This window comes from Mesoplodon densirostris, chromosome 2, assembly GCF_025265405.1.
Source record: "Mesoplodon densirostris isolate mMesDen1 chromosome 2, mMesDen1 primary haplotype, whole genome shotgun sequence".
NCBI classification, from domain to species: Eukaryota; Metazoa; Chordata; class Mammalia; order Artiodactyla; family Ziphiidae; genus Mesoplodon; species Mesoplodon densirostris.
This window is the reverse complement of record NC_082662.1, coordinates 115182902-116303054: the sequence shown is the minus strand read 5'-3', so window position 1 is coordinate 116303054 and position 1120153 is coordinate 115182902. Positions and strand designations below refer to the sequence as shown.

Sequence of the window (1120153 nt, the reverse complement as noted above, 5' to 3'; positions counted from 1 at the left end):
GGAGAGTGAAGGGCCTCTGGGTGCAGGACGTGATGAAGCCCTGTCTGGGAAGCGTGGCTGGGCTCCGTGGACTGGCTGGAGCTCTCTGGTCTCAAGCAGGTGAGCATCTTGCTGAGACAGGTTTGGGAGGCACTTGTTTTTAACAACTATGTGGTGAAATGGACTCCATGACCACAGCTTCTTTCATCCTTCTCAGGAAGAACTTCCCACTGGCCCTGTGTGCATACTGTCCAGCCATTCTGGGAAGAGAGGAGGGGTGGAGTGAAGCTCTACTTCCCTTCGCTGCCCTAACCCACCCTGCTGCCTCATCTCAATGCCCTCCAGAGGGAACCTTAGCCGGACACTGTGACCCTCCACTGAATGGGTACAAAATGGTACCTCCGAGCTTTGCCACTTAGGACCCTCCCAAGCCCCTGATTTTAAGGTTCCTCAGCACTGTCAGGAGTGAGCTAAATTCAGACCAGTTTAGATCTCTCAGCTGGTGGGCCAGGGAGACTTTGAGCAGGAGGGTCTTTTGTCTCTAAGCAGTCATCCCTTGCTGTACAAGCAAGAGTCTCTCGAGGAGGAATCCCCACAGATAGCAATGGAGCCTTTAGGCCTGGAGGGAAGGGACAGGCTGAGGCTGGCATATGGAGGGAGAGCCCTGGGCACAGGGTCATGAGCTTCACCCAGCTGGGGCTACCTTCTGCTGGGTTTGTCCATCTGGCACCAGCTGGCTTCCCGGCACTGCCCCCGCAACCAACCAGACTCCTTCTTCTGCTGTTACCATGGCAATTGGCTGCCATCTTGTACTTGGGGCACTATCTCATATCTGGATTTTCCCATGGAGTTCCTGGAGGATGAGAGATAGGTCTCCAGGGGGTTTATCCTTCTCTTGATATCCATCCAATAAAAAATCATATTAATATGTGATTTTTAAAAATAGCCAAAACGAAGGCTTACTATGTATCAGGCTCTGCTAAATACTCTCTATGTGTTATTTAACATGGATAAGAAAGCACTAATGAGACAAAATTTAAGGGGTTGCCACTCAGTTTCCTGTTTCTTTGACAGACTTTTCCTCTCTCCAACCAGGAAATTCCATGATCTTGCTTACTGCTGTCTTGGGAAGTCCTTTCCAGTGTCTAACCAAGATCTGTACTGCTGAAGTACCAGTTCTTTGACCCTTGGCTTGACATGGCTAATTTGAGAGGTAAGGAAGGAACTGCCACCCAGCTTTAGTCACTTTATTGAGCTTCCTGGACTCCAGCTGTTGGGATAGGGAAACTGAGACTTGGCCAGATTGGTGAGAGGCCCAAGTGCCCCTTAAAGACTTGGAGGTCCCAAGTCTAAAAGCTTTTGTTTAGAGAAGTGGAGTCAGTGTCACAAATGCTTTGAAATTTCCCTTCCTTGCCCCCATCCTCACCCAAAGAGAGAGGCAGGAGCCAGAGACCATTGGCAAGTGATAGTCTTCTAGCTCGGGTGCAGTGGGGGTGGAAGGCAGTCTCCCCCTCCAGCCACTGGGGACATTCCAACAGGGTCCCTGAGAGATCCTGGGATGGTAAGAATTCCCTCCCTCTGTAGCTCAAGCAGAAGGCTGAGAATGGTCACCTTGAGCTAGAGGGGCACCTATAAGGGGCACTGAGCAGGGGCCAGCTTTGCAAGGGAATCCTGAATGAGGAGCAGGTGGAGAGAGAAAGGAGGCCATTCTCAACTGAGGAAGGGTGGGCTGGCAGGGAGGGGCTAGGGATAATTTATGATATCACTGTTCTCCGCCCCGCTTTCCCAGCCCCCACCTTCTTCCCAGCCCCCTGCTACTGTACGGTTGCTAGGAGATGCTCCCTCTGTCTGGAGCTGGGAGGGTGTAACAGGCGGAGACTATTCCATCTGGACTCCTCCTCCCCCACCCAGGGGAGGGCCCTGCGCTGGGCTTCATCTACCACCCCTTCCCAGGCCCTGACAGATACCAGTTTCCTCTGCTGTTCCCCCAGATCCAGCCAGCCTGGGGCTAGCAGGGTTCCCAGACAGGCTGAGGATCTGGAGCAAGGAAGGGAAAGAGAGCTGTGGAGGGAGAGGCTAACAGACTTAGCGGGCACTGAGGGGCAGCTGGCTCACCTCGGGGCCTCTGGGAGCCAGCCCAGGCTGGGAATAGGGCCAGAGGGGGTCAGGGACACAGGTCTCAAGGAGCCCAGGTTTGAGGGAGACTGAGTCCTTGCCTTTGGGGAGCTTCCAGTTTGATGAGTGAGGCAGACCTCCCATCCCCACCCCTCCATAGTATGGTCAAGGTCAAGGTTAGGGACTGGCAAAGGTGGGGTTGGGGGCAGGGCAGGGAAGGAGGAGGTGGGACAGGGAGGAAGGAGGCAAGTCTGGAAAGTCTGAGAGTCTAGGTAGGAGGAAGGTGACACTGATCTGAGCAGAGATGGGCAGCGCAGCAGTGTGGCCTAGAATTTCAGAAAGAATTTCTTTCTGAAATTCTCTTCTCAGATTTTTTTTTTTTTTTTTTTGCGGTACACGGGCCTCCCCCGCCCCGGAGCACAGGCTCCGGATGCGCAGGCTCAGCGGCCATGGCTCACGGGCCCAGCCGCTCCGCGGCATGTGGGATCCTCCCAGACCAGGGCACGAACCCGTGTCTCCTGCATCAGCAGGCGGACTTCCAACCACTGTGCCACCAGGGAAGCCCTCTTCTCAGATTTTAAAGCCGTTGGAGAAGTCGGGTGAGGAGAACTTTGGGGGCTCCCAACTCCGGGTGGGGCAGGAAAGGAATGCTGTGCCCACAGCTGTGCTTCTGACCCCTGATTTCTGTGTAGCCCCTATTGATTTTATTCTTTCCTAGGCACAGCTTCCCTCCACCCCAGGAAGGAAAGGGACTGACCTTGATCTGGCACCCGCTTGCTTGTGTAAGCCCTTTCCTAGCCATTGTCTCAGTTAATCTTCCAAGGGTCCCGAAAACTGGGTGATACTGTCCCCACGTTACAAAGGCATAATCAGAGCCTCAAGTCACAGGACTGGTAAGTTGGGCTGGGCTTCAGATGGGACTTCGTGGCTCCCAAAGCTTATGCTGTCTCCCTCCCCCATGCTGACTTCCTGCAGAACATGTTCCAAACACAATAGAAGGGACTGAGAGGAGAGACAGCCGGGCGGGGGTGGGGGTGGGCTTCTCTGCATGTTCTCAGGGGAGGAAGGGGCGCTCCTTCTCAGGTGCAGGAGTGAAGTCTGAGGAATGCTGAAACAGTCCTTGCAGGTTAAAGACAGGACTGGGGAAGAGGCCACGGGAGCTGTAGAAGTCAACAAAATCTTCCCAGGTTTGTCCCTAGCCAAGGAACTCTGCTTTCTGTCTTCCTGAAGCAAGTCCCCTGGGCCACCGCCTAGCCTCTCACCTGTTTGCGATCTGAGTTCCTGCCCTGGGCATGCCCTCTCTGCCTCCCCCTCCACACACACAACCCCTGCCATGGCCCTGCCTAGAGCACCTAGAAGACGCTCCTAGACTCATCCACTGTCATGGTGGACCCCTTTTACATGGAGCCCTCCCCGGTCTCTCGCATTTCCTGGCCACTGGACGCTTGCCCTCTGCCTCCTGCTAAGGTCTCCATCCAAAGAGAACGTTTTTCAGTCTTGACATTTTTTTTCTTTTCAGACCAAAAAGAAGAACCTACTTCACCCAGCTGGCTTGGGTTCCCTCTGAGAAGCCGTCCTGATTGACTGAAAGATGAGGCTAAACTCTAGCAAGTTGAAGAGCTCTTTCAAGAAGCCTTTGAGCCAGAGAGAAGTGGGGAGGCCCTAGCCTCCAGCCTGGGCAGCTCACTGTACCTGGAGCCACCTGGGATAACACTTTGTTTCACCATTGCTCCCGGGTCTACAAGCTGTCCATCCCACCTGTCCTGGTCTCTCCTGTGTTGTCTGAGCTGAGATTCCCCTGAGATGGAAGTCCCATCTCCTGTCTAATAAAGACTCTTGAATACTGAACAACAGTACTAGTGGTAGTGGATGTACCTGGGCAGGGGAGGGGCTGAATGAGAGGAGGGCAGTACCGGGCTCCCTCTAAGAGACCAATGCTATAAAAGCCACCGTTGCAACAAAAGGGGGAAGCCTCACTAAGACAGAACTCCCACCTGTGGGGGATGGGTTGGGGAGGAAAGATCTCCTTGGCTCCTTCCACCTCTCTGAGCCACCCCAAGGCCCCTGGGAACACCATCCATGATCTGGTCAGTCCCAACTCAGAGCAGTGGGCTGATGCTCCCAGCCAAAGAGGCCCCTAGGTACCACCCCAAGGACCAAAAGGATGGGAGAGGGTGGGGTTGCTCCCCCAGAGTGCCTGTGTGGGAGGTCACTGGATGGCCCTCTGTCTCAGCCACCAAGGGACACATCCTTAGAAATGTCCTCCAGGGTTTGAACAGACCAGAGAGAAAGAGCATCCCTGCTTCACAGGGCCACCCACTCCTGCTTCCTCTCTGTCCACCCTCAGTAGAGGCAGAAGGGGATGAATATGCTTAACAAGAGGGATTCAGGTTAGACAGCAGGTAGGACTTCCCAACAATACCTGGGAGGGAACCTGAGGGAGCAGGGGAACCACAGCAGGAAGGAGCTGTGCTCTTGGCCTCATTTCCCCCATAACACACCTGCATAAAACATGCTCCCCCAAAAGATAGCGCCCCACCCCCTCCGATCTCTAGAGAGTTCCTGCTGGAAAGTGTTAGCAGAGTCCAGAGTACCAGCTCCTTTTAAGCCTCTACCACTCCCTAAAAAGTCCTTCCTCCCCTCTAACAACAATCTCTCCATGGAACTATAGCTGGAATCCTGGGATTTTTCTAAATAAAAAGGCTTAAGATAATACACATGGTTCAATTCCAACAGCACAAGAGGGAAATTATGCCTCTTACCCTCCCCTGTTCCCAGCCACCCACCTCCTCTCCCAAGAGGCAACCACTGGTGCCTATGTCCTCCCTGAGATACTCTGCGCACCCAAGCACGTATGTCTACACACCCCTCCCCTTCCATTTAAACGCTGACCACAGCATTTTTAGCTCCTCTAGACCAGGGCTCCTAGCCTCAGGTCAAGATGAACCACAGGGGGATCCTTGCATCTGCTGAAATTGCATACAGAATGCTGGCTAGGCACCTGGGCATGATTTCCAGGAAGAAGGAATGCATTAAGAGCCACCTGTTCTAGCCCAGCTCCTCATTTTACAGAGGAAACTGAGGCCAGAGAGGGGAAGGGCTGTGTCCAGGGTCCTCAGCATGGTGGAGGCCCATGAGGAGAATTCCAAGCTCCCCTAACCTACATTCCAAGGAGCCCCAGGATCCCCCACAAGGACAGGGTCTAGGAGGGCTGACTGAGGCCAAGGATGCACCCAGGAAAAGGCAGTTCCATTTGTATCACAATCTGGCATGTTTAAGGGGCGGAGCCTGGGCTCACCAGGTCAGGCAAGTGCTTCTGAAGTTCCCAGACCTCCTTTCAGGATCCTTCCCACTGCGCAGCCTTGCAAGGACCCATTGCAGCCCTAGGGTCAGCCCCCCGAGGAGGAGGGGTGAATGGAGACAGGGTCTGGCCTGGGATCAGCAAGAAGGACGTTGCCCAGGTCTGCCCTCCCCCTCCCCCTGCTTTTGTTTGGACCCTGGAGCCTAAGCATCAACCTTCTATGGCTTCCTTACCCTCTGGGTTTTGGGGGGCCTGGGCACGGAAAAGCAGCCCTCTGCCTCCATTAGTGGCCTGGCCTCCTGGCTTGGAAGGGAGGCTCCTGGTGAAGGAGCTGGGGCGGCACGAGGAGGTGGGAGGAAGGACTTATCTGAGCACAGGAAAAGAAAGCCGGACACTAGTGACCGCAGGTGGGAGAGGAGCCACAGAGGGTGGGCTGCCTTTTGGAAACAGAAAGGCCCAGACCCAGACAGGGGCAGAAGGGGTGGGCTGGGACCCCTCCCTCAACAGGGATGCCAGGACTGGGCTGGGAGGGTCCAGGCAGACACTTAAGAATCTGCTCTCAGAGTCCCACTGAGCATATGCAGATGAGGTCTGTCTGTATGCAAATGAGACCGTCTGTATGCAGATGAGGAAAGAGGGCATTCTCTTCTCAGGGTTACCATAGAGCCCATCCCTACCCCTTTCCCTCAGGGCCCCAGGTGCAGGGCAGCCTGCGAAGAGGCCAGGCCTGGGGAGGAGCAACCTGCAATAGAAGGTTAGACTTCGGGAAGAACTTACCAAAGGAAAATGGCCAGTCCTGTGAAATGAACTGTAGAGGAAATGAGAAATATAGAGGGGCTGCTGAGAGAGCCAGGCAAAAAAGATGGGGGTGGACTGTGAAAGAACATCTCAGTCACCCAGAAACGCGGGCAGACTGCAGAAAGCTTTGAAAGGGAGGCAGGAAAAAAAAGAATTTCGATTGAGTATCCACTTTGTGCCAGGTCCCACATGGAGTGTCTTCCACTCACTGTCTCACTATTCCCGGTGATAACCCTGTGAGGCCTTTCACAGATGAGGCCCAGACAGACTGACAGGTCCAGGTCACACAGTTCGCAAATGGCAGGGCCCTGAGCTGTCTGACTCCAGGGCAGGCAGCCGCGGCTTAGGATCCGGCTTAGGACCCCCTTACTCCTCCCTTCTGGCAAGCCGTTCCTCCTAACCTGAGGGGAACTGAAGGGCCTTAGGGGTTGGGAGGCTCTGCCTGAGTGAGGAGTGCTGCTACCCGCTGAGGGGAGGTCTGGCTGGGTCTCAGGCCCAGAGAGGGCCTGCCGAGGGCTGGGAACTGGCGGTGGAAGGTAGGGTGTGGCTGTGAGGGTAGCTGAGTGGGCAGAAGCCGGGAGGGGGACATCAGGGCTGGGAAGGACGCCAGGGATAATACAGTGGGGGAAACTGAGGCCCACAGGAATTGGGAGGGTTGCCCTCCTCACTCAGTAGATCCAGGTCCAAGCTGGGCCTGAACCCAAGGCACTGGGACCCCAGCCCAGGGCCCCTTTCTGGGAATGCAGAGGCTGGGAGTCGGGGCGTCTTGGAGAATAGCCTCTCCTCTTCCTTCGGTGGCCCCTGGTCCCCCACATCCCATGGTGTAGCCAAGGCCTTTGTGGGGAAGCCGTGGGGAAGAGAGGCCCCTTGTTGGCCCATTCATCGTGCTGCAGGCTCGGCCAATGCCAGCCCAGGCACCGGCTGGGCTCTCCTTCCTGGGGGTGCCAGCCGGCCCCCACCCACTGCCACTGCCCGCTCCGCTCCCCAGCTCTGGTGTTTCCTGGAGCCTCAGGGCTTTGGCCCTGGTCCCGGCTGAAGGATGGCGGGGAGCCCCAGCCCCCGCGTCCCCCGCACCTCGCCTTTCACACGTTGGCACCAGAGCCGTGGGAACGCTGGACGGCAGCTGGGCACCGGTGCCCGGCTCTGCCCACCCCCAGCCCGGCCGACCTCAGAGAGGGGAGAGGAACAGGCTGCCCCAAAAAAAGCCCCTCTGGGATGGGGCCCTAGAAATCCTTAGCACTAATTATGAATCTGGGGACAAACAAGGCATTTGCAAGTCAATTAGTGACAGAACTTTCCCAGGAAAGAGCTTCATCCAGGCTCAGCTTCAGACAGGGCCACATGCTGGGTCATCTTGTCCCTCCCCCTGCCTCTGCCCTGCTCAGAGCTCAGGGACAGAGAACGCCCAATGTTCTGCCAGCCCCTACGGGGCAGAGGGTCTCAGCGCCCTGATGGGCAATGAGGGGCAGGAGGGCAAGGCTGTACTCTGCTGAGGTCAGCTGGAGGTCACTGTAGCGCTGCCACCAGGAGACATCCTGTCAGGGCCCTGGCCTCAGTTCCACCTGTGACAGAACCTGGCTGCTCCTGGATGGAACTGCCAAGGAGACAGCTGGCTCGGACAGGGTGGCATGGATGGGTTGACAGGAAAATAGAAGTCATTGTGAAAGGGCCAGGGGGAGATGCTACCCGGAGGACACAAAGAAACCAGGACAAGAGGAGACCAAGGGAGAGACAAGTGGTCCCAGGCATCTCAGCTCGTGCCCAGGCAGGAGGCACATAATCCGAGGGGGCTCAGCCACACACATGGGAACTTCAGGCGGACCAGCCGGCCATCTGGGGCCACTTCCCATAGAGAGGGCGACAGAACCCGTGAGGAGGCTGCTCCCAGGCGGGGAGGCCTTTAGCTGGGAGAGGGGCTCTCTGCTGAGAGGACCCCTTAATTGGGGGAAGAAAGTGAGGGAAGGGGCTATTTGGGGCAAAAGCCCTAGAGCCAGCCTCGCCATCTGAGGGAGATTAAGGGATTATAATTAAAATGCGTTTGAGGGACTCCAAGCAGGTGGGTTGGGGCTGGTGCTAACGATCTAATTGCTGCCTTTAGCCAGGGCTTTAGCCAGGGCCTGGTTGCTGGGGCTCAGTAATGAGTGGGGGTGGGTTCCTTTTAAAGGAGGGTGGGTGAGAAGAGGCGGAGTTGAGGGGCCAGGAGGGGCAGTCTTTCTCTCCACTGTGAACACCTCAGCTCACAGGGTCCTGTGCCCCGGCGAGGCTCCCCCTACTGCTCTCCCTGAGAAAGCAAGGGGAAGGCTGTGGCTCAGTGGACTTCTGGGAGGCCTGGAGAAGAATTTGGGGGGCCAGGAGTGATCAAAGAGGGTACTTACATTCCCACAGAGAGGGGACATTGAGACGGGGATGGTTAGGGTGTCCTGGGAACAGTTACAACGCCCACACGAACTGCAAACGTACTCTGTGTCGAGCATTGCACAAAACACTCTATAAACTGATGTCACCCTCACAACCATGGTAAAGTAGGTCTCCCCCTCGGGACTAGAGCTGGGCCCAGCCCCCTGGCTAAGCAGACGCCAGGGGTCCCACTGGCCAGGGGTGGCTCCTTTCTAGGAAGGGACAGATGAACAAACCCTCTCTAGACTCTGAGAGACCTCAGGCTGAGGGGCAAGAGCATGCAGATTGTAGTCCAAAGACCCCGGACTCTGGGAGTCCAGCCTGACCGAGGTGGTGCAGACCCCCTCCTGCCTCTCATGCAGAAGGCACACTAGGGACCTGGACACACATCATGTGTCACACCGCTAAGCCTTTGCATATGCTGTTCCCTCTCCTTGGAGAGCCATCCCTTCTGCTCCGTTTCTGCCCTTCTGAGAGATCTTCCTCTCCCCTGCAACCCCTAGATCCCCTAAGAGGTAAGGGTTCTCTCTGGCCGCCTAGAGCCTGGCTGAGAAGGTGCTTACCACGCATTTAGGAAACAGATGAATGGCCTGGTGAGGGGCCGGTGTTTACTTTTATAACTAAATGTCTGAGCAGCTCTGGGAGGATACAGGGGAGACCAGAAATATTAGTTGCCTCTGGGATGGGAACTGGGTGGTGGAGACCCGGATGCAGAAGGGAAACTTTACTGTGTGGTACACCCTTTCGGGCCTCTAAAGTTTTATGCCCTTAAAGTGAAGAAATTACTGGGGACCTCCTTGGTGGTCCGTGGTTAAGACTCCTCGCTTCCAGTGCATGGGGCATGGGTTCAATCCCTGGTCAGGGAACTTAAATCCCATATGCCACGTGGCCAAATAAATTATTATTATTATTATTTTCGCTGCTACTCTTTGTTGTGGTGCACGGGCTTCTCATGGCAGTGGCTTCTCCTGTTGCGGAGCACAGGCTCTAGAGCACAGGCTCAGTAGCTGTGGCGCACAGGCTTAGTTGCCCTACGGCATGTGGGATCTTCCTGGAGCAGGGCTCAAACCCATGTCCCCTGCGTTCAGGCATATTCTTAACCACTGTGCCACCAGGGAAGCCACAAACTAATTAATTAACATTTTAAAAAGTGAAGAAATTATTATTCAGAAATAAATCTAATTTAAAATAATAATTACTGCATCTTTTTTGAAAGCTTGGGAAGGACAGTGTTTAACCTCAGAGGCCAGAGCATAAGAGAACCCCTGAGACTCCTCACTGGGGAGGAAACAGTGCAATTTCAGTGCCTTCTCTCCACCTTCCCCTTCTCTCACCCTGCTCCTGCCTCCTCCCAGGGCCTGGTGCCTGTGCCCCACACTCCACCGGGTCCTCTAAGAGCATTTCAGTGTTGGCCCAGGGAGTGGAAGCGCCCCCTCCCTATCGAGTGGGCATTGCAGGCAGAGCCCCTGGATTCTCACTAGCCCTGCACAGGGCAAGTCACTGAAGTTCCCCGAGCCAGCAGCTGCCCCTGTGAACACATAGTGACGGTCTGGCTGCTCTCACCTGGAGAGGTCTGGGGGCGGCTGCCCGCCCTCCTCTGCGCGTGCCCGAGGGACGCTTGCTGCCCAGCCCCAGCCGTGGGCCCTGCTATCTGCTGTGTGCTCTCTCCCAGGCCACCTCCCGTCTCTGTGCCTCCTTGTCCCATCTGGGGCATGGGTGTATCCCTGCCCTTCCTCCCCCTGTATGGCTGAGCTGAGGATAAAGGAGCTCTGGGCATCCAGTCTTAGCATTCTTATCTGAAAAATGGGGATACAAACAGTAGCTATTTGCCAGAGCTGTTGGGGGGATTAAATGAGATAATGTATGTAAAGTGCTTGGCGCGACGGGGCACGAAGTGGGGGCTCATAAATGGTGGCTGTTATTATAGTTATTAAATGGGAGGGACCCTACAAAATGTGCTATAGCCTGGGGAAGGGACTCGTCATTATTGCTCTGGCTGGGAATAATGAGGCCTTGTGGTAATAGCTCCTCGCACTCCCAGGCCCCTCTGACAAAAGGACGCAGCGGCTGTGGACGGGCCCGACAAAGTGAGAAGTGAATGGTACATAATGGGACACTTAGGGGCTTAGCCCAGGCTGGGGGGCGCTGGGAAGGACCCTCCGGCTGTGGCTCCAGGTGCTGAAGGACCCCACAGGCCAGAAACCCAAGCCGATGAGCCGCCCTTTCTCTGCTTCAAGGCGGCTTGGCCAAGAGCCTTCAGCCGCAAACCCAGGTCATCCGGGCCTTCGCTAATATGGACAAAGCGCCCCTAAGTGCCAGGTGCTGCTCTGTGTGCCAGGGCACCAGCCCGCACCAACAGACCCCAGGACCTCAGGCCTCGTGAGGCTAGTGTGGGAGACCAACATGAATCCAAACAAATACTCAAGATAGGTAGAGATGCTGATGAATGATCTGAAGAAAAATAGGAAGGGAAGGGGAACATAAGGGCTGGAGTTGGGATGGTGAATTCAACTTAAAATAAGGTGCTTCCGGAAGGACAGATTTTGTCCAAACTTTTCTCGTGGAAAATGTTAAATAGTTGCAAAAATAAATAGACTGGGCTTCCCTGGTGGCACAGTGGTTGAGTCCGCCTGCTGATGCAGAGGATGCGGGTTTGTGCCCCGGTCCGGGAAGATCCCACAGGCCGCGGAGCGGCTGGGCCCCTGGGCCATGGCCACTGAGCCTGCGCATCTGGAGCCTGTGCTCCGCAACGGGAGAGGCCACAACAGTGAGAGGCCCGTGTACCGCAAAAAAAAAATAAATAAATAAATAAATAGACTAATCTAATGAACCCCCATCTACCCCTCATCCAGCTTCAACAACTGCCTGTCTTGTTCCATCTGCACCTCCACCTACTCTCCCCCACCTCCCGTGTCACTTTTGAGGAAACCCCAGACTTCCCCTTTCATGGAGGATGTGATTTGAGCAAAGACCAAAGGAGATGAGGAAGCCAGCCACGTGGTCATTAGGGAGGTGAGCGTTCCAGGCAGAGGGAGCAAGTGCAAAAGCCCTGTGCCTAGGATCCGAAGATCAGGCTCTCATCTCAGCTTTGCCTCTACTGGCTGTGTAAACTCACACGAGTCCCTTAACTGCTCCGAATCTCAGTTTTGTCATCTGTGAAATGAGGCTGATGCCCTCACCACACAGGGAGTTTGTAGAGGTGGAATGAGAATCTCTGCAAGTGTTTTATAAAGTAGAGCAACACGCCAGGATCAAGGTCTACTCTCAGAAACTCAGTGTCTTGGTGGAGGTGAGGCAAGGCCCCAGGGTACCCAAGACTAGGTGGGAGTTGGGAAGGGGGTCTGGGGGTGGTTTTCTGCAGAAGCTTACCCCCAAACTTAGTCTAGCAGGCTATGGTGATGGGGAGGGGGCTTGAGCTCAGAGCTAGGCCATGTCTGCTGGCCTCCCCCTCACCCCCACCCCCATGGATGGGCCACAGGATCCCAGCCTGCTGGAAACAAGAGACGGGCCAAAGGCCTGAATGGCCAACTGTTCTCTGAGGAGGCTTGGCCCCCTCTAAAGACCCTTATCACCACCTCCACCTCCCTCCCAGGGTGATTATCACCCAGAGGGGCCTTTCCTGGGGGACACAAAGAGACCCTCCACTCCCATCCTCTAGGCAGGATAATGGGCCATTCACACTGAGGGGACCCCAGCCCCACACCTGGCCCTCTCAGGCAGCCCCCGACAGCCCCATTGTCCCAGGCCCGCCTTGCACACGGGTGTCAGTGTCCGGGAAGACCTAGCCCCCAGCTGGAGTGCTCCTGGACTTCCCCCACCTCCCCAGCCGCCTGGACTCTGGGCTCGATCTGGGGGGAGGTGGGCCCACCATTCATCCTACACCCGCTCACTCGGAATTTCACTCCACTCGAAAGTCCTTACAGAGCAATGGGAAAATGGGAGGGAATAATTAGGAAAATCATTAACGTCTCAAGGCCCATCTGAGAGGGATTAAGGGATTAAAAACCTTCCAACCAATCTCTCCTACTTTAAGGTTGTTGGAGGGGTTTTGTTTCCAGGACTTCTTTTTCCTCTTCTCTTTTCCTGGATTGGGGGACACTAAAGTCTTGGTGGATCCTTCCTTCAAAAGCTGCAGGAAAGGGCCAAGACAGTAAAATTCATATGCAGAAGAATGGGGAAGAGCAGGTGTATGGGGGAGGGTCCCTTCCCAAGCTCTCCTGAGCCGCCTTGGGCCGCCTCTCCGGACATGGGTGGAGAGGGAGGGGTGCAGCGGCCAGGCTGGGCCGGAGCGGAAGCCCAGACAGGCCTGCTGAGAGTGGACCGGCTCCCTTGGAAGGCCCCTGAGAGGCCCAGCCCTGCACGCCAGGCCACATACACCTCCTCCGAGTCCTGGCTGACTGGGTCCAACCGAGGCAAAATGGGCCAGAGGCTCCATGCCACACATCCTGCTCTGGAAGCCCAAGGCTGGAGGTCAGAGAGGAGGGAGCGGGGCAGGAAGGCTGAATCAACAAAGCCTTTTACCGTTTGCAGTAAGCAACATACAGCCGCTGTCCTTGAGCAACGCGTGGTCCAGTGGGGGTGAGAAGGTAAAAATGAATAGCTCCTTACAACACACTGTGAGGCTGGCTGAAGTGTGAAAGGGGGTGAGGGGGTCTACAGAGGAGGCAGACCTCAGCCAGTCTGGAGGGATTTGGGACAGTCCCCTGGAAGGGGTGAGTTATTTATGAGAGGATCCCTAAGGCATGGCACCTGGTAGGTACTCAGCAACTGGGAGGTAAATGCTCCACTCGGATGCATCACCCCCTTTTATATGGAGTGTCTCACTGAAATGGTCCCCCTCACCTGGCTCAAGGCAAAGCTGCTATTTGGGTTCTGGAGAGCAGATGGACACGTTAGGGGATGGCCCAAGCTCTCCCTAGAGTCTTCATGAGCGCCATCCTGACGCAGCCCTGAACATCCTGGGGAAGAAAGATACTGGCAGCACGTGGCTCACACAGTGCCCCGCCCCCCACCAACACACACACTCACGGTTCCAGTTTGGGGGCACCCTGGAGTGAAGGCGGCCCCTCCATTTCTCTGTAAGGCTCAGCTAAACCCCCTGCGAACTTCTGTACCCACCAACCCTCGCCTCGAAGACGTGAAGCCTGGTGGGGCAAAATGGAGGCAGGCGGGAGCCATCCTGAGCCAGCACCTTGCCAGTGGTGCGGGTGATGGATGCTGGCGGCTGCAGCCCTCTGCAGCATTAATAACCACGTTTACAAATGGTCTTAATTAGCAACTGCCAACAAGAAGCCCGGTACTAATTCCACCAATAATCGAGGCTTGCGGGGCACGGACAGGAACGTGAGTGAGGGGATGGATGGCTTGCAGACCCTGTGCATAGCTTGCAGATACCGTGCAGCTGTAGGGTCCAGCTACAGCAGAGGCCAGCTGAGTGGCTGGAGGGCTGGGAAGAAGGGGGACACTGCCCCCACCGGCTCCCACACCAGGGTTCCTTGACCCCCCACGGTGTAGCCTCCTCAGATGGTGTTGGGACAAAATGAAGCGTGAGGAATTGCAGGGAGGAGGGGAGATTTCTGTCTGCGCCGTCAGAGCCAGGACCCAGACAGCAGCCTGTGGGATGAAGGCGAGCCTGTAAAAGCCCAAGTGAAATGAGCTAGAAGGGGATTGGGAACAAGCCCCACAGTGTCCTGGAGCCACATTCCTTGCTCTGGGGAGACGGAGATGGATGGTGCTGATCTGGGAAGGAGGGGACACTAGGGTTGGGGGGGGCAGCTTCTCCAGCTGAGGGCTCCCCTGCCAAGACGAGCAGGGTGGGAAAAACGAACTTAAGAATCCAGCCGATGCCCCAGCACAACAAAACCCACTTCCTCTCTCAGCCTCAGAGCCAAGATGGGTCTGCTTGGGTCCTGCCGAGGGACCTTCCAAAGACCATCCAGAGCAGGCCCAGAGAGCTCCAGAAATCCAGGCCAAAGAGAGAGAGGGCCCCCTTCAGAGCAGGTATCTCTGGTCCAACCTCTTCTGGGGACCACCTGCAAATGTCCTGGAAGAGAAGAGGAAGGGTCGTGGGAGGAAGGATGTGTTCTGGGGCTCAGGCGGGTGGAGCCTCTAGCCATGTGTGGAGACGTGCGGGGACCTGGGTTTGGCTTCTTTCAGATGTGGCTTTTGGGGTCCCCGGAGGAGTTTCCATGAGGCTGGGCAGCCCCAGGTCAGAATGTTTTGGAGTGTTCCAGGTTGGAGCAGAGACCCAGTGAGGAGTTGGAGGAGGGCCCACTTCCAAAGGTGGGGAGTGGGGGTGGACAGAACTCTGGCTGCTTCCCTGGCACCATAAAATGCCCCAGCTCCCAGCCCACATCCCCTGACCCCAACTTTCCTCTTTTTTTTTTTTTGCGGTACGCGGGCCTTTCACTGCTGTGGCCTCTCCCGTTGCGGAGCACAGGCTCCGGACGCGCAGGCTCAGCGGCCATGGCTCACGGGCCCAGCCGCTCCGCGGCATGTGGGATCCTCCCGGACCGGGGCACGAACCCGTGTCCCCTGCATCGGCAGGCGGACTCTCAACCACTGCGCCACCAGGGAAGCCCCCCAACTTTCCTCTTATCTGTCTCCCAAATGCTATCCCAGGAGGCCAGGCTCCACTGCCCGCACTGCACCGCCACCTCCCCAGAATGGAGTTGCCATGCATGTTGTACCTGGATCTCATCACAGAGGCCAGGAGGACAGGAGGAAGTGCCCTGTCTTGGTGAAAGCCTGGGCCAACCCAGACATGAACAGGCCTCCGAGGCAGCACTAGGACCCCTGCTTCCCAGAAGACTGCCCGCCCTGCCAGCGTCTCCTCCCTCCTCTCCCCATTCCACTCTCTCCTGCCTTAGTGGAACGGAAAACCTGGACTTCCTGGGACAGTTCTCATTTTGATGTTGCCCCGATTGATTTTGCCCCCAAAAACCTTGAGTCTCAAAAGCATCATGGTTTCAAGGGCCCAGGCACCATCTCTGAAATAGCTCCCACCTGAGTGGCATCAGCCCTTGATCATGAGCCTGCGTGGGAGTGGAGGAAAGGTGGAATCAGGTCCTGCACCTTGCAGAGTCGAAAGCCCAGTTACTGGAGCTCAGCCTGTAAGCACCCAAGAGTAGAGGCCAAGTTCCCAGCTAGAATGGACTCTGCGTCCAGCACAGAGTCCCTTGCCTACTATCCAGTGTTGGGCCAATACCATCTGGTATTGGTAGATGGGCACAAGCTCCTGGGCTGGGGGTAGAGGGATGCACGTTTCACTTGTAGGAGGGGACTTTCTGTGGCAAACCACTCCCCCGCACCTCTACATCGCTGGAGAAGTTTCTTTCAGTCTTGCACGGCTAGGGTTGCTCCCAGTAAACGGTGGGCCTTCTTAACTGGTGGTGGCAGCAGAAGGAAGCAGGAAGGAGGCCTGGACTGGGCCTGGGGCTCATGAGTCACAGAGGATCCCTCGGGGGCATCTCTGTCCAGTAACCTGCTTTGGGGAAACCATGAGTATTTCCCTCAAGGTTCTGGAAGGGAACTGGCTCTAGAGACACCTCTGGTCAATGTAATGTGACAAAATGGATGGAGATGGAGAGGGCAGTTAACAGGTGGGGAGGATGGGAAGAGCATCAGCTATAGGCTAGGCTTAACCTCCAAGAGACGAGGCTCAGAAATGAACTGATTTGTGTGAGTGGGGTGCCAAGTTGGGGGCCCACCAAGGTCTGACCCCAAAGTCAAGGCTCTCTGGGGAGAGGAGTAGGTATGGAGGGAACAGGTGACCACCCGTCCTTGGCCCCAAGGCCTGGTTTGGGTCGCCTTCTTCCTTCCTCCCCGGGCTGGCGAACTCCGATCGGCGATCAGACGGCGGCACAGAGACAATAGCGCTCTGTCCCGGGCGGGCGCTCCGGGAAGACAGCTCATCCCTATGCAGGGACGGCCTCCCCCGCCCGGGCCTGGCCGCCAGCCCCTTTCAGGCGGTGGAAGCCGGGGCGGCGGCAGAGGGGGATTCTCACAGGCCGTTGGACATTTGCATAGCCCGCTCGCCCGCCCGGAGACATTGGCCCGCATTGTTCCCGGGCGGCGGCGGCAGCGGCGGCGGGCGCACGGGCCGGGGCGCGCGGGGCGGCGCGGAGGACCCGGCTGGGAGCGGGCGGGAGGACCAGACAAAGGAGACGGGGCGCGCAGAGCCGGGCGGGGGAGATCTTGACGGTGGGAGAGAAATATCGGGGTGAGGTGGGGCGGGGGACGCGGCTGCCGAGTTAGTCTGTCCCGGGACCGCCACCGACCCCCACTTCGGACACCCACGCCGTGTCTAATTCCTCCCTGAGCTGGGGCCACCATGCGCCGTGATTTGAATCCCAATAACGGGGCATCTCAGGCCTTCCCCAGGCTATGCAGGTTCAGGGCGCCAGGTCCTCCAGAGGTCAGAGGAGCAGCTCCTAGCTCCTGGCCTGGCCCAGGGGGCTCTGGCCACACAGAAGCACCCTGAGGCGCGTGGGGAACCTTGGACCTCCCAGCCAGATGTCTGGGCAGGAAGCTCTGTTGTCGCCCACACATACTTGTGCCAAGCCCGTACAGCTCCACCTCCAGAAACCCTTCCTTAATGCCTCTGGCTCTGCTGGCTTGACACTGACCCCAGCGCAGCCAATCTTCCCCATCAGTGGGGCCCTGGGAGGCGAGCAGGGGCCCAGTGTCCTCGTCCATCATTGTCCCCAGAGCTCAGGCACTGGGGCTGGACAGACGGAGTTCATGAGTGGGCAAGTGTCTGATTGTCCTGCATTGAGAGTGATAATGGTGGTGATCAGAGGGGCTGTCCCTGAGGGGCAGAGGCCTCATTGTCCTGAAGGGGTGAGGAAGGAGCTCCCTTGGCCCCTGTCCCCGCCATCTCCTTGACCTGCTCATTGTCACCCTGTCGACCCAGCCTGAATGGATGGGCCACCGTGTGGGGAACCAATGGTGCTGAGCCAGGAGCTGCAGGAAAGATGGGGGAGGGGCTCAGTCTTGGTGAAACAGAGAGGCTCCAAGGATACCTGTCTTTCCTGCCCTCTGAGCTCCCTGCCTGAAAGCAGTAATGGGATGATTACCCCATACCCAAACCAGTAATGATGGCTCAGTCCATCATTTGGACCGAACAATCTATGGACTGCCCACCAGGGTGCTAGGCACTACAGGAAAAGCTGGGGGAGGGAGAGGAGGAAATGCAGAGGGAAAAACCAAGGGCCTGGTTTAGGAGAGTTCAGTCCAGGACAGAGTTCCCTGAGCCATGAAGCCAGGGTGCTGGATCTTGTAGTAGAGCTCAGCAGCATCTCCCAGGCCATGAGAGGCTTTATGGGGGTGATGGAGCCATGAAGCCAGGGTGCTGGATCTTGTAGTAGAGCTCAGCAGCATCTCCCAGGCCATGAGAGGCTTTATGGGGGTGATGGAGCCTGAACTATCTGGTTCGGGGATATTCAGGGCCATCTCTTGTTGGGCAGCCATCACCCTTTCTCAGGGATCTCTTGGTGGGCCACCCTAGGAACTGTAGCCTTTCCTCCCTTAGAAGCTGGCTGGGTAATTGCCCTCTCCCAGGGAGGATTCAGTTGTCACTTCTCCAGGAAGCCTCCCTGGATTGAGATGAGAGCGATGACCAGCGTAGGCTAGAGCAGCCCCTTTCTGTCAAGCCTGGAGGAGATTTGGTTGTGGTCAAGAAAGAACCAGAGTAGAAGGAAAGGATCAAGTGGGAAAATGTTGGTGGTATGTGTAGTAAATGAATACTTGTAGCCTTTCCCACCCAGGATAAGCAAGGGCAGGGAGGGTCTTATCCTTAAGTCTCTCCTTCCTATAAGTCTTTCAGATCTCTGTTTGAGGACTGCTCAGGGAGCTCAGGGGCAGAACAGGTCAGCTGGCTGTACCTGGATCCATGCAGAGGCAGAGTGATGGCTCTGCAGGGTGAAATGGGGGATGGGCCTCTGCTTGCCCAGACTCCCTCCCAGCAGGGGCTCACAGGACAGGGTACCTTTTTGCAATCTCAGCAGTCATCCTGCCTCAGCACAAGGATCTCCCTCCAACATACCTACCCCAGCCAGCAATGGTCAGGGGAGGCTGTGGAGGAAGGAGGGGAGCTCAAGGGGAGGGATATACCAAATATATGTGGGCCACATGGGCAGGGGTGGTTCCCATGGGGCACTTCTCTCTCAACCGCCCTCCTTGTCCCTCAGCTTTTCCTCAACTCTGTGCTTGACCTCTTTCCCCAGCCAGACTCAGAAGCCTGGGGAAGAGCAGGAGAGGGCAGGGGCGGGTCCCAGTACTTCAGGGTTGGGAAAGGAGCTCTGGTCTACTGGGAGGATGGATTCTCTGTTGAATGAGAGATCTGGAATGACATGTGGTAGGGACTGGGAGCTCAAAAAAGTCTTGTGGCATGAATAGTGAGGACCAGAGCTGAAGCAGACAGGGATGCCGTTAGGCTGTAGGAAGGACTTCCCATTTTTGATAGAGGATGGAAGGGCAAGAAAGGCCGCATCTTCCTCTGCTGGGTCTGGAGCGCCCTCTGGTGGTCAGATGGCTTCAGGCTGCCGGAAGCCCCATTCTCTGCAGCAACTCATTTGCCCTTCCTAGTCCCCGCTCCTCAGACTCGGGACATCGACATAAGTTGGTGCCTGGGGGCTGGCTGCTTCCAGCTTCTGAGGAGTTAGTGGCAAAGAACTCCTTATGCCCCTCTTAGTCCCAGCAGGGGCCCTCTTCCTACTCTGTTCAGAGGCCACCCAATTTGAGGGTCAGAGTGGCAGCCATTCTGGAATAGGAGGAGCTCTCCAGCCGCCTGCACTGTCTGTCCTATAACAAACACACACTTGCTGGAGGAGAATGAGCTCCCTGTCTCTGGAGGCAGGTAAGCCCAGTCTGGGCATCCACCTAGCAGAACACGGCATCCTAGGGGGAGTTCCATGGACCCAGGGAGGCAGGATATTGTCACCACTAAGGTCCTTTCTCAGCCAAGGTTCCAACATCGTGAGTTAGATGGTAGGAGGAGCCCCCCAAATTCCCAGTGCGCAAAAAAAGGAGTGAGAGTCCTCAGTGACCGTGGTATTTATCACCTCAGAGAGCCAGGCCCTGGTTCAGGCTTCACTGTAACGGAGTGATGCTGGTCCAGTGGATCAGCAGTCTCTGGGTGCCTCACTTGCAGGGCGTGGGGCAGTGGGGTGGGGCTGTGTGAGGCTCTCCCCTCACCACACTAGTTACAGCCCCTCCCCCAATGCTGCCTATGGTAAGGAGGCTCCTTCCAGCTCCTGTCCTCTTTCTTGCAGCAGAAGTGACGGGAACTAGAAAAGAAAAGCTTCCCAACGGTAGCCAGCCATCATCTTCTAAAAGGAGAGCGTCCTTTCAAGGCCTGGAAGCAAGTTAGGCCCGAGTCTCCAGTTCCTCTGCCCTCAGAGGTCCCTGGGCTAAATCCTCATACTCCCCAGGAACCTGAAGGGCAAGGATGGAGGAGCAGGTGAAGGGGCAGCTCCAGGGGGCTGGAGACCACAGCTCGGGGCGGGGGGACCCCAGAGGAGAAGGAGCAAGCGAGGAAGGAAAGAGGCAGGTTGGATCAGAGGAGGTGCGGCAGGGAAGGGAAGGTTGGAGGGTGAGGGAGCCCTATGGGCCTGAGGGGCTGCAGCCACATCTCACCTCCCAGTAAATCTGGTCCTCGTAGCACTGAGAGTCTGGCGGGGAGTCCAAGAAGGGCAGCCTCAGCAGCAGCCCTGGTGGCAGTAGGGGATCATGTGTGAGGCTTTTTGCCACCCCCATGGGGGAGATTGCCACTCAATACCACCGGGCACAGAGGAGCCAGGAGGCATGAGGTCAACGTGATACCTGGCACAGGCAAATCACAGCAGTATTTATGGAGCACCAACTTTTGCTAGGCCCTATGCAAAGTGCTTGACAAGCATCGCGCTCCTTAAGCAACCACAGCAACCCTGCAAGGTGAATATGATCCCTCTGTTACAGAGAAGGGGGCCAAGGCTTAAAGAAGTTAAATAACTTATTCAAGTTGGCACAGTTGGGAACGGGCTAAATAGTGAGTCTGTCATGAAACACAGCTCATAAGCCTTCTGTGGCCGCCTATCCAGGAGGGGTGCAGGAAGTATTTATTGAGTAAGTAAGTAATTAAATGAATGAATGAGCTGAACCTTGTTTGAGAATGAAAATTTCAGGGTGGGAGCAGGAGGGTGGGGATACTCAATCAGACGTTTTATTCTGAAGGCCAAAAGGACTAAGGCCAGATATCAGGAAGGACTGCCTGACCTGGCGTCAGTGGGCAGGCTGCCTCTGTGGAAGGTTTTTGTGCTCCAGTCTAGTGATGAGACAGGCAGGGCTCTTCCCTCCCTGCCCCTGCCCTACACGCTTCAGGGCCTCAGCCTGAGGTTGGGCTGCCCTCTAGTGGGCAGAGGGAGCAGCACAGGGAAGCCACAGAGGAGAGGGATCTGTCAGCCCCTAGCAGGCTTCCCACCTTCCCTTGGCATCGGAAGGGAGCAAGTACCCACTTGGTCCTACTTATCTGGAGGAAGTTACCCCTTAAATGTACAACCCCACCCTGCACCTGGCACAAAGTAGGCGCTCAACAGATACCTGTGAGTAAATGAATGGCAGGGGGATGGGATGCAATGGCCCTTCCTCCAGAGAAACCCCCTCCTCTGTCTTCTGCCCTCCCTGGAGCTCCTGCCAACACCCATCCCCACCCCACCCCCAAGCCAAGGTCACTCACCTCCAAGGCTCCCACCCACAGAGGCAAATATCAGTGTGACAAACAGTCCAAAGAGCTGGTGCATGGCCTGAGACGTCGCGCTGCGCTGGCCCTTGGCTAGGAGTGGAAACACGCTCTCTAGGCTGCAGGAAGGGGAGAGTGGGGGGAGACAGGGATGGAGCACTTAGCCAGGGCTGGTCAGTGCATCAGTGCACTGCACCACTTCCTGCAGCGGCCAAAAGGGCCTCAAGGGAGCTGCCAGGCTGAGTCACCTCCGGGCCTTTGCTCCAGTCAGGCCCATAGCCTGGAACACACTCCCACCTTCCGTGTGCCAGCAACACCTTCACACCTTTCAAGGCTCACTTTGAGGGTCACTTTTGCCTGCCCTCTTTTCTGAGCCCTGATGTGCAAAAATCTATCCTAAGGGTCAGTATCTCTTACCTGACCCTTTAGTAATAACACTATTGAAATCACTTGTTCAATGACCTTCTGCTGCACTTGAATGAGGACCAAGAAGGCAGTCCCCAGTCTTGTTCACTCCAGTTTCTTCAGCTCCCAGGAGGTAGAGGAATGAATGAATGAATGAAAGAAAATAGACAGCTTTTTTTTGTTGGTCCACAAAAGGAGGAAGAGAGTAAGGGACTTAGTTCCAGGGGGATAACGATTCCACTGGGGATGGGGGGTGAGGGTGGGGAGAACTCACCCATCTCCGTAAGCTTCATGGGTGGCCAGCCCAGCCACAAGGACCCCCAAGAGAGCTCCCAGGACCCCAGGCATCCCATGAAGGTTGTGGACACCGCATGTGTCTTGGATTTTGAATTTTGACTCAAGGATGGGCTGGAGAACAGGACACCAATAATGAGTCTCCTGTGCCCCCCGAAGACCCCCTGTTCTGCCCAGGGCCCAAGAGGCATCTGTACCGTGAAGAACTTGTAGCCCAGTGTGGAGACGGTCCCAGCCAGGAAGCCAGCTGCCAGAGCCCCAAAGGGTGTCAGCATCATTTCAGCGGATGTCCCCACCACAACCCCTCCGGCCAGTGCGGCATTCTGGATGTGGACCTAAGGGAGCACAAAAGAACAAGGCATTGGAGGCCCTTTCAGATCGTCACACCCACACCCAACCCAACCCCGCCCACCACAGTGGCACCTACTGCTTTTGAAGTCCCCCCACCATCTAACCCTCTAACTCTCCTGCTATCCTGTCATCACCTCATGCTCTAACCCAATGCCTCCAGTGCAGATGGAGCCCCCTGTGCCTGTGCCCTTACCTGTTCCCCTGGAGAATCAGCCTTGCAGGGTCTCCGATCTCTCCCCCGCCTCCCGGTCCATCCCTCTGCTTCTCCCAAGCCTCTCCCCCATACCATGTCCAGCCGCCCATCCCTCCCGACAAGGGCTGACAAGGCGAAGGTGCTGAGGGTGCTGGCAGTCAAGGAGTAGTATGTGTTGAGAGCCGACCGATGTTGCCCATCCCCCAGCGTAGTGGGTGCAGAGTTGAAACTAGGCCAGAAGATCCACAGGAAGATGGTCCCTAAATGGTGGGCAGGCAGGCAGAATGAGAGGAAGGAGGTGACTCCCCGACAAGGTACAAGCTGTGTAACTGCACTCAAGTCACCTACTCTCAGCAGCCTCAGTTTTCTCATCTGTAAAGTGGGGATAGTGATACCTACTTTATAAAGTGAGGACTAAATGAGGTGATACATACCAAGTGCATAGCGCATGGCCTAGCCAATACTAAATGTTCGACAAATGGTAGCTATCGCAGGGTACTGGCAGAAAAGGGAGCTACTTGATTGAAAACCACAGAGGGTTGAGATTTTTTAAGTATCAGAAAAGGAAAGAAAAAAAGGCAAAGGGCATCACATGTTAGGCACTAATCTGGTACTTGATATACATAAGAGGAAAATCATTTGTTTTATAACCTCAACTGCCCCCTGGAGAGGGTGGGCCCTGCCATGAGCACCGATGGGCTGGGCCTGCGCATCTGGGGTAAGGACTGGGAGCTCCATATGCCCTGCCTGCGGTTCCCAGGTCAGTCCTGGAGGGAGAGGGGGAGGGGCCAAGGGCAGGTGAAGGGGAGCTGGGGACCCCGTAGGGTAGGGTCAGCAAAGCAAAGAGGCTTGAGAGACTGCCCCTTAGTCCTGAGTGGTCCTTGGGTTGCAGTGTAACTTCTGCACCTCCACAGTCTGATTAAAATCTACCACACATACACATGCGTCTTCTGAGAAGAGTTTTGGGAAGAATCAAGGAAGAGGCTGGGAGGCAGAGGAGAAGAAGCTGGGAGGCAGAGGAGATCTGAGAATGTCAGCCTCGCAGGAAAGCACGGACATCTTGGGGAAGCCTTTGGACTTCAAGCTAAACTTATCTGGGTCTCAAAGGGCAAGGAAGCCTCAGCTGACCTAGGGTTCCACATGCTCTAGTTCACAACAAACCCAGAGGTGAGCAAGAAATACAAAACCAGTCTCTTTTTAATGTAAGAATGGGCACTTCGGTCACTACTCAATACTACCTTCAAAAACATAAAATACGGATTTCCTTTCCTGACTCATTAGTGAACAAAGAGAGAGGCGCAGAGGCCAAGGCGGAGGTATGCGCTTAGAAGAAACAGGTGGTGATGATGGGGCTTGCAGGTCAGACCCTACTGCTCGCAGGCGTGACCTACGACCTCTCGACTCCCCCTTGAGAGTGCAGGGGCTTCCAGGAAATCTCCTGAGAGGACATGACCTCAGGACCCCCCCCCAACCTTTTGCCCCAGGGACAAAAGCCTGGAGGTTAGAGATGGGGAGAAGCTGAGTCTGGGTGGAGAGAGAGCGCGGGGAGGGGGGAAGGCGGGGAGGAGCAGCGAAAATCCTGCAGGGGTGGGTGTGCCCGGTTGAGGAGTCTGGTATCTAACTGTGGGTAGTGGGGGCCCTGGAGGCCTTTAACAGAGATTGGTGCCATCAGACTTCAATTGAGAAAGACCCCTAGGATGGATCTCAGGTCATGTGCATACCCCAGTGCTGAGTTCTAAGAACCTGTCATAAAACTACTGAGAATGGTGAGCACGGATTCCCGGGGCTCTGGTGGAAGAATCTGAGTTGGAAGGGAGTTCCCAGCCAGAACCCCAAGGATTCTAGGTGGCACCCCAAGACCAGTCCTGGAGATGAACTGGCCCCGTACCCACCACACCTCAGCAGGCCTCACCAATCATGGCAAAGAGGTCCGAATGGTAGACGGAGCCCTGGCGATGCTTGCTCTTCTCCAGCTGGGGCCTATAGAGGACCCTGGAGAGGACCAGCCCGAAGTAGGCACCAAAAGTGTGAATAGTCATGGAGCCTCCTGCATCCTTCACCTGGGGAGGTGGAGCTGAGGTGGAGGGGCAGCCCCTCGCCCCTACCCCTACCCCACGCCCTCCCTGCTCAGGCCCTGGCCCTGGCCACCCCCACTCCTCACCCCATCCCCATCCAGACTCACCCCAAGGAGACTAAGGAGCACAAACTCGTTGAGGCCAAATAGCACCACCTCCAGCAGGGCCATGAGCAGCAGCTGAGCCGGCCCAGTCTTGCCCAGTATGGCACCAAAGGAGATAAGCACAGCCCCAGCGCAGAAGTCAGCATTGATCATGCTGGGGGGTTGGGATGGGGAGGGTGTGAGGGGGCTGGAAGCGAGGGCAGCCCTGGGGGCTGGGGGGAGGGGAGGAGGCAATGAGCCTACCCATCTAAGCTCTTCCCTGGTAGGCAGGAAGGTATCACCTCGTCTTTTTTTTTTTTCTGGTACACAGGCCTCTCACTGTTGTGGCCTCTCCCGTTGCAGAGCACAGGCTCCAGACACGCAGGCTCAGCAGCCATGGCTCACAGGCCCAGCTGCTCCGAGGCATGTGGGATCCTCCCCGACCGGGGCACGAACCCATGTCCCCTGCATTGGCAGGTGGACTCTCAACCACTGCACCACCAGGGAAACCCCTCACCTCGACTTTTTTGTACATGTGGAAACAGAGTCTCAGGGAGGTTCTGGGCCTTAGCAAACAAAGCCCACAACAGGTGGAAGAACCAGATCTTGAATCAAGAGCTCCTCTGAACCCTGCCCTTTTCCATGACACTATCTGTCCTCCCAACATTTCTTGGGTAATAAGGGGCCTAAAAAAATGGGGAGGTGGGGCTCGAGGATGGGAGAAGAAATCAGGCAACAGAATAGGCAGGGCACCTAAAAGAAATCAACTGATGGGTCAAAAACCTGGGTCAGGGAGCAGACTTGAAGGACTGGGTTTGAGCTGGGTCCCTTGGACAGGGGCCTCCCAGGTAGACCTGAGGGGAGCCAGGGTGGCTGCCACTGCCCACCTCTCTATGCCTACATGGATGTGGCCACCGTGGAAGGAGTGGAAGAACCCCTGGACGAGTGTGGACCACTGCAGGGCAAAGGCGGCCAAGAGGAAGGTGAAGCCCACGCTGCTGAAGCCGTAGCGCTGCAGGAAGACCATGAGGAAGCCGAAGCCCACGAAGATCATGGCGTGCACATCCTGGAAGCCTGTAGGGGTGGGGGGAGGGCATTCAGGGCTGCTCAGGCTGCCACCCATCCACCAATCAGCCATCCTGCCAGCGCCCCCAGCTCTCACTAGCCAGGGCTGCCCTGAGGCTGGAGCCGAGCCTATAAAACTCCCTGGGCATGACTGGCCTCCCAGCCCGGGTCCCCCATGCAGAGCTGGCTAGCTTGGAGTAGTGGGACCCAGACCATTCCTGCTGTCCCCAGGTCAGAGCAAGAGAGTAGGGCCTTCAGCTCTCTTCTCTGCCCCACTCATTTGCCCTATCCCTGGGCTGCTTACAACCGGTGAAAAGTCCAACCTTTCCTGTGTTCTTTCCTGGCGCAGTCCCTGTCCTCTGTGCTGGAAATTCTCTTCCCTTTCCGGCTTTTCTTCAATTTTCCCTTTCTGTCAGAAGTCCTTCTTGATGTCTACCCTCCATTCCTCATAATTCAGAATCTATACCTCTCCATTTTCAGGATTTTAATTTTTTTTTTTTTTTTTTTTTTTTTTTTGTGGTACGCGGGCCTCTCACTGCTGTGGCCTCTTCCGTTGCGGAGCACAGGCTCCAGACGCGCAGGCTCAGCGGCCATGGCTCACCGGCCCAGCCGCTATGCAGCATGTGGGATCTTCCTGGACCGGGGCACGAACCCGTGTCCCCTGCATCGGTAGGCAGACTCTCAACCACTGCGCCACTAGGGAAGCCCCAGGATTTTAAATTTTATAAATTAATTTACAAAAATAACTTTAAATTGTTAACAGAGATTATCTCAGAGAAAAGAAATTGAAGGGAAGGGGCAGGACTGCTGAGCTGTACGACTCTGGCGCAAATAATGCCCCCTGGAGGTATGCAATATGGCCACTCCGGCCAAGGAGGATTTTACCCTATAGTTTGTTTCTTTCTATACTTTGAATGTTTTAATTTTATAGATGAATCACTTGAATTTTTTTAAGTGTCAGTGGGGTTTCTGGGCAGGGAGATTTGGGGTCTTTTCTGTTTGCTTTCTATTCTGTGTAAAAAAATCTAAAATAATTGACAGTAATAGTGAAAATGAGATAAATACAACAATTTGCTTTTGTATTAGTTCGTTCTGTACCCCTCCCCCATCTACTTGTAAATAGGGTTTGAAACACAACCTAGTATGATGTTCAGCCAGTGCATTTAGTCCTGTTTCCTTTGTCTTGGGTCTATGTATCCATAATGCTGTGTTATCTTTGGCTTTAATTGAGAAATACTAGAGAAACACTTGAGCGCATTATTGCATTTGTTGTAAATAACTTACTGAGAAACAGGGTCAACCATGACCATAAACTCTCCTTTCATAGCTCCATGTGAGAAATTTCTCCTGGAACTTAGTACTAGGAAATGTCATTTCCCCTGAGGAACCAGGAACCGCTTTGCTTTCCCTCATTCATGTGATAGGTGTTTACTAAGCAGTCATGCATCAGGCTCTGGGAATGTAGAGCCGTTGGTGGAGGACAGCCATCAAAGGATCAAAGAATCACATATGTGAGGCTTCCTTGATTCTGATGAGAACACATAACTGACCATATTACCCCTTTTTCCTAGCTGCCTGGAAGCTCAGAGCTACAGGAATTTCAACAATAACAACTGTAGGCCTTCAGTGTTCATTATTTGTGTACTGCTTCTATACTTCTCTTTTCTCATTTACGTTTTTGTTGTAAATGACCGCGTCTCTTGTAGAAAGAGGCAGATCACAAAGAAAGAAAATCACAATCACCTTTTTTGTTTAAAGGTGAAGCACCAACAAGCCAAAAATTTATTAATGAACTTTAGAATGTAATCAATAACTTTGAGAGAAGCAGATTTTTCCGTTTTTGTGTGTGTGTGTGTGCTGTGTATGGGCTGATAGGAAATGAGTTTGCAAGCCCTTGGCAGAGGGTTGGGTGCATGTTGGAACTGGAGGTCTACAGCTCAGCTGCCAGACCCGGTGGCCAAGGGGTTGAGGGTCTGGAGGTCTGCTGGCCTCACTAAATGTCCCCACCACTGTGCCACTTTTCCAGCCCTGCTCACTCCCCAAATCACCCAGATCTCTCTTCCCTCTCAGATACTAAAACCCAACAGAAAAGGAGAGGTGTCTTTTAGAACTCAGCCCGAAGCCTTAGTTCTTTTAGTCTCACGGCCTGACTTGTTTTCTCCTTGTGCAAACAGTAAAGGGGGTGCCATGTCTGTTCTTTTGCCCAAGGATAACAAAACAACAAAGGGGGCTGGGTCATGCCCATTTCATGCCGAAACCGCTCCAGAACTTGTCTTAAATGGCAATAATATTTACATCTCCCACCCCGGGTTTGTTTGGAATCAAAACTCAATCCCTTGGCCTTTCACCTGGAGTCTAAACATCAAGAAATCTCCTTTACTCATTCCACTCTGTGGAACATTCCACACAGACATTCTCCATGGACTGTGGTGGGTAAGGGGCTATTCCAGCTGGAGGCAGGGGGATAGATGAGATGACCCCTCAACATTCCCTTCAGGGGATCCCTGGGTTGGGCAGGATGGAGCCTGTTTTCCATCACATCCCCACCCCCACCAAACCCATGCACCTTTGGTTGGAGAGAAGATAAAAGCCCTCTAGGGCCACCTATCACCCTCCCTCCTTCCCTTACTGCCCCTCCCCAACCCCACCAGATGACTCCTGAACAAGGTCAGACTGTGGGACAAGGGGACAGTTAAAGCTGGGGCTTTAGCATCTAACAGAGCTGGATTTAAGTTTCAGCACCTCCCCCCTCCACTTCTCAACGTGTGATCTTGGACAAGCCACTTAACCTCTCTAAGCCTCAGTTTCCTCATCTGTAAAGTGGGGGTATAAAATGTGAGAAGCAGGGAAAAGGGAGTGGTAAGCTGGGGAGGCCATCTCCCCCCACCACTCTACCCCCATGTGCCTTTAAGAGGGCAGATAGGGCTGTATTCTCCTAGAAAAGTCACAAACCACTCTGGTCCCAGTCACTTCCCCCTGTCCCCACCTCAAGAAAATCTTGATTCCCTTTGTCCTAAATCCCCCTCCCTGCAAGTCAGGTCTCAGAGATATATAAAAAAGAACCTGTCCATATTTTTTCTTAGAACCCTTTCTCATCTTTGCTTCTGTGTCCCCTGTATGCCTAGTCTTTTCCCCTAGTCTTTCCCCTTTCTTTTTTTTTTTTTTATTGGAGTATAGTTGCTTTACATGTTGTGTTAGTTTTCCCCCTCTTTCTTATTTTCCATTACTTGCCTCATAGGATAAGAAGTTTGTAATGTGGGGGAAAGTCTGCAGATGGGGAGTCAAGAGACCCGGTTCTAGGCTGGCTAACTTGCTGTGTGATCTTGGGCAGTCACATGACCCCTCTGGCTCTTTCTCCACATTTGAGAGGAGTGGATCAGATGAGCTCTAAAGGCCCTTCCTATAGAAATAACAGACAGATACTCAGAGCAGCCATGCATTTGGCATTGGCTAGTCCCACAGCTAAACAACAGCGGCAAAACTCTCTTTCATCTCCCAAATCAAAGGGCAGTGGCTACACCACCCTCTGGCCCTGACCACTTCTCCCGGACACAGGGATCAGTGAAGACTTGGCTCATCAAAGCCCCAGGCTCCAGGGACCTCACACCTCCCTCCTCCCCAACCCATCCCGGCACCAGGGTCCCAAGTCCACAGGGATAGAAACCTAGTGCAGAAAAGGAGGTAGGATTCCCACTGCTATTCCTCTTATTGCAATCCAGGGACAGAAAACTGTGCATCCAGGAGGGCCTACCATTGCAGCAGAGGGACGAGAGGTTGGGGGTTTCAGGGAGGACTGTGAAGCAAGCAGGGCTTGGAGGCCTTGAGTGAGGCCCATTGGAGAAGCAAATGGGGGTTCATGGCAGGCAGCCAGGTCAGACCCTAGAACAAGAGCTTACTTCTCTCAGTCTGTGGACTGTCCCTGCCCAACTCCCCATCTCTGTGGACAAATGTATGACCCCAAGAGTCTGCCATCCCAGCTCTGTGGCTCTGGCTTTGATTCCAGCATCCATGGCTCACCTCATGCAGCCAGAATGGGGGTGAAATGTGGGGAGGGAGGAGCTGTAGCCCTCCCTCTGCCTAGGATGGCCGGTATTCTGGCACATTATGTCCAGGTCCAAGCCTCCACCTCACCCTCTCTATCCTCAGCATTGTGAGCTTCATTTTGTTGGGGTTGGGGCTGGGAGAGGGTCAGGTGGGGACAAACTGCCATCAGCTCTGCATACAGAAAGTAGGGTAATAACAGCCTAGGATTTTTATAGGAGACTCTCACATTCTGGGCCTCATTTGAATGTATATCCTTCAAACAGAGGCATCTTTCTCCCCATTGCTCAGATGGGGAAAACTGAGGCTTAGAGACCTGGTCAACCATTTATGATGAAGTCTGGGAGATCTGGTCCCAGCTGCCCAGGGCCTGAGTCACAAGGTTGGGTCCCCAATCTTGAGGGAGAGGCTCTGTCCACAACAGGGGACAGGGGCTTAACCTTCTCCTTCCTGGGCCTTGTCAGCAGGCAGGTGAGCTGTGGTGCTAGGACCTGAGGATGGCTGAGTCCTAGTTCCAGCTCTGTCACTCACACGGTAGGTGATCATGAACAAATCACAACCCCTTTGAGCCTCAGCTTCCTCCTGGGTAAAATGGGCTAATGACCCTGCCTTGCCTCCTTCGCAGGGCTGGGGGGCTGCTACTGTGTGATTGGCTGGTGGATAGTTACATCATTTTCTCTGTGGCTCTGGAAGAACCAGCTTTGGGGGACTGGGGAAGAAACGTCTCAGTCCACTAGTCTCGGCTGCCTTCACAGCTAATACCATCACTGCCTCCTGCGCCCCACTCCCTATCTCCCCTGCCCAGAGGATTTTTTCCCTGTGGTCAGGGTGGAGGCCCCAGGAAAGGCAAAGTCTCTGAACAGCCCAGCAAAGCCCAACTAGGCCAAAAAGAGAGTAGGTAAAGCTGGGGCTTCAGATCTGGGTTCAAATCCCAGCTCCCTCAGTTCTGACAGCAAGACCCTGAACCAGCCACCTAACCTCTCTGAGCCTCAGTTTCCCCATCTTTGCCTACTTCATAGACTAAAGGAGAAAAAATGCATGTGCCGCCCTCAGCATAATACCTGGAACGCGGCAGACGCTAGTGAAAGGGTGTTATTATAAACCTGGGGCAGCTTAGATCTGGGCATCCAAGTGCTCCCTCCCAAGACATCGGGGGAGCTTAGGGCCTTAGCTCCCCCCGCGCCCTCACCCGCACTCACTTGGGTAGCGAAAGTAAAATTCATTGTCTGCGTTACTGTGGTTGCGCCAGTGCCAGAGGGCAGCGTCGGTTTCATGGTTGTAGCGGACAAAGACCGCAAAGAGGATGGCGGTGGCGCCCTGGAGGAGGAGGCACAGCAGGGGCAGCTGCAGTCGCCGGCCCGCGGTGCGGCGGGGAGACCCCGCCATGGGATAGAGGCTGCGAGTCTCCGGCTCCGGCTAGGGCTCCGGCTAGGGCTCCTGGCGCGCGGTCCCGGGAGACACTCACCGGGCGGGCCCGGCAGGTTTCACTCGAGCCAGGCCCCGCCCACGGGGAGGCTTACCTGCCCGCAGTTCCTGGCTCCAGCCCGGGAGGCGGGGAAGGGTGGGCGGTGTCCCAGGTCTGAGGTGGGGCAAGGGGTGGGAGGCGATGGGGCGTTCGTACCCCCAAGTCCTCTTTCCTTTGGGCCAGCTGACCCTGGCGCCGTTCCGGTTGGGACATGTCCTTGGAAATGACCCTAGAAAGGCGCCCTATATTCTGCCTGCTGGGGCGCAGCTGCGGGACCGCAGGGGGCGGTTGGGGGGAGGAAGAAGGGAGGGCACCCGCCCCCTCAAACATGCTGTTAGAGAGTGTTTCCCAAAGAATAGGCGGCCTTATTAATAGGCTCAGACTTCCCTGGCCGAGTCCCTCCAGGGTTAATACAAGAGAGAGGAGAGGGATTACTCAATCTTTTGCCCAACTGAAAAGGCGATAGAGAACGGAGATAAAGAAGAGCCGGCTCTCTAGGCATTGATGATTAACCTGGCCGGGGAGGTCTGAGCCTCAACAGTTGAGTTCCTTACCCCACTCCCAAGCCTCAGCCTCCTCACCCGCATCTGCATCCCACCACACTTCTAGGTCAGAAGGCTGGACCTGCGAGCAGGCTGGGCAGGGGCCAACTGACACTTGGGTTCCCTGCACGTCCAGTGTGGATATGAGAGGGTCTGGGCTGCCCCAGCAGCTGGAAAGAAGGGAAGCTATATGGCAGGAGGGTCTTCTCAGTTAAGAGTCAAGAGACCCTTGTTACACAAGCAAGATTTGCATCCGCTGGGGTCCTGGTAGATAGACAGCGAGGAGGCAGCTGTTAATTGAGCACTTACTGTGAACCAGGCTTCAGAGATGAACCAGATGACCCCTCCCTCCAGGAGCCACTGTCCAGTTGGGAGAGAGACACTTAGGAGAGAACTGAATTACCACTGGGGTAAATGTGTGACCCTGAGAATCACAGAGGCCCTGGGGGCCTAGAGGAGAGGCTGAAGAACCCACAGGAGTGGGGATGAGGGAGGGGACAAAGATGGAGAATTGCTTCCTGGGAGGTGGTGTCTGCAGGCAGCCTGGAAGGACAACCTAGAAACTGAGTAAGTGAAGAAAGAAGAGATGTTTCAAGACGGGGACCCACATAAGCAGAAACCGTGTGCACGTTCAGGGTGCTCAGGAACTGAGGCCAGGGGTGGGTATCAGCAGGCGGAGGTACGTGGCCTCTACCCAGTGGGTGCCGGGTCCCTGGAGACCTCTAAACAGATGGAGGACACTCACATTATTGGTTCTGACTCCCAGAGTCCACAAGGGGCTTCAAAGAAGAAAATGTGAAGGTCAGTGGGGCTGGTGGTGGGGAAGGCCCTCTGTCTACACTGCCCGTAGCATAGCCCCAGCTGTCTGAGGGGGTTGTTGTGTGGGAGGGACTTGTGGGTATTAGCAAAGATGTCTCAGACCCCGGCCTGAAGGAAGAGCTGCCATTCTCAGGGGATGTGGCCTAGGCCCATAGGGACCAACCACTGCCCAGAACTGATGCAGGGTAGGGCTCCTCCTAGGAATGGGGGTTGCCCCTTCTCAGGAATTGGAAGGGACAGGAGTGACAGGAGTCCCTGACCCTCCTCCTTGCTTCCCCTTCTGCCCTCTCCCCAGTTCACCTCCTCCCTACCTCCCCTCAGGGGCCTGAGCCTCTGGCCCAGCATGGGCTCTGGGGGACAGTTGGATTCTAGGTGCCCAGCCAGGCAGGCATGGGAGGGTGGTAGCTGCCTCTGATAGCACTGCTCTACCAGGCTGAGCAGGCTCTCTGGCCTTCAGTGGCCCCTGGCCCCGAGACTCTCTCTCACTTCTTGGTCAGCAGGATGGCTGTTTTCTAGCTCCTCTGCAGGTGGTGGGGCAGGGGGAGGAGGTGGGGTAGGAGAAGATGTCTGGTCAGCAGCCTTTGGATAATGATTCTCAGATAATTCAGCATCTGGGGTATCCTCCCAGGTCCAGCCTTCTGCCCCAAATGTTCAGCCTGCTTCCTGAGCCCTGTTTGGGAGCGGGGGTTGCCCTGGGTTGTACAGGCAGGGACTGGACAGGCCCTTAAGGGGAAGAGTCTTCAAAAGCAGCAGAACGCGAGAGAGAAAGAGGAGTGAGCTGGGCCTTCCCAGCATCTTCTGGGAGCCTCCACCCTGATGCCAGCCTCCTCCATCTCTACTCACCTGTTGTCTCTCTTAGTCTCTCTGAATTCCTCTGAATCTTTGATTTTCCCTCTCCTCTGTTGCTCATTCATTTATTCAACGAATATTCACTTAGTGTCAACCCTAAGCCAGGTCCTGGGGCTGTGACCTGAGGTTCTAGTCACACGTGTAACATGGTTGGGTCCTGGATGCCTCCAGACCTGGCAGGTGTCAACCCTTTATTTGTTGGATTGTGGGAGGTCTAGAGGGAGCCCCCTGGAAGGGCCAGGATAGCTGGGTCAACCTCTTGAGGGCATACTTGGAGACCTTTAGGGAACTGCTAAATACCATCTTTATAGGAGGATCTTGGTATTTTAACAACTAATGGGTACCATCTGGTATCACCCCTGGTCCATCAGAGAGCAAGACCCTGACAGTCCTCCCCTTTTGAGGGTCTCCCTGGCCCACCCGCCCCTTCTGAGGGCTCTCCTGGCAGGCCTACACCTGTGAGGGCTCCCCTGGCCCACTACCCACTATGGAGGATCTCAGTCTATGGTTTTCTTTTGGATTGCCAAGTGCTGTCAGGGCCTCTGGCCCTTCCTCCTCCCTTCTCTGGCCCTGAAAACTCTGATGGAATGGGGGGCTTCACCTCTCTCCCCTTCCTCCACCCATGACCTCCTCTCAGGGCCCAAACTCTGTCACCAGCTCCCATCCTGCCTGGCCTGGGGTCTGCCCAATCTTTGACCTTCCATCTCCAGTTTCCAGCTGTGACCAGCTGGGCACTTGAGGGTGGCCAAGGGGAACTGGAGTCTGCTGCTTGCCCTGGCCCAGCCTGGCCAGGCTGTCCACGGGGACCAGGGTTTGGGTTACTGAGTAACTCGGGGTTGCTTGGGGCTGTTCTGTACTGGGGTCACCTCCTCCCTATTCCCTGCTTTCTTGGCTCAGGAATCCCCAAAGCCAATTGGGTCCTTTTGCTCCATCAAGCTATCCCCAGTGTTTATGGGGAACAAAAGAGAAAAATAGCAAAGCACCAGAATCAGTAAGACACTTGTTTGTTCATTCCTTCATTCATTCAATACATCTTTGCTGTACGACCTCAGCAAATTGTTGAGCTCTCTTTGATTCTCAGTTTCCTTATCTATAGGCGTAATAATATTCCTTTTGTGGAAGTGTTATGAAGATTACAAATAATTGATGTAGAGCGTTGGCATTTTCATAAGCAGTCAACAGATATGGTTATTATTGTTCTGATTGGCTGAGCAGAGAGGGCAAATGGGTTGCTGACTGCAACATATTAATAGGCACATGTGCCTCTGGAGACAGGAAAGGATGGAGTGGGCAGACACAGTCTTGATGTGTTTTCCTGTCGTCGGCTGGAGGCAGTGACCAGCAGAGTCTGGGGCCTAGGACAAGCATATTCAGAAAGGGCCATCAGACCAGCAGCCCCTGTGACACAACAACTCTTGAAAAGAGGAGATTTGGGAGAAGGCAGAGCCTTCATTCATTCAACAAACATACATTGAGCACCTACTGTGTGCCAGACATGGTGCTAGGGGCTGGAGATTCAGTGGAATGAGATATATCCCTGGGTGGGGGTGGGTGGTCTATCTGGGGGGGGATGCAGGTGAATCAGCAGGCAATCACATTGCCAAGGTGATAGTGGGGGAGACAGGTCCTATGGGGACCCAATCCATGCTGGGGGTGATCAGCGAAGGCTTCCCAGAGGAAGTGATGCTTACCATGAGATCTGGCCTAATTTCACAGGTAAGGTGGAACAGGGGGATTCCTTTTTGTCTAACAGTCTGGTATGAAAATAGAAAAAGAAGCTATACTAGAGAACTCCTCAGCACCCATTTTCTGGGGGTGGAAAGCCCCAGACCTCATTTTTTCCCAAAAACCACAGCCACAGTCACACCATACAAAATATTGTTGTGTTTAAATTCAGCCAATGGTAAAAATCAAATATGGCTTTCTGTCCCCAGAGGCTCACCAAAATAACTTCCATATAAAAGACTGCCAGAATCAGATTACTTGTGTTTGTTAAGGTTTCTTCATCTGTAAAATGAAAATGACAATACCTTGGGAAAAAAGTTTGTCAGAAGGTAGTGATATCAAATTAAAATGTTTTCCACTCATGTAATACATTTTGTTTGCATTCCTGCTATGTGCCAGGTGCTACGCTACGTGCTAGATTCTGGAGGAATGTCCTCCACGCTCTATCACCATCAAACAGAGCAGAATCTTGCTCTGTTCTCAGGATGCCAAGATGGATGAGATGTAGTCTCAGTTCCCAAGGCCTGACAGCAGCTCTGCTTCAGTGGTGCAATTCTTGCAATCCTGTTGGGGGTCCGTGATCGATTCCTGACCAGTACAAGTTTTGAAAGACAGCAAAGAGCAGAAGGTGAGAGCGTGGCCTCAGAATGAGAGGGACAGAGGTCAGAGTCCCAACTCTGTCCAAAAGAGATTTTGGAGAAGTTGCTTACCATGCCTTGAACCTCAGTTTCCTCGTCTGTTACATGGAGATAAGAATAGTAATAACCCCACAGGGGTTGTTGTGAGGATTAATGTCCACAAATCACGTGACATGTAGTACGTCTTCAATAGTACAGCCATGGTTGTGATGGTTGATCAGCACTCACAGCCAGGGAAGTCCCTCAGTCCTTAGTTTTTTTGTTTGTTTTTTTTTTTTTTTTTTTTTGCGGTACGCGGGCCTCTCACTGTTGTGGCCTCTCCCGTTGCGGAGCACAGGCTCCGGACGCGCAGGCTCAGCGGCCATGGCTCACAGGCCCAGCCGCTCCGCGGCATGTGAGATCTTCCCGGACCGGGGCACGAACCCGTGTCCCCTGCATCGGCAGGCGGACTCTCAACCACTGTGCCACCAGGGAAGCCCCAGTCCTTAGTTTTAAAAACATAGTTGTGTTCAGTTAACTCTCAAGTGCCTGACTGGAGCCACTTAAGAGAAAAGCCAGGGGGGACTTCCCTGGCTGTCCAGTGATTAGGACTCAGCCCTCACTGCGAGGGCCAGGGTTCCATCCCTGGTCGGGGAACTAAGATCCCACAATCCGTGTGGCACAGGCGGAAAAAAAAAAAAAAAAGAGATAGAGGGCTTCCCTGGTGGTGCAGTGGTTGAGAGTCCACCTGCCGATGCAGGGGACACGGGTTCGTGCCCTGGTCCGGGAAGATCCCACATGCTGCGAAGCGGCTGGGCCGGTAAGCCGTGGCCGCTGAGCCTGCGCATCCAGAGCCTGTGCTCCGCAACGGGAGAGGCCACAACAGTGAGAGGCCCGTGTACCGCAAAAAAAAAAAAAAAAGAGATATAGAGAGAAAAACTGGGAGGGAATCTAGGGTGCAGTGGAATTGCATCTAGAAATGGGTCAGGCGGAGGTGACAGCAGTTAAAGGGAGCGGGGAGATGAGAAGCCACATCCCCACCCCAGCTTCCCTTCCTCAGTTCTCCTAAGGATTCTGGGCCGCCACCAAACCCACCAAAACGACCCTCCGCCCTGGACAAGCCAGGAAAGCCGGCTCAAGCCCTACTACCTCCCTCTGCCAGGAGCTGTTGTTCAGGCATCCTGGTGTTGGACCCTTGCTCTCCTAGGCCAGTCCCATCCTCCCCTCCCCAAAAGTGAGTGACACTTTGTGATGAACACCTCTCTTCTCTGGAAAGGGAGCAGTTGGATAGAAATATTCTTTACATACAACCCAGGACAGGACAATTGTAAAGGTTGGAAGCACATCTTCTCTGCCCTGGGCCTGAAGCAGCCGGGATGGAAGTGGTAAGATGGTTCCATAAGGTTTGACAGGAGCTGCAGAAGAGCGATCAGACTGGGCTGTGATCAGACTCAGCCTCCCTGGGGCACATCTAGGGACGTGGGCTGTCTGCTCTGATCTCCCTCCTGCAGCCCCGCCAGTGTACCAAGCTCCTGAGACACATAGGAGAATGTGGGATCTGAGTCTCTTAATGCTGTTAAGCAAGGTCATGACCATTCAGCTATTCATTTCGTAGCTATTTATTGAGCCATGCATTGCAAGGTCAAGCAGGCCCTGCTTCAACCCTGAGGACCTGGCAGTGAACAAATAGACATCGTCCTTGCCCTCATGGAGCTGCTGTTCTAGTGGGGGGACACACAATAAACACAAACAAATAGATATATAAGATGTCATGAGAGGTTTGTTGAAGAAAACAAAGCTAGGCTAGAGGATAGAGTGACAGGGGTGCTGCTCGACTGGATTGCCAGGGAAGGCCTCAGGAGGGATGGAAGGAAGTGAGGGGGGATCGTACAGACTGATAGGCAGAGGGAACAGCAAATGCACTGCCCCTGAGGTGGAACAGCAAGGAGTGTGGCAAGAGCTCAGTGAGCAATGGGGCAGTGCAGGAGGGGTAGCGGGGGCCAGCACACGGAGGGCTCAAGGCCCTGGTGAGGAGTTTGGACCTTACCGTAAGCATAATGGGGAGCAATTTGAAGGATCAAGAGCAGAGAAATAATATGACCTGATGTATTATTTTAAAGGATCCCTCTGGCTGCCTGGGGAGCAGATAACCAGTCCAGACGCCACTGCTGCAATCCAGGCAAGAGCCGACGGTAGCAGTAACGGTGCAGAAAGCAGTCAGATTCTGGACGTACCGGGTTGGCCCAAAAGTTCGTTCGGGTTCTTCCTTAACGTCTTACGAAAAACCCAAATAAACTTTTTGGTCAGCCCAATATTTGGAAGGTAGAACTGACAAGGTTTACCGAAGGATTGGATACGAGGTGAGAGAGAAAGGAGTTGCTATGGACCAAACTGTGTGCCCTTAAAGTCATACGTCAAAGTGCCAACCCCCAGGGTGATTGTATTTGGAGACGGGGTCTTTGGAAGATAATTAGGTTTAGATGAGGTCATGAGAGTGGCTCCCTCATGATGGGACCAGTGCCCTTATAAGAAGAGACACCAGAGAGCTCCCCCCACCTCTTTTGCTCTCGCTTTCACTCTCGCCCTCTCTGCCAAGTGAGGACAACAGCAAGAAGGTGGCTGATTGCAAGTCAGGAAGAGAGCTCTCACCAGAAACAGATCATGCTGGCACCCTGATCTCAGACTTCCAGCTTCCAGAACTGTAAGAAAATAAAGCTCTGTTGTTGAAACACTCAGTCTATGGTGTTTTGTTATGGCAACCTGAGCTGACTAATGTACGAGTCAAGGATGGTACCCAGGTTTTTGACCTGAGCCACTGGTGGCGGGCCCATCTCCAGCAGGGAACCAAGAAGACCCCTCCCAAATGCAGCCTATTTCTCCCTCCAGGCTGACAGATTCGCTTTCCAGACTCTCCACTTTAGTTCTGGTGGGTAATTAGTTCGGGCTCTTACCCGCGTGCCTGTTCTTCAACTAAAACAGGACTTCACCTTCAAGGCCCACCTCAAGTATGATTCCCTGCCTTTGGGCTCCTTGTCGTGTGCTCCCCAAATTAGAGTGCTGGATGCCCCGTTGGGATTTATACCTCCACCCCTTCTCTGGACTGGGCCACCTTGAGGGCAACCCCTCTCTCTACTGGGCATGGCATGGTCCCCACACCCAATTCCTGACTGAAATGTTGGGCTGAAAGGAGACAGGACTTTGACTCCACCAGGGTGAGTCCTTTCCCGCTGCAGGGAGTCCTTTCCAGATCCCCATCCTCGAGGGCCTGCCCTTCCCTACTGCTTCCTCTGCCAGGCCCTCCACCCTGAGACAGCTGGTCAGCTGGCAATGGAGCTAAGTCATCACACCGGTCCCCACCTTCCTCTGCCAACACCTTCACCCTAGGCTTGCAGCTCCAGCACTCACAGCTCAAGCCAGTAGCAGGTTAGCTCCCATGGAGGGGGCAGGCCGCACCCCTCCATCTCCGTGGGCGTGGGCAGCGACGGTGGACAGGAAAGAGGGAGACCCCGCCCCATTGGCTGGGCTAGGCTCCCTGGCTGGCTCTCAGTGTGCTCTTCACTGTCCTATCTTCTTAGCCAGATCAGTTTGTAAACGATATTATCCTTCCCACTGACTCATTCAATAAATATTTATCTATTTAAGTATTTCATTTTATCAGCCATTTAAATATGCAGCAAATGGCTACTGAGAGCCAGCTATGTGCCAGGCACTATTCTATGCGTTGGTCATACAGCAACAGGAAAAGCTGTCAAGAACAGGAACAAAAAACCCCTGATTCTTCACTAATGTGAAACTTACTAAAGGTCTTTTTAACTGTATTGTTTTATTTTATTTTATTTATTTTTTATTTTTTTATTTTTTGCGGTACACGGGCCTCTCAGTGTTGTGGCCTCTCCCGTTACGGAGCACAGGCTCCAGACGCGCAGGCTCAGCGGCCATGGCTCACGGGCCCAGCCGCTCCGCGGCATGTGGGATCTTCCCGGACCGGGACACGAACCCGTATCCCCTGCATCGGCAGGCGGACTCTCAACCACTGCGCCACCAGGGAAGCCCTAACTGTATTGTTTTAAAATGTGTCACTACTGGGAATTCCCTGGCGGTCTAGCGGTTAGGAGTCAGCCCTTTCACTGCCGTGGCCCGGTTCAATCCCAGGTTGGGGAACTAAGATCCCGAAAGCCACACCACGTGGCCAAATAATAATAATAATAAAAAATTGTGTCACTACTTGAAACTGGTGGTCTGATGGCATCAAACTCCTGCCAAGTGGTTTGCAAATATCAGATGACAAAACCCAGAAGATCCTGAGTTCAGGAAGGGAGAAGCTGGGCCAGTGGGATAGAGGAGTGGCTTGGGGAAATGCTCCCAGAGAACTCCTCCAGGGTTCTGAATCTCCCCTTCTGATCTTCATTTTTCCAAGCTCTGGACACACCTGAAGTTCTGGATTCAGGTAGAACTGTCACATCTGAGATGAGCAATAAACAGAGAGGCAGGTTCAGATGAAAACCACAGGAGGATGTTACAGGAACGGGGGCTGCTTTATCTGGGCAATGGAGGTCTGAGACTGCAGGGGCTGGGCATGGCACTATTGGTTCCTGTCTTCACCATGGAATTGGCTCACTAAGTGCTTGGAGAAAGCTGTAGGAGTCAGACCCAGGTTTAGGTACAAGAGTCTTCTAGCACCCAGACCTGCTGCCCTGGAAGGAGACTGGGCTTCCTGCAGCTGGGCAGGTAGCTGGGTAATTCCTGGCAGGAGAATCATAGACATAGAGGGGTAGGGGGGCCTAAAGCACACTCACCAGAGCCACTGCGGGAAAGTTGAAAAGGCTCAGCAGATGATTGTGAGAGACCCCGTATGGCAGCACCCACTCCCTCAAGTGAACCATGCTGGCCTGGCGGAGATGCTGGATCAGTGTCCCTCTGAATCATTTGGGTTGGGGAAGAAACTCTGAAAAAATACCAGTGCTTGCCCCCACCCCCAGAGACTTTGATTTAACAGGTTTGGGTGGAGTCTCAGCACCAGTATTTTTCTTTTAAAGCTCTCCAGACAATTTCAATGAGTAGCCAGAGTTGAGGATCACTGATCTAGACCAGCACGTCAGCCCCCTGCCACCAGGGAGCTTGTTAGAAGGGAGAGGTTGGGAATTCCCTGGTGGCGCAGGGGTTAAGAATCCGCCTGCCAATGCAGGGGACACGGGTTTGATCCCTGGTCCAGGAAGATCCCACATACTGCGGAGCAGCTAAGCCCATGCGCCACAACTACTGAGCCCACGTGCCACAATTACTGAAGCCTGGGCGCCTAGAGCCCATGCTCCACAGCAAGAGAAGCCACCACAATGAGAAGCCTGTGCACCACAACGAGGAGTAGCCCCTGCTCGCTGCAACTAGAGGAAGCCCGCGCACAGCAACGAAGACCCAATGCAGCCATAAATAAATAAATAAATAAATAAATGAAGGAAAGAAAGGAGAGCTCTTGGGATCTGCCCCAGACCTACCCAATCAGAAACTCCAGGAGCGGGGCCAGCAGTCTGCATGGAACAAGCCCCCTGGGTGATTCTGATGCACGCTGATGAACTTTCAGGCCTTTTCTAGCTCTAAGAGTCTCAGAACCTCAGGGAAACAAAGGTCGATAATGGCTTACCCTCTTCACCAAGGATGTGCGTTCACGGTTTAACCTGCTTAGAGAACAAACCAGTCAAACCAGTCAAACTTGAGAACACAGAATGGTTTCACTTCTTTGTTAGTGTCTCACTTCGTGAAAAATCCAAAACAAAAACTACCCATCTTCAGACTTTTTCAGCAAGTGTTCAGTTTGGCAGCAAACAGTAGTCCTTGAATCAGATGCACCCATCACCTCCTGTCTCAGAAAATCTACTACTTGAGTCCTTAGGATCCTACTGCCTGCTTTATGAGGTCTTCACTTATGGGACCCTGCCATTCCCTTGGTTTTCATCCCATCCCCAGGAGTCAGTGTCAGTACACAGAGGGAAGGACCTGCCGGGCAAGAGTTGGCCCAGCTCACCCAGAGAAGAAAGTGGTGGCAAAGCAGGATTGAGCAGAAGATGTCAGTCTGGGCACCACTGTTCATTCAGTGGGAAAATGCCAATGTGTCAGTGGTAAAGGGAAGGGAAAACCAAAACCCTGTGTCAGAGGAAGCCCACAGCAGAGGGCTTATTTGCAGGGAGGTAGTTTAGCACTCTGCGCTGGAGGTTCTGGATGAGACTAGAAGGCTGTGAGGATCCCAGGGTTTCCATCAGTCAATTCCACCCCACCCCCTCTGCCCCAGTGTAGAAGAGGAGGAGGGACCCAGGCTCCTCTTAAAGACTTTTCTCCGGGCCTTTCTCTTGGCCTCAGACCAATTAGAAAGGCCCCAGAACCCAAAAAGGAATCAAGTCCTGGAGAGGAAGTAATGGCAAAATCTAGTATCTCTAGGATACACAGTCAGGTAAGAAGGAAGAGGGACAGTAGTTAGTGAAATCTCAGCCCCATTGAGGGGAAAGCCAGGAGGAGAAGGACACTGGGGGAATGCCACTCAGGCACACCAGCCATTTTCCTTCTCCCATACCCCTCCCTGCAATTCCCTCTGAGACACTGTCATGAGGATGTTCCAAAGGCACTATCACGTGTTATAACAGGCAACTATTCTGTAAATTCTCTGGACCCTACCTCTTGCTCCAGCTAATGCTGTGGTGACAGTTTCATACAAGCTTCAACCAGCTAAGTGCAGGTACAACCTGTCAGTGTCTCTCCTTGGAATCTGTGCCACCCCTCCCATTTATTGCCCTGGGGCTTCTTTGCAAGAACCTACAAACACTTATGCATGTGTAAACTGGAAGCATGGGGGTGCTAGGGACTGAATGTAGCCTCCCAAAATTCTAAACTGAAACTGAAACTCTAAGTTGAAACTGAAACTCTAAACTCTACCCCATCAGTGTGATGGTATCAGGAGGTGGGACACTGGGAGCTGATTAGGTCATGAGGGTGGAGTCCCCGTGAACGGGATTAGTGCTCTTAAAAAGGGACCCCAGGGCTTCCCCGGTGGTGCAGTGGTTGAGACTCCGCCTGCCGATGCAGGGGACAAGGGTTCGTGCCCCGGTCCGGGAAGATCCCACGTGCCGCGGAGTGGCTGGGCCCGTGAGCCATGGCCGCTGAGCCTGCACGTCCAGAGCCTGTGCTCCGCAACGGGAGGGGCCACAACAGTGAGAGGCCTGCATACCGCAAAAAAAAAAGGGGGGACCCCAGAGAACTCTCTCACCCTCTTTTCACCATGTGAGGATACAAGAAGTTGGAAGAGGACCCTCACCAGAACTCGACCAGGCTGGCACCCTGATCTTAGACTTCCAGCCTCCAGAACTATGAGATTAAATTTGTTTTTTGTAAGCCACTCAGTACACGGTACTTTGTTTTTCTGTTTTTTGTTTGTTTATTGAAGTATAACTGACTTACAATATTATATTAGTTTCAGGTGTACAACATAGTGATTCGATTTGTATTTTATTTTATTTTGTTTTAATTTTTTGACCATGCTGTGTGACTTGCGGGATCTTAGTACCCTGACCACGGATGGAACCCAGGCCCTCGGCACTGAGAACATGGAGTCCTAACCACTGGACGGCCAGGGAATTCCCTCGGTATCTTTATACATTACAAAATGATCACCACTATGGTACTTTGTTATAGCATCCTAGACTGATTAAGACAGGGAGTTAACAATAGTGGGGCACTCTTGTCCAGCAGGGGTCAGGAGCCAATAGATACATTTCCCCTCTTCATTACCTCTTTTCATTTCATTTCATTTCTCAGAAATGGTTTTGAGATCCATTTCATGAGGCTCCTCAGAAGGTCCTGTGGGATTGAGCATGAGTCACCTGTAGTGGTGGCCAACTGAATGATGCATCTTTATATCATCTTTCCCTTCTTCCCTGTCCACTCCGCTTGTTCTGCATAACTTCTCTCTGGATCGCATTCCCAAATAAACTACCTGCGTGAAAACACTTGATTCAGGCTTTGCTTTTGGGGGAAACAGGCTAAAACAACTGGTTCCAGACTAGAATGAAGACTATCAGGATGGGATTTTGGAGCCGGATCACTTTTTAGTCAGATGGCAAAAAGGATTCCATTGTTGGTAATTCCTGGTGTATTTTAGCATCAAATAACTAAGATTCTCACCCGTGGTGGACTGGGATGTGGTAAAAGGTGAAGTGTTGGCATTTGTGATAGCTTTGACCCTTTAATGGCATGGGGGCAATGGTAATTATAAGGATTGGCTGGCTTTTAATTGCTTTGGAAGCCTTCAAAAAAAAGAAAATTATAGGCTCGGGTCAACCAACTAACAACTCAAGGCATACCACGAAAGTCAGAGAGCCTCTTTGGCAATGCCTAAGAAGACTCTCAATTAAGTTGCAGGGCAGACAGTGAGAAAATCAGATACGGGATCTAACTGAGGGTAGCAGAACAGCAAAGGAGGCTGAATGCACAGCACCAACAGGTCTCCTATATCAAAGTCAGGACCCTGATAGGAAAAGAGTAAGACTCAAAGACCTGGAATGAGACATCTGTGCGCATGAACCTGAGAATTCTGAACCTCCAGCTTCATCTGAACACTCCAGGTCAGCAGAAGCAACCCTCTCCCCTTGCAGAGATTAGCACCACCATCAAATACTTAAAGGACACAGGGATGGTAGTTTTGTTGGGATAAAGTGATGGATACATAAGGGTTCATATACTATTCATTTGTCTGGCTCCTGCAAAAGCCAAACAGAGTGGATGATAATGGGTTACCATAAATTTAACCACATGGTAGCCCCAATCATAGCTGCCATACTGAATGTGGTATATTTACTGGCCAGCTTCTAGCATTGATATGTGACTATTGGTCTGGCAAGTGTGTTCTCTATCCTCCTTGGTAAGGTTGGTTTAAAGCAATTTGCCTTTATATAAGAAGGACAGCAGTACAAAATCACTGTCTCGCCATAAGATCATGCTAACTCTCCTGTTCTCTAACCAGTAGAGTCTGAAGGGAACTCAGTTGTCTTGACATGCTGCCCAACATATGCCAGTCCACTATATTGATGATTTACTAATTGGACTTGATGATCATGAAGTGGTAAGTAGTTCAGTAAGACTAGAAGATTCAGGCTCCTGACTGTATGGCTGTTAGTGTGACTGACGTCATCTTGGGCCCTTACAGTTTCTCCTGACCTTTCGCTGACCCTACCCAGGACTGTAGTGTGCAGTGAATCACTTCTCTGTCATCAAGGGCTTTGTAGTTAATAGATATTTCCTAATAATCATTCGGACTAGGTAGCCTCTATGCTCTGTTAGTCCCCAAACAATGATGAAAAACCTTCCCTGACGTATTCCCAGTGCCCACAGGACTAGTTACCCATTCACAAATCTTAACTTAGGAATGTACGTCCTATTTCCAAGCACCTACCCCCATACCCTAGGTTAACTATAAAATTATCCCAATGGCCCCTCTGTGGTACAGAAAGCAGCTCGATCCCAATCCCACCCACTGATCCACTGATTATATGGAGCTGCCTCGTTTTACAGTCTCAAGATGCCTTCTCAGTTTGGTAGGTGCTTTTCATTCCCTCTGTCCTCCAACACTGCAACACTGAAGAAATTTTTAGGGATCCAATAATCTGAGGTATGCCAGAACATCTCCCCTAAAGTGAAGGACAAATAGTTGCATTTTGTGTCCCTTACCACTAAGAAGAATGGTAACCGGCAGAACTCTTTAGATTTTGGAGGCAACATATCCCACACATGGGAATATTGTTCCAAACCATTTATTAGGTGACCTGAAGGGCTATCAGTTTTGAGTGGGGTTCAACACAAGAGAGAGCTCTATGGCATGTCCAGGCTATGACTGAAGCTGTCCTGCCACTAAAGCCACATGACACAAAAAAACACAATGAATCCAAAGGTCTCTACAGTGGATTAGAACATTGTAGAGAGTCTCTAAAAAGCCCCAGTAGGAGGGCTGTAACACAGACTCAGGGTTCTGGAGCCAAACTCTGCCTACTGTGAAAGAGAATGTTATCATTTGAAAAATGGGCTATAGGGCTTGAGCACAGACCCAGCACTGACTATGGGACATCGGGTGACTATTCATCCAGAGCTACTCATCTTGACTGGGTATTATCAGATCCATTGAGTCATAAGATTGGGAGGGCACAGCAGCAATCCATTGTACAATGGGAAAATGGCATATTTGGGATTAGGCCTGAGCAGATCCAAAAGACCCATGCTAATTACATCAACTGGTGGTCCAGACTGTCTATGTCTTTTGCTCCAGTGCTTTTCCCTCAACTCATATCTATGGCCTCATGGGAAACTTTCCAAGACCAACTGACAGAGGAACAAAAACTCAGGTCTGATTTTGAACACTTCCTATATATTTGATATTAAGGTATTATTGCTATTTTCAAGTGTAATAATAATGTTGTCATTTCTCAAAAGCATTTATCTTTTAGTGATACATACTAAAATACTTACAGTGAAATTATGTAATGTATGCAACTTGTTTAAAATATCATGAGAGGGGAAGTGAATGGGACAGAAATGGCCATGGTTAAGCCTGAGTTAGGGATAGATGGGAGTTCATATACTATTCTATTTACTTATGTGTATGTTCTAAATTCTCTGTAAATCAAAGTTAAAAACAACAACTCAGTCTGGTCCAGAGATGGGTCAACATGATATACTGGGGTTAGCTGTAAATGGGCTGCCTCTGTATCACAGCCTTACTCAGGGGTGGCCCTAAAGGACACCATGGAGGGAGCTCCTTCCCGGACCAGAGCCTTGAGCATCACACCTAGTCAATCGTTTACTTTGTATGGCAGAAGTGGCCTGAGGTCGAGTATACATGGAGTTCTGGACGGTAGTGGTGAATGGCTTGGTTGATCAGGGGCCCGGAAGGAGAAAGATTGGAAAATCAGAGACAAGGAGGTACGGGAAAGAAAATATTGGTGGAAAATTGGGGAAAATAATTAAAGTAACTTTTGTTTCTAGTAATCAAATTATGTTCCTAACAGTGAAAGAAAGGTAATTTGGCTCTTTTCATTCTTGAAGATGTTTTCATCTAACACTACCTTAGCCTTTCCAATCAAAGCTAAGGACAGCAGAGCCTGAGAGTAGCTCTTCCTCTCATGCAACTCTTAGCCTTGTGGTGCCCAGAGCTCTGTTATCTGCCTCTTCATTCTCTAGGTGATCTCCTCCAGTTTTGTAGCTTTCAATATCATTAATACACTGATGTCTATGGAATCTTTATCTCCTCCCAAACCTCCCCCCTGAATTTAAGTCATGTATCTAACTGCCTGGTGGACATTTCCACTTAAATACATAACAAGCATCACAAACCTAACACAGTCAGAACCTTACTTCTGCATCCACCCCTTCCTATTCCTCCCCCAGGCTTCTCCATCTCATAAATGACAACTCTATCATTCCAGCCATTCAGGTCAAAAATCTAGCATCATCCTTGACTTCTCTTTCTCTCATACATCGTATCCTTCTATCACCAAATCCTGAGACTTATACCTTCAAAATATATTCGGACTCTAAACGTTTTTTACCACCTCCGTAGCTATGACCCTGGTCCAAGCTGCCTTCACCTCTTGCTCGGATTATTAAAATAACCTCCTCTTCCTCCCTTGCCTCTAATACAATCTATTCTCAACACAGGAGCTAGAGTCATCCTGTCAAAATAAATGTATTTCTGATCACATGACTCTTCACAATCCTCCAATGGTTTCCCATTTCACTCAGAGTAAAAGCCAAGTTCCTGGGCTTCCCGGGTGGCACAGTGGATAAGAATCTGCCTGCCAATGCAGGGGACACAGGTTCGATCCCTGGTCCGGGAAGATCCCACACGCCGCGGAGCAACTAAGCCCGTGTGCCACAACTACTGAGACTGCGCTCTAGAGCCCACGTGCCACAACTACTGAAGCCCTTGAGCCACAACTACTGAAGCCCGAGTGCCTAGAGCCTGTGCTCCACAACAAGAGAAGCCACCACAATGAGAAGCCCGCGCACCGCAACAAAGAGTAGTCCCCGCTCGCTGCAACTAGAGAAAGCCTTCGCGCATCAACGAAGACCCAACACAGCCAAAAATAAAAAAAATAAAAATAAAAATAAGCCAAAGTCCTTAAAATATCCTGCAATGCCCTACACATCATCTGGGATTCTCATCACCTCTCCGATCTCACTTCCTTCCAACTCTTCCTTGCAGTCATGCCATTGCAGATATCTTGACCTGTTTGTTCTTCCAGAATTCCAGGCACGCCTTATGGCCTTTGCACTTTCTGTTCCCTTAGCCTGGAATATTCTACTCCTATATGGTTCATTCCCTCTCGACCTTCAGGTCTCTGCTCAAATGCTACTTTATCAGTAAGGCTTCCCTTACCTCCCACAATCTCCCCCTTCCCCCCATTATACTATACTAAGGGTTTTCACAATTTTGGTTTCAGGACCCCTTTACACTCTGAAAAATTGAGGACCCCAAACAGCTTTTGTTTAAATGGGTTATATCTCTCTATATCTACTTTGTTAGAAATTAGAAAATTTAAAAATATTCATGTAGGGCTTCCCTGGTGGCGCAGTGGTTGAGAGTCCGCCTGCCGATGCAGGGGACATGGGTTCGTGCCCCGGTCCGGGAGGATCCCACATGCCGCGGAGTGGCTGGACCTGTGAGCCATGGCTGCTGAGCCTGCGCGTCCGGAGCCTGTGCTCCGCAACGGGAGAGCTCACAACAGTGAGAGGCCCGCGTACTGCAAAAAAAAAAAAAAAAAAAAAAAATTCATGTATTCATTTAAAAACAAGAGCAACCTCATGTTAACAAATATTTTTAATAAAAATAACTATATTATCCAAAACAAAATTAGCGAGAGCACTATTTATATTTTTACAAATCTCTTTAATGTCTGGCTTAATAGAAAAATAACTGGATTCTCATACCTGTATCCAATCTGTTGTGATATCACATCCATGTAGCCTCTGGAAAACCCCACTGTATATGCATGAGAGAATGAGAATGAAGGCAAATAATGTCTTAGTATTACTACAAAAATTGTCTTGACCTCAAGGATCCCCTAAAAGGGTTTTAGGAACACTCAGGAGTCCCTGGCCCCATTTGCAGAACTGTATACTACACTATATTTTAATAGTTCTTACTGTCATCCAACATAATTATGTATTTACTTGTTTTCTTACTGTCAGTCTCCCTGCACTAAAATGAAAACTCCACGAGATGGAGACTTTGTTCTGTCCACTGCTCTATCTCCAGCTCCAAGATCAGTGCCTGCCACATGAGAGGCACCCAGTAAATGAATGAATGAAGAAATGAAGAAAAAAGGAACAACAAATGTTATCATTTTTAGGATTATCTCATTACAAAGAATGCAGTGATGCTGTAAAACACCTCATTTTTAAAACAATTCCATTGATGAATTTATCCTGGAGTCCCAAGTACTTATCACCCAGATAAGACAATTAACCACCTATGATCAATTTTATTTCATCCACACCCCAACCCAGCCCCCTCTACCAAGGTTCTTTTGAGGCAAACCACAGACATCATCTGTATATGTTTCTGTATGTATCTCTAAACATAAGGACCCTTATTTTCAACATTTTATTATGAAAATATTCAAACATACATAATAGTTGAATTTTTTCCAGTGAAAACTCATGGATTACCAATACCTAAACTCAACCATAACATTTTATTCTATTTGTTGCATAACTATCTATCCATCCTTCCATCTTTTTTTTTTTTTTCTTGTGGTACGCGGGCCTCTCACTGTTGTGACCCCTCCCGCTACGGAGCACAGGCTCCGGACGCGCAGGCTCAGCGGCCATGGCTCACGGGCTCAGCCGCTCCGTGGCATGTGGGATCTTCCCGGACTGGGGCACGAACCCGCATCCCCTGCATCGGCAGGTGGACTCTCAACCACTGCGCCACCAGGGAAGCCCAGGAGCTACTCTTCATTGCGGTGCCCGGGCTTCTCATTGCAGTGGCAGGAAGAACCGACATCTTAACAAGATCGAGTCTTCCTTGGGACTTCCCTGGCAGTCCAGTGGTTAAAGAATCCTTGCTTCCACTGCAGGGGGCGTGGGTTCCATCCCTGGTCAGGGAATTAAGATCCTGCATGCTGGGCAGTGCAGCCAAAAAAAAAAAAAAGGTTGAGTCTTCCTATCCATGAACATGGAATATGTTTTCATTAAGCATGACTATAAATTTTTTTATTGAATATATTTGACAAATAACATTGTGTATATTTAAGGTGTACAATGTGTTATTTTGACATATTTATATTTTGTAATATGATTGCTGTTGTAGTGATACTTAGCACATTATATAACTATAGTACAATATTGTTGTCTAAATTCATTATATGGTGCATTAAGATCACTATGGCTTATTTACTATTTGTTGCAAGTTTGTAGCCTTAAACAACATCACTTTTTTATCCCCCCACCCCCACTCCCTGAAAACTACCATTTTACTTTTTCTTTTTTGTTTGACTTTTTAAGATTCCACATATAAGTGATATCATACAGTACTAGTCTTTCTCTATCTGACTTATCTCACTTAGCATAATGTGCTCAAGGTCTATCCATGTTGTCACAAATGGCAGGATATCCTCTTTTCTCATGGCTGAATAATATTCCATTGTGTATACATACCACATCGTTTTTATCCATTCATCCTCTGATGGGCATTTAGGTTGTTTCCATACCTTGGCTATTGCAAATACTGCAATAAACATGGAAGTGCATTTATCTCTTAGAAATACTGTTTTCATTTCCTTTGGGTATATACCCAGTAGTAGAATGCTGGATCATATGGCAGATATATTTTTAATTTTTTGAGGAATCTCCATATTGTTTTCCATCGTGGCTGGACCAATTTACATTCCCACCAACAGGGTATAAGGGTTCCCTTGTCACCACATCCTCACCAGCAACTGTTGTCTTTTGTCTTCTTGATGACAGCCATTCTAGTGGGAGCATGACTCTTAAATTTTAAGTGTGAATGGAGAGATCACTGGCTAAGGGAAGAGGGGATCCCATTCAGACTTTATTCAAAAATTGCATTTTGGGGACTCCCCAGGTGGCGCAGTGGTTAAGAATCTGCCTGCCAATGCAGGGGACACAGGTTCGAGCCCTGGTCCAGGAAGATCCCACATGCCACAGAACAACTAAGCCCATGCACCACGACTACTGAGCCTGTGTTCTAGGGCCTGTGAGCCACAACTACTGAAGCCTGCGTGCCCTAGAGCCCGCGTGCTGCAACTACTGAGCCCACGTGCTGCAACTACTGAAGCCCATGCGCCTAGAGCCTGTGCTCCGCAACAAGAGAAGCCACTGCAATGAGAAGCCCGCGCACCACAACGAAGAGTAGCCCCTGCTTGCCACAACTAGAGAAAGCCCACACGCAGCAATGAAGGCCCAACACGGCCAAAAAATAAAAAAATAAAAATAAAAATGAAAAAAAAAAGTTAAAAAAAATAAAAAATGTTAAAAAATGTTAAAAAAATGAAAAAAAATTGCATTTTGATGAGGATGAGATAATGAAATAAACATACTTCCAGACATAACTTATCCTTCCTTCTTCCAAACAATTTGGTCCAAACTTATCTGCAAATACCTTTGTAAAATTATTTATTTCTCTTTCTCCATGGATAATAGCTTAATCAGAATTTTTTCAATGCCCAACCCCAATTCCTCAAGCTTCATTTCAGCCTTATTCCTGCTCAGTCCTCTTTAATTATACAGAATAAAGAAGTCTCTCTGAAAAACCCTTCAAAGAGTTGAAGCCAATGTGAAGTCCTCTTCTCAATCACTGCTTTCTCACTTCCTCCTCATCTCTGTATTCAAGCCTAACTCTCCTTTCATCTTCTCTACATTCCACGGGAAAATAAGCCTCTGGAAAAAGGACCCAGTCTCAATCTCAAGAATAATTTGCCAACACATCTGTAAAAGAAAGTGGTAACCTAATGTGGCTCAAATGGCTAAGCCAAACTCAGGTGTCCCCTTCTCAAACACTGAAAATTTATGGCTGGACTTGAACCCTCATTAAAGCTAAACTGACTTCCCAACTTAGAAATTTCAGGATGCAGTCTCTTGATGTTTCAAGCTCAAGACTAATCCTTCTCTGTAATTTAGCTCAGATTTACCCATTGCCTGTCTTTATTTCTAAACCCTTTATCCAGACCCTGGTAGCATTGTATCAGATTACTATTATTAATTAGTGCAGGCCTCTCCACTTCCATTCTCCCTTCACCCCAAAATGTTTTGCCCATTATATGTGTCTTGCTGCTATTTGAAAGCCTCCAATTGCTCTCTAGTGCTTCAAATAAAATCAGAGCTGGGACTTCCCTGGTGGCGCAGTGGTTAAGAATCCGCCTGCCAATGCAGGGGAGACGGGTTAGAGACCGGGTCCGGGAAGATCCCACATGCCGCGGAGCACCTAAGCCCATGTGCAACAGCTACTGAGCCTGCGCTCTAGAGCCCGCGAGCCACAACTACTGAGCCCACGTGCCACAACTACTAAAGTCCACACGCGGGGCTTCCCTGGTGGCGCAGTGGTTGAGAGTCCGCCTGCCGCTGCAGGGGGCACGGGTTCGTGCCCCGGTCCGGGAGGATCCCACATGCCGCGGAGCGGCTGGGCCCGTGAGCCATGGCCGCTGAGCCTGCGTGTCCGGAGCCTGGGCTCCGCAACGGGAGAGGCCACAACAGTGAGAGGCCCGAGTACCGCAAAAAAAAAAAAAAAAAAAGTCCACACGCCTAGAGTCCGTGCTCCGCAACAAGAGAAGCCACTGCAATGAGAAGACCGCGTACTGCAATGAAGAGTAGCCCCTGTTCACCGCAACTAGAGAAAGCCTGCATGCAGCAACAAAGACCCAACAGAGCCAAAAATAAATAAATAAGTAAAATAAATTTTAAAAAAAAGAATGAAAATCAGACCTTCTAACAGTTGTTACCAGAATAATTCCCCAGGGAAAGCTGCTCTGTCTGTTCTCAGCTGCTCTACATTCTGCCTCATATCCTATATTCTAGGCATAAAAAACCCTCTTATCCTAATTTTTGATGACTTAATTCTCCTACCTCTAGGTCTTTGTCCAAGCTTCCCAACTGACATGGAACTACCTTACTTCATCCGTCCATGCCATCCAATGCAGCTCCTTCATCAAGTGGCACCACTTCCTCCAGCAAGATTCCACAATTGGTCCAGTATCCTACTAACCTCTATCTCTGAACTTCCATTCCCCCTCAGAGTACCACTAAATTTTACAATGAATTCTTTTTCTTATCTGCCTTGTTAGATAGTAAATCCCCCCAAACTCTCTCTTCTGTGATATGCATCCCCAAGTGCCTTGTATAGTGCTTTGCACTCAATGAGCACTTACTATGAACTTGTGAACTAACCAACCACCTGTAGAATATATATGCCCAGATTCCACCAAGGGTTTACTGGGAAGAGAGTAGGGAAAACATACACAATAACTTTGTTCCACAATTCATTTACTGAATTGGGGCAGGTGAGTTAACAACAGATTGCAAGATAAGGTTGGGAGAGAAGAGTTCTGGCTTTCTCTCCCAGGAGCCAGTTATGTCACGGATGCTTGTAAATTTTCAAAAATAGCCATCTGTTGTTGGGCAAGCTGGGTCTCAAGCTGGAGACTGGCATACATACATTCTAGGAGTCCTAGGCATTCCTTAGGCTTGTGGTCAATTCCTGAAGGAAGAGCAATGGAGGTGCAAAGGAGACAAAAGAGAGATTTTATAATTGTACTGAGGTGGGAAGGGCTCTAATAAGATGACCGCTCTAATCTTTCTGGGCACAACTCAACCCAGATGCAGCTGTGCTCAGCTGTCACCTTCTCCATGAAGCCTGCTTGGCCACCCTATTTGAAACCAATCCACTGGAACTTATTACCCACTCTCTTGCTTTATTTTTCCCTTAGTACTTATGATTATTTGGCATATTTTGTAATTAGTTACATAATTGTTGGCTAATTCCCCCTTCTAGAATGTAAGCTCCAGGAAGGCACAGATTTTTGTCTGATTTGTTCACTATTGTGTCCCCAGCACCTAGAAGAGTTAAGTACCTGGAGCATAAGTGTTCAACAAATATTTGATGAGTGAATGAAATGGTCTGAGAGTGAGGCCTAACTTCCCTTTCAAGAGCTCAGGGGATGCCTCAGCATTCTTCTTACATGACATAGTAAGGTCAGCAGCAGTGACCCGAAGTTCTTCCTGTTGTCTAACTTTGACCAGTCTTGCTGAAATCAATTCTTTTTCTAATGTTTTCAACTACATTATACGCATCCAGCTCTTAGTTAACCTTGGTAGTTATTTATCCATTGTTTGTGTATTTATTGGTCTTGACTTCTTTGTTAAAGTCTGAGGTCCTCAAAAACAGGAGTCATGACTGTCTAGTGTGCTGTGTGGCTTCTCACAGGTATGCTAAATACCCACTGATTTCACCATGGGAGGATGAATAACTGAAATGGAAAGAAACTGAGCTAACTGTTACTATTTCCTTCCCTGGCCACTTTTCAACTAGCATTACTAGCAAGCAATAAAATTTTCAGCCAGCTCCAGCCACCGCCTCCATACAACCTTTCCCCCTGCTGAGTCCATTTGGGAAATCCACCCTGCATCCTTCCTTACCTGAGGACAGCTTTGTTGCCGGGATTTTCAGGCAAGTGGCTGGTGGGGAACTTGCTTGAAGACTGATAAAGCTGGGGGTGGGTTTGGCTCGACAAAGAGGCACAGCATTACCTTGCTCTTTGGCTGGAACAAAATCAGAGGCAACTAAGAGTTCATTCCGACAAAGGACAGCCTAATTAGATCCCTGCGTCTGGTCTATGAATGCAGGTGCTGAGACCCTGGCCTGAATATATTCAAAGAAAGTTATATAAAAAAGAGAAACCATAGTGGGACTAAGGAAAACCAAGCAGGGTTGGGATAAGCTAAAATCTAATTTGCTTATATTCTGCAAGTTCTTATTGATCTGTGCTACATGCTGACTACTGTGCTGAATGTTAGGGCATACATAAGACATCTAAGACATGGTTTCTTAGGTGTTTAATACCTACTTAGGGAGACGAATCAGACACTGGTGAAATGGTGATATAACAACACAGGACATAAACAGTGAGTCTGACAGTCTCGGGTGAAAGTAAGTCCTTTTATCTTTTAGTTACACTAAGATGTGATTAAATGTAAAAATGAATGTTTTTGAAATGGGGTAAGATATCAATATGAGTACAACAGTCAAAGAAGACTCCAGGCAGGTGGAGGATATTTATTGGACCTTGAAAACAGGAAGCTTTGGGTACGTGGAAAAGATATTTCAAGTGGGAGAAAAAAAAGATGGCGTGAGCAAAGGCAAGGAAGCAAGAATATGGCTAGAAGGATGAGGAGCCCTAAGAAAGTGGCCAGAATTAGAGGGTGGAGAGTGGGAAAGCAGGATGGGTCATGGAAGACCCTTTCCAATAGCAAATCTGAGACTTTCTCAGAAAGTCACTGAGCCTTTTAGGATTAGAAAATATGATAAAATTTCTATTTTAATTAATCCACTGGGATTAAAATGGGTTGAACATGGAAGTTCTCAAAGGGGAAAACAGATTATCTTTGGTAAAAATAGTTACGTTAGAAGGAAAATTTGATTTGTAAGGAGAAAATCATGAGTCCTATAGGAGACATATGTCATTTCTGTCTACTGAGCAACCCTTGCTCTGGAAAACTACTCTTTCCCCAGATTCCAGGTCATACATACATCAGACCCCTCTCCATATTCCAACGGGAAAAGGCATGTGACCCAATACAGGGCAATCATGGTATCCTATCCCCCTTGGCAACTGTGACTGATTGAAGGGGTAAGCACATGAGACGAACTAGGCCAGTCATTCCTTGGGATTGATATATAGATTCTGTGTCAAAGCTTGCTTTCCTCTGATTTGCTATGCTGGGAAGATGTAAATTTGGGGTCAATGAAAGCTACTGAATTTGGCTAGCATGCTATGAGAAGCAGATACAAGCAAGAGATTAGAGAGAAGAGAGAGTGCAGGAGAAAGATGGAGAGATGGGCAGATAGCTACAGGCACTGAATCCCCAGTTCCAGTCCCTGTGGTACTGGTCGCTCTTCTTCCTATTCTCTGACTACCTAAGCAACCTCCCAACTGCACAAGCCTCTGAATTTCCTTTCTCACTCAAGGGAATCTGAGTTGGGGTAATGTCATATTAACATAAATCACATTTTGGACATATTGGATCTGAGGTGAGACAAGACAGTCCAAATAGAAATGCCTAGAAAAACAGCCAGAGAGAAGGCACTGAGCTCAGGTGAAAGGTCAAACTGCCAGGTCAGTCACAAAGAGGTGATGAAGGAACTGCAAAAATACATTAGCTCTCCAAGGTCAAAAACTGTGAGAGGAAAAAAAAAAAAAAAAAAACTGAGAGAAAACCGGACCTTTGGGGAACTCCTCCTCAGGAGTTCGGAAGATGAAAAGGAAGTGGCAAAGTATACAGAGGAGCAATGGATGGAAAGGCAGAACAGCTGGTTCTATGAAAGAATTAAAGGGGTTGAGACAGTGGGGAATCCATTATTCACTATCATAATGAGATCAAAAAAGGATAAAAAAATTGAATTCATTCATTCATACACATAAGAAACAGTTAAGTGCTTGCAATGTATCAGCCACTGAAGATATCACAGTGAGCTAAACAGACATGGTTGCTATTCTCATGGAACTGACAGTATTGCAGTTTAGACAGTCATTAAGTGATCAAGCACCATCAGTTACTCTTGGTGAGGGAAATCCATGTTTTTGCCCTGGGTTCGTGGAGTTTTCTGAGCCCTACCGTAGGTCTTTCATCTTCTCCTCGCTCCTGCTCCAGAGTCATCACCTCATTTGATGGCTCATTCAGCATGGTAAGGAGCTAGAAGGTGAAACTCAGGCCTCAAGATTCTTCTCACCATTTGAAAAATTTGTGAACTTCCATGCAAATGCACTTCTAATTTGGGCCCTTCCTAGGTGTATGAGGATGCATTTTCTACTGAATTGTAAGGTTTGAAGAGTATGTTACACACAATCCATACTAAAGGAACCATATTTCTGACTGGACAATATATAATAGAGGATGAGGTTGGGGAGCAGCAAAAGGAAGCAGAACAGAGAAAATAATAAAAAGTGATTTACATACATTATCTTATACAGTTCTCATAATGACCCTATGAAGTAGGTAGCTTTATCCGCATTTTTTTGAGAAAACTTAAGTTAGGAAATTTGTTCAAGATTCCACAATGAGTATGTGCCAATGGCGGAATCAAATCCAGGCCTATAGACTCCAAAGTCATGCTCCTTACCACTGCACAATATAATCTGTGAGAAGACCTAGTTCATTTATGTTCAAGTTATGACAGAGCAGGCCTCTCAGATAAAGTAATCTACCCCACCTAACAGTTAAGTGAATAGGCTCTGGAGTCAGATGGTCTCAGGCACTTCCCTGGCCACCAGTGGGACTGTCCCACTCAGTCTGAGTATCTGTTCACTCTAGCCAACAATATGTCTTCTGTTCTAAGTATTAAGAGGAGATGCAAAGGAATAATTAATATATTCATTCAACATACAATTATTGAGCATCTGGGACTTTCCTGTTGGCGCAGTGGTTAAGAATCTGCCTGCCAATGCAGGGGACACAGGTTCAAACCCTGGTCTGGGAAGATCCCACATGCCGCAGAGCAGCTAAGGCTGTGCGCCACAACTACCGAGCCTGTGCTCTAGAGCCCGTGAACCACAACTACTGAAGCCCGAGCACCTAGAGGCCATGCTCCGCAACAAGAGAAGCCACCGCAACGAGAAGACCACGCACAGCAAAGAAGTGCAGCCGCCACTCACCACCAACTAGAGAAAGCCTGTCCAAAGTAGCCAAAAATAAAATTTTAAATTTATTAAAATATTCTAAAAAAAATTATTGAGCATCTATTATTTAACAGATCCAGTTCTAGCCACTGGGAATACAGGAATGTTTCCATTTAGTGGGAAATGCAGAACAAACACAAATACTTTCCAATTAAATAAGTAACAGGAAAAAACATACATACAACTAGCTTCATTTTCCCACAAGCTGAGCAATTAAGAAGGTCTGGGTTTTTTTTTGTTTGTTTGTTGTTTTGTTTTTTTTCTGGTATGCAGGCCTCTCACTGTTGTGGCCTCTCCCGTTGCGGAGCACAGGCTCCGGACACGCAGGCTCAGCAGTCATGGCTCACGGGCCTAGCCGCTCCGCGGCATGTGGGATCCTCCCGGACCGGGGCACGAACCCGTGTCCCCTGCATCAGCAGGCGGACTCTCAACCACTGTGCCACCAGGGAAGCCCAAGGAGGTCTGGTTTTTAAGGGAGAGGAAGCAGGGCCTCTGACACACACCTCTTCTGTTAGGATGACTAGAATGCTGCTCCATCTGAACACCAACAGGTGTGGTGCCTGGGAAGGAATCACATGACCACCGACAACCCATGCTATTATTTTACTATTAACAACTTCATAAGTTCTCCCCAGCAGAGCTCAGGCTGTTCCAATTTGGGGAGGAAAAAATGTGAAAGGGTGTACTGTTCTATCTCATGGCCAAATATAAGTAATTGTTCTTGAATTGATCTTGGTCTCATACCCCCTTCATTAGTTTGGAAAACAGCTGTTTCTAGTAGTACTGCAGCCTTTTTTCCTGGACAAAATAGTACTGTAACCATGCCCAAACCTTAAGAGTCTCCTATGAACGGGCAAATATTCTGTGTTCTCTCCTAGTTTTAATCTCTGTAATATCCGTCCTTTTCCTGTCTTGTAAGGTAATTTTAAAACTCTGGCTTCCCAACATCTCTAATGCACCGGTAGCTGAGGAGATGGTGGGCAGAGGAGGGAATGGGCGTGGAGAAAAAAAATCTTAGAGCACTACAGGGAACACTTGAAAAAGTGTTTTAGATAGGATAACTCGGGGGAAAAGTAAGCCATCACCCTCCGGTACCGCTCACAGCCTCAGCAGAACACATTTGCCTAAGAAGGTAAAGGTCCACGCACAGCAACGAGTCAGAGACAATAAACCACAATTCCCAGCGTGCCCGGAAGAATAGTTAACCGCCCAGCCCAGTCCGATCGGACTACAACTCCCATTTCACCCCGCATCAAACCGGCCAGGTCTTCCCTCAACCGCCGGTTTAAGCCCCGCCCCTCCATCCCTCCCGGTTGCTAAGGCTGGAACGAAAGCGTGGAAACTGTCACGCCTTCCTTGACCTTCGGAACCCGAGAGGAGCTGAGACGCAACAGTTTAAGGACCTCACCTTCGGTGTTAATCGAAAGCCTCAACCCCAGCACCCACCCTTGTAGTTGATACACATGCGCAGTGGCATGCCGGCCAACTGCCCGAGCCTTGGCGCTTGCGCGGAGGTTCGCGCTGCACGCGGCCGGGAGCGGCCACCCTATTGCGCAAGCGCCTGTGCCCTCTCATTTCCATCATCGTGCTCTCTCTATCTAGCTTTCCCTGCGTTCTTACGTAGGGGGCGGGGCTAAGAATGTCAATTGGTCTGTGTGCGTGCCGGTCAGTGAGGTGGGTGAGGTGATTGGTGGTGACCCGGAGAGTAGCGGGTTTGCGTGTGAGCCCTGTGGAAGCGGCGTTTTCTGGGTTTCGCTGGTTCTCTCTCTCCAGAAGGTTCTGCTGGTTCCCCCAGCTCTGGGTACCCGGCTCTGCATCGCGCCGCCATGATGGGCCATCGTCCGGTACTCGTGCTTAGTGAGTTGTGGGAAAGCCGGGGAAGGGACCCCCCTCTTCACCACCCCTCTTTTTCCGCACTTTACAGCCTTGCCTCAGCCCAGTCCCGCTCAGGTCCGGCCACTGAGCCTTCCAGTCGGTAATTTTGGAAGCCCCTTCTCCCGTTTTCCTCTCTTCTCTTAACCCATTCCCCTGTCTTGGCAAATGCAAACTGACCTTCCTGTCGCCGAGCCTGTTGAACGGAACGGCGTTCCGTTCTTCACCCCCAACCCCCGCCCTTGCACTCTTCCTGGAGCGATTTTCAGTGTGTAGCTGAATGAATAAAGATTTTTTAGTTTGGCCTAGCTTTATAATCTTGGCCCATCCCTTAGTAACGGTGTGGCCTCGGCCAAACTGTTTGATTAAAAATGGCTCCATCTTTGTTATTAGGGTTAACAGTATTTCCTCATAGGATTGTGAGGCTTGATGAGATAAGGAGATACAGCTGTTTAAAAGAGGGTCTGGCAAACAGCGAGTGGTATCCTTGGCCACTTCCTTTTCGGTAGCCGTCCTCTTGAATTTCTGTTAGTCAACCCCTTTTCACGAAGTAACCCTGCTTCCCTCACTGGTCTGGCTTAGATGTAATTATTCCCTCAAGTGTCCCCTCCGTTGTAATCTTTCCCACTTACCAGCTGAGTTTTCCCAGATTCCTCGATTGGTTCTCTTTACCCTTCGGGAACATCCCAGATTTCTTTCCTTACTTACGAGTCCCATTTCCCTTGTCTTCCCTTGGTATGATTCCAACCTGTGTAACTTATGTATCCTATTTGCAAGAGCACTTGAGATGCCTGACTAGCCATTTTCCCTCCCTCACCATCTTCTTTGTAGAGAATGCTATTCCAAGATTTTATCTATTTTGTCTATACCTGGAAAATAACTGTTTTCAAACAAGAATTCACTTAACCCAGAAAAAAAACCCTGTTTTTCCTGATGAATCCATCAGAAAGGTTCATGCAGGATTTTAGTTATCACTGCCTGAAATAGGAATCGAAATCCTGAGAATTGTGTTTAGATTTGATGGGACTGGATCGAAAATTTGACAGCAAATTGTAGGGAAAATATAATTTGGAGAGAGGAGTGAGACATTACGTAGGTTCAGTTATAGTCATTGGCTTGTCTTCCATTGAGAGGGCCCTGGGGTGACTGAGAGGTGCATTGTGCAGCCCTTTGGAGGTCCACGTTAATCTCTGGCATCAGTGGCTGTATCCAGTTAGGCTCCTTATTAAAATACGTAGTCATCTCTTCCTAATGGTAAATGGGTGACTGAAGCATTCTTGTTGTGTCCAAGCATGAAGTGACTATCTTGGCAAACCCAGACACTTGAGTATGTGTTCTCATCGCACAGCACAGTGTGGGGCACTATCAGTAATTATGCTGGGACTGTCAGTATGATTCCCCATATCCAAGTATGAGAATATGAACCCCCAAACTCCCTTTTTACGTAAAAGAGAGATTGATGCTTGTTAGAGACACCAGCCCTTTGAGAATCTCATGGATCTCAGATCTCAGGTTATGAATTCTTGCTGTAAATACATGAATGTTTGGCTAGAGGGAAAGTGATGACCAAGATTCCAAAGTTGAAGCTTTATGGATTGTTTCTTCGTATACCAGGGGTTGAAGTAAATAAAGAAGTAAGTAGCCATAAGTATGTATGTTTACTTTTTAACAGTTTATCGAGGTATAATTGACATACAATAAGCTGCACATATTTAAAGAGTACAAGTTGATAAGCTTTAATCCGTATATACATCATGAAACCTGGGTGTGTTTTTATTTTCAAAGATTGGGGAATAAATAGCTTATATACAGTGGGGCAGTCCTGGGGTGTTGCCTTTTGTTTTTATCTATTTTAGGCCAGAACACAAAGCGTGAGTCTGGAAGAAAAGTTCAATCTGGAAACATCAATGCTGCCAAGGTAGCACATCTTTTAAGTTGTTTATAGTAGTTTGCCTGTATCTTCCTTCCCTAGTATTTCTGTATTTGTTTGCAATTTCGCAGAGGAAAAGTTGACTTCCCTTCCTTCAGGACATTTCCCTCTCAGTGGTAAGGAGAAGGAAGCCTTCCCTCTCTGAGCTAGGCCTAATGGTCTTCTCATATTAACTTGTGCATATTCTACTACTGTACATTGTCTCATAATATTCTATTTGTGTTTGTCTCTCGTACTAGACTGAGTTAGTTGAAGGGAAGAACTGTATTAATTTCCTTTTGTATTCCTAGTACTCATTGTAGATCCTGGATAGGTAGGTATTCAGTAAATATCTTTTGAATGAAAGAATGAAATAGCCCTAGATCTAATTAGCATGGGGTGGAGGCTACTATCATGGAAAGAAATATAAGTACGTGGACCTTCAGTTATCTGGACTGCTGGGAAACTGAAGCTCTGGGAGGCATGTCCCTTTTTTTCCTTGTGAAAAGTTATTTCTTTCTGCATCCAGAAAACATTCCCAAAGCAGAAAAAGCAAAGAACAGAATCTAGCCATGTGGCGTGCTGTATTTAAAGTGGTCGCCACCCCTGCTTTAGAAGTGTCCTTGTTAAAACACTGGCTCTGTGGGTTACTCATGCCTCTTCCCCTAACACACTCACCATCTTCTGATTTGTGCCTACATGTTTTGTATTTTCTTTCCATAGACTATTGCAGATATCATCCGAACATGTTTGGGACCCAAGTCTATGATGAAGGTAGGCTTATCTCATACTGAAACTTCGACTACAGATTTTCCCTTTCTGTTTCCTGGGACACTTAAATATAACTTCTGCTTTTCTCCTAGATGCTTTTGGACCCAATGGGAGGCATTGTGATGACCAATGATGGCAATGCTATTCTTCGAGAGGTTTGACTTTTCGTTTTGCTTTAGAAAGCAAAAGTATTTTATAAAGGATACATAAAGAGATAATGTAAATAATGATTAGCTTTTTTGGGCTGCTGTAGCAAATTACCACAGACTGTGTGACTTGAAACAACAGAAATTTATTCACACGGACTGCAGGCTGGTGGTCCAAACTCAGGGTGTCAGTAGTGCTTTTCTCCTTCTGAAGGCCCTAGGGAAGAATCCTTCCTCTTATAGCTTCTGATGCTTGACCACATTCCTTGGCTTATAAACTCCCCTTCTGTCACATTGGCATTTTCTTGTGTGTCTCAAGGACACCAGTGGTTGGGTTTAATACCCTGATTACCCCTATGACCTCATCTTAACTTGGTTACATCTGCAAAGACCCTATTTCCAAATATAGTTTTCAGGGGATGAGACATCAACATGTTCTTTCAGAGGACACAATTCAACCACAACAATGGTGTTCCCAATAAATAAGCTAAAAGATACTGTTCTGTTCTCAAGAAACTTCAGTAGTTAAGTTGTCCTAATGCATTTTTCCCCCAAAAGAAAAAGACTTGGAAAGGTGTTTTACTTAGATATCTTAGGGGCCACTTTTAATCTTTAAAGCTGTGGTAAAACAATAAAAGGGAGTAAGTGTGGAAGCAAGAAGCTCAAGAGTTAGGACCAAGCAGAATGGGTTAAGAGGTCTTTCTTTCAGATTCAAGTACAGCATCCAGCAGCCAAGTCCATGATTGAAATTAGCCGAACACAGGATGAAGAGGTTGGAGATGGGACCACATCTGTAATTATTCTTGGTAAGAAAAGAATGGAAGGTTTGAGATGGGACCACATCTGTAATTATTCTTGGTAAGAAAAGAATGGAAGGTTGATAAGGAAAATTAGATTGAAACATTAAGATTTTTGCCAGAAATAACGTCAGAGCTTTTTGTTTTGTTTTGTTCTGGCCGCAACGTGCGGCATGTGGGATCTTAGTGCCCTGACTAGAGATGGAACCCGCCGCACCCCCTGCAGTGGAAGCATGGAGTCTTAACCACTAGACCGCCAAAGAAGGCCCCTGAGTCATATTTTAAGAAGAACATTTTTACCAATCCACTAATTATAAATGTTTAAAGAACTTTTTGCTAACTTTCTGTGTATTCTCTCCAACTGAGCATAAAATGTTCACCGTGGTATAGGATGAGCTTTGCAAATCTGGTTGAATAAAATACAGTTCATTGTCGTTACTCACAATAAGTTATATTCTATAAAGTCACCACAAACACTGAATTAGTGAATACCAAACCATCACTCCGGGGGGAGTATGGGGTTAGGTTCCTCAAGCCTCCAGTCACATATTTATCAATGCATAAATATATATGTTTTATGTTTTATTTGTTTGTTTTAAAGACACCTTATTTAATATATATTGTTGATTCATTAACACTGGACTCGTGCCCAGTAGCACTATAACTTATGCCTGAATGAAGCTTATTTAGTAAGTTATTGTCTCTACAGGGCACATTACAGCTTTCTTGCACGTAGGAAAACTAGATAGTACTTTAGGACTAAGGCCATTTTAAACAGTGAAATCAACAAGAAAATGCACAAAAAATGTGGAAAACATGCCACTAAATATACCACGTAAAGGACACTTGTTTACATGTGTTACATGGGAATTCCCCGGTGGTCCAGTGGTTAGAACTCCACGCTTTCACTGCCGAGGGGGTGGGTTTGATCCCTGGTCCGGGAACTAAGATCCCACAAGCCGTGTGGCACAGCCAAAAATAAAAATAAAAAAATTAATTTAAAAAAATGAAAATCTGTAGCAATATGTTTTTAGGAATTGAGAAAAAAACTATTTTCAATTAGGAGATGCCAATTTATAGTGTTGGCCCACAGGCCTAAAAATAGAATCCTTAACAAAATTATTATAATATGAACTTTTTAAGAATTTTTAAATGCCTTTGTACTGCATTTTGAGAATGGTGAGTTGGGTGGAAATTTGCTTGAGTCACCACCAACTAATCACATCTTTAGATCCAGTTCTTTTGTGGATTGAGAATTAATTACATATGGCTAGTTCTGTACTTTGAAGAGAAACTTGGAGGATGAAAGAAGTAGGTAAGACTCCGTATGCTTTTTCACTTATTTGGGTAGAAGATGAGCTTTAGGTATCAGGCAGAATTTTCTAGCTGGTAATCTTAGTTAAATCTCGTGGAGATACTAAGTAGGTTAAGTATCCATGAGTCTAGGTTTCTTAGACTTAGGTAGCTTTTAAAAAACCAAAACTGCCATTTCTGAAGATACCTTTCTCCTGTGATACTGTTCTGATTCTTCTTTAACAGGGTATAGTCTTCTCTAAGTTAACTTATTAGAGCATGTTTCAAAATATTTGATTATCTTTCTTTTAATATACATGATGGTCACTTAGGAATTCTAAGGTATTGAAATCAAACATTTGAGCACATGCCAAAGAGTATACATGTGAACTTTTACACATTTGTGTACATTTAAAAAATTAGTGTCAGTGGACCTGGTAGTACAGGCCCTTTGTGCAGAAGGTCCTTTTTTGACCAAAATAACTGGTTTTTCCTCTTTAAAACTTTTTTTAGAAACAAGCTTTTGTGTGTGTGTGTATGTCAATTAGAATTAGAAAGTAAGGACAGTTTTTAAAAGGAAGGGACATTTTACCAATAATCCCTCTTCCAGAGGGTAAATTTTGTAAATTTTTATGGGTATTCTTGCAGGTATAAAGGTTTGTGGGTTTTTTTGTTTTCAGTACCAGCAGTTTGACTACATGCTAGGTATTGAAATAATAATAAGCAAGTCAGTTTTCCTTTATTTTTCTTTCAATTTTAGTCTCTTCGGGAAGATGTTTACCATTTGTTTAGGAAACTGGGAACAAATATTTAGTTAGATCACAAGAATAAGTCAACCCTGGGATCAATCTTTGATCATTTAAAATATATCTGTGAGACTATTTTTTTTTCCAAATTTGCTTGTACAAAGTATAAAATTTGGAATAGTATTTGCATACTTTGGGGGAAACCTACTTTAGAAAAAAGAGCAGGTATTTTTAGAAGCATAATGAAGTTGCCTTGATATCGAGGTACTTTTCAAAATGTTTTGGTGTATGTATCTTTTTTCAGCAGGGGAGATGTTGTCTGTGGCTGAGCACTTCCTAGAGCAGCAGATGCACCCAACAGTGGTGATCAGTGCTTATCGCAGGGCTTTGGACGATATGATCAGCACCCTTAAGAAAATAAGGTATTGGAGGTGGGGACCAGAAATGGGTAGTGTCAACTATGGGAGGCCTGGAAGACTAATCTGTTCTTAGATGGTAAAGGAAGGCCGAGCACATCACCAGTAGTTTATACCCTGGTATTATTTTGTGAGAAGAAGAAACAAAGAGGGGAGCAAAATGAAGGGAAGGATAAGAGAAATAAAAGTTTTTAGAAAATGGCAAAGGAGGCAAAGCAGACAAATAAAAGAAGCTAGGTTTAATTCTTCAAAATATATTTTGGTTATATGCAGTCTGCTGGTTTCCATGTTAGGCACTGCTATGGGAAGTGTGTAGTAAGTAAAATACAGTTACCCTCCAAAGTTTTAGATTCTAGTGGGAGAAATAAGTTAAGGAGTTAGATAACTATTCAGGGCTTAAAATACCCTACCATCGTGTATGATTATAACTAATTCATATAATAACCAATTTCTCTAAAGTACTGTGGAGGATGGTAGCCAGTGGTTTTCATTAAAATCAAAAGGACTGGTACTGAAAATGCTATTTGAATCCTCTCTAGTTATCACAGAGCTTGCTGTTAGTCTATGTTTGCTGAGTGCTATAAGGTAATAAAAGGAATATAGGAATGTGTGACTTCTACTTGAGGAAATGTCAGTTAAGTAAGAACATGATAAAGAATGCAAAATTTTTTTGATTAAAAGGGTTGTTTAAAATATAAAGCCTGGGACTTACCTGGTGGCGCAGTGGTTAAGAATCCGCCTGCCAGTGCAGGGGATACAGGTTCGAGCCCTGGTCCGGGAAGATCCCACATGCCGTGGAGCAGCTGAGCCCATGAGCCACAACTACTGAGCCTGCGCTCTAGAGCCTGCGAGCCACAGCTACTGAAGCCTGCGCGCCTAGAGCCTGTGCTCCGCAACAAGAGAAGCTACCACAATGAGAAGCCTGCGCACCACGAGTAGAGAAAGCCCACGCGCAGCAACGAAGACCCAGCGCAGCCAAAAATAAATCAATTAATTAAATAAGTTTATTTTTAATTAGTTAATTAAAACCTATAATTTTCTACTCATATCCTTAGGTTGTCGGGTACACAAGTACCTAGCAATTTGGTGAGCTTTGTATTGTACTTCCTGCTGTTAAGAAACAAAGTATATGATGATATCTGTCTAGCACTCTTACAGAAGGAGGTGTTTGATTTAAAAAAATTTTATGGGGCTTCCCTGGTGGCGCAGTGGTTGAGAGTCCGCCTGCCGATGCAGGGGACACACGTTCATGCCCCGGTCCGGGAAGATCCCACATGCCGTGGAGCGGCTAGGCCCGTGAGCCATGGCCACTGAGCCTGCGCGTCCGGAGCCTGTGCTCCACGACGGGAGAGGCCACAGCAGTGAGAGGCCCACGTACCGCAAAAAAACAAAACAAAACATTTTTATGAAGTAAGCTTTGTAAGAATGTAGAGTACACAAAGGATTTATTGAATATTTGGAGCTGAATCATTAATTTTTTTTTTTAATCAAGCAATAACTGCCTGTATACCTTAGATAATATTTTTGGAGCTATTGCTTTTTCCCTAAAATACATTAAGTCAGCAACTATTTAATGATTGCTTATTGTGTGTCTTACGGTGTTAATAAAAGGGATTTCAGCAGTATGTGAAAATTTGGACAAGATAGTATCCAAGGTCTCTTACAACTTATGATTCTAGATAGTCTTGCCATGTACAAATTTATAATCTCATTAGAGGAGGCTAAACACCTAAAAACACTGTGGCGCACCGTGTATTATGATGCTAGGTCAAATAGAATCAGTTGTCCAAATGGATAGCACAGACCAATGGTGATTCTCAAGAGGAGCTCTCAGAATTTGCTAGTTATAGGATGAGGCTACAAAGATAAAATGTATCTTGACCCAAGTTGTGAAAGTAATAGAGTTTATTTGGTTGGAGCAGAAGGTAAAGAAATTTTACTGTAAACTCTGTAAGTGTGGAGAGTTGTCAGACATGAGAGCAGATTACTCAGGGATTTGAGACACCTTTCAGGGATGGGTTAATTGTAATCTTGCTAAAAGGCAGAGGGTGGATAAAGTTACTTCTTGATAACACTTAGTTTCCTACAAAGGAACAGATTCCCCTTGTTCTGCCTGTTGGCCCACTATTATAGTCATCAAGATATAGATGAGGACTTCCTTAAACATTCAAGATCCCATTGAGCATATTATTCGTTTTTCTTTTCTCCAGTACCCCTGTTGACACCAGTAACCGAGATGCGATGCTGAACATCATCAACAGCTCCATTACTACCAAAGTAATCAGTCGGTGGTCTTCTTTGGCTTGCAACATTGCCCTGGATGCTGTCAAAACTGTACAGTTTGAGGAGAACGGTCGGAAGGAGATTGACATCAAGAAATACGCAAGGGTAGAAAAGGTAAACTCTTTGAGTGTGTACTTTGGAGACAAATTATTTCCTAGCATGAGTCATCACACTTGTGGAGGAAATAAGTTTAAATCAGAGCAAGATATTTTTATTAGAACCAGGAAGAAGAGTATTTGCTACCTGGAAAACAAAAACTTGAAAAAGAGGGTGCCAAAGAGTTATCTGAAATAATTCTGTTAGCTTCACTGCTGTCCCTACACAAGGTCTACAGGGGCAAGAGAAAGGCTTATTTTTGTGTCTGTATTTGTGCATTTGTGTACATATCAGCCACTGGGTCAGGGAATAAACAAGGGCTCTACAGCATAGCGCTAATAAGCCCCAGAATGCTTTTTCCATCTTTATTAATTTAAGATTTAAAAGTAGCATTAATATCTTGTGGCCAGTAGATGGAGCCCTATGTCTAAAATTCATGGAAATATCTTTCAGGAAGTAGGGATCTGCGCCCTTTTTTTTTTAAGAAGTATTGTGTGATTCACTCATTCATTCATTCATTCATTCGGCTGCGCCAGGTGTTAGTTGTGGCATGCAGGATCCTCATTGCAGCATGAAGGATCTTTTAGTTGCCGCATGCGGGATCTAGTTCCCTGACCAGGGATCAAACCCAGGCCCCCTGCATTGGGAGTGCAGAGTCTTACCCACTGGACCACCAGGGAAGTCCCTGTGCCCCTTTAAATCTCTGTCAATCACTGAATTTCTGTCTCAGCCAACCTTCAAATTGTGCATCATCGGGCCTCCCTGGTGGCGCAAGTGGTTGAGAGTCCGCCTGCCGATGCAGGGGATATGGGTTCGTGCCCCGGTCTGGGAGGATCCCATATGCCACGGAGCGGCTGGGCCCGTGAGCCATGGCCGCTGAGCCTGCGCGTCCGGAGCCTGCGCGTCCGGAGCCTGTGCTCCGCAACGGGGGAGGCCGCAACAGTGAGAGGCCCACATACCGCAAAAAAAAAAAAAAAAAAAAAAAAAAATTGTGCATCATGGTCTAAGATTGATGTGCTTCCTAGAGAGAGAAATGTGATGGCAACTGTAGTTGTTTTAGAGGTTCATGGAAAAAAGATACTTTAAAAATCTGAAATGGTGGTCATTTGGGAAAGATGAATGTCTGGGCAGGGAGTTGAGAAATTGTCTCCTGGTTGTGGATTGAAGTGGTTCTTTTGCTCAGATACCTGGCGGCATCATTGAAGACTCGTGTGTGTTACGTGGAGTCATGATTAACAAGGACGTGACCCATCCGCGGATGCGGCGCTATATCAAGAACCCTCGCATCGTGCTGCTGGATTCTTCTCTGGAATACAAGAAAGGAGAAAGCCAGGTAATCCCTGGCCCTATTCCTTAAATTTGATGTAAGGATCTGTTAATATGGGCAGGGGAATTAAAAAGTGTTTGTTACATGCTTACTCTGTGACCTTTACAAGTAATCTCTGATTCTTACAACTACCCTTTACAGCAGATGATACTGACTTCCATTTTACAGATGAGGGATCTACACCTCAGAGAAGTTAGGTTAATTGCTTGAGGAACACAGCTGGTATTGGCCAAATCAGAATTTGAACCCAGCTCTGTTCAGCTTCAATTCCACACTATCATGCCACCTTTCATAATGCATCAGTAGAACATAGAGTAGGAGTTAATTGAGCTTTGAAGTGCCACAGAATTTCCAGAGGGCAGGAAGCTCACAAGGCTCCATCACCCTTGGATAAAACAAAGTAACTGAAGCTTATCAAACAGCGGTTGGGGGCTTCCCTGGTGGCGCAGTGGTTGAGAGTCTGCCTGCAGATGCAGGGGACACGGGTTCGTGCCCCGGTCCGGGAGGATCCCACATGCTGCGGAGCAGCTGGGCCCGTGAGCCATGGCCGCTGAGCCTGCGCCTCTGGAACCTGTGCTCCGCAACGGGAGAGGCCACAGCAGTGAGAGGCCCGCGTACCACAAATAAATAAATATTTTAAAAGGGACTGAAAAGTCTAAAAAAAAAAACGGAAGGGAGAGTTTAAAAAAAAAAAAGAAACAGCGGTTGGGAACAAGAATCGATTTATTAGTGGGAAGAATTAAGATGCTGAGTTACCATGCACACTGACAGGTCAGAGGAAACATTGAACTAAGTGGCTAGAGACCTTAGCCACTCCACTAATTGCATTGTGACTTTGCATTCCAGTTGCTTTATAATTAAATGGGGTTAAACTAGATGACTGCTGGAGATAAAGTGGCTTATAGAGGTGTTGGGTCGTGACTTATTCTAACTCATGCTTTCTGGGGTACATGAGAGTGCTGGATGGAGGGAGTATAGTAGTTGGGATGACCCTAAAGAGCTTTACCAATCCAAAATTTTTAATCCAGAGTGACTTTTCTTCACCACATAGACTGACATTGAGATCACACGAGAGGAAGACTTCACCCGAATCCTCCAAATGGAAGAAGAGTACATTCAGCAGCTCTGTGAGGACATTATCCATCTGAAGCCAGACGTGGTCATCACAGAAAAGGGCATCTCGGGTAGGACTACATTCATTTTTCCAGACTATTGTTGTGGTAGAAGAGGGTCGGTGATTTTTTTCCCCACGTGTTGTCATACACTGAACATAATTAACATGTGATGGTTAGGGTACGTGGAGGATAAAAACCTGTTCAGAACCCAGGGTTTCTGGTTTCCAGCTTGACACCTCTATTCTTGCAGATTTAGCTCAGCACTACCTCATGCGGGCCAATATCACAGCCATCCGCAGAGTCCGGAAGACAGACAATAATCGCATTGCTAGGTGAGTAGGCCAGGTTAAAATAAGATTCTCCTTCCCATGTGCTTTTATTTTGTAGCTTCATAATGTAGTCATCCTTATCTGAAAAAGTTTAGCATAGGATAAAGCCAGCCAAATTATTTACAGATGGAAATAACCTGGGTTTAGCCATCTGCCCTCTTCAGAAGTCCTCTGTCTAGGGACTTTCTGGTGGTCTAATGGCTAGGACTCCATACTCCTAGTGCAGGGGGTCTGGGTTCGATCCCTGGTCAGGGACCTAGATCCCACATGCCACAGCTAAAGTTCCTGCATGCTGCAACTAAGACCCAGCACAGCCAAGTAAGTAAATAAGTATTTGAAGAAGAAGAAGTTCTCTATCTAGAGTAACAATTATCTGCTGCATGAGACTCTACTGCTCCTAACCAGTAGTGAACAGCTTATGCTTAGACATCTGTGATCACTACCTTGGTGTAGGGGTCCATTTCAGATTAGTCTGTTTTAACTAGCTCAGAATATAGCAGATCCAACAATTACCTTGATTGGATCCTCAGCTGCTGTTAATGCAACCTTAGATTGCACTCACTACTTCACAAATATCTAGGCTCAGATACCATCTTTTTTTTTTTTTTTTTTTATCTTTATTTTTGGCTGTGTTGGGTCTTCGTTTCTGTGCGAGGGCTCTCTCTAGTTGCGGCAAGCGGGGGCCACTCCTCATCGCGATGCACGGGCCTCTCACTATTGCGGCCTCTCGTTGCGGAGCACAGGCTCCAGACGCGCAGGCTCAGTAGTTGTGGCTCACGGGTTGCTCCGCGGCATGTGGGATCTTCCCAGACCAGGGCTCGAACCCGTGTCCCCTGCATTGGCAGGCAGACTCTCAACCACTGCGCCACCAGGGAAGCCCTCCATCTATTTTTAAGAGTAATTTTTTTAAAGGTAAGTCTATCCTAACATCACATAATATGCCATAGATCCAAATCCAATTTTATACTTAAAACGCTTTTTCTGAAATGGTTCGGCATACATACATATACATAGCTGACTCTACATGCCCATGAGTGGGGAAAAAGTGACAAATAAAAAATTAGCCCTACATGGGCTTCCCTGGTGACGCAGTGCTTGAGAGTCCGCCTGCCGATGCAGGAGACATGTGTTCGTGCCCCGGTCTGGGAGGATCCCACATGCCACGGAGCGGCTGGGCCCGTGAGCCATGGCCCCTGAGCCTGTGTGTCCGGAGCCTGTGCTCCGCAGCAGGAGAGGCCACAACAGTGAGAGGCCCGCGTACCGCAAAAAAAAATAAAATAAAAAATTAGCCCTACATTCATTAAAACTGGGTGAGACATACACTATGTACTTAATCACCTTATTTCTTGCTTGACCTTTACATTGTTTTTAGTACAGTCCTGTTATTGGCCTTGAGATCTAACTGGGCATTATAGGATGAGTTCTATCTAGAAATGACCATTATGTGTTACACACTTGGTCAGATATGCATAAGAATTCATTTGTCCAAATTTTAGGGTCCACTAAGTATACTTTGAATTAACCTGTATCTCATTACAGTAGTTGCCTTAGGTATGCACAGTTTCACTTATAAAGCCATATTAGTTTAAGGAAACTTCACCTATATATTTGGAAATCTATTTCACCAGGCAACCAAGATGTCTCGAGTTAGGTAGAAATGTTGATAGCAGTCCACTTTGGCCCTTAACCCTTACACCCCACCACAGACCCTAAGGACCAGGAAGATGAGTAAAAGTATTTGACATCATCTGGTCTTCTCCCTGTCCCCCTTCTCTCCATCTAATCAATAGAGCCTGTGGGGGCCGAATAGTCAGCCGACCAGAGGAACTGAGAGAAGAAGATGTTGGGACAGGGGCAGGCCTGTTGGAAATCAAGAAAATTGGAGATGAGTACTTCACATTCATCACTGAGTGCAGAGACCCCAAGGCCTGCACCATTCTCCTCCGGGGGGCCAGCAAAGAGATTCTCTCGGTGAGTCAGCCTTGGAAGTGTGACTGAATGATCTAGGTCATTCCATTTCTTGAGAGTTTCCCAGAGGGCCTAAAATCATCCTGTTGCCCATTTATAGCTATTTAATTGCCATCTGAAGCCACAAATCTCTCTCTTCTTTTTTTTAATATTTTTATTTTTAATCATGGTTTAAAATTTTTTTAATGTAAAATTTATCATCTGAATAATTTTTAAGTGTACAATTACAGCAGTTTTAAGTGTTTTCATATTCACATGCAACAGATCTTCAGAACTTTTTTTATCTCAAAAAATTGAGACACTATACCCATTGAACAGTGACTCATCGTTTCCCCATCCACTAGCAACCACTGTTTCCTAGTTTTTTAAGTTGAAATTATAAATATTACTTTTTTTTCCTTAGTGAGGTTAAGTATTTTACCAAGGCATATAGCTAGTAAGTAGAGAGTTTCCAGTACACTGTGCAGCCTCCTAGAGTACACAGCTAGACAGGACAGAGTAGAGTTATAGGTCTGTCAAGCACAATGGACAAAAGCCTAACATCCCAGAGTGACACCGCATTCTCCCTGGCCTTGTTGCAGTTGTAGTTAATGTGTTTTTCCAGAGTTAGTAGCATCTGCCCTGCCCAAAAGGTTTGAAGGACCTTTCTTAGTTTGCCCTCCTTGGTGGTTTACCGAACTTGGCAGTCAGGAAGTCCTTTGGTGCTTCTGATTTGTCCTTGAGTCATCAAGCTTTGGCTTTATACTCTTTGTTTGCTTTCCCAAGGAAGTAGAACGCAACCTCCAGGATGCCATGCAGGTGTGCCGCAATGTTCTCCTGGACCCTCAGCTGGTGCCTGGGGGTGGGGCTTCTGAGATGGCTGTGGCTCATGCCTTGACAGAAAAATCCAAGGCCATGACTGGTGTGGAACAATGGCCATATCGGGCTGTTGCCCAAGCCCTAGAGGTCATCCCTCGTACCCTTATTCAAAACTGTGGGGCCAGCACCATCCGTCTACTTACCTCCCTTCGGGTGAGTTCCTTTCCATGCTCTTCTCTTGATGGGGTAGGAAGAGCTGTGTTTGGCCTAAGAGGGTAGCTCATGTCTGTCTTTCCAGGTTCTCCTGGTAGCTTGTTTTCCTTAAAATCTCTTCTCTTTCTTATTTTTGATTTGTTTGTTGTCATTGCCGTTTCCTCTTATCCCTACCTTATCAGTGCAGTGTATTTGATTTTTATGTAGTGGTCTCTGTCAGCTTACTTGTTCCTAGTATTTTCCCCTTTAATTATTTATGCTTGTTCCAACTATAGGCCAAGCACACCCAGGAGAATTGTGAGACCTGGGGCGTAAATGGTGAGACAGGTACTTTGGTGGACATGAAAGAACTGGGCATATGGGAACCATTGGCTGTAAAGCTGCAAACGTATAAGACAGCAGTGGAGGTGAGGCACTCTTAAGACATATGCTGTGCTGTTTATTTCCAGATAACCAGAAAACAGTGTGTTTGGTCCAATCTTGAGGAGGGGAGGATAGAAGGCAGAGTATTCCCCAAAATATCTCCCAAGGAATTCCATCCCCCTACTTATATTTAGCTCATTTAAAAAGCAAGGTAGGGGGACTTCCCTGGTCCAGTGGGTAAGACTCCATGCTGTCAATGCAGGGGGCTCGGGTTCGATCCCTGGTCGGGAAACTAGATCCCGCATGCATGCCGCAACAAAGAGTTCGCATGCTACAACTAAGAAGTTCGCATGCTGCAACTAAGAAGCCCACATGCCACAACTAAGGAGGTCCCGCATGCTGCAACTAAGACCCGGTGCAGCCAAAAATAAATAAATGTTTTTAATTTAAAAAAAAAGGTAGAGGGAATTCCCTGGCAGTCCATTGGTTAGGACTCCGTTCTCTCACTGCTGAGGGCCTGGGTTCAATCTCTGGTTGGGGAACTAAAATCCCACAAGCTGTGTAGCATGGCCAAAAGAAAAAAAAAAAAAAGCAAGGTAACATAGCATAAGCTGCATCCCTTACTGACGGAGAACTGCATTTTACATTCAAGACTCTGAAAGGGTAGATTTCAGATAAAATGGTAATTATATAGGAGGAGCTAGGTGATACGTCTAAAAGAAAACAAGTGTCCTTCCCTTCCTTGCTAACCTCTTTGGGACTGTGGTTTTTCTCCTAGACGGCAGTTCTACTGCTGCGGATTGATGACATCGTATCAGGCCACAAAAAAAAGGGTGATGACCAGAGCCAGCAAGGCGGGGCTCCTGATGCTGGCCAGGAGTGAGCGGTGGCAAGGCGACCTCAACGCACAGAGCCAACAGTCTCCCCCTTCCCTGAGCCAGACTGCCAGGGACACTGTGGGTGTCTTTGTTTGGAAGGGATCGGGTTGAGGGGCAGCCCCAGTCCCTTTCTGTCCCAGCTCAGTTTGCAAAAGGCACTGACATGTAATTCTTCTCTATTGTAAGCTCTCCATTTAGTTTGCTTCCGATGATTAAATCTAAGTCATTTGAGATGGTGGTTATTTGTTTTTCAACCTTGGGTCATATCTCTGCCTCCTGGCAAGGAGGGAAGAGGCAGAAAACCTTACTGGGAAGAGAGATGGGAATGAGGTCATTCAGTATATTTGCCTCCTTGAGAGGGTATTCTTCAGACTTCTCAGTAGATGCTGGTTGCGAAGGCTCTTGGAGTTCAAAGCATGATATTGTAAAGCTTAAAACGTACCACCTTGTATTCACCACTCAAAGAACAGGAAGAACCTGTCCAAACCATGGGTGTTCCTTGTATGTGGTTGTATGTAGAGCAACACCCAGTATGTGCTGCTAGGGCTCAGGCATTTATCCTAAAGGACATAGAGCATCTGTTTCTGTACTGTATCCTGTAACTTTTCAGAATCTTTACTATCATAACTAGAATTCTTTTTCTCTGCCCTCTCCCAGTGTTGTTCTTTTTTTTTTTTTTTTTTTTGCGGTATGCGGGCCTCTCACTGTTACGGCCTCTCCCGTTGCGGAGCGCAGGCTCTGCGGCCATGGCTCACGGGCCCAGCTGCTCCACGGCGTGTAGCATCTTCCTGGACCAGGGCATGAACCCGCATCCCCTGCATCGGCAGGCGGACTCTCAACCACTGCGCCACCAGGGAAGCCCCCCAGTGTTACTCTTTTTTTTTTTTTTTTTTCCCAGTGTTATTCTTGATTCCAGTCTGTTTTGGCTTGCTGGCTTATTTTCCTGGCATGCTTGTGTCACAGTAGGGCCTCTGCTTTCCCTGTAAGCAGAAACAAAAGATGTAAGTCCCATTTTGTGCTTTGTTTTTATCAAGGCAAAAAAAAAATGTTGTAGTGGCCCTGAGATGCTGGAACCTAGGTGGGGCTAGCCTTTGATTTCTTAAAGAGTCCTTCCTCTGGGCCTTCCACTGTCCCCTTTGTCCTCATGACTCATGCAATCAGACTGTGTCTCCTCCCTGACCACGGGACTTAGTGTTACTAAGTTGAATACTAGGTAGAATAATAATAGCTAGCACACATTGCCTATTGTATAATAGATATGTTCTGTTCACTTTGCATATCCTCAAAAGGACCCTGTAAGAGGGCTTCCCTGGTGGCGCAGTGGTTGAGAGTCCGCCTGCCGATGCAGGGTACACGGGTTCGAGCCCTGGTCCAGGAAGATCCCACATGCCGCGGAGCGGCTGGGCCCGTGAGCCATGGCCGCTGAGCTGGCGCGTCTGGAGCCTGTGCTCCGCAACGGGAGAGGCCACAACAGTGAGAGGCCCGCGTACCGCAAAAAAAAAAAAAAAAAAAGGACCCTGTAAGATAGGTAATAACCCCATTTTATGATGGGGAATCCAAAACATAAAGTAGCTTGTCCAAGGGCCCCAAAGCTGATAAATGGCAGACCTAGAATTCCTGTGTAGGCAGTCTGGCTCTATAAGTGCATTTACAGCTGGCTATGCTGCCTGAACAGAGGTGTGCTGTGGAAAAGGGCTTCTGGAGACTCTGCTCTGTTCATGCCTAGTATTTAGCTTCCTGCTTAACCCAGTCTAAAGTCTTCAGCTTGGGACTTACCTGGTGTCACAGTGGTTAGAGTCCACCTGCCAGTGCAGGGGACACTGGTCGTGCGCCACAACTACTGAGCCTGCGCTCTAGAGGCACAAGCCACAACTGCTGAGCCCATGTGCCACACTACTGAAGCCCTTGTGCCTAGAACCCATGCTCCACAATAAGAGAAGCCACCGCAATGGGAAGCCCGTGCTCACTGCAACTAGAGGAACCCCTCACACAGTAATGAAGACCCAACACGGCCAAAAATAAAAATTTTTTTAAAAAATGAAGTCTTCAGCTTTTTCTCTTCAATGAGAGGCTCTGAAATAAGCCTACCTATCTTTTGCTGAAATCCCTGCGTCTTTACTTGTGTTAATTCCCTCAGAGCTTTAAGACCTTAAAGATGAGTTAATTCTCAAGTAAATAAAAAGATCTTGAAGAAGTAGTGCTTGGAAGTTGTGGAGGGAGGAACTGCCTCCCATTTGTTCCTTGACACCTTTGTGGGTCCATTCTGGTCTCAGCTGTAATGGTTAAGCACTTGGATAATTGTACATAGTAGTCTTCCCTCCTGTCATCAGTGCCTCTTTAAGAGTTACAGTGTCTCGTGAACCTATGAAAATTCCTCCTGGCATGTTAGATCAATCTGTACTCTTCAGTCTAGCTTTCAAAGCCCCTTTGTGCTGTTCAAAGGCTAAATTTGAGTCATTAAAGGCTACCCAAGCCACTTTGTTGCTTGCATGAACTCTAAGTGATTCCATGAACACAACTTTGCTGCCACCTTGACTTTGTCATGGTTCTTCCCTGTCAAATTCCTGGATTCAACTAAGTCCTATTCCACACCCCGCCCCCCAAAAGTGGTGTATTGGGGGTGGTGGGGAGACTTGAATTACTATTTACTGAAACCCTTTGAACTCAGCCAAGACTCTTGCTTATATCCTTGCTTGTCAAGTCCAGAGTTGATAACCTCAGAGGGTACAAGTACTTTTTTTCTCAAGAAAAGTGAAAAGTTTTTTTTAAGTTTTATTGAAGTATAGTTGATTTACGATTTTTTTAAAGTTCCAAAAGAATATTTATTAAATACAGAAAAATAGAAATGATTTTCTAAAGAATCCAAAGCCCCTTTATCTGAATCCAACCACTGTTAGTATTTTGTTATCTTTACTTCTAGTCTTATTTCTGTGCAAAACTTTATTGAAAAAGAAAAACAAAAACAAAAAATAGGAACAAAATGCTCAACACATATAGAACATTTTTCTCATCTATAGTTTCACTTAGCATTGGGGTCAGAGGCATTTTCTCATGGCATTATAACTTCTCTGTAAATTTTTTAAACATCTTTATTGAAATATAATTGCTTTACAATGGTGTGCTAGTTTCTGCTTTTAACAAAGTGAATCAGCTATACATATACATATATCCCCATATCTCCTCCCTTTTGCGTCTCCTTCCCACCCTCCCTGTCCCACCCCTCTAGGCAGTCACAAAGCACCAAGCTGATCTGCCTGTGCTATGTGGCTGCTTCTGTTGTACAGCAAAGTGACATATCTTTTTCGTATTCTTTTCCATTCTGGTTTATCACAGGATAATGAATGTAGTTCCTTGTGCTATATACAGTAGGACCTTGTTTATCCATTCTGTATGTAATAGTATGCATATGCTAATCCCAAACTCCCAATCCTTCCCTCCCCGACCCCCACCCCTTACTAACAACCACAAGTCTGTTCTTTATGTCTGTGAGTCTGTTTCTGTTCCGTAGATCTGTTCATTTGTGGGCTTTTTTCTTTTTTGGCCACACCGCACAGCATGCGGGATCTTATTTCCCTGACCAGGGATCGAACCCGTGCCCCCTGCAGTGGAAGCACAGATTCTTAACCACTGGACCGCCAGGGAAGTCCTGTGTTGTATTTTAGATTCCACATGTAAGTGATATCATGTGGTACTTGTCTTTTTCTGACTTACTTCGCTTAGTATGGTAATCTCTAGGTCCATCCATGTTGCTGCAAGTGGCACTATTTCATTCTTTTTTATGGGTAATATTCCATTGTGTGTGTGTGTGTGTGTGTGTGTGTATACCACATCTTTATCCATTCATCTGCTGATGGACATTTAGGTTGTTTCCATGTCTTGGCAATTGTAAATAGTGCTGCTATAGGGGGTGCATGTATCTTTTTAAATTATAGTTTTGTTTGAGTGTATGCCCAGTAGTGGGATTGCTGGATCACATGACAACTCTATTTTTAGTTTTTTGAGGAACCTCCATACTGTTTCCCATAGTGGCTGCACCAATTTCTATTCCCACCAACAGTGTAAGAGGGTTCTCTTTTCTCCACCCTCTCTCCAACATTTATTATTTGTAGACTTTTTATCTTTTTTCCTTTTTCTTTCTTCTAGCCGCACTGTGCGATATGTGGGATCTTAGTTCCCCAACCAGGGATCGAACCTATGCTGGCTGCAGTGGAAGCACGGAGTCTTAACCACTGGACCACCAGGAAAGTGCCCTTGTAAACTTTTTAATGATGGCCATTCTGACTGGTGTGAGGTAGTACCTCATAGTAGGTTTTTCTTTATGTATAATTAATTTTTATTGCAGTATGGTTGATTTACTGTAGTTTTGATTTACAGTTCTGTAATAATTAGCGATGATGAACATCTTTTCATCTGCCTATTGGCCATCTGTATGTCTTCTTTGGAGAAATGTCTATTTAGGTCTTCTGCCCATTTTTCAATTGGGTTGTTTTTTTGTTATGGTGTTGTATGAGCTGTTTGTATATTTTGGAAATTAATTCCGTGTTGGTGCATCATTTGCAGATATTTTGCCCCAGTACATAGGTTGTCTTTTCATTTTGTTTATGGTTTCCTTTGTACAGAAGCTGGTAAGTTTGATTAGGTCCCATTTGTTTATTTTGGCTTTTATTTCTATTGCCTTGGGAGACTGACCTAAGAAAACATTGGTACAATTTATGTCAGAGAATGTTTTGCCTATGTTCTCTTCTAGGAGTTTTATGGTGTCATGTCTTATATTTAAGTCTTAAACCATTTTGAGGTTTTTTTTTTAGTATGGTGTGAGGGTATGTTCTAACTTCATTGATTTACACGTGGCTATATAACTTTTCCAACACCACTTGCTGAAGATACTGTGTTTTCCCCATTGTATGTTCTTGCCTCCTTTGTCAAAGATTAATTATCTTTAGGTGTGTGGGTTTATTTCTGGGCTGTCTATTCTGTTCCATTGATCCATATGTCCGTTTTTGTGCTAATACCACGCTGGTATCTTTTTTTTTTAAATTTTTTGGCCATACTGCACAACTTGTGGGATCTTAGTTCCCCAACCAGGGACTGAACCCCCGCCCCCTGCAGTGGAAGCATGGAGTCTTAACCACTGGACCGCCAGGGATGTCCAACACCACACTATTTTGATTACCATAGCTTTGTAGTATTGTCTGAAGTCTAGGAGGGCAATGCCTCCTGCTTTGTTCTTTTTCCTAAGGATTGCTTTGGCAATTCTGGGTCTTTTATGGTTCCATATACATTTTAGGATTATTCTAGTTCTGTGAAAAATGTCATGGGTAATTTGATAGGGATCACATTAAATCTGTAGATTGCTTTGGGTAGTAAGGCCAGAAAAATGAAAGTTTTTAAGGAAACTTTAGTTTATCCTAGAGTAGCCATTTGGGGAAAAAACTGAAATTGGATCCTTTCTTCACTTATTACAGCAAAATTAATTCCAGGCGACTGAAAGATTTAAATATAAGAGTACTAGAAGAAGACATGAGATTTAAAAACATACTTACCAGGGGAATTCCCTGGCAATCCAGTGGTTAGGACTCTGCGCTTTCACTACCAAGGGCGCGGGTTCCATCCCTGGTCAGGGAACTAAGATCCTGCAAGTTGCACAGCGTGGCTGTAAGTAAGTAAGTAAGTAAATAAATACTTATCATAGTGGGGGAAAATAATAAATGTAACTACATAGAATATTTGCATGGCAAAAAAAGAACAAATGGGAGAGGGAGGATGATGTTTGCAACAGTACAAGAGTTGATTTCCTTGAACTTTTAGAACTTGGCCATTAAGAAGATAGGGCCTCAGAAAAATAGGCAAAGGGTATAAATAGCTCCAGAGAAGCAAAAAGTAAATGACTAATAAAACATGAAGAGATGTTTAACCTTATTCATAGGGAAATGCAAATTAAGTTTGGTAAGCACTTGCCAGGGTGTGGGGGAAATGGGCTCTCAAACATGGTGTGAGTGTCAATTGATGAACCTCATAGAGGGCAACTTGACTGGGCAATTCTACTCCTGGGTATTTATCCTATAGATTTGGTTACAAATATGTATGAAGTGCTTTTCATACAGGGATATTCCTTTCAGTGTTGTTTGCCATAGCAAAATGTTGGATACTATCAAGGCTCTGGCTAAATATACCCATGGAACGTCCGCCCTGCAATGAAAGACTGGAGAATGAGACAACTCCAAGTGCATTGATACAGAACATTCCTCAATATATAAGTGAAAAAACAAACTGCAGGGCTTCCCTGGTGGTGCAGTGGTTGAGAGTCCGCCTGCCAATGCAGGGGACACGAGTTCGTGCCCCAGTCCGGGAAGATCCCACATGCCGCGGAGCGGCTGGGCCCGTGAGCCATGGCCACTGAGCCTGCGCGTCTGGAGCCTGTGCTCCGCAATGGGAGAGGCCACAACAGTGAGAGGCCCGCGTACCGCAAAAACAAACAAAAAAAACAAACTGCAGAACAGTGGATTCCATTGTATCTTATTATACATATGTATATGGGTATATATGTATATGTATATATGTACTATCAAGTGTGCACACACATACACACACACACACACACTTGAGGGACTTCCCTGGCAGTCCAGTGGTTAAGACTGCACTTCCACTGCAGGGGGCACGGGTTCGATCCCTGGTCCGGGAACTAAGATCCCACATGCCACATGGTGCGGCCAAAAAAAAAACCCAACAAAACATACACTTGAGCATGCATAGAATATTTTATGAAGGACACATGAGAAACTGATAATAGTGGTTGTCTCAAGGAAGGACCCAGGTTGCTGGGGAATAGGGGTGGTACCCTTTGGTGCCTTATGAATATTGTACTGTATGCATTTTTTATTAGCCAAAATAATTTTAGGATTAGCAAAACAAACAAACAAACAAACAAACAAGAAAGGACTTCCCAGGTGGCGCAGTGATTAAGAATCCGCCTGCCAATACAGGGGACACAGGTTCGATCCCTGGTCCGGGAAGATCCCACATGCCGCAGAACAACTAAGCCTGTGCGCCACAACTACTGAGCCCACGTGCTGCAACTACTGAAGCCTATGCGCTCTAGGGCCCACGCGTCGCAGTAAAGCCCATGCGCCTAGAGCCTGTGCTCCGCAACAAGAGAAGCCACCACAATGAGAAGCCTGTGCACCGCAACGAAGATTAGCCCCCACTTGCCGCAACTAGAGAAAGCCCGCACGCAGCAACAAAGACCCAACGTAGCCAAAAAAATAAACAAAATTTAAAAATTAAAGAAAAAAAACAAGAAAAATAAAAAGTGCATTCATTCAGCCAGACATGAACTCCCTCCTATGACAATTATGTATCACTTTCATGTCCTGTTTTCTGAGGTTTCTTTTCTCCACAATAAAATTGTGAGCTCTTCCAGGACAAGAACCTGCATAGCTGGGGGCTCAATAAATATTAAAAATTGACAAAAAGAACCCTCTGAGGTGTGCTATCTCTCCCATCGAATTCTTCAAATTCTTCTCTGTGCCTTCCCTGCCACAGAATCATTCTATAGATTACATTTGGATGTTGAATCCAGACATCATGCCTGCCTATAGGTAACTTTAGCAGGACCAGTTGGGTAGGAGAGGTTGGGAGTATGTCTGCAGATGTAGCCTGGGATGACTTGTTTGCCAGGTCAGTTGGGGATGACGAACTCCTAACCCTTCTGATTCTATTCTCACTCACAAATCTGGGTTAAGGGAGGCGGTCTCTTTAAGAACTGTTGTGATGGTCCCGCCCTTTAAAGAGATCAGCTGAATCTGTGAGTCACATGATTTTAGCGTCTCTTCCGCCCTCTGAAGTCGGGACTGCCTGAGAAGCTATGAGGAGCGCCGTGCTCCTCCTGAGTCTACTTCTGACAGCAGCTCCGTTTGGCCTTCTGGGGGAGGAGACCCGCCAGGTGAGGGGCTAGAGCAATAGGTGTTTCAGGATACGCTACCTTGAAGGGTGGTTGGAATCTAGGGCAAACAATTGGTGGGGGTGGAGCGTGCTTGCATTGACAAAAGAGTTTTTCAAACTGGGGGTCGGAGCAGCCATGGGTCACGGGACAGGATTGTGGAGTAGGGTGGATGTGAGAGCTTCCTGTCTTCCGGTGAAACCTGGACCTTGACTTAGCCCTGAGTGAGCCAGGTCCAAGCAAGTGTTGGATTTCTTTCTTCCTCTCAGCCCTGTGCCCTGATCTCTCCACCAGGGTCAAGGCAGTTCTGGCTCTACCCACCTCTCCTCCACCCCACCTCTGCCCCTTACAACAAGGTTCTGTTAGCTCCCACAAGCATTCCTCTTGCCTAGGCCCCCAAGGTCCCACCCTTTCCCCATCATTTTCCAAGGCCCCTCTCCTTATCCCCAAACTTCTTTGCCCTGTGTCTCTCCCTGATCCTGTTCGCTTGACCCTCCACTGCTCCATGTTCCAGGTGTCTCTGAAGGTCATCTCTGACTGGCTGGACCCTTCCCAGAACCTGCTTCATATCCAGGCAGTGGGTGCCACTTCCACCCTGCACTATGTGTGGAGCAGCCTGGGACCCCCAGCTGTGCTGCTGGTGGCCACCAACACCCCCAACAGCACCCTGAGTGTCAACTGGAGCCTCCTGGTTTCCTCTGAGCCTGACGGGGGCCTCATGGTGCTCCCCAAGGAGAGCATCCAATTTTCTTCTGCCCTCGTCTTTACCAGGGTGAGGAGGTTGGGGGAGAACCAAGGGGAAGAGTGCAGAGGGGAGGGTTCATTCGAGTTAGAGGGAGAAACTGAAGACTGGGGGTAGGTGAAGTCGAGTCAGGTATGAGAGCGTGGGGTGGGACCAGTGAACGGGGGGTGGTGGTGATTCAGGAGAAAGCTGGACTCAGGCAAGCCTAGTCCCTCCCCACCCCCACCCGCCAGCTGTTTGAGTTTGACAGCACCAACACATCTGATGCGGCCGCCAAGCCTCCAGGAAAATCATACCCCCCATACTTCTTGGCCGATTTCTCCTGGGACAACATCACTGACTCTTTGGATCCTGCCACCCTGAGCGCCACATTTCGAGGCCACCCCATTCACGACCCCACTGGGGCTTTTGCCAATGGCAGCCTGTCCTTCAGGGTAAGGGTATGGGGCATCAGAACTCAAAAGGCTGGTTTACGAGGGTGGGAGTTAATGATGGGGGTCGCCTTCAAACACAGGCATCCACCTGCTTCCCACACCTCCCGTGCCTCTTCCATCCTAGGTTCAGGCCTTCTCCAGATCTGGCCGACCAGCCCAACCCCCTCGCCTCCTGCACACAGCAGACACCTGCCAGCTAGAGGTGGACCTGGTTGGGGCCTCTCCCCGGGGAAACCACTCCTTGTTTGGCCTGGAGGTAGCCACGTTGGGCCATGGCCCTGACTGCCCCTCAGTGCAGGAGCAGCACTCCATCGATGATGAATATGCACCTGCCGTCTTCCAGGTCAGGCTTCCAGCAGAGAAGCAGATGGGTGTGGGGTGAAGGGGGACCCCATTAGGACCTCAGAGAATCATTCAACTATTTACCATTTAGCAACACTTCATTCAGCTCCTTTAAGTGCTGGGCACTGTGCTAATGAATTAGCCCAGTCTCTGCTCTCAGTGGAGAAGCCAGAGGGAAGGCGGTACAGTGTGACTAGTGCTCTGACAGATGGGATTTGCAAGGGCCCGGGGGCCCAAAGGAGGGAGCTGAGTGCAGGCTTGCTGAGTGTTGAGGCTGGAAAAGGACCCAGTGCCATCCAGTCCAGCTCCCCTTTCTACAGAGGAGAGATTGATGCGAACAGCCTGTGAGTTCTAGAACCAGGCCTAGGATTCAGGACAACTCGTGTCAGATGGACGCTGGGAAAGGGTGGGGGAACAGAAAGGTCGGGCACCACTGGTCCTCCTCATCCTGCCTGTTTGCCTTTCTCCCCAGTTGGACCAGCTGCTATGGGGCTCCCTCCCATCAGGCTTCATGCAGTGGCGACCAGTGGCTTTCTCCCAGAAGCAGGGGGGCCGGGAATCAGCCATGCCCTGCCAAGCTTCCCCTCTTTACCCCACCTTGGCATACCTTCTCCCCCAGTCACCCATTGTCCGAGCCTTCTTTGGGTCCCAGAACAACTTCTGTGCCTTCAATCTGACATTTGGGGCTTCCACAGGCCCTGGCTACTGGGACAAACGCTACCTCAGCTGGTGAGAGTCAGGGCCTGGGCCAAGGGTTTGGGAGGTTGAAGTGGAGGAGGGTTGGGCCTCTCGGCCTTCCCCGCTAAGCCTGCTCACCTCTCTTTCTCACTCTGCTTGCTCTAGGTCCATGCTCCTGGGTGTGGGCACCCCTCCAGTAGATGCCTTGTCCTCGCTAGTCCTAGGCATCATGGCAGTGGCCCTGGGTGCTCCAGTGCTCATGCTGCTGGCAGGAGGCGTGTTTCTGCTGCTGGACCACAAGCGGTACTCAGAATATCAGCCTATAAATTGAGGCCTGCTCTCTAGAGGGAAGGACATTACTGGACCTGCCTTGCTGGTCTGCAGGTTTGAGGGTCAGTATTCCCAGCCAGCTGCTCTCTTTTCCCATCTTGCTTTTCTGCAGAACCTCAGAGACCAGCCTCAACTTCCTCCGGACCCAGGTGGGGCTTCCTTCAAACTTTGAGGAGGGACCAGGGACAGAGTGATTGCTAGAGGGAGGGTCCCCTCAGTGTTGCCTCCCCGCCCCTCCACCCCCCAGTTCCCTTGAATGGGACTCACAGGCTTAAATGAGAGGCCTTCTGACTTGTCTGCTACCCTGGAGGGCATGAAATAGACTAAGTTTTCCCCCAGGGCTTGTCTCTCAGTGTGTGAGTGTTGCTGGGTCTGGTTCCAGGGAATGAGAGGGCTGGAGGTGGGCATGGAAGGCAATTTCTTGTTTGCAGCACCATTTCTTCCCCAGGCCTAGTTCTCTCCCTTGCCATGGGACCAGACTCCTGCCAGCCACTCTTCAACATGCGGAGCTGGGAGGTCTCTGGTGCAGTCTGAATCAAACAAGGAAGGGACACTTGAGACGAGGGTGCAAACACGAAGGAAGAGCCAAGGAAGACAGTGGTAGTTGTTTATATTTACACACACATTCATATGGGGTTAACATCAACCACTATGTCTTCCAACCACTCCCAGCCACCACAGGTGTGGGTGCACACGCACGCACACACACACACACATACACGCACACACACACACACACGCCTCTTGGGAGGCAGGTTTCCCTGTCTGCTCCTCTTCCCATGAGAGAGGTATGACTTCTGGGCAGTTTGGAGGTGCAAGGTTACAGGGACCTAAAGGGTTGGAAGGGAGGAGGCAGCCACACTGGATTGGGACAGCTGTAATTGACCTGACTGAGGCTCAAAAGCCTATATGGCCAGTTACGGAGGGTCCTGAACACAGGTCCCCAGGAAGGTTTTCACCAAACGTGAACGTCCTATTTGATCTGATGCCCAGCCATTACCTTTAGGCATGGGCAAGGTTTCTAGTCTCTTTGAGGCCCTCTGCTTAGACACCCAGCACAGAAATGGTCAGAGTTTTGGCTGTAGCTCTGCTGGCTGCCTCACAGGAGGCTGGAGAGTGCAGCAGAGTCCAGCCATTGTGGGCCCTAGTGGCAGTGGTGGGAGGCTGCTCGGGAAGGAGCCATGCCTCTGCTCCTGGTCCTGTGCCCTCAGCATCCTTAAGGAACATGGCTGTCCACCTCTTTCCCTGAAAGAATGTCTGAGTCCCTCCCGCCTAATTGTCCCAGGCTCCAAAGGTGAAGGGGAGTGCCCCAACTCGGAGAGCAGGGGACAGTCCAGGCTCTGATTGGATGGGACCCCTGTCAGGGCAGTAGGTGGGTTCATCCCACCCAGGTACCAGGGCTGGGAGCAAGGGGGTGGGGCGGCTTAGCCCCAGGAGCGAGGCCTGTGGTCTGAGGCTGAGCGGGCGTGGTCAGGGTAGTCCAGGCGGCTCTCGGAGGCAGTGAGCATGCGTTCAGGCTCCACCACGAACATATAGTAGAGGTTCCACACCAGCATGGACAGCAGGGGCAGGAATGTCAGGCCGTAGCCAAAGCCTCGGAAGGAGGGGCCCACGGCAAAGGTCAGCCAGTATATCAGCCTGGGAGGCAAGAAAAGATCGGGTTTTCCTCGAGGGGAGTACATGAGCTAACTGGCAACAGGCTGATGATGGGGAGAATACAACGTGAAGGCAGTAGATGGGTGTTGGTCAGCACAACTGATACCTCTAAAGAGAGCCAGTGTTTCTGTACTTACCATGTGCCAGGCATGGTACCAATTACTTTAGGGGCAATGTTTAATTTAATTTAGACCCCCACATCTCTATGAAGTGTGTATATTATTCACCTCCCTCTTTGTTTACTTTTCAAATTTTAATTAAAAAATTTTGAGTAGGCAGTATACATTTACATGGTTCAAAATTCAAAGGTACCAGTGAGTATAGTAAAATGTCTTCCTTTACTGATTCCCAGATACCCTATTCTCGTCCTTGACCTTCTCACCTCTGTTCCACTCCCACCCCAGACATCCGATGTTTCTTGTACATCGTGATGTTTTCTGTACATATGAGCGAAAAGATTTATGTTTTCCTTTTGCCTTTTTTTTTTGGAAGTTTGGTAGCATACTAAATATAGAGATTGTTCTGCACATTGATTTTTTCCCCTCATTTAATGTATCTTGGTGATTGTGTTATATTAGTATATAAACAGCTTCATTATTTCACAGCTGCAGTACATTCCATTGTATTTACTTCCCCTTTTGCAGATGAAGAAACTAAGATTCCAAAAGGGTTAAGTAAGACTGGTCCAAAGTCACACATTGGGGAAATAGTAAAACCATAGTTTGAACCCATGCCTGTTCATCACCCCATCTCCTGCCATTTTAGAGGGGCTGAGGGAAAGGAGAGAGTAAGGAAACCAGCTTCAAGAGAGCTTGAAGCCCAGAGGGATGGACTAGGCACAACCAAATTTCCCCTCTTGGAAGATCCATTCAAAATACACACTCCTCAGTGGTGGGAGGGCAGCAGCTTCCTCTTAATGTATGAAGGATCACTTATTACAAGATTGTGATGTCTCTATTTTTTTACCTGGGAAATGGAGGAAAGAGTAACTGCTGCTTCTCTACTGCACCAGGAGGCAGCATAGCATCATAATAATATAAAAGTTCACATTTAGTGAACACTTACCAAGTACTAGACTGTTGCAAGCACTCTACATGAATTAACTAACTTAATCTTCACAATAACTCCATTTTACAGATGATGAAACTGAGGCACAAAATACTTAAGTAACTTGCCCATGGTAGAGAAGAAGGACACTGGATGAGAGAAGGAAGGGACCTGGGTTCTAGTCCTGCCTCTGCTGCTGACTGACCTGTGTGACTCTTCTCCCCCAATCTGTAGTCACTTTCTCTCTGTAAAATGGGTAAGATGGACCAGACAATTGCTGGTCCTTTAGCTCCCTGATGATTCTTGGTGCTTAAACCAACTTCTGTCTGAGACCAGCATTCCCCGAGAGGGAGATGAGAAGTTGAGTTACATGAGCAGGAACATATTTATCTTGGGAAACATCTACTGGGAGAACTTGCAGGGCTGCATGATGGTCAGGAGGCTGGTGGGACAAATGACCACTAGACTACAGTCAGAAGTGACAGGAAGACAGATTTAAGCTAAATAGGAAGAATGCTTTAGCACTTAAAGCTACCTGGAATGCTATATGGAAAATAACAAAAGGAAATGTATTAGGGGAAAAAATGGAAAGGCCTGCATTTGGCTTCAGAAATTCAAAGGTGCCTTCTGGGTTAACAGTAGTTCACATGAAAACACCCCTAAGGATTTCAGGTGCCTACAAATTCTAAATGAAAGCAGAGTAATGAGGCTGCCATGAGACCTATGTGGCCTTGGCTTGTATGAACAGGACAATACCCTTGACCAGCCCCCATCCCTCCCATTTGACAAGCAGGAGAATTTCCTGCCTAGAGGGAAGGACACAGGATAGTGAAGGGACCAGGGCCACTTAGCAAAGTAAACACTGGGGAAGCAGAGGTTTGGAGTGGGGAGTTGAGAGCTGTTGTCAAAGATCTGAATTTGTCTAGGCAATTACAGAGGTCAGAGTCAGGGCAACAGTTTTTAGCACAATATAAAAAAGGACTTTCTAATAATTAGGACTTTTGAAAAATGAAACAAGACTGTCTTATAAAGAACTAAGCACTTGGTCACAGGGGCTGTTCAACCAATGTTCAGCCAATGGCCACCTGACCAGAGTGCCACAGAGGAGTGGCTGCAATGTGTGGGAGGTTGGTCTAGGTGACACCTGAAAGCCCTTCCAGTTCTAGGTTGATACATGTATCTTATGAAAGACATATGAGCTGATCACCTGCTACCAGGTGAGGTAAAGTGCAAGGAAGAAAGTGACTCAGCTTTCCGGGGTGCACATTTGGGCTGATGCAGAATCCAGAAAGCTCCCTGGCTCTCCAGACATTCAGATGCCTGGGCCTCTTGAGCACCAGCACCTCCCTCTGCCCCACCCCCAGCCCCAGCTCACCGGGAGATGGCGAAGAGACCAGTGAGCAGAGGGAGCAGTTTGAGGGTGTCTTGGGGCAGGTAGGTGGAAAGCACGGCCAGGTTGAAGAAGTAGAGGATGAAGAGCTGGACCGACTGGGCCACATATTGCCGGTGGATCTCCACCTCTCGCCGTGGCTCCCCAAAGGGCCGCAGGGCAGAAAAGCACAACAGGCTCAGCCCGTACACCAGGATCCCTGGGTGGGGTTGGAGGACACATAGGGTCAGGAGAGGAGCGGCAGGCAGGAAGCTGGAGGCAGGGTTCGTAGCAGAGAGCTCATGGGCATGGGCTCTGCACTGTGGGTGGGGCTGAGGTGGTCCTGGGAGGAGGTGGGCACACAGGGGTGACAGGGTGTGGGAGGCCCTGAGGGTCCAGGTCTAGTGAAGGGAAACTCTCCTGCTCCCCAAGCCAGGCAGGCCCTGCCCTCCAGCCCAGCTCCCACATGCCCCCTCCCTTCTTGCAGGGCCCAGGCTCACCCAGTACAATGGGGAAGGTGGCAAAGACCCCGCAGCGCAACGTGTAGATGAGGCGGGAACTCATGGTCGGCAGGCGCGGGGCATCGAAGGGCAGGAAGGCGTATGCCCCATAGAGCAGGCAGGGGAAGAGGATGAGGGCGGCTCCCACCGAGGCCATGGCCTTCAGCCCCTCATGGCTTCCGCATCCCCTGCAGCACCCACAGGAGTTCCCAGGCGGCCTCACCACTGCCTCGGCCCACTTGCGCTCCGGGGGCTCAGGGTGGGTGGCCCGGGTGGGCAGGAAGGTCTGGCGGCGCTCACCCTCACTGGCCTCACAGCACACAATGAGGTCTTCCTGGGGCCGCCGCTCAATGCACTGTAGGTCGATGGGCACGAAGGCCCGGGCCACCTTCTCGGGCAGCAGGCTGGCGTCATCTTCGTGCAACTCCTCTAGCTTGGTGGGTGGCTGCGGCTCAAGGGACTCAGGCTCAATGTTCCTCCACCCAGGGGGATCTGAGGACGGGGCACTGGGCTGGGGGCCAGTCCCCCAGGGCAAGGTGGCAGCCTCACTTACTGTGCTGTCTAGACCATCCTCCGTCCCCTCTCCGGCTGTGGGAGGCCCAGCTGAAGATCCCGCTCTGGAGGACTCAGCTCCAGGGGACTCAACCCCATCTTCCGCTTCCAGCTTCCGGCCATTGGGGACCAAAGCCTGGGGTGGGCTTTTCTCCAGGGCCTCGGGCCCCTTCACTTCCAGCAGGGCCAGGGTCTCGGGTTCTGTCATCCTGGGGCTTCACTTCTGGGGTCTACCGCAAGGTCATGTCACCCTGGAGGGAGTACAGTTCTGTCAGAAGCTGCCATCCTCTGGCCCTCAGGAGGGGCTGACAGAACAGGAAGTCTCCAGGGCAGCCGGCCTCGTGGACTTTAGTCCTTTCTGGGACCTTAGGGAGAACATGGTCCGGAGGAAGGTGTTGAAACAGAGAGAGGCAGGAGGGAAGTGAGAGCCGAAATGGAGGCACCCTTTCGACATCAAATGCTATTCAGCAGGAGAGGGTGAGTCAGGGGGCACAGGCGCTGGCAGCTGTGGCCTCAGCCAGCCCCCACCCATGCCTTCTACCTCCTCCACCAAAACCCCTGGGGTCATGGCCACCCTAATGCAGGAATGGGAGGAAAAGGAGAGGTCTAGAATTTTGCCAAGGATTTTATTCCCGCTAAGGATCTTCTTGTGGGACAGAGAAGCTGCCCCTTCACCTCCACACCCCCCATTCCCCTGCAGATCCCCAACTGGAACTCTCCTGGCAACTGATACCAATGATTTGCCAAGAGATCTGTCCCAAGGAGCTGGCAACAGCAGTGCATCCTGTTCTTTTGTCTCCAATCTGGGTACCTGGTCAGTTTCCAAACTTCTCAGTAACCCACCCACAACGTCTCCGGAGGGCCTGGGTCTGTTCATTCTGATCTCTAAGTCTAATCAAGGCTGTTTCCCATGCCTCCTCTCTGGTCTTTCTTCCCTCCCTGCCGCCCTCCATCTCACTGCTTCTGGATGGGGCTGATTCCCCTCTCTCCACCTCCTCAAGGACCTCCTAACCCTTAGTGTTTGGACCCATGACACCCACTTACTTTCCATCTGGAGAGAGGTAGAGGGTCCCCAGTGTCCGGGAAGGAGCTGCCCAGCTCCCTGCTGGCTCTGCGAGTATTCCTCTCAGTCTCCCTCCCTTTACCTGTGTCTCCAAACCAGTCTGACCAGAGCAGGTGGGGCCCACTTTAAAGGGGCAGGCCCCGCCCTGCTGAATCTGCCGACAGAAAAAGCATTAAAGGAGGACGTCATCCTTTCTGAAAGTGGGGGTGCAGCTGATCATAGAGGTAAGTGTGTGTCTTAGCAACATGGGATGCGTAGGAACCCCCAGCACAGGAAAGCAAAGGAGGAAGAAGTGGGTTTGGACATCAGAGGGTGCTTGGAGTAGATTGGGATACCCAAAAAGAGGTTGAATTTCTACACTTATTCATTCAATATTTATTGGGCACCTATTATTAGCTAGGCGCAGACACAGGAAAGAACAAGGTGACAGGCAAAGTGTCTGTGCTTGGGACTTCCCTGGTGGCGCAGTGGTTAAGAATTCGCCTGTCAATGCAGCGTGCACGGGTTCTACCTCTGGTCGGGGAAGAGCCCAGATGCCACGGAGCAACTAAGTCCGTGTGCCATAACTACTGAGCCTGTGCTCTAGAGCCTGCGCACCTAGAGCCTGTGCTCCGCAACAAGAGAAGCCACCGCAATAAGAAGCCCGCGCACCACAACGAAGAGTAGCCCCTGGAAGAGCGGCCCCGCTCGCCGCAACTAGAGAAAGCCAGAAAGCCCACGTGCAGCAACAAAGACCCCACGCGGCAGAAAAAAAAAAAAAAAAAGTCTCTGCGCTTAAAGAGCTTGTTCTTTTGGGACAACAGGTAATAAAGAAGCCTAGCAACTAAACCAATATGACAATTTCAGTAGGGAAAACCTCTTTGCCAAAATGATATTTGAGCTGAGACCTGATGGGAAATCAGGAGAATGAGTGTTCCAGGCAGAGAAACAGCAGGTGAAAGGCCAATAAGTGGGAAAGACAGGTTGTTTCAGGAACAGAAAGAAGGTCGGTGGCTGGAAAAGGAATTTATGTTCCCATTACAGCGGGTACACGGGTCCCCTGAACACCTTGCCTTTTAGGTTAGGTTTAAGGTTTAAGAAAGCAACTGGAATCCAAGGTGATCTTTCCGGGGGCAGAAACGCTTAAGGGTGTACCTTCTCAGTCCTGTGGCTCTTTTCCCCTGAAGTTATTTGAGCTTTGTGAGGGCAGGGACAGTGTCTGGATTGCTCATTCTGTGTCTCCAGCACCCAGCATTGTGACTGGAAGACAGCAGGTGTTCAATAAATGTTTGCTGGACTGGTGAGAGATGAACATGCAAGTGGAAATCTTTGGGTTGGGGTGCGGGAGCTGAAGGGCCGAGGTGCCTGTACAAGAGTCCTGTATTGGAGGGCCTTACTCTTACGCTATGCTTGACTCTTTCCAAGAAAATTTTCACATACACGTTTTTTGTTTGTTTAAATAATGGGGGGAAAGGGAGAAATGGAATCACCCTAACTAGTAATCTTAAAGGGGCTCGGCTCAAATGGGGCGGGGGTGGGGGGTGCGGGCAGAAGGATGGACAAAATGACCACCGTCGGACAAAGCAAAGTCATGCTCCTAGCTGTGAGTCCATCTGCCCAGATCCAGCTTAGCCTCAGCTCCCCCGCAGAGTTCACTGTTCGTTCTCTGGCAGCTTTGTCAATAAAGTTTTTCTTAAGGGCTTGCAGAAGCCAGAAAGAGGCCATGCTGCCCAGAGTTAGTTCTGGCAACTTCCCGGGAGGGAAAACGAGTTTCGCGAGATTTGGTAGCGGCAGGCCACTGGCCCGCAACTTCCAGCTGGTATCGCGAGATTTGGCAGGCGGAGGAGGAGCTGTCTCGGGCAGCCGCCTCGCAGCTATGGCGGCCGAGCAGGGCCGGCGGCGGTGGCGGCTGCGGCTACGGCCGGAGACGGCAGTGGTGGCGGTAGCGGTAGGTGGCGGGGGTCTGTGACCGGGATCCGCCCCCGGGCCCAGGCACCATGAGCCAAGGCCCCCCCACAGGGGAGAGCAGCGAGCCCGAAGCAAAGGTCCTCCACACTAAGCGGCTTTACCGGTGAGAGGGGCCGGGGCGTGAGTGCAGCCGCCAAGGGAAGTGGGGGGACAGCGAGGGGCGGGGCCTCCCGGGCGGGCGGGCTCGGGTGCCGGGCTGGGGTGCGGGCGAGGGAGGGGGGTGCAATTTTGGAGGGAGCAGAGGGGGCGGGGTCCCGTAACGCGGGATTGAGCCGAAAGAAGAAGGAATTGGGTGGGTGGGAGGTTGGGAGGGAAGCACGTGGAGGGATACCGCCCGCAGTGAGCTTGGGGCGGGCACCGAGCTTTGCGGATTTGGGGTAAGAAGGTGGGAATTGGGGACTGCAGGGGTTGGGAAGGTGAGGGTGGGGTCACAGACAGGAGAAAAACCCGGAAGGGAATGGTGCTTAGAACCCTGTAAGGACTTACAGGGAAGAGCCCTGGACTGAAATCAAGAGAGCCAGTTTCAGCTCCTTGCTTTGCCATTCTCTCACAGTTTAACCTTGGGCCTCAGTTTTCTCATCGTTAAAAGGAGAGATTTGGATTTGATCGGCTTTGAGGTCCCTTATGGCTCTAAGTTTTGGGAATCGGAATGAAAAGAAAGAGGCTGGAAGACGATTTGTGTTGGACTAGAAGGGCGGTGAAGGACTTTGAGTCCAGAATGTTCTTAGGTCATAGGAGCCCATTTCAGGGCACCTGGGGACTCCTGAGTTCTGCCTTCCTTCCAGCCTCATGACTACAGTCTCTTGCCAGGCAACTTCCATTCCTGGTTTCTGATTTCCACAGTGCCACTCACACTCCTCAACATCTTCAGCCTTTCAGCCCTCTGTTGGGAACAGGCCAGTATGAGCTCTTCCCATCCTGAGTGAGCTCCTCCTGCCCCGAGTCGAGGATTGTTTGTGTGGGGCAACTGAAACATGGGCTTTTGAACTGGATCAAAATAGGTTGAAGCATAGAGACCAAATGGAGTTTTCTGCTTTCTAATAGGGAGTAGGGTTTGGGGTTTTCATTCGGCTCAGGCTCTATAGAACCAGAGGTGTTTGCATGAGAAGACCAGCTTCAGAGCCATGGGCCTCCTCTTGACAGTGAAAGAGTCAAGAACATGTTGTCTTTTCCTCCCTTGAGTAAGCATCATGCCTGTTCTGGCTTCCTAAGCCAGAAGGCAGAGGGGAGTATAGGCTGATCCAAAAATAGAAAAGTGATCCAATCTATCAGCCCCTGGGCTCTCACTGTGGGCTGCCCCAAGCAGTCTCCAGGTGGGTGAGCAGTTGGCTGGGATGGCACGTGTGCCTTGTCATGCTGCCCATCGGGTGTCAGTGCTGGCTGTCAGACAGAGCGTGGGCAGTGCTTGCAAGATTCCTTACTTGTCTCCAGCTTTTGGAAATGGCTCTGGTCATCCTTCTAATCATTCACAAATCTTGTTTTTTTTCTCAAGCCACTACCCTCGCAGAACTGACTGACTTAAGCTGATACGTTTGCATGTGTGGCTTACATGTGTGCATGTGGGTATCTCTGCTGGTAATTGTGTGTTGTTGGCTTTGGGCAGGATGGAAATTTGAGGCAGCGGATCTCTTTTTATTATTTATTATAGCAATGTTGATTGGTGGGAAGAACTGGGGGAGGAAGGTCTGATTTCTTGGCCCAAGGTAAATATGTTTTTAGACTATGTAACTGTCATCCGACCTTCAGTAAATTTGGGAAATTCCCACAGTCTGTTTACAGAAATGAAATTCTGAAATGTTTTAAGCCCCTCAGAAAAGGCAGCTGGAAAAAGGATGCTGGAAGGGACACAAGCACCAGTTAATTAGGCCAATTTTAACTGTTTTTTAAAAAACATTTTCCTTTTTTAACACTGTGCTAGGCCTAGGATTACAATAGTGAATGAGACACAAGACTGGTTTTTGTAGTTTTTGTTCTAAAGGAGATTACAATTTAGTGGAGGAGCTTAGGGTCTGGTGGGAAATGTAGAAGAAAGTGCAGAGACCTCTCAGGTTTAAGAGTTTGCAATGAGAACTTCCTTGCGTAGTGGTTACTAACCTTTTTGAATTGAGAATCTAAGGAAAGCTCTGGGGCCTGTCCATAAAAATACATACACACACAGCCTCCTTGCATCTGTGCATGGCACTGAAGGTAAAAGCCCTTTCCTGGGGACTAAGCTGGCATATCACTGATGGCTGCCTGGTGCTGCCCTTGGCATTGAGGGCCAGGATGGCTGAAAGGGCTTGGCTTCCATCTCTAGGCAGCCCAGGAGGTGTTTGGAGAAATGCTGGGCTCTTAAGATTGCTTGTGAGAAGGCCTTGATTACCATCCCACCCACTCAGCTGGGTGTTGGCGGTCACTTCGCCCTGTACAGGACAGCTTTTCGTGGTGTACCACCTGAGCCACCACAAGATGCTAGCCTGCTGTGGCCCACTTTCCCCAGCCCAAGAGCATGTTTCAGTATTCTGAAACAATTTTGGACTGTTTTAGGAATCATCACTCCCTATTTTTTGGTGCTTTTGTGTCCAGAGCTGTGCCTGATTCACCTGTTCTCACAGCTGCTGTCTGTCCTCTGGGTTTTACCCTTCCAGAGATGATACTTACCCAGGCACCTCTTGGCCATCCATTGTAGAGTTTCCTTGAACTTTTCTCTTAGGGTCTGGAATATCTTCCTCAGGATGAAGACTAATATTTTTTGAGTACTTACTGTGTACAAGGCACTGTTACAAGTGCTTTATATATTAGCTAATTTAACCCTCACAAAGTAGATGATGATATTAATCCCATTTTATAGATGAGAGAACTGACACATAAGGAAGTTAGATTTTTTTTAAGGTTTTTTTTTTTTTTTTTTTTTTTTTTTTGGCTGCGTTGGGTCTTAGCTGCGGCACATGGGATCTTCGTTGAGGCAGGCGGCATCTTTCATTGTGGCGTGCGGGCTTCTCTCTAGTTGTGGCTTGTGGGTTTTCTCTCTCTAGTTGTGGTGTGCGAGCTCCAGGGCACATGGGCTCTGTAGTTTGCAGCACGTGGGCTCTCTAGTTGAGGCACGCAGGCTTAGTTGCCCCGCAGCATGTGGGATCTTAGTTCCCCGACCAGGGATCGAACCCATGTCCCCTGCATTGGACGGCAGATTCTTTACCACTGGACCACCAGGGAAGTCCCAGAAGTTAGATTTTGTACCCAGGACCACATAGCTGATAAGAAGTAGAGCTAGGATTTGAACCCAGGCTGTCTGGTTCCAGAGCCTACACTTTATATTAAAGAAACAATTCCTTCAGCAGGATCCAGGAGCCCTTATAACTAAGCAGTTTAGGGACACCCTCCCCGTTTCTCTTACCCCATTATTCCAAAGCAGAATTTTATATTAGGAATGCCTTTCCTTTATGTCAGAGATAATAAGCCTTTGCATAATAATAATTTATTCATTCCACCAATATTTGTTGAATGCCTGCTGTATATATATTATTTCATTTAATCCTCACAACAGCCCTTTGAGGTAACTGCTATTATTTCCACTTTTACGGATGTGGTAACTAAGGCTTAAAGAGGTAGGTAATTTTGCACAAAGTTATAGAGTCAGTAAGACACAGCCAGGTTCAAACCCTAGATGTTTTGCCTGGCATCACAGCCTATGCTCTTTCCATTGAGAGAGTCCCCCTTCCCATATCACCGGGTTTCTCTACCTTGGCACCGTTGACAGCTGGGGCAGGATAGTTAAGGTGGTAGAGACTGTGCCATGTATTGTGGGGTGTCTAGCAGCACACAGTAAATGCCAATAGCAATGCCTCTTCTTCCGCTCCCCCAGGTAGTGACAATCAAAAATGTCTTCAGCATTGCCAGATGTCTCCTGAGGGGACTGCTGTATCAGGATGGAGACTGTGTTCATCTTGTTTTGTACGGAGCTCAATCTGCAGCCATTTAGTTTCCCCACCCCAAATTCTTTAGCTTTTCCTCTAGGATCAGTGTTCCAGCATCATAGGTGGACCATACACATGGCTCAGAGGCTGTTTGCTTATATTTCCCTGCAGGGCTGTGGTGGAGGCCGTGCATCGACTTGACCTCATCCTTTGCAACAAAACCGCTTATCAAGAAGTGTTCAAACCAGAGAACATTAGCCTGAGGAACAAGTAAGCTGAGACTCTAAACTACACATTCTTACAGTTTCTTTATTCCTTTCCACCTGAAGCCCTGTCACATATAGACACGTGTTCCCTTTTATCTCCTGACCTCATGGTACAATAATGGGGTATGACGTCTCTGGCCTTCCTAAGAGGGAGAGGGGATCCCTCACACTCTGCAGCTTCTACATCTAGCACCATTAGAATGGTGTTTGAGCTGGAGGAGTTGGCCATACTGCATAATGAAGGAAGGAAAGAGGAGATACAGAGGCAGAGTAAAAAGGAGAGAAAGGTGCAGGGAAAGAAATGAAGATTATTAAAATTCTTATTGCTCCTGCCTCTGTCTTTTGGGGCTCCCACTGCCTTCCAGGACTGCTGTTGTCTTGGGTCCTACTGACTGACCCTGGATGTCCATTGGGAGGTACAGAGATTTGTCAGTCGGGGTGTTGGCAAATGCCTTCTTGTCCTCAGTTATTGTGTCCCTCACCAAGGGATGGGCAGTCCCTCTCATGCTCTCCTCTACACCATCCCAGGCTGCGTGAGCTCTGCGTCAAGCTTATGTTCCTGCACCCGGTGGACTATGGGAGGAAGGCTGAGGAGCTGCTGTGGAGGAAGGTGTACTACGAAGTTATCCAGCTTATCAAGACTAACAAAAAGGTAAGGGGAGGTCAAGATCTTGGGAAGATGTTTGTCTAAAGAGGGGAAGCTAAGGAAGAAAAGGATAGCTAGGCAAGTAGGCCAGAGTATGGTTGTAGATAGGGAAACCAAGGAAGAGATCGCAGAAAGGGAGGGAGTCATATGGAATTAGGATCAGGGAAGGAGGGGAGCCTGATCCCAGATGGGGAGACCAGAGAAGTAGGTCTAAGAGTATAGGGGTAACTTGTGAGTGAGAGGAGATGTGGATAAAGTTCCAGAGCCAAGAAGATAAGTTTATTTCTTCAGGGAGATGACTATGATTAGGGATGGGGGAGCAGAACTCTGATCTTGTTGCTTAACTAGCCCCTTCCCTTTCCCAATCTCCAGCATATCCACAGCCGGAGCACCTTGGAATGTGCTTACAGGACACACCTGGTCGCTGGTATTGGCTTCTACCAGCATCTCCTTCTTTATATCCAGTCCCACTACCAGCTAGAACTGCAGTGCTGCATCGACTGGACCCATGTCACCGACCCCCTCATAGGTCAGTGAAACCTGAAAGGTGGGCTCAAGGAGCAAGCTCATATACTTCTACTTCTGGCCTTCTTATCCCTCAGGATCCATGTACCTTGTGACCCAGCCAGGCAGAGAGGATTCTAGAAGACCTACAAATGCTTCCTGAAATTGGGATTTATCCAAACAAGCGTATGACTTGGGGTAAAGATCTTAAAGAAAGAGAGAGAGAGACCTCTTCAGTCTGGGGTTGTAGACCAGTGGGGAGTCGGGGAGGGAATGGAATGACCTAGAGCAGGTCTGACACTACAAGATGTTATTAATAGCATTTTTTTTCCTTCCAGTTGAATTTGGCTGGCATTTCTTTTAACTTCAGAGATTCTTTCCTAGTATTTGATGAGAGTATTAAAGTTTTTAGAAATGTTGGGGAAATCATGGACATTCTTTCAAGATAGTGCAAGTCTCTTTTTGGCCTTCTGAGGTACGGGCAGCTACGGTGGTTTTCTCTTCAGCTCAGCTGCCCTTAGAGCGCCTTCCCTCTCCCTCCAACTCCCCTTGCTCTTTATACCCCCTCCCCTCCCCCCCGCCCCGCCCCATGCCCCTTCCCTCACCAGGACAAAGACATTCTGGGTCAGAGGTGGAGGTTGTGTCTGCACCCCTATGTGGCAGCATTCTCTGGTCAGAAGCGAGCACTGTACTTTGTACATTTAAAACCATTTAAGAACAAAACGATGGGGAGTTCCCTGGCAGTCCAGTGGTTAGGACTTGGCACTCTCACTGCTGGGACCCCGGGTTCAGTCCCTGGTTGGGGAACTAAAATCCTGCAAGATGCGGGGCGCAGCCAAGAACAAAACAAAACAAAACAATGTCAATCCAAGGCAACATTTATAGGTGTTATACCAGATTGCCAGAGGGGTCCATAGCTTAAACAAAGATTAAGAACCCTTATTTCAAAGGGTCAGTTCCCCAAACCATTTTAGTTTTTCTCCTTATTGCAACTTCTCATTCAGCCAACTCAGCGATGTCTCTATAAAAAATATTAGGAAGGGCTGCTCAGAATGGGAGCTACACACCCAGGAGGGTGACTGCAAAGTGGAATGGATAGGAGGATGGTTTCTGTAGCCATACCGCCAGTTGAATCCTGGCTCTGTCACTTACCTGCTGTGCAACTTTGATGTCTTTAACTGTAAAATGGAAGTAACAAGAGTAACTACCTCATGTGGTTGCTTTGAGGATTACTTAAGCTGATATTTTAATACACTTAGAACAGTACCTGGCACATGGGAAAACTGCCTGCCAAGTAGCTGAAGCTCTCTGAAGTTACAAGGCTGCCTGGGTGAAGGGAGAAGAGAGAGCCCATGCAATATGCATGGGTGATGGCTCTGGCCATCACCAGTCCTCAGGTCAGGCAAGATGACCTCATTTCCCTCATGGATAGACTCTCCATAGGCTGCCTTCTCTGTGGACCTCCCACCAGGCAGAAGCCAGGAGCATTTACCTTGGCCTCATTCAAATGCCATTCTTCCTGGGCAAGTTTCCCATCTTTATCCAAACCTTTTACCTTTAGGTGGGGAGCTGCTACCCAAGGCACCCACAACTGTACTGACACTTGAGCCTCACCTCTACTTTCTAGAAGCCTTCCTATGATGACCTTTCACATGACCTTCCCCCAGGGAGCTGTCCTAGGTTGAGGACTATAGCCCATCTGTCCTAGTTCCTTTCTGTCCTGTGAATGACTCCTGCCTATGAGTTTCTGTGTGCCTACCTCTGTCTGCCTGTGAGCCTGTGTCTCTGTCTGTGTCCTGGATGGGTGACTTCTCTGCCCCATAAGGCCGTGTTCTAAAACTAGCCCTGGATTCTTTATCTCCTTTCTCCACCTAGGAAAGGTGTTTCCCCTAGGTAGGGACAGAGGAGTGGGCTTATAAGCATCTCTCTCTCTGTCTCCTTCTCAGGATGCAAGAAGCCAGTGTCTGCCTCAGGGAAGGAGATGGATTGGGCACAGATGGCATGCCACCGATGTCTAGTGTACCTGGGGGATTTGTGTAAGAATCCGAACCTTTCATTTTTCTCTGTTTTGGGCTACAGGACAGGATCCAACTGCTCTTGTTGGTACCACCCTTTACGTGACTGGAGAGCAGGAGGCGCAATGTGGCCTCTGATAACTTTTCCCCTCCAGTCTGTTTACAGTGTTTCCTTCTTTTCAACTGTTCGTGCGTGAGTCAAAAAGGATGGTGAATACACAAAGAAGGAAAATGTCTTTGCTTTTTAAGAGAGTTAGGGTGATAACCTGGTTTCAGTGGTGGGTTAGGAAGATTTTAATTTGATGTCTTTCTCCTTTGGGGTTTTCTCTTCATGGATTCCTAGAGGAATTGCAGTTAGACCTCAGGGAGGACTTACCTGCTTGAAATATGTTTCTCAGAATGGAAAAGTACTCTCTTGCTTTATGGCCCCCGTCTCTAGTCCTGATAGACAAAGGTTCTGTCATGAGGCTGCCGGTGTGTGGCTCTCAGATGCATTTTCCTTTATTGATCTGAGGCTCGTCTTCCTGCCCCCATCCCACTCCTGGACCCTTTATAGGCAGGGGGCACAGAGAGAATCAGCTGTTTCACAGTAGATTGACCAAGTGTCATTAGTAATGTCTTCTCTCTAGAACTGAGCAGTTGAATTCCAGAACCAAATATCAGAAGTCTTTTCAAGCATTTATATATGCTGCAGCCCCTTCATTGGGAAGAGATAATCAAGAAGAGCCTCTTTACTTTACAAACACTAAATATTCTTTACATTTTGGACCTACCAGCAAGGAAGAGAGAGTTGAACAATTTGCCCATAGTCATGCAGACTTAAGACTGTGCCAGAGACCCAAGCAGCCTGCCTTCTAGCTCAGGTATCTTCCTCCCGGGCTCTTATTACAGTTCTCCAGAGTAGACTCCCAGATGAGGGGAGGTTTTTCTGAAACACGGAATCATTGTGTTTCTTTTCCTTCTCTCCCTCCTGCAGCACGATATCAGAATGAATTAGCTGGCGTAGACACTGAGCTGCTAGCTGAGAGATTTTACTACCAAGCCCTGTCAGTGGCTCCCCAGATTGGTAAGTGGACTGCCCGCCACTGGGGCCTCCCAACCCAGCAGCATTTTCCAAGAGGAAGACAATGTTGAGATGGCAGGCAGGCCATACTCACTTCCCCCTCGGTCCTTCCCACCCACTCTCAATTCTTTCATACTTCACCTTGGTTCTGCATTCTGCCCCTTGTAACACACACTCAGAAGATGGTGGAAGGAGAAGAGAAATGGGAAAGTCTTGAACTAAGAAGGAAGGAGGCAGAAGAAGAGGGAGAGACAAGATGGCTTCCGTGTCCCTGAGGTTTCTGTAGAAAGAGAAGACCGTACTTCAGCTGCCCCCACGGAGGCACAGTGAGGGAAGGGATAAGGGATAAGGCTCCATTACAGGGAAAGATGGGGATTAGCACGTAGGAAGGAGAACTCAGAGGTGAGAGACTGAGCTGGGATAGAGGAGAGGGCTCCATGGAGTTCAGTCAGCATTGGAAGAGGCACAGCTGCTGCTGAAGGGATGGCAGCCGTCAGTGCTGCAATCCCTGGTGGTCCAGGTGGGCTTAGACTGACAGGAAGTGAGTCTAGAATAGATAACGCCCTGGAGGAGCGCGATTAAGCTGCTGATCACCCGAGACACCAGTGTCGCCTGCAGACCCACTGTTCTCCCCGTGAGTTCTCTGATGCTTAACGTGGGTTGGGCCTTGCAGCTTTCGGTGAGTATTATGGCTACAGACTGTGTGACTTCTCTTTCTCTCCAGGAATGCCCTTCAACCAGCTGGGCACCCTTGCCGGCAGCAAGTACTATAATGTGGAAGCCATGTATTGCTACCTGCGCTGGTACGTATTTGCCAGCTCTTTCCCCAGCCCTACTTTCATGTCTGCACAATTTCCTGCTTTGTCTTCTCTCTTCCCTTTCTCCCTTCTCTAGCTCCTGGGTGAGACAGATAGGAGAATGCTAAGAGTGAGGGGGTCCCTTCTCTCAGGGGCATCCTGGCACAGCCCTGCTGCTTTTCACACAGCCACCTGGACTCGTAGATACTTGGGCAGCTGAAGTAGCTGTCTGCTGTCATGAAAAGTAACAGGATTGCTGCCTTCCTGAAGAAAGAAAGAAATTTGATATAGTTGAGAAAATGTTACCCAAGTAGCCTCTGACAAGAACTTCAGAACTGCAGAGCTTCAGCGTCTTGAGGTGACAGCGTGCGGGGACAAGTTTAGCGGGTGGATCACTGCTTCCCTCACACTTAGCTCTTAGAGTGGAAAACCAGTTTTTCCAGGGCACCCGGAGTTGATTAGGCTTAGGTTACTAAGTCACCATAACCAAATGCACGTGAGACTGACAGGCAAATGAGAATGCCATTGGTTAAGTTTTAGTGAGACGTAAACTGCCAGGAAACTCACTGTTGCCATATAATCAGGGCCAAAGTCTACTCGAGAAGCCAAATCTATCTCAGAAGAAGTTATATAGTGAATTGGGCTTCAAAGCCTAAAGGGAAAAAGGGTGGTCTTCATAGCTTAAATGCTCAGCTACTAAGGTGGAAAGTAAAATAACCTAATTCTGCCTTCCTGGTCAAGGAAACCTGTTTCCTGTATCAACAAATATTTACCCTGTTCCTTTACTAGGTCACTACAGACTGTCCTCCCATCCACTGTATTCATTGTTTTTTTAATTGAAATATCGTTGATTTACAGTGTTGTGTTAATTTCTGCTGTCCAGCCAAGTGATTCAGTTATACATATATATACATTCTCCTTTATATTCTTTTCCATTATGGTTTATCACAGGATACTGAATATAGTTCCCTGTGCTATACAGTAGGACCTTGTTGTTTATCCATTCTATATATATATAATAGTTTGCACCTGCTAACCCCAAACTCCCACTCCATCTCTCCTTCACCCCCACTTCTCCGTTGGCAACCACAAGTCTGTTTTCTATGTCTGTGAGACTGTTTCTGTTTCGTAGATAAGCTCATTTGTGTCATATTTTGGATTCCACATATAGATGATATCATGGTATTTGTCTTTCTCTGTCTGACTTACTTCACTTAGTATGATAATCTCTAGTTCCATCCATGTTGCTACAGACAGCATTATTTCATTCTTTTTTATGGCTGAGTGATATTCCATTGTATATATATATATGTATCACATCTTTATCCATTCATCTGTAAATGGACATTTAGGTTGTTTCCATGTCTTGGCTATTGTAAATAGTGCTACTGTGAACATAGGGGTGCATGTATCTTTTTGAATTATAGTTTTGTCTGGATATATGCCTAGGAGTGGGATTGCTGGATCATATGGCAACTCTATTTTGAGTTTTTTGAGGAACCTCCATATTGTTTTCCATAGCAGCTGCACCAATTTACATTTCCACCGATAGTGTAGGAGGGTTCCCTTTTCTCCACACCCTGTCCAGCCTTTGTTATTTGTGTATTCATTCTTGAATATGATTACCAGGTTTATAACCTCCCGTTGCATCTTTCCCATTCCTTGCGTGCCTTCCAGGGAATGCCCCTCTTACTTGTCCTGGATCCCTCATCACATTCATAATCATGATTTAGGGTGAATCACTTTCAAAGAGAGCCAAGCACATCCAGGTTTGGGAGGTGCCAAATAAGGTCCTCCTCTACTATGCTTAAACAATAATATCTCATGGTTTGTGGGTTAGGCATTTGGCTAGGGCTCAGTTTGGCAGTTCTCCTCCTGTTGGCATTGTCTAGGGTCAGTCAGTGGTATTTGGCTGATTTGGGGGTCTGATATGTCTGGAGGGTTGGTTCATCTGGACCCCTCTCCCTCTCCATGTAGTCTCAGGGCCTCTCCATGTGGTATCTTCCTCAGGGCAGATTGGACTTCTTACATAGTGGCTCAGGGCTCCAATAGCAAATAATGACCCAAGAAACTTGGAAGGAGAGTCTGCCAATCTCTTAAGGCCTGGGCCTGGAAACTGGTGGAGTCACTTCTGCAGTATTCTCTTGGTCAAAGCAGTTGCATAGTCATTGTCTCCCACCCTCACCCCCTGCCAAGATTTAAGGGGAGGTGACACAGAACCCACTTCTCAGTGGAAGGAGTATCCAAAAATTTGTAGCTATATTTAATGCACCACTGATGTGTATTTCTTCTTTTCTATCACTGCTTTTTGTTATTAAAAGGCGTTTCAAAAAACGACATTTTTAAAAAAAGTATAGCATGCTGTTAAGGTCATAGGCTTTGTGGTAAGACAGACTTGGGTTGGAGACTCAGCTCTACTATGTTTTAGCTATGTGACCTTTGTTTTATTGATTGATTGATTGATTGATTGCCGCGTTGGGTCTTCGTTGCCCCGCATGGGCTTTTTTCTAGTTGTGGAGAGCAGGGGCTACTTGTTGTTGCGGTGCACGGGCTTCTTATTGTGGTGGCTTTTCTTGTTGGGGAACACGGGCTCTAGGCACCCGGGCTTCAGTAGTTGCGGCTTGTGGGCTCTAGAGCGCAGGCCCAGTAGTTGTAGCGCACGGGCTTAGTTGCTCCGCGGCATGTGGGATCTTCCCAGACCAGGGCTTGAACCCATGTCCCCTGCATTGGCAGGCGGATTCTTAACCACTGCGCCACCAGGGAAGTCCGTTAGGTGACCTTTGCATTATACTTGATCTCTCAGGCTTTACTTCCTCATCTGTAAATGTGGATAATAATAAGGTACAGTGCCTGCCTGACACGGAGTTGGGTGCTCAGTACATATTTGCATTTGAATGAATATCATGAGGATCAACTGAAGTAGTGTATGTAAATATCCTTGCACATAGTAAATACTTGTTAAATGCTACCTATTAAGTGCTCTGTGCTTTAAGAAAGATGAAGGATAGTGTATTTCAGGGATGGTAACTAAGTTAAGTTTGTAACATTCAGTGAGATTAATTGTCCCATTTCTAGATACAGAGGAGATGGGGACATCATCATTACTCTGATTAATCTGGAAGTTGTATGTGTGTATTTTATTAGGAAAGATAGCTTTCACCCTGAGTACATACATGGAAGGGGAGGCTGGGGGCAGCCTGTATTGACTAGAAACAGTGCTCCCTAAATCCCTGGAAGACTGACATTTCCCCCCTCCACCTCTGCCTCTGCCAAGACTCAGTAGCTCACCTCTGTCTCCTTCAGCATCCAGTCGGAAGTGTCCTTTGAGGGGGCCTATGGGAACCTCAAGCGGCTGTATGACAAGGCAGCCAAGATGTACCACCAGCTGAAGAAGTGCGAGACTCGGAAGCTCTCTCCCAGCAAGAAGCGGTGAGTGGGGCCTGTGGGAAGAGGGGGTCTTTCTGCAGTTGGTGCAGTAGGACCATAGGGACTCTGGAGCTGGTCACCATTTACCTTGGGCTCCTCTCATTTCAGATGCAAAGACATCAAGAGGTTGCTGGTGAACTTTATGTATCTGCAAAGCCTCCTGCAGCCCAAAAGCAGGTGAGTGGAAGAGAGTGAGCAAGAACTGTGTCCTGTGAGCCCCATCCACGATGGCTTCTTTCTGGCAGGGGACTTGAAGAGGAGGGAGTGGGCTGGTGAATTCTGCCTTTCGATTGGAAATTCTTTAGCTGGTTAGTCCTTTCTTGGCATCCCTCACTGTCTCACCCTAGGTTCTGTGCCCGTTCTCTGGGTGGCTTACCCTCTGGCACAGTGGGTGCTTACTAGATGTTGAAGGAGTGGCCTAATGGGAAGCCTACCCACATCCCTTCCACTGCGTGTCTGCCCTTCCCATGTTACTCTGTCTGCTTTGGAGACTAGCAAGCACTGATTCCCCCTGCTCCTCTTTCTGAAGTCTCCCCTGAGGATCCTGCGGTCTTTTCTCTGAATCCTGTATTCCCAACTCTTTTTGCCTGCCCCAGCCCCCATCACTGACCTCCCCTGTTATCCTGCCCTTCCATAGCTCTGTGGACTCAGAGCTGACATCACTTTGCCAGTCAGTCCTGGAGGACTTCAACCTCTGTCTCTTCTACCTGCCCTCCTCACCCAACCTCAGCCTGGCCAGTGAGGATGAGGAGGAGTATGAGAGTGGATATGCTTTCCTCCCGGACCTTCTCATCTTTCAAATGGTCATCATCTGCCTTATGGGTGTGCACAGCTTGAAGAGAGCAGGTAACTCTCCCTCTGTCCCTCATTTCTCCCCGACTGGCTTCTGGGATCCTCACTACCCTTTTCTGCAGCTCCTTATCCACAAACTTGCTTCCACAAGCAGTCCCTTCACTACCTGTGTCGCTGCCTGGCTGTGGGAGATAGGGGCAAGGAACCCTGCCCTAAAGAAGCTCCTAGTGAATGAACAAAGGCAACAGCGTATTCCCACCCCCTCCGCCCTCCTGCACCCACAAACACGCGTACCGTTGGCCAGGACCCAGGCAGACACAGTGGTTGAGATGCTTAGCTGATGATCCAGACGGAATTCAGACTTGCTGGGGGTGGGGGCAGTTAGGCAGTTCTGGAAACCTTTCTGCCGGAGGTGTATGTAGAGCAAAGTTGGATGGAAGGGAGGGAGAGGCAGGGCTGGGTGCAAAGATGCTTGGGGCATATGGGGAGACGCCTGCGTGAAGGCATCAAAGCCAGGGAGGATGAGATGGGACAAGAGCATCCATGAGCTTACATGAGGAGGCAGGATGAGCTGGCACATTCCACATTACAGGATGAGAGTGAAGAGACCTGAGAAGTCTTTTTTTACCTTAGAGGAAGTTTTCAGAGGTAGTTGGATCCTTGGAAGGGTTGAGAACAGGTGAGATGAGGTTGAAATTAGTGGAGCCTAGTCCTCTTCAGGGCCCTGGGCCCCTAATGCTGGCTTTCCTGGTTTTAGGATCCAAGCAGTACAGTGCAGCCATTGCCTTCACCCTGGCCCTCTTCTCCCACCTTGTCAATCATGTCAACATACGGCTGCAAGCTGAGCTGGAAGAGGGCGAGAATCCCGTCCCGGCATTCCAGAGTGATGGCACAGGTGCAGGCATGGGGGAGGTTGTGACTGTAGAAAGGTTAGCATGGGGTGTGGGGATCGTGGCAGGGGAGGTGCTGTCAAAGAGCACCTGCCAGTGTCCTCGTTCCGGTTTGTCCCTAGGCTCCAACTGACCATCCTCTTTCCACAGATGAACCAGAGTCCAAGGAACCCTTGGAGAAGGCGGAGGAGCCGGGTCCTGAGCCTCCTCCTGCAGTATCTCAAGATGGCGAGGTCAGAAAGAGCCGGAAGTTCTCCCGCCTCTCTTGCCTCCGCCGCCGGCGCCACCCACCCAAAGCTGGTGATGACAGTGACCTGAGTGAAGGCTTTGACTCAGACTCGAGCCATGACTCAGCCCGGGCCAGTGAGGGCTCAGACAGTGGCTCCGACAAGAGCCTTGAAGGTGGGGGAACGGCCTTTGATGCCGAGACAGATTCAGAAATGAACAGCCAAGAGTCCCGATCAGACCTGGAAGATATGGAGGACGAGGAAGGGACACGGTCCCCAGCCCTGGAGCCACCTCGGGCCAGGTCAGAGGCTCCTGAATCCCTCAACGGCCCACTGGGCCCCAGTGAGGCCAGCATTGCCAGCAATCTACAAGCCATGTCCACCCAGATGTTCCAGACTAAACGCTGCTTCCGACTGGCTCCCACCTTCAGCAACCTGCTCCTCCAGCCCACCACCGAAGCTCCCACCTTGGCCAGCTGCAGGCCCTGTGTCAATGGGGATGTGGACAAGCCCTCAGAGCCAGGTACTTGGGCCTCTCTTCATCATCTTGCTCTGGTCCTCACCTCCATACCATCGGCACTCATCTGAGAGAGACCACTTTTTTCTCTGTTTGTGTACCTCTCATCCCCACCCTCACTGCCTGGCTTTTGGCTGCTGCCTATAGTGTGGCCTGGAGTTTTTTCCTCGGAATCCCCTCTGCTGCTCACTTTCTTATTCTCAGCTCCCAGCTGATTTCATGGTCTTGTTCTCCTCCCACTCCCACCTTTGCCCCGTGGGTTTGAGGCTTTTCTCCCTACACAGCACTGCAGCTGTAACTCCCTCCCGTGCCATCCCAGGTCCTACCAGGGCTCCTGGAAGCTAGAAAAACCAGCACCCACCAGGGCAGGTGGATTAGAATGAGACTGTTTTCCTGAGGGTCTTCCCCTGAGGTGCAAAGGGAGCACCTGCTCAGCAGCAGCAGTGAGCATTTGCGGCATCTACTCTATGCCAAGCACTAGGTTGGATTTTTTGGGGGTCTTATCTAATTTTCACTGCAGTCTCGTGGTGGAAGGGTTATCATCCCTATTCTAAATTCTGTTCTTTACCTCCAAGCTTCTGTGCACAGTGCTTCTTTGGTCTGGAACATACTTTTCCTCTCTTGCCCCGAGCCTATTGCTTGGCTAATTCTCACTCTAGATTTTAGCTTGAAAGTCACTTGGTCTGGGATTCCTCCAAGGGTAGGCTTCTTGTGGGCTCCTGTAGACTCTGCACCTTGGCAACTTCCAGCCTTTTCCCACTCAGGTGACATTGTCCGTTGATTTGTCTGTCCGTCCCCTGCAATACCATGAGCCTCTTGAGGGCAGGGCAGTCCATGTTCTGTCTATCGCTGTATCCTCATTACCTAACACAGTGCTTGGCACATGGTTGGAACTTAGAATGAATAAAAGAAATGAGGAAGCTGATGCTCAGAGTTGGAGTGTGAACTACTTAGTGTTCTAACCTGCAGACTTGAAGAGCTAGGAGTTGGAAGTAGTTCTTTTAATTCTGTACCCCTTTTCTCCCCACCTGTAGCTCACTTCTGACTGTCAGCCCTGCCTTTTGCACAGTATAGGCACATCATAAATATCAGTTGAGTGAGTAGCTGTAGACCTCACAAATTAGCTCGTATTTTTATTTATTTATTTATTTATTTATTTACTTACTTACTTACTTACTTACTTACTTACTTACTTACTTATTTATTTATTTATTTATGGCTGCATTGGGTCTTCGTTGCTGTGCACGGGCTTTCTCTAGCTGCAGCGAGCAGGGGCTACTCTTTCGTTGTATTGCGTGAGCTTCTTATTGCAGTGGCTTCCCTTGCTGCAGAGCACGGGCTCTAGGGCACGCGGGCTTCAGTAGTTGGGGCACGTGGGCTCTAGAGTGCAGGCTCAGTAGTTGTGGCGCATGGGCTTTGTTGCTCCGCGGCATGTGGATCTTCCTGGACCAGGGATCGAACCCATGTCCCCTGCATTGGCAGGCAGATTCTTAACCACTGCACCACCAGGGAAGCCCCTTAGCTCGAATTTTAAAAGGCACTAGGCTCTTGGCTTAAAAGCAACCAGTTAGTGGGCCTAGAAAAGTTAGGCAGGAGCCTGATTCCTCTCTTCTCACATCAGAATTCTTCAGAAGAGTCCAAGCAGGTTGGGGCATGCTCCCCCCACAGAGCTGAAGCCTGTTGCCATGTGCCTACTAGTCGCTCATCCTGGTTCTCTGTCACCCACCCCCAGCCTCTGAAGAGGGCTCTGAGTCGGAGGGAAGTGAGTCTAGTGGGCGCTCCTGTCGGAATGAGCGCAGCATCCAGGAGAAGCTGCAAGTCCTGCTGGCCGAAGGCCTGCTTCCTGCTGTGAAAGTCTTCCTGGACTGGCTACGGACTAACCCCGACCTCATCATTGTGTGTGCGCAGGTGTGTCACTCCACTCCCACTGCTCTCTGTCAGGTCCCAAGGTGTTAGGGGAGGGCGCCAGGCAGGATGGGGTGTGGGAATCCCCTCAGGTGGGCTGGTCAAGACAAAAGTGATTGTCAAGCACCTGCTCTGTGCTGGCTCCTTATGCTTTTTACGGGTCAAGGATTAGGCATGACCTTTGTCCTCAAAGAGTCTGTGGCCTGGGCTGGGGTACAAATTTTGTGGACTGGGAAAATGAGAGCACTGCTTATTCTGCTTTGTGTCCCCAGTGCCAGGCATAATGCCTGCCATTATGAGTAATGTCTATGACAGTATGTGTTCAAGGGCTAACCTTGATAGGTGAACACCAGAGTCCAGAGAAAGGAGAGAGCACTGAGTAGTGACAAGAGAGATGAGACTGGGAAGTGACAGGATATTCAGACAACGTGCAGGTGTTGTGAGCAGGGAAACGGCTTAAAGAGAGTCCTGTAGCTGGAGCGAGTGGTGTCAGAGGCGGGCTGCCATGGAGACTGGCTGGCGTGATTGTGACCTTTTCCTTCCTTTCTCAGGTTCAGAGTCTTAATCTTGAGCCTCCGGTGCCCTGAGGCTTTTCTTCAGTGTTGCTTTATTCCAGTAGCACACCTGCCTGCTGTGGAAGACCCTTTTCCCTGCAGGTCGCCCTCTTCCCTAGATGAGGGAGTTTAGGTCAGGGCCAGGCACAACCTTGGGCATGTGCTTGTGCCTGATGACAGCTAGTTAGTCATTGTTAGTCATCGAGGGCGGTGTGGTGAAGATGGGGGTGCAGGTCATATCCCCAGAGAGGTGGCCCAGTGTGGGCACGTGGAGGGCTGAAAGGAAAAGTTTGTGCTAGACAGGGAGAAGCTTCCTCCAGTGCTCTAGCTTTTTCCACTACCAAGATCCAGAGAGTTTCTCCTGTGGTTTCAAGCCTTCAGCGGTTGATGAAGTTCAGTGAGGCTTCATGGTCCCCTTCTTCATTCCTCCCTGTTTTGCAAGTCCTCCGTGAGCCTCCCTTGGCCTCTTTTGTTAATTTTTCTCTCAAACGCTTCTAGGCCTGTGACCATAGTCCCAGGCCCCCCAGATATAGTGCTTTTCTTGTTCACTGCCAGCCTCCAGCACTGCCCCAGCTGAAGGCTTCCTCTTCTCTCTCCCTCAAGAGCTCTCAAAGTCTGTGGAACCGCCTGTCTGTGTTGCTTAATCTGTTGCCAGCTGCTGGCGAACTCCAAGAGTCTGGTGAGTGAGTCCCTGGCACTGTCCTCCCTCTCTCTCCCTCACTGGCCCCACAAAGCCCGCCTCCCCCTTCCTGGTAACCTGGCCCTTAGGGTAAGGAGGTTAATGGGATTCACTGCCTAGCCTCCCTAACACACAGCAGTCATTGTGGTCTGGGCCTCTCTGGTTTCCTGCCCCAACACTGCCCCACTGTGGGCAGGTGGCCTGGTCCACCAGGGAGTGTGCTCCCTGGGGGAGGCAGTGGAGTGGCGAGAGCAGAGTGAGGGGAGCCTGTGAGCCAGCCCCAGTCACTGGTGTGGCACCGATGCCTTCCTCATTGAGCATTGACCTTGACCATCAGAGCCCATCTGTCTGGTTCATCCCCTCCTGCCACCTTCCAGCTGGAAATCACCTTCTCCTACCTCTGGACTCACCCAAGGGCAATCCATTCCTTCTTCCAGAGCTCCTCCTCTCACATCCATCCTAGTGTAATTGTCCCTCTGTCAGGGGGCCGTCCCAGTCTGAGCGGTCCTCTAACCCTCCCAGCTCTGGTCTCCTAAAGCTCTGCCTGACGGCCCTGTGTACCCATCTCTCCTTTCCTCCCCCCCATCTCTCCCCACTTCGTGTCCGAGGAGTGTGTCCTGTCTCACAGCCTCTGAGGAAGGACTGTGTCCCTCTGACTGGGGGCTCCCATAGGGCAGGTGGTCTCATGTGTCCTCTTTCTCCCCAGGCCTGGTCCTGTGTCCTGAGGTCCAGGATCTTCTTGAAGGTTGTGAGCTGCCTGACCTCCCGTCTAGCTTGCTGCTCCCAGAGGACATGGCACTTCGCAACCTGCCTCCCCTCCGGGCTGCCCACAGGCGCTTTAACTTTGACACGGATCGGCTCTTGCTCAGCACCTCAGAGGAGGTGAGGATATCATTTCTCACGCCACAAGCTCTGTTGTTCATCAGACTCAGTAGCAAAGCAGGGGCTCAGGGCTGGAGGGGGCGGGCAGGCACCCCTTCCATCCAGACAGGGAGCATGTCCCTGGAGCTGCAGCTGTGAGTCCTTTTTCCCTCGGTGAACCACTTGGACTTCCTTTCCTCCTTGGCAGGATGTCCTTCCACAGGTTTGCTGTTGGCAGTGTCTCCCTTTGTAGAACAAGCCTCCTTCCCCTTTCTCCACCTTTTGGAGAGGACAAAACAAGTAAATTATTAGGGCTTTGAAATCTCTGTTGGTCTCTTTTCTCTTCTGAGCCCAGTCTCCTCTAAGCTGACCAGCAAACAGTCAGAAAGTTGGAGCTGGAAGGGAATGTGCTACCCATTTAGTCCAGTGACTTTCACCTTTGAATCTGTGTCACCACATGGGCCGTCTTGGGGCACAAAGGGAAGCCAAGTGGACAGGCGTCCCAGCCCCCGTCCCCAACACACACACACACACACACACACACACCACCCCCACCCCCGCGTTGGTTCCTCCTTCTCCAGCTTGGCTTGATAGGCTGTTTTATATTTTAGCACTCTAAATAAGATTTTTGTTTGATGGGGAAAGAAGGGTTTTACTGACCAAAAACATAAGTTGGAAATGGTGATCTAGTTTGTCCTTTCATTTTACATGTTAGAATCTGAGACCCAGAGAAAGATGGCATAAGCACCCAGGTCTCGTCACTCCCAGCCCGTGCCCCTGTCTCTTTCTTCTCAGCCCTGAGTCCTGCTTCACCAGTCCTTCTGGGAGTCTCCTCGCCCTACTTGCCCACTCCTTTTCCATTAGCTAGAGGCCCTGGGCCTCGGCACTCCTCTTTTCCACCCCATAGACCACAGGCCTTACGAGGGAACCCGTATTGCTGAGTTGGCTGGGCTGGCAGGGACAGCGGAGGGGAGGAGCGGGGGCCAGCGGGCCTGGAGGGCCCTACTCAGCCGGGCCGCCTCCCTTGTTTCCTCACAGACGGTCGTGCGCATCTGCTGCATCCGCAGCTTTGGGCACTTCGTTGCCCGCCTTCAAGGCAGCATCCTGCAGTTCAACCCAGAGGTCGGCATCTTCGTCAGCATCTCCCAGTCTGAGCAGGAGAGCCTGCTGCAGCAGGCCCAGGCCCAGTTCCGCATGGTGAGTCAGGCCTCCCCTCCCTGTCTGCTCCGTTCCCATGGGCTCACCGAGAAACCCAGGGTCAGAGGCTCAGACACACTGGTGGCCCTCGACTGAAGAACCTGGTCATTGGGGCCGGGGAGACTGAGCCTGGGGAGGGAACTGAGGGCTGATAGGGAGTGAGAGTTGCTTTGAGCAGGGGCAGCCTGGCACCGGGACCGGGCCTGTATGTAGACTGACTGGGGACTGAGGGCCATCTCTGTCACCTAGTCTGAATTGAGCAAGTCAGTTAACCTTGCTAATTCTGTTTCCTCATCGTTTACACACGAATAGTTGAATCAGCTTTATGGGGTTGCTGTGACTGTGGAATGATAGTGAATGGCAGGCACTTTGCACTTTGCATCATGGAGTGTGTGCTGTGGAGTATGTGTGCTCAGCAAAAGGCTCTTTCCCTTCCCTTTTCGAGGGTTGAAGACTGAGGAATGGAGGGATCCTGGCATCAGACACCATGCAGGAACCCTCCCATCCCACAGAAGCCTCAAAGAGTAGGAGGTGGCCTGTGTTACCTCTTTTCCAGTCAGTCGTTCATTCCACAAATATTTACTGAGAATCTGCTCTGTGCCAGACCCGTCAGTATCCGAGGCATGAGGGTTACAGCAGCAAACAAGACAGGCCTTTCTCTTGTGAGGCTAATACTTTGTGAGCAACACTGTGGGTTCTTTAGTGGGGCCTGCACAACCCTGGGCGTGTTGTCCTCCCCAAGCTAAGTGGCACCAGTACATTTGGGGGGGTGGTGTCTGGCGCGGGAAGCACGGCCCATGTGTCTTGGCAAGCCCAGGGGTTCTTCTTCATCTCAAGCCAGTCTCCTCCCCCATGTTCTTCCTTTCCCCAGCCCCAGGCTCCCCGACCTCTGAGCACCCCCTTTCTGCGGATGGGAAGGGGCACAGTCTCCCCAGAAACCCCCCTCGCTGCCTTAAAAGCAAGCACGTTTTGTTAAAAACTAACCTTTTGTGTTAAGGCTTCCATTGCTGTTGCATAGGGGAAAACACAGGGGGTTACAAAAATAATTATGGGGAAGTCACACAGCTTCAAAAAATGTTAGAGTGTTTGCAGGCATTTCCTCTGGCCTAAAGCTCCCGAAGACTCCTCCTGGGGGCACGGGATACTTGAAAACCCCTCTGGTGTGGTGCTAGACACCACAGGCCACGGTGGACCCAGGCCACACTGCCTGCTGGGACTGCCTCCTGCTCTGCCTGAGTCATGTTTCCACCCCAAGGGGTTTATCCCCCGGCAGCAGCAGCGTGGTCCTTGTCATACTGCCATCTCCCATCATTCATCGAGAGTTTTCCACGTGCAGAGCTGCTTGGCATGTGACATCTCAGTTAACCCTGTAACAGCCCTGTGAGGTGTGCACTTGCAGCCTCATTTTATAGACGAGGAAGCACAGAATGACAAAGGAGGAGGTATCAGTGGCAGAGCCAGGGCTCTGGAATTGGAAAGACCAGGCTCTTGTCCTTGTTCTAAGCTGCTGTGGGAGCTTAGCTTCTCTGCAGGCCAGGCAGGGCGCTGCTCCTACTCTCTGGGCTCTAGTGTCTGCCTGGTTTAGGGACCCCTCTTTCCCGATGGGTCTGGTCTTCTGCCTCCCTTTTTTGCTTTCTCTACCAGAGTTTCTTGAAGGGGACACTCCGCAGGCAGGTAAGTGGTGGACACTTCATAACTATAGTATAATTATCAAAACTAAGAAGTTAGGGGCTTCCCTGGTGGCGCAGTGGTTGAGAGTCCACCTGCTGATGCAGGGGACACGGGTTCATGCCCTGGTCCGGGAAGATCCCACATGCTGTGGAGTGTCTGGGCCCGTGAGCCATGGCCGCTGAGCCTGCCCATCCGGAGCCTGTGCTCTGCAATGGGAGAGGCCACAACGGTGCGAGGCCCGCGTACTGCAAAAAACCAAAAAACAAAAACTAAGAAGTTAGGATTGGTACAATCCTGTTAACTATAGACTTTATTCAGATTTCACTAGTTTTCCTGTAAATGTCTATTTTCTTTTCCAGAATCTCACATTACATTTGATTGTTTTAATGTCTCCTCAGCCTTTCCATGTCTTTTTAAAAAAAATATTTATTTATTTATTTGGTTGTGCCGGGTCTTAGTTGAGTCAGGTGAGCTCCTTAGTTGTGGCATGCGTGTGGGATCTAGTTCCCTGACCAGGGATCGAACCCATGCCCTGTGCATTGGGAGCCCAGAGTCTTAACCACCGCGTCACCAGGGAAGTCCCTTTCCTTGTTTTTTATAATCTTGACAGTTCTAAGGAGTATTGTTCAGTTGTTTTGTAGAATGTCCCTCACTTGGCTTTGTCTGGTGTCTTCTTATGATTAGGATGAGATTATACATTCCAGATTAATATTTTAGAGCATCACTCTGATGGTGCCAGTTTGCTCATCAAAGAGCCTTCAGTGGCTCCCCATGTCTTTTAGAATAAGTCCCCATCTTTAGACCGTACTAAGGAATTTGGACTTCATCTAGAAGACAAAGGAAAACCATCAAAGGACTTTTAGTCAGGGCCATGGTGGATAGCAGATGGTTTTTGAAAGATTGCCTTGGTTGCAGGCAGAGAAAATGAATTGGGCTGGATGCAGAGACCAAAAAGAAGATGGTTATATAATAGTCAAGGTGGGAGGTACTGGCTTAGACCAGGGTTGCACGTTGAAGATGGAGGTATGCAGAGGAATGTGAATGATTTTTTAGGAGGTACAGTTGACAGAACTGGGAGGCTGGTAACTTCTGGGGCTGAAAGAGAGGGAAAAGTCAAAGTCAGCTAGCTTTCTGACTTGGCAGATGGTGGTTTACTTAGCAAGCTGGGGAACACTAGAGGATGAGAAGCAGGTTCTGAGAAGCAGGTTGGGCTGTCAAGTAGGCATTTGGGTATGTACGTCTGGAACTCAGGTGTGGTCAGGTCTGGGCTGAAGCTGCAGCTTTTGGAAGAAGTTGGCAAGTGGATGATGATAGAAAGTGAAGGGGTGCATGGATGATATCCCCTGGGAGGGAGGACAGATTGAGAGGAGCAACCCTGAGACACAGACAGGTGCCATCCCCCTCCCTCTCTCCCCAGGAGGCGTGAGCTTCTGCGGGCTGCTAATGGAATGTGTTCAGATTACACAGGAGGGATATTTTTTCTCCCACACCTCCCTTCCCCTCACTTAGCAGGAGTGATAGAGAGCTGACTTTATATGAGGCCGTACCTATTTCAGACTCCAGGAATCCCTTTTGGTCTTCTTGATCACTGGAGAAAGGCATATTCATTCCCCCAGCTTCTTGTCCCAAGCTTAGCACCTGGTATTTTCCCCTTGTAGGCACAGGAGGAAGCTCGGCGGAACAGGCTAATGAGAGACATGGCCCAGCTACGACTTCAGGTAAGAAGTTGGGGCCCCGCGCTCCTTCTGCTCTTGATCTGGTTATTGCCTAAAGCCCCCTGGCACGTCCTCAGCCCTCCAGCTTCAGCCCCTGTTCTGCCCGCTGTGGCTCTCCACCTTGCCCTGGCTACCCTCCCAGCCTCCTAGACTGCCTTCCAACTGCTGACTTGTCACTGAGCTTCCTTGCTCCCTTCTGCTTTCACTTCTGTCTCTTTTCCTTCTCTTTCTCTTCCTCTTTCCTTTAACCCTTGTTTCTGTCTACTTTTCCTATGAGGCCATTCGTCGAAGGGGTCCCTTGTTCCCATTGGCAGCAGGAGGAGCCCCATAGGAGCCACCTTGAGTACCATTCTTCCCCTGCCCAGGCGGCACGCAGCTCCACCCACTCTGCCTTCTCTCAACAGCTCGAGGTCTCTCAGCTGGAAGGGAGCCTGCAGCAGCCCAAGGCCCAGTCAGCAATGTCCCCCTACCTCGTCCCCGACACCCAAGCCCTTTGCCACCACCTCCCTGTCATCCGCCAGCTGGCCACCAGTGGCCGCTTCATTGTCATCATCCCAAGGACAGGCAAGTGTATTGGGGAGGTGGGAGCAGAGAGTGTGGCTAAAAGAGAATCTGGCTTGGGATTGAGAGACCCTTACTTGGGGCCCAGTTTACACACAGTGGCCTTGGTCAAGTCCTGCCACCTCTCTGAACTTCAGTCATTTCATCTGCGAAATGGGCATGACAATCCCTGTTAAAACCTGACTCACAAGATGGTTGGGAGAAACAGATGAGAAAATCTAAGTGAAAGCAGTTGGTAAGTTGCCAAATACATTGTTGGCAGAAAGTGAGTCTTTGAAAGAACTTCAGGATTCCTGTAGGAGCTACGGTCCCTTTTCCTGCAGTGTGTCCTGGAGTGAGTGCAGATGCTTCTGCAGAGCCCCATGTCACGACAGCCTGAGCTCATCTGTTCTGTCGTTCCCCCACCCCTATCTTGCCCGCCAGTGATTGATGGCCTGGATTTGCTGAAGAAGGAACACCCCGGGGCCCGGGATGGGATCCGATACCTGGAGGCAGAGTTTAAAAAAGGGAACAGGTGAGTGCAGGCCTGGCTGGACCTGTGCTGAGCCCAGACAACAAATGCGTGTGTTCCTCGTGTAAGACACGCCCCTGCTCACAGTTGGCTCACTGCCTGGGGAGGGAGGCCGAAGACATAATTAGAAGTCAGGGTCTTAGGTGCTGAAATAGACAGCGATTGGAGGAGCCAGGAGCCCTGTTGGGGAACAGTGACCTGCTGTCCATCTACCTCTGGGGCAAACATGAGATCACTGTGACCGGGGAGAGGGGAACAAGCCCCCACCTCCAAGCTGTGGACTCCTTTGCAGGAGGTTCTCCTGCTTTAGGTGATCAGGTTGACCAAGGTGGGAGTGCCTTCATCGGGGCTGCCCAGGGGCTTCCCATGGGGTTGGGGGGACGGATGGCAGTGTTATAGGTGCTCAGCCCAGCACAGGCCCTTCCTTCTGGCCTTTGGGGCCAGAAAAGGACTAGACACTGGGTGTAGGGAAAAGGGAGAAAGCTCCCTGCTCTCTGCTGGCTGGCCCACCCCTCCTCTGCATCTGCCCTTGCCTGGTCAGAAAGCTGCACAAAGCCTGCTTGTTCAGACCTTGTCTCCAGAAGCACCGACTTGAAAAGCATCTGCTGCTTCTCCCCTCCCAGCTCCTCCCCAGGGAGGAACCAAAGAATTGATGTTATCAGGAGGAAAAGCAAGCTGGGCTCAGCAGCTAGGAAGCCACTTCAAAATGACTCCAAACAGACCTGTGATGGCAGAGACGTGACCCCTCCCCATAAAACTGGGTCCCCTGCGCCACAATGGCCTGCTTTGTATGAGGTGCCCTCCCTCTCCCCTGCCCCCAGCCTCCACTCTCTCGTCTCCTTTGCAGGTACATTCGCTGCCAGAAAGAGGTGGGGAAGAGCTTTGAGCGGCATAAGCTGAAGAGGCAGGATGCAGATGCCTGGTAAAATTTGAGCCCCACCCCTAGAACCTCAGATAGGCCGCCTGCCTTGCTCCTCTGTGGGCACTCCCCAGGACAGAGGGACGGGGCCGGAGAATCCTGTAACAGGCAGCAGGACCAGCGTGGGGCCAGGCTCATTCTGCCAGAGGCCTCCTGCAGGTCTCACCTTAGATGGAGTGAGAAGTTGCTCCAGCATCTGAGCCCCCATGGCCCTGAGATCCTTGGGCTCAGCTTCCTTACTCATTGAACCTTTGCCCAGTCCCTGTAGCGTGTCCTCCAGGGCCAGCTTCCAGGACCCACTCCTCTGGGCTGCCTGGTTTCTCTTGCTCTCTCCTGGTGCCCCCCTCACCCCCAGCTTCCCCTGTGCCCTGGAGATCTGGTGTTCAGGCTGTGCTAATGCTGGGGCTTGGCCCGCCTTCCCCCTGCTTCCACCAGGACGCTCTATAAAATCCTGGACAGCTGCAAACAGCTGACTCTGGCCCAGGGGGCAGGTGAGGAGGACCCGAGCGGCATGGTGACCATCATCACAGGCCTTCCACTGGACAACCCCAGCACGCTCTCAGGCCCTATGCAGGTGGGTCACGGGGTGATGTTTGGCAGAGTGTGGAATGGGGACGAGGTACCGGAGTCAACTCCCTCAGACAGACAGCTGCCCTTTTCCTCTTCCATCACCCCTTCCCCAGCCCCTCAACGACTTGTCCCAGAGTTTGGGAGGTCAGGCCCTCCTCCATTTGTCCTCCCCCAAATTCTACAGGCAGCCTTGCAGGCCGCTGCTCATGCCAGTGTGGACATCAAGAATGTTCTGGACTTCTACAAGCAGTGGAAGGAGATTGGTTGAGACCGACCCCCAGGCCCTGCAGCGGGGCTGACTCCAGATCTCTCCTGCCCTCCCTGGCAGCCAGGACCACCACCTGTAGTCACCCCACCACACGCAGACTCACGCACGCACACAGGAAGGAAGCCCAGCTGCACACAGGCTGCAGGGAGGGCCCAGGAGCCAGCTGAGAGGGCGGGGTCCCCCTGTTGCCAAGACGACGTCAGGAAAGCAAGGAAAGTGCTTGGAGCAGGAGAGGCCTGTGGGCCCCTAGCCAGCCTTCCTGCCTCAGCCCCCCTGCTTTCCCCAGGGGCAGGTGGCAGGCACGGGTGTCTGCGTTTCGTTGGAGTGGTTCCTGGACCTCTGAGGGGAAGGGACAGCAGAAGGGGCCCTTCTTCCTCACCCAAGACGCAGGGTGGTTGGTGCCAGGAGTTTGGGCCCTCTGGGCCTGGGGGTAGAGTTGGGTAACACCAGGTGTCTGGGTGGTTCTCTGCAGACCCTTTCTCTCCTCGAGGATCACCCATCCCCCTCTCATCTCCCTTTGCAGGGGCTGGGCAGCTCTGAAGCCTTGGGGACTCTTAAGGAAGAGGGGCCTGGAGCTGCCTACACCAATAGCAGGGCAGGGGTTAGATCCCCTCCTCCTGCTGCAGGGGCTGCACACCCATTGCCCCACTTCTGTTTTCTGTCTCCCTTCGTCTAGCTTCCAGGGCAGGGAGCAGGCCCACGATGGCTGCAGGCAGTCTGGCCTATATGCCAATGAGGGCTTCTGTGCCCACCAGCCCCATGGTCACTGTGCTTTGTGCTCTGGGCTGCTGTGCTGGGACAGAGTGGGATGCCAGTAAGAGGAGAGGGGGGTGAAGTTTGAGGCTACAACCCCCCCTACTATCTAGGGAGGGGCCTGTGTTCGGCTGGACAGCAGAAAGGAGAGGCCCCTTGAAGCTGCTCGGCCAGGGACCCTCTGCCCTGATGGGCTTCCCTACTTTTGTCCTTCCCCGGGACTAAAGGCCTGGAGGAGCTGAGCATGGGGCTAGCTTCTGGAGTGTTGAGGTGAATGTGAGAGCAGAGATGAATAGCTCAGGGCAGTGAGTGGAGCAGCAAGAGTGGGGCTGAGTGTGGGAGGCTTTGGCCAGGGTTGCCTCGGCCCCTCCTCCTCAGGCTGCACATACAGCTCGGGCTGGGGGTTGAGGGTCGGGGATCTCAGCTCTGCTGTTCCCCACCCCAGCGCTAGCCTAGCTTCCCAGACTGTTCTCGGAGGAGAACAGGCTTCCTGCCTCCTTCCTCTAAGACAGCAAGTCTGGGACAACCTGGGGGGAGTGGGATCACCCCCACTTCCAGTCCCTGGCAGAGACTAAGACTAAAGCATCACTTAATAAAGACCCCCAGAAGCCCACTCCTTGTCTCCTGGTGCCTTTCTGTACAATTTTATTGGGACATTGGAGATTACATGCTGAAATGGCAGTTTGGAAAGGTTTCTTTGAGGTGGCCCAGTTGAAGCAAGAAACCAGCAGTTGGAGCACAAACTCCAGAGATGGTTTTGATGTGAAGTTCATTGAACTGAGCTGCTGCCTTCACAAGGGTGATAGGTGAAAACAATATACAGGTGATCCTGAACAATATGCGGTTTTAGGGCGCTGACCCCTATGCAAGCAAAAATCTGCACTTGATTTTATAGTCCGCCCTCTGTATCTGCAGTTCCAATTTAGTGAAAGAAAGCTGCATATAAACGCAGTTCAAACCTATGTTCAAGGGTCAACTATTTTGAAGGCTACATTGCTCCCTGGGGGTGGTTTGTGGTTTTCAGCTGGGCCCTCTGAATCAGGGAGAAACTGTCTCAAAGGAGAGGTGAGGGTGAACCTTGAAACCAGCCTCTGAGTCTTCAACCCCATCCCTCCGCAAGGACTGATACCTCAAGTGTGTCTGGGGAGTGGAGAAGCTTGGTGAACCCCTCGAGGTTGAACGAACATATTTACCAAATGCATTTGCTCTGGATTCTGCCCAGCACCAGGCACTGAGAGGCAGCGAAGCACAGTGAGGAGAGGTTTTGGAGAGTTCAAGTTCAGGGTTTGGATTCCTCTGCCCAGCTTGAGGCAGAGCCACTCTCAGCTCCTGGGAGAGCCTGGAACCCTGGAGCTGTGGGGCAGCCTGGTCTGAGGGGGGCGCTCTGCACCACCCTGGCTGCATCCTGGCTAGGGCCTTGGCCTCTTCCGGCCAGTCTGCTCTCGGTGGGGTGGGGTCAAGCTGGAGGGGCTGGCTGTGCGCTGGATCCCAGAGTGAGCTGCCTGCTAATGGGGCTGGGCCACCCCGCACTGCTCCTTGGAGGCTGGACAAGGCTGGGATTGTTCTCTGGCTCCCCTTTGTCTCCCACTCCCCGCCCAGGCCTGGCCCGCCTGCCCGCCACTCTCTTCTCCCTCCCATTGGCCCGGCTGGCAAGAGCCAGGGACTCCACCCGTGGAGCCCGGGGCCTGCCGACCCACCAGCTTAGGAGCGCCCATCAAACTCTGGGTAAGGAAGCTCACCTGGGACCACGAGGCCCATTCTGGGGAACTAGAGGCCACTCGCTGGCTCCGGCCGGCCCCTCCCCCATTTCCATGGCTACAGCACAAACTCTACTTCAGAGACCTCTGAACCCCAGTGCTGAGGGAAGGGACCCTGAGGGGAGCTAGACGCCAACATCGTCCTGGTCCACCCCTCCCCCAGGCAGCTGGGCCGCACTCAGGATAGGTCAGTATACTCCCATCCCACTTCCGGGAGAGGTCATCTATCTTAGTTTTTTGTTTTTTTTTTTTTTTTTTGGCTGCGCCCCAAGGCTTGTGGTAGTGGGATCTCAGCTCCCCGACCCGGGATCAAACCCAGGCCTTCGGCAATGAAAGCACAGAGTTCTAACCACTGGACCGCCAGGGAATTCCCGGGGTCATCTGTCAAATCTCAGCTAGGGTGCAGGGACTAGGGACCAGGTTGGCCTTGTGCCCAGCAGGGTCCCCAGCACCCAGCTCAAGGGCAGAGGGCCCCCAAAATGTTGAAAGACAGGAACAGAGGCTTGGGGTTCAGGCTGGCGGTGTGAGGGCCCGGAGTGTGTGCGAAGCAAACATGCACACAGAGAGTAGGCAAAGCGATGACAGGAAGAGGTGCGGGGCGGGGCTGGAAAGTTTTGGCCTGGAGAGGCGGGAGGAGTGTCCTGTTCTCCCTCCTCCCGCCCCCGTGGCCCAGCCCATCCACTTGTGCCAAGGAATGTGCCTGGGAGAGGCGGCCTGAGAGGCGGGGGGGGGGGGGCGGGGGGGGGGCGGGGGGAGGGGGCAGCAAAGCTGCGGCCACCCGGAGGCACCACACAGGTCTGAGGCTGAGGGGCCGGGGCTCAGGTGGGGCAGGGACCCCAAATGCCCCCCCCCCGGGGCACAAGTGTAGTCTTCAGAGAAGAACCAGGCATCCCCCGAATTCCTTGTCCCACCGGTAGGCATCTGGCCTCTCCAAGAATTCTCCCTGAGCCCCCTAAGTCTTCTGTGCTCAGCCCAGGCACTGTGAGCCAAGGGGCTTTCTGGTGCTGGCAATGGCGGTGGCGGTGTGAGCTTAGGCTCTCTCTGTGCTGTCCTCCATAAGTCAGGGTTCTTCTGAGACAAAAACGGGGGGTTGGGGACCTGGCTCCAGGGTCCAGGGTTACTGAGGGAGCCTTCTGGCTGAGGAGGACCCTCCACTCCTTGCTGAGTTGAGGCTGACCAGCCCCTCTCGATGCGGGAACTAAATAGCCCCCAGGCTAGGCTGGGGAGGGGTTGGGGTTATGACCACTGGGGAAGCTGGGCCAGCCTCCCCTGGCCTAAAGGAAGCAGCATGGTGGCCAGCTACCACCCGCATGCATGCCTGTGTACACAGCCTACCCTGGGTCCAGCCTGGACCTGGGCGAAAAGGGACCTGTGGATGGGGTCAGATACCTAATTCCCCCCCTGCCCTTTGTCTCTAGGTCAACGTGGAGGTGCCGGGCCACCATGCTCAGTCTCAAGCTGCCCCAACTCCTTCGCGTCCACCAGGTCCCCAGGGTGAGGGATTCACCAACTCCTACTTCTCAGGGGACTGGCCGGGGCAAAGTTTCTTCTCTTTTTGCAAGTGCAGAAGTCCCTGCTCTAGGCTAGCTCTTATTCCTGCCATTTCAGTGTGGGACTCTTCTGCTCTCTAAGGAACAGGCTTGTGACCTGCTCCCTAGAGCCCAGAACACTCCTTTATCCAGAGTCGGCTTCCTCAGAGCACGCTGTGTCCATCCTATCTTGTCCCCTTACTCTGCCTCTTCTGTTTCTCACCTGAGTGAGAAACTGGGTTTCTCTGGGTACTGGAACCTGTGGTGAGATGGGGCTGGATTTAGTTTGACTTTGGGGCCATTGTGATCTCCAGCCCATTCCCTTCCACCCTGCTTCCAGAGAAAGGGTGGGACACAGTGGAGTCCCTTGGGGAGAAAGGGTGGGACACAGTGACTCCTCTCCTCTCCCTGCCCCCCACAACCCCAGGTGTTCTGGGAAGATGGTATCATGTCTGGCTACCGCCGCCCCACCAGCTCGGCCTTGGACTGTGTCCTCAGCTCCTTCCAGATGACCAACGAGACCGTCAACATCTGGACTCACTTCCTGCCCACCTGGTGAGGGAGGCTCTGTCCCAGGCTTGGGCCTCGAGCTCAAGGGGGTACTCAGGCGGACCGGGACCGTCCGGGCCCGCGGGCTGCACTGGGAGTCGCTGGGGGTCCGGTGGCCTGAGCACGTGCCTGATGCAGGTACTTCCTGTGGCGCCTCCTGGCGCTGGCGGGAGGCCAGGGCTTCCGGTCGGAGCCCTACCACTGGCCGCTTCTCGTCTTCCTGCTGCCCGCCTGCCTCTACCCGTTTGCGTCGTGCTGCGCGCACACCTTCAGCTCCATGTCACCCCGCGCGCGTCACATCTGCTACTTCCTGGACTACGGCGCGCTCAGCCTCTACAGCCTGGGTGAGCCCCACGGCGGAGGCGGGGGCGGGGGGCAGGGGGGCGGGGGCGTTCCGGGGCGGGGCGGGGGTGGGGCGCGGGGGTCTCCGGGGCGGGGCCTCAGCTCCGCTCCCCCGCCCCCCGCCAGGCTGCGCCTTCCCCTATGCCGCCTACTCCATGCCGGCCTCCTGGCTGCACAGCCGCCTGCACCAGCTATTTGTGCCCGCCGCCGCACTCAATTCTTTCCTGTGCACCGGCCTCTCCTGCTACTCCCGGTGGGTTCTCGGCCAGTGGTGAAGGGGAAGGCGGAGGGACAGGACAGGGCACCCACAAACACTTGGACACCCAGGACCGCTGGGTTGTGCCTGCGTTTCACTGCTCTTGAACAACACTGGTAACAATGGGACCGTTTATTGAGGACTTACTGTGCCCAGACCCTGTGCAACACCACCATCCCTGCGCTGTCTCTCTAACTCTCACAGCCACCTAAGAGGCAGGTGTCTATCCCCGGCTAACAGCTGTTGTCACTTACGGAGGAGTCATGTGGCCTAAGGGCTTTCACAGCCACTAAGCTACACTGACATTCCATCTTGGCCAAAGGTCCCCTGCCCTCCTCTGACCCCCACCCCAGCGTAAGGATGGTGACCAGCCTTTCACTCCCGCCTCCCAGGTTCCCCGAGCTAGAAAGCCCTGCGCTCAGTAAGATCCTCCGCACGGCCGCCTTCACATATCCCTTTCTGTTCGACAACCTCCCGCTTTTCTATCGGGTAAGGCTCCTGCTTTCCTGTCCTGACCCTCACAATGCCCACTCCCAGCCCTGCCCCCTCGATCCCTGACTCAGCCCTGCCGCCCACCCTCCTAGCCCAGCACCCAGTCCAGCTGTGCCCTCCCCCTCCTCATCCTCACCAGATCCCAGACACATCATGTCCACCCCCAAAGCCCCTCCCCATCAACCCTGCTTTTCCTTTGCCAGCTCGGACTGTGCTGGGGCCACAGCTGTGGGCAGGAGGCACTGAGCACCAGCCACGGCTACCACCTCTTCTGCGCGTTGCTCACTGGCTTCCTCTTTGCCTCCCACCTGCCTGAGCGGCTGGCACCAGGACGCTTTGATTACATCGGTGAGAGCAGACCTGGCCTGGCCCAGGAGGGGATGGGGAGACAGCTCCCCAGAGCACAGAGTGAACTGAGTAAAGGAGAGTGTTCCTGGCAGGGCCCTCAGGGTCCAGGCCCAGCCCCAGTCCTCAGATAACAACAAAACCAGCAGCCTGTAGGCCAGGGGCTCTGTGCACAGCAGCTCACTCACTCTTGCCAGTAACTCTGGGAGTTGGGTTTCTTATTCCCAGTTTTAGGGGAGTAGCAGGCCCAGAGGATGTGGTGCTCACCATGGGTCACAGGATGAGTTGGGGCAGCCCTGGGGATGGGGTATGTGCCCTCACCCGCCCATCCTCCCCACAGGCCACAGCCACCAGCTATTCCACATCTGTGCAGTGCTGGGCACGCACTTCCAGCTGGAGGCGGTGCTGGCTGATATGGGATCTCGCCGAGCCTGGCTGGCCATGCAGGAACCGCCGCTGGGCCTGGCGGGCACAGTGGCCACACTGGGCTTGGCGGTGGCCGGGAACCTGCTCATCATTGCTGCTTTCACAGCTTCCCTATTTCGGGCTCCCAGTACGTGCCCCCTGCTGCAGGGTGGCCCGCTGGAGGGGAATACAAAGGCCAAACTACAGTGAGGCCCCAGCTCTGAGCCTGCCCTGGAGGGAAGCAGAGGCCAGACCCCGCCCCCCATGCTGGGGAGGAGCCCAGACCCAGGCCTGATAAGATGGGGGCACTTCTGAGCCTGGAACCAAGAGGAGTGGCTGAGGAGGGAGTGCGGAGATCAGAAGGCAGAGGAGAGGAGAGGGGCTGGGGGGCTGGTAGAGAGTAGGAGGGTCAGGGAGGGTGCTCTTGATGGGGCTGGGGGAAGTGCTGAGGGTCTGAGAGGGGAGGTGCAAGTGTCCAGGCTGGAGTTGCCCCACCCACCTTCGAAGGCTGGGATGGGGAGGTGTTGGGCCCTTTCAACTGGTCCCACCTCTGGTGCTCCTGGAGCTTCTGCTCAGCCCAGGCGAGAACTAACCTGACTAACCCAGGCCCATCCTGAATGCTTATTAACCAGGCCGGGAGGCCCGCTACTGCCCCCACCCCCAAACCAGGCAGTACCATCTACTGGAAGCTCTTTGCCTATGGTGATGAGGCCGTCTGTCCTGGTCACAGCCGTGTACTCCAGGCGTCCAGGCCTTTGGGATCTGGTCTATTTGGGTGTGTCACGGATGGGGCAGTGGGTTGAGGTGGGGGAGGGTGCTGGGCTAGAGAGGAGAACCCTATTTAGACTTTAGGAAGCCACCTTCAATGCTTCTGGACTGAGGCAGGGATAAATAAATAACTCAACAACAGATTTTGGGAAGCACTTCCTGGGACTGAAAAAGGTAAAACCTCCTCTCCACTCCCCATCCTCCCAACGCCTCCTCCTCACACTCCATAGATGGACAAAGAATCACAGCCCCACCAGTTCCTCTTCCGGAGTTTATTCTGGAGCAGCTGGGATGATGCTCCCAGCTGCTGGGATCTCACACTTGCCAGGCAGGGAGGTCAGGGTGAGGGGAGGGGGAAGGGGTCCCGGAGAGGAGCCAGAGCTGGGGGCTGCCACCCAGGCCAGCAGGGCTGAGAGCTCTAGACTGTGCCGTAGAAGCGCTGATAGGTCTCCCGGAAGCCAATGTGGTCAGCCAGCTCGTCACAGGCAGGGTTGAGCTCACACACCTCCCTCCTGGGCTCCAGAGGATCTGGGTAGGGGGCTGGGGTTCTGAGAGCCCAACACACTGGCATCAGCCTCCATGCAAAATGCCCACCCCTCCTCCCACTGCACTTGGGGCTCCAGAGTCCTCCCACAGCGGCCGCTCCTCCCAGCCCATCCTGGAGATGCAGGGCCCTGGCCCAGCACCTCCTTTTCTCTCACCCTAGCCCATGATCCAGGTAGCGCCTGAGTCTCTTCACCACCTCGCTGCCCTCCTGCTTGGACACAAAGGCTGTGGAGCAGAGGGTCAGGGGTCAGGTGACTCCGAGTTTGGGTGGACAAGGTGGGGAGTAGGCTGGCCTTCCTGAGAGCCAGATGGGAGGGGGCAGGAGGGGAGAATGGGACTGAGGGGACCAGGGTGAGACAGGGGTGCTGGGAGTGGGCAGCACCATTGAGTGATACAGGGAACAGCTTCCCATCAGGCCCTGCCTCATACCTGCACCTTTGCCAGACTCCTCATCTCTGGGCTCTGCATCTGCAAGAAAAAGGAGCCCAGTTCACCCCTGCTCATCTCTAGGGCTCTCCCTCTCCTCCCCTCTCCCCTCCTCTCTGGCAGCTTGCTCTCCCCTCCTCTCCCTCCACAAGGACAGCAGTGGAGGCAAATGGACTGAGCCCACAGAAAGGTGGTTAGACTGCCAATAGGGACTGCCAGTGGAAGGGGTGAGGAGAGGTGAGGCCAAGGTGCTTTCCCCTCACAGCTCCCGCGGGCTGGGGCAGGGGTAGGGGCACTCACCTGCCCAGCCAGCGAGGCAGAGTGTGGCCAGGGCCAGTAGGGCGAGGAACATGAGGGGCCTCATGGTGTGTCTGTCAGCAGCTGCGCTAGGGCTGCTGCTCAGGACTCAGCTGGTCTGCCCCTCCCAGCCTCCAGCGCTGTTTTATACTCTCTGGGCTGTGCCCCAGAGGCAAGGGTGCGGGCGGGTCTTGGGGGAATCTACCAGGGCTATTTGGTGGTCATCCGCCTAGGCCAAACCCCAAAGGATGTTGTGGTTAGAGCTGCGGCTGCCTGGGCAGGCCCCTGGGAGTGATGGAGGAAGATGGGCCTCAGTCCAAGACTGCCAGCCTCCAGACAAGGTCCCCAGCCCCTCCTCAAGGGGGTCGCCCCAGGTCCCCCAGCGCCTACTCATTCTCCCTCGGAGCCCCAGTCTCAGTTTGAGCACCAGCGGGGCAGACCGCGAGGGGTAGGGGTGGGGAGCCTAGAGAGGAAGGGGGGCCCAGAGGTCCAAAATAGATTCGCACAGAGCTGGGCTACAGCCTCCCACAGGCTGATTTCCACTGTCAGCCCTGTGGGCAGGAGCCAAACTCAGGGAGGGAGGGCCAATGCCCTCATTCACCCCGAGGGCCCCTGCCCCGGAGAGACCTCAACAGCAGGCCTGGCATGGGGGCGGCTCGACTCTGCTCAGGCCCTGAGCCTCGGGACGGGGGAAGGGGTTGGGGCAGCATAGGGCCAAGAGCCAAAAGCCAACACAGGTGTGGCCAGGTGTGAGGTAAGGACAGCCCTTCTGTCTGCGACTGGCCAGGTGGGCACTGAGGTGGGAACCCGCTTCCCCATGCCCCTCGCACCTCTGAGCTCCTGACCGCCCCACCCCAATCCTTTTCCTGCCCTCACAGCCTCCCCACTGCCAACAACCCTGGGGACCTGTCCTCTGAGGGGCAGAACATCCAGCCTGAAAGCCACTTCTGCTTCAGCTCAGCCTGGAGAAGAGGGAGGGTGTCCTCACCCACCACCCACTCACCAGGTGGAGACCTGCCAGACGAAGCACCACTGCCTCCACCCCGCGGCCGGTGGCTAGATGTTCGGGTGTGTCCAGGAGGAGGGAGGAGCCGCTAGGCTCAATATGGGGGGTGGGATTGATGATCAAGGACCACCCTGCCATCTTCCCGAGTGTCCCCGCTGTTCCTAGACAGACCCAACCAGGCCTCTCTCTACAGAGTTAGGGTGAAGCCCTTGCCAGGGGAGAAAGTTCTGCCCCCACCCATACCCACCTCCTTCACCCTCCAGTCTGGAGGAAACACCCACCCTGCCTTTGGCTAAGTCACTCCTGATGCCCTGTGGCCCTGGCTGGGGAAGAGGGGGTTGTGAGAAGCCAGAAGACAAAGTCCCAGCCATTTGGAGGGCCCACTTGCTCCATGTTCGAGCACTCACCAGGCGCAAACAAACACCTAGGGAGGCCCACCATAGAGCCTCTCAGAATCAACCCAAGGCAAAGAGAAGGGCAGGCGCAGCTGGACAGAGCGACACCCCCCCGGCAGCTTGTCCTGGCCTCAGGGAACCCAAGGCTCCTGGTTTCTGTGACAAGGGGCTTCACTGCCCTTCCATACATGATGGTCAGATACACCCCCCACCAACCCACCCCAGCCTGGAGGCTCTCAGAGCCCTGCAACTGGGGCCTCGATTGGAGCCAGGACTCTGGAGTCCAGGGTGGGATCTTGGCCCAGGAGAGTCCTGGGAGAGGCCAGGCAGAGGGAGCATCCTCACAGATTACAGTGTAGTGGAGGAAGTTTATTTGTGGATGTGGGGAGAACATGGCAAGGGCCCTTGGGCTGGCCAGCAAGGGGGCAATCAGTGGAAACTGAATACAGATTCCCCAAGCCAGGTCCTAGGGAGGGCTCAGGAATAGGCGATATGTGTGATGGGGGTAGGGTGGGGGGTTGGCCTGAACCTAAAGGAGAGGAAGCATGGTGCCTAATTCCCAGGGCGGGAGCTGGCCAAGATGCCTAAAGTTAGAAGAAAACAGGGAGGAATCTGAAGGTAGTGTGTGTTTTTGATCCCAAGGGAGCCCCAGAGGCACAATGGCAGTGGACACAGCTGAGGCCTCCTTCTCCGGCAAATTCCATCACTGCTTAGGGACTGTTCTCGGAAGCAGCTCACTCAGGCTCAGCATCCTGGACCACAGGCCCTTGACCTTGACTGCCCTCTGCTCCTGGGCCGGGCCCTCTCCTCCTCACTCAGGCTCCCTCAGCACGGCCACCAGCTCCTTCTGTTCTCTGTGTAGAGCCTGACATCAATGAGAGAGAACAGACAGACTGGAAGATGAGAAAATCCAAACCCTTTCCCTCCACTGTCCTTGACTCCAGGCCTGGGTTTCCCCCAGGATGATAAGGAAGGGGTCTGTAACTCATATCACAGGCCCAGCAGGGCATATTAGGAAATCCGCCCCACTCAGCAGTTGTTTATGGCAGGCTGGGTGCCATGGCCACCTAGGCTGGGCCTCCCCAGAGCAGAGCCGATTTTCAAAAAGGGCCCCTTAAGTGTCCCCTGATCCTCTGACCTCACCAGAGATTTGCAGCAGAAAAACTTTCTTAAATTAAGTGGACTTTCAGCTGGGCTACAGACATGGGAATTGTAGTGAAAAAGGGCTCTTTGAGCCCACACAGGGCTCAGCACTGAACACTCAATCCAGCTGACCCACTTCAAACAATGGTTAGCATCTGTAGCTGTAATGGGAGAGGTGTGGCTATAAGAGCAGGGGGCTTCCTTCTTCCTCTTAAAATAGAAGCACTGAATGTCAGAGCTGGCAGGGCGTTGGGGATCACTGTTTGGCCAATTTGGAAGCCAAAGCCTAGACAGGGGAGTGACCCTTGGCCTCATGGTGATGAAGCGCCAATGGCAGAGCAGCCAGAGGACTCAGCAAGGCAGCCCCGAGACACAACTCTCAACTATGGAACCTGTCCCAGGAGACGGTGCTAGGTGGAGGCCTCGGTTATACCAGCTGGGTGTCTGCTGTGTAGAGCCTGGGCCACTGCACTACACTACACACCCCCAGGGCCAGTGTGTTACAGCAGGAGGCTGAGGGGTGAAGATAAGAGGAAGCAGAGCAAGGCCCCAGCCTCTCTCCTGCTGTCACCTCCTTGAGGCTTGGGGCCTTGCTGAGGCTGGGACAGGGCCTTCAGATTGCCCCTGACTGGTCTTGGGAAGAAGACCAGGGGACCTGAGAGCCATGGATCTGGGGACTTATTCCCCTCGGGAATAGGAGGGTCTGCCCCAGGAAGGGAGCTGTCGAGTGGCCACAGGTAAACATAAGTTGGACATCTAAATGATGAGGAGAACCCAGTAATGGGCCACTGTTCAAGCCCCACTAGAAACCCTCGTTTGGAACGACAGTTTGAGCCGCGAGAAAATCCACCTCATCACTCTGTAGCCACATGTGCTAACTGTGTCACCCAGCCTGACTCCTCTCTTCCCCCTTATTCACCAACTTGGCCCCAAGTGACTGTGGGCCACTTTCAGAAATTGAGTTCACCCTCAAAGGACCCATATTTGTTGCACGGAGGATATGTCTTAGGTATGTTGACGGCTCTAGAAGTCATTCTACTGTACACATTTTAAAGGTACTGGGCAGTGGTCACGTGCAGTAGAACCACCATAGCTACAGAGGATTAACCCTGACCCTGACATGGAGGAGCCATCCCATGGCAAGTCACTTGCCCTCCCTGGGCCCATTTTCTCCTCGGCTGCAGCAGGGGAGCCCTTGCCTGAGGGCAGGGCCGGGACACTCACCTGCCAGGCCTGCTGCCGGGCCTGGCCCTGCAGCTGCAGCTCCTCCACCTGCCTGCGCCCGGCCAGGACGGCATCTGCCAGCTGCCTGTTCTCAGCCTCCTGTTTCTGCACACGGCGCTGCAGGGCGTCCCGCTGCTGCAGAAAGTAGGGCACCACAGTGCTGCGCAGGTCCTTCTCTGGGATCCCACTAGGGCGCCTGCAGGGCCGCAGGGGGCGCAGGGGTGGGGACAGGGAGTCGTTGTGTGGAGTAAGGCTTCTCCTTCCAAACCCAGCCAGTGGCATTCCCACCTTCAGCCTCCAGCTGGCTGGCTCTCGAGGCCTCTCCTGCGGTGACTCTCACTCCCAAGACCCAACCGCACGGCTCCTGCTCCTGAGGGGACGCTAACCCCTTGTCCCTTAGCTTCAGCTCCCAGAAACCCATCTCTCCTCTTCTCACCAACCCGCACCTTAGCCCTCCTCCTCATCCACAGACACTCCCTCCAGCTGTAAACCTCCAGGGTTGGAGATGATTTCCTCGGTCCTTGTGACCATGTGCCTTGCTGGTGCATCCACACCACGGGACTGTGAGCTGGAGAGATGGGGGAAGGTGGCGGCCTGAGAGCAGGCCCAGACCCCAAGAGGCCCTGGCTGGCTAATGTGAGAAGATAAAGGAAAGACAGGTCTGAGGAGGCAAGAGTTTAGGGGGTTCTGAGTGCCCAGAGGGAGGAGATAGGCCAGTTCTGATGGGCAGTGGGGTAGAAGCCACTGTAGGTTCTTTAAAAATTCTTTTCTCAGTTATAAAAGTTAATTCTCTTAAGTTATGAATGTCACGAAGCATTAGCAAATTGAAAAGCACAAAAACGGTTTTTACTCCTCCTGACCTAGGATTCTACTCAGGCAGGGAATGGAGGCAGGAGGCAGGAGCTCAGGCCGCTCGCCATCTCGGTGGCCTCAACTCTCCACTCCTGTCCCCAGGGCCTCCTTCTCCATCCTGCCCAGAACAACCTGGCAGCAGGGCTGCCCACTGGAATGACAGCCCTGGTAGAGAAGGTCTTTCGTGTCTTAGTCACTGCTGAATCTCTGGCATCTACAACAGTATTAGGTGTATAGTAAGTGCTTCTAAGTGTTTGTTGAATGAACAAACGAATAAAAACCAGATGCCTGGGCCAGAGTAATCGACATAAGACTCCAAACCTCACTATTGTGCCTCATCCCACTCCCTCTACCCTCTCTCTTGCAGGCCAGATGGGTCCTGAAATGAGCTCCCCGGGAAGATTTCTCTCATCCCAGTCACCTCAACCCCCTGGACTACCTGCGCTTGCCCCCAGCTCTCCTCCCCCAGAGGGGCTATGCATTTGTCTCTCTGTTCTGGGTCACTGTTTGGTGTTGGTCCTCTCCACCTGTCCGTGCTGGGGGGCAGGCATCACCCTTCTCACCAAGCCGGCTGCTCGCAGTCCTTGCTTCCTTCCACAATCACATCCAGCGCATTCAGGACAGCTTCCAGGTTTCCCTCCGCTTTGATTTCAGAGATTTCCTCCTGAAGAGAAAAGAGGAAAGAGCTACAGTAATACCAGACAACTCCATATGCTGAACTACTAACGGCACTTAGTAAAATTTTAGCTAATTTAAGTTCTGTCTTTATACAAACATTCCAACTTTTCTACATGTGACTTTTATAATTAATAAAATAAAGTATAAAATAGAATACGTTTAAAAAGAGCCTGCAGCAAGCCTCTCCTCCTGCACATCATCTCTGAAGGCTGCATCCCTGCTGTTGTCCCCACAGCTGAGCACCCTTTGTGGACAGCACACATACATTCTGATGCTTAACGAAGCCCATCCTGGAGTGTGACAGCACGGAAGTTAAGCTCCCAAGAGGGATCACTTAAAGACAGCAATGGAATCCTGTCCTTTTCTGTATCTCCTCCGGTATGCAGTTCCAATGAATTCAACAATTTGCTAAATGCCTCCTCTGTGCCAGGCTTTGCACCAGGTGCTGGAGAAACACAGAGGAGTAGACCCAGGCGTGCCCTCGCTGAGCTCACAAGGTCAGGTGGGACAACTATAAACTCAATTACAACACAGTGCAATGAGAGGAGGGGCATTCAAGACACCCCTGTCATTTGGAGGGAACGGATGATGGCCACTGCAGCCTGGGAGCACAGAGGACAGTTTTGGGAACTGAGGGTAGAGAGAGGGGCTAAGGGCAGGGTCCCTGCCTTCAGGGGGCTGACGATCTGGAGGCAGGACCCGAGCCAATAGTACCTGCTGGGCTTCTTGCCACTCACCTGGATAGATGTCTGCAACTGAGTTACAAACTTGTCATAGATGCGTTGTGTCATCTCAGGCTGCAACTGGTAGAAGCACTTGTAACAGTCAGTGAATCTCTGGTAGCTGGGGGGAAGGAGAGAAGGCAAAGGTTGGGGGGTTCAGAGTCATAGGCTCTTGCCTGGGCAGCCCTGCCCCTCATCACAGGACTCTGAGCCTTGTCTCCTTCATGGCGTTGGTAAAAGGCAGTGGATGCAAAGTGTCTCATCTGCAGCTCCAGTCTCTGAGGATGGCTCAGCCCCACCAGTCTCCCCACTTCCTCTCAGCAGAGCCCCAGTTGAGTTCACCCTCTGAAGGGTGGGTCACAATTAGGCCAGCCGTGGTTCTTAAACTTGACCTTACCAAGCACCAAATCACCAGGAGAGCTTGTTAAAACTCAGATCGCTGGGCCCCACCCCCTCAGTTTTGAACAAGCTCCAAGGTGATGCTGGTGCTACTGGTCTGGGCACTCCACTTTGAGAATCTCTGGTCATCCTAGTCCCCTTGCAGGGCTGCGTTAGGACAGGACATGTGGTCTCTGGGAGAGGTTTCCTTACTCCTAAAAAGAGCCACACAGGAAGGAACTGATGTTTGTAGGGCATGACTATATCCAGGTGGTGCCTCTAGCTCCCGGCAAGCATGGAGGGCCTGGTCTGAGAGCAGAGTTTCTACCCTAAGGAGGCAGAGCAGAAAGAGGGAAAGAACCCGGGTCCCTGAGAACATCGTCAAGCTGCTGAAAACACCCACCTGGAGCAACCCTACCTTGGGGCTTCTTGTTAGTGAGCTAATGGATTTCTCTTATTATTCACGCCATTTAAAATCAGGTCTCTGTCACTTGGCAGCAGATACACCCCTTGTAGCTGAAAAGGTCAAAGGGTACCCAGTATACTCCCAACGGCTTGTTCTTCTTGGAAAAAGAAACTCAAATAAGGTAAATGGCTGTCTCCTCTCCCTCCTCGTTTTTGTGTGTGTCTCTCAGCCTGCTCTCTCAGGCCCTTCCCCTCCACAAGTGTTCACTGAGCACCTGCTATGTGCTGGGTGCTCCGGGTCAGTGAGACTGGCACAGCCCTCCTAGAGCTTCCAGTAGAGGAAGAGATGGCAGCAAACACAGAAATTCACATGTGAATGTGGAGATTACTTGTGGAGAGTGCCTGGAAGGAAAAGGACCGGGGTCATGGGGCTGAGAGGGTGTACCATGGGGATCACCTCTAAGTGTGGAGGTGGTTGGTGAAGCCCTCTCTGATGAAGCAATGTTCAAGGGACCTGCAAAAAGTGTCTGAGGAGGAGTCCTGGAACACAAAAAACCCACCCTGATGCTTCGCTATGGGCCCAGATACCCCTCAGCCATGTAGGCCAGGCTGCTGGGCTCTGGACAAACAGGGGGTTAGGTACCTGGAACCCCATGCATAGCCCCCACCACACCCAGGGAGTCACTACTGGGTCCTCCCTTTCTCATGGCTCTTTGGGCCTCCTGGACTAATTCCTACCCCCAAAACAATGTCTTCTGAAACAGGTGTAGTGTGAGAGCAGTGGTGTGCTGAGGCCAGCTTACAGTGGCTTGCAAGAGATAACTGTTAAACTTCCAGGAAATCTGTGAGCCAGCTGTTAAACACAGCCATTACTGAAAATTAAATTATACAAAGTTACAATAAATTATATTAAAAACAAAGGTACCGGGACTTCCCTGGTGGAGCAGCGGTTAAGAATCCGCCTGCCAATGCAGGGGACATGGGTTTGAGCCCTGGTCCGGGAAGATCCTACATGCCGCGGAGCAACTAAGCCCATGTGCCACAACTACTGAACCTGCGCTCTAGAGCCCACGAGCCACAACTACTGAGCCCACATGCCACAACTACTGAAGCCCGCGCACCTAGAGCCTGTGCTCCGCAACAAGAGAAGCCACCGCAATGAGAAGCCCGTGCACCGCAACGAAGACTAGCCCCCGCTCGCCGCAACTAGAGAAATCCCGCACGCAGCAACGAAGACCCAACGCAGCCAAAAATAAATAAATAAAATAAATAAATGTATTTTAAAAAAAGATACTAACTGCTCAAAACATATGACTTCCTAATCATTCTACACATTTTACTCTGCTCTGGAAGCTGTTTCCATCTATGGTCTCGATCTGTAGCAACAGGTGTGCTGCTGCCCATCTCTTCTCTACTGTGTGTAGTGATGCTATGCTGGTGAGCTTAGGAGTATTTACACCTCAGAAACTGGCAAACACTGCAAGCCAGGGCTTTATTTCAGGAGAGCTGGCTGTACGCACCTACCGGCACACCTCTGGGTAAGGGTGACAGTCTCTCATCCTTCTGAGGGTACACATTCGATATCAGTACCCCTTGGAGGCTAAACCTAGGTACCAAAAGGACAATACAAAGATGACAGGCATCATTTCAACCCGCAGCAGAGCCCCAGACATCTTGTTGTTTTGCTGCTGACCCCACGAGCCACGCAGCCATGTGGCTACATGGAGGAATGTGGAGGGATACATGACACCTGACAAAGCACAGCTGGAATTGAAACCGGGTAATTGTGGCTTGAAATGGGTTTGGCTCAAACATGGGAGATCCTGTTCCTCCTCCCAGCCCACTCGCCAGGCACATCTGAGCTGGGTGCGTCTCCACCCAGTTCAGGCGGCTGGCAGCAGACAGGGCCCAGGGAAGGGGTGAGGATAATTCTGCCCACTGGTGCTGCTCGTCAACTCTTCTGGTGTCCCCTTTGGGGTCTGAGACTTCAGTGAAAGTGAAGGACCCAGAAACATGCACACTGTTACAAACACACAAGATGGGAAACATATGCTCCAAGGACATGGAGGGAGAACAGCCAGGTTGGAGACCAGGAGAGAAGTGATTTCTTTTCTTTGCTTTTTTTTATTGGAGTATAATTGCTTTACAATGTTGTGTTAGTTTCTGCTGTACAGTGAAGTCAATCAGCTATATGTATACATATATCCCCTCCCTCTTGGACCTCCCTCCCCTCATCCCACCCATCTAGGTCATCACAGAGCACTGAGTTGAGCTCCCTGTGCTCTACAGCGGGGTTCCCACTAGCTGTCTATTTTACACATGGTAGTGTACTTATGTCAAACCTAATCTCCCAATTCATCCTACCCTCCCCTTCCCCCACTGTGTCCACACGTCCGTTCTGTATGCCTGCGTTTCTATTCCTGCCCTGCAAATATATTCATCTGTACCCTTTTTCTAGATTCCACACATATGCATTAATATATATTAGTTTTTCTCTTTCTGACTTACTTCACTCTATATGACAGACTCTACGTCCATCCATATCTCTACAAATTACTCAATTTCATTTCTTTTTATGGCTGAGTAATATTCCATTGTATATATTTACCACATCTTCTTTATCCATTCATCTATCAATGGTCATTTAGGTTTCTTTTCTTCTAGTTTCATTGAGACATAATTGACATACAGCACCCTGTAAGTTTAAGGTATACAGCATAATGATTTGGCTTACATATATTGGTAAATGATTACCACAGTAAGTTTAGTTAATATCCATCATCTCAAATAGAAACAAAAAGAAAGAAAAGATAAAAAAGGATTTTCCTTGTTATGAGAACTCATAGGATCTACTTTCTTAACAGCTTTCACATATACCATACAGCAGTGTTAACTGTAGTCATCAAGTTGTACGTTACATCCCTAGTACTTATTTATAACTGGAAGTTTGTATCTTTTGATCACCTTCATGCAATTCCCTCTCCCCTCCCAGCCCCCAGGGATTCCCTTCTTGAGAGACAATGCAGACTTGGGAATGCTGTGAATGCCCTTGTGAATTTCCCGAAAACATACATTCACCGAGAAACGGTAAAGTGATGCATTTTAGAAAACATTCATTGCCACCCCCTCCAAATGTCAACTTTTATCTTCTCATGTAAACTCTAGTATCTTTGTGGCTAGGGACGCCATCTGCAATGGCACTGGGATTTCCAGGGTACCCAGAACAGTGTTAGATACCTAGCACACTCAAGACATGCTGTAGGCCAGGCAACTGGGGCTGAGACCTGAGCTGCCTGGCCTCAGGCTTGGTCCACTCCCAGCCACCTCCCCTACCCTGGACCCCAGGGTACCAGGGCCTGGGCTACTTGGACAGAGCAGTCCTCTTCACAGAGCATCACCAATGGCCTCTCTGCCAAGCCCCACTTTGCCCTCTGCTGGAACGGTCTCCTGGCCTCGGCCTTCCAAGGGTATGCAAGGGGCCATCCAGCTTTGTGCTCGGTAAGTGTATGGCTCTAAAGACTGCCTGTCCTTTTGCCTAGGTTCAAATCCTACCTCTACCCCTCATCAGCCGAGTGATCCTGGACAACTTCTTTACCTTTATAAGCATCAGTTTCCTCCTTTGTCAAATGGAGATAATAACTATCCATAAGTCACAAAATTACTGTGAGGATGAAATGAGGTTACATATATAAATACTTAATACAGTGCAGAGCACACCCGGAAATGCTCCATGTTAGCTACAATTATTATTACTATTCTCAAAGGAACAGTCCTCACCACCCCCTGAGAAGTGTAGAACACAGTCAGTAACTTGGCTTCCCAGGGTTAAGAAGTCTGCAGAAGGCAGGGGCTGAGTAAATGCATCTTGGTTGCAACTGCATATGCAGGAAGAACCCATTGGCCCCCACTACAAAGAAAAGGCTACACTGTGGTCCCACAAAAAGGACCACATTTGTCATCAATGACAGTAACTTTTTTTTTTTACGTCTTTATTGGAGTATAATTGCTTTACAATGGTGTGTTAGTTTCTGCTTTATAACAAAGTGAATCAGTTATACAAATACACATGTTCCCATATCTCTTCCCTCTTGCGTCTCCCTCCCGAAAGTAACTTTCAAAAGCTGCATTTACTGCTTCAAAACAGAGATGACTACATTAACTGATTTTAACCTATTTTTTCTCTTAAATACTTCTTGTGCAATATCTGAGATACCATCACTGTTTTTGAATTCACTGATAAAACACGTCTTTTACTGCACTAAAAACTCATTGTAAACTGAGTTATCACACAAGTTTAACTTAAAGTACTTAAGGCCAGAATCAAACTCTGGTGGCTAGTCAATCTGTCAGTTTATATACGCAGATAAATTGTGTAGGAATGGAAAGACAGAGGCACAGACAAGTAAACACGTGTACTAGTGCTAAGGAAGCCCTGGCTTGCCTTCCTTCTCCATGGTAACCGGCTTGCTGCCCAACTGAATGCATGTTCCACAGACTGTCCGCCAGAGGGCGGGTGAGAACTGGCGTTTCCGACCAGTAAAGGAGTGGAGGCCAAAGACAGACCAAGACGGATAGAAGCTGGGGAGCGCAGTGACAGAAATTCACGCTCTCCGCCCTCCAACCACCACCTGTACAGCTGCCCTGTTTCATTAAGAAATGTTTCTCGGACTTCCCTGGTGGAGCAGGGGTTAAGAATCCGCCTGCCGATGCAGGGGACACGGGTTCGAGCCCTGGTCAGGGAAGATCCCATATGCTGCGGAGCAACTAAGCCCGTGCGCCCTACTGAGCCCTCTAGAGCCTGCGAGCCACAACTACTGAAGCCTGCGCACCCTAGAGCCCGTGTTCTGCAACAAGAAAAGCCACTGCAATGAGAAGCCCATGCACTGCAAAGAAGAGTAGCCCTCACTTGCAGCAACTAAAGAAAGCCCGTGCACAGCAACAAAGACCCAACACAGCCAAAAATAAATAAATAAATTTATTTATTTATTTTAAAAAAAGAAAGCAGAGAAAAGGGAAGGGAGGAGAGGGGAGGGAAGGGGTTTCTCTGTTTGGTCTTTCCCCCTCCCTCCCTTCTCAGTCCCAGGACTGAGAAAGCAAGAGGGGGAAAAGAAAACAGAAGTGTTCCTTGATGAAAATAAGAGGTCAGTCAGCCACATGTAAATCAATTAAGTTAGAACATTCCCTCACACCATACACAAAAATAAACTCAAAATGGCTTAAAGACTTAAAATATAAGACCTGACACTGTAAAACTCCTAGAAGAAAACACAGGCAAAACATTCTCTGACATAAATTGTACCCATGTTTTCTTAGGCCAGCCTCCCAAGGCAATAGAAATCAAAGCAAAAATAAACAAATGGGACCTAATGAAACTTACAAGCTTTTGCACAGCAAAGGAAACCATAAAAATGAAAAGATAACCTACGAACTGGGAGAAAATATTTGCAAGTGATGCAACCAACAAGGGCTCCCTGGAGGAAGCAACGTCTGAGACCTATGAGAGCAGCAGGAGTCGGTCAGAGGACAGAAGGCCCTGGCAGCGCAGCTGAAGAGTGCACAGGCATGCCTGTGTATGAAGATGTAATAGCAAGAAATGTGTACTGAGCACTGACTAGAACCAGGCACTGTTCTAAGCACTCTATATGGAGTAACTCACTTAGTCCTCACGATAACTCTATGAAGTAGGGTCTATAATCACCATGCCCATTTTTCAGATGCGAATGCTGAGGCAGAGAGAAGCTTGTCCAAGGTCACAGAGTTGGGACATGGTGGAACCATCTGCTCTGGATCAGGTGCCTTGGCCTCCAAGACACACAGTCTGCAGGCCGGTAGGCCAGACACATATAGAGTCCAGACCGTATCATGATGGGAAGAGCTAGAAAAGGGTTTTAAGCAGGGGTGGGACAAGATCATATTTGTATGTTAGAAGCTCCCTCTGGCTGCTGTGTGAGGGTAGACTCAGGAGGCACAGCTGAGGTGATTGCCGACTTGAGCAAGGCAGACACAGTGGGGATAGAGCAAGGTACATGGTCTGGAAACACACAAAGAAGAGAGACTCAGCATGATGGGGCTGAAGTCGCACACCACAGTCTGGTGAGTCATACCCACACTTCAGAAACTAATCACTGCCAGCAGCACGCATCATCTGCACATTCAAAGAGGGTGAGATATTTCTGAAACACTTATTTAATCGGAACATTTTATATATCAAACCACTCTTTTTCCTGTGAAAAACGGTTTCCTATGAACACCAACAGTCTCTGCCACTAGTTTAAAACTCTACCAGTCCACGTACAAATGCAATCAGCTCTCCTTCCTTGGTCATTGTCAGACGTAGGCTTTAAGTCAGTTTACACAAATCACACTCTGCAGCACATCTCAGGCTGCAAGACTGGACCAGGACAGGCACTGGACCAGTCTGGCATCTAAGAACTTAGGAACTGTGAATCACCTCTCACTCCCTTCAGCTCCCCCGGCACGGACAACACATGTGGTACAGCTGCCAGGTGCCACAGGTACCCCAAACAGTGCTAACTTCAACTGGGGCCCAACCAACACCAACTCTAACCAACTGCCTCTCTTGGCGGGTCCTGATTTATAACAAAACATAGCAAGCCTCATCTGCTTGCTTTAAGAGAACAGCTGTTTCTCAGAAGGTCCGGGAGGCTGTAAGGACAGAAAAGAATCCTTCATTTTCAGAGGACAAGGGAGAGGTCGCAAATGGTAAGTTCCAACAAGGCCACGTTTCTATGTTCTGAAGCCTGAGAAAGGACAGATTCAGGCGTCTTTGCGTCAGCCGATTGAACGAAAGGAAGACAGCCTAACTGAAGACAGGGTGTGGGTCTGTGAGATCTGATAGCCCAGCGAGGCCAATAATCTTCCAGTCACTCTGGAGTGCATCATATAATTTGCCCCCCTAGTTAAGCTAACATGAATGTGAAAAATATGCTGAGCTGTAGGGAAAACCAACCTGCAGTTTAAAATATCCGTTTGGATAAATGACATGTGAATAAACTAGCTTTTACTATGTAAAGATTCCTGTCCTCGCTATAAATACTTGGTCTTTGGGATTGAGGACTTCTAATGACTTGGGAGAGGGTCAAGTATTTGAATACATTTTAAAAGTCTGTATTCATACAAGACATTTTACTGAGCCCTTTCTATGTGGAAACCAGCCATAAGTTCCTACTTAACCAAATGAGGGGAAGGCTGTTCTAGCGAGGAGAAGCAGTAAGTGGAAAGAGCAGGTGGCAAGGGTGGGGGGACAGTGCAGCACTCAATGCAGAAGAGCTTATGTGCGTGTGTGTTTGCACCTGCACACAAGTGTGCATATGCTGCATACCCATGGCCCTGATCATGGCTAGAGAGACAGGAGGGGCCAAGGAGTTAATGGCCTTTTACACTAAGCTAAGGAGCTGACATTTGATTCTGGAAGCAACCCTGAGCCAATTAAGCAGGAGAAAGACATGCTCAAATCTGAGCTGTAGACTGGAGGGGGCAGGACTGAAGCTGGAGGGCCATTTTGGAAGCTGGTGCAACAATCGTATAAGAGACAGTGAGGGCCTGAACTAAAGCATTTGCACAAGGATGGAGAGGACACTGAGGATACAGGCTGGAACCAACAGGGCTTGGTGGCTGACTGGAAGTAAGGGGTCAATGAGGACTCCCAAATCTCTGGCCTAGAGAATGAGTAGATGGTGGTATCTTCAACCAAGTTTGGGACCACAGAGGGAGGAGAAATCCTGTTTTGCTGAACTTAATGGTTCTGAGGGACACCAAGTGGAGATTTCTAGTAGTAGACTGTTAGAGATCAAGGTCTGAAGCTCAGGAGGAAGATGTGGCTTGGGAACCCTCATTTATTCCAAAACTATTAACTGAATACCTACTATGTGCCAGGCACCATAATAAGCAATGAGTAGAGAGTGGTGAACAAGACAGATAAGATCCTGTCCTCAAGGACCTTACGTTTTATGTGGGGAAGATAGACCACAAACAGGCAGACAGTAGAACTATACACTGTGATAAGTGCTATGAAGGAATAAAATAAAGTGCCATGATAAAGAATAACCAGGGGAGAAAGGTGGCTTTAGAGAAGGTCAGGGAAGAGATGGAGGAAAACCATTTCTGGCAGAGCAAACAACAAGTGCAAATGCCCTGAGGTGAGAAAGCTCTTGACATTCTAGGAAATGAGGAGGTTAGTATGACCAAGTATAGTTAGAGAGGGGAACAAGAAGTAGGCAGGGGCTAGAATATGTGGGGCCTTGGAAGCCATGGTAAGGAGCAATGAACAGTCACAAAGGACTTTCAGCAGCAGCAGCAAGATATCAAATGGGATGTGATCATGAACATGTGTAGGTGAAGTAAGGAAAGGGCAATACTCACACATTTAAGGGACAAGTGGAGAAAGAAGAGCCCAAGAAGGAGCAACTAGTGAGGCAAAGGGACAGAGAATGGGGTTGCAAGCCAAGAGAGAAATATCAAGGACAGGGAAGTGGTTAACAGTCAAATGCTGCAAGGAAAGCAAGTAGGTTAAAGATGAAAAAATATCCAAAATATTTAGCAACAAAGAGTTATTAGTGACCTTGAAAGGAAGGTTTTAGGGGAATGGTGGCAAATTGCCCTAAGCTGAGGAAATAACTGGAGATGGAGAACTAGAACCTGAGAATGCAAAGACCCAAAGCCACAACCTGGGATGTAAAGGGAAGGAAATTGATGGGGAGGTCGCTAAGAGGATGCAAGATTGGGCATCTCTCAAGCAAATTTGTAAATGTATAAACTCCTGCCTGGTGGTCTCAATTCTCTCTATGAACCAGGTGTTGGGGTCATTTTCACTGAGACGGTCCCGGGAGCAGAGCAGGGGAAGGGCCTGAGGGACATGATGAAGATTTTGAATAGCTACTGTGGAGAAGGGCAAGAGAACTGGCTGGAGACACGAGGATCATGGGCTCACTGAGGGCCCACATGAATTCCAAGAACATGACTTTGTGGAGGCACCATTTTCCACCATGGGTGAGACTCTACAGTGCTGCTCGGAGGCTGAGCATAGGGGCAGAGGAGTGCAGACAGGATACTGAAGTTCGGTTTGACAGTCGGTGGGCTGGAAGGATGAGGGAGCAAAAGAGCTGTGAAACAGAAGTGTGGCTGCCTTGCATCTCCAACTGAACCTATCCAAACAGATGTCTTGATTTCCAACCCCAGACCCATTTCTCTCCCCCAGCCCTCAGCGGGGAGTGTTTCTTCCCCATCTCAGTAGATGGTAAAACCCTCCACTAAACCACCATCATGAAGAGTCAGCATCCTCTTGGAGTTCCCCTTTCCCTCATCTTCCCCTCCAATCCATTCTTTTTTAACCTTTTTAAAAAATATATTTATTTATATTTATTTTTGGCTGTGTTGGGTCTTCGCTGCGCGTGGGCTTTCTCTAGTTGTGGCGAGTGTGGGCTACTCTTCCTTGCGGTGCGCAGACTTCTCATTGCAGTGGCTTCTCTTGTTGCAGAGCATGGGCTCCAGGGCGCGTGGGCTCAGTAGTTGTGGCTCGTGATCTCTAGAGCACAGGCTCAGCAGTTGTGGCACACAGGCTTAGTTGCTCCGCAGCATGTGGGATCTTCCCAGACCAGGGATCAAACCCGTGTCCCCTCAATTGGCAGGCGGATTCTTAACCAATGCGCCACCAGGGAAGTCCCCATAGTATTTTATTAGATAGTTATTATATTTACGTAACCACATTCTTCAAATATTGGACATTTTTCGTGGTTTTCAACTATTTTCCACTGAACATGGAGCTACGATGAATATTTTTTGTATGTAAACTTTTTTGAAATAATTATAGATTTGTACGAAGCTGCAAAGAACTATATCCTCCCCGATGTTATTAACATCTTACACAACTACAGAACAATATCAAAACCAAGAAGCTGACATTGGTATAATCCACAGAACTCATTCAGATTTCAACAGTTACACATACATTTGTTTGTGTGTGTACATCTTTTTTTTTTTTTTTAATTTATTTTTGGCTGTGTTAGGCCTTCGTTGCTGCGCCCGGGCTTTCTCTAGTTGCAGCGAGCAAGGGCTACTCTCCATTGTGGTGCGTGGGCTTCTCATTGTGGTGGCTTCTCTTGTTGCGGAGCACGGGCTCTAGGCACATGGGCTTCAGTAGTTGTGGCTCACGGGCTCTAGAGCGCAGGTTCAGTAGTTGAGGCAACGGGCTTAGCTGCTCCGTAGCATGTGGGATCTTCCCGGACCAGGGACCGAACCTGTGTCCCCTGCATTGGCAGGTGGATTCTTATCCACTGCGCCACCAGGGAAGCCCCTGTGTACCTTTATCACATGTGTAACCACCACCTCAGTCAAGATACTAGATGCTTTTTAAATATATTTGTCAGACTTCCCTGGTGGTCCAGCGGTTAAGAATCCACCTGCCAGTGCGGGGGACACAGGTTTGATCCCTGGTCCAGGAAGATCCCACACGCTGTGGAGCAACTAGGCCCACGCACAACTACAGAGCCTCTGCTCTAGAGCCTGCGAGCCACAAATACTGAGCCTGCATGCCACAACTACTGAAGCCCGCATGCCCTAGAGCCTGTGCTCCGCAACGAGAAGCCACCCCAATGAGAAGCCTGTGCACCACAACGAAGAGTAGCCCCTGCTCGCCACAATTAGAGAAAGCCCGCACGCAACAATGAAGACCCAACACAGCCAAAAATAAGTAATAAATAAATTTAAATAAATAAATAAATAAATAAATTTGTCATGATGTGGGCTGGGGTCTCCAAAAAATCAGAGTCTAGAGGCCTAGAAAGACCTTAAAAAAATCCTACCAACAATCGATCATCTGCACAGCAGTCAGAGTACCTTTTAAAGACCAGTCACTGTATTCAGAGCATTTCAAATAAACAGATTTTTAAGCCAGTGGAGAGCCATCTCTCACACACGGAAAAAAAAAAAAAGATCAGTCACGACTTAAAAAACATCAATGGCTTTCCATTTCTCTTAGAATAATAAACTCCCTTGCATCTAGTAAAAATAATAACCTCTCTATATAATGCAACAAAGATAGACTATGGGCAAAATAGATATAAACAACTGTGATGGGAGATTTTAAAAAAGAAATGAATGGCTCAATCAAGATTTTTTAAATGAGCATATAAATATATATATATATATATATATATATATATATACTTTGGCCACGCCTCGTGGCATGCGGGATCTTAGTTCCCGGACCAGGGATCAAACCCGTGCCCCCTGCAGTGGAAGCATGGAGTCCTAACCACTGGACTGCCAGGGAATTCCTAAAATATTTTAATAATAAAATTTAAAAGCTCAAACTAATAAACAAGTATAGAATTTTATACCCAAGAAACAGAAACTGCACTCTTTTCAAGTGTACATGGAACACTGACAAAAATTGCCCATAGACTTAGCCATATAGAGCCAGTGACAAAAATTCCCAAAAAAATCAGCATCACACAAACTGTGTTATTTCACCATAATGCTATAAAATTAGAAATTGCAATAAAAGGAAAACTTTTTAAAAATTACATGTCTGGAAACCAAATGACATACTACTAAATAACCATTGGGTTAAAGAGGAAATGGTAAGGAAAATTACAAAGTACATAAAATTAAATGACGATGCCCATATGTAAAAAAATGAAATTGGACCTCTTTCTCATATCATACAAAAACTAACTCAAAATGGATCAAAAACCTAAATGTAAGAGCTAAAACTATATAGAAGAAAATATAGCTATAAATCTTCGTGACCTTGCATTACACAATGTTTTCTTAAATATGACACTAAAAGCTCAAGAAACCAAAGAAAAAACTCTTCTCAATTTTTAACCTAAATAAATAAAATTAATAAGTAATCTAAATTGGACTTCTCAAAATTAGAATTCTTACAAGTTAACAATAAAACGACAAATAACCCAATTAGAAAATGTGCAATGAGGGACTTCCCTGGTGGCTCAGTGGTTAAGACTCCACACTTCCAATGCAGGGGGCCTGGGTTCAATCCCTGGTCAGGGAACTAGATCCCACATGCACGCCACAACTCAGGAGCCCGTGTGTTGCAACTAAGGAGCTGGCAAACTGCAACTAAGGAGCCTGCCTGCCACAACTAAGCAGCCCAAATGCCGCAACTAAGGAGCCAGTGAGCCACAACTAAGGAGCCCTCAAGCCACAACTAAGGAGCCTGCCTGCTGCAAGAGCCCGCACAACTAAATAAAAATAAATAAATAAATAAATTTTTAAAAAAGTGAGCAATGAATTTGAATAGACATTTCTCCAAAGACAATACACAAATGGTCAATAAGCACATGAAATATGCTCAGCATCATTAATCATTAGGAAAAGGCAAATCCAAGATGCTATGACATACCAATTTACACCCACTAGGATGACTACTGGCCGTAATTAAAAAGACAGACCTAACAAGTATTGGTGAGGATGTGGAGAAATCAGAACCCTCATAAACTGCTGGTGTAAATGTAAATTGGTACACTTGCTTTGGACAACAGTTTGGCAATTCCTGAAAAAGTTATACATAGAATTGTTATACACTCCAGCATTTTCACTTCTATGTATATCCTCAAGAGAACTGAAAACACCTGTTCACAGATGGTCATAACAGCATTACTCATAATAGACAAAAAAAAGTAAAAACAACTCCAAATGTCTATCAACTGATGAATGGATAAATGAAATATGATATATCCATACAATGGAATTATTACTCAGTCATAAAAAGGAGTGAAGTACTCATATATACTACAACACGGATGAACCCTGAAATCATTAAGCTAAGTGTAAGAAGCCAGACACATAAGACCACATGTTATATGGTTCCATTTATATAAAATGTCCAGAAAAAGCAAATCCATACAGACAGAAAGTAGATAATGGTTACCAGGAGCTAGGAGACTGGGATGAGAAATGGGAAGTGACTGCTAATGAATACTGTACAACGTTTCTGGAGTGACAAGAATGTTCTGGAATTAGATAATGGTGACAGTTCCACAACTTTTTGAATATACTAATTTCACTCATTAAAGGGTGAATTTTATGGTATATGAATTAAATCTCAATTTAAAAACAAATGACTATGAAAATATTAGATATAAGGGTTCGTAGAAACCAGCAAAAGCAGTAATTATATGAAAATTTATGGTTTTAAACACATTTTTCAGAAAACAAAAATAATTGAAAAAGAAGAGTTAAATGTTCAACTCAAGAATTTTGGAGCTGTTCCCTGGTGTCCTACTGGTTAGGATTCCAGGCTTTCACTGCTGTGGCCTGGGTTCAATCCCTGGTCTGAGAACTGAGATCCTGCAACCTGCATGGCGTCGCCAAGAAAAAAAAAAGAAGAAAGAAAGAAAGAAAGAAAGAGAATTTGTGAAGAAACTAATAAAATAAATCTAAATAAATTTTTAAAAATAAGGATAGATACAAAGACAAAGAGACCAACAGTAACCTCAAAACACAGAAATTAAAAAAAAAAAAAGGCTGGGCTTCCCTGGTGGCGCAGTGGTTGAGAGTCCGCCTGCCGATGCAGGGGACACGGGTTCGTGCCCTGGTCTGGGAAGATCCCACATGCCGCGGAGCGGCTGGGCCCGTGAGCCATGGCCGTTGAGCCTGCGCGTCCAGAGCCTGTGCTCCGCAACGGGAGAGGCCACGACAGTGAGAGGCCCACATACCGCAAAAAAAAAAAAAAAAAAAAAAAAAAAAAAAAAAAAGGCTGATTCTTTAAAAAGATTAATAAGATAGAACTCTGGCTACATAAGCTCCAAAATAAACAGCATATAATGGAAAAAAGGGAAATAATGAAAATTAAATTAATAATTTCAAACAGTTACAAGTTAATAAAATATAACAGGTGAAAGAGACAAATTTCTGGGGGGGAACCCAGTAAAATGGCAAATCTGTCACAAGAAGAGATAACATCTAAACAGACTTGTAGCCATTAAAGAAACAGAAACACCAAAAATCTGCAACAAACACTATGGGGACACTTTGAGGACAAAACAAAGGTGCCTACTGCATCATTGCTCTTTAACATAATACTGACAGTCCTCGACAACCCCAGAAAGTTCTAGGCGCAAATGAGCTCTTCCAAACTTTTGAGGACTAGATAATCCTGATTTTATATAAATCGTTCCTGAAGAGGGATATATGTGGCTAATATATCTTTGGTTCTATAAGCTGATAAGGACAGTGAAAGAAAAGAAACCATAGGCCCATTTCACTTATAGCATACAAACACTGATCTAACTAACTCCAACTGTATTTTTTAAATGCATCATAATTAAGTAGATTTATTCCAAGAATGCAAAGATAGTTTAACTTCCATAAAATCTACCAATGTAGATCATCAACGTTAATGAACTAAAGAAAAATTATACGATCTTCTTAACTGAGGAAGAAAACATTTGATAAGTTCAACACCAAATCATGATCTTTTTAATAATTCTCAGAAAACTAGAATGAGACAGGGACTTCCTTTATTTGCCAAAAATACATACCAAAAATTGCAGCTGAATGTTTTGAGGATCCAGAAAAATTCATTCTAAAGTTTACAAGGAAAAAAATCAAGGTTCTCAAATAGCTGGGTCAATTTTAAAGCGAAGAGAGAAGAGGAACTTGCTGTACCGGACTTACGGTTTCCTACAAAGGTTTGGTATTAAGAACCCATATGCACTGGCACAAAGACAGGTGAATAGATCTGAGGCAGAAGAAAGACCCAAGGACACAATAGGTGGAGGGACTTGCCATACCATAAAAGGGGCTCCCTAAAGCAATGGGGACGAACAAACTGTTTAGTTGACAATGACTGGGAAAAAAAAAAAAATAAGACTGACTGAGACTACCACTTTACACCTGAATCCAGACAGATCACAGATTTACAGTAGAGAGTAAAATGATAAAATAGCCAATAGAAGAAAACACTGGAGATTATCTTTGTGACCTGGGCATGGGTATAGCCTCTGTAAACAAGACCTCAAAAGCTCAAGCCATAAAATGAAAAACATGAATTACATGAAAATTAAGGGTTTCAAAATACAAATTGAGGGCTTCCCTGGTGGCACAGTGGTTGAGAGTCCACCTGCCGATGCAGGGGACATGGGTTCGTGCCCCGGTCCGGGAGGATCCCACATGCCGCGGAGCAGCTGGGCCCATGAGCCATGGCCGCCGAGCCTGCGCGTCCGGAGCCTGTGCCCCGCAACGGGAGAGGCCGCGGCGGTGAGAGGACCGCGTACAGCAAAAAAAAAAAAAAAAAAAAAAAAGGTCCAAAAAAAAAACTTCTACAGAAAACAAGTGGGCAGTTCACAGAAAAGGAAACCAAATGACTAATGAGGTGTATGAGGAATTGCCCACACCTATGAGGAATTAGAAATGTGCAAATTAAAATAATAATGAAATATCCCTTTCACACCTTCAGAATAGCAAATATTAGAATGGTAGATACCCAGTGTTGGTGAGGACACAGGAGAAAGGAACAGCTTTTCTGGAAAGCAATCTGACAAAACATAGGTAGATATAAACCCTTGGATCCTGTGATTCCAATCCATTATATACCTCAGAGAAATTCTAGCACTAGTCTGTGAGGGTATGTACCCTGGCATAATTTGTGGAGGAGGGAGCTGGAAGCAACCAGGTGTCATGATAGGGAATGGGTAAGTGCTGGATGCATATCATGAAATGACAAGCAGCACTGAGAGCTCTGAACCATATGCATTTATAGTATATGGTTAGATCTTTTAAAAAAACATCTATTAAGTGAAAAAAGACATATGCAGCACAACTATCATTCATATAAATTTAAAACATACACAGACAGGGTACTTCCCTGGTGGCACAGTGGTTAAGAATCCGCCTGCCAATGCAGGGGACATGGGTTGGAGCCCTGGTCCGGGAAGATCCCACATGCCACAGAGCAACTTAGCCCGTGCACCAGAACTACTGAGTCTGCACTCTAGAGCCCATGGGCCACAAGTACTGAAGCCTGCACATCTGGAGCCCGTGCTCTGCGACAATGAGAAGCCCACGCACCACAAGGAAGAGTAGTCCCCCGCTCACCTCAACTACAGAAAGCCCTCATGCAGCAATGAAGACCCAACGCAGCCAAAAATAAATAAATTAATTAAAAAAAATACACAGACAAAACAACACACTTTACAAGGATGCAAACTTATTCAAATGTCACCTCCCTGCACTCACACTAACCCAGACCCCTTCCCCATTGCTCTCTGTTCCTTCACGCTGATTTATTTTTCTTTATGGCACAAGAAAGTCTATTCCACAAGAGCAGGGACCTTCCTATCTTGATCACTGCTGTATCTCCAGCTCCTAAAACAGAGCCTGAGACACTGGAGATGTCCAAAAAACATTTGTACATGAATACATGAATAAATGGCAGACATATAGCCAACAGAAAGCAGGGCCTGTGGGGAGGAGAGGAGGGTAAGAATGAGTAAGGGAAAGCCAATCAATCAATGGAGAGATCTTGCCTGGACATAAAATGACGGTGTGTCATGAATGGTCCATAAAAATGATTAAAAATTATTTTATCAAATTTATTACTATGGGAACTAGGCCCTGCTTGATAAGGCTGTCACCTGCCTGTGCGGCCTCCTCTGATTTTACTCTCACTCTGCCAGTTCCTAGAATGCCCTGACCATTTCAGGACCTTTGCACAAGCTGTCCTTCCTTCCTATAAGCTTTTTCTCTAGTTCTTTGAAAAGCTGGTTCCCTCTTATTCTTTGTTTCATATCAATGTCACTTCCTCAGAGTGGAATCCCCTAACTATCCTATCTAGTGTTTTCCTTTCCCTCAAGTTGCTCGTTCATTACCTTACCAAACTCCATGATTATTTTGTTTACTTCATGTCTCTACCCACTGAATGTAAGACAGAGGCCTTGTCTGCTTTATCATATCCCCAGCACCTGACACAGTGCCTGGCACAGAATAGTCATTCAAATATTTGCTGAGTGAATCAGTGAGTGAAGAGATGTATCATAAGGTTTTTGTAGGAAAGGTAAAGTCCTAAAACCAGGAGGGAAGGAAACAGGGAGCAGATGAGAGTCTTGATGTTAAAGAACAGGGGTAGTGGGGACATAGCGGGTGGATGGAAAACAGGCTGTGGTCAAACCCCTTAAAGTTCTGATAACAGTGTTTCAGCATTAATGTTCTGGGGTATGGGACCATGGATAAAACTCTTCCTTTAAAGTGTCCAATACTGTTGTGACAGGATGGGACCTGGGACGCTTTGCTGCAGTGCTTGCACCTAGGCAAGTGTCTCCTCAAACAACAGAATACAAAGTAACTGTAAGGGATTAAAAACAACTACATACATGCACAGTTGGTGCAAATTCTGATCAAGATACAAAAAGACCAAAAAGCCAGCTGTCACTTTCGAGGTGTCAGGAGCAAAAGCAGGGTACTGCCCATGATCCCTGCACACCGCACCACTGAGGGGGTGGGCAGACCACCTAAGCCACCTCTCCAGCGGACCAATGGATCCACCCCTACCCTCACCCCATTTAAGGGACCAGCTCACTCCCCCTCAGAAAAACGAGCAAGGACACCTGTAACTTGTTTTCACTCCCTCATGCAGCAGCATGAGTCTCAATGAAGCCTTGCCTGAATTTCTCCTCTGGCCTCTTATCAATTTCTATTTTTTAAAAAAAATATTTTTCCTTTTATTCATTTTTGGGGGGGGGGCAGGTTAATTTATTTTATTTATTTTTGGCCTCGTTGGGTCTTTGTTGCTGCACATGGGCTTTCTCTAGTTGCAGCGCGCGGGCCTCTCACTGCAGTGGCCTCTCCCGCCGCAGAGCACGGGCTCCAGGCGCCCGGGCCTCAGCAGTTGTGGCTCGAGGGCTCTCGAGCGCAGGCTCAGCTGCTGTGGTGCACGGGCCCAGTTGCTCCGCAGCATGTGGGATCCTCCCGGACCAGGGCTCAAACCCGCGTCCCCTGCATTGGCAGGCGGATTCTCAACCACTGCGCCACCAGGGAAGCCCATATCAATTTCTATTGATTAAAGTGTCCAACAATTCAGGTCAACGGCATTGTTAGAATATTGTTCATATAAAGTAGAAATCAAGAGAGGAAGTGTTTCTTTCTATGGTAATACGTTTAGTCCTCACAACCACCCAAGTGAAGGTTACTACTTCCATAACAACAGCTAAAAGTCTAATGCTTTCTACGTAGCCAGCACTGTTCTAAGAGCCTTCCGAGTTTTTACTCATTTAAACCTCAGAAAGACCAACCCTATGAGAAAAGTACTATTGTTCCCATTTTATTTATGAGGAACGGAGGCAGAGAGCAGTTAAGTCTCGCTCACTTTAAGTTGGGCCTTGAACCCTAAATCTAACTCCAAAGCCTGTGTCTTTCCTCTCAACCACCTATAATCAAAACTAGGTTTACTGGGGACTTCACTGATGGTGCAGTGGTTAAGAATCTGCCTGCCAATGCAGGGGACATGGGTTCAAGCCCTGGTCCAGGAAGATCCCACATGTCACGGAGCAACTAAGCCCCTGCGCCACAACTACTGGGCCTGCGCTCTAGAGCCCGCGAGCCACAACTACTGAGCCTACATGCTGCAACTACTGAAGCCCGTGCGCCTAGAGCCCCTGCTCCGCAACAAGAGAAGCCACCACAATGAGAAGCCTGCGCACCACAATGAAGAGCAGCCCGGACTCGTGGCAACTAGAGAAAGCCCGCAGGCAGCAGCTAAGACCCAACGCAGCCAAAAATAAATAAAATAAATAAATTTATAAGTGCATCCATTATTTAAAAAAAAAAAAACTAGGTTTACGGGAAGGAGTAGCTACTTGTCCTAAATGTGCTCCACATTATCTGTATTAGTAAACATCACGTGACTTCCGGAGGCTTAGGAATTGAGGGTAGAATATGGCTGCCAATCAATAACCCAGAACCCCAGACCCACGTGACTGGGCTGGTTCCCCTGGGGCCGTCCTGGTCTCGCGGGGTTTAGACTCTGGCGGGACAAACCCTCTTTTTGCCTCTCGCCCACTTCAACCTACTGCGAGATTGGCAGCCTCACTTCCTCCACCTTACCTCCCAGCAGCGACCAACTTCTGGGTGAAAGTGTCCACCATGGTGTCAAAAAGCTTCACCCTCGAGATGGTAGTGCCGGGGCGCGCAGATTCCTGAGACAATTCCTCAGGCCCTTTTTCCTCACAGCCGCTGCCTACGTTGACGCCACTCGCTTCGGCCATGTTGAAATAAAACCGCCAAAGCTAACTGGCCCGGCCGCTCCGCCCACCGAAGCCCCCGATTGGCCGCTACCGGCACTGCGCGCCTCCGACTGAAAGCAGCGAATGTCTATCACCGAGCCGCGGGGAGGGGAAACTGCCGGAGGCGGAGGGTTACACACACATTAATACAAGAACGATACACTTACGTAACACACTTTCTCGGCAAGCGGGCAAAATAAGCGAAAAGCTCAAGGACTCAATAAAAACGTTTAATTACACTTCGGAGACTTCATACAGTGCAACAGTGAATGTTCGCTGTTAATAGTCACGAGTACATTTTATCAAATGTTAACTGCATCTGCACTTTATTCCCCTGTCCTTAAATACTCCCATCAGGTTTCCTGTCTTGCCCAGTCTCCCTAAAGTTTCTTCCAATTTTGGCTACAGACCAATATATCAAAAATTCCAATTGGTCCAGATCCATGGTCCTGGGAAAATGGAAGCCCACTATCCCACCCCCACCAAGACATTTTAACCAAACCCAATCCCAGTCCCTAAAATATTAGATGGGAAAGTAGGGGCCAGGGGTCCCTTTTAGTAAATGCCCATCATCCTTTAAAACTGTGTGTGTGACAGAGAAAGAGAGACAGAGGAAACAGGTGAAAGACTGAAATACTGTACAAGAAAATAAAACAGAAGAAAGTCTGGAGGAGTCTGGGATGGAAACAACCTAAGACATGAGAAGCAGGAGACTACCTCCTGTCCATGATATTTTACCCACTTTGCAATGATGGGGAAGGACTGAAGACATGCCTGTAAGGAGGGGAAGGTGTGGAGCTGAGAAAACCAACCTCCAAAGGTCTCACTAGGATGAGTTTAAAGAGAAAGGAGGGACCCCTGGCTTCTATTATGTTGGTGGTTCTTAGGGTAAAGGAGTGACTGAGAGGCAGGAAGATTCAGAATGATCTGTGGGCCCAGCCCTTTGGATGACCATTTGTGAATAGAAATTGGAGGACTCTTGACAAAGTACAAGAAGGGACAGACAAAAATAAAAATAAGTGAAAGAGAAAATAACCCTCAAAGATAGAGCCCAAGATGGGCAGTGGTGGTGGTGAAGGTAGAGAATTCAGATTCTGATCTTGCCTGGGGGATAGAATGTGGGGCAGCCATAAGAAATATCAAGGCTTCAGGTAGCTAGCACCTTTCAAATTGGCACCATGGCCTCTCCCAGGGGGTGGGACCAATAAGAAAGTTTGAAGGGTCATCCAAGCCAGATGTCTCAAGTAGAAGTGCAGGGTTTGATATGCCTTCTTCTCATTCCATTTACTGCACCTCTCCTCACCTGCAACACAAGCTTGGTAGAGGAGGTGTGTGTTGTGCGGGAAGGATGAGGCAGGGAAGGAGCACTCATCATCTAGCTCCTGAGAGCTTCAACAGATCATCTCGGCAGTATCAGGCTGGTAAATGCAGTGGTCCTGGTATTGGGTGAGTTCCTGACCCACCCTTTACCCGCCTCCAAGCATCCCTCCAGAGGGTACCATGACCGGGATGACTCCTCAGATCGGAGAGAAGAAAAACACAAACAGTTCCACATCTCAGAGACTCCCATTGTGAGACCACATCTGTTTCTGTGAGTCCACGTGATTGGGGTATATATGTGTGTCATGACTGCCTGGGGCTGAGAACCTCCACTGCCCTCTCCTAGGTTTGGCTCAGCTGGTCGAGGGAGATGCACTAGGGCACACATATCCTCCTGTCACTTTCCAAACCAACTACTCTCTAAACCAGACTTTTCAGGGTAGTGTTCCAAGTCCAGTGTGTCCCAGACAGTCTGATCTATTTAGAGCTGCGCCCACCACTGTAGTCATCTGGGCCAGGAGGAAAAAAACAGCTTATATATCCTGGGGCTGCTGGGACTGAAGGGACTGGGAGGGATAGATAACTGGGATTGAGGGAAAAGCTACATGATATTTTTCCACCTGTCTGAGGAAGGGGTGGGCTCTGACTGAAGGATTGGTGCTTTAGCAGGACTAAGACAGTAGCCTGGTTCACAGAAAAATACACACACAAAATACAGTATCAACATTTCTCCCCAACCTAATAACTCTCCAAAGAGAGGATGAGTGCTCTGGAGAACCAGAGGTTTTTGCTGCTCCCACTCCCTATGCAGAAGTGCCTGGCACCTTGCCCCCAGTGGCAGGGAAAAGCAGAGTAGTCTTGTGGGCAGCTCAGTCCCAAAATAAAAATAAGCAAGCCTAAGAGATGAAGCAGGAAAGGGCTGATGGCAACTGCTTGGAATCTGGGCTGAAAGCCCAAGAGGAAGAACCAGTGGTAGTAAGTAAGTTCTATGTGCAGCTCTTCTCAGGATCCCAGGGACACAGATGGAGGGGGAAGGCAGAGAAGGGTTGGCAGGGGATGGATGGAGTGGGATTGGCTGGGAGAGTGGATTTCCTTAGGGCAGGACAGTACCTGTACTGAATGAGTGAGCCCAGTTTGGCAAGAAAATTAAAAAATAATGAGAGCAGGGGATCCAGGCGTGGAGCCTCTTCAGCAAGAGCAGTTCAAAGTCTCTGTCCCTGACCCAGGGCCGGACTCGGTATATGGTGGGGCACCTGAAGAGGGTGCTACCCTCTCCTCTCTGCCCCCGACCCAGAGTAGTGTGGGAAATAGCAGGCTTCTCTCCCCATCACTGGTTACCAGTGTCGTGAGTCCACCAGCTCAGGTCGGAGGCTGAGTTTCTTGAGGCTCTCGTAGCCCACCACAATGACAATGGTTGAGGGCGTGGCTGAGATGATTCTGGCGGAGAGGCCTTTCATGAGGCCCCAAGGCCCCTCTTCTGCCATCAGCTGTCGGAAGGTCAGGATGATGGAGTTCTTGCCCTCAACCTGGAAAAGTCAACGCATTGGAGGACGACGGTCTGCAGTCAAAGCCCCTCTACCCAATCTCCCTCTGCCTTAGGCTAAAGTGGAAAGAACTAGACTTGGGAGTCAGAGGGCATAGGTAGCAGAGTTACTACATAAAAAATTGAATTTAAAATTGAACTGCCTGCTTATATTACCCACAATGTGTTTAAATATCTTTCACTATAATCTATACCAAAATGATTTAAGTAAAAATTCATTTTTATTTATACTTAAAAAAACCCAAACACTACAGTACTATGCGATCTGTGGATGACAAACCACAGATTCAGAGGGCCAAGTTATACTCAAGTTTTCAACTATGCGGAGTGTCAGTGCTCCTAAACTCCATGTTGTTCAAGAGTCAACTGTACCTAGATTTACCAGCCACCTCAATCCCAACATCCTGGTTTCAGGGAAGCTGACTTCACATCCATCTGCTAAGGTTATTTTCCTTCCCTCTCCTTCTCACTGTAACTCAATGACCCCACTCTCCTGGGCAGCTGTCCTGTTAAGTTACCCAAATCAGATATTAAAATTCCCCCATTCTCTCTACCTAAAGCTTTTTAAAAAACATTTATTTATTTATTTTATGATTATTTATTTTTTAATTTTATTATTTATTTTTTTATTTTGGCTGCACTAGGTCTTAGTTGCAGCATGCGGGCTTCTTAGTTGTGGCATGTGGGCTTCTTAGTTGCAGCATGCATGCAGGATCTAATTCCCTGACCAAGGATCGAACCCAGGCCCCTTGCATTAGAAACACTGAGTCTTACCCACTGGACCACCAGGGAAGTCCCTCCACATAAAGCTTTATATAGCAAAACCTACCATGTGTATATTGTACATCATCATTCAGATTCTATTTCCTTGGACTCGGGGCTGTGAAACTGTCATTAAGCTGACTAAAGACAGGGACTATAATTTCTGAACAACACCACCCAGGGCTTTGTCTGTGTTTGTGCTGAGTCCACACAGAACAATCTGTGAAACCTGTTCAAGGACAGTCATTTTCACTGTAGAGAGCACATAGCCAAGTGGAGAAGCCAGATAGACTTACAAAATTAACTAAAATCATATTTCTAATAATCACAAAGCTACAAGGTAAGGAAAAGGTGGTTGATAGGCTATGCTATTATGATGAAAGCCTAGAAGAAAGCAGTAAGAATTCCTAGAGGCATGGGCAAGGAAAGGAGTAGAGGCATGCAAGGTAGCAGACAGGATGACAGAAACAGTCTAGGTGATTCAAAGTGCTCAGCTGGTTTCTATAGCTGGTAAGCATAACCACAAGGAAGAGGCTTGGATGACCAGGAGAAGGCTGGCTAGACTAGAGGGCCATGACACAAAGAGGTCAGGAAATACTGGAGGGCCTGAAGATCACACTTCTAATGGTTTATCTGGGAGGAGGGTAGGGGAGAAGACTGGTCTTACCTGTACTCGGGTTCGGATGACATCCATGGGATTGGTGAGGATGGAAGCAGTGGCTGCAGCCAGAGGCCCCGAGATGGCTTGAAAGACGATGTGAGGGCACTCCTTAGGGCAGAGGGATGAGAGCTGCTCTGGAATCAAGGGAAAGATAATGCCTCAAGACATGAGGTTCCACTCCATGCACCCCCAAACCTTTTCTACCAGTTGGCCCAACGATGACAAACCCTCCATCCTTAGCCACCTTAGACCCATCTTTGCTTCCATCTAAACCAACAAAAAAAAATTTTTTTTAATATATTTATTTATTTATTTTTGGCTGCATTGGGTCTTCGTTGCTGCACGCGGGCTTTCTCTAGTTGTGGTGAGCAGGGGCTACTCTTCGTTGCAGTGCGTGGGCTTCTCATTGCGGTGGCTTCTCGTTGCGGAGCACGGGCTCTAGGCACGCAGGCTTCAGTAATTGTGGCACGTGGGCTCAGTAGTTGTGGCTCGCGGGCTCTAGAACGCAGGCTCAGTAGTTGTGGTGCACAGGCTTAGTTGCTCCGCAGCATGTGGGATCTTCCCGGACAAGGGCTCGAACCGGTGTCCCCTGCATTGGCAGGCGGATTCTTAACCACTGCACCACCAGGGAAGCCCTGAACCAACAAAAATGTTTAAATCTCAGGCCCCTTCCAAAAGTCATTTTGCACAGGACAAAATTCCTCTGGAGAAGGGAATTTCAAAACCTCTTTGCTTGCTGACTCCTTTCAGAAATCACTCCTAATGTAAAACTCTTATGCTTATGCTCTACTTTTCACAACTCACTGGCTAGAAAAGCACACACCACATATTTTCTTATACATGCACTGGATAACTGGTAAGATACATTAAAAATTGGTAACACTGATTGTCTTTAAGGAAGGAAGCTGGGTGACTGTGGTAGGTGAGGAGTGTTTTCACTGCATACCCTTTCTTACCTTTTGAATTTTGAACCATATGAATGTTTTAAAAAATAAAAATAATTACAATTAAAAGAGAAAATCATATCCTACAGTGAAAACTTTTCTTCAGCCTATATCAAGAAAGGAAAATTGGACTTCCCTGGTGGCACAGTAGTTAAGAATCTGCCTGCCAATACAAGGGACATGGGTTCGAGCCCTGGACCGGGAAGATCCCACATACAGTGGAGCAAATAAGCCCGTGCACCACAACTACTGAGCCTGAGCTCTAGAGTCCACAAACCATAACTACTGAGCCTGCATGCCACAACTGCTAAAGCTCACGTGCCTAAAGCCTGTGCTCCGCAACAAGGGAAGCCACTGCAATGAGAAGCCGGTGCACCACAAGGAAGAGTGGCCCCCGCTCGCTGCAACTAGAGAAAGCCCACGTGCAGCAACAAAGACCCAACACAGCCAAAAATAAATAAATAAATAATTTTTTTTTAAAAAAGGAAAATTCATTTTTCAAAATGCTGATGAAGATGGAATAATACCCAGATTCACCTAGTCCCAGTGTCACTAGGAAGTTCACCTGCAATTGAATTATTTTGCTTTTCCCTCTCTGGAGGTGAGAGACAAGAGTTCGTTCATTTATTCAACAAAGATTTATTGAGTGATTACCATGAGCCAGTCACTTTGGGTTCTAAAGATACAACAGTGAATAAAAGAGCCTCAAATCCCTGCCATTATGAAACTTACATTCTAGTGGGGGAAAACAGACAATAAATAAATAAAAAGCAAAATATACAGCTATGTCAGACATGTTGTGTGCTAATTATAGAAAAAAATAAAGCAGGAAAAGGAGATAAGGAATGCCAAGGGCAGAAAGGGTAGAAGGTGAAGTCTAAGCAAAGCCCTAAAGGATAGTATAAGCCTTATAGATCTGTGGCGAGAACTTTTCAAGCAGAGGTAACATCCTATTGCAAAGGCCCTGAGGCATGAGCATGCCTGAGGTCTTTGGCACCAAGGCCAGTATGCCTGCAGCCGAATGAATGAGGGAAAGAACAGTAGATGAGGTCTAAGAGGTAGGGCCCTGAAGCCATTGCATGGACTTTGGCTTTTACTCTGAGTGAGACTGGATGTAAAATAGATTTATCATCTCCAAGGTTCCCTCTCAGTTTTCTCTGTACAATTCAGTCACCATAATACCTTTAAGAATTTTTTCTTTGGGGGAGGAGCAATATAGGGGTAGGGGATTAAGAGGTACAAACAAGGGCTTCCCTGGTGGCGCAGTGGTTGAGAGTCCGCCTGCCGATGCAGGGGACATGAGTTCGTGCCCCGGTCCAGGAAGATCCCACATGCCACCGAGCGGCTGGGCCCGTGAGCCATGGCCGCTGAGCCTGCGCATCCAGAGCCTGTGCTCCGTAGCGGGAGAGGCCACAACAGTGGGAGGCCTGCATACCGCAAAAAAAAAAAAAAAAAAAAGAGGTACAAACAAGCTACAAGGATATATTATACAACACAGGGAATATAGCAAATATTTTGTAATAACTATAAATGGAGTATAACGTTTAAAAAATGTGAATCACTATATTGTACACCTGTAATTTATGAACTATTATACATCAACTATACTTCGATTTAAAAAAATAATATATTTTTTTTCTTATGCTCCTAGTTTTGGTAATTTATGGCCAGGCAACTAAAGATTAGGAAACAAGTAGGAGGGTGGAGGTTGGCAGGACAAAAGCGAGGGCTTCCAAGTCCGAAGGCATGACAGAATTCCTTAAGCCCTACCAGAACCACCTCTCCCCTGGATTTCTAATCACTTTTTCCCCAGGGTTGGCATACAGAAAGAAACAAAGTGAACTGGTGGCTCTGCCTCAAGGGTGTCTTGTTGCTCCTGAGAAGAAAACATTTCACAACCACTGGAAGGCAGCATCTGGACTGGCACTGCCAGCCTCCTTGAATCTGTCTGCACTGGTGTCCAGGCCTGCAAGCTGCAGTGGGATTCAGATTCCAATTCTAATCATGCACACATGCCATTTTTCTGGGGTTTAGGAAGGGGATGAAAAAACAAAGGCAAGAGGGTGGGGGAAAGAGCCCCATATCTTTCCTTCTCCATTATTCATTCAACAAGCATTTATTGGGCATCTATTATCTGCAAGGCAGAAGATAAACCCAGGTTGACTTGGTTTAAGTCCTTCCTGGCTAAATGACTTTGGACAAGTAATGTAAGTGTTTATTTAATGCTTACTATATGCCAGGCACCGTGAAAGCACTAGACGTAAAACAGAGAAATGAACAGGAAAATGCCTTCATGGAACTTACAGTCTAATCAAGGAGCTGGTGGAAACTGGGGATAAAATAATTGCAAATTATGACAAGTGCTATTAAGGAAAATAAGGTGCTACAGAAGAAAACGGGGCTTCCCTGGTGGCACAGTGGTTAAAAATCCACCTACCAGTACAGGGGACATGGGTTCAAGCCCTGGTCTGGGAAGATTCCACACGCCACGGAGCAACTAAGCCTGTGCGCCACACCTACTAAGCCTGCGCTCTAGAGGCCATGAGCCACAACTACCGAGCCCACGTGCCACAGCTACTGAAGCCCACGCGCCTAGAGCCTGTGCTCCACAACCAGAGAAGCCAATGCAATGAGAAGCCCGCACACCACAATGAAGAGTAGCCCCCACTCGCCGCAACCAGAGAAAAGCCTGCGCGCAGCAATGAAGACCCAACACAGCCAAAATAAATAAATAAATAAAAAATTTTAAAAATCAATTTAAAAAAAGAAAACAGGAAGAGCCCTCTTTCCAACTGGGTAAAGAAGTCTTCTTGGGACTTCCCTGGTGGCACAGTGGTTAAGAATCTGCCTGCCAATGCAGGGGACAGGGGTTCAATCCCTGGTCTGGGAAGATCCCACATGTCACAGAGCAATGAAGCCCACGCGCCACAGCTACTGAGCCTGTGCTCTACTGCCTGCGAGCCACAACTACTGAAGCCTGTGTGCCACAGCTACTGAAGCCTTGTGCCACAACTACTGAAGCCTGCGCACCTAGAGTCCATGCTCCACAACATGATAAGCCACCGCAATGACAAGCCTGCGCACCGCAACGAAGAGTAGCCCCCACTCGCCACAACTAGAGAAAGCCCGCACGTAGCAACAAAGACCCAATGCAGCCAAGAATTTACAAATTAATTAATTAGTTAATTTTTAAAAAAAGAAGTCTTCTTTGCAAAGATGGCATGTACGCTGAGGCTTGAAGCATGAGAAGGACCCAGACACACAAACAACAGGGGAAAGGGTATTCCAGGCAGAAAGAACAGTATCTGCGAAGGCCTTGAGGTGAGAACAGAGCTTGGTGTGTCTCAGGAACTGAGAGAAGGGCAGTGAGAATGGACCAGAGTGAGTAAGGGGAGAGGAGCACAAGATGGGGCTGGAGAAGCAGACAGGGGCCAGATCACATAGACCTGTATTGACCGCGAGAAGCATTAGATTTTATTGTAAATACCTGTAAGGCAGCGTTGGTAGATTTTAAGCAAAATGGAGTGACAAAAACCAGTCTACTCTCTCAACAAATATTTACTGAGCACTTACAATTCACCAGGCCCTGAGACAGACAGTGTCACAGAGTGTGGCACACACTGGGTATTCAGTAAATGTTAGTTTCCACCCCCTTCCAAGAAACTTTCCAGTCAATTATATCAAAATAAAGCTGGGGGGGAAAAAGCATTAAGAAAAAAGAAGAACCTGTGCAAATAATAGAAGAGATAGGCACATACAAATAACATCAAGGCAAATGTTCTAACTGCCTTAAGAAAGACTGAAGCAATGTCATGGGGGTTGCAAGGAGGGAAAGATCATTTCTGAGTTGAGAGCTACATGGAGAGGATGGGAGAGGAGGCAATGAGTCATGATTTCACCAGGGTAAGCGGACCTGGAAGGCATCTAGCAGAGGGATATGAACACAGCAGAGGTGGGAGAGATAATGCACAGTGGAGGAATGGCGTGTGAACTGGCCTGGCTGCAGCATAGACTATACATAGGGAAACAGCAGGATGTTTCACCGAAAAGGGAAGATGAAGTCAGGCTGAAGAGTCTGGATTTTACTGAGTAAGCAGTGGGAGCCACTTAACATCGCAACCAGAGTTTAAAGTTAATCCATTAGGAGGACTTCTCTGGTGGCGCAGTGGTTAAGAATACACCTGCCAATGCAGGGGCCATGGGTTCAAGCCCTGGTCCGGTAAGATCCCACACGCCTTGGAGCAACTTAAGCCCGTGTGCCACAACTACTAAGCCTGTGTTCTAGAGCCCACGAGCCACAACTACCGAAGCCCTCGCGCCTAGAGCCCATGCCCTGAAACAAGAGAAGCCACCGCAATGAGAAGCCCGCGCACCGCAATGAAGAATAGCCCTCGCTCACCACTACAAGAGAAAGCCCATGCGGAGCAACGAAGACCCAAAGCAGCCAAAAATAAAAAAAATAATAAATTTTTTAAAATAAATAAATAAAGTTAATCCATTAGGGACTTGTGTGTAGATAAGAAGGAAGAGATTTGGAACAGCTAGAAGGCTGATGCAATAGTCCAAGAAGGTAGGAACAGAACATGGTTTCCAGGAAAGGCAGTGGGAATGGAGAGGAAGTTGGACAAGACATTCCAGGGTCACCAGGACTAGATGTGGGGACAAGGACAAGGGGCCAAGCACTATGCCCAAGGCCTCAGTTTCAGTGATTTGGAGAATAACATGGCCACTGACACATGAAAGTAAGTCAGAAGAGAAAGCCAGCTTGGGATGAAAAAATGGTTAATTGAAAAAAATTTCAGATGTAAGTGCATGCCTCCAGGTCAAAAGGTCCAACAGTCAGGATGTCTGTCCAGAGCTCTGGACAGGTAAGTTTGGGAACAGAAATAGAAATTTTGGACATATTAGAAAAGGACAACTCTAACTGTAAATGAAATCAAATGAGGAGAGAGGGGTGAGGCCAGACTCCAGAGAAAATGCTCACGTTTCCTAGGAAGGTTCTCTAACATTAAGATTGCCAGCATCCATTCCCAAAGAATCTGATACAAAGGGTCAAGATGGAGTCCGTGTATCTGAATTCTACCAAATACTCCAGATGAAAGACTGCTAAACAGAAGAAGAGACAGAGCTACCAAAAAAAAAAAAAAAGTACAATTAGAAAAATAGGAGAGGGACTTCCCTGGTGGTCCAGTGGTAAAGAATCCGCCTTACAATGCAGGGGACACAGGTTCCATCCCTGGTCAGGGAACTAAGATCCCACATGCCACGGGGCAACTAAGCCCGCGCCACAACTACTGAGCTCACGTGCCTCAACTAGAGCCCGCGTGCCGCAAACTACAGAGCCCACGCGCCCTGGAGCCTGTGCCCCACAGCTAGAGAAGAGAAAACCCGCATGCCACACCTAGAGAAGCCTGCATGCCACGATGAAGAGCCCGCGCACCGCAAGGAAAAGATCCTGCATGCCTCAACGAAGATCCCGCGTGCTGCAACTAAGACCCAACGCAGCCAAAAATAATAAATAAAATAAATAAATAATAGATAAATCTTAAAAAAAAAAAGAACCAGAAAAGTACAGTACCATAGAAACAAGGTGATTATAAGTTAGGAAGTCATTACAAAATTTGGTCAGAAAAGTTCTAGGTGGGATGGGACAGAATGCCTACTGCCAAGGCTTAGGAGCCAGCAGCAGGGATTTGGGAGGCTACAAGCACATACTGCCCTAACTGGAGTTTGGTAGTTACCCAAAGCTACGGATATCGCAGGGTAGCAGGCACACACAGGTCCTGCTCTTGACAATGTGCTTTGCCCTTTCAGAAGGAAATCTGGCAGTATGTTTATTGAGGCCCTCAAAAATGTTATCTTTGGACCCAGAAATCCCATTTCTGGGAAATACTTAACAAGTAATGCCTTGTGAACAAAAATACATTACAGGAGTAGAGAGGCTCAAGATTGTATCACACCTTGAACTTAATTTAAATATTTATTTTGGCTGCACCGGGTCTTAGTTGTGGCATGAGGGATCTTTGTTGCGGTGTGCAGGATCTTTAGTTGCGGCATGCGGACTCTTAGTTGCGGCATGCATGCGGGATCTAGTTCCCCAACCAGGGATCGAATCCAGGCCCTCTAGCATTGGGAGTGCAGAGTCTTACCCACTGGACCACCAGGGAAGTCCCCTGAACTTAATTTAAAAATAGTAAGTAGGGGCTTCCCTGCTGGCGCAGTGGTTAAGAATCTGCCTGCCAATGCAGGGGACATGGGTTTGAGCCCTGGTCCGGGAAGATCCCACATGCCGCGGAGCAACTAAGCCTGTGTACCACAACTACTGAAGCCTGCACGCCTAGAGCCTGCGCTCCGCAACAAGAGAAGCCACTGCAATGAGAAGCCCTCACACCTCAATGAAGAGTAGCCCCGGCTCACGGCAACTAGAGAAAGCCCGCGCACAGCAAGGAAAGACCCAACGCAGCCAATAAACAAATAAAATAAATCTATTAAAAAAAGAAGAAGGGGGCTTCCCTGGTGGCGCAGTGGTTGAGAGTCCGCCTGCCGATTCAGGGGATGTGGGTTCGTGCCCCGGTCCGGGAGGATCCCTCCCCACATGCCGTGGAGCGGCTGGGCCCGTGAGCCATGGCCGCTGGGCCTGCGCGTCCGGAGCCTGTGCTCCGCAACGGAAGAGGCCACAATGGTGAGAGGCCCGCGTACCGCAAAAAAAAAAAAAAATTAAAAAGAAAGGGCTTCCCTGGTGGCGCAGTGGTTAAGAATCCGCCTGCCAACGCAGGGGACAGGGCTTCAAGCCTTGGTCCGGGAAGATCCCACATGCCGCGGAGCAACTAAGCCCGTGCGCCGCAACTACTGAGCCTGCGCTCTAGAGCCCGCGAGCCACAACTACTGAAGTCCGCGCACCTAGAGCCTGTGCTCCGCAACAAGAGAAGCCACCGCAATGAAAAGCCCACACACCGTAGTGAAGAGGAGCCCCCGCTCGCCCCAATTAGAGAAAGCCCGTGCACGGCAACGAAGACCCAACACAGCCAAAAATAAATAAATAAATAAATAAATATTTTTTTTTAAAAGAAAAAAATGTAAAAAAAAAAAAAAATAGTAAGGAAAGGCATCCAACTCAAAAGCTCACTATTACCCATTGCTTTCATCTTTAAATCCTATGGATTTTGTCCCTCCCCACCTTATGATTCTCTGCCAATACTCCACTAAACTTAGTTGATCCTGATGCATCGAGAACATACTCTATGTCCTACAGTCATATACTTTACTTGTCTGATTCCCTCCACTATAATATTAGCTCCTTGAAGGGAAGAACCATGTCTTACTCATCTCTGAATCCTCCTGGATTCAAATGTTTGCTGTATGAATGGTCCAGTCTCCCATTAAATCACTCATTCCAACATGCACAGAGCAACAGCATCTCTGTCCATTAGTAACCATCCTCCACCCTCACCCTCCTGGTCCCTGCTTACCTGCGTAGAAGTGGTAGAAGGGCCACCAGACGGCACTGTTTGGGATGTAAGTAAGCAGCGAAGCCACGTAGCCCCGGTAGAAGCCACGAAGTCCATCAGCCCGCAGGATCTGTCGGATGATGTCCTTGGTTTGGCCAAAGGCAACTACCCCTTGTCCCTCTGGATTCCCTCGCACTTGGAAGCGGCCCATTTTCTCACCCTTGCGCTGCATCATCAGGTGCTGGGAGACCACATCAATGGGCACCGTGATGCTCTGAGCCACGAGAGAGGCCGAGCCACCGGCCACCAGTGATTTGACTGTGTTGCTCTGGCTGTAGTCAGCTACAAACTTCCGGGTGAGCTCATAAGTGGTAACATAGCACTGGCCAGATATGAGGGTGAAGGTGTTGACCAGGAACCCCCGGTAGAGGCCAGTCACACCATCTGCCCGTAGGATCTTGATGAAGGCATCAAAGGTCCCATGGTAGAGGCTCTTGCCTTTCTGAACCTGCAGGCGAGTGCGGATGAGGGTGAATGGGTAGACGCTGACACGGATCATCATTGTCATTGCCACACCAAACACGTAGAACTTCTTCTTGTCCAGGTGTTCCCACTCGATGATCTGGATGTTACGTTTGTCCTCCATTGTGCCTGGAGACCTGGGGATTTGAGCAGGGTGGAGGGAATTCTGAAGGAGATCAGAATTTTCACTTTCCCCTCCTGGATGGGCTCCGAAACCCTATTCTCAGGCTTCAGCTCCTGGGGTACTCACTTCTCCAAAGTTTAGACTTCACCCAGTCTGGCTCTGCCAACCGCTGCCTGATTCTTCCTTCATGGATCGGGATAGTGCCCTCTTCTCTCTCCTTTACCAGTCTGTCCCAATTCAGGACCCCTCTTCTGAAAATTGTTTCTCACCTCAGCTCCCTACCCCCAGCTTATCAGATCATCTATTCTGGTCTCTCTGCCTCTGCCCAGGCCCTGGTGTCATGGCCCATTCTCCTTTTCCTTCTCTAGCTCACCAAGACAACTCAGGATGCTGTGGTTAAACCAACCACCTGGCCTTTAAGTGGGTTAATGGGATGTCACTAAGTGACATTCTGGAGGCTCCTAAAGGCTAAAGGGAAGTGATCCATTTCTGACACTCCTGGGCCTACTGAGGAGACATGGCCTTTGGCCTTGGGCCTTTGAGCCTCAGCAGGGTGCCTCTTTTACCACCATTTACCAGCTGACTCACCTTACTTTATTTCTGGTTTCCCATGCTGGCGCCTCTGAGCTCCTCCTGACCCACATTCACTATACTTACACTTTCTCCAGTCTGCATTAGAAGAAAGTGCGAGGAAGAAGGCAAGTGCGGCTTTCACTCCACAGGCACACCCCCCCCCACCTCCCTTCCTTCTAATGAAAGGAGTTAGAAATTTAGGAACAAGCCAAAGGTCAGAGTCCTCTTTGGTTATTAGATAACTCACTCCAGAGAAAGAAGAGAACCACCTGAGAGCTAAGCAGTTTCCCTGAAGAGTCTTAACTACAGGGTAGAGAACATGCTTGGCCTCTTTCATCCCCAAGCATATAAATAATAACCTCAGCCCCTAGGTAATGAAGGGAGATTCAAGTGACAGAAAAGATATAGAGACTCTGCCTTTGAGAAACTCAGTCTCTTCAAGGGGACACAGTATCCCTCTGGGGAATGGATATAAGACACAGAGATAAAGAAACCAGGGCAAATTAATGTACATGTGGCCCTCATGTTAAGTGTATCCACTGACTAAAGTTTCAAACAAAACTAACAAGCTTACAACTGTAATAACTGTATAAAATCAGGAGCTTTCAACCTAAGAAATGTCAAATGAGGGGCTTCCCTGGTGTCGCAGTGGTTAAGAATCTGCCTGCCAATGCAGGGGACGTGGGTTCGAGCCCTGGTCCAGGAAGATCCCACATGCCACAGAGCAGCTAAGCCTGTGTGCCACAACTACCGAGCCTGTGCACCACAACTACTGAGCCCGCATGCCGCAACTACTGAAGCCCGCGCGCCTAGAGCCTGTGCTCCACAACAAGAGAAGCCACCACAATGAGAAGCCTGCGCACCACAATGAAGTGTAGCCCCCGCTCGCCGCAACTAGAGAAAGCCCGCATGCAGCAACGAAGACCCAACATAGCCAAAAATAAATAAAATAAAATAAATTAATTTAAAAAAAAAAAGAAAAGAAAGAATCCGCCTGCCAATGCAGGGGACATGGGTTCGAGCCCTGGTCCGGGAAGATCCCACATGCCGCAGAGCAACTAAGCCCGTGCACCACAGCTACTGAGCCTGTGCTCTACAGCCCTCGAGCCACAACTACTAAAGCCCGTGTGCCACAACTACTGAAGCCCATGTGCCTAGAGCCTGTGCTCCGCGACAAGAGAAGCCACCACAATGAGAAGCCCACGCACCGCAACAAAGAGTAGCCCCCACTCTCAGCAACTAGAGAAAACCGGCGTGCAGCAGTGAAGACCCAATGCAGCCAAAAATTAAATAAATGAATAAATAAGTTTTTAAAAAAAGAAATGTCAAATGAGAGGACGTCATATATTGGACATACACATAGTGACAATGTGTAGGATACTGGACATTTTCAGCCAGAAGGGGAAAGTGGGAAGTTAAAGTCCAGGAAGCAGGAAATCAGGGGCTCCCTAAGCTCTGAGAGAAATCCTTAAGGGATGGGAAAGGAGGTGGCCACATCAAAAGGACAACTCTAGAGAGGTGAAATGTTCTACACAGGCAGTCCCAGCACCAATGCCTTGACAAATCTCATGTCAAGTGTATAACCAGAGTTCATCCTCAACCACCTTCCCCAACCAAAGGTCCCAACCAGCCTAAGTAGCTTCTTGGTTTACCATATAAGTCAGTGGGGAAGCAAGGTTAGCTTTTTGGAATTTCCTAAGCTGGATTGCATCACTTTCATTAAAGTGTAAGATACCTGCAGTGCAAACTGAGTACGTGTGAGCCGAGGGAAAACCTCAGCTTCAAGGTGAGGCATGGGTGAGGCACATGTAACCAAGACAGGCTTCTTGGAGGAGGACAAAGCAGCTTGAATGGAGGAATACATGTGGACAGTGAAAGGGAGAAAACAATGGCTTGAAACAACTGGGTTGACCAGAACAGAGAATCTAGGCCATGGGAAATGAGCTAGAGATGGGGTTCTAGGAGGAGAACCCCTGGAACACTGATGTGCCACTTGCCGTGGGCGAAAGTGGCCCTTCCTCCAGCCTCAGCCCAGGACACCCATCAAGTCCAGTGCGGCAATCTTCTCCTTTAAGGCCCTTCAAGAGAAGGGGATCACTGTATCACTGACAAACAGGGTGTTTGGCATCCAGGGTCCCAAGGTTATGTGTCCATTTCCACTGAGAGAGGAGGAGAAGAGAGAGAGACACTAGGATTTACTGAACACCTATTACCTCAAGTAATCCTTACAACTTAACCTCTACACAGTTAAGACACTTCTGCTAAATGAGGAGATTGAGGTACAACAAATAGGTTAAAAGGAACGAGCCCAAGGCCACACAGCTGGTCAGCGGAGGCGGGATATGAGCCAAGTCTGCTCCTCTACTCCAGCGTGCCCTCCACACCACGGGAGCTGAGGCGTTCCAGCACAAATCACTCTGTTCAGTATAAAGCCAGGTCATTCCCACCCTTGGGAGGCAGAATTAATGCCCTCATGACTGCCAGTCACCCAAGGGTTAAGCATAAGCTCCTGGCAGCAGATGCCCAGGGATTTCTCTCAGCTTTGTTCCATTGAAACCAGGAGCTGCCTCTGCTTCCCAGCGTGCTTGTGGAGTGATTGAGCTGAGTGGCTGGGCAGGCCTGTTGTCATCACAGGACAAATACGGCAGGGCTCAAGCAAGGACTCCTGCCCAGCTCATGGATACTGTGTGCTGAGCAGGGCAGAGAGCCAGAGCCACGAAGGACTCTGTTCTAGGACCTGGTTTTGTGGGCACTGTCTCAACTTATCAAACTGAATGACAGAGTGCCAACAACTCTTGATGAGAAATCCTACAGCAGCACCCAGCGCCCCATTTCCCCACTTTCCTCCATCTCTCACATGTGCCAGTCTATTTTAAATTCCCAGAAAGAAGGGAGGACTCTCCACAGCCAAGCAGGTAATTTCTACCATTACCATGGTGACAGAAGAAGCCACTAAGGGTCATGCCACAGAGGGCTGAGCCTCTACAGTTGAAGGGGAAGGCACTGCACCCACCCCCTCTATCCCTTTGAAAGGTGGGTTGCTCCTAAAAGTTGGGATCTCAACCTGCTCCTTGTTATTTAACCTCCAGACTTCCCACTGAAATATCAAAACCAGTTCCTTGTGTTTCACCCTCTGGAAAAATCCTCCATGCAGATACCTGTATGCTCACTTCCTTCAGCCTTCCTTTCTTCCAATTCAATCAGCCCAGCTTCTTTATGGCTCTTTCCCAGATCCTTATTTGTGTGCATGGCTCCAATTCTGAATTTTCCCCCATCTTTTAACACAGCTTAGACACAAAGGTTAAAGTGCTTCATATGGAGACCCAACAGATGACCCAGGATGTCCTGAAATCGTCAAATGAGATGTCAGAGGCAGAACCCCCACTGCTGAGCCCATCAGAGGAAAGGGACAAACTGGCCCAAGTAGGTATACCTCCTTCTCCACTTCCCCTCTCCCTGTACCAGAAAAAACACACCAGACTGTTCACTAGGTTCTGAGATAAGATCCTGGTTCAGGACAAGGCAGTGTCACCTGGAATGTAAGGTCATTCGATGAAAAGAACACTAGTAGTCAGGAGATCCAAGTCTGAGTTCCACTTCCATTACTTACTAGTAGGATTGGAACCAAGTCACTCCTTTGAAATTCAGTTTCCTCATCTGTGAAATGGGGCTAATGAAGCCTGCCATAGCTATGTCACTGTGGTGCAACTCACATGAGCTAACGTGTGAAAGCACTTTGTTAACAGCAAAGCACTTCTATCACTGCAGAAAGCTCTACTGGACAGTGCTGCTCTAAATCTTTGCTACTCAGAGTGGTGCACAGACCAGCAGCATGGGCATAATCTGGGAGCTTGTTAGAAATACAGGATTTCAGGATGCTCCATAGGCCTGCTGAATAAGAACCAACATGTTCACAAGATCTCTGGGTGGTTAATACATATATCAGAGTTTGGAAAGTATTGTCTTAAATATTAAGGATTGTCAGTATTATAACAACGATAACTACTCTAGGAGTCCAGGACCATTATGACTAGGTTAGGAGCCCTCTGACTCCATCCTGACTTGTCACCAGGACTGGGTTCAGTGATGACTTCTAGACTTATTCAAATCTTTTCAGTCAACAACCCCCCCACACATCAAATAGCCACCTACAACTCCTGACAAGACATCCGTGGGGTTTGGTCCCCACTTCTGTGCTGGAAACATCTTTGCTTCCTCCTTCTGTTCCTCTGTACTTCTTACTGCAAGTGCATCAAGGCTTTGCATCCTGGGAGCTATCTACCACATGAATGTGAATATATTTACATGCTTGCCCACCTGTCCTAATGAACATGCATTTCCTTAGGGAAGTTCCCTGGCATGCCTCCAACTTCTCCCTTCAAGACAACCTCCCCTCTGGGGCATGAAGCGATTTCCACCCAGCCTTCCTTCGGTCTTCCATAGGTGCCCACGTGATCCCTCATGACAGACACCACATGACAATCCTCTTCACCTACTCCACATGACACCCCCTTTAAGCTGCTTCTGTCCTGGCCCCCGAGGTGCCCCCTCGCCATGCCTCTCGGCATGCTTCTTTCTCTGTCAGCGAAACTCATGCTCCTCCGACAGGAAGAGATGACTCGTTGGAGTCGCCCCTCATTCCCCAAACTGCGTGGCGGGCTCCCACTGAATTGCAGCCGGGCACTGCAGACACCCGCTGCCTCCCTGACAGGTCCAGGTCCTCGGAGACCTTAGTCCTCAGGCACCCCAAGCCGGTGGTTTCTTACCTTCTCACATCAGGGCGGTTCCGCCCCGTCTGAGGTGAACTCCAAGCGCAGACCTCTACGCCGCAGCTCCCACTCTATCCTCTGTTTCTGGCGACTGATGGCCTCCGGTCGCATCTTCCTCCATCTCGACCGGGCTGCCGGTACTGACGGAACCGGAAATTGGGACTTTGTCACTCCCGCCCCCTACGGGGGGCGGGGATGAACGGTGTGCAACCCCACCAATGGCATTCTGAGTCTTTAGCCTCTCGCCCCGCCCCCGCAGCAAGGGTGGAAGGTCCTGGGAACCATCTTGAATTCGGGCAGAGGCCACGCCTTCATTGGCTTCGTCATGCCCTTAGCTCTATAGCGCATGCGTTTTCTGTCTAATTCTTGGAAATTAAAAGTCACTCGGCGCTTCTTAAAGATCTTGCTCTAAATGGGTCACCTTGTGTTTCCGATCTATTGGAATCCTTAAATTCAAATCTAATCTGTAAATTTTTGTGTAATTTTTCTCATCTACAGAGCCAAAACAGAGGCCAGTGTGCAGCAGGAAGGACTAAGTTTAGACAACCAATTTTAAGGTTTGGGAACTCAAAAAACTGCAGGAATAGGGCACATCCTGGAGGTGGAGTGGTCTCTTCCAGCTCTAAAACTATTTGCTTATACATGGATTTAAAAGAAGAGGCAGAGCCTTTTAAATAAGGGACTGGGAGGCTGGGGGTGGAGATTAATTTCAAAATAGATATTTCTACAACTCAACAACAAAAAGAAAAACAACCCAATTTTTTTAAATGGGCAAAGGACTTGAATAGATGTTTCTTCAAAAAAGATGACCAGGGTTTCCCTGGTGGCGCAGTGGTTGGGAGTCCGCCTGCCGATGCAGGGGACACGGGTTCGTGCCCCGGTCTGGGAAGATCCCACATTCCGCGGAGCGGCTGGGACCGTGAGCCATGGCGTCTGGAGCCTGTGCTCCGCAACGGGAGAGGCCACAACAGTGAGAGGCCCGCGTACCGCAAAAAAAAAAAGACCAAAAAGCACATGAAAAGATGTTCAATATCATTAGGGAAAAACAAATCAAAACCATGAGATTCCACTTCACACCCACGAGGATGGCTAAAATTAAAACAAGCAAGCAAACAAGAACCTAGAAAGTAAGAAGTGTTAGCAAGGATGTGGAAAAATTGGAACCCTCAGACATTGCTGGTGGGAATGTACAATGGTGCAGCTGCTATGGGAACAGTTTGGTTGTTCCTCAATATGTTAAGCAAAATTACTATATGACCAAGCAATTTCGCTCTGAATATATACCCAAAAGAGTTGAAAACAGGTGTTCAAACAAAAACTTGTACACAAATGTTCACAGCAGCAGTCTTCTTCACTACAGCCAAAAAGTAGAAACAAACGGTGGTATAACCATACAATGCGATATTACACGGTGAATAAAAAAACAAACAAAACAAGGAATGAAATATGGATACATACTATGATGTGGATAAATTTTTAAACCATTATGCGAAGTGAAATAAGCCAAACACAACAGTCACATATTGTGTGATTCCATTTAGATGAAATATGCAGAACAGACAAATCTATACAGACAAAAAGCAGGTAAGTGGATTAGTGGTTACCAAGGACTGGGGGGAGGAAGAGTGCAGAGTGACTGCTTAATTAGTACAGAGTGTCCGTTTGGAGTGATGAAAGTGTTCTGGACCTAGATAGTGATGATGATTGTACAGCATTGTGAATGGCTAAATATCACTAATAGTAAATTTTATGTTATGTGTATTTTACTACAATTAAAGAATTTGATACCTCTAGGAAAGATCCCTTCTGAACAACAGATTTGTACTGACAATTGCCTCAAAATATCTAATGGACATTTCAAACTTAGCGTGAAAGTTAGTTTTATGTCAATCTGGCTAGGGCTATAGTAACTAGTTATTCACTAATAGGTGTTGCTGTGAAGGTATTTTGTAGGTGTGGTTAACATCCACAATCAGCTGACTTTAGGTAAAGATTACCTTGATAATGTGGGTGGGCCTCATCCAGTTAGTTGAAAGGCCTTTAGAGCGACACTAAGGTTTCTCTGGGAAGAAATTCTGCATCAAGACTTCAGCATGGGGCTTCCCTGGTGGCTCAGTGGTTAAGAATCCGCCTGCCAACGCAGGAGACACGTGTTCGAGCCCTGGTCTGGGAACACCCCACATGCTGCAGAGCAACTAAGCCCGTGCACCACAACTACTGAGCCTGCACTCTAGAGCCCACAAGCCACAACTACTGAAGCCTGTGTGCCTAGAGCCCGTGCTCCACAACAAGAGAAGCCACGACAATGAGAAGCCTGGGCACCACAACGAAGAGTAGCCCCCTCTCACCACAACTAGAGAAAGCCCACTCGCAGCAACGAAGACACAACACAGCCAATAAATAAATTAATTAATTAATTAAAAAAAAAAAGACTTCAGTATGGCTGGGGTGGGGGGAGAGATAAATTAGGAGTTTGGGATTAACACTGCTATGTATAAAATAGATAAACAACAAGGACCTACTGAATAGCACAGGGAACTATATTCAATTATCTTATAATAACCTACAATGGAAAAGAATCTGAAAAAGAATATATATATATGAATCACTTGCTGTATGCCTGAAACTAACACAACATTGTAAATTAACAATACTTCAATTTTTAAATGGTAAAAAATAATAAATAGGGCTTCCCTGGTGGCGCAGTGGTTAAGAATCCGCCTGCCAATGCAGGGGACATGGGTTGGAGCCCTGGTCTGGGAACATCCCACATGATGCGGAGCAACTAAGCCCGTGCGCCATAACTACTGAGCCTGCGCTCTAGAGCCCGCGAGCCACAACTACTGAGCCCATGTGCCACAACTACTGAAGCTCGCGCGCCTAGAGCCAGTGCTCCACAATGAGAGAAGCCTGTGCACTGTAACCAAAAGTAGCCCCCACTTGTCACAACTAGAGAAAGCCCGCACGCAGCAAAGAAGACCCAACAAAGACAAAAATAAATAAATTTAAAAAATAATAATAATAATAAATAAATAAAGACGGCAGCATCAACGCCAATGTTCATAACAGCACTATTTACAATAGCCAAGACATGGAAGCAACCTAAGTATCCATCAACAGATGAATGGATAAAAAAGATGTGGTACATACATACAATGGAATACTACTCAGCCATGAAAAAATATACATTATATATATAAATAATATATACTATATATATATATTCTAATGGATCTGTTTCTTTTCTCTGAAGAACCCTGACCGATACTTAGCACGTCAGAAATGGAACTCTTGTTCTTCCCCGAAATCTGACCTACCTGCTCTCTTATTCATCTCAATTCATTGGCAACTCCATTCTTTTGGTTGCCCAGACTGAAAATCCCGGAGCTATCCTTTTCTTTTTTATTTATTTTATTTATTTTTAAAAAATTTTTAACCAATTTTTTAAGTTGAAGTATCGTTAACTTACAATGTTGTGTTAGTTTCAGGTGTACAGCAAAGTGATTCAGATAACTATATAAACATATATCCTTTTTCAGATTCTTTTCCATTATAGGTTGTTACAAGATATTGAGCATAGATCCTGGAGCCATCCTTAAAGGTTCTCTTTTTCTCATATATTACATGCAATCTATCATCAAATACCATTGGCTTTATCTCAAAAGTATGTCCAGGCCTTCCCTGGTGTCGCAGTGGTTGGGAGTCCGCCTGCCGATGCAGGGGACACGGGTTAGTTCCCCGGTCCAGGAGGATCCCGCATGCCGTGGAGCGGCTGGGCCCATGAGCCGTGGCCGCTGAGCATGCGCGTCTGGAACCTGTGCTCCGCGGCGGGAGAGGCCACGGCAGTGAGAGGCCCGCGTACCGCAAAAAAAAAAAAAAAAAAAATGTCCAAACTTACAGACTGGGAGAAAATATTTGCAAATGATGCAACCGACAAGGACTTAATTTCCAAAATATACAAACAGCTCACACAACTCAATAACAAAAAAACAAACAACCTGGACTTCCCTGGTGGCGCAGTGGTTAAGAATCCACCTGCCTGGCTTCCATGGTGGCACAGTGGTTGAGAGTCCGCCTGCCGATGCAGGGGACACGGGTTCGTGCCCCGGTCTGGGAAGATCCCACATGCCGCGGAACGGCTGGGCCCGTGAGCCATGGTCACTGAGCCTGCGCTTCCGGAGCCTGTGCTCCATGACGGGAGAGGCCATGACAGTGAGAGGCCCGCGTACCGCAAAAAAAAAAAAAAAAAAATCCGCCTGCCAATGCAGGGGAAGTGGGTTCTATCCAGTCTGGGAACATCCCACATGCCATGGAGTAACTAAGCCCATGCACCACAGCTACTGAGCCTGTGCTCTACAGCCCGCGTGCCACAACTACTGAAGCCTGTGCACCTAGAGCCCGTGCTCTGCAACAAGAGAAGCCACCACAATGAGAAGCCCGCGCACTGCAACGAAGAGTAGCCCCCACTCGCCGCAACTAGAGAAAGCCTACGTGCAGCAACGAAGACCCAACGCAGCCAAAATTAATTAATTAATTAATTTTAAAAAATCCCGTCAGAAAATGGGCAGAAGACCTAAATAGACATTTCTACAAAGAAGACATACAGATGGCCAATAGGCATATGAAAAGGTGCTCAACATCGCTAATTACTAGAGAAATGCAAATCAAAACTACAGTGAGGTACCACCTCACACCACTCAGAGTGGCTATCATTAAAAAGTCCACAAATAACAAATGCTGGCGAGGGTGTGGAGAAAAGGGAGCCCTGCTACACTGCTGGTGGGAATGTAAATTGGCGTATCCACTATAGGAAACAGTATGGAAGTTCCTCAAAAAACTAAAAATAAAGTTGCTATATGATCCTGTAATCCTATTTCTGGGCATATATCTGGAGGAAACTATAATTCGAAAAGACACACTCACCCCAATGTTCATTGCACTATTTATAATTAGCCAACCTAAATGTCCATAGACAGATGAATGGATAAAGAAGATGCGGTACATATATACAATGGAATATTACTCAGCCATAAAAAAGAACAAAATAATGCCATTTGCAGCAACATGGATGCAACTAGAGATTATCATACTAAGTGAAGTAAGTCAGACAGAGAAAGACAAATACCACATGATATCCCTTATATGTGGAATCTAAAATATGTCACAAAAGAATGTATCTACGAAAAAGAAACAGACTCACAGACATAGAGAACAGACTTGCGGTGGCTGGGGGCATGGGGAGAGGATGGAGTGGGAGTTTGGGATTAGTAGATGCAAACTATTGTATATAGAATGGATAAACAACAAGGTCCTAGTGTACAGCACAGGGAACTATATTCAACATCTTGTGATAAACCATAATGGAAAAGAATATGAAAAAGAATGTATGTATATGTATAACTGAATCACTTTGCTGTACAGTAGAAATTAACCAACATTGCAAATCAACTATACTTCAATTAAAAAAATTTTTTTTTTTTGCGGTACGCGGGCCTCTCACTGCTGTGGCCTCTCCCGTTGCGGAGCACAGGCTCTGGACACGCAGGCTCAGCGGCCATGGCTCACGGGCCCAGCCGCTCCGCGGCATGTGGGATCTGCCCAGACCGGGGCACAAACCCGTGTCCCCTGCATCGGCAGGCGGACTCTCAACCACTGCGCCACCAGGGAAGCCCTAAAAAAATTTTTTTAAATGTTCAGAGCTTGACCACTTCCCATCACCAACATACTAACACCCTAATCTGAGCCACCATCATCTATCACCTGGATTATTCCAGTAGCTTCCTCACTGGTTTCTTTGCTCCCACCCTTGCTTCTGCTATGTACCAATCACAACAAAGCAGCCAGAGGGATACTTTTAAACTTTAAGTCAGATCATGTCCTTCCTCTGTTCAAAATCCCCCAATGGCTCCCCCGTTTATTCACAGTAAAAGCCAAAGTCTCTACAGTGGTCTACAGGGTCCTACAATCTTCCCCCATGCACACACAGCATCTTTCTCCTTTCATGTACTGTTCTCATTCCTGCCTCAAGGCCTTTGCATTGGCTGTTGCTTCTGCCTAGAAGCTCTTTCTGCAGGCATCCACATAGCTCCTACTCTCACTTACTTCATTGTTTCATTGTTCAAACATCATCTTATCAATGAGACCTACTCTGAATCCCCTATTTAAACTTGTAGACACTCCTTCCACTCTCAACCTTCTTTCTCCAACTCAAATTTTTTTCTCCATAGCACATCTCCATTTAAAGTACTCTATCAGGGGACTTCCTTGGTGGTCCAATGGTTAAGAATCCATCTTCCAATGCAGGGGACGTGGGTTCGATCCCTGGTTGGGGAACTAAGATCTCACATGCCATGGGGCAACTAAGCCCACGTGCTGCAACTACTGAGCCAGCGTGCCACAACTAGAGAGCCCGTATGCCGCAATGAAGAGCCCACATGCCACCACAAAGATCCCACATGCTGCAACTAAGACCCAATGCAGCCAAATAAATAAATTTTTTTTTTTTTTCTTTTTGCGGTATGCGGGCCTCTCACTGTTGTGGCCTCTCCCGTTGCGGAGCACAGGCTCCGGATGCGCAGGCCCAGCAGCCATGGCTCACGGGCCCAGCCGCTCCGCGGCATATGGGATCCTCCCAGACCGGGGCACGAACCCGTATCCCCTGCATCGGCAGGCGAACTCTCAAACCACTGCGCCACCAGGGAGGCCCTAAATAAATATTTTTTAAAAAATAAAATAAAGTACCCTATCAGAAGTTCCCTGGCGGCCTAGTGGTTAGGATTCTGGACTTTCACAGCTGTGGCCCAGCTGGGGAAGATCCTGCAAGCCGCACAGCCAAAAAAACAAAAAAAGTTGTTTATAAAGTACCCTATTTATTTTACTTATTTATCTCTCTCCTACACTAGAATGTAGGCTCTGTGATGGCAAGAATAGTGTCTGTTTTGTTCACTGATCTGCCCTCAGCACCCAACAGTGCCTGTCACATAGTAGGTGTTCAGTAAATATTTGTTGAATAAATGAATGGATTTCAGCACTGAGAGAGTGTTTACCATATGCCAGGCTCACAGAAACACAATGAAAAAGCAGCACTGTATGAAAACGGTTATACTGAAGTGTGCATAGGTCACTAACTCTGCATGGCAGGGTAGAGAAGAACACACAGAGAAGATGCTGTTCTAGAAGGGAGACACAGCATGCCCAAAGAACCTCACTGTTGGTTCCTCTACGCAGAATGTCTATTCATCTCTCTGTCACCAAGGCCTGGAATAGTGCTAGGCACTCAGTAAAGCTTTCCAGAAGGCTGTATAGAGGGGCTCAGGATTTACAAGTAGTGCATAGATGTGGATGGAGGAGCTGGAGGCAAGCCATGCCATACCAAGGGGTTTTCATTTTTTTAATTCTGGATTTAATGAAAAGCCTTTTGGAGTTTTAAGCAGGTTTTTTTTTTTTAAGTAAACTACCCTTTATCAGAGAGTGGAATGCAGGACGGGAGCAGGAGAAGGTGGCAGAGGCTGGTCAGGGGTCAGCTCTGGCCGTCATGGTCAGTGATCCGGGCCTTTGGGAATGGAGAGGTGCTGAGGAATTCCAGGAAGAGAGAGGAGGAAGAGGAGATGAGACTGGTGGTCCACTAAATGTGGAGGGGCTGAAAGAGAAGAGGTCTCAAGCTTCTCCATCGCAGTGTGCTTAACTAGCATAGGGAACAAGGGAGGGCAAGTAGGTTTGAAAGGGTTGATAAATTCAGCTGGGGACACGTTGCATTAGAGATGTTTGTGGTGTATCCAGGTGGCTGTAACCAGTAGCTAGAGGGGGAGACAGGAAGCCTGAGCTTGCAGTACTCTGTCCCCCACGATACCTCTTCCCCACCCCACCCTGGGCTCTGACTGTTGCTAGTCCGTCCCTACTGCCAGATTGTGAGGGTAGGAAGCAGGTCTGATTCAGGTTTCTCCCCAGCTGTCTAGGCCAGATTCTTTTTTATTTTTGGTCGGGACGGGGGTGGGCATGCTGCGCTGGCATGCAGGATCTTAGTTCCCTGACCAGGAATCAAACCTGAGCCCCATGCAGTGGAAGCACAGAGTCCCAACCACTGGACCACCGGGGAAGTCCCTAGGCCAGATTCTGAACCATAGCAAGTACTTTGTGCATGTTTGCTGAATGAATAAATGGGCGTCCTTGGTTGAGAGGTGAGAGTGGAAGCAATAGGCATGGAAGATATTGTCCAAGGGGAATTTTCAAGGGAAATAAGAAAAGAGAAGTGCTTAAAAGACCTGAGGAGCAGTGGACAGAGAGTTAGGAAGGTAAGCAAGAGCACAGCAGCCAGAGACCAAAGCACAAGTGTTACAAGAAGAAATTGTCGCCAGTGTCAAAGGCTGCAGAGAAGTCAGGTAGGATGAGACTGACCAAGGTTTTGCTCTCATAAACAGTAAGCATGGGCTTCCCTGGTGGCGCAGTGGTTGAGAGTCCGCCTGCTGATGCAGGGGACACGGGTTCGTGCCCCGGTCCGGGAAGATCCCACATGCCGCGGAGCGGCCAGGCCCGTGAGCCATGGCCGCTGGGCCTGCGCGTCTGGAGCCTGTGCTCCACAACGGGAGAGGCCACAACAGTGAGAGGCCCGCGTACCGCAAAAAAAAAAGAAAAAAAACCAGTAAGCATTTGCCAGGTGCCTCCTCTCACTAGAGCATAGTGCCTCACGCTTTAGGCTGTGGAGATGGGGTTGAGATACCTCCTGCCCCCAGGGTGCTGAGAGTCCAGAAGGGGTAACTGCATGTGCCATCCCCTTCTGTGTTTTACATTCTTTCTTTTATATATACTGAAAACTTTTATATTTAGAATTAGCCAGCTGGACTCAGTTTAGATGATCCCAATTTTGTTGGCAACATCCAAAGCATCATAGTCAGGAACCAGTCGAACATATGCCTTTTTCTCTCCATCAGACCTGATCAGGGTGTTGACCTTGGCCACATCAATGTCATAGAGCTTCTTCACAGCCTGTTTAATCTGGTATTTGTTGGCTTTGACATCCATATTGAACACCAATGTGTTGTTGTCTTCAGTCTTCTTCATGGCTGACTAGGTGCTTGATGATGGCATAATGGTCAAGCTTGTTTCTCTGAAAGGCGCTCTTCTGAGGATATTTGGGATGCCTCCTGAGCCTCAGTGTTTTGGGCTGTTGGAAGGTAGATTACATCAGACATTCTTTTTTTGTGGCTGTGGACGCCTTTCAACACTGCTTTCTTGGCCTTTAAAGACTTTGCTTTGGCTTCGGCTTTGGGAGGGGCAGGGGCTTCCTTCTTGGCCTTCAACACCATCTTCCTGAAAAGCTGTGTTTTACATTCTTATGGTTGGGTCTAAGTACCTCATGAATGATGTAGACAGTGAGTGCGGGGGAAATCTTAGAGAAGACTAATCATCCAGGACTGGGGCAGGCTGGGAAGATGGCACGGAGGAGATAGCCTCTAAATTATACCTTAGAGGGAGATGAGGAAAGAGTACATTCCAGAGTGATGTTGGTGGGAGGCTGAGAAGGAAAACAGAGAAAAGGTGTTCTGGGAGCCTTTGGGTCACCTGGATAAAGATGTCCAGCAGCCTTGTCCTTGAACTGGCTGGAGGACAGGAGAAAGCTCAGCTCTGGAGCTATTTATCTGTTTGTTTGTTTGTTTTGCATTATGCGGGCCTCTCACTGCTGTGGCCTCTCCCGTTGCGGAGTGCAGGCTCAGCGGCCATGGCTCACGGGCCCAGCCTCTCCGCGGCATGTGGGATCATCCTGGACCGGGGCACGAACCCGTGTCCCCTGCATCAGCAGGCGGACTCTCAACCACTGCGCCACCAGGGAAGCCCTGGAGCTATGTATTTGACAATGAGGGATCCATAATGCTTAAAGCAGGAAGTTTCCTGTGCATCCTTTCCCTCTGAGAGGTGAATAAATTGAGGTGCAGACAGGAAGAGCTGTCCAAGTCTATTAACAGCAGACGAAGGCCCCAGGAGCTCAACCCTGGCCTCATTCCCTTTCCACTACCCGACAGCCGTTGGCCTAGAGGTCATGGGGAGCCACAAGAGAGAAGGTCTGGAAAGGGTGCTTGGAACAGTGAAAGCCAGGGCTCAGGGTAAAAGTGCATTGAGTAATGGGAGGAAGAAAAGGAACCGGAAGGGGAGAAATACCAAGAGAAGCCAAATAACGCCAATAAAGGAGCCCTAGCAGACAGGATCTTGAGATATTTGCACACCCATGTTCATTGTAGCATTATTCACACTGGTGAAGAAGTGAACCACCCAAATGTCCATCAGCAGAAAAATGGATAAAGAAACTGTAGTCTATAGATACGATGGAATATTAATCAGCCTCAAAAAAGGAAGAAAATCCTGTCATATACAGCAACATGGATGAACCTTGAGGACAGTATGGTAAGTGAAATAAGCCAGTCACAAAAGGCCAAATACTATGATTATATGAGGCACCTAAAGTAGTCAGACTAATAGACAGAAAGTTGCCAGGGGTTGGGAGGAGGAGGAATGGTGTTTGATGGACATCAACTTTCAGGTTCGCAAGATGAAAAAGTTCTAGAGATCTGTTATACAACGATGTGAATATAGTTAACATACTGAACTGTATGCATAAACTGTATGGTTAAGGGGATAAATTTTATATCACCATATGCTTTTTACCACAATTGAAAATTTAAAAAAAAAACTTTTTTTTTTGAAGAAAAAGCCATAGTAGAAGAGAGTTGTAAGAAGAATAGTGTGGCCAAGGTGTAAAGACTGCGCAGAGGTCAAGGCCAGTGGGGAGCTTCTGAGAAATCGTGGAGAGTCATCTGAGCAGAGAGGTGGGGGAAAAGCCAGACAGACCACAGGGCATTAAAGAGGGTGAGGGCGACAGTGGGGGTGGGGTGAGGTGGGGGGCAGCAAGAACGGACCCTGCCTGGTGATTGGTGGTAACAGGAAAGAAAGAGTTAGTGAGGGTGGAGGGGGTAGACTGAAAGGGTGGAGCTGTGGGAAGGATTATTGCTTTGTTTTCTTTTTCGGTACAGAGAACACCTAGCACACTTGTGGGTGGAAGAAGGGAGGTTAACGATGAGGGAGTAATAAAGTGGGGAGGGCGGTGCAGGGGGTCTTGGCACAGCGGAAGGGGCAAACGCACCTGTTAGCCTTCGTTGGAGGAGGGACATGTGCCTTCGTGACAGAGGGAGAGGGGGAAGGTGGTAAGGGGGTGTGGACAGAGTGTTTGTCAGATATTGGGAAGGATGTGGCCAGGATGGGGGTGACTGCACAGTCTTGCTCTAAATTCAATCCACCAAGAGTTGAAACCAACAGCTTGCAGTGGGAAAGGGGGGCTGAGGAGGAGTCAAGAGAAGTGTGGGACAGCTGGGGACAGCAACTGTGGGGCTGCGGCACGGAGTCCGTGATGGATGAGGTGCTGCCTGGCCAGCAGACACACAGACGTGTGTTGGCCCCAAAGGCAGAGTTGCAGGCACTCTCTAGCAGCGCCTGGAGTGGAAGAAAGGGCTGTGGGGCTGGCTGGGGGCTGGGAGGCAGCTGGCAGGGCAAAAAAGGTGGTTTGGAGTTGGAGAGAACAATCACTCTACAAACCTACTAATGTCCTCGGACTGCCTGCTCCCCTTACCTCCCACGGTCCTCGGCTGGAGCGCTCTGCTCAGACAAAAACAGCACCAGTCATAAGCTTTGTCTTTTTAATAAAAAATAAACTGTCTGTGACAAGTGGTTTTTGAATCCCAAAACAAAGGAGAGGGGAGAGGAAAGGGGTCCAGGGAAAAGGAGTGAACAAGGCTCAGATCACCCCTGTGTTCTAGCCAGGCCAGAAGGGGTTAAATCTGCCCCAACTGAAACAAGATGGAAGGAGGTGAGACTTCAGGAAAGACCTCCCCGGTTGAGTTGATAAGGGGAGCAGGAAGGGAGCAGCTCCCTGCAGAGTCCTGGAGAGCCTTGGGAGAGGGGAGTGTTGGTGTCCAAGGTGGCAGCTGCTTTTAGAGTGGAGTCTCCAGGTGTGGTGTGCTATCTTACAGTTGCTTAGGTGTTTGGTGTTTTAGGGTCTCCTGTAGCAGTATGTTTCTGGAAGGTCCTGGAATGGCCAGAACTGAAGGATCCTCTCTAGGTCCTCCTATCATAGCCTAGGTCCAGGTCTGGGGCAGCCCCCCATTAGAGAGGCCACGTGCTTGGCAGAAGGGAGTCCCATAGGGGAGTCAGGCCGCTGTGCCCAGCCCCACTGAGTGCTATGGGTGGCACAGAGTGGCAGAGAAGGTGCTCTTGTGGGAGGAAGGTGGTCTTTTGTGCTACTCCCACCCTAGTCAGGGCTGCACTGCTCCCGGTCCCCCCAGCCAGCACGGCCAGGCACTCTGCCCTACCCGACAGCTCCAGCTTGTACCCAGAGTTTAAGCCACCTCAGTGCCCTGGAGGTTGTTGTCAGTGTCCACATCACTAGCAGAGGTCCTGCATTCCTTGGGGGATTGGAGGCACTGCTCCCTGCTCAATGGGGCCTTCTCCCCGAGGGGCAGGGTCCCACAGCCTTGGACCTTGCCCCGGGCTCGGAGTGACCCCAAAGGGGAGGCGAGGAGGAAGATGAGGGCTCCTGAAAGCACTAAGGCAAGGAGTACAGTGACGGTGAGGAAGTGGGGCCAGTAGGACCGCGGGGCAGCCAGGGCAGCCCCACCACCGACTCTGGTCAGCGGGGCCTCCATGCGTTCCCGGGGAATGCCCGCCAGTTCAGGATCCAGGGCCAGGGGTTGGTCCTGACTGTCCACCCAGTAGGAGACCACAGGGTATGAGAAGTCATTCTCAGTGGCCCAGCACTGATAGAGACCCCCCACCCCATCTCGCAATAGCAGCAAGAGGGAGCCACGGTAGACTGTGGAAGAGGTGTCTGGGATCGCTGCTGCGCCGTGACTCCAGCGGTAAGAGGCCAGAGCTGAGAGGTGGGGGCAGGGGAGCTCCAGGATAGAGTTGGGGACAGCCAGGACTTCTTTAACTGTAGGTAAGGGAAAGGGGCCAAAGGTTAAGGAGAGAGCAGGCAGGAGGGAGTCTCTACCCGACGTGTGGGCCCCAACTCCCACCTCCAACTTCTATTTCAACTCCTAAACTCAACTCTGACCCCTTTCCTATCTCCAGTCTGGGCCCCATACTAACCTCCCCAGTCCATCTGACTCCAACTCTGACACCAGAAGTAACCCCAATCCTGAATCCCAGCTTAGAATTCCTATCCCTCTTCCCTACAGCCTACATCCCAATCCATTCCAACTCTGGGTATTCAGGTCTCAAGCCAGGCAGGTGCTGGGGGAGAAACTGAGGCAGAAATGCCCACCCCCTCCCAGAAGTCCTCCCGAGCCTTTGTACCTCCCCTGGTCCCACACTCACTGATTTGGGGGTGGCTCCGAGGTCTTCCACTCCTGCCCACGGGGCCATTGGCACATGCCCACTCTGGGTTCCCACGCTCCATGTCCTGTTTCCAGGACTTCCTGAGAAGGCAGGGAAAGCAAAAATTATCCCTTGAAACAGCCAAGAGTGGGAGGAGGAGGGAGCAAGAGAGCGAAGTGCAGGGGGGAAGAAGGCGGGTCTGGGAGACTAGGTAGAACAGAGAGGAGGGGAAGAGAAGCCCAGAGTGGGCTGGAGCAGCTCAGAACTGCCTGATGCAACTCCATCCCTGAAGGAGCCCCCCACAGGCCGGGGGAATCTTGAAGGGAATGTGTTAGTAGCACCTGGAAAGAGGAAGACCATAAGCTGGGTAACTGGCACTCACGGGATGGGGCTGGGCAGGAGGCGGCAGATTTGGGACTCTGGGTCCCAGGCACAGTGAGGGTCCCGGGCAAGGACACAGTCCACACAGCTCTCGTAGACACTACAGTTGGCTCGGGGAACCCTCCAGATGCCTCCTGAGAAGCCTGCAAACACTGCGCCCTGGAAGAGAGATGGAGAGTGTCAGGGCATCCTCGCCACACCTAGGAAGGACCCAGCACCCAAGGCCTGCCCCACTAGAAGGCCATCTGAGGGTCAGGCCCCTTCCCACCTGGGTGGGGGCCAGCTGCAGGTTGCGAACAGGCTCAGGGTCAGGGAACAGCTGGATCTCCTCCACCAGATAAGTGTTGTTGTCCCCACTCACCACAGCCTTGTGGAGGGACCCTGTGCCTGTGAAGAGACAAGAGAGAGCTGAAATTGTCTGACCCCGTCTACACACCCCTCTCGTGCTCCCTCTCTGACTCCAGATGGCTTCCCCAGCTGTCAGAAAGTTCCTTCTGAAGTGTGCACTGGACAAAGATCTGTCAGACCGTTTCCCTCTATGCCACGGAGATGGAGCTTGCTTGTAAATGGCTGGAAATCCCTTGCCTCTCGGTCCTTCCTTTGCAACTGCCTGATAAAACTCCATGCCTGGAGGAACCCAACCGTCCCCTTTCTCCATGGACATGGGGCAGTGGACTGATGAGCGCTTCTGTAGAAAATCACATCACAGACTCCCTCACCTCCATCAAGTGTCTCTGCTCAAAGGCACTTCAGTGAGCTCTACCCTGACCACCCTTTTAAACATTACTACCACCCCAACCGGGATTCCTGACCACACACTGCTCTATTTATTTTCTAATCTCATAATGTACCAAGTAATTGACTCTTCGGTATGTTTATTGTCTGTCCCCACGTACTCCAAAAAGGAGCTAGATTTTTGTCTGTTTTGTTCTCTATTGTATACCCAATATATGCACAGCTGATGTCCTAAAAGAATGAATGAACCTGATGGGTTTCTTCCACTAAAGCTCAAGGTCATCCACCTCAGCCAGGCCCTCAATATAATATATGCTTGGCAATCTTCCCCATCTCCCCCGCAGACTGTCTCTCCTTTTTTCTCTCTTTTTTTTTTTTTTTTTTTTTTTTTTGCGGTACACGGGCCTCTCACTGTTGTGCCCTCTCCCGTTGCAGAGCACAGGCTCCGGACGCGCAGGCTCAGCGGCCATGGCTCACGGGCCCAGCCACTCCGCGGCATGTGGGATCTTCCCGGACCGGGGCACGAACCCGTGTCCCCTGCATCGGCAGGTAGACTCTCAACCACTGCGCCACCAGGGAAGCCCTCTCTTTATTTTAAAATAAATTTATTTATTTTTGGCTGCGTTGGGTCTTCGTTGCTGCGCGCAGGCTTTCTCTAGTTGCAGCAAGCGGGGGCTACTCTTCATTGTGGTGTGCGGGCTTCTCATTGTGGTGGCTTCTCTTGTTGTGGAGCACGGGCTCTAGGAGCACGGGCTCAGTAGTTGCGGCTCGCGGGCTCTAGAGTGCAGGCTCAGTAGCTGTGGTGCACGGGCTTAGTTGCTCCGTGGCACATGGGATCTTCGTGGACCAGGGATCGAACCCGTGTCCCCTACATCGGCAGGTGGATTGTTAACCACTGCGCCACTAGCGAAGCCGCTCCTTCTTTCTACGATGAATATTTGAATCTATTCCTCTCTCCTCAAACCTCCCACCTTTTCTATCCCTCAGTCTCCCCCCGCCCCTCCCCCGCTCATGACCTTGTGTCCTCCTACTTCGTAGAAAACACAAAAGCCTTCACAAAAGAGCTCCCTCTACTTCTTGCCCATTTCCCCCACAAGTCTATACATTCCCCCTTTCAGTTTTATCCCCGCTTCTACTCCTTCACTCCCATCCCAGCAGAGGTCTGTACCTCCCCCACTCACGACCAGTCCCTCCACCTGGTTCTAGAACCAGGCTTCCTGCTGCCTCTGCAACTTAACCTGCCATTTAGCCCCTCACCTGCCCATCCCTTCGCCATCTCCCTCTCTACTGGATCCTGACGATCTTTCCCATCTTTAAAAAGATTGCTGGCTGGATCCCACGCCCTCCTCCAGTTACCTCCCCTTCCCCTCTTCCCCTTCACAGCCAAGCTTCCGGATGCGTGATCTGTGATCTCTACTCTCGCTGTTTCCAGCTCCCCCTTTATCCTCCCTCACTCTTCACCTCTCTATAGCATGTCTTCCCCATAAGATAAACAGTTCTTGCTAAGGTCACCAAAGCCCTCCATGTTTCTCTCCCCCACCAGACTGAAAGCTCAGAGAAGGTAGGGACAGGACTGTTTTGTTCTCCCACTGTATTTTCAGAGCCTAGCAGGGTGCCAGGCACAAAGTAGGTGGTCAGAAAACATTTGTTGAATGAATGCCTGAGTGAATGAACTCAAAGGTTTCCCTCCTCAGCCTGAGTTGCAGACCCTGCTCTGGTCCCCTGAGGGGTGGCCTTCAGCCCTTTACTCACTGGTACCCAGGTACATGACCAGATGGCTATTCCTGTCGATGCCCTGGGCTGTCTCCACCGCAAGCCGTGTGTACTCCACACCAGACTTCACCAGCAGGGGTGTCCCCACCACCGGCTCATCCATCAGGAAATGGTCCTTCATGAAGGTCAAGGCTTTATCAGAGGAGGGGCCCTCCGAGCACTGAAGGGGAAGGAGGCAGATCAGGTCAGCTTTCTCCTTCCTTCAACTCACCCATTGCCTCTTCCCTCCCTCCCTCCCTCTTGGCTAATTTCCTTTGCCTCCTTTCCTCTTGGCAGTCCTCATTTCAGGATGGGGATTAAAGCTGGACTCAGGAACTGCCTGGCTTTGAATTCCAGCCTCTGAATTCAGCGTGCCTGAGGTTCCTTAACAGTGTAATGGGCCTATTACCAATACATCACAGGCTTGCTGTGAGGATGCAATGCACCAATACATGAAAAGTAATTAGAACAGTGCTTGGCATAAAGTAAGTATTTCATAAACATTAGCTGTCATTATTTTCCTCCATCATCACCTTCACCAAGGATGCCTGGCCACCAGCAGGAAGTAGAGTGAGGGTCCCTTGCAGACAAGGACAACCTTGAACTCATGTCTGTAAGCCCAGGCTTAACACAGGACCTGGCACACAGTTGGTGTCCAATAAATGTTCGCTGAGTCAGTAATTGAATGAATGATGTCACAGAAAGGGGTGGTGAATAGGGAGTGTTTCTCATCATGGTGTGGCATGAATTTGATGCGTGACTCTGGGAGAGTCCCTTCTCCATTCTGGGCCTTCTTTTTCTTACTCATAAAATGAGGGGGTTGGACCAGCTGTTCTCGAAAGGCCCTGCCAACACCAGCATACTGTGGCTTTGGGACACCTGCGTCCTGATCTTTGGTCACGATTCTTGTCCTCCGTTTCCAAGAGCACTGTCTTAGCACCAGCCCCAGCTCTGTCACCTACAAGATATGTCCTCAGACAAGTTACCCCGCCTCTATGAGTTGCAACTTCCTCATCTGTAAAGTGATGTAATAACATCTGTATTTCATTTTGATGCCAGAATGAGCATATGCACTTACTCTCACTTCCTCCCAAAGGGATTTTTTTTTTTAAAGACACAGACCTACAGGGATGGGGAGAACAGGAGAGAAGGCAAAAGCAGCCACATTTTGGAAGCTGGAAAGCAAATGAACAAATAGGAAAAGACTTAGCAGGATAAAAGAATCTTCTTAAGCCAGCCCAGGGATAACCTCAAACTATCTGATTTATAAGGCAGAATTCCTGAAGTTCATGGAATAGTGGCCCCAGTCACCTCTGGAAATGGGGTAAAGGAGGGGCTGAATAAAGAAGATTATTTGAAAGTCTCTTTAAGAAGTAGGCAGGTTTCCTCCCAGCTCCATGCCACTGAGTGACTGTCCCTTCCATACCCTTGCCCCAAACTGGAGGTTTATTCTCTGGAGAGGGTAAGACAGAGGGACTCTGAATGGAGTACAGTAGAGATGGGTGACACCACCATGAAAGCAGGGGATTAAATCCAAGTAGACACAGTACCTTCACCCAGCCCTCTTTCCCCATGGCTCCCAGACACCAGGAGCCAGATCATCTCCCTCCAGGCAGAAGACTGGAAGAATCTACTCCAGGAAAACTGACTAGAGGTCCAAGAGGAAAGACTTAAAGATATTGACATTGAAGGTCCCCAACAAAGCAGTCCAGCCAGACCATCCTCAGTGGAGTTATCACGGAGCTCAAGTTGCCAAGTCATGCCCAGGGTGCAGAGTTTCCAAACAGCTTCATGGTCCCCTCCCTCTTAAATATGAGTAGATAGCCAAGGATTACCAGATATGTGAGTGAAACCATGAACATGAAAGAGATCAAAACAAGGAAATGGAAAAAATGAATAAACAAAAACCTAAGAGGAAACAGAAATGATTCAGAGAAAAGAAAACCTCAGCAAAGTATCATTACTATCTTAAGAGAGATAAGTATGAAGATAGTATACGCATGAAACAAGAACATAATGCTACAAAAGAGGAGTTCTTATTTCAAAGAGTGTGGCCAGGGCCTCCCTGGTGGCGCAAGTGGTTGAGAGTCCGCCTGCCGATGCAGGGGATACGGGTTCGTGCCCCGGTCTGGGAGGATCCCATATGCCGCGGAGCGGCTGGGCCCGTGAGCCATGGCCGCTGAGCCTGCGCGTCCAGAGCCTGCGCGTCCGGAGCCTGTGCTCCGCAGCGGGGGAGGCCACAACAGTGAGAGGCCCGCATACCGCAAAAAAAAAAAAAAAAAAAAAAAAAAAAAAAGAGTGTGGCCAGAGATTACATACTTCCTGAAAGAAGACCACACTACCACTATGATGTAGTTTTGTTCCTGAAAATCAAACTTTAATCTGATTACATCTCTAGATCCAAACACCAACCAATTTACAGAAAATACTTAAACTCCATCACAGAGATGCAAAATCAAGATCCAGACTGTGGAAAATTCTACATAACAAATAAATTGCAAGAGAAAAAAAGAAGTTAGAAAGCGAACATACAGACTAAAAGAGACTGAAAAGAACAACCAATCCAAATGTACAGATCTTATTTGGATTTTGATTCCAATAAACAAATAATATTTTTTAAAAACCCTTATGATATCTGTGAGACTATTAGAAATTTGAACACTAAATGCATATTAGATTAAGGGACTATTATTAATTTTTTGGTGTGATAATGGTACTATGGCTATGTTGTTGTTGTTTTCAAAGCCCTTATCCTTTGGAGATACATACCAAAATATTTATGGATGAGGTAATGGGATGAATGGTAGCCCCCCAAAAGACATGTCCATCTAAAACCTGTGAATGTGACTTTATTTGCAGAAAGGGTTTTTGTATACATAATTAAAAATCTCAAGATGACTCATTCTGAGGACTTTCCTAGTGGTCCAGTGGTAAAGAATCCACCTTCTAATGCAAGGGATGTGGGTTCGATCCCTAGTCGGGGAACTAGGTTCCCACATGCCGTGGGGCAGCTAAGCCCACGTGCCACAACTACAGAGCCCACACGCCCTGGGGCCTGTGCGCCACACTAGAGAAGAGAAAACCCGCACGCCACAACTAGAGAGAAGCCCATGCAACACAATGAAAGATCCCGCATTCAGCAACTAAGACCCAACACAGCCAAATAAATAAATAAATAAATAAATAAAATATATTAAAAAAAAAAAGATGACTCATTCTGGATTACAATGGGCTCTAAATCCAATGACAAGTGTCTGTATAAGAGAAGTGGAGGAGACATACAGAGATAAGGCAAAGTGATGACAGAGGCAGAGATTGGAGTGATGTGCCTACAAGACAAGGAACACCAAGGGTTTCCAGCAGCCAACTAGAAGCTTAGAGCGAGGCATAGAATAGATTTTCCCTCAGAGCCTCCAGAAGGAACCAACACTGCTGACACTTTGATCTCAAACACCTGGCCTCCAGAACTGTGAAAGAATAAACTTCTGTTGTTTCACACCACCACGTTTGTGGTAATTTGTTACGGCAGCCATAGAAAACTAATATGGATGAAATGATACAATAACCAGAATGTGTTTCAAAATAATAAGAGGGGGGCTTCCCTGGTGGCGCAGTTGTTAAGAATCTGCCTGCCAGTGCAGGGGACACGGGTTCGAGCCCTGGTCCAGGAAATTCCCACATGCCGCGGAGCAACTAAGCCCGTGCACCACAACTACTGATCCCGCGTGCCCGGAGCCCGTGCTCCACAACAAGAGAAGCCACTGCAGTGAGAAGCCCGTGCACCGCAACGAAGAATAGCCTCCGCTCGCCGCGACTAGAGAAAGCCCGTGCGCAGCAGTGAAGACCCATCCCAGACAAAATTAAATAAATAAAAATTTCCTCCTTTAAAAAAAAAAAATAATAATAATAATAATAAGAGGAGAAGTGGGTGGGGTATAGATGAAACAGTTTGATTGGCTATGAGTTGAAGCTGGCTGATGGGTGTACGGAGGTCCATTACACTATTCTGTCCACTTTTTATATATTTAAAATTCTCTATAATGGAACATGTTTATAAAAGACATTCAAAGCTCAAAAAATTTAGTAAATTAAATATCTGATAGCAGAAATTTAAAATCTGATAGAAGGATCAGAAGATAAAATTGAGATACTCTCTCAGAAAGTAGAACAAAACCAAAGACATGAAAAAAATCTTTTAAAGGATTTTAAAAGGTAGAGGACTAGTCCAGGAGGTCCAGAAAGAAGTGAAAAAACATTCTGACATTAGAATGTCAGCTCCATGAGGAAAGAGACTTTTGTCTGTTTTGTTCACTGCTATATCCCCAGTGCCTACAACGGTGACAGGTGGCCTCAAAAAATATTTGTTGAATGAAAAGGGAACAGGAGGAAATAGTTCAAGAAAACTTCTTAGAACTGAAAGAACTAAAATTCCAGGCTTAAGGGGAAAATTGAATGTCCAGACAATGAACAAACAGATATCATCAAGGCACAATCATGAAATTTCAAAACAACCAGCGACACAAAAAAGGTACTACAAGATTCCAGTGAGAAAAAAAACAGGTGACATTCAAAGAGTTGGGGATCAGGATAGCTTTAGACTTCTCAACAGCAGCACTGGTAGCTAGAAGATAATAGAGGAAGCCTTCAAAGTTTGGAAGGAAAAATATTTCTAGTCTCGAATTAGATACACCTAGGCAAACTATCAAATGTGAATGTAGAATAAAGACATATTCAGACATTCAAGGTCTCAAAAAAACTTACCTGCCATGTATCCCTTTCCGGGAATCTCCACTAAAATGAGATAGTGAAAAAAAAGAAAAGAGAGGAAGTTGTGGGATGCAAGAAACACCAGATTGTCGCAAGGAAGAGGCAAAGGGAATCCCCAGAATGATGAGGAAGCGAGATTCCAGGATGGCAGCTGTGTCCCGGATGTAGTTAAGATGTAGATGTAGTACAGACTGCAGCAGATAGGAAGGATCTCTGGGAAGACGAAACTCTTAGAATACCTAATGGATCTGTTTTTAAAAGAGATTCAGATAACTGAGGAAGGGTTTGGGGTTGAATTAAAGATAAGAGCTTAGAAAACAAAGCAAATAATAATAATAATAATCAAGATAATTACTAACCCCAGGGAAAATTTTTAAATTATGCAAAAAGGAAAAATAATCATGGCTTACTACCTGGCTCAGTTGTGAATAGTGAATCATAATATAAATATTGATCTAACCAAAATTACTATAAAACAATAGTAATGAGATGAGGGGTGGGTGCAGTGGTGTGTTGATAAGGCAGCTCTGGGGAACGACAAGCGGGGAGACCTCTGATTTGAAGTGTTTGCTGATTTCCATGATGTATTATTCCCACCATGGCTGATTTCAAGCTATCAATGTATTGTCACTGAACTCGGATTTGTAAAGAGATGCACAAAGGGTTCTTGCTAGTTGCTGCAAGCCAGTTCCAGCACATCGCTGAGTGCGGGTGGGGGACATGGTTAAATCCTCACCATCCAGAATGAGAATTCAATAGACACTGCCTGACACTGAAACATCAAGAAGTAGCAAGAAAAGTATTTCAAGATTTAGAGATAAATATCAAAAGAATCAGCTAAAAGAGTTGAAGGTGGTTGTCTCTAGAGAGGAAAAAGTGCTGAGGATAGGAAACAGGGCTGTTTTTTTGTAACCAACCATGTAAATCTGAATGATTGTTTAAATGCTGTACATATACACTCTGATCAAAAAACAAAAGTTAAATAAGAAATGCAGGTGAAGATGCCCAAGACAGTCCTTGGCACAGCCCGTGCTCCCTTGTTTCCTTAGTGATGTACCCAGGTATTTGGGGTGCACTCAGCTGAGGTGAAGAGGTGCTGCTCTGTGTTTAGGATGGGGGCAGCCAGAATGGGTGAATATCTGAGCAGACAGGACCTGGGGGTGCGGGGAACACTAGCATTTATTGGGCATTTATTATGCCGTGATAGGTACTTTGACATGCATATTATGTGTCTGGGGAGGCAGGTTTGCTCAGTGGGATGGGTAGTACTCACGCTGCCTGGCCGAGGACTGATATCAGGGAACCCGTAAGTAGTCCAGCGTGAAGTCTCTTTGTTCAATTCCTTATACTTCCCCTCAAAGACATGCTTGATGTCCTTGAGTGAGAAAGCACAGACAGCAGAGCTCCTGGTCCCACCAACCTGCCTGGAGAAAGCCAGAGGGGACGTTGTCTGTAACCTCCTCTGCTATACCAGGAAGCTCCCTTTCCAGCCCTGGCCCACCCTTGGTGAGAAACCCCAGAAGGGCAGGAGGATGAAGGGCTGGGTCAGCCCCCAGCTGTGGTGATAAGGGCTAGGAGAGCCCCAGACTCTAGCCCATCTTAGGATCTGAGGTGTGATTATCTTTAATGAGAATTAAATGGGGCTCATGCCCTGGGGTGTCTCCTGCCTGGCCTGCCCAGACTGGGCCCCTATGGGAGGGGCAGCATAACCAGCTGCCCAACAGGCTCCAGATGAAGTGTTCCTCCTTGGGGATCCCATGTATTCCTGGTCCTCAGATAAACAACCAGAGCCTAACTACAACTATTTTTATTCCTTCAGCCTTGGTCTGTGGAGACAAAAGGTCTCTCTTGTTCTCTTTAACCTGTGACATACACAATATTCTCAGTTCTGGATGCCACAGATACCAGACCCTGCTTACAACAGATATCTTTGATACCTGACATATTGTCAGCAGATACCAGACCACAGCAAGTAAGTTAAACTTTCTCAGCCTCCAAGCAATGACTGCATTTTTATCTTATGTCACTGGTGGTGTTTCACTCTTTGCTCTGACCATTAGGAAGCTCAGAGCTAAATTTGTGCCGACATCCCAGGACTGCACATTCGTAACGCACGTTTGTAAAGCACATGTGTAATGTGCTGACCGGATCCCTGGGTTCTCTTATTCTCTTTTTATTTCCATTTCCTCATGGATTTTATTTTATTTTAATGTTTGCCTTTTGTAAGCTGCCTCCTATCCTTTTTGGAACCAGGCAGGATATAAACTAGTAAGAACCTTTCTGAGCTTTATTTTTCCCATCTACATTAAGGGCATGAGTCAAATTCCTGGGAGACGGTGACGATCAAATGCCTTCGTATGTGAAGTGTGGAGTATGTGCTCGGCTCACATCAGTTCCTATCCTCCCTGGCGGGCCAGGGCAACAGGGGTGCTGACCCGTAATCCCGCTTCCAGCCGCCACGTTCCCGCCTGGCTGCTCACCACTGAGAGGTGAAGACAGCGTAGACATAGGGATCGGTGGAGGAATTGTCTGCCAGCAGGACAGCGTGACGGATGACGTTGAAGGGCAGCTGCCCCGGCTGGGCGCAGAGTAGCTGGGCCTTCAAGAAGGTGGTCCACTTCTTCTGCAGCAGCTTTTCGCCGCCCACGTCGTTCTAGGGGCACCGGAGGAGTCAGGGGACGCCCCCTGCCCCACGTGACCTCGCCCTCTTCTCCACCCCTCACTCCCATTGGTCCCTAAGCGCTCAGCCCCGCCTCTGCCATCTCCCCATTGGCTCCTCCACAGCCAGGCCCGCCTCCCGCCCAGGTTGCAGACCTTGCAGACTCTGGCCACCCGGGATGTGTGAAGCTTCTCGAAGAACTCAAACTCGCTGGCTGTCTCCTCGAAGAAGAAGTAGACGACGTGGGTCGAAGGGATGGCTGCCACGAAGGAGGCGTCCTCTACAGGGGCGGGGCAGATGGGCTAAGAGATGGAGCACCTGGATGCCCTGGCCTCCCCTTTGTGAAAACCCTTGGCTCTGGGGGACAGGAGACATGACCTCTCGGGTCTCACAGCTGGTCGAGACGTAGCCATGGGTGGGGGGTGGGGGGGGAGCGACTGTTACTTCTTTCATTATTTATGTAAGATGAAAATTTCAAGAGGACGGGAGCTTTGTCTTCTTCCCTGCAGTACCGCCAATGCCTTGCACACTGTATGCCTCAACAAACGAGAGTTGAGTAAATTAACAGCAGTTCACAGTGCCAGGTCTCCGGGACTTGGGGAAGGGGGCCAGACCTGTGCTGGATGGGGCTCAGGTCCTTACGTTGCAGCCAGCGGAGGAAATTGTCCGTCTTGAGGACGGGCTGGGATCCCAGTGTGCGCATCAGGATGGGCTCACTGCCCAGGAAGTTGTTCATGGTGCCGGAATAGAGCATCCCATCTAGTGTGGGGAGAGGAGGGGAGACCTCATCAGTTGGAGGGTTGCCCCTGCCCTCCTCAGACCTGTCAGCATTCACATCAGTCTCTGGCCTCCTTCAGGTGTTCTATACCTTCCTATGGAATCCCAAAGCCCAGCTCACAGCCCCCCACTGAGCACCGTTCTTAGGTCCTTGTGCCCACAGGGAATGGCCAACCTTATGGCCTCCAGTGTTTTGGCACTTTTCTCTGGCTCCTCCCTCCCATGCCCAGTTAAACCACTTGCCAGTTAGAATCACTCATTGTTGCCCGAAGACGGCTTCATTTTGTTTCCGAACCTTAAGTCCTACCCTTTTCTTCATGGAACACCTTCCCTGCCCATCTACCTATCTTTCAAGGTCCCTCTCAGTCAAAGTCCACCGCCTTCGGGAAGCCAGGGTGGGAAGCCTGTAATGGTTTGTGTCCGGGAGGGCACAGCACCATGATTTCTTCTTTGTAATCCCTACAGTTCCTAGCACAATGCCTGGCACACCAGAGGGGGCATTCATACAGAGCATACTTGTTGAACAAATGACTGAATCTCAGGCCTCTTCCCTGCCTGAGACCCTTCCTGGACCCTCCCGTCTCTGTGCCTCTCTCCATATCCATTTTGCTCCACCTCCTTTGTGGCAGTTTCAGCAGTAGCTGGTGTTTGGGGTACCTGATTCTCCCTCTGATTTTGTGTTCCATGGCTCCTGGCTTCTCCTCCCTCTGTCCCCTGTTTTTCAGGAAATTGTCAGATTCCATATGTCACAAAGTGACCAGGAAAAGCAGTTGCTGGGATGGACCAGGGAACCTCATACTCACCTGCCAGGACAGCCGTGTGCTTATGGGCGGGGTCGAAGGGGCTTTGGCCTTTCCCCTCTACAACCTTGTCCTCCGAGATGGGCAACAGGTTGGAATCTTGGAGTTCCTAGAGAGGGGGAGTGGCTGGGGGGCCAGAACGCCAGAGTCTCATGTCTGGGAAAGGAGGGGCGTGAGGGAGGAAGGGGAGGGGATGTAGAGGAAAATTGCTCTGGGGCCAGGAAGCTCACAAGGGTCCTGCGTCTGGAAAACCAGAGTTTTCCAGAGCTGCAGAGGATGAGCTGGGAGTAGACGTGAGGAGGGATGCTTGGGGCCTGAGAGCTGGTGCCAGATAACTCACAATGAAGGTACAAGCAGGGCTGAAGGCGAAGGTGCCACAGGCGTAGAGATGGGTGGCATTGAAGGAGACCAGGACACGAATAAAGTTGAAACACTGTGTCTGAGGGAGATAGAGAATTCAGGCCTCCAGGGCACTTGCCCCAAACTCCTGGGCCCCCAGAGGCTGCTCCTTCACTCCCTAGTAGGGAGAAGGGCTGGGCAATGCTGAGGCAGTCCCTGTCTGTCTTTATAGAACATGATGCAGGCAATTATTATGCAAACAAGCATCCTCTGCTGCCTTCCCAACCTGAGATCATCCAGTGATGGTCTAGGGACACCAGGGTTCTCTACCAGAGCCCCAGTATCTCCACCTCTACTTACCTCATTGCTCTTCTTCTTAAAGGCACATTCACTCTTTTTTCGGTCACTGGCTGGCCAGGGTATCTGAAGTGGGGCATTGGGAAAGGGGAGATAAAGGGAATGAGGTCTTCAGCTCTAGCTCTGACCTACCATCCCCCCCTTGGCTCTGATGTGAAATTACCAGCAGGCATAGTGGTTAGTTACATGCTAGTGGGCTATAATAACCTCACTTTGTGACCCTGGCTATTACTCTGATGATACTGTTATTCATTAAGACACAGCTCCATGGTAGAACATGGCCTATGGAATCAGACCTGAGTTTGAATCTAGACTCAGCCACTTACTGGTTGAGTGATCTTGGTCAACTGCACAGGCTTCTGGAGGGCACAACTAGGTAGCATATGTAAAGCACCTAATGCCATGCATGGTATAAAAGCAGAAGTTGGCAAAAAAAAAAACCCACCACATTTCCTGGGGAAATTGTTAAAAATGTCAGTTCCTCACACCTCAGAGAATCTGTATTTTTTAAAAATTATATTTATTTATTTATTTATTATTTTTGGCTGTGTTGGGTCTTCGTTGCTGCATGCGGGCTCTCTCTAGTTGCGGCGAGCGGGGGCTACTCTTCCTTGCGGTGCACAGGCTTCTCATTGCGGTGGCTTCTCTTGTTGCAGAGCACGGGCTCTAGGCATACGGGCTTCAGTAGTCGTGGCTCGCAAGCTCTAGAGCACAGGCTCAGTAGTTGTGGCACACAGGCTTAGTTGCTCCGCGGCATGTGGGATCTTCCCGGACCAGGGCTCAAACCTGTGTCTCCTGCATTGGCAGGCAGATTCTTAACCACTGTGCCACCAGGGAAGCCCAGAATCTGTATTTTTAATTGGCATCCCATGTGTGCAGGTGGCCCACAGACCACACATTGAGAAAAACAAACCGTGGAGATGCTCAGTAATTGCTAGCTCCCTCCCTCCCTTTTTTCCTTCCCTCTCCCATTCTCCCTCACGTTGTTCCCATGAGTAGGGTGGCTGTAATTTAACACAGAAGCTTCAGTGATTTCTACCAGTGGGTGGATATCATATTATTGATATAATTTGAGTCAATGTTTCTCTCATATGTCAATGATTTCCATATCAGCCACTTTAGTAATTAATAGTATTCAACCAGTATTCACGGTACCAATGAATAGTGAAGCCACTACAGTGTTTCTTGTCTGTTATACCAATCATATATATATGTCTATACGAAGAATTGCTGATTGTTGGGGACTTCCCTGGTGGTCCAGTGGTTAAGATTCCGCCTTCCAATGCAGGGACGCAGGTTCAATCCCTGGTCAGGGAACTAAGATCCCACTTGCCACAGGGCAACTAAGCCTGCACACAACTACTAAGCACGCGAGCCACAACCAGAGAGCCCGCATGCCACAACTACAGAGCCCACGCACTCTGGAGCCCGCGGGCCACAACTAGAGAGAAGCCCGCACGCTGTAACGAAGACCCAATGCAGCCAAAAAATAAAATAAATAAATATTTTTTAAAAAAAGAATTGCTGGGCTTCCCTGGTGGCGCAGGGGTTGAGAGTCCGCCTGCCGATGCAAGGGACACGGGTTCGTGCCCCGGTCCGGGAAGATCCCACGTGCCGCGGAGCGGCTGGGCCCGTGAGCCATGGCCGCTGGGCCTGCGCGTCCGGAGCCTGTGCTCCACAACGGGAGAGGCCACAACAGTGAGAGGCCCGCGTACCGCAAAAAAAAAAAAAAAAAAAAAAAAAAAAGAATTGCTGATTGTTGCTGATTATAGGTAACAGCAAATTGGGTGGTTATTCATGCGTAAGCAGCCCAAGCGCAGGGCAGCCATTGGTCCCCTCCTCACTCCCAGCCCACGCCCTTCCCCTGGCCTCTCACCATGTTCTTCAGCCTTGGTACCCCTGGATCCTGGATATTCAAAGCCAGAATGGCCTCTCGAGCCCCCACATAGAGAGTGTCTCCATCACCACTCAGGAGCAGAGTGTCAAAATCCTGGAGGCCCTTCTGGTGGAAGAAGCTAAGAGCTCTGCGTCCATCCCCTGTTGAGAGGTGGTGAGAAGGAGACAGTGATGAGAAGTCAGTGGGCAGGGCTTCCCTGGTGGCGCAGTGGTTGAGAATCTGCCTGCCAATGCAGGGGACACGGCTTCAAGCCCTGGTCTGGGAAGATCCCACATGCCACGGAGCAACTAGGCCCGTGAGCCACAACTACTGAGCCTGCGCATCTGGAGCCTGTGCTCCGCAACAAGAGAGGCCGCGACAGTGAGAGGCCTGCGCACGGCGATGAAGAGTGGCCCCCGCTTGCCGCAACTAGAGAAAGCCCTCGCACAGAAACGAAGACCCAACACAGCCAAAAAATTAATTAATTAATTAATTAAAAAAAAATGTTTAGGGCTTCCCTGGTGGCACAGTGGTTGAGAGTCCGCCTGTCGATGCAGGGGACATGGGTTTGTGCCCCGGTCCAAGAAGATCCCACATGCCGCAGAGCAGCTGGGCCCGTGAGCCATGGCCGCTGAGCCTGCGCGTCCGGAGCCTGTGCTCCACAACGGGAGAGGGCAGAGGGCACAACAGTGAGAGGCCCACGTACCGCAAAAAAAAAAAAAAAAAAAAAAAGTTTAAAAAAAAAAAGTCAGTGGGCAAGCAGCTGACTTCTGAGATAAAATCAGGGGAAGAAAAGGGCTGGCAGAGTGTGCTCCCCAGACCTTGGCAACTGGACCCACTCTTCATCAGCAGTTCCCAGCTTCGTCCCACCCTGCTGGCAGCCATAGGAGCTTTGTGTGTTGAGCTTATAGTAGAGAGGAAAGGCAGCCAGAGACAGGGTAATGACAGACTGGGGCTGGGGGAGGGTGGCCCGTACCCAAGAGACAGACAAAGGGACAGGAAATAAAGTGAGGCACAATGGATGCTCTTCCAGGCCTGGGGGCTGTGGTGGGGGAGGACACGTTGGTCCTCACCCGTGGGGAGAGCAGAAGGCAGACAGACAACAGGAAGGTGTTGGCGGCCACAGACAGGAAAGCTAGATGTAGATAGGACTATGTGTCAAGAGTAGCTGTGGGTTGTAGGGGTCCCACTCACCAGCCCCACTTTTCTCCCCGCCTCTATTGCAGGAAATTTCCACCACAAGAATCACTGCCATAGGCTGAACAGAAAGGAAATGTTTTTCTTCAAAGTTTCCTGCAAGCGCCTAGATGTCACCTGGGCATGGGATTCCAGTTGGTTGTGGGAGGTTCCCTGAGGTCTAGCCATCACCGTGGTGTGGCAGAGGTGGGGTGTGTGTGCCTGTTCCCCTGGCATATCAGCATGTGGGGAGGAGCTTCTGAAATCCTCTCTCATGAGCACATTTGTACTTTTGCATTAGTTAGAGGACTGACTAGCTAATTGTTACCTTTGGAGGCTCAGAGACTCTTAGGACCAACCAAGAGGAGGAGCTGGGGAAACGTGTGGCAAGGTGCTGGAGAGGCCAGCCTCCCCAGAACTGTATGCACCCCTCTGTCACTGAACTGACCGCCCCAAAGTGTGCTTGTCTGTTCATCTGCCTCCCCCTTGGGACCATCAGCACTTTGAGGGCAGGGGCTGAGTCCTGTTTATGTTGTAATCCCAGCACCCAACACAGAGGAGGCCCCTCCATCAACGGGCAACATGCATTTCCTTTACCACGTTGCCCCGGAAAGATGCTAAAGACACAGCTGTGCCCAGGAGACTGCCCCTACAACTCCTACAGGGCCCATGTTCCTTCCTGAATCTTCTCCCTGGAGGTGGAAGACCAGCAGTCACCACAGCCTCAGTAAGAAACCAGCCAGGCTGTGCCTAATGGGTCCCAGGGTCCGTATCCCAGCCAGGCCACACTGAGTTCTTGTATTCTTGGTGTCCACAGTACTGGGCATGACGTGGTCCAGCATCATCTGTGCAGTTGTGTGTCCTGGTGTGTCCTGGGTCACCAGGCCCACAGATGCTCTTCTGGCAGGGGCCTTGGCTTTGGGGCACTTGAGGGCATGAAAGCAGTTACGGGTTTGAGGTGACCAGTTTGATAACAGTGACATTTAAGGAGGGAAAGAAAAATCACCAACTCTGGAGAACCAGAAGGCACAACGCCCCTGGCCCCCTGGTCCCCTCACTTCCCTTTCCTCAATCTCTGCCCCAGGTGAGTTTCATCATTCACTCCTTTCTCAGTCAGCCCGGTGTTGCCATCCCCACACTTCCTGATCATCAGACACTTACCTGCGTAGTATTTGACCCTGGGTGTGGGCCCCTGCCCATCACCCCGTGCAGTCGTCGGTGGTGGCAGGAGCAGCAGAAGCAGCTGGAAGAGGAAAAGGCCCAGGAGGCTCCAGGAGTCCAGGCCCAGGGCTGGAAGGGCCATGCTCAGCCAGAGGCTGTCACCAGACGGCTCTGGGGAAACAGGCACCCACCACTCTCTGGGTGAGCAGTCTTTACCACATCCTCCCTGGGAACCAATCAGACAGCCCCAGGCAGCAGAAGTGTGTATTGTGGGGGGGATGCTAGAGAGAAGGGCCAGTTTCCTCTCCGGAGTGCCCTTAGAGAGTCTCACTTCCATCATCCCACAGGCCTCATCCGCCTCACTCTCCCCTCTGGGTAGGAGTCCAGCTGTTCCCCATCCTGCCCTTCTGATCTCTTTGCACCAATAGCCCCACTTTGCCTTTTCTCACCTTACTCTCAGGGAAGTCTTTCTTGATATTTCCTCTTTGCCTTCCCTCCTCCCATAGCCCAGAGCCCAGACCAATGCCTGGTCCTGGCAGGGACCTTTCTGGGGAGCAGATTCCTGCACTCACAATATAGATTCTTCAGACCTGACTCTCCTGGCACTTTCAGATCTGTTGATACCCAGAACCTCGTACACAGCGCTACCCTCTGATGACCCAAACAAGCAGACCAGGTCTGAATCAGCCTGCTCTGATCTCTCCCCAACTGGGCTTAGGTCGCTGACTCTCATGTCTACAAGCCTCTTTTTGCAGGGAGGAGATGGGAGTCCAGCCTGGAGGGCTGGCCATCAGCATCGTGCAGAAAGTGGCCCAGGGCAGGGAGTGGCTGGCTGTCTCCCGGCCTCTGCAGCTGCCCCCTCTCTCCCTGGTCCTTGTGCTGCTGCTGTCTATCTCCCTGGGCCTCTGCATAATCCTCCCCTGGGACTGCACCCCCCAGCCACCCATCTCATCTCACCCTTGAGCCAGACACAGTGCAGAATCTAGGTGTCCAGACTCTTGGGCATGGGTGCCATCCAAGAGAATAAAGAAGGGGGTTTCCCAGGCCCCAGAGGCAGGGGATGGGAGGCTCAGCCTGGCTGGGCCAGGCGTGTGGCTCTCCAGGTACCCATAGCAGCAAAGCCAGCACTGGGAGCTCTGGGCATGGGAAACCAGAATTTCCACCTCTCGAGTTGTGACAGATCCCTGGCTTGGGCGGAAGTTGGTGGATTGGGAGGGGACTAAAAGGAGGCACACCTTTGTCTTTCAATCTATCCAGAAAGTTTAAAATGCCAGAAAGTTTCTAGGTCATTTCAGCCATTCCCTTGTCCCTCTATCTCATCACATCCAGTCTAACCAGACTAGCATTGGTTTCTCCTCTTGCTCAAGACTTCCCAGCTAGAGACATGACACCGTCTTTCATATTCCTCTTTCCACTTACCCACAAGGTGGGGTCTCTCTACTCCTACCTACTGGGAAGTCCCTGCAGTGGTCTAAACTTTCAAACCTCCCACTTCCAACTGGGCCATAGTCTTTAAAAAATAAAACAATTGCAAACAACAAGGACCTACTGTATAGCACAGGGAACTATATTCATTATCTTGTAATAACCTATAATGGAAAAGAATCTGAAAAAGAATATATATATATATATGTATAACTATCACTTTGCTGTACACTTGAAACTAATACAACACTGTAAATTAACTATACTTCAATTTTTTTTTTTTTTTTTTTTTTTTTTTTTTTTTGCGGTACGCGGCCCTCTCACTGCCGTAGCCTCTCCCGCTGCGGAGCACAGGCTCCAGACACGCAGGCTCAGCGGCCATGGCTCACGGGCCCAGCCGCTCCGCAGCATGTGGGATCTTCCCGGACCGGGGCACAGAACCCATGTCTCTTGCATTGGCAGGCGGACTCTCAACCACTGCGCCACCAGGGAAGCCCTATACTTCAATTTTTTAAAATGGCTTAAAAAAAATCTAATAGATAAATAAAACAATTGCATTAGGCTCTTATCCATGGCTTTGCTGTGGAAATTCCTTCTGTAGTCTTATCTCCAACACTCTTACGGCAGCATCAGGCCAGTGGGAAACCCAGAAAATTTCCCATCTGAGCTTGAACATATTTCTGGGGCACCCAAATGCCTGATGATGGCTGCTCACCCCCTCCCTGAAGGCTCCAGGGGGAACCTCATAATGCAGGGTTAATAAGGCATCTAGCACCAAGGGCTTCATGACCTATAAAGTGGGTAGTTTCCTGCCCACTCAGCCTGAGCCCAGCTGACTGCTGGTTAATAGAGCACAGACACCCCAGGGCTAATCCGACTCCGATAAATAATCCACCTCCTTTTTTTTTTTTTTTTTTTCGGTACGCGGGCCTCTCACCGCTGTGGCCTCTCCCGTTGCGGAGCACAGGCTCCGGACGCGCAGGCTCAGCGGCCATGGCTCACGGGCCCAGCCGCTCCGCGGCATGAGGGATCCTCCCGGACCGGGGCACGAACCCGCGTCCCCCGCATCGGCAGGCGGACTCTGAAACACTGCGCCACCAGGGAAGCCCCCCACCTCCTTCTTAAATGCACATTCCTCATGGTCAGGAAGTCCTTCCTGTAGTGTAACTTCCGCCCCTCTTGCCACAGCAAAGCCTACAGGGTGATGGGACAGCCTAGGCTCCTCCTTAGAAGAATTCCTTATCAGTCTGCTCAGCCTTCTTTCCTTTCCCTCTGCTCCCATTTTCCCTCAATTTCCCTGAGGGCTGGCCTCAGCCAAACCCCTCCTGACAACTGTTTCTATCAAGACTTACCTAAGACTTCCCCAGACTCTCATGGAGCCTTGTTGCCAGATCCTTGGGAGAAGCCATGGTCTAAGCCACCCAGAGAACATTTTGTAGACACTCAGAATCAAGGGAAACTCCCACCCAGACCCCAACTCAAGCTCAGAGTGGGAGCCTACCCTGCTCTGGGGCCTCTCTGCTTGAACAGATCGGCTTTTCTGGGTCTCTGGGAGGAGCTCTGATAGGGTGGGTGGGGCTTGGGGGAGGAGGTTCCAGCCCCACCCTCCCAGTCCTTGCCCTATTCCCACCTCTCTGGAAGTGTTAGATTCAATGCCCTGAGCCGAGTTCCTCCTTCTCCAGAGACCCAGGAATTCTAATGGCAACAAGTCTCCTTTTCCCCAGCCTCTCCAGTGAATATGAAGTCTGCATTATCAGGCTTTGGTCTACCCAACAATTTTAGCTGCTAGGTACCACCATCATCCCCCCCTTTTTTTTTTTGCGGTACGCGGGCCTCTCACTGTTGTGGCCTCTCCTGCTGCGGAGCACAGGCTCCGGATGCTCAGGCTCAGCGGCCATGGCTCACGGGCCCAGCCGCTCCGCGGCATGCGGGATCCTCCCGGACCGGAGCACGAACCCGCGCCCCCCGCATCGGCAGGCAGACTCTCAACCACTGTGCCACCAGGGAAGCCCCCAATCCCATTTTAAAGATGACAAAAGTGAGGCAAAGGAGGTTACACAGCCAGAAGCCAAGTTAAACTCATATCTGCCTCATACCAGAGTGACTGCCTTAGCTACGCTCTCAGGAGTCCTACTCCTGCCCTAGTCCGGGAAACCCAGCTCTGAGCCACTTGGATGGAGAAGACAAGTGTGTAGGGTGGGGGGTGACAAGTTCTAGCTCCGATGGGCTAAGAAACAGTACCTCTGGGGTGATTCCTGACTCAAGAGGAAACAGAAACCTCTCTGAAGAAAGGCCATCAGGTACAGGTCCCACCCCCTGTCTCCACAAGGGCCTTCTGGTCTAGTTCCCTGGAGGAGCCTGGTGGGGAAGAAGGGCACCCTGCCCCTACCACTGCTTGTCTTGCACCAGAGCCTCAGGAGTCAGATCCCAAGTTACACTGCCATCTCCCTTGCTGCAGCCTGCAGAGCCCACAGCCAGGGCTGGCTTCCTGGGCATGTGACCTGCGCAGTCACGCAGGTCCCCACGCTCAGTCTAATGCCCAGCTGCTGCCGTCTTGAAAGTCTTGATCTTGTTCCAGGAGCTCCACACTTTCATTTCGCACTGGGCCCTGCAAATGATGTAGCAGGTCCTGCCCAAAATATCAAGAATGCTCAGAGCTGACAGGGTCCCACCCCCTCACTGTACAAACCAGGAAACCAAGGCCAGGGAGGCGAAGTGTCTTGGCTGAGGTTGGAGTCAGGCAGCAGTTCAGGTGGGGTGGTGGTAGGAAGGGGTCAGAGGTTCAGGACCAGGCTGTAGGGGCCATGCCATTTCATAGCTCCAATGTGGGAGCTCCCCAACTCCTTTCTCTCCCAGCCCTGGGGCCCAGCCTGGGGACCCCCATGACAACAATGCTGAGTTCAACCCTGACCCCCCAGTGGGGACTCCTCCCCCACGGCCCCTAGACCACATCAAATAGTAGCCCCTTTCTGGCCATCTTTCAGCCCAGGATAGAGATGTAGATGTGGGGATGGAGGTGGGAAGGGAGATGGGGATGTCACTCCCACACTTAGCCCATGCTCACCCCAGGGACTCCGTCTCTTCTGCACCCTGAGCGAGCATGGATACCTCACTGAGGGAGGGGCTCCTGAAGCCAGGAGAGAAGCCACTCCTGGCTTTGCCAGTGACCCAGCTGGTCCAGTTTCCCCCACCACCTCTCTATTCTGGCTTCAGGGACAGCCCCAGAAGGGCACAGTCCTAGGGGAACATCAGCTTCCTGGCTCTCCTTCTTAGCCCCACCTGCCCTGCCCTTCGTTACCCTCTTTTTAGAATCACAAGCAAGTCAAATCAACTTATAATTATTAAGTACTTACTGTATCTAAGGCACTAGCGATATCGCCAAACCACTACTCCCCCAGCATCCCCCCCACCTCTTCCCATCCCCACTGTCTCCCAGCCTTCTTTCCGCCCACCCAGCCCAGTCCCCCCTAACCCCTTACCCAGTGCCTCCTAGGTTTCCTCCTTCTGTCTGACTAGTGCTGGAAGACTGAGCTGAGTACTGAACACAATGGCCCGACCCCCTCTCTCTGTCCCCTGCTCAGGGCAGAGCCAGCGCCAGACAATGGCCTGCCCCCTCCTTTCTGAACTGTCAGCTCTCCCGCTCCCTTACCTGGAGCTTGGAGCGGCCTCCGTGTTTCCCTCCCCCTGGAATGCCAGGCTTCCTGTCTCCCAGTGCCTTCTTCCCTGCCACACCCCCACCCCCCATCCCCAACCCCATCCCGCCTCACTCGTCCTCAGTCACCATGGCAACTGCATCTCTAAGTGGGAGGGACTAGAATCTCCCCATATTCTTCCTCCTCCTACCCAGTGTCCCCCTGCGCCCCACCTTCTGCGGCTCCTAGATCCACATGTGTGGAGGAGGCAGGGCTCCGGATGTGGGGGGAGGCAGGAGGGGGCACACTAGCCCCTGGGGGTCCTTGCTCAGCTCCCTTGCCCACCATCAGGCAGGCACCACAGTGCAGATGTTCCCCAGCTGGGTTCAGGGGGTCAGTTGGGGCCAATTCTCCTTTATGGTCAGTTTCTCTGTGTTTTCCCCATTCTCTCGGGAACTGTGTATAAGTAAGGGGGTCACACCTGGATGCTGGTCCGCCTGACCCCAGGCAAATTTTTGAGTTTGCCAGTGAGGATGCAAATGAACTCACAAATATCTCTGCAAAGAAGCCAAGAGACAGGGTCCCTGTCAAGAAGCCTAAGAAGCCCTCTTCTATTAATATTATCCTGGCTTGCATGGCAAGGGCTCCATTGCCAGGTTCAGGTTCTGCCATTTCTTCCTAAGCCACTTTACCAAGCAGATGCCAGAAGCCTTCTTTGGCTAACCCCCTGAGACCTATTAGGAGAAGGTTTGTGCTATAAGAGTAGGGATGGAGGGAAGACTTCAGAAAGGACTTTCCAGAGGTCCAGATGAGATAGGGATAAAAAGAGACAAGACTGAGCTGGATTCTTTCCCATCTGTGAGGCAAGCAGGGGTCTGGGTGGAAGCTTTGGGAGCTGGGCCTGGTGTCCTCTTCCAGCCCTGATCCTGAGCCACTGTTTACCAGAGTTCCCTCCTGTCCCCGCTGGGCCTCAACTTCTTCACTGGTAAAATGAGGAGTTGAAAAAGCCCCTTCCAGGGGACTTCCCTGGCGGTCCAGTGGTTAAGACTCCATGCTTCCACTGCAGGGGTGTGGATTCGATCCCTGGCAGGGGAATTAAGATCCCACATGCCGTGTGGCCAAAAAAAAAACAAAAAGGAAAAAAGAAATGGAAAACAAAAAGCCCCTTTCAGGTCGGCCTCTCTCCACCTGTGAGAAGATTGTGAGAAAAGGTACCATGGGACTGGGGAGCAAGAGCCCTGGATCCGGGGCTTCCCTGGTGGTGCAGTGGTTGAGAGTCCGCCTGCCGATGCAGGGGACGCAGGTTCGTGCCCCGGTCTGGGAAGATCCCACATGCCGCGGAGTGGCTAGGCCCGTGAGCCATGGCCGCTGAGCCTGCGCGTCCAGAGCCTGTGCTCCGCAACAGGAGAGGGCACAACAGTGAGAGGCCCGCGTACCGCAAAATAATAATAATAAATAAATAACTATTTTAAAAAAGCCCTGGATCCCAGGCCTGGATACCTATAACTTGCTGTGTGATCATAGGCAGGGCACTTGCCCTCTCTGATTCACATAGGTAAAACGATGGCTTTCCAGCTTACCTGGGAGCAGCTTGGCTTATCTCTAGACTTATTATTTTTAGGAAGAAGGAAGTGAGTGTGCTGGTGCCGGCCCAGGGCAGAGGGTTTCACAGGCCAAACCTGGTTCCCCTTTAGGTTAGGTCTGGGTTGGGGTGATGGGTGAGCATTTCTGTCCAGGGCAGGGCAAGAAGGGTCTGTGGTGAAAGCAGAAGTGGACTGAGCAGAGCTGCTACCACTTCCCCCCACTTCCCCCATGTCACTTCCTGACATGCCATCCTCTGTGCCTTCAGCCCGAGGCCCTTGGGAACTCAGAGGGTGCCTACAGGCTCTTCTTCCCCAGGACTGGGACACACGTCAGGAGGGGAAGAAATGATTTGGAATCAAGGTGGCAGGGATTAGAAGAAACTGGGCTAGGGCTGTAACAGGCAGGTTGGACTGCAGAACGACTTTACACCCGGGGGTGTCCTTGGCCCCCATCTCTTTCCCTTTTAGGGGAATTGGTCACAGTCTCTTTGGCAGAACTGGAAGGGACTACATTTCCATTTTTAAAAAGGGAGTAAAGTAGGGGGAGTCTACAGCCCCCGCCCCCAGCTCCACTTCATTCCAGGTTACCCAGCTGGGCTTCAGGGAACCTCTCCTGGCTTTGACATATGGAAATCAAAACTTGCAGGCAGGAGCTAAGTTGTCTTGATGAGGGAGCAGAGGCTTAGTCTCCGGTGGGGACTGTGGCTGTAGTTAGAAGTTTGCTGGGGTAAGCTGGACTCCCAAGTCCCCTGTGTCTAGTTCACTGGGGTAGAGAAAGAAGGAGAACCTTTCTACAGCCTAATCTCCATTTCTCCTGCTGGGGCACACACACAATTCCATTTACTCTGGTTTGCTTAGCCTCAGTTTCCCCATCTGTGGGAAGACGGCGTCAGGGCCCTATGTCTTTAATTGCAGGAAGAGCAGGAAGTGGCTGGATGGAGGTTAGCAAATGAGGGTCCCAGGAAAATAAGATGGGGAAGTGAAGGGTGAGGATACCCAGGCATCCTGCCCCCAGGCTCTGTCCCTCAAGATCCCTGGGGCTACCCTTCCCCCAGTCTGAGGCCGGAGGACCACTCAGAGGGCCCCCTACGTTATCCACTGAAGCTGGCACACAGATATTCCGTGTCCATATGGCTAGGAAGCTGACATCCCACGCCACCCCATCCCACCCCAGGGACCACGGTCCCCCTTCCCCACCACTTTCAAGCCTTACCCCCAGCCCAGCAGTGGAGACCCTAACCCAGGCGTCCAAGACTTCCAGCAGAGTCTGTACTGGGCAGGGGGAGGAGCAGAGGCAGGCAGGGCAGGGGGAGGGGTGGGGGCCCTGCCAGCCCCCTCCAGTGCCCCAGTTCCCAGGCAGCTCTTAAAGGGACCAAGGAGAATTAGCTAGGGGCAGCTTAAGGGGGTAGGTGTAGAGGAAAGTAGGTGGTGGGGAGAGGATTAGGTTTGCCAGGGACAGGAGGGCCAGAGTAGGGGGCCTGACACATCCTCTATTCCCCTGGAAACCCCCAGACTCCTCAGTCTAGCCCTTTCTTCCTCCCATACGACCCCCATTTTGGCCACCCAGCTATGACTACCACCTCTTCAAATCCTGGCCCCTATTCCCCTTGGGCCCTTGCCACTTCCTCCCCCCTTCCCCATATTCGTGCCACCTCAGCCTCCGGCGAGAGCTGCCAGCTGGCACTGACTGGTACTAAGCACAGAGAATCAGCCCAAGGATTGTAAGGGACTGAGGCCTGGCCCCAGGGCGGGAGGGGAGGCCAGCACCTCAGAGTCAATTTAGGGTGGGGGAGGGCAGGAGGCATCTTCCCCTCTCAACACCTTCTATGTCTTGTTTCCTTCACCCGTCCCTGGGTAGGGGTCACTGAGGTGCTGGGGAGGCTAAGAGACAAAGGGTCCTGGCTCAGCCCCTCCCTCTCCTACTCCCTGATCAGCTGTCAGGGTGGTGACATAGAAAAGGAAAATGACTTAACCAGTTACTTCTGGCCCTGGAGGGGCAGGGGGCAGGTGAGAGATACATATAAGTAGAGGGAAAGAGAAGTGGAAACTGAAAGACAGCAGTGAGCCAGCAGAAAACCTCAGTTCTCATATCACTGCTCTGCTCACAAATCCCCCTGGCTCCCCACTGCCCGTGGAATTAATTTCAAACTCCCTGACTGGTGTTCTAGACCTCCTCTCATCCCTTCAGCCTGGGAAGGCCCCGCCCAGTCCACTTGGACCCTGCCTTTCCTCAAGTTTCAGTTTAGACTCTATGCCCTACCTGGGATGATATTTCTCCTCATTTCTACCTGATAGAAATCTTCCATGCCCTCCCCACAAAAGGACCCCTTCCTCTGTAAAGCCCTCCTGGGTCCTCCCACAGTATTCTGAGTTGCCACAGTGTTTTCTGGGAATCAGGAGTCCTGGGTTCCACCAGCAGTGAGCTAGGTGACTTCAGGTAAACCACTCTTCTCTCTGGGTCTCAGCTGCCTCACTTAAAACGGGAATACTAATGGTCTGCCCCCTATCGTTTTGGAAGTAATTTGGCTAAAGGTCTCAGGTTCTGCAAAAGCGTTCACACTGCGTCTATTTCTGAGTCTATGCATTTACAAATACTTAAAAATCACCTACTATATTGTCAGACACTGCACTAGGTATTGGGGATTCAAATAAACAAAAACACCTATTCTCAGGTGTATGTATTCCAGTATGGAAGACAGAAAATGAACAAATATACAAACAAAATATGTCCAGTGATGATAAGTGCCCTGGAGAAAAACAAACCAGGGAAGGTGGCTCAGAATGAGGAGGAGGAAGCTATTTTATTAAATTTGGTCAGGGAAGGCTTTATTAGGTGGTGACATTTGAATAGAGACCTGAAGAAAGTGAGGGAAAAAGCAAGCAGATATTTGATGGGAAAAGTGGTCCAGGCAGAGGGAACCACTAGTGCAAATGTCTTGAGGCAGTCGTGTGCTTGGTGTGTTCTAGGAATTACATGGGCAGTCACTGCAGCTTAAGTGGAGTAAGCACGAGGGAGAGCCGTGAGAGGCGAGCTGGAGGGGTCGTCATGCCTGGCTTTGCATGCCATTTAGAGGACTTTGGCTTTTACACTGAGTGCTTTGGGAAGGCTCTGGAGGGTTCTGAGCAGAGGAGTGACCCAACTATTAAAGGACCACTCCGCTGCTGTGTGGAGAATAAAGTGTATGGAGCAAGGGCAGGAAACTAATGCCATAACCCAGACAAGAGATGGTGGTGGTGATGAGAATGAACTGGATTCCAGATATATCTTAAAGATGGAGTTGGCAAGATTTACTAATGGATTGAACGTAGGGTATGAGAGGACAAGAGGAGTTAAAGACAAACTCCAGGGTTTTTGGCCTGAGCAACCGGAAAGAAGAGTGGTCGTTGGCTGAGGTGGAGAAGATTATAGGCAGAGCAGATTAGAGTGGAGTGGAGGTGTAGAAATCAGCATATCAGTTCTGGACATGTTAACTTTGAGAGCCATTAGACTGTCAAGTGGGTATTCAGGTCTGGAGTTCAGGGCAAAGGAATGAGCTAAAGGTATAAACTTGAGAGTCACCAATGTATGGATGGTATTTAAAGCCATGCACCTGGAGGAAGTCTCTCAGGGCCTAAGTGTAGACAGAGGAGAGAAGAATTGAGCCCTGGGTCACTCCATTCATCAGAGGTCAGGGAGAAGAGGAAGATTCAGCAATGTCAGCTGAGCAGCGACAAACAAAGTCAAGGGAGATGAAGACTGAGAAGTGGCAGCTGGGTTAGCAACGTGCAGGTCATGGGGACCTTGCAAAAGCAGCCTTTTGGGAATGAAGGAGGAAGCAGATCAGCAGCTGAGAGTGAAGAGGGGAAGTCTGAAGAGAGAGGACAGGTATGAAATAGTCATCTGGAGAAAAGGGATGACTGGTCTAGGGACAGGAGTAGCAGGGGAGGGAGTCCTAGGGGTGCGTGGTCATGAATTTAAAGACCAGTCAGCAGGGGAATCATCAGAATTCCATCCGAAGAAACTACCTGAAATATTTAAAGACAAGACATTCACTGCAGCATTATTTACAATCATAAAATTGAGAATTAATCTAAATGTCCAGAGGGGGTGGTTAAATGAAGTGTTGTATATTCATTCAGCCATTAAAAATGGCTGCAAAACACAATATATTTGCAAAACATATGACTTAATAGCTATAGATAGATAAAATTGAGAGGAAAAGCTTTCTCCCTTATCTTTTTTTTTTTTTTTTTGCGGTACGCGGGCCTCTCACTGTTGTGGCCTCTCCCGTTGCGGAGCACAGGCTCCGGACGCGCAGGCTCAGGGTCATGGCTCACGGGCCCAGCTGCTCCTCGGCATGTGGGATCTTCCCAGACCAGGGCACGAACCCGTGTCCCCTGCATCAGCAGGCGGACTCTCAACCACTGCGCCACCAGAGAAGCCCCATTTCTCCCTTACCTTAAGAATCAATATGAAAAAGATAATCTTGCCAATAGAAAGATGAGCAAAAGGGATAGAAACGTGTTATTCACAGCAGAAGAAATGCAAAAAACCAATATATGTGGATGGAGAAAAGGTTTCAATGTCTCTTCAAAGAAATGCAATTTGAAACACTAATGAACTATAATTGTTTTCCTAACAAGATGGCAAAGATTAAAACTGACAAAAATCCTGGTGTTGGGAAGAGTTTGGGAAAAAGTGGGCTCTGCTGCAGGTGAGAATGGTAATGACCCAGTTTCTCTGGATGACACTTGACAATATTATCAACGGCCTTTATAATATGTATACCTTTGTCTCAGCTAGTCCCCTTCTTGGAATTTACTTCTTGGAAATGCCCAGAGATGTGTGCAAAGATGTCTGTTCCAGGACACATTATTTACAAGAGCCAGGAGAAAATTGTAAATATATGTATATATTTGAAAATTGAAAAAAAAAATGCTTGAAGGCCTTCCCCCATAGTGTTCATAGTGTTTACCCCTGAGTAGTGGCAGCACAGATGATTATAATTTTTTTCTTTCTCTTGTTCTACCCTTTCTGTAATGGCCAAGTATTACTTACATGATAGGAAAAGAGTCAATGTTATTATTATTGTTTTTAATAAATTTACTTATTTTATTTATTTATTTTTGGCTGTGTTGGGTCTTCGTTGCTGCATGCAGGCTTTCTCTAGCTATGGCGAGCAGGGGCTACTCTTCGTTGCAGTGTGCAGGCTTCTCCTTGCAGTGGCTTCTCGCAGTGGCTTCTCTTGCTGCACAGCATGGGCTCTAGGTGCGCGGGCTTCAGTAGTTGTGGCACGAGGGCTCAGTAGTTGTCGCTCTTGGGCTCTAGAGTTTAGGCTCAGTAGTTGTGGGGCATGGGTTTAGTTGCTCCGTGGCATGCGGGATCTTCCCCCACCAGGGCTTGAACGCATGTGCCCTGCATTGGCAGGTGGATTGTTAACCATTGCGCCACCAGGGAAGTGAGAAGTGGCAGCTGGGTTAGCAACGTGCAGGTCATGGGGATAAGTCAATATTATTTTGAAATAACATTGGAAAGTGCTTATGCATGTTAACTGAGAAAAGCAGAATCAAAGTTTAAACCACGGCGAGACCTTAACTATATAAACTATCAATAAATACATGTTCAGGAAAAAAAAATCTGGAAGGAAATCCACCCGGGGTTGCCTCTGGGTGATTGAAAGGGATGACTTCTTTTTTCTTCTTTGTAATTACCTGTGTTTTCCATTTTACTACAGAGTATGTGTTACATGTTATTAACAGCAACAAAATTCTTAATAGTCACTTGTGGTTCGCTGAGTGTCATGTGAAGTAACCACGTGTGCGACGCACCCGCTGGGCTGAGTCGTAGCTACCAATTCGACTGCATGGTCGGCTTGCCGCAGCTTTTGCGGACTTGCCTTATCGCTCTGCCCTCCTCAAGAGCCGGGACCTTGCCGGCTGGTCCTGGTGCTTCCCAGCCCACAGTGCCCACCTAGCCTTCTATGTTCAGAGTCCGCGCCATCCATCGGGGTCTGGCTGGGCTGGAGAGGAACCAACGGCGTGGGTGGGGCTCTGGCGCCCCCACGTGTCCAGCCCAGGAAGTCCTCATTTAGAAGAGACACCACATAACAAAAAACAAAAAAACAAAAAAACAAAAAATAGAAGAGACACCAGACTCCAATGATGCCCAAGACCCCATACCCACTTGGGACCCCTGAGGTCTTCGCCTGGGACTGAGAAAGGGTTTCCTTCTTCGAAGCTGCCCACCTCAGAAAGGGACCGCTTCCTCAAGCCCACGCCCCATCCTCTCAGCATCACTTTCCCAGAGACACCTGGTTTCAGCCCATGGGGAACCAGAACTTTCCAGCAGGACTTAAGAGGCTTTTCTCCTCTCATTCATTTTGCTTTCTCCAATTCGTTTTCCCACAAACCCAGACATGCTCTTTTTCTCACAGACTTTTTTTTTTTTTTTTGTCTGCGTTGGGTCTTCGTTGCTGCGTGCGGGCTTTCTTTAGTTGCATCGAGCGGGCAGGGGCTACTCTTCCTTGCGGTGCGTGAGCTTCTCATTGCGGTGGCTTCTCTTGCTGTGGAGCACGGGCTCTAGGTGCGTGGGCTTCAGTAGTTGTGGCACGCGGGCTCTAGAGTGCAAGCTCAGTAGTTGTGGCGCATGGGCTTCATTGCTCCGCGGCATGTGGGATCTTCCCAGACCAGGGCTTGAACCCGTGTCTCCTACATTGGCAGGCTGCGCCACCAGGGAAGCCCCTTCTCACTGACTTTTGACTGCAGGCTCAACTCCTCTGTCCCAGGGAATATAAACTTATATTTTATCATCACTATTTTCTTTTCAGAGGGGGAGCATAGTGTCACAGAAGTAGGGATCTACAGCCAGGACCCTGGGCTCTCTGCCATCTACTAGCTGTGTGGTCTTGTCGAGTTAACTCTGAGTCCCCATTTCCAGGGGCAAAGGGGACAATAACCACCTGTCAAGACAGTATGAGGGTCAAATGAAATAGCGCAGAGATGCTTTGGAATTTATAAAGGGCCGGAGAAAGTTTGGTTCCTATAGCTCATTTTCCCTGTTTGGGGCCCTTTCCCTCAGTCTGGGTTCCTCATTCCCCCAGATGATAGGCTCCCTCTGAGGCTCCTACTCCGCCTGACACGTCCCTTTGTCCACAGTAGTCCACGTTTTCTGGCTCCCAGTGGAATGTAAGGTCCCTGAGGACACTGAACACACTGTCTTGTCCATTTCCCCGTCCCTGAGCTGAGCATGGAGTGTGGCGCAGAGGGACATTAACTGCTTGTTTGCAAAGTCAGTCCTTCCCCTTTCCTGCTGCTCTCACTGGCTTCTATTCCCTCCTCCCCATCTGTCTTTGCCCCAGGTCCTGAGATGTCACCACCCTCAGACTGGGTCCATATCATCATATGTCTCAGTATTCACACTGAGTTCAGGGTGCAGCACAAAGAAGGTGCTCGCTAAGTGCTGGCTGGTTGAAGAGAGCTTGGAAGGAAATGCTCTCCTTCAGGCCTCTGCTTCTCTGAGGGACTTATGGAGGGAGAGCCCTGCACTGGGTGGGCAATGCTCAGGTCAGAGCCTCTCCCCATCAGCCACCGCTGGGTGCCCAGATGTGCATCTGAAGCTCTGAGGGCCTTGTCGTATCTTCCCTAGAGCAGGGGCAAGGCTGGGCGGTGTGAGGATGCAGTGACTGAGCGACATTTGTGTGTGTGTGTGTGTGTCTGCCCCTCAGAACACACAGTGACGCCCACCAACAAAGACAGACACCACAGCAGCCAGGGGTAGAAACAACTAGTGTATTGATTTGGGGAGGAGAGAAAGGGTGCAGATGGGAAATGGGAGGCAAGGGGCTCCTTAGTGTTTGCCAAAATCCACTGCCACACACCGTTGACCCTTCCTCACCTTCCTCCTCTGCGGTGGGGCCCCAGCAGGCTCTCCCCCATTCTAGTCAGCCTCCCTCTCCCTCCTCCCCTACACCCACTTGACCTCGACCTCCAGTGACTGGGCAGAGTCCACCCCTGGCTCTGAAGCTGGGTGACGGGCAGGCTCATTCTAACCTTTCTTCACCCTCCTTCTACCTCCCACCTCATTCCCATCTCTTGTCTAAATAACATACAGAAAAATCAAGCGCAGCTGGTACCTGGGAGAATCAAGTCATCCCGGGGCTGGGGGCAGGGGGGAACTGGGGGCGGGGCAGGCGGAGGAGCCTCAGCCAGGTGTAATGGAACGATGGGGGATGGCCCAGGGGCCTGGCTCAGCCCTACTCCCTCGGAGGCTGGCGGAGAAGACTCCACACCTGCCTCTCAGGCACCATGTCACAGGGTCCCCGGGATGGGGGCAGCAGGCAGGGCAGAAAAGCAGGAACTAGGCTCTGTAAAAAGCATCCCTTTCCCTTGGCTCCCTCTTTGGTTTTAAGGCAGATATGGAGTTTCCAAGAAGCAGGGAAAAAAAGGGGGGGATTGACATAGATGCGCTTTTTGGGGGGGCTTATGTTTTTCCTTCAGTATAAAACCACTGTAGAAAATAACTTCTCTTAGAAAAAACAAAAACATAGAAGAAAAAACAAAGGGGTATTTTTCTTTGGCTTCAAGCCCCTTCCCAGGAGGGGCAGGGCAGGGGTGGGGCATGAGGTGAGGAGGAAGCAGGAGGCCTCCGCCCCCATCCCTGCCTGGCAGGTCCCAGATTACATGATGCTGCAGTTCTGGGGGCTCTAAGAGAGAAGAGAGAAGGGGAGAGGTGTGAGCTGCAGCACCTGGCCCATACCCTCCCTCCTCTTACCCCCCGCCCCGCCCCTGCCCTCCAATCTGGGGCTCAGACAGGAGGGACAGGAGGCGGGAGCGACCATCTAGGATCTTGGGCTTGGGGAGGAGGCTCCCACTCCCCCGGGCTGCGGAAGAGAAGGCTCTCCCCCCACAGGGCCACCCTAATCCTCAGGGACCAGGGCCCCCCTGCCTGCGGGGGTGTGGAGGCAGAGGGACAACTCACCTGGGGCCGGGGTCTGGAGTTGCCCAGGAGGTAGGAGCGGGTGACCAGGCTGTCCCCGAAGCTGCCACCCCCACTGCCCCCCACACTGCGGTAGCTGCGAGTGACTGTGACACTGGAGGCGGAGGAGCCAGAGGAGATGGATCCGCCCACCTGGGCTCCTGAGCTGCTGGCAGACGCCTTGTCTGCAGGCTGCCCGCACGTCCCGCACAGCACGGTGCGCGAGCGCAGGTTGTACTCGGCGGGGTCCCCCGAGCTGCTGCCGTGGGAGCCCTGAGGAGGGAGACAAGGCTCAGGCCTGACGGCGAGTGTGAGACTGACTGCTCAGGCCCAACACCCAGGCTCCGCGCTCCTGCAGGCTCCCAGTTGCCAGGCGGGAAGGTGGGGTTCTGCGCTCGAGTAACCTAACCTAACCTAACCTAACCTAACCTAACCTAACGGCAGGTGGGCGATAGGGCTTAGGGGGCCGGGGCTGGGAAGGGAGGACACAAAAGGGGGCAGGGTCAGGAAGACTTGGGGACAGAAGACAGGGAATGGGAGTTGTGGCTTTGACTCTGTCCTAGCTACTCTGAGCTTAAGAGGGAAAGGAGAGAGAGTGAGCAAGCTTGTAGAGCAGCAGGCATGCAAAATTAATTGGGAAGTGGGGTGGGTGAGAGAGACCGTTCTCCCAGGAAAAATGGGGGAGATGAGAGGCCATGCAGGTGACAGGAATGGGGAGGAGACAAGAAAGGAGATGCATGCAACAGAAATTGGGGGAGAGAGGCAGGGCTGGGTGCCCCACATCTGTCCTCCCATCCCTGTCCCAGGAGGCAAATCCAGACCCTTGTCCACTGCTCCCATGGGAAGACTCCATGGCATCAGAAAGTTCCACTCCCTTCCTTACCAGAGTAGGGAACCCAGACACCTGGGTTCCCTGTTCAAGGTATAGGGAGGAGAGAGAAGAAAAGCCAGGGCAGCAAGTGAAGTTCCAAAACATTCTTTAATGAAAAGATTTTTGGGGCACGGGGAGGCCAGGGAGAGGCTGTCCCCAGGCCTGGCTGGGTGCCCCAGCGTGGGCTTGGCCTCAGCGGCGGCTGCCACTCACGTGGTGGTGATGGAGCAGGTCATCTCCATCCTCATCCTCGTCATCCTCAACCATAGTCACTGAGCGCACCAGCTTGCGCATGGCCACCTCCTGCCGGGGATATGAGAGCCCCAGGGGTTAGGGGCTCAGGGCCAGGGGAGGAGTGTGCAGCATACCCAACCCAGTGACCACCTAAGAACCTTCGAGTGGCCCGCCCTTTGTCCAGCCTGCTGCTTACTCTGTCCTCTGTGGTACTGGAGCTAAGGGACCTGTTTCTACCCCAGGGTGACACTGTCAGACTCCCTGGGCAGGAGCATGGTCTGCCTTAACAATCCTCACTGTCTAACCTCCACCCTTCCTGCTGCTGGGGGAGGCAGCTTTGGGTCTGCACACTGGGTGGAGAGTTTGGGGCCTGGGACTGCACAGGAGAGCTGGGAGAAAGTGGCCCTGAATTGGCCCCTTTGGGTTGGGGGCAGCTAGCTCCTACTTTAGCCGTCAGGGGAGCTTTGTCCAGTAAGAGGCCAGCCTGCAGCATACTCACTTCCCCAGTGGAGTTGATGAGAGCCGTGCGCAGGCTGTTTCCACAGCCCCAGGTGTTCTGTGCCTTCCACACCAAGTCGGTAGGGGGGCTGTGGGTGGCCCCAGCTCCTGCAGCCCAGATCTGGGGGAGGGAGAATTAGAGGAGGGTGCTCACTCCAGCACTCCCATCCTCAGGCCAACCCATCCCCACCCGAGGCCACCCCAGAGTCCCAAACACCCTGCCACTCACCGTCACCACCTGACCAGCCTTCAGAGTGAACTTTGGCGGGAAGCGGTAGGTCAGCAGGGGATCATCTCCATTCTGGCGCTTGATCTGCCAGTTGCCCATGGACTGGTCCTGCCAGGGAGAGAAGGGGAAGGTTGGGGGAGGCTCGTTCAGGCTCTTGGGTTTATCTCACTCTATTCCGCCCCTCACTGCCTTCCCCCTCAAGGATAAATAATAGCTACATCTATGGGCTCTTGTGCTGTGCCAAACACACTCGGTACTTTCATTTCCCAAGAATTCAAAGGGTTAGGGACTATTATTATGCCCATTTTACAGATGAGGAAACCGATGCTCTGAGAGGTTAAATAAATTGCCGAAGGTCTCACTGCCACTGATGAGTCCCGGAGCCAGGACTGGAACCAGAGTGTGGAGGAGATACCCACACTGCCCTGGTCTGCCTCTGATGGGAGGAACAGCCCTCCCCGCAAACTCCATCCCTTCACTTTCCAGGTTTTCTCCCTAACCTGGATGCATTCTCTTAGACCCAACCTGGGGGACTACCTCATTGGACTTGTTGCGCAGGCGTACGAACTTGCCCTCCTCATCCACCTCCTCCACGGCCACGCGCCCGCTGGTGCGAGCGTGCTGGGAGAAGCTGCTGCGGCTCTCCGTGGACTCCAGCTTGCGCTTTTTGGTGATGCTGCTCCCGCTCTGCGTCTGGGACGAGTGGGAGGAGGCCCGGCCGCGGCTGCGCTGCGAGGTGGGGCTGGGGGATAGGCGTAGCCTGCGGAGGGGGAGACAGGATGGGGGGCCTAGTCAAGGCTGGTGGCAGGCCGGAGGCGGCCGCTAGCACCTCCCCGACTCCTGCCCAGCCCACCTCTCCTCCTCGCCCTCCAGGAGCTTGCGGTAGGCGTGGATCTCCATGTCCAGGGCCAGCTTGATGTCCAGCAGCTCCTGGTACTCGTCCAGCTGCTGTTGCATCCTTGCCCGCATTTCCCCCATCTCCCGCTCCTTGTCCGCCAGCAGCCGCCGGCTCGTGTCCCGCTCACGGGACAGCGAGTCCTCCAGGTCCCGCAGCTTTGCTTCCTTGGCCGCCAGCTGGGTGACGGGGGGCAGGGGTCTGATGAGCTCCCAAGGGCCCCAAGTATGGAGAGGTAAGGGGCAGGGGACACCCAGCTATCCTCCCCAGGATATCCAGGCTCCCATGAGAGCTTTTTATGGCTCTAATGTGGCCTTGGCTGGCTGGCGACGACTGGGGGAGGCCTTCTCAATATCCAACTGAAATCTCGTAATCTGAGGCTAGGATCTATTTCCTCTGCCACAAGTGGCACCGCCAGCTAGAAGAATACTGATGCTTTGAACACCTCACGCTGGGTCTCGGGGCAGATCTAGGAGTTAGGGAGGATAAGAATGATCTCCATGTTCAAATGGGAAAACCAAGGCTCTGGGAAGCGAAGGTCTTACAGGTGAGATAAGAGGGAGTCCTGGAACAGCAAACAGGTCATCTGACTCCAAATCCTAGGCTTCTTACTCAGCCTGTGGTCCTGGGGGCATGTTCTGTCCACTACACTCCCCTCCTCAGGACTTCCACCTGACATCCTGACATCCTGCCCAGACTATTGGCTGATGGGGAGGGGCAGGGTGGGGGCATCACCTGCTTCTGGAGCTGGCTGAGCTGGGCGGAGAGGCTGTCGATGCGGACGCGGGACTGCTGCAGCTCCTCGTGGGCGGCCCCCATCAGGTTGCTGTTCCTCTCGGCTGACTGCCTGGCATTATCGAGCTGGAGGGGAGGACACAGGGTTAGGGCTACAGCGACCAAAGGCAGGAGGGACCTGAGAAGGGCATCACTGCTGCAGCCTCAGGTCCCGGGTACCCTGAGCTCCTGTCACCGTCCTCCTGATCTCCCACAGGACATCTCAGGGTGGGCAGGTGGAGGGCTGCTGGGGGCAGAGGCAGCAAAGGAGCCACGGGAGAATGAGCACCTTGGCAGAATAGGTCTTCTCCAGTTCCTTCTTGTACTGTTCCACCTGGTCCTCGTGCTGGGCCCGCAGCTCCTGCAGGGCATCCGCCAGCCGGCTCTCAAACTCACGCTGCTTCCCATTATCGATCTCCACCAGGCGCGTCTCATGGCGGCGCTTGGTCTCACGAAGCTCCTGGAAGGGTTGGACCCAGAAACCAAAATCAGAACAAGTCCTTCAAGGATGAAACCCAAGTTCCCAGCCCAGTCCTAACCCTGAATGGAGTCACTGTAAAGCCCCACTTTAACCTGGGGGCTGGCCACCCCCCAAATCCCCATCCACTAGTACAAGGGAGTCAGGCAGGGAGCTCTGCACACAGCTGATCCCCCAGCCCCAGCTCTGACGTCTGTCACCACCCAGCCCTGGTCCTCCGGTCTGCAGGGCGCAGTTCCCACCTCACTGTAGATGTTCTTCTGGAAGTCCAGCTCCTCCTTCAGGGTCTGCAGCCTGTTCTCAGCATCTACCCGCCGCAGCATCTCATCCTGAAGTTGCTTCTTGGCCTCACCCAGGGCTGCTTCGAGCTGAGAGGAAGGGGGCAGAGGTCAGGGAGAGGGATCATAGGACATCAGAGCTGGAAGGAAGCTGAGAAGTGGGCTGCGCCCAGCACATCCCTTTATATGTGCAGAAACAGGTCTAGGGGAGTGAGAGCCTTGGATACCCACAGAGGTAATAATATATTTATTCCCTCACAGTAATGATTCTGGGTAGGTACTGTGCTAAGAAAAAAAAGACAGTACCTCCTTTCTCTGGCACAACATAGCAAGTGCTATAAAGGAAGTATATCCAAAGTACAGAAGGAATATGAGGGAAGGAACCAAAGTGTGCCTGGGTTGGTAGAGGGGGCTTCCGGGAAGGCCTCTAAGAGGCTGAGATCTGAAGGACAGGTGAGTGAGGCAGACAGGAGCCAAGTGCAAAGGCACAGAGGGATGAAGGCACACATGTGCACTTCAGCACATCTCCAGAAGGCTCAGTACTGCTGAAGCCTGAAGGACAGGGCTCAGGGGGTAGAGTGATAGCAGAGGTGGCCAGACTGGAAGGCAGGGGCTTGATCATAGAGAGACGCGCCCTTATCTGCCACGAAACAATCCTCTGAAGCTCGAGCAGGGGCGCACCTGTCTGAGATCTTCATCTTAGAAAGCACAAGCTGGGCAGTGCAGCTGGGAAGGGCTGGGGGCAGGACCTGGGAGGAGAATGGCCCAGCCTTGGTTTTCTTGTCAACCTGCTGGCTTCTCTTGGTCTCTCCACGGTGTACCGTGGCAGCAGGGCCTGGGAGGGAAGAGAGCCCAGGACAGAAGCTTGGTGACTGTCTCTAGTCCTGGCCCTGCTCTGAGCAGATGTGGCTGTGAGACTGGGAACAAGCCAGCTTCTTTGATGCTGTTCCTTAGCTTGTAACATGAGAGATTAGAGGCTAGAGTAGATAGCAAAGTGTTTTAAAAGTAAAGATCATCGTATACATGCTGAGCACTGAGAACATGCATCCATATGTGATCAACCATCACTCCTGATCAGGGCTCTGTGGACAGTCTACATCCTCTCCTGCCTCCCAGAGAGATCATGGCTCTCTATAGCAGGGCCAAACCAGGAGGGATCCAGGGCCAGGCACAATTCATTGCAAAGTTAAATGGAAATGCCTTGTGGATTCTTTTAAATTCACCGTGCTAGACAAGATGGGCAGCAGAGGAGGATGCAATATGGTCTGGATGGGTGCAACGATGGTAGGACATGGGAATGGCTCTGATGCCACGTGACAGGTCAGACCGGGCACTTCCTGAGGGGGCCTGGGGTGGAAGAGTGAGTGTGCATTTGTCAGGGGAGGGGGGACAGATGTCAGGTGGCATCACGGGCGGGCCTCACCTTGGCCACTTGCCCCCGCAGGTCATGCAGCTCGCCCTCCAGCGTGCGTTTCTCACTGAGAGCAGTGCTCAGTGCGGCCTCCTTGGAGTTGAGCAGAGCCTCCAGGTCCTTGAGCCGGGCCTGGGCAGCCATCAGGTCTCCCTCCTTCTTGGTATTGCTAAAGAAGCCAGGGAAGAGTGGGTTTAAAAGGAGAAGTCTGTGTTCCTAGAGAGAGCCAGGTCCCCCAGGGAGAGAGAGAAGTCAGGTTCTGGGAGGTCAGCTGTGGGGCCTGGCTCTGCTATCCCTCGAACTGCCAGGGGAGGGCATCCTTGACTTTGGTTTGTTTGCATCTCCCTGCCGCTGGGGCTGGACTCCCACTTCCCCCAAGGTCCCCAAAACCCCCTTCCTGCTTCTCCACCCTTCCCATGACTCAGTACTCAGGAACGTGCCTGGGGCCAAGGGCAAAGCTCGATCCCGTGAGATGAATGCTTTTCCCTCTCTCCCCTCCCATTCCTTCCCAAAGAGACAGAGCCACCTTTGTCTCCTGCCCCTTCCCACAGAGGGCCTTAACCTTCTCCCCCCACTCCACCCACCTTCCATTCAGCCAAGCCTCCTTCCCTGCGGGTACCCAGACAGCCAGGCTCCTAGGCCTTGGGTCTGTGTGTCCCTAACACTTATCAGTTTGAGACCTAAAGGTGTCTGTCACCTCCCCTAGTCCCTTTTACACACCGGGGACTGCTGGGAGGGAAAGTCTGGTTAAAGCTCAGGGAGACCTGGGATGAGGACAACCAGGCATGGTACTGACCCTTCCCTTTCTCAGACCCAGTCTGGGTCCCCTGATCTGGGCAGAGCACAGGGGTTCCAGCCTCCCTCCCTCTGGGCCTCATCAGAGCCTGCGAATGCTGAGCCTGACACATGGACCACAGGCCTCAGCATCTGGCTCCAGATATGACCCCCCAGGCCTCCAGGTCCATCTGGGTTCCAGCCTTGAACCTCCCCACTCCTCAAACTGGGTAAAGCTTTAGCTAGAACCAACCAAACAGGGGTTGCCTCTGCCACCTCCCTTCCCCTTCTGGGTCGCTGATGATTTTTGCTGGAGAGTGACCTAGAGAAATAGAGGGATCCTATTTTCTTAAAGACCTCTGGGGAACCCAAGAACTTTTCAGTTGTAATGATCCCTTCAGCAATGTGTGGTGAGAGAAACCACTAGACCCAGGGAGTGGAAGGAAAGAGCCAAGGGGCCTGGTCCCAGTTGCCATCTGTAACTCATCAGACTTCAAGCATGAACCCACCATGGCAGATGGAAAAAAGGAAAACCAAACGTGGGCAGGGGGAAAAGATTCTATCCTGGAAAGGAGAAAAGTGGCCCTGCCAACATTTTTCTCCTGCCACCAAAGCCCTCAGCTCCAGGAGACCCAACAATTCACTGTGAAGCAGGATGGAGAAGGCTAGACTGGAGGCAGCCCTGGACGGAGGGCCCGAGACTGAGACGGTGTTCTCCTGCCACCAGCTTAGATTTCAAACAGGAGCCACCTCCCCTCTAACTGGGCTCCACTGGGAGGGGGACAGAGCAACGCCCAGACAGGCAAGGGAAGGACCCGAAGACCTGGGGGGAGCACCCCCAGCCTGCACGCTTGCTCTGTCCAGGCCTCTGGCCACATCTCAGAACAAGCTGTTTAATGCAACAGCGTCTGTCTCCTGTGAAAAGAGGCCCTTCCAGATCTGGAGGATGTCTCCCCTCCTCCGTCTCAGCCAGAAAAGCTAAAAATAAAGTCAAAACCCAGCTCAGGTTTTGGCTGCCATCCGGCCCAGCCCCTGGCTGGGAGCATAGCCCCAACTTTCCATGACTTCAGAACTTTTCCGAAGCTGAGGCAGCTGCGGGGCGAGGAGGGAAAAAGAAGAAAAACCGCTGGTAAAGCGAAGCGACGCAGCAGACATAGATTCCGAGCCCCTTGGGCTGACTCCAAGGTTGGCAGGGACTTCCCAGCCAAGAGGCCTCTCTACCCTGCAGGCAAACGGCTGCAGCTGGCCATCCTGGGAGGCTCTCAGAATTTAGAGAACTAGAAGGAGCTGAGCATACGTTCAGCTTAACTCCCTCCTTGTACAGATGAGGAAACTGAGGCACAGAGGAGGAAGGTGAGTGACCCAGTGTCAAGCACAGCAAGCAGCTATGGGGACTGGGGGTGGGGGGCGGTCACAGTTAATTCTGGCTGCTGATCAGGACTCCTCCTCCCCCTCCCCTCCCCCCCCCACAAGCCACAGGTCTAGAGAGAGCAGAGAAGCCAGCAGGAGAAAGAGGGCTCCCAGATCCAGCCAGCCTGAGCTGGGAGAAGCAGGAAGGAGCGCCGTGATGCTTTCGGAAGGCATCTCAAGGGTGTCTCTTCCCTAGTCCCGCCTCCCTGGCCTCCTCAGACACCAGAAGAGGAACATCAGAAGTTCTCCTTGGAAATACCTTTCCTGTGGCAGTGCAACGCAGCACTGACAGAGGAAAACAAGGGAGCTGCGCGTCCCTGTCCTCGGGGGCTCACACAGCCTGACAACTGCAGGACTTTGTCCTTCAGTATAACCTCTTCAGTTCCTACTGCTCCCAAAGGTGGGGTGGTAGTAATACTCATATTAATACTGATACTCAGACTAATACTCATAATCATATAATGACAGCAAACACACCTCATTGCGTACAAGGTACTGCTCTAAATATTATAATATTAACTCACTTAATCTCCACAGCTTCCCTACTGAGGTAGGTGCTAATACTACGTGAGTGAGGAAACAGGCACAGAGAGCTTCGTCCAGGGTCCCTCCAGGGTCCTACAGCAAGTCGGGAGCAGAGGTGGAAATCACTGATGTGCTGCTCTACCTCCCGTGCCCTAATGGCCTCCAGAGAAATTAAGGGGGCGATTTTCCTTCCCCTCCTGGAGGCTTTGATCAGCGCTTAAAAGACATGTGATGAAAGGACTGCAGATGAGGGAAACCCCAAGCAAAGAGAGGGGAGCAAGGAAGAGCCTTTGTGGTTTTCTCAGTCGTGTTTGGGGAGCTCCACTCTGTGGGGAAGCAGCTGCTGTCGCCCATGGGCTCATGACTCAGACCTCAGGAGCTCTGTGGCCCGAGCCACAAGCGCTCGCCAAGAGACCGCTGGGGGTGGCAGTGCGGAACCCAGTGCCTCTCCAACCTCCTCCCCAGTCTTGCCTGACCACCAGCTCCAAATGCCCAGTTGGGGTCTTCAGCCCTAGCAGGGACCCCCAGCAGACACTGGCCAGGCGTTCAGCCCCAGAGTGGTGCTGCTGCCCGTGCCTGAGCCCACTGGGGGCTGGCTGCTGCCCCACAGCTAGGGCAGGGAGGACTGGGCTGGCAGGGAGGACAGGGTGGGGCAGGCAAGGGGAGCTGGAAGGGTGGGAACCAGGGGCTCCACAGGTGACTCATCCTCAAGCACACAATACTCTGGCAGGGGTCGGGAAATCCTTTGGCGCTCACAGGGGAGACCCTGGCTTTACCTACGTTCTGCCCCAGGCCCCATGCCATGCCAGTGGGTTGCCGGCTTCTCCCTCCCATCCGCCAGGCTCCTCCCACACAGGAGTGGCTCCATCCCAGCGGGCTCATGAGGCAAGAAGGGCTGGGCATCCTGTTTCTAACTCTTCCCACGTCTGGCATATCTGATCGCAGAAGGAGGGACGAGTCGGGTGGGGGAGGGCAGGGGAGCAGAGAGGAAAAGAGTAAGGTAGAAATGAGACCTGGGAGCTGGCGCTGTGGCCCCAGGCTGGGGCTCTGTTACGCTGAGGCTGGCTGGTGGGATAGGGAAGCCAGGCTCCAGGGCCACTGCAGGCCAGGACTCTGGGGGCTGCCTGGGGGGGCGGGGGGGGAGGGAGAAAGTCACGCAGCACAGCAAAGGGGCTGAGGTGGGCACTGGGCCAGGCGCTGACCCGCCCGCTTAGTCACCCTCCTCAGCCCAGCTCGGATGCCAGATATGGAAGCCAGGGCCGGCCGGCCGCAGGCCTGTTTGGGCCCGCTTGCCGGGAGCAACTTGCTAGGCCCCGAGGGAGAGGCCCCCATTTCCTCCGCTGAGCTGAGGAAGAGACATGGGGAGCAGCGACAACGGGCTAGGGCTAAAAATAAGAAGTGGGAGGGGCAGACGGCCGGGGGCGGTGGAGGAGTCGGACCAGCCCAGCCGGGGCTCCCTCAGACCCGCCCCTGTCCCCTCACTGGCCACGCCCCAGCCTCACCGGCCCTCCGAGTTCCCCATCGCCACCGCCGGTCTGAGACGGGAGGAGGGGGAGGGGAGGCAGGAGCACAAAGGGCCCTGAGCCCCCGAGCGTCTCCTGCCTCACAAGAAAGGGAGCCCCCTGTGGCTGGGCAGGGCAGAGCAGGGCTGGGGGCAGAGCAGTGAGTCCCAGCCCTCCTGGCTTGGCGAGAGTTCTCCCCTCTCCTCCCAGGGGTCTAGACCTCGGCCCAGGCTGACTCCCTGCGAGGTGATGGGGCGTCTCCAACAGCCACCCCAAGCCGGCTGCACGTTCCTCCTTTTGTTCCAGCAGCTCCCCAAACTGAAATGTATCCTTCCCTCCCTCCACCTATCCAAATCCACGCCCCCACCTCCGTTTGAGCCCCGCCTCAGCCCTGCGCCTCCAGATCCAGTCCCAGCCCTCTCTCCTCTTCCAAGTGCGTTCAGCTGTTGTTTTATCTGCTGGTTTATTCTCTTTCCAGTAACAAGTGTGTCTCGGGGCTTTTTCTGTATGTCCCCAAATGCCCTGAGACTAGGAGGAGCTCAAGGCTTCTAGGGGGACCTCCTCCTGGACCAACTCCTGCCCTTTTACAGATGGGGAAACCGAGGCCTGGAGAAGAGCAGCCTCAGACCCTCAAACCCTGCCCATCCGGTCACCTGAGGACACTCGCAACAGATGGAGACAGACACAGAAAATGGCACGACACACACAGGGGGCGAAGAAAGTAGACGGAGACACCCAGGGAGAGAGCCTGGAAGACACTTCGACTTCTGCTCAATTGCTGGGAGCCTCCCCAGTCTGAGAGTGATGATACAGAGACTTAGTGAAACAGCCCTCAAACATCAGCTACTCCCACAGCTGTGTGTGGAGCCATGAAGTTTGACGGTCCCCCACCCCCAAAAGTAACCACTGCTTGGGTTCCTGGCTGGTCTGTGGGTCTGCCATCACTTTCAGGTATGGGCAGGACGTGGATAGGCTGGGACCTCTGGTTCCCCACTCTGGCATTCAAGGCACCAGCCCTCTCTGGAAAGGAGACCTTGAAGAGAGGAACTGAGGGGGGCAGGTGTTCCAGGGACTTAGAAGCCCCTTGAGCCTCCCCCAAACGCCACCCTGTGAAGTTCTGAATGTCCTGCACCTGGAAAGCACATGGTAGAGGTCGACCCCCAGTATGTGGGTGCATGGGCCTCCCCATACAGGCACATGCACCCACAGCAGGCAGGGCTCTGCTTCCGCACGCCTCCCTTGGGCGTGACACCTGCCACATATGCTCGGGGTCTGAGGGTCCTCAGATCCCCTTCCAGAGCCACCAGGCTCCCAGCTGTCTTCGCCCCAGACAAAGCCAGGTCTAGTTCCAAGCAGAGGGAGGGTTGGGATGGGGGAACTGGTGCTGAGAAGGGGGACAGGAGGCCTGTTGACACGTTCAGACGCAACTCCAGCAGAGGCGCTGGGACTGGCAGGGGGCCAGGCCTGAGTCACAGCTGCTGGGTGTATCAACGTGGCATTGTGCAGAGGCAGGAGAGGCCTGCGGCCAGAGGCCAGGGCGCTGGGGTCCTGGACAACAGGCAGCGGGCTTCCTGACCTACCGCTCCCTCCAGGTCCCGAGCCAAACTCCACTTTCCTTCTTCCTGGCCTGTTTCTCCAGAAATTATTCCTGTGTTGTCGTAAAAATGCAGGGCTGAGGCCTGGGAACATACCAAAAGAAGTGGGGGCATGGAGGGGAGACGGAAGGCCTGGGAAGAGGTAGGATGTCCTGGGGGTGGGAGGGAGGGAGGCCACTGGCCATAAGGTGGGACATTTAGGGGATCCCTACAAGAAGGTGACTCAGCAGTCCCTTCTTAGGACGTATTAACCCTCCGCCTGGTGGCTCGTGGTTATTAACCCTGACAACAGCGGGAAGGGGGTGGGAGCCGCACCCCAAGATGGAGAGAGGAAGTGGGGGAGGGCCGAGGAGTTCTGGTACCACTGCATTCCAACTCCAGCCTGGGAAGATGCAATGCTCTCTCCCAGCCAGCAGAGGGTGGCAGCGTTGGAGCTTCGGGAGGAGGAAGGGGGTGCCTTGGCAATCCCAAACAGCCCCCTCTCAACTGCCCAGGTCTGGGACCCTTGAAATTAAGGGTCTCTAACTCCCCTGAGCCAGTCCCTAAAGGGACTCCTGTGTTCTGCTCCCCTCCATCTGTCCCTCATCTGATTCAGGCCCTCATCCCTCTTGCTGCCACTCAACAAGAACACCCATCATAGTTTTCAATAAAAGGCCATCCCTCTGCCTTTTCTTCTCTGACTGGACAAGTTCAGGGTCTCCCGTCCACTCTCTACTCTGCCCTCTACCGTGACTCAGCTCCTCTGCTGGGCCTGGGATTCCAGCCAGAATTATTCCTGGTTTCGACAGGCAGGATTCAAGCTTCCTCTCCCACAAACGGGCAGGGGGAGCTCCTGTCCCCCCACCCTGCCCCGCCTCCTTCCCAAACTGTCCCCTTCCTTGAGAGATTGTTAAGGGCCAAGACTTCCTCACAGCCCCAGCCTCAGGTTGCGGGTGCACGAAGGATAGAAGGGGGCAGTTCAAGGTCACCCCTGCACCTCCGTCTGATTCCGGGCTCATGCTGTCTAATCCTGGCCAGCACTAAGGTAACAGTCCTGCCCGCCCCAGAGCCTCCCTTCTTCCCCAACACAGGTCCATGGGACTCTCCCTCTCCTGCATGATACAGCCTACATGACATGTCCTGAAGGGAGACGCACTAAAAACGTAGTGTCCTTTCCTACTAGCAGTAAAAACAAAGCATAAGCCAAGGATATAATGCCATAATAGTTACCCGTTTCTCACAAACTTTCTCTGAGAAAGAGAGGAGGGTGTTAGTACTTTTAATTCCAAGCTTGTGGGGAATATTTCTGTTTTGAATAGCATTGGTTATTAATTATATTCGATTTTCAAACTTATAGCGTGGTATTTTAGAGGACTGTTTTCTCACTTTGTGGGTCATTGTACTACTCTGGAACCGGAGGGATCTCTGGAGACCTTCTGCCCTAACCCCTTTCTTTTATAGCTAGGGAAATCCAGAGATGGGGGGTGATTTGCTCAAGGTCACACAGCAATTTAGCGGCAGGGCCAAGCCTAGAACTAAGGACACCAAGGGCCGGGGCTGTTTCCGCTACCTCCTGCTACCTGTCATTTTGTTGGTGGACCACTTTGCCTCTTGTTAAGCAGTAGGAGGTGCTGCAACCTTCCCCAAAGAGCCTCTTTCCTGCTATCTCCAAGAATATTAGAGCTGGGCCTGTGTCATCTTCAGTACACAGGGTGGGGCTCAGGGAGGTGAGAATGGAATGAACTGCCCTGGGCCTCTGAGCCAGACCTGGTCTTGCCTGCTGCAGCTGCTAGAGGTGGTCAGGGGCTGGGGAGGAGGGAGGCAAGGGAGGGGGAGCAGAGGCACAGCTGGTAGGTCAAGGCATCTCCTACCAGTTGTCCCCACAGCTGTCCCTGCCTTCAGCCCTGACACTGAGCTACTGAATCACTGGGGGTGGGACTGGGAGTGGGGATAATTGGGCACGTCCCATGCAAGAGTAAGTCTCAGATTCCTGGAGGTCAGGGGATGTGCCGGGCCGGGAGGCATCAATCGGTGGGAAGGCAATCAGGGGCCCTGGCAGGAATTACTGTCTTTCTTGTTTCTCTTGGGCTCCTTAAGTACTTACTGCTCAGCCCCCAGGGTTAGCTGTACCTTCTTCTTTCCGTTTGAATAAGAATGTGGACTTCAGGGTGGGGGTGGGGGAAGAGATGACACCAGGAGCTCCCTCAGGTGAGGACTGGGGCCCAGGTACCTTCGAAGGCCTCCATCCCTGTTATCCTCATGTATCTGCCAAAGGGCACAGCCTCCTGCAGATCCAGGTAGACAATTCCCATGACAAGTCCCAAGACAGTCTCAAGACAGGAATCACCAGCCTCCCTGAGCTCTGACTCATGATCCATGGCCTGGCAGGGTCCTGGGTCTTTCCAGGTATGGGATGTGGCAAAGGCTATTGATCAAGTGTTAACAGGCCCTGCAGGACAGCAGAACATGAAGACAACACTGGCCCCAGAGCAGAATCTCCAGACTGCAGGAGTGCGCCTCAGTCACCCCAACCCGCCTTCCAGATCCTCCAGCCTGTCCCCTAAGCTAGAGAAGTAAGGTTTAATGGTACGAGCACATAACTAAGAACCAGAAGGCCTGTGCTCAAGTCCTGACCTGTCACTCCCTTGCTGTGTGACATGGCACAGGCCTCTACACCTCTCTGGCTTTTGCTTTTCTTATCCTGATGAGAGCTTGGATGAACCTGGGCCTGGCAGGTCCCTGCCTGTCCCAACCAGGACCGCAAAAGGTGGGCAATTCAGGAAGTCGTTGAGCACCCAGGCCTTGTCTGCGGGGGAAGAGACGCTTCTGCTTTGTGGGGCTGGGATCTCCCCACTTCTGACTCAGCCTTCCTCCACCAGTTCCGCATGGGAAGACACAGACCCGGGCACCATCCCGCAGCCCAAGCCCATAACTCTAGACTCAACTCTAGAACTACTTGTGCATACTGCCTGTCACGAGTCCCGGTTCCAGACCACCACCAGAACAACCCTAGGAAGGAGGCAGAAAAGGATCCCAGGATGCAGTGGGGAGTGGGGAGCAGAAGATGCAGACATTCAGGCCCCCATCCCTCCCTTTCAGACATCTGCTGTCTCCACCCTGTCTCTTGCTGTCTCTTGTAAAGCCACCAGGGTGGGAGAGAGGGGGGCAGCATCTGAGTCATCCACCCAGCTGTCCTGCTTGGGGTGGGGCCTAGTTCCAAGCCTGGACCCCAGGCAGACCTTCCCTGATGCTTTTAACCGCCTCATTCTTCCCACACTTAGGTGTCCAAATCCCTGGGGCTCCAGAATTGAGAGGATGTGTGTATGTGTTTGTGGGTGGGGGTAGTGGTTCTGCTTGCAGCCTGTAACCCAGCCTGATGAGAGGGTGCCCCAAACCCCTGGGTGTGGTCAAGGTACACAGGCTGGGCCAGGAATCCCCACAAGATCTTACGGACAGCTCTGCATCCCAACCCAAAGCCTGGCCCTGAACTCTGAGCTCTAACTAAACATTAAACCAGGCAACACTTTCTCTCTAGGCTTTAGTGGGAGGAGTTAGGTCAATGCCTTTCTCCCTCTCCCAAATTCTTCATTCTACTCCGCACCTCACCCTGAGCACAGCAGATGCAAAAGGGAGCAACAAATCCTTGCTCCTCCCACTGGGGACATAGAACAGGACAGAAACCCCAACCTGAGCCCTCTTTCTCTCCACCCTGCCTCCCATCAGCCTAGGATCCAGGTGTGCAAACCCGCCCCCCTTTTTCCGGAAGTCCAGCCTCCCCAGCCAGGATGAGTGGGGGAGAAGAGAGGCAGGTGGCTAAATATAACAAGTACACACACCACCCCCGGCCCTGCTCCACATGCGTGCACACCCGCCTGGTGTCCCAGGCCCGGACAGCTGCACCAGGAGGCAGAGGAGGCAGACTGGCGTGGCTGGGTTAGCGAGAGACCGTAGACTCCACTTGTTCTGTTCCCTGATCAATGCCTTCCCCAGAAAAAGATCTGCTAACAATGCCCTTCACTGGGATCTGCAAGGTAGTAGTTTGGTAGTTGAGTGGACTAGTTTAGAACACTAATTCTCTGGGACTCCCCTTAGCTTGCCTCCTGTCTGTCCTGCTAACTAAGTTACTCCTATCACTAGTGAACAATGACAGGAGTGATCCCTTTCAACAGAAATAAAGTCACCCTGAGTTCCCTGGTGGCCTAGTGGTTAGGATTCTGGGCTTTCACTGCCATGGCCCGGGTTCGATCCCTGGTCTGGCCGGGGAACTGAGATCCCCACAAGCCACAGCCAGAGTTGGGGGTGGCAGGCAAGTCACCCTGCCTCTCCACACAATTTCAATTTCCATCTAATCTTCACAAGGGGATGATGGATCTGCCACACCCACCATGCCTGGGGCTAGGGGCTCATGAAGGGGTATAAAGCACTGAGTACACAGAGGTTCTGAGAAGAGCATGAGTCTGGAGATGATGCCAAGGGAAAGAAGGAAAGTCAAACCATACCCCACCCCAACCAGGGATCTCCAAGCACCTTTAGTGCTCTTTGGCTGAGGTCTTCATAGAAAACAAATTCTTGGGGAGCTGAAGAGGGCCTAAACTTCCCAGCTCCAAAGGCCTTTTTAGAAAAGAGGGAGGAGCCAAGTAGGGTGCGGTAGAGTGGGGCAGGGATGGGTAAGGTAGGAGTGGCCTGAAGCTTCCAACGGCTGGATTTCAAAAATGTCACTATATTCTGGTAGTTGAACAAGGCAAAGAACAACAACAACAAAAAGTCAGCGGCTGAGAGGACTGGGCCGGAGCAAAGGCTGCTCAGCTTGGCTGGGAAAATGAAAGCGGCTCACCCCAAGGAGGGAGGCAGGGAGCGACAAGCTCCCAACACTCGAAGACTCCAGGCAGAGGGTGAGGGTGGGATGGGGGAAGGTGGGGAAGGAGGGAGGCAGACCTGGGCATAGCACAACTTCCTGAGCTGGGAGCCTCTGCCCTCTGTCTCCCTCCCTCCCTTGCATTCCTGGGCCAAGCAGGCCAAGGGCTGTGAGAGCTGTGGGGAAGCCGCTCTCCTGGAGCTCTTTGGTGGGCCTGTCAGAGTCCAGGGAAGGTCCCAGACAGGTAGGGAGTGAAGGAGAGCTTCCCAACTCTCAGAGAGAACCCGGATAAGGGTCGTGCCGAGGGGGCCATCACCATGCCCCTGCAGGGGAAAAAGGGGGTCACCCTGCTTTGGTGACCTCTCTCCAGCACCACTGGACATCTGCCAGCTTGGGAGCTCTGTCTTAGTGGGTGTCATGTGTTCAGAGCCAGGCTGGGCAAAGTTGGCACAGTGCCAAGCCTGCCAAGAAAGTTCTAACAGGAGCCTTTCACCCACTCCAAAGTGTCCTGGGTGCCCAGATTTCTTAGACCTGGCAGGGCCAGTTCCGCTTTGCCCAAGACTCTCCCCCAGGCCCCAAATGACTGGCAAATCCCACCCTGACAGAATGTGGACCTGCCACCAGCCCCTACTTGGCCCTGCTGCCCGCGCCGTTACCTTATATATCCCACCCTCTCCCAGAGACCCCTCCCTTCTCTGTCCTGTCTTGACAATTTCCCTTGGCACTGCCAGTCACCCGCTGGGGGCGGTTCCGGTGAGGGAGGAGACTATAACGCAAAGTTATCAGCCGCCTGGAGCTCGGCAAGGGCGACAGTCCGCCCGCCCTCTCTGCGCCTCTCCCGGCCCCACGCCGCCACCTGGGCGCACTCACCGTGCCTTGAGCTCCTTGAACTCTTCGCGCACTTTGCTCAGCTCCAGCTGCAGGCGGGCGCGCTCCTTGGCCACCGAGTCGAGGGTCTTGCGGGCATCCCCGAGCTCTGCCTCGTAGGCGGCCTTGATGCCGGACACCTCGCGGCTGACCACCTCCTCGGACTCGGTGATGCGAAGGCGCAGACCTGCGTTCTCCGTCTCCAGCGAGCGCACACGGTCGATGTAGACCGCCAAGCGGTCATTGAGCTCCTGCAGGTCCTCCTTCTCCTGCAGCCGGGTGATGCGGGTGGGCGACAGCGGGGTGGAGCTGCCCTGCGCCCCACTGCGGGTGGCGCGCCGCTGGGACGGGGTCTCCATGGCCGGCAGGGTGGCAACGCTGCCCGCGGGGCAGAGGTCCCGGGAAGGGCAAGGGGCTCGGGCCGAAGGACAGGGACTGCTCGGGGTGGGAGCTCGCCGGCCGGCTGGCTGGCTCTCGTCTGGCTCCTGGCAGACGCGGGGATCTGGGCCGGGCGCTGTCGGACCTCGGGATCTGGGTTGGCCCGTATGGATGCGGCGCTCCCGCGAACACTCTGAGTCACCGGCGCCCGAGCAAAGGCTCTAATAGGTCTAGGGAATGGGAGGAGGGGCCACTGCTCTTAAAGGGGCCGTCGCATACCCACGGGGGGTTGGGGGGGCGGGAGGGGTGAGGAGGGGAGAGGACCACCCGGCGGTGGTGGCGGCGGAGTAGGTCTCTACCCTCTCTCGCGCACCCCCGCGTGCCCGAGGCTTAGCAGAAGCTCGCGTCTAGGTCCCTGCCTGCTCAGTGCTCCAAGCTACAAGTTTGCCCCAACTCCCTCAGGCCTTGGGGGTAGAGGGCAGAGCCAAGGGGTGAGGGTGGGTGGGCAAAGGGCGGGGGAGAGAGGGAAAGTGGGTGTAAAGCAAGGGAGGGTGCCAGGCAGGCAGATCCAGGAAAGTAGGGGGAGGGCTAAGGCTGGTGCCCATCAGGGTGACTCACTCTTCTTCCACCACTGGCTCCCCCTTTCCACCCCATAGTGATAGTGAGTCACCCCTACCCCGCCTCCCCCAAGTGTGGGCAGTCCATTCAAAGCTGCATCTCAGGATGCCAGGGTGGGGTGGGGAAGAATGCCTGGGTTCCCTGGGGTGGTTGGAGGGAGGGCTGCAGCAAAGTTCTCGATCCTGAGTTCCTTTTACACCCTCAAACTTCGGGTGGGGACCAGGAGTTTGGAGTTGCTCTTTTCCTATCTTCTGCCCCAATTTAATCTGCCTTCAAAACCAACCATTGGGTCTTAGACCCAAGGAACAAGCCACAGGCCCCAGAGAAGGCCAAGAATTGGACCCAGGCACTGCCCATCTCCTGCCCCTTTCCTTTGGATTCAAGCAATTGGAAAAAGAGCCTGCCTTAGGTTCCTCCCACTTCAGTCCCTTTCTACTCCTCACCCCACCCCACCAACTCTAGGACTGTACTTATTTTTTTTTCCAGGACTGTACTTATTTTAATGGATAATTTAAAACAGATACCAGAGCTGTGCATGCATTCATCACATTGCCAGGACACCAGGTCCCAGATTTTTGTGGTTCCCAGAGGGGCCTGAAAGGGGGAGCAGGGCTGGGGGCTGGACAGCCAATGTTGGGTCTCTATCCTGGTTTCAGCCAGAGAAGGGATGGTGGGAGGTAGGGACAGCAAAGACTCCCACAACCTTGCTGGCTGCAGGGCCAGCACTGCACTTATCTCTACATTCCTCTCTGGCCAGGTCTGCTTTGCCACTGGCTCTGGGGAGGGGCCAGGCCTTCTCACAAAACAGGATCACCCAAGTCCCCAGGCTTCCCCACCCCAGGCTCTGGAGCTTCCATCCTCAGGACTCATCAAAGACTTCTACTAATCAGCCTTCTACTCCCCTCCCTTATCCTGGCCCTGGCCCCACCAACCATCTCATCCTAAGAGGTGGCAGTGGCTGAGGCTCCAGAACCCATGTGCTTTCCTGCCCTTCCCCTGTGGCCTCCACAGCTTATTCTCTGATGAGCAACGGGGGAAATTAAATTATGTTGCTGACTTCTACAGCTCCAGGATATCAGGATGTGCAAGAGAAGCAGAGCTGGACAGGTCCTCTGTTCTGGGTTCTGGAGCTGGCTTCAGAGGGACAAGGGGCTGGAGCGGGATTAAGGCAGGGACTCTTGAGTATTCAGGGAGAGGAACCGGGAAGGGGATGCTTAGGTTCCCATCTCTAGGGGGGTGACTGGCAGTGTGGTGAGTATACAGGATGCACCCAGTTGAGGGACTCAGGATTTGGCTTCCCCTCCTTGCAGCCCTCTCCCCCAGGGCATGGCACTCACCTTCAGCTTCCCAGACAAAACAAAAAGCCTTGTTCTGTTTCTCCCTCTTGTACTCTCCAAACCAAAAGCAGAGGCAGGGTGGGTGTGCCAATGAAACGTGCGGGACACTGGCTGTTCCCACTGCCTTAGCCCCCACTCCACTGAGCGTCCCCCCGCCCCCCCATCCCCCCCCAGTCCCTGCCTGGCCTGGCTTCCCCTCCTGGCTGGGGAAGCAAATCCACACTTAACCCTTCCTAGCTCAGACCTCCCCATCTTTGGAGAAAAGAGGCAGGAGAAAGAAGGGGGGGAACTCACCCTAAGTTTCACTCTAGGTCCTTTCCAAAGGGTCCCCCCACCTTACCACCACCACAATGGCCTCAATCCTAAACATGAACTTCGAAGGGACTTTATCTTGAATATTCAATCCTAACTCTGAATCCCAAATGTCATCATCAGCTCTCTTGCTGCCAGGTGTAGATCACCAGTCCCAGAAGAAGCAGGAGAAAGCAGGGAAGGCCAGGTCCAGATGAGCGGAGCCTGCTGGGGGTGAGGGCTGGGGGGAGTTGTGACTGGGTGGAGACCAGGTTCCAATCTTTCTTATCTCCCACTTGCTATGTGATGACAGGTCTGCTACTGAATTCTCTGGGCCTCGGTTCCCTCATCTGTAACGTGGGTAGTGTGGCTACCAAAGACATGGGGGTTGAGCTACTATGTTTGCTCTCAAGGGAGTTGCCCACTTGTAGGGAAAACAGAGGGAAAGGCAAAACCAAGCACAAGTGGTTAAAGAGCAGCATAGAACCCTTAACTGGATAATGATTTCCAAATGGATCCCGGAAGCTGGGAGCTGGAACATTAATAAGTGATATCAGAATATAGTTGTTGAGTCCAAGGGGTGGTTTGGGCAGTGGAGGGGCACTTGTCTTGAAGACCAATGACCTTGGAGGGGGACCCACCTCTGTTCCCATAGCATCCTGGGCCTTCCTCTGACCCTGCCTCGCAAAAGTGCTGTGAGGGACAGGAGGGACCAAATCCTGGCCATCTGTGTCCCCAACATTTGGCCCAGAGCCTGGCATACAGGAGGTGTTCAGTGTTTCTTAAATGAACAAATGCATCTGGTCCTGCCACTTTTTCAGGTGACTGACTTTGGGCAAGTTATTTCTTTTCTTTCAGCCTCAGTTTCCCCATTGCAGCATGGGGATGCTGCAATGATTAAGTAACATGTATTTAAAGGGAGGCTCCTTGGAGGAGGTAGATTTCGGGCTTTACAGAAGTGCCTTATACATAGATAGTGAATTCACTCATCCAACAAACATTTATTGAACACCTACTGTGTGCCAAGCACTGAGTTAGACACTGGGAGACAGCAGTGAATAAAACAGACAAAAATCCCTACCCTCATGGAGCTGACATCCTAGTGGAGGGAGATGGTCCATAAATAAAAGACAAAATTATAGTTTGTTAGAAGGTGGTTAAGTGCTATGAAAATAAAATATAAAGTGGGATAATGCTCAACAAACCGGGTAACTTACACTTTGACGCTCTTCATAGTTGCATGTTTTCACATACATTCTCAATTTCGTTCCACAAAACCACCTTATGGGCTGGAGATTATTTCCCTGTTTCAGAGCTGAGGCTGACTTTCCCAAAACTAAACAGTAATAGGCCGAGCTCAGAACTTGGACAAGGCAGCCAGGTCCAAGACTTCACTATCTTATGCCACTTTGGCAGGACGTGTGGGAGGAGTAGGGGTGGACTGGTGCAGGGAGGAAGTCTGTGTAGAGGTGCAGAAGCGGGAAAGAGCTGAGAAGGGTGCACAGCTGAGCTGAGCAGGGAGACACTAGAGGTGAGGCAGGAAAGTGTGGGAGGAAAGTCAGGACCAGGACCAGAGAAGGGGGAAATGGAGGCAGCCGCCTGGTTCAGGGATGGGGCCTGTGAGAGAGGATTCTTGCTGCTTGATAAGCCTGGGGTCAAGAAGGAGAGAGGGGGACTTCCCTGGAGGTACAGTGGTTAAGACTCCACACTTCCAATGCAGGTGGCCCAGGTTCGATCCCTGATCAAGGAACTAGGTCCTGCATGCCGCAACTAAGAGCCCACATGCCGCAACTAAAGATCCTCCACGCAGCAATGAAGATCCCGTGTGCCGCAACTAAGACCCGGCACAGCCAAATAAATAATTTTTTTTTTAAAAAAGTCTTCAGATAGTGCCGATGTCCCCTGTGGGGCAAAATCACCTCCAGTTGAGAACCACTTATCTAAGATCATATGGTAAGTAGCAGAACTGGGATTGTAATACAGGTGGACCTGACTCTGAAAGCCAAGCACTTACCCACCAGGTTATAATCCTGGACAGGTAGGAGTGAGAGAGAGGAGGACTCGAATGGGTCCTAGGCCACTGGGGAGACAGTTATACTCCCCCATAGGGGTGGGAAGAAGTAACTCTTTGGCAGAGGGTCTAGGGAGTGGGGGCTGATTTGGAGAGTCAAGGCCATAGTTTGAGGGTCCCTTTATAGTGAGTTCTTGAGGGAGGGTCCCTGTCTTATTCATCCTTTGATCACAGGGTCTAGTACTAAACACCTGTTGAACTGCTGAGTCACTTGTACACAGGTGATTATTATAACCTTGAGGGTGGAAGGACTTGCCTGTTCTTTAAGTGGCTGCCATGTACCAGGCACTGGGCTAGGGGCTGTGTGTAGGTGATCCCACTTAATCTTCACCTTAGCCTTATGAGGGAGGTATTATTATCTGCATTTTATCAATATATACCAAAACCCCAAAACTCCGAGAGGTTGACTAATTGACCTAAGGTAGCCCAGCTGACTAGACTGCCTTCTTCCTACCCAGACTCAGCTAGATGGAATGATGCAGGTTCAGGGCAATTAGCTTAGCTTAGTTCAGCCAGGAAGGCCCTTAGAAGGAGCGTGTGTTTGACAGCCGTTTGGAAAGACAGAGAACCCCTCATTCGAATGAAATCTCACCCCAAAAGCCCAAGATACTAAATGACAGAGGCAGAGCCTCTCTAGTAGGGAGATTTGGGGACTCCTGCCTGGTGATCCCTTGCGCCTCTCCCAAGAGGCCCCCAGGGCTCTGGGGAATAAGCCCCTCTCTTTACAAGTGGCTTCTAAGGCCAGAAGAGGAAAGATTTGCCCAAGGTCACTCAGAACCCCCGAAATAGCACTCTGACCCCATCGCATGCTATCACAGGAGACAGGACAGCACTCTGGACCTATTTGAGGGGCTAATCCACCTCAAGAGACCGGCATTAACGTCACTGTGACATAGGGGTGCTGGCTGCTGAGCCAGAGCACAGTTCTTTTCCTTCAGGGCTCCAGCCTGGCCAGAAGGGGCTGCTGGATAATGGATAGAGAACTAACCCTTTACACCTCATACCTGGCTGGGCAGGTCTCCCAGGTGTGATCCTTTCACAATTAAGATTACTACTGTAACCCTCGCCAACCTCTTAGAGATGCAAAAAGCAAACACCATTACCCCCAAGATTGAGGCTTGGGCAGGTTAACTGATTTGCTCAAGGCCACACAGCAGACAGGTGTCAGAAGCAGGCCCCAAACCCCAGGTGTCTGCCTCCAGGTTGACTATATCCCACATCTCTTCAGCCCAGGCCCCAGGAGACCAATCCAACAGCAAAATCGGGAGAGTCCGCCGGGAAGGTCCTGCCCAACATTCCAAACCCCATCCCCCTCCCAACTGGGCCAAGAGACCCGCCCCACCTGTGAGCCTCAGGTTTCCAGAACTGTCACAGTACACACCACAAAACACAATACTGCCACGGTACACACCAGACTAGGGCGCAAAGAGGAATTCGGCAGTGACATTTTCCTCTCTCCTCTCCAACCCCCAGCTATGGCCCCTCCCCACCTGGTGAGGGTGGGGGAGGGGAGGTAGGAGTGAGAAGGGGCGGGGCACCGGAGACATGGGTGGAGCCATGTGGAGCGGCAGATCAGTTGGGGCGGTAGTGTGACTCGGGCTCCGACTGGGTTGTTCCTCCCTCCACGCCCCGCCCCGGCCCGGAGGCGGGCAGTGCCGACGGCTGGTGCTGACGCAGGCGCCTGCGTGTGGGCGGCTGCCTGTGAGTCTGTGTGTATCTGTGTGTGTGTGTGTGGTTGCTGGGGCCTCCCGGGTCTGCTAAATGGGGGTTTCCTCTCCCTGTTGCCAAGGAAACAAACAGAAGCTCCACAACTCCAGGACTGGGGCTGGAGAAAAGGGTCCCCAAGCCCTACACACCCGTACACTTGCAGAAAGTGAGGTAGAAAAGGATTCCCTGTCCCCCTCCCCTCATCCACGTAAGGACCAAACGTTAACAAATGTGGGGCCTGAAACTGGGGCCACCTGTCCTGTTTGCAGAGCACTGAGGAGTTTCCTAAGACAAAGGACAAGGGACTTGTGGTGCTCAAACCGGGACAATTCCTGGCAAACCGGACAATCGGTCTCCCTAAGTGTTCATCCAATTTTTGTGGGGAGGCTTTATTTTTAAAATATGAGAAGATCTTTTACAGATTTTACACAGAAATATGACCACGTGCAAACATGGGCAGACTCCTCTGAGGGTTCCGGAAAGGCCAGGAAGGCTCCCCGGCCTGCAACTGAGGGTCCCTGAGCTTCACCTTTCTTACCTTCACCATAAATTCCCCTGAGGCTCCAGCCCCTGCCTCTCCTAAGCTCCTCAGGGCCCGCTTTGAAGACTACCCCCCCACCCCCACCCTACCCCCCCCACCTCGGGCACTCACACCAGGGGGGGTCAACTGGGAAAGTGAACCCTCGAAAGGAGAATGGTGGTTAATCTGCAAGAGATTTCCTGATGGGTGGATGGAGCAAAGGGCACTTTCTGGAGAAGTGGCTGGGACTGCCAGGTGGGGCAGGTGGATGGGCAGCATCTCTGCCAAGATCAGGAGCTCCTGGAGGGAGGCCCATGGGATGGGGAGGGACTGCCTTGGGCTAGTGCTTCATCATTCATTGCCTAGAAGCCAGAACTTCAGAGCTGGGAGGAGTTAGGACATCATGCAGACCAACCCCACTCATTTCTAGACCTGCCTTGGTCCAACTTCCCAGATTTCCCCTTCCCACTATCCCTAAGTCACCCACAGGTCTGCCCCAGAGTAGCACCCCATTTGCCTTCTTTGTCCAGTAAATCCAAAGCTCACAGGGCACCCTGAGAGCGCACCTCACTTTGGCCATTGACCCCTGAGGGGCTCTTCATCACAGTGACAGGTGATGGGGAAACCACTGGAGCAGGGGTGGGCAGCGGGGGCCTGGGAGGGACAGGATGCATGGGCTGAGGCTGGTGTGCTCTCAGGCTGCCCAGGGAGGGGCCAAGGGGGCATCTGTTTCCTCTTGGCCAGGATTCCCTCCATGACACCCCCAGAGGAGGTGAAAATGGCGCTGGCTTCCTGAAGCGGAGCTGCCTGGCCTGGGAATGGAGGACGGACAGGGTGTCCATCAAAACATCCTGCATCCCCTCTCCTCCCTCTGCCTGGAGCTTCGGGGAGCTCAGATAAGGTTTAGGGGTGGGGGCATATTTTTTGTTAGAGCAGAGGAAGTTAGGTCCTGGGGCTCAGTGAACGCCAGAGATGTACCAGATGCGATAGCCAGGCTGGGCTCCAAGTGGGGTGTGGTGGGGTAGAGGCAAGGGACTTGTCTGGCTCAGAGGTGGGGCCTCACTTTAGTGGACAAGCGGTGGAGGATGGACCAGAGAGATCTGAGCACAGAGGGTAAGTGGGGATGGGGGAGAGATAAGAGCGGGCAGAGGAAGAAGTTTGGGGAAGAAGTCTACCGTGAGGGAGGAAGAACTGAGCTTTGAGGTAAGTGTGGGGAGATCACATCTGTAGTCCAGGTCAGGTGGCCCAGGAGGAGTGGAGAGCTGGGCAGAGGGGAGGCCCAGGAACTGAGGAGAGGGGCAGCTGCCCGGGCTGACGCCAGCTCTCCAGCCGCTGATCCTGGTGGGGCAAATATTTACCCAGCAACAGTTGCTAAGCAGGGAGGAAGGAGGAGGGAAGCCAGTAGCTAGAGGGCCTTCCAGCCTCCTCCCATCCCTCACAAAAGACAACTTAGAGAGGGTGAGCCATTCAGTTCCCCTCAGCCCTCCACCCGCTCCACGCAGGCTCGGCTATATCCCTCCATGCACACATACCTTGGAGTCACCTCTACCAATGTCCCCCCCACCCCAGCCCCATGCTGGTAACTGGACAGAGGGCTGGGCTAGAGGCAACTTAATCCCTGGGCTGACCGGCCTTCCCCTTCCCCTAGGACAGCTCTGGGGTCTCGAACCTTGCAAAATTCCCCTTCCCAATCTGTTGTTCAGTGGGGGCTGGAGAAGGAGGTGGTCTAAGCAGTCAGGGTACAGTGAGGGAAGGGATGCTGAAGGATGGAGTCAAGGTGTCCAGGGGGTGGAAGCTGGAAGAGAGGATGAGGAGGCTGAAAGGAGGGGAAGGAGTGACTCCCTTAGAGGTTGTGAAAGGGCAGGCAAGGAGGGCTGATAGATCCAGAGAAGAGAGGTTCTCAGGGGTCCTTCCTGATCTGGTGCCTGGGCAGAGGAGGGGGAGGGACAAAGGAGGGGAGGGTGTGCTCAAATGGAGCCAGATGTGGCCCATGTGATGTGGGCTGTCGCTGGCATGGGCACAGTGGGGGCAGGACATATAACTGCCGCCAGGAAGTATTAGTCAGAAGCTGGGAGGGGCAGGGGAGACGGACAGCTAGGCTAGGACCCCTGAAGCAGCAGATGGGAGCTTTGGGGGAGGGTAAAAGGGCTCCGGGCCTGCAAGAAGGGATTGAGATGACCTCCCCACCACCCTTAAGGTCCCCATCCATTTCCCTGGCTGAGCCTCGGTTTCCATATGCAAAATGGACATCCTGACACCCCTTCCCAGGGCAGAAGATGTGCCCAGGGCCCAGCTCAGGGCCCAGCACACAAGAGGGGTTCTCTTCTTTACCCACCTCCTCAGGGTGAGGTCTTTGCTCTGCAGGGCTTCTCCCTGGGGGTCAGTGGGTTCTCACCCTCGGCCAGAGGCCCTCTGGAAATCGGGGTGCAGAAATGGGAGGGAAGGACACAAAGAGGAAGCTGCCACAGCAGAGAGGAGGTTCTTGGAGCCCAGGCTCCCTGGTGCTGATGGAGGTTCTTGAGGGCTGAAGGGTTGGCCAGAGTGGCTGCAGGCCTCATGGGTCCACCCTGAAATGGAGGTAGATGGAGGGTCACCACTGTGAAATGACAACAGAGGCGAGACTGAAGAGCCACACCAGGAGGGACTTCCCCGAGCCCGTCCACAGCATGAGCCAGCCCAGAGGGAGAAGGGGTTGGGATCCCAGGAAACAAAGCAGACCTGAAGGGTGGGCCAGGGCACGGCCCTATAGAAACAGACCGAGGGACCCTTGGAGAGCCAGGTCCAAGCTGGCAACCGAAAGAGTGTTGCTTTCCAAACTCCCACTGGAAAGTTTGAAAAATACACACGGAAACATGACTCACTGCCCCCTCCCCACGGCCCCCCTTTCCTGGTTTCTGTGATTTTTCTCCCAAGAGTTAATTCAAATCACATTCTACAGAAACCACGTTTAATGAGGGAGGGCAAAGAGCACGCTGAAGAAGGCAGAGAGGCGCCGCAGGAGGGGCCTAGAAATGGAGATGAGCGCTGGGCCTGGGGCAGACAAGCCTGCGGTGATCCATCCACTGGGAACACCTCAGGCCAGGGAGAATTCAGCTTCCAAACACTTAGATGCTCAAGTGAAGGGAGGAAGGAGAATTCATTCACACAACCACTGCAGAAACTACAGTGTGGCCGCTGCACCCTGCTGCCCTGTGTAGCCCAAGCCCAGAGAGCTCACCTTCTGGCCTTCTCCTCAGAATCTGTTCCCAGGGCCACAACGGAGGCCAGAGGCCCGGGGAGGTGGGATAGGAAGTGGAGCTCCCTGAACGCACTGCCTCCCCTGCTCTTTCTCCAAAACATGTGTCCTGGAGCTGGCACATGGGCACCTCTCTCCCTTTGGGCTGGAGAGGATCCAGGCAGGCCTGCCCCAGCATGGTGTCTCTGGGCCAGGAAGTCCCAGCCTGTCCAGGAGAGGCCAGCGAAAGGGGAGCCTGGCACTGGGCCATAGGTGAGGGGCCCTTCCACTCCAGAGAGTTCTTGGAAGAGGCCTCCAAGGATTCCCAGGTCAGGGGTGATTCCCGAGCTTCCACACTTGGCACCCCTCCTTGGATGTCCCAGATGGAGTTCTTCATGTCTCCCCAACACCATCCCAGCCCCACTCTATTCCTCCTTCCTCAGCCTCACCCCCTCTGTCTCCCATGGCCAGTGACCCCCCACATTCTGTGGACCCAGAATCTCTCTCCATTCTGCCTCCAGCTCCGTGGTTCTTTTCGTTTTGTTTTTTGGCCACACCACATGGCCTGTGGGATTTAGCTCCCCAACCGGTGATCGAACCCAGGCCTTCGGCAGTGAGAGCACGGAGTCCTAACCACTGGACCGCAAGGGAACTCCCCAGCTCCGTGGCTCTGATTACCAACAGCCCTCGCCTGAGTAACTGCAGGAGCCTCCCGGCCAGTCTTCCTGCTTCCACCTTTGCCTCTGCTCTGATCCTTTCTCCTCCCTAAACCGCAGCCATCTTTCCAAAATGTAAACCTCAGCATGTTTCCACAAGACTTCAAACTAACAGCACTTCCCAAACTATATTTGGGATAAAGTCCAAATTCCTTGAGCTGGCCTGTAAAGCCCTCCGTGGCCCAGGCTCCGCTTGTTATCTCCAGCCTCACTGCTTGCCCTCTAGATTCCAGCAATCCGGATCTCTCTCGTTTCTTCTAAGCTAACCTTCCTGGACTTGGCACATGCTTTGCCCTCTGACCAACTCCTACTCACCCTCCAGGTTCAGCTAAAAAGTGCCACTAAGTCTGGGTTAGGTGTCCCGCTAAGCCCTCAACATCTCCTGTCACACGAAATTGACACTGTCTGTGTTCGCCTCTGTCTTCCCACATTAGGGGAACTCCTTGAGGGTAGAGGCTGGGTGGGTCTGGCCCTCCCCTGTATCCCCAGCACCCAGCACAGTGCCTGGGACAGAGAAGTTTCTCTGTTCACATGTGAGCTGAGCATCTCAACAGACCTCCCTCCTGAACCAGCACTCCCGAAGCTCAACTCCTCCCTGTACTTTGTCCACACACCCCGCTCTTCAGCACCTCATTCTAGCCCTGCCTTCCTCCCACGTGCCCCTCACTGCCTCCCCGTATCGGAGCTCTACGTGTGCTCACTCTGCAACCAGGCCTCTCTCCACGCCCAGCCCAGGGCATAGTCCCAATACCAGTAGTAACAACCGCTACTGTTTACAGAGCGCTTGCTATGTGACAGGGCCTGTTCTAGGTTCTTTCCATTCATTGGCTCATTTGATACCCAGCAGGAGCTAAAAAAAGAGACTGGCCCAAAAACCTGACTTGTCTGATGGTTCAGGACCAATCTCTCCAGGAGCTTATAACTCTGTCATCACTGTGTGTAAGGGAGATGGGTTATATACTAGGCCGTCAATAACTGTCTACTGAGGGAAGGAACAATATAATTGCCTACCTTTACAGCAGGTCCTATCACTCTTGAAACATGACCTCTGGACAGCGCTGGGAGTTGAGCTAGGCGAGGTCATTATTCTCATTTTATGGAAGGGGACTTTGTCCAAGTGAGTGGGGAGAGACCGGCTTCTGGCCACACAGATGGCTCTCAACCAAATGGCAGAAGCTCCAGGGCCATGCAGGGGGTCCTGTGTGGCACAGGACAGGGAGCCGCTGTCCAGAACGGGGGTGAGAGTGGGGTGGGATTTATTCGAGGGTTATCAGGGGTCATGGCTGGGGGGAACCCTGTGGTCTCAACCCTCACTGGGCATCAAAATCGCTTGGGGGAGGGGGCTTTCAAAACTGCCAGCACCCAAAGTTTGGGTATTTTGATTCAATAATTCATCTAGGGTGGGACACTGGCATTTTTCAGTAAACACTACTTCAGTCTGTCATTTAACAGATGGAGAAGCTGAGGTTTGGAGTAGGGATTATAATAACAGCTACCGCTGAGTGCTGACGATGCCAGGCACTGTTCTAAATAGAGCAGGTGCATGATTCACCTGATCCTCACTATGACCCTGCATGGGAAGGACTGTTATTATCAGCTCCATTTTACGGGTGAGAAAACAAAGCACAGTGGGTCCAGGGTCACACAACCAATCAGTGGTGGAGGTGGGATTCAAACACCAGAGACCTGGCTTGGAAGCTCACACTCTCAACCCCAAAGTTGCAAAGGAGCCAGTGGTGGAGCCAGGCCCAGCCACATGCCATCTCCTCTAGACAGAAGTCAGAAAGCCGGTGAGAGTGGGTAAACCGAGATCAGAGAAACCACAGTCCAGGTGGGAGGCCTGAAAGCTCCCGGCCCTTCCCTCACAGGGGCAGAAGGGGCTGGGTGGTAAGGGCCTGGGCAGTGAGGCAACTTCCCCATGGGACCACTGTTCCACCTGCCTGCCTCCCTCCCCTTCTGAAGGGGAGCCCTGACCAGCCCCAGCTGAACCATCACCCTCCCTGTGCTAATTGATGGAGCCTCCTAATTGCTGATCACAAGCAGGCAATTAAGTCCAATTAGGGAGCAAGAGCTAATTAGTCCTCAGCTTCCCACAGCCTCTGGGCACCCCCAGGGTCTGCAGGAACCTGCTGCCCACCTCCCCCTGCCCCCAGGGAAGAGAATTGCTGCCTGTAGTGAGCATGTCAAAAGTTCATGTGGCTTCCTTGCTCTCCTAAGGATCAAGGGTCAAGCACCTCAGCTTATCCCCTACCTCTGCACTCCGGGGCAACTCTGTCTCCAGTCCCACTGTACATGACTTGCCTTCCCTGACAACCAAGAACATTCATGTCACCCCATAATTCATAAGAACTTGCCCACCATCCCATCCATCATCCCTAAAACCCTGGAGGTAGGGTACTCCACATTATCACTAGGGCTCAGAGAGGGTAAGTGATTTGCCAAAGATCACGCAGTCCACTTTGACCAAAGACCCTCTACCCCCTAACATACGTATGTGATAAGTCTTTCTGATGATCCCCCCACTATCATTGCTGTTGTAACATGGTAGACAGGCGGGGCATGAGCTGTGTACCTTCTTTCCACGGGCTATATACTATGTTAGGTTTTCCCATTTAATCTGCTGTCCTCCCTCTGTTCCTCTGCCTGACTCCGATCCAAGAACCCAGTGCCAAATTCAAGAAGGTTCTTTCTGGGATCACAGAACTTAGAAGACAGAGGATCTAGTTCTCTCTTCCATTAATTCGCTCTGTGACCTTGGAAAAATTGCTTCCTTTCTATGGGTCTCGGTTTCCTCATCTGCAAAACAAGTGGACTGGACTGGAAGATTTCCAAGGCACTTCCAACCTCCATCCCTGCTGCTGCAGGAGAAGAGAGGGTGAAGAGCTACAGTTCCTTCCTGCATGTCATTAGGGGATGAGACAGGGATACCCCCTTTCATACTGAAATTGTGGGGGCCTCATGGCTAAACAAGAATGAAACTGTCCTGACAATGACTGGAAGATGCTGGGAATTCCCAGGCTCTAGCAGGGGCTGGGAGTGGAGAGTAGGGGGTCAAACATGATGATCTCTCTCTCTCTCTTTCTCTCTCTCTCTCTCTCTCTCTCTCTCTCACACACACACACACACACTACTACCCCATTGGTAGGGGAAATTGCATGGCCAGAATTATGGCCTGCTTTCTTGGGCTTGGAGGACAGTGAGAGGCAGGCTGGATGCAGTTTCTGGCCCACCTCAGGCTGTACATTTTGCCATGCTCCCTCCCTGTCAGGGTTGGATTCACACAGGGCAGAGCAGGCAGGGAGGCTGGGGGAGATGGAGGGGCCCCTTCCTGTCTCCTCCTGGGTCTTAGCCACACTCTAACTTCCATGCCCCTGTTTTTCTGCTTTCTGGGTCTTCACAAGATGGTTAGAGTCAGACTAGCCTGGGTTCCAATCCTGGCTCTACCACTCATGCCCTACTTTTGTCACCCTTGGCCAGCCTGACAATTTCCTCTTCTGTAAAATGGGGTAACACTAATGCCAGAGGGCCGTTATGAGCAATAAGTGAAATGTGCATGTACGGTGAGGAGCACAGGGCCTGCCTCTTGTCAGGGCTCAGCGCCCCTCGCAGCATCTGAAAGAGCACAGGTTCAGGAGCTGTGGTTGGGAGAACATGTGCTGAGCACCAAGAAGGAACCACAGGGCATCCGGTCCCCAGCATACAATCCCTCTGCAGCTTTCCCGTTCCTGTGGAGAATCACTGTTCACAGGCCCTGGGCTCCCAGGAGTCCCCAGCTTGCCACAAACACTACCATTGTCATAGAAACCGGACCTCCTCTTCCTCTCTCACTGATTGATTTCAACACATTGTCCCCCACACTGTGTCTGGTTCCTAGATCTCAGCTTTTGACTCACTGATTGAATCGCTTCTCATTTCATGTCCCCAGGATACCATCAACCTTGTCCCCACTTCAGGATCTGTGCCCACAGCCCCTCAGCAGGGCCCTCTTCCCCAGCGGCCTCCACTCCCTTCCCTGCCAAGTTAGTCTGGGCACCTCCTGGAAAAACGTCTGCCCATGAAGGATGAGTGAACTTCAGCCCCGGCTGCCCCCGCGGGCCTCAGGGCCCCACCTTTCCTGCCCATTTCAAATTCCGTCAGAGCGGGGTTGTAAAACCAGCGAGGGCAAGGGAGGTGGCCACGGACAGAGACTGACGGGCGCTGGCGCCACCTGCTGGCCCGGGGGTACCAGCCCCACCTCCTCCTTAAGGGTGGGCGTGTCCAGGCTCGTCCTGAGTGGCAGAAGGCCCTGGCTCTGTGTCCTAACAGGGGAGACAGTCATCCACATCATTAGTTCATTCATTCATTCACAGATATTCACCATCTGTGTGCCCCAAATAGCTCTTGTCCTCGCGGAACAAGCAATTAAACCGTCATGAGTGCCTCAAAAGGCGCAGCTCGGGATGCGAGGGTTGGCGGGGGGCAGAGAACCAGGCACCTAACCCAGGCTTAGGTTCCCCGAGGAAGGGGTGACTAAGTTAAGTCCTGAATAATAATCACCAACATTTATTAAGCACTTTCTGTGTACTAGACGCTATGTCAGTACTTTACATGCCACTTGCCACTAATCACATAACAATCCCATGAGGTAATTGCTACCCTTATCTTCATTTTATAGATGGGGAAAACAAATTCAGAGACATTAAGTAATTTGCATAGAGCTCACCGGTAATGGCCACCTGCCCACCTGTAGCCCAGGTGCGGAGGACTCTGCGGGCTCCCGCTTGAATAGCTGGGCAGAAAGGGAGAAGAAAGTGTGTTCCAGGTGGAGGAAACTACAGGCCTGGAAATCACTGGCCCTGTGGAAACAGGAGGAGAGACGGGCAAAGGAGACCGAAAAGGAGCACCTAGGGAGGTAGGAGAAAAGCCGGGGAGGAAATAAAGGGTATAGAGAAGGAAGGAGGGGTCAGCAGGGTCAGAGGTCAGAGGTCCAGCAAGATAAAAACTGAGACTGGACTCAGCCTCTGCTCTAAGGGAGCCCATCAGTGTGGGAAGGTGGGACCCAGAAACACCGGGAGAGCAGGGTAGGTAATCCCTCTGCACAGGTCTGATGTCAGGGCTTGGGCCAACCAACAGGCCTGGAGTAGTCTGGGAAGGCTGCCTGGGAAAGACATGTATAGTTACCCGCCTGGAATGGGCATGGATGTGCCTCTAGAAAACTGGCAATAAGGGTATAACTGGCAGCCTGGGTATAAGTACAACTGGGAAACAGCCTGACCTCCCTCAGTCTCTGGAGAAGGGGCCTTGTGCAAGGATGTTGGAATGAGAAAGTGCCTTGAAGTCCCTCTGGCCCAAGCCACCCCATCTGTAGTCCTGAGCTGGAGGTAGCTTATGCCTGCTGGTAAGAACCCATTGTTCACATTGAAATCAGCCATGGTGAGAGAATTTACACCTTGGAAATTGACAACTGCCACAAACCAGGACTTCCCCCCACCCCACCCCTGTTATTAAACATGGGCAAGCACACCTCTGTTCTACCCTCTCCTGTCCCTACTTCACAGAAGAGGAAACTGAGGCCCAAAGATGGGGAGTGACTTATTCAGTATCACACAGTAATTTTCTTCCTCTTACTCATTCAATTAATCATTCACTTCATAAATTTGTATTGAGTGCCCCCTCCGCTAGGCTTTGGCAAGACATGTCCCTTGTCCTGGGGGAGCTTGAGGTCTGGAGTAGCATACAGAACATGTACACTGGCTGTGACGGCACTGTGGGCTAAGTGCCACCAAAGGGGTAGGTACCAGTGCCACGACAGACTCAGGAGAAGCACTGAAGTCCATCAGCACGGTCAGGAAGGCCTCTCAGAGGACATGACTCCTGAGCTCAGCTCTGAAGGATGAGTGGGAGATAGACAAGATGATGGGGGAGAGAGGGTTGGAGGCAGAGAGAATAGCACCTGTAAAGGCGTAGGGGGATGAGAGGACCTGGCAGGAGCACGTGATCTATGTGTACTTCTTTGCACTCTCAAGGGCCTACTGGGTCCAAGACTCCTTTTACCAGCAGTGACTGAGGGGAGGGGTTTACATGCTTAGAGATCCCTTCTGAGCCATCAGTCAGAAGTCACACCAGTGAATTAGCACCATTATGGAGTTCCTGCTGTGAATGAGTCCCGGACTAGGCGTTGGCGAGAGGAGGACTCCTGGTTCCAACCCAGTGAAGGTATATGCCAAGCATCATGCAAACGGCACCCGCTGGAGATCAGATGAGGGATGGCTGTGGGGGCCCAGGTGTGGGGCTTGGGAGGGGAGGGGAGAAATGCAGCTGGGTGTGGAGTGTGGGAGGTATGGTGGAAAAGCAGAGGGAGAAGTTGAATATTTGGTGGGGTGTGGGGGTCAAGGGAAGAGGCTGTTAAGAGGGAAGTATGGATGAGCACACACATGCAGCTTCCAAGCAGCAAACATTGAGCATCTACTGTGTGCCGGCACACTGAACTAGAGCCAGTCCCTGTCCTCAAGGGGCTCCCAGGTACTTGGGGAGACAGAAATGTAAATGGACAGTTACAATATAGTGTGATGAATGGTAAGAGATCTCCAAAAATGACCGGGAGAGATTTCCCAGGGAAAGTGACATGGAATTTGAGTCCCACAAGGTGAACCAGCATGAGCCAGGTGAAGGGTGAGGGAACAGCAGATGGTTCAGCACAAGCCAAAGCTGGATGATGGGCAGAACATGGTGTGCTCAAAGCCCTGAAAGAGGGCTCATGTAGCTGGAGTGGAGGGTGAGAGGGAGGGCAGGATCAGCTGACCGCTGGGCAAGGGCCAGAATGTGAAGGATATTCTAAATCACACTAAGGACTTTGGTCTTGGATCTAATGACAATGGGGAGCCAATACAGTGTTTTAAGAAGGAGAGTTTCATGATCATATTTGGTTTTTAAAAATTATCTCTCTGGCCACCATGTGGAGAATGGATTGGAGGGGGCAGGGGAGACAAGAATTCAGGAGAGAGACCAGCTAGAGACTATTGCAGGCAGGAGAGGATGATGGCTTGGATCAGGAGAGTGGCAGTGGAGGTGGGAAGTTGATGGATTTGGGAAACGTTTTGAGGTGTAGTTGACAGAATTGGTTGATGGACTAGATGGGAGGAAGTTAGGGAAAAGGCAGGGATGATAGATGGCTCCAGATTTCTGGCTTGAGCAACCAGGTGGAGGGTGATGTCATTTACCAGAAGCGGGGGAGGGGAGAGCCAGTTTGGACAGTTGTGGCAGAGCCAGGACTAAAAACTCAGGACTCCTTGTTCTAAGCCAGCACCTGTTTTCCCTGGGGGGACTACTGGGAAAAGGCAGGGAGAATGTGAGACAGAGGAAGGGGAACATGGGGATGGAGAAGGGCGGGAGCAAAGGGAACAAAATAATGGTAACAATTGCTAACTCAATGCCAGGCACTGTGGTTTATGTATGTCCAGTTAAATTCTCACAACATGACCATTCTTTCTAAATTAACCATCTCACACCTTTCTACCCCCAAATCCTGCTTTGTTTTTCCTCACAGCGATTACCACTACCAGAAACTACATGATCTACTTGTTTACTCTGTCTCCCCTCCCCCACAGAATATCAGGTCCATAAGAGTAAGGACTTTGTCATGTTCAGTGATGTATCTCCAATGCCCGGAACAGTGCCTGACACAGCAAGTGTTCAATATGTGTTTATTGGATGAAAACTTTTTAACTCCTTATTAGGTAGGTTTTATTATTCTGCTTCAGACCCAGGTCGGTTGTACTCAAATGTCTGTTTGGTTAGCCTGGCCCCGATCAGTGTCTGCCAGGGACTCAGGAGGGCAACTGGACATGAACCAGTCTTAAGCAGCTGGAGGGGGCTCAGGATGACCTGGGGAGCTGGTCAGACCATGGGGATGCCCAGGTCACGGCCACCTGGGTTTTTGTCCTTAGTCAGGAATAGACTGGTAGCCTCCTTGTCTCCCACTTGGTGGATGCCCCTCCAGAAAAGGGAAAGGTGGAAGCTTGAGATGACACTTGAGGAGGCAGGACTGGGCGTGGATCCCTAACTGGCAGGGAAGAAACCTCTGGGTCCTAGAGTGCAAGGTCACGCTGGAGCAGCTCCCAGTAGCTGGCCTGCAGCGCCACCTCGTGGCCAAAGTTCAAAGGTGCTTTTCCTCCACCTGTCCCTGGCGCTCCTCAGGATCCAGGCAAGCAGGCCACTTTCCCAACCAGCAAGCCTCCTGGGCACCTCTGACATCAATCTCCAGTCCTTTCCCTTTGAACGAACCTCACTCATCCTTCAGGGACTCCAGATCCAGGAAGCCTCTCCTGGTCCAACTTCAGTGATCACTCTCTCCTCGGCCTCCAGACTACTCACTGGGTATCACTGTTCACTTCTGGGGTCCTAGGCTCTGGAGTCAGACAGATCTGGCTTTGAACACTGGAGTGTCCATTTACCAGCTGTGTGACCTGAGCAAGTTACTTAACCTCTCTGAGCCTTAGGTCCCTGATGTTAAGCAGAGATGGCAATTCCAGCCTCACAGAGTTGTAAGAGGATTAAATGAGATCAAGTCTGTAAACACCAAGAAGAGAGCCTGGAAATAAGGAAACCCAGGAATTGGAAAGTCCCTCTTCCCACCCCTCTCTCTCTAACTTCCTCTTCCCTTTCCTGAAAAAGGAAGCATGATGGAACAGAAGGCACAAGAGGGTCATAGGACCTGAGTTCTCTGGGCCTCAATCTTCCTCTCAGTAAAGCAAGGCCATTAGATAACTGGTGAATCTATTCATTCATTCATTCAGTTTCTAGTCCACCTATGACATTCTATACAGTCTTTTATATCCATTAATTCATCTGTGCCAGATTGTGTCTTATGCTTCAGTATCCCGTTAGTATTCAATACAGTGCCTGGCACAGAGAGGGCACTGGAAAAATCCCTCCCCAACAACCTAGCAAGGGCATGTTTACTGCCTCCTTCTCCCTGCCCCAAGAGAACACCCAGCCCTGCCTGGCACCAGGTGCCCCTCCCCCTCCTTTGCCTCAGCCCGAAACCAGAGCTGGCGCCACTGGGTGAGGAATCTGGGGACCAACTGTCACAGCTCTGGTATCACCTGCCTCCTGGACACCTGGGTCCAGCCCTGAATCCCAGAGGGGCCCTGCCAGCCAGCTGTCCTGGGGGACCCTAGTTCTGCCCCAGCCCCTCGGAGCTGCTCTCCCTAGGGAAATCAGAGAGTGCAGGGGACCTGCTAGGGGGAGTGCTGGAGTGGTCCCAGGGGAGGAGCAGAGAGGTGTTTGTCTGTCCAGGTGCAAAGCCCTTGGAGATTGGGCCCACAACAGTGGAAGGACCCAGAGAGACCTCCTCTCTTCTCCAATCTCTGTAGCCCTCCAAGTACCAAAGACTGTTTTGCCCTCACATTTAATCCTGTTTGTCCGTGTTCTCTGGGTTATGTAGTCCAGTTTCTGTGTCTTGCTGAGGGCAGAGATCAAGTCTGTTACTTCTTTTGTGTGTCCTGGAGAATTTTACCCAATACATTCTCACTGATTGAAATTAATGAGTTGAGGGGAATTCCCTGGTGATCCAGTGGTTAACTCTGGGTTCTCACTGCCTCACTGCCAATGGCCTGGGTTCAATCCCTGGTCGGGGAACTAAGATCCTACAAGCTGTGTGGTGTGGCCGGAAAGAAAGAAAGAAAGAAACGAAAGAAAGAAAGGGAGAGAGGGAGAGAAAGAAAGAAAGAAGAGAGAGAAAGAAAGAAAGAAAGAAAAAGAGAGGAAGAAAGAAAGAAAAGAGGGAAGGAGGGAAGGAAGCAAGGAAGAAAGAAGGAAAGAAATTAATGAGATGAGTGTATTCGAGTAACAGAGAGAAAACTGGCTGCACTCTCAGCAGGACGAATGGTGTTTAGATCACAAGGTAGAGTTCCCATAGGGAGGGGTATTAAGAAAAGAAAACATAAACGCCATAAAGCACAGGAGAGGAGGCTCAGCTGATTAAGACAGATGGAGAAGGCATCCCGAGAGGAGTAGGGAGATGGATGAGATAACCTCTATAAGGGCCAGCCAGCTTGCTAGGGCAACTTTGATGGTAGCCTCCTGTGTCTGCCTCCCTCCCTGGGGGCTCTGAGAATAGGGCAGGGGAGGGGCAGGTGTTAGGTTTGTGCCCCATCCCTTGGTACTTGACAGCAATAATAGGTGCCCAGGTTTGCTGGAAGAAGGAAAGGGACACAGCTCCACACACAGATAAGCACAGTCTGCATCACCCATCCCACTCCTGTCTTTCAGCCTCCACTCGAGTTCTGGGCCATCCCACTCTCAACTGGGTCACCTTTCCTGCCTTGCAGCCAGACCTGTGTACACACACACACACACAGATACACTGGCACATAGACCCACACGCTCATACAGCCAACTCAACGACTCCACAGGGTCCTTTGTTCCTCAGGCCTGAGGCTGTGTGTGTGCTAGAGACATATAGAGTTCACCTTCACTCCAGTGCTCAACAGGAATTATTTTTGGATTTATCTGCTGTTTGTTTGGGATGATCTTATTTCTGCAAGTCTAGATCTAGAACTATCTTCAAATGACTCACAGTGGGTCAGGATCTCCTCCAGTGCCTGGCACATCCTAAGAGCTCAGTAAGAAGTAGTTAGCTGAATGAATGAATTAAAAGTAATTAATGAAGACCACAGTCTAGGTAAAGTCAATTGCCAGGAGAGAGCAACCAGGGCCCCCAAACTAACATTGATTGAACACCTCAAATGAGCCAGGCACTGTGCTAGGAACTTGGCTTATTATTTCCATTTGAGAGATGAGGAAATCGAGGCTCAGCAGTAATTGACTGCTCAAGGGGCAGAACTAACACCCAGCATGTTTGGCTCCAGAGGTCTGCTCCTTCCTCTTACATCATGAAGCTTGGAATGCGCAGTTACACTCACTACACCCTTACTGAGCTTCTGCTCTGGGCAGGGCCGTGTGCTAGGTACTGGGGGACCAGGGTAGGAGACAATGACAAAGGTGAGACACACAGTCCTGTCCTCCAAGGTCCTGAAGGGGAGAGATATGCCACCTACACACCTTTCTGGTCATGGGCAGAGTGGGGGCTGGGGTGGGGTGGGCATAGCTACCTATTTCCAAGCAAAATTGTTTAAGTAAGGCCTTCAGCCCTCATGGGCCTAATTCTAGAATGGGCAGGCAGGGGGAGAGAGGAAAAGGAGGGCCCCTGGACAGAAACTCAGCTTGGCCAACACAAATGTAGGTGGAGGACGGGAGTCCCCTGAACAAAGGAGGGCACCAGCCTCTGGGAGTGAGGGAAAGACTCATCAAAACCCCTCCCGAGGGAATTCCCTGGCAGTCCAGTGGTTAGGACTCGAGCTTTCACTGCCAAGGGCATGGTTTCAACCCCTGGCCAGGGAACTAAGATCCTGCAGCCAAAAAAGAAAAAAACCTCCTGAGAACCTGGCTCCTCAAGGTGCCCATCGCCAGGCTCCGCTGCCCCTGGGCACTCTGGCAGGCACCCCTGTGAGTGGACGTACCCTGCACCATCTGCAGGCACATGCCTCTATGTGCACAGCCAAGCCCCAGACCTAAGTGCGCTCATACACACATCCTGCCCTCCAGGTGCCAGGTTCACGTTTGCCTCTCTCACCTTGCATATCTGGAGTCAGTGAGAGCCTGAGGGTGGACCCATGGTACATGAACACACCCAGGGGGGCTGATTAGTCCTTGTTGGATCAGTGAGCGGGGGTCCAGCAGGGACTGCCCCTTCCCCTACCCTGCCCCTTAGTCTGTCCCTTCCCATTCAGCAGCTGTCCCCTCCCCACTCGCACACACTTGTTTCTGTCCTTTGTTTTCCTCCCTGGCCAAACCCCCAAGGCTTCTTTGGTCATTAACCTCCTGCTTTAATTAGCTTAGTGGGGAGGAAAGTGGAAGCAGGGCAAATTCAGGAGTGAGTGTCTAGGGGGAATCTCATTTCAGAGGGGACAGGAAGGCTCAGACGGCTGGTGACAAAAAGGCCTGGCACACAATCAGTCCTATGCAACTGTTTGCGATTTCTGTTCATGCGAAAAACAGTCACCTGGTCCACAGAGTAGGAGGCTTTCCTCATAGCTCCTGGTTCCCCCAATCCAGGTTCCTGGGGCAGAAGGAGAGGGGACAAGAGTGGGAAACAGCCACTCCCACGGGGCCATGTCTCTCCAATTCTTCCTCGCCCACTCTTGCTTAGAGGCGGGAGCGCCCAATCCAAGAAGGTTTGTTGTTAACTTTATGTTAAATCCTCAATCCAGAGGGCACCCCTCTCCAATTCCGGGGGCTTCCGGGGTTTCTCAGTCATGGCTCCCCTTCCCTGGATCTTCTGCCGGGCAAAGAAGCAAGAGCCCCACAGTGTGCCAACTCCCAACCCCTTCTGAGATCCTCCACGCTGGCTCCCACCCTCCCATTGGTGTGCAAATTTACTCTCTCCAAGAATCAATTTAGGGAACTGGCTTGCAGCTCAGCCCTCACGGCCCACAGTGCCTGGTCTATGAGGTCATCTCCTCTGTTCCCCTGCCTCCAAGCAGGACTTTACCTCAAACTAGTTCAGACTTTTGGTTTCCAAGGCACTCCAGAAAAGGACACCTTACCACTGTAGCTCACCCACCCATTCCTATAAAACTCTTTTGGGAAGTTCTTAAAAGTCTGACCACAAGCCCTCAAGCTGCAGTGCCATCCCTTCTCCTACTGGGAAAGACCCAGGCATAAAAACGGTAACAAAAGAAATGTTGAAGCTATGGGGTAAGGGGAGAAAAGACTGCATTACACTCCAACTTCCACAAACTCCCCTAAAAGTGCCCAACTGTCCAATTCATGCCTTAAAAACTGATTTTTATTTTCACCAAATTTCCAGAGTCAAAGGAGCTGAACTAATGGGTTTTCAATGGGGGAGAGGTGGGATATGGTGAAGGCTAAAGAACAGATCACCCCCAGGCTACATATATGGCCCAGGCCTGAAGAAGTCTGGGTTTCCATTCCATCCAGTCTCTCTTTCCTCCTTCTGTCTCACCCAAATCTCCTGGCTCTCACCCGCAACTGTTAAGTCACATCATGCCTTTAAGACTTCCCTTGCCTCCTCACTCTCTGTCCCCCCATTTCTCTCCTCTCCCTCCACCCCTTCATCCTCCTCACTTCATCTCTCCACAGCCCTCCCAGCTCCCCTCTACTGATCAGAAGGATGTTAACTAACTCACCTCCCAGTCGGTGCCTCTCAGATCTCCGAGACTGGGGGACCGGGAGGGGACGAGGGGGGATGGCTTGCCGCTTGGAGATGAGGGGACCCCGTCTTTTGCCAAGGGGTCCCACCCTCCAACCTGGCACCCCATCCCGGCACCCCCAGCGCGCAGAGCCGTGTTCTCCCCGCATCGCGGCTGCGGGCTTTGTCTGCTCTGCGGAGAACCTCTCCCCGCGGCCCAGAGCCGGGATCGACTCTGGGAGAGCGGGAGGGGGGAGCGGAGAGCGGAGAGGGAGCGCGGCAGGGAGGGGGAAGAGGGGAGGAGAGCGAGAGCGAGAGAGAGAGCGAGAGCGAGCGACAGAAAGCCGCAGTGACCCAGCCGGGACCGCTCCCCGCCCTCTCGCCCCCCCTCATTACCATAAGAAAGAGGGACCAAAGACCTGCCCGGATCGGGAAGGAGCCCGTCTTGGGAGGGGGGCACATTCCATTAGCTTTTTTTCAACATGTTCCGTTTCTGTACACTGACTCCTCTCCCGGTGCCCGCCTCTTGGAAAAATGAGGGACCTTGACTTCCATCCCACCCCCAGCTTCGCCTCCCAGCCGCGAGTAAAGACCGAAGGCACATCCATATCTTCCTCGGGTCAAGGAATTCGTCCCCGCGCCCCCCGAGGGCGGGAAACTACAACTCCCGGCATGCCCCGGGCGCCCCCGGCGCGCCCCCCTCCCGTCAGTTCCATGCTGCTCCATCCAGTTCATTTAAAACAAAAGAGTTTGAGCGCTGGAAGGGGCTGGGCTCTATTGGGGGCCACAGAGCGCCGCTCCTGGACTGGGGCTCGGTGCGGGAGCCTAAGGGGGGCGTCTGGACGGCGGGGTCTAGAGACTCCTGGGACCGAGGCGGGAGGGGTGGGGGCAGAGATCCCGCAGCCCCCCGCCCCCCGTCACCCCCGGAGAGGAGAGGAGATCTGCTTTCTTGGTTTTGCTTCTTTTTCCCCCCACCCCCACCCTGGGGGCTGGGGCGAGGGGAGTCGGGTTACAGGGTGTTTGGGGAGGGGGGCTTAGGGGGAGGGTCTATCTTTCTATCTCGCTTTCTTCCCCCCTCCCCAGTTCTTTGTTCCCCCCTCCCCACACACCCCCCTCCTCTCCTCTCCCCTCCCCTCCTCTCTCCTCTTTTCCCTTCCACCACCTCTCTCTCTCTCTCTCTCTCTCCCTCTCTCTCTCTCCCCCAGCTTTTGTTTCGCCATGCCTAGTCTAGTGGTATCTGGAATAATGGAAAGAAATGGGGGCTTTGGAGAACTAGGATGTTTCGGGGGAAGCGCTAAGGACCGAGGGCTGCTGGAAGACGAGCGCGCCCTTCAGCTGGCTCTCGATCAACTCTGCCTCCTGGGTTTGGGGGAGCCCCCCGCCCCCACGGCGGGCGAGGACGGGGGAGGTGGGGGGGGCGGCGCCCCCGCGCAGCCGGCCGCCCCCCCGCAGCCGGCCCCGCCGCCGCCGCCCGCGGCGCCCCCGGCCGCCCCGACGGCGGCCCCCGCGGCGCAGACGCCCCAACCCCCCACCGCCCCCAAAGGGGCCAGCGACGCCAAGCTCTGCGCTCTCTACAAAGAGGCCGAGCTGCGCCTGAAGGGCAGCAGCAACACCACCGAGTGTGTACCCGTGCCCACCTCCGAGCACGTGGCCGAGATCGTGGGCAGGCAAGGTAAGCGGGCGCCGGGACCGTGGAGAGGGATTGGAGTGGGGGGCACCCCATCCCTACCACGGAAAGTTCATTTCCTCCCTTCTTGCCCGCCTCTGGCTCTGTCCCTTCCCCACAAAGGGGGACCCGCCCCCTACCCTGATTTCCAAGTGCCACAAAGTTCCCTGCTACCCCCACCCCCCCAGTTGGGACTGTTCTCCAGATCCTTCCTCCCCCAGGGCTCTGCCCTTAGACAAAGAAATATCCTCTCGTGGAGAGAGGGAAAAGGGAGGGGGATCGGTCTTCCAATCCGGGGAGGCTGTCCGGAGGGGGTGTCCACTCGTAGACAGAAAAGCTGGTGGAATGTGCAAAGAGTTACTCAGAAGCCCCAACTCCGGCATTTGCTAGTGGTTTCAGGGAGGGGGCACCCCTGGGACCCCCAGCCGCCTGGAGTTACAGACTTTGGGGGAGACCTAGCCTGGGAAGCCAGACTGAGTATCTATCTCTTTGTTGGGCTGAGTGTAGGAATGGAAGGGGGTGTGGCTCATGGGAGGGTCCCAGCCTGGGGGTGAGGTGGGAAAGGGGGGCTGCTCGGAGGAGGGAGTCCTGTGGTCACCCACACACCAAAGTTGAATGGTCTATGGGGTTTTGGAAGGGGCGCCTCCAGTGAAGTGCCACGTCCTGGTGTGGACCTCTCCTCCTCCCTCTCAGGCTTTTGTTCTGGGCTGGCCACGGCAAGGGGCCAGAGGCCTGGAGAGGGGTCTCTGGTAGTGAGAGAGTAGGACGGAGTGGGTGAGGGCATGCTGGGGGGTAAGAAACCTTCACCTGGAGATTTGTTGGAGGGCATGTGTCTGGGTGTGTTGTTGGGGGGAGGGGGGTGTGGGTGTAGAATTAATCCAGTGTAGTATGTCTGATACCACACCCTCCTCCGCTCCAGCATCCCTGGGCGGGTGGGGGTGGGAGTGTTGGTGAGGGTCCAGATTAAGCAGACGGGATCCTGGGGACCCTTCCCTCTCCCAGTTTCCCAAAGGGGAGTTGGGGGGTGGGATTTGGAAATTGCTAGGGGGCTGGGCTGGGGAGGTGTGGGGTGGGGGAGGAGCAGGGGAGGAGCTGTCCCACAGTGGGGAACAATAGAGGAGCTGCATTCCGGCTGGGAGTGAGGGAGGAGGCCGGCTGCTGGCCGGGGAAGAGGGGAGGCAAGCCAGGAGGGCCCCTACTCCACATCTCACCTCATCTACCAGAAGTGCGGGGGGGTTGGGGGGATTTTGCAGGGAGATCCAGAATGGAGGAGGGGAAGATGCCACTCCCAGGCATAGCCCTCATCCTCCTGGGCACTCCATCTCTTGAGATTTCTGGTTTTAAAAGTTGGATTTCCTCTTGTTGCCAGAAACTAGGGACCCAGAGCCCTGGAATTGGGTGGGGACACTGATATCTTTTCTTGGGTGCGGGGGTGGTCTTGGGAGGCCCCGGAATTTCATAGAGTCATTCTTTCCTCTTCTGCCTCCGCATCAGATGGGCCTGTCTCTCATAAAAGTAGGGGGATTTCTCCTATTCAGAGAAGATAAGCCTCTCCCTCATTCCTTAAGTAAATGGAAGTCCTTTCTCTTGTCTAACCTCCCTCCTCCTGCTGCAGTGTCAGTGCTCCTCTATTTGACCTCTAGGAAGGTGAAGCCAACTGGGTCTTCCCTTCAAGAGATGCTTCTGCAGGGTTGCGAAACCCAGGACGAGGTCCACCAACAGTTCCGCACCTCCAGGCCTCTAGCTTTTCTCCTTAGTTTTATACCCGGCCTGTCCTCCTCACCCTAACTCCAATCCCTAAAGACACCTAGCTCTCGCGTAAGTTTATGGGCTCAAAACTTAGAGCCAGAACCCCTATGCCTATCAGATGCCATGCGATTAGAAGTTGTAGGAGAAGGGGCTTCACTGTTCCTTAACCCTCCATGCCTCACAAATAGAACAATCATTTACTGACTGACATTAAAGCAGCAAGGATGTGGGCTGGACAACAGGTAGGACTTCTCAGCTGCCAAGAGGTCTGAAGACAAAAAGGGAGGAGCAAATTCTCCTTCCTGAGGTCTCTTGAAGGTGAGGAGAGCTGCCCCCAACCCACTCTCTCCTCCCACATGCCAATCTGGAGAAGAAGCCATCTGGAGTGGAGGAAGGAGAGGGAAAAAAAGATGAGCTCACCCCAGGCCTGTGGTTGGAGGGTTGGGGTAGAATCAGAAAACTAGGACCACTGGCGTTGGTTGGGGAGTGAGGAAGGGAATGGTGAATGTGTATCTGGAGAGGGGTGTGAACGTGTCTAAATGTGAATGGGGACCAAAGTTGTGGGCAGGTGTGTATAGGAATGTGCTGCTTGTGTGCTGGGGATGATGGGGATGGAAGAGTGGGATGGATGAAAGGTTGAAATGCAGGGTATCTGTGTGTATGGGAGAGAGGGGTATGTGAAAGTGTACATTAGGTTTGCACCAGAAGTATTACTTAGATAAAGGCACACTGCATCACGGCTCCTAGGTCCGTGTGTGTGTGTGTGCGCGCACGCACAAACTCACGTAGCATGTGTGCTTCGAGAAAGCATGTGAGTCTCTGAGGTTCTGTGTGAAGCTAGGGGCAGGGAGAGGGAAGTGGGAGAGGAGGAGAGAGGCTTGTTCACTCAGCCATCAAGGTCTGCCACCTTTAAACTGCAGTGTGGCCATCCCAGCCTCCCTCACTTTTCTCTTTCCCCTTCTCCCTCTTTGCCTCTGTCTGGGCCTTTCTCCTTTCTCTTTCTGCCTCTCTCCCCAACCTCCCACCTTGAACCCACTCCTTCTTCAAAGCAAGAGTACAGGTCCAGAACACCTTCTTCCCCACCCTACTCAGCCCCCAGCCCATCTTGGCTCTCCTGCCCCCAGGGGACAGGGTGGCAGGAGTGTCCATGGGGTCAGGTGCTACACATCATTATCCTCCTTTCCCTCTTGAAACTCTGATTCTCAGACCCTTCCCAGTCTCCCACACTCCACTAGTTGCTGAAAACTTGCTATGAATTTGGGACCCACTGAGAGACACTCATGGTGGAAGGTATGGGAGCAGCTGGGGGTCAGTGGTCCCAGAGTAGACTGGAGGACACTTTTAAGGCATGGAGATCAAGTGAGGAGTAGATTGTGGGTTGCTGGGTCCATTGCAGTTCTGAGGAAAGATCAAGGTCAGTGACAGATTGGAGATTGCAGTTGCAGGGCAGGGTGGGGTGATTAAGTGATTTGGAAGTTTGAGTAGCCAGAAATCAGTAGAGAAATTGTGGGAACGGCTCATGGCTGGAGAGGAGTTAGTGAGTAGGTCTGAGGTTAGCACCTTGTCTAGAGGGTCAGTGATTATTTCAGGATTTCAAAGAGTGCGTGAATTTGGAGGTCCTGAATGGAATTCAAGGGAAAGTTGGGACATTTGGCGATCTATGGTTGATAGAGACGTTGGGTAGATTTAAGATACGATGAGTGAATTGTTCCGGTTAGGGTGGATTGGGGGGGCGGGGTTCAAAGGGTAGACAGAGGTTCCTGGGGGGCTGAGTATCTGAGTAGGAGCAGGAGCTTGTTGGACTCAGCACAAACCTTCTTGCCCGGTGAGTTTCTTTCTCTCTTCCCTTCCCTACCTATCCCAGGCTGCAAGATTAAGGCTCTGAGGGCCAAGACCAACACCTACATCAAGACACCGGTGCGAGGCGAGGAGCCAGTGTTCATGGTGACCGGGCGGCGGGAGGACGTGGCCACAGCGCGACGTGAAATCATCTCAGCAGCTGAGCACTTCTCCATGATCCGGGCCTCCCGCAACAAGTCGGGCGCCGCCTTTGGCGTGGCGCCTGCTCTGCCCGGCCAAGTGACTATTCGTGTGCGGGTGCCCTACCGCGTGGTGGGGCTGGTGGTGGGCCCCAAGGGGGCAACCATCAAACGCATCCAGCAGCAGACCAACACGTACATTATCACGCCAAGCAGGGACAGAGACCCGGTGTTCGAGATCACCGGTGCCCCGGGCAACGTGGAGCGTGCGCGCGAGGAGATCGAGACGCACATCGCGGTCCGCACAGGCAAGATCCTCGAGTACAACAATGAAAACGACTTCCTGGCTGGGAGCCCCGACGCCGCGCTTGATAGCCGCTACTCCGAGGCCTGGCGGGTGCACCCGCCTGGCTGCAAGCCCCTCTCCACCTTCAGGCAGAACAGTCTGGGCTGCATCGGCGAGTGTGGAGTGGACTCTGGTTTTGAGGCCCCGCGCCTGGGAGAGCAGGGAGGGGACTTTGGCTACGGCGGGTACCTGTTTCCCGGCTACGGCGTGGGCAAGCAGGACGTGTACTACGGGGTGGCGGAGACTAGCCCCCCTCTCTGGGCGGGCCAGGAGAACGCCACGCCCACCTCGGTGCTCTTCTCTTCCGCCTCTTCCTCCTCCTCCTCTTCCGCCAAGGCCCGCGCTGGGCCCCCGGGCGCGCACCGCTCTCCTTCCGCCTCTGCGGGGCCTGAGCTGGCAGGACTCCCTAGACGCCCGCCGGGAGAGCCGCTCCAGGGCTTCTCTAAACTTGGGGGGGGCGGCCTGCGGAGCCCCGGCGGCGGGCGGGATTGCATGGTGTGCTTCGAGAGTGAGGTGACTGCCGCACTCGTGCCCTGCGGACACAACCTGTTCTGCATGGAGTGTGCAGTACGCATCTGCGAGAGGACGGACCCGGAGTGTCCCGTCTGCCACATCACAGCCACGCAAGCCATCCGAATATTTTCCTAAGCCCCCTGCCCCTTGCCTCCTGGGGCCACCTCCCAGGGGCCCTTCTTGGAGCTGTGTTCCACTAGGGCCTTTTGGAAATCAGTGATTTGAGGGGCAAGGTGCTTAGAGATACTCGCTCTCTGGGGAGGGGGTAGGGGAGGCGATGGTGGCTGGAGGGTGGACCACTTTCAGAGCCTCTGGTCACCCTGTCCTGGAAAGGTTGGGAGGGGGCCAGGCCGGAAATTTTACTAGAGTTACAACTCTGATACCTCAACACACCCTTCAGTCTGGAAGCAGCTAAGAGAAACTTTTGTTTTGCCAGAGGTGGCCGCTAAGGTATCCTGACCCTCTCTCCACCTACCCTTACGTGTGTCACACTACCCTTTCCTCTGTGGAGGGGATGGGGAAAGGGAGAGGGAGAATTACCATCTGTATCTAGAGGTGCTCTAACAATCCCCAAGCCCTCTGGTCCTGACCTCTGACCTCCAACCACGACCCTTTAGACCCTCCACCGCCATATCCTGTTTGGGAATCTGTTCCTGGGTTTCCAGCAGTATAAGGGGGTTGGGGCCCTTTTGGAAGTCGGGATAGATTTTCTAAGGGGGAAGGGGAGGAAGTATGTCAACCAATAAAGGGCTCAGAACTCATCTATCCCCACAAAGCTGGGCTAGAGGAATCTGGAGAGGGGGTGCTCCTCGGCCCCTTGCAGCTTTTCCCTCCACTCTCTCCTCCCCATCTTTCTTCCCTTTGGGTTTTCCTCATTCCTTTGTTCTCTCCCCCAACTCTCCTCTTTGCTTCCCCTTGCTGGCTGTCACAACCAGCCCTGTCTTGCTCTTGCTCTTTCTTCCCTTCTCCCCCCTCCCTCCTGCTCCTTCCAGCCCAGCTTTGGGGACACTATCCCCCTGGGGAGAAGTAGGGGGAAGAACAATTTGATGGTCCCCCCTAATTCCTCTTCGGACATCCGGAGGCCCTCTCTCCTACTCCTCCAAAGAAACACCTCAAATTCTTGATGGAATGTATCCCCGTTCTCAGTGAAAATTTGAGGAGGGGACCAATACTGGGTTACATAAAGGGTCAAACCTCCACCTTTATCATCTTGGGGCATTACATTTAGGGAACAGTTCTTGGGCTGGATTTTCTGGTGGTGGGAGGGGGAGAGCCAGGGTAGTGTGTCTGCAGTTTTGAGCAGGAAAGGGCCTGAGGCCATAGGAGAGGCTGCTGGGGCGAGGGGCTGCTCCTCCTCCCCAGCAGTGCCCCACTCCATGCGCCCCTCTCTGGACCTGACCTGAACCCTTATTAGCACGCTAATCATGAAGTCTCTGTCTCACTCATTGTGGTTGAGGAGAGAGACCAGGTCTTCAGACAGGGGTCAATCCAGAGCCAAGCAGGATTGGGGTACAGCAGGGCCTGTTCTGAGAATCATGTATGATTTTAGGCCTTGCACCCCCTTTGCTGCTTCCCTACTGCTCATCTGGGGCAGCCACCAGCCTCCTGCCCTCCTGGGTTCCGCTGGCCGGGCCAGGAGAGGATGGGGGATGGGAGTCCCACGGGGGTCCTAGGAGATTCTTGTATATAGTAGGGTGGGACTCTTCTAAGTGATCTCTGAGCACTTAAGCTCCGAAGTCCCATTCTTCCTGGATGGAGAGGGGGTGCAGGGATGGGGGTACAGAGGGGATTTCCTCCTCTCCTTCCTCCTGTTGTGAATTAACTCACCTCTCCTCAGCCTTCCCCTCCAGACCACCAGCCAGGGAGGGGAGCGGAAGGAGGTCACAGCCAGGAAAACTGGCCTGTGACAACTTCCCTCCTTCCCGCCAATATATGTGAGCCATCCTGAGATGTCTGTACAATAGAAACCAAACCAAATGGGCACCCCTCGGTCGCCGAGGCGGGGTGGGGAGGGGGGTGGGAAGATGGGATGTCTGTCTGTCGATCCCCCTCCCCCTCTCCATTCTACCCACAAAGGCAGAAGACTGTTACACTAGGGGGCTCGGAAAATTCAATCCCACTCTTACTAATTGAGCCAAACCTAGAAACAAACGCAAAACACATAGTGAGAGACAAGATAGAGGAGAGAAAGAGAGCGTGAGAGGGAGTGAGATAGGTGACCAACACAGAGGAGAGAAAACAAAAATAGCAAAAAAAAAAAAAAAAAAAAAAAAAAAAAGCAGTTCTTTATAATTTAATATTCTATTTTAATAAAGGCGTTTATTACCGTATAAATGTAGCAAAGAACCTGGGCTAATATGAAAAAAAGACTTTTTATTAGGTAATTTATTATATGAAAAGGATATTTTATTTTATGATAAAGTGATCCTTAAAAAAAATAAAAAAACTTTAGAAGGTTTAGAATATATGTAGGGAGAGAAGAAAAAAATACATTTGTATTCAGAGTTAAATCTTAAAAAAGTGTTTTTAATATATGTTCGGGTTTACGTTCCTTTTTCCCCCCACTTTTTTTTTGGGGAGGAATGTCATTTGCTTTTCCGGGGGAGCATCCTGGGATGGATCGTGGAGACAGGGGCTAGGGGAACTTGGTCCCTCTGGGGCCCTGCAAGTAGATTGGATTTCACTCCCGGGGCTCCCTCTCCCCTCTACCCCTCCCCCTCGGGGGAGCCGGCAGAGTCAAACAAAGAAAGGGATTAAGGAGAAAGGAAGAAGCTGGAGGACTGTGGACTGAGGATCCTGGGGTGTCCCCCCCCTTCCCCTGCCCTGTCCCAGGGGCGAGTGAGAAGGGGAAGTCCAGAACTGAGGCCTAGCAGGCCTACGGGAACCCTCAGAGAGGTGTGAGATTTAAGAGAAATAGTTTTTTTTTGTTTGTTTTTTTAACCAAAAATGAGAGAGAGAGGAGAAAAAGAAAGAAACCGAGGGGTTTAAAAGAAAAGAATACTACAAAATAATAATTATAATAATAATAATAATTCAAATTTATTTCATATAATCCTAGAGAAAAAGAGAAAGAATTACTAGTTACTTAGTAGATGATATTCAGATAGCTTAAAGTTTAGTAGCATTGAGGGCCCCTGGGTCCAGTAGAATGTATAAAAGTCATAACGAAAAGGAAAATAGAGGAGGGAAGTGGCTGAGTCCACCCTGAGCCGCTCCATCTTCAGATATCAGGGTGGGAGCAGGTTGCTAGGTAAGGTTAGGAGCTTCCTTCCAGTCTGCTGGGGTTGATTCTGAGAATCCTTGGATTTTTAAATTATAGGACAAATAGATGAGGGGCTCAGTTCCCAGGGTCTTTGAAACGATGAACAGTGGTCATTTCAACCAGAGGAGGGCTGGGCTAGGGACAGCAGAGGAGGGAGAGCACATTCACCTGCACCCCTGCTCTGCACCCCAGTACCTGAGGGCCTGGCCATCCTGGCCTTCCCTGTCTGTTGGGCAGCTCTGACTCCGAATATGTCCTCTTGGGGTTCTCTGGGAGGATGGAGACTGCCCAGCTCCAACCCTCCTGAGGCAACTTCTCCCAGGCCTAACCGAGGAAGTCCTTCTTGAAGTATAACCTCAATCCACTCCACCTCAGATTGATTCAAGAGCCTGGTAGGTCATTTCACCAACAGACACACATGCACACGCTTCTTTCTCAGAGCTTCAAGGGTACTGAGGGGGTGGTCTGTCCCCTTGCCTTGTACCCACTCAATATTCTACTTAGCTTCTGGCCTCCATGGCAGCAGGTGGAGGAACCAACTCAATAATCGTCCTCCTTTAAAGCTGCACTGTGCTTTACAGGTTTGCAAAAGTGCTTTATTATCTCATAGAAGTTAGATTCCAAGAAGGACTTCCCACCCCCTGGGGCAGAGCAGAGATGCTGTCCTTAAAGGCCTGAGAGAACTGGTCCCCAAGGGTACAAAGGCAGGGGGAGGGCAGCAGCGACTTTGGGTGATCCTGACCCCAATGCTCTGTTCTAGTCCACCTCCATCTGTAAGTGTTCAGGTAGGGGTCGTCCACTGTGCCCTGGCCCCAGGGCACATCGCCCTCCCCACAGAAAACTGGGGAGCTTGGCTTTTGCTTGTGAGAAATCAACTCGTTTTTTAAGCACTTGCCTTCTACCAACCCCAGCTTGCAATCAGGTCGGGCCCCTCCCTCCTATCCAAGGGGGTGTGGAGGCCCCTTGGCTCTTGGCAAGAAGAGCCTGCTCCATGACACCGATAACTGTCATGCCCCTCCCTGGCCCTAGACCCCAAACACACATCTCCCTCTCCCCAGTTTACTCTTCTCACCCCACCTAGGGACAGATATCCCCCCTGCTCTTTTTGTCCTAGAAACCCCGCTAGTTTGGGAAGGTAGCGTCTGGGGTGGGGAGGGCTTCCCCTTCCCCGCGCGAGGGTACGGGTGGGGTAGGGTGGGTGGGGGGAGACAGCCCTGGGGCAGGGGGAGTGGTCTCTCCACTGTAGAAAGTAGAGTAGGATTGTGGTCAGACTTAATTTGAGGCATCTAGTGAAGACACGTTACAAATCCACCAAAAGGAAAAACGTTTCAAAAGCAAAATAAAGGCGGGAAAAAAACGGACCCATGAATAATCAAGTCAAAGTGATGTTGCACAAAACACAGAGAAACCAAGAAGGGGGAGGGTTAATGTATTAAATGTGCTATTAAGAACTTAATTTTATTAAAAGTATTATTACTTAAGGCTCTGGCCTCTTTCTCTGCATGTGAGTCTGAACCACCTTGGGGTGAGTGGGGTTTTCTCTGGTGTGATTCTGGGTGACCCTGCTCACCTTGCAGGAAGTGGATGGCTCCTGTCTGCTCTCCACAGCTCCCTACTTGCATCTCCAAGTGCTCAACCTCTCTTTTTTCTCCCCATTTACCACCTTCGATTCCTTGGGGGTGCCAGCAGACCTCCTTCCACTCTGCCCTGCAGAACAGGGGAAGGCGAAGCTGGGTGACCTCGACGCTCCCTGGACAGCCAGCTTGTGGACTCGATGGAGAAGGGGCGGAGAGCTGAGAGCCCGACACTCCCCGCTCATCCCCACCAGGTTCAATCCATCCCTACACACCACACCCCCTCTTCTTCAGGTTCAGGCAGAAACCTGGAAGGAGCACTTAGACCCTCCACCTCCCAGGCTTAAAACCCCTTCCCCAGCACACACAGACAGGGCTAGCCCTGACTCCCCTTCTCTCAAACATCTCTCCCGCCTCCTCCCCTCACCCCTGGCATCGGAGTGCCCTCAGTTCTTGGCACCAGGGCCCTGGGCACCAGATGGTACCCGCCGATGGTTTCCTTTTGTCTCGCCTTCCAGATACCCCCTCTCTGCCATGCTGTCCTCCCTCCCCTACCTGCCCGGGGGTTGGCAGAGGGAAGGGCGGGCCCCTCCCACCCCCTTGGCACTGTCCCCGGACCACAGGACTCCAGAGGCAGCTGGCCCTGGGGGGCAGTGTATGGTGGGGAGGATGGAGGGAGGGGGAGGGGAAGGGGAACTGGGCCAGAGATGAAGGGGAGGCACCAGGAAGCAGCAGGACGTCCAGGTCTTGATACAAAACACAGCTTTATTGGGGGGCCCTAGTCTGTGAGGGTGTGACTGATAATAGAGATATGTGGGGAGGAGGGGCAGCGCATGAAGACCTTAGAGCTCTGAAGGGCTGCGAACAAGGACCGGCCACTCTGACATCTGGAGCCACAGGGCAGGGAAAGCTCCTGGATCTGGGATGGGAATGGGGGACACCAGAGCGCCAGCAGGGGCAGGTCAGAGGCTGATGCAACAGGCCCTCTTCTCACCAGGGCCCGGCTCACTGCCCAGGGTGAGGGCATTGGTCCGGGTGCTGTTCTGCCTCTGCTTGGACACCTTGGCGAAGATCTCTGTGAGGGCAGAGGGCAGTGGTCAGGTCAGGTGAAGATTTAGAGCCCGCCCTCCGCATACACACTCTATGTGCCCCTTTCTGAACACCGGGGGTTTTGCTAGAAGGAAGAGGAGTTTGGGCACCTGGGTCCCTTCTACTTACGTGGGTGGAGAAGGGCTAAGACTCAGCTCCCTGGTAAGTGTGGCCTTCTGCTTCTTTCCCTAAGCTCCAGCTGAGGGGGTGGGGGGCATACTAGGGAGGCTCTGAGAAGGCTGGGGACCCCCAGAGGGGCTGAGGAATCAGCTAGGGCGGGCGAGGGCTGGGTGTCTGCGTTCCTCACACTGTCCACAGAAGGCTCACGGATGGGATGGGGTGCCTGCCGAATGGCAGGGGCTCTACCTTTGAGGACAGTCTCAAAGGCCAGCTCAACGTTGGTGGAATCCAGGGCCGAGGTCTCCAAGAATAGCAGCCCATTGTTTTCTGACAGGAAAGGAAGCACACCATTAGCTGTGGAGGGCCAACGCGATAATAATAATATTTACTTCATGTTTACCATGTACATTTGCTCTGCACTAAACCCTTGGCATGTGTAGCTCATATAAAACTTAAAACAGGGCTTCCCTGGTGGCGCAGTGGTTGAGAGTCCGCCTGCCGATGCAGGGGACATGGGTTCGTGCCCCAGTCCGGGAAGATGCCACATGCCGCAGAGCGGCTGGGCCCATGAGCCATGGCCGCTGAGCCTGCGCATCCGGAGCCAGTGCTCCGCGACCGGAGAGGCCACAACAGTGAGAGGCCCGCGTACCGCAAAAAAAAAAAAAAAAAAAAACTTAAAACAACCTGTGAGGTAGGTTTGAATACTAACCCTTTCTTACAGAAGAGGAAACTGAAGCCCAGAAACAGAGAGAATGAATAAAGAACTTGCTTGGTGTCCCACAGCTAGTCACTGGCCAAGAGATGTGAAGCTGGGCCATGGGACTCCACAGCCTACACCCTTAACCACTGTATCTTGCTGCCTCTAAACCCCAGAAAGCCTGGGGAAAGTGTGACTGCAGGTGGTCAAGGGGAGCCCACCTGCTACACTTAAGATCTCTGAGCATTGCAGGGTGGGCTGTCCTAAAACCAACTATGAATAATTGCCCATAAAGACAATCTCAAGGCAAGTGGTGGGACATAAAGAGGGACACAGGGTCACAGAGGGGAGGGCCTAGGAGATTCTGAGGAAGATGGGATAGAGGTAGGGGATCCTGCGGAGGACGTCCAGGCCGGAGGCCTACGGTGGGAGCAGGGGCTGGGGAGGTGGAATCTGGGATTGCATTGGCAGGGCTGGAGGGGTCAGGCTGGGTCATGGTGGGCTCTCACCAGCGAACATGCGGGCCTCGTCAGTAGGCACCTCTCGGGCCTGGCTGAGGTCACTCTTGTTACCAACGAGCATGACGACGATCGTGGCCTCGGCGTGGTCGTAGAGCTCCTTCAGCCAGCGCTCCACCACGGCATAGGTCTGGTGCTTGGTTAGGTCAAACACCAGTAGGGCCCCCACCGCACCACGATAGTACCTGGGTGGGGGGTAGTGGGGAGGACAGAGGCAAGGTCAGGGCCATCAGGCCCAGCCTCAGAGCAGAGCCCTCAAGCCAAAAGCCAGAGATGAGTACCAGAAGTGGGGAAATATGAAAACTAGAGTCCAGAGACCTAAACTGCACAGGGCAGCCCAAAGCTCCCATGTCTGAAGCTGAGCGCCCTCCAAGGATACTGGTCTTGGAGCCTCCGAAGACTCACCTCCCTTCTCCAAAACCACTGGCTCCCTCCTCCTTCCTAGCCCTTCTGCTTCTCCAGGTCTTTTTTCTGATTTTAGCCCCTGCTATTCACCAATGTATACCAGGGCTCTGGTCAAGACAGCCTCCTAGATGTCCCACCTTTAAGATCTTGACCCACAGTGTCTTCCCTCTCATGGCCATCTTTCTAGGACTAGCTAAATCTCCCCTATCATCTGAGGCATCCTTGCAAGCATCCAGTCTCACTCTTGGAGTTAGATGGAGCTTCTTCAGACTGGTGGTATCTAATTACTCCCATTTTATTGAAGAGTCAACTGAGGCTCGTAAGAGTCAGGTGACCAGGACATCCCTGGTGGCACAGTGGTTAAGAATCCGCCTGCCAATACAGGGGACACGGGTTTGAGCCCTCGTCTGGGAAGATCCCACATGCTGCGGATCAACTAAGCCCATGCACCACAGCTACTGAGCCTGTGCTCTAGAGCCCGTGAGCCACAACTACTGAAGCCCTCGCGCCTAGAGCCCGTGCTCTGCGACAAGAGAAGCCACCATAACGAGAAGCCTGCACACCGCAATCAAGAGTAGCCCCGGGGCTTCCCTGGTGGTGCAGTGGTTGAGAGTCTGCCTGCCGATGCAGGGGACATGGGTTCATGCCCCGGTCCGGGAAGATCCCACATGCTGCGGAGTGGCTGGGCCCATGAGCCATGGCCGCTGAGCCTGCGCGTCCAGAGCCTGTGCTCCGCAATGGGAGAGGCCACAACGGTGAGAGGCCCGTGTACCACAAAAAAAAAAAAAAAAAAAAGAGTAGCCCCGGCTCACTGCAACTAGAGAAAGCCCGTGTGCAGCAACGAAGACCCAACACAGCCAAAACTAAATAAATAAAATAAACGTTTTTAAAAAAGAGTCAGGTGACCAGTCCAAGAGTAATGGGTATGTATAAACAAAGCCCCTGACTCCTGTGCTGTCCCCCACTACACACACACACACACACACACACACACACACACACACCACCTTTGGCCTAACACTGACTGGGAGACACTCTATGTTTGGTGTCAGGAGACCTACGTTCCTCTGTGTCCTCTGAGTCTTTGTAAAATGCAGCTGAAGGGTCCAGCCCTTCACCTTGTGGTTAGACAGTGAAGGCTGCCAAGTGCAAAGCACTGTGCAGAAGTGAGGGGGTGCTTTTGATCGCAGAACCTGCCCCCATCCCAGCTGCATCCTGATTTCACCTGCTTGAGACTCACACTTCTCATATTTAAAGAGGAATTAATGATAGCACCCTACTCCTGTGGTACTTTGAGGATTACATAAAATGCCCAATGTAAAGTGCCTTGTACCTTCCTGGGCACATAGCAAAGACTTAAGTAAGTGGCGGCGATGACCCTTGTGTTTAGTTCCAGCAGTCAGTATCACTGCAGCCTGTCTCAGACTGTTCGTAGGTCACAGTACTCACGTCTCCTGACTCAGGCCGAAGTGGCCCGTGGTCCCATTCAGGGAACTTGCTGCTGAGTGTCCTTGCCTCCTTCTCCTCCTCCACCTCTCCTCCAGAGGTATGCCCTGACTTCCCCAGCACCCCCGCGCCCCAGGAGACCCCCAGCCCCAGCTCACGCCGAGGTGATGGCTCGGTACCGCTCCAGGCCAGCCGTGTCCCAGATCTGAGCCTTGACGGCAGCGGTGCCCAGCATGACAGTGCGGGTGGAGAACTCAACCCCGATGGTGGTACGGCTGTCGTGGCTGAACTCATTGCGAGTGAATCGGGATAGCAGATTGGTCTTCCCCACGCCTGACTCGCCGATCAGCACCACTGAGGGAGTGGAGAGATAAGGGCTGAGCTTGGAGGGTCTGCCCGTCCGAAAAGGGGAGCTGAGCTCAGAAAACTGAGGAGGGAGCCAGGTCTCCTGGCAGAGGCTAGGCTCTGCAACTCTACGTGAACGCATCCATCCAGGGGCAGAAGGGCTGAGCGTTTGAAACAGGCCGTTTAAGAGTTCTAGGCCTGGTCTGTTGTGACGTGGCTGCAGAGTCGACCTGCGATTATGGTGATGGAATGACGTCTATGGGCTGTTTGTGGGTATCGGCATTCAGGGTTGTGAGGTAAGAGGGAGGGTAGGGGCCTGGGGGGAGGTTGCACATTTCTGGGTGGGGGAGTATGAGAACATTGTGCATGTTTCTATGTATATGAGCTGGAAGGACAAGTGGGAGGTTTGTGTGTCTGCGTGGGGAGCAGAGGTGTGAACAGAAGTGGGTGAGGAGAAAGTTTGGCAGGTGACCCGTCTGTGGGTGGGGGAAAGGTATGGACGTATGTGTACAAGAAGTTAGGATCCAGTTGTCCCCAAGAAGGGGCAGTCTTGTATGGTTAAGACCATGGGACTGGGTGTGGGACCAGCTATGTGTGTCCTTCAGCAAGCTATTATCCTCTCTGACCTTTTTCTTATGAAAAAGTGGTAATAACAATAGCATCTATCTTATGGATTGTTGCAAGAAGTAAATGAGATATTGCCCAGGATATAGTGAGTGTGCAAAGCTGTTACTGTCGTTATTGTTGTTGGTAGGCCAGTGCTTTTACCTTTAGGTTTTCAGGGACGAGGATCCACCATCAGTGGGGCCGTGAAGAGCCTTTAGGCTGGAGGGAAGTATCCAGGGCCCAGCCTTACCCACCATGGGTGAGTTGGGACTGGGGTTAAAATGTGGAGCTGATGTAGGTACAGCTCATAATCGCACTGGCCCTGAGCTACCCAGGGTGGTTCTGGAAAGGGAGGCAGGCACCGCAGGACTGGACACCACATATTCTGGGTGCTGGTCCCCACTCAGCCTCTGACTAGCTGTGTGACCCTGAACAAGTGGCTCACCTTTTCTGGGTCTCAGTTTCCCTGTTTATAAAACCTATAAAGGCCCCCTCCAACTTAAAAAATTCCCTATTTGTTTAGTGCAGGAAAGAGCTGGGAGCTATACGGGTGTGTGTGGATTGTATGGACGTGTGTGTGTGTGTGTGTGTGTGTGTGTGTGTGTGTGTTCCTGCCTCTCCCCTACTGGGAACCTCATCCCCATCTCATCCCTCCCAGGGGGTGTGCTCTGAGCCCTATCTTCAGGCCCCAAAGGGGCTCAGGGCAAGGGCTTTGGAGTCAGACAGACTTGGGTTTGAGTACTGACTTAGTGACCTTTTGTAAGCCATTTGCTCTGTGTCTCATCCTCATCTGTAAAACTGAGGTACTAATGGTTAACATTTATTGAGCACCTACTGTGTGCCAGGCACCATCCTGAAGGCTTTACACATATTAACTCATTTAATCCTCACAACAATGCCATAAGGCAAGTACCATTATTAGTATCACCCCATTTTTACAGGGGGGTTAAATGATTTGCACAAGATGGCACAGCTAGTGTGGTAAACATGAGCTGTGCTGCTCAGATGAGCCTTCTAGGAAGGACTTGCCCCCAGCCGCAGGGAGCGCAGTCAGCACACAGCCTTCAGCTGTTGGCTCCTTCAGCATCTGCTTCTGAGGCAGAGGGCAGCCTCACCTGAGGTCATACCTTTCCTGGGCAGTCTGCACGGAGCGCCCGAGCAAGGAGAGGGGCACCCAGAGCTGCCTGCCCTTGGCCAAGGCTTTGTGATCTTGCCTTGCAGTGTGACTTCTCCCTCTGCCCAATCCTGCATCCTGCCTCTTCCTTTCACTGCTGTTGTGCCACAATAAACATCTTACGCCCCAAACTTCTCAGTGTCTGCTTCTAGTGACCCCAACTTGTAATAACTCGTAAACGGCAGGGCTGAGATCTGAACTCATGCTTTCAAAATGAAAGATAATTTTGGGGTTGTTATGGTGATTAATGAGCCAGTGGCTGGCACATAGTAAGGGTTCAATAAACGACAGGAGTAGTATTGCCCCAGTCTACTGCTAACCCTTACTCTGTCTCCCTTCCTGGGAAAGATGCTGGGAGTACAGGTTTCCCAACCCCTGGTCGACTGAGAGTCCCAGCTCAAGTGAGGGTGGGGCCGAGGCTGGGAGAGGCAGTGGGGTGGGGTGGCTGGAGAGGAACCATAGGGCAGCCAGTCCACCCTGCCCTGAAGGAGGTGTGCAGGTGGGGGTGGGGAACACTAGACTGACCAAACACAGGGGCGAGATAAAGGAGCAGGAAAGATACATGCGGGCTTCCAGGGACAGCCAAGTTGAACCCAGTTCCTGGTATTTGAGCCCAAGGGGTCTGCCAAGGGGCAGACAGACAAAGCCATGGCGCTGAGGGGTCCTCCAGGTTCTATTAGACCCTTCTCTCAATCATTACATCTTCCCTATGGCTTTCTCCAGCGCTATGACGGGATAGATCTATCCTATCTCTCCTTTCCTGTACAGCTGCCTAGAAAGGTGACTTTCTTCCTCTTAAGTCTGCTTGTTTCTTTCCCCTTCTTCTCAGGAGGGAATCCTCCATCTCTGGTGCTGCAGTGGCTGACTATTCCTAGGGGTTTGGGCTTCCATTAGGAACAGGGCAGAGGAGCCTAACTTGGCACCATTAAGGGGTGATCGGCATTATTTACTAGAGCATTCTGGCAGCGCCAGTAAACAGACCCTCCCCCACTCCTTAGGCTTTCTTTCTTATCCAAAGGAATGATGAGCCCTAGGAGGTAGGTCCTGCTAAGTGATTAAAAAGCAGGAAGGGGCCTCTGGCTCTGTTGTGCTCTTCCTGGGTCTCTCTCAGGCATTCCTCTTTCTCTACAGACCCCGACTCACCCTTGAAGACAAAGTTATAATCTTCCTCGTTTCTGTTCCCCATCTTGGCTCCACATGGAGGGCACAAGTGTCTTCGAGGGCAGAGGTGACGGGTCTATGCGTCGGCTCAATGCCCTCAACCCTCAGCTCTCAAGAGACCTGGAGTCGCCCTTCCTCTCATCGGGAGTAAAGAGACTTCTGCAGCCAGAGGGATCGAGGGCCGACTTCAGGCTAGCCAGGGCCTAGGGGGGCTCAGCTGTGGCAGGTGGCGGTGCGGTAAGGAAGCTGAGAGGACGGAAGCTGAGAACAGGAACAGTGAGCGGCTGGAGACCTGGGGCCCAGGTGGGTGGAGAGACAATGACGTCAGACAGGTTAGACAGGTTGGGTGTCTGCTCTCAGCCTGGGCTCCCGCAAGCAGGCGAGCAGGCTCAAGGGAGTGACAATGGGGGCAGCTGGGACAGGGACAGGACCTTCACAGAACCAGCTGAGAGGATGGAATTCGCGTTGCTAGGTTCCTGGGACCTGTGGACATGGGGGGCCCAGCCACCAGTGAGTGAGAAATAGCCCCTTGGGGAGCAGGAAGCTACTCGGCCTCCCGCTTTTCCGCAGAGCCTGTGGTGAGGGGTAACTGGGGGCACAAGAGGAAGGGCTGTCGTGAGGAGGGGCTGGGGTCACCCTGCTGCAGTGCAGAGCTCTGGGAGGTGCATCTTAGATATAGCAACTTCTGCCGCTCCCTGACAGCCCAGGGCCTGGGATGGGCAGTTTCTCATCCTGGGTGGAGCTGGAACTTGCAACCTACCTGCTTGCCTGGGATGGGTCCCTTCCTACAGCACTAGGAAAGGGGCTGGTAGCTCCCCGTCCAGCCTTGTTCTAAGGACACTGGATGGGGGAGACCTATCCAGAAACAGCAGATGAGGTGAGGGGTCTGAGTGCAGGGACAGGACTTCTGGATTTTTTCTACTCCTTCCCCAGGACCTGAGGCTTCAGAGCAAAGCCCTCCTGTCTGCAAAGGGCTTCCTGATCTGGAGAGGGTCTGTGAGAGCTTGTGAATGCCTGGAGAAGAGGGAAGGGGTGGCCCTTGTAGGCCGCTAGGGGGCACCCTCCCAACCCCAAGAGTAGAAAAGGTGTCCCCCAAGGGACTTCAGGACTGAAGGACACTGAACTCCTATGCCCTGTTTTCTCTCTGTCCAACATGACCCCCACCAGCCCCTTGTTCCTCTCAGCTCACTCCCAAGGTTTTGCCAACAGGTGGGTAAGATTCTTCTCTGAGTGGCAGCGGCCAGGTGAGGTCACACCACTGGAGAGGCCAAGGGACCTGAGGCATCACTGCCAATAACCTTTTGGTGTTGGAGGTCGTGGAGAAGGACTGAGTGGGAAGCCCCTCACTTGCAAAACATGAAGAACCTTATAAGCAATCCCTGCTCCTTCCTATCTCCTCTGATTCCCCCCATCCAAGAAAGCAGCCAAGACACAAGACAGGAGTTGAAGTTTATTCTTGGGAAGAACAAAGGCCCCCCAACCCTCCACATCCAGGAAGGCTTCCCCAGGGGGCCCTGCCCCTCCAAATGGTCATCTCTCTTTTCTGAACCCCTGCTTCCACCAACACCCATTACGATGCTGCTACTTGGGTGAGAGGCTCCTCCAGGTACTGCACCAAGGCCTGGGCCTGCGAGAAAGGGAGGAGAAACCAGTCCCACACAAGGCCTGCCATTGGAGTGATCTTAAATTCAGGTCTACTCCTAATGCCGAGCCCCCAGCCCCCAGCCTCCAGTGTTAGCCCGCACCAGACATGGATTGGGTGACATGAGAACAACTCCCAGAAGGTGGTGGGGATGGGAGTGGACACAATGATGGAGCATGAAGGCTGGGCCCAGGGTTTTACAGGGATGGGCACATACACACCTTGGCCTTGAGCATTCCGAAGCCAACAGTCTCCTTGGCATACATGCACAGTAGAAGGTTGGCCACTCGAGTGATGGCTACACGGCCCTCCTGGTGGGGGTGATATCAGGGGATGTGATGTTCTGCTTGCACCCTTTGCCCCTCTTTCCCCATGGGCTCTTCTTGAGAGAGACTGTATCTTCCTTCCATGTCCTGGGCATAGCAGGAGCTTCTGCTGGGGGACTTTGGCCACAGACCTGGACGTGAAGTTCTGAGGCCATTCCAGCCTCAGCACAGCCACCTACTAACCAAGTTGCCCTGGGAAACTCAGTCTCCCAGAAGCTCAGTTACTCTTTCTGGAACCCGTACCTCACTCCAGTTGGTGAAGATGCTAATACACAGGAAGGAGTTTTGTATCTGCAAAGGGCTGTCCAGATGGGTGATGTTATTATTATAGTTTATTGTATCATTATCATTATGGTAAGGGGAGAGCAGTAACCCAACTTATACTTCTCCTCACTTCCCAACGTAATGTTTTTCAAACTGTAGGTTTGGCCCCAGGGTTAACTGACCCCAGATCAATTAAGAAGTTGATCAGCATTAAAAGAAAAAGAAGGGGAATTCCCTGGTCCAGTGGTTAGGACTCGGCGCCATCACTGCTGGAGCCCAGGTTCAATCCCTGGTCGGGGAACTAAGATCCCGCAAGCTGTGCAGCGCGGCCAAAAAAAAGAAGAGAAATGAAGTATATTGCATATAGTAAGGGAAGTACTGTTTCATGAAACTTTCGTTTTACTGGACTCTGACTTAAGATATATTTCTTATGGCTGGGTTGTGGTCAGAACATTTGAAAGCTATCACCCTTACAGCACCAGCTCTAGGGTAGGCACCCTAGGAATCATCAGTGGAACTAGTCTCCTTGGTTAAGGAGGGAGTGAGGAAGAGGTAGGTGGCTGAGTTACAGTGGAAATCCTTCCTGGAGAGTTCACTCTTGGGGCATTTTCAATTTGGTTCAGCAAACTTTCACTAAGCATCCACTGTGTGCTTGGAACCAGGTGCTGCACCCCCTGCCTCTCTGGGTACCTCATCTACTAACCTGTCCCATTCTCACGCTACTCCAGCCACTTCAACTTTGTTGATCTCTGACCAGGCATCATTCTGCCTCAGGGCGTTTGCACTTACTGTTCTCTCTAGCAGAAATGCTCTTGGACTTCCATGGTGGCGCAGTTGTTAAGAATCCACCTGCCAATGCAGGGGACACAGGTTTGAGCCCTGGTCCAAGAAGATCCCACAGGCTGCGGAGCAACTAAGTCCGCGAGCCACAACTACTGAGCCTGCGTGCCACAACTACTGAAGCCTGAGTACCTAGAGCCTGTGCTCTGCAACAAGAGAAGCCACCGCAATGAGAAGCCCGTGCACCTCAACAAAGAGTAGCCCCTCTCACTGCAACTAGAGAAAGCCCGTGCGCAGCAACGAAGATCCAATGCAGCCAAAAATAAATAAATTAATTAAAAAAAAAAAAAAAGAAATGTTCTTAACCCAGAGAGCCACATGGCTTGCCAACTTCCTTTAGATCTTTTAGATCTTTGATGAGATGTCACCTTTTCAGTGAGACAGTCCTTGACACAAACATCCTATCTCACTTCCTTTTTGCTTTTTCGCTACAGCATTTTCAATACCTAACATACTACTTTTTACACTTACATACATATGTTACAAAACATATTTACGAACTTATTTTACGAACATACATATTTTACTTAATTTAAGGCATATGTAAGACTGTAAGCTGCATTAGGGCTGTAGTTTTTGTCTGTCTTGTTTGCTACTTGTTCCCCAGTCCTGAGAACACTGCAGGGATCTAAAAATTTGTTGACTAAACAGATAGAAAGGTGAATGAGAGCTTCTGTTTCCAAGAAGTTCACAGTCTAATGGCCACTTCCCCTTTCTGGACTGCATCGCGTTTCTCTGTAAACTGAAGGGATTGGACTAGGGTCTGGAGACTCTGCCATGCTTCTGAGTCTGTGAATCTCAGATGACAACACTTTGTGTCTGCATATCACTCTACAGTTTATATCCACCCTTTCATTTGACCACAACAGCCCTGTGTGCATGGTGTGGTGATGGGGATTATTGTTTTCACCTTGGAGGTGTGGTAAGAAAGCTCAGAGAGGTTAAGTGACTTACCCAAGGTTCCACAAATGATAAGTGGCTGGCTGAGACCAGAACCCCAGCCAGACCTCAGGTCCAGGACTCCTTTCTCATCACCACTTGATGCATAGGGTCCTGCCTATTATAAATGCTGCTGCAGACCGACTCTTAGTAATCTTCCAGAGATCCTGTCCCTGCCCCTCCAACCATCCAGGATGGGGTCCAGGTCCCCCTTGGGGATGCCCTTAGAGAAAGAGGAAGTGGCTCCCTTCTCCATACCATGCAGTCCATGAGGATGAATTTGAGATTGTCTTCATTAAACGCTTGGTTCCCGTTCCGGTCGTAGGCCGCCCAGATGTTACTGGCGATGGCAGCAGTGACCCGGGCGTCCGTATCCCCGTAACCGGAGTAGGCCAACAGAGATCCCTCGTTATTCAGCAGCCTGGCGAAGGATCAGGAGGGATATCAACGTGCTCAGGACGGGGAGTCGAACGCCTGGGCTCCCATCCTAACTCCCGCCACTGGCCCTTCTAGAAAGCCAGCGTCTGGGCTGAGTGTGTGCTACAACATGCCCCGAGCACCCAGTACGTCGGTTTCTCTTTTCGAGAGGGGCCCTCCGGCCGGTTCACCTAGCTGCTGCCCGCTCTGCCACCTCCTCCCTTCCCCACCCCTCCCTCGGAGAGTCGCGCGCTGCCCCACGCCAGTGCTCGCCACTCGGGTTCTCGGTCCGCACTCACAGGGTGCTCTGGACGCCTCCAGTGTTGGCCTGGCTTAGCACCTGAGTCAAAGCCTTGGGACGCAGCATGCCTGCGGCTCCTATCCCTGGGCTTTTGCACCCAGATCCCCGAGTTTCCTACTGCTGCCCTCCGCCTGCCGCTTCCCGTAGTCCAGCTGCCCTGCTCCGGAACGCCCTGGGAGTTGTAGTTTTCTGGCCTGGCTTTGTGGTTCTGACTCAACCCCGCCCCACCGCGGGGTGCCCTGGGAATTGTAGTTCTTTGCGATTTCGCGAGGCACCCTGGGAACTACAGTTCGCCTTTCCAGTGCGACCACGCGGTTATGGGGGAAAAGAGCGGGAGAAAAAGGACAGAGGCAGTACTGGAAGGACATTTAACCCCCTCGGGCAGAAAAGTCATATCCGCTTGACAACTCACAATTCAGTAGCTAAAAGAAAATAAAATCCCTGTATTTGTCGGGCACACCTTTGGTTACTTTTCAAAGCAAATTTCTACATTATGCACAGTTCTGTGAGATGAGGCGATAGATACTATTGAGGAAACTAAGGCTCAGAAGGGCCACGCAGGCAAAATTCAGGTCTCTAGAACTGTACTTAATAGACTTCGTGCAGGCCACTACTCTCAGGGGAATAAAGTCAATCCTAGAGACAAGGTTTTAGGTGGACATCCAGAAGTGGGAAAATTCAACCTCAAAGTCGGGAGAGGTCTCAGGCCTGGAAAGAATTTGGGCTTCCCGAGAAAGACCAGTTATCCCAGGGAACGTTGATAAAGCGGCGACACAGAAAGTCCTTTGTCCCGGAGCGGGATTTAACCCGCGGAGGGGCGGGGGCAGCTTTGGGCCCGGGTGGACCTCAACTCGGCTCGGGCGGGCTAGTTCGGCCCCCGTCCCGCAGTGACGGACACGCCCCGCCTCCGCCCCGAACCCCTCGGGGGCCGCAGCCCAGCAAGGCCCTGTCCAAGCTGCTGGACCCCGGGCTCAATCCTGGGCGGACCCCGCTGCAGTGGCCCCCCCAGTCCGCCCGGGGCGCTGTGGCTGCGGCTGGTCCGGAGGGGGCGGTGAAGCCTTGGGAAGGGGAGGGGAGAGGGGAGTGTTGGAGGCGCCGGAGCCGAGCCCGGACGGCCGGCCGGGCGGGGAGAAGGAGGAGCCGGGGCGGGCTGGCGGGCGGCCGGGTGGCGGCGGCGGCATGGCGGAGCCGAGCGGGGCCGAGACGAGGCCCCCCATTCGGGTCACCGTCAAGACCCCCAAGGACAAGGAGGAAATTGTGATCTGCGATCGAGCCTCGGTCAAAGAGGTAGTACGGTTGGCGGGGGTGGGGGTGAGCGCGGAGGAGGGGTCTGCGAAGAGAGGGGTGGCTCTGAGACGGTGGGGCGTACGGGAGGGCCGGGGAGAGGAGGGCGGGGGCCCAGCACGCACTCGGAGGAGCGGAAGGGAAGGGCAGGAGGGTAGGGGGCGTCCTGCGGGGGTGGTCTGGGGGAGCGTGGCGCGTGTTGGGGAAGGGAGGCCGGAGATTTGCCTTGTGGCCTGGGCTGGGGGCGTGGTGGAGAGTGCGAAGAGGACACCTTGCACAGGGAAGGGGGAAGTACCCTGGGTTTGAGGGGAGTATTCGCCCCAGTTACTGGTCGGGGTTCGAGGCGCCGAGTCAGAGTGGGGGCCGGGCAAGGAGCTGAGCGGGCGGGAGGCGCAGGTTGGGGGAGAGCTCCGGGCTCCTACTGTGCGCCTCAGAGAACGCCCAGCATTCTCACGCCCGGCCAGGAGGTAGGATTTCCCTCTGCCCGGATGTTTCCTACTCTTTCCAATCAAGGTGGTTACATTTGATTCTCAGCCCCTCTGGGATTTACACAGTGTGCAGTAGGTGCTCAATAAAAATGTGCTGAATGAGTGAATGAGGGAATATTGCCTGTGTTCACCACCCCCCTGTGGCTGCTTCAGAATTTCACAGAGGCGGGGCTTAAGATAGGCGTCTGGTTGGAAGGGAGGGATCTGGAAGCTGCCTTTGCTTAACAAGTGCACTCTTTTTACTTAGAGTGTGGGTTTGATTTGGTTGGGTTGATAGGGGTGTTGCTGATAGATTTGGGGAGTCTAACTCTCCCCAAGCCAGCCTTTAGTGCCGTCATTGCCCCTCCCCCCACCTTATAAAATGACTACATTCCAGAATTTAAATAATTTTTGCCTGCAAAACTGAATTTGAAATCAGCCCTAATTGAGTGGCCCCATGTGTTTGGTTAAGAGCCTGGGCTTTGATGTCAAGACCTGAGTTCCAGTCTGCCCAGAGCAAGTTACCTAACTGCTCTGATCCTCAGTTTTCTCATCTTTAAAATGGAGATAATAATTAACATGTATCTCATGGGACTTAGACTCTTAACTAGTGAATAGTTAGTGTTGTTATAAATGGGATCTATCTGTTGTAGTTGTTACAAGAACACTGGGAATAAAGAGAGGAAAGAGAAGGCTGAAGGGAGATAGGGCCTGGGCCCAAGGCTGTTGAAGGAGTTGGGATGGAGAGAACTGCCCAGGTAGTATGCTCACAGGGAACTGGGTGGATGGACTGAAGAAGGAGTGGCAGATAGAAGCAAGGGCTTTCTAGGGTGGGAGACCCTGGGGTAGCGCTGAGAGGAGCTTCTCACTGGACCACCTCCTTGGTTAAGAAAGGAGCTGCTTATTGCAGCTGGAGGGATGCAGTCAGGACTGCTGAAAGGACTTCCCACGACTAGAGGTGGGAGCAAGGGAATGCAGAGGCTTTGAAGAAGAGGCAGGGTCCCTGGTTGGAGGAGCCCAGGCAGCCTCCACAGTGACCTTTGCCTCTTGATCACAGTTCAAAGAGGAAATCTCCCGGAGATTTAAGGCTCAGCAGGATCAGCTGGTCCTGATCTTCGCAGGCAAGATCCTCAAGGATGGGGACACACTGAACCAGCATGGGATCAAGGATGGGCTCACTGTCCATCTGGTCATCAAGACCCCTCAGAAGTAAGTTCAGGAGAGGAGCAGGTCCAGCTTCGGATTGGGCATTTTTTTCCCCATCTGATACTTTCTCACGCATTGTTCAACTAACTGTACATCTAAGGCCTATGCCAAGGCCCAGGAAGGTGGCTCTTGGATGGATTGCCAGGAAGCCCTGTGATCTCATCTGCAGGGGAAGGGAACCTGATTTACCTCTCCCTGAATACCCTGAAGATAGAGGATACTCACTCCTCTCTTCCTCTGGTTTACTGACTTCCCCAGCATCATCCTGCCCCAGCCTCAGGGTTGCTTAGGAGGTGGCTTGGGTTAGGGCTGTACCTGCACAGCAAACATAGAAATCATTGTCTTCCCTTTTGTGTTCACTTCAACTGGGATTTTTCTTTCTGTCCTCAGGGTTCAAGATCCGGCTACTGCCACTGCTTCTTCCCCTTCCACTCCAGACCCAGCCTCAGCACCCTCCACCACGCCTGCTTCACCCGCCACTTCTGCCCAGCCCTCCACTTCTGGCAGTGCCACTTCGGATACTGGCAGTGGAAGCCGAAGGAGCAGTGGGGGAGGGACCTCCCCAGGCACTGGGGAGGGACCTCCCAGTGCCACTGCATCCATACTCTGTAAGCCTTTAGGGTGGAAGGCACTGTTCTGTTTTGGGCTGTGGAGTATGGGAGAGCCAAGAAGAGGGGAAAATATGGTCCCTGCTCCTGATTTGATGGGGATTGGGGACCCCTGGACATAGGGGTCCAGACATTGGTACTTGAGCCAAGAGGGGGAAGAAACCAGTTTGTGAGGGCTTCCCAGAAGAGGAGAGCATGGCAAAATGTTAAGAGTGAGGGGAGAAATGGGGCTGGGGATGTGGGGAACCCTGGGTAAAGATATTGGAGTTTGGGAAAAAGGTGGGTCCAGCAGTAGCCAGTTGGGGAATATTTATTTGCTCATTCAGTAGGCCATCACTGGTTACCTTCTCTGTGCTCAGTATTGTGCCTGCCTGTCAGCCTCGGCCATCAAAGAGGTCTCAGTCTAGTAGGTTCACATCTCTTTGCCAGCGGTGGATCAGGGCTGGGGCTGTGGAAATGATTGGAAAAGGGAGATGTGAGAAGCAGAAGGGGCCCATCCTGGAGACCTGACTTCAGTGGCTCTGGCCAGGTAGGGGAAGAGTCTTGTGACAGACTGTGACCCTGCCCCCTCCCCCCAGCTGGCTTTGGGGGCATCCTGGGCCTGGGCAGCCTGGGCCTGGGCTCTGCCAACTTCATGGAGCTGCAGCAGCAGATGCAGAGGCAGCTGATGTCCAATCCTGAGATGCTGTCGCAGATCATGGAGAACCCCCTGGTCCAGGACATGATGTCTAACCCCGACCTGATGCGCCACATGATCATGGCCAACCCCCAGATGCAGCAGCTGATGGAGCGGAACCCCGAGATCAGCCACATGCTCAACAACCCTGAGCTCATGAGGCAGGTGGGTCTGAAAGAAGGTTGGGATTGTGGAGGACACCTGGTGTCCAGCTGTGCCCTGCCTGGCCTTTTCCCACCTTGTCCTACCTTGACTTGTTCATTCATTCATTCAGCAGCCATGTTTTGAGCCCTGGGGGTAGAGTGATGAAAAGATACAGGCTTAGCTTTCCAGGAACTTCTGGTCTCAAAGGGAAGTGGGACAAGTAAGCAGGCTGTTATAATAAAGTGTGGTCGGTGCTATTATAGAGATAGTCACAGTATCCCCTAGAAGCACACAGAAGGGCTCCTGATCCTACCTGGGGCTCAGAGGAGGCCCTAAAGGAAGTGTCACCCAAGCAGAGACCCAAAAGAGGAAGAATGAACCAGAGGAAGAAAAAGAGAAGAGTATTCAGGGCTGAGGGGCAGCAAGTACAAAGGCCTGGGAATGAAAGATAATAGGAGGATTGGGAAGCATTGTGTCTGGACAGGGCCTGGTGGGTAAGGGAGACCCGGGGGAGGTGGTTTGGTGTTGGTCTTTGGGAGCTCCATCTCGTGGCCATCCACCAGGGGATGGGACGAGGGTAGACGATCTCAGCAGAGCTGTGGACACTAGTGCTAGACTCACCAGAAGATAAGTTACAGAAGGGCAAGGATTTGCAAGTGTTTTGTTCACTGCCTAGAACGGTGCCTGGTATATAGTAGTCACTCAATAAGTACTTATTAAATGAACGAATTGTGGGATAAGAGATCAGAATCTTATCATAGACATGAAAGTGTCTTAGAAGAGGCAGGTGTGGAGCAAATTTGGGAAGAAGGACAGGGAAGGCATTCCAAGTTGGATAGGAACAAGAAGCAGCCATGCTCATTTTATCTGTTATGTACTGCTGGCCCCTAGAGCTGACATAGGTCACGCCCTCCTTATTGAAAGTGAGCCATTGGTTCCCAAGAGAAAGCCCCCATCCTGTTTCTCAAGATTCAGTGAGGCCAAAGACCTGGGGTGAGATCTAGAAGGTGTTGGTAGCATTGTCCCAGCTTGAATCCTTTCCCTCCCCAACTTGTCATTTACCAGAAGCCATAGTCTGGTCTCGGTCAGACAGACCAATCTGGCCTTGAACCCTGTCTCCACTACTAACTGGCTATGAGTCTCTGAGCCTCTTTTCTCATCTGCTAAGTAGGGACAGAAATACCTACAAGGGATGGTTATTGTGGGTATTAAATGATTTGAGTTCTGTAAAGTACTTAGCCCAGCGCCTGTATGTCGTAACTGCTCAGTAGATGTTAATTTTCTCTTTTGCTGCTTCTTCTTTCTCATGTCCTTTCTTATTCAACTTCCTTGTGCTCCCTGACACTTCTGGGGATCCTCTGAACCTGAGGGAGGGAAGCTGCTGCCCTCACCCCACCCGGGATCTTGTACCCCCAAAAGTCAACCAGAATACCCATAGGGAGACAGGGTTAGAGCCAAGGTGACAGTAGAGGAAGGAAGTCCAGTTCACCCTACTCCCTGCCACTGTGGGTCAGTTCCTAGGCCCTGGACCCTGGTCCTGATGCAGACCTCCTCATCAGGGCCCACTCTTTTCCAAGCTTGGTGATCCCTTGGTTCCAGGGCCATTCTCTCTCTTTCCCTTTTCCACCAGACGATGGAGCTTGCTCGGAATCCAGCCATGATGCAGGAGATGATGCGGAACCAGGACCGGGCCCTAAGCAACCTGGAGAGCATCCCTGGAGGGTATAATGCCCTCCGCCGCATGTACACGGACATCCAGGAGCCCATGTTTAGTGCTGCCCGGGAACAGGTGGGGCCAGGGGCTGGGCTGTGGGAGGGCAGTCTGGACTCAGGATTACCTACCCCAGACCCAGGCAAGACTGAGGTGCTGTCTGCTCCTCTTTCCTTCCCTAGCCCCCTGAGGGTGGGCCTTGGCTTAAAAGTGGTTCTCACGCTGCATAGCCAGGGATGGTCCAACTTGGCATGGGACTGAGGCACTAGGGCAGAAGATAGCAGGGTTCACTAGGGAAGTGGGCAAAGGGTAGTATCCAAGGGATTTGACATTGTTCTGACAAACCTCTTGCACCAAGGGCTCAAAGGTTGTGGGGCAGGCCTGGGGTCAAACAGCCAGCCCTAGCACAGTGTGTCTCAAGTGTGGTCCACAGATCACCTGCATCAGAATCACCTGGGGAGCTTATTAACCATGAGATTCCTGGTCCCCACCTTTGAGCTACTTACTGAATCAATCTCTGGAATCAACCTGGGAATACACACTTTAAAAAAGGCTTTAAGAATTCTTCCCAAATATACAAAAAGTATAGCATTCTCTTGTATCCTTGTGGCCCTAAAACGTTGCCATACATAGTTTCAGTGCCTTTTGGGGTTCTTTTTTTAAAGTTTAGCTTACACTAAATACAGTATATATTTACCTGTTTCAAAACTCAAAAGTTACACGAAGTAAACAAAAGGGTATTTAAAAAGTATAGAAAGGTGTACAAGCTCAACGAAAGTATACACAAGGGATCCTGCTATTTCCATCTCCCAGCCACCTCTTTTCCACCCCAGAGTTAACAAATGTTGTTAGTATTTTGTATGTTTTCCTAGACGTATTAAACATTAGCAAATAAGATATTACACATAGAATTGCAGCCTTCACATACCCTTCCCCCATCTTATGCCTCTCTTTCCCTCTCCGGAGCTAACTACCACCCTGAAGTTGGTGTTTGTCATTTCGATTCTTTTAATTACCTATGTATGAATCCATAAACAATCTCTGGCCTCGTTTTGCATATTTTCAACCTTATAGAAGTGGTATCATGCTGTTCATATAATTTTAAACTTGTTTTTTAAAAAAAATCTAAAAATGTTTTATTGAAGAATAATATAGTTGCAGAAAGGTGCACATATCATAAGTGTACAGCTTGATGGACTTTCACAGACTGAACGCCCCGCCATCCCCAACCAGCACCCAAGTGGGAGGGTGGGGCCCCACATTCCTTCTTCCTTGTGGAAAGGAAAAAGCACCATATCCTGAGTGGCCCGTGCTATCCCAGCAGATTCCTTGTTCATGCCGTCTCTGCCCTACACCAAGTCTCCACAGATGAGTGTGCCTTGTTGACCCTGTCCCTACGATGATGCCACATTGTCTTAATTAAGTCTGGGCATCAGGTAGGGTGAATCTCCCCTCCCCACTTCCAGCTTATTCTTCACCATCATCTTGGTTATTCTTGGCATTGCTCTTTCAAATTTTAGAAAGTGCTATAGGGATCAACTGTGAGTTTTTAAAGAAATTAATTTATTTTAAGTTTAATTTTATTTAAGTATTTAATTTAAAATGTATATCAAAGTAATGTATGTACCTGGTTAAAAAAAAAATTTAAGTAGTTGAGCAAGTCTTTATAACAAGCACCCAGCTAATTCTGATGTACTCTAAGGTGTGTGAACCACTGGTTCAGCTAAAAGAACATAATGTTTGGCATCAACAAACCTGGATTCAAATACCTGCTCCATCAGACTTCAGTGGTGTGATCTTAAGTGAGTTGCTTAACCTCCCTGAGTCTTCACGTCCTCATTTGCAAAATGGAGACAATGTGTTATAGCAGTATTCTCAATCATTTTGGTCTCTGGACCCCTTTATTTATTTTTTGTTTAAAAAAATTTTTTTTTTTTTTTTTTGGCCACACCGTGTGGAATGCGAGAGTCTTAGTTCCCCAACCAGGGATTGAACCCGAGCCCCCTGCAGTGGAAGCTCGGAGTCCTAACCACTAGACCGCTAGGGAATTCCCCTCTGAACCCCTTTATACACTTAAAAATTATTGAGGACCCCAGAAGCTTTTGTTTTTGTGGGTTAAGCCTATTGATATTCACTGTATCTGAAATTAAAACTGAGAAGTAAAAAAAAAATTATTTATTAACTCATTTAAAAATAACAATAAATCCATTATACATTAACATAAATAGAATATTCTTTTGAAAAATAACTTTATTTTCCAAAACAAAACTTTAGAGGAAAGAATGGCCTTGTTTGACTTTTTTGCAGATCTCTTGAATGTCTGGCTTACTACAAGACAGCTGGATTCTCAGATCTGCTTCTGCATTCAGTCCAATGCAATGTCACATGTTACGTAGCCTTTGGAAAACTCCACTGAATACTTATGAGAGAATGAGAGTGAAAAAGGCAAATAACATCTTAGGATTATAAAAATGTTTTTTAAACCTTGCAGGGGTCCTAGGACCACACTTTGAGAACTGGTGTATTAGAGGGATATTGTAAACATTAGAATGGGTCAGGCACATAGTAGGTGCTCAATAAATGGCAGCTATTAACACTTTTGGGAGCTCAGGGAAAGAAATTCAGGCCTTGGGGTGTATGGGGAAGAGCAAAGCAGGACCCAGAACTAGGTGGGTTTGGGTGCTAGGCAAGTTACCTGCACAGGAAATCTGAAACGTTGACAAAGACTGAAACTGTGGTGCATGAACCCTGGCCTGCAAGCCCTGTTATCTGAACAGGCATCTGGTAGGGTGAAGGAACCACAGCTCAGAGCAGGAGGGTCCTTGGTCAGCCCTGGTCCCCATGACCCACTTTGAATAAACAGGAAAAGTGACTGGATACGAAACTCCATGGTGGGGAGGGGCTGAGGCTGCTCAGGTACCTCCTGCGTGGGTGTTGGCGGGTCCAGAGGGAGGACATGTGGGTGCTGCCGTGGGCAGCCCACCATATGGTGGGGTGCAGACCCTGAGACGATCCTGGATAACATAGTTGGGGGCCTGGTGCTGGGGGGGACTGTTTAGCTGAAGCAGCCAGTCTGAGGAGATAGGCTGTGGGGAGGGAGGGGAAGGAGGAGACTACATGGAGGAAGCAATGGAAGGAGAAGACCTAGGGAGGTATGCTTAGCCAGAGGTGTGCCCACTAAGGGGCTCCACTGTGGTGTGCCTGGATGGACACAATGCCACGTGGGGGACCTGGGGGTGAGGGAGAGGGTTCGGTGGAGTTAGTCTTAGACCAAGGTGGCTGGAAAAGGGAGAGCTAGAGGCAGATCAGGGTCGAAGTAGAGAGCCAGCTCCCATCAAGCTAATAATTACCTATTGAGCACCTACTAGTGTCGGGGGCCAGGGGTGCAAAGTTGAATCTGACATTGTCTCTGCCCCTTAAGAGCTAAGGAAAACAAATACCTCACTACACAATGGGAAAGGTGTGTGTAAAGTATTGATACTCTAGAGCACAGAGGAGATTAGATACCAAATATTTAGAGCCACCCGGGAGATGTGACGTTTCCAGTTATCTGAGGGGTTCAAGTTATCCAGTCATCAGCATCAGGCAGCTCCCACCCTGCAGGATGAGGGTGAAGTTGCCCATTGTGGGGCTAGAAATTGACCTGAGGACCTCCAAGGTTTTAGATCTCTCTCCCTTTCCTGGGGAAGGGGAGGCTATTAGGTGAGAAGAAAGAAAGGGCCTAGCCCTTAAGGATTTGTTTCAGTCCTTAACCCAAAACCTTTCCCTCCTCCCAGTTTGGCAACAATCCCTTCTCTTCCCTGGCCGGGAACTCCGACAGCTCATCCTCCCAGCCTCTGCGGACTGAGAATCGAGAGCCCCTCCCTAACCCCTGGAGCCCCTCGCCCCCCACCTCCCAGGCCCCCGGGTCCGGTGGGGAGGGCACCGGAGGATCGGGGACCAGCCAGGTGCACCCGACAGTCTCGAACCCCTTTGGGATCAATGCGGCTAGCCTGGGGTCAGGTATGTCCTAGGGTGGAAGGAGCTTAGTGGGGTCACCAGGGCAGTCCCTCTGCCCCAGGACTGAATGGGGTTCACACTGCTCCAGAATATTGAAGACAGAGGTGAGACTGTATTGAAGCCACAGAGGGGACTCTGTAGCCTGGAGTAGTGGCTCGACCCCTCAGGGTAAGGGTTGGTTCTGGCCCTGTCCTGATGTCCCTAGGAGTGACCTAAGTAAAGGCTTATGAGTAAACCAGGCCCCACTTCCTAAGCTCTTTCAACACTGCTGGTACTACCCAGAGTAAATGGGTCAGACTGGGAATGGGGTGTGGGAGAGGAATCAGGGGGCAGGTAGATGTGGGCTGGGGGAGAGGGATGTGCAGAGCTGCCTTGTACGGAAGTGCAGGTTATGCACTGCACAACCCTGGGAGATGCCCCATTTGTCTGGACTATGACTATACATATGGCTCTAGGGATGTGTGGTAGATGCTCTGATTTCTGTGTACCCTGGGGAGCATCTTGATTGGGAAAGTCCCTTCCCCTCTATGTGCTTATTTCATAAATAAGGTACTTGAACCTGATCCATGGTTTTAAAATTGTACTTCTGAGTCTTGAGGGCTCTGGCCCATCTCCAGGATGAGGGAAGACCAAAAGTGAAAGGCTCCAGGCCTCCTGCCCCAGCTTCAACAAGACCACTGACATACTTGGTTTCCAAGTGAGATTTGGTTTGAGGAAAGGGTCTCTGCTGCTAAGACAAGTTTGAAAACCATTGAACTGAATGATCTTTAGTTAAATCCTTTCCAACTCTGACATCTGACCTGTGGCAGGAACAGTCCAGAGGGGCATGAATCGGATCCAGTTTGCAACTGGCTTGTCCTTAGCAGAGTAGTTGGGGAAGGGGCCAGGACAAAGCCGGGCGAGATGACCTCGGAGTCAAGAGAGAATTGGACCCACGCCCCAGTACTTGGGTGCCCATTTTACCATTGCCTTTCTGAGTTTTGTAACCACTCAGTGCCTGAAGTAATGTAGATTGAAGTGAGGCATCTGGTTTCCATCTGGACCCCTTTCCTCTTGTTTTTTCCTTCTTGTCCTAGGGATGTTCAACAGCCCGGAAATGCAGGCCCTCCTCCAGCAGATCTCTGAGAACCCCCAGCTGATGCAGAATGTGATCTCAGCCCCCTACATGCGCAGCATGATGCAAACGCTTGCCCAGAACCCCGACTTTGCTGCTCAGGTAAGGAACTGGCACGAGGGGAGTGTGTTGGGGGCTGTTGCTTGTGATGATCAAAACACTCTAGAGCCAGACTGCCTGGGTTTCTGTATTGAGCTCTGCCACTTCCTAGCTGTGTGAGCCAAGCAAGTTATTTAACCCCAGTTTCCTCCTCTGTAAAATGGTAATAACAATAGTTCCTGCCTCAGAGAGCTGTGAGGGTTGAGTTAATACCATAAAGTGTTTAGAACATGGCATGGCATGTAGTAAGCCCTACGTACTGGGAAATGTTAGCTGTCATCATCCTCGTCAGACCGGCTCCTGACTCTCGTCCTCGTCCAGAGTATAGTTCCATTTCCTCTCACTGTCCCACTTAGGCCTTCAGGATACTTTGAGAGCCTTGGAAAAGCTGGCCAGATTTCCTGCAGTGGAGGGGGTGCCAAGGGAGATGAGGCCGTGGGGGCATTCTGGGGGTGGGTAGGCCCAGGCCTCCCCTACTGCCTTCACCCTGGCAGATGATGGTGAACGTGCCGCTCTTCGCGGGGAACCCCCAGCTGCAGGAGCAGCTCCGCCTGCAGCTCCCAGTCTTCCTGCAGCAGGTGAGTGAGGAGCCTAGACGGGTGGAGGTTGAGGGCCGGGGTAGACCCTGAGGCCCAATGGGTGGAACTTAAAGGAGGGGCCGCGCTTGGCTCTGGACTCAGGGTCTAGGCTGCCTCCTGTCTCCTGGCACCTCCTGTTGCCTTTCTCTGCTGTTTCCCACCAGATGCAGAACCCGGAGTCACTCTCCATTCTTACCAATCCCCGAGCCATGCAGGCGCTGCTGCAGATCCAGCAGGGACTGCAGACCTTGCAGACCGAGGCCCCCGGACTGGTACCCAGGTGAGGGTCGGTGGCAGGTGGGCAGCAAAGTTCTGGCTACTCCTCCCCCTCAACCCGTTTCTCTGCCACTCTGAGCAGCCCTTGTGTGTCTGAGGGTCTGTTTTCCTGTTCCTTCCAACTGCTTTTCCTTCTGGATCTCACACTGCCATCCCTTTCTCAGAGGCCATCTCCCACCTCTTGGTCTCTCCTGCCTGCAGCCTTGGCTCTTTTGGGATGTCCCGGACCCCAGCCTCCTCTGCAGGCAGCAACGCTGGGTCTGCGCCTGAGGCCCCCACCTCCTTGCCAGCCCCGCCAGCCACATCCTCTCCAACAGGGGCCTCCAATGCTCAGCAGCAGCTCATGCAGCAGATGATCCAGCTTTTGGCTGGAAGTGGAAACTCACAGGTATATGGGGCAGCAGGGCTGGTGCTGGGACCCTGCAGCGTCGAGGGTGGCAGTAGAATGGAGTCAGCAGAGCAGGCTCTGGAGTCAGCCAGACCTGGCTCTAGTTCCTGGTCTGCTACTTTCTAGCCTTGGGCAAGTTACCGATCTTCCGTAAGTTTAGTTTCCACAGCTGTGAAATGGAGATGAGACTAGTAATGGCGCTTCCTGGGTCAGCTGGGTACTGGTCTATGTGCCTTATGTATAAGAGCTCATTTACTTTATTCTCCACAACAGCCTTGCCAGGAAGCTATTCTGATTATTTCTGTGTTACAAAAGGGGAAAACTAAAGCCCAGAGAGGTTAAGTGTCTTGCTCAGAGTCACATATCTAGTAAGTAATGGAGCTAAAATTCAAACTGAGGCATGCTGGCTCCAGAATTTACACTTTAACTACTGTTACACCATTTCTGCCTGTATCAGAGGACCCTTTTGATAATTAAAGTAGCCTCCCTCTCTGAGACGAGAGGAGGATTCTGGGAGGTGAGGTGACCAGAGCCTTGGGCCACATAGTCAAGGCCTGGGGTTTGGGGGAGGAGCAGGGATGAGCCCCTTAACCCTTCTATGGCCTCTGTGACTCATCTGGGAAAAGCCTTTCAACAGGAATATAAGTGTGCCCAGCTCTGTGCAAGGCACTGAGGGGGCTGGATGAAGGGATCCCCAAGGCCCAGTCCAGCTTAAATTGTGTGGACCGTGATGAAAAACAGCACGGAGCATTGGAAACGGCTCTTGTACTGCGTGTTGGGGGCCTCTGTGATTGCTGGGCTCCTTCCAGTTCTGAGTTTTCTGTTCATGATCTAGGCTAGTGCCTCCTAAGCATGCCTTGGGGAAAACATTTCCAGGAGATGTTTATAGGAGTGTCAAAAACGAAAGGCCTTCTCTTTCGTAAATAACCGTGTTTGTTGATTGGTTAAACACAATTAACAGGTTCTTGCTTTCCTGGGGCCCTTCTCTGACCTTTACTATGGCCGTGTGTGTGATGACTGCCAGGAAGGAGGGGGTTTGGAGGTGGTATTTATCCACCACAGAACGTTTGGCTTTTGGATTGCCTGTTAACATCTCCATAGTGTTGATGGAAAGCAGTTGGGAATATCGGCTGATCTAGGCCTATCCATTACTTCGAAATCTTAAGAAAGATGCCCCCTGCCTTATGATGACACAGTTGTTTAGTGACTTGGGACGCCAGCTCCTTGGCCTCTGTTTGCAGCTCACCGGCCCCTGCCCCACTGGTTGAGTCTGAGGATGTCTTCTTCTCACCATTATAAACGCTCAGAATCAGATAGGCCCCCTGGGGTTGGTCCTGTGCCCGCTTCAAAAGGCCTGTCCCCTCCAGGTGCAGACGCCAGAAGTGAGATTTCAGCAGCAGCTGGAGCAGCTCAACTCCATGGGCTTCATCAATCGTGAGGCCAACCTGCAGGCCCTGATCGCCACAGGAGGGGACATCAACGCAGCTATCGAGAGACTCCTGGGCTCTCAGCTGTCCTAATCCCTCGGCTCGTGCCTCCTGCCTCTCCCATCCCTCGATGCCAGCGTTTGGTTCCGACCCTCTGCAGCTTGTCATCCCTTCTGTCTTCTCCCTTGTCCTCTCCAGACGGCAGGGTGACTTTAGAGGCGTGGGCCCCAGCCCCGTAGCTCTGAGAATTCCAGTTTTACTTCTGCACCTCTTGTAGAACCTTCTCTCCTGGTCCTCCTCTAGCAGAGCTATTTAAACAGTTCTCACAGTTTTGTTGATTGGCCCCTCCTCCTTGGCCCTCTCCCCCTTCACCTTTGCAACCTTCAGACTTCTCAGTGGCAGTGCAGAGCTGAAGGAGGAACCGACTCTCTGCTTTACTGGAACAGGGTCTTCCGTCTGTACCACTAGGGTTTTGCTTGTCTTATGTTTACTTTTGGTAACTCTAACTTCTTTCTCTCCCCCATCCCCTCCCACCTCTAGCCTAACCAATGCTAGACTTCCATGCTCTGAAGGAGGGGCAGGTGAAACAGGCTGTGATTTTCCTCCTCACCCCCTGTTCTGTTCACTTCACCCAGCACTTTTTCACGGGGTCTGTTGGGACTTGCAGAGGAAGGAAAATGCTTGTTCTCCCTGTCTGAAGGGAGAGGTGAGACACAGCCCTTTGGAGCACGAATTAACAGGCCCTGGACCAGCCCAATGAGGGGAGGAGGGAATGAGATTTTCTGGAGGAAGGGAATCAGGGAAAGAGCCTGAGTAGAGGACTTGGAAGTTGGAATTGACAGTTAGGGAATGGAAGCACTAATAGTTATTTTAGGCCGGAGAGTCCAGGCTCAGGCCTGGCAAAGGAGACTTATTAAGAGATGTTAACGGAATTTGAGTGGAAGAAAAGGGCTCAATGAAGCTAAACAATACGGCTCACAAGGGGTTATGTTGGTTCCATTTCCGCAAACACACATGCTTATATATATACACACACGTTTCCATGAACCCAGGACCTGTCTGTGTCTCCAGGTACCAGTGATTTAAGCTCCCCTCAAAAGACATGAAGAGGATTGGGGTCTGTCTTAGCAGTGGGTGTGTGTGTGCGGGGGTGGGTGCATGTGAGTTGAGTGGGAGGGTGGATCCCTTGTTGATTTCTGGTTTAGAGTTTTCTCCCACCAGAGAGAAGTAGGCAAAAGGGCCAGTCTAGGTCAGGAATAAATACAGCCTGGAGAGCTAGATCCCCTGGGCTTCTGGATGCTGGGTAACCCAAGGGTAGTGTGGGTACCTCTTCTGAAGCTGTCAGGGCTGTGACCAGCACCCTTATTACCCCTCCCCTCATTGCTTCGGGGAATAGTAGGGGAGGAGTCTTTCCCTCTAGAACCCCTGGCCTTTGGCGTCTTAGCTCCTGCCCTTTGAGTTTTCACTATTTCCCTCCAGGCCAGAAAGTTCTATTTGAGGAAGGAAAGGAGAGGGCAGCAATGATGCCTTTGATCTGGAATTGGACATTGCTCTATTGGAGCACAGAGGAGGCTCGTATCACCTCCTCTCTCTGCTACTTAGCCCAGCTGCTTGGAGGACCCATTGCTGGGAATATGGAGGCAAGAGGAACAGAATTTTCTCCAAGTGGGAAAGGGTCCCAAGCAGTCCAGAGAGGATGTCTGTGTGGCTTTCCCTCCCTACCTCCCCCAACTCCCACACTGGCCTTTGTAAATAAATGGTGTGGTCTTTATTGTGAGGGTGTCTTGGTGTTTGTTTTCTGGGGGAGAGGAGGCTGGCTGAAGACAACTTCTTGGTTTTAGAGGGCTTTTGTAAAGTGGGATCTAGAGGAATTTGAAGTTGGGTTCGGTTACCACAGATGTTCAGAAACATCAAATATAAAGGGATAACTGATCGTGGGGATATCTATAATCTGTAGTTTAGAAATGGGAAGGATTGCTTTCTTCTACTCCCCGTCGCCAGACCATAAGTTATCAGATCCCACCCCTGCTCCCCCATAGGTCAGGGCTGGGAGAAGAATGTATGAAAGGTGCCGGGAATATGGCTAAGTCCTTACTTCCATCCTCTGATCTTTTGGCAAGACTGCTCTCTCCTTACCCCAGGGAAAAAGGTCAAAACAAGAGAAACCCTTGTATCCAGACCTAATGCAAGTGGAGTTTAACAGTTATTAGTCTTGAGCTCTGAGGCTAAACCTAGCTCTACCACTAAATATGTGAATTTAAGGAAGTCTTTTCATATGTATGCGGTTTTATCTTTTGTGTAGTGAGGTTATGGATTAGAGCTCTGTGATATCGGAATAATGCGAGTGGGAGGTTCCACTTCTGATAGTGGTAGGCTGGATGTTTCAGACCAGCACTTTCAGAAATTTTAAATATGAAAACTATCAAAAAATCAAAGGGTTAACAAGATTGGCTGGGAATCCAGAGAGAAAAGAAGGCCCTAAAGGCTGCCTTTGCCCAGGGGGCTTTTCCAGTTGGGAAAAGGCTGCTGAGAGGCTAAGCTGCGGTTTTGAGGGCCCTGAAGGATTAAGAGCTAGAGGAACAAAAAATTGGAATCTGGGGACAGCTAAAGATAGGGATGCTGGTAAAGATCCACTTGGACTAGGAACCCCTAAGGATGAATCAGAAGTAAAACCAGTCCTCATATTCTGCAGCCTAGTGTCCCAACATTCTGGGTGGTCCAGAAATTCTCAAGTCTCAAACTTGGAATAAGATGATCCCAGATTGCTAGCATCTCCAGATGCTTGGTAGAAGCAAGCAGAAAGCTCAAGGAACTTAACAACAACCTGGATCTCAAAAGTATTGTAATTAATAATTTTTCAAATATAACATCAGTTATAATAAGAATTAGCCAATTAGTCGAGCTCTTGAAGAAATAAGGCAACTAAAATGAAAGCAAACAAATGACAGACCAAAAAAAAGGAAATGAGAGACAACAAACAGACAATTCCATATATTGGAGTTATACAGAACTGAAAACAACTGCTTAGTATTTCAAGAAGATAAAAGCGAGGCTTGGAAATTTCAGCAGAGACCTGAAACAACACAAACAGACATAGCACAATTGGAAAAGGACCAAATAGAAATTTTAGCTAGAAAAATAAGTGAAATTAAGCTCTCAATAGATGGGTTTAACAGCAGATTAGACATAGCTAAGGAGAGAATTGGTCAATTATAGAAACAGAATGAACCTTGGAAAAATAAGAGGATGGAAAATACAGAAGAGACAGTAAGTTGGGCTAAATTATGCTTAATTGAAGTCCAAGGAGAAGAGAGAAAGGGGAAAAAGCAATCTGAAGAAATAGTGTCAGAATTATCTATAACTGATGAAAACCATCAAGTCACAGGTTCAGGAAGCCCAATGAATTAAACTTTCACTCTGCAAAAAGGCAAAAGCAAAAAGAAAATATTTTAAAGCACCTAAGGAATAAAGATGGTTTATCCTCAAAGGAGCAACAGACTACTACTTACATCTCAACAGCAAAACTGGAAGACAGAGGAGGGAATGCTATCTTCCCTATGCTTAAAGAAGGTAGCTGCCCAGTGAAAATATCTTTCAAAAATGAAAGTAAAATAAAGATATTTTCAGACAAAAACAGTCCACCACCAGCAGTCTCACATTAAGGGAAATTCCAAAGGTTAATTAAACTTCAGTCATAATAAAAAGGAAAAAATAAAAGGAAGAACAATGAACGTGGTAAATATGTATGTAAATCTAAATAAACATTGACTGTAAAACAAACATGATAATGTCTCATGGTGTTAAAATGTATAGACAAGGAATTAAAGTGCGCGACACACCAGCACAGGAGTCAGAAAGGCAGTGGTAAATGGGGTTGGAGTATACTAAGGTCTTTGCATTGTGCTGGTAGAAAGTAAAGTGTCAGTTAATGTTAGGCGTTGGTAAGGCAAGGATGAATGTTTTGCTAAACCACTAATCAGAAAAACAATGTATAACTACCAAACTAATAAGGGGGAAAATAAGATAAAAATTACCTTTCAAAAACAAGACAAGGGGGGCTTCCCTGGTGGCGCAGTGGTTGAGAGTCCGCCTGCCGATGCAGGGGACACGGGTTCATGCCCCGGTCTGGGAAGATCCCACATGCAGTGGAGCGCCTGGGCCCGTGAGCCATGGCCGCTGAGCCTGCGCGTCTGGAGCCTGTGCTCCGCAACGGGAGAGGCCACAACAGTGAGAGGCCCGCGTACCGCAAAAAAAAAAAAAAAAAAAAAAAAGACAAGGGGAAAAAAACCCCAAACATGTCAAGAAGTACAAGAGATTTTCTAGGATGGTGAGACTATTCTGTATGATCCTGTAATGTTGGATACCCAACAATATGCATTTGCCAAAACCCACAGAACTTTACTACACAAAGAGTAAACATTAATATATGCAAACTAAAAAAAAACATATAGGACTTCCCCGGTGGTCCAGGGGTTAAGACTCCGAGCTTCCACTGCAGGGGGCTTGGGTTCAATCTCTGGTCGGGGATGTTCCACATGCCACATGGTGAGGCCAAAAAAAAAAGGGGAAGTCAGGAGATCCCAGGATGAAATGAAGAATGTAACCAGAGAATCTAACTATACTACAAATGCATGGAATAACTTCACTGAAGGATGGGTGGTAAGTTATTACCTAAGTAACTTGGAAATTAGTGGAATCTATAAGACTAAAGGCAAAAGAAACTATACATAAGCAGGGTACTCTGGTTGATGCAGCTGATCAGATATCTAGTTGATACATGTCCCGTGGTTAACAATTCTGATACCACTGTACATGTATACTAGAATTGAACAATTAAGTAAATGGTGGATGGTGGGAGCCAGGTTTCTCACTATGAGTTTATAGATAAGCAAGGTGATAAGGCTAGAATTATTTATGCAGTAATAGATTAGAGGTGGAGACATCAGTATGAACTCATGTTTAGCTTAATACAGATACAGATATTTACAAATGGAAATATTTACAGATATTAGTGAGTTAGTATACACACATATTTTCTTGTTCTGTTAGCTGAGAGGGCCTAGGAGTAATGACACTTGGTGGCAACAAGCACACCTAGTACCCAGATCTTGGTTTCTAATACCATTTTCAGTAAAAGGAGCCAGGGGTCCTCGGAGAAATGGCTGATGCCAGGACTGGGACAGGAAATAGACAAAATGTGTCTGGTGGATCTTGCAGTGCCAGAAAGTAAGTGATTTAAAAATAAAAAAACAGCAACCTACAATGATGAGGGCATGTCAGAGGGACATAAGAGCCAACTGAAAGAGCTCCCAATGGCCAAAGCTAGAACAATTTGAGCAAAAAAAATAAATAAGTATAAAATAAATGCCCTTGAATCTGTACTGATACAAATAAATAATTGAATACATAAATGAGTGAGAAGAGACAAATCTGTGCAGAAAAATTACAAACAACTTATGTAAATGTTCTGCCCTCAAGGAGGGGACTGTAACACCCACTCCTCAAGTGTGGGCTGCACATGCCTTCCTTCCAGAGGACCGTGTAGAAAGGGGTGGGGTGGGGAGTGACTTTAGGGGGACACTACCTCAGCTAGGTGATCATGGTCAATGATAAATCATGCTGATATGTACTCTTGATGTGTTGAAAACTACATTTTACCTCTGTTCTCTTCCTCCCCAAAACTCATAACCTCACTCTAACCATGAGAAAAACACCAAACAAATTCCAACTGGGGGACATTCTACAAAACACCTCCCCAGTTCTCAAAACTGTCAAGGTCATCAAAAACAAGGAAAGGCTGAAAAAGTGTTACAGCCAAGAGGAGCCTTAGGAGAAATGACAACTGAATGTAATGTAGCATCCTGGATGGTATCATGGAACAGTAAAAGGATATTAAGTAAAAGTGAAATAAATATGAATAAAGTATAACCGAGTTATCAGTAGTGGTTCATTAATTGTAATAAATGTACTATACTAATGTAAGATGTTAATGATTGGGGAAACTGGATATGGGTATATAGGAACTCTTTTACTATCTTCACAATTTTTCTATAAATCTAAAATTGTTCAAAATAAAAAAGTTTAAGACAAAACGAGAGAAAATAAAATATACAGAGCAAATAGAAAGTACACATAATATGGCAGATTTAAACCTTAATATATAAGTAATTTTACTGAATGTAAATGGATTAAATGCTTCAATTAAAAGTCCAAGATTGGGCTTCCCTGGTGGCTCAGTGGTTAAGAATCCGCCTGCCAATGCAGGGCACACGGGTTCGGAGCCCTGGTCCGGGAAGATCCCACATGCCGCGGAGCAACTAAGCCCATGCGCCACAACTACTGAGCCTGCACTCTAGAGCCCGTGAGCCGCAACTACTGAGCCCATGTGCCACAACTACTGAAGCCCGCATACCTAGAGCCCGTGCTCTGCAACAAGAGAAGCCACCGCAATGAGAAGCCCGTGCACCGCAACAAAGAGTAGCTCCCGCTCACCTCAATTAGAGAAAGCCCATGCGCAGCAATGAAGACCCAACATAGCCAATAAATAAATAAATAAATAAATTTTATTTTAAAAAAAGTCAAAGATTGTCAGCCTGGATCAATAAAATAAAAATCTAACTACAAGGCTCTGAAGATCTTGAAAATGGAGGCTCTGATGTGAGCCTGCAGGACAGCCCAATCCACACCCCACCCTACATCTACTGGGGACCCAGAAGCCAAATCCAGGAGGCCCTGGGCCCACTGGTGGCCCACCTCTGGAAGGAGGTGAGACACTGAGCCTGCCCTGAGCCTGAGCAGGGGTCAAGACACACCAGGGGCACTCACAGGGCCCAGGGTGGGTGGGTCACAGGCCAGCTGCTTTGTGCTTTTTGGTCCCAGAGACCTTGCCACCTCCTGGGTCATAGCCCTGTCTGCAGAGTGATGGGGGAGGAGGGTTATGGCCCAGCCTCAAAGAGAAGCTGGTGTCCCAGAGAAGCATGGCAAGGGGCTAGTTTTAATCACTCCCTTTTAAGTGAAACATTCTGAATTCCCCAGTGGGTGGAGCTGAGGGTGAGGGCAACAGCCTAACAGTATGCTGACAATAAGACATTTATAGAACGTAAGAAAACAGAAAGATTGAAAGTAAAAGTTTGGAAAAAGATAAACTGTACAAACACAAACCAGAAGAAAACTAGGATAGCTATATTAATCATAGACCAGCTAGAATTTCAGGCAGAAATTAACAATAAGAGATAAAGAGTTGTGCTTCCCTGGTGGCGCAGTGGTTAAGAATCTGCCTGCCAATGCAGGGGACACGGGTTCGAGCCCTGGTCCAGGAAGATCCCACATACCACAGAGCAAGGAAGCCCATGCGCCACAACTACTGAGCCTGCACTCTAGAGTTCGCGTGCCACAAGTACTGAGCCTGCGTGCCACAAGTACTGAAGCCTGCGCGCCTAGAGCCTGTGCTCTGCAACAAGAGAAGCCACCGCAGTGAGAAGCCCACACACCACAACGAAGAGTATCCCCCACTCACCGCAACTAGAGAAAGCCCACGCGCAGCAACCAGACCCAACACAGCCAAAAATAAAAATTAAAAAATAAATTTAAAAAAAAGAGATAAAGGGTTAATTCATAACGATAAAAGGTAAAACTCACCAGAAAAATATAATAATCCTAAATATTTATGCATCTAATAACATGGCCTCAATATATAAAAAGAAAAAAATTGAGAGCACTTTGAAGAGAGTTAGAAAAACCCTCAATTGTAGATTTGAATATACCTCTCTCTGTAATTGATAGAATAGGCAGGGAAAAAATATCGATGTTAATTCATTCTAAGATACAGATTTTTTCACATTTTAACAACTCTGAAAGGAAGTTTTGTTTTGTTTTTTAATCTGTTGGTTTCCTGGTATTGAGTCATAGTTTAATTGGCAGCATGTTAAAACTTTCTGATAGTAAGTAAAGTAACAGTGTGTTATAGGTTGGACTGTGTCCCTCAAAAATTCATATGTTAAAATCCTAACCCTCAGTACCTTAGAATGTAACCTTATTTGGAAAGAGGGTCATTGCAGATGAAATTAATTAAGATGAGGTTATACTGGAGTAGGGTGGGCCCCTAACCCAATTAGACTTGTCCCTTTTAAAAAAAGGGGACTTTTGGACAGAGACAGGCAAACAGGAAGAACATCGTTTGAAGATGAAGGCAGGGTGATGTTTGTAGAAGCAAAGGAACACCAAAAATTACCAGCAAACCACCAGATGCTACGGAAAAAGCATGGAACATATTCTTCCTCCAGCACTCGGAAGGCACCAACCCTAGCAACACCTTGGTCTCATACTTCTAACCTCCAGGACTGTGAGACAATAAATTCCTATTGTTTAAGCCACCTGGTTTGTGGTACTTTTTAAAGGCAACCCTAGCAAAAGAATATTGGGTGCATCTTAGTTTCAGTGAAAAACAATACATATAATGCTGCATCCAATAAAGTATAGAATATATATATATATTTTTGAAGCATACATGGAACATCTACAAACATTAAATATATGCTGGAAAAAAGAGAGCAATTTTCAATGAATTTTAAAGAACAGAAATAATACAAAATATGACCTCTAATCATAATGCAGTTTTCTAGAACCCAAGATTTTTGGAAATAAGCATATATACTAATAAGTAAACCATGGGTCAAAAAAGAAATAACAATGTAAATTAAAAAATAAAAACTAAATAATAAAAAATTACCTGTAAAAACTGATGGGAGGCAGTTAAACCAGTATGTGGAGAAAATTTTGTAGCCTTAAATGCATATATTGGAAAAGAAGAAAGTTTGAAAAGTAATGGGTTAAGCAACCAGCTCAGAAAGTTATAAAAAGAATAGCAAAATAAACCCAAAGAATGTAGAAGGATGGAAAAATAAAGAGAAGAGCAAAAATTAATGAAATAGGTGGTCCAGTGGGTAAGACTCCATGCTCCCAATGCATTGGGCTCAGGATCGATCCCTGGTCGGAGAACTAGATACCTTGTGCATGCCCTAACTAAGAGTCCAAATGCTGCAACTAAAGATCCCATGTGCCACAACTAAAACCCGGTACAGACAAAATAAATAAATAATAAATATTAAAAACAAATCTCACCATTAACTCATGAGGTTGTATACTATTATTAAAAAATTGTGCTTCCCTGGTGGCTCAGTGGTTGAGAGTCCGCCTGCCACTGCAGGGGACACAGGTTCGTGTCCCAGTCTAGGAAGATCCCACATGCTGCGGAGCGGCTGGGCCCGTGAGCCATGGCCACTAAGCCTGCGTGTCCGGAGCCTGTGCTCTGCAACGGGAGAGGCCACAACAGTGAGAGGCCCGCATACAGCCAAAAAAAAAAAATTAATGAAATAAAAACCACAACAAATCATATATCTGATGAGGGATATAGAATATATAGAAATATATATAGAATATATAGAAAACTCCTAAAACTCAACAACAATGAAACATACAACCCAATTCAAAAATGGGCAAAGGACTTGAATTGACATTTCTCAAAAGAGGATAATACAGATGGCTAATAAGCACATGATAAGATGACTAATTATTAGGGAAATGCAGAGTAAAACTACAGTGAGATACCACCTCACACCCATTAGGATGGCTACTATAAAACAAAAACAAAAACAAAAAAAACAGAAAACAACAAGTGTTGGCAAAGATGTGGAAAAATTGGAACTCTGTGCACTGTTGGTGGGAATTTGAACTGGTACAGCTGCTATGGAAAAGAGTATGGTGGTGGTTTCTCAAAAAATTAAAAATAGAATTATCACTATGATCCGGAAATTCTACTTCTGGGTATATACCCAAAAGAATTGAAAGCAGGGTTGTAAAGAGATACTTGTACACCTATGTTCATAGCAGCATTATTCACAATAGCTAAAACGTGGAAGCAACCCAAGTGTCCACTGATGGATGAATGGATATGCAAAATGTTGTATATACATACAATGGAATATTATTCAGCCTTAAAAAGGAAGGAAATTCTGTAATATGCTACAGCATGGATGAAACTTGAGGATATTATGCTGTGAAGTAAACCAGTCACAAGAAAAGACAAATATTGTATGATTGTATGAGGTACTTAGAGTAGTCAAACTCATAAAGACCTAAAGTATAATGGTGGTTGCCAGGGGCTGGAGGGAGAGGAAAATGGAGAGCTATTATTTAATGAGTATAGAGTTTCAGTTTTACAAGATGAAAAGAGTTCTGGAAATGGGGGTAGTGATGTTTGTACAACAATGTGAATGTATTCAATACTGCTAACTGTGTACTTAAAAATGGTTAAGGTGGGCTTCCCTGGTGGCACAGTGGTTGAGAGTCTGCCTGCTGATGCAGAGGACACGGGTTCGTACCCCGGTCTGGGAAGATCCCACATGCCGCGGAGCGGCTGGGCCCGTGAGCCATGGCCGCTGAGCCTGCGCGTCCGGAGACTGTGCTCCGCAACGGGAGAGGCCACAGCAGTGAGAGGCCCGCGTACCGCAAAAAAAAAAAAAAGTCTTAAAGGGCATTTTGGCAAAAATTGCATATGGATTCTATCTGAAAATAGTATTTTATCAGTGTCAAACTTCCTGGGTGTAACAATGTTATTGGGGTTACGGAAGAGAATGTTCCTGTTCTTGGGAGATACATGCTGACACACACAGGGATGGAGTATCATGATGTGCAACTGACTCTTGAATGGTTCCAAAAAATGTATAAGTGAATGTGTAGTGTGTGTGTGTGTCTGTGTACACACATATATTAGTTTATATAGAGAGAGATAAAGTAAATGAACAAAAGGTTAGCAGCTGGTAAATCTAAGTGAAAGGCATACAGGTGTTAATTGATCCAACCTTTCAAGTTTCTATAGGTTTCAAGTTTTTCAGAATAAAAACTTGCGCGTGGGGGCATGCTAGACAATGTTCTTGGCTCTGTAACCTGGCCTTCTTTTCCCACCTCTCCTCCATTTCCAGCCAAACCTAACTACTGCGTGGTCAGCTGCACTGCTTTTCTTTTCCCACCATCACTCAGTTCTGTCCAATAACTATCTATAGGGTAGCCACTCAACAAACTCAAGGTGTGTCCCTGCCCTCTAGATGCTCACCATCCAGTGAGGGAACAGACTTGGTGACAACTCACCTTACGAAAGCATGGTGGGTGCAGTAGTTGAGTGGGAGCAGAGAACAGAAGCTCGCCAACACTGCCAGTCATGCCCTGGTGTCTGGAAGAATGAATGGGTGGGCACAGTTTATTATCTGAAAGAAAACAGACCCATTAGTAGTTGGTCATTAACACACATAGACTCCTGGCCTGAGAGGTGGGACATGTATGGATTCACTTTTCCCCCAATGTTGCCTTCTGGAGTCAGCCTGGAGCAGATACTTGGAAGTCCATTTTTTCCTTTCTTTATTTACTTTCAGTCCTTCCACTGAGGCCCTACGTCTTTTTTTTTTAAGTGACATTTTATTTTTAAGGGTTTTTTTAAATTAATTAATTAATTTATTTTGGCTGCATTGGGTCTTCGTTGCTGTGCACAGGCTTTCTCTAGTTGCAGCGAGTGGGGGCTATTCTTCCTTGAGGTGCGCGGGCTTCTCATTGCGGTGGCTTCTCTTGCTGCGGAGCACAGGCTCTAGGTGTGCAGCTTCAGTAGTTGTGGCACATGGGCTCAGTAGTTGTGGCGCATAGGCTTAGTTGCTCCGCGGCATGTGGGATCTTCCCAGACCAGGGATTGAACCTGTGTCCGCTGCATTGGCAGGTGAATTCTTCTTCTTTTTTTTTTTTTTTGCGGTACACGGGCCTCTCACTGTTCTGGCCTCTTCCGTTGCAGAGCACAGGCTCCGGACACGCAGGCTCTGCGGCCATGGCTCACGGGCCCAGCCGCTCCACGGCATGTGGGATCCTCCCAGACTAGGGCACGAACCCGTGTCCCCTGCATCGGCAGGCGGACTCTCAACCACTGCGCCACCAGGGAAGCCCGGCAGGTGAATTCTTAACCACTGCTCCACCAGGGAAGTCCCAGGCCCTACTTCTTTCCATTGCTTCTTTCTGTGGTAACGTGTGGGGATTGCTATTTCTGACTGCTTCCTGGGGGCCTCACAGTGAATCAAGCCATGTCTTCTTCAGAGTGTGGCATCTGCAAACCAACCAACCATCCAACAAGCCACTCTCTTGCTCATAGAGACCGTCTCTCAGAGCACAGGGATGATGTGCTCTTATGCTAAAAGAGCTCCTCATTCCTAGAGATGAGGGTGCGGTTGGGGGGAAAAAAAGGCGAAGGGGCTAAGGGAGACACAGGAGTCCTTCATACCACACTCTCCTATTGGCTCTCTTTAGCCCTCCAAAGGAAGTGCAGCTTCTTTCCCCCTTAATGAGTTGGAAGACTGGGAGTAAGGGGGAGGGCAGGAAGGGGAGCACTCTGTGCTTTGTACACCCAGAAGCACCTACCACAGGGAAGGTGTCTCCCCTGGGTTCAGGCACTCAGTGGAATCAGTCAAGATCTGGGCATTTCCTGGGGACTCGCTGGGAGCTGTCCAATATGCTGTACCTCAGACAGTGAGTTCTCCCAGTGATGGGGAGAAGTGTTGTTTCAGAAGAAAAGCAGAGAAAAGGTTTACTGGGTATCAAAACCCTGGCCTTTTGGAATTCAAAGCCAAAGGCCAGAGAGGTGTCAGGATATAAAAGAGCTGTGCTGTCCAATCCACTAACCATGTGCGGCTATTCAAACTTAAAATGAAATTAGTTAAAATGACATAAAGCTAAAAATTTTAGTTCTTCAGTCTGACCAGTCACATTTCAAGTGCTCAATAGCCACATGTGGCTGGTGGCTAACATATTGGACAATGGAGCTATTATAGAACATTTCCATTTTCACTGAAAGTTCTATGGGACAGTGCCTCATTAGAAAGAAAGGCATGAGACAGGCAGAGATTTTGTCTGTTTTGTCCACTGCTCTTGCCCTACGGCCCAGAACATTGCTTGGCACTTTGGAGAATGATCAGTAAATTTTTGTTGAAGGAATACTAGAGACATTAGAGCCGGTTTTCCATCACTTCTATCCCCTCACCCAACTGATTTCATCTAGATAGAGTTCAACCAAACTGGGGAGAAAGAAAAGAAAGAGGAGAGAACAGGAGAGAGGGGATCTTAGTTATCTGTGGATAAATCCCTCAGAAGAGCTCTGAGGCTCCGCTAGCTCCGACTTGACATAGTTTGGGATTTGGAGGGGATGGCAAAGGAAAAACCCAAATGGGTTGGTGAATCCAAGAGCAAGAGGAGTCTTGTGCCTGCTCCCAAAAATGCACATTGTGCCCAGGTAGGGGGTCTGGGACACTTTTCAGGATTTCTGCTCATCCCAGGTCCCAGGCTGGTTTGTGGAATTGAGGAGTGACTGAATAGCAAGGAAGAGGTGAAGGGCCTGTGAGAGCTCAGCCGAGTTCCCTATGGCTCCAGAGAGGCACGGAAAGTAGAGGGAAAGGAAGAGGGAGAGAGAGGAGCACTGTGCCTGGGAAGGCCTGGGATAAGGCTGAGGGGGATGCACCTGCACTCTGTGTGAACTCACAGCCCAAGAGCAGACAGGATCCAGATGTCTCAGTGGCCACCAGAGAGGAAAAGTATTGATGACCAAGCACCGGAAGTCCCTGATCCCCTCCCCACCCCATGCCTGTGGCACATCGGGAGCCCTCTAGAAACCTAGAGGCACCATTGGAGGAAAATGGCTGGGTAGTCCCTACATTAACAGGGATTTAAGTCCTTACTACCTGATGGAAAAGGGGCTGGAAGCAGAAATTGGGTTTGATTGTAGAAAAATAAGGAAGTTAACATTTCTTGGACATCTAAGTTTGCATCCTGACATTTATACTCACTATTTCAGTATTGTTTGATTTTTTTTTTTTAAGTATTTATTTATTTATTTATTTATTTATTTATTTTGGTACGCAGGCCTCTCACTGTTGTGGCCTCTCCCATTGCGGAGCACGGGCTCCGGACGCGCAGGTTCAGCGGCCATGGCTCACGGGCCCAGCTGCTCCGTGGCATGTGGGGTCTTCCCAGACCGGGGCACGAACCCATGTCCCCTGCATCGGCAGGCGGACTCTCAACCACCGCGCCACCAGGGAAGCCCAAGCATGTATTATTTATATAAATTAAAAATGATTTTTTGTATGATTCCACTTACATGGGGTATATAGAGTAGTCAAATTCACAGAGACAGAAAGTAGAATGGTAATTGCCAGGGGCTAGGGACAGGAGGAAGGGGAGTTAGTGTTTAATGGGTATGCAGTTTCAGTTTGGGAAGATGAAAAAGTTCTGGTGATGGACGGTAGTGATGGCTGCCCAACAATGTGAATGTACATTTTACATCAATTTTTTTTTTTTTTTTGCGGTACGCGGGCCTCTCACTGTTGTGGCCTCTCCCGTTGGGGAGCACAGGCTCCAGACACGCAGGCTCAGCGGCCGTGGCTCACGGGCCCAGCCACTCCGTGGCATGTGGGATCCTCCTAGATCGGGGCACAAACCCGTGTCCCCTGCACCAGCAGGCGGACTCTCAACCACTGCGCCACCAGGGAAGCCCTGAATGTACATTTTAAATGGTTAAAATAGTAAATTTCATGTTATGTATATTTACCACAATAAAAAAATGAATGTAAAAGAGAAAAAATTATTGTTGCAAAGTTACTGTAACAGCTTTGATTCTGGATGTTACCTGAAAACTGGCATGGCTCATATTCACTCCTTTACCACTTCTAGCTAACGGAGGCCCATCTGAGGCCCCTAGATTTGTCAGCAAGGCCCTATTTCTGGGTGCTTACCTTTCTGGCAAGAAAGCAGCTTGCCACTTCCTTCTCAGCTTGGTCACACACTCTGTTGGTGGCCCTCTTGTTGCAGATCCCAAAAGAGAGGTCAGTGGGCAGCTTGGGCTCTGTCCTAAACACCAGGAAATAGGACCTAAAACCAGTGACACAATCCTGGGGGCACAGTAAGCAGCCTAGCTCTGCATGCCTCTGTTCCTGGCACACAGTTCTCTGCACATCTAACAAAGTTCTACTCAATCTCTTGGTTTGGGGTCCTCTTGAGGAGGGCAGAAAGAAGTTGTATTCTTTTGGAAGTCTTTCAACAGAAACATTTCCCTTAGCAATTGACTCTCTCTCTCTCTCTCCTTGGCAGTGGAAGCATGGAGTCCTAACCACTGGACCACCAGGGAATTCCCAGCAGTTGACTCTCAAAATCTCTCCTCTAGTCAGAATAGATTCCACTAGGGAGACTGTAAACGGAGATGATGAAAATTCCTCCAATCAGCAGGTGTTTCTTGAGCACCTCTGTGTGTTCAGCATTGCTGCAGGACCTTTGGATAAGTATATACTAGAGAAATAGCATCTAATCATGAAAGTAGAGTTTCCAGATCAGAAAAAATCAGAAAAAAAAATTACTAATCTGTGGTGCTGTAAAAGAGCAATGCAGTCTGGCAAAGCCAAGAAAGGCTTCCCAGCGGGGATGAGACTAGAGCGGGGCCCTGAAGGAGGGCTTGGATTTGGATAGGAAAGAGGCAACAGGGCATTTGAAGGAAGCCACACACAAAGGAAGTAGGAGCAGACTGAAGGTTGTGTGTAGAGAATTTGTTATTATTCATTCCTGGAGTATGTCCTGTGTGCTCAGGCATGACACTAAGCAATGGAAAACAGACCACCTGTCCTCAAAGAGCTCTAGCCAGGGAGGTGGTGAATGGGGGGAGATACTAAAACAAATACAGGTGATGTTTATTAGTCCACAAGAATGTTAAGCCCCCAGAAAGTAGAAACCTTATCTGTCCTGTTCATCACTGTGTCCTCAGTACCTAGAACAGTACTAGGCACAAATTAGGTGCCCAATAAGTGCATACTGAATGAAGGAATGCCACAATGCAGAGATAGGATAATAGCAATATTGATAGTTACCATTTATTGAGCACACAAATGTGCCAGACAATATGCTAAGAGTTTTATATACATTATCCTATTTGATCATCCAGCATTTTGAGAATACTATAATTATCTCATTTCACAGATTTGGGAACCAAAGCTTATAGAAGTAACACTTGGACTTCCCTCGTGGTCCAGTGGTTAAGACTCCGCACTTCCAATGCAGGGGGCCCGGGTTCCATCCTTGTCAGGGAACTAGATCCCTCAGGCCGAAATGAAGATCCCGCCTGCTGCATCTAAGACCCAGCGCAGTCAAATAAATAAATAAATATATGTGTGTGTGTGTGTGTGTGTGTGTATATATATATATATATATTTTTTTTTTTAAAGAAGTAACACTTGCCTTAAGGTTACCTAAACAGCTTGAATTCATGACTGCCTAACTTCACAGTCCATCCTCTGAACATAGAGTCTACTGTTCAAAATGCTGTTTAGGGAAGTTTTTCTGGTAGCTGATTGAAATGCGCCGGGAAAGGCCCAAGAAAGCGAGACCACAGCAATGAAAAACAGCAACCGCAATGTGTATGAACTAAAGCGGGTACAGTGGGAATGGAGAAGAAAGGATCTACTTTTGCGGGGCCTTAAAGGGCTTCTAAAGAAAGTTCAGGGCTTGGTGACTTATTGGATATAGGGGATGACTAAATTTCTCGCCTGGGAATACGAAGAATAGCCTCGAGAGAAATAGCTTTTCTCTAATTCCTAGTTCGACAGTACACTTTACATAGATGACCCTAATCTCTAGGTCTGCCAGTTCCGCAAAGCACTTAATCAGGGGCTAGTCATCTACAGTAACGGCAAGCCAGCTTGAAAAGTCACTCTAGACTGCAGAATAATAAAAGCGTGAAAGAAAGAACAGGAAAGAAAGAAAGAAGAGCGTGGAGAACACACACACAAGCCTGTTCCTGGAGCTGTCGCATCCCGGAGGCGGGCGGGTACTACAAAGGGAAAGGTGGGGCTTGTCTATGAACTACAACTCCCAGAAGGCATCGGGAAGAGCACCAAAGTTTCCGGCCAGAGCTTACTTCCGGTCTTTCGGGTGCTGACGCTCCCTTCCGGTTCTGGCGCCCCCCCACCCCCCACGAAAGGCTTTGAGGGTGCGCACGGTGAGTCCGGAGGCACTGGGGGTGCCAGCGGGAGCCGGGGAGTTTCACGTCCGCACAACACTCAGCGGCTGAGTGTTAGCTCGGGGAGGGCGGCGAGGAGAGAGGGCATGCCGGCGGGAGGACGTGTAGTCTTGGCAAGAGGAGGGGAGGGGGCAGAGCGGACTGAGCTCTCGGAGGGCCCCAGAAAGGGATGTGGAGGGCGAGGACGAATGGGATCCCGGGGGAAGGATGGAGGGTGGGATACAGGGGCGTGGGGGAGGACCCTGCGAGCGCGGCGTGGGATCACAGGGAAGCTGGTGGAGAAGGGGGAGCAGCGGGAAGGCAGCAGCCGTGGGGGACTCCTGCGTGAAGGAAAGCTAGAGACTGTTGCAGGTCCGAGATCGGCCGAAATCCTGCGGCCCAAGGAGTCCGGTCACATGCAGTCCTCTCAGAAGATCGCACCAGTTGGGGAGCACCCAGGGCGCTGATGGCTTAGAGACTGCTCTGCAGAAGGGGCTGCTGCTTTGATAAGCTCAAAAGAGTTTTGATAGACTTTGTAAGAAAGGGCTGTCAGGAAGCTCTTGCTGGTTTTACAGGCTTGGGTTGACTGCTCACTTTGCTTTTTTCTCCAAAGATGAGGCTGCTGGCATTCCTGGTGTTGGCTCTATTTGCTGTCACTCAAGCAGAGGAAGGAGCCAGGCTTTTGGCCTCCAAATCACTGCTGAATAGATATGCCGTGGAGGGGCGAGACCTGACCTTACAGTACAACATCTACAATGTTGGCTCAAGGTAAGGAGGCCCTGGAGCTATAGGTTGGGCCCTTTTCAGGCTTCTTAGATTTCCCAGCTGGGAACAGGGACCAGCAGTGATTTATCTTTGGGAGATTTCCAGCAACAGATATCATGAGTGAATGAATATACTGCTGGATCTACTTCTGGAAGAGGAGGAAATTCTTACCTAAGCTACAGGGAACCATCTTCCACCTTTTGAGCTGGAAGAGTTTCAGAGTGGGGAAGAAGCAAGAATTGTGATGAAACAGGGAGAGGAAGATGAGAAGGCAGAAAATGTATGATCCTTCGTTACCTCAGGGGTTTAGTTTCAGCTTCCTTTCTTTCATTAGCATTTTTTTGGTCTTTTTTTTTAACTTTATTCCCTTTAATGTTCTTTTCCACATGCATCTTGCTCCTCTTCCCCTCCTTACACACACACACACACACACACACACACACGTGAGAAGAAATTGGGGCAAAAATGGATTTAGGCCCATTCTTTCCTAGATATTTGAGTATTTTGGTGCCCAGAATCCAGGCCTTGGCTGGGATTCTTCAGTGCAACAAACCCAAATAACTGTGACTCATATCTGTCTTTTGTAGTTCTGATTTTTTAGGACAGGCAGGCAGATTTGATTGCTGATTCCTTTACTTTTATATCCATTACTAACCTTTCTTTGTTTTCTCCCTTTTCTAGTGCTGCATTAGATGTGGAATTATCTGATGATTCCTTCCCTCCAGAAGACTTTGGTATTGTCTCTGGAATGCTCAACGTCAAATGGGACCGAATTGCTCCGTATCCTCTTGACACTGGGTGGTGAAGGCTGGTGGTGGTGGGTGGGAATGTTGAAGCAAATCAGCAGGGTCATTCTTGTCACCACTCTGGATAAGATGGGGCAAGAGAGACTGGTGAGAATTGTGTGAGCATGATTTAGGGTGGGCCTGAGGAAGGAGGTTCCTGAAGTTCAGATCATAAAGTTCTAAAACATTCTGTATTGGGAGACTGTAGACAGATGTTTGTGGCTGGGTGAGGATGTATAAGGTGCTTTTAAAAGAAATTCAGGGGCTTCCCTGGTGGCGCAGTGGTTAAGAGTCCGCCTGCCAATGCAGGTGACACGGGTTCGTGCCCCGGTCTGAGAAGATCCCACATGCCACGGAGCGGCTGGGCCCATGAGCCATGGCCACCGAGCCTGCGTGTCTGGAGCCTGTGCTCCGCAACGGGAGAGGCCACAACAGTAAGAGGCCCACGTACCGCAAAAAAAAAAAAAAATGAAGAAAGAAATAGAAAAAGAAATTCAGCTGGGGGGCTTCCCTGGTGGTGGCACAGTGGTTAAGAATCCGCCTGCCAATGCAGGAGACACAGGTTCGAGCCCTGGTCTGGGAAGATCCCACATGCCATGGAGCAACTAAGCCCGTGCACCACATCTACTGAGCTTGCACTCTAGAGCCCGCAAGCCACAGCTACTGAAGCCCGCATGCCTAGAGCCTGTGCTCCGCAACAAGAGAAGCCACCACAGTGAGAAGCCCGTGCAACGCAAGGAAGAGTAGCCCCGCTCACCACAACTAGAGAAAGCTGCGCACAGCACCAAATACCCAACACAGCCAAAAATAAATAAATAAATTTATTTATTTAAAAAAAAAAATTCAGTGGGATGCTAGTGTGGAGGACCTGGGTGACTTTTTTTTTTGGCTGCATTGGGTCTTTGTTGCGGCACAAGGGATCTTTGTTGTGGTACGTGGGCTTCTCTCTAGTTGTGGCGTGTGGGTTTTCTCTTCTCTAGCTGTAACGCACAGGCTCCAGGGAGCTTGGGCTCTGTAGTTAGTGGCACATGGGCTCTAGTTGAGGCACACGAGTTCAGTAGTTGTGGCACGTGGGATTTTAGTTCCCTGACCAGGGATCGAACTCGTGTCCCCTGCATCATAAGGTGGATTCTTTACCACTGGACCACCAGGGAAATCCCCTGGGTGACCTTTTAAAGACTCCTCTTCAATAAATCCCTTATTCGGATCTACTGGTTATTTCCTGAGTGTTTTGAATTAGATTATTTTTTCCCCTGTGATTTAAAATATATTTAGATTTTCTGGCAAGGGTAAGTGTTCTCTTTGGGTTTTGGGGGGGTTTTGTTTTATATTTTCAAGAACTTCCTGCAGTTTTAGGCAGCGAAAGATTTTCTGTGACCTTAAGTGACTGATTTTTGATCCATAACCTATATTGCTTTAAAAGTTTAATTTAAACACCTCAATACTGAGTATGTCATAGACCCCTTAAGACTTGGCTAGAAAGACATCATATTATACCACACACTTCAGGCTTAGAAAAAAGCCCGTGTTTATTATTTTCGTAGTATATTGCAGATGTGAAATCATTACATGTGTTGGCAACTCTTTTTGTGAATGGTGCGTTTCGTCCCTAAGTTGAAAGTTTGTTACAACTGGAGCTTCATCTTTTTCCCTCCTTAACTTTTGGGTCAGTGCTAGCAACGTCTCCCACACCGTGGTCCTGCGCCCTCTCAAGGCTGGTTATTTCAACTTCACCTCAGCAACTATTACTTATCTGGCCCAGGAGGATGGGCCTGTTGTGGTGAGTTACCCAAACCCTTAGTTGGATGGGGCTCGGCTCTGCCTTCCTTTGAAAACTCTTGCAGAAAATCTCCAGAGCAGGTGCTAAATTCTGTGGAAGATAAGAAGGACCAAAAACTTGAGATATCATCATAGGAAGGAAGTATGTTTCAAATAGGAAGGAAGTATGTTTCAAATTACAAAGTCTCAGAATCAAGCAGTTGAAATGAATGGGAGAGGAGTACTGTAGCATTCCCTTCTGCTTCACCTTTAATCTGTACAGTGTCATGTGCTGCCCAGTTTATTGCCATCATTGTCCTTCCCATCTGTCTTCTGTGCTGCCATCAGATGATTCCTGGTCTCCGCTGTGTCTGTGTCTTTCCCTTGCTTAGAATGCCCCTGCTTCTTGCAGCAAGGCTGAGTTCCCTGCCTCTTCTCGCCATACCCTCCACCATTCTCACTGTGTTCTGCCTCTCCCTTCCTCTCTCTACCCTCTAAGACCCTCCGTCCTAATTAGACCAAGCTCCTTCCTGTGGCACCTCCCCCACTCTCAGTGCTCGTTCTTTCCACTTTGCCTTTGGTCTCTGCTTGAAGTACTCTCTGTACTCTCTCTCCTCCACTTCATTATCCAAAGCCTCCTCAAGACCTAGCTCTGAGCTGCGTCTCCTTGATTCTTCTGCTTTTACAATTCATATCGCTCTTTCCTACTCATTCTTTCACTAAACAGTCACTGACTGCATCTAAACTTCTGTAGCTCTTATAGTCTATGCCACTTGAACATTTAATTATTGACCATCTTTATTCGTTCTCTTTCCTGTATCTAGGTCTTTCCCTCATTCCCATCTCCCAGTTTAATTATAAACTCCTTGAAGCAAGGGACTTTGTCTTAGATTTCTTTCTGTTTCCCATATAGAATGGAAACCCAGCGATAACCAGTCTCTTAACTGATTGATGTAAAGGTCAGCAGACATTTATTGAGCCCCTGCAAGGTGCTAGACGCTAGGAAATACCAAGCAGATTAAGACACTGTCCTAGCCCTCAAAAAGCTTGGGTCATGAATTTATAAATACAGGTGGGCTTTAGGCTACTTAGTGAGTGCACAGTAAGGAAGGGACTTAACAGAGTCAACCATAGAGCTAAAAGAAATCCAAGAGTCTTAAACATTCAGTGCACTCTCTGAGTTATCTTCTTTTTTTTTTTTTTTTTTTTGAGTTATCTTTTTTTTATAAACCATGTGGAACCATATTCTTGTAATCCTGGTTATGTTTTCATACCTTCTATCATGTGTGCTTTTAGAACCACCTCTAAGACTCTTTGGTTCCACCTGGTCCTTGATGGGTTAAAAGACACAAAAGTAAAGGCTCAGCGGCCACTTTAGAGCAAAGTTGTTTGCAATGCGCTTCAAACTCTTGGCCTGCTCTCCAAGACAAAGGAATGTGGGACAGACTCAGCCCCTCCACTAGTAATGTACATTTGGGTAGGGCTTTATACTCTCCAGAATCCTTCTCATTAGTTCACTTGAGCCTCATGTCAACTTGTGAGGTACAGAAGAGTGTTTCCACTTGAGGAATGGGGAAATGATTGCCAAGGGCAGAGGGGCCAGTGGTGGTGAGCAACTCTTTCCAGAGTCTGAGGCTAAGATAGAAGGATTTGGCTTTAATTTCAGCTGCATACCTGTCCTACCTTTTTTTAGTAAATGCTCATCATGTGTCTCCTGGCTCCTAGTTTACTCATCTTTACAACACACTAAGAATCATCCAACTCTCTCTAGTTCAAAAACTTTTCCTCATCTTGTTGCTTTCTTGGGCCTTTGGGAACTAATCTATTGCTTAGAACTGGGTTGGTTGGAACTGCCCTTTCCCAGATGAGAAAGAGCTGGAGACTTGCCTTAATGCCCTTCTTTTCTGCTTTTCAGATTGGCTTTACCAGTGCACCTGGACAGGGAGGAATCCTGGCTCAGAGGGAGTTTGATAGGAGATTCTCCCCCCATTTTGTAAGCTTTACAGTCTTCTTGTCATTCCCCTGGGAGTAGAACATGCTTTTGGTTCTGGGACCTTTTGGCTTCCTTAGAAGATATGTTTAGTTGGTTGGTTCTTGTCATATCTGTGTTTTGATGTCTGATACACACAGCCATCAAATATCCTGATTTAACCATGGTTAGAGACTTTTGGCAATGAGATCACAATTGCCAGAACCAAAAAAAGCTGCCCTTTTTCTCTGCTCAGCCTTGAGTAGAGCTCCATCTTGGAGTCCTGGGTCTAATTTGAGGATTAAAAAAGTATATCTGCTTAGATTAAAAGAGTCGCAGAGCATTGGGAAGGTTAAATGGGAACTTCGTTGTAGTCTAGTCTAGGGGAGAATTCTTTGAAGATTTGCCTAAAGTACTGAATGAGGAGATTCATTTATTCATTCATTCAGGGAATAATTATGAGGTTCCTAATTACATGCTCAGTTCTGTGCTTTGCTTTGAGAAAACAATGCAAGACACAGTCCCTTCTGTTAAAGATCTTATGGGCTCATAGAGGCTTCAGCACAAGTCAGTGGGGGAAGAGTCCTGTGATAGAGGTCATACACAAGGCTCTGGAGGAGATGCAACAGGAACACCTCACCTGGTCTTGAGAGTCGGGGAGGATTTTCTGGAGGAGGGAGGTTTAACTTATTAAAGAGGAGGTAAGGAAGGGGAGGCACCCTAGGAAGAGGGAGTAGCTCAGAAGTGGGGAAAAAGCATGGTGCAATCCAGGAATGGCAGGTAGTTTAGTGAGGCCAGAGAGCAGAATGTGAGACAGAGGAATGGAAGAGAGAGCTGGAGGTGGGGGCAGGGGTTAGGTCGCAGGAGGCTTGACTGTTAGGGCATCTCCTGGGCATCTCCCTCCTCAAAGATTGTTTGGAAGAGAGAAGCTTCTCTTCCAGATTGGGTTGGGTCAGGTGAGACCTTTGGTTTCATAGCTCAAAAGATATAGATTGGTCTTTAGCGAGCCATTCTGTGTCCGGAGTAGCCAGAGAGGAACCTTCCTGCGAAGGTTCTGCTTAAAATTTGGGCTGGACTGCTCCCTTTCTCATTGGACCCCTTCCTTCCTGGTCCCCTCCTGTGCCCTAATCCAGACTTCTAAGCAAGGCCTTTGTCTTCCACAGCTGGACTGGGCAGCCTTCGGGGTCATGACTCTCCCTTCCATCGGCATCCCCCTGCTGTTGTGGTACTCCAGCAAGAGGAAATATGACACCCCCAAAACGAAGAAGAACTGAGTGGGGCTTCCACAGTCCTCCCTTCCCAAGAAATCCAGGTGCTTTCCAGACTCCAAAGGGTATCTCAAATGGCAATCTCTTCTCCCTCAGCCCTTGGCCACCTTCTCCTTGATCCTGCCCTGCTCTCAACCAGAGCGAAGGACCAGACCTTGGAGTCTGTGAGAGCCTCCTTGGTTCCATCGTGAAGCCATACAAACAGGAAAGCCTTTTACAACCGCCTTGAGCCTAGGGGCCCTGTGCACCACCGAGGTGCCGCGGGGTACGTTGCTGGCGATGTGAACTCTCTCAGGGGTCCAGGAGGGGGCACTTCAGAGACTGCCTGACACCACCCCGTCCCCCCCCCCACTCCCCTCTCAGAAGAGGGTGGAAGATAAGATGAAAGCTATGGGACTCTTGGAGGCTACCCAGTCTCTGTGCTGGCTTAGGGAAGCTCTTACCAAATGGGGTTTTCTAATAAAAACAAATGCCACCCTGACTTGTCTGTTTTCCCATCACCTGGATGAGCTCAGGTTGCTGTTGGTACTCAGGCCCTGACTGCCCAGGCTCCTGGGCAAATGAGCTGAATTCCTGCCTCCTTGCTCTAGGGATTGTGGGTCCTGTTCCCACAGAGATATCCCACCCCCCGCACCTTCCCTTTTGAACACCTTTGCTTCCATCCCTTATTTCCCTCTGTTCTCACCAGTCACCATATGTTCCCCTAAACCTTCCTTGCCTGTGAGCCCCTCTTCCACAGTAGAGGAGAGAATGGGGAAAAGTGTTCTGCAGTTGTTCTCATGCCCCGGGAGACCACCTAGGGGTGATTTATTCACTGACTGTTCTTGAGAAACTATCTCTTATGCCTGATTCTAGGCCTTCCTCCATTTAAGAGCTAGCTTTTCTTGAGCTTGAACTTATTATTATTTTGGCCACATTGCGGGGTATGCAGGATCCCAGTTCCCCGACCAGGGATTGAACCTGTGTCCCCTTCAGTGGAAGCATGGAGTCTTAACTACTGGACTGCCAGGGAAGTCCCATCTTGAACTTACTTTTAATGCCTCTGCTTTGAGCTCAGGCCAGGCAGAAGCGCCTGTATCCCCTGAGTTGTTACCTAAGCACGGCCTCTGGAAAGGCAGTGGGTATTGTGGCAACAACAGTGGGGAGAAGCCACGCGGAGCTGACTCTGTCCGACCCAGGAATGCCGTGGTCCGAGAACAGCCTCCCAGGCAGGAGAGAGACCCAACAAACACCCGCTTTGTTCCTGTCACCAAGCTTCCCAGCTTAGATTCTGGTGGGGGCGCTGGGGGAGAGTGCTGCCCAACCAGTTTAAGCTTTCCTTCGCCCAGCCTTCGGAGCCTCTGGGCCCCAAGAAGGATGAAAAGGACCTGGAGACAACGGGAGGCTCCAAATGGAGTAGCCCTCCACCAGCTCACATCCCTCTTTCAGGGCCTACGGCTCGGACACCCCAGGACTGGCCAGGTCAGAGGGCAAGAAGGATATATTTGCTTTGGTTTATTGTGTTCCTGGTGGAGACCTGGGACTTGCTCAAGAGAATGGGGAGAAAGACGGTCAGAAGCTTGGGGTTGAGAGCAAGCATAGGGAAGGAAGAGGGAGCTAGGTTGATAATGTATTGTCTTCCTCTAGGACTATGAACTGTTGGTCTTTGGAGCAACACACTATTTGCCATCTGTGTAGTGTCCACTGAAAACACAGTGAAGAGTTAACCTATAGGAGGGCGGGTTCTGGTTTAAAGGGTAGGATAACCTTCATAACTTGGGAAGGTAACATAAGAGATTTCTCCCTCAGTCTGAGCTCTGGGAGATACTCCTTTGCCGAAAGCTGGGGCAGTCTTTACCTTTCCTTGCAGAACTCAGCACTTTGTGTCCTGGCCCCTCGTTACAGAGGAGACTAGGGGGGAACCCAGGTCTGACCCAGATGACAAGAGAAGCATTGTGAAGGCAATGTCACAGGCACCTTGAAAAAAGGCCAAAACTAGATACTTCCATCTCTCAAGAGATCAAATTCCTTGGAGTCAGGATGGAATTTGAGCCTCCCTTAAGTAGTAGCATTGAAGACTATAAGCCTCTCAAATCTATAGATGGCGAGACTCAGCCAGAGTAGTTGCTTTAGGACTGAGCCCTCTTCTTGAGGTAACTTAATGGAGGATGAGTAGCAGACAGTACTTCACTCTAATGGAAACTACCCTAGGGACACGTGACCCCTGATCTGTAGATTTCATGCAGGTCTGCAAGGGAGAGGGAAAGCAAGCACTGGCCCTACATCCTTCCTGGAGATTGAGTACCCAAACTGAGGGCTTCCTCCTTAAAAGGCAAAACAGATAGCAACCCAGCTCTCAACGTGTTCCAGATCCCCTCCTCCTGCTGGAAACTAGCCCTCTATCCCTCCCACGTCGTCCAAACTTCTAGCTGGCACCCGCTCACCCACACCCAGCGCTAGTACCAGGAGGAGCCAGGGCCCAGATTACCACCCCTTTCACATACTAGGCTTTGGGACTTGACCTGACAAAAGTTAATTGGAAACAGGTATAAGGATTCCCAAGAAGCTGTGGATAATGCAGCAGCCTGGTGACAGGATGGGAAGTTATCCGGGTTGGAACCCTCGAGAGAGCGGCTCGGGGGTGGAAGCAGCACTGACCACAGAGGCAGCCGTGCTGGATCCCAGCCCCGGTTCTGCCTCTCGCTGGCTGGCAGACCTCAGGTAAATCACACCCGCCCACCCCCGCTCGGAGCCTGTGTCCTCATGTGGACAATCACGGGATTGTTAAATCAGAGAATTTCTGAGGACCCTACACCAGTAAAACAGGCAGCTGTTTCCCCCGTATTCTTGTGAAGTGAGAAACAACCACTGTCACTCGTGTGGTTTGGAGCCCAGCCAGGTAGGAAAGGGCACACAGTTTCCACATCTGGCAGCAACTGCCCTCTTCCTCTCACCCAGAGGGAGAGTTTTAGAGCAAGGACAGACCATAGATCACCTAATTTAATCTCATGTAATAGATCAGGAGAGGCAGAGTGGAGTGGTTTATCCAGGGACACAGCAAGTGGCAGCTAGCATATCTATTGAATAACAATTATGGGCCCAGCATTTATGTTCCACTATTTGTACATATCTCATTTACTATCCCCATTTTACAGAGGAGGAAATGAGGCTACTAGGGAACTTCTCCAAGGCCTCTTGTGAGTAGGCAGAGGCAGCCAAGCTCTTCCGATTCCAACATGTCCTTTCCCCTGGACCACGAGGTCCATCAGGGAGGAGGCTCCCCGGTACCTCAGGAAGTCCAACATCTGCCCACTCCATCCTCTGCCCCAGGGAAGCGGTGAGGGTGAGTCAGTGCCCCCAGAGGCTGTTATCAGGGAAGGGGGTGGAGAGCCAGTCAGATATCCTGTGCCTGGTATCCACAACACGCCGGGAGTTGGGAGCCGGGTGTGTGCCAAGCTGCCTGCTCACCCTGTTCCTGTTGGCTGAAGGAGGGCCCTCCTCTGATGTAGCTGCCCTTGTCATCGCTCCTCCCTGTACTTTCATCACAGAAAATACAGTCTGTCCTCCTCCCCCTACTGTAACCTGCCTCTTAAAGGGAACGACAAGCATTTTGCAACCAAATTTGAGAGAGAGCAAAGGACCTCCCTGACCCCAGCAGGACCTTGCTGTTAAGTAGGGTTCCAGCTGTGGGCCTTTCCCTGAGTTGTCTTCTTTTCCCCCTCAGTTCCACCCTGTCTCTGCTGGAGGGTGGGTGAAGGTTCCCTGGGATGTCATGTTCCCACATACACTCCCCTCAGGGTGACCCCAGCTTGGTTTCCTGTATCTGTTCCTATGTGTGCCTGAATCCGGGGGCTGCCCTTTGCGGGGGATGTTGAGGATGAGGAACCCAGGAATCCTCGGGACAAGCAATGGCACCCAAGGGGTTAAAGGTCTGGGCACAGCACTGTCTAGGGTGTTTGAAGTAGGGCGGGGAAGGGAAGGGCTAGAGTAGTTGGAGAGGCAGCTAATCTGGACTGGAATGAGTCCCCCCTGTCTCCTATGCAAACCTCTGGACCATGAGCAATTCCCTTAAAAGGACCAAGAAAGAGGCACCCCCATTAAGGTCCTGGACTGGATTCTTAGAGGGGCTGTCTGAAGTGGGACTTCTTCCTATACTGCAGTCACCAACCGAAAGCAAGAACAGGTCTCCCATCTTTGGGATATCTCCCAAGTCCGGTGAGTTTCCCTCTTCCCTTTCCCTGAGTCCTTACCTCATGAATGGGCACTTCCCAAAAAGAGATCTTCAGGAACCCCTCAGCACCCCCAGGAAGTGGCAGAACAATTCTCTACCAGTCTCCTGCATTCAGCTGCCTTTTTTAAAAAAATTAATTAATTAATTAATTTTTGGCTGCATTGGGTCTTCGTTGATGCGCGTGGGCTTTCTCTAGTTGCAGCGAGTGGGGGCTACTCTTCATTACAGTGAGCAGGCTTCTCATTGCAGTGGCTTCTCTTGTTGTGAAGCACAGGTTCTAGGCGCTTGGGCTTCAGTAGTTGTGGCACACGGGCTCAGTAGTTTTGGTTTGCAGGCTCTAGAGCTCAGGCTCAGTAGTTGTGGTGCACGGGCTTAGTGGCTATGTGACATGTGGGATCTTCCCAGACCAAGGCTTGAACCCGTGTCCCCTGCATTGGCAGGAAGATTCTTAACCACTGCGCCACCAGGGAAGTCCCATCAGCTCCCTTTTTAAAAAAATTTTATTAATTTTATTTATTTTTATTTTGGGCTGAATTGGGTCTTTGTTGCTGTGCACGGGCTTTCTCTGGTTGCTGTGAGCGGGGGCTACTCTTCACTGCGGTGTGCGGGCTTCTCATTGCAGTGGCTTCTTGTTGCGGAGCGCGGGCTCTAGGCACGCGGGCTTCAGTAGTTGTGGCACGCGGGCTCAGTAGTTGTGGCACGCGGGCTCTAGAGCACAGGCTCAGTAGTTGTGGCGCACGGGCTTAGTTGCTCCGTGGCATGTAGGATCTTCCCAGACCAGGGCTTGAACCTGTGTCCCCTGCATTGGCAGGCGGATTCTTAACCACTGAGCCACCAGGGAAGGCCTCAGCTCCCATTTTTTTGTTTTGTTTTGTTTTGTTTTGCAGTACGCGGGCCTCTCACTGCTGTGGCCTCTCCCGTTGCAGAGCACAGGCTCCGGACGCGCAGGCTCAGCAGCCATGGCTTACGGGCCTAGCCTCTCCGCGGCATGTGGGATCTTCCCGGGCCGGGGCATGAACCCGTGTCCCCTGCATGGGCAGGCGGACTCTCAACCGCTGCGCCATCAGGGAAGCCCTCAGCTCCCATTCTTAACTAGGATGCATTGAGAGTGTGTGTGCGCACAAGTGTGCAAATAGGAAATCACCATAATGGCCAACAGTTAATTAACACTACTTGTGGGACAAGTGATGCCAAAGATTTTATATACACTTTTTTTTCTTTTCTTGGCCATGCCACTAGTTCCCTGACCAGGGATTGAGCCTGGGCCCTCTGCAGTGAAAGCACGGAGTCCTAACTACTGAACCGCTAGGGAATTCCCTTATATACATTCCTTATTATTATTATTTTTTTGGCTGCGTTGGGTCTTTGTTGCTGCAAGCGGGCTTTCTTTAGTGGCGTCGAGCAGGGGCTACTCTTCGTTGTGGTGTGCAGGCTTCTCATTATGGCGGCTTCTCTTGTTGCTGAGCACGGGCTCTAGGTGCGCGGGCTCAGTAGTTGTGGCACGCGGGCTCTAGAGCGCAGGCTCATTAGTTGTGCTGCACGGGCTTAGTTGCTCCGTGGCATGTGGAATCTTCCCGGAGCAGGGCTGGAGCCTGTGTCCCCTGCACTGGCAGGCAGATTCTTAACTACTGAGCCACCAAGGAGACCCCCTTTATATACATTCTTAATCCTCACAGTCCTATGGGGTTAGCATATCATAACCCCTATATTAAAGTTGAGATTTAGAGGAGTTAAATAACTAACGCTCATCAATTAAGAGGTAGATTATAGGACTGGGATTCAGACTCAAGTTTATCTGGCACCATTGAGACAGGAGGTATGGACAAACAGGATGGCTAGAATTTTAAAACTTTAAATCCTAATTCACCCTGGGTCCCCTTCCTCTAGGCCCTGACATTATTCCCTTTATCCCTGGTAGTTAATTGTGAGATTTAAAGGGCCACAGACTCATACCTGAGAGCCAAGGGCTTCCAGATTCCAGATTACCCCATCCATTCAGATTAGGGGCTCCTTACTTCACCCGCTACCTTTAGCTGTTCCCTGGGATCTGATGGGTTAACTCCTTGGAACTCAGTGGCCAAAGTCTTCTCAGGTGTGTCCCTCTGAACCTCAGCCCCTCTCTTGCCCCACCCTGCTGGCGTGGCACCCAGAACACATGCCAAGAAACTGACAGGAGGTAGAAGTGGACTGATTGGTCTTCCCCCTTTTACTCTCTAACCCCGACACATCATGGGCTAGTCTGGGTCCCAACAAGCCTCTGGTAGAATAAGCACACAGGCCCAGCGGAAGGAAAGAGGATAGGATCCCTAGGTTCAGTTTGCAAACAAATTTTAAAAAAAAGAGAAAAGATGATCACACTTGGAAGCCCAAAGCAGCAAAAATCCTGACTGATTTGTGAGCCTAATATATCAAAGAGGTGGGGGTGATTTAGAGTGGGTGTTCGAGATGCTTGATGGCTGACTTTTTTTTTTTTTTGCAGTTCGCGGGCCTCTCACTGCTGTGGTCTCTCCCGTTGTGGAGCACAGGCTCCGGACGCGCAGGCTCAGCGGCCATGGCTCATGGGCCCAGCCGCTCCGCAGCATGTGGGATCTTCTTGGACCGGGGCACGAACCCGTGTCCCCTGCATCGGCAGGCGGACTCTTAACCACTGCGCCACCAGGGAAGCCCTTGATGGCTGACTTTTAAGGAGGTATGATGGGACTTTCCTGGTGGTCTAGTGGTTTAGAGTCTGCACTTCCACTGCAGGGGCCATGGGTTCAATCCCTGGTCGGGGAACTAAGATCCCACATGCTGTGTGGAGTGGCCAAAAAAAATAAATAAGTAAAAATTTAAAAAATAAAAATGAGACGTGGTTAGATTAGGGAACTGAGGATGCCTGGCTCTCTAGCTTTGAACTTCCAGAATTAAGTACTAACAATAAAATCGACAACTCTGCCCTGTGGGCCCTGGAAGCAGGTAGAAGCAGGAGTCAACCCAAAAGCTGATGTGGGCAGATGGCTTTTGCCTGAACTAGCCCCTGTCCCACAGAGGAGTGGTACACTTGCCTCACCACTGTGTTTGTGCATAGACCCTTCTGGGTCCTCGTCTTGGTGCCTGACACCTGGTAGGTGCTAAAGAAATATTTGCTGAATGAAGGAATCCTTTCTATATACCCTTTACCTTTTCTTTGATTTTTGGAATTGTGATACCACTCTCTGGCAGTTGACAGGAAAGCCAGGGAAGGAGGGTGAGTTCCAGGATACAGTGTTGAATGCACAGCAAAATCTCACATGTCTCACACTGAGAAATAGAGCGATGATGTAGCCAGGTCAGGGTGAGGTGAGGAGGAATTAGAGACTTGGGTGCTATATGACTTGCTGTGGAATGGTGTGTTCATGAGCAGGGAGGGGTGGGAAGGAACTGTGGTTACCAGGGCCTTCTTCATCTGAAGCCCTGCTTTAGTCTTCTTTGCAGGACACTGTTGGATTAATGGTTTACTTTCTATGGGAGAGGAAGCAGGTAGGTTAAATTTTGAACCATCAAAGGGTTTTCTATGACCCTGTTCCCCCAGGGCTAGGAGACCTGGAGAGAAGCCAGCAGACCATGCCATCTGGCCTCTCCCTTCCTCCCCATTCTTTATTATCTGGTTCTTTCGGATCTTCCCCATTACTGCCCCCTTTGGGAAATTTAGGACCCCAGAGCCAGACCCAGGGAGCCCCCCAGGCTGCGAAGGGGCCCACTAGCCTTGCCCACCGTCCCCCGTGCCTAGTTGTGTGATTGCTATCAGCACTTCCTACCCCCAGTGTTTGCTGGCAGCAAACAGAAGCAGGGCCCTGCCTGCCCCCCATCACCTCATTCAGATTTCTAAGATGCAGAGGGAGTAGAAAGAACAAATTTAATTTTTTGGAATCCCCATCTAATTTATTCTGGAAACTGCTTCCTTTCTTTGGCTGGGGTGGAGGGGGCAGGAATGAGGAAGTGAATAACAATATTGCCAGATTTCTTTCAAAGCTAGCCACTTGCTCTCATTGGGAGCTTGCCTTCTGGTTTCAGAGAACTCAGGCTCTACAGTGGGATGCATCTGCTTTGAAAACTCAGCTCCACCTCCTACAGCCCTGTGACCTTGAGCAAGTTACTTTCCCTCTCTGTGCTGCCTGTTTCTTCCTATGTAAAATAGGGATAATATCTATTTCAAGAAATGGTTGTGAGGATCCCACAGGATGCTGTAGGCACTCATGGATTAAGCCTCTTCCCCCTGTAGGCTCAGGTGCTATTTAGGAAATGGGTGTGCTGGGGTCTTCAATGTCCCTCCTCCCCCAAGCTGGTTGCAGACACCTGGTTGGTGGGCAGTGAGCCTTAATGTCTCTCTTTGATCTCTTTTTCCTCCTTCCTGAGATTCTGAGACCCAGCTTCTCTAAATCAAGAGTCTGCAAACTTTTTCTGTTGAGACCCAGATAATAAATATTTTAGGCTTTATGGGCCATATGGTCTCTGTCGCAACTACCAACTTTGCTGTCATAATGCAAAAACAGCCATAGACCATATGTAAATGAATGAGCATGGCTATGTTCCCCAGAAAAAACCCTTTATTTATGAGCACTGAAAATTGAATTTCATATAATTTTTATGTGTCACAAAGTAGTATTCTTCTTTTGATTTTCTTCCAACCATTTTAAAAAGAAAATAGGACAGATTTGGCCCACAGGCTATAGTTGCCAACCTCTGTTCTCAACTACCAGAGGCCATTGTCCATCCCTTCTCTTTAAAGAGTGCAGGTTCATCAGGGTTCATCAGGCTCCTCCTTGCTCTGGTTGTTATGTGCTCGTTTCTATCAGAAGTTGTTTATATTAATGAGTCCCCATCACAGTTGTTTTAGTGTCAGCCTGTGGGTTATTTATTCTCTCTCTCTTTCTTTTTTTTTTTTTTTTTGCGGTACGTGGGCCTCTCACTGTTGTGGCCTCTCCCGTTGTGGAGCACAGGCTCCAGATGCGCAGGCTCAGCGGCCATGGCTCACGGGCCCAGCCGCTCCGCAGCATGTGGGATCTTCCCGGACCGGGGCACGAAACTGTGTCCCCTGCATTAGCAGGCGGACTCTCAACCACTGCGCCACCAGGGAAGCCCTCTCTCTCTCTTTTTTAACCATCATATAATGCCTATTTCTGCTTCTGTCTTGGGCCTTCCTCTCTCCAGCTCTCCATTTCTCTATGCTCTGCCTTCTCTCTGCTTCTAAATAATAATAATAACAACAAAAATAATAGTAGCATTTACTAATTACCCAATATGTGCCAAGCACAGTGTTAGTTGTATTACATACATTATCAAGTCTTTCAATATCCTTACAAGGTAGTATTACCATTCCCATTTTACAGATGATCCTAAAGCTCAAAAACATTAAATAAGCAAGTTCCCAAGGTCATGTGGCTTATGAAGGTGGCAGAGCTAGCAAATCTGATGAACTTCAAAGCACCCTGAAGAAATTATGGTCTCAGAGTTTTGAATAAGAGAGATTTCTCTCAGTACTTCCCTGGCGGTCCAGCAGTTAAGACTCCGAGCTTCCACTGCAGTGGGCACAGGTTCAATCCCTGGTTGGGGAACTAAGATCCCACATGCCATGCGGTGCAACCCAAAAACGAGAGAGAGGCAGAGAGAGAGAGAGAGAGAGAGATCTCTATTAATATATTATATGCTCCCATCTCAGCACACGGTAGAGTGTCTAATGAATCACTGATGACTAGGGCAATTGGTGGAGGTCACACACTCAGAGGAGGAATCATGAGAGGCTGATGGTCTGTGTCAATGGGAAAACCATCTGATCCAGTGGCAGGAAGAAAAGTAAAGTGACTTAGAGCCCCTTCTTGCTTTCCTCCCCTGCCCCCATCTCAAGCATCTGATCTCAGACCTATTTCCGAATCTCCTATCTGTGCTCAGCGGAAGCAGTGATGTGACACGATGTGATCTCATTCTGGGGCTAAATAAAGCCATTGTGTGAGACCCAGCCCTGGTTGCTCCCTTGCACCATTTCCTGAGCTCAGGAGCCTAGTGAAAGATGGGAGGGGGCTGGGAGAGAACTGATGGAAGGAGGGGCAAGGAAAGGAACACAACCACAGGGGCTCCAGCTTGAATTTCAGAAAGCGGAGGAGGGACTATCTCTGGGAGGTGGTTGAGGAAACCTTGCTAAACCTCATCTCTTTGAAGGAGAGAATGAAAATTATTGACATGACAGCATGAAGGGGTGGAATTTAGAAAACAGGAAAACTTTCTGAGGAATGGAATGAAGATTTAAGGGAGAAGGAGCCCAGTGGATTCCACTTTCACAGAGGGCAGAGACCATGAATGACAGCACAGAGAGGCTAGACAGAGGGTAGTTCTTTGAGAAGAGGTCAGACTCCAGGTGGTCTCAGCTGGAGGATGAAGGGTGAAATTTCAAGACATAAAGATCTCAGGATTCGAAATGTCTGTCCACCTGGCCAAGGCAGCAGGGTACCACCTCCAACAGGCAGCATCTCCAGGGATGGAGGGAAAGGAAAGGGCTTCCATTCACTGCTTTTCATTCATCTAGTCAAATCCAGCCCTGCGGGCAGAATCAGGGCAGGAAGAGTAGATAGAAGCTGGGTACAGGGTGTGTAGGTCAAACAGTTTTTTCTCTTTTGTGAGGTCGCTGAATGCCAGATCCAAGTTCCTTGTAGTGCCCCCTCAGTGCCCCTCCATTTCTGTCCTGTTCCCAGCCCCTGCTCCTCTTTTTCTAGGGAACATATCTAGTTCCTACTCTTTCCTCCATCCCAGCTTCTCACGATACTTTTTGTCACTACCCCTCTCCCCCTGCCCCCAAATCTCAGCTTTGGAGACCACTGGTTTGCAGGGACCGTGTTGTGGCCCTCAGGCTCTGTCCTGCTCCCTGCAGATCTGCCCATCCTGTTTATTTATTTATTTTTTAAATTTTTTAAAAGAAAATATTTATTTATTTGACTGCACCAGGTCTTAGTTGTGGCACACGGGATCTTCACTGTGGCATGTGTACTCTTTTTTTTTTTTTTTTTTTTTCTTTTGTGGTACGCGGGCCTCTCACTGTTGTGGCCTCCCCCGTTGCGGAGCACAGGCTCCGGAAGCGCAGGCTCAGCGGCCATGGCTCACGGGCCCAGCCGCTCCGCGGCATGTGGGATCTTCCCAGATCGGGGCACGAACCCGTTTCCCCTGCATCGGCAGGCGGACTCTCAACCACTGCGCCACCAGGGAAGCCCCAGCATGTGTACTCTTAGTTGCAGCATGTGGGATCTAGTTTCCTGACCAGGGATAGAACCCGGGGCCCCCTGCATTGGGAGCGTGGAGTCTTTTTTTTTTTTAAGATTTATTATTTACTTATTAATTTAATTTATTTTTGGCTGCGTCAGGTCTTAGCTGCAGCACGCAGGATCTTCGTTGAGGCATGCAGGATCTTTTGTTGTGGTGCGCAGGCTCTTCCTTGTGGTGCGCAGGCTTCTCTCTAGTTGTGGCGTGCGGGTTTTCTCTTCTCTACTTGTGGCGTGCAGGCTCCAGTGCACGTAGGCTCTGTAGTTTGCAGCATGCAGGCTCTCTCGTTGAGGTGCGCGAGCTCAGTAGTTGTGGTGTGTGGGCTTAGTTGCCCCGTGGCATGTGGGATCTTATTTCCCTGACCAGGGATCGAACCTGCGTCCCCTGCATTGGAAGGCGGATTCTTTACCACTGGACCGCCAGGGAAGTCTCGTCCCATCCTGTTTATAGATAGCGCATCAGATGGCACGAGGCCCAAGTTTGTGGACACAGAGAGAGGATGTCTCCCAGCGGCAGGCTGAGAGGTCCCCTCTATGTGGCTTCCAGCTGTGCTGAGCATGGAGAGGCACAGGGCATGGGCTGGTTTCCTAGACCTCTCTTTTTCTATCTTCAGACCCACCCCGGCAGGGCAGCAGAATGCCATCTGCAGAGGCCTGAGTACTTGTCTCCTCCTTCCCCGTGGTAGGCAGGTGTGCAGCTGACACAGGCACAGGTGTTATCTCAGTGGTCCTGGGTGGAGTGGGGGCAGGTTGCAGTGAAAGAGGGAAAAGTAGCTGAAAGGAACGACTGTCCAACAACCTGGACTTTTGGGGGGGGGTGTTGGGGGCGGGGAGTAAAATAACTTGGGGAAGGCTTGACACCCTCACAGGAAGCCTGGGAGGAGGGGGAGTTCTGGCTCACTGCTTCCTGGCCTCCAGGGTCCTCCGAACATCTCAGTTGCTTCACCCCTGGGAGAAGAGGAGCCTGGGAAACTCATTCTAGCAGAAGTTCTACAGAGATAGGGCCCAGAGGGGGTGTACAGAGGTAGATGCAGTAGATGTGAGTTGCCTTCCCGCCCCTCCATCACCTTAGTACTCGGTATTTGGTACTTGTTACTGGAGTGGAGCTTATCGTTTTCAACTTTAAGAGCTCCTGAGGGTTCTTTAATCTGAGACACACTGAGGCAAGCCCTGATGGCAGCCGGGAGTACTGGGCAGTGAGAACAATGCCCACTTGGGAGAGAGAGAAGGAATTTCAATGTGGCTGGTTTTGGAGCCCTTCTCTTTGCTTCTTGGGAAAAGGTCAGAATGGCTCTCTTACTCCCCAAATGACCAGAGTCTTAGAAAGAAGAAATCATAATACTTTCTCACTCATGCACCTTTTCTCCCTGTCGTTTTATTTGCCTAGACTCCTCCCTTTCCAACGTAGCCAAATCCTAACCACTCCACCCTTCCAGGCCCACCTCAAAGGCTGTTTACTTCCTTCTGTTTCCCTTTTTTGAGTCCTCCAACTGGCTATATGCACTCATTCCTTTGACAGCACAAATAATTTTTTTGAAACTTCTCTTGTGGCATTTGGCAAACTCTGGCCAGTTGTTTGTGATTTGTGCTTTTGTCTACGTACACACATGCACACACACACTCACTAGAACGAATTCCTTGAGGGTAAGAACAATATCTGTTTCTCTTTGCTTGGCTTGGTCCTCTGCAATATAGGTGCTCATTAAATGGAATAATAATGAGTGAGTGAGGATGTCATTATGTACTGGAAAGAACACTAGACTGGGAGTCAGAAAACCCAAGTTCTCTGCTTGACTCTGCAACTAATTCCTTGTGTGATCTTGAGCCAGCCATCCTCCAATTCTGTGCCTTGGTAAAGGGAGGAGTGACTGGATGCTCTAGGCCTGGCTGACTGTGACACCTTTCTAGTTCCAAATTCCAGAATTCTAGAACTCACCATTCTCTGTCTTCTTGATTCAGACTGGCCTGTGTGTACCTCCCATGAACAAAGACGTCCCAGAGGTGTTCCTCACAGGTGGAGACCTGGTGCCCCAAGGCCACACTCGCCGCTGCCTGTCTGTGGTCGAGTCCAGAGAGCAGCTGGAGGAGAATGAAGAAGAAGAGGAGGAGGGAGAAAAGAAGGAGGGAGATGGCTTCCACGCTGTACCCCTCCGAAGGTCGAGGGCTTTCCGTGCCCACAGTCACAACTACGACCCCTTCAAAAGACATAGTTGGGGGCCGGGCAAGGAGCTCCAGGATCCACTGAGCAGGTAAAACACGAGGGGACCTGCTGTCTCTCCTTCTGTCAAGTTCTATACCTAGGAGAAGTGGTTGGAAAGGAATGACAGGAGTTGAAGAGACCTGGGCCCCTAGTCTCTTCCCTGGAGAATCCTAACCCAGGCCTGTTGCGGGCCTTTGGGGAGGGTGGACCCTGCCTTTCAAAATGTGGCTCTACTTAGTAGTCCTAGCTCCTTTCTACCTGGTCTCAAGGGCAGGTTGGTGAGAATGGTGAGGGAGAGGTATGGAGGTGAGGTGAGCAGCAGGACACTCAGGTCTTATTGCCTCCACCTCCCACTTGGGTTTCTTAGGACCATACAACAGTGTCAGAGCTGGAAGGGACTCAGGGATCATATGGCCCAATCACCTCATTTTACAGATGAGGAAACTGAGGCCCAGAGAACTTTGGGAGGTTTCTTGAGAGAAGTGCTCCCAGGGTTGGGGCATGGAACCTGCCCCCTTTCCCAAATTGCTCCCTGCCTGCTGGATCCAGGCTGAGGCAGGCCCAAGATATTTAGACATCGTAGTCCAGACCTACAATGGAGGAAGAGCTCCTCTTGCTCAGGGATCTACATATGCTTGGCAGACTAGAAGAGAGAGACCCAGCTCTTCCCCTCTCCTGGAAAATCACTGACCATATCCCCAAAGACAGAGGAAGCCAGAAAGAGAAGGTCCGGGGGTCAGCATGAAGAGTTCAGTGTGAGTGGTCACTGTGAGGGCCTGCTAGCCACGGAAGGGCCCTGTCTCTCTGCTTTGACAATGGTCCCCTTGGACAAGTTCTCTTAGCTCTGGTGAGTAGACCAAGCTTCTCTAGCTCCTAGGCAAGGCTGGCTGGGCTGTGTGAGGGGAGAGGACCTTGTCCCTGAACTGGCTTGGGAGGGAACTTGGGTGAGAAACCTTGTCCGCAGGACTCATGGCACCTTCCTAAGAGCAGCTAATCTAAGGCAGAGATGCTCTGAGTTCGCTTTATGTGGTGCCGACTGTTTCTCAGGGTCTTCCAGGTGTCACCTTTAACTATCAGGCGCTAATTTTCACCCTTGGGTAGAGAAGAAAGGGAGCCCCAGGCACACCATTTATCTTAGTAGGAGCTAATGTTGGCATCAGAAACCAGGCAAAGAGCGAGAATGCAGCTTACCCTTCCTTTCCCTCCCTGCTGAACGCTGGCTGTTTTCTGGAGGGCAGTACTGTTCTTTGACCAGCAGGGGTCACCCTTGCCTGAAGCCAGCTCCACAGTTTTGCCAAAGCACAGCCCCAAAGGGAAGCCAGTTTGGGTCTGGCCTGCGCCTAGGCTAACAGGAAGGGCTGGGCTGGGGGTAAGCAACAGGACTGGGCTGAGGCGGTGTTCCTCCCTGGTGCCTGTCACAGGCCACTGGGACCGGAGGGCAGTGGTGGCAATGTGTGTTTCAGGAACAAACTGCAGGCATCGGGATGTGTGGGCTCCCAGGAGCCCCCCTTACTGCAGAGCCAAGAGGAACTGGACCCCTTTCTGGAACTGCAGCATCAAGGTGGCCAACCCTCCTGCGTGGTATGGATAGATAAGTCCCCATGGAAGCTACCACCTTCCTCCCCCTCTCCTGCCCCTTTGCCTGTCCAGCCACCACTCTGTGCCTCTTCTGTTCTGCAAGCTGCTCGGTCTCTCTGTGCCCAGGCATCACTTTGACTCCATCTGATGGAATCTGAATCTGGTGTCTCTACCCCTCTGTCTGCTTTCCTGGGTCTGTATGCTCTGTCCCCCACTCTTGGTATCCTGCCTCTGTCTCTTTCTCTGAGACGCTCTGTGCCTTCCTTTCTGTGTCTGTGTCTCTGTGTTGATGTGCGATCTCTGTTCCTCTCTCATTAAAAGGCCCCTGCTCCCCTTGGTGTTATAACTACTTCTTTGTGTGGACCCCATATTTCTCAGATTTGGAGATGAACTTATTATTTGTAGGATGAAACTAGGCATCTGGTACCCTGAAACACAATAGTTCTCTAACAAGATAATCATAGGATTATCAAGTGAGAAAAGATATAGAGATTGCTCAGCCTTCTGGCTTAAGGGAACATCACAGGGAAGATCTCAAACCAGGACCCAGAAACCACTGAGGATACATGAAGCTTTTAGAGATATCACTGGGTTTGCCAGCTAAGAGTCCCTGAGTACAGTCAGCCCTCTGTATGCATAGGTTCTGCGTCCATGGATTCAACCAACCATGGACCAAAAACATTTGAAAAAAAATTCCAGAAATTTTCAAAAAGCAAAACTTGAATTTGCCTCATGCTGGCAACTATTTATATAGCATTTACACTGTGTTTACAATTATTTACATGGCATTTATATTACATTAGGTATTACAATTAATCTAGAGATGATTTAAAATATATGGGAGGATGCACACAGGTTATATGCGAATTTCAGTATTATGCCATTTTATGTAAGGGACTTGAGCATCCTCAGCTTTTGGTATCCACAGGATCCTGGAATCAATCCCCCATGGATAATGAGGGGCAGCTGTACATGGAACTGTCTCAAGCCCAGTGACTTAAGGTTACCTCCCCTCCAGCACATCCTCTAACTGGCCAGGGGTACCCACCCGGCCTCATTGTTCAAGTGCCTGTGGTTTGGGAGAGAGGTTGAGAAGAGGGGGCTGTTACAGCCTGTCAGGGAAGCAGCAAAGCCCATCTTCTCCCAGCTCCCACTTTTCTCCATCAGCATCTCTGTAGGTCTTCCCTCACATCTGATTCAATGTGGTACGGTAGAAAGAACAGGATTTTGGAGTCACACTGCTCCTAGTTGAACAATTTATTTCAGCTTTCTGAAAATCAGGATACTAAAAACTGGCTTTTAAAGTTGTGATTATTAGATGAAAAAAAAAAAGTGTTAAAGTGCCCAGTACAGAGGCTAGCACACAGGAGATAACGGTTTCTTTTTTCTCTTCTCCCCTCCATTCCTTTGTACTTCTTTCTCTCTCTTCCACCTCTCTCTTCTCCCTGCTTCCCCCTTCTTGGTATTATATGTCTTCTTCTTTCCCCCCTTCTCTAGTGGGTTTTTTTTTTCTTCTCTTTTTATGCCTTCCTGTTCTGATTCCTCTTCTCTCTTCACCTAATCTTTAAGCACTTCCCTTAAATTTCTCCTTGTCTGTATGTTTGGGGTTTTGTGTATCTTCCTGCAGCAGCAAATAGGTGTAAGTCTTCAGCAAAGTCCACAGACCAAAAGTCTGAGATTCATTAAACTAGACTGGGGCTTTCAGACTAGTTTGAAAGCCAAGCCAAGTCTAGCTCAAAATTTATTTTGTTTGGCCAGCATGGTGTTTACACTTTCCAAAATTCAGATGTCCTTAGATGGGAGCTGTACCCTCCAGACTGCCAGAGTTGCTAGTACTCTCTATTGTATTTTTCCATTTGTCATAAATATAATATTTTAAAATGAATGCCTAATCAATCACCCATCCATCTCCAGACCTAGAATATCACCATTACATTTATCTTTACTTATGTCTTCCTCTCTTCTCTTATTCCCTTGCCTTTCCACCAGAGGTAATCACTATCTTGAATTTTCTTAATCACTCATTTACTTTTTTTTTAAAATAGTTTTAACACAAAGCATTACCTAATGATATATTATTTCTTTTTTGTTTGTTTCTGACTTTAAAAACAATGATGTTATATTGTACAAAGTTTTCTATAACTTGCATTTTCACTCAGCATTGTTTCTAATTTTTATCCATGTGTTGCAAATAGTTATAGGTAATTATTTTCATTCCAATCTTCTGTTGATGGACATTTGGATAATTTCCATTCTTTACTACTATGAAGAGTGTCATTATGAACATCCTTTTATCCATCTTCTGGTGCTCATTTGCAAGAATTTCTCTGGGGCATATACCTTGGAGTAGAACTGTTGGGTCATAGTGTACACAGATGTTCATTTTTATAAGATAATGGCAAACTGTTTCCACCCACATCAGCAGTATATAAGAGTTCCCATTGATCCACATGCTTTCCAACACTTGGAGTCATCAGATTTCTTAATTTTGCCAATCTAGTGGTTATAAATCTCATTGTGGTTTTAATTTGAATTATCCTTATTACAAATGGAATTGAGAAATTTTTATATGTGTCCTGGTCATTTGTGTTTCCTCTTCTGTGAAATTCCTCTTCATGTCTTTTGCCCACTTTTCTATTGGATTCTTTGAGGGTTTTTTCTTTATTGTTTTGAATGTGTTCTTTACATATTCTGAATACTAATCCTTTGTTGTTATATGTGTTACAATGATCTTTTCTCAAAGATTGAGAAAAGTGGTTTGTCTTTTCCTTCTCCTATGGTGTCTTTAAAGAAACAGAGTTTCTTAATTTAAAAAGAGCATATTTATTGAAGTATAACATACATACAAAACATGTATTAAAAAACACTTTTGAGATTTTAGTTGGAGTTGCATTGACTCTAAAGATTAATTTAGGGAAAGTGGACATCTTTACAGTATTGCTTCTTCCTACCCATCCATGAAAATAGTATACTTCTTCATTTAATGTCTTTTAATAAAGTTTTATCAATTTTTTTCCATACAGAGTTTGTGGATATATATTAGATGTATTCTTAGGTAAATTATACTTTTTTTGTCAACATTTTAAATTAAAATTTTTAAAATTTTTATTGAAGTATAGTTGATTTACAATGTTTCAGGTGTACAGCAAAGAGATTCAGTTATATGTATATATAGAGAGATAGATAGATATAGATATAGATTCTTTTTCAGATTCTTTTCTATTATAAGTTATTACTGTCAAGATTTTAATTTTAGCCATTCTGGTAGGTGTTTTAGAATTGTCTCATTTTGGTTTTAATTTGCATGTCCCTGTTGAAAAATTTTATTGAGCACCTTTTCATATTCTCATTGACCATCTGAATATCTTCTTTTGTGAAATGTCTGTTCAAGTCTTTTGCTCAATTTTTAAAACAGCTTGTCTTTTTCTTATTGATTTGTAAGAGTTCTCTATATATTCTGGATCTGAGTCCTTTGTCAGATATATGTATTGTGAGTATCTTCTCTCAATCTTTGACTTGCATTTTTACTTTAATAGTGTATTTTAATAAGTGTGAGTTTTTAATTTAGATGAAGTCCAGTTTATCGATTATTTTAATGGTTAGTGCTTTTGGTCATGTTTAAGAAATCTTGCCTACCCCAAGAATGTGAAGATTTTTCTTCGATATTTTCTTCTAGAAGCTTTATAGTTTTAGCTTTCATGTTTAGGTCTGTGATTTATCTAGGTTCTTGTGTATGGAAGAAATCAAGGTTTTGGTTTTTTCCCCATGTAAATATACAGTTGCTTCATTAAAAAACTTACTTTCCCCATTGAATTGCTGTGGTGACTGTTGAAAATCAAGTGACTATATTTGTGTGAGTCTATTTCTGAGGACTATTCTCTGTTCCATTGATCTATTTGTCTATTCTTATGCCAGTATCACATTATCTTAATTAGTGTGGCTTTATTGTAAGTCTTAAAAATGTAGTAGTGTAAGTCCTCCAACTTTATTATTTTTCTTTAAGATTATCTCGGCTATTCTAGGTCCTTTGCACTTCTATGGGAATTTTATTTTATTTTTTTAATATTTATTTATTTGGCCACATCAGGTCTTAGTTGCAGCACATGGGATCTTCATCACAGAGTGCAGGGTCCTCCAATTGTGGCACATGGGCTCCAGAGTGCACAAGCTCAGTAGTTGCGGTGCGCAGGCTTAGTTGCCCTGCAGCATGTGGGATCTTAGTTCCCCAACCAGGGATCAAACCCGCGTCCCCTTCATTGGAAGACAGATTCTTAACCACTGGGCCACCAGGGAGGCCTCTGCACTTCTATGTGAATTTTAGAATTAGCTTATCAATTTCTAAAAATGAAAAATTCTGCTGAATTTTGACTGAGGTTGTACTGAATTCAAAGATTAATTTAGGAGGGAAAAGAAATGGGAACATATGTATATGTATAACTGATTCACTTTGTTATAAAGCAGAAACTAACACACCATTGTAAAGCAATTATACTCCAATAAAGATGTTAAAAAAATAAATAAAACATGAAAATATTTGGCGGGTGAATTAAAAAAAAGATTAATTTAGGAAAAACTGACTTCTTTCTGATATTGAGTCTTCTTATCCATGAAAAATAATATCTCTATTTTGTTAGGCTTTCTAAAAAAATATGTCTTTTAACAAAGTATTAATTTCCTTCATACAGTTCTTGTCAATCTTTATTAGATTTATTTCTATGTGCCTTATATATTTTGTTGCTATTATAAATGCTTTCTTATATTTAAATTACATTAATTACATTTTATAATTATTTTTGGTTTATAGAAATGCAATTTAATTAATTATAGTTATTTAAACTTGTTAAACTCTTTTTTTTCAGTTATAACAATTTATCTGTGGATTTTTTGGCTTTTCTAAGTAGATAATTATATCATCTTTATTTTTATTTTTTTTTAAATTTTATTTATTTATTTTTATTTTTGGCTGCGTTGGGTCTTCGTAGCTGCACGCGGGCTTTCTCTAGTTGCGGCGAGTGGGGACTACTATTCCTTGTGGTGCGCAGGCTTCTCATTGTGGTGGCTTCTCTTGTTGCAAAGCACAGGTTCTAGGCACACAGGCTTCAGTAGTTGTGGCACACAGGCTCAGTAGTTGTGGCTCACGGGCTCTAGAGCGCAGGTTCAGTCGCTGTGGCGCACGGGCTTAGTCGCTCCATGGCATGTGGGATCTTCCCATGTCACCCTGCCTTGGCAGGGCTTGAACCCATGTCACCCTGCATTGGCAGGAGGATTCTTAACCACCACACCACCAGGGAAGCCCATATGTCATCTTTAAATGAACTTTACTTTCTTCTTTTTCAATATTTATTTCTTTCATTTCTTTTTCTTGCCCTACTGTGTGTGCTTAGCCAGGGCTCTATTGCAGTGCTGAACAGAAATGTTGATAATGGCTATCCTTGTCTTGTTTCTGATTTTAGAGGGAGTGCATCTTATGCTTCACCATTGAAATCGATTTTTGGCTGTAAGGTTTTAGAAGATACTCTATCCAGGGCTTCCCTGGTGGCGCAGTGGTTGGGAGTCCGCCTGCCAATGCAGGGGACACGGGTTTGTTCCCTGGTCCGGGAAGATCCCACATGCCACGGAGCGGCTCGGCCCTTGAGCCATGGCCACTGAGCCTGCGCGTCCAGAGCCTGTGCTCCGCAGAGGGAGAGGCCACAACAGTAAGAGGCCACAACAGTGAGAGGCCCGCGTACTGCGAGAAAAAAAAAAAAAAGATACTCTATCCAGTTAAGGAAGATTCCTTCCATTTGTAACTGCCAGGTCTTTGGTTTTACAATGAGTGAGTGTTGGATTTTATCCTATGATTTTTTTGCTTTTACTGAGTTGGTTATGTTTTTTCTCCTTTAATATGTCATTGAGGTAAATTACATTTAAAGATTTTCCTCATCTTAAACCACCCTTATATTTTTAGGATAAGTCTGACTTTTTCATGATGGATTGATTATCTTTTTTACACACTGCTGGATTTTATTTGTGGCATCAATTATCTATTGCTGCATAAAAGATCAACCCCAAACTTAGTGGCTTAAAACAACAACCATTTTTTCCCCCTCACAGTTCTATGGGTGGTTAATTTGGACTGAGCTCAGCTGGGTATTCTTCTGCTGGCTCCACCTGGACTCACTTATGTGGCTGTAGTTGTCTGGTGGCTGAATAGGGCTGATGGTCAAGGACAGACATATTCATGCTTGTGGGTTGGCAGGTTGCCCGTTGTGATACTTTGGTTCTTATCCACATGGCTTCTCCAGAAGGCTTAGGCTTGGGCTTGTTCATGTGGCAATAGCATTCCAAGTGGGCATGAGTGGAAGCTTTAAGTTTTCTTGAGGTGTAGCCTCAAAAATCACATCATGCTACTTCTGCCACATTCTGTTCATCGTAGCAAGTCACAGGCTAGCCTGTGACTGAGTGAAGAAATAGACTCCTTCTTGATGGTAGGAGCTGCAAATAATTTGTAGCTATTTAAAATCTATTACAGTTTGCTAATATTTTGTTTGGAATTTTTGTACTTTTCATAAGAGAGATTGGGCCATAATTTTCCTTTGTCATATGGTCTGTGTGTAGTTTAAGAATCAAGGTTATGCTTGCCTTATAGAAAGAGTTGGAAAGCTTTTGGTTTTGTTTTCTATTCTTTGGAAGAGTTTGTATAAGATTTCAGTAATCTATTCCTTGAAAGCTCTGTTCCTTGACTATAAAACTGTTTTGGCCTGGTGTGTTTTGTTTTGTTTATAGAAAGATTAACTACTGATTCCATTTCTTTAATAGGACCATTCAGACTTTCTATTTCTTCTAGATTCAGTTTTGGTAAGTTATATATATTTTGTTTGTTTTTTTAAAGATTTTGTCTATTTTGTTTGCATTTTCAAAATTACTGGCATTAAGTTGTAGATAGCATTATCTTTCTAGTCACTACTGTTTCTGTAGTTAGGTCCACCCTTTCATTCTACTTTTATTTGTGCATCACCCTTATCAAAGGTTTGTCTATTTTATTTGCCTGTTCCTAAAATCAACTCTTGGCTTCATTTTTTTTTTTAATTTTTTTTTTTGTGGTACGCAGGCCTCTCACTGCTGTGGCCTCTCCCATTGTGGAGCACAGGCTCCAGACGCGCAGGCTCAGCGGCCATGGCTCACGGGCCCAGCCGCTCCGCGGCATGTGGGATCTTCCCGGACCGGGGCACAAACTCATGTCCCCTACATCGGCAGGCAGACTCTCAACCACTGCGCCACCAGGGAAGCCCAAGTCTTGGCTTTATTGATCCTATTTCATTTGTTACTACTTCATTGATTTCTGCTCTTATCATATCCTTTCTTCTATTTACTTTGGGTTTGTTTTGTTGTTCTTTTTCTAACCTTTTAAGCTGGCATAGCTCATTAATTTTCAGTTAAGCTTTTTTTTTTTTTTCTGTACGCGGGCCTCTCACTGTTGTGGCCTCTTCTGCTGCGGAGCACAGGCTGCGGACGCGCAGGCTCAGCGGCCATGGCTCACAGGCCCAGCCGCTCTGCGGCACGTGGGATCTTCCCAGACCGGGGCACGAACCCGTGTTCCCTAGCGTCGGCAGGCGGACTCTCAACCACTGCGCCACCAGGGAAGCCCGGGAAGCCCCTCAGTTAAGCATTTTAAATCGACAAATTATCCTTGAGATACATTTTGGCTATCTCCCACAAGTTTTGTTGAGTAGTATTTTCATTATTGTTGTTATAAAATATCTTTAAATTCCCATAATGATTTCTTCTTTGACCAGTAAGTTTATTTAGAAGGGTGCTTTAAAATTTCTAAATCTATGGAGATTTGTTTAAAACTTAAAAAAAATTTGAGGGCTTCCCTGGTGGTGCAGTGGTTGAGAGTCCGCCTGCCGATGCAGGGGACACAGATTCGTGCCCCGGTCCGGGAAGATCCCACATGCCACGGAGCGGCTGGGCCCGTGAACCATGGCCGCTGAGCCTGCGCGTCTGGAGCCTGTGCTCTGCACCGGGAGAGGCCACACAGTGAGAGGCCCGCGTACGGCAAAAAAAAAAAAAAAATTGAAATACAACATAGATACAGAGAAATATATAAAACTTATATGTACAATGTAATGCATAATTAGGAAGCAAACAACCATGTAACTACTCCAGGTTAAAAAAAAATAAGAGTACCACCAAAACCCAGAAGCCCCCCGTGTCCCTCCCCATTCATAGCCCTCTCCCTCCTGGCAGAGAGGACCACTTTCTTGACTTTTGAGATCGATTTTCCCTATAGATTTACCACCTTTATTTGTATGTCTAAACAATATCAATTTGTTTTGCCTGTTTTAAACTTTATATGAATGTAACCACAAAGTATATAAATCTTTTGTGTCTTTGTTCTTTCATGAGATTCATCCATATTGTTGGGTGAACTGTAGTTTGTTCATTTTTAATGTTGAATAATGCTTCTATATATAAATACACCACAAATTCTTTATCCAAGCTACTGAAAAGGGATTTCTGGGTTGTTTCCTATGATCTCTCTGATGGAGGTTATCTGAAATGTGTTAAATTTTGCCTTATGGACTGATATGTAGCCAGTTTTTGTAATGCTCCATGTAGGCTTGAGAAAAAAAAAAAGCGATTTTCGAAAGATTGGGTGTGGGGTTTATGAATATTTCTACTCCCTATTGTTTTAAACCCAGACTGCCCCAGTTTTTTGTGTGTGTGTGTTTGTTTTTTCATGACCTGCCTGACCTCTGTATATTGAGTTTTTCATCTCTGGAAACAATTCAGGGTAAATCTTTTCTAAGATATTTTCTATATTAAGGCAGCCTGGGTTTGAGTTGCAACAGAGTGATGACTGCTAAATAGCAGGAATAACTTCTTAACTATTTCAAGTGGAATGTTCCAGATATGGGTAGTGGGAGGGGTAGAAGGCCTGAAGGCCTTGAAGAAGGGCTTTGCTGTGGGAAAGTGAAGAGCCTTGCGGGGGGAAGATGGATGAAGCCTGACCTTTGCATGAGGATTCGTAACATGATTCTAGGGTCAGCGTTCCTGTCACCCATCTGCTGGCCTTTTGGACCACTCGGCCACTGGCATGCTTTCCAAGTCTGTATCCATGAGTGGCATCAATTACTTCTTGGGCTGCTCAGATCCAGCTGGTGAGTAAAAGTGGGGAGCAAAGCAGTGGTGGCCCCTTCCTCTGCCTGTCTCAGCCCACTCCTCAGAGCCAGTTGTTTAGGGTCCAGATGTCCTACATTATGTTTAACCACACACCCTTGGAAACCCCAAAATGCGTTTATTCAAATGAGAGATCTGAATTCAGGACTTTGGTATTCTGAGGCTCTCCTTCCAATGAAGGAGGACATAGGACAGAGAGAGGCTCTCTAGCTTCCCCTGTCACCAGAGATGGAGGACAGTAATCCGCAACGTACATTGTCATCAGGAAGAGGCATTGGGAGCTCAGGGTGAATCCTCTGCCCTTACCATTCACTGAAAAGGAACTGAGACATTGGCCTCTCAGCCCCCTCTCCACACCACGCCGGTACTCTGTTACCCTGGCTCCTAAGTTCTTCAGCTCTGCTCTGCTCAGACGCCGCCCTCCTTCCCTACTCCCCAGTGCCCGCCCTCAGGAATGGCGTCACAAGCACCTGCAGCTTGGGAACCTGATCCAGGTGGAGGGTGTGGGGGAGGCAGCCCTGGGCGCCTTTGTCTGGCTTTAGCTGGACACCTCACGTCTCCTTTTGTGTTGGCAGGGAATTTGTCCCAGTCCTCTGCCGCTGACCTCAGCCAAAGGTGAGTTTGGGGGACACAGAGCCCTTCAAAGCCCCAGATGGGGGAGGGACAATGGGACTGGGCCTTGGGTTTTGTAGCCCCAAGGGTCTCTGTTTCCTGAAACATTGTTCCCCTTAACGTTTCTTATGAAAGACCTCCAAATATCCTTCTACCTGCGCTGCATAGAATTCCCCTTCTTCTCATTGGCTGGGGAAGGCTAAGAAGGTTCCTGGTAGCTCCATGGGATGAAGAAGAAATCAGGGAAAGAAAAGGAGTATATAGACCCCAGGGTGTCTGTTAAATAAGAGAGTGGAGGTTGACTGCTGTTGTCAGTGTCAGAAAAGAGAGCAGGCAGATTCGCTGCTGCACAATCTTAGGGAGAGACAGTGACCAAGGACCATGGACCAGCTTTGGATAGCTGAGATAATCGACCAATGGGGAGTGGCCCTAAGGAGAGCTGGGCACGGGCTGTAGCGCCCCAAGGGGAGAGGGCAGGGGCTGAAGGCATATTGTTCAGGAATCGAGGTGGAGGCTGGGAGATTTACATAGTATTTATGTAAATAAGCATGCAAAATCAGCACCTGTTTATTTGACTCCTACAGCTGAAGCCTGATTAGAGTGGGTCAGCCCTCTAAGACAGTGTGGGTGTGTGAGCTAGTGATGGGCCCTTTAAGATATCAAGCTCTGATTTGTGGTCCTGAAAATCTCTAGCTGACACATCCTCCTGGCTCTGGTTTGGGATTAGCTCATGGGATGGGGCTGATGAAATCCCAGGAAATTCAGTCCTTATTGGCGTTAGGCCCAGAGGCCCTTTCCAAACAGCAGGGAGGGTCGTACACAGGACTCTTGTTTTGTGAGGGGAAAACGTCCCCTTGGAGAGCCCCCCTCCCCGTATCATTTCCGTTGGGAAGCAGCATGAAAGAGGAGATTGGGCCTGGATTAGGTAGGAAGGGGGCGTCTGTATTTATCTGGGAGGAGCCTGGAGTTTTCCTCATAAATAGAAGGGCCTGGGAAACTGTAGTGACCATATCTAGGAAATCCCAGGAGGTAGGGGAGTGGGAGCCTCTTTCTCCTGAGTCCTTCCTCTCTCTCCCTCACCCTTCTCTCAGTCTTTCCCCCGTATCTCCCCATTCTCTCTCCCCTGGTCATGGCACTTCATCCACCATATCTCTGGGAGTATCTTGTTGTTCTTTTCCAGCTCCGTCTCCATCTCTTCATCTCTCCTTTTTCTCTCTGCAGCTGTAGCCAACTGGAAAGGGGCTCAGGCACCTGGGCAGGCTCCTCCCTGAGACGGACCCTCAGCTTCATCTTGGGCATGACCGGAAAGGCCAAGGTAGGAGTTGGGGAAGCAGGAGGCCTGGGGCCCACTGCCCTCCCCCGTTCCCTTCCCCTCCCCCTCACCATCTGCTCCCCTCCCCAGCTTCCCCTGGTAGGCAGAGACTCAGGGCAATGGTTCAAGTTTTAAGGGAACATGGTATATTTCCCAGTCTCCCTCCTTCTGTCCCAGTAAATCACCTTTCCTCTGCTTTCCCTATGTCTCCAGCTCAGCAGCCAGCTGTAGACAGCTGGAAGGGGAGATGGGCCAGGAGCCTCAGAAGCTGAGGAGTGACCTAGCCCTCCCTCTCTGGAGGCCCCACATAGCTGAGAGGTGGGCAGCCGAAATCTTAACCATCGGGCATAATAATCATAATAATTACAGCAATACTTTTTACTTCTTCAGAGAGTATTCGGGTTTGCAAAGTGCTTTCACACTCATAATTTTATGGGTGGATATGGCAGCTGAAGGAGTTGAAATGAGACCATAGTCAGAGTGGAAGCCAGGAAAGTGTGTGATTGTGGAAGCGCATGCACACCGTACCAGTGGGGCCACGTGCAGTTCCGACCCCAGGAAGGTGAAGGCACATTGCTCTCTTCCTTATTACCAACCCCCCGGCTCTGGTGAAACTAGGAGCTCTGCCTGCTCCTTGAATTCATTTCCACTCTCTTCATTTACTGGCAGAATGAGCCACTCCCCCCTTTTCCTCTCCTGGCTTCCCCAAGTATGCATGTACTTTCCCACCAGGGCAGCTCCTGAACATTGAGAGAAACCCCAGACAAGACATCATCAGATTCACCTGGAAGCACCACAGGATCCTCACCCAGGAGGGTTGCCTGGGCTCCTCCTGGCCCCACCGGCAATGCCAGTGCTCTCTTCTCTGCCAGGCTTTCAGCCAGGCCTCTCCTTCCTCTGGGTGGGCACGGAGGGCAGAAACAAAACCAGGTTCTCAGCTCCTTCTCGTTGCAGGCTGCAGGCGGGGAGCTGAAGTGTGAGATCAGGCAGTCTGAGAGCAGGGCGAGGTGGGCACAGTGAGGCTTCTTCTCTCCCGTAGGGGGGAGCAGAGCTCTCTAGAGAACAAAGCCAACACCCAGACCTTGGGTCTGAGTCCCTTTCCCCACAGCCTCTCTGTTCAGGGTAGGAGAGTCTGACAGTAGAATCACCCTCTTTTCCTGCAGTGGGAATGGTAGAGGAAGTCGGTGCTGTCTAGGGGCCATCCAGATCCCAGTTGGTCTGCATTTGCCCACCCTTGGCCTAGCAGTTTGGCGAGGGGATGAAGGAGAAAGTGGGCAGGGACTGAAGCCCAGACAGCCAGCAGGAAAGAGCTAAGCATCGTCAGGACATTGTCCCAGTCGACTGCCTTTCCTTGCTAGGACTCTCGTTCTGTCTTCCTGTTTCCTTCTCTGTCATCTCCTGGTCCATCTTGCTTCCACCCTCATGAATGTGTGTGCTTGCATCACTAGATCTCTTCTTCCCCCTCCTCCCAGCTCAGGATAGGGGCCATAAGAAGGTTAACACCAGGGGTGGGGGTGGAGAGAAGCTCAGTCAAGCAGTGAGAGAAGGAAGTAGCTTATTCCTTCCTATTTGACTAGCATTGTAGAGTTGACAAAACACTTTTCCAGAGGTCATCTCATTTAATTCTTATAACACTCGGCAAAGATAAATATTTTAATCTCTGTGTTTTGTTTTGTTTTTAAAGCTCTTATTTACATTTGTTATTATTTTAAAAATTAATTAATTAACTTATTTATTTATTTTTGGCTGCATTGGGTCTTCTTGGCTGTGCGCGGCTTTCTCTAGTCGTGGCCAGCAGGGGCTACTCTTCTTTGAGGTGTGCAGGCTTCTCATTGGGGTGGCTACTCTTGTTGCAGAGCACAGGCTCTAGGCGTGCGGGCTTCAGTAGCTGTGGCTCGCAGGCTCTAGAGCACAGGCTCACTAGTTGTAGCGCACAGGCTTAGTTGTTCCACGGTATGTGGGATCTTCCCGGACCAGGGCTCGAACCCGTGTCCCCTGCATTGGCAGGCAGATCTTAACCACTGCACCACCAGGGAAGCCCCTTAATCTCTGTTTCATAGACAAGATAACTTAGAGCCTAGGTTACTCTCCCAAGATCCCACAGTTAGCAAAAGGTGGAGCTGTATTACAAACCTAGAGCTTTGACTATATATTGTCTCTGCTTCTGTCAGTAAACCTACGTAATAGTTTATCCCCTCTCTTCGCTTCTTCCACCATTTCTGATGGATGGCCATTGGAGTCAATAATGCCTTAATCATCCCCTCCCAGAATACACAAGGTCCAAAGTAATAAGAAGAAAAGCAAACCTCCTCCTGGGCACTGTAAGACTTGGGCCCAGGCATCCCTGTGGCTTTCTCTGCTCACCTACTGGCCAAGACCCTGACAACCATGTTCTTCCCTGGGATGGCCTCCCTACCCCTGAAATGTGGGGGACATATCTGTCAAGTTAAATGAGCTAAAGAAAGTGGTGGCTACTTTTAGATTCTGGCAGAAATCAGGGTTGGCTTTTGTTTTTGTGTATCTAAAAAAATAATTTCTGAAAATCTGGGCGGCATCACTGGATAGGAGGAGCAGGGATTGGGATGAAAATGGTTTGGAAGAAGGGGCAGGGGATGCCAAGGAGAAAGGAGAAGGGTTCACTGTTCCAGAGGATACAGAAAATGGAAATTAAGTCAAGCTGCAGGCCTAGCTCACTAAAAGCACAGGTGTTCTTAAAGGTAGACCGGTTTCCTTCACCCACCCCGCAAGTCCCCTTCCTTACTACTACTCATCTCTTAAGAGGAAGAAGAGGTCATAGGGTGAGAGGCAGGGTAACAAAGAGCAGATGGGTGGACAGTATATTGAAGATTGGGGTAGGAGACAGAAGAGGGTTGGAAGATTAAGTCCTCTCCTTTCACAGAGACCATCTACATTGAGTTTGGGGACTGAGATCCTTCACATAACTCTGGGATTCAGGTCCTGGGTTTATTGGGTATCCAGACTGGAGTTTGGCCCTTTAAGATTCCATCCTTAGCTTGAAACACCCTCCCACCCCAGGCCTGGGAGAAAAGCCGAGGTCTCAGCCTACCCCTTGTCTCAGGGCCCCTAGTGGGTGGAGCTGTGAGGCCAGGATTCCGGCTTCTGGCGGTCTGTTTTTAAATTTAGTACATTCCTCAGCCCTGGCTGCCCACTGTGGGGAGGTAAGTCTGGGGTTCTGGGCCCAGGAGCCTCAAGACTGCTGGTTTGGGGGAGTTCCTAGGGCCTTCCTGTAGGTCTCCCCTGCAGGTACAAGCCTGGGGGAGTCAGCCTCCCTCATGGCTCTGGGAAAGTCCTTTCTGCTTTCTAATTTCCATCCAGCCTAGAACTGGGCATGGTTATTTTCTCTCCTTTTTTTCTGGTCTTTGCTATATAAGGATCCTAAACAGGGGAATGGGTGAAGAAGGAGGTGAAGGAGTTGCTAGGCAGGAGGGGAAGCCAGAGGAGCAGTGTGGTGGTGAGGAGCCCAACTAGCTCAGCCAGTGGTCAGGCAGTGGAGCCCAAAATAGTGGCAGAAGCTAAAATTGGCACCTACAAGAGTGCTGAGCTGGGCTTGAAACCTGCAGCCAGGCCCTGCTGCTGAACCCGGGCAGGGAACCGCTGGGTCTGGGTTGGGCCTCCTCTCCCTCCCTCCTTCCTCCACACCTTTGGGGACCAGAAATCAGGCAGGACCCTGCAAACGTAAGATGCGCTGTCCCAGGACTCTCTGTACTTCTGTCTCTCCCAGAGACATGGGAGACCCTGAGAGGTAGAAATGAACTTCAATGTGAGTGATTATAATTAGGGTGGAGGAGGAATTTTCCCCAAAAGGTGGAAGTTGCCTCAGACTGGGGCAGAGTGTCCAGAAAGAATGTCCTCCTCCACCCCTCCTTCTTGTGGAGAGAATGGCCATACTCCAACTGTCCCTGACTGGGGAAGGCTGTTTGCTGGTCTTTTGGTTCTGGCCTAACTTGAAACAGAGGGAACTGGGGTTAGACACAAGGAAGGACTTCCTCAGCTTCTTAGTCTTCTGTAACAGTGGTGAATTCCTCCCCTCCACCACCCCAGTAGTCAGTGGAGGCAGAGGTAGGAGGGAAGAGGATGGGCCGAGGGCGGTCTTGTAAGGCCCCAGAGAGTTGGGGGCTTGTGGAAGAATGCTCTCCTCTCAGATTCTTCAACCTCCAGGAGTGAATCTTCCCTTTCAGGCCCTCTAAAGAGCCACCCTTTAGTTCCCCTTTGATTTCTCCGCCCTCTCCCCACGCCTGCCCCCAATCGTAAAAGGGGTCGGCGGCTCTGGCCTGCTTTGATGGGCCCAGAAGGCCAGGAAGGAACTGGTCCCGGGCTCCCTGGAGAGCTGGGGGCGGCTGGAATCCTCCGGCCCGCGAGTCTTTCTAGACTGATGGACTGCGGAGGGGGAGGAGGAGGGGAAAGGGAAGACCAGGGGTGGGGTGAGGGCTGCGAGGCGGGCCAGGGTGGGTTTTAGGAAAACCGAAGCCAGGAGGCGGGCGTCTGGGGTTAGAGGCGCCCGGCGCTGGAGGGCAAACAGGCAGAGGAGCCCTGCAAGCTAGTCCACGGCCCCTTGTACTTGTGCGAGCCGCCCCTCCACGGACCGAGGCGTCCCGTCCGGCGCTCGGCACCCGCCCTCCCTCCGCCCCGCCTCCCCCCTTCCTGAGCTCCGGCGGGGGTGGAGACTCGGGTTTGAGGAACTGGCGCTGGGTGCTGGGCGAGGGGAGTCATAGACTTCCTGTCCCCAAGACCGACGCGTGCGGGTCGGACCCCTCCCCCGCCCTCCCCCCCAAACAGCCGGACGCCAGGGTCCGCGCCGCGTCCTCCTGGGCTCCCCCCGCCCCCATCGGATTATGTCTCGGATCGAATCCCTCACACGGGCGCGGATCGACCGGAGCAAAGAGCTGGCCAGCAAGGTGGGCTCTGAAACCCCTGTCCCTCTCGCCCGCGGTCCTCAGGGCGCCCTTCTATCTCCGGCACCCGCAGCGCCCCCGGGTCTCCCCGCCTGCTTTCTGGGCGCCAAAATCGGGCGGAGCGTCGGCCGGGAACGCGGCAGGACAGGGTGGGTGGGGACTGTGAGTGAGTGGGGAGGGGGCTGGGGGAGCAGTAGACGCGACCCGCGCCTCCAGCTTCCGAGCAGATTCTCTGCCGGGATCCCGGGAGCCAGCGGACCTGGGGTTTAGGGGCTTCCGATCTGGCGGGACCGGGTGTTTTGGGCCGCGTGAAAGAAAGTTGCTCCGGTAAGGGACAGAGCGGGAAGAGGGAGGTGTGTGTGTCGGGGGGTGGGGGCGGCGAAATCTCTCCGGAACCCCCTCCGCCAGGGTCCCACCGGCTTGCTCTCGGTATCCCCCCACTCTGCAGTCGCTGGCTTGGTCGTTCCCTCTTTGTCCCCGCCATCCGGCGGAGGGGTGGGAGGGGGTGGTTTCCCGGCTTCCTCCCACCATCACCACCACCATCACCACCCCTCCGAGACAGCAGTCAGCTCCTCCTCTCCTCGCAGATGGACTTTCCAGCTGTGATTCAGTTCTTCTCTCTGGTGGGCGGGTGACGGGTCAGGACAGCTTAGGGACGGCTTACTTTCCCCCAAGCCATCACCCTCAGGTGAAGGGAGCAGAGGTCTTTGTGTAGCTAGGATCCTTTCTTCCATCCTTGGGGCCCAGAGCACCCCTGTTCCTGAAACACAGAGGGTCCCCCCCATCCCTTTTTGCCCCACCAGCTTCCAAGCTCCTGGCCCTTGCAACCTGAAACAACCTGAAACCTTTAGGCTGACCCACTTGGCACTGTGCCCTCATCCCTCCTCCCCACCCCAGCTCTCTTAACTCTTTATCTTGGGACTTTCACCTACCATTTCAAGAGTCTGGATGTATAATTACCCTAGCCCCCACCCCCATCTTGAGCTCTTGGCCACTCCTTTCCAAGTATCCTTTATTTCTGCCTGTGTACCCAGGGCCACTCCCAAAGGCCATGACCTCTCCACACCTCAGCCCCCAGGACATGATGAAGCTGACTTGTAGGTGAATAAATGAGAGCTGGGAGGAAGGTTGTGCATGCAGACAGCACCTCCCAGCTGCTCAAGGCACCCACACTGTACCCATTATGGGAAAGGCCAAGACCCAGACCATAGCTGGTTTAATCTCTGGCCTCTTTCCAATCCCAGTGTCCTGCCCTGGCGCGCAGCCTATGCTGATCACCATCACCGTCTATCGGCATGGGAGCAGTACCCTTTTGGAGTCCTCAGAGATGGTGGAAACCCCTTCCCACACTTCCCTCCTAGCTCCTAGCCTGGCTACCTATCTAGAGGCTAAGTTGGGAGAGGTTCCATCCTGGAACTTTTCCTTCGGGGGTTGGGATGAGATTCTGCTAACAGGAAAGCAACTGGGGATCTGGGTAGGGCTTAAGACAAACAGAGGGCCAGAGGAGAGATGGCTGAAGTGCAGTGGAACAGTGGGGTGGCAGACAGGCTCTTCTCAACCCTGCGCCAGGCCAGGCCCCAGCTATGAAAGTCTGTTTATTTTTCAACCGTTTGAGCTGAGACCCTGGAGCAGAGCCAAGGCGGGTGGAGAGGATTTTTGAAACCACGGAAATTTGGTTCCACCCTAAAAGGGAAAGCCATGGGGGCACCGGCGAGGGGCAGACCTGGAGAGGGGCTATAGACAGGGGTTCTGGGAAGTTAGATACTCGGGTCCCTTTTCCGTTATTGGGAGGAGTTGGGGAGCCAGATACCTGCGTCCTCATGCCTTTTTTTTTTTTTTTTTTTTTTTTGGTGGGGGGACTGGGAATCTAGAAGCTTGGCTTTTTCTATCCTGGGGCTGGCCTTGGTTTTGGGGGGGTTGGGAGTCTGACTGGGGGTGGGGATGTGAGGGGCTGAGTGGGTAGATCTGAGAGGGCAGAGAGGCCACTGGAGGAGGTTGGTTGTCAGTTTGGGCTGGTCGGAAGGGGAGGGCCACCTCCGGAAAGCTGTGGTTACAGAAGGGGGGAGTTGATTCTTAGCCAACAAACCCTGGATCCCCTCTTCCCCCTCCCCCAAGCACACCAGCTGTCTCCTTTCTTTTTATACTGCGGTGGGAAGTAGAGGGGGGCCGCTGGAAACGAGATAATTTGAGGAAGATGGTCTCCCCTGCTACCTATCTGGGGGGATGGTTCAGAGCTATGTCCTGACCCCCCCCATTCCTCGCCTTCCTCCCTGGGACCTCCTTGAAGTAGGAGGAATTTAAGTCGAACCTGTCCCTTTCTCCTTCCCACCCTCCTAGAATCTTTCTGTGCAGCTCCCCCTCCTCATGCCTCCTCTCTCTTTTCACTCCATTTCTATTCTTTCAGGCTATCTTCAGTCCTCCACCCCCTCATTCTCTCTGCTCTTCTTCCTACCTCCATAGGCCCCAAACCCCAGAGGTCCCTTTCTCTCTTTCATCCCCTGTTCCTCCCTCCCTCCTCCCCCCAAACCCTAACTGTCTCCTCTCTCAGAACAAAGGGTCCTTTCCTGCCTAGGAGGGGGCAGGGGCCAGAGGATCAGGGATGGCCCTGGAGGCTAGGGGGGTGTCCCTGGAATCTCAAGGACCCCAGATTTGGAGTGTGGTGGGGAGAAAGGAGAGAGACTGTTTCTTTGTTCTGAGTGTTGGAGAGATGGCTGGCTTTGTGTGCAGGACTAGAACTGGAGCCGGAGAAGAGGGCTGGGGGAGCCCTGGAGGGAGCTGAGAGTGCTGGTAGGTTGCAGGGGAAGTTGAGGGATTGGGGGGTCTCCCAGGAGGCTGAGACTTTTGGGGGAATAGGAAAAGATTCTAGGGGCCTTTCTTGGAGGTTAGGGAAAGAGCTGAGGGGAGGGGGAGAAGCAAGGATGGGGGAAGGGAGCCAAAAGCTTAAGGAAGTCACTGAGTGACTGCAGGGGGTTGGATGCTGCCTAGAGAAGGACCTGCCAGGGCTGCCTGAGGGATTTAAAGAGGGGTCCAATCTCAGTCCCTCTGGCTTCCCTGGAACCCTGAGCTTGGAGCCGGGGAGAGGACAGATCTGAAGCAATGAATCCCATGCGTGCACATGACCTGTGTGTTGGTGTGCGTGTGTGTCTGTGTCCGTCTGCCTGTCCCCAGATGCTCTGTGTCACTGTTTTGAATTATGGCCACCAAAGTAGGGGGCTCACTGCACTCTGGATGCGAGGAAGTAGTTCCATTCTTAGCGTCAGTCTGTGTTTTGAAGTATCATCTAGGAGCTTGAGAGAGCAGATTGGTCATGGTTCCTGGAGCTGGTCAGAGAAATGGCTGAGAGGAACTGGCTGGACCCTTCTGGGTTTGTTTATGTCTCCTTGGGGGAGGGTGGGGGAGGGGCTGCAGGCAGCAGCTGCCCCCCTCCCAACTCAGCCGGCCTGCCCTGTGCCAGGAGGGCAGGGAGTCCTGGCACAGCTATTGTTCGCCTGCACAAATGCCCGTCTGTTTGCATCACTCCCCCCTCCGTCTCTGCTTGTCTTTCTCTCCTGACCCGACAGGTGTGGCTGGGTTGGGGGTGGGGGGTAGGGTGGGGTCCAGGATCCCTGGGTCTCAGGGTAGCCCGACTTTATTCCCTATGGTCCTTAGCACCCCTCTTCTGCTTCACCAGTGTGCCCACCCCCATTGTCCGGTGTCTCATCTTCATTCATCAGGCAAGCGTTGATTAAGTGCCTTTGTGTGTTCAGCGATGTCTTTTTGTGTTATGTTTCTGGCTTTGGCGTTAGCGTTTCCGTTTGGCCGCCTTCTCCTTAGCCTCCTGCCTTGATCTCGTCTATGGAAGCTCATAGAGGAAGCAGAGCCTGGCTGAGACCATCCCAAGCCCTCTTCTCAGTCCCATGGCCAGGAACCCTCTCCCTCCTCTTTTCCCAGCCTTAGAGCCCATCCCTCATGACTCAGTGCCCCTTGCAGCCTATGACTCCGAATCTCTGCTGTCCAGGGCCTAAGTTACAGATGACTGGAAACCCAGTGGAACCCTCTGGGGGCCTTCTGGTCCCTAAACAAAGGGCCTGGACAGAGGCTGCTCCACCTTGGGGAAGGGGCTGCTGCCACTTGCAGCTGGAGCAGAGGTCATTCTGAGCACCACGTGACTTCTCCAGAGGTCTTGGTTTGGACATACCCAGTGGAGGAGCAAGGACAGCTGAGAGCTTAGACTTTGCTTGGAGAGGCTCTTACTCTTCTGGGTCGGCTCCGCCATCCTCTGCTGCCCGCTGGGGAACAGGAAGCCGAAGTCAAGGCTTTGGCATTCCTTGGGCTTCACGTATGTCACTGTTTTCCTCATCTCTCGGCCTGGGAGACAAAATACGGAGAAAGGGGAGACTGCTTCTGTTCTATGAGCCTTTGAGCCACCAGCCTCAATATCCTCTGCCATTCGCCTAGTCTTTCTTTCCCCAAAATGACCAAGATCTGGGATGACAGTGGAAGGAAAGTTTGGGTTGGTCTTCTTCTGACCTTCAGAGGATACCATCCGGTCCTAAGTTCAAAGGAATCAGGAGAAAAGGTCTGGGAGGAGGGAGAAAAGAATAAACGAGAGGAGGAGACCAGAATTCCCTGGTGGTCTAGTGGTTAAGACTCCGTACTTCCACTGCAGGGGGCACGGGTTGGATCCTTGGTCAGGAAACTAAGATCCTGCAAATGTGAGGTGCAGCCAGGGGAAAAAAAAAAAAAAGAGAGAGTGAGAGGAGGAGACTGAAAGCTCTGAAGCTCTGATAAGGAATGAGGGCATCCCTAGAGTAGAGGCAAGGGTGCTGCTGGGACCCCTTGTCTTGCTGTCTATCCATCCACCCATCCTTCTTTTCTTCCTTTTTTTCTAATCATGTATTAAGTGGCTGTTGTATACCAGCCATTGTGCTAGGTGCTTTCCCGTGCTTTATTCATTTATTGTGTAGCAATAGCAAGAAAGACTTTCTGTGAGGGTTTGTGAGAAAGCAAGACTATGGACACTGGACAGTAGAGGACTGAACCAAGCAGGAAGGGCCTCTGAGTGTTGGGGTGGGTGTTGTGGATTGCAGAGTAATGGCCCCTTTTCTTGGTGGACAGATGGGGCCATGAAGGTGAAGCGCTGTCCGGCTGGCGGGTGGGCAGGTAACTGGGATGATCTTAAGAAGATCTGGAAAGAGTAGGACGGAGAACCAAACAAGCCCATTCACTCCATCTCTGGAGCAGGCACCCCTGGTGAGCAGGCCCTGTGTCCTTCTAGCCTCACCAGCCTGAGCCCTGGGGCGGGTGCGGACTGCCTCCAGGACAATAGCGCTAGGCAGTGCCAGGGCCGCTTGCTGCTGGGCAGTGTCCGTGTTGGGATGTGCTGCTGCTGTGGCTGCTGCCCACTGCTGGCCCACCTAGAGAGAGGGTCACTTGGAGAGAGGGTGAGTGTTGGGAGGTGGGGGAGCCTGGGCCCAGAGTAGCTGGGTCGTCTGTGGGATGTTGATGCCAGAGAGGTGAAGGGCCACAAGAGACCCTGTTCTCTGGCTGCCCCTAGTTCTCTCCCTCCCTTTCCCCGCCTCTTTCCCAGGTGAGAGCTCCTGGAGGCCTGAGGGCAGAGGGAAGAGCTCAGGGGAGGGGAGCGAGAGTTGTAGCAGCCCTAGGGCAAATCTGCAGGACTGCCCATTTGGGAATTGACCCTGATTCAGACATGTTGCTCTTTTTATTTATTTTTTGAAGTATAGTTGATTTACGATATTATATTAGTTTCAGTATTTTTACAGATTATATATACTCCATTAAAGGTATTACAAGGTAACGGTTATAAATCCCCGTGCTATGTAGTACATCCTTGCTGCTTATCTGTTATTGTTTTGTTTTGTTTTTATCTTTGGCCACGCTGCCTGGCTTGCAGGATCTTAGTTCCCTGACCAGAGATTGAACCCGCACCCTCAGCAATGAAAGTGCGGAGTCCTAACCACTGGACCACCAGGGAATTCCCTGATTACGTATTTTATACATGGTAGTTTGTGTCTCTTAATCCCATACCCCTAATTTGCCCCTCCCCATGTTGCTCTTTTAATATGATTTTCACGTTTTTTTGCTTGCATACTTTTAATTCAAACATAATAAGTCCTCAAACTTTTTTATTTGTGTCATAGAGAAGGTTGGGAGAACAGGAGAGGAGAAGAGAAGGCAGAGTATAGGACAGTAAGAAGAGCTATCTGGACTTGGACTTTGAGGTCCTATAAAGGCTGTTATTCAGAGGAGGATTTGATCTCCTAAAGAACTATAATTTGGAGCAGGGCAGATGGAGGTTAGACTAAAGGGAGAATTTTCTACTGGTCCAGATAGGTAGGTACCAGAATAGAAAAAGGGAGGTTAGAGTTAAAAGTTGGTGAGCTTTCTTGACAAGGTCTAGGAGGAGGAGGGCAGGGAGAAGCCAAGGGCAGTAGAAGAGATGCAAAGGTGAAAAAGGGGCAGCCAAGGTGGGAGGCCATGGGAGAGAGGAGGGAGGCCAGGGGATGGGAAGGAGACTATGATATAAGAAGAGGAGGAGGATGGGAGGGGAGGAGAAAAGAAAAATGGGTGATTGGGTGGGAAATGACCTGAAGACCTAGGCTCTGCTCATCATCAGACGAACCTGGAGCTTCTGAGGGTAGGCAGGAGAGAGAAGGATCTTGGGCTACCAGGAAGCCCTGAGACCCTAGGGCGTCGTAGTCCAGTGCCCTCTGGCCCCGGTGCTGTTGACTCAGCCCGTTCACACTTCCCTTTTCTACCCTCGCACCAGGCCAATGCGTCTCTTCCCCTCCCCCACCTCTTAACTGCTAGTGTGGCTTCAGCTGAGAGTCAGGACTAGGCCCCCAAGGTCCAGGCTGAGGATTCTCCTCTGAGTTTTGTTTCACTTCCCTGGGGCCCCAGACAGTGTCCTCTTACTTGGGGCTCATTGCCCTCAGCCTCAGCCATCAGGATCTCGCTCTTTGCTTTCTGAGAGGCAGGGAATCCTTGGAGGGAGTGGTCTTGCCAGGTCCTCTTCCTGCTGTCAGTCCTCTAAGAGTGGAGGGAAAATCAGGGATCTGAGGTGACCACTGAGGAGGGTCCTGGAATAGGTGGAAAGCATGGTGTCCCATCTTCTCATCTCCTCACTTTCAGGGAAAGCTCAGGAGCTTGAGAAAGGACAGAAAGAGGTCAGGGAGAATCACTTGACCTGCAGAGGTCAGGGGGAAGCAGAAGAGAAAGCTGATGGGAAATGCCAGCCTCTGAGTTTCTGTGGAAGGGCCCAGAGAGTGTGCCCCATCTCGACGGAGACCAGAGCAGGAGGAGCTGACATTGCTGCTGGAGGATGGAGGGTAGATGCTAGAAAGGACTTCCTAGACTAATTGGGTGAGGAGGAATAAGGGAGATACCCTAGGTTTTGGAGGGTAGCATGAAAGGGATAAAAGTTAGACTGCAGAAGAGACTTCCTGCCGGGAATGAGGCCTTGGTGGCCCAGTTTCCTTTCTTAAAGATCCCAGAGAGGACAAGTGACCCGAGACTGAAACCAGGTTCCTCCTGCCTCGAGGTTAGCAGGGGACATGCTGCCTCCCACAGAGAGGCCCCGTGTACCTTGGCTGAGCAGATGCGGAAGAGTCAGAAGTTTGGGATCCTGACCTCTGGTTGGGGGTGGCAGTGGAGGCATTCTGCCCCCTTCAGCTAATCTAATAAGGGGATCTCCTGCCCCCCACTGTGACTGCCACTGCCACGGAGATAGCGGCTCCAACACTGGTTGTCATGGTTATAAGAGGAGCTAACTCCCATAGATTTGAAAGCGCTGGTGAGCTGGCACCTTCTGCTTCGCCTGCTCTCCCCTCCTCTCTGCGCATCTTCCCCCGGCACAGAGGAGAGTACAGCAGCTCGGGGGCGAGCAGAGCTAGGGCTGGGAGGTGGAGTGAGGACGCGGAGGTCTAGAGCCGGGGAAATGAGCGGCAACAGGAGGCAGCCCAGCCGCAGGGGCCAGGTAGGTCAGGGGCGGGCTCGGCCCTCGGGGCTGGCCTGGTCACTCCTGGACAGCTGCCTCTGACACGGCGCGGCAGGCTCTGCTTCAGGAAGTGGTGTGTTTCAGGCAGGCGTTGCTCCCTTGCCTCTGCCCTCGGCGTGTGTCTCTGGACTCCTCAGGCACCCTGGCATCCTCCAGCCTCACTTCCTGTCTCTCTCGCCCCTTCTACAGACCCGGGAAAAAGAGAAAATGAAGGAAGCCAAGGACGCCCGCTATACCAACGGGCATCTCTTCACCACCATCTCCGTTTCGGGCATGACCATGTGCTATGCCTGTAACAAGAGCATCACAGCCAAGGAGGCCCTCATCTGCCCAAGTAAGTTGTTTGGACCCTGAATGTCACTCTTGAGTCAGCGCCCACTGACCCTAATCTTTCTCTCCATTCTTTTTACCTTGGATCCATAAGGATCACTCTCCTCTGTGAGCCCCCGCAGGGCCCAAATGCCAGGGCCAGATGCTTGATCCCTTTCTCCCTGTCCTCATGTCTAGGGGTAGTGGCAGTCAGGATATGGCCTAAGCAGGACTAGCTGGGGGTATGGGGGAGGGGAGGCTGGAGTGGCTCCCCTTGCAGCTGTCGTCCGCTGGGCATCCCCCAGCTCCCTGAACAGCTGCTGAGGGTCAGGAGAACTGATTGGAAGAGGAGCAGGAATGTTGTGTGTATGCAGGGTAGGGGGGGCGGAAATAGGGGAGCTGGGTGGGAAGCTGCTGGCCTTGCAGCTGTTCTGCCCATCTTCCTGGGCAGAACTGGGTGTTCAGGACTTCAGGGTCCCCTTGCCCCTTCCCTTGCTATTGACTGAGGGGAGGCTGAAATCTCTTAATCTCTACAGTTTGAAGCAGAGGATTAGGGATTAGGACCCCCCTGTCTCAGATTTCTAGTCTGACTGATACACAGTGAGAGAAAGAGAATATGGCAGCAATGTGTATGTTGGAGGAATAAGGATTAGATAGAGCTCCTGACCTTCACCCACACCTAAGGGTAGCCCTGTATTTAGTAAGTACAAGCAATGAATTCTTCCTTCCCCAAGATGCCTACACGGAGGGCTCCTGCCCTGTCTACCCCCGCCTCCCCACACACCCAGATTTATGGCAAAGAGCTGCTTCTGATTAACGCAGGACCGGAGGTGTTGTGGCCTGTGGCGGAACAGAGGGACAAAAGCTTTAGCTTCTAAATCTCCATGGAAGCTGCGAAGGAACCCCAGAAAGAACCAGCGAGGCTTCTCTACTTCCTCACTGTTCAACTTAGAGTTATGAGGATGAGGAGGGAACCCCAATCTAGATCCCTCTAGAGACCTGACAGAATTCCCAATCTGGAAGCTTGTTGCCAGGGGAACTGGGGAGGCGGGCAGCAAGTGCTATTTTGAGAGCAGGTGGATAGCGGAGGTTCGATCCAGAGACACTGGGTGCTGCGGGTAGGAGAAGGGGGCTCCAGGGGGGGTGGACGCAGCTCCAGCACCCACTTCTGTCTGCCCCTCTGCCCCACCCTGCTCGCCTTGTATTTGTGGAAGTAAGCACGGTGCTGGGTATTGTCTGAAGGAGTTAGCAGAGTTTCCGGTGTTGTTGGAGGGGGGGAGGGGAAGCTGGAGATGGCCAAGCGCTGTGAGGGCATGTTGGGGAAAGGGACGGCCAGTAGTCCCAGTACCTAGGCTTAGCTACTCTTCCTTTACTCTCCTCTTCTCTCCTACCCCATGGCAGGGTGGGGTGGCTGATGAGGGAGAAGCAGATGGAGTGTGGGAGCTGTGGGTTTACCTTACTTGGGGAACAAGACTCCCCGGGTCCGGAAGGGAGGCTGGAGTCACAGCAAGCATAGCTGAGCAGTGCAGAAGGCAGGCAGGCGTGGCGGGCAGGGGCAGGGCATGGCCTGTCCCCCGCTCTGCCACTGGATCCATCAGCCTTAGCACTGCTTAGGCCTAGCCAGACTTTGTGGGCATACGTATGGCTCAACAGGAAGTGCACAGACACTCCTGAGTTAAACCCCAGCTCTACCACTAGCTGTATGACCTCTGGCAGATGGTTTAACCTCTCCAGGAGACAGGGTCCTCATCTATAAAATGAGGATCATTGAATCTACCTCAAGGGGTGGTTAGGATCAAGCTCAGGGGATGTTCATTTCCCCCTCTCTGCCCCTAGCCCCCATCCCAGCTGCTCCTGTGCCACCTTCTGTTCCGTGGGCGTCCTCTCTGCCATCTGTCATTCTCAACCACCTTTGTGCTTCTTGAGTTCATCTCTGGCAGCCAGTAACCCCTTCTTCCCTCTAGTCCACCTCACAGGTCATCTCTGAGTCAGGATTGCCTACCTCTCCTGATGGCTTAATTGCGGTCCACACCTATACCCCCTCACTTCATCTGCTGCTTGAAGGAAGGGGGGAGGCGGGAGGAGAGGGACTGGGGTGCGGCGATGGCCGAGGAGTCTGGGAAGGGGGAGAGTCTCAGGCTGTGTGGCCATGGGGAGATGGGTGTCTGCATGTGGGTGTGTCCCCCCCGTACCACCCGGCCCTCCCGTCACCCTCTCTACCCCACCCTCCCAGCCTGCAATGTGACTATCCACAACCGCTGTAAAGACACCCTCGCCAACTGTACCAAGGTCAAGCAGAAGGTGAGATGGCAGGGAGGGCAGAGGGCTGGGGGAGAGGGTAGTGAGTGTGCGGTACCCTCATGCCTTTTCCGTTCATTCCTCACCCTGTGTTACTCAACCCCTCTCCTCACCAGGGGGCAGCCCAGACCCTCCACCCAAGGCCGCAGGCCCTGCAAGAGGGGGTCAGCCTGTTGCTGTAGACACATCCCCCCAGCACTGGGCTCAGCCACCCTGATGCCCTTAGCCATCATGCCAGCTTTCTCCCTAGGGGGCCAGCCACCCAGCTCCTGCCCTGGGCCTATGGGGGTGACCCTAGGGTGACAGCTGTTCTTGGTGTCTCTCTCTTGCTCTCTGTCTCACAGCAACAGAAAGCTGCCCTGCTGAAGAACAACACTGCCTTGCAGTCTGTTTCACTTCGCAGTAAGAGTGAGTAGTGAGGATGCTGGAGCCCCCATAGGACCCTGGACCCCAGGCCTCTCAGCCCATGAGCTGTGCTGCCCCCCTGAGGTCGTTCCCTGGCACAGCGCCTTCCTGTCTTCAATTGGATGCTGATGGTGGAGTCATAAGGGAGATCCGGACTCTTGGGCTTAGGGGCGGGACAGGAGAATTCAAATGGGGACAAAGGCTTAGGATGGCTGGTCATCTGAGCCTGGTCACACCTTATATTATTATTATTAGTTATTTACACCGCACTTGGGAATGTTGGCAGAAGTTGTCAAGGGCCAACTCAGACAGATCTGGTGTAACAGAAAGAGTGTGGTGCTTAGTCAAAAAGACCAGAGTCTGTATATGTATACATATAGCTGATTCACTCTGTTATACGGCAGAAACTAAGACAACATTCTAAAGCAATTATACTCCAATAAAAATGTTAAAAAAAAAAAAAGACCAGAGTCCGAATCTCTGCTCAGCCATTAGCTGAGTCACCCCAGACAAGTCTCTTAACCGTCCTGAGCTGCAGATTGCTCATAGTCTTGTGGTGGGAAACAGATAAGGCAAGAAAAGCTCTTTATAAACATTAAAAATATGGCACAGGGCTTCCCTGGTCGCGCAGTGGTCGAGAGTCCGCCTGCCGATGCAGGGGACGTGGGTTTGTGCCCCGGTCCGGGAAGATCCCACATGCCATGGAGCGGCTGGGCCCGTGAGCCATGGCCGCTGAGCCTGCATGTCCGGAGCCTGTGCTCCGCAACGGGAGAGGCCACAACAGTGAGAGGCCCGCGTACCGCAAAAAAAAAAAAAAAAGTATTGCACAAACATACAGGTAGAATTACTGTTACCATCTTTCTTTGACTAGAACAGGGCCAAAAAAAACAAAAACAAGGCTAAAGGTGGGGCTGGAGAGGAGGCCTCACTTCTAGTGGAGGAGCCTGGGAGGCTTGAATCCTGGGAAGGCACCAGGTTTGACGCTTGCCTACTTGGTGTCCCCCTGACAGCCACCACTCGGGAGCGGCCCAGCTCTGCCATCTACCCCTCCGACAGCTTCCGACAGTCCCTGCTTGGCTCCCGCCGTGGCCGCTCCTCCTTGTCTTTAGCCAAAAGTGTTTCCACCACCAACATTGCTGGGTGAGCCTCTGCTTGGGGAAGGGAGAGCCAGGCAGGCAGAGTATGGCAGTGGAGATGGGGGGCTGAGAGGTCTTTCCCATCCCTGAGTTCAGAATTATAGACAGACAGGTAAGGAGAACTTGGGGTGACTGCCTCTGGGATCCCACCTTGGGTCCCCACCCGGGAAGGGAACTCTTGCCGGAGTCGGGTGATGCAGCCAGGCTCCACTCCCCTCAGACACTTCAACGATGAGTCTCCCCTGGGGCTGCGCAGGATCCTCTCCCAGTCCACAGACTCCCTCAACATGCGGAACCGGACCCTGTCAGTGGAGTCCCTCATCGACGAAGGTGACTGTGCCCGGACCTCAGGGAGACCAGGGCATGAGGGGCAGGTGGGAGCAGTCCTGGGAACGGCAAGGCGGGAAGGGATCTAGAGAAGGGCCCAGGACCCAGGGAAGAGAATTGGGGTCCAAGTTGTTTCCCCCACTCACTTCCAGGTGCAGAGGTGATCTACAATGAGCTGATGAGTGACTTTGAGATGGATGAGAAGGACTTTGCAGCTGATTCCTGGAGCCTTGCTGTGGATAGCAACTTCTTGCAGCAACATAAAAAGGAGGTGATGAAGCAGCAGGATGTCATTTATGGTGAGCCAAGAAGACCACCCCAGACTTCTCTTCTGTCACCAGTCCTGTTTCTTTGTGTCCTTCCTCTGCCAGCCCCTACCTCTCAAGATCCTTCCTTCTTATCCCATTGGCCTTCAAGACCCTGCCTGGCATCCCCACAAGTAGCCACCAAGCCCCCACCTTTTGGGCTCTTGACCTCCAAGGCCCTTCTTTATCCCTTCCTTCCAGTCACTTCTTAGTCTTTCCTCTGCCTGTTCCAACACTGTACTGGGAACTGTGGGAAACCTAGACCTGTAGGGGGCACATGGCTCTTGACCCTAAAACAGCTCATAGCTTAAGATGGCACGGCATAAAGATTAAAAAATGATTAGAAAATGATCTAAGATCGTAATAATGCAGAATGTTAACCTGGAAGGGATCTTAAAAACCTCAAATGAGCCCTGAGGTCCCCAGCCTAGGCCCCACCAATTGTGGCCAAGCCAGGGTAGAGGCCAGGTGTCCCATTGTCCCTGCAGAGCTGATCCAGACAGAGCTACACCATGTGCGGACCCTGAAGATCATGACCCGCCTCTTCCGCACGGGGATGCTGGAAGAGCTACAGCTGGAGCCAGGAGTGGTCCAGGGCCTGTTCCCCTGCGTGGACGAACTCAGTGACATCCATACACGCTTCCTCAGCCAGCTGTTAGAACGCCGACGCCAGGCCCTGTGCCCTGGAAGCACCCGGAACTTCGTCATCCATCGCTTGGGTGACCTGCTCATCAGCCAGGTGAGAAAAGGCAGGACCCATGGGCAGCATTCATGGGAGGAGGTGTGACTAGAGTGGGCATTCCTCATCTCGAAACTCTAGAGGATGGAGCCAGAGAGAGCTGGAGAGGCAGGAAGCCCGCCTGTTTGGTGGGAGGCCAGAGGGTGTTGGGGATGAGATGTGGCTTTGGGGGAAATGCTGACCCAGCCCTGCTCCCCCAACTTCTAGTTCTCAGGTCCCAGTGCAGAGCAGATGCGGAAGACCTACTCGGAGTTCTGTAGCCGCCACACCAAGGCCTTAAAGCTCTATAAGGAGCTATATGCCCGAGACAAACGCTTCCAGCAGTTCATCCGGGTGAGCAAACCTCTCCAGGACCCACACTCAGCCTCCTCTAGTGGCCCAACCCTTGTGGACACATCCGCTTGTGGGTCCCATCAGCAGCCCCTCATAGCAGTAGAGCAAGTGCTTTTGCTACTTTGGTCCTCACAATAAACCTGTGACCTTCTCGTCCCCATTTTCCAGACTGGGTCACCTATGCCGACCGGTGTGAGGTAAATGGCCAAGTTAGGGCCAGCACCAGGGCTTAGGCTCCAAGAACGCTCCAGCATTCTTTCTGTTGCCCTCCCCTCGGGCCCCACTCTGGCCCTGAGCCCTCCTCTGCTCTTGTAGAAAGTGACCCGCTCGGCCGTGCTGAAGCGGCATGGTGTACAGGAGTGCATCCTACTGGTGACTCAGCGCATCACCAAGTACCCGGTGCTCATCAACCGGATCCTGCAGCATTCCCACGGTGAGAGGAAGAGCCTGGGAGGGAGGAAGGTGGGAGAGGGCTATCTGGGGTGAGAAATGGCTCGGGATAACCAAGGGGAGGGATAGGGTCAGATGTGGAATGCTGGGCAGCCTCTGAAGGTGGAAATCGAGATTGGTGGGAATTGGGGCTGGCTTGAAGCTTGGCTGAGCCATCCCTCCCTCATGCTGACCCCCCGGTCAGGGATCGAAGAGGAGCGCCAGGACCTGACGACGGCACTGGGGCTGGTGAAGGAGCTGCTGTCCAACGTAGACCAGGATGTGCACGAGCTGGAGAAGGGGGCCCGCCTGCAGGAGATCTACAACCGTATGGACCCTCGGGCCCAGACCCCGGTGCCTGGCAAGGGCCCTTTTGGCCGAGAGGAGCTTCTGCGGCGCAAGCTCATCCACGATGGTTGCCTGCTCTGGAAGACAGCTACTGGGCGCTTCAAAGGTCAGTGGTCAGCTTGGCAGGCCAGGCAAGAGTCAGCAGTCAGATATAAAGAAGGAGAAGCATCCAAGCCCTTAGGACCTCTTTTAATGCAGCCCTATAGCCAGGGTGAGACCCAGTGGGAGGAAAATATGTGGTCTCTGTTGCAACAAAAGTCTGAATTCTGGATTTCACGGGCGATACAAGGACTTCCTTGTCAGTATTTATTCATTTCTTTGGTTCTTGCATGCCCAGAAAGCTACCGGTTTTGATGAGGAAAAGAGAGAAATTCCAGGATCATCGGACAAGATCAGGGTAGTTGGTTCTACCAGCTGGAATCCCAGCCACCAGGGCTGGGGAATGGGCAGGAGCTTTGGGAACACAGCTAGGGAAGGCCCACGGGAGGGGGTGGAGCCCAGCGAAGGGCAGGCTGAGTGGAGAAGAGAAAAGGGGGTGGGGCATGTTGGGCTGGGGCACTCTTTCCCAGGCTCTCTTCCCAGACTGCACTGGCCAACGCTTTCCTACCTAAATCAAGACGAGAGAGTTGCAGGCCTTGGCTATGGGGGTGAGGAATGAGGGGCAGAAGTATACCGTGCTACCTGAGGCCAGAGCCTGCCTGCACTTCTGTCCTGTGTCATGAAATCCCCACTTCATAGGCTTGAGTATTGCAGGCTTCACCAGCCACTTTCCTTCATCCCTTTCTCTCCTTCCCATCCCTCCCACGCTGAAGCTAAGAATATAAAGCATGGGGGGGTTAAAAATAGCAAGGGTGGAGAGCTTTATTTCTGAAAGCCCTCCCCTTCTGTGTGCCCACAACTTAGAAAGATCTCCAAGGGCAAAGGGTAAGTTTGTGTCTTCTCAACTGTGACGTCCAACTTTCTTGGGCTTGACCTTTATTTCCCCTTAAGTCTTGAAGCACAGGACCTCTTAGGATCTGAGAGCCTGGAAGGTGGGGCAGAGAAGGAAAATGAAAGCAGGGCCTGCTGGGGTTGAAGGAGATTGGGATTGTTCAGTGGTGGGAGAGATGGATAAGGAACCCAACTGTTCCCCTCCCTGTGGAGCACAAAATGAGAAGTGGAAATATGCTGGGGTTGGGGGGGGAGCTTAGACCAAATATCCAAAAAGGTCTTATGTTAGTCAGTTGTTCAACATGGAACTGAAAGGCACTGGGAATCCTTTTACCCTCACAAAAATTCTGGACCCTTTCACACAGAAAAATACACATGTGATATATTAATATGTAAAGTTGCTTGTGCAACTTCAGAGGATTTACAGAGCCTCTGAAGCCCAACAGTAGACATCCTAGGGGGTCTGTAGACCCCAGGTTAAGAAACCCGCATTCGTTGGATAAAGAGGGTTTTCTCCGAAGGCATTGGGTGATCGCTTATGGGCACCTCTAGCCCAAGAAGCTGATTTATCTGATGGCATATACATTTATCCCCCATTTCTGAGCTATAAGAATGGGAGAGGTGGGAGGTCTGCAAAAGTGGAGGAAGCAACCAGCGGGAGAGAGGTCAGGAAGAGGGGAAACAGGAGCTCTAACCTAATGGGGTAGACCTGGTCCTTGAGAAAGAAAAACAGCTGCTCAGATACTCTATAATGCTGACTGTCCTGCCTTTATCCTCCTGCCAGATGTGCTCATGCTGCTGATGACAGATGTGCTGGTATTTCTCCAGGAGAAGGACCAGAAGTACATCTTTCCTGCCCTGGTGAGACCTTCTACCTTCTTCTTCCTCAGCACAGACAAGTGTTGAGGCCCTTCTTGCTTTCTTACCCCAGCCTGGAAGAACCCTGGAATCCTCCAGAGTCAAACAGCTGTTATTGTAACCATTACTATAATATAATAAGGAGAAATAAGAATAGCCAAGACCAAATAAGAAAAAGCAGACACAGGACAAGCTCTCTGCCCTCCCCCATCTGCCTGAAGGCAGAACATAAGTATCCCTTGTGAAGGTGTTTCTCCTACTTTTCCAAACCAGGAAGTTGATAACAACTTCATCCCAGGAGACAAGATGGCACAGAGAAAGAGTCTACAGAAACAAACCTTGCAATCTAGCCCTTATCATCCATTTGTTTCCCCATATATTTACCTTCTCAAGGTTGGCCAACCCTAAAAGACTAAATCCCTTTTCCTTTGGTTTGTCTCTTCTCTATACATTTATTGCCCATTGTTAAAATGCTATATAAGCTTCAGGCTCTAACTACCCCTTTGACTTACTCATCACTGAGTTTCTCCCATGTGTATTTGTGCTACATATGTTAATAAACTTGTTTGTTTTTTCTCTTGTTAAAAAAAAAAAAAAAAAAAGAATAGCCAAGACAAATTGTTACTGTATGCAGGCACTTTTACACCTGTGAGGAAGGCCCGTTATTATCCTCTTTTTGTAGATGAGGAAAGTAAAGCTTAAAGTTAATTAAATCATCAAGAGTCACAAACGTTTCTAAGTCCTGTCTGGCTGGCACCAGAGCCTTGGTTCTTAACTTGTATTCTCGGCTGACTCTTCAATCCTTTGGGTATTCCAGAAGGACTGAAGACTCAAATATCCAGGGGTCAGGATTCCCAGCTTTAATCCTTCCTTTCCCCTGACTGGCAGGACAAGCCCTCGGTGGTGTCACTGCAGAATCTAATCGTGCGGGACATCGCCAACCAGGAGAAAGGGATGTTTCTGATCAGCGCGGCACCCCCTGAGATGTATGAGGTCCACACGGCATCCCGGGATGACCGGAGCACCTGGATCCGCGTCATTCAGCAGAGCGTGCGAGTGTGAGTGTGTGTATGGCCTCACAGTACCTGCAGTTTCAGGCCCCAGGCCACAGCACTCCCAGGGAATGGAACCCAGGGTTCAGAGGTGGAGGCAGAAGCCAGGGGAGAGAGACAAGGTGGCCCAAGGCAGGAAATGTCATCTATGTTCTACTGTCCTGTAAAGTCGCACTTTATATGATACGACCACAACCACCTTCCAAATGCAGCATGAGCTGACAAGCCAAAGGAATACTTTAAGCTGTCACATTCTGGCATACCTGCCAGCCAGGAGTACAATTTCACCTCCGTTAACATCTTAGTCTGTAGGCAGTGGGCCATTATTTGGATTGTATTGTCTTTTTGGGTTTTTTTTTGCGGTACGTGGACCTCTCACTGTTGTGGCCTCTCCCGTTGCGGAGCACAGGCTCCGGACGCGCAGGCTCAGCGGCCATGGCTTAAGGGCCTAGCCTCTCCGCGGCATGTGGGATCTTCCCGGACCGGGGCACGAACCCGTGTCCCCTGCATCGGCAGGCGGACTCTCAACCACTGCGCCACCAGGGAAGCCCTATTGTACTGTCTTTTACATTTATTTTCTAAAAATGAATGAAAAAGAGGATAATGAAAGCATTGATATTAGTGGTAAGAGGAGCAAAACTCAAACTCCATACAACAGAGGCAAGAAGGAAATCATTTCATGTGCTATAGCAGCAGATCTTTGGCTTCTGTTGGACACACATTAGATTTGAGGCAGTCAACTGTGTGTCTGCTGTGATGAAAAAAAGTGAAGTGCATGTAAAATGTTGAAAATGGATTCTCAAAGATTATGCCTGAAGAATAAATTCAGTTAGGATGTTTATGATTTTTTTTTTAAGTAATTTAATATTTTATTCATTTATTTATTTTTGGCCGGTTTGGGTCTTTGTTGCTGCGTGCAGGCTTTCTCTAGTTGCAGCGAGCAGGGGCTACTCTTCATTGCGGTGCACAGGCTTCTCATCACAGTGGCTTCTCTTGTTACGGAGCTCAGGCTCTAGGCACGCGGGCTTCAGTAGTTGCAGCGCGCGGGCTCAGTAGCTGTGGCTTGTGGGCTCTAGAGTGCAGGCTCAGTAGTTGTGACACACGAATTTAGTTGCTCTGCAGCATGTGGGATCTTCCGGGACCAGGGCTTGAACCCATGTCCCCTGCATTGGCAGGCGAATTCTTAACCGCTGTGCCACCAGGGAAGTCCTATGAATTTTTTGTTTTAGCTTTCAGAGAATGGATTCTTCTCTACTTTATATTATGTAAACCTTTTTTTGTTTGTTTACTTCTGCAAAGACTTTGAACAATTTTTTCAGAAGTGCGTGCAAAGTATGAAATTACCAATTCTAGGAAAGTAAGGCAAAGTACCTGTCCCATTGACAATAGATCTATAGTGCCCTTTTTATTAATATTAATAAATAATAAATAATAAAATTAATATTTGTAGTTGCGAAAATAATATTATTCATTATAATTGATTTATTGAGCTTCTGCTGTGTTCAAAGCAGTGGTACATTATTTCATTTAATCCTTACAGAAAACCTGTGAGGAAGATATTATCCCCATTTCTCACATGAGGAAATAGAGAGGTTACCACCTGGTAAATTGTGGAGCCAGGATTTGAGCGCAGGGTGCTTGATGCCAAAAACTAGTTGTCCCCTCTGCACTACGCTACCTCTCCAGGTGACCTTTGGAGAGGTACAGACCGGTAGATGCAGATGATCAGTGCTAGGAAAAGGAGAGGATCAAGAGTGGATGAAGCCAGGGCGTGGAGCTGATGAGGCTTACCAGGGAGAAATAGAGCACGTTTGGGAAGGAGGGTTGGCAGATTCCTGGTGTGTAACCTGACTTCCTTCCCCAAACCTCACCCAACCTGTTATCCCTCCAGATGCCCATCCAGGGAGGACTTCCCCCTGATTGAGACAGAGGATGAGGCTTACCTGCGGCGTATCAAGAGTAAGTCCACCCATAGAGTTTGTTTAAATAATTTATGATATATCCATACAGTGGAATACTGTCTAAAAAGTGAGATGGCTCTATGAGGGCTGATGTAGATCCATAACCAAAATATATTGTTAAGCGAAAAGAGCAAGGTTTAAAACACTGTAAAGTATATGCTACCACTGATGTGAAAATATTGGGGATAGATATATGTCATATGTATTTTGTATATGTGTATGCAATATCTCTAGGAAGATAAAATATTATTACTGTGGCTTCCTCTGGGCAGGGAAACTAGGAATAACAGTTAAGATTGTAACTTACTTTTTTACTATAGGGCCTTATATTAATTGGGGTATGATCTAACTGCTATACAAAAAGATTAACAAAAATCAGTCGGTTACACGAGGTAGATTATTTCTCTCCACATAACAGTCCAGAAGTGGGAAGTGCAGGGTAGTTGTGCAGCTCTGCCCTCTTCAATGTGAAGATTCCCCATTTCTATGTCCTCTATGTCTGTGTCTCCATCACTACTCCAGCTCCTGCTATCACATCTGCATCCCAGCTAGCAAGGAGGGGGTAAAGAACAAGGGGAGTTTATACCAATTTTTTTTTAAGGGCAAATCTGGAAGACTCTCACATCTGTTGGCCAGAATTTAGTCCCGTGGCAATGCCTAGCTGCAAGCCAGGCTGGGAAATCGAGTGTAACTGGGCAGCCGTGTGCCCAGATGAAACTTGCACACCTTCTCTAATTAAAGGAAGGTGGGGAGAATGGAAACTGGTGGACAGCCTGCAGTCCCTGCCACACATTGTTTTGTTTTTAAAACAAAAGTCCATGTGTTACTTTTCCCAAAAAAAAGTTATTTTCTTTTTCATAAATGCTAAAAAACCAAAATTAAGTCCTGCCACTCTGCCCAGGCCTGGCCCCTGACCCCTGGGGCTGCCCCTCCCACTGCTGGCTCCTCCGGGTGCTCACCTGTTTCTCATCCACAGTGGAGCTGCAGCAGAAAGACCGGGCACTGGTGGAGCTGCTGCAGGAGAAGGTTGGGCTGTTTGCCGAGATGACCCACTTCCAGGTGGAAGAGGATGGCGGCAGTGGGATGCCCCTGCCCACCCTGCCCAGGGGGCTTTTCCGCTCTGAGTCCCTCGAGTCCCCTCGTGGCGAGCGGCTGCTGCAGGATGCCATCCGTGAGGGTGAGGGGGCTCCTAGGGAAGAGTCCAGACTCATCCACTCAACATCACAAGATATGGACCCGTGGCTAGACCTGGACACACACAGACAAGGGGGACGTCAGCCCCATAGGCCATAACTCCCCTGATCGCCTTTTGTTTGCGGGGGAAGATGGTCCTTGCTGCTGTTTGACACCTCTCATCCTGCACGTACTTGTGCTGCCCCTTGGGACCTTTAAGGACCTTTGCCTTGTATGTGGTGGTGGCAGTGAGACCCCACTACATGTGCAGGGGGCATTCCCCTAGATGCCCGCATGTTCCATGTACTGAGTGAATGGCATCCCCTCCCATCCCCCGCAGGATTCTCTGTTGCTCCGGTCCTCACCTCTTCTTTCCCCGCAGTGGAGGGCCTGAAAGACCTGCTGGTGGGGCCTGGAGTGGAGCTACTCTTGACACCCCGGGAACCAGCCCTGTCCATGGAACCGGATAGCGGTGGTAACACGAGCCCTGGAGTCACTGCCAGTGAGTGCCAGGGCAGGGGACCAAGGTAGCACGTGGGAGGGGTTAAAGAGAATGGGGTGGTACCAGGGACCGAGTGGTATCAGGGTGCTGGGGAAGTGGTTCAGCCCATCCTTTTCCCCTTCTCAACAGATGGTGAGGCCAGAACCTTCAATGGCTCCATTGAGCTCTGCAGAGCTGACTCAGACTCCAGCCAGAAGGTGGGTTTCAGGAGGTGTCAGGACTTGGCTAGAGGGAGGGAAAGGGACAGCTGCCCTATAGATCCTTGACTCAGAGCTATCAGGGACAGGCACCAGGGACTTGTGTGTCTGCTGATTCCCCATCTTTACCCGTTTCTGCAGGATCGAAATGGAAATCAGCTGAGATCTCCCCAGGAGGTGAGATGGGAATGTGATGATATAGGAGACTAAAGGAGGGGTACTCTCATCTGAGAAATTAGAGCTCAGTTTGGAGTTGGGAGGGGGAGTGTACACCTCAAAGTACCTGCAGTCTTATTGTTCCACGCCCACACTTACTCAACTTCTGGGCAGTTCTCCCATCCTGAAGCTTGGACTCTGTTCCCACCCTCTCCTCTGTCCTCAGGAAGCATTGCAGCGATTGGTCAATCTCTATGGACTTCTACATGGCCTACAGGTCAGTGGGGCAAGGGCTAGAGTGGGAAGGGAAGGAGCCAGACCCGAGCTGCCCATTTAGGTGGGACAGAATCATCCTAACAGGCCTTTCTAAGCCTTCCCGATTCGAGCTCTCCAGGAATCGTGACCTGGGCCCTGGGGAGTGAGGGTGAGGGGTAGAAGAAACGGGGTCCTGATACACCCCTCCATCTCCATTCCACCTGCAGGCGGCTGTGGCCCAGCAGGACACTTTGATGGAAGCCCGGTTCCCTGAGGGCCCCGAGCGGCGGGAGAAGCTGACCCGAGCCAACTCCCGGGATGGGGAGGCTGGCAGAGCCGGGGCTGCCCCTGTGGCTCCTGAAAAGCAGGCTACGGAACTGGCATTGCTGCAGCGGCAACACGCGCTGCTGCAGGAGGAGCTACGGCGCTGCCGACGCCTCGGCGAAGAGCGGGCGACGGAGGCTGTTAGCCTGGAAGCCCGGCTCCGAGAGAGCGAGCATGCCCGCACCCTGCTGGAGCGGGAGGCCGAAGAGGCTCGCAGGCAGCTGGCCGCCTTGGGCCACACGGAACCACTCCCGGCTGAGGCCCCCTGGGCCCGGCGGCCTCTGGATCCGAGGCGGCGTAGCCTCCCTGCAGGCGATGCCCTGTACTTGAGTTTCACCCCCCCACAGGTAAGGAAGCTTGAAGTAGTGAACTGACATCAGGGTGGATATCAGGGTCCATGAGAAAACCAGAAAGCAATTGGAGATTTGAGGCCAAATGACATCAGGCATCAGACTTGAAGGATATAGGATGCTGATGGGAGGACTGAACAGCTGCGATGGGTGTGGAAAGAAATCAGTCAGTGGTAGAGGTGCTGAGAGTTGAGTCTTCACACTGCTCATTCCCTTGGCCTCCTGCTTTTCTGGCCTGCCGTCCACAGCCCAGCCGAGGCCACGACCGCCTGGATTTGCCTGTGACTATTCGCTCCGTCCATCGACCCTTCGAGGATCGAGAGAGGCAGGAGCTGGGCAGCCCCGACGAGCGGCTGCAAGATAGCAGTGACCCCGACACCGGCAGCGAGGAGGAAGGTAGCAGCCGTCTGTCTCCGCCCCATAGTCCACGAGGTGAGATCCTGGTGGAGACATGGAATGGAAATGGGATGTAACCTGGGTACAGACCCTTGGGCTGTGGTTTCCAAATGCAGCCTGCATCCTAAAGCACGGGAACATTTAGGATGGTCCCTAACCAACCACTGAGGTCTACAGTAAGTCTTGGGAGGGGCACAGAGCACTTCCTGTTTTGCCTCCTGGTAGACGGGAAGTGGAACTCTAGGAAGCAAAGAATGTAGGGGCCTCTGCTCTAGTAAGTCCATGATTCCCAAACTTTTCAAGCAGAAATAGATTTCCAAAGTAAAAAAATTTCAAAGACCTCCAAGTTCTTATAGTTGGTTCAGGAAATACAAAATAACCCAAAGCTACTGTGACTTCATACTAATCTTAACATATTTTGTATTTTATTCATCAAATTGTGTCTCCATATACTTACCAAGTACTTAGGTGTGGATACCTTACTTTGTTGACAGAGGTTTTCCCCTCAACCAAGGATTACAGACCTCTGCCCTCCCTCACAGCTCTCTGAGCTCCTCAGCCCACAGACGGGGAGGCGTCAGTGTAGCGGTTCAGTTGATCACGGGAGCATCTGTTCACTCACTAACTTTGCCCCGTCCTCCTTCAGACTTCACCCGAATGCAGGACATCCCGGAAGAGACTGAGAGCCGCGACGGGGAGCCTGTAGCTTCAGAGAGCTAAGGGGGCCCCTCCCCCCACCCCGTGTCCCCCTGAAGAACATTACTGAGGGAGGCAAACCTGGGGGCTCCAATCTGCCAATGAAGAGGGAACATTTGAAAGAACTGCTGATTGTCCTTGCCAGCTCTTGGGATCCTTGGACACAGGGGGGCCGTTTAGGAAGCTGGGGGTATTAAGCCACAGTGCCCCCTGGTGGCATCCAGAAGCTACACTGCAGATGCCAATTTTTCATGCCTTCTTCCCTCTACTTTAGGAAAATTTATTTATTTATTGTTTATTAGTTATGGAGGGAGAGGGGAGATTTAGAGGACCAGGGACATGGGAACCAAGCCATAGGGATCAGGGGGCCTTGTCCTTTAACACTACTGGGGTTTATTCAGGCTTAACCATGCAGCTGCTGGGTTCTAGCCCTGACACCCCTCCTGAGCAACACCCATCTTTGAGGAGAGGCTGCAGCCGTAAGACCCTACTGCCCCTTCAGGAAGGGCTGTGGTCAGGGCCATGTCCCTCTCCCCTTCCCCTCAACCTCCTACTGCTGTTCTCCCTTCTCTCTGTCTTCTATGGAAACCCCAGGGAGATAACCTGGCTTCCTAGAGTTGATGGAATACAGGTTGAGGTGGCCGTAAAGGTTTGTTGGGGGGTGAGGGGAAAAACTCACAGGGACCAGAATGTTTCTTTGTTGTTGTTGTTTTCTTTTTTGTACCAAAGCCAACTGCACGTGTTTTATATTTTTAAGAGAAGATTGTAGGCAATTAGAAATCGCAGCCTTCTATCTCTACACCTCGGAAGAACTTGAGGGATGGGGGGAACAATGACTTCTCCACTCATCTATAGTACTGGGGGACCCATTTTGACCTCTTCCCCAGCCATTTGGCAAAACAGTTCTTGGGTGAGTTGGGAAATCTCTACAAACCCTGACCTCATCCCCCACCTCAGCAACCATGACCTGAAACCTCTGCGTGAATTTGGGGGATTTTTCAATGGACCTCCCCCCGCCCCCAGTGCCTGCCAGCCCCAGCCAGTTTTCTGCAAATTTGATTGTTAAAAAAAAAAAAAGAAAAAGAAAAGAAAAAGGGGAAAAAAAAGATAAAACAGGGAAAATTAAAGTCCTGGAACCCCAGGAAGTACTGTCTGTTAATGTCTGCCAGTTCTGAGGTTGCTGGTGAGGGGGAGAGCCAGGCAATGACGTGTGTTCCTCCAAAAGGAGCCTCTTCCTCTCCCAGGAAGGGTGACTGCCTCCCTGAAGACAGGGGGCGCTAACAAAAGAAACTGCTGCCAACCTTTTTTTTGTTGTCATCTTTGACTCTCACAAATACAAGGATAATAATGAAGGGGCACTTAGGTTCCAGTGGCTGTTGGAGGTTCCAACATTAAAAAACTTGTTTTCGGGCCTCCCTGGTGGCGCAGTGGTTGAGAGTCCGCCTGCCGATGCAGGGGATACGGGTTCGTGCCCCGGTCTGGGAGGATCCCATATGCCGCGGAGCGGCTGGGCCCGTGAGCCATGGCCGCTGGGCCTGCGCATCCGGAGCCTGTGCTCCGCAACGGGAGAGGCCACAACAGTGAGAGGCCCGCATACCGCAAAAAGAAAAAAAAACAAAAAAAAAACTTGTTTTCATCTCATTTGCATGCCATGCTCAGGAATTGCATCAGCCTCTTTCCCCCTTCCCTCCCTTTCATCACAGTTCCTGTTAGCGTCTCCCCAGAGTCATTCATTTTCAGGTTCAGCCCGCACTCTGCCCTTGTTCTTCAGTGCCAGAGCCCGGGTTTAACCTTTTTAAGACGTTCCCCTCATAGGAGCTGCTCATTTGCTCTTTGCCATTTTGAGAGGCAGTGAGAGATTAAGTAGGTTTCAGTTCTTGTTTTTGGTTAATTTTTTGCTTCCTGTTTCTGGTTAATACCCTGCTCTGGGGCTGTAGGGGGAGGGGTGAGAGTCTAGAGTTGTATAAATTCTGGCACAGTGCACAGACCTCTGTTGGAGCCCATGGGGTAAGATGGGAAGGATGGGGCTCATGACCTCAGCTAGAAAGAGGAATTGAAATCACCTGGGGTGGGGGGCCGGCTTGGGGGAGCAACCAGCACCCTCCACTCCTGTAATTCTCATCCATCAGCATCTGGCCTTGACAAGGTGCTTTCTCATCCATAATGGAATCTGTGAGGTAGGAATTGTTTTCATGTCATAGACAGGGAAACCTGGGTGCAGAGGGTTGCCAGCCCAGCAGAGGAGCCAGGAAAGGGCCAGCCCTCCTAGCTGCAGTCCTCCACTTCCCCTCTTCGGCTACTCTGCTGAAAAACACCAGAGCTCCAAAGTTTCTAACATGATGGCCCATGGCTCAGCAGCTGTCTGCCACGTCAGCGGGAAGCAGCTGGGACCCAAAGGTGTAAAGGCAGAGCAGGGGGATGTTAGCATCCAAAGACCACCAGGAAAGGGAATGCAGGCTCCTCCAGCGTTCTTACAGATCCAGTGAAGGATGCTGGTCAGGAGGGTAACGGAAACCTGGGGACGCAGAGCCCAGAGCGAGGGTTCCAAGAAGCCCACAGCTCACAGGAGAGCTGCTCTGTCCCTCCTGCCGCCCCTGGACTGAAACCCCCTCCTCATCCTTGATCCCAAAACAAGACACACATTTCTCTGACATGGTAGTTCCTCTGAGATTAGACCCTCTCTCGTGTCTTTCCCATTCTGTCCGTTGTCCCCTCTCTATTCCCATTTTTGGAAACTCAGTCTTACTCTCTGTCTACCCTGTTGGCAGTTTCACAGCTCTCTGGCTTGAGCTCCAGGGAGCCAGGGCCCAGCTTCTTGCCACAGCAATGACTCCTTTCCATTGCACCCTCCCCTCCCTCTCCCTCTCCCATCCCAAAGGGTGGGTCTGCATGCATTCATTCACCTCTGACTTGGACCTGTTTAAACTTTGTCAATATTTACCTCCGGGTCCCATAAAGCCCATAAAGCAGCGATGCCCCCAGAGGAGCCAATATCCAGAGCCCCAGCAGGGCCATCAGAGGAGCTGCAGGGGGTGGGAAGAGGGGCACTTGAGTGGTGGAGGATTTTCCATCCTGAATTGGCTGGGAATAGATGTGGATTTTGGAACCGTTTAAACATTATCAAAGAAGGGAAATTAAACATCAAGAGGCTACTTAAATCTCTTTAGCATTGCTTAATATGGTGTGAATTAGGCGGCTCTTTAGAGCCTCTTCTGTTCAGCAACTGGATGGAGCTGGTGCAGGCGGTGCCCCCGGGGCAATGGCAGTGGGAGCTCCACCCCGTTTTCCCTCTGCCACCTCCCTCCTTCCCAGGGGCTGCAAGTCCCTTCTGATGGCTAGCATTAATCGTTGCTGGGTATCTATGGATACAGAAACCAAAGGGGAACCCCCCTGCCCTGGAATGCACACCTTCAAGAGGGGCCTGAGGGGCCAACCCCTCACTCAGTTCCTTATGTAAAACTTTCATTTCACTCCAGAGCATGTAAAAATTCCAGACAAGACCTTTATGGCTCCTTGTCCCTGTCTCCCAGTTGCCTCCTTATTTCTTCCTTTTTTCTTCTGTCTCCATTCTACGTGGGGTGTAAGAATAATAGCTAAAACTCTATTTCAGGCACTGTTAAATCCTTAACAGACCATTTTAAATTGAGAAAACAGGTACAGAGAAGTAAAGTAACTTACCAAGGTCCCTCAGCTGGTTTGTGTCAGACCTAGGATGTGAATCCAGGTGTTCTGACACCTGAGTTGATGCTCTGAGCTAAGCCCTTGGGGGAGGAGGAAGAGTAGCACCATATTCTGTGGTTCCCACTCCTGTAGCTGCACATTCATCCTCTTCTCCCAACCCCCTTCCGCATCTCTTGCCTCCCTATGCCCCACCCACATCCTTGGCTTGTCCTTATCTTCACTTCTCCCTCCAAATCCTGATTTAAGGAGAGACACAAGGGTACTCCCAGCCAGAAACAGGGGTTTGCACTCTGGGCTTTGCTGGAGCTAGGGATCCAGCAAGACCCCACACACAGCAGGGAGAACTACAGCTTTTGCAGCTGAGGTGTCTGTGGGCACCAAGTTTCTGTAGACACTAATGAGATGGTAAGAAGGTAGAGGTGGCCAGAGGAGAAGGGCATATTTGGCCCCAGCACCAGAGAGGGACAAGGGTACACCCCATTTGAGGTGAGGGAGGGAGGATGGAGGGGATAGAGGGAGATAGGCACTGACCTATGACCCAATTAGTCTAGAACCCTTAGGGAAATTTTCCTGGGAATTCTCCCAGAAGGCAGAAATGGGGCAAAGAATCCTTTAGGCCACCCTGACCTGGAGGTGGAACTTAGATGAAAGGTACAGACACTTTGTGTATGCTCCTGAGGTTTGTTCTCAGATACTCATCATTCCCATCTCCATGTGTAGACTTCCACTTGGTCATACCCAGCCCTGACCTGGGTCCCAGCCTCCCTGTTCCCCCATAGCCAGAGTTGGGGATCAAAGATCAAACTTTCCCTGAGGGCGTTGCATCGTGGCAGAGAGGCCAACCTTCTCTCTCCCTAGGATGCGTGGATCCCCACAAAGAGGGGGGGGGGTTTACCTTGCCCCCTTCACCTAGGTGTCCCTTTGTCCAGGTTGGTAAGCCTGGTAGAAGGGTCACCCTCCCAAGGGGTGCTCTCCATCCACCGCCTGCCCACCTGTTCTACCCAGCCCCGGCCCTGGGGCCACAGCCTTGCTCACAGATCCCTGAAGGTGTCTGCCAGGGCCTACCGGGGCTCCCGCCTTAGGAAGCAGTGCAGCATGGGGTTGAGGCAGCTGTGTGCCAGGCAGTTGGTGATGGGGAAGACATAGGTATGGATGGTGTAGAAAGTGCGTCCCAGGGCACCAGGTCAGACTTCACCAGGACACCCCAAAGAGGGACCACGTGGTTGGGGAACCAGCAGAGGAAGAAGGAAGCCAGAAGGATGTGGATGGAGCGGGCCACGACTCTGCTGTCCTGCCGTTGCCGTTGCCACCGCCGCAGGAAGGCCAGCAACAGCAGGTAGCTGGTGGTGATGATGCCCAGAGGCACCATAAAGGCCAGGACCACCCTCTGCAGCTGGTAGGCCCCTAGCCGATACCTGCTGGGGAAGCACAGCAGGCACAGACGCACGCCAGTCACCTCGCTCTTGGCCCCAAAGACAGCTGCGGGCACCGTTACCAGGGCAGCTGCCACCCACACGGCCAGGGTGGCCACATGGGCCCAGAAGAGCGAGAGGTGGGTGCCGAGTCCTGCAGCCATGGCCACCACCCAGTATTGGGCAACACTCAGCGCCGTGATGTAGAAGATGCTGGCGTAGATGTTGAGGACGGTGGCTGTCAGGACCATCTTTCAGAGGGCACCTCCGAAGGGCCAGTGGAAGTCCAGTGCCGACTCGGCTGCCTAGAAGGGGAGAGTTGAGTGCCAGCCCCAGGTCTGCCAAAGCTAGTTTAAAGACAAAAGCATCAGAAAGTGGGCAGGGGGCTCGCCAAGCGCAGTTACCCAGAACCCAGAGTACGGCCAAATTTCCCAGCAAGCCGATGTCCCCCACGAGCCCATAGGCCAGGGCAACCCTCAGGGCTAGGAATCCAACAGGCGTCATAGCTTCATCAGCACTCAGCACACTGCCTCCAGAGGTGTTGACCCAGAAAGCAGGTGGAGGCACAGAGGTGTTGGGCGTGGGCATCACAGGGCATCAGACGTCGGTGGTGCTGGGCAGAGGGGCCAGGGGTGCCTGCCAGACTGGCAGGGGCCACCTAAGGCTCTCAGCAGGACGGTGTAGATCTGAGCGCTTCTTTGCTTCTCTCAGGGTCTCTGGCTGCCTGGAGGCCCAGCCCACGCCCACACCTCAGGGGGCGGGCGGTGGAGGGACAAACTGCCTCTTCTCTGTTGGTCTTGGTGGTGGGTGGGGCAGAGTGAGAGAGAACCTGAACGTTGGGATAAATGTGTTTGTGTTTGTGTAGAGCTCTGTGCAGAAGAGGGTTGGGGGAGGAAGGATGATCCCACTATGCAGGGCAGCCCCAAGCCTCCACTCCAGGGAGAGGGCCACAGATACCCCATCTCAGGGACGACAGGAACCAAACTGGAGCCCCCTCTAATCGTAACAGTGTTCAGGGGCCCCCTTCTCTGCAGAAAATGTTCCCTTGGAGCCAAGAGGAAGGGGCCTGGGAGGGAGCATGGAGGCCCGGAATCAGAATAGGTATTTGAGAGAGAAAGAGCAGACGTTCTGGAGTCTCAGATCTGCTCCTCACTCGCTGTGTGACTGTGGGTGAATTACTTTACTCCCCTGAGCCTCAGTTTCCTAGCTTAAATTTTTCGGGTAAAAGTCTCTGCTTTACGGGATTGGTGTGGTAAAATGAGATAACACATGAAAAAGCACTTTATACATTGCTATTTGCATGAGTGATTATTATTTCAAAGGAAAAGTTGGGGGTGTTTGTGGCACAAGGGAGCAAGGTACCGAGCAGCTATTATCCCCATGCCCAGGGAACAGTGCCAACTAAAACACAGGTTGGAATTCATTGCAGCATCAAGTGACTTTGAGGCTAAGGGCAGGGAGGAAAAGGGGAGAGGAAGTCACAGCTTCCTGTTCCCTCCCTACTGGGGAACACAGCCTACAAGGACCTGAGCAGGCCTGGGGCATGCCCTCAGTTCTCTTCTTGCTAAGAAGTCCTGTAACCTCTACCACTCCCACTGCCATTTCACCCTTTCCTTCTCTAATCTGTGGAGACAGAGACGTCAGTGGTACTCCTACTCTCTCCTGCAACCCCCAAACCCCCTTTCAGAGCTGTGGATTCTGAGATATACCCTCACCACACCTCATCCTGCCTTTGCATGATCTCAGCCCTAAATGGAAAAAGTGCATCATTGGGCCCTCCCCTTTTGTGCCCGTATCCCTATCCTTTGCAGAATTTGCAGTGATGGGGGAAAATAGAAGACGTGGGGCGAGGGGCAGGGTGTAGATAAAAGAGTGAGGCTTTTTCAAAATATTCAGCACCTTCCTGTCCTCTGCTAGCCAACTAAGATGTTTGACGTTCAGTTCCCTTGAGTGCTAGGGGAGGAGAGGGGCCCTTTCAGGATAATCAACAATGGATTTGATGAACCCTATAGGAGAGACCCAGGGGTGAAAGAGATTCAGACTGGGTGCCGGATGTTTGGGTCCTTCAGCCAGGGATGGGTGTGAAGGGGGTGGCCGAAGGGGAGTGCCCAGCCCAAGTTCAGGTGAGCCCCAGGGGCTGCCTCCTGGCCTCAGGGACTGCTCCCATGTGACTTGTGCTAATCACTCCCTCTCTCAGGGCCATGTTTACTCTTCCACCCATGCTGCAGCATCACCTTGTCCATCTGGCAGCCACGATGTCTTTGAATGCACTGGACCTATTGTCTCTTGGCTTGGAAAACAGAAGCCGGGTCAGAATTTCAGGGTTCTGCTTTCCATTTGAAATACCCGGTCCTCTGATCATTTTTTTTTTACCTTTATTCTTTCCTAATCTAAATCCTTTCCCTTGGTCTGAGACTATCAACACTCCTTTGTGGTTATGTAGAGAGGTGGTGCCGCCAACTGACCAAGTTTAAGAACTTCACTTTGGGCCCCTTCATTTTAGTAGTTTGTTAGTTTGTTCCTTGATTCATCCATTCATTCACTAATCGCAGCATTTCTTTTTTTTTTTTTTAATTTATTTATTTATTTATTTATTTATTTATTTATTTGCGGTACGCAGGCCTCTCACTGCTGTGGCCTCTCCCGTTGCAGAGCACAGGCTCCGGACGCGCAGGCTCAGCGGCCGTGGCTCACGGGCCCAGCCGCTCCGCGGCATGTGGGATCTTCGCGGACCAGGGCACGAACCTGTGTCCCCTGCATCGGCAGGCGGACTCTCAACCACTGTGCCACCAGGGAAGCCCATCACAGCATTTCTTGAACACTTACTATGTGCCAGGCACATAGATGCTGGGGAGACAAAAACATAATATGGTCCCTATCCTCATAAAATATAATAAGTTTTTTGAGATGGGTGGGCTTTTCAGATCATCTAGTTCAGTTTCTCATTTTATAGGGCGTGAAAGTGACTTGTCCAAGGCCACAGGGGAAGTAGTGGCAGAGTGAGGATTTGAGATAAAAGTCTCCTGACTCCTAGAATCTAACTCTTTCCAGTACATCACAAAACCCTCTGGGCTGGGCTTCCCTGGTGGCGCAGTGGTTGAGAGTCCGCCTGCTGATGCAGGGGACGCGGGTTCGTGCCCCGGTCCGGGAAGATCCCACATGCCGCGGAGCGGCTGGGCCCGAGCCATGGCCGCTGAGCCTGCGTGTCCGGAGCCTGTGCTCCGCAACCGGAGAGGCCACAACAGTGAGAGGCCCGCGTACCGCAAAAAAAAAAAAAAAAAAAAAAAAAACCCTCTGGGCATTTTTTCCACCTCTAACCTCTTCCCCTTCCGGAGTGCCAGAAGTGCCAGGCCCTGCCCTTGGGGAGCGCCAAAGGAAAGAGTAGTAGGATATGGACAGAAGGATAGCGACAACTCTGCCTTCGATGGTCTTCCTCCACGACTGCTGGAGGAAGAGGAGGAACTGGACCCAACAGAAATGCTTTTGCCATCTCTCACGTTCATATTACCCTCTCGAGCCATACTTTTCCAGCCCCATTTTCTATCTCAGAATCCAAGGACCTGTAGTGGTAGATTAAAGTGTCTCCCTTTCATAAAAGGGACTTCCAAAATCTGGGCCTTCCCCTCAGTCACCTGAATATCCTCCCCTCCCTCGTCCACATGTCTTTTCAGCCCCACATCCCTGTCCTGCACTCCAAAGCCTAGGCAAAGAGGAATTGGGGGAGGTGGCAGAAGAGACTGAGTTATCCCTCCACAGAGCATAAAGAGAAGGGATCTTGGCGTTTGTATTTATGACAGTGGAGACTGAGACTAGCTGCTTGGAGGACTACAAGTGGCAGGAGGAAGGGACCTGCACCTAATCCAGACCTCTAACCTCACATCAACCCAATCAGCCACCACGTCTACTACTTCATGTGTCTGTCAAGAGCTACTGGAGAAAATCCTCCAGTCTTGGTAAGGGGTACGGGCAGCTTCAGTGCTAAAGGGCAACTTCTGAATCAATCTCTGTCTCTCTCAACTTTATATTTTGGAAGAGCTTTATATTTACAGAAAAATTGCAAAGGCAGAGTGATCCATCTCTCTTATTTTCCACATTAAGATGAAGCTGCCAGAGCATCAAAAATAAAAAATCTTCAAGATAAATCTGACAAGAGATGTACCAATATTTGTACACTGGAAACTACAAATCACTGCTGAGAGAAATTTAGAAGATCTTAATAAATGCAGAGGTATACTGTGTTCATGAGTTTGAAGACTCAATAATAAGATGTCACTTGCCCTCATAATGGGTCTGTAGATTCAATGCAATCCTAGTCAAAATTCTAGCAGCCTTTTTAAAAGAAATTGACAAGCTGATTCTAAAATTCATGTGGAAGTGCAAATAGCCAAAAGATTTTGTAAAATAGCCAGAACAATTTAGTAAAAAGATTATAAAGTTGGAGTACTCATGTATCCAATTCCAAGCCTTTAAAGCTACGGTAGTCAAGACAGTGTGATATTAGCAAAAGGATAGACATATAAATCAGTGGAATTGAGAGTCTTGAAATAGGCCCACATATTTACAGTCAACTGATTTTCCACAAAGGTGCAAAGGCAATTTACTAAAGAACACATAGTCTTTTCAACAAATGATTCTGTAACAACTGAACACCCACATTAAAAAAAAACAAAACAAAACAGCGTGCATGAGAGAACTTCAGTCCCTACCTCGCACCATGCACAAAAATTCACTCAAAATGGATCACAGATCTAAATGTAAAACCTAAAACTCCAAAACTTCTAAAGGAAAACAAAGGAGAAACTTTTTATGACCTTGGGTTAGGCAAAAATTACTTAGATACAACATCAAAAGCACAATCTGTAACAGCAAAAAATTGATAATTGAGCTTCATTGAAATTAAGAAATTTTTTTAGCTTATTTTTTATTGAAGTATAGTTGGTTTACAATGTTGTGTTAGTTTCTGGTGTACAGCAAAGTGATTCAGTATATATAACATCTTACTGGAAAACCCTGAACTTTTTGGCCAACCATATATATATATATATATATATATATATATATATATATATATATATATATCTACATACCCACACACACATAGGGTATATATGCATATATACACATACGTATGTATGCTTTTTCATACTCTTTTCCATTATGGTTTATTACAGGATATTGAATATAGTGCCCTGTGCCATACAGTAGGACCTTGTTTTTTATCCATTCTACATATAATAGTTTGCATCTGCTAATCCCAAACTCCCAATCCATCCCTCCCCGTCCCCACTCCCCCTCAGCAACCACAAGCCTAGAATTTCTGCTCTTTGAAAAACACTGTTAAGAGAATGAAAAGATATGCTACAGACTAAGAGAAAATATTTGCAGATCACAGATCTTATAAAGAACTTGTATCTGGACTTCCCTGGCGGTCTGGTGGTTAACACTCCGTGCCTCCAATGCAGGAGGCATGGGTTCGATCCTTGTCGGGGAAGATCCCACATGCTGCTTGGTGTAGCCAAAAACAAACAAACAAAGAACAGCAACAAAAAAACTTGCATCTAGAATATCTAAGGAATTCTCACAATTCAATAATAAGAAAACAACTTTATTTTTTAAAAGGGGTAAAGGATTTGAACAGATAGTTCATCAAAGAAGACATATGGATAGCAAATAAACACATGAGAAGATGCTCAACATCATTAGCCTCTAGGGAAATGCAAAGTACAACCACAGTGAGATAATACTACATTCCTATTAGAATGTCTAAAAAAAAAAAAACTGACCATACCAAGAGTTGGTGAGGAAGTAGGGTACCAAAACTTTCATACATTGCTGATGGGAATATAAAATTATATGATCACTTTGGGGCTTCCCTGGTGGCGCAGTGGTTGAGAGTCCACCTGCCGATGCAGGGGACACGGGTTCGTGCCCCGGTCCGGGAAGATCCCACATGCCGCGGAGCGGCTGGGCCCGTGAGCCATGGCCACTGAGCCTGTGCGTCCGGAGCCTGTGCTCCGCAACGGGAGAGGCCACAACAGTGAGAGGCCCGTGTACAGCAAAAAAATAAAAAAAAATAAAATAAAATAAAATAAAATAAAATTATATGATCACTTTGTAAAACAATTTGACATTTTCTTAAAAAGTTAAACATAACTCCATATGTCCTAGTCTTTCTACTCCTAGGCATTTACATAAGAGAAATGAAAGTACACATTCACATAAAGACTTGTACACCAGTGTTCACAGCAGCTTTATTTGAAGTAGCTTAAAATGGGAAACAACTCAAATGGATAACCTAATTTTCTATCAACAAGTGAATGGAGGAATAAATTGTGGTATATTCATACAATGGAATGGTACTCAACAATTAAAAGGTATGGATTACTGCTATATGCAACAGCAAGCATGGAGGAAAGAGCCCTGATGGCTGCCAGGCCATGGTTGTCCCTTCCCGTTTGCCTCACTGAAGCATCTGTTCCTCCTCCATCTGTTCAACATTCCAGGTCCATCTACAGTGCAGCCAAGTCCTGCCTGCCCCAGCCTCCAATCCTAGCAGTGTGCTCCTCTGAAACAGGACAGCCTCATTGTTGACTCCATTTGCTCTGGGCCAGGTTCACTCTAGAGTGCCCCACACTGGGCATCCCAGGCTGTGGCTCTGAGCATCCTAGCCTTTCTGTCTTCTAAGGCCCCCTACATGAAAGGTAGGTTTCCATTTCAGATGTCAGGTATTCACCTTCCTGAGAAAGGAATGGGACAGATGCCTGCCCATGCACATAGATGAGCAGAGGCTCTTTCCGGGGCCATTGTTCTAAAACCAAACAGAGTTTATGTCTTCAGTAATGGACACTGCTAGTCAATTTCTTGGTGGGATACCCTGCTATACTCTATACTAACATTGGTATCTGACTACAACTTACAGTGTCCAGCCTCAGAATGAGGCTTCGGCAATGCAGGAAAATTTTTTACATGTGCCAGATCAGCTTGATCTTTCATACATTCATCCAAAATGCATTTCCTGGGCATCTGGTAAGTGACAGGCACCATGCAGCCCTGGGATACACAAAGATGATTAAGACATAGCTCCTGCCCTCAAAGAGTTCACTCTTAGTAAAGGCAACATAAACAATACTTGTAAATACAGCATGAAAGGTACTATACTAAAGATTTAATAGAGAGTTCCAAGGTACTACAAAGGAAGAGGTGTTTAGCTTTACCTGGGATAGTCACAGAGATGAGTTTTGTACTAAGCCTTGAAATATCAGTAGATGCTTGTCCAGGGAAAGGGCATTTCAGGTGATGGGAACAGTATGATCAAAGACATGGGGGCATGCAACTGCATACAGAATCTGGGGAAATGCAAGTGTTTCAGCATGGTTGGCACAATAGTGTGTGTACCAAGGAAAAGACCAGGAAAGATGGGTGGGGGAGGCAGTAATGAGGTTATGGAGGACCTTAGACCAGGCAGAGAAGCTTGGATTTTATCCTGTAGAATAAGAAGCCACTAAAAGCTTTTAATCTAAACAGTGGCAGAATCAGATTTATTTTTTAAAATTATCTATCTATTGACAATGTGAAAGACCATTCAAGGAGGTTGAGAATGGTAGGAGAAGAAATATCAATTAGGAGGCTTTTGTAAACAGGGGCTGGGATAGTTAGGAAGTAGAGGAGGGAAGAAATATGGATTATGTTTAGGAAATAGAATCAAGTGACTGGGGATGTAAAGAGCAGGGAGGAAATAAGAATGACCACCAGTGTATAAGCTTGGGGAATTAAGTACATGGAGGGTACATGAAGGGGTAGCTGGATCGACGTATAGCAGATGTATAGCACTGGCATTAGAAAATACAGGAGGAAAAGGAGGTTGAAAAATTTGTGAACCTTTGGGTATAGTGATCCAATATGCAGTTGACTACATGGTCTGGAAAGAGACCTGGTCTTGAAGATCTAGACTTCGAAGGTTTCAGTGGAAAGTTGTTATGGGTAAGCTCATAGAAGGAAAGGTCCAGTAGCTTTGTGACCATGTTGGTTGCTTTCATAGCATCCATGTCCCCCTCTTCCTTTCTAAAGAACCTAATTCTGTTCCAGTATCCATTCCTCAAGAGCCCAGATGACTCGGAGAAAGCTAACTCCATCTCCAGCTCTAGGAGTGGATCCTGATTAGTTTAAGCCCATCACAATGTAACCATCCTCTTGACAGTAATTGGTTCAAGAGTCAAGGATTAAGCCAATCAACTAATATCCTGGCCCAATCAGACTGAACTGGGGGAAGGATTTTTATTCTAGGAGTGGCAGAGAGGATTTCTTTCTCTTGCTGGACCTAAACATAGAAACATGTGCCCCAGTTGGTGTTGGACATCATCTTGTCAGCATGAAGGAAGCCAGTCTAAGGACAAAGCCTTCCCATGGAGGCAGGCAGAGCAGAGAAGCTGAGTGTACACCATCTATGGACTTGTAGCTATAAGACAGAATACATTTATTATTGTTCAAGACATTTTGAGTTAGGTTTTCTGTTATTTGTTATGAGAAGCACCCTGGTTCAAGCAGAAGGGAATGCAAGATAGATCAGTAAATAGTATTTTTTATGGCAGAAGGAACCAGAAATGTTCACTAAATTTATTGCTTACTACAGTAAGAGAGAGACATGTTAGTCAGACATTATCTCTATGGGCAGAGCAGACTGTAAATCTTCTAGCTACAGGATTTGGGGAAGCTGGAGTTCAGGAACTGGTGGATATTCAGAGGTATAACTAGATAGATATCATCCATAGAAGATGATTACTCTTATGAGACTGCTGTTGATTGAAGATTGTCTGACTTTGAGAAATGAGGGCCTGACACTGGACGGTGTTCACTAAGGTGAGTTGTTCATTGATTCAACAGATTTAACATAGGTTCTGGGGCTTCCCTGGTGGCACAGTGCTTGAGAGTCCACCTGCCGATGCAGGGGACATGGGTTCGTGCCCCGGTCCGGAAAGATCCCACATGCCGCGAAGCGGCTAGGCCCGCGAGCCATGGCCGCTGAGCCTGCGCATCCGGAGCCTGTGCTCCGCAACGGGAGAGGCCACAGCAGTGAGGCCCGCGTACCACAAAAAAAAAAAAAAAAAAAAAGGTTCTGATGGCTACAGAATAATCAAATCAGTTTTTCTTTGAGCTTGTGGCAATATTTTTAATTCCCAGGAAGAAGTATTCCTCTTCCTGTCCAAGAGCAATCTCTATATCTGTGTTCTTAAATCCTTCTCTTTCCAGATCCTGCTCCATCAGTCATTCTCTTCCTCTTGGGTTTTCTACAGTTCCTCTTTTATTGCAAGGAACAGAAACTCCCTTGAGTTACTTCTAGTGCTGAAACCTGTATCTAAGGACAGGTTGATGTTTATTATACCAGAGTCCTTCAAAAATCCTCACCGTTTTGCCTACCTATCCCTGCCTTCTCTTTCCTATCTTCACTGCAGCGGGTGGGCATACTGGCATGAACGAGTAGAGCCAAGAATGCATTTTTAGAGTTTCAGTAGATCTGAGTGGATTCAGGTGAGATAATGGGAAGACAATACAGTACAGCCCTTAGGAAGCAAGTTTTATTCCTTTTGCTTTTCATTTGGTTCCTGTTTCTGCTTCTCTCAGCACACCTGCTCCAGTCTCCTGCTTCTCTTTGCAGACTAGCTCCATCTTACACCTTTTAGAAAATAAGCACCGAGACATCTGATGTACATTACTAAAAGAGAACACAATTACAAAAAATTTCTTAATTAAAAGGGAGAAAATACAATGTATCCTCCAGCATATCAGCACCATATATTGGTCAAATCCTCAGAGTTATTTTACATCCCTCAGCTCAGCACACTAGTGTTGTAGGGCAAGCATTCCATTGATACTGTAGGGGTACCCACGGGCGGGTGAGAGTGTGTTTGAGGACATGAGTGAATTCCCAGCACCAGTTTGCTGACTCACATCCTTAGATGTGGAGGGAGTTCCTTAGTCAAAACATTTGATTACATCATTTTTTCTTATTGGGAAGTTTTCCTTTCACCGCTGATCTTTAGATCATCCCTGAGACAGTCACTGATAAAAATTTCCCCCCATGGAACAAGCTCCTAAAATATTTCTTTTCTGCCATTATCCTTTGTAGTTGGGATTAAGAATCTCTGGAGAGGTTGAGATGCCTTGCCATGTTGATCTGAGTCAAACACAGGACCCAAGAGTTCAGGCTTGGTGTTTTTCTGGCAATTCAGTTCTTACAGAACTTTAGGGGGTTGCCTCTCCTTTTTGCTTCTAAGGGTGCCATGTTGTTGTTCCTATTGTTTTACCGTTGTGATAGCCTTCTTTTTCCTCCTTTTTTTTACCCTTGGTATTTTTTTCTTTTGACATAATTAGATTTAGAGAAAGCTACAAGAATAGTACAAAGGATTTCTGTATCCCCTTTACTCAGATTCCCCAAATGTTAACATTTTTTTCACATTTGCTTTTTTTAATAAGTTTTTCTTTGTTTTAAAAATTTATTTATTTATTTATTTATTTTTGGCTGTGTTGGGTCTTCGTTGCTACACGCGGGCTTTCTCTAGTTGCAGCGAGTGGGGGCTACTGTTCATTTCGGTGCGTGGGCTTCTCATTGCGGTGGCTTCTCTCGTTGCGGAGCACAGGCTCTAGGTGCGCGGGCTCCAGAGCGCAGGCTCAGTAGTTGTGGCACACGGGATTAGTTGCTCCGTGGCATGTGGGATGTTCCCGGACCAGGGCTCAAACCCATGTCCCCTGCATTGACAGGCAGATTCTTAACCACTGTGCCACCAGGGAAGTCTGTATGGGTTTTATTTGAACTCCAAGCTGTCACTGCCTTGGAGTTGATAGATGGCCTAATACTACCTAAATGAGCACCAGGAAATGCACAGTCATTGGGATTCATATGTCAATTTTTTTTGGCCATGCACCAAACGGGAAGAAAAAATGACCTCAGCCTAACCTCTCTTACTTTAGAGAGACGTTTTTCAATTAGCAATATAAGGAAGTGCTATTGAATGGAGTTTAGAAAATCAGACTTCGTTGTACCCTTAGAGAAATTTTGTTGGGGAAGTTCTGAGAGAACTTTAAAATAAATGAACTTGGACTTCCCTAGTGGCGCAGTGGTTAAGAATCTGCCTGCCAATGCAGGAGACACGGGTTCGAGCCCTGGTCCGGGAAGATCCCACATGCCGCCGAGCAACTAAGCCCGTGTTCCACAACTACTGAGCCTGTGCTCTAGAGCCCACGAGCCACAACTACTGAGCCCATGTGCCATAACTACTGAAGCCCGTGTGCCTAGATCCCGTGCTCTGCAACAAGAGAAGCCACCGCAATGAGAAGTCTGCACACTGCAACTAAGAATAGCCCCCGCTCACCGCAACTGGAGAAAGCCGGCATGCAGCATCGAAGACCCAACACAGCCAAATAAGTAAATAAATAAAATAAATGAACTAAGCATTTGACTTAAGCAGCTAGGAAAAACATTAAACAAAATAATACCAAAAGGAGAAGATAATTAATAAAAACAAAACTTTAATATACTATTGATGAATTGATGAACATGATGATTAAAACTAAATCATGGGTTCTTCAAAAAGGTGAACAAGGCTTTCCTGGTGATGCAGTGGTTGAGAATCTGCCTGCCAATGCAGGGAACATGGGTTCGAGCCCTGGTCTGGGAGGATCCCGCATGCCATGGAGCAACTGGGCCCGTGAGCCACAACTACTGAGCCTGCGCGTCTGGAGCTTGTGCTCCACAACAAGAGAGGCTGCGACAGTGAGAGGCCCGAGCACCGTGATGAAGAGTGGCCCCTGCTCGCTGCAACTGGAGAAAGCCTGCGCACAGAAACAAAGACCCAACACAGCCAAAAATAAATAAATAAGTAAAAATTAAAAAGAAAAAGGTGAACAAATAGACAAGACCCTGGCAAGGCTAAGGAAAATAAAGAGAAAAGAAAAAAGAGAGAAGAGAAAGAAACAGCCATACAAATGAGATTAAAAGAATAAGAGACCTTTAGTCAAATTTCATGCAAAACATTTTAAACTCTAAGTAAAATGGATGACTTTTAAATGACTAAAATTAACTCAAGGGCTTCTCTAGTGGCACAGTGGTTAAGAATCTGCCTGCCAGTGCCCGGGACACGGGTTCGAGCCCTGGTCCGGGAAGATCCCACATGCTGTGGAGCAACAAAGCCCCTGCGCCACAACTACTGAGCCCACGCTCTAGAGCCCAAGAGCCACAACTACTGAAGCCCGCACGCTTAGAGCCCGTGCTCCTCAACAAGAGAAGCCACGGCAATGAGAAGCCCGTGCACCGCAACAGGAGTAGCCCCCACTCGCCACAGCTAGAGAAAGCCCACTCACAGCAATGAAGACCCAACGCAGCCAAAAATAACTAAATTAAAATAAAACAAAACAAAACTCTCAGGTTTAACCATTTCTTTGGATCTTCATCTCCTTATGAAGCCTCCAGTGTTACATAAAACTTATACTGTGTTAAATAAATTTGTATTCTCTTCTCTTGTTAATCTGTGTTTTGTTACAGAGACTCAGCCAAGAACCAAAAAGGGTAGGAGGAAAAAGTTACTCTTCCTCCCCTACATCAGCAAATCAAATTCAGCAGGTCAAGAAGGGTTTATTCCAAAATGGAGGGAGAGTTCAATCTTAGGAAATCTAGCATCAGAGCTGTTTACAATATGCATTAAAGAAAAAACTAACCTACCAAAAACAGATTTGCTAAATCTTAACACTCATTCTTCTTTTTTTGGTTAGGTCTTCATTGCTGCGCGCAGGCTTTCTCTAGTTGTGGCGAGCGGGGCCTACTGTTCGTTGTGGTGTGCAGGCTCGTTGCGGTGGCTTCTCTTGTTGTGGAGCACGGGCTGTAGGCATGCGGGCTTCAGTAGTTGTGGCATGTGGGATCTTCCTGGACCAGTGATTGAACCCGTGTCCCCTGCATTAGCAGGCAGATTCTTTATCCACTGTGCCACCAGGTAAGTCCTCAACACTCATTCTTGATGAAAGTGCTTAATAAAATTAAAATAGAAGAAAATTTCCCAAACATTTACAAATAATATTTATCAGAAGGAAACACTATATTCAAAAGTGAAAGTGCATTTCTTCAAAGAAGATATACAAAAGGCCAGCAAGTATAAGATCATTTGTCCTTAAGGAAATGCAAATGAAAACCGCAATGAGATACCACTTTGCGCTCATTGAGATGGTGATATATATAAAAACAAACCAACAAAAACAGAAAATAATAAGCGTTGGAGAGGATGTGGAGGAATAGGAATGCTTATACATTTCTGGTGGGAATGTAAAATGTTGTAGCCCTTCGTTTTGGTGACTCCACAAAAGTTAAATCTAGAATTACTATATGACCCAGCAACTCTACTCCTAGATATAAAATCTAAAGAGTTAAAAACAGATACTTAAATATTTGTTAATGAATGTTCACAGCAGCACCATTCACAACAGCCAAGAGGTGGAAACCCCAAATGCTCATCAACAGATGAATAAGTAAATTGTGGTATATACATCTGATAGAATATTATTCAGCCACAAAGAGGAATGAAGTACTGATACACGCTACAATTAGGATGAACCTTAAAAATATGCTAAGTGATAGGAGACAGACACAAAACACCTATATTGTATGATTACATGAAATATCCAAAATAGGTAAATACATATAGATAGAAAGCCAACTGATGGTTACCAGAGGAGGGGAGACAGGGAAGAATGAGAAGTGATTGCTTACTGAGTATGGAGTATTCTTCTGGGGTGAGGAAAAAAGTTTTGAAACTAGACAGAGGTGGTGGTTGTGCAACATTGTGAATGCACTAAATGCCACTCAGTTGTACACTTTAAAATAGTTAATTGTCTGTTATGTGAATTTCACCTCAATTAAAAAACATACACAAACAACACTATACTGCATATTGTTTAGGTATCTGTACAATGTTGTAACAATATAGAAACATGGGGCTTCCCTGGTGGCGCAGTGGTTGAGAATCCGCCTGCCGATGCAGGGGAAGTGGGTTCGTGCCCCGGTCCGGGAAGATCCCACATGCCACGGAGCGGCTGGGCCCGTGAGCCATGGCCGCTGAGCCTGCGCGTCCGGAGCCTGTGCTACGCTAAGGGAGAGGCCATAACAGTGAGAGGCCCATGTACCGCAAAAAAAAAAAAAAGAGAATCCCCCAAAATAAGTAGTACAAACATTAGAAATTAAGTAAAGATTAATTTTATTGATACATTCTTTATAAATTGTATCTTATAACTAGAAAATAATTAGAAACACATACCTTTAGTATTCTAAGAACTTTTATTATTAACTCACATAGCCCTCACAACAACTCTGTGAGAGAAGCACTATTATTATTAGATCTCCCTTTCATTTTATTTATTTATTTTCTTTTTTGGCTGCACCACGCGGCTTGCAGGACATTAGTTCCCCAACCAGGGATTGACCAGGGTCCTCAGCAGAGAAAGTGAGGAGTCCTAACCACTGGACCGCCAAGGAATTCCCTCATTATCTCCCTTTTAAAGGTAAGGAAGGGACTTCCCTGGTGGCACAGTGGTTAAGAATCCACCTGCCAATGCAGGGGACATGGACTTGATCCCTGGTCCGGGAAGATACCACATGCAGTGGAGCAGCTAAGCCCGTGTGCCACAACTACTGAAGCCTGCATGCCTAGAGCCCATGCTCCGCAACAAGAGAACCACCGCAATGAGAAGCCCGCGCAGCACAATGAAGAGTAGCCCCCGCTCACCACAACTAGACAAAGCCCGCAGGCAGCAACAAAGACCCAACACAACCAAAAATAAATAAAATTTAAAAAGTAAATAAGATAAAGGTAAGGAAGCTGAGGCTCAGAAGTGAAGTAGTAGGTCACAGCTAATTCAGTGGCGATTTTGGGAAATAAACATAGGCGGCATGTGCTTTTGTCCATTATACTATCTTATCAATCCAAGAGATTTGGCTATACTATTATTAGAACTATTCAGAGTTTAGCAACGTAGCTGGATAATATAAAAATCAATAATTTATTTTATATCAACAATAAAGTGTTTAAAAAGAAAGAATTCAGGGCTTCCCTGGTGGCGCAGTGGTTGAGAGTCCGCCTGCCGATGCAGGGGACACGGGTTCGTGCCCCGATCCCGGAAGATCCCACATGCCGCGGAGCGGCTGGGCCCGCGAGCCATGGCCGCGGAGCCTGTGTGTCCGGAGCCTGTGCTCCGCAACGGGAGAGGCCACAGCAGTGAGAGGCCCGCGTACAGCAAAAAAAAAAATAAATAAATAAAAATAAAAATAAAAATAAAAAGAAAGAATTCAAACGTCTTTCAAAATAGCAGTCAAAAATTTTAAATACCTATGAATATATTCAAAAAGAAAGGAACCAAAATCCAGAAGAAAAACACTGTAAGACTTACTGAAGGGCATAACAGAAGACTCCAAAAAATGGAAAATCATACCACATTCCTGGGTGGGAAGAATCTTGTGAACTTGTCAATACTTCCCAAGTTTAAAAAAATAAAGAAAATGCATAAACAACAAGGATTTACTGTATAGCACAGGGAACTATATTCAATATCTTGTATTAACCTATAATGCTTCATCAAAATTAAAAAATGTTTATGCTTCAAAGGACACCATCAAGAAAGTGAAAAGGGGGGCTTCCCTGGAGGTCCAGTGGTTAAGACTCCATGCTGCCAATACAGGGGGTGAGGGTTCGATCTCTGGTCAGGGAACTAAGATCCCACCTGCTGTGCGGCCAAAAAACAAAATTAAAAAAAAAAAAAGTGAAAAGACAACCCACAGAATGGGAGAAAATGTTTGCAAGTCATATATCTTAAGGGACTTGGATTCATAATAAATAATGAACTCTTACAATTTAACAATAAAAAGATAAATAACCCAATTTTAAAATGGGCAAAGGATTTGAGTAGGCATTTCTCCAAAGGAGATAAAGAAATGGCGAGTATCTATAAACAGGTGAGTGGATAAACAAATTGTAGTATATCCATACAATAGAATATTATTTGACCATAAAAAGGAATGAAGTACTGATACTTGCTACAACATGGATGAACCTTGAGAACATTATGTTAAGTGAAAGAAGCCAGACACAAAAGGTCACATATTGTGATTCCATTTACATGAACTGTCCAGAATAGGCAAATCCACAGAAACAGAAAGTAGATTAGTGGTGCCTGGTGGCCGGCGGGAGGGGAAAATGGGAAGTGACTGCTAACGGGAGCAGAGTTGCTTTTGGGGTGATGAAAATGACCTGGAATTAGACCATGGTGATACTTGTACAACTTTGTAAATACACTAAAAACCAATGAACTGTACCTGTAAGATACCCTTTTAAAAAGAGTAAATTTTTACGGTATGTGAATTATAGCTCAATTTTTTTAAAAAAGGAAAAAAATAAACACAATGTAATTTTTGTCATAATCCCAACAACACTGTACTTTAGGGAGACAACACGAAGGGAAAACGTTTTTTAATCTGAAATTTATTTGTAAAAATACACCTGTCAGAATAAGCAAAGAAATGTAGGTGTATCCACTTGCCCTAACAGATATTAAAGTAGGTGTAAAATTATTGTTATAAAAGCATTACAGCAAAGGAAAAAGTAGATTCATGCAATAGAAAAGAATGCAGAAATATTATATATATAATTTCATATACGATAAAGGTGGCGTTTGTATGGAAGGGACATTTATTTATAAAATGCTGACGGGAAAACACTATAAACTTGGCTTTTAAATGAATTTGTATTCTGTTAATCCTATCAGAATGTACTTATTTGAAAAATAGCATTGTATTCTATTATTCAGTCTAGAGACTCCTTGCTGCTCCAAGATACCCTGCATGTTGGAAATCTCTGGCTTTCAGAATCAACTCAGATTGCATCCAAGGGCTTTCCGGTTCCCGCCCCACTCTCGGACAGTTCAACCATAAGTAGGCAGAAACCCGGAAAACCGTGTTTCATAACCTATGCTGGATCATTTCTCCAGCCCTCATCCGCACGTTTAACTTCCGTTTCTTTCAAATACCTGCGTATAAGCTCCAAGTTGAGCACTATATCTTCTCCACCTCTGCTTATTTTACAACCCTGTTCCATGTATTTACCCGCAGGCCTACCCCGCCACATTGTAACTGCCAGAAAGGCAGGACCCGCGGCTTGTTCGTCATTATATGCCCTGCTCTTAAAACAGCGCTAGGCGCATAGAAATGAAAAAAAAAAAAGAGAAATTCTTCGAATGACCTTTGGGACGAATCGTTTCCTTTTTCCTAAACAGGTAACTGAAACGTGAAGTTCGAAAAACTCGTGGGAAAGCGTTCTCCCAGGCAAGAGGCTGGGACTCCACACGAATGTGACTGAAAATTAAACAGGAAAACCTGTTTAATTCTCTGACTCATGCGTATTGTCTTCTAGGCTACCAATTTGCCCACAACAAAGATGGATTCTCCTTGCCCCAATTCCTCCTTAGTACGAGATTTAGCAGCCATCTTTTTCAAGGGCAAGGCGCAAGCAGGAAGGTCACACCCTTTCTCACAGAACGCCAGACGCCTTGAAATCAACAAGAGTCCAATCGGAATAGACATTTACAACGGAACCGCTTTTCCTCACGATCGGAAGAGGTTTTGCGTAAGGGCGTTGGAGCGGAAGTGACGGAAAGGTGGTAGCGGAGTAGTTGGCGGGTGGTTGATCAGAGCCGGTCGCCATGTCCGCGGGGAGCGCGACACATCCTGGAGCTGGCGGGTAAGGCTCCGCGGGAGAGGGCATCGCAGCGAGCATGGGGCGTAGGAGAGGCGGAGGGATCATGGGAAGCCGTGTATGGGTAGAGGGGCGCTTAGTTGGGAAGTGTACATATTGGAGGGCCGGACTCTTGAGAAGGGTGATGAGCAGGCCCGGGGCCCCTGGAAAAGGCCAGCGGGGATCAGAGAGAGGAGGAAAGCAGGGACTTCGGGAAGGACTAGACAAGGGGAAGGCGAAAACGAGGGCGTATAGGACAGAGTGGAATCTTTTGATAGGGACGACGGAATAGAAAGGAAGGAGACCCTGGGAAAAGGTTGAAAGAAGTATTTGGGAAAATGTTGCAATAGTTGTCTATTTAAGGAGAGATGGTAATTTCAGCTCTGATAGAAGATTCGAAGTTGCAAAGGGAGCATGATAGAGGGGAAATGGGATGCTAAGGCGTAGTAAGGGGAGAAAAATATAAATGAAAGCTTTGGTGGAGCCCAATATTTTCCTTTTACTTCCGTAGGCGCCGCAGCAAATGGGACCAACCAGCTCCAGCCCCCCTTCTCTTTCTGCCACCAGCGACCCCAGGTGGGGAGGTTACCAGCGGTGGGGGAAGCCCTGGGGGCTCCACCGCTGCTCCCTCTGGAGCCTTGGATGCTGCTGCTGCTGTGGCTGCCAAGATCAATGCCATGCTTATGGCCAAAGGAAAGCTGAAACCAACTCAGAATGCTGCTGAGAAGGTATTTGAAGTTCAGGGGATTCTGCTAATTGCAATTTTAATGGGGGTTATTTTGTAATCTTGTAATCTCCCAATAATTTGCGTTTATGGAAGGAGAAAACAGCGATACAGTAATTTAAAGATTACTTAGTTTTGGAACATATTTGATGATATCTTGTCATTTGTTTTTAGGAGACAATTTTGATTGGGCTGATTACATTTATGGACCAAAAAGCTTGTTTTGTCTATGTTCACGTAGTTCAGCTTAAGTTCTATATAGTCATCTAAAGCAATGATGTAATATGTTTTTTGATAACATACACATTTTTCCTGAAGTCAAGAGAGAAATTCAGGTAAATCATGTGAGCTTTAAAATGTCGTGTCTAATTAGAAGCTGTAGATACAGATTTCTCATGACTGCCTAACTGAAGTGCAGTTAAACATGAACTAAAATGAGTAATTTATATATGGGTTGTTTTGCTGTTTTCGTACAAATTGAGGAAATTATTTGGTCATTTTATAAAATTCCTGTTATAATTAGAATCTTACAACTAGAATGGATCTGAACTTTGAAGCCTTTAATTTACCTTGCCATAGAATGCAAGAATCTTTCTACAGGAAGGATAATACAGTTCCGTTTATATTGCTAGAATGCATGCTTTGCACTTAAAAAATCCTTACAACAGTTTTATGGAATGGATTATCGTCACCACTTTATAGATAAGGAAAATTAGGTTCATGAATAGAAAGCAACTGTCCTAGATCTGTAAATGGTAGGCACAGATGTCTGACTTCAGAGTCACCTTGGACAATTGGGTGTTTAGCTTTTGTTTGAAAGCCTCTGGAGTTGGAGAATTAAGTGTGTTCCAAGACAGCCCATTCCACTGTAGTTATACTTTGAAAAAAATTCTTTTGGCTTAAATTAAAATTGCTTTCCATGGTACCTGGGAAGAGATGAGTTCTGTGTTTGAAAATGCAATTCATGTGAAGTGATGGATATGTTAATTAGTATGTTTGTGGTGATTATTTCACATTGTATACATATATCAAGACAAAGTTGTACACTTTAAACGTATACTGTTTTTGTCAGTTGTGCCTCAATAAAGCTGGGGGGAAAAAAAGAAAGAAAATGCAATTCATCAGCCTTCCAGTTTATTAGTAGATAACATCAACATCGTTTATCAGTAGGCACCTGTATGGATGCTTTAATGTTCAAGTTCTGTGGATTTGGTGAAAACTTTGAGTGAATTGGAAGTTTGTTATTCATTGTATTTTTATGGTTTGAAAAGATCGTGTGAGTCAGTTGTCTCTTTCTAAGGTCTAGAAGGAAATACTAAAAGCACACTGACAGGATGGATACTTGAATGTTAAAATTCTTAATACAGATGTTAATCATTTAGACTCATTTTTTTTCTCTAAAATGGTAATTGAACTCAGCAGGAGGCAGCATGGTGCATAAATATTGGATTTGGAATCAGAATTCCTAGGTTTGATACCCAGAATCCCCAGTTACTGGTTGTAAATTTTAAGATTTAGTTCCTTGGTCACGTTAGCCACATTTCAAGTGCTCGATAGACATGTGGGTAGTGACACCCATATCAGACTGGCAAGTAGAAACAGAAAGTTCTGTTGGACAACACTGATATGTACCTTTAAAGGTGGCCATAAAGATTCAGTGAGATAAGATGTGTAAATGCATTCTGAAAGGGGTTAAACAAATGAAAAGAGATATTGTTGAGTTTGTTTAGTTTGCCTCCACATTGAAAAAATGTACCTAATGAGCAAATAAATAATCTGTATTTTACCTTCCTTGTGCTGTCCAGGGTAACTAAAGGTTGGGGAAGGCCATCTTGAGGTTAAAATTTTTTCAGATAACACTCAGATCCAGCTACCTGGAGTTGCCTATAGTTTATTTTATTATTATTTTTTTTGGCTGTGCTGCACAGCTTGTGGGATCTTAGTTCCCCAACCAGGGATTGAACCCGGGCCCTCATCAGTGAGAGCACGGAGTCCTAATCACTGGACCACCAGGGGATTCCCTGTAGTTTCTTTTTCTTTTTCTTTTTTTTTAAATTGAAGTATAGTTGATTTACAGTGTTGGGCTAATTTCTGCTGTACAGCATTTTTTTTTCCATTTTTTTTTATTGAAATATAGTTGATTTACAATCTTGTGGATTTGTCTGTAGTTTAAATTGAGAGAAAACAGATCAGGTTTTAGGATCTTACTCGGCTTTTCATTCATTCTCTTTTGTTCTTCCTTAATAGAGAGTAAAGGGATGTGAATTAGATACAATTTGAGGTCACTGTAAGGATGGAATTAGTTGAATTTGTTGTGTTGTGACTCTACCGTTGGCACAAAGGCAACTTCCCATTACACAAATGAGATGTATGAGTTGTTGGACTCATGTTGTGCATGGACTCTACCCTGCCCTATATTTTACTACACGTGTAGCTATCTAACTGAGCAGTAAAGCATCATAACTTGGCCCTTTAATTTTCCTTTTGGAGACTGCAGCTTCTATTCCATAACATTTCTGTAATTATATGGACATAAAAATGTACACACGGCCAAGGTTACAGAGAAATCTGATGATGGCCTTCAAGTAAATTGACTGTACTTGATGTCATTTTATGAGGTTTTTTTGCTTTTTATTTCATTTATGAAGAATGACCAAGGAGTATTTCCAGTGTGTTTGCAGGCAGGCAAAGGGAACGGTAAGGAGGTGATGGCACTTGGGAAAGGGTAGTTTCCAATTGGACAACAAAGAGGTATTTATTTCATTATATAAACTTTTTAATCTAATTTCTCTTTTTGTAGCTTCAAGCCCCTGGCAAAGGCCTAACTAGTAATAAAAGCAAGGATGACCTGGTGGTGGCTGAAGTGGAGATCAATGATGTGCCTCTCACGTGTAGGAACTTGCTGACCCGAGGACAGACTCAAGATGAGGTGTGGAGATGTCGGGCCTCTTTGGGGAAGGTGGTGGGTGGATGTAGTTTCAGAATAAACAAGGCCTTTAAACACAAACAGGAGTCAGATTTTTATTAGTGGATTTGGGTCATCGTCTACGAAGTCAGGATTGGGTTTAACTGTGGAAGAACTTCTTAGTGAAGGTAAGGAAACATACGGGTGAATTCCTTGAGTTAGTTTGAGTACGAAACAATGGAATCAAAGTTTCAGGTAATAGGAGAGAACTCATTCCTGCCTATTGGTGGAGTGAATTAATGGGGAAAATCTATCCTGCTACCTGTCATTGAACTCGGTTGCCACATCATCTTTTTAATAGAATGTTTCCTTTTTAGATCAGCCGACTTAGTGGGGCTGCAGTGTCAACTCGAGGGAGGTTCATGACAACTGAGGAGAAGGCCAAAGTAGGACCAGGGTGTGTATGCATATCCTGTACTTTGGGGAAAGGCTGGACGTAGGACTCAAATTAGCTTCATATTTTTCATTCGTAGGCAATATGTGTATATGTTTGGTTAGTAGCTGTACACACACACGTGCTTTATAGCAAAATTTGGGACGTCTCAAATAGATGTAAGTGTTAGCAGCTCTTTTCTTTCCTCTTGCTCTTTGGTTTTTTACTTCATAATTAATACTTTTATTGGAGGAAATAAGTTACACTAAAGTGTAAAAGAAGATAATAATTGTTAACGTTTAATGTATATGTTTCTAAACTTTCCTATGGAAATATTTCCCCCAACAAATGGGTTCCTACTTTGTCATAATCTCCCTTTTAGAAAAATCCTTTTATCAAATTCCTTATTGCCTCTATGATGATTATAGGTTGTAGGTTATCCATGTAAAGGGTTCATCTCAGTTTAGTTTCGTTACTTCCACTATTCAGTTTTTGAGGGCAGGTATTCAGGCAGTGCAACCTTTTTCACATTGGTTTAAACTAAATATAATTAGGAGGCAAAATTTGCTCCCCACCCCAAACCAAGACTATATTTTAACTTTGTTTATGGAGGGTTGCTGTTTTGAACTTTTTAATCTTTAAACACGGTTATATTTTACCTACTGCTTTTTATTAATTGTATGGTTAGTGATCACTTTCTTCATTATTATAATCACAATCTGAATCTAAGCCACTTTATATTTAGAATCTAAAGAGTCTTCTCAGTTGGGTGTGGGCCTTTATTTTAATTTTATTTATTTATTTTATAAATTGATTATTGATTGGCTGTTGCTGTGCATCGGCTTTCTTTGTTGCTGTGCATCGGCTTTCTCTTGTTGCGGTGAACGGGGGCTACTCCTCATTGCGGTGCACGGGCTTCTCATTGCGGTGGCTTCTCTTGTTGCGGAGCACGGGCTCTAGGCGCATGGGCTTCAGTAGTTGTGGCGAGTGGGCTCAGTAGTTGTGGCTCACAGGCTCAATAGTTGTGGCGCACGGGCTTAGTTGCTCCGTGGCATGTGGGATCTTCCTGGACCAGGGCTCGAACCTGTGTCCCCTGCATTGGCAGGCAGATTCTTAACCACTGTGCCACCAGGGAAGTCCCAGGTGCGAGCTCTTAAAGTAATGTATCCATATGCCACCATCACTCTTGTCTCATTAGTTTGGATAGCCAAGAGCACGTTTGTCTGTAACTTTAATTAGACAGCCAACAAAAAAGAATTCTCTTTTCAAACACTGGGTTATCCAGTTGACTGGAGACTAATGTTCATGAGCCCATAAGAGCATATTTGATCCCTGTGTGGGCCCATTAACTTTAAGCAACCAACAAAGTTTATTCATTCCCCAGCTGTAAAACCATGTTCTTAGAAATTAACTAGCAACAGCCATTTTCTTGTATATAGTCTCTTTTACTTATTTGGAAACTTTGTGAAACATTACAAATTAGATTTGGTGACCCATTTGGCTCCTTTGTTTGTGACCAGTTTGGGATCATCATTTTATATTTCTCTTTATAGGGATCGTCCATTATATCTTCATGTTCAGGGCCAGACACGGGAATTAGTGGACAGTAAGTAATGTTTTTGGCTCACCTACTGTTTTTTGTGAAGGGCAAAGTATTATACGTAATAAGTTGGCAAACTATTTGTTCTTGATGGCTGTTCTAACTCTTCTTTATGAACTAGTCATGAATGTGCTTGGGGAATCTATAAAGCGGATTAAAACATGAGTAATTGAGCATTGGCCTGTGTTTACCATTGGATACTAGTCAGTTCGTTCATTTCTTTAGTATAGTATCTTACTATCTGTGTTTTTCCCTAGGAGCTGTAAACCGAATCAAAGAAATTATTACCAATGGGGTGGTCAAAGCTGCAACAGGGACAAGTCCAACCTTTAATGGTGCGACAGTCACTGTCTATCACCAGCCAGCGCCCATTGCACAGCTGTCTCCAGCTGTTAGCCAGAAGCCTCCTTTCCAGTCAGGGGTATGTTTTGTGGAGAGATCATTATCAGCATTGTCATTTCTGTAAAATTGATATATGCCAAATACTACAGAAAGTATGAAGAAAAACCTGAAATTCCAATCTGAAAGTTACCGCCATTGATATCCTATTAATGGAACATTTAGGTTTCTGAGAGGTAGTGAACATCTGAATACATATCTCTTTATACTGACACATTCTAGAAAAGGGATTGATAGATCAAAGAGTACACACGTTGTACATTTTGAAGTTAGTGGTTTGATTTAAATTTGTAAACTTGATGGCAACTGGAGGACTAAGAAGGCGGAGTCTGATGAAGCAAGACTCTGCTGATACAATCCTCCTAGAAAAAAGGGTTGGAGAGAGCAGCCCTTATTGGAGAACATCATAGGGCTGACTGTACTACCCAACATTTTACTCCAGTTTTACGGTAGACTGTCTTTGCTGTTCCTTGTTAACTTACATCAGTTGGGGTAAGTAGGTGTGCTTACTCAGTATTGAATCTTGGGTTTTCACCGCTTAAACAGATTTCACTGAACAGAGTAAGGTGTTAATGTTGTAGGTATATACATGGAATATGTAGTTTGCATTTAAATTAAGCTACTTGATAGGGTTTATTTTTTAGCTTCATGGTAGAAATTATAAGGGGGTGTTTATTCTGGAAGTGATTGAAAGTATCTGGAGGATTAAAGTATTTTGCATAATAATTTTCAATATTAGGTTTTAATTATGTATTCTCTGTTTAATTTGAGGTATTCTATTCTTCTGCAGATGCATTATGTTCAAGATAAATTATTCGTGGGTCTAGAACATGCTGTGCCCACTTTTAACGTCAAGGAGAAAGTGGAAGGTCCAGGCTGCTCCTATTTGCAGCACATTCAGATTGAAACGGGTGCCAAAGTCTTCCTGCGAGGGAAAGGTTCAGGCTGCATTGAGCCAGCATCTGGCCGAGAAGCTTTTGAACCTATGTACATTTACATCAGGTATGGATGGACAGGGCTGAAGATATTTGGATACTTGTCAGCTGATCAGTACAGGCAGGAATGATTCAAAAGGAGCAAGAGAAAATGGGCTTAATAAGTAGTAACATAAGGAACTTAAGTAAATATAGCAGTAATCACTTTGTAATTAGTTATTAAAAACTGACTTAAGAGGTGGTGTTGGGTTTTTTTAGTATTCAAATCCTTGGGTTTTATAAGGGTCTGTGATCATAAAATGAGCTATGGTAAGCCTAAAATAACTTTCATTTAAACCTATGAGAGTATTAATACATCTTATAGTAATTTTAATGACCTTCAAATATCTTTTCTTTATATCAAGAAGGAGACCAATAACATTTGGGTAACGATATTAGTTATATCTTAAAGGGCTTAAATGACTTAATTTTTGTGTTCCTATTTCGTGATTTTTGGAAACTTAGATTTGTACTATATTGAATATATTACATTTATAAAACAGCATACAAAGTGGAAGCAGAATTCTGTATCTTTTCTTTTTCTCCCCTTCAAATTTCTTGGTTCTTATGTCTTTGCAGTCATCCCAAACCAGAAGGCCTGGCTGCTGCCAAGAAGCTCTGTGAGAATCTCTTGCAAACAGTGAGTTATATTTATCTGTCTGAAACTCATCTAGGAGATCTACTGCCATTTTGGACTGTGTGTCTTAGCTATTTTTCTACCTGTATTAGTTTCCTAGGCCTGCCATATCAAATTACCACAAACTGGGTGACTGAAAACAGCAGACATTTATTCTCTTATAGTTCAGGAAGCCAGAAGTCCAAAATCAAGGTGTGGGCAGGGTTGGTTCCTTCTGAAGGCTCTGAGGGAGAATCCATCCCATTCCTCTCTGCTAGCTTCTTATGATTACCTGCAGTCCTTAGCATTCTTTGCCTTGTGTCAGCATAGCTCTGCCTCCATCTTCACCTGGCCTTCTTCCCCGTATCTCTGTGTCTATCTCTTCTTGTAAGAATAACAGTCATTGGTTTTAGAGCCCACCCTAATCCAGTGTGACTGCATCTTAATGATCTCCATCTGCAAAACCTTGTTTCCAATTGAGGTCATATTCCAAGGTTCTGGGCAGACAAGAATTTGGTGGTGGGTGGGAACAACACTATTCACACCTCTACATTATTCTGGCAACTAATATTCTCTATAAGGAAGTCAAACTCCCCTAGCCAGGGTCACAGTTGGCTTGCATTTCTTCTTCAGGAGCTATTTCAGTATGAAATTTCTAGTATATAGTGTCATAAAATCTCATTGTTGTCAGTTACTTAAATACTACTATTAGTCCCGGTCAAGTTGTTTATGATGCACATTCCAAATTTAATAGTAGCTTTAGCTAAAGTAAGGGTGGAGCTATAATAATTTAAAACCAATTAGCAATGCCTTTGGGATAATTGATTTAATTATCAATTCTTTTTATTCTATAATCAAATAACCAGAAGTTAAACCATAGGGCTGTTTTTATAGCACCTATAGGAAATCAGGTTTGGTGGTTGAATATGTTCAACCTTGTGTTATTTGGTATTAAGTTTTTTGGGAAGAAGCTATTGTTTTCTTTGCTTTTGTGAGGTAACCTGATTTACCAACCCTTGTACCATATAACTTCCTTGACCATTCCCCTTCTTTTTCTTTGTTGCCACTTGAAGTTGGACTTAGATGCTTATAATAAAGAACTGGACAGGGGAAGTACTAAACCTTCATTAAACCATGAGCTCCTTGAGGGCAAATTACCCAGTAAATAAAAGAATGAATTACTTCTCTACAGGTATACAGACAACTTAAAAATTTCCTAACTGCTTAATTTCTGTGGCTCTCTGAATTTATTTTGTACCCCAGAATTGTGTCAGTTTGTGGGGGGGGGGGTTAGGATGCTCCTGATGTCCATGCCCCTGCTTCCCAAAACCTGGCTTAATAATTTATAGGTGTGCCTTATTAAAATTTAGATTAAACAAGTCTAAATTTGATTGAAACATCAGTGGAAATGTTTTAATTCCTAATTGCTTTGATCTTAGAATTATATACCCTTATACATACTCAGTGAATTGGGTCTGTTCCATATTGATTTGTTTTCCCTTCACTTTCAGGTTCATGCTGAATACTCTAGATTTGTGAATCAGATTAATACTGCTGTACCTTTACCAGGTGTGTATGTCTTGAAGTGTTTAACTAAAAAATATTTTGCTAGTGATATTGATGTATAAAATACAATACTTGAGGCTAGATTAACTGTGCCAGGGCACTAATAATGTTCCCTTTAACTTAGGGTAATTTGGAAAGCCATTTGTACCTCAGTAGTTTTCTTCCCTAGAGATTAAGTTTAATATTCAGCGAAAATGTCTCATTCTGCTGCAGCTGATTAAACACTTTTTTTCTTCCCCCTCAGGCTATACACAACCCTCTGCTATAAGTAGTGTCCCTCCTCAGCCACCATATTATCCATCCAATGGCTATCAGTCTGGTTACCCTGTTGTTCCCCCTCCTCAGCAGCCAGTTCAACCTCCCTACGGAGTACCAAGCATAGTGCCACCAGCTGTTTCTTTGGCACCTGGAGTCTTGCCAGCATTACCTACTGGAGTTCCACCTGTGCCAACACAATACCCGATAACACAAGTGCAGCCTCCAGCTAGCACTGGACAGGTAGGATGCCAGGATATGATACATGAGACCGTTGAATTAGGAAAAATTGGGGCAGGGAACGGGTGGAAAGCTGGTGGTATTATTTAGAAGTAATATGGAATGTGACGTATTTTTTTTACCTATTGTCTTTTTCCTGTGTTCCTGCCACCAAATTACCTGAATACTTTGGAGTAGTGTGTACATGTGTGTATTCATCCTAAAGTTTGCAGTCAGTTTCATAACTCTTGCCACCAAATACAACTTTAGAGCAAGAGATGCCAAGCTTTCTATGAAGGGCTAGATGGTAAATATTTTAGGCTTTGTGGATCATACAGTCTCTGTCATAACTATTGCACTCTTGTTGCTGTAGCGCAAAAGCCGCCGCAGACAATACCAAATGAATGAGCATGGCTGGGTTCCAATAAAACTTGATTTACAGAAATAGGTAGGCCAGAACCATAGTTTGCCTGTCCCTGGCCTTGCAGTGTTAGGAAAGTTCTCATGGAGAAAGGCTGGCGTACTGCACTCATCTAAATGATTGGAACTGATTTACTAATCTTAGAAGAAATATTATACCATATACAGGTGTTCCTAGGCCAAGAGATAATGTACTTTCCAAACTCAAGGATTATAAATGCTGGTATATATTTCTTAAGCTAGGTAAGAAACTAGAATTTTAGGAAAAGAGTCAGTAGCCAGCTCATCTAGATTATGTACAGTCCTTCTTAGAGGCAGGGGAGAGACTAATGGAAGCATGGTAATGGATTTATGGCGGGTCCTCTGTGGGCCTCTCATAGTGTACCCATGCCAGAGTAAATTGCAGCCTCAAACCATTGCCCAGCCTCCTTACCAGTGGGCTGTGAGCACTGAAGGGGGTTGTACAGTGTGGAACCAAAAATGGGCTTACGAACTCACTTCTGTTTGTGGTCCCCTAGTCATAATTATTTTATGACTTTTATATTTAGGCATAGCTATAGTTCTGCAGCTTTGAGCCACATCCTTTTGTAATTAGGAAGCGGTATGGCAAAGTGGGTAAGAGTTGGGGTTTAGAGATAGACTTGCAGGGTCCATGATGCTTCCCCATTTTTGAGCTATGTGATCTCGGGATAGAACTTAGTCTATCCAGGCTTTGGTTTTCCTTATATGCAAAATGGACATAATGATCATATCTCAAAGAGTCGCAAGGATTAAGTAAGCAGTCAATAAATATTAGCTGTTATTAATGAGAGTTTTCCTTTTAGAAGTGCCTGTTTTCTCTAATATATCTATCTTTTCCTTTTGGGAACAACCTCTTAAAACATTAGACTTGCTCTTGACATAACAACTTACCCATGGAAATGATAGATGAAGTTGCCTTTGCCACAAGCATTAGCAGCATTTATGATCCAGAAAGAGCTAATCACATTGATTAAAGGGCTTTAAATAAGAGAATGTTCTTGTTTGAGAACTTCTGAACTAAGTAAGTGGCTGGAGTATCTATTGTTTGTTAATGATCATGTTTGCTCCTAATGGCCAAAATGTGCATCAGGTTTTTCCTGAGAGTTCAAAGTGCTATCGAGTTTGTCAATGTCATGTTTTCCTACCATGAAGGTAGGAAGACGAGGTGATACTGTTACCACATTATACATGAAGGAAACTTAGGACCAGAAGATGAAGGATTCATATGAAACATACTGAACATTAAAGTATATTTTAATCATCCTTTAGTTATTTGTTAGTTGGACATTCTCACACTTTTTTCATCCTTGGTTTGTTTTGGTCCTAGAGTCCGATGAGTGGGCCTTTTATTCCTGCTGCTCCTGTCAAAACTGCCTTGCCTGCTGGCCCCCCGCCCCCGCCCCAGCCCCCACTCCCAAGTCAACCTCAGGCACAGAAGAGGCGATTCACAGAGGAGCTACCAGATGAACGAGAATCTGGACTTCTTGGATACCAGGTTAAATAAAATATCCTGTTTTACTTTCCTCATCTTATCTTACTGTATTCTCCCTTTAAAGAAAGATAAATTCACATCTGTATCCACTGTCCTCCCAGTACTGGGATTTCTGCTTTCTGGAATCCATTTAGATTAGGTATTTATCCTTGGGGATTTAAAGCAAGAGTGATTCCCTTTGGGTGGGTTTTGTCTTTGGGTTCAGTGTGATAAGAGAGTACAAAGCTCTCCGCCTAGAGAGAAGTCTCCTATGACTAGCATCTGGAAGTTCTGTAGAATTCTGCACTTCCTCTTTATACAGCAGACTCTTAAACGCCTCTGATAGCTTGTAGTGAAATGTGTAGGGAAGAACTGTTATTCTACCAATATATGGTTTATATTTAAAACCTTGGCTTTCAACTTAGTGTTCTCTTTTTCCCTCCTAAAAAAGAGGATGATGTCTTTCTCCAATTCCTACACCCCTAAAAAAAGATAGCCAGGAATGCAGTGATTCTGTGCATGTACGTAATTATAAACTCAGTCATTCACTAATGAGTTTTTTTAAGATTATTAAAATATATAATTTCGGTGCAATTTTGTTTTATCAGGAGAAGCACCTTTTTGCCAGAATCCTTGAAGCATTCTTTGAAACAAACTTTGGAGCATTTTTGTAGTTTATAACTAGATTTATACAAACCAGTTAAGTCATAGGTAGTTGAAAACACAGACATAGCATAGTGAATCACAACATCCCTAACCAAGTCCTACAGAGAAAAATAACAGTCTCTACCCAAACTATAGTAACACTCCAAATCCCAAAGAGCTATGTAGTGCAGCTTACTGCAATTTATCAGAAAGATGAGGCACTTGACAGTTACATTAAGGAGCTAAAGTCAATACAGCAGTTGTAGATTTGCTAATGCCACTGTATTTTTCTGCTCATAGCATGGACCCATTCATATGACTAATTTAGGTACAGGCTTCTCCGGTCAGAATGAGATTGAAGGTGCAGGATCGAAGCCGGCAAGTTCCTCAGGCAAAGAGCGAGAGAGGGACAGGTAAGTTGGTTGTAACATAATTATATATGAATACATTCAGATGTCATTTTTTTGTACTATTAATGTGAATAATGATTGTTGCTATGAGCTTCTGTGTTCTGAAACTGGAATGAAATCATTTGGATCAAACAAGTTCCTGTTTGTTGTAATTGATGCAGTAATGGAAAATATGATATCTCTTACACAGTCTTAGAAGCAGTTATACTCAGCCTTGAATAATTCAGTATTTGATTATTCACCTATCTTCCTTTTACTTTTATTGTCTGAGTCTTAGACACTTTCCTAAGGATAGACAGTAAAAGAAGTATTACACCATTTTTGCTACTTAGAATCATAGAATATCACTGATGCAGGTGCTTGAATGGGAGTCCAGCCTGCCATCCAGTGCTTGAATTCTCCTTTCCTATATTACGTTAGCCTTCCTAAGATGGAGCTGACTTATCACAGCAGTTTATTCTGTCTTATTCATTCATTCTGTTATATCTATTTTTTTTTTCATTTCTTAAGTGAGAATATCATACTTTAATTCTTGGTGCATCATTTTATAAACTGCCTAGAAATATGTAATGTGACTGGCAAATTCCATTAATGGATAAACCATGTTTTACATGTAATTGAAAGTATACAAAGGCATATCCATACAAACCAAACAGTTAAGACAACTACTTTCAGGTCATGACAAAGATAATTTGCATTGGAAAGATCTCATTTTTTTTTCTTCTTTATTTTGACTTTTTTGGTTTTTTTGAAGTGTAGTTGATTTACAATGTTGTGTTAATTTCAGGTGTACAGCAAAGTGATTCAGTTGTGTATACCTACATACCTATTTTTTTTCAGATTCTTTTCCCTTATAGGTTATTATATAATATTAAATATAGTTCCCTGTTGTATCTATTTCATTCATATATTTCATTCATTCTATTATATCCTTATAATCTTACTTTTTTTTTTTTTTTTTTTTTTTTTTTTGGCCGCACTGCTCGGCTTGCGAGATCTTAGTTCCCTGACTAGGGATGGAACCCAGGCCCCTGGCAGTGGAAGTGTGGAGTCCTAACCACTGGATTGCCAGGGAATTTCCTAATCTTACAACTTGATAACAGCTTGAAGAGTAGGGGAGTCAGGTGGAAAGGGTTGAAGTTAATAGTTAAACTGAACTTGAAAGATTATCTGCAGACTATATTGTTATTCTACTTCTTATCTACTGGAGATGTTGAAATTGTTTGAATTTGTCTGAAAAATTATTTAACTTTTTCTTTCAACAGGCAGTTGATGCCTCCACCAGCCTTTCCAGTGACTGGAATAAAAACAGAGTCTGATGAAAGGAATGGGTCTGGGACTTTAACAGGGAGTCATGGTGAGTAAGGTGTAGCTGGGGGAACAAGGGAATGGCTAAGACTGGTCTTAAACTATTGGTTTTCTAACCTGATGTTCATTCAGGTGTGACTCATTCAGATGTTTAATCCAACCTCTGTAATCTACTGGCTAATGAGAATACTTTTTTTTTTATTTATAAGGACAGCGTATAGTTACACAACCTTTTATTTTCAACCGACGTGTGTCTAGAAAAGAGTCAGTCGACTTATATTTTATACATAGCATCAGTGACATTAAAACCCTAGGAAAAAGTAATGATTGGTAGGTCATTTCAAAATTTTGTTGCCTTTGTTGTTTTGAATACCTGGAGATAATCTGATACAGACTTAAAGATTTTTCTTTGTGTTGGGAGCTGAGCCACATCTCCCCTTATAGCTCTATTTATTGGTTGGGAATGGTCAGCCAGTGGCTGTTTTTAAAAATGTTGCTTCTTAGTATCCCAGAACTCTAAATCCTGGAGAGGTCCATAAATGGGATTATTTTTGTTCTTTGCCTGTAGTCATAATAAAAATGAACAGAAGAAAATACATTTTTTTTCTTTTCTTCTTTTCTTTTAACTCTTTAAAAGGTGAAATATCAGCCTCCAGAGACTCACTTGCTAACTTTCCTTTTTTTTCTTTTTTCTTTTTTTTTTTTTTTTTTTGTGTGTGTGTGTGTGTTTCTTTTTTCTTTCTCTGCTTTCTTACATGGTTCTGGTGGATTCACATTTGCTGATGCTGGTGCTGTTTTTCGTGTGATCTTCAACGTTTTTGGGTGACCATTTACCCTGTGACCTCAAAATGGTGTCCAATTAACCACTTACAATTAACATCTTTTTTTTAATTAACGAATTTATGGTATTATCTTTTTTTTTTTTTTTTTCCTTGGCGGGGAATGGGGTTGGGGTTTTTCTCTCTTCTAGATTATCCAGTCAAGAAGATGAAAACTACAGAGAAGGGATTTGGCTTGGTGGCTTATGCTGCAGATTCATCTGACGAAGAGGAGGAACACGGAGGTCATAAAAATGCAAGTAGTTTTCCACAGGGCTGGAGTTTGGGATATCAGTACCCTTCATCACAACCACGAGCTAAACAACAGATGCCATTCTGGATGGCTCCATAGGCAACAGTGGAGCAGAGTTTTGAGCCTCAGTGACTCTTTAGCAATAACGCATGCATTTGATTTAACAAGACTCTGGGGCCTGTACTGGGAACCATCTTGGACCTTTGCAGAAGTCAGAGATGAGTGTCCCCTTTCTTAAAGGGGTTCCATTCTTTTTAAAAGATCCTTATTTCTGCCGTGGCATAGCATCTGTTAAAATTTACTTAGAATCATAAATTTGTCTCAGAAGCTTTTTAACAGTTGGTGAAATGTGCTTGTTCAACAGGGTCATTCCAGTATACCCTTTACCTGGTCCAGCCTTTTCCAAATGAATAGCCCCTATTCTGACGTAAAGCAAGTTTTATTTGTATTTTACTACTGTTTGATGAATTTTGATAATAACTGGTTACATACAAAGCCTTACTATTTATTAGTGGGGAAATTATTTTAAGACCATCCATCCTTTCAGTACTTAAATCTAAGAACCTCCTCATCCCTGTTTCATTTTTGGATTCTTCGTTTTGGAAAATGTGGTTTTACTAATTTAAAACTGTTGGATATAGCTGGATCCTGGGATAGTGAAGGTTTTTTTTTTCCATTGGGATGATCCAAAGCTGGCACCTTCGGGCACTCTTGTCTCAGATAGCTGTTGCTGTTTTTATTGCCCATCTAAGCTCGTTGTCTTCAGCTGGGTCAGAGACAACTACTTGATCAAAAGTTGGTCAGAACTCATCACAGAAATGAAACCCAGGGGTCTGTCTCTCTCAGAACTGGTTGCAGCTAAAATAGAGAGATTTGACTGCTTGCAATAGAATGGTGGACTTAGTGACTGAAATTGCAACTTTTCCTTTTTCTTGGCATTACAGGTTTTGCCAAAAGAACTTTTTTGTATCAAATATTGATGTGTGAAAGTGAAGGAGCTAGTCTGCTGAACCAGGAGTAGTTTGAGATACCGAACTGTCATTTTTGCACATTTGAATACTTTGCAGGCTGGCTTTGTATAAACGTATCCTCTGGTTTCCTATATGTTGTAAATATTTAGACCATAATTTCATTATAAATAAATGTATAAATATTCTGCTTGTGGTTTCTCTGTTCTTTCTTCTACAACCCATCCATACGCTAAAATCCATAAACTTTTTTACTCATGGCATAATGATATCATAACCCCATCAGAAAAATACATACGTGGACCCAAAAGTTTGCATGCAGTTCCAAGAGTTTTATGACTTTCCAGAGTAAACCCTTGAAAGTCGAAATGAAAATGTAAAGGATTTTTGTGGTGGATGTTTTACACTTTGATATTCTAGCCCCCCTTTATTGAACATGATTTGTAAAGGGACTGAGTGAAGGAAATATTTTTAAAGGAAATGCAAGTTATTCTTGGAAAAACATGCTTAAAAAGGAAGAAGGGTGGGCAGAAGTTGCAACAGAAAAATTTCCCTGTGTGAAGTTCCTTCTAGTATTTATGTTTGCTACCTAGAGGTGAATATAGTTGATAGTGCCTTCATTTATTGCTGTATTTAATTTAAGGACCCCTGAAAACTCTTGAATTATCATTTCCTGCCGGAGGGTAGTATCAATACATTTGTTAAAAACAAAACCAAAAAAACCTTAATTTTTAAATATCTTTCGTTTACATTTGTTTAAAATATATAAAGAAATCTGATTAGTCTAACTAGAACATTATCTTTGAGACCTGATTCTGTTTTTAAGAGCCCAAGTCATTGTCCTTGTCTCTTTGGGGAAATTTGCTTTTTCTGCTGTTAAGCCTTAAACTTGATCTTGGTCTTGTTTCTTGGGAGGATTTGGTGGGTTCCCGTTTCCTGTTTCCACATTCATTTGGCCAAATTTTTTTTTTTTTAATCTTCAACAATACTGGGTAAGTTGTTATTCTAGAGGCCCCTTGTGTGTCGCTTATCACATACTTATCTGACTTGTGTTAATAATTGTTTTAACGCCTTTGTGGGCATGTCCTGAATATGCTACTCTCCCAAGGCCCTTAGCGGTGGTGAGTCGCGGAACGGGTTTTGAGGACCTGCCGGGGAGATGGCCCTCCCCGGGGGGCGGGGCCCGTTGCGGGCGTCACGGGGCAGCTCCGCCCCTCCCGCCGAGACGCGGGCGCTGGTGGCGCCATCTTTCCCGGCTGCGGGAGGGGTCACAGGTCAGTGCCGAACCTCGCCGCGAGTGAGGAGGGCGAGGTGAGTGATCAAACCCGGCCGACGCCTTCAAGTCCCGACGGGTAAGAGCAGCAGGAGTGGGTTGGCTCGTGAAACGGAAGGGTGGGGGGGCCTGATGGCGGGCCAGAGATGCAGCTGGGGGAGGGGAGCTGTCGAGGGGAATGGGGAGGGGGCGGAACCTCCGGGTACCGCTGGTGTGAGAGGACCCCTGCGGCCTAAGGGGCGGTGTTCCTTTGGTCCCCAAACCTCATCTTTCTCACTGGACTCCTTCATGCTGTGCCGGTGCTCCAGTTTGAAAAGAAATTCAAAATTTATTTGTCTCTTTATTCTTTCTGGAAAGTGTAGTAATTCGGGAAACCTGTGATGTTTAATAGGAGTGAGCTGTCCCGGAGGGAAGGTGAGGATGTAGGGTTTCTTAGGGCCGCCAGAAAGGGAGCAGGAGTAATAGGTCAGGGTATGGGAAGGTAGGGCACTGGCTCTAGGACTGTCGTCACGGTGTCTAAATCCTGGTTTAAATATTTTCTTCTTTATTTCCAGGTGCCTTTTCCTCGGGGCAGCCCAGGATTCTCCAAGAGGACAATGGATTCTGGAACTCGACCAGTTGGTAGCTGTAGCAGCCCTGCAGGGCTGTCACGGGAATACAAACTAGTGATGCTGGGTGCTGGCGGTGTAGGGAAAAGCGGTAGGTGATGTTTTTCTTCCATTTTAAAAGAAGTTAGAATGAAAAATTCTTACAACAAATGCCCTCCACCCAAACCAACTGGGAGACTGGCTATCATGCAATATTGATACTTACAGTTCTTTCTGTGGGTGACCTTTGTGTGGATTTTAACTTTCCTTTATTGTTTTAAAGCCATGACCATGCAGTTCATCAGCCACCGGTTTCCAGAAGATCATGATCCCACCATTGGTAAGTCAGATTATCGCTTCGGTTTTCCAAATAAACCCCATAAAAGTGTCTTGGTGTCAGTTTTTTCAAACAATTTTAAACCATTTATATTTTGAGCCTTTTTTGGTGTCTAATTCAGATTTATTTAATAAGAATATCATAGCAGTTGGTAAGCAAATGGATTTTTTTTTCCTAGCTTAACTGTATATGTGTATCAGCCATCTTAGTCTGTCTTTTATTGAACATTAGTGGGACACTTTCTTTGTTATATTTTTATGGTTGGTATATTGTATTGCCAGGTTAAAGGAAAAATTTAAAGGCCACTTAACGAAGCCTTTTGCTATTATTTTTTCTAAGGGTCTGACTTGAGACTGACTCTGTAACTATGAGTCAGCTGGTTTGAACTTCCACAGAAGGAAGCAGAAAAACAAGTAGAGCCAGCCTGCTGAACTTTTACAACCCAGACATGCAGAGCCTGGGCTTGTTCCACTAGAAGCCTTTCATTTACTTCCTTATACCTCAAGTTCATTATATAGCAAGGTCTTCGTGTCTTTTATAATCCTTAATGCTGTATTGTTAGTAAAACAGTGTTAGAGAGTAAGAAGTAATTTTGTTTTGCCTTTTTTAAAAAACTGCTGTTGTATGTAAACACTAAGAACAAGAACGTTACTATCATTCCTGAACCATAAGGAGGCAGGTTTGATTTTTAGGAGTTATATCCCAGGATAAAAGAAAAATGGTGATGGGGATAGAGGAGGGCACAGAATACCTGCCATATTACTTGTATTTTCAGGATGTGACACTTTGTCATGATCCTGGGTCTCTAGGAAGGATTTCCATTGGGTCAGTCCTCTGCTGCTCTTTTTTCCACAGAGGCAATGAGTGTTCTGTGCTAACTCATCTTTGGCTGTGGTCATTTTATATAGTAGATGCTTCTGTGGCTTGGGGAAAATAGAAACAGTTCTTATTTTTTCATGTACTATATTAAATTTAGAAGGTTGTTCAGGAATTCACACTATGGTGGGAATTCTAGGAATAAAATTAATTTAGGGCCTAGGATAATTTACTTAGAACTCCAGAAGTATCTTTTCCTGGGACTTCCCTGGTGGTCCAGTGGTTAAGACTCTGTGCTTCCACTGCAGGGGGCACGGGTTCAGTCTCTGGTCAGAGAACTAAGATCCCACATACCATGCAGCGTGGCCAAAAAAAAAAAAAAAAAGAAGTATCTTTTCCTTTCTTCAAAGTAAAACCTGGGAATTCCCTGGTGATCCAGTGGTTAGGACTCAGTGCTCTCACTGCCAGGGGCCTGGGTTCAATCCCTGGTCAGGAAACTAAGATCCCACAAGCCGCATGGTGTGGCCAAAATAAAAAAAAAATTTTTTTAATAAAATTAAAAAAATAAATAAAACCCATATCCTTGTCCCCTGAAAAGTTACTTTTTTTAATCAGTTGATTTTTTTTCCCCAGTCAGCTGCTCTTCAATATTATCTGATTTCAACAACAAATACTTTAATCTCTTGAGTTCCTGTTATGTGCCAAGCACTCTGTTAGGCCCTGGGGGCACAGTAGTGAGCAAAAAGATATGGGGTCTGCTGCCATTGAGATTACAGTTTAGTGCAATTTTGTTTCAGACTTTGGCTGCTAACTCTAAGAAGAAAAACTTTATATTGTAACCAGTACACATATAAGTATATGTTTGCACATATGTAATTAAAATATCATGAAACTATATTTACCTCACTAAGTTTGGTGCACTCTTGTATTTCCTCTTTCATTTTAGATTTCTGCTTGTTTACTTTAATGCTGGTCCCAACCCATTAAATTCATCCACAGTTCGCAAATACTAACGGATCATGCATGACCTGTAGTTTGAGAATCATTGATTTAGTAGGCTCTTCATTTTTGAGGAAGAGTCAGAAGCAGGGGTTTAAGAAAAAATGTTTGAAGGAAATACATAAGGATGTAAGCAGCAATTGTTTGAATGATGGAAATACTGAGTGAGGTTTTTCTCTTCTTTTTTACTTTGCTGTATTTTCCAAGGTTACCATAAGAATACATAAAGAAATGTGCTCTTATAAAGGAGAAATTATGACAATATGGATTCTTTAGAAAATAGTAAACTCTGGTTTTTGCTTTTCCTGTAATGTTAAAAATGAGAACTATAGCATATGGTTAAGTACATAAAGCTTTTGAGTCAAGCAGCCCTTGGATTCAATTCTGGCTATATCATTAATGAACTTTGTAACATGGGGAATACATTTAATGTTTTAGAATTTAATTTTCTTTACCTGTAAATGGAGGTAATAATACCTACCTCACTGAATTATTGTCACTGTTGAATGAGCTAACATATATAAATCACTTAGTATAATGCCTGGCGTCTAATAACTATTTAGTAAATGGTAAAGTTACTTTTCTGGCCTAACATTTTTCAAAAAGACAATCTCTCAACTCTTTTAGAATTGTAGGTGAAGTCTAATAAGCTTTAGCTATGAATAAACTTATGTCATGGTTTACGTGGGAAAAAAGAAATTAGTTGAAGACCCAATTTACATATCTCAATGGAATTAGGAGCTTCCTGAGAACATTTGGGCACTTAAATGTGTAATCTACTTCTCCATCATAAGATGAATTTCAAAATAAGGTTACATATTCCTGCATTTATGGGTTAATAGTACCACCTTTCTTCCCTTCTGTAGAAGATGCTTATAAAATCCGGATCCGTATTGATGATGAGCCTGCCAATCTGGACATTTTGGATACGGCTGGACAGGTATTAAATCCCAAAATGCTATGAGTAAAGACCTTTTTGTGCTAGTAAAGGGGAGAGGAAGACTTATGCAGAGAAGATCATTAGTTCATCTCTTTTAATTTTTCATGCACTCTGACTCAGGATAGCAGGTAACCAACATCTCTCTTTAATCTGAAATAAATAGCTAAAGTGTATATAGTTCCAGGTTGCATCAATACACTAATAATCCTTGTTTCCCTCTAGGCAGAGTTTACAGCCATGCGGGATCAATATATGAGGGCAGGAGAAGGGTTTATCATCTGTTATTCTATCACCGATCGTCGAAGTTTCCATGAAGTTCGGGAGTTTAAACAGCTTATTTATCGAGTTCGACGTACTGATGATACCCCTGTGGTTCTTGTGGGAAACAAGTCTGACCTAAAGCAGCTAAGACAGGTGAGGATAGACTAGAAAATGCTATGTGTAGTCTTATGGGATTAGTCATTTGTGTTTCTCTGTTTATAAATTTCTTTGCCTTAAAAAGAAAATTTTAAGTTAGCTTCTCCCTAGCCTGGAAAACTTCCCAATATCTACTAATGTGCTCTTATTTTGGGTAAAATCTGGATTTTAGGAATCAGTTTACAGGACAAAATCCACAGGATAATAATCAGATGACAAATAGAATACACATTAAGTGAAGGATCATGGGATTTTCATTTTCTAAAACCTCAGAAGTAAATCTCTTTATGTTGCAAAAAGAGAAACTTAGGCTTCAAGGTATACTTCTTGATGGTGAGGATTATGAGCCATGGAAAGGGAGAATAAGAGAAATTGTAGAGGATTTTAGAATAAGTGATACCCTTCAAGTTAGCAACAATGTTTAAAATTTTGCTGTTTGGTATAGAGTTGAAGGAGTGGTGAAAGGGGCACATTTATCACTAACAGTGAAAGCAACGAATGGTACAATGATAGTAGTTAAATTCATAATGCTTCTCAGTTAATTCCTGTTTGAATTAATCTATTCAGGGATTTATATATGAAATGTTCATTGCCAGGCTATTTATGGTAGCAAAAAATTAGAATAGGTCTAAATGTCCAAAAGTAGGAGAAATTATGGAATATCCATAATTGGATATATTGATTTCAGGTTCCTTATGGTTTTCAGTATTGTAGTTTAAATATACCTCTCTTTGCCTTGTGATTTACATTCTTAAAATGAAAAGTATGAAGAAAATTAAGATTGTATATTTGATATCTATAACTAACTATTCCCTGTTCCAAAAAGTTATCTTTAAAATAGACTAGAAATAGAATCACATAATTTGAAAGCAGAAGGAATTAGAAGTCATGTAATCCAGCCTCCCAACATTACAAATATCACTCTGCTCTGCTTGGACCTTTCCAGAGTTGAGGCACTCTCTTCCTGTTAAGGTAACCCCTTCCCTTTTCGGGGCAGTTGTGATTATTTTCTGCTGTTACCACTATAAATTTTCTCATGTTTACATTTTTAAAGGTCACCAAGGAAGAAGGATTGGCTTTGGCCCGAGAATTCAGCTGCCCCTTTTTTGAGACATCTGCTGCATACCGCTACTACATTGATGATGTATTCCATGCCCTTGTACGGGAGATACGTAGGAAAGAAAAGGAGGCAGTGCTGGCCATGGAGAAAAAATCTAAACCCAAAAACAGTGTGTGGAAGAGGCTAAAATCACCGTTCCGGAAGAAGAAAGATTCAGTAACTTGAAGGGAAGATGTGAAACGTTTATCTGTGAACTGCAGTGCTTAATCAGAGCAGTCCAGTAGCCTGCATTAGTGAGCATGGTGCTTGTTCTTTCTCCTGTTATGACCGTTATTTTAAAAATAACTGATGAAGGGGACATGCCCACTAGGAGTTTTCAATGATATGGTATTTAAAATATTGTTTCTTAGCTAATTCTGATTTTATTAACCCAGTGGAGCACTGTCTACTTTTAAATTGTCACATTAGAATTCGATTTACCAATGTTTTGGGCTCTGTTGCTGATATTAATTAATGTAGATTTTTTATACCCGGGGGAATACGCATACCAGACGTGTTTGACTAAGCTCACAAGAGGAATTTTTTGCCATGCAGTATTCTGCATTCTCTTTCAACTGCAATTCCCTGGGACTGTCCCAGGGAAGGACTTCAGTCTTTTCTGTTCATGCTGTGCTTCCTGGAGACAGAACAAAAATCATCGGGAAATCAGTTCTAAAGAGATTGGTGCTAAAGTTCAGCAAATAGCTGTGGAACTGACTCCTGTTGCAGATTATGGAGTGATCAGATCGGGGAAATCAGGCTGTATGTTTTTGTAGGAGCTTGGCTAGAAAAAGTTAGGATCAGAACAGTGCTCCTCAGAGGAGCCTGTCTTTTCTAACAAGTACACATTTGACCCAAATGCACTGGGATGGATGAGAGCAAACAGAAAAATATAAAATGTAATGAAGCTTTCTCCTACAAGGTTATTTTACTCTTCCTTTCAGGGTTTTGCCCTTCTTTACCTTCAAAGGTAAACATTTTGGGAACTATTACTGGGTTACTAAACTGTTGTTTAATCTAAATCCTTGGTTGGGACAGCCATTGCCTTGTACAGGTTTATTTTTTCCCCAGAGATGCACACACCAATACATTTACATTAATTGCTTCCTAGTACTTTCCCTTAGCTTCCCTGTGCTCTCTAGAAGAGCTAGGCCTGGCAGAATGTTTTTTAGGCCCTTCATCAGACTGACTGCATTTTCCATACAGAAGAGACATCAGGAGTTAGTAAAATTGTATATGTGCCTCCTTGACACAGACAATCACTAGACTCAGTGTTCTAAGAAAGCCTGTGGCATTTCTGTGTAATGAGCCAGTCTGAAGCTTTAAAATTCCCATATGTTGAGTTTCTCATTGAAGATTTCTTTACAAGGACCTTGCTAATAAGTTCATCTCAGGGTTTTGCCTGAGCCTTGACAAAGCTTAGCCTAAGACAGTACCACTTTGATAACTGCATAGTTGAGAAACTATCCTATCTTCTTGGGAAGAATCAGCTTTAAATATTGGTGGTGAGTTTTTTCTTTTAGAATCAGGATTATTTTGATACCTGAACTTGTTATGTGTGGAGATTAAGCACAAAAGTGCTAAGAGTAATGTAGCATATGTTGAACATTAAATGTCACTGAAGCAGTGTTTGTGACCACTTTAAACTCTAAGAACATGACTTTGTGTAGCATCTCTTAAAAAGTGCACAGCTTAATTCACTGTTTTCCATTTTTATTACAGTCAGGACAGGGTTGTTGTATTTTTTCTTCCAATCAATGGTATGTGTTCTAGGTTTAAAGGAAAGTGATGGTTGTAACTTTTTTAGCTGAGTAGTGATCCCTTTTGAAACTCCTGAAACGTTTTTGCTACCAAATAAATCATGGTTTATGGTACTCAAGCCATCCAAAACTGAAAGATGCAGAATTTGAATCTATGCAGGAGAAAAATCTTACAGGAACCATAGCACTTTGGAGAAGTGTGAAGTTAGAAAAGAAGTACAGTGCAATTCTATTTTAACAGTATTTCACCACATTTAAACTAGCTTAGAGCCTGTTAGGTTTAATGCCTTAGCTTCTCATTACTAATAACCTAGGGAATTGTTATTAGCATCAAGCAAGAAGTTGACAGCTATGTAATTATATCTATAAGACAGGAGGGAGTTTGTAATGTATATAAGAAAAATAACAAATGGGTGTTTTTAAGACTATCACTGTCATATATTTGATCATTGGATTACTTAGCCCATCAGTTAGTATTGAGAATTCTATTCATGGTGCTAAATAGTTTGAGGGGTATAATATGTGTGAGTCATAGCTCTATTCTTAGTGATTGTATAGTGTAAATAATTTATAAGCTCTAAATAGTCAGCTTTATCTAATTTGAGGGCATTAAAATCAATTACTGCCTGGAACTTTGAGGAGAGAAAAATTCAGGGACAAGTTGAAAAGCACTGGAACTGTTCATGTCCATACCAGATTGGTAAGTTACAAAATTTGGAAGCTGGTGTCTAGAATTAACTGTTTAGAATTCCAAAAGAGATATATGTTTTAACTTTGTGATATATTAGCAAGAATTGGTCTACTGTAATGTATGGGGAGGAGTGGGGAGAGAAAAGTTTTTCACTTATGCACTTGTATATGATGACAGTTTGTATGACACAATACAAAACTTTTAAACAACTTATTGGGCCTTTCCTTTACTTACCTGTGTATGGGTAGAAATGTCTGGAATCGTTACACAAGGGTCATTTTAAGAAAAAACTTAATACCTTGAGATTTTATATTCTGGAAAATATTGATTCAAAAAAATTTGAGTGCCCACCGTATATAGAACACCTGTGTCAAGTGCTCGGGAGCATGCCCCAGAATGCTTCTTTGTCCAGAGATTACCTCAGTGCTTGCCTAGGTCGAGGGGTGGATGGGAGGTGGAGGTGCTGCCATCCAACTGTGGAAGAGTCTCCCCCATGTGACAGCTGGGGTCCCAGCTCTAGGCACCACCTGGCTCTGATTCCTGACCCTAAAGCACTGCCTACTGTCCTGGAGCCAGTAGATGGATGACACTTGGTATTTGGCCATACCATTGGAGGACTTAGGTCGCAGAGTGAACTGCTGCTTCCAGGGTAGGTGCCGGAGAGACCCCACTGATACCCCAGCATCTCTGGGGAGAGGCGAAGGGACAAGGCAAAATTTTTTAAAAAGAGCCTACCTCTTTGGTGGGCTGACGGGAAAAACATGTTGAAAGTGGTAGTGCATTTGCCCACCGGATCAAGGGTTAACTAAAATTGTTTCAAGTGTGTAAACTAAATGTGAGAGAATGAGGAATAATTTTTTATGTGAAGGTCGTTGCTTTTATCTCCACTACTCTAAATGGGCATCAGTGGTAGAGAGGACTTAGTTTGGACATTAAGGGAATATATTTTTGTGTCCTCATGATTTAACATTTATTGAGTAGGTCAGTAACTGTCAGTGTGTCCACTATTAAAATGGGTAATGGAAGAGGAGCATTCTATGTTCTAATGTAACCTCTGTTAGGATAGACAGTGGAATTACAGTCAAAGTATTTATGGACACTTATGTGCGCTAAGCACTGTTTGCTTTAAGAGCTGTGAGGGATTCAGAGGGCTGTAAAATATCCCTGCTCTGGAGCTTTGATTAAATTTGCATATACAAAACAACTAGAGATCAATCTGAAAGCAACAGATTACGTACTTCAAAGTCAGAGTGTTACAAGGATTCAAAGAAGGAAGGAATTAACATAGCTCGGGGCAGATCAGTGGAGCCGACTCTTTAAGAGTGAATGGGAGAGGAGGCAAAATTGAGAGACTGAATTTGACCTGAATAGAATAATGAAGAGAGAAGATCAGAGATGTAATTTCTGAAATTCCTCATTCCTCGTATGTATTGCTTATTTTCTTTTAAAAAAATTGCTTATACGAGTTTAGTACACCATTGACAAATAATTGGCAGTGTTTCACTTTTTCCAAAGTCAGTCGAGAGGGGTGAGACAAATCTGAAGTCTTATTTTTAAAAGTCCTTGTTAACTTGGCAAACACTTGGCTTTAAAAGATGGCTGAGGGACTTCCCTGGTTGGTGCAGTGGTTAAGAATCCTCCTGCCAAAAAAAACAAAAACAAAAAATGAATCCACCTGCCAGTGCAGGGGACACGGGTTCGAGCCCTGGTCCGGGAAGATCCTATATGCCGCGGAGCAACTAAGCCCGTGCGCCGCAACTACTGAGCCTGCGATCTAGAGCCCTCTAGCCAGTGCCTAGAGCCCGTGCTCTGCGACAAGAGAAGCCACCACAATGAGAAGCCCGCACATCACAACTAGAGAGCTGTTTTGTTTTTTCTCATTTTCTCACTTTAACCTCTGGAGATTTTGATTTCATAGATTTCTGATAGGACCCGGGAATCTATATTAAAACATAAACCTCCCAGGTGATTCTGATTGCAGCCATGCCGCCATTCTTGGATTAGGAATCACTGAGCTTGATGATGTCAAAGTGTCTTGGTAGATCATTGGAGGACTGTTTAAAGCAGTGATGAGTTGTAGTTAACAGATGTGGAAAATCGTGGCTCTATGTAGAATGGTGTGGGGATGGGGAGCAACTGGAAGTAAGCAACAAGAAGTCTGCTCTAGTAGTTCATGAGTAAGGAAACAAGGGCTTTGGCTGTAGGGACAGGCAAGAAATACAAATTCATACCTTGTTATGAAGGAAGCCATTGGATAGCACAAAGTGCTGTTAGGTCTTAATGTTTGGGATATTTTGAAATATATATATCAATATATATATAAATATATATCAACTTTTAAAAAATTAATTATTTTTGGCTGCATTGGGTCTTCGTTGCTGCACATGGGCTTTCTCTAGTTGCGGCAAGCGGTGGCTACACTTCGTTGCAGTGTGCGGGCTTCTCATTGCGGTGGCTTCTCTTGTTGCCGAGCACAGGCTCTAGAGCGCAGGCTCAGTAGTTGTGGTGCATGGGCTTAGTTGCTCCGCGGCATGTGGGATCTTCCCGGACCAGGGCTTGAACCCGCATCCCCTGCATTGGCAGGTGGGTTCTTAACCACTGCACCACCAGGGAACTCCCTCCAATCAACTTTTAAATATGAGTTGGCCTTGAGACAAAATTACTGAAATATTTTAGCTTTGTCTGATAGCCCTTGCTTTAAAAAAGAAGAAAAAAACATGATGAGCAGCTTTTGGTTCAGTGTGTACATTCCCCAGCACACATGATTACATCATGAAGTCACCCAGTTTTTTGAACAAAAGCTGCTGGGGTGGGGACATGTGTCATTTCCTGCCCTTCCCAGAGCTGGTTATTACTAGAGTTTATTACAGTTTGCTCTGAGCCAGGAGAAAGTCTTTAGCTCCAGAAATATCCCCCACCAGGTACTTTTCTTATTTTCCTTGCAGAGGAGTGTGTAGGTGAGAGAGTGGAGGCAGAGAAACTTATGGTTTATACGAAGGTGACTCTAACTATGTACTCAAATACAGTGCAATCGACATAAAATCTCTGCTGGCCTGGAAGGCATGCATGCACATACAATTTAGTCAGAAATAACTTGCACAGTCCCACCCAAAACACTGAGGCTGTTCTTACTTTCATATCCTTAGACTCCTCAAGAGAGTATGTGGGTCTGGTTGCAGCTAATATACATTCACCGCCACCACCAAAAAAACAACTCTAGACCAGACTTCTTTTGAAACTCTGACTCAGAGTAAATAGGAAGAAGAGGCAAAGGCTTTTTCTGTTTGCTTTAGGTCTGCTTCCTAGACAGTATTTTGTTCACTGCCTGTCTGCCTTTATTTTACAAACGTTTACTGAGTGCCTACTGAATGCCAAGGCTTCGTGTTGGGTGTTGGGAGTTCAACAGTGAATGAAAACAAGCATACAGCTCTTGGAGTCTCAGTTCTGTCCTTTGGGTGCCTCTAATTCTAAAGTGCAAAAACTCCTGTGAGATTTGATCAAATCAGATGGTGGGAGAGTGAAAGGGGGTGGAGGACAAGCAGGAGTTTCAACTCCTTGGTAAACAATAATGTTTAAATGTTAACTTGGAAAAATGCCTGAGAAGAGGCTGATTTGGTGTGAGTGAATGTAAATCATGAAAATGTCCAGTTTCGTACAATAGCAGATGACCCTCTAAAACATTCTTGAGGACATTGGCATCAAGATCATGAATACATTCTAATTTGCATTAGTTCCCATAGCCTCTGTTTGCATCTTTCTTTGAAGTCTCCACCAGTAGTGATGGTAGAAAAAAGAGGTTCTGGAGTCAGAGTGCACAGGGTGAATCCGAGCTGCATTGCTTATAAGTGGTGGAACTTGGAACAAGTTGTTTAAACTCCTTGGACTTTTTTTTTTCTTTAATAAATTTATTTATTTATTTATTTTTGGCCGCGTTGGGTCTTTGTTGCTCCACGTGGGCTTTCTCTAGTCGCGGCAAGCAGGGGCTATTCTTCGTTGCAGTGCACAGGCTTCTCGTTGCAGTGGCTTCTCTTGTTGCCGAGCACAGGCTGTAGGTGCACGGGCTTCAGTAGCTGTGGCACACGGTGCTCAGTAGTTGTGGCTCGTGGGCTCTAGAGCACAGGCCCAGTAGTTGTGGTGCACGGGCTTAGCTGCTCCATAGCATGTGGGATCTTCCCGGACCAGGGCTCAAACCCGTGTCCCCTGTGTTGGCAGGTGGATTCTTAACCACTGCACCACCAGGTAAGTCCCACTCCTTGGACTTCAGTTTTTTCATCTGTTAAATGGGGATAATAATAGCACATATCCAGCAGGGTTGTTGGAAGGATTGAATTTTAAATTTATAAAGTCCTTAAAATAGTGCCCAGCATTGATAAGCATTCAATCGTGTTAGCTATTTTTGCTATTACTATTATTAAAAAGAGAATGAGTCCCTCCTTACAGCTTGTCAGAGCTTTTCAGTTAGATTGAGGTTTACCATGATGTTTGAGGTGAATTACCAGCTCCCCAGACTTGAACATGAGAGCAGCTAATGAATTCCCAGGCTCTTATCGATTTTTCTGTTAGCACATCTATTCCTGGGCCTGCTGAGCTTTAAGACCTCCTCTACGAGTTTGTTCTTGAACACCAAGCAGAGTTTTGAGCATTTATTAGAGGTGCTCAGAAGGTGTATTTGACCTAATATGGTATTAGGCAATTGAGATACTCTACAGCTTACTATCTTGTAAAAGTTATACTGAATGAGAATACATTGTTCTCAGTTTTCTGAAAAATTATGCCCTATGGCTAAAACTTATGTTGTTCTTGAATTATTTACAGAAGACTTCAAGCACTAGGCTGTTTGTCTTTTCAAACCACAAGGTATGGGGGATGGATGAGATTGGTAAGTGAGGCACTTGGTAGGTTGGCAACTCTTCTCAGAGAGTTTGATACAAGATCACAGGAGAAAATACCTTGGAGTGAAAGGTACTATAGAAAACTATGTGGGAATTCCCTGGCGGTCCAGTGGTTAGGACTCCGCACTTTCACTGCTGAGGGCCCAGGTTCAATCCCTGGTTGGGGATCTAAGATCCCACAAGCTGCACAGGGTGGCCAAAAAAAAAAAAAAACAACTATGTGATGTTCTTCATTCATTGCCCACCCTGCATCAATTCTCTCTTCCAAAGGAAATATTTTACTCAAGAATCCACCCATCTCCCATACTCAGTTCCAGGACAGTCCTAAATGGCCTAAAGATAATCCCATCCTCCTTGCCTGTGATTGGTTCAGAAATGACCATGTGACACATTTTGGACCAGCAAGGTAAGAGGAAAGAATAGCTAGAGGCTTCTAGGAATGATTGAACTTATTTTTCTAGGAGAGGTCCTTTCCCCCTCTGGGGGGTGCTTCTATAAATATTATAAAAGCCTTATGATTAAGCTAGCATTGAATGTCAGAATGGCCCACAGAAAGAACCTGGGCCCCTCATAGTATTAGTGACCTTTTGCTGAGTCAACTCTGAAGCCTAACCTGCCTCTGGACTTCCATTTAGGTGAACTGATCCATATTCTTAATGTTTAAGCCAATTTGAATTGGGGTTCCTGTTAATTATAGCCAAAAACATCTTGAGTGCCAAGATACTCTTACCATCATTGTTACTATATTATCATGTTAGAAAAAAGCAATATGCAAAATTATATACATACTATGATTGGAATCATAAGGTAGTTCAAAGAGATTGGAAGGAGATATGCCCAAATTAATACTGTTTGCCTGTAGGTGGATTTTTTCCAGTTCCTATGAATTGTACTTTATTTTATGTGTTTTCTACAATGATCCTGAGTAATGTATCGGGGAATAAATGTACAGGAACTAAGACTAGAAGACAAAATGGTTGTTAAGGTTTTGGAATCTTGATTTTTTTTTTCCTCTTCTCTATTCTCCAGTGTTCTTATAATATGCTTAGGATGTTTTGCAATTTAAAAATGTTTTGTAGCTCCTTAACTGAAACTTTAAAAAGTTTTAAAGCTTTTCTCTTGCTTCCTTTCTCTCTACTACTTGCGTGTACACACAGTGTTCCTTTTCTTTCAGGGCATTTCTCAGTTTGTGATTAAATATTTATTAGTGTGATTAATTGATTAATGCTTGTCTTCTTCTAAGCTCCTCAAATGCAGGACTCTTGCTCATCAATGTCTTGTATCCCCAGTACCTGGCATATGATAGAGACTCGATTAAAAAATATTTCCTGACTAATGAATAAATAAGAGAACAGAATCAGCCAGTCTCAGCATTGCTTTTGGAAATACTTCCAATTAAAGGGGCAGACTAATTCTCAACACCAAAAGCCATCCTCTCTCTCTCTGGTGGTTATGATCTTAAATATTACATTTTAAGAGGAAAACAGAAGGACTAGAAAAAGGACTCTCGGTCTGGAGCCTGGAATCTGCATTTTTAAACAAGTGTCCCAGATGATTCTGAATTGGGTGGTCTAAGACCATGCTTTGGAGAACATGCCCTAGTACATCCTATTGGAGTCTGAATGTTCACATCATTCATAGTCATCCAGCTTCCAAGAAAATCATGCTGATGTCACCGGGCCTATTTAATGTGAATCAGTCTTTATTCTGCACTTGTGTGGTGCATTAACAAATTCAACATACAAGATAGCATTACATATTGTAGGTTAGCGTTACAGCATTATGCAGTTTCACACAATTCATGTTAGCTTTTTCGTTTTTTTTTTTTTTAATTTGACACGTTTATTTTATTTTTGAGTTTCATTTTTACAAGAGAAGACACAAGGTAAAGAAAGACGACCACATCGGAGAAGGAGCACGGTGAGGGCAATGTCACTATCGTGGCCATAATAAAAGCCTTCCAAGAAAAAGGACTTGCATTATTCCCTCTCCTGAGCAAGCCGCCCCTGTCCCATGAGCCAGTTCTATTTGTTTTCACATCCAGAGCACCGCTCATAAACATGTACATCTTGGCTGTGCTCCACTGAGAAGAACTGAAGGAAGGACTAACTCATAAAAGGGACTTTTGTTATTAACAAAAACTCTTGTCTTCCTAAAGGAATCAAGATATCAGCAGAGAAGGACTGACTCTTGGAAAATCAGAAGTGACCATTCCCTAACCTATTCCTGACCATGAGTGCCTTGTGCAAAAGCTAGAATGTGACTCTCTTGTCTTTTAACTGACTCTTAGGAGTAGGCATTCCTCCTCCACCCTTATCAGTTAGCTCTGGGAGGAACAAATGTGAAAACCAAAGCCAGCTAAGACACTTTAGGAGAGCAAAGTCAAGGGCACGATGGATCAGGCCTGAGGTAGGAGGGAGGAACCTTGTACTGTCCGCCTCTTTGCCATTTTTCTGAGAAAGACACCGAGGCAGCTCCTAGGCTACAGAACTACTGGTTCCTTCCCTGCCACCTCACCACCCACTGCTCAGTAGACCCAAAGAATGCAAGGAATAAAGCTACAAGGATGTGGGGAAGAGAGGAGTTGGGTGAGGCTGCTTTCCCAGACTTATGTCAGGAGGAGCTACAGAGGCACACACAGCAGGGCAAAGGCCAGACTATCTCCACCTGTTGCTTTGCATTGTTTCTGGGAAGGAAACAAAAGCGGTTGCTCAGCGATTTCTGATCTTTAGACATTAAGGCGATGAAGAGGAACCATTAAAAATTTTTCCTAATGGGGCTTCAGAATGCTCCTGTCAGATTTACATGAAACTATCTCAAAATGCATTTTTAGAAAACAAAAATTATTTTCTTCTACGTATGATACAGTATTTACATTCCATGGAGTGTTGGATAGAGACTGGTGGTGTGAACCCAACTGATGATGAGATTGTGAGTCAGATTATGGGGGATGTGGGATGACAGGGACAAGAACAGAGAGTGGGCTTTGTGCCTGCTCAGAACTGCTGCTCTGCATTGTCAAGAATCCAGGTTAAAAAAAAAAAAAAAAAGAATGGGGGGTGGGCGGGGAACAGATTGGTTTTAAATCCACAGAGTTAAGGGAATGTCAAAGGCAACATCACCACTCTCTCCACGGAGACTCAGCTTTTCAACTCCCTTCTCAGAAGCAAGTCAGATAGTGATGTTCTTGTATGAATGTGGAATTTCAATCTTGGCTAATCTTTCAGGCCTTGGTTCAAGCTGCTGCTTATTTGAGTTCCTTTTCAGGCTGGCAAAAATATCTACTGCCTATCCAGGCTTACTTATTGTCAGTGAAGTCTCTGCCATCTGAAAAGTCTCAACTCTAAGAGACATGGCTGGTCTAGGAATAAGGAGATGTGAATTCTAATCCCAGCAAGATGCTGAATCTCTCTCAGCCTCTATTGTCCACTGGCAGAGGAGGATTGAACTCTGTGGTTACCCATACCTTCATCTTATCTTGAGATTCAGAAGTTCTAAGAACTAAGCACTTTGTTTTCAGGGAAAGGATGTTCTGAAAAGTCCAAGTTATCTTTATTATTAATTTAGTCACAGGTACTCATTTTACTCATTTAGTTATTTTTTTTTTTTTTTGCGGTATGCGGGCCTCTCACTGTTGTGGCCTCCCCCGTTGCGGAGCACAGGCTCCGGACGCGCAGGCTCCGGACGCGCAGGCTCAGCGGCCATGGCTCACGGGCCCAGCCGCTCCGCGGCATATGGGATCCTCCCAGACCGGGGCACGAACCCGTATCCCCTGCATCGGCAGGCGGACTCTCAACCACTTGCGCCACCAGGGAGGCCCTCATTTAGTTATTTTTAAGAGCCATGATTGAAAAATTTAAAGAGAAAGAATAATTTCTGAAGTCCCTTTTCCTTATAAAGCAAAACTAACCTCATCTAAGCTACTTGAGAAGACTCTAAAGCTCAGTTTTCAGCATTTCTGGAAAAACAAAGGCCAGTTTAATCCTTCAAAACTCTGATGATTTCTAAACCATCAACCAACGAATGGCTGTCCTTCCAGACACAGTTACAAAGGGAGATGGCAGTCATCTCATTTTCCTTTCCTTGTCTTCATACCTACATTTGGGATCAGCTGGATGTATTCACTGGTACTATCCTGTAGCTGAATTTGAAGCCGCCAAAGCTCTTTTTAGACAAGTCATCTAGTTTTGTAAACCCAAATTCTACCAAAAAGTCTGATGTCTTCGTGTACTTGATCACAAATTAATCAAGGACTGCCTTTTACCCATTCATAGCAGGAGAGCTAATAATAAACATACCTCATTTCTCAAGTACTCTTTCTCCTGCAAACCCTGCCTTATCCATTCCACCTTTGTTTCTTGGCTTACTACAGACCTCTGGACCTTGCGCTCAGTCAAAGAGCAGAAATGTAAGAGGTAACAGGGAGAAAAGATGGGGATGATAAAAACATGAGGTTTTACAAGAGCAAAAGATTCTTCCACAGAGGTGGGGAGTGAAAATAACTCTCTAGAGAAGCCCAATGAAAAGAGGCCAATTTCAGGTAATTAGCAAATACAATTCGGCACAAAACACAATTTTCATGGATTAAAATCTGTACCTTGATGTTGGCAGTTAGGCTAATTTCTTCAGTTTGTATTAGACATGCAAGTATAAGGTTACATTTTTATATATAGACTTGTAGAGGTCTTTCCCTCTCGTTTTTTCCCCCATAAAAAAAAAAAAAGGGATTTCCTAGTGCCTTGCAAAGGAGAAAAATCATCATCGCTAAGAACTGATCTGCAGCTGTGGTCATGTGGGGTGTTCTTTGTGGGGTTTGTTTTGTACGAAATTTTCTTCTACAGCTAAAATGAGGTTTTGAGTCCGCTTCTCTCTGTTTATCTCTCTCCCCGCCATGTCCCTGCCCAGCCCGGCCCTGGGGTTAGAGGCAAGGAGAAGAGGATTAGTACTCGCTCAGACTGTGCCACTTGGCCACAGGCTTGCGGGGGCTCTCACAGACCTCTCTCCAGTGTTCAGCACCGCTGACTGTGACACTGTGCGCCCCCAGGATCAGCCTCCCCACCACCTCATTCTTGGTGGTGCGATCGAAGTCGATGACAAGGAACTCGATGCTGATGTCGGGCAGGAGGTCAGTGGGGATGTCGTAGATGAAAGACTCATTGAAGACTGGGTTCAAAGTGCACTTCTTCACATGGGTTTTCTTCTTGGCAATGCGCTTTCTGCCGTAGTAGACGTTCACCTTGACATAAGGATCTGGGGCCCCCAAAGAGATCAGAAAAAGGGAGACAGGCCTATGACACAGTCCTCTCCTATACAATGGTGGCTTCTGGTTGGGGAGGAGGGGCTTCTGCTGATCATCTCCTTGGTGTCCCATCCCCCACCCCGTGTGGTCTTTAGTGATTGCACACTAAGTGTACACTGACTGTGTACACGTCTGCCCACCTGCACAAGGGGCCAAGGAAACCAGGCAGGCATGGAACAGAACAGCCACCTCGAGTCAGGGCCAAAGAAACCCCATGACACCAAGAAGCATTTTCAAGGGCACAGGGACTAACAAAGCCTGCAGGCTTTTTGCCGAGTCTCACCTGGAGCAAGGGCGCAGCACCCAGCATGCATGCATAGCACTGAGGATACCTCGCCAAATGTAGAGACCCCATTTGCTTACCCAACGCACCTTCCCAGCTACATTCATCAGGAAGAGAATGTAGACAGAGAGAGGAATGGGTGGACAATGAGAGGTGCCAGGGGTCCTGAAAGGTGGAGAGGGGGTGTCTGGGTCACAGGCAAGGGGCAGTGGTGGGCGGGGCACAGACAGGTAGAAATAGGTTGAAGTACAAACACATGAAAAAATGCTCAACATCACAAATTATCAGAGAAATGCAAATCAAAACTACAATGAGATATCACCTCACACCGGTCAGAATGGCCATCATCACAAAATCTACAAACAATAAATGCTGGAAAGGTGTGGAGAAAAGCGAACCCTCTTGCACTGTTGGTAGGAATGTGAATTGATGCAGCCACTATGGAGAACAATATGGAGGTTCCTTGGAAAACTAAAAATAGAACTACCATGTGACCCAGCGGTCCCACTACTGGGCATATACCCTGAGAGAACCATAATTCAAAGGGACACATGCACCCCACTGTTCATTGCAGCACTATTTACAATAGCCAGGACATGGAAACAGCCTATATGTCCATCAATAGGAATGGATGAAGAGGATGTGGTACGTATATACAATGGAATGTTAGCCATAAAAAGGAATGAAATTGGGTCATCTGTAGAGACATGGATGGACCTAGAGACTGTCATGCAGAGTGGGGTGGGTCAGAAAGAGAAAAACAAATATAGTATATTAACGCATATATGTGGAATCTGAAAAAATTGGTATAGACACATCTAGGTCTTATTTGCAAAGCAGAAATAGAGACACAGACATAGAGAACAGATGTATGGATACCAAGGGGGGAAGGGAGGGGGATGAATTGGGAGACTGGGATTGACATATATACACTATTGATACTATGTATAAAGTAGATAGTTAATGGGGGCCTGCTGTATAGCACAGGGAACTCTACTCGGTGCTCTGTGGTGACCTAAACGGGAAGGAAATCCAAAAAAAGAGGGGATGTATGTATACGTATAGCTGATTCACTTTGCTGTGTAGTAGAAACTAACACAACATTGTAAAGCAAATATACTCCAATAAAAAAAATGTAAAAAAAAAAGAGAAAAAATAAATAGGTTGAAGTAAATAGCTGCTACCTGAGAGACCGGTGATATCCATCTTCGGCAAGTGTCTGGCTTTGAGGACCACCACTGTCATTCTTTGTGCCACAGGCTGATATGAGAGAGACACCTGGAGCTCCCCTCTGCTAATGCACTTCTGGGGAGAAGAAGAGCAGGTGAGAGTCCCAGCAGAGGGAGCAGGCCACAGCACAGAAAGCATGCGGAGGAAAAAGGAAATGTTCTCATCATAATCCTGATACTAAATAAAATCATTTGCAGGGAGAGACAGCATAGCCTAGTATTTAGGAGCGCAGACTCTGAAGCCAGACAGGCCTGGATTCAAATCCTGCCTCTACTTCTCATCTGTCTGACCTGGGACAAGCTACTTCCACTTCCTCATCTGTAAAATGGAGATAAAAGTAGTCCCAACTGGGACTTCCCTGGTGGCGCAGTGGTTGGGAATCCGCCTGCCAATGCAGGGGACACGGGTTCGAGCCCTGGTCCGGGAAGATCCCACATGCCACGGAGCAACTAAGCTTGTGCACCACAGCTACGGGGCCTGCACTCTAGAGCCCACGTGCCACAACTATTGAACCTGTGTGCCACAACTACTGAAGCCCATGAGCCTAGAGCCCGTGCTCCGCCACAAGAGAAGCCACCGCAATGAGAAGCCCACGCACCGCAATGAAAAGTAGCTCCCGCTCGCCACAACTAGAGAAAAGCCCGTGCACAGCAACGAAGACCCAACGCAGCCATAAATAAATAAATAAATAAAATTAAAAAAAAAAAATAGTCCCAACTTCCCAGGATTAGTAAGAGGATTCGATAATTTAGAATTTGTAAAACACCACAGTGCCTGGCACACAGTGTGTACCAGAGATGTGCATTCTCTCCTATTCTCTCATTCAGTTCTTTTTTTTAAATTTTTTAAAAAAAATAAATTTATTTATTTATTTTAATTTTTGGCTGTGTTGGGTCTTTGCTGCTGTGCACAGGCTTTCTCTAGTTGCGGCGAGCGGGGGCTACTCTTCATTACGGTGTGCGGGCTTCTCATTGCGGTGGCTTCTCTTGTGGCAGAGCACGGGCTCTAGGTGCTCAGGCTTCAGTAATTGTGGCACACGGGCTCAGTAGTTGTGGCACGTGGGCTCTAGAGCACAGGCTCAGTAGTTGTGGTGCACGGGCTCTAGAACACAGGCTCAGTAGTTGTGGCACACGGGCTTAGTTGCTCCATGGCATGTGGGATCTTCCTGGACCAGGGATAGAACCCATGTCCCCTGCACTGGCAGGTGGATTCTTAACCACTGCACCTCCATGGAAGTTCCTCATACGGTTCTTGCCGTAAAAAATGTTTTGAAGACTGTATAGTGGGAGACAGGAAACTTGAGTTTGAGTAACTTGGCCAATTACTCACCAGCTGGCCCTGGGCAAGTCCCTGAACTTTCTGAAGCCTGTGCCTCCATTTCACAAGGTGAATATCCACACCTGCTCTCCACCTGCCCCAGTGTATGACCTTCAGAGTGTCTTCTCCAGCCACCTCGGATGCCGACAACTTTGTTTCCTCACTTTGAAATTTTATGCTAGGTTCTATTTTGAGCTTGAAAAAAAAAAACCTCTAGTCCTCCAAGAACATTTTAAATAATATTTGGAGGACTTCCCTGGTGGCACAGTGGTTAAGAATCTGCCCGCCAATGTAGGGGACACAGGTTCGATCCCTGGTCTGGGAAGATCCCACATGCCACGGAGCAATTAAGCCCGTGTGCCACAACTACTAAGCCTGCGCTCTAGAGCCCGTGAGCCACAACTACTGAGCCCACGTGTCACAATTATTGAAGCTCACGCGCCTAGAGCCTGTGCTCTGCCACAAGAGAAGCCACCGCAATGAGAAGCCTGCGCGCTGCAACGAAGAGTAGCCCCCCTCGCTGCAACTAGAGAAAGCCCGCGCGCAGCAATGAAGACCCAACGCAGCCAAAAACAAATAAATAAATTTATATATAATTAAAAAAAAACATTTGGATACTAATTACATGCCAGGTGCCAGGGATTCAGAACTGATAGGACTCAGTTCTTGCTCCCAAGGAGCTTATCACACACTAGAAGAGACAGAGATGTAAACAAACATGTCTACTTGTCAGAAAAGTGAGAAGCCTGGAAATTCCCTGGTGGTCCAATGGGTAGGTCTGCACTCTCACTGCTGAGGGCCTGGGTTCAGTCCCTGGTCAGGGAACTAACATCCTACAAGCCATATGGCGCAGCCAAAAATAAAAATCCTCAGTTCTGCTGAGAGATTCAGGTGGAGGCTTTGCCAGCTGACGTCTGGGCTGAGTTGATGGTGGGTGAGTAAGAGACACAGGCAATGGGCAGAGAGAAGATCCCATGGGTCAGGGTGGCAGAATGGCCGGTACAAAGTCTTTGGGTGCTGAAAGGGTAGGCTGTGTTCAGAGAATGCTGAGAGGCGAGAGTGTGCCTGATGTTGGGGTGCTGGCAGGAGGGACGGGCCAGGAACCCAGAGAGGTGGGTCAGGCGAAGGTGAAGGGCAGTGGGGGTGAGCTAATCAAACAGCAGAGCCAGCCGCAGCACCCAGGCAAGAGGAGGTCTGTAGGCATAGGTGCGACAGTTATTGTTGTTGTTAGTATATTAATAATAATACTATTCGAGTGAAAGCTGGAGAAGGAACTAAAGTAGAGAAAGACCAAAGTCAGAAAGCTCAGTTAAGAGGCTGCTGCAACAGGCTAGGGAAGAAATGATGAGGCCTGGAACCAGGGCTGTGGCAGAAGAGATGGACCTGGGGTAGGATATGTCTCAGGAAGAATTGTCAGTATTTTCTGGGTTGGGGCAGCTAATTGGATGAAAAAATAGGGGCGAGGGAAGAGATGGAGGACTATTTCTTGTGTTTCTAGCTTAGGAAGTAGGGATGAGGCTGGGATAAAGAAAACAAAAGGAGGTGGGATAGGAGGACTTTAGGACATAATAAGTTAAATTTGAGACAAAAAAAAAATTTCGAGACCAAATCATTCCTCCACTGTCAAATCCTATTCCTTGTATTCTTCATAGCCCCAAAGGAATGCCACCTACTTGAGGAATTCTTAGATTGAGCAAAAATAGACCAAACTGACCACCAGCCTTACATACGCCACATACACACCAAAATGACTTGCTGTGCACTCACTAAGTGCCAGACACTTTGCTAGCAGCTAGGGCTGAAATGATGCACAAAGAAGACCCCCACCCTCCAAAAGCTCATGGGCTAGTGCACTACCTGCTCAGGTGTGGCTAGTGCAGTAAAGAATAACATCAGTAAATAAGTTAATTAGCTCATCAGTGAAAAACAAGCGAAAACCCCTAATAGTTGATGCTTTGATTATGTCTTAAGTCACCTCGAGGAATGAACTGTGAGAATATTTCCATTTGGCTTAAAAAAGTTCTTGAGGCTATATTTCATACCAGGAGCATAAGGAAATGTCTCTCGTAGGGTACTGAATGTGACTGAACTTTAAACTTAGCCATTAGCTTTTGAAATTGAAGTACAAAAGAAAATAGACTTTAAAAAAGATGTTCATGGTATTCTCTGCTAGATTGAAGCCCCACATCTTTTCCTTACCCTTAACATATAGCCAGCTCTTGATTCATCCACGGGAAGTACCCTCAGCCAGTGTAAAATCACAGGCTGGTATCCCTTGCCAGCCAGTATACTTCTGGGCTGCTTCCTTTTGACGAGTCAGAATGCAATCAGAGGGCCTCCCTGGTGGCGCAGTGGTTGAGAGTCCGCCTGCCGATGCAGGGGACACGGGTTCGTGCCCCGATCCCGGAGGATCCCACATGCCGCGGAGCGGCTGGGCCCGCGAGCCATGGCCGCGGGGCCTGTGTGTCCGGAGCCTGTGCTCCGCAACGGGAGAGGCCACAGCAGTGAGAGGCCCGCGTACAGCAAAAAAAAAAAAAAAAAAAAAAAAAAAAAAAAAAGAATGCAATCAGAGAAGGTAAACTCATTTTTACTATCAGCCACAGCCAAATGTCATCAGGAGAGTAAACCCTCATGAAAAAGAAAATTAAATGCCTTCTAAAACATTCAGAACTGGCCTGCCCAATAGAGTAGCCGCTAGCTACATGTGTCTATTTAAATTTTAATTCATTAAAATGAAATAAAATTAAAATTTTAGTTTCTCAATCACGCTGGCCATATTTCAAGTGCTCAGTATCCACATGTGGCCAGTGGCTACCATACTGGACAGTGCAGATATGGAACATTTCCACCATCATAGCATCCAGCGGATAGTGCTGATCTAGAAAGAACTTCTGGATTATTTGGGCCACTGCTCCCCTCCATTTCCATGAATAATGAAATGTTAATGAGTTTTGATATCTATCTCTGGGGCCATCCTTGAATATTGGTATCTAAATATTAAATATGCAATCTTGGGGACTTCCCTGGTGGTCCAGTGGGTAGGACTCCGTGCTCCCAGTGCAGGGGGCCAGGGCTCAATCCCTGGTCGGGGACTACACCCCACATACATGCCACAACTAAAAGCCTGCATGGGCCTCCCTGGTGGCGCAGTGGTTGAGAGTCCGCCTGCCGATGCAGGGGATACGGGTTCGTGCCCCGGTCTGGGAGGATCCCATATGCCGCGGAGCGGCTGGGCCCGTGAGCCATGGCCGCTGGGCCTGCGCATCCGGAGCCTGTGCTCCGCAACGGGAGAGGCCACAACAGTGAGAGGCCCACATACCGCAAAAAGAAAAAAAAAAAAAAAAAAAAGCCTGCATGCTGCACCTAAAAGATACTGCATGCCCCAAGTAAGACCCTGTGCAGCCAAAATACATAAATAAAATATTAAAAAAAAAAAAAAAAAGAGTTTTGGGCTTCCCTGGTGGCACAGTGGTTGTGAGTCCGCCTGTCAATGCAGGAGACACGGGTTCGTGCCCTGGTCCGGGGAGATCCCACATGCCGCGGAGCGGCTGGGCCCGTGAGCCATGGCCGCTGAGCCTGCGCGTCCGGAGCCTGTGCTCCGCAACGGGAGAGGCCACAGCAGTGAGAGGCCCGCGTACCGGAAAAAAAAAAAAAAAAAAAAAAGTTTTATTTGCAAAAATAACATTGATTACAAGATTATACTTAGGTTTTCTGGTTATTTATTTAAAACTCTGTTAAAAAAAAAAAAACAAACTGTTTCCTAAATCATCCATTGTAACAAAATCATCCTAATTTAAATCCTGTGCCCCTTCCTTCGTTCGTTGGGAAGGTGGACAATTTCTGGTTACCTTCACGATAATTTCCTCCCCTAACATCACTCCTCAGACAACTGTTCTCCATCTGATTCCCACCCCCCCTTCATCTTTGGCCAGTTTACATGGGCAGAACGCCCATCCCCATTCAGCTGCCCCTTTGTGATGCCCAAGTCTGCAGCCACAACACCACCTGAATGCCATTCCATTCTGCATTGAAGGCCGGAGTTTCAAGTCTCCCCCTCCCCCCTCCCCTTCTCTTTCCACCCAATTCCCATTCCAAGCGGCATTGTCAATGACTCTTTGTCAAGGGCTCTTTGTCAAGGGCTGGGAGCGGACTCTGTTTCCCAGCCCCTTGGCCTAGTGAGGTAAAGACCCTGTTGGGGGGCAGGCAAGCAGAAGGACAAGGGGGAGAAAGGGTTTTATCCATGCCTGACAGAGCTGGGAGGCTTTGCTCTCAGAGAGCGGGATCCTTTCTCACTCCCTGGAAAAGAGGAACAAGAGCAGGGGTCCTAAAGAAGACGTTCAGCTGAAGGAAATACTTAGGCGAGGGATAAGTCTATTTCTTATAATTAGCAGGGCCCCGCCCACAGTGATTTTTCTAGCCACAGCATCTTTGCAAAGAGGAGGACTCATGCGGGCTCAATAAACCTTTACTGGGGCTAGAAGTTCTCAGGGCTACCTCCACATAAATCACAGTCATGAGTAAACAAAAGAAACAAAAACCTCAACATTCAATCACATCCCTCCTTGTCTTCTCCCCAATACACAAATATAGCATCTTTCTTTTTTGTGTATGTGGTTTTATTTATTTACTTATTTTACATAGCAATTTTCTTTATTGTTCCTGGATAACTGACATTCCTTTTTCTTTCTCTCTTTTCAGTCCCTTTTGACTAGACTGGATGAACTCCATGGTCTCTTGTAAATCTGAGATTCTAAGAATCCTATCATTCCCATGACCATTGTCCCAGGTCACGAACACCAATCTGGTAGTAGAAAGACAGGAAATGGTTTGGGAAACAATGACCTGAAGAAATTAGGAGTCTAAAAACTCTCTATTATCCACCTTGTAAATCCCCTCTTTCCCACTGTCTCTTCTTTAACCCCAGCCCTCGCTGAACCACCTCCCTTCTCCTTGTGGGGGATGTATTATGGGAATGTAAATTCACTTTTATTTCTATCTGAATAAAATACTAGGAAAAAAAAAAAAAGCTGCCACTAAAAAAAAAAAATCCAGTTCCAAAGTCCAACTCAGAGAGTTTTGGGCATTATAGAGTTTATACTGTGAACTTCTTTCATTAATAATTGAGTGTTAATTTTTAATGCTTCTTATATCTTTCTGTATATTCCTAAGAGCTGAGTACTCTCACAGAGTCACTCCATTAGCCTTCGTGATCCAGCCTAGAGGGAGACTGAGGCCCAGAGTAGGTAACTGCTTGCCCAGAATTAGTCAGTGAAATGGACAGAATCAGAAATCATGACCAGTCCAGGGCTTCTTCAACTGGACTGCACTGTAATAATGGAAAGGACAAGAGATGAATTTTCTGCTAAAGGTCAGGAAATGCAGTTAGGGGTGGGTGGTTGTCTAGAGAAATGCAGTTCTCACCAGTCTCCGCCCAGGAGCATTTGGCTCCATTATTATAAGGGGGTACCTTACCCAGACCAGAAAGACCTCTTTACAGACAGTGTGGATAGTCCAAAGCAGCTCTAACTGATGAGCCATGGGGAGATCCAGAAAGGGCAGATTCTTGGCTACAGTAGGGAGGGTTTAGGGTAGACATTTGGAGGCTGTACTGCTAGGGAATCAGGGGGACTGATTGACTAGACTGAGTGACTAGAGAGATGACAGCCACGACCCAGGATGGAACACAGCTCTGCCCACTGGCACTGGTTGGGGAAAACAGGCTTAGGACACCTGGGAGGCTGCAAGGCTCTGGGGTGGTGCCGCAGGGGCTCTGGGTGTCCTGTCTGGAGCCTCTTCCAGGGGATGTGTTGCTCAGGATCCCAGCCCTGGCTTATCCCTCCTGAAGGGTGTTAATAAAGTGGAGAGAAGCTTGGCTCTCCCCAAGAGCCCCTGGCAGTTTAGCAAATGCCATTGTCTGTGCTCCCTGCCCAGTGTCCTGGATTTGAGGCTGTTTTGTTCCCAGCTGAAATCAGTCCCTTTCCTTGCCAGTGTCTTCCCAGCTGCAGCTTGGTACAGAGCCATCCTCCACAGTCAGCCGTGGGCTGCGACTGCATGAGCTGTCTGAAGGAGTCCAGCTAGTTGGTGGATTTACCAGGCTGGTGCTCCAGGGAAGGCTGTGCTGGGAAAGAACCACCCTGCGAGGAGAGCTAGACGAAGGCAGGGAGTGGAGCACTGGAGCTGCTCTAAAGGGGAGTCAGGAATCAGGGGAGCGGCTTGGCGGAATCTGGAGGAAAAGAAATGGAAGGAGAGGGGAAGGGACGCAGGGAGATGAGACAGGTCACTACTGCAGCTTCTGTCCAGGCCTTCTGACTCCAACCTCAGAGGATACAAGAACTCTTGCTGTCTTGGACTCGGGGATGTCTCATTGTATCCTGGCAGCAGACCAGTGTTTATGCCCTGACCAAATGCCTCTAATGGTCTTTGAAATGTTCGGACTCCCCCGGCCCCTGTGAGGTAGAGCTGAGTGGACCATGTGGCAACAGTGGTTCTCTGGGCAATAGCATGGCTGGGCTGGCTGCAGTGGGACAGGCGCCTACACAGCAGAGGGCGTAAGAACACACGTCCAGGGGGAGCCACTTCCTGCCTCCCCTCCCCTCCCCAGCCTGGCACTGCACAGTGCCCTTCAGCAGTGGCCAAACCTTGTTCTTGGGAGCACACTCAGCCCTACTGGCCCGGAAGCCTCCTTCCAGTCCTGAGCCTCCTGCCTCCCCACTGAGTCTGGCGTGGGATGGCAGCTGAAGAAGGCAGTAAGAGACCAGTAAGGCATTTACAGGCAGAGTTCTTTCTGGGAAAAGTGCAGTTGGTTTTAGTGGCCCTGATATCCTTTCTGAAACTTCTATCCTCTTCTCCACTGATCCAGGTCTCCCTTGTCTTCCTTCACTTTGTCAAAACAAAATATAAATACCTACAAGTCATATATCTCTCCCAGGGATCAAACTTTATTAATAATAGAAATAATAATAGTAATAATAATCGTGGTTCCCATTTATTGAAGGTTTACTATGGGCTAGGGATTATGTAAATTCATCATCTTAATTCCTGTAAGAAACTGAGACTTAGAGAATTTAAGCAGCTTGCCCAAGGTCACTTAACGGGTGGGATTTAGATTCAAACTCAGGTCTGACTTCAAAGTCCTTGCTATTAACTCCTTATGGTAAATCCTGAAAAAGGAATGAAACTCTAAGTGTAAAATTTCAACAACTTCTTTCATAGCACCTACCCTACTCACTATGTGATAATTGCCAAGATTTTTTTGTATTTCTCCTCCACTAAAGTAAAAGCTCCATAAGGGCAATGGTATGCCAGGTATATTATCTCATTGGATCCTCATAACCCATAAGGAAGACAATATTATCAGCTCCATTTTACAGATGGGGAAATAGAAGCTTAGAAGAGTTAAGTAACTTACCCACATCACACAGCTGGAAAGTGGTGAGCTGGAAGGTGAAGCCAGGCAGTCTGAATCAAGAGACTCGTGCTGAACCGCAGAGCTACACTGCCTCCCAGACCGAGGAGGAAATGAACTAGTGGGGCTGGGGTTACAGTTCTTGCATGCCTGAAATAACTCAAGAGCCAATGCTGGCCCAGTGGAGAGGAGGCAGGATGGAGGGCTCTCATCCCCCTTCTAATGCAAACAAGGAGGAGAGGAGAAACGGGGAGAGGAGTTTCTGTGGCAAAGGTCTGGGCCTGGGTAAGGGGCCCAAAGGGTGAAGCAGTTAAGTTTCATTTATAAAATGGTTAAAAGTCATACAGATGATACTACTTACATCTCTAGATTTGGGTTGGGAAAGGGAAGCTGAAGGGAAAATTACTGATTTCACAGCTTCTCAGCTGTGAGAAATAAGTTCACTTGAGGAAGATCACACATTTTGGATTAGAAGTTAGCCCCCTTATCCCTGAAGTGATGGGTCTGTGACTGGTGAGCCAGCCTGCTCCAAGCAAGCTGGATGCAGCATCAGGATGCCAACCGCTAAGTGAAATTTTAGAAGCTACCTGCCCTTCTCTCCTCGTGAAGTTGCTTCTTGGAGGAGACCTAACCTGCCAGGTTCTCTGTCTTACTTTGACCACTGCTTATCCTTGACAGCCAAGAGCTTCCTTTCTACAGCCCCTCTTTGCCATCCATCTCATCCCTCCCCTCCCACTTGTCCCCTTCTCTCCCCCAACCTACCATCCCTCCCCAACACACTCTTCCTCCTCACCTGGATGTTCCTTTTGATGATGTCCCTGGTCAGCTGTACCTTGCCTGTGCTGGGGTCTACTCCAGCCAACGGCACCATGACCTCCCCAATGACGTCATCCCGGGAGAAGCGGTCAAAGCTGAGGACGAGGAAGTGCAGTACCAGGTCCTGAAGCTGGCTGTATGGGATGCCATAGAAGGTGAAGGTCTCGTCAAACACAGGGTCCAGGGTCTTCCGCAGCACTCTGGTCTTCACCCGATGCCGCTTGTCAGGAAGGATGGTCATTTTGATGTAGGGGTCAGAGCCCTGGGTTTGGTCATCCATCACTGGCAGCCCATGAGCCTCCTGGATTGTCACCACCAGGGCTTTTTTTGGGAAGTTATAGTCCACTGAGAAGGTGAGGGATCCTAGCATGACATCCTCCTCTGGAGATGATGGAGAAGTGGTTTTGCTCTCCCCGGGGGTCAGGCTCGCAATGGGGCTCCTCAGTTCTTCCCCATAGTCCACTTTGATGGGTAATTGGTCTATACAAGATCCAGAGCTAGGACCCTTGTCTTGGCCCAGCAGGCCAGCCTCTGCTGCGTCCACCAACAGGTTCCCGCGTCCACCTTCCCTCGCATGGCCATCTTTGTCTCTCCGCACTTTGATGATTTTCTTCTTGTTGCTGAGGGTCTCTGGGTATATGCTGATGCCTTTGAGCATATGAATAAACTTGTATGGTGGGTTCTTGTGCTTCTTCTCTGCCTGCTGGTGGCAGCATGTCCAGACAAAGACGGTCACCGAGACACATACCACCAGCACAGAGGCCCCGATGAGGCCAGCGACCACTGGTGACACATCTGAAGGTGGAGACCAGAGACGTGTCAAGGCAGGTGGACCTCAACCCCTGCCCAGAGAACCCCTGCTTAGTGCTTCTGGCTGGAGCCAAGCTAATCTGTAACCTAGCCTCCAAAGCAAAACTTGCTCATCTGGGCTTATGAACTTCTCCCCTCTCTTGGAGATTCCCTCACCCATCCTCTCCAACCAGTCCATGGCTCTTCCTTTCCACCAAACATGGATGAAATACTTATCTTCTCTAGAAAGCCTCCCCTGAAGTGCCCCACCTGACGGCCTGTTCTTTTCTTGGCCTTCCCTCAGCACTTATGGTTTGCTCATATTGATTTGTGTTTCATATAAAGCCACCCTATAGGTCGGCTATCGGTCGACTAAGGTGTTATAGGTCACCTTTTTACATGAGAACCCATTCACCTCAACTGTTACACAAGGGTATGAACTGTGTCTGGTTTCAGGAGGATATTCCACAGCATCCAGCACAGGGTTTGCAACAGTGGGCTTGTGTGGACTGACTGACTGACAGGTAGGGTAGAAGGATGTGGGGTTGATTTTGGATGGTTTTGGTAGTGTGCCCAAGGGTGATAAAAGTAGGTGGGTGGTAAGAAGTAGAAGAACTCTGCATCTAAGTACTTGAAATATGTTTCAAATTTCAGCTCCCAGGTATTTAACATACTTGTATTTTAAGATAAAATAATGAAATAAAATAAAATAAATAAAATAAATAAAATAATTAAATTAAAATACTTGTGTTTTAAGATAAAATAATAAAATCTTTTAGTATGAAATACAAGTATTTTAAATAGGGAGAAATAGGGGCTGTGGAAAATGTCAGACCTTGTCACCTTCTTAGTAAGGTTTTCCCTGACCACCCTATTTAAAAGTGTAAACTTTTCCACCCCTGAGATCCACACTTCCTGGCCCTGCTTAATTTTCTCTACATGTCTTGTCATGCTTCTCTCTCTCACACACACATACACACACACACACAAACATACACAGGCACACACATACACATAAGAATATATATAGACACACATATAATTTTACTATTTATTGTCTGTCTTCGCTAGAATGTAAGTTTCATAAGGACAAGGATTTTGTCTGTTTAGCTCATCTCTGTATCCCCAGCACTAAAAACACCTAACAGGTACTTAATATATATTTGTTAAGTAAACAAATAACTAAACAGAAACAGATTTTTTTCCTTCCCCTCCTCTAGTCTTGTCTTTTCCTGCACAAATTGGGCCCCTGACTTAGATAATTAGGTTTGGGGATTTCCTCCCCCTTAAGTTCATTGAAGCCAAATTGGGTTTAGGCCTTAAAGATCTAGATAAGGCCTATAGTTATCCATACTACTCATTAGGGTAAGTCTTGGATAGGGCAGGGGAAATAAGGAAATAAATGTGATTCTAGCATATTCCAGATATGTAAGATGATATCCCGTTTACCCTATTTATTTTTCTTCATAGCACGTATTACCCCTGACATATATTTGTCTGTCTTCCCTCACTAGGTAAGTGTAACAAGAATAGTGACTGTTTTGTTCACTGCTATATTCCCAGGTCCTAGAACCATGTGGCACATAGTAAGTGTTCAGTGAACAAATGAATTAGTCAATTCAAAACAGCTTCCACTTTAGGAGTTTGGGATTAGCAGATACAAACTACTATATGTAAAAGAGATAAACAACAAGATTCTACTATATAGCACAGGAAACTATATTCAATATCCTGTAATAAACCATAATGGAAAAGAATATGAAAAAGAATATTATTTTATATAGAAAATATATAATCAAATCACTATTCTGTACATCAGAACCTAACACAATATTGTAAATCAACTATACCTCAATAAAAAATAAAAAACAGCTTCCACAGATTGGAAAAACAGGATGAGGTCAATATTATTACACATAACAGGGATAAATGTAAAATTCTATTTGCCCTTCAAAACATATCAGTAGGCAATGGGAGACCTTACTTGATGAGTGTGAGTAAAAATAACTTAGTAGTTTAGGTGACAAAAAGCTTGGAGTATAATTAGGCTGATGCTAACTTACATTATCAGTGCAATGTCCAGATCACAGGAGGGGTAGTATAATTTCACCTGCACTGGTCACGACACATATGGAGTATTCTATCTAGTACTGACAAGAATAAAAAATTGCTCTTTTTTGTGTACCTTTATGATATCCCTGCCAGGCATCATGTTAGAGATTTTTCTCTCCAAAACAAATAACTCATTGAATAGGTACCATTAATATCCCCACTTTACAACTGAGGAAGCTGGGGACTCAGATCTACACTAGGCCACAGAGTAGCAAATGGCAGTGATGGGATTTAAACCCTGGTCTATCTGACACCAGAATGTCTCTACATTATGGATAAGCAGGATAGTAGAGGGCCTGGAAACCATATCAAGTGAGGAGAAATTGAAGGAACTGGAGCTGAGGGGTCTGGGAATAATAACTTTCTTCAATTATTTAAGGCATTTTGCTGGAAGAAGGTCTGATGTGATTTTACTTTGGAGGGCAGGTCTAACATCAGCGCGTACAGGCTACAGGAAGACAGATTTTGACTCAATGAAAAGAATCAAATTATTGGTAGAACTGTCTCTCAGTGGCCCAGATGGCTTCAGGAGGCAGTGAATCTCCATTTGAAAACTTTCAGAGATTGGATCACCTTGGTCAGGCATATTCTAAAAAAGATTTCTTTAATGAGGATTGGAATAAATGTCTCTGAAATTCTTTCTACCTCAAACATTCCATGGTTCTATGAAAGTTGGGACCAGGTAAGAAAAGCGGTTACATTTTGAAATATTAATATAGATTAGGAGTAAAGCCATTTAACAAAGTAAACCAAGGTGACTGTGTCCATGGCCATACTGAATAATAACAGCATTTATTTTCAGAGTATCAAGTGAAATAAAAGCTGTTAGGGAGAGGTTTCACAAAATGGGAGTAGCCTTAGCTGTAAGCACCTTGAGTGGGCAGAAACAACACCCTGTTCATCTTTGAATCCCTGAGTCTCTTGCATCTAACAGGAGCTCAGTAAATATTTGCTTGAACAATTGATTGGGTTCAATTGTCAATCAGAATAGGCACAATTTGAAAAAGTGGCTCTCCATTCACCCATGAGGGACTTCCTGAAAATTGCTTGCTACCGATTAGTAAAACTGAATATTGATTGTCTTTATGAGAAGAGAAAAGCAGGGAACTACCAAGACAAGTATATTTTTGAGAATGATTTGAAAGGGAGTCTAAAGGCCTGGGATGGGAGACATCTGAGTGATCCCTTTGGCTCTACCATAGATTTACTCTGTGATCTTGAGAGATCCCCACTGCTGCTTACAGTGCCTCAACTTTTATTGCTAGAAAATAGAGGTGGAGCAGGTAAAAGAGAAGAAGGATTCTCATCTTTCAGGAGGATAGAGAAGGAAAAAAAGAGAAATGGATGAATCCACTTGTGAATTACCTGGGCTATCTCCTCCACCTTGTTTCCCACTTTTGTCCTACTTTCTTCTTCATTTTAGTATTTGTTAACCCCTGCCTCTCTCCCCCCACCCCCAAGGCAGTGAACTAGAAAAATCAGAGATATTGTCTAGCTTTAGTCAAAAGCTTGGTGGGAAAAGGAAGTTGGAACTAAAAGCTGAAGTGAGTGTTTTCAAGTAGTAGTAAACTGCAGTGACCCATGCTGCTTGCTCCTTTTGTCCTCCAAGGTCATGGATAATTGAGTGTTGGCTTGGTGAATCTCTCAAGGGCTAGGGAGTTTGAAATGAAGTGCTCTATGAGATGTGAAAAAGTCAGAAGTGGCAGTTCTCTGTAGAGGAGATCCTCTGTGTGGATTTAAAGATCTGCGAGACACATCTAGGCTTTGTCCAATTGTCTCAGTCTCTGACCAGCCCTGCTTATTGACACTTCCTTTGCTAAAATAGGTTTTCCCTGTCAAGTAGGCCAGCATGACACAGTAAAATGAGAATGAACTTTGGCATCAACTGGAAATTGGTTTAAATCCTAGCACTACCCTAACTAGTTTGTTTTACTTTAGCCAAGTTATTTTATCTCCCTTAGCCTCAGTTTCCTCATCTAGCAGATATATATAATAATGAATACACTTGAGGATATTTGTAAGGATTAAATAAAATGTAGTATGTAAGGGCCTGATAATTTCTTTTTCCACTAACATTCTCTCTAAATGAGATCAGTGTATTATGCTCTACAGCATCTAACTTTCCAAGGACTCTGGAACTGCAATTAAAAGAAAAGAATATGTTGGAAAGAAGGCATAAGAAGAAAAATCATGAGGTGCGCATGTGATGACAAAAGGGACATCTATTTTGGAAATTTAGGGCTCAAAGAATAAAAATGCAGAAGGTGAAGTGGAAGAAAGAAATATAATCAAGATTTAGCCTTAGGGAATCAGTGCAAACAAGTAGTAAATGGGTGTGATCTGTTGTCCGTATACTTTCTCTGATCTGATGTCTTCTTCCTGGCACTGAGGGGATAGAGCACACTGGGTTCTGTTCATTTCCATAAACCTTTTATTTGGGAGCGAGAAAAGCCATTTCCTAGTTGGATTGTGGCCCCACCCTAAACACTGGAGTCTGGATGCTCAAACCTTCTGGATTGTCTGAGGGATAGAATCTCTTAAGGGAAAAGGAGGAACCCTAGGCTGACAGCAACTCTCACTGGCTTCTCCCATACAAACTGGGATAGAACTGAGGGAGAAACAGGGCAATTCTTTTTTATTTTGGGGCCAGGAAAGCATAGCACAGGAAGTTTGCTACCCTAGCACATTTTGGAGGAATCCCCCAGAGGAAAAACTTGCTTCTCGAGCTTTTCTTTCCCATCTGCTTCCCTATTTTCTACCCCACTCTGCTCCAGGGAGTGTAACTGATCTTGGAGCCCGTAGGGTTGGGTCGGGGACCAGCAGCTCCGAGATGACGTAATGCTTTCTCTGGTACACAAAGCGGCCTCCCCGGGCTCGGCCTTTTTCGCCCCTCCCCCTCCGGCCTGGATCGGGCCCCCGCCAGCACCAGCGCGGGTGAGTCCCCCTTTTTGAAAAGCCAGCCTAGGGAAACAGGGAACAAAGGCCTGGGAAGAAGAGCCTAGGCGCTGCTAGGAGGCCCAGAAATAGACATCACGTCATCCCCCAGCCCAGCAGCGCCAAGCGCCATTTGGTAGCTACGGACGGATCCCATCATTACGATGCAGAATAGAAATTGCAGGGCTCACGTTTCCTCCTAGCCCCAGCATCCAGCTGACCGGCTTAAGGAGTGGCTTCCTTTTTGCTCCCCACCCCCGCACCCCTCTTTCCCCAGAGGCCGCCGCCTCCCCTGGCTGCCAGCCACACAGCCCACAGTCCCCAAGCTGCCATCTTGATGCCCCATCTCCCTTGCCACCTCCCTCCCCCGCAGGCCTGAAGAGTGGGAGGGGGAGGAAGGGGCACCGCCCTGCGTGCCCCAAGGGGGAGGGCTCGGCCTACCTCACCTCTCCTCCCCCAGAAGGAGGGGTTCACATCCTCCTCAAGCTCTCTGCTTCTCACCTCCAGCAGTGCTGACAGCGCACCATACAAGGTTTTAGCATCCTGGGCCTCCCCACCCTCGGTGTGGCTCTGGCCTTCACAGCCCGTGCAGTCCATAGCTTAAGTTCGGGTGTACACTGCCTGCTACCCACCACCCTAGGCCCGATTCTACCCACCACCACAGGCCTGATTCTAGAGGGGCTGGCACTTGAAGGCCCTGGTCTGGGCTTCACGCTCTGCCCAGCTACTGGGCTCCCTTGGCTTTGCAATGGTTTCGCCTACCCCAGGCTTAGTTTGCCAGATTCTACTTACCAAAGCTAGGTCGGATATTGGTGATCTCAGCCATGTCGTAATCAGAGGCTATTGCTATAAATGCTTTTGCAATGGTCAGACAACTCTGGGACCTCCGGTCAGTACGGAGGCCGCCGCTGCAGAGCGCTAGGTCAGGAGAAGGGGAAGGTATCTGGCGGACGCCTCCTGCAACTGGTCTCTGGTTGCCAGCTGCGGTCGCCTCTTAAGATGCTCCAGGGATGCTCTGAGCTAAGGAAGCAGGTGCAGCCAGACTGGTCCTGATGCGAGGTAGGCCCCGCCTTCCTCCGAACGGCCGTCGGCAGAAGACTCCGCCTCTGTCCGAAAAGTTCCGGAAGGCAAGCCCCGCCCTTTTCCGGAAGATCTCTGGGAGGGCACCCCTCCCATCGCCAAGATTTCCAGAGAATGAGACCCCGCCTACTGATGGGCCGTGGGTCTGTAAGGCGAAAACCCCGAGGCCTAAGGACAAGTGTAGGTACTTTATCGTATGAGATCCCCTAGATCTTGTGATTCCGGTTCCCTGGGCTTAATATAGCAGCAGAATGTTCTGGCAGGATTTTGGAAAAATAAAATTCTATATTGCCTGCATTTCAGTATTAGTTGCCTTTATTGTTATGCGTTTCTGAGACCACTAAAGATTATTATGGAAACTTTCTTAAACTTCAGAAGCTCTGATTAAAGACCAAACCTGGTGTTGGTTTCACAACTCTGAAAATTTACTGAAAATAATTTAATTGTATAAGTAAAACGGATGGATTCTGTGATGTGTAAATTGAAGCTGTTTTTAAAAAAGACTAAAAAAGAGTGCTAAAGTTAATCAGTGTTGGATATTTCTCTTCCAAAAGCTTCAAGTGCTTAGAACTGCTTAGGGAAGTGAGTGAGTGAGAGAGAGAGAGAGAGAGAGAGAGAGAGAGAGAGAGAGAGAGCCAGCGAGCAAACCAACAGATCTGTGTATTCTGTAGTTTCAAAAGCAGGACACAAGTGAAACTCCAAGCTTCTAGAGATTTCCTTGACATTTGGAAGAGTTAGAATGATTCACGTAAGAGTCAGACTACTGGCGGTTATCTCCATGATTACATCAAGCTCATCATTTTTGGCTGTGGATACTTTCATCCTGTCGGATTCTGTTTACAGGCAGAATCAGGTCAAATAAATTATTTAAATGCATAAATATTTGTTGATGGTTCACCTGTAAAGTGAGAAAGTTGAATTTTTTTCAGCTTTGACGTTCTGTCCTTGTAGAAAAGAGGAAAAAACAGTTCTAGGAGTTACTCATTCATTCAAAACACATGTATTGAATTTATTGGACATCGACTATGCCCCAGGCACCTTCCTGGACACTGGATTAATGCATTAGAAGCTGGAGTCAGGATACCTGATTCCTTCTGATAGCTGTGTATCTTTGTGAAATCACTTACCCAGCTGAGCCAAAAATTTGTCCTGTGTAAATTGGAAGATATAATAATACCATTGTCCCATAGGATTTATTGTGAAGATTTAAAAAAAAAAAATCACCTTTGATAACATAGGTGAAAGCATTTTGTAAGCAGAGTATTATACAGATATGAATAATTACTGTGGATTGAGTCCAAGACTGCCTTAGCTTTATTCAGGAAACTGCACTATTTGTAACCCAGTGATTCCTCTTTCTGGAATTTTATGAATTCTCCATTTCCTTGGTCCTGTATTCCAGGTGTCTAGAGGCGAGAAGGGTTAATTGTGAACTTAAACCACTGAACCTTAACCCCCAGTTTTGTTTTGAGTAGGATAGCTCCATGGACAGAGAAAGCGAGGTATTGCCTTTAAATTTTTTTGCCAACAACGGACATACTAGCCCTTTGGCTTCTTTCTGCCCTAAAATAAGATGGCACCTGTGGTTGGCGCATGCTCCTTGATGCCCCGACGCCGCGCACCGCGACTCGGGGGCGCGCACGTCAGTCACTGACGTTGGCTGACTTCCGGTGGTACCGAAGCTGAGTTTCCGCGGGATCGGGCAGGCTGGTGAGGGTACTGGGTCGTGTACCGTGGGGCGGGAAGAGGCAGGTGGGAGCTGGATGTCCGGGCGAAGGATGTCCAGGCTGAGGTGGTCGGGTCTGAGGGCTGGTGTGGGGTGCGTGACAGAGGTAGGGGAGTGAAAGCGTGTAGCTGAGAGTGGGGACTTGGGCCAGCGCTCGGCGGCGAGGTCAGAAGCGCAGTTAGGACCCCTTTGTGAAATCTTTTCCCAGGAGGGGTCCACGCTGGGCCTGCCTCCGGATTTGCATTCATTCACTGTCGGTCTGACTGCAGTTCCCAAAGTTGGGGGGGGGGTGCTCTTTAGAGCCTCTGCTGTCTTTGAAGTGCCGGAGCTGATCCCTGCACGCTGCTGACTTTGAATAGTAGCTGCCTTTTTAAAAATCTTTTTTCCTCCTTTTTTGGACCTCAGTAATTTATCTGAAATATACGACTCGCCTGAACTAATCCCACTCCCCTTCATTCTTTTCCATTCCCTTATTAGCGGAATCTTCAGGTGTTTATTGAACTTTAATTATCAAGATAAGGACATTAGTTGATTTGGCATGGGTGGGGGAATCTCTCTTAGTGTCCTGGAGAAACTGAATTAAGGAGGTTTAAAACTAACCTTATAGTTGAGACTCTTAGAAAGAACTTTATTTTGCAGTCCTGTAGTCCACGCTTTCATCTAGTCCCCTGGTAGATGGGCGTTCAGGCCTTGCTTCAACATTGTCAGTGATGAAGAACTCACTGTAACAGGAGGCAGATTATTCTATTCTTCGACCTGTTATATTGAGAGTAAAGTTTTTTTGGGGTAGAAAGATGCAGTCAGTTTCCGTATAATGCTCTTGACCCAGGCTGCATAGAATAAGCACAGAATAGGAAGTTCACACACTCTTTTATTCATTCATTCGAGGAACATTTATTGAGTATCTACAATAGGGCAGATACTGCTGAGTACTAGGCGTACTAGCTGAAAAGAGTCCTTTCCCTCAAAAAGCACATTGTTTTGGGGCAGAGTGGTGGGAAGGAGACAAGAAGCAATCATAAAAGTGGTAGGTATGAAAAAAGAGGTTTGCAAATAGCTGCTATGCGAACATAAGAGAAGACACCGTCCACTTTAGGTTAGTGTTGCCATTAAAATGTGATAATTGGAATTGAAGCCAAGAGTCCAGAAGTAACATAGTATAGAGAACAGTTAGGAATCTCTTTCTTGTTTTCAACACAAAGTTTCTGTTAATATAGTCTAACCTTTTTAAACAACCACACTTTGCTTTTGGATTGTTTCTGTTAATGGAAATACCTGTTTATGAAAGCAACAATAGCAAACATTTATTGATCTAAGAAATTACTATCTAATGATGTAGGTGCTATTTTTACTTCATTTTATAGCTGAAGAAACTAAGATTCAGTTTAAGTAACTTATGCAAGGTCACAAAGCTGGAGAGAAGCCTACTTGGGAAACAAATCCAGACAGTTTGACTCCACAGCTTGCTTTCAGCATCACGTTATTTTGCCTCCCTGATGGTAATAATAATAACTAACACTAATCGCTTACTATTTAATTCTTATAACAACTCCATGAGGTGAGAACAATTATTATTTTTTACAGTTGAGGAAACCGAAGTTTGGAGAGGTTAAGTCACTCAGCCAAGATAACACACTAATCAGTAATAGAGTTAGGATTTGAACTCAGGCAGTCTAACACTGTCTCTCACCTCCCACCTAATGGGACATTGTGCATTTGGTGTAAAGTACTGTGTTCATGATTGAACATGAATAAGTGAAAAGATTTGAGGAAATGTTATTATCATTAGTTAATAGGAAGGTGATAAGAACTTGCCTTTATCCTTTCAGGATGGAACACAAGTGGGACTTGCAAAATGTTGCCCTGTAAGAAGAGAAGAACTACATTGACAGAGTCCCCACAGCATCAGGGCAACCAGGAGGAAGATGACTTAGACCTAGAGTCAGCTGTTAAACCAGAATCTGACCAAGTTAAAGACCTGGGGTCAGTGTCCGTGTCCTGGGGTCCAGGTTATGGCAGAGCAGCTGGCCTTGAAGTGCAGCCTGTGCAGGATGCAGGAAGCCAGCTTGGTATGGAGGACCCATCTTTGAACTGTGGGATGCTCACCCAGGACACAAATACACCAGTTGTAGAAGCTGTCGATGTGGCCATCTCTCAGGGAGTCAGCCTACCTTCCTTGGAGTCTTCCCAGCCCCTAAATATACACATTGGTAAAGGAAAACTCCAGGCCACTAGTTCAAGGAGAGGGAAGAAAATTACACTCAGGCCTGGGTCACTTGCTCAAGAAGACAGAGGTGATCATCTTATCGCAAAGGAGCCTTTTTCAGGAGATCCTAGTGAAGAATTCAAGGAAGAAGGAGGTAAGATATGGAAGGTCTTAGGTTACATTTTCCTTGTCAGTACCAGCTTGCCATTGCCTTTGCTGTTGTCATCGCACTCTCTGCAGTGACTTTACAAAATAGCGTTTCTGAAAGAGGATGCTGATTTGCTACGGAATTAGAGCTGTGGTGCTTGTAAGGGTCAGCGTTGAACGTTATGAATGGGTGGAAACTTTCTTCTCCCCTGCCATTTCCTGGATCATCTTCTGTATCCTTTTCTTTCCTTTCTCTTATCTTTTCATCATTTCTGGAGGGATGAACTATGTATGGCCTTTTGTGATTTGGTGAGTATTTATGAAGTGGGCCTTGAGGAGGGGCAGTGGCTTAAAGGGAGAGACTGCTGCCTGCAGCATTTGGTAAGGCTCTACAGAGGTGACATAACCCTAAGGACTTGAAGGATGAGTTGTGGTTTGATGGACTGGTGGCATGGAGTATCTTAGGCCAAGAACAGTCTGAGCAGAGGCCGAGGCAGAGGCAGAAGAGGTAGTGAGAGAGATCTTCAGAGCAGTAGATTGTGTTTAGATTGTGAAGGGCTTTGTTTTTCACACTTAAGTGTTTCAACTTTTCCTGAAGGTTATAGCCAATTAACAAAAGAAGCAGAAGGCATAGTTCTGACCGCAGAAAGCTTATAGTCTAGTTGGGAAGACAAGACACTGCTCCAAATGAATTATGGATAATTCATTTGGAGCAGTTTAAGATACTATGTGATTAAGTGCTAGTGTGGTACAAGTAATTAGGATTTTTGAAATCAGAACTTGGATTGATAGGATTGGACGGATTGGGGTGAAGGAGTGGAGGCAGAATAGCATTTTCTACAAACGTAGAAGTGCTGTGTTTGTGTGGGAGGGTAGCAGGGCTTCAGATAGAAAGGATAGATCCAGATTACTATACAGAGCCATGCTATTACGCCCTTGAGACTGTATAAAGTATTGGTGTAGGATGTCGGCAGTAAGGATAGAGAAGAAAGGGTATATCTCAGAGACATTACAAAGAAAGAATTAATGTTACTCAGAGACTGATACCATTTAAGATAACTGGACTGGGGGATGGTGAAGCATGCCTTCACGGGGAAGGTATTTGAGGGGGTTGAAATGAGTTCAGCTTTAGATATATGGAGTGTGAGGTGCCATCAAGGAAAAATAGAAAATTGAGATTGGAGTTTTCTTAATCTCAGTTGGTAAGAGGTAGGACTAGAAAAGTGTTGATTGTGGTTCTTCTTCATGGAAAGGAGCATGGAAGAAGATGACAGAAGGGAAAACTGGAGAAGTAATAGTGGAAGTCGGGGAGGGAGGAGAGTTTTAAGAACAGAAACATCATTTAAAATTTAGTGACAAAGGAGATATAATGATGCCTGAGAAAATATTACATTTAAAGGTTGATGATCTTTGAGAGTAGATTTAGGAGAGTCTTTTGGAAAAAGGAAATCAAATGATGGCATTGAAGAGGGAGGGATGAAAGCCCCAGTAATAATTTGTGCCATGGGAGAATGGAAATCGCTAGAGGGGGCGGCAAGACTATAGAACTTTTTCCTTGGCTAGGTTGTATTTGCGATATGAAGACAGGAGGAAATGGAGGAAAATGCAGGATTAAAGTGCTAGAGAAGGAATGTAAAATTAAGTAGGGGTTCAAAGTCACTCACCTATTGAGTGGAATCTAGAGATATTTTCAGTGGTCAGTTTACAAATATCCAAGTGTAGATAAATAAACATTTATTTTTTAGGATTATCTGTAATACTACTACCCCGTTGATTCTCCCACCTTGTACTTCAATTAGCTGTATATACAAGTAATACCAGTAAAAGAAGTACATTATGACTCCTTTTTCCCCCCAAGTAACTTTTTTCAGCCAAATAGAAATGTCACATAAAAAGCAGAAAGGAGGAAAGAAGGAAGATTGAAAATTCATACATGTGCGTTTTGGAAAATATTGAAAAGTTGAAAGAAGAAAATAAAAATCACCCATAATCTTACTGCTCAGAGTAATTACTGTTATAATTTAGTGCATATTCTTTTCATTGTTTTGCTTTCTTTTAAGTGACATTTTGGTTTTTTTATTATGATTATGTGGGGGAAAAAACAGAAAAAACATCTAGGTTATTTTGAAGTATCAGCATTGTGTTATAATTGATATACACTGTTAAATCATGTTTCTAGATTGCAGGTGCTAGTGATTAAACCTTTCTCTATATTGGTGTTTATTCTCATAGAATTTTAATTGTTCTTTTAAAACTGATTTATGGACCCTGATTTAAACTTAAGCCTTTTTTTCCTTCCTTTGCCTTCTAAAAATGATTAACTTAGGCAGATTTCAGCTTAAAATTAGTTGGTTTTTACAGTTTTCAGCTAATTATTTTCATGTTATCAATTTGAAGTTGTTAGACTGGCAGTAAACAAGTTACAGCTGTGCTCTGAATAAGGCTTTTACTTCTCTCTCTTACCCTTTTTTATTTCTTTATTTCTTTATTTCTTTGGCTGCATTGGGTCTTAGTTGCGGCACGCGGGATCTTCATTGCGGCAGGCATGTGGGATCTTTCGTTGCGGTGTGTGGGCTCCAGAGCGTACGGGCTTAGTTGCCCTGCGGCATGTAGGATCTTAGTTCCCCTACCAGGGATCAAACCCACGTCCCCCTGCATTGAAAGGCAGATTCTTTTTTTTTTTTTTTTTTTTTTTTGCGGTACGCGGGCCTCTCACTGCTGTGGCCTCTCCCTTAGTGTAGCACAGGCTCCGGACACGCAGGCTCAGCGGCCATGGCTCACGGGCCCAGCCGCTCCTTGTCATGTGGATCTTCCCGGACCCGGGCACGAACCCGCGTCCCCTGCATCGGCAGGCGGACTCTCAACCACTGCGCCACCAGGGAAGCCCGGAAGGCAGATTCTTAACCACTGAGAGGTTAAGAGAGGGAAGTTCCTCTCTTACCCTTCTTAACTTCTCTTTCTAAGGTCTTTGGCATCTAGCAGGTTGATAAGAAGAAAAGAAGAGTGGGATCCTAGGGGGTTCTGTAGGAGGGGAATTAAATTGAGAAGCAATGAGATGGGATCAGGAAGAAAAAGGTTGCAGAGAAAAGGAATATTTTCTCTATGTAGAGTATGGTGCAGCTGATAAACTGTAGGGATAGTTTTGGAGTAGTTCCAACTGTTCGAGGTGGAAAAAGTATCAATGGAAGCTCTACCTACCAAAGTGAACTTCTGTATTTTGCTTAGATGTAAAGATTCTGGTATGTTTGTTTAAAAAAATCATTTGCATCAGTTCAGTTTTTAAATGTTAGACATTAATTCTCAAAATTAATAACGATTGTTGATTAATGAGAAAGCTCTGCTGTGCTATTGATTTAAGTTCCTCCCTCTTATAAGAAATATGCCTGAGAGGAACTTTTTTTTTTAATATAAATTTATTTATTTATTTTTGACTGTGTTGGGTATTCGTTTCTGTGCGAGGGCTTTGTCCAGTTGTGGCGAGCGGGGGCCACTCTTCATCGCGGTGCGTGGGCCTCTCACTGTTGCGGCCTCTCATTGCGGAGCACAGGCTCCAGACACGCGGGCTCAGTAGTTGTGGCTCACGGGCCCACTTGCTCCGTGGCATGTGGGATCCTCCCAGACCAGGGCTCGAACCTGTGTCCCCTGCATTGGCAGGCAGACTCTCAACCACTGTGCCACCAGGGAAGCCCCCTGAGAGGAACTTTTGATTTGTTGGATTTAGAATTCAACTCGTTGTACAGTCCCTATTAAAACCACAGCTTTTAGCCTTTTTGACATTGTGAGTTAATCATGGTCTCCTGAAGTAAAGGAAGTAAGATTGAGAGTAAATAGAATTAAGGATTCATTCATACTTTAGTTGAAAATAAAGGCTTTTTTTCTTTGTTGACAGGGTGTCCTCCAATTAAAAATCTTGTGTATACCAGTTGAAACTGCTAATGTTGATGGGATAAGTCTAAAAAAGTATTATCTGTTTTGAATGGGGCTCAGTAACAAATAACTTGATCTCTTTTTGAAAAACAATTTTTTTCAACTATGTAATACACAAACATGGAAAAAAAGTTCCTAAATGCAGAAAGTACACAGGGAAAAGTTAGGCACCCTTTCACTTTGTTATCTAAGTTCTCAGAAACAGTCACTATTTAACAATGCCTTGTGTATATTCTGTAGATCTTCTGTGTATACACAAGCCTGTATGTATTCTTGTTCCTATGACAGCTTGATTCTAATGTTTGCTTTTGATACTGCATGAATGTTTCTTTGTCTTTTTTTTTTTTTTTTTTTTTTTTTTTGCGGTACACGGGCCTCTCACTGTTCTGGCCTCTCCCGCTGCGGAGCACAGGCTCCAGATGCGCAGGCTCAGCAGCCATGGCTCACGGGCCCATCCGCTCCGCGGAATGTGGGATCTTCCCAGACTGGGGCACGAACCCGTGTCCCCTGCATCTGCAGGTGGATTCTCAACCACTGCGCCACCAGGGAAGCCCCTCTTTGTCTTTTTAATGCCCCTCATGAAAAATGGAAAGAAAACACTCTTAAGAGTTGAGGTGAGGAGGGAATTCCCTGGTGGTCCAGTGGTTAGGACTCAGCACTCTCACTGCTGGGGCCCTGAGTTCCATCCTTGGTTGGGGAACTAAGATCCCACAACCCATGCGGCTCAGCCTAAAAAACAAACAAACAAACAAAAAAGAGTTGAGGTGAGGAAAGGAGAAAGTTGTCTAATGAACTGTATAACCATGTATTTATAATGTCATGGTGATTTTTACTCTAATGCTTTGTAAGATTGATCTTACAGAGTCAGAAAGTTCAGGACATTTTATAATGTATATCTTTAAAAAGTTTTTATTTATTTTATTTATTTTTGGCTGCATTGGGTCTTCGTTGCTGCACGCGGGCTTTTTTCTAGTTGCGGAGAGCGGGGCCTACTCTTTGCTGCGGTGCATGGGCTTCTCATTGCGGTGGCTTCTCTTTGTTGCAGAGCGCGGGCTCTAGGTGCACAGGCTTCAGTAATTGTGGCATGCCGGCTCAGTAGTTGTAGCTCGTAGGCTGTAGAGTGGAGGCTCACTAGTTGTGGTGCATGGGCCTAGTTGCTCTGCGGCATATGGGATCTTCCCGGACCAGGGCTCGAACCCACGTCCCTTGCATTGGCAGATGGATTCTTAAGCACTGAGCCACCAGGGAAGTCTTATATCATTTATAGTTGATTAAATGTGGTGTTAATGGTCATCTATATAAAATGTCCCTTGGTTACCAGGAATATATGTCCCCCCACCCTACAATTACGGATATGATTTTTTCATAGGGAAAAAAAATGCATGTTAGAACTAGAAAGACCTTAGCGATTACCTAGTTCAATTCCCTGACATTACAGATGAGTAAATTGGACCTGAGCTTCGATTTCAATATTTTTCTTAGGATACTGTCTTTAAGAGAGAGGAATGCCTGTATAGTAAATGCATCATTAATGAAGTTATCTAACTAAAAAGGACTTTATAACAAGATGCTGATTTTTACAACAGAGTATAATTGAGAATGGACAAAGTGTGGAGCAATATTTGTGATTCTTCCAGGAAAATCTCAAATGCATTCTGGAGGGGAGATGGCTTCATTACCATCAGACAGTCACTCTGCAAAACCAGCAGCCCAGCCTAGGAAATCATCTCAGCCAGATGTCTGTGCCTCTCCTCAAGAAAAGCCACTCAGGACTGTAGCTCACCAAGCTGAGGAAGAGATAGAGGATGGTGGACTCTTTATTCCAATGGGTAGGCTTTCTTTTTCTTTTCTTTAAAAAAAAATCCTCTTTATTGAAGTATAATATGCAGAAAACTGCACATATCCCAAGGTATCCAAGTTCACTGAATTTTCAAAGATTGAATACACCCATGTAACCAGCAACCAGATCAAGAAATAGTATTACCAGTGCCCAGAAGTCCTTCCTTTCATTTATTACTGACACCCACCCATGGGTAACCATTATCTTGACTTCTAGCAGCACAGATTAGTTCACCTGTTTTGTACTTTATGTGAAATATGCATATGTTTTTTGATTGCCTTTTCCCACTCAACATTATGTTTATGAAGTTGGTCCACATTGTTGCATGTACTTGTAGATTGTTCATTTTCATTACGATATAGCATTCTGTTGTTAGAATATTCTATATTTTCTTTATTAGTTCAACTCTTAATGAGTGAATACTTTCCAGTTGTAGGCTATTCTGAATGGTGCTGCTGTGAACGTTCTACTGTAGATCTTTTGGTGAACATATGTGCCTAATTTTTGTTGTGTGGAATTGCTAGGTCATAGGATTAGGCCTCCTTAAAGTTTTTTTGAAACATTATATATATATATATTTTTTTCTTTTTTTAAAATTATTATTTATTTTGGGCTGCGTTGGGTCTTCGTTGCTGTGCGCGAGCTTTCTCTAGTTGCACTGAGCGGGGCTGCTCTTTGTTGTGGTGTGTGGGCTTCTCATTGCGGTGGCTTCTCTTGTTGCGGAGCATGGGCTCTAGGCACGTGGGCTTCAGTAGTTGTGGGACGAGGGCTCAGTAGTTGTGGCTCTCGGGCTGTAGAGCGCAGGCTCAGTAGTTGCGGCGCACGGGCTTAGTTGCTCCGTGGCATGTGGGATCTTCCTGGACCAGGGGAGACCCCGTGTCCCCTTAATTGGCAGGTGGATTCTTAACCACTGTGCCACCAAGGAAGCCTGAAACGTTATATTTTTACTGTGAAATATAACACATACAGGCAAGTGAATGAAGTCTTCTTTATTTAGCTTAACAAATGGTTTTAAAGTGAACACTTGTGATTTCTTTTTCTCATCACAAATAACAGACCTCCATTGCTATGTAGGTTAGAAGTTGTGATAGTGGGCATCCACGTCTTACTTCTGAACTTGTGGGAAGGTGTTCAGTATTCCTTATTATGTGTGATGATAGTTGTAGGCTTTTTATAGATATATTGTATCAGATTATGGAAAATTTTTTCCTAGTTTTCTGAGAGTTTTATCACATATTTAATTTGGTCAAATGCTTTTTTTTTTTTTTTTCCTTTTTGCGGTATGCGGGCCTCTCACTGTTGTGGCCTCTCCCGTTGCGGAGCACAGGCTCCGGACGCGCAGGCCCAGCGGCCACGGCTCACGGGCCCAGCCGCTCCGCGGCATATGGGATCCTCCCAGATCGGGGCACGAACCCGTATCCCCTGCATCGGCAGGCGGACTCTCAACCACTGCGCCACCAGGGAGGCCCTGGTCAAATGCTTTTTTAAAATCTCTATTAAGATTATTTTGTCTTTTTTTCCTTTATTCTGTTTTTTTTTTTTTCGTTTTTTGGCCATGTTGTGTGGCATGCAGGATCTTATTTCCCTGACCAGGGATCGACCTCATGCCCCCTGCAGTGGAAGTGCAGAATCCTAATCACTGGACTGCCAGGGAATTCCCTCCTTTATTCTGTTAATATGGAGAGTTACATTGATTCTTTTTTAATGTCAGATTTATTGAGATACTTTTCATACAATAAAATTTTTTCATTGAGTTTTGAAAAATGGATATAGTTGTGTAACTGCCACTACAATCAATATATGGAACATCTCTCTCTAAAAGTTCCCTCATTCCCCTTTGCAGTCCTTCATTTTCAACCTTTGGGAACCAGTGATCTCAATTGTATTCTTACAGTTTTGTGTTTTCTACTATATTATATATAGGTGTTATACAGTATGTATGTAATCTTTTGCATCTGGTATCTTTTAAAATTTTTATTGAAGTATAGTTGATTTACAGTATTGTGTGCATCCTGTATCTTTCACTTTGTGTAATGCTTTTGAGATTAATTCATGTTTGTTCTTCATTGCTGAGTAGTATTCCATTGTATAGATATACCACAATTTGTTTATCTGTTCACCAGCTGATGGACATTTGGGTTCTTTCTGGTTTTTGCCTGTTATGACTAAAGCTGCTGTACACCTTCACGTGTAGTTTTTTTTTTTCTTTTTTTGGGCTACCCCATGTGGCATATGGGATTTTAGTTCCCTGACCATGGATCGAACCAGTGCCCCCTGCGTTGGGAGTGTGGAGTGTTAACCACTGGACCACCAGGGAAGTCCCCACATATAATTCTTTTTTTAAAAAATAAATTTATTTGTATTTTATTCATTTGTTTTTGTCTGCATTGGGTCTTCGTTGCTGCGTGCAGGCTTCTCTTTGCAGTGGCTTCTCTTGTTGCAGAGTATGGACTGTAGGCATGTGGGCTTCAGTAGTTGTGGCACGTGGGCTCAGTAGTTGTGGTGCACAGGTTTAGTTGACCCGCAGCATGTGGGATCTTCCTGGACCAGGGTAGAACCCGTGTCCCCTGCATTGGCAGGCAGATTCTTAACCACTGCACCACCAGGGAAGTCCCTGGTTCTTTGATAGACGTACGTTTTTATTTTTCTCGGGGTAATAACTAGGAGTGGCATTGCTGGGTCTTACAGTATACGTATGTTTAACTTATACGAAACTGCTTAACTGTTTTCCAGAGTAGCTGTACCATTTTACAATTCCCAGCAGGAATGTATATGAGATTTACAGTTGATCCACATCCTTGCCAGCAGTTAACAGACTTTTTAATTCTGTCTGTTCTACTAGGTATATTTCCTTGTGTTAACTTGCATTTCCCTAATGAATACTGATATAAAGCATGTTTTCATGTATTTATTGGCCATTTGTAGATATGTTTTGGTGAAATGTTTGTTCATTATTCTGTTGTTTGTCTATATTCCATTCGTAATTACTGCATATCTTGCATGAGCTACTTTGAAACTTTGTATATATCCTTTTTCTCTTCAGATGTTTCCCCCCTAATTTTAGCCTCCATTGGTAGATCACCTGCAACAATTATAATGCTGATTTTTTATTTCTGTTGTTCCTTTTACATTTATTAGTTGGAATTTTTCTGTAAAGAAGAGCAGTCTCTTCTCCCTCATTTATTTATTCAGTTTTTATATGAGTGTGGACTCATGGATGTTTGTTTTATTATTTGAGTTATAGTGCCATGTTATCATTATTTATTTTGCCTGAATTGTTTCAGCATTAGCCATGAGGAGCTACTTCAAGGTTTTTTTTTGAAATTTTATTTATTTATTTATTTATTTGGCTGCATTGGGTCTTAGTTGCGACATGCAGGATCTTTGTTGTGGCATGTGGGCTTCTCTCGTTGTGGTGCACAGGCTCTAGAGCGTGCAGGCTTAGTTGCCCCTCAGCATGTGGGATCTTAGTTCTCCGACCAGGGATTGAACCCGCGTCCCTTGCATTCGGAGGCGGACTCTTAACCACTGGACCACCAGGGAGGTCCCAGGTTTTACTTTAACGGATTATGCTTTCCTGTCGTATCAAGGAACCTTTGCCTAATCCAAGGCCACAAATTTTTTTTTCCTGTTTTCTTCTAGAAGTTGTAGTTTTACACATTACATATAGGTGTATGTGATCCATTTTGAGTTAATTTAAAAAATATATTTATTTATTTATTTCGCTGTGCCAGGTCTTAGTTGTTTCAGGCGGGATTTTCGTTGCGGCATGCAGGATCTTTTGAGTTCTGGCATCTGAGTTAATTACTGTATAATGTGGGAGGTGTATTTGAGATTCTTTTTTCACCTATGGATGTCCAGTTATTTCAGCACTATTTGTTGAAAAGATTTCTTTCTCCATTAAATTACCTTTGCATCTATGTCACTATTTGTGTGGGTCATTCATGGACTCTCTTCTTTTCCATTGGTCTATGTATTTAACCTTTCACCAATATCGCAGTCTTGAAATCAGGTAGTCTGTGTCTTCCAACTTTTTTTTTTAAACAAGATCATTGGGCTATTCTAGGTACTTTGCATTTTCATGTAAATTTTAGGATTGGCTTGTCATTTTCTTCAAAAATACTTGCTGGCATATTGATCGATAATGAAACTGTCGATCAGTTTGGGAAAGTTGCTGTCTTTTTTTTGTTTTGGCTGCGCCATGCGGCATGTGGGATCTTAGTTCCCTGACCAGGGATCGAACCCCTGCCCCCTGCATTGGGAGCGTGGAGTCTTAACCATTGGAGTGCTAGGGAAGTCCCGGGAAGGTTGCCATCTTAACAATACTGAGTCTACTAATCCATGAATAAGATATATTTCTATTTATTTAGGTTTTCAGAAATTTCAGAAATATTTTGTAGTTTTTAGTATATAATTTTTTCATGTATTAAGTATTTATTTATTTTAAATTTATTTATTTATTATTTATTTTTGGCTGTGTTGGGTCTTTGTTGCGTGTGGGCTTTCTCTCGTTGCAGCTAGCGGGGGCTACTCTTCATTGCAGTGTGCGGGCCTCTCATAGCAGTGGCTTCTCTTGTTGTGGAGTACGGGCTCTAGACGTGAGGGCTTCAGTAGTTGTGGTGCGCGGGCTCAGTAGTGTGGCTCCTGGGCTCTAGAGTGCAGGCTCAGTAGTTGTGGCACATGGGCTTAGTTGCTCTGTGGCATGTGGGATCTTTCTGCACCAGGGCTCGAACCCGTGTGCCCTGCATTGGCAGGTGGATTCTTAACCACTGCGCCACCAGGGAAGTTCTAAGCATTTATTTATTTATTTCCCCCCCCCCAAATTTATTTATTTATATTTATTTATTTTTGGCTGCGTTGGTTCTTCGTTTCTGTGTGTGGGCTTTCTCTAGTTGCTGTGAGCGGGGACTACTCTTCATCGCGGTGCGTGGGCCTCTCACTGTTGCGGCCTCTTGTTGCGGAGCACAGGCTCCAGACGCGCAGGCTCAGTAGTTGTGGCACATGGGCCTAGTTGCTCCGCAGCATGTGGGATCTTCCCAGTCCAGGGCTTGAATCCGTGTCCCCTGCATTGGCAGGCAAATTCTCAACCACTGCGCCACCAGGGAAGCCCTAAGCATTTATTTTTTATGCTAATGTCAGTTTTTCTTTTCAATTTTCAGTTCATTGCTAATGTATAGAAATACAGATTTTGGTATATTGGTATATCCTGTGACTTTGCTATAAATTCACTTATTAGCTTTATGTACTTTTTTGTAGATTCTTCAGGGATTTCTTTTTTTTCCCACATTTTTTTAGGCCGTGCTGTGTGGCATGTGGGAGCTTAGTTCCCTGACCAGGGATCGAACCTGTGCCCCCTGCATTGGGAGTGCAGAGTCTTAACCGCTGGACTGCCAGGGAAGTACCGAGGGATTTCTCACATAGATAATTAAGTCATCTGCAAATAAGGAGTTTTTTCCCCTTCATTTCCAATTTGTGTGTCTTTTCTTTCTTCCTTTCCATTCCTTCCTCTCCCTCTCTCTTCCTTCCTCTCCCTCTCTCCTCCCCTCTCCATCCATCAGCCCCCATCTTATTATGCACTGGCTAGGACATTCAGTACAGTGTTGAAGAGAAGTAGTGACAGTGAGCATCTTTTCCTTTGTTCCTGATCTCTTAGGGGAAGTACACTCAGTTTTTCACCACTAAGCAGAATTTGTTGGTTTATAGCTATTGTTTTTCAGATTGAGGAAGTTCTCTACTATTCCTAGTTGTGGAGAGTTTTTATCATGAACTGATGTTGGATTTTGTGAAAAGCTTTTTCTACATCTATTGAGACTATCTTTTGTTTTCGTTTTTGCTTTTAGTCTGTAAATATGGTGAATTATATTGATTGATTTTCAAATTTCAAAGCATTTTTGCATTTCAGTGATAAATCGACCCTTTTGATCATAATATCGGTTTTTTTTTGTATTGCTGGATTTGATTTGCTAATATTTTGTCAAGGAGTTTTGTGTCTGTGATTGTAGTTTTTTTAAAATATATTTATTGGGCCTCCCTGGTGGCGCAGTGGTTGAGAGTCCGCCTGCCGATGCAGGGGATACGGGTTCGTGCCCCGGTCCGGGAGGATCCCATATGCCGCGGAGTGGCTGGGCCCGTGAGCCATGGCCGCTGAGCCTGCGCATCCGGAGCCTGTGCTCCGCAACGGGAGAGGCCACAACAGTGAGAGGCCCGCATACCGCAAAAAAAAAAAAAAATATATATATATATATATATATATATTTATTTATTTATTGACTGTGTTGGGTCTTTGTTGCTGCACGCAGGGTTTCTCTAGTTGAGGCGAGCAGGGGCTACTCTTCGTTGTGATGAGTGGGCTTCTCATTGCAGGGGCTTCTCTTGTTGTGGAGCACGGGCTCTAGGTGCGCGGACTTCAGTAGTTGTGGCACGCAGGCTTCAGTAGTTGCTGCTCGTGGGCTTGAGTAGTTGTGGCTCATGGGCTCTAGAGCGCAGGCTCAGTAGTTGTGGTGCATGGGCTTAGTGGCATGTGGGATCTTCTCAGACCAGGGATCGAACTCGTGTCCCCTGCATTGGCAGGCAGATCCTTAACCACTGAGCCACCAGGGAAGCCCCTGTCATTTTCTTTTCTTGTAATGTCTTTGGTTTTGGTATTAGGGTAATACTGACCTCATACAATGAGTTGGGAAGTGTTCCTTCCTCTTCTTTGTGTTTTTTTGTTTTTGTTTGTTTTTTTGAAGAGTTTGTGAATTGGTTTTATTTCTTCCTTAAATGTTTTGTTGAATGCACCAGTGAAGCCATCTGGGCCTGGAGTTTTCTTTGTAGGATGTTTTTAACTATGAATTCAATTTCTTTAACAGATAAAGGGCTATTCAGTTATCTCTTTGTTCTTGAGTGAGCTTTGACAGTTGGTATCTTTTCAGGTAGTTGTCTGTTCTATCCAAGGTGTTGAATTTACTGACATAAAGTTTTTCGTAATATTCCTTTGTCATCTTTTTAATGTCTGTGGGCTCTGTAATGATGTCTGTTCTTTTATTCCTCACACTTGTAATTTAGTCTCTCTCTTAATCATTCTGGCTAGAGGTTTTTCAAAGAACAAGCTTTTGGTTTCATTCATTTCATTTTGGTTTCATTCATTTCTCTATTTTTCTGTTTTCTATTTTACTGGTTTTTGCTGTTGTCTGTTATTTTCTTCTGTCTCTTTGCTCTGGGTTTAATTTGGTCTTTTTCTAGTTTCTTAAATTGGGAGCTTAGGTCATGGATTTGAGACTTTATTTTCTAATAATACTATAGAATATATCAATTTCCCTTTAAACACTGTGCTAGCTATGCCCCACAAATTTTGATATATTGCATTTCATCAACTTCAGTTGACAATATTTTCTTATTTCTCTTGGGATATCTTCTTTGACCTATGGGTTATTTAGAAGTGTGTGTGGGGCTTCCCAGGTGGTCCAGTGGTTAAGACTCCACGCTTCCACTGTAAGGGGTTCAGGTTCAGTCCCTGGTCAGGGAAGTTCTGCTTGTCAAGCAGTATGGCCAGAAAAAGAAAAGAAAAGAGGTGTGTGTGTGTGTGTGTGTGTGTGTGTGTGTGTGTGTGCGCACGCGCGCGCGTGTGTGTGTGTGTGTGTATGTATGTTTTTAAACAACAGAAATTTATTTTCTTACAGTTCTGGAGTCTGGGAATTCCAATATTAGGTGCTGGTAAATTTAGTTTCTGTGAGAGCTTTCCTCCTGACTTGCAGACACCCACCTTCTCACTGTGACCTCACATGGCCTTTTCTTGGTGCATGTGTGTGGAGAGAGAGGGAGTGAGCTTTCTGATATCTCTTCTTATAAGGACACTAATCCTATAGGATCAGGGATTCACCCTTATGGACTCATTTAACCTTAATTACTTGCTTAGAGGACCCATCTCCAAATACAGCCATACCAGGGGTAAGGCTTCCGACGTATGAATTTTGGGGGGACACATGGTCAAGTTAATTTTAGGGAGACACACATTCAGGTTTTCTGTACAGGATTGGAGTCCTATTCTATGTTCAGTTTCAGAATGTGGTTTTTTTAAATGTAATTTTTATAGTTATAGAGTACCGTATGGCTTATAACAGCAAAAACAAAAATCCGCTATAACTTTTTAGAAGTGTGTTTTTTTTTTTTTTTTTTTTTTTTTTTTTGTGGTACGCGGGCCTCTCACTGTTGTTGCCTCTCCCGTTGCGGAGCACAGGTTCAGGACGCGCAGGCTCAGCGGCCATGGCCCACGGGCCCAGCCGCTCCACGGCATGTGGGATTCTCCTGGACCAGGGCACAAACCCGTGTCCTCTGCATCAGCAGGCGGACTCTCAACCACTGCGCCACCAGGGAAGCCCAGAAGTGTGTTTTTTCACTTCCAAATATTTGGAGACTTTCCAGCTATCATTTTGTTACTGATTTCTAATTTAATTCCCTTGAGTTCACATCATACTTTGTATGATTTCAGTACTTTTATATTTATTGAGGTTTATTTTATGGCCCCAGTATAATCTTTATTGGTAGCTCTTCCATGTATATTTGAGAAGCATATGTATTCTGTTGTTTTAAGGTACACTGTTCTGTAAATGTCAGGTCAAGTTGGTTGACAGCATTGTTCAGGTTTTATTTATATTTACGGATTCTTTTTTTTTTTTGGTCTATTCTGTCAGTTACTGAGAAAGGCATATTGAAGTCTCCAACTTTAATTGTGGATTTGTCTATATTTCTTTTCAGTTTTGTCAGTTTTAGCTCTACATATTTTATTTATTTATTTTTATTGTTTTTATGTTTTATTTATTTAAATTTTTTTAGCTGTGCCACCTGGCGTGCTGGATCTTAGTTCCCCAAACAGGGATCAAACCTGCGCCCCCTGCAGTGGAAGTGTGGAGCCTTAACCACTGGACTGCCAGGGAAGTCCCTAGTTCTACATATTTTAAAACTCTCTTTTCATGTACATTTGCCTAATAACATATATTGAGTGGGTTTTGAATGTTAAGGCAAACTAGCATTTCTGGGGTAAACCTATTTGGTCATGATATATTAGATTTTCTAATATATTGTTTAAGGTTTTTGTTTCTTTGTTTATGGGAGATAACTGGCTTTAATTGTCCTTTCTTATAAGGTCTTTTTCATGTGTTGGTGTTAGCGTTATACTGACCTTATAAAATGAATAGGGAAATTTTTCATCATTATCTGTTCTCTGGAAAGTTCATTTAAGACTGGTGTTATTTCTTTCTTAAATGTTTTGTAAGCATTCACCAAGGGTCCTGTCTAGGCCTGGAGTTTTCTTTATCAAAAGCCTTTTAAGTTTTGGATTAAATTCTTTAATAATTATAGGATTATTTAGATTTCCTGTTTCTTTTTGTGTCAGTTTTGGTAAGTTGTGTTTTTCAAGGAATTTGTACATTTTCTCTAAATTGTCAAATTTGTTGATATAAAGTTGCTTGTAATGTTTATTTTGCCCTGTCTAGGATTTTTAATGAGGTTGTCTTTTTAGTTCTGATTTTAATGAGGTCCTCTTTTTATTTGTGTCTTATTTTTTTTGTTGATAAGTTTGGCTAGAGGTTTATCAGTTAATCTTTTTAAAGAACCAACTTTTGGCTTTCTTGACTTTTTTTTTTCTATTTAATTGATTTCTGTTCTTTATTATTTCCTTCCTACAATCTACCTTGGATTTGATTTGTTCTTTTTTAGCTTCTAGTAAGATTCTCAATCTTTTTTTTCTAATATATACATTTAAAGTTAAAACTTGCCCTCTAAGCATTGCTGTAGCTGCATTCTGAAAATTTTGATATGTCATACTTCTGTTTTCATTCATCTTAAAATATTTTTAATATCCATTATAACTTCTTCTTTTTTTTTTTTTTGCGGTACGCGGGCCTCTCACTGTTGTGGCCTCTCCCGTTGTGGAGCACAGGCTCCGGACGCGCAGGCTCAGCGGCCATGGCTCACGGGCCCAGCCACTCCACAGCATGTGGGATCTTCCTGGACTGGGGCACGAACCCGTGTCCCCTGCATCGGCAGGCGGATTCTCAACCACTGCGCCACCAGGGAAGCCCTCCCCTTTCAACTTTTGTTTTATATATTTAAGCTGTATTATCAGGTGCACAGAAATTTAGAATTGTTATGTCTTTCTGTTGAATTGACTCAGCATGAAATGTTCCTTTTTATCTCTTTCTTTATCTTCTTGCCTTAAAGTATGCTTTGTATTTGATATTAATGTGTACATGGTATAAGTGTTTACATTGTTTTGCTTTCAACCTTTTTTGTGTCTTTTTTTATATAAATTTATTTATTTTATTTATTTATTTTTGGCTGTGTTGGGACTTCGTTGCTGCATGTAGGCTTTCTCTAGTTGCGGAGAGTGGGGGCTACTCTTCGTTGCAGTGTGCGGGCTTCTCACTGCAGTGGCTTCTCTTGTTGTGAAGCACAGACTCTAGGTGCACGGGCTTTAGTAGTTGTGGCACATGGGCTTAGTTGCTCTGTGGCATGTGGGATCTTCCTGGACCAGGGATCAAACCTGTGTCCCCTGCATTGGCAGGCAGATTCTTAACCACTGTGCCACCAGGGAAGTCCCCTTTTTTGTGTCTTTATATTTAAAGTGTATCTCTTATAAATAGCATAGAGTTAAAAAAAACAACAACAAAAAACCTTGTGTGAACATCTTTGTTAATTAGATTGTACACTTCATTTATATTTAATGTAATTTCTGATATAATTTTCTATTTCCCTATTTCTGTTTTGTTCCTTTATTTCTCCTTTCCTTCTTTTGGATTAATCAAATGCTTTTACTTTTCTTCTCTATTAGCTTTTTTTTTTTTTTTTTTTTTTTTTGTGGTACGCGGGCCTCTCACTGTTGTGGCCTCTCCCATTGCGGAGCACAGGCTCCGGACGCGCAGGCTCAGCGGCCATGGCTCACGGGCCCAGCTGCTCCGCGGCATGTGGGATCTTCCCAGACCGGGGCACGAACCCATGTCCCCTGCATCGGCAGGCGGATTCTCAACCACTGCGCCACCAGGGAAGCCCTCTATTAGCTTTTTAGTTTTGATTTCTTTTATTTTTCTTTTACATGTTACCCTATAGATTAATATGCAGTCTTTGAAATTGCTATAATCTAACTTAAATTAGTACTTTTACCACTTCCCAAACCATGTAAGAACTTTACAAGTTTTACTTTATATATCTACTCCTGCCTTTTGTGTTATTGTTATTGTATTTTACTTCATTTGTTTTAAACCCTACAAGACATTATTGTTATTGTTACTGTCTTAACGAGTCAGTATTGATTTATATTTATCACATAGTTAACCTTTCTTATGTCTTGATTCATCCTGAAGTTCTTTATTTTGCCTTCATCTTGGGTCATTTTTTTTTCATCTTGAAGAATTTCCTTTAGTATTTCTTGCAGACCTGGTCTCCTGTCAATGAATTATCTCAGATTTTGTTTGTCTGGAAAAAAATCTTAGTTTTGCCTTCATTTTTAAAAATTATTTTCACTGTGTATAGAATTTTAGGTTTTTCTTTTCCCTGCAGAACTTTAAGATGCATTCTGTTATATTCTGGTTTCCACTGTTTCTGTTGCAAATTCAGCTGTCAGTTTTGTTGTTACTTTGATAATTTGTCTTTTTTTCTTCTGCTTCTAAGATTTTCTCTGTTCTGGTTTTCAGCATTTTGACTATTATGTGTGTACTTGGGTTTTCTGTTTTTATCGGCTTAGGGCTTGTAGAGCCGCTTGAATATGAGATTTGATATTTTATCAGTTAAAAAAATCCTTGTCAATATAAAAATATTAGATATCATTTCTGTCCTGGTCTCCTTCTTTTCTTCTGGTATTTCTTCTGGTATTCCAGTTACATGTATGTTAGGTCTTTTCACCATGTCCCATGTGTATCGCTTTTCTTTATATTCTTTTCTTTTTTCTCCATGCATCAGTTTCTGCTGTTTTGTAGTCTAGTTCACTAATTCTCTGTTTTGCCGTGTCTTATCTATTAAATTATTCATGCCAGTTTAGCACTATGGATTCTATGTAAAATTCTCCATCTTTTCCTTTATTTTCTTGAATGTGTTAATCATAATTATTTAAAAATCCTTTTTCTAATATCTGATTCACCCATAGGTCTTTTTTTTTTTTACTGTCGTCCTTCCCCATCCCCTAGTGTTTTGGCATCTTGGTTCTTGCTATAATTTTTTTTTTTTTTTCACGATACACAGGCCTCTCACTGTTGTGGCCCCTCTCGTTGCGGAGCACAGGCTCTGGACGCGCAGGCTCAGCAGCCATGGCTCACGGGCCCAGCCACTCTGCGGCATGTGGGATCTTCCCAGACCGGGGCACGAACCCGTGTCCCCTGCATCGGCAGGCGGACTCTCAACCACTGTGCCACCAGGGAAGCCCTATAATTTTTGATTGGATGCTGGACATTGTGGATGAAAAATTCTAGAGGCGTTGGTATTATTACCGTCCTGTAAAGAGGGTTATGTTTTCTTCAGGCAGGCAGATAATTTTGGAGGGTCACTTAAATTCTGCCAAGGGTTGGTTTTATGCTATATTAAGTCTACTTTGTTTCAACTTTCTAGATTGTGGCCTATATTCCTAGTGGGTGGCTCTTCTGGGGTTTCAACACTTCTAAAAAAGCTGTAGTGTTTATGAAGCCTTTTCCTCTTTTGCAAGACTTCAACCACAACCTCTGTCTTCCCAACACTTGTGGAGTGTGATCTTAGTTCCCCGACCAGGGATTGAACCCATGCCCCCTGCAGTGGAAACGCAGAGTCCTAACCACTGGACCGCCTGGGAATTCCCCATGATTCAATCATAGTTTTAAGAGGAGTTTGAACAGAGACATTTTGGGCTCATTTTTCCTTGGTTTCCTCTGCAGAATTTTATCCCTCAATCTCAACTGCTTCAGCAGCTCTAAATCTCTAGCTTCTTAGTAAAGCAAGAATACTGCTTTCAGCTTGTATTCTCCTTATGTGCTTCCCTTCTCTGAAGGATCACAACTCCTTAATCATTTCTGTAGGGGTTGTTCTCCAGTGCCTTCAGACTGTTGTATTTATTTTATTCTGCTTTTATGTAATTTTATAGTTTTATATAGTTTCACAGTTGTTTTTGGCAGGAAGGTTTCACCTGATAAAAAAATACAATACCCAGAACCAGAAGTCGTGGGTGTGTTTTTGACAGGGCTGTTAAGCAGCTATTTTCTTTCTTTCTTTTTTTTTTTTTTTTTTTGCAGTACATGGGCTTCTCACTGTTGTGGCCTCTCCGTTGCGGAGCACAGGCTCCGGACGCGCAGGCTCAGCGGCCATGGCTCACGGGCCGAGCCACTCTGCGGCATGTGGGATCTTCCTGGACCGGGGCACGAACCCGTGTCCCCTGCATCGGCAGGCGGACTCTCAACCACTGCGCCGCCAGGGAGGCCCTAAGCAGCTATTTTCATACAACAAAGCGACTTGGGTGATTTAGATATTACAGAACCCACCCATGTTTTTATTGACATCATCCATTTTGCAGTACATTTACAGTGCAAATTTACTTTTAACTTACTGCTTACATCATTAAATGTGCTTCTCAGCAAATACCTTGTTTTTAGCCACATCCCACCTTTCTCATAGAAGGAAAATTTAGATATTCTTCTTTATTCTAGTCTGATTTTTATAGAGTGGCTTCCTTTTTAAAATTTTAAAATTTTATTTATTTATTTATTTTTGGTTGGCCACTGCGGCATGTGGGATCTTAGTTCCCTGACCAGGGATCAAACCTGTGCCCTCTGCAGTGGAAGCACAGAATCTTAACCGCTGGACCAGCAGGGAAGTGCTTTTTTTGTTGTTGTTTTCCTTTTTTTAATTTTTAAATTTCAGTTCTTTAGAATTCTTAGGGTCAGTGGTATCCCAATATTTTAAAAGTAAGATAACAGATCAGTTCTAAAACAGAGTAAGATGTAACTGAATTGTCTGTTCTTTCTTGGATTGTCTGTGCAATGTATTAGAATGTGTTCAATTTTCCTTATAGACCCACATTCCCTATTAAACTCAGACTTAAAATCAGAAATCAGAGGAGAAACAAGTGTGATGTGATTTAGGGGGATGTAATTAGATGAGATCGTGTAACCCCACAGTGATTACTTTGATTCTGTGTTTGTAAGATAGCCATTCTGAATGGGAATTATGGTAACTCCAATGCTTTTTCCATTGAAAAGTATTTTCTGCAGCGAATTTTGTTATTTCCATTTTAATTTTGTGATAAATTTTCTTCACAATTCTTTAAAATTATTTTTTATGTTTGTCTTTGTATTTTTATTGGGGTTGAATGTTTTTCAGTGTATATTTTAAAGCAGTGTTACTCAAAGTGTGGTCTGAAAACCAGTGCTAGTTTGAGAACTGTTTGTTACTGGTTTGAAACAAAATAATTCATGGAAACTGAGAATAAGACTTGAGAAATGTTGTAACATTTGACATTATGGCTATATTCTTACTTTATAAAAGTATGAGTCTACAGGGGATTGGTCAAAAACAAGACTAGTTTTTCGCCACAGAGAGTTTGAGAAGCACTGTTTTAAAGGCCAATTTGATTCCTCATCAACTATCTGTATAAAATTTTATTAATTTTAGCTGCTTCCATTGTAAATTTCCTTTTTTTGGTCTTCACTTCTAAGAATTTTTGTTACATTTTGTAGATCTAAATTTCGTAAGGAAGATTTTATTTATTTAGGTTAATTTTTAGTTAATAACACACTTTATTATTTCTGGTATAACATTAATAGTTTTAACTTGTGTCTTTCATACTTTTTTCCCTGGGTCAGTTTTTCAATTGACAGTGTTACTAACAACATGATAGGATATGAATATGTAGCCGAATCAAAACTTCTTCGGGTGTCAGAAATCCTTTTCTTGCTCTGCAACTACCAGGTCATTGTTTAAATACTGGTAAGATGGGGAGGGAAAGGTGGATGGCAGAAACCAAGAACTGGCTAGATTGGTCTACATGAGAAAGGATGCAAGAGGGAAGGGATGAGCAGAAAGAGGAGATTCAAGAGTGGTGAAGACAGAGAAGAGTTTTGGAGTTTATGGAGAAAAGGGGTAAATGAGGTGAGAAGAGAGACTTTGGGAAAAGATATGTGTACAAAGGTTTTTAGGCAGTTTTGTTGTGTATTATGCTATGTAATTCCCCTTTTGCTGCTTTCTCAAATGACCATCAGTAAAGAGTTTTGTCACTTTTCTGATGCATTCTAGAGTTTTATATTTCTTTTGCATCTATCACCTTATTGGGATGTACCTCAAGGTAGCCCATTTTTTGTTTAGGTTATACAAATGTAAGATGTGTATGTTTGAATTCTACTTTTTTTTTTTTTTTTTTACTTAAAAATCATTATTGGGCTTCCCTGGTGGTGCAGTGGTTGAGAATCTGCCTGCTAATGCAGGGGACACGGGTTCGAGCCCTGGTCTGGGAGGATCCCACATGCTGCGGAGCAACTAGGCCCGTGAGCCACAACTACTGAGCCTGCGCGTCTGGAGCCTGTGTTCCGCAACAGGAGAGGCCGCGATAGTGAGAAGGCCCGCGCACCGCAATGAAGAGCGGCCCCCACTTGCCACAACTAGAGAAAGCCCTCACACAGACACGAAGACCCAACACAGCAAAAATAAATAAATTAATAAACTCCTACCCGCAACATCTTCTTTTAAAAAAAAAAATCATTATCAAAATTTTTTCCATATCATTAAAAACTCTTTGTAGACCTTTTTAACTTGTCCCCCCCCATCAATTGCTTAAAAAGACTATTTTTAATGGGTCAGTTACAGTCCAGTGTATGGTGTACCAGTGTTCACTTAATCATTTTTTTCATATTGGCTGTGCACACAAAAAGTGTTGCCTACCTTTTCAGTTAACAATGAATGTTGCCTGCAGTCAAGGCATCAGCCACTGCAGCCATACCCCCACCCCACCCCAACCCCAAAGGGTGCACCCTGAGGGGAATTCAGGTTGGAGAAAAACAGGATACTGGCCCTAGATAGTTAAGATGCATAGCTAAGGAATAACTTCAATGAGCCAAGACTCTTGCATCTTCCTTTACATAGAAGAGCACTAAAATCATTAATTTGAGATGTCTTTTTTTGCGATTAGCAGTAATCTTTTGATGTTCAATTACATGTGTTTTTTTTTTCCCCAGCGAAAACTTCTGTATATCCTGGCTTCTCCCTCACCTCTTTGGAGCAGTCCCTCAGAGCTATCTGAGAGGCTGTCTCCCAGGCTGTAGTCCTCAGTAAGGTCCCTGAATAAAACATAACTTGCAACTTTTAGGTTGTGTGTTCTTCTTCAGTCGACATTTAGGTGTTTTCTATGTTTCTGCTAAAATAACTAATGTTGAAATGAATAACTTGATCAGTCTTTACATGTGTAATTATTTCCTTAAGAAGATTGGATTGAAAGTTACAAACATTTATCAAATTCTTGATATATATTCACAAGTGCAAAAGCAGTTGTTTGAAATTACTAATAATTTTTCATTGAGTAACCATAACCAGGGTGCAGCTTGAAGGTCATAAAATCTTTTTAAACCAAAAAGGTCGTCCTGATGTTAATCTTCTCTAATCCCTTGTTTTCAGAGGGTAGCAGACCAAAAAGTATCAGAGAGATAAGAACCTCATTTTGGTGTTGCGTGATCATCTACTTCAAGACTTACCAGATTCTAAAAATCAAGAAGCTTTTCCTTTTATCTGGTTCTATATGTGCTCCTTTCTTGTAGAATAGAGGTACTTCATCCCCTTTCCCCTTTTTTAATCAGAGTGGATTTTTTTAATTGATTTGCTCCTTGTTTTTTCCTTTCTAGACTCAGTATAATAATAATAATGATAAATTACATTTGTATAGTATTTCATTGGTTATAAAGCACTTTGATATATATTATTTCACTTAATATGCGTGGTGTCCCTGATGGGAAGATATCTGTATTTTACAAAAGAAAAAAATAAGACTATTGCCAAGGCAACCCAGTTAAGTTATAGATCTGGGACATAAACCTGGGTTTCTGGTGTATTATCTGGGTAGTATAGAGTAATAATGAAGACGGAGTTCTAGAGCTAGAGTGCTCGGCTTTAAAACGTGGCTTTGTCATTATTAGCTCTTGGGAAAGTTTCTTTATCTTTCTGCCTCAGTTTCTTCCTCTGTACAGTGGGAAAAATAATAGTCCCTACCTCATAGGGTTGTTATGAGGAGTAAGTGAATTAATATGTATAAAGTGTGTAGAAGAACGCCTGACATAAAACGAATATTCAGTGAATGTTAGGTGTTATTACTACAACAGTACTACCACATCTGCCTTTACCACCACTGTTATATCTTAGTCTTCTTTGATTTCCAGGGCCAGACAGCTGTGTTTTTCTTTTACTGTTGGCTTTTTGGGTTAAGTTCCGGGAGCAGTTGCTTTGGTGATTCTTGTGATGTTCTTGGTTTATTTGCAGAAGAGCAAGACAGTGAAGAAAATGACAAAAGGCGAAAAAAGAAAAAGGGTACCAAGAGGAAAAGAGATGGAAAGGGTCAAGAAGAAGGGACTTTGGCTTGTGACCTGAAGCTGGATGACATGCTGGACCGCACCTTAGAGGACGGCGCCAAGCAGCACAACCTAACAGCAGTCAACGTGCGAAACATCCTTCATGTGAGTAAGATGGGGGCCGCCGTGTAATGGGAATAGAACTCTTTCACCAGGAGCAAATAAAAATTCTCAGGAAACTCTTGAGTCTTGGTGTGTGAATTACTAATTTTGTGAGTTCCCTGTGGCAAAATATTTTACATTTCAAGGTAGCCTTTTCTTTGCACTCAGCACAAGCTTGAAATGTGAACACGTGAAAGAACTTAATTGGGAAGATAGACTGTTACTCTGCTTCCTTCCACTGATTTGATTGTTTACTGTTTAGCATATTCAAAGATAATGGAAGATGATAATGTTCGCAGTGGATTTACTCTTGTGGGTCAGTGTGTCTTAAAAGATGCCCAGTTAACAGTTTACAGTCCTTTGCACATATGCAAATACTCTTCTTTGCTATGTAGCAGTACAGCTATTTATAAAGCCTTTGCTGTTTATTACTGTTTCTCTTAAGCAGATAGTTAACCTGAGAAATTTTTTTTTTTTGAGCCATTCCTGTTAGTATCAGCTAATGAGATTGGTCCATTTGCTTGCTACATTGTTGGAAGCTGTGTGCTTCTCTCCAAAACTTCCTTCTTTGCTTTCAGTTGCCTTGCTTTACCCAAATCTGAAACCATTTGGGTATCTAGCTCTCGTTTATCTTCTACGTATATCTAGCAGAGTTACAGAGACATGAGTATTATCTAGATGATACATCTTTGTTGCATAAAGTGAAATTTCATCTCTCTCCAGGAAGTAATCACAAATGAACATGTAGTCGCTATGATGAAAGCAGCCATCAGTGAGACGGAAGATATGCCAATGTTTGTGAGTAGTTATCGTTCTTTCAATGTCATGGAACAGAACTGTCTGTAAACTGGCTAAGTGTAGTGAGTTGTTTACAAACTCACCTGAGAGTTTGTAAATAATTTGGCAGTTGGGGGCAAACTCAAGCATCGCTCGATGATTTTTATTGACTGTTTTCTTCTCATTTTCCCTTCTTAGGAACCCAAAATGACACGCTCTAAACTGAAGGAAGTGGTGGAAAAAGGAGTGGTGGGTGTTCTGTTTTTTCTTTATTGTTTATTTAGCTTTGTTAATAGTATATAATTTCAGGTTATTTGTAGGGAAAAAATATAGGAAATATTTATTATGATCTGGGTTTGACTCCTTAAAGAAATATTTGTAAAAGGCAAATAGACATGTAGAGATGCAATATATGAAATCATTATCATAGTTTATTTTTATTTTAGTTGCTTTTTTGGAAGTGCTAGGTAGATAACCATTTGGAGCGGTTGAAAGCAATGAGTGATGACAGTTTTTCTATTCATGTTGTGAGATATGTGGTGAAGTGTTTAAAGTAGTGCATTTCAAATTGTGTTCCAGGGACCAGTTGCATCAAGATCACCCTGGTATGGGGTTCCTCAAGAGTGCTTATTAAAATGCACATTCTTGGGCTCACCTCAGACCTAGGAATCAGGACCCATGGGTAGGGCCTGGGAATATGCATTGTTGAAAGCACAACAGTACATTCTTTTGCACACTAAAGTATGAGAACCTCTTGAAGACTTTTGAAGCATTCTGATACAACAAGCTCTTTGATGCTGGGCACTGTGTTCTATCTGCTTAACAAGCACTTGTCCAGTTTGTGCTTACCTTCTGCGACAAGGCAGGTGATAGTCCTGAGGGAGTCCATTCTATCTCTGATAGTAAGAAAGATTTGCCATATGGACCCAGGATGCATACTGTAGTTTTTGTCTGTTTGTCTGGTTCTGTTCCTTGCAGCCCTGTAGAAGAAATGTCTGTTCCTCTTCCACATGACCTTTCCTCTAGTTGAAGAAAACCAATATATCTTTTTATAACATTCTTTTCTTGCTAAACGTCCCCTAATTTTTTATTGGTCTTCATGTGACAAGGCTTTGAGTACCTTCACCAATCTGATCCTTTTCTTCTGCATGTGCCAAGTTTGTCCATATCCTTTTAAGAGTATGCCTTAAGTGGATCTAGTGCTCCAGATTGGGTTTAACTAGTAGAGATTAAAGTTAGGTTGGGACTTCCCTGGCAGTCCAGTGGTTAAGACTCTGAACTTCCACTGCAGGGGTACAGGTTCAATCCCTGGTCAGGGAACTAAGATCCTGCATGCTGCACGGTGCAGCCAAAAAAAAAATAAAATAAAAAAATAAAGTTAGGTTATTCCCTCAGTGTTCAGATTCCATATTTCCCTTAATTCAGCCTAAGGTTGCATTGGCTTTTTTTTTTTTTAATATGCCAAAGACATACATTTTAGGGTGGCAAATTCTGCCCCCCTATGCACTGGCTTTTTTTGACAGCCACATCATATATATATATTTGTATATATTTGTCTATTTGACTAACCCTGGTTGCATAAAGTGAAATTTCATCTTTCTCCAGGAAGTAATCACAAATGAACATGTGGTAGCTATGATGAAAGCAGCCATCAGTGAGACAGAAGTTCTATGAAGTCTACCTGACATAGAATATAATTAATATTAATTCCATATTTGATTAAAAAAAACCCACGGAGGTCCAAATCAGGCTCTGGATTATGTCTACCAACCACGTATATAGTTGCAGAGAAGGTAGACAACCCAAGGCTATAGTTTATGAGGGAGAGCGAAGATTAGAGTCCATTTCTCTTGCTGCTTAATCTTTTTTTTTTTTTTTTTTTTTTTGCGGTACGCGGGCCCCTCACTGTCGTGGCCTCTCCCGTTGCGGAGCACAGGCTCCAGACGCGTAGGCTCAGCGGCCATGGCTCACGGCCCCAGCCGCTCCGCAGCATGTGGGATCCTCCCGGACCGGGGCATGAACCTGTGTCCCCTGCATCGGCAGACGGACTCTCAACCACTGCGCCAGCAGGGAAGCCCTTGCTTTTTAATCTTAATAGACTGACTCCTTCCTGATGGATTTGGCAGTAGGAAAATTGATTGGTTTAGAAACAAACATGAGAAGAGGTATGGAACCTGAATCACATCATTCCCTTTACCCTGTATCGGGCCTGGCTCCACAGAGCTAGATAAGTAGCCACAACATGGCAGGGCTGAGGAGATGTGGAGGGCCTAAGGCTCCTTATAGAGACAGAACCTTATGGTCTGTTGGATTTTGTTCATGATGATTTTGTTTGGGTCACAATTAGATGGTCAAGAAATTATGCACTCCAGTGGTATTGTGTCAGGAGTATGTAAGAGGTTTTAAAGAATTCTTTAAAAACTTCCCCCCACCAACTCTATTGTTTTATTTATTTATTTATTTATTTTTAAAATTTATTTATTTATTTTATTTATTTATTTTTGGCTGCATTGGGTCTTCATTGCTGTGCACGGGCACAGGCTTTCTCTAGTTGCAGTGGTTGGAGGTGTTACTCTTCCTTGCGGTGTGCGGGCTTCTCATTATGGTGGCGTCTCTCATCGCAGGGCATGGGCTCTAGGCACACAGGCTCAGTAGTTGAGGCTTGTGGGTTCTAGAGTGCATGCTCAGTAGTTGTGGTGCACAGGCTTTGTTGCTCCGCGGCATGTGGGATCTTCCCAGAGCAGGGCTCGAACCGGTGTCCCCTGCATTGGCAGGCGGATTCTTAACCACTGCGCCACCAGGGAAGCCCCTCTACTGTTTTAAAATCCTGAAAAAGTTGAAAAGAATTTTACAGTGAATCTAGATTCCATCTAGATTTAACAATGTAAAATTCTGCCATATCTGCTTTATCTCTCTCTGTGTCTGTCTGTTGTTTTTTCCTGGATTATTTGAAAAGAAGTTGTGTACGACTTGACACTTCACCCCGAAATCTTTCCCTAAGAACTTTTCGTAGCTAGCATTTTGGAGGCATACTTACGGTGGATTTATGTAATTGATTAAGACATACTGATGGCAAAAGGCTGCTGTCACCTGTAGTATCCTAGGTTTGTGTCCTATTGTAGTTTACAAATAGTTTTCGTATTTATTATTCTATGTGAACCCAAGCTGTAATATAAAGTAGACAATATAGACACTTTGTCCATCTATGGGTAATACAGATTCTTACTAGGTTTAAGGCAGAGATGCTAATGATGGAAATAGATTCATCTCTCCTTTTCTTCTGCCAAGCTCTGACAAATATTTGACAGTGTAGATCAGTACCCCTACATCACTGCAGCTACGTGTTAGTCTGATGGCTCCTTGTGATGGTAAAGAAGAAGTAAAAATGAAAAATAGTCTATTTTAGTTAAGGGAACTTAACTGTTTATATTCTTTGTTGGTAGGTAATTCCAACATGGAATATTTCACCAATTAAGAAGGCCAATGAAATTAAGGTAAACTTGGAAGAGGTAATTCTTATTCTTTTCCAGAAAGACTTCATTAGTTTCGAAATGCTTCTGTTTCTTAACTTTTTTGGACCTATGTATTTATTTAAATTCCAGCTTTGGTTTTTTCCATTTCATTAGTCTTAGGTTTGACTCTCATGCTAGAAATCTTTTTAACTCCTGCCTCTTATTACTTGCTTTAGCTGCTTGTTGTGCTCTTAGGATTATTTTTTTTCCTGCTCTGCTTTCTTCCCCTTATTTCCCAAATACATATGATTCATGTTTTCTATTATTTTTTTTCTATAATTGTACTTATGTAGCCTCCTCAGTTTGTGGATATCCACCTTGAAGACGATGATTCCTCAGATGAAGAGTACCAACCTGATGATGAAGAAGAAGATGAGACTGCTGAAGAGGTCAGTGGTTACCTGTGTGAGTGTTAGTTGGTAATATAGAAAAAATTTGGCTCCACAAGGCAGAGTGTACTTTGCTTCCTTAATAATATCACTTGTTCTATACAGAGGGTTGAAACACAGTTCTTTTTTCTACTCATTTCTTTGCATAAATCTAAGACTGTGACTCCTCTTCATGCTCCCTTGATTTTTTCATGTCTTGTATTATGAAATATAACACATATAACATGCAGAACTGTGCATAGGATAAAAATTAAAATATACAGCTTAAATAACTATAAAGCTAATCCTTATGAAACTTCCTTAAAGTCATTAAGTATAGCATTGCCAGACACCTCTTATCACAGTCACTTTTCTTCCCGTATAGACAGCCACTATCTTGACTTTTTGGTAATTACTTCCTTGCTTATATTTCTACTTATATCACCTAAATATGCAGCTCTACACACTGTGTTCAATTTTTTACTGTTTCTGAACGTTAGGTAAATGGAACCATAGTCTGTTCTTTTGTGTGGCTTTTTTTTTTTTTTTTTTGGTTCAACGCAAGTCATTTGAGATTCATTTATACTGTTGCTTGTAGCTATAGTTTGTTCATTTTCATAGTTAATGTAATATTCTATTTCTTAATGTGTTCTTTGACTTGTTTGTTAAAGGATTTTAAATCAATGCCTTACAGCTTTACAGAGTTCACAATGCTGACGAGGATAGAGATATGATCCCTGCTCCTACCTTCAGCAAATTAAGCTTTTATTTAAAATTTATTCTCTTACTCTAATTCAGTGATTGATATTTTGTGATTCATTCTATTGAGGTACTTCAAACTCAGTGGAATGAGGTAGGGGCATACATATGAAAGTGAACTGGATTTGTTTTGTAGAGTTTATTGGAAAGTGATGTTGAAAGCACTGCTTCGTCTCCACGTGGGGCAAAGAAATCCAGATTGAGGCAGTCTTCTGAGATGACTGAAACAGATGAGGAGAGTGGCATATTATCAGAGGTAAATCCACATCATACTAGCAAGATAAATTAGAGATGCTCTATAAGTAGATTATTTAACTGTATAAATAGATCATTTATCCATGGTGATTCTAAGCTGTCACCCTTTGCCAAACATGATTCAAGATCAGTAATCATGCCATTATCTTCCTGGTATTTGTGACTAGTTATAACTGAATTTCAAATTCCCTTAAGTCAGTGAACAGTTAAGAGAAAACTGGAACTCAGTGACAGGGAGAGTTCTTATTAAGGGGCCAAATGTGAGTGACTAGCAGAGTTTCTTTCCTTCTACCCTTCTCTTTTTTGTATGTGTTTTCTAATATTGTTCTAAAGCCATTTTTATTGTATTTTCCCGCTTTTGATAACCTAAATAGCATCCTGTTGGCTTCATTGGAAATAGGATGAAACCTAATTAGATTAATGTACTTGACAGTGCCTTTGTTTTTATATACCTCTATCTAGATAGGAAGAGAAAGATTGCTAGCATATGAAAGACATGCTTCTCTCCTCCCGCTTTTTTTTTTTTTTCTCTTCTCTTCCTCCCTTTAATTTTTAACATACTTGCCCCTTTTAATCAGGCTGAGAAAGTCACCACACCTGCCATTAGGCATATCAGTGCTGAGGTAGTGCCCATGGGGCCTCCACCCCCACCAAAGCCCAAACAGACCAAGGATAGTACTTTCATGGAGAAGTTGCATGCGGTAGATGAGGAGCTGGCTTCCAGTCCAGTCTGCATGGATTCTTTCCAGGTAAACATAACTCTAAATTGCTGAAAAAGTCAAATGGAATAATTTAGTCATTGCTCAGATTGGGAAGGGAGAAGGGAAGATATTAAATTTTGATACAATAAGTAACAGTCATGAAATTATAGGTCTTTGATACTCTATTTAGTTTGTGCTATTTTATTGTAAGTGAGAATTAAGTGAGAGTGGCAGTTCCTAAGGAAGAAATAAGGTATGTGACAGAGAGCATTTTAAAATGTGGAACATAGGAACAACATTCAGCCAGATTCTTCAAATATTAACCTTTACCACAATTGCTTTATCATTTTCTCCTTCTTTCTCTCTCTCTGTACACATTTATTTTTTCCTGAATTGCTTTAGAGTGTGTTGCAGTCATGATGCGCTTTTACCCCTAAATATCTTAGTGTATATTTCCTATAGATGAGGACATTTGATTATGAAAATAAGGATATATAATATTAATAGTCTATTAAAGTCCTTATTTGGATTTTTCCAATTGTCCCAATAATATCTTTTATATAAAGCAAAAGAAAAATGATTTTTTTCTGTGATTCGGGATCTAGTCTAGGATTACATGTTGTATTTAGTCGTCTTTTCTCTTAGACTCTTTTTATTGGCAACAGTTTCTCAAAGTTTCATAACCTTGACATTTTTTAACCTTATAGAGCAATTATTTTACAGAATGTTCCTCAATTTTGACTTTTCTGATACTTCCTCCTAATTAGATTCAGGTTATGCACTTGGGCACAAATATTCACAAAAGTGACATGTCCTTTTTAGTGCATGATATCAGGAGGCACATAAATTCCGTCATGTTAAATTTGATGACATGGTTAAGGTGGTGTCTGCTTGTTTTCCTCACTGTAAAATTATTATTTTTCCATTTTTAAATTAATATGTATCTTTGAGGCAAAATATCTTTTCACCCACTAATTTTAGCATCCATTGCTTGTTCTTGATTGAAACAGTCATTATTATGGTTACTGTCAAATGATGACTTTCTAAATTCCATCATTAGACAGTTCTTTTTTTTTTTTAATTTTTATTTATTTATTTTTCTTCTGGCTGTGCTGCGCAGCATGTAGGATCCTAGTTCCCTGACCAGGTATCAAACCCACAACCCCTGATTGGAAGCGTGGAGTCTTAACCACTGGACTGCCACGGAAGTCCCAGCCAGTTGTTGTTATTTTTTTTTAACGTCTTTATTGGAGTATAATTGCTTTACAATGTTGTGTTAGTTTCTCATGTATAACAAAGTGAATCAGCTATATGTATACATATATCCCCATATCCTCTCCCTCTTGCGTCTCCCTCCCACCTTCCCTATCCCACCCCTCTAGGTGGGCGCAAAGCACCGGGCTGATCTCCCTATGCTATGTAGCTACTTCCCACTAGCTGTCTGTTTTACATTTTGTAGTGTATATATGTTAATGCTACTCTCTCACTTCGTCCCAGCTTATCCTTCCCCCTGGCCGTGCGCAACTGGCCGCACGCTCTGGAGCTTGCATGCCACAACTAGAGAGAAGCCCTCACGCCACACAAAAGATCCTGTGTGCCACAACTAAGACCCAAAGCAGCCAAATAAATAAATAAATAAATAAATAAATAAATATTTTAAAAATAAAAAATAGATTCTTCTCTTAAAGTATCTTTTTAGAAAAAAAAGGGAATAGACTTACAGATCAGTGGAACAGAAATGAGAGTCTAGAAATAAACTCTTAAATTTATGGTCAATTAATCTTTGACAAGTGTTCCAAGACCAATTAATGGGAAAAGAATAGTCTTTCAACAAATGGTGCTGTGACAACTGGAAATCCACATGCAAGAGTATAAAGTTAGACCCTTACCTCACACCACACTCAAAAGTTAACTCAAAATAGATCATTGACTTAAATGTAAGGGGTAAAATTATAGAACTCTTAGAACAAAACATAGAGTAAATCTTTGTGACCTTTGATTAGGCAGTGGTTTCTTAATACAATACCAAAAGCACAAATGACAAAAAGAATAGGTACATTGGACCTCATCACAATTGAAAACTTTTGTGCCTCAGAGGATACATCAAAAAAGTGGAGACAACCTAGAAAGTGGGAGAAAATAATTGCAAATCACATATCTGATAAGGATCTTGTATCTGTAATATATAATGAACTCTTATAAGTCAACAATAAAAAGACAACCGAATTAAAAAATGGGCAAAGAGTATGAATAGACATTATTCATTTCCTTTTTTCTCAATAAAAAGGAATGAGAGGCTTCCCTGGTGATGCAGTGGTTAAGAATCCATCTGCCAATGCAGGGGACACGGGTTTGAGCCCTGGTCTGGGAGGATCCAACATGCCACGGAGCAACTAAGCCTGTGCGCTACAACTACTGAGCCTGCTCTCTAGAGCCCACGAGCCACAACTGAAGCACGCACGCCTAGAGCCTGGGTCTGCAATGAGAGAAGCCACCGTGGTGAGAAGCCCGCTCGCAGCAACGAAGACCCAACGCAGCCCAAAATAAATAGAGTAAATAAATTTTATTACAAAAAAAAAAGGAATGAGTACTGATACATGCTACAAAATGGATGAACTTTGAAAACATGCTAAGTGAAAGAAACCAGAGACAAAAGGCCACATATTGTATGATTCCTTTTATTTATTTTTAAAAAATATTTATCTATTTATTTATTTATTTATTTTGGCTGTGCCGGGTCTTTGTTGCGGCGTGTAGGATCTTTTTAATTGTGGCATGCAGACTTCTTAGTTGCGGCATGTGGCCTCTTAGTTGCGGTATGCGAACTCTTAGTTGCAGCACACGTGTGGGATCTAGTTCCCTGACCAGTGATCGAACCCAGGCCCCCTGCATTGGGAGCATGGAGTCTTACCCACTGGACCACCAGGGAAGTCCCTATGATTCCTTTTATATAAAATGTCCAGCATAAGCAAATCCATAGAGACAGAAAGATTAGTGGGTATCAGAGACTGGGATCAGGGAAGAATGGGGAACTACCACTAAGGGAAATGGCCTTTCTTTTTGGGGTGATGAAAGTGTTTTGGAATTAGATAGTGGTGATGGTCACACAACTCTGTGAACATAGTAAGATCCACTCAGTTATACACTTTAAAAGAGTGAGTTTTATGGTGTGTAAATTATATCTTAATAAAGCTCTTATAAATGTTCCTGAAATGTTGGTTTTAAAACTGATGTCATTATAAGATACAAGGATATATTGTACAACACACGGAATATAGCCAATATTTTATAAGAACTATAAATGGAGTATAACCTTTAAAAAAAAAAGACATTGGCACCTACAAAAAAATATTTGATGTCATTATCCTTAAAGTTTCTCAGACAAAGAATAATAAATCCATATGGTTTAGAGAAGAGACCTTGTGTTTTAAGCTAAGAAGAGAAGCACACAGGATATGATGAAGTTTGGAGAAATTGAAAGCATTAGGCATTCAGTGATATGTTTTTATTTCCTTCTCCATTGGCTAGCCCATGGATGACAGTCTCATTGCATTCCGAACTCGCTCTAAGATGCCTCTGAAAGATGTTCCCCTGGGGCAACTAGAGGCAGAGCTCCGAGCTCCAGACATCACCCCGGACATGTATGACCCCAATACGGCGGATGATGAGGATTGGAAGATGTGGCTGGGGGGACTTATGAATGATGATGTGGGGAATGAAGGTAAGTGGTTTTGTTTGCATTTAATATCTACTCTGTCCATGGTCTCTGGTAAAATTTTCATTAGTTAAAAGCTTAAAGAAAGGGGTGTTTTTGGTTAATTGATTTAATTGTGTATTTAACAGTGTGGTCTAAATCAGTAGTTAAATTCCACTGCCCCCCCCCTTTTGTTTTTGTTAAAGAGTCTTTTGGGGAATCTTTTGCTAAGATTCCTCCCCTGAAACATAAATGTACATATAATTTTATATATGATTTCACGAGAGTGCATTGACTCACTTGAAGACTGTCATGTTAGTTAAGGTTCTTCCTGATGCAGGTGAAAGAATCCTAACTCTCAACTTGCTGAAGTTGAGAATCCTAACTCTCAACTTGCTGAATGAAACCAGACTTTGGGAAGGGCAGAAAAACCTACAGTGGAATTGAGACCCACTTTCCCTCTCAACAGCTGTTATCTCTACTTTTTGTCAGTCAACTCCATTCTCAAACCTATTTTTTTCTACAAGGCTGGAACTATGATCATAAGCACATCATTCACTTCTTGGTTTGTCCCCACATCAGAACAACTCTCTCCTACAGGCTCCAGTTTGAAAAATCCAGAGGAGCAACTCTGATTGGTTGGGTTTGATCACATGCCCACTGTCTTGGTATTGCATGGCTTTGATAGGGAGACTGTTTCAGCATGAAGTCCTGTGATTGGCAGCACCTTGTAAACAGCGGGGTTGGAGTGAGCAGTTACCCAAAAGAAGTGACAGTGTTTCCAGAAGTAGGGAAGGAGAATTGATCAGACAGAAACAATGTTGACTACAGTCATACATGGTGTAAGAATCCCTGCTGCAGCCCTTATTTGTTTTAGAATATAAGTAAAATTCTTACTTTAAAATAATACATTGTTAAATTGTCTTTGGTGGGTTTTTTTTTTAAGCGTACTATAATGAAAGTCAGTTGCCATTCATCATTTTGTGCAGTGTTTCTGTAAATTTAGAGGAAATGAGAGATTGATTTAGTTTGTAGTGATTCCAGATGATGTCACATTCTTTTGATGGAATCAGGGCAATTTTGTTACTATTGTTGTTTCCTTTTGACTCTCTTCAATGGGGAATGACCAGGATATTCATACTGGTTGTGTTGTGGTAGATTCACACTTTTTTAAAAATGTGTATAACTGAACCAAAGTCTTACTTGCATTTTTATGTGAACAGAGTCATTCACTATCTCACTTTAATCCATAGCCAAATTCATTGCTCCTATTTCTGGATCACATGATGTCCTATCAAACTTAATTACAGACAACTTACAGAGCATATCTTTATTCTTTTCCCTGTCTTCTAAGAACAACTACTGTAAGATTTTTGTGTTGAAAGGATAATGCTTTAAGATAGTAAGAGAACATATAGCTTGTATGGAAATAGACTGAGTAAATATTTGGGTAGGTACGGCCAGGAATAAATTAAGATAAATGAATGAAAGAAAGTAAGTTCTCATATTTACCTTATAAAACTATTAATAACTATATTGCACATAATTTGGCATTTGGTATTGAGTACTTTCGTTTACAAGGCAGTGTGTTAGGTTCTATGAGAGATAGAGGAAAATGATCATTTTGTTAGGGGGTAAACATGTATGAATGGTGCCTGGCCCATTGTTAAATGCACGATACATTTCAGATTAATGAAGTTGAATGAACTCAGATGCACCATAAAAGTGGCATAAACTCTGTTCTAAGGTTTGAGAAGAGAGAGAATTATTGTTTAGCATGACCAGAGATAGCAACATGAAAAAGGTGGTAATTGAGATGGACCTTTGAAAGATATTTGACAACAGTGATAAGAGAGGAATCAGATGGGTGGAAGTGACATTGAGATAATACGTATTTAGGTTCTGTAGAATATATGCTCCCCAGGGTTTTCTCTTATATTCTGTATTATAACCATAAGGGTAATACGTGCTTGGAGTAAAGCAATCAAATATTGTATAAAGAAAACTGTTAAAGCCTTTCCTCATGATGACAGTTTCATGCCGCAGAGGGATCACTGATAATAGTTTGATGTGCCTTTTGTGAGAGTTTTCAAATATGACGTTACCTTTTAGTTTTCTGCATTAATGTGGCAATAGGAGGAACTTTAGTCCTAAATTTAAATTCCCTAAACATTTAGAAAAGACAGGTAACAAGAAGCAAATTGGTTTGAATTTTAGCATTTTTGTTCTTCTCCACCCACCTTCTATAGCAGAAGTGGTAATAAGCAATGAAATGCACAAACTTGCATGAAGGAGAAAAGGATGAAATTTGCAGCTGAGTCATTGACATATTAACTGGAGAGTCAGTTCCTTAATAATCAACAGCTGATGTATTATCACATTAGTCTTCTGATAGGAGTCTAAGCTGCTAGCTTTTCCATCCCTTACCCCTCTGAGAATCTGATGGAAGCTGTGCAGCCACTCCCCAGAAAAATGTACACATCTACATACATGAAGTTTTTTTAATGTCACTGTTTTTGGGGATTTATTATTCTCTTGAAGTTCATTTATTGAACTTTTTCTATCAACACATTCAAGGTCCAAGATACCAAGGCTCAAAAATATCTGCAGAAAGGAGTGAACAGGGACAAAGATAATTCTATCTATTTTGTAAAAGTGTCAGAGAAATTCATTGTGTTGCTCTGTGTTATAGAATCAGTTTGTTGTACTGCTAGGATTATAACCCCATTTAATATTCTAGGAACGTATCTCAATCAAAGAAGTCTCAGGGACATTAAAGCATTTTTTAAATGCATGTGATGCTTCATAAGCAAGCTCTGCATTTTGTCCTTAGACCTAAGCTAAGACAAAATATTGATAGTAATTAAGTCAGGTTTTCATGGCTTTATTAGGGCAGCAGCTTTGGTGCCCTGATTGTTATCACCTTGGTTGAAAGAGCTGAGATGCTGGCTGTTGAGGAGGAAAGGCCAGACAGAGTTGGCTGTCAGGATTTTGGGAGTCTGGGTGGTGTTTCTCATAATTTGTCCCTAGAATTTGAATCAGAATCAGGGAGTGTAGGGATGTATTTGTTGGATGGTGTTAAGATACAGATTCCAGGGCTTCCCTGGTGGCGCAGTGGTTGAGAGTCCGCCTGCCCATGCAGGGGACACGGGTTCGTGACCCGGTCTGGGAAGATCCCACATGCCGCGGAGTGGCTGGGCCCATGAGCCATGGCCGCTGAGCCTGCGCGTCCGGAGCCTGTGCTCCGCAATGGGAGAGGCCACAACAGTGAGAGGCCCGCGTACCACACACACACACACAAAAAAAATAGATACAGATTCCAGGGACTTCCCTGGTGGTACAGGGGTTAAGAATCCACCTGCCAAGGCAGGGGACGTGGGTTTCAGCCCTGGTCCGGGAAGATCCCACATGCCGCGGAGCAACTAAGCCCATGCGCCACAACTACTGAGCCTGCGTGCCACAACTACTGAAGCCCACGTGCCTAGAGCCCATGCATGCTCTGCAACAAGAGAAGCCACCACAATGAGAAGCCCACGTACCGCAACAAGGACCCAACGCAGCCAAAATAAATTTAAAAAAAAAAAGAAAAAGAAAGATACAGATTCCAGGGCCTCACTCCATACCTACTGAATCAGAATCACTAATGGTTATCATCTAGGTATCTAATTCTTATATATCCTAATGGTTGGAAACTACTGGTCTGGGAGAAATAAGTATGATAAGGGTTGATCGAGGAATTGGAATAATGGTTAGTGGGGAGGGTGAAAATCCTCTTTCTTTAAAACAGTATTTTTTTGTTTCCTTATTAGGATAGATTTAAAAAAGAGAACATAGAGCCAATGACTAGGGTAGGTTTGGATCTGCAGATCTACCAGCTGAATTTTGTGAGTGCTGGTAAATAGGAAATGATGCTAGATATAGATCACAGTACCAAACTTTAGCCATATGCCGGTTTATTTTGGTAGTATTACGTGGCTAACTATTTTCACATGTTCCTAGTACCATCTGCTCTGCATATTATTAAAAGTGAGAGTCTCATTTGCAAAAATTAAGAGGCTGTACTAGAGGGGATGGGTACACAAAATTGAGATCAGCTGGGTAGATGCTGACATTGTCAATCAGTCAAAAAAGTAATTAGACTCAGAGGGCAGGTTCCACAATCAGGGTACTAAAAGCTAAGCAGAACTCAGAAGAAACCTTCCTAAATGATATTTCAACATGTTTGCCAAATGGGTTCTCTGAGAATATTGGCTGACCCGTTTGTATGGTATGGGCAGAAGCTGTCTATTGTAGTTCTTGCACCTAAACAGATGGGGGTCCAAACGTGTGTGCAGTATCCATATGTTATAGGCTTTCCCCAGAACTTATATTATTCAGCAACGTTTGTAAAGAACCTGCTGTAAAGAGACTTACATAGAAAGTACTATAGAGATTACGAAGACAGGATTCCATTCGTAAGGATTTAAAACATTTTTATTGGGGGATAAACCTATAGATGGGTGAAAAAGCCTTTACATTTAAATAGCTATATATATACAATGCAGATTTATATATAATAAACAATAAATGTTGAGTAAAGAATGTCAGGTTAGATTGGGGTTTATCAGTACAAATTTTCCAGTGATTATGAATCAAAAATGTGTGTGTGGGACTTCCCTGGTGGTGCAGAGGTTACCAGTCAGCCTGCCAATGCAGGGGACACGGGTTCAATTCCTGGTCCGGGAAGATCCCACATGCCGTGGAGCAGCTAAGCCCGTGTGCCACAACTACTGAGCCTGCGCTCTAGAGCCCACAAGCCACAACTACTGAGCCCGCACACCACAACTACTGAAGCCTGCACGCCTAGAGCCCGTGCTCCATAACAAGACAAGCCACTGCAGTGAGAAACCCGCACATCGCAATGAAGAGTAGCCCCCGCTCGCCACAACTAGAGAAAGCCCGCACACAGCAATGAAGACTCAATGCAGCCAAAAATTAAAAAAAAAAAAGTGTGTAAGTGTGTGTGTGTGTGTGTGTGTGTGTGTGTATATATATATATATATATATTTTTTTTTTTTTTTTTTTTTTTTTTGCGGTACGCAGGCCTCTCACTGTTGTGGCCTCTCCCATTGCGGAGCACAGGCTCCGGACGCGCAGGCTCAGCGGCCATGGCTCACGGGCCCAGCCGCTCCGCTGCATGTGGGATCTTCCCGGACTGGGGCACGAACCTGCGTCTCCTGCATTGGCAGGCGGACTCTCAACAGCTGCACCACCAGGGAAGCCCTATTTTTATTTTTAATAAAAAATATTTATTATGAAAAATTAAGAAAAGAAAGAGTTCTATTTTTCAGTCTTTGTTAATTCTTTCTAGATATTTTTTCTGTGTTTAATCAAGCACATATTTATCTTTTTTCCCAAGAAAGGAATCATACTATACATATTGTCCTGCATCTGCAACTTTCTTCGTTCACTTAATATAATTTAGACATCTTTCTATTGTAATACATAGAGATCTCCCTCTCCTGTGTAATGGCTACATAGTGGTAAGGAATTAGTTATTCTCATTTTCTAGACTTTGTTTTTGCTTTTTGTTTTAATTCACTTCCTCAGTTGCACTAGCCACATTTCAAGTTCTCAGTTGCCTCATGTGGCTAGTGGCTACCGTTGTCATACAATGCATATGTAGAACATTTCCGACCTTGCAGAAAATTCTGTTAGACGATACTGATCTAAAGTTGTCCCAGGAAAAATTTTATCTTAGTATAACAATCCAGGGGCTTCCCTGGTTGCACAGTGGTTAAGAATCTGCCTGCCAGTGCAGGGTACACGGGTTCGAGCCCTGGTCTGGGAAGATCCCACATGCCACAGAGCAGCTAAGCCCGTGCACCACAACTACTGACCCTGTGCTCTAGAGCCCACGAGCCACATGTACTGAAGCCCACACACCTAGATCCCATGCTCCACAACAAAGAGAAGCCACCGCAATGAGAAGACCACGTACCACAGCTAAGAGTAGCCCCTGCTCACTGCAACTAGAGAAAGCCCACGCAGCAACAAAGACCCATTGCAGCCAAAAATAAATAAATAAAATAAATTTATTAAAGAAAAAAATATATATAACAATCCATAATTGATTGACTCCTTCAAGATTTTTAGTTAGGAATCTAAAAGACATCATAGCATCAACATTAGAGAAAATTGCAAGGGAGAAAAATACCCATATGTCTATGCTCTGCCATTACAAATGTTTGTTATTTTTGTATATTTTTAGTTATTTCTGAGTTATTGTAGGGATATAATTTTCTTATGCTTATGGGTATTATGTGTGTATTGTGTTGTACTTTTGTCACGAATGTGTTGAACATGTATAGAATGTTTATATTCTATATGTATATACTATTTTATACTAAGGCATCATAATTATAGTCATTCCCTAATTATTGGGAATTAGGGTCATTTCTTTTTTCACTATCAATGCCTTTGTATAAAGAGTTTTACAAAAATATTATTTTAATGAGATGCACTACTCTAAGTGGGTTTACTGAGATAAATTATATGTTCAGTTTTCAGGCTTTTGCTGCATTTTGAGAAATTTAAGTTTTGTTGGAAGGAAGGAAGGAAGGAACTTGGCTAATTGGGGAGAATAGGTGAGATGAGTCCGCTGTGGGAAATGATCTGTGCACAGGCACTGAGGAAAAAAAGAATAAGTTGTTCAAAAACTTCAGAATAGGGAATTCCCTTGTGGTTAGGACTCTGTGCTTTCACTGCTGAGGGTTTGGGTTTAATTCCTGGTTAGGGAACTAAGATCCTGCAAGCCGTGTGGCCCAGCCAAAAAATAAGCAAAAAATAAAATAAAAACTTCAGAATAAATGTGCTTTATTGGAGTAGATTCTTATGGTGCTGAACATCTTAAATTTTCATTAGAGATATGAGTTCAGAGTTGGGAATAAGTGTCTAAAACATTTTTTTTTCCTAGATGAGGCAGATGATGATGACGATCCAGAATATAATTTCCTGGAAGACCTGGATGAACCAGACACAGAGGATTTCCGCACTGACCGGGCAGTAAGAATCACCAGTGAGTCTGTGTTTATTATGAGTCCTGGTCTTGACTTCTCCACATCTACCTTTGTTTACTTTGCAGATTTTTGAGGTTGAAGTTTGTAGCCCACTCAAGACATTTAAGCTTCCTCTACCCATTTATTTCTATAATTCTTTAAATTTACGTATATATCCAGGAAGCCTATCAGTTACTCATTTATACATCCCACAGTCATGTATTGAGTATTTGGCAGCGATTGTACCAAAATGAATAAGACATGGCCTCTGCCTGTAGGATGTCAGCTTAGTAGGGGGATACAAACAGAAACAGTTATAGTACCAAGTGATAGGTGCTATAATAATAGTTTGTGTATACACTAGTGGCCTAAACGAGGGTTATACTGTCCTAATGTATGGTATGGGTTAGGGAAGGATTCACAAAATGGGATGTTTTATTTTAGTTTTGAAGGAGCAGTAAGAAATTTTTGGTGAATGGGGGCAGAGAGGGATATTGCAAATAGAAGAATTCTGCAAACCATGGAATTATGAAACAATACATGTGTTTGGAAAATAGTAAGTAGTTTGGTTAAGTTGTATGAGTGAGTGGTGATAGAAGAGTTAAGCAGTGTTCAGTTCATGGAGAACCTTAGATCTGAGTTTTGATCTGTCAAAAAGGAGAGCTCAAAGAGCTCAAAGCAGGAAATAAATAGGAACTGATTTGGATTTTAGAAATATCACTTTGATTTAATGCCAGTTTAATGTATTGATTTGGTGGGTAAAGAGAGCAAGATTGGAGGCATGGAAAACAAATAACTTGGCTTGAGTCATTTGTTTAAAATTATTTCATTGCTAGTTTGCCAATGATGAAAAACATATTTCAGGAACTGTTGATTTTTATTGAGTGTGTGCATGACCCTGTACTGGAATAGTATACACAACATGGTGAAGGTAAGACGTTGGCTCTTGACGAGGTTATGAAGAAAGTTTTATAAGTATCCAAAAGTGTTTATTATGTACCTAAATAATGCAAGTCTTTGTGCAAAGAGAATTATGTAAACACAATCCTTTAGGACTTATGTTCTGTTTTGTTGCTTTAGTTCATCTTTCATGTTTTTAAGATTAGAATGCTGTTTCCTTTATGAAGATGTTACATTTATTTTGGTATGTTATGACAGTTAAGGTTGCATTGAAAGGAAAGCAGTAGGAATCAAAGAGAAAGTGTAGAAAGAAAAGGCTTGAGGATTTAGGTTTTGAGAAAATTGTGAAGGAGGGTCTAGGAAGGTATGAGAAAAAACAAGAAAGCCTTGTGTCTCAGAAACCAAGGGAAGAGTCTTGAAGGAGCGAATGGTCCACAGTGTCATGTGCTGGTCAGGAAACATTTTGTGCTTGAAGCAGAAAAGTAGGAGATTGCATTTCAATTCAGCTCTCATCCTGGTGTACACTTGCCTTCCCTTCTTGTTTGTTACTTTCTTCAGTTTATAGATACAGTTAACCTTGAGCAACTCAGAGGGTAGGGATGCCCAACCCCAGTGTAGTTGAAAATCCGACTAGAAGTTTTGACTCCCTGAAAACTTAACTACTAGTAGCCTACTGTTGAAGGCTTACCAATAAAATAAAGTTATTAACATGTATTTTATATATAATGTGTTTTGTATACTGTATTCTTAAAGTAAGCTAGAGAAAAGAAAATATTATTAAGAAAATCATAATAAGGAAGAGAAAATACATTTACAGTACCGTATTTATGGATACTGTAAGTTTATGTTATCTGTTTACAAGCTGAATCATCTGTCAGTATCTATATTAATATTGTCTTATATGATACAAAACACTGTAGATATACATGTTACAAACACTAGACAATGAAAAATGAAAAGTGAAAAAGGAACATTTATTTATTGGTATAAGGATTCATGCATTGATAATGAAGAAGCAACAGTATGATGGCTTGATAGTAGCCTAGTGTAATTGATATGATTGCTTCACAGATCGCTTCTTAGTACTCTGGCCTGAATGGTTACAAAATTTTGTAACCATTCAGCAGTACACTGCTAAATGGTTACAAAATTTTTATGGCATACAGTATTACAGTCATATTCATGTACAGGATTGGAAACATTGTTACATTTTAAAAAAATGTGATAATAGACTGATACACAGTTGGTAATGTAATTCTTTGAAAGCACAGTTATAAATCATTAATAAAACTAACATTAATTTTATTAATTATTAATTTTATATTAAATATCACTCACTTTATGCCTATGTAAGGATAGGCTATCCATTTCAATACAAGTCTTGTACATGATGTTCTACATGATGAATACTTAGGCGATGATGATGATGATGACACAAAGACATCTCATACAATTCTTGCCATACAGTTAGTAGATTTTCACACAAAGATACACACACATACACAACAGATAAGTTTATTAACTGTAGACATGATGATTATTTACTATTCATTAAGTCGCAGTGGGTCATCATAAAGGCCTTCATCCTCCTTGTCTTCATATTGAGTAGGCTGATGAGGAGGGGGGGGTTGGTCTTGCTGTCTCGGGGTGGCAGAGGCAGGAGAGGTGGTGGAGGAGGAAGGGGAGGCAGAGAGTGTAACTTTATGGAAATACATTGTAATTTCTGTGTGACTTTTTTGCTTTTTCATTTCTCTAAAAATGTTTCTGTATGGTACCAGTCCCTCTCCCACCATGTGCTTTGTTTTCAGAGTCTGTATCATAGAAGCATCCTTGTAAAAGAAGTCAAAAGCAGTCTTAAATAATCGGAACCCGGCTGCCTGATTGTCTAATGTCAGTTTGTTTTCTGACACAGCTTCTTCTACATCTTCTCCCTCATCATCTGGCACTGTTTTGGAAGCACTCATCTTCATCAAGTCATCTTTTGTTAATTCCTCTGGTGTGGTGTCTGTTAGCTCTTGAATTTCTCCAAGATTCAGAACTTGAAACCCTTCACCCCCATCTTTTTTTGGCCATATTCACAGTCTGTTTCATGATTTCCTTGATTGGCTCTGTCGTAAATCTTGTGAAGTCATGCAGGACATCTGAACACAGTTTTCTCCAGCAGGAATTTATTGTTTCAGGTTTGATGGCTTTCATGGCTTTTTCTTTAACAGTGATGGCTTCTTCAGTGGTGTGATCCTTCCTCCAGACTTACGTGATGTTCTCTCCATTGGGGTCTTTTCTTTAGTGTGGATAATCCTTTCCATAGAATATTGTGTGTAATGAGCCTTAAAGGTCCTTATGACCCCCGATCTAGAGGCTGAATTAGAGACATGTTTGGAGGTGAATAGACCACTTAGACGCCTACAGTGTTGAATTCATGGGGTTCTGGGTACTCAGGGGCATTGTCCAATTTCAAAAGAACTTTAAAAGGCAAGGTATTTCCTGACTTCAGGGACAAAGCATCGATGGAAACAATCCATAGAAAGGCCCTTCTTTTTGTATATCTAAAGACTGGCAGCTCGTGTTTATCTTTTCCTTTCAAGGTGAGCAGCTTTATAGATAAGGGCAGTCCTGGTGGTAAATGTGACTGCATTTTCACAAAACAGTAGACTTAGCCTCTCCCTTCCTGCCTTAAATCCTGGTGCTTGCTTCTCTTCCTTACTAATGTCTTTTGAGGCTTTATTTTTTTAAATTTTTTTCCCCTCCAGAATAGGGCACTTTCATCTACACTAAAAACCTGTTCAGGCAGATATCCTTTCTCCTCAGTCTGGGAACTTGTCTGCTACCTCTGCGTCAGCAGAGGCTGCTTCTCCTGTTATCTTGACAGTTTTTAAGCCAAACCTCTTTCTAAAATTATCAAACCATCCTTTGCTGGCATTAAATTCTCCAGACTTAGACCCTTCATCTTCCTTTTGCTTTAAGTTGTCGTATAATGACTTTGCTTTTTCTCAAATCATATTAGAGTCTATAGGTATGCCTTTCTTATAGCAATCTTGCACCCACATAAAAGCTGCATTTTCAATATGAGATAAAAAGGTATTTCACAAAAAGCGCAAGGTTTTTGCACCTGCTGGCATAGCGGCAGTTATGGCTTCATGAATTTCCTTTTCATTTTTTACAATGGTCCTTACACTGGATTCATTTATCTTGAAATGGTGGGAAATCACAGCTGCAGACCACAATCTCTGGTACATATCAAGCAATTCAGCGTCTTCTTGTAATGTCATGACTTTTCTTTGCTTCTTGGGAGCATTTCCAGCATCACTAGTGGCTCTTCGCATGGGTACCATGGTGTTATTCAAGGCCTATGGTATTGTACTAAACTTGATGAAAAATACTCAGGAACCACAAGAGATTACTTTTTCCTACAGTACGCAATTTGCTGGAGAGACGAACTGCTCAGGAGATGTTTTAAGCAGATACTTGCAACACCTATGCTAGCAACAGGAGGTGGCTCTGAAATTATTACAGAAGTACAGTATATGCCACAGTTAATTTTATGCAGTTATGATTTCATACTGCATCTTTATGTTTGGGTTTCTCTCAACTGTGAATGGTGCCATGTGTGGTCTGTAAGTGTGTGTGTAAGTTTTGATAAATTTTAACTTTTTAGAGTACATTTGTGTACATTTTATGGTAGTAAATGATAAAATAGACTAGTATCTACATATAGTTTATGCATTCATGACATACCTAACTTTTTCTTAAATTTTTTTGGTATTTCTAGGCTCTGTGGTTTGTCTGAGGGTTTTTTCAAATTGTTGCACGTCCCCCCCAAATTGTTCCAATATATTTACTGAAAAAATCTGCATATAAGTGGACCCATACAGTTCAATTCCATGTTGTTCAAGGGTCAACTGTAATTTCTCAGGGAGATCCTCCTCAGTTAGGATTGATTTTCTTGCTCTGTAATCCATACTATTTTTTTTCACAACTCACACACACACACTGTATTTTATTTTTACAAGAGATACATAAACTGACACCAAGCATTGTAAATGGATGACCGCAAGAAAAGCAACAATGACTGCAATTACCAAACACGAAACACACTCATGCTGTGTCATAATATTGACATTCAGTCCAGTAAACCTCCACTGTAACAGCTCCTTTACTTTGCAGTGAAAATTGATTTGTATATTTTTTGCCTCTGAGTCCTTGTGGGATTTTTCTTTTTTTTTTTAATTCAAACAGAAAGTCACAAAAATTATAATCATCCTCATCAGTTCACTCAGTCCCATGCAATCAATTTTTTTTATCTTGATCTTTTGTTAGCACTTTTATGAATTCATCAGTTTTCCATTAGAGTTCTGAAAATGCTTATTCATTCAGTTCAGCAGTATCATCAGTTACCAGAAACCTGTACTTGTCTTTTCCATGAATTCCGTGAAGATGAAACCATTTTATAGGAACACTTTTGCGAAAGCATCAGAGTACACCCAGAACTGTCTGTAAATGACAAAAGACTTAAAAATGACCACGGTTAAAGATTTGATGAAAGTTCATAATAATACAATTGACAGGGAAATTTAGTTATTTCTGAGATATACATTTTAAAGTAATAACTAGAATTATGACTTATAACATTATACCAGAACATATAAGATTTTTAGAAATTTCATGTAATGTCTGAAACATTTATATTAACATATTTCCATACAAATAGCGCAAAGAAAGTGTAGTATTAGTTGTTTTTTTTGTTTTTTTTTTAATACAGCAGGTCCTTATTAGTCATCAATTTTATACACATCAGTGTATACATGTCAATCCCAATCGCCCAATTCAGCACACCACCATCCCCACCCAACTGCGGTTTTCCCCCCTTGGTGTCCATACGTTTGTTCTCTACATCTGTCTCTCAACTTCTGCCCTGCAAACCGGTTAATCTGTACCATTTTTCTAGGTTCCACATACATGCGTTAATATACGATACTTGTTTTTTTCTTTCTGACTTACTTCACTCTGTATGACAGTCTCTAGATCCATCCACGTCTCAACAAATGACTCAATTTTGTTCCTTTTTATGGCTGAGTAATATTCCATTGTATATATGTACCACAACTTCTTTATCCATTCGTCTTTCGATGGGCATTTAGGTTGCTTTCATGACCTGGCTATTGTAAATAGCACTGCAGTGAACATTGGGGTGCATGTGTCTTTTTGAATTACGGTTTTCTCTGGGTATATGCCCAGTAGTGGGATTGCTGGATCATATGGTAATTCTATTTTTAGTTTTTTAAGGAACCTCCATACTGTTCTCCATAGTGGCTGTATAAATTTACATTTCCACCAACAGTGCAAGAGGGTTCCCTTTTCTCCACACCCTCTCCAGCATTTGTTGTTTGTAGATTTTCTGATGATGCCCATTCTAACTCATTGTAGAATACCTCATTGTAGTTTTGATTTGCATTTCTCTAATAATTAGTGATGTTGAGCAGCTTTTCATGTGCTTCTTGGCCATCTGTATGTCTTCTTTGGAGAAATGTCTGTTTAGGTCTTCTGCCCATTTTTGGATTGGGTTGTTTCTTTAATACTGAGCTGCATGAATTGTTTATATATTTTGGAGGTTAATCCTTTGTCCGTTGATTCGTTTGCGAATATTTTCTCCCATTCTGAGGGTTGTCTTTTTGTCTTGTTTATGGTTTCCTTTGCTGTGCAAAAGCTTTTAAGTTTCATTAGGTCCCATTTGTTTATTTTTGTTTTTATTTCCATTACTCTAGGAGGTGGATCAGAAAAGATCTTGCTGTGATTTATGTCAAAGAATGTTCTTCCTATGTTTTCCTCTAAGAGTTTTATAGTGTCCAGTCTTACATTTAGGTCTCGAATCCATTTTGAGTTTATTTTTGCATATGGTGTTAGGGAGTGTTCTAATTTCATTCTTTTCCATGTAGCTGTCCAGTTTTCCCAGCACCACTTGTTGAAGAGAATGTCTTTTCTCCATTGTCTATCTTTGCATCCTTTGTCATAGATTAGTTGACCATAGGTGTGTGGGTTTATCTCTGGGCTTTCTATCTTGTTCCATTGATCTATGTTTCTGTTTTTGTGCCAGTACCATATTGTCTTGATTACTGTAGCTTTGTAGTATAGTCTGAAGTCAGGGAGTCTGATTCCTCCAGCTCCGTTTTTCTCCCTCAAGACTGCTTTGGCTATTCAGGGCTTTTTATGTCTCCATACAAATTTTAAGATGATTTGTTCTAGTTCCATAAAAAATGCCATTGGTAATTAGATAGGGATTGCATTGAATCTGTAGATTGCTTTGGGTAGTATAGTCACTTTCACAATATTGATCCTTCCAATCCAAGAACATGGTATATCTCTCCATCTGTTGGTATCATCTTTAATTTCTTTCATCAGTGTCTTATAGTTTTCTGCATACAGGCCTTTTCCCTAGGTAGTTTTATTCCTAGGTATTTTATTCTTTTTGTGGCAATGGTAAATGGGAGTGCTTCCATAATTTCTCTTTCAGATTTTTCATCGTTAGTGTATAGGAATGCAAGAGAGTTCTGTGCATTAATTTTGTATCCTGCAGCTTTACCAGATTGATTGATTAGCTCTAGTAGTTTTCTGGTGGCATGTTTAGGATTCTCTATGTGTAGTATCTTGTGATCTGCAAACAGTGACAGTTTTACTTCTTCTTTTCCAATTTGTATTCCTTTTATTTCTTTTTCTTCTCTGATTGCCGTGGCTAGGACTTCCAAAACTATGTTGAATAATAGTGGTGATAGTGGACATCCTTGTCTCGTTCTTGATCTTAGAGGAAATGCTTTCAGTTTTTCACCATTGAGAATGATGTTTGCTATGGGTTTGTCATATATGGCCTTTATTATGTTGAGGTTGGTTCCCTCTATGCCCACTTTCTGGAGAATTTTTATCATAAATCGGTGTTGAATTTTGTTGAAAGCTTTTTCTGCAACTATTGAGATGATCATATGGTTTTTATTCTTCAGTTTGTTAGTATGGTGTATCACATTGATTGATTTGCGTATATTGAAGAATCCTTGCATGCCTGGGATAAATCCCACTTGATCATGGTGTATGATCCTTTTAATGTGCTGTTGGATTCTGTTTGCTAGTATTTTGTTGAGGATTTTTGCATCTATATTCATCAGTGATATTGGTCTGTAATTTTCTTTTTTTGTAGTACCTTTGTCTGGTTTTGGTATCAGGGTGATGGTGGCCTCGTAGAATGAGTTTGGGAGTGTTCCTTCCTCCACAATTGTTTGGAAGAGTTTGAGAAGGATGGGTGTTAGCTCTTCTCTAAATGTTTGATAGAATTCACCTGTGAAGCCATCTGGTCCTGGACTTTTGTTTGTTGAAAGATGTTTTTTTTTTTTTTTTTTTTGCGGTACGCGGGCCTCTCACTGCTGTGGCCTCTCCCGCTGTGGAGAACAGGCCCCGGACGCGCAGGCTCAGCGGCCATGGCTCACGGGCCCAGCCGCTCCGCAGCATGTGGGATCCTCCCAGACCGGGGCACGAACCCGCGTCCCCTGCATCGGCAGGCGGACTCTCAACCACTGCGCCACCAGGGAAGCCATGTTGGAAGATTTTTAATCACAGTTTCTATTTCATTACTTGTGATTGGTCTATTCATATTTTCTGTTTCTTCATGGTTCTGTCTTGGAACGTTATACCTTTCTAAGAATTTGTCCATGTCTTCCAGGTTGTCCATTTCATTGGCATAGAGTTGCTTGTAGTAGTCTCTTAGGATGCTTTGTATTTCTGTGGTGTCTGTTATAACTTCTCCTTTTTAATTTCTAATTTTATTGATTTGAGTCCTCTCCCTCTTTTTCTTGATGAGTCTGGCTAATGGTTTATCAATTTTGTTTATCTTCTCAAAGAACCAGCTTTTAGTTTTATTGATCTTTGCTATTGTTTTCTTTGTTTCTATTTCATTTATTTCTGCTCTGATCTTTATGATTTCTTTCCTTCTGCTAACTTTGGGTTTTGTTTGTTCTTCTTTCTCTAGTTCCTTTAGGTGTAAGGTTAGATTGTTTACTTGAGATTTGCCTTGTTTCTTGAGGTAGGCTTGTATAGCTATAAACTTCCCTCTTAGAACTGCTTTTGCTGCATCCCATAGGTTTTGGATCATCATGTTTTCATTGTCATTTGTCTCTAGGTATTTTTTGATTTCCTCTTTGATTTCTTCAGTGATCTCTTGGTTATTTAGTAACGTATTATTTAGCCTCCATGTGTTTGTGTTTTTTACATTTTTTTCCCTGTAATTCTTTTCTAATCTCATAGCGTTGTGGTCAGAAAAGATGCTTGATATGATTTCAGTTTTCTTAAATTTACTGAGGCTTGATTTGTGACCCAAGCTGTGATCTATCCTGGAGAATGTTCCGTGCGCACTTGAGAAGAAAGTGTAATCTGCTGTTTTTGGATGGAATGTCCTATAAATATCAATTAAATCTATGTGGTCTATTGTGTCATTTAAAGCTTCTGTTTCCTTATTTTCATTTTGGATGATCTGTCCATTGGTGTAAGTGAGGTGTTAAAGTCCTCCACTATTATTGTGTTACTGTCGATTTCCTCTTTTATAGCTGTTAGCACTTGCCGTATGTATTGAGGTGCTTCTATGTTGGGTGCATATATATTTGTAATTGTTTTGTCTTCTTCTTGGATTGATCCCTTGATCATTATTTAGTGGCCTTCCTTGTCTCTTATAACATTCTTTATTTTAAAGTCTATTTTATCTGATATGAGTATAGCTACTCCAGCTTTCTTCTGATTTCCATTTGCATGGAATATCTTTTTCCATCCCCTCACTTTCAGTCTGTATGTGTCCCTAGGTCTGAAGTGGGTCTCTTGTAGACAGCATATATATGGGTCTTGTTTTTGTATCCATTCAGCAAGCCTGTGTCTTTTGGTTGGAGCATTTAATCCATTCACGTTTAAGGTAATTATCAATATGTATGTTCCTATGATCATTTTCTTAATTGTTTTGGGTTTGTTTTTGTAGATCCTTTTCTTCTCTTGTGTTTCCCACTTAGAGAAGTTCCTTTAGCATTTGCTGTAGAACTGATTTGGTGGTGCTGAATTCTCTTAGCTTTTGCTTGTCTGTAAAGCTTTTGATTTCTCCATCAAATCTGAATGAGATCCTTGCCGGGTAAAGTAATCTTGGTTGTAGGTTCTTCCCTTTCATCACTTTAAGTATATCATGCCACTCCCTTCTGGGTTGTAGAGTTTCTGCTGAGAAATCAGCTGTTAACCTTATGGGAGTTCCCTTGCATGTTATTTGTCATTTTTCCCTTGCTGCTTTCAATAATTTTTCTTGTCTTTAATTTTTGCCAGTTTGATTACAATGTGTCTCAGTGTGTTTCTCCTTGGTTTATCCTGTATGGGACTCACTGTGCTTCCTGGACTTGGGTGGCTATTTCCTTTCCCATCTTAGGGAAGTTGTCCACTATAATCTCTTCAAATATTTTCTCTGGTTCTTTCTCTCTCCTTCTTCTGGGACCCCTATAATGCGAATGTTGTTGCGTTTAATGTTGTCACAGTGGTCTATTAGGCTGTCTTCATTTCTTTTCATTCTTTTTTCTTATTCTGTTCCACAGCAGTGAATTCCACTATTCTGTCTTCCAGGTCACTTATCTGTTCGTCAGCCTCTGTTATTCTGCTATTGATTCCTTCTAACGTATTTTTCATTTCAGTTACTGTATCGTTCATCTCTTTGTTTGTTCTTTAATTCTTCTAGGTCTTCGTTAAACATTTCTTGCATCTTCTTGATCTTTGCCTCCATTCTTTTTCCGAGGTCCTGGATCATCTTCACTATCATTATTCTGAATTCTTTTTTGGAAGGTTGCCTATCTCCAGTTCATTTAGTTATTTTTCTGGGGTTTTATCTTGTTCCTTCATCTGGTACATAGCCCTGTGCCTTTTCATCTTGTCTGTGTTTCTGTGAATGTTGTTTTTGTTCCACAGGCTGCAGGATTGTAGTTCTTCTTGCTTCTGCTGTCTGCCCTCTGGTGGATGAGGCTATCTAAGAGGCTTGATGGGAGGGACTGGTGGTGGGTAGAGCTGACTGTTGCTCTGGTGGACAGAGCTCAGTAAAACTTTAATCCACTTGACTGTTGATGGATGGGGCTGTGTTCCCTCCTTGTTGGGTGTTTGGCCTGACTTCCAGGTCACTTATCCACCCAAGACTGGAGCCTACCTGGGCTATTTGGTGGGGCTAATGACAGACTCTGAGAGGGCTCATGCCGAGGAGTACTTCCCAGAACTTCTGCTGTCAGTGCCCTTGTCCCCATGGTGTGCTACAGCCTCCCCCAACCCCCTGCCTCTGCTGGAGACCCTCCAACACTAGCAGGTAGGTCTGGTTCAGTCTCCTATTGGGTCACTGCTCCTTCCCTTGGGTCCCAGTGCACACACTACTTTGTGTGTGCCCTCCAAGAGTGGAGTCTCTGTTTCCCCCAGTCCTGTTGAAGTCCTGCAGTCAATTCCCACTAGGCTTCAAAGTCTGATTCTCTAGGAATTCCTCCTCCCGTTGCCGGGCCCCCAGGTTGGGAAGCCTGATGTGGGGCTCAGAACCTTCACTCCAGTGAGTGGACTTCTGTGGTATAAGTGTTCTCCAGTCTGTGAGTCACCCACCCAGCAGTTATCGGATTTGATTTTACTGTGATTGCGCCCCTCTTACCGTCTCATTGTGGCTTCTCCTTTGTCTTTGGATGTGGGGTATCTTTTTTGGTGAGTTCCAGTGTCTTCCTGTCGATGATTGTCCAGCAGCTAGTTGTGATTCTGGTGTTCTCGCAAGAGGGAGTGAGAGCACGTCCTTCTACTCCGCCATCTTGGTTCCTCCTCCTGATTATATCCATACTATTTTATATGTCCTTTTTAATACTCATCTCTCTCATAGTTGCTTATTTATATCTGTCTCCTTCCCTAAACTGTGAGCTTCTCCTGGGTTTTGTGTTGTTTATTGCCTTAGAGCCGGTGTTTTTCACGGGGCTGACAGTATTTGCCAATCAAATAGTGAACTTTTCTGGGTTGCCTGAATGATGGGTCTTCCTTTCTAGTCATAGAGTTCTATGGTCATAAGTAAAAACTGGGATAGAATTTTAATTTTGTTTCTACCCCTTGTTGTCTTATGTTATCATGCTTAATTATAATCCCTTTAATAGGACTTTTCTTACATGGATGATAAAAATTTAAAAATAAAAAAGCTTAGGGGCTTCCCTGGTGGCGCAGTGGTTGAGAGTCCGCCTGCCGATGCAGGGGACACGGGTTCGTGCCCCGGTCTGGGAAGATCCCACATGCCTTGGAGCGGCTGGGCCTGTGAGCCATGGCCACTGAGCCTGCGCGTCCGGAGCCTGTGCTCCGCAACGGGAGAGGCCACAACAGTGAGAGGCCCGCGTACTGCAAAAAAAAAAAAAAAAAAAAAAAGCTTAGAATCACAGAGTTTGGAAAGCCTCCTGTGGTCACATATATTTTCCTCCCACTTAAGCGTTTGTTAACAGCTTCTCTCATGTGACCTTTCAGTCCATTTGGATACCTCCAGTGACAGGGAGTTCATCAGCTCTGCAGATAGTGTGTCCTACTCTTGAACACCTCTTCAATTAACATTTTCCTTATTAATTTTTTTAAAATTTATTTTTATTTTTTGGCTGCCTTGGGTCTTCATTGCTGCGCGAGGGCTTTTCTCTGGTTGCGGCGAGTGGGGGCTACTCTTCGTTGTGGTGCATGGGCTTCTCATTGCAGTGGCTTCTCTTGATGTGGAGCATGGGCTCTAGGCACACGGGCTTCAATGGTTATGGCACTGGGCTCAGTAGCTGTGGCACACGAGCTCTAGAGCGCAGGCTCAGTAGTTGTGGTGCATGGGCTTTGTTGCTCCCCGGCATGTGGTATCTTCCCGGGTGAGGGCTCAAACTCGTGTCCCCTGCATTGGTAGGCAGATTCTTTTTTTTTTTTTTTTTTTTTGCGGTACGCAGGCCTCTCACTGTTATGGCCTCTCCCGTTGCGGAGCACAGGCTCCGGACGCGCAGGCTCAGCGGCCATGGCTCACGGGCCCAGCCGCTCCGCGGCATGTGGGATCCTCCCAGACCAGGGCACGAACCCGTGTCCCCTGCATCGGCAGGTGGACTCTCAACCACTGCGCCACCAGGGAAGCCTGGTAGGCAGATTCTTAACGACTGCGCCACCAGGGAAGCCCCAGCATTTTCCTTATTGAACCTGAATCTATCTTTTATATTTCTCTGTTTGTCCTTTGTTGCCATAAAATGTAATTTACTCTTAAGTGTGCATAGTATGTTTCTTTTTCTACATTTTTTCTTTATTATGCTAAACATACCAAGTTTTTTCACTTCTCTAAATGCCAGGCTTTCCACATTTCAACCCCCAAGTTACCCTCGTCTGGATTCTAGCCTTTATTTTAAAGAAAATTCTCCCCCATGACATTTTATTATGAAACTTTTTGAACATATAGAAGAGTTGAAAGAATTGTAGAGTGGACACCCGTATACCCACTACCTATCTTCTATAGTTAACTTTTCATATATTTGCTTAGTCATGCAGCTATCCATCTATGAATCCATTTTTTTTAAAAGCATTTCATAGTGAGTTGTAGGTATCTAAACATTTCAGCATACATATCATGAATTAGAACTCAGTATTTGTTTACGGTTATTCTTTTTAGGTAAATTTATACACACTGTAGTACAGAAATCTTAAGTATACCATTCAGTGAGGTTCAATGTGCCTCCTCTTGTATAACTCAAACCCCTAACAAGATAGAGATTTGTCACCCCAGAAAGTACCCACTTGCCTCTTCCCAGTCAGTCCCCACACCATCCTCCCAGGTGCGACCATTGTTCCCTTTTCTTCTATCACAGATTAGATTTGCCTCTTTATTTTTTGTTTTTTTGGCGATACGCGCGCCTCTCACTGTTGTGGCCTCTCCAGTTGCGGAGCACAGGCTCTGGACACGCAGGCTCAGCAGCCATGGCTCACGGGCACAGCCGCTCCTTGGCATGTGGGATCTTCCCAGACTGGGACACGAACCCGTGTCCCCTGCATCGGCAGGCGGACTCTCAACCACTGCGCCACCAGGGAAGCCCTAGATTTGCCTCTTTGAAAACTTCATGTGAATGGAATCATATAGTATATGTTCTGTTGTATACAGCTTCTTTCACTTAGCATAATGTTTTTGAGATTCATGCACATTGCTTGTATCATTAATTTCTTCCCTTTTATTGCTGAGTAGGATTCCAGTGTATAAATATACCAATTTGTTTATTTTTCATCAATCCCCAGGTGTTGATGGAACCTGGGTTCTTTCTAATTTCTGGCTGTCTTGAATAAAGATAGCTCTGAACTTTCTTGTGCAAGGTTTTGTGGACAAATGTTTTATTTCCCTTGGGTCAGCTATTTAGTGGAAGAATCAGTGGTCATAAGGTAGCTGTATACTTAGTTTGCTGAGAAATTGCCAAACCTTTTTCCAAAGTGGCTTTCCACTTTAAATTCTTTTTACAGTTCTAGTTGCTCCACATCCTCACTAACATTTGGATTTTAGCTTTTTAATGCCATCTTAAGAACGGCTTTTACAGAAATGACCACAGTCTTCTAGATAGAGTCTGAGACTGCTTTGATTCAGTGATATGCTTGCCTTCTTGGTTGTGAGCACTGTTTTGGAGCTACTGTGTCATATTGAACTTAAGGTCAACCAAAACATAGAGATCTTTTTCAGATTAATTGTTTTTGAGCCATGTTACCTTTTTGTGCACTTAAGAAGCTGAGTTTTGAAAATCCTAAATGTAAGACTTTAAATTTATCCCCATTATGTTTCATCCAATTAATTTGAGAAAACCTAGAATTTTGAATCTGTCATCAGTTGGTCTGGCGATCCCTTTCAGCTTTATATCGTTTACAGATTTGGTAAGTGTGTTTTCTGGGTGTTTTAGGTTGTTGATGGGATTGCTGAATAGTTCAGGTCCAAAGATAGGGTCCTATGACACACTGCTGGAGACTTCTTTCTTGACTCCATTCAGTAGGATAGGCCAACAAATATGAATTTATCTCATTATAAAATCTAGCTTACATTTTTGTGTGTTTTCCCATTAGAATTTAAGCTTCATGAGAGTAAAGTCCTGTCACGTATCTAAGCATCTAGAACCAGGGATTAAGGCATATAGTTGGTGTTCAATAAATGTTTTTAAATGAATGAGTGAATGGTGGGTAGATATGGGATTTTGTTAAAAGCCTTGCTGAAAACAACTTTCATTGAATTTTCTTGGAATTCCCCCTATGGCAAAATGAAACAAACAAGTGCCAACAGCATACCGTTTGGCTTTTTTGCAGAAAAGGAAGTGAATGAACTGATGGAAGAGCTGTTTGAAACTGTGAGTAATGATCTTTGAATGAGAACTCAGAATAGTAAAAGTGGATTCTCCAGCAAGCTCTGTCCTTTGGTCTCAGGGCCTCTCTCTCCAGAAGCGTGGTGTGAACCAAGCCCATTCCCCTTTCAGTCCACCCAGGAGAGAATATAGTGACAGGAGAATTTTGCTAAGTAATAAACTTTGATTATCCATATGTAGGTTATTCTTAATAAAGTTTTCCTTGCAAGCTTTTGGATGGACTCTTCACTATCACATGTTGCATCCTTAAAGATTGCAAACTAATTTTAGATTATTCTGAGCCCAAATAGTTACCTTTCTCATAAATTTATCTCTTTAAAGATATTCTGATCATTTCAAGTTATCCATGCTCTGTCTTTACCATTACAAGTTGGCTGATTGAGAAACTTTTTTCCTGGCATAATAGCTACCCCATGTGCGGGATTGTGCGAGCCCAGAAGTGAGAAAGGTTGTGATGCAAGCCCTTTCTGTGCGCCCGCGTTATTAAAGTCCTGTAAACTAGTCTTTACTTTCCTTTCTCACTGCTAGAGTGACTTTTGCATGCCCATTCCCCAGGAAAATCCTTCTTTTCCTTTGCCCTCAGTTTCAAGATGAGATGGGGTTCTCCAACATGGAAGATGATGGCCCAGAGGAGGAGGAATGTGTGGCTGAGCCTCGGCCTAACTTTAACACCCCTCAAGCCCTACGGTAGGCTAACCAAAGACCTTGAGACTTAGAATGGAGGAAAAGTGTATGTCTGAAAAGGTTTTGAGAAATTTTGGTTAACAATTTCCCATCCCTGACTACCTGCTGTTACTGATACTAGGATGCAGAGTCCCTTGTGGGTGTTAGGTGTCAAGTGAATAAGTCTCCTTATGGGGCAGTGCAGCTATAGACCAAGCTGTACCTGTTTGGGAAGGGAGAAAAAGCAGTAGCTGGCATCCATAGCAGCTTCTCCAGGTGAGTGGTGCTGGAGAGGTGTGTAGGACTCTGTGGCCAGCCACAGAAACTACCCCAAATTGTAATATCCAGTATGTCCCTTTTGTTCTTCTGTTTGTCGTTAACATCTAGTAAATGTTAATGAACCTTTGTTAGTCACCAAGGCATTAATTGAGCAAACCATAAAGCACCTGAAGTAATGCCCTGGAGTCTGAAATGTGTGTACTGCCCTCTTCACTTAAATTAGCACTTCCATTGTCCCACTGGAGAGTAGAGGCTTTAAATTTTTCCCCAGTTTTTGTGGTGAGTTTGCATAGTTTATCCATACTTTATTGCTATCCATTCTGAGTAGCAGCATACTATCCTTAGGTGACTGGCTGGATGTCAGGGTATGGTTTGTGCCATGCATGGAACAAAGCAAAACTGAAAGACACATAGTCTCTAATTAGTCCTGTGTTTTAACTTAACAGCATTACCTAACTAGAGAGCTTTGGATCCACCTGAAAGCTAGACCTTCAGGGAACTTGCAAATTTAGTGAAAAAGACAAGGTATACTAATCATTGTGTAAAAGTCAGAAATATCAGTCATACTCCATTACAATAACTACCATAATATATCCACAACAGAAATCTCAGGAGTTCCTTTTTTTTTCAGCTTCGTTGAGGTATTATTGATAAATAAGGTTGTAAGATACTGAAAGTGTACAACTTGATGATTTGATAAACGTATGCTTTGTAAAAGGATTCCCCCCATCAAGTTAATTAACACTTCTATCACCTCATATATTTACCTTTTTTTTTTGAGAACAAATTTCAAAATTTCTTAGAGTCTGTATTTGACCCACTTATTTCATGCCATATTTCATAGAAAAAAATTCTAGTGTAGCAGAATAGAACCTGGGAACTTGTTATCATGGGATTTGATCTGTAAACATATTTCAGTTCCACTAGTCAACTCTGTGTATGAATTTTTAAAATTTGGTCATTATGTAACTACTTAAAAATCCTTATTCCAATTCAGTTACCTTTCAGTATTCAGTTGATCTGCTTGGGCTGCTGCTGCTTTTCTTTCAGCTAGAAATGCAAACCTAGCTTAATCTTTGATTAAGTAAGATATCACAGGGAAAGTGAGTTACCTGTGTTCCCCTTATCAACTACCCATCCAGGTAATACTTATTAAAGTCAGGTGCAGGCTTTTTTTTTTTTTGCATTATCTACATTTTTCATGCTTCTGTTCTTCTGTTCCTCTGCTAGTAATGCAGATAATCAAGAGATTTCAATTCTCAGTAAAATTGTACAGAGGACAGGCCTGTGTCTTTAGGTTTTCACCCTGTGCCAGCCTATACTCACAGTAAATACTGTAAAAGGAAACATAACTTTTTTCAACAGCCTCTGGGGATAAAGATTATTATCATTTAACTGTTGCTAAATTCTAGAGGATTTCTTTTTTTTTTTTTTTTTTTTTTTGCGGTACGCGGGCCTCTCACTGCTGTGGCCTCTCCCGTTGCGGAGCACAGGCTCCGGATGCGCAGGCTCAGCGGCCATGGCTCACGGGCCCAGCCGCTCCGCGGCATGTGGGATCCTCCCAGACCGGGGCACGAACCCGCGTCCCCTGCATCGGCAGGAGGACTCGCAACCACTGCGCCACCAGGGAAGCCCTAGAGGATTTCTTGAATTATGATAACCTGCTAGTCATAGCTACTTGAGCAGGTCTTATCCTGATTGCACAGAGTATCAGCTCTTGCTTAATCACTTGAGTGTCTTGTTCTGCCTCTGCCTCAGAACTAGCATGCTAGGTATTTGGATTCTTACTTCAGCCCCAGACACAGTCTCTCTCTCTCAGGAGGTAGGGGTAGGAGGGTAGTGTTAGAAAACTTGGAGAAGATTCTGTATCACCATTAAGAACAAGTCCGAGATTAATTTGGCTGTCAGTGTGATGAAAAGTGATGGGTTCCCATTAGCTCCTTGGCTGCTTTGTTATCCAGATACTTCCCTACTCTTAGATTTTTGTTTAATTTCCCCTTCATTACGATATTACTTAGAAGACTGATGTAGAAGAATGGTTGGGGGGCGATTCAGAACCGTCTTATTTGAATCTATGCTAACAACTTTGGGAGAAGATTTGGGTAGGATAGGAGTTTGCCTATCGGCTAAAGTGAGATTTGGGGATTAGCAGTAGATGGAAGTTGTTCAGACTTGCTTAGCCCACCATTAGAAGGAACTGGATGTGTTGTGGACCCAGGGAAATGTTCAAATCCAATCATCTCCCTGTTGAGGATAGGTTTGAGGAACCACTGGCCAACTTGCTAAATGAGCAGCATCGCACAGTGAAGGAGCTACTTGAACAGCTGAAGATGAGGAAATCTTCAGCCAAACAGCAGCAGGAGGTAGAGAGGGTTAAGCCCCAGAGTGAGAAAGTTCATCAGACTCTGATTCTAGACCCAGCACAGAGGAGGAGACTCCAGCAGCAGATGCAGCAGGTAAGACTCTTCTTGGTAATGTTAATATTGGATCATCCCATGGCCTGGCTCAAAGCCAAACATTAAATTAGCAGCTTTGGAAAAGTCGGAAATAGGTGTCTTGATAACCACTGAAACCACAGGACCACAAGATCTTCACATCAGTTAGGACCTTGAAAGGTCATCATGTTCATGTCCTTATGGCTCAGGTAAGAATGCATGTAAGGACCCTGATAGTATTCAGAATGATAGATTTCAAAGAATCTTTAGTAATCCCTTCTGAATTTAACAGCCTTATTGCCAGAGTAGTTTTTTCTTCTTTCTAATCTTAGTCCCTCTGGCTTGAGGTTAAACTTCCTCTGGTTCTGTCATTTTGCTCAAGTGGAACCATATTTGAGAAAAAAATTCATACCAAGATACTGTGTTGTTCTCATAGTCTCTCTAGAAAGCCAAACATATATGCTAAAGTCACCAACATCTTGGTAAAGTCTTCTGGGTTCCTGAAATGACAACTTCATAACATGTCACTATATTATTTTCTTTCCCTCCCCAGCATGTGCAGCTCTTGACGCAAATTCACCTTCTCGCCACCTCCAACCCCAGTCTCAGTTCGGAGGCCAGTACCACCAGGATATTTCTTGTAAGGTTTCAAATATCCCTAACTCTAAAGAATTGTGTATGCAGTTAGTTTGGAAGTCATTTCTCACAAATATTGACTCATCATAAGCTACATTTATTCTTCTCTCCTGCATCTTTTGGTAGCTGTTTGTATGGCTTCATGTGCTTGCTGATAAAACATAAGTTACTGGTTCCCATGAAAGGACGGAGAGAGTATTCAGTTTCTTAAGACTATTCCTCTTACCTTTTTATTGGGTTCTCTTACCTTTAGATCCACTCATCTTGGGCTTTTGGTACTTCTCTTCTTTTTATTGAATTCATTATTTATTAGGCTCAGTATCAGTGTTTTATGTATAAAATTAATGTTGCTCATGGCGTTATGAAATATTTTGGAGGAAGGGCTTTTAATTTCAAATTTTGGGGATTTCCCTGGAGGTCCAGTGGTTAGGACTCGGCACTTTCACTTCAGGGGCCCAGATTCAATTTCTGGTCGGGGAAGTAAGATCTTGAAAGCCGTAGGGCGTGGCCAAAAAGAAGAAAATTCAAATTTTAACACATTTTTGACCGGAGACGTATTACAGCCACAGGAGTTAGTTTCTGCAAAAATCCCCCTGTCAGTAATGTGTTAAAATCCTATAAAAATTGCTCCTGAACTTTGGGGTAGGTAATGAGGATATTCTTTGCCTCTTGGGTAAGTCTCTTTGGAGTTTGAGTTGGCTAGTAGTCTGAGCTTCCTTCGATAGTCAGCAGAGTGTTATTTCCCTCTTATTGTGTTCAGAGGATCATGAGAAATACTTTGTTCTTCAGAGAAACCAATGAAGACATTTAAAATTTTTATTTTATTTTATTAAGTAATGGCTCTCACTCTTGAGAATTTTAATTCTAGCTGGGGAGCTAGACCATACATCCAAGAGGCTGAGGAACACTCAGACTGAGAATAAAACAAGAGCAAATTAGTGTATCACAAATCCCCAAATATCTGAGGACTCAGCAAAAGAACAGTCTTAATGGCAAAATGTTAATTATGGAAGACTTTATGATGATTTTTACCTGTTTTTATACTATTGTAGGAAGGACAGTTTTTCACTCAGAGGCTAAGGGCTACTGGTATTAATTGTCTGGAACTTAGATCTCCTTTGTGTCCTGTTTTCCCAGAAAGAGCTGGGAACCTTTGCTCAAAGCTCCATCGCCCTTCATCATCAGTTCAACCCCAAGTTTCAGACCTTGTTCCAACCCTGTAACCTGATGGGAGCTGTGCAACTCATTGAAGACTTCAACACACATGTCAGCGTTGACTGGAGTCCTCGTAAAACTGTCAAGAAGACTGGTAGGGGACAGATGTGTCCGCTTTAAGTTTTTACTTGCAATGAGAGGTGGGAGTCTTATCCCATAGATAATTTCCTAGGGATAATTTCCTAGGGGTGGAGGGGACAGGGTGTTTGTAATTTTTTCCTTCTCTCTTTTATCCTCCCTTTGTGCTCATTATCTAAGTTCTAGAATTAGGTGATAATACTTGAGCTTAAGTAAGGGATGGAGGCAGTGGACAGGGCAGGGTTGTGGCGGGTAGAGATGTGGGACTCCTGCTAATAATTGGACTTAAGTAGATATGAGGGTAAGTATTAGGAGTCAGGTCAAGACAAACTGGTATCTGATAAAGATGGAAGTCAAGTGGTAAAGTCAGGTTGTGCTTAGGTTTCTGCTCACTTCTTCATTAAGATCATTTTATTTCCCATAATGATTATAGTGATATCTCCATTTTGAGTGAAACATTGATATGGGAGTTAGGAACAAATTAGAGATGTTGTACATTTACCATGTTCAATATTTTAAAGAAATTTGAAGGTTTGGTTTCTACCTTGCATTGGTTTAGTATATTTTGAGAAGATATTTGCTGTTCCCTTAAATTAAATATTTGCTTCTGATTTGTTCCTAGTTTAGCAAATTAGTTGTGTTTTGCTCTGGATTTGGGTTTGTCTTTGGACTTGATTTTAAATCCCTGACTCTTACAGTTAAATTGAATATAGTTGAATTTAAGTGCATTATGTCATAGACACTGATCTCAAACTACTTTATTAGTTATATGTTGGTAATGAAAACTTAATTTAACACCAGACTACAGTTACGACTTATACATATAGTGTCCTGTGTTTTTCTTCTGGGGATATAAAAATAACATTTATGGAAGGAGAAATATGACTGTATAGTGGCGCTTATCTCTGGAAAGGCAGAAGTGCCTGGAATTGAGAGGCTTAGACAGCAAGACAGAAATGAATGAGACTGAATTGTCTCATTCTCTTTATGGTTTTTTTGTTCCCAACCTCAGGAGGAATCTGGGAGAACTTAATGAAAGTTAAGTAAGAATCAAATAAAATAAAATTTGGAATACCAGATTTGTGAGGGAGATTAAAGAAGTTGGAATCTTATCCTGGAAGAAAGAAAGCATTGTTGAAGGTCACTTATCTTTCAAGGATTTAAAGGGGGAAGGAGGTAAAAATTTTTTGAGCATACACTATCTGCCAGGTATTACTAGGTACTTTATAAGTGCTTATGTTACTTAGTGTGTTAAGTATTCCACACAGGAAAGAAAAAGAGAATCAACTTTTAATAACATTGAATGGGACTCCTTTTAGGTGTATGTTAGGCTGAGAAAGATTGTGGAAACTTTTGGGAGGGGGGCACGTGGGTGGAAGGGCATCACGTTAGGTAGGGGTGGCTCTATCTAAATGCAAAAATGCATTCAGAAGCTTTTGTGAAGCCCTCTTTTGTTCTCGAATTTCATTTATCACGAATTCTTTTCTTACAGCCTATGAATTTCCCTGTTTGCCAAAGCAAGTGGCTTGGATCCTAGCCACAAGCAAGGTTTTCATGTATCCAGAGCTACTTCCAGTGTGTTCTCTGAAGGCAAAGAATCCTCAGGATAAGATTTTCTTCACCAAGGCGGAGGACAAGTAAGGGTTTACTGTGAGGTGAACAAGAGCACAAAATATCCCAAGGAGAAGACCTGTATAAGAAAGAATTGACACAAAAGACAAAAAGAAAAGCAGTGTAGATGGGTGCAGTCCTGTAGTATGTGCTTGTCCCAGCAGTGCCAAAGACTGCTTTTTGTAGGGAATGACGTACACATTTTTGAAACATTTTAAGTTGTTTTTTGTCTTTTATTTATTGTAAAAACTTATCTTGTAATACTGTTAGAGGAAAATTTTCAAAGGAAAACAATTTTTTTCCCATGATCCTAACCACCCCAAGACAATGATTTTTCTTTTTGCATTTCTTATATAATTATTGGCAGTATAAGTGTAATTTTGTTTTGCTTTTTTTAACTTAACGTCTTCTTGAAATTGTTTTTTCTATCAGATTCCATGCTGTAACATTGTCTTATTTTTGTTTCTGTATATTGTCTTTTAAGGCAATATTAATGGCCCTGTGATAGTCCTTTTATTTGCCAGTCCGCCCACCCCCTGCTCTTGTTTAGCTGTTCTGAGTGAGGCTTCACCAAGGGTCTTTGTACATAGAGCTTTTGAAAATCTTTCCAGTTTATCTCTTTGGGTAAATTCTCAAGAGTGAGATTATTTGATAAAGGTTATGAACACTTTTATGGCTCTTGATTTGTATTTCCCCACTGCCATCAGCAAATATGTACATAGGTAACTGTAATTGAATATGTTATGTTGGGAGGTAGTGTTGGTGCTACTTAATATGTCTAACATGGTGCCCAATATTCATTTTATATTAGTTTTGTTAGAGCCATTCTTCTTGCTTCAAATTTCATTTGTATTATTAGTATAAAGTGTGTCATGATCTGACATTTATTAGTGATTTATGCCTGGTTTTTCCTCTTCTCACTTGATTGGGAACTCCTCATTGAGTCTTATTCACATAGTACTTCTTAGCACTCAGTAAATATCTGAAATTTTCTATTGAATTGCCATTAACTTGTACGAGAATTAGGTGTAGACAAAGTGGGTTATAGAATGTGGAGTTCATCTGGGAGGCTTTTCAGCAGGATGGACTGTCAGGTGAGATTGAGTGCCACTGCCCCTTTCTCAGTTTGTTAGCTTTAGGACTGAAGCACTTTGAAGGGACCGAGTTTCCTAAGCCTCTAATCAGCAAGTACCTTCTCACTTGCAAGACTGCCCACCAGCTGACAGTGAGAATCAAGAACCTCAACATGAACAGAGCTCCTGACAACATCATTAAAGTAAGTGCTCCCTGCACGCTCCACCGGAGACCTCGCCTGAGTGCAGCCATTCCTTTTCTTTTGCTTAGTCTCAATGAATAGCCTTTTATTTAAGGTCAGTTCCTCCCACCTGCACACTAGGTTAATCGCCCTCTTTCCTTTCCAGGAACAGTGATCCATTATTTTCCTCTAGGGTGTCATCTTCTTCCTCTGTTATACATATTTCTCCTAAATATAAAATTGTTCAAATTTTAAAATACTTCTTGAATCTGTTTTCCTCTAGCTATTCATTTTCTCATTTTTTTTCCACTCTAACCTTCTTCAAAGGGTAGGCCACAGTCCACTTATATCCTTCTCCTTAACTCTTTATATTTAGATATTTATATCAAAGTTATAAAGTATACTTTAAAGAATCAAATAGTTCTATGAGACTTGTCATGAAAGACAATAATTTTTCTCCCTATTTCCTGCTAAGCAAGGTTTTTGTGGATGATGGTACATTTACCTCCATATCTAGGTGGCATGCTTATATTTGCTACCACTTGATTTTTTTAAAATATTTATTTATTTGCCTGCATTGGGTCTTAGTTGTGGCATGTGGGATCTTCATTTGTGGCATGTGGGATCTTTCATTGCAGCACGTGGGCTTCTCTCTGGTTGTGGCTTGCGGGCTTCAGAGTGCACGGGCTCAGTAGTTGTGGCACATGGGCTCAGTAGTTGCAGCGTGCAGGCTCTCTAGTAGTGGCTCACAGGCTCTAGAGCGTGCGGCCTTAGTTGCCCTGTGACATGTGCGATCTTAGTTCCCCGGCCAGGGATCACACCCACATCCCCTGTGTTGGAAGGCAGATTCTTAACCGCTGGACCACCAGGGAAGTCCCCACTTGATTTTTTGGATTTAGGCCTCCTCTGTTAAACTGAAACCATGGAAGACGAAGACTTAGTTCTCTCCACACTCCTATAGTCTCACCACTCACTATAATTATATCACAGTTTTGCTTAGATTGTTTTTATTTTTTTTATACATGTATTTCTTTTTGGCTGTGTTGGATCTTCGTTGTGGTGCGCGGGCTTTCTCTAGTTGCAGTGAGCGGGGGCTACTCTTCATTGTGGTGCGTGGCTTCTCATCGCGGAGACTTCTCTTGTTGCAGGGCATAGGCTCTAGAGCACAGGCTCAGTAGTTGTGGCGCACGGGCTTAGTTGCTCTGTGGCATCTGGGATCTTCCCAGACCAGGGCTTGAACCCATGTCCCCTGCATTGGCACGCAGATTCTTAACCACTGCGCCACCAGGGAAGCCCACTTAGATTGTTTTTAGAGTTTACGTTATAAGCACGATTAAAAGCTCCTCACAGCTGAGCTATGTAGTGTATCATAATTACTTTGCTTTTTCTGCTGGACATTTTGTTTCTCCTGGTGTTAATAATTGAATTTTTGGAGGATGAGTGGGACTTGGTTTTATGATGTAGGTATTACCAGTTCAACACTAAAGTCTACTGCAGTTTTATAAATCTCTTTTCAGTGTGTTCAGATATTTTAGGTGTCCTGCTATCATTTTCAATCTGCCTGAAGAAATCCTTACCAGAGTGCTCTGATGCTGTTCCACTCTACCCATGTTGCTCTCTTGGCTTGCTGCACTAACGTCTTCTCTGGCTTTTTTTTCACCATCATCCTGGGGATTCATTTCACCTCTTACTTACGTTGGATCCTTTTATTTCTGAACCCCACATCATTTTTGCCTTGTTTTAGTGTAGCACATCCTAGTAGCATTCTGAGGAAGAGTGCTCAAGAAACAAATTTTTAGGTTTAAACTATTTGTATTCATTGTCTGTCATGACATGACATGACCAATGTAATTTCCTAGTTTTGCTATTGTACTATATACCTGGTATGTATATGTAACTATTGTTACTATGTAACAGGTGTACATGAGACCTGTCTATGAATCTATAATTATTCAAAATCAAAAGTTTGAAATATGTCTCTATTCTCCCACTTCAGTGGGTCTAACATTCTAGGCTGAAAAATCACTTTTATCAGAACATTTTAAGGGCTCCATTTTCTTCTAGTTTCTAGTGCTGGCTCTTTAGAAATTTGATGCCCTTTTGACTCTTGAACCTTTATGTTACACCTGTTTTTCCTCTCCCTCTGGCAGTATGTAGGATTTTTCCTTTTTCTCTAGTGTTTTGAAATTTCATGATAATATGCCTGAGTATGTGTCTAGTTTCATTAATTATGCAAGGTACTTGATAAACTTTACTTTGGAAACTCATAGGTTTCAGTATTGGGAAATGTACTTGAGTTACATATTGATGGTTTCCTTCCCTTCTTTTGGTCTGTTCTCTCCTATGGTGCTCAGTGGTCAGATGTTAGACCTCTCAGGCTCATCTTCTCATCTTGTTTTTCTTCTTTTTTCCCATCGCTCTGTCTTTTTGTTGTACTTTTGGAGATACTACTTCAGCTTTTTCTTCTAACTGTTCTGCTGACTTGAGTTCTTTATTTTTTCTATCATATTTAAGATGTCTAATAGCTATTTTTATTGTTGTTCATTGAATATTCTTTAATAGCAAATGACAGAGGGAATGTGGGAAAGCAGGAGAGGAAAGAGGCTGGAGTTTTCTCTTCTATACTTGATCAGCATAGTACGCCTGCCCTCATATGCCTGACAGCCTCAGTTCAGAGAGCATCTTTTCCACAACCCTGGCTTCTTTCTGCCAGGGTAGGGGGAGAAGCTGTCATTGGGCTACATCAAACAAGAGAGGGGATTCGGGGTCTAACTGCCTCTTCAGCAGATTTAAAACCTGTCCTCCTCATCTCGACCTGTTTTTAATTCCTTCGCTTCTGGAGGTATCTGGTGTCTTATCCTTTTGCCAGTCTTTGACATAAATTTAGTTGACCCATAACTTTTCTCCACATGGGATTTGGTTTTCTTCATTCTTCTATGTGACTTGCCACTCCTCCATCTGCTTTTTAGCTTTGAAAAAAAAATTTTTTTTAATAAATTTATTTATTTTTGGCTGCACTGAGTCTTCATTGCTGCACGCGGGCTTTCTCTAGTTGCAGTGAGCAGGACCTACTCTTTGTTGTGGTGCACAGCCTTCTCATTGCAGTGGCTTCTTTTGTTGCAGAGCATGGGCTCTAGGTGCGTGGGCTTCAGTAGTTGTGGCACGCAGGCTCAGTAGTTGTGGCTGGCAGACTCTAGAGTGCAGGCTCAGTAGTTGTGGCGCACGGGCTTAGTTGCTCTGCAACATGTGGGATCTTCCTGGACCAGGGCTCGAACCCGTGTCCCCTGCATTTCTGGTTGGATTTCTTTCTTTCTTTTCTTTTTTAAATTTATTTATTTTATTTACTTATTTTTGGCTGAGTTGGGTCTTTGTTGCGGTGCGCAGGCTTTTCATTGCGGTGGCTTCTCTTGTTGCGGAGCACGGGCTCTAGGCGTGTGGGCTCAGTAGTTGTGGCTCGCAGGCTTTAGAGCACAGGCTCAATAGTTGTGCACAGGCTTAGTTACTCTGTGGCATGTGGGATCTTCCTGGACCAGGGCTCGAACCCCTGTCCTCTGCACTGGCAGGTGGATTCTTAATCACTGTGCCACCAGGGAAGCCCGGTAGTCGGATTTCTAACCACTGTGCCACCAGGGAAGTCCCGAGAATTTTGTTGCTTTTATTTTTTCTCTCATTCTGTCTCTCCTTTTAGGCTTTTACCTTTAAAAATTTCCTTTCTGTTGTTTTCATGGGGATTCAAGAGGGAACAAACCCAAATAGATGTGTTTAATCTGCCTGTCTTAACAGTAAGTTACCCCTTAACTCTTTTTGTTTTTTAATAAATTTATTTATTTATTTATTTTTGGCTGCATTGGGTGTTCGTTGTGGCGAGTGGGGGCTACTCTTCCTTGCGGTGAGCATGCTTCTCATTGTGGTGGCTTGTCTTTGTTGTGGAGCACGGGCTCTAGGCACGTGGGCTCAGTAGTTGTGGCTCATGGGCTCTGGAGTGCAGGCTTAGTAGTTGTGGCACACGGGCTTAGTTGCTCCGCGGTATGTGAGATCTTCCTGGGCCAGGGATCAAACCCATGTCCCCTGCATTGGCAGGCGGATTCTTAACCACTGCACCACCAGGGAAGTACCCCCTTAACTTTTTTTTAAAAATAAATTTATTTATTTTATTTATTTATTTTTGGCTGTGCTGGGTCTTTGTTGCTGTGCACGGGCTTTCTCTAGTTGTGGTGAGCAGGGTCTACTCTTCGTTGCAGCGTGCGGGCTTCTCACTGCGGTGGCTTCTCTCGCTGTGGAGCATGGGCTGTAGGCACGAGGGCTTCAGTAGGTACAGCACGTGGGCTCAGTAGTTGTGGCTTGAGGGCTCCAGAGCACAGGCTCAGTAGTTGTGGCACACGGGCTTAGTTGATCCGTGGCATGTGGGATCTTCCTGGACCAGGGCTTAAACCCGTGTCCCCTGCATTGGCAGGCGGATTCTCAACCACTGCGCCACCAAGGAAGCCCCCCCCGCTTTAACTCTTTAACCTATGAGAGTGTGGATATTATCTCCACAAACATCTCGAATTATTTCCTGATTCGCTATCCAGTGGATACTTTTCTGCTCTTATCCTATTTAACTTTGCAGTTACGTTGATACTTTGATAATGGAGTTCACACATTCCTTCTTCAGACTCCTATACTCTTATCTCCTGTGATACCAGGACTTCTACGTCAGGCTGCTCTTTCGTGAACTCTTCTTCCCCTGCTCTACCCTTAAATGTCAGTGTTCCACAGTAAATTTGCAGTGTGTGGTCTCATCCAGATTGCTGATTTTTGGTGGTGTCTGTCTCTTCATGATTTTCAAATCTGTGTCTTTGGTCCGGGTTTCTCTCCTGAGCTCCGGCTCAGTGAAGTCACCTGTTTAAAGGAATTCTTAGCTAAGTTGCCTCACTGATGCCTCAGACTGAACTGTGTCTCCCTCTGCGCCCTCCAGTTGTTGGCACTGGCACCACCACCACCAGCTGACTCCCCTCCACCCAACTTACCTCTGCTTGGATATGTTCTCTGTGTATAACATTACTGTGTAGCCCTTTTCTCAGTCCATAAACCTAGGAGTTACACTCAACTCCTTCTGCTTGATCACTCCCGTCTGTCTGTCTGTCACCAAGTCTTCAGTTTTCTTACTCCATTTCCTACTCTGTTGCCCACTGCCTTGGCTCAGGCACCTGAATTAAGTTACACCTGCGTTAATGCAGTAGTTTTATAACTGGCGTCTCTAATTCTGGCTCCATTTATTCCATTCTTCAGATTGCTGCCATAGCCACCTCTGTCTAATCCTTCAGCGTAGAGTTGAGACTGCTTGACATGGCACAGAAGGCCTCTCCTGCCTACCTCTGACTTGTCTTCTGAAGTCTCTTTGCATTCCTTTAGTTGTAGCCAGACCGATCTCTTTGTGGTTCCTTAAACACATTCATGATTTTGAAAATGAATTATATTCTGCCCTCCCCTGCTTCATTTAGCAAACTCTGTTTCTTTAAGATTTTTCTGTAGTTGCACCTGCTCCAGAAAGATCTTTCATTTTCAAGTTTGAGTTGTGTGTCATTTTTTGTGCACATCTTTGTACTTTCTTACACAGAATGTCATTATTGGTTTCTACTTGACTGTCTCTCCCACTGGTCTGTAAGCTCCTTGAGAGCAGGGGTTGCTTCCTTATTTGTATGCTCAGCTTGTAGCACAGTGTCTGGCGCTTATTGTCAGTGTAAGTTCAATTCCCCTCTTCATTCACTCTTAAAACTGAACTGTCTCAGTCTTGCTGTTCTTCTTTCCTTCCCTTCTAATGTCCTTTGCACCATTATTTGCTTAAAAGGAAGCTTCCATGGGCCAGGATAAGGATTAATAAGGCACTCTCACTGCGGCTGCTGAGCAGGAGCAAATTTTAGATAAGATGACTGACCATGTGCTTCCTTTTCTGTGACCTGAACTTTTCCCTTCCTGGTGACCAGAATGGAGCACGTTAGAAGATATTGAGTAATGATAAAATATTTATTAATTAGAGATTAGCTTAATTTGAAATGCAGAAGCAGTCAGCATATGCTGTTCATGGATACGTGTATATGGATATGTGTGTGTCTGTCTCAAACTGCTGCCCACCGCACTCCCTACCCTGACAAAGGGCAGTGTTTCTGGAAGGAATGTGACTCATGCTTAATTTCTTCATGCTCAGTTTTATAGGAAGACCAGACAGCTGCCCATCTTAATGAAGTGCTGTGAAGAGATCCAGCCACATCAGTGGAAGCCACCTGTAGAGAGGGAAGAACACCGGCTTCCATTCTGGTTAAAGGTACAGCCCTCCTCCTCAAAGTGTGTCTGAAGTAGAAGGTCAGTAGAAACCCGGCAGAAATGTCAAAGGCTACTTTACACCTCTGATGCTTTAGTTGTAGAACTAGGACGTAAGAAATCTTCTTCAGTTACCCTTCCTCTCCCACTTCTCCACCTGATTCTATAACCTTTTAAAAATAGTGGTTAAAATGCTAGTTTCTTAAAGGAAATTCAGAGGAGAGTTTCTGGAGTATATAATTGGAATGTGGTCTTTTTAGAAATATCTGATATCATGCAGAAAAATCCTTCTTAAAAAGATGTCTAGAGACTGTCCTGGAAAGGTACCTAACATCTAGAAAGCCCAATTATTATTATTTTTAATATGTTTATTGGAGTGTAATTGCTTTACAATGGTGTGTTAGTTTCTGCTGTACAACAAAGTGAATCAGCTGTATGTATACATATATCCCCATATCCCCTTCCACTTGAGCCTCCCTCCCACCCTCCCTCTCCCACCCCTCTAGGTGGTCACACAGCACCGAGCTGATCTCCCTGTGCTATGCAGCAGCTTCCCACTAGCCGTCCATTTTACATTTGGTCGTGTGTATACGTCGATGCTACTCTCTCACTTAGTCCCAGCTTCCCCTTCCTGCCCTGTGTCCTCAAGTCTTTTCTCTATGTCTGCATCTTTATTTCTGCCCTGCTACTAGGTTCATCATTACTGTTTTTTAGATTCCATATATGTGCATTAGCATACGGTATTTGTTTTTCTCTTTCTGACTTACCTCACTCTGTATGACAGACTCTAGGTCCGTCCACCTCATTACAAATAACTCAGTTTCGTTCCTTTTTATGGCTGAGTAATAATCCAGTGTATATATGTGCCACATGTTCTTTATCCATACATCTGTTGATGGACATTTAGGTTGCTTCCATGTCCTGGCTATTGTAAATAGTGCTGCAGTGAACATTGTGGTACATGTATCTTTTTGAATTATGGTTTTCTCAGGGTATATGCCCAGTAGTGGGATTGCTGGGTCATATCATAGTTCTCTTTTTAGTTTTTTAAGGAACCTCCATACCGTTCTCCATAGTGGCTGTATCAGTTTACATTCCCACCAGCAGGGCAGGAGGGTTCCCTTTTCTCTACACCCTTTCCAGCATTTATTGTTTGTAGATTTTTTTTTTTTTTTTTTGCGGTATGCGGGCCTCTCACTGGTGTGGCCTCTCCCGTTGCAGAGCACAGGCTCCAGACATGCAGGCTCAGTGGCCATGGCTCACTGGCCCAGCCGTTCCGCAGCATGTGGGATCTTCCTGGACTGGGGCGCGAACCCGTGTCCCCTGCATCGGCAGGTGGACTCTCAACCACTGCACCACCAGGGAAGCCCTGTTTGTAGATTTTTTGATGCTGGCCGTTCTGACCGGTGTGAGGTGATACCTCATTGTAGTTTTGATCTGCATTTCTCTAATGATTAGTGATGTTGAGCATCCTTTCATGTGTTTCTTGGCCATCTGTATGTCTTCTTTGGAGAAATGTCTGTTTAGGTCTTCTGCCCATTTTTGGATTGGGTTTTTTGTTTTTTTGATATTGAGCTGCATTAGCTGCTTGTATATTTTGGAGATTAATCCTTTGTCAGTTGCTTCATTTGCCAATATTTTCTCCCTTTCTGAGGGTAGTCTTTTCGTCTTGTTTATGGTTTCCTTTGCTGTGCAAAAGCTTTTAAGTTTCATTAGGTCCCATTTGTTTATTTTTGTTTTTATTTCCATTTCTCTAGGAGGTGGGTCAAAAAGGATCTTGTGGTTTATGTCATAGAGTGTTCTGCCTATGTTTTCCTCTAAGAGTTTTACAGTGTCTGGCCTTACATTTAGGTCTTTGATCCATCTTGAGTTTATTTTTGTGTATGGTGTTAGGGAGTGTTCTAATTTCATTCTTTTACATATAGCTGTCCAGTTTACCCAGCACCACATATTGAAGAGGCTGTCTTTTCTCCATTGTATATTCTTGCCTCCTTTGTGAAAGATAAGGTGACCATATGTACATGGGTTTATCTCTGGGCTAGAAAGCCCAATTATTTTTACCAAATTCTGGCATGTGCTAGATCCAAGTGTTCTTGTTCCCAATAGGCCAGTCTGCCATCCATTCAGGAGGAACTGCAGCGCATAACTGATGATGCCAGAGAGGTAGGAAATGTGACCGGAACCACTGAGATCAACTCAGACCCAGGCCTAGGAAAAGGCAGCTCGGAACTGGGGAGCGAAACTCGGTACCCATTGCTACTGCCTAAGGGTGTAGTCCTGAAGCTGAAGCCAGTTGCCAACCGTTTTTCTAGGAAGGCCTGGAGACAGAAGCGGTCATCGGTCCTGAAGCCCCTCCTCATCAGACCCAGCCCCTCTCTCCAGCCTAGCTCCAGCTCTGGGAAAACAGCAGCTAGGTCAACTCAGTCAGAAGCCCCTCCGAGCAAAATGGTGGTCCCGATTCCTCACGTGATCCAGCCAGCTACTGTCTTACAGACAGTGCCAGGTGGCCCTCCACTGGGGGTCCCTGGGGGTGATAGTTTTGAGTCTCCAACAGTGCTGCCTACTACACCCCCTGAGGCCAGGACCAGCTTCCCTCAGCCTGAGCCCCAGACCCTGCTCTCCTCTGCCCCTGTGCCCAAGGTAATGCTGCCCTCACTTGCTCCTTCTAAGTTTCGAAAGCCATGTGTGAAACGGAGAACCTCAAAGAGAAAGGGGGCCAAGCCCTCTCTCTGTCTGAAGCCTGCCCCCCTCATCCACCCTGCGCCTGTTATCTTCACTGTTCCTGCCACCACCGTGAAGGTTGTGAGCCTTGGCAGTGGCTGCAACATGATCCAGCCTGTCAGTGCAACTGTGGCGCAGAGTCCTCAGACCATTCCCATCACTACCCTCTTGGTTAACCCTACTTCCTTCCCCTGTCCGTTGAACCAGCCCCTTGTGGCCTCCTCCATCCCACCCTTAATTGTTTCTGGCAATTCTGTGAATCTTTCTGTACCATCTACCCCTGAAGATAAAGCCCAAGTGAGTGTGGACATAGGTTGTCCTTTGGCTGAGGGGAAAAACGCCTTTCAAGGCCTAGAACCCAAATTAGAACCTCAGGAACTATCTCCTCTCTGTGCTGCTGTCTTCCCCAAAGAGGAGCACAGCCCAGGGCCTCCACCAGCAGACAGAGTGTGCCAGGAACAGTTGTCAGAGAGCAGTGCCTATGGCTGGACTCTTGTGAAAACAGAGGAGGGGAGGCAGGCTGCAGAACCACTGCCTCAGGGCTTCCAAGAATCTCTAAACACTTCTCCTGAGGATTTAGAGGAAATCATTAAGATGGAACCTAAGGACCCCGGGGAGGACATCTCTGGTGGATCCCCAGAGCAGGACAGCTGTGATGAAATCAAAGAAGAACACTCTGTGGAATTGGATGCTGGTTTCACAAGTGAGGAGTCAAGCGGGCCTAGAGAGGTGAAGAAACAGACGGTCCTACAACAGGAGGAGGAGAGGAGTCAACCAGCTAAGACCCCTTCGGCTTCTCAAGAGCCTGCTGATGAAGGAAACTCAGGAGATGTGAGCAAGGGGTCCCCAAGGAATGCTTCAACCTCCACTGACCCTGAAATGGCGCTTAGCAGCCCCTCAGGGAAGCCCGAAGACTTATGCAGTGTTGATGGTCAGTCAGTGGGGACCCCAGCTGGGCCAGAAACTGGAGGAGAGAAGGATGGGCCAGAGGAAGAGGAAGAAGAGGACTTTGACGACCTTACCCAAGATGAGGAAGATGAGATGTCATCAGCTTCTGAGGAATCAGTGCTCTCTGTCCCGGAACTCCAGGTGAGAGTTGGGGACTGTTCTCCAATATTTTGTGGACTCAGTAATAGGTTTAATTTATTGATAGGCCACCTGCTTGCTTTTTGCACTACAGATAGTCCTAAAATCATTTTTGACTTTTTAAGGTATCACGGGACATAATTTGGGGCTTGAGGTGAGAGGAGAGGGAAAGAGTGAAATGTTACTTATTACATTTGACTTAAACTCATTTAAACGTTAAATTGAATCATTTGAGCACGATTTAAATGACCTAAAAATAAAATCATAGGGCCTCCCTGGTGGCGCAGTGGTTGAGAGTCCGCCTGCCGATGCAGGGGATACGGGTTCGTGCCCCGGTCTGGGAGGATCCCATATGCCGCGGAGCGGCTGGGCCCGTGGGCCATGGCCGCTGGGCCTGCGCATCCGGAGCCTGTGCTCCGCAACGGGAGAGGCCACAACAGTGAGAGGCCCGCATACCGCAAAAAAAAAAATAAAAAAAAAAAAAAAAAAAAAAAAAAAAATAAAATAAAATCATAAGTATGGACCCTGGCAAAAGAAAATTATCTTCAGGCTCGACCTTTCAAAACACAACTGCTTGGGAATTCCCTGGTGGTCCAGGGGTTAGGACTTGGTACTTTCACTGCTGGGGCCTGGGTTCGATCCCTGGTCGGGGAACTAAGATCTCGCAAGCTGTGCAGCGTGGTTAGAAAAAAAAAGCAAAAAAAAACCCCCCAACCCCCCCAAAAAATCTGCTTCCCACCCCCCAGTCAGTTAATTAACCTCAGTTTTCTCCTGAAAAAGTCTGTACAGTCAGCACTTCGTGAGCCACTATAGCTCTCTTGGACACTCTTTGGGGTGTTTTGCAGGAAACAATGGAGAAACTGACTTGGCTTGCATCTGAAAGGCGCATGAGTCAGGAGGGTGAGTCTGAGGAAGAGAACTCCCAGGAAGAGAACTCTGAACCTGAGGAAGAAGAGGAAGAAGAAGCAGAAGGAATGGAAAACCTGCAGAAAGAGGATGAAATGACAGACGAAGCCATTGGAGACCCTGCTGAGAAGCCTCCTGCCACCTTTGCCTCCCCCAAGACTGCTCCAGAAGTGGAGACCAGCAAGTCCCCACCAGGTGAGTTGGACAGGCCTGAATGGGGGTGGGTCTCAGGTGGCCTCATTGTCTCAGGGACATGTGCAGAATGGCTAGCTTATAAAACAGGTGCTAGTTTTCAGAGGAAATCCTCTGGATCCCCCCTGTCAGTCACCCTTCCCCCAGACAGATGTTTAACCTGGTGCCATTGCAGAGAAGGGACGCTCAGAAAATTTAAATTTGACTTTCATCAGCTGCTAGATTTGTACTCAGTTCATGCAAGTTTTTATACTGGTTCTTAATTCATCTGTCATGCATGAGGCCAAGAGTTATGTTCATTTCGAAAGCACTGCTTATTCCTCACCAAGACATAGTCTCTTGAGAGCCCAACATCAGACCATAGTCACTCTTTTTAGACTTCCATTTTCAATATGCAGTAGCCGGGTATCTCATTATCATGCTAGTTAATGCAGTTATGCTGCCGACTCTGCATAGGCCTGACTTGACGGGGACAGACGTGCCTCTCATAACATTTTTCCAACAGCTTTTCTCCCAAGTTACTACATAATATCGAATAGGATTTAGGTGGGGCGGTGGGATGGGGAGAGTAGAGGTTGCAGGGACAGACAGACAGTTGTTTTCACATGTACTCTTAAGGAGAGAACATCAAAGCTGCTGGAAAGGGCCGGAGCAATCATCGAGTTCGCAACAAGCGGGGCAGTCGGGCCCGGGCCAGCAAGGACACCTCCAAGCTGCTGTTGCTGTATGATGAGGACATCCTCGAGCGAGATCCACTCAGGGAGCAGAAGGATTTGGCCTTTGCTCAGGCTTATCTGACCAGGGTAGGCAAATGCTGCTTCCTGTTCCTGCCAGTTGCTTTCAGTGAGACTGCTTCTATTTCAGGGGAGGTGTTTTTAAAATGAAGTGTGCTTTTCAGGCTGCACAACAGCCTTCTATGCCTCTGGCTTTGTTTTCCTGGAATTACCAAAAGAACTGTGTGAGAGAACTACAAGGACACCGACTTCAGTCCTAAGCAGATTTATTATTACTGCCTTAGCATATTACCCCTCTCTTGCCCAGAAATGGGGAAAGGTGATTTCTACCATCATCAGTGAGAGGACAGGCTAATAAGGACCTTTACTGAGCCCTTGTCTTGGAAAGAAAGACATTTGGTACACTGGCCAGAAAGTGGGCCTCAGTGATCTTTAGAGTCATGAACCAACCTATTGGTGGCAGTGGTCCCTATCTCATTCTTTTGGTAACCACCTGGTTCCTTTATACCCCCAGCAAAGTGGAGTACTAGCAGTGATAGTCATGGTTTTTCTTGTCTCCTAATATTTTACTAACATTCCTAATTTATGTGTTATTTACCCTCAGATGGTATCGTGCTGAAATATATACATACCAAGTACTCCTTATATATCTCAGTATCGAGCTGAAACCAGGAAGGAGAGGTTAGGGGTGTGAGCTAGAGAAAAGCTTACCTGGTATTGTGGGTAGGGCTCTGGTCCCTGGAAAATGAAGGTTTTTCCATCCCCCACTGCCAGAAAAAGAGCTGTGCCTAGCTCATGGGCCTGTGTCTTCCATTAACAGTCAGATCTTAGGACCTGTCAGAGGAGTAGCCTCTGAAGGATAATTCTAGAGCTCTCTAACAGTAACTCCTCCTCCTCCCTCTGTCCCATTGTTTCTTGTTGGGGCCCAAAGGAAGGGTATTGATGATTGAAAGTCCTCCTGTATAGGTCCGAGAAGCCCTGCAGCATATCCCTGGCAAATATGAGGACTTCCTTCAGGTCATCTATGAATTTGAGTCAAATACTCAGAGGCAGACAGCTGTGGATCTCTACAAGAGCCTGCAAATCCTGCTCCAGGACTGGCCTCAGCTCTTGAAGGACTTTGCTGCTTTCCTATTGCCTGAGCAAGCCCTGGCCTGTGGATTAGTAAGTAGAGGGGCAAAGACAGCACACGAGGATTCTTGGGTCAGAGCAAGACTGGGATTGAATAGTGTTGATCAGCAGCGTTCCAGTCTCCTGACTGCTTCCAGTCAGATAGCCTTCCTCTAGCCCAAGGTCATAAGAGCCTTCTTCTTTTCAAGGGATGATCTTCCCAACCTGTGTTCTCTCATTTTCTTTACATGCAAAATGAGGGGGGTTTTCCTTTGTTTCCAGTGGAGACCTTAGGTAAATCGTATGCACTTTGCTTCTCACTGTTGTGAAACAGGCATTCATTCAACAAATATTTACTGAGTACCTACTATTTGTCAGGCAAAGTTCTAGGTACTAGGGATATAGTAATTATAAAAGACTAAAATCCTTGCCCTCATGGAGCTTATGTTCTCATGGAGCTTATGTTCTCATGGGGCAAGTTAGGTGATAAACAGTAAGACATATATATTGTAAATATGTATATATATATATATATATATATATATATAAAATAAAAATGATAGTGTATATATAAACAGTAAAATATATATAATGCTTTATAGTGAGAATGTTGCAGTTTTATACACGGTGGTCTGGGAAGGCCTGTAAGGTAAGGTGACATTTGAAATGTTGGAGAATAAGTGTCTGAACATGAGGAATATCCCACTAGTTCTGGGTGTCTGTCAAGATGGATAAACACAGGAATAAAGGATATAATGAGATTATTTTGAGAGTCTTAAAGCAGTTAAATGGTAATGGTATGATTATACATAATCTTCCTTTCTTGTATTATTATGCGGATCAAATGAGTATATATGTGAAAATTCTTTGTTAACCGTGAAATGTGTCTGATCTCACGATCCATGAAACAGTAAGCAACTTGAGATGTATAACTCTTGAATCTTTCATTTACATCTTAGTTTTCTTGGGTTGGTAGACCCCAGTGACCCAAGGTGGATAGATGCTAGAGTCTTGAAAAAAAAAAAGATCTCACAGGGAATTCCCTGGTGGTTCAGTGGTTAGGATTCGGCACTTTCACTGCCAGGGCCCGGGTTCAGTCCCTCACTGGGGAACTAAGATCCCACAAGTTGCGCAGCGCGGCCAAAAAGAAAAAAAAATGATCTCACAGTTGTAAACCAAAGCCTTGTTATTCCCCATGCCCCTAGCATATTTTTCTTGCTTCTTATGCTTAGAACCCTCAAGTCCTGCTCACACTGTATAGATGACTCCTCTTTTGCCCTCTTTCCACTCTTGTAGTTTGAGGAGCAGCAGGCTTTCGAGAAGAGTCGCAAGTTTCTTCGGCAGCTGGAAATTTGCTTTGCAGAGAACCCCTCACACCACCAAAAGATTATCAAGGTCCTCCAGAGCTGTGCAGACTGCTTGCCCCAGGAAATCACTGAGGTATTCTTTCCTGTCCTGCTTCCTTTCCATTGTCACCTGGGCTTTAGGCCCTTCATTCTCCCTTCCCTAACCTATTCCATATTCTCTTGCTTCTGAGCAGTGGACTTCGTGGAGGGGATGAAGAAGGCAAGGAATTTTTAGGCTTACCTAAAGCATAAAGCACTGGGGTGGGGTGGTTGCCACCTGAAACCAAAGCCTGACTGCTCCTCACAGGCTTACAGGTGCCGTAAGTGCCCTGGAAGGGAAGTTCGAGGAAGGAAGTGATGGTCTGGGTGGCGGGTGTGGGGAGGATTGGGTTGCTTCCTTGCTCTGCCTTGAGTTAGTGCCTGAGCTGGAGATCAGTAAGGCAGGGATAGAGAGTAGTGTCACTGGGAATCAAACCTGTTAATAATACAGGCATACCTAGCCAAGACATGGAAGCAACCTAAATGTCCATGGACAGAGGAATGGATAAAGAAGGTGTGGTATATATATACCATGGAATATTACTCAGCTATAAGAAAGAATGAAATAATGCCATTTGCAGCAACGTGGATGCAACTAGAGATTATCATACTAAGTGAAGTAAGCCAGACAGATGAAGACAAGTATCATGTGATGCCGCTTATATGTGGAATCTTAAAAAAAAAAAAAAAAGGTACAGATGAACTTATTTACAAAACAGAAATAGATCCACAGACATAGAAAACAAACTTACGGTTACTAAAGGGGAAAAGGGGGTGGGGGAGGGATAAATTAGGAGTTTGGGATTAACATATACACACTGTATAAAATAGATAACCAACAAGGACCTACTGTATAGCCTAGGGAACTATACTCAATATTTTGTAATAACCTCTAAGAGAAAAGAATCTGATAAAGAATGTGTGTGTGTGTGTGTGTAAACTGAATCACTGTACTGTACACCTGAAACTAACACAACATTGTAAATCATCTATACTTCGATAAAAAAATATACAGGCATACCTTGGAGATATTGCAGGTTCAGTCCCAGACCACCGCAATAGAGTGAATATTGCAATAAAGTGAGTCACATGAAGTTTTTGGTTACACAGTGTATGTGAGAGTTATGTTAACACTATACCTTAGTCTATTAAGTATGCAATAGCATTATGCTCTAAAAAATTTACACACGTTAAGTAAAAAATGCTCACCATCTGTAAATCCACTGTACTTCAATTAAAAAAAAATGCTAGGCTTCCCTGGTGGCACAGTGGTTAAGAATCCGCCTGCCAATGCAGGGGACATGGGTTCGAGCCCTGGTCCAGGAAGATCCCACATGCCGCGGAGCAGCTAAGCCCGCGAGCCACAACTGCTGAGCCTGCGTGCCACAACTACTGAAGCCCGCACACCTAGAGCCCGTGCTCCACAACAAGAGAAGCCACCACAATGAGAAGCCCGTGCTCTGCAACGAAGAGTAGGCCCCGCTCACTGCAACTAGAAAAAGCCCGCACACAGCAATCAAGACCCAATGCAGCCAAAAATAAATAAATTAATTTTAAAAAAATGCTAGTCATCATCTGAGTCTTTAGCAAGTTTGTAATCTTCTTGCTGCTGGAGGGTCTTGCCTCAGTGTCGATGGTGCTGACTGATCAAGGTGGTGGTTGCTGTAGGCTGGAGTGGATGTGGCAGTTTCAAACAACAAGGAAGTTTGCTCCATCGATTGGCCCTTCCTTTCATGAATGATTTCTCTATAGCCCGCAATGCTGTTTGATAGCATTTTACTTACAGTAGAACTTCTTTCAAAACTGGAGTCAGTCCTCTCAAACCTTGCCACTGCCTTATCAACTAAGTTTATGTAATATTATGTAGTATTATTATGTAATATTCTAAATCCTTTGTTGCCATTTCAACAATCTTCACAACATCTTCACCAGGAGTAGATTCCATTTCAGGAAACCACTTTCTTTGTTCATCTGCAAGAAGTAACTCCTTCTTATCTGTTCTGGTTTTGTCATGGGATTGCAGCAATTTAATCCCATCTTCAGGCTCTACTTCTATTTCTAGTTCTCTTGCTGTTTCTGCCACATCTGCAGTTACTTCCTCCACTAAAGTCTTGAACCCCTCAAAGTCATCTGTGAGAGTTGAAATCAACATCTTCCAAAAGCCTGTTAATGTTGACTATTTTTACCTCTTCCCATGAACCACGAATGTTCTTAACGGCATCTGGAATGGTGAATCTTTTCCAGAAGCTTTTCAATTTCCTTTGCCCAGATCCATCAGAGGAATCACTATCTGTGGCAGCTGTAGACTTATGAAATATATTTCTAAAGTACTGAGACTTGGAAGTCAAAATTACTCGTTGATCCATGGGCTACAGAATGGATGTTATGCTAGTGGGCATGAAAACAACATTAATCTCTTTGTACATCTCCATCAGAGCTCTTGGGTGACCAGGTACATTGTCACTGAGCAGTAATATTTTGAAAGGACTCTTTCCTGAGCAGTAGGTTTCAACAGTGGGCTTAAAATGTTCAGTAAACCATGTTGTCAACAGATGTGCTTTCATCCAGGCTTTGTTGTTCCAAATATTTATTTAATAATTTTTTAAAAAATTTATTTATTTTTGGCTGCATTTGGTCTTCATTGCTGTGCACAGGCGTTCTCTAGTTGCGGCGAGCAGGGACTACTCTTCGTTGTGGTGCGTGGGCTTCTCATCGCGGTGTCTTGTCTTGTTGCAGAGCATGGGCTCTAGGCATGTGGGCTTCAGTGGTTGTGGCATGAGGGCTCAGTAGTTGTGGCTCACGGTCTCTAAAGCGCAGGCTCAGTAGTTGTGGCACATGGGCTTAGTTGCTCTGCGGCATGTGGGATCTTCCTGGATCAGGGATCGAACCCGTGTCCCCTGCATTGTCAAGCATATTCTTAACCACTGCGCCACCAGGGAAGTCCCTGTTGTTCCATTTAAAAGAACAGAGGCAGAGTAGATTTAGCATAATGCGGAAGGACCCTAGGATTTTTGGAATGGTAAATGAGCATTGGCTTCAACTTAAAGTCACCGGCTGCATTAGCCCCTGACAAGAGAGAGTCAACCTGTTCTTTGAAGCTTTGAAGCCAGGCATTGACTTCTCCTCTCTAGCTATGAAAGTCCTAGATGGCATCTTCTTCCAATAAAAGGCTTTTTTGTACACTGAAAATCTGTTGTTTAGTGTAGCTACCTTCATTAATTATCTTAGATCTTCCAGATAACTTGTATCCTCTACATCAGCACTTGCTTCTTCATCTTGCACTTTTATGTTGTAGAGATGGCTTCTTTGCTTAAACTTTATGAACCACCTCTTCTACCTTCAGACTTTTATTCTGCAGTTTCCTCACCTCTCTCAGCCTTCATAGAACTGAAGAGAGGGCCTTGCTCTGGATTAGGCTTTGACTTAAGGAAATGTTACTGGTTTGATATTCTGGTTTGATCTTAGACTACAAAAACTTTCTCCATATCAGCAATAAGGTTGCTTTACTTTCTTATCAGTTGTCTGTTCACTGGAGTAGCACTTTTAATTTCCTTCACAAACTTTTCCTTTGCTTTCACAGCTTGGCTAACTGTTTGGCACAAGAGGCCTAGCTTTTGGCCTGTCTCGAGTTTAGACATGCCTTCCTCACTAAGCTTAATCATTTCTAACTTTTTTTTTTTTTTTTTTTTTTTTTTGCGGTACGCGGGCCTCTCACTGTTGTGGCCTCTCCTGTTGTGGAGCATAGGCTCCGGATGTGCAGGCTCAGCGGCCATGGCTCACGGGCCCAGCCGCTCCACAGCACGTGGGATCCTCCCGGACTGGGGCACGAACCTGCATCCCCTGCATCGGCAGGCGGACTCTCCACCACTGCTCCACCAGGGAAACCCCATTTCTAGCTTTTGATTTAAAGTGAGAGATGTGCGACTGTACCTTTCACTTGAACACTCTGAGGCTTTGTAGGGCCTAAGTGTTCAACTGAAATTGGCCTAATTGTCTCAGGGCATAGGGAGTCCCAAGGAGAGGGAGACAGATGGGGGAACAGTTGGTCGATGGAGTAGTCAGAACGTATACAGTGTTTTATCTTTTAAGTTCACTTCTCATATGGGTGTGGTTCATGGTGCCCCCAAACAATTACAGTAGTAATGTCAAAGATCAGTGATCACAGATCGCCATAATAAATATAATAATAATGAACAATTTTGAAATCCTGTGAGAATTACCAGAATGTGACACTGAGACATGAAATGAACAAATGGTGTTGGAAAAATGGTCCTGATAGATTTGCTCGACACAGCGTTGCCACGAACCTTCAATTTGTAAAAAACACAGTATCTGTGAGGTGCAGTAAAGCAAAGACACTAAAACCAGGTCTGCCTGTACCCCTGCTTTGTAGGCAAGTAAGGAGGGAGAAGAAGTTTAAGAGTTCTTAGCTATCAAAGAGAGGCTTCTGTGTGTCTCCCAGTTAACTAGGAAAGTAGAACCCAGAAGTATGTGGGATTGATTTGGAATGGTGGCCTAGAGAGGCTCTGGAGACTTTATCTTTCCTTCTGCAACTCTCCCCAGCTCAAGACACAGATGTGGCAGCTCCTCAAAGGCCATGACCACCTACAGGATGAGTTCTCCATCTTCTTTGACCATCTGCGCCCAGCAGCTAGCCGTATGGGTGACTTTGAAGAGATCAATTGGACTGAGGAGAAAGAGTATGAGGTACAGGCTGTGAGGCTGCTGTAGGGTTGTGAAGGGGGAAGGCCATGTGTAGAGGGATATCTGCCCAGAGTCTGTGTTGAGTGGCACCAACTCCTCCCCAGTTTGATGGCTTTGAAGAAGTGGCACTGCCTGATGTGGAAGAGGAAGAGGAACCTCCCAAGATACCCACAGCCTCAAAGAACAAAAGAAGAAAAGAGATTGGGGTCCAAAATCATGATAAGGTACACCAGGTTGTTGGGGATTATCCATCTTTCATGCATCAAGCCTTGAGTTTTCTGTCTGAGTGGTCCTCTGGCTTAGGGTAGTGCAAAAGCCTCTGTGATCTGAGGCAGTCATGGAGCAGGAACCAAAGGTCAGGCTGCTGTGGACATGCAGAGCCCATGGGAAGAACGGTGCAGCTGCTGAAGAGGTCCCACCCATGATTGCCTCATTAGAAGGATCTGTTTCTCTAGCTCAGAGCTATTTTTCTTGTCGTTGGGTCTTCTTCCTTTCTGTTCTTGCGAAAAAATAGAACCAGGATTCCTCATTTTAATAATAATGACAACAGCTAATACTGAGCTGTGTTCCAAAGTATCACGTGTCTCTTGTATTTTACATGGACTATTCACTCGGTTAACTCTCACAATAACCCTATGAAAAGATTGCTCTTGTTTGCATTTTATAGAACAGGAAACTGAATTGCAGAGAGGGGCCATTGCCAGGGTCTCATGGTTAATCAGAGGCAGTGCTAGGATCTGAGCCCACGTTGCCTGGCCCCAGAGTCTGCTTGTACCCACTGCTGTCTACTGCTCTTCAAGAAGTAGCCTTTTTAGTCCATTTCCCTTTACTACATGTCTTGTACTCTTTCTTCGGGAAAACTGCTTCTTAGTAGCTGAATGACCTTGAGCGATTTATTTAATCTCTCTTTGTTTCAGTTTCTTCATTGTCAGTGGGGATAATAATGGTACTTACGTCTTGGGTTTGTTGAACAGAGAGTATCATTGAGTGAGCCTTCCATATGTACAGAGCCCTCTCTCAAGGGGATTGGAGGAGAGGGGGGAGCTCAAGGCACAGGGAGACAGAAACAAAGACAGACGAGTGAGTAGATCGTATCTCATGAGGGAGCTCTCCAGTGACTTTGCCTCAGATTATATTTCACTTAAATATTTCTTGAAACATCTGGGCAATTGGGATATGTCAGTCTTTGCGTCATTTACAGATTGCTTCAGGGATTCATAGTAGGCTTTAATTGAGTTTGGGCATTGATTTCCCCAGGCAACGTGAAGAGATGGTGTATAATGAAAGAGAAAGGAAGTGGGGGAGGGCCTCAGGGGGCGGGATTGTTCAGATGGCTCACAACTTAGCTCCCTCTATTGGTACCAAAAATGCTTGGCAGTTAACCAAGCCCAAGTGTCTCCTAGGAGGCTGAGTGGCCAGATGGGGCCAAGGACTGTGCCTGCTCCTGCCATGAGGGAGGTCCTGACTCCAAGATGAAGAAGAGCAAGAGGAGAAGTTGTAGCCACTGCAGCAGCAAGGTGAGGAGGGAACTGGTACCAAGGGGTATCGGAGCTGCCTAGGGCAACCCCCAGGTTGCCTTGCTGTTTGGGGGTATTGTTTGCTACCACAGATGTGTACCTTATTGAATTCCTAAAAAGATTACATGTGGATAAGTAATATGCCGTACACATACACATTAGTGTGTGTATGCAAAATAAATAGAATCTTTAAAAATATATGTATAATGGATTTTCCTTTTTAAAGAGAATCTTGTAGGTGAAGCTTTTGGAATAGGGAAGAATCAACCAGTTCATATATTTCCCTCTTAGATTTTTTTTTTTTAACGAAACAAACCTGTGTGAGGAAAATAGCCTAAAGGTAATGCTGGTTCTCTAAAGTAGGGTTGGTCGGCAGCAGAAATACAGTCCTTGGTTAGAGGATTGGTAGAATCCAGCACTCTTTTTTGGGCCATTGAAAATAGTTGGAGCAGGCATGCATGTTGGTTGACTTGCTGAGCATCATGGCAGGGTTTCTTCCTTCGGTCGGCTCCTAAGACAGAAGAGGTCAGGAGACCCTTGACCCAGAAGGCCATCCCTGCAGGTCTGTGACAGCAAATCCTACAAGAGCAAGGAACCCCATGAGTTGGTGGGCGGCAGCCCCCACGGAGAGGCCAGTCCCGTGCCTGGTGCTAAGGAAGCTGGGCAGGGCAAGGATGTGATGGAGGAGGAAGCCCCAGAGGAGCGAGAAAGCACTGAGGCAACCCAGAGCAGGACTGGCAGGAGTACCAGAAAGGGAGAGATGCCTGTTCCAGGTGAGTGATCCAGCTGCCAGCCCAGCCTTTCTCCCTTTATTTCTGTCTCATTCTCACATACTTCAAGCAAGAACATCTTTGAGCCTGGATAACATTAGTTTTTTCAGGGATGGGCTACCACCTCTTTTACTAATAAACCAGTAGGAAATCCTTACTGTCCAGCCTTAATTTTCTTTCCTGTGGCCTCAATCCTCTTGCAGAAATAAGAGTGCTACAAATCAACACAATCCAGCATTTTCTTTTTTAAAAAAAATATAAATTTATTTATTTATTTTTGGTTGCGTTGGGTTTTTGTTGCTGTGCATGGGCTTTCTCTAGTTATGCTAGTGGGGCTACTCTTCCTTACGGTGCGCAGGCTTCTCATTGCGGTGGCTTCTCTTGTTGCAGAGCACGGGCTGTAGGCGCACGGGCTTCAGTAGTTGTGGCTCGTGGGCTCTAGAGCACAGGCTCAGTAGTTGTGGCTCACGGGCTTAGTTTCTCTGCGGCATGTGGGATCTTCCTGGGCCAGGGCTCGAACCTGTGTCCCCTGCATTGGCGGGTGGATTCTTAACCACTGCGCCACCAGGAAGTCCCAGCATTTTCTTCTTGTGTTCCCATTCCTTCCCCTTGTCTCCAGATCCTCTATGGTCTGCATTCTAAAGCCTCAGCCATTCTCAGCTTTGGCATTCGGACTTCGTATCTTTATATAAGCGACCCTAGCCCCCACCCTCACCTCACTCTTGGACCTTAGAACTTTATCACGGTAGCTTGCCAGAGTGACCCCATGGTGATTTGTGTCCTTAGATGCATTGTGGGCCTGTCCATACCCTTAAATCCTTATTTTCCTCCTAAACAGGATTGGCAGCAGGGAGCACTTCACTGTCTCCTCAAGAAGTGACTTTTACAGACCAGCTCCTCCTCGATGGCCCACCGCCCTGCTCACCAGAGACTCCTCAGCTTCCCTCCAAAACTGGAACTGTGCTGTGTGCTGTTAGGAGTAACCAGGCTGGGCCTGAGGTTCTCTCCTGCCCCAGGGCATCCCCCAGACTTCAGGATGAGGGCGAGGGCCATAAGCCAGGGCGTGAGTCACAGGCTTCCATGCTGGTCTGGAATGCTTCAGAAACTGAGAAATTGCCCGGAAACGTTGAACCCCCTGCTTCCTTCCCGAGTCCTGTTTCCTCAAGGACCGGAGACTTAGCAGGGAGACAGGTATCTGGGAAACCAGATACTCAGGAGAGCTGGCTGCCTTCCAGTAGAGCTGGGGTGACAGCGGATGGGGTGTCTCCTGTCCATGAATCTTCTTCATCAGGAACTGACACCTCAGAGATTTCTCCCAAAGTCCCTAGAGGAGGTTTGGCTAAAGACAGTGGAATACAGGGCAAGGGTCCAGTGGGGGAGCCGCAGACGAAGGCCACGGAAGCTACAGTGTGTGCCAACAACAGCAAGGTCAGCTCCACGGGGGAAAAGGTTGTCCTGTGGACAAGGTAGGTGGGGATGGATGTGTTTAGAAAGTTCATGGAACACACCCATGTTACTGATTTAGATTAATTGTCTTATGTGGATTCCAGGGAAGCTGACCGCGTGATTCTGACCATGTGCCAGGAGCAAGGAGCACAGCCACAGACTTTTAGCATCATCTCCCAGCAGCTGGGAAATAAGACCCCTACTGAGGTAAGTAGGGGAAACCCTGCTAGAGCTTCAAGCTCCAGAGGAACCAAGGAAAGGAAGAGGACAGGTTGGCCAACTAAGAGGTGATTAGTGATTATAAAGGTCTGCCCTGAGGAAGACCTTGATTTGTCAGCGTGGTTAGTCGTGGCTCTAGAAGAGAGAGGGCATTGAATTTTGAGGTAGAAGCCCCAGGGATTGCACTCTAGTTTTGTTTTTAGAAGGAATGTGACTTTGGGCAAAATGTTTAGCCTTTTAACTGGAGTTTCCTTATCTATAAGGAGGGCACAGCCCTCACTGCCTTACTGTGTAGAACAAACAAGATTGTTCAAGTTAGTATATAGTGCTTAGTAAATGTTAAAATGTTACTAACTTAAGAAAGGTGAATGCAAGCCGCCTCCCCTCCTCCTAGGTTTCCCATCGTTTTCGAGAACTCATGCAGCTCTTCCACACAGCCTGCGAGGCCAGCTCCGAGGATGAGGACGATGCGACCAGTACCAGCAATACAGACCAGCTGTCTGACCACGGGGACCTTCTGTCTGAGGAAGAGCTGGATGAGTGGGACCCTGGGAGCTTGAGGGTGTCATCTGCACAGGATCGAACCCAATAGGCACCCTGATCGGGGGAAGGGTGGCTGTACTTTGCTTGTAAAACCCTTGAGCTCAGTGTGAGGAGCTGGCAGAGCAGGGGGCTAGGGACAAGGACAGTGGCAGGCTGGGGGTTGGATGGCCCTGCCATCCTGTGTGTCTTTTATGAAGACCTTAGAAATCTACGTTGTAAAGAACATTGAGGGAGAGTGCAGCGCAATTCCTTTTCTGTGTGCTTTTTTCTTTTCTTTTTTGTCTGGTGGTACATATTTATTGTTGTGTGATCTGATCACAGTGTTTCTAAATGTAATAAATGCGTATGTTGGTGTAGCCAGTCCCAAGACACTGAGCTCCTGCATCCAGCAGTTTTTATTGTAAACTAGCTCTTTCCTTTTCTTGGAGCTTTAGTCCATGAGGCTGTCGCCACTCTGGTAGCACTGGGCCAGGCTGCGTAGCTCCTGCAGCGTCTCCTCTAGGTCATCCTGTTCCACTCCAGCGTCCATGAAGCTGGCCCAGCGCCGCAGGTCGAGTCTGGCGAGATCTTTGGCCAAATCTCCCAGGGTCCGGTTCAAGGATGAGGAGGAGCAGAGGGCCCCGAGCACTGGGATGCTCTCCACCGCTGCAGAGGGAGGGAAACGGGAGCCCTGTGAGTGGAACACTGTTCTACCCTTGGTCTGTTGCACACACTGGGAAGTCTGGGCTTCTGGTAGACTTGATTATATAGTAAACTCAGTAAGTTTTGTGTCCTCTCCCCTTTGTATACCAGCACTCCAGAGGAAGAACACTTCTCTCAGGAGCCATAGAGTTAATAAAGGAGTGTTAAACTGGGAATTTCCAAAGTACCTTTATCCAGGAAGGGGTATAGCAAAACTCTCCCATGCTTGAAAACCTCTTGGTTTTCTTCACCTCCTACATACCTGCCCCTGTTGGGGGACCATCCAGAACCAAACCCTGCTGGCTGAGGCTTGAGGAGAAGAGGTAGGGGTAAGGAGGAACCACCTTACAGGGAGTCAGCAGCAGATGAGAAGAGCTGTGGGGCAAGAGGACAGCAGCTGAATGAGAAGAAGTCAGGGGAGGTCGGAGGTCTGGGAGGAGAGCAGGAGCAAGTGTTATACTGACCTCCTGACTCTAGGCTGCTGCCGCTGCAAATACTGGGCCAAGACTTCTTCCCCGGTGGTGCACGCGTGGAGGGGGGAGGGCAGGGGTGTCCCTGGGGTGAGCTGACTGCCAGAACAAAGCCAAAACCACCTTTAATCTGTGGCAGCATGAATGAGAAACTAGGACTTAGGTTCTCAGGCCATCAGCTGGATCGGGATGCTCACAGCCTTTGTTTTCTTTTAAGTGGGCCAGAGGGAAGGAGAGCAGGGCAGTGCCGTTAGAACACCCAGAGGTATGAGAAAAGGATGTGAAACAAAAGTCTGACAGGGGCTCCTAAGGACCACCAGCCCTCACCTGGTGTGGCATGCTCTGTCTAGACCCCTCAGCACCACGGACTGGGCAAAGCAGCACGTTCCAGAAGGGTCCCCACACGCAGACAGTGGGGTCCATGGGGTGGCCTCTCCAAGCTGCATCAGCGTATCAGGGAGGGACTGGCTTGGAACTAAGGGGAAGGGGATGGTTGCTCCTGCTGTGACCACCTAAAGATAAGGAAGAAATCAAGTTATAGAGCTTTTTCTCAGCTCTGACCCATCTCCTCACAAAGCTTAATACCTTTTTCCCAGAGAAGTTCAGCGTATCAGCCAGATGAACCATGGAAACTGGTGAGGAGCATAGGCGATAAGGAACAGTGACTGTGTCCAGGGCTGTAGCCAGGATGGCGCCACAGTGGAAGGGCAGAGCGGCCTGTAAAGAGGATACAGAGAAGAGCACTTGGCCTTCTGGGTGTGGAAAAGAGTGTGGAGGCAGAATAGTAATGGCAGAGAGGCCCGCATGCTTTGGGACAAAGCAGGCGTGTGTCTGGCCCAGGGCTGGATAAGCATAGGACAATGTCATCTAAGAGGCCACATCAGAGCCGAGTTCAAGCTGAGGCTTCAAGAATAGAGCCAGTAGCAGATAAAGGCTGACTCGGCGAGCGTGTGCGCGTGCGCGTGCGCACTGTCCTGTCGCTAGCTGCAGTCAGAACAAGAGCATCGAGCCTTACATCATATTGCAGGTGAGGGAAGTTGACAGGTGGCTCAGGTTGCAGCCCCAGGCTCCCACCCAAGGATAAGGGGCAGACCAGAGAGCTGTGAGCAGACAGGTGCACCAGACCGAAAGCTGTGTTTAACAGACGGTAGATGTTTTTCTGGGGCTCCTGGTAAAAGAAATGAGAGTAGTTTGTTTTAACCAACTTTCTCACTGGGCTATCCTCATTTCTCCCTCCTTACCCTATGACCGTTTCTCCCCACAAGAACTACTCACCCCGAGGTGGTACGGACCAGGGAGCAGGCCCCAGGTTATTATTCCCCGCCCTGAATACTCGTCTTGTAGCAACTCTGCGGCCTTGGCGCCTACCCCAGAGAAGCCATTGTGCAGGTCACACAGGATCTGGAAGCCCTGGAGAGAGGTGGATGGTGAAAGTCAGCAGGATGAGGGGAGTTTCTCCCCAAGTGCCCGCCATGCCACGCAGCTACCTGCAGGTAGTCGCACTCCTCCATGTAGAAGTGCAGCCTGTCCTCCAGCTCTTCCAGGTACTTGGGTTCCTTCAGGACACTCTCCCCTTGGCCAAAAGCCTCCAGGCGACCTACTTCCCTGCCATGCATAAACACAGTCCAGGATTTACAGGACTTCCCCACTTCCATCCCTCCGCCCAAGAGCTCTTGTATTGGAGGAAGGCAGGGAAGATGGCCTCAAGAGCCTCATCCAACATTAGTGGGGACCCAGTTTCTTGCCTCACAGCCTCTGGGGCCCTCCATACCCATCATGGTTGTACTTCTGAATCATACAGATGCTCCGGGGATGGAGATGGACTCTGAGAAAGTCTGACCAGACTCTGATGCTGCCCTCTGTGGGGATAACTGGTTTTGGAGTTGTAGCGGTGGTGAATGGTGGGGGACCTGAAGAAAAAGCAGAGGAAACGTACCTTTCTCCATGTTCCTGCTCTGCCCCATTCCCCATTTTGCAGTATCTGGAGAAGTCTCACCTTTGCCATTGGGAATGGATTTGACCCTCCAGATACCATCACTATTCAGCACTCCCTGGGCGGGATGAGAAAATCTACATTTAGGTCCAGGCCGTCTAGACGCAAAAGTTGATTTATCCTCCCTGATTTTGCTGGCCACACCCTACAACCTCCTTTCTGTTCACGTACTCACAGTCCTTTAGTAGGAGAAAAAAGTGCTTTTCCTTAAAATACCATTCTAGGGCATTTAAGATGGCTAAAGTTCTCTTTTTCTCTGCCCCAGTGGAGGCACTCTGGTTGTAGCACTGGGCTTAAAAGTTCAGGGCAGGGCTTCCCTGGTGGCGCAGTGGTTGAGAATCCGCTTGCCGATGCAGGGGATACGGGTTCGTGCCCCGGTTCGGGAAGATTCCACATGCCGCGGAGCAGCTTGGGCCCGTGAGCCATGGCCGCTGGGCCTGTGCGTCCGGAGCCTGTGTTCGGCAACGGGAGAGGCCACAGCAGCGAGAGGCCCGCGTACCGCCAAAAAAAAAAAAGTTCAGGGCAGAGGCCCTCACCTCTGCAGTCAGGAGGTCCTGGAGATAAGGGTTCTTGGGATAGATTTCCTCTTTGTGTGTGGTGAGCTTCCCTTGCCTGAAAGAAATTGGAGATTGATCATCGTGTCAGTTTCCCTGAGTTCTCCAGCTTCCTATGTTCCTTCCCAATTCCTCTCCAAACATCACAAGTACCATGCTATTGCAGCATCTAGCTGTTTGTCCCTGTAGAGTCCACCTTCTTGTTTTAGGGAGCTCAGACTACCTGTAGAGAAATAACAGACAATGTTACGTAAAGCCCTGTCCCTCCCATCGTTCAGCTAACCTTCCTCTGATCACATGACAACCTGCTGTCATCATCACTCCAGCACTTGGCCCCTCCAAGCTTTCTTGATTAGACATGGGTTGAAAAAAACCCTTGCCTAGGAGAATGCAGATTCCATCCTTCATTTCCCAGCTTAGTCCTTAGCTTTGGGACCTGGGCAAAGACCACACCCAGTGGTTCTACGGGAGCGCCACAGTTCAACATCTCACTGTGTCTAGGGACAAGTAGCCCATTCCAGAGATAGCTCTTGAACGGAATAAAATTTTGCTTTCTTGCATCCCCTCAGGTGTTGGCATACTGTGGTTAGCTCTCCCTATGGCTCCTCATCTCTGTTCCTTCAGCCTAGTATAGTCGGGGTCAAGGAACTTGACGCGAACGGATGCTAGAGACTCCACACGCGAAGGGGAACACTGGAAATTGGCTGACTCCAGCCACCACCTAACCCTTCAGATCCATGAGTATAAGTCTCGGCGTGTAAGTCTCTTGGCCGTGTAACGTCCGGCCGGTCCGGTACAGGACGTCGGGGCACAGCTCTCCCGGCGGTTCTTTGGCATCGGTCGGCCTGCACAGCGCAGCATCCTGGGGAGGCACAGAGGAAGGACTGGACTCGGGTGGTGAGAGGAACAGGCCGGAAGCAAGGACTGGAGATCCGGGAAGGTTCAGCTGAGGCAGCCGCCCAGAGACCTTACCTGCTGGTTCCACCAGTGCGCTCCCACGAAACCCGCAAAATGTCCCAACTGCAAAGTGAGCACCTCCCGGACCCCGCCAGCCATGCTGCGCGGCTCCTCTGGGTAGCACAGCCACAGCCTGCCCACTCGCTGCTCCTTGCCGATTGGCTCAGCAGACTTGTGGGTGGGGCCTCATTCCCGGCGTCCTATTGGCCCATAAACACATCCTTTCCCATAGGATAAACGATTCGTTGGGCTTTAATGACACCGCTCCTCATACCCCGCCTCTTCCTGGCGTGGAACAGTCTTGCTTATCAGTCGTTGTTGTCGAGGGGCGGGGCGCAGTGGCGCAGGCCGGAAGTTGTGGGCACCAGGGCTCAAGCGACATGCTGAAGCGTTCTTGGCGCTGGGTTCTTTGCCTCCCCCGTGGGTTTCCTGGCGCGGCTCAGTAAAGATTCTCCTACATACTCCTGACGGCTCTTGCAGCTGTTGTGTCCTTTTTCACAGGATACTTCTGCTGGCTAATAGCGACTCAGGCAAAAAATAAAACCTTGCCAGAAAACTAGACGCTACCCTAAAGCCTCACATGTGTCCTCTCCTTCCTGTCCAAAACTCACAGCCTTCCTGACTTCTAACCCTGTGGACTGGCTCGCTCTGTCTATCTATGTATATAATGTAAGTCAATCAGAGTACATATTCTTTTGCGTCTGCCTTTTGCTCAATATTGTTAACTTCTTCCCTGTTCTTGCATATACTTATAGTTCATTTTCATTGCTTCAGAATGCCATTGTAGAAATATACCTCAAATGATCTAATCTGCTGATAATAGACTTTGGAATTGTTTCCAGTTTGGGGCTATTAGGTGCTACAGTTAACATTCTTGTGCATGTGGACATGCACACATTTCTGTTGTGTATATACCTAGGAGTGTAATTGTTGGATCATAAGGATGGGTATGTTTGAATACGGTAAATAACACCAAACTTTTCTAAATTTACCAATTTACAATTTCACCACCAGTGTAGGAGTGTTTTCAGGTGATGTTCCATAACCTTGTCAACATTAAAAATTTTTAGTCCATATCATTGGTTTTAGTTTTCCTGATTATTAGTGAGATTAAGAGCACCTTTTTATGTTTATCACCATTAGAATAGCCACTTCTGTGAAGTGCATGTTCAAGTCTCTTGCCCATTTTTTGGGGTCATCTCATCCATTTGTAGGAGTAAGTTCTTTATTCTGAATACAAGCCCTTTGTCAGTTACTTGTGTTGAAAATATCTTCTCCCACTGAAGTATATTAACTCTTCCGCTATGATTGTCTATCTCCTTGTAATTTTGTCAGTTTTTATTTTCTTAGGCTATGTTATTACTGCATACTACTTTACAGTTTTATTTTCCTGATGGATTGAAACTTCCACCATTATAAATTATATCTCTTTTTCTCAAATAATGCTATTTTACCTTAATATCTACTTTGATAGTAATATAGATGAACCAGCTTTCTTTTGGTGTTTGCACAGTGTATCTTTTTTTGACTCGCAACTTTAATTTGTCTCTTGAAGACAGTATACTATACGCCAGAAGCAAACACCAAGTGGGATTATACATGCATGTGCTTTATTGGGGAAATGCCTGTGTGGGAACATCTCAGGAAACCAGAAGAGGCTGGGAGAGCCTCAGACCTTGATGAAGGTATGAACCTGGTGAAGAATAGAGGGAAGGAAGAAATCTGACTGCAGTTTTTTTTTTTAACACGCTTATTGAGGTATTATTTATATACAATAAATGATATTGAGGTGTCACTTATATGCATCTTAAGTGTATGATTTTGTAAATAAAGTTGTGCAGTCATCACCACAATTCAGTTTTAAAGCATTTACATCATCCCCCAAAGATTCTTCCTGTGTGATTACAGGTAAACCCTGTTCCTACCTCTAACACCAGGCAACCACTGATTTACTTTTGCCGTTATAGATTTGCCATTTCTGGATGTTTCATATAATCATACAAATGTATTTTTTGTGTGTTTGGAGTCTCAGCGTAAGGTTTTTGAGTTCCCATGTTGTAGTATGTATTAGTATTTTGCTCATTTTTGGTTATCCGTTTACAAGTCGATGGATATTTGGATTATTTTTACTTTTTAGCTATTATGAATAATGTTGCTATGAATAGTCTCATGCTGCTTGAACACAAGTCTTTGTGTGGACATATTTTCATTTCTTTAGGGTAGATACTTAGTGGTGGAGTTGCTGGGTCATGTGATAACTTCGTGCTTAACATTTTTAGGAACTGCCAAACTGTTTTCTAAAATTATATTTCCATTTTTTATTTCCACTGGAAATGTTCAAGGGTTCCTTTTTTTTCCTGCACCCCGCAGCTTATGGGATCTTAGTTCCCTGACAAGGGATTGAACCCAGGCCCTTGGTAGTGAGAGCACTGAGTCCTAACCACTGGACCACCAGGGAATTCCCATGGAGGGTTCCTTTTTCTCCACATCCTCCCCAACACTTGTTATTGTTGTCTTTTTGGTTTGTAGCCATTCTAGTGGGTGTGAGGTGGTATCTTACTGTGGTTTCGATTTGCTCCTGATCAGTAGTGATGTTGAGCATCTTTTCATTATCCTGTCAGCCACTTGTATGTCTTTTCTTTTTTTAAGTTTTTCATTAAAAAAAAATAAATTTACTTTTGGCTGCGTTGGGTCTTCATTGCTGTGCATGGGCTTTCTCTAGTTGTGGTGAGTGGGGGCTACTCTTCACTGTGGTGCATGGGCTTCTGCTTCTCGTTGCAGTGGCTTCTCTTGTTATGGAGCATGGGCTGTAGGTGCGCGGGCTGAGTAGTTGTGGCTTGTAGGCTCTAGAGCACAGGCTCAGTAGTTGTGGCGCATAGGCTTAGTTGCTCCGTGGCATGTGGGATCTTCCCAGACCAGGGATCAAACCCGTGTCCCCTGCATTGGCAGGCGGATTCTCAACCACTGCACCACCAGGGAAGTCCCCAGAATTACTTTCTTAATTTCATTTTTGGATTTTTCACTGCTAGTATAGAGAAATACAATTGGTTTTTGTGTATTAATCTTGTATTGTTGTGACCTTGACCTTGTTGAACTTGTTTTTAGTTCTAGTAGATTATTCTGAGATTTCCTAAGGTTTTCCATATACAGGAATATGTCATCTGAAAATAAAGACAGTTTTGCTTACTTTTCATTCTGCATTCAGTCCACCTGAGTGATGAAGAAAAGCCCCAAGAGACCAGCTGTGCAGCAGGCTTAGCATGGAGACAAAAAAAATTGGGGCATGAGGATCAGGTCTGCAGTAGAAGGATCTTAAGAAAAAAAGGGGACTGGATAGGGTAGATTATGATAGAGTATTTGGAAAAAAATTAAGAATCCATATTTAGCAAATTGCAAAAGTAATGAGGCAATTCTTCAGTAAGGATTTTGTACATAAATGATAGTATAGTCATACAGCTTACTATTCCACATTCATGAAAGAGAATAAGGCATATTGATTATGAGCTTGGCCTCCCCAAGATGGAAGCCAATTTCCCAGCCTCATTTACAGTTAAGGATCAGGCTTGTCAATCAGATTCAGGTCCTGTCCAGCGTCTGGTAAGGGTAAGAGCAGTGGCATCTTGCTTTTTTGGGGGAGGCAGCAGCACTGGTTTCTGGGGGCTGTAGCTGCCATTATCATTAGTATAGGCTGCAGTGTCAATGGTCATAGTAGCACTGGTGACGTTATCACAGCAGACCCTCCCCTGTTGTGGTTAGGATGTTGTCCGTGGCTGCTGAGTTTGTGACAGTGTCCCTCTTGGAGGTTCTGTGTGCTACCTGTTTCCTTTTCTTTTTAAATTGCTTAGAGCAGGCACTCGATTTATATGAAAAACTCCTGACAGGTACAATTTCCAAGATACCTGGAAACACCAAGGTATAGAAGAGTAAGTACACTATTGTGATTAAAAAAATGCATATTTTTTAAGAATTTTGTCTCTATAATTTGATTGCCTCTAGAAAAGGGAGCTGAGAGGAAACGAGCCTGATTTTCCATGAAATGTTTTTGCATGGTTTGAACTTTGTAACCCATACATGGCAAAAATAAAGGCATAGTGAAGCCACTGAATGACATTAAGGGAATTGCATGATGTGCTGTGTTTAGAGAGCTCACTCAGGCAACCCAGTGAAAGACAGACTGGAGGGAGGAGCCAAGGGTAGGTGGCAGAGAAACAAATTAGCAAATGATTATAGTAACTCAAACAAGAAGCGATGGGGTTATGAAAGGCAGTGGTAGTAAGGATGGAGAGGAGGAAGTGAGTCTGAGCTATTGAAAAGACAGATCTCAAGGCTTGACTATCTGTATTGGGAGGCGTATCCGTCAGGGTTCAGTCAGAGAAGCAGAACTATATTAAAAGGGATTTGTTAAATGGATTCAAGCTTTCCAACTGTGGGAGCTGGTTAAGCAGTCTCTATAAGGCTGTTATCTTTGAGTCTGATGCTAGAACATCAGTCTAGCTCAAGTGTCTGGGGATTGGGTCAGGGATGGAGGTTTTATTTTTGACAGGGAATCCTTGAGGATAGGGTAGGGGCAGCTGGCTCTCTAGTGAAAAATGCTGATATACATTCAGACTCTCTTCGCATAGTAATTGTTCAAATAAAGCATTAATAAAATCCAAGTTGTAAATAGTAGCTACCTATCATTTAATGGGGGCCTACTATGTGTGAGGCACTTGACATTTATTATGCGACTTAATTCTCACAAAATCCCTGAAAGTTTGGCATTATTATTACCTTTACATAAGGTGAAACAGAGATAAGGTAAAATTAGAGAAGGAAATAGGCTAAGACAGTTAGCTAATAAGCAGCAGATCTAGGAATCAAACTTCTCACTCTTTAGAACCAACAACCTGGGTACGGTGAGAGACTCAGACTCTTCTGAAATTGATGAGTCACTATTTTCTCAAATCTCAGAACGATGGTACACAGATAGTACTATTCTACATGGATTAAAGATGTTAATTCACTACATACAATGTATGCTGTAGGGGTTTAGAACTTACATCTTTCAGGAACCTGTAGAAAGGGGCTGTGCTATACAAAGTTGCCAGACAGCTGGAGTTTGAGGAAAGTTCTCAGGGACCATTGATAAAAGAGTAAATAGGAAGTGAATGGTCTGGGAGGGAGAAGTTAAGCTGTGAGTCTCAATCTCCTAAATTGAATAAAGTCTGGAAAATTTCTGTAGAATTTAGTCTCAACAAGCAGAACGCCAAAGAAATGCAATTCGGCCAGTCTGAAGGCTCTTTCCATCTTATAAATATAACACAACACTTTAAGAAAGATACTTAATTTAATTTTTTAGGAAAAGCTACGTGATTATTTAAAATGTGAAAACCACAACTAATAAACTGATGTTAGTTTCAGGACATCTTATTGCCACCACAGTCACATCACAAGGAACCCACTGCGACGAAGGCTGGGAGCCGACTGCAGTCCTGTCCGATCCCGTAAGTGCACGTGCCTGGCTGCTCTTCTTGTGTACTGCAGGACTCCCCCATCTGATTGGGTCCATTTGAAGAAACGTCCATTGTCTTCCACGTACCCTGTGACCATGGCTTAGAGGTAGGCACAGAGCCGCTCCAGCTGCCCGGGATTCCTGTTACTTAGGAATAGCAACTCCTTTTTCCCTTCTTCTGTATGAGCTAAAGTGGAGTCAAACACAGATAACTGGCAGTTTTCTCCTGTAGCATTGTGTTACTCAGCAAATTCTGTAGTCAAAGGCTACGTTACCCAGATTATGTTCTGATATAATTAACACTCCCAAAACCTCACTTCTAGGCCCTTTATTCCACCCGCCAGTATTATTTTTTTCTATGCATGATTTCCTTTTCTGCCTCTGTTCCTCCAACCATCATCTCTCTCTCCCTCTGTTTCAAGACTATCCTCTGGACTTTAAGGACTTTGTCAAATCTCTCAACCCCCACCCCGTCTTTTTTTTTTTTAGCGGTACACGGGCCTCTCACTGCTGTGGCCTCTCCCATTGTGGAGCACAGGCTCCGGACGCCCAGGCTCAGCGGCCATGGCTCACGGGCCCAGCCGCTCCGCGGCATGTGGGATCTTCCCCGACTGGGGCACGAACCCGCGTCCCCCGCATCGGCAGGCGGACTCTCAACCACTGCGCCACCAGGGAAGCCCCTCAACCCCCTTTTAGAAATCTCTCCATTGTGCCTCCTAACTCATCATGCTGCAGCTGCTTTATACTCTTCCCCCTATTCCTTTAATAACCTATTCCAACTGCAGCTAATTCTCTATGTGACAGAACCACCTTTATTTTTCCTCTACACGCCGCCCCCCAACACACCCACAACCCACCCAGAACTGAGGGCAAGGGTTAAATGAGCAGCTGGAACACTTTCATCTACAAATACTAGGACAGGTATAGCACGGATTTGGTTTGGTGCTGGAGTAGCCTCTCACACAGCATCAGTTGTTCTGGTGGTGTCCTACCTAGCATATGAGCCTCTCAATGCAAGTGTGTTAACGATGAATAAATGTGACAGTGAGAGTGTGGCAGCAACCCAATCACCTGGAAACTGCCAGTGGCTGGGTTCGTTCTCACCTCTTCTGTTAGCATGAGCATCTTATTCTAGACTAACGTGAGAATTTTAGGGAGAGATATAATGTCTCTTGTAAATCAAACTTTAACCAACCCCACACCTTCTGTACCATGTAATTAGCCAGAAAGAAGTCAAGATAAAGGGAAAAAAAGATGAAGTACAAATTACAGGCTGCTGCTGAGGGAAGAAGATATCAATGCTCTGACTCAGTGGGATTCTTCTGTGAGAGGGAAAAGCTAAGCAACTGACCTTTCTCATGTTGAAGCCAATTGTTCTCCAAATAATAGTGAATACAACTTTCAAATTCCTTTGGGTTATAGTTGGAAACCAGGATGGGAATAAAGGGATCCAGGGCGTCAAATCCCTCCTGGAGAAGAAAAAGGATACAGTATTCGTTAAGTGACAAATCAGTATTTATTTAAACACTCTGAGGTTAAGGTCCTTGATTCTGTTCTCTTCTCCTCTACTCCACATTCTCTGGGGCCGGCTACCCTTGCTCTACATGGCCACAAATACACTTAAAAAAGAGAGAACGCTTGAGGCCAGGGGAGGCCGGGGGGCAGGGGCGGGAATGCCACCTGAGAGTGTACACACAGAATCGTATACGTGTTTGAATTTTTTTTACAGTTCTAACTTCAATAGTCAACAACAGTTTTTTTTTTTTTTTGTGGTATGCGGGCCTCTCACTGTTGTGGCCTCCCCCGCTGCGGAGCACAGGCTCCGGACGCGCAGGCTCCGGACGCGCAGGCTCAGCGGCCATGGCTCACGGGCCCAGCCGCTCCGCGGCATATGGGATCCTCCCAGACCGGGGCACGAACCCGTATCCCCTGCATCGGCAGGCGGACTCTCAACCACTTGCGCCACCAGGGAGGCCCTCAACAACAGTTTTGATAGTTCATATACTCAAAAAAATTAAACAAAATGACAAGGATGGGGGAAAAGATCCTATATAAACTAAAACAAATGAATCAAACTATTTCAAAGCTCAAACATAACACTGAAGGGAGGAGGGAAACTAACCCAAACTAACTTCTGAACAGAATATTTGAACGAAAGACCCTTAGGCTAAAGATAAAAACTGCTCTAAAACATATTGAGCCTAAATAAAACAAGTAAAAAAAAAAAATTTGCCCTCTAGTTTGCAGCTTATTTGTATAGAGGCAAGGTTTAGCAATTCTGAAACTACTTTTACTATAATTTAAGATTGAGCTAATATGTAAATACACCGTGCATGAGAGATTATCATTGGAGAAGAGGGTTACAAATGTGGATGTGTATATATAAACACATATATGCATATAGCACATATACATGTATGTCTGTATATATGAATAGTGCATATATCTACTTACTAACTCTGCTGGAGGGCCTAGAAGAAGTGACACCCACATCCCAGTAGCAATAAGTATACCTAGCACTCAGGTCTTGGTTTCTAAATACCATTCTCCTCTAAAATGAACCAAAGTTCCTTGAAGAAATGGCTGATTTTAGGGCTGGGGCATGGAAAGTACAAGATGAGTCTGGAACATACTCTTTTTTTTTTTTTTTTTTTTTTTAAATAAATTTATTTATTTATTTTTGGCCACGTTGCTGCGCACAGGCTTTCTCTAGCGGTGAGCGGGGGCTGTTCTTCGTTGCGGTGCGTGGGCTTCACACTGCGGTGGCTTTTCTTGTTGCAGAGCACAGGCTCTAGAGCACAGGCTCAGTAGTTGTGGCACATGGGCTTAGTTGCTCCATGGCATGTGGGATCTTCCCAGAGCAGGGCTCGAACCCGTGTCCCCTGCATTGGCAGGCGGATTCTTAACCACTGTGCCACCAGGGAAGCCCTGGAACATATTCTTGTGCCAAAAGTAAATAAGTGCTTAGAAATGATGGGGACAGAGGAGGAAAGGTAGGGAGAAAATGATGGGGACATGTTAAAGGGACACAGAAGCCAGCTTGAAGGGCTCCTACTGGCCAAATCTGGGATAACTTAAGCAGCAAAATAAATAATGATAGTAATTATTTAATGGGTTCTAAACCCATTAAATAAGATCCATATGTCTATATTGAAACAAATTCATAAGGGAGAAAGGAAAATTCTTATAAGAGAGGGCCAACTGATACATTTAGAAGTAATGGTGGAGCTAGAAAATATCCATCTTGCAATTATCATGATAACTGATTTAGGGAAGAATCACCGATGGAAACTAAAACTAGTAAGGGGAAGTTTGAGAAGTAAAAGGATATTTACCTAGTCTCAAAGTATATCTCCACAAGATACTTATTCATTACAAAAAAGGAAAAGAGTAACTTTACTGAGGAGAAATCAGGTGGAGAGCACCTTAACTAAGTGTTTAAAGTTTATATTGCCAGTAACAGGAGAAATAAGTTCCATGTGCTTTCTGATATTATGCACTGAGAAGACACAATATAACTTCTAACATCACATATAGTCAGGAAAAAACATCAGACAACCCCATAAAATAACCCATAAGATAACTAGCATGTACTCTCCAAAAACAGAGATATAAATATTAAGGTTATAAAAGACAAAGACTGAGGATCTGTCCCAGATTAAAGGAGACTAAAGGCACTTGACAGCTGAGTGTGGTGCATTATCCAGGACTTTCTTTTCCTGTAAGGGACACTGGGATAACTGGCAAGATCAGAATATATTCTATAGATTAGGTAACAGTCAATGTTAACTTTCTGATTTTGATAATTGTGCTGTGGTTATACATTAGAATATCTTTTTTTTTTTCTTTTTTTGCAGTACGCGGGCTTCTCACTGCTGTGGCCTCTCCCGCTGTGGAGCACAGGCTCCGGACGCGCAGGCTCAGCGGCCATGGCTCACGGGCCCAGCCACTCCACGGCATGTGGGATCTTCCCGGACCGGGGCACGAACCCGTGTCCCCTGCATTGGCAGGCAGACTCTCTACCACTGCGCCACCAGGGAAGCCCTAGAATATCTCTGATTTTAGGAAATATGCATTATTTAGAGATAAAAGAGGGCATCATATCTCAGGTTACTGTCATATAATTCAGGGAAAAAAATAGATGGAGAAAAAGAGTAAAGCAAACATGGTAAAGTGTTAACATTTTAGGAATCTAGCTGAAGTCACAGAGGAATACCATTTTTCTCCAAGTCTGAAATTATGTCCAAAAAATATATATATATATATATATATATATGTATGTATATTTAGACAGAATGACTATCTAAGGGTAAACAAATTTTCCAGTGATTTGACCTTTCCCAGCAACTCCTGGGGCAGATAGGCTTTCCGGGGCTTAAAGAGAGACCCAGTCTGGCTCACAGTCAACACAATGGCGCCTCCTTGCTGAAAGAAAGGAGAAAAAGCTGAATTTGAAAAAGACAGAAAAATGCATTTTAATCATCGGCAGTTTTTTTTTTTTTTTTTTTTTTTTTTTGCCATATGGTGGTATGGCAGTGTGATCTAGCACAGTTAAAGGGCAACTAAATTGATTATTAATTCTCAATTTGACTCTGACAGTAAATTGCTACATATCTTAAATTTATCAAAATCCTTTCCAAAGTTGATAAGAAATAAAAACACCTTGAACAACTGCAGCAAAGTGAAATTATGCCAATATTTCAAAAAAATGGTTTTGAATAAGTGTACTCCAGTCAAGTGGAAAGATAAAAAACCAAATATATAGATTTAAAACTTGGTACAGTTATGAGAATTAAATAAGATATAAGAAGTTTCTGTCCATAAAATTAGAGACCGGTAAGTATTAGCAATGAGGCAGTTGAACATCTTTAAAACAAAAATACATTTCTTTCTGAAATCTGTTAGGTATCATATGCACTCACCCAATCATTTTTCACCATTTTCCTCAGGTTGTAAATAAATGCTAGTTCTTCTGGGGCAATCTGCACATCGGTCAATGTGTGAGACAGAGGTGAGAGGGAGGAGAAAGGGGGAAAAGAGGGAGAGAAGAGAACATTACTTGCTCTGCCCGGATGCTCCCCTGAGATATCTGCACTGACAACAACTAGAAAATCCTCAACTGGGAAATCCCTGGAGGTCCATTGGTCAGGACTCTGTGCTCTCACTGCCGAGGGCCTGGGTTCAATTCCTGGTCAGGGAACTAAGATCCCACAAGCTGTGCTGTGAGGCCAGAAAAAAAAAAGAAAAAAAAAATCCTCAACTACTACATAACCACAGTACCTGAAGGTACCTCTGGAATAAGCTACATGGCCACTGCTCCTCAAACTGCCATGCTTCTGGAGATTAAAAAACAGTTACCAAGGGAGAAAATACCCACTGCTCCAACCCACCCCCTTCCTTGATGCTTCTGATCATCGTCTCTGCTTAGACCAGAGAACATCATTTTGAAAAGAGAATAGAAAGAAAAAAATTGACAAGGAAAGAAAACACAGCTTTTGTTGTCATGCACTTGGTATTCAGTGGATGATGGAATGTGGCATCATCTTCTCCTTCTGATACTATTTTCACTACACATCTTATTTCAAATATTCCAAGGCAAGAAAATATACTGCATGGTCTAGAAGGCTTTGTCCCAGCCTACGTAAATGATGGTTTCTGAAATCAGAGAAACCAAAATAGAGAAACTCAGTTTTCCTACCGGGCTTTTATCTTCTCTTTTCAGTGTGGTCCTTCCCCAGAGAGCATTGACTCCATCCACTGCCACCAGGAGGCGAAAAATACCCAAAGAACTTTGCCTCTTTAGCTCTTTGAGCACAATCCCAACTGCATCTGTGGCATTCCTCACCCGCATTATGCCCTGTAGGGAAAGAGAGACAGTGGCTTGCAGTCCTACAAGAGGCTGTCTCTGGTTAGACACAGTACACATTCAGTGTCTTTTTTTATACCTGTTCAACTACTTCTCCCAGAGGACTGCCTTTCTCAGTGCTTTCTCGCTTATTCCAGACATACTTCTCTTGAACTTTTATCTAAAAATAAAACAAAGACCAAAAAAGGCCACTTAGCCTAAGGATGAACCCATCCCTAGCTAAGAAGGTAGGGTAGGAGGCTAAGGTTATTAGGAGTCTATTTTCATCTATTTTTCAAGCCTTGTAAGAGAGCTCAGCAGGGAAGTGAATGCTTTCTAGCCCATTTCTGCCTGGAGCTTAAAGAAACACACACAAAAGAGTAAGGGATTCTGACTAAAAAGGCCCAGGATGAAGACTTGGCACCTGCATTTTTAACAAGCTCCTAGGTGATTCTGACTTATATCCAGAGTTGAAAATCCCTGGCCTAGAGACTGTATCCAAGAATCACTAGAGAATAATTTTATGAATATGTTTCTGGTACCTAAAAGATCTAACCTGGAGAAAATGATGTAGTTGAAATGTGTGTGAGAGGATTTTAGGCTGTCACCTTGGAAAAGTCCGTGAAGCAACCTGGCCTTCACTTTGCTGCCCACCAGATGCGACCAGCTTACTGCTGCCCCTTTATTGTACATGGATAAATGAGTTTCAGCATGTGAACTCACTGTGGATAAAATGTATGAAGGAAATACAAAATGGTATAGTTATCCCAACTACAATGTTAGTTCTCCATAGTCTACTGGCACTCAGGGCACAAAGAAGATAAAAATCTTAAAAGAAAGATTGTCCAGCACCAAACTTCTGGGAGTCTAGTCACCTGACTCAAGAAATGCTCATTTGCAGTTTTGAAATTCTTCAGCCAGGTTGAAGCCTCTAAAGGTTGATCAAAGCGCTGTTTGTTGTAGGTGGACTGCAGAAGATCCCGGCAGTTTTTCACCCAAAGATGAGCTAATCGAAAGGCAAAAGAAAACAAACTAGGCAGGAACTGACTGTATTCAACTCAAAATACTCTATGCTTCTTTAAGTTATGGGAGATGACTTTAGTTTCCCATATATATTTCTTAAAGCCTTCTTGCTTCAGAGGTTTACTTTTTGGTCTGGTCCATCTTAAATATTATCATTACACACAATACACAAATAAATGGATTAAAGGTCACCTCAGCTTCCTGGCAGTTTTTAAAGACAGAAAATGTGGATGCAAACAACACTGAACAAAACAATGAGGGATATATGCGAAGTATGAGAGTTTAAGTTTTTTAAGATCCATGCTGACAACCTAGAATGCTGACAAAGAGTACCATGTCAAAGGCTCTGTGGGTACTCAAAGTTGTTGGCTGATGGCAATAAAGCTTGTGGTGAACACTAAGGTGGGAGTTTATGCTCTTGGGCATTACCTATCAAAGTGAGGATTGCTGTGCCAAAAAATACTTCATTCTAATTATCAAAAGGTTCCAAAACTAACTCAGACCAGCCTGTACCTGGAGCAAAGACCTCTCCCTTAGCTGTCACAGCCCTGTCAGAAAATTGAAGCCACAATGTTACCACAGTAACAGAATAACTAACCCCAACATAGTGAGGGAAGTTCTTACCATCTGGAATATGCAGTATCAGCCAATCCTGTTTTGCACAGAAATGAATACTATGGCAAAGACTGAGGGTTTTTCCTGTTCCCTTCTCGCCATCTAAAGCACTTGCTGTTAAAGAAAACACCACCTTCCAGTGGTTGGGACTCCATGCTCCCAATGTGGGGGGCCCAGGTTCCATCCCTGGTCGGGGAACTAGATCCCGCATGCCGCAACTAAAAGATGCCGCATGCCAGAACTGAAGATCTTGCATGCCACAAAAAAGATCGTGTGTGCTGCAGCTAGGACCTGGCACAGCCAAATAAATAAATAAATAAATATTTTAAAAAGTCATAAATTTATTAAAAAAGAGAAAGGAATAGTAGTTTTGTTTTTCTCACCAGGAATTGATTTAGGAATGGATGTGTGACGTAATTCTGGGCAATATGAAATGAGGGATGTCTGATGGAAGCTTCTGGGAAATTTTTCTTTGTTTTAAAAAAAAAGAATGCAAGAAAGGAATGTTTACTTTTCTGGCCTTTGGACATGGCTCTGTGAAGATGAGATGTTTGGAGTTGCTGCAACCATTTTGTCAACATGAAGAAATCAACCTGGAGACAAAACCTAATATGGTGAGGATGACAGCAGAAAGATTAAAGGAATCTGAGAATCTGAGTTCTCTCTTTTTTTTTTTTTTTTTTTTTTTTTTTTTGCGGTATGCGGGCCTCTCACTGTTGTGGCCTCTCCCGTTGCGGAGCACAGGCTCCGGACGCGCAGGCTCAGCGGCCATGGCTCACGGGCCCAGCCGCTCCGCGGCATATGGGATCCTCCCAGACCGGGGCACGAACCCGTATCCCCTGCATCGGCAGGCGGACTCTCAACCACTTGCGCCACCAGGGAGGCCCAGTTCTCTCTTTTTTAAAAGAATATTCATTTGTTTGTTTTGGCTGCGCCGGGTCCTGGTTGCAGCGTGCGGGGTCTTTAGTTTTGGCATGCCTGCGGGGTCTGGTTCCCCGACCGGGAATCGAGCCCGGGCCCCCCTCACTGGGAGAGTGGAGTCTTACCCACAGGACCACCAGGGAAGTCCCAGAATCTGAGTTCTTGATGACCTCAATGAAGTGCTGAAATAACCAAACCTGAGCCTAAACCTGATGTTCCTTTTCCTTAGGCAAAAATCATTTATTACCTAAGCCATTTTGAGTTGGACTTTCTCTTACTCAACTGCAAATGAAGCATCTTAAGTGATAAATTAAAACAGGAGAAACACAGCATGAGATGAAGAATTGGGTCATTTTAGAGATGAGCCACCAAAAGTTGGAGTATGTTAATATGCTATTTAATATGTTCATACCTAATTCTTTTAAAAAAAGCTGTTTTGACAGTACCACTAAAATAGATTACTTATGTCTTTTAAATTTAGGACTGCAAAAACCTCCAATTAGAGCAAGGAGTAAAAGAAACAAGTTCCTGAGGAAAATAAATTTTGTCAATTTTCAAAATATTAGAATTTTCATGCACTCTTATTACAGGGGTGTCAATTCTGACTTAACCCCTTCTGGCTAAAAATAAAGGTATTTTCTTAATAAAAAAAAAAAGAAAAGAAAACACCACCAAAAGGGACACTTCAACTGTCAACAAATAAAGCATTTCTTCTTTTCCCACATTTGAGGGAGGAAAGCATTGGCTCAGATAGCCCAGGCAAGCAGGAAAGGATACAGAAAACGTATCGTACAGCTGGATGAGCAAAATTGGTGTTTTTCAGGTAATGCAGAAGCTCTAGGGCTGGTCTCCTTACCATCAGGCAAGCTTCATTGAATGTCTTCACCTAACAAAACAGGGAAAGAGGAAGGAGAGGGTGGGGTGTGGAACTTCTAGCCAGTTCTTGGTAATATACACTGAGTCCAACATAGCAACCATAGCATCAAATTGCCTATTTTTCATTTATTCAGTTAGGAGAGGTTGGTATTGAATTTGAAAATTTAGCCATGTAACTTAGCTAAAAATTGAAACACATTATCCCGTACCAAGTGTGTAACAGTCAGCTTTTGATTATTTCTGTAAATGAAGCACAGATATTACATCAGTTAAGTGAAATTTACAAATAATCCAGACATAACTATGTAAACTACTTAAGGTTGATATAAATATTAAAAGCATGTAAAATGCTTAACAAAGCATCTGACACATGGTAAGCATCAAATAAATGTTAATTCTTTTAAATTTATTTTTAGCTAATTCTTTTTTTAAATTTAATTAATTAATTTATTTTTGGTTGCGTCGAGTCTTAGTTGCGGCATGCAGGATCTTTCGTTGCGGCACATGGGCTTCTCTCTAGTTATGGCTCGTGGGCTCCAGAGTGCTTGGGCTCTGTAGTTGCGGCACATGGGCTCTCTAGTTGTGGGGCAGAGGCTCAGTAGTTGTGACGCATGGGCTTAGTTGCCCCATGGCATGTGGGATCTTAGTTCCCCGCGTTCCCTGCTTTGGAAGGCAGGTTCTTAACCACTGGACCACCAGGGAAGTCCCTTTAGCTAATTCTTATTACTGTAACCACCTAGACTTTTCTCTAGAACTTATATACATACCAGCTCAGGAGCAGGTGTGACCAACTGCCCCATAGCTATGAGGCCATACCTGACACCACCAATATACAGATACACCAGAGAACTGACACACAAAATTCATTCCCTTTTTGCCACCAGGAATAATTTGGTGGAAAAATTTGGGGAGCAGTGATATGTGTGAAAATGATTTGCAAATAAAGTATTTAATAATGTCTACTGATAAGAATAAATACCTAACGAATACTATTCACAAGTATATCAGATAGGGACTAAGATAGTGTTGGTATTTTTTAAAGAAATCCTAACCAAACAATTGAACTGGAGAAGGACTTTGACAGGTAAGTTCAAACTTAATGGAAAGTGAAACCTTCAAAAACATGATACAGATATTAAAACAGAAATGCCATATTAGGCAATATGACAGTACTAAAATACACAAACAATGGTGAGGGAGTTGGCCTTTACATAAATGGAAGTTATGGAAAGAATGTATGAGTAATTCCTTCCAAAGCACTAGTGGTTAACCATTCTGAAAGCAACCTGCAATAGTTAAAGTTAGGCTCTCAGAACTATGTTAGAGATTGTACTATGAATGTCTTCGGACAGTTTAAAGTGATGATTTCTTCTGACCGTGTCCTATTTCCAAACTTAACAAAATTTTTGATGACAAGCTGTCTATGGCCTAGAATTAGCCCCTTTACTGGTGTCTCATCTAACTTCTTGAAATAAAACACACTGAAGAAATGACATCCTCTGGTTTCTAAGCTAAAAATCACCTGCACAGTCAAGTTTGATATTTCAATAAGAAGGAATAATTTCTGAGGCTGAAACTAATTGAGCAGGAATTAGCCAAAAGAACCAGTTTCCCCAGGGACTTCCCTGGTGGTCTAGTGGGTAAGACTCCATGCTCCCAATGCAGGGGGCCTGGGTTCGATCCCTGGTCGGGGAACTAGATCCTGCATGCATGCCACAACTAAGAGTCTGCATGACGCAACTAAGACCTGGCACAGCCAAACAAACAAATAAATAAATAAATGTTTACTAAAAGTTTAAAAAAAAAAAACATTTTGCCAACAAACTCTGCTTGCAGTTAACTATGAGTTCTTTCAATGGCTACAAAGCAACCCAAGATTACATTCTTTGGGTTGAATTTATGACCACAAAACTACATTTTCTGAAAACTCATGAGACTGAAGAAGAACAATGAATGATGCATCTAATCCAAATATCATTTCTGTTTGGCTCAAAAATATATTATGTTTTTGCTTTTCTACACATATAAACTATTTTCATGATATTTTGCTAAGGAAAGTATTAAATTCATTTTTAACAATTATTTGAAGTCTAAAGTTTCTAGAAATCTGTTGGGTAACACAAGGAAAAGAGTGGAATATTATTTATTTACTTAAGAATATTTTGCCTGGCTCCCAAAAGGATTTAAAGAGGTTAACTGCAGATAAGCATTTGCTTAAAGTAATTATAACAACAGCACTATTCACAAAAGATAATCAATAGCTCAATTTATCTGATTTGTTTTTAAGATTCAAATTAAATCTTTTATAGTTTTCTACTCATTTAATTCCACCCCTCTGCTATCAACAGCTTGTGTTATAAGCTCCCTCCAATTCCCTCCCCTGTTTTGAGCACCTGCATTACAAAGCGAGGAGGCAGGCCATGGGAGAATACAGTCTTCAGATCTTGGAAGGATATGTTGTAGTGCTGACCCTCATGCTGCTCCCCATGCTTGGCCTAGGAAATAAAAATGCAAACAGGTATAATGGATAGAGTGACAAAGACTTTGAAAAAGTGTCAAGGGCCTTCTAGACTGTAGTGAGGAAACACTTCTCTCTCAGAGCTGGAAAAGATATTCTTTCATTTCTTAGACAAAAAATGCTCGCTGTTGTCCCCAAATCCACAGTGTATACATAAAGCTGATGTTGGCCTGAATGATGAAGCCAGTTGCTCGGCAACATAAACCCTAGATGTGGAAGGAGCAGAGACAAATCTTGCCATCTGGATTCTTCTGTGCCGTGCATAGAGATGATCCAGTCACGTGACAAGATCATCTGCATGCCACTGTTGCCATAGAAACCTCTGAGGAACTGGCAGATAAAGGGACTACAATTACAGGGAAAAGCTGAAAGGCAATTCAATGACTTCATTCACTTATTCTATTTCATTTCGTGCTTGTGAAAGTAGATTAACGCTAGAGACATAAATAAAACACACCCTGCTGAGATGGCGTTTTGGGTAATGAGTTATTTTTTTCCTCCACAAGCACAGCATATGTTAAGATGGGGCAACTCAGAGGGCAGGGGTAGGGACAAAAAGGGAGGGAGAAGCTATTGGTTCCCTTCACATTTAAGCACAGACCATACAACTAATTTCATTTATAAGAGGCAACAATAATACTGAGGAAGAAGAAATCAGCATTTAGCCTAAAGGGACCTGAAATAGAAAATGCAACACTGGATACTGCTGGAATCCTGGTTTCTGCCAATAAACTTCACTTTATATACCGCTCTTCTCAACAAATCAAGTTAGTTCCCTCTCCAGACATTAGGAAATCCACTTAGAAAGGTGGAAGATAGTACGAGATTGGTTATTAGGAAAACTATGTAGTCCTAGGCAAGTAAGTTGATTTTGTTAGGATTCTCCACACCAGGGTTGGTAAACTATGGCTGGCTACCCATTTTTGTAAATAAAGTTTTACTGGAACACAGCCAGGCCCATTTGTTTATGGCAGAGCTAAGTAGTTGTGAGAGATCACTTTGGCTCATATGCCTAAAATATTTACTATATGGTTCCTATAGGAAAAGTTTGCCAACCCATCATACACTAAGATCAATAATAACTACTAAATTTAACTTCTAAGGAATTGAGTAGTTAAGTATTTACTAGGTACCTATTCTATACCCAACAAAACCCTTGGCACAAAGTGAGTTCAATGGTAGGAATTAAACCAAAACAGATATGGACTGACCTGTCTGAGCTATGTTACCATAGTATCAGATAGGGATGGGGAAGATCAGGGTTCCAGAATGCTGTCTCAGGTACTGACTATATGTAAAAATCTGCTTAGCTTCTTTCAGTTTCAGTTTTTCTTATGTGTAAAATGAGGCAATACAAATTATAAGTCCTGAAAAAAACCCATATACACAGCAACTCACCGGATCATTCTCACTGGTGCGGGAAATAGCTCTGGGACTCTCAATTGCAACCTGGTTATCCAGGTGAGCAGCAAGGCATTGGGGTGCCTGGGTCCCTATGTGCAAAAAACGTCCAGGGTCCAACTATAAAAGAAACCATTTTAGTGTTTTACAATTAATAGGCTTTTTATGCTTGCTACAACACTGAGGTTTTAAGCCATATCTGCAACAAGGAAAAATATCACTAACATGCATTTTAGTTTTATGTAAAACAGATCCTTGTTATTATTTATAATTCTCTAAGTCCAATCACATTATTCATACTCTGAATCTGTTCCAGCTTGTGTTGCTATGTCTGGGCTGTGTCCCATATGGAAACAATTCCGTTAGAGATTGTTCAGGAGCATAGCTCAGCCATTAACAACCTAACTCAGGAAACTTCATTTAATGCTCTTGCCTACAGTGATGAATGGTGGCCAGTATTGTACAATTCCCAGCTGTCTAGTAATCCTAGTCACCTCAGTTATTAGGGGATTAGTGCAATGTTCCTATTTGATAGGTATAATTACACTCCTTGCAACAATTTTCTTGCTAGCTGTGTCCTGAAATAAAGAATCTTTCATTAAGGACGTGTAATGAGGAAGTGAGTAAAGCATCCAGCTAAGGGAAAATAAACTGCTCTACAGGCAAGTCAGTGAACTGCACATGGAAACCTCAGAACTGGGAAAGGTTTGGGGAAGAGGATGAGATTTCAGGAGATAAATCTGAGAAATGCTAACTGGAGAACTCCCAAGCTGAGTTTAAGGATAACAGGCCTTGTGTATAAGTGAAAAGATGCCAGTTACAAGAGAAAGATTAGAGTATGAATCCAGTAGAATGAGGAAAACAGGGTTGTGAGAGATGGCTGTAGAAAGGGAGCTGCTCGCTAGGTCAATAGATAGTATGAACGCTGCCTGTATTTATATTTAGTCTCACCAAGCAGCTTCACGAGTGCAGAAAATGTATATTATTTTTGTACTACCTCTCATAACACTTATACCCATTTAACAAGACCTTTGACTCCCTGACAACTTTTTAACTGGTATCTTTAAATCTTTGACTCTTTATCTTTCACAGTCCAGAAGATTTGTCCTCCCAAATAGGTTTAACCTTCAGCTAATCAAAAAGTTTGGATGGTTTCCTATTAATGTCAAAATAAGTCTCAAAGTCCTTAGCATGATAATTAAGGCCACTGCTATAAGTTCAACCTACTTTTCTAGTCCCACTCCTTTATAAACTCTATACTCCAGCCAGCCAACCATGCTAAAACATGTTATTCACTTTCATGCCTTTATATTTCTGCTCATTCTACTTCAGCTTCCCTCTCTCCCTATTTAAATCTTACTCATCATTTAAGACTCACCTCAAATGTCATATCCTCTGTGAGGATTTGCCAGACACCTCCAGGCAAAAGCAATTATCTTTCCCTCTCTATAGATAGCACTTTCTTTGTATTGCATGCATTTTTACTCTGCCTTGAACTACATTCATGGCTTTTGTTAACTGAGTACCTATAAAATGCTAGGCAACAGAGTGTTATACACACATTATTTTTGAGCCAAGAATCCTAGAAGATAGGTAGAATATTATGCTGTTTTATTATGAGGGAAATCAAAGTTCAGGGAAGTTAAATAACTTTGTCTAAAGTCACAGAGTTGGTAGGTGATGAAACCGGAATTCAAATCCAAGTTTGTCGGACTCCAAAATCTTTATCCTTTTTATTGCATCATGTTATCTTACACACAAGTTTGTCTCCCATTTTAGGCCACACACACTTGAAAGAGAAGGGATCAGGTTTTATTCATTTTTGTATCTCCTTCTCCAAGTACCCAATGCACCACAAATACTTCATACTTGTGCCCTGGAATAAAAAAAATCTTTCTTAGAGACATGATGAGATGGGGGAGTTTGCAAAGCATCTAGCTAAGTGAGAGTAAACTGCACTACACTGCAACTCAGTGAACTGCGCATACAAACCTCTGAACCAGAATTTGCATATTTACTGTAAAGTAAAAGGGTAAAGTAATACAGTTGCTCCAACACTGTCTGCGAATGCAGAGACAGCAATGTTTATCACATGTACTCTATATCTCCCAGTCTCCCTTGCAGAAAGATTGGGGTCACATGATTAGTTCTGGCTAATGAGCTATCAACAGAAATAACTTGGGTCAATTCTAGTCAGAGCCAGTTAAGAGTGGGTATAAATTCTCTTTTTTCTCCTGCTGTGGCAACCTTAAAACCTACATGATGAGATGGCATCCCAAGATGACAAAACTGCATCCCTATGTCTATCCCCTATTTGCCTGTAAACCATTTTTTTTGGCAGCACTGCACAGCACGTGAGATCTTAGTTCCCCGACCAGGGATCGAACCCGTGCCTCCTGCAGTGGAAGTGCAGATTCTTAACCACTGGACCAAAAAGGAATTCCCTCCCTGTAAACCATTTTGGAAATATAGCAACATCAAGAGCAAAACAAAACATATATACACAACACAAACAATATCATGTGTTGAGTTAAGCTAATGAGAATCCAAGGCCTGTTACCTCCATAGGATCTGAACAATACACCCTACAATGTTCTCAATTCTACTGGAGAGAAAGCATCATGTCTCTAAATAAAGTAGCAGTCAAGTGGAAAATTAAAGATATTCAAGGACCACAGGGTGGTGCTATTTCTACAAGAAACCTCTGACTTTTTAGTTAAATGTTTTTTTGCAGCAAACTAAAAGCTAGCAAAATGGATTCCTTACTTCTTCGTGTTATATATGGCATCACCCAGCTAGTCTCGTCTCCAGGGAAAACAACCATATGTACAACTGCCTCTGCACCGTTCCAGAATGAAAATCATGCAGTTCTTGAAAGAAAGGCATTCATGAGCCAGTAAAGAAGGTAACTCTAAACTAATCTACAAAAAGCATAAAATCTTCTCACTGACATTCCTCTGTACTTTGGACTCAGGTCTTTCTTGTCTGCTATAAAGGAAGAAGAAATTGTAGCCTTTTAATATAATAAGTTGGGGCCAGAATCCATCCCTTTGTTCATCTTTGCTTTTTCATATTGTTTTATAAAAATGGGTTATTTTATGTACATAGGTTTGTCATGAAGCCCTGGAAAAAAGGTGAATCCTATAAGAGGAAGGGCTCCTTTTTAAGGAAATCTGATCTGTAATTAAATGATCAGATAGAAGTGACTAAGCCCTTCCAGCTCAGTTCTTATCCTTTAGGACATAACTCTGGGAGGATTTCCTCTGGACCCTACTAATCCAGGTTAGGTGCTTCACCATGCTATGACAATCATTTATTCATGATCCCACTACTGGACTTCGAGGTCCTGAAGAAAACATGGACCATAAAATGCAATACAGCACAGTGGTTAAGGCCACAGGCTATGAAGTCAGACAGACCTGGTATCTAGCCTGGGTTAGACAACTTCACAGCGTGTTACCTCAGGCAAGTTACTTAGCCTTTCTAATCCTAAATTTCTGCATCTGTGAAACAAACATATTATCTGCCTCAGGGGTTGATCATGAAGATTAAGAGAAATAAAGCACTTAGCACCGTGCCTGGCACATAATGAATGCCCAACAAATAGTAACCACTGGGACTTCCCTGGTGGCACAGTGGTTAAGAATCCACCATGGGTTCGAGCCCTGCTCCAGGAAGACCCCACATGCTGCAGAGCAACTAAGCCTGTGCGCCACAACTACTGAGCCCATGCTCTAGAGCCCGTGAGCCACAAGTACTGAGCTCGTGTGCCACAACTACTGAAGCCCGCGTGCCTAGAGCCCGTGCTCCACAACAAGCCCATGCACTGCAAGGAAGAGTAGCGCCTGCTTGCTGCAACTAGAGAAAGCCCGTGCACAGCAACGAAGACCCAATGCAGCCAAAAATAAATAAATAAATAAATAAAACAATAAAAAACCCAAATAGTAACCATTATTAGTGAAATGAGTCATCTTAGAATCCTGAGTATCTGCCATAAGGAAGGTGCTGAAAAACTATTTGCTAAATAAATGAGAGAATGAAGTAAAGCAACAGAATAGTCTTTCTTACATATGATTTTATTATTTTAATCAACTATCAACTATCAGAAATCGGCAACTTGTTTTTTTTTAAATACTTCATGAAGGGATGATAATCATTGACCCAACTGCACTTAAGCTTATTTATCTCCTTTAAAAAAATGTTAGTTCTCCTATGATAGGGTAAATTCCCAAGCGCAACTATTCTACTAAGACCTGTTATTGGATTTTTAGGGCAGTTGGGAGTGAAGTGTATGGGCAGAGAAATGGAATTGTGACTGTTCTTTTGAGCAAAACTAGTCAGCTGAAGTTCTCCAGAGCATTTTATTCTGGATACAATCAATCCAGAAAAGAAATCCACCTAAAGACAGTTTACACAAAGCACTTAGGTCAGTCAGGACTCACCTTATGGACCCTGGAGATAAGCCTTGTCATTCCTTTCAGCATTATCCCTGCACTTTTAAAAAAAAAGTGAAAAGGTAAGCCGCAACTGGGAAAAGATATTTGCACAACGGATTAGTATCTAGAATAAATAATGCCTTTAAACTGATTTTAAAAATGAGCAGAAGACACGAACAGATATTCCACAGAAAAGGGAATACAAATGGCTAGTAAACCCATGGAAAGAGTTCGACCCTTATGACAAATCAGGGAAATGTAAATTAAAACCACCACAATGAGATACCATCCACAACCATCGTATTGAGAAAAATGAAAAAGACAACAGCAAATGTTAAAGAGGCTGTGAAGCACTGGGAAGCTTCCTATGCTGTCAATGGAATTATAAATACAAATATCTTGGAAAACAAATTTGACATTATCTGTAAAGTTGAAAACGTACATGTCTATGGCCCAGGTATTCTACTCCTTCATATTTAGTTTAGAAAAACACATATACATGTACACTGGGAAATATGTATCACAATGTTCATAGCAGTAGAATATGAATTATCAGAAACTGTAAAAAGCCCAAATGTCCACTGATAGAAGAGTGGATAAACGGAGATATGGTCACGCAATGGAATGCCATACAAAAATAAAAAGAATAAACTGCAGTTACATGTAAGACATAGATGGATCTCAAAAACTAATACTGAGTGAAAACTGTAATATACAGAATGATATAATTTATATGAAACTCAAAAACTTAAATCCTAATTATCTGGAGAATACACATATATGTAATAAAACTGAAAGAGAAAGGCAAGAGAATGATAAGCACACATTTAGAATAATGTGTGCTTCCCTTAGGGAAGAGGTAAAGGGACAAGATTGGGGCAGGGCACACAAAGGAACTGTAATGATCTATTTCAAATGATGGATAATAGATATGAGTATTTGCTTTATTATTTTTATACCATGTGTATTATATTTATTCATTTGTATGTTGGAAGTATTTAACTAAAAAACCCTAATCATGTGGGAGCTAAAAAATGTTTAAAATACTTAAATGCAACGCTCAATATTCACTAGTACACAGCATAACTAAATCAAATCTCCAGGTAATCACCTACTTCATTTTGGCTAATAATTTTCACCTTACATCCAAAATCTTTAAAGCAGCAGTAACAACAGTGTTACACCCGTTTATTCAACAGTAACAACAACAGAGTCGCATCCATTTATTCAACAGTTACTGAGCACCTATTATGTGCCAGGGCCTGTGAATAAGATGGTGAACAAAGCTGTTCAGTCCCTGACCCAACAGAGCTTATAGTATGGTTAAGAGATGACACAAACTCCTCTGAATTCTATCTCCTTTTAGTTTTCAAGTTTACTATTTCTCTTTTAGAAACTGCTTATTTTCCCATCAACCTCTTTCCATTTTAAGAGTTTGTGGAAGAACAGCTTAAGACCACTCAGGGGTTGTTCCTACTCATTCAGTGGCCTGAGCAGTGGGAGCTGCAAACCAGTCTTCAGTGGCAGGCTGAGCACTCCGGTCTTCAGCAGCGAACTGTTGAATAGGCACAGGGAGCACCTGCACACCTTTGGACCAGTCTGCCACCTCAGGTTGAGCAGCAGTGAACTCAGGAGCTGGAGCAGCCCATTCACCTTGAAATTCCTCCTTGGTCACAGTCTTCTCAGCTGCCGCCTGCTCTTCCTTTTCAATCTCTTCAGGATCTCTGTAGAAGTAGAGATCAGGCATGACCTCCCATGGGTGTTCATGGGAGATGGTGCCACGCATGCGCAGAACTTCACATCAGACTCGCTGAGTGAGCTCCCTTGTTGTTGCATGGGATGGCAATGTCCACATAACGCAGAGGAGAGTCTGTGTTACACAGAGTAATGGTGGGCAGGTTAATGTAAAAGGCCTCTGTGAGAGACTGGTCAGCCCTGGGATCAGTAACCACCAGAAGTCTCGGCTCCCGAAGGCTGCCTGGATCTGGTTAGCGAAGCCTCCAGGAGTGAAGCGGCCTGCAACAGGAGTAGCTCCAGTGGCAGCAGCAAACTTCAGCACAGCTCGCTGGAGGATATGACACTGACATCAGCTGGGTTTTCAATGGCAACAATGGCACCAGCTGCCAAGAGAAGCTTCTCTCAGGTTCTCTTCAGATTTATGATGTAGATGCCATCACTGTTCCTTTTGTAGATGTACTGTTCCATTTGGAAGTCAAGGTTGGTGCCACCTAAGTGGGTTCTAGCTGCAAGAAATATGAGGACATCCTTCTCCTTCATTTGCAGGACATCAAGGGCTCCGGACATTGTGAAAGTTTCCCCTTAAGTTACAAGGGAATCAAGAACAATGCCGTACGGACCCCAGTCTGGGTAGCGCGGAAAAGGCAAGTTTACTTTTTAATAAAGATGCCAAAGCATTCCTTAATTCAGTCATTCAAAAATGTGTTTTGTGCTTTCACATGCCCACACTATACAGACTACACAGTGGTGAACAAGACTGGCATGGTCTCTACTGGCCTGCCTCACATTTACATGTGGGATTGCAGGGCTCCTTTGCTGTGTTTGAAAACCAAAAGTTCTAGAGCACCAGTTCCCAAAATGAGTTTGGTGAATACTAACTAGTCATAAAATGCATCAATGTTCTCTGGCCAAAGAAATTTGAAAATGCTATATAGTTATTCACTTCTTGAATAATTATAATATAGGCACATTTTCACACATTTAAAGGCTTTGGGGAAAACTATAGTTAAGAGACTTCATTTTAATCCAATTTACTTGGCCTTGGAACCCGTGGAACTCCCCTTGTTGCAAAATACTATTAGTAACATTCTCCTGGCTGCTAGTGGAAGGGCTGCTGCTGTGGAGTAAGGTGGTGGCTGTGAGCATGTGCCCAGGCGTGAGGATGAATTCTACTAGGCCACAGGCAGGGTTGAGGTCCCCTCTGCTCCCTGTTCTTCAACGGTTCTCCTTTGTTCTGCCTTACACTGCCTCTACTGCTGTCCACCACTGTCCAACGCCCACCACCACCACCTGCTGCCTAATCCAACTGTGCAGAAAAGAGCTAACAGAGCAAGTCTAAGACTGCTGTCCTTAGAAAGGCCTGCTTGCAAGGTTGCCCCTTAGCTGGTGTCTGGGAACTTGGATTTCAGGAGAGTTCCCACCATTCCCAGAACTGGTAAGAATGGGTCACTGTGCCTGAACTATTTATACAAACAACATGGTTTACATTAAACACCTGCTTTCCTTCTGGGAGTCTGGAAATTTACTACATGTGAGGCGGATAATGACTATATGACCAGCCCCAATAGAAACTGTGGGCACTGAGACTCTGTTGATAGTTTCCCTGGGTGGCAACATTTCACGTGTTGTCACAATTTTTTGCTGAAGGAATCAAGTGTGTCTAATGTGATTCTACTGGGAAAGGACTCTTGGAAACTTATACCTGGTTTCCTCCAGATTTTGCCCAATGTGCCTTTTCCCTGTGCTGATTTTGCTCTGTATCCTTTTGCTGTAATAAATCAGAGCTGTAAGTATGACTATGTGCTGACCTCTGAGTCCTCCTAGGGAATCACAGAACCTGGAGGTAGTTTTGGCAACCACTGACATAACCACCCAGTGCCCAACACTACCCAGCATTGATCTCTACCTTATACCCACCATCACCTGGTACCCAACACCACCATCTTTGACCAGCTCAATTTTCTTAACCCCAGTTCTTCTCAATCCTCCCCTATTTCAATTACCTCAACTCCCTGCCTCCAATACTGTCCTCCCCGATCCGTGACCAGCTAACTCCCATACCAATTCTAACCCTCTGTATCAGTTGATTTCCAACCCTAAGCCCTCTACCTAACCTCAAGTTTCCCAACTCCTGAACTACTCAAGACCCCAATGCCATTCCAACAGGATCTGGCCTACCCAACCCTGCTCCCTAGATCTTCTCAATGTGCCCTGGTACAACCACTATTATGAGACAGCTGTGGGCTGCAGCTCTGGAGGGAGGTAGTGTCCTAGAAAGAGTGGGTGACATGGTCCTGAGGTCACTACTTCTTCCTCCAGGTATGCCTGTGGTCACTGAGGCCATTACTCTGGCTATGTTTTAGAGATTATGGGAAATGCTGGTCAGGAAAATGTGACCAGCTTTCCATCTTGTATCCTGTCATCTTGTATCCATATTACAAGATTGGGTCTACCAGCCTCCATCCTTGAACTTCTCCAATCCATCCTTTCCACTGAAGTCTGGCTCTTAAAACCCTTCAATATTTTCCTACTGCTTTTAAAGGTAAATAACACACACACACACACACACACACACACACACACACACACAGAGAGACACAGCTTATTTAACAGAAGATATTTTAAGAAAAAAGGGCGGGGGGTGAATCTCAAAAGTCTGATCTCAAAGCAGACAATCCAGACTAAACCACATTTTCCATGTTCTTTAAAATAACTGTAAGTAGAAAAAAATCCTATTGACAGGCCAAATGAAAGCAGAAGAATGGAATATTTGCTCATTCTACATTCCAAGACATATACAAATCAGGGCACTGCAAGAAAACGGTTCAAAGCCGCTAATACTATGAAAAAATTGAGTAATGATTTCTCCTTTTGGTTTTTTCATATCCTTTGAATGTCGATTTGCAGAGTACAAGTTAACCACATTGTAACTGGAAGGCAGATAAATGACAGGTTTCCTATTAAAACTGACTGATGGTACAAGATGAAAAGAGTTATGGAGATGGATGGTGTGATGGCTACACAATAATGTGAATGTATAATATCATGGAACTATACACTTAAAAATGGTTAAGATGGTATATTTTATATTATGTATATTTTACCACCATAAAAAAAAGGGAAAAAACAAACCAAAATAAGACTGATGGTTAAAATTAAAGATAAATAATTTTCTCAAGCGTTCTAGGAAGATGACGAAAAAAATTCTCAAAGATATCATTAAGGGCTTCCCTGGTGGCACAGTGGTTGAGAGTCCGCCTGCCGATGCAGGGGACATGGGTTCGTGCCCCGGTCCGGGAAGATCCCACATGCCGCAGAGCGGCTAGGCCCGTGAGCCATGGCCGCTGAGCCTGCGCGTCCAGAGCCTGTGCTCCGCAACGGGCGAGGCCACAACAGTGAGAGGCCCGCGTACCGCAAAAAAAAAAAAAAAAAAGATATCATTAAAATACTTCTCTAATATTGTTCAACTGTCATCATTCTGAGACTCTACCTGTTGTCTATTTCTACTATTTCAAGCAAGAAGAGTCCTCCCTCCAATCCCAGTCATTCTTTGTTTAAAGTGTGGATAGGGACTTCCCTGGTGGTCCAGTGGTAAAGAATCCGCCTTACAAGGCAGGGGATGCGGGCCCGATCCCTGGTCAAGGAACTAAGATCCCACGTACTGCGGGGCAACTGATGTCACGTGCCTCAACTAGAGTCTGCGAGCCGCAAATTACAAAGCCCACGTGCTCTGGAACCCACACGCCACAACTAGAGAGAAAACCTGCATGCCACAACTAGAGAGAAGCCCACACGCTGCAATGAAGATCCTGCATGCCACAACTAAGACCCAATGCAGCCAAAAATAAATAAATAAGAAATAAATCTTTAAAAAGAAGGAAAGAAAGTGTGGATAAAACAAATCCCAGAGACAAATAATTCCTTAGTCTTTAAACCCTTTGAAGTGTTTTCAGGTACACTTGAAAGGGACATTTACTCACTATTGCATTTAAAGTTCTGTCACTCTTCTGACGAAACTTTCTGGCTAGTGTTAGAGCCCTCTTTCTTTAAAAAGAAAAAAGAAAAGTATCGTCACATAGGCCAAGTGTACACTGAAAAGGAAGTCAGAAAAAGCCTGTACCAAACTTAGAAAGGTATCCCAAAGGCTATAAGCTAACACTACAGTGGTCACAAAAATCATAGATTATTTTTTAAATTAAACATTCACTATTGAGATATTTATATATTCACAGGCAAGTGAAAGAAATAATACATGTCCCATGTATCCTTTACCCAGTTTCCTCCAATGGTAACATCTTGCAAAACTATAGTACAATATCACAACCAGGATATTGACCTGGATACAGTCAAAATACAGAACATTTCCATCACTTTAAGGATCCCTCATGTTGCCCTTCTACAGCCTCCTGCATTTCCCTCCCACAACCCTCCCATTCCTTAACCCATGACAACCACTAGTCTGTTCTCTACTTCTGTAATTTTTTCATTTCAAGCATGTTATATAAATGAAATCATATTGTATGCAACCTTTTAATATCGGCTTTTTCCATTCATCATAATTTTCTGGAAATTCATCTAGGTTGTGTGTTACATGCATCAATAGTTTTTCTTTTAATCCTGAGTACTATTCCATGGTATGAATGTGCCTGTTTGTTTAACCATTCATCCATTGAAGGACACCTGGGCTGTTTCCAGGTTTTGGCTATTATGAATAAGCTGCAATGAAACATTTGTGTACAGATTGTGTGAAGAGAATCAAATTCTTCAGGTTAAGGTGATCTAGTTCAAGAACTGAATTAATGCTACAATGATCTGAATAATAATAATAATAGTGTTTTTCAGAAACAGGCTCTATATTCAAGCAATTTATAGGCACTGTCTCACAACACAATCCTATGAAGTAGATATTACATCCATGTGAAAATAGGGATGGATAGACTAACTTGCCTGAGGGTATATAGCCTAAAAGTGACAGTTCTGGAATTCAAACCTATGTTTGACTCTGTAGCCTTTGCCATTAGTCACTGTGTATATTGTATTATCAATTATCAAGTGCCTGAACACTTCCACTGATGGGGAACTCACAAAGCAGTCCTGCTTTTATGGAAAGTTCTTTCACAATCTGAGGTGAAATGTCTCCTTGTAGCTTCCATTCACTATCCCAGCCTTTCTCTTTAGTTTTACAAGCTACCTTCCATGTGATAAATTGAAGGTAGTTATGTCCCCTATTTTTTCTTTTCCAGGGTAAATGTCTTCAGTTTCTCAAAGCAATCATTATACAAGTCCTTTATGTTACTCATCAATACTCTTCAGCTATCACCTATCTTTTTTTAAAATAAATAAATTAATTTATTCATTTATTTAATTTTTGGCTGCATTGGGTCTTCACTGCTGCACGTGGGTTTTCTCTAGTTGCTGAGAGTGGGGGCTACTCTTTGTTGTGGTGTGCGGGCTTCTCACTGTGGGTGGCTTCTCTTGTTGCAGAGCATGGGCTCTAGGTGCACGGGCTTCAGTAGTTGTGGCTCGCAGGCTCTACAGTGCAAGCTCAGTAGTTGTGGCGCATGGCTCGCAGGCTCTACAGTGCAGGCTCAGTAGTTGTGGCGCATGGGCTTAGTTGCTCCGCAGCATGTGGGATCTTCCCGGACCAGGGCTCAAACCCGTGTCCCTTGCATTGGCAGGCGGATTCTTAACCACTGCGCCACCAGGGAAGCCCTCACCTATCGTTTTTAGATTTTATATTTTCAAGAGTAACTATTTTGTTATTCTATAACACCACTGTTTGAGAACACAGCTTACTAACATCATCAGTTCTTTCTTTCTTTTTTAGTTCTTTCTTTTTTAAACAAATATTATTATCTAACAAAATCACAGCAGCCCTTTTAATGGAAACTGTCAAGCTGATCTCAAAATTCATATGAAAATGCAATGGACTCAGAATAGTGTATAAAACCTTGAAAAATAAAGAACAAGGTTGGAGGGCTCACACTCCTGATTTCAAAACTTACTACAAAGCTACAGAAATCAAGACAGTGTGGTATTAGCATATGCCTATAGATTATACATGTCTGACCCATATGTCTACAGATCAATGGAACAGAGTTGAGAATTCAGTAATAAACTCTTTGAAGACATATAGGAGTAAATCTCCACGACCTTGGATTAGGCAATGGTTTCTTAATGATGCCAGAAGTAACAAAAATAAAAAAAATAGATACTTGGACTTCATCGAAATTAAAAATTTCTGCTTCAAAGGATACCATCAAGAAAGTAAAAGACAGGAAATCCTCTGGCAGTCCAGTGGTTAGAACTCAGTGCTTTCATAGCCAGGGCTGAGTTCAATCCCTGGTGGAGGAACTAAGATCCAGCAAGCCTTGCAGCGTAGCCAAAAAAAAAGAAGGTAAATGACAACCCACAGAATGGCAGAAAAGATTTGCAAGTTATACATCTAATAAAGGACTTATATCCATAATATATTATACAAAGAACTCTTTACAACTCAACAATAAAAAGAAAATGTAACTCAAAAATGAGCAAAGAGGGCTTCCCTGGTGGCGCAGTGGTTGAGAGTCCGCCTGCTGATGCAGGGGACACAGGTTCGTGCCCCGGTCCGGGAAGATCCCACATGCTGTGGAGCGGCTGGGCTCGTGAGCCATGGCCGCTGAGGCTGTGCGTCTGGAGCCTGTGTTCTGCAACGGAAAAGGCCACAACAGTGAGAGGCCCACGTACCGCAAAAAAAAAAAAAAAAGGCAAAGAACTTAAAGTTTTTCCAAAGAAGATATACAATGGCCAATAAGCACATGAAAAGATGCTCAACACCCTTAGTCATTAGGAAAATGCAAATCAAAAACACAATGTGATACCACTTCACACTCACAAGGATAGCTAATATCAAAAGAACAGACAGGGGCTTCCCTGGTGGCGCAGTGGTTGGGAGTCCGCCTGCCAATGCAGGGGACACGGGTTCGTGCCCCGGTCCGGGAGGATCCCACGTGCCACAGAGCGGCTGGGCCGGTGAGCCATGGCTGCGTCCGGAGCCTGTGCTCCGCAGCGGGAGAGGCCGCAGCAGTGAGAGGCCCGCGTACTGCAAAAAAAAAAAAAGAACAGACAATAACAAGTAATGGGGAGGATGTAGAAAAACTGGAATCCTCATACACTGCTGCTGGAATTGTAAAATGGTGCAGCCACTTTGGAAAACTGTTTGGCATTTCCTCAAAAGTTTAAATGTGGATTTACCAAATGACCCAGCAATTGAGTCCAAGCTCGCTCTGCTCACTGCATGACAGGTCAACAAGTCGGAGACGAGGTGTTGAGGCAAGGAATATGACTTTATTCGGAAAGACGGCAGACCAAGAAGATGGCAGACTAAAGTCTCAAAATAACTATCTTATCCGGGTTTGGATGCCAGTTTCTTTTATAGCACAGAGAAGGGGAGGAGATGAGGAAGTAAAAAGGCCATAAGTTTTGCAAATATCACCTGGAATGGCCAGCCTCAGGGAGGGGAGGTGTTAATTTCTTCTTTCTTGTAACCATCCAAAGGTGGACAGCGACGGGATGTTTCCCTGAACAAAGGCACTGTGGTTTAACATTCAGGCAAAGGGGCCCGTTCCCGAGGCAGGCCATTATGTATAGACAGTCTCCTTTTAGTGAACAACAACAGCGGAAACCAAAGGTTAAAGTAAAAGAAACAGATCCAACATGCACTGCTGCTGTAACAAATTACCACAAACTTGGTGTCATAAAACAACACAAATTTGTCATCTTAGAGTTCTGTGGTTTAGAAGTCCAAAATCAAAGTGTCGGCAGGACTGTGTTCTTTCTGGATGCTCTAAGAGAGAATCTGTTTTCTTGACTTCTCTAGGTTTTAGAGGTTGCCCATTCACCTTCAAAGCCTACAACAGTTGGTCAAGTCTATGTCCTACTGCCTCACTCTGACAGAGTCTCTGGTCTCCCTCTTCCACCTTTAAAGAACTCTTGTAATTACAGTGGGTCTACCAGATAATTCAGGACAATCTCCCTATTTTCAGGTTAGCTGATTAGTAACCTTAATTTCCTTCTGCCATGTAACATTATGTGTTTACTGGTTCCAGGGATTAGGGCACGGACATCTTTGGGGGGAACCATTATTCTGTTTTCCATACCTTCCTTGGTTCAAATAATTCAGGGTTCATTCATTCAATAAGGTCATTTTATTGAGCGCTTAATATATTTTAGTCTCTGGTAGGCACTGGAGCATAAAAGAACTGAATACTATCTTACTTGTCTATACTTAGCTGACAATTCATGAATCAGTGCAGTTACCCAAAGCTAGTTGAAGACAGAGACTGTAAGTAACTTTCTTTATATACAAGTGTAGTGGAATTCCATTAAAGGTGTTTTTTCTTTTTAGCATATGCAATTATGTTGCTAATGAGAAATTTACTATGAAGGCAATGTGGTATAGTGAAAAAAGTTAAGTTTTTAAGAGACAGGCAAATTGAAGTGTAAAGACAGTTATCCGACTTCTTTGAGCCTCAGGCTTCTCATCTGTAAAATGGGGGTAAGATGATCTACTTCAAAGTGTTGTATAAGGATTAAACAAGAACACAAGTTCTCTTGGCATGGTATTCCACAAATGTTAATTCTCTTTCTCTTCTCATATTTTAAGTATCTAACATTCATTCCAACATTTCCATGACTTGCTTTGCACTAGACTACAAAAGAATATAAAAGAAACATAACACATAGTCCCTGCCCTCAAATTAAAAATGTTCTTGGTAGGGTAACACACCTGCATACATGACACAATAAAAAAAAGATCAATGGCTCCTAAATGGCTTCATGAAAAAGTTGGGACTTAAGGTTAGGAAAAGCAAATATAGAGTGAGGTAATTAAGGCGGATTTCCCTTAAAAAAAAAAAAAAGAAAACAAATAAAACCTGATCCATATTTTGAAATATAATATGTTAAGGGGGAAATTTAGGAGCGTCTACTTGAACTTTAGAGCTTGAATAGGCCTTTGAGATTAATCTAGTACAGTGATTTTCAAACTATTCCCAGATCCCTACAAGTCCACAGATGTGAAGGAAAAGGTAAACCCAAGTGGATCCCTCACCTAATTTATTTGGCTTTACCCACTGGGTGAAACTAACGATTACTAGAATAGAAGAAAGCTTTGGAATTATCTGTGGATTTTAATAATCCATAGTTCTCCTGAATTCAATCATCAAGAAAAAGTAAATGTTCATGCAGAGTTTTACGAAACAAGTATCAGTAACCACGGAAATCTGACAGAACTAGTTTTGCACTGTTTTACCAACAATTTGGAAGAATAGGACACAAACTACCAATTACACCCACAAACTTTATCAACATCAAGAGTACTGTGAACGATAACATCAACTCTCTGCACTTTCCCTGTGCCTAGGAGCTAATTCTACTTTACACATATTTTATTATTTTACCACACCAACCCTGAAGGCAGATTTGGAGTTAACTAATTTTTATGTTCAGTTTTTCGTTTGTTGTTGATAAGGAACTAAGAAGAATAACTTTCTGAAGAACACACAAGACACGGGAGATCGAGTCCAGACCTGAACTTGAAATATATGATGTCCTTATCCTCTAACATAAGGCTGCCTAATGAGGTTGAAAATGCATCATCCATCCACGAGGTTTGTGTAAAAGTGCTCAAAAACATCATCGCGTATAGACAGTGGTGTGAAATTCGAAAATCTAAGCTGGGTTTAAAAATTAAAAAAGAAGAAAGAAAAAGCCGACCACTGAGCCGGTTCCTTCTTGGGTCCTAGGTCCGCAACACAGAGCCCGGAGGGAAGCCCCCTAGGAGGGTGGCCGGCCCTACCGTCCTCACTCCCTACCTCATGGAGGCTGAGAGTCCCGCTCCTTTCCCTCATGGGTACAACCCCCGTGCCGGTTCACTTCCTCACCGAGAGTCGCGGACCAGCTCTCCCGACCCGGTAAACCGCAGACACTGTCAAGCGCTGGCTCCTCGGCGATCGTCCCGCAGCAAAGACTGAAGCTCGGGTCGTACGGCAGGAAGCTGCTCAACGCGCAGCCGCCGCGGCCTCCAACCACCGGCCAGCGGAGGGGCGCTAGGCTGCCCCTAACCAGCTCTCTGCGGCCAGGACGAGGCAGGGTAAGGGAGCCGCGGCGTCGCGGTGCCGCGGCCAGCGAGGTAAGTAGTCATAAGTGTCTATCCGCCACTCGGGGTAACTCCTGTCCTAACGACAAGCTCTGCCGGCTTCGCCTGTCGTTTTCTCCCCCGCTCCTGCAGCCGACAGGAATGGAACAGTCCCGCGGGGGGATTGTGGGAGGCGCACGCGCGAGGGGTGGAGGGTTTGTCGGGGGGGCCGGCGGAGGAGGAGGCGGCGGCGGCAGTGGCGGCGGTTGGTGGCAGTGGGGGCGGGGAAGGGGGGGAGGAGAGGAGAGGAGGTGGAGGAGGAGGCTTGGGCTCTCGCTGCTGAAGGTACGCGTGAGGGCCCGCGGTAGAGCTGGCTTGACAGGGGCCAAGGGGAAGTGGGGGATTGTGCGAGGAGGCGCCTCAGAGCGAGTGCGTACTGGCTGGCGGGCGCGCAAGGCGGCCGAAGGCGGTGGTTGGTGGGAGCAGCGAGCGACGAGCCCAGATACACTCTGGCGCGTGCGGACGGCCGTGCGCGCTCCGCCGCCCGAGTCGGGTGAGGGGGGAGGACGAAGGGGGAAAACGCGAGGAGGGAGGAGTGGGAGGTGGGGGGGCACGAGGCGCCCTTCGCTCCCTCCCTCCCAAGGAGCTGCCGCCGCCGCCGCTCTGCCGCCGCCGCTCCCGCCGCCATTTTGGGTTCGCTTTGCGGAGGGGGAGACGATCCTCGTCTCGGTTGCGGGACCCGCCTCCCCTCAGTTTCCCCCGCTTAGCCCCACGCCTTTCCCCTCTCCTCTCTCGCATTTCCGCCAGTCCGCTCACCCGCTGGCCGCCTCCTGACAAGCGGGAGGGATCCGCTGTGGACCAAGGGAAGCGGAGGAGCCTGGTGGCGGCCGCCCCCTCTTCCCCACTTCCCTGCACTCTCATCTCTCTCGGCCTCGGCCTCTGACACGGTGAGTAGAACCGCCTGGGGAGGCCTTTGGGCCTAGGTACTCCCTCAGCGACTTAGTCCTTGGCTTCCTGGGAGCTACTGTCATCTCCCGGACCTGGACCTCCGGGAGAGCGGTGGTAAGGATGGGGGAGGGGAGAGTAGGGAAGGGGATCCTGAGCTTACCGGGAAGTCCCTTCTGACGGGGGTGAAGGGGTGTCCCTGACAGGCGGACTCCTGGCTTGGGGGAGGGGGCGGGAAAGTAAGCGAGTGGAGGCGGAGTCGGCTGTGCCCCTGACAGGTTAGTTTGTTGTGGAGGTAGGATTGGGGCATCCCCCATAGTCCTGTTGGTTTCGTTTAAGGGATAAGAGCGGCAGGAGGAAAGATCTTCTGAGGGTAGTTTACGTGTACGATCAGATCTGTGGTGTCCCTGACACGCTGAACTGTATGTAGGAAGGATAGAATGATCTGTTACAAGTTTAATAAATGTTACTGGTTAATTTGTGCATTGAAAGACATGTTTTTGGTCTAGAAGACAGATGGTATGTTGGTGTATAGCGGCTGTGTTTGTGTGTGTATGCGAGGAAGGAAAGTGTTCCGGAAGAGTTTGCTTGTATTTGTATAAGTGTAATGGAGTTCCACTTATAAGTTAGCTTATTTTAAAAATAAAACTTGGGGTGTTCCCTGCTGGTTGATATGTATGTGTATTTTAGGGTTTGGGAGTGCCTGAATACTTGCTGGGAAAGAGAAGTCGTGGCAGTATTTTAGAAATACAGCATGTAAATGTGGGGTCAGGGATGGGAAAACTTGTCATAGCCAGTTATTCTTAAGAATAGTCTATTCCTCAGAATAGAGTGAACTGTGTAGATGTGAAGGCCCAGAACATTTTTACTTGAACAATTACTATGAGGGTATAAAGAATGGATGGCCTTCTTGTTGATCTGAGTTTATATTAACACCTTATAATGGAATAAAGCTTTTTTATTCAGAATGCTCTTGCAGTTTGTTTGTGATCCTAAATAAATCTCTGTGAAAATGGTGGGATGGGTGTTTCCTCCCATTTTACAAAATAGCAAATTGAGGCATAAAGAGATAATTTTTCCAATGTCATGTGTTAAATTGGTGACAAACTTGGGCCTATAACAGATATTTTGGCTACTAGTTCAGTAGTATATTCACCATACCATGGCGTCTCAGGAGGTCTTTGTCAGGCAGATCTGAGTTTATTGGAAAGATAGGGGCATATTGACTGGTTGGATGGTATTTGGTAGAGATCAGTTGTGTCAGACAGAACATAGGTTGTCCTTGCCAGGTTAGCCTGTGAGAAATGGGTATTCCATGACTGTATTACTTTCTGTTTATGGAGGAGGCATAGCATTTCTGACACTTTAGCTTGTATGTTTGAGGGAGGCATGTTTAACTTGTACCATAGCAGCTGCATGGGGGCTGACAGCTTAACTCTAAGGGAGGAAGGATCTTCTTTCATTCATTCAACAAATATTTGTTGAATAACTCTTCAATAAATGCTCCCTGCCTTGGGGTGGGAATAATCAAGGTGACCCTGTTGAAACAGCCTGGGTACATATGAGGGGATTTGTCTTGACAGTAATAAATATTGAGACAGTGATACATATTGAGTCAAGTGAGGCTCACAGGTCAGTGTGGAGTTGAAACTAGAAAACCTTCCTAAAAAGCCTATTCAGTTTGGAGGGAATTTAGATCTTCCAGACATTTTACTATGGAAGGATACAAGTGTATTTAAGCATCTAATAGGGTGGCCAGTTTGTGGTACAGTGTGCCGCCTTTTGCATTTTCTTTTGGCATTTCCAAGTAAACTGTTTTTGGGATCTGGAATTGTTGATGTTTGTGCCTGTGGATATTGGAACTTTTTGGCTTGGCTGAAGAAATTCTTCCAGAGGCTAATTTTGTACTAAGGATCCCCTCTATGAATATGAGGGAAGAATACTTGAATTAAGCCAACTTAACTATTTCTTGGAAAATGGAATGTTTTTGATTTGCTAGATTAGCAGTTCTTAAAAGTTTTTTTCTGGTCACTTATTCTTCTGAGAATCTGATGAAAAAACCCTCACTGTAGAAAATGAGCATGAGCACAGTTGCACGAATTATGCATACAAATTTCAGAAACTTAAATTGTAGTGAAGTATTGATAGAACCAATTTATATTCAGGTCTCATTTAAAAGCCTTTTTTTTTTTTTTAATAGTTTTGTTTGGGGATAGAGATGTTGGTACGAGTTTCAGGTGAAAGGTTCTTTGACGGTGTTTGAGCATGCTGACGATAAGGAGAACTTTAAGATCTTTGTTTTTTATTCTTTATTCTTTGCAGATTGATTTCTCCAGTGTTAATACATGATTCTGAATTAGGTGATAAGAGGATATAACACAAATGTTTATAGCTTTATTCTTTTTCATTATAATAATAATTTGTATTCTCAAACTCATCTCTTTCCAGTTTTGCATTGGGACTGAGGTGTTTTGAAGCTCATTTCCTGGCATTTATCTTAGTTATAACAAACGTTATTGAGTTATTTTTATGCAGGGGACACAAAGATGAATAATATATGGCTTCTGTCCTTGAAGCTATTCTAATCCTGTTGAAGCTATGAGTTGTGTGATAGTGGGGGCTTGCTAAAGGGCAAGGTGGATTGAAGCATGTTCCTAGAAGTTGAGATTTCATGACTTAGTTGCCAGAGAGGTTTTGCTATTATTCTTAGGAAGTTACAAAGTCTTCACATTCTGTATGCAACTTTGTAGCTTAAAAAGTGTGCTTTAATATCATTTGATATTTTGGGATGAAGAAACTGTGGTTTGAAAAGGAGGCAAATGTTGGTAGCATTCCTGATCTTGTCTTGGTTGTATTTCTATAGCGAGTTTATGTAAAAAGGTCTTAATGTCATTTTGGATATGCATGTACCTAGACAACACTTCTGGGATGAAATCTAGTAGCTATTTGACAGACTACCCATGAATCTAGTACTGAAAATTAAAAGTAATTACTGAATTTTTAAAGAAAAGAAATTCAGAAAGGTGTTTTAATAGTACAGATTACAGGATTCAGTAAGATAATGGAGATATCTTAAGAAAAATGGTCTGATTGTCTCTTTATTGTCATGTCCTCTGTGTAAGAATGTCATGTAAATTTGTGAAAAGTTTAATACTTTCTGTAATTTTTAACTTGGGTAGTAGGTTCATGGTTTTGTTTTGTTTTTTTAATAACATGTCATGTGTGTGTAGTGTGTCTATATCTGTGCATATGGATAACATATGTATATAGTCTCCTATAACGTATGAGATACTTCACAATTAAAAAAAACAATGCTTGCAATAATTACAAAAAATACACAGGATCTTTAAGGATCGAGAATAGAAAGTGATTTTCATGAGTTGTATTCTAAAATATGGAGTATAACTTCCCTATGTCTTGCTAAGCACTGTGTCTTTATAGTATTAGCAATACCATTTGAGGCTTTATTCTAAGTCTTCCATGCCTTACAAATAAAGAATTTGGACACATTCAGTCCTGACTAAAATGATCTACCTGCACACAGTGGAAAAGTTTTACCATATGTGTAGGTGGTGTATCTCCATTAAATAATTTCATATTCTTGAGTTATGCATGTTGATCTAAGTCTTTTAAAGGTAACATAACACCTTATATTACCTTATATTATAATCCACTGTGAGGTCTGCTTTGTGCCAGCCTTTCCAGAAGCATGAGATATCTTAACCCTGGCTATCATAAGAGAGAGAAAGGAAAGTAGTTTTTGTTTTGAGCTATATTGCTAGTCTTTTTTAAAAAATCATCCTTCTTTAAATTACTTGTAATTTATTTGGTTTATATTCTTTCATTTGGAGAGGATAGATTTTCATACGTATGATTTGTCGTCTTAGTTAATGATAACTCATTTCATGGCTTAGAAATCACTTTCTTAAAAAAAAAAAGAAATCACTTTCTTAGTGACTGTCTCATTGGGGGGTGTTGATGGCAGTGTGATTTTTTTTTTTCCCTTCTATTTTTCGGCCACGCCACCCAGCTTGAGGGATCTTAATTCCCCAACCAGGGATTGATCCCGTGCCCCCTGCAGTGGAAGCTCGGTGTCTTAACCACTGGACCATCAGGAAGTCCCAGCAGTGTTATGTTGACACAACATAATAAATTATGACTTCACGTAATGATGAAATTTAACTAATAATCTTACTGCTATTTCAGAGTTCTCTTTCCTTCATTGAGCATCTAACTTTTTTATGTTTGAAGAGTACATAGAATTTTATTTTTAGCATTAATAGTTTTTGCTTTCCATAGTTTTTAGTCATTTGCTCTCAGACATATGCAAGTTGATGACAGGAGTGTATACTTTTTTTTTTCATTTAATTTTGTTCCTTTTTTTAAGTGTGGAAAATTTCTAACATATACAGAAATGAAAAGAGTGGTATAGAGTTCTCATGTACTTAACATCCAGTTTCAATAGTTACTCACACCCAGTTATCACACTATATCCCACCTACTAGCCTCTCTTCCTCCTCCCTCGCTTTGCTTATTTTGAAGTGAATCTTCCAGATGTTATATTATTTCATCCATAAATTCAGTGTGTATATTCTTTTAACTCTTAAGTGGGGAATTATTTCCCTATAGTTAGGTTTATATAACTTTTTAAATAAACTATCTGATGATAGTTGGAACTACACTACTCATACCAAATACTTCCGATCTGTATTACCTGTCAATAGGAATTCCCTCTGCAAACTAAAAGAAATGAGCTGAGTAGAAATTTACCTCACTGCCTTTAGATGTTTGCATTGAAAAACACAGTTAGTTGCTATGTTTCCTAGAAAAGTTTATCAACTTTTTTCAAACACACGAGTGAGAAATAATGTCTCTTAGTTCTTTCGTTTGTTTTGTTTTTTTAGTCATAGTGACAAGATGCTAAAAACATTTCCTACTCTTGGTTCCTCTTGATTTTCTAACTGGATCTAGTTACCACAAAGAAATCAGATGATACTGGTGATGTTGAATAGGAGCTGAAATTGGTCTAAAATCAACTTGCTTTTTAAAGAGAATGAAATACACCTTGTTTTGAGTTTTGAAATTCTGTTTGTGGATGTTTGAAAATACGTATCAAAAAAAGCACAAAATACATTTCATTGCTTAAACTGCTAAATATGAACCATATTACAGAGCATGGTTATGATGAGTAGAAATACTGTAGAAAAAGAAAGTAAATATTCCTATTGAGTTATGAAGATGAAACAGAGTATAGAGATTTGAAGTGGTTGCTAGTAAGGTAGAATATAGATGTATATCCTTTCCTTCCAGAAAAGGCTGACAGATGAATGTGAATTCCATCACTAATGAAAGTTTGGTCAACTTATCTTTTGTTATTTCTTTTGTTATAGTCCCACAGTAAATAAATCATGAATCTTTGACTTAATCTTCTTGTTTTACATTTTGTTCTATCTTTTCTACACTTGATACCAAATCACTCCTCTCATTCAGTTTTATTTGTCCTAAGACCACAGGTGGACAGTGTGTCAGATTATAAAGGAGCTATATCATGGCTTCTTGGTGTAAATGACATTGAGAATGTGGTAGAGACATTCCTTATGATAAGGTTTCTTAAATTCAGCACTGCTGAAAATGAAAGCCCTAGAGTTTAGATAGTAACATTTAAAGCTTAACAGGGCTTAATGGAGAGAATTTAAAAGATTGTCTTTGAAAGAAAAACTACTAATTCTGACATTTGAGAAAATGGGGGAATGAATTAATCATGTATAATCATTATGGGTTGAACAATATTATATACATATATATATATATATATACATATATATATATATATATATGAGGATACAAAGATTGGAGAATAAGAATCTCAAACAAGTAGAGATTGCATGTATATGATTGATAAGTAAATGGTAACATAAGTTGGAAAGTTAAAGTTTAGATGCAGAAGCATATCAAAGAAAAAAGAGCAGCCACCTTAAAACTGCAATTAGTTAGAGATTTAAGTTAATTATAAAAATAATTCTGAGTGTGTTTTTAAGGGGAAAAAAACCCTCAAATGTAGAACAAATCAGGGTTTAATTTCTTCTGAACAGTAATTGTTCTGTTTGTTCAGTGATTCATTCATCATTTAACCAACTAACATTTTTTCAGTACTTACTCCATTCGCATTTCTGTGCTTAGGTGTTGGGAAAAAATTAGGATTCTTTTTTTAGTTTGTTTTTTGCCTGAAGCGAGTTGTGAATCTAGTAAGAGGAACATGATGTTAACAAACTTAATATATGATGTAATACATTTCTCCCAGGTAGAGAGGGGAGAAAGTTATTAAGTCTGTGGGGAGAAAGGAAAGGTTAGGGATGGCTTCTGACCAGTGGGAAGAGACAGGTTTTAAAGGATAAATATGAGTTATTCAGTAAGGTATAGCAAGAGCATTCTAGGTAGAGGAAGATCATCTGCAAGGGTATGAAAGTGAATATAACATAGCAGAATGAGTTCAGGGGACTGTAATTTGAATCACTATAGAACTTTCCACCCACTCCCCTATGATTTCCTGTGTCTTCAGTGCTATATAAGGTTGGCCTTTGGGCTTAGAGATCATCAAAAAAATAAAGATGGAACTATGTTCAGTATACTCTACTTACACAAAATAGTATATTGTTACAGTTAAAGGTAATTTTAACAAAGTTTCAAATCAAGAAAATAATTGGTTCTCTTTTAGTTACTCAGAAAATTTTTACTAGAATACGTTCTTTCAGCATTTTAATTAATCGGGCCTTGTCTACAGTAGTTACCCAGCCAAATAAAATAATATATAATTGCTTTTCTTAATATTGAAAAATCTCCCAGCCTCCACATTGGTATATTTCTCCTCAATTTGTTGCAAATTTCAAATAGTGATTAAGACTGTGGACTCTAAAATCTGACTGAGGGATTTTCCTGGAGGTCCAGTGGTTAAGACTCTGCGCTTCCACTGCAGGGGGCACGGGTTCAATCTCTGGTTAGTGAACTAAGATCCAGCAAGCCACGCAGTGTGGACCAAAAAAAAATCAAATTGAGTAAGCTCAGATTCCAGTTTTGCTACTTACTATGTAACCTTTAGCAAAATACTAAAATACTTATGGTCTTTGGTTTCCTTGACTGTAAATTGATGATAATACTTATAGCAAAGGATTGTTGGAGGATTGTATGAGATAATATGTGTAAGTTCTTAGCATAATTTATGTTATGTAGCAAGTGCATAATACAGATTTGCTGTTATTTCATTTCCTGAAAAGAGAAATTTTTTAAAGAAAGCAAATGACCTCCCTTATATATATTTCCTATAGGAGGTAAGAATATGTAAAATACATTTGTGAAAGTGTGTATAAACAGCTTATTTACATGTATACGTGTTTTTTTCTGATTCTTGGTTTATCTTACTTTCCTCACATGTAAATTCTACTTTTGTTTTTTTCCACTTAACTCCATGTTAGGCGTTTGTGTTTGGCTTCATTTTACTTTCTTACCAAATCAAGGATTTGTCTCCAAAGTGAACAGGAATATATCTCACTGTGTGAATATTTTGGGGTAGAGAACCTTAAGTCTTTGAACAGAGTTGGGTTTAGTTATGACAGATCTCTTTTTAAAGCTGATCACGGGACTTCCCTGGTGGCGCAGTGGTTAAGAATCTGCCTGCCAGTGCAGGGGCCACGGGTTCTCGCCCTGCTCTGGGAAGATCCCAAATGCCATGGAGCAGCTGAGCCCATGTGCCACAGCTACTGAGCCTGCGCTCTAGAGCCTGTGAACCACAACTACTGAGCCCGTGTGCCACAACTACTGAAGCCCACACGCCTAGAGCCGGTGCTCTGCAACAAGAGAAGCCACAGCAATAACCACGCGCACCGCAACGAAGACCCAACTCAGCCAAAAATAAATAAATAAATATATTATTTTTTTAAAAAAGCTGATTAGTATTTCCTTTGATTTTTAGGAGCTCAGTGTAGTCTTCTAAAGCAGAACCTATCTCTTTTATTAAACCACCTCATTTGATTGAGAAAAAAGACCAACATGTATTCACTGAGTGATTATTATGTGCCAGGCACTAGGATACGGTCACAAACAAAATAAGGTCCTTGGACATTTTCCTTTTCCTTCTCCAGGACAAGATCTTTCAGTATTGATTTAACATATTGCTACCATCATATTACATGTGGTTCAAGCAAAACTCATTCTTAAGGTATAGTAAATATTTCTCGGGATACGTTATTTTACGCCAGAGCAAATCAATTCTAGGAAAAAATCTCTAACTCTTGAGGAATCTTTATTGTGTGCCTGTGTTTTATCAAGGCAGTCCATTGGGCAGTTAGGCCTTTGGGGTATCAGTGGATTAAGTTCTCTGTTCAGAGTCAGATAAAAACCAGCATTCTGCCTCCTGTGCCTTCCAACAGAAGGCATTCAACAAGTATTGATTGTATACAGTTGGCCGTCTGTATCCATGGGTTCTACATCTGCGGATTCAGCTGACCACAGATCAAAAATATTTGGGGGAAAAGAAATTCCAGAAAGTTCCAAAAAGCAAACATGAATTTGCCTCATGCCGTCAACTATATAGCATTTACGTTGTAGTATTTACAACTATTTATGTAGCATACACATTGCATTAGATATTATAAGTAATCTAGAGATGGTTTAAAACAGCAGTCCCCCACCTTTTTGGCACCAGGGCCTGGTTTCATGGAAGATGATTTTTCCGTGGACGGGCTGGGGATGGTTCAGGTGGTAATGTGAGCGATGGGGAGTGGCAGATTAAGCTTTGCTCACTCACCCGCTGCTCATCTCCTGCTGTGCGGCCCGGTTCCTAACAGTCTGCGGACCACTACGGGTCTGCAGCCTGGGGGTTGAGGACACTTGGTTTAAAGTATAGAGGAGGATGTGCTTAGGTTATATGGAAATACTATGCCATTTTGTATAAGGGACTTGAGCATCCCTTGGGTTTTGGTATCTGTAAGGGGTCTTGGAACCAACCACCTGGAGATACCGAGGGAGAACTGTACTTTATGCCAAGTACTGTGCTAAGCCCGGGGGATAGAGCAGTGAATAATGATAGTCAAGAATCACTGCCATCATGGTACTCACTTTCTAGTGAGTGGTAAGATAGATATTGTATACATGGATATGATATCATAGCATTCCAGTGATAAGCATTCTGTTTTGTTTTTTTTACTATTTATTTATTTGGCTGTGTCAGGTCTTACTTTCAGCAAGCAGGGTCTTCGTTGTGGCATGCAGGATCTTTTAGTTGTGGCATGTGGGCTTTTAGTTGTGGCATGTGGGATCTAGTTCCCTGACCAGGGATCGAACCCAGGCCCCCTGCGTTGGCAGCACGGAATCTTAACCACTGGACCACCAGGGACGTCCTTCAGTGATACGTGTTGTAAAGGAAATGTAAACAAGGGGACATTAAGTAGTTAGGGAAGTCCTTTGAGGCAGTAGTATTTGAGCAGAAATCTGAATGATACGAAGGACCCCATGAATCTATCTGGGGCATAAGCATAAGTGCTGAGGCAGTAGTGTGGTGTATTTCAGAAATGGGAAAGAGCTGGAACAGAGTAAACACTGTGGGGAAGAATAATAGAAAATAAGGAGAAGAGGTAGCCAGGGCCTAGATAATGTAGGGACTTGTAAGACTTGACTAAGTGTCTGGGTTTTATTCTGGACTTGATAGGAAGCTGTTGGGAGGTTTTGAGCAGGGAAATGACTTGGTCTAATATATACACTTTGGAAGGCAAGGGTAATGCAACCAGAGTGATCAGTTAGTAGGAGGTTGTGATATTTGAGGCAAGAGATGATTATGAGTTGAACCTAAAGTGTTATCGGGGAGATGGATTTGGGGATATATTTTGAAGGTAGTGGGGAGGATAACCTGGATTGGGTGTGTGGTCTGAGTAAAAGAGTAAGTCAAGAATGATTCCAGTGATGGCCTTAACATTTGGATGCTATTTACTGAGATGATGAACACTGGGAGAAGCAGGTTGCGGGAATGCAGATATTAAGTTTGGTTTGGGTATACTGACTTTAAATTTTCTATTAAATGTTTCTGGTTGAGATATTGAGTAGGGCAGTTGGATATGTAAGTCTTGAGGTTGGGGCAAATGTAAATTTGGGAGTTGATCAGTGTAGGGATGCTGTTTAGAGCCATGGGACTTCATGAGATTACCTGGATAGTGAATGTAGAGAAGAGATGAAGTTCTTGGACTGAGTTGTGGAGTATTCTTGACACTTAATAAAAATGCCAGGGTTGAAAGAATCTTTTGATAATTTTAGGGATAATACTTTGCTGACTAAGAAAACCTAACAAGTACCAACTAGTCAAGACATAGAGACAAAAATAAAATGTTGAGGAACAAATTGCTATTCTTTTATCTGTTAAATAACTCTTTGTGTCGCAGAGCTCAGAACACTCATTTTATGTGAAATTAAGAACCAGAGTGCCTATTTCTACTTGGTTACTCTGAAAAGATGGCCAGAATGGTCATTAGCTTCTTCCTAGATATCCGTTGTGGAGGGCAACATAAGGTAAAACAAATAAATACAAGTTTATAAAGTAATGAATGAGGTGTCAAAAGACATGAAGCTGCTTACTCATTAACATGATAACCATTTCTAGCTTTGAAAATTTACAGAGTAAGATTGAGATCAAGCTGACTCCTAATTTCTTATGTAGCTTATCATTGGGCATTGTTATACCTTCCTTTTATTAAGCTGGTTTTTCATCTGTGGACTTAATTAGTCAACATACCTAACCTCCTAGAATACATTTGTAAGATGTAACTAATACTTGTAACTCTTAGGGGCTTAATATCGTTTAGGTTGACTTACTGTATTTTGCAGGACATGTTTTTCTGGATGTGGGTAAGGATCTATGTAAATACATTTGAGGTGTCAGAAATTGGAAGGAATAGGAATAACAGACAATAAAAGCAATCACAGTGTATAGGTTTTTTGTTTTGTTTTTGTTTTTGGCTGCATTGGGTCTTCGTTGCTGCGCGTGAGCTTTCTCTAGTTGCAGTGAATGGGGGCTACTCTTCGTTGCGGTGCCCGGGCTTCTCATTGCCGTGGCGTCTCGTTGCGGAGCACGGGCTCTGGGCATGCAGGCTCAGTAGTTGTGGCTTGCGGGCTCTAGAGTGCAGGCTCAGTAGTTGTGGCGCATGGTCTTAGCTGCTCCACGGCATGTGGGATCTTCCCAGAGCAGGGCTCGAACCCATGTCCCGTGCATTGGCAGGGGGATTCTTAACCACTGCGCCGCCAGGGAAGTGCCTAGGTTTTTTGTTGTTGTTGATTTAAAAACCTATCAGGAACCCTCTTAGCTAATGCATGAAACATATCCTCTTGTTTGAGCACATGACTTCACACTTGCCGATCCACCTCTACCATTAGGAAAATGTAGGGCCCATCTGTTGAATTGGCACTGTGCCTAAAAGGCTGGTAGTTTTGGACTTCGTCAGTCCAGGAAAAGGAATTAATTCCAGAACATTGAGGGGAAACTTTTCTAGTAACAACATATTCCCTAGAGTTTTTCTGATCTCTTGTTGCTGTTTTACAGAAATCACCAGAGAATTAAGGATCCATATCATGTATGATTTCTTTTTCCTAAGTCTAAGTCAGAATTATCATTCGTATGTAGTAGAGAGCCTGTTCTCTTCCATGTAAATGGTGTCCTTAAGAAAACATTAACAAAAATTTCCAGATAGTTAGAGGCAGTCTTCTTAAGTAGAATTGAGATGTTTAAGAAAGTAGTATGATTTGGGATTCAGATAAGCCTCGAATAATATTTCTAGATGAATCTGTTCCACACAAATCTGGAAACTATTTACTGAGACTTATAACTAGGTGATTAAAAATGGCCACCTCCAAGTTTCTTGTTTCATAAGCGTCTTAATTATGAATGTTATGGAATGACAGTTGCATTATTTACCTGTTCTTCAACAGGGATTGCATTTAAAAATGGACATAAACTCACATGGGATGGTGGTGGTTAGATGGTGGTTTAAGTAAATCTTTGCTGTACTGTCTGTTATCTGTCCACCTTCTTTTTCTCTTCACCATTTTGATAATGCAATAATTTCTGGAGAATCATTAGTCAAAGCAGCATACCATTGTTAGAGTGGCAGACTGGGTATAAGAAAAGTAATTCTCCAGAATCAGTAAAATGGCAGCAAAGTGATAATCATCTATCTGTGACCCACCCTGACTGGCTTCCAGCATACAGTTACCAAGCCTCCCTAGCTATATCCCACACACATCTCTGAAATGCATGCGATTTCTGAATCCAAACCTGACCATGTGCCTTGGCAGGACACACTCTTTAGCACTCTTCGAGATCCTGCCTACATCTTTAGCTTTGTGTCTCACTGGGCCTCCTACCCTTGTGCTTCAGCTGTTTGGAACTGTCATCATTCCCATACACGGTTCGTTTATATCTCCATGACTTTCATGTTCCTCCCAGTGCCTGGCTGCTTAGAGAACACCCACCCAACTTCTGAGACAAAGTTCAAGTTGATGCTGTGAAGCCTTACCTGGCCACCTCCCCTCTTTTGGTGAACAATATGCACTCATTTGTCTTTGGCATATACCTAGGAGTGGAATTGCTGGGCCACGGGGTAAGCATATTTTTATCTTTAGTAAATACTGTCAAACGGTTTTCCAAGTTGATTTTATGACTTTATAACTTTATCAGGCTCCACATCTTCCCCAGCTTTTGGTGTTGCCATTCTTTTTAATTTTAGCCGTTTTGGTGGGTAATAGTATTTCATTGGTATTGATTTGCATTTCACTGATGACTGGTGAGTTTAAGCAACTTTTCATGTGTGCGTTGGATGTTTGGACATCCTCTTGTGAAATACCTGCTCTTAATATATATTCTGAATGCAATTCCTTTCTCAAATATATGCGTTGCAAATATCGTCATCCAATGTATGGCTTCCCTTTTCACTCTCTAGGTGGTGTCTTTTGATGAACAGAAGCTCTCATTTTTCATAAAGTCCCATTTGTCTTTTTTTTTCCTGATCTAGTTTGAAGAGGCATGTAGTTGTGGGTAGGAGGAAATGGAGAATTACTTATTAATAGGCATAAAGTTTCTGTTAAGATGAATAAGCCCTAGAGATTTATTGTATAGCATCGTATGTATAGTCAACAATAGTGTATTGTACACTTAAAAATTTGGTAGATCTCATGTTAGGTGTTCTTACCACAATAAAACAAAATAATAAAAAGATAAAGAGGTGTGCAGTAGGTGGCAGTCTATTGAATGGAAACAAAAAGGAGATGAATATATTAAGGAAATAGCTAGTCAGTATTAAGATAATGGAGTTAGAAAGTACATCCAAAAGCTATTGGGTTAGTTTTCTCAATTTCATGTATATATGAACAAGACTTGAGAGGTGTGTGCATATGGTACCTATGTATATTTCAAATCTTTTAAAAATATGTTTTTATTGGATTTGTGTTTAATTATAAAACTTACACAAATTCTGTAACAGGTCAAGGAAAAAAATATTTATAAACAAGATTTTTCCCGTTTACTTCCAAACCGTTTCCCCTAAAGTAACCAGTGCTGTCAGTTGGTGTATAATCATCCATATTTATTTCTATGTGCATACAAATACATATGTTTTTTTCTACTCTTTACAAATATGAGATCAGGCTTGCATTTTTACTTAAAAATAGCATACATGGCTGTATATTTGTGTGTGAGTATATATATATTTAACTGTTTTTGTGTATGTAGCACATCAAGGACTGCTATAATAAGTATCCTTTTATTGGTGCTTTTATTTTTCTATGATAGAAAAGATTACTTTCCAAAATGATGGTGGCCACTAGTGCCCTCTTTCCCACCTTGCCAGTATTAGTTGTTATCAGTCTTAAATTTCAACCAAAGTGATGAGTGAAAAATATCTTACTTCACATCTCCCTGACTACCAGTGAGGTAGATTATCTTTTTATGTTTCTAATTATTTGTCTCTTCTGTAATTGCCTGTGCATATCTCCTGTATGTCTTTTCTTACATTCTAGTTTATAGAATAACTTTGTATGTTAGATATATTAATCCTTTTTCATGTTCATTATATTTTCTCCCAATCTATTGTTTGTCCTTGATTTTTACATCTTACATTACGGTATATAATGCTTTTATGTAATCAAATTGGTCACTTTTTTCCTTTATGGTTTCTAGTCTCCTGATTTGCTTAAGGTTTCTCAACCATAGGCTATAGAAATATTTACCAATACTCTTCAAGTGCTTTTATTTGTACATATAGCTCTTAAATCCATGAGGAAATTATTCAATTTTTAATTAATTAATTAATTAATTAATTTGGCTGCATTGGGTCTTCATTGCTGTGCCTGGGCTTTCTCTAGTTGCAGTGAGTGGGGGCTACTCTTCTCTGCAGTGCACAGGCTTCTAATTGTGGTGGCTTCTCTTGTTGTGGAGCATGGGCTCTAGGTGCACAGCTTCAGTAGTTGTGGCATGCGGGATCAGTAGTTGTGGCATGCGGGATCAGTAGTTGTGGCACACGGGCTCAGTAGTTGTGGCACACTGGCTTAGTTGCTCCGCGGCATGTGGGATCTTCCCAGACCAGGGCTTGAACCCGTGTCCCCTGCATTGGCAGGCGGATTCTTAACCACTGTGCCACCAGGGAAGTCCATGAGGAAATTACTCTTGTGTTTAATGAGGAATGGTTCTAACTTTGTTTTCTCCAAATGGATAACCAGTTAGGTCAACATGCAACAAACATATATCAGATAAATCAGCTTCTTGCCATATTGAAATCTGTTAATTGAAAAAGGTTTTATCAGGACTGCCACTAGTCCATAATCTGTTTTTATGTAAAGTAGGAAGGGAATCCCTTCCACAAGAAACTTTATTTTGATCTGCCAGAAAAATGTTAAATAGCTTTATTGAGGTATAATTCATGTGCTATACAATTCACTAATTTGAAGCATACAGTTCAGTGTTGTTGTTGCTGTTGTTTTTGCGGTACGCGGGCCTCTCACTGTTGTGGCCTCTCCCGTTGCGGAGCACAGGCTCCGGACGCGCAGGCTCAGTGGCCATGGCTCCCGGGCCTAGCCACTCCGCGGCATGTGGGATCTTCCCGGACTGGAGCAAGAACCCATGTCCCCTGCATCAGCAGGCGGACTCTCAACCACTGTGCCACCAGGGAAGCCCCAATTCAGTGGTTTTTAACATACTCATATAGTTATGCAGCCATCTCCACTATCTGATATTAGAACATTGCATCTTGGTACCCATAGTCGCTCCCCATCCCAGGTATTCCCCTTTTACCCTAGCCTTAGGTAACCACTAATCTACTTTCTGTATGGGTTTGCTGGGTTTGGACATTTCATACAAACGGAATCTTACAGTGTTGTCTGTTGGAACTGGCTTCCTTCATTTAACATAATATTTTCCAAGTTCATCTATGTTGTAGCATGTATCGGTACATCTGGCCCTCCATATCCATGGGTTTCAAATCCGCACATTCAACTAACCATGGATTGAAAATGTTTGGGGGGGGGTTCCCAGGTGGCGCAGTGGTTGAGAATCCACCTGCCAATGCAGGGGACACGGGTTCGAGCCCTGGTCCGGGAAGATCCCACATGCCGTGGAGCAGCTAAGCCTGTGCGCCACAACTACTGAGCCCACGTGCCACAACTACTGACACCCGTGTGCCTAGAGCCCATGCTCCACAGCAAGGGAAGCCACTGCAACGAGAAGCCCGTGCACCGCAAAGAAGAGTAGCCCTACTCGTCGCAACTAGAGAAAGCCCGTGTGCAGCAACGAAGACCCAACACAGCCATAGATAGATAGATAGACAGACAGATAGATAGAAAGAAAGAAAGAATGTTTGGGGAAAAGAATTCTGGAAAGTTCCAAGAAGCAAAATTTGAATTTGCTGCACGCAAATATTTATACAGCATTTACATCGTACTTGCAGCTATTTATGTAGCATTTACGTTGTATTAGGAATTAGAAGCAATCTAGAGATGATTTAAATGCATGTAGGTTATACACAAATACTATGCCGTTTTATATAAGGGGCTTCAGTATTTTTGGATTTTGGTATTTGTAGGGGTTCTGGAACCAGTTCTCGGCGGATACTGAGGGATGACTCTACTTCATGCCTTTTCATTGTTGAATAACATTTCATTGTATGGATAATGTTCCTGTGAACATTTGTGTACAAGTTTTTGTATAGATAAAATTTTTAAAAATCTTTTTATTTAACAAATTTATTTATTTATTTATTTATGGCTGCGTTGGGTCTTTGTTGCTGCACGCAGGCTTTCTCTAGTTGCGGCAACTAGGCGCTACGCTTCCTTGCTGTGTGCGGGCTTCTCATGGTGGTGGCTTCTCTTGTTGCAGAACATGGGCTCTAGGCGCGGTGGACTTCAGTAGTTGTGGCACGCGGGCTCAGTAGTCGTGGCTTGTGGGCTCTAGAGCGCAGGCTCAGTAGTTGTGGTGCACGGGCTTAGTTGCTCCACGGCACGTGGGATCTTCCCGGACCAGGGCTCGAACCCGTGTCCCCTGCATTGGCAGGTGGATTCTTAACCACTGCGCCACCAGGGAAGTCCAAGATAAATGTTTTCATTTCTCTTGGGTATATGCCTAGGAGTGAAATTGCAAGGTTATGTGGTAACTCTGTTTAGGCTTTTGAGTAACTGCCAGACTGTTTTCCAAATCAGCTGCACCATTTTACATTCCGGCTCCAATTTTTTCACAGAAAAGTTTTATGAAAAATAAATATAATGTATTTACAATGTAAATGGTACCCTCTTGAAAATGACTCTTTTGTTTAGTGTATAACCAAGTGGATTGGCCCTGAGTTGACAGCCCTTAATCCCAGTCAAAGTGTAATAATTCACTAATGAGAAAATCTTTCTGACGTTAACTTCTGCTTCCCTCCTGTTGCCATTTTAGAATTCTCTAGGGATAGAGTTCAATGTCCCTACATGTTACTTGCAACCATGGACCCATCCCTCCTTTTTAATTTAATTTTATTTATTAAAAAAGATATTTGTTTGTTTGTTTTTTTGTTTGTTTATTTTGGCTGCTCCGGGTCTTAGTTGTGGCATGCATGCGGGATCTAGTTCCCTGACCGGGGATTGAACCTGGGCCTCCTGCATTGGGAGCGAGGACTCTTACCCACTGGACCACCAGGGAAGTCCCCATCCTTCCTTTTTTTTTTTTTTTTTTTTTGCGGTACGCGGGCCTCTCACTGTTGTGGCCTCTCCCGTTGCGGAGCACAGGCTCCGGACACGCAGGCTCAGCGGCCATGGCTCATGGGCCCAGCCTCTCTGCGGCATGTGGGATCCTCCAGGACCAGGGCATGAACCCGCATCCCCTGCATCGGCAGGTGGACTCTCAACCACTGCGCCACCAGGGAAGCCCCCCATCCTTCCTTTTTTTAAAAAACAATTGAAGTTATATATATTCGATTTGTATTAACTTTGCTTGTCAGGCAGAATTAAGTAAGCTTTGATTAGATTATCTGTCTGACAGTCGATGAGTATCATTTTTTCCTCAGGATTAGCTTTGGGAATTCTTTCTGTGTATATTTTCCTCGTGTGGCTTACTAGTTATAATTTATGTCTGCTATTTCACTTCCCTGTTCTAAGTTTCTGAAGTAGTTTGTTGGTATAATAAGTATTTCTTTGGTCATGAGACACATTCTTTCCTCCCAGTTTAATGTTTCTGAAATTAGGAAATAATAAAACTGATAATTACATTTAATGTGGTAGTGGTTTATAAAAAAATTTCCCCCTGAAAATGCGGTCATTGATTTATGAAGCCTCTTAGAATCAGTGGCATCTTGGAATTTAAGAAATATATACAATACATAAATATAAAAATAACTAGATTTACTGGTGATTAGTACTTTGAAAGTTAGGAATTGTTGGTGATTGTCACTGTCTTTTAAATGAAGGGTTGTTCTGTAGCTGAGTAAAAAAGCTTAATTTGTCCAGCTTTTTAAGTGTAGTTTATGTTGTATAAGTCATTTAGGGACATAGTTCAAATTTTTTTTGGTGTCTTCATGAAGATATTTTAGCTTTTTCTGATTTCAGTGACTTATGTAACATCAGTGATTCAGTGGTTTAACATAAAACATCTTAAACCAGTTAGGAAACTGCTTACTCTTTTACTGGTGATATACATAGAGCTTATTTTTTAAGTTATAAAAACAGTATAAGATTAAATAGTGTTTAAAGACAATTAAAATATCAGTTCTTTAATATTTCATTTTGTCTATTCTCTGTATACGTGATTAAAAATACAGTAACGTGAATGTTGGCTTATTCAGTCAATAGATACTTATTGAATGCCTTTTATGGTCCAGGAACTTTACTAAGGATATAGCAGTGTTAAGGCAGATAGGATTCTTATTCTCATGAAACAAATGGTCTAGTGTAAAATATGGATATTAAGCATATAGCTTACTAGTATGATAAGTTTTAAGGGACTTACAGTATGCTATATGACCCCCTAACAGGGAGATCTCCCCTGGTCTAGGGGGTTAGGAAATTTCTCCCTGATAAAGTGACCTTTAAGCTGAGATGGAAAGGATGAGTAGAAGTCATCAAAGAAGCAGGTAGAAAAGAGTACTAGGCAGAGAGAAGTAACTATGTTCTCCTAGAGGGAGGAAGACAGAGACATTTGGGGAACTGAAAAGTACTTAGAACACTTGTATGTCACACATATGTTACTGCTTTTTTTGGGTTTTATTTGCCCCTGCTGTGCTTATAGAAGACTGGGAAATGATGTGGCTAGAGTTAGGTAGGGGCTGATAATAACAAAAAAGTAAACGTAAACACTGGTGTGTGTGTGAAGTACTTTTTTAAGTACTACTCATGTATTAGTTCATTGAACCCTAACAACAGTTTCTATTCGTGGATGAGGGAACAAGGCATAGAGTGCCTTGCCCAAAATTAATATACCAGAACTGGGATCTGAGCCTGTACATTCTGGATCCAGAGTTTGTGTCTTTAACTACTGTACCATACTGAAAATTTAAGTTATAAATTATGATTAGGATAGGGGACTTTTATATCCAAAGGTCAGTATGAAAGCATCCAAAGGTTTTAAGCAGAGAAATGACATAATTAGATTATTTTAAAAATCATCTTTCTGGCTGGAGGAAGGGACTGGAGGAGAGCAAGGTGGATATACAAAGGAGTTAGAAGACCACTACTATATTCTGGGTAAGAATTGTTTTTTTGTACAACTCAATGGCAGTGGAATAGGAACTATGTGTAATCAAAAATTATTTACGTGGTTTTCACAGGTTTTGGTGTTAGGTTGAGAAGTCAAGGATGATCCCCACATTTCTGACTTAATCAACTGGTGGTACTGTGATTACTTAGCTAATATGATATATTCTAAGAAATATTATGGTCATTTATAAGAATTTTAAAGAGCATGAAACCCAGGACAAATTAAAATGCATAATGAGCTATGAGTTTTTTAAAGTTTTATATAGTTAATTTATATCTGGTTTTGAATGTTGAGAAATACAACAACGATTACAGTCTCTAACTACGTTTAATAAAGACCACAAAGGAAAATGAAAATTTATCATAGATGAGTCAAGCTAGATTTTACTTATTTTAAGCTAAAAATCTGCAAACATTGTTTAGTCTGCATTGTGGTAATTTTAGATATGTACTTATCCAAAAAAAAAAGTTATTTTTACGTATTAGGGAAAGTTAATAAGATAAATTACCTTTCTTACCAACTTAAAACTAAAACTTATAAAACTTTTATTTTATGTTCATATATTGTCATACTGCCTCCCTCTGTATATATCATGTGCCTATATTTCCATCTGTCTACTTGACCTTTCTACTTAAATGTTTCACAGGCATCTAAAATTAAACACGTTTATTACTGAAGTCTTGATCTCCCCTTCTGTGTCATTCTGGAAAACAACTTATAGAATGCTAGCCCCATGAGGGCAGGATTTTTGTGTTTTTTTGCAGTGCTATGTAAGTTTCTGTTACATAATGGGCACTTAATAAATATTTAAGGAGTGTCTGAATGGTACCACCATACAATTATATGATTGCTCAAGTCTTCATATTTTATTTCCCTCCCCTCCTACTTCTTATTGACAAATCATATCTATTATACCTCTAAAATCTCTCTTAATCCATCCATTCTTAAAGAATTTCCAGTGCTACTACCCTAATCTGTCAATCTTATGACTTATTCCAGAATCAACTTTTACTATTTTTCTAATCATTCTTCCACAGCAACCAGAGAAATTTTCTTAAAATGTAAATTGTATCATTACTCTCCTTTTCAGAGCTTCTTTTTGAATTCCATATCTTTCATGTAGGCCAACAAGACCTTCTGCAAGCTATTTTCGTTGAACATTCCATTTTCGTATTGTGCTGTTCTTCATTTGGTTTACCTACTGTTAACCTTTATAGTCTCAGGGAGTTTTTACACCCACTGTTCCCTATTTTTGGATCATTTTCACCTCCACATTTTGCCTGGCTATTCCCTGCTCGTACTGGGTCTCAGCTTATAGTTACATGTTTTTCTAAGATATGTTCCCCATCCCTCCAAGTTTCCTTGATATACTACCTCACATAGTAGTACCTTCACATTTATTAGAAGTTATATATATTTGTATGATCAGTCATTCGTCTCCCCTGCTAAATTTGAAGTTCATGACACCAAGGACTATATTTGTATTACTTATGACTATATCTACAGTGGGTATCACAATTCTCAAAACATATTTAGAGTCTGTGAAAATATTTATTGAATGGATGAAGGGATAGATTAAGAATGATGAATCCATAAAGGAAATGGTGGACTGGTTAGAGAGGTAGTTGGAGAGCCAGTAGAATGTGTGATCATAGCAGCCAGGTGAGAGTTTCAAATATCAAATATGCCAAATGTAGCAGAGAGGAGTAATATGATCAGGACTAAAAATGATCTTTGGGAGGCAGAATAACATAGTGTTTAAGAGGAGCCAGGCAGACCTAGATTCTACCTTTTGTTGGCTGTTAACTTGCCTTTTCATCTCTAAAAAGAGAAGAATAATAGTAACTACCTCATGTTGATTGTGAGGCTTAAAATGAGATAATCTGTATAAAACTTTTAGCATAGAGTTTTGCACATATTAAGAGCTCAGTAAAACTTTGGTATTTTTATTATTTTTAAATTGCTAATGCTAAACCCACTGTAAGGACTCAATATTTGTAGTACTTAGAAAATATATACAGTTGACCCTTGAACAAAACGGGGGTTAGGGGCGCTGACCCTCCAAGCCATCGAAAACCCACATAGTCAGCCCTCTGTATATGCGGTTCCTCCACGTCTGTGCATTCAACCAACTGCAAATCATGTAGTACTGTAGTATTTACTATTGAAGAAATCTTCATTTAAGTGGACCTGTGCAGTTCAAACCCTTGTTGTTCAAGGGTCAACTGTAATTAGCAATTTTCTAAAAAGTTTGTTCATAGCTAAAATGATCTGGGAAAAAGGGCTTCATGCTGTAGATTAATGTTAGTTTCCCTTGAATTTGGGCTAGACTGTTTTGGATTGTTTCAATGGTTTGAAAATGTAAATCCCAAAGTTGCACGTCTTGAATTTGGGCTAGACTGTTTTGGATTGTTTCAATGGTTTGAAAATGTAAATCTCAAAGTTGCACGTGAGATGAATGTTGAATTTGCCTCTTTGAGCGTGAATGAAGAAATTCTAGCATTCTTAGTTCTGTGTTTCTCCTTGCAACTGTGTTTTAAATTGAATGTATTATAGTAGGAACCAGAATAAGTTGTGTAACAACATAGCATCCTTGCCCCTGGATGGAAAACCTAGATCGTATAGATACGTCTTTCCAAAAGCTGAAAGAATATCATTCACAAAGATCATTGCTTTGAAAATTCAAAAACAACGTCTGGCAGCTGCTGTAGGGACTGCTTTTCAGGCAGTTTACACTTAGCAGATAAAAGCATTCTTTGTTGTGAAGTATCTTCAGAACTTGGATTTATCTTTACTAGAAACACTTAAATTTGGTATGTGGAGTTTGCCAATCATGATTTTCCAGTCTTACTGCCTAAGTGAATTCACAGAATATGCCCTAAGGATACTATTCTTTTTTCTCCTTGATCAAGTTAAGGAAACGTAATATTTCTCTATTCCTACATACATTTCTAGGGTAGTGATCAATATTTTCAAATTAATTTCCTTTTCAGTTTATTGATACTCTGCTATTATTTAATAATCTGTGTCACTTGGTTTCAGTTTTTTCCATTTTTAAAATGAAGAGAGTCATGCTCTCCAAACCCTTCTCTGGAATGTTTTGTGAGTAAGTGCTGGTAAAAAATGCTTTGAGTTCTTTGGAAGAAATACGGAAATTCTACTTCGTATATTTATAAATATACATTAAGACTTCTGTAATTCTTTCATTATGAAAATCAAAAATTATAGGGAGGGCTTCCCTGGTGGCGCAGTGGTTGAGAGTCCTCCTGCCGATGCAGGGGACACAGGTTTGTGCCCCAGTCCAGGAGGATCCCACATGCCGCGGAGCGGCTGGGCCCCTGAGCCATGGCTGCTGAGCCTGCGCGTCCGGAGCCTGTGTTCTGCAACGGAAAAGACCACAACAGTGAGAGGCCCGCGTACCGCAAAAAAAAAAAAAATTATAGGGAAATTTAAAAATGTGTGTACTTGTGAGTAGTGTATGTAAAAGTAGTTGTTTTTGTATAAATTATTATTTGTTTTTATCCCAAAAAGGATTTCTTTTAATAACTAACCAATAAGATATTTGGCAGGTCCATCAGTTCACCATTACACGAAACCCTGGATGGGCATTTGAATTTAAGAAACAAGAAAGAGGAGGGAAAAAACTGGAAAAGGAACAAATTGAAGCCAATAACATGTAACCCACATAAGGCATGGAGTTAATTTAAATATTTATTGACTACCACCTATGTGCCAGGTACCGTTCTTGATGCTGGAATTGAATCAAATTGACAAAAATCCACTTCCATGTGGACTTTACATTCCAATGGAAGCGTGTAGACAATAAATAAATATATTGTACACCAGATGGTGAAAAGAGCACAGGAGAAATAAAACAGGATAGAGTGTGAGAAGAGGTGGGATGGGTGTTTTTCTATTTTGTAAAGGGAATGCCTCTTCTATAAGTTATATTTAGGCAAAGACATGATGGAAGTGACAGAGCAAACCATGCAGTGATCTGGGGAAAGGGTGTTCTAGTCAGGTAGAATAATAAGTGCAAAGGCCCTTAGGTAGGAGTATTTTTGTTGAATTTGAAAAACAGAAGGAGAATACCTGTGCCCCTCCCCCCCCTTCTTGGAACTAAGTGGGGAGACTGGTAGGAGATGGAAGAGAAGTAGAGTGGATTGTAGGGAATTTAGACCATTGTAAAGACTTTGGCTTTTACTTTGAGTGAGATGGGAAGCCATTGAAAGGGTTTTTGAGCAGAGGAATGACATGATATGATACAGGCTTTAAAAGGATTACCCTGCTGTTGAGTTGAGAAGACTATAAAGAGATACAAAGGCTGGAACAAGGAACCAGTCAGGAGGTTATTGAAATAAATAGTACAGGGCAGATATTATCAGTTGGATCTGATTGGTAGCTGTCAAATTAGTGAGAAATAGGTTCCACATATATTTTGAAGGTAAAGACTTTTCTGACCAAGTGGACATATGGGGCATTAGAAAAAGAAAGGAATCACAGATGATTCAAATTTTTTGGTCTAAATATTTCTGGTTGGAGTTTCATTTATTGAGATGAGTAAGCCTGTGGGAAGAACAGATTTGGGGAGCTTGGCGAAGGTGAATTGACTTTGGACATGTTAAGCTGCCTAATTATTAACTATCTAGTCAGTGTGTCAAGTAGGCATTTAAATATATGAATCTGGAGTTCCAGGAGGGGTCTCAGCTGGTCTTTGTCTGGAGATAGAAAATTTTGAATCATCTGTGTTAGATGGCATTTAAATTCAAAAGACTGGATCTGGTCATTTAGGAAGTTAGTGTAGATAGAAAAGGAAAGAGCACGCCCTGGGGGCACTCCAGTGTTTATAGAGTTAGGGGAGAAAAAAGAAGAACTGGCAAAGAAGATTCCTTAATCAAACACTTTAGTACTTCTGCACTGAAGTGTATGACTGTTCATAGAAATTGTGGTAATTAAGACCAAAATGGATCCAGATCAGGTCAGGTCACATTTTGTCACTAGAGTGTTAGGAGAAAACTTTTGATTTTCAGAGTTTTGAATTTCAGGATGTGAACACATTGTGGGGAAGATAGGACTTCCTACTTTTAAAAGGAAAGAAAGCACACGGCACAGAAGCAGAAATGAACATGATTTGTTAGGGACAGTAAAGAAAACAGAATTAAAAAAAAATATTTATTTCGCTGTGTGGGGTCTTAGTTGTGGCACGTGGGATCTTTGTTGAGGTATGCGCACTCTTAGTTGCAGCATGTGGGATCTAGTTCCCTGACCAGGGATCAAACCCAGGGCCCCTGCATTGGGGGCTTGGAGTCTTAGCCACTGGAGCACCAGGGAAGTTGAAGAAAACTGAATTGACTAAATCATAGCGGATGTGTGTTGGGAAGTAAGGAAAGATTAGTTTGAGAAGTTAGAGCCAGATTATGAAGAGCCTTGAATACCATTGTGAAGTGTTAATATATGAAGTGGTAGACAGCAAGAATAATTGTCATATACAGTTGATTTGAAAATTACTCTTTCAGCTGTTTGTGTGAATGAATAGAATAGGAATACACTTTAGTTTAGTCAGTTGGCCAGTATTTGTTGAGTAACTACTTAAAATGCTGCTAGCGCTGCTAATAAAATCGTCGGCACCTTCTGTTGAGCCTTGCTGTGTGCCAGTCATTGGACTATGCATTCTACTTACATTTCTTGTAGGAGTTGTAAAAGTTGTATCATATGATCTTTGCCTTTGAAACTCTTATAATCTTGTTGGAAAGAAAAGTCTTAAGACACATAGTTTAAACTATAAAATATTCTACTGCATAAATGGAACTTTCTAAGTGATAGGATGTTCTTTTTTTTCCAGATACTGGTTCTGGATCTTGATTTGGATATATGCTTGAAATAAAGGCTAGTCTGTCAGTCCTCAAGAATAGTGAATTATTTTGTTTTGGTTTTATATTCTCTAGTCACTAGATTATATGCCAATCCTATATGGTTTCCTGAGGATCTTTATTTATGAGAAGGGGGTTGCCCTGTGTGGATTATTCAGATTCTCTGTTAAGGTGTACCAACTATTGTAAAATAATAAATCTACGTTCTGGTTTTAAAATAATTTATAGATTTGGGAGATTGAAGCATGACAGCTGACTATTTGCTATTGGGAAAACGTGTGAAAATATATTTCTGGTTTTTAGAGTTTTTATAACAACTGTTCTAAATCATTTATATAATTATTTAATGTTTGTCTTTCTCACTAGAGTATAAGGCTTGTAAATTTAGGAACTGGATCTGTTTTGTTGAATACTGTATTTCCAGGGTGTTGCACAATGCCTGGCACATGATAGGTGTTTAGAAATATTTTTTAATGAATGAATGAGTAAATGAATTCAGAGTGGAATTGTAAACCAGCAATAGAGATAATTCCAGCCTAAGAGTCCTAACCTAAAAAGTCTTACCACCTCTTATAAATAGTATTGGAGTGCTGAAACCAGCCCAAAACATGGTTCTTTACCTTCAATGAAATTGATTTTATTTAACTAAAATGTAAGAAATATATTCCTTTGAAACTGAGGAGTGTGAAAATATATGATATTTTTATCTTAGACTGTGTTTGCTTTACTGGCAGTTGCAGAAGCTTGTTGCTTGAGTTAGAACAGTGGATCTTAAACATTGATTTGCACCATACCACTACAGCTTATTTATGATATCTGGAGAATAATAAACTTATTCTGAAATTTAAATTTATTTATAACTAAATGAATTTAAATCCATTTTGAACTGCATTTTGATCCATTTTAACTGATTTTCGGTTCTTCCTGATCTTCTTGTTCTCCTCCCCCATACCCATTTCTCATGTTAATAATTGCCTCTGTTCTGATAAATTTTTTGTTATGGTCTATCCTGCAGAGAAAGAGATGCTGGTTGCCAGTTTTGGAGATCCCTGTTTTTTATGGAACACAGTTCTGTAAAATTTTCATAAGATTCCCTGGCAATAACATACACTTGTGATGGACCCTAGAAATACTGCTATGTTAGGATTGGGTTCTGATTCCGAAGGATTTTCAAGAAAGAGTCCCTCTGCCATCAGTACTGGTACACTGGTCAGCAAGAGAGAAGTAGAGCTAGAGAACAACACAAAGGAGGAAGAGGACCTTCGCAAGTGGAATCGGGAAAGAACCATCGAAGCAGGGAAAGATGATGGTTTGACTGATGCACAGCAACAGTTTTCAGTGAAAGAAACAAACTTTTCAGAGGGAAATTTAAAATTGAAAATTGGCCTTCAGGCTAAGAGAACTAAAAAACCTCCAAAGAACTTGGAGAACTATGTATGTCGACCTGCCATAAAAACAACCATCAAGCACCCAAGGAAAGCACTTAAAAGTGGGAAGATGACAGATGAAAAGAATGAGCACTGTCCTTCAAAGCGGGTAAGTAGAATTCCCAATAATATGTGATCATTAACAATATTTGGATTTCTCTATTAATTTTTATCGAACCTACGTACATATTTTAGGAATTTTGATTTTAATCTTTTTATGTTATTTCCAAATAGTCTGTTTTGTGAGCCAAAACAGGCTTTGAGGCTTGTCAGAGATGAGAGTGATGGTATAACCATGTATGTACTTGTAAAATTACGGCAAATATTTTAAATGGGGTATATCCAGATTGTTGCTCCTACATGGCCTAGTGGAAAGAATATCGATTGGATTTTTAGTTAGGAAACCTAGAGTTGAATCTTGCCCTCCTGTTTACTAACGATGTGACTATAGACAAATTAATAGAGAAGAAACTGAGGCTTAAAGATGTTAAATGATTACAAAACCACCTACCTTTCAGGATGGTTGTATTCCTGCTGACCTCAAGAATTTTCGAAAGGTGGATTAAAAAATTTTTATCTAGACCTTTTTACTTGAGACAGTGTTAGAGCTTGTCTTGCACAGCTAATTTTTATTTATTTATTTATATTTATTTATTTATTTTTGCGGTACGCGGGCCTCTCACTATTGTGGCCTCTCCCGTTGCGGAGCACAGGCTCTGGACGCGCAGGCTCAGCGGCCATGGCTCACGGGCCCAGGTGCTCCGCGGCATGTGGGATCTTCCCAGACTGGGGCACGAACTCGTATCCCCTGCATCGGCAGGTGGACTCTCAACCACTGTGCCACCAGGGAAGCCCTGTACAGCTAATTTTTAAAGGGCTTTGAGATGATTGTCTTTAGCAATCTTTCTATAGTATTTTTTTAATAGTGCTAATAATGAGGTTTTGTACTGAAAGGATTTCACCCTCAGTACATACTTATTCTTAATATATAAGTAGTTTATATCCCACTTTTATTATTTGTAGCAGAATATAGTTTGTGGTTCCTCAGGAAAGCTATCTGTATACTTACAAAACTGTTGGTAATGGGTTAGGTGTTTATTTTTCCAATAGTTACTTTAGCATAGGATGTTGACTGTATTTCTGCCCTCTAAATTAGTTCTTCATAAATGATGGAAAGAGTATGAATTAGAGTCAGAACCAGATTCACATCCTGGCTTAATAACTGTACATAGGCAATTTGGTTTATCTTAACTGAGCTGTGGTTTCCTCATTTATAACATGGGGCTATTAATGCCTGTATTAAATGGATATATAAAGAATTAAATTTCAGTAGCCAAGACATAACAACCCAAGTACCAATCAACAGATGATTGGCCTAAGAAGATGTGGTGTGTATGTATGTATGTATGTAGATGTGTGTGTGTGTGTGTATATTTGCATATATACATATATGCTTATATATATATACACATACACATACAGGGGAATATTACTCAGCCATAAAAAAATAAATATTGCCATTTGCAGCAACATGGATAGACCTAGAGAATATTTTACTTAGTGAAGTAAGTCAGAGAAAGACAAATATTATTTGGTATGACTTATATGTAGAATCTAAAAATAATATAAATGAATCTTTATATATAACAGAAACAGACTCATAGACATAGAAAACAAATTTATGGTTACCAAAGGGGAGAGAGAGGGACAGAGGGACAAATTAGGAGTATGGGATTAACAGATACAAACCACTATACATGAAGCAGATAAGCAATAAGGATTTACTATATAGAGCAGGGAATTATATTCAATATCTTGTAATAAGCTATAATGGAATATAATCTGAAAAAAAAAACTGAATCAGTTTGCTGTATACCTGAAATGAACACAATATTGTAAGTCAACTGTACTTCAATTTAAAAAAAGAATTAAATTTATATATAGTAGTTAGCATGTGGTAGATTCTTGTGAATGTTCTTTTTACAGCCCGAGGTATTGCTTTACATCCCTTCCAGGGATCTCTGGAAGGGTTTGGTTATCTGTACTTGCTCTTAGCATACGATGGTCTGTGAAGAATTTTGTGTTTGTTTGGATGCGTTTTTACATAGTTCTTACTAGCTTCTCTAAAGGGTTCATGACTCCAAAAAGATTAAGCATCAGTGGCTAAGGAGAGAAAGATGCACTGTTATGAGGCATGTTGGTAGTCTAAGAAAGCTTGGGAGTTTTGTTTTATTTATTTTAAAGCAACCAAAACATTTCCCCCCAATTCTTCAAAAAGTAGTTGGGTTTTTGTCCGTGCATTCATTCATTCATTCATTCATTCATTTATGGCTGTGTTGGGTCTTCGTTGCTGTGTGCTGGCTTTCTCTAGTTGTGGTGAGCAGGGGCTACTCTTCTTGCGGTGCATGGGCTTCTCATTGCGGTGGCTTCTCTTGTTGCAGAGCACGGGCTCTAGGCACGCAGGCTTCAGTAGTTGTGGCTCGCGGGCTCAGTAGTTGTGGCTCGCGGGCTCAGTAGTTGTGGCTCACGGGCTCAGTTGCTCCGCAGCATGTGGGATCTTCCCAGACCAGGGCTTGAACCCATGTCCCCTGCATTGGCAGGCGGATTCTTAACCACTGCACCACCAGGGAAGTCCATCAGTGCTGCTTTTAAAGCAAATATTAAGCCTTAAATTTCTAGTAAAAACATAGAAATATAGATCATATGTTTTATTTCTTAATCGAACTTTTCTTTCAACAATGTTGAGAGGGCAAAAACAAGACCCTCTGAAAAAATAATTTGCTATCCTGGTTAGTACTAACTCATTGTTAACTGTTGATGTAATTTTTAATGACAAAACTCAAGTCCAGGTTCAAAAGTGAAATTTTCCGTTTCTTGAATTACGTGATAGGTTGTTAAATTTATATTAGTTTACTTATGGATTCTATTATTTATAGTGATTCAAATATGTCATCTATTTTTTAAAAATTTCAATCCACAGTTTAGTAACTGGCATGTTAATAACTAAAGTTTAAAGTTTAGTTTATTCTTTTGAGAAGTATTAGATGCTCTTCATGTCATATAAGTTATAGATTTTAAGGGTCCGATTTTTGTTTTTTTTAATGTATTTTCCCCTAGTTTTATTGCGATATAATTGACATACAGCACTGTTTAAGTTTAAGATGGTTTATTTTTAATTACTTTTGAGATTTATCTTTATTACATTTTGGCAAAACTAAAAAATTTCATAACATTCAGTGTTGGCAAGAATATAGGGGAAACAGCCACTCTCACGCCCTGTTGCTGGGGAGTATATTGATACTGTACTTTAAAAAAAAATTTATTCATTCATTCATTCACTCCACTCCTGGTCTTAGTTGCAGCACGTTGGGTCTTTTTTAGTTGTGGCATGTGGACCTCTTAGTTGTGCCTTGCAGACTCTTAGTTGCACCATGCATGTGGGATCTAGTTCCCCGACGAGGGATCGAACCCAGGGCCCCTGCATTGGGAGCACGGAGTCTTACCCATTGGACCACCAGGGAAGTCCCGATACCATACTTTTTTTATTTTTTTATTTGTGGCTGTGTTGGGTCTTCGTTGCTGTGCTCGAGCTTTCTCTAGTTGCACTGAGCAAGGGCTACTCTTTGTTGCAGTGCATGGGCTTCTCATTGCGGTGGCTTGTCTTTGTTGTGGAGCATGGGCTCTAGGCACGTGGGCTTCAGTAGTTGTGGCTCGTGGGCTCTAGGCCTTAGTTGCTCCGTGGCATGTGGGATCTTCCCAGATCAGGGCTCGAACCCATGTCCCCTGCATTGGCAGGCGGATTCTTAACCACTGCGCCACCAGGGAAGTCCCGGATGCCCTACTTTTTGAGAGTAGTTTGCTTGTATCTGTCATAATTAAAAATGGACAATTCCTTGATTCCGCAGTGTCACTTCTAAGAAACTATCTTACAGAATACTTACAAGTACATACCAAGATATATGTGTAAGATATTTATTAGAAGTATAGATTCCTGATACGTTCTTATTGGTTCTGACTCAGTATGTCTGGGTATTTTTTAAAATATCTTTATTGAGATATAACTCACATATCATACCATCCACCCATTTAAACTGTACAATTTAGTGGTTTTTGATATATTATTAATTTTAAAAAAAATTTTATTTATTTATTTATTTATTTATTTTTAGCCGTGTTGGGTCTTCGTTTTTTTTTTGTTTTTTTTTTTTTTTTCTTTTTGCGGTATGTGGGCCTCTCACTGTTGTGGCCTCTCCCGTTGCGGAGCACAGGCTCCGGATGCGCAGGCCCAGCGGCCATGGCTCACGGGCCCAGCCGCTCCGCGGCATATGGGATCCTCCCAGACCGGGGCACAAACCCGTATCCCCTGCATCGGCAGGCGGACTCTTAACCACTTGCGCCACCAGGGAGGCCCGGGTCTTCGTTTTTGTGCGAGGGCTTTCTCTAGTTGCGGCAAGCGGGGGCCACTCTTCATTGCAGTACGCAGGCCTTTCACTGTTGTGGCCTCTCCTGTTGCGGAGCACAGGCTCCGGACGCGCAGGCTCAGCAGCCATGGCTCACAGGCCTAGCCGCTCCGCGGCATGTGGGATCTTCCCGGACCAGGGCTCGAACCTGCATCCCCTGCATTTGCAGGCAGACTCTTAACCACTGTGCCACCAGGGAAGCCCTACATTATTAATTTTTTAAAAATTGTTGTAAAATACATTAATATAGAATTTGCCATTTTGGTCATTTTTAAGTGTCAATTCAGTGTCACTAATTCCATTCACAGTGTTGTGCAACCATCCCCACTATCTGTTTCCAAAACCTTCTCATCACCCCAAACAGAAATTCTGTAACCATTAAACAATAACTCTGTATTGCCCCTCCACTAAGCATCTGGTAACCTATAATCTACTTTCTGTCTCTATGAAATTGTCTATTCTAGGTACCTCATATAAGTGGAATCATACAATATTTGTCCTTTTGTGTCTGGCTTATTTCACTTAGCATAATGTCTTCAAGTTCATCCATGTTGTAGCATGTACCAGAACTCCTTCCTTTTTAGGGCTGAATAATTTTCCATTGTACGTTTATACCACTTTGTGTTTATCCATTCATCATCTGTGGACACTTGGATTCCTTCCACATTTTGGCTATTGGAAAATACGCTGCAGTGAACATTGGTGTACAGACATCTGTTTGAATTCCTGCATTCTATTCCTTTGGGTAATATATTTAGGAGTAGTATTGCTGGATCCTATGATAAGTCTATATCTTTTTGAGGAACTGCCAAACTGTTTTCCATGGCAGCTATACCATTTCATATTCCCACCAGCAATGCATGGGGGTTTCAGTTACTCCAAATCCTCATTCATCACTGCTTTTTATTTTCTGTGTGTGTGTGTATGTGTGTATGTATGTGTATTTTAAATAATAGCCATCCTAAAGGGTATGAAGTTGTATCTCACTGTGGTTTTGCTTTGCATTTCCCTGATGACTAATGGTGTTGAGCATCTTTTCTTGAGCTTATTGACTATTTGTATATCTTCCTTGGAGAAATGTCTGTTTAAGTCTTTTGACTGCTTTTGAATTGTGGATTTTTTGTTGTTGTTGCTGAGTTTTCAGGGTTCTAGATATAGTCTAGATATATGAGTTGCTAATATTTTTTTCCCCTTCTGTGGGTTGTCTTTTTCCTCTCTCTTGATAGTGTCCTGATACATAGACGTTTTCAGTTTTGATGAACTCCAATTTGTCTGTTTTTTTTTCTATTGCCTGTGCTTTGGTGTCATACCCAAGATATCACTGCCAAATCTAACATCATGAAGAGTTTCCCCTATGTTGTCTTCTAAGGGTTTTACAGTCCTGGCTCTTACATTTAGGTCTTTGAGAGATTTCCAGGTATCCCTCTCACCCTGAACTTGCTCTCTGAATTCAGAAACTGATTAAGATAGCAAGAGATACTTTGGACATGAGAAACTTATATAAAAAATTTAGTGTATAAGAGTGTGGATATTGGACTAGCAACTATTATTTTGATTAGGTAATACACTCCTATGATTCAGAATTTAAAAGATAAAAAAGGAAACAATGAAACATTGTTACCATCATTACCCTTCTCTCCCCTCAAATCCATTTAGGAGTCTCCTTTTAGGCAATCATCTGACAGCCCCATGCTAACTATGATAACTAGCTAAGCAGGACAACCATTTCTCAACCAAAATGAAGAAAAACTGTTCTGTGTATTGAAATTGTCTTACTTGGAAAATAAATAAGAGCAAGTTGTTTGGAACCAAAATTGGTGCAAAGAAGCTTCCAGAAACAAAACTACAGCATCAGTGCCTTTGATATCTCCCAGAAATATATATACAAGAAAATGCAAGTAATCCCTCCCCCCGAATTAAAAAATATAAATGGTACTATACTGTACACACAGTTTTGTGTCATTGTTTTTTCCACTTAAATAGTGTGTTAGCGTATTGTGGAGGATTTTCCTGTACGAAACTAAGAGAGCTTCTTTAGCCCTTTGAAATATGGGTGACGAATATTTTTTTTTCCAGTTTGTCATTTGTTTTTAAGCCTTGCTTATTTTTTATTTTGCCATGCAGAAGTCTTTAGTTTTTTACTGAATTTAATTAATAAATCTTTCCTTTTATGGCTTCTAGAATTTGACATATAACTAGAAGGGCCTTCACTCTAAGTTTATAAAAGATCTCCTTATATTTTTTAATAGGAGTTTTTTAATGTTTCATTTTTTTATTACTATTATTTTTGGCCGCGGATCTTAGTTCCCTGGCTAGGGATTGAACCCAGGTCCACAGCAGTGAAAGCGCAAGTTATAACCACTGGACTGCTAGGGAATTCCCTTATGTTTCATTTTAAATATATAAATATTTGATCCATTTGGAGTTTATCATGATGTGTAATATGAGTTGTGGATCCAAGTTTATCTTTTTCCAAATAGCTGCTAGTTGTCTCAACCCTTTTATTAAGAAGGTTTTTTTAGTCCTCAGATTTGAGACACTACCTTTACCATACACTGAATTTCCATGTGTACTTGAGTCTGGTCTGTTTTCCCACTTTGTGTCATTGGTCTCTATTTGCCAGTATAACAGTTTTAATTATTGTTTTATATCTGGTAGGGTTAATCCTTCCTCATTACTCATATTTAAGAGTGTTCCTTGGATTATTGCCTATTACTTTATAAGCTTTATATGATTTTTAATAAAAATAGAACTTTTTTCTAGAACTTGTCCAATTGATTATAAAGTTCATATTTTGTTCATCTTTATCTGTGGTTGAACTTGGAACCTAATTGGTTCTCCTTCAGAAGCTCTGAATTTGCTTTGCCAGGAATTAGGGTGTGTTAGTAACACCTTTCCTGGGGGAGAGCCCCATTTTACCCCTAGGCCGTGGATTGGTACGTTTACCCTCTGGGCAACTACGCCTACTTAGATCACCCTTCTTTTTTCTTTTCTTTCGGATACCCTTGGAGATTTTTCTTACTTCCTAAGAGGCCACAGTGCAACAAACTTGGCATCTTATGCTGGATTTATTTTATTGTAGTAGACGGACCTTTATGCTATTTAGCCTGTCTTATGGCTAGAGTAGAAATCACCTGATTGTTTTATAAGAAATATGTTCATTATTAGTTTTAAAATAGATTTTTCTGTCTCATTTTTGTTTTGTCTATGGTGGAAAGGCATATTTTCTTTTAAATTTCCTGTAAAAATTTGGGTTTTGCTGTCTTGCAACTTCATGTTGTGTCTGTGTCATTTCATAAGTTGTCAGAATGGTGTAGTCATTCTTCTACCGCAGTATTTTAGAAAGTGAAAGTAGGGGTGGAAGTCATTATATTTACTTGTATTTATCACACACCAACTTAAAAGGAGAAGAGGCAGTGTTAAAATTTACAGCTGTAATTATAATTTCCCTGCCAAAAGATAGTTTTCTGTTTAGAAAAGAAATGAGTGTGCTGACTTAATAGATTATTTAAGAAACAGTCCTTTGGAGATGTAATTTTGAGTTTCAGTAAAGTGATTTTTATGGAGAATTATTAAAACCGTTAGTGAATCCAAGTATTCTGATTAAGGTCTGTTGGCCTAAGATTTTATTAAATTATAGAACTGATAGATTAATGTAGGTTCTTTAGTAAGAAAATATACAGATAATAACAGTTATCTCTGTTCTTGCTCAGTATGGTTAATTTGCCTAGCAGTCTTTAAATTGTTTAACACAAATTCCAATTGTTTTGAAATAAAATGTTGAGGAAAAAAATGGGTTTGATATTACTTAGGTTTTGGCTTTTCTTTCCTTGGCATATCTGTTAAACAGCAGTAATTTATTAGGTTTTCTGCATATATAGTAGTTCCTTTAAATTGTGCCCTGTATTAGATTAGCCTGGTTTTAGATAAAATGTATATAATTTTAATTGAGATAAATTCAAATACCATAAAATTCACTCTTTTAAAGTGTACAGTTGAGAGGTTTTTAGTATATTCAGTATATTAGCTATATACAGAGGTGTGCAACGATCACCACTAATTTCAGAACATTTTCATTACCTTAAATGTGTATTTTTATTTTGTCTATTACACTTTAGAAAACTAATCATAGGACTAATATTTTACTTTGTACTTTTCACAAAGGAGGGTCAATTTTTTTTTTTTTCGCGGTACGCGGGCCTGTCACTGCTGTGGCCTCTCCTGTTGCGGAGCACAGGCTCCGGACGCGCAGGCTCAGAGGCCATGGCTCACGGGCCCAGCCGCTCCGCGGCATGTGGGATCTTCCCGGACCGGGGCACGAACCCGTGTCCCCTGCATCGGCAGGTGGACTCTCAACCACTGCGCCACCAGGGAAGCCCAGGAAGGTCAAATTTTGTATCACTTAATTTTGAACATAATCTCTTGTCTAGACTCATAACGTTCTTTTATTTATTTATTCCTCCATAAAATATTTGAGTGCCTGTCATGTGCAGTAAGGAGTGTTTATGGAGTCAGAATTGTTGGGAGAAGGTGATGAGCAGGAGAATATGCATGAAAAGCTTTACAGAGGAACTCATATTTAAAATTAGATGTTGACATCTTTGTTAGAAATTGCTAGAAAGAGAAGGACTCTGGGGCAAAGTAAATAGTAAAGGGCAAAGGCGGTTTTAGCATGTCTCCTAGATGTTTGTCAGTTGTTCTGTAAAACAGGAGTTTGACAGCCCTTTAGTGTAGGTGAGTACTAAGAAAATAATAAAGAATGGAAGACAGGTGGGGAACTTATCACCTCTTTGTATTGCACTCAAAAATTTAAACACTTCACTTTTTGTCTACTTTTTCTTTGTATCAGATCTTTGGTTGAGGTTTTTTCTCTGATCTGACTTACAAAGTAAGTTTTAATCTTAAAATCATAAAGTGTTGCTTTTTTTTTTTTTTTTTTTTTTCTTTTTGCGGTATGTGGGCCTCTCACTGTTGTGGCCTCTCCCGTTGCGGAGCACAGGCTCCGGATGCGCAGGCCCAGCGGCCATGGCTCACGGGCCCAGCCGCTCCGCGGCATATGGGATCCTCCCAGACCGGGGCACGAACCCGTATCCCCTGCATCGGCAGGCGGACTCTTAACCACTTGCGCCACCAGGGAGGCCCTAAAGTGTTGCTTTTAATGCTATAAGATCTTATCTATCTATCTATTTATTTATTTATTTATGGCTGAGTTGGGTCTTTGTTGCTGGGCTTGGGCTTTCTCTGGTTGCGGAGAGTGGGGGCTACTCTTCCTTGCGGTGCGCGGGCTTCTCATGGCGGTGGCTTCTCTTGTTGCGGAGCACGGGCTGTAGGCGTGCGGGCTCCGGCAGTTGTGGCTCACGGGCTCTAGAGCGCAGGCTCAGTAGCTGTAGCGCACAGGCTTAGTTGCTCTGCGGCATGTGGGATCTTCCTGGACCAGGGCTCAAACCCGTGTCCCTTGCATTGGCAGGTGGATTCTTAACCACTGCACCCAGGGAAGCCCAATGCTATCAGATTTTAAAGCAGAAATTTCATGACCATACCAATTTGTTCGTGGGATTTTTTCTTTGTTTTTAAAGTTTTGTGATCCTGTTTTATATTAGTATTCCTCTTAGAAAGAGGAAATATTTTAAAGTTAAAATTGATTTTTGGGAAAGTTTTTCTGTTTGAGGAATTTAGGATTACTTGTAGTAAGTAGGAACCCTATCATTTATAACTGTAATGTTAAATATTACCAAAGTTATAGTACCTGAATTTTATTTTATAAATCTGTTAATAGTGAACTACCTTGGTCTTCATACAGTAGTGAAAGTCAAGCAGGAATAATATTGGAGCAAATTGGTAGAGCTTTTTGAGGACACAGAACTGCAACAGCAGATGGCATTAGAGATCAGGTTTAAGGATGAGTTGCAGGGATTTAACTGTTAAGGGGGGAAGGGAAGTGAGGTACATTGAGGATTCAGGGTACAGCTGGCAAAGCTCAGAATGACCCTTGGGTGGTGTTGGTCTGTTTAAAGGTATATGTGTATTTTTTTTTTGAAACCAACTATTTAAAAATCTAGCAATTAAGAATTCTCTTCCAAGAAGAAAGGGAGGGGCTTCCCTGGTGGCGCAGTGGTTGAGAGTTCGCCTGCTGATGCAGGGGACACAGGTTCGTGCCCCCGTCCGGGAGGATCCCACATGCCGCGAAGCGGCTGGGCCCGTGAGCCATGGCCGCTGAGCTTGCGCGTCTGGAGCCTGTGTTCCGCAACGGGAGAGGCCACAAAAAAAAAAAAAAAAAGAAGAAGAAGAAAGGGAAACTTTTGTTCTATGCCTGATAACTCCTTCTTCCCTCCCCTAACTAAAAGCTGGAAAAATATGAAGTTGTCCTACAAGATCTATTTAATATAGCCTTTGCTTCTTCATTATAAATAAGTATCACTTTGCACCAGCAAGTGCCTAATGTTAGATGTTAAGAGAGGTATATTTGATTGGGTAAAGACCTACCAGGGAAAGGGGCAATAGTTTGCATATTAACTGTGGCTTCCGTGGAGCCCCTTAATATAAATATGAGTTTTTCTCCAAGCTGGATTTATGATGTTCCTGAAGGCTTTGGTTTCTCCAAAATCTGTTAGCTAAATTGAGGAAATACCGATCAGTAAAAGAAGGTGATGTCTCAAAGATGTCAGAAATAAGTAATGTTAATGTGAAATAGTGATGAGAACTCACTCTTTAAACAAAATAGGTTTTGAACTGTTAAATTTGGTCTTTTTCTACTCTTTATTTTTTAACAGCCAAGTCCTGATCTGCTATGTGTATTTTACCTTCATTTTTGGAAAACATTTCAAAGTCAAGTATACATGCTTACAGTAAAGTTCTGCTAGTGTATTAGGAAGTCAGAGTTTAGGAGGTGCACAAAAGCATTTTGACAAAAATTCACAGATGGTAAATTTATATACTAGAATATTTTAGCTGTTTTTAGCCAAGCTACATAGAATTACTAACATCTGAGTATATATGTGAAGGCAAAAAGACGATCCTAATAACTGCAGTATTCAGTAGTAATTTTCATAGTAAAAACAGTGAAACAAGATGGAACCTGCTTCTGAACCCCACCTTTTCATTTTTTGGCAAAATTGCTGAGTGTGATTACCTTGTAGTTCCTTTTCTAGCCCTTGATTGCATGGGTAGGGAGTTACAGAAGACTGCTGAAGAAATCACAGGTAGATACTGAAAATTACAAGCCAAAGGCAGGGGAGCTTGGTAACTTCTCTTGTTTGGTAATTTTGACTGTTAGGAATTCTCAAACAAGTGGAAATTTTCCTAGGCATACTTGGTGACATTTTTTTCTTCTGTTTCAGCTTCGAAGATAAAGATGAGAAATTAGAAGAATAAATTTAAGGTTACTAAGTTTCTAAATACCAAGCAAGAAGAAAGAAGTTTCAGTATACAGTAGAGAGAGGAAGTAGGAGGAGGGAGTGGAAAGATTTAGCTCAGATGTCACCCAATTCTTTTTTTTTTTTTTTTTTGCGGTACACAGGCCTCTCACTGTTGCGGCCTCTCCCGTTGCGGAGCACAGGCTCCGGACGCGCAGGCTCAGAGGCCATGGCTCACGGGCCCAGCCGCTCCATGGCATGTGGGATCCTCCCGGACCAGGGCACGAACCCATGTCCCCTGCATCGGCAGGCGGACTCTCAACCACTGCGCCACCAGGGAAGCCCTCACCCAATTCTTTGAAATGTTTCCTGAATCCTCGCAGGCCGAGTTAGTTACTCTAACCTCTGTGCTTCCATTGCATATATTTCTCTGTTTTTAACACATATCACATTATATTTTAATTATTAATTTGTTTATCTTTGACTAGTGAATGCTCCTTAAGTGTCTAGGTGACCTTTTTAGTTTTTGCATTTCATGATCAACACGGAACATGCTTTAAAAATGGTTCAATAAGGGACTTCCCTGGTGGGGCAGTGGTTAAGAAGCCGCCTGCCAATGGAGGGGACATCGGTTCAAGCCCTGGTCCGGGAAGATCCCACATGCTGCAGAGCAACTAAGCCTGTGCACCACAACTACTGAGCCTGTGTGCTCTAGGGCCCACGTGCCACAACTGCTGAGCCCTCATGCTGCAACTACTGAAGTTTGCACGCCTAGAGCCCATGCTCTGCAACCAGAGAAGCCACTGCAGTGAGAAGCCTGCGCACCGCAACGAAGAGTAGCCCCCACTTGCCGCAACTAGAGAAAGTCCGCGTGCCACAACGAAGACCCAGCGCAGCCAAAAAAAAAAAAAAAAAGTTCAGTGAGATTATGGACTGTGGGTTTATACCTGTAAGCATAAAACAAATACTAGCTGGGCTTCCCTGGTGGCGCAGTGGTTGAGAGTCCGCCTGCCGATGCAGGTGACACGGGTTCGTGCCCCAGTCCAGGAAGATCCCACATGCCGCGGAGCGGCTAGGCCCGTGAGCCATGGCTGCTGAGCCTGCGTGTCCGGAGCCTGTGCTCCGCAACGGGAGAGGCCACAACAGTGAGAGGCCCGCGTACGGCAAAAAAACAAAAAAAAAACAAAAAAAACAAGTACTACCACCACCACCAAAAATACTGCCCTTAAAATATAGCTTGGGGATAAGAGAATTTGTTTGCCTAGTCCTAAGATGGTGCTTGTACACATAACTTTCATAACTGAACTACTCATATTTTCTCTTCTTTCATTTACTGAAAGTATATGTTAAAACTTTTAGGTCTTTTCAAAACAACCTATAGTTAGTTAATTTTAAGAAGTAAGTATTACTGGTAGTAATGCTATGACTTGTGGCTGTTTCATGAATTTCCTGGTAAGGCACAACTTTGGTTACTACCCTTATAATAGGTCAAACAAAAACTTTCCTTTAGGGCTTCCCTGGTGGCGCAGTGGTTGAGAGTCCGCCTGCCGATGCAGGGAATGTGGGTTCGTGCCCCGGTCCGGGAAGATCCCACGTGCCGCGGAGCGGCTGGGCCCGTGAGCCATGGCCGCTGAGCCTGCGTGTCCGGAGCTTGTGCTCCACAACGGGAAAGGCCACAGCAGTGAGAAGCCCACGTACAGCAAAAAAAAAAACACCCCCAAAAAACTTTGTCACAACACAGAGTGGTGAACTAAGTTGTCTATGTTATCTTCATTTAAAAACAACCCCACATTAGGTTCTTAGTTTAAGAAAACATCTTTAGTAGTCAAATACCTTTTGAATGCATTTAGCACATCTTAGTGACTCATCCACTTAAAGGTGATACCAGATTGTCACCAAGCAAGGGCTCTTGTGCCCACCAGAAAGCCAAACTCTGACAGCGGGTGTTTGCAACAGAGTAAGGGTTTATTTGCAGGGGGTTTATTTGCAGGGCCCCAAGCAAGGAGAATGAGCAGCTCACGGACTTTCTTCTGATTGATTGGTGATAAGGTAACAGGGTGGTGATGTTCCGGAATCCCAGCCTTCTTTTTCCAGCCAGTCTGGGGTCTGTAATGCTTGTGGTCAGCATGTAGTCACCATCTTCCACCTGGGTGGGGCCTCTTAGTTTCTAAAGAACAACTCAGAGATATACACCAGATTGTTATCTGTGTCCCTTCAGGAGGAACTAGGAATCCTGTGACCCTATTGCCCTAATTGTTAACTGCTTGAGCCTACTCTTTGGAACTACTGAAAGCCTAGGAGACTTGTTTTTTCCTACAAACAAAAAACAGGGACACAGAGGTGCTTTTGTACCCAGGAAGGCTCCACAGGGTCCTGCTTGGTTTCAGTACCCGCTTTTCTTTGGTACTCCTCAGTCCTGAGGGAAACAGGGGCGGGACAAGAAAGGGAATAAAGTTTTGGATAGAGAGATTAGTCATAAACTCAGTATGATTGGTTTTAGGGAGACTTTGTCTCCAGATGAGCCCACGTGAAACTGTTTATTCTTACTGCTCTCTGGTTTATGTTTACCCAGTGCCTTTTATTTTTTTTAACCAGTTTTCTTTGTGTTTATGCCCCTTAGCTCTTATCAGTGAATTTGAGACTTGCTAAATAGAAGATGGTCACATTCTTCTTACCTGTAACTTTTGAGCTGAGTGCCATCTATGAGTGTAGTCTTATACCAACTTATGAAAAGGTCCAGAGTACAGGTCCACATTATCCCACTGGAAGTCTGTTGTCTTACCTTCATACTGATTGTTTGCTTTGGAAGCTGCTTGAGCTAGAATTATTTTGTAGTAAAGAAGAGAACGGTTGGCATAGAGCCCAGCTTCTCCAGGGCAGAGGCTATTATGCAAATTCTCCCAGATCTTCACATTTCAGTAAAGCCTTCTTTTCTCCCTTTAACACACACAAAACAGACTGCTAAAGGGGCAGCCACGATCTGCCCTAAGCCTTGGAGACAAAAACAAGGAAGGTGCCATTCTTTTCCCAAAATACCATCAATTGTAGAAGCATATGCTTCCATAAATGGAGGGGAAGAGTAGATCCCTTCTATTGCACTGTATGGCTTCTGTTATAAATGTACCAGGAGGATTAAAACTACCATAATTAGTTTCATCAGGTTCAGCCTCAATTCTTGCTTTCATTTTGTAGTAGAAACTTCTCTAATCAGTGCTGCTTCTGGCTGATTGAGCAGTTCACTTTCTTTTAAAGTGTAGCGTGTTAGGGATATGTGCTTGACTCTGTATTATGGTTTGTTTTAATGGTGTACATAATGAGGTATGGTAAATGTGAATGTTTCTCATTTCATTGCTGATCTTGCTAATGGAAAAAGTCATTATTGAAACAAATTGATAGAAGGCATAACTTCCTTAGTACCAGAGAATTAAGCCTAAGTATCATCACGTTGACTCACTAATTCACATGCTGCTTTTTATGGTTGTCTGTTCATATCTTTATTTCATTTTAATGACTGTAAATCATTCCAGAGATGCTCACATATAGACTGCTCCATACGTGCACATTGCTAATAAATTCTGAGGTACAGCTGCATAGAAATGAATGAAGAGTTTTGGGGAGACATCAGAATTAAAGGCCCTATATGATGAGATAACAAACCCGGAGCTTTTATGAAACTTCATGAATAGGGACAAAAGGTTGAACACATGATGAAAGAGACATTTTTTCCTGCCTGACCTCACTTTGTGAGTCTAAACCACTGAAGACGTTGTTCTAAATTGCCCCTCTTTCCCAATTAGTAGATAGGGATTTGGGGGGAGAAATCCTGAGAGAAAGAGTATAGATTAATTTAGATATGTGCTATGGTGGTGATTTTACACTTTAGGAATAAACTAGGTGTAAAGAAGAATCTAAAGACTTTGTTTCCTCTGCTGTTGATACCTGGGACAGATTGGCATCTAATGTTCCTTAAATTATATTCAGTAGCAAGAAGAGCTTCCATATTATTATTACTATTCTTTTACTATAATATTTTCTGAAGGAATTAAACTTCCTGTGGTAATATGTTCTGGTTGACTCTTGATTGTAATAGGGGTGATATAATAAGAATGAGCTTGATTTTGGGCTTCAGTCCAGAATATAGTGTTCAAGTGCAGCACCTAATTAATGGTTTTGTAATTTAAGAAAAGCCTGTAGTGGTCTGCTTTTGACAAGAAAAATTTTGTGATTTTATATTAAAATACTTGACTTAATTATCTATATGTTAAATTTTCTTTAATAATTTATTTTGGGACTCCTCCCCCAACCCCCATTCTCAGATGTTTTGGTTCTCTCTTTGATTGTATGTCACAAACTGAACCTTTGCACATTTCTTTTTTTTTTTTTCCTTTGCGGTACGCGGGCCTCTCACTGTCGTGGCCTCTCCCGTTGCGGAGCACAGGCTCCGGACACACAGGCTCAGCGGCCATGGCTCACGGGCCTAGCCGCTCCGCGGCATGTGGGATCTTCCTGGACCGGGGCACAAACCCATGTCCCCTGCATTGGCAGGCAGACTCTCAACCACTGTGCCACCAGGGAAGCCCCTCTCTGCACATTTCTTGAAGATGTTTTCTGAATATTTTCGTAAGTAGACTTAAGATTCTTGCCGTACTTATAGTTCTGATTTTTAACATAGTTTTGCAAGTAATTTATGTTCCATACAATCACTTGGGAAAAATTTGTCCATAAGCATTTTTCTTTACATTTTTTAGTGCTTGTCCTAGAGTTTGCAGTATACATTTACAACTAATCTAAGTCCACTTTAAAATAACACTGTATTGCTTCACAGATACCTTATAATAATAAAATAACACAAATTCCTCCCTTTCATTCTTTGTCTCTTGTATCATTACTGTCATTCATTTCAGTTATACACAAGGATATACATACACATCATACATTATTGAATATGTTGTTGCTATTAAAATACACTGTTTTCTGTTAGATCAATTAAGAATAAGAAAAGTAGGGAATTCCCTGGTGGTCTAGTCTAGTGGTTAGGACTCTGTACTTCTACTGCAGAGTGCATGGGTTCAACCCCTGGTGGGGGAACTAAGATCCCACATGCCACGCGGTGCGGCCAAAAAAAAAGAGAGAATAAGAAAAAGAAAAGTTCTTATTTTACCTTCACTTTTTCTTCTCCAGTGGTCTTTTTTTCTTTATGTAGATCCAAGTTTCTGACCTATGTCATTTTCCTTTTCTCTAAAGAACTTCTTTTAATACCTTGCAAGACAAGTCTACTGGCAACAAATGCCCTCAATTTTTGTTTGTCAGAGAAAGTCTTTGTTTCTTCTTCACTTGTAAAGGATAATTTCACAGGTTACAGAATTCTAGGTTATTTTTTTTCTTCCAACACTTTAAATATTTCACTCCACTCTCTTCTTGCTTGCATGGTTTCCGAGGAGAAGTTGGATGTAATTCTTAGTTTTGCTCATTTGTAGCTAAGAGGACAGTCTTTAGTCCTATGATTAGGTCTCAGTCTTTTGGTTAGCCTGTACCTCTAGACTGTAAACTTCACAGATACTTCTCGGTGCTCCCTCCCCTCTTAGGTAGGACAGGATAGCTAGAGTGGGCTAGAGTTGGATCATTTCCTCCCCCCAGATCAGTTAGGCTTTGTTAAATCCCAGCAGGCTAGGCTCTGGTTAATAGTTTCTGAGGTTAATAGTTTTTCTAAGGGCAGACCTTGTTACGAACCAAATGGTGTGGCATATTCCAAAGTGGTTCGTTTTCCCCTCCCACAGCGGGAATTAAGAGGGGACTTTTCTCATCTTGTGAACCTCTTAGAGATCCAGGAGATAAAACTCATAAAACTGTGGGAGAATCACAATAACTGAGTCCTCCTGGAGTTTTCAGCTCTCAAAATTGTCTACATTGAGCCTCCAGCAATTTGTCAGAGTTCAGATTTCCCTACCCTAGCACTCACTCATTCCACCAGGGTCTCAGCTCATGGGTTTCTGCTCTGGTAAATGATGATTCTCTGTCAATCGCTGCAGTTTTGGGGGCAGTAGTTTGCCCTGTGACCTCACTTCTATTATGGATATAAATGGTTGATTTTTAAGTTTGTTTAACTTTTCACTTGTTGTTAGGACAGAATGGTAACCTCCAAGCTTCTCCATAAACCTGTAATCAACAAACATTGCAATAGAATTGTGTATAATTGGTTTATAAGGGGACGAAATTGTGAATTTCCATCTACATCTCAGCTTTCATTGCATGCAGACTAGTTTCAGAATCTTCCACGTAATAGTAGAATGATAGGAGGAACTTTCCAGCACATATCATGTAAAAAAATATATAAGGCACATCGCTGTTTTAGTGGGTTCCAGTAAACAAACTACTTTGAACAAGTTTTCCTGTGTTGATATTGTTATCTATAGAGTGTACCTTTAAAGTTTTCCTGTGTTCAAGTGCTCTTTTTTAACATGTAATAAGGCTATCCCTTCCTGTTTCATTAATTTAAGTACATGACAAGTTAATTTCAGAATCTCTTAGTATGGCAAGAATGATGAAAATAGCCTACTGTATTTCTGTTTACAGACTAATTCTGTAACTGAAATTCTATGCTATAATTCTCTAAACACACAACTTGAGGACGTGAGCAAAACATCCTATTCTTAATTCCCAAATCGTAAGTTAGGAGCTCATAAACTTCACTGTGATTGTTCTGTTATCAGTATCAAATAATAATTTAAATTATTTTTCCTTTTTTTAACTGATTTTCCTATTCTCTACAAATTTTTTTTCAGTCAGATTCATTCTGTTATGGCGTGTGAGTTGCAGATATCTTTCAACAAACAATCAGAACAATTTTAATTTTATCATCCTTTACTGTCAAGCATGCATGTCTGATGTGTGAGATACAGAAGTAGCATATTTAATTATATCATTAACATTTTGTTCACAGCAGAGTGAGATTAGGAACAAGTTTTTCAATAAAATGTTTTCTCAAAAGAACTTTGCAACTTGAGCAAATCTCAAAATTTTTTTGTCATCAACTACAGAGGATGATTGGCGGTTTGTAGAAACACTTCAAAAAGCTTATTCAAATTTTACGCCTCATGAATCGTCATCATAAAGACATTTTAAGACATTTAATTTTTTTGTATGGAATGAGAATAACCCTCGTTTTAGATGTTTTGTTCTCCTTTAACATTTTCTTCTTTTTATACTATTTATTATGTCCAGATTAAAGTTGAATTATAATGGATAAAGATGATTTATTTTGGAGTTTCTCTTGTGAAATTTTGAGCCAAATTGACGTTTTGCTTTTATTTAATTTTCACACAATGTGAATAATTCCCAAATAGGAATTTTCTTGAAAGACTCAAGGATGGCTGAGAGTAAAATACTTCACTTAAAGGTTAATACGTTTAATGTTATTTAGCTTAGTGTACTAAAATTTTAGGAAGATTAGAATTACGATATAGAGGACTTCCCTGGTGGTCCAGGGGTAAAGAATCTGCCTGCCAATGCAGGGGACGCGGGTTCGATCCCTGGTCGGGGAACTAAGATCGCACACGCCATGGAGCAGCTAAGCCCTCGCAACCACAACTGCTGAGCTCTCGCACCTCAACGAAAGATCCCACATGCCTCAATTAAAAGATCCCACGTGCTGCAACTAAGACCTGACACAGATTTTTTTAAAAATAATAAATAAATAAATCATAAAAAATTATGATATAAATGCAGTTCTTATTATTCTGTCTTATATGATTATTTAAATTTTATTAGCATTTATTTACTTATTTAATATATTTATTTATTTTTGGCTGCGTTGGGTATTCGTTGCTGCATGTGAGCTTTCTCTAGTTGTGGCAAGCGGAGGCTACTCTTCGTTGTGGTACGTGGGCTTCTCACTGTGGTGGCTTCTCTTGTTGCAGAGTACGGGCTCTAGGTGCGTGGGATTCAGTAGTTGTGGTTCGCAGGCTCTAGAGCGCAGGCTTAGTAGTTGTGGCACACGGGCTTAGTTGCTCCACGGCAGCATTTATTTACTTAATCTTAAGATAATGTTTATACACATCTAGATAACACACTCTTAATGTTTATATTGCCAGTCAGTTTCCTTGTTTATTTAATTATGTGATAGTTTTATTTTAGACCATGAAATTAACAGCTTTTATAATAAGTATTTCAGTACTAGTTATAGTTTTGCAGTAACCCCTGTACCTCAACTTCTTTATTAAATGTTACCACATGATAACCGTAAGGAAATTCTTCACTCCATGTTTCAAATAGAATGCTCACCTGTATTTGAAAGTGAAAATTCAAATAATACCATAAATCTTGAGTGGCATGCCTTGTTTGTATTACTAACAATGTTAAACTAATTATAATTGGTAGTAATCTATTCTATCATGTTGATTGTTCACAAGGTTTGTGATGCCAGAAATAACATGGGAATAAGCATTTACTTATTTTATTTTTCTGGCCACGCCGCGTGGCCCTTGGCAGTGAAAGCATGGAGTTCTAACCACTGGACTGCCAGCGAATTCCCAGGAATAAGTATTTGGTGGTTTAGCTTTCCTGAGACTGAAGCCAAACTGGTAAAAAATCTGCCTTCAAGTATTAATTCATAATATCTTTTATTTATTTATTTTTTTGAGATATTGGAGGGTTTTTTTGTTGTTATTTTTTTAAAAAACTATATCTCAGTCTTTTCCTTTATATATTTCTTGTTACCTTTCTCCCTGAAAAATTACCCCTACCTAGAGAAGGACTAAAAATTTACCTCCAGTTTATTCTAAGCCTATTCAAGGTGGGCAGTCGGGACTATGATTCTTCAGGGTCTGTACCCTCAGTGAGCCACCTCTCAAGAAGAACTCACAGTTCGAAATGAAAAAACAAGAAAGTTATCGAGGGACTTCCCCGATGGCACAGTGGTTAAGAATCTGCCTGCCAATGCAGGGGACACAGGTTCGAGCCCTGGTCTGGGAAGATCCCACATGCTGCGGAGCAACTAAGCCTGTGTGCCATAACTACTGAGCCTGCACTCTAGAGCCTGCAAGCCACAACTACTGAGCCTGTGTACCACAACTGCTGAAGCCCACGCACCTAGAGCCAAACCCGTGCTCCACAACAAGAGAAGTCACTGCAATGGAAAGCCTGCAAACTGCAATGAAGAGTAGCCCCCACTCCTGCAACCAGAGAGAAGGCTGCGCATAGCACCACAGACCCAACATAGCCACACACACACACAAAAAATGTCCAGGCAGATTTTCAAAAAGAAACCAATGATATATGTATTCTAGATGTGAAAATATTTTCTTGATGAAAAATGCATTTATTGACATTTAAAAACAGTGAATAATTAGTTTAAGCATCCAGTTTAGACACAGCTGTGGAGAGAATAGTGAACTAGAAAATAGCATTGAGAAAATTACCTAGAATGTAGCCAATCCAGAGATGTCAAATATGATAGGAAGAATAAAGAGAAGATAAAGGATGATAATAGGAAGTCCAGTATGTTCTAATGGAGTCCTGAAGAATAATTGAGGAGATGTAATATTTGCCAGGTAATTTTCCAGAATTGATTATTTATGAAGGACAAGTTCTGAAAAGGATTAATAAAGCTATATGTACACTGAGACACATCTTAGTGAGTCTGTAGAGTATCAAAGACAAAAAATCCCCAAAAAAATGAGAATTAGATAAAGGAGTGACAGTTAAGCCAATATTAGGCCTTTAAACATCGATTAAAGTAGGAAATCAATTATATCTTCAAATACTGAGAGGAGATAACTGCCAATTCATAATAGAGCTTCCTCAACATGTTTTAGCAGAATAGGTTGCAGATTTAGTAAGATACTGTTTCCAGATATTTTGCTGGGAATTATAAAAACATAAAGTCACCTTCATGAAAAGAATGAAGGATAAAACAACAATACAAGAGCTTAGGAAACAGGAGAGACCTCTAAAGGCACCCAAGGAGACAAATAGAGGGAAAAAAATCAATTATATAAAAGTAAAATTAGAAGCAGCACATGTGAAAACAGTGAGAAAGAAGGAACAAAATGGAAATGACCAAAGTTCAAAAGGATGGGAGAATTGTGATATATATGGGGAAAAAAAAAGAAAATACAACATAGGCATAATTGATATCTTTAAAGAAGAAGAAATTTTGATTTAGATCAGTCTTAAAGCCATAATGTAAGGGCATTTTTCACAAATAACAGAAAATTCATGGAAACAATTACTGTATTATTAGACTTTATCAGTAAAGTTAAGAATCTCTTTGTGAGCCAGATTAAAGGATGAAATTACTTCATAAGGATAAAATTCAAGATGTTCTCAAACATCAAAATCCAGAACCAAAGAACAGTGGAGCAAAATCCATAATGTCCTCAAATTGGACAGTTCATCTATACCAAAATGATAGTGACGAACATTTCTGAACACTTGAAATCAGGGAATGTTTTTCTCATTCTTCAAGAAACTCTAGAAAACAACCTTTAATCTTTTTATTAGCCACAAAGGAATGGAAAGGCTAAACAAAGGGACTGCTGTTGGTTTGTGAATTAATAAACAATGTGGAAATGAGAGAGAATATGTCACTTAAGTATATACTGATTTCTTAATTTATTATAGTAGGAGTCAGTGTCATTTGAAGTTGATAAAACTGATACAGTAAAAAACTGATACAGTAAAAAGAATATATCTAATTGTATAATGAGGCAGCCACAGGAAGAATATGGTAATTTAATCACTGCTGATAGTCGAGTCAGCAAATATTGAAGGCTAAGTATATTATAAGTTAGTCTTTTGAACTTCTCTAGAACAGAAATATACATGTTCCAGATTTTTTAATGCAATAAAAAAATAAGCACATTTCACCTAGTTAAAAAAAATGTTTAGGCTATGAAAGGTCAAAATAGCAAAATATGGTATAACTGATTCACTTTGCTATACAGCAGAAACTAACACAACATTGTAAATCAACTATACTACAATAAAATTTTTTTAAAACGTAACAAAATATGATAGTGTACTATAGTCTACTAGGGTTGTCCTAACAAAATATCACAGACCAGGTAGTTAAAAACAGGAAACAGAACTCACAGTTCTGGAGTCTTGGGAGTCCAAGATCAGTTTGCCATCAGCATTGGTTTCTGATGAGGGCTCTCTTCCTGGCTTAGAGACAGCCACTTTCTCACTGTTTCCTCCATGGCCAAGTGTAACAAACGAGATACCTGAGCGCTCTCGCTCTTTTTATAAGGACACCATTTTTATTGGAGTAGGGCCCCACTTTTATGACCTCATTTAACCTTAAGTAAAGGCCTCCTTAAAGGCCCTCTCTCCAAATACAGTCACATGGGCATTAGGGCTTCTACATTTGAATTTGGGGTTATGCAGTTCAGTCCATAACAGATGGACACTCACAAAAACTGAACATACGTACAGTAAGCTACCACAAGAAGTAAAAGTAATATTTTCTGATCACAATGCAGAAAAACTAGAAATTAATAAAAAACAGATAGTAAAAACTTTATGGTCTGGAAATTACCAGATCTCAGAATTTGTAGAAAATAAACAAAATAACTTTTGATTTTCATGGAAAGCTGTATTTAAAGGGAAGATACCTTTAAATATTAATTAAAAGGAAAATAATAAAAATAAATGGAATAAATTATTCAACTCAGTAGTTACCAAGAGAACAAAATAATCCTAAGAAAAGAAGACTATCTGAGAAACCTGAAGGCAGAAGTGAACTAGAAAACAAAGGCAGTAACTCTCCAAATAGTGGTTCCTTTGCGGGGAAATGAAACATATTTAGCAAGTCTAACCTGGAAATAAAGAAAAATGAGGGAAAACAATATATAAATAAGTAGTGCTAAAGGGCAAATAATTCCAGATAAGTAGAAGTTAAAAGGAAACTATAAGAAATTTGTCTGCTTTTAATTATATGCAACTAAATGTGAAAAGTGAAAATGATTTTTAAAAAAAGATAATTTACTAAATCTGAGTTCAGAAATCAGAAAATTTTAACTGACCAATCACCATAAATATAATAGAGAAGTCCCTCAAAAAGCTACTACTGTTGTCAAAAAATGCTGGTCTTAGATGGCTTTAGTTTAATTCTGTAAAACTTCAGGGAAAGATAATTTCAAAATGATTTAAATGTTTCAGAGCATACGAAAGGAAGGAAAGTGAGTATAAAATTAATCCTAAAAACTTACAAAGATAGCACAAAAAGGGAAACTACAAAATAATCTTGCTTAAGCAAAAATTCAGTTTCTTCTGAATACGGGTAAAGTTCACTTTAGCTTACTTTTAAATACATATACAAGGAGGACTACACACAGTCCCTTTTATATTTGTTGAATTAATTGAAGGTATATTACTCTTATTTAATTATACCACTGCTTAAGAATATACATCGATAATTTTTAGTGATAAAAACTTATCTTTTATAGTAAATAGTCTGTATAGTTCTATAATGACTTCATTTTAGTCTCAAGGTTACAAATGATTCCTTGGAAATTTAAATCTTTAAATGTCAGAGCAAAGTCTTTTGCCTGTCTTACCAAAAAGGCTTAATTAAGCATATCTCAGTTTGGGAAGATACAGAATAGATTTGCTTTACATTTTATAGAAACAAGTTCATAAATATTCACTTATCTTTACTGAATGTTGTGATATCTCTGTGCTTGTCTTCTTAAGGCATTCGGTGTCATTAACAACTGATAGCTAAGGCTGACAATCTCTGACTTCAGTTATACTTTCCTGAGTTAAAGAATATGGGCTTAATATTCTCTTTTCCTCATACGTAGGCATAATGATGCAAAATGCTAAGTAAACTACCAGCATACTGTTTCAGCAGCACATTAAAAGAGATATGCATTATAAAGGGACAACACAAGCAATCCTTTTGGAATTGGGTAAAGGGTGTACTGGACCTCTGTTTCATATAATTACATGTGAATCTACAATAGAGCTATATACCATTATGAACTGTGTTTTTTCCCCAGGAATCCAAAGGAGTACAATACTAGGAAATGTGTTACTATAATTAATTATACTAATAGTTAAAAAATAAAATAGGTATTTCCTTAATGTGTTAAATAGAAATATGTAAAAATATATAATGTATGTAAAAATATAAATGTATATATGTACACATATATATGTATACACATATGTATAATGCTTAATGAGGGGACACCAGGGCATTCTCATTAGACTGTCAATGAAGAGAATTCCTTTTTTCATCACTGGTATTTAATAATGTTAATGAGATACTAGTTAATAAAATTAGAAAATAGGAATTAGAAGGATAAAAATAGAAAAGGTAAAATTACTGTTACTTGCAAGTGATGTTATATACCTTGAAATCACAAGAGAACCAGTCAAAAAAAATGATAAGAGAATTCAGTGAGGTAATTGACTAATAGAGAAATAAATGAGAAATCAGTAGCCTTCATACAAATAAACAGAAGTTAGAAGAAGAGATTCCATTAGGAAAGAGATGAAATATCTAAGAATAAACTTAAGTATCAGGGTTTAATATTTAAAGGAAGAAAGCTTCAAAACACGAGTGAATTTTGAACAAATAGAAAAGCTTAAAATGTTGAATAAAAAAAATCATAAAGATGTCCATTGTCCCAAAATTTAATTGCACTTTTTTTTATTGTGGTAAAATATACATAATGTCAAATTTACCTTTTTTACATGTACAGTTCTGTGAGCACTAAGTACATTCACACACCATCCATCTCCAGAACTTTTTCAGTCTTCCCCAACTGAAATTCTGTTAATTCCTGTTAAATAGTGACTCCCTATTCCCCCCATCCCATAGCCCTTGGTAACAGCCGTTTTACTTCCTGACTCTTTGAATTTGACTTAATACTCTAGGTATCTCATACAAGTGGTATCATATAGTATTTGTATTTTTGTGACTGTCTTATTTCATTGAGCATAATGTCCTTGCGGTTCATCCTTGTTGTAACGTGTCAAAATTTCCTTACTTTTTAAAGTTGAATAATATTCCATTGTACATATATACCACATGTTATCATTCATCTGTCAGTGGAGTTGCTTCCACCTTTTGGCTGTTTGTGAGTAATGCTGCTGTGAGCATCAGTGTACAAATATCTATTCAAGTCCCTCCTTTAACTTCTTCAGGGTGTTTGCAAATTTAACAATCAAAATTAAAGTAATACATACTTTTTGGCACCAGGTACGTTGCTTAGAAAATTTATATGGAAAAATAAGCAAGAGTAGTCAAGACACTTCTGAAAAGAACAGTAACATGTAGGAATAAGACTTATCAGATAATTAAAGTTAAAATGGTTAGAACATTGTGGTATTGGTGCATGGACAGAGAGAAAATTAATGACCCAGAATGGAGTATCTAGCAATAGAACCAAGTATGTACGAGAATTTAGTACATGAGAAGTGTATTTTGTATCAGAGGATGAATGATGAAGTGATTTCATGTATATACATACACACATATGTATTAAACTTAAAGGCTGTATGGCTTTTCATTTCTTTTTCACTGCTATATTTCATTTGAGAATAAAAAGATGCCATTATTTTCCACATTAAAAAGAAATTACTTTGATTCCACTTTATTTTCTAGCTCTGCCTCCTTATTTCTCTGTTTCCTTGCTGTTCTTTAGATTTCTCTCTGCCCATTCTCTTTTAAACCCATTCCAATCATGTTATTGTGAGATCTTAGTTCCCCGACCAGGGATTGAACCCAGGTCCCCAGCAGTGGAAGTGTGGAGTCCTAACCACTGGACCGCCAGGGAATTCCCATGTTTTTGCTCTTGTACTTTATAGAAACTGCCTTTGCATGGTTACCAGTGACCATCCCCACGCCACAATGCTAAATCCAACAAACAAATACATGTTTTCATTTGTTTGATCTGTCAGCAGCAGTTGGCAGTCATCACTCTTGGAAATAACTTTTTTTACTTCATCTCCAAGGTACCACACGTTCACTCACTCTGCCTTTTTTTCCCCCCTCTTGTTGCTACCTTCTGGCCTCCTCAGTCTTTTGCTAGTTCTTCATCTTCTTGATCTTTTAATGTTGTAATGCCTCACTGTTAGTCTTTAATCCTCTACTCTTCTGTTTATATTCACCCTGTTGACTTAAAAAATATATATACACAACCTGAGAGTTAATATATACACAGCGTGAGAGTTAAGTTTTATTTGGGGCAAAACAAGGACTGCAGCATTTCAGATAACTGAGAAACTACTGCTCCGAGGAGGTATGGGGAGGGGCCAGGATATATAGGAGTTTTGCAACAAAGAGCAGGTAATTGGGAACGTCAAAAGATTATTGTTAAAACCAGGTATCTCAAGTTAAGGAATTTAGCGCTTTTCTATATATGGGAAGATGCAAGAGTCTGGGCTCACTAAAATCATTCCTTTGATATGCACCTGAGCTATCTGGGGCCTGTATTTTCACATCCTGAGTTTCCTCAGGGCTCACCACAGGGAGTGGCTGCAGTCTGATGGCTGCTAGATGGCAGGTATTCTTTTCAGCCCTGAGTTTCCTCAGGGCTCACCAGCTCACGTTGGAGGGCTGCAGTCATTGGTGACTGTGACATCCTTTGTTTATTGATATGGCAGGAAATATTCCATTTATAAATATTCCATTGATCAACCCTCACCTGGTTATGCGAACCAGGCTCAAGGTTTTAAATATCTATAAGCTGTTGTCTTTCAAATTTGAATCTTCCTGTTCAGACCTCTTTATTTGGATGTTTAGAACACATTTCAGTTTTAACATGTCCAAAACTGAACTCCTCATAGTCATTTTCAACTCTCCTCCAACTACAGTCTTTGTTACCTTTTCAGCACTTCCACTGTTTCTACGTCACTATCATCTCTTGTCTAGAAAACTGTAATAGATTGCTAACAAGACTCCATGCTATTACCCTTAAATCCTTACAGCTTTATGAAGAGAGCAGCTAGAGGGAGGGAATATTTGAAGATGTAAGTGAAATATCACTCTTCTGTTCAAAATCTTTTAGTGCTTTCCCATTTTATTCAGAGTAAAAGCTCAAGCCTTTATAATGGCCTAAATGCCCTCCATGATAATAGCTCTTTCTGATCACATATTCTGTTCTCCCTGAGTCAGTTGCTTAAGTCCTGCCACATTAGCATTCTTGATGTTCCTGTAGATAACTTACTTCATGTCCTTGCTCAGATGTTACCTGATCATTGAGGCCTAGTCCAGTCACCTAACTCAATTTTGCAAACTCTCACAGCACTCTCAATTTGCTTTTCTTTTTCCCATAGCAATTAACACCTTCCAACAAGTAATATTTTAAAAGTTTATTGTTTTTCTTTATTGTCTTTCCCACTAAAATGTAAGCTTTGTGAGAGTAGAGATTTTTGTCTTTATTGTTTTATTTCCAACAGTGAGTGGGCACCCAATAAATACTTGTTGAATGAAGAATTAGGTCACATACCTCCTCTAATAAAACCTTCCAAAGGCTTCCCCTCTCTTGGATTAAAAAAAAAAAAGTCTGTCCCTCTACCTTCTGCCTGACCACTCTTCCCTTGATTACTCTGGCAAACCTGGATTCCTTGAATTTATCAATATGAGGTAAGTTCCTGCCTCAGGGCCTTTGCTCCTGCTGTTTCCTCTTTTTAGTATCGTTCTTTTCTCAGGCTGCGACATAGACTCCTCCTTCACCTCCTTTGGGGTTCTGCACAAATGTAACCTCAATCAGGACTTTCCTGACAACCTGTTTTTTAATTTAATTTATTTTATTTTTGGCTGCGTTGGGTCTTCGTTGCTGTGCACGGGCTTTCTCTAGTTGCGGTGAGCGGAGGCTACTCTTTGTTGCAGTGCGTGGGCTTCTCATTGCGGTGGCTTCTCTTGTTGCAGAGCACAGGCTCTAGGCACACGGGCTTCAGTAGTTCTGGCTTGCAGGCTCTAGAGCGCAGGCTCAGTAGTTGTGGTGCACGGGCTCCGCGGCATGTGAGATCTTCCCGGACCAGGGCTCTAACCCATGTCTCCTGCATTGGCCGGTGGATTCTTAACCACTATGCCACCAGGGAAGGCCCCTGACCACCTGTTTTAATATTGCAAATCCTTTCCAATCCTAGTCTTTCCTCTTCTTCTATGCTCTCTGATTTTCTCCGTAGCCTATTTCACCATCTGATATACTGAATATTACACCTATCTTTTTATTGCCTCTACCCCTATCATGCATTAGGATAAAATCTCCGCAGTGAAGGAGATTTTTTTTTTCCATTACTGTTATTCCTAGCACTTAAACAATGGTACTTAAAACTATTTGTTGAAAAAATGAATTCCTGACGAAGCAAGAATTCAAGATTATAAAGTAAATTAATAGTGTTCTTGAATACCATCAGTTTAGAGTTAGAAAATGTAACAAAAAAATTATTCACAAAAGTAATAGTATTATGAAATATTTAGAAATAAACTTGACAGCAACTGTTTAGGATCTATATGGATAAAATTATAAATATCTAGTAACACCAAAAAGCTTGACTAAGTAGTTAACATTTGCTTTGTTATTGTGGAGCTAAAGTTAATGTTGAGATATCTTTTTTTCCTGTTTTAATATATAAAGTTAATGCCAAGTGGAGTTCTTCAAAACTTTATATGAACCTCAAGGTCATCTAGAAGTATACATATGCAAAAACAACCAGGGAGCCTTACGAAAATGTTCTAAAGTTAATGGTTATGGTTGTACAACTCTGTGAATATACTAAAAACCATTGAACTTGTGCTCAGAAAGGGTAAATTTTATGGTATGTGAATTATATCTCAATAATGTTATAAATAAGGAATTTCTATAGGATTACAAAAAGGAAAAAATAGCCTTTTTAAGTATTAAAACATACTGCAAAGTGTCCACATATTATTAGTGGCTCAGGAGTAAACATAAATGTAAGTGAAGCAAAATGGAGAGCTTAGACCCAAATATGAATAAAAATATGTGAGAAATGTATTTCAAATCAGTGAATGTGAAATGAGAAATGGAAAAACTCTTAGAACAACGGACAAAACCTTTTCAGGTAAAAGCTGCTTCTCTACCCACAGATTATGTTTTAAAAATTCAAAATAGATAAATAATTTAAAGTAAAAGTAAGAATGAGACCATAAAAACATTCGTTGAAAATGTGGTGAAGATTGTCATCTTTAGGAGGATGTGATCGCTCCAATTATGCTATGAAAACAACTATAAAACTAAAGAGATTATTTTATCTAGTATAATGGTTAAGAGCTTTAGCTATGAAATCAGACTATGTTTAAAGCATATTTTCAATTACTTAATGGTTAAGTGACCTTGACCAGGTAATCTAGTATCTAAGCTATTCCTATTTAAAAAAAAATAAATTTAATGAGGATAATTACATTAACCACATCATATGGTTGTTGTGAGGATCAAATGACAGAATATGTGTGGTACTTAGTACAGTTTTTCATATGTTTCTGAATACATTTAACTTCTTTTTAAGAAAAATAATAGGAAGTAGAAGGACAACCAGTAAATTGGGAGACAAATGTTCAACATGAGAGAAATAAATATTATTTCAAAAATATTAAGGGCTCTTCTAAATAAGAATTGATAAACTCCACAATTCAGAAAAAAGACATGGACCTCAAACAGCTATTACACTGCTGAAAAAATATAGAAGGCCTGCAAAATCATGTGACAGGATGTCTTGTTCATAACCAGGCAGTAAGTGAAATGTAAATAGAAATGCCCCAAAAGTGTATCTATAGGTTGTGAAATCTTAAACCCTGACAATGGGAATAAAAAATATTTTCTTCACATTTAGAACATTGACATTCACAAAAAGAAAACTCACATAGCGTAATGAGAAAACATTACAAGCTGTATAAGAACACAAACCGACAGTAGGGAAAGAGTCAACAGATGAACATAGCCTTCACTACCAAAGAGCTGGAAATATTGAAACCATCTGAAAGATTTTGAAATGGTTAAAATGGGCAAAAAGATAACCATTTGATAAAAACAGGACGATAACAAGTTGATTTGAAAATGAACCAAATAGTAATTAATCCTAGAAATAATGGTGTTTGAAATGAAAACTCAATGAGTTTATTGGAACAGTAAATGAGAGAGCGTATTTTCTGAAGATAACTATAACCAAATCACCCAACTGTCAAGGTTTGGGAACATTAAGATTGACATGAATACGGTTAGTCTGATGTTTAATTTCAAAATTGTCAGATGCAAGGTTGTCGGTTGTTACTGTTTCTGCCATAAGAATATCATTGCCTAAAAATGCAGAATATCAGAAGTCACAAAGTATTATCTTGGGTTACAGAAATGTAGTGTTTATAAACTCTGAATTTTTATAATAAACTTTTTTCCATTAAAAAAGCTTTTCTTGATGCAGAGCTGTCCTACACCTGTAACTATTTATTATATATACCCTTTTTAAAAAAAAAAACTTTATTTATTTATTTGGCTGCATCAGGTCTTAGTTGTGGTGTATAGGCTCTTCGTTGTGGCATGTGGGCTCCAGAGCACGCAGGCTCAGTAGTTGCGGTGTGTGCACAGGCTCAGTAGTTGTGGCACATGGACTTAGTTGCGCCACAGCGTGTGGGATCTTAGTTCCCCAACCAGGGATCGAACCCACGTCCCCCACATTGGAAGGCGGATTCTTACCACTGGACCACCTGGGAAGTCCCTATTGTATATACCCTTTGATCAAGCAATTCCACTTTTAGAAGTTGATCTGAAGGAAACAATTGGGCAAATAGGCAAAGATTTATATAATTGGATGTTCATCATTATATTCCTTACAAGAAGAAATAGCCGAAAACTGGGACTTCCTTGGCTGTTAAGAATCCAGGCTTCCTCCACTGCAGGGGGCACAGGTTCGACCCCTGGTCGGAGAACTGGGATCCTGCATGCCTCACAGCGCTGTTTAAAAAGCAACCAGTTTGAGGTTGATTTTATGAATTTTGAACTATTTTTGAACTATTACGAAACCATTGAATTGATAGTCTGACTCGATTTATTTGTGTAAAAAGGTATCTTCCTCGTATTGTTTAAGTGGGCTATGAAACAGCAAGCATTTTGGGCCCCATTTTTATGAAAGAATGTACATGTATTTGAGTATATGGTGAAGTATCTGAAATGTAAAATTGTTTATTTATGGATGGTAGTGTTTATACCTTCCCTCTTTTCTAATGAACATACTTCTATCTTTGTTTTCAAGTTGAAGAAAATTATATGCCTAAAATGATGTTTTGATACAATATCTTTTTCATTGACTAACATAATATACTCTTAAAAATGATACCTCTTACTCCTGGTTGTCATTTTAAGAGGTTCTTAGAAAGGTAAGAGAATAATATTACCAGTACCAATTGTAGCTTTCAACATCTTATTAATATTATCTCATTCACTCAGTTTATTCAGTGTCAGGATTTGGAAGAAAAAATCTTTGAAACCAATATCAAATTATCTGCGGTTTTTTGTTTTGTTTTTATTTTTTCCTTCTTTAATCATAGACCATTTACTGTGGGATACTAACTATTTTAGGATGATTTTAATTAACCTGAGATATTCATTTCCATCAAAAGTGAAAAACCAGATTTCAGTACAGTCTTTTAAGCAGGTTAAGGGAGCTGGATGTTTCTACTTTTCTTTCAGACAGAATTTTTAAAATAACTTTTATTGAAGTATAACATAAATATAAATGTAACAACTCAGTGAATTTTCACAAACTCAACCACCGCATGTAGCCAGCATTCAGTTTAAGAAATGGAACATTACCAGCACCCACCAAGATCTTGTGCTCCTTTCTCATCACTGCCCCACACCAGGGGTAACCATTTTCCTGACTTTAAATATCATAATTAGTTGTGCCTCTTTGTGAACTTAATATAAATGGAGTTATATAGTACACACTTTTATTCTGTATCCTTTCACTTAGTCTTGTTTGTGAGCATTATCTGTGCTATGGTACATAGTCATAGTTTGTTCAGACAGATTTTTAAAGGTAAGTTTTAAAATGGAAGTGTCACAATTTTCAGGTATAAATATATTTTTAAATACTTAATAAAGCCTTTCATTTTTAACTTTTGAAAAGTAACTGTAAAAATACAAAATGGGAATATTGTTTCTTTAACAAGATCGGAAGAAAATGTGTTTCTTTAATCGCAAGCTTAATATATGTCAGTTGAATATGAGACTGTCAGAAAAGCCAGTTTCCTCTTGGGCAAAATTGTAAGGGTCTAGTCCAAAAGAAGAGATAGTCCCCTTAATTTTGAGTCAATCAAATATTGTTTGTATTGTGTTTCCTCCCTCATAGGTTACTATTTTCATTAATCTTCTGTTTATTCTTCCATTATTAATATAACCAGATATGTATATATATTCATATTCCTGTCTTCTTACACAGAAGATAGCATATTATAACCACTGTCCAAATTCTTGCTTTTTTCATTTAGTAATACATATCAAAGAGCATTCGAAAGCAATATATTGATATCTTCTCTTTTTTTTTCCAGTTTTATGGGAGTCCGTTGTACAGATATACTTTGATATATTCAGCCAATCCCCTGTAGATAATCATTTAGACTGTTTTAGGGTTTTGCTACTAAAATGGTGGTACATTTTTAGCTTTTTGCAGATATTAGATTTTTTGCCAGTGTGTCTTGGGGTAGATCCCCTAAAAGTGGTCAAAGGAATAAATGCATGTGGTATTTTTCTAGTTATTGCCAATTTCTATTTTGTAGGGATTATACCATTTTACACATAAAACTTTTCCATATGCATGAATTTGGTTTTGGGTTTTCTATCCTGGCCCATTGGATCTTTTGTCTTTTCATGTGCTATACTGTTTTAGTGATAGAGGCTTTAAAAATTAATTTAATATTTGATAGTTATCCCCTTCTTTTTAGATTTTGCTAGGTATTCTTGCTTATATATTTTTCCCAATGAATGTTATAACTTTTCTTATTCCTGAGAGAATCTTCTTGGTATTTTTATTAGGATCACGTTAAATTTATAAATTTGCTTCGGGGAACTTGTCAGCTTCATGTCTTCCTATCCACAAACAGAGTATGTCTTTACATTTGTTCAAGTCTTTCATTTGTATTTTATAGTTAAGAAAGACTCTTTATTTCAGTTATACCTCAATAAAAAAATTTTTAAAAAAACTTTGCTGAAACGTGAAGAAGAAAAAAATCTTTGTTATCCAAAAAGTAAAACGGACTGTTGTGGGAAATGATAAATTCATTTGTAAAGTATATGATGAGGATTCATACATTAGATAGCAATTTATATTATGACTTAAAAGTTACTTCCAACTCTACGATTTTATATAAAAACACATTCTAAAGAAAATATGAACATATTTTATTGTCTTTTCTATTCTCACATGAAGAGAGAACTTGACTGCTCATTCAAGATTATAATTAAGAATGTGTTAAAGGAGTAAAAGTTGGTCAGGAATTGTCCTGCATTGGTTTGAAATCATTGAAATTAAATAAGGAGGTAGGCAAAGAACCATTATTTTAAACGAGGACCATGGGATATTGTAAATAACAATATCTTTTCAAAAACAGTACATTCATATGCTAATGTATATTTAGTCCATGTAAAGAGAAAGTAGACTATTAATTTGCCTTTTTAAAACAATGTCAAAAAATACCATAGGGATATTTCTAAATACTCAATAGTATGTATGTTCATATGGTTGAAAGTCAACAAAGATTACATCTTGATAGCCTCTGATATAGCAGTAGAGGAACTAACATACTGTGACAGTATAACATTAGTTAGGTTTTTAAAAAAAGTGCTATCGCCTATCTTCTATCTGATTTGTCATCATTTAGTTTGTTTGATTGTAATGCTAAACTGAAATGGTATATAAGCTTTACTCTCTCTGAAACCCTTTTCTTGTTCAAATTTTAGGATCCTTCAAAGTTGTACAAGAAATCAGGTGATGCTGCAGCCATTGAATGCCAGTCTGAGGAGAGCACCCATCTTCATTCACAGGGAGAAAACAATCCTTTGTCTAAGAAGCTTTCTCCAGTACACTCAGAAATGACAGATTACATTAATGCAGCATCATCTACTCTTGTTGGTAGCCAGGATCCTGATTTAAAGGACAGGGCATTACTTAATGGAGGAACGAGTGTAACGGAAAAGTTGGCACAGCTCATTGCAACTTGTCCTCCCTCCAAGTCTTCCAAGACAAAACCTAAGAAGTTAGGAACTGGCACTACTGCAGGATTGGTTAACAAGGATTTGATCAGGAAAGCAGGCGTTGGCTCTGTAGCTGGAATAATACATAAGGACTTAATAAAAAAACCAACTATCAGCACAGCGGTTGGATTGGTAACTAAAGATCCTGGGAAAAAGCCAGTGTTTAATGCAACAGTAGGATTGGTCAGTAAGGACTCTGTGAAAAAACTAGGAACTGGCACTACAGCGGTATTCATTAATAAAGACTTAGGCAAAAAGCCAGGGAATATCACTACAGTAGGACTGCTGAGCAAAGATTCAGGAAAGAAGCTAGGAATTGGTATTGTTCCAGGTTTAGTGAATAAGGAACCTGGAAAGAAGCTAGGACTTGGCACTGTGGTTGGACTAGTGAATAAAGACTTGGGAAAGAAATTGGGTTCTACTGTTGGCCTAGTGGCCAAGGACTGTGCGAAGAAGATTGTAGCAAATTCAACAATGGGATTAGTTAATAAGGACATTGGAAAGAAACTAGTGAGTTGTCCTATGGCAGGACTGGTCAGTAAAGATGCCATAAACCTTAAAGCGGAAACACTGCTCCCCACTCAGGAACCACTTAAGGCTTCTTGTAGTACAAACATCAATAGTCATGAAAGTCAGGAACTTTCTGAATCCCTGAAAGACAGTGCCACCAGCAAAACTTTTGAGAAGAATGTTATACGGCAGAGTAAAGAAAGCATATTGGAAAAGTTCTCAGTTCGAAAGGAAATCATTAATTTGGAGAAAGAAATGTTTAATGAAGGAACATGCATTCAGCAAGACAGTTTCTCATCCAGTGAAAGGGGGTCTTATGAAACCTCAAAGCATGAAAAGCAACCTCCTGTATATTGCACTTCTCCGGACTTTCAAATGGGAGTTGCTTCTGATGCATCTACAGCAAAATCCCCTTTTAGTGCAGTAGGAGAAAGCAATCTCCCTTCCCCATCACCTACTGTATCTGTTAATCCTTTAACCAGAAGTCCCCCTGAAACGTCTTCACAGATGGCTCCTAATCCGTTACTTTTAAGTCCTACCACAGAACTAATAGAAGAAATTTCTGAATCTGTCGGAAAGAACCAATTTACTTCTGAAAGTACCCACTTGAACATTGGTCATAGGTCTGTGGGTCACAGCATGAATATTGAATGCAAAGGGATTGATAAAGAGGTAAATGATTCCAAAACTACACATATAGATATTCCAAGAATAAGCTCTTCTCTGGGAAAAAAGCCAAGTTTGACTTCTGAATCCAGTATTCATACAATTACGCCTTCAGTTGTTAACTTCACTAGTTTATTTAGTAACAAGCCCTTTCTAAAACTTGGTGCAGTAACTGCATCCGACAAACACTGCCAAGTTACTGAAAGCCTAAGCACTACTTTGCAGTCCAAACCATTAAAAAAAAGGAAAGGAAGAAAACCTCGGTGGACTAAAGTGGTGGCAAGAAGCACATGCCGGTCTCCAAAAGGGCTAGAATTAGAAAGATCAGAGCTTTTTAAAAATGTTTCTTGTAGTTCACTATCAAATAGTAATTCCGAGCCAGCCAAGTTTATGAAAAACATTGGACCATCTTCATTTGTAGATCATGACTTCCTTAAACGCCGATTACCAAAGTTGAGCAAATCTACAACTCCATCTCTTGCTCTCTTAACTGATAGTGAAAAACCATCTCATAAGTCTTTTGCTACTCACAAACTATCCTCCAGTATGTGTGTGTCTAGTGATCTTTTGTCTGATATTTATAAACCCAAAAGAGGAAGACCTAAATCTAAGGAGATGCCTCAACTGGAAGGTCCACCTAAAAGGACTTTAAAAATTCCTGCTTCTAAAGTTTTTTCTTTGCAGTCTAAGGAAGAACAAGAACCCCCAATTTTACAGCCAGAAATTGAAATTCCTTCCTTCAAACAAAGTCTGTCTGTGTCTCCTTTTCCAAAAAAGAGAGGCAGACCTAAGAGGCAAATGAGGTCACCCGTCAAGATGAAGCCACCTGTGCTATCGGTGGCTCCATTTGTTGCCACTGAAAGTCCAAGCAAGCTTGAGTCTGAAAGTGACAACCATAGAAGTAGCAGTGATTTCTTTGAGAGTGAGGATCAACTTCAGGATCCAGATGATCTAGATGACAGTCACAGGCCAACTGTCTGTAGTATGAGTGACCTTGAGATGGAACCAGATAAAAAAATTACAAAGAGAAACAATGGACAGTTAATGAAAACAATTATCCGCAAAATAAATAAAATGAAGACTTTAAAGAGAAAGAAACTGTTGAATCAGATTCTTTCAAGCTCTGTAGAATCAAGTAATAAAGGGAAAGTGCAATCCAAACTCCATAATACAGTGTCAAGTCTTGCCGCCACATTTGGCTCTAAATTGGGCCAACAGATAAATGTCAGCAAGAAAGGAACCATTTACATAGGAAAGAGGAGGGGTCGAAAACCAAAAACTGTCTTAAATGGCATTCTTTCTGGTAGCCCTACCAGCCTTGCTGTTCTTGAACAAACAGCTCAGCAGGCAGCTGGGTCAGCATTAGGACAGATTCTTCCACCTTTACTGCCTTCATCTGCTAGTAGTTCTGAGATTCTTCCATCACCTATTTGCTCTCAGTCTTCTGGGACTAGTGGAGGTCAGAGCCCTGTAAGTAGTGATGCAGGCTTTGTTGAACCCAGTTCAGTGCCATATTTGCATTTACACTCCAGACAAGGCAGTATGATTCAGACTCTTGCAATGAAGAAGGCCTCAAAGGGGAGGAGGCGGTTATCTCCTCCTACTTTGTTGCCAAATTCTCCTTCTCACTTGAGTGAACTCACATCTCTGAAAGAAGCTACTCCTTCTCCTATTAGTGAGTCTCATAGTGATGAGACCATTCCCAGTGATAGTGGAATTGGAACAGATAATAACAGCACATCAGACAGGGCAGAGAAGTTTTGTGGGCAAAAAAAGAGGAGGCATTCTTTTGAGCATGTTTCTCTGATTCCCCCTGAAACCTCTACAGTCCTAAGCAGTCTTAAAGAAAAACATAAACATAAATGTAAGCGCAGGAATCATGATTACCTCAGCTACGACAAGATGAAAAGGCAAAAACGAAAACGGAAAAAGAAATACCCCCAACTCCGAAATAGACAGGATCCAGACTTTATTGCAGATCTGGAGGAATTAATAAGTCGCCTAAGTGAAATTCGAATCACTCATCGAAGTCATCATTTTATCCCCCGAGACCTTCTGCCAACTATTTTTCGAATCAACTTTAATAGTTTCTATACGCATCCTTCTTTCCCCTTAGACCCTTTGCACTACATTCGAAAACCTGACTTAAAAAAGAAGAGGGGAAGACCCCCTAAGATGAGGGAGGCAATGGCTGAAATGCCTTTTATGCACAGCCTTAGTTTTCCTCTTTCTAGTACTGGATTCTATCCTTCTTATGGCATGCCTTACTCTCCCTCACCCCTTACAGCTGCTCCCATAGGATTAGGTTACTATGGAAGATATCCCCCAACTCTTTATCCACCTCCTCCATCTCCATCTTTTACCACTCCACTTCCACCTCCTTCCTATATGCATGCTGGTCATTTACTTCTCAATCCCACCAAATACCATAAGAAAAAGCATAAGCTACTTCGACAGGAAGCCTTTCTTACAACCAGCAGGACTCCCCTTCTTTCTATGAGTACCTACCCTAGTGTCCCTCCCGAGATGGCCTATGGTTGGATGGTCGAGCACAAACACAGGCACCGTCACAAACACAGGGAACACCGTTCTTCTGAGCAACCACAGGTTTCCATGGACACTGGCTCTTCCAGATCCGTCCTAGAATCTTTGAAGCGCTATCGATTTGGAAAGGATACTGTTGGAGAGCGCTATAAACATAAGGAAAAGCACCGGTGTCATATGTCCTGCCCTCATCTCTCTCCTTCAAAAAGCTTAATAAACAGAGAAGAGCAGTGGGTCCACCGAGAGCCTTCAGAATCTAGTCCCTTGGCCTTGGGATTGCAGACACCTTTACAGATTGACTGTTCAGAAAGTTCTCCAAGTTTATCTCTTGGGGGATTCACTCCCAACTCTGATCTGGCCAGCAGTGATGAACATACAAACCTTTTCACAAGTGCAATAGGGAGCTGCAGAGTTTCAAACCCTAACTCCAGTGGCCGAAAGAAATTAACTGACAGCCCTGGACTGTTTTCTGCACAGGACACTTCATTAAATCGGCCTCACAGAAAGGAGCCGCTGCCTTCCAGCGAAAGGGCAGTACAGACCTTGACAGGTAAGAGGGTTATTTTGTTGCCTGTTGTTTGTGTTAGAGAAATGGTGTATTTTGCCTACTGGTTGCCTGATAACGTGTACATGAACTTTTAATAGCTCCAGTGTTTTTGTTTTTATAAATGTATTTTGAAATGTTATCTTCCAAGTTTTTATTTTCAGTAGATGTGAGAAGTAAGATAAGGCATCTCTTTGCATTAATTTTGAATTTTGAGAAGAGATATCATTATCAAAACAAACAAATAATACTCAACTTTTTGGAAATCAGGAAAAATGATTTTCTTATGCAAAAAGGCTATTACGCGGTTTCTTTAGTGAGAAATGGCTCATAGATATCTGGGTTTTTAAAAAAAATTTTATTGAAGTATAGTTGATTTACAATGTTGTGGATATCTGTTAATAGCTATGCAGAATTTTTAATATATACTGATCCAGTTTATAAGTGTTTCTATGTTACAGGAAGAATATGCTGTTAACTCTGTGTGTCTCATAATAAAACTCTAAACAGTCAAAACTATCAACTTTTAGGAATTCCCTGGTGGTCCAGTGGTTAGGACTCTATGCCTTCACTGCTGCAGGCCCGGGTTCAATCCCTGGTTGGGAAACTAAGTTCCCACAAGCCATGTGGTGCAGCCAAAAACAAACAAAATTATCAACTTTGTAAAATTTAACTTAATATTTAGTGGGACTTCATTTTTCAGAGTACCTTTAGGTATCTTCATAAAAGCTGCTTAGGTTGAATAAAATGACATAAAGCAAATTTAGGTAATGTGTTTGTAATGTTTAGAAAGTGTCTTTTAATAATTGAAAAGAAGATATGGGGCTTCCCTGGTGGCGCAGTGGTTGAGAGTCTGCCTGCCGATGCGGGGGCACGGGTTCGTGCCCCGGTCCGGGAAGATCCCACATGCCACGGAGCGGCTAGGCCCGTGAACCATGGCCGTTGAGCCTGCGCATCCGGAGCCTGTGCTCCGCAACGAGAGAGGCCACAACAGTGAGAGGCCCGCGTACTGCAAAAAAAAAAAAAAAAAAAAAAAGAATTGAAAAGAAGATAGAAAACAAGAAAAAGGAAGCATTGCCTATTCATATATAAGATATCACTAAGTCAGAAGTTCTTCATCAGAGATCTCAACCCTACGGGTTTGTAAATTAACTCCAGAAAGTCCATAAAGCCTCTGATGTTGTAAGTAAAATTATGTGTATGTATGCTTGTGTGTATTTTTCAGGAGAAAATGCATATATTTTTTCAGATTCTCCAAGTAAACTCTGTAAGCCTCAATATCCCTTCCTATAAAATGGGATTAGTAGGGTTATTATAAACAGTAAATGAGATTATAGTGTTTATTAAAATGATTTGCACATAGTAAGCACAGAAATGTTAATTGATATTATTCCCCCCAAATACTAAAAACTTGTGCATTAGAGGAAATGATAAACCCCTCAAAGAGAAGAGGTTTTTTTTCTGATTTTAATTATTTGTGAACTTTTGAAAAATAAAAGCTATCTTGGTGGAGCTGAGCATTCTTTAGTTTTTAACAATGTAATAAAGAGGGAAAAAATCCTAAACTCTAATTAGGTTCATTCAACAAAGTTTTTGACAAAAAATTAATCAACAGCAGTTATTGAATATCTGCTGTCAGCCAGACATTGTACTTTGTGGGCCTTTGTGATATAATAGGGAACAAGGCACACAGGTTCATTGTTCTCATGGATCTTAATACCGAAGGAGATGGGTAATAAAAAAAATTGCACATTAAATGTCATAAAAATTGTGACAAATGATATATAAATATATATATATTTTTAAAAGTCCAGGGTTCTATGGGAGTATGAAATGGGGGCCTAACTCAGGAAGTCTTCCCTGAGAAAGTGACCCTAGACAGTTACTTGAATGAAGGATGAGCAGTAGTTAGCTAGGTGAACAGAATTCCACTTACTCATTTATTCATTCATTCACTCATTCATTTATTTATTGAATTCCAAAACATCTAGCATTTTTCTAGTCACTGGTATATAGTAGAGAGTAAAGACATGATATCTGGCCTCATTAACTTTCAGCTTGGTGAAGGAAGACAAACTATAGAGTGGTAAGCACATAAATAATGGCATAATTGATAAAAATGCTATCAAATTAATTAATATAAGTGTTAGGGTGCATAACTAAGGGGAGAGGGGTGCCTATTTAGATAGAGTTATTAGTTATGGCCCAAGGATAAAAAGTTGCAGTTTAAGGATGTGAAACCACCAAGCTTCTCAAGCTGAGGATTGGGTGAAGAGCACTTGAGGATCCTGAACTGGAAAGGAGCTTAGATGTTAGAAAAGTGGGGTAGCGCTCAGAAGGTTCATTGTGGTAAGAGAGGGAATACAAGAGAGAGAATGGTGAGAGAATTGTGGTGAAAGAAAGAAGCCAGACCACATGTTAAAGATTTTGGATTTTATACTAAGCAAAAAGACAGAAGTATTGATTTTAAATTTACATTTTTAAAAGATTGTTCTAGCTCATGTGTGAACATTGAATTGTAGAGGACAAAAATAGCTACAGGGGAACCAATTAGTAGACAATTGCAGTAGTCTAGATAAAACATGATACTTAAGGGTGTTGGCAGACTCCTACATGAATATTTGAGAGGTTCATGGTGCAGTGTCCTGATACAGAGAAGACTGGAGGAGGAGAGATTTGGGGAGAGTACAAGTTTGCTTTTTAATATATATAAACCTTGAGATGCCTTTAGAAACTTCAGGTGGTGATGTTGAGCAGACATTTGGGTATCTAGTTCTGGAGCTCAAGAGAGATGTTTGGGCTAGAGATAAGGGCATTTCATTATGAGGTTTTGAAAAACTTCGGTGATGTTATTCACTAAAAATAAAAGGATGTCTGGAAAAGATAGAGTTGGGAACAGGCTCTCAAAACCTCTGAAACTTTGTAACCAGAGCACCAAGAAAAACAGTATTTCTAGAAAATACCAGCAGCAGGTAAAAATACATGTTAAATTGTTTAATAAATAAAGAAATACTACAATAAACATAAGACTCTTTAGGAGAGGATGAAGGTAGCCTGATAGAAACAGATATAAAGAAGGGTTGAGGGCCTCCCTGGTGGCGCAGTGGTTGAGAGTCCGCCTGCCGATGCAGGGGATACGGGTTCGTGCCCCGGTCTGGGAGGATCCCATATGCCGCGGAGCGGCTGGGCCCGTGAGCCATGGCCGCTGGGCCTGCGCATCCGGAGCCTGTGCTCCGCAACGGGGGAGGCCACAACAGTGAGAGGCCCGCATACCGCAAAAAGAAAAAAAAAAAAAAAAAAAAAAAAGAAGGGTTGAAGCTGCTCAGTTGTAGACACAAAGCATATCATAAATATAAAGTGATGCCAGATATAGCTGGTTCTGGTTTATTGTCCTTATTTGTCTCTCATGAAGGTTGGGGGAACCACACAATAAGCACTTGTAGGAAAATCTGTGACCATTTGTAGCCAAGAGGGTGAATGGGCATTCTGAACAGAACTACATTGTTCAATGGTTTACTGCATTTAGTTTGTGTTAGAGTATTCTTTGTTTAGCTGCTAACTTGGTGCTTCAAAACATTAATGTACTCTGAAAAATCATGTATGAACTCCATGACATTCTCGTATTCTATTTATCAATTGTATGTGAGCTGTTTCACTCTACAGAAACATTCTAACAAAATAGGCTATACATCTATGAATCCTCTGTTTATCTATCTACCTATCGTCGTGAGAGAGATGATATTTCCCTACAGAGAATATAGAGTGAGAAAAGAAAAGAGCCTTGGACAGCTTTGAGGAATTTCGGTATTTAAAGTAGTGATTAAAAACCATCAGCCTGGGCCTCCCTGGTGGCGCAAGTGGTTGAGAGTCCGCCTGCCGATGCAGGGGATACGGGTTCGTGCCCCGGTCTGGGAGGATCCCATATGCCGCGGAGCGGCTGGGCCCGTGAGCCATGGCCGCTGAGCCTGCGCGTCCGGAGCCTGTGCTCCGCGACGGGGGAGGCCACAACAGTGAGAGGCCCGCATACTGCAAAAAAAAAAAAAAAAAAAAAACCATCAGCCTTTGGTTTATATATGACCCTTTGTGATGATTTCTACAGTTTGTTTTTTTAATTGCTAAAATTTTAAAATCTGGAGATTTCACATAAACATGCAGAATTCTGCTTTTCTTTGAAGAGAAATCAGAACATCTGACAACAGTTAATCCGTATTTCCTGGATGACATCAAGGTTGGGTCTCAATAGTGGCCGCCCCTCCCCCCTCCCCAAGTCTTTAGTTGGGACATACATTCTTCAGTTTTCCTCAGTCCTCACAGTGTCCTGTTCTGTGTTATATCTGGCCCAGTTCAACTATTTAAGAGATTTATCTGGCTCCAAGGAATATTGAGTCTGAGGCCCCTAATTTAAGAGTTGTGAGAAGGAGCTTATAAGAAGTGGGGGAATTGAGGTGAAGGTAAAGTGAAATGACAGCTTAGATTGTTGAATGTATCATCTACATGGACATTAACGTCACCCAAGAGGCCATTTATAGGAGTCAGGGTGGAAAGGATGAATCTGAATCTGGTTTCAGGGACCTTGGAGAATGAGATATCAGGGAAAGCTAACATATGCAGAAATACCTGCTTTATGAATAAGAACCGTTTTTTTTTCCCTTCCTTAAAAATATAACATACAAAAACATTAAGACCTCTCTGAAGTCACTGTTCTGACACCGATCCTTTGTCACCAACTGTTTCCTACAATTTAGATCAATTCTGATGCTAACCACCTGGAGTTAGAGAAGTCCCTACAAGTTAAGAGCAAAGTTTTTTGAAGACTGCCCCCACTTAATATGCCAGCTGCAAGTTTCAGTGTCCCCAATCCACCCACACTTCTGCCCAGCCTGCTACAAGTTTAGGGCCTACCACAACCCCTCAGTTTTGATAATTTGGTAGAATGGCTCATAGAACTTACTGAAACCACTATAATTACAATTACAGTTTTATTATAAAGGATACAGATCAGGAATTGAAGAGATGCATAGGGCAATAGCTGGGGCGGGAAAGGGGACACAGAGCTTCCATACCCTCTCTGTGGAATCTGGGTGTGTCATGCTCCCAGCACATCATTGTGTTCACAAACCAAGAAGCTTCACCAGGCCTCTGTGTCCAGAATTTTGATTGGGGCTTCACTATATAGGTGTGATTGATTAAATCATTGGCCATGTGATTGAATTCAATCTCAGGTCCATCTCCACCCTCTGTAGATTGGGCTCACCCAAAGTTTCAACTCTCTAATGATGTGGTTGGTCTCTAGTGACCAGCCTGCATACTGAGGGAATCTTAGGGTTCACCTTAAGTCACCTCTTCGGCATTACAAAGACACTACTATCAGGAAATTTCAAGGTTTTTGAAGTTCTGTGCCAGGAATCAAAGATCAGGTATATCTTCATTATATCACAAGTCTAATTTAACTTGTTTTGTTAATTGATCTGTACCTTGGAATCTCTCTGTCTTCACAATTACTCTTTTGATAAGTAGGTAGAAATGTGTCTTGATTTTCTAATAGGAATTTTTTTCAGATAGACATGAAAATTGGCTTACCTATCCACATAAAACCAGTTGAGAAAAAGATTTTTAGTTAAGGAAAATAATAAGAAAATAGTGCTAAATCATGGGATATCTTCTAATTTGGTCACTTTCAAGATCAGAATTTGTTTTGTTTAGGCAAAGCTTTATGAACTTGATTTTTTAATCTTAACTATTATGATGGTAGCTGTCCCTTTAGTTATTTTGTATCTGTTGTTTGCCAGGTACAAGGAATACAAACAAAAGGAGTAAGATATAATTTCTGCCTTCAAGGAATTTAAGGTTCAGTGGAGTACATAAACGTGTATCCAAATAGTTATTGATAGGTAGCTCCTAAAATTGAGATACAATGTGTTTTGGGGAGCAGAGAAGAGAGGGACTCACTTAAAAGGAGCCAGGAAGATGTTTTGAGTTTAGTGTGCAAAGAATAAAGGGTGAAGATATTTCTTATAGAGAAATAAGCTTTTTAGGGTTTTGGAGACATGATACTATACTTAGGTAACTATAAATAGCCTGATATGGGACTAGGAGATGAGGTTGGAAAGATAGTCGGGGAAAGATAGTTGGAAAGATAGATAGATCATAAAGCCTCTTGTTTATATAGGATACCAAGGAGTTTGGAGTTTACCCTATAGGCAGTGGGAAGTTAAGGGTTTTAAAGCAGAATGATTTGCTAAGATTATATGGATAGCACTATGATAGATGGATTAGAGAAAGATCAGATGGACCAGTTTGGATATTGTCTCAGCAGAATATTTTGGGGGCCTGAACTAAGGTAGTGATAGAGAAAACAATATTCCAAAGAAATAGATTTTTAAAAGAGGTAAAGAAAGAGGGAAGATTTTAGCATGTCTCCAAGATACCTCTCTTGGGCAGTTGGTTGAATGGTGATGTGATTAAGTGAAAGGTGGCGACTGGAGATGGAAAATGGAGTTTCATGCTGTTTAGTGGGATATGTGGATATATGGATCTGTAGCTCAAAAGAGAAATCAAACCTGAAGGTAAAAGTTTTAGATAAGTCGTTGTTTAAGCGAAGGAATTGAGAGAAGGAATGATAATATGTAGGGTAAACACGCTGGGTTTCCTAAGAGAGTTTGTAATCAAGAGTGTCAGGTGCTACAGAGATCATTTAGATAAGGACTGAAAGTAGACAGTTTGCTTTAGCAGATTACCTTTTGTGATCTAAGAGCGATTTCCACAGTGGCAATTGTTAGATTTCTGGAGGTTAAGGAATGAATGGGAAATAATAAGGAAATGCAGGTGGTTAAAATTCTTACAGCTTTAAATTTTGTAGCATTTCTGACTGGTTTATTATGTACTCTTTCCTTATAATTTTGTATTTTGTCAAGGAAATAACTGCATCTTCTCAATCGGTAATTGTTTCATTGTCACATAGTTTTCCTTCTTAAAGTATAAAAAGCATAACTAAACTTCATGTTATCTTAAATTGACCTTCTCAGTCTTCAGTTGATAATTTTTCCATACATAACTTGGAGATAGATTCATTATACATAAATTGCTTTCCTGTGAAAATGTCCAAAAAACTATTTAGTATACCATGTACTCCAAAATTGTCAGTTACCTTCGGGACATTATTATCATGAAACAGCTGGCCAGTGGCCAAAGCTGGAACAGTTTAAGCAACAAAATAAATAATGACAGTATTGGATTATAACCTAAAGTATAAGGTAAATATCCATGAGTCCATGCTGATATAAATGATTGATTAAATAAATAAATAGAAGAAAGGGACAAATCATCCTTACAGAAGAATTCCAAATAATGTATGTAGACTATCCTTTTCAAGGAAGTGGAACTTAATTCCCCTTTTCCTGAATATGGGCTGGACTTAGTGACCTAATTCCAAAGAACAGAGTATGGAACAGGAAAAGTACTAACTTTACAGTGAAGAGGCCTAGCAGACAGCACCTTAAACCAAATGAAAGTATAATTTCACCAGTGATGAATCACGATGGTAATATGTACCCTCTGATATAATGTGATTAGTAGGGAACTTCATTCCTGTGGTGTTCTTTCCAAAAACCCATAACCCCAGTGTAATCATAAGAAAACATCAAAAAAAGGGGAGTGGACAGAACATTGTATAAAATACCTAGCCAATGTGGACAGAACATTGTATAAAAAACCTGGCCAATACTCCTCAAGAGTATCAAAGACATGGAAAAACAAGGAAAGCTTGAGAAACCATCACAGATCAGAGAAAATTAAGGAGACTTGACAACTAAATACAATGTGATATCCAGATTGTAACCTAGAACAGGAAAAGGACATGAGTAGAAAAATTATACTGATGTTAATTTCATAGTTTTGGCAAATGTACCATAGTTAAATAAGACATTAACATTAAGGAAAGTTGGGTAAGGGGTATATGAGGATTTTTGCTCTATACTGTCTTTGCAACTTTTCTGTAAATTTAAAATTATTCCAAAACAATCAGGTTAGTTTTTTTTAAAAAGCAGAGTACTAATTGTCAAGTGAAACCAATCTCAAACTGATAACTGATTAAGGAAAAAATAAAAAATATTCTTTACTGTTTGCATTGAGTAGATTTATCATAAGTGTTAGTTGGAATAAAACAGGCATGTTTGATAAATTATGTTGATGTAAATTTGAGGTAGATAGATCAGGGGCACAGGCAGAAATGATAGATATGTTGTCCGGAACAAGGCATTTAACATTTTCTCTCCTTGTTTCATAGGTGGGGAAATCAAACTGACTTAATCACTTCAGCAGTTTTGGATTAAATCTCATAAAGCTTTAAAAAGAAAACTGGTCTAGTCATTTTATAAGTAATTGTGCATTTTATCATTTTATAAGTGATAGATTATTTTTTAACTTATATACTCTTCTATACTGTTATATACTAACAGTCTAAAATCAGCTTGATGCAAATAAAATTATACTCTTAAATGAGGCCAGGTTTTCTGGTTTCACCCAATTCTGATAACTAATTCTATTTATTTAAGTATCTTTGTTAAGTAGACATGTAATAGGACTGGTGAGGAAGAGTTTCTGACCTGGAGTGTCAGATTCTCCATCCCTGCTTTTCAGCATTTTCAATTCATGGCTAGCTGCATGTACCAGAACCTGCAACCTGATTTCAGAAATGGGGAGAGCAGTCACATGGAGTATTTTGCATTTATAGCTTACAAATTATAGAATGAAAAAAAGTTATATCTATCTATCTATATAAACAGTTATCTTGTCCCCCAAGAATAAATTAGGGCTAAATCTTCTTTTTGTTTGGAAAAAGTTTATTCACTATAGTAGAAGCATAATGGTTGAAGCACAGCATACTGAGTCTTATTTTCTTTTTAACTGAAGAATGTAAGCATTGATCAGAATTCTGATTTCTGACAGTTTCTCTAGGGTGGTGTATAAGATATACCTGTAAGTGAAGTGTGACCGTGTGGACATGAAATCAGAAAATTTATTGTGGTGGTTAGTACAGTTCTGGGAATTTCCAGAGGAATTCCATTTCAGCGAATTATCTGATTTGGGCAGTATGAGAAATACCCTGATTGGAAGGAGAAAAACACAGGCTTTTTAGCTTCAAAATCACCAGCACAGTCTCTGAATCATTCTTGTACTGCATTTAATTGGTGAGTCAGATGAAATGTATTGCTTTCAGTAAATATATTTCCCACAATTGGAAACAGCTGTTTTTATCGAGGAACCAGTTTTTATCTCAGCATTCAGCTCATTCAGAAGACGCTTCCAGAGCTCTTATGATCTGTGAACTATAGCAGAGGATTCAACTTAGATCTGGAAACAAAAAAACTTGATCAGAGATTTCCACATAGTTGATGTTTTACGTTCACATGATTTTACTATGGTATCCATTTTACTTATAACCAGTTTTGATTCAGTCACTGTTTAACAAACATTGCCAGTAGTCTTGACTTATAAATAATAAAAGAAGAGGAATTTCTTAAATTTTGTAACATGCTTTAGTTTTGGTGGGAAGGAGCAATTTAAATGTTAGAAATTAGTTGTAAATGTGTTATTTTAAAATAAATTTATATCATCTATGAACTGATTAACAGTGTCTTTCCAAGTCTAGCATACTTAATCTGTTTTTCCATAGCTTACCCAAAGATATTTATAGCATTAGAAACATCAGACAATTTGCTCATTCAAACCATTCCCTAGTTCCTTGGGTCTTCAGTGTTGAACTCCCAACAGGGTGTAACCAAAACTCATAACTATATTGTTATTAAAGTTTTAATAGTGGATTTAGACTAAAGAAGTGCATGTTTTATCCAACCAGTTGTTGGTTTCATTCACTATGTTCTTTTGCTAATTTACATTTGGGAATTCCTCATTTTTTAGCCTAGGATACTCAGGGCTTCAGTGAAGTAGTTAGCTTGAATCTTTTCCAGTGTTTTCTTTGTGATGCCTTCCACCTCTCCCTCACACTATCATCAGTGGAAATTTTCTCTATTTATGCTGATATCTTTGCCCATATGACTGTCCTCACACCCAGGCATCTGTAAATGTACTATTTCTTTTTTATCTTAGATTTGTGTCAGTTCCTCCTCTATAGACATCAATCAACATCTCTTGTGACAAATCAACTTCAGAAGAGCTTTTTGGTTTCCACCCATTTTTGTGTATAATATAAAGATTTCCAGATTCTTATCCCTTTTAAACCTAGTTATGTTTTTTGTTTTCTCAACTTTCTGACATTCTTATCCATGGTTTCATCTTACAGTTTTGCTCTAAAATTACCATCTTTCCTCCTTTTTGTCTCATTTGACACAAATGTTTCCCTAAAACCTGTCTTTCTCTTTAAAAGCTCATCCAATAAATGGCCAAATAAAAACGCAGAGATCCTACAATCAAAACGACTTCCAAGGCTCCCTCACATTTCCAAGTTTTTTTTTTAAATTCTTAATTCCCTCTTTATTATCGCAATTAATGGTATTCTCTTTTTTCAGTTTCCCTCCTTAGTAGTAGTCTGCCTTCTGTTTTACATGAAGGCCTCAACTGAAGAAAAAGAATTTACTTGTGGTAATCACCTTACATTTATGTTAAAGTCCAGTTTTATTTAGGTACTTCTTTTGTGACTTACCTTTAAGTTCTGTTTCCTTCATTTATATGTATAGAATTTCTAAACATGTTTCTGAAGCTGTCATCTGTGTGATGAGACATTCAGTAGGATTTCTACCAAATATTGAATGGAGGGATTCCCATTAATATTCTCTGTTTATTCTGAAGTACTTAATTATTCAGCTTTAATACTGTACTGAAATGAGAAATGGGAACTCATTTCGATGGGAACCTCTCTGATGCTTAGAATTGTATGTCTTCTCTGTGTATATTCTTTGAGGAAGTATCAGATTTTCTTGAATTGGAATACATAGCAAACTTCCTGTCTTATGAGGAGTGGAGAGTCTTCACATATCCCTCCAGGCAGATCTAAAATGACCACTGATGCTGCGGCCATACCACCCTGAACACGCCCGATCTCGTCTCATCATAAAATGACCACTGATTACACATGAACAAACATTCATCACATGATGGAGACAGTAACAAAACAGTAACTCCCTTAAGGAATCAACCATGATTTAGAAGAACCAAAGAGCCAAGCAGTGGAAGCAGAAAACTACTTTTTCCCCTGGTACAGAGCTGAACAGAGAACTAAACACTTTCTGGTTCTGACTCATCATTTGGGCACATCTTATTTTATTGATATAATCTAGAGCATAATCCCAACCCTGGAGAAGCTATGATGAAGAGTCAGTGAATTAGAAGATTCACTTTAGAGGAGTTTTTTCCAACCTTTGCAGTTACCTACCAGCCTTGGAGGTACCTATCTTAATAGTACTTCTTAATTAGAGGTACTTATTTTACTAGTACTTTATGTGTAAGATAAATGCTTGATATTCTAGATTAGTTCCAGTCCCTGTCCTTTTTTAATTTTTATTTTAATATTGAATGGTTGCCTATGCATGTCAGTGACATGATTAAGTATTTATGGTCTAAAAATTCTATGATAAACCTAAGGTGCCAATTTATGTATAATAGTATAACATTTATCAAAACCTTTTGAATTTTTTATATTACCTCATTTCAGAACTCACAACAACCATGTTAGTTAAGAGTCCTTTATTAAACCAACATTCGAATATGTTTACTTGTATACATTCGAATATGTTTCATAGCAGAGCTAGGAATCAAACTCAGGATACCTTACTCCATAGTTCATGTACCTAACATTACTACACTCAACTCTGCATTGCATTCTGTTTTAGGTTTTGAAGCATAAATATATTGGTCTCTTTTGAAATGGACATGCTAGTTCTCTGGGCAATATCTTGTTCTTCCCCATCCACCCAGTTGCATAATGGCACTTATAAAACAGTATGTTTCTGGTAGTATTAGAGATAGTGTTTGCCGATTTCATATGATTTCTGCTATTAGGCCAGTTTTAACATGCTTTTGAACATCTTTAACAGATTATTACCTCTTGCATATGAGTTTATATCATCATTTTCCAGTCTTAAACTTGGTTGCTTTACATCAGTAGTTAATGTTTTTTTTTTTTTCAGGTATCCTTATCCTCTTACTGTTCCTATAAGCAATGTTTTTAAGTGAAATAAAGGTCTAGATCTGCTGATTATCAAACCCTAGAGGTCTGTATCTTAGGGATACAACTTTATTCCCCCTTAAATATGGAAAATTGTTAAGAACAACTCCGCTCTGTATGAATAGGGAATTCAAACAGACTTTCTGAAATGAAAAAGGAGAACCCTCCTGAATGAAGTTTTATTCCAGTTTCCTATTACATCCTAAGAATAGGCTGCTGGCCTCCATTACTTTCAGGAAATGAAAAATGGCTCAGAAGCTAAGTGAGCTAAGCCATCTCTCTCTCAATTGTTTCAGTTTCTCAGGAATTGCTGTACAAAGCTGCCAATAACGATCTCCGGGGATCTGACCCCCATTCCACCTCCCACTGCCTCCTCTGCAGCTCCAGATGCCACCAAAAGAAGGAGCTTTGAAGAAAGTGCCTGTACCCTCTTTTACCCTGAGGTGGGTGAGGCCAGGCAGGGTGATTCTCAGGATATCCTGATGATCAAAGGTATAGTTGAAGCCTTCATCAAGACTTTCTTGAAGATGACCAAGAAATTTGGGAAACGTTGCCAAATAGCCTAGAAACTGAAGACGGAGCTCAAGAATGGATGGCACAAATGCCACCTGAAGTGTAATACATGATAACATACAAGACCCTAAATAAGCTCCTTGAGGGCAGAAACTATTATACTGTTTTTATGTCTCTCCCTCCCCCTACCTCCACATTGTCTAGCATAGTGCCAAACATATAAACTGTAGTTAATAAATGTTAGTTTATGGCTGAGAGAGAAGACTTTATAAAAAGTGCTCTCCAACCCCTTCTTTCCCTAGTTCTTAATCTAAGATTGTCCATTCGTCAGGAGAGTAATGATAAAGGGAGTTTAGTGATGTCTCAAGCTTCTTGGCCACGGTTGTCTTCTGTCTTGGCTGTGTGTCTGAGTAGGAAATATTTATCTGTTCTGTATATGAATTTTTCAGTATTGATACGTAAAGTTATGTCTTCACTGATGCCTGGGCTTTTACTTCTTAGCTATTTTATTGTGGTATTTCGCTCTTTAATGGAAATCTTATCTGAACCACACTCTAGGGGGATTTATTTTACTGTTGGTTTTAAAAATCCCTTTTGTATCTGTTTTTAAGATTCAACAATAAACAGTCTTGCTTCTTAATTATATCTTACTGTAGTCATCACTGTGTTTCCAAAGTAGGAGGTACTATCACATCAATTTCCCCAAAATCTAATTTGTTACTCTTGAATGGCAACACATAGTCTTATATCTCACCTGATCAACGCTAAAAGAGCCTGCTAAAAGAGTATTTACAGTGATGTGATTTAAGATACTGTGTGATTAAAACAAAGCTCATGGTTTACTATTAAGGGAAATATTAGGAACTTAGCTCCATTGAGTTCTTCTGTCCCCAAGTTGTCCTTCAGTCAGTCCGTCCATTAAGGAGTTAACTCTCATTTAGAGGCAGAACTTTAAAAAATCTCTTCTTCAAGTATTTGATTTATGGTACCTTTTGGGCCTCCAGTTTATACGTAAGGCTTTCTATTTGTAATGTTTTTCAAGTTAAGAGCGAACGAACATTTCAGAGTGCTACTAGTTTTTTGACAAACAGGTTGACATTCATTATGTATTCTCAACAGCTGGCTTTTTAGGTTATAAGGAGTCTAATATCAGAGCCAAGTATATTTTATTCAGGAAATAGTCTTTCCTGAACGACATACTTTTCCCTTGAATAAGAGTTGTGTTAAATTATGCTGCATTTATTTGGGGTTTGGGTAAGAGTATGAGACTTTTTTTTTTTTTAAGGAAATGGAGTTTCTTTGTCTTCATGAACTTCTATGTATACAACCAAGGAACTTTAAGTAAGCATTAAAGGAGGCTTATTCTACTCCATGTATAAATTAATAACAAATTCTTTCAGAGTGTTCTCTGGATTATATGGAATGTATGGATTTAAGGTTCACCTCTTTTAATTTTCATCTCTGATTCTATTAAATAAAATGCACAGGTTGGACCTGCTTTTCTCACATCAGTTGTTCCTAATTAATTGCATTGTAGGTTTTGTCAGTTTATATGATGAATTTGAGTCAATAATCAAGAACAGATTTGATTAGATTATTGCTAGTGATTTTTATCAATAAATATCTTAATAATATGTTTCATAGTGTAATACATAAAAACTAAATCATATATTTTTTTTCATTCTTCCACTAAAACTAGTTTTTCCTCTATTAATATAACAGGAGAAATTATGTATGAGACCTGTGGAATTCTGTCCGCAACATCTAGTGTCATTTGTCCTTCGCTTAATGTCCTCTTATTGTCAGCTTGAAAGTCATATTATTACAGAGAATGGCAGTGGCAACAACTAAAATATTACAGTTCTAACACAGAATGGTTTAACTTTATTTTTAGACTTGGATTTTCCTATGATTTCTGTCTTTTCCTGTCTCTCCAGGTTCCCAGCCAACTTCAGATAAGTCTTCCCAGCGACCATCAGAGAGCACAAACTGTAGCCCTACGCGAAAGAGGTCTTCATCTGAGAGTACTTCTTCGACAGGCAAGTGCTATTTGTTTTAACAGACTTTGAAGATAATTTCCCAACTGTTACTTGTGAACAGACTTAAAATAGATTTTTTTCTTTGGCCGTGCCGGATGGCTTGCGAGATCTCAGTTCCCCGACTAGGGATTAAACCTGGGCCACGGCAGTGAAAATGCCAAATCCTAACCTCTAGACCACCAGGGAGCTCCCTTATAATAGCTTTACATTGTAGATTATAATTTATTAGCTTGCAGTATAATATTTAGAAAAAACAAACAAAAGTGGTCCTGGGATGTGAGAATAATAATGTATATTGAAACAATAAAATAGTGTTCACCTTTTACCCCTTTCATGTCCAGTTAAGCATACTCCATGAGGTACAGTGATTTTGTTTTTCCAGTTTTATTGAGATATAATTGACATACAGCACTGTATAAGGTGCACAACATAATGATTTGACTGACTTATATCATGAAATGATTACCACAATAAGTTTACTGAACAACCATCATCTCATATAGATATAAAATAAAAGAAAAAGAAAAACATTTTTTCCTTGTGATGAGAACTCTTAGGATTTACTCTCTTAACAACTGTAGTATATAATATACAGCAGTGTTAATTCTACTTATCATGTTGTACTTACATCCCTAGTACTCAATTTATCCTATAACTGAAAGTTTGTAGAGGTATAGTGATTTTAATATAGTTCAGAAGGGATAATTCAAAATGAATAGGTACAAGGGTAGGCGCACACAAAAATACAGATTTTGAAAGTCAAATTGAGGTAATGAGGTGTGTAGTGTAATAGGGAGGGGTAGATTAGAGCTATTTAATAAAGACTTAGATATAGATAAAATTATTTAGTAAAGTAATAGCCTCCAGTAGCATTTACAAGTCTTTGAGATATGTAAAACAATCTGAGGTTGTAAGAAGAACCTCTATTAATATTTATATCTAATCAACTTTTAAAATTTGTAATGTTTACATATTTTAAATATATATAACTTCTTCATACAGTATAACGTATCTGTATACTTTAAACTTAGATTTAGGTTGTACTCTCAGTTTTCTTTTTACTGATAGTATGTGTGTTTACCAAAAAAAAAAAATAATAATAATAATGTTATATATCTTCTGCCTTTACCAGGGATTGGAGAGTAGGAAATCATTTTTAATTTATCAGTATTATCAAGAGAAATGGGGAGTGGTAGTTTCATTCCCAGTAGTGGGAGTAATATATGTAAAGGGGAGAATACTGAGTTCAAGAAATTAAATAAAAGAGCCAGTGTGGTTGGAGTAAAGGCAGTGACTGAATATGAGGCTGGAAGGGCAGGTAGGGACCAGTCACACAGAGCCTTATTGATAACACTTAGAAGCCTTTGAAAGTTTTAGCAAGGAAGTCACATATCATTTCTTAGCTTTCTGTCCATGTAGTTTTAATTAGGAGATCACTTATGACTTATGGTCAGAAAATTTAATTTCTTCATCAGTACTCAAGGGCTCACTGTCAAATTGTATCAATATGGTAAATTTGTTTAATTTTTTTTTTTATTTTTTTTTTATTTTGCGGTACGCGGGCCTCTCACTGTTGTGGCCTCTCCCGTTGTGGAGCACAGTCTCCGGACGTGCAGGCTCAACGGCCATGGCTCACGGGCCCAGCCGCTCCACGGCATGTGGGATCTTCCCGGACCTGGGCACGAACCCGTGTCCCCTGCATTGGCAGGCGGACTCTCAACCACTGCGCCAACAGGGAAGCCCCAAATTTGTTTAATTTTCATTTGATGATTATCTTCACCATATTTGAAGCTTTTTATTAGTACCATTGTGCCAAAGGTACAGTGGAATTCAAACAGCAATGGTAGTTTTGTCTCTCATAGTACTTTGTCTTTACACTGACTAATGCAATGACTGACTAATTTTGATGGTGTCAGCCTAGACCAGGGTTCAGCAAACCATAGCCTGTGGACTAAATGTTGTCCAAGGCCTCTTTTTTGTGCAGCCTTCAAGCTAAGAATTGATTTTACATTTTTAAAGGGTTGTTTTTTGTTTCTTTTTTTTTTAAAGGAAAAGAAAAAATTACATGCGAGAAATTGTGTGTGTCCTCAAAAACCTAAAATATTTACTATCTCTCTTCTTATAGAAGAAGTTTGCCAACCCCCGAAAAAAATGAATGAGATTTCAATAAGAGACATATCTATGAAGAAAATCACCAAAATGTTTTACTTTAGTAAACTATTTATTTAGGGTTAATGTATATACAGAGCGCTGGGGATACAAATATGAATAAGATAAGGTTCCTGTCCTCAAGGATTTGGACATATTCACCAATTTAAAAGTGTGTTAAATTCTATAACAGGCCAGTATACAAAATGTTATGCCACAGGAACTCAAGCACTAACCAATGACATACTGAAAATGTGACATATATACTACTATAATTTGAGTAGACAAGTGGGACAAGGACATGAAGTTGTAAAAGTAATAATGGACTATATCAGATATGGTGTATTTTTTTATTTGAGGGAATTGAAACTTTATTGTAGATGCAGTTGGGAGCTATTGAAGGATTTTGAACAGGGAAGATGAAAATTATTTCATATATTGTATCAATGAGAATAGGCTAGATTTTGCAGTGCTAAAAAAAAATCCCAAAATTTCAGTGACTGAAAACAACAAAGGCTTATTTTTTATTCATGCTATATGACCATGATGCGTCTGCTCCATGTTGTCTTCCCTCTAGTATCCTGTCTGATGGAGCAGCCTCTGTCTATCTGGAATGTTGCTTGTCTTATGAAAGAGAGTAAAAGGTCACAGTAAAGCACTAACTAGCTCTGAAAATTTCTGCCCAGAAGTAACATATGTTACTTCACACATTTCAATGCCAAAGCAAGTCACATGGTTAAGTCTTATGTCAAGGAAGTATGGGAAGTATAATCCTATCAAGGGAGGAGCAGCAAATATTTATGAATAATAATATAGTCTGCCACATAGGCATTTTAGAAAAATGCAGAACATTACAATATGGAGAATGGACTGTGGCAAGAGTAATGCGTGAAGACAGTAGATAATGGCTTCAGGTTTGGATATATTAAATTTGAGCTGTCTTTGGGCTATTGAGGTAGAGATGTTAGATAGCCATTTGGACTGTGTGGTTTATAGTTTATGACACCTATGGTAGAGATACAGATCTAGCAGTATGTAGATAAACTTGAATTTGGCAGTGAATGAGTTTGCCCAGGGAGAAAGTGTAATTTGAAAAGATGACAGAGTTGGAGATTTAAGATACATTAGATTTGAAAGGGAAGTGGATGAAAAGATGTCAGTGAATGACATAAAATTTTTAAATAGTTTTTTAATTAAAAAAAGTAAAGAGTACATGTCATAGAAGTCTCTTAATGTCAGACGTCATAAAGAGGTCAAGAAAGATTTGGACAGAAAGTGTGAAAATGATTGGGGAAAAGTGGTTTTTGTTTTTTTTGGCTGCGTTGAGTCTTCGTTGCTGCACATGGGCTTTCTCTAGTTGTGGCAAGCAGGGGCTGTTCTTTGTTGTGGAGCATGGGCTTCTCATTGCAGTGGCTTCTCTTCTTGAGGAGCACAGGCTCTAGGCATGCGGGCTTCAGTAGTTGTGGCTCGTGGGCTCTAGAGCGCAGGCTTAGTAGTTGTGGCTCACAGGCTTAGTTGCTCCACAGCATGTGGGATCTTATCGGACCAGGGCTCAAACCCGTATCCCCTGCATTGGCAGGCAGATTCTTAACCACTGCGCCACCAGGGAAGTCCTGGGGAAAAGATTTTTTAAAACAGTTTGCAGATAGAGGTAAAGTTAGAGCAATTTGGAGGCTTGAGATGGGGAAAGGGGACTGTTAGAATTTAGGTAGCATTGGAGTAGATTAGACTTCTTTATTTCCAGCAGTGTGGTAGATTAGATGTGCAGAGGAAACAAACTTCTTGGTACCAAGAACTAAAAATACTAGACAAAATGTGGAAAACATTTGCTGAACTTTGAAATATGTAAATAGAAAACCAGAAACTTTCAGAAAGCTTGATTCAACACAGATAAAGAGCATTAGAGCTACTTGACATCTGCTTGAGTCCTGGTGGTATAGAGCCTGGCTATTGGAACACATCCAGGTATAAGAGACAAAGGACAAAGCCTAGAGCAGACAGAAGTTCACATCAGATTTCCCTGCATAGATGTGTAACTCCTTAATGGTGACACCAGTGTAAGAGCAAATAGAAACAAATCTATCACAGAAGCTAGATCCTTGTTTCAGTGTTAGCTTTGGGTGGAGCAGAAAAAAGAGTTTCTGAACACAAGCTCATACTCACCTCCTGTCTCTCATGCAGATTTATATTGCCTGTGAGACAAAGAAAAAAATTAATTAAAATTTGTTGTAGGTTGGTCACGCCCCCAGTTGCCTTGCAGAGCCAAAGGCAAGCTTAATTTCCGTTCAGTATAAAGCTAATTTTTTTTGATCAGTGTATCCTCCATCTTGGTTGACGTAGCATTCTCATTTACTCCAGCAGCCCAGAAATGGCAGCCTTTATTTTGCAATTGAAAGGCAAATAAATCAACCAGAAACTATGTATATTCAGTTTCTCCAACTTAACATGTTAAAAAAAGGAAGACAGCAAAATCTGAGCATTTAACAGTGTATCATTACAGTGTCCAGCATCCAATCAAAAATTAATAGACATGCCAAGAAGCAAGAAGGTATGACTTAGTGGAATAAAAATCAGTCAGTGGGAACTGCCACAGAAATAACATGTGATGGAATTAACAGACAAGTACGTTAAAACAGCTATCTTTGAGAATTTGAAGGAAAACATGAATATAGCGAATAGTAAAAATGGAAGATATTTATAAAATCTAATGTTAACTTCTTTAGGTGATAAATATCTGCAATGAAAATTTCACTGAATGGGATAACAGCAGATTAGACACTACAGAAGAAAAGATCTTTGTACTTGCAGAAATACTAATAAAATCTATCTAAAATGAAGTGTAGAGGTGGGGAAAAAAGACTGATATAAAATGAATGGAATTTCAGTGACCTGTGATACAGTATCAGCAGGGCCAACATACATAGGATCTGAGTCTTATAAGGAGGAATAAAAAATATTTGAAGAAATAATCCTCCGAACTTTTTCACCCTCAGAACTTTTTCACACTTAATGAAAGTTATCAGCCCATAGATCCATGAAGTCCCACAAATCCCAAGCAGGATACACAAACATACAGAAATCAAGGGACATCATTATCAAATTTCTTAAAACCGGTGGTTAAGAGAAAATCTTAAAATTAACCAGCAAAAGCAAAGAGACAAGAAAACACATAGTATACAGAGGAACTCTGGAACGAATCACAGCAGATGGATTGTCAGAGATGTTGTAAGACAGAAGACAATAAAAATAATGTCTTTAAAATGCTGGAAGGGGAAAAAAAAACTATCAATTTAATATTCTATAACCAGTGAAATACCCTTCGGAAATGAAGGCAAAATAAACATTATCAGAAAAACAAGCTTAAAGAATTGGTTGCCAGCAGGTTTATGGTAGTAGAAATGTTCTTCAAACAGAAAAATCATATTAGGTGGAAACATGGCTCTACCAAAGGAGTGAAGAGTTCCAGAAATTTTCAGTAAATAAATATAAAACACCCTTTTCTTATATTCTTTTGAAGTTCATGTGGAATTATATCAAGATGGCATCATATTCTGGACCATAAAACATCTTAATAAACTTTAAAAGTTTGAAATCATACAGACTATATTTTAAGAACACAATGGAATTAGAATTCAGTAACACAAGATATCTTGACATTCCCCAAGTAAGTGAAAAGTTAACACACTTCTAAATAGCCCATAAGTCAAAGAGGAAATCACAGACAAAATTAGAAAATCTTTTAAATTGAATAAAACTGAAAACACATAAAAATTTTATGGAGTATAGCTAAGTCTGTGTTTTTAGCTTTACAAAGTTACGTTATTAAACAAAAAAGGTCTAAGCCCAAACTCTCACCTTTAGGAAGCTAAAGACAGTAGAACAAATGAAACCCAAGTTAGATGGAAGAAAAATGATAAATATAAGAGCAAAAATAAACAGAAAACATTAGAGAAATCAATGAAAGCTTACACTGGTTTATCAAAAAAAATTTTTTTAAAGAACTGTAGCTGAAAGGATTAAGAAAAAAGAAATTGGATTAGCATATCAGGAATGAAAGAGAGGATATCAGTGCAATTGCTACATACCATAACAGGACAATAAGGGAGCATAATGAACAGTTTTATGCCAATAAATTTGATTAAAAAGAGCACATTCTTTGAAAAACACCAGCTACTAAAACTCAAGAATAAATAGCCTAAAGAGCCCTACATCTATTTAAGAAATTCAACTTGCAGTTTAAAACCATTCTACAATGAAAACTCAAAGCCCAAATAGCTTCAATCATGACTATTTAAGGAAAAAATAATACTAAGTATATAAAAACTATTCCAGAAAGTAGGAGCATTTTCCCAACTCATTTTATGAAGGCCAGCATTACCCGGATTCTGAAACCAAGCAGCACATGACCACACTATTAAGCATGAATGCAAACAGTACAACATACTATCAGATTGAATCCCGTATGTTGAATGTATAGCATACCATGACCACGTGGGTTTATTTCAGGAATGCAAGGTTGGATTAACATTAGAAAATCAATTAGTGTATTTTACGAAATTAACAGTAAGTGAGAAAATCATAATCATCTAACTAGGTAAAGAGAAAACATTTGCCAAAATCTAACATCCATTTTTAATTTTTTTTAAAAACCTGATTTTTAGAAATAAAAGGCATACAGATAGGAAAGGAAGAAGAAAAAAATATCTGTTTACAGATGATATGATCTATAGAAAAATTCCTAAGAAATCTATCAAACCAGTCTTCCCTGGTGAGAATTTCACTTTTATTCCTTTGCACTTAAAACATTGTCAGAAAAAGCACTGGACTAGAAATATATGTATTTAAAGTTTAGTTCTTTATTCAATATTTAGCTGTTGAGTCTCTTAACTGGACCTTCATTTTTAAAGAAGTAAGCTCTATTCTTTCTGCTCCTCATCTCAGAGAGTGAGAATTGTTTTTTTGACCCACCACGTATTATTAGGGAAACATGGGCCAACTTTGAATTTATTGTGGGTACTGTAATGTACCTTATTCAGGAAACTATCAACTTGCCTGTGAAAGACAAATGCATATGGTATTGGGCTGGCCAAAAGGTTCGTTCGGTTTTTTCTGCAGGATGGCTCTAGTAGCACTTAGTTGTCTTTAACTTCATTCAAAACAATTTTGTTAGATTGTATGTGACAGTTGTCATATCAGCGTACATTAAAAAAAAGACTTATCAGGACTTCCCTTGTGGCGCAGTAGTTAAGAATCCGCCTGCCAATGCAGGGGACATGGGTTCAATCCCTGGTCCGGGAAGATCCCACATGCCACGGAGCAACTGAACCCATGCGCCACAACTACTGAGCCTGTGTGCCTAAAGCCCGTGCTCTGCAGCAAGGGAAGCCACCGCGACAAGAAACCTGCACACCTCAATGAAGAGTAGCCCCCTCTCGCCGCGACTAGAGAAAGACTGCGTGTAGTAACGAAGACCCAACGTAGCCAAAAATAAATAAATAAATTCTTAAATAAAAAAAGACTTATCAAAATTGGTGAATTTTTGTGTAGCCATTTTAATATTGAAGATGGAAGGAAAAAAGCAACATTTTCGGCATATTATGCTTTATTATTTCAAAAAAGGTAAAAACCCAACTGAAATGCAAAAAAAGATTTGTGCAGTGGTTGGAGAAAGTGCTGTGAGTGATCGAACGTGTCAGAAATGGTTTGTGAAGTTTCATGCTGGAGATTTCTCACTGGACGATGCTCCACGGTCGGATAGACCAGTTGAAGTTTAGTGATCAAATCGAGACATTAATTGAGAACAGTCAACATTATACCATGTGAGAGATAGCCACCATACTCAAAATACCTAAATCAAGTATTGAAAATCATTCGCATCAGCTTGGTTACGTGAATCGCTGCGATGTTTGGGTTCCACATAAGTTAAGCGAAAAAAAACCTTCTTGACCGTATTTCCACACGCGAATCTCTACTGAACATAACAAAAATGTTCCATTTTCAAAACAAATTGTGACGGGCAATGAAAAGTGGATACTGAACAATAATGTGGAATGGAAGAGATCATGAGGCAAGCGAAATGAACCACCACCAACCACTTCTAAGGCCGGTCTTCATCCAAAGAAGGTGATGTTGTATATATGGTGGGATTGGAAGGGAGTCCTCTATTATGAACTCCTTCTGGAAAACAAAACGAGTAATTCCAAAAAATACTTTTCCCAGTTAGACCAACTGAAAGCAGCAGTTGATGATCCAGAATTAGTCAGCAGAAAACGCATAATCTTCCATCAGGATAACACAAGACCACATGTTTCTTTGATGACCAGGCAAAAACTGTTACAGCTTGTCTGGGAAGTTCTGATTCATCCTCCGTATTCACCAGACATTGCACCTTTGGATTTCCATTTATTTAGGTCTTTACAAAATTCTCTTAATGGAAAAAATTTCTGTTCCCTGGAAGACTGTAAAAGGCACCTGGAACAGTTCTTTGCTCAAAAAGATAAAAAGTTTTGGGAAGATGGAATTATGAAGTTGCCTGAAAAATGGCAGAAGGTAGTGGAACGAAAGGGTGAATACGTTGTTCAATAAAGTTCTTGGTGAAAATGAAAAATGTGTCTTTTATTTTTACTTAAAAACCGAAGGCACTTTTTTGGTCAACCCAATATTATGATATTTAATCTTGCTATGAAAAATAGAGTGGTATTCCTTGTCTTTTATCCTTTGTAAAGTTATTTAAATAACCAGTTGTGTTCAGTTTTTATCATGTGTGATTTGTTGTCTTATTTAGTGAACGGAGTTCCGTCTCGAAGTCCAAGATTGGTTTCTTCTGGGGATGACTGTGTGGATAGTCTGCTGCAGCGGTTGGTACAACATGAGGACCAAGAGCCCCTGGAGAAAAATATTGATGCTGTGATTGCATCTGCCTCTGTGCCACCTTCCTCCAGTCCAGTCCATAGCCACAGCAAGGAGCGAACCCTGGGAAAACCAGACAGCCTTCTAGTGCCTGCAGTCCCCAGTGACTCTTGCAGTAGTAGCATCTCACTCCTTTCTGAAAAGTTGCCCAGCAGCCATTCCCCCCATCATATCAAGAGAAGTGTAGTAGAAGCTATGCAGCGCCAAGCTCGGAAAATGTGCAATTATGACAAAATTTTGGCCACCAAGAAAAACCTAGACCACGTCAATAAAATTTTAAAAGCCAAAAAACTTCAAAGACAGGCCAGGACAGGGAATAACTTTGTGAAACGCAGACCAGGTCGACCTCGGAAATGTCCCCTCCAAGCTGTGGTATCAATGCAAGCATTCCAAGCTGCCCAATTTGTCGGCCCAGAATTAAATGAAGGTGAAGAAGGAGCAGCACTGCACCTTGGCCCTGATACAGTTACAGATGTCATTGAAGCTGTCGTTCAGAGTATAAACCTGAACTCAGAGCATAAAAAGGGATTGAAGAGGAAAAGTTGGCTGTTGGAAGAACAGACCAAGAAAAAGCAGAAGCCATTCCCAGAAGAAGAAGAACAAGAAAATACTAAAAGGTAATTTCTTGTTTAACATTTTGAGTAGAGGAAACTAGCTTATACACAAATGTAACATATCTGTGCAGCTGAATTGTTCATTTAATCTAACAACCTTTTACTGTATAAGACCTGTTCTTTTTTGTTATAAGTATTCTTACTTATGGCTGTCCAAAATTATAAATAATTAAGAAGCAAGGGGGAATGTAACAATCTAACACAAGGCCCTTACTATACAGATGAGGAAATCAAGACCCAGAGAGATTGTGTGTTTTATCCAGTGTATAAATATGAGTGGAATTATTTTTACTATCACACTATCTTATCTCCTTTGTGCTCTAAAACTTTTCATCCCTATCATCAAATACATTTTTTAAGTCTTTCTGCATGTTAGATTTTTTCTTAATTAATTAAATAATTAATTTATGGCTGCGTTGGGTCTTTGTTGCTGCGCGTGGGCTTGCTTTAGTTGCAGCGAGCAGGGGCTACTCTTTGTTGCAGCGCGCGGCTTCTCATTGTGGTGGCTTCTTGTTGCAGAGCACGGGCACTAGGCGCTTGGGCTTCTGTAGTTGTGGCTTGCGGGCTCTAGAGCGCAGACTCAGTAATTGTGGTGCACGGGCTTAGTTGCTCCGCGGCATGTGGGATCTTCCCGGACCAGGGCTCGAACCCGAGTCCCCTGCATTGGCAGGCAGATGCTTAATTAGTACGCTACGAGGGAAGCCCCTAGATGGTTTTTTAATAGTTTCTTTTTTATATTTTTACTTTTCCCCAAAAGGTGTAGGGCAGAAGTCAAAGATCACCCCCCCACCCCCGAGAAGACCATTTCATCCTTTTGTTATATATCCAACCAGATTCTTCCCCTGAAGGAATATTTGATTTTTGTTTTACTTATTTATTTACTTTTTGGCCTCTCCATGTGGCATATGGGATCTTAGTTCCCTGACCAGGGATAGAACCCGTGTCCCCTGCCGTGGAAGCACGCAGTCTTAACCACTGGACCACCTCTGTTTACAGAAGTTTTTCATAGCTCTCTATGCATACATCTATGAAAAAATACTTTTTTTGTAGAGAATATATGGGATTTAAATTTCTTTCCTGAGAATACAGGCTCATAAATAAATCAGTGAAACTAGAAGTTTACTGATTCAGGAGTTAAAGTCTCTTCACATGATCTCATTTCTTCTCAAGTCCTGTTTTCATGGGTAAGACAGTTAATATATTGTATATCCTTTGATACTTTTCTTATGCATTTACAAATATGTGCATATGCAAAGCTGTTATTTTATATAAGTGGTAACATACATATTATACTTTGTAACAACTTTTCTCTTTATATATCTTGGCGATCTTGTCATTTAGTACATATAGAATTACCTTATTGCATGTTAAGAATATATCATAATTTAATTTTTTCCTTCATAGGGTTACATATTACCTTTTTACATATAGGTCTTAAATCAGCTGAAATTTACTCTTGTATAAGGTATGAGTTAGTGCCATGTTTATTACCAGTTATTTATCAAGGTTGCAGATTTGTAAGCATTTTTGTTTTATATGTAGTGTCTATAATTTATATTCCCATTGGATTTTTGTGAATTTTTATTTTTGAAAGGGGAAAAAATTTAATTAAGAGATTCAAATTTATTTATTTATTTTTGCGGTACACGGGCCTCTCACTGTTGTGGCCTCTCCTGTTGCGGAGCACAGGCTCTGGACGCTCAGGCTCAGCAGCCATGGCTCACGGGCCCAGCCGCTCCGCGGCATGTGGGATCTTCCCAGACCGGGCCCCGAACCTGTGTCCCCTGCATCGGCAGGCAGACTCTCAGCCACTGCGCCACCAGGGAAGCCCAGTTTTTTGAATTTTTAAATGGCGGTCTTACCACTATTAATTGATCATCATTTCCCTACTTGTTTGAAATGATACCTTTATCATATAATAAATTCTTAAATATCTTTGGGTCTTAGTCTTCTTTTATATTTTTATATTCTCTTCCCATCAGTCTGTTTTGTTATCGACCTGTTACTTCTGTTTTAATTACTGAGGCTTTTAAAATATCTACAAACAGAATGACTTTTGCCTTCACTATAGTAAGAAAGTGACAATTTGAGACATCTTAACCATTCACTTTAGGAAGGGTCATGTTAAAAATGCACCTCAGAGGGCTTCCCTGGTGGCGCAGTGGTTGAGAGTCCGCCTGCCAATGCAAGGGACATGGTTCGTGCCCCGGTCCGGGAAGATCCCACATGCCGTGGAGCGGCTGGGCCCGTGGGCCATGGCCGCTGAGCCTGTGCGTCTGGAGCCTGTTCTCCGCAGCGGGAGAAGCCACAACAGTGAGAGGCCCGCGTATTGCAAAAAAAAAAAAAAAAAAAAAAAAAAAAAAAAGCACCTCAGAGAAAAGGCTTTATTTCAGGTAAGCCCTTCTGTTCCAGCAAGTTCTAGTAGCATTAATCAGCAACATTAAACACTTATTTTCCACAATTTATATTCTGGAATTTGAGGAGATTATAAAGAGAAAGATACAGTTTCCACCCTCAAGAGATTGTGTAGGTAAGGACATGGCACAGTGAGTTCCCAGAGATAGCAACAGTTTTTCACCTTTCTCGAACTGGAACCTACTGTAGCACTTGTTATATAGCAGGAGTTTGTTCATTTGTTTCTTTATTTTATTTTTTTAATAAATTTATTTATTTATTTTTGGCTGCATTGGGTCTTCGTTGCTGCGCACTGTCTTTCTCTACTTGCAGCGAGCGGGGACTACTCTTCGATGCAGTGCACGGGCTTCTCAATGAAATGGCTTCTCTTGTTGTGGAGCACGAGCTCCAGGCCTGCAGGCTTCACTAGTTGTGGCACGTGGGCTCAGTAGTTTTGGCTCTCAGGCTCCAGAGCACAGCACGGTATTTGTGGCACACGGGCTTAGTTGCTCCGCAGCATGTGAGAACTTCTGGACCAGGGCTCAAACCCATGTCACCTGCATTGGCAGGCAGATTCTTAACCACTGCACCACCAGGGAAGTCCCTCTTCATTTATTTCTAAATTAAGTATTTATTGCAAAATTATTTCATGTGCTGAGGGTAAATACAGTTGTAAGCAAATATAGAAATATTCCCTATCCTCATGGTTCTTACATTCTGACTATCATGAAGAATTATTTAGGTTTATGAGCTTATATTAGAGGTAATTGACTCAGCTTTTTTTGTGGAAGTAATGACTAAGGTAAAATCTGAAGAACAGACTTTATTTGTTATTTAGAGGAGCAACGCCAGAGCGTACATTTTAGACTGGTAAGTATGAAAAGGCATGGCAGGTTCAGGGAAATGAAAGAAACGTTTTGCGGCCAAAACACGTCAATTAGAGTAGTATGGTGTCAAATGAGTCTAGAGAAAAGGTGGTAGGGACCAGATATTGCAGAGGTCCTTGTACACCATGTTAAAGAGTTTGATCACTATTCATTGGTTAATAACAAAGCAGAATGCAAAAGAATATTGTAATGATTATGAGCTGGGTTCTAGATTCAGAAAAACCTGGGTTCAAATCCTGGATCTAAAAGGAAAAAAAAAATTTTTAAACTCATGTAAAAAAAATAAAATTACAATTAAAATATTTAAAATATTTAGAACTGAGTAAATACTGTACTACATATTGAAATTTGTGGGATGTATCTAAAGAGCTACCTAGAGGGAGATTCATAGCCATTAACGCTTATATTATTTTCAAGAATGCTGAAAATTTATGAATGAAGATATTGCCAAACAAAACTTGTGTCTGCTCGCTGGTACACAGTAAAGCCAAACTAGTGATACCAAGTTGTGGTGAGGGAAAGTGCAGCATTTATTACAGGATGCCAAGCAAGGAGTTCAGGACAGGTAGTGCTTAAAAAACCCAAATTCCCTGATGGGTTTTAGGAGAACACTTTTATCTTTAATTTTTTTTTTTTTTTTTTTTTTTTCAGTACACGGGCCTCTCACTGTTGTGGCCTCTCCCGTTGTGGAGCACAGGCTCCAGACGCGCAGGCTCAGCGGCCATGGCTCACGGACCCAGCCGCTCCGCGGCATCTGGGATCCTCCCAGACCGGGGCATAAACCCGTGTCGCCTGCATCGGCAGGCAGACTCCCAACCACTGCGCCACCAGGGAAGCCCTATCTTTAATTTTTAAAATTAATCTTTAGTGGAGTATAGTTCTCTACAATGTTGTGTTAGTTTCTGCTGTACAGCAAAGTGAATCAGCTATATGTATACATATCCCCTCTTTTTTGGATTTCCTTCCCATTTAGATCACCACAGAGCACTGAGTAGAGTTCCCTGAGCTATATACAGTAGGTTCTCATTAGTTATCTATTTTATACATGATATTGATAGTGTATATATGTCAATCCCAATCTCACAATTCATCCCACCTCCCTCCTTTCGCTCTTGGCATCCATTCGTTTGTTCTCTACATCTTTGTCTCTATTTCTGCTTTGCAAGTAAGATCATCTGTACTGTTTTTCTAGACTCCACATATATGCGTTAATATATGATATTTGTTTTTCTCTTTCTGAGTTACTTCACTCTTTATGACAGTCTCTAGGTCCATCCACTTCTCTACAAATGACCCAGTTTTGTTCCTTTTTATGGCTGAGTAATATTCCATTGTATATATGTACCACATCTTCTTTATCCATTCTTCTGTTGATGGACATTTAGGTTGCTTCCATATCCTGACTGTTGTAAATAGCGCTGCAATGAACATTGGGGTGCATGTGTCTTTTTCAGTTATGGTTGCTGGGTCATATGGTAGTTCTATATATAGTTTTTTAAGGAACCCACCATACTGTTCTCCATAGATGGCCGTATCAATTTACATTCCCAGCAGTGCAAGAGGGTTCCCTTTTCTCCACACCCTCTCCAGCATTTATTGTTTGTAGATTTTTTGATGATGGCCATTCTGACTACTGTGAGGTGATACCTCATTGTAGTTTTGATTTGCATTTCTCTAATAATTAGTGATGTTGAGCATCATTTCATGTGTTTGTTGGCCATCTGTATGTCTTCTTTGGAGAAATGTCTATTTAGGTCTTCTGCTCATTTTTTGATTGGGTTGTTTGTCTTTCTCATAATGAGCTGCATGAGCTGTTTGTATAATTTGGAGGTTAATCTTTTGTCACTTGCTTCATTTGCAAATATTTTCTCCCTTTCTCATGGTTGTCTTTTCGTCTTGTTTATAGCTTCCTTTGCTGTGCAAAAACTTTTAAGTTTAATTAGGTCCCTTTTGTTTATTTTTGTTTTTATTTTCATTACTCTAGGAAGTGGGTCTAAAAAGATCTTACTGTAATTTATGTCAAAGACTGTTCTGCCTATGTTTTCCTCTAAGAGTTTTATAGTGTCTGCCTTACCTTCAGGTCTTTAATCCATTTTGAGTTTATTTTTGTGTATGGTGTTAGGGAGTGTTCTGATTTCATTCTTTTACATGTAGCTGTCCAGTTTTCCCAGCACCACTTATTGAAGAGGCTGTCTTTTCTCCATTGTATATTCTTGCCTCCTTTGTCATAGATTAGGTGACCATAAGTGCATGGATTTATCTCTGGGCTTAGGAAAGCATTTTTAAAGGCCAGGTGAGGGAGGGGCGTCCCAGATATATGATGAGCTCATGCACAAATCTCCGACTGGTTGATGGTGAGGTAACAGGGTGGTGTCACAGAGGTTAAGATTATCAATCCTTAGGTGCCAGTAGGTCTGTGGTGCTTATGATCATTAAGTAAGTAATTTCTTCCATTTGGTTTTAGCATCTGTAAAACAATTTCACCAGATGTGCATCAGATACTATTATCTAGGTACTTCAGAGAGGAACTAAAGCAGAGGATATAGGGGAGGGGTCTGTCCTGGGAAGACCCCGTAGGGTCCTCCTTGGTTACAAAGAGTCCAGTTAAGCAGTTCTAAAAACGATGGTACTTCCCTGGTGGCACAGTGGTTAAGAATCCGCCTGCCAATGAAAGGAACACGGGTTTGAGCCTTGGTCCGGGAAGGTTCCACATGCCGGCGGAGCAACGAAGCCTGCGAGCGACAACTACTGAAGCCCGTGCGCCTGGAGCCCGTCCTCCACAACAAGAGAAGCCACCGCAATGAGCAGCTTGCACACTGCAACGAAGCGTAATCCTCCCCTTGCCGCAACTAGGGAAAGCCTGTGTGCAGCAACAAAGACCCATTGCAGCCAAAATTTTTAAATAAATTTATTTAAAAAATAAAAGAAATTAGAAAAATGAGAATAAGCCCCAAAATGTAAAGGACAGAGATAAAACATATACATTAAATTAACAAAATAAAGCTAAGGTACAGTAGAGAGAATCACTGAAGACCAAAGTTAGTAATACTAATGATAACGAATAAAATATACAAACTTCTGGTAAGGTTGATCAATAAAGGAAGAGAAAGGGAATAATAAAATTAGGAACTAAAAAGGAAATAAGCTATATATGAGAGATTAAAGTGTGACTACCCAACAAATTGTAAAACTCAGTTGAAATGTATGTGGTGTATTCCTAGGAAAAATACCTACTCGGAAAGTAATACCCTTTGTGCTTCTGTAATGTAAATTGAATCTACAACATCTTGCTACACGAAAGCACCAGGACCAGGTTTAAAAGAGGGTTCTATCTCTCTTTAAAAAGATCATTTGAGTCTCATTAAAAAACACTTTAGAGAATATGAAAGGAGTTTGAAGAGGAATACACATAACAAAGTATATAAATAGAAGTAACCAGTTTTAAAAAATTATTTTTAATAAATTTATTTATTTGTTTTGGCAGCATTGGGTCTTCGTTGCTGTGTGCAGCCTTTCTCTCGTGGTGGGTGCGCGGGCTTCTCATTGCGGTGGCTTCTCTTGTTGCGGAGCACAGGCTTAGTTGCTCCACAGCATGTGGGATCTTCCCGGGCCAGGGCTTGAACCCATGTCCCCTGTATTGGCAGGTAGATTCTTAACCACTGTGCCACCATGGAAGCCCTAAAAAATTTTTTTATAGAGTTAACACCCATGTAGATACAGAACAGGTGAACATATAGAACATTGGTAGCATCCCATGTTCTTTCCCAGTCATACACCACTTTCTTGCCAGTAGCTATAATCGATCTCCTGACTTTTACCTTTTTTTATACCATTTAAGTATTCAATGTAGACAATATAGTTTAGTTTATCCTTCCTGAACTTCACTGAAATGGAATTATACAGGACATATGCTTTTGTGCTTCACCTTTTTTGCTCAACATATAAATGTAAAACCATCTCTGTTGTTGCATGTTGCTGTAGTTACCTCTTTTTTGTTATTTTATAATTATCCATTGTATGTAATAGTTTTTCTTTTTTTAAAATTTTTTTGAAGTATAGTTGATTTACGATGTGTTAATTTCTGCTGTACAGCAAAGTGACTCAGTTATATATATATTCTTTTTCATATTCTTTTCTACTTGTGGTTTATCACAGAATATTGAATATAGTTCCCTGTGCTATACAGTAGGACCTTTTTATCCATCCTATATATACTAGTTTGCACTTGCTAATCCCAAACTCCCAATCCTTTCCTTCTCCACCTCTCTTCCCCCTTGGCAACCACAAGTCTGTTCTCTATGTCTGTGAGTCTGTTTCTGTTTTGTAGATAGGTTCATTTGTGTCGTATTTTAGATTCCACGTGTAAGTTATATCATATGGTATTTGTCTTTCTCTTTCTGACTTACTTTGATGAGTATGATAATCTCTAGATCCATCCATGTTGATGCAGATATAGAGTTTTTTTGTTTTACTGTTGGGTTATTTTCATTTTGACACTATTACCCCAAAATGCTGCTCTTAACATTCCTCTAATGTTCACTGGTGGATATGGACACTAATTCCTCTAGGGATATATACCTAGGAATGGAATCACTGAATGAAACAATGGATTTGCCCCAAGACTTAATTTTAAGCTGTGGTATATTGAGCTAGCATGGAACTGAATATAGAATTGGATAAGAGAAACGGATCCATACATGCAAGCTTGCTATATGATGGAGGTGACACTACATATCAATAAGGAAATAAAATTATATTCAATAAATGGTGCCCCAGAAGTTGATATTGCATAGGAATGGGAATGAAATTGGATTCTGTCTTAATCCATGTATAAAAATCAGTTCCCAGTTGGTTAAATAAATACATAAGTATAAAAAGCAAACCTTCAAACTTTTAAAGGCTAATACAGAAGGAGGAAAACTTTATGACCTTGTTTCTCAGAAAGTCTATAAACAAGATATCAAAAGCAGTAACCATACAGGTAAAGATTGATATACTGCATTATTATTAAAACTAAGAATTTCCGTTTATCAGACATCATCCGAATAAATGTATGAAGACTTGCTACAAACTGGGAGAAGAAATTTATAAGATATTATTTATAGGGCTTCCCTAGTGGCGCAGTGGTTGAGAGTCTGCCTGCTGATGCAGGGGATGTGGGTTCGTGCCCCGGTCCGGGAAGATCCCACATGCCACGGAGCGGCTGGGCCCGTGAGCCATGGCTGCTGAGCCTGCACGTCCGGAGCCTGTGCTCCGCAACGGGAGAGGCCACAACAGTGAGAGGCCCGCGTACCACCAAAAAAAAAAAAAAAAAAAAAAGATTTAGTTTATACATTTTTGGTATGTAACCAAAAAGATATTTCAAAACAACCCAGTATGATCCAGCAATTACCTTTTACATAGCTTAGGAAAACTGCCCAATGATCACCAGAAAGCATTTTTTGGAAAGGTAGTAGCAAGATTGATTATAATATATAGAAACTGGAAATATCCCAGATTAATAGGAAAAGGAATAAGTATGTTGTAGTTTTTTGTACAATGGAATATGATATGGTAATAAAAAGTAATGAATTATAACTGACATGTAATGATAATGAATGAGTCTTAGAGACAAGATTAAGTGAAAGAAACAAGACCCTAAAAATGATATACTAACTGATTTTGTTTTTATAAAGCAAAAAAAAGCCACAAAAAATAAACAATGTATTGTGTTAATGTAGATAAATATATCATAAGCCATATTTTATTTTATTTATTTTTTATTTTTTTGGCTGTGCCACGTGGCTTGCGAGATCTTAGGTCCCTGACCAGGGATTGAACCCCGGCCATGGCAGTAAAAGCACTGAGTCCTAACCACTGGACAGCCAGGGAATTCCCATAAAGCCATATTTTAAAATGCCTTACCTCCTCTTCTTTCTCTTTTCTTTCCTGAAGAATTCAATCTTAAAGCCATTTGGTAGGTATCTGTATGGGATGTGGAAACCATGGTGATCCTGAGCTGGGTGTTGGAGGCTTAATGAGGTGAAGAGTTGGGTTATGGGGCGAGGGCAACGGAATGTTAGCCCAGCCTACGGTGTCAGAGCCCGAGTGGGATAAGAAGGATGCTCTTGTAATGAGAGTGCACAGTGTGGGGTATTAGGGACCAGCAAGGTTAGGAAGTATCCATCTCAGATCTCCTTAATAGGAATTTTAAAAATTCTATGAGTAGGCATTTGCATTTCCTTTATAAGCCCCCAAGGTGATTCTGATATATATGGTCTGTAGACAGAACTTGGAGAAACATGGCACTTGAAGAGTTTGTATATGTAGAATATATACATACACATATAAGCAGGAAAGCAGAAAACATTTTTGATTGTGGGAGGAAGAAACATAAGGTAAGACACAGAAAAAAATGAATTTGGCTATAAGGAGAATAGGAAAAAAATAATAAAATATGAAACCAATCCATCCATCTCATAACCAAGTAAGATTTATCCCAGTTATGCAAAACTTGTTCAACATTTGAAAATCAGTTAATGTGATCCATCACGTTAGCAGGCTAAAGAAGAAATATCACATGGTCATATCAGTAAATGCAGAAAAATTTTTGACAAAAATCTAACACATGTTCATGATAAAGAGCTAGCAATCTAGGAATAAAAAGAAACTACCTCAACCTAATAAAAGCTATATGTAAAAAACCCACAGCTGACAACTTCAGTGGTGAAAGACAGAGGTTTTCCACTATTATCAGAAACTAGGAAAGGAAGCCCACTTTTGTTGCTTCAGTTCAATTTTGTATTGAAATTCCTAACCAGAGCAGTTAGGCAAGAAAAAGAAAAGCCTGTGTTTATGGGGTGGAAGACTTAAGATATCAGTACTACTCAAAGTGATCTACAGATTCAGTGCAATCCCTATTAAAATCCCAGTGATGTTTTCTGTGAAATAGAAAAATCCACGAAGAATCTCAAGGGATTCCAAATAGCCAAAACAATCTTGAAGAAAAAGAACAAAATTGGAGGACTCACACTTCTATATTTTTTTCTTTTTATTGTCCTTTTGCACTGGCTATGACCTTTAACTCTGACCTTGAATTTAAGTTATGAGAGCAGACATTTGTTTTTTCATTGATATTAGGGAAACTGTATTCAGTCTCTCACTATTAAGTATGAGGCAAAAAGAAAATCTAGGAAATTCCCTGATACATCATTGCTTAGGTCCCAAGGTACCTAGCCAATCTGTGTGCTTATGTTTATTTTATATATAATTTCATGGGTTTATAGTTGTACTTAATGGGAGGATAGGTAGAAGTGTCTATTCCATCTTTGCCTGGAACTATATTCACCTTAATTTTTAAAGATGTTTTTGATTGATTTAGAATTCTCTTTTGACAGGCTCCTCCCCTCCCCTTCCTTTTAGCACTTCCAGATGTCTTTTCATTGCCTTCTGGCTTGCATTATTTCAGACATGAAATCTGCATTCATTCTTATTTTTGTACTCCTGTATAGACTGTGTATTTCTTCTCTGGCTCTTTTTATTTTCTTCACCAGTAGTTTTCAGAAAGTTTATTATGATATGCCATACTTGATTTTTTTTTAGTTTATATTGCTTCTGGTTTGTTTAGCTTCTTGGAACTTTGGGTTTATACTTTTTATCAAATTTAGAAAAATTTTGGTCATTGCTCTTTTTTTTCATTTTGAATTTTTTAATATTGTAAATGTCACATTATTGTGTGTATGTTTTTTGTTATTTTCTATATGTTCGATTTTATTTTGGTAGGCAGTTAAGTTACTTGTGGATTGGTTTGGATTCTTTTGAAGATAGTTTTTAAGCTTTATTAGAGCTGGCTTTTATTCCAGAGATAGTTGAGCCCTACAAAAATGGATAATGTTACCCTCTGGGATCTCTATTGAATGCCCACAGTGTTGGGCAGTGTCTTTCACTCTCCCTAGTGGAATCTGAGTATCTGTCATCACGTGGGAGCTCTAGAAATTGTTTAGGTTATAATACTCTGGTGGTTCTTTGTCCAGCCTTATGGAATTTCACCTTGCACATGCACAAACTTAGTATTTAGCAATGTACTAAAGGAGACCCTTACACAGATTTCTAGAGTTATTTTTCTCCATAGCTTTCTCCACTCCAGTACTCTGCCTCACAAATTCTAACTACCTCAGCCTCTCCATATTCTGATCTCTCTTTTCAACTCATTAAGTTGGCCATTCTCTGCTTTGGTTCTACTCCCTCCACCTCAGTCCTTCTTGTAAAGGCAAAGTGGTTATAGGAATCATCTCTTTCTATTTTATTTCCAATTTTCTCAGGGATCACAGTGCTACAGTCACTGTTGTCCAGTGTCTGATAATTGTTTCATAAACTTACTCCAGGTTTATTGTACTTTGCCATGTTTCTATTAGTTTCTGTCAGGAGGACAAATCTGGTATCTGTTACTCCAGCATGACCAGATGAGGAAGTCCACATGTCTCTTTTTATAATTGCTCTGATGTTTTTTTTAAATAGATAATTATTTGTAGGAAAAAAATTTCACCATAAAATTATCTTTAAACTTCTCTTTCTAGCTTTACTGAAGCAGCAGTTGAGATTCCCAGTCCTCCTGAAACCCCAGCCAAACCTCCCGAACCTGAAAGTACCTTGCAGCCTGTGCTTTCTCTCATCCCAAGAGAAAAGAAGGCCCCACGTCCCCCAAAGAAGAAGTATCAGAAAGCAGGGCTGTATTCTGATGTTTACAAAACTACAGAGTAAGTAGTGGTACCTATCAGCTGACATCCTTTAAAGACCTGTCATTCTTCCATGTTTTAAATAATACTTTGACTATCCAAAAAAAAAACGAAAAACAATACAAATGTAATATACACAAATACAGATCTCATCACAAACACCTCAGTGTTCACTGTACTTATGATATGTTGTTTGGGGCTAATTACTTTCCCTGATCTTTATCTTCTCTCTGCCTTTCTAGATTGTATTTCTGTAGTTTGGATTCTAATGATACCTGTTTTGTTAATTGAAAATAAGAAAAGGGACACTCTGCTTGTATCTAAAATGATCTTGATGGTTTTCTACATTCATTCCTCAGTTGTTAAATGCCATGTTCCAAACTGTTTGCCAGATGAGTAAAATACTTCTTATTTTTAAGAACTTCATACTCCCTTGGGAAAGTTCAGCTTGATAAGTCCTCTGATGGAAACATTTTAAAACCCCAGAGAGCTACCAACTCACTGTATCATTCATTAAGAAGTAGTTCACAGAGTACAGTTGAGTTAGGTTTTGGACATTCAGCAGTAGTTTGCAAGATGGAAAAGGGCATTCCAGTTAGGATAGCATGTACCAAGGCACATACTAGGATGCGAAGACTTTTCATATATTAGAACAACTCAGAAGTTCACTGTTTCTGAAATGTAGTGGTGTTGTGGAAAATAAGCATTGTGTGATAGGGACCGTGGACGTTACTGACTCTTAAGATATTTATCCTACTAAGCCATAGGAAATTTAAAATACTATTTTTAGAAAAGGAAGTGCAAAGTGCAATTTTGTGTTTTAAGATAATTCTGGCAACAGAGTGGAAAATGAATTGAATGAGAGAGTTACTAATGGCAGAAATTCACATTATCCATCAAAAGGTCATGAGGAATTCTTGAATTTAGGCAAGAAAAGAATGAAATTGAAAGAGGAACAGTTACATTTTAGAGATACATCTGACTTGGTATGGTTAAAGTGATCAACATATAAACCACAACACTTTATTTTGCATTGAAAATATCTTTCATTAATTTGCCACTGAGGTAGGTATCACATAAACTCTTTGTACTCCATTTCTGCTTCTTGGGTCATGAAAACGTTTTATTAGTTAGGCTTAGTTTCAGCTGCCAATGAGATAAGAAATCCTCTCAAATAACCAAGACGTTTTAAAGATAAACATTTATTTTCCTTTAATTTAAAAAAAGTTGTGAAGTACACAGTTCAGAGTTAACATGGTATCTTCACAGTGTCTTCAGGGACCTAGACTCCTTTTTTTCTGTTCTTCCATTTCAACACTAAGCTTGCGTTCCTATGGTTACCTTTTGTTCCAACATAACTGCCATAAGGTCTTCATTACAGAGAGGATAAAAGAAGAAGGGAGTAAAAAACAAGTATTGTACCTTCTTTGTAAGGAAGCATTATGGAGTGAATGTGTTCCCCTGAAATTTCATATATTGAACCCCTAATCCCCAGTGTGATGATATTTGGAGATGGGGCCTTTGGGAACTATTGAATAATTATAGGTTATTTGGGTGGAGCCCTCCTGAATGAGATTAACATCCTTATAAAGGGAGACACAGAGAGAGATGATTTCTCTCTCTACCATGTGAGTATACAACAAGAAAGCAGTATCTGCAAGCCAGGAAGAGGGCTCTCACTTAGAACCCAGCCCTGATCTTGGACTTCCCAGACTCCAGAACAGTGAGAAGTAAAATTCTGTTACTTAGACCACCAAGTCTATGGTAATTCATTATAGCAGCTAATCTGACTAAGAAAGGAAACTTCAAAACCTCATTTACAGTTACTGACTGAAACATAGTCGTGTAACCATACTTCAGCCACAGGAAAGGCTGAGAAATAATGGTCATTATTCCAGGTGACAATGCCTGAAAAAAATTAGCATTGTCACTACAAATGAGAAAATGAAAATGCATTTTGGGAAGATCTAATACAGTTACGATTTTAAAGGAATGTTTTTGCTGAATAGAAAAGCAGGTATGAAGTTCTCTGCTAAAAACTATATTTCAAGTTTTGGTTTTTGTTTTTGGGTTTTTTTTTTTTTTTTTTTTTTTTTTTTTTTTTTTTTTTTTTTTGCTGTACGCGGGCCTCTCACTGCTGTGGCCTCTCCCATTGCGGAGCACAGGCTCCGGACACACAGGCTCCGCGGCCATGGCTCGCGGGCCCAGCCGCTCCGCGGCATGTGGGATCTTCCGGGATCGGGGCACGAACCCGTGTCCCCTGCATCGGCAGGCGGACTCTCAACCACTGCGCCACCAGGGAAGCCCAGTTTTTTTTTTTTTTTGGTTATGCCGGGTCTTAGTTGCGGCATGTGGGTTCTTTGTTGCCAATTGCGGGATATTCATTGCAGCATGTGGGATCTAGTTTCCTGACCAGCGATCAAACCCGTGCTCCCTGCATTGGGAGCGTAGAGTCTTAGCCACTGGACCACCAGGGAACTCACTGAAGTTTTACTTCTGCTTTTTGACTAATGTACTTCTTCTGGATTAAATTCCTAAAAATGAGAGATTAATAATAAAATCAGACTGTGCCTCAAAAGATCAGTATCATCAACTACATTAGTGTTCTAAAATGTCTCTAGTCAGATAAAAGTCTTTCACTCTGAAAAGGACTTGTTTACGTTAGAACCAGCTCTTCATCTCATAGAAATAAATGAGAAGAAAATGGTTTATTTTGGAATATTTTTTAAAATATAGATCAAATAATACACGTGTGCATTCTTACAAACTGTGAAGCCAATATATTTTTGTGGGCTGGCTGTTTTTTGTTGGTAGCAATTGGGGTGGGGATTGTTTCTTTTGTTTTTTAAATTAATAAACAATTATTCAGAGCAGTTTTAGGTTCACAACAGAATTTTTGGAAAGTATAGAGATTTTGCATATACCCCCTGTCCTTATGCATGCACAACATCCCCTACTGTGGACATCCTGCACCACAGTGGTACCTTTATTACAATCAATGAACCTGTATTGACACAGTATCACCCAAAGTTCATAGTAGGCATTAGGGTTCACTCTTGGTGCTTTGCTTTCTGTGGGTTTTGGTAAATGTATAATGACATGTATCTACCACAGTAGAGCCACAGAATAGTTTCATTGACCTAAAAGTCCTCCATGCTAGGGAAATTTGTTTTTTGGATCACAGCATGGTACAAGGACATTGCAAGTTTACTCTTTTTTATATAAATTATTATAGGTTTTAAAAAACTGTGAAGGGGGCTTCCCTGGTGGCGCAGTGGTTGAGAGTCCGCCTGCCGATGCAGGTGACATGGGTTCGTGCCCCAGTCCGGGAAGATCCCACATGCCGCGGAGTGGCTAGGCCCGTGAGCTATGGCCACTGAGCCTGCGCGTCCGGAGCCTGTGCTCCGCAATGGGAGAGGCCACAACAGTGAGAGGCCCACATACCGCAAAAAAACAAAAACAAAAACTGTGAGGGGAGGGTGTGATTCAGTTAAAATTGGATCAAGATTAGACCCCAGTATCAGTATGGGAAATTAATTAGATGAGGAAATATTAGAAGTTAGAAGACCAGTTAGGAAGCAGGACACTTTTGTGGTTTTCCAAGATAGAAGTCATGTCGTGAGCTGAGGTGATAGCTAAGGTGGCTGGATGTTGGAAAGGGTGGACTCTTGAACATTTTTTACATTAAAATTGAATTAAAGACTGATTGGATGGTAGGGAGTAAAGGATTGGGCTAGAGTCAGTGATGATCCTGATGTTTTGTTTTGTATTCCTAGGTGTATGATGATGTCATTAATACACCAGATAAAAGTGGTACAGCCAGTACTCCTTGGTTTAAGAAAACCTCTATTACTATGTACATGTATATAGGCACCAAAGAATGTCTTAGTATTATAGTCATCAAACTATTATCCTGTGTATTAGTTTTCTGTGCCTGCTGTAATAAGTTATTTAAGTTGCTTAAAGCAAGTCAAATTTATTTTATAGTCGAAATCGATCTCTCTATGCTAAAATCAAGGTGTTAGCAAAGCTGTGTTCCTTCTGGAGGCTCTAGGGTAGAATTCTTTTTCTTGCCTTTCCAGAATTCCTTGGCTTGGGGCTCCTTCTGTCTTCAGAACCAGCAGTGACAAGTTGAATCCTTACATTGAATCACTTCAACATTGGTTCTGTTTTCACTTTTTTTTTTTCCACTGACTCATTTTTGTTCCTCTTCCATTTATAAGGACCCTTGTGATTAAGTTGGGCCCAGCCAGATAATCTAGAATAATCTCCCTGTCTCAAAATCAACAGATTAGAAACCTTAATTTCTTCTATATATTCCCAGCTTCCAGGGATTTTGATTTGGGGAGTGGGTTGCATATTATTGTGCCTGCTATGCCCTTCTAGTTTTTAGGATTTGGAATGGGGTAATGAGGTTTTTACTTCTTATTTTCTATGTGTCTTTATTGCGTGAAGTTATAAAAATGCTATATTACTTTTGGAATTTAAATTTTATCTAATAGGAGTTTTAAAGAATATGAAATATCAAACATAAATTAGGTGAATTGGAGAGTAAACTTTAGACTTTAGAGTATACGTTATGGTGAAGAGCAAAATATCGAAAAATTAACACTACTTTGAAGGGAGCTTTTAGTTCTGCGTTTGTGGGGGAGGGTTTCTACATTTAATACTCCTAAAAGTACTGCCACTGTCGTGTAACATTTTGGGCAGATTACTTAGTTTCTCTGGGAGTGGTAAAAATGAAGCTTGATGTATAAAGTGAAGCTGTTGAACTACACAGTTCATATCTTAAGATTATCCTGGCTCTCAGATACTGTGACTTCTAAGCTTTTTAAAATAAGAAACTCTCCTCATATACTTCCTTTGATTTATAGGCTACTTTTGAGCACTAAATCTATTACAGGAAATGGGATAACTAATTTTCAAGCAATTACAGAATATTGCTTGTTTGCATGGGAATTATATATGTAAAATATAGATGTATTTATTATATATTATATAACACTATATTATTATTTATATTACACGTATAACACATAATGTTTACACTTAGCTGTCATTTCCTCAAAATAGTATGTATCTTTGGAAACAAAATGAAAGCATGGTGCCATCTTACATTTGATATATTATTTAAATTTTCAGAATGCTTTCATATTAAATCTGTGGGAAATGGTAAAGTAAGGGTTACTATCTACTATTTAAGAAATTGACACAGAAAAGTTAAGGAACTTACTAAGTTTATAAAATTTATCATCGAAAACATTACTGGGGTTTTGAACACTTAGAGGCCTCACCACTCTTGTTTTACCACTGCTGCTTGTCAGAAACTGAGGCTCAAAGAGTAGTGGATTAAAATTTATTTGTTATAGATAATCTAGTGGTTAAGGTTGGATTAAATACCAGAATATGGTTAATTTTCCCCTGAAATGCTTTAGGAACATTCTAGGTTCTAAATTCAATTTAAATATAAGAGTGTGGACTGGATGAATGCTGAACCTCACACCATTCCCTGTATGAAGTAGTTTTGAATTTTTGTTAATTAATAAACTCTGTTTTTTACAGCAGTTTTAGGCAAAATGGAACAGAAAGTTCAGGGATTCCCATATGTCCCTTGTCCCCATCCACACTCAGCCTCCCTCATTTCTGCTAGACCTAACCTTTTATTTGACAGATGAGAAAACTGAAGCTAATAAAAGGTTAAATGACTTGATCAAGTCACACAGACCATTTTTAGCAAAACAAGGTGAAAATTTCAGTTTATCTGCTTTTATCTCAATCACTAAGAAAATGATGAAAATAACTTGAGTGAAGTATTTATTTATTTATTTATTTATTGCAGTATAATTAACATACAAAATTACAATGGCTTCAGATGTACAACATAATGATTAGGTATTTGTGAATATTGCAAAATAATCACCACAGTAAGTCTAGTTAAACTGTCACTATGCATAGTTACAAAACTTTTTTTCTTGTGATGATAATTTTTGCAATATACTCTATTAACAACTTTCATATATGCAATACAGTATTATTAACTATAGTTACCATGCTGTATACTACATTACCATGACTTACTACTTTTATAACTGGAAGTTTGTAGCTTTTGACTCCATTCACCCATTTTGTACCTCTTGCCTCTGGCGACCACCAGTTTGTTCTCTGTATCTGTGAGCTTGGTTGCCGGTGTGTGGGGGGTGGGGGGGGGAGGGTGTTCATTTGTTTGTCCTTTGCTTTTTGTTTAATATTTATTTATTTATTTTTGGCTGCATTGGGTCTTAGTTGCAACATGAGGCATCTTCGTTGCATCATGCAGGATCTTTCGTTGCAGCACGTGGGCTCTTCATTGCGGCATGCAGGCTTCTCTTTAGTTGTGGTGCGCGGGCTTAGTTACCCTGCGGCATGTGGGATCTTAGTTCCCCAACCAAGGATCAAACCCGCATCCCCTGCATTGGAAGGCGGATTCTTAACCACTGGACCACCAGGGAAGTCCCTCATTTGTTTGTTCCACATACAGGCGAGATCATTCCATATTTGTCTTTCTCTGTCTGACTTACTTCACTTAGCCTAATGCCCTCAAGGTCCGTCTATATTCTCGCAAATGGCAAGATTTCGTTCTTTGTATGACTGAATAATAGTCCATTGTGTATTTGTGTATGTGTATTTGTGTGTATATACTTACATATATAGCATTTTCTTTATCCATTCATCTCTCAATGGACACTTAGGTTGTTTGCCTATCTTGGCTGTTGTAAATAATGCTGCAGTGAACATGAAGGTGCAGATATCTTTTGAAGGTAGTGTGTTTGTTTTCTTCAGATAAATACCCAGAAGTGGAATTGTTAGATCGTATGGTAGTTCTAGTTTTAATTTTGGGGGAACCTCCATACTGCTTTCCATAGTGGCTGTGCCAATTTACATCCCCACCAGCAGTGCACAAGGCTTCCCTTTTCTCCACAGCCTCAACAACACTTGTGATTTCTTGTCTTTTTGATAATAGCCATTCTGACAGGTGTGAGGTGATAGCTCATTGTGGTTCTGATTCGCATTTGCCTGATAATTAGTGATATTGAACATATTTTCATGTACCTGTTGGTCTTCTGTATGTCTTCTTTGGAAAAATGTCTATTTAGAGCATCTGCCCATTTTTTTATCAGATTGTTTGGGGTTTTGGCTCTTGAGTTGTATGAGTCCTTTATAAATTTTGGATATTAACCCCTTGTCAGATATAATTTGCAGATATTTTCTCCTGTTGAGTAGGTTTCCTTTTCGTTTTGTTGATGGTTTCCTGTGCTGTGCAGAAGCTTTTTAGTTTGCTTATCTTTGCTTTTGATGCCTTTGCTTTTGGTATCATATCCAAAAAAATCATTGCCAGGACCAATGTCCAGAGTAACATTTTTTAAAACAATTGTAGCTTCATGTTTTACATTTTTTAATTAATTAACTATACTGTGGTTAAATATACATGGCATAAAATTTACTATTTTCATCATTTTAAGTGCACCATTCGGTAGCATTAAGTACATTACCTTGTTGTGCAGACATCACCACTGTCCACCTCCAGAACTTTTTCGTCATCTCAAACTGAATTGTTTTGTTTCTAAAGTATAAATTCTGGTATCGCATCCATGCTACCCAAGTGTGATGATATATGTAAAACCACTGGCATACAATAGGCACTCAAAGTAAATCTTAGTTGTTTCTTCTGCATCTCACTCTCTGAAAGAGTTGTTTCCTGTCTCCTAAAAGATGTTTCCTATCCTCTTTTTTTTATAAATAGTTTTATTGAGATGTAATTCACATATCATACAGTTAACCTATTTCAAGTGTACAAGTCAATAGTTTTTGGTATATTACATTATTAATTTTTTAAATTGTAAAATACTTATAAAAGTTGCCACTTTAGCTATTTTTAAGGTTACACTTCAGTGGCGTTAATTATATTCACAGTGTTCTACAACATTTACCATTGTCTATTTCCAAAATTTTTTCATTACCTCAAATAGAAACTCTATAATAATTAAGCAAAAACTCCCCACTCCTTCTAAAACTCTCCACAGCACATAATAATGTCTAATGTACTTTCAGTCTCTATAATTTGCCTCTTCTGGGTACCCCATGTAAATGGAAGCATACACAGTATTTGTGTTTTTTGGTCTGGATTATTTTATTTAACATCTCTTTAATTTTCATTCATGTTGTAGCATGTATCAGAACTTCATTCCTTTTTCTGGATGAGTAATATTCCATTGTATGTACATAACACATTTTGTTCCTCTGTTAACGGGCACTTTGGTTGTTTCTGCCTTTGGGTATTGTGAACAATGCTGCAGTGAACATTGGCATACGTTTATGTGTTCAGGTTCCTGTTTTCAGTCCTTTGTGTATAAACTTACGGGTGAAATTGCTAGACCATATGGTAATTCTACATTTAGCTTTTATTTTTTTTTTTTTATTTTTTATTTCTTTCGTTTATCCCCAGAAGGCCTCAAAAAGTTGTAGCAGCAGTCATGCTTTTCCCTCCCCAGATGAATCTTTAGTAAAAGGCAAAAGATTCATTAGATGATGAAGAGAAGCACGAGTATACATGTAGCTTTTAAAAGAACTACCAAACTTTTCCACAGTGGCTGTACCACTGAGTGTTCATTGTACAGTTAGTTACTGATTTGGAATCTTTCTTCTCTTTTAATTTATGTGTTTTCACATAAAAATTTTCCTCTTAGCACTGATTTTACTGCATCACGTAAGTTTTGTTCTGTTTTTGTTTTCATTCATTTCAAAGTATTTTCCAGTTTCCCTTTTGATTTTTTTATTTGACCCATTGGTTGCTTAAGAGTAGAGTATGTTGTTTAATTTCCACACATAAGTGAATTTTTCAGTTTTCCTTCATGTCTAGTTTCATTCCTTTGTGATCAGAAAAGATATTCTGTATGGTTTCAATCCTTTTTAATTTATTGACTTCTTTTGTAGCCTAACATGTGGTCTGTCCTAAAGAATGTTCCATGTGCACTTGAGAAAACTATGTAATCTGCTGTTGTTGGGTAGAGTGTTGCTTCTATTTCTGTTAGATCAGATTGGTTTATAATGTTGTTCTAATACTTATTGATCTTCTGTGTGGTTGTTCTGCCAACTATTATTGTACAACTGTCTATTTCTCTTTTAAATTCTGTCAGTGTTTCCTTCATATATTTTGGGTCCTCTGATGTTTGGTGAATATTATTTTATAATTATAGTTTTATGGTGAATGGGCTTTCTTGTCAATATTTAATGTTTGTCTCTTGTAACAGTTTTTTACTTAAAGTCTCTTTTTCTGATATTAGTATAATCTCTTTATCTCTCTTTTGGTTACTATTTGCGTAGAATATCTTTTTCCATCCTTTCACGTGCATCCAGTTCCCATCTTTGGATCTAAAGTCAATCTCTTGTAGACAGCATGTATGTAGTTAGATCATGTTTTGTATTCATTTTGCTCCTCTCTACCTTTTGACTGGAAAGTCTCATCTATTTACATTTATAGTAATTACTAATAAGAAAGGATTTATGCTTGCCATTTAGTTTTCCATATGTGTTATAGCTTTTTGTCCCTCATTTCCTCCTTACTGCCTTCTTTTGTACTTAGCTGATCTTCTTGTAGTTAGCTGTTTGATTCCCTTCTCATTCCCTTTTGTGTATATTCTATAGCTGTGGTTACCATGGAGATTACATATAACTTCCTAAAGATATAACTCTGTAATTTGAATTGATACCAACTTAACTTCAGTCACATACAAAAATGCTATTCCTGTAAAGCTCCATGCCTTCCTTTTATATTACTGATATTACAAATTACATCTTTATTCATTTTGTGCCCTAAAACATACATTTATAATTATTTTTTATGCATTTGTCTTTTTAAAATTTTTTTATTTTTGGCTGCGTTGGGTCTTCATTGCTGTGTGCGGGCTTTCTCTAGTTGTGGCGAGTGGGGGCTATTCTTCGCTGTGGTGCACATGCTTCTCATTGCGCTGGCTTCTCTTGTTGCAGAGCACAGGCTCTAGGCGCATGGGCTTCAGTAGTTGTGGCACGCAGGCTCAGTAGTTGTGGCGCATGGGCTTAGTTGCTCCGCAGCATGTGGGATGTTCCCAGACCGGGAATCGAACCCATGCCCCCTGCAATGGCAGGTGGATTCTTAACCACTGTGCCCAGGGAAGTCACTGCATTTGTCTTTTAAACCCTGTTTTCTATACTCTTTTCTCTGCAGTCACCCATCATGATTAAACTAAGAGCCTCTTGCCTCTTTTTTTCCTAGAAAAAAATAAAAGTCTTTTTGTTTTGTTCTGTTTTTTGGCCCCAAGGCATGTGGGATTTTAATTCCCCGAGCAGGGATTGAACCCGTGGCCCCTGCAGTGGAAGCGGGGAGTCTTAACCACTGGACCGCCAGGGAAGTCCCCAAAGTGATTTTTTAATATAATAAAAAATAAAGATTGCATTAACAGAGATGATTAAAGAACTTTCCACATGTGATTTGGCTCCTAATGTGGAGTAGAACGTATCAGGCCATCACTGTATATTGTCAGGAACTATAAATCATGATTTATGAAAGTTCAATGAAAGTTCAGTTTGCCACTTAGAAATGGAGAAGCATTGGGAGGGAATCCATAACCACATTTACATTCCGTTCTATTTTTTATAGAAGCTTGGTTATGTCCAGTCTTACGGCTAAGGAAAATGTGTTTGTATCTGGCAGCAACTCTGTTGCTGTAGCTCCCTCTAGTGATAATAAAGTGGCTTCATTAGCAATTACTATTTCTCACTTGACTGTTCTTTAATACAGGCCTGATGGACTTTTAATAACAAAATTTAATATATTTTAATAAATAACAAGATTTAAGATACCTCAAAAAATTATATCGCATTCATACAATGGAATATTATTCAGCCTTAAAAAAGAAGGAATTTGGACACCTCCTACAATATGGATGAACCTTGAAAATATGCTAAGTGAAATGAACCAGTCAGAAAAAGACAAATACTGCTTGATTCCACTTATAAGAGGTACCTAGAGTAGTCAAATGCATGGAGAGAGAATGGAGAATGGTGGTTGCCAGGGGCTAGTGGCAGTTATTGTTTAATGGATACAGAGTTTCAGTATTACAAGATGAAGTGTTCTCTAGATGGATGATAGTGACGGTTGTACAACAGTGTGAATGTACTTAATACCACTGAGCTGCACACTTAAGATTGGTTAAAATGGGAAATTTTATGTTATATATATTTTACCAGGAAAACTTTGCAGGAGATCTGTTACCTCAAATTCTGAGATATCCCTCTATTCTGTTACTGAGAGTAGAAAATGATATAGCCTTCCCTTAGGAAATGTGTGTCTCAAACTGTAAATACTCTCAGAGTTCAAGGAAGAGATTAGGAAAATACAATTTTGTGATGAAAATTGGGAATTAACATATCTTTTTTTTTTTTTTTTTTGGCGGTACATGGGCCTCTCACTGTTGTGGCCTCTCCCGTTGCGGAGCACAGGCTCGGGACACGCAGGCTCAGTGGCCATGGCTCACGGGCCTAGCCGCTCTGCGGCATGTGGGATCTTCCTGGACCGGGGCACAAACCCATGTCCCCTGCATCGGCAGGCGGACTCTCAACCACTGCGCCACCAGGGAAGCCCGGGAATTAACATATCTTAAAGTGTAGGAATTACAAATGACATCATAATTGCTATAGTAATGATGGTATTATTGTAAACTAGAAATTTGGGAAGTGAAATACTTCTTTAAAATACTTTTTAATTGACATGTAGTCGTGTTTTCTCTGTAAAAACACAGTATTAGCACTTTCCAACCTGAACATATCTTAGAAATTACCTAATTCACCTCCCTTAAGCCCTAGGTCAGTAAATCTTGCATAGGCATACAATGGGGCTACCTTCCCAGATTAAACTGTTTTTGTTTGTTTTTTGTTTCTTTGAAAATACTCAAATCTCTGGCAAAATTAACACCCATATACCGTAACTAAATTTATCGACATTTTGCCACATTTGCTTTAATTCTCTCTATACACACATTTACATTTTTGCAGGGGAAAAAATTTTTGTCCAGTGAAAATTTTGAAAGTAAGTTGCAGACATTCACCCCTATGCATTTCAGAAGTTATCACCTTAGAACTAGGATACTCTCCTACCTAATCTTAATACCATTATCATATCTAAGAAAAGAAGTAGGACTTCCCTGGTGTGCAGTGGTTAGGAATCTGCCTGCCAGGGGACACGGGTTTGAGCCCTGGTTTGGGAAGATCCCACATGCTGTGGGGCAACTAAGCCTGTGCGCCACAACTACTGAGCCTGTGCTCTAGAGCCCATGCTCTGCCACAAGAGAGGCCACCGCAATGAAAAGCCCGTGCACCTCAACAGTTACCCCCGCTCACCGCAACTAGAAAAAACGCACGCAGAGCAATGAAGACCCAACACAGCCAAAAATAAAATAAATAAATAAATAAATAAATTTTTAAAAGCAGTATATCAGTAATATCATTAATATACAGCCCATACTTATATTTTCCCTGTTGTCCTAAAATTATCTTTTATTTCAATTTACTTTGTTTTCTTTTAATGTAGAATCCAAACAGGTAACATGTGTTATACCTGATCGCTAGCTATGTGTATTATTTTAATCTAGAATATTCCCTATCTTTTGTTTTTTATGAGATTGATCCTTTTTGAGGAACTTAAGCTTGTTATGCTACATACCACAATTTTTAAATTATTTCTTCATAATTAGATTTAGGTTAATTCTTGGTGGGAGTATTACATATGTGATATTTCGTACTTCTAATTGCATCCCACTTACTGTTTCACTGTTGGTTATGCCATGTTTGATCACTTGGTTAAGGTGTGGTATCCACCAGATCTCTCCAATGTAAAGATACATTTTTACTATTGTAAATTAGTAAAGCATGGGGTGATAGTTGAGGCTCTGGCTTCTTCTCTAGCAGTCTTTTTTTTTTTATCTAATATTTTAATATCCATTATGATCTTTGACTAAACTGGTGAGTACATTGTTAGTTGCAAACTGGTAACTTTCTAATTCTGTCATTTCTTCAACATTTATTAGCTGATATTTTTCTGGGAAGATGAGCTTTGACTTTTCTTCCCTTTACACACTCAGAATTTTTCTTTTCTTTTGAGTATCATATGGACTCATAAAAATTTTTAATATATCATAATCCAATACCATCATTTTGTGGAGACATGCTCAAATTTCCCAAATTTTAATCACAGAAGACACTTTAAGCTGGGCCCTGTTTCTTTTAGACATAACCTCATTCATCTTTGAGCATTTCCCTGCTTTCTGTCATAGAAAGGTATCATTCACCCTGGTTCTTTTGTTTGTTTTGGTATTTGCTTTTATTTCTTTGCTGCTGTTTATCAGATTTACCTTGTTCTTTCCTTGCCTCAGATCAGGAATCAGTTATTTCACTCAAGAAGTTTTGGTTTCTTTTTCTTTCTTTTTTTTTTTAAGTATTTATTTGGTTACGCCGGGTCTTACTTGCGGCAGGAGGGCTCCTTAGTTGCGGCCCACCAACTCCTTAGTTGTGGCATGCGAACTCTTAGTTGCGGCGTGCATGTGGGATGTAGTTCCCTGACCAAGGATTGAACCCAGGCCCCCTGCCTTGGGAGCATGGAGTCTTAACCACTGTGCCACCAGGGAAGTCCCTGGTTTCTTTTAATGGGAATTATTTAGAAATCAGAATCTGGGTACTTGATATGCTGTTTGCTACTAGGTTGTCATTGTTCCTGAGGTGTAGCAATGCTTTTAGGCTCTTTCAGAACGAGGAAATAAATAAGTATATATATGCACACACATACATGTATTAATTTTCTATTACTCTGTAACACATTACCACAATTCTAGCAGCTTAAAACATTACCCATTTATTATCTCACCGATTCCCTGGAATTTTAGGAGTCTAGACATTTCTGCTCTGTGTCTCACAAGGCTGGAATCAAGGTAACAGCCAAATCTGTGATCTCATCTGAGACTTGAGCTTCTTATCCATGCTCATATTCATTTTATTGGAGTTGTAGAGCTCAGTGGTATCTTGCTTCTTCTAAGCTACTAAGAAAGAGAGTCTGCTTCTTTAAGTCTCTAAGCTCAAGGAAAGCCTAAGCCTTCAGTGTTTTTCCCACCATTTTTCTATCAGGTTGTTAGTCTTTTTTTTTTCCCTTGATTTTTAAGAGTTCCTTCTATATTAAGGAGATTTGCCCTTTGTGATATAAATTGCAACTATATTTTTTGTCAGTTTGTTATTTGTCTTTTGTGCTTATTGGCTATATGTCTTTTGTTATCCCAGTAGCATACTGCGTTGAATACTGAAATATGATGCCTCTAACTTTGGCTCTTCTGGCTTCTTCCAACTTTGTTTGGCTAATTATGGGTCCCTTGCTATTTCCATATGAATTTCAGGATCAACTTGTTGATTTCTGCAAAAAAACCAGCTGGGATTTTGAAAAAAAAAATGTAGATTAATTGGAGAGTTTTATATCTTACCAATATTAAGTATTTTGATCCATGAACATGGGATGTCTTTCTAGTTATTCAATTCTTTTAAAATTTCTTTTAACAGTATTTTTTAGTTTTCAGTATATAAGTCTTGTAAGTACTTGTGTTAAACATACTCCTAAGCATTTTATTCTTTTAATGTTATTGTAAATGGAATTTTTAAATTCCATTTTATATGTTTATTGCTAGTATATAGAAATACACTTGATTTTTGTATATTGATTTTATATCCTGCAAGCCTTGCTGAACTCAATTAATAGTCCTAATAGTATTTTAATGGATTCTGTAGTTTGACTCTGGACTTTGCATATGATGATGATTTTTATCATACAAAGGTCCATATTTTCATGTAGTCAAATTTTTGTTTTGTTTTTGTTTTTGTTTGTATTGTGCCTCTGGATTTTGGATCATTATTAGAAAAGCTTCCCCACACCCAGGTTCTAAAAGAACTAAGAAATTCAGCCTTATTTTCTTCTAGTAATTGTTTAACTTTGATTTTTACATCTAGTTCCCAGATCTATTTGGAATTTTTCTGGTATATAGTATTAGGCTAGGCTGTACTCATTGGCTAAACTGAAGAGAGTTGGTCCTTACTGAGTGCCCACTATGTGCCAGTTGCTGTGTTAAGTACTTTACATATATTACCTCATTTAATCTTATGAAAGACCAGATACTGTTATTGAAGAAGCTAAGCCTTAGAGAGAGTAAGTAATTTGTCCAGTGTTACACAGCTAGTAGGTGACATAGCAGATATTTGTATGTGGGCAATAATTGGCTGCAACACTTACACCTGTTGCCACTTTGTCTCTAACTTAAATACTGTTGGATTGTTAAAAAAAAATTTTGACTTGTCTGGAACATTTCATTAATTTCTACTTTAGATGGAATGTTCACTCTAGATAAGCATGTATATTTTACATTACATACTTTATGAGATAAGACATTAGGGCTGATAAAGTTTAGTAATCTGGAAATATAATTTTAACTTCTATTTTATCTAAATATGTCATGCTCCTCAGAGGTTTTAAATTGTGAGGTAAACTAGTTTCAATTGGAGGGTTAGGGAAATTACATTACATTTTGGCATTACAAAAAAACATGCTTTGGGCTTCCCTGGTGGTGCAGTGGTTGGGAGTCCTCCTGCCAATGCAGGGGACACGGGTTCGTGCCCCGGTCCGGGAAGATCCCACATGCCGCGGAGCAGCTGGGCCCGTGAGCCATGGCCGCTGAGCCTGCGCGTCCAAAGCCTGTTCTCCGCAACGGGAGAGGCCACAACAGTGAGAGGCCCGCATACCGCAAAAACAGAAACAAAAACAAAAACAAAAAAACATGCTTTTATATCCTCCCTCTACAAATTTTACGTCCCCAGGACAAAAGTTCTGCCATGATGTTCATGAAGGAACATTGAAGGGGTTTATGCTCCTGTTGTCTGTAGGTGGTGTTCAGAATATTTTAACCCTGGTATGGTATGATCTTAATTACCTTTCAATATGATTGTGGGCCATTTCTCCCTATGGATAGTTGGTTGTGCTAAGATCATGTAAATTTGTGTTAATCTAAAAAAAATTAGTAAAGTAAATCCTGTTACAGAAAATAGTGTAGGTTGGTAAAGTGTGTTGAGAGAAATGTTAACATCTTCAGCAAGGTAGTTTATGAAAATAGTATTTTCAGAAGTTCAACTACCAGTGGAATACAGAATAGATTGTCTAAGGAGAAAGAGGCTAGATTCAAGTGATTCTCAAATCCAGTAAGGGTAGTCCATCAAGTTGTGGTTATAGAACTCAAATCCTTGCTCCTTCACTTACTAGTTACATGAATTGGGGCATATTACTGAACCTGTGTCCTCAGTGTCCTCATCTAAAAAAATGGCGTGATGAAAAGTACCTACTTGATAGAGTTTTGTGGGTTAAATGCTTGACATATGTGAAGTAAATAAATATTCAATAATTTTTTTAAATGTCTAACTCCATTGTCACTAAATTTGTGACCTAGGATAAAATGAACCCTTATAAGACTTACTTTCTCTTCAATACAGTAATATGATATCCTCAGGATTTTTATTCCTCTACTCAGATTTTCTTTGAGATATAGTCGTCTCATGGTATCTGTGCGGGATTGCTTCCAGACCCCCACCCCACAGATACCAGAATGCACAGAGGCTCAGTTCCCTTATGTAAAACAGTATAGTGCAGTCTGCCCTGTGTATCTGTGGGTTCTCCATCTGCAAATAGGGAGGGCCAACTGTGCACTTATTTCCTACATTATAGAATCCAAAATTCTTCAATAATATTTAAGACCCACCATGATCTAGTATAACCTGTTTTTCTAGTCTTATCTCCAGTTACACTCCTGAAATATTCATTCCTTTAACTACAGCATCTGATAATTTCCCCCAGTTTCTCCATCCTCCACTTTACTCTTGGTGCTTGTCCTAGGTGTTTGCTCTAAGTGGTAAAAACGACCTGCCCACTAGCCTTTTACTTGCCAAATGCCATTCATCCTTTCAGACTTTACTCAAGATTTGAAATACTCCCTCATTAAATAAAAGTTGCTTTAATTCTCCTGTAGTTGAGATTAATTTTACTTTTCTTTTCCCTTTTGTAAAGCTTAGTAGCACCTTAAGAGTTTTATCACATTCTAATATTTAAACTAGGCATATATGCATACATGTTTGTTCCTCCACCAGACTGTAAGCTTCTTTTGGCCATGCGTATGCTTTGTTCCTCCCATGTGCCTTGAAACTATCAGTCCATTTTCTATATTATAAAAAAGAAGTAACCAACTGCCTGAATTTCTAAAAAATGTATGACTTAAATTTTCCTTAGAAAAATTTTAAATGCTGAGAACAGCATCTGCCCTCTTATTTGGTAACAAATATGTGAGGAAATTATTATTTGTCTATCCTTCTCATTTTCACCCAAGAAAGACATTCCAAAACGTAGTAAATGCCAAATTTTTTCTTTAAAAGTTTATTGTGTATGTGTATGAAAAACATTGTTTCTATGATCAACTATTATTACATTATAATTTGTATACTCCCTTGACATTTACCAAGATATTTTACATAGTTTTTATTTGTCATTTATATTTAAGCACATCTAAGTCATAGTCCTAAACTCTTGGAGATTAAAATCACAACAGTCTTTACAAATATGTTCTACTATGTTTTCCAGTAGAACAGTGTTTTAACTCCTCCAATACAGTTTTTCTTACCTTTCAGTATGATTTTCGTCCTATTTTCCCTGTGGTTATTTGGTGCTAAAGAAATTTATTCTTATTTAAACATTAATCTAAATAAGTTTTTACTACCAAAGTAAATTAATTTATTGCAAAAACTTGGTTTAATATTTTCCCAAAGCATATCATATATTTATTATTTATTTTAATGCATGATGGGTGATAACCTAAAGAAGATTGCAAGATTTTACAGAAGCATTATATACCTTTCACCCAGATTCATCAAATGTTGATTTCTGCCACATTTCATTCTCTGCTTCCCTTCCTGCCTGCTCTCTTTCTCTTACACACACAGAGACATTTTTTTTCTCAGTTTTTTTTTTTTTTTTTTTTTTTTTTTTTTTTTGCTGTACGCGGGCCTCTCACTGCTGTGGCCTCTCCCGTTGCGGAGCACAGGCTCCGGACACACAGGCTCCGCGGCCATGGCTCGCGGGCCCAGCCGCTCCGCGGCATGTGGGATCCTCCGGGATCGGGGCACGAACCCGTGTCCCCTGCATCGGCAGGCGGACTCTCAACCACTGCGCCACCAGGGAGGCCCTTTTTCTCAGTTTTTTGATGAAAAGTTATAGACATTTTAACCAGTGACTCAGAAATATTTCAGTATGTATTTCCTATGAACCAGGACATTTTCTTCAGGATCTTAACATCACTACAATACTATTATCTAATACACAGTTAATAATCAAATTTCACTAATTGTGTCAATTATGTCCTTTATAACATTTTTTTCTGCAGTGATTCAGGATCCAATATATAATTATGCATTACATTTAGTTGCCATGTCTCTTTATTTTCCTTTAATTTGGAACACTTCTCCAGCCTTTGTCTTTCATCATATTGACATTTCTTTAAGAGTACAGAGGAGTTGTTTCATAGAAGGTTCTTAAATTTGAGTTTGATGTTTCTTCATGAATCGATTAAGGTTGTCAGGAATACCACAAAAGTAATGTTTTCTTCTCAGTGAATCAAATCAGGGAGCACATGATATCATTGTGTAATTGATGATATTAACTGTGATCATTCAGTCACTGTGATGTCAACCACAGCAGCGTTCAAATATGCAGTATAATGTCATTAACTGTAGTCACCATACTATGTATTACATCTACAGGAATTATTTATTTTACAACTAGAAGTTTGTACTTTTTGACCACCTTAACCATTTCATCCCTCCCCACCCACCCACTTCTGGCAACCATCAAATCTATTCTCTGTGTCAGTGAGTTTGATGTTGTTTTTATTTTGGTCTTTTTTTTTTTTAATAGAGTCCACATAAAAGTGAGATCATACGGTGTTTGTCTTTCTTTATCTGACTTATTTATTTAGCATCATGCCCTCAAGGTCCATCTGTATTGTCTCAATGACAGGATTTCCTTCTTTTTAATGGCTAATTACTATTCCATTCATCTGTGTGTCTGTTTTTTGTGCCAATACCATACTGTTCTGATTACTTTAGCTTTGTAATACAGTTTGAAATCAGGAAGTGTGATGCCTTCAGCTTTGTTCTTCTTTCTCAAGATTGCTTTGGCTATTCGGGGTCTTCTGTGGTTCCATACAAATTTTAGGATTGTTTATTCTTTTTCTGTGAAAAATGCCATTGGGATTTTTTTTTTATTATTGCATTGAATCTGTAGATTGCTTTGCGCAGTTATGGGTATTTTAGCAATATTAATTCTTCCAGTCCATGAGCATGAAATATCTTCTTGTTTATTTGTATTTTTTTCTATTTCTTTCAGCAGCATCTTACAGTTTTCACCATATAGGTCTTTTACCTCCTTGGTTAAATTTATTCCTAGGTATTTTATTATTTTCAATGCTGTTACAAATGCAATGGTTTTCTTAATTTCTCTTTATTTATTTGGTTGCGCTGGGTCTTAGTTGCAGCAGGTGGGCTTCTTAGTTGCGGCTCGTGGGCTTGTTAGTTGTGGCTCACTGGCTCCTTAGTTGCAGCACACAGGCTCCTGAGTTGTGGCACACGAACTCTTAGTTGCAGAATGCATGTGGGATCTAGTTCCATGGCCAGGGATCGACCCCAGGCCCACTGCATTGGGACTGTGGAGTTCTAACCACTGCACCACCAGGGAAGTCCCTAATTTCTTTTTCTGATAGTTATTAATGTATAGATACACAACTGATTTTTGAATTTTGATTTTACTAAATTTGTATATCAGTTCTAACAGTTTTTTGGTGTAGTCTTCGGGGTTTTCTATGTATCATATCATATCATCTGCAAATAGAGACAGTTTCACTTCTTCCTTTTATATTTGGATGCCTTTTATTTCTTTTTCTTGACTAATTGCTCTGCTTATAACCTCCAGTACTATGGTGAATAAAACCGGTGAGTGTGGGCATTCTTTTCTTGTTCCTGATCTTAGAGTAAAAGCTTTCATTTTTTCATCATTGAGTATGATGTTAGTTGTGGGCTTGTCATAAATAGCCTTTATTATGTTGAGGAACATTCCTTTACCCACTTTGTTGAGCTTTTTTTTTTTTTTCCTGATTTTTTTTTTATTTTTTATTTTGGCTGCATCGGGTCGTAGCTGCGGCACACAGGATCTTGGGATCTTTCATTGTGGTGCACAGATTTCTTTCTAGTTGTGGCATGTGGGTTTTTCTCTCTGTAGTTGTGGCACACGGGCTCCAGAGCACATGGGCTCTGTAGTTTGTGGTCTGTAGCATGTGGTCTCTCTCGTTGAGGTGCGCAAGCTCAGCATATGTGGCACGCAGGCTTAGTTGCCCCATGGCATGTGGGATCTCAGTTCCCTGACCAGGGATTGAACCCATATCCCCTGCATTGGAAGGCGGATTCTTTTTCACTGTACCACCAGGGAAGTCCCCTTGTTGAGCATTTTTATCATAAATCGATGTTGAATTTTGTCAAATGGTTTTTCTCCATCTAAAGAGATAATCATGGGATTTTCCTGGTGGTGCAGTGGTTAAGAATCTGCCTGCCAGTGCAGGGGACATGAGTTTGATCCCTGGTCTGGGAAGATCCCACATGCTGTGGAGCAACTAAGCCCATGTGCCACAACTACTGACCCTGCACTCTAGAGCTCACGAGCCACAACTATTGAACCCATGTGCTGCAACTACTGAAACCCATGTGCCTAGAGCCCGTGCTCCACAACAGGAGAAGCCACTACAATAAGAAGCCCGTGCACTGCAACGAAGAGTAGCCCCCACTTGCTGCAACCAGAGAAAGCCCACATGCAGCAACGAAGACCCAACACAGCCAAAAATAAATAAATAAATTGATTGATTTATTTTAAAAAATTAAAAATAAAGTAAAAAAATTAAGAGATAATCATATGATTTTTATCCTTTATCTTGTTGTTCTGGTATATCACATTGATTTTGCAGATGTTAGACCATCCTTGCATCCCTGGAATAAATTCCACTTGATCATAAAGTACAGTCCTTTTAATATATTGTTGAATTTAGTTTGCTAATGTTTTGTTGAGGATTGTGCATGTGTTTTCATCAAGGTTATTAGCCTGTAATTTTTTTTTCTTGTAGTGTCCTTATGTTGTTTAGGTATCAGGGTGTTGCTGACCTCATAAAGTGCATCAAGAAGTGTTTCCTTCTCTTCTATTTTTTGGAAGTGTTTGAGAAGGATTTATATTAATCCTTCTTTATTGTTTGGTAGAATTCACCAGTGAAGCCCTCTGTTCCTGGATTTTTGTTGTTGGGAGGTTTTGATTACTGATTCAATTCTCCTTGCTAGTTATCTGACTGCTCAGATTTTCTATTTTTTTCACAATTCAGTCTTGGTAGGTTGTATGTTTCTAGGAATTCATCCATTTCTTCTAGATTGTCCAGTTTATTGGCATATAATTGTTTGCAGTAGTATCTTATGATCTTTTGTGTTTCTGAGGTATCAGTTATAATGTCTCCTCTTTAATTTCATTTTGTTTATTTGAGTCTTCTCTTTTTCTGGGTGAGTCTAGCTAAAGCTTTGTCTATTTTGTTCATCTTTTCAAAAAAGCAGTTCTTAGTTTCATTGATCTTTTGTCTTTTTAGTCTCTATTTCATTTATTTCCACTCTGATCTTTGTTATTTCTTAACTTCTTTGGTCTTAGTATGTTCCTTATCTGGTTCCTTGAGTTGTAAAGTTAGGTTGTTTATTTGAGTTTTTTTTTTGGTTTCTTAATTTATCGCTATGAACTTCCCTCTTAGAACTGCTTTTGTGGCATCCCATAAGTTTTGGTATGTTGCATTTTCATTTGTTTCAAGATTTGCTTTATATCTCTTTTTCTTCATTGACCCTTTGGTTGTTGAGTAGCATTGTTGTTTAATCTCCACATATTTGTGAATTTTCTAGTTTTCTTCTTAATCAACTTGTACTTTTATACTATTATGGTGGAAAAAATGGTTGATAAGACTTCCGTCTTCTTAAATTTATTAAGATTTTTTTGTGTGACCTAACATGATCTGTCCTGGAGAATGTTCCTCGTGCACTTGAGAATAATATGTATTTTGTTTCTTTGGGATGGAATATTTTGTATATATCTGTTAAGTCCACCTCAGTGTGTTTAATTAGAAGCCTACCCCTTGAGGCCACAGCTACAAAGATAATAATCTAATAAGCCTCTTTCATAGAAAGACTGGGGATTTCTGTCTGCTGCCTCTTCTCTGTGCCCTGAGGTGGGGGTGGGAGGTAGCTAGTTAAGAACTGTTTCTCTGTTTGTTACAGTGCTGTGGGGCCTGTGATCCTAAGCTCCACTGCCCACCAGAGCCAGGTGATCAAGGGATATCCCCAGGTTGGCACCTGCAAAAACCAGGGCTCCAGACACGTGCACAAGCTCCTTTGTAGGCAATACCATTGATCTGGAGTGAGGCAGAGGGATAATACAAAGACCTGGAGGCTGGTAGGAGCAGAGGCTGGCATCTACCAGCCTCCACAGTCTTTGGAGAATATCTTAGTCTGCCCCACTAGATGTGTGTTATGTTAGATACCTGGCCCTCAGGTCAGAGATTTAAGATAATCAGATGGCCTCTTTCACAGAAAGACGGGGTTTGTTTCAGCCACCTCCTTCTGCACTGTGTACTGGGAGGTTAGCCACAGTGAATTCATGCAAGCCCTTTCAGAACTGTTTCTCAGTTTGCTATTATAGTCTTTTGGGTCTCGTGGACACAAGCCCCATTGGCTTTCAGAGCTAGATGTTTTGGGGGCCCATATCTCAGCTGGAGGTCTTAAAAGTTAGAGTACCAGATGTGGGGTTCAAAGCCTTTGCTCCTCAGGGAGAAGCTTGGAGTTGTGAGTGCCCTCCTGATTGTGGATTGCTGTTCCATGGATGAGGTTTGCAGTGAGACTGTGATCTCGGCCTCTCCTAACCATTTCAGTGTGGTTTTTTTCTTGTTAGCCCAATGTGTACGAGTCACTCAGCTACTTTTAGGGTTCTTTCAGAGGAAATTGTTCTGCATGTAACTTGTGGGTTCACAGTGTCTCTGGGAGGAGGTGAGTTCAGGATCTTCCTTCATCTCCATCTTGAACCAGAAGCCTACATACATTGTTTATTTGTTTGTTTGTTTACCGTTGAACCTTTGAAATTCCCATTTTTCTCCAGCTCTGTTAGCTGAAAGAGCCTAGAAACAGTGATGTCCCACCAGCCGTGACCACACTTAGTGTGTAGAGTGTGGTTATTTTTATTTATTTATTTTTAAACATTTATTTGTTTATTTATTTATTTATTTATTTGGCTGTGTTGGTCTTTGTTGCGGTGCGCAGGCTTCCCACTGAGGTGACTTCTCCTGTTGCAGAGCATGGACTCTAGGTGCGCGGGCCTCAGTAGTTGCAGCACACGGTCTCAGTAGTTGTGGCTTGTGGGCTTCAGAGCACAGGCTCAGCAGCTGTGGAGCATGAGCTTACTTGCTCTGCGACGTGTGGGATCTTCCCGAAATAGGGCTCAAACCCGTGTCCCCTGCACTAGCAGGAGGACTCTTAACCACTGCGCCACCAGTGAAGTCCCTAGAGTTTGGTTTTTAAACACCATTTCCCACTGAGAGGAACTAAAGCTCCTTGGAGAAATGGCTGATTCAGGGGTGGGTCAGGGAATGCACAAGATGAGCCTGAAACATCATGTTTATACCAATTTTGTTGCAAGTTAGTTTGGAAAAAATGTTTGACTGAAATGAGAAATAGCCAAATTAACATGTATTCTGATTTTGTGATGTATACCATGCTAAGTTTCTTTTCCTCCTTGAATCCAAGTGAAAGAATTTACAAGAACAATATTTTATTTCTTAAAGATCACCTATAAATCCAGCTACTTTTTTTCTCCCCAACAACTCTGTAACATAGCATTCATTGCCTTTTAGTTCATAGTTCTCATATATGAGTGATTAGTTCATAGTTTTCATATGTCAGTGACTATTAATATGGGTAGCTAAATTTGTGAATAGTATTATGACAAGCATAGCTTTTGATTTTTTAGCTCTCCAGTGTTTATACTTAGGAATTTGCAATAGATTTATCACGTTTAATCTTCGTCCATTTTGTCTTTAATGAAAAGTCTACTCTGCTTGACTTTGTTTTGTGTTTTAATGTTTTAGTAATATTATCTTTAGCTAATGTAACAAAGACTGTAGAATCGTATTCAGAATTTTAGTGGCTGTCTATTCACTGAAAATACAGTGCAGGTTGCTAGGAAGGGCTTTCATTTCCTTTTGGAATTCCAGCTACACTGTGGATTCTCCCTTTGTTACTAAAGTGACTTAAAACTTTAAGTGCATGTTCTAATCTGTGAGTTTGTTCCCAAGTTGTTTCTCAGCCATTTACTATGAACAATATCTACCTAATCCATTAGCATTTAGAACTTGTTCTGTGAGTCATTTCTATAATCAACCAACAACAATCACAACAAAACCAAGCTTAATGAAGCTTATCTTTGTTAAAGGAAGACTAGAGACAAATATATATATTTATATAATTCCATTAGAAGTTTTGCAAGCAGATCCAGGCTTTAAAAGAAGTATTCTTGTGCAATTACCGTACTCCTTTGATGACTGTGGCTTTGTAGTATAGTCTGAAGTCAGGGAGCCTGATTTCTCTAGCTCCATTATTCTTTCTCAAGATTCCTTTGGCTATTTCTGATCTTTTCTGTTTCCATACAAATTGTAAAATTTTTTGTTCTAATTCTGTGAAAAATGCCATTGGTAATTTGATAGAGATTACATTGAATCTTGTAGATTACTTTGGGTAGTGTAGCCATTTTCACCATATTGAGCCTTCCAATCCAAGAACATGGTCTATCTCTGTATCTGTTTGTGTCATCTTTTATTTCTTTCATCATTGTATTGTAGTTTTCTGAGTACAGGTCTTTTGCCTCTTTAGGTAGGTTTATTCCTAGGTATTTCATTCTTCTTTTTTTTAAAATAAATTTATTTATTTATTTATTTATTTATTTATTTATTTATTTCTGGCTGTGTTAGGTCTTCATTTTGCTGCACACCGGCTTTCTCTAGTTGCAGCTAGTGGGGGCTACTCTTCCTTGCGGTGTGTGGGCTTCTCATCACAGTGGCTTCTCTTGTTCTGTGGAGCACAGGCTCTAGGCACGTGGGCTTCAATAGTTGTGGCTTGCAGGCTCAGTAGTGTGGTACACGGGCTTAGTTGTTCCACAGCATGTGAGATCTTCCTGGACCAGGGCTCGAACCCATGTCCCCTGCGTTGGCAGGCTGATTCTTAACCACTGCGCCACCAGTAAAGTCCCTGTTTTATTCTTTTTGATGCGATGGTAAATGGGATTGTTTCCTTGATTTCTCTTTCTAATCTTTTGTTCTTAGTGTATAGGAATGCAAGAGAAAGCAAGTGATTACACTGTTGGTGGGAATGTAAACTGGTACAGCCACTATGGAGAACACTATGGAGTTTCCTTTAAAAACTAAAAATACAACTGCCATATGATCCAGCAATCCCATTCCTGGGCACATATCCAGTGAAAACCATAATTCAAAAAAATACATGTGACGAAGAGGAACCAAGATGGCGGAGTAGAAGGACGTGCTCTCACTCCCTCTTGCGAGAACACCAGAATCACAACTAGCTGCTGGACAGTCATCAACAGGAAGACAGAGGAACTCACCAAAAAAGATACCCCACATCCAAAGACAAAGGAGAAGCCACACTGAGATGGTAGGAGGGGTGCAATCACAGTAAAATCAAATCCCATAACTGCTGGGTGGGTGACTCACAGACTGGAGAACACTTATACCACAGAAGTTCACCCACTGGAGTGAAGGTTCTGAGCCCCACATCAGGCTTCCCAACCTGGGGGCCCGGCAACGGGAGGAGGAATTGCTAGAGAATCAGACTTTGAAGCCTAGTGGGAATTGATTGCAGGACTTCAACAGGACTGGGGGGAACAGAGACTCCATTCTTGGAGGGCACACACAAAGTAGTGTGCGCATCAGGACACAGGAAGGACCAGTGACCCCAGGGGAGACTGAACCAGACCTACCTGCTAGTGTTGGAGGGTCTCCTGCAGAGGCAGGGAGTGGCTGTGCCTCACCTTGGGGACAAGGGCACTGACAGCAGAAGTTTTGGGAAGTACTTGACGTGAGCCCTCCCAGAGTCATTAGGCCCACCAAAGAGCCCAGGTAGGCTCCATGTTGGTTTGCCTCAGGCCAAACAACCAACAGAGAGGGAGCCCAGCCCCACCCATCAGCAGTCAAGCGGATTAAAGTTTTACTGACCTCTGCCCACCAGAGCAACAGTCAGCTCTACCCACCACCAGTCCCTCCCATCAGGAAACTTACACAAGCCTCTTAGATAGCCTCATCCACCAGAGGGCAGACAGCAGAAGCAAGAATAACTACAGTCCTGCAGCCTGAGGAACAAAAACCACATTCACAGGCAGATAGACAAGATGAAAAGTCAGAGGGCTATGTACCAGATGAAGGAACAAGATAAAACCCCAGGGCTTCCCTGGTGGCGCAGTGGTTGAGAGTCCGCCTGCCGATGCAGGGGACACGGGCTCGTGCCCCGGTCTGGGAAGATCCCACATGCCACAGAGAGGCTGGGCCCGTGCGCGTCGGAGCCTGTGCTCCGCAACTGGAGAGGCCACAACAGTGAGTGGCCCGCGTACCACAAAAAAAAAAAGAAAGAAAAAAAATAGAAGGAATCAATAGCAGAATAACTGAGGCAGAAGAATGGATAAGTGACCTGGAAGACAGAATGGTGGAATTCACTGCAGCACAACAGAATAAAGAAAAAAGAATGAAAAGAAATGAGGACAGCTTAAGAGACCTCTGGGACAACATTAAACGCAACAACATTCGCATTATAGGGGTCACAGAAGGAGAAGAGAGAGAGAAAGGACCTGAGAAAATATTTGAAGAGATTATAGTAAAAAACTTCCCTAACATGGGAAAGGAAATAGCCCCCCAAGTCCAGGAAGCACAGCAAGTCCATATAGGATAAACCCAAGGAGAAACACGCCAAGACACATAGTAATCAAATTGGCAAAAATTAAAGACAAAGAAAAATTATTGAAAGAAGCAAGTGAAAAAATGACAAATAACATACAAGCGAACTCCCATCAGGTTAACAGCTGATTTCTCAGCAGAAACTCTACAAGCCAGAAGGGAGTGGCATGATATACTTAAAGTGATGAAAGGGAAGAACCTACAACCAAGATTACTCTACTGGGCAAGGATCTCATTCAGATTCCATGGAGAAATCAAAAGCTTTACAGACAAGCAAAAGCTAAGAGAATTCAGCACCACCAAACCAGTTCTACAACAAATGCTAAAGCAACTTCTCTAAGTGGGAAATACAAGAGAAGAAAAGGACCTACAAAGACAAACCCAGAACAATTAAGAAAATGGTCATAGGAACATACATATTGATAATTACCTTAAACATGAATGGATTAAATGCTCCAACCAAAAGACACAGGCTTACTGAATGGATACAAAAACAAGACCCATATTATTTGCTGTCGACAAGAGACCCACTTCAGACCTAGGGACACATACAGACTGAAAGTGAGGGGATGGAAAAAGATATTCCATGCAAATGGAAATCAAAGGAAAGCTGGAGTAGCAATACTCATATCAGATAAAATAGACTTTAAAATAAAGAATGTTACAAGAGACAAGGAAGGACACTACATAATGATCAAGGGGTCAATCCAAGAAGATACAACAATTATATATGCACCCAACATAGGAGCACCTCAATACATAAGGCAACTGCTAACAGCTATAAAAGAGGAAATAAAAAAAAATAATAAAAATAAAAAAATAAAAGAGGAAATCAACGGTAACACAATAATAGTGGAGACTTTAACACCTCACTTACACCAATGGACAGATCATCCAAAATGAAAATAAGGAAACAGAAGCTTTAAATGACACAATAGACCAGATAGATTTAATTGATATTTATAGGACATTCCATCCAAAAACAGCAGATTACACTTTCTTCTCAAGTGTGCACGGAACATTCTCCAGGATAGATCACATCTTGGGTCACAAATCAAATCAAGCCTCAGTAAATTTAAGAAAATTGAAATCAAATCAAGCATATTTTCTGACCACAACACTATGAGATTAGAAATGAAATACAGGGGAGAAAAACGTAAAAAACACAAACACATGGAGGCTAAACAATATGCTACTAAATAACCAAGAGATCACTGAAAAAAATCAAAGAGGAAATCAAAAAATATCTAGAGACAAATGACAATGAAAGCACAATGATCCAAAACCTATGGGATGCAGCAAGAGCAGTTCTAAGAGGGAAGTTTATAGCTATACAAGCCTACCTCAAGAAATAAGACAAATCTCCAATAAACAGCCTAACCTTACACGTAAAGAAACTAGAGAAAGAAGAACAAACAAAACCCAAAGTTAGCAGAAGGAAAGAAATCATAAAGATCAGAGCAGAAATAAATGAAATAGAAACAAAGAAAACAATTGCAAAGGTCAATAAAACTAAAAGCTAGTTCTTTGAGAAGATAAACAAAATTGATAAACCACTGGCCAGACTCATCAAAAAAAAGAGGGAGAGGACTCAAATCAACAAACTTAGAAATGAAAAAGGAGAAGTTACAGCAGCCACCGCAGAAATACAAAGCATCCTAAGAGACTACTACAAGCAACTCTATGCCACTGAAACGGACAACCTGGAAGAAGTGGACAAATTCTTAGAAAGGTATAACCTTCCAAGACTGAACCAGGAAGAAACAGAAAATATGAACAGACCAATTACAAGTAATGAAATTGAAACTGATTAAAAATCTTCCAACAAGCAAAAGTCCAGGACCAGATGGCTTCGCAGGTGAATTCTATCAAACATTTAGAGAAGAGCTAACACCCATCCTTGTCAAACTCTTCCAAAAAACTGCAGAGGAAGGAACACTCCCAAACTCATTCTGTGAGGCCACCATCACACTGACCAAAACCAGACAAAGATACTACAAAAAAAGAAAATTACAGACCAGTATCACTGATGAATATAGATGCAAAAATCCTCAACAAAATATTAGCAAACAGAATCCAATAACACATTAAAAGGACCATATGCCATGATCAAGTGGGATTTATCCCAGGGATGCAAGGATTCTTCAATATATGCAAATCAATCAGTGTGATACACCATGTTAACAAATTGAGGAATAAAAACCATATGATCGTCTCAATAGATGCAGAAAAAGCTTTGGACAAAATTCAACACCGATTTATGATAAAAATTCTCCAGAAAGTGGGAATAGAGGGAACCTACCTCAACATAATAAAGGCCATATATGACAAACCCACAGCAGACGTCATTCTCAATGGTGAAAAACTGAAAGCATTTCCTCTTAAGATCAGGAACAAGACAAGGATGTCCACTCTCACCACTATTATTCAACATAGATTTTGAAGTCCTAGCCACGGCAATCAGAGAAGAAAAAGAAATAAAAGGAATACAAATTGGAAAAAAAGAAGTAAAACTGTCACTGTTTGCAGATGACATGACACTATACATAGAGAATCCTAAAAATGCCACCAGAAAACTACTAGAGCTAATCAATGAATTTGGTAAAGTTGCAGGATATAAAATTAATGCACAGAACTCTCTTGCATTCCTATACACTAATGATGAAAAATCTGAAAGAGAAATTAAGGAAACACTCCCATTTACCACTGGAACAAAAAGAATAAAATACCTAGGAATAAACCTACCTAGGGAGACAAAAAACCTGTATGCAGAAAACCATAAGACACTGATGAAAGAAATTAAAGATGATACCAAGAGATGGAGAGATATACCATGTTCTTGGATTGGAAGAATCAATATTGTGAAAATGACTATACTACCCAAAGCAATCTACAGATTCAGTGGAATCCCTGTCAAATTACCAATAGCTTTTTTTTTACAGAAGTAGAAGAAAAAATCTTAAAATTTTATGGAGACACAAAAGACCCTGAATAGCCAAAGCAGTCTTGAGGGAAAAAAAAAAAACAGAGCTGGAGGAATCAGACTCCCTGACTTCAGACTATAGTATAAAGCTACATTAATCAAGACAATATGGTACTGGCACAAAAGCAGAAACATAGATCAGTGGAACAAGATAGAAGGCCCAGAGATAAACCCATGCACCTATGGTCAACTAGTCTATGACAGAGGAGGCAAGGATATACAATGTAGAAAAGACAGTCTCTTCAATAAGTGGCTGGGAAAACTGGACAGCTACATGTAAAAGAATGAAATTAGAACATTCCCTAACACCATACACAAAAATAAACTCAAAGTGGATTCGAGACCTAAATTTAAGACCAAACACTATAAAACTCTTAGAGGAAAACATAGGAAGAACATTCTTTGACATAAATCACAGCAAGATCTTTTTTGATCCACCTCCTAGAGTAATGGAAATAAAAACAAAAATAAACAAATGGGACTTAATGAAACTTCAAAGCTTTTGCACAGCGAAGGAAACAATAAACAGGACAAAAAGACAACCCTCAGAATGGGAGAAAATATTTGCAAATGAATCAACAGACAAAGGATTAATCTCCAAAATATATAAACAGCTCATGCGGCTCAATATTAAAGAAACAAACAACTCAATGCAAAAATGGGCAGAAGACCTAAATAGACATTTCTCCAAACAAGACATACAAATGGCCAAGAAGCACATGAAAAGCTGCTCAACATCACTAATTGTTAGAGAAATGCAAATCAAAACTACAATGAGGGCTTCCCTGGTGGCGCAGTGGTTGAGAGTCCGCCTGCCGATGCAGGGGAACGGGTTCGTGTCCCGGTCCGGGAAGATCCCACATGCTGCAGGGCGGCTGGGCCTGTGAGCCATGGCCGCTGAGCCTGCGCGTCCGGAGCCTGTGCTCTGCAACGGGAGAGGCCACAGCAGTGAGAGGCCCACGTACCGCAAAAAAAAAAAAAAAAAACTACAATGAGATATCACCTCACACCGGTTAGAATGGGCATCATCAGAAAATGTACAAACAACAAATGCTGGAGAGGGTGTGGAGGAAAGGGAACCTTCTTGCACTGTTGGTGGGAATGTAAATTGATACAGCCACTACAGAGAACAGTGTGGAGGTTCTTTAAAAAACTAAAAATAGAATTACCATATGATCCAGCAATCCCACTACTGGGCATATCCCCAGAGAAAACCATAATTCAAAAAGACACATGCACCCCAGTGTTCATTGCAGCACTATTTACAATAGCCAGGGCATGGAAGAATCCTAAATGCCCATCGACAGACAAATGGATAAAGAAGATGTGGTACATTTACACAATGGAATATTACTCAGCCATAGAAAGGAATGAAATTGGGTCATTTGTTGAGACATGGATGGATCTAGAGACTGTCATACAGAGTGAAGTAAGTCAGAAAGAGAAAAACAAATATCATATGTTAACACATGTATGTGGAACCTAGAAAAATTGTACAAATGAACCGGTTTCCAGGGCAGAAGTTGAGACACAATGTAGAGATCAAACGTATGGACACCAAGGGGGGAAAGCTGCAGGGGGCGGGGGGCGGTGATGAATTGGGTAATTAGGATTGGCATGTATACACTGATATGTATGATATTGATGACTAATAAGAACCTGCTGTATAAAAAAATAAAATAAAATGCAAAAAGTAAAAAAAAAAGAAAAAAGATACATGCACCCCAGTGTGCATTGCAGCACTTTTTACAATAGCCAGGACATGGAGCCACCCTCAATGTCCATCAATAGAGGAATGGATAAAGAAGATGTGTCACATATATACAATAAAATATTACTCAGCCATAAAAAAGAATGAAACAATGCCATTTACAGCAACATGGATGGACCTAGAGATTGTCATACTAAGTGAAGTAAGTTAGAGAAAAAAATATCATATGATATCACTTATATGTGAAATCTAAAAAAAGGCTACAAATGAACTTATCTGCAAAACAGAAATAGAGTTACAGATGTAGAAAATAAACTTATGGCTACAGGGGGGTAAGGGAGGAGGGGGATAAATTGGAAGATTGGGATTGACACATACACACTACTGTATATAAAATAGATAACTAATAAGGACCTACTGTATAGCACAGAGAACTCTACTCAATACTGTGTAATGACCTATATGGGAAAAGAATCTAAAGAAGAGTGGATATATGTATATGTATATAACAGATTCACTTTGCTGTACACCTGAAACTAATGCAACATTGTAAGTCAACTATACCCCAGTAAAAATTTTCAAGTATTCTTCATATGAAAAATGCAATAGGTTTTTCAGTGAAACCCATACATAAAGAGTACTAAGTATACAGTTGTCTGTTCTTGGTGGGAAAATCTAGCAGATTTCTCACATGATTATCATATTCACAGAGATCATAACACTGTATCTCCTCAAACATCAGCATTGCAAAAATTAGGGGAATAGTTGTTACAGATTCAATAACTTATCCAAAATGGCTCTTGTGCAAGGTATCAGTTTTACTTTCTCAGTTCCTCTTTGTAGTTAAGTCTCCACTCTAAGGTGGAGATTTTACCACATAAATATTTTTAAATTTTATAGAAATATAAGCATTTGATTTACACAGTTGTGTTAATTTCTGCTGTATGCAAAGTGACTCAGTTATATATATACCTTTTCATATTCTTTTCCATTATGGTTTATCACAGTGTATTAAATATAGTTCTCTGTGCTATACAGTAGGACCTTGTTGTTTATCCATCCTGTATATACTAGTTTGCATCTGCTAATCCCAAACTCTGAATCCTTCCCTCCCCGACCCCCACCCCCTTGGCAACCACAAGTGTGTTCTGTATGTCTGTGAGTCTGTTTCTCTTACTTAGATATGTTTATTTGTGTTGTATTTTAGATTCCACATATAAGTTATTGTCATATGGTATTTGTCTTTTCTCTTTCTGACTTACTCAGTATGATAATCTCTGGTTGCATCCATGTTGCTGCAAATGGCATTATTTCATTCTTTTTTATAGCTGAGTAGTATTCCATTGTGTGTGTAGATAGATACGTAGATAGATAGATAGATAGATAGTTATACACACACACACACCACATCTTCTTTATCCATTCATCTGTCAGTGGACATTTAGGTTGTGGACCTTTAGGTTGTTTCCATGTCTTGGCTATCGTCAGTGATGCTGCTATGAACATAGGGGGTGCATGTATCTTCTTGGATTATAGTTTTGTATGGATATATGCCCAGGAGTAGGATTGCTGGATCATGTGGCAACTCTGTTTTTAGTTTTTTAAGGAACTGCCATACTGTTTCCCGTAATGGCTGCACCAGTTTACCTTCCCACCTACAGTGTAAGAGGGTTCCCTTTTCACCACACCCTCCCCAACATTTATTGTTTGTAGACTTTTTATTTATGGCCATTCTGTCTGGTGTGAAGTGGTACCTCACTGTAGTTTTGATTTGCATTTCTCTAATAATTAGCGATGATAAGCATCTTTTATCTGCCTATTGGCCATCTGTATGTCTTCTTTGGAAAAATGTCGATTTGGGTCTTCTGCCCATTTTTCAATTGGGTTGTTTGGTTTTTTGTTACTGCGTTGTGTGAGCTGTTTGTATATTTTGGAAATTCTTGTATCCTGCCACCTTGCTGAATTCGTTTACCAGTTTTAGTAGTTTTTGTATGGAGCCTCTAGGGTTTTCTATTTTTTTTTTTAAATATAAATTTATTTATTTATTGGCTGCGTCGGGTCTTCGTTACTGTGCACGGGCTTTCTCTAGTTGCGGCAGGCGGTGGCTACTCTTTGTTGCAGTGCATGAGCTTCTCATTGCGGTATTTTCTCTTGCTGCAGAGCATGGGCTCTAGGCACGTGGGCTTTAGTAGTTGTGGCATGCGGGCTCAGTAGTTGTGGCTTGCAGGCTGTAGAGCGCAGGCTCAGTAGTTGTGGCACATGGGCTTAGTTGGTCCACAGCATTTGGGATCTTTCTGGATCAGGGCTCAAATCCGTGTCCCACGCATTGGCAGGTGGATTCTTAACCACTGCACCACCAGGGAAGTCCTAGGATTTTCTGTATGTAGTATCATGTCATCTGCATCTAAGGACAATTTTACCAATTTGAATACCTTTTATTTCTTTTTCTTGTCTGATTGCTATGGCTAAGACTTCCAATACTATGTTAAGAGAAGTGGTAAGAGTGGGCATCCTTGTCTTGTTACAGATTTTAGTGGGAAGCTTTCAGCTTTTCACTGTTGAGTATTATATTGACTCTGGGATTGTCATAAATAGCTTTTATTATGTTGATATATTCCGTCTGTACCCAGTTTGGTAAGAGTTTTTATCATGAATGGGTGTTGAACTTTATTGAATGCTTTTTCTGCATCTATTGAGTTGATCATGTGGTTTTTATCTTTTCTTTTGTTGATGTGGTGTATCACATTGATTGATTTGAGTATGTTGAACCATTCTTGTGACTCTGGAATGAATCCAACTTGGTCATGGTGTATATCTCTTACCACATATATTTGTTTAGTGATTTCTGATTAAGTATCATTAATTTGATGTAAAATAAGGCCAATTTTATTTACATATATTGATATATACAGTATATTATTAATTAATATACAAAAATATCCTTGTAATATGATTATAGCAACTAGAGCAACATGTTTCTAAGGGTTCAGAATCAGCTACTGGTTGGAAACCTTTATAAAAGTTTTAAGTTACTTTTCTGTCAGAAGTATTTTATTGCCCTTATCAACTCACCTACAAAGATGAGGAACCAAAAGCCTTCCAACTCTCCTCTATCAAATTTCACATGGGAGACCTATAACTGTAGGAAAATCCCATCTTATTTTATTTCATTTTTTAAAGTTTTTTAATTTATTTTTTATTTTTTTATTATCATTATTAGTTTTTTTTGTGGTACGCAGGCCTCTCACTGTTGTGGCCTCTCCTGTTGCGGAGCACAGGCTCCGGACACACAGGCTCAGTGGCCATGGCTCACGGGCCCAGCCGCTCCGCGGCATGTAGGATCTTCCCGGACTGGGGCACGAACCCGTGTCCCCTGCATTAGCAGGCAGACTCTCAACCACTGCGCCACCAGGGAAGCCCCATTTTGTTTTATTTTATTTGTCCGCGCTGGGTCTTCGTTGTGGCGCTCGGACTTGTCTAGTTGTGGCACCCGGGCTGTCTTGTTGCAGCGTGCAGGCTCCAGAGCGCACGGGCTCAGTAGCTGTGGCTCATGGGCTCTCTAGTTGTGGCGCGCAGGCTTAGTTGCCCCGCGGCATGTGGGATCTTTGTTCCCCGACCAAGGATCAGACCCGTGTCTCCTGAATTGGAAGGCGGATTCTTAACCACTGGACCACCAGGGAAGTCCCTGTAGGAAAATCCTCTTACTTTAAAACCCCCTATTTTTCAGTGTTCCCGACCTGCCAAGAGTGACATTTCTTACTCCCTTTAAATTATGGGATTCCATAAGCCATAGAATAAATAGCAGGCCAGTTTCCTGAGAGGACTCTATAGGTATCATTTACGCTTATGAAGTATACATCTTGTCCTTATTAGTGATCTTGTCATATAAAATTAAATAAGATTCTTCATGGTTACAAATTTGGTTTATCCAATTATATATCATACTGAACCTACATAATATAACTACATGGTCATAAAATGTATAGAAACCGTTAGGTAATAGAAAATATATTTGTTGGTCTCTGCCCCCAGTTTCTCATACAGGACTCCTAAAATCCTTATAATTTCCTAAGGGATAGGAAAATTTTGGAGCGTCTCTTGTTCTAATATTTGTCTTTGACTCTATCCCTGACACAGGGCTCCTAAAACCCTTGTAAATTCCTAAGTGATAAGAGCACTATGAGCATCTTTTTTTTTCTAAAAGGCATCTCTGGGTGGGCTCCTGGATGGCCCTTGGTCATCAGAAAGTCCAAGCCATGATTAGAAGTTTGGAATTTTCAGCCCCATCCTGCCATCCTCCGGAAAAGGGAGAGGGCCTGGAAATTTGAGTTAATAATTGATCATGCCTATGTTAGAAAGCCTCTATAAAATCCCAGTAGTACAGAGTTCAGAGATCTTCCAGGTTGGTGAACAATTGGAGGTACAAGGAGAGTGACACACCCAGAGAGGTAATGGAAGCTCTACACCTCTTCCTACGTACTTTGCCTATGCATCTCTTCCATCTGGATGTTCACCTGTATCCTTTATCATATCCTTTAATAAGCTGGTAAACGTAAGTAAGTGTTTCCCTGAGTTCTGTGACTGGTGACCAGCTATAGCAAATTAATCAGACCTGAGAGAGGGGGTAATGGGGACCTCCAATTTGTAGGACATAAGTTGTGTATAAACTGGGGACTTACTGTTTTCAGTTGACATCTGAGGTAGAGTGGAGGCAGTCTTGTGAGACTGAGCCCTTAACCTGTGGGATCTGACAGTGTCTCCAGGTAGGTAGTGTTAGACTTGAGTTAAATTTTAGGACACCTAGCTGGTGTGAAGAGAATTGGTTGACGTCGTGAAAAACTTCCACACATTTTATGACCAGAGGTGTCAGAAGTCAAGTGTTCTGTGTAAAAGTAAGGCGATACACAGGAAAGAAACTCACAGTAGGGAAGAACTGGGTGTTTTGCACATAGGAAGGAAAATGGGTTTTTCGAAATAGGAGCATAAAAAGCAGTTTACATTATATGTACACAGGCATACCTCAGAGACACTGCAGGTTCAATACCAGACCACTGCAATGAAGTGAATATTGCAAGAAAGAGAGTCACACGGAGGTCTTGGTTTCCCAGCACATGTGAAAGATATACTTACACTATACTGTAGTCTATTAAGTGTGCAATAGCATTGTGTTTAAAAAAACAATGTACATGCCTTAATTAAAAAATATTGCTAAAAAGTGCTAACCGTCATCTGAATCTTCAGCGAGTTGTAATCTTTTTGCTGATAGAGGGCCTCGCCTCGATGCTGATGGCTGCTGACTGATCAGGGTGGTGGTTGCTGAAGGCTGGGGTGGCTGAGGCAGTTTCTAAAGACAAGGCAGCAGTGCAGTTTGCTGCATCTTTGACTCTTCCTTTCATGAATGATTTCTCTGCAGCATGCAGTACTCTTTTTTCTCTCATGCAATGCTCTTTTTTTTTTTTTCTTTTCGGTACGCGGGCCTCTCACTGTTGTGGCCTCAACCGTTGCAGAGCACAGGCTCTGGACACGCAGGCTCAGCGGCCATGGCTCACGGGCCCAGACACGCGGCGGCATGTGGGATCTTCCCAGACTGGGGCACAAACCCATGTCCCCTGCATCGGCAGGCGGACTCTTAACCACTGTGCCACCAGGGAAGCCCCATGCAATGCTCTTTGATAGCATTTTACCCACAGAACTTCTTTCAAAATTGGAGTCAATCCTCTCAAACCCTGTCACTGCCTTAGCAACTAAGTTTATGTAATATTCTAAATCTTTTGTTGCCATTTCAACAAAATCTTCACAGCGTCTTCACCAGGAGTAGATTCCATCTCAAGAAGCCACTTTCTTTGCTCATCCATACGAAGCAGCTCCTCATCCGTGAAAATTTTACCACGAGAGTGCGGCAGTTCAGTCTCACCTTCAGGCTCCCCTTCTATTTCTAGTTCTCTTGCTATTTCCAACACATCTGCAGTTACTTCCTACACTGAAGTCTTGAACCCCTCAAAGTCACCCATGAGGGTTGGGAACAACTTCCAAACTCCTGTTAATGTTGATATTTTGACCTCCTCCTGTGAACCACAAATGTTCTTAATGGCATCTAGAATCTTTTCCAGAAGGTTTTCAATTTCCTTTGCCCAGATCCATCAGAGGAATCATTATCTGTGGCAACTGTAGCCTTATGAAATGTATTTCTTAAATAATAAGACTTGAATGTGGAAATTACTCCTTGATCCATGGGCTGCAGAGTGGATGCTGTGCTAGCCAGCATGAAAACAACATTAATCTCGTTGTACATCTCCATCAGAGCTCTTGGGTGACCAGGTGCATTGTCAATGAGCAGTAATGTTTTGAAAGGAATCTCTTTTCCTGAGCAGTAGGTCTCAACAGTGGGCTTTGTCAACAGATGTGCTGTCGTCCAGGCTTTGTTGTTCCATTTGAAAGAGCAGAGGCAGAGTAGATTTAGCATAATTCGAAAGGACCCTAGGATTTTTGGAATGGTAAGTGAGCACTGGCTTCAACTTAAAGTCACCGGCTGCATTAGCCTCTAACAAGAGAGAGTCAGCCTGTCCTTTGAACCTTTGAGCCAGGCACTGACTTCTCTCTAGCTATGAAGTCCTAGATGGCATCTTCCTCCAGTATAAGGCTGTTTCATCTACACTGAAAATCTGTTGTTTCGTGTAGCCACCTTCATTAATGATCTTAGCTAGGTCTTCTGGATAACTTGCTGTAGCTTGTACATCAGCACTCGCTGCTTCACCTTGTACCTCGATGTTAAACCTCATGAACCAACCTCTGCTAGCTTCAAGTTTTTTTTCTGCAACTGCTTCACATCTCAGCCTTCATAGAACTGAAGAGAGTTAGGGCCTTGCTCTGGATTAGACTTTGGCTTATGGGAATGTTGTGGCTGGTTTGACCTTCTATCCAGACCACTCAAACTTTCTCCATGTCAGCAATAGGGCTGTTCTACTTTCTTATCACTTGTGTGTTCACTGGAGTAGCACTTTTAATTTCCTTCAAGAACTTTTCCTTTTCATTCACAGCTTGGCTAACTGTTTGGCGCAAGAGGTCTAGCTTTCAGCCTGTCTCGGCTTAAGGCATTGCCTTCCTCACTAAGCTTAATCATTTCTAGCTTTTGATTTAAAGTGAGAGACGTGCAACTCTTCCTTTCACTGGAACTCTTAGAGGCCACTGTAGGGTTATTAGTTGGCCTAATTTCAATATTGCTGTGTCTCAGGGGATAGGGAGGCCTGAGGAAAGGGAGAAAGACGGGGCATTGGGTGGGGGGGTGGGAGACGGGGGTGGTGGGGATTGGCTAGCTGGTAGAGCAGTCAGAGCACATACAGCATTTATTAAGTTCACCGTCTTATATGGACATGGTTTGAGGCTCCCCAAAACAATTACAAGAGTAACATCAGTGATCACTGATCACAGATCACCATAACAAATATAATAATAATGAAAAAGTTTGAAATATTGTCAGAATTACCAAAATGTGACACAGACGTGAAGTGACGGAATGTCCTTGGAAAAATGGCACTGTAGACTTGCTCCAAGCAGGGTTGCCACAAAACTTTCAATTTGTAATAAAAAAAAACACAGTACCTGCAAAGTGCAGTAAAATAAGGTAAGGTGTGACTGTATATATAATATTGTGAACAGTTTTTTAAGTTTGACCAATCATCATGTATTTTTTTAAACAAATTTTATTAAGTTCTCCTGTAGGCTTATAATTTATATTAGGAACATTTACAGGATTTTTTTTCTTAATTTAAGGCTTTGGAACAGTATACCAGTTTAAAAGTATTTAATTCCAGTGTGTACAGCGATCACCTAATAACTTCAGGGTTATATAGAAAGATTAAGAAGAAAGAAAAGGTCTTTATTATACACTCATTAAAATATAATATTTACTACAGTTAAATCAGTTTTATAGTGCTAGGTAATTCTTATTTTGCTGATCTTGAGTTGAACAGTCTGTTTTCACAAAATCGTTTGTTTCCTGGCTAAAAATTTCCTGGAAATTCTAGCTCTGTCCCTTTTTACAGTCTAACAAGTATCTGTTTAAGGTGATGCTATCAGTTATAACGTACAGGGAAATCTGTACCCATAATCTTATTGCCACTAGTATCATTAGTCAAAAATAACTGAGATTATCATTTACTGAGGGTTTTTTGATACTTCTTCCAGCAGTCTTAGTCATAAAGATTTAACCAAAAATTGCTCAGAGAATGAAAACATTATAGAAAGGTAAGACACTGACAATTCTCCATACTCTTCTAATGCATCCAGTAAAATACATGTTATGATTGTCACTAACTGACAAGGATTTCAAACCTAGGGCGGAAAAAAAGTTCTTGATAAAGAGGATAAAATTTTTGACAGTTACTGTTCCAATCAAGTATAGGAACATTAGTGTACTTTTCTCCAGTCTTAAAAGTACACAATGGGACTTCCTTGGTGACACAGTGGTTAAGAATCTGCCTGCCAGTGCAGGGGACACAGGTTCGAGCCTTGGTCTGATAAGATCCCATATAAGCAACTAAGCAACTAAGAGCAACAAAGCCCGTGTGCCACAACTACTGAGCCTGTGCTCTGGGGCCCGCGAGCCACAAGTACTGAGCCCATGTGCCATAACTACTGAAGCCTATGCGCCTAGAGCCTGTGCTCCGCAACAAGAGAAGCCACCGCAGTGAGAAGCCTGCACACCGCATGGAAGAGTAGCCCCTGCTTGCCACAACTAGAGAAAAGCCCATGCACAGCAGCAAAGACCCAGTGCAGCCAAAAATAAATAAAATAAATAAAATTTTTTTAAAAACAGCATTGACTTTATTAAAAAATTAAAAATATGTCAGGGACTTCCCTGGTGGTCCAGTGGTTAAGATTCCATACTGCCACTGCAGGGGGCAAAGGTTCTATCCCTGGTCAGGGAAGTTCTGCAAGCCACACAGTGTGGCAAAAAAATAAATAAAAAAAAACAAGTGTGGGAGTAAGTCCTTGGTGTGACTTACCAGCTGTCTGGGATACTTCTAAGATAGTTTGAGTATAAAAGACATCTTAATAGTTTTATTATTTTGAGTTTTGGGCCTAGATTAGAGTTGACAAGATTTGAAAATAAGGTGATAAATGCCTAAAGCCAAGAAATGACTGTAGACAACATTTAAGATAAACATAATAGCATTAATTGCATAATAGCAATTAATGATTATTAGGAACACTAACTTTTTATATTTTTCCTTAAATAATCATATATTTTTCTCCCATATGATGGTGGATTTGCCTATTTTAATTAGATATCCTCCCACCCAAGTGATAAATTATTAAAACTAATAATCTACCAAAGAGAGAGTAAGTTGGCCACAAATACCGAATTGGTTACATTTATAAATAGAACATTGTGAAAGGCAAACTAACTTCTTTTGACAATAAAGGCAAAAGAGTTTTTTTCATTTACACACTTATACATAGCACTAGTAGTCTCATTTTTGCAACTTCAGCCATAGGCTAGAGTAAACACCTGTCACAGCAGCTTTTTTTTTTTTTTTTTTTTTACTGTCCAGACTACTGTGAGTTAACTGCAGTTTTGTAACTGAAATGGCTACTGTTTATTCCTACAGGTATAAAGATTTTCTCCTGTGATTTGAACTGATAGTGGCACACAAATGAATACCACAGAAAATGCCAGGAATGTTCAGAATCTCCAAGGCAAACTGACAGAGACAACCACATTCTCTCTCTTAATATACCACTCCTCAGAGCTCACACAGAATGGAATATTTAAAACAATGAGAGAGGGCCTCCCTGGTGGCGCAAGTGGTTGAGAGTCCGCCTGCCGATGCAGGGGATACGGGTTCGTGCCCCGGTCTGGGAGGATCCCATATGCCGTGGAGCGGCTGGGCCCGTGAGCCATGGCCGCTGAGCCTGCGCGTCCGGAGCCTGTGCGTCCGGAGCCTGTGCTCCGCAACGGGGGAGGCCACAGCAGTGAGAGGCCCGCATACCGCAAAAAAAAAAAAAAAAAAAAAACAATGAGAGAGCTTTCCATGTTGTTGTAACCAACACAGAAATAAATGGTTATGTCTAAATTAGAACCAAAGTCAGACTTGGCTAAGACCTAGGAAAACAGTTTCTCACATGATTATCATATCCATAATGATGTCATGCATCTTAGGTATCAGCATTGCAAAATCAAGGATAAATTTGAGTTTTTTAGGGAATCAATCGGTAATTGATAGGATATATTCAAGGTTTCATTTATTTGAGGGCGTAAAACTATGCAGGTGACCCTGAATTTTTTTGTGATTTTGCTTGTTTGTTCACTTCAGGGTGCCAGGTATTTTCTTTTACGACTACTGCCCCCTATATGCTTGCTTACCCTTTGGCACCAGGGTAAAATACCAGTTTTGCTTCCATTCCTATGTTAGCTGGATGAAAACTTTTATGTATTTCTTTAAGTAGTTTGGATATGTCTTGAATCTAGTAAGGTGTAGACCAAATTTTCTTTCATGCCGAGTGCTTGGTTCTAGACACAGTTGTTTTCTTGATCTATTTGACTTTGATGATGAAGAAATACAGTTTTTAGTTGGTTAAAAAATGCATCTTTGTGTTCACAATCATTTTGGGGGCCACTTTTTTAAAATGAGAAAAGTGGTCTTTAGATATAAGTAGAACAGTCTAGCATCTTTCCTTTCCTTCTTTGTAACTGTCCCCCAAACTACTTACGTAACTGGCTTTAAACTTTTACATGACTTAGTTTCTAACTTTACCTGGACTGCTTCAGCCTCCTTTCATTTCTTCTAATTCTCCAATCTCATTTAAGCTTTCATCTTATACCAGCTATTTCCTCTGCCTGATCTTCCATTTCCCAGATCCTCTCCTGAGTATCAGTAGCATTTACATTTTAGCTTAATGTCACTTCCTTAGAAAAGCCTTCCCAAATTACTTGCTATTCATCACATTTTAATTATTTGCCTAGCATTTATTATTTTCTGGGTTTTATTTTTTCATTTTCTTAGTTTTTGTTATTTCCTTATTGTATATCTACCGAAGTAAACTGTCTTTTTCCCCACTGTTTCTTAGTACTTGGAACAGGGCCTGGACTTAATGAGTGCTCAGTAATTGTTGAATAAATAAATGAATGATTCACTAGAAAGAACCAGTCTTCAAATAAGAACTAAAGGTTCTATAAATAACTTACTTCTTTGGGTCTCAATTTTCTCATCTGCAAAGTGTGTATTAACATACCTACTTGTTACAAGATATAATAGACTAGACTTGTTTTTTGAAAGGCAGTATGTCATAATTCATGAAAGAAATATATCCACCTTGCTTTATTTACTGGAACTTTAAGCCAAAATAAAATCAGAGTCGACTGAATGAGGCTCTCCTCTTTTTCTCATTTCCTTTTTCCTCCCTTCTTTTTTTCCCTTCCTTTTACGTGTCTGTGAAATCTCTTCAGGTTTTAATCTCATAACAAACATTAGGAACACAGACCCAGTAAGATGAGTGGAAGAGGTAAAAGCTGATGGGACATGGTGGAATAAAATAAAAAGAATAGTAAATGAATAGGAGTTTAGCAAGAAACTAAGGTTTTCATCTTGAATCTCCTTGCCAGCTACAAAAATTAAAGCAAGTCATTTAGCCTTGTAGGGCATCAGTTTTCAAATCTGTAAACTAGAGTTAACATTTCTTACCTACTTCACGGGATTGACATAAATGATAATATGTGAAAGTACTTTATAAATCATTAACCAAATATAAGGCAGTCCTTATGATCAGATCTGAAATTTAGGTTCCTTCTGCAAAACTGTTGGAGAATGCTAGTGCATTGGAGATGCATTGGAGAATGCATCTTATGTATAATTCCTAAAAGACAATTCCAGAAATTCGGATTTTAAAAATATATGAAAATACTTAGTATCCCTCCCCGCCAAAAAAAACGGGTTTAAGATTTAAGCCACTGTTAAAACAAATACTCGCTTTTTTTCCCCTATTCACAATTTTATTTACAAACCAGATATGTATATAAGTCAACTATTTTTGACATGTAGAACAAGTCACACAAAATAGTTCATGCACATAAACCATTTGTTATTGTTAATTTTCTTTGTCCCTTTTTATGAGAGTCACATGAAATGACTAGTTTGGAATCAGAATTATAGAAAAATAACATACTTTTGTAGCTACACTTTAAAAAAATTATCACTCTAAATTGTGAATTTGGAATTTTGCTACTTTATGAAATCTTATCTATAGCTCAATTGGATTACATAAACATTTTAAAATTAATTAAAGCCCCCCCCAGTATTTTTGCATAAATTACTGTGAAACCAAGTTCATTCCTTATTATATTTATAAAGGTGATTTTTAACTCAAAATAGTATTGCATTCTCTTAAATTGAATATAATTGACCTACAACACTATGTTAGTTCCAGAGGTACAACATAGTGATTCGATTACAAAATGATCACCACTAAAACAAATTTTCGATAGAGTGATTTTTTTTTTTTCTATTTTACCACAAAAGGAAATTTCATTGCCTCTCACTGTTTTCCATTCTTTTCTAATCACAGCCCAAAGAGCCGATTGATCCAATTAAAGAAAGAGAAGCTGGAATACACTCCGGGAGAGCATGAATATGGATTATTCCCAGCCCCCATTCATGTCGGTGAGTACTCAGTATACAGAATATATTACTGAGAAGAAATGGTATTTCTTGAGTTCGGGTGAAATGTCTTTGTGTTCTTATTATTTCTACATCTCCAGTGGGGTCAAGTCTTTACCATTTAATTATAGTTACTCTGAAGAATTTTGCAAACCCTTTTGCCGTCTAGGGGTCAAAATGACGTAAATCTTATTCACCGGAGTTTCAATAAACAACACTATATCTGTAACATTTGATTCTCTAAGTAAGTCATCTAGGAAAACCCAACTATTCATTACTTCAGTTTCAAGTGTTTTCTGTGTTCAAAGGGAGATATTTGTGGATATGTAATAATCAAAGGAAAAGGGTCCACTGCTTTTTCTGATTGTTTATATGCTTGAAAATTTGTGTGTGTGTGTGTGTGTGTTTACTGATTTTTTTTTTAATCAGTTATACATATACATATGTTCCCATATCCCCTCCCTCTTGCATCTCCCTCCCACCCTCCCTATCCCACCCCTCCAGGCGGTCACAAAGCACCGAGCTGATCTCCCTGTGCTATGCGGCTGCTTCCCACTAGCTATCTACCTTACGTTTGGTAGTGTATATATGTCCATGCCTCTCTTTCGCTTTATGCTTGAAAATTGATGAAGATTTATCTCTCTGTTTATTTTTGGAGAAAATTCAAGTCTCTGTTTAGCATTTTAAAAATAATACCTTCCAGGATCATACTATTGAGCTTATCAGATAAGTAAAGTGTACCTAGAAGGCATCCTGGATTTCCTGGATTGGCCTCATCCAGTCCATCTCCAAGTTATGTTATTTTCATCCTTGAAATATATCCTACTTCTCTTCAAATTCCATTGCCATTATTCAAGTCCATGACACTATTTTTTTTTTTTTTTTTTTTTTTTGCGGTACACGGGCCTCTCACTGTTGTGGCCTCTCCCGTTGCGGAGCACAGGCTCCGGACGTGCAGGCTCAGTGGCCATGGCTCACGGGCCCAGCCGCTCCGCAGCATGTGGGATCTTACCGGACCCGGGCACGAACCCGTGTCCCGTGCATCGGCAGGCGGACCCTCAACCACTGCGCCACCAGGGAAGCCCCCATGACACTATTATCTTTTGCTCAGGCCATTGCAATAGCCTTCTAACAGATCTGTCCACTTCCATTCTTGCTCCCTTCCAATCTACTCTCCACACAGTAAAAAGGGAAATGATTTTATAACTTAAACTAAATCATACTTAAAACCTTTCAGTGGCTCACCATTAAACTATAAACTCCTTACCCCAACTCTTGGGAATGATGTGGTTCCTGACTACCTCATTTTTCTGCCTCTGTTGTTTCCCATATTTCCCTTATAATCACTGTATTGTGTGTCATGCTGGCCTTCTTTCAGATTCTAGACCATACCAAACTCTTTCCAACCAAAAGATCATTATGCTTATTATTACCATTGCCTGCAAAGCTCTTCTTCAAACTTCCCATGGTGGATTTCTTCTCATCCTTTGAGGATGAGTTAAATGTCAGTATCAGCTTAAATATTATTTTCTTTAAAATTTTTTTCCTGATTATCCTACAAAAGAGGGTTCCTTCCTCTATATCAAGTCTGTATCACAGCACCCTGTTTACTTCTTTCTGTAATCTATAATTACTATATTTGTTTACTCATTTAGTAATGTCTCCTCCACCAGATTATAAGCTCTAGGAGCACAGGATCATTTGTCTTTCTTATTCTCCTTTGATTTCCCCATGCTTTGTACATAATAGAAGTTTAACAAATATTGGTTATACAATGAAAGAAAAGGAGAAATTAGAATACATAATTGAACATAGGATGAGAATTTTTTTTCCAGGAACAACTTACTTGTGTAGTAGATGTTGATCCGGTGCTTTTAGTTCTCTTCAACTATGACTCTTGACTCTCTTGACTATGGGGCTTTTCTGTGTGTTATGATTATCTAGTTCCTTTTTTTCTCCCCAGAGGGCCCAGCGCCAGCAATGTATTTAAAGCAACAGGGGTAGACAAGTTCTGCAATAAAGATTTGTTTGCTTTAATTTTTTCTGTATTGGGTGGCTAGAGAATAGTTTAAGTACAACATAGCATTACAAGGTTTAATTCTCAGCTAGATAACTGTACTATTGCTTACTTAAAAAAGGTAAGAGTAAGTAAGCTCCGTATTCTCTGGGCTTAGTGCCAAAGTTCTTTTGAAAGAGCCTTTTGTTTTTAATAGTGAGGTCATAGCAGTGGAAGAAGATTCTCAGCAGATTTAGCTATTTCCTAGAACGTGCTACTGACAAATAGGCTTTGAAAATAAGAGGTAATTTTAAAAGTTCTGTGTAAAGGAAAACATGACCATTTTGGTCTCACTGGTTTTGCTCTGGATGGGAAATTGGCTAATTCATAACTCAGATTTTGGAAAGAAGCTCTGACTATTCAAGGGGGTGATAGAGTCAGTTAATTCCAAGGGAGATGAGATGAATAAGATAGGCCAATATTTCTGTCACATATCTGGCATGAATAGTGGTTAAGAGGTCCAGAATGGAAATCCCTTAATTTAAATAAAGATTTTCTCTCTCGGGCTTCCCTGGTGGCGCAGTGGTTGAGAGTCCGCCTGCCAATGCAGGGGACGCGGGTTCGTGCCCCGGTCCGGGAAGATCCCACATGCCGCGGAGCGGCTAGGCCCGTGAGCCATGGCCGCTGAGCCTGCGCGTCCGGAGCCTGTGTTCCGCAACGGGAGAGGCCACAACAGTGAGAGGCCCGCGTACCGCCAAAAAAAAAAAAAAAGATTTTCTCTCTATAAGTCCCCACTTTAGTCTCTTACTAAGATTAATCTGTACTCAGTAGTCTGCAAATTAAGTAAATAATGGAAAAACCTGTCCAAGTAGTGGGCGTTTTTTCCTGTGAAACAAGACATAAAATCAGGCTGTTACAGGATAAAAAATTTTTTTTCTGGACAGTGCTGTTTTGTTGTTCAGATAATAATTTGTGATTAGGATAGGGAGGGAGGCCAGTCAGCTGTTTCAAACAGTTCACTTCCAGTATCATGTAAACAAAGAGCATGACTTTGAGTCAGCCAGACCTAGGTTCATCTCTGTCTTTGCGATACTAGTTATGTGAATAAAATAGTTATACAGATAAAATAATAATGCATCTTATCATCAATGGAGTCATTCAATAAATGGAAGGTAATACTTATTTTTTTAATTTTTAATGAAATCAGGTTTCTTTATCTTTAGAGAAATGCACTTCAAAAAGATTTACTTCTTATGATAAATACTCATTTATCAAAATGTATATTATACTTTAAATTTTTAGTCAATTGATTTTTTACAACAGTGCCACAACAGTTCAATGAGGAAAGCATGGTCTTTTTAACAGATGGTTACTGTGATAGCTGGATATGGACATACAAAAGGATAAAGTAACTCAAAATGGATCATCAACCTAAATATAAGAGCTAAAATTATAAAACTCTTAGAAGAAAGCATAAGAGTAAATCTTTGTGACCTTGGATTAGGTAATAATTTCTTAGGTGTCTGACACCAAAATCATGTACAACAAAAGAAAAAAAGAGACAAATTGAACTTCATCAATATTTAGAACTTTTGTGCTTCAAAGAACACCATCAAGAAGCTGAAACAACCCACAGAAAGGGAGAAGCATTTTCAAATCATATATCAAGAGACTTGTATCCAGAAGCCCATATATATAAAGAACTGTTATAATTCAATAATAAAAAGACAAACAACAGAATCCTTTCAATGAGTAAATGATTTGAATTGATCTTTCTCCAGAAAAAGATATAGAAATGGTCAATAAGCACATGAAAAGATCCTCAACATCATTAGTCATTAGGGAAATGGAAATCAAAACCATAATGAGATTATCACTTCACACCCACTGGGATGGCTTTAATTAAAGGATTAATGAGGGCGTGAAGAAACTGAAACCTTCATACATTGCTGGTAAGAATGTGAAGTGGTGTAAAACCTCTTTGGGAAACATTTTAGTAGTTCCCAACAAGTTAATCACAGATTTAATATAAGACCTAGCAATACTGCTGCTTAGATACATACCCAAAAGAATTGAAAACATACATCCAAAGGACTTCCCTAGTGGTCCAATGGTTAGGATTCTGTGCTTCCACTTGGGGTGGGGGGAGGGGTGTATGATCCCTGGTCAGGGAACTGGAATCCCGCATGCCGTGTGTAAACAAAATGTGATATATCTGCACAATGGAATGTTACTGGGCAATAACAAGAAATTAAGTACTGAGACATGCGACAACATGGGTGAACCATGAAAACATTATGCTTTGTGAAAGAAGACAGTCACAAAACACCACGTGTTTTATGATTCCATTTATATGAAATGTCCAGAATAGGCAAATACATAGAAACACAAAGTAGATGAATGGTTTCCAGGGGCTGGGGGTAGGGGAGAATGTGGAGTGACTGCTAATGGATACAAGGTTTCTTTTGGGGATGATGAAAATGTTCCCAAATAATGTTAATTATATTAGTCAGAGGTCTCCAAGGAAACAACCAATAAGATATATAGGGAGAAAGGTTTATTTTAAGGACTTGGCTTATGCAGTTGTGCAGGCTAGCAAGTCCAAAATCTGCAAGGTAGGCTGGCAGCATGGAGACCCAGGAAAAAGTTGATCTTGCAGCTCAAGGAGTCTGAAGGCAGTCTACCGACAGAATTCACTCTGTGGAGGTCAGTCTTTATTCTTTTGAGGCCTTCAGCTGATAGGATGAATTCTACCCACATTATGGAGAATAATCTCCTTTCCTTGGAATCTTTTGATTTGCATGTTAATCTCATCTAAAAAATACTTAGACAGACACATCTAGAATCATGTTTAACCAAATATCTGGCAACTGTGACCCAGCCAAGTTGACACATAAAATTAACCATCCTGTAGTGATAGCTACACACTCTATATACTAAAACCCACTGAATAGTACATTTTAAAAAGTTGAATTTTATGGTATGCGAATTTTGCCCAAGTAAAGCTGTAATTTTGAAAATGTATATTTATGTTGGTTTGGTCAGGCATATATTTATAAGAATTACAGTGATTTTACAATGCAAAAGAAAAATTTTAATGCTTTGAGCTTTATGTTCACAGCTACTTTTAATGTTAATTTAAACACTTTTTTGTAGAGTAGGAGGATAGATTGTTCAATAAAAGAATTTCAAGCATAAAAAACATATAATATTAAGATAAAATTCCCCAGAATAAGTGAAATAGAAATAATGTTCAAGGATAAAAAGAAATGATTTAATTTTCTAAATGTTAAAGAAGGGAGTATTCCTTTTTTAATGAATAGTGATAAGTATTAAATCCCTATGGTATGCAGTTTCATCATTTTTAAATGCTATAACCAAATATTACATCATTTGCAACTGTTTAAACTTTACATTTAAAAATGCATAAGGGAGGGCTTCCCTGGTGGTGCAGCGGTTGAGAGTCCACCTGCCGATGCAGGGGACGCGGGTTCGTGCCCCGGTCCGGGAAGATACCACATGCCGCGGAGCAGCTGGGCCCGTGAGCCATGGCCGCTGAGCCTGCGCGTCCGGAGCCTGTGCTCCACAACGGGAGAGGCCACAACAGTGAGAGGCCTGTGTACCACAAAGGAAAAAAAAAAGAATAAAAATGCATAAGGGGATTCATCATTTTTAAAAAATCTTCTGGGGAGTATGAGAGCAAAAAAAGTGAAGACATAGGCTTTCACATTTGGCTTCTGGCATCAGTTAGGCCTTGAGTCAAATTCCACCTCCAACAATTACTAGCTGGGTGACCCTGGGCAACTTGACACATCTCAAGGCTTCAAATTCTTTAGTGTAAAATAGAAAGTAGTATGAATATTAAATAAAATAATGCATGTAAAATACTTAGCACAGTACCTAACACAGTAATCATTCAATAACTGGTAATTACTGACTTGAAACTGTTTTTGCAGTAGACTATCAGTCAGCAAGAATCCATTACTTAGTATGTAGGCCCTCCTTCTTTTTACTCTGACAGTTGTTGTGAAATATATTGTGATACCCTTTTCTGCTAAGCTCAGAAAAGAATTCAGAATCCTTCTCAACATAGCTTTTGTCATTTGCCCCTACAGGTCATTCAGACTTAGGCCAAATCTTGACTGCTTTTCCTGATACAGTGGAAAGAACTTAGGCCTTATGTGCAGGAAAGAATTAAAATAGCAGACCTAAGACTTCTATTCTTAGAAAGTCCTGCTTACAAGGTTGGCCATTAGCTGACATCTGGAAACTTGAATAGTAAACAGTTCCCTCTATTATAAAACTTTCCCTAGACGGTAAGAGAGTCTTACTGTGCCTACCATGTATAAACTGTATGGTTTCTGCTGAATAATTGGTTTCATTCTAAGAGACTGGAGTTTTGGTACATCCTAGGCAGAGGGTACCTAAATGACCAGCCACCAATTAAAACCTTGGGTGCTGAGTTTCTAATGAGCTCTCTTGATAGCCCACATTTTACACGTATTGTCACAGTACATTGCCAAAGATTGCATCTTGCAAGACTCTACTGGGAGAGAACTTTTGTAACTTGTGCCTGGTTCCCTCCAGATTTTGCCCAATGTATTTTTTCTCTTTATGGATTTTGCTTTGTGTCTTTTTGCTATACTAAAGTATAACCATGAGTCTGACTATATGCTGAGTCTTATGAGTCACCAGACCTGAAGGTGGTCTTGGGGACCCTCGACACACCTTGGAATCAAACACAAGAGACTCCTCTTTTCATTTCACACTCTTGTAGCTAGGTGATCTTGAACAAGTTAATTATCTACTCTACATCTCAGCATCTTCACCTATATATTGAGACTGTTTCCAACCTGAGTTGTGAGGATTAAATGATATTTATTTTGAAATAATTAACACAGAGTGGATACCCCCTCCCCTTGGTTTACTATGACCAAGTAAAGTTGTCCCTCTGTATCCGTGGGGTATTGGTTCCAGGAGCCTCTTCAGATATTAAAATCCAAGGATGTTCAAGTCCCTTATATAAAATGGTGTAGTATTTGCATATAACCTACACACATCCTCCTGTAGGCTTTTAATCATCTCTAGATTACTTATAATGCTACGTATATAGTTACCAGCACTGGGCAAATTCAAGTTTTGCTTTTTGGAATTTTCTGGAATTTTTTAAAATTTATTTTTGATCCAAGTTTGGTTGAATCCACAGATGCTTACAACCCACAGATATGGAGGACTGACTGTACTCAACGTCAGTGAGAAGAGTAAAACCATCCTACTTATTTCTAGAAAACTGGTAGATAATAACCAACAGAAATCAGTAAAATATTAAACAGACAATAAGGGAACAAAGGTTTGAAAACGGGAACAAAGGTTTGAAAACAGCAACAAAATTAATAACTTATCGCTGCACTGATCAAGACAAAGGAAGAGGTAACACAATTTACCAGTATCCATACTAATGGTCCTACAGTCATTAAGAGGCTAATAATATAAATAACTTTATGCCAATATGTTTAACAGTATATGAAATGGGCAAATTCCTTACAAAATACAACTTATATATGAAATTAAACATCTGAACATCCTATAATTGTTTAAAGAAATTGAGTTCCTTACTAAATCCTTTCACATGAAAAATTCCAGAACTGGGGCTTCCCTGGTGGCGCAGTGGTTAAGAATCCACCTGCCAATGCAGGGTACACAGGTTCGAGCCCTGGTCCAGGAAGATCTCACATGCTGCGGAACAGCTAAGCCTGCGCACCACAACTACTGAGCCTGCACTCTAGAGCCCGTGAGCCACAACACCTGAGCCTGCATGCCACAACTACTGAAGCCCATGTGCCTAAAGCCCATGCTGTGCAACAGGAGAAGCCACTGCAATGAGAAGCCCGCGCACTGCAAGGAAGAGTAGCCCCCACTCTCCAAACTAGAGAAAGCTGGAGCACAGCAACAAGCACCCAATGCAGCCAAAAAAAAAAAAAAAAAATCTGGAACTAAACGGTTTTCCCTTGTGAACTCTTACATATATTTGAGAAACAAATAACACCAGTCTTAACACGAACACTTTGTGAAAGTAGGGGAGAAACAATTCCCAACTCATTTCATAAGCTTAGTGTAACCCTGATAGAAAACATGACAAAGACTTTAGTTGAAAAAAACAACTACAGAACAAAGTTGATTATAAACTCTTAAAACTAGAAAGGAATTTCCTCAGTGTTATATTGAATAAAAAGCAGATCATACTTAATGATAGGATATTGAATGCTTCCTTCTAAAATTGGAAAGAAGGTAAAAATGTTCACTCTATTTACTTCTTTTCAGCATTATTCTGGATGTTCTACCAGTACAATAAGGCAAAAAAGATGAATAAAAGTCATAAAATCAGGAAGGAAAAAGTAAAACTGTTTCTGTTTGCAAATAACATGATCGTGTATGTAGAAAATCCAAAGAGATGCACTAAAAAGTTACTACAACTAGTACCAAAAAAAATCAGTATATAAAAATCAATTGTATTAAAAAACTAAACATACTCCTGCCATACAATCCAACAATTGAACTCCTTGGTATTTACCCAAAGAAGTTGAAAACTTAAGTCTGTGCAGTAACCTGCATACAGATGTTTAAAGCAGCTTTATTCATAATTGCCAAAACTTGAAAGCAACCAAGATGTCTTTCAGTAAGTGAATGGATAAACTGTGGTACATCCAGACGGTGGAATATTATTCAGCACTGAAAAGAAATAGCTATCAAGCCATGAAAAGACATTGAAGAATTTTAAATTCATAGTACTGAATGAAAGAAGCCAATCTGAAAAGGCTGCATACTGTATGATTCCAACTAAATGACATTCTGGAAGGCAAAACTGTGGAGACATTAATAAGATCAGTGATTGCCAGTGGTTTGAGGGAAGGAAGGATGAATCTACAGAGCACAGAGGATTTTTAGGGCAATGAAACTATTCATTATGATACCGTAATGGTGAATACATATAATTATACATTTGTCCAAAGCCATAGAATATGCAATACTAAGATACTAATGTAAACTATGGACTTTGAGTGATAATGATACGTCAGTATATGTTCTTCAGTTGTTAACAAATGTACAACTCTGGTGGAGGATGTTGATAATGGGGTAGGTTATGCATGTTTAGGGGCAGGAGGTACGTATAAAATCCCAAAATCTCATAACATAATACAAAAATGTCTAGGTTTGAATTGAAAATCATATGTCATACCAAGAACCTGGGAGATCTCAAACTGAATTTTAAAAGGCATCAATGTATGCCAACACCAAGATACTAGAATTATCTGACAAAGATTTTACAGCAGTTATCATTTTTTAAAAACACTTCAACAAGCAGTTATAAACATGCTTAAAACGTAAAAAGAAAGCCTTGGCAAAGAAATGAAAAATAGGAAAAGCAAATATAATTTTTAGAATTGAAAGATGCAGTAGCTGAAATTAAAAGCTTGGGGATAGACTCAACAGCAGAATGAAAGATATACAGGAAAGAATCAGTGAACTAGGTGATGGAGTGTTACAAGTATTACCCAATCTGAACAAAAGAGTAAACAGACATTTTTAAAAAAAAACAAACAAGAGGCTATGGGACCATGACAAAAGAGCTAATATTTATGTTCTTGGTGTCCTGGAAGGAGAAAAGAAAAGAAGGTAGAGATTAAAAAAAAAGTACTTGAGTAAATAATGGCTTGAAAACTTCCCAAATTTGGCAGAAGACATAAACCTGATTCAAGAAGATGAGCAAACCCAGAACAGGGTATATATAGTCAAAGAAATCCATGTTGAGACACATGATCAAACTTCAGCATACTAAAGACAAAACAATTTTAAAACAATGAGAGAGAAATGACTCCATATCCATAGGGGCAAAACAAATCAAATGACAGTGGATTTCACGTCTGAATTCATGTAAGTGGCACATTTTTCAAGTACTGAAAGAAGAACTGTCAAACCAGAATCCTATACCCAATGAATATATCCTTCTTTCAGGAATTGAGAGAAGCAAAGGATTCTTAGGTTTGTTGCCGGCAAATCTATCCTATGGGTAAAGGAAGTTCTCTAAACAGAAAGAAATAAAAGAAGGAACCTTGGAACATCAGGAATGCAGAAAGAATACAGTAAGCAAAAATATGGGCATTTACAATAGGCTTTCCTTTTCCTTTTGAGCCTTCTAAGTAATTGTTTAATGGATGAAGCAAAAAATTTTAACACTGTTGTACTTCTTTTTTTTAACAGCTTATTGAGGCACAGTTCACCCATTTTAAAGCACACAGTGGTTTTGGTATATTACATTATTAATTTTAACTTGAGGTAAAATATACATAACTTAAATTTTGCATTTGACCATTTTTAAATATAAGGTTCAGTGGCACTAAGTACATTCACGCTGTTGTGCAACCATCACCCCTGTGCATTTCTAGAATTTTTTCATCATCCCAAACTGAAACTCTGTACCCATTAAATAACAATTTCCTATTCTCCCCTTCCACCAGCCTCTGATAACCACTGTTCTTCTTTCTAGCTCTATGATTTGACTATTACAGGTACCTCATATAGGCGAAATCTTACAATATTTGTCCTTTTGTGTCTTCCTGATTTCACTTAACATAATGTCTTTATGTTAACATAAGGTTCTTCCATTTTGCAGCATATATGAGATTTTCATTTCTTTTTAATGGTGGATAGTATTCCTTTGTGTGTGTGTATTTATACATATGCACACATTTTGTTTATCCATTCATCTGTCAATGGACATTTTCTAATGTTTTCACTTTTTTGCAATTGTGAATAATACTGCTATAAACATTGGCTTACAGAACTCTCTGTTGAGGACCCCCGCTTTCAGTTCTTTTATGTGTGTACCCAGAAGTGTAATTGCTTTATCATATGGTACATCTACAGACTATACCATTTTACATCCCCACCAGCAAATCTTAAGAGTTCAGTTTCTCCACATCCTTGGTAATACTTTTCATTTTCTGTTTTTTTCCGTAATAGCCATCCTAACAGGTGTGAAGCAGTATCTCGTTGTGGTTTTGATTTTCATTTTCCTACTGATTAGTGATGTTGAGCATCTCTTTATGTACTTACTGGCCATTTGTATATCTTCTTTACTGAAATGTCTACTCAAGTCCTTGTCTTTTTTTTTTTTTTTAAACAGTAGGTCCTTTTTGGTTATCTCTTTTAAATATAACCGTGTGTACACGTCAATCCCAAACTCCCAATCTATCCCTCCCTGCCATGCTTCTCCCCTGGTAACCATAAGTTTATTCTCTGAGTTTTTGAGTCTGTTTCTGGTTTGTAAATAAGTTCATTTGTATGTTTTTTCTTTTTTTTAGATTCTGCATGTAAGCAATATCACATGATATTTTTCTTTCTCTGTCTGACTCGCTTCACTTAGTATGATAATCTCCAGGTCCATCCATGTTGCTGCAAATGGCATTATTTCATTCTTTTTAATGACTAATTTTCTATTATATATATGTACCACATCTTCTTTATCCATTCATCTGTCAATGGACATTTAGGTTGCTTTCATGTGTCAGCTATTGTAAACAGTGCTTCAGTGAACATGGGGGTGCATATATCCTTTCAAACCATGTTTTTCTCCAGATATATGCCCAGGAGTGGGATTGCTGGATCATATGGTAGCTCTATTTTTAGTTTTCTTAAGGAACCTCCACACTGTTCTTCATAGTGGCTATACCAATTTACATTCCCACCAACAGTGTGGGAGGGTTCCCTTTTCTCCATGCCCTCTCCAGCATTTATTGTTTGTAGATTTTTTGATGATGGCCATTCTGACCATGTGAGGTGATATCTCATTGTAGTCTTGATTTGCATTTCTCTCATAATTAACGATGTTGAGCATCTTTTCATGTGCCTCTTGGCCATCTGTATGTCTTCTTTGGAGAAATGTCTGTTTAGGTCTTCTGCCCATTTTTTGATTGGGTTGTTTGTTTTTTGGATATTGAGCCACATGTGCTCTTTGTAAATTTTGGACACTAATCCCTTGTTGTTCGCATCATTTGTGAATATTTTCTCCCGTTCTGTGGGTTGTCTTTTTGTTTTGTTTGTGATTTCCTTTGCTGTGCAAAAGCTTTTAAGTTTAATTAGGTCCCATTTGTTTATTTTTGTTTTTATTTCCATTACTCTGGGAGATGGATTGAAAAATATATTGCAAGCAACCATACTCCAATAAAAATTAATTTTAAAAAAGAGAAAAACATATTGCTGTGATTTATGTCAAAGAGTATTCTGCCTATGTTTTCCTCTAAGAGTTGTATAGTATCCGGTCTTACATTTAGGTCTTTAATCCATTTTGAGTTAACTTTTGTGTATGGTGTTAAAGAATGTTCTAGTTTCATTTTTTTTACATGTAGCTGTCTGGTTTTCCTAGCACCATTTATTGAAAAGACTGTCTTTTCTTCATTGTATTTGCCTCCTTTGTCATAGATTAATTGACCATAGATGCGTGGGGTTATCTCTGGGCTTTCTATCCTATTCCATTTATCTATATTTCTGTTTTTGTGCCAGTACTGTACTGTTTTGATGACTGTAGCTTTATAGTATAGTCTGAAGTCAGGGAGCCTGGTTCCTCCAGCTCCATTTTTCATTTTCAAGATTGCTTTGGCTGGGCTTCCTTGGTGGCGCAGTGGTTAAGAATCCGCCTGCCAATGCAGGGGACACGGGTTTGAGCCCTGGCTTGGGAACCACATGTCACGGAGCAACTAAGCCCGTGCGCCACAACTACTGAGCCTGCGCTCTAGAGCCTGCGAGCCACAACTACTGGACCCATAAACTTAGATAGTGATATATCTCAATTATATATCAGTAAAACTGGAGAAAAATTAATTAGCATAACAAGCCAAAAAAAAAAGGAGAGAAATTGTGCCTAGGAAGAGCAGAATTCAAGAAACTGGGGGAAGGTGGTGATACTGCTTAGTAGGGTTAGAAGAGAACAACTAGTGGAGTACCTCGAAACTTATACCATAGGAACTTCCCTGGTGGTCCAGTGGCTAAGAATCCAATGCAGGTTCCATTCCTGGTCATGGAACTAAGATCCCGCATGCCGTGGGGCAACTGAGCCTGCGAGCCACAACTAGAGAGCCCAGGCACCACAACTAGAGAGCCTGCATGCTGCAACTACAGAGCCCATGTGCTCTGGAGCCCCCGCGCCACAACTAGAGAGAATCCCGCACACGGCTACAAAGAGCCCACGTGCCACAACAAAAGATTCCACATGCCACAATGGAGATCCCGCATGCTGCTGCAACTAAGACCCCAAGCAGCCAAATAAATAAATTTTTTTTAAAAAGTATGCCATGGAATATATATTTTCATTCATTCAGAAAATATTTAATACCTGCTCTTTGATTAGGCAATTTTCTAGATGCTTTGGATACATCAGTAAACAAAATAGGTAGAGATCTGTGCCTCTGTGGAGCTGACATTCTTCCAAAGGGGGGATGGGAATCATAATAAATAATTCTTACCTATTTGTAGAGTGATATTGTAACCCAGTACTCAGATTATATATAAACAAGCTGAACTTTTTCTGAAGGTCAGTCACCTTATTCTTGTTTGGAAAACAAAAAAGGCCACGTTTTTGTCAGATTTTAAGATATCTTGGAAAAAGGCAAAGCCATTATTACCTTTCTCCTTTTTATTAAGTACCTCTCTCTCCTTTGGTTTCCTCTTTTGCCTAGCTACCTGATTAACAATGGAGTGCTTTTGTGGAGATGTTCCTCCTCCTATTGTTCATATCCTTTTCATATTAGGATTGATTCTGTAAAAGAAAATCATCATGGACCTTCCTCTTCTAGATTTCAAGGTCAACACAAGTTTCTGTAGCCTCTTGAAATGACTTTCTTGCCCACAGAATCAGTTTTATTTCAAAGGGAAAAGTAAAGGATTTCTCTGCTCCTTTCCTAGTGACCAGTGGCAGGATTTGAGATCTCAAGGCTCCAACACACAATTAAAAAAACTGCAAAAGATATGATTTCATCTAATTTTCAGATGGACAGAAAGTGATTTTTTTCCCCATTTTAACAAGGAGGGGACTTCCCTGGTGGCACAGTGATTGAGAGTCTGCCTGCCGATGCAGGGGACACAGGTTCGTGCCCCGGTCCGGGAAGATCCCACATGCCGCGGAGCAGCTGGGCCCGTGAGCCATGGCCACTGAGCCTGCGCGTCCGGAGCCTGTGCTCCGCAACAGGAAAGGCCACAACAGTGAGAGGCCCGCATACCACAAAAAAAAAGAAAAAGAAAAAAAATGAGGAGGGCTTCCCTGGTGGCGCAGTGGTTGAGAATTTGCCTGCCAATGCAGGGGACACGGGTTCAAGCCCTGGTCTGGGAAGATCCCACATGCCGTGGAGCAACTGGGCCTATGAGCCACAACTACTGAGCCTGCGCGTCTGGAGCCTGTGCTCCGCAACGGGAGGCCGCGATAGTGAGAAGCCCGTGCACCACGATGAAGAGTGGCCCCTGCTTGCCGCAACTAGAGAAAGCCCTCGCACAGAAACAAAGACCCAACACAACCATAAGTAAATTAATTAATTTTTTTAAAAGTAAAAATGAGGATTAGCTCAAAGAATAATTTTTCCAAATGAGGAACTCCTGAATAGGTTCCTCTGAGGTATCATCTCCAGCAGGATTTGACAAGGAAATCTCTTTAGGTGAGTCTCACTTATTAAAAATGAATTACCTAGGTCTGGTTTCAGAAATGTTAGAGGAAAGGAAAGACTGACCCATCATTTTTTTCCCCAACTCTTAACATATGGATTAGAGAGGAGAAATACAAATAATGCCAGGAAAAGCAACGTAACATCTGTGGAGACGTTGGTAGGAGAACTCAAGATGCTGGGCATTGGGGAAAAGTGTGTCTTTAAAGTTAGTTGAAGTGGATAATGGATGCTTTCTTTCCTAGAAAGAGAAAGAAAAGTATTCTTTTTAAAAATTCAAAACTTTCTACTCCTTCATTATTTTACACCCTCTTCTCTACAGAAAACACATTAAGAAAGGAGTTAACCCTTTACATTAAGGGGTTTGTCCTGTTTTCTGAGAAGCAATTTTGACTTCTTTAAAAATTTATTTTATTGTTGTTAGAAACAGTACATACTCGTAAATATTCCTTTTAATGAAGAAAGATGTGAATTAAAAGATAAAGTTACCCTTCCCAGAAATATAATAGTTTAGCATATACCCTTTCAAACTTTTTCCTATATACATATAGCCAGTTTTTTCCAACACTTTATTACAAAATTTTTCAGCATACAGAAGTTTGAAAAAACTAAACACAAAATATTCCATTACCTAGATTTTTTCATTAATATTTGACTGATTTATCATATATTTATCCATCTTTTATCCCATCCTATTTTTGGACATGCTGCAAAGTAAATTGTAGGCATTGATATACTTCCCCCATAAATATTTCATCATATCAGAATCAAGATCTCAGTATTTGCTTATAGGGTTTTTCTTTTGAGGTGAATTTACCATCAGTAAAATGCACAGGGCTTCTCCAGTGGTGCAGTGGTTAAGAATCCACCTGCCAGTGCAGGAGACACAGGTTCGAGCCCTGGTCCAGGAAGATCCCACATGCCACGGAGCAACTAAGCCCGTGTGTCACAACTACTGAGCCTGTGCTCTAGAGCGTGCGAGCCACAACTACTGAGCCCACGCACCACAACTACAGAAGCCCATGCGCCTAGAGCCCGTGCTCCACAACAAGAGAAGCCACCGCAATGGGAAGCCCGCACACTGCAACGAAGAGTAGCTCCCGCTCACCACAACTAGAGAAAGCCTGAGCACAGCAATGAAGACCCAATGCAGCATGCATGCATGCATCAATCAATCAATCAATCAGTCTTCTCAGAGTGACATCAATAGCTAGTTAGGTTATATAATTTTTAAAATAGGGCTTCTCTGGTGGCTCAATCGTTATGAATCTGCCTGCCCTCTCCAAGACCAGCACCATGGCACAATGAGGAAACAACTAACAAGTGAAGAGTTTGCACAATGGAAAACCACCCTGACCATCTCTTGAATTTACAGGGATCATAGGTGGAACGTTCCTTTCACTAGCAGCCATATTTGGCTGTTCTATTTCTGCATCACACTCATCCCTCAATAAAGTCAGTGACTGGATCTTCTCCCAAAGTTTCCCCTGCTTTCCATCAGGCATGGGGAAAAAAATCAAGAGACATTAGTATCTGCAACTGAGGAAGTCTTAATCCAATCCAGAAGAAAAGCATCTGTTATGGAAAGAATGAGATATTCAAGGATGTTGGAGACACTGCTCTGAACACATTCTGCACAGCAGTAAAGCAGATTGCCGAGAAAGGAAAAATTCATTCATTTCCAGGAAAAACTTTTCCAGTGGTTTGAGAAGAATCTTCTTATATTCGAGATTCCCTACACTCTGCAAAAAGGCAGTATGTATCAAAAAATCTTTAAAATCTGTGTGCCCTACAACACAGCAATTCTGGAATTTATCCTAACAAGGTAATGAAAACTGGCCCATAGACATTTAACAACAAAGATGTTTATCAAAGTGCTGTTTGTAATAGTGAACTCTGCAAACATTGTACCAAAAAGTAAATTATGGGTACATCTATTTCATGTAACCATTATATATAAGAGAGCATCTGTTAGAATGAAAAGTGCGTTACGATAGTTAAGTGGAAAAAGTAAATTACAAAATATAGGTGCAACATGATGACTTTAGAGTCTTTTTTTGTCCTCTGTTATTTGCTTGTTTTCTGTAGCAAACATGTATAATTCTTCTAGTAAGAAAAGTTTTTTAAAATGATGAGAAATTCTGTTCCTAAGATCTCATGGAAGCATAAAAAGAAGTCTACAGTAAAAAATGTATATGAGTAAAAAAAACAAGAATCCGCCTGCCAGTTCAGGGAACACGGGTTCGAGCTCTGGTCCGGGAAGATCCCACATGCCGCGGAGCTACTAAGCCCGTGCACCACAACTATTGAACCTGCACTCTAGCGCCCGTGATCCACAACTACTGAAGCCCGCACGCCTAGAGTCTGTGCTCCGCAACAAGAGAAGCCACCACAGTGAGAAGCCTGTGCACCTCAATGAAGAGTAGCCCCCGCTCGCCGCAACCAGAGAAGGGCCCGCGTGCAGCAACGAAGACCCAACGCAGCCTAAAATAAAATAAATTTATTTTTAAAATTATCAATCAATCAATCTTCTCAGAGTAACATCAATAGCTAGTTAGGTTATATAATTTTAAAAAAATAAAATGCACAAATCTTAAATGTACTTTTGCTCAGTTTTTTTAAATTTTCATACACCTTTGTAACCCAGACCCTTCTCAAGAACACTATCATCACCCCGGAAAGTTCCCTCATGCCCTTTGCTAGACAGCCCCCACCCTATATAGCTATTTAATGGGGGGTTTTTTAAGTATTTTTAAAAATCAGCCCTTGCTATAATATTATTCTGCAACTTGGAGAATATGTTTTCAAATGAGTAAGTATATACCTCATTTCGTTTTAATAGCTGCATATTCATTATTTAAATGTACCAAAGTTTACTTCCTTGTTGATAAACCTTTAAGTTGTCTACACTTTTTAATTACAGACTTTGTAGTTATACATTCAGCTTTGGTTCCCTATCAACAGGTGGACTCCAGTCTTCTACCAGATGTAACCCCAGACAGAAACTTGTTATATTACCCTACCTCCATAAGTTATTTCCCCTTAGATATACCTGTAATCCATGCTGCTATATCATCAGATTTGTCAAATGAATAAACTCATTTGATGTAACAAATCACATATTTATGAAAAATAACCCCCCCTTTTTTTTGAGGGCAAGTTTATTATACTTTCATTTTAGTTTGGATGTGGTAATAACTTTCCCCCCAAATTTTTTTAATGAGAAATGTGACTTTATTTTACGTTTTTGTGAATCTCCTTAATGTATGGCTTAAATATAGGACAGCTGCATCTATTTTTGCCTTCTATCTGTTGTGATGTTATTCTGGTTTAAATACATGAAGAAATCTGACCTCAAATAGGTAAAAAGTTGTAAAAGGAAGATTTTAATAATTTCAGATAATTGTAGATATTCTTTGATACTGCAGCAAAATAAATTAATAAATGTAATAGTTCCTTAACACTGCAGTGTTGGAGTATGAAATCAATGGAGTATTAAAATCCATTGGTCTCTCTTGCAATTTAAATGGATTTTTTACCCATGTATGATTTTATCACTTCCTGCATTGGTCATTGAAAAATATTAATTCACTGTATTATATTGCTCTTCCATTTCCTATATGTATCCAAAACAATTCACATTTGTTAATTGCCACTTATTTCATGAGAAAAACTTTAGTATTAAAAAACTGAGAATCTCATGGTAGTTAACGGACAGAAGTTTTCCAAAATTCCAGTGTTCACTCAAACTTAAATTTTGTCATCGGAAACATTTTCAATTGGGTTTCTTTTTTTTTTTTTTTTTTTTTTTTTTTGCTGTACGTGGGCCTCTCACTGTTGTGGCCTCTCCCGTTGCGGAGCACAGGCTCCAGACGCGCAGGCTCAGCGACCATGGCTCACGGGCCTAGCCGCTCCACGGCATGTGGGATCCTCCCGGACCGGGGCACGAACCCGTGTCCCCTGCACCGGCTGGCGGACTCTCAACCACTGCGCCACCAGGGAAGCCCTCAATTGGGTTTCTTGAAGTAACAAGTTCACTTGACTTACTTTCAGTTCCTAGGCTAGAATAACCATTGTCTGTCAGTTCCTTTAAGTAAAAACGGTGTTCCATGAAAAAAGCAACTAGTTCAGCTCACCATTCAAATATTTGCACAAGTGCATTACCTTAAGATAACCATCATACCTCAGTGTGCAGCAGAAGTGCTTTATGCATACTTCCATTGTGTCATGCAGAATAAAGATTTTGGTTTGTGGGTCAAGATTTAATATTTTTACTACTTTATCAAGAGCATTCTTAGATGATGCTGGCATAGTTCATTTCTACTAGTTTCATTCTAGTACAGTTTTGTGCCACTTGCCTTGATTCATGCTAAAACTAGTTTTACCCACCATTCTTCTACTCCATTAGTACAAATGTCAGCACAACAAAAATGCATATAATATCTTAGAGTGTTATTAAAATAGTTCTGACCTCTCGGATCCCTTGGGGTAAGCAGAGCACACTTTGAGAACTGCTGGTCTGGAGACCATGATAGGGCAAAAATCCAGATAACAAGGAAAAGTCTAAGTCCTGCAAGAAATGAGCAGTATAGTCCTTCACGAACAGAAAGATACAGAGTAAAGAAATTGAAAGGACCTCTTTAAGGTAGAAAAGGGCTCTAAAATTGGCTTTAAAAAGTAGTAGTATTTGGGCTTCCCTGGTGGCGCAGTGGTTGAGAGTCCACCTGCTAATGCAGGGGACACAGGTTCGTGCCCCGGTCTGGGAAGATCCCACATGCTGCGGAACGGCTGGGCCCATGAGCCATGACCGCTGAGCCTGTGCGTCCGGAGCCTGTGCTCCGCAACGGGAGAGGCCACAACAATGAGAGGCCCGCGTACTGCAAAAAAAAAAAAAAAAAAAGTAGTAGTATTTCAATAGGTAGGAAAAAATGTTAACAGATCATAAATTTGCATGTAAATACTCGAGTTATTTAAATTCAGGTTTGCCTATTTTAGAAAACTCTTATACTTCTTTTTATAGTCAACCTTAGATTATGTACATAATGAAGGAGAATAGATGACAGATGCTCTGGTTAATAATTTTAATGATTGAACAATTCTTAGTATTTAGTTTGCCTCATAATGACCTATTTTTGGTAGTAAATTTGCTATGCTAGTTGTTTTATATAAGCTACTATTAGAACATCATTAGCTTATACCACATGGTGCACAGTGGAAAAAAGTAGCTGAGCTTAAAAATTAGTGATGGAAAATTCATAAAATTAAAAATTAGTCAGTGCGTATTAAATCTTGTGGCTATTTGACCCATTGTATAAATTAGATACAGAAATTGATAGTATTTTTTTGTTTCAGGAAAATATCTAAGGCAAAAGCGAATTGATTTTCAGCTTCCCTATGACATCCTTTGGCAGTGGAAACATAATCAGGTATGAGCGTATCTTACCATGTTTCATTCATAAGTGGTAAACAGGGGAAAGGGGGGTGCAAGTCTTTTTCTCTGCCTCCTTGTTATGCTCTCATCTTAGGAAGTATAGAGAAGTGTCCCTGTGAATGTTAGAGACTAAGAAAAATGAATTTGCATCCGTATTTAATGTGACCTCTTTGCCTTTACTCATATTTCAAAATAGCATTAAGTTCCTGCTTCCTTAGGAAACCTGTTATTATTCTGGACTTTTATTTTGGTGGCAAAGATTCTGTTGTAAGAATCCTGTTTGATGCAGGTCTCAAGGGAATTTAGATGTACTGCCAGCAGCGCTAAGAAATTTCAGGCTTTATTTTTGTTGGCTCCTTCCCATCAGTTTGGAATTTATTTTTCACATATAAAAGAGAGTCTTCTACCAAAGGAAACAGGGAAAATATTTAACACTCTTGTACTTTTAAAAGATATTTAAATATATTGGGAACTAAAAATGGGAAGGTGCTGTTTTTCTCTCTTGCTTACCTAATTGAAAAGTTTCCCCCAGTTATTTTTATATTAAGCTAAAGCCCCCAGAATCCATATTGAGAACAACCATTGGGAAATCATCATGCAAATGAGGTAAATAGGCTCCTGAGTTTTGCCACAATTCCACCAAAGTTTGACTTTGGAAAGCCAAAAGCAATGAACATTCCCATCTACATTCTCTTCTCTGGTGGCCTCTCTTGAATTCTAAGAGGATCAGTATGTTAGATATTTGTCTCAGAGAGTTCATAACAATGAAGGAGATAGTGTTTTGAATCTATACCGACTGAAAGATGATGGTGGGATTATTCTTATAGATTAGTACACTCTAGCTTAAACCAAGTTGCCTTTTTTTGGGGGGGCGGGGTACTGTCTTCTATGGCAAAACACTGACCGACTGACCTAATACATTTTCTTCCTAATGCATTCTTTTTTTTTTTTTTTTTTTTTTTTTTGCTGTACGCGGGCCTCTCACTGTTGTGGTCTCTCCCGTTGCGGAGCACAGGCTCCGGACACGCAGGCTCAGCGGCCATGGCTCACGGGCCCAGCCGCTCCGCGGCATGTGGGATCTTCCCGAACCGGGGCATGAACCCGTGTCCCCTGCATCGGCAGGCGGACTCTCAACCACTGCACCACCAGGGAAGCCCCTAATGCATTCTTTATTGCAGTATGAGAGCACCATTATCCTGCCTGCCATCTCCCCTCTGTTCACTAAATTAATTGACTTAATTAAAACGTGAAATGTGTTTCCCTACAACACTCACCCTGAAAAAGCCAGGGTTCTCATATTTTTCATTTCATATACCTACGCAGGCCATCTAAACAAGCCCTGTGCAAGTTTTCCAGTCTTTTCATAGCGGCAAATACAATCTTAATTTATCCAAATGAAAAGCTTTGATCTGCAGTGTGATTTTCATTTAAGTCTATCTAATAACTTGCTGAAGAAACATCTAACAAAAAATGCATTTTCTTTAAACTACTTGGTATTGCTTCCATTGAATCTAGTTCTCTCTTAAACCCGGATCTAGTAAGTCACCTTTTATTTCAGGGTAAAAAAGTGATCACACCAAGTTTCCCTCAAATTATCCAACCCAGAAAGTCTTGTAAATGTTTCCATATGAGCAGAGTACGTGGATAATTTCCTCTGTTTTTAGTGATTGATACTGTTTTCTGGCATTTGAAGTTGAATGCTATATCAAGATTTTTCTGTTTTTTCTTCTAGCTATACAAGAAACCAGATGTCCCACTATATAAAAAAATCCGTTCAAGTGAGTAACGTGGGAGCTATTTTTTCTGCCTCCATACAATCAGTGTTCTTAGCCTGGCACTTAAAAAATTATCCTATGTATTCACAAACTATTCTTTGCTGTCTTCTCTCAAGATGTCTACGTTGATGTCAAACCCCTTTCTGGTTATGAGGCTACCACTTGTAACTGTAAGAAACCGGATGATGACACCAAAAAGGGCTGTGTGGATGACTGCCTCAATAGGTACTGTACTAAACTGATTCTGTAAGCACAGGCTTTAAGGTCTGTAAGATACTTCATTTAGGAGAATTCCCTGGCGGTCCAGTGGTTAGGACTCTGTGCTTTCACTGCTGAGGGCCCAGGTTCAATCCCTGGTTGGGGGACTAAGATCCCACAAGCCATGTGGCATGTCCAGAAAAAAAAAGTCACTTCATTTAGAGGGAAAGGTTAAATAGGCTCTTTGATTTCCCCTCATGAAGTTGCACAAAGGTAGTATATAAAACCTAATTGTTGAGCTGTCTCAGTCTGCTTGGGCTTCTATAACAAAGTATCATAGACTTAAACAACAGAAATTTATTTCTCACAGTTCTGAAAGCTGTGAAGTCCAAGGGCAAATTGCCAGCAGATTCAGTGTCTGATGAGGACCCACTTCCTAGCTTGTAGACAGCTGCCTTCTCCCTGTGTGCTCACATGGCCTCTCCTCAGTGCATGCTCATGGTAGAGAGAGAGAGAGAGAGTTCTCTCTCTCTTCCTCTTCTTAGAAGGGCACCAATTCCATTAGGAGGTTCTCACCCTTCTGACCTAATATAAACCTATTTAACTCCCAAAGACCCTACTTCCAAATACTGTTGCCCTGGAGGCTAGGGCTTCAACTATGAATTTTGAGGGGACACATTCAGCCCATAACATGGGCTAAATAGAGTAACAGAAAACAATGTGATCTTGAGTCTTAAGTCCTCAGGTTTAAATCCTCTTACTACTTAAGAGACCTGAGGAAAGTTCTTTAACTCCTCTAATAAAATTAATACCGTCTTTATGGAGGGGTTTGTGAGGATTATATGAAACAATGTTTACAATTCATTAAGCACAGTTCTAGAAACCTTCGTAGATCTCAGTATATGGTAGCCATAATGAGGGAGTAAAAGTAGGATGATGGCAGTGAAAGAGAAGAAAGTCGCCATGATATATTTGGGCGGGGGGGGGATCTAGGTTGATAAACCATTAGCATATAGCAGATATACGCATGATGATTGAGTCAGTGATGCTAATGAGAGATGGTTATGCTATTGTCAGAGATAGAAAGTGTGGAATCTAACTGGTTTGGAGATAAAAATTATGATTTTGATTTGGGACCACCGAGTTTTAAATGACATTGAGATTTCAAAATGGAAATGTCTAATTGAGACAAAGGAGTAGAGATAGAATTTGTTGGTTTTAGTAACATAAGCATATTTATGGCAAAAAAAGAATTGATGAAATTCCCATCAATGCTCCTTGTTCTAGATAGCTTTCCTAGAAAAAGACAGCTGCTTTCCCAGTCTCCATCTCTAGTCAGCTGTCCTGCGGGCTGAGAGAATCAGCGTTTCTGCTTTAGCATGCCAGTTGGGGAATTCTCCCTTACGTACATCACTGTAAATTCACATCTTGTCATTGTACATACATACAGTCGTACATAGTAGTAATAGCTTGGTGTTATAGATAGCTGATTTTTTTCACTCACAAATATTTTATATATGCACGTTTATGTATCATTGTGATCCAAAAGCTCATCCTTTTTAGGTTAGTATGTCACAGTTTGCCTTCTTCAGTTGTTCGTTATTCAAGTTATTTTTAATGTTTTGCTATTAAAAATGGCACTACTATGAAACTCTTTGTGTAGATTCCTTTTGTTTTTAACCCTTAGAGTGTATTCTCAAAAGAAGAAATACCTGTACAAACTATAAGGACATATATATAATTCTTACTGTATACTATCCAATAGCTGTCATGAAATATTGAGTTAATTTTTGGTATCACCACCAATATATAAATATATTTATTTCCCCGTAGTCCCACCGCCTTTAGTTATTAACATCTAACTTTATTTCTAGTGCTTTAGTATTTTGTTGGTTTAATATTTTAGAGTATCATATGTCCTTAAAGTTGTTTAAATGTGCATCTCTTTAGATGCTAACATTTCTGCGCTTGTTTGTATATTTTATTGTCTGAAATTAACTATAATATAGCTGCCTCATTGCTTATTTTCTCTCTTTCTCACAATAGTCCAAGGAGGTAGGTGATAGTTTTACATTGTACAGATGAAGGAACCTAGATTTTGGATTGTAAATTGCTCCACATTACATAAGACAAGTGACAGAGACAGAATTTGAACCCACATGTGTTTGATTCAAAAGTCATGTTCTTTCCAGTGTACCACACTGCTTATTGTATATGTATTGATAGTCTTTTAATCTCTTAAAAATTGAATTTTACCTTTACATAATAACATTGATTGCCTTATATCATTTAGTATGGGTGTCACATTTATCCTTCCCATTATGTTGTCATTGTTCCAAAAAAACCCAAAACTTACCCCTAAATAAGAAATAGGGCTTCCCTGGTGGTGCAGTGATTGAGTCCGCCTGCCAATGCAGGGGACACGGGTTTGTACCCCAGTCTGGGAAGATCCCACATGCCACGGAGCGGCTGGGTCCATGAGCCATGGCCACTGAGCCTGCGCGTCTGGAGCCTGTGCTCCACAACAGGAGAGTCCACAACAGTGAGAGGCCTGCGTATGGCAAAAAAATAAAAATAAAAAAGAAACACTCAGACACAGTATTGCCAACTTTGTGTCATGAGAACATGAGCACTACATCATCATGCATCTAATGAATGTGATTACTGTATAAATAACTAAGAAAAATTCAAATATGTTATTCATTGGGTGCTTCCTTATATATTTAAAAGTAACCCTCATAAAGATTCAGTTAAATGGAGCTATCTAAAATGTAGGGTGGCTTTGTCTTACCTGTCTTTGTATTCAGAGTTCTGTAAATATTTAAGGGGGTGGGGGAGTTAAAGGATTGGCAGAATGCACTTTCGCATCCATGCGAGACTGATATGTAGAATTGTACTTACTTGTAAGTAGCCCAGGGAACACTTGATTCAGGACTATATTTTTTTAATTTTTATTTATTTATTTATTTTTGGTTGCATTGGGTCTTCGTTGCTGAGCGCGGATTTTCTCTAGTTGCATCAAGCTGGGACTACGTTGCGGTGCGCGTTCTTCTCATTGCAGTGGCTTCTCTTGTTGCGAAGCACGGGCTCTAGGCGCGCGGGCTTCAGTAGTTGTGGCACGTGGGCTCAGTAGTTGTGGCTCGAGGGCTCTAGAGTGCAGGCTCAGTAATTGTGGCGCACGGGCTTAGTTGCTCCACGACATGTGGGATCTTCCCAGACCAGGGAATCGAACCCATGTCCCCTGCATTGGCAGGCGGATTCTTAACCACTGCGCCACCAGGGAAGTCCCAGGACTATTTTTAAAACAAATAATGAGGTTTTACAATTACTTCAAATAAAGACTTTAAACACTTGTTCTCCTTTCTTGCAAACAATTTCTAGGAATCACCAACACTGTTTATAAATACTACAGATCTTCCTTGGTGGATATTTGTTTCTGTACACCATCCATATCAAACCCATTGCTGCTCCAGAACATTCCTCTTTCCCTAGAACAGAGTCTTGTCATTCATTTCAAGCTATTTTTTAATGCTGTACCCATTTGCTCATAGCACTTACAGAGCCCACTCCTTCAGCTCTCCAAAAGGACAGACATGGTGTGTAACAAAACTGAATACTTACGGGAAGATAAATGTATATTACCTGGTGAGACTTATGCCACCATTGGTGATTACTTTCGGAGTTCACAGGCCCTAAACTAAACATCAGGGCCCCTGTCTAACTCCCTAGTAGAGTCTATCTATAATACTTCGTTGAGAGCAGTTCACTTCCACTTGCCCACCAATGGGAATCTCTAGGAGCCTTCACCTTTTGCTCTAGAAGAACCCTGGTTCCTCAAATTCTTGCTCCTAAAAAGTCGGGATGGAATGATCCTCTCCCCCGCCTCCAAGGCTTACTCCTTCCTGACCTAGCATGATTCATAGTAGGAAAATTCATTTCATTTAAGTGAAAACACATTTCCATTTACAGGAATGGTCTGACCTCCATAGCTAGTGAAGTCAATCACATTAGTACATTTCTCAATGATTGTTTAATCTTAAATCTTACCATGTAAGAGAAAGAGCAATCAGATGACCTATATTTAGAGAGGGGAAATATTCTCTAATTTTTCAAGGGCATTATGACTACAGGTAACGGCAATTTACATTGCTAAATCGAAGTCTTCCCATCTTAGTTTGCAGCATCTACTTTCAGATTTTGGTAACTTTATAGTTTTGTTTTCCAGACAATGAATAGAAGAAACATGTTTTACTTTTTATACAGTTAAAGGGCTTATCTTGGTCATTTATCAAAAGAAACAGAATAGGACTTCCCTGGTGGTGTAGTGGTTAAGAATCGCCTGCCAATGCAGGGGACACAGGTTCGAGCCATGGTCCAGGAAGATCCCACAGTCTGTGGAGCAACTAAGCCTGTGCACCACAACTACTGAGCCTATGCTCTAGAGCCCGGAGCAACCAAGCCTGTGTGCCACAACTACTGAGCCTACGCTCTAGAGCCCATGAGGCACAGTACTGAGCCCATGTGCCACAATTACTGAAGCTCGTGCACCTAGAGCCCATGCTCCACAACAAGAGAAGCCACTGCAATGAGAAGCCCAAGCACCACAACAAAGAGCAGCAGCAAAGACCGAACGCAGCAAAAACTAAATTAATTAATTATTTTTAAGAGCTATGAAAATGAATAAGCCTTCTGAAGAAAAGAGGAGCAATGAATATGCCATGGAAAGTAGAGAGGAGAAAAGGATTCCTGTTTAAGAAAAAGACAGGAATTGTTATTGTAAAGGTGGGAAGTCCGTTATCATAAAAGATCAACAAAGCCCAAAATAGGAGGACAGTTCTAGGAGGGGTGTTCGTCAGTATCCGTGCAGCAAAGAAATAAGCAAAACAAAGAGTAACTGTGGTGAATTTGACAGTAAGGCAGTGTCTTTACAAGTTAAGCTGATTGTCTTAAATTTTTTTAAATATATTTTTATTCTTCTTTTATTTATTTGTTTGTTTATTTATTATGGCTGTGTTGGGTCCTCATTGCCGCACGTGAGCTTTCTCTAGTTGTGGCGAGGGGGGCTACTCTTCATTGCTGTGCACGGGCTTCTCATCGCGGTGGCTTCTCGTTGTGGAGCACGGGCTGTAAGCTCGCGGGCTTCAGTAGTTGTGGCATGCTGGCTCAGTCGTTGTGGCTCGCAGGCTCTAGAGCACAGGCTCAGTAGTTGTGGCACATGGGCTTAGCTGCTCCACAGCATGTGGGATCTTCCTGGACCAGGGCTTGAACCCGTGTCCCCTGCATTGGCAGGCGGATTCTTAACCACTGAGCCACTAGGGAACTCCCTGATTGTCTTAAATTGAAGAATAGTCCAGTGGATACTTCCTCTGCTTACTTCTCATTTATGTGATTTGACACTGTGGGCTGTTTGCCCTTTAGATAAAGATAATATTTTTTAAAATAAATTTATTTGTTTTATTTTTATTTATTTTGGCTACGTTGGGTCTTTGTTGCCGCACGCAGACTTTCTCTAGTTGCAGTGAGCAGGGGCTATTCTTCGTTGCGGTGCGCGGGCTCTTCATTGCAGTGGCTTCTCTTGTTGTGGAGCACAGGCTCTAGGTGCGTGGGCTTCAGTAGTTGTGGCTCACAGGCTCTAGAGCGCAGGCTCAGTAGTTGTGGCACACGGGCTTAGTTGCTCCGCAGCATGTGGGATCTCCCCAGACCAGGGCTCGAACCGGTGTCCCCTGCATTGGCAGGTGGATTCTTAACCACTGAGCCACCAGGGAAGCCCAAGATAATAATATCTTTTAGAAGAATAAATCAAACGACTCTGTAAGTACTTTAAATTTTTATTTATTTATTTACTTATGGCTGTGTTGGGTCTTCGTTTGTGTGCGTGGGCCTTCTCTAGTTGTGGCAAGCAGGGGCCATTCTTCATTGTGGTGCGCTGGCCTCTCACTATCGCGGCCTCTGTTGTTGCAGAGCACAGGCTCCAGACGCGCAGGCTCAGTAATTGTGGCTCACGGGCCCAGTTGCTCCACGGCATGTCGGATCTTCCCAGACCAGGGCTCGAACCCGTGTCCCCTGCATTGGCAGGCAGATTCTCAACCACTGTGCCACCAGGGAAGCCCCTGTAAGCACTTTAAATTATAAACTGTGGGCTTCCCTGGTGGCACAGTGGTTAAGAATCTGCCTGCCAATGCAGGATACACGGGTTTGATCCCTGGTCTGGGAAGATCCCATGTGCCACGGAACAACTAAGCCCACGAGCCACAACTACTGAGCCTGTGTGCCACAACTACTGAAGCTCACGCACCTAGAGCCCATGCTCCGCAACAAGAGAGGCCCACACACCTCAGCGAAGAGTAGCCCCTGCTCACTGCAAGTAGAGAAAACCCACTCACAGCAACGAAGACCCAATGCAGCCAAAGATACATAAATAAATAAATAAATAAATTTTTAATTAGAAAAAAAAATCCGCCTGCCAATGCAGGGAACACGGGTTCTAGCCCTGGTCCAGGAAGATCCCACATGCACCACAACTACTGAGCCTGTGCTCTAGAGCCCATGAGCCACAACTACTGAGCCCACATGCTACAACTGCTGAAGCCCGTGTGCTTAAGAGCCCATGCTCCGCAACAAAGAGAAGCCAATGCAATGAGAAGCCTGCGCACCGCAATGAAAAGTAGCCCCCGCTCGCCACAACTAGAGAAAGCCTGTGCACAGCAACAAACACCCAACACAACCAAAAATAAATAAATAAATTTATTAAAAAATAAAATGGTTATGATGATAAATGTTATAGTAAATTTTATGTGTATTTTACCACATTTTTAAAAACTGTAAATGGCTATGAGCTACTTCAAAACAACAGTGCAATGTAATCATCAAATTATTAATTCCTCTATGGGTTACAGTTCATATATTCTTAGCCCAGAACTAAATATGATAGTGTTTACCCAGGATGCTGAGTGGACAATTAACTCATTAATTTATAAGAAGCATCAGTGTTTGCAACTTGACTTGGAAATTTTCAGTATTATTTTTGAACTTAGACATTATTACCTTGTTAACTTTGTTAACCAATCTAACCTTATTAAAATAAAAATTAATTTTATGGATTCATTTTTTAAATTCCTGTGTAAAAAATGGGTTCATGAAGGTTATGTATAGTGTTAACTGACATACAATTATTCCTTTTCTTTCTAGAATGATCTTTGCTGAGTGTTCCCCCAACACTTGCCCCTGTGGTGAGCAGTGCTGTAACCAGAGGATACAGAGGCATGAGTGGGTGCAATGTCTAGAACGATTTCGAGCTGAGGAAAAAGGTTGGGGAATCAGAACCAAAGAACCCCTAAAAGCTGGGCAGTTCATCATTGAATACCTAGGGGAGGTTGTCAGCGAACAGGAGTTCAGGTACAGTGATAAATGATACTCCAGTAAAATGGCAAAGTTAACAGATAAGTATGGAAAATGAAATATTTGAAATTTACTTTCAACTTAATCATTAATTGGCTTTCAATCATTTCTCTCCTCTTTAGGAATAGGATGATTGAGCAGTATCATAATCACAGTGACCACTATTGTCTGAACCTGGATAGTGGGATGGTGATTGACAGTTACCGCATGGGAAATGAGGCCCGATTCATCAACCACAGCTGTGACCCAAATTGTGAAATGCAGAAATGGTAAGAAAGCAGGGGAAGGTGAAGACAAGACTCCAACAGAGCAGAAAGCTTTGAGGACATCCAGAGATTGATCTTTCCACAATTTTAGTCAACAAAGCAGCTCAGGCAATTCCCTATTATACCAGATCCTCCAGGTAGAGAGTAAGCTCGTACTATTTCTCCACACTTCATCGTAACTACTCACTCCCAGAAGAATGTAATATTTATTTGTGTGTGTGTGTGTGTGATAATACCTAATATTTATTGACTGCTTACTATGCACCAAGCACTGTGTTACATGGTTCTTCTCACATCCATGCATTTAGCATATTTATCACATCCTCACTGGATTTGTCACAATGAGAAATAAAAATAAAAGTAATAGATTAGAATCTAATTGAGAATAAAAAAATGCATCTAAAAAATAGTTCAGAAAAGATAACATGCTAGGAAAGGATTCTAAGAAGATGATAGAGTAGGAAGCACAAGGAATCTATCTCCCTTTAGACAATTGCACTGGCAGAATCTGTTTGATAAAACTCTTTTGGACCTCTGGGGTCTGTTGAAGTCTTGTAACGTCCAGGGGAAGTTTTAGATGGTCAGTTGTGGATCATTTCAGTCAATTTGAGGTGTTAGCACAGTAGCAGCTACTCATCCCTACCCACAGCTACATGGCAGGCAGCTGTGCAAGTGTTCCTGAAATATCTTGCATACAGCTTGCAGATGCTAGGGTGGATAAAAAGGACCCTGTTCTCCAAATATTAGGTACCTATGCTCTGATTGCTTCTTATCACAGAGGTGCAAAGAAGCAGGCAGCTACTGTGTACCTCCACCATTGTTGCAAGTCCCTCTCCCTCCAGCTAAAGTGACTCCCAGGAGATTTTAAGGGTGCCCTCTTTTCGACACCTTCATTTTTTGCTTTTCCCCTTTTGGGACAGAAATTAAAGACTAAGATGTTCAAAAACAACTGCATATATGAGGGGAAATAGACAGTGACTGCCCATATCCAACGAAAGGATTGGAAAAGACATAAGACACTAAGTTTACACCTGAGGCTGATCCTTGGCACAGAGACAACCTACAGCAATCAAAATAACAAAAAACAGCAAACTGGACGGAGAATCTTTAATTTCCAGAGTTACCACATTATTCAACTCAAATGTCCAGTGTTCAACAAAAAAAATCACAAGGAATACAAAGACACAAGAAAGTATTGTCCATTCAAAGCAAAAAAATAATTCAGTAGAATCTGAACCTAAAACGGACTTAATGGCAGATACATTAGACAAAGACTTTTAAACAGCTGCCCTAATCATGCTCAAAGAACTAAAGGAAACTGTCATGAAAAAAACTTTCTTTCATGAGAAAGTCATGAAAATGATGTTGGAACAAAATGGAAATATCAGTAAAGAGATAGAAAGCCTAAAAAGAAACCAAAAAGGAATTCTGGAGCTGAAAAGTACAGTAATTGAAATGAAAAACTCACTAGATGGATTCAAAGGCAGGTTTGAGCAGGCAGAAGAAAGAAACAGTGAACTTGAAGATGAGGACAATGTAAATTATCAAGCCTGAGGAATAAGAAAAAGATTGAAGAAAAGAGAGCCCTAAGTGACCCGTGGGACACCATCAAGCAGAACAACCATATGCATTGTGGATGTTCCAGACGGAGAAGACAGATACAAAGAGGCAGAGAGAATATTTAAAGAAATAATGGTTGAAAATTTCCGAAATTTCGTGAAAGATGTGAATATAAATATCCAGGAAGCTTCCCAAACTCCAAGTAAAATGAACTCAAAGAGACACATACCAAGACACGTTATAATCAGACTTTCAGAAGACAAAGAGCAAATCTTGGAAGCAGCACGAGACAAGCAAATCATAACATACAGTAGATCCTCAATAAGAAAGTTTGCAGATTCCTTATCAGAAATTTTGGAGGCCAGAAGACAGTGGGCCGGTGTATGCAACGTGCTAAAAGGATTCCTGTATGTGGCAAAACTGTCCTTCAAAAGTGAGGAAGAAATCAAAACATTCCCAAATAAAAGATGAGGGAATTCTTGAGTACTAGACCTACCTTGCAGAAATGCTCAAGGGTCTCCTGCAAGTTGAAGTGAAAGGACACTAGACAGTACTTCATGCCATATGGATAAATAAAAAATCTTAATAAAGGTAAACACGTGGGCAATTATAAAAGCTAGAATTGTTGTTACAGTGGTTTGTAACTGTACTTTTTGTTTTCTACATAATTTAGGAGACTAATGCATTTAAAGGAATTATTAGTTTATTTTTTTATGCACACAGTTATAAAGATTAACTTTGTGATACTGAAAGGAGTAGAAAGAGAGCTGTAAAGGAGCAGAGTTTTTATATGTTAATTGAAGTTAAGCTGCTATAAAATTATAGTGTTATAACTTCAGAATGTTCAGTGTAATCCTCATGATAACCACAAATGCAATAGCTACAGACGTGTACAAAAGGAAATTAAGAAGGAATTTAAACACTTCACTCCAAAAAATTAAATACTATAGAAAACAGGAATTCAGGCAATGAGGGACAAAAAGCTATAGGGCATATTGAAAACACATTGCACAATGACAGAGGAAACTCCCTCCTTATCAATAATTAATTTAAAGGCAAATAGATTAAACTCTCCAGAAGAGAATGGGATTCAACATCATTTATAATAAAAACACTCAGCAAAGTGGGTAAAGGAATGTACCTCAACATAATCAAGGCCCTATATGACAAGCCAGCAGGTGGAAGTTTGAAAGCTTTTCCTTTAAGATCAAGAAGAAAACAACGATGCCCACTACTACCACCTCTATTCAACATAATACTGAAAGTCCTACCCAGAGCAGTTAGGCAAGAAAAAATAAATAAAAGGCATCCAGTTAAAAAAGAAGAAGTAAAACTGTCTCTATTTGCAGATGACATAATATTATATATAGAAAACTCTAAAGACTCCACCAAAAAACTTATAAAACTTATAAATGAATTCAGTAAAGTTGCAGGAGACAAAATCAAATATAAAAATTAGTTGCAGGGACTCCCCTGGTGGTCCAGTGGCTAAGACTCCATGTTCCCAATGCAGGGGGCCTGGGTTCAGTCCCTGGTTGGGGAACTAGACCCCACATGCCACAACTGAGTTCACATGCTGTGACTAACAATCCTGCATGCCGCAACTAAAGACCCCATATGCTGCCGACTAAAGATCCCACATGCCACAACTAAAGATCCCGCATGCTGCAACTAAGACCCAGCGCAGCCAAATTAAATAAATAAAATTAAAATAAATGAATAGTTAATAAAATAAAATGCATATTTTTTAAAAAATAAGTTGCATTTCCATACGCTAATAACTATCAAAAATTTTTTTAAATCCTGTATGCAATAGCATCAAAAAGAATAAAATACCTAAGAATAAATTTAACCAAGGAGGTGAAAGCCCTGTACACTGACAACTGTAAGATACTGATGAGAGAACTTACAGAAGTCACAAATAAATGAAAAGATATTCTGTGCTCATGGATTTGAAGAGTTAATATTGTTTAAATATCCATACTACCCAAAGCATCCTACCATTTCAGTGCAATAAAAATTAAATTCCAATGGCATTTTTCACAGAAATAGAACACATAATCCTAAAATTTTTGTGGAACCACAAAAGGCCTCAAATAGTCAAAGCAGTCTTGAGAAAGAAGAACAAAGTTGAAGGCATCACACTTCCTGATTTCAAACTATATTACAAAGCTGTAGTAATCTAAACAGTATGATATTGGCAGAAAAACAGATTCATAGATGAATGGAACAGAATAGAGAGCCCAGAAATAAACCCATGCATGTATGGCCAATTTATTATCGAGGAGCCAAGAATATACAATGGGGAAAGGGCAGTCTCTTCAATAAAGGTTGTGGATAAACTGGATAGCCACATGCAAATAACGAAGCTGGACCACTATCTTTCAACATACACAGAAATCAACTTAAAGACTTGAATGTAAGACATAAAACCATAAAACTCCTAGAAGAAAACAGAGGGTAAGCTCCTTGACATCAGTCTTGGCAATGATATTTTTTTGGTTTTAACACCAGGAGGAAGGCACTAAAAGCAGAAATGAACAAGTGAGACTAGTCAAACTAAAATGTTCCTATACAGCAGTGAAAACCATAAACAAAATGAAAAGACAACCTACAGAATGGGAGAAAATATTTGCAAAACTGATAAGGGGTTAATCTTCAAAGTATATAAGGAAATCATACAAGTCAGTTGCAAAAAAATTCCAATTAAATATAGGCAGAGAATCTGAATATATGTCTTTTTTTATTCAATATTTATTTATTTATTTGGCTACACCAGGTCTTAGTTGCAGCAGGCAGGATCTTTAGTTGCAGGCAAACTCTTACTTGCAGCATGTGGGATCTAGTTCCCTGACCAGGAATCGAACCTGGGCCCCCTGCATTGGGAATGTGGAGTCTTAGCCACTGGGCCATCAGGAAACTCCCTGAATATATATCTTTTTAAAGAAGACATACAGGTGGCTAACAGGTACATAAAAAGGTGCTTAATGTCACTAATCATCAGGAAAATGCAGGTCAAAACCACTATCACCTCACACCCATTAGAATGGCTATTATCAAACAGACAAGAAGTAGGAAGTGTTAGGAAGTGAAAAAAAGGGAACCCTTGTGCACTGTTGGTGGGAATGTAAATTCGTGCGGCCACTATCAAAAACTGGAGGTTCCTCGGAAATTTAAAAACAGAACTGCCATACAGTCCAGCAATTCCATTTCTGGGTATTTATCTGAAGGAAGTGAAAACACTAACTCAAAAAGATATCTGTACTCCCATGTTCATTGCATGATTATTTACAGTAGCTAAGACGTGGAAACAACCTAAGTATCCATCAGTGGATGAATGGATAAAGCAAATGTGTATATCTACAATGGAATATTATTCAACCATAAAAATGAAGGAAATACTGCCATTTGCAACAACATGAATGGGCCTTGAGGGCATTATGCTAAATGAGAGATCATACAGGAAGACTAGTACCACATGACCTCACTCATGTGCAGAATCTTAAAAAAAACAACAACTGTTAGATACAAATTGGTGGTTGCCAGAGTTAGGGGTTTGGAGGCTTGGAAAAATGGGTGAAGGTGGTCCAAATAAAATAAGACAAGAGGTTGTAATGTGCAGCATGGTGGCTATAGTTAATAATAATACATTGTATAGTTGAAGCTTGCTAAAGAGTGAATTTTTTATATATATATAAATTTATTTTATTTATTTTTATTTTATTTTATTTTCGGCTGCATTGGGTCTTCGTTGCTGCGCACGGTCTTTTCTCTGGTTGCGGTGAGCAGGGGCCACTCTTCGTTGAGGTGCATGGGCTTCTCATTCCGGTGGCTTCTCTTGTTGTGGAGCACGGGCTCTAGGCATGTGGGCTTCAGTAGTTGTGGCCCACGGGCTCTAGAGCACAGGCTCAGTAGTTGTGGCACACGGGCTTTGTTGCTCCACGGCATGTGGGATCTTCCCGGACCAGGGCTCGAACCCGTGTCCCCTGCATTGGCAGGTGGATTCTTAACCACTGCGCCACCAGGGAAGCCCAAGAGAGTGAATCTTAAAGAGCTCATCACGAGAAAATAATTTGATACCATGTGCGATGATGGATGTTAACTAGACTCATTGTGGTGATCATTTTGCAATATATACGTATAATGAATCATTATGTTATACCTGAAACTAATATAACATTATATGTCAACTGTACCTCAATTTTTAAAAAAGATTGGCAGAATAGATTAAAAACACATGATTTGGGCTTCCTTGGTGGCGCAGTGGTTGAGAGTCTGCCTGCCAGTGAAGGGGACACGGGTTCGTGCCCCGGTCCGGGAGGATCCCGCATGCCGCGGAGCAACTGGGCCCGTGAGCCATGGCCACTGAGCCTGCGCATCCGGAGCCTGTGCTCCGCAATGGGAGAGGTCACAGCAGTGAGAGGCCTGCATACCGCAAAAAAACAAAAAAAACCACATGATCCAACTATATACTGTGTATAATAGACTCAACTGACATCCAAAGACACAAACAGGTTGAAAGTGAAAGTATGGGAAAAGATATTCCATGTAAATAGTAACCAAAAGAGCAGGAATGGCTAAAATAGACTTTAAACCCAAAAAGGTTACAAGAGACAAAGAAGGACATGTGTTTTTTAGAAAGCTCCGGCAAGAAGATACAAAAACTGTAAGCATTTACACACATAATGACAGAAGCTCAAAATATATGTAGCAAAAACTGACAGAACTGAAGGGAGAAATAAACAATTCTGAAATAATAATTGGAGACTTCAATACCCCACTCAGTAATGAATACAACAAACAGAAAGATGATAAGTAAGGAACAGAGGACTTAGCACAATAAACCAACTAGATCTAAAAGATATTACAAACTACTACACCCAACAACAACAGCATTTACATTCTTCTCAAGTGCACATGGGACATTTTCCAGGGTAGACTATATGTTAGGCACAAATTAAGTATCAGTAGATTTTTTTTCTTTTTTTTTTTTTTTTTTTTTTGGCGGTACGCAGACCTCTCACTGTTGTGCCCTCTCCCACTGTGGAGCACAGGCTCTGGACGCGCAGGCTCAGCAGCCATAGCCCACGGGCCCAGCCGCTCCGCGGCATGTGGGATCCTCCGGGACCGGGGCACAAACCCGTGTCCCCTGCATCGGCTGGAGGACTCTCAACCACTGCGCCACCAGGGAAACCCAAGTCTCAATAGATTTTAAAAGCCAGATATCATAGAAAGTATCTTTTCTGTCCACAATGGATGAAGTTGGACATCAGTAACATAAAGGAAACTGGAAATTTTATGAAACTGGAAATTCACACACCAGTTAGAAAAGAAATCACAAAGGAAATTAGAAAATACTTAGATATGAATGAAAATGATAACACAACATACCAAAACTTATAGAATGCAGCAGTAGCTAATAAGGAAATTTATAGCTATAAATGCTTACATTAAAAATCAAGAAAGAGGGCTTCCCTGGTGGCGCAGTGGTTGAGAGTCCGCCTGCCGATGCAGGGGACATGGGTTCGTGCCCCGGTCCGGGAAGATCCCACATGCCGTGGAGCGGCTGGGCCCGTGAGCCATGGCCGCTGAGCCTGTGCATCCAGAGCCTGTGCTCTGCAACGGGAGAGGCCACAACAGTGAGAGGCCCGCGTACCACAAAAAAAAAAAAAAAAATCAAGAAAGAGCTCAAATCAGCAACCTAACTTTACAACTTAATGACCTAGAAAAAGAACAAACTACACCTAAAGTTAACAAAAGGAAGGAAATAATATAGAGCAGAGATAAATGAAATGGAGAATAGAAAAACAATAGAGAAAATCAGTGAAACCAAAAGTTGGTTCTTCAAAAAGATTAGCATAGTCAACAAACGTTGGGACTTCCCTGGTGGTGCAGTGGTTAAGAATCTGCCTGTCAATGCAGGGGACACGGGTTTGAGCCCTGGGCTGGGAAGATCCCACATGCCATGGAGCAGCTAAGCCCATGCACCACAACTACTGAGCCTGTGCTCGCGAGCGCGCAAGCCACAACTACTGAAGCCCGTGCACTGCAATGAAGAGTAGCCCCCATTCGCCGCAACTAGAGAAAGCCCACGCACAGCAACAAAGACCCAACGCAGCCAAAAATTAATTTAAAAAGAAGAGAATCCACCTTACAACGCAGGAGATGTGGGTTGGGGAACTAAGCTCCAATGTGCCACAGCGAAGACCATGTGTGTTGCAACTAAGACCCAACTCAACCAAAAAAATAAAAGAAACAAGAAAGAAAATAAATTTTTTTTAAAAAAAAGCTAGATGGACAAAGAAAAAAGCACCCAAATTACTAAACTCAGAAATGAAATGAGGGACTTCCCTGGTGGTGCAGTGGGTAAGACTCCGTGCTCCCAGTGCAGAGGGCCTGGGTTCTATCCCTGGTCAGGGAACTGGATCCCACATGCTGCAACTGAAAGATCCCACATGCTGCAACTAGGACACAGAGCAGCCAAATAGATAAATAAATGTTTTTTTAAAAAAATGAGATGAAAGTGGGGACATTACTACCAATTCTGCAGAAATGAAAAAGATTATAAGAGAGTACTATGAACAGATGTACACCAAAAAATTGGATAATCTTGTTGAAATGGACAAATTTCTAGAAACACAAAACCTACTAAGACTAAATCATGAAGAAATAAAAAATCTGAATAGACCTATAACTAGTAAGGATATTGAATCAGTAATCAGAAATCTCCCAACAAAGAAAAGCCCTTGACTTGATGGTTTTACTGGTAAATTCTACCAAATTAATACCAACCCATCTCAAACTTTTCCAAAAAATTGAAGAGAAGGAAACACCTCCTTACTCACTGTATGAAGCCAGCATAACCCTGATACCAAAGCTTGGTGAAGACCCTACAAGAAAACTAGATACCAATACCTCTTATGAACATTGATGCAAAAGTCCTCAACAAAATACTAGCAAACAGAATTCAACAGCATATTAAAAGGATTATGCACAATAACCAGGTGGGATTTAATCCTGGAAGGCAAAGATGGTTCAGCATGTGAAAATTGATCAGTGTGATACACTACATCAATAAAATGAAGAGGAAAAGAAATCACATGGTCATCTCAATTGATGTAGAAAAAGCATTTGACAAAATTCAACACCCTTTTATGATAAATGTACTCAACAAGGGCTTCCCTGGTGGCACAGTGCTTAAGAATCCACCTGCCAGTTCAGGGGACACAGGATCGAGCCCTGGTCCAGGAAAATTGCACATGCCACAGAGAAACTGTGTGCCACGACTACTGAGTCTGTGCTCTAGAGCCCATGCGCCACAACAACTGATGCCCGCGTGCCTAGAGCTCGTGCTCCACAACAAGAGAAGCCACCACATTGAGAAGCCCACATGCCGCAACGAAGAGTAACCCCCCATTCACTGCAACTAGAGAAAGCCAATGCACAGCAACAAAGACCCAACACAGCCAAAAATAAATATAAATGAAATAAATAAATTTTTTAAGGTACTCAGGAATAGAAGGGCTTCCTGAACATAATAAAAGCCACATATGAAAACCCACAGCAAACATAATACTCAATGGTGAAAGACTGAAAGCTTTTCCTCTATGATCAGGGAGAAGACAAGGATGCCCACTTTCCTCACTTCTATTCAAAATAATATTGGAAGTTCTAGCCAGAAAAATTAGACAAAGAGATATAAAAGGCATCCAAATTGGAAAAGAAGAATAAAATTTTCTCTATTTGTATATTGTACGGTCTCTTGCAGTTGCGTTTCTGTATACAGTGGGCAATCTGAAAAGGAAATTACAAAACCAGTTCCATTTGCAGTATCATGAAAAAGAATGAAGTACTTAGGAATTAACTTAATGAGTTGAAAGAATTGTACAATGAAAGCTATAAAACATTGCTAAAAGAAATTAAAGATATAAATGAATGGTAACACATCCCATGTTCATAGATTAGAAGATTTAATATTGCTAAAATGTCAGTACTGCCCAAAGTGATCTACAGGTTCAATGCAATCCCTATCAGAATCCCAAAGACTTCTTTTTTTTTTTCAGAAGTAGAAAACCCATCTTAAAATTCATATAGAATCTCAAGGGACCCCCCCCCAAATAACCAAAACAATCCTAAAAAAGAACAAAACTGGAGGACTCACACTTTTTTATTTCAAATCTTACTACAAAGTTATAGTAATCAAAGCAGTATGGTATAGGCATAAGACAGACACATAGACCCATGAAACAGAGTAGAGAACCTTGAAATAAACCTTCACATATTTGGTCAAATGATTGTTTTTACAAGTGTGCCAACACCATTCAATGGAAAAGGGATATAGTCTTTTCAGCAAATGGTGCTAGGAAAACTGAATATCCACATGCAAAAGTATGAAGTTGGTCCCTTACCAAACACCGTATACAAAAATTAATTCAAATCAGTCAAGGACCTAAATGTAAGACCTAAACCAATAAAAGTTGAAGAAGAAAACATAGAACAAAAGTTTCACAGCAGTGGACTTGGCAGTAATTTCTTGGATATGACACCAAAGGCACAGGTAACCAAAGAAAAAATAGACAAATTGGACTTCATAAAAAATTTTAAATCAAAAGACACTATTCCAGGCTTCCCTTGTGGCGCAGTGGTTAAGAATCCACCTGCCAGTGCAGGAGACACAGTTTCAAGCCCTGGTCCAAGAAGATCCCACATGCCGTGGAGCAGCTAAGCCCGTGCACCACAACTACTGAGCCTGAGCTCTAGAGCCCACAAGCCACAACTACTGAGCCCGTGTGCCTAGAGCCCATGCTCTGCAACAAGAGAAGCCACCGCAGTGAGAAGCCCACGCACCGCAATGAAGAGTAGCCCCCGCTCACCCCAACTAGAGAAAAGCCCGCACGCAACAACGAAGACCCAACACAGCCATAAATAAATAAATAAATCTTTTTTTTTTTTTTTTTTTTTTTTGCGGTATGCGGGCCTCTCACTGTTGCGGCCTCCCCCGTTGCGGAGCACAGGCTCCGGACGCGCAGGCTCCGGACGTGCAGGCTCAGCGGCCATGGCTCACGGGCCCAGCCGCTCCGCGGCATATGGGATCCTCCCAGACCGGGGCACGAACCCGTATCCCCTGCATCGGCAGGCGGACTCTCAACCACTTGCGCCACCAGGGAGGCCCAATAAATCTATTTTTTATAAAAAGAAGACACTATTCCCAGAGTAAAAAGGCAACCCACAGAATGGGAGAAAATATTTGCAAGTCATATATCTTATAAGGTATTAATGTCCAGAATATATAGAGAACTCCTGAAACTCAACAACAAAAGGACAGCCCAATTCAGAATGGACAAAGGACTTGAATATACATTTCTCCAAAGATTGTACAAATGGCCAATAAGCAAATAAAAAGATGCTCAACATCACTAATCATTAAGGAAATGCAAATCAAAACTATGAGATACCACTTCACACCCTCAGAATGGCTACCGTGAAAATAACAGAAAACAATAAGTGTTGACGAAGATGTGGAGAAAGAGGAACCCTTTTGCTCTCTTGGGAATCTAAAAATGGTATAGCCACAGTGGAAAAGGGTAAGGAGGTTCCTCAAAAAATTAAAAATAAAATTACCCTATGATCCAGCAATTCAGCTTCTGAGTATATACCCAAAAGAATTGAATGCAGGTTCTCAGAGAGATATTTGCACCCCCATATTTTAATTTGTATTTATTTTTGGCTGGGTCGGTCTTAGTTGCAGCACATGGGATCTTTTGTTGCGGCACGCAGGCTCTTCATTGTGGCGCACAAGCGTCTCTCTAGTTGCGGCACGTGGGCTCCAGAGTGTGTGGCTCTGTAGTTGCAGCACGCAGGCTCTTCAGTTGTGGTGCATGGGCTTAGTTGCCCTGTGACATGTGGGGATCTTAGTTCCCTGACCAGGGATCATACCTGCGTCCCCTGCATTGGAAAGCAGATTCTCAACCACTGGACCACCAGGGAATTCCTTTTTAAAATATATATATATATATATATTTATTTGTTTGTTTGTTTGTTTGTTGTTTATTTAGGCTGCTGACCAGGGATCAAACCTGCATCCCCTGCATTGGAAGGCAGATTCTCAACCACTGGACCACCAGGGAACTCCTTTTTTAAAAAGAAATATTTATTTAATTATTTAGGCTGCACCGGGTCTTAGTTGCAGCATGTGGGATCTTCGTTGTGGCATATTTAGTTGCAGCATGTGGGATCTTAGTTGCAGCATGCATGTGGGATCTAGTTCCCTGACCAGTGATTGAACCTGCACCCCCTGCATTGGGAGTGCAGAGTCTTACCCACTGGACTACCAGGGTAGTCTCTGCACCCCCATATTTTATTAACATTATTCATACTAGCTAAAATATGGAGGCAACCCAGGTGTCCATAATAGATGAAGCGATAAGGAAAATGTGGTTTTTACATACAATGGAATTATTATTCAGCCTTTAAAAGGAAGTTTTGCAGTGTGCTACAACATGGATGAACCTTGAGGACATTATGCTAAGTGAAATAATCCAGTCACAAAATGAAATATACTACTGTATGATTCCACTTACATGAGATACTTACGAGTAGTCAAAATCATAGAGACAGTAGAATGGTGGTTGTACGGGGCTGAAGGAAAGAGGGGTTGGGACTTATTGTTTAATAGGTATAGAGTTTCAGTTTTACAAGATGAAAAGAGTTACGGGATTGTATGGTGGAGATAACTACACAACAATGTGGATGTTCTCTTTTTTTTTTTTGGCCATACTACACGTGGCATGTGGGATCTTAGTTTCCCGACCAGGGATTAAACACACACCCCCTGCAATGGAAGCGCAGAATCTTGACCACTGGCCCACCGGGGAAGTACAATGTGGATGTTCTTAATACCACTAAACTGTACATTTTTTAATGGTTAAGATTATAAACTTTGTTACATGTGTTTTAACATAGTTAAAGAAAAATAGAATAATATGAACAACTTTCTATAAGGATGTCCACTATCACCACTTCTGTTTCACTTCATGAAACATTAGTCACCTAGGAATAGATTTAATGAAAGTTTGTAGACCTCTATACTGAAAACCACCAAACATTATTGGGAAAAAGGACAATTAATGGAGAAATATGCCATATTTATGGGTTAGAAATCTCAATATTTTTGAGATGTCAGATCTTACCAACTTGATCTATAAATTCGAATCCAATCAAAATCCAATTTTTATGGAAATTGGCTGATTCTGAAACATATATCTAATTGCAAAAGACCTAAAAAAGGTAAGATAATCCTGAAGAAAAAATTTAAGGACTTAAACTACCAATTTCAAGACTTACTGTAAAGATACACTAATTAAAACAGTACATACTTGCTTGAGCTAGATTAATAGACAAATGGAATAGAATACAGAGTCTGGGCAAAGACCCATAAATGTACTGTCACCTGATTTTATGACTAAGGTTTCACTATGAATCAATGAGGAAAGGATGGGGACTTCCCTGGTGGTTCAGTGGTTAAGAACCCACCTTCCAATGCAGGGGACATGGGTTCGATCCCTGGTCAGGGAACTAAGATCCCGCATGCTGCAAGGGCACCTAAGCCCACGTACCACAGCTGCTGAGCCCGTGCACTCGGGAGCCTGTGCACCACAACTAGAGAACCCACATGCTGCAATTACTGAGCCAGTGCGCCACAACTATTGAGCCCACACACTCTGGAGCCCATGTGCCACAACTAGAGAGAAGCCCGCGTGCTGCATTGAAAGTTCCCACATGCCACAACGAAGATCCCACCTGCTGCAACTAAGACCTGACACAGCCAAATAAATAAATTTTTTTTTAAATGAGGAAAAGGATGATTTTTTAATAAGTGGTGCTGAGTCAGTACGCTCCTACATCAGTCCACACACACAAATTAATCTAAGATGAATCTTAGACCTGAATATCACCATTGAAACAATCACCTTTCTAGATGGAAAAATGGGAGAATATTTTTTATTGATTTTTTATTGAAGGATAGTTGAATTACCTATACACTGCTGTACAGCAAAGTGACTCAGTTATACATACATACACATTATTTTTCATATTCTTTTGTTATGGTTTATGACAGGGTATTGAATATAGTTCCCTGTGCTGTACAGTAGGACCTCATTGTTTATCCATTCTATATATACCAGTTTGCATCTCCTAATCCCAAACTCCCAGTCCAACCCTCTTCAATCAACTCCCTTACCCCTTGGCAACCATCAGTCTATTCTCTGTGTCCCTGACTCTGTTTCTTAGATAGGTTCATTTGTGTCATATTTTAGATTCCACATATAAGTGATATATGGTATTTGTCTTTATCTTTCTGACTTACTTCACTTAGTATGATAATCTCTAGTTGCATCCACGTTGCTGCAAATGGCATTATTTCATTCTTTTTTATGGCTGAGTAGTATTCCATTGCATATATGTACCACATCTTCTTTATCCATTCATCTGTCAGTGGACATTGTCAGTGGACATTTAGGTTGTTTCCATGTCTTGGCCATTGTTAATAGTGCTGCTATGAACATAGGGGTATATATATTTCTTTTTCTTTTTTTTTTTTTTTGGCTGTGTTGGGTCTTTGTTGCGCACAGGCTTTCTCTAGTTGCGGCGAGTGGGGGCTACTCTTCGTTAAGGTGTGCAGGCTTCTCATTGCAGTGGCTTCTCTTGTGGTGGAGCACGGGCTCTAGGTGTGTAGGCTTCAGTAGTTGTGGCTCACAGGCTCTAGAGCAGAGGCTCAGTAGTTGTGGCACACAGGCTTAGTTGCTCCGCAGCATGTGAGGTCTTCCTGGACCAGGGCTTGAACCCGTGTCCCCGAATTGGCAGGCAGATTCTCAACCACTGCGCCACTAGGGAAGTCCTTAATCCCCTGATTTTTAATGCAACTTAATTGCTATATGACTGTGAACAAACTCTGTAATATACAAATACCTCATGTATAAATAGGGATTATAATACCTATCTCATAAGGTTGTTCTGAGAATTAAGGAGATAACCTGTTATGATTGGGACACAGTGGTTAAGACTTTGAAGCCAGCCTGCCTTAATTTGAAACTTGATTCCCCCAGTTGTTAGCTGTGTGACTTTGGGCAAATTTCTTACATTCACTGTTCATCAGCTTCTTCATTTAGAAAATGGGGGTTATAATACTACCTTTTTAAATATAGTTGTTAGGAGGACTAAGTAATTTATAACTAATATAAATAATATATAACTAATATAACAAGCACTCTGAAAGACAAATATAAGACATGACACCATAAAACTCCTCAAAGAGAATGTGGGCAAAACATTCTCTGACATAAATTGTAGCAATGTTTTCTTAGGTCAGTCTCTCAAGGCAATAGAAGTAAAAGCAAAAATAAACAAATGGGACCTAATCAGACTTATAAGTTTTTGCACAGCAAAGGAAACCATAAACAAAATGAAAAGATAAACTACAGATTGGGAGAAAATATTTGCAAACGATGCAGCCAACAAGGGCTTTGTTTCCAAAATATACACACAGCTCATACAACTCAGTAACAAAAAAACAACCCAATCAAAAAATGGGCAGAAGACCTAAATAGACATTTCTCCAAAGAAGACATACAGATGGCCAATAGGCATATGAAAAGATGTTCAATATTGCTAATTATTAGAGAAATGCAAATCAAAACTACAACAAGGTATCACCTCACACCAGTCAGAATGGCCATCATTAAAAAGTCTACCAATAACAAATGCTGGACAGGGTGTGGCGAAAGGGGAACCCTCTTACACTGTTGGTAGGAATGTAAATTGATGCAGCCACTGTGGAAAATGGTATGGAGGTTCCTTAAAAAACTAGATGTGATCCGGCAATCCCACTCCTGGGCATATATCTGGAAAAAACACTAATTCAAAGATGCATGCACCTTAATTATATATAGTATATAGCATTATTTATAGTAGCCAAGACATGGAAGCCACCTAAGTGTCCATCAAGAAATGAATGGATAAAGAATATGTGGAGTATATATATACACTACTCAGACATAAAAAAGAATGAAATAATGCCATTTACAGCAACATGGATGGTCCTAGAGATTATCATACTAAGTGAAGTAAGTCAGAAAGAGAAAGACAAATACCATATGATATCACTTATATGTGGAATCTAAAATGTACAAATGAACTTATTTACAAAATAGAAACAGACTCACAAACATAGAAAAACTTGTGGTTTCCAAAGGGGAAAGGGGGTGGGGGAGGGATAAATTAGGATTTGGGGATTAGCAGATAAAAACTACTATATATAAAATAGATAAACAACAAGGTCCTACTGTATAGCACAGGAGACTATATTCAATATCCTGTAATAAACTATAATGGAAAAGAATATTAAAAAAACAAGCACTCAATAAATGTTAGCTGTAATTATATGTTATTATATAAAGCATCTAGAACAAACAGTACATGAATGCTCATTAATAACATAGGTAAAGTAGAACAAAAGAGACCCTCATGTATAGGTTAGAAAGATGGAGATCAGTAGGAACTAGAAGATTTTTATAGGTAGCCCATAGAAAATAATTTTAATTTGTTTAGTAAGTAGACTAAAGCCATGTGTTAGAAGGAATTTGAATACCAAGCAGGAGAAGTTAAGACCTTTGACAACATAAAACATGTTTTCCAGAAAACTGATTTAGGACGGTTAGTCTGTCAGTATTGTATGGGCTAGATAGAAGAAAAGAGAGATTAAAGGTGGAGTGATTGGCCAGGAGACTTGAGTAATTGGATACAGAAACAAAGGCAAATTTGTAATCAGTATACCAATTTTTCTGGGTTTTGGGCATGGTATTATGAATCTCTGCCTTTAACTCATTCCTTTCTCTATAGGTCTGTTAATGGAGTATACCGGATTGGACTATATGCTCTTAAAGATATGCCAGCTGGTACTGAACTCACTTATGATTACAACTTTCATTCCTTCAATGTTGAAAAACAGGTAAGAATGATAAATTCAAAAGAGTGTATGACCTTTGTCACAGTACTCTGTATAACATGGGCCTTCAGTGAACGTTACTGATTGTAGCCACTAAGAAGTACATTGGAGAAGACAGTTTTTCACTCTTTATTCCACTTATCTAGGATACATAGGTCACAGTTATTCTTTCAGAACTGTGTAGAAGAGACTGCTCAATCATCTTTTGTCTCCAGTCAGTTCTTAATGTTTCTGGTGAAGTTTTCCCAAAATTTAATCTTTCCTTTCTACTACAGTAGAAACCCATTTATTTTATTCTCAATCAGTTATGTTCCTCTATATGAAAATTTCTTGACTCAAACTTATTGTTGGGTGTCCAGATGCTCAGGCATTCTATTTGAACTCTTAAATGAGACTGCAGGCTAAAAGCATTATTCTCTTTCCCTTCAAAGCAACTGTGTAAGTGCGGCTTTGAGAAATGTCGAGGAATCATTGGAGGCAAGAGTCAACGTATGAATGGACTCACCAGCAACAAAAGTAGCCAGCCAGTGACCACACATAAAAAGTCTGGACGGTCAAAAGAGAAGAGGAAGTCTAAGCACAAGCTGAAGAAAAGGGTGAATAATAATCTCATGGTTTTCCCCAAATAGCTGCTTAGAGGCAATTATTGAAATAAGGGAAATACCAAAGGGTGGCATCTTTAGAGTTGTTTTAATATTCTTTGAGGTGATTTATGATTTATCTTGTTTTTCCTGCAATCTGGTCCATCTGTTTTTTAGAGAGGCCACCTCTCTGAGGAACCCAGTGAAAACATCAACACTCCAACAAGATTGACCCCCCAATTACAAATGAAGCCAATGTCCAATCGGGAGAGGTAAAAAGGAGATTTGCTTACCTAAACTCTTTAAATTATGTGACTTGCTTGACAATTTAAAAATTATTAAACATCTGTATAGTTGAGACATTTCTTTTGTGCAGGAAGGCTTTAAGCAAGGATTCAGGGGTGAACTTGGGTGGGGGGAGAAAGTATTTTTTCCCTAATTTCTAACTGAAATTTAGCATTTCCTTCAAATGTGACTGTAAGCAAAAGAAAAACGTGTATATGTGTGTGTGTGTGTATAGTAGTTGCAGTTTCCATGAGATTGTCACCAATATTTACACTTTCATATCATGTTATAGGTATTACAGATATCTCAAAATATCATTTACATTCACTTCCATCTTAAAATTACTATGGTTGTTAAACCCAGCACTAGATCTTGTCATGTGTTAAAAATTAAGGTTCATCTCTATATCAAAATTTCAGGGTTTTTGTTTAATATTCTGAAAACTGTATATCAGTTCATTCAGTTTCCTTTTAATCCTGTGTACTAAAAGTTACTTAACATTCATTTATATATTTATTTATTTATTTATTTATTTATTTATTTATTTATTTATTTTTGGCTGCATTGGGTCTTTGTTGCTGAAAGCAGGCTTTCTCTGGTTGCAGCGAGTGGGAGCTACTCTTTGTTGCAGTGCATGGGCTCTAGGCGCACGGGCTTCAGTAGTTGTGGCACACAGGCTCAGTAGTTGTGGCTCCCAGGCTCTAGAGCACAGGCTCAGTAGTTGTGGCACACAGGCTTAGTTGCTCCACAGCACGTGGGATCTTCCCAGACCAGGGCTCAAACCCGTGTCCCCTGCATTGGCAGGAGGATTCTTAACCACTTCACCACCAGGGAAGTCCCTAAAGTTACTTAAAATTTTAAACACTTTTAATTAACATTGTTCAGAGGAGGGTTACGTGGGCTTCACCAAACTGCCAAAGGAATGAATGCCACAGAAAAGGTTAAGAATCCCTGTTTTGTTGATAAATTAACAGAGCAATAAAAAAAAGGATCTTTAATGGTCATCTTTGCTTTTCCCTATATTGAGATAATATTTGTCCGTGTCAGAAGAGAAGTAAATATGTATGTCCTATTTTTCAAATTGTCTTGGGACATTTCCTACATCTTCCCTAACTACACACTCCAATATCTTAGAAAATTCATCCTTATTTATAACTTTCCTAAATTTTAGCCCCTTTCATTCTGTTTCACTTTGAATCATAGAAATTTTAAACTTCAGTAAAACAGAGAAGTCCAGTGGTTCTCTACTTCGGCTCCATAGTGGCTTAGGGAGCTTTTTAAAACTCCTGATGGGGCTTCCCTGGTGGCGCAGTGGATGAGAGCCTGCCTGCCGATGCAGGGGACACGGGTTTGTGCCCCGGTCTGGGAAGATCCCACATGCCGTGGAGCGGCTGGGCCCGTGAGCCATGGCCGCTGAGCCTGTGCGTCTGGAGCCTTGCTCCACAACGGGAGAGGCCACAACAGTGAGAGGCCCGTGTACCGCCAAAAAAAAAAAAACCTCCTGATACCCAGGCCACACTCCAAAACACTCACATCAGAATTTTCAGAGGTGGAACCCAGGTATCAGTAGTTTATAAAGCTCCCCAAGTGATCTCAATGTGCAGCCAAAGTCAGGAACTATAAAATTAGTCTAATCTCCATTTACTGAGGCACATAGTTTGAGACTTATTCAAGGTCACATCTGTTTATATGTGAAAATCAAATTATGGAATCATCAAAATTATGTAGGGTTAATCAAGTTACATATAATTCATTTAGCTTTAGAGATCCATGTGGTGGCACTGTACCTAACATGGTTTGCCCAGTGCATATCCATCTTAAATATCTATGCTTTTATCTGCCACTCCAGTTCTCCTGGTTATAGCTGATCCTAAGCCTATACTTCATCTTGGCAACTTTCTTTAGAATTTGTAAAAATCTTCCGTAAAGCTCTGCCTTCAAGTCAGCCCGCTTCAGTTGCCAAAATTGTTGCAGCTTTTAGGTGGTATTTGTCAGATATTTGTAAATATTACAGAGAAATGTTTTGTGTTATGTGAAATAAATCAAGATTCAAAACTGAATAATGTTTCTCCATATGTAATTCTCTTTATAATAGCTGATTTCACTGATAAGTATTCATTTATGTCATCATAACAGTGGCTTACATAAAGTAGACATTAATAAATGCTTATTGAATTGATAAATAAAGGAGCTCCTTCCTTACAGAAACTTCGTATTAAAGCATCATGTGTTCTTGGTCCGAAACTGGGAGAAGATTCGGCAGAAACAGGAGGAAGTAAAGCACACCAGTGATAATATTCATTCAGCATCATTATATACCCGTTGGAATGGCATCTGCCGAGATGACGGGAACATTAAGTCTGGTAAGGACTGAGAAACATTCTTGTTAATTCCATAAGGTTGCCTCAAAAGTGATTATTTTTCTTATTTTCAAATGGTCTATTCAAAGATTCTGTTTAGTCTGGACCAAAAAAGTTAAGATCCAAACATACAAGGATCAGTCAGCAATAACCTATCCATCCCAGCTCTTCAACTTCCTTGTCTCTACTCTAAGGAACAGGAAGAAACCCCCTCCCACCAGCCTCCCAAACATCACCTATACCCTGAAAGTTACTAGACATGAGATAGGTAGTGGGTCCTCTGTGTTCCACCAGGGAATTCCCTGCTTCTACTTTTTGAGGGAAAGAAGGAAAGGATAAAAGAAGAACATGAGGGGAATTCCCTGGTGGTCCAGTGTTTAGGACTCGGCACTTTCACTGCCGGGGCCCCGGTTCAATCCCTGGTTGGGGAACTAAGATCCTGCAAGCCGAGAGGTGCGGCAAAAAAAAAGTAGAAGCAGTCTGCATGGCGTATGAGGCAACATGCTGAGTGAGAACTAGATCCATTTAGAAATTTGCCCAGAATCTTATATCTTCTCAGTGATTTGATTGGCATAAATTCTCTGATCTTATATTCCAATTAGTTCAAATCTTCTGATAATAGCAGTAATTATTTCCTGAGTAATTTTTATAGGTCAGGCACTGAGCTAAAACACATTAAAGCATTATCGCATTTGATCTACACAGATTACCTCTTGAGGGAAGTACAGGCATACCTCATTTTATTGCGCTCACTTTATTGCACTTTGCAGATACTGTGTTTTTTTTTTTTTTTTTTTTTTTTTTTTTTTTTTTTTTTGCTGTACGCGGGCCTCTCACTGTTGTGGCCTCTCCCGTTGCGGAGCATGCGGAGGCTCAGCGGCCATGGCTCACGGGCCCAGCTGCTCCGCGGCATATGGGATCCTCCCAGACCGGGGCACGAACCCGTATCCCCTGCATCGGCAGGCGGACTCTCAACCACTGCGCCACCAGGGAGGCCCTAGATACTGTGTTTTCTACAAATAGAAAGTTTTGTGGCATCCCTGCTTGGAGCAATCTGCTGTGCCATTTTTCCAAGGGCATTCTCTCACTTCTTGTCTCTGTGTCACATTTTGGTAATTCTCACAATATTTCAAACTTTTTCATTATTATATTTGTTATGGTGATCTGTGATCAGTGATCACTGATGTTACTCTTGTAATTGTTTTGGGGAGCCTCAAACCATGCCCATATAAGACGGTAAACTTAATAAATGCTGTATGTGCTCTGACTGCTCTACCAGCCAGCCATTCCCTGCCCCCCCGTCTCCCACCCCTCCACCCAACGCCTCGTCTCTCTCCCTTTCCTCAGGCCTCCCTATCCCCTGAGACACAGCAATATTGAAATTAGGCCAACTAATAACCCTACAGTGGCCTCTAAGAGTTCAAGTGAAAGGAAGAGTCGCACGTCTCTCACTTTAAATCAAAAGCTAGAAATGATTAAGCTTAGTGAGGAAGGCAATGCCTTAAGCCGAGACAGGCTGAAAGCTAGACCTCTTGCGCCAAACAGTTAGCCAAGCTGTGAATGAAAAGGAAAAGTTCTTGAAGGAAATTAAAAGTGCTACTCCAGTGAACACACAAGTGATAAGAAAGTAAAACAGCCCTATTGCTGACATGGAGAAAGTTTGAGTGGTCTGGATAGAAGGTCAAACCAGCCACAACATTCCCATAAGCCAAAGTCTAATCCAGAGCAAGGCCCTAACTCTCTTCAGTTCTATGAAGGCTGAGAGATGTGAAGAAGTTGCAGAAAAAAAACTTGAAGCTAGCAGAGGTTGGTTCATGAGGTTTAGCATCGAAGTACAAGGTGAAGCAGCGAGTGCTGATGTACAAGCTACAGCAAGTTATCCAGAAGACCTAGCTAAGATCATTAATGAAGGTGGCTACACGAAACAACAGATTTTCAGTGTAGATGAAACAGCCTTATACTGGAGGAAGATGCCATCTAGGACTTCATAGCTAGAGAGAAGTCAGTGCCTGGCTCAAAGGTTCAAAGGACAGGCTGACTCTCTCTTGTTAGAGGCTAATGCAGCCGGTGACTTTAAGTTGAAGCCAGTGCTCATTTACCATTCCAAAAATCCTAGGGTCCTTTCGAATTATGCTAAATCTACTCTGCCTCTGCTCTTTCAAATGGAACAACAAAGCCTGGACGACAGCACATCTGTTGACAAAGCCCACTGTTGAGACCTACTGCTCAGGAAAAGAGATTCCTTTCAAAACATTACTGCTCATTGACAATGCACCTGGTCACCCAAGAGCTCTGATGGAGATGTACAACGAGATTAATGTTGTTTTCATGCTGGCTAGCACAGCATCCACTCTGCAGCCCATGGATCAAGGAGTAATTTCCACATTCAAGTCTTATTATTTAAGAAATACATTTCATAAGGCTACAGCTGCCACAGATAATGATTCCTCTGATGGATCTGGACAAAGGAAATTGAAAACCTTCTGGAAAAGATTCTAGATGCCATTAAGAACATTTGTGGTTCACAGGAGGAGGTCAAAATATCAACATTAACAGGAGTTTGGAAGTCGTTCCCAACCCTCATGGGTGACTTTGAGGGGTTCAAGACTTCAGTGTAGGAAGTAACTGCAGATGTGTTGGAAATAGCAAGAGAACTAGAAATAGAAGGGGAGCCTGAAGGTGAGACTGAACTGCCGCACTCTCGTGGTAAAATTTTCACGGATGAGGAGCTGCTTCGTATGGATGAGCAAAGAAAGTGGCTTCTTGAGATGGAATCTACTCCTGGTGAAGACGCTGTGAAGATTTTGTTGAAATGGCAACAAAAGATTTAGAATATTACATAAACTTAGTTGCTAAGGCAGTGACAGGGTTTGAGAGGATTGACTCCAATTTTGAAAGAAGTTCTGTGGGTAAAATGCTATCAAAGAGCATTGCATGGGGCTTCCCTGGTGGCACAGTGGTTAAGAGTCCGCCTGCCGATGCAGGGGACATGGGTTTGTGCCCCAGTCCGGGAAGATCCCACATGCCGCCGCGTGTCTGGGCCCATGAGCCATGGCCGCTGAGCCTGTGCGTCCAGAGCCTGGCTCCGCAACGGTTGAGGCCACGATAGTGAGAGGCCCGCGTACCGAAAAGAAAAAAAAGAAAAAAAAGAGCATTGCATGAGAGAAAAAAAAAAGAGTACTGCATGCTGCAGAGAAATCATTCATGAAAGGAAGAGTCAAAGATGCAGCAAACTGCACTGCTGCCTTGTCTTTAGAAACTGCCTCAGCCACCCCAGCCTTCAGCAACCACCACCCTGATCAGTCAGCAGCCATCAGCATCGAGGCGAGGCCCTCTGTCAGCAAAAAGATTACAACTCGCTGAAGACTCAGATGACGGTTAGCACTTTTTGGCAATAAAGTATTTTTTAATTAAAGTATGTACATTGTTTTTTTAGACATAATGCTGTTGCACACTTAATAGACTACAGTATAGCGTAAATATATCTTTCACATGTGCTGGGAAACCAAGACCTCCGTGTGACTCCCGTTCTTGCAATATTCCCATTATTGCAGTGTTCTGGAACCAAACCTGCAATATCTCCGAGGTATGCCTGTACTACCACTCTTCCCATTTTACCGTTGAGAAGCTGAGACACAAAATTTAAGTAACTTTCCCAAAATCAGACAGCTAGTAAGCAGTGAGACCAGAATTCAAAAGCAGACGGACTCATTTTGAAACCCAGACTTGCAACTACTCTATAGCATTTGGCCATTAGTAAGTCCCTTTAAATTGCAGGATTTGTCTCTCTGGTAAACTCCAGTGTTTTCTGATTTTTCTTTAAGGAGGAGAGAAACAACTCCATAACCACTAATCTATTTAGTCACTTCAGGGAAAATAGCGAAAATCGCAGGAATCCATCACAGAAGAGAAAGAGCTCCTGTTTTCCTGAAACTAATTTTCACTTTATCCTTCCAGACGTCTTCATGACCCAGTTCTCCGCCCTGCAGACTGCTCGATCTGTTCGAACAAGACGGTTGGCAGCAGCAGAGGAAAACATTGAAGTAGCTCGGGCAGCCCGCCTAGCCCAGATCTTCAAAGAGATCTGTGATGGCATAATCTCTTACAAAGGTGACCATATTTACCCCAAATTCCTTCTCCTTAGCTTTTTAAAAAATTATATCACTTACCTCACCTGAGATATCCAAGACCAAGAACACATGACAGTTTAGGGCTAGGAATTTAGGTGGTTTACTTAGTTCTTCCTTTGTCAGAGTATAGAATTATAGGACTGATTATTGTCTTCAGGGATTGTTGTCTCTAAATCCCTGGATCTTTAGGTTAATTTTCTGTATTTATTGGAATTTTATCATAGTTAAGTACTATATTTAGACATCACATTTTTTAGCTGTATAGAAAGAAGTAGGTCTTTGTCTTGGATATAATTTTCCTGAATGAGGCAATGAATTAGCAATTTAAGAAAAAAGTATTATGAATGTATGACATCAGTGGTTCTTAACCTTTTTTGATTGACAGATATCTTTGAGAATAAAGTTGTGGACTCTTACCCCAGAAAAATATTATGTACATAATTCTGCATATATTTTGGAAGGTTCACAGGCCCTAACTTCTACATTAAGGAAAAGGATATAAAGTTGCAAAAAAATTACTTTCGAAGCATTTTCATGCAAACATATTTACCCCACTCCTTTCCTCTCCTAAGACACACCTCTTGGATTTGTATTGGGGGTGAGGGTGGAGAAGGAGAGAATTTTTAATTTTAGGTAGGTAGTTTGGTAATGTATGTGAGTTTTTCTGACCAGGAAATTTATAGATATTTAAAATGAGAAATTTTAACAAAGAATTGCAGCTTTTGCCATCAGCTTTTTTGTCTATTTTATTTTTTTATAATTGAGGTATAGTTAATTTACAATATTATATGTTACAGGTGTACAGTATAGTGATTCACAATTTTTAAGTTATAAATTTTTGTTATCACAATTTTTATAGTTATTACAGAATATTGTCTATATCCTTGTGTTGTACAGTAATATATCCTTGTTGCTTATTTTATACATAATAGTTTGTACCTCTTAATCTGCCACCCCTATCTTGCCCCTCCCCAGTTCCCTCTCCCTACTGGTAACCACTAATTTGTTCTCCATATCTGTGAGTCTTTTTTGTTGTTGTTATAATCAGCCATCAACTTTTGCTTCCTTCCTTTCCCTAAACTCTGAGGAATTTGGTTTTCTTCCTCTACTATTTATCATCATGTTTTAGTGGTTTTTTGCCATTTTGTTAACCTAAGGGTGGAAAGAACAAAGGGGAGACCAGCCTGTCCTAATATGTAAAGTTTTGTGACACCTACTCCCTTTACATTCCCTAAAGATCACACTCTGTATTCTCAACCAGCCCCATCTGATCTAGTGTGAAACTGCAGTAGATGTATCTCTATGTCACTGCATTCCTGGCATGAAACAATAGGCTTTTTCTCTGTGTGTAGTGAGTTGTTAGAAAGTAAGATAGCAAATGAGAAGCAGCCCCACACCATGAATTCTATTTTCATAATACAGAGCAACTGTTGTAAGAAGATGGATTCCAGAAAATATTTAGAGTACTGAATTATTCATTATCTTGAACTTAATTGAATCCAAACCAACAGAGTAATATTAACTATGGGCAATTAATGAGAACTAGAAAACATTTTTTGGATGAGGTGATCTTTGATGTAATAAATTTTGTTGAGTAGGAATTTGCCCTAAGCACCCTAGCTACTTCAGTAAGTTCCCATCTCTCACTCTTCTTAGAAAGTTTTCATTACCCAACTAACACTGTTTTATATTTCAAGTATATACACTGTATCTTTCATATTCCAGGTAATCCTGAAAGCATCTTCTGATCTCTGCCTTTGACTGCCCACATTTCTGAAAAGTCCTTGCATTTTTCACTGGCCTCAAAAAAAAACTGAGATTTTTTTTCCTAACTTTAAATTTTAGAGATTCTACTTTTTCAGTTAGGAGTTAATACTTGCCTCCCTTGTTTCTTACAGTCAGACCTTCTACTAAACCTTGCATTCTCTTGCAGATTCTTCCCGTCAGTCACTGGCAGCACCACTTTTGAACCTACCCCCAAAGAAAAAGTAAGTTTACATATGTGGGAATCATTTGAGTTTTAGAAAAGTCCTAAGTGTACCAGATTGACACCCTGGCTTTATGTTCCAGGAATGCTGATTATTATGAGAAGATCTCTGATCCCCTAGATCTTTCCACCATAGAGAAGCAGATTCTCATTGGCTATTATAAGACAGTGGAGGCTTTTGATGCTGACATGCTCAAGGTGTTTCGGAATGCTGAGGTATTTTTCACTGACTTCAAACACAGATTAAGAAGTTTGTTCTGAAGAGATCTATTCTAGAAGTTTAAGATTTTTACACTCTTCTAGCAACCTTCATATTTCTGCTTAAGAAAGACAACAATTTTTATCAAGTACCCTTAGGATAAGGGTTATAGTTTACTAAATATTGGAAATATAAGAAATGAAGGCAGTGATATGACAAGAATGGAAGGTTAAATCATACTCCCAAAACAATTTCTGTAAAAACCTAATTTAGTGCTGAAACTTTATGTAATACAGACATTTTACTACATTTAAGTCATATCTGTATTCTCTTTACTAGAGACAATAAGTATATGTGAAATACACAGAAATATGGATAGGCAAATAAATATATCTTAAGGATGGAATTGAGGGGTATTACACTAATAGGTTGCAGAATAGGTGAAGCTCATAGGAGAGAAGGTGGTCTTGAACTGACTTAAAGGAGAGGATGGGTATGATGTGTAGAAGAGAGGATATCATTCAGTGATTTTGAAATACCTTGGAGAGGTGTTTGAAGGACAAAAGAGACTACTAGATGAAGGAGGAATTGAGACTGAAGACAAGAAATGAGAGAAAAACAGACAAGTGCGAGGAAAATTACAGCAATTTTGAATTTTAACATGCTTTCTCCTGAAACCCAGCTTTCAAATATAAACTTGTAGCTTTATCCCTAGTATCTATAAGACAAAGGTAAATGGAGAGATTCTCCACGTTATGCTTGCAGTACTTAATCGTGTTCCATGGCCACTGTGTTTTTTGATCCTAATGGATAATAAGGTCTATGATAGGAGTCGAATAACAGAGCAACAGAGCAAATGGAAAAACTACCATGCAGATTCTAATTTTAATTCATTTTAGTTCAGTTTAAGTAGTTTTCAACTGTCTGGCACCTATATTTGTTGGTATTAAAAATATGTTAACCAAATGGGAGGGTAAAGAAAATCCTGCTACCTCTTCAGGTATATTTTTAAGCCATGTTGAGAAGACAAACATGATTTCTTTAATCTACTTTCTTCAGAAGTATTATGGACGTAAATCGCCGGTTGGAAGAGATGTTTGCCGCCTACGAAAGGCCTATTACAATGCCCGGCACGAGGCATCAGCCCAGATTGATGAGATTGTGGGAGAGACAGCAAGTGAGGCAGACAGCAGTGAGACCTCAGTCTCTGAGAAGGAGAACGGTCATGAGAAGGACGATGATGTTATCCGCTGTATCTGTGGCCTCTACAAGGACGAAGGCCTCATGATCCAGTGTGACAAGTGCATGGTGAGGGTCAGGAGGTGAAGCAGAAGCCTAGTCCTGATGAGCATGGTGACTATATTCAAAGCAGCAGCCCCTGCCTCTTTTGGCGTGGCTTGATGGGCTTTTTATAAACTTTAACTTTGCCTTGGTTTCTGTTATCCCTTACTGTTCACCATATTGTCCTTCTCCTTTTTGATATCTCCCCCTTTCATTTTATCCTTCTCTTCTTTTTTCTACCTCCCGTTCTTTTTGCCCGCTTTCCACTGCACACTTCTAATGTAATCTGGATCAAGAAGAATGATAATATTTAGGATAGTGCTTTACCTGAAAAACATTAGAGGTACTACACTCTATATAGCATTAATACAGATGGAATGCAATATATGGAGCTCCTGATGAAGGGGTCAAGGCCTGGATTCGAGCCCTAGTATCCCCATTTGATTCATCTGCACTCATTACCTTATGGAAAGTGGAGTTATGAGTAACGCATAGGATTGTTGGGAGGATATAATTAGATAAGGATAAGTCAAAACATAACAACTATAAAGCCTTTCACAGTGTCCATATTGTTGGTATATATTACTTTGTAAGTAATAGCTTGGTACTGTATTCATTCATCCTCCTGTTCTCTATCCATCTCCTTATTTTGTTTGCCCAGATCTATGTATTATGAACCAATCTGTATACTTATGTTCAGATTAGTCCTCATTCTTTTTTCCCCCTACTTTACCATTATCTCTAATTTTTCACTTACCTCCTTAACATCCTTAGTTCCTATTTTACTTTACCCTGTCCTACCGCTTTTTTTTTTTTTTTTTTTTTTTGCCACAGCTTACGGGATCTTAGTTCCCTGACCGGGGATTGAACCCCGGCCCTGGCAATGAAAGTGCCGAGTCCTAATCACTGATCCGCCAGGGAACTCCCGCACATTTTTTTATTCTTAGCCCCCAGAACTTCTCTCAGTAAGTCTGACCCCCTACATACACACACACTTTTTTTTTCTACAGGTGTGGCAGCACTGTGACTGCATGGGAGTGAACTCAGATGTGGAGCACTACCTTTGTGAGCAGTGTGACCCGAGGCCCGTGGACAGAGTAAGTTGCCCTCTGATAACACTCTAATCTAAAAGTAGGAGATGTGGCACATGGTATTTTATCTGCCCTTCTCCTAATGCACTGAATTTCCTTTGATAAGTTGTTCAACCTCTCTAGGCCTCATTTTCTTACACTTTACATTGAGGGTAATAATTCTGCCCTTCCCTTTCCCTTTTTATTGAGACCAAAGGGAGAATACTTAGAAATCTACAGAAGGAATGGTACTATATAAAACCATGGTTTTTATAAACACTACTATCCATGACAGAAGTAACTTATAAAGTTTAGAACTTGTGTACTCTAAATATCACCTATGTTAAGCAGTGTTTAAGCGACAAGAGCACTGGACTCGGAGTCAACAAAGGTTAGTCTTAGGCCCATGTTTTAGGAGAGCTGGTAGGTCGGGTATCTTGCTCAAGTTATTAAATGGGTTTTTGTCTTGGCTCTGCCATATTTATATGTGTGATCTTCTATAAAAGGAGGTATTTAGGCAGTATTTCTTTTTTTTTTTTTAATTTACTTATTTTATTTATTTATTTTTGGCTGCGTTGGGTCTTCGTTGCTGCGCGCGGGCTTTCTCTAGTTCAGGCGAGCAGGGGCTTCTATTCCTTGCGTTGCACGGGCTTCTTATTGCAGTGGCTTCTCTTGTTGCGGAGCACGGGCTCTAGGCGCACGGGCTTCAATAGTTGGGCTCACAGGCTCTACAGCGCAGGCTCAGTAGTTGTGGCGCACGGGCTTAGTTGCTCCACGGCATGTGGGATCTTCCCAAACCAGGGCTCGAACCTGTGTCCCCTGCATTGGCAAGCGGATTCTTTTTTTTTTTTTTTTTTTTTTTGAGAAGATGTTGGGGGTAGGAGTTTATTAACTTATTTATTTATTTTTTGCTGTGTTGGGTCTTCGTTTCTGTGCGAGGGCTTTCTCTAGTTGTGGCAAGCGGGGGCCACTCTTCATCGCGGTGCGTGGGCCTCTCACTATCGCGGCCTCTCTTGTTGCGGAGCACAGGCTCCAGACGTGCAGGCTCAGTAGTTGTGGCTCACGGGCCTAATTGCTCCGCGGCATCCTCCCAGACCAGGGTGGGTCCTCCCAGATCCTCCGTGAGATCCTCCCAGACCAGGGCTCGAACCCCTGTCCCCTGCATTAGCAGGCAGATTCTCAACCACTGCGCCACCAGGGAAGCCCAAGCAGTATTTCTTAACAATGGTGCTGTTGTCAATTTGAGTGGACAGTTCTTCAGTGTTGTGAGGGATACATTGCAGAATTGTTTGCTTTCTTAGCCCTTGGGCACTAAATGCTAGTAGCCTCCTCCAGTCATTCTGACTAAGTCCCCCTTCACACATTTTCAGATGCCCTTTAGATGGCACAACGCAACCACACAATTAGTGCTTCATAGAGTACAGTTTGGGATACTTAGCCTGTCAGGTTTGTCCTCTACGTTCACTTTTTCAAGTTTAACAACTCTAGTTGCTGTCATCTTTTTTTAATATCTGTGCTGTATTGAAACGACTAAACAGTAAGTCTTAATTGGTTGGGAATTCTCGGTTTTAGTTCTTTTTCTATTGAATAGAGAGGCTGGATACAATAGTCCCAGCCCTTATCCATCGGCTTTCTGCTCTTACCAGGAGGTACCCATGATCCCTCGGCCCCACTATGCCCAACCTGGCTGTGTCTACTTCATCTGTTTGCTCCGAGATGACTTGCTGCTTCGCCAAGGTATGTACACACAAGCTGACTCTACTTGCCAAAGCTGACCATTCTGAACAGTAGGGGGTATCTGCTGTCTGCATAATAGTGATTGTCACCATATGACCTTTAGCAGCAATAGAATATACCTTTTTTATATCCTCAAGTCCTTAGGCTTACATACATTTACCTCCACCAAATAAAACTAAATTAGAGAGACCAGGGTGTTATAAAGCTAATTTTAATACTGGGAAAGACATATAGGATTCCAAGAGGTGGAGGACTTCCCTCATGTCATTCTCATAGTCTAGAATTGATTGTCATCACCATTAGACTGCTGGTGTAGTTATGTATTTATTGTTTCAGATTTTATTGTTTTAGATTTTAAGTTCTTTCTATGTAGACCTTGGTCAGACTAAGGGATACCTAACAGAATTTATGCAGGAATCATTTTAACCTTCTCCTCTGTTCTGTGCCTCTGTGTCTTAACCTTCTCCTGTGCCTTCCTAGGTGACTGTGTATATCTGATGAGGGATAGTCGGCGCACCCCTGATGGCCACCCAGTCCGTCAGTCCTATCGACTATTGTCTCACATTAACCGAGATAAACTTGACATATTCCGCATTGAGAAGCTTTGGAAGAATGAAAAGTATGTGTTGAGGTCCTATCTCTATTCTTTCAGTTGTACCCTCCCAGCACAGAGCTGAATATTCACTAGCATCATGCTACTTAACTAAACCTCTCCCTTTTCTTTTTTTCTTTTTTTCTTTTTTTAGAGAGGAACGGTTTGCCTTTGGTCACCATTATTTTCGTCCCCATGAAACCCACCACTCTCCATCCCGTCGGTTCTATCACAATGAACTATTTCGGGTGCCACTTTATGAGATCATTCCCTTGGAGGCTGTAGTGGGGACCTGCTGTGTATTGGATCTGTATACATATTGTAAAGGTAAGTGATGTGGACTACTTAAAAAATGACCTCCTGTCTGCTATTCATTGATCTACAGCTGCCCACTCTGTTCATGTAGTCTCTCTCTGATAAAAGGTTATCCAAGGTTAGCTATGAAGCTTCGGAGAGCTATATAATATTCTTTCTTTTACCTAGTGCTTGTTACTTAATAAATGTTAATTCTCTTTTTGTTAATTTATTTTTTTTTTCATAGTATGTAATTAGCACTCTATTAGTACTTGTGGGAAGATAAGTTACTTCACCCCCCCATTCCAAAATCCTTACAGCCATCATCAACTCTACATTAAACAAACAAACAAAAAAACCCCACAATAGTTTCATAAGGTTTGTGGTTAACAGTGGAATCAGACAATCTAATTTCAAATTCCAGCTCTACCACTTTTTACCCATGTGCCCTTGGGAAAGTTACTCAGCCTACTGAAAATAGGGATTAGTATCTATTTTAGAGAGTTTTGTAAGGATTAAATGAAATAATCTACAAAAGCACTAAGCGCAGTTTATGGCTCACAGTAAAACTCAGTATATGTTAGATATCATCATAAGTAAGTTCAGTTGCCTAGCTCTTTCTCTTAGTATCACAGCAAAATAGTCCAGGAGAATATATATTCCATGCAAAAACTAACTGCTTGAAGCCCCATGATGACTCCTCAGTCCCGCACTTTATAAAGTGTTCATTACCAAATGTGCTTCCCTCATTTATACAGTTATTCTTTTCTGATAACTTCCCCAAAATGTGCTGTTTTTCCTTCGAAATGTTCTCTTAAAAATTCCTGCAGCACTCAGTCTACATTTCTAGTTTCTTTCCATCCTATAGAATGCCCTTCAACTCTTAGATTCCCTTTCACCTTTCTTTGACACTAATGTCTCCTTTCTTCTGAAGTCACCAAATGCTTAGTTGTTCCCCCTCTCAAAACAGCTACCATGTTTCCCTCTTAGGGGTCTCACTGCTCTCCCAGTGGTATGTGAGGGGCAGCTCAGGGTGAGGGAAGGGGAAGTAGGGAGGGTTCTTTAACAGTGTTTGGACTCATAGGGAGACCCAAAGGAGTGAAGGAGCAAGATGTGTACATCTGTGATTATCGGCTTGACAAGTCAGCACACCTGTTTTACAAGATCCACCGGAACCGCTATCCCGTCTGCACCAAACCCTATGCCTTTGATCACTTCCCCAAGAAGCTCACTCCTAAAAGAGATTTTTCAGTAAGTCCCCTTCCTCTCTTCACTGTACGTGTCAGGACAGTCTAGTTCATGCATGGAATTCACAGAGTGAGAATTTTCAAGTGGCTTTCTGCTTCTTCATCCTGTTGCCATCCCAAACTGGAAAACTCCCTCTCTATTTGGTATGTTTGAGCAGCAAAAATGCATTTATTCTGCATTTCCTGGCATGGGCTGTGCCTCAGGGAATTGTTGTTATACTTCAGTTAGGTTTTCCTCTTTTTTCTCTCTCACCTCTTTACAGTCTTTGCCCTTGAGCCCCATAGCATAGTTTTTTGTTATGTTTTTCACACCCATAATATTGAGAAACAAAAAGAATATCAGTAACATTGAGAAACCTTTGGTGAAAATAATTCAGTGCTTTTTCTTTTTTATATCTGGATTTAAAATATAAGACATTATCATTATATAAAATTTGAAAAGTACAGAAGCATTAAGAAGAAAAAATTGTTTATTATCTACTACACAGAAAATAACCACTGTTAACATTTTCATTTTCAGCCCTTTTCCTATGTGTTATTTTTTGTTTCAAGTTGTGAACATATTCCTTCAGTTATATTGTGCCATTTGTCATCATTTCATAAAGGTTTTGGTTATCCATGTATTTGCTATAATGAAACCCTGGACTAAATTCCTCATCCATGAGTCTTTCTTCAGTGGGCCTGTCGGAATTCAGAGCTGTCATCCTGGAATGCTTAGAAATAGTCTAACCAGAAAGCAAACCTTTATGTTCCTATTTTTCCTAGTATTATTTTTGGATTTCTCTAAATCATATTTATTTTATATTCCTTCTGCCCACCAACAAGCCCTGCCTCTCATCTAGAAGTCTTTGATCTTGCTTACTCAGTCAGCAGCTCACTGATGAGCTTTGAAACCCCAACCTTAACTTCTTAAAAGCTGGGATGGGACAAAAAGAATTTTGAGCCTATCCCTTCTACTATCATTCTAGGCTTACAAAATGCTAAAAACCACTGTGGCCTACAGATTATTAGGACTAAACTTCTGACCTTAACACAGTCACCCAACTTAATAAAGGTTTTAGCCCAATAGCCCAGGTATTTTCTTTCTTTATCTCCTTACCTCCCCACCTCCCCACCTCCCAACCTCCCAACCTCCCTTATCCTGAGTTTGCCCCAGATCATCTGTATCAGCTTTGCCAGCTTCTGCAGTACACTTACCACTTCCATTTCTTCTCTGCAGCCTCATTATGTCCCAGACAACTACAAGAGGAACGGAGGGCGGTGAGTCCCATGGGGGATGTAAGGAGCCTAAGGGATTAACCAATAACTTGAATGGAGCAAGAGAACGACCACCTACCCACTCAGCCCCACACCTAGGATTGGGGAGTCTCTGACAAAGTAGCCCAATACGGTGCCAACAGTAATATAAAAGAACTAGACTTCAGTAGGTGTGGTCTCGTTATGGAGCCTTAGTTGGAGCAGGGAGGGAGATTTGTAAGATTAGAGATAGAGAAGGGGAAGGATTTGGAACAGAACTCCAGATTTGGAAAAGTCCTTTTTAGGTTTCTGCAAGCTTTCCCTGTTACCCCAAGGTGTATCAGCTCTTAGGACTTCTGTCAAGGAACAGAAGTAGCTAGAAGTGCACGGTTTTAACTGAGCAGTTTGGGCTCATAGTTTTTATGTGTACTATTTTGTACACAAGAGGTGTATTCTTAGAGAAAGCACCGAAGGCTTTTCTTCAGTTTCCTTTTCTGTTGAATGGTAGCGTAACAATCACTTTACCTACATCAATAGCTTACCATAAGGAAATCAACTATATTTCAATATTAGAAAAAGAAAATACCAGACAATAGATGTGAGAAGAAATTTAGGAGAAGTAAAAACTCTATTTAAATGCTCATTTTAGTTGGACTATTGGTATCACAAGGTTGTGCCATACTTCTGTCTACTCATGAAGCAATCAGAACTAGCTATGCATTTTACCAGCTCTGGTCTATTTTGTGGATTCCTGAAGGAAAGAAGAAAAATTGAATTTTGTAAACAGAAATTAAATTTCAGAGAAAGGTAGTGGTTTTTTTTTTCAAAAAATAATAAAGTGAAGACCATAGCCAAGTTTCTTACCTTTTGAGCCAAGGCTCTAACAGCTAGACTGCAGGATCTCAAGCCATCTCGAGATCTTTTCCCTTCATTCCCCTTCCATCCCCAAGTGCACTCCTTAGCCTTCCTCTCTAAATTCACATATCTTTCTGGCAGATCATCCTGGAAGTCTGAGCGCTCAAAGCCACCCCTAAAAGACCTGGGCCAGGAGGATGATGCTCTGCCCTTGATTGAAGAGGTTCTGGCCAGTCAGGAGCAAGCAGCCAATGAGATGCCCAGCCTGGAGGAGCCAGAACGGGAGGGGGCCACTGCTGAAGTCAGTGAGGGTGAAAAAAAAACAGAGGAAAGTAGGCAAGAACCCCAAGCAGCTTGTACCCCTGAAGAACGACGGCATAGTCAACGGGAACGACTCAACCAGATCTTGCTCAATCTCCTTGAAAAAATCCCTGGGAAAAATGGTAAGGAGCAACAGGCTCATCTCTAGGGTTTAAGATAAATGGGAAATCAGCAGAGAGGGAATGAAAAAGAGCAACTTCTAATTACTTGCTTAGAATGGAAAATATTCTTTAAAAATGGTACAGTTCTGGGACTTCCCTGGTGGTCCAGTGGGTAAGCCTCCGTGCTCCCAATACAGGGGGCGTTGGTTCAGTCCCTGGTTGGGGAACTAGATCCCACATGGATGCCGCAACTAAGACCCGGCACAGCCAAAATAAATAAATTAAAAAAAAAAAAAAAACAGTTCTTGGGAATTCCCTGACAGTCCAGTGGTTAGGGCTCAGTGCTTCCACTGCAGGGTGCCTGGGTTCGATCCCTGGTCGGGGAACTAAAATCCCACATGCCGCGCAGCATGGCCAAAAAAATGATACAGTTCTTTCATGGACCCGTGTTTAGTTATATCTTGGGAATGAAACTGGGAGGTGAGAGGATCTCCTCCCTGGAGAACAGCTTATTTCATTTGGGGCTGGAGGAAGGCCTAAATTGCTTATAGGTCAGAAACGGAACCATTGAATTCCTGTGATCTCCTGAGAGCTCAAATCTGGAATAAGGAGTGGGAGGGTAGTATTTGATGAGCCTCCTTGGTTCTGTTTTCAGCCATCGATGTGACCTACTTGCTGGAGGAAGGATCAGGCAGGAAACTTCGAAGGCGTACTTTGTTTATCCCAGAAAACAGCTTTCGGAAGTGAACGTCAAAGAATGAGAACCTCAAGCATCTGGGATCCAGTGGAGCTAACAGTCCTGCCTCCTGTTCTCTGAGTGTAGACAGGGGTGGGAAGGGTCCGTCCAGCAAGGGGAATGGGGCCATGTCATTGACATTAGGTACTTAGTAAACCTTGGAGCTAGTGGAGAGGAAGAGGAAGGGGATCTGTCTAAACAGTTCAGTTTAACTTGTTTTCCTCTCCATTGCTTCACCCTGAGGGTTAATAATGTAGGGTGGAGGGCAGAGCACATTGAGGATGACCAGAATCTTTTGGTACTTTACAGCACTTGCCCCTCCCCACAGCTTGGGTTTTTCTGTGTCATCCTCTGATCCTGCAGGCACTGCTAAGAAGCTGCTTCCTATACCCAGGTAAAACTCAAACTCCAAAGGGATAGGGCCAGGATCCCCACCCCTACCCTGTCTGTTCTCTATAGGCTCCAAGAGCTACCCGAGACGTAAAACAGAAACAGTAGCTGGGCCTTGTTCCAAATCCCTGACTAGGAAAAGTTTCTCTCTCCTCTTTTGCCCAACCAGGTCAAAGTAAAATGTGAGTTGACAACTCAAAGGACTTGTAACTGCTGCCCCCTCCCTACCTCTGCTCCCCCAAATGGAATCATGGAATAGGGAAAGCCCCCATGGGGTCAGAAGGGCACAGTACTTACTGTAACTATTTTTGTTTTAACCTTCATAACCTGCCGAACATAATTCTTTCTAATGAGAAGCCCAGGCCCCCCGCCAGCACACGTGCTGTTTATGCGCTATGGTTCTTGTGTGTCTGCTGTGCTGTGCGAATGGAGATTCATTTCAAAGAAAAATCATTTTAAAACCTACATAAAAATGAACTCTAACCACCCCCCAACAAAAGTCACTACATAAACTGTTGAGCAGTATTCACCTATCAGAGTATTTGTTGTGAGTGTAGATTATCAATTGAAAACACTACTTCTTGTTTTACTTGTACAGTTTTCAATGTCCATCTCTTAAAGAGACAGTGTATTCTCCCCACCCCTAGTTCCAGCTTTCCTCCACCTTCCTGATGACTTCATCTTCAGGAGGGATATCCAGGGTGTCACCTTCCTTCCCATTCTCTTGACCAGAAGTTACCAGATAATACTGTCTTTTTAAAAATAAAATTTAAAAAGCTTTGCTTTGTTGTCTTTTCAGACAGACATATGCATATACGTTTTAGGTGTTCTTATAAGAGAAAAGATGGTTTTTAAATGTGCCAAGTTGTGTGTGTATATATATATGTATGTATATATATATATATATATATCTGCTGCGTGATTAGTAAGCAATACAATAGTTAAACATTTTCCCATTACTTTTTTCTAATATTGGACCAATGCTCTCCTAATTGTACATTTCCTCTTATGATGACGACGCTCTGACTTGTTTAGGTAGAAACATTGACCACCTTCCATTCCATTGAATCTTTCTTTTTCTCCTTTCTGTGTCAATCTTGAGGAAAAAAAAAACAAAAAACAAAAGAGACAGGGGATGCCAAAGATCCCCTTGAGCAGAGAAAAAGCAGAATAAATATTTTATTAAAGAAAAAAGAGAATTAAGAAAATAGTTTGGAGTATTTTCTTACTGTAGAGAAGCACTGTACATTACTAAGAGACCTGGGTATAAGATACTCACGTGTGGAGCTGGGAAAATCGCATGTCCAAGCCCGTTTGAGTGGTTTCTTTTGGTTTTCATTGCAGGGAGCCGGGTGGGAGGGAGGTGGGAATAGGGGCACTTTGGGGGTCTTTTAGTCAAAGCAGGAAAATGACAAGAAAGAGATTAAAATTCAATATTTCCTTTAATAGTGTTAAACACTAAAATTTTAAAAAAGACGAAAAAAGAAAAAAAAACTTTGTAAAATGCGAGAACAGAAGCAAAAGACACTACGCTCTGTCATTTTATCTTTCTTTTGTTGAAAGACTAAAAACTGAAATGTTTTTTAGACAATCAAATGTTAGGTAAGTGCAAAAACTTGTTTTTTCTTACTGGTGTAGAAATTAATGCCTTTTTTTATTTTTCGGTTGTTTTATAATAACGAATAAAAAGAACCCCCTAGCTGCCAGGCGGGTTTTGGTGTTTGAAATGCGGGGCAAAGCACTACATCACTGCAAATAGATACAGAGTTAGTCTGCATGTCTGTAGGCTGTGTGATTGCGGAAAATATAAATGCTGCTAATATATTTCCTTTTTACAAAAGCATATCTAAATAGATGATTGTTTTGATGTTAATCTTTGTAAATTATGTATTACCAATTTTAACATTGGATGTAATTGCATAAAAAGCTTGCATCTCAATCCTTGAAAGTCTAGTATTAAATGGAAAAAACTTTTCCTAACTACAGAGTGATGAGCTTGCTATTTTTTTCCTCTTTCCTATCCTCCAGTTGTCTTTCAGGATCTTCTCCATCGTGTTTCCAAAGAGATCTGTTTAAAACCACATCATCAGCATCCTGGTCCCCCACATGGGCACGCTAACTGCTGTCGACTATCGGATAAAGCCATTTCCTCAATATTACAATCTTTTTGGTCTGGGCCCAGCCTAGCCAATCAATGTAATAATCTTCTACACCTCTACCCCTTGTAACACATAGACATGATATCATAAGTTTATGCTACATTTTCTAGGCCACTATGTTAGACCGTTTCCACTGTAAGCAATTTACATGTATTCATTTATTTAGTCTTCACAACAGCCTTTTTGGTTGGTACCAAAACCAAATTTTATAGATGAGGAAACTGAAGCAACAGAGAGGTTAAGTAACTCACCCAAGATCTTGTAGCTAGTTAATCCTCATAATAGCCCTCTGTAGTTACTGTACCCATTTTTGTAGAAGCAAAAACTGAAGCTCTGGAAGGTTAAGTATAACTTGCCAGAGATCACCTAGTAACTAGTGTTGGAGCCAGAACTCCAAAATCTTTATGTTCATCTGCAAATAGGAAAGTGTCCGAAATAGCCAAAGCATGATTCTACTAAGGAAGATAAATCCATTCCTGCCAACAACCGAAAGACCTAACAAAATCTTGCCCCAGACAGGAGTCAGACATTTAGGCTTTGAGTCAGCTAGAATATAGTTGCTCGGAAGCATCAAGACAGTTAGTTGACTGCAAGAGCTCAATCTCCACTCCTACAAGAACTTGGGGTTCGTCCCACTATTACACACTAGTCTATTCATGGCTGCAAAAACAATACATTAGTAGTAAAGTTTTTTTAATCTTTATTTTTTTAACCTTTAAGATCCCTTTAATACCTTACAGGTGTTCTAGTCTAGATAATATGTAATGATAATAGTACAAAACTAATTTCATATCAATGTTCGTCCTATCTCAAGATGTCCTGCAAGGAGGTCCCCTGTTCTGTTACCTGAGAACCATCAGGCTCCAACTGCCAATATCACCATATCTCACTGATGCTCTGACAGTATTGTTCTAGGACTCCTCCCACTTTTGTGGATTACCCACTATAAAACCGGGCACATAGGGATAGGAGTCAAGAAAAGGAGAGGGCAGGTTGACTCACAGGAAATGAAAGCTCTGTATCAGTAAAGGATTTCTGAAACTTTAGAATCATGCCCCCCCACAAAGATTACTCTGTAGATCTCACTTTAAGAAATATTGGTACCAAAGTCATCTTTTATATCTACTCTTTTATAAATTAAAACTTTATAAAAATAAAACTTCTTTTTGCAGGAGTAATTTGCAATTGAAGAAGCATAAACTTGAGTATTCCCGCTCTTAAGAATATAACTGAATTCCCAGAGGCTCTCAGAATCCAGTTTGAAAAACATCACCCTAGAAAACACCTGAAATGCAAACTGAGGTCCCAAACTGAGAGGGCCGCCAAACACAAAAAGCAAAATTAAAGCAAGTAGCAGATGAATAACATAAATTGGCCAGGAATGGGGAGCATTAAATCTTAGAAAATGGCTAAAGTATGAGACATCTGATTCTAACCAACCCTGCCCCTGAGTATTTCCAAAGCTTCGGATCTAAGATTTTTATTTCCTTAAGTCCTTTCTCCTAACACCAGCCCATTGTGCTCTTAACCAAGTTCCCAAAGATGAAGGAAAACTTAAAATTTCTTTCCTCTGTTTCACCTCATAGATCTCAGCTTCTCCCTAACTTTCCTGTTGCCTGGTTATAATTATAGCTTTCTATTCGTCTAACGTTTTAGTGATTCTCCTCTAGGCAGTCATTTATAGTGATTTCCAGCCCCATCCTCCAAGCTCTAGAGCATTTAGCTATTCTCATTTCAAAAGCCTGAAATTCATTAACTCCTAACAAAGTAATAGATGTCAAGTTATTATGCTTCCTAAAATTATAGCACCACAGAATGGTGATATTAAATAGAAAAAAAATGTGTCCCTTCTTAAAACCTTTAATCCTTCCCATCACCTCAGACAGGAGTCATAAGTACAATTTCATGGACTAAGTCTTCCCAACTCTCCCATATCTCCTCAGGCTCCTACCATTATCAGTCTCACCAAGCAAAGATATCAAGTCTCAGGCTAGAGAGGCACTTCCTGCAAGTCAGGCACCAATCGGGGGCTACTTCACCATTCCTAAGGGAACAGAAAGAACTAGACCTGGGCTAGGAAAGAAGCATCTCCCTTGGGCTCCCCATAACATGGCCTCCCTCCCCTCCCCCCTAGCCTATGTCCTGAAACCGACAGTGACAGACACGTTCAACTCCCACTCTTTATTGGGACAAAGGAAGAAGAAGGCAGACCGACACCACAGGGCCACCCGCCAGGGGTGTCCAGACTTCAGCACCTAGTACAGCATGAGTATATCATAAATACAGGCAACACGGGATGGGTGGAGTGGGGAAAGTTTCCATACACAGGAAGAAGCCTAGAGGCCCTTCTAGTCTTGGAAACTGAGGCATATACTGCACTGGCACAATCTACTTACAGATGAAAAAGATAGAGGGGGGCTAGATTTCCATTTTGCAGATAGGGAGCTATTCCCTACTGCGGATTGGAAAGAGGAAAGAGATTGCATGGAGGGAAATGCCTTTTTATACATTCGGAAGAAGAGCAGATTTCACCTTCTAGATGGGTATGGGAGGGAAGGAGGAAAGTTTATTCTACATGTTAGCAGAAATGGATGTGGGAAGAAAGTGTCATTTTGCAGACAGGGAAAGTACTTCGGGATGATCAGTTTACATGGGGGAGTGTTCACAGGCCATTCCATTCCCAGGTGACAGGAGGGAGAGAGGTGCAGGAAAGGAAAAGGTCCTAGGCCTAGAGAACAAGAGAGGTGTACCCCACAGGCACCAGCCCCTCCACTCCATCCTTCCCACAGCGGAGCCAGTCCTCATCCACAGTGGCGATGACATGCAGCACTTCCCCATGCCGGAAGCTCAGCTGGTCAGGTCCTGCAGCATTGTGGTCACACAGAGCTCGGACTGCCCTGTGAGGAGCCAGAGGGAGATGCTGGGATGAAGTGAGGCAGGGGTGCCCCACTGTCCCCAGCCTCACCTTCCCACTGTATGGTATGTCCCTGTTGGTTCAGCTCAGTAAACATCAGTTGGGCTCTGGAAGAGACATGGGGACCATCTATCAACATGTTGATTCTATTTGGGGCCCCAGCCCTCTCCCGAGCTCCAAACCCCCTCTTTAGCTGCTTATTTGATGCAATTTGCACTTCTCTGGTGCTTCAAATTCAACATATGCAAACTAAATGACTCATCTTAGCCCTCCAAACCAGTCCCCTTGTGTCCCCTATAGTGGTAAATGGCATCACCTTCCACCTAGTTGCTCCTGGCAAAAAACAGGCTGTCTCAGTCTTTACATCCAATCGATCACCAAAACCTGTTTGGTGTTTGTATCTCCCACCACTCCATTTATCTTCCTCTTCAACCCCACTGCCATTGTCCTCATTTAGGCCTCTACACTCTTTCTCTGGACCACTGGCGTATGATCTAACTGGTGTGCCTGAATCTTGACAACCCTCTCCAGCTCCATTCTCCAGACAGCAGTCAGAGAGCTGTTTAAGTCTAAAACTTAAAACAAGCAAGCCTATTATCACCAGGCTTAAGACCCTTCAATGGCTCCCACTGCCTTGGAGTGATGTCCAGGTTTCTTAGCTGGCCTACTGAAGCCATCAACCTCCCTCACACCACTTCCAGCATCCTCCACTCCAGCCACAACTAATCATGTACTCATAGTTCCTCACTTACCACACCTGGGCTTCTCCACCTTTGCATCCTGTTCCTTCAGATGCACACCCCACAACATCACTAGGCCTTCTCTGAGTCCCCAGACCTGAGGAAGAAGCCCTGTCTCTATGGCTCCAAAGGACTCAGTCTTCTTTCCTAGAGTCTTTCCCACACAGAGTTGTAAATGCTCGTTTATTCACTGGTATCCCCACTGGAATACAAGCTCCTTGTGGGCAGGGACTCCAACAGGTTTTCCTTTGCATTCCCTCCCCCAGCATAATGCTAAGCACATAGTAAGTACTTGAAAAGTAATTGAATGGAAAATCAAGAAGCCTAATTCAATGGATTGAGAGAACCGAAGCCAGACCCTAAAGTCAACACAGCCCCTCATACCAAATTAGAAGACCCCACTAAAGAGAAGAACAGTGCCCCCATGGACACACGTGTGCGTTCGTATACACATACAGTAATAAAAGTTACCACTAACTGGGCACCTTCTGTGTGCCAAATGCTTTTATATTGAATAAAATCACGTTTAGTCTTCATGACAACCATAACAAAAGTATAAATTATCCTCTTTTTACAGAGGAAGAAACTAAGGTTCAGAGAAATTAGTGTCACACCAATAATAAATAGCAAAGATGCAACGCAAACCAAGCACTGTCTGACTTTACAGCCCAAGGCCGTTTACACCACCTCCCATCTACTCTGTGAAAACAGAAAAACACATAGGTATAACACACACACCGCTTTCTCCCCGACCCTCCTTACCTGTGGGTCTGTGCTGTGCTGGGTGCCGAGACCTCAAGTTTCTTAGGAGAAGAGGGAGTCTCCGGAGGTGCCCTCCGCTTCACCAGAGCCAACACACTCACTGTCGGGGACAGCCAGCTGGATGGTCTCCTGGAGGAAAGCATGCAGGGTCACAGAGGTCAACCCACCTCCATAAAAAGAAGCCAGGTACCCAGGACTTTGGAGGGAGGAAGAGGCTGAGGGACGCAACTGTGGTTCAAAAGAGGTCAGGAGTTGGTCACTGCTGACGGCAGAGTGGCAGTTGTGGGACAGTCACCTTTAGGGTGACTAGGGAGGTGACAACGAACGTCTACAACACCAAAAACTATAAAGGGACCTATGGAACCAGCAGGCTTAGATCCAGAGGGTCACTAGAGAGTACCTGAAGCCATTAAAGAGCTACCAATGGTCAAAACCTAGAGCAGGAGTTGGCGAATTTTTTCTTTTTTTCTAAAGGGCCAGAAAGTATTCTTGGCTTTGAGGGCCAAGAGGCAAAATGGACAATATTATGCAGGTATTTACATAACTGTTAAAACTTAACGACTTAAGAATATAACCATTTTTACTTCAGGGCTGTAGAAAAGCCAGACTGTCAACCTCTGACCTAAAGGATCCCTACCGAGTTTCAAATTGGGGTGACTGAGGGAATTCCCTGGCGGTCCAGTGGTTAGGACTCGGCGCTTTCACTGCTGGGGCCCGGGTTCTCAATCCCTGGTCCAAGAACTAAGATCCCACAACCTGCGTGGCGCGGTCAGAAAAAAAAAAAACAAATTGGGGTGACTGAGGGCTCTGAGAGGAGGTCAGAGGTCATGGAGAGGACCAGGGACCCCATTACCTGGACTTTGGGGCTCCACTCTCAGTTTCTGTGAGGCCCCCAGGCACTCCAAACAGTCTCCCCAGCCATACGCCTCTGCCTGGTGCAGCTTCCTCTGCGGGCAGGGACCTCTCCTGTGCGACCTCAGTTGCAGTCCTGTGATGCCTCGATCCCCACCGGGGAAGAGGGGAGCCCTCGGTGCCACCAGAGGCGTAGACCCGGGAAGCCTGGGTCAGCTGCTCCCACCAGCTGCCTTGGGTAGGAGGGCTTGAGGGGGCCGAAAGGCCTGGAGGGGTCTCCCCAGAAGCCCCCCGGAGGCTCTGGGCCAGCCGACCCCCCCAGTGCAGCATGGCTTGCACAGTCTGCTGCAGGGCTGGAGGTGAGCCTGGGGGGTCAGGGGCCTGAGGCAGGCCCAGGGGCAGGTGGTGGTGGTGCTCAAAAAGCAGGTCCAGGTGGAAGGTGAGCACCGACAACGGCTGCAGCAGGAGCAGCAGCTCCGTGGACAAGGAGGGGCAGCCACCCCGGGCCAGGGAGAAGAAGCCGGTGGGCAGGTACAGGAGGGACAGCAGGCCTGGGAAAGAGCAGGCTAACATCAGCCCCTGCTCTGGGCCTAGTCCAGAGCATCAGCCCACCAATCAGCGAACATCCTCCCAGGCCTCTTACTATGCTGGGCACTGGGGCAGAGAGAGGGGGACACGGAGGGGTGCAGAGCTGCCACATCCCCGCCTGTGTGGACCCACGGCCTAGAGAGGGAGACACGTGTAGAATGTGTGGTGACAAATATATAACGAAAAGGAGGACTTGAGGGCCATGGGAGCAAAATGGGTGGGCGGGGTGGGGAATAGGGGTGAGTTAGCCTAGTTTGAGGTGGGGGTGGAGCCTTGCTGAAGAAGGACCCAATGGATGAATGAAAGTTAATGAGGAGGCAGGAGAAGCAGGAAGCCCATTCTAGGTGGAGGGACAGTAAAAATAGGGCCCTGGGGCAGGAAGAACAGGAAAGGAAGACTGTCACAGGACCAGGGAAAGCCCAGACCTGAAGGCAGCGAGCAGAAGAAGGCAGAGGCCAGATAACCAAGACTTTGGAGGTTACAGTGAGGATTTGGGTCGTTCCTCCTATGGACAGTAAGACTCCTTGAAAGAGTTTTAAGCAAGAGAGTAGTAAGATCTGGCACCAGGGGGAACCAACAGAAGAGATCCCTTCCCCCACCGGCCCCAGCCTAGCACCCCCATCCTCTCCCATCTGAGCCTCTGACCTGCATCTTCCTGGAGACTGGAAAACCACAGCTCCAACTGCTTAGTGCTGGGGGAGAGAGGAGGGAACAGAAGTTCAAGGAGGTGGAGAACTCCAGCCCCCTGTGGGTGGAGGATGGGAGATGAGATTGGAAGGGGGAAGGCCTTCTCTGGGGATATGGGGCACCCACCAAGTGTCCCACCCATGACACTCCTGCCGTCCCCAGGCCATGGGAGGGATGCCAGAAAGAAGGCCACTCACTTGAGGAGGCCCAGGATGAAGGCGTGGAAGCGGCTACGGCTGCTTCTTAGCAGGGCCAGACGGCTGACCTGGCCATACAGGGTTCCGAGGGAACGGGCGCTGGAGCCTGAGGACACAGGGCGCAGTCAGCCAGGCCCAGTCACTGCCCCAGTCCCTACCCCAGTCCCTACCCCCGCCCGCCCAGCCCCCCACTCTCCCCCCTTCACCTGGCTTCACAGACGCCTCCACCACGCTCCAGGGGCTGCTCCGGCGCTGCCCAGTGATGAGGTCTTTCCGGAAAGGCTTCAGCCCGTCGGCCACCAGGGCATGGAGGGCCGGACAAAGGGTGGTCAGCACGAGGTGCCCCACATCTGGGCTCAGACGGCTATCCCCCAACTGGGCCTGGAGGCAGTGCAATGGGCATGGGTCCAGAGATACCTCCAGCCTTCTCCCCACCGATTGCTCCTGCGCCTCAGAGCTACATTCACCTCCTCAACCCCAACGCCCTTCCCATAGGCACCTTCACCTTCTGCACTAAGTTCCGGGCAGCCCCAAAGTGCGAGATGATTTTATCCACTGAAGCGCTGACAGCTATCAGGAGACCTGGGTGGGGGGCAGGGAAGGGAAGAAGCGTCAAAGCCCCCTGTCTCTCCCCAGGCAAACCCCAAGGAACTTGGAGAGCCCGGTTTACACAATTTGACCCTGAGAGAGGAGGGCCTAAGCGAGGGGAAGTTGATTCCCAAGCCAAGGGTCAAAAGTCAGGGTGTCCTACCTTTTTTCTGCTCCTGCAGCTGGCCAGTCCCACTCTGGGCTTCTGCCATCCACAGTCGCTGGTCCCCGGGGACGCCGGTGAACGACCAGGAACTACGGACTGGGGAAAGGGAAGAAGGCAGTGACACTTACCAGGGGTTACCCCAAGGACTCCAGGTTTCCACACGGGTCATCTCCCGTGGGTCTGCAGCATCCCTGCCCTTGAAGTCTTGGGAAAGGGAGCACAGGGCTGGGTGGAGCATAGGGCAGCTCGACCCGGGCTCCCAGAGTGAAATCTTGCACATATCTCAGCACTGCCATCCTGTTCCCCACTTCCCGGTTCCTATTTCCCTTTCTCACGGCCCAGCTCCCACCTCTCCTCGATCCCGGAAGTCCCGACGTGGGGTAGCCGCGCTCACCTCCCGCCTGCCAGGCAGGGGCCTGTAAGGCGGGAGATGACAGGGCGAGGGAAGGGAGGGGCAGCCTTGTGCCCGCCACCCGGGGCCCTTGTCAGGTCTGCAGGGACCCAAGGAGCACGTGGGGAGCCTGGACCAATGGAAAGACAGACAGACGGGAAAGGGAGGAGAGACGGGGGAGAGGAGACCCAAGGATTGGGAGGCTGGAAGGCGCCGGAAAGGGGAAACCGGGGTCCTGCGCCAGCATCTCGGAGGAGGGCTCCCGCTGCAGCCCACGTGGGGCTGGCCCCATGGAGAAGGAGTGACCAGAACCCCTTCGGCCAATGAGCTCAGCGAACTTCACCCTCTACCCTTCCCGAACAAGGTGGGGATCAGCCTCGAACTGCACTGGCCAGGGAATTCCACAGAGGGTGTGACCCAAGGTCCTTACCAATGGACTTGCTGGGACCCCCTTAAACGCATGGAAGCCTGCTAAGCCCGTATCCACTATGCCCGGGCCTCGAGGGAGAGTGGCCGGGCCACGCAGCGGGGAAAGCAGCAACCTTCGCCCAGTACAGGGAGCCAGCAGGGACAGACTCCCCAGTACCAATGAACTTAGAAATCCGCCCAGGTTGAAGGGCAGGACCCAGAATCGGTCTGGGCGAGGATGGGTGGGGCTTTGGAGTGGGCGGGGCAGCCCCGCCTGAGGCGTGGCCCGCGGGGCTGGCCCGGGTCCGTCTTACGTAGCCTGGGAGGAGGCGGTGGGCTCCTGGTCCAGCGAGGGGCCTTCGGCGGATGAGGTGGCCGTGGCAGCGGGGGGGCGGGTACCTGGCGGAGTGGGGAAGCCGCGGCGGGGAAGGTGCTACTTCTGGGAAAGAGCGGGGACAGCAGCAGTGCCAGCTCAGGGCTGGCCAGGCAAGGCAGGTCCCCCCTAGCCGGAGGCGAATAGGCCCCCACCGGGGACAGGCGGGCAGGCAGCAGCTGCTCCTCTGGGGGACTCGGCGCCCCCAGTAGCCGCAGCCTAGCGCCGGGCCAGCCGGCCAGAGGCGCCAGGAGCAGAGACCCAGCTGCGGCCGCGCCCCCACCCTCCAACAGGGGGCGCCCGTCAGCCGAGAACCGGAAAACCAGAGGCCGAGGGAGCGGGAGGGGACCGGCTGCAGGCGGGATTGGCGGGGCAGGTGCGGAGGGGAAGGAGGCCAGCGGGATGGGCAGCCAGGCAAGGAGGGGCGGGAGAAAGAGGGAGCAAAGAGTTAGTCCCGTAACCCAAGGACCCACCCAGTTTCCCTTTCCCGGAGCGCTCCCTGGTAGAAGGGGACGGGAAGGATGGGTGACACAGAATGGAGGGAAGACAGGGGGTCGGGTTGGAAGCTTTGGAGGTGTGGGCGAGGCCAAAGCCCAGCCCTCCTCTCGCTACCTCCAGTGGTCTCTTACCCTCAACGCTGGCCTGCGGGCCTGGCTCCTCCGGCTCCTTTGCGGCTGGGGCCTCCTCACCAGCAGCTGGGCTCCCCGCCCTGCCCTCTTCGGGCTGCCCCTCTGCTATGGGCTGCAGCCCAGGTCGGTTCTTCTTCCTCCGGGGAGGGACGGGTGGAGGTGGGGGCCGGGGCGGGACCAAGGCCCAGCCAGCTGGGGGGTCTCGGGGCGGGACTGGCGGGGGCGGGGCCCGGCTTCGGGACCTGAGTTCCTTGAAGGTGGTGACTTCCCGGGGAGGCGCCGGGGAGCCACCGAGCGACCCCGTGGGGGGCAGCTCGGTGTCTGGCGAGAAGATGATGAGCCAGTCACTGCGGTCTTTCTTGGCCTGCGGCACGAGGGGCAGCCCTGGGCCCCGCTTGCGCTTCTGGGCCAGCTCGTGGAAGGACGTGATTGTCCGGTGGGGCACTGGCTCCTTGCTGACGTCACTTCTCCATCCCCCATCAGTTTTCCCTGCATCTGTTTTGGAGCCCGTATCAGTTATTCCTGTATTGGTCTTCCAACCGGAGTCGAATTTTCCAGGTTCAGTTTTCCAGCTAGAGTTAGTAGTCCCATTGACTTTCCAATCAGAGTTATTGTTCTCAGTGATTTTCCAGCCAGCTTCAGTTTTCACTTTGTCAATTTTCCAGATGGGGTTGATTTTCCAACTGGGTTCGGTTTTCCCAGCATCGATTTTCCCATCATCAGCCTCTAGGAGGTCAGAGGTAGGGAGGTCCTGCTCCTCAGCCTCATCCTCTTCCTCTAGTCCTGGGGAACGCAGGTCCTGGCAGGTAGTCAGGGCATTGCAGTTGGAGTCCAGGCCAGGGCCAGGTGGAGAGGAAGCTTCAGAGCAGGAATCAGGAGAGCAACAAAAGCTGTCTGGGGAGCAGGCGCCTGGACCTGCAGAAGCCAGTGGGGAGCCTTGCTCCAGAGGAATGATGCTGGGCTGAGGGTGGACATCCTCATTGCCAGGGAGGTCCCTGGAGTAGACCGAGATGGGGGACTCATCAGGGCTAAGATCTGAGCAGGAGCTGAGAGAGGAGGAGCAACCCGGGTCCGAGGGAGAGGCAGCCCCCTCTTCGTCCTGTGCTGGGTCCTGCCGGTTTTCTAGGCCTGGCCCATGCTCCTGGCAACATCGGCAGGGAACGGCTGGGCTGTTGGAATTGGCGTCCACCAAGGTCCCGCTGCAGGGGCCCCGGCTCTCCTTGCCCCCAGTGTCCCCTGGGGGAGGGGATGTGCTCAAGGGCCCCTCCCGAAGCTCCGGACGGCGGGACAAGTGCAGGCCCAGAGAGACATGCTGGAGGTGGATGTGGTTGAGGTTGCAGAGTAAAGCCCTCTGAGGGGACAGCATGGTGCCAGCGGCGACGGGATGGCCTCTAGAGAATGAGAAGGAGCAGGCCTCTCACATCCACCTACCTGGCAACCGCAGAGGCAGCCCTAGAAGACAGGGATGGTGAAACCCAGCCAGTGAGGGAGCGGGCCGCGGGAAGGACACGGAGGTGACTGACGGCTGGGGCAGGCCTGGAAAGGCGCCTTGGACAATATTTAAATGAGATGCAAATAGACATCGACTGGCCATTAGTTTCCGCTGCAGTGTTTGCAGGTGGAGTCGAATGTAACCCCCCGGGAATGGGGCGGGGAGGGTCAGAGAATGCGGCTGCGCTCTCGATCTCCTTGGAGGTGCGGGGGCTTGTAAAAGAATGGGGCGCAGAATGGGCTCCGGGTCCTCTCTGCTGCAATCTGGCCCTGCTCCCCAGCCTGCCCCACACTCTCAGGGGAAGGGGTCAAGGGACGCCCCGCCCAGATGCTCTGAAATTGGGTGGTGGGGAGGCTCGTCTGGCTGGTTGATGCAGGAAAGGGGCGGGCGTGGGGGAAAGGACGGAGCAGCCGTCATCATGTCAACTCCGCCTGGCAGGCAGGCCAGCCGGCACAGACACCGAGCTCCGGCCTCCAGCCACGGTGCACGTTCACCCTGCTCCGAAGACCAGCGCGTCTATCCATTCTCTCCGCACTTGTCTCTATCATCCAGCTACCACCCCACCCCTTCTCTATTCATTTTTTACCGCTAACCTCTCTTGCCCCACCCCGCGTGCCCCAATCCGTCCATCCACACCCACAGGACGAGCCATCCTCACCAGGGTCCTCCTGCAACCGCTCCAGCGTCTGCTCCTTCTCAGCTCGGGTCCCCGCCCGGCCCGCACAGACTGGAGGGGAGGGGAGCTGGGACAACCCGCCGCCAGCGCTGCGCAGCCGCGCCCCTTCACGCATGGGCGTGGCGTGGCTCAGACCCAGCCCCCAGCGCTTGACGTCTCGCCTGTGCCACCCACCCAGGCCCGGCTCAATGGCTTTTGATGCGTCCTAAGCTTTCAGTCCCAAGGGGGCCCTGAAGCCAAGGCCCGAGGTCCTCGATTCCATGCAACTGCCCCCCACCCTGCCCATTCTAGACAGAGCTGCGCCCCTGGCTGGCACAAGCAGGAACAGAAGAACCACAGGTTAGACGACAATTTATTGAGAGCCTCCCCTCTCCACCTTCACAGTCTCTGAGTCACTTTTTCCGCTTGTAGATCTTGTTTGCTAGCCCCAGGAAGATGGCTGGGGGCAGGGGCGCAGCATACTGCTCAATGAGACTCATAATGCGGCTGTAACTGTGTTCCTCGTACTGCGTGAACACAGCCCGAAGATTCATCTCCTCGTATAGCGCCTTTACCCGGGCCACCTTCTCGGCCTCATTCTGCCCATAGTTCTCCTGAAGGATTGGGGGCAGGAAAATGGGCTTATTAATCTCCCCCCAGCACCTCCAGGTCCCCTCTCCTTCCCCCATCCAGAAAATCCAGAACATCTCCAATGCCATTCACTCCATTCCTGCCTCCAGTTTCAAGTGTCACTTAGTATCTAAGATCTTGAACCTCCCCCTCCCCCTCCCAAATGCTCAGATAGTGGCTCAGGCCTCAGTTTCCTCTAGCCCAGGTTTTCTCAACCCTTGGCACATTTGAAATTTGGGGCTGGATAATACTTTGTGTGGAAAGCTACTGTATGCATTGTAAGATGTTTGGCAGCATCTCTGGCCTCTACCCACTAGAGAGACCTGAGGCACGTGCACACACACCAAGTTATGACAACAAAAAAATGTCTCCTGACACTGCCAAACGTCCTCTGGTGGGGGGCAAAATCATCCTCACTGAAGAACCAATTCTCTATCCCCTTTTTCAGCAGCTCAGGGATCCACAGCCCTCTCTCAGGCACCTGCAGGATCTGGCGCTGTTCCGGAGAGGCCCGTTGCAGACACTGAACCACCAGCCAGCTGCACTTGTTGTCCTGGATGTCAGTGCCGATCTTGCCCGTCACACTGGGATCCCCAAAGAGATCAAGGAAATCATCCTGGGTGGGGGCGGGTGCAGAAAAGGAGGAATGAAGAGGCTCCAAGGCAGGGAAGGAGGAAAGGTGGAGCCTTTTCTCTGCCGGTGCCTCATGCCTTCCTACCTGAATCTGAAAGAACTCTCCCATCTCCAGCAGGATCTTCTTGGCATTGGCATGCTCCTTCTCCCCATCAATGCCCGCCTACAGTGAAAAGGGGATTAACAAGCCATACACCAGAGGTGCCTTCATCTTCCTGGCCGCTTCATTCCACAAGGTCTTGCCCCAGTGCAGCCCCCAAATCTCTCCTCTCCTTTCAGACATCCCTGGCTTCCCTGATCTGGGAAGTCCTGACTGATGGTCCAGCCCCTATCCTACTTATTTTAGCTAGGTCTTCCTGTGAGTCATAGCAGAGGTGAGTCCATTCTGGAGGCCCTCAGACTATCTCTTCTCTCACAAGGCTCAGTCCCTGAGTCACTCTGATCCTTCTTCCTAATCTTTTTGCCATTTCCAAATTCTTTCAGGATGAAAAGGAAACTTGGAGAAGGTCAGCATAGACAGTTAATCCCACCGACCCGCCTCGGAATCCAGTCTCCTCCCTCTCAGCCTGAATTATATCCTCCCCACTCCTATCTGTATGCAGATGGAGGATTTATTGTTCCCCCTTGATGGGCCATCCACATTCATATTAACCACTCAGTTAATTTTTACAGTAGTCCCATGGGTGAGGATTTTTATCCTCATCTTACAGCTGAGGAAACAGACTCAGAGAGATTAAGTAACTTGCTCAAGATCACACAGCCATTCAGTGGGGGCACCAGATTGTCCAAAGTTGTCTGCCCTGTGGCCTCCTATCCAAAAGCCCACATGCGCAGGGCAGCGAGGGTGGGGAGGCTCACTCACCATATACATAGCAGCAGCTACAGGAAGGTAAAAGGAGTAGAAAGCTGTCTTGTACTTGACAATAGATTTGTACCTGAGTACGGGGAGAAGATAAACTCCTCAGAAGGATAATGCCCCCGCCCCAGCCCTCCCTCACTGTCCAGATATGGTTCCCATTGTCCCTCACCTCTTTTCAGTGAATCTGCCAAGATCTACATTGCCCTGGGGGGCTGTGATGAGGTCCAGGGTCTGTCCGATCTCAGTCTGATAAGAACTCTAAGGAAGAGGAAAATGGCCCATGACCTGGGCTTTCTCCAGGGCTGGAGAACCCTGAAATCTTGGGCCCTACATCCCATACCAGTTGACAACGGGGCGGTCAGAAAGACAGCAGGAGGGAGAGAGGGGCCCAAGACTCAAGGCCCATCCAGTCACACACACAGTCCCTTACCACTCCTCAGTCACAGAGACACAAAAGCCCCTCTCATCACCACCACCCTCCCCAATTCCCTTCCCCAGCCAGGCAAACCGAGGTATCTCCTGTGTCCCGAAACAAGCTAGACGAGAATGTCCTACAGAGGCCAAGGCTACTGTGGGCAGCCTCTGGGCACTGAGCCCTGGTCTGCAGCACACCTGCAGGAAGAGCTCAATCAGGTTCATATAATAGGGCTGCTCCCGGCAGTAGAACTTCAGCAGGCGGTAGACACATGCTTCCAGAAGGAAAGCATCATTGATTGCATCCAAACCTATGCCTGGCTGTCAAGGACACAGAAAAACAAGCAATCAGTCTTTGGCCTAGACTCATACCAAGAACCTGTAACTCTGAACACCTCCATAGGCTCCACGTGACCATCTCTGTGGCCTGTTCCCATGCCCACCGCTACCTTCCCGCCCACTTTACCTTCTGATACCAGCAGATCTGGCCCCGTCGGGTGAGGGATGAATCCATGATGTCGTCTGACACCACGAAGAAGGCTTGGAGCTAGGAGAATGAAAAGTGGAATAAGAGCCCCAGGGCTCCTTATTACTGTTCCTTCTACCAGAAACAGAGCTGCTGCTTTTGAGAATCACTGAGCTGGTAAGGAAGGTCAGGATGAGGAGGCCGAGGACTTTTTTTTTTTTTTTTTTTTTTGCCACACCATGTGGCATGTGGTATCTTAGTTCACCAGCCAGGGACTGAACCCGTGCCCCTGCACTGGGAGCGTGGAATCTTAACCACTGAACCACCAGGGAAGTCCACCAAGGACTTTTCATCTGTGCTGTGGGACTTTGGAAAGTTACATGACTTCTTTGGCTCAGGCTTCCCAACTATAAAAAGGGACAAAAACTCCCTTGTTTTCAAAGTAAGAGACACAACAGATCTCTGACATCTCCAGACAAGCAGCCCTAGACAATCCCTGGTATCAGGGGGATGATGAAACATCTTCATATACTGTACTCTCTTGCCAAAAACTTCAGTGAATGCTTCAGGTAAGATTTCTTCATGCAATTTGACTTTACATGACTTCTGGAACAAAAAAGCCTGTTCCTGTGTCCTCCCCGGGCACTCTGCTTACCTACTCCAGTGACCAGAAACAAAACCCCACCTCAGGGAGCTCATTTGGGAGCGCAGGTCTAATAGGATGGAACTGAAGTCTGACTTCTGGTAACTTTCACCCATGGGTCTTAAACATCATCAAAGGGCTTACTCTTCTGAGTGCCAGCCTACTTGAAGGTACCCAAACGTGCTGGTTCCCCAAAGGACTGTGAACTCCTTGGAGGCAGGGCAATGTGTTTGTCCCCCTGGCACTCCCAGAGCCCAGCACAGCATGGTCCCAGAGTGGGTGTGTCATAAATGTTTGTCTAAGAAATAAATGAGAGAATGAAGCACTGTAACGTCCCCCAGGATACTTCTTGCAGTCAGGCTACACATTCCGGCTCCTTCAAACAGCTTTTGAAGACATGGGTTTTGTTTTTTCTGGTTTTTTTGGCTGCACCACGCGGCTCGCGGGATCTTAGTTCCCTGACCAGGGACTGAACCTGGGCCCTCAGCAGTGAAAGTGCCGAGTCCTAACCACTGGACCACCAAGAATTCCCCAAAGATATAGTTTTTAAACCTTCACCCCACCCTGATCCCTGTATGTGCTTTAGTGGATCTGCATTGCTCAGAGGAAGTGCCCAACACCACCCACCAGCTCATGTGTGGGCAGTGCAGAAAGGGTTATGGCGATCGCTGCTCTTGCTCCAGGCGAAGTCCCTGGGGAAGAGGCATCCATCTGCACCTTGACCTCTGACTTCGCCCTGGTGTGGGACCTGGGTTTTGCACATTGGGGGCACATGTTTTATTTACAATGTGTTTATTTGGAGTGGCATTGTTCCCCTGAAGCCACAGGTCCGCTGCCTCCCCTGAGTGATTACAAGGGCCATCTGGTTTCAACCAGCACCACTCAACCAAGATTGTCTCCAAAGGACGTTCATTCTGTGGCCTCCCTCAATCTTCTCTGCCCCCCAACTGCACTTTCTATTTGTTAGAACTTTAAATCTATAGGGATGGTACCACCGTACTGGGTTGAGTTTTTTTAGTCATCTTCCCAGGTATGTACTATAGCGGGAAGTAACAGGAAATATACCACATTACCTATGTAGCATCCTTACCAAAATGTTTACCCTGATTATTTCCTCATGATATTAATCAGATTGGATTGTGAGATACTCTACCAAATAACTGGCCTGGACTTTAAAAAAAGTCAATTGTGATAGAGGAAGTATTCTAAAGATTGGAGAAGAACTACCAAATGCGATACATTACTCCTGCTTGGATCCTGGATGTTAAAAAAAAAAAAAAAAAGAAGAAAAAAACCTATAGTGGACAATTGGGGGGGATTTACAAGTATTTAAATATGGAATATATATTAGATAATATTTTAGTACCAATGTTAAATATCTTGGATGTTGCTATGATCTGGATGTGTCCCCCACCAAAATTCATATGTTGAAATCCTAACCTTCAAAGATGATGGTATTAGAAGGTGGGCTCTTTGGGAGGTGCTTAGGTCATGAGAGTGGAAGCCTCATGAAAGGGATTAGTGCCGTTATGAAAGAGACCCCACAGAGCTCCCTTGTCCCTTCCACCTGAGGACACAGCAAGGAGATGCTGGCTATGAAACAGGAAGAAAGCCCTCAGCCGACCGTGCTGGTGCCTTGATCTTGGACCTCCCAGCCTTCAGAGCTGTGAGATATAAACTTCTGTTGTTTATAAGTTACCCAGCCTGTGGTATTTTGTTGTAGCAGCCCAGACAAAGATGTGATAACAGTATTGTGGTTACATAGGCAAATGTCCTCATTTTTAGGAAGTAAATGCTGAAGTAGAAAAATAAGAGATTGAAGGAGATGAGGTAGAAATGAAAGGAAGATAGAAGCAGAAATTATAACAAAAATCATCCAAAACAATGGTGGACAGCTCAAATGGAATCCTGGGGAAGTGAGAGCAGTACAGCTGCATTTAAGAAAACACGGGGTGGGGGGGACTTCCCTGGTGGCGCAGTGGTTAAGAATCCGCCTGCCAATGCAGGGGACATGGGTTCGAGCCCTGGTCTGGGAGGATCCCACATGCCACGGAGGAACTAAGCCTGTGTGCCACAACTACTGAGCCTGTGCTCTAGAGCCTGCAAGCCACAACTACGTGAGCCCATGAGCCCACGTGCCACAACTACTGAAGCCCTCGCGCCTAGAGCCCGTTCTCTGCAACAAGAGAAGCCACCGCAATGAGAAGCCCCCGCACCGCAACGAACAGCAGCCCCCGCTCGCCGCAACTAGAGAAAGCCCGCGCGCAGCAAGGAAGACCCAACACAGTCAAAAATTAATTCATTAATTAATTTTTTAAAAAAAGAAAACATGGGAGTTCCCTGGTCGTCCAGTGGTTAGGACTCAGGGCTTTCACTGCCAGGGTCCAGGGGTTAATCCGTGGTCAGGGAACTAAGATCCCGCAAGCCTCATGGCACAGCCAAAAGAAAAAGAGAAAAACACCCCCAGGTGCACCCAGTGCGGCTGAGGTTAACAGCAACTGATTCTACCAGGTGAGCTGTTGGCCCCTCGCGCTCTCGCCTCCCTCCACCCCACAGCTCTGCCCCTCTCCTCCTGCCCTTCCCTCCTTGCCCGCCCTCTGTGTTTACGGGCTCCTCGGCCCCTCCCGATCCCTAGAAGGGCACCAGGGGCCCTTCACCAGGGGACCCATCCACAGTGAGGCCATCGTCCTTCTACCTCCTTGGAGGCAAATCCCTATTCTCCAGCCCCATCTCTCTTACAGGCTCCAGATTGGAATTTCCAACACCTGCAGGACAGACAGCTCCGCCTGATCTGCTCATACCGAGAATGCGGTGTGGCTGACTCAGCTCGTCACGTCCTCCCTCGGGCCAGCTGCTCCTCTCCGCAGGGCAGAATCACCTGTCCTTCGCCAAGCCCTGAGCGTCTTCCCTCCTGGGCTCACTGGCCCCCTCCTCAGGGCCTGGCACCGCCGCCCCCAGAACCTGATCCCCCTGTCGCTAATGAAGACTTTAGGCCAGGCCAGCAAACCATACACCTTCAAGGGCCAAGTGAGCTTGGAGACAGGAAGATGTGGGGATTGGAGCAAGATAAAGACAGACCCACACACGTCCCGTCTTGGGAAAGTGGCCTCAATTCAACTTCAGCCAACTGTTGCTACATGGGACTCTGGACCCAGATCTAGCAATTTTCCAAGTAATGCTAGAAATCTGGTGTTTTATGTGAAATCTCTTCTTTGTTAGATTTAGGGAACTTAATTTAAAAATATTTTCGAAAACTACCAATGGGCTTCCAGTTTTCAATCTTTGCCACAGAATAACCTTCTAGAAGAACTATCTTACTTCTGTGGCTGTCCTCTGCTCAGAGAAAAGAGTTGACAACTTTATGGCCAGTTCCAAGGCCCTGGCCCACAGCAAGTCTACAGATGAAATGTGTACCTACTGGCAAAAGAGTTTCCCCACATTTGTTAACCCTTGGAGTAATTCACTAAGTCCAGCTGCAGCACACTAGAGGCACAGAAACCCAAACAACCAAGAAACCAAGTTTCAGGCCCATCCCTCCTTGCCCCACCCCATCCTACCCAGGGTACCCCACTCTAGTAAACCTCATCTTCTCCTGCCCCTCCCCCTCCCTCTTACCAGTTCCACACACCAGCCCACGGTCAGGGCCCGCCGGAGACTATCAGCATCCTGCTTTCTGGGCTCCACCAGCTCCCGGAACGCTACCAACACTGTCAAACCCCGATGGTACTTGCCTCCGACGGCATTGTACTCCAGGACCTGGGGGCAAGGGCAGAGGGACAAGGCATCAGGGTTTACAGAGCAGCTATTCTGAGAGTTCTCCTTGCCCTTTCCCACTTCCAACCACGAGACCTAACTTTTTCCTCCTCGACCCCGACCCCTCCTTCAGGCAGCCTCTGGAATTGCTATTCTCTTGGCTTCTTCCCAAATCTTGGAGCGCATCTAGAAGTTCTCCAGTCCCCAGGCTCTCTCTGCATTGTCTTCTTCAGTACACTTAAAGGCTCCACACTGGAGATTAAAATCTGCTCCCAAACCCAGGACAGGGCTTGAACTGGGCGAAAACTCTGTACGTGCTACTGATAGGGACAGAGTAAAAGGACAAAGTAGGTGATTAAATAGTTAATCCCACTAGGGGACTGTAAGGAAAGAAAAAAAGTATGGGAGACCCCTGTAAGTTAATGATCACTGAAGAAAGCAGGTTTGCTTAACCACAAAACCAAGCAGGCCTGCTTAGCAACAAAACCATGCAACAGAGCATAAGATATGCCCCAAAACAATAAAACAATGGTGGCATGAGACCCACATCCTGCCCAGTGAGTTCAGTAAGTTAATGGCCCCTAGAACATGCTCTCTGCACACACAAAAAACAATTTATGGAAAGGCGACATTTCAGTGTAAAAGACCCTCATTGTACTGAGACCTGAAATAATTGTTCCATAGTGCCACGACAGTCCTGGCTTAAACATGTAGGGACAAGAAAACTCCCCTGCCCAACCCGGAGGAGGAGGTGATGATGAAAGCGTGACATCTACTCAAGAATGAGGAAGAAGATGGTCTTGTCCTCCTCCCCACTTTTCCTTTGATTATAAAACTGTAGCCCACCAAGTTCTTGGGGTGCAGCACCCTCTCACCCACTGGCTTAAGCCTCACAAGCATTCCATTCTAATAAATCACTTCTTTTCTATCACTTTGCCTCTTGCTGAATTCTTTCTGCGCTGAGACATAAAGAACTGGAGCTCCTCAGAGCCCCCCGAAACACCACCTAGAGGTTTCACTATGGAAATGGCTGACATGCTCACATCTCTCCTTCACCCCGTCCCCAATTCTCCTAACTTCCCCTTGACAGCCCATTCCTCCTTTCTCAGCCACCTCCTCCAACCCACAGTTCAACCTATCTGCAAATGAAAAGCCTCTTTCACTTTATTAAAGGCAAGCCCCCTACCCACAGAGTTGGCCAGAGGACAACTTGGAGGGGACCGAGGTTGGGGAACCCACCCCCCACTCCTCCAATGGCATCCCCTCCTGCTGGGGCTTCTCATTGTGCCTTCTGCTGCCCTGCTGTCAACCAGATCTAATTCACTGGGCAGACTTCCCTTTTAATCTCCATCCCAGTGTAGACAGACATCCTTTTCCTTAGTTCCTCTCAGACAAATGATACAGCATTTACAAAAAGAATTACTGGATACTCCAAAAGAATAAAAGAATTAGGCAACTTAAGTATCCCAGCAGTAGCTCCTGTTCTAGAGCAGGGGTTTCTGATGATACACTAGCTTCACTCAGGCCCACTTCAGACTGCTTCCTCCCAGGTCCCTGACAAGGTAGCACCTTATGATTTCTGGACACCAAATTCCCTTTCTCAACAAAACTAAAGACTTAACAGGTTCAAGGCCCTCCACCCCCATACAAAGCAGTCTGGCTGGCTCAGCAGAACCACAAGGCAGGATTGATCAGCTGACTAAATATACCCGCCCAGGCCCCAGCCCCTCCAGAGTGGACCCAGAGTCACTCAGATAAAAGCCTGCTCCCATACCTGTCAAAAGCCAGAGCTGGATCCCACACATGCACAGAGAGTGCAAAGGTTCACTCTCTCAAGTCGTAAACCCCTCACCTCCTTGAGTCGGGCAATAGCATCTCCCGTCTCTGGGTGTCCAATGTCCTCCTCAGTCAGCACCCTGACAATCTGGGAGAAGTGCTGGATGAAATCCTGCCTTCCTTGGGCATAAACATCCAATTTCTGGTCTCCATTCATTCTGAGGGAGGAGTAAAATGCTCTGACAAGAGGGAGGACAAGTCAGAAATCTAATCAGCTGCTCCCCTCCCCAAGGCCCCTCACCCCGCCAAACTCACCGAGGCTCCTCTGTCCATGCTTGGCACCAGCAGCGGGCACTGTGCCAGGCCCCCAGGACTGGGCACCCATGCACCAGGGAGGGCTGCCGTAGGGAACCCAGCCACCTCTCCCGGGGCACCCAGCAGGGGGCTGGCAGCAAGAAGAACCCCACAGATCTCAGCCAGCGGGACAGGGGCAGCATGGGGGGTGGCATAGGGAGGGGGCATCGAGCACTCCCTGCAGGAGCAAGCACCAAAGGCAGATGCACGTTGTCAGCTCCCTGGGTCACCCTCCAAACTTTTACCTCCATACCCAGAATGCCCCACTCTCTTCTGGGCTGAGCTTGAGGACATTTACAGAAAGAAACGCAGGGAACAAATAGTATGGCTGGGTGACCAAGACTCAAATGATCACACTTAAAATAAGACGGCTAGAACTTAATGCCACCTAACTTTATCCGGTTGAAAAACCGTCAACGCCTCCTCCAGGGAGCCTCTGGAATTGCTACACTCTTCGCTTCTTCCCCCAAGTTCTGGAGCACATGATAGAAGAGTCCAGAGTAAAGGACCTCAGGACTGGGGGCTGGGAGGACCCTTAAATCACCCTATTTTATGGAGGTCAAACTGAGGCTCTAGGAGATAGGAAGATACCTGGGGAGTGGGGAGTGTCAGCGCCAAATCTAGAACACAGGTCTCCCCTGGTAGGCGGGGAGAGGGGAGCACAGGCTCTGAGATGCCTCAAGAAGAGAAGTGAAAGAGGAACCCCTGGGTGCTATGGACATATAGCCTGGGGCTCTGGGACTGGGCGTCCTGAGCCACACAGAACTGGGACTGCGCAGACAGCCTCGGAGCAACACTGGGTGGGTGGGGAGGGTTCGCAGCATAAGAGCAAAGCAGGGTGCAGTTATGCTGTGGGGTTCCAGGAAAGCACATGGCAGAGTTCAGGAGTTTCTGCACATCCACAGTGTCAGTCGGTCCCACCAACCCCCAAAACGGGGGAACTCTAACACAACAGACTGAACCTCCTGTGCCTTAAAGTATCGCTACAGAGGTAAGGCCGAGTTTCTAACCCCTGCCAGCCCTCGACCTCTCTCACCTGTTCCTGGACGCCAGTTGCTGCTCCAGATTGTTGGCTGGGTACTCCTAAAAGCCGGACCGCTCGGCGCTCAGCTCCCTGGGACTAGTAGTTCTCGATCTCCTTTCACTCTAGCCAGAAATGCTTCATTAGACTACAATTCCCGACATGCCATAGGAGGGACAAGGACCACGCGATCTAGTGCTGGCTGGCTGGGCGGAGACGAGACACACTGATTGGCTGCTTCCCCTCGTATGAGCATGAGGCCCTGTAACCAACAGCCAATGGAAGGGCTGCGCTCAGGGCCGGAAGTTAGGAGGATCTGGAGTGGGCGGAGGGTGGGGTGAGGATGGAGGCAGCCGAGGATGAAGGCAGCCGAGGATGAAGGCAGCCGAGGATGAAGGCAGCCGAGGTGAAAGCGAAAGAGTTTGGGAATTCCCTGCACCCTAGCTCCGAGCTGTCACCTTTACTATGCACTTAAATTTTCATTATCTTCCTGTGCAGCTGAGTGGCACATTACTAAAAACCCAGCCGGACCAGCTTGGTCACTTACAGGTTGTCTAACTTAGGCAAATCATTTAACTTATCTGAGCCTCAGTTGACTTCCTTGAGACTATCTCCTCAGTTGACTTCCTTGAGACTATCTTCCCTCATGTGTTACATGAGGATAACACTGTGATATAAAGTATATAAAGTGCTTTAAGTGCTCAAGAAAGATAAGACTCAGCAGAAACTAGAAACTTTACCCTTACACACACACACACAACACTGCTTACCCACCCATCATGGGTAAATATAAAAGCTAAAACCATGAAAGGCTTAGAAGAAAACATAATGGTAAGCCTTCATACCTTGGGTTTGGCAATAGATTCTTAGATGTGACACCAAAAGCATAAGCAACAACAACAAATAGATAAATTGGACTTCATCGAAATTAAGATCTTTTGTACGTCAAAGAACACTATCACAGGAGTGAAAAAAAACCTACAGAATGGGAGAAAATATTTGCAAATCATACATCTGATAAGAGTTTAATATCCAGAATATATAAAGAACTCCACAACAAAAATACAAACAACCCAATTAGAAAATGGACAAAGGACTTGAGTAGACACTTCTCCAAAAAAAAAATACATAAATGGCCAATAAGCACATGAAAAGATTCTCAATACCACTAGTCATTAGGGAAATGCAAATCATAATCATAATGAGATAGCACTTTACACTTAGTAATATGGCTATAGTAAAAACAAAGAAATAAAAAACCTGAAAATAACAAACATTGGTGAGGATATAGAGAACTTGGAATCCCCATACACTGCTAGTGAGACTGTAAAATGGTGCAGTCGCTGGGGAAAGCAATTTGACGGTTCCTCAAAATGTTAAACATAGAATTATTATATGACCCAGCAATTCCCCTCCTAGGTATATACCCAAGAGAAAACAGAGAGGCAAACAAACTTGTACACCAATGTTCATTGCAGCATTATTCACAACAGCCAAAAGGTGGAAACAACCCAAGTGTCCATCAACAGATGAATCGATAAACAACATGTGGTATATACATAAAATGAAATATTATTCAGCCTTAAAAAGGAAGGAAATTCTGACACATGATACCACATGGATGAATCTCAAAGGCACTGTGTTAAGTGAAATACACCAGATACAAAAGAAAAAATACTCTATGATTCCACTTACATGAGGTACCTAGAGCAGAGACAGAGAGTAGAATAGTGGTTGTCAGGAACTGGGGAGAGGGAAGGATAGGAAATTATTGTTTAACGGGTATAGCGTTTCATTCTGAGAAGATTTTAAAAGTTCTACAAGTGGGTAGTGGTGATGGTTGCAAAACAGTGTGAATACACTTAACGCCACTTAGCTGTACACTAAAAAAATGGTTTAAATGTTTTTTTTTTGTTTTTTTGGGTTTTTTTTTTTTGTGGTACGCGGGCCTCTCACTGTTGTGGTCCCTCCCGTTGCGGAGCACAGGCTCCAGACGCACAGGCTCAGCGGCCATGGCTCACGGGCCCAGCCACTCCGCGGCATGTGGGATCTTCCCGGACCAAGGCACGAACCCATGTCCCCTGCATTGGCAGGCAGACTCTCAACTACTGCGCCACCAGGGAAGCCCTAAAATGGTCATTTTTATGTTAAGTATATTTTATGACAATAAAAAAATTATTACACCTACCTAGAGTAGAACTAGAGAGAGGTCCAGGAAAACATCATTACATAGTAAATTACAACCTGGGTAAGGAGGGTGTGACATTGCTAACATTTGGCAAGGCTGGGTTGCTAGGATGGTCCGCCTCCACCTTTGGACAGGAATTCATAAGGAAAAAATAGGAACCTCAAAGGAAATTAGAGATCAGGTCAATAGAACCTTGGGTGCTAGGAGACTCCTCAAGGAAAGACACAAGGCTGAAAAAAAGGAAAGTCTCACTCCAGTTTCCCCATCCTATACCATGATGACCCCCACCCCCAAATCATCCCACCCTTCCCCTCTCAGCCCCACGCAGCTGGCCAGGCACACCCATATGATTGTTGCAACTCCACCGTGAAATAAGGCCATTAAGGGAAAATTCCCCAGAGCTGTACTTTGTAGCAGGTGGAGCTCCTAGAAGGGACACCCGCACCCCCCAGCCAGGAAGAGGATGGATAGAAAGTGGAGACCAATGCCAAGGGGGAGGGGGTTGGGAAGAAGAGTGGGGGTTAACAGATGTAAACTATTATATATAGAATGCATAAACAACAAGGTCTTAAATATAGCACAGAGAACTAAATTCAGTATCCTATGACGAACCATAATGGAAAAGAATATTTTCAAAAAGAATGTGGACTGGCTGGGGCTTCCCTGGTGGCGCAGTGGTTGAGAATCTGCCTGCTAATGCAGGGGATACGGGTTCGAGCCCTGGTCTGGGAAGATCCCACATGCCGCGGAGCAACTGGGCCCGTGAGCCACAACTACTGAGCCTGCGCGTCTGGAGCCTGTGCTCCACAACAAGAGAGGCCGCAAGAGTGAGAGGCCCGTGCACCGCGATGAAGAGTGGCCCCTGCTTGCCACAACTAGAGAAAGCCCTCGCACAGAAACGAAGACCAAGCACAGCCAAAAATAAATAAATAAACAAATGTGGGGTTTAAAAAAGAAAAAAAAAAGAGAGAGAATGTGGACTTCCCTGGTGGTGCAGTGGTTGAGAGTCCGCCTGCCAATGCAGGGGACACGGGTTCGTGCCCCAGTCCAAGAAGATCCCACATGCCGTGGAAAGGCTAGGCCCGTGAGCCATGGCCGCTGAGCCTGCGCGTCCGGAGCCTGTGCTCCGCAACGGGAGAGGCCACAACAGTGAGAGGCCCGCGTATGGCAAAAAGCAAAAAAAAAAAAAAAAAAGAATCTGCCTGCCAGTGCAGGGGACACTGGTTGGACCCCTGCTCCAGGAAGATCCCACATGTCGTGGAGCAACTAAGCCCACGCGCCACAACTACTGAGCCTGTGCTCCAGAGCCCGCGAGCCACAGCTACTGAGCCCGCGCGCCTAGAGCCCGTGCTCTGCAACGAGAAGCCACTGCAATGAGAAGCCCATGCACCACAAGGAAGAGTAGCCCCCACTTGATGCGACTAAAGAAAGCCTGCACACAGCAATAAAGACCCAACACAGCCAAAAGTAAATAATAAATTAATTAATTAATTTAAAAAAAAATGTGGAGACCAAAAACAAAACAAAATAAAACAGGGACTTACCTGGCAGTCCAGTGGTTAAGACTCCCCGCTTCCACTGCAGGGGGCGCAGCTTCAATCCCTGACTGGGGACTAAGATCTCACATGCCTCACAGCGTGGCCAAAAACACAAAAACAAACAAAAAGCTAATAAAAAAAAAACACCAGAAAGTAGAGACCCAGGGTGAGACAGCTCCCAGTGGGCAGCCTGGTTATTTGAGACATGCAAAGCATTCTTCCTTTTTTTTATTCTTTCTACAAACACCCTATAGCTATTAAGTCAATGGCATTTGAAATCTGCACTTTCACATATATTTTATCTCATTGAACTCTTACCTGTAAGATTTCCCCTTTGGTGTGAGGACCTTGGTCAAAGCTGTCCAGCTCAAGAGTGGCACAGCCACATCCAGAATCTGTTTCGTCTGCCTTTAAGTCTGCACACCTCTACAGAGACACCTCCGAGGCACCTGTGGATCCTTCCCAGAGTCATGTCTTCCTTCCCTCACCACCTACCCGTCAAGGCCCTGGGTCACCGCTCTCCTGCTCAGCTCACGCCTTGTGGGGTGGGGAGGGAGGACAATTAACAAAGGGTACAGATAAGGGATAGGCGGAGGAGCAGCAGAAAGCCCAGAGCAATCCAGAAAGGAAGGGATGCTTCCAGGAAGAAGGAGGCGGCTCACTGGGCCCTGTGGAGGCTGAGCAAAGACACTTCGAGAAGGGGCGCGGCCTGCTAGGCAATGGGCCAAAGGAGGAGTGAGAACCCCTGGAGAAAGGCCCATTTAATATCCACCTGGTTTGCTTCTGTGGTCTGATGGGAGTCAGGTATCAGCTGCCAGCTAGCTCACCCCCAGAGAGAAGAACAATTGAAACAGGCCAGGAAGGGAATCCAATTCAGGCTCCAGCCTTCCTTGTTGTTGCCCAGCTAACATGAAACTCCCTGGGCCGGCGTAAGTGCTGCCTGGGTGCAAGTCTTGACTCCACCATGACCAGCTGGGTGAAATTCAACAAGCCACGTGACCTCTCTGAGTGGGCTCCAAATTGCAAATGGAACATACCAGCGTGATTTAGATGACCTGTGTTTTTAATGGATCAAAGGATAAATGTGTGCCCCCTACCTAATTAGCTCATAGAGCAGGGTTGAGAAGCAAGAGTGGAAACTAAGGAAAAGGTCTGTATAAGTATTCAAGTCCGTTCAAATCCAAGGCTTTTTTTTTTTTTTTTGGCTGCATTGGGTCTTCGTTGCTGCGTGTGGGCTTTCTCTAGTTGTGGTGAGCAGGGGCTACTGTTCGTTGTGGTGCGCAGGCTTCTCACTGCGGTGGCTTCTATTGTTGCGGAGCACGGGCTCTAGGGGTGCAGGCTTCAGTTGTTGTGGCACGTGGGCTCAGTAGTTGTGGCTCGCGGGCTCTAGAGCTCAGGCTCAGTAGTTTTGGCACATGGGCTTAGTTGCTCCACAGCATGTGGGATCTTCCCAGACCAGGGCTCGAACCCGTGTCCCCTGCATCGGCAGGCAGATTCTTAACCACCGCGCCACCAGGGAAGTCCCAATCCAATGAATTATTGATCCACTCTCATTGCAAACCCCAAGTTCAGGAAATGGGGGATGAGACCTGGGGTTGAAGGAGAGAAGATTGATAGAGGGGGAGGCCATGTCTCCCAGAACTAAAGCCTCTCATTTCCCCATTCCAGTCTGGGACTTCCCAGAAGTGACCTTCCTAACAGAACTCAGGGGAACTCAGGGACAGTGTGATCTCAGTCTAGCTAGGTGGCTAGGACAAAAGCCCTTGGGTTCTCCTAGTCCCAGCCTAACCTCCACTGGGAAACACTTAACAGGGCAAAGGCCAAGGTCTCCTAAACACACTAGGACCCTGGGAAGAGAGAAGGTGTCAGAGCCACCCCTCCCCCAGTCACCAGGAAGCCTCAAGTACTCACAGAAAGAACACAGCTTTGCAGTCAACCAGCCCTGGGTTCAAACCCTGCTTTCAGTCCTTGTTGGTTGTATGATTTGGAATTAATTACCTAAACTCTGTGAATGTCATTTTTCTCCTCCTTCAAATGGAGATAATATGTATCTCACAGGTTTGTGGCAGGTCCTCTTCCTCACGTGGTTGACAGCAGATGCTCCAGCTTTCAGCTGCATCCCAGACCATTAGGGCAGTGTCCGGTTTAGCTATTGTAGTGTGTGGTCTCTGTTTTGTTTTGTTTTTGTTTATTTATTTACTTAGTTGCACTGTGTCTTAGTTGCAGCTCAGCAGCTCCTTAGTTGAGGCACATGGGCTCCTTTAGTGTGGCATTCAAACTCAGTTGCCGCATGCATGTGGGATCTAGTCCCCTGACCAAGGATTGAACCTGGGCCCCCTGCATTGGGAGCACAGAGTCTTAACCACTGCGCCACCAGGGAAGTCCCCTAGTTTGTGGTCTCTTGTTACAAAAGTCAACCTGAGTCCTCTAGGAGACTTTCCCTCAATGGGTTAGGTATCCCTCTCTGTCTTCTTGTGGCCCCAGAGCTTACCCCAACCATAACTGATCACTAAATACAGTCAGAGCCTGAATTCTTGTCTGTCTTCTCCACTGCTTGGAACTTCTCCAGGACAGGGACACATCTTTGTCGTTGTCTCTCAGAGCATAACACAGGGTCTGCCCCAACAATAAATTTGCATGGAATTAATTTTGATGTTTTTATAACATACATCAAAAAGTAGAGAAATATTCTAAGCCTCCATGCAATTGTCACCCAGATTTCACAATTGCCAACATTTTGTCCATCTGATTTTATCCAACTACCTCCCTTTTCTTCCCCTGTACCAACCACTACACCTTTCTTTGCTGCAATATTTTAAATCAAACCCCCAACGTCAATATTATTGTACCCATAAACACTTCAAGATGTATCTCTAATACATAAGGAATTTTTAACACAACAAACAAAATTAATGTCAATTCTTTAATGTAACCTAAGGCCCAATGTTCAGATTTCCTGTTCAGTCCATGTTCCATGTTCAGATTTCCTGGACTGTCTCAAAAACATCTTTTGCCATTGCTTTGTTCAAATCAGAATCCACATCAGGTCTACACATTGCATTTGGTTGGTATGTGTCTTAAGTCATTTTTCAATAAACACTTCCTCCTTCCCCCCTTTTCCATGCTATTTAATTGTTGATGAAACTGGGTCATTTGTTGGAAGAATTGCCTATATTCTGGATTGGGCTGATTGCATCCTCAAGTCTTTGTTTTAACTCTTTCCTCTACTTCCCTGTAAACTAGTAGTTAGGTTGGAGGATTCATTAGAATCCGAATTCTTCTGAGGCATGTACTCACTCCTGTTGCATTCTCTCAGGAGACACACAGGCCTGGTTACCCCACTTTTAGTGGCCAAACCTAATGGTTTTAGGAGCTCTTGATGTGCGTTTTAAATTTAGCTGAATGGAAGAAGGAGACAAGAAAGCCCACCTAACGATGACAGAGAGGAGGTGAAATCTAGGTGGTTGAATAGGAATTTTGTTTAGCAGAGAAAATAGGCAACGTGTAGGGAACTGTGTGTGCAAAGGCAAGGCACTGAGAGAGAGAGAGTGTAAGGATGCTGGAGTGGGCTGAGGCGTGGAGAAGGGGAGGCGATGTGGCTAGAAATGATCTGGGTCCAGACAGTAAAGGGTTTTCACATGCCCTGATGAGTCGGTAATGTCCTTGAACACAGCAGGCTGATCAGACTGATTTTTAGACAGACAACTCTGGCTGCACTGGTGGGGACCTACCAGCGATGGAGACCCCAGGCAGGAAAAGTCTGGGCAATAGATGAGCGGAGGCAGCCCACCGTCCCTGGAAGTGAGGATGGAGAGAGGGTGTATTTGGAAAATGTTTGGAATTGACAGGTTTTGTTGGCTGATGTTAGATGTGGCTGGTGAGAGTCTCCTAGTTTCACCGAGATGCAGAGAGAGAGTTGAGGAAGCGGTGCAGGATGGGGTGTGGGTAAGGAATAGAAAAGAAGTTGACTTGGCTGTAGTAGAAGGTGTGGGGGTGCAGGGGGGCTGACCGGTGGGGTGTGGTCCCACCACAGTGGTGAGAGGGCGCCTGTTGGATATGAGGGTCTGCAGCCCAGGAGAGAGGCTGGGGTGGGCTGGGCCCTGTTGAGTCACACAGAGAGCTGGGCCCCCTCATTCACCACTCACAGTTATTGAGCACCTACTTGGCACTAGAAGTGTAGCAGTGGACAAAACAGACAAAATCCCTGTCCTCCTGAAACTGATTCTCTAGGTGAGGTGGGAACACTTTTTACAAGTGAAATGTATAAAAGTCTAGCCGGGACGGAGAGCAAAGCAGGGAAGGGAAGATTGCAGTGTTAAACGGAGTGATCAGAGAAGGCCTCACTGGTAAGGTGATACATGGAAAGAAATCAGAAGGAAGTAATAAGCAAGGTATTGCTTCCTTACTTAGAGGAAGGGCATTCTCTACAGATAGAGGGGGACCTGCAAATGCAGCGGCCCTCTCTGAGGCAGGAGTTGACCTTCCTCGTTTGAGAAACAGCAAGGAGGTCAGTATGACTGGATTAAAGGGACAAGAGGAGGAGGATTGAGAGGTAGCAGGGTCTTGTAACGACCTTGGCTTTTACTACGACTGTGCTGGGGCACATTAGTGGGTGTTGAGCAGCGTGTTCTGTTCTCACCCCCTACCTCCTCCTCCCCAAACCTCAGTGTATGACTCTTCCACTCACCCCTCCTTTCCCCAGAGTGGAGCCCTCTGCCCTGCCCCACATGCAACATGGGAGCTGGGCCAAATGGGACAGACCTCCACAAAAAGCTCCAGGAGGAGGCAAAGACCTGGGCCCATACACCCATGTTCTCATAGCAGCATTGTTCACAAGAGTCAAAAGGCAGCAACAACCCAAGTGTCCATCAGCAGAGGAATAGATAAACACCGTGTGGCATATGTAGATGATGGAATATTATTCAGCCTTGAAAACGAAGGAAATTCTGACACATGAAACCACATGGATGAATCTTGAAGGCATTGTGCTAAGTAAAATAAGCCAGGCACAAAAGAAAAAATACTGTATGATTCCACTTACACGAGGTACCTAGAGTAGTCAAATTCACAGAGACAGAAAATAGAATAGACGTTGCCAGGAACTGGGGAGAGGGAAGAATGGGGAGTTACTGTTTAATTGGTATAGTGTTTCTGTTTGAGTGGATGAAAAAGTTTTGGGAATAAACAGTAGTGGTTACCCAACATTGTGAATGTACTTAAGGCCACTGAATTGTACACCTAAAAATGGTTAAAATTTTATCTTATGTATATTTTACCACAGTTTTTTTCAAAAGAAAAAGGAGATATGGGCCTAGACTGGCCTCTGCCTCCATCTCTTCTCTGGCTAGTATCCTCCCACGCAAACGAGGGGTTCCATGGATGGACTTCAGGGAGTTTATTACAAAAGTTGTGAGCAAAACTGAGGCCTCTCTTCAGATGCAAGGCGTTCAAGATCTCCTTTAAGCAGGGGAAAAAAAAAGTTCAGAATAGTATGGATGGTACCATGCTGCCACGTGAATAAAAAAGGGAACAATTATATATTGTTTGTACCTGCATTATCTAGTTCTTGGAGAATACATAGAAAATTCATAAATCTGGTAACGTGCAGGGGGGAACTGAGTGGCTGGGCAGGGGAATGAAGTTGGGAAGGAAGAAACTCTTGACCTATACCTTGTACTTCTGAATTTTGTAGATTGTGCAAATATCTATTCAAATAAATGTAAATACATTTTGGACAAATTCTATGGCACTTTTGGAAATACAAAGGCAGGGCCCCACCCCCGATATTCTGATGACTTTAGTGGGAGAGGAGTCACCATATTTGCAGGAGAAGAAGAGCAATAATTCCGAGCTCTCTGTTCGGGCCGTGCTCACACACGTCCACGTACATTATCGCGCGGAGCGCTCCGGAAGGTTCATTATCTCGGTTTGCAGATGACGAAACCGACCCTCAGAGCGTCTCTCCGCCTTACCCTGGCTCACGGTTGGGGGCGGGGGCGCGGGCCCGGGGCCTCCTCGCCCCAGAGGCCTCGCCCTCGCCCTTGTGCCAGCTGGCGGCTCTCGGGCGCCCCTCGCAGGCCTCCGGCGGCCTTTTCCCGGATAAGGAGGGTGGGTGTTCTCTGGTTTGCAGAATAAAGCCACCTTAGGCTGGGGACAAAGCCTGGACTTTGTGTGCATGTGTGAGAGCTCAAGTGTGCATAAATGGGTGTGTGTGAGTGTGTGTCTCTGTAAGGAAAAGTGTGTGAGGTTCCTGTGTGTCTGTGTCTGTGTGAGTCTGTTGTATGAGTGTGTGCTGGTGGTGTGAGTGTAGACTCTGTGTGTGTTAGGGTTGGGTGGGGTGTGCATCGGTGGAATGCGGGTGTTTGTGTGTGTGCACATGTGTGCGCATACACGCGTGTGCATGTGTCCCGGCATTGGTCAGTCTCTGTCCTTGACCCTGTACAGCTCTGGTATCACCTCCGTGAAGCCACCCTGACCTCCCTCACCAGCATCGCTCAGTCTCTCCTGGTGCTCTCTGTGTCCGGTGTACAACTCCATCACCCCACCTGACACACTTTATTAAACCTTACTGTTAGCATTCCTGCCCCTCCCCAGTCTGGGCAGGGAGCCTGAGTCTGCATGGGACACGGCACATGGTAGGGGCCCCATCCATGCTTGTGTATGTGTCTGATGTCACATGCTTGTGTCTGAAGGTGTCAGGGTGCGTGTGTTTGCGGGGATGGGGAGGGGTCGTATCTGACAAAGCTGAGTATACCCATTCTGTTTGGATCCTAAAGGGTTATAGTCCTTCTCCCAGATTTCTCACCCACAGGCCTCCTGCTCAGGGCTGCCTGACCCTGTAACAGATGCAGGCCATCTCTCACGTGGTTACTTGTGGACCCAGGGTCAGCCAGACTGTTGTTCCTCTGCGGCCTGATTTTAGATTGAAGCCGCCGTCCCTCAGCTGGATAGGCCAGGGGCTGCTTTGGGGCACCAGTCCCGCCTCCTATTGGCTGCTTGGGACTTGGAGCTCTCAGAATTTTGTTCTTTCAACCGGTCCTAGAGTCAGTTCGAAATTGTCAGGCCAACCTTAAATGTCCCTCTCCAGTCCCCAAGCACAATGCCTGAGTCTCCAGCCCCTGAAGTCTATTATGTTCACTCTGGTAACAACTTTTGTCCATCTTTATTTGTTCTGTCTTCTATACATAAAGCCTAGGACCCCAAGCCCCTTCCCCCTCGGGAAGTCCTTCCTACTATCTATTTTCTTTCTTTTCCAACCAGGGTCTGAGGCGTCTCCCCTTTTCTTCCACTGAAACAGTCCTGAGAGGGAAGGAATGGAGCTTAGTGGTTACAACTCAGACTCTAGAACCACACTGTCTGGGCCTGAATCCCAGCTCCACCGCTGCCAAGATTTTTAGCTCCAGACAAGTGTATCAGATCAAAGTCTTTCTCTAATTTGAGGAGTGTTTCATAAGAGGATTATGTGCAAAGGTATGGGCAGGGTGTTGGTAAACCACAAGGGATAGTGCATTACCCCAGAGCTAGTAGCAGTGGCTTCGTTACCACCCTCAGGGGCCCAGGAGATGGAGGGAGCATGTTTCCTAGAATCTGCAGAGAGAGGGCCCCCCAGCAGGCCCCACAGCAACCTCACCGAGGGGAGGGGCAGGTAAACGCCCAGCCTTACTCTCCTCCATCTCATCTCCTACTAGTGCCACTCTCCACAGCCAAGCCCTACAGAAGCCATGGGGCAAGGCCTTCAGCCTCCTGGCCACAGAGCAGAGTGGAGAGGGTAGAGAAAGGATCTGGAGTGGCAACAGAAGATGCTCAATGCTCCCTGCTAGCCTCTGTTCCCTCATCTGTAAAACAGGCTATTAGGGGACTTCCCTGGCAGTCCAGTGGTTAGGACTCTGCGCTCTCACTGCTGAGGGCCCGGGATTCAGTCCCTGGTCGGGGAACTAAGATCCCACAAGCTGCGCAGTGTGGCCAAAAAAAAAATTTTAATTAAAAAAAAAAACATGAAACAGGCTATTAGTCCAACCTTCCTTCTAGATCGTCATGATGATAAAAGGAGAGGATGTGTATGAGGCCTTGAATGCTGTTCCAGCATATGCTGAGTGCTCAGTGAACATATCCAACTGTCTGCATGTTGATTTTAATGATGAACTGACACGTCAAACTTAAACCTGTCTAAAACAGAAACCTTGAATGTTTTCCCCTGCCAACCTCTTTCTTCCCTAGTCTTAGTGAGTGGCACGACTATCTGCGCAACTGCTCAGGCCAGACACCGCAGTGCCATCCTTTAGGTATGAAAGCCTCCCTCTCCCTCTCCCCACATCTCTCCACCATTCCATCCTGTCTGCTTTTCTCCAAAATACATCTCAAATCTGTCTCCCTCTCTCCATTTCTACTGCCACTATGCTAGTCCTCCCACCTAGATTACTCCTAAAAGCCCTCACTGGTCTCGCTACACCTACTGTCTGGTCTCCCCCACCCAGCTAAAGGGCTCTAAAGCATCACTTGGGTGTCAATTCCCTGGGTGAGCCCACTGCCCTCCAAGGCCCTGCTTCAGTCCCCAGTTTCACCAGGGACCACACCCCTCTACCCCAGGCTCAAGGCCTCACTGCAGCTTGCCCTCTCTTTAGCACCAGGCTTTTTCCTTCCTTGGAGCCTTGGCATATATTATTTCCAACCCCTCAGAAAACTCTGCTCCAAATTGTCCCCACTGGCTCCTTCTCCTCCTTCAAATCTCAGCTTAAATATGATCACTTCAAAGAGGCCTTCCCCAACCCCCTCATCTAAAATACATGCCCCGGGATTTCCCTGGTGGCGCAGTGGTTAAGAATCTGCCTGCCAATGCAGGGGACACGGGTTCGAGCCCTGGTCCGGGAAGATCCCACATGCCGCGGAGCAACTAAGCCCATGGCGCACAACTACTAAGCCTGCACTCTAGGACCCGTGAGCCACAACTACTGAAGCCCGCGCGCCTAGAGCCTGTGCTCTGCAACAAAGAGAAGCCACCGCAATGAGAAGCCCACGCACCGCAATGAAGAGTAGTCCCCGCTCACTGCAACTAGAGAAAGCCCGCACACAGCAACGAAGACCCAGTACAGCCAAAAATAAATAAATAAAATAGAATACATCCCCCTATCTGGACTTCCCTGGTGGTCCAGTGGTTAAGACTCTGAGCTCCTAATGCAGGGGGCCCGGGTTTGATCCCTGGTCAGGGAACTAGATCCCCCATGCTGCAACAAAGGTCCCTCACCTTGCAACAAAGATCCTGTGTGCGCCAACTAAGACCCTGTGCAGACAAATAAATAAATATTAAAAAAAAATACATCCCCCCCTTCTCCTCACTTGCTTCTTTGTCCCAGCACCCTGATTCATTCCTTCATAGAACTTACAAAGCATGTAGTTATATATTTATTTGTTTGACACTTGTTTATAGCCTGTCTCCCCACCAAATTATAAATTCCACAGAAGGGTACAGGCTCTGTATGTTTTGCTCACCACTGTATCTTCGGGACCTGGCACAGAGTAGGTGCTCAACAAATATTGCAGGTGGTCAATGAGCAAATGGTAGCCAACGTGATAATGACAGTGATGCTATCAGAGCCCTTCCAGAGAATCCCACTACATAATCAAAATGCTCCCTATCCCCATTCTTCAGCCTCCCGTCCCTACCCTAGATCCCCTGCTTCCTAGATTCATCTAGGACTAACTTCAGTAAAGTACAAAAAAAGGGACCATATCACTGGCAAAAAAAAAAAAAAAAAAAAATCTCTCTTCAGGTTGATGATCGGACAGTGTGAATGGATTGAAAATTTATCAGGAAAAATGGATGAGAGAGGGGGGGATGCCAGAATACAGGGGCAGAGAGCCAGCAGGTCTGGGGGAGGGACTCTGTGTGGGGACAGGGGTGGCCTATTGGGTGTGCCCCTTTTCTTTTCTCTGGCGCCCTTCGATAAGACCAGCAGTTTTGATATCCTCTCCCCCTCTCTCTCCACAGTCCGGGCAGCCCCACCTCCACATTTTGGAAGCATGTCAGTGCAAGACAACATGCGACCCATGTGGCTTTGGTCATGGATCTTTAAGTCCCAAAGGGATTTAGCAAAGTCCATCCTGATTGGGGCTCCAGGAGGTAAGAAGGGGCCACAGATGCCATTGAAGAGAAGGGGAAAATGAGGGTAGAAATCAGGAGTGGGGTGGGGATGTACAAATGATCCATATCTGCTGCTGGCTATGAGGTATTTGGGGAGGATCTGTGTTCATCAGAGTCTCCCCTGTGTTAATTTATGGACCCTGGTCTGGGCTTCTTCTCCCAGCCCCAGTAGGCAGGGCAGAGGGGAGCCCGCAGCATGGGAGCCACGGGGTAGTCTCATGGTTCCTGGACTCTGGCCCCTGGTGCACAGGGCTTCCAGTGACAAGGGAGACACTGGTAACACTTTAACCAGAACTGGATGCAGAACTGATCCCCAGCCCAGCTGGGCCTCATGCCTCTGACAGCTTGACAGTGTGGATCAGACCCCCAGAGATAGACAGGCGTGCAGTGGCATGGAGGGTGCGGCCGGCAGTGGGGCTCCTCTTCGTCTGGGCTGGGCTGGGTCAAGCTACTGGGACCTCAGGACCTGGAGTAGCACTGAAGGGGCTGAGGAAACTCAGGGTGCGGGGGGGTGGTGGGAGGCCAGCCACTTGCCCGGGGTTGGAAGGAAGAATACAGGGACCTTAGGAGAGGAAACTGGGTGATTCTCGGCCTGGAAATGAGGGGCCACTGTGAACTAGATATCAAGGGGTTGCTGAGGCTGAGAGAAGTCAGCAGCTAAAGGGCAAGAAGTCGGGGGTTGTGAGGGATCAGATAGCTGGGTGATCAAGAACTTGAGCCTGGAGTTAGTCAGACCTGGATGGGAATCCCATCTCTGTTAGTTAGAACTGTACGACCTTGGGCAATTTATTTAAACTTTCTCAGCCTCTGTTTCCTTACCTATAAAATGGGGATAATTACAGAGCATTTAACAGTACCTGCTTCCTAGCACCCTTGAGACTAAACAAGATAATGTATGCATAATGCCCAGCTCATAAGAAGACTCAACAAAAACTGGAGAACCAAGGGAAGGAATAGAGACTGTGCTGAGATGAAAGAATGGGGAGAAGAAGCAGATGCTCACGCAGCCCCCCTTCTACTGCAGGACCAGCGGGGTACCTGCGGCGGGCTAGTGTGGCCCAGCTGACCCAGGAGCTAGGCACTTCCTTCTTCCAGCAGCAGCAGCTGCCAGCTGCTATGGCAGACACCTTCCTGGAACACCTCTGCTTGCTGGACATCGACTCCGAGCCTGTGGCCGCTCGCAGTACCAGCATCATTGCCACCATTGGTAAGCGCCCTCTATCTGCTCCTGCAGCATCACAGGGCCTCTTGGGTGTTTCTCAAGGTGCTTCCTCATCTTTTGTGTCCTTTGAGACTTCTCCCTGTTTGACTGAGGTCATTCATTCGACAAATATTTGTTGAGCTCTTGGTAGACAAGCTTCTGGGTCCTGGGAGTAGATCAGTGAAACAAAATAAACAGACAAAGATCCCTACCCTTGGGGAGCTGACAATCTAGCTGGGTGGGACAATAATTAATAAACATAATAAATTATTTTTAAAAATAAGGGGATTCTTTAGTATGATAAGTACTATGGAAAACAAAAAAAAGAAAAGAAAAATCAAGGATGGTAAGGGGCATGAGGATGCAAGGGCAGGAGGGAAGTTGCAGTCCTAATAGAGAGTCAGGGTAGCCATTGTTGAGAAAATTAGACCTGAGCAAAGACTTGAGGGAGATGAGAAAATGAGCCATGCAGATGTCTGGGGGAAGAGATTTCTAGGCAAAGGGAACAGTCAACGCCAAGGCCCTAAGTCAAGGAGGATGGAAACCATCAAGGGGAAGAGTAGCAGAAATGAAGAAGCTGGGGGAAGGGGAAAATCATGTAGGGCTTTGCAGACCATTTTCAGAATCTGAGTTGAGTTTTCCTCCAAGTATGATGGGAAACTACTGCAGAGTTTTGAGCAGGGCAATGACATGCTCTTACTTATGTCTTAACAGAACCACCCTGGCTGCAATATTTGAAAATAGATTGGGGGTGGGGGCGAGGGCAGAAGCTGCTGCTACAGTATTTCTGGTTTAGAACAGGTGGTGGCAGTGGAGCTGGTGAGAAGTGATCAGATTCTGAATGTATTTTGAAGGTAGAGCCAACAGAATATGATGGATTGGATATGGGGTGGGGGTGAGGGTGAAAAGGAGTCAAAGATTACTCCCAGGTTTTTGATGTGAGGGACTAGACAAATGCATTATCAACTGAGCAGGAAAGGCTGTGGTGGAAAGGTTTAGGGGGGAGGAGATCAGTTCAGTTTGAGGCATGTTGAGTTTGAGAAGCATATTAGACATGCAAGTGTGGTACAGAGTAGGCAATCAGATACACAACTCTGGGTTTGGGAAAGGGGTCTGAACTGGAGACATAAATTTGGGAGCTGTCGGCATATTGATGGTATTTAAAGCCATGAGACTAGTTGAGACCACCAAGGGAGTGAAGGTAAAAGGAGCATCTAATGTTAAGGGGGTTAAAGAGCAAGAGAGGCTGAGAAGGAGCAGCCAGTGAGGTAGGAATAAACCAAGAGAGGGTGGTGTCCTGGAGGCCAAGAGAAGAAGGGACATCAAGGATGTGTGTCAAATGCTGCTGATGGACCAGCTAAGATGAGGACTGAGAACTGACCATTAGATTTAGCAACAACACAGAGGTTTTCGGTGACCTTGACAAGAACAGATGTAGTGGAGAGTGGGTACGAGGAGAATAGGGGGAGGGGAATTGGAGGCAGCAAGTACAGAGATAACTCTTGCAGTGAATTTTGCTGTGAAGGCAAGCAAAGGAATAGGGCTGTAGCTAGAGGGGGAACTGGGATTAGGAGATTTTTCTTTTTTTGGATGAAAAATAACAGCAGGTTTACATGTTGATGGGAATGACCTAACAAAAAAGGAAAACACTGATGACACAGAGGACTGGGGAATGGCTGAATCTGTTTTTTGAGCAGGTGAGAAGGAGACCCAGTGCACAAGTGGAAGAACTGGCTTTAGGGAGGGACTGGAGAGGTTGGTCAACTGGGTCTCAGTTACACAGCCGTCCTATCAGCAGAGCAGGGATGGGATAGAACTCGACTCTCCCCAGTCCGATATGAGGCCTCTCAGCTCTAAAGCCTGGTACCCCAAATGCCCTCACCTGGCACCCACCCCCTTCTCCTACGCTGGGGTTACCCCCACACCGCAACACTTAACATCACTGCCAACACAGTTACCTCAGGCCTGGCTGAGCCCACCTTTCTAGGGCCTCACAGTGCAAGGAGGCTTGTGTTAGCTGGAGAGGGGAACGGAGTTTCTGACCTGCGAGTAGGGGTGGCGTCAGGGAACAAAGGTCAGGTAACAGTACTTCTATGGCCTGGGGCAGCTCTGAGGGTGGTGATGGGTTCACCTGTCTCTCAGGTTTGGGAAGAGAGTTGTCTGAGTGGGATCTCTGGTTCCAGGGCCGGCATCTCGCTCCGTGGAGCGCCTCAAGGAGATGATCAGGGCCGGGATGAACATTGCGAGACTCAACTTCTCCCACGGCTCCCATGAGGTTCAGGGCGGGGCCGCGGGGAGGCGGGCGGGGCTAGAGGATGCCCCAGGGTCCCGGCCACCTTCCCCTGAAATCCTCCCTCTGTTCCCATCCCCAGTACCATGCTGAATCCATCGCCAACGTCCGGGAGGCGGTGGAGAGCTTTGCAACTTCCCCGCTCAGCTACCGACCCGTGGCCATCGCTCTGGACACCAAGGGACCGGAGATACGCACTGGGATCCTGCAGGGGGTGAGAGACGACCTGCGACCCGCCCAGTCTTGGGGACCGGGAAGGGGGCGGTGCGGCGCGGAGGCAGTTGCCCGTAGGGCGGAGCATGGGGAGGGGCCGGCCCCCACCGAGGCAGGCAGAACTCAGTCCTCCTCTGGCGCCGCCCCTAGGGCCCTGCGTCGGAAGTGGAGCTAGTGAAGGGCTCCCACGTGCTGGTGACTGTGGACCCGGCGTTCCGGACGCGGGGGGACGCGAACACCGTGTGGGTGGACTACGCCAATATTGTCCAGGTCGTGCCGGTGGGGGGCCGCATCTACATTGACGACGGGCTCATCTCCCTAGAGGTCACGAAAATCGGTGCGGATGCGCCTCCCGCTCTGGCCCTACGCAATGCGCGCACTCTCTTCCTTTTGGCTCCCGCATTCGCCCTTCACACCCACCACACCTTCCCCTGGCCACCCGTCCTGCGAGCCCCCGGCATCCAGACTCCTGGGCTCACCCTGGGTTGGGGCTGGACTGGCGGGTTAGTAGTTTCTTCCACAGAAGTCCGTCCTGTGCCTATTCGGTTCAGAGCCCAGGCCGAGGACCAAGAAACGAAGAGGACATGGTTCGGCTCTCTTGGGGGGTCCAATCCTCGTGTTCCCGCTGCCGTAACTAAGCCCCCGGCCTCACCCCTGACCTTAGCTGACTCTTTCCATGCCCGTAGGTCCAGAGGGGCTGGAGACCCAAGTGGAGAACGGCGGTGTCCTGGGCAGCCGGAAGGGCGTGAACTTGCCGGGGACCCAGGTGGACCTGCCCGGGCTGTCCGAGCAAGATGTCCAGGACCTGCGCTTCGGGGTGGAGCATGGCGTGGACATCGTCTTTGCCTCCTTTGTGCGGAGAGCCAGCGACGTTACTGCCGTCCGGGCTGCTCTGGGGCCGGAAGGACAGGGCATCAAGATCATTAGCAAAATCGAGAACCACGAAGGCGTGAAGAAGTGAGCCTTGGTCTTTGTTCCCATCACGCCCTACCCATCCCCATCGCCCCTCCCCTTCTCCTGCCTGCCTCTCCCTGGCATCTCCTGGCTCTTCCCCAGCCCTGACTCCCCCAACCGCCCAGGTTTGATGAAATCCTGGAGGTGAGCGACGGCATTATGGTGGCACGGGGTGACCTGGGCATTGAGATCCCAGCCGAGAAGGTTTTCCTGGCTCAGAAGATGATGATTGGCCGTTGCAACTTGGCGGGAAAGCCCGTTGTCTGTGCTACACAGGTCTGGAATGAGCCCTGGGGGCAGGGCCCTCTGTGGGTCTGGGGACACCTGAAGGTGAATACCCACACCTTAGGTCTCTGGCACGTTTTGCTGTCCAGTGTTTGACCCTCAAACAACGAAGCTAGGAAGAGATACTGTGACCCCCATTTTCAGATGAGGAAACTGAATAGCCAGGGTCACATAGTCTGTGAGTGTGACCCTGGCTTTAGGGGCCCTGAGAGAGTGTGGGACTCCGAGAAGTAGTTCAGGGCAGGGTCCCCAGTCAGAGTATGACTCCTACAGCTCTGACATCCAGATGTCCCCCAGATGCTGGAGAGCATGATCACTAAGCCCCGGCCAACCCGGGCAGAGACGAGTGATGTGGCCAACGCTGTGCTGGATGGGGCAGACTGCATCATGCTGTCGGGGGAGACTGCCAAAGGCAACTTTCCTGTGGAGGCTGTAAAGATGCAGCATGCGGTAGGAGCTCAGAATGCAAGGCAAACGGGCTGGAAAACCACATCCCTTCCAGGTCTGAATAGCCTTGCCCAGCCTGACCCCCTGGTGCCCACAGATTGCCCGGGAGGCAGAGGCTGCCGTGTACCACCGGCAGCTCTTTGAGGAGCTGCGCCGGGCGGCACCACTGAGCCGGGATCCCACCGAGGTCACCGCTATTGGCGCCGTGGAGGCTGCCTTCAAGTGCTGTGCTGCTGCCATCATCGTGCTGACCACAACTGGCCGGTGAGGGGGACACCGGGAACGCCAAGACAGGGCTTTGGGCCAAGGGCAGGCTGGGATGGGCCCCAGGCTTGGGTTTTGTCTCATCATCAGAGGACAGGCAGCTATGGGAGCTGGAGGCCTAGAGAGGCAGATCTTGAAGCACACCAGGAATTGTACCTGTGAACCCCAGGGGGTTGGAAGGGTAAGGTGACATCACTGGATGCATTGGCTCGCAGGCCATTTAGGCTCCTAGGGCTCAGAGGCAGGTCCTCTGCATTTAGCCCACAAAGCCTTACAATGCTGGGGTGTTGCAGAAGGGCCCAGAAGGTCTGAGTTCAAGTCTTTGCCCTGAAACTTAGCTGTGATACCTTGGGTAAGTCACCCAGGCTCTGTAAGCCTCCTCCATTTGTTCATGGGGTTGTGAGGATTAACAAGAGACATTTGTAAGTTAAGTTCTATATAAAGGTGCATTCCCAGAAAGGTTTTCTGTTTTTCAAAGCAGTTTCTCCTTATCTCATTTGATATTTTTTTTTTGCTGTACGCGGGCCTCTCACTGTTGTGGCCTCTCCCGTTGCGGAGCACAGGCTCCGGATGCGCAGGCTCCGGACGCGCAGGCTCAGCGGCCATGGCTCACGGGCCCAGCCGCTCCGCGGCATGTGGGATCTTCCCAGACCGGGGCACGAACCCGTGTCCCCTGCATTGGCAGGCGGACTCCCAACCACTGCGCCACCAGGGAAGCCCTCATTTGATATTTTAAAAAAATCATCTCGTATCTTCCTTGTGTGGTAAGAAAGGTGGGTATTCTTATACCCACTTTACGGGTGAGAAAACTAAGGCCCAGAAAAATATGATGACTTACCTAGGGTCACACAGCTTATTGCTGTCACCTGGAACCAGAACCCAACACTCTTTCACTCTTCTGGGCTGACCTTGTCCGCCTCCTTCAGCTCAGCCCAGCTTCTGTCGCGGTACCGACCTCGGGCAGCAGTCATTGCTGTCACCCGCTCTGCCCAGGCTGCCCGCCAGGCCCACCTGTGCCGAGGAGTCTTCCCTGTGCTCTACTGTGAACCTCCAGAGGCCATCTGGGCAGACGATGTGGATCGCCGAGTCCAATTTGGCATTGAAAGTGGTGAGCCACCTAAACTCCTTCCCCATCCATCCCTGGATTTGTATCATCAGTCCTCCAACCCCACGCCCCACACCCACCCAAAAGGGCCTTGCCTCTCTCCTCTGGTCCCAGATTTTCTCTGTGAGATTCACTAAGACGGAGATATTTGGGCTTCCAGGGGTGGGGGGAACGTGCTGAGAGAGGAGGGCAGAGGGAGAGGTCAGGGGTCAGGGCCGTCCCTAAGAAGTCGGAGCAGCTGCTGCCTGCACCAGGTGGCTAGAGCCAGGCCTGACCCAAGGAGCAAGAGGTGAAAAGAGAAAGGGGAGCCCAGTCCCCTGCAGCTGCAACTAAAGTCTAATTGACAATTGGCTATGCTCATACCCCACTTCTTCCTATCAGCATAGCAACACAGGTAGACTTGCTACTTAGCAACATGCCACCCCACGGGCATACGTGCAGCTCTGATATACTACAGTGGTCACATTCCTGCGGTGCCACCTGTGGGACACATGGTACAGTTTGCCTCAGGCCCCTCATTCCCTACCGAGTGGGCTTGAAGAGGCGAAGGATGGTAGCTCGTTCTCATTACAGGGCTGGCCTGGGCTCCTCAATGGCTGATTAGCATCTTCTCCCCTTCCTCTTCCCAGGAAAGCTCCGTGGCTTCCTCCGTTTTGGGGACCTGGTGATTGTGGTGACAGGCTGGCGACCGGGCTCCGGCTATACCAACATTATGCGGGTGCTGAGCGTAACCTGAGGTGCCCCTCCTCCTCTGACCGAGCCAGCCCTGGACCCATCCCTCCTTTCTGCTCCCTCCTACCGCCCCACCTCTAAGTCTTCTCTACTCCCAATCCTCCCTACCCTAGGCCACATCTGCCATCCAGGGTGCCCCCTCCCCCTCTCCATTTCGCACAGGCCTTGAACGTCTGTATCCAATTAAGCCCTGGCCATCCAACAGCACCAATGGTACATTCCCTGCATCTGATACTCTCAACTGGTCCCTAAAATACTCTGAGCCTTTAATCCAGCTTAACTGATTAATTCTATTCCCCTAGTCTTCCTGTACCTGGGGGCAGAGGTGAAGGGAACAGGACAGTCATGTCCACAGTCTCCACAAAATCTCTATTTAAAAAAATATTTCACATCCATGCAGTTTGACGTTCTCATATGTGGTCCTCATGATAATCTGGGCATCCCCCGAGGAGAGTGCCACCTCTTTCTTCATTGTCACTGTCAGTGATATCAAAGCACCACCCTTTTGGGGAAGCTAGGGTAGATGGAAGGCGGGGAGCCCCGAGAGCCAGGCGGGCTCATCCCGTCACTGTCTCTACCACCTCTAGGCTTGCAGGCCGCTCCCTGGCTGCTCTCATACCCACCTCATGCCTTACTGGGTCAGGTGCCCTCCTACCTCCTCCTGTACCCCAGAATGCCCGCTTTGTTCCCACACACAAGCCAGGAGCCAAAACAAGTATCTCTATTTTCTTTTTAAACCCAGGTGTTTGGAAGCAATATAAAACCTCTCCCACACAACCAGAACCCCAGAACTGCCCACCCAGGAGAAAAGGAGATTTAGGGTCCTGGCCCCTCATTCTGTGATGCTGTAGAGTAGGTGTGGGGACAGAGGGGTGGGGTAGGGGGTTTCTCTTGTCCCTGAGAAGGCAGAGGTACTGGCTAGCCTGCCCTTCCCCAGGCTTGGATACCTCGGGCCCTCCCCTTACTCTTGCACCAGCAGCAAACTCAGTAGAAAGGAAAAAAAAAGGGCTCAAGTATTGCCACTGATGGGAGTTGGGCGAGGACCACAAGAGCTGGCATGGAGGGCTCTGCCCATTCCTGTCTCCCTACCAGGAGGGGACGGGAGGGATGGATAAATGAATGGGTAAATAAAATGAATTGATAATAAATAAAATTAGCAAATGAGTGAATAAATACAATTATTAAATGATTGAATAAATAAGAGTAAATAAATAAGGAAGGGAGCAAGGAAAGAAAAAATTCCATCTAAGGATTCACTTGCCCCCAACCTGGGGGGAATCTACGCTGGCACACTAAATAAGGGGGTGTCAACAATCCCTTAGCTTCAAGGGGGTCATCACTGGGACAGGGGCATAGGGAGGAGGTGGCTCCCAGTTTACAAAAAGGCAGTTCTACCACAGAGACAGAGAGTGCAAGGAACTTGTCAGGAGATGTGTGTTCCCACTCGGGGGGTATAGACAGGGAGGGTCCACGCATGGCAGTAAAGCTGGATGCCCACACCAGGGACCCAAGACATTGGTTGACAGCAGAGGGGGGACAGGTAATTGGCAGTGCCCAGCTATGCTAGCGGACAGGATGATAACCATGCCAGGCAGAACCTGCAAGGTCATGGGCAGGAAAACAGAGACATCTAGTTACTTGGCAGTGATGGTGGTGGCAAGTACTTGTGCTTAGGAAGGTGGGATCATGGGCCCAGGCCTGCACCTGGCAGGACCATGGCTAGGGGAATACCCTCATCAGAGGGCTTGGAGTCACTTCTACTTGGCAGTGGAGACATACAGCATCTGGTACAGTGCCTTGAACATGGTAGGCGCTAAGTATCTTTGATGAATAGGTGAATGGATTAGGAGGATGTCAGGTTGCAGGCGCCCGAGCTGAGAACAGAGACCATCTTCTTGGTACTAAGGGGAGATACTCCCATAGGGCAGTGTTTCAGGTCCCCTTCGTGTCCCCAAGAGGCGTCTGCCCTCTGGCACATGCTACTGCACCCGAGAGCTTACCCAAAGGTTTCACATGTTGGAAGAGAGTTGGGGGCCCCGGGGAGTGGCTGGCTCAGGCACTGATGGCCTGGGGGGCTGGGCTGTCCCTGGAGGCTTAGCCAGGAGCCCTGAGGGGGGCAGGCGTTCACTTCCTGAGCCCTTACACCCAGGAGAGCCATCACCTGCTGCCCGCTGAGGCAGAGAGGGCTGGGAGGCTGAGAGTGGGCGGCCCCGAGGTCCTAGTCGCCGTCCACCTCCTCCCGGGGGAGGCCCCAGCAGTGACACCTGGGAGCGCCCAGCCCGGGATAGGCTGGCATGGAGGGTTCGGGCAGGTGGGGCCGGCAGGCGGGAGGTGGATGCCCAAGGCCCCCGGGCCAGCAGAGGGCCAGCTCGGACAGGGACAAGTGGGGAGGCTGGGGAGCCTGCTCCTGCTGATCTTCGAGCAGAGCGAGCAAGGAGGGTGACTGGAGAGTCAGGGGAGAGGGGGAGAGGGCCCCGCTGGTGCGTCAGGGCAATGGCCACGTTGGAGGTGACGGCGGCCGCTTGCAGGGGCGCGTGCACTAGTGGCTCCCACAGCACCGGCTTTCCGCTGAGCCGAGCTCCTGTGCCCGGGGCCAGGCCCCGAACACCGCGAGCCATATCCCTGTCGTGTTGCACCAAGTGCTGCTCCATGATGCCCCCACTGCTGCCTGGACTTGGCTCGGAGCGCTTCCGCTGCAGTATGGAATTCTTCTTGCCTAGAAATTGTCCCGGGGGAAGGAGTTAAGGATAGGAAAGGAATCCAAGATGAAGGTTGGATATCAAAAGTATGAGGGTAACAAGATGGAGTCAAGGGATGGTGGTGGGGTGAAGGTAGGGGATAGGGGTCAAGAATATGGAGATGGAGTTGGGGGATGGAAATTGGGAGATGGGGGTTGGAGGAAGAGGGTCAGGGGATGAGTATGTATCAGAGATGGTGAGAGGGACTGGTACTCAGGGAAGGAGGATTCAAGGCATGGGAACTTGGGGTGATATCTCCAGGGGTAGGAGATGCTGAGTGGTAAGGACAGTGAGCCACAGTGTTGAAAGCCCTATTGGGGCATTTGCTGGGACTAGGTTGGGCTGGGGTGTGATGCTGAGGCGCTGGAGCCTGGGCCCTGGGACGCTGGGGACTCCTTGCTATGGACAAGGGGTGAGGGCACAGCCTGGACCCAGAGCAGACAGGGTGGACAGGCCTCACCAATGCGGCGCAGCCGATCCATGGCCACTGTCTCGAAGGCCCGGCGCATCATGGGGAACTCCTCAAGCACGGCGTTGAAATGGTCCACGCTGAGCGAGTAGAGGCGGCAGTAGGTGTCAGCACGCACACTGGCTGTGCGTCGGCCCCGAGTCAGCAGACAGATTTCTGGTGAAGTTGGGAGAAGGCCTTCAAAACCACTGTCCACAGAACTCCCTCTCACTGGGCCTGCAGCAGCTGACCCAGATTCCTCAGGCTCCTCCCCAGCTGGGAGAAACTAGCGATTACCCACCCACCCAGGGTCCCTAAATGCTCCAAGCATGGTCACTCTCCAGACCTGCATAATTACTGTCCTTCTCATTCTGTCCAAATTAAAGCTGATAGCCAGGCAGCTCTTGCTGGCCCCCAGACTCCTAGTTATTCCACTCCACTTTAATTCCCAACCCACCTCCACTGCTTTAGCCCAAGGGGTAGGCCTGGGGCAGTGCCCTCTGTGTGCCCTCCCCTCCCACCCCTTTGAAGGAACACCAAGGGCAACCCAGAAGGAGAAAAGCAGTGCCAAAGGGCAAAGGGTAACACAATGGGGAGGTTGGAAGGTGTGGGTGATTTGGGGACTGAGAGAATATATGAGCCTCAAATCACTTTGGGTAGCAGCTGGAAGAACTGCCCCCACTCCCACAGGCTGGGTCCCTGATTCATAGCACCAAGGCATTCCACAAGGGAGCCACAGAGGTCAAGCCCCTGGGACAGCACTGCTTTATTCCTATCTTTCCCTCATGGAAATCTCATGAGATCCTTGGATTTCACTACTTAAGGGTTCTAAAAGGCCCACTGGCCCAGTCATTTTCAACCTGGCTATACATTGGAATCTCTTAAGAAGCTTTTAAAAATACAGAACTCCAGACCCCAGACCTAGAGATTCTGATTGAACAGGCCTGGGGAGGAGCTGGAACTCTATGATCCTGCAGCATAGCCAGGTGAAGACCCTGATCCAGGGGAGCAGTTGCCCTCTGCTCCAGACCCCCCGACCCTCCCTGAGGCCTGCTGACCCCCAAAGTATGATCCATCAGTGAGGCGGGTGTCCCGGGCGCCACGTGCCAGCACACTGAGCAGCCCATGCTGGATGAAGTACATCTTCCTGCCCACGGAGCCCTCACGCACCACGAGGTCCCCCGGCTGGAAGACCTCAAAGCGTAGCTTGGTGAGCACGGCCGTGACGAAGCTGGGGTCGGCGTGGGCGAACAGCGGCATGTGGGCCACGAGGCCCCGGCAGGTGAAGTTAATGATCTCCTGGGCAGGGGAGGGGCCTGTCAGGCAGGCTGTGCCCCCTGCCCCGAGGTGCCCCCATCGAGCTCATCTGTCTCCAGAAGCCCCACCCCTGGGGTCATGATCTGCCAAAGGACGGGTATGCTTCAGTGGGCCTGGGACCATCTCTAAGCTCCTGCCTTCAGAGCTCTCGCATGAGCCTTCACGGGACCATCCCCCACTGCAGACCCCTGCAGCCCTCCCCAGTGTATTTCACCCCTATAAGAGCTTCAAGAAAGACCCTAGACCCCAGAAGTCCTCCAAAGGCCTGACCTCCCATGGGGCCCTCTGTAGGCTCTACTCCCTGTAGGTGCACCTGCTGACCAATAGCCCCCACCCCAGATGGCATCCCAGAAGCCCAGGTCCTTGAAGAGCCTCCCTCCAGGGCCCCGCCCAGTCCCACCTCCCGAAGCGGTTCGCTCAGCTCTCCTAGGATGCTTTCCTCATCAAACATCTTGCCCTGGTAGCGGTGCTCATAGTACTCATGGATGCGCTGCCGTGTGTCAGCTGGCAGCTTGTGGAAGGACATATACTGCTCCACCTGCTTGTACTGGAGAGCCAGCCAATGGCCAGCACGCAAGAAAACACAGAGACAGATGTGGAGCCAGAACAGTGTGGGGAGCGGTGTGTGAAGGAAGGTCACAGACGTGGGCCAAACCCAGAGGGTTGGAACATGGAGGCAGAAGGGTATATAGATAATGGTGGATACAGGGAGGACACAGAGCACAATCACAAGAAAAGCCAGACATGGGCGGGGGCGGGGGTGTGTGTCCAAGGACAGGTGCATTGGTCCAAACAAGGAAAAGGTACACACATGGCACAAATGGACATGGGGCAAGGCAGGACACAGAGATCCAACAAGGGCATGCGTCAGAATGGGCTCCAAGTTGAGCTACCCAGCCTCCAGCACCCCTCCCCTGCCTTCTCCTGCCCCTGCTGACCTTCTCCTGGTACTGACGCCGAGAAGAGTCCAGGGACTGGATGAGGGCAGTGGCGTGGCCGATGAACATGGCGTAGCACGTGGCACCCACAATCATGCTGAGCATGGTGAGCCAGACGTCGGGCGTGCCTACAGGTGCCTGCTGCCCGTAGCCAATGCAGAGCATGTGGCTCATGGCCTTGAACAGGGCGTGGGAATACTGGCGGCCCCACGAGTAGTTCTGGGGGGCAGAGTGTATTGCAGAGCTGGGCATAGACCCCTCAGAGCCTCATTCTCCTCCTGCCCCCTCTTCTCTTTCAGTCCTTCTGTCTGCCCCCTTCTACTTTAGACCTGCCTGCCAGGGGAGGAACTTAGGTTTGGTTCTGGGGGGCCTGAGACAGAAGGGGCCTCTTTTACAGCATGGGGGCTGCAGTTTCTGCCTAAGTTTCCTTCCCTGCCTGCTCCCTCCAACACACAGACACTTCTTCCGGGCCTCTTTCCACTCTCCTCTCACCTCCCCACCTCCTCTCTCCTGTCTTCTCTCTTGGCCATCTCTCCATCATCTCCCACCTCCTGCCCGCTTTGTTCATCCCTCCTGATCAGGGAGAAGAGCCCTTGGAAGGCCCAGGAGGGGCTGAGCTGTGGGGAGTTCTCACCACCATATGGTTGATGGAGACCCAGCAGTCGGGAGGGAAGTCCTGCAGCATGGGGACCAGGAACTGCAGACAGCCATCCCAGTGACATAGCAGCAGCATCATTCCGATGAGGTTGAAGATGCGAACCACAGCACTGGCCAGGTCATAGGTCATGTGAAAGATCTGAGGAGTCCGAGGAGGGGCTGCTGTGGACAGGAACCCCTCTCTGCCAGTACTTCTCCATTCCTGGCCTTGCAAATACTCTTTGAATTTCTCTCTAGCCCCGGCCCTCATGAATGTTAAAACTGTGGCTATTATTCACTCGTATAGAGCTTTACAGTGTATATAGCTAATACAAAGGAGGTTGTATTACTACTCTCATCTTATAAAAAGGAAAATCGATGCCAATCATGTGCCCCAAGTCACACAGCAAGTGTCACAGCAGAGACTCAAAAAGGTCTGCTGCACAAGTTGCCCAAGTGTAGTCTGGGAAAGAGGAGAGAGGGCATTTCACAGTGTAATGTCCCCAGGGCATATATAACGATTAATGCCAGAAGTCCTCTTCAACTCCAATAATAAAAATAATAATAGGTAATTTACTGAGAACTTACTATGTGCCAGGCACTGTTCTAGGTGCTTTACAGGTATTAACTCCTTTAATCCTTACAACCTTATATGTAAGTATATTTAACATTTTCATTTTATAGAAGGGGAAACCAAGTCTCATACAGTAAACAGTAACACTGGGATCCGACCACAAGCAATGAGATTGCAGAGCCCACACTCTGAACCACTAAACTCTGCTGCTGTCCTGAAGCTGAAACTCAAGCCTCTCCCACACTCTGCAATTCTTAACTCCTCTCCTACACCTTCCTCCCAGAGGCCAACTAACCCTCAAGTGTTTGTCCAGCAGTTGTGCTCCACCCTCCTGCACCACCACCTTCTCACCTTGGGGACCCATCCCCTGAACACTCATTCTGTCCCTGCTTCTCCTCTACCAACTTTGGAGACAGCCCTCCTTTGGAAGCCCCACCCATCTGCCCCACCCCATAAAGTCGCCAGGAGCCCCACCCATATCGCTGTCTGGAGTGGTCTGTGAGCCCCCTGCCCACCTCCCCACCCCACCTCCTCCCACTGGTGTATGTAGCGGATGAGGCGGGAAAGGCGGAGCAGCCGCAGCAGGCTGAGGATCTTGGTGAAACGCACGATGCGCAGGGCCCGAGCTGTTTTGTAGACCTCGGTGTCCAGTCGTGGCTCCAGCTCCACCACCAGGAAAATGTAATCCACAGGAATAGAGGAGATAAGGTCAACCAGGAACCAGGTGCGCAGGTAGCGTGTGCGGATGGCCCGCGGTGCCAGCAGGATCTCAGCACCCTCCTCTACCACGATGCCCGTGCGGAAGTTGAGCACCAGATCCATCAGGAAGAAAGTGTCAGAGAGGACGTTGAAGACGATCCAAGGTGGGGAGTTCTCCTCCTTGAAGAAGGTGATGCCCACAGGTAGCACAATGAGGTTCCCCACCATCAGCAGGAGCATGATCAGGTCCCAGTAAAACCTAAGGTAGGGATGGGATGGGAAGTAAGACCACAGTGATATTTCACGATGATGGTCAGCCACTGGACTAAGGGTAGATAGTCTCTCAGACAAAAGTGGGCAAGGACACAGAACAACAGAATGACCATTCACAGCTAGTGGAAGTGTAAATTGGGACCACCATTTGGAAAAATAGTTTGGAATTATCTAGTAAAGTTAAACATTTGCATCCCCTGCAACCCAGCAATTCTATTCCTAGGTATACACACATTCAAGGGAAAAACGTGCTCCAGGAGATATATACAGGGATAACAGCATTAAATCTGGAAATAATCCAAATGTCCATCAGTAGAAAAATGTAGATAAATAAGATAAACACAATAGATAAATAGATAAATACACTATGATACACTCATACCCTGGAATATTATACAACTGTGAAATCACCCAACTGCAGCTACATTCCGTAGTACGAATGAATCTCACAAATTTAATGTTGAGAAACAAAAGGATACACACTGTATGATTCCACGCATACAAAATTCAAAAATAGGCCAAACTAAACTGCGTCATTTAGGGATTCACAGAAAAGTGGTAAAACTATAAAGAAAAGTAAGAAAATGAGTACCAAAAGTTAGAATAGGGGGTTTGGGAAAGGAATGTGAGAGCAGCAGGGAGCCTTCTGGGGTATCAGCAATGTAGTCTCTCTTGACCTAGATAGTTGTTACATGTGGGTTTGCTTTACAATTATCCTTTCATATGTGTGTGTGTGTGTATATATATATATATATCCTGCTATGTACTATACTATATATATATCTACCTTATATATTCACTATATATATATCTCTACTATATATATATCCCAACTAAATATACCCCTAATGTGCATATATATATTCTTTATATAGTAATATATATGTAATATCCTTACTATATGTATATGATCTATGTCACTATTATTAAATATTTTTTAAGTTAAAAAAAGATAAATACCCTGTGCTGATCTCACAGGGTCGTTGAAAAAATATGCACTGAGACAACGGATGTGACTGTGCTGTACAAGCATTATTTGGATTATGACTCACCCACCCTTTATCCCCAGATTTCTGAAGAGGTTGCTGCTTTTCCCATCTCTAGCTCTCCGTCCATTCCTAGTCTAGGACTTCATGCCTTCCCTAGCCTTCCCCAGCCTTCCCCACCCCATCCCTCCTCCCCAACACAGTTGGGCCCATAGTTCCTGTTTCTCTGCTGGGATCTGCTCATCTGTGTCCCAGGGTGGGGATGATCTGTCCTGCCTCCCAACTGAACTAGCTTTTCAGGTATGCCCCTCCCTCCTCCACAGCACCTCAGACAGGGCTGCACATACAGAGAAGCTCTATAGCAGATCCTGAGACAGCAAGGCTTGAAGCTCTGCACTCCTTTCCTCCCCTAACCTCCCTGTGCCCAATGGGACTCTGGCTGAGCCCAGGCAAGGGCATGGGCAGGGGAGAGCCATACTGCTGTGGTGGAAGCTGTGAAAAGAAGAGGTCAGGAGGGAGTGAGGTGAAGCCTTCATTCAAAGAAGTTCCTTGGACAATCTCAGGGTCCCAAGTAGCTATGGTGGTTTCAATTCCAGGACACACCTAGATGCAGTATCAACCCAGAACCCAGTCCCTTCTGACTGACTGCAAAAATCAACCCTTTCAGCCCCAGAAAGAAGTTTGGTGGTCCCCAAGTCCAGGCCTCCAGGAAGCCCTTCAGACTGTGTGATTTCAATCAACAACAAATCCTGGATCCCCTCTTCTTCTCTTTCCTGGCCACTGGAGAAATCCTGTACTGTAAGCTGGGAGAGGAGAGGGAAAGAGGGTTTGCCTAGCCATAGAGCATCTTCACAGCCTGACTCACAGGCAGTCACAAGCCTGGCGTGTGATGCAGGAGAGAGGACAGAAAAGAAGCACAATAATAAGGGGGATACATGGCTTCTGGGGATACATCTGAGGGTGAAATGGGAGAGGGGAGGGAGATCCACAGGAGACTAGAAAAGGTGCATGGGTAGGGTGAGAATGAGGCAGTAAAAAGGAGGGGAATGAAAGGAAAAATGAGAGAAAGAGGAACATTTAGGGAGTGTGTTATGTCTGTGGATTAAGATGATGTCTAGGTCTCCAATTGTGTTTCCAGGCTCCTGATTCACACCTCATCCTTTCTGCTCATTTAGCTCCCCAGGTTAGGTGCTTTGCACACATCCTTGCCACATCCAGGAGCTGTCCTTCATTTCCCCCAAGGACAGGGTTGCTCTCCTCCCCTAGCGACCTTGATGTAGAGGTACAGCCTGATGGGGACTATGGAATGGCCCCACCCCCACTCTTCATTCCTTCGGTCTGGTAGTCACCTGGGTGGTGGTCATATGCGGGGTGGCCTTGCCCCTGTGTTGCTGTCTCAAATCGCTGTGTCCAGGCCCTACCCTGCCGAATGCCGCCTTCAGCACCAGGGACAGCGATCAGACCTACTGTCTGGACACTCCCTCCTCCCCTTCCGCAGCGTCCCTATTTTTTTCTGGTCGCCTGCCCTGCTGAACTAGGCGGGTGCTGGGGGTGGGAATGGGGACAGTGGGAAATAGCGGGGCTTGGTTTCTCTCTCAGGCTGACCCCGAGCCTCGGAACATGACAAAATTCCCCAGATCCCCAGCAAGCAGGACAGGAAGAGAGAGCAGTCCCTAATTCCAGTATTCCCTGTGGTGCAGGTAGGGTACCGGGTTCCTGAAATGGGAAATCCAGGTCTCTGTTGTCCGCTTGTCCCTTCCAGCGCCCCCAGCATGAAAAGTCACCAAGGACCTCCGGCTGCTGATCCTTCACCCAAGAATTCCCGGGCTAGATTGGGGGAAGTGACTCTGTCGGCCCAACAGGGGACCCCTGGGCCGGAAATGAAGTGTCCGTGGAGGGTGAGGCGGGCCCGGCCCCCCTGTCGCGTCCCGTGAGGGTGGGATCTGTGTCCCCCGCCCTCCCTGCCGGACCCCCAGTACCGGAAGTCGCTGTAGGGGTGGATGATCCAGGCCCCCGCTGACTTGACCCGCTCCTGCTCGATTTCCACTGCTTTGTGGCTGCCGAACACGCGAAGGGAGAACTTGTTGACCGTGGGCTGGAGCAGCGTCCCGAGCTGCCTCCTCTTGGGCTCGGGCCCGGTCCCGGGCCTGGACCCAGGGATCGGATCCGAGGCCGTGGTTGTACATGCCGGGGCAGCAGGAGGCGCCCTCTCCAGACCAGGGGTCGCCCCATCGCTGGCCCTAGTCGTCGGCCTCTGCTCCGCCTCCATGACGCCCGTTAGCTTACACGTTTGGCCTCCTAGACCCTGCCGCGGCCATTCGGGACCCCCGACCCCTCCCGGCGTCGGAGCGGGCGCAGCCCGGCTGACTCGGAGCGGAGGCGTAGTCGGCTGGGAACCGCCGGCGCGCGGAGAGGAGGGGGTGTGTGCGACAGACTCCCGCGGGCGGTGGGCGGGTTGCGATGCGCCCTCTGGCGAAAGCCGAGCGAAGGCTGGGCAGGGCGGGCGGAGGCGGGGCGGACCGAGAGCCATCCCGGGAGGGGGCGGGACCAATATAACCTGCAACCCGAGGGACCCCCCCGCGGCGGGCGTGGCTTAGCCAATGGGGGCGGTCCTCCAAGTATAGAAAGAGAAGGAGGGGAAACGAAGCCAGTGCCACGGAGAGGGCATGGTCTAGCGTTGAAGGGCTTTTATCCACTGAGTGCCAGGGAGGCGGAGCCGCCAGCGAGTGGCGGGTAAACCGGATGCTGGTTGTAGCTCGTGAGGCTCGGGAGGGCGAAGAATTGGAAACCAGTGGAAGAGATGGGGAATAGCTTTTAAGATTCTTCTTACCCACTCTCGCTTATGGACTTCCTGCGTTTCACTTTTTTTCTTTCAGCACTCTCCTAGGCATACTCCTTTCTTCTGACCTCCTCCATACTGCTCCCCCTCATATTTCATTTCCGAACTCATCTGCCAGCCCTCACCAAAAGCAATTCTGCCAGTTACTGAGTGGACGCTGAGGATACAAGGATGAACACAAAGTCCTATCCATAAAGCCAGTGCTCCTCTATGCCCGCAGATGAGACAGGTAAATTACAGTGCTATGTGATGTAAAGGGCTATTTTGGGGGCTTTTTTGGCTGTGCTGCGCGGCTTGCGGGATCTTAGGTCCCCGACCAGGGATTGAATTGAACCCTGGGCCCTCGGCTGTGAAAGTGTAGAGTCCTAACCACTGGATCACCAGGGAATTCCCTGAAAGTTCTTAAATATCTCAAATTCTTCCCCTCATCTCCACTTCTTATTGTCACTGCCTTATTTCAAGCCCTCAGAATTTTTTCACCTAGGTTATTTCAGACGCCTCTAAACGAACGGGTCTCTGAACTCTCTCAGGCCAATTATTTTTCCACAGTCTGCCAGAGTTACCTTCCTAAATCCAAATGTAGCTATATCATTTGCTTAATGTCCTTCAAACTTCCCCATCTTCTATAGGATTACAGTTAAATTCCTTAGAATGACATACAAGGCCCTGCAAAATTTGGACCTAGTTTCAACAACCTTTATTGTGATAGTCCCTCTCTTGAAAGCCAGGAGTCCAATTCTGTTTAAATGTTTTGTTCTGCTTTGTCTCCAGACCTTTGCAAATATATTCTCTGCCTGCTATCATTCTCCTCCAATTCACTTTCCAACAGTTGGTTCAGATGTCATCTCCTCTAGGAAACCTAAATAGAAACACATTTATAACTCTACTTTCCCAAGCTAGGGTCTAGTCTACAGCTTTCTTACAGTGACCAGGGCACCGCTGTTTGTAACAGCTCTTGTCACACAGCTGCCAATGTTTGTTTACACGTCTTTCTCTTCCATTAGACCATCGGTCCCCAACCTTTTTGGCACCAGGGACTGGTTTCTTGGAAGACAATTTTTCCACGGATCGGGGGTGGGGTGGGGGATGGTTCAGGTGGTAATGTGAGCGATGGGGGGGATGGTTCAGGCAGTAGAGCGACGGGGAGCGATGGGGAGTGGCAGATGAAGCTTTGCTTGCTCGCCTGCCTGCCGCTCACCTCCTGCTGTGTGGCCTGGTTTCTAACAGGCCACTGACAGGACAGGTCCATGACCCCGAGGGTTGGGGACCCCTGCGTTAGACTGTGAAGCTGTGAAGAACAAAAGCCTTACACCTGCCACAATGCTGGCTGGACACATAGTGAACACTTAGTAAATGCTTGTTGAATGAATAAGGGAAGTGTTCATGGAAGAGCAAGTGAACTACACTGCCCTCTTCACCCCTTAATTATTCTTCCTCTTCTATTTTAGGAAACTTTTCCTAAACCATTTCTGGCCAACTGATGTAAGCTCCATCTGATTATCCACCATCCTGGCTCCCCTCAGATATTTTACTTGAATATAGTTATCCTCAGGTTATTTTTTTCATTCTCTTATTATTTCTCAATTCCTTCTATAGCGTCTCTACCTCTGCCCAGTTTGTCTCAAGCTCTCCTTCACTTTCCTCTTTTTTTTAAATTCAGTAAATTTACACTTTTCATATATCATGTGTAAGTACGTAACATACAGTTCTCAAAAAATTTCCCTTTCTTTGGTACCTGATTCTCCACCCCTCCATTTCTCAAACCTTTCCTCCAAGGCCATACCCCGCTCCCCCACCCACCCCGAAACGTGCATAGCTATTGCTCAGGAGGAAAGGTGGGAGCCCTTCTTTGCTGTGGTTAGGCTGCCGAACTGTTTTAAGAACTGCACTTTCACAGGCTATGCTTGAGAATCACACCTCACCACCAAGTCTCAAAAGGTTTGCGGAACGGCGACATTCCGTAAACAACAACCCCTTCTTTTCAACCTCCAAACCTAACAAAACAAGCCACAGAAGTCTCATGGAATAGGTGGTAAAAGATCTAGGAAGGATACGGAAGGACACGAGGGGCTGAGGGGCGGGGCGCGGACCTGGTAATCCCCGACGACTCTCTCCCCGCCCCCATGAACTTCCGCCCTAGCACCTCCTCCGCTCTCACGGGCGGACTGCCGCGAGCTACGCGAAGACGCGCTGGCGTGCGCGGCCCTGGGGGCGGAGCTCAGGGGTAGCTGGGAAGCGACGCAGGACGTGCGTGCGTGCGTACGTGCTCGCTCGCGGTGGCGGCGGCGGATCGGAGAGGCCAGAGCCGGAGACCGAGCTGGGATCGGGCCCCGGGCGGGGGCGGTGCGAGCGGCGCCAAGCGGATCCTGGGGGCGGGGACGGAGCCGGGGCGGGCGGGACTGGAGCGGAGCCCGGGAACTAGGCGGGAGGTCCCAGGGTCTCGGGTTAGGGGGGTGGAGCCGCACTTCGTCGCCGCGGGGGTGCCGGGACTCCGGCCTCAGTGCCGCCGCCATCACGGACTTCCTGTGGGACAAGCGCACGGGCCTCGCCGCCAGAACGGTGAGCGCGCGGGCTGGCGGGCCGCGGGGCCGCGCGGAAAGATGGCGACCGCAGGGCGGGCGGGAAGAAGATTGGATTGGGGGCAAGGGGTCGGGGCGAAATTAGGAGAGGGGGAGGGCTGAGAACTGGGAAGTGGCAGAGGTGAGGAGTAGGAAGATGAGATGGAAGGTCGACCTGCCCTAGATGTATTCTGGAAGACAGGTGGGGAAGTTGGGAGGGATCAGAGTAGGAGAAGGGGTGATGGAGTACGGATAGGAGTGGTTCCAGAGATGAGAAAGAGCAGAATATCAAAGTTGGACCAAAGCCGGAGAGGGGGAAGACACCACCGTGTCACTTGGAGGATGTGGAAAGAGTTTTACCCTAGGAGTTATTTCTGGATTTTCTGAGTGAGAAAGAGAAAAAAAAAGATGCACAAGTTGAGAAAGGTTGCAGGCTGGAGATCCTTGGAGGAATGTGGAGAAGGACAGCCTGTGAGGGACTTTGGTGGCAGTATGTATATGGTGAGATGACATTTGTGTGGCTGTGCTAAGCAAGGTTGGATTACCTGGGAGAGTCTTGTGCTTGCATCTTCTTGGTTTCCAACAAGCCCTGTTAGGCCAGGAATGAATCAAATGCCACCCTCCTCAGTTTGAGAAGTAGCTCAGAATGGGAGCCAGTTGTTGGAGTCATGCCTTTTCCACACCTAATCCTACCCCCCCCCCCCCGCAACAAGACTTCTGTCCCTGGGCCTATGTAATTGCTTTCTGCCCTCTTCATCTTCCTGGATTGTGACAGTGATTACTCTCTGATTCTTTCCTTGAAGGAAAAAAAGGATTTGTGCACCATGCCATTCCAATTCCAATAACCAGAAGGTGGCCAGCTCTTAGCCAACTGGTGCTGATATTAATTAAAAACCAGTTATTCTGTACTTAGTAAGCACAAAAGGGGAGGGGCTGGATGGGAAGCTGACTGCAGCTTGGAGCCACATGTATTTAAAACCACTCAAGGGGGATTTGGCCAGTGATGTGAGAAATGATTAAGATAGTTCAAGGAGCCAGACCCAGATCCCTGTAACTTGGTTATATTTGGTTTATACAGCTATATGTAGAAACCTGGGAAACTGGATTCCTGCCTTCAGGACATGAATGGCCTATTTGGGGAGATAAGATACACTTTTAATGATTGTAAAGCATTTGTGATAATAGTCTGTAGTAAAGCATTATTTTGTTGAGTTATGAGGAACTTAGCGTGGCATAGATCTATCCTAGATACCAGCCAATGATGAACTGTTGCAGTCTTCATCAGTTACACAGTCTCAACTGTAATGAGCTGTGGCCCAGACCTGAGTGTCTTCATGAAGGCAAGTTTGAGGAAAATCAGAATAGAGCAATGAGCTGAGTGGGGGGGAAGATTCCTAAAGTTTTTGGCTAGAGTTAGTAGGTGAATATATATACTTCATTAAGGAGGACTTGTAAGCACAGAGGAAGACAGAGGAAGTTGTGAGTGGTTAAAAAAAAAAAGTAGAAATTGAAGAGCAGAAAGCAGCTTAGCATCTCTGGAGCAGCCAGTCCTTGGAGGGGACTTCTGAAAACTCAGAGCTCGCCCCACTATTGCTACTTTTCCTTCCCTTCCAGATGCCTCATCCTCGAAGGTACCACTCTTCAGAGAGAGGCAGCCGGGGGAGTTACCATGAACACTATCGGAGCCGAAAGCATAAGAGACGAAGAAGCCGCTCCTGGTCAAGCAGCAGTGACCGGACACGGCGGCGCCGGCGGGAAGACAGCTACCATGTCCGTTCCCGGAGGTGAGGCTTCAGGAAGAGAAACTCACACTTGGCCCACTCACTTATTCGTTTATTCAACAAAGATTTATTGGTTTCAAGCTAAGTAGCTGGTGGAAGGTGATGCTCAAAACGGATAACAAAATAACCCATTTACACTGTGGTGTTAAGAGTCTTATCATAGGGGAAGTATATAGTAGGGGGCTGAGATAGCATCCAACAGGTTTGGTTGGCAAGATGTGTAGTTCAAGGAAAACGTCCCAGAGAACGTGACATCTAAGCTTGTCTGAAAGACGAGAGAAGTGTCCCAGACAAAGGGAAAGCAAGTGCAAAGGACTAGGGGCTAGAGGTAACTAATGAGCTAATAGACAAGACAGAGGTAGGTCTCCATGGTTTTAATAACTTAGCAACATGCTCAGTGGGAGGGATGGGTTAGGGATAGTTTGGAGCAAAGCTGGATATCAGTCAGGAATAGCTTAAAAAAGAAATGGCTCTTTATTCCATTGCATCACTGGAGGGGAGGAGGAGGCCCTCCCAGGGAGTTGTATGACAAGGAACGTGGCCTGAACAGATGCACTTAATGGGTGTTTGTTGTCCAACAGCAGCTATGATGATCGTTCATCTGACCGGAGGGCGTATGACCGGCGATACTGTGGCAGCTACAGGCGCAACGACTACAGCCGGGATCGGGGAGAAGCCTACTATGACACAGACTACCGGCATTCCTACGAATATCATCGGGAGAACAGCAGTTACCGCAGCCAGCGCAGCAGCCGTAGGAAGCACAGACGGCGGAGGCGGCGCAGCCGGACATTCAGCCGCTCATCTTCGGTGAGTGTCAGCCCAGGCCCTTCCTCTCCCCACTCTTCTTCAGCTCTCTGGGACCCTGGTAAGTGAGAAGTATCCTTGTTCTCATCTGAGCATTTGGGGCATGAACAGTAAGGTGGGCACTGAGTCTGTCTACTCTCTTGGAAGCTCTCCGACTCTTGGAGGGCCCTGGAATCTGCTTTGGAGATTGATGGGCACAGAGCATTTGTGAACCCCAGTGCCCTCCCTGGCATGCTGGGCTTATTGTGTTGGGAGCAGCTCCTCCACCCCCCAAGGCCTCCACTTTCTAATGGGGACCTTGCTTGTGAACTGCCTTTCTCCCCCATGTACTCCATGGCCCCGTCAGCAGGTGGGCTTGGGTGGGGGCAAGGGGAGACCTGTGCCCGCCTGGAAGGGCATCGTGTAGAGCATGGGGTTGTGGGTGACATTGGCAACGACACCACTTCTCTGCTCTGCCCGTGCCTCCCCCCTTTCCCATTTTGGGTTTGGGGACTTGGGATTATGCGCCGCTCTCTCTTCTCACCCCGATCCAACTTACTGCATCTGACGTGTTCCCTTCCACTGTCCCCCATCATCGTCTGTCCCCCCTGGCTGGGCGCCTGTGACCGGTGACCCCTCCACCACCCACCCCGCCTCCCTCCGGCCCCCGCTCCGACACCTGGCTTGCTCCGACCCCCCCCGCCCCCCGACAGCAGCACAGCAGCCGGAGAGCCAAGAGTGTAGAGGACGACGCTGAGGGCCACCTCATCTACCACGTCGGGGACTGGCTACAAGAGCGATGTACAAGCCAAATCGTAACAATCCTATAGCCTGTAATGGTCCCATAGCCATCCTAACGTCCCGAGCCAACCCAAGTCACAGCCTCTTTTGCCTTTTCTCAGTGGTGTTGTTTATCTGGGTGGTTTGAGTTGCTGTTGAGAATTGACCTCTGCTGTCCACTCCCAGCTCTCATGGCCCCTGGGTTAAAGGTGGTGGGAATCATGCAGGGGTTTTTTTCCCCTGTGACCATCTGTATCTGTTCCCCCTTCCTTCATCTCCTCACCCCAGGTTGCTGTACCCTTTTTTCTTCGAACTCAGCTCATTCCCCACCTTCTCTCCCTCCCTCTCCCCGACCCTGCTCTTTTTCATTTCAGATGAAATTGTAAGCACCTTGGGAGAGGGGACCTTCGGCCGAGTTGTACAATGTGTTGACCATCGCAGGTAACTGTCAGCCCCCCTCTGTACTCCACACCTGGTAGCCATAAAGAGGTAGTGAGGGTTATCTGGGGCTTTTTTGCTAATGAGCCATAGGTAGGATATCTTAATCTCCAGGCAGCCCTGTTCAGTCTGAGATGTTCTTGAGATTCCAGCAAAAACCTCTCCTGCCATCCTATAGGGGCGGAGCTCGAGTTGCCCTGAAGATCATTAAAAATGTGGAAAAGTACAAGGAAGCAGCTCGACTTGAAATCAATGTGCTGGAGAAGATCAATGAGAAGGACCCTGACAACAAGAAGTAAGTGAGTGAAGGAGTATGTGGGGAGTCTGAGAGGCTCCACCCCTATACAGGAAAACCTTCCCGACCTGGACTAGACAGGCAGGGGAGTTGTAGACCTTCTCATCCATCCATCTTTTGTTCATCATCTTAGAGTAGTAGAACATTAGGGCAGGAAGAGAAGGTCTGTGACATTCTCTAATCCTTTCCCTTGTTTTCAGGGCAGTTAGATTGCTCTGCAGTTTGGCTCCGACCCAAGATGGCCTCAGTAGGGATATGCCCTGGAAATGGCCCTGACACTGAGAATCAACATTTTCATCAAAAAATTAGTTGTGCTTTTAATACCTAGAACTATGCTAATGAAGCCACAGACATTTATGTGTAATTTTTCTGATCACACACATTCCATAATCCAAATGTAGAATAAGAGTATTAAGCAGAGACATAAGTAGGTATAAACATGGGCCCAATGATGGCTGATGGTGAGTGAACTTCAGGAGCGGGAGTTGGGGTCAGAATGCAGAAGTGGCAGTTTGACAGTATATGGTCCACACTGAAGCCTGGCGCTTGGCAGCTCCTCAGCAAATAGAACTTTTTTTAACTATTTAAAATGTTTCAGGAAAATGGTTTGAAGTTTTGCAGGTAGTACTTCTCTCCTTGGGTCTGCCAGAAAGGCCACTGCTTAGCTGAACTGAATTTTCTTGGTGATAATAGCTGGCATGTTTTTATACAAGTATGTGGAATCAACAGCTATGCAGTCCCTCTTTGTTGGAGGGGTGGTGGGCAGTTGGGAGCTCATCAGACATCCCCTTCCCCCATCTCTCTTCCCAGCCTCTGTGTCCAGATGTTTGACTGGTTTGACTACCATGGCCACATGTGTATCTCCTTTGAGCTTCTGGGCCTTAGCACCTTCGATTTCCTCAAAGACAACAACTACCTGCCCTACCCCATCCACCAAGTGCGCCACATGGCCTTCCAGCTGTGCCAGGCCGTCAAGTGTGAGTGGGGCGGGCCGAGGCGGACTCTGGGGCAGCCCCTCCCTCCATTGGACCTCTTCTGTCTCAGTTGTGCACTGCTGAAGCCCCTAAACAGTCAACTCAATTATCTGCAGTTCTTTTATTCACTATCATGTTGACATCTCTTTCTCTTCTGACTTAACTCCTTCACTGATGTCCTTACCATCACTGATTGCTCTTACTCCACATTGAACCTAGCAGGAGCTGGAAGAGAAAGTGTTTGAAGTCAAAGCACCTAATTAACTCTTTTTTCCTTTATTCCCCTTCCTTGGGAAAGTGTAAGTCAGGCAGCAAGCACAAAGAGACAAAAAGATTGCTCGAGCTAGAGGTTTACATTTGTCTGAGCTGAGAATGCTCTCTGTTCCCAGCAAACCAGGCAGGAGCAGGGAGTAGTGCAGCCAAGGGGCCAGGTAGGGACTAGTACATACTTCCTCTTGAGTCTTCATAACAGTACAGTTTCACAGAGTTGAATTCACAGGAGTCAGAGAGACACATGTCAAAGTCAGTGCAAAAATGCAACCCATAGGGACTTCCGTGGCAGTCCAGCGGTTAAGACTCTTCTTCCACTGCAGTGGGTGCGGGTTCGATCCCTGGTTGGGGAACTAAGATCCCGCGTGTCACTCGGTGTGGCAAAAAAAAAAAAAAAAAAAAAAAACCCGTAGCAAGCCATCTTTATACTTCGGTTGAGAAGTACATGTATATCTGATGTTAATAAGTATAGGGCTTCTGACGTGGATGGACCTAGAGTCTGTCATACAGAGTGAAGTAAGTCAGAAGGAGCAAAATATCGTATATTAACGCATATATGTGGAACCTAGAAAAACGGTACAGATGAACCGGTTTGCAGGGCAGAAATGGAGACACAGGTGTAGAGAACAAATGTATGGACACCAAGCGGGGAAAGTGGCAGGGGTGGTGGTGGTGGTATGAATTGGGAGATTGGGATTGACATATGCACACTAATGTGTATAAAACAGGTAACAAGAACCTGCTGTATAAAAAATAAATAAAATTCAAAAATTAAATAAGTACAGGCCTTCTTAGACTAGGCATTTCATTTGGATGTAGAGCAGAAAGCAGCCTAGTGCTTCTGGACCTGCCTTCTCACCAGCTTTGAGCTAGGTGACCAAGCCTGGGGTCAGCTGGTACCAGTTAGCTCTGGCCACTTGGACCAACCCTGACCTGGCCTTCTCCTCTGCAGTCCTCCATGATAACAAGCTGACACATACGGACCTCAAGCCTGAAAATATTCTGTTTGTGAATTCGGACTACGAACTCACCTACAACCTAGAGAAGGTAAGATGGACAGGGTCCACCCCTTGGTCAGTGGGCACAGGTGGCCATGCCACTTTGCCTTTCTCTTAGCCCTTTCTGTCCTCCCTTTTACTTCTTTCTCCCACATTTTCTGCTCTGGCTCTGACTGAGTAAAACTGCAGTACCAGAATAGTTGGAAGGGGAGAGATACAAGACAAATTGGAAGAGAATTTGGAAAAAGAACCTCAGTTAACTTTCCAGTAGAGTGAAAATGCTTTCAAGGTTCTTGGTTTGGGCTTCCTTTTCTTTCTGTAAGGAAAGCTCATCTCCACTGACTAACTGGAGATCATGGAGATCTCTGCTAAGGAAGCTATTCCTCACTTTGCTACCTGCTATATATTTTCAGAAATACTGTACGTTAGTCACTTGGGTATACTCTTCAGATGCATAGAGACTTGCATGCTGTTCCACAGTTATTCCTAAATCTTCTTCCTCCCCCACTCCTAAAGTAGTCTGCTGGCTATGGGGGTGGCTGTAAAGCAGAAGGCATGTGTGGGAGCAGGCAGGAGGTCAAAGTTGTTTTTTTAAGGCTCAGAAGCACTTTAGAGAATAGTGGTAGAAGCTCGGTCTGTTCATTCTCAGTCTCAGTGCAGAGGTTCATGTTCTTCCTGCTTTGCTCCTAGAAGCGAGATGAGCGCAGTGTGAAGAGCACAGCTGTGAGGGTGGTAGACTTTGGCAGTGCCACCTTTGACCATGAACACCATAGTACCATTGTCTCCACCCGCCATTACCGAGCACCAGAGGTCATCCTCGGTAAGGGGGGAAGGACAAGGTTGTCCAAGTATGTGAGGGGGTGTGGTGGTGAGGATAGGGCCCCCTGAGCCTCATAGTACCTTTTCCTTCCCATTCCTACCCAGAGTTGGGCTGGTCTCAGCCTTGTGATGTGTGGAGTATAGGCTGCATCATCTTCGAATACTATGTTGGCTTCACCCTCTTCCAAGTAAGTGGTGGGGTGTTTTATATGACCACTAGGTATTCTCCTACCTAATTTCCTTGTCTGCTGAGGAGCTGCCTGCTCACTCCACATTGCTTATCTTCTTGGCGGCTAGACCTCAGCATCCCCTCTCGGTCCCACGCTCAGTTCTGTCTTTGTTTCCCAGACCCATGACAACAGAGAACATCTAGCCATGATGGAAAGGATCTTGGGTCCTATCCCTTCCCGGATGATCCGAAAGACAAGGTGAACCTCGAGTGGGAGGGACTTAACCCTTTACCTTTTCTCTCCGCAAAATTGGTCTCTATCACATCATTTTCTTTTTTCTTTGACACCTGCCCTCCCCTCAGCTACTCTTGAGATGAGGGAATAAGGGAATCATCCCACAACAAGAGGAACCTCCTGATTCCTCAACTTCCCCCTTCCCCTCTAGGAAGCAGAAATATTTTTATCGGGGTCGCCTGGATTGGGATGAGAACACATCAGCTGGGCGCTACGTTCGAGAAAACTGCAAACCACTTCGGGTGAGCCGGGCTGGGAATAAATTGTGCCCACCACCCAGAGGTCACTTCCTTCTTAAGGTGTTTTACCCCTGGAATGCATTTCACAAGCAGAGGGTTAGGAAAGAAGGGGAGGAAAACTGAAAGAAGACATCTTTGTTGATAGAAGAGAGATAAGAGGGAGTGGTTTTATGGAGGGAATGAGGTTAGACAGCCATGTTTTTCTTGAGCCAACCAGAGATGAAAGCAATGTCCTGGATTCTTTAGGTCAGGCAAAAAAGAATAAACTACCTTTGAAGAGGTTACATTTTACTGACGAGCTAAAGAAGATTCATGAAGTTGACAAGGATATACAAGTAGAACTTTCAAAGAGTATGAAGGAATAATTGTGCTAGTGGGAAGGTAGGGTGAGCTGTGACATCAGAAATGGTCACGGTGTGGTCATTCATAATGGTAGCAAGCAGAGCCGTGGTCCTTCAGGATTGAAATCTAGGGCCTTGAAGAACGCAGGGTTTGTAAGGCATCGTGCCTCACCTTTTTCCTGCCCTCCACCACCAGCGGTATCTGACCTCAGAGGCAGAGGAACACCACCAGCTCTTCGATCTGATTGAAAGCATGCTAGAGTATGAACCTGCTAAGCGGCTGACCTTGGGTGAAGCCCTTCAACACCCTTTCTTCGCCCGCCTTCGGGCTGAGCCACCTAACGCCAAGTTGTGGGACTCCAGTCGGGATATCAGTCGGTGACGATCAGGCCCTGGGCCCCTCTGCCACTCTAACAGCAGTGGGTGTCCAGTCCAGGACACTGGTGCTTTTTTATACAAGAGAACAGAGCCGGAGCCCACTCCTTCCTACTGGCTCCCTATGTACCTGTGAATATGTGAAATAGTGTAAATATGAAAGAACTTGGACCTATCACTTCAACCCCTGCCTTGTACATAATGCTATTCCATCTCACACTTCCCACCCTCACTTGCCCCTTCACAATTGAGTTGGATAGGGGCAGAATGAGGTAACCAGATGGCATCTATCCCATGTTTTATAAGGAATTTTGTACAGTCTTTGTGAAATAAAATGACGTGCTTCATCTGACCCCCATCCCTGGAGTTTGAGGTTTGGGGTTGCTGGGGTGGAGGGATGAGAAGATTGGCAACGAAGGGAGTCCCATCTTATCCTCCAAAATTAACTGTAGTCAGGTTACCAGTTTACCTGTCCAGTTTGTCTCGGGAGGAGAGTGATGGGTGGGTAACATTTCTTGACGGTGAGAAGGGTTATCTGGAATGATAAGGTTTGGGAAGGAGGTTCGATTACTGTAGCTCTTAGGCTGGGCCCCAGGATAGAGCCCGAAGTCCAGATAAAAAAATGTTTTTCAACTGGGCTCCTGGGAGACTACCACCACCGGTCGGAAGACCCCGGTCGTATGTCTCGGAAGACGAGGAGGGACCGGGATTCTGACGCGAGGCCTGCTGGGGGGTGTAGTTCGTTAATTGAGGGAAGTCACGTGGGGAAGGGGCGGTACTTGGCTACTGAGACTGAGTGAGAGGTGTCACGTGGGGGCACTTCCTTCTTTGCCTTTGACCGAGACGCAGGCGCAACCCTCCTGCTGCTGCGGGGATCCTTGTGACCCTTCCGGTGTGTAAAGCCAATCCGTGCACAGAGAAGCGGGGCGGACCGAGAGGAGCGGAGGGAGCTCTGAGAGCCACTGCCGCGGCAGGGGCGTGGAGGGCAGGGGGCGGCCCAAGCCGAAGTTGCAAACATGGCTCAAAGCAGAGACGGTGGAAACCCCTTCGCCGAGCCCGGCGAGCTTGACAACCCCTTTCAGGTGACTTGCGCCGGCCTCTTTGGGGCAGCTCGGGTGATTTTTCGAGTCTAGAGGGTCGGGCTAACTTGTATTCCCGTTCGTGACATTTGACCCGAGGAAGGGCCGCCACGTGGGAGTGACGACTACTCCAAACCAGTGAGCATCCTGGGGGGGCGGGCCCTGCCCCTTAAGGAGCTGGTACTGGCAGTGTGGCGTGAAGGATTGGGGCAAATATGGGGACAACAGCGTGGCCCCCAAGCTGCAGTCCTTGGAGCCACAGCAGTTGAGAAGAGGCCCCTGTGAGTTCCCCCAGAGGCACCAGGTGCCAGCTGAGCCCCAGATCTTTGCCCACAGGACCCAGCTGTGATCCAGCACCGACCCAGCACGCACTATGCCACACTTGATGTCTACAACCCTTTTGAGACCCGGGAGGTGAGATTCTGGGAGCACGGGCGGGCGAGGAAGGGTGGGGTATGCCAACAGGCCCACTTTGTTGGGGTATAGGGGACTTTTTTGCACGCAAAGGAAGAAACACCGTGATCTTAGCTCCCTGAGAGAGGCCAGTCTGCCATGGGATGCCTAATCCTAAAGACACTAAGGCCAAGGATCCATCAGTTTGAGCTCTAAATGTCAGTCTTGGGAGGACCTGGAGTCTGGCAGGGCCTGATGAAGACCCTGTCTGGTGAGCCTTTTTTGAAGAAGAAAAGGGATGGGGCCGGTTGGAGTTGCGGAGAAAACAAACCATGTTTAGGTATACAGTTAGAAAACAAGGGATAAAGAAGACTAGACCTGTTTGTCTCACTGCAATAGAAAAAGGTAATAAGAGTTTTTAAAAGTTTAAGGAGGTTGATACGGTAGATGAGTGCTTTGAGTCCTGGGTAAGGAACTCGATGTGAGGGGTTATGAGGGCTGCTGCAGGTTGTAAAAGAGTTCTCTGATACAAACACAAGAACTAGCTTTCTAACAACTGGGGGAGGGGCTGCCACCTTAGGTAATGAGTTCTAGGTCTAAAGGTATTCAAGTAGACTCTAGATTCCTGTGTTATGAAGGACTAGATGATTCTTAAGGTTTTTTCCAAACTCAACAGCCACCACCAAGCTATGAGCCTCCTGCCCCTGTTCCGATAGCTCCACCCTCAGCTCCCCCTTTGCAGTCTTCGAGAAAGCTCAGCCCCACAGAACCCAAGAACTATGGCTCCTACAGCACCCAGGTAAAGGGGGTGTATGGGTAGGGGTTGAGGAGAGGGACCAGCCCTGGGGTTGAGGACTCACATTGGCCTCTGCTCACACTGGTCAGGCTTCAGCTGCAGCAGCCACAGCTGAGCTGCTAAAGAAGCAGGAGGAGCTCAACCGGAAGGCAGAGGAGTTGGACCGGAGGGAGAGAGAACTCCAGCATGCTGCCCTCGGGGGCACAGCTAGTAAGTGGGTCCTTGATACGGTTGGGGAGGGCACCTGACAGGTTCGAAGTCTCAAAAAAGGACCTCAGAGCATGGGCACTGGAGCCAGACTGCTGAGTTTGAATTTGGGTGCTATGTCTTATTAAGGGTGAGCTCTTAGACAAGTTATTTAATCTTGAGTGCCTCAGTTTCCTCACTTGTAAAATGAGAGTAATGTTTGTACCTGTTTGACAGGATTGTTGTGAGGATTAAACAAAGTCATCTATACAAAATGCTGGGCACAGTGCTTAGAAGTTGTAAGTCATAATAAACACTCAGTATTAATATAACTTTTGCCACTGGCCCTTGTTTCTCTGAACCCTCAAATTGGAAACAGAAGAGAAGACCCGGAGGTGAAAGGAAGGGGGAGTGATTTGTTGGTCTCTGTCTCACTTGTGAGATCCTCCTGCTCTTTTTGTGCCTTACAGCTCGACAGAACAATTGGCCCCCTCTACCTTCTTTTTGCCCAGTTCAGCCCTGCTTTTTCCAGGATATCTCCATGGAGATCCCCCAGGAATTTCAGAAGACAGTATCCACCATGTACTACCTCTGGATGTGTGAGTAGTGAGAAGCCTTTTTGAAGGAAAAGTACAGGTAGTAACTTGTACATCTTTCTTTTCCTGGAGCGCACTCACCCAGAACTAGACACTTCACCTATCCTCAGCATTTGAGTTAAAGGCTCATTTCTCCTGGAACCTTCCTGGATTACTCCTTTTATAGTATTTAGAACTTATTCTCCAGCCTTCTGGCAAATGTATGTTCTTGCCCTCTCCCCCTTCCCCCTGTCCTTATGCATAAATGTGTTCTGAATCCTTTAAATGTCTTTGCCAAGGGGATCACACATGATTGAGATTTGCTAGTTCTGTCTCCCCTGCTGAGGATCCTGTGAAGGCAGAAGCTGCCTTCCTCTCCTTAGTCTGCCACATTTGGTGAGGGCTGTGGGGTGGGCTTCTAGGGAAAAGAGCTTTCACTGACCCATCATCCTGTTCCTCTAACCCTTAGGCAGCACTCTGGCTCTTCTCCTGAATTTTCTTGCCTGCCTGGCCAGCTTCTGTGTGGAGACCAGCAATGGCTCAGGCTTTGGGCTCTCTATCCTCTGGATCCTCCTTTTCACCCCCTGCTCCTTCGTCTGTTGGTACCGCCCCATGTATAAGGCTTTCCGGTAAGAAGGGGGAGTGGGGGTGGTGGCAGGGAGGGGACTTGGATGGGTCCCATTCTGCTTCTCCAACCCTAATTCTTTGCCTACACTTCCCTTTCTTTCTCTTTGCAGGAGTGACAGTTCATTCAATTTCTTCGTTTTCTTCTTCATTTTCTTCGTCCAGGATGTTCTGTTTGTCCTCCAGGCCATTGGCATCCCAGGTTGGGGGTTCAGGTCTGTGAGGCTTTCATCTACCTTCACCCCTTCCTCCCACTCCTGTAGACCAAGTCAGCCTTGGGTACTGGCATAGGAGTTGTTCAGAAAAAGGAAATGTGGTTTTTATCCTTGGGAGGTGCTAATTTAACCAGAGAGACAAGATGTCCTCCATGATAGAGAGCCCAGACACAACTCTCAACAGACATAGATTAAGGGAAAGATGGCTGTGGTCAATCTGAAGAGGCTTCCTGGAGGCGACATGTGTAACCATGGTTGGAGAAGAGGAAGAATCCTCAACAGAAAGGTCTGTTTGGAGTGAGGATGTCTGGAAGAGCTTGGAGAGCTGGGAGCTGATCGTTCAGAAGCTGGGATTAAACTGTGAAGAGAGTAGGTGTAGTTTGGGATTCCGGTGCATGGAAAGCTGCCAGACTGACAGGAAAACGGCCCCTGGTGGGAAGACATAACCAGCGGAGAAGCTGGGGGGACAGAGACCCAGCTGTGAGCAGCCTCTCTTCACTTCCATATACTTTTCCCTCCTTACAGTGGCTGGATCTCTGCTCTGGTGGTGCTGAAGCCCAACCCAGCTGTAGCTGTGCTCATGCTGCTGGTTGCCCTGTTCTTCACTGGCATTGCCGTGCTGGGAATTGTGATGCTAAAGCGGGTGAGGGGCTGTAGATGGGGCCAGGAGAGTGAGATCACGTGTCCCTAGGGGCATGGGTGGAACATTCAGGAGCAACTGGGGAGGGCCAGGCTGACAGACGGGTTCTCAGCTAATGGACCTGGGAGGCGGGTGTTGTGGGGTATGTGTGGGTGTGGGTTGGTAGGGAGCCACAAGGGAAAAGCTAGAGCTGCAGGCTGGTGAGTGGTGGTGATGGCGTTAGATTGGAGTGGGATAACAGTGGCCAGAACGTGCTGTAAAGTCTATGTCTCTACTTGCAGATCCACTCCTTGTATCGCCGCACAGGTGCCAGCTTTCAGAAAGCCCAGCAAGAATTTGCAGCTGGTGTCTTCTCCAACCCTGCGGTGCGAACCGCAGCTGCCAGTGCAGCCGCTGGGGCTGCTGAAAATGCCTTCCGGGCACCGTGACCCCTAACTGGGATGCCCTGGCCCTGCCACTTAGGGGAGGTGACCTAGCCCCCATCCCTGAGGTCTCTGGGACTTGATGAGACGTCACTACTTGATGTCTTCACTATAGTGCCCCCAGTCTCACAGCCATGACTGCTGAACCTGACTTAAGGGTGTGGGGAGCCCAGTGTGACCCAGTCACTGCTTCCCTCCCACTCCCCTTCCCCCAGTCAGGCCACACTGCAGCCACCTCTACACACCCCAACCCAGCTTCCTTCTGCTGTGCCAAGGCTGTTGCTTCGGTTATTTAAATAAAAAGAAAGGAACTGGAACACAAATCACACCGTTTCCAGAATTTTAATGGGAACTAGGCATTATGGAAGAGAAAGTGGAGGAGACTAGAATGGAAGCAGAATGTGGACTCCAGAGGGAAGGTCTGACCTGGCCTTAGTGTAAATGGAGAGCTCTCGGGGATGGGACAGCAGAGCCCGATAGCAGGCGCAGGAAGAGGGAGGGAAGTCCACGGTTGGGGTGGAATCGAGGAGCTGCCAGGGAGCCCAGCTCCCTACCCCTCTCCGTTAATGACAGGGAAGAAGCCGCTACTTCTGCTGGGAACACAGCAGGCCGAGGGGCCTGAGAGGCTGGGTGGGGCTCAAATGGAAGCCGAAAGCGTTGTTAGCTCCCGCGGCCAGCTTGCCCTGCAACCCTGCCTACTGCTCCCTCCCTCCCTCTCCCCTTCTCCCTCTCCCTCCCTCCCTCCTTCCCTTTCCCCTCCCACAGGGTCTCTGGCGGGGACTACAACTCCCGGGGTGCGCTGCGCTGGCCCTCGCACCATGCCCCTCCTCCCGCACCATCCCATCCCCATCCCCCGCCTCCAGTCCCGGACCTGCTGCAGCCGAGCTGGGGGAGCGGGGGTGTGGTGGGGAGGGGAGCGGGGCTGGCGACCCAGGAGGCGGCGGCACCGCCGCAGCCTCTCCCCACCAGGCAGCCTCGGATCCCACTGGACACTGAGGGCACACCGACCGCGCCTTTAGAGTCACGCCGCCTCTCCCCTCTTCTCTAGACTTCTTTCCCATCTTTCTCGCCTTCACCCTTCCCACCCTTCCCAGGGTTCCGGACCGCCGCCCTCTGTTCACTCCCGGACCGGCCCTTCTCGGCGCCTCTCTTCTCTAGGGAGATGCGATGAGCCGGTGCCCCCGCGTCCTCATTGCCGTCCCGGGCACGGTGCCCGTCCAGTGCCCGTGGTGGGGAGGGAGCACTCCGGGGCCCCTCCGTGACGCCCCTCCCTTGGCCCCCTCCTCAGCTGGAGTCCCTGGGCCATGCCCCGGGGGACCCAGCCAGCGAGTGGGGTCTAGAGCGAGGGGGGTGGAGAGGAGGAAGGACGGGGCCTCGGGCGCCTCTGAGATGCTCCCAAGCGTCAGGGGGCGCCGAGCGAGGCTCAGGCAACCGGGCGGCAGGCATGATGCCCTCGCCTAGTGATTCCAGCCGCTCGCTGACTAGCCGGCCTAGCACCCGGGGCCTTACCCACCTCCGTCTCCACCGACCCTGGCTGCAGGCTCTGCTCACGCTGGGGCTGGCTCAGGTGCTCCTGGGCATCCTGGTGGTCACCTTCAGCATGGTGGCCTCATCTGTCACCACCACCGAGAGCGTCAAGAGATCCTGCCCGTCTTGGGCTGGATTCTCGGTGAGTTGGGTGCACAGTTGTTGGGTGGGGGAGGCTCCTCGGGCCCCACCCCTCCACACCAGCTGCCAGTCCAAATCCTGGCCTCTCCTCCCTCTCCTGGTCCTCCTCCTCCTTACAGAGCTGGGTGCACCCTGTGGTGAGGGGCTCACTCAGGTGCCTCCCCTGTCAGGCTGAGCCTGTGCCCACTCTATCCCCAGCTGGCGTTTTCCGGGGTGGTTGGCATTGTGTCTTGGAAGCGGCCGTTCACTCTAGTGGTAGGTGCCAGGGTCTGATGCCCACGGGGAGGCAGGTGCCCAGCACCTGAGGGGATGCCTATTTATGCCCTCCAAAAGGGAATTGACTCTCCCATTCATGCTGTCCAGGCACAAATGTCTGTGAAGGAGGGTGGCTCCATCTGCGGTAGAGGGTACTCTTGGGGTCCCAGCCCTGAGTCTGTGCCCTGTTTCCCCCAGATTTCCTTCTTCTCCTTGCTTTCGGTGCTCTGTGTCATGCTCAGCATGGCTGGCTCTGTTCTCTCCTGTAAAAACGCTCAGCTGGCCCGAGACTTCCAAGAATGCATCTTGGTGAGATTTGAGGAAAGAGAGCCTGAGAGTGCTGGTTGGGGGAGGTGTGCAGGACAACCTGGGCTTGTCCTGATTCAGGCTGCCTCACCCTCTCCACTCCCACTCAGGACGGAAAGGTCTGTGTGTGCTGCCCTCCTGTTCCTCTACTGCGGCCCTGTCCAGAGTCAGGGCAGGAACTGAAAGTTGCCCCTAACTCCACCTGTGATGAAGCCCGAGGGGCCCTCAAGGTGAGCATGCACCCCCCCTCCCCCACTCCGCCATTCCTTCCTCTCCCACCATCTTCCTGGTTCTCACCCTTCTGCCTCCTGGAGTCCTCACAGGCCCCGAGTATGTGGGGTTTACTACACCCCAGGCGCCTCTCACATCCCTCTCTCTCTCTTGCCTTCCCCAGAACTTGCTCTTTAGCGTCTGTGGGCTCACGGTTTGTGCCGCCATAATCTGTACTCTCTCTGCTATTGTTTGCTGCATCCAAATCTTCTCCCTGGACCTTGTGCACACGGTGAGTGGGGAGCCGGGGTCAAGGCCGATAAGGCAGGATGTGGGCAGGGTGTGTGTGCTGGGATTGGGCTTGAGGGGTGAATACAGTGCTGGCTTTTGAGCACCAGGGGCTGTGGGTCACCTATTAGGCATGTCTGTTGCAGGGATATTTAGGGGGTCCAAAGGAGAGTGAGGAGAGAAATGACAGGGAGTAAGAGAAGTACGTGATGCCAGTCTGGGGGCATTGAAAAGTGGGACTAAAAGTTGGGCGGAGTCAGGAAGGTCTTAGATGGGGGTGGGGATAATGGGTTGATGTTCTGGTGGGGACAGAGAACAGATAGTGATTTTGGGTGCAGAAAGGTCCATGTAGAGGAGGACTTTCTAGATGGGCAGGGCAAGAGCTGAAGGTCCTCGGCTGGGGCAGGGTTAGAGGAGGAACTGGTTTTGGCAAAGGGGCCAGAACTGAGCTTCTTGGAGGGGGTGGGGCCAGAAAATGTAGATGAGAGAGGAGTTTGGGAGCCAAGGAGCTGTATTCCCAGAAACCAAGTTTGCTGACTTGCTTGCTCCCCAGCAGTTGGCCCCTGAGCGCTCAGTCTCAGGCCCTCTGGGGCCTCTGGGCTGTACATCCTCGCTCCCAGCCCCTCTCCTACACACCATGCTGGACTTGGAGGAATTTGTACCGCCTGTGCCCCCGCCGCCCTACTATCCCCCAGAGTACACCTGCAGCTCAGAAACAGATGCACAGAGGTGAGGCCAGGTGGAATCTGTGGGGAAACTAAAGAAGGTGACTGGGGCTGAGGCCGGGGATTGGTGGGGAGGGATCTTTTTGGAATAGGAGTTCTTTCCCAGGCTTTGACCCTCTCCCTCATCCTGCCAGCATCACCTACAACGGCTCCATGGACAGCCCGGTGCCCTTGTATCCTACTGATTGCCCCCCTTCTTATGAGGCCGTCATGGGGCTACGAGGAGACAGCCAGGTGAGAGCAGGGCTTGGTGTGGGCTGGGGAGTCAGAGACAGAGCCTGAAAAGCTGGGTGAGCTGCTGTCACTGGATAAAGATAACACTAGTTCTCATGATCTTTATGGCACTAGCACATTCACTGTCATCTTTGATCTGCCTGATAGCTTGGCGAGGTGGGGGGGGTAAGAACTGTTGTTTCCATTTTACAGATGTGGAAACTGAGGCCCACATAAGTGACTTGAACAAAGTGACAAAGCTGGACTGGAATCTAGGTCTCTAGAGCTCTGTCCAGCCTATGGGATGGCCTAATCAGTGTGTAGGGCTTGACCCTTGACCCTTGTGTCTTCTGCAGGCCACTCTGTTTGATCCTCAGCTTCATGATGGCTCCTGCATCTGTGAGCGAGTGGCCTCCATTGTAGATGGTGAGCAGAAAGTGGGGAGGGTGGACAAGGTCTGGGGTGCCTGGGATAGCAGAGCTGGCTGTGGGGGGCAGAGGGGGAGAGACGAGACCGAGTTGGTGGTTGAGGAACAAATGAGGGCTGGGGCTTCTTGCAATCCTGGGCTTAGTTGTCTCCTCTGAGATAAAACTGGAGGCAGGATGGCCCGCCAGAGGCTGGGCCTGAGAAAAGAGGAACCGCCTGGGCCGGGCCAGGCTGGTGCTACCCGGCAGCCCCTACCACCCACAGTGTCCATGGACAGCGGGTCTCTGGTGCTGTCAGCCATCGGTGACCTCCCCGGGGGCTCCAGCCCGTCGGAGGACTCGTGCCTGCTGGAGCTGCAGGGCTCCGTGCGCTCCGTTGACTACGTGCTCTTCCGCTCTATTCAGCGCAGCCGCGCCGGCTACTGCCTCAGCCTGGACTGCGGCCTGCGGGGCCCCTTTGAGGACAGCCCCCTGCCCCGGCGGCCCCCGAGAGCTGCCCGCTCCTATTCTTGCTCTGCCCCCGAGGCCCCACCCCCGCTGGGTGCCCCCACAGCTGCCCGAAGCTGCCACCGGCTGGAGGGCTGGCCGCCTTGGGTGGGACCCTGCTTCCCCGAGCTGAGGCGGCGGGTCCCCCGGGGAGGCAGCCGGCCAGCTGCAGCCCCTCTCCCCCTCCCCCCGGCTCGCCGCTTCAGCGATAGCTCAGGTTCCCTCACCCCACCGGGGCACCGGCCTCCTCAGCCGGCTCCCCGACCACCGCTGCTGCTGCCACGGTCCCACAGTGACCCGGGCATCACCACCTCCAGCAACACCGGTGAGCCGCCACAAGGTTCAGGAGAGGGCAGGCACTGGGAGTTAGAGGGCCAGTGATACCCACCAGGATTTGGGACACTGTTGAGGTCCCTGGGGAGGAAGAATGGGTGAATTCACTCCTGCAGTAGACACTTCTTATGTCCCCTCCTAGAAATACATCAACAGTTTAATGGCTAAAAGAAGAGGATTTGGTTTTTGGAACGCAGTCTCACAGTTCCCAGCTTGGGCTAGTTACCTACCCTCTCCAAGCCTCAGTTTCTCACCTGTAAAACAGGTATAATAACAGTACCTCACCATAGGTACTGTGGAGTTACTGAGGAGAGATGCAGGTCAAGTGCTCAGCCCGGGCACAGAAAGTGTTTGTCATTACCATTACGTGCCATGTACTGGAGACGCTGCAGCAGGGCACGATAGCGCCTTAGTCCCTGATTTGGTGGATCGTACCATCTAGTTGCTGGCGGACCTGAGCAGAGATGATGCCCCCTTGGTTGGGAATGGGGAGTGGAAGCTGGGCTTGAGTTCTCAGGAGGGCCGTGAGATTGGCGGGCGCATCCACTGAGCGCTCCCACTCAGTCCCTGTCTCTCTCTTCCTTCTCAGCTGAATTCAGGGACCTTTATACCAAAGTGCTTGAGGAAGAAGCTGCTTCCATTTCCTCTGCAGATACAGGTGAAACATATGGTTGGTGCCCAGGGGGCAGGGGGTAGGGGAGTGCTGCCTGGCCTTCTCTGCACCTCCCATTCTACCCACTCTCCCTCTCCCTCTGTCTCTCCAGGGCTCTGCTCTGAAGCCTGCCTCTTCCGTCTAGCCCGTTGCCCTTCCCCCAAGTTGCTACGTGCCCGCTCAGCCGAGAAACGGCACCCTGTGCCCACCTTCCAGAAGGTCCCCCTGCCCTCAGGCCCTGCACCTGCCCACTCCCTGGGGGACCTGAAGGGCAGCTGGCCAGGCCGGGGCTTGGTCACTCGTTTCCTCCAGATGTCTAGGAAGGCCCCAGACCCCAGTGGGAATGGAGCCCATGGACATAAGCAGGTAGAGTGAGGGAATCCAGGGAAGACACCCAGGAAAGCCTGGTGCTTCAGGTGGGGCCACACTGATGCTCTTTCCTGTGGCCCCATCTAGGTGCCCCGGAGCCCATGGGGCCGGCCAGGCCGAGAGAGCCTCCACCTTCGCAGCTGCGGTGACCTCAGCTCCGGCTCCTCCCTGAGACGCCTCCTGTCTGGCCGCAGGCTGGAGCGCGGCACCCGCCCCCACAGCCTCAGCCTCAGTGGGGGCAGCCAGGAGACTGGGCTCTGACCTGGGCATCCTCCCACACTGAACAGATCCAGATGAATGCTGGGGCCACAGGCACCAGCTGGTTGGGACCAGCAGTCTCCAGCACCCCCTTGCACTGGCTGACACAAAAAGAAACCTGCTGAACACCCCCAGAAGTATCCCTTTCCCTCCTACCTCTAGGGGCTCCTGCTGCTTGCCTCTGCCCCTCCAGCCTGGGGAGACCTTCTGTCCTGCGCTGCATGGGTGTTCAGGCTGTGCGGAGAGATGCCCCTGCTTACAGCGTTGGAGGAGGAAAATAAAGTCCTGTTCCTCCAGCATGAGAGTAACTCTCTCTAATTCACCACGGGCCCTGTGGCCAGGGCAAAGGCATGTCCCGGTTGTTCAAGCACAAGGGGCTGTACGCCTGTGCAATGGGGTGGTGAGGCATGAAGGGTCAGAAAAATCTGGGTGGCCTCTCAGCTCTGCCACCTTTAGCTGCATGATCTTGGGCAAGTTATTTAACCTCAATTGCCTGATCCTTAAAACATTGTGAGGACGAAAGTTTGTAAAGCTCTTAACACACTAAGTAAGGCTTCAATAAATTTCAATTTTCCCTTCTCTTCTGGTTCATTCTTTGTCACTATTGAAATTTATTCTAGCATCTCTCATAGTTATGAAAACTCTCAAGACGCTGATTATCTATTTCCAGCTACCACACAATATCTCTGCCCCTTTTCATAACCAAACGTTTTTTCTCTTCCTTCCTTCCACTCTTGAACATCCATTCTCTCCTCGCCCATTCCCATCAGGCTTCTTCCCCTACCTCTCCCCAGGCACTGCTCTTTTTTTTTTTTTAATTTTTTAATTTTAATTTTATTTATTTATTTTTGGCTATGTTGGGTCTTTGCTGCTGCACGTGGGCTTTCTCTAGTTGTGGTGAGCAGGGGCTACTCTTTGTTGCGGTGCCCAGGCTTCTCATTGCGGTGGCTTCTCTTGTTGCGGAGCACGGGCTCTAGGCACGCGGGCTTCAGTAGTTGTGGCTCGCGGGCTCTAGAGCGCAGGCTCAGTAATTGTGGCGCACGGGCTAAGTTGCTCCGCGGCATGTGGGATCTTCCTAGACCAGGGATCGAACCTGTGTCCCCTGCGCTGGCAGGCAGATTCTTATCCACTGCACCACCAGGAAAGCCCCCAGGCACTGCTCTTGACAAATTTTTCAGTAAGCAAAAAAGTTAGACCCACTGGCCAATTCTCTGCCTGCATTTCACTTGACCTCTAAGAAGCATTTAACCCAGATAATCAGCATCTTTCCTCTTGAATTTTTCCCATTCTTGTCTTTGAAAACATCATACTCTCCTAATTTTTCTCCTACTTTACTGTCTTGGTATCATTTGTCAGAGTTCACACCAATGCCCAACCGCTTAACACTGGAGGGCTCCAGGGCGCTCCCCTTGGCCCTCTTCTTTTTTCTACCTCCAGTCTGTAAGTGGCCCTATCAAGATCCATGGCTTTAAAGGCCATCTATGTGTTCGTGGATAACTCTCTCCTTTACCTCTCCATGAGCTCCAACCTCAAAGTTGACATCTTTGCTTGGATATTTAATGCGCCTCTCAGACTCAACATGGCCACAATGGAACTCTTGATTCCCACCCCAGCACCTGTTCCTCTTCCAACATTCCCATCTCAATAAGTGGCACCATCATTCACCTAGCTGCACTTTCTATAAGCTTGGGAATCACCTTCATTTCTTCTTTTCCCTCATCCAACACATCTGATCCTACCTTGAATTCATCCATGTCTCACCAGCTACCTAGCCCCAGTCATCACCCTCTCTCCCAAACTCTTGATCTATTTCCATTCTTCCTACAATCCATTCTCCACTCAGCAAAGTGCTAAGAAATCATGTCATATTAAAGTTCTGCCTAAATGTACTGGCTTTCCACTGTATTTAGGATAATCTCCAAACTCCTTATGAAACTATGGTCAGGTACAACCTGGTCCACTCTGCTTCAGCCAAACTGCGTTGCACAAGGGCCTTTGTACGAGCTAGCTATTCACCAACACAAAACTCGATGCCCTATATCTGTTGCTTTCACCTAATTCGGGTCTTAGTTCCATTCTCACGTTTTTATTGAGCACTCCCCATTCTATCATACCGCCTTGTTTTGAACACCTATCACTATCCAAAATTACCTTGTTTTTGTTTTCTGTGTCGTCCCACAGAATGCAAGCTCCTGAGAGCAGGGGCTTGCTCATTGCACTGGATCTAACACTTAGTAGGTCCTCAACAAACTCATTAAGTTATTAAAAGGCAGAGTGGGGCCTTGTATACAGCGTGGAGACCCTATGACTTTGGGGATAGCCGTGGGGCCCTACAGGAGAGGAAGGGGGTAGGGAGAGGCACTGCCCATAGATGGCGTCTGGCTGCAAGGCTTCTTGAATAATTCACTATCATAACAACCCAGCTTCAGGGAGGGAGAGTTAGGGCGCAGCCAGAACGACAAAATGAGGTAGCAGGGAGTGGAGATTGGGATTCCCAACGGGGCAGTTTCTGGGCACTGAATGTTCCCTATCCTGAGGCTCCCAAAGGAGGAAGTTCAAGAATCCATCTCAACTTCCGTAAGCTGGACTCATTGAGGGAATTCAACCTCCCCCAACCCTTAGGATACGCTGCCGAGTGTAAAACGAGGCGCATGCGCACTTCTAGCTTCCCGCGCCCTCTTTCCGAAGAGACCTCCGGATACGCTTGCGCCCTATTTGGGCTACGGCTGGTCAGCGAAAACAGTCCGTCTCCAGCATAACCAATAAGACGTGAGGAAAGGGCCTGCGTCCCGCCTCCTGACGATTCAGGGGTCTCCCTTCTTGAGCTAGGCCCCGGCCCCGCCCCGCCCCGCCGGCCCTGCGCGTCTCGCGGCTGCGCGTGGTGCAGTGCAGCCTAACTCTGCTGAGCCCCCTTCTACCGCCCCGCCCACCCCGCTTTGCAGACTGCTCTGGGATTTCCCTTCGCCTCCGATTGGGGCTGCTGTTTCGCTTCGCCGACGGTAGGCGTAATGGATTTTGCACTTTTGGGATCTTAACTCTCCTTTCCCTGCGTCTGCACTTCACCTTTTTATCATCATTGTTATTATTAATTGTAGGGATGGTTGTATGTTACTAATGAAGAAGAGGGGGAAAATCTTCAAATCCTCTTCTACCCACTTGCTTTTTTGAGGGGTGGAGTGGAAAGAAAGTCTGTGTAATTTATCCATTCTTCAATCATCCGACAGATGTTCATTGAGCACGGGACGAGCACCGGGTGCTGTGCTACGTACTGGGGATACAGACTGATCCCCGCCCTACTGGGCTTTCTCACGGACAGATCAGCAGACAAAGGAGTTAGCAGGCCAGTGGGTGCTATAACTGACATTAAGCCATTTGTACAATTAATTGCAAATGTAATAAGAGCTACAAAGGAGATGTAAGGGCTCCTCACACACAGGAGGGGGTGTGTGTGAAAGGAGAGAATTTCTTGGAGAAAATGACATATGAGCTGAGTTCTGAAAGGAAGATGAATAGGCATTACCTAGGCTAAATGGAGGTGAAGAGTGATGCATACTAAAGAAGAGCTTGGGCTTCCCTGGTGGCGCAGTGGTTGAGAGTCCGCCTGCCGACGCAGGGGACACGGGTTCGTGCCCCGATCCGGGAAAATCCCACATGCCGCGGAGCGGCTGGGCCCGTGAGCCATGGCCGCTGAGCCTGCGCGTCCGGAGCCTGTGCTCCGCAACGGGAGAGGCCACAACAGTGAGAGGCCCGTGTACCGCAGAAAAAAAAAAAAAAAAAAAAAAAAAGAAGAGCCTTTGGGAGGATTCTGATCCAGAAAGGATGTAGAACAAGGGGGCCAGTCTGTGACAGGCTGTAATTGGAGGCTGGTCTCCGTCGTCGTGCCCCTTACAGTCTGATTTCTACACAGCAGCCAAAGTGATCTTTTAAAAATATAAATCTGATGTTGTCACCTCCCTGCCCCAAAATGTCCAGTGAATTTCCATTTTGGAACAAAATTCAGACTCCTCACTGTGGCCACCAAGGCCCTGCAGAACTTGACCCCCAACCTTTTACTCCAACTCGCTTCTTACTCACTGTCCCACTCACTCCTTCTGTCCAGCTTCCTTACCCCCTTTTTTTTTTAAGATTTTTTTTTTTGGATGTGGACCATTTTTAAAGTCTTTACTGAATTTGTTACAATGTTGCTTCTGTTTTATGTTTGGTTTTTTGGCCTCAAGACATGTAGGAATCTTAGCTCCCCCACCAGGGATGGAACCCCCACCCCCTTCATTGGAAGGCTGTCTTTTTTTTTTTTTTTTTCTTGGCTGCATTGAGCCTTTGTTGCGGTGCGCGGGCTTCTCTTGTTGCGGAGCACAGGCTCTAGGCACGTGGGCTCAGTAGTTGTGGCTTGCGGGCTCTAGAGCGCAGGCTCAGTAGCTGTGGTGCACAGACTTAGTTGCTCCACGGCATGTGGGATCTTCCCAGACCACAGCTCGAACCCAGGTCCCCTGCATTGGCAGGCAGATTCTTAGCCACTGAGCTGCCAGGGAAGTCCCCCTTCCCCTTTATTTTGTTTCATAGTTCTCATGGCCACCTGAAATTACCTGTTTTTTGTCTTCCACCACCACTAGAACATAAGCTCCATAGGGCCAGGGACTTTATAATCTTATTCATTACTGTATCACCAGGGTCTAGAACAGTGCCTGGCACATAGTAGATGCCCAATTATGATTTGTCAAATATGTGTCTTGGGGAGCACATAGCAGGGGTGCCCAGCTCATTCAGGGGTGTCAGGAAAATGGTACTGATGGTAGGGACATTAAGGCTGAGGAGTTAATGATGGAAAAGAATAGTCATTCATTTTTTTCAAGAGAGGAGAAGAAAATAACATAGAGCAGAGAGGCAAGATGGAATGTGGCCTATTAGACAAAATGTGATTGGAGCATATGGTCCAAGTGGAGAGGTGAGAAATGAGACTGGAACAAAGATGCCAGGTCCTGGTAGCCCTCTTAAAAGGCAGTGTGGAGCCGTTGAAGGATTTTAGGAGGGAGAGTGGTAGCTTCAGAATTTGTATTTTAGTTAGACCATCCAGTTCTTGGAGAATGGATTGGAGGAGAAAAGTAGAGTGTAGGAGGCCAAGCAAGAGTTGTTTCAGTAGTTTAGAAGAGAATAGAAAGGGAGAAGGGTACAGGGAAAGGACAGAGTCAAGGATGAGCCCCAGGTTCTGTGAGGAAGAGGTTCTATTCATGGGGAAAGAAAACACAGGAGGAAGAGTGGGTTTGGCTGGAGGAGATGATGCTCTCATGATGGTCCTTCTGAAGTGTCTGTGAGACACCCAGAGGAAAGGTCTGGAGGGCAGAGTCACATCACAGAGTCCATCCCAGGAGAAGGATTGGGATTAGAAGTGAAGATTGTGGAACCAGAAAACAACTAGAAGGTTAGTCAAAGCCATGGGTTATCTCTGTGGAGAGAGAATGACGTATGAGAGGAGAAGGCCTAGGACAAAACCCTAAGGAACAGACAGAAAGAGGATGTGAAGCCTGCAAAAGAGAAGGAACAGCCAAAGAAGTGGGAGGACATCCAAAGCAGCAGAGTGTGGAGTCATGAAAACAAAAGAGAGTGCTTCTAGGAGGTAAAAAGTCCAGTCAAATAAGGGCTGAGCAGGGACTTCCCTGGTGGTGCAGTGGTTAGGCATCCACCTGCCAATGCAGGGGGCGCGGGTTCGAGCCCTGGTCCGGGAAGATCACACATGCCACAGAGTGCTACAACTACTGAGCCTGTGTGCCACAACTACTGAAGCCCCTGTGCCTAGAGCCTGTGCTCCACAATAAGAGAAGCCACTGCAATGAGAAGCCCATGCACCGCAATGAAGAGTAGCCCCCGCTCGCCGCAACCAGAGAAAGCCGGCACGCAGCAACGCAGACCGAAATAAATAAATAAATAAATAAATTTACATTTTTAAAAAAAGGCTGGGCTTCCCTGGTGGCTCAGTGGTTGAGAGTCTGCCTGCCGGTGCTGGGGACACGGGTTCGTGCCCCGGTCCGGGAGGATCCCACATGCCGCGGAGTGGCTGGGCCCGTGAGCCATGGCCGCTGAGCCTGCACGTCCAGAGCCTGTGCTCCGCAACGGGAGAGACCACAACAGTGAGAGGCCCGCGTACCTCAAGGAAAAAAAAAAAAAGGCTGAGCACTATTCATTGGACTTAGGAACAGAGGGGATCATTAGTGACCTTGGCAAGAGCAGTTTTGGAGCCAGGAGGGTCCAGTATCAGCCCGTGGAGTGTAGGAAGTGGAGAGAGGACTCATCAGGTGTAGCAACTCATTCCAGAGGTTTGGCTCTGAGTAATATTACATGCATTGTTGCATGAAATCCTCATAACAACCCATGAGGCAGGAGTTTTGGAGATGAGAAAACTGAAGCTCTGAGAAGTCAAGTAACTTCCCTATATCTCAGTTCTAGTGAGAAATGAAGCAAGGATTTCAATCCTGTATAATCACTCGGGTGTTCATGCTGAAACACCCTTCCTTATTGCCTCTTCTTGAGGGGAACAGGAGAGAAATGGTGGTGGCCGGAGGGGGCAAGTGTGGAGGTAGAGGCCTCGCACAGAAGACTCCTTCTACTGTACCTGGAGGTAAGAAACAAAGCCTGAATAACAATAACAGTAATAATTCCAGCCATCTATATGGAATTTTACAGTTCACAAGGAACACCTCAGATTTTTTTGGGGGGGGGTCTTTGTTGCTGAGCGCAGGCTTTCTCTAGTTGTGGTGAGTGGGGGCTACTCTTCCTTGTGGTGCAGGGGCTTCTCATTGCAGTGGCTTCTCTTGTTACAGAGCACAGGCTCTAGGCGTGTGGGCTCAGTAGTTGTGGCTCGCGGGCTCTAGCGCTCAGGCTCAGTGGTTGTGGTGCCTGGGCTTAGTTGCTCCGCGGCATGTAGGATCTTCCTGGACCAGGGCTCGAACCCCTGTCCCCTGCATTGGCAGGTGGATTCTTAACCACTGCGCCACCAAGGAAGTCCCTTCTCAGATATTGTTATCTTCAATGAGCCTAATTACAACCCTGCATGGGAAGCTCAGAACAATAAGGAATGTGCGAGCAGGCTCACAGTTGTTCAGTATTTGAATCATACTTGCTGTTGCCTCCACCAAATCGCCTTAGTTAGGTCTCACTCTCACTGTAATAGTCTTGTTCAGAGTTAACCTCATTCTTCCTGAAGTTCACCACTCCTTTGCTTCAAATCACACCAAGGACAGTCTCTGAAACACTGACAAGTAGGACCTTAAACAGCGAGAAGGTGCCGTTGGTAACTTAACCCATTCATTCATTCAGTAAACTTGAGCCCCGATTCTGTGCTTGTCTCTAAGTGAAGAGTTTTAAGGTTTCAGAGAAATAGTAACCATGAGATTTGCCCTGTGACCATTTATAAACTTACAGAAGACTAAAAATATGCAACTGAAATATCTGGGAGGCTGTATGACATGATGGCTAAGAGCTGCTTGGGCTTCAGAGTAGGACAGACCTGAATTTAGGCTTGACTCTGCCACTCACGTGACCTAAGTCAGTTTTCTCATCTGTAACATGGGGTTGTCAGGCTAATGCATGTAATAAGCACTCATGAAAGATTGGCTGTTGGTATCTTGAGAAAAATTATAGGGGCTTCCCTGGTGGCACAGTGGTTGAGAATCCACCTACCGATGCAGGGGACACAGGTTCGTGCCCCGGTCCGGGAAGATCCCACATGCCGCAGAGCAGCTGGGCCCGTGAGCCATGGCCGCTGAGCCTGCGCGTCTGGAGCCTGTGCTCTGCAACGGGAGAGGCCACAACAGTGAGAGGCCCGCGTACCACAAAAAAAAAAAAAAAGAAAGAAAGAAAAATTATAGGAGAGCATGTGAGGTACAAATACTTTCCATTTGCACTGGGCTTTACAAGTATGCTATGGTTATTGTTTAAGAGTTGGTTAATCATGGGCTTCCCTGGTGGTCCAGTGGCTAAGGCTCCGTGCTCCCAATGCAGAGGGCCCAGTTTCAATCCCTGGTCAGGGAACTAGATCCCATATCCTGCAACTAAGTTTCCACATGCCGCAACGAAGATCCCACGTGCCGCAACTAAGACCCAGCGCAGCCAAATAAATCAATGAATAAATATTTTTTAAAAAAGAGTTGGTTAATCAAACTAACTTTATTGCCACAATCATTTGGCAGCATATACATGTATCAAATCATCAGTTGTATGCCTTAAACTTACACAGTGTTACGTCAATTATATCTCAATAGAGCTGAAAAAAAAAGTTGGTTAATCAGATGAATCCAAGGGTGAAGCCACACCCTAGCAATTAAGGGGCAGAAGGGTCTCACTGGAGAAACAAGTCGTTTGGTGTCAGGAGGAGTGGTGTATCTTCAGATCAGAAACCAGAGCTGAAAGGACAGGTTCCAGGTTGACTGGTAAGGTTTATCCATTCATTCACCTCTTGAGTATTTTTTGAGCACCTACTCTGCTATTCATGGCATAAGAGTGTCTCTCTTTGACTTGATCATGGAGGTGACAGTGGGACTGGGAGGAGGCACCCTCCTTGGGGAGTTGATCTGAGACCTAAAGAGCAAGGAGCCTGTGACATGGTACTTGCCAGGCTCCAGGGCTGGAGTTTGCTGTCTGAGCCAAGCCTACAGCTCATCACAGGGCTGGCTGAAGTGGGATCAGAACTCTTGTGCTGGGTCAGCCAAACTATTTTTGTATTTCTGCTTTTCGCTTATATTTATTTCCCAGTTGTCCTCCCTTGGTGTTTAGCTAAGTCTTTTAAAAGTGCTGTGCAGGGATTTCCCTGGAGGTCCAGTGGTTAAGGCTCCGCACTTGCACTGCAGGGACACAGGTTCGATCCCTGGTTGGGGAACTAATATCCCACATACCTTGCGGCATGGCCAAAAATAAAATAAAATAAAATAAAAGTGCTGTGCAAAGGGGACCGAGGAACGCATTTGTGGCCACCTAGTACGTCCCTAGTGGCTACTGCAACCTGGGCGTTTGAGGTGACTCCCCTAAGGGCAGTGGTTCTCAGTCGCCCCCTAGAGGGCATTTTGGAAACGTCTCTTTAGTAGAGACCAGGATTAGGAGGCACTTTGAGGATTTAGTGGAAGGAGGACAGGAAAGGTAGACCATCTATAACATGGAGGACAGTCCTGCACAAAGAAGAATTGTCTCTCATTCTACTTGGCTTTGGAATGTTCTGGTCAACAAAGGGCTTCCCTGGGGGCTCAGTGGTTAAGAATCCACCTGCCAATGCAGGGGACACAGGTTCATGCCCTGGTCCGGGAAGATCCCACATGCCACGGAGCAACTAAGCCCATGTGCCGCAACTACTGAGTCTGCACTCTAGAGCCTGCAAACCACAGCTACTGAGCCCACGTGCCACAACTACTGAAACCCGCACGCCTAGAGCCCGTGCTCTGCAACAAGAGAAAACCCTGCTTGCCGCAACTAGAGAGAGCCCATGCGCAGCAACAAAGACCCAATGCAGGCAAATAAATAAATAAATTTATTAAAACAACAACAACAATATATGCAAATATATAAATCAGCAGGACTTCATTATATAATAATGCAGAAAAGTTTTACAAGGTGTTTTTTTGTTTTTTGGAACAGCCCAATAATTTAGGAGGAGATCATTATGGAGAAGGAAGCTTAAATAAAATACATTGTCTTGACATTATTACATCTGTCTACTCAGTGTATTAGAGCACTTCCAGCTATGCAATATACTTCGTTTAAAAGAGTTTCAATGCAGTAGTGTACCTGCAAAAGCAATGAACCAACTGCAAATATGTAATAAAAGTAAAGTTTTTTTACTAGCTTCATTGAGGTGTAATTTACATACTATAAAAGTTTCTCCTTTTAAGTGTACAGTTCAATGATTTTGAGTAAATTTACAGAGTTTTGCAACAGTTAATCTCCATTCCCACTCCAGCCCCAGAAAAGCACTAATCTATTTCTGTCTCTACGGATTTGCTTACTCTGGAATTTCATATAAATGGAATCACACAATGTGTGGTCTTTTTGTCTGGCTTCTTTCACTTAACATGATGTTTTTGAGGTACATTCATATTGTAGCATGTATCAGTATTTTGTTCCTTTTTATTGCTGAATAGTATTCCATTTAATGAAATACCACAATTTGTGTATTTATTCACCAGCTGATGGACATTTAGTTTGTTTCCATAAATAACGCTGCTGTAAATATTCATGTGCAAGTCTTCGGGTGGACAAATGTTTTCATTTCTTTTAAGTAGATACCTAGAAATGGAGTTGCTGGGTCATATGGTAACTCTACGTTTAACATTTTGAGAAACTGCCAAACTGTTTTCCAAAGTGGCTGCACCACTTTACATTCCCATGGTAACATATGAGCATTCTAATTTCTGCACATCCTTGCTAACACTTGTTATTGTCTATCTTTTTGATCATAGCCATCCTAGTGCATATGAGGTGGTATCTCATAGTGGTTTTGATTTGCGTTTCCTTAATGACTAATGTTGTCAAGCATCTTTTCATGTGCTTGTTGCCCATTTTTATATTATCTTTGGAGAAATATCTATTCAAGTCCTTTGCCCATTTTTTAATTGGGTTATCTTCTTATTACTGAGTTATAAGAGTCCTTTATATATTTTGGATACTAGGCCTTTATCAGAGATATGATTTGAAAGTATTTTATCCCATTTTGTGGGAGGTCTTTTCACTTTCTTGATGACATCCTTTGAAACACAAACACTTTTCATTTTGATGAAGTCCAATTTATCTTTTTTTTCTTCTGTCATTTGTGTTTTGGAATTGTAAATAAGAAACCATTGTCTAAAGAGATTCTGGACTTAAGCTATAAGAAGATGAGACTTCTGGGAACCGTGGGAAGAAGTAATAGTATTTACGTGTGGGAGGGACATGACTTATTGGAAGCCAGAGGACGGACTATGGCAGATTGCCTCCTAGATGGCCCCCAAATGATCCCCACCTCCTGGTGTTTACACCTTTATTTAGCCCCTCTGCCCCACACACATCTGTATAGAAGACCTGTGTAACCAATAGGATATTGTGAAAATGATAATGTGTGACTCCTAAGGCTAGGACCTTGTGGCTTCTGCCTTACTCTATCTTAGATCACTCACTGGAGAGGAATCCAGCTGCCATGTTGTGAGGACACTCAAGCAGCCCTATGAATTATTCCACATGGTAGGGAACTGAGGCCTTCTGCCAACAGCCAGCCCCAGTTCACCACCTATGTTAGTGGCTTAACTTGGAAGCAGAGCCTCAGCCCAGTCAAGCCTACTACAGATGATAGCAGCCCTGACCAATATCTTGGCTACAGTCTTTTGAGAAGCCTCAAGTCTGAACCATCCAGATGAGCCACTCCTGAATTCCTTACCCACAGAAACTATGTGAGATAACAAATGTTTGTTGTTGCCTAAAACAAAAGAAAAAGAAACCACTGGCTAATATGGAGTGAGGTAAGGGTCTAAGTTTATCTTTTTCTTTTAAAATAAATTTATTTATTTATATATATATATATTTTTATTTTTGGCTGCTTTGGGTCTTCGTTGCTGCGCACAGGCTTTCTCTAGTTGCGGTGAGCAGGGTTTTCTCTTGTTGCGGAGCACGGGCTCTAGGCGTGCGGGCTTCAGTAGTTGTGGCACGCGGGCTCAGTAGTTGTGGCTCGTGGGCTCTAGAGTGCAGGCTCAGTAGTTGTGGCGCACGGGCTTAGTTGCTCCGCGGCATGTGGGATCTTCCCGGACCAGGTCTCAAACCCTTATCCCCTGCATTGGCAAGCGGATTCTTAACCACTGTGCCACCAGGGAAGTCCCTAAGTTTGTCTTTTTGCATGATATCCAGTCATCTCAGCACCGTCTGTTGAAGACTGCCCTTTTCCTTACTGAATTGCTAAGGCCTAGAATCAAATAGTGAATATGTGAAGACATGTGGAATGCACTGAATATTATTCATAAAGATTGACTTTTAAGCATTTTGATTTATCATATATTTTATGTTTTTGCAGCACAATAATAATTACATATTGTAAAAATGACATATGATGAAACTTACATATTGAAATTATTAATTCATGGACTGTTTTTGCTTCTGTTAAATCCTAATTTATTCCATTTAGGTTAGTACATATCTGACTATTTTATAATGTCTTATAGGTAATCATGCCTAAGCATTTACTTATTGAAAACATATTTTGCTATAAAAAATAGTCCCATTATCTTTCCTTTATATGCCAATTAAGGCAACTACATTGACTCTCTTAAATTGTGTGTGTAGGTAAGTCATATTATCTATACGTTCATTTCAGGATACTAGAGAGTATGTGAGGAAATACTTTTTATGAAAAGCGGTGCTCAGGCTGTTAGGCTGAGATCTCCCAGGACAGGGAGAGTGAAGCTTGGGAAGAGAGGCAGACCTGCTTCTCCCCAGCTGAAAATCAATCCATCTTGCCCAACCTGGGAGTCCTGGATTCTGTTTCATTATTGACAAGTTATCCCCTGACCAATGCCTCTGAAGAACACAGATCCAGAAATGTTGCCATCTAGCCAGCACTAAAGAAGCCAACTTGGGCTTCATTTTTTTTTTTTTTTTTTTTTTTTTTTTTTTTGCGGTACACGGGCCTCTCACTGTTGTGGCCTCTCCCGTTGCAGGGATCGAACCCGTGTCACCGGCATTGGCAGGTGGATTCTTAACCACGATGCTACCAGGGAAGTCCCTGAAGCTTTACCTGAATGGCAGTGTCCATATACTGCAGTTGCTGAGGCCTCCATGGCCTGGGACCCATGGAGACAGCCACTGCCATTAGGCTGCACAGGCGGGGATGGGGGAGAGGTTTGATGCTGCTTCGAGGCCTGGACCCGGCCAGTGGGTGGCCGTGGTGAGGGCTTGTAACTCTGCGGGACACAGCCCTCAGCCTGTCCCCAGGGCACCCCAGCTCACCTGCTGGCCCCGCGGCTGGAGGGCCTGGAGGGTCCCGGCGAGAAGGCCGAGATCTGCCGCGGCCTAACCCACTCTCTGTTGAGAGGACCACCGCCAGGCTGACTGCTGGTGGAGTAGGACCTCTAACCGTGGCGCTCAGGGTCTCGCGTTAACAGCCGCGAGCTAAGGGGCCGTGTGCCCGCCCCGCCTCATTACAAATCCAGGTTCCACAGCTGAGTAGTCAAGCGACTTAGGGCAACTTCATGACCTTTCAGAGTCTTAGTTTCCTCATCTCTAAAATGGGGAAAATAATAGTATCTGCCACGTGAGAATAAAATGAGACTATGAACATAAAGTAGCACAGAATAAGTACTCAATAAATATTAGCCCTTATTATAACCAACTTTATTTAGAAAATAAAATATAAAAGCCTCAAGGGCAAACCACATTATGAGAGAAGAAACAAGACACTCACAAACTCTGTGCCTGCAGAAGGAAACAGGGAGGGGAGTGGGGCTCTAAGGCCAACAGAGCACACAGCACAGGGAGATCAGCTCGGTGCTGTGTGACCACCTAGAGGGTGGGATAGGGAGGGTGGGAGGGAGGCTCAGAGGGAGGGGATATGGGGATATATGTATACATATAGCTGGTTCACTTTGTTATACAGCAGAAACTAACACACCATTGTAAAGCAATTATACTCCAATAAAGATGTTAAAAAAATACAAATAAATAAAGAGGAGGTAGGGGCAAATGTAGTATGTACTTAATATCAATAAATATTTGTGGAGTGAGTGAACTAGAGGGAAGTAAGATCACCTGCCCTCCTCCCAAGAACAAGCCCTGTGTAGAATTTCCTGGAAAAACAGGAGGTCTAGATGGGGCAGATTTGACATAGTGATGATAGTTCAATTCAATGCAACAAGCTGGCACCTACCCACCCTGTTCCAGGCCTTCTACTTAGAATGAGTAAGCCATTCCTTTGGGGAACCCCAAGCTCCTTCCATAAACACAGCCCTAACTTGTTGCAGTATTTGGTGCCAAGCAGTGTGCTAGACACACATTATCATACTTACACCTCACAACAATTCTGTGAGATAGGAGTTATCTCTCCCCTTTTATAGATGAGAAACAGAGGCTTAGAGTGATTAAGTAATTTATTGAAGGTCAGCCAGTAAGTGGTAGAGCCAGGATTCAAACCAAGCTCGTCTCACTGAGACTGTATTCATTATAGTCTATATTCAGTATAGCCTCAGTGAGACTATAGCTCCTATAGGGCTACAGGAACCTAGAAGAAGAAATGGTCAATTTTGCCTGGAGTGTGTCTGGAAAGACTTCACTGAGATAATTAAAAAAAAAAAAAAGGCACAACAAACAAGTGGTTCCCAAGTGTCTACTGTGTACCAGGCACTGTGCTTATCTCCCTGATTTCAGTAGTGACCTGGTGAGGTGGTGGTATTCCCTCCATTTTACAGGTGAGGAAGTAGGCTCAGAGAGCTGTAGTCAGTCAGGTCATAATTGTGTGTGTCACTCCCACTGAATCAATATGATGCGGGCCATGAGGCAACACCATGGACAACCCCCTTGTCACATCCACTGAGGATGCAGCTTTGTACCACGCTTTCCAGTTTCTGAGCTACTTTACACAACCTCCCTGTCCTGTGATTTCCTTCTCATCTGCATCTGATGATGAAACAAGTGAGGACTGGAGAAGCACTGTCCTTCTGCCCAGGGCCCATCATCCCTGCACTTACTTCTCTGGTTAATATTCCCTAAACCTCACCTCTTCTCCTCCGTGAAACCTTCCAGGATAACCACAGCATGAAGGGTCTCTCTGTGCACACCTGTTACGAATTTTGTCTTTATCTGTAACCATCCATGTAAGAGTCTGACTCTCAGGAGACTTCTGAACCTCAATAGGGCAAAGACTTCTTAATCATCTCTCAGTATTTTGGCCTCAGTATTTTTTTTTTTTTTTGGCCTCAGTATTTTGCATAGTGAACCTCTTTTATTAGAATCACCTTTATTAGCATGACTTTAAAATTTTTTCTCAAGAAAGGAATGTGCCTGCTGTGGTTCCCATCCTTTGGGATTCGGGAGCCTCTACCCAATCCTTCATTCAGATCTTTCCTCTAGATTCTTCCTAAAGTTGTCACCCATACATGCCTTCCAGAATTTCATAGGGTGTATAATCACCAACAGCCGGGAGGAAGACAGTCAGTCGCCCTTTACAAGTATGGTTGCGATTGCCTCACTTCTTGTGTCATGTGACTCTCCCATGGTTATCACATGACACACCCACTCCATTTTGCCGGAATTAACCCGCAGGGTTCATCTGGTACGTATAGCTACCTCTGGCTCCTGCACCCCTGTTTTTATTTAGCTGATACTCTATCCCTCCAAGGTTTGGGAACCTCGCAGTCTCCTCATCTGGTGATGGAGCTTTCAAGTCCTTCCGCAGAGGTGAGTGGGCCAGGGCTCCCAAATGGTCTTGTCGCTCTTTCTGGAATCCTGGCCATCCAGGCTCTGGAATTCAGTGAACGACACACTCTCCTCGAAACCAGGCCATCACGGCCCTTTGATTGAGGGACAGATGGAGGGAAGATGAGGTTGAGGGAGAAATGGTTAGGACGAGGGGTGGAGGAGGGTCCTGGTCAGGGTGGGCAGAGAGCTATTATTAGCAGAGGGCTTGGAGGGTGTCTGGACCCAGGTGTCTGTGGGCTTTGTTCCATTCTATTAAAGGTGGGAGACTAGGCTGGGTGCCCACAGGCAGCCGAGCCCTGCCTGGGAGAGTAGATGAGAGGTGGAGAGGGGCTTGCTCTCTAGCCTCTCCTCATTCTGTTCTCAGGAGTATCCCAAGCCCCAGGACAGAGTAGGCATCATGGCTCCCAGCCTCATGGGATTGCTTCTACTGCAGGCCGTGTCGTGGGCATCAGGTGAGTCAAGGAGGAGGGAGGGAGCCCCGAGGCCCCCTTCTGCCTTATGGTCCTTTGGTAGTCTCTGGCATACTGGTGGTGGACTTCTTTAGATGCTCACTAAACCCTTTTGAGTGACTGAGATCAACTGTGGGGTACATCAAGAGAATCTTTGAAATCAGTATTCAGTCTTTCCTCCCCCCTAGTGTGTCCTTCCCCCCATCTTCATCCTTCAGCCCTTGCTTCTCTTGTGCTCTCTCCGTCCCAGGTGCCCACCCCTGCAGCCCTAAAAGCTTTGGCTATGGCTCAGTGGTCTGTGTCTGCAATGCTACGTACTGTGACTCTCTTGACCCCCTGACCCTGCCTGACCCTGGCACCTTCAGCCGCTTTGAGAGCACACGCAGTGGGCGCCGAATGGAGCTGAGTCTGGGGACCATCCAGGCCAACCGCACAGGCACAGGTAACCACTACACCCCTCACCCAGGCTGGGGTCCTCCTGGAGCTAAATCATGCCAGCGATCACCATGGAGTTTCTCCCCTGTGCACTGACACCCTTTATTCCCTGCGGATGTCCTCAGGGCTGCTGTTGACCCTGCAGCCAGATCAGAAGTTCCAGAAAGTGAAGGGTTTTGGAGGGGCCATGACAGATGCTGCTGCTCTCAACATCCTTGCCCTGTCACCTCCTGCACGGGATTTACTACTCAAATCGTACTTCTCTAAAGAAGGTAAGGAGGAAGGGGACAAGATGACATAGTGCAATTGACACTTTGACCTTTCCTTTGACCCTGACATCCACCCATCCCTGACATATGGGTCTCTGTTAATGCCCAGTGAAAAAAATGATTGTCCTACCCATCTTCTGCTGAGTGCCTGGGGCCTCTCAGGCTCAGAAGGTCTGTGCTTCACCCAGAGCCCAAGTTCCCCTTGGCCCTCACTCAGACATAATTTAGGACTGGCAAGTGGTAGACAATGTCCCACATTCTCCTACTGACTCAGACACACATATCTTGGTCTTCTTTTTCTGCAGGAATCGAATACAACATCATGCGGGTCCCCATGGCCAGCTGTGACTTCTCCATCCGCACCTACACCTATGCTGACACCCCTGATGACTTCCAGTTGCTCAACTTCAGCCTCCCAGAGGAAGATGTCAAGCTCAAGGTGGGCACTCTGGCTACCTCAGGCCCCAGTGGCATTGATCCCTGGTGGTTGAGAGGCCTCAGGCTAGAGCAATCTGCAGAGAGACATAGAACGTGCCCTCTGCTCTCTGTGTTCTGTCCTGGGGTGGGAGGGCAGAGGCTGATAGCTAGGCCTGATACACTGGTTGGGCCAGTCTGTTTATGTTCCAGCTCTGGATGTCTCCTCACCGCCTTTGTTTCTAGATACCCCTGATTCACCAAGCCCTGAAGTTGGCCCAGCGCCCTGTCTCACTCTTTGCCAGTCCCTGGACATCACCCACTTGGCTCAAGACCAATGGGGCAGTGAATGGGAAGGGGACACTCAAGGGTCATCCCGGGGATCTCTACCACCAGACCTGGGCCAGATATTTTGTCAAGTAAGGGAACAGCAAGGCCATGGGGTCCAGACCAGCCTCCCATCTCGGACACCCTGGTCTGTGTCCCAGCCCTTGATCTGGTTCCGCCTCCAGATCTCCTCAGCTCACCTTTCTACCTTCTGGGTCTTTCAGACTCAGGCCCCTCAGTTTTCCCCACCCAGTCAGGCCTCCTATTCCCCAGGGTCTTGGTTCCCTGTCTTGGCCACGATCACTCACACCCTTTCCCTCGCCAGGTTCCTGGATGCCTATGCTGAGCACAAGTTACAGTTCTGGGCAGTGACAGCTGAGAACGAGCCTTCTGCAGGGCTATTTAGCGGGTACCCCTTCCAGTGCCTGGGCTTCACCCCTGAACACCAGCGAGACTTCATCGCCCGTGACCTGGGTCCCACCCTCGCCAACAGTACCCACCGCCATGTCCGGCTGCTCATGCTAGATGACCAGCGCTTGCTGCTGCCCCACTGGGCCCAGGTGGTGAGGACCAGGAACTCCACGGGTACCCTAGTGACCCCCAGGTCCAGCATCCGAATGGCTGGCTCCCGAACAGAGTGCCTTCCCTGCCCCAACTCTTGATTCCTAGAGCACCCTGGCTGGGACCAGGTGCCCCGGTGGCACCCCTGGGGTGGTGGTGGTGATCCCCCTCTGGATTTCCAGGGCCCCATGAATCTCCACGGTTGTCACTTTAACCCCCTCTAAGTTGTGTTCATCCCACTGCCCACTTCTCACGTCCTAGTGCCTCTTCCAGAACCCTTTGTGCGGGACCCAGGCTCAGTGGCTCTCTTTCCCCAGTAGTCCTTCCCTTTCCCTGTACAGGTGCTGGCAGACCCAGAGGCAGCTAAGTATGTTCATGGCATTGCTGTACATTGGTACCTGGACTTCCTGGCTCCAGCAAAAGCCACCCTGGGGGAGACACATCGCCTGTTCCCCGACACCATGCTCTTTGCCTCAGAGGCCTGTGTGGGCTCCAAGTTCTGGGAGCAGAGCGTGCAGCTGGGCTCCTGGGATCGAGGGATGCAGTACAGCCACAGCATCATCACGGTGAACCACCTGTCTCCCTTTCCGCAAAGCAGACCACCTCAGACCCCTTGCTAGTCTCACCAAAGGCTCCTCTCCAGCTTTTCCCCAGCTGGCTTACTCTTTGGAGCAAATTTTGGGATATCATGCTCCCCTCTGTTGCCTTCCCTTCCCAGATCTGCACACCATCACCCTCGTTCCAAATGCCTGAGCGGTTACATCTGCCTCAGATCCCTCAGCTTCTCTGGCGATGCCTCTGTCCTCACAATCCCTCGCTCCTTAGATATTACTCCCCTCACAAGGCTGAGGCACCATAGCCCGTCTCCCTCATGTGACACTTAACTGTATCCACTGGGGGCCTTTGTCTCTGCCCCATTCCTACCATAGAACCTCCTCTACCACGTGGTCGGCTGGACTGACTGGAACCTCGCCCTAAACCCTGAGGGGGGACCCAATTGGGTGCGCAACTTCGTCGACAGCCCCATCATCGTGGACATCGCCAAGGACATATTTTACAAACAGCCCATGTTTTACCACCTTGGCCACTTCAGGTGGGTGGAGGGCAGGCACCCCCACTCCACACCAGTCCTAGCATCTCCTGCACCGGGATTGTATCCCCGCCCCCCCTCCCCCACAGTGAGGAAGCAGGAAGGTGCTGAGGGTGGGAACTTTGGGAGCAGCACGCATGTCCCCCTTGCACCATCTAGGCAGGTTGTGACTAGCTGGCATTCGAGACACAGACAATCCCTGAATGCCCGATGCTGGGGCTGGGAGGTGGGAGGGCAGGGCACACCCAGCCGCATGGTTTGAGGCCTGGAGAGTTAGGGCAGAGCTTTGGAAGGGTTCTAGGGGGAGGGGGAGGTGGCAGGGAAGATGACTTCTTAAGTGAGAGACTGATGAGCTGCCCTCAGGGCCAGGGGGGCTGGGCTGGGGTCCCTGACGATGCCTGTTCTCACTTCAGCAAGTTCATTCCTGAGGGATCCCAGAGAGTGGGGCTGGTTGCCAGTGAGAAGAATGACTTGGACACAGTGGCACTGATACATCCCAATGGCTCTGCAGTTGTGGTCGTGCTAAACCGGTGAGAGCAGTGGGGCCTGGGAACTGGGCTGAGGACAAAGACGGTGGGCTTGGCGGGATCACACTCTCAGCTTCTCCTCCCCACCTCCCCCAGCTCCTCTAAGGATGTGCCTCTTACCATCAAGGATCCTGCCGTGGGCTTCGTGGAAACTATGTCACCTGGCTACTCCATTCACACCTACCTGTGGCGTCGCCAGTGATGGAACAGATGCCCAAGCAGGCGCCTAGGCTCAGCATGGACATCGAGGGGAGAGAGTCAGCTTACATGCTGTCTGTGGCTACAGAGGGTACAGCAGGACTCGGGGGGAGCTTAGTGATGTAAGCCCAGAGGCAGTGGTTTGGGTGACTCACTCTCCCCTCTAGTTGGTGCCAGGGGCTGGAGGCGCCTAGGGAAAGGACTGGGAGGCCCCAGTGGTCCTCCACCCCCATGCTTGTGTGAGCGTGTGCTGTGTGCTGGTTGCCTGTGGAAACTGGGCCCAGGCCCAGGGTGAGCTCACTGTACAAACACAGGGGTGGGGGGTGGATGGCAAGAGAGGTTAAGGAAAGGAAGAGACTAGGAAGGCTGAACCCAAAACTGGGAAGTGCTTGTCTTTCTTGGAGATGCAGAACCAGGCCCATGCAGATGTCAGCACCAGGGCACAGGCAGCGAAAGAAGCCAAGCACCAGTGGGTAGACTCAAGCACCCAGGTGGCCCTCTTGGTCCAGCGAGGAAAAATAGAAGCTTCTTAAAGGAGAGAATGTCTGATCCCAGTCAGTGTGAGCAGTTTTATTCTGGGGGTGGGACCCCATTTCCAGCCATACCAACAATGGGGAGACACAGGAGTCTCTGGAATGCATGACAGTAGAAAAATCAGTCCCGGGAGCGCAAGGAAAAATCATTCCTCTTCAGCCTCCTCAGCCATGCCCAGGGCCCGTGTGCCTGGGGCCTGGGCAGGTGGTGCCCGCTGGATGGAGACAATGCCGCTGAGCAAGGCATAGCCCGCCATGGCTGCCAGCCCCGCCAACACAGATAGGATCTGGTTCCGGCGTCGATACGGCTCCTCCTCAGTCTCTGGGTTTGCTGGTGTCTGGCGTGGAGGTGGCACCTCAGCTGAGGGGCAAGGAAGGAAGGTGGGTGGGGGGCTGGTTTCTGGATCCCCGCCCACTCTCCGCAGAGCTAGCGCCCACCCATCACCCATCTGCCCCTTACCTCCCTCCCAGGGGAAGTAGAGGCTGAGGATATGGGTGCAGTAGGCACAGAGGTTGTGCAGCCCCCGCAGGTGGGCCTGCAGTTTCCCACTGGGCAGCTTTGCCTGCTGCAGCAGGGCCAAGTAGCTGAAGACAAAGGCATCCAGGGAGGCGGGGCTGCAGCAGAGAGAAAGGGTGGGATGGAGAAGGGGGAGAGATGGAGTCGGAGGAGGAGTCGGCCCTGGGAAGGTAGGCTCTGGGCAGCAGGGAACCACCAGGGGAGGAGAGGACACACAGTTCTGGTCCTGGTGTGGGGAAGGCGCCCCAGGTGGCGCCAGCCTGGCCTTGAATGGCACTCTATCCCAGGGCTGCATAAAGGGCACATTGAGTGCCCCACAGCCCAGCAGGCCCCTCCTGGGCCTGGCGGCCCTCCCACCCTCCTGTACCACTGCGGCGGCTCCAGGCCCACACACAGCCCCACTGTCACCAGACCCAATGTCTGTCCCGAGGACCTCTTGTCCAGAGCCTGAGCCCACCCTAGTCTCTGTGGCTGTCTGAACCTGTACCTTCCTCCAAGCCACCTATGATTCCCCGGGAGGCAGACTCACGCATCTCCAAAGAAGAATTTCTGAGAGCCCAGGCGCTGAGAGAGAAGGGTCAGGCATTCCCGAGCTTCCTGGTACAGCTATAGGGGGACACCAAGTCAGCTTGCGGCTGCGGGAACAGTGCCGCCTCCCCTGCCAGGCACTCCCACTCCTGGCCATCGTCTTGAGGGCTTCTCTCATACAACAGCCCCCTGTCCCAAAGGTACCTCCTTCTCCAGCTCTTCCTCCTCCTCAGGCCTGTGCTCCCCACACAGCAGCTGCAGCCGCTCCATGTACTGCCGCTGCATGCGGCCAGGCAGGAAGAAGTTGAGGGGAAAGGGCATAGCCTCTGCGTACCACTTCCGGGTTACTTCCACATAGTTCTTGGCATCTACCCAGAAAGTATGTATCTGGATTGGGTGTGTAGGAAGGAAGAGGCAGGTCTGAGCCAGTGCGCCTGCCTGACCCAGGGTGGGCTTCTGGTCCCCATGCTGCTCCAAGCCTGTAGTGGGTGTGTGGGGGGTGTCTGTGTGTATGCCCGACCCCCTCCCCCGCTGACCATCCATGCTGGGAGGCCTGGGCACACTCACCAGCACCGGGAGCAGCTTCTCCTCCAGCAGAGACATAAAGGCCAAGGTGTCTGCTCCTTGCCGGGCTGACAGATCATAATCAGCATTGTACTTCTGTGGAGGAAACATCCACTGTGAGGTGGATGCTGGGGGACTCCAGGGACACTTCCTCCAGGAGGGAGGCATCCTGTCTGGCACCACCCACACTGACCTCTGAGTGTAGCAGAGGTAGAGTGTGGGGCTTTGCTCACTGAGGCCCCCTTGCCTGGGCCCAGTCAGTAGCCTGTTGCTGTTGGCGGGAAGCCTGGACCTTGGAGCCTGCTGGCCGTCAAGGTCCTGCGCCCATTGGGGGTTGGAAGGAAGGCCCAGCCGCAAACCAGGAGCAGCTCCCAGAGTTTCCACAGAAAGCTGGCAGGATGCCTGCTGACAGCAACTTTCTAACAGTAACTTCTCCGATCCAGACACCACAAAACTAGCAGAGCGGAGCTCAGATGCAGGTTGGGCCTCAGTCAGTGCCTCGGGAACTAGGGGACGCCATCCTCATGCTCCCAAGACCCAGTGAACCCACGTCTAGGGCCCCAGTGCCCAGCTCTTGGGTGTTTCTTCTATGTCATTCCATGGCCCAGGCGCCACCACCACACACACATTCCAACCATACCCCCAGGTCTCAGCCTGCCACACCCTGTAGGCTCCAGTATCTGCTCCTCAGCACCCTCCTCCACACCCTGAGTAAACGCTGTCCTCAAATAACCTCTTGAGTGTGATCCTTAAATCTCTCTGAGCCTCATTCTCCCCCATGGAATAGGGATAATAATCTTTCTCTCAGTGTGGCTGTGTTAGGAGAAAACTCTTTGGCAACTGGGAAAGCTGTGTTCATACATAAGGCAACAATAGCCCAGTCCCGCCAGGAACTCTGGCTTTTACCTGGATCCCCTCTCTCCATGCCTCTCAAGCCTCCATTAATTCCCTGGTTCCTCCACCTTTGGGAAAGTAGAAGTGAATAAGAGAGCCCCATTTCTGACAATATGTTCACTTTTGGAACTAGACCATGAAACTAGAAGAGCCCTTGGAAAGCAACCTGGCTAAGCCCCATAGTTTTACAAATAAGGAGCTTACGGCTCTGAGAGGTTAAGCAATTTGCTCAAGGTCACACAGCCAATGACAGTGAAAAGCACAGCCTAGGCCTCCCCAATCCTCTCGTAATGCTCTTTCAACTTCCCCACGCTGGCTCTTAGCTTCGTCCATCCTGAGCTCCATATTATAAAGCCCGACCTGGTCCCTGAAAAAAGGGCAATGGCCCTTAGCAATTCCTCTCTGGTACCATCTTCTTTTTTCTGGTCTCATCTTTGAGGACCTCATCTGAGCCAACTGTTCTCTCCTACTCTTCTTTCCCTTCCATGTGTCATCAGCCTGTTCATCTCTCCCTCCTCACCCAGCAGGCAGGAGTCATTGTGCCTCCAGATGCCTTGACAGTGGCCTAGCTGAATCTCTAGCCTACTACTGAGATACTGATGTATCACAGCAACACGTCTGTGTCTCCTCAACCAGACGTTATGTTCCTTGAAGCTCGGTCCCCTGCGTCTGGTTTGGCATATATTAGGTACTCAATAAATGTGTGTTGCACTGAATTGTCTGAACGTCTCTCACTGGCAGCCCCCCTACCCAAGCCACCTACCTCTTTTCGAAGGTGGGTGATGATCTTGTGTGGTACTGAGATGACCTCTCCATGACTGGTCTGAAGGGCAGGCAGAGTTCCTGACGTTGAGAAAGAAGTATGTCCACCAGACCCTTAGAGCTGCCTATCCATACATAACTGCACCACATCCCTGTCTGTCTCCTGCTCTTCCCTTTGTACACTCCCTTCCTCACCCCCCAGGGACACTGGGTACCTGAAGGGCTCCGCCAGGGGTTGGTGATCTTGTGCACCTTGAGTGGGGCACCAGTAAATCTGGCATAGGTCTGCAGGGAAGGAAGCAGAAGGCAAAGAGGCCAGGGACATGGCCCCCACAGGGGAATCAAGAAAAGAAATAACATTTATTGAATACCTTTTGTGCTATGCCCTATGCTTAGGAATTGCCTCACAAAAAAAGAGGTAGACATTACTGTTCCCATTTTACTATGGGCAACACAAGGCTCACAGAGATTATGGACATGTCCATGATTACAAGTCAGCCAGGAAAATCCCTCCCTCTATCTCCTCTCCTGCCATCTACCTGGTGAACACCTAGCCTCATTTGGAAGCACTAAGCATTCCTTCCTGGGCAGTCTCTATGGCCTGTTCCTACTTATAACTTAGCACCTGAACATTTTATTACACTTATTTGCTGACATGTCTATCTTTCTGTGAACAACTTCAGGGGAGGGACCAAATGCTATTCATCTTTACATGCCAATGTTTGGTATTTGGAAGAGGCCTAATACATGCTTATTAAATGAAAGAGTGAGTGAATGTGTGAAGTGAACTAGTCTGTCTGTCTCCAAAGCTTTTTCTACAGAGCCTGGCTGTAGGCCTTTTGGTTAAATAAAGAATAACCTCAGTAAATGCTGTTGATTGAGGAGGAGGAAAGGGAGGCTGAGGAGAAAGCAGCAGTGCCGAGCCGGAGAACCCTGAGATCGTCCAGCCTTAGTAAACCTTCGGATGAAGAAACAGCCCAGAAAGAAGGGATCGTCCCAAGGTCACAGAGCCAGTAAATTGGATGTTCAAGAACTAAAACTCATCTTCTGAACCCCTGATCAGGCCTCTTTCCATCGCTAAACAAAACCTAGGCTGCTACGACACAGGACACTGAGTCTATACCGGCCAGGCACGCTCTTTGATGGCCACAGTTTCCCCCACTGCACCCGTGCTGAGGCGCCCTGGCAAAATTCGGATGACCGGCTAGTCCGGGCCCCCTCCCCAGTCCTCCAGGGCCCAGCAGAGGGCGCCGGCGCCGCTCCTCACCAGTACGGCCAGGCTGTCCAGGTCCACTGAGGGCAGCCCCCAGCCCCCTGACCAGCAGAACAGCTCCATGGGCGCCGCCATCTTGCCCGCCCTCTGTCCCGGAAGCACCTCCCCCTGAGCTTCCGCCCTCCACTGTGCGGATCCGCCCCCAGCCCCTCAGGCGGATCGCAGTGGAGAGCCGGGGGAGGCCCTCAGGAGGGCGCGGCTTATCCCGGCCCGAGAGGCTGCCTGAAGGCGTGGGGCGGGGCCGAGGGCTTCGGGGGAGGGCGGACACCGCCTGATCCAGAGGTGGCTCGCGAAGGGGGGAAGGGCTCTCAGCGCGGCGCGCCTTTGGAGAGTTAGGGTTCCTCGGCCGAGGGGAGCCCTGAACCCCCGAAGGCGCGGCGGGCCCAGGAGAAGGGGGTTTTGTGCTCCTGGACGGGCTCTGGGGGCCCTCGCAAATCTGCATGAGGTCTGGGCTGCTCCGGGGGCCCCTCAGGGCTCGGCCCTGAGCGGGGGCTGCGGGGGTGGGGGGGTCCCCCGAGCTGCATGTTTTCCACAGCGCGTTATGTTTGGAACCGGCCCCGCGCCTCCTGTCGCCATGGAAACAAAACAGGGGCGGTGGCGGCGGCCGGAGCGAGGCCGGGCTGGGGCCTGAGTGGGGGGAGGGGAGGTGGGGCTCGCGGGCTGTTGCCTTGGTAACGGGAACAGAGGCGCCCCTCTGCTTCATCCGGGTCACGGCCTGTCCGCCGGTACCCCCAGTGTTCTCAGTCTGGCCCCCGGCCCCTGGCTTGTCCTTTGGTCTACTCCTGTCCTTGGTGTCCCTTTCCTCTTTCCTGATTTCTTCAACCTCACTGACCACTGTTTTAGACTCTCCCTCCAGTTCCCAGCGGACGCTTCCAGACTCGAAGTTTTCCTAAGAATGAGGGAAAAACGGAGGCGCAAGCACAAGTCATGCCCCCCCCCCCCAATAAAGAGCACTTGCTCTATCCGAGCAGCAAACTTCATGCCATGCGGCCATCCCCTGGGCACTACAGCGAGCTAGTTTCGGCCACTCCCTTGGAATTCTCTCAGGCCAGCTGTGGAGTAATGCCCACTGTCTGGCACTGCCCCGCCAAGGGTTCCTGCCTTCCCCAACTGTGGCTTCCAGAAAACAGTAGCATTCGGTAGCAGCCCCCAACAGCGAGATGCCGGGAGAGAGGGAGGCACCTGGGGGAGAGCACCATTAGGGAGAGGCAGGAGGCAAGGAGGCCTCCAGGACTCTTCCCCAGTGCCCCTGGTTCCCGGAGCTGGGTATGCCTCCAGGGTGATTGGCAGCTCTTTGTTTCAGCCCCCACCTCACCGCCTGCCGGCCCCCCCTTCAACTCCCCCTTCCAGTCCCTCCGCCCCCCCGCTCCTGCTCTCCGCCTAGCCTTTTCCCCTCCCAGCCGCCTGCCTGCCAGGGGTAGTGAGCCGGCTGAGCGGCATGGAGACGCAGGAACTTCGGGGGGCCCTGGCTCTTCTCCTCCTTTGCACTTTCACATCTGCCAGTCAGGACCTGCAGGGTAAGCCTGTACCAATCTTCTTAGCCCCCTCTCTGCCTCCTCCCCATTTGCCCCCAGCCTAATAGCAGGGAGCATGTGGGCAAAAGGAGAGGGGAGAGTCCTGACACTGAATCAGAGAGAAGAGTTGATGAAGTTATGGCCCTTTGGGGAGGAGTCGACACCACAAGGTGGTGTCAACTGGGAGTGAGTGGGAGCTGGCCAGGGTCAGCATGAGGCCAGGGCAGAGGACTCAGGAGCTGGATGCTAGCTAGGGCTGCCTGGCTGGGTTGGTGTCTGAGCAACCCCAGGCACCCCAGGGTTTGGGAGAGCAGCTCAAAGGTGGCTTCTTTCACCCCTGGGCTCCTGGCTGCCTAAGAACGGGATGGGGGGGTGGGGACCGAGAGGTCTGGGCCCTCCTGGAGGTCTGGTGGTAGGATGGGCCTGTGGCTGTGGGAGAGGTAGCTGGAGCAGATGACACAGGCACAGATTCTTTGCTGGCTGGAAGGGAAACCACAGATTGGCCAGGACGCAGGAGGCAGGGGAGCTGGGTCCTACGTTCCTGTAGGAGAGAGCCAGACAGTAGGAGGGTCGGAGCCTTCAGTGAGCAGCTGTTCTCATCCAGAGCAAGCGTGCTGAACCCCCAGGATGGGAGGAGGGGCACTAGGGTGTGGAATGAGCCAAACCCAGCCGTGTAAAGAGAAACTGCCTTCCTATTTCTGTGCTGTGGGCACCAGGTGCTACTCCTGCCTGGGATCAGCACAGTGACTCCTTTGCGCCACCTGGTGGGAGCATCTCAAGTTTGCGGGGTGCTGTTTCTGTATTTCCAAGTGAGCCTCAGGCCTGCTGGTTCCCAGAGTGGCAGTAAGGAAGGCACAATGCCTTGTCCTCTGATGGCGACAAGGGCTGAATTTCGAGGAGGTGACTAACACTATCGGGTGGTGATGAAGGATGCCCCACCCCCGAAGGCTCAGAGGAGAGAGCAGGCCTTAGCATTTGACAGGGGTCTGACCTTGATCATCCCTGCGTGACCAGTGATTGACCTGCTGACTGTGGGCGAGTCCCGGCAGATGGTAGCTGTGGTGGAGAAGATACGGACAGCCCTGCTCACTGCTGGGGACATCTATCTCTTGTCCACCTTCCGCCTGCCCCCCAAGCAGGGTGGTGTCCTCTTCGGCCTCTACTCTCGCCAAGACAACACACGATGGCTGGAGGCCTCTGTTGTGGGCAAGATCAACAAAGGTGACTGGTGGGCATCTCCTTTCCTGCCGTGGTGACCCCTTTGAGAACTCTTCCTCATCCCCACTCTCAGATCCCTCTTAATGCTCCTTGGGCTCCAGTGGGGACCGTGGACCCATCAGGCTGTGTCCAGGCACCAGGGGCACCTGGCGCTTAGGAGGTGCCTCAGGAGGCCAGGCACCCAAACAATAGGGTGAGGCATCTGTAGGAATGGGAGTTGTATGTGGGAATGCCTGGGGGGAGGGGAGGCATGTCTCTGTGCCCCAGAAGTGGTATCACTGTGTCCCAGGGATCTGAACTGTCTCAGATCACTGGGACGGTTCAGTGGGTACAGAACTAGCTGCCACCCTAGCAGGGGAGAGAGTGATCTGATGACACTGAAGACTAAGAAAGTCCTAGTCTTTGAATCAATTTGGAAAACACTTTTCGTGTACCTAATATGTACAAGGTGTTGAGAGATACATAGCTGGATAAGGAATGATAGCCCTAGAGATGTGGTATTCAGAAGAATTGATCCATCCCGTCTCTCAGCTGGGAGACGGGATGGGGGACAGTGCACATACTGACCTCCCCTTCTGGGCAGTGCTGGTGCGGTACCAGCGGGAGGATGGCAAAGTCCACGCAGTGAACCTACAGCAAGCAGGCCTGGCTGACGGGCGCACACACACGGCTCTCCTGCGACTCCGAGGTCCGTCCAGACCCAGCCCTGCCCTGCAGCTCTATGTGGATTGCAAACTGGGCGATCAGCATGCTGGCCTTCCGGCCCTGGCCCCCATCCCTCCAGCGGAAGTCAGCGGGCTGGAGATTAGGACGGGACAAAAGGCTTATTTGAGGATGCAGGTGAGCAGGAAAGGAGGACCCCCTGAGTGTCTGTGAAACAGTTTGCACCGGTGGGAGGAAGAATTGGTAGGTCCTCCCACCCTACTCTGCTTCTGTCCCCCCAGGGCTTCGTGGAATCTATGAAAATGATTCTGGGCGGGTCCATGGCCCGGGTCGGAGCCCTGAGTGAGTGTCCGTTCCAGGGGGATGAGTCTGTCCACAGTGCAGGTAACACAGACTTCTGTTAGCTGACATCCTGGACCCTGGGTCCTGTGATCTTTGGTCCCTCCCATCCTCTTGACCTCCCTCCCCCTTAACAGCAGTTCTTTCGGCACACCTATTCCTGGGGCTTCTGACTCTGTGGTCCCAAATCTCCTTCACCTCTGACTCTATGATCTCCAAATAATACCATCCCAGCAGGAGGTGTGGGTCAAAAAAATCTACTTTAAGGTCATCCCACCTACCAGCGTGGCCAGAAAAATAAAATGATCCAAAAAAAGAGTATAACTCTGAAGAACTCTGAGTGGGGGTGAGGAAGTTAGCTGCTTGGTCTTTCTTCGTTGACTGAGCTAAGCGTCTTGAGTCTTTTTTAGCTCCCACTGGCATCTGTCACCTACCAGCCATTTCCCTAAGCATTGCCCATCTGGCTGGTCTCTCTAACAGGGATGCTCAGAAGCTCTTACCTAAATAAAATGTCCACTTCTCCCAGCTATTTCAAAGAGCTCTTGTGGTGGAAGCTTGGGAGGGAGGAAATGGAATGTACTGGGGTCCTGGCCCTGCTTCGGGTCACCTCTCACTTGGATCCCTTCTGCCACTACCATGCCTAGGAACAGGAGGATTTGGGTTTCGACTCTCTGTGAGGCAGCTCCCTTAGAGGGACCCTCATCCAGTGGAGGAGTAGCTGCTGCTTGCGCGTCACCACTGCCCTCCTACCATTCGACACCACATCTTTATTCCAAGACTCCAGCCCTTTGTTCCTGTTCCCTCCTTCCTCCTCCTTACCAGCCAGGCCCCTCCTCACATGTCCACCCTCTGTGTTTTCTTGTCCTCTCTAGTGGCCAAAGCACTCCACTCCATCCTAGGTGAGTAGGCCTCGCTGAGGTGAAGGGGCATGAGGATGTGGGGGAGGAGCCGCTGCCTGAAACTAAGTCCTTTTCAGCCAGGAATAGGGTGGGGTTTAAAGATAGGTGAGCAGCAGTGGCAGCACCTGGCATATTACCCAGAGAGGGCACACGGGGCTGGTGCCCCCGTTCTGAGCCTCTCTGCACCCTGGACCCTGACAGGGGAGCAGACCAAGGCGCTGGTCACCCAACTCACCCTCTTCAACCAGATCCTGGTAGAGCTGCGGGATGACATCCGAGACCAGGTTTAGTGGGCCGGTGAAGGGTGGCGCTGATTCTGGGGTGGGGTGGCAGATGCCAAGAGCTGACTCCGCCCCATCCTTCTGTCTACCAGGTGAAAGAAATGTCCCTGATCCGAAACACCATCATGGAGTGTCAGGTGTGCGGTGAGTAGGAGAGTAGGGGAGGGCTCCAGGTGGCATCAGTGTGCTCCCCACCCCAGGGCTTTGGCCTCCACTTCTGGTGAGTTAAATGGTGACTTGTAGGTGACTCTGACTGTGCCTGCCCCCCCGCCCAGGCTTCCACGAACAGCGTTCCCACTGCAGCCCCAACCCCTGCTTCCGAGGCGTGGACTGCATGGAAGTGTACGAGTACCCCGGCTACCGCTGTGGGCCCTGCCCCCCTGGCCTACAGGGCAACGGCACCCACTGCACAGACATCAATGAGGTGGGTGAGGACCCTTTCTGGAAGGGCACAGAAAGCTGGGGTGAGGGAGTTAGGAGAGGCCCAAGAAGGTGGGGTGAATGTTGGTCAGAAGCAGAGGAACCCTGGGTTTAGGAGAGGCTGGAGACCAGAAAAGACATATGAGAAGGAAGGGAGACAAGTCTGGGACGAAGACTGCAGGGCCACGCAGGGAAGGAGCTGGGAGAGTGGCAGGGGCATTTTGAGAGGGCTGGCTAAGAGGGAACCCACAGGAGGCTGGGGGTGGGATCAGAGCGTAAATGAGGTTGGGGAGGGGAGGCCTGCAAACAGGGAGACCAGGAGCAGTGGTCCTGGGATCACAGGCAGGCGCCCGACCTCTTCTCCTCCGGTCCCCAGTGTGCTCACGTGGACCCCTGTTTCCCGGGCTCCAGCTGCGTCAACACCATGCCTGGCTTCCACTGTGAAGCCTGTCCCCGAGGCTACAAAGGCACACGGGTGTCTGGTGTGGGCATCGACTACGCCCGGGCTAGCAAACAGGTCAGGTTGGGTAGAGTCCGTGGACAAAAGATCTTGGCTTTGCAAGGGTGGGGGACTTCTGGGTTGGATGTGGAGCCCTTGTGATAAATGGGATGAGGCTCCTGGCTCATCTGCCAGCTTTGCACTGGTTTGGGGTCTGGGCTTCATGTCTATGTCCAAAGATAAGGCCACCCCAGTGCTCTCTCCTGTATCTGAGGAGACCCACCGTAGGTCTGGTTCTACCCAAAGTCTGCCCCTTCAGGTTTGCAACGATATTGATGAATGCAATGATGGTAACAATGGTGGCTGCGACCCAAACTCCATCTGCACCAACACTGTGGTGAGCCGAACGCCTGAGTGTCTGGGTGGTGGGAATGTGCAACCCCCTCTTCAGATTTCCTGCTCCCCCTCCTCCTTCCCTAGGACATTACATGTGGTAGGTGTTCAACACGGACCCGGTTTGGAATTCTGATTCTGCATCTTACTAGCCATGGCCTTTAGCAAGTTATTTACCTTTTCTGAGCCCCAGCATCCTCGCTTGAGAAGTGGGGCTATTACCCTCCTTGAAAGGTTGTGAGGAGAACCTAAAGGAGATAAGTAATGGACCTGGCCTATTAAGCTGTGAGGGTCCCTCCTACACCCCTCGGGGGATGGGGATGTTGCTGGTTGTGGTGGGCTGACCCTCCTTCCTGAGACACTGCCTCCCTACTCTTAGGGTTCTTTCAAGTGTGGTCCCTGTCGCTTGGGCTTCTTGGGCAACCAGAGCCAGGGCTGCTTCCCAGCCCGGACCTGCCACAGCCCGACCCACAGCCCCTGCCATGTCCATGCGCACTGTCTCTTTGAACGCAATGGTGCAGTGACCTGCTCGGTGAGCTAGGCCTGGGGCTTGGAAGGGGTGTGTGTGTGACCATGTTTAGGGACTGGTATGGGGGCTTGCATGGGAAAGGGAGGTGGGCCCGGGCCCAGAAACTGGTTGGTGAAAATAGAGCCTGAAGAGGGTGAGGTGTGGGGAGCCAGCCCAGACCACTAACTCCCACCCTTTGTGTTGCCCCAGTGTAACGTGGGCTGGGCTGGGAACGGGAATGTGTGTGGACCCGACACGGACATCGATGGCTACCCAGACCAGGCACTGCCCTGCATGGACAACAACAAACACTGCAAGCAGGTGCAGGGGGCAGGCGGGCGATGAGCAGGATAGGGCACCCCAGGCTGGGATAGGACAGAACTCATCCATCCATTTCCTCCCCCTAAACCTTTAGGACAACTGCCTTCTGACACCCAACTCTGGGCAGGAAGATGCTGATAACGACGGTGTGGGGGACCAGTGTGATGATGATGCTGACGGGGACGGGATCAAGAATGTTGAGGTGGCTCCCAGATGTCCTGACCTTTCCAGCTTCTCTGTGACGCTGTTGCCTTGTCCCATAACCCTGTTCTCCATTGGCCACTGGCAACTCCTGAGGAGGGGCCCTAATACTCCACGTTAGGGAGCCATAAGCCTGGTGCCCACCATGAGGTGGACCACAGGGAAGTTGGGTGGGTGGCACGGAGCCAAGCAGGTGGGTCATCACAGGAGTGGTGATTGTAGACAAGGGTACAGGGATGAGGAAGGTGCGAGGTGGCCTGTGGTTCAAGGGAGGCCTGACTCTTTCCCTCCCACCCCAGGACAACTGCCGGCTGTTTCCCAACAAGGACCAGCAAAACTCAGATACAGATTCATTTGGTGATGCCTGTGACAACTGCCCCAACGTTCCCAACAATGACCAGAAAGACACAGATGGCAATGGGGAAGGGGATGCCTGTGACAACGACGTGGATGGGGATGGTGCAGGCCTGGGGCTGACGCGGGGGAGGCTGGGAAACCTCTTAAGAATTTGGATATGGTGGGAATGAAGCGGGGAGGCTGAGAATTTGGGAAGGGCAATGCTTGGGGGAAGTCAGCCTGGGTGAGAGATTACCTGTGGCAGATGTCAGTGGGAATGTGAGGGAGGGTGTGGGGTTAGGCAGGGAGTGGGCAAGAGGATAAGACAAGCTACAGGCAGATTTCCTGACCAGCTGTCCTCTGGACGGGAGATAGAGCTCAGGGCTTTCACCAACCTAGAAGACAGAGTGATACGTTCTAGTGATAACTTTGTGTTACCTGCATATCTTCTAGGCATCCCCAATGGGTTGGACAATTGCCCTAAAGTCCCCAACCCCCTGCAGACAGACAGGGATGAGGACGGGGTGGGAGATGCTTGCGACAGCTGCCCTGAAATGAGCAATCCCACCCAGGTACAGGGGAATGGAGAGGGCAGGGAAGGGGTGGGGCGACTGGTGGATGAAGCCCAGCCCTTTGGATGGGAAGTGGTCAGGTCACCCTCTTTAGAGTTATCAAGAGGAGATGGTGAGAATGGGTCCCTCTCTCTCAGACAGATGCAGACAGCGACCTGGTGGGGGATGTCTGTGACACCAATGAAGACAGGTAGGGTTTTGGCCAAGAGATGGAAGGTTAGGAGATACTTTACTTTCCTCTAGTATGTTCTCAATTCCCTCTAGGGTCTAACTTTAACTCTCCACTACTATCGAGTAGCAGGTCATTCCCATAGTCTACCTTCCATTCTTACTGCTGGACCTTCACCTCATCTGGCTGACTGCAAGGGGTCTGGCTGAATGGAGGGTAAACCGCAGAGAGACTCCTAAGCAGAAGAGTGGGGAAGGATGTGGTACCTTTAAAAGCCTTTGTTAGGTGCCTCTTTTTCCGGACAGTGATGGCGATGGACATCAGGACACTAAGGACAATTGCCCACAGCTGCCCAACAGCTCCCAGCTGGACTCAGACAATGATGGACTTGGAGATGAGTGTGATGGGGACGATGACAATGATGCTGTCCCAGATTACGTGCCTCCTGGTCCTGATAACTGTCGCCTGGTGCCTAATCCCAATCAGAAGGACTCAGATGGTAAGGCTGGAGTCCCCAGAGGATTGGGCTGGCATGGGCTTTGCCCAGGAAGAAGTGGCAGGCCTTGCTGGGGAGTGAGGGAAGGCAGGGTGGTGGAGGGAGGTCAACATCTCAAGGCCCGAGAGGTGGTAGTGTTGGCTACTGGCAGTGGCCAGGGCCTTCCTGAGCACCTGGCTCCATCCTGCCCAGGCAATGGCGTTGGTGATGTGTGTGAGGATGATTTTGACAATGATGCAGTGGATGACCCCCTGGATGTGTGCCCTGAAAGTGCAGAGGTAACCCTCACGGATTTTCGGGCCTATCAGACCGTCGTCCTGGATCCTGAGGGTGATGCTCAGATTGACCCAAACTGGGTCGTACTCAACCAGGTACTAGGGCAGTGGGCTGGGCGGGTGCTGTCAGGCCAGACTAGCAAGCAGGGCCTAAGGAGGGCAGCACACCTGGACCAGGGCTTTTGTCTTTACTGCATACCACCAGGGCATGGAAATCGTTCAGACCATGAACAGTGACCCCGGCCTGGCAGTTGGTATGTAAGGGACACCCAATTCAACAATTTCAATGACTTCCAAATGGAGGGGTCCTACAGGCAGAGGATGGAGCCACACATTTAGCAGGCATCCCTTCCCATCCCCACCCCACAATGGGCATCAGTAGCTTTGCTGCCCCTGACTCTGATCCCACCCACCCACCTGCCCCCAGGATATACAGCCTTCAATGGTGTGGACTTTGAAGGCACCTTCCATGTGAACACAGTGACTGATGATGACTACGCAGGCTTTCTCTTCAGCTATCAAGACAGCGGCCGCTTCTACGTGGTCATGTGGAAGCAAACGGAGCAGACCTACTGGCAGGCCACACCTTTCCGGGCTGTTGCCCAGCCCGGGCTACAGCTCAAGGTCCTGCAGCTGCCCAGATTCCCCAATCCAGGGCCCTTTCCCAAAGGCTCCCCCACCAACCCTGGGGCCTCCCCCACTGCCTGAGTAGGGGGAACCCTCTTACCCAGACATCTGGCCTGGAGGTTGGCTCCCTGGGGCTCCAGAATATTCTCCTGACTCCCTTTTCCACCTGCACTTGCCAACCTGCTGTCTTCCCTCGGTCGGGTCCTGGGGTTGACCCACTGTGTTTGCCGATGCCCCCTAGGCAGTGACATCAGTGTCTGGCCCAGGCGAGCACCTCAGGAATGCCCTGTGGCATACAGGTCACACCCCTGATCAGGTACGGCTGCTGTGGACTGACCCACGAAATGTGGGCTGGCGTGACAAGACTTCCTACCGCTGGCAGCTGCTGCACCGGCCTCAAGTTGGCTACATTCGGTGAGGGGAGGGGCTGAGCCCTCCCAAGGGACCCCAGGCCCAGCCTTTCCTTCACCTCTAGCTGGGACTCCCCGGTGACCTCCCCTCTACTCAGTGCCTTGGTGCCATTGGGCCCAGACTGGGACCACTTCTCTCTACCTCCCCTCTCACCACAGACTCGGCTGTCCTGGCCCTGCTTTCTTCCTAACACCAGGCAGCTTGGGCTCTGGTGCTGATGCTGCCGAGGACCTATAAGCAATGTTGGGCAAGTCCTTCTTTTTCTGTGCCCCATTTTCCCCTCTGTAAAATGAGGGTGCGTCTGGGAGCCTCCAAACCCCAGGCCAGTCTGTGGAGAGGCACATCACATCCAGCCCCATCACTGGTACAGCCCAGAACCAGCCTCATCAAAGTGTCTGACCTGGAAGGGATCATCATTTACAGAAGAGCTAATGGAAACCCAGACTCCACACCTCTTAGTAGTGAGGCTGAGGTTTCTCAGTTCAGCACTCTGTCCACAACTTTGCATTTCCTATTTGGTGGGGATGACAGGGAAGGGAGGGGCAATGGCCAAGAGCCCAGAGTGCAGGGACTTGGGTTGGTTCCCCTTTAAGGTGTCTGGGGCTGCGGGGTGCCAGGACAGGGGATGGGGGCGGTGGACTAGAGCCTGGGAAGCGGGTGACTTCACCCCCCAGCCCATTGTACTCATCGTCATGGCAACCCAATCCTCGCTTGGAATGCGGCTGGTGCTTTGAGATGCAAAGGGGGCTGGACAAAGAGCCAGGGGCCTCAGGCCTGAGAAAAGCACCCCCCTTCCCTCCCCTTTCCTTCCTCCCTTTTCCCCACCTCCCTTCTCTCTCAGGCCTGGTGAATCCAAGGGGGGTTGGGGATGAACAGGGCCAGGTCATGGTGGCACAGTGCCCACTGGCACCCTAGCACCAATGGACACCCCTATCCTGGACAGGGTGAAGCTTTATGAGGGTTCCCAGCTAGTGGCCGATTCTGGGGTGATCATTGACACATCCATGCGAGGGGGGCGTCTTGGTGTATTCTGCTTCTCCCAAGAAAACATCATTTGGTCCAATCTCCAGTATCGATGCAATGGTGAGCCTCCAGACGGAGATCAGCCTGACCTCTCCTGCCTTCATGGGAGTTACTTCTTCTGACCTTAATCATATCTCCTTTCTCAGACACAGTGCCCGAGGACTTTGAGCCATTCCGGAGGCAGCTGCTCCAGGAAAGAGTGTGAAGAGGTGGCCACCGGCTTCAGAATCCTGATTTTAGACCCTCAGGCCTTGGGGTCCATCCTGGAGACCCTGGGGTCTAATTTACAGCCCCTCAGCCAAACACAGAACCTCCTCTGGCACCCATCAGTTCAGCCCCAGAGGTGTGGTGACCCCACTGTTCAGGACATGAGAAGTTTTGGAGGGGTATTTCTCAGGCATTAACGCCAGGAAAGACAACAGCACGTTGCCATAAAGTTCCAATTGTTTTCTAAGCCAGTGCAATTACTTATTTTAGGGGTTTTGCCGGGATAGTGTGGGGAGCAGGAAAAAACCTGAGGCGGGGAGAGGACTAGCAGAATGGAAGTTAGAGATCTAGAGGAAATTTGGCTGAGTTTGGGGCACGGTGAGGAAGGTGCTGGACGGGGGTTAGAGGAAGGACGGAGGTTAGGTGAAGGATGGGGTAGTGGTCGGAGGATGGCTAAAGTCCTCCCAGCCCCACTTACTCACGGTGGCAGCGGCGACACTCCAGTCTATCTTAGAGCAGCCGGGTTCGAGAGCCAGGAGGGCTGGGGCTGCCCCGCTCGGGGGGAGGGGGAGGCCGGGGGGCCGAGGGGGCCGGAGGCCGGGACGAGTGCAATATTGGCGGGGGAAAGAACAACACTGCACCGCGTCCCGTCCCTCCCGCCCGCCCGGGGCCCGGAATCCCGCTCTCCACCGCCTGAAGCCGGACCAGCCCGAGAACCCGGGACGCGCTGGGGAGTTAGGTTCACCTTGGAGGCCAGACAGACTTAGCGCCCGGAAGAGGGTGAAGGGGGTGGTAAGGGGAGGGAGAAGGGGAGAAGGGGAGACCGCGATATCCCGGAAGGCCGCTTTCAGACGCCGGGGCGTTGCGCGCGCTTGCTCTTTAAATACTCAGACTGCGCGGCGCGGAGCCATCGCCATGGTGACGCGTGTCCCAGCAACCGAACTGAATGGCTATTGCCTGGCAACGCCAGGGGTTGAAGTTTTGGGGCCTCCCACCTAGATACTCGCCCTTTCTCTAGCCGGCGGGTGGGGGTGCTTCCCCGCCTCCGGCCCGCGCCCGGGCGCGATGACGTAAACGCACTCCGGCCCCGAGCCCGCCCCCAGGTCCGGCTGCCGCACAATGCCGCGCCGAGCCGGCGGAGTTGCGCGCGTATGGGAGCTGTGGTGTTTCTCCTCTTCCCCGGCTTCCCTGCAATCCTGCCGCATCGAAGTGTTCTTAAAATTCATTTCTCAATCTGTATTCTTTGGGGCTAAGAATTGTTTCCTAATGCGGACGTAATTGCTTCTGTCGGTCTAGACCGCAACCCAGGACCTCCAGATGGGACTCGATAAGCTCCATGTGCGCCGTTGTGACCCCAAATACTCCTTGGTCCCACGTGTTTCTGCCCTTCAGAATATCACTTGGTCTTCCCAAATCATGCGCGCTCACAAATGGTTTTGCACCACCCCCATCACCTTGTGCCCACCGGCCCCAAATACCACTTTGCTCCGCAAAAGATAGTTCCGTGCCCCTAAATACCATTCTGTCGCCCCACCTATTCTCTGCCTCATAAATACGTAACTAATCTGTCCCATTCTCCCTCCCACATTCCGCTGCCCTCTCCAAATACCTCGGTGCCCCTTCCGTGTTAACTCAGGATTCCACCCACTTAGCGCCATTTCCTCCAGACACCGCCCCCACGCGCCTGAGTCCCCTCCTAAAGCTCCAGCCCCTCCGTCGATGGTACAGTGTGTTCCTCCCCTTCTCTGTCCAAGCCACTGCTTCTTCTTCCGGCCCGGGCCTGCCCTCCCCAGCCTCTCTCTGCCCCAACTTAGGCAGCGCCACCCAACCTCCTCTCCCCGGACGAGGCAGCCCCTCAGCCCGCTCGGGCAGGCCCGGTGAGGCTCCCGGTGACCGCTAGAGGGCAGGAGAGCCCGGCCAGCGAGCCGCCGCTATAAGGTGGAGGACTGGGAAAGCAAAGACCCTAGGGTTCGGCCGAACCCAGATTTCATATTTCTTTAACTGGAAATTTCTTCCCCCTTCCCCTTCTCGGGAGAAAGTCAAAGAAGGAACTCAGGCTGCTGGAAAGGCCGGCAGGGGCCTGGACTGTGGGTTTCAGTGTAGAACCGTGTGTGGAACGGGACAGGAAGCGTTTAGAAGAGTGGGGCTGTTCCGGGAAGTAGTGGGGTGGAGGGGGTCCAAAACTAGCACCTAGTTTATTCATTATCGAGCCTTCCCCTTCCTTCTCAGCCCCCACAGTGGGACTCCAAGGGACCCAGGGAGAATGGGGCAATGGTGCGGGGGACCTGAGGATGAGCTTCCCGGCTTTGACCTAGCCCACTTTCTCTGTTACTTTTCTCACCTTGTCTGTTGTCCTGGGGCTAAAATAGGACCATGGGGACCCAGGTCAGGTTCCAGACTCCCTCCACCGCCTTCTGGAGCCAGGGAGTGGTTGGTGAAAGGGGGAGGCCAGTTGGAAAACAAACAGGTTGTCAGAGGGTTGAGTGATTGGAGCCCACGTACCCTATTTGAGGGGCCAGGAATGGTTGGGGAGGAAGAGGAAGAGGAAGAGGTAGGAGGTAGGGAAAGGGGGAGGAGGCGGAGCTTTGTCACCTGTCACCTGCTCTGGCTGAGCCTAGGGCGGGCGGGGGACCGGTATAAAGCAGCAGGCGCCTGTGCCTGCTCCACCTCATGCGCACTGCCTGCCTGAGTCTGTTCTTCCCCCTCCCCACCACTTGGCCAACACCATGACACCGGACATCCAGGCCCCTTTCTTCTTCCTGCTGCTGCTATTCCAAGTGCTTACAGGTGAGGGGCGCAAGGTGGGGAGGGGGTCTTCCCAGCCTTTCTGTGGGTTTTGCTTCCTGGGAGATGGCATCCAAGAGGCAGAAGTTGCAGACAGGGGTGGCCCAGTCTGTGCCAGAATAAAGAATAAAGGAGTGAGGCTAAGGACAGGCTGAGAAGAGACAGCCCCCCAGGAGAGTGGGTGCCAGGGGCAGGCGAACGTCCTGAAAAGAAGTCTGGAGGGGGTGGGGGTGGAGTCAGGAGAGGTAAATCTTAGGAGTGGAGAAACCCGACAAGCCAGGAGCAGACAGATATGGGAAGAAGGAGGGAGGCTGCCAGCAGGGAGGGAGGAGGAGGGCTGACCTAGGGGCCACTCCCCAAATCCTCCTGGCATTACTTCTTCAGATGCCAGAGAATGTATTTTCTCCTTGTGCTGATTTGTCCCCCAACCCAACTCTGTAACCTCAACTTCTGACAGCTGCCACCAACCCTACACTAACAATCTTTCTTACAGTCTCTGATACACCCCCAAACAGTAGTACACAGGCTTTGAGTAACCAAAACTCTGCCTCAGGCTCGGCTGCCTCTCCGGTCGACGATGGCACCTCACCCGCCAGGCCCAGTGGAGCCTCACCTCCGAGCACCAGCCCTGCCTCAGGCTCGGCTGCCTCTCCGGTCCACGATGGCACCTCACCCTGGGCCACCAGTGGCCCCTCACCTCCGAGCACCAGCCCTGCCTCAGGCTCGGCTGCCTCTGCGGTCCACGGTGGCACCTCACCTCTGAGCACCAGCCCTGCCTCAGGCTCGGCTGCCTCTCCGGTCCACGATGGCACCTCACCCCGGGCCACCAGTGGCCCCTCACCTCCGAGCACCAGCCCTGCCTCAGGCTCGGCTGCCTCTCCGGACCACAGTGACACCTCACCCCGGGCCACCAGTGGCCCCTCACCTCCGAGCACCAGCCCTGCCTCAGGCTCGGCTGCCTCTCCGGACCACGATGGCACCTCACCCTCCAGGCCCAGTGGCCCCTCACCTCTGAGCACCAGCCCTGCCTCAGGCTCGGCTGCCTCTCCGGTCCACGATGGCACCTCACCCCGGGCCACCAGTGGCCCCTCACCTCTGAGCACCAGCCCTGCCTCAGGCTCGGCTGCCTCTGCGGTCCACGATGGCACCTCACCCCGGGCCACCAGTGGCCCCTCACCTCCGAGCACCAGCCCTGCCTCAGGCTCGGCTGCCTCTCCGGTCCACGATGGCACCTCACCCTGGGCCACCAGTGGCCCCTCACCTCCGAGCACCAGCCCTGCCTCAGGCTCGGCTGCCTCTGCGGTCCACGGTGGCACCTCACCTCTGAGCACCAGCCCTGCCTCAGGCTCGGCTGCCTCTCCGGTCCACGATGGCACCTCACCCCGGGCCACCAGTGGCCCCTCACCTCCGAGCACCAGCCCTGCCTCAGGCTCGGCTGCCTCTCCGGTCCACGATGGCACCTCACCCTCCAGGCCCAGTGGCCCCTCACCTCTGAGCACCAGCCCTGCCTCAGGCTCGGCTGCCTCTCCGGTCCACGATGGCACCTCACCCCGGGCCACCAGTGGCCCCTCACCTCTGAGCACCAGCCCTGCCTCAGGCTCGGCTGCCTCTGCGGTCCACGATGGCACCTCACCCCGGGCCACCAGTGGCCCCTCACCTCCGAGCACCAGCCCTGCCTCAGGCTCGGCTGCCTCTCCGGTCGACGATGGCACCTCACCCTGGGCCACCAGTGGCCCCTCACCTCCGAGCACCAGCCCTGCCTCAGGCTCGGCTGCCTCTCCGGTCCACGATGGCACCTCACCCTGGGCCACCAGTGGCCCCTCACCTCCGAGCACCAGCCCTGCCTCAGGCTCGGCTGCCTCTGCGGTCCACGATGGCACCTCACCCCGGGCCACCAGTCCTGCCTCAAGATCAGTTATTACAGCACACGAGGGCACCTCTTCTAAGGTTACCATGACCCAAGCCAGCAAGGGCACTCCAACCACAGTTCCCAGCTCTTATACTCCCACCATTTCTGCCAGCCACACTACCGGGACAATTGCCAGCAGCACTATCCAGAGCATAGTACCTCCCACCTCCTCCAATCATAAGACTTCTCAGCAGTTGCCTATTAGGATCTCCCTGTTCTTCCTGTCTTTTCGCATTACGAACCTCCAGTTTAACTCTTCCCTGGAAAATCCCAGCACCAGCTACTACCAGAAGCTGCAGAGAAGCATTTCTGTATTGGTGAGTAGCTGCCTTTCCTCCACCGTGCTCCCCTGAAGCAGCCTTCAGAACTCTTTGAAGACCTTGCATCAAAACTTAGTCCTTTCCCTCTCACCCCAGTTTGTGCAGACTTATAAACAAGAGGATTTTCTGGGCCTCTCAGACATCGAGTTCAGGTACAGTTCTGGGTGTGGACTCTATGTGGGATGGGTGGATGTTGTCTTGACTGTGGGAGGGGCTGGTGTGCTTGTGGTTGCGGGGCATGGGTGGTGTGCTGACCCAGAAGCTGGGACCCATGGCTGAGTTGCCTGTTTCTCTCTGACCAGGCCAGGATCTGTGTTGATAAAATTAACTTTGGTCTTCCAAGAGGGTACCACTGCCCACAACGTGGAGAGACAGCTTGGTCAGCTTGAAGCAGCAGCAGTCAAATATAACCTGACCATCAGTGGAGTTAGTGGTGAGACCACTTCCCCAGCTGCCAGCCAACACCACACTGCCCGGGACCTTCTCTCTCTCCAGCATCTGGATTCTTGCTTTTCCTCTTGGCACTAATAAGGGGAGGGTCACCTCCTTTGAGAGAGTGCTCTGACCGCTGCTTTTCCTTTTAGTGCGTGATGCATCATTTCCTTCCTCTGCCCAGTCTGGGTCTGGGGTGCCTGGCTGGGGCATTGCCCTGCTGGTACTGGCCTGTGTTCTGGTTGCCCTGGCCATCATTTATCTCATTGCCCTGGTAAGTGCTCAGTCCCCAGCCCTGACCATAGTCCCTCTGCTAGAAGGAACCCCCATGCCCCCCATTACCTCCTATCTCCCCAGGTTGTGTGTCAGTGCAGACAAACAAACTATGGGCAGCTGGACCTCTTTCCAACCCGAGATGCCTACCATCCTATGAGCGAGTACCCCACCTACCACACCCATGGGTGCTATGTGCCCCCTGGCAGTACCAAACGGAGCCCCTTTGAGGAGGTGAGGATGGCGGAAGGAGGCAGAGGCTTTGGCTGGCAGGGGTTCTGAAAGGGTGCTGGGAAAGCCCAAAGAACTTAGAAGAGGTGAGAGTGACAGTAGGCAGTGAGGGCCTGACAAGGCTGGGGTTGGAGGTCAGGCGAGTTCTGGGGGAAAGGCCTTGGGAAGAGACCATGGAAGAAGGGGGACCTCAGTAGGGGGTGCCCCCACTACCAGCACTCCCGGAAGAGCATTCACTGCTCTGCTGAACTGGTGCCAGGGCTGTTCACTGGGATGCCCAGAGGTGAAATGAGTGGGGCACTGCGCCCAGGGGAGCCCTTCATGGGAGGAGCACCTGTGCCCCAGCTTGTCTCCTAAGAATGGAGGGTAGACTGAGACAGACTAGTGGGGAGGAGGGGGTCTCTGAATTGGGGAAGAAGTCTCACCAAGCCAGGTAAGCCTGGGTGCCAGGTGAGGGGGAGGTTCTTGGGAATCTCCGGAGAAGCACAGACCCCTCCTCCCTCTTTCTTCCTTTCCCTCCAGGACCTAGTAAATAATTACTTGGCCACCTGGGGCTGGAAAGCCACTCCAAGTGGGGGAGGGGAGAGGAGTTTCCTTTTCTTGACCCCATTTTTCCTCCCCCTGGGGACTTCCTTCTTCCAGTTTTACAGACAAACGCACACCTCCTTGGGCTGGAGGAGCAGAGAATGGAGGGAAAAAGGGGCAGAAGGGGAAAGCAGGGGGAGCTGATAAGAGCCGAGGGGAGGGAGGGAAGGGGAGCTCGAGGAGGAGGAGGAGGAGGAGGAGGAGGAGGAGGAGGAGGAGTGGCCCTGTTTACAGTCACCTGGCTGCCGGTGGTGACCAGCAGGTGCTCTCTCCAAATTAACCCTTTGAGAGCTAGTCAGGCGCCTGGACCATTCACCCCAGCCACGGGGTGCCATCCAGGGGCCTTGGGGAGGAAGCTTCTCCCAGGAAAGCTTCTGCCCCTCACCCTGGATCCCTTCTCCCCCTACCTAGGTTTCTGCAGGCAACGGTGGCAGCACTCTCTCTTACGCGAACCTGGCAGCCACTTCCGCCAACCTGTAGGGGCACGTTGCCTGCTGAACCAGCCAGCTCCGACTGCCTCCCTGGGTTTCTTCACTGCTGCAGCCCCCGCCTTGCCCCCAACTCTGCTCTGGGCTGGTGAGCTGGGCGTTCAGGTGGGCTGCCTCCCTCACAGGCCCCACCAAGTCCCCTAACCCATCTTAGCCCTGGCGAAGCCCATCTGAGCCCCTGGGGACAAGCCTGAGGCAGTGGCTCCCAGGAGGACTGGCCCGGACAGGTGGGAGATGGGAGTGGGAACCTGAACATGGCTGAATAAAACTCGGGCCTCCTCTGCGCTGACCGCCAACTTTTTTTTTTTTTTTTTTTTTTTTGCGGTACGCGGGCCTCTCACTGTTGTGGCCTCTCCCATTGCGGAGCACAGGCTCCGGACGCGCAGGCTCAGCGGCCATGGCTCACGGACCCAGCCGCTCCGCGGCATGTGGGATCTTCCCGGACCGGGGCACGAACCCGTGTCCCCTGCATCGGCAGGCGGACTCTCAACCACTGCGCCACCAGGGAAGCCCAACCGCCAACTTCTGATCTGTCTTCTGTGACCTGCTGATACAGGGGCGGTCAAAATGTGTGTGAGGGCGTCTGGAAGAGGCCTTGGGAAAGGAGAGGGAGGAAAGAAGGCCAGAAGGAGCGGGGTTCACTTGAGAAGTAGGTGACATTGGGGCGCAGGAGTGCTTGGTGGAAGAACTCAAGTCACCTCTGTCACCTCTCCTGCATGGCTGGCGGCTCAGGAGGAAGGAGGAAATGAAACCCGGCGGCTCCATCGGCCAGCGTGACCCGGCTCCGCCCGCACGCACGCCCGTAGCTTTCCCCTTTCCCCCGGCCTGGGTTTCACTCCCGCGCCCTCCTCTCCCCTTGGCACGGTGCCCCCAGGCGGCTCTATTCTTAGCTGTCCGGGTGTGAAGTAAGTCCTCGGGCGGCGATAACAGCTGCAGAGTCAACAGGGCCACGATAAGCTCCATGTCATATCCGGGGGCTGGCACCGGGCCCGGGCCCCTCCCTGGCCGCCCCGCCCGCCTCTGGCTCTGGAGTCGGCTACCCAGCATCCGGGGAATGGGGAAATCGTTCTGGTTCCCTGATCCCTTTGGGCCCAGGCACGGGGCCCGCCCCCTCAATCGCATTCCCGCAGAGCCTGGCGCCGCCGCCCGGACGCCCCATCGCGGGGCTGACGCAAACAGCCACCGGAGTGAGGCGCCCCCTGGCGGCCACGATCGGCTCGGGCCTGGGCTGGGTACAGGTGTGGCAGAAGGCGGGGAAGCGACGGGCTTGGGGACCTCCTTCCCTCAGGCGCCAGATCCACCGTGCACCCCTGCTCTGAGTTATAGCAGGGAACCCTCGATCCCCGCGCCCCCCACCCCGCCCCACCTGCCACGTCCAGCACAGAAACTAAGAGGAATGGGCTCAGGGAAGGCAAAGACATCACAGGAAGGCCTGGCATCACAGTTTATTGTTTATAAACCATGAAAATAACAGCTGTTGCTTGACATAGGCCTAGCAGTGCTCACCGCAGGGGGAGGCAACAGCGGGCACCAGAGGCCTTGCCAGGCCCAACCCAGTAGGGAGACTCAACCTCAGCTGGCTCCCCAAGGGAGACTTGGCACATTGGCATGGGTGCAGGACAGGTAAAGCATGCAAGAGGGAGAAGAGGGGGATAAGAGGCATGCGGCTGGGGGTACAGGGACCCAAATAAATAAAGCAGGATGATAGGGTCCCTTTCCCCTCACCAGGGAGTGCCTGGGCAGTGTCCAGCCAAAAAGCCTGCACGCCCCAAAGCTGTAGTTCAGCATGGATGGGTCAGGGAGCTTGGCAGGGCAGAGGGCAGAGCTGGGGAGCATGCCCAGTGTTCCAGGTGCCTTCCCTCCCAATCAGCCTGGGGAGGAGCACAGGGCAGGGATGGGGAAGGGGCTGTCTCCATTGACTCGGGTAAGATGCCAAGGGCAGGTCATGGGGCAGAGATGTGGGAGTGGGAGCCTGGATTAACAGGCAGTGGAGAGAATGGGGGACATCCAGAGAGGTGAGCAGAGGAGAGTCCCTTGGTCAAGAGAAGGCCCTGGGAAGACACAGACATAGGGGAAGGGACAGGACCACATGGCAGGAAGAGTTTGAGGGAGAAGCTGCGGGAGGAATAACCCAGCTTCAGGAGGCTTGGAAGGCCAGGGCCCAGGAGAGGCCTGGAAAGGTCAGTCCAGCTTGGCAAAGCCCCCAATGGTGACCTTCCTCTCGGGCTTAGTGCCCACGGGCTCCTGCAGCTGTACTGCACCACCCCCAATGAAACAAAAGGCAGGGCACACAGGTCCCGAACAGTCCAGGGGGCACTCCAGGAGCCCTCGGAAGGACACAGCATCCAGGAAGGAAACCCGACCCCGCTCGTAGTCCAGGCAGATGCCCAGGCGGGGCGGCAGGGGCACTGTGCAGCTGGCCGCCGGGCCATCCCTCCCTGTCAGCCCTGCATTTGAGCTGGCCCCAGCCCCCAGCAGGATCTTGCCCATGCCAATGGTTAGGAAAGCGAAGGGTGGCGACGCCTCCACTGTGGCATCCTCGGCACCGCTGTCATGCCCACTGTCCGGGTCGTACCTGCAGGGGTGGGCGTTGGGTAGGAGGACGTTGGGGGGTGGAGTGTGTGGGGGAGGGAGTACCAGAGGGCTGAGATGTTGGAAGGATGGAATGTTGGGGAGTAAGTGGTTCAAAGGATTCATCTGGGGTGCTTCCTTGGTGGCACAGTGGTTAAGAATCTGCCTGCCAATGCAGGGGACACGGGTTCGAGCCCTGGTCTGGGAGGATCCCACATGCCGCGGAGCAACTAAGCCCGTGCGCCACAACTACTGAAGCCTGCGCCGCCTAGATCCCGTGCTCCGCAACAGAAGCCACCGCAGTGAGAAGGCCCGCGCACTGCAACGAAGAATAGCCCTCAGCTCGACGCAACTAGAGAAAGCCCGCGCAGCAGTGAAGACCCAACGCAGCCAAAAATTAAAAAAATTAAAAAATAAATAGAAAAAAAAAAGAATTGATTCTGGACATTGAGAAGAAAACATGTTGAAGAGACAGGGGTTAGAATATAGGGCTGGGAGTTTGGTTTGGTAGGAAAGTGGTGTTGAAAGGAAAGCACGTTGGCCAGAGAGGTGGGGGGAGGAGAAGAAAGACAGGGTATTGCTAAAGCACACTGAAGAAATGCAGAGCTTCCAACACAGGAAGGTGGTGAGGAAATGGTGCTGGGATATCATGCTGAGAGAGCATTTTGAGGGTTAGAGAATCTTGGAAGGATGAGGAGTTAGTGACTAAGGTACTGGGGGAGAGGGGGAGAACAGAGAAAGGAAGCTGGGAAGGTGGATGTTGGGAGAGAGATGAAGGCAGATCAGTGCCTTAGATGAAGGATGTTAGAGGGATGCAGGGTTTTGGGGACCATAGGGTTAAGAGGGAACTGGTGTCGAAAAGAAGGCATTTTAAAGAAATGGGGTACTGGGGGATAGAGTGCTGGGGAGGAAGGGGTCAGGGAGAAAAGTATGTGTGGGTGGGTGTTAAACAGGATGTTGTGGATGAGACAATATGGAGATGGAAAGTTGGAGGGAAGAATTTTAGGATGTTGAGAAAAGATGTGGGTGAAGGAGGTACTGGAGGGAAAAGGCTTTGTGGAGAAAGGATGTTGGAAATGGGGTGTTAGGGAGAAAGGACACGGAGACTTGGAGAGATGGTGTTTTAGCCTGAGTGACAGATGGAGGGAAGTGGAGATGGCTCCCTTTACTATTGTCCCTTTCCCCAGCCACTCCGAATATTAGTCCACAAAGCTCTTTCACTGAGCTCACATTTCTCCAGACCACAGCCACCCCCACAGCCTGGCTCTTATTACTTCCTCCTAATCTCCTCCCAGCTCCATCCCAGCAAGTGTGTCCTCCCCTTGCATACCCCCACCCTGTCCCCAGCTCCCCCACCCAGGTCCCCAAACCCCCAACCCTTCCAGAGAGGCCTGACCTGGGGCTGATCACATCGGGGGCACCCTGGAAGCTTTCCTGAAGCTTGCTCTCCAGCCCGACGCCCACCTTCACCAAGTAGGAGGCTGGGTCTACGGCGCAGGCCCAGTAGCTGCGGCCCTGGGTCACAGCCACATCGCCCAGGACCACATCCACACTCAGGTGGCAGCCCGTCAGTAGCCGCTCAGCAGCCAGCAGCAGGGGCAGCCCTGGAACACTCCGTACCGCTCGCTGGTCCTTGCTGATGGCCAGCCGCTCTCGGCTTGTGCCCCAGCGGCCGTCGAGGAAGAAGTGCAGGACTGGAGTTGGGGAGGGTTGAGACAGAAGGAAGGGCTTCAGGGACAAACACTGGCAGTGGGGGGGACCTTGAGGTGTTAACACGAGACACTGGGAGATTTCAGAACATGGAACGAGTTGCCAAGGGATGGGCAGGGGGCTCTGGGGAACAGGGCCTGGAGAACTGGAATGGGGAGCATAGGAAAAAAGAAGGGGCATCCCATCCCAAGTGGGCATGGGGCCACAGGAAGAGTTTTAGTGATGACTAGTGGGCACAGAAATCAGTCTCCCAGACCCAGCTGACTCGCTGTGCTGCCTCCCATCCCCTTCCCATGGCTGCACCATGGAGGGTCCCCACTGCTGTCCATTCCACCTGGTGACATCCCACCACCATCCACCTGTATTTTCCAGCCCGCACTCTGGTGCTCTTACCTGGCTCTTATACTTAACCCCTAATTCTTCTGCCCCCTACTTGGGTGGTGATGCTTCTCTATTATGCCTACACCCCGGAGTCCCCACTGTTTTCTGGAGAGTCATTTTACCAACATTTATTGAGCCCTTACCCTGAGCCAAAAACTCAGCTAAGCCCTTACACGTTATCATCTCACTTAATTCTCACAACAACCTTATGAGATAAGTATTGTTACTATCCCTACAGAAGAGGAACTTGAAGTTCAGGGAGGGTGAATAACTCGTGTAAAGCCACACAGCTGGCAAGAGGCAGAGCTGGGATTTGAACTCAGGCAGTCTCGCTTCAGAGCTATTGAGAGTGACGCACTGTGTTATGCCATCTCCCCGGGGCCCACCCAGCACCAGCTGTCAGTGCCTGGGTCCCAAGTGTACCCTGTGCCCACTCACCGGGCGCTGGGGGTGTGTGCAGGTGCACATCTTCACTGTACTCGCCGTAGCCAGCCTTGTTGCAGCCACGGACACGCAGCACATACACAGAGCCTGTGTCAGGGTTCTCAAGCAGGGCGCTGGTGCCCCTCACCTCTTCCCGCCGCTGCCAGCGGGTGGGGCCCGGCTGGGCCGGCACATCCGTGCGCCGGAACTCAATGGTGTAGTGCCAGGCAGGTGGTGAGTGGGGGGGCAGCCGCCAGCACAGGAAGATCTGGTCGTAGGCAAAGGTGCGCTGGGTGTCAATGACCGGAGCCTCGGGCACTGTTGGAAGAGACAGCGGGGGTCAGTCAGGGCCTGGCCGCGGGCCTGGCATGGAGGGTGAGCAGGAAAAGGGAAAGCAGCGGGAGCCGGGGGGGTGAGTGTGAGTGAGAGGGATCTGGAGAAGACACCTGTCTGGGCCCTGGGCAGGAATGGGCAGGGCAGAGCCCACGGGAGAAGGAGAGACAGGAGGCCTGATGCCAGTCCTGGTCTGCCACTCCTTTGCTCTGGCCTTAGGCCAGTCACGTCCCATTTCTGGGCCTCAGTTTCCTCCTCTGTCAAATGGGGGTATGAGATCACATGGTGTCCCTTCTTTCTATGACCCTTTTTATTCTATGAATAAAGAGGAGCCCCAGGGAAAGGCAGGCAACGGCCACTGAAGCCCAGGCAAGAGGGCACTGAACAGGAAGGAGGGAACTGAGTGGGAGGAGATAGATGCAAGAGTTAGCAAGACAGAAAATAGGGGACAACAGAGGGCAAGCAAAAGCTTGATGGCAGGGGACAAAGTCAGGGGGAAGAGAAGGAAAGTCTAGAGGGCAAAGGTCACAAGGACAAAAGGTCAGAAAGGCAAAGATTAAGAAAGGAAGGCATGAAAGACAGAGGGCACTGGTCAGGGGAGAGGAAGGTGGGGATGGGGTCTGGTCAGGGCAGGAAAGAGAAGGAAGCCATGAGTGGGTAGCTGGGCTGTGTGGGAGTGGCAGGGCAGGGCAGGGGGCCTGGTGGGGGGCAGGACCCCTGGGGCAGGGCCGCTGACTTGCCTGGGGTGCTCCGGAGCAGAGTCCGCGGTGGCCACAGCCTACAAACAAAGAGAGGGAGAAGCGGCGCTGAGCGCGGTGGGACGGTGTGCTTGGGTGGGGTGGGCTAGGTGGGCAGGGCGGCTGGCCAGGCCAGGCAGGAGGCTGGGGAGTTCCCCGGCGGGCGCTGCCCCCCGGGCCCGCTGCTGGGGAGGAAGGGAGGAAGGCTCTAATCGGGCACGGGGCCTGGCCATCTCCTCACCTCGCAGGAAGTTAAGCTCTGTCAGCAGCTTCATCTCACGCCCCACGTCCAGCTGGCAGTGGCGGAAGGAGGAGCTGGCAGCTGGCCGGAACATCTGGAGGGCCTCCGTAGCTCGGGCAATCCTGGGACGGGGACAGGCCAGGGTCAGGCACTGCCATCTGGGCAGCCACCTTTCCCCTTGATTCTGCCTTGCCTGCCCCTAGAGCCTTGGTATCTGCTGGGGGCCTTCTTCCCTGTCCATTCGGGCAAACTGATATCAGTGTGGCCTGGTGAAAATCCTCAGGACCCAGCTCTCCATCGGGCAGTACTCTCGACATTGCCTTATACATGGGCTACACCCACGACTGCCCCTACCCCGCAGGAGCCCATGCCCCTGTGCCATGCCCCTGAGTACCTGTTGTGCAGCTGTTTGGCTGCTTGCACAAAGCAAGGCTGGTCTGTTTCCTTAAGAACCTCCTGAGCGTAGCCCACCAGACCTGAGCCATCCAGCAGGCTCCGGTGCTCCTGGATCTGGGCGCTGAGACGGGCCAGCCGCTCCTGCTGGCACTCCTCAATGGCCTGAAGCAGGGATGCCCGCCTCTCCTCCAGCACAGCCCCCAGCCCCCGCACCAGCTGGGACACCTCCTCCTTGGCCTGCTGACCACTCACCTGCCCAGAGAGCAACACTTACTATCTTCTTCTTGAAGGCAGCACCTGCACCAGACTCCTGGGGCACCACACGCCATGGCTGGGATCACAAAGGATCTGGGGAAATCCTACCTACCCATTCTAATAGGGCCAGGTTCATGGCTCCAAAGGCTCCTGTACACCCAGATGGGCTCAACTCCTGACCATTTGTGCTAACCTTGCTGGATGCCCACACCATAATCAATCCTGATCCCTTAAGGACTCCCCCAGATAAGAGGCCATGACTACACTAATGTCCACCTGCACTGTACTAACATCTTTCAGCATCTGTGCCATCCTTATCGCCCATTCCCATATCAGCTGATTCAAGCAATCTGGCAAAAGGTATCAGAGCCATCACCTCACCCTCCTTGGTCCAGGGATGTGCAACATCCTCAGCAGGCAGCTGAGCCTGAGGGCATCTGAGCTCCATCCCTGGGGCTTTTCAAGCTCTTCCTCTCCTGGGTGATAGACACCCTGTCTCCACTGCAGCCTTGGGTACCACCTGGCCTGGGGCACTGTTATTCCTGATGACCTGGTTTAACCAGAACCTCGACACATCCATGGACCCTAAATGGGCTTCCTGAGCTTGCAACCAGGTGATTGGGCTGTGCGAAGCCACACCCCCTTCCTGCTCCCACTCCCAGGCAGGGCCCAGGGCCCATCTCCATGCCCTCCCTCACCTCAGTGTGCCTCACGGTCTCCTCCAGCTCACAGATCTGGGTCTGTACTGTGTCCTGGTTTCCCAGGATGTATGTCAGGCTCTTTGTCAGCTTGTCCTGAGGGGGAAGAAAGAGGTGGGCATCACACCCGGCTCCAAAGAAGCCAGCAGTTCAGAGGAGGTGTGAGAGGGTGAGAGTGTGGCTCAGCACTGGGGTAGAGTGAGGCGGGGTCCTCACCTTGAGGGCCTGGTAGGCACTGAGCACAGGTGTGATCTTGTGGCCACTGTGGGTGCGTCGCACACGGCAAAGTTGGCATACCAGTCGTTGGCATGTCTTGCAGTAGTGGGTCACCTCTTCTTTGTGATCTGGGCACATCAGGCCCTAGGGACAGAAAGAGCAATGAGACAGTCAGCCAGTGGTGTGTGTAAGGGTGCTGACCTACCACAGAGCAGTTTGGTGCCCTCCCTCTGCTGGCCCAATGTGGGTGGAGAGGAGTTTAGCTGGTGGTGCTCCATGGTGCCACCTGGTGGTACACCCTGGCATCAAGGAGAGCCTTTCCTGCAAGCTCCAGGCATTAGCCTTGCTTCTCCCTTCACTTACCTCACAGAAATGTGTGGTAATAACAATAATGATGGTAAATTTAGCCTTGTGCTTAATAATTAGCCTTGGCAATCTTGTTTACTGCTGTACCCCCAATGCCTAGAATAGCACCAGGCACATAGGTGCTTGATAAATATTTGTTCAATGAATGAATGCATAACAGACCGTTTTAGTGTATAAATAACCTTCACAAACATTATCTCAGTGATCCTTTCAACAACACTGCAAGCACAGATATTGCAGGGCAGATATTATAATCCTCATTCAGCAGATGAGATGGAGGCTCAAAGACATTCAAAGATTTGTCCAGTGCCTTTTTGTTACAGAAAAAGGAGCTCGGCAATGGCAGCTCCCTGGCCATCCCCTTTTGGAAGCCCACAGTGCTGGGCATGCCCCCCCACCCAGCACCACCATGCCCCTCCCTTCCCAGGCCCTGCAAGGGCTGGCTCACCTTGGGGCGGAAGGAGAGGGTGGGCAGGGTGGGCTCATGTTGGGCCTTCTGGGTGCCCCAGGGGTGGAAGAGCTTGAAGCATTCATTGCAGAAGGTGGCGCGGCACTCAGTGCAGCCCTTGGTGGCCTCTAGTGGCGGGGGCTTGCACAGCTGGCACAGGATGGCGCCACCCACACTCACACTCTGGCGGTACCGCTCCACCACACGCTCCAGGGTCAGGTTCCGGAACAGCCCCGCCAAGCCCCGCTCCCCCAGCTCCACATCGCCCTGGCAGGCTGGGCACGGAAACGTGATCACCTGAGGGTGCAGAGCGCCTCGCTTCCGCCCGGGGTATGTCCCAAAGCCTGTGGATGGGCCGGGAAGTAGGGAGGTGAAAATTATAGCTGGCTCAGAGCAGGGGAAGTCTTTTCAATTAAAACATTAATTTCTATTGTGCCAGAGTGCAGCTCTCATTAGAGCCTGGATGGGCAGTATCTCCACCCCCTGAAAAACAGACAAATGCCCTTGGCCAGTGATGGACCCCTTCCATCTTCCTGATGGACATCCCAGCATCCCCACCCCCACCCCACAGGTGCCAGCCCCACCTGACTTAAGCAGTCGGTCCAAGCGATCTGGCTTGGGGAGAGTTCTGCGGGAGAGGCGGGGACTTCGGGTAGAAGGGGTGGAGGCAGGAGAGGTGGGCTCAGAGCTGGGATCGCCACCATGGCCTACGTAGCCCTGCTGGCCCAGCACATCCCGGGCACAGGCCTGGCATACATTGTGGGTACAGGGCAGCACCAGTGGCTGCTTGTACATCTCTTGACACACTGGACACAGCAGTTCCTTCTCCATGTTCTTCATGCTCGTCTGTGGAGGGGCCAGGAGGTTGGATCAGAGCTTGGACACCTGGGCATATCTCAGCAGCCCCTCATCTGCCCCTTAAAGACCTAAAGGGTCTCAGGAGTGGACAAGACAAGTACAAGGGACCAGACAAGCTATGGATTTTCCCCAGCACAAGCCTTGGCCTGGTTCACAGGCCTTCTCAGCTCCCTGTCTCTTGCTTCTGTTTCACTCCTGCAGAGCTACAGACCTGAGGAGGAGGGATGGTTGGAGCTCGGGTCGCCCCAGCCTCAAGCCCCACCCCCTTCACTGTCCCAGTCCCAGCCGGACCTGCAGCCCCTCTCACCTGGCCTTTGCCCCTATCCCCCCATCTCCGGGCCGCTGGCCCCAGGCACATCTCTCAAGGATACAGCCCATTCAGCAGCTCGGTGCGGACCCCCGCCCCCTTCTCTGGCACTCCCCTGCCCCCCCCTCCCCCGCGTGACTCCTCCCTAAAGCCAGGCTCTCTCCATCCTCCTGCTCACCCAGTCTGTCCTCCTGCCGCGGCTCCAGACTGCAGCCGCCCTCGGCTCCATTCCCCATCACTAACCCATCCGGCTCCTCCTAACCCATTCCCTTTTGCCCCCCACCATCCGGCCCTCCAGCTCCCTTCCCCGGGGTAACCCGGCCTGCCGCAACCCCCTCCCCAAGCAAGGGGGAAAGGAGCGCCCCGCCTACTTGCCCCCTCCCCACCGGAAGTACCCCTCCCTTTTTTGGTGGCGGGGGTCCTCAAGCTATGCCCCACCCCCACACCTCACCTTGGTCCCTCTCTTCGCAGCCATCCCGGTCAGGGGCGCAGCTGACACAAAGGAGGGAGGGACACGGAGGGAGGGGGAAGGAAGTGGTTGGGGGGAGCAGGGCTGGCACCGCCCCTGGGAGAGCCGGGCCCGGGTTGCCATGCCAACCGAAGGCTCAGAGGCAGCCCTGAGTGGGGGTGCAGTCGGGTGGGGTCTTGCAGAGGGGCTCAAATTGGGAACTGCACCGTGGGGCGGCCCTTTCCTCGCCCCCCACCTGTCCTCAGTTTTCTTGGAAAATATCCAAGCTCACTCACGCCCCCTCCTCATAGCATAGCCCCGTTGCCCTGCAGCCCCAGCCCCGGTGCACGGCTGGAGGCTACCCCAAGCCACCCGCTGCGTCCGGGTAGCTACATGTTCCTCACACCCCAGCAGATGGACGCCTTCACGGCATTCACCTCCCGGCTGTCCCCGGGATTACCCTCTCATACCTGCATCCCGACCCTCCCAGTCCTTTCTGCCATCACCCGCCCCCTGTCTACATCCCAGCATCTTGCGGGACCCCCACCTGTTCGAGGTCCCGGCTTGCCCGGGACCCCTATACTCCCCCTCCCCTTCCCCTCGACCCCACCTTAACTCACACTGATGCGGACCAGTGCATCCATGATGGAAGTGAAGGCCTGCATATCCTCACCCTCAGCCATGGCCCTACCATGCCCGCCCGCCCCCGTGTGCCCGATCCCGGCTGCGGCTGCGAACCCCGGGCTTAATGCAGGAGCCCGGTGGGGATGTGGGGAGGGGTGGGGGTGAGATGTCACTGCGCATGCTCCAGGGACCAGCCTCGAGCGGCGCTGGTCGAGGTAGGAGGTGGGAAATAGTTTTTCCCACGTGGTTCTCAGAAGGCTGTCGGGTCGGGGGGTGGGGTGGGGTTGGCTGGGTAACATGGAATCGTATTTGAGGGGTAGCCATTTCTTATGTTCGAATTCTTCATTGGCTTCTAATCTTACTCATATAAAGCAGAAGGATAATTTCAGAGAAAGATGGGCTCCAGAATGGAAGGACTAGATTTTGGTTTGGGCAAGAGTCCAGGGGAGATATCAAGGCAATGATCATGGGGCAGGTGGTCTTGAGGAACAGGTACTAAAGCTGACATAATTGACAAAGAAGACAGAAGTGGTCTAGAGGCTATAGTCCATGGGCACAGTGACTTGAAGAGTTAAGTGCAGCTTGCACTGAGAGGCAGCAGATGCTCTGGGTGCGGGGAAGGGCGGGGGACGAGGGTGGTGGCCAAGGACGCTCTTGGACGCAATATTTCCTCCCTGCAGGGAGAGGGCGCTGCATTCAGGCGCCGAGAGGGAGAAAGAGGAATACGTGGGGGAGAAGCAAGTCCGCGTTGGGGGCTGACGCATGCGCACAGCCAACCGTGCCCGGTTCGGCTCTCCTCTTGTACAGAGGCGCGGATTGGACCCGAGGGCAGGGCATGATGGGTAACAGGACCAGCGGGGTCCCCCACCGGGCGGACTAGGAGGGGGTCGGATTTGGGCGGATCAGCTTTCGCGGTCCTCTCCCCGCAGAGCTGACGTGTCCTGGGTTCCAGACGACGGGCATTTCCACGGGGCCGGAGGGTTCGGGGCGTCCGGGACCGAGGAATTCTTGGGGGTTGCCGCGGGGTGTGGGGAGTTGGGGAGGGTGGCTGCAGTACCGGGAGTGCTTGCAGGTGGCTGGGCCCTCGAGTTCCCGGACCTGCCGAATCTGCCTGCGGCTCCTGGAGGGAGGGCTGGGCCTGACTCTGCGTCTCTTCTCCACTCCAGTGGTGGGTACAGGCACCTCGCTGGCGCTCTCCTCCCTCCTGTCCCTGCTGCTCTTCGCTGGGATGCAGATGTACAGCCGCCAGCTGGCCTCCACCGAGTGGCTCACCATCCAGGGCGGCCTGCTTGGTTCCGGCCTTTTCGTCTTCTCTCTCACTGTATCCTTTTTGCGGGGGAGCGGGCAGAGGTGTTTGAGGGTAGGAAGGGTGGTGGGCCACGCAGGCTTGTACCCTTCCCATTAGCCGCACATCTCTGCCCCCATTGCTTGTCCTACTCCTTAACTCCCTCAACCCAGGCCTTCAATAATCTGGAGAATCTTGTCTTTGGCAAAGGATTCCAAGCAAAGATCTTCCCTGAGAGTAAGTGAAAATTGGGGGTTGAGTATTTGAACCCTCTCCAGTAACCTCCCCCAACACGGTACTGAATTTCCAGGTGCTTAGTCAGTAAAGGTTTTTTAGGAGGAAAAAATATGTGTATTAAGACTGTCTGGAGACAGATGATGCTTTTGGATGCAGCACTTTATCTAGCTCCCGGAACTGGAGCTAGAAGAGAGGGCCTCTGAAAGCAAGAAACTCAGTTATTTCCTGGCCAGTTCCCAGGGAAGGTTTGAGGGGAACAGGCAGGTTTGGGCCTGTAATGAATACATCCAAGAAGGGATGTTCTTTGTTTCCACCAGAAAAAGAAGAAGAAGGGCCAAATCAGTTGAGGGGTTCCGAGGTGAAATTGACCCAATATTAGTGAATTCTGTTTGAGATGATTGTGAAGAGCCTAAGTATTAGGTACACCAGCTTTCTTTGTCAGTAGGAATCCTGACCAAATTAGAGTAACTGTCAGATTGTTTTCCTTTTGAAACGGTTCTAATCAAGAATTGATGATTCAGTTATTTATGGAGACTTAAGTTCGTAAAGCCAATTAGGCGTCAAGGCCAGATCGCCTAAGGGATGCCACATGCCCCAAATGGACAGCAGATGCCATCTCTTGTGAAGCCTTCACCTGGTAGAACAAAGACCTGTCACTGTGGCCCTCGTTTCTTTGTCCTCATGTTTTGCTCTTTCCACCTAGGCTTCCGGAGGTCCTTTCATACAGCGGCTTCAGAACTTCTGTTAGATTTTATTTCTAAGTGTGTTGTCTTCATTTGCTTCTGAAAGAAACCTTTGTAGTGGGGCAAGCTATTTGGCCCTTTTCATCTGCCCTGCCCTCCCCAGCTGGTCAGGTGGGATTGCCCTTGCTATCTGCCCTCCCACCTTCTCTCTAGTCCTACTCTAGATGTCTTGAGACCCTTTTCTGCCCCCATGGGTGTGTGTACCCAGACACTGCTCTCCAACTTATGTCCAGGAACTGAGGCCCTCCACTTGCATAACTAGCCAGCCAGGTTAATGAATTGATCCCCATTGGCTGGCTTCTGTTGGAAAGGCCTTGACCCTCTTCCTCAAATGGGAGCAAGCCTTGCCCTTCAGATTCTGCTGTCACCTTTCCTTTTCCTTTTTATTGGAGGGAAGCCAGGATAGGAAAGTTAAGTGATATTTGGGGCAGAGCTGGTGATGAGCATGCATCTCCTACCTCCGTGTTCTGGGCATCAATAAGGCCATCTGAGGTCCTCCTGCTGTTGTCATGCCCTTCCCCTCCAAGCAGTTCCCCCAAGATTCAGAGGACCCCAGATTTCTTCTAGACTCCACATATGAATGCCTGGTGTTTCCATTCTGACCACCCTCCTCGTCCTCTCTTGCTTCCCCAGTTCTCCTCTGCCTCCTGTTGGCTCTCTTTGCATCTGGCCTCATCCACCGAGTCTGTGTCACCACCTGGTAAGTGCCTGACAGCTGAGTAAGGGGTGTAGCATCCTGTCCTTTGGCACCCGGTCCTCCTGTGATGGTTCCAGACTTCCCCATATGTCCCTCCCACTCTGTTCTCCCTCTGTCCCCTTCCCCATTTTTCTAAACCTGATCCTGGATTCTTTCCCTCATGCTGGTATCTGTCTGCTCTAGGAGGCACCAGGCTGGCAGCATGCCCACTGATACCATGACCTTTCTCCTTCACCCTGTAGCTTCATCTTCTCCATGGTTGGTCTGTACTACATCAACAAGATCTCTTCCACTCTGTACCAGGCAACAGCTCCAGTCCTCACACCAGCCAAGGTTACGGGCAAGGGCAAAAAGAGAAACTGACCCTAAATGTTTAATAAAGTTGATTCTTTGTAGCTCTGTAAGCTGTGATATGCTGTGGGCCTCTCCTGCCCATGGCTGCATGGGTGTGCAGAATGTTGGGGCAGATGGGTACTTGCTGTTTTCAGACCTTGGGGATGGTGGGGTTTCCTTCCTCCAGGGTTCATTTTTACCAAATATTTATTGAGTGCCATCAGTGCCAGGTACTTTGCCAGGCACTGGAGTGGCACATACTTGTGTAAGAGTCTCATGGAAGAAAAGTGCATGAATGATCGGCAATCTTGCCCTTTGGGAAAAGGGGTAAAGACTACAATGCAGGAATGCCTGCCCATCGGAACTGGAATAGATCTTGGAACAGAGGAGTAAGGGAGGGAAAGGCCCCTCACCCCTGTACCTCCCCGTGGAGTTCCATTTAACCTGTGAGGGCTTTGTTACTCTAGCTCCCCACCCTGAGCAAATGAGCCCCCTGCCCCTTCTGCTCCAAGTCTGCAGGTGGGAGTTCCCTACTGATGTTGCCCTCCTGGACCCATCTGTTCTTCAGCATGGATGTATGCCCGTGTTTAGAAAGACTCCCAGGTTGATCACTGTCCCTATCCTCTTTGGTCTGTGCCTTCATTTTTCTCCTCTGTCTCATAGCCAAGGAATTAAGAAACTTCCTAAGTTTTAGCAAAGTGTTGAATACATAAAATGATAGGAACAAGGCCACCAACCTTGGAGCCAGCCTTAATGGAAGTGAGGGATGTGACTTCTCAGGTCCTGCTCTGTCCATGCTCTGCCATGAGGAGTGCCTCTCTGTCCAGAGTGTCTGTCCTTTGGGGCACCTAGGCACCGTCCCTCTTGCTGGGTGGTGTGGGCTTTAGGGTGCTTACCGTGCCTTGGTCAGCTTTGTATTCTCCACAGTGCCTGATAATGGGCAGTGAGGACTGGTGGGTTGGTTGAATGAAAGAACCTGTCCTCCTAGAACAGAAAATCCTATACATGGGATGTGGCTGAGTTTGGGAATGAGACCCCGTGAAGATGAAGAAGTGAGTCAAAGGAGTTCTGGTCAAGGATTAGAGGCCCCCCCTCCAAACCCACATTTGTAGCCGGACTCCCGGACCCTTTCTCCTCTATGCCTAAGCTGAGGGAGTGCTATGCAGTTTACCCACATTGCCTGCAGAGGGCGCCACAAGCTCACATCTTTCTCCAGGAGACTCGCAACACTTCCCTGCCTGTTGGCCCTGAGGGCTGGGAGGATTGCTGCTGAGTCTCTCCGGTGGAAGCCAACTCTTGGAGGACCCGAAAGACTGGCCCATTGGGAAGGGCTGAAGCCTGAATCAAGTCTTCTTGCTCCTCCAGTCTAGGAATGGAGGCAAAGAGAGTTCAGTGGAGACCAGAGCCTTCCTGAGGGGGAAATGGTAGCTCTAGGCTCCAACTTACCTGGTGATGGTTGGGGCGTTACCGTATTTGGGACCCTTGGGGAGGGGAAAGGTTGTCCAAAATGGGTCCTGGACCTCCGGGGAGGCTGGGTTAGTTCTAGGTCTCGCTTTGTCAAACCTAGACTTTCTCCTGACCTGGAACGGGAGCAGTGGGCAGAGGGCCAGGTCCCAGCTCAGGTGAGCATAGATACAGCTGGGGGATCTGGCCACCTCAGGGCACCATGCCTTCCAAGATAAGAGCTTGGGTGGGGCCAGGTTAGGGGAGGACAGGGGAGAGCCCGAGCAGGTGCCAGGACAATGTCAAGGGATCTGGGCACCTGCTGCCACCCACTACATAGGCATCAGCGACAGTATGTGGCCAGGAATAATGACACCTTGCTCAGGGAATGGGTGCCTTTACCAGGCAGGTTGGCGCCGACCTCAGCTCTCCACCCAGCCTATCCCTGGGGTGCCTAGCTGCCGGCTGCCTCCACCTGACCTACCAGTTAACCCTGGGAAGGGTATCCCAGACACCAGACACCATCATTAAGTAAGGGGGTTGGGGCTTCCCTGGTGGCGCAGTCTTTGGGAGTCCGCCTGCCAATGCAGGGAACGCGGGTTCGTGCCCCGGTCCGGGAGGATCCCACATGCCGCGGAGCGGCTGGGCCCGTGAGCCATGGCCGCTGAGCCTGCGCGTCCGGAGCCTGTGCTCCGCAACAGGAGAGGCCACAACAGTGAGAGGCCCGCGTACCGCAAAAAAAAAAAAAAAAAAAAAAAAGTAAGGGGGCGTCAGACCATCATGGCTTCTGGAGACCCGAAGGTGGGAAGGGCAAAGGTGCTAACCTCTTGGCCCCGGGATGCCTGGGTCTCTGTACCACCCCGGAGGCTAGAGGCCTAGGGGAGAGACGGGCGGTCTGCCCCTGGAGGCCAGAGGGAAGCCAGGTGCTTCCTTCTGCTCCCTCACACGTGGCCCTGACACTCGCCAGCGCCCGCTGCTTGCTCCGGAAACAGGAGTAAATAATACAGCGGGAGGGGGCCTTGGATGCTAGTTGGGGGGGTGCTGGCGGGAGAGGGCTCCTGACCCAGAGGTGCACTTCTTGGGGCAGAAGGTGATGCCACCTAAAAAGAGGGTGGTGGGAAGGTGAGATGAGGGGGCTCCCCTGCCTGGGCAGAGGCTGGACTCCTCTCGGGCTGGCACTGACATGAGGGGATGCCTGGCATTTAGGGCATGCCAGAAGGTGGGGGGGGGCAGGGCAGACAGGGAGGGGGAGTCTACGCCAGGCCTTGGCTCCAGCCCTTTCCGGACCTTATTGTCCTTGGTGAGAACAGGACGCTGTCCCGTTCCCACTGCCCGGCCCCCCAGCTCTGCTCCCCAGGGGCTCGGGAAGGATGTTGGGAAACAAGAGAAGCCAGAGATTGGTAGAGACAGAGATGCTGAGAGACACAGAGACAGATACAAAGGGAAAAGTTTCAGTCAAAAGCAAGTATTGAAGCTCACTGTGAGCTTGAGCCAGCGCTGAGCGCTATGGGAACCGTACGAATGGGAAGCTGGAGGCCCTGCCCTCAGGGACCTCTGGACTGGCCTGCTGTGCGCACTCTCCTCCTTGACTTAGGGTTACTCACAGAGCCATCTCCTAAGCAAACAATAGCCAGAACCCTTGTGTGGGCACAGTTGGTGGCACTTAATTGCTTCACCTCAAGTACATTTCTTTTCCTCCCTCCCAGCAGGCTGGAAGTTCCTCCAGGGGCAAGGCCAAGATCATGCTCCCAAATCCCACCTCCCTACCCCCTCAGGGCCTAGAGCAAGCTGGCCACCAGAGATTGCACTATAAATGCTATCTGGTTGAGCTCCCGCCCTGGCAGAGAGAGAAGCCCCCTAGTTGGCCCTAGAATTAGGCATTGCATTACCTGTGGTGGAGGGCAAAGTGTGAACTGCCTGCCCTGGGACAGGAAGCAGGCTTTAGAGCTGCCCTCACCCCCACCCCGTCCCCGCCCCCTGCCGCGAAGAGCCAGCTATTCCTACCCCAGCCTCCGCATCCCTGGGGGCTTGGGGTGGGCCTCCTTCCTTCGAACTCTTCTACCTGGGCCCACAGTTCTCAGCAACCACTCCCCTGGGAGACAGATCCGCTGAAAGGTGGAGAGAAGTCCAGGTCCCTTCTGTCTACTGAGGTTCCAGATGCACTTCAAAATGAAGAAAAACTGAGACATGTTTGAAATGTGTACACTTGACAAATTAACACTTTAAGACAAAATTATGATACAATATAATCATGCTAGTCGCAAGGTCATTACAGGAATTTTAGAAATGTTTCCCTTCACAGGGAACTGCAGGCCCTACTTTATAATGTAAAGTTCTATGATAATGGGCCTATCAGAGTCATTGTAGGATTCTTTCTACTTTTGTATATATTTGAAAATTCCACAGTAAAAGTTAAATCATTTGTACTGTAAATTCCTTCTTTCTTTTCTGTGGGAGAGTGACAGTGTGACTGAATGAAACCACACTTGGAGATAACTTCAGAAGCCTACATTTGAGGCCCTGTGTGACAATGAGGCCTGAGCCAAATGGCCCTTATGGTCTTCGAGGAGCCCTTCTCTGAGAATTCCACTCACCTCAAATAAGTTGGACATGTTTCCGCTACTTTTAGGCTGAGGCACTAACAGAAGGGACTGAAAAGTGGGATTCCCTTCTGCACAGGTCTGGACCCCACAGAAAAACCTCCCACACACCCCCATTCTGGGCCAAGAGTTGCTGTGAGGGCTGCTTCAAGGGAATTTCTGGGACTGAGGTGCATGTACACTGGTGTGTGAAGGCCTAGACTAACCCTCCAGGGGGATCCCTCCCCTTCCTGCTCTCGGCCTCCAGCCCCATTTCCAGCCTCTGTGACCCGGGCCTTTTTCTGACTCAGACAGCTTCAGGTTCTAGACGTATGTGGGGCAGTAGGAAAGAGCCCATGTCTTGAAATCAGACAGACTTGAGTTCTAGTTTTGGCTCTGACACTTACCAGGTGAGGGTCCTTGGGCAAGCTGAGTGATCTCTTTGCACCTTAAATTCATCACCTGTAAAATGAGGATAATAATACTTGCCTCAAATTGTGGCAAAGAGGATTGGAATTAAATAACAACATGGAAGAGCCTAGCATAGAGCTTAACCTACTAGGCATTTGACAAATGTCATCTTCTTCTCCCACGTGATAACAACCATGACCTAGCCAGCCAACTTAGTGCTTTACAGATATTCTCAGTTTCAACACTTACATCAACATTATGAGATTGATATTCTTACTCTGTGTGGTTAATTTTATGTGTCATCTTGGCTGGGCCACATTGCCCGGATATTGGGTCAAACATTACTCTGGATGTTTCTTTTTTTAAATTTTTTGGCAGCACCATGTGGCGTGCAAGATCTTAGTTCCCCGACCAGGGATCGAACCCATGCTCTCTCCAGTGGAAGTGTGGAGTCCTAACAACTGGACCACCAAGGAATTCCCACTCTGGATGTTTCTGTGAGAGGGTTTTCGAATGAGATTTGCATTTAAAGTAGGAGTAAAGCAGATTGCCCTCCATAATGTGGGTGGGCCTCATCCAATCCACTGAAGGACTACATAGAACAAAAGACTGACCTCCCCAGAGAAAGAGGGAATTCAGTGGCAGATAGCCTGTGGACTTGAACAGCAACGTCGGGTCTGGCCTGCTGGATTCTCTCACTGGTCTATACTCATGTGGGCTAGGACCTGGCCCTCTGCCCACTGTTCCCAGCCCCAGTCAGGAGGAAGTCAAGACAGAGACCCTGCAGATATTGGGTTTGCCAGCCTCTACAACTTCATGAGACAAGACCTTAAATTTCACGGATATATCTCCTATTGGTTCTGGTTCTCTGGAGAACCCCGACCAATACATCTGTTTTAGTGAAATGAAATGGGGTAAAATGAAAAAGAGGTTAAAACAACCTGCTCAAGATTATAAGGGAGGACTGCCCTGGTAGCACAGTGGTTAAGAATCTGCCTGCCAATGCAGGGGACACGGGTTGGATCCCTGGTCTGGGAAGATCCCACATGCCGCGGAGCAGCTAAGTCCGTGTGCTACAACTACTGAGCCTGCACTCTAGAGCCCGTGAGCCAAAACTACTGAGCCTGCGTGACACAACTACCGAAGCCCGCACGCCTGGAGCCTGTGCTCTGCAACGAGAAGCCTCCACAATGAGAAACCCGCGCACCACAACAAAGAGTAGCCCCTGCTCGCCGCAACTAGAGAAAGCCCACGTGTAGCAACGAAGACCCAACACAGCCAAAAAGAAATAAAGCAAGAAAGAAAAAAAGAAAGAGAAAGAAAAAGATTATAAGGGAAGGCAAGGCTGGAATTGAAATCCAGATCCATTGGTATTTGCCTTGATGCTTAACCAACACGGTTACAACACAGCATCTGATTCCTGCCACGCCTGACCTCATCTCCTCACACTCTTCCCCATGCTCCTCCATCCCACTCCTGGCTTCCATGTGTCCTCTGTGCCACCTCCTGGCCTTTGCACAAGCTGTTCCCACTGCCTGGAACAGCCATCCAGCAGTTATCTACACTTCTGTGTCCTTCACCTCATTCAAGTTTCCATGCAAATGTCTCCCTCTCAGAGACGCCCTTCTGACCATGCTATATCACATGGTACACTGTCACCCTTTAGCCCCTCACCTAGCTATATTTTTCTTCACAGTATTTCTCACTACTTGATATATTAAATATTTGTTTGTTTCCTGTCTGTCTCCTACCATTTCATTGAAGTAGTTTGTTTTCATTGCAAGCTTCATTGAAAGCAGAGATTTTGTCTCTTTTGATCATTAGAATACTGCTTGACGTATAGTATAGTAGTTGCTAAATACATGTTTGTTAAGAGAACCAAGACCCACTAGCCACACACCATTGTCACACTTTGAGCTCTTTGCTAAAACTCAACTTCCAGCCTGCATCAGCTCCAAACTGCTGAATCCTCAGAATCAGCCAAATGTTTCTGTCAGCCACCAGCCCTGTTCCTGGATCCCTCCTGCCTCAGGCTATCATCTTTTCCCATCTTGGTCTCTTCTAGTTCACCTGATTCACCCAGACCCTTCTCCAGTCAGCAGCACAATCTCTGATGCACTATTTCCCCTGAAAGCCCGGCTGTGATTTTGTCTGTATGTGTTTTTGTGGATTACATGTCTGTCTGTCCTGTCACCCCAATGAAGCTGTGGGTGCCCTGAGGATGCTGATAGAATCAACACAATCTAATCACCTGGAACCTTCCTCAAGGACCCAATAATCACCATGGCACCTGCTGCCTGACAGGACACACACAGGCACACATGGGGACCTCCCACTTCTCTAAGGGGGGAAGATGCTGACCTGAGGGACCAAACCCAACATAAATACTTTTTTTTTTAACATCTTTACTGGAGCATAATTGCTTTACAATGGTGTGTTAGTTTCTGCCGTATAACAAAGTGAGTCACCTATACGTATACATATATCCCCATATCCCCTCCCTCTTGAGCCTCCCTCCCACCCTCCCTATCCCACCCCTCTAGGTGGCCACAAAGCATGGAGCTGATCTCCTTGTGCTATGTGGCTGCTTCCCACTAGCTAGCTATTTTACATTTGGTAGTGTATATATGTCCATGCCACTCTCTCACTTCGTCCCAGCTTACCCTTCCCCCTCCCCGTGTCCTCAAGTCCATTCTCTACGTCTGCATCTTTATGCCTGTCTTGCCCCTAGGTTCTTTAGAACCATTTTTTTTTTGTAGATTCCATATATATGTGTTAGCATACAGTATTTTTTTTATTGTTGCAAATTTATTTTCCCAAATTTCTTACCATTTATTTTATAATTTTGTCCTTTATTTTATTAGGTAATATTTTTTTGAATTTTATTTTATTTATTTTTTATACAGCAGGTTCTTATTAGTTATCTATTTTATACATATTAGTTTTTATATGTCAATCCCAATCTCCCAGTTCATCCCACCACCACCACTTTCCCCTCTTGATGTCCATACGTTTGTTCTTTACATCTGTGTCTCTATTTATGCCCTGCAAACTGGCTCATTTGTACCATTTTTCTAGGTTCCACATATATTGATGGCATACAGTATTAACACAAATACTTTTAAGGGGTCTTTCTTAGGTAGCCTGACCCTGGCTGGCCTTTCCAGCCTCACCTCCTGCCACTCCACCATGAAGCAGTCTTTGTGCCAGAGACAGACACAGTGGGTTACTCACAATGAACTCTCAAGCCTCCCTGCCTTTGTTCAGGCTTTCCCTTGGCTTTGCAAGTGCTGCCCTCAACCACTACCTGAATTCTCTTACTCATCTTTCCAGTATTACCTTGGGCTTTAGGGCCTATTTGATAGAGGCTCATGCCTTCCCTGAAACAGTCAATCCCTTCCTCTGTGTTGTATGTAATTTTGCATATTCTCCCATCTTTAGTGCACTTTAGAATAAGGGCTCCACGGGAATTTCCTGGTTGTCTAGTGGTTAGGACTCTGTGCTCTCACTGTCGAGGGCCTGGGCTCAACCCCTGGTCGGGGAACTAAGATCCTGCAAGCTGCGAGGTGCGGCCAATAAATAAATAAAATAAATAAATAAATAGAGGGCTCCAGATTTGGAATTTGTCTCTCACTGAAACCAAAGCTTGCCAAAGATGGGACTTCCCTGGTGGCACACAGTGGTTAAGAATCCGCCTGCCAATGCAGGGGACACAGGTTCAAGCCCTGGTCCAGGAATATCCCACATGCCGCAGAGCAACTAGCCCATGAGCCACTGCGCGCCTAGAGCCGGTGCTCCACAAGAGGAGGCACCGCAATGAGAAGCCCATGCACTGCAGCGAAGAGTAGCCCCCACTCGATGCAACTAGAAAAAGCCTGCGCACAGCAACAAAGACCCAACACAGCCAAAAAATAAATAAAAGCTTGCCAAAGGAGAAAACTCCAACAAACGTGAGAAAACTGAAGCTCAGAGAGGTTAAGTTACTTGCCCAAGGTCACATAGGTAAGTAAAGGAAAGAGGCAGGACCCAACCTCAGGACATCTGGGGCTCTAAAAGCCCAAACTTTTAACCCCCAAGCTGTACTGCCTTTCATACCTTGCTATAATCATGTCTACTTGTGGCCTGCTGTAGCTGCAGAAGGGTAAAGGTCTGTAAAAAGATTGAAGAGAAAGGAGTTGGACCATAAGAATCTGCTGGCTTTCGTCCAATGCTATCCAAAGCCAAAGACCCTGTGTCCAGTAGATGGGAGTCTCTGGAGTAGTTATATTTCCTGGGACCAGGACAGCTGGGTCAGTTTCCCTGGAGACCATCAAATGCTAACCTGTCCTTCCTTCTGCCCCTCATCTTACATTTATAGAAGCCCTCTGGGTTTCCCACGCTATGCTTGGTCCTGGAGTTACAATGGTCCTGGGTGGCCCAAGTGGGGAAACAAAACACCTACAGCTCAACATGGTAAGTGCCATCTATAAAAGAGAGCCTGTGGGAGCTCAGAGGAGGAAGATGGTATCCAACCCTGCAAGACAGGGTCAAGGCCCAGGAAGGCTGCTTGGAGGACGTGATGCTTGAGCTGAACATTAGAGAAATATGTACCCACATTTTCTTGTGGCATATTTAGGGTTTCACTTTTCACATGAAGTTTTGTTTAATGCACTGGGAATTTATTTTAGTATAAGACGTGAGGTTGAAATATAACTTAATTTACTTTTTCAAATGGTAAGCTTGTTGCAAATGTTTTTCAAATAATCTATCTTTCCTCACTGGAGATGCCATTTCTATCATATGCTGAAATGGTGTATGTTTGATCTATTTCTTCACTTTTTATTCTGTTCCATTGATCTAGGTAGGGAGATGCTATACCTTAGTGGCAAAGTTTGCAGGCTCTGCAGTCTAGTCTGACTATCTGGGGCATACCTGTTTCTTCATTTGTGAAATGGAGATAATAATAGTACCTACTTCATATGGTGGCTGTAAAGATTGAATGAGATTATGCACATAAAGTACTCATTACAGTGCCTGGCACAGAGTAATCAATCAATGAATGTCAGCGGCTATGACGATCCTTATCTGCCCATTCCTATACCAGTAACCCAGAAAGGTGAAATTACTAAGCATATAGCTTTGAGTCAGATGGGACAGTCTGCTACTTACTACCCTGCATGACCTCGGGCAAGTTACTTACCTTTTACCTTCTCTCCGCTTTGGTTTCCTCATTCATACATGGGGATATAAAAGTACCTACTGCAGCCTGTTGTGAAAATCAAACATGCAGTGTCACAAAAGGCATGACACAAAATAGCCCCTCAATGACTGTTTAATCTGCTGATTATTATGACACTATAATTTGTTTTCTGTCTGCCCATCCTTCCTTTCTTTTATAACTCTTTGTTTTCCCTGAAGTTGATAATTGCCTGACCTTTTCTTTCACTTGGTTTTCTACATACCTATCATGAATTCATCCCCCAAATTCTGAAAAGCATATACACCTTCTCTTAATACCTTAAACACATCAGGTGATTCCTCTGTCCCCACAGTTTTTTTTCCCTTAAAGACACCCTCCTGAAGCACTTCTTCTTCTGGCTCCAAGTCTTACTGGTTGCTCCTCTGAGTTTCTCTTTTAAAATATGACAACCGGGCTTCCCTGGTGGCGCAGTGGTTGAGAGTCCGCCTGCTGATGCAGGGGACACGGGTTCGTGCCCCGGTCCGGGAGGATCCCACATGACACAGAGCGGCTGGGCCCGTGGGCCATGGCCACTGAGCCTGCACGTCTGGAGCCTGTGCTCCACAACGGGAGAGGCCACAACAGTGAGAGGCCCGTGTACCGCAAAAAAAAAAAAAAAAAAAGACAACCTCTGTTCTAACACCTATCTCAGGGCACCTATCTCAGGGCACCTGTTAGTTGTCAATGCATCTGCTTTCCTGACTCCTGCTTTCCTCCTTCCACCCCAGAAGGGTCCGTGTCTTGACATCTCTATTTCTCCAAAGTCTGTCGTGACGCTCAAGAAACGTTCCACTGAATGAATGAATAAAAGAATAAATAAGTGAATGAATGAATGAATGAATGAATGAATGAGTGGAATTTTTGTGCAGGAGAAGTGAATTTAAGAGGAACGATATTACATTCCCATCTTGTTGCAAGGCTTAAGGGTGTCCTCAGGCTGTCTACAAGCCCCACGCCAGCTTGGAGCGGGGTCTCGAGGTAGGGAAGCAGCACCGAAAGCCCTCTGGGCCCAGGTCGCGGCTGCAGGAGCGGAGCCGGCTGAGCACAGCCTAGGTCAAGACCGCGGTCACGAGCCTGCCAGGCGCCGCTCGAGGACTACAACTCCCAGAAGGCCGCGCGGCGGCGGAGCACGAGCCGTGGAGGATTCCGGGCGCTGACGTCGGAGCCGTGCGGCGCAGGGAAGACGCTAGGCTGGGAGGTAAGTGTAGGAGGAGGGCTGAGGGCTGAGAGTGGAGGGTGGAGGTCGGGAGCGACGGAGGAGCGGCCCTGAGGTTAGGTGGAACGGAGAGGGGGTGAGGTAGAAGGACAGGGAATGGGTCTCAAATGAAGAGCGGGTAGCGGGGTGTCAGGGACCTCAAGCTCTGCTTCCTCTTCCCGCAGTGACCATGACGAAATTAGCGCAGTGGCTGTGGGGACTGGCGCTCCTGGGCTCCACCTGGGCTGCTTTGACCATGGGAGCCCTGGGCCTGGAGCTGCCCTCGTCATGCCGGGAGGTCCTGTGGTCACTGCCCGCCTACTTGCTGGTGTCCGCCGGCTGCTATGCACTGGGTACTGTGGGCTATCGCGTGGCCACTTTTCACGACTGCGAGGACGCCGCCCGCGAGCTGCAGAGCCAGATCCAGGAGGCCCGAGCCGACTTGGCCCGCAGGGGGTTGCGCTTCTGACACCCTAACCTCATTCCCGAACGGACAGCCTGCCTTCCCCTCCCCTCCCCCATTAAAGCGCCAGTTTATTTTCTAACTTTGTTTTGAGTATGGAGTATGGATGATGGGAATTGGGGATTCTGTGTACCAGCTGTTGAGAAGTGAGAGGTAGAAGAGCCACCTTCCTGAAGCTCTCTCAGCCTTTATCTTTGCATTCTGCTGGTACTTCCTCCTATCTGCTCCGAAGGAGGCAAAGACGCCCTTCTCAAGATCTCTCAGAATGGAAAAGTCATTTCACTTTCCTGGTCTTTTTAGCCCTGTTAGGAAGGACTTCTTGAAGCCTATTCTTCTTCATAACATCCAAGCTCTGTTCTTTTTAAGGCCTTCCTACGTCTTTACAACTTCTTGGTTCTTTCAGATACCTTTTCTGAGCCAACCCTACCAGCCCAAGAGTAACTGTGGATCAGACAGTTCCCGTCTACCCTTCACCAAACCAGGCAGGTTGACTATCCCTGAAGAGAGAACGAGCCTTGATGGGCAAGGGGTAGGGAACAGTTTATTTTAAGGCACATTCTAAAGATTTCACCCCGACCTCCAAAATTAAAAATTAAATCTTGAAAAAAAAAAAAAGTGATTCATCTCCCAGGTTCCATCCAGTCTTCTAAGTAAAGCCCTTTCTTTAGTCCCTGGATTCTCAAAGCAGTTCTTTTCCTTTACCACAACACACTTCACCAGTGGAGGTGACCAGCAGGAAGAGCTGAAACAAGGTTTCTTTGGTAGTAGGTTGGCATTAAGGTGCCCAGTGGTCAGGTGAACTCCCTCAGGTTTGTAGAAATTGATAGTTCCTGTCTTGCTCCTGGGGGTACTTCCAGAAAAGGCAGAAGCGAATGAAGCTGGTGAGTATTCCTGGAAGGTTGGGCACCTGAAATCACAAGGGCTGCTATGAGGAGAGGAGCTGATTTTCCACCTCGTACACCTGTCACCCCGCCCCTGTTCTGCTTACCACAATGTACAGATCTTTTAGTCGAAACCCATAGAACGTCCAGGAGGCAGAGGTGAGGAGGGTGGCAATGGTGAGTGAAAAGGAGAGACGTTGGGTCGATTTAGTACGAATGACCTTGGCCTGTGGGAAAGGATGAAAGACACTTCTAGCAAGGCACATAGTAAATCTCCCACCTTGCCTAAGAATTTCCTCAGAAAAAAAGTCCAACGTCCTCCCTGATCTTCTGTTACCCAACCTTTCCCTCCTGCCCCCCACTCACCCAATTCTACTGCCCCGTCCCCTTCCAGGATTTGGGTCTTTCCTTCCTCTGGAGTATAAGCTACAGTCTCTGGCTATGGGAGACTTATCTTCCTTTCCTCCCTGGACACCCCCACTCACCAAGTCAGCTAGTGGTGAGAGGTACATACTGATGGTGAAGACACTGCAGAAGAGGCCCAGCTGCTGAAGCCGGGTCTCAGTGTCGGGCACCAGGAGCCAAAAGTAGCCAAAACCCAGGACAAGGACCCCCAGCAGGGTTGCAGTCTGAAGGAGCACAGCATGCTGCAGAGGAGAGAGTAGCCTTACTTCTGGATGTACCAGGAGCCCTCTCTGACTCTGCTGCTGGAATTAATTCATCCTGCCCTCTCCCATGCTCCAGCTGGGGAGCCAACCTTTGCCCAAGCCTCCAGTATTGCACTTGTCACATCCTCTTTCCCACCAGTGACTTGAGCACATGTCTGATCCACGCACAACCCTGTAGGTTTCTAGGAGCGGGAAAGGTATCTCTTTTTTTGCAGTATGCGGGCCTCTCACTGCTGTGGCCTCTCCCGTTGCGGAGAACAGGCTCCGGACGCGCAGGCTCAGCGGCCATGGCTCACGGGCCCAGCCGCTCCGCGGCACGTGGGATCTTCCCGGACCGGGGCACGAACCCGTGTCCCCTGCATCGGCAGGCGGACTCTCAACCACTGCGCCACCACGGAAGCCCGGGAAAGGTATCTTTTTTTGGTGAGCTTGCTACACAGAGTAGGAGCTTAATGCTTGTGTGAATGGGGAAGCAGAGCGGATCATCTCACTCTCAGCCACTGGCACTGACTTTGAAGGAACTATGGAGACAAAATACCTTTCCACTCAGTTTGTTGGGCAGCAAGGCACCATCAGGCTAGGCAGAGCTACCAGCTTTGCCAGAATGGGGGACAATATGTGAGTCTCAGAAGGCTGGCTTCATGTCGGAAGGAGGACTGCAAGGCTGGAGGGGTCTTCCAGGAAAAGTTGGCAGTGCCAGCCTGTTATAGTCTTCTAGGAAACAGTGCCCTGCCAGCAAGGCAGGGCAGGGCATGCAGCAGAGGAAGGGGCTCTACCTTCCGATGGCAATAGTGCAGATACACCAAGATATACAGGGTCTGAAGCACAGCACCCACGGCGTTGACGACGATTAGCGTCCAGTTTCCCTTCAGGGCCCCATAACTCAGCCAGCTCAGGTTGCTGCAGGGTGGAGGGGAGGGACATTCGCCCGCTGGGTTGAGTGTGAGCGGGGGACCCGAGGGGCCTCGTCCACATTCCTCCTCACCCCTCCCCAACCTCCCTCAGACAGCCTTTCCCGCCGCAGGCATCGCCCCTCTCACTTGACATCCGTGGTGAGAAAGGGCAGGAACTGGACACTATCCACACTCCGGGTCATCCGCATGTGCTTGAGGTCCGAGCTGTAACGGGGACCCGAAGGCAGGGGGGGAGAGGTGGAAAGGGAGAAACAGGCAGCTGGGGCGTCGAAATCCCCGATGCCTGTCATCCTTTCTGGACAACTGCAGACCCCCGGCCCTACCCTCAGCACCCTGGCCTTCTCCCTCAGGTAAAGTGACCAGCCTTGCCCTTGTACCCCGGCCCTCTCGACCCGATTCCACTTTGACCCTAGGTTCCAGATGCAGCCTGGGGCTGCGGCCACGTCTCTGTCCCCTCTCTCTCCTTTCCTGACTTCCTGGTCCTGCCCCAGCCCAGCCCGTCCGCGCTCTCACAGGCCGGTGGAGAACATGCCGAGGGTGAAGAGCACGCAAGCTCCGGAAAGAAGCGAGTCGGCCAATCCGCCCGCCTCCATCCCTCCCCGAGTCGGATCCCGAGCTCGGCGCCTGCGGCCAGCTAGCAGGAACCGAAGCCCGCGACGCCGGAGCCCCGCCCCTTTGCGCCCCCGGCCCCGCCCCTGCGCGTTCGGCCGTCCCCCCGGAAACTGAACCGGAACCCGGCCCACCCCTAGAGCTTCAAGCCGGAGCTCAGGCCCCGCCCCTGCGAGGGCCTGTGCCGACCCCGCCGGCCCGCTGTCGGCTTGCAGGGTTGCCCGTCTTCCCGTTGCTCTCGGTTTTCTGGCCGGTCTCCTTCCTAAGGCTCCGCGGATTTGTCCCCGGCATCAGCCGCTCCACACTCTATGCTTACTTCTTGGATCACCCAGACCCCCAGCCTCAACTCACTTTCCCATAGGCCGCAAGCCTACGTGGTAGAACTCAAAAGCTTGCTACGGGGAATTCAACACGCTTTCACGGAGGGCCGCAGCTCAGAACTTCAGTTGCCCAGGGATTAGGAGATTTTTTCGCTGTTTGCTGAAGCCTCTTTCCGGTCTCTTCCCTAAGTAACAGGGACTGCCAGGAATCACCAAGTCTTTGTGAGATGCCCTCCCCCTTCAGGCACACTGCCGGCTTTCCGTGACTTGGCCAATCCACTGGACAAACGTGTATCACCGACCCCCCCTAGTCCAACCAACTTGCTGCCGGGAACTTTCCCTCCCAGCCTCCCACACATCTCTGCTGGTGGGGCTGTGGGGCGAGCCGCATGCCTCAGCTGGCAGGCGTTCCGAGCGGCTGCCCTGACTCACCCAAGAGCCTGAGTACCTGAACAGTACGCCAAAGCCCAGCGCTGAGAGGATACGAGTGGGGCGGAGGTTGGACAGGAGGAACTTCCAGAGTGGGGTGCAGCCTAGAACCCGAGAGACTGCTGTGGGGAGCACTCCTGTCCTGGACAATCCTCAGAGGAGGAAACACCCCACCCTTGTGGGCTGGTGAGGGGCATGTATTCTTTTCAGAGAGAGGGGAAAAAACTCAAACCCAATTGCTACTGACATAGCACAGAGCCTAGCAGCAGCAGGGACTCAATGGTCATAAATTAGGATGGAAGGGCAGACAAGCATGTCCAAAAAAACAAACACATTGCTTTATTTTGAGACAAAGAACATTGTATAAAAAAACTCCAGTTGTAGAAATCAGCAGACACACATCTAGTTCATATACAGATTCTGTACTCGTGGGCCCTGCCCTTCAGGCTACAGTCAGTCTAGGCACAGACTCTGTGCACATGGGCACTGCCCTTACAGCTACACTCTAAGAACAGGTAGGCACAGCCCCCCTGCTGGCGCAGCTCTGTGGAGTGATGCCCCAGGGTGGGAGAGGATGTAGTGCCTGGCTACAGTCCTCTCCGTGGCACCTCCACAGAGGAAAGTCTTGGGGGAGATGCTGGGTCAGCCCAAGCATGCTGCCTCTCCTGTCCCTGGCTCCCAAGCAGGAAACTGTCTCTTGCTTTTCCTTCAGAGCCATCCTGGCTCTCTCTGGGAGGGACATCTTTGCCAAGCTCAGTGTCCATCCATGTAAGCCCAAGCCCCTTTCAGCTCGGCTCCCACAGTGCCCTTCTTAAGAGGCCATGTCCACACAGCTCGTTTCTTTGGCTTAAGGGCAGGAATGGAGGGGAAAGGACTGTCTCCACTTCTTTGTCCATCCCTCTGAGGTGGAGGCGAGGATGGCACTGTCAGGCTTGCTGACCTCCTTTGGGTTGAAAGCTTTAATACTGACCCGTTTTGAGGCTGCTGGGTGGCAGCTTGTGCACGTGGTAGGAGTGGTTCCCAGGACTAGGGCTTTGGGAGGCCCGCCCTGCCCCCTCAGCCCAGTTCCAGTTCTTACAGTGCATGCGGCATACACCTTCATGGGGTTTGCAGCAGCAGGAATGGCAGGAGCAGCACAGCCCAGGCGAGTGGGAAGAGGCGGGGGGCGGCACTGTGACCAATGCTATGTAGAACCTGCACCTCTGGGTCGTCTGCAAGGTGAGAGGACAGAGGCCCCCAAGGTGAGCAGCCCCCCTATTGGCACTGGCCCTCAGCCCAGCGAGGTTTCCCCTGCCCCTGCCTGGCAAAAGAGCCACCTCCTGTACCCACCCTCTTCAAGCAGACCCCCTTTTGTGCCCCAGGCCCAATTTGCTCCAGCCACCTACCTGCTGGAAGTCTCTTCTCCTGTGCATTGGCATGGGCCTGAGGACTGTGAGCTGAAAGATAAGGGTGGTCTTAGGTCAGGTACTTGGTACACCAAGGAGGCAGAGGGGTGGGAATGCTGGGTGGGCTGGGCAGTGGGACTTCCCAACCATCCCAGATCACTAGACCAGGCCCAGGATAGCGATGGAGCAAGGAGGCCCACAAGGCTGTGACACTCACTGATTTTGCCATTGACGTTCACCTTCAACCTCAAGCACTGGTCTTCCTGGTAGTGGATGGGTTTGGCTACAAAATAAATCCAGAGAGTGATAAGGAAGGAAACTTTTTTGGAAGAAAATATAAGCGTAAATAAATGCCTCTGACCCTGCTTTCTCAGTCCCTACTCATTTTAATCCCTCTCTTCCCTCTAATCTTTTTTTTTTTTTTTTTTTTTTTTTTTTTTGCGGTACACGGGCCTCTCACTGTTGTGGCCTCTCCCGTTGGACGCGCAGGCTCAGCGGCCATGGCTCACAGGCCCAGCTGCTCTGCGGCATGTGGGATCTTCCCAGACCGGGGCACGAACCTGCGTCCCCTGCATCGCCAGGCGGACTCAACCACTGTGCCACCAGGGAAGCCCCTCCCTCTAATCTTTGATTCTCACCTTCCTTAGTTTTTGCCCACTTTCTGCCCCAAGTTCAGTCCAAGCTCCCATTCTTGGGAATAACCCCTGACTTTGGAGGTGGTGGTAAAAAGAACATAGACACTGTCCCCTCCCTACAGCCCATCCTCCACTCCTCCCAGCCTGAAGTTGGGGGCAACCTGCACAATATGTTCCCCTTACCTGGCCACTTTGTCCTCACCCTGCCTAAGCCCCACTGACAGGGTGAGTCCTGGATTCATTCTATACAAAGCTGATCTCACAACTTGTAAAATCCACCAGTGGCTCTCCACTGCCCTCAGGATAAAGTCCAAACTCCTTAGCACTTCTTAGGCCCCCATGCTCTATCTACCCTGTCTATTTCTCCAAGCTCCTATCTCCCCACTTCCAGGCGTCCCTCCTGTTCCAGTCAGTCTGAACCATATGAAGTTCCCTGAAGATGTCATGCCTCTTTGCACATGTCCCCTTGTTTGGCCAGCTCCTCTGTCTGTCCTAAACTCTTGGGTCATCTTCCCCAGGAAGCCTTCTCTGAGGTGCGCCCCCCACCCCAGACTAGCAGGTACTCAAGTCATTTCCGCAGGGCCCCTGAGCTCATATCTACCATATCACCCTGTTCTAATGGTCTGTTAATCTATGTATGTCCCTTTCCAGGTTCCTGGAGGACAGGGACTCTGTAATGTTTTATTTATCTCTGCGCCTATAGTGCTAAGCAGAGTGCCCAGGACACAGTAGAAGCTCACTCCACATTTGTAATGGGAATGAACGAAAACAGACTTCAGGATTGGAAGGGGCCGTCTGCTGCTTGCCTTCCCACTAAGCATGTACCAAAGCATGTACATCATGCCAGGTGTGTCCCCCAGTGTGTGCACCTGTGTGCATGCCTCCCGGGCACTCACAGATGTAGTAGTAGCTGTGTCCCTCTTTGAACTCCTTGCCCAGGGTAAAGGGTGTGAAGCGCTGGAACTTCTCAGACAGCTTCTCTGGGCCATGCCTGGCACTGGGCTGGTTGCACTGCCAGCGGACCTGGTCCTTGGATTGGGGTTGGCACAGTTGGTACTGCTCACGCTCCACCAGGTACAGTGTGTACCGCTCCATGGCAGCGTCTGCCACAGAGTCATCCTCATAATGAGGACAGATGATGTCCAGGTAGTCATTTAACTGCACGTGTACTGTGTAGTCCTCATTCCGAAACCTGGGCATGCGCAGAGGTAGAGAAAGCTGGTGGTCACTCAGAAGCCAGGCCAGAGCCTTGAGCTTCCAAATGTTTACATGACCCCTCACGTTTCATACTGGACCACCGCCCCCACCAAAGATTTTTTAAACTCTCAACTTCCAGTATTTAATTTACTCATCTTGATCTCTGTTTTTTTTTGTTTTGTTTTGTTTTGTTTTGCGGTATGTGGGCCTCTCACTGTTGTGGCCTCTCCCGCTGCGGAGCACAGGCTCTGGACGCGCAGGCTCAGCGGCCATGGCTCACGGGCCCAGCCGCTCCGCGGCATGTGGGATCTTCCCGGACCGGGGCACGAACCCACGTCTCCTGCATCGGCAGGTGGACTCTCAACCACTGTGCCACCAGGGAAGCCCTGATCTTGATCTCTTAAATATATTTCCACCATCTCCAAACATTCCCGCCACCATCGTCTGCCACTAATCCTCTAAATAGCATCCACTTAGTATCTTTCAGGTACCAAGGCACTTCCCATAACCTCCCTGATATTTACCCAAGGATGGGCTTCTAAATATTTCCTCTGCTCACTCTTCTACCTATAAATATTTCCCCAACTCTATTCTACCACTTGCTCCTTTAACTGCTATTAGACCTCAATCTGAGACCCTACTGGCCCATTCTATAATCAAGATCCACATAACCCTTTCTCTTTCCCATGCTAGTACTCGGCGTCCAACAATCTGTCTTCACTTCTCTTACTCCTCTCATTTTTCCCCTTGACCCACTGAGTATATCTCACATTGTTCAACTTCACTTTTCCCCCAACACCCAGGACATCCATGCCCACAGATAATGTCCAGTCCTTTTGAGTTAAATTGCTTTAATCAATTCATCCAGTCCCCTCAAATCTCCCCTTCTAGCTACTCAAATCTATGCTCAGCTCTCCTTGTCCACTTCTCTCAAAGCACCCCAAAACCTCTCTGTCCCTTTATCTCCAAAAGCCATACTTTCACCTCTTGTGAAATGAGCTCCAGAAATGCTGGACTTCTCAGATCTGAGAAGGCCTCTCCCCTCCCTCTTCCCAAGATGGAGCCAGCTCCCCTCCCCCAGCCCATTCCCCCCAGGCTCCAAAGGCTCCAGCCGGACTGCCCACCGACCCCTCCCCCGCAGCTCTAGACACCTGGCTCCAGTCTAGGTGGGGTCCTAGTAGGGGAAAAAGTGCCTCCCCACCTCCCTCTCCAAGCCGGTCAGCTTCTCTGAATTCCACCAACCACGGCCAGCTAGAGACTCAGCAGAGTTGGCAGCCAACTTGCTTCAAACCAAAGCCAGGGGCATGGGTGGTGGGGAGAGGGGCAGGGGTTAGGCCAAGAGGCCTCTGAGGTGGGCACCCACTGCTCAGACCCTTAAGAGGCCTGGCTCTGCAGAAGCATGCTAGTGCTCCAGTTAGGCTTACCAAGGCCCCTCCCCCACCCTGGGGAAAAAGAGAGAGAGAGAGAGAGAGAGAGAGAGAGAGAGAGAGAGGGAGGGAGGGAGGAGGAGCAGAGAGAGGCTTTTAAAATTCCTCTCTGGAGAGATAAACATAGAAGCCATTTCAGAACAGGTATTTCAGCTCTGGGTCTGGCGTCTTTCCTCCATTCCCATGACGGGCACTGACTCATTCTTCATCTACCTCTGCCACCCACCCCAGCATTCATGAGAACCTGTGAAAATTTCCCTTGTCAAATGTGGACAGCCCCCAGGACCCCAGGATGGCCCAGTGCCCACTTGCTCTGGGCACTGTCCTCCAGGCAAAAGGAGCTGACAGGTCTGAATGGGTGGGGTACCTGCCCCTCTAGCACCGAGGAGGCCAGGGTGCAGCTCACAGTGGCACTGCCCTTCTTCCCATGCTGCTCCCTCCTGGGGCCTGGAGATCCCAGGGCTGATGCCCACTGCCCTGAGTCACCCATGCCAGCCTCATACCCACCCAGCTTATTACCACCTCGTCTTTGCCCTTAAGCTGGGCCTGGCTTGGCTGCTTGTGGTCTCCACTCTGGGCTGGCTTTCTCTTTAGTCCTGGGTATGGTAGTGTGTGTGTGTGTGTGTGTGTGTGTGTGTGTGTGTGTGTGTCCAGATGGACAGGGCAGAAGCTGTGCTTGGTGGGTGCGCCCATCACCCCCCTCCTGGGGGTACAGTCTGCTCCACTTAGCACTCCTTTGACTCTTGCTCTCCATCTGGGAAAGGGGGGCAGCGGCGTCAGGGAAGGCGGGGAGGGGGGGCAAGGAAGAGGCTCCTTCCTGAAAGAGAGGAAACCTGGGAGCTTGGGAACGGAAAAGGCCAGGGTCCCCCCCTCCCTACTCCTGGCTTCCTGTCCCCTCCTCCTCCTTCAGCCAACACCTGGCACGGGCATAAACAGGGACTTTGCTCTCTCCCTCTAGGACAAGATTGGGTCAAAGAAGCAAAGAACAGAGAGCAAGGAGTGAGGTGGGGGAGGGCTGACTGCACTGCCCCGTCAGGCGGCCAATGGGCAAGAGGGCATTGCCCTCTGGGGTTGGCAGCTGGCTGTTCCCTCCCTGCCCAGCTCGCCACAGACGACAGACCCCCTACCAGGCAATGCTGCCACAGGGTCAAGAGGAAACTGGCACAATCTATTTCTCAAGGGGAGTGGGGGGTAGGCCTGCTAGGGCTGCCGGTGGCTGGGCAGAGTGAAGTGTTTTTCCCCCCCGACCCCAAGGTGTCCAGCCCTCCTCTCCTTATTCCACCTTACCCCCCTCTCCCGTTTTCCTGCAAATATTGTTCCCATAACTTCAGAAAACTCAAGAACAAAGAACAAAGGGTCCGATGGAGCTTCTCCCTCCCCGTACCATTTGCCTCACAGCCCTAAACCTGCCCCGGAGAAATTAACTCCTTCCTGCCCAGAGCCCTTTGTAACCCTTTTAACCCTTTCCTGTCCTCTGAAACCTTTCCCACGACCTCCCTCTCCCTTTCTCTTCAGTTTTACTACCTGAACCTCAGATACCCTCAAGCCTACCCACACACAGCATGTGCCTCATTCATGCCACCTCAAAAGACTCTTGAGGGGGGAGGGCTTTCCAGGGTGACCTTAAATACAGAATGAATACTTAATGCTGGCAGCCCAGGTCCCTCCTGAAGGGTCCTTCCAGGATTACAATAAGCATTCTGCTTACTCCGGATGTCAAGACCTGTCAGTGTGGGCAGATGCCCAAGTAACACACAAGGAGAGGCACAGAGGCTTTCTCAGTGGAAGGGCCTAGAACAAGAGCCCTGGCGGCCAGAGAGAGTGGCCCCTGCTAAAGGCAGGGGGTTCAACGCGGGTCCCTCACTTCGGCGTAACAGGGGTGCCAGAGGGAAGGAAAAGAGGGGCAGAGACAGTGCCTGTGCAAGCAGATGCGGGCAGGGTCCTGCCCTGGGGTGGGGTATTCCCAGCTATGGGGGAGAAGAAAGTCTATGGGATCCCTCCCGCCTCCGGTCACCTCCCCGAGACTCAGGTTAGGGGCTAGCCGGGACAGTTAACCTGGAGGGGGGAGCAGTGCCAACCGGGCGCCCAGGCTGTCGGCCGGAGACTCGGGGCTTACTTGGGGTTTGAACTGTTCCAGAAGACGGTGTGGCGGTCAGCAGCGGCCAGACTGCAGCACAGACCCAAGAGAGGGGCCCAGAGGAACTCCATAGCGCGGGGCCGGGCCAGGCCGGGCGGGGACGAGGGTCTCCTCCGGGTCTGGGTTCCCGCAGGCTTTCTCCGCGGCGCACTCAGCACAGTGCTCACTGCTCTGGGCCCTCCGCCTCGCGACTCCGCCTTTTGGGCCGGCGCCGCCCGACACCCCGCCCCGCCCCCGCCCCGCCCGGCGCGCGGCTGCCCTGGGCCTGGGGGCTGGGGAGGTGGAGGAGGGGAGGGCAGGGGGGAGGGGAGGAGAGGGGAGCAAAGCGCGCACCTCCGCCCGACAAATCTGCTCAGCGCTGTGTGTTTGCTCACTCGTGGATCCGCGTGCAGCTTTGTGGGCCTGTGCGGGGTGGTGGGTCTGTGTCCCCCAAGCAGTCTCGTGCGGGAGAAGGGAACGAACTCCACGTGCGGGTCTGCTAACCAGCGGGTGCGGGACCCGGCTGGCGGGCGCCGTGCGCCGATCTTGAAGGGTGCGAGGTTGTTGATAGGTCCCGCACCTTTCCCGAGCCTTGCACACCCAGGCTCGGGCGCCCGCGTTTCCACACTCTCCTCCTACCCACCCCTTTCCTGGACTCTGCGCTCGGCTGCCCCTCCCCACACACGCTGCTGTTTGTTTTTGTTGGGTTTGTCAATGTTGTCTTTGTTCGGGAGATTGTGTCATTGCCTAGATGCCGGGAATAAAGTGCAACCCTGTGTGTGATCAAGTGTGTAACGTGTGCGGCCGGGGCTTAGGGCGCCTCTGTCCGTCAGTGCCTGTGAGAGGGAGGAACACTCGGGATTCTGGACCCGCGAGGGGGTTCGCTCTTATTTCTAGGGCTCCAAAGGGCACTAATGACCTGTGTGTGAGTGTGTGCTAACACGTGTGTACCGTGCGAACAGGCTTTGAATATGGACTGTGAGAATCTGGGCCTGAAGGGTGACAAACTGTAACCACACATGTGCATCTGGCATGTGTAAATACGTGTGATGGCGCGCAAGTGTGAAAGCATTTGTGAGTAGTATCACAGCCGCGTGTGGGGAAGCGTGTGAAACTTTGACGTACGTATGCTAATGTTTGTGAACAGCGTGTGAAGAGGAGGGGAAACATGCACAGGCGAGCAACGTCTGGGGGCTGGGGGCTGAAGGCGGGGAGGGGGTTTTTGTGCAGCGTCCCAGACTGGGCGACTGGGTCTGGCCGTTTGGGCTGGGTCTCCCAGTCAGTCAGGCCCCAGTATCCAGCTCGCCACCCCGCACCCCGAGCAGTGTAAACAAACCCGCTGGAATTCGCCTCTCGGGGCTCCTCTCCCTGCCGGGATCTGCACCGTCTGGGGCAGGGGTTGGCGGGTGGGTGTCTGCCTCCCAGATCTTGGGGCGGAGAGGGCGGGCAGGTGTTTGATCAGGTTCGTGTGTGTGTGTGTGTGTGTGTGTGTGTGTGTGTGTGTGTATCTGGAGCTGGAAGTCCTAATACTGTATGACTGAGTGCGTTTGGTGATTCATGTGTGTAATTGTGTGGCTGTTTTGCATGCCCGTCCGGAGTTGATTTTGTGAGTCTGTACACACCCCTGGCCAGCCCTTCCAAGCGGCTGAGCAACGCGGGAAGCCGCAGACCCGGGGCCCCCTTGAGGCTCGAACCCAGCTTCCCCGGTTCCCAGGCTGTTTCATCCTCCTCTTTTACGGCCAGGCCTCGCCGCAGCCCCTGTAATTACGCGGGGCCGGGACGCAGTGGCTAGTCCGGCGCTGGCCCCGCCGGGGAGGAGCCTGGGGCGGGGGAGGGTCCAGGCCAGCCCTACCCCGTGGGGGGGCGCAAGTTGCTATAGGCCCGACTCGGCCGGATTCCGCCGCGCGTAGGATAAATATTTACCCCGCGCGAACTAGGGGCTTGGCTCGGTAACCTGGCGGCCGGGTTCCGGCCAGGCGTTGCGCACGGCCCCTACCACCCCCCCCCTCGCGCGCACCTGCCCCCAGGCGACGTGCCCAGCCCCGCGTTTACCCGAGGTGCAGCCCGCCCCTCCCGCCGGGGCCGAAGTCTACCCGCCGAACCAGCCCCAGAGCGACGCCTCACGCGCGTTTTGCTCACCTGGGAGGGCACCTGGGTGTCGGCCACCCACGTGTCCCAGGCGAGATTACCCCAGCCCTCTGCTCGTGTCCCATAGAATCGAAGTCCCACGAGGGCAGGGAGTTTTGCTGGTTCACTGCTGTATTGCCAGCACCTGCCACAGCACCCAGCACGCGTAGTAGGTGGTAAAGAAATCTTTGTTGAGTGAGTGAAATCACTGTTCAGTGTTACTTCTGCGGTACTTACTGCTCTAAAAAGAAACCAGAAGGGTTAGAGAAGGAAGGGGTGATGGTAGTTCTTCAGAGAGGGTGGCCCAGGATTGCCCCCTGGAGGAGACAGTTTGGGGCACGTTCCCCCGTTTCTCTGACCGCCGGAATTTCTGGGCGGGAAACAGTGGGGTCCCCTTGGCTGCGCCGCTCGGGCCGGGCAGGTTCGGGCTCGCTCGGCCCAGCCCGGCGGGGCCATGTCCGTTCCCGCCCTGCCTGCGTGTAGGGCTGGAGCAAGCCGGGTGGAGGAGAGGTGGGGGGAAATTCTGGGCACGAACGGGACGCGGAGCCCTCTTTCTCCAGCTTGGCACTGTCCCCAGCATTCTCTCTGAAGGCTTGGAGCTCAATCACTCTTCTCCTATCCTAGTATTTGTGCGTATGGGGGGTCTTTCGTCCGAACTAATGGGGCACCTCTAGACCCCAGCTGTTGTGATGGGCACCGAAGGTAAGGGTGCGTCTAGGATAAAATCCCTGCCCTTGGTTAGCCCTCAGACCAGTAGGGGAAATAGAGAAACCACCATTTATACAATAGACTTGCTACGAGGAAAAGCCGAGATTGCAGACCCACAACCGCCCTCGCGCTGCCTGGACACTCCGAGAGCCGCTGCGACTCCTGGTGGACCGGGAGGAGAGCTGCAGGTACTGAGAGACCCAGACCGAGACCGCCCAAGGGACTTTGGCTCGGAGACTCGACCTGCAAACCAGCTCAGCCCCGTGCCCTCCCCCATCCCAGCCCCCAGCCTGCCCAGGCGGGTCTCTTCTCGGTTCTTGCTTTGGGCTACGTCTCACCACAAAGTTGTGCGCTTGTGTTGGCTCTCAGCATCGCCACCCTCAGGCAAACATCTGTGCTCAGTGGCGGGAGCCATCTGAGGTGTCTGTCTGTCTGCCTGCCTGTCTGGGAAATTCCCCGCATGAGTCCTTTCTGGAAATTCCTCGGGGACAGGATTAACCCTCTGAGGGCCGTGGGGGAGGCCCAGCCTCTGGAGGGAGGTGCTGTCCACCTGTGGGGCACTGTTGGCCTGGAGGTACCATTCCCAGTCTGGACCGTGCAGAGCTACTTGGTTGCTACTGCCTTGCTGAGCGCCCTGTGGTTTGGGGTGGGGAAGGCCAGAACCACAAGGCCCTGGGACACAGCCAACCTGGCACAGCCTCTAAGGGCATCACTGGGCAGTGGGATGAGGCAGGGCGCAGAGGAGGTGATCCAGAGCTTGAAGCAGCCTCTGCTCCTCTCCCTGTGTCATTTTGAAAAATGAAGTGTATGTTTCCCACTTTATTAGTAATGTGTGTATATTTTTCAAAAGTTGAACAAGAGAACAGGAGAATAAAGGGGAACCACCAGCTACTGTGAACATCTTCAACCCTTCCCTGCCAGCTTTTTGTTTGTAAGGTTTTGTTTGCTTGCTTTTAGATATTGTGTTAAATATGACTCATTTCTATGTTGTAATTCTTTTTTCCCCTTTAACTTTACAATAGAAGATATTTTCATGTATAAACTCTTTGTAAACAATATTTAAAAAATATTTTTAAAGTTTATTTGTTGTGATTGTTTATGAGATATTTCTCTCTCTATATATTTTTAATTTATTTATTTTTGGCTGCGTTGGGTCTTCTTTGCTGCGCACGGGCTTTCTCTAGTTGCGGCGAGCGGGGGCTACTCTTCGCTGCGGTGCGAGGGCTTCTCATTGTGGTGGCTTCTCTTGTGGAGCATGGGCTCCGCAACAAGAGAAGCCACTGTAATGAGAAGCCTGCACACCACAAGGAAGAGTAGCCACTGCTCGCCGCAACCAGAGAAAGCCCGCGCACAGCAACAAAGACCCAACGCAGCCAAAAATAAAAATAAATAAAATAAATAAATTTATTAAAAAAAAAGAAAGATGGGACCATGGTTTCTGCACAGAAAGCACCAGAAGGTGTTTGTTAATGATGCCACCAAAAATTAATCACTTATACCAAATACTGTACTGGAAGGTGCTGGGGGCTCTGAAATATACCCTTGTCCTAAAGGCATCTAATCTGCTTGCAAATATGTACTGAGAATATAAAATAAGAATTATAATAGTGGTATAAGTGGAACAACAGGCTGTGGGCTCACAGAGGAAGGAATGTTTATTTGGGGTCAGGAATGCTTCACAAAGGAGGGGATATATATGTTTTTTCCTCTGCCTTCTCTTGAGTCTGCCAACATGGCTGACTCAGGAGGAGATATTTGAAATGGGTTTTGGAGGATAAGTAGGCATTCATATTCAGGGATGAGTGGAAAAAAACACAAGTAGAGGGGTTAGGGTATGTGCAGCAAATACTCTGGTGTAGCTAAAATTACAGTGGGTCTGGGGGAGTGGCAAGAGATGAAAGCAGGAGGTTTGGGGGCCATGTTGCCAAGGGCCTTGACTACCATGCTCAGGATTTTGAACATTATTCTGTAGCCCATAGATGCTTAAGTAAGAAACATAATCAGGGGCTTCCCTGGTGGCGCAGTGGTTGAGAGTCTGCCTGCCGATGCAGGGGACACGGGTTTGTGCCCCGGTCCGCGAAGATCCCACATGCCGCAGAGTGGCTGGGCCCGTGAGCCATTGCCGCTGAGCCTGTGCGTCTGGAGCGTGTGCTCCACAATGGGAGAGGCCACAACAGTGAGAGGCCCGTGTACCGCAAAAAAAAAAAAAAAAAAAAAAAGAAACATAATCAGATTTGTATTTTAGAAAAATCACTGGGGGTAACAATGTGGGTAGAAGAGGGAGCTCAGAGGTAGGGGGGCTGGTTAGGCCTGAGCTGCAGGAGTTCCGGTGGGAGTGAGATGGGCCTGAAGCTGAGGAGCAGCAAAGGGGGGAGAGCAGAGGACAGAGCAGACAGAGTTGGATGAGAGCTGAGCCATGGGCAGGAGGCCGGGAGGAGTCTGGGATGGCTTGGTGGGCAGAAGTGCCATTTACATATAGGAAATGGAGGCGAGGAACAGACCCAGGAGGGATAAATAAAGAGGACAGTTTTGGACATTGTATCAATTAGGAGTGATTTTGGCTGCAAATAACAGAATACCCAACTACTAGTGGTTTAAGCAAGAGGTTTTATGTTTTCCCCAACACAAATCCTCTGATGTGGGACAGCAGTTCGACAGTGTCGTCAAAGACCCAATGCTGTCCGCCTCTCTGCTCTGCTGTCCTCATGACTCTGGTTACAAGATGGCTGATTGTACAAGAGCTACATTCAAGCTGCAGGAGCCACAGGAAGAAGGGGTGGGAGCAAGAGGGTTTCTCCTCCTAAGGGTCTCTTTCTATCTGGTAAGAAAATCTTTCCTAGCAGCTTCCTAGACAACTTACTCTCGGGACAGAACTGGTTCAGTGTCCATGGCTACAGCAACATTTGTGCAGGAGAAGGGACAGTTCTGGAGGGTTGGGGCTGGGCCTGGGACCCTCCTCCCTCAAATGGGATCTGCTCTGTTCCCCAAAGAAACAGGAGTCTTGTTAGACTGGGAGCAGGATAACCACTGAATGGTGCCTGCGCAGACATGTTGCATTTGAAGGATCAGTGGGATTTCCAGGGGGAGGTGTCTAAGGGAGGCAGTTGGGGATGGGAGCCAGGAATCCTTTCCCTGTGATTTTGACTGGGGAGAAATCCTTCCTTCCCAGCTACCCAGCCTTGGTCCTCTGGTCCTCCAGGGTAGAAAAGCCGGGTGAGGGTGGGTGGGAAGACATTTACTCTCAATGCAGCTGATAAACCTCTCTTCCACTTCCCTGTCCCCCTCCCCTCCCCCTAATCTTTCACTATAACATAGTGTAAAAGCAGGAATTTAGACACTTTTATTTCAGGGACATTACTTTTACATAACTTTTTTTCCTAATTACAGAAGGAATACATGACCAATGCAGAAAACTTGGAGAAACACAAATGAAGAAAGAAAAAAAAATCACCCAAAGAAGTTAAATCTCAGGAACAAGCACAATTCACAGTTCTTTTCCCCATGGCTCTGGAATTTTTTTATTTTTTTATTTTTATTTTTTGCGTTACGCGGGCCTCTCACTGTTGTGGCCTCTGCGGAGTACAGGCTCCGGACACGCAGGCTCAGCGGCCATGGCTCACGGGCCCAGCTGCTCCGCGGCATGTGGGATCTTCCCGGACCGGGGCATGAACCGCTGCATCGGCAGGCGGACTCTCAACCACTGCGCCACCAAGGAAGCCCTGGAATTTTTTATGGTAAATATCTTTGAGAGGTTACAGTTCAATGCCCATGTTACGGCCAGCTTGGAATCCCTTACATTTCTGTAACATTTTACGCTCTTCCAGTGTTTTCAGCTGTGTATTTTATCACGTACTATTTCATCTTTATAGACTCCTACACATTTTGAGGTGGGCAAAAGCAGGAATTATGCCCCCACTGATTAGATGAGGAAACTGAGGCTTGGAAAGATGATGGTATCCAGGACTCAGACGGTTAGCCTCGGTGGGGCTTGGGTCCACAGCACCTTATTCCTTCCACACCTCACTGCCCAACTCTCCTGGGCATAAAGGAAAGACCTGGGCATCCAAAGTGCTGAATTTGCTGTGGGCAAATGGGGGAATGTGTATGGAGAAGGGAAAGGAAGGGGGTGGAGAGGGGGCAGTTCCTTCCCTCACCAGAGCCCTTGAGGGAGAGGGAGGAGAGGGGCTGGGGAGGTGGGAAGGGAGGGACCTGAGGGGGTTTGTGGGTCAGGCTTGTGAGATGCAGTCTTCCAGCGCTGAAGCCTGCCCTGGCCTGTCCCTGCAGGCAGTAGATGTCCGGATAATGGCTTACTTTCCATTTCACCAAACATTTTTTGAGGTCAGTTTGTTTATTAGGCACTCTGTTAGGCACTGCAGGAAAGACCAGATAAGGCGACCTGTGAGCAGGAGAGAGAGTGGTGCTGTGAGAGCTGGGTCTGAGTCCCAGATATGGAAACTTGGGAAAGGCATTTTTCGTCGCAGAGCCTCCACTGTTTTCATCTGTAAGATGGGGGCAAGGCTACTTTCTTCCTGGAATTATTATATGGATCAAAGGAAATAGCTGCTGTGAGGGGCCTGGGGGAGAAGACTGTCAGTAAGGACTGGTGTATATTTCTCTTTACTAGGCCTGACCTCCTGTACTGACTGGGGGTAAATGTGCTGACCCTGGGAATGAGGAAGGGGAGTCTTCAGGATACAGGGAAGGCGATGGAGGAGGAGCCTTAGGAACACATATTTGTTCCTCCAGGTAGTACTTGATAAATGCCCCAGGGACAGGGCAGCCTAGAGCTCTGAGGTGCAGTGGGGGCAGAGATGAATGGGGGAAATCCTTTTGAGGGTTCCCCAGGTAGGGATGTTGGGTAAAGGCATTCCATGCCCAGAGGGAAGGTGCAGGCCTTTCTCCCCTGACCGCAGGGGTGAGGGGAAGGAGATGGGGAGAGGATCTACTCCCTCCATGTTCCTTATTGCCCCCCAGCCTCCATCTAGTACCCTCCACCACCTTCTCCATCCACTAACTGTGGGCCAGGCCCTGCTGGGTCCTGGAGATCCCGAGCTGGGTCTTAAAGAAGAGTAGGAATTGATGAAGTAAGGTGGGGCGGGGGGAGGGCACACAGCAGGAAAGGGCGACACAGCTCGGGGCTGGGCACAGGGAGCGGGCTGGAACCACGCAGAGAGGAGGGGCAGGAGTGTACAAAGAGCTGGAATGCAGGCGGAATGTTGTAAATACCTCGGGGAGATGGGCTCCCAGTACTTTGTGACTCGGAAGAAGAAGCTCCTCACACGGGCAGGAGCCCCCGTGTGAGGAGGTGTCGGGATAGACATCCTGGAAGAGGCCCTTTGGAGACGTGGCTTGCAGGGAAACTGCTTTTGCATGGGCTGAGGACATTCCAGATTGGGCTGGAGCAGGCCAACCCAGAATGGCCTCAGAGACAAGCCGAGGGGGTTGTATTTCATTGGGGAGCCCTAGGCTGAGGGAAGGCAGAGAGAGAGGGGAGGTTTGGAGACTTGAGAGTGGATAATGGGCAGGTTGCCCTGGGAATAATAACATCAGCTCGCGTTTATAGAACATGTTCTCCATTCCAGGCTCATCTGAAGCACTTTGTGTACATTAAGCACTCACTACTCACAATCACCGTAAGAGATAGGTAGTATTATCATCCACATTTTACAGATGAGCAAAGTGAAAGCACAGAGAAGTTCATAACTTCCCCGAGGTCACACAGCTGGTAAAGCGGTGAAGCTGGAATCTGAAACAAGGCAATCTGGCTCGAGGGTCCTGATTTAACCACTGCACCATACTATCCAGCTGTTCCTAGAAAGGGGCAACTAGTGCAGGCCACTGGGGGTGTAGAGTGATGCAAGGCCATTCTGGAAATGATCTCTACAGGATGCAGCAGTTGTTTGGATGTGGGGGAAAGATGGAGCTGTTAGTTCAGCATCTGGAACCCCGGTGGGAGGCAGGGCCATGGAAGCCTCCAGATAAAAGCCTTGCTCTCCCAGGCCTTTCTGCTAGAGCTCAGTCAGTCAGGTGTTTCCACCCAGGGCTCTTACGACAAAGGAAGGACTCAGAGATGTGGGGACTTAGAATTCATTTCTCCCTAGGCTCTTCCTGTGATCCTGGCTGTAGTCTTGGCTGCCCCATGTACCTTGGTCCTTGCCCATCTCCCAAGGCAGGTTCCCAGCCTTTCCATCTGTTGTGTGAACTACTGGACTTCCTTCCAATAAATCATTTTTCTGCTTTAAGTGACCTGGAGTCAGTTTCTGTCACTGGCAAGCCAGGACCTGGATGGGTACAGAGGGAGTCGGTGATGATACCAAGGTCTAAAGCCTGGGAGACCAGAAGGGTCAGCTGCAGATGTATGTTTTGGGGGAAGGACAGGGAGTTCTGTTTCAGCAGGTTAAGTTTAAAAGTGCTTGAAAAAGCCTGGAGAGGGCTTCCCTGGTGGCACAGTGGTTAGAACCTGCCTGCCAATGCAGGGGACATGGGTTCGAGCCCTGCTCCGGGAAGATCCCACATGCTGCGGAGCAACTAAGCCCGTGCACCACAACTACTGAGTCCGTGTGCCACAACTACTGAGTCCGTGTGCCACAGCTACTGAAGCCCGCACACCTAGAGCCCGTGCTGCGCAACAAGAGAAGCCACCACAATGAGAAGCCTGCGCACCACAATAAAGAGTAGCCTCTGCTCGCCGCAACTAGAGAAAGCCTGCACACAGCAACAAAGACCCAATGCAGCCAAAAAATAAATAAATAAAATAAATAAATTTATTTTAAAAATAAAGAAAAAAAAAGAAAAAGCCTGGAGAATGGGTTGAGAAGAAGTTTCTTCTTGGCCGCTGGGCCTGAGGACAGCGCTTTGAGTTAGAAGTGTGGAGATGGAGCAGAGAATTAGGGTTTGAGGCGCTGGAACTGACATGAGAGAGTGGAGAGCTGGTTTGCAAACAGTGCCTGCAGGGAGCCAGGCAGGAATCACGAAAGAGTGAGGGGGCCCAGGTATATTTGTCAGGGAGGCCAAATGCAGGCTTCAGGCAAGCATCCCATTGCTTTAGTCATCCCAGCAGAGGGAGAGCATCTTTACTGTTTCATCAAGAGCCCAAGGAGAACTCGCACCGTCCTTCCTTGGGCCACATGCCCATTCCCAAACCAATCCTTGTGGCCTGGGGCTGCTGTGCTGGCACTAGCCAGGCTCAGGACAGTGGCTCACTACTGGACCTGGGAGGTGGACTGAGGATGAGGGGGGTCCCACAGGAAAACTGGGCTTCTGTCCCCAGAAGGGGAAATGGAAGCTGGGCAAGCAAACAAGCAGGTGTCAACCAAGGGAGCTTGGTAGCTTGAGAAGTTTGCAGAATGGAGGGAAGGATTCTTTTGGATGGAGAAATCTGGGCCCAGTTATAGGTAAAGAGGAGAAAACTACTGGAAAGAGTCTGGAGATACAGAGGGGAAACTGAGGAAGCAGGCCCCAGGAAGGACGTGTCGAGATGGGCTTCAGGCTGCAGGGTAGGAGTCCATCTTGGTAAAAGGAGGAGCAGCTGTTTCTGAGTGGAGGCAGGTAGGGAGATGAGGGTGGGAGGAGGGCTGAGGTACTGGAAAGAAGTCACTAGAGAACCCGTTCCCAGGCCTCACCCAGGCTAAGAGCTTGGGCTTTGGAGACAGAATGCAGAGATTCAGATCCCAACTCTATCGCCTATTAGGATGTGATGCTGGGCAAATCCTATCCGGAGCCTCAGTTTTCTCATTTATGCAATGAAGATGATAATAACGGGGCCCACCCAAAGGATCACAGAGAAGATTAAATGAGATAATGTATGTAAAGTACTTAGAAAAGCCGGCTAGTGTCTGGCATATGGAAAGACCTCAGGATTAGCTATTATGATGGTAATTATTATGATTTTTATTGCAGAGGGCTCACAGTAACAGTAATGAATTCCAGTACAACTGGCTCTGGCTCCCACCTGCTGACACAGGACCTCCAGCCCCCTGCCAAGTCCCTCTCGAATATTGCTGATGGTCCCCACAGGGTGTTTCGAGTGGGTTCATCATTGTGTGTGTGCGCTGAGCGCTGCAGCTGTTCTGCTGGGTGCAGTGTTTTTCTGGTGGTGGGAGTGGGGCGGCAGGCATCTCCCTCTCCTCTCCTGTGTGACCTCGGTCGGAGGAGGAGAGGAAGGTCCCTGAGAAAGGCCACTGGTGTATCCATGTGGTTTGGTGGGTCAGCTCTTCAGTTTTCATTTGCAGCTGCTTCTCTCTATGAGGCCTGACAGGCTTCCCCCGGGGTTGGGCTGAGGATGGGTGTGCATATTCGCCACCTTGCTGTACTGTACTGGGACCTCCAGTCCTCTCTGAGGATGACAGCTTTGCCACGGAGCCTTTGGGGAGCTTCCACAGCCCCTCCGGCAAGGGCACTCCTGTGAGGTGTTCCCTCCTGGCTGCCTGGTGATTGCCAAGCCCAGTGCACACACAAGGCTCCGGTGAGTGACCTGCCTCAGCCCCTCCTGCCATAGCAGCCCAGCTGAGTCCCCAGCAGAAAGCTTGGGTAAAGAGACCGGCCTTGCCGGGCCCCTGGCAAGGCAGGTTGGGAGCGGGCCCTCTCTCCATCTCTGGGCTGTGCTCAGTCACCAAAGGCCCAAATCAGCCCTGAGGCCCCAAGGCCCTTATCAAAGCCAGTTATCCGCCTTCTGCCCCCACCCTTCTACCAGGCCAAGAACAGACCCAAGACCTCCCCCACTGCCTAGTCCCCATCTCTTCCCAGACCCCTGTTTCAGCAGAACTCTCTCCTCTTTCTTCTTCCAAAAAAGAAAAAGAAAAGAAAAAAATCCCCATATGTCATTTGAAGCACCTGGATCCTCTGTAGGAGTGGAGAAGGGCAGGGTACCAGCCAGCGACGATGTCCCACCAGAAGAGTTTAATTGATTTTAGGACCCATAGCTCTAATCTCCAGGGACAGAAAGCAGCTCAGTGGTTGCCTGGGATAGGGGGTGGGGACGGGGATGGGGATGGGGGTACTGGCTGGAAGGGGGCGTGAAGGAACTCTCTTGGGAGATGGCAATGTTCTTTATCTTGACAAGGGTGGTGATTACAGGGGTAAATACATTTGTTGAGAAAGTCATCATCAACCTGTACACTTAAAATGTGTGAATATTATTGTGTGCAGATTATACTTCTCTAAAGGCGATACAAAAAAAATATAGCTAACAAACAACAGCAAAGGTTAACTGGAGACTCCAGTTTGTGAACCAGTGACAGGGACAGTGGATGAAGCAGCTGGGGTGGCTTCCTGAGGGTCCCCTGTGGGAAAAGGCACTGGGCCAGGGGCTGGGGCACTGAGAGAGGCCCGTCTCAGCCAGCATCCTCTGGGTGCCCCAGTCCCTGCTATGAGGTCCTTTCCTTTCCCCACAGCCAGGCTCGCTCTAGGAACTGTCTGATTCATGGCAGGAAACTATGTCCTTGAGAAGTTTCCTCATAGGTCCACCTGGAGCCTGATAAATGGTTTTGTCCTGGGCTGCTTGTGTGGCTGGTGCTCTGAGGAGCAAGGACTGCTCCTCTCCCGCTGGCTACCGGGAATGCCTATAAAATAAAGATGACTGAAAAAGCCGGTGACCACAGTAGACACAGATGAAATGAAAAAAAAAACCCAAAATCAAAATAAACAAAACTCCCAAACCCACCCTGAGCCTCACACAGAAAAACCAAGATCCCTGAGCTGGGTGGGATGTAGAGCAGGCCTGTTTGGGGTGATATTTATACAAGGGGCTTGGTTCCTCCCTCGGGCAAGTACAGCAAGTTGTAAAATTTGAAGGCACATTTTAAAATTGTTTAAAATCCTCCAAATGTGTTTCCTGTCTGGCACTGCGTATTGGTAATATGTGTGCATGTGTGGCCTGGAGTATGTGTTAATGAGGGAGTTTAGAAGTAGTGATGGCCAAGGAGCCAACGAGAATCAGTGGCAAGAAAGGAGTCTGTTGTTGGTCAGGGTGTGTGTTCCTCATGTTGGAATGTGTGTAAAGGGCTGTGGGACCTGGGAAGGTGGTTTAGTCTGGGAAATTAGCATCTTTTTAAAAACCACCATACTTATACATCATTAGTTAAAGGCCTATAGGGGTAATCATGCAGGTATGTGATTTTTACTTCTAAAGCAAGTAGGTGTGATAATATCTGACAACATATAATAATTAGAATGTCGCAATACACATTTTGATCAATTAGATGATGATGATTAGTACTCCTGCACGTCATGGCCTTCTACCTTTGCTTAAGCTGTTCCCTCTGCCTGGATGCCTTCACCAGCTGTCAAAACCCTAGTCATCCTTCCCAGCTGGCTCAGTACCACCTCCCCACAGTGCGAATTAATCACTCCCTCTTCTGGGCCCCCATGACATTTTGTCTTTTACAATGTTTACTTTGTTCCTTCCTTTCTGAAATTTAGCTGAATAAGTGTCCGTTCCCCGTCACACATCCTTTGAGGACCAGAACCGACTTGGCTCTCAACGTCTCCCTGCAGCTCTGTGCCCAGAGTGGGCTCTCAGTCAATGTTTGCTGAATTAAACTGTGTTTTTGTTTTTGTTTTTTTAAAGAGGGTTACTTTGCAGAAAATAAAGACTCTGCATTGGCACAGACCTAATTTGGTAAAAGCCATCACACTTTAAGATATTTTTATTTCATACTCTTTGAAGTTTGCCTCATTTAGAGTGTTGAGTGCGCTGAATTTGGAATTGGTGGAATTCAAAATCTAATTTGAAGAAAATGTGGTATTATGTTGTTGTAGTTCTCATACATAATGTTTATCTTGTTAGGAAATCCTTTGTTTGGGGACAGCTTTTGTGGGAGGGCAAGACGGCCTGTGGTAAGTTTGTCTTTATTATGAAATTTCCTGGCATCTGATTGATGAAGGATGGTGACACTCTGGCAACTGGGCACCATTCCCTGTAGTGTTTTCTGGAGAACTCAAAACTGGGTATGGAAAAAACACTTGATTAGTGTGAATAATGGAAAGGCATCCCAAATGTAGCCTGATTAAATAAAATGTTAAAGGGAGTGGCAATCTATAAGTCTAGCTGTTGTATTCAGCTCTCAAAAAAAAAAATAAATTACAAAAAGCAAAAGATGAAGGCTCCTTGGTGCTCAGTAGTGAGGCTGTCTTGGAACAGAACTGGAACAGATGCCTGGGGTGGGCTCTCTCATGAAGGTGGGTATTCATGCTTTTTTTCCTTTGCTTCCTGGCTGCCCCCCGGGAGGATGTAGTGCCTGGGAAGAGACAGGTGCTTAGGAGCCAGGCAGATGGGGGTGGGGTGTGGGGTGGGGATTTAAGTGGTCTTGAGTCTCAGTTCTTGAGTCTTGAGTCTCAGTTCCCTCATCTGCAGAATGTAAGGAATAATAAATACCTTACAAGGGTTTGGGATACTCTTGTAAATTGCCCAACACAGCGCCTGACGGATGTAAGCGCACATGTGTGGTCGTTCCTCATGGTTAGCTTGTGGGGGTTCCTCATCCTCTTCTCCCAGCCTGTCTATGCTATCCTTTCTTCCAGATTAGGCTTACCAGATTTAGCAGATAAAAACGGGGCATGCCCAATTTAATTGGAATTTCATATAAGCAATGAAGAATATTTTAGTATAAGTATGTCCTATGGAATATTTGGGACATATGTATGCTAAAAAAGTATTCGTTGCTTATCTGGAATTCCAATTCAACTGGGGGTTCTGTAGTTTACCTGACAACTGTGTGTCAAGGTGCATTTTCCTTTGTGAAGCCTCCTGGGTCAACTTAGTAAGCTCCACCCTCTGAACTCTTGTAACCCTTCATGACTTTGACACTTCCTTGACATCCAGGAAACAGCACCACTTTTACTTATCATTAATAATAATGACCACTTGCTGCGCATCTATGGTGCACCAGGCATGTAGGGTTACACAACCTGCCGTATTAGCCCTCACACTAACCCTACATGGCTGGAATTAGTGTCCTCAGAGGCCCGAGGAGCATCAGTACAGCCCAGCGGGTACACAGTGGTATCATCCTTCAGGCCCAAGTGTGCAGGACTGAACCCAAACCCCACACTTCTGCTTCCTAGGTCTCTGTCAGTGCCCGGCCCACAGTGGCAGCTGCCCACATTTATTGTTACGGAGAGTGATGCTCCAAAGGAGCGGCACCACTATCAGAATTGATTTGGGGACGGAGGGGTTACGACCTGTTTCCTGAGTCCTAAAAACCTTATGGCAGGGCTTCCCTGGTGGCGCAGTGGTTGAGAATCCGCCTGCCAATGCAGGGGACACGGGTTCGAGCCCTGGTCTGGGAAGATCCCACATGCCGCGGAGCAACTAGGCCCGTGAGCCACAAATACTGAGCCTGCGCGTCTGGAGCTTGTGCTCCGCAACGAGAGGCTGCGACAGTGAGAGGCCCGCGCACCGCGACGAAGAGTGGCCCCCGCTCGCCGCAACTAGAGAAAGCCCTCGCACAGAAACGAAGACCCAACACAGCCAAAAATAAATAACTGCATTGTTCCTTGCAGTACTGTGAAACTCATTCCTGAGCAAAGTCCTCTCTGACACTGCCTGTGATAGAGCACGTGTGGGATGCACAGTGTATACGTGGCATGTGGTAGAGAGCTGGGGCTGGCCAGGACCGAGGACATCCGTACTCCTCTGGGGGTTTTTTTGGTTTAAGCTTGAGAAGCAACTGTAGGAAGCTATGGTCCTTTTTGGAAAAGGTGTTAAGCATAACTAAGCAGCCATTTCCGATACCCAATCTCCATGGGTTTTCTTCTCCCAGATGCAGAGGATCTGGGAGTGTGGGTGAGCGGTAGATAGGTTTATGGTCACCAAATGGAAATGCAGCTCCTTCTGTGGTTTGGACCTCAATTACCATATTAATGTTACTTCCTTGCTTGTGCTTCGAAGTTAGACAAATGCATCATGGTCAAGCACATTTTGTTCCCAGGATAGAAGGAAGTGACTGATGAGCATGAATGGTTATAGCTGTGAATATACCTGAGCTAGGGGGTGGATCTTCACCCCGATAGGCTGGCTGCCTCTTTCTTCTCATTACCCCCTTTTCTATTTTTATTCCCATTCTAGTTCATATGAATTCTGGGGAGTTGGTTTTATAAGGGGGTGGGGAGAGCGAAGGAACTAGCCTCTCCTAATGATAGCCAAGGAGTAGGTATCATCTCCATCCCAGAGTGGGGATGGAGGGGTTTAAAAGCCTTTCCAGGCTTGCAAACCTGAAAATCGTGGAGCTGGGACCTGAAATCAGGTCTGTCTGACTTTGAATCCTCAGCTTTTTCCATGCTGATGCACAAATTCTGCCCTTTAAAAGACTTGGGGAAACAGGAGGGGTTAATCACACATGTCTATTTCTTAAAACCACACTAGAATGACTGTGAATCATTATATAATAATAATATAGCTCCTCCAAAGATGAGAGGTTTAACACATTTTGGAAGGTGGGCAGCTGGTCGGGGAGTGGGAACTGATTTTTTGAGAAAGGAAGAAGCTCTAAGGTGGGTGCCTGCAGGATGGACTCTTGCCAAAGGATTTTGGAAGAGTAGGGCATCTCTCAAGGCAAGATCTGGCCCAGGGCTGGAAATGGAGATGGGGTTAGGAAAGGGGGGTCTGGGGCAGTTAGGCCCCCAGGTCTTTCCTGGATCCCCAGAAGTGAAGCAATGACACCCTTGTAAACCCTACCCCATAGGAAACCTCTCCACTGCCCTGAGTGAATGAATTCCCTAAGAGATCTCATCAGGCTCCCGGCTCACACGTGCCCTGTGGCTTGCAAGATCTTAGTTCCCAGACCAGGGATTGAACCCCTGGGCCCCTGGCAGTGAAGGCACAGATTCCTAACCACTGGACTGTCAGGGAATCCCGACTCACACATTTATATCTAACCCATCCCTCACCCTAAACTTTACACTCACAGATCTACTGCTTATGTGACATCTCCACCAGGAAGTCTAATTGGCATCCCACACTGTTGGGATGGCCAAAATGCACTCTTGATTTCCCCTCCCAAACCCATTCCTCCCCCTAGTGACTCCCACCTCAGCAAATGGCACCACCTAATTGCCAAGAAAAACCAAAGCAAAACAGAGCAAAATGGGAGTCACCCTTGACTGTCCTATCTCTCAACCGTCATCCAGGCCTCATCACATCTTGTCAGGTCTGCCTTCCGGTACATCCTGAAGCTGACACCAGCTTACCACCTCCACCTCGACCACTTGGGCCGAGCCACCATCACCTCCCCTCACCTGGATCTAGGCAACAGCCTTCCCTCCGGTCTCCCAGCTTCCACTCTCACCCCTATAATCCTATTCTTTACAAGATAGCCAAGAGATCCTTGTAAGCGTAAATTTTATCCTGGGCTCCCCTGGCCAAACCCTCCAGTGGCTCCCAGTCACACAATGGAATTCAGGTGCTCACTGTGGTCTACCAAGCCCTTCATTATCTGGCCCCAGGCTCCCTCCTCCACCTTATCTCAAACCATTTTTCTCCTTACTTACCACTGTCCAGCCACACCAGCCTTCTTGATGCTCTTTGACCTCCCCAACTTGCTTTAGCCTCAGAGAATTTGCACTTTGAATGTCAGGCTGGAAAACCTTTCCCCAAGATATACACTTAGTCAGTCACATGTCGCCTGCATTGAGAGGTCTTTTCTGATGACTCCAGCTCACAAGAGCTTGCACGAGGAAGGTCACACCCATGCACTCCTGTTCCTCGTCATTTTCTTTTTTTTGACATAATACAAAAGATGTTTATTTCTTACTCATATAAAGTCCAAAATAGGGCTTCCCTGGTGGCGCAGTGGTTGAGCGTCCGCCTGCCGATGCAGGGGACACGGGTTCGTGCCCCGGTCTGGGAAGATCCCACATGCCGTGGAGCGGCTGGGCCCGTGGGCCATGGCCGCTGAGCCTGCGCGTCCGGAGCCTGTGCTCCGCAACGGGAGAGGCCACAGCGGTGAGAGGCCTGCATACCGCAAAAAAAAAAGTCCAAAATAGACATCTGATTGGCAGGTGGCTCTCCTCCAAGTGAAGATTTAGAACTTCCTTTTTCTTGCGATTCTGTTATCTTCAAACTATGGCATCCCAGGTCACCATGCTTATTATCACTGGTAAAGAGAAGGCTCCACTGGATGAATACAAGGTGAACATGGCACGATTGTTATTCTCACTCCATCTGAGGCCTTGCCAGCTTCATCAGTGGTCCTGAGGTCTCAGCTTCAGTCTCTGGAGCAAGCTGGAAGTCCCACTCATCCCATCCTCATTGCCAAACTGTCCCCTCTTCATCTTATTTTGCTTTACTTTTCCTCACAGCACTTGTCATTACCTGACATTTATATTCATACATATATATATTTATATTTAAAATAGATTTTATGCATTTATTAAATATGTATATATTATTTTCTGTTTATTTTTTGTTTCTTCCCAGTAGATTTTAAGCTTCATGGGGCAAGGACTCTGTTCCTTACTGTAGAGAATAATGCCGGGAAGATAGTAGGATTTGAAAAAATAATCTAGCCTCAGGAACACCAGGCAAAAATAGGTAAAAGGAGTATATGGATAAAAATAGTCTGGGGCTTCCCTGGTGGCGCAGTGGTTGAGAATCTGCCTGCCAATGCAGGGGACATGGGTTCGAGCCCTGGTCTGGGAAGATCCCACATGCCGTGGAGCAACTAAGCCCGTGAGCCACAATTACTGAGCCTGCGCGTCTGGAGCCTGTGCTCTGCAACAAGAGAGACTGCGATGGTGAGAGGCCCGTGCACCGCGATGAAGAGTGGACCCCGCTTGCCACAACTAGAGAAAGCCCTCCCACAGAACCGAAGACCCAACACAGCCATAAATAAATAAAAAAAAAATTAAAAAAAAAAAAAGTCTGTGTGCTGAATGATGAAATTCCTGCCCCCTTCCCTACCTGCTTCCTGAAAGCTAGGGCTGTACTCCCAGGAACAAGATTAGAGGACTCTTTTCTAGATAAAGTGCCAGAGAATGGTCCCAAAGAAAAGGTTAACCTTTAGAAAAGATGAGAAACCCTCTAGATATCCTTTTTTCCTCCCTTCTTCTTTCTATCCTTCCCTTCTTCCAGCCTTCACTCTTTCCAATTTTCCCTCTGTTTCCTCCTCCCTTCCTTCCTTCCACAAATATTTGTTGAGCATCTACTATGTGCCAGACAATCTTCTAGGTGCTTGGGCTCTATCTGTAAACAAAACTGAGGTAGATCTTTGCCTTGAAGAGCTAGTATTCTATCGGAGTACAGTCACAAACCCAGCTTGTACATACAGTTACCCAACAGCTTTTTCTGTGCCTCATGCTGAAGTATGAATGGATAGCCGAGGATCAGCGGGCATTTGAGGAAGGCTCCAGTGGGAAAAAGACAGAGATAAAGCACACAGAGAAAAAGAAATCACAAAGAAAATAGGAATAATGCAGGGAGTAGAAGAAATCTTTAAAAAAAATGGTAACTGATATTTTTAGAGAGGTAAGAGGATTCATGAAATAAAAAGATTATGTTAAAAAGCAATTAGACATTTAATTAATCAGAAATTAGACATACGTTAGTAAAAACAATTAACCAAAGGAATGAAAAGTTTAGCTGAAGAAATCTCTAAGAAAGCAGAAGAAAACAAAGTGTTGGGGAATAGGGGAGGAAATATAAAAATTAGAGAAACAACCCAGGAGACTGAACATCCAGCTAATAAGAGAAAGGAGATGGGAGGAAATTATCAAAGAAATAATACTAGAGGGCTTCCCTGGTGGCGCAGTGGTTGAGAATCCGCCTGACAATGCAGGGGACATGGGTTCGAGCCCTGGTCTGGGAAGATCCCACACGCCGCAGAGCAACTAAGCCCATGTGCCACAACTACTGAGCCTGTGCTCTAGAGCCCGTGAGCCACAACTACTGAGCCTGAGTGCCACAACTACTGAGTCTGCACTCTGGAACCCGCGAGCCACAACTACTGAAGACTGCACCTGGAGTCTGTGCTCTGCAACAGGAGAAGCCGCCCGGGCATGGCAAGGAAGAGTAGTCCCCTCTCACTGCAACTAGAGAAAGCCCCGTGTGCAGCAATGAAGACCCAACGCAGCCAAAAATAAAATAAGATTAAAAAAAAAAAAAGAAATGATACTGGAAACTTTCTAAGAACCAAAATTTTAGAATGAGAGTGATTTGCATTCACACAAAGGATCAGGAATCGGTTTAGTCTTAGACTTCTCAGTAGCAACGCTAGAAACTAGGAGACCTTGATGTCCTGAGGGAAAACGTTTTCCAACCTATGATTCTACCCCAACCAAACTAGCAGTGAAGGATGCGGTTAGGATAAAGGGCACTACAAGTCACTCAAACACACAGAAGAAAGCAAATGTTTCGCAGGAAGTTCTTGGAAATATGTCCACAAAGGAGCAGTAAACACAGAGAGAATGGGACATGGGATCCAGGAAACAGGGCTCTAACACAGGATAAAGGGGAAGGGAATTCCCAGACTGTTGATGAAGAGGAGCTCCAAGGTGGCAGCTGTGCAACAGAACTAAAGACCAACCAACCCAGATTAGAGCAAAGGAGTGAATGACTCCAGGAAGACTGTCTCCAAGAAAAAGGGCACTGCCAAGCTATTGATGCATCTGACCACATTGAGAGGAAGGATCGATCAGAGAGTTTGGGGATAAATTAGTAATCAGGAAAAGAAAACAAAAATAAATAAATAAAACAGTCCAGGAAACATTTTAATTTTAAATTCATTTTTGAGTTGGTAATACATTCACATGGTTGAAAAATCAAAATGATATAAAAAGCAAAATAACTGACTCCACGTACCCTGTCTCCTCCCAAATAGGCAACCATATTATGTTAGTTTCTTATGGACACTTCCAGTGATTTTTTTTTTTTAAGTTGTGGTAAAAAAGACATAACAAAATTTACCGCCATAATCTCTCTCTTTTTTTTTTTTTCATGGCAGCACTGCACCGCATGTGGGATCCTAGTTCCCCAACCAGGGATCAAACCCGTACCCCCTGCACTGAAGCGCAGTCTTAACCACTGGACCGCCAGGGAAGTCCCCCATCATAATCGTTTTTAAGTGTACAGTTCAGTAGTGTTAATTATATTCACATTGCTATGTTCCAGTGTTTTTTCCATAAGGTATGAGTAAATATGAATATACTATCTTATGTTTTAAAATATTCTATATACATTGTTCTACACTTTGCTGTTTTCGTTTTCCATTATATCCTGGAGATCTTTCCACGGAGAGTTTCCTCATTCTTTTGTCAAGTGGCTTAGTGTTCCACTGTGTGGAGGTACAGTAGTTTATTAGACCAGTTCTCTATAGAAAGACACTTTTTTTCCCAATACTTTACTGTTGTAAATGAATGCCACAGTGAATAACTGTATACATACTTTGTTTCAAATGTCTGCAGGTATAGCTGCAGGACAAATTTCCTGAAGTGGGACTGCTGGGTGAAAGGGTAAATGCATTTGTAATTTTGCTTGATATCTCCAAATCCCGCTCCATGTGAGTCACACGGTTTTGCCTTCCCACTGGCAATATATAAAAACGCCTGTTCCCTGAAGCCTCATCAACAGACTGTGCTATAAACTTTTGGATTTTTGCCAAGCTGATAAATGAGAAATGCTACCTCAATGTAGTTCTTTTTTTTTTTTTTTTTTGCGGTACGCGGGCCTCTCACTGTTGTGGCCTCTCCCGTTGCAGAGCACAGGCTCTGGACGCGCAGGCTCAACAGCCATGGCTCATGGGCCTAGCCGCTCCGCGGCATGTGGGATCCTCCCGGACCGGGGCACGAACCCGTGTCCCCTGCATCGGCAGGCGGACTCTCAACCACTGCACCACCAGGGAAGCCCTCTTTAAACATTTAAGAGCCATTTGCCTTTCTTTTCTGTGAAATATTCATGTTCTTTGGCCATTTCTCTATTGGGTTGTTGGTCTTTAAAGATAATTATTAACTACAAAGGAAATAAAAAGTTTTTGAAGAAAATTCTAGAATGGATCATAGTATATTACAAGGCTCAATTCTGAATAATTATTACAGTTTCATAACTATCTAAATGCTAAATATTGAATTTACCAAAAATTTGGATTTGACTGTATTGGGAAGGTAGAAGCAAAGTGTGTGTGTTTGTGCATTGAGGGGTAGAACACAGAGAATTAAATACCTTCCATAAGAGGAAGTCATAGATAAAGTCTAATATTAAAAAAAAAAGATGGGCTTCCCTGGTGGCGCAGTGGTTGAGAGTCCGCCTGCCGATGCAGGGGACACGGGTTCGTGCCCCGATCCCGGAAGATCCCACATGCCGCGGAGCGGCTGGGCCCGCGAGCCATGGCCGCGGAGCCTGTGTGTCCGGAGCCTGTGCTCCGCAACGGGAGAGGCCACAGCAGTGAGAGGCCCGCGTACAGCAAAAAAAAAAAAAAAAAAGAAAGAAAGAAATAACAAACAGCAGTACCAGCTAAATCAGATTGTTTAGAAATATGAAGGTAAATATCAGAAGAAGCAACTAGAAAGTTTGAGTGTGGTTGCCTCTGGGAATGGGGATTGGGAGTTGGGGAAGGGTGTAGCAGGGGCTATTGTTTTTCATCAAAGTTATTTAGTCCTATTTGACTTTCTAAACTATGTAATGCATTCCTGTGATAAAACAAAATTAATTATATACAATTAAAAGGGGGTGCTATATACATTACAATATAAAGCCTCCCCCTTTTCAATAGAGGGATATAATGGAATGTGATACACAGGAGTGTTTATGCTAGTTATTGCAGCCAGAAAGGGTTAAAAGACTGAAGAAGACCCAACAGGTCTTTTTTTGTCTTAATTAATTAATTATTTTTGGCTGCATTGGGTCTTCATTGCTGTGCGCAGGCTTTCTCTAGTTGTGTCAAGTGGGGGCTACTCTTCGTTGTGGTGCGTGGGTTCCTCATTGCGGTATCTTCCCTCGTTGCGGAGCATGGGCTCTAGGCGCACGGGCTTCAGTAGTTGTGGCACGCAGGCTCAGTAGTTGTGGCGCACAGGCTTAGTTGCTTCGCGGCACGTGGGATCTTCCCGGACCAGGGCTCGAACCCGTGCCCCCTGCATTGGCAGGCGGATTCTTAACCACTGCACCACCATGGAAGTCCCAAGGGCTTTTTTTGTTGTTGTTGTTGTTTTGCGGTACGCGGACCTCTCACTGTTGTGGCCTCTCCCGTTGCGGAGCACAGGCTCCAGACGCACAGGCTCAGCGGCCATGGCTCACGGGCCCAGCCGCTCCGCGGCATGTGGGATCCTCCCGGACCGGGGCACGAACCCGTGTCCCCTGCATCGGCAGGCGGACTCTCAACCACTGCGCCACCAGGGAAGCCCCCAAGGGCTTTTTAAAAAGCAAACAAAGTCATGTTTGCAGTAAAGTCTCTTCCAATCGTAGGCCAACTTCTGATTCCGTCCATGATGGAGTAATAGGGACCATCCTCTACCCTTCTGCATTAAACAACTAAACAAATGGACAGACTCTATGAAACAATGATATTCAGACATTGGACAACAGGCAGAACAGAACAGCGATCCCTGAGAGGGAGGAAAAAAATGAAGTGAGCTCTAAGATTTCCCAAGATTACTGCCTGAAGAGAATTTCCAGGCAGTGGTGTAGAGAGGGGCACCCAGGCTGAGCCTGGTGATCTCCCGGAGTTGAGGAGAGGGAGCTGGGGGTCTGGGGACGCCAAGGTGGGCAGTTCACAGGTCAGGGCACTGAAGAGGACAGAGCTGCATGGAGAGAGAATTCTGGAGATCTGCAGAGCATCCCCTCCAGGTGTTCAGTTGTGTGCTGAGCAGTGTACACATGTAGGGGAAGAACCATAGGAAAGGAGACATTCCTCAGAGCTTAGACAACTCCAGGAATACTTTGTGTTCCTGTTACCAAACCAAACTTGGGTCTGCTTGCCTGCTTGAAGTAAAGCCAATCTATTGACACCAAGTTGTGGTGAAGGAGGGTGGAGGTTTTATTGCAAGGCACCAAGCAAGGAGTCCAGGCAAGTTCTTAAAAGACCTGAACTCCTGTGTGGCATTCAGAGAAAGGTTTTCAAAGGCAGGGTGAGGGAAAGGGTGTTGTAGGGTATGTGATCAGCTGGTGGACATTCTTCTGATTGGTTGGTGGTGAGGTAATCCAGAGTCAACATCATCAACCTTCTGGTTGCAACCAGTCTGGGGCAGCATACAATTAACTTCTTCCACCTGTGGGCGTTTCATTATCTACAAAACAGCTCAAAGGGTATGGCTCAGAGTATTGTCTGTAGCCCTTTAGGAGGAACTAAAAGTCCTTGACTTTATTTAATGGTTAAACTATTATTATTTTGTCTTACTTGACTGTTTTCCTTTGTTTCTACATTTCCTCACTTCTCTGATTAAATTTATTCTTTGGAACTTGGGGAAGGCCTAGGAGTCTGAAGTTTTTCTACAAACAAGAGGCACGTGGAGGACATGGTGGGGGTCTGTCCTGGGAAGGCCCCAGAAGGTCCTGCTCAGTTATAGTCTCACCAGCCAAAGTGGAAAGACCTCCTAACAGTTATCGCTCTGTGCCAGTTATAAATTTATTGCCTCTCAGCTCTAAATTGATTCCTCAGCAGCTTCCTTGATGGCGCAGTGGTTAAGAATCTGCCTGCCAATGCAGGGGACATGGGTTCGAGCCCTGGTCCGGGAAGATCCCACATGCTGCAGAGCAACTAAGCCCGTGCGCCACAACTATTAAGCCTGTGCTCTAGAGCCCGCAAGCCACAACTACTGAAGCCCGTGCGCCTAGAGCCCGTGCTCCACAACAAGAGAAACAACCTCAATGAGAAGCCCACGCACCACAACAAAGAGTAGCCCTTGCTCGCTGCAACTAGAGAAAGCCCGCACACAGCAATGAAGACCCAACGCAGCCAAAAATAAATACATAAATAAAATTTTTGAAAAATTGATTCCTCATTGCCTGCTCTGTGAAAATGGAGATGAGCTCTTTAAATATTTTTTGTTATTTTAAAATTATTTTTTCTTCCAGTTTTATTGAGATATAATTGACATACAGCACTGTATAAGTTTAAGGTGTACAGCATAATGATTTGACTTACATACATTATGAAATGATTGCCACAGTAAGTTTAGTGAACATCGATCATCTCATATAGATACAAACTAAAAGAAAAAGAAAAAATACTTTTCCTTGTGATGAGAACTCTTAGATTTACTCTCTTAACAACTTTCACATATAACACACAGCAGTGTTCGTTAGATTAATCATGTTGTACATTACATCCTTAAGACTTATTTATCTTATAACTGGAAGTTTGTAACTTTTGACTGCCTTCATCCAGTTCCCCCTCCCCTCACCCCCACCTCCGGTAACCACAAATCTGATCTCTTTTTCTACTAGTTTGTTTGTTTGTTTTTGAAGTATATTGACCTACAACACTAAGTTAGTTCCTGGTACATAATACAGTGATTTTATATTTCTATACAGTACAAAATGATCACCACTAAACATTATGGGCATGATTTTAGGCTTTGTTAAAGGAGGATGCTGCAGAGACGTTGCAGGAGGAAGTTTTCCTTCTGGATTCTGGTGTGCTCTCTCCACAGGTTTCTGTAGCATACACAGCTTCTCAGATGCAGCTGGGGTAGGGCTCGTCCTTCTCAGCCCTAGAAGTAGTGGCTGAATATCTGCTATTCCTATATGCCTTTAGAGTTCTGTTTACCTCTTACTGACCAATCTCTTGTTATGGTTAATAATTCTATAAAAAAAATATTTATGGGCTTCCCTGGTGGCACAGTGGTTGAGAGTCCGCCTGCTGATGCAGGGGACATGGGTTCGTGCCCCGGTCCGGGAAGATCCCACATGCTGCGGAGCGGCTGGGCCTGTGAGCCATGGCTGCTGAGCCTGCACTTCCAGAGCCTGTGCTCCGCAACGGGAGAGGCCACAGCAGTGAGAGGCCCGCGTACCGCAAAAAAAAAAAAAAAAATTATTGGGCTTCCCTGGTGGCGCAGTGGTTGGGAGTCCTCCTGCCGATGCGGGAGACGCAGGTTCGTGCCCTGGTCCGTGAGGGTCCCACGTGCCGTGGAGCAGCTGGGCCCGTGAGCCGTGGCCGCTGGGCCTGCGCATCAGGAGCCTGTGCTCCGCGGCAGGAGAGGCCACAGCAGTGAGAGGCCTGCGTACTGCAAAAAAAACCAGACCACCAAAACAAAAATTTATTTATTTATTTTTGGCTGTGTCAGGTCTTAGTTGCGACACGCGGGATCTTTCATCGCAGCACACGGACTCTTCGTTGCCACGCGCAGGCTTCTCTCTAGGTGTGGTGCGAGCTCCAGAGCACGTGGGCTCAGTAGCTGTGGAGCGTGGACTTAGTTGCCCTGCAGCATGTGGGATCCTAGCTACCCAACCAGGGATCGAACCAGTGTCCCCTGCATTGGAAGGTGGATTCTTAACCACTGGACCACCAGGGAAGTTCCAGTAATTCTTTATATTAAACTTTCCCTGTTCCTGGCTGATACATGGGCTTCAAGGAGCATCCTCAGAAGAGTATTGACTCAGTGGCCAGACCAAATTAGCCCTAAATGAAAGGCTGTTTTGGTCTTGCCAAATGGCACTTAAAAGCAAGTTTTAAAAGATCAATCTGTTTCCAAGTAACTTAACTGTGTCCCTGAACAAGGCTCAAAAATATTCAAAGCAATTAAAAAAACAGGGCCAGCACCAAATAACATAAAATTCACAGGGTCTGGCATCCAACCAATAACTAACACACATGAAAAAAAGCAGGAAAATACAACCCAAAATGAGAAAAATCAACCAATCGAAACAGATCCAGAAATGACACAGATGATAGAATTAGTAGACAAAGGATTTTAAATAGCTATTATGAATATATTCCATATGTTCGGGAAGATAAAGAAGCACAGGAACATGATAAGGATAGGTGTGAAAGATGTAAAATAGACATCAATTGAACTTCTAGAATTGAAAATTACAGTGCCTGGGATGAAAAATATACTGGATGGGATTAAAAGCAGATTAGACACTGCAGAAAACAGCTGGATGAACTTGAAGACTTAGCAATAGAAAGTAGCTAAAATGAAACACAGAGAGGAAAAAAAACAGAAGAAGAAAAAGAAGGAGAGGAGGAGAATGTAGTAGTAGTAGTAGCAGTGATCAGTGAGCTCTGGAATAATAGCAAGCAGCACATATACCTGTTTGGAGAACCAGAAAGGTGGGGAGAGGGGTGACAGAAAAATATGTGAAGAAATAATGGCCAAAAGACTTTGTGTTTTTGACAAAAACTATAAATGCATATATCCAAAAAGCTCAACAAACCCACAAGAAATATGAAAGCACATCATAATCTGCCTTAGTCACTGCTGAACATCAGTGATGAACAGGAAATCTTAAGAGCAGCCAGAGCAAAAAACATGTTAAGTAAAGAGGAAAAAGAGAAGCAGACTTCTCGTCAGAAACAACGCAAGCCTGAAGACAGTGGAGCAACGTCTTTAGAGTACTAATTGATAAAGCTGTCAACCTAGACTTCAGTGGAGATGTCTTTCTAAACTGAAGATGAAACAGAGATGCTTCAGACATTCTAAAGCTGAAGGAATTCATTACCAGCAGACCTGCACTATAAGAAAACATTTCACGTCCTTCAAGCAGAAGAAAAATACCAGATGGAAATCTCCATCTACACAAAGGAATGAAGAGCACCAGAAATGGTAAATATATGGGTAAATATAAAGACTATTTTCTTATTTTTAAATTCTCTTTAAATGATAGGGGAGGGATTAAAACAAAAACAATAACGTGTGTGGGATTTATGGGATATGTAGAAATAAAATGCAGTACAACAATAGCACAGAGGCTAGGAGGTGGGAAATAGACAAAGCAAGGTGCTTACACTATAAGTGGTATAATATTACTTGAAGAAGACAGTCTATGATAAATTAAAGATACATTCTGTAATCTTATGGAGCCACACACCCACACACGTTTAAAAGTATAGCTTAATAAGATAATAAAGGAGGCAAAAAATGGAGTCACGGTCACAAGCATCCACAGGGGCATGTTGGCTGCCCGCCCTGCAGACTGAGCGTTTGGGTTGGGTTCCTCAGGCCAGAGGGGTGAGAGGGGGCGCAGGGGGGGATGTCCTACAGAGCCTCCAGGTGTTTAGGACAGAATAAGTACTGTCAGAAAAACGCTTCCTCTTCTGCCACCTTCTGGCAGTAAATCCAGCCTATTTTTAACTCAGGCTTCTGCTTAAGTGCTCTTGGCTACAAGAGAACCTACCGCTTCTGAGGCCCCGGGCGGCCACAGTCTCCCTGGCTTCCCCGCTGTCCCCAGCGCCGGGAGGCTCACGGGCTGCTCCGATGCTCCCAGCTGCCCAGCCACCTGTCCCAGGAGAAGAGGCTCCTTCGCTGTGGGAGTCACAGCGAACACCCACGCACGGTAGGTGGCCCCTCAGCCCGGGCGCAGGTGTGCGAGAGAACCTCTAGGGGGCGCCATGCACACAGAGACTGTGGGAGCGGCGCCGGCAGGGTAGTCCGGGAGGGAATGGGACTGCAGACTCGTGCCCGAGGGGATGGTGGTGGTGTGGGTGCATGAAGGTGCACTGTGTGAAAAGGGTGTGCTCTGCTGCGAGTGTGAATGTTTTTCTGACTGCTTATGCTATGAAACATAAACATAACAGCCTCTGCCCTTTTGGTCAGCCGCCCCCTCTGCCGGGCCTGTCTTCCCTCCTAGTGCGCCAGCCAACTCCCACACGCTAGCTGGCAATCCACCACCCATCCCTCAAGCGTCTCATCTCTCCAAAAGCCTTCCCTGACGGCCCTGCCCACAGGCCCAGCCAAGGGGCCCTTTCCCTCTGGGTTGTAAACCCAGGGCTTAGCACAGGGCCTGGGGTGTGCTTAACCCTCAAGAAGTGAAGAATGCTCCCAAGGCGCGTTGTGAGCCCTTTCTAGGGGTCAGACCAGGTGCTTGCAGGCCTAGAAGAGCCCCCAGGTGACAGGCCTCAGTACACAGAGGGGTGACAGGATCACCCTCCAGGCCCAGGGCTGGGTCTAGGGGGTCTGTGCCCAGAGTGGGCAGTGCTGGTGCCCAGGGTGGTAGGTGTGGGGACATGGCCCACAAAGAGCGGGGCAGGCTCTGTTAGTCTCTCCCCGGGTCCCTACCCCAGGCTCAGGGTCTGGTGCGTGTGTGTGTGAAGGAGTGTCCGTGCTGTGCAGAGAGGGGTCCCTTTCATTGTTGTCTCCTTATTGATCAGCATATGGCAGGAGTGGGAGGGTTGTTCAGGGCCCCTGGGAAGAATTGCGGTGGGTATCTGTGTCTAATGCCGGTGTGGACTCATGTCTCTGTGTACGTATGCACGTGGGTGAGAAGCCCCTGCCTCGCCCTGTATCTGTGAGTGTGTCTGGGCATATCCTTGGGGTCCTGTAGGTTCCAGAGGGTGTGAATGTGGCACTGCTCTCTCCCACACCCCACCCTCTCCCTCCCCTAGATTTTCCCGGACTCCAGACTTTGTCCAGCCGGTTTGGCTGCTGCCCTTCCTGGCAGGAAACACTGTTTGTTTAGTTGGGACCGCAGCGTGGTCTGTGTTGGCAACTGTCATCTGTCGGATGCCAGTCCTCAAGCATGTCACCCTGTGTGACCCTGGGTGCAAGTGTGGCTTGGGTGCCTGTGAGCCCCTCCACCTGTGTGTGGGCTCTCGTTTGTTGAGTGTGTTAGACAGTGTGACCTTCCTGTGCGTGCCTGGTGCCCGTGAAGGGTAGGAGTGTGGCTTTGAAGTGTGTTGAGCACGCACGCCGGAATGTGTGTGGAAGTGGTGAAGCGGTGTGTGTCAGGGGCCTGCCCGCGGGGCGGCTGCAGAGGCAGGGGGTGCCGGTGGGCCCGTGCTGCCTGAGCTGCTCCCTTGGCCCAGGGAGGACCCTTCCACCTCAGCTGTGTAAACAAGGCCCCTGCCTTCCTTTCTGAGGCCCCTTCAGGGTTGTCATTCCCCCCGCACCCCATCTCAGAGCAGGGAATTTGATTGAATGCATGGGATTGCAATGTTGTGAGGTTGTGAGGTTATATGACCGGGTGTGAACTGAAGTGTGCAAAATTGTGCGTGAGCGCAAATGTGAAGCCGCACACCAGCCTCTGAGGGGCAGGTTGGGGGACCCCAAGCCACTTGAGCTGAGCTCTAGCAGGTCCCCAGGCCGGTTCGTCCACCCTCTTATAGCCAGGCTTGGCGACAGCCCTGTAATTAACCCTGGCCAGGTGCTGTGGTGAAAGCCAAGCGTGTGACGCTGACCCTCTGGAGGAGGGGCTATATCTGCCCCCGCTCCCCCCAACCTCTGTTTAAGCCAGAGGCCAGGCCTCCCCGGCTCAGATCTCAGGCCAGAATCGCTGGGTTCTGCTTGCAGCTGCTCTTCCTGCTCTGGGCCCAAACTGTCCTGTCTGGCCTGGCCCCAGCACATCTGGGCTGTTCCCTGTGTCAGCACCACACTTGCCAGTGTGTCATCCAGGGGCTGAGCTACCCAGCCTATGTGTCCCCACCACTTCCTACCTCTGTCCCTCATGCTAGCCCTTGCCCCCCCCCCATGAGGACAGCTCATGTCCTTCATCCACACCTGTGTCCCCCATCCAAGTCCATGTCTCCTGGTCCTAGCTCGTGTCCCTCCATTTCAATCTCTGTCCCATCCCAGCCCATGTCACCACCACATCTAACCCATGACCCATGTCCCCCCAGCTCAGCCCATGCTCCTGGGTTTGCCAATAAGGCAGAACAAGGATGGCAAGGGAGACTGCGTAAGGCTTTGGGGCTGAGTAGCTCTAAGCTGGACAGGTGTGGACTTGGCCCAAGTCCACTCTCAGCCCCATAGCATCTAGAACTGAAGGGAGGGAGAGAAGGGGGTAAGAGGTCAGAGAAATTCTGAGATGGAGGAGGGACTGGGGTGTCCCCACTCTGCCCCAGGCTCCAGGATAGGCTGAGCCTAAAGCATCCTCCAGCGCAGCCCTCTGCTCCCCTCAAGGGCCAGCACCCACCCTTGCAGGCCCCCAACCCAGGGCACAAGGCTTTGAACCCAGCCTGGATTGCAAACGGCCCTGCTGACCTCGTGTCCAGAGGGGGAGGATGTGGCTGGCTCTGAACTTCACTCCACCAGCCAAAATCTGTGCTGAGTTGTTTGTTGTGGCTGCTGTTTTTCACCCTGGGGAGGGCAGGCAGGAAGGGACCGTGTGAGAGTCTCTGTCTGACTGTGTCCTGGGATGTCCCTATGAGGACCCTCTGGGAATTCCAGCGTGTGTTGATATGAACCCTCCTGAGGCCCTTGTGGAGGCGGCCAGGACAAGAGAACAAGGAGGAAGAGGACCCTGCTCAGCATGGGCATGCTGCCATCTGGAGCTGGATTTGCCAGTCTGGAGCTGGCACAGCTCACTGAATTGAACTTCCCTGGCCTCAGGGCCCTGTCCTTTGGGGTGGGGACAGGACACTAGCAGAATGTCAGTTCCTGGGGCACCATCTGGCAGCCATCAGCAGATTCTAGGGGCATCCCAGGTGCTGGGATGTGTCAGCAGGAAGAAGGTGGCTTAGCCTGGCTTTCCCATGCCCTGCTGTTGTCCTGTTGCTCTCTGCCCCCCGTCCCCGCAGTATCTAGCTCAGTCCCATATCCCGAACTGTTCTATTTGGTTCTGTGCACTCCTCCCCTGCTTTATCCTCTCCATCAACAGGTATTGAGTCTGGATCGTAGGCCCCCTTCCTTCCTGCCTGCCACCCCTGCCCTCATTCGCACCTCCAGCCCTTGCCCTCAGGCCCATCACTGGCAACATCTCACCTCTGCCTTGGCCAGGTCACCCTGGGCTATGCAGATCTTGGTGCCACAAGGTAGAGGCCCTGTGCCAGGCGGGCTCAGAGTCATGTCATCTGTGCATCTACATGCTGAGCCCTCACCCCACTCCATCGTACGTGCTCTGGGAACTAAAGCCTTGCCTGAGGGGGATCCCAGCAGCACCCGAGAACTTCCTGAAGCCCCAGCCTCGGGGGAAATGAAAAGAGATCTTTGAAGTGAGTCGTGCTTCCTCCTTAATCCCTGCTTGTGGGGGATTAAGGGGTTTCAAAGACCAGTCTCAAATTCCTGGGAAGGTGCGGATCTTCCCTTCTGGGGCATCACAATATGATAGAAAAAATGGGGGCTCAGGAAACCTGAGTTCCAGTCCTGGCTCTGCCACGGACATCTAAGTGACTGTGGGCAGGCCACTTGCTCTCTCTGAGCCTCGGTTTTCACATATGTAAAATGTGGGGTTTGGACTGGCTCCCCCAATCCAGAGCTGAAGTCCTTTGATGTCTTTCTCCAAAAACTCTGAGTGACTTTGATGGAGGGGATGACAGGAGGCAATCATAATTTGTGGGAAAGGGTTCCAGGTGGTGGTGCAGCGTCCAATGGTCAGAATACAGCGACAGACAGACCCATTTTGAATGTCAGCCTTGAGGGACATAGCCTCTTAGACCCTCAAGTTTTCCTATCTGTGCTATTGGGGTAGAAATGCTTCCAAGGGCACGATGCACACAATGCATGTAAAGCGCTGGGCACAGTGCCTGGCACGTAGTAGGCGCTCAGTGAATGGAAGCTGGCTTGCTCTAGTTCCTGCTCCCAAATGCCTGGCCTTCTTGCAGCCTTCCCATTCTTGGATGTTTGAACTCACTAGATCCTCCCCATCCCAGCCGGCCAGCTCCTGCCCCACGTAGCCCTGGGGTTGGAGGGAGCCTGCAGCCTGGGCTCCCTTATGGGACAAGCCCACACTCCTCAGCTTTCAAGGCCCTCAAGACTGCCTAGTAGGGCCCCAGCTATGTGTACCTCCTCCTCCTATGTCCCCAGGCTAGAGTGATTTTTTCCCCCCCATGTTCCTATAGCTTCCTGGCATGTACCCATGTTACACCTGGTTATATTGCCAAATGTGTGTGTGTCACTGATTCCTCATCACATATCAACACATGCGAAATTATGAGCTTATCTGAGGCTAGAGACTGTCTTCTTTGTATCCCCAGTACCCAGGTTAGGGCTTGGCACTCAGCGGGTGCTCAATAAATGTCGATTGAATCCATGAATGACTAGATCGATGAGCCTACCTTTTCAAGTCTTGTCTCCACATAGGGAGCCCCAGACTAGTGCACTGGCTGCCCCTGATCCTTTCCCCACCTGCCCTCCCACCCCCACTCCTCTCAGCTCTGCCAGTGGGAAACCTACCCACTCTCCATGGTCCAGTCGAAATTCCGTTTCCCATGTTTTATGAGTACAGAGGGGGAGAAGACACAGTCCCTGCTGCTCAGAGACTCACAATGCAGCTGGCAAGAGCCACAGGGCACATAGGAGGGGCACTCACCCATGACCCAGCCTGCCCACACAGTGCCCTGGTTGGGCTGGAGTCACTGCTTGGCAATGAGGAAAAAGGCACCCCCTCCCTGGGCCAGGGAGCCTGGCTGGGCAAGGGAAGCCTGGATAGATTTTGGCCCCTATCAGCAACCCCTCACCGCCCTCCTGAAGTGCCCACCTGTACAACCCTGACCTCACTGGGCTTAGGTGGGGCTGTGACCTTTGACTGCTTCAGCCACTGTCCCATCTTTTGCCTTCTGTCCCCTGACTCTCCTGATGGATGTAGGGTGCTGTAGTTATGTGCGGCTACAGCACCAGCAAACTCTCAACCTTTTGGCCATAATGTTTTAAATGAAAAAAATAAAATTACAAAGGATTATAAAGGAAAGCAATTATACTGAAACACAGTTATCAAAACATTTACATTGTTTGGTATAGTAATATGTATGCTTCTTTATTAACTCATTAAAAACAAGATCTAACAACTACGGTTATTTCAAAGTAGTGATGAGAGTAAATGATATTTTGAGATACCTTCAAAAACTATAACGCAGTCTGAACACATCTGTGTCTGTTACAAAGTCACAGGCGCCCTTAAAACTACTGTGGCTATTTTTTTTTTTTTTTAGAGCTTCTTTGTTTTACCTTCACATTGTTTTTAAATTTATTTATTTATTTATTTAGTTTTGGCTGCGTTTGGTCTTCGTTGCTGCGTGCGGGCTTTCTCTAGTTGCGGTGAGCGGGGGCTACTCTTTGTTGTGGTGCGCAGGCTTCTCATTGTGGTGGCTTCTCTTGTTGAAGAGCAGGGGCTCTAGGAACGTGGGCTTCAGTAGTTGTGGCACGTGGGCTCAGTAGTTGTGGCTCGGGGGCTCTAGAGCACAGGCTCAGTAGTTGTGGCACACGGGCTTAGTTGCTCCGCAGCATGTGGGATCTTCCCCGACCAGGGCTCAAACCTGTGTCCCCTGCATTGGCAGGTGAATTCTTAACCACTGAGCCACCAGGGAAGCCCGCTACTGTGGCTTATTGCCCAAGTACATAGGAGAATGTTAAATGTCAGTTACAGGCGAGTGAAAATAAAGATATAATTTTTTCCTATCTAGGTTCACACCCCCCTGAAATCCATAGACCCCAGTCAAGAACTTCTGGTTACAGAATGGAATGGGAAGAAAAGGAGAAAACCATCACTGATTGAGCCTTATACTCCCTCTGCCATTTAATCTTTACACCAACCCTGTGAGAGGTGTATTATAACCTAAATTTTCTGATGAGATACTTGAGGCTCAGAGAGGTTGCCATGCCCTGCTCGGAAGCCCTTGTTTCTCCGTCCACTCAGAGCTGCCTCCTTGGGGGAGATGAGCCACAGAACAAGGTGTTCAGTTGACCCTTTGGCCCTAGAGTCCTGTCTCCTCCCCAGGCCCTGTGACCTGTGGGGTTTATTTAACCAGTGTACAGAAGAGTGATGGTCCCTGGAAATCACACACACTCAGTTATTTTCATCTCCAGTTTATTTTTTTTAGACTAAGAGCAGAGTATGAAAGTCACAGCCAAAGCACTTGAAAAAGGCCCAGGAGAATGGGTGGGGACCACAGAGGATGGGCAGGGCAAGGTCCTGGGAGCTGGGTCCCCCGCTCAGGGCTGGAGGGGAGGGGGCGTTGTTGTCTCACGGTCTCCAAAAGTGTCTGTGCGTTGCATAGGTCCTGTCTTCACAGAAGACAAAAGAGGGGCCAGGTGGTCCCCCAGTGCGGGGCCTAGCCTGGTGGGGAAGGGGTCTGAAGCTGGAAGGGGATGTCAAGGAAGGTCAGGGGGTTAAGGAGGGGGAGGGACTCTGTCCATCTGTACATTATATATATATAGTCTGTACATGCCTGCCTGGCACCACAATGCCCACCCCTTGTCACCCTTGTCCACTGCCGGCCCCCCCAGGGGTGTCTACTTGTAAACTTGGATTCAATCCAAACCACAGTCCTGGGAGTGGGAGTAGGGGGAGGAGGACGTGCTTATTGCTGTAAACAGGGGAAGGGGGCAGCAGGCGGTGCCACCCCCTCGCCCATCCAGTCCCCTCCCCATGTTCTGCCCCTGGAAGAGAGTGATTGGGGGTGTCTCCCACACTTCGATTTGCTCTCTCTGGGGCACATTTGCCTCTCTCGGGGGGGACAAGGGAGGAGGGCATCAGGGGTCAGAGAAAGGTACCAGGGGGCAGGGAGTCCTGAGCACTGCCCCTTATGGCACCCCGGGTTTGGTACCAAACATTACCAGAGCCACAAGGCCACTAGGAACCCTTGGCTGTCCCTGCGCCTGGTCCACTACAGTGCCCTACTTGGTGGGGAGGGGGCAGAAGGGGTGGGCACAGATGTATGGTGCAGACCCCACTTCCAGTCATCGGAGGAGGGGTCTAGGCCCCAAGGCTAGGCTTCCTTTGGAGAGGCCAAAGGCTCCCTGCTCCGTCCCAGTCCCAATCCATCTCTCCCCGCCAAGGGAGGGGGCAGAGCTAGGAGGCCAAGAGTGTCATAAGGAAGAAGGCGATGCCCACCGCCAGGGGCAGGTGTTCCCGCTTGGGGCTGGTCCCGCTGATGCTCTTCTCAAGCTTGGGCACCTGGGGGTTCTGTCCCTCAAAGTCTTCTGTGGATAGATGAATAGACAGACTGGTGAGAGCTGTGCTGCGTGCTGGGGCGGGGCACGCGGCAGCGGCAGCAGCAGTGGAGCGGGGGACGTGACCACCCACAGGGGTGGTAAAGATCGGTGACCCCAGGAAAGACATGCAAGATGAGCAGGCACCGGGGAGGGGGCTGCGGTTCCAGCAGTGGCCACCAGAGGGCGCTGCGCAGACTCACCCAGCACGTTGATCTTCACATTGGGGCCCATGGTGAACTGGGGGAGAGTGGGGACCGGCTTCTCCCCGGAGTGCGATGCTGCGGGGGTGGGGGGAGGTGCAGGGGGGGAGAGAGGAGGGGATAGTCAGGGCCAGGATTCCCTCCCCCTGTTACAGCTGAGGAGCGAGTCCCCCTCGCCTGTGCCCTCCGCCCCCACCCCCAGGAAGCCAGGGGAGCCCCAAAGCAGAGGAGGCGAGAATGGGGTCGCGGCTGGGAGCCTATTATACTCACTGGAGGCGCAGCAGACGAACACCTTCATCCTCAAACACTTCCAGTGCAGATTGTGGGTGGGCGTGGCTGGGGAGGAGACTGGGCCTGAGTCGCTTTCTCCAGATTTACACCCCGTGCCCTCCTCGCTCAGAAACTCTCCTTCTCACCCCCTCCAAACTGCCCCTCTTGGGCAGTGTCCTTCAGTACCTCCTCCACCCTTTGCGCATTGGTCGTGGTGGGTCCGCCGTCAGCCCTAGAAGCCCCTTGGGTCCCATCCCTCAAGAAACAATGACCCCTGAGGTCCCGGCCCAGAAATGGCCCTCACAGAAACAGTGACTCTGCGACCCAAAGTTCGGAATGCCACTAACCTCTTTCTTAGCCTCAAGACTCTGAGCTGGAACCCTGAGGTCCCCAGCCCCCACGCCTCATCCCGAGGTATCACTCCAAGCGACGGAGACCTAGTGCCTTGTAGCGTTGGCCCGCCGCCGGCCCCTCGGGATTCCACCCCCTGGCATTCTTAGGTCCCGCCCTGGTCCGCCGCCTGGCCGTCACTTACAGATGTAGTAGTACTCGTGGCCCGCGTGGAACTCGTAGCCCAGAGAGAAGGCGCTGTAGCGCTGGAACTTCTCCGAGAACTTGATGGGGCTGTGGGGAGCGTGCGGTCGGTTGCACTCCCAGCGCTTGAAGCCTTGGCTGGCGTTGCAGGTGCGGTAGCCTGCCCAGCTCACCATATACAGCACGTACTGCTCCGCCCCGCCTCCGGGCCCTGGCCCCGCCCCCGGGCCCACCCCTGAGCTGTTGTAGTGCGGGCAGTAAATATCCAGATAATCGTTCACATTCACCTGCACCGTGTAGCCCTCTCGCCGCAGGCTGTGGGGAGAGGAAGCGGGTCAGAGAGAACAAACCCAAAGCCAACCCACTTTCCACCTCACCGCTCCGCAGACCTTCCCCAGGGTCCTCGGAGCCTCCCGGCTTTTCTTTTGAGCTTCATGTCTTCTCAGTCCCTGTCTCTGTCCCCAGGGCCCTAGTGCCGCCAGTCCCCCCACTATCCTTCCAGGCCCACTCCTTGTTCTGCCCTTCTCATGGTGGCCACCAGAGGGTAGCAAAGGCGCAGGGAAGCCCTGCCGGCCTCCGAAGGAAAAGAGGCGGGGGAGAAGGGTGGAGGGAAGAAGGGAACGTATGCTTTGGTTACCACAGAAACAGCGCAGGCCCCTGCGACTCCCAGACCCAGGCCCGGATTTCCTCTGTCCATCCCCCATAATTCACTAGCTGGGAGGAAGGATAGAAGGAATGGAAGTGTGAAAGTGGGAGGGATCCCTTCGAGGGATGCGCACCCTCCATCGCCTCTCCCAGCATGCTTTCCTGCTGCTGCCAGTCCGCCCCAAAGGCGAGTCGGACAGGACCTGCCCTCACAGACGCATGTATGGAGGCTTCATGCATATACATGCACAGGTTCTATGGCACACACACAAATATGTTCACCGCCCACTCATAGGCGGCATACACATAGAAAAAGTAGGTGATACGTGTGCTGGACTGGCATGCCAGTATTGGTTGACCCCAGCAATCTCAAGTTCTCTTCCTGCTCTTCCCATACACACACACACTGGCACATGCTCTCTCTATAGTATGACTGACCTCTGTACCTTGAGTCCCACTGACCTCCACCCTGAGGCCACGGACAATTAGGTCCCCAGTAACGTGACACAATAGATCAGGGAACTAAGGGACTCAACACCAAGGCTCCATGTGGTGTCAGGCTAACCAGCCAAAACTTCTGTCTCTATACACCTCACTCCTCAACCTGGAGGCCAACACCCCAGGTGATGACGATGCTGGGAAGAGTAGTGGGCATAGTGCCCAGACAAGATGGCTGTGCCTCTTACTTCCCTGACCTTCTATGAGCAGAGAAGCAGATGCTGGTTCCCTTGTAATCCCCACCTGCCTTGCTAGTTACCATCAAAGTGTTGGTGTTACTGTTCTCCATGGTGGTACTGAGTGGTGTGGGGATGGGAGAAACATCTGAATGGAGAAAGAAACTCAGAGAAGTAGGCAGGAGTTTCCCCTAATTTCCTTAGCATAAGAATGCACACATCTTGGCAGTGAGAGGGGAGTGTGGTGGACACAGGAAGGCATGGGGTACTTGGCAAAATATCAAACCACTGGGGTCCCTGGTCCCTGGAACTCCCTGAGGGGACAGACTCACTTCCCATGTCTCCAGGCACCTCCCAGTTCCACAAACAGTAATTAGATCCATTAGGGAAATGAGCTTGGAGGCCTTTGGATGGCATGGGGCCTTGAGGGTCCCTCCTCACCTCACCCTACTTCCTTGGCCTTGCTTGTGCCACCCCCTCCCCAGACACTCCCTTCCAAGTCTAGCAGTAAGGCAGATAGGTAAGAGCTGGTGCTTGAGCACCCCAGTAAGAATGGGCACAGCCTCCCTGAATCATCAGGAATGCCACCAGCCCCACTTGGTTCCCATGGGAGTGATGGGTCACACTGGCCCCTCCTTGGCCCTGGCACTCAGGTGGGCAGGAGTCTCTGCCTAGGGCACTGGGAGCAGGAAAACGGGTTAGACCAGGCCTAGCTCCCAGCCACCACCCCAGGTTTGCCTCTCTATCCCCAAACCCAAAGTCTACTGTTTTCTCCACAGGCTTTGAGGAAGGGGGGCCACCAGTGCCAGGCCTGGAGCAGCTGCACAGGCACACTGGGGCCTCTGTCCTTGAGCTTCACCCGGTTTTCCAGCCCTCCTCTGAAGTAGCGCCTCCCTAGGGCACTGCCCAGTTCCTCCACAACACACTCTGCTCTAATAGAGAGGAAGCCAAAGCCAGAGCTATCCCTACAGGTACCTCAGTTTCCTCAACGCAGAGGGGAGTAGCCTTATACAAAGGTTGCTGGGCAACCACAACTGAAGAGAAGCCACCTCTTTCCCATCCCTGGGCTGAGTGGAACAGCCCATGAAATGCACCTCGCCCCCCAAGCTGGGCATGTGGGAGAAAGAACTGCTTGTGGAATGACTGTGCCCAGTTGGTAGCTGGTGGACAGGGGGCAAAGGGCTGGGTGCCAGGAATCTCCAGCCACACCTCCTGGGACATCTGAGGTGTCTGCTCGGCTTGGGCGCTTTAATTGAATCTGTCATCCTCCCAGCCTTGGCACTGAAGAGGGAGGTGCCGCTAGGCCCGGCTTAGCGCCACAGCTCACCCCCGCCTCCAGGGCCGCACCTCTCTAACCTAGAGCCACACCCCACTCCCCGCCCCACGGGAGAAGAGGATAGGCTGGGATCTGGGGGCTGGGTCGTGCCTGCCCCTTCAAACAGTTCTCTATTCTTCCTCACTTCATCCCCTCCTAGCCTCCCACTTCTCCACCAGAAAGGCGTGTCAACACACCCCACCTGGAGAGGGTGGCCCCTCACCCTGTTATTCCATTTCTCCTGGCTCTCTCCGCCCCCGGTGCGCATTCCGACCCCTCACTTTCACTCCTTCAGTGCCCTACCTGCTCGAGCCTGGTGGGGTGGGCGGCGGTGGAGCGGGGAAGGAGCAAACCTCTCCTCCTGGGGCAATTAGGGGCAGGTAAACAGGGTGTCTAACAGACCAGGGAGTAGGGAAAGGATCCCCAGAGAGCTGAACTTGTTAAATCCCTGCCCCCACCCCTAGACGCCAGGATGCAGAGCTAAGGAAGTGGAGGAGGGATAAAGACACCGGACCCCGGCTCTCCTTCTCTCTAGCGCGCGCCCCCGAGGCTGCGCGCCCCTCACCCCAGCAGACTAGGCCTGACCACGTGTGTGCGGCGTGGGGTCCGCGCACCCGGGCTTGGGTGGGTGACTGGCGAGAACGCTCGCGGGGCGGCGCGTGCACGCTGACACCCCCTCACCCCTCCGGCGCCCCGGGCCTCGGCGCCCCACCGCATTGGGTCTTGCCAGCCCGGGACTGGGCCCCGGGCTTCTCCGGACGGCGTCGGATGGGAGAAAATCAGCGCGCCCCATATCCCGGCCCCTCCTCCCTGCGACAGCGGCGGCGGCGGCGGCGGCGAAGGTTTATTGATCTGCAGCGGCGGAGAAGCGCGAGAAACCCGCCCAAAGCGAGACACATAGAAATGGAGAGAGGGGGAGACGCACACCGAGAGGGGGGATGAACCGAAACCGGATTCACTGAGAGGGGAAAGGGAGTGAGACACAGCGAAAGAGAGGGATCCAGAAACGGAGAGAGAGAGAGGGAAGAGAATGAGACAGGAGAGAGGCTTGGAGAAAGGGAGAGACGTAGAGGCCGCTCCAGAGAGGCCCACAGACAGCAAAGACGGAGACGGAGAGACGCAAAGCAGAATATCAGGGACGGGGAAGGGGTTCAGGGCAGAGACTCGGTGACAGAGAGAAAAGAGAGAGAGAGAAAGACCAACAGGGACGTAGTATAGCCTCAATAAATATTTGTTCAATAAATGTATGAATGAAAGAGAGATAAGCAACAGAAACATTTCAGAGATAAAGAGACAGGTAGGGAGACAGCTAGAGAAAGATGTTCCGTACACTTCTTGAGACAGGAGTGAAGACCAGCACCTTTGCACACTTCTGCAAAGAAATGGAACACGGGCCTGGGTGCATATATTTGGCCATTGGCCAGTCCCGACCCCCCCATTCGACTCCGGGCTCAGGGGACCCCTCGACCTCACACTCTCACGCTTTCCTCCAGTATAGTTCGCCCAATCCCTAGTTTCTGGGCCAGGTTGGGAACAGGTCTCGCTTATTCCAGAGGACCAAACGGAGGGGCCGAGTGGGAGATAGGAAGCGAGATCACGGTCGCTGTGCAGGGCACTGCCACCAGGTCTGTCAAAGACAGACCAGCGCACAATTTCCACCAGTACCCTCCCACGCGACCCCCAGGAGGCGGGGTCGCAAGACCCTCTCCACGTGATCCCAAGGGGCAGAGACCCTCGGCAAGTGACGGTGGGTGGGAGCCAGGAGCCCAGCTCACGTGACCGGGGGGAGGGGGCGCGGGAGCCTGTGGCTCGGCCCGGCCCCGCCCCCAGCTCCCTGGCCCTCTCCACTCCCGGCTCCGGAGCACGTCGCTCTCACGATTTATGGGGCCGCGGCTGCCGCAGTGAGGGAGCCGGGGAGCCCGGGCGCAGCGGCAACAAAGGCGGAGGAAGCGAGGCGGGGGCGGCGGCGGCCTCCCGGCCCGGTGCGCGCCCCCTCCCATCTCTGCCGGTCCAGACCTGTGGGGGAGCGGGGAAGACAGAAAGGAGGCTCTCGGAACCTGGGCTCCCCCACCCCCTACCAGGGCTTTCACCTGCGCCCAGGTGTATGAGGGGAGGGGAACCTGATCGACAACATCCCCCTTCCCCCCACCCCGTCATTCCCGCATCCCCCTGGCTCCGGCTTCTCCTAAGAATATGGGGGTGCCCTGACGGTGGTGGGGAACCCGGGTCCCCTCACCTGCGCGCTCTCTGCTCCCTGCCCCCCGCCAGACTCTAGCGGGGCGGGAGGCGGACGTGTGAGTCTGGGGGAGGGGGACGAACTAGACTGAGCAGGGGAGTCAGCCCCCAGTGCCCCCCGGATTTCTCCGAGTCTCGGTCCGGGGGGAGGGGCCGTATCCCCACCCCCGAGGTTTCCATGGGAAGCGAGAGGGGGGCGTCGTTGGCTCATCCCCACCCCCAGTCTGACACTCCGGGCGCGACGAGGGAGAGAGGGGGAGGCGCAGAGCCCCAAACAACAAAGAGCGGAGCGGCGAGCGGCACTCCCTCCCCAGGGAGCTTGGGGGTCGCGGCCGCCCGGCCTTCTCAGTCCCCTCCCGTGGGGCCTCGCCATTTGCTCCCGAGTCGCCCCCTGGGGTGGGGAGCCAGAAACAGTGCCACCGCCGCCGCCTGGGTAGGTGTGACAGTGACCCCCGTGTCTCCAGGGATTCCCCCCCCCCACACACACACACAGACACACACGGAGGCGGCCGGGGTGATACACACGGCGGCTCGGCGGGGAGGAGAAGACAAGGGCAGCAAGGACTGAGCAGAATGAGGACCTGGCCCCGCAGCCAGCACCCAGCCGCCTCTTCACACACCCCGGGAAACCACACGGCCGTCCTGACACCCGCCCAGACCGCGGCCAGCCACCCTAGCTCAGAAGCGGCCGGCCACGCGGACAGCGACCGCAGCCCCCTCCCCGACCCGTCGCCCGCTCCCACCCCCAGACAATAGCCGACGCAGACACACAAATCACACACTCAGACACACACGCACACTGACAGCCGCGCACGCCCGCTCACTCTTGGAGCCAAACGCCGTCCCCAGCCCGGGCGTGTGTGTGCGTGTGTGACACACCATCTCCTTGCCTCCCTCCCTTTCACCGGTACCCCACGTTCCCATTCCTATCCAAGCAGCACCTCCAGAGCCCCCCAACTTGGCGGCCCAGCCCCAGCTCACCCCAACCGGGCTTATCCATACAACCAGGGTAACCCATTCGCCTTCGTTCTGAGGAGGTGCTTGGTCGGACTCCTTGCCTCAGCTCTGGACTCCACTTTTAAAAGCAGGAGTCATAGACAGAAACCCTCACGGCTGAAAACAGGTCATCCCTGGGTCCCCCAAGTGCGGCGGCCTATCCCCAGCACACTGGTACTCCCAAACCCCAGCCCGGACGAAGGAGAGGAAGATGGGGGAACTGTCGGGTGGGGGTAAGCTATTCCAGAGGCGGGTGTGGAGAGAAGCCAAGGTAGGGTGGGGTGTCCCCGAACAGCCTCTTCAGCACGGCCCAAGTCCTGGTTACTATACCTTAACAGCCTCTTTCAGACACCCCCCGAGTGTCATAGATGCTCACAGAGTGTTTCCCCCTCTCCCTCGCCTCCTAGCCCCCAGCTATGGTCTCCCAGGACTCCCACCCCAGGTTCCCCCAGGACTTCCCAGGCCTCCCCCTCTCACTGACGCGGGACGCATGGGCTCCTTGGGCCCCCGACTCACTGCTGGTTGGAGCTGTTCCAGTACACCGCATGCCGGTTTCCCAGCGCCCCCCCGGGCCCTTGGGCCAGCAGCGGCAGCAGCGGCACGGGCACAAGCAGCAGCAGCAGCAGCAGAGGAGCCGCCGCCATCCCCGGAGCCGCCGCCGCCGCCGCCCCCCGACTGAGCCCCGCGCTCCCGGCTTCTTGCTTCCCAGCTCCCTGCTGCTGCCGCCGCCGCCAACCCCAGAGCCTTAGGCCACGCCCCCAGCCCTTCCCTCCGCCCTCCCGGGCGCGCCCCTGAAGCCCCGCCCCTGGCGCGGTCCCGCCAGGCCCCGCCCCGCTCGGGCCCGGAGCGCGCGCGGCGCGTGGGAGGTGAGGCCCGTGCTGCCCCCTCGGGAACAACCGGATCGCTACTCGCCTCTCACTCTTAGGTTTAATTTGCTACCGCCGGCCCTGGGCCTTCAGCTCCCCAGTCTGGAGTTCCCAGGAGAAGAATTAGGGAGGCCAAGACAGGGATCTTGATCTCCCGTGAACATTCATTTCTGGGATGGGGCGAAGGAGACTTGAAAAGAAGCTGGAGGTCCAGGACCCCTTAATAAGTAGAACTAGGCCCCCCTCCTTTCTGAACAGTCTGGTCCTCTGCTCCCTTTATGCCCCTCTTCCCATGTGCATGAGGAGTCAGGTGGGTTCTAGAGGGTGGCTGAGAAGTCCTCAGGTTCCGCCTAGGACCTGACAGCTGTTGACCTGAAGCCCCCAGCTGAGCAGGTGGCTTATTTTTCTTGGAGGTAGTGTAGAGTAACTCAGCCCCCAAGAATGTCAGTACTGGGTGCTGGAAGGGCCTTCAGCAGGCCAGGGCCCAAGGCAGAGGAGGGACCAAGGAGAGTCATCTATAGCAAAACAGGCTTCCCTGGGACACCTACAAAGGATTCTTGACTCACACTCAACCAGAGCCCCCTCCCAGCACAGCCAGTGGTGTCCCCAGGCATTCTCACTCCTACTCTTACGGATGCTAACAAGAGGGCAGCAGGCAGAGCACCTCGTATTCCAGCTCTCACCATAGTCATTGTCCTCACAGTGGCACCCAGGCACAGACATTACACTCACACATTCAGGAGAAAAGGCACAGACACCCAGAGGCAGAGAACATAGGAACACAGGCATCTGATACAGACATACAGACACACACACAGATAACCCTTCGGAGACACACACAGGTAAAGGCACTATCAGACAACTAGAGATCTGTAGAAACACAGGGGTTAGGTACACAGAGACTTAGGAGCACACACCCAGACACACACACAGTGACTCACACACAAGACCATGCACACACTCTGACACACACACAGCTCTGCACTCTCCTCTTCTCTCTTTTCCTATGAAGTAGAAGTTGAGGGAAAGGGTCTAGAATCCGGACCTAGGGGGTATCCACCCCTCATCCCCTTTTTTGGAGAGGCTCAGATTAAGCGTGATCAGGAGGACCAGGTCTCAGACCAGACTCTCAGAAACCAATCCAACCACCTGTGCCCAGGGTGACAGGCATGATGCTCTTTTCTTCTTACTGAAGGAGAGAGGACATACAGGCACTCTTTATCTGCTTATTGTTGGTGGGAAAGGGATCCTGACCACAATTTGGCCTCAGCTGCTGGGTTTGGGGGAGGGGCAGTGCCAACGAGAAAAAGCCCTGTGCCTAGCTGCTGCCAGGCAAGAGCAGGCTCTGTCTTCTCTGGGCTCCTCTTCACCCCAGGAGATCTCTCTCTTCTCAGAAGCCAGAAAATAAATTAGGCCCCTTGGGGTGGGAATGGGGGACATTGCAAACAGCTCTCCCTCCCCCTAGACTCCTCACCCCCAGGGAGATTTGTTTCACCCAAATGATGCTGACCTGCCTACTCCAGGTGCCACAAATCCCAGCCTCCTCCCTGCCTATCCACATCCCTGCTCTGCAAAGGGAGCCTTGTCTCTGTTGGGCCCACAGTTGGCAGGGAGGCTGCCCATATTCATAGGGAGTGGAGCTTCCTGGTTTGGCCTAGGACTTTAAATTCCATTTTAGAAGCCCTGTTTATAGAATCTGGGTCCCACTTAACGATTTGGGCCCTTTTCTGTAAGGCTCAGATATTCCTCTTTAGAATCCAGCATGCTCCCCCAACCCCTGCTCAATAATAACTGAGTTCTTTTCTCTACAGTTTGGAGCTCTCTCTCCAGGATTTAAGCAGCTCTCTCTATGAGGTCTAAGCCTCTGGTTTTTAAGTTCTGAGTCACTCTCTATAGAGCCTAGGCCTCTGTCTATGGGATATGGTACTCTGTCTATCTGGGCCCCTATCTAAATCAGGTGCTGGCTGATTTGGGCTTTTGGGTGAATTAGAAAAACCACCCCTCTATGCAGACCCAGTCCTTAGGGTTCATCTCTTGGCAAGAGGTGCCTTTGTGCAAAAACAAAGGTGCTGCTTCCTTCTGTGGGAGGTGGCCCTATGTGTCTCTCTATCTTAGTGAGGGAGCTTGGGCTGATCGCCTCTACTACTTCTTGGGTGGCTCCTTTGTGCCAGGCACAAACCGCACACCTGTATGTGGCAGTTCTGAGTATAGGATATGTGCTTCCAGCTGTAATGCTTAGGCCTGTCAATAGGCCTCTATTCATGGGGTCTGGACTTCTCTAGGGTTTGGGTCTCTGTGTGTAAGAAAGATCTGGGTCACTGTCTACAGGCCTGGAACCGGATCTGAGGCCTAGGCCTCTTTCTGTGGCATCTGGGTCATGGAAAGACCCAGGCCTCCATTAATGGGGCCTAGGGCCTCTGTTTATAACAGTGACTCAAATCTTTCCTGACTGTGACTCACAATAAGATGTATATTTTGCATTTGCAATACAGTACACACACACACACACACACACACACACACATTCACATATAACTGAAATAATGTTTCATGAAGCAATACTTACCCGTATTACAGAAGATGCACTCATATTTTTCTTCTGTTCTATTCTTAAAAATTTATTAAATAAAGTACAAAGCTCGTTAAGACCCAGAAAATTGATTCCTTGATTGTATCATTCTTAGTCAGTTACAATCTATAGTTTGAAACACTCTAAGGCCTGGGCCCTGAATGACACCCCTTTGCAGAGTGAGGGCCTCTGTGGAAGCTGGGGTTCTCTCCATGGGGCTGATCCTCTTTCTCTAGGGCCTCAGGCCTCTTTCTCCTCTCCTGCAGGCTCTGCCTACATCTCCCTCTGACCCTCAGGCTTGCCAGTATGCTGCTGGCTGCCATGTTCTCTCCAGGGGGCACTGAGTCAGGCCCTTGGGAGTTCTCTGAATGTGGTGCCTTACCCCACCCACCCCTCCCCCTGGGGCCAAGGAAGCAGGGAGCTGAACAGGTCAAGAGCAGAGGGAGTACTCAGGCTGTGTGGCCCAAGGCAGCTCCCTTGACATCGGGTGGCAACCACAGAGCCAAGCTGTGTTCAATAAGTCATGGAGACTAGGGCCTGGGGGAGGGAGAGGCCAGAATGGAAGGGGGGCCATGGATAAATAATTCATTAAACAAATAAACAAGGAGCCTGTGAGAGGGAGGATCAGGCACGCATGTGAGCGGGAGAGGCAGCCACCAGTTCCAGACATGACATATTCACAGGTTCCGCACCTCGCCCAGGGCCCATGTGTGTGCCCCAGTGCAGGCAGCCTGTTGGCGTGGTCCTAACGCGGGACCCTGGGTGCTAACAAGGAGGGCAATGCACGTATCTTCTGACTTCCAAGTGTGATGTGTGTGTCAGCACGGCTACATGGTGCTCTGATGTGTGGTCCAGGACACAGGAAATTAGAATGCAGGGCTTGGTGGGTGGGGTTAAGGTGTCATAACCTCTGATTCTAGTCATGCCCTGATCCCTCAAATGAGTCCAGCAAGCTCAGAAGCCTGAGGTGGAGAGGCTTCTCTGGGGTGTTACAATGGAGGTGCGTGTGCATCCTCTGAACGTGCTTCTAGAAAAGCTGAGAGGGAGGCAGTTGGGCTTGGCAGTTAACAGGATGGGCTTCGGTTCGAATTCCATTTCCACCACTCACTGGTTGTGCTAGTCACCTCACTTCTCTGAGACTGTTTCCTCATCTGTAAAATGGGGATGATAACACCCTCGAAGAGTTGGCTGTTATGAGGATTAAGATCCATGTCTGGGAAGCACTTAGCACAGAATTTAGGACCCACAAGGTGCTTGATTGATGGAGGCCTCATCATCATTATTATCCTGAGGTCTGCCCAGGATAATAGCTTCAGATTCTCTTTTTCATTTGTTCCTCCCCATCTCCAAACTTCTCTTAATAGCTATCATAGTGGGAGAGGTGACCTTGGGCTTGGGGAGTAGGGATGGGATAGGAAAAGATTAGATAGAATGAGGGGGAGGAGAAGTTACAGCCAAAAAGAAGCTCACATCCTTGACAGTGTGAAAGGAGGGGGTCCTTGACCTTCTTCTCAGACCCCAGAGCCTCTCCTAAAACTCTCCTTAGATCCAAAGTCTCTTCTCTTTCCTGCCACCGAAATTTAGCTTTCTAGCAAGTGGCTGCAAAGGGACAGAGGAATTGGGGTAGAGTCTCTGAGTAGCAGCACAATCTCCTCACCCCACCCGTCCCCAGGCCAGTCTTCACTGCCAGAGCTCTAGCCCCTACCCTCTGCCTATTGGTTGAGCGCTTCCCTGACAAAGATGGCTATGTCTGGGCAAAACTCAGAGAAGTGGCACCCCAGACGGGGTGGGGAGAATCCAGGCTGGAGAGAGCTGCACAGGGCCAGGGTGGAGTACCTGGGGCCTCCCACTAGGCCCTAGCATTCCCCAGCCCTCTCGTGTCCCCTGGAAAGGATCTGCTCCCAGTGGGAGAGAGCCAGCAGACAGGCCTGAGCCGGCCTACTCCTCCACACACAGAAGAGGAACAGGCTGGGGGAGGGGGCCTGAGATCTTGGTGGGGAGTGGTGGCTGTAACCTCCACGTCTCCTGTGAGGAGCCAGGGGCAGAGGGGGCAATGGCCTGGGCACACCCTAGGCCGTAGCCCAGCCCTTGCCTCCCTTGGCTAGCCTGCTGCTACTTGGGGTGTCAAGGTTCTGGGCCCGCAGGTGTGAAAATGGTGCCTGCCCACCTTTTCCCAAAGAGCCAACATCAGTTCTCCACTTCCCCTCCCCTGGGCTGGGCAGGTTCAGGCTAATCTGCGCCAGAGCTTCACAGCAAACACTGATCTGTAATAAAACCACAATGTGTGTTCGGGAGAAGGGATTCCAGACACAGAAAATCCAGACACACATACACACTCACACACATACACACAGATGCAAAACATACAGCTCTGGGGGGGCAGACACCAGCAGTACTGAAAACACAGCTAAACATGGACCCATACACTGAGTCAAACACACAAGCATGGTTAGTTCTACACCACTCCTCCATGCCATAAACTTTGTCCTTCAAAACCCAAGTCTTCTCTGACAGTCCATCTTCCCTGTGCTCCCATAGCACTTTCTGCACAGTTCCATAACTGCATTTGCACTTGGTATTGTAATTATTTGCTGGCCAGTTTGTCTTCTAGAGTAATCTGAAGATTCCTTAAGGGAAGAGATCCTGTCTTATGCAAGTGTATATCCTCAGCATCTAGCATGCAGCCTGGTATTTAGTTAATAGGAATAGGTGAGGTGCTTAATAAATAATTGTTGAATTGATGAACAGAAGAGTAAATGCATTCAGATAGTGAGACACCCATGCCTAGAGTCCCTCAGAAGCACACAGAGCATAACCAGTGCATGCTACTCAGGCTTCTGGTCCCACCTTCTTGTCTGCTGGTCCCCTGACCCTATTGCCTCTTAGCTTCCTCAAGGTCCCTCCTTTCTCCTTCTTTGCTCAGTGCGAGACCATGAATTTGAGTACCACCTGAGGGCTGGCAGGCAAGGTAAGGGTTAATGACACCTCATTAGTGCTTAATTGGAGGAAGGAAGCTGCCCTGGCACCAGACAGGTGGGCAGGCCTACCCCTTGCTGGAAGCAGGCATCCCTAGTTCCAGTACCCTGTCGGGCATGTGGGTGATTTGGCCCTGGAGACCCTCATCTCAGCCCGGGGCACCTCCCCCCACCATTTGCTTTGCCAATTTAGTCTCTAGGCAGTACAGACCAGCCCTCCCCATCTGTCATCAAACATCCAGAGGGAGAGGCAGCCTTCTTATCCTTTCTCCTTTAGCTAGGCTGTGCCCCTTCCTACCCCTGGAGAGACCGGAGGCTGGGAGGAGAGGTGGGGTAAGGAACTGGACAACTGAGAGGTAGATTAGAGAGCCACTAAGGGATAGATATGGGATACAGACAGGCAACAAAGCTGGGGATGTGGAGATGTCTGCCCAATTCGACCTTAAATGAAGAGAATGCAAATGAGACGCAGACGATATGCAGATGAAAGCGAGGAGCTCATAATTAACATTCCGGGTGGCATCAGCTCCATACCCAGGACCCCAACGCTGTTGCAAATACTCCCCTCCTAACCTTCCTGGGTTAAGTGGCACTGCCCATTACTTTGAGTGAGAAAAATGATCTCAAGAAAAATAAGAGCTTGGTTGGGCTAGGACTGCAGGACCTGGGAAACAGGGCTCCACCCTCGCCTCCCCGCCCGCATCCCAAGCACCACCCAAGCTGCTGTTGAAGCACAAGCAAAGACCACTTTCCAGGTTACGCTCGGACGCACCGTCGGTTGCTATGGGGACCCCCTCCTCGTCCAGGCCTGAACCAATGGGCATCACCACTGATGACCTCATGCCCCAGGCCCCGGGATTCTATTGGTTATTTGGAAGCCAGAGTGCCCTTCTCCAACTGCGTCACCGCTGGGGATCCCCCGACGACCCCAGCTGGTGTGGCCGACTGAAAGAAGCACGCGCTGGGAGCTCACAATTTGCTGTATGAATGAATAAGGAAAGGAAGGAAGGGATTAATGAAAGGGAAGAAGAAAAGAGGGTGGGGTCACATAAAAAGACCAAAACTCCAGGATTCAGCCTCTAGGGAAAGACTTGCAACCCCAGGAAGTGCGGAGCAGGATCCAGGTCGGAGACTCGAGCTCTCAGGATCTCGGGACAGCAAGATAGAGTGATGCAAAGATGAGGGGAGATTTTGCATCGTTCCGAAAAGACTAGCTTGGCCATCTAGCACCGCTGAGCTCTGGGGAGATTGGTGACTCCCCAAAACCTTCAGGTCTCCCAGCCTCCTGGCACCGCGCCCCGGAGCACGCCTCGAGGACTTCTCATGGGTAGGGCCCAGAGCCTTCAGCCCGTCTAGGTCCCATGAGCGGACTTGGCCCTCGCTGGAGACGCGCCCCAGGACTGAAACAGTTGTCCGCACAGGGCCCAGGCTGTAAGGAAAGTGAGTGTAGGGAGGGGCTGGCTTGAGGCCTGCGGCCGGCGGGCCTAAGTTTTCACCGCCCCCCCCCCGCCCCCAGGCCAAGTGCGTGGCTGCCCAGGTGTCCACCCTTAACACCTGCAAGGAGCTTAGGCGGCCGGGGAGGGTGTGTGTCTGTGTCAAGTGCGCGCGTCTGCCTGAGAGTGAGGGCGTGTGTCTGAGTGCCGGGGAAAGCCGACTGGGCCCCGCGTCTCTTTCGCACATGCGTTGTCAGCGGCGGATCCGCGCGCCGGCCACAGACTCGGGAGCGAGCGCGCTCGGCTTGGTCCGCGAAGAGAGGGTGTCTGGGGCCGCTGGGAGCAGGATGTGACCCGCACGTTCCTCAGTGCCAGGCTAACCAGTCATCCCCGGCCTGCGCCGCCTCTGCTTTCGCCGGAGAGGGGCGGAGGTAGCAGTACAGTCGGTTTCCAAGGCGACATAGAGACACCCTCCTGGATGACAGTAGAGAAACTCGAACTCAGGACCAGAAGACCGAGCTCATAGTTCATGCTTCAGCTCAGACTTCACCCTCTCCACTCCAGCCCCTCGCCCCCGCTAAGGATCTTGTTTTGGGGTGAGGGCCCTGACACGCAGGCACACGTACCTACAGACAAAGCATTTTATGAAAGTGGCCTTGAATGGGGGACGGGAGGGTCCACTCATGTATGCTCCGTCCGCGGCGCTGTCCTCCATCCCAGGCCTCAGCCAGAGCAATGGAACCAACCCAGAGGGACCGGGGTCCGACCCAGGTGTGCAAGGGGGTGGGGCAGCGGTTCGCAGTCTCCAGCACTTCGGTCTGGTCTGTCAGTCTCTGGACCCCCAGCACCCTCCGCGGCGCCCCCCCCTCCCCGCGCATGTTCACACGCCGCCTCTAGCCGCCGCAGCCCCGCCGAGCTAATCAGCACAACATCCACCTATCGATCGTTGGCTGGGTGCCAGGCGGGCCGGCATGGTGCCAGTGCAGACTGTGGGGCACCGGGGCGGGTAGAGCATAGCTTCGGGGGAAGGAGCACCCCTTCCCTGGCTGCACCCAGGACACCGTTCAGAAAGAGGACCCCGGTTAGTCTTGGGGTGGATCATAGCCTTGCCACCTCTGCCTGCCTGAGGTGGAAGAGACAGAGTGAGGCTGAGAGCAAAGGGGACCCTCCCTCCTCGGCCCCACCTCCTCCTCCTCATAAAAGCGAAGAACAAAGAGGCCGCTGGGGAAGAAGGCTTTGATCTGACCCCACCTTCCCAGTTCTAGGCCAGGCACCGCCCAGACTGCCCTTGGGGAGGGGAGGGACGCCCAGCTCTCAGGGACCCAGGCATTCTGAAACCCAGGTGCTGTCTTTCTACTACCCCTTGCTTTTGCCCCAGTGCCCTGCTTGGTGCTACCACAGCTTCCGCAGTGCCCCAAGTGGGTGGGCTATCAGGAGCACCTGTCCCCTCCCCAGCACAGGAAGCCAGCTAGGGAGGTGGTAGAAGGTGCCAAGCTCCACAGCTGCTGCTGGCACCCACCCCACACTGCCCAGAGGGTGCCTACTGAGGCCTGGCATGGATGGTCTGGGCACAGCTGGCAGGGAGGTCAGGCCAAGCCAAGCTGAGAGCAGAGGCTGCAGGGAGTCCCCCCCCGCCCCCCCCCCCCACCCCGGTGTCAGGGAAGGAGCCAGAGGGCAGTAGGTTGGGGAAAGCGACAAAAAGATGGGCGGTTTATTGAAGGCTTGGTCCAGACACTTATAAAAATACAAATTGGCATGAAATTCGACCTCATGGCAAGTCCGTCTTCACAGAAGACAAGTGGGTGACCCCCTGGGGAGGAAAGGTGCTGCCCCAGGGAAGAGGCCCACAGGGCACTGGGCACAGATGGCAAGCCTGGGCTTCTTGCTTGACCTGGTCCAGCAATCACCTGTCCCCAGGTCTTCGGCCTTGGCCCCCAGCAGGCTCAAGGATCCAATCCCATCAAATCCCAGTCTTCCTGGGGGATGGGATGAGAATATCAAAGCGGCTGACAGAGACCCTATGTTTGTCTTGCCTCTGTTCCAGGGTGCCCAGGGCTGTCTGCAGCTCCCCTGCAGCTCCTCTTCAGCCTGTGATGAGGAGGCTGGCACCTGGAAGGGTCACCCCAGACCCTCTGACCTCCCCCATCACTATTCCATCTTGTCTGTCTGGCTTGGCCCTCCCAGCTCAGGTAGGGGGCAGGGGCCCTCCTCCAGGAAGTCTTGGGAGGGCTCTGGTTCCTGGGGGTGGCAGGAAGGGTCCGCTTGGCTCAGAGAACTCTCAGGAGACGCAGAATTGGGAGCAGCAGCAGCAGCAAGAGACAGAGGGGGCTGGGAGTGGCCCCCCCTTGCCACCCTGACGTGCCACTCTCTCCAGGGCTCCCAACAGGATGGGCTGACTCAGGCTCTGTGAGGGGGAGGGGGTAGCATTGATGGGTCCTCCTGCTTCAGCAGCCTCCTTCCTGCTCTCCCCATTACCTGTTCACTCCCACCCCTTTCTAAGGGGTCTCCCGAACTGGCCAATCCCTTCCCATAATCTACCACCTCATCATCTCTAAGCCCCAACTTCCACGTCTCCTCCCAGTTGCCATTAGAGACCACCAGTTCAGCTAAGGCCTTGGACAGCCTTGCCCCTGGAGGTGCCATTCCCTTTGTGTAGGGGAGGCTCCCACAGGCTAAATGGGGGGAGAAGAGGTTCCTCAGAGTTTGATGCTCCCAGATTCTTCCCACTCCTCCCCTCATTCCTGAGGGCCCCACACTAGCCAGAAGGGTTGCTCCCCTGCCCCAACCCACTCACTGTCCTCCTTGCAGCAGACAGACACCTGGAGCCTCAAGCACTGGCCAGGACTCTCCGGAGTTGGCACTGCTGGGTGGTGGGAAATTGGGAGGAAGAAGTTAGCACAGGCTAGTTTGCATGCCTCAGACTCCGTTTCAAACCCTCCCAGCTTCTTTTCTCTCCAGTTCCCTGGAAAGCTTTTCCTTATTTGGGGGCCACATCTAGGTGCCAGGCCCCCATCTGTGACCCTACTCATGTCCTCTTTCCTGACTCCTCTTCCTTTCCCCTCCTCTCTATTGGTTCACTCTAGATGTCCCCCTACTCGGTCCTGGACTCAGGCCCCCTGCCCACTCCCCACCTCCTAGGCCTAGCCTTCCTTCCCAGTCCTCCCATTCCCCCACCCCTCAGGATCTCTGCCTTGACTGCTGGCAATGGCAGGTAGCCCCATTCCCCTCCCCACCTTCCCCAGGAGGCAGCCAGTGTGCCCATCTTCACTCACAGATGTAGTAGTAGGTCTCTCCAGGCAAGAATTCGAAACCGAGGGAGAAGGGCGTGAAGCGCTGAATCTTCTCTGAGAATCGAACAGGGCCAAAGGGAGCGAAAGGCAGGGAGCACTCCCAGCGCTTGAAGGCACCCGGCCCCTCGGCCCGGCAGGCCTCATAGCCTGGCCAGTCCACCATGTATAACGCAAATGTCTCAGGGCCCTCAGGGGGCCCTGGACCCTCATAGTGTGGGCAGAAGATGTCTAGGTAATCCTTGAGGCCCAGCTCCACCACGGCGTCTCCTCGAAGCAGCCTGCAGGCATAAGGTAGGTGAGGGCGGAGGGGCTCATGGCACGGCATACCTGGGGCACAAGGGTCAGAGATACCCCTTCGCAATGGTCCCCACCAGCCAATCCCCCACCTGCTGGAGAGGGAGCAGCTTAGGAAGGCCTGAGTTCTCCAGACTGACACCTCTTGCGAGACAGAGTGCAAGAAAAGGATGAGGTAACCGATTCACAGGTTCAGAGAGGTTAAGGGACTGCAGTGCCTATAACCACATGGCCCAAATGTGAGAAGGCCACTCACTACACCCTAGCTTTTGGGTGGGAGCTGCCACCCACCTATCTAGCCCTAGTGCCCAAGACAGGGCCTGGTGTAGCACCTGTGCTTGATAAATGTTAGGTGGATGGCTGCTGTGAAGAAGCTGGGGCACAGAGGCAAGGGGCACAGATCTGGGCCCACAGAGCAGTCACAGACTAGAGATGGAGCCTGGGAACAATATCCTCATTAACAGATGCATAAAGAGGAAGGCTTGCCTTTTAAGACCTCAATTCAATGCTGAAAAGAATGCCATAGTTAAAAAAAAAAAAATGAGAGAGTGGATGGTGGGAACCTCACTTTTTTTTTTTTTTTTTTTGCCAGGACAATCAAGTGCCATACAAAGAGGGGAGCCCCCTCCACATATCTCCCAATCTTTGGCCTCCTCAGGACTCCCTTCCACCTGCCTGGAGGAGTCAGTACAGGTGGGAAAACCTGGGACATGCTGTCCCCCTCCAGCATCAAATAGAGCATGAATCACTTCCCCCCGCATCCCCACCATACACAGAGTCCAACTTGACTTATGAAAGGCCCCCAACTGTCTCTCAATGGGTGGTCTTAAGACCACCTGCATCTGGAGTTCTGATTAGAAATGCAGATTCCTGGGCTCAGCTCAGACCTACTGGAACACAAGCTGGGCCTTTGTACGTTTTGTTCCACGGCATCCCCAGTGCCTGGAAAAGTGTCTTGCACAAGGACAGCGCTCAACAAATATTTGTGGATTGAATGAATGAGCCAGAAACCTCAGGGTTAGGGGCTAGCAACCTGAATTTTTAACAAAACCTCCAAGTGATGCAGAAGCACTGGTCTAGAACAGAGAGTGAGGAATTCAGAGTTGGAGGACAACAATAGCTCTTATCACACAGCATTGGTATTGTAATGACCTGTCCCGAAGCTTGCTGGCCCAGGGGTTCTTTGGGCTCCCAGAGGGCAGAGCCTAGGTCTTATCTCTAACCCCCAGCACCGTAGCACAGATCCCGGCACAGAGTACATGCTTAATAAATGTTAGTGAGTGAACAAACGGCGTCACAGATTGTCTTAAGTGAAAATCAGAAAGAAAAACAGATGGAGAAAGCGGAGGGAGGCAGGGAGAATTGGGGAGGAGGATGGAAACAGGAAAAAATATCGACGTTCAAAGGCAGGCAGCTCAGGAGAGAGAAATAAATAATAGTTTATATCTGTGCAGCCTGCACCTCTTTCACACACATGACCTCAGTTAGTCCGCCTGACTTCCCAGGGTACTAGGCATTATTAGCCCATTTTACAGATGAGATAACTGAGGTTAGGGAGGTCAAACGACTTGCCTAAAGGTGATTCAGCTAGAAGGGCAGGGCCGAGACTGCACAGAAATAGGACTAATAATGACGAGATGAAAGCAGAGTTACAGAATGAGATCAGGAGAAAGAGTAGCACCAAAGGGAAGGCCAAGCGAGCAGGAGAGTAACCTTCTTTCACAAGAGTAAAGCCCCCCCGCCGCAAGTCCGCCGGCCCCAGCTTGGGCCGTTGGGAGGCTGGGGATCACCAAGAGAGAAGCGAGGGGGGCGGGACTCGGAGTGCAGGCCGAGGTCTCTCGGCTGCCGGCTCCGAGACCCCACCGATTGCCTTCGGGGCTGGGGTCCCCCTCTCGCCCCCCAAAGGGTGCGGGCAGGGGTGGGGGACCCCGGGCACGCCTCGCCCCTCCCTCCTCCCCCGCCGGCTCAAACAAAGGAGCCCCGGCGCGCGGCCGGGTCCAGACGGCGCCGCGCACAGTGCGAGTGTCGGGCGCGCGCCCGGCCCGGGAGCGCGCAGGCCCGGCTCGGAGCCCGCAGGTTTCAGCCCTGCTACCTGGGGTTACTGGAGTTCCAGTAGACCTCGTGGCGGAGGCCACAGCCCCCTCGCAGAGGGGAGCTGAGGAGCGCGGCCCAGAGGACAGTCCGCAGCAGGGGCTGCAGCCGCATCGCCCCCGGGGTCTGGTCTGCTCTGGCCCGGGCGGGCCCGGCCCGTCCCGCTTCGCAGTCGCGCCGAGAAAGGTACAAAGTGCGGGTGGGGGGGGGACTTGCGGGAAGGGGGGTGGGGTGCTGAGACTCACTGGCCACGCCCCTGGATAACTTTCCACCAATGTGGGCGCGTCTCCGCCTCTTAATTCAAAGCCAACCCTTGTTAACCTTCTGTGCGCTGTAGCGCGCGCGCCAGCTTAGGCAAACTCTTGCTGAGGCTAGAGCGCGTTTCAAGGGGCCGGCGAGGAGGGACGTATTCCACTGTCTAGGAGTTGTTTTAGGGAGGTCGTGTCTTTCGTGTCTGTATTGGTACAGGGTAGAAAGCCTTATTAAATCTTTGGAAGATTTAAATATGGGCCCACGCCTTTTGCCCAGAAAGAGGCCAAGTGAGGCACGGGAGAGGATCCACGAAGTTGTCCAGCCATCTTAGGCACCATTGCTCCTTTTTCTTTGCACATCTAGGGATATAGCGAGGGGAAGGGACAAATCGCCTCCTGGGACCACCCCCCACCCCCACCCCCCCTTTAAAGAACCTCAGATGGCGAGCTCGATGTCCACCTTGGGGTTGGCCCCTGTCCCTTTCCGCCCCACACCTTCGTTCTGGGCGAACGAAGGTCATAGTCTCAAAGACGAAGTAATGAGGTGGTTGCGGCCCATACAAAGCACTTCTGTTCCCGAACCCTTAGGTGGGGTGGGGGAGGGGAGAGGCAGGTGCGCGGCCTTGGAATCGTGGGAGCCGCCGCCGCGCCCCGCCCCGGCTCCGGGGCTCTGAGAATGCCAGCTAGTTCCATTTTTCCCAGCCGCTGGTTAGAGGGTGGGGACAGTGAGTCCAACAGCTTGGCCGGTTTGTCGATGGTCGCCGCCAAGGGGCCGCGCAGCGCTGGGGGCGAGAACTTGGCTACTGGGGGTGGCAGAGGGCGTACAGCGCCCTTTGTGGTACTGGATTGTGCAGAAGGTCATCCCAGACTGGGCAGAAACAAGCCGCGAGCATCCCAGGGACACCCGCTGACCCAGCCTGGGGCTCTCGCCCTCCCTTTCCTGTCTTCATCTGAGGCGCAGCGTCTCCTGGCGGCCAGATCTGGAATCGCGACAGGGGAGACCCTCCTTCCCTAAGCAGACAAACTTCGAGGCGCGCTCCCAAGACCTCACTTTTATTGCAGTTCTGCAGAGACAGGCTGTGCGCACCTCCCTCAGCTCCGTCCAGCTCCCAGACACTCCCAACCCCAAGATGCCACTGCGTGGGCGGGTCCCCAGGGTGCTGCTCGACAGCAAGTGGAGGTCCCCGGTGTCAGTGTCTTAAGACTCCTGTTCCGTAGCGTCCAGGCCCCAGCTCCTTCAGTCGCCGCGGGGGACTCCAGGGGTCTGCCTGTTGAAGTCCTAAGTCCAGGTTGGAGGCAGCGGAACCTCAGGAGAGGTCAGAGGTAGAGCGAGGACACTGCTGGGGGCGGCGGCGCAGGCCTGGGGTGTGGGAGGCCGAGAAGAAAGGTCAGAGGTCCCCCCAGACCACTCGCCCCCCCAGCCCATCCTCAGCGCCCCTCCTCCCCTACCTGGAGGGTACCACTGGGGGCGGGATTCCAGCTCCAGGGCCAGACAGGTCAGCCGAAGGGCGCTGGCCGTGAGGGTCAGTAGGCAGTGGTTTTCTCGGGGGTGGGGGCTTGGTGGGCCCCTGAGACTGAGAGAGAGAAGGCAGGAGGCCAGCTTGGGAGGGGGTATCATGTTGCCCACCTCCCACACACTGGTGCTGGGGAACACCAGCTTGAGGGGCGGCACCAGAGGACACCTTTGTCTGCAAACAAACCTGTCACCATTAAAGATGCCACTGGGGTATGTGCCCTTAGGCACAGGGGGCATCTTACTACCAGCACCACTGCCGAGGCTACCAGCACCACATCCCTGGGTGGGGGGAGAGGCTGTGCCCTTCTCTCCCCCCACCGTTACCTTCGGGTACCTCACCACCGGGTCAGCGGGCAGAGGGCGGGTGGGGGGATTGGGTCGGTCAGCCAGCTCAGCCTGAACAGAGAGAGGGGCAGTGACTGTGAGAGCACAGCCAGGAGCAGTGGGCATGCAATGGGTCTCCCGAGGGGTTCAGGTCAACATGCAAGGTCAGCCAGGGGGCAGGAGAGATTGGGGGCATGCGCATGGGGCTTGAGTGCATGCCAGTAGATGCCTTAGGGGAGAAAGGTGTGGGTCACCTGTGGTGTCCCTGGCAGACTGCAGTCCCACCACTGACCACCAGATGGTGGTAGAAACCAAGGCAGGAGGCTCACCCTTTGCTACTTCTGGGGAGTGTCTGAAGGCTGAGGGGCACCCTGGTCCCCTAGTGAAAAGCGCCACTGGCAGGGAACAGGGAGGAGAACTGCAGTTGGGCACCAAACCTCCCACCTGCCCTGGGCCAGGGTAGGGCCTGGCCCAGATTTACCTGGAGTCTCTTGGGCACAGGGTCAGGAGGCAGCCGCCTGGAGGGAGGGGCCGGGAAGCCAAGAGCACTAGCCTGCTGAAAGAGCAGGAGGAGCAGACAGGCAGAGTGGGGGGGCGGGGTGGGGGAGAGGGAGCAGAGAGACAGATGTGGGCAGAGAGGTGTTAGTGCTCAGGGATGGGCAGCCAGGGCCCCGGGGGCAGTGGGGCTGTGCATGCGGTTATTCAGTTTCATGCAGAGGGGGGTGACAAGTGGTGGAGTGGGCGTGCAGACCACCTCCACACACACACTTCTGTCATCAGATCCAGAGGGCTCAGGACAGGGGCACTCACCAGCCCTTCTACACATGGTGACCAGGGCCTCATCAGGTCCTGGCACACTGAAGGCCACTCTGAGCACCACCCCCTCGTGCCCTGCAGGGGGCATCACTGCTGGGAGCACAGGTAGACCCACCTTTCAAAGCCACTGGCTAGGCCAGCTCAAAGAGCACAGCACTCCCTCCTCTAGGTGACTGCCCCTCCCCAGTCCAGGCTGGACTCTGCTTCTCAGCCTGCAGCCAGGGGACGGGAGGGGAGGGCTGGCCCTGACTCCTCTGACTGACTCTTGGGCAATGCAAGTCTTTCTCTGAGTCTAGAGCCTTCAAAACCCGCCCCCTCCTGCCAGGGCCCAAGCTGGATGCCTGGCCAGGACGGGGTCCTCTCTCCTCTGGCATGCAGACTTACCTTGGCACCTGGCATCAGCAGAGCCCTCTGCGGGGGTCCTGGGCGTTCGGGGGGACCAGACTGGGCTGCCCTGAACATGGAGAAAGGCAAGGAGAGAGGGCCCAGACTCAGACCCTGTTCTCCACCCATTTGCAGCCTTTGAGTGGAGTTAACCCTTTGTGGCCCATTGGAGCACGGTGTAGGCCAAATCAGAAGTGGGAAGGGGAAGCTGATCAGCCTGAGGGAGGGCCCCACTTCAGCACTGGGGTTCCTGGAAAGAAATGATCCTAGCACCCCAGCTTCCCCACGTGGGTCTACGTGTGAGGTGAAGGGTTACGGGGCACATGTAGGGAAGGGAGATGTGTGTGGGGTGTGGTCTGGGGGGCTTGGGTTCAGAATCAGGTGTCAGGGGCTGCCCAGGGACGTGGGTGGGGCTCCAGAGCTGTTGTCCTTAACAGAGCTGTGGAGAAAGCTGGTAGTGGGGAGGCTGGTACCTGTATTGGCAGCTTGGTCCCTTAAGCTGGCAGAGTCTCTGGCGCAGGCGGGCACGGTGCCAGTAGCTGGCACCAAGCAGCACCAGGACCAGCAACAACAGGAGGCTGAGGGGCAGCCCTGTGGTCAGGGAGCTGGTTGCTGTGGGTGAAGGCAGGTTTGAAGGTGGGCAGGGCTAAGAACGCTACACCCAGGAAGAGGTGGGGGGGCAGGGAGGTCAGGTGATCAGAGTAGGTGAAGGGGTCAGGGGTCACACAGAGTCAGGGAACCAGCAGCGAAGGGGTCAGAAAAAGAGGGGCAGTGAAGGATGCCGTCTCAGCTGCCCCTGTCCCCCACCTCATGCTACCTCTGATGTGGGTGGTGCAGTCTGGGGGCGCCCAACCCTCCTCACAGTGGCAGTGTCTGTTGCTGTCGCAGACCTAGGAGGTACAGGTTGAACAGTGAGGAGCTGTGCCCTCTGGGGCCGTGTTTCCCTGTCCCCAGCTTTTCAAGATCTCAGATGTCCGCAACTGGAAGGCGTGCTGAGAATGATAGTGTGGAGGGCACCAGCGTTCTGGAGAGAGAGACTCTTTATCTGTGCCAGAGAAAATTAGATTGAACTCACATTGTGAGTGCCTTCTATCTGCCAGGCACTGTGCTAGAAGCTTTCATACTCATCTCATGTGCCCCCAGGAAGTGGGTACTATTATTATGCCCGTTAGTTAGAGGAGGAAACTGAGCTCAGAGACGTTAATAATCTGCCCCGGATCCAACAGTTAAGATGTGGTAGAGCACAGATTAGAACCCAGGTGTGTCTTTTCCTTCCAGAGGCTCCCTGCTCCCCTTTCATCTCCCCCCATGCCAACTCACCCCATGCCCATGGCATTTGCTTCGACATTCCTGTGTTCCCAGGATCTCCACAGGTTGGCATTGATGGTCGATGCACACCTGCCCGATGGCGAGAGAAGAGCAAAGATCACCTTCTCAAGAGCTTTACTGGCACCGGGAGGCCAACACAAACGAAGCCCACCCCGCTTTTACAGGTGGGGAAACCAAGGCTCAGAGGGTGACGGGACTCTGCTCCATCGGAAGTGAGAATCTGAACTCCCCTCAGAGTCTGCACCTTCTTCACAGGTGGCTAGTGAGGCCTGGGCGCTGCCTGCAGCAGTCCAGATATCCCTCCCCACCTGGTGCTGCCCACCTAGGCTGCTCACCAGGCCGGGGCCACAGGCTGTGCCAGGCAGAGTCATCAGGGGCTGGGCCACGTCGTTGCCCAGGTCCAGGTGTACCCAGCTGCAGTTCAATTTCAGCTGGGTCCCGTTGGCTTCCAGCATCTCCCAGTGAAGATCCCGGGCTGAGCCCAGCAGAGGCTGGGCCCTCCCCCCCTGGCACTGGAGCTGCCCACAAATGGCATCTCTGGGGTTAGGGAGGAGGTGTAGGGTAAGTGGGGCGGAGCCAAAACTCCCACAAACCCAGAGGAGGAGCCAGGTTCCCTCACTTACCTAGGGGCACAGGACACATAGCTGCCATCAGGGCTGCGCCCACAGCTCCCAAAGGCGTCCCCCCGAGTGTTGGCAGTAAGGAGGCAAAGTGGCGCAGCGGGCTGGGCCCCAGGCCCCCAGAGAGCCTGGCACTGCTGGGCATAGGAGGTACAGCGTCCTTGCATGCACACAGCCTGTCCACCAGCACACGGCTCACCGTCCCCCAGGCTGACATCAGGGGGGCACTGGGAGCTGTCTCCTGGGCAGAACTCGGGCAAGTCACAGTCACCTCTGGTAGAGCGGCACTGCCAGCCAGCCGGGCGCAGCTGTGGAGGGTGGGTAAGCATCAATGTGGATGCTGGGCAAATCCAGCCAGGCCCTGGGAGTCAGAATGACCTTTTCCATACTGGCCCCTGGCAGGTGGGCTCTGGGCGGCCAGTCCAGTCTGTGCCCACCTGGCAATTTTGACAACAGAGTCCATCGGACGCACACTGTGCCCCTGGCCTCAGCTGGCAGGTGAAGTAATCACAGCAAGGATCAGTGCAGTCCTATGGGCAAGGGCACAGAGGGGCCGAGCATCAGAGCAGGCTGGGCCTGAGAGCCTGCCCTAACCCCCTCCCAGAGCCTGAACCCAAAAGGATGCACACAGCAAAGGAAGGCCAGAGCCCAACAATCTATGTGCAGTCCCCGCAGACAGGGAGGTGGGGAGAGGGATTCCTGAGGCTTGGAGACGGCTGACGAGCCAGGGTGAGGGCACAGAAGTGAGTGGGGCAAGGCTCTGGGTGAGGGGCTCACATCTGGGAAGCCACAGTCACATTGCTCGCCGGGCTCCACCAACATATTTCCGCAGACACTGGCCATCGAGGGCAGACTGGAGAGCCGTTCAAAGAGGCAGCTGCCCATTCCACCCAGGAGGGCTTTTTCCAGGGCCTGTCGGCTGCAGTTGCTGAAGTTCAGGCCTGGCAGGAAGCTGGCGATGGTGGCAAGGAAGGTTGAGGCTGCGGACGGCTCCCTGCCCCCTGCCCCCTGCCCTCTCCATCCTGCAGTTACTCACTCTGTTGAGGCCTCCATGATGCAGCTCTTGGCTGGGGCTGGACCTGGACAGGGGCAGCTATTCCCAGGTGAGTCATGGCCCAGGCCTAGGCTGTGGCCCAACTCGTGGGCTATTGAGGAGGCGACTCCCAGGATGCTTGTGGAGTGGTCCTGTCATTGGGGAGGGGATACCCCAGGTCCAGCACCAGCCTGACTGCTCCTCTTCTCTCCTCATCTGACCTCTTGGGCACTGAGCAAGCACCGCCTCCCTCCTTAAGTGCTTCTAAAGTAGGAGGAGAACCCAGGCCTGGGTGGCAGGAAACCTGGGTTCTAGCTCACCTCTGTTACCCATCTCTAACTATATGGCCCTGGGAGAGCACCTTTGTTCTTTGGGCCTCAGCTACCTCCTCCTCCCCCAAGAAATGGGAAGAGCTCATAGGTGAAGACACTAATGAGCGGGCCACAGGCGAGGGTATCCTGACAGCAGAGGCCACGTCATGCACCCCGGCCCTCTATACCCTCAGCTTTGGGGTTGGTAACTTTGCTGGGGGTTTCAGTGAATACATGGGGCCACGTTTGGGAGGAGCTGAACGGGAATGGGGAGGAGACGTGGAAATAGCTCACCATGTTCACACCTCCTGAGAATTCAGGAGAACAGATGGAGTTCTGAATGGCCATGCCCACCATGGGCCCAGAGAATGAAGTGGCACTGCGGGATTGAGAGGGCTAAGGTTAGGGCCCAAAGCCAAGGTGGCCAGAGCTTCAGGGTCTCAGGCAGAGAGCTGGGATGTGAAATTTGCCAGGCCGGGGCAGGGCCGGAGCAGAGCTGGGCCCCGCTGGCTGAGCCTGGGGGGTCTTACGTCACCAGCTGGGCACTGTCGTGGGGCACCCGAGGCAGCAGGTCTGTCCGGCGCCAGCGGAGGAAGCTGTCTAGTGTGAGACCTGGGTGCTGGCTTATCTTTATCAGGTCACGCTGGGTCCAGGCCTCCAGGCCCACTAGCGCCACCCGGACATTCAGAGGCCTGAAGAACTGAAAGAGAACTGGGGCTCAGGAGAGGGGTTCCCATGGTCGGGGGCCATAAGGATGCCGCTGGGTCCCATACTCACTGTGTCCAGGAGGAGGGCCACTTCCAGGGTGCGGTTCAGCAGGCTCTGGAAGTCCCGGTACCTCTGGACCTGTGGGTCAAGAGAAGTGACCGTGAAAGGCAGCAGCGCAGGCAGAGGTCAGGGGAGGACTTGCAGGGGTCGGCAAGCTCACCTCGGAATGGTCAGCCACAATCACCAGCTCAACAATCTTGGTCTCTGTCACCACGTCCTGCCTCCACTGTGGACAAGAGGAAGGCACATCAGGCACACCCACCACACACCGCCAGCAGCCGCGTAGGGCTGACCAGGCTGTGTCCACAACCACCCTGTGTGGTCAAACAGGAGAGTGAAGAGCCCATTTTACAGAGAACCACTGAGAACCTGAGAGGCCAGGGACTTGCCCAAGATAGACAAAGAATAGGTTTAGAAGCTGCGAGTAGAGCCCTGCTTTTCTGGCTTCAAATTCAGTGCTTTTTCCAAATTGAAAAAAAAAGAATAATAGCCAACACCATCAAATACTTAACGTATGCCAGGCAGAGTTCTAAGCATTTACATATATATAGGTATGTATATAGATTTATTTAATCTTCACAGTAATCCTCTAAGGTAAGTAGTTTTATTATCCCCATTGAATAAATTAGGAAATTGGCTTCTTATTGCTTTATGATCAGTAACTATGTATTTGCTGTATCCAAGTGAGAGCTCTCTGCATTTGGATCATAAGACAGATGAGGAGTTTGAGTCAAGAATCTGCATCCAAATCCTGGATATACCACTTATTAGTTGAATGGCCTTGGCCAAGTCACTTAACCTCTCCGAACCAGCTTTCTCACTAAAATAGAGCTACAGATAGCACCTACCTCCCAGGGTTGCTGGGATCAGTGAAGGAGATAATGTTCACAAAATGCCTGGTACTGGGAAATTGCTCCATTAGCAGGAGCAGTTGTTACTGGGAACAAATAGCTCTGAGGGCCCGGGGGCCAGCCCTGGGGACAACAGAAGCCCAGCCCTCCTGCCATTCATCCTCACCTGGAGAAGGTGACGCTGTCCCAGGGGGTGCTCTGGTGGAGCCTGAGTGGGCACAGATGCGGGCCAGCTCAGGGCACAAGTGTGGCCTGGCAGGAGGAGGTCTTGGAGCCGGGAGATAACAGGGGGACCCTGAAGGTCCCCAGGCCCCAGCTCCAGGGAGTAGCTTCTCTCTGGGGACAGGATCACCAAGCCCCTATGCAAAGATGCAGGAAGTCAGAAAACTTTTCAGCTCCATGCCTCGTTTACACTCACTCTCTACACCTTCTTGGAATTGACCCCTTGTACCTGAGCCCGGAGCAGGTGCAGACAGAGACCCAGGAGTCGGCGTGGCCCTGCACTCTTCCATGGTAGCAGCAGTTCTCCTACAGCAGAGAAACATGAGTGCCAACCTTGAAGGCCAGGCCAAGGTTTGAGCCCAGGAGGCTAGCCTGTGGGTGAGGATAGGCAGTGTCCTCCCATTCTCCAGGGGTGGCACCTTCCAGTCGCCCCTTTCCTTCTTCCCTTGGGCCAGAAACGGGGCACAAGATGACCTGACTCACCAGAGTGTGTCCCTCACTGACCACCCGGGTGCCATCAGGCTGGTACCACACCAGGGTTGGACGGCCTGAGACTAGCTCCCTGTGGAATGAAGAAGAAGGAGGGCAGTGCTCCCAGGGTGGTGCAGTGACAGCCTGAGACCTGGAGGTGGTAGAAGGGTGGCTGGGGGCTGGGCAATCCCTGCAAGCTTCGTGCTTCCCCTGGAGACAGCAGAGTATGGTGGTTGGGCCACAAACTCTGTCAGGCTATCTGGGTTCCAATCTAGTTTTCACCACCCACTAGCTGTGTGAACTTGGGAGAGTTATTTAGCCTCTCTGTGCCTTCTTCATATGTGAGGCCAATAATAATACATAATAGTATCTACCTTATAGAGTTGTTATGAGGATTTAATGAGTTCAGGCTCTTAGTACCTGGTACATCGTAGATGCTATATAAGTTGTTAGCCATGTTATTGTTAATGTTACCACTGTCATTATTACCTATTCTGTAGCAGCTCCAGGATATGACTCTCACCATCCAACTCCAATTTGATCCGCAAAGCCTCAGGCAGACTGGTCTGTGGGCACCAGAGGGCATGTCACCTCCCTGGCCCTGTCTGAAACTCCTATCTTCTCTAACCAGAAAACCTCAGGCCCTTAGGAGAGCACCAATGATTAGATCATTGGTGGGGGGATCCTGAGGGAGGGGCCAGGAAGCCCTGCCTGGCCTGGGGTATTGTTCTGGGGGGTTGTGTGGGGAGGTCAAGGAAGGTATCCGAGCCGCCCCTTCTCGGCTTCCTGCCCAGAGAGGAAGCATCATGGAGGACCCAGTCCAGGCCCCAGCCCTTCCTCTGACTCAGCTTTAGAATTGGGAGGGGAGGGTGTTTGGTGAGGCCCTGACCCTCTCAAAGTCTCCCCACTGAAAAAGCTGACAACATGAGACCAAGAAAGCAAGTTTGGCCTCAGAATTTCCCAGTGGAGATGGAAGGGTTTGGTGGGGCTGAGGCAGACAGATGTGTGTGCAGTGGGGAGAGCGAGATAAGTGAAGCCAGGTGCTGGGGTGCGGAGGGAGAGGCAGCCAGACCTGGGATGGCCATGCTACAGTGAGGTCCATTCACCCACTCCTCAGCCAGTCTTTGCCTGGAGACACCTGATTATTCAGGGTGGTGGGTGGTGGGGGTGTATTTCTTTTTTCGCGGGGAGAGAGAGGCTCACCTGAAGTACCTCTGCTAGGCTGAGCGTGAGGTTGTCCTGAAGGATCTGGGGCTCCGAAGACCCATTCAGGGCCCTCTCTGGCCTTGCCTGCTTCTCCTCAGTGCCACCTGCAGGGTTCCCAGGACACCCCAAGAGAGTGCTGAGAGAATCAGCACCACGGCTGGGGGTGGCTGGTGCCCTCTGACCCACCTGGCTCCCAGCATATCAAGGCCCTTCTCTGCTTGAAGAACCCTTGCATTGCATGCTGGGACTTAAAGAATACTAGAGGGAGGGGGCGGGAGCTTCTCTCCAATTTTTCCCTTTCATCCCACCAACCCATCCACAAGTCCCCAAAGAAAGAAGTTCAGTTTGCCCAGTCTGTGGCCCCCCCGTCCCCCTCAGACCAATCCCAGGTTCTCACAGGGACCCTCCCCCTGTTTCTACCCCCTCCCAACCACCTCCCCAGAGGAACGCCCCCTCTCAGGACTGGGCGAAGACTTGTGGCCCTGTGCCCACTCACCCTCCCTTTCCTCACATCAGAGATGCCGGGAACGCCCATTTCTGGGTAAGCATTGCAAACACCCCCCCCCTCCCTAAATACCCCTCATGCCCAGTTAGGCACACCCGCTCTCCACAGCCTCCGCTTCCTCCCGGAGTCCGCCCCCCATCCCCACAATGGCCCTCTCTCCTCCGGACACTCCACCCCCGCCTGCCCTCTCGGCCCCCAGCCCAAGACAGCAGCGGGAAGTGAAAGTTCCAAGGAGGAGTTGGTGTCCCAGCCTCTTTCCTGGCCAATTCTCCCCATTCCTGGCTCCTCCCGGGCCCCCTCCCGTTCAGCCAGCTTTCTGGTGGCATCAGCACCAGGGTGAGGGGTGCCTGGCCGCTCAGGTCTGGGATGGGGGCCAGGAAGTATCCTCTTCGCCAAACCCTAGGAGACGTGCCTACTCGGCGCCCTGGCACCGGGTGGAACGGTCAGCTAGGCCCCAGAGGAGCGAAGACATCAGTCCTGGGGAGCAGAGACCCTCTACCGCGATCCTGAGGGGGCGCTGGGCCAGGCCCTGCGGTGCCTGGTCCTGGAGCCTGAAAGTGTCCGCGGGGACTGTGCAGAGGATGACAGAGTAGGGGGCGCCGGCATCCCTCCTCCTTCCCTCCCCACTCCATCGCCCAGTCTCTGGGCCCTCGGCCCAGGACAGCCGACCAGGGCGGGCCGCACTCTGGTTGGGGTCTCTCAGGGTCTCCGGCCGACCCCAGGACCCCAGTGCTTCCCGACTTCCCTGCGCGTCCTCCCAGTCCGCCCCCCGGCCCACTGCTGGCAGGGTACTCACCTATATCTGGGAGCGGCCGGGAGGGCAGAGGGCTGCCCGCCCCCAGGAGCCCCAGGGCCCAGAGCAGCGCCAGCCGCATGGCAGCGGCGCCCGGGGTCGGACGAGGGCAGCAGGTGCTGGGCGGAGTGCCGAGGAGCCGCGGCTGCCGGGTCTGCTTCGCTCACCTAGCGGCTCGGCGCAGCCACCAGGCCCCGCCCCGCCCCCTCCCACCCACCAGAGCCAGGCTCCGCCCTCGGAAGGCCCCGCCCCCACAGCGCGCCTGGTCCCAAAGAGGCGTGGACCTAGCCCATGACTCCGACTCCCGCACGGCCAGCGCTGATCTGCACAGCGGCGTCCCGGCTACTGTGCAAAATAGGAGCCGAGGCCCGGTCCGACCGCCTTGGGAGTCGCGCCTCCACCCGGCCCTGGGTCCCGACGCCTTCCTAGCAGCTTCACTGCCCTCTGGCCTCAAGTCAGCCGCCCCGCTCTGTCGGATCAGGCGGGCCAGTTCTCCCGATTGCCCGGCTCACCCTCCCGTACCGGACCCCTGCGAAGCGCGGGCAGCAGGCGTGTACAAAGCATTTTATTAAACAGGAAGGAGCGGGTGGGAGAGCCAGCAGGACGCCCCTTCACTCCGCGTAGGTAGCATCGTCGTTGCTGTCGCTGTAGGCGGAGGAGGAGAGCTCCTCGCGGGGTGTGCAGACCGGGCACCGCTGCCGCATGTCGTTCCAGCACGACCGGCAGTACACCGCCTCGCAATCCGGCGTAGGGCACACGTAGGACTCGGGCGTCTCGGGTGCCTGGCACACCACGCATCGCCTGCGCAGCCAGGGGCGCAAGAGGGGCAGGCAGCGGCGGTGCAGGATGTCCTCCAGGTGGCGGCGCTGTTGGGAGGCAAGGGGGGTTTAGAGCCTGTTAGCGATTCTTGTCTGAAGTCTAAAGGCCTGACTATGCCCACATGTTGGAGGAAGCTAGATTGGGCAAAGAAGACCCCTGGAGGGCGAGGGTGCTATGCAAGTGGGTCCTAGAGAGCCTCCCTCACTCCGTGATGGAGAGTGGGAGGATGAAGCCTCGATTCTCTCCCAGCCAGTAAGAGCAACTACCATCATCACGTTACCATAAATCGCCTTATTTGATTCTCACCGTGGGGCTGAGAAGTGAGTAGGGCAGATAAGACTATCACTATTGTGTTCCCCCCACACACTTTACAGATGAGAAAGATGAATCTCATAAATGTTAAGTGACTTTCCCAAAGGCACAGACTGAACAATCAAACCTGCCTGGACGCAGGTACCCTGATTCCAAATCACAAGCCTGGCTCATTATGTTCCCTCCCTCTCCCACCCTCTCTCCGTACAATTGCCAGGAATTCTCAGGCCACCTTACCAGATGCTCTTTGCTCAAGAAACTCCAGGGGGGACTTCCCTGGTGGTCCAGTGGTTAAGACTCCACACTTCTGACGCAGGGGGCCCAGGTTTGATCTCTGGTCAGGGAACTAGATCCCACATGCCACAACTAAGAGCCTGCGTGCCGCAACTAAAAGAGTCCGCGTGCCGCAAAGAAAATCCCGCAGGCAGCAATGGAGATTCCGCGTGCCACAACTAAGACCCGGCGCAGCCAAATAAATAAGTAAATATTAAAAAAAAAAAAAAAGGAACTCCAGGGGTTGGGACTTTCCTGGTAGTCCAGTGGGTAAGACTCCGTGCTCCCAACGCAGGGGGCCCAGGTTCAACCCCTGGTCAGGGAATTAGATGCCACATGCTGCAACTAAAGATCCCGCATGCTGCAACGAAGATCCTGTGTGCCTCAACTAAGACCCGGCGCAGCCAAATAAATAAATAAATAATTTTAAAAAAAGAAAGAAAGAAACTCCAGGGGCTCCACTGCCTGCCAAACAAAGGCAGAACTCCTGGGCTTGGCCTTCTGAGCTTTCCACAGTCTGGTCTCTTTCTAGCCACTGCTCCAACTTACCCTTCCCTGAACTCTGCATCTTCTGTGCCAGTTTCTCCTTAGACTAGCTCTGGCACTTGACATTCCCTTTGGACTCTGAGTCTTTGCACATTCTGTTCCCTTAGCTTGGAATGAATGCCCTTCACATTTCCATCTACTCATCAAAATCCAGTTAACTCCATGATCTGGTCATGGAACCATAGTATGTTCATTTTCAGTGAGTTTCTTAGGAGGCTGGATCAAGATGGTGGAATAGAAGGACATGGAGCTCACCTCCTCCTGTAGTATGTTCATTTTTTCATCAGACATTCATTTAGCCCCTACTGTGTGTCATGGGAGTTGGGGGATCTAGGCACTGGAGGAAAAAGTTAAGCACACACAGTCTCTCACTTTTATGAGCTTTGTTAGGGCTGATTAAATAAGAGTGACTGACACTTGCTTTTTAGTTTTTTTTTTTTTTTTTTTTTTTTTTTTTTTTTTTTTTGCGGTACGCGGGCCTCTCACTGTTGTGGCCTCTCCCGTTGCGGAGCACAGGCTCCGGACGCGCAGGCTCAGTGGCCATGGCTCACGGGCCCAGCCACTCCGCGGCATGTGGGATCTTCCCGGACCGGGGCACGAACCTGTGTCCTCTGCATCGGCAGGCAGACTCTCAACCACTGCGCCACCAGGGAAGCCCGACACTTGCTTTTTAAATAGTACTGGGCACTGTACCAAGAAACTGTAAGTAAATTAACTCAATTCAAACAATAACCATGTAAGGCAGATATTGTTGTTATCATCTCTTTTTCAGGCAAGAAAACTGATGCTTGGAGAGGTGACCACTTGCCTAGGATCACACAGTGACAACTAACACATGTACAGAACTTGCTATGTGCCTGCACCGTGACAGTGAAACTCATTTAATCCTTACTACAACTAGATGGAGTAGTTAACTCCATTTTACAGAAGGGAAAAACCAAGGCTCAGCATTTAAGTGTGTTCAAGATCACACAATTGTCATAGTAATAAGGGGAGGAGCCAGGATTCAAACACAGGCTCTCTGGCACCAGAGCCCCACACCTGACCACCACTCTATTACTGATCTCTAGTGAGCAGGCCTTACAGATCTGTCCAAACTCCCCATTCTTCAGAGGAAAATCTGAGGTCCAGTGAAGACCATGGCCAAGGTCACACAGCTTAATGAGGGAGTGTGGACTGGAGCCTGGTTCTTCCAACGGTGTGCTCTTTCTGTACACTGCATGCCCCTTCATGAAGCCTCCCTGATCCCCAGCCTACCTGCTTCCCCTCATCCACCAATCTCCCACCCCACCCACCGATGGCACTGCACTGAGGTTCTGGTCTGAAGCCCTCTCAGAAGAACCTGTGGCTTTGCCTTGGGTCGCTTGATTCTGATGAACCCCTCTTGCTCTCCTTTGACCTGACGGTATCAAATCTGATTCCCCTTTTCTGCCTGCTTCCCAATGGTCCACTTAGGATCCCAGGCTGTGCTGAATCCTGGGGCACAGAGATGGACACAGCCTTGACCTCCAGGAGCTGGATGACCAGGGCCCTTGGCATGCATCCCATCAGAACTCACGGAGCATCCGTAGGCCTGGGGCCTTGGTGGGGGCTGGGTGGACTGAGGGGAGACGCCCCTCCCCCCAGACCCAGCCAGGGGCACAGGCCTGGACTTACAGGAGCCCTCTGCTGTCGCGCCCGCCTCACGATGGTGGCCCTCCTCAGCTGGGTGAAGGCTGCTCTCTTCCTCAGGAGCTCGTTGTAGAGGAAAAGGATCCGCTTCTTCTCACGCTGGGGCCAGGGGGACAGTACAGAGGAGGAAGACATTCCCCAAAGATGGGGCTTGTGGGGAACTGGGCTCAGGCTGGTGTGTTTGTGCATGCAGGGGTGGAGAGGGCGGGGCGAGGCGCACCTTGGGGAAGTAGAAGGCTACGATGACCCTCCGGAGCCGGTAGCCGAAAGCTTGGAGCAGGCAGAGACACACTAGCAGACTGCTTGGTAGTGCGGCCCTCAAATAGGCCCTGGTACTCAGGGGCACGGGCTGGGGCAGGCAGGCTGGCAGAGGAGGCAGGCCTGTCAGGGGTTTGGCCAGGACCGGCCGCGGCTCTGGGTTGAATTCCCCATGCCAGTGGGGTGTGGGTTAAATCTCTGATTACCCTGTTCTCCTCCTGCCTGCCCCTCACCCTGCAGAGCTGTGTTGTCGGTACTATAGCCACTAGGCCCGTGAAGCTATTTGCTCAACTTGGCACAGATGTAGAAATTTTCCATCACAGCAGAAAGTTCTGTTGAACAGCACTGCTCCAGAGGGCTGGGACCATCTGGCCCCAAAGCCCCAGCCCTCAGACTCCTCTGACCCAAGTCTGTCATCCTCCAACTCTTCAAGCCTGACCTGATGTTCCCTAGTTTAATTTCTCCAATGCAAGCACGCCGACCCCCATCTTGCCACAGCCAAGGCCCAGTCCCCCAACTCTTTGTCTTGGAAAGACCCTGGCCTTCCCAGCCCTCAGTTCCTCTGATCCAAACCTTCAGCATCACTCACGCATGTTGTTGGATTCCACCACCATCTCTGAGGAGGTGTTCAGGGCCCCGATGGTATTCCGAAGAAGCCGGGCAAGCATGGAGTCTCCCCCGACTTTCACCTCCAGTTTATGACTGCCTGAAGCCAGGACAGGGGACGTGGTGTGTGTGTGGAGGGGAGTCAGGAAAGAGTTGGAGTTAAGGGGATGGGGCAGGTTGGGGACTGGATGTAGGGGAGAGGTCAAGGCATACAAATACTTCTCAACTGCACGGGGCTTTCCATCCCTTTACTGAGTACTAATCCCTCCTTTTGGTAGATATAAAGCGGGGTGGAAACAGAGGCCCCCAGTGATAGCTGTCAGGTTGCAGGGCTGATATTTGACCCTAAGGAGGACAGGGAGGGGCCGAGATGCAGAAGGAGGTGACGAAATTGGAAGAATTGGGAAGGGGTGGCTGTACAAGGGTGGGAGTTCTCCAGGGGAGTGTCTCTTGGGCCTGGAGCCTGGAGTGGGGGCTGGGCTCACTTCGGAAGGAGTACTGCACGAAGGAGTGGTGGCGGATGGTGTCGAAGATGGAGTAGAGAGCCCAGTCCAGGCCACACAGCAGGAGTAGCAGCAGCAGCACAGGCAGTGTCTCCATGAGCTCCCTCACCTGCCCAGGGAGCAGGAGGGGCAGAGCTGGGCAGCGCCTTTGGCCCTGGCATGGAGTCCCCTCTGATGCCTTTGCCCTCCCCCGCGCAGATCCCCGCCTCTAGTAGGATCCAGGGGCCTGCCCTCCGTGCCATCCTCACCACATTTCTCATTTCTGAGGCCTGGATAGTGGGGTCCCAGGGGAAGATGACGGTTTTCTTCTCAGCGCTGCGGAGTGGCAGCAGAGTCTGCTTGCCCTGGGAAAAACGTCCACACGGTGAGAGCACTGAGCGCCCTCTCTCTTTCCCCTCTGCCCTCCTGGAGCGTGAAGCCACACAGGGCGCAGAGCAGGGCACCCTTGGACAGGGCTGCGCCCACTCACCATCTTCTTCCTGCGTTCATCTATCTGACAGAAGTAGGTGCTGATGTAGATGTTGTCGAAGCGGATGTCCCCGTTATAGCTGTCCATATAGGAGAAGCACCTGTGGACGAGGGTGTCTCCATCGCCTCCAGGTTCACCCACCCCCAACCATGAGCTTCTCTGACGCACAGTCACCTGGCCACCCAGCATGCACTGAGCACCATCTGCGTCCTAGAAGGCGGCTCTGCCCTGCCCTCCAGCAGTCCACGGTCCAGCGAAAGACATGCACATACACACTGATGAGACGTAACAGAGGTGAGGAGGGGAGGGAGCGTCGTGTAAGTGCATGCGTGCCTGAGAGGTAGGGGAAGGTTTCCCAGGCATGGAACTTTCAGGATGAATATCAAGCAGAAGAAACAGCAGGAGCAAAGGCACGGAGACAAGGAAACCCCTGGAGGTTGCAGAAATCACCTGGTCCACTGACTCCCACGTTCACCTCTCAAGTCCCTGCCTCTTGGCCGAGCCCTCAAAACATCTCCCGGAGGTCACTTCAAGCAAAACTCGTCTCAAGCATCATTTCCCTTCTCCTCTGACACACCCTTGCATACGGCGATGTTTTCCGTGTGTGCGTGTGTGTGCCCGCGCAAATGTAACTCTCCTCTGTGTATCTCCCAAAGTCCCACATAATGACTCAATTTCCTGAGGAAAAAATGTTAATTGTTGGAAATGTGTTTAAAACTGTATAAGTACATTAAATAAGCTCTGTAAACTGTGAAACATAAGTTCCAGTGCTGTTGGTTTTGGGACCCTGTAAAAATCCACATCTTTGCCCTTAGAAGTAACTATAAATGCAAAGAAAGACTGTGGGCGCCCCCTTGTGGAGAGACCTAGCGCTGTTGAGCCTGGGCCTCCTGAGTCTGGTCTCCGCCCCTCAGCCAGCTCAGCCCCTTCAGTGAGTGACCTCACCCAGGTTGAAAACCTGGAAGTGGCTTTTGACTCTGTGCCTCCTTCCTTCCCTCCCCAGGCTGGCTCTGAGACCTGCTGCACCTTCCCCCTACCTCCCTCCATCTCAGGCCAACTTCCTGCCACCGCCCCACTCCACTCAGGCTCCCTAATCTCTGACCCACCTTGGCCTCCCTGCCTCCAGGCTGTTCCAGTCCACCCTGAAACCTTGCAACTGGGGGGCAGTTCAGGGCCCTCCTGCAGGGATTTCCAGACTGTTCTGGCCATGCCCACTTCAGCCCAGTCCTCAACCCCAGCCTCTGCCTTCCACATCCCACAAATGCCAGATTCCTGGCCCAAGAGAACACCTTTCCTCTTCTTGACCGTAGCTCCCCATCTGCAGCCTTTTGAAGCCCAGTTATGGCCCTTGCAGGGGCCCCTCCTCAGCTCCCATACCAGTCCCGAGAGCCAGTCCATACATAGTACAGCCCTTGAACCATCTCTGTTTTGTGGATGCCTCGCCTGCCTCCCCTAGACCCTGAGCTTCTTGAAGGCAGGAATATGGCTCATTGATCTTTGTCCTCCCACAGGGCCCTGAGCACACACATAACCACTCACCTGCAGTCACTCTAAGCTCCACAAACAGGGGCAGACAGAGCAGGCGCCCCTGTGGCCGCCCTTGCCCAGCCCCTGCCCATCTCAGGCATTTGGGGGTGGAGACAGGAAATAGAGGGTCCAGAGGTCAGCAGGGAAGCCGAGTGAGGCTCAGGGCAGCCCAGCTGGATGCCAGGCTGGGTGGGGTTGAGGACTTTGGTCCAAATGGAGGGAAAGTAGCAGCCAACGCAGCAGGCGGGAGAAAATGAAAGCAGAGTTGGACGATAAAAATGGCACAAAGTCAGAGCCAAGGGGAATATGAAGGGCAAGAAAAAAAATCAAAAGTCAAAGCTAAAAGTGGGAAAAAAAAAAAGTCAGCGTTGGGATAAAGGCCGGAAGGAGGTAGATAAATGAAGACGGTCGCCCTTTTAAGGTAGTGGGAACATGGGTAACGTTTCTTCTGACAAAATGTCCACATTTCCTTTACCTTTGGGTAAACAGCGATCCCAGCTTTATAAAAAGGCAAAGTTAAAGAACATTCACATTCAGAGTCGGAGGAGGGCCCTGTAGCTCTGTTCTTAGGGCCTCCCTCAGGGCAGGGCTCCAATCCAGAGCGGAGGAAGGGGCATCTGGGTGGAGGTTCAGGACTCACGCGTGGAGGACGAGCAGGAAGCTGCAGGAGAGCAGCACGTGCAGCAGCCCCAGGACCCACTCGAGCTGGGCCTCCTGGCGTCTCACGTAGTCCCGCACCTCGGTGCTCACGTGTTCCCAGCTCGTGTTGAGGCCCAGCACCCCAGGCCGCTTCTCTTCCTGGTGGACAGCCCGGGTGCCCACTCAGAGGCCCAGACCCAGCCTCCTAGCCTCTCTGTGGCTTCTCTCCCCTGATGCCCCACTCCTGTCCCTGGCTCTTCCCAGGACCTTTAGGAGTTGCCGCTGCCTTCTGTTCGCTGCCCTCCTTGACACAGTCTTGCACCTGTATGAGCTGACACCTCCTCACAGCTGGCCGACCACCCATCCAGAGTGCCGAAGGCTCGGCACCCTCCCCCTCCTGTCACCCAATCGCAGCACCACTCCTCGTCTCTTCTCCCTCCCTCACAGCCAGCCACCTCCCTCCTGTGCCCGCTCCCTTGCTCTTCTTCCTCACGCCCTGTTCCCTGTGCCCTCCTCCCACTCTCTATCTCCCCCCACCCTCACACTGCCCCTCTCCTACCTTGAGGTTAATAGTGGCTGAAAATTCCCCCTCCAGGCTGCGAATAGACTGGTTGAGGGAGTCATAGGTCTGCCCAAAGTTGCCTTCCACTGGGATGCGACTACGGCACCAAACTTCCATCACTGGTGGACAGGGGGGCCAGGTTAGGGGCCTCCCTGCGCCCGGCCTCCAGTCCTCCCTTCCCGTGACCCTCTTCATGCTGCTTTTTTGTCTCTCTGCCCATGACTTTCTTTCTTTCTTTCTTTCTTTTTTTCTGCGCTATGTGGCTTGTGGAATCTTAGTTCTCCGACCAGGGATTGGACCTGGGTCCTTGGCAGTGGGAGTGTGGAGTCCTAGCCACTGAAAGTCCCTGCCCATGACTTTCTACCACCCTGAGTCTTTCCCCTCTTCACTCTCCTTGAATTCTTTCCCCCATTTTTTTCACCTGTCTATAACCATATCAAACACTAACTAATTATGATAGCCAATACTTAATAGAGCAATTCCTCTGTGGGCCAGCTCTGTTACCTGCTTTACATGTATTATCCCCTTAAATCCTCAAAAACCCCTAATGGCATGAGTACTATCATTATGCCCATCTTTCAGGTGAAGAGACGAAGCTGAGAGCCTTGCTATAAACTCACCTGAGTCACAAAGCTGGTCAGTTGGAAAGGCTGGACCCTGAGGATGCTGTGTCCTCAGAGCCGAAAGCCTCCCCTCCTGAATGCCTTCCTGCCCTACACCTACCTAGTGGTCCCCAAGGACTCAGATTCCTAGCCCTGGTGCTCCCCACCCTCCTGCCACTATGCTGACCCTTGGCAATGCCACAGAAGAACTTGAACTTCATGGGCAGGCAGAGCAGGTGGTTGAGCAGTGGGACCCAGATGCGTTGAATGCATTCTCTGTGCTTTTGGTCAAACCAGCGGCGGCAGTTTGTCATGGCCTTGTTTACCACATCTGCGGGAAGGGACAATGGGGGTCTGAGGTCCCCACACCCTGACGTGGCCCGGCAGCCCTCCCCGCCCTACCCTGCCCAGGGATCCCCCTCACGGGAGCAACGCAGCTTGGTCTTCAGCTCATACATCTTCTGTGTAGAGAGGTGGTGTCTGAAGGCTGAGGCGCGGAGGGTCTCTCTGCCTGGGGCTGTCTCCTCCGAGCCCTCGGCATCCTCGGGCGCGTATCCACTCTCACTGTTCACCTGGGCATCCAGTTCCTCAAAGGAGTTGGTGATGTTCTGAGTCTTGGCTTTCAATGACTCTTTGCTGCTCTGGGGTCGGAGGGAGGAAAGGGGTCAGGCATGTGAGCTTAGAGCTTCTGCTGCCAGACAGCCTGTTCTTCCCCTGTTAGCCAAACTTTGGGCTCTAACCTGGAGCCTAGGCCCAGAGATGGACTCTCGCCTCAAACAGTCCACTGTTCGTAGAGCTTGGGAGCCCTCTCTCCTCCCCAGGTGCCTCTGCTCCGCTTACGTCCCAGGCTTCCCATCCCAGGTCCTGGTTAGTCAAGGAAGGGCTCCCCAGGTCCTTGGACTTCACCCCTCATCACTAACCTCTCAGGCCACTGTGCCAGCTCAATGTCCCCGACTCCCAAGCCCCTCAGCCCTTCTCTCCCCAACTCCTCAACTTTCCAATTCTTCTAATCTCCGGTACCCAATTCCAGTACCCAATTCCCTCATCCCCTGATCCTCAAAGTTTCCAAACTCCTCAAGGCCAGGGCCCCCCAGTTTCCTGACATTCTAGCTCATCTGAGCAGACTACCACCTACTCAGGCGTTTGGAAGTGTGCGTGTGTGGTGTGTCCCAGTGGCTGGGGGCGGGGGCTCTCCTGGCATTGAGTGTCCAGGGACCAGGGCACATCCTGCAATGTTTGGGAACAGTTCTGCCCAAAATGCCAGGACCGCTCCCCGCATTGGGAAACTGTAAGTCCAGGGTCCCAGCTCAGGTCATCTAGGCCCTGCGGGGAGAGGGACCCCTAGGCCCTGCCTGTGTAGGGTCCTGACCAGCAGGTCCTTGAACACTGCCCGCAGGGGGGCTGTGGAGACACGCCAGGCCGAGCGGGTGTTGTTGACCTGCAGCTCCACAGTGCAGCCGAACGATGCCAGCACCTCATTGAGGTTGCGCCGCAGGTTGGCCACTGGTCCTGGGGGAAGATACCCTGGTAGATTAGCTCCCTCTAGAGCCGATTAACTTTCTTCAGCCCATCCCTAGCTCCTACTCTGCGGGCAGTGACCACCTTCTAGAACTGTACACTGATGGGGCTCAGAAGCTGGTGAGAGGTCATCTCATTCAACCCCTGATTTTTTTCTCTGTGTAAACTAAGGTGGCCCAGAGATGTGGAGGCACTCTCTCAGGGACACACAGCAAGTTGGAACAGCTGGGATTAGACCCCCACTCTTTCTCCTTCACCAGGCCTGGCTCTCGATGGATGGCCCCACCCAGGGTCACTGCTTCAGTGCCCTGGTACCCAGGGGCACACACTCACCCTCATAGATGGCGGCTAAGGCGTATCCCAGAACAAAGAGTCGGCCCTCCTTGCCCAGCATCTTGGGTACTAGCAGGAGGCTGGCGCAGCGGATGTGAGGGGAGGTCCCCCAGCCTATGGCTCCAAAGCCTGTCAGGAGAGCCCAGGAGGTGGCGAGGCAGAGTCAGGACGCTAAACCACCAGGTTTAGCAGAGCATGCACCCCGCCCCCCCACAACTCCCTTCTAGAACCATCACCGTACTGCCCTTGTCCCATTTACACTCACTCTGATAGGGCTTCTAGGCCACTCATGCATTCATTTATTGAAGAGCCATTTACAGAGTTCGACTGTGTGGCAGCCTGTGGAAGGGCTTGGAGAGATGGCTAGAGATTGAAAAGCCATGGCTGGTGATTGACTTGGTGTGTGTATGAGTGTGTGGGTTTGTGTTAGGGAAGGGGGCCAACACTTCCCTTTTCCGGGCTGGATTCACACTAACCCTAGGTACTGAGGGAACAGAGAGAGCAAGAGAAAAATTCTGGAAACAGGCACTAGTCCTCAGAGCAGTCAGAAGAGAGGTCACAGCCACCTCAATATGCCCCGTGCACTGACTCCTACAGCACTCACCATCTCGGTCCCTAATTTTAGCCCTTAATCGTGTGACTCCTGGTATGTTTTAGCAGTTTCACATGTGTCTCCCTGCGGTCTCTGCAGGGAGACAGTGAGCTCCTTGAAGCTCATAATCCAGGGAGAGAGACAGACGGGTAAACAAATGACCGCAACACCAAGCGCTAAATGCACAGGGAGGTGCTTATAAAGAGCTGTGGGAGCCAAGGAGGGAGCCGGTGTTTCTGCGGGGGCGGGTGGGGCTGGGAAGGCTGGACAAAGGAGGTGATGTGTCAGCTGGGCCTGGAAGATGAGTAAGTGTTGTTAGGCATTCCAGGCCAAAGGAACAGCATAAACTGGTCAGGGAACCTAGAAGATTCCTGTGTAGATAGAGTGTTCTCCCAAGAATTGCCAAAGCAAATCCCAAGTCCTGACTCTTGCCTCCATCTGCACTGACCTCGTAGAGTCCCAGCGTCTCTCACTGGGACTAACTAGTCCCCCAGTTCCTCTCTTGCTAACCTAAACTTCAATTTTCACAAGGCAGCCAGAGGGATCTTGTAAAAATGTAAATCCGGTCATGTCCCTTTTCTGCTTGAAACCATGCAACGACTTTCCATCTCACTTGGGAACAAATCCAGACTCTCCTAACACGGTCTACCGACTCTCGTGATCTGGCCCCTGCCTACCTTCTGAAGTGATCTCATGCTACTCAGCCCTTGGCCCACCATGTCCGCCCATGCTGGCCTACTGCTATTCCTAGAACTTGCCAAGCTCATTCCTCCTCTCAGGTCTTTGCCCTTGCTGTTCCCCCTGCCAGGAGCACTCATCCTCCTAGTCTTCACCTGGCCGGCTCCACCAGCCTTTTGGCCTTTTGGCCAAGACTCAAGCTGAGGATGATAGTGGACAAATAGTTGTCCTACATTCTGAGGATGATTGTTGACCAAGCGTTGCTCTACATTCTAAAGAGAGCCCCATGGAGCTTGCTGATCCCAGTCTGGGCTTTACCAAAAGAGCAAAACTGGTTTTTCACCCCTCTACCCCAACCAGTCTGTACAAAGACAAAACCAGAAATCTGAGTTTTCTGGACGTAGAGAGAAGTGGTTAGAGTAGGCAGACATGGGCGGAGAGTCTGAGGAGAGGATGGGTGTTCACTTCCTCATGCCCACTGACAGACTCCAAGAGAACCCTTCTGAAGCTGGTGCTGCAAGAAGGGGAACCCGGCTCATCCCTCCCAGCTGGACGCCCGCTGAGCTGCAGAGCCTGGCAGGGCCACCCCAGGGCTGTCACCGGAGCACAGAGAGGGAGGAGAGTTCACGGACGTGCTCAGCAGGGTCTCCTGGGAGTGTCAGGGAAACATGAACATGGAGAGTGGTACTCGCTTCTCATCATGACAGGGGAGAGGGCAGCTGCAAGGGGCCCTGCTTTCCCAGTTTGGCAGGGCAAGGATGTGTGCATTTCCTCTGGGACAAGCAGACGTGTGGAGGACAGCAGGCCTCAAGCCACCACTCTGGGATGGGGACCCTCTGCCTGCTTGGATGGAGGCATCCAAAGGTAAGAGGCTGCAGGTGGCCTGAAGGAGCTACAGTGAGCTTCATTCGAAGTCAGTCAAAGAGAACTGCCCTGAGCAGGAAACTGGGCACTGTGCGGTCCACACAGAGCCTCCAGCGGGACCATGAATGGGCCCCCTGAGACAGCCAGGATGTGAGCACTCGCCACACAGAGGCGGTGGAATTCAAACAGTATCAATGACTTCAGACTTTTGTCCCTTTTCCTCTAATTCTTCTAATCCCCTTTCTGACATCAGAAGAACCAGAAGGGGAAGGAAGTGGAGAAAAACAGTGAGTGAGCAGGCTGTGCCCCCTTCTCCACCGCGGGACCTCACGCCAGGGATCAGGCCTGAGCTGCGGGGCAAGGGGGCGGTAAGGAGGGAAGATGTTTGAGAATGGACGTGAGATTGAAATCTTGACGTAGACTGGATTGGACCTCTTAAACCCTAAAAACAGTCATAATTACTGAAGCAGGACTAGGGCTTCTAGATTAAAATCACCAGAAAGCTAAGGGTCTGTGTGAGAGGTCATCAGTGGGAGAAAGGTTGAAATACAGTGGTCAGGGAAAAAGTAGTTTCCTGTTGGTATCCCATAGAGGTAGATCATTCAGTGAACCCGGGATGATGCCATGTCCGAGCCCCTTGCCTGGGACAGTGTTAGGAAGGGACATGTGCCGTCGCTCTGACCAAAGAGGTGTGGGGGAAGTTGGCTGGGGGGTTACGGGAAGTTTTCTTTGTTCTTATAAGAGACATGAGGAAGGAATGTTCTGCTCTTTTGACACTCCTGTATGAGGATGTGATGCCTGGATTTGCTGCAACCATTTCATGACCCGAAGGGGAATGATCTACAGACCAAAGACAGCAGAGAAAGAAGTCAAAAGGAAGCTGGGTCTTGGTGGGTTTACTGAGCTGCTGAATTATCCAAACTCCCAAACCACTCTACCTTGAAACTTGTTATATGAGATGATAAACTCCCTCTATGGTTAAACCACTTTTAGGTGGGTATTCTGTTCTTGCGGCCCAACACCTCCTGATACGAGGTCTCCATTTAAATGTCACCTCCTCTGAGAAGCCTTCCCTGACTACTCAAGCTAGCTCCCAATCCCTTTCTATCACATCCCCCGGTTTACTTTTTTTCATACCACTTGTCACCATCAGAAATGCTCTTGTTTATTTCTTGTTCATGTGTTGTCTAACTCTCTCCACTAGAATGTAAACTTGAAAGAGAACGTAAACTCTGAAAGAGCTGGGTGTGCGGGTGTGGGGTTGGGGAGCGGGGAAGTAGTTAAAGGGAATTAAGAGGTACAAAATTCCAGCTATGTAATAAATAAGTCACAGGGGTATAATATATAGCATAAAGAATTTGGTCAATATCCTTATTGGCCAAAATATGGCCAATATTTTATAATAACTTTAAATGGAGTATAACCTATAAAGATATTGAATCAATATGCTGTACACCTGAAACCAATATAACATTGTAAATTAACTGTACTTCAATTAAAAAAAGAACATGGCCAATAATATTGTAGAAACTTTGTACAAGGACAGATGGTTCCTAGACTTATCGTGGTGATCATTTCATAATGTCTGAAAATGTCAAATCACTGTGTAGTACACCTGAAACTAACATAATATTGTACATCAACTATATGTCAATTAGAAAAAAAAGAGGGCTTCCCTGGTGGCGCAGTGGTTGAGAGTCCGCCTGCCGATGCAGGGGATACGGGTTCGTGCCCTGGTCTGGGAAGATCCCACATGCCGCGGAGAGGCTGGGCCCGTGAGCCATGGACGCTGGGCCTGTGCGTCCGGAGCCTGTGCTCCGCAATGGGGGAGGCCACAACAGTGAGAGGCCCGCGTACAGCAAAAAAAAACAAAAAAAACAAAAAAAAAAAAAGAAAAAAAAGAAATCATTATAAAAAAAAGAAATCATTAGATTTATATTGTAGCTGTCACTGCACATGTATATATACAAGTATGCACTATATATTACAATGTATGTATGTGTATGTAATATGTGTTATATATATTATAAGCTCTAGGAGTGTAAAACTTTTTTTAAAAAGTGCTGGGTGTTTGTCAACCTTGTCCACTGCTGAATCCTTAGCAAGTGCTCAGTTAGTGCCAAATGAATGAATGAGTGAATGAACTGAATTTATCAGGAGCAGCAGGAAACAAGACCAGAGAGGTCAGGAGAGATGCGGATTATGAATGGTCATGGGGTTTGGACCATAGCATGGGGGTAATAGGGAGTCCCTCAGATTGGGGAGACTCTAGTGGGCAAGGACTGTGTCTTCTTCTGTAGACTGTAGGGGCCTCTTCCCTCCTCTCAAAGGCCAAGACAAAGCTGAGGCTACAAGGGACACTTGGGAACAGAAGAAACAAGTGGAGACTCCTTCCTGGGCACCCAGGGCTGGGCTGTGTCCCTGTCCTTAGCCCGGCACTAACCCACCAAGCTGTACAACGTCACCATCTTCTGATCTTCAAAGATGTTCATAGGGTTCACCAGGAGCTGAAAGAGACCTAAGGATACAGGGTCAAAAGCCAAAGGTCAAAAGATGGGCCCCCTAGGGCTTCCCTGGTGGCGCAGTGGCTGAGAGTCCACCTGCCGATGCAGGGGACGCGGGTTCGTGCCCCGATCCGGGAAGGTCCCACATGTCGTGGAGCTGCTGGGCCCGTGAGCCATGGCCGCTGAGCCTGCGCGTCCGGAGCCTGTGCTCCGCAAAGGGAGAGGCCACAGCAGCGAGATGCCCGCGTACCGCAAAAAAAAAAAAAAAAAAAAGGGTCCCACCCCTTACGTCTGCTCTGTACTCACCTATGGCCAGGAGCCCCCCGGTGCCTGCCCCCAGCAGGAAAGCACTGACCGGAAACTCGCCCCGCTGGCGCCACAGGAATCGGCTACAGGAGACGGGCAGCCCCCAGCTCAGGAACCTCTGCACCGCTGAAGGGTCGAAGAGTTTAGCCCAGCAAGGCCAACATACTACTCTTCCGGCTGGGGTGTGATTCATTAGGATTAGGGGCTTGCGGCAGGGTAGAGGCTCGGGGAATCTGGATGAGGGTGGCAGGAACTTGGGGGATCCTGAAGGAGGATGAGGGACCCTGGGGAAGTGGGGCAGACATGAGCGAGAGAAGAAGAAAGGGCTAGGCCGGAGGAGGGCACTGGATGAGGGGGTGGAGGCTGGGGGACCCCAAAGTGGGGGAAGGGGCTGGGGTCCTGGAGGAGAGATTGGGTGAGAGGAGTGGGGGCTGGGAGTCGCTGGGAGTCACTGGGAAGGGTCGGGGTCTCTGGTGACTGACTCACTGGTGTGGGGTAGTTTCCTTTTTTGCCCTTTTGCTCCATTCTGATGAGGTCTGACGGCCATAAGTGTGCTCTGGATTAACCCTCTGTCATCCCAGAAGTCTCCTCGGAGATATCCCTGGACAAGAGGTTCTGCTTCTGTCTCCACCGCCTCACCCACAGCCTGTCTGGGGTCTGTGTCTTTGAATCCCTCTGCTGTGAAATGTGGAGATTAGAGATCTACCTATCCCTCTGCAACTGGATAAAGAATTCCAAGATACAACAAAAGCCCTCCGGAACCTTAGAATTCAGTGAGAAATTCTAGGGCCTTTAAGAGCCACAGAACCTGGTGGGCATCTCCTGGAGACAGGGAAACATTTAGTCTCCGCAGCCGTGCCCAAAGTCATGAAGGATGCTGGGCACCCCGTTGGGGCAGAGGAGACGAGCATGGCGTGGGCCGTGGGCCGCAGCGCGGGGGGCTTTATCCTGGGCTTGTCCTTGGCCACAGCCTATGGGCTCCTGGAGCTGCTGGTGGAAGGGCACAGCCCCTGGGGCTGCCTGGTGGGCACCCTCACTTTGGCCGCCTTCCTCAGTCTGGGCATGGGATTCTCCCGCCAGGTCCGAGTCACCGTCCTCCTGTTGCTGCCCCAGGCCTTCTCCAGTGAGCTTGGCACCCAGTGGAAGGGGTGGGCCCTGGGGCAGGGGCTGGGGCAGGAGGGATCTTGAGGGAGAGGGCGGTTGAGGGAAATACTCTCAAGGCTTCTATAAGGCACTTGTACGATATATGCCGCCATGTGCCGGGCTGGGGCCCTGGTTCTGAGGGAGCTCTCTCCCCAGAGCAGGGCCGGACACTGCTATTGGTGGCTGCCTTTGGGTTGGTACTGCAAGGGCCTTGTGCCAACACCCTGCGCAACTTCACCCGGGCCAGCGAGGCTGTGGCCTGTGGGGCAGAGCTGGCCCTGAACCAGACCGCCGAAGTGCTGGAGAGGGCCAGGCAGCCCCTCGTCAGTAAGGCCGCCCATCTCCACGGACCCCCAAGCTCCCCCTCGTCCTGCGCATTCTACCATCCTCTGGCTTCGTTCCTCTCCGTTGGTCCTGGGCCCTAACCTCAAAGCACCCTGTTAGACCCCCTGACCCTCGCTCTCAGGCCTGCTCCACCGCCAGATGAACTATTTCCCAGACCCAAGCATCTGGGCTGCCCATTTCCCGAGTGGCAGGCCCCCTCCACTCCCTACTCCAGGGCAATGGTGAGAACCTCCTCCCCCGGAGGAGGAGATCCAACAGTACCCCTGCCCCTGCCTCTCAGGTGCCCTGAACAAGATTAAAGCCATTGCCCAGAAGGCCAAGGAGGTGGCTGACCGGGTCCGAAAGTTCTTCCGGTCAATCATGGATGGTGTGAAGCACATAGGTCAGTACATTAACATGTTTGTTTGGGGCGAGGGTCAAAATTCACCCAGTCTCTTCACCCTCACACCCCGTCCAGGACTTTTTGGGCCCCGCCTGGGTGTTGACTAGTTCCCACTGGATATAGCACAGCCAGGGCCCTGACCATGAGCCTCTCCAGCTCTGGGTGCTGTCCTGGTGTTCCCCACCCACCCCCCGAGAAGATGCTGCAGGACTCCTGGGTACCAGCCCCGCAGCCATCCCCAGCCAGGGCCCTGCGGAACGTGTGGTACTGGCTCCTGCACATCGGCGACGTGTGCAACTCGGAGCTGGGCAACCCTTACTTGAAGTGTGCTCGGGTCTTCGATGACGCCAAGGACAGCTGCATGCAGGTCATACCACAAGCCTACCACCTGTGTTATGTGCTCATGCCCTTCAAGCTGATGCTGTGTGGACTTGCCAGTGGTGAGAGAGCCAGGGGCTCGCCGGCAGGATTGGGGGCCCGGCAAATGTAGGGGTCAGGTGGGAGGGTGGGCCCAGGGGCCCAATGGGGGGCAATAAATATGGGACCAATAAGGATGATGCACCCTTTGTGGGACTGGGGGGGCAGATAGGGAGGAACCAATGTGGAGGGTTGGGTAATAAGGAGAAGCCAAAATGGTTTTTTGTTTTTGTTTTTGTTTTTTTGCGGTACATGGGCCTCTCACTGTTGTGGCCTCTCCCGTTGCGGAGCACAGGCTCCGGACGCACAGGCTCAGTGGCCATGGCTCACGGGCCCAGCTGCTCCGGGGCATGTGGGATCTTCCCAGACCGGGGCACGAGCCCGCGTCCCCTGCATCGGCAGGCGGACTCTCAACCACTGCGCCACCAGGGAAGCCCAACCAAAATGTTTTGAGCCAGTGTGGAGGCTAGTAGGAAAAATGAAAAGTCAGGGGGCCCTGTGAGAGCAAGATCCCTGGAGGTGGGAGAGGCAGGCTGTGTCTCTCTGCCCCTGCTGACACTCAGTGTCGGCTTTCAGTGGTCCAGGTTTTCTGCATCATCCCCCGGTACATCCAAACCTTCCTGCGCGAGAGCATCGTCACCCGTGAGTGATCCCCTCGTGGCCCTGCTGCATGAGGTGCTCCTGAGAGGCCTCCCTCCCTCCTCCCAGGATGTGCCAGCCCAGGAGTGCTCCCAGACCATGAATGAATGACCTCAAGAGGTTACCCAGGCCAGTGTCCATGCTGTACAGATTAGGAAATTGGGGCCCAGAGAAGAGGAGGTGCTTCCTCAAAGCCTGACTTGAGAGCAGGAGCTGGGGAGAGAAGCAAGGTCCCCTGTCCCCGCAGCAGGTCATTGAGATGTTCGTTGTGGAGACGTAAGGCTGGTGCTAAGCACGCAGCGGCAGTGGCATAGGCTGTGGAGACTTTGTCCCCTCCTCAGTCCACTGTAGGTCCCAACACTGGGGGATCCTGGCCGGCCTGTGAGCCGTGGGACCCCTGGGCTGACCAGGCCCCTCCCGAGTGCAGCCCCACCCCATCCTAACTCTCCTTGCTTGCCTCTCCCCTGGACCCGCGGACCTCAGCCGTGAGGAGTTTGATTAACCAGGTGCGTCAGGAGTTTGAGTTCAACATGACAGCCACCCACCACTTCTCTGTGGATCTCAATGCCTCTCGGAGCCTGTCCCAGGTAGCTCTGGACCTCCACGAAGCTGTCAGCATGAAGCTGTACCGCGTCCGAGAGGCCTTGGCTCTGATGGGCTACACCACACCTCTGCTGCTCATGCTTCTCTACCTCCAGTGAGGGGATGGAGGACGGGTGTGAGGGTGGAGAGCTAGGGCTGCTGGGGGGCCAGCCCATGCCCATGGCATCCTGGGAGGTTGGCGTTTGGGGGCAGGGTTGGGGGCGGGGGAGGGTGCCCTGCCTTGGGGGGTCTGGTCGGGGGGTGCTGAGGGGCCTCACGTGTGCCACGTCAGAGCCGTGTGTTACCGGTACCGCTACCTGAACTGGGACAATTTCGACAACTTCTACATCACCAGCCGATTCCTGCGCATGGATGCTGTCCGCTCTGTGGCGGGATTGCCCACGGTGCTGCCACTCAGTGCCCGTGAGGCCAGACACTACATCAAGCCGGGTGAGGGCCCTGAGGACCCGGAGACAGGGACCCTTAAGGGAGGCCAGGGATTCCCCCAACCCTACTGCCCTGCCCAGAAGTGCCGTGCACAGGCCGGGCTCAGGGCAGGACAAGAGGTAGGGGAGACAGGCCAGAGCTGAAGGAAATTTCCGTCTGGGGGGAGACACAACCCTGTCTTTGGGGAGCCCTCAGTCTGAAAGGGGAAAGTAGGGTCCCTCAGAGCACACAGACAGAGAGAGAAGGGGAAGATGATGCTTCTGGGAGCACCCTGGATGTCAGGACGGAGGGAAGGATGGGTAGGGAGTGGGTATGGAGCAAGGGAAGTGAAGTTGGGGAGGCTTTTGGTGGGGGGCAGGGTGGCGAGCAGGAAGTGTGCCTGTGCTGATATGGAGGTGATGCAGCTGGGCAGGGGTGGGCAGTGCTGTCTGTGAAGTGGAGGGCCAGGTAAGCGTATCAAGGATGCCTCAGGAGGGAGGATTCCTAGAGACTGGAAATAGGCCACCAGGCCCAGGTGGAGATGCTAGGCCTGCACCTCTAGCCACGGAGCCCCTGCCCACAAAGAGTACTTCCCACCTTTGCCCAAGGGTCCTCACAGCTCCCGCATCTTCCAGATGAGCAGACAGGCTCCAGCTTGATCAGGGGCAGGAGCTGCCTCCGGGAGAGAGACCTCTGTAGGAGCTGGGTTCTGGTGGGTGGGAAAATTGGGGAACGTCCTCCTGACCAGCTCTCCTCTACCCAGGCTCCATCTTCTTGTCCCAGCGGGAGCAGATTTTCTACATCCTGGCAACCTTCCACCTTCTCCGGCACCTCCTCCTCGTTTTCCTCCTGGTCTTCTTGGACTATGCCATCTTCTGGGTCCTGGACCTGGCCCGGTACCAGCTGCAGGGGGAGATCGTGGCCCGCAGTGAGTGCCCGAACCTCCTTAGCTCCCTCAGTCCTGGGGGATTGCCTGAATGTCCCCATGTCACTCATACTTACCAGCCCCTGACAGTGCCACTCCTCCAGCTCTATCCTCTGCCTGGTAACCCCTGTGTCCAGTTCAAGATTATGCCATAACAGAATAGCTAAAAACACAAGCTCTAAAGTCAGACTGGCCTGGGTTCAAATCTCAGTAGCGTCCTTTACCAGATGGTGACCTTGAGCAACCTTGCTGAACCTCCCAGACCTTCAGTTTCCTTATCTGAACCATGGCACAATCATGGTAGCAACCTCTCTGGGTGGCTCTAAGGAGTAAATGAGACCACATGTGCTAAGTGGCTGGTGGACCTTTGATTGAGTGTGTGCCACAAACCACAGAATAGAATTAATCTAATCCTGTATACCAGAGGCCCAACAGAAAAAGTAAAAAAAAAAAAAAAAAAAACCCAAAACATGGGATTTCCCTGGTGGCACAGTGGTTGAGAGTCCGCCTGCCAATGCAGGGGACATGAGTTCGAGCCCTGGTCCGGGAAGATCCATATGCCGCAAAGCAACTAAGCCTGTGCGCCACAACTACTGAGGCTGCGCTCTAGAGCCCACGAGCCACAACTACTGAGCCCATGTGCCACAACTGCTGAAGCCCGCGCGCCTAGAGCCCATGCTCCACAACAAAGAGAAGCCACCGCAATGAGAAGCCCGCGCACCTCAACGAAGAGTAGCCCCCGCTCGCTGCAACTAGAGAAAGCCCGCATGCAGCAACGAAGATCCAATGCAGCCAAAAAACAAACAAACAAACAAACAAAAACCCCAAAACAATCCATAGAACACTTAGTTCAGTACCCGCTACACAGTCAATGCTGAGCAAATGCTTCATTTCTTTTTAATTTTAAATTTTATTGAAGTATAGTTGACTTACAATGTTGTGTTAATTTCTGCTGTACAGAAAAGTGATTCAGTTATACATAATATATATATTATTTTTCCTATTCTTTTCCATTATAGTTTATCCCAGGATATTGAATATAGTTCCCAGTGCTATACAGTAGGACCTTGTTTATCCATTCTATATATAATAGTTTGCATCTGCTAATCCCAAACTCCCAATCCTTTCCTTCCCCCAGGCAAATGCTTTAAAATAAATGCTTCTGGGTGGCCACGGAGTCAGGGGATGGACTCACTGACCATTAAGGTCATTTCAAATCTGGTAGCCTGGGAAGGCAGACCAGGCACCAGTGCCAGCCAGCTCTGGACCGTGGAGCCAGTCCCAGGTGCCAAGGGCTGATGTTGGGCCCCAGGGCACCATGAGGGTGCCTAGGGCATCCAGGACCTCTGGCTGAGGGCCTGGGGGCCATCTCTATGCCCTGCACTGTCCACTCTCCACCCTCCAGAAAGTATGGCCTTTCCGGCATGGGGGAGTGGGCAGCTGCCAAGAGCATCCCTCACACAGTGTCTTGGTGCCAGGCCCTGTGCTACTATCCATAACTGTGGAAGGCACTGGCTCTACTGGGAAGATTTACCGCGACCTGGTGTCGGCATTTGATGTCCTGCAGCAAGGCAACATCAGCATCTTGTCCCAGCGCTGCCTCCTGCGTCCCTTGGAGCCCAACACCACTGGTTACATACTCATCGGTATCCACACCCCTGAGGGCACTGGGGGAATAGACGCCATTCAGGGAAGGAGGCGCAGACTGCTGAGGGTGAGCGTGGCTGGCACCTCGTGTCCTCCGGCAGTGGCTTACTGTGTCTGCTGTGCCCCCAGGTGTCATGTATGGCCTGTGCTTCTTCGTCACTTTGTTCGGCAGCTATGTCAGTCGCCTGCGGCGGGTCATCTGTGCCTCCTACTACCCATCCCGGGAGCAGGTGAGGGGTCCGTGGCCAGTTCCTGCCCCCCTCCCCAGGCTGCTAAGCTCATGGCTGTCTGTCTTGGTTTGGGGGAGTTAAGAGGCCTTCAGCAGCCCAGCTCTCTCTCCTCTGGTTGAACCCCAAAGCAAATGATCTGGACTGCAGATGGCAGAGATGGTGCCTCTTGGGGCAGGGCTTTCTGAGACAAAGCTTGCCTCCAAAGTTTTGTTAAAACCCTGGGGGGACAGGAGCCATGTTAACATGTTGAGGTGTGAATGGAAACTCACCATTTGTTTACTCATTTATGACTCACTCACTGAGCATCTACCATATGCCAGTTACCGTGCTGGCCTCAAGGATGCCAAGGTGAACCAGACACAGTCTTGAGGCAGGCTGGACAGGCTTTTAACCACATGTTACAATGAAAAAAGTGTTTTTATTAAGGAATGAATAAAGTGCTATGGAAACCCAGAGGAGGGAATGGGTGAATCCACCTAGGGAAGTCCCAAAGTCTTCCCCCAGGAAGGGACATTGAGCCAAGCCTAGAGGGATTCATAGGAGCTGGACAGAAGGCAAAGGTAGGGAGTGAGGTGGGAGCAGAGGGCATTCCAGGTAGAAGAAACAGGATCAAGGGGACCCCATCCTTGACCTCCCCTCCAGCAGGAGAGGATCTCCTACCTCTACAATGTACTTCTGAGCCGCCGAACCAAGCTTTTGGCCGCCCTGCACCAATCAGTGAGGAGACGGGCAGCTGACCAGGGCCACATGAGTGTCCTCCAGGTGCTGGCCAGGCGGTGAGCCCACTGTCCTTCCTTATATGAAGTGGGGTGAGAGGGGGTAGAAAAAGAGCCAGAGGTCAGAATGGATCACTGTCCTTCCTAGGTGTCCAGAGGTTTGTTTAAAGAGGGTGCTCATTCCATGGCATTCATGCATGAATGGATTGGGGATGAGAATTCTTAGGGGTGGGGAGTGAAAGGAGGAGGAGGACAGGAAGCAGAGATGTTGTTGCTATAGTCAGAGGGATGGAGGTTTGCCTTCAGGAAGCGCTACCCTTGGTTTGGAGGGTGGTGCTAGAGAAGATAAGGGTTAGTTACGCTGGCTGGGCTGGCCTCCTTTTTCTAAAAAATTAATTAATTGAAAAATTGAAATATAGTTGATTTACAATGTTGTGTTAATTTCTGCTGTATAGCAAAGTGATTCAGCCACACACACACATAAACTCTTTTTTAATATATATTCTTTTCCTTTATGGTTTATCACAGGATATTGACTATAGTTCCCTGTGCTATACAGTAGGACCTTGTTGTTTATCCATGCTATATATAATAGTTTGCATCTGCTAACCCCAAACTCCCACTCCATCCCTCCCTCACCCCCCTCCCCTTTGGCAACCACATGTCTGTGGGTCTGTTTCTGTTTCATAAAAGTTCATTTGTGTCATATTTTAGATATCATGTATAAGCCATATCACATAGTATTTCTCTTGCTGGCTGACTTCACTTAGTATGATAATATCCAGGTCCATCCATGTTGCTGCAAATGGCATTATTTCATTCTTTTTTATGGCTGAGTAGTATTCCATTGTATATATGTACCACATCTTCTTTATCCATTCATCTGTCCTTGGAAATTTAGGTTGTTTCCATGTCTTGGACATTGTGAATAGTGCTGCTATGAACATAGAGGTGTATGTATCTTTTTAATTAATTAATTAATTTTTGGCTACGTTGGGTCTTCATTGCTGCACACGGGCTTTCTCTAGTTGCGGTGAGTGGGGGCTACTCTTTGCTGCAGTGTGCGAGCTTCCCATTGCAGTGGCTTCTCTTGTTGTGGAGCAGGGGCTCTAGGCGCACAGGCTTCAGCAGTTGTGGCTCGCAGGCTCAGTAGTTGTGGCTCGCAGGCTCTAGAGCACAGTCTCAGTAGTTGTGACACACCAGCTTAGTTGCTCCATGGCATGTGGGATCTTCCCAGACCAGGGCTCGAACCCGTGTCCCCTGCATTGGCAGGCAGATTCTTAACCACTGCGCCACCAGGGAAGTCCCAGGGGTGTATGTATCTTTTTGAATTACATTTTTGTCTGGATATATTGGGCTGGCCTGCTTAGTGTCTGGGGCCCCTCTCCTCAGGTGCTCCTGCCTGGCTCCGTTTATCAGCCACTCTAGGCAACACCAGACCTACTGCCTGGGCTGCGGGCAGCCCCAGGATGAGGGGGACACAGAGAATTCGGTGTCCTGCAGTACCCCAGGCTGCCGAGGTGAGACTCCTGGGCAGTATGCCTCTCCCTTCTGGGACTCACCACATTTGCATATGACACTCAGCTGTTGTCCTTCTTTTATGGACTTCTCCTGTACCTCACCTTTTGTACCCCTCCCTTCATTACTATGCATGTCCTCATTTACACAGAACCCTCAGGTAGCTCATTTTCTCTGTGAGCCTTAATCCTCCGGTGCAAATAGAATTTATATGCAAGTGGCGTTGCAGCAACTCCCTAGTGTGCACCGCTTGATGAGGATGGTCCTCCCAAGGGTGGGGTCGGGGAGGCAAGGGCTGAAAGCTGGGGAGCACAGTGGTTGGGGGGGTACAAGTTTACCTCCTTTCCTCCCGGCCTCCTCCAGGTCTCTTCTGTCTCACCTGCTTCCGCCTCCTGGACAACACCTGCTCCGTGTGTGCATCTCCCCTCTCCTATCAGGGGGAGCTGGACCTGGAGCTGTGAGTCTCCAGTGACATGGGGTGGCCGGAGTCTGTGGGGGCAGTGGGAGCAGCCACCCCTCCCCCAGGACCTCTGTGGGCTACTGAGATGGGAGGCTTCTCCAGGGACTCCAGTGATGAGGACGGCCCCCGCCTATGGCTGGCGGCAGCTCGCAGAAAGGGTCCCGAGCAGGAGGCGTTACTGCAGCAATGGCTCCAAGAAACGCTGGGCAGGCCCCCCTTATCGGATTCCAGCTCTGAATTCAGGTGAGCAGAAAGCTGAAGGAGTTGGGGCCTGGGAGGCCTAAGATGTTCTGTCACATTTACCAAGGGCTTCTTGGGTGCCTGGTCCCCTGCTAGAGCTGGAGATGGAGATAAAGGGAGGGGAGGGAAGGGAGGCTTGCCCTGGAGGAGCCCACCAAATGGTGGGGGAGAGTGACATCAAATAGATCAGTGACAAATGTGGAGAGCGCCCCGATCAAGGAGTGAAGCAGGCTCTGGGCAGCACAGAGGACAGAACAACCAATTTGGGATGGGGGGATATCAATGAAGGCTTCATAGAAGAAGTGAAAAAAGAGGTGGGTTTGGGGGCAGTTTGTTAGGCTGAGGAGTGGAGGAGAGCATTCCAGGGGGAGGCTTTTGTGTGTGAGTTTGGAGAACGCGAGTCACTTAGGAGGTGCACGGTGCTCCGGGGTGGGCGGAGCTCAGGGAGACGTGTATGTGTGGCCAGGTGGAGACCGCAGAGCATGCTGGGAGATGAGGCAGGGAGAGGTGGGAGAGCGCCTCACTTCGCCATCTGAAGATCCTCAGTCAGAAAGTGACACAATCATATTTGTCTTTTAGGACAGTAAGCTAAGGAGGCAGAATGGAGTCTGGGCAGGAACAGGGAGACCAGAGAGGAGGCTGTCTTATCTCAGGAAAAGTTGGTGATGGCCTCAGGATTGAGGTGCTGAGAATGACAGGGAGTTTATGCTTGGGACTGGGCGGTGTTAAGGCAAGAGGAGAAACAGGTTCTGCCGAAAGAGGAATGGCCCAGTTCGAGACCTTTGAGGTATCTGTAGGGAATCCAGCGGGAGATGCCCAGGGGACAGTTAGAAAAGGGCAGGGCTCTGGGCCAGAGGTGTCTTTTGGGGGGGATGTTGACTTAGAGACTGTAAGAGAGAGGATGAGCTAGATCACCCTGGCAGAGGGCAGGGCAGGAGAGGAGGGGACAAGGACAGAACCCTGAGGGGCTCAATGACAAGCCAAGGAGGGGAGAGGCTAGGAACAGAGAGCCAAGCATATCAAACGCTGTGAGATGATCAAGTGGGATGAAGCCTGAAGACTGGCCATTGAATTTGGCAGTTGAGAGATCCTTGGAGTGGCTTGTGGGAACGTTTCTCATGGTGTGGGGAAGGCCAACACCAGTCTTAATGGGTTGAGGGGGGGTGACTGGTAGAGAAGACTCAGAAACAGAAATGGGGTACGCGGCTCTGTGTCACTGTTGCAAGAAGTTGGAGAATTCTTTTTCTTTTTAATAGAACTGCAGTAGTTAAAAAAAGGAAGCTTGATGGTAAAGAGGAGGGAGTTAGCTTCATAGAACAAAAGGGTAGCTTGGGGCTTCGCTGGTGGTGCAGTGGTTGAGAGTCTGCCTGCCGATGCAGGGGGCACAGGTTCGTGCCCTGGTCTGGGAAGATCCCACATGCCACAGAGTAGCTTGAAGGGAACCTAAAGGATTTTTCTTTATCCAAGTATAGGGGGATTTGAGCATTTCAGAGGTGAAAAAGAGAGCGCTGAAGAGAGAGGGATGCCAGAGAGATGGGATCTAAGGCCAGGTGAACAGGGTGGCCTCAAATAGGAGCGGGCTCGCCTGAGGCAGGAGGGGAGAGGGTATGTTCCTCTGAGCAGAGCCGAGCCTGCTCCAGTCTGGTGGCCTTGCTTTTCTCAGGGAGGGTGGGGGCCGGGGGCAGGAGGCAAGCACACCTGCTAAGACAGCAAGGAAGGGGTCTGGGAGTGGAATAAAAGTTTCAAGGAGTGGGTGGTGGAGGCTGAAATATCTGCCTTGGGGACTGTGCAACGGAGCCAGCGGGGGAGGTTAAGAGATTTCCAGGTAGCATTACAGGCTCCGATGAAGTTGAAAACCATAATAACGTGTAATGATTGACTCCAGCGTGCTTGGTTATGGGGGTTTTTTCGAGCAAATGTGGTAGCCATGAACAGGATTCCAGGGTTGAAGGTTTTTTCTGGGCAGGTCAGAAGGATAAGATGGGGAGAGAATTGGGGTGTCTTTAGTCAAGAGTGTCTGAGATGACTGACTTTGGGGAAGAGAAGGCACTGAGACCCCAGGGGGCAGTCCTAGGTCTATGTCTCGGCGGGGGTGTTAGAGCAGAGGCCAGGAGGGACACAGAGGATGGGCCACGCCTGGGAAGAATTAGGGGATAAATGAAGACAGTGGCCAAGGTTGAGGGTGAGGTCAGAGTGGGAGCAGAGGTGAAGGTCATTATGGCCAAGGAGGTTGAGGACTGAAAGGCCAGAGTGTTGGAAAAGTCCACCCACTAGTGAGGAGGCGGCTGGGCCTCGCCAACAGCCCGAGTCTGGTACCAGCACCCTGGATGGGTATGGCAGGGTGTCTGTGAGGCCTGGGGAGATGGCCACAGCCCCGGGGTGTAGCTGCCATGGCAGCCAGGGACTTTGCAATACGCCCCAGGCCTGCTGAATTTGAGAAAGGCAAGCAACCTCCACTTGGGAGGACTGCAAAGAAAACTTTCCAGTGGTCACATTCCAGGGCGAATGGGGCACTGGAAGTAGTAATGAGTTGAGGGGTTGAAGGGGAAGCAAAGTTTTATTTTTAGAGGTTCCAGAGGGCTCAGTGAAGTTAAAAGCTGGGTCGCCAGAGGGGATAGCTTGAGCCTTGAGCGGCTATTATTCCCAAGGTCACTGCTGGTTCTGCCCTTACTACCCACATGACCTTGGGCAAATCGCTGCCCACTCATCTCTCAGCCTAAAATCAGAAGCTATCTACAGCCATGAGCTGGTTTGCTTTGGGGGGCCTGTGAGAGCAGCAGCGGCTGGTAAATTACAGGAGCCAAATCTGAACAGATGGGGCAGAGGCGGGAGGCAGGAATGCACCTGTGAAAACAGAATGTTGGTGACTGGGCCACCCCCCTTCCTCTCCTCGCTAGTGACCTGGATGAGGAAAAGGGGCTTTGGAAGAGGAGGCACAGGTAGCAGCACCCACGGGAGGCCCAGTCTGTCAGCATACCCATGCCCCCCAGCCCTCCTGACCACCTCAGAAATCCTCTGCCCCCAAAGCAGCCGCTTCCCTGCTTCAGAACCCCAGTCCCTCTGTCTCTCATTTCCCTCTCCTCCCGATCCCTCCCGCCTATCTCCAAAATAAAGAAACCAAAGGTGGACACAAGTGTGAATCTTAAATTATTATTTCTTCCTGTCACTTACACCCGAGGTGGGGGGCAGGGCAAGGGGAGGGGAACAGGGGAGGGGGGATTGCCTCCCCCCCACCCCGTAAGGCACTGAGTGGAGAAGCCGCAAGGGGGGAGGGGGGAGGCCACATTGTCCTCACTCCCTGGGGCTAGGCCCCAGGTCTCCTCAGCCCTGGGCTCTCCCATCACCTGAAATGCTAAGATGAGGCCCAGGGCAACCCGACCTCCCCCTACCCCAATATATTACATCATCACTTTTTAAATAGATACAAGGACTGGTCCCGCTACCCCCTCCCTGTGACCCCCCCCACTATTGGGGGTACCTGGGCAGCTGTGCAAATGGGCATGGGGGTGCATGGGGGGGAGGGAGAGCACCGGGCCCCTGAACCTGCCCCTTTTAAGGAGGGGGAGGAGCCGCCAGGCCAGGGAGGGGAAATAGTGCAAGGCAGAGCCCAGGCAGAATGGGGTCCAGCACCCAGCGAGGAAGGCGGGGAGGAGATACCCCCACCCCCAGCAGAATTGGGTAGTTAAAAATCTGCAACTAGATTTCAACAAGACCAACAGAAAAGGCTATGTACAGACCGGGGGTGGATTCAATCCTAAGGGTAGAGTGAGGGGATTACTCTCCTCGACCCAACAGGAAGCCAAGCTGGCAAGGGTCTGGGGAAAGGATCCCTTTCCCACAGGTCCGCAGCCCACCTTCCTTGCGGCCAAGCAAGAAGCTATTTGCCCCGGCCTTGGCAAGGGGGCGCCGCTCACCAGCTGGGGTGGTGGAGGTTGAGAGAAGACGGCTCGCTGGAAGTGGCCGCCAGGGGCGCTCGCCCGCGCAGGGCACGGCCGCCAGATGGCGCCGGCTCTCCCGTTCTCCGCAAGGCTGCCCCCCAACCCCTCACCCTGTCCCACACCCTGCACCGCGCCAGCCCGGGGGCGGCGTGAGTCAGGGGCGGCAGCGGTGTCGGCGGCTCCGGCTTGCACCTGGGCGGGGAGGAGGAGAAGAGGGTAGGCCACCGCCCGGCCCGCCCTGCCCTCTGGCCCCGGGGAGGGAGCGGCGGGAACAAGACATTCCCTGCCCAGCGACTCGGGAGGGGAGGGGAGGGGAGGGGAGGAGAACCAGCAGCAGCTCCCGTAGTTGGGCGGGGCCCCTCCCGCTGCCCCCAGGGGCGGGCGAACCAATCAGGCCACCCCGCCCCCTTCTCCAGGACCCCATGACTCAGCGCTGGGAGCAGGGCGGAGGGGGACTAGGATGGCTCCTTCCTTACAGGCCCAGTCCCCCAGTCTTTCAAGCTTCTACCTTGCTTTCCCCCACTTACCCTTCCTTTGCCGCCCCCCTTTGCATAATTCACTGCCAGGAAAAGGGAACAGAAACCAGGAAGGAGGGGTCTCGAAAGGGAGGGGCAGTCCTTCACCCCCTTACACAGCCAAAACCCCAAGGGGCATGGGGGCAGGGCAAGGCTTTGGTCCCAAGCCCCCCACCCCCTAGAAACCCGCATAGCCGAAGAGGGACCCCACAAATCAGAAATACATTATTGCTTCTACTCCCCAGGAGCAGCTGGGGACAGGGACCCCACCTTTACAATGGAGCTGTAAATATATACATAATATCGTATGTATCACTCCCTTGGGAGAGCACCCCAATCTGGGGAGCCTCTGCCCCAAAACCTTCTCAGCTTGGAACTGGAATGAGAGCTCTGAGGGAAGGGCCCAATTTCCGATGCCAGGGAGGCTCAGTGCCCGGACCCCAGCGCCGTCTCTGCTGCACACTCCCGCTGCTCAGCATGGGCATCCCGGCCCCGTGCTGCTCCAGCTCGGCCACTCGTCCCTCTTTAAGAGGACTCCATGGCACCTTCAGCCTGAGGTGTGGTGGGTGCCCCCTCCTCCTCATCGTCATCAGGGGGCCCCGGGGTGGAGACTGGGGGCCCAGTAGGGGCTGGCTCCTCCCAGAATCGAGCCAGAGAGAGTCGGAAATTGTCCAAGTGGCCATTGGAGAGGTCGAGGCCACCAGGGGTCGGGGTGGCGGCAGAGGGCGGGGGGTAGTGAGGGGGCGCATCGTCCTTGCGGCGCCGCCGGGTGCGCACCTCCAGGCAGTTCTGGCCTTTGAGGTGGCGCTGCAGGTGGTCCTCCTTGGCGAAAGCCTTGTGGCACAGGTGGCACTCATAGGGCCGGTCCCCTGTGTGCAGGTGCATGTGGTTCTTGAGGTCATAGCTGTGCAGGAAGCGGGCTGGGCAGTGCGAGCATGAGTAGGGGCGCTCTCCTGTGTGCTTCCTCATGTGGATCTTCAGCTTGTCATTCCTGGCACAGGCAAGGGGGAGGGGCAAGGAAACGGTTCAGGATGTGATCCCTGGGTCATCCTGGCCGGGTTCCCAGGCCTTGTCCCACTCCCGTCCCCCACCATTTGTTTCCCTATTACTGCCCCAGGAGACCCTTGCTGACTTGCCCGCAGCTTAACTGGGCCCGGCCACCACCCACTCTGCCTCCAGCACAGCCAAATCTTTCATGCCCCAGACCTACCTCCCTTGACTTTCTTTCTCCTGGTCTCCCTATCCTGGTCTCTCTCCTCACCCTGGGCATCACCACCCCAGTCCCTCCAGGATCACCTGCCTCCACACCTCAGGTCTCATAATCCCTTCCTCCTTCCCACTCGACATAGCCCCTGCTGCACCCCTTCCCCACTGGTGCTCACCGAGTGAAACGGACGCCGCAGACTTCACAGGCGAAGGGCTTCTCACCCGTATGGGTCCTCATGTGGCGTGGCAGTTTGCCAGCCCCGTGGATAATCTTGTGGCAGACCGGGCACTCCTGGGGCATCTGGGAGCGGCGTTTGCGCACTAGCTTGTCCTGGCCATCTAGGCCTGGTGCCAGGGCGTCCTGGTGTAGGGAACTCAGGTAGGCCATCAGGTCAGGATCGATGGCATCCTCATCTGAGCCCAGCTCCTCTGGGGACAACGGGGGCGCGCCACCCTGCGCCAGCCCATAGGCCGGGGGATATGCCAGCTCCTCCTCTTCTTCCTCACCCTCATAGGCCTCATAGCTCAGGGGCCCCTCATGGGGTGAGGCAGTCCCTGTGGGAGGGCTGTAGCTGTCCCCCAGCCTACTGCCCCCGCTGCTGCCCACTCTGCCTGCCGCCTCCTCCTCCTCCTCGTAGGTCAAGGGATGGGTGGGCACTGTGGGCACTTCAGGCACTAGGTGGTTTGCCCGGGCCCCCTTGGTCTGCAGGAAAGCTTTTCGGGGCTTGCGGCTGCGGCGGGCAACAGGCCGAGGGGGCGGTGGCGGCGGTGGGAGGGGCACCTGTGGAGGGCTGTCTTCACCGTTGGGAACTCCCGAGGCTGAAGCTGTGGCTGTGGCGAAGGCTTCCAGGTACTGGCGAGCTCGCTCACAGTCGTCCTCGTCAGGGCTGGGGGCTTCTAGTCCGCTGCCCTGCAGAATCTCCATGCAGGCAGCGATGACACACGGGATCTCCAGCAGCCGCGCAGCCTGGAGCACTGCCGGCATGTTGGCGCTGCTGGTGGTCAGTGTGGCCGTATAGGCAAACTCGAGCAGGGCACCCAGCGCCTCCGGCCCCACAAAGTCCAGCTCACACACGCCGGCCCCTGCTCCCCCGGCAGCCGCCCCGCCGCCCCCAGCGCTCAGGACTGCCCCGCCACCACCCTCAGTGAAGAGCTTCTTAAAGTAGTGGCTGCAGGCAGCCAGCACAGCCCGGTGGGTGCGGTATTCAAGGCCCTGTGTCCGGATGGTGAGGTCACATAGGTGGCCCAGCTGGCGCTGCTCATTGAGGCAGCTCAGGAGCTCACTGCTGTGGTCTGGGAACGGAATCCCGATCAGGTCGTCCTCGGGGCTCCCCATCTTCTCCTGCAGAGTCAAGTAGAGAGGGAGGTTAAGAGCGCTCAGCCCTGCAAGGTGGTCCAGGGAAGGAATACATACCAATGTTGGCCAGGTGACTACAGACTATTTAGACGGTCTTCTAAGTACTTTACACCCACTTCATCTTCCACAACCTTCTAAAGTAACAGTTAGCATTCATTTCACAGACAGGAACCTGAGGTGCAGACAGGTGAAGCGACTTTCTATGTTAATTGCAGAAGAGGTTCAAAGCCAGGCGATGGGCCCAGAGTCCGTGTTCTTAACCACTGTGCACTGTTCTGCCTCTGTGAGAGCAGGAGCCCTGCCTTTCTGGCCTTTCCTAGAGACCCGTCTGGTTCACCTGCCCCATTCCCCATCCCTTTGGAAGAAGCACTGGACTGGGAGAAAGGATGCCTGGGTTCTGGTTCAGGCTTCATGAAGAATTGGCTGAAGGACTCTGGGTGGCTCTGGCAGCCAGCCTCAGTCATCTGAAAAGTGGGGTAACAGTCTTTGTGATGGAACCTCCTCTCAGCCCAGAGAGAGGCCAATGAGAGAGTTCAGATTCACACTGCGCCAAGGACTGTTCAAGGCAAGGTCAGGTGCTTTAACTTATGTTATCTCCCTAAAGCATTTGGTGTACAGTAAAACACTATGCAAACCTGAGAGGTGGCTTCCCAGCACCCTCCTCCTCCTCCTTCCCCACCCACTAAAAGTTCATCTCCCCTTCTAGATCCCCCCTTCTAGAGGCCAAAAGGGAAACACAGCTCCCAGCATCCCTCCCCCCACATCCTCCCCTCCCCCATGGGGCCAAGGAGCAGCCACCCTTTGCTGGGGTGTCGCTGGCTGGCGCGGGTGCTTCCTGCCCCGCACCGATAAGCATCGTCCCCGCCCCCTCTCCCACTGCCAATAGGCCAAGTTCCAGTCCCACCCCTCCCCCACTGGGCTACCACCACCACCTCTCCCTCCCCATTCCCATCCAGTCAGGAGAGTCCCCCCTCTCCAGAGGACCATCTTTCACCCTCTATGCTTTCCCCTCCAAGGTAGAGCCACAGAAGGTGCAGAGCTGCCAGCAATCCTGAGGCTGGTGGAGGGGAGGGGAGGGGTAGTAGAGGGAGTCTGGCCTGGAAGTGGGGAGATCTACTTTAAGTCCTGGCTCTGCTACTATCTTTTTTTTTTTTTTTAACCATACCATTAGATTTTATTTATTTATCATTATTATTTTTTAACATCTTTATAAGTATTCTGCTGCTATCTTGCTGAATGACCTTGGGCAAGTCATTTCTCTCTGTGCTTCAATCTCCTCACTGTACAAGGAGGGGCTGGGAATGGATGCCCCAAGGGCTCAGCCCTTCAGCCCTGACATTTGGTGGGTCTGGAGCAACTGGAGACAGAGTTGGGGCCTGGAAAGAGCTGGGCTCTGGAGTCATCCAGGCTTGAGTTTGAATCCTCAGTCTGTGGCTGATTAGCTCTGTGACCTTAAACAAGTGATTTAATCTCTGGACCTCTCTCCTCATCTCTAATATGGGATCATTCCACCTGACTCCTAGGGCTGTGGTGAAGGTTAAATGAGACCGTGGGTGGCACAATGCCTAACACACACAGTAGGGGCTCAATAAATGTTCTGGCCTTGGCAAGGAGAAACAAGGCCTCACATGGAGGCAGATTCCACTATACAGATGGTCTCTGCTGGGAAACAAGTCTGTCTCCCTCCCTCAAACCACCCCAGGGAATCAGGTTACTACTAGCTACATGACCTTGGACCAGTCACTTCCTTTCCTGAGGAGGCCTGTTTCCTCATGTAAAATTAAAGACTGACCTAGATGATCCTTAGGGCAAGTCCCACTGACATTTTGTCAGTGTCTTCTCTGCCACTCCCAACAGCTGCTCAGTCTTGGCCACTGATGGGGAAGATTTTGGGAGGGGGGGTTGGAGGAGTCAAGGGCTACAGGTTTCCTCTTGAGGACACAAGAACTGCATTGTTTCTGCCTGCCTCCCTGTCCCAGCACCAGAACGCCTGCGCGGAAGCCATGAGTGAGCAGCACCCATGTGGCTCATAAGCCACAGACAAACACGCTTAGATAGCCCACCCCTTCCCACCTTAAGTCCCCAAATCACTTCTCTCCCTGGGGGCCAAGCAGTCTGGGAGCACTCCCAGTTTCCTTTGGTTCTCCTACCTGTACTTTACAAATAGTACAAGAGGCAAATGGCCCCAGGACTTAGAAACAGACAAAATTGGGTGGGCAGCAGCAGTGGCCACTCAAGCAGCAGTGGGCTCCCTCCTGGGCCCAAGCAAATCCTGTCCCTCCTGAGGGGGATGGGTGGGGCTGTCCTCGATGTCCATTGGCCTGGAGCTGGGCACCCGCAGGCACGTGGCTAACTAACCCCATCCCTCTCCCTCCTTCCCTCCACACCCCACCCATTCCCGCTGCTAAGCCCGCCTCCCTTCTCCCACCCCAGGGCCGTCTCCGAGGCAACTTGGTGTGGCGGGGGCGCTGATTGGCTGACCCCGCTGTCAGGTCACAGGCTCTGGCTGGTTCACGATGCAACTCACTCAGGGCTCGGGCAGGGGTGGGTGTTTAACCCCTTGGGCCTAACCCCGTGGCCACAAGGTACCAATGGAGGAGGGGAGAGGCAGAGGACACACGTGGGAAGGGGAGGTGTTCACATGGTTCTCTAGCTTCTGGGAAACTCCCCTAGCCCTTACCCAGGGCTCTGGCACCCAAGCTAACTTAGGTGCCACCTGGAACTAGGCTGGTGCCAACCAGGCCAAGGGGATACTCCTAGCCCCATCATCTGGGAGGGGTTGCTGAGGTGGAGGCCTCCCCCTTCTTTCTGCCAGGGTGGGGCACTGGTGCCAGGATGCCCACCCCACCTTGGGCACCCTTCCCACCTCTGTATCCCAGAGGGCCCAGCCCCCCGACACCCATGAGTGTCCCCACCCAGCCTGGCATGCCCCCTCTTGCTAAGACCTTGTGGGCATGGGCGTGTGTGGTGGCTGGGGGGGCAGCTGTGCCAGGGAGCCAGGCAAGGTCTGTTTGGTCTGTTTGCCTGGTAGGGGGAAGAACTGGGGGCCCCACCCCATCTCTCCCCACTTTCCCGCCACCCCCCCCCAGGCTCCCCTCACTGTCAGGCCTGCTAGACCGGCCAAGCCGGTGGGCAGCTCTCTTGAAACTGGGCCCTGAGTCAAGCTTGCCCCATCTTTGGTCGGGGGAAGTCTTTGGGGTTAGAAAGGTGGGAGGGGGCAAAGGTGGGAGCCCCTATCACCTACCCCTCAGTGCCCAAGGGCACCTGCCAAGGTGTGTCCACCACCAAGAAACCAAAAGGTAGAGGGCACTGGCCCTGGCATGAGAAGGAAAAGGAGGCTGGAACTCTTTCCAGGTGCTGACCTCCGGCAGTGGCCAGTGCAGGGCTGGGGGCACCAGGGCCAACACTGCCGGCTCGAGCCAGCTGAAGAGCTGGGATATGAGGCCCTGAACGGGGCAGCTGAATAAAGCTGGCCCCCCTTCCCCACACCCTGGGGATTAGGGGAGTAAGGCTTAGTGTGGGGGGCAGCAGGCGGAAACAGGATTAGTGGCGGAGAAAATAGATATGGGCCTGAGACACAGGCACACAGAGCCACCCCTCCCCAGGCTTGGAGGCCCCCACCTCTGGGCTCTGCCAGAGAGCCTGAGAGGGACCTGGCCAGTCCTCTCCAGGTGTAGCAACATGGGGTGAGGGAGGATGAGGACCAGGCTGTGACACCTCCTGCCAGGGTGATGGAGAGGCCTGACACTCTTCCCACCTTGGCCGGCCACCCTTCCCCCTTACTTCTTTCTCCTTTCTGCCCCCCCAACCCCCACCCCAACTCCAGCCTCAGGTTCTCTTCCTGTTTTTTTGGAGCTAAGTTTGCACGAAGCCAGGGCTTTGGCCTGTGGCTGGACCAGGGGGGTGGGGCAATAGGACAGCCAGTCCAAAGTCCTCAGGGACCCAGGAATCCTAGTTCCCCAGCTTCTCTCACCCCTTCTTAGGGCCTCTGAGGCCCAGGGGCTGAAGCCATCTGGCCTGCCCAGTTGGGAAGTCAGGGTGAGGGGTTGAGGTGAATCCCCTTGAGGACTGGAATGGCTTCGAAGGAGAGGCCCTTGGCCCAGGGATGCCCTAGGCATTTATGGAGCCCTTCCCTCCCCACCCCAGCCCCTCCAAGCTAGTACATGCCTTCCCCATCCCCCATAGGCCGCTTCCCCCTCCTAACCTCACCACCCCCGGCACTCACACTTCCTGGGGGCCGAGGCGGGGAAGGGAGACCGCAAGCCACGAAGGGGGAAGGAGGCAAGGGGAGTTGGCTGCTTCCCGGTGCCGTGGGGGTTAAGCCTCTCCTCCCTCAAAATCCCCAATTCCTGGTGCTTCAGCTCCTGACAGGAGGGAGACCTCAGTGTCCCCCCACATTTTCTTTCCATGACAACTGTCCTAGTCCACAGCCTCTCAGGCCGCATCAGGGGAAATCTGAGGGAGATAAAAGATGGCGGAGGAAGGAATGGGGGTAACTCCATCTTCCCCAGCCTTCCCCTCTTGTCCTTTGGGAACGAGGCCCTCTCCACTCTTGGCCCCTTTCCTTGGCCTCTTCCTGTCCCCTTACTGCCTTCTCGGACCCTTGTCTCCCCTCTCCGCGACTCATCCTTTGCTTTCCTTCCTTCAGCCCTTGCGAGGCTCCCGCTTCCTCTCCACCGCATCTATGTCCCTAGGCCTCTGAGGAATCATCCCTACCTCTCCTTTCTTTTCCCTTTTGGTTCTCTCACTCAAGCCTCCTCACTTCCTCCATTTCACCTTGCTCCGAGCATCCCTTCTCTTCTCCCCAGGCAGGCGCAGTGTGGAGAGGGGAAGAGGAATTAAATCAAGATGCCAGGCCTGCCCTCCAAGGCCTGGTCTTGCCATGAGATGGTCACATTTAAGGTACCCACGGCCCCATTTTGGATGAAGCACAGGGCCAAAATTTGGGGGACAGTTGGGGAAGATGGGTGGGGGGGTGGTACAGTGAAAGCGGATGTGGGGTGGGGTGAGGGGGACAGCCTAGGCCTCTCTGCCCGTCAGAATTTCCAGCCCTGGAGCTGGAGCTGCTGGACTTTCCCCAGAGGCTGCCCACCCTAGACCAGGCAACTGTGCACTTGGACAGACCCTGGTCGTCAGGGTTCCCAGCGGGGGTCTGCCGGAGCAGTGCCAGATACCCTTAGGGCCTGAGGAGACCACACAGGGTGCCAGGGTCTGCCCTGTGCCCACCCCCTCCCCCCAGCCTAGCGTCTCCGGCTGGGTAACCGAGCCGGCTGGTAACCCCACACCCGCCAAGCCGCCAGCAGAAACCTGAGCCCCCCAGCCCCAGAGGACACCCCGGCCCGATCCCCGGAGCCCGGCTCCCTGCCAGGCTGTCCAACCTCCTGTCCTGGCCCAGCAACCCCTCGGCTCCCGTAGGCCCCTTCTTCTGCTCTCCTGTCCTCCTGGGTCCAGACACAGAAGCTTCCCCACGTTCCAGCTCCTCAGCCCCTCAGTTCCTGAACCGCCCCCTGTGAAGTTCAGACACCTTCTTCCTAGCCTGTTTTTCAGTCCCTCTCTGACCCTTGGCCAATTCTAGGCCTCCAAGCCTCCCCTGGGGCCTGATCTCCCAAGCCAGAGTGTGGCCTACTCACCTGAACGCTGAGGGGCCTTGCCGGCAACTCCTCTTGGCCCCTGGGGGGAGCAGGTTGGGAGGGGTGGGGGAGGGCCGGGCTGGGGGGGAGGTAGGGTGGCTGTTCCCCGCTCCAGCTCCCTCCTTCAAAGGGGCCGCCCACGACTTGGCCCAGCCCCTCCCCCCTACAGCCTTAACCCTCTGGGTGCTGTCCCCCTCCCCCCAGATGGAGGGAGGGGTTACCAGAGGGCTGGCAGCGTGGGAGAGGGCCTAGAGTCTCCGCCTGTGGTGCCCGAAGCCCCAGCTGTACCCACCCTGGCCCGTCCTTTCTCAGTCCTACAAGGGGAAAAAGGTGAGCAGTAGGAAAGGTAGGAGCTGGGACAGTCCAGGAGGACAGAGGTGAGGAGGAGCAATGGGAGAGGCTGCTGGAGGTGGGACCAGGAGAAGGAAGAAGGGAGGGGAGGGCCCAGGAGGCAGCAGTGGCCAGAAGCGGGAGGAGGGGAGCCCTGGACAGTCAGTGCCAGGGGTGACAGGTGCCTAGGTCCCAGCCCCTCAGGGCATATGGTATAATAGGGGAACACAGGGAGGCCCTCCAGACCGCAGTAGGTCCCTCAGCACCCCTGGGAGCTGGCCGAATTCTCCCCACTCTGTACTGGGCTGGGGCCCTCAGGGGCTGGGCAAGGCAGCACCCCGCCCTCCCCATGCCTCACCCCAAACCCACTCACATACCACAGTTCCTTGCCCGGGCACCAGCCCCTGCCAACCAGGCCAGGGGGCAGCACTTGTGCCAGCCCCCAATGGCCAGGAGGATCAGGGGGACAGAGCTGGCCTGAGGGGGGTGGACAGATGGGGGGAGCTGTGGGCACCGAAAGGGGAACGAGCCGGGAGGGGGCATCTGCTGGGAAGCGGCTAGCCCCACCCCTTGCGTAAGCTGCCGCCACCCTGGCCGGTTGGGTGGGACCCGCCTGGGCCTGAGGGGTAACTCAGGAGGGCTCTGAGCCCAGAGATGGGTGGGCCACAAAGTTCCACTTAAACAGCTTCTGGGGTCTCTTATTCCTGGAATGGGGCGTGCCCTAGGTCCTCCAGACACTAGGCCATCCCAAGTCCTACTGGGCTGGGAGGGGGCACCACAGAAATTCCCCCTAAAATATCCCCCCCCCCGTTTCCCCCAACAGCTGCTGGCTCAGTGCCGCTGGCCTGCTGCCCCTCACCAGCTCCCGGCCCGGTTGGCACCTACCCACCAGGATGCTGGCAGTCCTGCCCTCCTCTCCCTCCTACCCCCCTGGCTTCCAGTGCCCCATGCCAACTGTGGGCCTCGGGTGGGGGAGGGTCACCCTTGTGCCTTGGTGCCAGCTAGGCGGGCCCAGGCCCTTAGGTCCTCCAGATAAGGCACAAGACCCTGTTCTCAAGCCATCTCCTCAAGAGGCAGCGCACGGGCTAGGGCCTACACAAAAAGAGCCCAGGGGGCTATGGACGGCTCGATGAGCAGTTATTGAAGGCTCCACTCCCCAAGGCGGGGGCCAGTGTCTCTCCCTGCCACCAGGCGCCGGCCTCCCGGCATTCCCCCTGCCCAAGCATTTGCTTGGGCACCAAAGTCCCTGATATTCCTGAGTGCCCTAGTGCCTGCAGCCTGTGAGGGAGTGGGGCGGGGCTGCTCTCTGCCCTTTGATCCCCATAAAGGGAGGGAACCAGCCTAGAGGGCAGGGGGCAGGGAGGGAGTTCATGGGGCCCCTCCATTTCACCCCTGCCAGGGGCAGCAGGGCAGGGTGTGGGCATCTCTTGGGTGGGGCCCTCAGGTGAGAATGGGTAGCATGTCTCAGCTGGGGGGGATGGATGTCAATCACGGGTACATGGTGGCATGTGGGAACAAGATGGTGAGGACAAGGTGGGGGGATACAGAGGGTCCCCACATTCCAAATCATCCCAGTCCACTTTTAGTCCCATCCAGAAAAATTTCCAGACTTAACCAAATTGAGAGATCAAGGAGGACTACAACTCCCAGTATGCACCACAATTGCTTTGCATGTACCTTGGGAGCTGTAGTTCCCTTGAGAAGCCCAGTGCTCTCCTCTTCCCCAGAGCTTTGCTGATGGGGTGGGGAGGGCAGAGCACAGGACTTGGTTATGAATCTCCAAGGGGACTGTGTTTAGAAGAGGTACAAGGCAGGAGGTCCATGGTGTGGGGAGAGGACCCCTGCTCCCAGGCAAAGGGGGAGGAAAGGAGGAAGGAAGGAGGAGAGGATGTCTGTTGAAAGGGGCATATGGGTGGGGAGGAGTTGGGGGGAGTGGTGGAAACAGGAAGGAAACTGAAGCCAGAGACATGAGGTCGAAAGCAAGGGCCTGGTGGAGCCCCACTCCGAGGCTCAGCAAGGACTGGGAAGGCATTTCCCCCTGCTGGGCCTCGGCACCATTCTGGTGGTCTGGTGAGGCATAAGAGGAATTAGTGATGTCAAGTAACAGTAGACTGGTGTGTTTGTGGGGGTCACTGGCTCCGTTTACCTGCCACCAGCCCTCTTTTGTCTAGGGCACCCTCAACTCCCGGATCTGGCACAGGTATCTGCTGGCTGGAGAGCTCTGAAAGCTGACTAGGTTCTAGGATGCTAGCAGGAAGAGGAAGGGGTTGGGGGAGGTTAGGGCCAGGCCTGATGGGTATGGCGGAGGGAGACATGTATGGGGTTAGGCCCAGGTGTGAGGTCAAGGAATTGTGCTGGCAAATGAGGATGCCATCCTCTAGGGCTGAGGCCATGACAACTGGGAGGCCTCAGTGAAGAGAGGGCTAAGATGCCAAGGAAGGCCACCAGCCTCCCACCCATCCCAGGCTGTGGGACAGAATGAAGAAGGCGGCCCTTTCCAGTGTCCCTGTGGAATTTGCTAAAGGTAGCTTTTCCCCTTGTGCCAGGCAGCCTGTGAACATTAACGGTGGCAACTCAGGGGACCAGATGGCAGCTGGGTGCCTTTTCTTAGTGGGGGTGGAGGTCAGAAGTGGGCAGAGGCTCTGCTTCCAGGCCACTTTCCCTGGGCTCCCCAAGGTTCTGGGACAGATGCTTATAGGCCCCAGCCAAGACTCTTGCCAAGACCTGGGTCTGGCTGGGTGGTGGGTCATTCTTGCCTCTCCAAGGCCTTTGATGGTGGGCAACAGTAGCTCTTACCCCTTCCCCCAAGTCCCCCAGGCCCGCCTTGGCGCCTGGCCGCCTGTGTGTTGGCAGGACTGGTGGTGGGGGGGGGGCGGCGAGGCAACTTCAAACTGTCCGGGCAAAACGTCAAGTTTACTCACGAGTTTACTCAGCAGAAGGAGGGGGAAGAGGCCAGGGCAGGCACACCCCATGCCAGGGTCCTATCCGTCTGCTTGTCCCCACCTTCCTCCCCCACCCTCCTCTTCAGTCCTAGGCCAAAACAGGCATAGGCCCCAAGCCCTGGTGGCAGGGCAGTCTTAACTCTTGGAAGGTCAGGGAACCAAGCAGGCTGGAGGCAGGAAGCCCTGAAGCAGGCCCAGAGGCTTCTATCAGAGGGCAGTGCCCTGCCTGGAGCCCATTCACTACCAGTCTTGGGACCTCGGCCTTAGGCCAGAACTGGGTCTCTTAGCCACCAAGAAGGGGGCAGTACCAGGCCAGGCCTCCTCCATCTGACCAGTCCCCTGGGCAGTGACTTCTGACCCCAAATGCCCAGTACTAGGCTGTGCCTCAGGCAGCATGATGCCATCTGGGCAGCCATAGGATCAGGGGCTGGTTCTCTAGGCCTTGACTTGGAATGAGGGGCCAGCACCCTATCTGACCTACTTCCCTTTCCTCCCCACCTGCTTTCATTCTCTGCTTTTCTCCCCCAGCCTTCACTGTCCCCACCCCAGAGGCGCTCCGCCCCCCATGCCCGCTGGGCCCCCTCCCCCACCCTTCCCCAGGGTGCCAAGTGCAAGCACACAAAGGGCCCGATGGTGCATTGTTAGCCCAGCCCCCGCTGCCCGCCTCGCCCTCCCGGGGCAGGCACTAGGCCAAGGAGGAGCTGGGGGCCCTGGGTGCCAGGGGGCACCATGGGGAAGGGGGAAGAGGTCAGCACCTGTCTCCCAGTCCCTGGGGTCCATGTCAGCCAGAGCTGAGCAGTGATGAGAGTACTCCATTAGAGCAGGCCTCTCTCCTTGACACCTGAGCCTAGTGGGCACTGCCTTCTTTCTTCCCCAGAGCCCCCTTCGGGTGGTATTAACCCCTTCCTGACCCCTGTGCTAAGGCTGGGGGGTGTGGTACCCAAGGGAGGGGACAGTGTCTGGGGGTGCCAGCAGGCTGTGTGGTGCCCACAGCAACCATGTAACAGAGGCACGCTGGGGGAGCCGGGGTCCCGAGGGCCAGGGCCAGGAGGCACTGACAGAGATTTCTTGTTGTTTCATCAGCTGCTCCAGGGGGAGCCCCCTGCTCTTCTCCCCAGTCACCACTAAGGAGGAACACTAAGTGTTACCCAAACTCAGTCACAAATATGTCCCTCTCCAGCCCAGCACAACACTCCATATGCCCACTCTCCCCTCCCAACCTGATGCCCACTCCATGCCAGCTCTCCCAGCAGGGCCAGGAGGGTACAGGGGTGACCAAACCAGTTGGTGTGTGTGGGGGGAGCAGGAGGCAACCCCATAATCATCCAGGCCTCACCCCCCTACACACATGCACCCTCAGGAAACAGAGTTCCCATCCTGGTTTAACCCCTCACCGCCCAATCTGGCTCCCCCTGCCCCTTGATAAACTGTCTCCCTCCTCCAGGAATAAGTTGGGGGAAGGCGGAATAGCTGCGCTGACTCATTCCCATTCTCAGCTGCAGCTAGGGGTCTCTAAGGCACTCGGGTGGGGGTCAATTCAAGAACGCCCTCCACCTGGCCCGGAAGCCAGGACAGCCTGCTGGTCTCCCCCTCTCCCCAGCACCCACTTCCGGTGTCCCAAACTAGGTCAGCAGCGCTCGTTTCCTGTGGGTCAGCTAGCACCCGCGCCTCTGCCCCTCCCCTGCTCCGGACCCAGGCTCCCCGCCCCCCGCCCCCCAGGGCGCCCCGAGGTCTCACCACGTCTCAGCCGCCCTTTGATACGTGGGGGTTGTGCGGGGCGGGGGGCAGGGGACCCGCCCTCTCTCCAAACACCAGCAGGGCCGGGGCGCCTGGGCAGGCACGTGTCCGGGCACAACCCGCTGCCCACGCCGCCCCCCCACCTCCCGGCCCCCCCTCGCTCTGGCCGGGACACGTCGCTCTCTTACTTGGGGTGGGGTGGGAGGAGAGAAAGCTGGAAATTGAAAGCAGCGCCCCCCACCCCTTTGAATGGCAGCCCTCTGCCAGCGGCGCTCAGAGTAGGTTCTACAACAACACAGTAGCGACCCCCACTCCGGGTAGGGGCAGGTGCGCCGGCGCCTGTGGGGGGACGGGTAGTAGGTAGAATTCTTCCCAGTCGCCCACCCTCGCTCTTGGGCTCTGGGGGCCGGAGCTGGCTTTGAAAAGGTGGCGGCGGTACTGGAGCCTGAACGAAGAGAGTGGGATTGAGGGGAGGCGGAGAGAGGGGTCGTTCTATGTCGCTCGAAGGTTGTCGCTGAGTCCCACTACCAGCGAGAGAGCGCGACTCTGGAAGCGCAAGAAACCGAATAGTCCAGCCGGTAACTTTCCCCCAAGCCGCGGCTCCTCCTGTGCTCCCCCCACCCCCCATGCAACTGGCCCGGGTCCAACCCACCGCGCCAGGGGGCGCGGAGTTGGGGGGGGAGCGTTGTCCTAGTTAGAATCCGTCAGCGTTTCCATTCCCTCAACTCGGACGGGTCGGGGGTCTCCCCCTAAAGTCACGAAGGAGACTGGGGGAGCGCTCAGCGCCGCCTCACCCACTCTGCATCCCGGAGCCGCCAGTCTGTCTGATCCCAGAAGTGCAGAGAAAGTTTCTGGGGACCCTCCGCCCTGGGTTGGGGGCGGCAGTAGTTCCTTCTCTACCTTTCCTCTCTGTTAAAATCAATTCCAAAGACCCGGAGTGTTGGGAAGGCACAGGGAAGGGGAGTGGTGGGAATCTGGTCTGCGTGCGTGTGTGTGTGTGGGGGGGTCCCACTTACAGGACGGACGAAGGACACTGCAGCAGTCTCGAGTATGGGGGACCTCTAGCCAGGAGACAAAAGTGGGGTACACTCACCTCTCTGCCTTTGGGTCCGCTGGCTGGAGCTGCTGAGGCTCCGGGTGTGGGGAGAAGCGCGTCCCCCGCCAGGCCCGGGGGCTTGGGGCCCTGCTCCGGTCCTGGTCAGAAGGCCGCGGTCAGTGGCTCGTCGCTCTCTGCTGGGGGGCTCCTCCTCCGCAGCCCTCTGCCTCCTCCTGCCGCCCGCCCCCCCCTCGGCCGCCGAGAACCGTACATTCACCTGGCTCCCACCCGCCCCCCCCTCAGGGCCCGCCTCACCTGTCCTGCTGTCTCACCTGTCCTCCTGCTTGCTTTCCCCCCATCCCTCCCCCCGCCCCCTGCCACCCCCCAAACTCCCCCTCCCAACCCTTAGCAACACCCTCTGTCACTTCCTGGTTTTTCACCCGCCCCCCCAGGCCCCCCTCCCTCCGCCCAATAAGGACATAAACTTCAACCCCTTGGTCCAGCCAGTCTCTGCAGGGCGCAGATGGATCCCTCCCTCCTTTTTCGCTCTCTTATTCCAAGCTCTTACTTTGCTCTCCGAGCTTTTCCCACCCTCCTCTTTTCCCTCCTTCTTTCCTTCTCTCTCTCTTTCTCCCTTCACCTGCCGCGGTCCCTTTCCTCCTCCTCCTCTCCCTCTCCCTCTCCCGTCTCTTACTCTCTCTCTCTCTCTCTCTCTCTCTCTAGCCCCTATCTCTCCCAGTCCACCTTAACTCGAGCTCCGCCCCCGACCCCCATCCAGCCCTCCGCCGCTACTCCGTCCCGCCCCCTGCACTCCACCTCCCGGCCCGCCCATTGGCCTGAACACCCGCCTATCCCAAGTGGGTCCCTCCCTGCGTTCGGCCTGGGAGGGGGCGGAGCCGAGGGGCTGGCCTGAAACCTGGAGGAGGGGAAGAGGAGGGGGCAGTGTCCGCAGCGGCCGGGGAACCGAGCACCCCCATCAAGGGCTCCCACTCCTACAAGAGGGGCTTCCGTAGGGTCAGCACCTCGGGAGGGAAGGGTATGAGGAGGTTAAAGATACAGTAGGTGGGGGCGAGGCGGGGACTTAGGGGATTGAGGGAGGGGGCCCCGTGAGGGGCTATAATCAGGTCAGGGCCCCTGGAAGTAGGGGGAGGGGAGCCACCCGGCCATCAACTCCAGCTCCTACGCCCCACCCCACCCCTTGGAGGCGGGGGAATTGAGGCTGCGGGCACCCTGCGTCCCTCCCCACGCGTGACGGCGCCTCGCGGGGAGGGAACGGCGCCCTGGGCAAGCAGCCTCTGCGCTCCAGCCGGTGCCCGATGCGGCCTTGGCATTGTCGGAGGGGAGGGGCCAGGTCCGTGAAGGGGGAGGGGGAGGAACGCTCACGCTTCTGCTCCCCGCCTCCATCCCGCTGTTCCCTAAGTGGAGAAACTGAGTCTCCGCGAAGGAGGGACCTCTGGACTTGGGTTCGCTCAGAGACCTGGGAGGCGAGAGGGGACTGAGTGTTTTACGATGTGTACGTGGATTTGGCGGGGGATCAGGATACGTACTTCAGTGCCCCCCAACTGAGGAAGGTAGCCTGTTTGGGACGCTTCCAACTGGGCTTGCGGCGCTACGTACCCCAAAGAGCCCCTCCCACTAGTGTAAAACTGATTCAAATCCGGCTTCGGCGGGCCAGGTTCCGCTCCCCGAGGCCGGCCGGGCCGAACCGGGTCGAACTTGCTTTCTCCAACCCCAGCCCCCTCCGCAGAGGGCCTCCCTCCCTTTCCAGCAGGTGGCTCCGCGGGACACCAGCTCAACCTGTTGGACCACAATAGGCGGCGCCAGGGGGGCCCTGGCCCTCACCCGGGCTGACCCGGGATCCCCGAGCAGGGGGAGGGGCGGAGTCCCGGTCCCTCCCTCTCTCTCCCTCCGGCCGTGACTCAGCCTCGGGGCCGCTGCCCTACTCCCCAGCCAGGGGCGGAAAGTGTGAGGCGCCCCTGAGGGCCCAGGCCAAACCAAACAGCCCCCCACCCCAGACATTATCTCACTGTAGATTTAGGGGGGCTCTAGGAAGGAGGGGGTAGCAGTAGCAGGCATGGGGCTCTCCCGCTCGGGTAATCCGCTCCAGGTTTTCCTATCGTCCCTGTCCCTCTTGGGTCCCGAGGCTGGTCACTGCTCCGGGTTTTCTTCTCGGCCCCGCCGGACAGATTCTGGTTCGCGAGCGCCCGAAGCCGGCGGGGTCCAGGGATTTTCTCTCCCTTCTCCAGCTCGGGGTCGCGCTAGCCTGGAGAAGGGCCGTGCCAGGGGCAAGACGGCAGTGCCAGAAGCACAAGTGAAATTGAGAGGGGGCTGCTTCGGGGTGGAGAGGACATGGCCGAGGAAAAGGGGGGCGGGAAACTGGCTCGGGGAGGGTAGAGCCAGGGCCTCTAGAGGCAATAGAAGGGAGGGCGTCTTGGCATCAGCCCTTAGGTATAGAGAAGCGAACAGCGGGCTCGCCATGTCCCCCATCCCTGGGGGTCGCCCCAGGCGTCTTGTTGGACCCCACCTGGATTTTTCAGTGGCTGGAATGCCATTCCTCACTTGAGTCTCGAGAGTCCGGGAACCTCCTGTTAGTTTCTCAGTGACGCCCCCTCCCACGTTCTCTTCTGGTCCACAAAGCTCCCTCGCTGAGAAGTCGGAGTGGGGAACCCCGACTTGAAATTCCCGCCTAACCCCCAATTCCCGGGCCCTTACCTCGCCAAACCACTGAGACCGCGTCGGCCAAGAAACGCTGACTGAGGGCCCCGCCCTCTCCCACGAAACCCCAGCCTGGCCCCTGGGGCCTGCCGCCACCCCTGCCCGCCACTAGGCCTGGACTGGAACTGGGAACTGGAGGGCAGGTGTGGGCTCTCCAAGGGCCCTCCAGGGGATCAGGGAGCGTCCAAGATCTGCACGTTCAGATGGTCTTCAAGCGACCAACTAGACCTTAATTTTGTGTGGCAGGAGGTGGGTAAATACCCGGAGAGTGAGGTGGTTGACCAAAGAGAAGGATGAACGCCCAGGCCGGGAGTTAACCCCTTTTAGGGAGAACTGCACACCTGGGGCTGCGACAGCGATTCGGAGTGAGGGCCAGGTGCTAGGCCGGGCCACGTGCGCCAAGGGTGAGCTGCAGAGGAGCTGGATGCTTGCAGAGCCTGGAGGAGAGAGGGCTTCTGGCGGGAAGAAAGGCAAGGCTGTGACTGGGCGGGGTCCTGAGTGAGTGGGTCTAGGGGCCTGCTTTGGAATGTGGGGGGCTGAGCTGGAAGCGGCGCATCAGCTTCGGCGCCCACCTCTTCCCCGCTCTCCGCCTTCCCCCAGCTGCCTCCGCTTCCCTCGAAAAACCCGCCGCCCAGGAAACCGCTGGGGGCGCTCAGACCGCAGCCCTGCCGCCCCCCGGCGCCCCCACCGCGACCGCCCAACCCACCTGAAGGAGCCGTGGCTGCCAGGGTTGCCCCCCTCCCGCCGACTCCCCCCACACCTGCGGGCTGCACTATTTATAACTCGGCGCCTATTCCGGGCCTCTGGGCGGGAGCCCGGTGTCGCGCAGCGCTAATCGTCGCCGGGATCTCTGCGCCCCCCAGGGCCGGGGGAGATAAATTTAGCCTCAGGAAGCTCGGGGGAACATTTTCCAAAACTCCACGTCCCAGAGAAGGCGAAACTGAACCCCTCTGCCCTCAGCCTCCTCCGGACAGCCACCAGGCGGCGCAGGTCCCCCGGCTCGAGAAGCCGGGTCGCTGCTTTGAAGCTGGGGTAGGTAAAGGGTTGAGAAAGAACGACCTGAGGGTACTGAGGGGCGAGGTCAGAGGGGTCAGAGAATGGCCAGAAGAATGGGTATGCCCCCAAGGCTGGCAAAGACTGGAGTAGACAGTCTCAGCTGGGCATAACTGAGAAAGGACGAATGCCTTTTGAAGGGGAAATAACTCATATGCAAACGAGATGCAAATAGGGACGCAAATAAGAGCGTATGCCATTGGGGGTCTGCGCTCTGGCGCTAGTGAAACAACTGCCACGCTCCCCTTTCTGCCCGTCTTTCAGTTTAGCTGGGAAAACGTGGGACCCTTCCAAGATTATTACTATAATATCCAGTGTATTGCGCACGGCTCCTCAGACCACTTCTCTTGACACCTCTCCAGCTTCTGCACACCACTGACGGTCTTATATCCGACGTAATCAGCTGGGAATCCTGGATATCAGGCCGCTCCTCCGCATGCTGTCGTACTTGGGGGTCACTTCCAGTTCTGCCTGGTCTCCTTCCCTGTTTTACCCCGCCCAGTCCCCTACCCCTTGTGGCCACTAGAGGGCCCCGGGGCGCCGAAGGGTAGATGAGATCTTACCCATCCCTCCCTGTCTAGGTGCCTGCACATCTTCCTTTATTGCTCCCCTCATCCCCCTCCAGTGAGTTCTTGAGGCAGTAGTTTGGACACTTAAAACCTGAACTTACTCTAGTTGGGAAGAGAACATTGCAGGGAAGCTGCCACATTTTACTTTCCCTTCTAGACCAGTGGAGAGGTGTAGTCCAGGGAACCATCTCCTGGCTTTGTGGCTTACATGAAAAGGGCGTAGCTGGGCCTCCCAAATGAGCGTGGGGGAAATCAAGAACAAGGGGAGCTCAAAATGGATTAAAGACCTAAATGTAAGGCCAGAAACTATCAAACTCTTAGAGGAAAACATAGGCAGAACACTCTGTGACATCAATCACAGCAAGATCCTTTTTGACCCACCTCCTAGAGAAATGGAAATAAAGACAAAAATAAACACATGGGACCTAATGAAACTTCAAAGCTTTTGCACAGCAAAGGAAACCATAAACAAGACCAAAAGACAACCCTCAGAATGGGAGAAAATATTTGCAAATGAAGCAACTGACAAAGGATTAATCTCCAAAATTTATAAGCAGCTTATGCAGCTGAATAACAAAAAAACAAACAACCCAATCCAAAAATGGGCAGAAGACCTAAACAGACGTTTCTCCACAGAAGATATACAGACTGCCAACAAACACATGAAAGAATGCTCAACATCTTTAATCATTAGAGAAATGCAAATCAAAACTACAATGAGATATCATCTCACACTAGTCAGAATGGCCATCATCAAAAAATCTAGAAACAATAAATGCTGGAGAGGGTGTGGAAAAAAGGGAACACTCTTGCACTGCTGGTGGGAATGTGAATTGGTACAGCCACTATGGAGAACAGTATGGAGGTTCCTTAAAAAACTACAAATAGAACTACCATATGACCCAGCAATCCCACTACTGGCCATATACCCTGACAAAACCATAATTCAAAAAGAGTCATGTACAAAAATGTTCATTGCAGCCATATTTACAATAGCCCGGAGATGGAAACAACCTAAATGTCCATCATCGGATGAATGGATAAAGAAGATGTGGCACATATATACAATGGAATATTACTCAGCCATAAAAGGAAACGAAACTGAGCTATTTGTAATGAGGTGGATAGACCTAGAGTCTGTCATACAGAGTGAAGTAAGTCAGAAAGAGAAAGACAAATACCGTATGCTAACACATATATATGGAATTTAAGAAGAAAAAAAAATGTCATGAAGAACCTAGGGGTAAGACAGGAATAAAGACACAGACCTACTAGAGAATGGACTTGAGGATATGGGGAGGGGGAAGGGTAAGCTGTGACAAAGCGAAAGAGAGGCATGGACATATATACACTACCAAACGTAAGGTAGATAGCTAGTGGGAAGCAGCCGCATAGCACAGGGAGATCAGCTCAGTGCTTTGTGACCGCCTGGAGGGGTGGGATAGGGAGGGTGGGAGGGAGACGCAAGAGGGAGGGGATATGGGTACATATGTATATGTATAACTGATTCACTTTGTTATAAAGCAGAAACTAACACACCATTGTTAAGCAATTATACTCCAAAAAAAAAAAAAAAAAAAAAAAGAACAAGGGGAGATTAGGGTTGAGGTGAAGTGGGAAAGCATGGAGTAGGTGCAGAATAGAGGTGGATAGTCCCCTCCACATTTCTGCTAGCCTGGCCCTGCCTCCCAGGCCACTTAGGCTACCATCCCAAGCACCAGTTCAGAAGAGGAAGGCAGGAGAGAAGCTCTGAATTTGAGATGAGAAAATCTGGGTTCACTAAATGACTACCCTACTGCAGTGTGCTGTTCATATGACTTTGGAGGGGTCACCACATCTCTCTGGGCTTGTTCATGTTAAGATGGGACAATTGCCCTTGTCCTGCCTCCTTTTGAAGTGGACTTTTGTAAGGCTCAGATACTCTGTAGCTGAAAAGGACTCTGGAATGGTATATGAGGTTTTTGTTATCCTCCCCATCCCTCTCCTCAGTCTTTCCACTTTCAGGGCTCTGACACTCTCTTTCCAGCTCTGACACTCTCCTTGGGCTACTGGCAGTCACTACTTCTCTCCCCTCTTCAGCTCCCACCACCTGCCACAATCACAGGCCCTGCCTTCCACCCCTACTACTTCCCCAGTGGCCCTTGCCAGACATCTCCTCCCCTGGCAAAGTCAGAACCCTCAGACTTCAGGATCCACCTCCAGGCACTGCCCCAGCTTGGTAGGAGTGAGGTCTAAGAAAGGAAAAGGAGGCAAAGGTCTAGAGCTTGAGTCAGGGAAGGGCTGGAGTTGGCCAAGCAGGGTGCAGGCTATGAGGGGGAGAGGGAACTCCAAATTCAGATGGGAAGTTGAATTCTGTGTCCATCTCTACCACTAACCTCTCTCTGCTTGGATTCAGGACCTTCTTACTGCTGTGCCCTGGGGCTCTGAAGGCACCAGGCAAGAACACTGACCTGCATTTTGTGGATGTCTAAAGAGGGGCTGCCAGGGATAAGAAATAACCTTGAGTTGGAGTACTATAGAGTACCATACTGCTGTAAAAAAGAATGGGCAGGCTCTAAATATACTGATGTGGAATCCTGTACAAGGTATGTGAAGGGAAAATAGCAAAGGTACAGAACAGGGTATAGAGTATGTTATTAACTAGAAGGATAAGTATATGCAAGTGCAGCCACTTCTCCCTACTGCTATTGCTGTAAGCCTGCTCTGAGCCACCAACATGTCTGGCCCCGATTGTGCCCATGACTTCCAAAAAGGTCTCTACTATTCTACCCTTGGTCCCCTAAAGTCTACTCTCAACCCAGCAGCCAGTGTGAGCCTTTTAAATAAAAAATCAGTTCATGCTCAACTGCCTGCAACAGTTCCTCATTTTACTCAGCATAAAATCTCAAGTTCTTACCATGGCCTACGAGGCCTGCCTCCACTCCCAGCCTTAGCTCGACTTTCTCTTTTTCCATAGAACCTATCACCTAGTAACATCAATGTACTTATTTTTTAATGTTTATATTTTATTTTCTGTCTCTACCCACCAGAATGTAAACTCCATGAATACAGGGATCTATTTTGTTCACTGCTGTATTCAAATCAGCCAGATTGGCATATAGCAGATGCTCAATAATATTTGTTAAATGAAAGAATAAATGTTTTGCTATTTGCAACAACACGGATGAACCTGGAAGGTATTATGCTTAATGAATAAGTCAGACAGAGAAAGACAAATACTGTATGTTATCACTTACATGTGGAATCTAAAAAATAAAACGAATGAATATAACAAAACAGAATGGACTCACAGATATAGAGAACAAACTAGTGGTTACTAGTGGAGAGTGAAGGGGGAGGGGCAAGACAGAGGTAGGGGATTAAGAGGTACAAACTACTGTGTATAAAATAAATAAGTTACAAGAATATATTGTACAGCACAGGGAATATAGCCAATATTTTATAATAACTTTAAATGGAGTATAATCTGTAAAAATTTTGAATCACTATGTTGTACACCAGAAACTAATACTGTAAATCAACTATACTTCAATTAAAAAAAAAACTAAAAAAAAAAAAAAGAATGAATGACGATGCAGTATATGCATAGACTATCTCTTGAATGCTGTCCAAGAAACTGGTCACCATGGTTACCTCCAGGCTGGAGAGCTGGGGGATAGGTGTGGGAGGGAGATAATTTTTACTATCAGAGTTCATTAGGCATACATTACTTTGACAAAAAAAAAAAAAAAGAAGAAAGAAAGAGAGACAGAAAGCAAGAAGGAGTTAACTAAGAAGTCTGAGGAAGAGCTGGTCCCTGGCAGTGAGGGAGGGCCACATACACCATCTCCAGGCCAGTGTCCCAGGACAGAATGGAGGGGGGAGGGCATAACTGGGCCCCAGGGAATGCTGGGTAGAGATCCCAGGGACACTTTGGCTGGCTCTGAGGTCATGTGGGGCTGTGAGTGGGCATGTCATTAGGCAGGAGCAGGACGATGTAAATGGCTGGTGTGTACCTACCACTGGGAGTGATCCAGGGAGAGCATGTGTTGGTGGCTTCCAAGGGGAAGAGTCAATTCTGCTCATTCTGGCTGTTTGTGTCCCATGCACTGTCATAAGCCTGAGGGACCTGTGTGGCCACACAGGTGGCTTTCTCTTGCAGCTTTGTGTGTGAGCTAGAGGAGCAGGGCCGGACTTCCTCCATAAGCTGGGAACTAGCACCAGCTCAGTGCTTTCCCCAAGATCTTCAGGGCAGGGAGCTGGCCAGACCAGGTCTTCTACTTGGGTTCCCATCCTTACACACAGGGCTTCACAGAAGACCCCACCCAAGCTGGACTCCTCCCTATCTACAAGTTGGGAGGAACCTGGCCTTTCTACCCAACGCCCTCCCCACCCAGGCACCAGTGAGTCAGGAAAACTGGCTTTCATTCTGTTCTATCCAGGAAAACTTCCTTCCCTCCTTGGTTCCCAGACTCTTCCAGTGCTGACTTTTTCTGACTTCCCTGTAGACATTTAGAACTTTTGGTCTCAAGGCTTATTTATTGTACATACAGTTCAGTGATTCTCATACAGAGATACTGGGGGCAGCCCATTCCTGGTACTAAGAGGGTATGGTAAGATCAGCCATCTGGGCCGGTGGGCTCACTGTACCAGGCTTGGAGGAGTGCCAGGTGCTGCTGCAGTCTGACTGGGGTCCTAGCCAGCAGGCCAGGCTCCTGTGCACCAGAGGTGCGCTGGAGGTGGGGCCTGGGAATAGAGGCCCAGAGATGAGGCGGGTCTGACAGATGGCACAAACTCAAAGCAGGATCACACTTCACTCATCGTTTGTGGCCCATCCTTGGTCAAGCACAGCTGGCCCCAGGAGTCTTGATGGGGGTTGGGCTGGGTGCTAAAAAAGAGAATGGGAAGCTGAGAGGCAGGCTCTGCCACAGAAGCTGCAGCCATGCCTCCTGTTGGCCCTACCCTGCCCACCTGAGCGATGCTGGCCATGGTGCCAGCGGGGAGGAGGCAGCTCCCTGCTGCCATTAATCCAACAGCTCCTTGATACACCAGCAGCAGAGGAGGATGTAGGCGATTTCCTTCAGGGTCCGCTGCAGGCCCTCCCACCCCGTGCCCATCTTCATGACGGGCACCCGGAGTCCAGTGTCTCGCAGAACTCCTCCAAGGGAGATGGGCAGGGCCTGGGCTAGGGGCTGTGTCCGGGACTGCATGTGGGCAGCAGCTCTGAGGAAGGGTGTGGGAGCTGCCTCTAGTGCCTTTTATCCACATTGTCCCCACCCCCTTCAGACCTCATGACTGTGGGGACAAAGGCCCCAGGGTCTAGCACAGGGAAGGTTCTGGGCCCGAGAATGGGCTGAGTCAGCCCCTGTGCCCAGGGATGGTGGGGTGGGGTTAGTAGGAGGAGGGCCTGGCCACTCCATCTTTCATCCTCCACAGCCAGGCCAGCTCAGCTTCCCTTCCTCCAGCCTGGGCCTCGAAGCCCTGGCTGCCCTGCCCGGTTATCCCTTCCCCCAGAGGTTGGCACTGCTCCCTGCTCCTGCCCTCTGGTGGGCTCCTGCTGAGGCTGGCACTGAAAATCATCAATGAGAGCTCCTTTCCAGCCTCCTCTCTCCCCCGCCGCCCCACAGTGAGCACTGAGGGCTCCGAGCTGCCAGGGCCTGGCCCACTTCTGCTTCTCCCGTCCCCTGAAGCAGGAAGATACAGCCAGAGCGACAGGTACAGGAGAGGTGGTTTATTGACAGGTTAGACCCCAGGATGGCCCCCTTCCCTTCCTCCTGGACAGGGCAGGAGTGGGAGGTCACATGCGGGAGTTCCGCTCCTCGTCTTCGTTCTCAAGCAGGTAGGCTGGACGGTAGGTGGGCTGTCCTCCTGAGTTCGGGCACTTCAGGGCCGGGTTCCGCACCGTGTTCTCACGGCTCCCCAGTGACGTATAGCTGGTGGGGTGGGGGAATGGGAATGGAGGGCATGGGTGAGTGTGGTGGGCTCGGCTCTCCCAGTCCCAGCACCCTCACATCTTCCACACATCCATCCTCTTCCCCCAAATCCTTACCCTTGGTCATACAGGATACAGTATGGGACAAACAGTTGACGCAGAAAGTCCCAGATGTCTCTGTAGGTCCAGTCCTGGGAGGTCAGAGTCAGAGAAGAATCACACATACTTTCCTCTCCCACACCTACCCACTGCCACCTGGGAAGGGGCCTATCCGGGACTCTTCGGCTCCCTTGGCCTCTGAGGGAGGGCCTGCTACCCAATTCTCTGGTACATCTTGCTCTGTGTAGGCCAACCAATAAGAAAGAGAAAGCTTTTATCCTGTCCCTCTCCATTTCTCAACCCACCCTCCACTGGCATCTAAGTTCCAGGAGGACAGGGAGAGGATATCTATGTCTGTGTAAGCCTGTGCTGTCCGGTAGAACTTTCTGCAATGATGGAAATGTTCTTTATCTGTGCTAACATGGTGGTCGCTTGACATGTTGTTAGTAGAACTAAAGAACTGAATTTTGAATTGTAGTTTAATTTAAAAATTGAGATATTCACATGCCATGAAATTCACCCTTCTAAAGTATACAATTCAGTTTTTTTTTTAGCAATTTGTATTTCATTTCAATTAATTACAATTTGAGTGTAAATAAATGGCTCATGGCTACCATATCAGACAGCACAGGTCTACGTCATTGTTCTATCCACAGGAGAAAGCAGGATGCCTGCCGTTGAATTAGTGCTCGATAAAAATTGGTTAAAAGGCTGAACGAACAAATAGCACAGCCTCCCCTGGATGATGGGGCCGTTTCATCCAAGACCCAGGGTCTAACCTCCCCCACCTCAGGTAGCCAGGGAGCAGTGACTGATAGGGGACATGAGACTGAAGGCGATAAATCCCCTTCCCCCGATACCAGTAGCGGGTTGATGCGCATGAATGAAGGCCACCCTGGGTCAGTGGGACTGAAGGGGCAGAGGCTGCAGGAGTAGGGGTCGGTGCGGCGGGTGCCCATCAGCACGGCCTCCAGCTGGGGGTGCTGTGCCCGCAGCTCGCTCAGGGCCTGCTTCATGTCACCCTCAGCCTCCAGCACCTGCAGACTGTACCTGAGGAAGAGCAGTGGGAGTCGAGAGTGGGCCCTGCCAAGCCCCTCTTCGAGCCCAAACCTTCAGGTCCCTAGTACCTCTTGATGGTGTCCTGTAGAAACTGCTCCAGCTCAGGGAAAGGGGAGATGCTGCGGATATACAGGATCTGGAGGGGCTCTTGAGCATCAGGGTATTTCCTGGGGAGGGGGCAGAATCCATTGGCTTGCGAGGATGGGCAGGGAAATGCTCTCCAGAGGGCTTGCCTTTTGGCCCCTGGGATGGACACACCCCCCTTCTCCCCTTTCCTCATCCTTCCCATCCATCAGAACCCACTTCGTCTGGGAAGCCCACTCTGACCTCTTACCTCTCAAATCTGGAGCATACACTCCTGTTTCCAGTATGTAAGCCTTACCTCCCCGACAGGACTGTGACCACCCTGTTGTCGGGGATGGTGGCTTGCACGTCCATACCCCGCACCAGGCAGGTGTCAGACGCTCAATAAATATGGTGGGGGAAAGGAACTGAGAGGTCACTATGGCTACCATCCTCCCAAACCCCACCCAGACACTCCCTTTCCTCCCTGCTTCTTAGGATGGGGAACTAGAGAATGGGGCCGATCTGTCTCTGGGGTCTTGCTTCCAGGGGGTTGGCTCACTTCTGCACAGCGGCATGGAAGAGGTGCAGGAGGGCAGTGCAGTCCTTGCCCCCGTTGAATCCCACGCAGAGCTGGGTGAGGCTGTACTGAGCCAGGGCAGTCTCAATGGTCTGTAGGGCACCTGCCACCTTTTCTCTCAGAGAAGACCCTGCCAGGCAGGCAGGAAAGAGGGCATCAGATAGACATATGGCTGTCAAAGGGCAGTGGGGGCCAAGTTGCCCTTGCTTAAAACCCTTCCATATCTTTCCAGTGCTCCCCATACCTTCATCTGCCCACTCGGCCCTGCAGTCTGCCCCCAGCCTGTCATTCAGCCACACCTCACGGCACTCTTCACCTCAGTGTCTTCCCTCTGGAGGTCCTGGTTTCTTTCCATTCTCCTAAACCTCATGCTGCTTCCTTTCAGATCCTCTCTCGCACTGTTTACTCTTGCCCACCTCCTGGTCTGACCAAATCCTCCTTAGCACTCAACTTGTATGTCACTCGCCCAGAGAAGCCTTCTCGGACCCCACATCAAGGCTGATCTCCCTGCTATGGAGACCCCCCATCACTGACACCTCATGCACGATTACCTGTTTAACGTCTCCCTCTCCTGTTAAACTCCTTGTCCAGAATAAGGCATACCTCTGTCAAGTTATACCCCCAACAGCCAGCACAGTGTTGATGAAAGGAGGTACTCAATTGATATTTATTGGAAGAATGAATGAATCAGCTGTAGCTATCTTCTACCTTCTCCTGGATCTGTGGGAAGCCTCCAACAGCCCCTGCATTCCTGATACTGAGGGTGGCACCAAAGGTCTGGTGTATGCTGCCCCTCCCCCAGGAGGCCCCTACCTGACTCAGTGAGTTTGTACACGGCCTCACTGGCCTGCTCCACGGCGTTGGGTACGTAGGGGACCAGCGATCCCTGGGGCAGACGGGCAGTCAGGTAGGCCAGGCATTCCTCCAGGGGCCCTTCTTCTTCCGAGTCCAGTGTCAGCTTCACCTGATAGTAGTTGCTGCCCCAGTCAGGGTAGGAACCCAGGCCAAGCCTGCGCCCAAAGTGGGCCTGGGCCTCAGCCAGGATGGGGGCGATAGAGGCCTCGTTAGCTGCCACATACAGCTCTCGCAAGTGGAACTGAACAGCTGTGTTTTGGAACAGCCCCTTTAGCCCCTCCAGCACCCGCCGCAGCAGCTCCGGAATTCCCGGGAAGAGGTAGACGTTTCGGACGGAGACGAGTGGGAATCTGAACGGACGGCCAGTGAGAGGATCTGTGCCATAATGGAGGCGGGCAGAGGAGGGCACCCGCGATAGCTTCTCCCAGCCCTCCCCGCCTAGGGCTTTGATGGCCCCTTCCAGCTCAGGGTGTGGCCTGAGTTCGTCCCCAAAGGCCTGTGCCACTGCCTCGAAGGTCACATCGTCATGGGTGGGGCCAATGCCCCCTGCTGTAAGGACGTGGGTGAAGCGGCTGGAGAAAGACGTGACCTCAGCCGCGATGGTGGCTACCTCATCGGGTACGACAGAGACTCGGCACACCTGGACCCCCAGGGAGCGCAGTGTCCGGCACAGAAAGTAGGTATTGGTGTCCTGAGTGTGTCCCTGTGAGATTGGGGATGGGGAAGATGACAGTGTCAGTGCCGTAGGGATGAAGGGCAAAGGGGGAAGGATCAGGCTGCATCCGCCTGATGATGGGGCACTCTGCTCTTTGGGGGACACCACCTCGGGCTGCCCAGAAGCCCAGACTAGGCACAAGAGTGGGAAAATCCATGTGAATGGAGTCAGGGGTAATGTGATCCCCCTTGGGCCTTCATCTCTGCTTATGGATTCAATCATCAACTGTATGGCGACAACTCATCTACTTCCTCACCAACCCTGACAGTTTTAGTCCTCTGGCTCCAGGTGCTTACTGGGCATGTTCACCCTATCGCTGGCTGTTCTCCCTTTGGTTAATGGCATCTCCAGACACTGTCCACAACGTCAGGTCCTTCAAGCTGTCAATTCTACTTCTGAAATGTCTCTCCATTTGCTCTCTTCCCTCTGTTCCTACTGCCACCAAACGGGTCCTTGGCACCTTTCACCTGGACAGTGGCGGCAGACCCCTGGCCAGAATCCCAGCCTCCAGCCACAGCGCTCTGCCCTGTGCCTCCTAAACAACTTTCCTAACGTGTCACTGTGATTGCATCACCCTTGGCTCAAAAGCCATTTGTTGTTTCCAACCATATACAGAATAAAGTTCAAATTCATTTGCAGAATATTTGAGGCTGTGAGTCTGTGGTGTGTGTCCACTCTTCTTTTCCAGCCCCATCTTCTTCTACTTCTCTACAGAGAGTTTAGTGGTTAAGGGTGGCTCTGGAGTAAGTGAGAATCAGGTTGGAACCCCACCTACCACTTACTAGCTGTTCAACTGTGGGCAAGTTTCTTAACCTCTCTGAGCCTCAGCCTCATAATCTATTCACTGAGATTTATAATAAAAGTACCCACATCGGACTTCCCTGGCGGTCCAGTGGTTAAGACTCCGCGCTTCCAATGCAGGGTGCGTGGGTTTGATCCCTGGTCAGGGAACTAAGATCCCACACGTTGGGAGGCTCAGCAGGGAAAAAAAAAAAGTACCCACATCATGGGGTTGTTGTGAGGATTAGTAAAATCACATATGTGATGTAATAAGCATACTGCCAGGCGCTAGTAAGCACTCAATATTACTATTACAAACCTGATGCCCACCATGACCTCTTATGACTTCTCTGATTATTCATAAGTGATTTCCCCCTTCTAGTACTTTCCTTCTATCTCACTTATCTACTCCGTGGAATGCCTTGGATCATTTTCCAAACAGGTTGGATATAACTCTGAAATAATACATGCATTGTCATTTCTGTAAAGCCACCCCTCCCCCTAGCACAGTGCTTGGCAAATTGTAGGGACTTTGCTACAAGTTTTTCAACACAGTAATTGAAAGAATGAAGGTCACTTTTCCTCCAATATATTGAACTCACTCCAGGACCCTACTGCAGTAAGGGGGCTCCCACCCTGGTTCACCCTCCCTCAACAGAACGTGGAGCAAGCTCCGGAGGACAGGAGAACGCTGCCCCTCCCCCCTCCTCTGTCCCAGACACACCTTGAGGATCTCATCTCCAACAATGATGATGCCCGCCGTCACGCTGCGCCCTGGGGGAGGTTCAGAGGCCCTAGATGCCATGGTCCTGCCTTCTCTGCCCCTCTGCAAGGCCCTCCAGTAGCCACCCAGACCCCCAAATAGGGGGCGCAAGCACGCGGGGCCCGCCAGGTCTACAGGGCACTGGGGGTCATAGTCTGGGAACTGGGGTTCCGGGGTCGAGGGAACCTGGAGGAGCCAGAAAGGACAATGGGGGAGAGCAGGAGTGCAGTCTTCCTCATCACGCCCTTGACAATCGACTCCTTTATCCATGTCCCTTTAATAAACGTGTTCTCAAACCCTAGCCCATACCTCTTTTAATGTTTTCTATGCTCGGTCCTAGTCTCCTTAAAATGTCCTTCTCTCCCGAACCTACCACTTTAAAAGTCTTCTGTCCGTTGAGCTCGGCTCCTCTAGGGTCTGCTCTATCTTGGGCATCCGCACCTTTAAATGCCTCTTCTCTTTGGGGCACCTGTCCCTTTAAATGTCTACCTTATCCTGGGCCTTGGCCCCTTTAAGTGCGTTCCCTCCCTCCACCCACGACCAGAACTCTGCCGCCTTCTTCTGCTGGCTTCCGCACCCTTTCTAGCCCGGAATCCTGTCTCTTCCCGCCACGGTTCAGACTGCTGAGCTCTTCCACGCTCTCACCTGCCTCTTGCCCCTTCACCGGGTCTTTCCCTCTCTCCTTCCCTCCCGTGGTAGCTTCCGTACTCAGAGTCCCGCCTTAGACTCCTACCTACCTCGTATTAATTGGTCACTTTGGCCGTCGCTCAGACAACCTTTAAGGGTCAATTGGTGTAGTCGACTATCGCTCTCGAGCTTTAGCTAGAGGGCGGGAGTAGTGCTGGGTTGTTATTGGCGACAGCCACGTGGTCACCCCTCGCCCGGAAACATGGGGGCCGGGCCTTAGCCGGCGGGCGGGGCTTTTCTCTCAGAGCTGGACTTGAGGAGTCGGAAGTGAAATGACTGGTGGTGGTTGGAGGTGCTTTAAGGACTTTGGGGTGCTCCAGTCTCGTGCTGGAAGTAAAGAGAGGCTTGACTCTAACTTCCGTTCTGTGTTCAAATTCTTGTATGCATATGCTGTTATTCATTTACCGTGACTCATTCTAAGGGGTTGGGGACTGGCACTGGTGTCAGAGGGGATTTTATATTGTAGCAAATGGAAGTTGGAGGGACAGCCAAGAAAAATTGTCAGCATTGCCTGGGAGGTAGCAAGATCCTGGAGGTGACCTTTTAGTGTATGGAACTTTCATTTGTCTCTGTTATAAACAGTAAAGCTAATTACCAAAACCTCTTTGACAACAAAGTCTTGCCCCCACCTTGTTCCAGATGGTGCTTTAAACATAACCTCTCCCAGTTAATTGGTCTTGGAGGTACGAGTGAAGGCAGCGACTAGGGAGTGCCACGTGTCCACTTTGGATTCTCACATTATCCTAGCTTCCTCTTATTTCACTTGCCTCTGGTCTAAAAGTACTTCTTAAACTTTAACGCTCCCACGAATCATCTGGGGGCCTTTTCATTTTTTATTTTTATTTTAAAATTAATTAATTAATTATTTGGCTGCGTTGGGTCTTTGTTGGTGCGCGTGGGCTTTGCTCTAGTTGCGCGGTGTGAGGGCTTCTCATTGCAGTGGCTTCTCTTGTTGCGGAGCACGGGCTCAGTTGCTCCGCAGCGTGTGGGATCTTCCCAGACCAGGGCTTGAACCCACGTCCCCGGCATTGGCAGGCGGATTCTTAACCAGGAAAGTCCCCATGGGGGCCTTCTTAATATGCTGTTTAAATCTACAGGATTCAGGCGGTTCGGGTGGGGCCTGAGATCTGCATTTAACAAGCTCTCATTGTTGTGGTCCTAACGCGGGTTGAAAAAGAATTTCCAGACACGAGGCAGGATGAAATAAGATAGAATTTATTAGAGGGAAGGGTTGCTGCCAGAACAGCGGGCCGACTTCCTAGTAGTCTGGAAGAGTCAAGCCCGAACATGTGCTATTGATCAGTTTTTATAGCCAGAAAACAAAAGAATGGTCCGGGGGGGAAAATTTCGTTTACTGATTGGCTGAGGCACATACACCTTCCTTCTGTCTGGTGAGAGTGGGACAGCCCAGATGCCTTTCCTTATTTGGGACAGGTCCCGTTGCCCAGGTGCGTGTTGCCCAGGTGGGCTCAGGAATTTCATAACCATCTCAACATGGTGGGGAGGGCGATTAAGAGCCCGGTAGGGGGTGTAACGCTGCAACTTTTTCAGGCAGGGTCGTTCTTTGTCCTTGAAGCATCATTGTCCTTGGAGCACCACATTCCCCCTTCTATTTATAGGGCCAATTCCTTGGCCCTATTGGGTACCCTGATCATATCTACCTAACTGCCTAATTCCCTCTCAGGCATTCTGAAACCCCTTTGTGAGAAGGGGTGATGAACTCTCTGGCTGCTTCCTGCTGAGCAGGGGCATCATGGGGCCCTGGGTTCCAGTTGCATGCTCTCTGTCAGGGTGTATCTAGGGAGGAGTGTGGGCCCCATGTAAAATGATGGCGGCTTGTTCAAGGGGTTGTACGAGTGTTGTCTGGCTGGTGTTCTTTTTGCATCACCACTTGTATTCTGGAAGAGACAAACTTAACAAGGAGGTTAAAAATACATGGCCCGAAAATTGGTCTGGACCTTGCCTGATTGGTTAACCAAAAAACAGCAATCCTCCTTTAACACTGCACAAGTCCCTCCCTGATAAGCTGTTAGGAGGTCCTGAGCTCTTCTATTTTGTAAAACCACTCCTGTTAGAGAATTTATTTGTTCCTGTAGCATGTTAATTTGAGCTGCTAGGTTGGCAATCTGTTGTGTGAGTTCAAGAGAGAGCTGTTGGGCAGTGAAAATAGAGTTTAAGAGTCCTGCTGAGCCTGTTCCCATCCCTGTTAGGAGGATCGAGGAACAGCGAGTGGGACCAGAGAAGGAGGTCAGGGCTGAATACGTAGCCCCTGTGTCAATTAGAAAGGTTATATTAGCCCCTGCCATATCCAGGGTTACCCGGGGCTCCTCCAGTCTTATGGGGAACATAGGGTCCTGTAGGTTTAGCCTCGGGTACCTTCAGTCATGCGCATCCAGGAGCCCCAGATCTACAGTGCAATCCGGTTCTTGCTCCTGGTAGTCAATTAACACTGACAGGGGCAATTGGCTTTGACCTCGGCTCAGGGGGCTGGGACCCAAAATACCCTGAGTGTTGGGTGGTTGTGGAATTGGCCTACCCACTTGAGGGCGGCAGGGACAACTCCTCTTCCAATTGGCCCTTTTGATGACAGTAAGGGCACGGGGTATCGGGTGGTGGGGTGTGGCAGTTCCTGACAGTGTGCCCCTGCTGACTGCATTGGTAGCAGGTCAACGGTGGTTTCTGAGATGGGAGAGGGGCTCCCGTGGGTCTCTGTTGTGGGAGGCACTGAGTAATGGCAAGAGCCATATATTGAGCATATGTCATTTTAAGTTTTCCTCCTCTCTTAGTTCTCATCTGTTCCTAGAAACCTCCTCCCTATTGTTAAAAACCTTCAAGGCCGTGTCGAGTAGGACAGAAAATGGGGTCTGTGGCCTTCGCTCTAGTTTCTGTAATTTCTGTCTTATGCTTGGGGATGCCTGGCTTACAAAGTGAACTGCAAGTACAGCCTGAACTTCAGGGGTCTCAGGGTCTAGGCTGGTGTATTTCCTCATAGCCTCTACTAATTGGGCCTGGAAAAGGGCCAGATTCTCAGAGGGTTCCTGTGTGACTTCTCTGAGTTTATTATAATTGACAGGTTTGATGATTGCCTTTTTCATACCTTCTAGTAGACAGGTAATCATGTAATTTCTCCTAGTGAGCCCTCCTGCTGGCCCATTTTTATTTTCCTGGTATCTCCATCTTGCGTCTGCCCGTGGGACTGCCTCTGCCCCTGCTCGATTCTCACTAGGATTTCGGGCGTGTGCCTCATCTGCCCAGGCCTGAGCCATGGCCCCGATCCCGGCCTTTTCCTCGTGATGCAGCAGGTAGTTAGGACCACGTGAATATCTGACCAAGTTAAGTCAAAGGCTATAGTTAGGGCCTGGAATTCCCTTATGAACATGGAGGGGTCCTGGCTAAAGGAGGCCAGTTTCCCTTGAATATGAGAGAGATCAGACGTGGGGAAGGGGACATGAACTCTGATAGTACCTAGGTCTCCGTTAGCGACCTCTCGTAGGGGAAGCATATTGGGACTCGATTCAGAGCATTGGGCTGCTGGTGACCGAGTGTGGGGAGGGGGTGGAAGGTCTGCTTCTGTGTACAGGGGTGGGGGTTGGGGAGCAGAAGGTTGAGGAGGAGGCTGGGGAGATCGGGGACAAGAAGGGTCATCCAAGATATCTGATGGAGGGGGAGATGGGGAGGGATGAGGTAGTGAAGCTGAAGGTGGGGGGCGAGGACGAGGCATTAAAGCGGCAATGGAGACACACATGTGACAGGAGTCCCTCAGGCTCAGATTCTGACTGAGGGCCATGAAGGCCTGGACATATGGAACCTCGGAATCCTTTGCTAGTTTCCGACAATAGAGATCAAGTTGGAGGATCGTGTTGTAATTTAGCGTCCCATTAAGAGGCCATTGTTCTTGGTCCCCCGGTTTGTATTGGGGCCAAGCCGTGTTACAAAAGAAAATGAGCCTCTTCTTTTTGAGATTGTCCGGGTCAAATTCCTTCCAATTCCTGAGAATACAACCAAGAGGTGAGTCTAAGGGGACAGATGTACCTGAACCCATTCTTAGCCCCAATGCCATAGAATGAGGGTACTGGGAATCACTGACAGGCAAAAAAAAAAAAAAATCACCGACAGGCAAAAAAAAAATCGCTGACAGGCATATGTGCCCTCTTTGTCTCAGTGACGTCTCCGTGCGACTTAGGCACAAAAATGCCGACTGCCTTAGCAGTCGCGTCCGACTGAGGTGGTCAGAGCAGTGAGAAACCGTGCGGCCAAGGCATCAGTGACCAGAGGGGAATCCCCGGAAGCCAGCCGGGAATTGACTCACCGTTATTAGACTCTCAGGGATGGGAAGGAGCTCCCGGGACGACCTAGAGGCGGTGAGGTCCTTTGGAGTCAGTCCGAGCTGAGGAGAAAGAAGCAGAAGCGACAGAAAAGAGGACTGAGGATTCCGCCTTCTATCCCTACCAAGGAGGCGGTGGCCAAGGGACTGGGGGCTGTGTGTTTTGCTTCGTCCACAATGTGCCTCGCGTTGCACGGAAGTTGTCTTGCTGGGGGCAGACGCTCTAACAGCCTGGTCCGCTCCGTGACCCCCTTATCCTTTCACGGGAGTCTTCAAGCAGCAGGCACCCTAATGGCTTTTAAATGCCTTACCCGTGCCCGCACGATACCCTTCGGCCTATTCCTCAGTCGGAAGGAAGACAGAGGGATCCTTACCTGCTCTGGGCAGCAGTTACTGGGGCAAAGTGAACCGTGGAGCCTTTGGAACACACAGGGTGTGGCCCTGGCCAGAGTTCCTCCGTTGCTTCCACAGCAACTTGTCTGTTCACAGAGGGTCCCAAGGAATGAGGAGAGGAGGTGGGGAAAGAGATGCCCCTGGAGATCCCCGTACGGGCCACCAAATGTTGTGGTCTGAACGCGGGTTGGAAAATAATTTCCAGACACAAGGCAGAATGTAAAGAAGATAGAATTTATTAGAGGGAAGGGTCGCTGCCAGAACAGCGGGCCGACTTCCTAGTAGTCTGGAAGAGTCAAGCCCGAACATGTGCTATTGATCAGTTTTTATAGCCAGAAAACAAAAGAATGGTCAGGGGTTGGGGGAAATTTCGTTTACTGATTGGCTGAGGCACATACACCTTCCTTCTATCTGGTGAGAGTGGGACAGCCCAGATGCCTTTCCTTATTTGGGACAGGTCCCGTTGCCCAGGTGGGTGTTGCCCAGGTGGGCTCAGGAATTTCGTAACCATCTCGACATGGTGGGGAGGGCGATTAAGAGTCCGGTAGGGGGTGTAACGCTGCAACTTTTTCAGGCAGGGTCATTCTTTGTCCTTGAAGCATCATTGTCCTTGGAGCACCACACTCCTGTCATGCTGATGCCACTGTTTTCTGTAGTAAAGCTCTAAAATTCATTCATTTGGAAGACTGCTGAACCACACCCGGCCTCATTTTACTCTCCTAAAACCCCTCTAAGATAGGTATGATGCCCATTTTACAGATGGGCAACAGGCTTAAAAAGGTGAAGGGATGCCATACAACAACCACAAAACACTACAGTGAATGGCAGAGCCAGGCTTCTAGACCCTTCTTTCTCAAATAATAAGCCCCGTATTTTTTCCAATTGAGAGTCTCAGCTCTAAAAAAACAAAGTCAGGCTTTCCTAATGACATAAGCCATATATGCTACATCATCTTTCTTAGTAATGGTGATATTTGACAAGCCCCGCCCCTCTCCCCGAAACATCAGCTCTGGTCTGATCCTTTATAGTGGGTTCTCAAGCGTAAGTATGCACCAGAATCACCTAGAGAGCTTGTTAAAATGTCACTAGGTTCTACCCTCAGAGTTTGATTCAGTAGGTCTAGGGTGGAGCCCAAGAATGGACACTTCTAAGGAGTTTCCAGGTAATGTTGATGCTTCTGGTCCAGGGACCACACTTGAACTACTGCTCTAAGGAAAAAATGAATGGAAGACAGGGAGAAGTGGGAAGATTAATCTCCCTTACTTAGCACTTCTGTTCAAAGTAGAGGGTGAGCTATTATTTGGCAAAATGTTTTCTCAAATAGCCACAGTTTACAACTGTTTTCTCAAAGGTTAGTGCTGTAACTACCTGTGTAAGAATGCTTGAAATTCCCTCATCCAGGCCACATCCCAGACCAATTAAGTCAACTTCCCTGGGAATGACTTAGGCATCAGCCCTTTTAAAGCTACCCAGGTGATTCCAATGTTCAGCCAAAGTGAGAACTACAGAAAACACCCCCAAACCATTGTGCGGAGTGAACAGGCCATAGGTGTGCCTGAGCCTTAGGCTGGTCAGGAAGTGGAGTGCACTAGCAGCCTCTGGCTGACAGCCTCCTCCCTTTACCCTTGTGTACCCTTCAAAAATCAGGACTACGTTAATGGCAGCATCCCTGACTGTAGAAAAGAGTTCATTTGTTTTGATGAGATGAAGTTGTCCCCATATAACCTCTTTCTTAGGCCTGTAGTTAGAGTGAAATATATTTCAGTAGATGTTTGACAGCAAAGTCTGCTTGAAGTAGATTAAAAACCAGTTACCTGAATGTTGAAATAAACCTCATTATTAACAAAGATCTAAACTTCATTATCTCACTGAAGGGCATATAATTAGAACCATGATAGTGAATGTGATGCTTGCCCTGAGAGGGGGAAAAACCTTTACAATGAGAGAATTAGATTATAAAAACTTCCTCTTTAATCAAGGCTTTTTAACATGGAACAGATTTCTTGAATAAAATGGAAAGTTTCCAACACATTGAAACATAAATCACCATACATACAACACCTGGCAGAAAAAAACAAAACAGGAAGTTTACACAATCCCTGTAACAGCCATGGTCTTATTCTTAGATGCTTCCTCCACCTGCCAAGTGTGTTCTGCTGGATACAGAGCTCACATTGATTTTGGGGGTCACACTTAGCTGAGGCTGCAACCCAAAGAGCAGTCGTCCGGCTGGGCCATGGTCCTGTTGGTTCTGCTCAAGAAGTAAAGCAGTCACCAGCATGCTCAAACAGTGTACTGAACATCCTTTAAATATCAAAGTGAGAAACAGGAAGGCAACATAATAATGTCATCAGAAAGATGTTAGCAAATGAGGACAGCTGTATAAAGCTTGAGGCTGAAAAGTGGCTCCCCAGCTTCATTTCTTTGGCTTCTTGGGCAGTGGCCGCCGGAACAGCAAGATGTGAGGTTCTGAAAGAGTGAGTGAAATCTAAGAGACAAGCTCACATCATCCGATGCACAACCTATAGTGTCTCCCACTCCCACTTCCCAGGTATCACCCGCTCAGATCTTTACAACTAAATTAAGATTTAAGCATATGGCCTTAGAAGCAGACCCCGAAGCCTGGCCTGTGTGCCAAGTACAGAATTGTCAATATCAGTTCTCTTGCTATGTTTGTGCAGCCCCGGGGCGTCCTTTATTAGTTTTGTCTGGCAGTTTGGTGTCTGGTGTCTTATCAAAAAATATACTTTCCTTGGTTTATTTGGAACACATCCCAAAATTCACTTTCTGATGGAGAATGAAGCAGGGGCCATAGTCTCTACCAGCGTATATGTAGCCTTAAAAAAAAAAAATCCTCTGACCAAATTAGAGATTAAAGGAGGTTTTTTGAACTTTTTTTTTTTTTTTTAGCAGATGTTGGGGATAGGAGTTTATTAATTTTATTTTATTTATTTTTGCTATGTTGGGTCTTCGTTTCTGTGCGAGGGCTATCTCTAGTTGTGGCAAGCGGGGGCCACTCTTCATCGCGGTGCGCGGGCCTCTCACTATCACGGCCTCTCTTGTTGCGGAGCACTGGCTCCAGATGCGCAGGCTCAGTAGTTGTGGCTCACGGGCCTAGTTGCTCCGTGGCATGTGGGATTCTCCCAGACCAGGGCGCGAACTCGTGTCCCCTGCATTAGCAGGCAGATTCTCAACCACTGCGCCACCAGGGAAGCCCCTAAAGGAGGTTTTTTCAGTGACAGGTTGTGTCTGAATTTCCCAGATACTTTCTTATTTTTGGTCACTCCTGTTTTTCTAGATGGCTGGTGAGTTAAGAAACTAGTAAATCATCCCCTTTCCCCCTATTTCTTTGGGTTATGCAACCTTATCATTCCTTCATTTCCTCAGTCCTACATGGTTGCTTTCTGCCATTGCACTGACCTGGTTCATGGATCATATAATGGACCCATCCCTGACTCTGCTGAACACCAAGATTCCTCCATTCAGATTCAGACATCAAATGGGTTTTTGGGACCAGCTTGGCTATGTCCTTGGGCAACATCACATGCCTGTAACAGAAACATGGGAAGGTGGGGAATCTGTATCAGTATTGGGTACAGTCTGTCAGACGAGTGCCTGCATATAAAGCCAAGAGAGGCAAGAAAAGACAAACCAGTTCGTAATGGCAAAGAGTTAATATAATCTTATTGTGGGGCAGAGGCAGCTAGAAATAAAGGCCAAGATACGTACATTCTCACAAAAGTATATTAAAAAGTACACATTAATGAATAACACCAGTGAATGAGCACCTAAATTCCAGGCACTGTTGATATATTGACTCTGCCTTCTCGGAGCTTATAGTCTTCTAATTGATTACCCTAAAATAATATAATGGGAGCCCCACAACACACACACACACATACACACACACACACACACTATTAATAAGTAAAGGCAATTTTGAACAGAATTGTAAGGAAGGGAGAGAAGTAATTTCATGGAGAGGAAAGGCCTATCAGAGAAGAGTTAGAACAAAGGGTGAAATATATCTTATCCTTTAAGATCTATCCTAACTTAATTTTCCTAACTCTGAAGGGATGTGCCATGAGACTTCTTTGGGGGGAACTCCATGCTTTTCTAACCAAGGATAAGTCTCCTTTCATGGCAAAGAAATTACTACTCTGACATGAATTGGGGTGATTCAGACTTCACCATTTTCAATGAAAATGTACTGAATGCTCTCTCTGTGCTAAGTAAAAGGGATTTTCCCCCCAAAGAGTCAATTCTAGTCTAAATGTCTGAAATTAGCTTACATCTTAACAAGCCCCTGGCATAAAGATTGGCTTCCATACCTATTTAGACCAAAAAAACAAACAAACCCTTTTCTTAAACCAAATATCACTGCCAAGACTTACACCTTCCAGGGGATGAAATTAGTGATGTTTCCCTAGCCCTGCAAAGACATTATAAGCACTTAATTTTAGTTAGCCTAGTTCAGATGCAGAGGAAAACAGCTGAGGAAAAGAAAGTTAATTGGGTCCAAACAGGGCCGGGGGGCCTTTCCTAAGGATTTGGCATAAAAATAATACAAATAGTGTGTTTGTCAGCAGACACTGAGTTCTCCAGAAGGCCCAGAGCCCTGCACTAGGCTGAAGAAACACAAGGAAAGCAAGCTTCCAGTTGTTTTAAGTATTACGCTTCACATAGATTGGTCGAATGCCAATATTTGTAATTCTTTGTCTTCCCTAATTTTCTAATCTAGAATTATGGATTTAGGGTTTATCAAATGCAGACTATAGGGAGTCCTTTCTTCACCATGCTTGGCAAGTCGTACGTGCTCCCACCACAATCTGTACATAGTTCTATCATACCAATTATCACCTTCTTTCTGATGTCTATCATTACTTCCACAGATTTTTAGGTTTGTTGAAAGCAGAGCCCATGGCTTATCCTTGCACTTTAGTAGAACACCTGAAACCTATAAACACTCTGTAACTGTTTCCTAAGTAGATGCCCTTCAAATATTTGACGAGAATCTATTAGGTCTATATCAAGTCTTTTCTCAATGCTCCTGGCCAGTTTTATTCCACTCCAGTTCTTCGAAGCCCCCTTCCTAAAACAAGCCAGACAACCACGCCCCCTTTACATGAATTAATAAGCAACACTCAGGCTCTCTCAGAACTCCCCTCACTTTGAAGACTCGAGGAAAAGTCGGGCTCCGCCTTTGCCACCTTCTCCCAGGAGGCTCTACGGTGTTGCCATGATACAAGTAGTCTCAAGAAGGCAAGTTCAATTTGCTCAATGAAGGTGAGAGAATGATCCAGAAACCCGCAAAGCTGAGGGTGGTCGGCACGCTAACACTCTAACCACGTCCACCCACGCCTCCTCCCAACAGGAGAGCTTACTCCAAATTCTCTACCACTTTAGGGTTTCTTTTACGATCGCCCCCTACCCTTCGCGCATGCGCCTTACGCTCTCATTGCTCGCACCCATTCCCTTCATCGCCCGCGCATGCGCCATTCTGTAGCTTCAGTCCCCGTTACTAACTCCTCGTGCCCTCACTTTTCAAAGCTCACGACCTTGTTATTGCCCCCGCGCCGGCACTAACCGGTACTCGAACTCCTCGTCGTCGTATTTGTCCGAATAGTAAATCTGCTTGTGCGACATGATCGCCCTGCCTGAGGACCGTCAGTCCCACACCGCCAACCTTCAAACAACTCCCAGCAGCACACGCTCCCACCCTCTTTGGCCTCGCTTTCAAACACACCGCCCGCGCTTTCTATTGGTCCTTCTGGCGGAAGGCGGGACAACCCCACCTTCAAGCCTCCGATTGGCTTAGATTTGCTTCTCCTTGAATCCTTATTGGAGTGCACTGCTTACGTTGCTCAAGAACAAACGTAGGTCAAAAGTAGGCCTCTTATTGGCTATCACGGCTCCTGTGCGCGTTCTCGTGCTGCCATTGGCTGACATGGGAAAGTGGGATGGGTGAAGGAGGGACGATGAGGTAGAGGGTCAGGGGTTACTGAGGCCGGAAGTGAGTGCAATAAAGTTTCTCCAGGGAGGCCGGGCCCGGGGAGAAAGTTGGAGCGGCGACCTAAGAAGGCAGTGGCGTGATCCGGAACCAAATCGGCCCGCGGTGCGGTGCGGAGACTCCATGAAGCCCTGGTGAGTTGGGACTTTTTTTCTCCTTAGGTGACCCACTCCTCCTCCCCGGAACCCCTCTCCCGGGACCCTACTTCCGGTCTTCACTTATAAGCCCCGCCCCTGCGACCCCCTCCCCGGAAGTCCCACCTCCCAACTTCAGGGGGCTCCCCGAACCCCGACTTGTTTTCTATTTATTGTCCCCGACCCCACTCCGTCGCCCGACTTTCCTGGAGGTCCCACCCCCAGACATGCTTCCAGGCCCTACTACTAGAAACCCTACGTTAGTCCTTCCAATTCCCCGAAACTCCGCCTCCTAGCGACGATTCTCCGCCAAATCCTGTCTATCAAAAAGCCTATCTCCCAAAAGGGCAGAGCCCTGCCCCTCAAAGAACTATTCGAATTCAAGAAGCCACGCCTCTCTAGGGGTTCCTCCCCTCTAAAAGCCCCGCCCCTTCCTTAATCCACGTCTGATTGTCCAGAAGCCTTGCCTCCTGGGAGTCTCTGATGCTCGCGTCCTGAGAGGGCCACGCCCCCTCAGGAGCGTTATCTCTGTAGGACCCGGGTCATCGCCTCAGAAGCTTTGTCTTCAATCCCAGAAACTTCACCTGCTTGACATTTCCTTGTTCTTTTTCTCTTTGGGGCCTTTGGCTCAGTTTTCCTGAGTTCTCGTGCTCCACTGGGTAGGAAGTCAGAAGTTCACATCTCTGGCTCTGAGGAGTAAGAGATTAGAGGCAGCCCTTTTCCTCTCCCTTACCCCCTTCCAAGGGTGGACCTACTTGAAGGGGGCTGGACTTGGGGTTTGGCACGAGAGTGGGAGGGAGACTCGCTCATAGATTCCCAGCCCCACTCCCAGGACCGACTCCACCCCAGAAACAGCTGTTTGTCTCATACCTGTACGTCGGGAGCTGGGTAGGGCCATGGATTTGTTGGTGTGTGACATGTGGGTGTGACAGGAGAGAAAGTTTTCCACCACCAGAAAACGGTGGCTTGGAGTGGGTGTAGGTAACAGTGTCCTTTTTGCTGTTTGATTTTTTTTTTTTAAGGGACTCCTCAGGCCCCACCACTTCTCTGGCTCTTCCCCTCCCCCTAACCGGAGTTTTAGTCTGGGCATTCCTCCTGGTCCCGCTTGGCCAGCCTTCCCTTCTGGAAACATTCCTGAGCTTTCGCCATTTCCTGATACTTTCCGCCTCTCTTGCCTCCTCCTCCCTGCTGGGCTGAGAAGCCACACGCAGCTTCTTCCAGTCACCCGGATTCCCAGTAGCAATCTCCTTTCTTCCCACATAAATTAAAAAAGCCCTACTTCCTCTTTCTTTTCTAACAATGCTCACACCTGTTGGTCATTCCCTGCTTCTGGATCCTGCAGGCACCCACAGAATGCCCACCTCTAAAGATGAGGACATCCTGGTGTGTGTTTGTGTGTGATGGGGGTGTGAGAATACTTTCCTCATTCTCTCTATGCCTGGGCGCTGAGTCTTTAGGAAACAGTGATAGAATTTATTCTCGGGAGTGGTGCATGGAGTGGCAAAGCTCTTCTTGGAGGACTAAGTGGGAGGTGATAAGCACAGTATCTAACATGTTTTAAGTGCTAGTGTTGTTCATCGCTATAATCATATGATAATTTGCATCTTTTTATATTCTGAAGTAAGTTTAAGGATAGGTAATTCTGGGGTGAGCTTGGGGGGTTATGTGTATCTTTTACTACTTTTTTGGGTCACTTTCCGACTTCCTTTATGGCCCCCTTGAGCAGAGCTGTGGAAGGAAGCTGTGGGCGGAAGGAATGGGTTTGGGACTGTTCTCTGTGTCCATCCTCAGTCCTTCTCCTGGCACCCCTTTCTCCTTAGCAGATTTGTCTTCTGCCCCCTCTGTCCCTTCATGGCCTGTAGCCCCCACTTCTCTTGGAGAACTGTTGCACTCTCCCATTTCCTCCAGCCAGACTCTGCCTCTGGCGTGAGGGGCATCATGCTCTGTGGTGGACACCTGCACCCTTCCCAGTCACTACTGCAAGAGGAGGGGTATGAGCTTACCTGCAGGTCCAGGGAGCTGACCTTAGTATCAATGCCCTGGCCGCCCCCACCCCTTCTACGCTTGACAGCTTGCTTCGCTGTGGAAAGGGGGACAGAAGAGTGCTTGGCATGGGCCGCTGCTCCTTGGCATGGTAGGCGCCATGCATGGAGAACAAGCCTCCACCAGCCTGTCCTCTGCTCCAGCTCCTGCCTGGTGGCTCCCTGATGCACCACTCAGGTTGGACTTTATTCCCCTTACTTCACCAGCTTTGCCCTTCCTCTTGGCCCCTCCCTGCATCCACTGGGACCACGTCCTTCCTTTTCCCATTTCTTTAGCTCCCTCCACAGCTGTGGTAGCAGAGGATGCTAATGGCCCAGGCTCCCTGGGGCTGCCACCCCATGTGTGATAGTGGTGGGGGGTCGCCGGGGGTGGTCGGGTCTGGAGGAGGAGGGAGTTTGAGTGTTCAACTAGGACAGGAAGGGAATTGCTGAGCTCAGGGATCCCCTCCTTTTCTCACCCCCAGCTGCCTCTGTTTCCTCCCTCATTCCCCCCGTTGCCCTCCCTCAGCTTCCTGCTCCCTTTGGCCTGACCATGTCTGGTTTGGATTGATGCAGACCTCCTCTTGCCACCCTCCTTTCCTTCTCACTCCTCCATCCTTCCCTCCCACTCCCACTTTATTCCTCTCCAGATTACTTGTTGTTTGTACCGGGGCGGGGTGGGGGGGGGGCGGGGGCGGGGCATGGATCGCTCTGCCCTGTAAGAGTTCTGGGTTGGGCCAGTGCTGGAGGCTTAGCCCCTCAGAGCCTGTGAGTCAGCACTGTCCTCGGGATTGGTCTCTCCCCTTAGCTCCCCGCCCCTGGGGAGGAGCCAGTCAGCTCTAGGTCCAGCCCGTTCTCCTCACAGCCAGAGAAGAGGCTCCACGCTGGGCGGGGATGGGGCCTGAAACTCTCTGGGTCTGAGCCCGGGGAGCCAGAGCCACTTGTCCCTCTCCCTCCCCAGGACCCTTGAGATCCCTGGGCCAGAGAGGTCCGATCAGGCTAAGGGCCTGGGATGCCCCCTGCCTGGCCCCCTTGCCCTGACTGGCAGGGGGGCCAGGCTGGGCAGCAGCCTTCCTCTCACTCCAGCCATGGATCTCCTGCCCCCCAAGCCCAAGTACAACCCACTTCGGAATGAGTCTCTGTCATCGCTGGAGGAGGGAGCTTCAGGGTCCACCCCACCGGAGGAGCTGCCTTCCCCATCAGCCTCGTCTCTGGGGCCCATGCTGCCACCTCTGCCTGGGGACGATAGTCCCACTACCCTGTGCTCCTTCTTCCCCCGGATGAGCAACCTGAAGCTGGCCAACCCGGCTGGGGGGCGCCTGGGGCCGAAGGGGGAGCCAGGAAGGGCAGCCGAGGATGGGGAGGGGATCGTAGGGGCAGCCATGCCGGACTCAGGCCCCCTGCCCCTCCTCCAGGACATGAACAAGCTGAGTGGAGGCGGCGGGCGCAGGACTCGGGTGGAAGGGGGCCAGCTGGGGGGCGAGGAGTGGACCCGCCACGGGAGCTTTGTCAATAAGCCCACGCGGGGCTGGCTGCATCCCAACGACAAAGTCATGGGACCCGGGGTTTCCTACTTGGTTCGGGTGAGTGAACATCCTCCCTCCCACTCCCTCCAGTTCCTCTGCTCACTAGTCTCTTTTTTTTCCTGCTCTTCCCCAGCAACTCCCTTGGTTTCTGTGTCCTGTTTCTTAACCTTTCTTGCCCCTTCTCTGATTCTTTCGCCTCTTACCTTCCAGCTCTGTCTGGGGCCCCTTCCTTCTTGTGACTCCCCCACCCCCATCCTGCCATGCTTAGCACAAAGCCCAGCACAAGCCCTTAGTAAGTGTTGGAATGAGTGACTCTTGACTGTCCCCTCCAGTCTCCTCCCCCTTTCTGGAGATGTCACTCCATCCCACCCAGTGCCTGTCACTCCCCTCCGAATTCTCTTCCCACATGCATGAGGTCCCCCAGGCTTGCCTTCTCTCCTCACCCTGTTGTTCTGCATGTCATGGGATGTATCCACCGGCAGTGGGCAGAACTTCTGCATCCTTACGGAACAAGCAGGGAAGAGTCCTGGGGCTCTTTGTGAAGAGGTGGGGGGAGGCGGCTGACTGTTCTCCCGTCCCTCCCCTCAGTACATGGGCTGTGTGGAGGTCCTGCAGTCAATGCGCGCCCTGGACTTCAACACCCGGACTCAGGTCACCAGGTTGGTGGGGTGGGGGGCGGAGTGTGGGGGTCCTGGGATTTGTGAGGGGAGGGGGGAGGGGGTCACTTGGCAGTGGCGCTAGTGATGGCTCATTTTTGGGGGGTGAAGGGGATTGAGAGAAAGTTACGGAAGGGAGTCGAAGTCTCAATGAAGAGAGGCAACTCTGACCTGGCTCCTTCTTGCTTATGCAGCCTGGGGGGTTGTGGGGGAGGTGGCAGAGGCAGCTGGCAGCTGGAGCTTGAGTGGAAAATGGGGGTAGATGGAAGGTTGCCGCTGCCTTTGGGAAGGGGATGGGACATTTGGTAGCTGGAAGGGGGTGGGCCCAGACCCACTGAGGCTCTAACCCAATCAGCCAGGAAGCGGCCTCTCAGTGTCATCAAATATTAAAGGCCCTTAATTCAATCCACCACGACAAAGAGCCTGGAGTGCCCCTGGAGTCTGACCTGGCCTTCCCCTCCCCCAGCCCTGTGGCAGCTCCAGCCTGGTGGGAGGCAGGCCGTGGGTCTGAGTACCCCTCTTTCCCCAGGGAGGCCATCAGTCTGGTGTGTGACGCTGTGCCGGGTGCTAAGGGGGCAACAAGGAGGAGAAAGGTAGCTGGGGTCGAGGGGGCTAGGGGTGCTGCTGGGAGAGGTGGAGGAGCAGGGGGAAGGCTGGTGGGGGGCGTGCGGGGAGAAGGCCAGAAGGCAGGAGTGTGCGGGTTTCCTGGTGTGGGGAGCCCCCAGCTTCTGAGATCCTCGGGCCCTTCCCTAGCCCTGTAGCCGTCCACTCAGCTCCATCCTGGGGAGGAGTAACCTGAAATTTGCTGGAATGCCAATCACGCTCACCGTCTCCACCAGCAGCCTCAACCTCATGGCCGCAGACTGCAAACAGGTTGGTGGAGTGGGGTGGGGGGACCAGAAACATTGATGGGAGGGCTAAGTGAGGACCCGGTTATGAGGCCAAGAAACTCAGACGGAAGGCTTGGGAGCAGCAGGATAGTAGGGAAGGAGGAGATGAGGAAGACATAGGTTGAGAAGCCAAAAGGATGAGACTGGGACCCCAGGGTCCTGGGCCAATGGTGGGGGGCGCCCAGTGGGCCCTGAGGCTGCCTGACACACATCATTCCCATCCTTCTCCATCCCCTGCCCTAACCCTCAGATCATCGCCAACCACCACATGCAATCCATCTCGTTTGCGTCTGGCGGGGACCCGGTGAGTTGGGGAACGGAGCACGGGTGGTGGGAGAAGAGTACGGGGCTAGGGGTTGGGAAGACACTGGCTAGAGAATAGAGCCTGCTAGGATTGAGGTGATATCTGAAAAGGACTGGGTTTGAGGGGTCAGGAGTGAGTTGGGGCTATTAAATTTAGCTAACTGGCCTCTTCTGACTCTGTCCACCCCAGGACACAGCCGAGTATGTTGCCTATGTTGCCAAAGACCCGGTGAATCAGAGAGGTGAGGCGTGGTGGGGAGCACTGGGTGGGGCCAGCTGTCCGAGAGGTAGGTGAGCAGGACCCGGTGGCTCCTGGCTGTGGAGGACAGATGACAAGGGCCCCTGTCTGCGCCTCTTCCTGGCCACGCTGCCCCCGAGCTCCCTGACAGCCTCTGCTGTGCCCCCAGCCTGCCACATCCTGGAGTGTCCCGAAGGACTTGCTCAGGACGTCATCAGCACCATTGGCCAGGCCTTCGAGTTGCGTTTCAAACAATACCTCAGGAACCCGCCCAAGCTGGTCACCCCCCATGACAGGTGAGTGGGCCAGGGATGGGGGAGCAGCCAGCTTTTGGGCCCCAAACCGGAATTGGAAAAGTAGGTCTGCTCTTCCCACACTTGAGCTCAGAGAGGTGCAGGGAAGGAAATAACCTGTGCGCCCCTGCTTCCCACTTCCTGCTATTCTTAAGTTTCCTGTGGCCATCAGGAAGGTCTTTCATGGCCCTGCCTGCTGCAGGGCCAGCTCTTCCTGTCGTGTGCCCATGGTGGAGCTGTAGTCCAGGACGTCCATGCTGCAGCTCTTCCCTGGCTAGATGGGCTTTTCTTTTCCCAGCTATCTCATTGCTGGTCTGTCCTTTTGTGCATTTCTTCATATTTAGTTTAGTTCTTCATTTCATTTTCTTGCCTCTAGAAGCCGTCAAGAATTTGGGCGAGGGAGGATGGCTCTTTCCTGAGATCCTTACCTTTCCCACCTCAGACCAGTAGTATTGAGTATTTAGAGGAGGTTAAACTATTCTGGAGCACCCCCCTCCCCGGTACTTAGTGCTCCCCCTCCCTCTTGGGAGACAGCATAATGGTCAAGGGCATGACTTTAAAGGCAAATCTGAATTCACATCTCAGCTCCACCACCTTTTAGTTGTGAGACCTAAATCCTTTTTACCCCTGACCCTCATTTTCCTCATCTATAAAATCGAAGAAGGAAATAATACCTACCTTATAGGGTTGCCAGGAGGATGAAATGATTATATATATGAAACACCCAGCCTCAGGCCTACCCCTCAGGGAATGCCCAATACGTGACTGCTGTTCTGTCTGTTCTCCATCCTCTTACTCATGCTCTTCTCTTCCTCCTGTCCCTCCCAGGATGGCTGGCTTTGATGGCTCAGCGTGGGATGAGGAGGAAGAAGAGCCACCTGACCATCAGTACTATAATGACTTCCCTGGGAAGGAACCGCCTCTTGGGGGGGTGGTGGACATGAGGCTTCGGGAAGGAGCCCCCCCGGGGGCTGCTCGACCCACTCCACCCAGTGCCCAGACCCCTAGCCACCTGGGAGCCACGCTGGTAAGTTGCTTGCATGGAGGTGGGCTGGGCCCAGGATGGCAGCGTCTGGTTAGGGCCTCTGGTCTCACCCTATTTTTGTCCCTTCAGCCAGTGGGGCAGCCTGTTGGAGGAGACCCAGAAGCCCGCAAACAGATGCTGCCCCCGCCACCCTGCCCAGGTATGAAGGGAGCTGAGAGGGGCAGAGTGGGGCGTGAGAAGCAGGACAGGGATCACTGTAAAGCCTCCCTTTCCTCAGCAGGCAGAGAGCTCTTTGATGATCCCTCCTATGTCAACGTCCAGAACCTAGACAAGGCACGGCAAGCAGGCGGTGGGGCCGGGCCCCCCAATCCTGCCATCAATGGCAGCGTGCCCCGAGACCTCTTTGACATGAGTGAGTATCCTTTCTGCATCTTCGTCTTCCCACTTGGCTCCTCCTCTTTTCTTCCTGGCCTCCCCTCCCTGAAGGTCTGGCTCTTGAGCATGTGTTGTGCCAGCTGCCTCTTCCAGCCCTCTCTCTGTACCCCCAGAGCCCTTTGAAGATGCCCTGCGGGTGCCTCCACCTCCCCAGTTGGTGGCCATGGCTGAGCAGCTTCGAGGGGAGCCCTGGTTTCACGGGAAGCTGAGCCGGCGGGAGGCCGAGGCACTGCTACAGCTCAACGGGGACTTCCTGGTGCGGGAAAGCACGACCACGCCTGGCCAGTACGTGCTCACTGGCCTGCAGAGTGGGCAGCCCAAGCACCTGCTACTGGTGGACCCTGAGGGTGTGGTGAGTATTGCAGGGGTATGGGTGGGTGAGGCAGAAAGGAAGGTGCAGTACCCTCCTGTGCAGCCCTGTTCCTGCCTCACTGCTTCCTAGACTTCGCCTGCTGGGCACCTCTATCTGAGCGTCGCCTGCTCTCAAGGTGCCTGGCATTCCCCCTCTAGTGGCTTAGGGTTCCTTCCCTTCTCACATCCCTGAACTTGAGCTGTTTTCCCTTCAGTCCCGGCCAATCCCCAAACCTTATGCCCACGAGTGCTGGAAGTTGCTCATGTCACCTGAGTCCCTCTTTTGACAAATGAGAAAACCATCCTTAAGAGGTTGTGATGCTCAATGTCAGATGGTTAGAGGCTAGGCACCCCAAATCTCCTCTCTCGAGAGGAGCCAGGGGCCTCCCCAGCTTCTCCAGACTCAGGGCTCAGACCAGTGCTGTGTCTCCTGTCTGCACTGTCCCTCTACCCCTCATAACTTAGGTCTCTTTTCTACAGCAACCTCAGCCTCCTTTGCATGTCTTTTTTTGTACTGTATACCCTCTTCTGAGACATACCACCTTCTTCCAGGTCAGGGGAGGAGTAGCTCTCCCTCAGCTTCATGATTTCTGGGCTGATGTCCCCTCTGCCTTTTCCCAGTTCACTGACCTGCCCATTCCCACGGCTATCTCCAGCTTCTCTTTCTAGAGAAGCCTCAATGATCAGGACTGATGGCCCTCCCGCTTCTGCCATCTTTTTCTCCGGCCTCAACCCTCTTGAATATTCCAGCTTCCTCAGCTTTGGGGACTGAGGTCTTATTTGACTCTTCACCTGAATTGACCTTCTCCTTTCCCACTTCCCCAGGTTCGGACAAAGGATCACCGCTTTGAGAGTGTCAGTCACCTCATCAGCTACCACATGGACAATCACTTGCCCATCATCTCTGCGGGCAGCGAACTGTGTCTCCAGCAACCTGTGGAGCGGAAACTGTGATCTGTCCCCGTGCTCTCTCCTAGAAGATGCCCTGCGACCCCTTCCACCCTATTGCCCAACTCTCAGGACCTCACTTGGGAGTGTTCTGGGGGCTTGGCCTTGTGTAGGGATGGGGGTAGTGTGGACATTGGGTTCAGCATCCAGCTGAGTGAGAGGGTTTGAGTCAGGAGCCAGGGGTAGAGTCCTGCTTCTCCCCAAACCTCACCAAAGTATTAATGTACAGAGTGGCCCCCTTCCCTGGGCCTTTCCTGTGCCAACTTGATACCCCCTTCCCCAAGGTGGGTGTTGGAGGCCTGGGCAGTATGCCTCCTTGTAATGGAAAATGTCCTGTGCTGATAGGCCCAGTGGAGCAATCACCCTTCCAGGGAAGGGGGAATGAATCACACCTTTATTCTACCCCTGGGCTCAGGGTACCCCAGACCCCTCTCAACAACCCTCCCTTCCAGCGTTTAAACTTTGTGCCTTTGACCATCTGCTAGGTCTGAAGATATTTTATGCAAAGAGTTCTTGGGCCCCTGAAGTCAAGCATGGGGGTGCTGACACCTTGGCTTCTGGGACCCCATCCTCTCCTTGCTCAGTACCCCCTCCCGTTTAGGTTGGGCTAACAGAGGCAGGAGTGGCAGCTGTCCCCTCTCCCCCGGGATATGCAGCCCTTAGAGATTGCCTCAGAGCCCCCTCCCAGCCAGTGGGGAGATGGACTCGCCTCTTGCTCAGTGCCTCTTGAGTGGGGCCCCTCACCCCAGGGGGTCTATATATACATATGGCAAGTCCACCCCCCACCCCCCCATGTTGCATGCATGTTATACTCTAGAGCCAAAGTACAGCCCTTCTGTAGCCTCTGCCCTGCCTCCCCCTGCTGGGGTGGTGGGGGGATGACTGAAGTGTCATCCTAGGTGGATTTTGTGGAAGTGGGAACAGGGGCACTGAGACTCTAAAGCAGTAGACAATCCCCAGATACCATCGGTAGATTTGGAACTGCGTTTATTTTTTATTTTATATACATATATTTTAGGGCTGTAGATTTACTAATTTGTTTTCCATAGCTTATTCCTGAGCACAAAATGATAATCGATTTATACATCACCTTTTTGATTTTTCAAAGCCCTTTTACAACTATTGGCATTTTCCTCACCCTGGCCTTTGCCGGTAGCGTTATCTTTTCTGAGAGACCAGAGGCTGAGTGTGAGCTAGGACTAGAGAAACTTGGACCTCCCACCGCGAGGCTGGGAGGCAGAAGTTGGGCTGAATGAGTGTTAGTTTCACACGGGGCGGGCAGGGGCGGGGGCTGGGGGACACTTAAAACCTGCAGTTATTGAATCCCTTCTCCAGGCCGGGTCCTGCCGCAACGACAGAGGAGCCGGCCCTGCTCTGTCATTAGGACTTGTGGATAAGGGAGCGTGGACTATCTAAATCCTCACCTCCCTTTTTTTTCTTTTCTTTTTGTTTGGGTGTTTTCACGGGTCTCACTTATACCAAAGGGAAAGGATCTTCATTAAAGTCCATATTTCTTCTACCTCGGCCTCCTGGTCCCTGTCGCTGCCTATTGTTGGCTGTGGGCCCCCCGCGGTGGGAGGCCGAGGCCTCCTCGGGGAGCGGTGCGGCCCGGCCCACCTGGCCTCGCTCGGGTCGCGCCTCCTCGCAGAGGAGGGGCGCCGGGAGGACGCGGCGGGGTGGGGAGGGCGGGGCCGTCATCCAAGTAGGTGTTAGTGTCTGCGGCTGGGGCCGCAGCGGCGGGGTGGGATCGCGGCCGGCCGAACCCCAGGCGGCTCGGGCTTCCCGGACGCGCGCTCACGCCGTCGCGCACCTCTGCGGCAGCCCCTCGGCGGGGGATGGTACGGCCCAGCCGCAGAGCCCACGGCCACCGCCTGCCCTAGTGAGCGGGCGCGCGGCGCTCCCGGGCTTGGGACGGCCCCCTGCCCCAGGGTCGTGCCTTGGTACCGCTCTGCCCGCCCGGCGCTCGGGGGAGGGTGTGACCCGGGCCTTGCTCCCCCTCCTTGCCGTGCGCAGTGGTGGCTGCCACGCCGAGTTCCGGTTCCTGTGGCTGCGGCCGCGGGCGGGCGGGCGGTGAGGCTGGGCGAGAGTGCAGTTGGCGCCCGGGCTCGCAGCCCCCGCCTCGCCGCACCTCCAGCTTGCTGCCGCGCGGGGGCCTGCGCCGCCCCTGCCTCCCCTTCCGGGCCATGGTGCAACTCCAGGTCGCGTCCGTCCCCTGCCGCCGCTGACCTCGGTCCCCCACTCCATGGCCGCCTCGGCGCCGCCCCCACCGGACAAGCTGGAGGGAGGTGGCGGCCCCGCACCGCCCCCTGCGCCACCCAGCACCGGGAGGAAGCAGGGCAAGGCCGGTGAGAGCGCTGAGGGGGCCTGGGGTTGGCGAGGCCGAGAAGTCGGGGACCTCGGAGGGAGGGCTGGCGGGCGGGGGAGGTGGTGGTCTTCTGACTGAGGGCCCTGAAGGGAGGGGAGGCTCAGGTGAAAAGGATGGGTGGGTGAAGCCCTCCAGGGGTTGCGGTCAGGGGTTCACAGATTGCGGATCCTAGAGTTTGGGGCACCTGGAGTTCAGGAGCCACTTGGGAGTCTGAGGGTATCGAGATGGGGCGTCTCATTTGAAGGAGGAGGCAGCTGAGAGTGTAGCGTCCAGCTTATTTTTCAAAGTGTACCATTGTTCGTATCTGTGAAGTAAATAAACAAGAGTATAATGAAGTTAGAAGAGTTCCTTATATCATGGCTGCGAGAGAGGAGGTTGGGGAAACCTCAGGGAAACTTGTGTCTGCCTTTTACTACTTTTCCAGGTCTGCAAATGAAGAGCCCAGAAAAGAAGCGAAGGAAGTCAAATACTCAGGTGAATGGTGGTTGGTGGCGGGGGGGGGGGGGGTGATTCCTAGTAGTCCCTTTGGGTGCTCTGCTCTGCCCCTCCAATGTCTCTACTTTGCATAAGCCGCGGGGAGAAGAGAAAGTTGTCTTTCTTGTTCTGTTTCTGGTCCTTTCCTTCAACTTCATAACAGATTTTAGGGGTAGGGGTGGGGATGAGATGGTGTGACCAAAGGTCTTATCAGTCAGGATTAGAATCATTCTCTCCGCCGTTTGTGCTGTCGTTTCCCACATGATGATAACAGCTACCACTTACTGAACCTTTTCGAAGTGTCAGGGATTGTGCTAAAATGCTTTTAACAGTTTGGGGAGATGGGCATTGTCATTATTTTGCAGATGAGGAATCTGAGGCTTAAAAAAGTTAAATGCCTGCACCAGGGCCTTGAACTTACTTAGTGTCAGAGCTAGGATTCCAGCGTAGTTCTGCCTGTTTTCAAAACACAGTTACTGCACTATGCTGGTTCTGCTCTCCACTCTCAGTTTCTTTGTTGCATTCTAAGGTCCATCTTGATTTAAGGTCTGAGCTGGCCAGTACCAGCCTCCAAAAATGTGTATTGTGTTTCTGATGCTCTCTTGGTTTAGCTCTCCGTCTCCCTCCATGACCCTCTTTCCCTCCTCTTTTCCCCCAGGGCCCTGCATACTCACATCTGACGGAGTTTGCGCCACCCCCGACTCCCATGGTGGATCACCTGGTTGCATCCAACCCTTTTGAGGATGACTTCGGAGCCCCTAAGGTGGGGGGCGCAGCCCCTCCATTCCTGGGCAGTCCTGTCCCCTTTGGGGGCTTCCGTGTACAGGGGGGCATGGCAGGCCAGGTACCCCCAGGCTATGGCACTGGGGGTGGAGGAGGCCCCCAGCCTCTTCGTCGACAGCCCCCGCCTTTCCCTCCCAACCCCATGGGCCCTGCTTTCAATATGCCCCCACAGGGCCCTGGCTACCCTCCCCCAGGCAACATGAACTTTCCCAGTCAACCCTTCAACCAGCCTCTGGGTCAGAACTTTAGCCCGCCTGGTGGGCAGATGATGCCAGGCCCCGTGGGGGGATTTGGCCCCATGATCTCACCCACCATGGGACAGCCTCCCAGAGGGGAGCTGGGCCCCCCTTCTCTCCCCCAACGCTTTGCCCAGCCAGGGGCACCTTTTGGTCCTTCTCCTCTCCAGAGACCTGGTCAGGGCCTCCCCAGCTTGCCCCCCAACACAAGTCCCTTCCCTGGTCCGGACCCTGGCTTTCCTGGCCCTGGTGGTGAGGATGGGGGGAAGCCCTTAAATCCACCTGCTCCCACTGCTTTTCCCCAGGAGCCCCACTCAGGCTCCCCGGCTGCTGCTGTTAATGGAAATCAGCCCAGTTTTCCCCCAAACAGCAGTGGGCGGGGTGGGGGCACCCCAGATGCCAATAGCCTGGCACCCCCTGGCAAGACAAGTGCAGGCTCAGGGCCCCAGCCTCCCCCAGGCCTGGTGTATCCATGTGGTGCCTGTCGGAGTGAGGTGAACGACGACCAAGATGCCATTCTGTGTGAGGCTTCCTGCCAGAAGTGGTTCCACCGCGAGTGCACGGGCATGACTGAGAGCGCCTATGGGTTGCTGACCACTGAGGCCTCTGCTGTCTGGGCCTGCGATCTCTGCCTCAAGACCAAGGAGATCCAGTCTGTCTACATCCGCGAGGGCATGGGGCAGCTGGTGGCTGCTAACGATGGGTGATGCTGGCGAGGTGCCCAGGAAGTGCATACGTTCCTCCCTGCTCTTCCAGGGTGGTGGTTTTCCTGTCTGGCTCTTGGTCCTTGTTTCCACTGGCTTCCCATCCCCATGGGGCAGAAACACAATGTCTCCTGGGGCCAGAAAAGGAACTGAGATGGGCAGGCAGAAGAGCCTGGATTGCTCACTTTTCTGGAAACTTACGTGTTGAGATCTACAGAGGTCCAGGAAACCAAAGCCCTGCCAAGCAGAGCCATTTTTGGTGGCTATCTCTGGAGGCCTAGGGGTGTGGCTGCAAGAGAAAAGAGGCTGGAGGAAGATCTAAAGGGCAGGGGTGTCCCCTCTACAGATGATGGATACCCCCAACACCTGTGCCTAACGCTCCTATCTAGCCCCCCAGCCCCAGCCTTAGTTTTTGGAGTCCAATATTAAAGGTTTCTGGCCAGAGGAGTTGGGGGTCTCTTCCCATCTCTGCAGTAGCCCTTTCATGGGTGCTGGGAAACAGCTTTAGGGAATAAATGGCGATTTTCCCCTTTTCTTACCCTCCCCTTGCCTCCTCCAAGACCTACCCAACTACTCCCCCCTCAGAGAACCAAATAGCTTGAAGAAGCAGGAGAGTATGTGGCTATGGCAGTTTCTTGGTGATTTGGGGCTTCAAGACAGTAGGTAAGAGATGCTGTCAGGACATATCTTCCTCATACCAAAGTCACTGGTCCTTTCTCAGACTCTCTTGTGCTTTTTCCCTAATGACAATATTTTTGTTAAAAATTGGGATATGTGGTCTGACAGAGCAGAATATTTGATGTTTGGACTGTCCTGGAAGCCTGGACTCTGGCTATACACGCCCCCCCCATCTGTTGCACATTATTCGCAGCGCTGGTCTTCAACTTTTGGCGCCCTTACTTCCCTGCTTCCCTGGCTTGATTGAAGGAAAGCTTGTAGAGGCTCAGAGCCCTTATACCTCATTTTTTTTCTCCTGATGAAAGGATCCCTGTCTCAGCCTGTGGGTGGGGAGGTGGCAGGACCCTTATTGCCATGGTACTAAAATGCAGTCCAGAGCCTGGATGTTTTTTGTTTCTCTTTCCCTGCTATTCTTTATATCTTCTCTGGCATGGTGATCTAGCTGTTCTCATTCCTCTCAGCCAGGGTCCTGCACTAGGCTTTGCTTTTATTTTATTTTGTAAGCACTGCCTGCCAGAGATGGGCCAGCGGCCTGATCAGGAGTCCCTCACAGCTGCTGTCTCTTCTTTACAGCTCGTGCACACATTCCTCAGTGGGGTGGGGAAGGCAGGCTTGGGGTGTGGCCCTGAGAGGAGCTGGTGTTCCCCTGCCCCCACTTCTCCCGGGACCCTAGCGTGTGAAGAGAAGACAAAGGTATACTGCAGAACTCTTTTGCCTGCCCAGGTGTAGCATGCAGCCTCTGAGGCTGTGAGAAAGAAGGGAGCGGCCTCTGGGCCTCTCTCCTCCAGTGTTCCCTGCCGTGGAACAGCAGAGATGGCAGCCCCCCCCCCCCCCCACTGCTGAGCTTTGTGTTGTGTTTGTGGTTCTGTTTGCCCCTCTTTTATCGGTTGCTATTTTTGTGGTCTCCCCCATCTCTGCATTTGGTAAGATGGCTATTGCGGGGGGGTGGGGCGTGTCTGCTCAGTCCCTCTCCCTCTCAGTCCACTGCTTTTTGGAAAGAAGCGGGGGTGGCAGAGATGTGGTGGGGAAAGTTTTGTACGGTTGGGTTAATAAAATGACTTGGAAAATCCAGACCAGGACTCCTTGCTGCTGGGGTGTACAGGGCTGGAATGAGCCAGTCACTGCTGGTCAGGATGGTTGTGGGGTGAGGATATGTATCCCTCAGGGTCCCTGGAGGTGGGAATGGCAGAAAGACTCAGGATTCTGTGCTGACCCTGGTACAAGCCGCAGGGCCCAGGGAGGCCTCTTGGCTCCACCTCTCCCCCTGTGTCCCTGCTGCGAGAAACAAATTTCCTTTCTGAGCACGTTCCTGGGGCAGGCTTGGAGCCAAGCAGGAGTTTTGGCTCCAGGGCTTCAGGGAGACAACTGCCTTTAGAGCTTCTGGGGTTAGCGCCCGCGCTCCCACTCCCGAGTTGTTTGTGTTAGGGGTCGAGCGTAGCTCCAGGGGTGGGAGAAGGGGCTGCCTTGGTCTAGCAGATTTCATTTTTGGATGCTTTTCAGCCCCCCATCCCCCTCTAAAAAAAACAGCGGCATCCTTAATCCGCACCGGAGCAGGGTAAGGAGAGTGGCAGGAGGGCTGTTTCCAACCCATAATTTGCCACTCTCCCCTCCCCCATCCTGCAGCTGTCTCTGTCTGTCCTGGAACCAACCTAGCCCCTTGTCCTGGAGATGTCACCCCTTGCCTTTCAGTTTTGGGTCTTCCCTCCAGAAATTGTTTAGACACTGGGAAAGGAGGGAAGGTGACCCAGGATTCAGTTTGCTGTAAGTCTAGTGTCCCGCCGGGAGGTAAACCCAGGTTTAGGGGCTCTGCAGGTACCCCCTCCCCTCCCCTGGCTCTCAAGTTTAGCTGTTATTGGCCAAAAGGTTCCGCCCCCTCAGGGAACTTGACTTTCCATTGGCCAGTCCCCAGTCACATGACCTTCCTTTCTCGGGGCTGTAAAGCTGTAGAGCCAGCAACAAGTTCAGCTGAAGACTGAAGCAAGAGCTGGGTCAGGTAATGCCCTAGCGGGGAAGGGGCCATAGAGATCCGTAGGAGACGAAGGATGGAGGAGAGGAAGGGCAGAACTCTGAGGGGTTGGGCTCCACCGAGGATCTGCAGAGCTGTTTGTTACTTCTGGGCCGGCGGAAGGGGGATCATGGGCGGCCGTTTCCAAAACAGAAACTTGCTCTGGGTCCCCCAGACAAGTCCTAGGTCCTTTGCATTAGAGGTTTGGGGGAACAACTCTTAGAGGGGTTGAAATTAGCTGGATGAGACTTCCCAGCTTTGTACAGAGAGGGAGAGCTCCCCCTTTAGCTGCCTTTTAGAAATAGCACAAGTCCCTGACAGTCCTTACAGGACGTTTTTGTTGAATCCTGCCTGAATGAAAAGAGAGAGTAGTGAGGAGGGGGTGGAGGTGGGTTTTCTTGCAAGAGGTTGATGAGAAGAAAGAGATCTGAAAATAGCAGGGAAGGGTGGAGATTAAACAGCAGAAGGAACTTCCTAATAAGGCGGTGAGATGCTGGCTTGGGAGAACTGGGAGATCTTTTGGAATGCGGGGTGAACCCAACCAAGAGAGAGATACCAACCAGGGTTTGGAACAGACTGTCTTCTGTTCGGGTCTCAGAAGTGTTTGTCTTGTTGACCCAAATACCGTTGCTGGTTTCCATGGAAACAGTGTGTCTGACATCACCCTGGTTGCCATGGTGCCTGGTTCTGGAGGACCTGAGCAGGCTGTACACAGCCAGGGATAAACAGGGACTTCAGATCAAGCTGCTGCTACTTCCTTCCTGCCACCACCTGTTAAGAGTCACACGCAGCAACTGGGGATGGGGAGATGATGACAGAATGGCGGGGTTGGGGCCTGAGACCAGAAGGCAGCACAGTGATGGTTCTGTGGATGCCTGTAGAAGCCAGCCAGGGGTGTCCTGATGGACGTGGTGTGGGGAAGTCACTGCAGCCATTCTCCTGTCTCCTTGGGGGATGGGTGCATGTGTCTGGGAGGCATGGGTATTGGGGGATGCTGTGAGGGGTCCTTCATCTGTCCTGGGCTTGGATCTTGATTGGCAAGGGCCACAGGAGGTTTTTAGGGCACCATGTAGGACTCACACTAGCTCAAACAGAAGGGGAAGTTGTGGTGGTTTCCCAAGGTAGAACTGCCACACTTCTACCCCAGCCTCACTTCCTTTTCCCAGGGTTTTCTTTCAGAGTCCTTTTCCACTTGCCACCTTTCTAGTCCGTCAACAAGCGGTCATGTAGTCTCCTCTAAGGGATCACAGTCCAAGATTCGAGGGGGTCAGCTCCTCTATCCCTCCACCTTTATGCCAGGTCCCAATTGCCAGCCTGGGGGAATAGTCTAGGCCATGGATGGAGGGGTAGGTCCCTCTCTTCTTATCCTGCCTTGTGTCAGGCTTTGGAAGCTGGAGTAACTTCCCATGCCCACCCGGCCAAGTCAGAGCAGATTAACAGGGGTTAGGACCACAACCCTGATTTTTGTCCATGCTTTGCAAACTGTAAAGTGCTTTATACATGATAGCTGCCATAAATCCCTTTTGCCAGTCACCTTCAAGTTCCCTAAGATGAAATTCTGGAGTTTACTAAGAAGGGAAACAACTTAGAATGGAGAGTGAGAGTGACAAAGAGATTTACTAAAGGTACATTCAGGTGGATCTAAGCTATGTCAGTTGTTCTCAACCCTGGCTGCACATGAGAATCATTTGGGAGATTAAAAAAAAATCCTTGCCTGAGCCTGACCCTTGAACACAGTTGTATCAGAATCTTAGGTGATTCCATCGTGCAGCCAGTGTACAAGACCCCTGAACTAGACCACAGAAAGGACTTTTGGTGGGTGATGGGTGGGTGGCTTGGGGGTGAAGGAGGCCATTGAGTCTTCTTTTCTAGGCCCTGGGGAAGAAGGTGGATTATGGGGGAGGCTGGGGAGGTGAAGGGAGGGCTGGGTTGTTCCTCACTCTTTTTAGCTGTTCATCGTTGGCAAGTCAAGTCAGCCAATTTTCTGGCCTTCATTTCCCTTCATTTTCCCTGACTATAACATGAGAGAGTTGGCCTGGATTTTTCCCAAAGCCCCTCCAGCCCTATGCTTCTCTGACCTTTCAAGGTCAGTTCCGTTTCCCAGTTTACCAAGGGCTCTTTCGGTCCCTGGCAGAGGCAGGCTTCACTGTGGCTGTTGGTACTTTCTGATTTGAAAGGCAAATACTGCCCAGAAGAGCTGAGGTGTTGGGGTCAGAAGACTGGAACCAGGCTGGTTGTGGAAGTGGCTGCCCAACCCTTAAAGCTTGGAACCCGGTCGAGGCTGCTGTCTCCATCCTGCCTCCCCTGAAGGGAGCTGGGGTCCTTAAGAAAGACTTTCTCTGCAGGTGGCAGCCTCAGTAGCCTTGGGGACCTCAGCAACTATGGCCTCCTGCCCAGACTCGGACAATAGCTGGGTGCTTGCCGGCTCAGAGGTAGGAAAAGCAGGCCTGGGAGCCACATGGAATGGGGGTTCCTGCAGGGCTGGGCTGTTTGCTGGGTCTGTCCCCTTCCTTGGTCTTGGTGATCGTGTGCGTCTCCTCCTGCTGGCTGTGAGAGGAACACTAGTGGCAGGGAGAAGGCCATCAGGCCCCAGGAGTCAAGTGTTGGGACTTGGACCATGCCTTCAAAGAAGGAAATTGCTGGGGTAAGCTGTGAGAAGCAGGGAAGATATTCTGGTGGGGAGACCAGCATGAGCAAAGGTTCTGAGGCAACAATGGGAGAGTGTTGGGGGAGACCAAGGAGGTTTGTTGAAGGAGGTGGAGACATGGGTCAGACGGTGTTGAAGTGAGGTTGGGCCAGAGCCTGGGAACCTCCAGAAGAAGCCTGAAGGGCCTGGCTCAGGCATTCGGGCCTCCTCTTTGATGGGAAATCGTGGAAGGGCTCTGAGTTGGAGGGAGTCAGGACCATCACTGCCTTGGGCAGAGGGTGCAGCCACTGTGTGGGCTGGGCAGGAAATGGGAGAGAGCATTTTGAAGGTCCTGCAGTCCAGGTTGTAGTTGGTGGAGTGGGATCCCAGTAGACCGCTGTGCCCTGAAGCCACTGAGAAGGGGGCCAGCAGGATTGGGGGGCTGAGTGTCTGGAGAAGGTTTATCAAGGGCTTGGTATGTTCGTACCGCAGGGAGGGAGGAAGGTGAGGAGCTTGAGTTAAAGGCGTCGGGTTTGAGTGGCCTTGAGGAGACCAGTTGGGGGTGAGGGAGCTGCCCTCAGGATGATGCTGGAGCAGGACCCATGGACTAGGGCTGGCCGGCAGAGGGGACGGACACAGTGCTCCCAGCCAGAGCCCTGGCCCCCTGTTGAGGTGCCTTTGCTGACAGCTGGGGGACCTTGGGCCAGTCGTTTCACCTCTCTGTCCTCCCCTGTAAAAGGGGAGCTGTGATTCTTGCCTGGTAGGAGGGGCCATGAGAAAAAAGTGACTTGAAAATTGTAAAGAAGCATACTAAGGTCAAGAATTATTCTTGGAAGGATAGCGGGAGCCATGGATGGGATGAGTGGGCGGTGGCCTGTCAAGGGGGCGTAGGCGGAGAAAGGAGAGGCCGTGGCTGGACGGCCGGGCCGAGAGCACCTTTGGGAGACTGGCTGTGGCTGGGGTGAGTCAGGTTTCTGTCACCTCCTGGGAGAGGAGGGTGTGGGGAAAGGCCAGAAAAGCTTGGAAGATGTAACTAGAGTGGGTGGCCCGTTGTGAGGGCAACTGTGGGGAGGCCTGCGGAGGTCAGGACCATGATCCTTAGGCATCCAGGGGACTTTGTTCTCTTGCCATCCTCCCACCTTCCAACTAATAACTGAGTTGGTCACTTGTGGGGAGGGAGACCCAGGCTCTAGCCGGCTTATCTGGGGAAGTGGGGGGCACCAGGTTTGTACAGTGGTCCACCGCCTTGCTCCAGCGGTGCGTCTTCATTTAACAGAAACTTGGCCTCTGAAAGTTCTCAGAGCAGCAAGTGAGGTTAGGGAATGGCCGAACACTGCGTCGAGCTGCGATGCTGCAGTGCCAGCTGACCCCTGCCCCCTCCCCACTTTGGAGCAGCCCACTACTGAGTGTATTATATTTTTGTGAGATGTGGGTTGAGGTCCCTGAGCAGTGCGGCTGGTCCCAGGCACCCCAGTAGAGCACCCCTTTGTTTCGTCCTGCTGTCCTTCCTCTGGAGCAGCCCTCTGCTTGTGCCCCTCCCCGCAGAACCTGCCTGTGGAGACCCTGGGCCCTGAATCCAGGATGGACCCAGAATCTGAGAGAGCTCCCCAGGCCCCTTGGAGCCCCTCCAAGGCAGCTGCTGAGGAATTAGCAGGGACCTTGGATGGAGAAGGTAACAGGGCCCTACTGAGGGTGGGGTGCAGCCACCTCTCCTCCAAGTTCTGGTGTTTCCCAGTTTCCTCAGGGAGAGGGAGGCTGGTTGGTCTTATTTCTGGCATTAATCTCAATTTAAAACCTTCCCTCATTCCACCCTGGCTTTCTCCTGCCCCTTCCAACCTGGTTGGGGCCTGTGGGAGCCAGAGGGCCATGTAGCACATTCCGTTGGGGGGTAGTGGTGTTTCTCCTTAGCCTTTTCTCCTGCCACAGAGACCCTGTTCCAGAGTGAGAGCTCCCAGTCCAGGCCCATTCTGCCAGAGGAGACTGAGGTCAAGGTGAGGACCTTCACTGCGGGAAGCGTAGGAAATGGGGAGGGCTGGGAGCTGCTCACGGCTGTGTCTGCATCAGGGTGTCCTGGAAGGTGATGATCGTGGAATGGAGTCCCCTGGCTCAGGAGACACAGAAGCCCAGGGAGACTTGGAGGAGACCCCCGAGGCGGTAGGCCTGGGACAGGACACACAGGACCTGGAGGATCAGAGTCCCCCCAGCAGCCTGCCCTCATCCCCCCAAACAGGTGAGAGTTCTCCTTGTCTCCCCCTGTCACTATCCTTCTAGAAGGTATGGGAGTGGGAGTAGATATCGCTACTGAGCACAGCTCTGGGCCAGGCCCTAGGACTTAGCAGCTTGGTGCCCTCCTTAAATTGTATCAGTGAAACCTCACCACCACCCCTGGGGACACTGAGGCTCAGGTTAAGTCACACAGCCGGTAAGGGGCAGGGCCTAGGTCTGGTCGACTCTTTTGTCTCTGCTGTGGGGCCTCCTCTTTTCTTTCCTCTAGATGCAACTCTCATTCCCTGGGTCCCTTCCGTGTGTCAGCTCTGGGGAAGGAGGTTGGCTTCATGGCCTATGTAAGAGGTGGACTAGACTGAGCCAAGATGCAAGTCAGACCTATGAGGGGTGCAAAAAAGGAGGGGGAGGGTGGTCAGTCACGGGACAGGTCGAGGGGAAGGGAGAGGCAGGGACAGCTGGGGAAAGGGGCACACTGGAGGTGTCATTTGAGTGGAGCCTTGAGCAGAGTAGGATTTTAGTCGGTAGGGTAGGAGGAAGAGAACATTCCAGGCCAAGGCTGCAGCATCAACAAAGGGATGGGGCCCCCTGTCCTGTGCTGAGGAGGCTGTTTCCAACGCTGGTGGCAGAGGAGTGTATGAGTCCATCTCTGTTGAGGGGTGACAGGGTGGAGGGGGAGGCCGGGGGCTGGGGCCATTTTTAGGGGGGCAACTGACAAAGCCGAGGAAGACCTGAACTAAGGCAGATACAAGGCGAGTGACGCTGAGATGTTTAGGTGTCGAATTGTCTGCGTGTGGGGTGAAGAGGGAGGGCTGAGGTTGGCTAGGTGGGAGCAGTGGCGTCTTGCCCTGCAGTGGGGGAACACCAGAAGAGAACCAGTTTGGAGGACAATGTGTTGAGTGTTTGGTCCCCAAGGACACCCAGGTGGGAGTGGCCAGGAGGCAGTCAGACAGACGTCCATGCCTGGAGCTCCAGGGAGGCCAGGTTGGGAGTTAGTGACGAGGGACTCATCTGCTCTGCCAGGAAGCCAGCGGGGTGGGTGAGATAGCAGGTGACTGTGTGTACGGTGAGAAGAGCAGAAAAGCAGAAATGGTGCCAGGGGGACCTCTGCCTCTAGGACCAGGAAGAGCCAGGGACTGAGCGGAGGCACTGGGAAGGAGTGGCCAGGGTTCGGGCAGAACCCAGAGCCGGGAAGGTTCTCCACGTGAGGCACGTGTGGGAGGAAGGAGTGCACTTTTAGGGTGAAAGCTGCTCTTGTAGTTTGCAGATTGAAAGGACTGGTCTCCCCCCAGATGTAGAGAACAAACGTATGGACACCAAGGGGGCAAAGTGGGGTGGTGGGGTGGTGGTGGGATGAACTGGGAGATTGGGATTGACATATATACACTAATATGTGTAAAATAGATAACTAATAAGAACCTGCTGTATAAAAAATAAAGAAAATAAAATTCAGAAATTCAAAAAAAAAAAAGAAAGGACTGGTCTTCCGTCTCCAGACTAGGCGGGGGTGGTCACTGATGCCCTGGCAGACGTGGGCAGGGTCTCCACATGCCCTCTCTGTGGTCAGGGCTGGGGGCCTCTCGTGTTTTCTTCTGTTTCCCGTCTCTCTGTATGTCCCATCGCTTCCGTTGCTTTACTGCCCTGTCCCCATCCCTTCCTCCAGCTTGGATCAGGGAGGAGGCCCACTGCTCCAGCAGTGAGGACGACACCGACATGGACGTGGAGGGTCTGCGGAGACGGCGGGGCCGGGAGCCCAGCACTCCTCAGCCTGCGGCCCCACTGGGTGTGGAGGACCAGGCCGGGGGTGAGGGTGCGGGCAGGGAGCTGGGCATCTCCCTCAACATGTGTCTCCTTGGGGCCCTGGTTCTGCTGGGCCTGGGGATCCTCCTCTTCTCCGGTAAGTGGTCCCTCTCCTGATGAGGCCTTAAGCCTCCACTCTGGCCCCTTCTGCCCTCCTGCTGCACTTTCACTCCATTCCACCCCCTCCTCTGAGGGCCTGACCAGACTCCTCTGTCTCCATTTCAGGTGGTCCCTCAGAGGCTGAAAGTGGTGAGTGAGGACGGGCCCTGACTGGTTCGTGTCTGTCCCCTTACAGCCCTGAGGGAGGATGATGGGGGCAGTTCTCTGGGTCAGGAGTAGGAATGCTGGGGGCTGTACATTTTTTGCTCAGTTATAGGTCTTGTCAGCTATTCAGGGTGACCCTTGACCCTTTACCTCGCTGGACTCTCAGCCATAGGGTGGGTCCAGGGCAGGAGGGTGACTGTGTGTGTTGGGGGGGGGGGGGTGGGAGGGGAGGAGGGGGCTCTGTGTGCCTTGGGGCCAGTTTCAGGATTTCACTTTCCCACAGGGCCCATGGAGGAAGCGGACCTGCAGGTCTTCCCAGATACTGGCTCAGATACTGAGATGCTGGAGGCTGAGGGGGATGGGCAGGCATGTGTGACACTCTCCATTGGTGTGAGGGGCCTGGTGGGGGAGATTCAGGGCTGCGGGGGTGACTGGCTCCTTTGCCCTTAGCATGGGCTAAAGCAGCAGCTGCAGACCTCAGCGCCCCCTGACAGTGTTCCCAGCCTGCAGAACATGGCCCTTCTGCTGGACAAGCTGGCCAAGGAGAACCAGGATATCCGGCTGCTGCAGGCCCAGCTGCAGGTGGGCACAAGCAGGGGTGGTGGACTACACACCCTCCCTAGGCCAGGTGTCTGTCTGTCCTAGTGTCCTCCCCCAAAAGAAGTTTCCTGTGTTCACCCACACACCTTGATCCCCTCCCTTTCCCACTATAGTGAAGTCATCTTCTCAGTTCTCTGTTCATGTCCTGCATGCTAAGGGTTAGGCCAGGACTGGCATACCTGCTTCACGTGGCGTGCCACCTCTGCTTGATTGGCATGGTCCACCTGGAGCATTGTGTGGAGAAGCATTTGAAGAACATGCCAAAGCTCAATGGGAAAGAAGTGCTGGGATCAATTAGTAATGTCTGCTCTGGGTATAGGAGGTGGAAATTGGGCAACGAGTGTGGGAGGTGGAAATTGGGCAACGACAGCCACATCTTGGCTATCTTTTGGTGAATCGGAGAAGTGTGTGCTTAAAAAGGACATAGAAGCTGAGGCCTATGATGGAATTTGGGGATCCCAGGGTCTGGTGAAGGGTGCAGATGGGGCAGGGGATGAGAACCAAATCCTCTGAGTTTCCCAGGCCATAAAGTCTATGATGGAATGGAATTAGGGTAGAAGGCACTGGGGCCGTCCTTGACTCCTCCTGTGCTCTCCATCCCTCCTCCCGTTCCAGGCCCAGAAGGAAGAGCTTCAGAGCCTGATGCATCAGCCCAAAGGGCTGGAAGAGGAGAATGCCCGGCTCCGAGGAGCCCTACAGCAGGGCGAGGCCTCCCAGCGGGCCCTGGAGTTAGAGCTGCAGCAGCTGCGGGCCCAGCTCCAGGGCCTGGAGGCTGACTGTGTCCGGAGCACAGATGGGGTGTGTCTCTATGGGGGCAGAGGCCTGCGGGCTGGCAAGGTCACCAAGGAGCAAGGCCCAAGGGGGCAGGTGCCAAGCCCTGGCTTCCTGGAGCAGAAGAAACAGCTAGAGGCTGAGGCCCAGGCATTAAGGCAAGAGTTGGAGAGGCAGCGGCGGCTGCTGGGGTCTGTGCAGCGGGACCTGGAGCAGAGCTTGAGGGATGCGGGCCGAGGGGACCCAGCCCATGCTGGCCTGGCTGAGGTGGGTCACAGGCTGGCCAAGAAGCTGCGGGGCCTGGAGAACTGGGGCCAGCACCCTGGGGTCCCTGCCAATGCCTCAGAGGCCTGGCATCAGGAGCCTCACTTCCAGAGTTCCAGGGAATGGAGCGGAAAGGAAAAGTGGTGGGATGGGCAGAGGGACCGGAAGACTGACCACTGGAAACATAAGAAGGAGGAATCTGGCCGGGAAAAGAAGAAGAGCTGGGAGGGTGAAGAGGACAGGGAGCTGGCGGGGAGGTGGAAGGAAGGCAAGCCATGGGTGGAGGAGTGGGCCAGCAAGAAGGATGGCAAGCGACGGGGTTCTAAGGAGCCCCCCAGGAAAAGTGGGAGCCCCCACTCCTCCAGAGAAAGGCAGAAACACCCTCGGTGGAAGGAGGGGGCTAAAGACAGGCATGACCCCCTGCCACTCTGGGCAGAGCTGTTGAGGCACAAGTACCAGGCACCCCAGGGCTGCTCGGGTGTGCACGAGTGTGCCCGCCAGGAGGGCCTGGCCTTCTTTGGCATGGAGCTGGCCCCTGTGCGGCAACAGGAGCTGGCCTCTCTGTTGAGGACGTACCTGGCGCGGCTGCCCTGGGCCGGGCAACTGACCAAGGAGCTACCCCTTTCTCCTGCTTACTTTGGTGAGGACGGTATCTTCCGCCACGACCGCCTCCGCTTCCGGGACTTTGTAGATGCCTTGGAGGACAGCCTGGAGGAGGTGGCAGTGAGACAGACAGGTGATGACGATGAGGTGGATGACTTTGAGGACTTCATCTTCAGCCACTTCTTTGGAGACAAAGCATTGAAGAAGAGGTGGGCAAGCTCTTTGTGGGGGAGTTGGGTGGGTGGGACAGAGCAGGAGGCAGGAGGTGTGTGTAGGGGGTGTGAAGGAGCCAGGGCTCTGAGCTGGGGCAGGGTGGCGGCGTGTTCTTCAGTTTGAGGTTTTATCTCTGCTTTTAGGTCTCCCCTCCCCCCTAGCCAGTACTTTTCCTGTCTTCCCTTGGGGTCAGGAAGCTGCCTGTGCTTACCCCAGAGTGGTCCTGGGGAGTCCCCTTTTGGGCTGGGGGGATTTTTCCTCCCGAGTTACCCTGTACTGCCCATACCTGCAAGAGAGGTTGCTTCCCACCTTCCTGCCTGCCCAGCTGGGGCCTTCATCCTGGGAGACCAGGTCTGGCCACACTCCCCTCCCCGCCGTATGATTGATGGTGACTTCCTGTGTTGCCTGTCTTAAGAGGAACAGGGTCCCGTCTCCTCAGGGAGCGCCTTTTCATCATGTGGATGTGGCGTTGTTGTCTAAAGGCCTCTTACTGCCCCCCCCCCCACCCATGCCTCTCCACAGGTCTGGGAAGAAGGACAAACACTGGCGGAATCCCAGAGTTGTGGGACCCAGGGAGGAACACAGCCACCAGCGCCAGGGCTGAGGCCCCGTGCTGTCTGTCCCCTGGGAACCGTTAAACTGCCACCTCCCTTGGCTTGTTTGGTGTCCTTGGATATCCTTCACTGAGGAGAGCGGAAATCACCCAGCCCCACACTGAAACCACTTTTGCTAGAAAAAGGTCTTAGCTGGACCTGCCTTGCTATCTATGCAAATGTATGCAAATGCTCAGGGCCCTGGGCCGTGACCCTTGCAGCCTGATTGTGTCACGCCAGTGTGAAGGGGGGAGGGGAGAGAAGCCTGTTTTTTGGGGGGTGGGGTGGAGGTAGGGGGGATGGGGGCAATTCTAATTCTGAAGCCAGAGAACTTTCCTCCTCTGTGTGTGTGTGTGTGTGTGTGTGTGTGTGTGTGTGTGTGTCTGGGGGGGGTAGTGGGCCCCTTGGCTGCACACACTGACCCAGGCCCCCTAGGATTTGACTGGCCTGGCTGGCTGGGGGCCCAGCATGAGGGCTTCTCCTGGCGTTTTGTTAGATTTGGAAGGAGCTGTCCCCAGGGGGGTAAAACCCCCTTTTAAGCCTTGCTGCTCACCTCCCCATGTGAACTGTAGACTCAGATCCCAATAAAATGCTGTTGGAGCTGTGACATTGGGTGGAGGCTCTGTCACTTGGGGCTGGTTCTAAGCACAAGGGACATCCACACCCACTGCCTTGTAGGCACTGGTGCTCACCTTCTCCCATATACTCCTCTCCCAGTCACCTCACCCTCGCAGCAAACCTCAGGCCCTCTGGGCTGAAGCTCCCCATTTTGCTCACAGCTGCCTTGGCTGCACCCCTGGGAGATGTAGAAATATGGGAATGGGTTTTGGAGTCTGAGCCTTGGGCTCAAATCCAGTTTGAGTGATTTTGGGCAAGTTAATCCCTGGGAGCCTTGGGTTTCTAATCC

At 47.6% G+C, this 1120153-nt stretch overlaps 51 protein-coding genes, 2 long non-coding RNA genes, 4 other non-coding genes and 3 pseudogenes across 140 annotated transcripts; 26 read left to right on the top strand and 34 right to left on the bottom strand.

Moving 5' to 3' along the window:
• Positions 1–19957: 19957 nt before the first annotated feature.
• RHBG (Rh family B glycoprotein) lies at positions 19958–31201 on the bottom strand. The gene is made up of 10 exons (XM_060088267.1): positions 31015–31201; positions 25597–25783; positions 24734–24884; positions 24464–24611; positions 22645–22811; positions 22205–22342; positions 21988–22121; positions 21306–21427; positions 20228–20301; positions 19958–20026 (listed from the first exon to the last, which is right to left on the bottom strand). The coding sequence occupies exons 1-10, from the start codon at positions 31199–31201 to the stop codon at positions 19958–19960; spliced, it is 1377 nt and encodes a 458-aa protein (XP_059944250.1).
• A 22179-nt stretch (positions 31202–53380) lies between these two features.
• Positions 53381–59270, bottom strand: LOC132482993 (uncharacterized). The gene is made up of 3 exons (XR_009531031.1): positions 59182–59270; positions 54517–54639; positions 53381–53578 (listed from the first exon to the last, which is right to left on the bottom strand). It is a non-coding gene; the product is annotated as an uncharacterized LOC132482993 (long non-coding RNA).
• Positions 59271–59478: 208 nt separating this feature from the next.
• Positions 59479–75324, top strand: CCT3 (chaperonin containing TCP1 subunit 3). 2 transcript variants are annotated; one of them, XM_060090743.1, is made up of 14 exons: positions 59479–59630; positions 61502–61563; positions 62278–62328; positions 62418–62480; positions 63181–63277; positions 65612–65729; positions 67934–68120; positions 69286–69435; positions 70481–70613; positions 70795–70876; positions 72664–72844; positions 73607–73852; positions 74128–74259; positions 74994–75324. In XM_060090743.1, exons 1-14 carry the CDS (start codon positions 59600–59602, stop codon positions 75096–75098), a joined length of 1638 nt encoding a protein of 545 aa, XP_059946726.1. In that variant the 5' UTR covers positions 59479–59599; the 3' UTR covers positions 75099–75324. The 2 variants fall into 2 exon arrangements, with proteins under 2 accessions (XP_059946726.1, XP_059946728.1); XM_060090745.1 differs by lacking the exons at positions 59479–59630; positions 61502–61563; positions 62278–62328; positions 62418–62480; positions 63181–63277 and adding an exon at positions 63291–63329.
• Positions 75325–82923: 7599 nt separating this feature from the next.
• Positions 82924–87775, top strand: GLMP (glycosylated lysosomal membrane protein). Its single transcript, XM_060090741.1, has 6 exons — positions 82924–83035; positions 83547–83804; positions 84008–84208; positions 84333–84551; positions 85023–85279; positions 85394–87775. The coding sequence occupies exons 1-6, from the start codon at positions 82958–82960 to the stop codon at positions 85557–85559; spliced, it is 1179 nt and encodes a 392-aa protein (XP_059946724.1). The 5' UTR covers positions 82924–82957; the 3' UTR covers positions 85560–87775.
• Positions 86983–90890, bottom strand: TMEM79 (transmembrane protein 79). The gene is made up of 3 exons (XM_060090742.1): positions 90131–90890; positions 89637–89850; positions 86983–87196 (listed from the first exon to the last, which is right to left on the bottom strand). The coding sequence occupies exons 1-3, from the start codon at positions 90888–90890 to the stop codon at positions 86983–86985; spliced, it is 1188 nt and encodes a 395-aa protein (XP_059946725.1).
• A 2672-nt stretch (positions 90891–93562) lies between these two features.
• SMG5 (SMG5 nonsense mediated mRNA decay factor) lies at positions 93563–121505 on the top strand. Its single transcript, XM_060090731.1, has 22 exons — positions 93563–93795; positions 97757–97855; positions 98380–98503; positions 98870–99026; positions 100948–101037; positions 101993–102082; positions 102804–102882; positions 106180–106305; positions 106411–106479; positions 106940–107148; positions 107852–107989; positions 108135–108734; positions 110461–110636; positions 111791–111866; positions 112573–112748; positions 113766–113924; positions 117254–117313; positions 117715–117874; positions 118295–118385; positions 119230–119304; positions 119737–119875; positions 120056–121505. Exons 1-22 carry the CDS (start codon positions 93722–93724, stop codon positions 120137–120139), a joined length of 3051 nt encoding a protein of 1016 aa, XP_059946714.1. The 5' UTR covers positions 93563–93721; the 3' UTR covers positions 120140–121505.
• PAQR6 (progestin and adipoQ receptor family member 6) lies at positions 119793–127164 on the top strand. Its single transcript, XM_060120305.1, is given in 11 exon segments — positions 119793–119875; positions 124068–124143; positions 124606–124733; positions 124866–125071; positions 125196–125322; positions 125718–125814; positions 126021–126202; positions 126204–126234; positions 126503–126805; positions 126807–126946; positions 126948–127164. Coding segments are annotated over 10 exon segments (1482 nt in total). The 5' UTR covers positions 119793–119875; positions 124068–124092.
• A 499-nt stretch (positions 127165–127663) lies between these two features.
• On the bottom strand, positions 127664–130189 carry BGLAP (bone gamma-carboxyglutamate protein). The gene is made up of 4 exons (XM_060090740.1): positions 128608–130189; positions 128311–128349; positions 128037–128106; positions 127664–127883 (listed from the first exon to the last, which is right to left on the bottom strand). The coding sequence occupies exons 1-4, from the start codon at positions 128669–128671 to the stop codon at positions 127754–127756; spliced, it is 303 nt and encodes a 100-aa protein (XP_059946723.1). The 5' UTR covers positions 128672–130189; the 3' UTR covers positions 127664–127753.
• A 152-nt stretch (positions 130190–130341) lies between these two features.
• Positions 130342–173467, bottom strand: LOC132484311 (solute carrier family 25 member 44). 7 transcript variants are annotated; one of them, XM_060090733.1, is made up of 9 exons: positions 173333–173467; positions 171725–171911; positions 167369–168006; positions 158962–159089; positions 157328–157515; positions 134640–134745; positions 133788–133888; positions 132373–132568; positions 130343–130870 (listed from the first exon to the last, which is right to left on the bottom strand). In XM_060090733.1, the coding sequence occupies exons 3-9, from the start codon at positions 167991–167993 to the stop codon at positions 130817–130819; spliced, it is 1398 nt and encodes a 465-aa protein (XP_059946716.1). In that variant the 5' UTR covers positions 167994–168006; positions 171725–171911; positions 173333–173467; the 3' UTR covers positions 130343–130816. The 7 variants fall into 7 exon arrangements, with proteins under 7 accessions (XP_059946717.1, XP_059946716.1, XP_059946715.1 ...); XM_060090734.1 differs by lacking the exon at positions 171725–171911 and having other exon boundaries at positions 130342–130870; positions 132373–132507; XM_060090732.1 differs by lacking the exon at positions 171725–171911 and having other exon boundaries at positions 130344–130870.
• Positions 173468–182179: 8712 nt separating this feature from the next.
• LOC132482985 (large ribosomal subunit protein uL23-like) lies at positions 182180–182637 on the bottom strand (annotated as a pseudogene).
• Positions 182638–185024: 2387 nt separating this feature from the next.
• SEMA4A (semaphorin 4A) lies at positions 185025–206445 on the bottom strand. Of its 4 annotated transcripts, none has more exons than XM_060088238.1 (15): positions 206401–206445; positions 203475–203645; positions 201138–201298; positions 199265–199327; positions 198906–199004; positions 198569–198674; positions 197631–197747; positions 197144–197268; positions 196810–196982; positions 195603–195753; positions 189563–189743; positions 187344–187462; positions 187077–187234; positions 186695–186795; positions 185025–186308 (listed from the first exon to the last, which is right to left on the bottom strand). In XM_060088238.1, the coding sequence occupies exons 2-15, from the start codon at positions 203614–203616 to the stop codon at positions 185716–185718; spliced, it is 2289 nt and encodes a 762-aa protein (XP_059944221.1). In that variant the 5' UTR covers positions 203617–203645; positions 206401–206445; the 3' UTR covers positions 185025–185715. The 4 variants fall into 4 exon arrangements, with proteins under 4 accessions (XP_059944221.1, XP_059944218.1, XP_059944225.1 ...); XM_060088235.1 differs by having other exon boundaries at positions 206252–206436; XM_060088242.1 differs by lacking the exon at positions 198906–199004 and having other exon boundaries at positions 206252–206436.
• Positions 206446–218676: 12231 nt separating this feature from the next.
• Positions 218677–237049, bottom strand: LMNA (lamin A/C). Its single transcript, XM_060090729.1, has 12 exons — positions 236246–237049; positions 224748–224904; positions 223289–223414; positions 222858–223028; positions 222530–222655; positions 221753–221973; positions 221437–221659; positions 220900–221007; positions 220672–220791; positions 220152–220241; positions 219071–219340; positions 218677–218795 (listed from the first exon to the last, which is right to left on the bottom strand). The coding sequence occupies exons 1-12, from the start codon at positions 236599–236601 to the stop codon at positions 218769–218771; spliced, it is 1995 nt and encodes a 664-aa protein (XP_059946712.1). The 5' UTR covers positions 236602–237049; the 3' UTR covers positions 218677–218768.
• Positions 237050–244721: 7672 nt separating this feature from the next.
• LOC132484309 (uncharacterized) lies at positions 244722–245967 on the bottom strand. Its single transcript, XR_009531168.1, has 3 exons — positions 245883–245967; positions 245500–245731; positions 244722–244959 (listed from the first exon to the last, which is right to left on the bottom strand). It is a non-coding gene; the product is annotated as an uncharacterized LOC132484309 (long non-coding RNA).
• A 15070-nt stretch (positions 245968–261037) lies between these two features.
• On the top strand, positions 261038–268884 carry MEX3A (mex-3 RNA binding family member A). Its single transcript, XM_060090730.1, has 2 exons — positions 261038–261958; positions 265566–268884. The coding sequence occupies exons 1-2, from the start codon at positions 261505–261507 to the stop codon at positions 266672–266674; spliced, it is 1563 nt and encodes a 520-aa protein (XP_059946713.1). The 5' UTR covers positions 261038–261504; the 3' UTR covers positions 266675–268884.
• Positions 268885–272337: 3453 nt separating this feature from the next.
• Positions 272338–278961, bottom strand: RAB25 (RAB25, member RAS oncogene family). The gene is made up of 5 exons (XM_060088220.1): positions 278919–278961; positions 275809–276004; positions 273791–273984; positions 272831–272911; positions 272338–272450 (listed from the first exon to the last, which is right to left on the bottom strand). The coding sequence occupies exons 1-5, from the start codon at positions 278959–278961 to the stop codon at positions 272338–272340; spliced, it is 627 nt and encodes a 208-aa protein (XP_059944203.1).
• Positions 278962–280373: 1412 nt separating this feature from the next.
• LAMTOR2 (late endosomal/lysosomal adaptor, MAPK and MTOR activator 2) lies at positions 280374–283851 on the bottom strand. The gene is made up of 4 exons (XM_060088208.1): positions 283664–283851; positions 283206–283368; positions 280800–280889; positions 280374–280563 (listed from the first exon to the last, which is right to left on the bottom strand). The coding sequence occupies exons 1-4, from the start codon at positions 283729–283731 to the stop codon at positions 280507–280509; spliced, it is 378 nt and encodes a 125-aa protein (XP_059944191.1). The 5' UTR covers positions 283732–283851; the 3' UTR covers positions 280374–280506.
• Positions 283852–284779: 928 nt separating this feature from the next.
• Positions 284780–299419, top strand: UBQLN4 (ubiquilin 4). The gene is made up of 11 exons (XM_060090728.1): positions 284780–284952; positions 286474–286625; positions 287013–287230; positions 287809–288071; positions 289681–289839; positions 293538–293763; positions 294837–294976; positions 295468–295551; positions 295716–295831; positions 296029–296215; positions 297583–299419. Exons 1-11 carry the CDS (start codon positions 284845–284847, stop codon positions 297733–297735), a joined length of 1806 nt encoding a protein of 601 aa, XP_059946711.1. The 5' UTR covers positions 284780–284844; the 3' UTR covers positions 297736–299419.
• A 15214-nt stretch (positions 299420–314633) lies between these two features.
• SSR2 (signal sequence receptor subunit 2) lies at positions 314634–321730 on the top strand. Of its 2 annotated transcripts, none has more exons than XM_060088197.1 (6): positions 314634–314704; positions 315318–315472; positions 316151–316249; positions 317926–318034; positions 319928–320005; positions 321145–321730. In XM_060088197.1, the coding sequence occupies exons 2-6, from the start codon at positions 315318–315320 to the stop codon at positions 321253–321255; spliced, it is 552 nt and encodes a 183-aa protein (XP_059944180.1). In that variant the 5' UTR covers positions 314634–314704; the 3' UTR covers positions 321256–321730. The 2 variants fall into 2 exon arrangements, with proteins under 2 accessions (XP_059944180.1, XP_059944183.1); XM_060088200.1 differs by lacking the exon at positions 314634–314704 and adding an exon at positions 314709–314778.
• Positions 321731–346246: 24516 nt separating this feature from the next.
• Positions 346247–377129, top strand: ARHGEF2 (Rho/Rac guanine nucleotide exchange factor 2). Of its 6 annotated transcripts, none has more exons than XM_060090721.1 (23): positions 346247–346279; positions 347498–347591; positions 360687–360831; positions 363040–363107; positions 363449–363512; positions 364520–364649; positions 364866–364975; positions 365125–365271; positions 365766–366016; positions 366224–366349; positions 366665–366782; positions 366984–367232; positions 368841–368917; positions 369803–369972; positions 371858–371925; positions 372904–373104; positions 373483–373602; positions 373732–373799; positions 373941–373976; positions 374182–374232; positions 374438–374881; positions 375133–375316; positions 375927–377129. In XM_060090721.1, the coding sequence occupies exons 2-23, from the start codon at positions 347574–347576 to the stop codon at positions 375998–376000; spliced, it is 2919 nt and encodes a 972-aa protein (XP_059946704.1). In that variant the 5' UTR covers positions 346247–346279; positions 347498–347573; the 3' UTR covers positions 376001–377129. The 6 variants fall into 6 exon arrangements, with proteins under 6 accessions (XP_059946704.1, XP_059946706.1, XP_059946707.1 ...); XM_060090723.1 differs by lacking the exon at positions 346247–346279 and adding an exon at positions 347063–347201; XM_060090724.1 differs by lacking the exon at positions 346247–346279 and adding an exon at positions 347282–347305.
• A 3433-nt stretch (positions 377130–380562) lies between these two features.
• Positions 380563–381657, bottom strand: RXFP4 (relaxin family peptide/INSL5 receptor 4). The gene is given in 3 exon segments (XM_060120292.1): positions 380563–380825; positions 380828–381389; positions 381391–381657. Coding segments are annotated over 3 exon segments (1092 nt in total).
• Positions 381658–398674: 17017 nt separating this feature from the next.
• On the top strand, positions 398675–414985 carry KHDC4 (KH domain containing 4, pre-mRNA splicing factor). 4 transcript variants are annotated; one of them, XM_060090719.1, is made up of 15 exons: positions 398676–398834; positions 399340–399556; positions 402353–402481; positions 402835–402914; positions 404444–404496; positions 404748–404911; positions 405680–405891; positions 406443–406503; positions 407991–408048; positions 408290–408543; positions 410288–410455; positions 411377–411489; positions 412752–412843; positions 413765–413868; positions 414810–414985. In XM_060090719.1, exons 1-15 carry the CDS (start codon positions 398797–398799, stop codon positions 414843–414845), a joined length of 1779 nt encoding a protein of 592 aa, XP_059946702.1. In that variant the 5' UTR covers positions 398676–398796; the 3' UTR covers positions 414846–414985. The 4 variants fall into 4 exon arrangements, with proteins under 4 accessions (XP_059946701.1, XP_059946703.1, XP_059946702.1 ...); XM_060090718.1 differs by having other exon boundaries at positions 398675–398834; positions 413774–414985; XM_060090716.1 differs by having other exon boundaries at positions 398677–398834; positions 413765–414985.
• On the top strand, positions 405195–405323 carry LOC132484798 (small Cajal body-specific RNA 4). Its single transcript, XR_009531346.1, has one exon. It is a non-coding gene; the product is annotated as a small Cajal body-specific RNA 4 (non-coding RNA).
• Positions 409275–409408, top strand: LOC132484789 (small nucleolar RNA SNORA42/SNORA80 family). The gene has a single exon (XR_009531338.1). It is a non-coding gene; the product is annotated as a small nucleolar RNA SNORA42/SNORA80 family (small nucleolar RNA).
• A 1057-nt stretch (positions 414986–416042) lies between the features above and the next one.
• Positions 416043–423971, top strand: RIT1 (Ras like without CAAX 1). Of its 2 annotated transcripts, none has more exons than XM_060090714.1 (6): positions 416043–416185; positions 416661–416805; positions 416977–417033; positions 419712–419785; positions 420008–420199; positions 421257–423971. In XM_060090714.1, the coding sequence occupies exons 2-6, from the start codon at positions 416703–416705 to the stop codon at positions 421485–421487; spliced, it is 657 nt and encodes a 218-aa protein (XP_059946697.1). In that variant the 5' UTR covers positions 416043–416185; positions 416661–416702; the 3' UTR covers positions 421488–423971. The 2 variants fall into 2 exon arrangements, with proteins under 2 accessions (XP_059946697.1, XP_059946698.1); XM_060090715.1 differs by having other exon boundaries at positions 416056–416144.
• An 8486-nt stretch (positions 423972–432457) lies between these two features.
• On the bottom strand, positions 432458–451873 carry SYT11 (synaptotagmin 11). 3 transcript variants are annotated; one of them, XM_060090711.1, is made up of 4 exons: positions 451622–451873; positions 444972–445789; positions 435408–435531; positions 432458–433894 (listed from the first exon to the last, which is right to left on the bottom strand). In XM_060090711.1, the coding sequence occupies exons 1-4, from the start codon at positions 451653–451655 to the stop codon at positions 433584–433586; spliced, it is 1287 nt and encodes a 428-aa protein (XP_059946694.1). In that variant the 5' UTR covers positions 451656–451873; the 3' UTR covers positions 432458–433583. The 3 variants fall into 3 exon arrangements, with proteins under 3 accessions (XP_059946694.1, XP_059946695.1, XP_059946696.1); XM_060090712.1 differs by having other exon boundaries at positions 435411–435531; XM_060090713.1 differs by lacking the exon at positions 432458–433894 and adding an exon at positions 435153–435241 and having other exon boundaries at positions 435411–435531.
• Positions 450809–544354, top strand: GON4L (gon-4 like). 4 transcript variants are annotated; one of them, XM_060090707.1, is made up of 32 exons: positions 450809–450829; positions 455465–455995; positions 461553–461744; positions 479207–479400; positions 480121–480195; positions 480373–480423; positions 483618–483668; positions 483980–484075; positions 484950–485069; positions 485647–485817; positions 489298–489490; positions 496419–496520; positions 511732–511772; positions 512371–512474; positions 514987–515185; positions 515718–515804; positions 516938–517109; positions 518586–518730; positions 519830–519980; positions 526147–526263; positions 528366–530069; positions 530912–531167; positions 531783–531967; positions 532865–533062; positions 534305–534448; positions 538957–539100; positions 539202–539321; positions 540501–540614; positions 541177–541387; positions 542223–542850; positions 542935–543037; positions 543444–544354. In XM_060090707.1, exons 2-32 carry the CDS (start codon positions 455491–455493, stop codon positions 543639–543641), a joined length of 6771 nt encoding a protein of 2256 aa, XP_059946690.1. In that variant the 5' UTR covers positions 450809–450829; positions 455465–455490; the 3' UTR covers positions 543642–544354. The 4 variants fall into 4 exon arrangements, with proteins under 4 accessions (XP_059946690.1, XP_059946689.1, XP_059946688.1 ...); XM_060090706.1 differs by lacking the exon at positions 450809–450829 and adding an exon at positions 453574–453619; XM_060090705.1 differs by lacking the exon at positions 450809–450829 and adding an exon at positions 454427–454731.
• On the bottom strand, positions 543843–548381 carry MSTO1 (misato mitochondrial distribution and morphology regulator 1). Of its 2 annotated transcripts, XM_060090709.1 has the most exons (14): positions 548263–548381; positions 548017–548152; positions 547444–547513; positions 547273–547348; positions 546740–546794; positions 546515–546653; positions 546231–546348; positions 546019–546153; positions 545759–545911; positions 545329–545460; positions 545071–545255; positions 544738–544842; positions 544536–544648; positions 543843–544237 (listed from the first exon to the last, which is right to left on the bottom strand). In XM_060090709.1, exons 1-14 carry the CDS (start codon positions 548344–548346, stop codon positions 544023–544025), a joined length of 1716 nt encoding a protein of 571 aa, XP_059946692.1. In that variant the 5' UTR covers positions 548347–548381; the 3' UTR covers positions 543843–544022. The 2 variants fall into 2 exon arrangements, with proteins under 2 accessions (XP_059946692.1, XP_059946693.1); XM_060090710.1 differs by lacking the exon at positions 545329–545460.
• Positions 548382–553554: 5173 nt separating this feature from the next.
• Positions 553555–583054, bottom strand: DAP3 (death associated protein 3). The gene is made up of 13 exons (XM_060090704.1): positions 582965–583054; positions 571380–571431; positions 566935–567057; positions 565412–565513; positions 562920–563028; positions 561231–561323; positions 560459–560589; positions 559684–559764; positions 559437–559595; positions 558661–558720; positions 558074–558163; positions 555090–555207; positions 553555–553925 (listed from the first exon to the last, which is right to left on the bottom strand). Exons 1-13 carry the CDS (start codon positions 582967–582969, stop codon positions 553840–553842), a joined length of 1209 nt encoding a protein of 402 aa, XP_059946687.1. The 5' UTR covers positions 582970–583054; the 3' UTR covers positions 553555–553839.
• LOC132484298 (small ribosomal subunit protein uS2-like) lies at positions 572143–576108 on the bottom strand (annotated as a pseudogene).
• Positions 576551–584124, bottom strand: LOC132484297 (protein enabled homolog; annotated as a pseudogene).
• On the top strand, positions 583212–798662 carry ASH1L (ASH1 like histone lysine methyltransferase). 8 transcript variants are annotated; one of them, XM_060090685.1, is made up of 30 exons: positions 583449–583492; positions 584035–584174; positions 596654–596807; positions 610304–610824; positions 645456–650019; positions 664645–664746; positions 673679–674420; positions 686254–686433; positions 730877–730971; positions 751024–751097; positions 752835–752880; positions 752994–753102; positions 760264–760470; positions 760596–760742; positions 777198–777306; positions 777735–777899; positions 778062–778156; positions 780375–780532; positions 784487–784639; positions 786593–786647; positions 786730–786862; positions 787905–788153; positions 789137–789223; positions 790843–790933; positions 791414–791552; positions 791680–791852; positions 792904–793070; positions 794286–794326; positions 795299–795600; positions 796235–798662. In XM_060090685.1, the coding sequence occupies exons 4-30, from the start codon at positions 610405–610407 to the stop codon at positions 796324–796326; spliced, it is 8895 nt and encodes a 2964-aa protein (XP_059946668.1). In that variant the 5' UTR covers positions 583449–583492; positions 584035–584174; positions 596654–596807; positions 610304–610404; the 3' UTR covers positions 796327–798662. The 8 variants fall into 8 exon arrangements, with proteins under 8 accessions (XP_059946672.1, XP_059946668.1, XP_059946669.1 ...); XM_060090686.1 differs by lacking the exon at positions 583449–583492 and adding an exon at positions 583517–583572; XM_060090689.1 differs by lacking the exons at positions 583449–583492; positions 584035–584174 and adding an exon at positions 583212–583281.
• Positions 593488–593560, bottom strand: TRNAG-GCC (transfer RNA glycine (anticodon GCC)). Its single transcript has one exon. It is a non-coding gene; the product is annotated as a tRNA-Gly (tRNA).
• LOC132484855 (U5 spliceosomal RNA) lies at positions 694887–694997 on the bottom strand. Its single transcript, XR_009531387.1, has one exon. It is a non-coding gene; the product is annotated as a U5 spliceosomal RNA (small nuclear RNA).
• Positions 798663–801030: 2368 nt separating the features above from the next.
• Positions 801031–810391, bottom strand: RUSC1 (RUN and SH3 domain containing 1). 11 transcript variants are annotated; one of them, XM_060090696.1, is made up of 12 exons: positions 810310–810391; positions 808160–809611; positions 807472–807882; positions 806356–806454; positions 806104–806186; positions 805811–805985; positions 805605–805710; positions 805366–805412; positions 804134–804683; positions 803281–803409; positions 801830–801885; positions 801624–801761 (listed from the first exon to the last, which is right to left on the bottom strand). In XM_060090696.1, the coding sequence occupies exons 2-12, from the start codon at positions 809523–809525 to the stop codon at positions 801712–801714; spliced, it is 3072 nt and encodes a 1023-aa protein (XP_059946679.1). In that variant the 5' UTR covers positions 809526–809611; positions 810310–810391; the 3' UTR covers positions 801624–801711. The 11 variants fall into 11 exon arrangements, 10 of the variants coding, with proteins under 10 accessions (XP_059946674.1, XP_059946677.1, XP_059946675.1 ...); XR_009531167.1 differs by lacking the exon at positions 801624–801761 and adding an exon at positions 802531–802615 and having other exon boundaries at positions 801819–801885; XM_060090691.1 differs by lacking the exon at positions 801830–801885 and having other exon boundaries at positions 801031–801761.
• Positions 810392–810661: 270 nt separating this feature from the next.
• FDPS (farnesyl diphosphate synthase) lies at positions 810662–820950 on the bottom strand. 2 transcript variants are annotated; one of them, XM_060090703.1, is made up of 10 exons: positions 820871–820950; positions 819557–819719; positions 817567–817707; positions 813309–813389; positions 813041–813163; positions 812598–812686; positions 812432–812504; positions 811655–811732; positions 811418–811552; positions 810662–810920 (listed from the first exon to the last, which is right to left on the bottom strand). In XM_060090703.1, the coding sequence occupies exons 2-10, from the start codon at positions 819695–819697 to the stop codon at positions 810720–810722; spliced, it is 1062 nt and encodes a 353-aa protein (XP_059946686.1). In that variant the 5' UTR covers positions 819698–819719; positions 820871–820950; the 3' UTR covers positions 810662–810719. The 2 variants fall into 2 exon arrangements, with proteins under 2 accessions (XP_059946686.1, XP_059946685.1); XM_060090702.1 differs by lacking the exon at positions 820871–820950 and adding an exon at positions 819796–820855.
• Positions 820951–834598: 13648 nt separating this feature from the next.
• Positions 834599–842214, top strand: PKLR (pyruvate kinase L/R). The gene is made up of 11 exons (XM_060088187.1): positions 834599–834698; positions 835744–835926; positions 838104–838195; positions 838293–838424; positions 838574–838760; positions 839110–839380; positions 839503–839653; positions 839960–840112; positions 840207–840373; positions 841300–841481; positions 842108–842214. The coding sequence occupies exons 1-11, from the start codon at positions 834599–834601 to the stop codon at positions 842212–842214; spliced, it is 1725 nt and encodes a 574-aa protein (XP_059944170.1).
• Positions 842215–844219: 2005 nt separating this feature from the next.
• HCN3 (hyperpolarization activated cyclic nucleotide gated potassium channel 3) lies at positions 844220–853294 on the bottom strand. The gene is made up of 8 exons (XM_060088176.1): positions 852799–853294; positions 849390–849819; positions 848286–848447; positions 847652–847870; positions 847114–847260; positions 846455–846695; positions 845409–845573; positions 844220–844926 (listed from the first exon to the last, which is right to left on the bottom strand). The coding sequence occupies exons 1-8, from the start codon at positions 853086–853088 to the stop codon at positions 844220–844222; spliced, it is 2361 nt and encodes a 786-aa protein (XP_059944159.1). The 5' UTR covers positions 853089–853294.
• Positions 853295–855960: 2666 nt separating this feature from the next.
• On the top strand, positions 855961–865114 carry CLK2 (CDC like kinase 2). Of its 5 annotated transcripts, none has more exons than XM_060090681.1 (13): positions 855961–856217; positions 857831–858000; positions 858582–858807; positions 859500–859584; positions 859938–860004; positions 860180–860296; positions 861107–861273; positions 862493–862587; positions 863229–863358; positions 863463–863545; positions 863706–863785; positions 863973–864063; positions 864598–865114. In XM_060090681.1, the coding sequence occupies exons 2-13, from the start codon at positions 857831–857833 to the stop codon at positions 864781–864783; spliced, it is 1497 nt and encodes a 498-aa protein (XP_059946664.1). In that variant the 5' UTR covers positions 855961–856217; the 3' UTR covers positions 864784–865114. The 5 variants fall into 5 exon arrangements, with proteins under 5 accessions (XP_059946664.1, XP_059946663.1, XP_059946662.1 ...); XM_060090680.1 differs by having other exon boundaries at positions 859497–859584; XM_060090679.1 differs by having other exon boundaries at positions 855962–856217; positions 858579–858807.
• A 500-nt stretch (positions 865115–865614) lies between these two features.
• On the top strand, positions 865615–870029 carry SCAMP3 (secretory carrier membrane protein 3). Its single transcript, XM_060088175.1, has 9 exons — positions 865615–865858; positions 866192–866269; positions 866925–867047; positions 867134–867254; positions 867701–867829; positions 868275–868434; positions 868543–868644; positions 869170–869287; positions 869566–870029. The coding sequence occupies exons 1-9, from the start codon at positions 865793–865795 to the stop codon at positions 869710–869712; spliced, it is 1044 nt and encodes a 347-aa protein (XP_059944158.1). The 5' UTR covers positions 865615–865792; the 3' UTR covers positions 869713–870029.
• A 550-nt stretch (positions 870030–870579) lies between these two features.
• Positions 870580–876473, top strand: ENTREP3 (endosomal transmembrane epsin interactor 3). Of its 3 annotated transcripts, none has more exons than XM_060090676.1 (12): positions 870581–871375; positions 871573–871629; positions 871828–871938; positions 872046–872165; positions 872330–872437; positions 872990–873162; positions 873293–873392; positions 873728–873797; positions 874062–874607; positions 875205–875273; positions 875380–875633; positions 875724–876473. In XM_060090676.1, exons 1-12 carry the CDS (start codon positions 871151–871153, stop codon positions 875895–875897), a joined length of 2007 nt encoding a protein of 668 aa, XP_059946659.1. In that variant the 5' UTR covers positions 870581–871150; the 3' UTR covers positions 875898–876473. The 3 variants fall into 3 exon arrangements, with proteins under 3 accessions (XP_059946660.1, XP_059946659.1, XP_059946658.1); XM_060090675.1 differs by having other exon boundaries at positions 872987–873162; XM_060090677.1 differs by lacking the exon at positions 871573–871629 and having other exon boundaries at positions 870580–871375; positions 872987–873162.
• A 2351-nt stretch (positions 876474–878824) lies between these two features.
• Positions 878825–898446, top strand: GBA1 (glucosylceramidase beta 1). Of its 3 annotated transcripts, none has more exons than XM_060090671.1 (12): positions 878825–878893; positions 891223–891281; positions 891667–891754; positions 892002–892193; positions 892312–892458; positions 892761–892894; positions 893116–893288; positions 893522–893759; positions 894099–894323; positions 894687–894850; positions 895261–895377; positions 895471–898446. In XM_060090671.1, the coding sequence occupies exons 2-12, from the start codon at positions 891255–891257 to the stop codon at positions 895574–895576; spliced, it is 1611 nt and encodes a 536-aa protein (XP_059946654.1). In that variant the 5' UTR covers positions 878825–878893; positions 891223–891254; the 3' UTR covers positions 895577–898446. The 3 variants fall into 3 exon arrangements, with proteins under 3 accessions (XP_059946654.1, XP_059946656.1, XP_059946655.1); XM_060090673.1 differs by lacking the exon at positions 878825–878893 and adding an exon at positions 884164–884314; XM_060090672.1 differs by lacking the exon at positions 878825–878893 and adding an exon at positions 891134–891156.
• Positions 896128–901167, bottom strand: MTX1 (metaxin 1). Its single transcript, XM_060090674.1, is given in 10 exon segments — positions 896128–896466; positions 896566–896720; positions 897152–897228; positions 897355–897537; positions 897718–897810; positions 899372–899451; positions 899586–899655; positions 900638–900967; positions 900969–901112; positions 901114–901167. Coding segments are annotated over 10 exon segments (1401 nt in total). The 3' UTR covers positions 896128–896251.
• A 482-nt stretch (positions 901168–901649) lies between these two features.
• On the top strand, positions 901650–912202 carry THBS3 (thrombospondin 3). Of its 3 annotated transcripts, XM_060090668.1 has the most exons (23): positions 901651–902160; positions 903172–903378; positions 903959–904215; positions 904320–904422; positions 905250–905276; positions 905478–905560; positions 905650–905701; positions 905833–905981; positions 906354–906494; positions 906736–906813; positions 907189–907341; positions 907528–907638; positions 907733–907840; positions 908139–908298; positions 908629–908747; positions 908885–908937; positions 909222–909415; positions 909605–909783; positions 909893–909941; positions 910115–910311; positions 910556–910728; positions 911669–911808; positions 911895–912202. In XM_060090668.1, exons 1-23 carry the CDS (start codon positions 902082–902084, stop codon positions 911951–911953), a joined length of 2871 nt encoding a protein of 956 aa, XP_059946651.1. In that variant the 5' UTR covers positions 901651–902081; the 3' UTR covers positions 911954–912202. The 3 variants fall into 3 exon arrangements, with proteins under 3 accessions (XP_059946652.1, XP_059946653.1, XP_059946651.1); XM_060090669.1 differs by lacking the exon at positions 905250–905276 and having other exon boundaries at positions 901650–902160; XM_060090670.1 differs by lacking the exon at positions 911669–911808 and having other exon boundaries at positions 901650–902160.
• A 2440-nt stretch (positions 912203–914642) lies between these two features.
• On the top strand, positions 914643–919217 carry MUC1 (mucin 1, cell surface associated). Of its 2 annotated transcripts, XM_060088168.1 has the most exons (7): positions 914643–914742; positions 915293–916965; positions 917065–917120; positions 917271–917401; positions 917553–917674; positions 917758–917907; positions 918901–919217. In XM_060088168.1, the coding sequence occupies exons 1-7, from the start codon at positions 914682–914684 to the stop codon at positions 918967–918969; spliced, it is 2262 nt and encodes a 753-aa protein (XP_059944151.1). In that variant the 5' UTR covers positions 914643–914681; the 3' UTR covers positions 918970–919217. The 2 variants fall into 2 exon arrangements, with proteins under 2 accessions (XP_059944151.1, XP_059944155.1); XM_060088172.1 differs by lacking the exons at positions 917553–917674; positions 917758–917907; positions 918901–919217 and having other exon boundaries at positions 917045–917120; positions 917271–917380.
• Positions 919218–920414: 1197 nt separating this feature from the next.
• On the bottom strand, positions 920415–930070 carry TRIM46 (tripartite motif containing 46). 3 transcript variants are annotated; one of them, XM_060090666.1, is made up of 10 exons: positions 929986–930070; positions 928337–928598; positions 927753–928096; positions 926939–927082; positions 926723–926818; positions 925768–926021; positions 925374–925495; positions 924078–924380; positions 922945–923242; positions 920415–921552 (listed from the first exon to the last, which is right to left on the bottom strand). In XM_060090666.1, the coding sequence occupies exons 1-10, from the start codon at positions 930046–930048 to the stop codon at positions 921159–921161; spliced, it is 2280 nt and encodes a 759-aa protein (XP_059946649.1). In that variant the 5' UTR covers positions 930049–930070; the 3' UTR covers positions 920415–921158. The 3 variants fall into 3 exon arrangements, with proteins under 3 accessions (XP_059946649.1, XP_059946647.1, XP_059946650.1); XM_060090664.1 differs by lacking the exon at positions 929986–930070 and adding an exon at positions 929369–929499; XM_060090667.1 differs by lacking the exon at positions 922945–923242 and having other exon boundaries at positions 921476–921552.
• Positions 930071–930669: 599 nt separating this feature from the next.
• On the top strand, positions 930670–933346 carry KRTCAP2 (keratinocyte associated protein 2). The gene is given in 6 exon segments (XM_060088167.1): positions 930670–930786; positions 930788–930831; positions 931156–931310; positions 931448–931511; positions 932888–932954; positions 933194–933346. Coding segments are annotated over 6 exon segments (486 nt in total). The 5' UTR covers positions 930670–930751; the 3' UTR covers positions 933315–933346.
• Positions 933347–944079: 10733 nt separating this feature from the next.
• On the top strand, positions 944080–944675 carry DPM3 (dolichyl-phosphate mannosyltransferase subunit 3, regulatory). Of its 2 annotated transcripts, none has more exons than XM_060088164.1 (2): positions 944080–944133; positions 944316–944675. In XM_060088164.1, exon 2 carries the CDS (start codon positions 944321–944323, stop codon positions 944597–944599), a length of 279 nt encoding a protein of 92 aa, XP_059944147.1. In that variant the 5' UTR covers positions 944080–944133; positions 944316–944320; the 3' UTR covers positions 944600–944675. The 2 variants fall into 2 exon arrangements, with proteins under 2 accessions (XP_059944147.1, XP_059944149.1); XM_060088166.1 differs by lacking the exon at positions 944080–944133 and adding an exon at positions 944146–944206.
• A 439-nt stretch (positions 944676–945114) lies between these two features.
• On the bottom strand, positions 945115–948213 carry SLC50A1 (solute carrier family 50 member 1). 4 transcript variants are annotated; one of them, XM_060088161.1, is made up of 6 exons: positions 948017–948213; positions 947183–947260; positions 946919–947042; positions 945960–946121; positions 945582–945701; positions 945115–945500 (listed from the first exon to the last, which is right to left on the bottom strand). In XM_060088161.1, exons 1-6 carry the CDS (start codon positions 948022–948024, stop codon positions 945399–945401), a joined length of 594 nt encoding a protein of 197 aa, XP_059944144.1. In that variant the 5' UTR covers positions 948025–948213; the 3' UTR covers positions 945115–945398. The 4 variants fall into 4 exon arrangements, with proteins under 4 accessions (XP_059944144.1, XP_059944143.1, XP_059944146.1 ...); XM_060088160.1 differs by lacking the exon at positions 948017–948213 and adding an exon at positions 947570–947702; XM_060088162.1 differs by lacking the exon at positions 948017–948213 and adding an exon at positions 947570–947702 and having other exon boundaries at positions 945437–945515.
• Positions 948214–948730: 517 nt separating this feature from the next.
• Positions 948731–955368, bottom strand: EFNA1 (ephrin A1). Of its 2 annotated transcripts, XM_060088159.1 has the most exons (5): positions 955175–955368; positions 951331–951626; positions 950017–950082; positions 949800–949850; positions 948731–949625 (listed from the first exon to the last, which is right to left on the bottom strand). In XM_060088159.1, exons 1-5 carry the CDS (start codon positions 955264–955266, stop codon positions 949513–949515), a joined length of 618 nt encoding a protein of 205 aa, XP_059944142.1. In that variant the 5' UTR covers positions 955267–955368; the 3' UTR covers positions 948731–949512. The 2 variants fall into 2 exon arrangements, with proteins under 2 accessions (XP_059944142.1, XP_059944141.1); XM_060088158.1 differs by having other exon boundaries at positions 949513–949625; positions 949800–950082.
• Positions 955369–989854: 34486 nt separating this feature from the next.
• Positions 989855–998471, bottom strand: EFNA3 (ephrin A3). 2 transcript variants are annotated; one of them, XM_060088123.1, is made up of 5 exons: positions 998344–998471; positions 991964–992277; positions 991429–991494; positions 991159–991236; positions 989855–990946 (listed from the first exon to the last, which is right to left on the bottom strand). In XM_060088123.1, exons 1-5 carry the CDS (start codon positions 998469–998471, stop codon positions 990816–990818), a joined length of 717 nt encoding a protein of 238 aa, XP_059944106.1. In that variant the 3' UTR covers positions 989855–990815. The 2 variants fall into 2 exon arrangements, with proteins under 2 accessions (XP_059944106.1, XP_059944096.1); XM_060088113.1 differs by lacking the exon at positions 991159–991236.
• Positions 998472–1007697: 9226 nt separating this feature from the next.
• On the bottom strand, positions 1007698–1011459 carry EFNA4 (ephrin A4). 3 transcript variants are annotated; one of them, XM_060088145.1, is made up of 4 exons: positions 1011347–1011459; positions 1008943–1009238; positions 1008465–1008533; positions 1007698–1007931 (listed from the first exon to the last, which is right to left on the bottom strand). In XM_060088145.1, the coding sequence occupies exons 1-4, from the start codon at positions 1011457–1011459 to the stop codon at positions 1007819–1007821; spliced, it is 591 nt and encodes a 196-aa protein (XP_059944128.1). In that variant the 3' UTR covers positions 1007698–1007818. The 3 variants fall into 3 exon arrangements, with proteins under 3 accessions (XP_059944128.1, XP_059944138.1, XP_059944119.1); XM_060088155.1 differs by having other exon boundaries at positions 1007698–1007908; XM_060088136.1 differs by having other exon boundaries at positions 1007833–1008074.
• Positions 1011460–1012639: 1180 nt separating this feature from the next.
• Positions 1012640–1022944, bottom strand: ADAM15 (ADAM metallopeptidase domain 15). 7 transcript variants are annotated; one of them, XM_060090657.1, is made up of 23 exons: positions 1022749–1022944; positions 1021445–1021551; positions 1020731–1020807; positions 1020254–1020392; positions 1020000–1020076; positions 1019715–1019907; positions 1018858–1018923; positions 1018707–1018775; positions 1018460–1018629; positions 1018224–1018308; positions 1017622–1017770; positions 1017363–1017537; positions 1017023–1017115; positions 1016589–1016893; positions 1016301–1016502; positions 1015957–1016034; positions 1015454–1015526; positions 1015110–1015248; positions 1014637–1014706; positions 1013918–1013992; positions 1013437–1013508; positions 1013046–1013170; positions 1012640–1012956 (listed from the first exon to the last, which is right to left on the bottom strand). In XM_060090657.1, the coding sequence occupies exons 1-23, from the start codon at positions 1022825–1022827 to the stop codon at positions 1012914–1012916; spliced, it is 2661 nt and encodes an 886-aa protein (XP_059946640.1). In that variant the 5' UTR covers positions 1022828–1022944; the 3' UTR covers positions 1012640–1012913. The 7 variants fall into 7 exon arrangements, with proteins under 7 accessions (XP_059946640.1, XP_059946641.1, XP_059946642.1 ...); XM_060090658.1 differs by having other exon boundaries at positions 1020254–1020332; XM_060090663.1 differs by having other exon boundaries at positions 1012904–1012956; positions 1013297–1013508.
• A 412-nt stretch (positions 1022945–1023356) lies between these two features.
• Positions 1023357–1038874, bottom strand: DCST1 (DC-STAMP domain containing 1). The gene is made up of 16 exons (XM_060088106.1): positions 1038814–1038874; positions 1038328–1038453; positions 1037961–1038035; positions 1033384–1033512; positions 1032902–1033041; positions 1031957–1032173; positions 1031720–1031863; positions 1030928–1031049; positions 1030370–1030527; positions 1028203–1028302; positions 1027982–1028077; positions 1027716–1027842; positions 1027214–1027330; positions 1026587–1026729; positions 1026352–1026465; positions 1023357–1023611 (listed from the first exon to the last, which is right to left on the bottom strand). The coding sequence occupies exons 1-16, from the start codon at positions 1038872–1038874 to the stop codon at positions 1023357–1023359; spliced, it is 2124 nt and encodes a 707-aa protein (XP_059944089.1).
• Positions 1038875–1039012: 138 nt separating this feature from the next.
• On the top strand, positions 1039013–1051143 carry DCST2 (DC-STAMP domain containing 2). Its single transcript, XM_060120279.1, is given in 17 exon segments — positions 1039013–1039100; positions 1039160–1039450; positions 1039627–1039797; positions 1040096–1040197; positions 1040440–1040637; positions 1041191–1041256; positions 1041737–1041950; positions 1042128–1042285; positions 1043025–1043189; positions 1044665–1044832; positions 1044963–1045063; positions 1045709–1045839; positions 1047172–1047299; positions 1047661–1047754; positions 1047860–1048000; positions 1050895–1051028; positions 1051031–1051143. Coding segments are annotated over 17 exon segments (2463 nt in total).
• Positions 1051132–1067103, bottom strand: ZBTB7B (zinc finger and BTB domain containing 7B). Of its 5 annotated transcripts, none has more exons than XM_060090654.1 (4): positions 1067021–1067103; positions 1066746–1066846; positions 1053833–1054998; positions 1051132–1053441 (listed from the first exon to the last, which is right to left on the bottom strand). In XM_060090654.1, exons 3-4 carry the CDS (start codon positions 1054990–1054992, stop codon positions 1052976–1052978), a joined length of 1626 nt encoding a protein of 541 aa, XP_059946637.1. In that variant the 5' UTR covers positions 1054993–1054998; positions 1066746–1066846; positions 1067021–1067103; the 3' UTR covers positions 1051132–1052975. The 5 variants fall into 5 exon arrangements, with proteins under 5 accessions (XP_059946637.1, XP_059946636.1, XP_059946638.1 ...); XM_060090653.1 differs by having other exon boundaries at positions 1067004–1067082; XM_060090655.1 differs by lacking the exon at positions 1066746–1066846 and having other exon boundaries at positions 1067004–1067057.
• An 8925-nt stretch (positions 1067104–1076028) lies between these two features.
• LENEP (lens epithelial protein) lies at positions 1076029–1076214 on the bottom strand. The gene has a single exon (XM_060088092.1). It carries the CDS (start codon positions 1076212–1076214, stop codon positions 1076029–1076031), a length of 186 nt encoding a protein of 61 aa, XP_059944075.1.
• Positions 1076215–1076720: 506 nt separating this feature from the next.
• FLAD1 (flavin adenine dinucleotide synthetase 1) lies at positions 1076721–1082562 on the bottom strand. 5 transcript variants are annotated; one of them, XM_060090648.1, is made up of 8 exons: positions 1082496–1082562; positions 1081812–1082036; positions 1079551–1080295; positions 1078720–1078867; positions 1078163–1078261; positions 1077896–1078085; positions 1077054–1077127; positions 1076721–1076937 (listed from the first exon to the last, which is right to left on the bottom strand). In XM_060090648.1, exons 2-8 carry the CDS (start codon positions 1081890–1081892, stop codon positions 1076802–1076804), a joined length of 1473 nt encoding a protein of 490 aa, XP_059946631.1. In that variant the 5' UTR covers positions 1081893–1082036; positions 1082496–1082562; the 3' UTR covers positions 1076721–1076801. The 5 variants fall into 5 exon arrangements, with proteins under 5 accessions (XP_059946631.1, XP_059946633.1, XP_059946629.1 ...); XM_060090650.1 differs by having other exon boundaries at positions 1082428–1082538; XM_060090646.1 differs by having other exon boundaries at positions 1081812–1082521.
• Positions 1082563–1089202: 6640 nt separating this feature from the next.
• CKS1B (CDC28 protein kinase regulatory subunit 1B) lies at positions 1089203–1092975 on the bottom strand. Its single transcript, XM_060088079.1, has 3 exons — positions 1092842–1092975; positions 1090675–1090802; positions 1089203–1089723 (listed from the first exon to the last, which is right to left on the bottom strand). Exons 1-3 carry the CDS (start codon positions 1092898–1092900, stop codon positions 1089671–1089673), a joined length of 240 nt encoding a protein of 79 aa, XP_059944062.1. The 5' UTR covers positions 1092901–1092975; the 3' UTR covers positions 1089203–1089670.
• Positions 1092976–1093254: 279 nt separating this feature from the next.
• On the top strand, positions 1093255–1103563 carry SHC1 (SHC adaptor protein 1). 3 transcript variants are annotated; one of them, XM_060090645.1, is made up of 13 exons: positions 1093255–1093398; positions 1096835–1097002; positions 1097534–1097604; positions 1098131–1098194; positions 1098355–1098474; positions 1098742–1098795; positions 1098985–1099036; positions 1099202–1099328; positions 1100154–1100352; positions 1100440–1100509; positions 1100588–1100722; positions 1100859–1101097; positions 1101922–1103563. In XM_060090645.1, exons 2-13 carry the CDS (start codon positions 1096838–1096840, stop codon positions 1102048–1102050), a joined length of 1425 nt encoding a protein of 474 aa, XP_059946628.1. In that variant the 5' UTR covers positions 1093255–1093398; positions 1096835–1096837; the 3' UTR covers positions 1102051–1103563. The 3 variants fall into 3 exon arrangements, with proteins under 3 accessions (XP_059946628.1, XP_059946627.1, XP_059946626.1); XM_060090644.1 differs by lacking the exon at positions 1093255–1093398 and having other exon boundaries at positions 1096206–1097002; positions 1100591–1100722; XM_060090643.1 differs by lacking the exon at positions 1093255–1093398 and having other exon boundaries at positions 1096207–1097002.
• Positions 1103564–1103946: 383 nt separating this feature from the next.
• On the top strand, positions 1103947–1119515 carry PBXIP1 (PBX homeobox interacting protein 1). 3 transcript variants are annotated; one of them, XM_060090641.1, is made up of 13 exons: positions 1103947–1104389; positions 1104834–1104883; positions 1105542–1105646; positions 1111635–1111721; positions 1113461–1113587; positions 1113842–1113906; positions 1113980–1114145; positions 1115802–1116035; positions 1116164–1116187; positions 1116486–1116568; positions 1116653–1116784; positions 1117418–1118649; positions 1119176–1119515. In XM_060090641.1, the coding sequence occupies exons 1-13, from the start codon at positions 1104287–1104289 to the stop codon at positions 1119255–1119257; spliced, it is 2490 nt and encodes an 829-aa protein (XP_059946624.1). In that variant the 5' UTR covers positions 1103947–1104286; the 3' UTR covers positions 1119258–1119515. The 3 variants fall into 3 exon arrangements, with proteins under 3 accessions (XP_059946624.1, XP_059946623.1, XP_059946625.1); XM_060090640.1 differs by lacking the exons at positions 1103947–1104389; positions 1104834–1104883; positions 1105542–1105646 and adding an exon at positions 1106610–1107977; XM_060090642.1 differs by lacking the exons at positions 1103947–1104389; positions 1104834–1104883; positions 1105542–1105646 and adding an exon at positions 1109197–1109277.
• The last annotated feature ends 638 nt before the right edge of the window (positions 1119516–1120153 follow it).

Coding starts and splice junctions, on each gene's coding strand:
- KHDC4 (XM_060090716.1), top strand. CDS start 398,797: ATGTCCGCGGGGAGCGCGACACATCCTGGAGCTGGCGG. Junction 411,490..412,751: donor AAAGAGCGAGAGAGGGACAG/GTAAGTTGGTTG, acceptor TTCTTTCAACAG/GCAGTTGATGCCTCCACCAG. Junction 412,844..413,764: donor GACTTTAACAGGGAGTCATG/GTGAGTAAGGTG, acceptor TCTCTCTTCTAG/ATTATCCAGTCAAGAAGATG.
- GON4L (XM_060090707.1), top strand. CDS start 455,491: ATGTTGCCCTGTAAGAAGAGAAGAACTACATTGACAGAGTCCCCACAG. Junction 479,401..480,120: donor ACGTGCGAAACATCCTTCAT/GTGAGTAAGATG, acceptor ATCTCTCTCCAG/GAAGTAATCACAAATGAACA. Junction 484,076..484,949: donor AAGATGAGACTGCTGAAGAG/GTCAGTGGTTAC, acceptor TTTGTTTTGTAG/AGTTTATTGGAAAGTGATGT.
- BGLAP (XM_060090740.1), bottom strand. CDS start 128,671: ATGAGGCCCCTCATGTTCCTCGCCCTACTGGCCCTGGCCACACTCTGC. Junction 128,107..128,310: donor GGAGTCTGGCAAAGGTGCAG/GTATGAGGCAGG, acceptor TCTGCTCCACAG/CCTTTGTGTCCAAGCAGGAG. Junction 127,884..128,036: donor TACCTGGATCATGGGCTAGG/GTGAGAGAAAAG, acceptor TTGGGCTCTCAG/AACCCCAGCCCCCTACCCAG.
- LOC132484311 (XM_060090733.1), bottom strand. CDS start 167,993: ATGGAGGACAAACGTAACATCCAGATCATCGAGTGGGAACACCTGGAC. Junction 157,516..158,961: donor TCATCCGAACCCGAGTACAG/GTAAGACCAGTC, acceptor TGACTTTTCCAG/GTTGAGGGCAAGAACTCCAT. Junction 133,889..134,639: donor AGTTGCAGACATCTATCCAG/GTGAGTGGCAAG, acceptor TTTTCTCTTCAG/GAGGAAATCTCTGAAATCAA.
- DPM3 (XM_060088164.1), top strand. CDS start 944,321: ATGACGAAATTAGCGCAGTGGCTGTGGGGACTGGCGCTCCTGGGCTCC.
- ZBTB7B (XM_060090654.1), bottom strand. CDS start 1,054,992: ATGGGGAGCCCCGAGGACGACCTGATCGGGATTCCGTTCCCAGACCAC. Junction 1,053,442..1,053,832: donor TGCGGCGTCCGTTTCACTCG/GTGAGCACCAGT, acceptor TGCCTGTGCCAG/GAATGACAAGCTGAAGATCC.
- GLMP (XM_060090741.1), top strand. CDS start 82,958: ATGAGGAGCGCCGTGCTCCTCCTGAGTCTACTTCTGACAGCAGCTCCG. Junction 84,552..85,022: donor ATGCACCTGCCGTCTTCCAG/GTCAGGCTTCCA, acceptor CTTTCTCCCCAG/TTGGACCAGCTGCTATGGGG. Junction 85,280..85,393: donor GACAAACGCTACCTCAGCTG/GTGAGAGTCAGG, acceptor TGCTTGCTCTAG/GTCCATGCTCCTGGGTGTGG.
- CKS1B (XM_060088079.1), bottom strand. CDS start 1,092,900: ATGTCGCACAAGCAGATTTACTATTCGGACAAATACGACGACGAGGAG. Junction 1,090,803..1,092,841: donor GACGAGGAGTTCGAGTACCG/GTTAGTGCCGGC, acceptor TTTCTGTTACAG/GCATGTGATGTTGCCCAAGG. Junction 1,089,724..1,090,674: donor TTATATGATCCATGAACCAG/GTCAGTGCAATG, acceptor TCACTCTTTCAG/AACCTCACATCTTGCTGTTC.
- LENEP (XM_060088092.1), bottom strand. CDS start 1,076,214: ATGCAGTCCCGGACACAGCCCCTAGCCCAGGCCCTGCCCATCTCCCTT.
- ADAM15 (XM_060090663.1), bottom strand. CDS start 1,022,827: ATGCGGCTGGCGCTGCTCTGGGCCCTGGGGCTCCTGGGGGCGGGCAGC. Junction 1,018,924..1,019,714: donor GACAGCGTCACCTTCTCCAG/GTGAGGATGAAT, acceptor TCTTGTCCACAG/TGGAGGCAGGACGTGGTGAC. Junction 1,013,171..1,013,296: donor GGCATCTTTAATGGTGACAG/GTTTGTTTGCAG, acceptor TCTCTCTCTCAG/TCTCAGGGGCCCACCAAGCC.
- ASH1L (XM_060090689.1), top strand. CDS start 610,405: ATGGACCCTAGAAATACTGCTATGTTAGGATTGGGTTCTGATTCCGAA. Junction 791,553..791,679: donor AAGCTTTGGAAGAATGAAAA/GTATGTGTTGAG, acceptor TTCTTTTTTTAG/AGAGGAACGGTTTGCCTTTG. Junction 793,071..794,285: donor CTCCTAAAAGAGATTTTTCA/GTAAGTCCCCTT, acceptor TCTTCTCTGCAG/CCTCATTATGTCCCAGACAA.
- TRIM46 (XM_060090666.1), bottom strand. CDS start 930,048: ATGGCTGAGGGTGAGGATATGCAGGCCTTCACTTCCATCATGGATGCA. Junction 924,381..925,373: donor AGAGCTTAACTTCCTGCGAG/GTGAGGAGATGG, acceptor CTCTTCCAACAG/TGCCCGAGGCTCCGGTCATT. Junction 921,553..922,944: donor CCCGATGTGATCAGCCCCAG/GTCAGGCCTCTC, acceptor CCACCCCTGCAG/GTACGACCCGGACAGTGGGC.
- PBXIP1 (XM_060090640.1), top strand. CDS start 1,107,639: ATGGTACTAAAATGCAGTCCAGAGCCTGGATGTTTTTTGTTTCTCTTT. Junction 1,111,722..1,113,460: donor GGGTGCTTGCCGGCTCAGAG/GTAGGAAAAGCA, acceptor CCCTCCCCGCAG/AACCTGCCTGTGGAGACCCT. Junction 1,116,188..1,116,485: donor TCCCTCAGAGGCTGAAAGTG/GTGAGTGAGGAC, acceptor ACTTTCCCACAG/GGCCCATGGAGGAAGCGGAC.
- SEMA4A (XM_060088238.1), bottom strand. CDS start 203,616: ATGGCCCTTCCAGCCCTGGGCCTGGACTCCTGGAGCCTCCTGGGCCTT. Junction 198,675..198,905: donor GCCCTGCTTGTACCTTCATT/GTGAGTTATCTG, acceptor CCCCCTCTCTAG/GAACTCCAAGATTCCAACCT. Junction 189,744..195,602: donor TCAGTCCTCGGCCAGGCAGC/GTGAGTACTACC, acceptor CTTCCCCTTCAG/TGCTCGGAGGGCCCCTCCTC.
- SYT11 (XM_060090711.1), bottom strand. CDS start 451,655: ATGGCTGAGATCACCAATATCCGACCTAGCTTTG. Junction 435,532..444,971: donor TCATCAAAAGGAACATCCAG/GTGAGGAGGAAG, acceptor TCTTCTCCCCAG/AAGTGCATTAGCAGAGGGGA. Junction 433,895..435,407: donor TATCACCGGTCTCTCAGGTA/GCAGCTATTTAC, acceptor TGGGGGCCCCAG/ATCCTTATGTCAAGGTGAAC.
- LMNA (XM_060090729.1), bottom strand. CDS start 236,601: ATGGAGACCCCGTCCCAGCGGCGCGCCACCCGCAGTGGGGCGCAGGGC. Junction 223,029..223,288: donor AGAAGAACATCTACAGTGAG/GTGGGAACTGCG, acceptor CAACCCTTCCAG/GAGCTTCGTGAGACCAAGCG. Junction 220,242..220,671: donor TCATCAACTCCACTGGGGAA/GTGAGTATGCTG, acceptor TATCCCCGGCAG/GAGGTGGCCATGCGCAAGCT.
- EFNA1 (XM_060088158.1), bottom strand. CDS start 955,266: ATGGAGTTCCTCTGGGCCCCTCTCTTGGGTCTGTGCTGCAGTCTGGCC. Junction 951,627..955,174: donor TGGAACAGTTCAAACCCCAA/GTAAGCCCCGAG, acceptor GCGCATGCCCAG/GTTTCGGAATGAGGACTACA. Junction 950,083..951,330: donor ACACAGCTACTACTACATCT/GTGAGTGCCCGG, acceptor TTTATTTTGTAG/CCAAACCCATCCACTACCAG.
- RAB25 (XM_060088220.1), bottom strand. CDS start 278,961: ATGGGGAACAGAAACGAGGAAGATTATAACTTTGTCTTCAAGG. Junction 276,005..278,918: donor TTATAACTTTGTCTTCAAGG/GTGAGTCGGGGT, acceptor CCACTCCCTCAG/TGGTGCTGATCGGCGAGTCA. Junction 272,912..273,790: donor CGAGGCCCGCATGTTCGCTG/GTGAGAGCCCAC, acceptor CTTTCCTGTCAG/AAAACAATGGGCTGCTATTC.
- EFNA3 (XM_060088123.1), bottom strand. CDS start 998,471: ATGGCGGCGGCTCCTCTGCTGCTGCTGCTGCTGCTTGTGCCCGTGCCG. Junction 992,278..998,343: donor TGGAACAGCTCCAACCAGCA/GTGAGTCGGGGG, acceptor CTCTCCCCACAG/CCTGCGGCGAGAGGGCTACA. Junction 991,495..991,963: donor CCACGAGTACTACTACATCT/GTAAGTGACGGC, acceptor TCTCCTCCCCAG/CCACGCCCACCCACAATCTG.
- LAMTOR2 (XM_060088208.1), bottom strand. CDS start 283,731: ATGCTGCGTCCCAAGGCTTTGACTCAGGTGCTAAGCCAGGCCAACACT. Junction 280,890..283,205: donor TCATCCTCATGGACTGCATG/GTATGGAGAAGG, acceptor CACCCCCACCAG/GAGGGCCGTGTAGCCATCAC. Junction 280,564..280,799: donor TCGGAATGCTCAAGGCCAAG/GTGTGTATGTGC, acceptor CCTTTCTCGCAG/GCCCAGGCCTTGGTGCAGTA.
- CLK2 (XM_060090678.1), top strand. CDS start 857,831: ATGCCTCATCCTCGAAGGTACCACTCTTCAGAGAGAGGCAGCCGGGGG. Junction 858,808..859,496: donor CATTCAGCCGCTCATCTTCG/GTGAGTGTCAGC, acceptor GCCCCCCGACAG/CAGCACAGCAGCCGGAGAGC. Junction 863,359..863,462: donor AGCACCAGAGGTCATCCTCG/GTAAGGGGGGAA, acceptor ATTCCTACCCAG/AGTTGGGCTGGTCTCAGCCT.
- MUC1 (XM_060088168.1), top strand. CDS start 914,682: ATGACACCGGACATCCAGGCCCCTTTCTTCTTCCTGCTGCTGCTATTC. Junction 917,675..917,757: donor TCATTTATCTCATTGCCCTG/GTAAGTGCTCAG, acceptor CTATCTCCCCAG/GTTGTGTGTCAGTGCAGACA. Junction 917,908..918,900: donor AACGGAGCCCCTTTGAGGAG/GTGAGGATGGCG, acceptor CCCCCTACCTAG/GTTTCTGCAGGCAACGGTGG.
- PKLR (XM_060088187.1), top strand. CDS start 834,599: ATGTCAGTGCAAGACAACATGCGACCCATGTGGCTTTGGTCATGGATC. Junction 838,196..838,292: donor TCTCCCACGGCTCCCATGAG/GTTCAGGGCGGG, acceptor TCCCATCCCCAG/TACCATGCTGAATCCATCGC. Junction 839,654..839,959: donor CCGTTGTCTGTGCTACACAG/GTCTGGAATGAG, acceptor GATGTCCCCCAG/ATGCTGGAGAGCATGATCAC.
- SMG5 (XM_060090731.1), top strand. CDS start 93,722: ATGAGCCAAGGCCCCCCCACAGGGGAGAGCAGCGAGCCCGAAGCAAAG. Junction 98,504..98,869: donor TTATCAAGACTAACAAAAAG/GTAAGGGGAGGT, acceptor CCCAATCTCCAG/CATATCCACAGCCGGAGCAC. Junction 107,990..108,134: donor ATTCCAGAGTGATGGCACAG/GTGCAGGCATGG, acceptor CTCTTTCCACAG/ATGAACCAGAGTCCAAGGAA.
- SHC1 (XM_060090643.1), top strand. CDS start 1,096,508: ATGGATCTCCTGCCCCCCAAGCCCAAGTACAACCCACTTCGGAATGAG. Junction 1,098,475..1,098,741: donor TGGCCGCAGACTGCAAACAG/GTTGGTGGAGTG, acceptor CCTAACCCTCAG/ATCATCGCCAACCACCACAT. Junction 1,100,723..1,100,858: donor CCGAGACCTCTTTGACATGA/GTGAGTATCCTT, acceptor CTGTACCCCCAG/AGCCCTTTGAAGATGCCCTG.
- CCT3 (XM_060090743.1), top strand. CDS start 59,600: ATGATGGGCCATCGTCCGGTACTCGTGCTTA. Junction 65,730..67,933: donor AGCACCCTTAAGAAAATAAG/GTATTGGAGGTG, acceptor TCTTTTCTCCAG/TACCCCTGTTGACACCAGTA. Junction 73,853..74,127: donor GTCTACTTACCTCCCTTCGG/GTGAGTTCCTTT, acceptor TTCCAACTATAG/GCCAAGCACACCCAGGAGAA.
- FDPS (XM_060090702.1), bottom strand. CDS start 820,085: ATGGAGGTAAAAGTTTGGAGGGTGACCCAGGGAGCTGACAACGTGCAT. Junction 813,390..817,566: donor TGGGCTGGTGTGTGGAACTG/GTAAGAGGGAGG, acceptor TCATTCTCCTAG/CTCCAAGCCTTCTTCGTGGT. Junction 813,164..813,308: donor AGATCTGCTGGTATCAGAAG/GTAAAGTGGGCG, acceptor TGTCCTTGACAG/CCAGGCATAGGTTTGGATGC.
- THBS3 (XM_060090668.1), top strand. CDS start 902,082: ATGGAGACGCAGGAACTTCGGGGGGCCCTGGCTCTTCTCCTCCTTTGC. Junction 904,216..904,319: donor AGGCTTATTTGAGGATGCAG/GTGAGCAGGAAA, acceptor CTGTCCCCCCAG/GGCTTCGTGGAATCTATGAA. Junction 908,299..908,628: donor CAACGACGTGGATGGGGATG/GTGCAGGCCTGG, acceptor CATATCTTCTAG/GCATCCCCAATGGGTTGGAC.
- RHBG (XM_060088267.1), bottom strand. CDS start 31,201: ATGGCGGGGTCTCCCCGCCGCACCGCGGGCCGGCGACTGCAGCTGCCC. Junction 22,122..22,204: donor TGGGCTACAAGTTCTTCACG/GTACAGATGCCT, acceptor CCTGTTCTCCAG/CCCATCCTTGAGTCAAAATT. Junction 20,027..20,227: donor AGGACCAGATTTACTGGGAG/GTGAGATGTGGC, acceptor CTTGCCCTTCAG/GTTCCTGGGGAGTATGAGGA.
- FLAD1 (XM_060090646.1), bottom strand. CDS start 1,082,120: ATGGATAAAGGAGTCGATTGTCAAGGGCGTGATGAGGAAGACTGCACT. Junction 1,077,128..1,077,895: donor TGCGCATCAACCCGCTACTG/GTATCGGGGGAA, acceptor CTGACCTCCCAG/GACTGGACCTACAGAGACAT. Junction 1,076,938..1,077,053: donor TGTATCCTGTATGACCAAGG/GTAAGGATTTGG, acceptor CCACCCCACCAG/CTATACGTCACTGGGGAGCC.
- UBQLN4 (XM_060090728.1), top strand. CDS start 284,845: ATGGCGGAGCCGAGCGGGGCCGAGACGAGGCCCCCCATTCGGGTCACC. Junction 286,626..287,012: donor GTCATCAAGACCCCTCAGAA/GTAAGTTCAGGA, acceptor TTCTGTCCTCAG/GGTTCAAGATCCGGCTACTG. Junction 294,977..295,467: donor ACCCCGACTTTGCTGCTCAG/GTAAGGAACTGG, acceptor TCACCCTGGCAG/ATGATGGTGAACGTGCCGCT.
- DAP3 (XM_060090704.1), bottom strand. Junction 555,208..558,073: donor CCCAGGAGTTGCTGGGAAAG/GTCAAATCACTG, acceptor TTTCTTCTCCAG/GAGGGATTTGACGCCCTGGA. Junction 553,926..555,089: donor TTGGCTTCAACATGAGAAAG/GTCAGTTGCTTA, acceptor ACTCCACTTTAG/CTCATACAGAAGAAGGGAAA.
- GBA1 (XM_060090671.1), top strand. CDS start 891,255: ATGGAGCTTTCAAGTCCTTCCGCAGAG. Junction 891,282..891,666: donor TTTCAAGTCCTTCCGCAGAG/GTGAGTGGGCCA, acceptor TTCTGTTCTCAG/GAGTATCCCAAGCCCCAGGA. Junction 893,289..893,521: donor TGGGCCAGATATTTTGTCAA/GTAAGGGAACAG, acceptor TTCCCTCGCCAG/GTTCCTGGATGCCTATGCTG.
- MEX3A (XM_060090730.1), top strand. CDS start 261,505: ATGCCTAGTCTAGTGGTATCTGGAATAATGGAAAGAAATGGGGGCTTT. Junction 261,959..265,565: donor CGAGATCGTGGGCAGGCAAG/GTAAGCGGGCGC, acceptor TACCTATCCCAG/GCTGCAAGATTAAGGCTCTG.
- SSR2 (XM_060088197.1), top strand. CDS start 315,318: ATGAGGCTGCTGGCATTCCTGGTGTTGGCTCTATTTGCTGTCACTCAA. Junction 316,250..317,925: donor AAATGGGACCGAATTGCTCC/GTATCCTCTTGA, acceptor CTTTTGGGTCAG/TGCTAGCAACGTCTCCCACA. Junction 320,006..321,144: donor GGAGATTCTCCCCCCATTTT/GTAAGCTTTACA, acceptor TGTCTTCCACAG/CTGGACTGGGCAGCCTTCGG.
- SCAMP3 (XM_060088175.1), top strand. CDS start 865,793: ATGGCTCAAAGCAGAGACGGTGGAAACCCCTTCGCCGAGCCCGGCGAG. Junction 867,048..867,133: donor ATGGCTCCTACAGCACCCAG/GTAAAGGGGGTG, acceptor CACACTGGTCAG/GCTTCAGCTGCAGCAGCCAC. Junction 868,435..868,542: donor CCCATGTATAAGGCTTTCCG/GTAAGAAGGGGG, acceptor TTCTCTTTGCAG/GAGTGACAGTTCATTCAATT.
- SLC50A1 (XM_060088160.1), bottom strand. CDS start 947,649: ATGGAGGCGGGCGGATTGGCCGACTCGCTTCTTTCCGGAGCTTGCGTG. Junction 947,043..947,182: donor TTTCTCACCACGGATGTCAA/GTGAGAGGGGCG, acceptor TCCACCCTGCAG/CAACCTGAGCTGGCTGAGTT. Junction 946,122..946,918: donor TGCACTATTGCCATCGGAAG/GTAGAGCCCCTT, acceptor TCTCCTCTGCAG/CATGCTGTGCTCCTTCAGAC.
- HCN3 (XM_060088176.1), bottom strand. CDS start 853,088: ATGGAGGCGGAGCAGAGGCCGACGACTAGGGCCAGCGATGGGGCGACC. Junction 848,448..849,389: donor ACATACACCAGTGGGAGGAG/GTGGGGTGGGGA, acceptor CGGACTCCTCAG/ATCTTTCACATGACCTATGA. Junction 847,871..848,285: donor TCTCCATCAACCATATGGTG/GTGAGAACTCCC, acceptor TCTGCCCCCCAG/AACTACTCGTGGGGCCGCCA.
- EFNA4 (XM_060088136.1), bottom strand. CDS start 1,011,459: ATGCGGCTGCAGCCCCTGCTGCGGACTGTCCTCTGGGCCGCGCTCCTC. Junction 1,009,239..1,011,346: donor TGGAACTCCAGTAACCCCAG/GTAGCAGGGCTG, acceptor TTATGCCTGCAG/GCTGCTTCGAGGAGACGCCG. Junction 1,008,075..1,008,464: donor TGTCTGCTGCAAGGAGGACA/GTGAGTGGGTTG, acceptor TCCCCCTCACAG/AGCCTGAGTCAGCCCATCCT.
- ARHGEF2 (XM_060090722.1), top strand. CDS start 352,442: ATGTCTCGGATCGAATCCCTCACACGGGCGCGGATCGACCGGAGCAAA. Junction 373,603..373,731: donor GAGCCCTGGAGTCACTGCCA/GTGAGTGCCAGG, acceptor CCTTCTCAACAG/ATGGTGAGGCCAGAACCTTC. Junction 374,233..374,437: donor GACTTCTACATGGCCTACAG/GTCAGTGGGGCA, acceptor TTCCACCTGCAG/GCGGCTGTGGCCCAGCAGGA.
- RIT1 (XM_060090714.1), top strand. CDS start 416,703: ATGGATTCTGGAACTCGACCAGTTGGTAGCTGTAGCAGCCCTGCAGGG. Junction 416,806..416,976: donor TGGCGGTGTAGGGAAAAGCG/GTAGGTGATGTT, acceptor ATTGTTTTAAAG/CCATGACCATGCAGTTCATC. Junction 417,034..419,711: donor AGATCATGATCCCACCATTG/GTAAGTCAGATT, acceptor TCCCTTCTGTAG/AAGATGCTTATAAAATCCGG.
- DCST1 (XM_060088106.1), bottom strand. CDS start 1,038,874: ATGGCCGTCAGACCTCATCAGAATGGAGCAAAAGGGCAAAAAAGGAAA. Junction 1,038,454..1,038,813: donor AAGGAAACTACCCCACACCA/GTGAGTCAGTCA, acceptor TCGACCCTTCAG/CGGTGCAGAGGTTCCTGAGC. Junction 1,027,843..1,027,981: donor CCTCAGAAATGAGAAATGTG/GTGAGGATGGCA, acceptor CTCCCTGGGCAG/GTGAGGGAGCTCATGGAGAC.
- RUSC1 (XM_060090691.1), bottom strand. CDS start 809,525: ATGCTGTCCCCTCAGAGGGCTTTACTCTGCAACCTCAACCACATCCAC. Junction 807,883..808,159: donor CCCGCAGGCCAGCGTTGAGG/GTAAGAGACCAC, acceptor TCCCGCCTGCAG/CCGGTCCCCTCCCGCTCCCT. Junction 804,684..805,365: donor CAGTCTCCAGGAAGATGCAG/GTCAGAGGCTCA, acceptor GCTCTTTCCCAG/GCCTGCTGTCCCTCCTGTAC.
- ENTREP3 (XM_060090675.1), top strand. CDS start 871,151: ATGATGCCCTCGCCTAGTGATTCCAGCCGCTCGCTGACTAGCCGGCCT. Junction 872,166..872,329: donor AAGCCCGAGGGGCCCTCAAG/GTGAGCATGCAC, acceptor TGCCTTCCCCAG/AACTTGCTCTTTAGCGTCTG. Junction 872,438..872,986: donor CCCTGGACCTTGTGCACACG/GTGAGTGGGGAG, acceptor CTTGCTCCCCAG/CAGTTGGCCCCTGAGCGCTC.
- TMEM79 (XM_060090742.1), bottom strand. CDS start 90,890: ATGACAGAACCCGAGACCCTGGCCCTGCTGGAAGTGAAGGGGCCCGAG. Junction 89,851..90,130: donor CACCTTCCCCATTGTACTGG/GTGAGCCTGGGC, acceptor AACCCCACCCAG/GGATCCTGGTGTACGGGCTG. Junction 87,197..89,636: donor GGTCTCTTCGCCATCTCCCG/GTGAGCTGGGGC, acceptor CTTGCCTCCCAG/GCTGATATACTGGCTGACCT.
- MSTO1 (XM_060090709.1), bottom strand. CDS start 548,346: ATGGCTGGCGGGGTCCGGGAGGTGCTCACTTTGCAGTTGGGACATTTT. Junction 547,349..547,443: donor CTAGATGCTGCAATAGCATG/GTACTTGTGATG, acceptor AATTTCTTTCAG/GCAAGGGAAGCTCACCACAC. Junction 544,238..544,535: donor TGGTCCCCCAACAGGGGCAG/GTATGTAGGAGG, acceptor CTCCCTCTGCAG/CGGTGGAGAGCATCCCAGTG.